Here is a 1128473-nt window from a genome sequence, read left to right as displayed (position 1 = left end):
TATCCCGTCGGTGTTTGTGTCTCCGCGTGTTCACCGGTAAACGAGAAGGGGTGCAGGCCCCGGGGGTCGGAGGCCAGGGGTTGAAGCCATTACCGTCACAAAGCTACCACCAGATTGCCGTCGGGGCTCGGGCTGCCTCTCTTCGCGTATCTGTCGTTTTCGCTCTTTCTCTCTCTCTCTCTCTCTCTCCCCGCCTCTCTGTCTTCATCGCTTTCTCCATTCCTCTCGCGCGTCCTCTTCCTCGCTCACTTCGTTCGTATTCATGATTTAAATTCAATTGCCTTTTATCTGCTATTCCGGGCTCCGAGTCGCTGATGATGGAATCGCCGAGATCAGAGGCGGCAGCGTCCTTGTCTATCCTTCCTTCATTCCGCGTCTCCTTTCCTCGCTTCCGTCGCTCTTCTGCGTCGCGAAAGACTACTCTTGTATTTCGATAAAACGAATCTCGTCGACATCGTGCGCGATCTTCGCAAACTATGCGCTTTTGACGCTTTTATGTTTTAACTTGTAGTCACGTATTCACTTGTAACACATTTAACGTTAAGGATATTATTATTGTACTCATCATCTGTTGAGAGAGAATCGCAAGAAAAGTTCTTAGCTACGATACAATGTTTCAAAAAAAAAAAAAAAAAAAATTGTAGGATAAATTAAAACCTACGCGCACTGTGCGAAAGTAATACGAAATGTCGAATATTCTTATATGGATATTTCAAATAAAATATAAATTAATTCTTAAATCATTTACTGACATTAATTATGAAATTAATTCAAAGTTTGGACAAGAAGCGTATTCTGTTCTAGACATTTTAAGACTCTAAAATGGTTCACTGCATGTTTAAAGATTAAAATAATAATTATAAGCATTCAAATATCTTCGTATCAGAGATCGGTTTGGAAAATTCGGTGTCAATTATATCGGTCTTGCGCTACGCGTGAACTTGGCGCGAGACACTACTGTGTCTCTTGATTACTTACATAATGTAAATAAGTAATTTACACCGGCAAATTATTGAACTGTTCAATTGGAATAAATTATACTAACAATAAATAAAAATGTTTTCGAAAAAAAATGCGGAGACGTTACGGTCGGTTCGTGTCCTTTGTGTAGCGACTTTGTATTATACTGCATTTTACACGTAATAATCAGAACAGTAGGTGGAGGAATATAAAAAATTGCCCTTCTTAGATAAATACCGTGTCAAAAGTGTGGAAGCCGCTTATCGATGGTTGACCGTCGCTTTCGTTACGAATTTGAAACGGTTTTTATTTTTCACTCTGCCATCACTCTTCAATTGTTTGCAGGAATTCGTAGAACGAACGAACGGAAGCGGTCAAGTAACTTCCAGTTTTTTTTTCGGTAGAAAAGATAGATCACGCCTCAGGCGTGAACTATTTTGGGATAAGAACGTGAATTGTTGATGAATCTCTTTGGTACGCTTGTTCTTTTTCAAAGCAACTGTTCTTGGGAATATATACTTTTTAGTCGCGCTTTCTTCTTTTGTAAAAGTAAAAAATATACCTGTCTAGTAAGACTTCGAAGTTTTACATTTACGTAATTGAACAATAAATTCTGACAGAGCGACATACAACTGCGTTCTTTAATTCAGTAAAAAAATTTGGTTCAGTGTGCATCGAGTTCTATTATTAATGAAGAGCAATTTGTTCATTTTGCAAGATTTGTGTTATTTTATGGATATTTTCGCGTTTCATAGAATACGAGCAAAGCAATTTTTATGGCAGCGAACGGATTGAACATACGATTCGCATTTATTGAAATTATGACAATTGTTTGCGAATAAGTACAAGTTTTGCTGACAAGTTTGACTGCAATAGAAATAGGCACGCGATGAACAAAAGGCGAAATTCTGCCCACGCGCCTTAAAACAGATTTCAAAGGGGCTGTAAACTTGAAGGCTGTTTTTTGTCGCTTGATTTAACGCTTTACTGTACAGCAGTCCGACGCATTGTTCAACATTTTATTGCTGAAATATGAAGGACTATTTATACGACGCACAGTTGCACTACGAAAAGAAAGAAGCGGATGCTATGTTAAAGTTTTGAAGGATTTGTGATTATTGAATGACTTTACAATGCGACACTTTCTAGTTATGACATTACTTTGTAAAACAGCTTTCAACAGGTAACAAGTAACCCCTGGATTTTCAAGAAATAAGTGTGCCGATACATTTACACGGCGTGCCCAACGTTTTTATAACATGTTACAACCCGACGAAGGATATTGGACGATATTGTTTCTTTGATTTTGCAGCATAAAACCCTTTGTGACATAAATATCTAGAACTGTACATTTTATTGAGAGACGGAATGGAGAAAGTGGTCGATCGTATACAATTTTAGACAGTAGCGAGTTTTTGGAAATCTGGAAATAATAAATGATAATAAGTAATAATATATTAATATTTATAGCAATATCTTATATGGCACCCGGTTTGAGTTTTATTATAGCGGTAGTTCAAGTTTTATTACAGCAGTAGTTTGTTTTGTAGCGCAGTTATAGATCTGCTACTGCATGATTCTCGAATAGAAAGTTGGTTCGATAATCCATAAAAGAAATATGTTTGTAAATTATTTTATTTTCGCAATTACGATGTTAACATAAATGATTTAAAATTTTTTACAAAGCAATTTAAAATTCAGCCAATTCAAACTTCATCGATCTAATATTTTTTAGAATTCTGTCTACATTAGAACAGATATTTGTTTCGAATTTTTGGTCAATTTCCGAAAATAGATTACCTTCCCTGAACAATAAATCGTAACTCAGGTAGTAGAACCTGCAACAACCTTCAACAACTTTCTTTAAGGAAAATGTAAAGAAGCGTCTGTCAGAGATACTACCAAAAATTTCATTAAAATTCCAAAACCGTTCAATGCAGTCCGTCCATCTCCTTCGTCGCGACACTAATTTACGGGAAAACGTTCCGTTCTCGAACGGTCGTGTAACGCGTGTGCACGTAACGCCGAGTGACACTATGCAGACGCCATGTAGAATCGTGACCGCAACCACCCAGTACACATAAAATTTTTAATGTGTTCGAGAGGGCTGCTCCTCCTATTGCAAGTTATTGTCGACTTCGATATTCCAGCTGTCAGGGAGGTCCATACAGACGTGGTGACGTAAATTTATCTGTAGCCACATTCCACCAACGAAGTATAAATCCATAAACGAAGTATTTTTAAGATCGCATTGATTGTGAGGTTTAAAAAAGTGTGAGATCGTCAAAATGCTTCAGATTAGTCCGGAAAAATAACTGACATTCTCAAAATGCATAAAATGCGCATCTTTTCTAGGATAATAGAATGTCAATTTTTCTTCTATACAGTACGAAATCGTGGAACTAAAATTGGTAAAATTTTTATAACGAAACTGGAATGTCCGATATGTTACTTGTCGTTTGCGTATGCTTCGTAACTATTGCACGTAGAAGATTTATAGAAATCGTCAACGATCAGTATTATATTGTGTTTTATAGATTTATGTAATAATCACACAAAGGATTCAAAGATTTCAGAGGCATTGAACTTGTATATTCTGGGAGGATTAAATTATTGTGTCGCTTTTATTTCTACGCGATCGTATTTATTAATAAATTTGTAAATTTTAATATTGCAACTTTATGAATTATCGTGTTCTTAATTTCTGTTCTCGATTGTATTAATTAATAAATTCGTAAATTTTAATTTTTCGATTTTTTAAATTTGCAAAACTTTAATATTGAATAATAATCAAAATACGTTAAAAAATGAGCTAGTAGAGCCAGAGCCGGGTTTTAAGTGCTCAATTATTTATTACAAATTATAGTACAAACGTTTTGGTCATTGTATTTGGCCTTCCAGTGTACATGAAACTAATGATAAAAAATTCTTTGGTAACATAAAAGACATGTAAGAACGTAAAACGCAAGACAGGTATGTTTAGATTCTTTTCGTCGATAAGCATGAGAAGTAGCGAAGGAAGAAACAGTCTTCTAAAGTCGTTGCACAGTTCTTGTTGTACAAAAATGAAACTTTTTCTTCTTGATTTTGTCCAATGTAAATAAAATAAAACAAAATAAAAGCTAGCGCTAACACGATCCATAGTTCGTCAGTCCTGTCGGATTTAAAATCGGAGTTTGTTGTAAACCGGAATGAAAACGGAAGAAAAATATAGAGATATAGAAATATAAAGATAAAGAAACTTGATGCACATACCTCAACTCTTATCGTGAGCACAGATGTTTTCGGAGGTCGAGAATTTTAAGGAAATTCAAAAGTTAGTCACGATATAAAAATTATGAAAAGCTGTCTTGGTCAATATTAGATTTTAATATTAGAATTCAATATTAGATTGACGAAGCCGGAGCACAAGCAGTAATGCATTTACTTCCGTTACTTCGATTTCGAGACAGGCTTGAACTTTATCTTTAGTTCTCTTATCTTGACATCAATGTGGAGATCTGCTATTGAATCCTATAATCCAATTTTATATAAATACATGTGCTAGTGCTGTAGAATTGTTTGATTAACAAAGAATATCTCCTTGTAACGCAAACGCAACGTTTCATATTATTGAAATAAGGTATAATGTAATTATTTGAGATCTCTGCTCACTGGACTCAATCTTATTAATTCGATCGTTGAATGATGAAAAACAGACACTGTAGAGAGTGTCATCGTAGCCGCCGACTGCTGTATAAACCTTTTAACACTGTCACGCAATAGCCACGCTCTTTATCGGCGTGCCAGCTCAAAGTGTGATCTAAAGCTACTGTTAACGTTTTTTATACACTCTCTTAAGGTGATAGGATTTTTAAACACTATGGAATTTTCTATCGAAGAAAAGATTACGATTTAAAGAATGACACAACAAACTGAAACCATTTTTACAATAGCGAAAAGATATAAACGATCAACAGTCATTAAAAATTACGTCCATCAAGTTGGCAGAACAAGGTTGTCGAAATTAAAAAACAATTACATAAGAATTAGGTGCTTTTTAGGTGCTAATTAGGTGCCCTATTTAAAAATTAGGTGCTCTTCCCGTTTTCCGGAAATTTAAATTATGCAGTTGTACTGCCAGCTTAACGTAAGCTAGCAGCGCACCCAACTAATATCGCTGAAGGAAGAACCCAAAATAAACCAAAAGGGTTCAATAATTAGGTGCTTTTTAAGTGCTTTTGAATGACAAAGCTCACGGAGTCGTACCTCCACCCCTTCGTCCAAAAACAGCCCTCAACGATATTGGTACCAAGAGAAAAGTGCTATAAATAATTGCAATAAAAAATTAATTAATACACAAAAAATAGGTATTAATTAAGTGCTTTATAAATATACCACCAGCGAATAAAGTGCTCCACCCCTTAGTCAAAAATCCACTCTTAAGGTTGGTGATGCTAAGACAGAAGTACTTTAAATAATAGCATAAAAAATTTATAAAATACGCAATAACTACGCGAGAATTAAGTGCTTTTGAGATATACCACTCGCGAATTAAATATATCGATAACGATTATCGTGTTATATAGACAGCCCGAGTGAAATTTATTTAAACTGCGAGTGCACTCGTGTCACCTAAAATATTAAACAATAACAAAAAATTCTCTCCACATTTAATAATGTATGTCAAAAATGAGATAAAGGATATTTGAAGGCTTATCATTTCTTGTCATAAAATCCCAACCATTAAACCCTTAAAAATATTAGTAAACATAAGGTTGGAGCACTTAATTCGCGAGTGGTATATCTTAAAAGCACCTAATTCACGCGTAGTTATTGCGTATTTTATAAATTTTTTATGCCATTATTTAAAGTACTTCTCTCTTAGCATCACCAGCCTCAAGGGTGGATTTTTGACTAAGGAGTGGAGCATTTTATTCGCTGGTGGTATATTTATAAAGCACTTAATTAATACCTATTTTTTGTATATGAATTAATTTTTTATTCCAATTATTTATAGCACTTTTCTCTTGGTACCAATATCGTTGAGGGCTGTTTTTGGACGAAGGGGTGAAGGTACGACTCCGTGAGCTTTGTCATTCAAAAGCACTTAAAAAGCACCTAATTATTGAATCCTTTTGGTTTATTTTGGGTTCTTCCTTCAGCGTTATTAGTTGGGTGCGCTGCTAGCTTACGTTAAGCTGGCAGTACAACTGCATAATTTAAATTTCCGGAAAACAGGAAAAGCACCTAATTTTTAAATAAGGCACCTAATTAGCACCTAAAAAGCACCTAATTCTTATATTATTGTTTTTCAATTTCGACAACTTTGTTCTGCCAACTTGATAGACGTGTAAAAATTAAAACGTGTTCATTATCTTTACAATGAAAGATTAATTAGACGACCTATAATTCGAAATAAAATTCTTTTTACAATTTTATTGATGAATTCCGAAGGGAAATATTTCTTCACTAACACTTTTTCTTCTCCACAAATATTTTTAATATCATCATCAAAAATATTATTATTTCTACGTCACAATTACTTATTACGTCGCAATCGAAAATTAAAAGATAATGAAAATCATCTCGTTATTCCATTTTGCTTTTTACATATTATTATCTATATCCGGCCACGTAAAATGCATGACCGGCATGAGATATATAATATATAATATCGAGAGAAATTTGATGCAATTCAATGATGACAGAAATACGATTATACACAGGTTGTTAATCGCACGTCGATGGCTCTTTATGCGATATTACGTTCATCATGTTGTCACATAATTACGCGCGCAGATAATGCAACGGCTCAATGACAGGCGTGTCATTAAACGCGCTTCTGAATTTTGTTTTTTATTCTTTAAATCATCACGTTAATTAAGAAGCAATCGGGGAAGTGCAATAAAAAAGAGAGGAGAGGTAGTGCTAATGTGAACGTGCAAAGGATACAAAGTTGATCGAACTGATTATGCTACGTAATTTTTATTTGTAAAGAAAAGAATAATACGTAAATTGTATCTATTTATTTTAAATATTTTTCTAGAATTTAATCGTTAACGTAGTGTTAATAATTAAATGTAGTAATAAAATAAGAACGTTAAATGCCGCTGATGCACTCGTCGTATCGCTAACGATAATTGTGAAATTCATCAAAGACAAATTCGAGTACGCGACCGAGTTATATTATCGATTCCTCTATTCAGTGAACACGCCTTGAGGAAATAAAGGATCGTCGGTCGTCTTTTCTGAAGATTTGTAGAAGCAGGGCGCTTCTTAGAAGTGGACTTGCCGCAATCTCGCAAAGCGAGCACGTTTATATCAAAGCACTGAGGAAGCACACCATTACCACGTTATGCGCTTTGTAAAATGATAACATTCTTCGTGAGAAGCAATTGTAAACAAAAATGTTTCTGCGTCTCTTGTCCTTTTAAAGGGGCTGACAATAAGAATAGAAATACCGCATTGATATTATCTTTTCAATAATGTATCACGAGTAATATCATAAAATACCAACACATTTTTTTCAGAAATAATCATCAATTACTGCTTCTTACGACATATATACAATCTCTATGTTTCATATATTTATACGTTTAAATGTATATCTAAAATTTTATCGCTGGCAGAGTTGCAACCGTATGATGACTAATGCAAGATATATGTAATTTATTAATTGCAGAAACTTTTATTAGCTATAGAATAAAATAATAATCTAAGTAATCAGAGATTGTGAAACATTCAGTTATTCGATTTATATTGATTATATCACACTCGCACTCTCCAAAATCTATATGATATAATTTTGTAGATTTCGTAATATTACTTAAATTCAGAATGCGTTTCTGTACGTGCTATGCGATGTGTTATGTGCGTACATCCACGTATAATTTAGAACACCGGTGTATCGAACTTATCCCACCCATTGAAACGTGCAAGAACTTATATGACTCAATATCTCGCGGTACGCTATCGTACACTTCGCATTGCTCATGGATGATCCGAGACAGGGCTGTGATTAGGAGTTTTTGCAGCTTAAAGAGAAATATAAAAATTATTTACCTTTTCTCAACACGTTGTTCAATCGAGTAAAATTTTGATTGATGTGTTATCGAAATCTAACAAATTATTCGCACAATTTACACATTTACTGATACCATTTTAAATTAATATTTTGAAATTGTTTCATTATTATTCAGGAAAATATTACAAAGTTATGAAATTTTCTTTATTAAAATGATTTTTTATAAAGTTTATCTTAGATAACTTACAAAATTCGAGATACAAATCTATCTTCTATTTTATGCTTGATATAATACAAGAAACATTCGAAAAAAATCAATATACAAATGCAAAATATATATAAACAATATTTCGTTCGAAATTTATCGAAATAATCACCTTGAAAGTATCAATTAACAAACTATCAGTGTCCCGACGTTTAAAGAAAGATTTAATTCTATAGTTATGAAAAATATCATCAAAATTAAGTTTCAGATTTCTCTCGACATATTAAAAATATATTTTTATTATATGTAACTGAAATTTGTGCAATTCTAAAGTTTTGGCCGCTTTCACACACACACATGATCACGTTCCTGCTCCAAGGAAGTCGCGCGTTGTGTACACGCGGCGAATACACACCGCGCCGCAAGATACACACACGTGCAACGCCACGCGAGCATAAAACAGCTTCGCACCGATAGCGGTGCCTTTGATCTGATCTCACCTCTGACTACCTCCGCCGTAAAATTCCAAAGCGCGCTGACATGTACGTGCGTCGTGTCGCGGAAAGAAATGATCTACCTTTGACGAGCGAATCCCTCGTTCTCGATGCTAATTTCCCCGATCGCTAATCAGAGCGCTATTTAAAAAAATACAGATTCATGTATATTTTACATTCTGATGGACTCTCGCAAGAGATGAGACATTTTTTTTTTTTTTACATGAAACGTGATCAAACGTACTAAGTTGAAAAAGCGCCGATAAGAACAATCAGATGCGTCAATTCTTTTTTCTTTTTTTTTTTGTTGTATGTATTCAATCTTTCCTGCAATTTTATTCTATCGCATAGAGATTGCTTCTATGCGCGATAAAGATCCGTGTGTGCCTTCAATGGCATTAAAATAGAATTATTATCGACACGGTAGCACGAATCGGACGAACGCTGAATCAGCAAAGGCCAGATACTAGCCGATCCTGATAAAAAAAAGTGACACGATATCGTTGCTCGATTTAATGGGTGGGTGTGGCTGAACACAGGCTGCCGTTGACGAGACACTTTATCGCCTATCGAAAACAATATATGCATCTGTGCTGTCGGCGAAATTTCAAAAAGATAAGTTATTCTTGATTACTGCGCATATATCGGCCGTAAGCGTCACTTCACTACGTCGCATTGTTCATATTTGCGCATTACTGTGACGATTATGTAAGCTTTCTGTAGGAAAAGAATGTGCTGTATCGATTTCGTAGAAAATATTTTCTTGCACAGCTCTCTAAAATTAACAAAAATTTTATTGAACAAAGGAATACAGAAAATTCTTTATATTGTTGAGAGAAAGAAGGGCGATCTGGAAAAGTGTTTATAGAAAATTGTTCGTATTGAAAGGACTCTTCGGGGAAGAAATATTGAGCCTGCGTTGTAAAATGGGGGAGTTCTTTTAGACGATGCAAGAATTGCATGTGCGATTAAGAGGCAGCAGACTGCGCGTATCGAATGAAAGGGCAATGGAAATATTTAACGTAAACTGTCCGGTAGTTTAGAGGGAAGACTGAAGTTTCTGTTTAAGTTCTCATATACATCATCAACTTCGCATATCGTTCCACACGTGGAAGTTAAGTACGTGACATCTTACGACGACGTGGCCGCGTAGATATTATCTGGAACGAGGCATATGACACCCTGAGCTGAGAGACAGGCAGAAGCAATGTGCGTCTGTTCAGCCATTGAGACTAAGCAGATGATATCGCTTATAAACGATTTGAAACTCTAATAAAGGGAAAATATTGAGCGCCGTGTTCAAAGGAGGCGAGGCGAGGCTGCGAACGTTCCGTTGTTCTTTGCAAAATTTTTGTATTATTGACAACTAATTGCAAAATTTTAAATAAATGTTTGTTTCTTTTATACTCAAGATTGTTTAAACATTTGAAGTACTGCGCTACTCGATTATTAAATTTATAATCACGAATTAAATTGAAAGCTTGCTTATTTTGGCAATTATAAATCTATGCAACATTTCCAAACTGTGTTAAAAACGATTTTGTGCAATATCGGGCTGTAAAAATTGTTCCAGAAATTGATTTTTGTCAACTTGTCTGTTGTGTTAAAAAGCGCACCCATCAGATAAAACCAATTTTTACTCTGTAATTTGTAAACAATAGTTTATATATGTATACATATTTCTTTCTACAGTGTTTTTGGATTTTTATTTGCAGTACAGTAGCAATGACGAGCAGTTCTCGATATTCATCGAATCGATACAGTTTGATATCGAGCTTTTTTTCGAGTCAATTACTGTTGCTAGACAAATAAGATAAACGCAAATATTTAACTTTAAAATAAAGTTTCTCTCTTTTTTCTCTTTAACTTTTTTAATCTTTTTTTTAACTTTAAAACAATGAAACAGTTTCTCCTTGTTTCTACTCTAATTATGCAGTTTTGTTTCAATCTGCGTCAGAAGCATTTTTACATTTCAAGTTTATGTCTGTTTGCCTTTCTGCAATTTTGCCAATAATACAAAACTATAAAATTAAGCATGGACGCAATATTTCGATAATTGACAGCAGCTTGTTAAGCCTTTTTTTGATGGCCGTTCGAAAATCGAGAAAAATCCGGTATTGTGCAAAAGATAGTTCAGATAGATAAGGAATAAAAAAGAAACAAAAAGTAAGACTTTGCAAGACCGATTTTCCTTTAATAACAACTGTAACGTTAAAATAATGTTTTACTAATAAATGTATCCTTTTTACCTGCAATTCACATAATTAGTGATAAAAATTTGAAAAAAACTTAAGGAAACGTTACATTGATTCATCAGTTTTATTTTCAATTTTTGCTTGATTATGCGATGAAATAATGTAATGGAAATGTTTGGCAACTTAATATAAAAATTGGATAAATTGTGTTTCAAGTTTTTCACAGTTTGTGACAAAGACTATTAGGTTTGTAAATTATTTTATAAACAGACTATCACACCGTCTGGCGCAGATGCTAGTATTTTAAGTGTTCAATGCATTTTCAAGAGGACCTAAAGACTATCTGTGAATGACACAACGAAATTGATATCAAAATTTAAATAAATAAATATATATATATATACTGTATACAGTACTATATATACTGTATACAGTACTTAAGAACTGTCTTACAGTATTTTAAAAAGTTACAGTAATTTAAAAAGATTAGATAAAAAAGAACAAAAGAGAGAGAGAAGACGGACTCCACACGATTCTCATAGGACACTTATCTCTCTGAGAGAGATCTCTCAAGAGAGAGATTCCATTCTCTCTCTCGGAGAGAATGGAATTCTATATATATATATATATATATATATATATATATATATATATACTTATGCCTCGCTTTAGCGTTTGCACCGACTTTTATATTCGCAGAGTAGCGACCTCCTTTATTATTGTCATAATCATATACATCGAAATTTTACTAGATACATGATAATGTTTTATCCTGCATTGTTGACAATTTTCTTAAGTACTGTATACAGTACTTAAGAACTGTATAACTTAACTGTATACTTAAGAACTGTAAGACAGTTCTTAAGTACTGTATACAGTACTTAAGAACTGTCTTACAGTATTTTAAAAAGTTACAGTAATTTAAAAAGATTAGATAAAAAAGAACAAAAGAGACGGACTCCACACGATTCTCATAGGACACTTATCTCTCTGAGAGAGATCTCTCAAGAGAGAGATTCCATTCTCTCTCTCGGAGAGAATGGAATTCTATATATATATATATATATATAGATAGATAATCGTGTGGAGTCCGTCTCTTTTGTTCTTTTTTATCTAATCTTTTTAAATTACTGTAACTTTTTAAAATACTGTAAGACAGTTCTTAAGTACTGTATACAGTACTTAAGAACTGTCTTACAGTTCTTAAGTATACAGTTAAGTTATACAGTTCTTAAGTACTGTATACAGTACTTAAGAAAATTGTCAACAATGCAGGATAAAACATTATCATGTATCTAGTAAAATTTCGATGTATATGATTATGACAATAATAAAGGAGGTCGCTACTCTGCGAATATAAAAGTCGGTGCAAACGCTAAAGCGAGGCATAAGTACTCAAGAAGCTCCGAAAATAAAAAGGAAAAGAGAAAACAGTGTATAAGACGACTTGGCGATAAAATACTCTATTAGAAAAGGACTCAGAACATTGTTCGACTTATGGTGAGAACATCGGCATTGTGCGAAGTTCGCGAAATTAATCGATAATTCTTTTCGGCTATCGGCTCATTATTTTATTGTTATTATTTCCTGTTCTTTCACTAATGTTAATTTTGAACTTTTATTAAACATTAAATTTTATTCATCCTGATACCGGTGTGGCTTTATTTGAGACTCTTACAATACTTTTCAGAACGTAATCTTCTAACTACCTGTCAATTTATGAATTTTATGATCGATCGATTTATGTTTTTCTTCAAATACGAAGACGTGTTAATCCAGCATTTCAAATCAGACAAGATGCTGAGGCGCATACCGAAAGAATCTGCGTGAGTAAACAACAGAAAAATAATCTTCTAAGTCACTTTTCTGAAAAAGTAATCGCAGAAATTAAAAAAAATATATATATTGACTCTAAAACTCTTATTAATTTTTATTAGATTATTTTTATTTTTATTAAAAAAGATATTATATAAAAAGACAAGTTCAATATTTATTTAACATTCATGTAAGCATATTTACATAAGTTAAACGCTAAGCAGATTGTTCTCCGAAAAATAATTTTTAATTAATCCATTTTTTTCACTAAGAAAAACATTGCATTACAAGAATGCATATAAGCGTACATTCTGTCGTCCTAAAGGAATTTTAATTCGACACGTCAGCACATGTTTCAGCAAGTACATATTCTATTTGGTAGTTCCAGTACCTGTGCAGTTTTGCAAGGGGTGGCAGAGCACAAACGAGGGATAAGAGAGAAAGAGAGAGGGAGAGAGTGGAAACGAGAGGGAGATAGGTGGATGACGGCGACGTACAAAGACGCTTCAGGGGTGACGAGAGCGTGCGAAGGGGGTGCACGGGTGGCGAGGGGATCTGCCTGCCTGATGGAGCTTGAAACTGAATTAACCATCCCCGCCCGGGGCCCGTGATCTCGTCGCAACCTCATCTCGGCGACCATTATATTTGTCTTTGTATGCTAAACATTTTGTGGAATTATACGAGACAGGTTTCGAAGAGTCGTCTCTCCCTCTCTATCGCCCTCTCTCGCTCTTCCTTTTTCCGCCGGCCCTCCCTTCATCCCATCTCCGCAGCGTGATCGAGAAACGATAACGATTACGGGGCATTCCTCCCTCGCGCAAGATTACTTCCCAGGCAAAAAGCGATCAGCGGAATATCGTCGGTTTTACATGCGTTTTTTTATGCGCACAGGAAGAATTTGCGAATAACGAGCGGAACTGTACTCGAAAATTTTTGTATCCAAGGAATGTCTATCTCTGTTAAGAACATATGTTAGAGATCTGATAGATCGAGTTGTCCTATTTGTTCAAATGATTGAAAAAGGGGGCGATGGACGTTGGATATTATTCCGATAGTAAAAAACTCATCGATTAAAAGAGATGTTTTAGTTCACTTTTGAACTTTTTTCAACGTGTTTCATCAATAAAGATTATAATTAATTAAGAAATGGTGAATTATTACGATTTTTCACGCGCAAATTTTTATCTGTGTGAATCGTAAAAAAAAGAAATCTCCCATTAATTCCAAAAATCTCATTAATATATTTTAAATATTTTAAAATTTTTCATACATTAAAGATTGTTAACAGTTAAAAATTTATTGATAATTGACATTCTTCTAAAAAAATCGTATATACCAAATGGATCAAAGAATCTATACGTGGAAAGAGTGTCGATAGATCTGAAAAATACATTGTAAATAACACGTTTACGTCATTTCATGCGATCAACAAAAGCTTCCTTCTCAACTCACGAATGTCAATGTGTTTCTCTGCCGGTGTCACGCTGTCTGTGCTGTCATAAATTCGCGATAAGGTAATCTTTATCACATATTGTTATCAATAATGATGTATCATGTGTGATATCTTACTGCCCGCTAGCTCGATTTTCTCTATCTGCACTGAAACGATATATAAGCTAACCCCATCGCTAAGTATCTTTATTAGACGAATTTTTTCTGACTATATTCTTAAATTCATAAAATTGGAACTTTTTAGGCTTAATATTAAATATTTTATAATTATCTAATTTTAGATTTTGTTTTATACGAAGATTATTTTTTATATGTCAATACTATCTTACAATGAGAATCAAAGATTTAATACAAAATGTGGAATTCAAACTATTCAAAAAATAGTAAGATGGAAAAAGTCAAAAGTTGCCACTGATATTCCACTCTCTAAAGATCTTTTTTATCTTCAATATTGGAGTTAAAAACTTCTGCAAGATATGACGAGAGGGAACTAATGGAACTTTAGTAAACGTTTTGTTATCCAACTTCAAAAGTTTCTTTTCATTAAATAAAAAAAAATAACTTTTCGACAAAATTACATCCTTTTGTACATAAAAAATAGAATTATAACGAGAAATAAAGGTTAACATACTCTTTAAAGATTGATATCAATCTTAAAATAGTAGGAAATAAATAAAATTTTGAAAATAAGTTTATAATTATGTCATAAATATGTGTAAATTTTTTAGAAATTTTTGACCGTATACATTTTTGGAAAACGACTTTAATTTTGTATAGACTCTTATGTAGAAATAAGATTATCATATATGTTTGACACTTAAGTAAAATAAATAATAAAGTAAGAATTAAAAAAAAAAATGAAAAGAAAATTAAAATCGTAACAATTTTATACTAAAAAGTAAAATTTAAACCGTACCGTTTAGCTGGAAAAATGTGTAAAATGTTATGTTGCCAAGTGTCTACCAACATTTTTTACATTTATTAATTATTCAAAATATTATATTTATGAAATATTATATCATTAATTATATTATAACAAAAAATTATTAGCTAATTTAACAATTTAGTACAATATATTCAATAATATTTTTTATGACTTCTAATTTTTTTTCGAAGTTGACAACGAGAAAAGATTCCAATATCTTAATATTCCGATATCTTAATATAATATATCTTAATATATCCAAGCTTTTTAGATAGAAAATAAAAGAAATCATATAACTCTTCTGCAAAATTGCATTCTTTTGTACATAGAAAATAGAAATGTAATTCTATTATTAGAATTACGAAGATTAATAAAGATTAACTTAAATAAAGAGAAACAAAAAATAAAGATTAATTAATTACTTTAAATTAAAAAACGAATATACATTCTGCGGTCGTTTTTGCACATTAAGCGCACTGTACGATAATGACACATTTTTAAGATTATATTGAGATGAAAATTCTAATACTAAAATGTCGAGGCTGCAATAGCTTTTAAACAGAAAGCATTTAAAGTTGATCAATCAAGTTGCTCCAAATTCGCGCGCTCAGGCATCGCATAGAAATGAGGGTACCTTTAGATATCAATTTGTTTTTAAATATAAATATAACTTTACGTACAAAAATAAAAACGGATGCACTCCAAACCAATGCACCTTGTATAATTTATGTTTGTGATTCACGTGCAAACGATCTCAGTGGTTAAAGGTAGTATTGTCTTTTTCTGCCCTTCCCATAAATTAAACTGCGTGACTAATTGAAAACGCCTGGAAATACGTATTCATAAAGAACTCTTTTATTAACCCTTTTATTTTCGACGAAACTTTTTTATAGACGGTTTTATTTACGGTTTTATAACCATCTATAAACAAGTTCTTCTACGAACAGCATAACACAATTTTACAAGTAACATAGCATAAAAAAGGTTTGCTTTTCAAAGGACTTAGAAATTTTTTCTACATAAATTTTTCTTACTTTTCTAAAATTTCTTTAAAGCAATTGTCATAGAAATGAAAAAAAAATGTATTTCAGACATTTTTATCCTTATTATAGAATAAATTACAGATTGTCTAAATTCTGAATAGATAGTTTTGTTAGCTCCTAGAAATGCTGCTGACTCTTCCTGCTGCTGACTCTTGCAATTAGTGGGGAAGGGTTAAGTTAGCAGCAATTGTATGGAACCGGCTTGCGCTATTGCATACGTTCACGTTGCTTTCGATTTTGTGATTTAGATAAAGAAAAACATTCTTCGGTATTTTTTGCGCTCCTGATGCCCGATTCCACCAACGTAGATTAACTTTAATCTCGTTTCAACTTACTCTTCACCTTTTTCTAATTCTTAGAACTAGAAAAAGATGAAGAGAGTAAGTTGAACCAACGTAGTTAAAGAATTTCTTTAATCTCGGTTCAACTTACTCTTCATCTTTTTCTAGTTCTAAGAATTAGATTAACTTTAATCTCGGTTCAACTTACTCTTCATCTTTTTCTAGTTCTGAAAATTAGAAAAAGGTGAAGAGTAAGTTGAACCGAGATTAAAGTTAATCTAATTCTTAGAACTAGAAAAAGATGAAGAGTATAAGTTAAACCGAGATTAAAGAAATTCTTTAACTACGTTGGTGGAATCGGGCATTAGTCTGCTATTTAGTCAAAATAAGAGACATTTTAATAATCCTTCGGGAAGTAATTTAAAGTATGCTGTTTTTAAATGTTGTTTAAAAAAATACCCCACTGCCATTCGGAGTTGGATTATGCTGGCTAACTAGCAGACAGATGTTTGTTCCTAATTCTGAGTAGTAGCAGGTGGCTCAATGGCGAACTTTTAATTACGTGAATTCTTTTATTGCAATTAAATTTGAAATAATTTCTTGTTACTTAAATTTGCTGTTTTTCTTAAAGTTGTTGACTTCCTATTTCATTTTATATTTAAAACATATATCATAATTTTTCTCTAATTTTGCGAAATAATGTTTCTTTTCAAGCTTGTAATTCAATTCTCTTGCAATGCATTTTTTTTAAGCAAAATAAATTGTGTTAAAACTTTATTTTATTTCCTATTCGTTATCTATACTTATAGTCTACACATAATTAAGAATCATATCCAGAATTAGGAATCCCTTTCATTCGAAGTAAGAAATTGCCTTGAAGATATAATTTTATAACTCTTCAAAATAAAAAGTTATTGCAAATTGCACAAGGATGTAACAAAGTGACAATATAAGGAGTGTAAAATGTATTTTTTTTGAAAATTTTTAACAATTCTATTTAGTTAGAATTTAAATAAATACAAATGGTATCTGAAATTCGGGCATTTTACTCTACATTTTAAAGATTAACAGTGTGTAAAAGTATTTAAACATCATATTTAATAGGAATTTGCAGCTTTTTAAACGTTGCGTAGAAATTTCATAAACGTACTGTTTTGTTGTCGGTTTTCAAAGTAAGCGAATTCTCATTTTTTATTGCAATTTCTTTTTTTATAGATATAAAAAATGCAATCTTTTCCGAAAAAAATTTTAACATTTGTAATATTTCAAATATTCTTCGAGCTAAAACAAAGAAAGAATAATACAAATAAATTGTAAAAACGGAAAAAATCTATTTTTCTGTAGAAAAAGTTAAATAGAAAAAATTTTACCACAAACATCTACCATTTTATACGCGCAGCTATAAAAAAATTTGTTAATTACAATGGTTAGAGTTAAAGAATTTCTTAGAAATAATAATAGCATAATAAAATACATTTGATACGTAAGATACGTTTGATGATGACAATAAAATATAAAATGTATCGTAAAAATCAGTAGTTTATCAAACAAGTTCATTGGTTTGTTCTCATTATTACAGCTTAGCACAAAGATTCATCTTCCTTGACGTTGATGTAAATTCGTGGCGAATGTATCGGTAGCATCAATATTCTAAATATCATGCTGAGATACATCTCGTTAACTTATAATGAGATTACCGGACCACTCGTCGGAAGGGGTATTGGAAGAAGATGGATCGTGCTGTTAAAAGCATAACGAATGCTTGTCCCAATTAGTGGTGTTGCACGAAATAATGTAGTCACACATATGTATCAAAAATACTCCACTTGTTATCGCTGTTTTATAAAAAAAGCTGGAGTTTAAAGATTTTTATCTTGTTTTTTATTTATTTTAAATTTTAAATATTTATATATTATATATTTAATCAACCTTTACAACGCACAGTTTGGCCGCGAAATGCGACTTTATGATATTAGTAGCGCGATCGATGCTTCATACTATGAAACTCGTCATGTTTCATTTTTGTATAAAGTAAAGTTGATAATGTTGGATCGAGAAAAAAATACCTGCTTTATTTGAGAATATTTTGATGATGCATTATCAAGAAAGCATTCCTTCGACAAAAATAAGTGGACACTTTGAAGAACTTTTGTTTCTTACAACTTCGAGATAATAAATAAAGTTTAGGAGTTGAGAAATAAAGGAAAAAGCGGCCTGTTCTTAAAATTTACTTATTGTTAAAGAGAAGCCATTGTAATGACACGTAGTAGCCGAAAAGATTAATATAACATTTATTTAAATAAAAGTAAATTCTGTGTGCTGAGTGTGCTGAGTAATATAAAAAAAGATATACATTTAATCTTTCATATTTTTTTCATTACTTTAAACATTAGAAATACTATACAATTCTATTAGAGCGCATTAGAATACGACAGTAATTTCAGAAACATTCCAGTGGCGCCAGTGATGTTTATAGTATACTAATGGTTGCGATATGTAATCTTTGGCCACGGTAGGGCTGGTTTTGCGCCCGTCGATCCTGTGGTTGGCTCACATGAAAACTTGTGTGAGTTGATTACCCGATACACTATGTTGCAAACATGTTCGTTCGTTCACTGGAGTTTGTAGTAACAGAATTGCCTCGATTTTCAGGTGTATGTATGTATGTGTGTATGTGTGTGTTGGTCATATATATACGGCGCGCCGTTTCATCTGCACGTAGAATTTAGTGGAGGTAAAATTGTCATTTATTTATTGAATGCGTTTCCTTTATATATGTTGTGTGCATTCATTCCAATTTTAGTATTCAAAAATCGAGTTTAATATTTATATAGCAGTTAAAAAGTAATATACAAAATTAATATATTACAGAATAGAAGATAAATTTATTTATAATACGAAATAATGAATATGCAAATTGGGTGGATGAAGGTAAATAGGCATTTAGAGAAGAAAAAGGCAATTAATCTCCATCCAATTAGTTTCAACTTAAAATTTCACACTTATTTCTCAGTTATAAATATGCTATCTAAATTTTTACTAAAGATTTTAGCTATCTTTTATTAAAAATATATGCATTCAAAACTAAATTTTTTTTTTATATATATATTCTACTATATCTTTTATAAAAAAATAATTTACCGTCAACCAAAAATACAAGGTTTATTGCACTCGTGATAAACTTTTTCTTCAGAAATTTTATTGCTCGAAATCTTCTCGATGAGTCCCGTTAAAAATTGATTACCATGAGCGGTAAAAAAAGACAACATTTTGCTTTGACATATTCTGATTTAAAAGAGAGAATAAGACTTATTTAGTGGCAACGTGCTATTGTCAATGATGTTTTCTAAAAATCCAGTGGCAGTTTGGATCATCTGACTTCGAGTGTTATCTACGTATTTATCATCGTTTAACCTATTCAACTGACATGCGAATTACAAGTAAATTTTACTAATCACACGTTAACTGCACACATACGTCCAATGACATGCCAACAATATACGAATCGGCGCACATAATGACGATACATACAGCGGCATGCACACATGTAAGTTCAGGCGCGCGTTCGTCATTTAACGCAATATTGCTTCGACTTACATCGCAGCAGATACCTCCGAACCCCCCCGGCGTACTTGCGAGCGTGTGGCGACGGCGGCGAGACGACGGCGGCGAAACGACGGCGGGAGATCGTATTCTACGGGTGGGTAGCGTCGCGACGCCCCGGGGGGGTCATCCCGACCCGGAAGCTCCGCCCCTGTGGAAGTCGGGCCACCAACCGGCGTATCCAACGTACGAGACACGGTAGGAGGGGCCACCGTGTCGCATCGTTGGCGCCAGGTAAACGGCGACCCCGGATTCAGCCGTGCCTCTTAGCTTAGCGTTTAGTATCTCGTCGACGTTCCGAGGAGACTCTTCTTGATCTTTTTTTTTTCCACTCTCCTCGTTGATTCCGCTCGCCTTCTGTCGCTGCGCGCCGATTGGGGTCGGTAATTCGGGTGCCTCGCGAACAAGGTACCGATCGGTTACGATCAATTGTGAGGAAACGATTTTTCAGTGCTAATTTATCAATCGACTCTGCCACTCGAAAGTATCGAAAGAAAGCAGACGACAGATGGAGACGAAAACGGAGCCACTGACGCCGCCGCAAACGCCTCCGACTGTTGACAGATCGATGCATCATCAGCAGCAGCAGCAGCAGCAGCAACAGCAGCAACAGCAGCAACAGCAGCAACCGCAGCAGCAGCAGGAGCAGCAACAGGCGCAACAACAACCACAACAACAACATTCATTTCCATCTGCCAGAGGATGGAATAGAAACCAGTTTCCTATTGACAGATACTTCCAGCCACAGCAGCAACACGTTCAGGCGACGCAGCAGAATGTCAGCGGCTATCAGTTTCCATACTTAGAAAGCTGGTTGAGAAGCACAGGGGCGAATCTGCCAATTTATTATCACCACCGACCACGTCCTTCGTACTATCAGGCTCATCTGTTCCCGATAGGACAGCCTCCGGCGTCGTTCCTCTCGCGCAGATCACCAGGCCAGAGACCAAAGAAGCAGTTCATCTGTAAATTCTGCCATCGGCAATTCACGAAGAGTTACAATCTGCTGATTCACGAGAGGACGCACACCGATGAGCGGCCGTACTCGTGCGACATATGCGGGAAGGCCTTCCGCAGGCAGGATCATTTGAGGGATCATCGGTAATTTCTAGAATTTATACTCTGATCTCTGAAGATCACGTTGCAATAATAGAGCAGCACGATATTAATGCTTTTTCTTTGTTAAAATTTAAATATCTTGCGACAGAGAGCTATTTTTAATTGTAAAAATATTCATTGATGTAAATTTTAATCTATTTCTGTCAATTAGCAAGTATTATTGCTTTACCATAATTGATGAAGGAGTTTGTTATGAGTCTCTCGATTAAATAACAATTATTTAAGAGTAAAAAATAAAATTGCAAAGGCTCCGATGATTAAAATCAAAATTGAAATATAAAGGAGCGGAAGAGTCAATGCCAGTTGTTCGTGCGAAAACATGTATTGAAATGAAATAAACAAAGCCTGTCGTCAGGCCTTCTTCTTCGGTGTCAATAATAATATTTAAACGCACGCAACTTTCCAACATACAATATTAACAGATTGTTAGATGAACTGCACGAAAACGATAATAAACGGAGTTAAACATTTTGCAATAAAGAAATATGTATAATAAATCAAGCATTTCGCAATAATAGAGTCAAGTTAGGCGTGAAACAATAACAATTATTATTAATATTGATTATTATTTTAATCATTTATTGTATATTTCTGATCCGTTTCACTGATTTGACGGACACACCTAACTTGACTTTATTATTGCGAAATGCTTGATTTATTATACACTTTTCATTATTGCAAAATGCTTGACTCTGTTTATTACTGTTTTCGTGCAGGCAATCTATCAATCTGTTAATATTGTTTGTTGTAAATTGCGTGTGTGTATGTATTTTGAAAAAAATTGCTTGCGTTTAAATATTATTATTGACACCGGAGAAAACCTGTTGGCAAGCTGAAACGTTTGTTTATTTCATTTCAATACATGTTTTTGCATTGGCTCGAACATTGGCTCTTTCTACATTTCAGTTTTAATTATTTAAGAGACCTACAGCAATATGGTGAGCTGTGGTGAGTTATATTAATTGCTAATCGGATCGATTTGCAGAACTGCAAACTTTTCCAGCCGGCAGAAATTGTACTGCAATAAACAGTTGTTTTATATTGCAAATTTATTTCTTGATATAATCAAATCGGTTTGTATCAACTGACAAACATTATTATTTTGCAATAATTGGTGAGAGAATTTGCCGTAGCAATAGTGAGATCTCTCGAATCTCATTATGTAGTCACTTTCTACGTTTATCAATCAAATTGAGCCTCTGATTTTATCGCTATTTTACATATAGCTACAGGTTTCTTTTTGCTGCTTCTGGAATAAAAACTTGGGTTTGACTGTCGAATTGTGCATCTTAAAATTTTTAGAATTTACTATCCATTTCTCTAGAATTTACTATCCTAGAATTTACTATCCATTTCTCTCTCTTTTGATGGTGGATTATTTTTTGATCTATAGGAATAGATATGGAGAATTATTGGCGCGAACACTCACTCGTGTACTAACTTTCAAAGAACTTTATTATCACGGATGTGTCGACGCACAATTGACTATTTTTTTAGCGTAAAATAAGAAAAAAACTATCTAATTAATCGCTGTCAGAACATATGCCGTGTGCTTACATATGCTACATGTCCATCACTTTGACCAGACGCACGTCAAGCACTGGGCTGTGTGTATTCTGACAGCGATTAATTCTTTAGATTGTTCTTTTTATTTTACACGCTGAGGAAGGCCACCAATTATGCGTCGAAAACATCCGTGAAAATAAAGTTCTTTGAAAGAGTAAAGTTGCAGCACGATCCAGTCTCGCTAATAATTCTCTATATCCTTCTGCCTATCTCCATTGTTCTCGTTACGATATTTTATAATGCTGTTATATTTTATACAATGCTGATAAACAATATAACACAGCTTAATAAATTTCATAATAATAACGCTGTAAAAGTAACGCGCGTTAATAAATTTTTTAAACAACGTCAATACATTTTAAATTTAAATTTTAGTTTGTTTTGATTTTATTTTTTCAAATTTACGATTAATACTGAAATAAATTGTTGGAATTGAATTAGGATTTTTTTAAATAAAAATAAATTAAAATTGCAATTAGAATTATATAAAAATTATATTGCAATTAAAATTAGGTGACGTTCACGGAACGTCAGTATGCTAAAGTTATAAAATAAATACTTCGCATTACGAAAGAATTTTCATGAAAAATGTAAAAAAACAATTGTTTACGGCATATCACGCTAGTTTTTCTTCTTTTGTTGAAGGTATTTTAAGAATGTCTATTCTAAAAGCTGGAACCTTCAAGCGAGATGTTAAAAAAAAAAAGATTTTATTTCTATTCAAGTCCGTTTTTCCGAATACACTTAATTTTCGTTTTCATTAGATATATTGCTTTACACCTCTAGAATGCTGGTTATTGCTTTATTGCTTTTAAAATTGCCAAGTTGTAAAATAATGCAAACTTTATAGAACTTTCACTATCATTTGAGAAAAAGAAAATTTGAAATTATTTCACGGATTCATAATGCTTTCGGAACTTCTGATACTTTGAAATATTTTATGTACATTTATAAAATGTTGTATTCTTTTGTTATATGTATATGCACTGTAAAACAAAGCATGTGGCACATCAGTGAACGAAACGATTGATTTGCAAATTTTTATCTACATTGTTATCTCTATTTTGTTTTACGTAAAATTGATCCAAAACCTTGCATTATTATTAATGATAATTCGCTAATTGAAATTTTTGTGAAAATTGTAGACAAATTTTTTGCATTAACAGGGATATGTTGGCAATATAATGTTTCTTTAAGAGTTTTTGGATGAGTTTTGCTTATAAGAATTGCGCAAAGATATCGATACGTTTATCATTTATCGACACTTTATATCCAAGAAAACAGGAAATTTCAATTTGCTTTCAACATAAATAACTCATTGCGATCCATATACAATCATATATCGATTTGGATAGCAATGAGAGAGATGCCGAGATTATCAAAGTGAGAAAAATGAGATTATCAAGTATTATAAAAAAAGCAGTAAAAAAAAAAGAAATAATACTCATATAAAATTAATGTTTAAGAAGTCAAATATGTACAACAATCACCAAATATACACGTCAGAGATAAATATATAAAAATGCAAACATTACACTAATACACCAGACTTTTTAAACCCTGAAGCGCTACAACGGCGAAGATGGTCAGCTCGAGTTCAGAGCTGAAAAATCTTTTTCATTTTAGATACATACACAGCAAGGAAAAGCCGTTTAAGTGCAACGAGTGCGGCAAGGGGTTTTGTCAGAGCAGAACTCTGGCCGTTCACAAAATTCTGCACATGGAGGAGTCGCCGCATAAGTGCCCCGTATGCGGTCGGAGCTTCAATCAGAGGAGCAACCTAAAATCACACCTTCTGACGCACACGGACGTCCCGCAGGATCTTACGGTCGAAGCGACGGTGTCTTCGGACTCAAGGATGATTTCTACGGAAGTCAGACAAATGGACCGCGTGAACGGTCGTCTGCCGATCCAAAGGAGCAGCACGATGCCACCTAAACTCGGTTTCAGTATAGAGGACATCATGAGAAGACGTTAAGAGTCTTAGTTATCCTTTTAATTTTAATCTGCGTGCGCGATATAAAATTATCTACGTTACTTTCTACGTAACGCTTGCCACGCTACGCGACGATTTTTCATACGACTATATTCCCATGAGTTTTGAATATGATTATGTTAATATATTAGTTTGTTAACTGTACTAAACCTTTTGCGCGTTTAGTGCAAATTGCATCGATTTTTAATTTTTTTATCAAATAATTATATTATTTTATGTTACAATTTATTTGTTGACTGTAAAACGCAGTTATTTGTGTGAAGTTACAAATGCTGCGAGATTTCTAATAATTACATTTTGATTCTAATTATTGATTTTTTTCAGTATATATTTTTTTTTAATTTAGATTATAAAAACAAAATTTCGGTTTTGAAATGCATAGAGCGTTAATACTAAGTTAATCGATTTTCGACCCTTTTTGCCCATCTGTTGCAAAAAATCAGGATCAGTTAAATTTTAATTAATGGTTATTTAGTTTTGATAATAAAAATGTAATATGAAATTTCGTCGATGTTATACCGGTTTCGATTCCAAGTTTGCTTGTTCTTCGTTTTGTGTGTGCGCGCGCGTGTGTGTGCGTGTGCGTGTGCGTGTGTGTATATGTGTGTTGTGTGTTGAATTGGAAACATTATTGATTTTATTTACGATTTATCCAAATTTGTTTGATTTCTATGAGTCAATTTCTAAAAATGATTGTATTCTATGAGTATTCTATTCGGTGTTATAAAACGTAATTATAGTATGATACTACGGGAGGATAAAATAGATAAAATAACTTTGGACTTTAAACAAGATGCAAATTGCAACGAAATAGCTAATATAGACATTTCTAACGACAGGGAATTAGCGAAGGTGGTTTGAATGTCTTCCTATAATTCCATCTGTTGAAGAATTTTAAACAGAGACTTTGCAATCTGCTATCAAATATGATCAGATCAAATTAACTTGAAATAATTCGTTTGCTGTTATGAACTTGTATTACGTATGAACGCGGTATTACGAAAATTTTGTAAAATTATTTTCTTTGTCACACATCGGGCTCATTTTATTGTCTTGTGAAATAAACAATATGAAACAGTGTTTGCTTCGTGAAGAGGACTTTTATTAATGCTCACACGTAAACATATAAAAATTCTTTCCATCACGCAAGAGGCGCGCGCAGATTCTTATGTATGATACCCTTCTTCGTGTAAATATGTCCTGCGAATATTTATATTAATGTTCGAATAAGCCTTGTGAAAACTCAGCATTCACGGTGCTTGTAAGAGCGCATGTATTTGTATGTATGTTCCTAGTTGTATATATATTCTTATTGTTAATATGCTGTAACTTTTACGATTCACGGAAGTAGTACATATTCCCCCACATTAAATCGAACGTATCTCGCATTCCGACTTAATAGGTTCTTCTCTTATAATGCTCTTATTGATACGTACTCTGGATAAATATATGTTAGTAAACACATGTTACACTGTACAAACCCGGCGTGTCGCGTTGTAATCGTTGTCAGTCGAGGATACTCTCAATTTACCAACATAATTTGTTCCGCTCGGTAGAATATTATTTCATATTTGCCCACGTACGAGCTGCATGAATTCTTCATTAAGAATAATTAACTCGGGAACCAGCTCGTTTGAAATTTATACAATGTTTATAAATCGCGAAATACACATTCGGTATTTTAAATACTCGGCGTGTTAAACATACGATGCGTTGTGCATAGAATTAGATAGTGCAACGGAGTGGAAAAGTACAATCAGATTTAATTGTAGATTAATTATTTTATCACGTATAAGAAGTATCTCCTTCGTTTCGAAAGTTTCACGTATTTCGAAAGCGCACGGTATTCATCCTTTTAAAGCTGATTCACGTTTACGATTCAGTGATGAAGCGTCAAGATAATTGATCGTTCCTCGACGAGACAACGATCTATGTCGGGAAGGTGTGATGTTACTGTGCCTCTCGTATATATCGGCGGTGTTAATCGAGTTTCTCTGACCGTTAGAAGTCTCTTCGTTTCCCCTAAAATTAGGAATTTAAATCAGATAGGCAGGAAAACATTTCCCGACAGTTAACCGCGTCACCTTTACCTTTAGTGCCACCGGCGAGACCTGCGAATAGCTCCAAAGATTTTTTTTATCCTTTAGTCTAAGAAAAGATAAGGCTACTCGTAGACCACCCACATCTTATGTGTACCGTAGAATGTATATAGAACTCTCACACTTTTTCCCCGCACAGATTGTTCGATAAATTTAGAGTTGTCTCTCCATTAGAGAAAACTTGGTGGAAGGACTGAGGTCGTTTCTCATCAATTACAGATTAATGATTTAATCACGCGTATATATCAACATTTAGTGGTCTCGGTGAATTTAATTTTGGAAAACAAACGCGTTTTCTAATGTTATTCTAGTCAATTAACAATTAAGTAATTTTGCGTTACCTGAAAAAATCGATTAAACAATTCTAAGATTGAAACCTTTTGTCGTTGCAGATAGAAAATGATTGATTCTCAATTAAATTTTAGTTGAACAAGTTGAGCTTTGTTAAAAAATCTGTAATCGTGAGAAAACCTTATTTTCCTGAATATTTATTTTATACGTTCAATTTCGATTCATTTCTTTTCTAATATAGCGTGTGCGTCTCCTAGTTTCGGATTGTTTGTCGGGTTACCACTAATTTAAGATCATTGTATATGCATGTAGATAATCTGTAGATGTAAATTGTGTTTCCGCCGCGTAGCACTGTCGTTAGCCGCTTCTTCGATCCGATCCCTCAGTGAGCCAAGTATATAAAGGTGTACTACACGTTCGAGGCACAGGATTTTGTCGGAGTCAGTGCGGCTATTTGTTATTATATGCCCAATCGCAAATAGAAAGAGAGAGAGAGAGAGAGAGAAAGAGAGAGAGAGAGAGGAACCAAAAATAATATAACCCTAGTCGATCGTAATATGTATATTTAAATGTTGTTGTTATCAATTGAAATAAAATCAATGGAAATAAAAATTAACCCAAACGAAATGGCTTGTTAGCGAGGGTTTCGTATTTTCCGAAATCTCCACGTACAGCCGTGCAATCGTATCTGTGCCACTCTCGCTCGTTGTCTAAATTAAAAACGATCTGTGGATGACGGCTCGTGCGGAGAAAAGTAAATATCCGACGTATTCGGGTTCAATCTCGCGAGTGTAAACAAGAAGCAGTTTCTCTCGGCGATCCCTCCTCGGCGCAAGTCATTATGTGTATCCACGGGAACGAGGCTGACCATCATTCCCGCTTTCCCGACAATAGCCGGCAGTTAACGCGCTTGCCGGTCAGTTAGTACTGTTTAACTTTAATTAATTCCCGCACCTTCCACGGACAATAAAGCGTGATGAAACGCCAAACAAACAAGACGTTCTCTCCCTTCGCTCCTTTATCATCCGGCTAATTTCGAACCTTCCCGTCATGCTGTTTATTCATTTCCTGATCAGGCGCGATGATATACACTTCTTTCCTCAATTCCGCATTGAATTAACGGAAATATTGATGAATGCACAACGATTTGCACAAGCGATAACGATCATTATTATGTACTAGTTATATAATTTTTATCACTTAGCTATCGGAAGGTCTTATTTTGAGTCCAACAACAAATAGAACTATTTTTCTTAGAGTAAATATAATTTCTTTATATTTAATAAAATCGTGATAAGAGAAGGGAATCGAGAGCCGACGCTGCGTGTAATTGCTGCCAAAATCTTTTTTATTTAAAGAGTTGAGTGAGTAAACGTTTTATGCCCATTTCCACCAATGTAGATTAACTTTAATCTCGGTTCAACTTACTCGTCATCTTTTTTTACTTCTAAGAATTAGAAAAGGATAAAGAATAAGTTAAACCGAGATTAAAGTTAATCTACGTTGGTGGAACTGGGCATTAGTTGTCAATCCGACCATCTTCAGTACAATCTTAAAAAAGTCTAAGTGATAAAATTTGAGATCAAGGCCTTAACAATTCAGTGAACAACTTTTACAATAAACATACCTCAATTCGACGAATTGTGAGAGTCTCATAAAATAATACATTGGAAGTCGTTCATTAATGAAACCGTTCTCACATACAAGACTGTGACAAAATCAAAACTTATAATTTACCGTATAAATAAAACGAATACAACGATTAGCTTGTAGTTACCAAAAAAATGTGTGACGACATATGTGAACTTTGACTAGTAGCCTGTTTGGAAGATTGTGAGCTATTGTAAATAAGAAATGAATTTTGAAAGTAGGGACAGAATAGGAGAAGAAGAGGGAGTGGAGAAAAGGAGGGCGGAAATTGTAGAAAGAAAAAGAAAAAAGAAGAGAGGCGAAGGGAAAATGGGGGGGGGGGAGAATATCTATACAACTTAACATTCAAAATGAAAGAAGTAAATTAAGGATAGGAGTGTAAGTGTCGGGAAGAAGGTCAATGTCACTCTGCTTGTTTAAACCATTTCGCTGTCTTTTAATGTGTAGCATTTCTGACGTCAGCCTTTTTAGGTAAGATTTTTCCTTATCAATTATCTCAACGCAGTCCCAGGCCATATCGTGTTGTTTTCGATTCCACCAACGTAGATTAACAATCTCGGTTCAACTAACTCTTCATCTTTTTCAAATTCTTAGAAATTCTAGTCAATCTACGTTAATGGAACTGGGCATTATTGATATGCTTTTTATGCTCCTGTATCCTGGTACATAACTGTCTCTTTGTCTGTCCGATCTACGTGGCGTAACAATCTTTGTAAGGAATTTTGTATCATTGATTCGATAGAAGGCTAACGTCATCTGATATTTTACTGACAAAACTGTACTTTATATTTACTTCGAGATAGTAAATATAAAGAAAGTTTGAGTGAAGATAAGATATATTATATCAACAAGACATGCTAGAAGACATCTAGGAGTTTATCGAATAATACCAACAACATATATATTAATGCAGTTTGTCGTTTTATTTCAACTTCACTTAAATGAAATTATTAATTTAGTAGGTTTCTAAAAATTCTAGCAATCGCGCTACTCGTTTGTTTCCGTGTAATCTTGAAATAGGAAGGATTAATCGATCAATGTGAGGTGCGAAAAATAATTGCGCGGTCTCCTAATCGTCGATAAGATTGTTGCGGTTTGAAGGATACAAAGAGCGATGCAGGACTGCAGGTAGCTCAGAAACGAGGTCGTGAGAGAGTGAGAGAAAGAGCGGGGAGGAAGAGAGACGGAGCGACAAGTGGAAATGAATTTCGAGGAAGAAGGAAGACGAATGGAAGCTAAGAAAGAAGGACCGTCCGGCTGTGTACCCCTCACTGCGGTCCGGGGGGGGGGGGGACGATTTAATTACAATAATCACAATGTTGCGATTCCCGGTATTCTGCCCGAGAGCACAGCGACTTGTGTCCCACGAAAGAGGCTAATCGTTTTCCTAAATCGAGGACAGTGTTTCGCACAGCGTTCCGGTGTTATTTTATAGTATCGTGGATAATTTTTTCTTTTATTTCGTGGGGAGGAGATATCGCTTAGGAAAGATCTATCTTTTTTTTATTTTTTTTTTGCTGAGAAAAAGACATCGTAGACAAGTCTTTTATTCCATTTTTCTACCAGAAGTTAAAGTATCCTCAAGAACTCTTCTCTGTGAGATCTCGTGAGAATTCAATTGTGTGTCTTGAATAAATATATTATATTTCCAATAGATTTCTTGCTAATATTTTAGTGGTATTATTAAAGCTCACTTGAGACGACGATCTACAATTTGTGACAGAGCTTGAGATAAAATTCGATATATTGAAAAAATCTTCAAACGTTTTCTGTTGCATAAAATTATAGATAGATTTCTAATTGTAAGATTCTGTTCATGAATTGTCTAAAGCGGGCTAAAATAATCTTTTCTGCTAGCACGAAATATGTATTGAATGTGTTAAAACGAGCTTATCTAACCGTGTATATATATGAGTTTCTCATGTGAAATATCGATTACAGGTGAAGATAATGCATTTCGAGTAAAGTTCGAGAAAACATGAAAGCCGAAACGGACGCGACGCGTGAAAGCGGTGGAAAGAGTTTGAAGTAGCGAATTCGTAAGCAATGCCGCAATTGTGGGAGTTAGCGCGATGGAATGTCATGAAGCCCTCCGGGTCCACCCTTCGAGCCCTAAAATGTTAACCACAGATTACCCGGCGGATTAGATCGCTCAGTCGGGCGAGGCCTCGAGCTACGATTGCGGAGCAAAAGGAAGACAGGGAGAAGGAAGAGAAGCTGCCACGGTCCCCTCACAGTGCTCCGCGTGTACCCTCTTATTAGGGCGTGAGCCTTATCTAAGGGTCACAGGGCCCAGGCGACCTCGTGGGTCTCACAGGGACCACGAGGTTCGTCCAGAATTCCAGGAGTTGCTGCGACCGCTACGCACAACACGGACGTGAGCGGAGCGTGAGTCTTCTTCAGGCTTCTGAACACTAATTTCGGTCACCTTTAGATAATGATGATGAGGATGAACCGTGAAGTAATTACCAGCGAGAAAGAATGAGGAGCGAGCGTAGTTGGTTACAGATTGGCCGAAAATCGGATGCCAAACTGTGCGAAAGCGCAATCGTTATATCGAAATATACAATTGCACGCTCGCAGAAAACTAGAAACGCGATAACTAAATTTGGAAATAATAATTTAACGAGATTCAACAGCGATGCGCGTAGGAAGAGTCAAGTTGTAATTAAATAATTGTAATAATTTGTGTGTTAAATGTATAGATGAAAATGAGATGCTAAAGATGACAAGATTGATAGTGAATGTAGCGATAAAATGGAGTATACAGACAAATCACGGCAGATTGTGAATTAAATATTTATAGAAACCGAGTTATATTCGAAGCGAATAACATTTCTTTTACGGAAATTTTTACAGAGTTACGATTCTACTCTAGATTTTTGTCCAGTTAGTTTTATCAAAGTGGCTTTGGAGACAACAACTTGAGACGAACTCGCAAACAAAACAACAATCTTGTCGATCGATCGGTTTGTAAATCTCTTCTGTTACTGTTTTGATAAAATTGTTCCAGCTTCGCGGAAGTGTTCTCGCTTTCCGCGTAATTTCGTCACGTTAACGGTGCCCGGCTTTCCGTTTTGCGGCCATCGGCGGAGCGATTAAAAGCCGGGGACGATAAATTTTCAGAAAATTAAGAACTCCGCTGCCGGGGCCGAGTGAAACACTGGCGCGGTCAGGAAGGCGCGGAGGAGTGCGGTCGCCGCGGGCCCGGGGCCTGTGGTTAGGGCGGTACAGCGGCCGGTCTTTTTTCAGGCCCCGACGATTAGGTAAACTGTCTGCCCATGGCGCACGGTGTGTGCCCACATTGTCGAAACGCACACTCGCCGGCTATGCTATTAGTTAGTAGTATAGTTTAAACTCGAGACGTCGTATCGTACAGCGCGCCGGGTCGCGCCGCGCCGCCGAAAACGGAGAGATACGGGAAGCGTGGAAGCGGGACGGAGAGCGAGCGAGCGGGCCCCGAACTCCACCCTTTTAAACGTCGCTAATTCGCGACGGACTCCGTCGGCGTCGCAACCCCTCTCGAACTGCGCAAAAAACAACGACAGAAGTGGGAACGCGAAGCTCCGGCGCGCGGTACCAGCGGGCCCTGAAAATAAAGGGTTTCGACTCCCGGATTCCTTTCGCGGTAATCAACGTTTACCCCCCGCGTGCTTTACGCTCGCCAGCCGATCGTTCTCGTGTTTTCTTTTTTTTTTTTTTTTGGAGAAATACTTGTTTCTTCCTCCGGACTTGGTCTCACCGTCGAAATTGCCGCGATCAGTACCGATATATGGTCCATTATCGACGGCGCAGCAGCCCGACGTAGTTTCTCACGTTTCGTTTCCGAACGTCGCCCGTGTCACCCGCGCGAATGCAAACGCGCGCCCCACTTCCTAAAAGGACAGTCGTCGTCCGATTGGTGCGCTTGGTCCTTTGTAGTTCGCAGCCGCTCGACGAGTGAATCCACCAGCTGCTACCCTCTGACGGGCAGCTTCGCAGTGAGCGGCTGTTTTTAACTTTACATATCCGCTTGAATCCTGAAGATTCATCAAGTTTCGTACGAAAGCTGGAGAACACTCGGTGAAGGGTGGATTAAATTTGAAAAGATCGATTCTCGCACGCATCTGTACGAAAACAATACGATACTGGAACTTTAGGATTCCGTACTCGTACTTTATATTTAACACTTTTAATGACTATCCGGTTTCTTCGATTTTTTTGCATAAAAAGATCGCATATGATTTCATTTTGATATCAATTGAACGACCACATTTAGCCTCATGTGAGATGAAAATACATAGTTTACATCTTAATTTGTACCGTGCAAAATAAACTACATCTTCTAAAAGTTATTATCAATCTGGATCAAATCAAAGTTTTAATTTGTTCTCAAAAATGCCTTAATCTGCAAGTAAATGTTTGTTTCATAATTCGCTTATGAAACTCAGACAAAACGTTTCCGCTGTTTTACACGCACGTATTATATTCTAGTGGATTAAAAGTAAGAGAAATATAAAAGGAGTAACGTGAAGAAGTAAGAAATCATAATTCTAGTACAGAGAAATTTTTCAACTGAGCAGGATTTATATGTTTAAGGATAAATTACTTTTCAGAGCGGCGTTCCGAATAATAGAACCCGTTCCAAATATGGACGTGATATCGAGCTAGCAAAAGTTCGCGGGGTAGACGATAAACGCGTAAATCCCATTGCTGGGCGTCGTCGGGCAACCGTGGATTATCGGTTCATAATTCACGACCGCCCCGGACAGTGATTGTCAGTTTGCTCCGCCGTTACATCCGTTCGGCCGCACTTCGAGTCCGCGTAATGGATCATTACACGTCGAGCGATAATCAATTTTCGAAGTGCCAGCGCGCTGCACCGTGAACGACGTCGGAGTGTCAGGGCGGGCGGTGAGACGTATACGTAACTCAACTTTCCTGTCTGTAGTATGCTTCTGGTTACAATTGAATCGATTAGGCCGAAAGGTCACAAGTCAATAAAAGTGTATTTTTCGGAACGAGTAACATTTATCCTCGCTTATTCCGTTCATTGTTTTCTCAAGCCTTTTGCTAGAGAGTTGATATTTCTCTTTTAATCTGCAATACCTCTTCCAATTCATTGTTGAAAATAGCTGAAATAACTCAAGAGCTTCGGCTTGAAGTTTAAAATTTAGCGTGCAAAAATTTGTCATTCAGTTCGCTTTCTGTTGCAATGCGACAATACGGGATTTCTGTGATTTCTGCAATTTACATTCGTATCTCTGGAAACTTTGTAAACAATAAAAAAGAATAATCGCAATTTTATTCTTCTCTAAGATGATTTGATATTTCGATTTTCACACAGAGGACTGCGAAACAAGCGAGAGAGCCGAACGTGATTCGGTAGCAAAGATGGCAGAGGCACATCTCGAACATATGCATGTGGTGAGGATGGTTAGACGTTCGTAGGCGAGGAAGAAGGCGAAGAAACAGGAGGATGGACCTCGCGCGCCGCCGATGGGAGCAAGGGGGAGGAGATCGCGGAACGTAGAGGTGGACATAGGCGAAATAACAGACGAGGAAGAAGGGACGAAGGAGTAGCGGAAGATGAATACGGGTGGTGGGTGGATTGTGGAAGAGGGAAAAGGTGGAAAGAATGCATCGGGCACGCGGAGGCAGCGCCGGGGTGAATGGAGGACGAGGGGGCTCGGTAGGGGGGGGGGGGGGACAGGCGGGAAGGAGATCGCGAAGGAGGAGAGAATGTGGGTGGAATGGCGGAAAAAGAGAAGAAGGGTGTTCTCTCGCGCGGGCGGACACAGAGGAGGGACACGGGGGGGGGGGGGCAGAGGAAATATGGTAAGGGAGGGTTTGGTGGCGAGACGGGCGAGCGAGTGAACGCGCGCGCGGTAAGACATTGCACGGCGAAGGGGGTTAGTTAGGCGCGTGGGGCCACGTGCGTTCCCACGGTTTCGAGAGAGCCGCATATCGCGCCAGCCCTCTCCGCTGAGGTTTCGCTTCTCTCTCCGCAAGCGTGCACCGTCCCCTCTTCACCTTCCTTGCGCGCGAGCGCGATAGGAGAGAAGAACAGCTTTCGATGGCTGTGCAACGTTATGCGCGCTTAAGTGTATGCACGCGGCTACGTAGAGATACCGACGGCTCGCACGTATATAAATGTGTGTATGTTTAAAATATATATATATATATATATATATTTCGCGTCGGCTTCGCTCCGCCGCCGTCGCTGCCGCCGCCGCCGCCGCCGCCGCCGCCGCCGCCACCACGTCGTCCTTCCTCCTCGCTAGCGTTGGCGGCGCGCCGACCTTTGACCTCCCATTACCGGCTCGACCGACCGGCGACTTGACTCCCTCGCGCATGCAGGCTCGCGTACGGTACGTCGGTATCTCTATCGATGTAGACGTGTACGGTACGGGGTACCGCGCGCTTGAATATAATCCCGGATTGTGGGCCCACGTCGGCCGCGGTTAACCCTCCCATGTGTTTGACTACCATCCGCGAAAAAGCGGTTGAGTCGAGGAACTCGGGCTCGCGGAATTCCGCCTTGAAAAGCGATTTCCCAGGACAAAGGCGGGCGCGCGCGATAATTGAGATATCGAAAATATATTACGTGATAATTGTATTCATCTCTCGTTAAAATTATCCATCGAAAGGGACGTGTTTTCTGCACAACCGAATAAAAGTGCGGCAGCATCAACTTTAACCAATTATGCATTTAATCTAATAATAAGAGCTATAAGAGCTGTATTTGAACGACCGGTCGTAAATGTCTATGCTTGACACAAGATTGCTTGAAAGATTTCCCCCAACTAAATAAGATATTATAGGGTATAAGCATAATATAGAATCTCTCTTTAAAGTCACTTAGGTAATGACAATGGGATAGTATCTATGGTTTACTGCAGTGGACGACGGTATTCCACCGCCAACAGAGATTCGTTCGCGCTCGTCCGCCGTCATTAAGTTTGTTCTTCGCGAAGCAACCGGCGCGCATCTTCTCGTTCCTGGGGCAATTTGAAGTAGGCCGGCGAAACCATTAGGCGCATTTCTCGGAGGCGAAAGGGGCGTTAAACGGAGCGACCGGCGACGTCGTCGAAGGATCGTATCTTCGCGTTAACGACACGGCTTCCTCTTCTTCGTCGTTCATCGAAATGTGATGCGCGTTGATCTATCAGCGTTTCAATTAAGGAAGCTGTTTAATTCGTAAATAGTTTTGAACGTATTCTTGCACTTTCCAGTCGTAATAAACGTATTGCAATTATTTCCTTAAACCAAAGATAGAAAGCAATTGTTAATATTATAATTATCTTTTATCAGATAGTATCAAATTGCTTAATTTAAAACTGTTTGTCTCAATTTTTAACTATAATTCTTTACATTTTCTATAGTCAAAATAAAATTGTTTCACACAAGAGAAAAAAAATTATGAAAAATACAAAAGATGCATTTAGAAAAAAAAAAACAAAGCCATTGACCAGAACATCAAGCTTTTCCAATGCTGGGTTTTTTACAAAAACGTTACAAAGAATTGTTTAAATCCAATATTTTGTAAAAAAAAAAACAACAAAATACACGTCTATAAACGAAAAAAGTAAATAATTTTAAAGGAGAGTTTGCTCTCAAAAGCAGAAGTGATTATAAAATGCATCGATGACTTCTCGCAGCGCTCTTGCATTCGCTCTCAATCAGATCGTAATTTTGCGAGCGATATTTTTCTGCGCACGACACAGAAGTAATTCGAAGGTATTCGGAGAGTACCTGCGAATTGCCCGCTCGGAGTCCATCCCGGCGCGGGTATCCGCGCCGCCAAAGAAGACGCGGCGTGCCGCGCGCGCAGATATTCCCAAGAGCGAAAGCCCGCAACCGAGGTCACTCCTCCTCGTGGGAGGGCCCCCGGGCGCCGCGTAGCCTCCCCCGTCGGCTCACCCGGGAACGAAAAACAAGACTTTATGGGGCTGCATCGGACGATGCGCGCGAGGCGCGGTTGCGTCCAGGTCCGACTCAAGGCTAACGAAAATCACGATACCGCCATGCATGCCGCACTGTCAAAGGATGAAAAATTAATTCACGGCGTGTTACTTCAACAAAATTTCAAGGTTCGTTAATGTTAATCAATATTATTGATAGCAATAGGGATTTTTAAAAGAAGCGAATATAAAATAAGAAGAACATCTAACAAGCTTTGCTTACTTAAAGTAAACTTATTTATCCCGCTTAACTTTCCTCAATTGGCATAACTTTTGATTATAATTAATTTACACATATTTGTAATATTACACGTTAAGAGTCTGTAAAAAATATTTCGAAAGAGTACGTTTCGGTGGGATAATTAAGTGTAAAGCTCTCTGTTTGTTTTTTAACGAAAGTATTTTCCCACGAATGGATTGTTAGGATAAAAATCATTCTGAATTTTTATCATTGTAACGTTTTAAATTGTCCGATGCTGATGCTGTTTTGCGCGTGTTGGCGATAAGTTAAGGCTAGTCAAAGTACGACCGCGCTGGAAATACACCGGTGTAATTTATATTATTCCCAACTACGCCTCCGGTGTGTACTGCTGACCGTAATAATCGTACTTACTCGCGCGTTACACGGTGCTAACAAGAAACAGAGAGAACGGCGGATGGCAAAAAGCGGAAACGACCGAGAACGAGATGGGAGACGGGCGAGAAAAGCGAAAGGGAAGAAGAGAGAGAGAGAGAGGCACAAGCCAATTAGTTGCTTTACGACCAGCAACTAACATTTAACTTGCTCGCGTTTAACCGAGGAGGAAAAACGAGAAGAGGATTGTGCAGTTGAGAGTAACTCGACTGCCTGCAATCAACGAATTACGAATGGATTGTATAATATAAACGGTTATTTAGACTGCGCGATGCGCGCGACATAGATGATCTCGTTAGTTGTTTATAAGTTGTTCGTTGAAATCTGATTTTTATTCGATAAAAGAAGAAGACTCAATTTTCAACTGAAATATTACTTAGCGAGCACAATAAGATCCTGAAAATATTTTAAGTTGTGCAGTTTTCCAGAAGTATGCACATATTTTATTATTAAAATAATTTATGTAAATGCTTTGTATATGTGATAAAGCATATATATAAATTAGATTCGGAAGTGTAATATTTAAAAAGAAACGGTTTTATAACGTCTCTTTTAAGGGGGGAGCCTCGTGTAACCGGTTAAAAAAATTGAAAAATTTTTTTTTGCTCTAATCAATAGTAATCCATGTAGAAAATATATTCCCAAAATTACAGAACAAAATTCGAAGTTTTAAGGAGTCCACAGTCCATTTCTTGCGCGTAGATATACAAGCGCGCGGCGGGGCGCTTGGTCAACGGTAACATAAGATATAAGATTATAGAATTTGTAACTGTTTTTGGCGCGTTTTCGGAAGTACTTATTTGAGAGTGCAATTTGGAGAGTGCAAGCAAAGTGTGAAATTCAAAGAAGCAGGAAATCGGAGCCTCAGTTTTAAACTTGTTGTTACACTTTTCTTTTTTACTTTTCAATACCGAAAACTTTAAACGCGTTTTTCTCGAAACCAGTTTTTGGCAATTGGCGGGAAAGATTACTCAAAAACTATTCGATCAATCGAGTTGTTCCTGTGTATACATGTAGTTTAATAATATAAATTGTCGATGAACCTATAAAATTAGTAAAATAATTAATTTAAACAATTATTATTGCATAAATAAGGTGACATTTTGTGGATCAAAATCGCAATTTTTTTTTAAAGTGCTGCCATTTTTTCAATTTTCAACTTTTTACTTATTTTTTAGGTTCATCGACTAGATAATTTCATAGAAAAAAAAACTTTTTTTTGTTTTGTTTCAAACGAGTGCAAAAGACGCTACAACTCCTGCCAATTCACAACTCCAGTGACGAAGCTGCGTCAACATTTGTTTATAGTGACTCTATAATCAATTATTTTTAAACAAAAAAAATTTTTTTTTACTTTTTAATATATGTTATAAAACACCAAAAAGTTTTAAAAAGATCCGTTGCATTGTTTCTTCAAAAAAAATTCCTAAAAATCACCTTCGTTTTAGCGATTCATACAAGGCTTCCTCCTTAATCCCTTCGTTTGTGGAGAGGAACAGAATTTCCGAATAATTTTCAAACACAAAAGGCGGTAGATATCCTAAGCAATAGATATCCTAGAGAATAAAAGAATACAATAGAAATGACAAATGATATTGTGTCTGACATACTGACTTTTAATGTAATTTACAAAAGAAATAATAAAACAGTCCCTAGAGAGCAATAAAAGTGACCATACATAAATGACCAAAAATGAAAACGAGACTGAAATATGACATCAATTACAATGTCTAAAAAAGAATTCAGCAATTCACTGGTTTTAATAAAGAAAAAAATGTTGACTCTGAATATAACAGAAATCCGTTAAAAAATGAGAATTTTCTTCGACTCATCTTCTCGTAGTTTTATAAATAAATTTCTAAATGTAGTGATCTTGACTATTTATTGTCAAATGATGATTTTTCTATCTTAAAAATTGTGTATTGTTTCACGTCAAATCACATTATACGTATATATTCAATCGTATTGTTCACATATTAGTTAATAAGGAAATAAATGGTGTGTGTGCGCGCGCGATATAAATTAATTTACATACACGCGAAACAGCCTGCGAAAGCCTCCGCTGTTTTCATTACAACCGCGGTAATCCGTCGAATCGTAAATTACTAAAATCGTAAAATACGGCAACATCGATTTCTATGTATCGTATCTCACTCAGTTTCGACGTCGCGCGGGGCCGATGTGAAATATAGCGGTTGTGTGCACGTACGGACGATAGGTGTAAAAATTGTTTCGCCACGTAGAAGGACGCGCCGTCGAGAACGTAGGTGGCGAGTTGCAAGCAAATACCTCATTAACCGGACTGTACTCGCGAGAACGAGATAATTAACGCGTTAAACCGGCGCCACGTCAGATTATCAGGGTCTCTCCCAGCTTTAATTACGTATACCCACGCGTTGTCGCTACCCTATCGAACCACCAGTGCTACACATTATCAGGCCACCACTCAGTACGTTCGCTTAATCACACACACACACACACACATACACAAACACACACACGACAAATGTAAAAGTGCGGAAGACAATGTGTACGTGATAGCATAAAATATTCGTTAGATGTATCGGCTTGTGTAATTTCAAATTCCTCGCAAAGACTTTTTTCCGTCTATTTGAATCCTGCTGATTCAGCGACGACGCATAGATTTAGCAACGCTCGTATTTGCGGGAGGAAATTTATATGTGATTATACAAAGTAATTAGACGCATTGCGTAATAGGATTGTAAAATTAAAAATTTTCACTGTCCGTGTTTCAACTGTTCAAGTTTCTAGAGAAAGAAAGAAAGAGACATCGCAAAATTTAATATCCGTGCTATTTAAATACGTTGGGATTACGAATTATAAGAAATTTTTCTTTAAATTTTCGTTACGCTAAAATTCCGTACATCAAGCTGCTCATACGAAATTGCTTTACAAAATTGCCAATAATTGTTACAGCGTTATTAAGAGATTTAATGCAAAGAATGTCTACTTCAACAAATTTTGGTGGAAATATTGTAGATTGAAATGAGAGAGAAAAAGAGAGAGAGGACAGCGAGATACTGAAGATTCTTTACGATTGCTGACACCGCAGGTATTGAACTGAAATTCTTCAGGAATTCCGCAGGAAATTCCTCGCTGTTATTTTTCATTTTTCACAGATTTGTCTTTTATAAAGAAAGAGACCCAGACGTCTTCTCTAGAAACATGACAAACAGAGAAGTTTTATATCAAGACAAAGCATTTTCGGCAACACCGTCCAAGAATAAGTATTTCCATACTTCTCGACTTTCCTTTCTCGTAAATCCGTGAAAAGGTAAGATTTCTTTTTCATCATCGTTTCAATCTGCTCTCTTATTTTCGCTGACTAGCATTTTCGGTTCAATTAATTTTAATAAATATAAAAAAGTGCACACATACTCTGCAAGTAAAAATGTAATACACAACCACGTCACAAGTCTTCCAGCTGCTATCGTTGTTAATGATAGTCTGGCGTTTCCGCATGGGAGTATGCTATCTACTATAATATTATATATACAGAGTATCTCTGTGTGTGTGTGTGTGTGTGTGTGTGTGTGTGTGTGTGTGTGTGTGTGAGTGTGTGTGTGTGATAATAACCAACGCTCGTGAGCGGGTAAAGGAGAGTAAACCGAAAAAAGTCCTTTACGCAAATTTCACAATAATTATTGAGATATTAATTAAAAACGTTTGGCGCATCACGCGCGGCTAGATCGTAGACTATACGCTCCAGGCATGACAGCGGCAAATATCACACGGCAACAAAAAATCTGCTCACTTAGGATGAGGATACGGATAATACGCCAGCAGCGAGCAGGTGAAAGAGATAATTTATACGGATATACGAAAAGTATGAAAGAATGTCATTTCGGTAAGCTGTTTTCTTGGAAGATTATTACAAGACAAAAAACAATATTGTTGTAAGCAACAGGTAGTCAAGATTATCTTATGCTGTCGGACAATTTCTATGTATGTCCATTTCTATTATGGGTAGTTCTCTATTATTCCTTTGTCATCGCCATAGTAGGCGTTACTGCCACCGTAAAACCCCATAAATCAGAATAGAATTTTGGCACAAAAGGAACGATAAAAATGTCACAAAACCAAAAGAAGCAAAAGAAAAAAGGGAAAGAAATAACAGCACATCATCGTCCCTGACGAAATTGTTACATCTTCGTGAAATGATCTTCGTGAGATTTTTATATTTTCATTTCACCTTGAAGAAAGAATTATTGTTTTGCAATGTAAAAATATTTTTTATAACTACAAGGTCCTCAAAAATAATGTGCATATTTTTTTCGTAAGTTTTTGCTTGCGGTTTTTAGATTGCACCACGCACGAAAGTGTTGTACGCATGTATTTATTTATCAATGATTAACTCTCTCAGGATTATTTAATCTTAAAACTAACTTATTTTATATTAGCTTACAATCTACTTTATCTTTACAAACTATCCGATTTCATTCCAAGCCACCGCGCACGTTATCTCCACATTACTTGCATAATTATTGAACTGAACAAACAAATAAATGTCTTCACTCGGGCGTTATTATGAAATACAGCATTTATTCGTAGTTTTATACTTGACAATTGTTCATTCCCTCCTTCATCCTTCATATTTTACACTACGAGACGACGCGCGATTCCATCGGTATTGTAACGCTATTAACGGCGCCGGCCTCATGTATTTTAATAATTATTCGACACGTTATTTGTCAAGTGAAATGGAAATCGGCCGACGCCGGCCCGAATCGAAGAGGAAATCGCAAGGTGCCTCGTCCTCACGTAGGGTCCCACGCAGAGACGATGATTAAAATTGTAAATATCTGCGGTCGACCCCCGGTGTTACGACCTTTGCGCGCCATTGGCACCCTACCGCCTCACCCCATATATTAAAGGATATTAGATTATGGTAAGCGGTGCGCATTAACGAACGCGGATTCGCGCGCGCCTCTCTCTATATACCCACCTTACGCCTCCCTGTCTAGCGCCATTTTTCACGCACCCAGAGCACCTTCGTACGGATTCGATCGGCGATTTCTCTTCGGGAGTCGCGGCCCTTTGTGTCGGCAAACGAAGCCAACGAGCGTTCGCCGATATTCGCGATCAATAACGCGGGAGTTATGCATTATGTATTATTATTGCATTATAAGATTCCTATAATATTAATAATAGATTCAAATTATTGGATTCCTCACTTTTTCGCGTAACAAATTTTTACCAAGCTCTATTCTTTTATATAATAAATTCCGTATTTTATTATCTCAGCGCACATTGCAACGTGAAAAAATGCCTTCAAAGCACATATTCTCCTCTTTATTGTGCCATTCAATATCGATCGATATCGATCACTTCTCAAAAGAAATATTAAACGAAGAATAATCAACAACCGACGACGACGACGACGACGACGATGAAGCGACGGAGAAGAGAGACCGTGCTCAAGAGAAGCCGAATGAGAGACGGCGGGAGGGCGGGAGGGAGATCGGAAGAGGGGAAAAAAGGATTCTGAAAGCGCGCACACGATTATCCCCTCGTAGCCATCCACGAGGTGCAATAAAGCACTCCCTTCGTCCGGGCTCGATATTCCCTTTGCGTCGGCACAATCGTCGTACCGACGTCCTCTTCTTGCGGGGCCCGTTGCTCGCGGACAGCGTGGGTGTATCGACGGGGACAAGATGAACGTTAGAACACGAACTGGTCCTCCTTCGCCGGCGTTCCAGCGGTAATGCATGGGTTTCGTGTCGCGGCGGGCGGCACACTTTGTAACGACCGCGGCCTTTTGACTCGATTAATCATCGATATATGTACATACGTACGTGCGTGTACACATACGGGGTGTTCGAGAATACTCGCGATACTCGCCGGCGCGGTCAGCGCGGCCGGGACGAGGGGCGGCGGAGCCGCGCGGCCCGAAAGAAATCGATCGAAAGTACGGCGCGAGATGTCGTAGGTGCTTTCGTCACGAGATAAATGAGCCATTCGTTGGGCGGAATAATGTTGTGTCACGTGTGTAAAAATGAGCAAAAACAATATCCGCTTGTAGTGCAGCGATTCCAACGAGCGAAAAGTTTGCCAATTGAATTGATGTAATATAATAATGCGCGTTGCGTAAGAAGTATCGCGTAATGCCACGAAAGGGCAGTCGCGATGGTTTCAGGTTAAACTCTGCCGCTAATTTTCGTTCAATGATTAAAATATTATGAATATTAAAGAATACTTGAAAAATGAGTTATTTCTTGTGATTTTCTGTGTCTTGAAAATCTCTTGCGTTTCAGATGATACTTGAATTTACCGATGTTCGGCGGTATTTCTTTCACATTGACACGATGAAAGATGATTGGAGCGCGTCGCGAAGATATATCCCTCAATTTACATAACACTGAAGAATTCCTGTCTGAACCGCGACGGATTCTAGGAAATCGACCGGTAATACCTCGGAATTAATCCGTGGCGGGCGTTATACGCCGCCTCGGTCCGACGAAATCCGTCTTCGTCGATTTCCGTTGTCATCGTGTCTGGCGTCGTCGTGAGGCATCGCCGTGAGGCTGCGATTTCGTAGGCAAGAAGGGGCGTAAGAGGCCCCTCGGAAGGCCTCGGGGCCGGCTCATTACCAGCAATTGTGGCCGAATGGCACCCCGTGGCGTCGTACACGGCTGCACCAGCCCCCGCCGGCTCCGACGACGATCGACGGCCGACGGCCAGCCCCGTGTGTGCCCCTGTCCGCCACACGACAACGGAATTTAATTGCGCGATCAATCATTATTTTCGTGGTCCGTCGTTAGCCACCGATAGACTAGGCGTTGTTGCGCTATTTTCCGCGCTACGAGATCATTTTTGATCACTCTATCATGCGCATCAATAATCATAAGGTTATAGATAATAGGCTTAGTTACCGAATATTTGTGTTATGTAACTGTGAGAACACGGCGAGTTTTGGTCAGTGACGAAATTGGCAAAAATACTTTTCTAAAGAAATTTATTATGTAATTATTCGCAGTCGATGAGATTTTGGTTGTTTCCGCTGTTTTTCGTTGATAAATTCGATGCTGCTGTGCATTCTGTTTAATTTCTCGTTATTCCATTTCGTAGGACTTAAAAAAAAAAAAAAAAAAACCAAGTTCTCGCAATACAAAATATAAAAAATTATAGATATATTATCTAATTGAATTTTACTTGTAATAATCTAACGTATATAAATTTGGTATTTTGTCATTTCGTTTCCATAGCGAATGATTATATTTCTCTACGACATACACAATATTTGACTGTTGAAGTTGGAAAAATTGGATATCAACAGACTTAAGAATACATTCTTCTTACAGTTTACGTAACGGTGACTATCGATCAACTTGCTTCCTTAAATAGGAAAGAATACGGACGGAGAAGCGATTTGACATTGCCGCCGATTAATCGTGCCTTCTATGCGGCGCGCGGACGACCGTACAATTAGACGTAACCGCGCATTATCATGACAATGAAGTATCGAAAGAAAAAGAAACGCGTGTGTACCGCGGGGTTGATCGATCGAATCGTGTGGCGGCACCGTGGTCTTTGATGACTGCGAATAGATCGTCACCGCGGCGACGGGAACGAACCGCACGCCCGGTTCCGTGGCGTGGAAAGAAAGGAAGAAAGGAACTGAGACAGCGTGGAGACAAAACGACCCACTTGTGAGACTTTTATGATCATTCTCCACGCTCTCACCCGCGTCATTAGTCGGTAGGTGGGTAACGCGGTCCCACACGTGGTGCCGCGGACACACGTACGATGGTGTGGGCGAGGGGGGCGAAGGCGGGTGGGTACACTCGGGACACATGACGGGGAGGGAAGCTCCCTCCCACTCTCGCGTTTCCAAGAAACAATCTGTTATAGTGCTCCACATGAATGGCGAAACGTAAAAATATCACCCGGGGTTCCCACGTGGCGAGCTCAATGGATCGCGGGGGTGGGAGGCAAGGAAAGGCGGGGGGGGGGGGGGGAATGGGAAACGCTCGGCGAGAAAGAGGCGCTCGAGAGACGTCCCGTGAAAGAGAGACAAGAGAAAAAAAAAGGAGCGGCGGAATCTCGTCTCTCTCCCTCTCTCTCTCTCTCTCTCTCTTTCTCTCTTTCTCTCAGGAGAGCCCGAGCCCGGCGCGATGCGGTTTCGACGCGGGGCGAAAAAAGAACGGGGCAAGAGGACGGAGGGGGGGAAATAGAGGAGGAAGGATTCGTCGCGGAGCGCGGTTTTCAACGAAGCCAATTATTAGATGCGTCACGAGCCGCGGGCGGGACGGGGTACCGGGTGTCGTCGTCGTGTGTATCGACACATAAGAGTTTCGAGAGTTTCGTTTTCCACGCCACTTGCGAGAGAGGATGTCAGCGGACACGACGAACCACACTTTACGAACCTCGTGTTGGATCTTTGACTTTTTTTTGGTTTCCTCGTGTAAACCGAACGAATTGATTCCTATCTGCCGTCGCAAATGTGCGAATCACAATTACGACGACTGATAATTACTTAATTAGTACACTGAAATGCAAACTGCATCGGATGTGAAACTTTATGCTTTCGGAATTTGCGAAGCGTTGACACGATTAATCACTTTTAGAGGATATTTATACAAATTCGACTCCCCAAAATGGTGGATATTATATGCAGAAACGGAATTGATAAAAAATTATACTCTGCTAATTATTTCCTCTCGCGTCTCAGGTTAATCGATATTTTTTTAAATACGCGTAGGGGGTGCGGGAGCGGAACATTGAGAGCGCGTATTCCACCTGCTTTGCGGTGGAACCTGCGGTGTCCCACGCGAGGGAAGAAGTTACATCACGGTTGGATAAAAACCGCCAATGGACACACCGGCACCGTCGCGGCACCGTCGCGGAGCCCTCCAGATCGGCTCTACGCATCTTTGTGCACGCGAGGCGAAGCCGAGGGGAATATATCCCAAGGTGGAGAAGAAGACCGAGACGCTGCGGGGACGCTCGCTTCTCGCACAGCCCTGACAATGGACCATTCGTCCGCCATTGTGTCCGCGGCACATTAATTGTCTCTTTGAGGCCCGATGACCTCCGCGGATATGACTCTCCCCCTTCCTGCTCGACGCCGCTCCTTTTTCGCCCGCGCCGTTCTTCTCTCCTCGCCCGTGCCTCCCCCCCCCCCCCCGGTGCGTTAAGTCGAACATTACCGCGCGGGGGCGGAGGAGGTGGAACTCATCGAAGACAAAATTGTCCCGTGGAATCGGCGCCGTCAGACGATTGTCGTGCCGGTAACATATTATTTCGCAAATGATTACTGTAGGCGCTATCCGCCGTACGAACTTGCATGAATGTGTATTGTCCAAATTTTTCTGAACGCTCATTAAAAGGTTACTTTCATAAGTTACTTCGGCATGAATTTATCGCAAGGGAAAAGAAATAGGTTCAAATATGATATTCCGTATGTTAATGTGAAACGTTAAATATAACTATTAATTTACACTAATGATTCACAAAAAGACAATTATCATGTTTTCAACAATAATTACATTGTCATAATTTTATCACAATAATAAATGCGATGCTACCAAAATCTTTGTCAAGAGCTTAGAGATTTTCAGGAGTATACACAGATTTTTGTCAATAAAATTATAATTTTGTGTTCTTTTGAATTTTATTAATAACATTAGCGAGAGATTAGATAATAAATTTTTACTTCAAACGGCTTGATTTCGATACTTGTTGCAGCTAATTGTACTTCTTTGAGTTTTCACAAACTAGCACGTACTTTTAACATTAACTGTAAATTTCATTTACGTTATTGTTGTGATATAATGTAAGTTAAAGAAAAGCACTGAACAATTATATACATATTACAATTCTTCAAGAAGAAATTTTAGCAAGCTAGGGGATACAGTCAGTAAATGGTCAGACGGATTCGACTTATGACAATCAAGTCTTGTTCAATAATTCAAAAAATGCAAAGCCAAATGTATGCATTGATGTAATATGTCATGTATGAGATATATTATGTAAAAAATAAAAGACAAGAAAGAAAAATCTAACTGCACAGATTGCAAAGAAATTTTAAACTAGGAATAAAGTTTTACTATAATAAAAAATATTTATAATTTATATCATTTTCTCTTAAATACACACGCTAAATATAAAATTTTCAATTTTTAAAAATTTGTTTAAATCTGCAACAATACATTACTTTACTTTTTACTTTCTATTAAAAAATTATGAAAGAAAAGAAATGATTTAAAAAATTTAAGCAAACATCACTTATTCTCAAAAATATAATTCCAACGCTATAAAATTTGGCTCATGTTTCAGAGAATATGATATTTGGGTGGGCCGTGAAGTCTATCAGTTTGACGAAAAGATCAACTAAAGAGAGAAACTCGACTCGCAGCGTCGAGAGAGATTCACGTAGGCGCCCCGACGATGTTCGCTGAATTACGAGCGATATCGAGAAAGGATCCCACCGATATAATTAAGAAGACGATCGTCCTGCAGCAAGCCGTCGGCTCGTGTCTCTCGCGGTGGAATCCAAATTTTATGTCGGTATCATAAAAGCGCGTGACGGCAGAAGAATTAGGACGGCACTCAGATTCTCCGCCGCGGCCTTACAGCTTCGCTAGAAACATTATAAAGGCTAATCCACACTGAGACAGTTGATGCGATGCTGAAGTATTTCGCCGTCTTTTCGTGAAGTGCTAATCGTCCTTATTAATCACCGGTTGAGCATGATGCGATAATGAAGCATTTCAAGATAACGGTGTTAAAAAGTCTTGTGAATCCTCGTAAATATATGCCTAACGTGCGGTAATTATATGTTTATCGTCCATTCCGCAGCGTATAAAGGAAGGAATTTCCCACTTCATCGCTACACTAAAAATGCCACACTTATTTTACCATGTAAATGTAAATCCGCGCGGAGGATTTCTGACGGAGCATAAACTCCTAGATTTTATTCACATTTCGCGTCGCCGACGCGTCGATTATAAATAACTAATCGCCGCAAGCTGTCGATTAGCGGAGCGCGCTTGGAGAAACTTTGTGAAAATTGGGCTTAAGACGACCGTGCGAATAGACGGAGAAAGAGAGAGAGAGAGAGAAAGAGAGAGCATCCGCGGCTGAAAGGAGAGGAAGCAAATATGGATGAGTAATATGGGTTCCTCCCTGCTCGTACGAGGACGGCCGAGAAGGCAGACGAGGGTGTCGCGATTCCCCGCTGTGCGTTGATGGCCTCATCTAGCCTAGAGGTCCTCGAGAATTCACCGGTAATTACCTTTTCTTCGGATCGACGCCAACGAGGTTTCATGGTGCACCAACCGTCGGGCACCCGCAATCCTTTATTCGCTACCGAATGCTTTGTTGATACCACACGGGCAATCCGAGAAAATCGTGTCGCGTGCAAATTAACCATGCACCATCTAATGTGCCGTGAGAGTCAAACTCTGAACTCGTCATTCGGCCTGTTAGCATACATTTTTTGCGCCGCTGCGGCCTTAAATATAGAGCTGTTGACAATTTCATCAGGTTGCGCGAGCTCATCGGATCATCAAATTGCGAACAATATAACACTTGACTTTTTTTTTGGGAGTTTTAGCTTACATTTGTATTATTCGTATAATAATAACTAATCGAACTCTTTCGTTCTTTAAAAGGAAATTATATAATTAAATTACATATAAAAACTCGACGTGAATAAAATATTCAGGATTTTTTTACAAATTACGGATGATTTTGCAATCATTTATCTTTGTGATTAAGAAATCGCTTTTTTCGCCGGAATATCGACACATTTTGATACATGTTCGGAGGTATCAAAGGCAACAAAACAAAGGTAACCGCGCGATCATACGCTAAATAATTTCTGACCGAAAGCAGGGAAGGAGCATCGATCCGTTCGATCCGTTATGTTCGATTCTTCCATGGCTATTCACTATCCACATGACATGGATATAAGTTACGAGCCTTCGAATAATTACACGGTTCGGTCTCGACCCAAGACAGTCTCGGTCAGCGGAAGGCAAAAGACAATTTTACGCAGCGGGACACCATCGTTTCTGGCGATCCGGTGGCAACCGCCTTTTCTGGTAACTATTTGACCCACGAAATCGACAGCTGCGAGCCTGACTGGTCACCTTGGCGCAGGAAGATATCCATCAAAGGTCAAATTTGATTCATTAGTCTGTCTTATATGTCCATATGTTGTTTCGGAGAAGCGCGTGCTTCGCTTCGAATGATTTTCTTTTAATCCCTTCGAGATCGATGATGCTTTAAAGTGTCATTGAAACTTCGTCCGAGCTGAAGTCTTTGTCTGCAGTCTGATCATTGATGAGACGAGAAATAACAGATGAAAAAGCATATTATCGCTTTTTGTTGCCACAAAATAAAATACTATCGTTCAAAAATTGCACGCTAAGCTTTTACACGTAATCTATTTATATATTTTGCATATAATTTTCTTCTAGACGATATAATGAACAGCGCGTTAATCGAAATAAGTCGCAGTGCATCAAATGACGCGCAGAAAAACACAGATACGCACGCGCGAGGTACGAGTGTGTTTAGCTGCCGCGAGAATTGAGGTGTCGAATTACGAATCTTGCGCCAGATTTGCAGCGTTCTTTGTGCGTTCGTGTGTACCTCGCAACACTTTGGGCACAATGCGTTCTGTGAAGGTGGCGTTTTCTTCGGGACGCGAACTCGCCTTCATTAGCTTGTTCTACATAATCCAAGAGCCGGACGCCGTCGGCCGGCTTATGTAAATCAGTCGCCGCGTAATTGGCACTGAACGAAAAAGCTAATTACCAAAATCGTGCACCCGAGACCCCTAAGACCCAGGGCCCCATCAGCGCACAGCGGGGAATCGCGACACCCTCGCCCCCTCGTCCACCACCGCCCTCGCCCACCTCTTTTTATCTTCTGCGGATGCATCTCTTCCCGGACACGATCACGAGACCCTGGAAATTACTCATCCACCACCGATGTACAACTACCTGCTTCTTGATTATACGCTGCTAATCGGATGCGTCGGCTCGCGGCGAACGTGCCGAGGAAAGTATATCTCGATTTCTTCTTTACGCGCGCGATCTCTCATTTCGTGAAAGTCATTCCATTGAAACGAATCGAAATAATTGCCATTTATTTTAATTATATGGCATTTAAAAGGCTTATGATTATTAATTAAGCAACACATAGTTAGACAATATTCTCATCAGATATTTGATGACAATCGTATATATAGTTTGTGATACAATATCTTTTAGTTTTAATTTTCGGGCTAGTGATATTAACAGAAATAATCAGAAAATGACAAAAAGAAGCCTCAGTCAGTTGAGGCACGAGTTGTAAAACGATGATTGACAAGCGAGGCAACCGTCTGCTTGCAAGGTTTAAGCAAGTCACAAATTCAATGCTCATCGTATCTTGTACAGCACAAACACTGAGAATTTCATAATGGCTCTTTTTTTAATGCATTTGCAATCGACGTATGTCAATGCAAAGTTGTAACCTTTATTATAGGATTGTGCGCCTTTCGAGCCCGATGTCATATGAAATAGACAGATCGCATAGCAGACGAGAGCGCATAGCGGTCCTCTTTGAGTTTAGGACTTTTTCGAGCGCCAGGGGGTCCTAAATCCAATGCGGTTTGATGTATCCCGAGCTACCATATTTCAGCCACGCTGCTCAGATGCCCGAAATGTGTGGTTTTCCTCAAACAACAGCTCCCTCGCATTATCTCCGTCGCACGTTTTTACCCGTTCGTCAAGAGAGAGAAAAAAAGGGCTGTTATTAATCGCACCGCGATCCGTGAAAAGAGCCAGCGACGAGGATGATGAGAGGAGGTGGCCGCGGCTCCTATCTGCCTACCTGTGGAGCAGTGAAGACGCTCAGGTAGCCACGGGATCCTTTAACCTTTCCACCGCCTGTCCCGCGGGACATACGTCCCGTTGCTGTCGAGGTTCACCTTCTGTCTTTTCTGTTACCGAAGGAATTCTTTCACCGTGGCGATTCAAAGGGGGCGGGAACACCGCGCCGACTCCCGCTATTCATTTTGCTGCCTCTGAGAGAATGGGGGAATTAATAAGTGACATCTCATAGGGAAAAAGGTTTTACGCGCGCCGCGCCCGGGACGGAAGCGAGAGGGGCAAAGATCGGAGAAGCGAGATTCGGAGAGAGACAGGTAAAGGGGCGGAAGACGATGGCACGGTGGGCCTTAAAGTCCACGTCTTTCCTCACAGTTGTCTTTTACGTGACGCAGATTTCTTTGTTGTTGCCGATGCGTCCTTTTGTCAGCCAGGTGAGAAACGAAACACCTTGTCTTAGGTCACGTGTAACAATGGCATTCGACAAGCCCAGTATCTACTAATCCGGCTGCAACGCCCTGAGATTCAAGCGTTATTTTTGCTGCCTGCCATCGGTATTTCTGGTTGTAGTGATTATCGAGAATGACATACAATAATGTATTATACGAGAGTGTCGAAATCGGAAACCAGCCGTCTGCTGTATTCTTCTGTGAATTCCATTAAATTTTTTCACATTTTCCCAAATTATATTTTGTAGCTTTATTATTTTTTCAGCCACTCGGACTTCTGTTATTCGGAATAAATAGCTTTCTTTATCATCATTTTATAGGTTAGAAGATGCAGCAGAAGGACAATGCGTAAAAATGCATTTTTCATATCCGTGCAAGTATTTGTGTATCGGAATGCGTTAAACGTGCATGTGTGCAGATTCGTAACGAGTGATACGAAATCACAGTTGCCGCTGTCACCCTCTTTACGAAACTGCGTCCTGGGTGGCACGGCAATAATTACCACCGTGAGACATCAGCTCGTTCGCCGATTGGCCGATCGAAGCGATGGCAATGATGACGAAGGTATCTGCGTGTTCTGCGCCGTCGAAGCGCGAGGGAGACGAAGAGGGTGAGAGAGAAGCGGTGAGGGATGACAGAGAGGCAGGAGCGAGAGAGGCAGGAGCGAGAAGGAGCGAGCGTCGCGCACGCCGTAAGGAGCGAGAAAGAAACGTGTATATTGCGTCTTCATTATAAATCCTGAGAATCACGCAAATTGATAACGGCATCCGAAGGCTGCCGTAAGGGTCCTCGCGAGACGCTAAAGAGGGCTCACCTCCACCCCGACGCAGCAGGGTGTCGCCGGCTACGAAATAAGAAGCGGCCACCACCTCGTCTCCTCTCTTTTTCTCCCCTCTCGCCGGCCCTCCCCGCCGATTGCTCGTATATTCTCCCTCATCCCTTCAAAGGGTTTTCGAGGCTACAGGTTCGTTACTTTGATTAGCTGCCGGAGACTTACGATCGCTTTTACGCTGATACCACGACCGGTAATTTGTGGATTTTTTCAAGCAACCTTGGAGCAATATTCGAAGATGATATTCTTTGCAACTGATTGACTGGCAGTGGAAAGATGCGCGCGCACACTTCCCTGAGATTTGCTAATAAACTAATTACAGACAAATAGAAAGTAAATTAAAATACTAGAATTTTAATTATTCTTCCTTCTTTAAATTACTTTTCTTGCGAATCTGTGCGAATTCATGTAACGCCGTTGCTCAATACTTTGTCAAAAATGAGACAAGAGTGTGCTTTTTAAATTTCAGCGAGAAAATTATAAATCAGTATGTTACAATTAAGAGCGAAACGTGCATGCGAGATCGCACGCTTAATACGACGATCGTAACGTCCGTCGCTCCGAGACAATTACCGCGTGCGAACCAAATCAGAAGAGAAGCGAACCCACGTCCAGACATTCGCCGTCTGCCCTTCACCTACTTTTACGGATCTACCGACGCGTGCGAAGGTTCCGAAAAGTAATGAGTTCGTTATTCGGCGGGAGTCACGGTTATATTCCCTCTCGCTGGTTTCACGGACGGTTCCTCCCTTCGGTCCGTGGGTCCTTCTCTCGGACAGAGAGGGGCCTGGAAGCCGCGCGTCCCTCGCTAGCTGACCAGTGGAAGATTCATAAATTATTTCAGGAAAAAAGGAGGAAAAGTATTTCCAATTACAGTTTTTTGTGAAGGGTTGCCGCGGGCCACGCGCGGCAGGGGGTCCGCTTAATGGCGACCCGCGCTCACCGCTCCACCTCCTCTGCTTCCTCCTCTTCTTCGTCCGCTTCGTCTACTCCTTCATCCACCTCTTTCCACCTCCGCCTCTCTCGCTCTCCCGATTCTTCGGTATCCTTCGTCGACGCCGCCAACGCGGGTATTCTCCACTCGTATCTTTTTTTTTATGACGTATACACCCACCACACGTTCCACCATACACCGACTCACCTCTCGTCCCTCGCTTCGGGCTGACGGATACCGGTGACACGAAAAATATCGATCATCCTCGAGACGTTCGACCCGATGAGAGATCCATAAAGTTGCTCGTTATTCGCTGTGTAACGATAAACGAGGACGGTAGTTTTAAAATTGTTACGACATCAGTTATCGCGTTCGTCAGACGTTCGACATTATAATTTTTAGAAAAATATCTAACATTAAAATGTTTATCAAAATAATTAGTCGCTTAGTAGATAAAACTATTGAGAGCTACACTCGAGAAGAATGTAATTTTTATCGTAATTAGTATGCAGTTGAATCATAATGCCTTGTTTTAATGCGCTTTAAAAATTAATCGATCAAATACCTAGAATTTAAAGAATATATTGCTTACAATTTCACAAAAGATAAATAATTCTTCTAGATAATAAATGTTTTGGAATATTATCCTACTTATATTCCGTCCTTTATATTTCAAAGATTACAAAATATGAGCACGTTTAGTGAATAAATCTTTCTCGACATTCTTCAAAACAACAACCCCGTTAAATCCACTTATCATAATTCCCGAAAACGCACGCTACCACACTCGTCATCGCGAGACATCGCTAATCTCGGTTCCTCCCTTGTTCGAAGTTTGCGCGACATTTTGGGAGGGCCCGGTGGAGCCCCCCCATGCGACGAGGAGGCTAAACCCGGCGTATGCGGGTGTCCGGTACATATTTTTGGGAGAACACCACGCGGTCGCTGGTCATGTATCGCCATGGGCAACGATATTCATAACTAATAGATCGGCGGTCCGCGGGTGACAGAGCAATACGTCCTGCGTTTCGATGTTCCCGGCTTGGCGACCGAGCGAGCGGGTTCGCGGTCGCGCGAGCGCTCGTTCCTGGCTGGGATCCGTCGCTCGACGAGGTCCGCTTACACGGCACGGGCATTCCGGGAAGCTCGTTCGCCCCGAACGACCATAAACCAGACGCGGGCTCACTCTTCCTAACTTGACCGCCTTCCTTCCACGTTTCCTGGTTCCCCGACTCGATGAGGCTCGCGTGTTACGGTACCGCCTTGGCGGTCCCGAACATCCGCCGACATCTTTTGAACGCGACCGAAGTATTAGGCCGTCGTGATTACATAATTCACAATTTCTAATATTTCAAGTAAAATAATATGCAAAACTTTCTAAAATAATGGGTCGATCAGAAAGTTCCTTCGAATTTTTGCCATTCATCGAACAAATCCGAAGAAACTTTCTTATCAATATGCATATGAAAAATTAAAAATCATACGCGACTAAGAATGAGTCAAAATCTCAGTCAATTCTTTTAAACGCATTTGCTAAAATAAATTTCATAAAGTACAGTTGATTAGATTCCAAGTTTGCGTCGAAGAATCGATATTCTTGGATATTGGAAATCGTTCAGGAATCAGGATAAAATAAAATGGCAATCGCGAAATCGCAAGCGAATGCGAATGCGCGAATAAATGAGCGTGTCTATCGGGCAAGAGGAGCTTTACATAGGAATGCAGCGCGACACTCGCGATGAGTGTCCATGTGTTGCAACTGACCTCTGACCCCGCAGGAGGGCGCGGCCCTGGATGTTACCGGGCTGGACGTGCAGGTCTAAAATAAGGCGAAGGAGGAGAACGCAGAAACTCCTTCGACAATAGACCCCGGTCATACGATAATAATGATCAATTATCGATCTGTCATTCAACGGCTACGTCCGTGGAATGCACGACGAATCGAGTTTCCTTTTCGATTTCTTCTTCCCTTTGAGTTCGTTTTCAATCGTGACTCTTGTACACATATAAACCGCATGAATAAGTTGGATCGATAATATTTATGATATTTCGCCTCTTACGTTACAGCACAGAGCGTTGTTAACAATAGAATTTTTACGAAAACAATGTGAAATGTGCATGAAATAAGTAATAATATTTATCGTTGCGTTGTGACGGATAAATAATGCCTTTGCCGTTGCACAACGTTCCCGTGTTTATTACAGATTATCATCGATCAAGTATGTGACGAGGGACTGCGGATTTGGTGGGAACCGTATTTCGCGAGAGTGATAGCATTCGTTAATTTGATCCTGAGTGCGGACAACCCCCCGAGAACTTTCTCACAGCGGTAAACCAGCGTAGCAGTAACTGTCGAAAGCCTAAAATTAATAATAATAACGGTAAGTTGCGTAATAAAAAGACGCTGCCGACCGAGGCCTCCCGGAGGCCATGTAAGTCCATTTGAGGAAACGAGAACTCTAACAAGTTTGCTTCGACTTGTCAGCTTGAGATCGCACGAGCGGCGAAGGTGACAACTTTATTATAACAAATTATTTATACTTCTGACAGAGTCTTATCTCTTGATTTAAAATTGAATCGAGAGTTGTATCGCTTTGTACGTTATGTTTTCTTTCTTCAAGTTTTATAAAAAAAATTCAAGATACCTTTTACTCCAATCAACATTAATCAAGGCGCTGCGTTGAGAGGAAAATTCTAAATTAAAAAAAATTTGCATCTTATTTCTTAAATTATTATTTTAAAATGAAATATGTTTGTTACGACCGCTTTTTTAATAGTGCGACGCAACACACCGGATCAGGAGGCAAAATCGTGCGGTCATTTTCGGCCACCTCAACGGATCCCAGCTGAAATCGGCGACTGGCCGCGGGGCAAATGGAGGGAAGAATTATAACTATAAAAGCGGGATGAAGAGGCTACGGTGAATCGAAAGAAAGGAAGAGGGATGGCGAGACGCCCCCCGTCGCGACGCCGTCGCCTAATCATTCTTTAAACGTGCATAAACAAGTCCCCTCGCTAGCAGTCAGGGAATAGCGTATGACTAATGTCATTCCTGAACCGACTGTATCCCGCCCCCTTCGACTCCCTTTTCGATCTCTTGCCTCTCTTTCTGCTCCTTCTTGATGCGCGGCGTTGATCAGAAACTTGAAATCAAAAGTGAGGGAAGCGACGAGAGTGAGAAATCTCAGAAGGATGCGAGAGGAAAGATCTATCCTGTCCGGAAAGTGGGAAGTTGATAGGGAGAAGGAAGGAAGAGAGAGAGAGAGAGAGAGAGAGAGAGAGAGATAAAGAAAAAGAGAGGTGCAGTACAGACGCAGCAGCCTAAATCTAAAATGCAAATATACTCAACAAATCACTATCGGCGACAGGCATCCTTACTTTTAAAAAAGAGGAAGGAGAAGCCGGTGTACGGACCCCCCGTCAGGGGTTTCGGGGGTAACCCCGGCTCTCCTGAAGGCGAGTTTACACCGCATGCGGTCAACGCCTGTTGATGCATCTTTCGGCTGCTGCCTTGCGGGCACAACACCCGCGTCTTCCTTTTATCATCCGTAGAAAGTGCAATTATCGCTCGGAGATAGCACGCGGATAAGCTTCTCTGCAGAATTGCGAAATATCGCGATGCGACTGACGCTACATCGATACAGCACCGTTCCCTTCAGCGAAATCTTGCTGATCTTATCGATTACGCGTGTGCTATTAATTACATATTATTAATTACACTTGGAACGCTGGTGTTATATTGACAATGTGAGATCGCTTTAATGACAAAGTCGTTAAAATGATTTTGTTAAAGAGCAATATTGCAAATTAGAAATGTTACAAATTAAAGATTATTGCTTAATCGTCGATTATTGTGAAAAATAAACATCGGATTTTGTGTAAATCGCTAGCAAATCCGCGCAAATTTATGGAAATGTGATTACATTGTAAGTAAATATTACAAGAAAATGTTTTGAAAACATGTGAAAATCCATATATTATACGTGTAAACGCGCGTCGATGTAATGTCGTAAATCTACATTTAATACCACGAAACTCACGGTTCTTTTTTCGAACGCGATTTTCGTGATGGGGATTAATCGTGACACCCGTGTAATAGGATCGCGCGTCGTACGAAGGTGGTAAAGAGAGTAGTCCGAATTTGTAAACGGCGCTTTAAAATGTGCGTGTCGGTGGTGAGGTCCTGACTAATGGAATCACGCTTTGCCTCCTGGTGATACGTTCTCTCGTCGAAGGACCCTTTCTCCAGGCCGTTGTGTGTGTGTGTGTGTGGGTGTGTGTGTGTGTGTGTGTCTCTGTCTCTTTTTCATCGGGCGAGCCGGGAATAAACTTCTTCTAGCCACCTTCTCATCTTTGAGAAAAGGGTCCCTTCGTCGAGGTGGAGTTATATGTTATTTATGCGCGAGAAACGAGACGGACTCCGAGAGAGCACAAGGCGGCAGTGCTGAAAGTATCACATTTATTTCGTTGGCCAGCGCGAAGGCACGAGGTGGAATAATATAGCGGGCGCACGACAGGGAGCACACTTTGGAAAAAGAGCGGGCGTCACACCGCGGCTTTTGCCGAGCATGTAGTGAGTGAATCATTTTTCACTTTACTTTTAATTTTCGAAATAATACGAATGAATAGGCTCCGGCCGCATAGTTAAGCTCATACATTTTTTACGAATATACATATTAATCTTGAAAACCTTAAACAGCTGCGTCTAGTGTCATGATTGTAGCGAGAAGGGAAATAAGGTGTATATATCAACGTTGAGTGTTTCAATAAAATAATATATGTATACCCCGCCTGTGATGAAAATATGATGTCATTTATCCGGAAAGAATTATACTTTTCACCGTGCTGTATAATTTTCCAATCAATAATCAGCGTTTATTAACCGACAAGTAAACCAGAATCATTTCGAAACCGATTATATTGACCAATAAATTGCTTTAGCATATAACGTATACTAATAATTACTTGAGAATGCTTTTCCAGTGCATAATTATTCGTTTGAATATCGACTCTATCAAGAGAAAAAAAAAATAATCCTCGCACCATTCTTACTTAGGCTGCCGACGAACTGATCCGTGCGAAATAAATACCTAACAATCGCTCATAACCCTGTCAAGAAGTAAGGCTTCAATTAAATAAATGAGCAGTCATATATCACGAAATCAATCTGTTCAATCATCGCTTCCTCGATATCTTCTCATTAATTATATAACCCGATTTCCGGCGCGAGATTCGTGAGTTTCGCAGACTCACGTAACGTGGAAAAGAAGCGAATTCACATAGCATAGGTGACACATTTGTCTTATTGAGTGGCGCGAGTTTATTCTTTTCGCTCCGAGAAAGGCACGACGGGCTCATTAGTCAAAAGCGCAGCTAACGATCCGCGTTTGCAGACACGATAAATTCGTGGGCTCGTTTGGCCGACGAATCCGCTAATTTCGCGTCGTCGTGAGACGTGTGTATATCGGGAGAACGGGAATTTACATTCACAAATTGCAGAAAGTTCGCTGAGAGCCGGGCGACCCCGCGAACGCTCCCAGGATGCCGGCGATCGAATTATCCCGGGGATTGTTTAGCGTAATTGGACAAATCAATCTCGCGGTCCCGGACGGGGGGTCCACGGACGTCCGTGCTCTCTGTTCTCTCTTCATCGTCCCGATCTTCTCGTTCGTTTCACCTCTTTGTGTCCCGGCCGTCTCGCGATAGCGCGGCACCAACGAGCGTGTAATCGGTTAGAGGAAGAAAGAATCGAACCGGCCGCAGGAGAGAAAAGGGCAATGAGAAAAGAGAACGGTCACAGGGAGAAGGAAGGAAAGATGATGGGGCGAAGATTTAGGCGAGACTTCATAGACGACGGTGTGTAAAAGTGAAGACGTTGCTCCCCCCTTTGTTACCTGTCTTGAAGTCGTTGTTCTAAGACAGCACATTTATAAGAATAATATACAAGGTGTCCCGACAGTATCATACCAGTAAATAATTCAAACAAGTTTGCAGATAAAATATTCCAAAACTTATAATTTTTTAGTAAAAGCAAATATATAAATGCACATAAATCAGATCAATTTTTTTAAATGTTATAAAATATTTACAAACAATTTGTTTCGTCCATCGATCTGATTCACCCGCATTTGTCATGAAAATTACGTTTATCTTGTTTGCATTGCGTTTTATTTGATGTAGAAATTATTTCTTTCCGACTGACTTTATTCTTATTGCCTCAAAGCCAACTTTCTATTGCGACGGCATTTGCTGCTCGAGAAATGCGGTAAGATCATCGACAATAATGGAGGATGTCTCGATTATTTAAATCCTTCGAGTTTTTTAATAAATTTTTTATTTTACGAAACCTTGGAAAAAATTAATTTCTGCACCTAATGAATTAATTTGATCTCATCGGGCAAAAATTATTAACAGGTCGATGAGAAAATCTATAAAACAAATAAAAATTATCATTATATGATTATCATATATGTAAAAGCAGTCAAAGCAGGAGAGAAGAACCTAGATAGAAAGGGATAATTATTGAAATCACGCGGTCGTGGTAGGTCAAAGTAGCAGCGATGAGTGCTTTCCTTTATCACGTCGAGGGGGACCGGTTGTATCACGCCGCGAACGCGCATGTAGCCGAAGAGAAACAAACGGGGCGAGAACTCGCGCGAAGGGATGGGCGGCGGGAAACAAGGAGAGAAACAAGTGCCCGGGTTGTACGCGGCCACGGAGGTGAAGATGCGTGAAAGTGGTGGTGCTTAGTAGCGATCTAATTATCTACGCGGCGGGATGTCGCGGCCTCCCTCTGCGCTTCACCGCATTGAGGAAACAAGAGCAAATTGAAAGGAAGGTGGATGGTGCTCGCCGGCTGAAGAAAGCCCAATCGTTTCGTCGGCAGACGCCACTTTCGAAATGGCTCTCCTCGATTGCACCCACGTTGTACGAGTGAATTTGAGGAAAAACGAATGCGCGTCGGTGTCGCTGTTCGTGATTTTACGATTTCAAGTTTTATTACACGCGCCTAACGATTTCATAAGTCTCGCCTTTTAGAAAGTATTTTCCATAAATACGTACACGTCTTGCTCGCGCCATCATTAAGTGTGTTAAGCACGTTAGAATAGTTTCGAGGACAGTGATTCGGACGCTTTCTTTTCGATTCAACGCAGGTCGCCGATCGCGAGGAATTTCTCATGTCACGCTGCGTTACTTTATTTATCGACGCTGAACACCGCTTATAACCTTTTGCCTCCTGGAGTTAAAGAGCACAGTTGGGAAGATTTTCTGACATATAAAATCGATTGATCGATCCCAGATATTGTCTAATTGCTCGCAATAATACGCTCAACTGCGTAGATAACGACTTGACATGACAGTTTTCCAAAATAAGTATATGAATAACACTAAAATTTGGAACATCTTATTTTATAATAAAAAATGGAAATGTGCTTACTTTATTTCTTCCGACGAAAGTTTTTTTACTCTTTTAGGGCGTGTACGAAAAATTTTGGAAATCTAAAAGTAATCGACAAACGGCTCACGCTTCCTGTTATAACTCTTATACGATTACTAAATGGAAAGATGGTATGGTGAAAATTTCGAATATAGAATTCCAATGACGCAACAAAATACTCAATACGCTCGCCGTGTGAAGATTCTATGCGATATTGTCGCTCCGAAAGCACGTACAGTCATGCGAGAGCATTGACATTACTATACCGTGACTCTCGCATGCTAATATATTGTGACACGTTGAGACACGATAAGATACGAGCACAGATTAGCGTGACGTACTCTTCTATGCGCGTGTACGGACTTCACCATTCTAAGCCCGAGACTTTTAGACCAGTTTGGACGGAAACGGTGTGCTTATTCAGCGCGTCAGCGTGTCCAAATAAAGTTCCCGCGCACGTATCGCGGCCGCGTATTACGTTCTAGCCGGGCAATTAACTCGCTGCTTGATTAACTAAGCGGAGAGCCTGTCGGCTTTCGCGGCGGAGGACTTCACCGGGAGAGAAGGACTCGGGGAAGGAAGAGAAAAGTCGGACTCGCGCGAGGGCATCGGAGTTACGAAAGGGGAGTAAAAGACGAACGCGCGGGAGGAGGAAGCGCAGGGGGGTGGAGGGGGGGGGGGGAGGGAGCCCTCCACGACGTAGAGACGCCGAGGAGGAAAAAAGAGAAGGGGGAGGAGCGGTGAAGGAGAGAAGGAACCGTCCACGGTGACGGTCAGCGAGCGCGAGGTGACCCCTGACCCCATCGTGCGTCCTCGTCCGCGCCTGGTGCTGCCCGATCGGGATCTCTCCGTTCCACACCGGCGGGACTCAAACGACTTCGTGGGGCCCTCCGTGAGGGCCCAGCGTGGGCGAAGCCTTACGCGCGCGGGGGAGTAGAGAGGCGTTCGGCGAGAGCGGGAGGAGAGAATAAGACCAGGGAGAGGGGCCGTGCGGGGAGAGGGGTGACGAGTTGGCCCGCGGCGTCCCGGGGACCGTGAGAACACCACCTATAATATTATTTAGTCTGCCCGATGCCTCGGTTCGCCTCTCTTCTCTCTCTCTCTCTCTTGCTTTCTCTCTCTCTCGGCCGCGCTCCTCTCCCCCTCCCCTCTCGTCATCCCTTACCGCACCCTTTTCCACTCAGATCGTCTCTCTCTCTCTCGCCTTTCCTTGGGAGTTCTCCTCTCCTTCTATATCATACTCCTCCGTACTCTCCCACCCTTCTCTTTCTCGTTCTCATCCTTTCTCTCTCTCTCTCTCTCTCTCTCTCTCCCTTTCTCGCCGGTTACTCGCTCATTTTTTTTTCCCTTGCCTCATGTGCGCGCACGAGAGCGCGTGCATGGAATGTCTCTCTTTCTCCCTCGCTTTCGGTGCGCTCCGACACTGAAGAGGCAGCTAACTATAGGCGCTATACACGGCTTACTCGCGCGCATTAATTGCCGTCGTAAATTGTTGCGGCTTTGCCGAGTCTGAGCTGAGTCGGAACGAACCTGCGGCACACGAGGCGCGGTACCGCGGGAGAGATGCCTTTTTTTCAACGCGGCATTACTATTCACTCAGCTTTATTTCACTTCCACGGTGTCCATTGAGATATTAGAAACTCAAGTTGATCGTGCGCGTGGGTCCGTTCGGGTCATATCGGGTTGAAAATATTTCTAACGCGTGAAATGTGTCATCACATTTCTATTGTTTTTTAGTACTATTTATAAAAAATGTATTTGTAAAAATTAATCTATAAAGTACAATAATCGCACGATTGCACACTTTTATTGTAATTATAAAAAAATTATACTAAATGCTAAATGTATCTTTGCTACATTAAAATCAATCTTTCAAGAAGATAAATTATATTTGAAAATCTCATTGAAAAATCATCGTGCAATAAGCATCACAATTTCAAGGCTAAGACAAAAGATTCTCTTTATCCATTTTCCTTTCCGCTACATCCTACAAGGTACATAAATTAAAAAAAAAAGAAACATATTTATATATGCAACGTGTTAAAGTCAATTTAGAAATTATTTTCCTTCTACAAGAGTACCGTTGTGCCGTAATCGAAACAGTTTTCGGAATCAGTTAGCGTCTGACAATGAGAAAATATATGAACTGTTATTCGAATCCGTGTTGAATGCCAAACGGAATTATTATTATTAAATGATTTTCCATAAAACACACGAGTTATTCTTAAAGCCGGCTTAATCTGATTTGACGGTGTGCGTCCGCGGATGAAAATATTCGCCGTATATTTGCCATTTGAATGCAAAGCAAGGCGCATTCGGTGAAGCCTACACTCGCGGGTTAAACAGCTGTTGACCCGCGATCGCGATCGCGATTCATGTTTCCGGATTCCCCCGCACACGCACGCGTGTACGTCCGCCGTAGATGCTGGCTATCGTGGCACGCAACAGCACCTACGTCAGACCGTGAGGCCCCACGTACGCGCGGCGCGTACCCGTCGAAACGGCGGGCCGGCCGGTGATCGCGGACCAGCTGTGGTTCTCTCTCCTGAATCCGAAGGCCCGTTCCCCGCGGACAGGCCCATTTTGACTTGGATACCTACCACCAGGTGTCTCCACCAGCAGTACCCGACAACGACGGGCAGGAGCAGTCTTCGGGGCGCCTTTGCACCGCCAGCATCGCGCGCGCGTACCCTCTTTGCCGTTTTCGCGCACCGAATCGAGTGATCCTGTTCAAACGGAAAACGACCGTCTCGGGCGGCAACGGTAATCGGCGGGAACATGTGACCGAGCTCGGGAAAGGTCGTGCAAGAGTAAATCGCACGAGAGACACGGACATCGGAAGAGGACACCGGCACAACACCTGTCAGGATCAATCAGGACGATTCAGGAATTCTTGATCGCGTTGCCAATGATACCGGCAGAACTTGGGAGGTGCACGTTCCAGCGGCTAATCCGGGACGATTCGAACGACGGTGGAGGATGCAGCAACAACAGCAGCAGCAGCAGCAGCAGCAGCAGGAGCAGCAGCAGGAAGAGGAACAGGAACAACGAAGACTCGTAATGGTACCGTCATCCACTTCGTCCTCGTCGTCGCCCTCGTCGGATGCGATTGTGACGGACCTGCATGAGGCTGACGTCACGGGCCTCACGACTGGCTCCGAACTATCCAATTTGGCATTCCAAAGTGTCACTCTCCGACTTCAGAATGCTCTCCTCTCCGTTCTGCAGCGCGCGGCGCTCCTGCCGCCGGGACACGCCGCCGCGACAGCCTTGAATTTCCAGGCGCTGGAAACATACTTGACGCTTCAACGCCTTCACGCGACGAGCGCGACGCCCGGCGTCGCGCAGACGGCGACGAGCACCTCCACTATCATCGGCAGTCAACGGTGCTCGCCGTTGAATATCGACGCCACGCTAAACTTGGCGACCATCAAAAACGACCAGCTGACGGCCGATCAACTGTTTCGATCGGCTGCCTCGATCGGCGAGGACGACGAGGCGCGGCTTGATTTTGTAACCGACACGGAGGAGGATCTGGCGCTTCTCGAGGAAGAGGAGGTTCTGCTGCACGAGGCGTCCGCGACTGCAGCCTCTTCGTCCACAAACGAGCTGCTGTTGCGGCGAATATCTGAGGGGAATCGTGCGACTACGTCGACGACTGCGGTATCTCAATCATCGTCCTTGAACGCATCGACATCCCTCGCGTCGTCGACTTCCTCGGGATGCTCCTCGGCCTCGTCCTCGTCGTCCTCCTCCTCCTCGTCCGCGCAACATCCTTCGGTCGCGGTGAACTCGAGTGTATCAAGGACTTGCCGCACGTCCAGGCCCAAGAAACAATTTATTTGTAAGTTCTGCAACCGAGAGTTCACAAAGAGCTACAATCTGTTGATCCACGAGAGGACACACACCGACGAGCGGCCGTATTCGTGCGATATATGTGGCAAGGCCTTCCGACGGCAGGATCATCTTAGAGATCACAGGTAACGCAATAATTGCGCGCCAATTGCCTGAAACGTTAGTCTTTCAATTTTATTTATTTATTTTTTTTTATGAGAGTATATTTTTCGCGTGCAAAATATGCTTTGTAATACTGATAAGCATCGAGAATAATTTAATTATGAAATAATTAATACAGAACATTGATTAATCGATCGCGTAGATTAACGAGTTTTTATTTCGAATTTTAAAACAATTTAACATTAAATGATAATAATGTGAATAATAAAAGTTCGGGAATATAAATCGGTTTTTGTCTAAAATTGATGTGTTTTAAGTGATAGGATATTTCGAATTTCATTTACATATATATTATCAAATGGATGCGCACATCAGCGCGCATTTATCAGAAAAGATAATTTATGCTTTGAATTATATTAACAACAATATGAGTGAATAAATTTTCAGTTGCGTCATTGTGACACTTTTAATCACACCAATTGAAATAATTGTTTCGCGCAAATGTATTTATATCCTGTACGGATATGTTAGAAAAATATTGCAACAGCGTGTTATGTAATAAAATTGAGTTAAAAATATTAGGGCATAAAAAGTTTGATGGCGCCGTTATGTTTAAGGTTACTTGCCGAATATGTTTCTTTCGCGATAGAAGATTTAGAGACCGCGCATATCTCTTTATCGCGTCGCAATTAATTACAGGCATCATACGATTTACGAACACAGGCAAATCCGCGGAACGCCTCCTCACGTAATTAAAACGATGATCGAATGACGTATATATTATATTTAATGGTCAACATGTCATAATGTCCATTTGTACATCCATAATTTTACTGTCACGATAATTTTAATCTTTATCTAAGAATAACGTTAATTATATTGACAGTGTATTTGTCATATTTTTTGAGGTTATCTTATATATCTCCCTTTTCATCCCTTAAAGTTTATCAAATTTATTTATATACATGTTATATTTCTCCGTTAAATATATTAATTTCAAAAAGCAAGCGACACGGCTTAATAAGAATTTATAGTTAAACAGAAATTTAACCGTAAGATGCAAACCGAAAAAGTTTTCTCGATCGTTGCAGGTATATCCACAGCAAAGAGAAACCGTTCAAATGCGCCGAGTGTGGCAAAGGATTTTGCCAGAGCAGGACCCTGGCAGTACATAAAATTTTGCATATGGAGGAGTCGCCGCATAAATGTCCCGTCTGTGCCAGAAGTTTCAATCAGAGGAGCAATTTGAAGACTCACCTCCTCACGCACACGGACATTAAGCCTTATCATTGCGCCTCCTGCGGCAAAGTCTTTCGCAGGAACTGTGATCTGAGGAGACACTCATTGACTCACAATCTGGGGGTGCCGTCGTCGCCACCGCCGTCGGGAATACCCGTTTCCGGTTCAAATACTGTTGTTCTCCAAGAGACGTCTTAGTGCATCTAGACTTTTTTTTCTCTCGAGATCATCGAGATAAAATCCTGTCTGCATCGGCACGCTTCTCTCAACAACACGAATCGACATTTAATTATTATGACGTCATAGAGTTTATAATTTGATTTACTCGATTCTGATGACTGATTCGATTGCACCGCGCCGGTATGATTGAGATTTCGGTTTCTATCCGCGTACTCGAATCTTCGATTCTCATTGCCTACATTATATATCATCGTTAACGATTAGAGTGTAATCATTGTTATGTGCATTATGATAAGGTCGTATACGGATTCGTGCACGTTTATAGATCTGTAATTATTTCTATGTATGCAATATGCAATATGCAATATGCAATACTCTGGAGTGACGTACAGTCGAGGAATTTCTGCTCGTCTCCATTGTTAAATTCTGTACCTACTGTACGTATCCGTTGTGTTCTCTTTGATGTGTGTAAAATAAACATTTATTATTATTTTTTAATTCACAGTCTGCATCCTCATTTATTCTCTTCGCCTCTCGCGGAATTGAGCGATAAACAAATCAATTCGGAGCTAGTTTGTGTAACATTCGGCTCTTCAATAAAATATCATTTCTTTTTACGTACTTCGTTTTAACGAAAAGTACAAATATAATTGTAGTAAAATATTATCGCTCAATTTCGCTAAAATTGATGTCGCACAAGCGGCACGCGTCTAAATTTGGCACACACGATGCAGGTTCTGCTTGTGGTGGCTGCACGAAATTCTGCAGCCACCCGAACCTTTATAAGCATCAAGAGACGCGCTCGTGTCCCGCGCCAATTCCTAGATACTACGCCAGATGTTGTAGAATACATATTCACTTAAACAGGTTCGTCGAGGGAGTACATCAGAGCTCGACCGAATTCCATTCCCCCTGGTATTAAACCAGGATTTCGCCTCCTCCTTTTTCATCTGTTCCACATATCCGGACTAGGTATAAGCTGATGACGGACCAGAGGGAAGGAGAGACAAAAGGATACGGCGAGCGAAGATGAGGCTAAAGAGGGGGAGGCGGAGGGAGCGGGAGGACGAAACGCGTGTATTGTGTTACAAAGAACGGGGCCGCCAGGTGCGCAGGACATGACACCGCGATACGTCTAGAGTTACGTTTCTTTTCTCGGAGGTGCCGGGAAGAGCGAGGGAGGTTGGGCCTGAAACGACGCTATTTCGAATCTCGGCGAGGATGTACCCGAAGACGGGTCGCCTCGCGTCGATAAGGCGAATCCTGCGCGACCGGTCGACTGCCGCCGACTCGTCGTCGTCTCAAAAGGAGCATACGTTGTGCCACGTTGCTCGTGTATGCGCACGTAAACCCGGAGACTCCCGGGCGAGCTTTCATAAATTCTTACCGGCGGACGTTTTACCGGGAATTACGGCCCGTCGTTTTACCGCAAACCCGTGTTGGCAAAATCATGTTTACGGCGCCGGGATATACATATGGGAGACACGAGGACGAAGAGATGCCGCCGGGGACGAAGAGTTCTGTATGCTGAAAGCGACAGAAATGACTTTCCGATGGGGGCCTTTATGTCACGTTCGTTCGTAGTAGCGTCGTGTCCCGTATCAAGCCTAAGCTCAAATACCTCTGTATCGCGTCCGAAAAATATTTGACAGATTAACAGGGTCCTAAAAAAAAATTTCGACGGAAGTAACATGTTTGATATGCAAACATTTTAACAGATATCATCGCGCTGGTCGCAAGTTCGTTTCGAACTGTACTCTCGGACTAGTCAAAGGGTTAATAAAGATAAAGAAATAAAGAAGATAAAGGTAGAATCAATATTACGAATTTTAAAGTATTATAAAGGTTCTCGAATGATATTTCACTAGAAGCAGATGATAAGAATTGTGACGTGTCAGCTACATATCGTGGCGTGATATCGTGTTAAACAAATTATACATTTTTATATCTCCGAGCCTGCGTTCTATGAAAGCTAATGGAAGTTGCATTATCTCGAAAATTATTCGCCTGTCTTCAACCAATTATTATGCATCCATGCGCGATTAACGGCGAATTATTTGAAAAGTGTTTACATAATAATTTGTGCACAGATTATACATTATCATATTCTCTTTCATTGCTCAAGAAAATTCACGTCGCGGAGAGAAGATAGAATTTCGCTTGTGTAATTATAGAGTGGCCGCGTGGGCGAGCTTGTCATCACCTTATACAAACTGTTTTTAATTAAGCTGATTGCATCGCGAAGCCATCTGGATCGATCAATTATATATTACTTCAATAAATAGAGAAAAGGTGGAAGCGACGATAATCACACGAGAGACGGCGAGCGGCTTCGGACGCGGCGCGTTGATGATGATTCGGAACGGAGCAAAGCGTACCCTCGAGCACGGTGGAAGCGGAGGAACTGTAAGGAGGGGACCTAAGGGGACATAGAAGGACCACACGCACGCGCCGCCCACAGATACGCTATCACTTGGCTACAACCGACGTGATCTGCATGCGCGTGTCCCCTCTTCGTCACGGAGCGGAGAAAAAAAAAGAAAGAACCGAGGGAAAGGAAAGGAGTATTCTCTCCCCGTTCATCCCCACTTACGCTTCACCCTCGGCCTACCTTCTCTGATTTAAAGAGTCGACGAAGCGTCGATAACGCGATCGCGCCGCGCTATTTTCTTTTTTCCTCCACTCACGCACGCTGCCCTGTCGCTTTTCGTCCTGCGGATAAACCTGATCCTGGAGAGACCGGGGTTTTCAGTGTTGCGCTTATACCAGCGATTTATATATCGCGATTCATCTGCCGTTTTCTGTGCCAGCTTTGTGTGCCATTCGTTTGTATCTACACATTTCTGTTGAATGTATTATTTACAATTTCTCATGCAAATGTGACGGTTAATACAGAATTAAGTGGAAAAATGAATTTGACTAGTCGAATAACAATGAATTCATCGCCAATTCGCTATGAACGTCGATTATTATTAATCCTAATTGAATTAAATTCCTTAATGCTGTTACAACATTATATTTTCAATTAATTAAAAATAAAATTAAAGTCAACCGGTATGTAAAAGCCAGAGCTAGGTCAAGTTGCTCACAAATTATATTCATCGATAGGTAATCACTTACAAACGTTTCGGCACATAAGATTCGACCATCCTCAGAGTGTAACGATAAAAACAGAAGAACAGAAACAATAATACATATAATAATCTAAACACAAACGCAAAGTCGGCGACGGTTACATAGAGAGTTTGTCGATAAATCGTAACGTCCTCATTTTGAAATTCCATTGTCGAGTTTAACTCACTGGTTACTGTAGAAAACGAAACAAGGTATATTTTCAATGAGAAGCAAACAATTATATTTTGAATGAGAAATTTAGGTATTGACGCAATAGCAGAGAGTATTTTTCACGGCAACAATAAGCGATTATTTGCCGTGGAGTTGGCTCCGGTTTTTCCGAAAAACGATCCAGCAATAAAACGATTACATTATTACGGCCGCGTAGTACCAGTTATATCGATTTCATCCGCGATTATCATAAAAAGATCCTCGCCGATCCTCGCCAGCCGCGGACATTAATCCCGGGGCTTCGAGTTGCACAATGCGATATTCCCTCCCGCGCGAAATAAGCGATATTTTCAGGCATTCACCAGCCGAAACGAAACTCGCGCTACTCGTTGCGTAACTCAATCCCGGCGTATTTACTACTTATGCAAATTGAAATCGAGCGTCCCGCGTAAATCGTAAATTTATTCCCGCCCCTTCTCACGCTCTGGCGAGTGGTATCGTCATCAGCCCGCGCCGCGCGATCGTGTATCGGGAAAGGATCGGCCGTACGCCGCGCGAGATCCGCCGGGCACGAAAGCGGGCGAGCGTGCGAGAGCGAGCGCGCCGGCACGTGCGCCAGTATGCGTGCGCTTTTTTTGCGCGCAAGAGTACGTACGCACTGGGGGCATAACATCTCCATACGCGGGAGAACGAAGTTGTACTTACCGATATACGATCGGCGGATGGCCGCGCGAAAGGCGGCCACCCGCGAATACTGCAGGCGTATATCGCTTAACAGCCGCGCCACGGGCATTTATAACGCGTAGCGGTGAGTCGCGCTCTGATGCGGTGGTCGTGCAGCATCCGCGCTGCAACGCGTCACGTCTCGCCGGTTGCCATTCCTGACTTTCGACTTCATTATTGGAGCGACTGAATCAATCGAATCGGATCTTCGAGGCTTAGACTTGCATTTCCGAGGCGATGAGCGATTTCGAATAATATTGAACACATTACACATCACTATTGAAGAAAAATTCAATTTTTTACAAAGCAAAAAAAAAAGTGCGATCGAAACGCCTTCGATAAAATTACAGATAAGAAATCGCGGATGATTTTACAACATTACGGACTTCGGATTATAATTGCTGGCCGGGCGACAAAAACACCGGCATTAAGATCCGAATCTCAATTTCATTGTAAAACAAATCAACGCGCGGGCAAAAATAAACACGTAAATCGCAATACCGCCGTCGGCCGTGTGTGTGACACTTTGACTGGCCAAAAAGACGCGGCTCATTTGCGTGGCCGGGGTCCCGCGTCGTGCATGATTGGCGGAACGCTGATGCGCGATGAGTCGCGCGCGCGAGCACGCGTGTACGGATGCGCGCGTGCACGCGAGCGACGGTGCGTGTGCGTGCGCTACGAAATACGGACGGGCAGACAGGATGACGGACGGCGGGACGCCCAGGGCAACCAAGAGTGGTGACTCGTGCGACACAAGCTCACACTCGCCCACGCATCTCAGGCCAGGAGAGAACTCTACCTTTTCTCCCTCTCTCTCTCTCTCCCTCACCAGCTCCAATCTTCTTCCCTTTCCCTCCTCGTCCTTGTCCCTCGTTCTGCCGTGTTCTTGCACGCTGAGCCTATACGCGTGCCTCGATGGCCCGCACAGATTTTTCTCCGGATGTTTGTCGGTATTTTCAGTAACCCTTTATACTATATGCGTTCGACCGTTCGGGTATCGACGGGATATTTCAGAAATCACGAACTTGTCAACGGGGAACAAGCAAAAAGGAAGTAACGATCATATTTCCGGAGTATCCAGCAGTGCTATTATGAAGCTTTAAGCAGCCTTGTCTAACTTTGAAATAAAATATTGTTTTATTCTACGGAAACTGTTCTTTATTTATTTGGTGAAAGTTTTTATATAGGTACGTCTTTTGCACGGAAGCGTTTTCAAAATAAAACGGACAAAAGATGCAAAATACAGAGAATATATAGCGCATTTCTTACTAAACTTCAAACACATTTTACGTTAACATAATCTAAATATTTAGTAGTCTAAATTTTTTAATCAATTTAATTCAACTTTTGCTGTTGCATATATTTATACATATATAAAGCAGCGAGTAAATATTCTATCTGTTGATCAAATGATTGCAAAATGGTGGACTACTATTTATGAAAGTTGCCGCCTCTTCTCGAGTTTTCGTCCTCGATCTGGCTATTTCGTCTAATGCTTGGAACTTTATTCTTGCGGCTGGCCGCAAGGATGGCACGCGTAACCGTCGTGTCGAGGCATCGTCTAGATGTGTTCAGAAACTAACGTTCGAAGCATGGCGGATCATGGTTGCTCGTATATACGATCTCTCGCAATATGTTACAGCTTGCGGTCGCTCTCGACTTCTCTCGGCCTTTGTTTGTCGCGTTTTGCCAAGTTCCGCGCAGACCATGACGAAGCAGGACCGAATCACTGCGTTGCAAATTTAAAGGTGCTTTGAGGAATTACAGAGATCATAAAATGAAGATACTAAAAGATGCATAAAACTCACGTTCACCAGTGCATGATTGATGGATCGGATAAAGAGCTAAGAAGGATTAAAACGTAATCTTTTCTGGTTTGGTACCTTTTTGGATTAGCTCGTTAAGACTAGATTTTCGCACCTTTCCGAAAGATAACATATGAATTATCGCGTCAGCTCGTGATCAATTTATTTATCACACTATCAGCCTATCATTATATCTCTTGAAATATAAATTACTGAAAACCGAATAATTTTTAATCATTGAAGCTACTTCGTTGTGCGATGACATAAAAATATAAACTTAACAGCTTTTAATGCAAATCATCACAATTTCTCTGGAATATTTGAAGTAATATAATTGTGATTTTTGTATAATTGTGACAAGAAAGGAAAGATAAACTTTATAAATATTTAGACAAACTAGAATATGATAAATTATAATGTTCTCGATATTTTTGAAAGAATTCTAACTCACTTCAAACACGAAATTAAAATGATGAAGATTAAACTCGTTAAATTTTAGTAATTTCTCAGTTTATCATAAGTTTTCCAGCAACGCAACCCACGCTTACTTATATACGCATTCTTGTTAATCTGTAGATATTAATTTCCCGTGAGTTATTCTCTCGACTTCATCCGCACGCCATTAAGCTCGAACATGGCGTTTGACTCACCTTTGAGTGAAACATTGTTAAACATAGCTAGAGCGGCTAAGAGCATGTTCGTGGTGGTCGAAGTGGAAGATGGTTTCCTCGTCGGAGAGGCCTCGCGGCGCTTAAATCTCGAGAGTTTATGCGATCCTGCCGGTTCCCTCGATCGTTTTACGCGCGCGTCTACGTACCCGTACGACGATCTATCTACCTGTACCCGAGTACTACTCGGGACGTATCTTTCACCTCCCAAGAAACGAGGAGATAACGTAATTTTACGTGTGAATGCTTCGGGGCGTGTGGATGAGAGCAGGTACCTGAGCACCCAATAGCGCGTTCACAGATAACGCCGGCCAATAATTTACAAGGTCTGATTCATCTCGGGGCTCTATCTTGCGGCCGGGAGTATATGCCTTTATTAATTAAAGCGTGCACAACCCACGCTTTCCGAAAATCGTCACCGCTTAGTGATCTTTGTGGCGTTCAATGTCGACTTCCATCTTCGCGGCCATCCACTTGATAATTGAGTTCTTTGAATCAAATAATTGCATGAATCATATCTGCACAATTCAGAAACAATTAAATTTATGAACGTATTTAGTGCAAAATCCTATTACTTTATTTCGATATTTTTTAAATAATTTTATGAAACAGAGCAAAATGTGGAATTGCACGTCATAAAGTAATTATATTCGAAATTGATGATAATACCCCTTCATCTTTAACAATATTTTAAAATCTGACTTCACTTCTTGTTCGCTTCTTGAACGTGTGACAGCTCAAGCCGCGTCGCCGCGGACATTCCTATTTTATTTTTCATCGCGTTACCGGCGAACGGCACTAATATCCCATAAACAGTGAATGATGAAGATAGAGAAAAGAGCGAAAAGAGAATGAATGCAGACGCGTGAAGCGGGGAAAGAAGAAGTTATCCGCGGAGAAAGGAGACGGCGAGAGCGCGGCGCACGAGCCAACGTCGCATTTTACGTGGCGTTTATGTGTTTTTTTCTCTCCCTTTTTCGTACGCCGCGCATTCAGGGGAGGATTAGCGAAATTAATAAACGTAAACCTTTTAACCTAACGCCGGCGAGGCACCGATAAATTCTTATTTATATTATAATCGACCGGCGAGAGGCCAAGTGGCCCAAGAATAGAGACTGCGAGCCACCATTATGGATGTTTCATCGCATCGTCACTTCGTAAACCTGTTGAATAAATTCTGCGCTGGCGCCCCTCTTCCTAGCCCGTGGTAAGCGAGGCGAGTTTACTCGTTAGATGTCAGATCGACGACTTGGTCGAAGCTGCCCTCGACGTAGCTATTGCCGCCGAACGGCTCCGCGAGAAAAGTATACGTCCGGAATACGTTTCTAGAGTACATAAATACGCTTTAATATTACAGATCATTTCGAGGAATGTATTTAGCGCATGCCAGCCAGTGTATTCGTCGCGTACGCTCGACAGATCGTGCGAGCGGAAAGCAAGAGTGTCCGCGCTAGTTTGTAAAAATATTATTATTCGTTGAATTGTGAATTGAATTGAAAATTCAGAAATTTAGACTATAGCGAGTCCTTTCAAATATCATATCGCTTCTTTGAAATACCAGTGTCTAGAACGGCACTCGGATAGACTTAAAAACCTCGTGAAACTTGATTCTGTCCTTTCTTTATTTCTTACATCTGAGATTGTCCTTTTTACAGATTCCAAAATGTGTCAAATTCACTGAAAAAGTTTTTAGGAAGACAGATTTACCGAGAAATACTAACGTTAAGTATAAAGCGAGTACTACTATTAATTATCTTATTATTTCAGCCCTCGTTCTTAACTGAAAATAATACTTGCTGTTAAGCTCTGCATTTTTAATTTAAGCTAATTATTTGTTACTTATAAGTATATTCCGCATGTTATATCACAATTATTATAGCTTAACTGCCGATCCAAATTTGTCGCTCGTATTTTGAATTTCTACCAATCAGTCGATCAATCTCTACTATTCAGAAATAGCACATGTAGCATCGTGTATTACATAACATTTCATGTTGCAGTATAAACTATCTATACACATATTACGCGCCGCACACGTAGCCTGTATCGATGAGTGTACACGTCGTTAATACGATAAATGACAACGCATTCACGGAAACGTTAACCAACAATAGCAGCTGTACTTGGAAACTGCAAAAAAGGGTTTCGAAACAAACCGCCAAAAAGGAAAAAATGCTCGAAACTCGAGTGAAAGAATAGCAAAATACTGACGTCTACGTATACGTACAATGTACAGACCCGAGCCTGAAACCCTTTGAGTCCCTACGAACCGGCTGAATGACAGGGAAGAAATCGAAATATGCGATGACTGTGCAGTCATCTGAAATATCCGTGTCTTTTAATGGCGGTCTTTCGGACTATCCCAGGTGTATACCGGAATGAAAAAGATGCAAGCCTTCCTAGGAAAAGAATGTAATTAAAATTCTGTACGTGCTATTGGTCTTTTCGAAATGGAGCACGAATAATTTTAACATCCCTTATTTTTATTGTTATATTAAAAAGATCCTAATTTATGAAATTTTGTAAATGCAAGTTTGACTGAAAAAATGTGATAGTCTTTGCTGAATTTTTATTATTTATTTATGGAAAGATTTTTAATCAGAGAAATAATAATCAGGAAAAAAAAATATATATATAAAATAATTTTTGTAGAAAATAACTGTCACATCTCAATTGTTAAATATATAATAAAAATTCTACCATCGAAATAATATTGAATTTAATAGGATTTTGATCGAAAGGTTCAGCAGTTAGCGATACTATCGAAATTTTAAAAATTTGAGAAACAAATCTGATTCCAATTCTTACAATTTTGGAATCCATTTTTGAAGTTTGACAGCAAGACGTCGGGGGAGGTGATTCAGATGTCGGGAGAATTAAATGATCGTTGAACTCCTTAATTTTTGGCCGATCAGAAAACCGATTGTCTTGGCGAAAAGATGTCGACGTCGAAGCGCAGAGACGGCGCCGTAGGAAGATGAGGACAAGCGAAGGAAGGAACAGTGGAAGAATCCCGCAGGAATCCCGCGGAGTCGAGTGCCGTGCACATACGGGGGTGTGCCGCGTGCCAGACCCGAGGCCCTCTCCGCATAAGCTTCACAGGGGGCCCCTGGATGGGGGCCGCCTTCACCGTAAGATAAGGCCTCCTGGTGCGAGCCGACGACGCGCGACCGACATCCATGTCACATTATTACCATATAGGTACCAGTCGCGTCGTCACAACACCGCACGGCGAACGTACCACCACCGTTATACACGTCGGAGAGGAACGAGAAGAAATCGGTCGGCAACAGTGAGAAGAGGGGGAGGGGGCAGAGGGAGAGAGAGAGGGAGGGAGGGAGGGAGAGAGAGAGAGAGAGAGAGAAAGGACGGGGAGGAGAAGAAATCATCCTCTATTTTAGTTACGAACCGGTTCGATACGTTTCTTCCTCCGTTCGTCAGCAATGTCGCGTACACGCGGTGGACAGCCGTACGAGAGACGCGTAAACAGCTTCCTCTTACGATGGGCAGTCGCGACGAGCGCGTAGAACGAGCATACCATTTGTTTGCGGCTGTGTTTAATTTATGGAGACGTTTAGAACGCTCGAGTGCATAGAATGTGAGACGAGAGAAAATCGAAAAGTAAAAATTTATCAGAAAATTAAAATATTGTTCCTTGCGATTGTCGTAATAAAAATCACGTTAAAGTCGAATGATAGAATCAAAAGATAAATTTAATGCTTTATTAAAAAATCTCGTACGTTGCTTCCATTTTATTCGTTTTACCGCGCCTTTTATCGAATCTATTCGTTCAACTTAGTTCTCGTCTTTATTATTTCGGAATAAAAAAATATACGGAATTTTGTAGTTCGAATTTTATGAGCGGAGGATACATTGTCTCATATCTTGCCTAGAAATGTGTCTCCCGTAAATCAAATCTGTCTCAGCTTCCGTCCGATACAGGAATGCAGATTCGGCGGGTATCCTATATCAACATCCTTTATTTCTTTTTCTCTGAATCGGTAAAAATACCAATCGCTACCGTGGACATTAATTGCGTCCGTCCGAGGAAATTTATTCCCTTTTCTTTTTTTGCCCGGCCGGAGGAGTCGTTTCCGTTAAAGACGACTCTTAGACGAAAATCGCGGTGACTCGATCCGAGCGGGCCGCTCAGAAATCATAAAATTGGGTAAATCATTAGCCGGTCCAACTGCGGTGCCAACCGCGAACTGAATTCTACTCTCCCGTCGAAGAAGGTGTGGTACCGGCTCGTGCTCTATCTGCCCTCCCTCCCTCCCTCCCCCCTCGCCCACCCCGTTTTTCTCGTGCTCGCTCTGTCTTCTCGCTCGTCCCCGGGTGTTAGGTGCATATAAACACGGGCAGGTATCGAGCCGCAGGTAAAACCCATGGTGGTCGGTGGCCGAGTCTCGAGATAAACTTTACTGCATATAGGTAACACGTACAGGTAGGTAGGTACGCGATCCTCTCGGACCACAACGTTGTAAACGGCACGATGACCATCCGTTATCGCAATGATGATTCGCGACATCCGCACCTTAAGAAACCTCCACCGGTATTGCGAGTCCGCCGCGGCCCGCCGTTGTTCGGCGGATCCCTGAAAATCCACACCGGCGATAATGCAAATTTAGCGACCGAAGATATTAGATTCTGCTGAGAGCAGGAGATCCTTGCGATATTCAATGATTTTAAAGAGCATTTCGCAGAAGACTCTCTTGTACGATAAGTTTTATTTTATTTTTATTTTTTTTTTGCTTTTTATTAAACATACTATACATTCGGTGCGGAGTTTCAGGGATTGGCAAATAACGAATTTTGGAAAATTGAGCATTTCTAAATATTGAATATATATATTGTCGATTTTTGTGTACTCGAAAATAGATATTGCACAATGGCAAATATTTTTCTTGAACAGAAAAAATAACACAGCGATATATTCACCTGAAGCGCAGTTTAGTAAATCTTCTTTTAAATGTATCTTTCTTTATAGCAGCCTTAAACGATTTGCTATAGTAAGAAAGTGTTAATGCGAGCTAAAATGGAAGCTGTAAAAAAGCGACAAAAGAAAACAGCTCGAAAACGTGGGCAGAATAACAGCGACGAAAAATGCAAATGCTTGGTCGAAATTTAAAATCGCCCCTGACGTGGATTGTAATCGGCGTCGCTTTATTCCCGCATTTACATTACTTTTAATTCCCCGTAATCGGATACACGATCTCCTAAATGCGATAGAACGTTACGAGCGGCACTGCGGCGGAAGCGTCGCGCAGCGTACATTACGCGGAGACCTAGGAAAGATCAACGAGAGGTGAAGGAGAAAGAGACCAACGGGCACGGGCGGAGAAGGAGAACGAGACTGTGGAACGATGCAGGTGCTGGTTGATTCGTGTCGTAGGTACGGCATGCATCGGCCCCGGCGAAGACGAATCCATTAGCCGTGAACGCGGATTGAGCAATAAACCAACTGGGAGGTAAGTCGACTCTGGCCGTCTCGCCTCCTCCCGCGCGACCGAGGTCCTTCTTCTCTCCTTGCCCGCCGTGGTTTCGGTTCGCCTCTTATTCCTGTTGGGGCCCGCATTCCCATACAAGATGTCGCGCCGATAAAAGTCCCCGAAGGCTCGTGGTCTCCGGGCCCACCCCGAGTAATTCATTTAAACATTCCCGGAGGTGGTCGCACGACAAATTACTCTCACGAAACCTTCGCACGACAGCCAAAAGCTCCGTCGGGATCGTCGCAGGCCTATCTCCATTGAGAGATCTCCCCCCTTCCTTCTCTCTTTCTCGCTCCTTTGCCCGCGCACCCCACCCCACCACCCCCCTCTCGCCCCCTTATCCGCGCACCATCATTCCGTCTTCCTTCTTTCATCGGCGTTAGGTCCTCCCCTCCCGCCCTTCCGGACCGTGTCCTCTCCTACTCCCTAACTTGGTGACACTTCTCACCCTTCTTAAGAGGCTTCCTTTCTCCGGCACGAGCTGGCATCGAGCGAGACTCTACAGAGATGAGGAGGATGAGTAAAGCATCCGAGGCATCGGGGGCATCTTATCTCTATCGGTATCTACGTTGGCTGTTTCGATTGACGACAAAGTAATACCGTATTCCACACGTTCACACGGCAACCACGCGTGCCACGGTGGCATCCGTTTAGCGTCGATTTCGGAGTGATTTGGTGGTTTGCCGATGCAAAATTGCAACAGATCTTGCATTTAGATTTTTCAGAGGCTCAAATGCTAGACATAATAAAATAAAAGGTTTGTTTCTTCAAAATCATATTGAAGCAATCTCAATTTAAAGTGTAAAAAAGATAACCTTATGCCCACTAAAATCCTAAAAATCACTCATCTTCCGAGAAATCTTTTTACATTTAAAATAATAGTCAAATGCTGTACGAATATAGTGAAATATGTGCGGAAATTCACTAGTCAAGATTGTACTAATCGAAGTCTTACGACGGCTCCGAAAGCATTGGTCAATCATGCGACGCGGAGCGCGGTCTGCGATTCTTATCTCGAAGCGAAATCTCTCTCATTGACGCATCTCGTTCCGACCATCGTGCCTGTTGTCCTGGCAAGACGCCGGGGAACGGCTGCGCCTGTCACCTCGGAAATCGGGACCCGGTCGGGATAGTGGGTTGTTGTGTCTTTCGCCGGCTAGTGGAGCGTGCTGTCGACGAGAGGCCCGTGGGATACGGACAGCTTCCGGTAGCGTAGAGATTCGTCGGAGGAGATTGCGGGAGCATCGAGTGTCCTCCCCTGCGCTGGACCGGGCACCCCTCGTAAATAAAGTGTCGGGATGCGCGCCGAACGGACCGCAGGGTGGCTAATATATCTCACGACTCGGTTAATTGACCCGACGGGCCTCGCGTACGGCTCTACCCGTGTATCCAATTCGTCTTGACACCTCCGACTTCTTTCGGGATTCCGTGGCGTATGGTCTACAGGTAAAAAGAATGCGCGCTTTGTTCGTATCGCCCCGGCAATCGTCCGGCCATTTCCGATAATGAAGAGCTCGAAACGGCGCGCATGAATAATCTGCCGAGAGTGTGTCGCGAACTGTACCGTGCGCACGTTACATTTGGCACGCCTCAAACGCATCGCGTGTGAAATCATAATTTGTATCGCACTCAACTGTTATACAATGGAGTCGAGATTTTCTCCACAAAAATTTGATCAACTGCTATTTTCATCGATCACAATTGATGTTTCGGGTGCTCAATTTCGGCGGATCGAAAAAAACGTTATTATTTAAATTAAGTGTCCGCAGTACTAAAGCGCCGTTAGAAGAATGTCAATTTTTTCAGAAGCAATACTGTGTCATTACAATAAATACAACGTTTGAGATTATACAACGCGAGAAGTTTCATAACAGTACAATCTTATTTTTTTTCGTAGTTTATAAAAGATCGTCTTTCTCTCGTGCCGCCAACTATCCGTGTTCAAAAATAGCATTTCCCATGATATAATGTAAAAATACAACTGCATGAACCGTTCGTGGAATCAATTACCGTGCGGTCTGCTCAGTGCACGGATAGCTCCGCCATTAATCATGCCCGCGCCGTGGCACGATTGTTTTTACATCGAAGAAATTGCACGTTTGATCCGAGCTGCCAAAAAGTGGGTCATCGCGCGAGACGAGAACGTAAGCGGCGTGAAGCCGGCGCTGCAAAAGCGAGCCATCATTACGATTACTCGCGTGTACCTCACATATGGTCGATACGTTAATTACGGGGAGGATTCTACGGCTCCGGCTGACATCGCGCACGTCGCGGAACCGCCTTGGGCGATGCGCGTTCCATAGGTGTCGTCGACCATCAGTAATAGAACACGAGCGCGGCGGCTTTTTATGGTCACGCGTACATCACTGTCCGCGTGTATCGGATAAAATTAAGTGATAATTAATCGGGGTAATCGTAATGAAATTTAAATGAGATTCGGATACATCAGCCTGTCTCGCCGACAGGCCTAAGGCGAATAGTTAGCGCCCGAGACTTCCGATATTCTGATAAAAAAGAAAAATAAGAGGAATTCACACTATAATTTAAAATACGGTGCGCACATGCTTATTAATATTTAACATCTCTTTAAGAGACTTTCTTGATTCAAAAGTTTTGGTAGCCGCGTGCGGATAGCAGGCTTCAAAATCAATTTCGGATCGGGCGATTAAACGCCAGTGAACATTTTAATCCGCCGCATGCTGCATATTGTATAATTAATTCGGTTTCCTATGCTCTTCCCGTTCCCGTTACTTCGACGCGAAAGTCCGATTCACGCACGTTTCACGCGTACGCGAGACTGAGCATTAACTGTTATAAAAATCTCTGAGATTAAATTATACGACGCGGCCAAATATCGGGGTTGCCATTTTTTGCACGCTACCATTTCGTGAGGAGGCGGCGGAGAGGCATTTCGCGCCGCGCTCGTCATCTGTGGGATCTCTCGAAGCCAGAGGGGAGGGAGATCAGGGGTCATTTGAGCGAAGAAAATTCTGATTACGCAACGACGACAGCTCGTTCGGCTCGCGAACGTCGTCTCCGAGAGAGGAAGATAGATGAAAATCGTGCGAGACACGAGAAACTAGAAGGTGGACGCCGACGGGGGCGGCGGGGGTGGCGAGGGAGGAGTAGAGGGAAGAGGCGGGGGGGAGGGGTGAGGTGGGAAGGGGTCGCCCACGCACGCGTAGGATAATTGCACGCGTGATTCTCCCTTGGCCGTGCCGGCTCTCCTTTTCCTTCCTCTATCTTTCCGCCTTGCCTTCTGCTGCGCTTTCTGTCTCGCGCGCATGCGTACGTACGTACACGCGAGTTAGCATCTGCATGCGAGAGAAGCTCGGGCGTAAGGAGAGTCGGCCGCGCGCGGAACGGGGAGAGCGACGAGGAGGGAGGGAGGGAGGGAGTGGAAGCGCTTGAGGAGGAGGTCAGAGGTCAGCCGCACTCTCGACGAGGCAGACGCGACGCCCACCGAGCGACACCCACGCGAAAATCCTTCTCCGCGAAGCCCTCGTCTTCTTCACCTTCTTCCTTCTCCTCTTCCTTGTCCTCTTCTTTTCTTTTCCCCACGCTTTCCCCCCCGGCCGCTCGCACTTCTTTCGCTTCCTCCACTCTTCCCGCTCGAAGCGCGCCGACTTTGCGAACTTGCGTACCTGGACGCGTCTTTGAACCGGACTGTACGTTACATATACCGGCACCGAATTCTTGGCATATCAACAGGGATATTTCGGCATGTTTTGCTTTCGTGTCGAATAATCGTATGTTTTTTTTTTTTTTTCCTCGCAGAACGCTGTCCAGGTGAACCGAAATAGCGACAAAGATCGTAATCGTTTCAAATACGTGACAATAAAAAAAAAAAAAAAACATGATTAGCAAAATTGTATTCGACTACTAATTCTTTTCAGAGACAATTTATGGTCTCAATCAACAAAGCTTTGAGTGGTCTCGTTGTTTCGAAGATACGTAAAACATCAGAGCAGCGTTGAAGACATTACAGATTAATGTTTCTCGTAGTTTCAAAAATATAATGATGAAAGTTTTGAAACATAAGCATTTTACGCTACTATTATCTCGAAGATAATGCACGCATTACAACGGTGACGAATCTTTCTATAATTATTGAGCTATTATACCGGGAGTTATTAATGTTAGCTACAGTTATAGCGCATTAATAAGTAACAGGATAAGTCCGTGGGAGTCCGATGGACAGTCACTTATTCATGCCATAAATCGAGACGATACGCGCGAATGATGAACTGGGACGCGTTCGCATTACGAGATGCGCGACGCTCGCGTAACCGACGCGGCGCGCACAGATGACGAGCTAGAAACGGCGACATTAAATCAACAGGCAAAATTTATCGCTAATATTTTTCCGGCGCGCAGTTAACTGTCGCGCGGTCGTTAGCGGTGACAAAAGATTCGTAATTTATCGAGTCCCCGGTTTAACCGGCCGGGTAAAGTCTTCCGCGGACGCTAAACTTTCCGTTTACGACTCCGTCAATGGATCGTGAAGCTCTTCCTTTGTACGCAGCGTGAAACGCTACGGATGGCGAGCGCGCGGGTTCCCCCCGCCTCTCTCCTCCATCTTCCTGAATTCGATTATCTGCTTGTTCGCGACGGACCGGTCAATCGTGCCGCGGCGCGCAGCGTTTATAGCGCATTGAAGAAACGTTATTAACGAGCCTTCCACGATCAAGACATTTCTCTTCATGCCGCGAGGATGGTCCGCGTCGCTTCACTCGCGCGAAACGAGCTCCGCTGTTCTCGCCGATTACGCGCGAGAGGTTCGTGAAGACTCCGCAAAGTATCGTCTGGATAAAAATAGAATCTACTTTGTAAGAGATTGCGTGAGTACGATCTTTCTTGTGTCAATCTATTACGTGCGGATAATTTACAATATTAAAGTTTTATGCGCTTTTTAGTATCTTTGAATAAACATCGCAACTGTGAAAACCATGCATTCCGCTCCCTTTAGATCATTTTCATCGCAAAGATTATTCGAATATTATTTGTGATTTATAAACTTTATATAGCATAAATGTTTATTTAATTCGTTAACTCACGGTGGGTTTTGAAAACCGCCGGCATAGATTGACTCGTTTAATCCGAGACGGACTATTAACATGTTTTCGGGCTCGATTCGGGATGAAATCACGCGATTGCGATGCGAATGCGAGCATAGCTGTATTATATGCATGTGTATATATATATAATATTTAACGTCGTCGAAAAAAAAAATCCGAACGAACAAAGAAAACCACGATGGACTGGGAAGCATTATGAGGGATTACACCAGTAAGTCTGAACTAACTGGCAGCCTGACGTCATAATCTTAAGAAATATTCAGGCGACTATTCCGCCGTCCCGTTCTTGCTTCATTCTTTGGCCGTCTTCTCCTCTACCTTCCGCCCACGATTATAGATTGTGGATCGAAGTCGAAGCTGCGGGAGGAAGGAGAAAAGTGACGATGAGTAAGGAAGAGAGAGAGAGAGAGAGAGAGAGAGAAAGCGAAAAAAGACCGTGCGTGAAAGACCGAATGAGAACGAGGGAGGAAGGAACAGTTAGACGAAGAAGGAATTTATTATACTCCTGAGAATTTGAGGTAAAGACTGACGGGAAGAGATCTGGACACGATCTACGGTAAATGCTCCAGCAGATCCTCGAGGTGATCACCAAGATTTTCGAATCGATCAATTAAGCGGCGTGTGGGAACCGTCCGCTCCGGTCTCGTCCGTCCGTCCATCCGATCAGAACCAAAAAATCAGATGTTGATCTCTCCGCAAACCTGTAATCCTCCCGAAACGAAGAGGGGCCCCGGCTCCGAGACGGGATTCCCTTTCTTCCCCATCTGCACTCTTTCCTTTTAGAATCACGAAATATGACGGGAGGATAAAAGTTGTGCGGAAGTAAAGCGCAAGTAATTTTGGGATGTAACGAAATTTCGCGAATCTTTTCCGCGTTAATTCCATTGATTTCAATTAAATAAAAATAATATGTGCATATCAAAAAGGTCGCGAAATACAATTCGTGACAGAATTCGAAATAAAAATCTATTTATATTATAATTTTACACAAGAAAATATTGGAAGCATCGAGATATACATATGTGTGTACTTAAATTTTTCCAATATTTTCTACGCGATACGTAAAAGCTTGTGAATAAAATTCTTTCGCGATTTATAGATCGTCTAAAGCGGGCTTAAATAATGAGGTATAAATGAAGCTATTGCCCTCCGCAGAAAAGACGATATTTGATCCCAGTCCAGCGTTCATAGTGCAAACAACAGAGTTAAGTAAATGCAAATGCAGCAGGCTGAAGACTCGGCAGCGTGCCGCGGCAACGAACGGCGCGACGTCACTGTATTTTACCGAAATAAGCGGTGACGTTGGCGAGGGCGAACGACATTGTCGTCGCCGCTATTACCATTTCGCGCGCCTGTGCCTTCATTGTTCGCCGTTCCGCGAGCGGCGGCGAATCCAGGGAAGTAACGTATCGCCGCGCGTCGGCCGCCGTAGCGGCGGAGAAAGATGCGTCCTACCCTCTCGAGGGCGGCGAGAGATCGAGGCTTAATCTCGCGGGCGAGAGAGACCCTAAACGCACACGGAACGTGGATACGATGATCTTAAATTCTCGCGAGGGCCCTACTCGATTACCTGCCCACGCGATTTCTCGAAGCTAACCCGAGCGTCAGGACGAAACACGGGGTAGAAACATCGGAAGAATACGAGATAACATGGGCGCGGACGAGAAGGAGAGAAAAGAGAGGAGACCGCAGGAAGGCGCGGTAAGAAAGAGGGACGCGGGAGAAGGGAGGACTGGGGCGGGGGCGGGGGGAGTGTGTATCCGTGACAAGAGACTAGATCTACGCCGGCGAGACCACACGTGCGACGACGACGACGACGACGAAGACGACGAGGACGACGAGAATGACGACGGCGACGACGGCGACGAGAGCGGATACGAGAGTATGTTTTCTGGATACCCGGGACAATTTTTGGTCGTTCCGGAGGCTACGGATATCTCGCTGCAACGAGGCGTAAGGAATATCCAAAGGATCGCGACGCGCTGCCGCTTTCTTTTTTTTTTTTTTTTTATTTCCCTTCTCGATGATCCCGCGATCGCACGGGGAAGAAGAAGAGGAAGAGGATCGCGCTCTGAAACGAGGTGGATCAATGGACCGAAGGAGGGAGGAAGAGGAGGAGGAGGTAGAAAAGGGTGAGAGACGGAGGGAACCGAGAACGGTGGACCACCGGTGACGTCCTTGACGTTTTATCGTTATTCAGTTGATTGGGCTGAAAATTTGACGAACTGGTTCCGGCCGCCTCGCTGCCACCTCGCCCCCCTTCCGCTTGTCCCGTCTCCTTCCCTCGTCGCGGCTCAGGACACGTTCCGCGGCATGATACGCAATCAGACAGCTCACTTAATGCGACGAGATGATGCCGGCGATAATACAATACATGTATATATATATTTTTGGAAAGACACGAAACGGTGATACCCGACGGTAATCCTAGCGCGCGCACGCGAGGAGACACACGAGGATTAATATTCGTAACGCGATTTCGTTGGCATTTCAGCAATCGGCACGGCCGCGAATAACGATGAGGTAGCGTGACGCCGGTTTATGCCACGACCAGATCGCGACCTGTACAAAAGAGGCGTTTATGCGAAAACCAGATCTACTGATGGCATGAGTAGAGGGACAGCCGTTGACTCCGTCGCATCGGCGTGTTAACAAAGAGCACACGTTTCTGCATCGACAATGACGATGCTGGGGAGCAAAAATGCGTATATACAGGGTGTCTTCGGTACCTCGTATTTTCTGTTACACAAGGATTTTGAGATAAACTTGTTCTTTTGATAGAGACATCGGGATATCAACAAGTTTTTAATTGATAACGAGTTAAAATCTCGAAAAAGATTTATGAAAATTCTAGAAATAAAAATAAACAACAAGCAAGTAACAAATAGGTGATAATAATAAATTTATATTCTCTTCGATCATATTTAATTAAGTTTTAGGGAATTTTGAATTTAAAAATTAATGTTAGAAAAAGTAGCGCCAAATCAAAGATACTGATTGTGAGAAAAGATTAATTCCGCATCAAGAAATGTTATTTACACGGATAATCAAAATATGAAATGTTTTAAAATTTGGTAGACAAATAATTAACAAACAAACAATCGTTTAACAATTATCGAAAGAAATGCGTATTATTAGATCCCAATCTTGCACTCGAGGCTTACAACGTAAAATTTATTGTTGTCGCATATTGAAGTTGACATGTTACAACAATGCCCATTGAAAATCTAATCCGACATGACATTTTTCGCTTGAAATTAGCTGAGAATTCACCGGTGAAATATTTGTGCTTCTCCCTTGGGACACCCTGTAGAGGCGTGAGGGCGAAGAAAGAACGGGACGAGGAGGAGGATTGTCGCCGTTCGAGATCCACGCAAGAGCGCCATTCTGGACCCGGGTGGTCCCCCGTCAATCTGCTGCTCATACTGCTTTCGGCACAAATATCCTCCGAGGATGTACTGGATCCTACCTCCCTACGCTTTTTACCTTCTTTCGACGGCGCACAGTAACAGGCCGCCTTTTCTCGGCTCGTTACTTCACGAGAGTAACGTGAAAAGGGACAGACAAAAGTGCGCAGAAAGTGACGGGGATTAATGCGTACACGAAGATGTATAATAAGAGATAATGTAAGTCGTCTTTATCCGATCGTTCTTAAAAGTTAAAAATAACGTCGTACAAAGTTGCAGCGCGGCTGCCAGTGTACGTTTGCTCGTGAGAAAAAGCCGCGTGTTTGTGTCGGATCGCTGGAAGGGAAAATATAACTGATGGAAAAGCGGGGCGCGCGGAAAGCTACTTCTTCCGCCAGTGGCGGAATAAAGACGCGTGTAGAGGAAAATGCATAGACCGAAAATCAGTGGAGTGCAACGTCGCGAGGAATACATGCGCGGCGAGGTCGCTCGGCAAGGAAGGAAGGCCAAGATCTCGTAAACCAGAAGATTAGGATCTGAGACGACGGCCACCCACTCCGAATTCGCTCATTTTCGCTCCTTTTCTCCCGCTTCCCCTTATCCAGCTGCATCTCTCTTTTCCACGTTCTGGAGCTTTCTCGTGTCTGTCTGTCGGTCGCGTTAAACTTCGCGTGGCGACAATTAACCGTAAAACATTTATGCCCGATTCCACCAACGTGGATTAACTTTAATCTCGATAATTCTTAGAACTAGAAAAAGATGAAGAGTAAGTTGAACCGAGATCAAAGTTAAAGAAGCAACTTCAAGCTGTGACGAGAAGTTGCAAGTCACAAGAAGTTGTAAATTCTAGTTCTAAGAATTAGAAAAAGATGAAGAGTAAGTTGAATCAAGACTAAAGTTAATCTACATTGGTGGAAATGGGCATTAGAATGTTATTTATTTCCTTTCCCATTATTGTCACGTGAAAGTCACGAGAAGTTGCTTCTCGGAATCGTTATTGAATTTGTTCAAAAAACGTGTGATGCACAAAAGAACCCAATTTATTTCTGTAGAATTCTAAAAGCTCTTTTTGTTAGCGTAAAAGAAAGGACTAACGATATTTAAAATGTGAGCGTATTATTAACACAAAATAATAAGTGAAATTGCGAAATGAACGAAACTCGAATTCGTTAACACTTCAATCAATAAACCAAATAAATATTACAATTTAACTTTTCTCGAATATATCTTTCCGTTTTTATTGTAAAGTCTACAGTGCGCTATTTTGCGCTAAATTGCATGCAAATTTTGGCTAGTTCAAAATAGAAATTTCATTCTTCTTTAAATATTCTCAGCTTGTCTGGGCATAAAAATTCATGAATGCGCTGTTTCATTCATGACAGCCCGGCTCGGCTTTCGTTATGGGAAGCCGTGACAGATTTCCGCGATTATTGAAGAAGCGACTGCAGAAGTCCGAATACATATAAACGCTTTAAAAGCCTATTACAGCTATCTGTCTTAATCTACTGCGGCTTGACTGCAGGTAATACAATATTTTCCAAACGCGTTTCACATAGCAGAAAAGGCGATCTAGGTGCCAGTGGTCGGATCGGGCGCGAGATAAGATTTTCAGAAGATTGATCGATCACTTCACGGCGTCGTGTTTCTTAATATAGCGTGTCTCAACACAAATTGTCTTAATCGAATCGGGGACGTAATCTGTATCGGTCATGCAAAGGTGAATCCAAGCGCTGAGATAGAAGATGGCAAAGCACCATGCTAAATCGGGCACGTGTGGACGGTGGATGAAGAAAAGAACAGAAGAGCAACAGCGAGAACACAAAACAGTACGGGTCGATGGGACTGCTATTTGAAAGCGAAGGGTTGAAGGACCAAAAAATAAGACAAATGCTTTAAGAGTTAGCTATAAATGTTTATGACGTTTCCCATTACACAATGTATAATCACACAGTTCTACAAAAAATACAAAGTACCTTTTTTTATAGGTTTTTTGCTAATTACAATGCCGATTTTTAAAATGCTCACGTGCCAATTTTGAGAAATTCAAGATTAAGGTTGTAAAAAAGGGTTACTTTAACGTGTTTTAACATGTTATAACTATGGTATGCGACGTATTAGACAAATTTCTCTTGAGAGTTAAAAGTTCCAATAATAATAAATACTTTATTAAAAAAAAGAAATCCTTTTTTTTTACAACTTTAATCTTGAATTTCTCAAAATTGTGACGTGATGGAGAATTTTTAAAACCGGTATTGTATTCAGTATTTAAAAAACTATAAAAGGAGATATCTCGCAGTTTTGTGTTTTTTTGTTTTGTTGAACTGTGCTATTGCAAGTCGTTTCAATATAAAAATATTAATATTTTCTATATTTACCTTTTTATAATACAAAAGTTAATATTTTATAATGTTCCTTTAAACATGTTTGCATCAATGTTTCTCAGAAATTCGAAGGAAAAAATATTATCCTCTTAAATAATCTGTCTCCAAATAATATAATGCATTAAATAATAATATAAATGAACAGAATAATATTTAAATTCATGTATGAATTGACACAACTGTCACAAAAGTAGGTACATGGCATTAAACGAATCATTTTCAGACTCAATCATCTTGCTCGTTTACCTGTGTATCGATTACAGGAACAAAAGAGAAGCGCGCGAGGTTAATGCGAGAACACGGAGGTGCGAAGAAAGGCCTCGATAAAAGGGACAAAAGGAACAAGAAGTGAGACGAAGAGGCACAATGCTGTGTCGGTCAACTGCGACGCTCATATAAAAGAAACCGTGACGCCGGGGGAGAAAGAGACGGGAAAAGAGAAAGACCGTGGGGGGATCAAGGAAGATATAGAGGAGCGACGAAGGGGGCCCGGGTCGACAAGGAGGGGAGAGAGAGAGAGAAAGAGAGAGAGAAAGACGAATCTTTGGGGGTTTCGCAGTTGTAAATAATGCATTATAAATATAGGCACGCAAGACGCGCACGCTCACGCAACACAAGGGACGCGTGCTTCGCATAGCTGCGCGCATTGTAGGCTCAGCACGAGGCCATACGGGATCCTATAGCGGGCCTGCCTCATGGGCTGCCTCACGGGGCCCCATCGGCCAACGATGTACGGGACGGAGAGGGACCCGCTTAGACAACAATCACATTCATCGAGGAACTCACAATGCTAATCGTAAAGACGCCGCCTATTATGCCGGCATGTCCACGAGGGTTCACGAGGGTCCCCGAGGAGGCGGACTTATCTTCCTTTTTCTGCCAACGACCTGAGAGGGCTCTGAGTTTATTTCATCGAGTCCCTTTGAATCGCCGTCGAATCGAGACACTCGCGGCTTTGTCGCGCCCGTAACCTTTTCCGCCGTCAAACGCGCGGGGATGTGGCGCTGTGAAGTCGAAAATCGAGAGTGGCGGCCGACGTCGGGACGCCACACGGGATTCATAATGCAGGATAAAAACGCCACGGGGCTCCCAATATTCTCCATATCGACGGAAGTCTGCATTGACGTACGTTAGGCGCCCATGATACGATCTTAATTAACTTTGAAGCGTGCACAAAAGTTGGATGGTTTCTTTATAAACAATGTACTTTAACAAATAAATTATCACAGAACCAACATTTTTATGCTTTGATATATATAAGATACTATTATAAAATTTCAGTAACGAGATATAATTATAAAACCTAATAATATTGCAGAAATATCAAAATGAAATATTGTGAGAGAATTCTTCGATCTGCACGGCATTTATTTTGATTATGCAATTATACGCGTTATATTTCTATAACTATAATCTACTGCAAGGTGAAAAGTGTCAATTTATTGTACCTTTCTGCCAGATACATCTGCAGATTATTATATTTACATTAATATCCCCCGAATAACAACAAACGTTGACGCCGTCTCGCATAGAACTTTTGCTTTGTTATGGTAGTAGCAGAATCGTGGTATTTCTAACTAAAATAGGGTTACCGGTCGTTATTAACGGCCTTTTGTGGTAAAATTCTCTCACGTTCTTCTCAAAACTTGCGGTCAAAAAAGCGGCGCCCGACAGATACCCGGACCCCCTGTGGATTGAAGGCCCAGTAGCCATAGAGAGGTGTCTCCGCTTTGGACCACCGTTGATGATTTTTCTATGCGAGATTTATTCTGTACACGTGAATAGCCGCAGGAAGAATACCCGGATTATAAAAGGCAATAGAAAAGAAGTTTTGTCAGACGCTATCTCGATTTTGCAAGGTGCATTCGGGAGTGTTCCATGAATTCGCGTTAACAAAGAAACAGGTTACGAAATTGGCCTCTTATTGTACGCTGCGGTCCAAATCTACGTCTAAGATAAATTGACACTTCTCTCAATTTACGCATTTGTGACAATATCTTATATATTTTCAATTATAGGAAAGGTAGCAAGAAGATCTAAGAAAGGTCTAGAAAGATCTGGAAAATCCAAAAGTAAATTGAGTATGATAAATTGAGTATGATAAATTTCATAAGATATATTTGTCTGGATAACTAGATATTTGTATTGAGATTATTTATATTATTGTATTTATATTTGTATATGTATATGATGATTGTGATGTTGTATATGATTAGTATATGATCTGTCTGTGGCCGAATTGTATATGTTACACCATAGCCTGCAATAGCCCATGGTGTAAGTGACGAAATTGTTGCGTGACAAAAGTCACGCGTGTGCGTCTTTTTTTCTGATTTTACGTTCCTTTATCCACTTACGAGTTGATACTATCATCTGAGAAATCCTAGATAAAATATGTCTAAATAGGAAAAAAAATGTAATCGAAGATATTTGAATAATGTCAGATAAAGATATTTGTCAAATGTCTCTGCTATACATTTAGAAATGATTGATTGATTTTTTTTTAGCATTATACAAGAGTCTAAATAAATAATAAAAATAAAAAATACAAATAATATATTAGGTTATTGCTCTTCCTTAATTAAATTAAAAATCGTTTTAATATATAAAGCCAATAAAGCAAGAGCTGGATCGATTTGCTCAAAAATTCCTTTTTTTATTATAAATTTATACAGACGTTTCGGCCAAGGTACGTGGCCATCTTCAGTGTAATACAAAAATTATAAAATTTAGTACATAATTAGAGAAGCGTTGGTAATATTTTTTGACTAAGAAAACGCATCCTGTTAAAGTGAAAAAAGAACAACCAAATTAGGGATATTCTCACGGCTCAAACGAATTATTGAAAAAATTCTGTGTATAAATACCTCTGATAAAACGTGTAGTACAATATTTGTGGTTAGTAAAATTATATACGTGTGAAGCCACGGACCGTCTAACTTGCAAAATTAGAAAAACAAACCAAATTGAAAGAAATTATAAAAATTAGTTAAAACAAGTAAAAGACATGAAAACAAAAAATAAATTAATTTTGAATATCTATACCTTGAACGGTTCGTCAACGACTATGTAAAAGAAATTAAAACTGTGACATATGTCCACGGTTGTGAGTGGGACTCGACTGGTAAAGATGTAGGATGGAAAGGAAAGAGGAGATAGGTTATAGACGAAAACTACAGGGTGGGAAATTTTTTGAGTATTAGAAGATATGTATCCACGTACCTTGGTCGAAACGTCTGTATAAATTTATAATAAAAAAAGGAATTTTTGAGCAAATTGATCCAGCTCTTGCTCTATTGGCTTTATATATTAAAACGATTTTTAATAAAAATAATTTTTTTATATAACATGCGGTTTATGGTTGCATTGTTAAAATTTAACTTGATAATGTCGTAAGTTATAATTTCTATATCTTTATACGAATTGCGTTGCTTTGATTTATTGTTAACAATGATTTCTACGATATGCGAAATTTACTATACTTTTTAATATCTTAATTTCGACAATTTGAATTAATTTTTATAACTCAAGCTCATTGCCCCAATTGAAACTTTTCTAATGTCATTTGCGATATATTATTAATATAAAAATATAAAAATGAAAAGTGAATCACTTCTCGCGATGTAGCTGCACGTGTATAGTCGATCACTGATTATCACATAAGATAATAATAGGTATGTGATAAATAAGTACCTCTATAGACTTCCTAAATACATTTCGACGGTTATGTATCCCTTTCGAGTATCCGAATTTAAGAATGAATTCCAGTCTGTTGAGGGACGAAGAACTATTGTTACAACGAGTGCTTACTCGCTACCCACCTGTCTACCTGTCGTCGAAATAAAGCTCTGACCTCGTGCCGGCGTAAGAGCATTCAGAAAAAGGCCTTGCTTTTATCTCCTTTTTTCTGTTGCCAACGAGAGCGATCATCCAAGACACTTGCTCCCGCGGGAGAGTCAATCCGGACCGTCACCCATCACTGTGCGAGATGGAAAGGCGCTTCGCATTTTCATTTTCTTTCAGAATTTCTCTCGGAATTTCTTACAATCGCTTTTGTATCGGTCAAGGATTATATGAATGACTTCTGTCCAAGTTTTTTGGAGATTATGAGATATTTTTAAAAGAAGAAAATTTTTGGCCAAGTATCTCACACAACGATTCATTGTTGCTCTTTAGTTGTGATTATTTAAAAAAATTTACTTTAACGATCTTAATAGTAACTTTGCTGTTCTTCTTTTCGAGTATGCGATCACACGACACATATTTCCAAGAGTTATACATTGAAAAGTATTAGGTTCGGGCAGTTTATCTAAGAAACTTGTTTATTTGACTCTCATGCAGGCAGTGCGATCTCAAGGTAAGCGCTTTGCAGTTTGGAATGAGTATGGGAAAACAACATTACCGCAACCCGTCTGTAATGCCAATCGTTCTAAAAATACTCCAAGTCGAAGAGCGGAATCGTGTGGGTGAACTCGATCGTCGACGCGGGGTGAGTGCGAGACGTGCATAGACTGGTGGGAGAGGTCAGAGCTGTCACTCAAGCGACCCGATGTGTCTAGCTACCCTCCTATTAGCCCTCACCGCCCCTCGTTAATTGCTAAATTGAAGGCAATTTCGACAGACAGCGAATTGGAATTCGACGCGATATATCGCGCGAGTCGAGACCTTCGAATCGAGCGGGGATTACGTGCGATTTATAGACGCGTCATCCATACTGTCTATTTTTCATCATCGTTGAGAAATTCGTGCAACGTCTTTTCGGATTAATATATAAGAAAGAATGTAGAGTCAGTCACAACAGATCTCAGATCTGTGATGATTGAACTTTAGATAGCGTTAAACGATCCATCTGTATACATTGCTTTGAGCAAAATTGACATTTATATATAAATGTTACAAATTCAAAATTTGTTGCTTTCTTTTCAGAGTTAATTCAGTGGCATAAGCATTTATATATTTTGTTATCGAAAAATTAATAGCGAATTATAGTTTAATTTTTAGAAATATATAAACTAATTTATTGTTGTTATATAAAATTGTGCTTTAAGCTAAATTTATTTTAATATCTGAGATCTGTTCATAACTATAATCTACCATCACTACTTCAATCTTTTATTTGCCTAAAGTGATACAATTTTTTGCTAAAATTTGTTGATAGAGAAAGAAAGATACGACATAAACAAAATTAAGCTGCAAGAGACATATTAAATTAAAGAAGCGCACCATTGGTTTCGCGGTGTGATTTACGGCAGCCCTTAGCTTCCCAGAACGAGTCCATTCGTCTACTAAATTCGTAGAGTCGGATCGATTTAGTAAGGACGCGCGGGGGTAAGAGAAGGCAGTCCTCAAGCCGAAAATCTTCGGGTAGCTTCCGTGGTCGAAAATGTATCGTTCTCAAAAAACGACCTGAGGCTGAGTTCGTACCTGGCGCCCTGTGTTTACGACCCGACGGGAGCAACGTCTCTAAAAACCAGGTACGCCCAACCATTCCACCGGTCTGCAGCAGCCCCATTTTCACTGCACAGAACTCTTTTCGCTCGAAGGCTCAATGCCGACACGACGTCGTTTAAGATGTGAGAAGAATTCGTCGGAAAGTATATAAAAAGCGCGCATCAAATCGTAATCGCCGACGGTGCGTGACCTTCGAAGTGCGTGAAAGGGAGAAATTACTTTTATTAGTTATTTATTATTACCCAAATCGTTATTATCAATGCTTCCTCGACAAAAATAATAATTTCAATAATAATAATAATAATAATCCGGGGATAAATATTAATATTTGCATAAAGTATCATGAGCGAAATTGTTTTCAAGAATGCGTAGTTTACATAATTTTGCACATTGAGATCGATTAATTTTAAAGAACTAATCAACATAAATAAAAATGACAAAAATTAACAAATATGAGTAAAGGCTCTCTTTAAACTTTTACTAAATTTAATCAATTCTGTTATTGAAATGATTAATTTTGAGTCGTAAAGCAATGGGAGGACTCTTTCACTAAATGCATTTCTGTAAATGACATGAAGCGGAAATAAAGTAAGCGGAATTGGAGAAGAAGAATATCATATCGCGTATAAAGGATTCTGAGGGTAATCGTAGCCTTTCGTAAGTTGGAGGTAATTGGTCGTTCTGGGTTTTAATTGGCTACACCGATGATTCTGGGCCCGGTTGTTAAGGCTCACCTTGTGTTGCGTTGTAAACGGTCCGCTGGGAGTTGGATGAAATTTAGAGAAAAATTGTGGTGGCCGAAATAGAGCTCCGCGTCTATACGTGTACATATATATAACTCACATTCGAAATCGAGACCCCGCGTGTTTACGACCGGTAAACTGGGCGGGTTCAATCGATGGCCAATTATACACGCGTTAATAGAAGCCCGGCGAATTTTACAACTGAGTATCCGCAGTATCTCCGATGTGTTTTACATAAATTTATTCGATGACGAAGTCGATGGGCGTGACAAGAGAAGTCGAAGTGCGACGGGTAACACAAAGTTCAAGAATACGATGAGTTTTACGAACATTTTAAGGGATTTTAACGACGTAGCAAGCATAAATTGCAACTAAAAAGACGGTGCTTTGAGAGCAAAAAGAGTTTGAGTAATCAAATCGATATTTAAAATACAAGGATGTACTCTATTATGAGAAAATCAAATAGGCATCATAAAAAATTATACAATATCTGTAAAAAAAATGAAGATATCTAATCTATTTTCTTCACTACCGTGCAATCGCCTTTGTCATTCTTAATTTTCAACGTACAATAAAAAGATTATTGTAAAAAACCTATATAAATTATTATAATTATGCAATGTATCTTCTGTATCCCCACTTGTCTCTCTGACTGTCATGAAGCATGTGATCTTGTAATTGATATCAGAGATATTTTGGGTGATTAAATTCGAGCGAGTCGACCATCATTCTTCCTTTTATACGGCTATTCAGAGCTAACGCGTTTATAGTCAGTGAATTAAGAGAGGAGCGATTGACGACCAATTATATACACGTTCACTATGAGCCTGTGATTCCCAAAATTGAGCCTCGCGGCCTAGTTTCTCAGATGAGTGAGATTTTTCCCGGCCATAAGTTTCGTGAAAGAAAACGAGACGATGAAGAAGGCATTGGCGTCGGCAGATGAACGGAGACGCGCGCGAGATGAGGAAGCGGGAGGCTGGATTTAAGGGCCAGAGGGGAAAAGGTTAGACCGATGTGAAGTCTATTGGTCCCCGATGCGGTTTCGAAAGCCTAGTGCCTACCATATAATTGTTACGTTATTAAATACCGCTTAAGCTAAACCGCGCTCTTTCAAGGAAACTTCTGTCAAAGAAGGTCTCTTTAATTAAGGGGTATCTATGGCATCCTCCCCTCGTGCGTTCTCTAGGAAAACGAACTTTTAATAAGCAGTAGTATCACGAGGATGCCGATCTGCGAGAGAGAAATCGATGGAGATAATCGATACCTGTGATATGATATACTTTTCGAAACGCTTTATGTCTAAAATCTAAATAATCTGTACTTGTGACGTAACGGGCTTATTATTATATATTTGATGTATTTAATATAATAACAGAATTCTTTGAATGACAATAACAAAGAAAATTGAATATTAATGTGCTCGACAGACTTAAATTATTATTCAATTTGACACTGTAATATAAATTATCATAACGTTATTAATATTCTGCTAAAAATATATTTTACTAAATTTAATGTCATTGAAGCAAGAGTAACGCGAAATGTAGACAATGATATTTAGCAATGATTTTTCTACTTTGAAGAAAATTCAACTTGTCTTAATAAATATTTATAAAATTGTAAGAAAACAACACAGTTACGTTAATCTTGTACGGAAAAGTGCATTGGCGAAGGGCTCGATGATGATCCGTGAGGCGTCGACAGTCACGCATTGTTTTGACGTTGTTCCGAGTAATCGTCGAATATACATACAATATGCACCAGGTGTTCCGTCGGGAAGCGAACCACGAGGCGGTTCGCCTTACCATGCAAATGCGCCCGCAATAATTTATTTAAATGTAAGTCACAGTCACAGTTCTGTGGATACGCATATGTAATATTTTCTGTGCTGTATGTATATTCGACACGCTACCTCAACAGCTAATGGAAAATCACATTAAAAATCAGTTACACTCGCATTATCTCTCGCATTATTTTCGACATCAATTGCACGTATTCAATGTGTATATAATGGATATAACATAATTTACCACATTAAGGATTAAAGCAAATTCATATATTTATTTTAAGTTTACCTTGAAGAAAGTGTTTATTTTACAAACTTTTGTAATGAACGATATAATTCGCCATATTAAATTGATTAAATAATGTTAATCAAGTCTCACGCCATTTTCTTACAATTTTACAAGCATTTGGTGCGAGATGGATTAAACTTTCCTCAAAGCAGATTATTAAATCGTTTTAATACAAGAAAATATTATTTAAAATATAATTTATTAAAAGTTTCGCGTTTATAATAAGAAAGTAAAATTTCTAGAAAGTTGTAAGGCAATCAACAAGATTACCGTGACAGTAGAGATTCTATGAAAATTGAAATCTGTAGGAACCGCTAGGCTGTTTCTTAGAAAACACATAAATTAGTTGCAAAGAGCCATACGAGAGAGCACCTTAAACGATAAATTATGGATCACTGACGTTGCTGCGCGCTTCTGTATGTAATGTCCTCGTCTCTCAGCTATCTCAGTTTTGCTACGGTCTCGAAACAACTGTTTCCGCATTAGAAAAGTCGCATCTCGCATGCATCGCCGCGTGAAATTTATTGAAGTAGACAATTTGTATGTTTTTCCATACTTCTACACGCGCGAACTTTATTACTTAACTATAAAATAGGACCTACAATTTTTCGCTACGTCCGCGTTTCTATAATCATTCAGTGGGTTTAGAGCCGCTTCTCCGGAATCTCTTTATCGACGCGATGCAAATGCGAAGCGATAGTAAAATCCAACGGAACGTCGAACTCTGATTGCATCCGTTACGATGGTACACATTCGCGTTTGTAACTGGTTACGGCGTAACCAGATCTTTACGCGACAATGAAACAGAGCGTAATCATTCGCGGTTCCCCGTCGAGTTTTGCGCGGAGACGATAGTTTTATGAGTAGTCGACTTTGGCCGCACGGCGCCGTCCTCAAGGCCGCGAAAAGACCGGTAAGGCTCCCCCGTCGGGAAGTCGGTAAAAAGAGGCTTGATTTATTCGAAATTACGTTAGCCATCGGCCATTCGCGGGAGAGCCCGTGCCCCGCGTTACCTAATTGAGAAACGCGATGGCCGATGAATCATCGGTGTTGCCGCGAGTGCGCCGACGAGGAGAACCCGCGAATAGTTTTACGACCGTGAGAGTGGCGACAAAGAAGAGGACGATAACAAGGGAACGGAAGGCGAACTGGGAGAAGCCGAAGAAAGATGGAACGCGTAGGAAGAAAAACAGACGAAAACCGGGAATTGCGGCGAGTTAAACATTAAAAAGAAGAAACGAATGTGACGTCGAAATATTTTTCTACAATATAATTGATAGCGATCAGACATCTTTATTGTTTAATAAAAATATAATTTATAATAAAAAATAATAATAAAATGAGTATTACTTTCTTCAATTTTAATAATCAACTGGACTCATCGCTCTAACAAACTTTTCAATGTCGCATTTTTTATAATATCATAATTACGAATACTTACGTGTGTCTCTAGCTACGACAGGATTGTTAGAAGTCCGCACGCGCACAAGCACAAAAAAAAAAAAAAAAAAAAAAAAAAAACTTAAGTGCATTCGAGAAGAAAGAAACGGAGAATAAGAGACGTCAAGAAATGCGAGTCCCGGCGTTCTGTTCGGTTCCATGTCTTCTGTTCTTAACACGTTATCTGTGCATGAAGACGAAGATACGGAAGAACGGAAAGGGCAGGCGAGATAAGACGAGAGAATAGCATATCACGAGAAGCGCGGAGGGCCGCTTTGTCCTTCCTCTCTTTCTACTGTTTTCTCGAACTCGTCGTTCGCATCGCCCAACCGCGACATAACCCGCCGTCGACCACACGCGTCGACAAGTAGATAAACCGATTGATATACGGCCTACATCCTACCGCGCGCTGCCTCTATTCGCACGCTCACACGCGCGTCTGCTCGCGCCGATTTGGCGGCCGCTCATCATCGGTGTCGCGCGCGTCTCTTACACGACTGCCTCACGACAAGCGGACCCGCGCAATCATGTTAGATGCCGATTCGCATAAAACTTATTAAGCAGAGATAACTCGCCACTCATATGGAGGAAAAGGTTAAGAAGGATACATCAAGTTGTTGTCAAGATGAAGATGATGTTTGCGAAGGAGAAAAAAGCACTAGTTCATTAACGGATAATTACTTGTAACTAATTCAATATTTACCACAGTCATACTGTCGTATGTCTTCTCCTGATTTTCTATCTCTTTTCTCATTTTTCCTTCTGTGCTATCTTTCATTACTTAACGTTTATTTAATGATGTGAGAATGAGAATAAAAAAGTAAAGAAAAAGACATAACGTAATGAATTTTAATATTGACATATTACATCATACAAGAAGTCAGGTTTCTGTGATAACCGTGAATCAAATAATATTGTATGGTAAATTTTTTCATTTTTTATTCATTTTTCATTCTAATTACACAGTCAAAGATAAAGTAATAACGGACAACATAAAAGGAAAAACAAGAAAAAATAGAAAAAATTTTATTGCAATTGTAATTGTGCATGTATATGTGGATATACTTATCACAATTTTATGTACATATTTAAGTAAATAAAAAAACAATAATAGCTACATTAACATTGCGCATATATGTTTTCTATGTCGTAATCATTTAATAGAGGCTTTAACTTGAATGGCCGGTTAATTTTTGTCTAACATCAACGTCAGTTTTATTAGTAGCGAATGTAAGAATATAGCTATTTTAAATCAATTATATTATTTATTTAAATGAGAGGCAATGGATGATGTCAATATTTTATGTAATTATGCAAACATAAGAAATAAACTCACCGGTCGTTGTACCCTAGCCAAAGACGCCTTCATCTACAAATATTAATATAGATATTAATTAGATGTAATAAATTTTTATACATTTTATTTTTGTATTCAATATTACATATTATTTAATTATTTCCGTCTTAAATAATATATAATTGTATGCTATACATTGCATATAAATTATTACTTAAAAATTTTAATAAACATTCTCAATATTTTAAGAATATTTAATACATGCAAATTGTAATTATGTGTCTTATCACAATTATGTACATATTTAACATAATGAATAATTAATTGTATTTACCAGCTAGGATATTGCAGTCCGCCGTATCCGTCGCAGATTCCATCGTAGATTGTTTATCATCAGTTTCAAAGAATCAATGAATATCAGGAACCAGCACTTACACTTACACTCACTGATAAAAATTAAACTGCACACTTCACTTACACAAAAATCATGCCACGTCACGATGCAAATGCGAAATGCGAATGCGAAATAAAACGTATTTTATGCCGCGAGGCATCCGTGCAAATAATTGATTATGTTGGAAAAAGATAAATAGATCACAGTTTAGTGATTCGCTTTTGAAAAATGAAACTGAAAGATTTGAAAGTATGTATAAATCATAGGCAATTGTTATTCAGTGTGCACGGTACATGATAACAATCATGTTTTCTGAACATAACTATTTTACCCGACAATGTACGCATAACCAAACAAACATGAGCGGCACGATTTTGACAATCACGTAGATGTAGACACGAACACAGCAATGAGTTTGTTTTATGCAATTCACAATAATTTTAGTAAGTTGGAATTCACGGCATATTACGTTTAATGACAAGCATATGCGCTACGATTCTCTTAAGCGAATAATATAAGAATTACTTTCGCGTATTTATAACATCAAAATTTTCGCTCACTAGCATTATAACCTAACTCAGTTCGTATCACGCGATATTCAAGCGAACGACGTATCGCCGTTAATTACAAACATTCGTAAGTAATCGCCCGTCACTTCATTCGAGACACCCAACAAGAATTGGTACTTATTATACACTTTTAACGGATAAAATACACAATTAATCATTAAATTGATACTTTGCGTTTCAAAGTAATAAGCGTAAAACATTAACCGAAGGCAGGCGCAAATAGAGTTGAAGATTTATCGAAATCGCCACGCGTGCCATCCTGCGGCCGCTATCTTGCACTACAGGGTGGCATACACTCGCTGCATTACTTTGCATAATAAAGAGTAGGAACTGACGTTTTATCAGTATTGCCAACGATATATAATATTTTATTTCAATTTCATGTATACACGCATTGTCTTCGTTACAATCTCTTCTATGTCGTTTTAAAACGTTCTTTGAACGCGGAGTGCGAACATTTGTCATTAAATTACGTATTTTATCAATTAAAAGTGTATACAAGTGAAAATGTTGGTCAGGAGTGTCAAATAAAGTGACGGGCGAGTGCCGAAACATATTATTTTCTGCGAATAACGACTAATTGAACGAATAACCAATACATCACGCATGTCTTAAAGCATCTAAAAGACGTTAGAAAAATGGATGTCTTTCAGATGCTTTAAGCATGCATGTTGTTGGGTAATCGTGTGGTGATCGAGTTGCCGATTGTGAGAGGTTAGAATTTCAGCGAGTATAAATTTCGATGTCACAGATACATTACAGACGCATGATATATTTCATTAAATGCAATATGTTGAAAACTTGGTTCATCGGTATTGATTTAATAATTTCACAGACGTCAGTTAACATTGCATTGTGTGTGTGTGTGTGTGTGTATGTGGTCGTATCCGGTAATCTCGGCGTGATTGTCAAAATAATCGTCGTTTGTCTCGTTGGTTTTGATTGTGAATCGTATGTTTTGTTTTATAAATCGCAGTATGATAAATTTGCGACGTGATTCCGTGTGATTTTCGTATAAGTAAAGTGAAGTATGCGGGTTAGTTTTTATTCGGTAGTGGGTGTAAGTGTAAGTGCAGATTTTATTCATCGATTCTGTGATGGAGCTCATAAGGATCAATCTAAGAAGGAATCTGCAATGGAGGACCAATCTGCAATGGAAATGGACCAATCTAAGAAGCAAACTGCAATATCCTAGCTGGTGATTATGATATAATTTGTTTATTATTTAAAAAATATATATAATTGCAATTTATATTTATAAAATATTTATTAAAATGTTTGAAAATATTTATTAACATGTTTTAAAAAATTTAACTTATTAATATTATTAATATTCAAGTTTTTAATAATTATTTATACAATTTGTTGCATATAGCTTTTGCATGTTATATTGAATGCATTATATTTTAATCGAAATGGGAATAAATAATATGTAATAATCAATAGGCATATATAAAAATGTATGATAATTTAATAACTAAATAATTATAATTTATAACTAAAATATATATTAATTTCAGGTATAAAAGCATACTTTGCTAGGATACAACGACTGGTGAGTGAATTTATTCAATGTATGCGCTTAAATGCTGATATTTGTCGTCTTCTTATCTGTCAATATTAATTATATAATTGCTCGAGTTTGAGTTTGAAAAATCACAATCTTGATCCGCAATCTTTATCTGGTCGCCCTTGATGTATCGCTCATCATTATTATTACCATTCATACTCATTACTCTCGTTCATACGGATGTTCCCATTCTCGCCCGTCTACCTCGATAACGTCATCGCACTACCCATCTGTCCCCATTGCGGCGTACGCTCCGATAGCATCATTGTACTACTTGCAAGAATATTCTGTAATAGTTTGCGCACACAAGGCGATCGGCTCGTTATTCGCTCATCCGCCTACCAGCATCAATGACCATCTACCATCGCTTGAAGCGTACGCCGCGATGCGGCGACGGGCTCCGAGGCGACGATTTGTCCGAGAAATGGTAATCGGAATCCTGCTGGGCCCGGTAACGAGATTCGAGTGGTCCCCTCGACACACTGGGGCCTCCGGGCCCCGCCGCGGCAGAGAGGAGGCAAAGATCGATTTAAACGTTCGCAGGGAGGTCGGGATTCCTCGACCCTTGGCAGCCTCGCGAGTGTTCCCGAATCCGGCGAAAGATTGTGACAGCGACTCGTATATATCTTCACGGGCGCAACCGCCTGCGAACAACGTAGCGACAGTATAACCGGCTTGTTGATAGCGGCCGTCTGCGGCTCTGTCAACGACTACGAAGGTTTTCGTCGAATGCCGATGCCGCAGCTACCCACGAAGTGGTCGTTTTCCTCTGCGGTTATTTTTCTGCGTTTAAATTAAATTTTTTTAAAAAGCGCGAGAAACTTTTTATGAGAAATACTTATCGGCGTACACTTTACTATGTTGCGGAGCATAAATCTCTATCGCGTAATAAAGGCGAAACAACTTGAAGATCAAAATGTCATGTGGCTGAAATTATTGCGTCAAAATCGAATTTTTCGAGCATCGATAGTAAAGATAAAATATTCCTGAATTTTTCAATACATTGCATTAATTTTACACGATACAATTTTCGTATGCGCCATGCATATCGCATAAAATGTGCCTGGTAAAACAAGCGCTTTGTCTAAATACCAAATGTTTAAAGGAATTTAGAAACGTCTTTTTTTTTACATTACACATTCGACATGCCGACGAAGCGCAGCTTGTTATTAAATACGCGATAAAACAACGCACGAATGCGTAGTATCGTCGGAATTCCGCGTCACAGGAAGGATCAGCCCTACACTTTAAACATCTCTAGAACTTGCTTCATGCATTATGCCACGCCGAGAGTATACGCGACGCTTGTTTCGCAATCCGAAGTACAAACGTCCTCCGCGTTCGTGCCCGAGGTCATAACCATGTCGTTGCAAAAGTGTCGCTTCACGTGCTACATCCGGCATGCGGTTCCACGAGTGGTCGAACGCACGGTCGTAAAGAAAAAAAATATGGATGTGTCTCACATCCTGGATTCGAATGCACACCTCCCTCGGCTCCCGGTGCCACATAAATTTGGTGCAAGTCGGTGTGAAGACAGCTACGGCGAGCATACTAAACCGCGCGCCGTTCCACGTTCGCCGTGGATAACAAAGTAGATCTTCGCGACATTCTCCTATTCTCTCGTCCTCATCTTTTGTAATCTAGAAGCGTACATCATGGAATTGCATTTCCAGCCGGCCGAGCCGACCTGTTGTTGGAGTAGAATGAGATATTTGACAGTCGCGGCTCAGCTAATCGTGTCCGTTGAATTCAGCTCGAAATAGATTTAAGCGATAATTTCTTTTATGCGCACAATGTTTGCAATATTATAAAACGTTACGAGTACTTTCATGTTATTCAAAATGGTTACAATATCTTTAGACGCAGCGTCTCCTAGATCGTATTGTTTACGATCAAAAAATGATACCGCTTAAGAAGTTAGAATGATAAAATAACAAGTTCATTAAATCTCACCGGCGCCAACAGACATCTCATCGCTTTTAATATCGTCGTTTCCTTAGAAAAATTGAGACGATTATCGCGTCTTCGCGTAATAAAATTGTATACCTTAGGACGTTTCCAGCAAATTGGAAGATGCGGAAAACCCCGGCACCATTACGCGCGTCATTTGTTTCATCTATTTCGACAATAATTCTCGCCGCTTTCCTCTGCGGAAAGCGCGCGATGTTTATTGTCGCAACATGAGCACAGTTACTACGGTTTTTAAGCCTTTCATAAACCCCGAGTCCGCCGGGGCCTCTAAACAGCGAGGTTGAACGAGTGAATGAGCACGTAAGGGGGAACGAAAGGAGGGAGAGGGCGAGCTGAGGGTGGGGAAGAATATAAGGCAGTTATTTACGAGACAGCTCCGCGGCATAACGAGCGTCCGCGAGGCCAACGAACGACTAAGCGGCGCGACACCAATCTGTTCTGGACACATAGTGAAATTTCGCGAAACAAATACAAGCCCAGCGAGAGACTATCGCTGTCATCCCGATGGACCGGCAATGCCCGCACGGAAGAGCGCACCCTTCTAATGGCGGGGAACTGGATTATACGTCGAGCGCGATGATCGGGGCGGGAATAGTTCTTCTCAGTCGTTAGGGCGTAATTTAAGGTGCCGTTAAACGTTGAAAATTGGGGACTTGGAGAAAGTGGAAATCTTTTGAATTAGAAAGATTTTGAACACAGAGATTTGAAATAATTCGAAGGTAAAGATAAAGTACGGTAGAAATTAATTCATTATTGGTCACTGAGGTCCGATAATACATGCGCTACTTGCGAAACGCATAAAATATGAGCACGCATTCATGCGAAGTGCATTATGAAGAAGTGTCGAGAATATTTAAGCATCTCTCATCTCTTTATGATAACTCAATCAAGAGAGAATTTAAAAAAATGCAAATATATATATTTAAAAAATAAAAATATATATATATGTATATAAAATTTGTTGCATTAATCGGTAATTTACATTAACAGGCACAAAACTAGAGAACGACGTATATTAACATAAGTGATTCGTGAATTTTGGCAGGTCTATCGGCTGCCGGCGAAATTAAATTTACCTACGTAATGTTAATTCGCGATCGATCGTCAGCGGGCACGATATAACGGCAACGTAAGTAGAAATAAATGTCGCCGCGGCGCTCGAACGGTCGTTGGACGAGAAATTTATGTTCTCGTTGCTTAACGTCGTCGTGGCCCGCTCGCGCGTACCCGCGCTTATTAATACGAGGAGTAAGGTTCGAGAGACAGCACATGGGACCCCGGGACCGCGCGGACCGAAAGACTCGCCGGGCGTTACACCATTCTAGCTCTCGGATATTTATTATCGGGCGTCGATCGCATGAATCGCCAATCGATATGCCATTCGTAGAGAGACAAGAAACGGGACACCCCGCGGACGGTCTTGCGGGCTTGACACGACCTAACAAATGGCTGTTTTACGTCGGGCAGAAAATGAAGCGAGCATGACGAGTTGATTTTCGGTCGCCACGGGAGTGTGCGCGCTGAGGGGGAGGCACGAGAGCCCCGACGGGGTGTGGATAGCGCTCGCTCATGCTCGCGCGAGCGCAAACGCGGGGCACCCGTTGGAGGGAGCGACCATACGTAGAAACTGAGAAAGAGAAAGTGATACCGGACACCACGGAGAGGAACGGCGGAGAGAAAATATAGAAAGAGGAGCCCCCGACAGGACGACCAATGACGAGTGACGAGAGGAAGAAACGGCGGCGGGTGCAGGGGAGGGGGGGCGAGCGAGAGAGGAGACACTCCTACGGTCCTGCAGAACACGAGCCGAGAGGTGTTACTTGTCAGTCCTCGCCCCGAGGCAATGACAGCCGTGGCCGGTGAATTAGCATGGGATAATAGGACGCGGTTGGCCTGGTACCTCCGCGGGGGCCAATGAGCAGCTACAAAACCGTAGTTGGAGCCGGAACGGCTGGAAACGGGAACGATCATCCTGCAGCTCTCGACTGGAAACCCAAATACCTCTGAGTCATACGTGCGAGGGCTTCTTTTTTTTCGGAAAGATCTTTCTCGTACTTTTCGCTTCGAGATTTTTCTTCTCTCGATACGAAATTAAATCCATGCTGCACCATATATCTGTTAAAAAGTCAAAAATCAGTATAAGAAACGAATATTTGGGTTATTAAAGAAGTTAGGATAACAGACGCTTAAAAATTCGACTGGGAATTAATTAAAAGGATCTAGTTTTAAGTGACACATTTCGGTGGCATAATTTGATTGCGCGCGCAAGATTGAGTCTTTATATAATTACCCATAATATAGGTTGCAATTGTAATTAATTTACAAGCGCACTCGACAAGTTAATTATCATGCTACGTTGACATTATGCTAAACGGATAAGGGGAGGTGTAAGAGAGAGCGACACTGAAACGCATGATGAACTTCCACGCCCCTTCGTGACACCTTTCCGACCGACTGTCACCGATCTTACCTCTCGTTTAAGATGCGGATGATCCTTTGTCGACACTCCCACATTCCCCGATGACGAGGCTAGATCAGAGCTGCGGATAGCGCGTCCGTATAGATTGTCTCGCGGGCCGAATCTGTCCGCACTATCCGTTGCAGATTCACCGATGCCCTTTCTTACAGATCAGACGCATACTACTCGACCCTCCTAGCGATTCAATAGGAAGCATACACTTATTCTAAAAATTACTCTTATTGTTTTTTTAATTTTTATTAGAAAATTACCTTACAGCGATTTAATAGACGACAAATTGACTAAATACTCATGTATTTTAATGCTTTATTATTTAATATATAAATTCGCAATATACACTTTTTAAATTACTAATTTTGAATTTGGGGTGGGATGATTATATTTTAGAATTTATTCCTTGTCAAAGTCGAGAAATAGATAGCGGAATAATATTATTAACTGCATACTTTATCCAAGATTTAACAATATAAGTAGCACAGCAACTTTATGATCTTGAAAGTCGAATAATTGCTGTCGCAAGAAAGTAGCACATGACTTTGGCGTGCATACTTTTTGAACGCATGAATACCCGCGTGGGCGGTCGGAAAAGAGAAAGGACTAGGATGAGAAAGACTGACAAACTTGAACATCCCGTACAATATCATCAACAATAACTTTCTAAAGTTAAATAGATCGAGAAATTCTTCAAATCGCTGGAAATAGTAATTCGACATTAAATCTCTAATATCGAAATTAATTATCAATTAATAACGAATTAATAATCAATTAATATCGATTGTGATGATCCTTTCCCGCGCGTTTTATTTCCCTTTTTTTTTTATTTCGTATTTTAAAGTTCTGTTAGAACGATGATTGATCACCAGATCCCCCTCTCGATGTTGCGCGCACGGAGGCGATCAAAGCAGGTTTACTTCGTCGCCTAGAATTAATTACGCCAAGAGAGGCCATAATTTCTCCGCGCGCCGCAGTCCGTGCCGCGCGAGGACCGATCGGACCGTTCACCTCGCGGTGGGGGAGGAACGTTAAACGTCAACGTCGATACACCGTCGGCGTAAATAATCGTTATTGTTGAAGCCCGCGCAGCAGCAACAACGGCAGCAGTGCAATCTCTTTTTCTCCGCTGCACGCTCGTTTCGCGCGGCGCGGCGCGGCGCGGCGCCGCGCGCGAGTACCGGTCGCCGGTGAGTCACAACGGGACCTCACTCGCGTCGGCGGAGGTGGCTCTTGTCTCGTAATTTATAGATCGCGGCGAATCGCCGAAGGGGGACAACGGAAGACTCGTCGTCATGGCGGACACGCCGCTGCCGTCAGCGAGCTCTTCCTCGTGGGCAGGCATCGTGGAGGAGTATCGTATTCGTGCGCGAAATCGCTCGGGTCGGTCACTGCGCGCCACAAATGTCGCGTGAGAACATTGCCATTTTTACCTGCGTTACTTATAGTCCGATGCGGAAATCTGACTTGAATTTCAGATTGCGTGAATCCAGGCGAGATTCTTTTACAAAATAGAAGACAAAAGATTTACCATCCTGTTAAAAAAATATTGCTGCACTGACAGCTTTTTTATCGCCTATGTAAATAATATTTCTCTCATGATTGTGAGATGGAAAATCGCCTGTCAGCAATTAAAATAATGTTAGATTGCATGAAAAGTTACTCGCATATAATGCAATGTATACAATTTATTTGCTTCTGAATGAGTATGCGATAATAGTGAAACGCAATATTATATATTTGAAATCTTCCCAAAGTGCATCATTATAAAAACTAAATTTTTTAACATATCATTACACGTAGGAAATACAATATAACAGTAAATGCGATCAGTGCGCATTAATTGCAAATCATAGTGAACAACACAAAGATCGTTTGGAAAATTACACATATCGCTAAAACCGCTTTACGCTCTTACGAGGTGACCTCTTACGCGCTATCACTTTACCCACTACTTGTAGCATCGCCCAACTCCCTCCGGTCGCAAGCGATCCCGATCGACCTCTCGAGTCCGAATAGCGACTGTGTCTAGGCGCCACGAGTCGGAATATCATCTCCAGAAGTCGATGGGAACCGTGGTGGCTTCGTCTTCACATATTGTGCCAACAATTAGGTGAAAGGCGCTCCCACAGATCTTAGAAGCCGCGCAAGCGGAGAGTGCCATGCGGAATGAAAGAGGAAGGGAGATGGGAAAAGCGGATAGAGGGAAAGAGACAGCGTTCGATCGCGCACGGGGGGAGAGGAGGGCACGGGGGACTGGATCGTTTAATATACCTACTGAGCGACCAACCGACCTACCTACCTACCAACCTACCGCCTAGCAATGTAGACGCTTACCACGTCGCGAAACGTGCACGAGAGCGAGTCTGACAGAGACGGAGTCCTAGTCGAGCAAAACACACCTCGTGCTCGCCCAAGGGGGACTAATCTAGCTGGTAGTTTGACGTGGCGATGATGCGGTAGTAACCTTTAGATACTTCGTCTTCTGGTATGATCCTACCATTCGCAACGATATCCCCCGCGCTTTACGCCTCGCACACCCGTCTTTTTCTCTCCTTTCTGCCTTCCATGAGTCGGCTTTTTTCATTCAGGCGCAACTGCTTTCGTGTTTTACCCTGTGAAACCGCGATTTTATCACTATTGCGGTTTCTAGAGAGCTTGTTCTACGAAATATAACACGAACCGAGCGGCTAGAGGTCTTTCGGATCTTTGTTACCTTCGGTCAAAGAGTATTGGATTTTTCTTTCGACGGAAATGCATATAAAAATATCAATATCGAAAATTTTTCCGAAAGAGGACAGGTCAGGTTTGCTTTGTTTCCAAGCATTCGCGGAAGAAGGTCCATTTTCTTATCGTATTGTGTCTTCTTTGCGGTTCAGCGTTCGATCTTATTTAGACTCTCGATTTATTTCATCAGACGCTTCTTGTGTCTTTCAGCTTTTGTATTCGGTTTCTACACCTCGCGATTTTAATCTCACCTCACCGCGCTTTATCTACTTTAAGTTGATGATTTAGCGATAGTAACCTTCTTAACCTTTAGGCATTCACCTTTTGCTACCATCCACAATTGCACTCGCTTTCACACGTAACCATCTTCGATTATATTTTCACATATCGCCTTTTCTTTCATTCGATTCTATGTGTTTATTAATATTCTATAGTGTGTATGTAATTACACATATTCATATTCATCCGTGACCTCGTCTTACTACTTTCATCGATTAAATATGCGCCAAGCTTGTTTTATCGAACGTCATTCATTCTTGCGTGAAAAGAAGCTCAAATTTTAACTCATTATTCACCGGATGATTGAACGTAATAATGAAGTCCTTGACAACTGACATCAATAGGCATATGATATTGATATTGTCTCTTCCTATATAATTACGTGTATAATTCCTTTCATTCTTCTTTTTTCACTTTCCACTCCTGTGTGGCCCTGACTCTTGTGTGATAACGGTACTATCATTTTCGAATAATAAAATAGTATTTTTTTCTTTGAAGCTCGCAAAAATGCAAATTGAAATTTATAAAACTGTAAAGGTTTTTCTATTAGGTTATTCTGTTGGGTTTATAACATGTGTTTCGTAACAGCATTAATTAATGATTTCTTCCATTATGGAAATCAGTATTCCGAAGAAAAATTTGATCTCTTCCGCAGTGAAAGCGCACCGTGGCATTGGTGCTACTGTGGTAGCTGCCGTCGGGCATTTTTCGCCAACCTTTCACCCGAAAAAGGATCGCGGCCACGATTGCGGCGGCAGCGGTCGCGGCTGCACGACTGCTGAACGACGTCGGCCGCGAAGTTCACTTTCCGCCCGCGGAGGTGAGAGTTCCATGGGAAGCTTCTGCCCGCTAGCTTAACACTTCGCACACGCCCATAACTAAGTGTGTGGAAACGCGTTTGTACGCGAAGCGGCTTTATCAGTCACATGCCTGGTTGAGAGTCCGTAGGAGCAGTAATAAATGGCGATCGCAGACGCGGGTGCAACAAATAAATTCCTTGAAATGTTATTGGGAAAACTAAAGGTCACTGAAATTTAGTTGAATATTTAACATTGCGGGAGCAAATAGTGGAATAAAATGTTAATGTTTTATTTCTTAAATATTATAATATTAATTTTTATAGAATTTTAAGTAAAATTTCGTTCCACGTAAAAATAAAAATTGTAAGTTGTTTTTTTTTTTATAAATCATCATAGCTCCGATTTTTTCAATTATTCGACTTATCCAACGCTTAGACAAAAGTGTTTAATACGTTGAACAGTATCTTTCATTGCACGATCTCCGCAAACGAGTGTTAATTTTTACACAAACCCTACATTAAATTTCGTTGTAACAATTGAGGTTAAAACAATTAGACGAAAATTATGGAACATTGAGAAGACTCTGCGGAAAACCAATAGCACTGTCTGTACATCTCGGAAAGCACATCAGTGGGTCGTATTCAATCACCATGACATTCAGCTCACGACTTTTGCCCCAGGAGGTGAGAGCAGCTTCCAGCCACAACATAAAGTGAACAGGATGCATCGCGTGCAATCTTATTCGTCCATGGAATACAGCTTCGAACTCTTTAAGCTTATTGCACAATGTAAAAGTGCACGATTTTGCTGAACTGAAGAATTTGCTGAAACGTTGAAATACGATAGCATCATTTTTACCTTAGGATAGCAAAGTCAAAGCAACATATTGACGAAAGTCAAAAATTGAGGAGATAATTTTTTATTAAATTTTATTTTTAAAGAAAAGGAGAAAAAATATCTGCGGATATTAATATAAATGTTTAAGAGAAGAAATTTTTAAGATAAAACATATGACAAAAATATTTAAGGAAGTAGTTCCGACGCTGTGTAATTAGTTTTATTTTTTAATTAATTTTTTAAAATACTTTTTACATATTTCTTATTTTTTTGCACTCATTATATTATATTTCCATATAAATTGGATCAAGATATACTGTTAATCAGTTGACTTATTGTGACAAGAAGGATGATTTCGTATAGCTCGCTATTTCACGCCTGCGGGAGATCTGTCTTGATCAAAAGACTGCTACTCTTCTCCATCTTCTTCGCCTCGCTGCCCGTCGCTTAATTCGCTGTGATTTGCGTGACGACCATTTCCGAATGATCTTGAGGAATGAATTATCCTGATAATTTCTACGATTGAGTCATCTTATAGCTCGTTTCAAACAAGATGTAGATTAATTGTAAGTCAGTTGTAATTTATAAAATAATTGTCCCATATTACGATCTTCATTACGTTGTGAAAAACATGATACAATCTCTTAAAATAAGATGAAGAATATATTGCAAATTACAAGAAGATTGAATTTGCTGCAATTTTATTACTATAAAATTCGAAATTTGAAAGAAGCAGAGAAGCTATTTTTATCATTGTTGCTGCGATGAATAAAAAATTATGGGAAGAATGTAAAGATTTTTAAACATTGCAATTTTAACACGAAGGAAGAGATTGATAAAAAAAAAAAGCAAAATAGCGTTTTACAAGTTGGCGAATTTATTTATAGTTTGCTAGAGTGGAATTTTCCCACTAATACAATGATTTGCAGAAAGCACACATGGAATCATCACGCGCATGTTGTTTCATCTCTCTTGGAGAGACAAAGAGCATGAACCTTCTCACTGGGCTGCTCGTGTACCTCGGTTGTGTAAAGCTAGCGATACATGCATGGATATCGATACATCGTGGGATAATAATATAAAATAATATAATAATTTTAATAATAAAATAACATTATTATCACTCCTATCATACCGTGCAACGAAATGCAGCTCTACACTCGTGAGGCCTATCGGCGGCTACAATACAGGATGACTAAGCGCTAGTTCAATAACATTCGTAAAATAATAATTAATAATAATATAATAATTAATAATATTAAAGACGCAGCAATACGCAGTTAAGCTATGTACAAAGTACGACCACGGTTTCGTTCCACTAAAGGGAATTAAAACAAAGTTAGAAAGAAAGGTAAAATCCTATTTGCTCCCGAAGCCATCGTAGATCTTTTTGCATGAATGTGTTTTTCATAAATTGCGCGAGTCGCTAAATGGCAAACTCTCGATGTCCTCGAGACGCCGTAGCTAAAACTCACATTGTGCATCGTATTGAACATCACTTATGAATATTTTGCAGTTTTCTCTTGCGTTAAAGTGAAAAATATTTAGCGGTATATCATAAAGATATATTAAAACCAGTCACGCAAATTCCTTAACCCTCATTAACGTACAAATTCAAACGCTTTCGCTCCTTTTAATGTACAGTTTGGAAAACATGCCGCAAATATATTAAATTTAATACAAGAAAATACATTCTCTTTAATACAATGTATCACGATGGACTCGAGTGATGCTCGAGTCGATAAATGATCAGAATAAGGAAAGAGTAATAATTTAATATGTAATCGTAATATGTAATTGTGTTTTATTATGCAGTATCTCTAGATATGGTATCAAATATAATATAGAAATGATAAAAGAAGGCAGGAAAATATAAGAGACAAATTGCGAGGTGTAATTGACTTTTTTCAGAAAAATATTAAAACTTGCAATATATGTATCGATTGCTAAATACCGATTTATAACTCTTTTATTCGTTTCGTAGAAAACGGAAAATTTTGAGTAGCACAAGAAACAAAATTGACCTGTAAAATTCGAATCTTTTAATATTATGCTTTAAGAACTCGTCGCAAATATTCCTACCGTCTCTTGTATAAAGAATCGAAGATTTCTGCCGTTTACAATTGAGCTGAATGAATTCGAACGCGATGATTTTATTTGTGCTCGCCACACGCGCTTTTCCACTCGATTCTCGCATTTCGCGCCTTGCTCGAAAAGCAAGAGGGAATCGACATCACCACCTACACTGTATTACTTCACATTCTCCGACTTCGAGCCGTGTATTCCCGCTCGCGCAGCGTGCTACACCGTGTGCGATTTCCCTCGTTCGCGTTTTCGAGCATTTCACATCCGTCGCGTGCATCCGTGCGGGATATAAATAAGGGAGAGGAAAAAAAGCGATACGTAACATAGACAAAAAAAAAAAAGGGAAAAGAAAGAAAAGATACGAACGACGTTCGGAATAACGGTTGATATTTATTCCACTTCAGTGGACTGTGTCTCGGCCGGAATCGAAGAGACACTTCGTCGAGGGTTCACCCACTGGAAACCGATCTCAGCTGACTGGTATTTGCGTCAGCGATACCACCGCGGGCCCACCTTGTACCACGTGGCTCAAGGTTGTCCGGTCGTGTCTTCGCGACAATCTCGCCCGCTCGTGAGCTTCGATTTTGCGATCTCCTCGGCGATCTTCCATGCGACCCGCGGTACCACTCGCAAAATTATACGGATTTTCTGACGGGGAAGCCAAGTAGCTCCGCGGCTGATTGCCAGGTGGTAGGTCAGGAAGACGTCGCTCCGGGCCTGGGCGTGGTCCACGGTAGCACGCGAAGAAGCGAACAGCGCATCCTCTGACCAGCGTTCCTGCGGAGCTAGTAGGTTATTACATAGTCCAATTTAGGACGTTAGCCCGAGGAGCCTGCGAGGAACGACGCCGTTGATAGCTTCCGTGATGAAAACGCGGAAGAAAGTCGATCGCCTGTTTGGGTTCCTGCATGAACTCCCGGCTCGCTCTTTCATTAAATTTTCGATTTTTGACGAAGACATTATATATCCTCTTCTTAATTTTCATTCCTAATCTTCTCGAATCTTCATCTCCGATTGAAAAATTGACATCGCACGCGATGAAGAGACGCTTTCGTCGACAATTTTATTATAAAACGCTCGTAGAAATTCTTATCAAGAAGATTAGAACATATTTCTAATTAAAGTAAAACGCATAAAAAAAAATTTGTTTAAACGATCCAATTTTTATGTATATAAATACATGTTATTTTTCGCAAGTAGCCGCACCTATTTTTCTTTCGCAAATTCTTTTATAAAACGCCGTTGAGTGAATACAAAATTTATTAGATGCGAGTCCTCGAATCATACATGATGCCTGATGTCATCTATCTCATCGCATCTTAACGCTCAATATGCAAGAGCCGGGATCGTTTCGAACATCGCGAATCGCTTGCCATATAATTTGCAAGAATATTATTACCCTTTTGAATCAGCCGAATTACACAGGAAGTTTAATGCAATCGCGCCCGTCCGCCATGCCGTTATATTCCAGGTCGCTTCCATTGTTTCGATGCGCTTCGTGTCGGATCGTTGATTCCTCTGATGTGGCTGGCGTCTGGGTGTAGACTCGGAATACAGAAAGATGACAGAAGCGAAAAAAATCAAAAAAGCAGGAACGGGTGAACTAAATGCGAGGGTGGTAGGCGAGGTGGTGACAACAACAAAAAAAAAAGTCGAATGGAGTTTCACAGTTGACAAGACACTACATCTCGTGCGAATTCGACGTGTTGTCGGATCAGCGCGGAGGATTGCTCTGACGGAAGTGGGATATTGGGAAAGTGCTGGTTGGTAGTTAGAGCATTCGATAGAGAAAGAGAAACGCGTGTCTACGGGAGTTTAGGATAGTAGCTGGCCGCGGATGGCTTCTAATACCTAGAGTAGCCATTTGAATAGCCATTTGAGTAGCCGTTGGAGCCCTTGTAGGGAACAGAGTGTATGCTCCTGGAACAAAGATGGTCGAAATCGGAAGATGAGGAAAGTACACTTCCAGGGAAAACCCCCTTCCCCTCTCGCACTCTCTAAATTCTCTTCCTATCTATCAATCATTCTCGCCGCCTCGTTAGAGCGTGGGACCCGTGCGCGCCGTGTGTTAGTATAAGAAACAGCCGATGAAGATAGTCGTATAGTAAGGGTAGTAAAAGTCGCAGATACGGTGAAGTAGCGGAAAAAGCAGATAGAAGAAGAAGTATACGCATGCTGGGGTTTTTTTTCTTTTTTTTTTTTTTCTGTGGTGGCGGTACAGTGGTTGTTGATCGCGCTTTCGTCGCAACCGGGAAAAAGTGCGGGTGAAAATGAGAGTGTGTGGTTCTGTAGTTTGTTGTTACTGTAGCTGTACGTAGTAATGTAATTGTTCCTGTTGCTGTTATAATCTGTTGTAATTGTTGTTCATGTTGTTGTGTGCAAATTTGTGTGTATGTGTGCGTGTGTGTGTGTGTGTGTGTGTGTGTGTCAAGGTGCAGGAGGTTCAGAGCTCCCGCTCACCGCCACCCACATCTACAACAGAACAGAAAACAAGACCACCGCCGTTACATACAAGGTATCCATTAGTATCCACTAGTATTGAAGATTTATTTTATCGCTCGCTCGTTCAAACGCGCTCGCGCACACACGTTCCATGCGGGGGCAGCATTATTTCAGACTGATTTATGGGTCAGGCCGATCCTGCGGGGCCCGCGCGCGCTCGCTCGCGCACCACGACTTGCCGGGGCCGACACGCCGACTCGCGCCCGTAGGCGAGAGAAGGAGTGCAAAGTTCGCGGATCTCTCATCGCGGATCTCTTCTCTCTCCCGATTCTCGCCTCTATTCGTCGAGAGGCGGGTGAAGGTGACACGTTGCAACATTACAAGGCTATTGATGCGAAAGGTCAACGCGGTAGCGGCCTCCTTTGGCCGAACCGATGGTTTTGACCTTCCCGAGGCCAGCACCGTGACCGCTTAAGCGATAGATAACGCGTTTTAACTTTCCCGTGTTCACTTATCGAGCATATTTTAAGTTACGTGTGTAGAAAATGAAACAACACAAGTGATTATGTTTGCGTTAAAGTCCTTGCAGCACAAACGGTCTACAATTAGTAGAAAAATTTATTATTTAAGTAATAATGGTGAATTATAATTTATATCATGATAATGTACGTGATTAAAATTTCTCATATCGCTTTCAGAGTCACGCAATCTCTTTTTACTGCCGTGACATCATCATCATCATCATCATCGTCTATTGATGCATTTAAATTAGTTTTAAACACGTAAAACTGACTCATATAAACCTCTCTCAGCCGCATCTTTTTTTTCGAGATCAGCCGTATCTTGGAATTAATATATAATTTTCTTTACTCGACATTGCGATTTTGATAGCAAAAATTTGAAGTTTTTGTATATTTTAAAACGACAAACCTCTTACGCATGGAACGTTTTGCGCGAGTGTCGTTACACTGGAACATCACCGTGAGACATTTTCGTGACGTATTAACACTTAATTTTCTGTCATTCACACCGCGATATCTTTATTTCTCTACGTAAAATCACTCGATGGCTCGTAAGCGTCTCAGGATTTCGTTGCGTCGAGTAACGAGTGGTTTGTAACGAGTTCGCTAAATCATGTTTAGTCAGTCCACAAAATGAGGTATTGATTTCAACCGATTATCTTTTTTTTTTTTTTTTTGCCTTTCCCAAAGATTGACCGATTTCTTGTATTAATCTCGCAACTTAAAATCCAGTCCTACAAAACAAAACCAAATTTTTTCGCAACAAATGCAAAGATAATTTAAATAAATTGAAGATAGAATATTAAAACAAACAAAAACTAAAAAACCTTAAACCAAAAATAAAACCAAAAACAACACACTAAACGACAAACAAAAAAACTTGAGAACTCTTCACTACGCAGCATCAAAACGACTGCCAATGGATTGACAGAAGCACAATTTTCTTTCTTGCTATATAAAAAAAAATGAATAATAATTGCAATAGAAGAAGATTGCTGCAACAGCCGATGACGCAATCTAACGACGGTTAATTTCAGTCCAGCTTGACTTCTCGAGTACCGCTGACAGAGCTAATCATTTTCTATCGACCAGTCCCGTCGCGCGGCGAACAGCGGCGAGGATGTGCGAATAACGAACACGAAAACGTCTCCGGTGCTGCTTCGACTTTTCGTGCGTAGGTTCTTGCAAGTGAGAGTCACGCACTGCCGTCTGATTCACGATCGGTCGCCGCGATATTCCAACAGGGACATTGTCGGTATTCTACAACGTCAGGTGTGTCGCGAGTATCTTCTTCATACGTACGACGCCATACTCGCGAACGGGATTCCCCTTGTTGCAAGGAGACCCCCTAAAGAGCACTCGGAGATCGCGGCGATTGATCATGGATCAGATCGCGTATACGTGTTCCGTGCGAGCGTGCAAAAATAGAAGTCTTCGGAACGAAACAAGAAAAAAAAATCAAAAACAAAAAAAACAAAAAAAACAAAAAAAACCACACAAAACGAACAAACAAACAAAAACTGTCGATAAAACGAAGAAAGAAACGAAATAATGATGTACCTGTGCTGCTTGAGGTTTTCCTGCCGCTTGAAGGACTTTCCGCAGACCTCGCAGGTGAAGGTCACGTCGTCCTTATGGCTGCGCTCGTGGATCATGAGGTTGTAGGGCTTCGTGAAGCGCCGCTGGCAGTACTTGCAGACGAACTCTACCGTGCACTTGGCGCGCATCTTCTGCCGCCGGCCGAACTCCCTGCCGTGCCCCTCTGTCTCCATCGGCATTATCGCGAACATCCTTATAAATTCCCACCGCTCCTTCTCTTGGTCGAGTCTCTGTCTCTCCTTTCCCTCTACCCGCCTCTTTCGCTCTCTCGCTAACGCCCGGAGTCACTCCCACCACTTCTTCTGTCTCCGTCTGTCTCCTTTCTCAGTGCACTCCGTCACTCTCACTCTTTCTCTTTCTCTCTCTCTCTCTTACTTTGTGCACTCTCCGTCTCCCTTCGTCTCGTTCCCAGACTTTCGCGCGCTCTCTCTTTCCCTCTTTATCTGTCTCTCTTAGCTCTCTGTCGTTCGTCGACTCGCTCTTCTCCTCCCGCGCAAAGCCTAGTCTCGACGGACTCCCGAGAGTGAGATCACTGCTTGTATCACGTCGCGAGAGGATCCTCGTATCGCTGCCTGCAAAGAGCACACAGAATCGAATGATTTGATCCCTGCGATCTGACTCGCACGCTCGAGGGAATCACCCGAGTCGCGCGAGCGGCGTGTTCGCGAGGAACGGCGATATCCGACGATATTTACGCGAAACGCCAATCTACGAACGACGGGTTAGTAATGTTGAAGCAACTTCTGAAGTATTTTGCATTCCTTATGAACGCGTAGGAGGAGGAACGTGCGCATGCCAATGCGCTTTACGGAATGTTTCGCGGATCGAATTATTTGCGCGATATTTTATTGGCATTGCGCTTAGAGCGGTACTTTCGTAACTCTAAAACAAATTGGTTGCAATTTGATTCCAAATCTATTGCGAAGCATCTATTGATTCGAAATATGACTATTGATACGGAAAGGAATGATTATATTATCCCTGTTTTACGCATAAGAGAGTTTATTGAACGCTGTAGAATTTATTGATATTTTATAAATGAGATTGCAAGCACTCATTTTTTTACATGAATATTAAGCAAGCTTTGTTTCATAATTCTTTGCATCGCAACTGTATTTTCAATGTAATGTTATCATTTTCTGAAAGCTATAGGAATTATAGCTATCTAGGAATTGCAAGCAGAAATTTATGCATGAGAGATTCTTATTTCTATAAATAGAATTTTTAAAAAATACTTGAATTTTCGTGTTAGCATTAAGTAGACATTTTTATAGCATCAATTTGTTTCATAAAAAATCTATTAACATATTAATTTCTGTGATTATATTGAATATTTATTCTATACATAATTTTAGATTAAAAAACATCGTGTGAGTAAACACAAAGCTACGCGCTTCTGATAAAAAATTGACGACTAGTTTTCTATTAGTGCTTCTGCTCGTAGTTCAAACCGACGCGCGTCCGACCGAGCATATTTAACTTCGACTGTCCAGTTTTAAGTTTCATTCGTATGAGATATTGTACATGTATATCCGAGGCAAATGAGGGAATGGAACAGCCTATTTAGCGCTAAATGCGCGCCGCGAATACGATCCATAATCTTCACGCTCCCCATTTGACGCCACGCAAATAATAAGAATATTTCCCGAGTTTGCAGCGTTGCTTCAAAGAAGAAACATAAAAATAGCCAGTCGCTTTTACTGCTTTTATAGCGATTCACTTTTACGCGATATAGATGCTACTTTTAAATTCTGGAATTGAAGTAAAATGCCATTCATAAAACAATGAATATATTATAAAAGACTCTGTCCAGCTAATTTTAAACATCTATTATTTATCTACACATTACACTTACATTGAATATATTATTCCAATCATGTATAATTATTTTTCCAACATCATCGCAATAAAAATTCCTAAATGGTTCTCTAAGCAGTTTTTTTATATTTACTTTAACGTATTCATAATTTTTACACGGTTACCCTTGAGATGTCTCTTAAATTTCGGAAATAATTTGAAGTCTGACGTAAGTTCCTCATTAAGTCACATTTTCGCGTGTCAATAGTTAGAATTTATTTTACTGTTTGCCGTTTCCGACATCTTTCAAAAGAAGACCGACTCACGATGAAAAGAGAATAAAAGAAAGGCAAATGGCGATCGTATATCAAATTATAATTAAGAGAAGGAACCTTTTGTACAAATGCAAGTACTACTTTTCAAACTCCTTCGTACAATAGCCGTATTAATATAAATGGAGGGTCGGAATCGAACAACTGCTTTTAATGACCATGGTTGAAATTGGGACCGATGTATTAAAAAGTAGCCCGCGGGATCCAATCGCGCCATTGTACAGGAGCTTCGGCCGGTCGCTACCGGCTCGCATTAAGCGCACGGCGCACGCTCGAATAAAGTGGCGTGTCCGAATGAGTAATAAGCGTGCCTGGGCGTAGCCCGGTTGGTTAGCGTAGCTAACTGGCGGTGGAGCCTAATCGAAACTGCGCATTACGCGCGACTCCGCGTTCTATAAAATTCTATAAAAAGACAGGGTCCGCTCCTTCCCCGGAAAAACATCGCCGCCTCCGTCTGCCTCCGACGCTGATTCAGACCTTGACGTGAACATCCGCAAAAACGATACACTTTGTATATAGAAATAATACAGCCGTGGCGAAAACAGGACGGCTTACGTCGCGAAAAAACACGAAGAAGGACAGACAAACATTGGCGTGTCCAAACTGACGCCTATTCAAACTAGAAATCCGTTGTTCTTAAAGTTCGTAATCCGACACGCAAATAATATACTTTAAATTTTAACGAAACAACACGTACTGCTTTGGAAGCAAAGTAACTTGGGCACCTGGTCACATAAAGGTTCGGCCGTAAAAAGGGACAGGAAGAAAAATATTTGATATATTCAAATTTAGAGCAGTTACACAAATTAGATAATCCTCGTCCCTAAAATCCAAAAACTGTAAACAACAATGAGGACAGGCGACAACTTGCAAGAATTATCTTTCTTTTACGTTGATTTTACACATTATTATCTTACGTAGGCATATTTTGCTAAAATAGACTATAGAAATTGTGTTATTTCACGATTTCTATAGTCTATTTTAGCAAAATATGCCTACGTAGGAAATATTCAGTTTGAAGAGCACTTCTGAAGATGCTTCTAATGAGACCTGCTCCTTCTTATAAACTTCATCATTTTACTTTCTTATCGCGACATTAGCAGTCCTTGTCACAAGATATTGATATATGCTCGTATAAATGAGCCATACACCGGCTACCATACGTGGCAATCTTGTCGAAGAATTACGAGGTCGCAATACGCTTGTATTACTCGAGGCGGAAACATGTGGAAGGAACAGGTTCTCACTTTGCGTGAAGCGAAGTTAATGAGTTGTGCGTTAATGAGTTGGGTGCTGAGGAAAACGACATTAGCCGTGTAAACGTTCAGGTTTTATATTACACCTGATGCCGAAGAGAACGTGCAAATAATGTTTAAGGCGATGATAAACGATCGTGTTCTCTAATAACCGCTAAGTCTCTTGAGATCGATTGCGATCAAAATGACAGTTAAAAAAGTAACAGAAGTGAGTCACGAATAATTCCATTTTGATAAATGTACTTTCGGGTATTCATAATTGAAAAATTATGAAATTGCGGATGCGCGTGAAAGATTTGCGATATGAAACAGCGTCGAGCGCAAATAACAATGTTCATACGCGCGTATATCATAAGAAAGTGAACATTGTACAAGCTACTATATTTACTTACCGAGTTCGCGCGATCAAATGCTTTTATTTAATGTATGATAATGTATGATAATATATGATAATAAGATATATGTAGACCTTCGCATTTATGAATGCGCCATACTAGAAGGTTTGCCAATAAGCAAAGAAGCATTTCGTACGTACGGAGTTATGCAAAAGTGAATTTTGTTGTACCGCGCAAACGGAACTTTTCGCGCGAAATAATCAGGTGAAGCTTTCTTCCACAAGATGAACGAAATTGCGCGATTGGACAAACAATTAAAATAAATTTCATGCAATTTTTATAGCGTTTAAAGACAATGTCAGATTATTTGTGAATACTCACTCTTTAATAAATTCTGTAATAAATTCAACAATTTTTTATGTTTTAATAATTTAATTCAATTTTTTTATTTGAAAATGACAATAATATCAAAATTGAATTACATAATAATAAAATATCTTTTATATTTCAAAGATATAGAATTATTTATGTGAAGCATCGTACGACATCCAAATTACTGAAATAAGATGTTATATTGAGCATAGTTCAACGTAGAAAAGAAAAGACGCTCCAATTTTATGTAATTAACAAAAATTAGGGAAAAATTGAATTTTTAATAATTGACAAAGACTTTATTTAAGTTTATATACGCAAAAATAGATTTATTATTTCAAACAGCTATGTAGTCGTTAATAATTTATCATACTTAGGCATATTAAAGAGATTTTCAGAGACTTATGCGGTGCATCTTCATTACGTGCGCGTGTGCTATCCTAACAGATTAACGACTTTCGTGATACGCGGGTGTCTTTATAGATCTGTCACATTTAAGAACTCTGTGTAACAAGATGGAGAGATCGCGTACAAATGAACAGTAGCCGAGTACTTTTTATTCTTTCGCGCTTACAGCCGCAATATGAAGGGCGGAGTGCGTGGAACAAGACGGCGGCAGCCAATCGAAGAAGAACAGAGAGCCGGCCAACCAAGGAGCTCTCGATGTGCGTGCACTCGTTCTCGCGTGTATAGAGGAATAAAGGAAGGAGCGGTAGCCCTCGTTCGTTCGCTCGCTCGCTTGCCACAGCGCGAAGGCCGGTAGCCAACCAAAGAGTTGCTACTGTGCACCGCCCTACCGCCGACTACCGGTTTTCGGCCAGTAGCTACCGAACAGCCGGAGAAGTTCACCAAGGTGGGACCACACCCTCCCTCTCGCCGACCCGCGATACTAGCGGACGCGAGAAACGCGAACGATCACGCAAGGGCGTTTCTTACGAGAGATATTTTCTATCAGGCCGGGGGCTCACGCTTCGCATCCAAGAAAAATGGTTGCTCCGTGATGGATTCGCTCCGATGCGTACGGACGATTCTTGATGCGGACGATGCGCTAACATTGGGTCCACGGGGGTTGAAAAATGCACGTTGCAATAACGTTTTTATACTTTTCTTTATTATAAATTATTAAAGTGAAAGAGATTAAAATTGGTTGCAAGATTTCAAAGACTATGAAAAGTATAGCAGTTGATAATAAAGTAATTACTGTGCAAAACTAGAAATTTGTAATGCGATTCGAGTTAGTAATTAAAATTTTATTTATCATATAATTTTCTACTCGTTCATCTATACTTAACATGAAATTCATGTATTATACAAATTATAAAAATTATGTACTATACACAAAATTTGAAACAAACATTAATTATCTGGACATCGTCGCAGAAACTTAAACAATTTATACTTGAATTGCTAGATCATAGAAATAATTGCTTATAATTGTAAAATAAAAAATTATTTCATATACATGCCATAGAGAAATCGCGTTTGCCGTTTCACATATAATTTACTAAATAGATCGGAGTTTATTCGTAAAAAAATTAGAGAGACTGACATCAAATTATCGTGGATAATTCGCTAGACTTCTGACGACCAATCGAAATGCAGTGGCTACTGTGCATCGCTTAACACCAGTAGCATCAAGAGCTTGCTACTGGTTTTAGGGTAGCCGCTGAGAAGACTTGAGATGCGCAAATAAATGCGGCTATATCCGCCCATTTGATTCTTAATACGCAACGATAAGAAGAAGCAAAATCTTTCAGAAATTACTTTCATTCCATATAATGCATTTTAGACAAAAAAAGTATTGAATCATTTCGTGGAAAATATTTAATTTACAGCGTTGTAACTATTTGATTTCCCCTCGTTAATATCATTTGTTATTGTGTAAAATATATTATTACATTGAATTTATAGATGCATACACGATGAGTGTATGTTAAGTAACTACTTCTATCTCAGAAATTAAAATTATATAACTACATTATACATTATTAAAATTAAATTATTAAAATAATATCAGTTGACTTACCAATCTAATGGAGATGAGATACGAGTGAGAATTCGTCGTTGACCAACGTCCAGCGAGATATTCTTCCAAAAAAGGGAAATCTTGAAACTTTGACGGAAGATGCAAGTTTACTTCTGCGAACTTCTGACGAACGACGAACGAAACTCGCGAAACGCGTTTCAGCTCGGTTGAAAAACAAACGGCAACGCGCGTATAGTGTCACGCTGCGAGAATCTCCGTGTTACTCAGTGGGTCGGCTGCTCTCGTGAAAGTGTTGAGATGCTGCGCGTGTATTTTCCTGTGCTGACAGGTCTGGACCGTTTGGGTGCGCGGCGTCGACTGAAGCTTCGTTCGGTTCGGTCGCTCGGTTTGCTGGTAGCCCGAATAGTAGGCACACCAGAAGACGGTAGGACGCAGTGTAACCGCCAAAGGTCTCTTCGTCGTCGCCGTCGTCTCGCTTCTTCTGGTTGGAGGACCGGGAGACACCTCCCTACCGAACCGACTACCCACCAGTTGTCGTTCGTGTGAAGGCAGCCTCCCCCGATTCCACGGGGAACGTGCACGTCCAGGATGTTCCTTCCTCGACCTCGTTGCAATGGTAGAGGTAGAAAAGAGGCGGCCGGGGCGGCGAGGGAGGAGGAGGCGGGGGAGAAGGCGAACGTGGTGGTGGAGAGAAGGATGCGGAGGAGGAACAGGAGCAGAAGAAGGAAAATGAGGGAAGAGGGTGACGGCGGGTGTTGGCAGAGGAAGAGGTAAGGACGATGATGAAGAGGAGGCTCGACGAAGAAGGGAAGATGTGGTAGCGCGCCTTGTCCCGGGTCTACGCGCATCCTTGTCTGGCACGGTCGCCGAATAGCAGCGCGGTTATTCACAAATCCTTCGTCGACGCAGCTTCCTGAGCTCCCGCTCAGCGCCTCGTCCACCCTCCCCACCCTTCAGCTGTCCCGGTGTTGTTGCTCCCTCTCTTCCACGCTTTACGGGTCCCGATCCCTTCCACTGGACCGTGTCTGGACCCGCCCTCGTAACCGTGAGACGAGAGCATCCCTCTTCGCCCACGCCGCGATCCCTTCTGGTATAATCTCGTAGTGTCTCCCTCCACCCCTCTACTCTTTTAGAGCGTTTGAATACCGCTCTGGCATACTTGAGCCGCTTCCTTCCGCCTTCGCTCTTTCCCAAAACGATACCCCCCGCGGGGGCGGTAGCCGCCGATCGTAAAGGCGCTACGAAGGTAGCACTCCAAAAGCTAGAGCCACTGACTCTACCCGGCACGCATTCCATCCATCTAACTATCTGCCTACGTGTAGGAATAGCGGAACGTGTCACCGATTGTTTTCAGGATAGACTGATTGATATCTCAGCGGACAAACGATGCGAGCAATCATCGCGATGATCGTAGCACTTACGTGCGAAAACGAAGCACAACAGATCGATTCTCGAGGGAAAAAAAAAAAATTTACAGACGCATCGATTTCTTGATTTCTACCGCGTTAAGCAAAACACAGGGAAAAGAGCAAAGATAAGTAGAAAGTGGAAAGAAGGAGGAAGAGTGAAAGAGAAGGAGCGAAAAAGAAAACGAGACAGACAGGCAGACAGAAGGAGAGACGCTCGCCGCTGACGATGAGAAGCAGATAGTGTGGGAGAGAAGATGGAGGTGGAAGGAGCGTGCAAAAGCGAAGAGCGGGGGCTGACACGATGCCGCGGGGGTTCCCAGGGCACGTGGGAAATGCACAGTAGTCGATGTCAATCCCCCCACCACAGGCAGTTCGCTCGGACTCTGCAAGGGCCCCACCACGAAGTCGCCAGACCGGCGAGCCATCGCCAGGATTCCGGGCGCCGCCCATCGAGATCTTGCGGTATCGCTTCATTGGACAATCCTATCCAGACGGGATGATCGCCTCCCTCGCGAGTCACCCGAATGATCGAGTGGTGGAAAAATTCCTCGGGAACCGGCAAAGAGGAGATCGACGACGATGAAGAGAGGAAGAGGAGTGCGATGAAGAAGAAGAAGACGAGGGAGCGATTGGCAACAAAGGCGACGCCGACGAGCTTGGCATGCGGCGACTTCACCGTCGTGCCGCGGCCACCGATTCAGCTTGCGAAAATGCACCGCCAAAAATGGAGAAGGTATCGGAATTGACAATAGGATCGGGAATAATAGCAAATCGAGGGTAGTCTTCGCTGAAAATTTTTAAATGGCGGATTAAGAGGTGTCCGAGTATCTTTGACATGCAGAGAGACATGTTGAAATACATATTGATTGCTATAGAAATTGCTGATGTCAAACACGTAACTGCTTTAGTGAAAAATAATAATGCGGTATATTGAAACGTCAGTTTTGGTCAATGTTGCTAATTATATTGATTTCTCATTTTCTCGTATATTTCTGTTCGATGTCGGACAAATGTCGGATTGTTTAATCGGACTGTATTGTGCAACGAAAAAATAAGCAGTTCTTAAATTTTTTTCTTAAAAACAAAGCACTTTATATCTTATACTGCACGTTTCGTAATAATTCGGTTTAAATTAACGAGTGTCTCTTATTTTCATATTGTATGATACAAAAGCTACATACAATTACATTACTCTGTGCTTAACATAGTATAATTATAAAGCATAAACCTGAAATTATAAAAAATATAAAACAAGGAAGTTTACATATTCAATAGAAAATAATTGATTAATGCAGTAAAACTAGATCCTTTTTTTATGCATTACGCTTATATAATAATAATGTTGATTTTTGCTTAGTGATGATTAATAACAAATTAGAGAACCAAAAGAGAGAGTCTCGAGTCTTATATTTTTAATTACAAAATTCATCATTTCTTAAAAATTATTTTTATTCTAATAAGATAAGCCTAATCAGCGCTACATTGCTATTTTCATAAGTAAAATATTCAAAATTATTTGTGAGGACGATAAAGTTGTAGATGGAAAATGCGACAATACGCTATAACTGCATAATACATCAATGTCAAAAATGACATTGATTTCATTACTAAAATTATTACGGTCGCTAACTAATTACGACTCTCTGTCATAATTATCCGATTGGCTCCAAGTAGTTTATTTATTGAATCATTATGACGTAGAATTATAATGATTTTGTTTCACTATTCTATTCAGTAAAGCTACGTATTTAATTTCATAGTCAATTAAGGAAATGAGGGTGAAGTTTCTCATGATTTTTAAATCTTTATTTTTTGTGAAGACTCAAAAAGCTGATGATGTTCGTCTAACTTTTTCAACGTTGGGCTAATTATAAGATCTACTGTAAGCGTCTAATTAATGATTGGAAAGTTGGATTTAAAGAAGCCTCGGTGAAAACAGACTTTGCGATAATTGATCTTTATATTGAATAATATTGGGATATTATATTGATTAATTCGTTGGATAAACATTGAATTGTTTACTTATTTTATTTTCTTTTTTTTTCATAATGTTAATAAGTAGATTTCGTTCAAATTTAACACAGGCTCTTACAATACTAACACTTATGCTAAGAATGTAAAAACGATGATTCACACGATTAGACATTACAGTAGTTATTATGTACTCGGAAGCATTTCTGTTTGGAATAATTGTTTTTTTCCTAAACAACACGATAAGATATTTAGGGAAACGTAAGGTAAAACGAAATCGTTCCGTAAACTATTCCGATTAGATACATAATAACTGCCCAGATGTCTGGCCGTAATTGAAGACGTAATTGTCCTAAGCTTCCGCGTTATCTTGCGATCGGCCAAAAACGGTCGTGCATATTCGTTGACCGGATGGATCACAGAGGTACCGCCGTGTTGGCGCAAGAAACGGAAACTGACGGAAACAAAGCCTCGGCAAACAGACGGCATCCTACGGGAAAGGCTACGAGGGCAAATAAACGCTAACGTTCACGCTATTACTCTCGCCTCGGTTGTCGGTGGCGACAAATATTGTCACGGTGCAGATGAGAGGAAGAACACCATCTCGTTTCGAGGACTAGAGGTCCCGACCGATAGATTATAAGCCGGGGCCCAATATTGTAAACGACATCGTGCCGCGCGCGCAGTGTGGAAGATAACGAGGACCAATCAAGACGAGGTCTTGTCGAATTAGCAGGTATATATCCGAGCAACGGCGTGAGAAAGCGCCAGCGCGATCTCGAGATAACGTAATCTGAAGGGAAAAACGTGATTGAGAAGCTTGAGTGAAAAGCTGAAAACCTATCGGGCCTAAATATATAATGAAAAGGACAGTGTGATAATATGTTTTTTATCTATTTTTTTGGGGAATTTTAAAGAAGATAATCGCTACCATATCCTACTGTAAATGACAGTGGAAAAACAAAACAGAATTTTCTGAAAAATTCAGTAAACATCTACGAATTGTCAATATTCTGCAGTTTATCTTATCTATATCATCGTTTATCTTACCTACATCATCGTTTATTATCTCGCTGTACACCAATATAGTTCGATTATCTCTCTTTCGAGATATTGTGCAATCTCTTCTTAATATAATTGCAATATTATTGTGCCGTATTTTATATAAAACATATCCCAAATAAATATAAGACAGAAACAGAATGTATGAAATAGGAGGATATTAGAAAATCAGAAATAATTATTCTTTTGATAAATCAGAAATAAATAAGTCCGTAGAGTGTCTAAAGGGTATAAAACATCGGCAAGAATTTATCGTGGATTCTAAGTTGTCGACTATATATACGATGATAAGTGTCCCCAGCAATGGCGGTTAGATCAAAGCTTTACTCGCGTTCTTCGTCGGTGTGAAGTCGCGACTCGTAGATACGCGGACGTGCCTAATGGAAAGGTGTATGTGCACACACGACAATGTATCCCTTAATGGCCGTTTCACAACCAGTAAGCGTACGAATTTTGCGTTCTAGAATAGCATTAAGAGCACGAGCCGTGATGCTGTAACGGTTTTACAATCGTTTCAATAAAGATAAGCAAATGCGCTCCAATTTATTGGGACTTTATTGACGAGGCAAAAATAAATAAGCGAAAATGTACAAAAGTATTGCAGAATTTTTCTAAGATTTTATCAAGATATTTTTTTATTTTAAAGTAATACCAATGCGACGTTTAATCTAATGTACTTATAACGTTGTCGTACAGCTTAAATTGATCATTTTAACAACGATTATTAATTTAGAAATTCTTTGTCATAAGTTTGAAATTTTCTCAATACTTTTTCACTCGACAATTTTTATCTGCAAACATATCAAGTGTTCAATAATTTATTAAATAGCGGCGTCTTCAACGATTTCATATTCTGTGTGTATGAATAGCAATATACATCACTGGAGCTTACAGCTCTGGATTTGCCAAAGTTTTATCATACGTTATCTCTGCGTGCTTGTTTTCGCAAGAAAAGCCGTTAACGCTATAATTCGAAGAATTAACTTGGATATTTCCGCAGTTTATGCGAATTCTCGCCGATTTGCATTTTTAGTCAGAAAACTATTTGATCTTCTCATTTGTTTAACGAAGTTGATTAGGACTTTTTCATCTTCTTTATTTCACGTTACGCGAATGTGTTAAGCGTTAAAACAATTAATTATTTGCAATTATAAATGTTTATTTTTGATGGAGTTATTCTAGAAGCATCTTCTTAAATAATATAAAACTTTATTAATTTCACGCTTGCAGAACACTTGAAATATCAGCAACGTATAAAATTCTGTAAGTGATAAATGGGTGCCGCTGTGAGTGAGACTTTATCTTAAGGTTCAGAGAGGCACCACGAAGAGTTCGCTCGCATAATGGGCATAGGACGAACCCAAGAAGAATCGTGGACTAAAGCCGCACCTTCTACTGGCCACGTGTATAAGTATGCAACGTGCATGTACATTATAATACTACGCCCGCAAATGTACGGGCGACGTAAGATTATGGCGACCACCATAATGCCGGACGCAATTTTGACCTCTTCCACGGCATCGTACAATCTTATTACGGGCTGAATCTTTTCCCGCAGTCTCGCAAAATTGAAGAAAAAAAATTTATATTAATTAAATTCCAAATGTCATGTTTTTCGAAAATGCATTCTTAGCAAAAGTGCGACATTTGTAAGAAAGATTCGAAATAAGTGTAAAAAAAGAAATTCTTTTTATATTTATTTTTTCAAATTTTGAGGTAAAATATTATTTATTTGTTAAGGTAGCCGCTGAGATTCTTATTTTTTTGGCATTTACAACTTTATTACATCAAGTCACCAATCTTCGACGTGCGAAGCACCTAAGTATCCGTTGGCACATCCGCGCGTATGATGTATACATACATGTGTATGCGTTCGGTGCGTAAAGTAAAGCGTGACGTGTGTCGCTCGCGTAGGAATTTGCCTTCGCGGCTTTACCGGATTTACCGAGACACCTCGTGAAACACGCCTATGTTTGACTTAGCTTTTGAGTTACGCCGAAATTTTCACAGAAAGTCGCCGCCGTCAGAGAGACCGACTCTGACAACGAGGCCGGCAGAGGAAGTGGAAGACAGTCACAAAACGACGTGTTCGTATAGGACTTATCATCCGTGTAACGATGACGGGCCGCGCCCGACATGTACGGATGGAATAGATTGTTTGTCGATTTTTACTCACCTCCCCCGTCATAAAGCCGTCTGCGAGCGACAGAGCCCGCTCGTAAAATGTATGAGTCGTGCTGCCAGCGGCATACTACGCGTTTATGTGCAAACAAACTGTCTTGCAAGTAATTCACCCAATGATCGTCCTTTTTTTCCGGTTAAAACCGGAGAAAATGACCATAATTTCCGCTCAATTAATTCTCTATCGAGAAACCATTTTCCGTTTCAATTTAAAATATATTCTCTCAATATATACTTTGATAGAAAGATATCTGAAAAAATATAATGTTTATTTCTTATAAATTATATATAATCACAAACAACAAGAGGATGCTGTTTGTTAATGATACTTCCACATTCACCGCATAAAATACTCAATCTCTAATTCTTGTGCAAAAAAAGAAAAAAAAACACGATACTAAGTTTAAAGGCATCAGATTTATCTTATCTTTATTTATTCACTTACATGCTGTTTGAACCTTTGTGGATAGTTCCTGTCAAACAAAGCCTTTTTTCTTTCACCAAGGATTAAGATAATATAGTGGACATTGTCAACATGCTTTTAGTTGCTTAAAAGCTGCTTAAAATTTGCGTTTTTGAATCTAGACTTTGATTTTTATAAATATTTATATCTGCTAATTCACACTTTTTAAAACATTTTTATAAGTTAAACATTACTTTTGTAATGTTTTTCATTAACTTTTATTCATTCTATGCGCTTGTATGAACTGTCACGCTATCTCGATGAAAGTATTGAAAGACTATAGTATGAAAATACTAACAGCTGGTAAATAGAATTGTTCTATATTATGTAAATTAATAAATATTTTTCTTTATTAAAATATTATGAATAATTATCAATTTTGTTGAAAAAGTATATTATAATTTTACATAAATTATTGAATGAGTGGGCAGATAAGTTAGCTACGGTCGGTTACATATCTCTAAGAGTAATTTTTTTGGAGTACCGTCAAAAGAAAAAAGAATTCAATATTTTAATCGATATCTTACTTATTTAGTTATATAAAAAAAATGCAATTTTAATATTAATTTGTAACTAATTTGTATTAAAAATATTATTTACTGCATGAAATGAAAATTATTTTATACATTTTAATTTCATAATTTCTGTTCTAATGTTATTGTTGATTAAAATCAATTACAAATAACATTAATTAATAATTAGTAACTAGTTAAAATTGCACTTGGTTTTAGATAATATGTTTTAGTTCATCAAAACCGTTTTACTTAATTTATTAATGTAAGCTACATTTGCTGCAAGCAAATATAATGTATTTATTTGTATTTATTTATTTGTTTAGATAATAGATTGGTACGTACCAATCTATTTGCTGCAAGCAAAATACATATAATGTATTTATTTGTTTATTTGTATTTATTTATACCTAATTTGTGTGTTTATTTACATAAAAGTGTATTTATTATCTAATACGTATATTATATGTATTTTGTTTACAGCAAATAGATTGGTACGTACCAATCTATTATTTAAACAAATAAATAAATACAAATAAACAAATAAATACATTATATGTATTTTGCTTGCAGCAAATGCGGCTTACATTAATAAATTAAGTAAAACGATTCTGATGAACTGATAAACACCCTATATAAAGTTGCAGTAATCTTAATATAATTTTACTTTTGCAAAAAGATTTTTAATTGATGTTACAGACCTTTTACGGTTTTTTATATCATTTTTTATTTCATCTTTCTTAATATAATTTACAAAAAGTCGCTTAACTCTCATATAAATCTAAAAATATAGATACTTATACAAAGTATAATCTGATAACATAGAAAATAACAGGCGTTTGATCGCTTGCACATTTGCAATTTACGATGTAGACGGCTCTCGTTGTACGTAGTATATTGTACATTGCATATATCACTATACATTAAGTCTATATCGAAAAGAACATCTACGCCAAATATTTCTTTGTCTATCTTATTAAGTGCAAATTCCGACCAATATGATATTATCTACACCACAGTTTAAAAAGACTTAAGTAAGAATTAAAATATTTCGTTTTTTAAAATTCAATTAAAAAAAAACATCGCATAAATGTGTGCGCTTGTCGGCTCGTATTGGCAATTAATTGAATTTGCACTTAACTAGATCTTTCTTAAAACAATCCAACTTCAGTTTTACTTATTTATTATTTTTCTATCTCATTATGTTCCTCTTTTCTTCATTATTTCTTTCTTCATTGCTGCTTCATTGTTGTCTTTTTTTATTCTTATGCGCTATTTATCTCTATTGCGCTTTCTCACATACTGAAGAAATTTCATTCTTTCTCTCTCTCTCTCTCTCTCAGCAAGCACATATACATAAAAAATTACATTTCCGTGTTAAAATATAAATGTGTAAAAATTTCAATTTACAATATATTTTGTCTTAGTAGTCAGTTGATAATATGTTGGAATAATGATGATTTCTAATAATTCATATAATTAATTTTTACTTTACACTAATAAATCTTTAACATTTTGAAACAAATTATAATTTTTTATATATACTGTTCTGATTGAAAAAACACATTAAAAAATATATACTTATGTTGACTTATTTAAAATTTATATACTTATAAAGTTTATTTTATTCTAAAGTATCTGATCACATTCTGAACGGATTGATTTTAAATGCGTGATAAATGCATTACTGATATTACATACATAACTTTCAAAAGTAATTATAATCATAAATTGAATATCTTGATGAAATTAATAATCAAATGTTCGCGGTTTAACAAACATTTGTCCGTGAATTTTTGAAAAAATCATATAACATACCTAAGATAATAATTACATTATTATTATTATACTTATAAAACATTATGCATATTATCTCATGTACAGTTATTCGACTATCCGAATTGCAAATATGTGTATAAAATAATATACACATACATATCAGGTATTTATAAAATTCATGGGATTCCTATCACAACGTTTTGTTTCGAAAATCATTTAGAAGTAAATTAAATTAAATTAATAAAGAACAACTGAATTAAATTAATGTTTAACTTTATGATCGCAATTGTATGCATATTTGAAATGAATATGGAATTTAATTTAATCTAATTTATTTCTATTGTTTTCGCTTAAGACAAAGCGTTGTGTAAAACAGCTCATATCTTCAAACGTTCGTTAACTAAATTTTCAATATTATTCGTAAAATATGTGTGGAAAGTCAGTATACATTTTATAATTAAAAATTACAAAATGATGATACTCTCTGCTATTGGTAAATATTACTTCAAACATTAAACTCTTGTATTTTGTAGTCAATTCTATTCTGTCTTTTATTTGCAACGCATGTCAACCGAACGCAAAGCACAATCAGCCAAATTGTTCGAGTATTCAAACACATCGAAATTTAATTTAATCATAATAGATATTTAAAAAAAATGAAATGATAAATTATTTTATAATGTATTCGATTAACGGTCGCTCTCATATTCTTTGAGATCCACTGAAACGAAGGTATATCTTTGTGTCGGCGCGTAGACCAAAAGGATCGCCTCCTCGGTCGGACGGTGTACATTTGGAGTCTCACAAAAGGACCATTAACGCCTTTCTTTCTCTCTCTCTCTCTCGCACCGGGGTGGGGAAAAAAGGGGAGAAAAATATTGATGACATTCGCCTATGGCCGAGAATATTTTTAGAAGGGAAAAGCGGGAGCAGTAGCGGGAGCAGGTATTTTGCGCGCGGACCGAACAGGCACAAAGCCGTATTGCACCTGCCACGGTGGCACAGGATGTTACCTCGACCGCAAAATTTGCATTATCCCTTCTCTCTACATCGGCGGGACAAAAGAGTACTCAGCGGGAATTCCATAATTATCCCTTCTTACTAATCTTTTAAATCCCGATATACACATATTTATATATAAAATTAAATCTTTGTGGTTCTTTATTTAATAAATTTATTTAAATATATATATATTTATTTAAAAAAAGAAATAATCATGAGATTTAATTTCATTTAAAGTCCTATGTACTATATGTGCACTCGGGATTAATTTGATTTTTTCCCCCTATTAATTCATTTCGCAATCGAAATGCGTCACGGAAAGAACTATAGCTTCGCGCGAGCCCAGTCTCTTTTTCTTTTAGCGAATACTTTAGAACAAACAATGAAGGCACATTTTTGGTATGCGTTTGTTTAATCGTCTTATTCTTAAAAAAGACTATTGCTTTATCCAAGTCATGTAATAATATTTTGTCATTTTTTTAAATTCTCTGTATATCTGCTCATGTCTATATTATTATATTAGGTCTAAAAAATAATACGCAATCATATGACTGTACTGCGGAACGGGAGAATTAAGCTTTTCGCATCTAATAACTATTTTAGAATTATGCACGCGTAGATTCCTTGAAAGAATTTGCCAAGGTCTCGTAAAAGCTTCAAAAAAATTTTTAAGTTTTATCTACTTTCCGTATGCTTCAATTCCCGCATTGTCTATGTCAAAAGTGCATTGTCCTCGCGTTATCTCTGTGAAAAATATATAAGCCATGCAGATTTTCGACAAGTTAGTTACTTTCTCTTCTCTCAAAAATATCGTACAATCTTCAGAAAGACATTGTTCCTTGTGAAGAATTTTCTTCACATACTTCATCTCTCTATATCTGGAAACTCGATCTGGAAGTAGCAAAATCACCTGCAACACGTGCGAAATTTCTATCGGCCCATTATATCGGCGATGGTGAAGCCTTGGCGTGTCGGTGCAGGCCGAGGAGGTGGCGGTGGTGGCTGCGGTGTTGGTGCTCTGGGTGGCCTGGCCGCTTCTTTGTCACGTTCTCTGTTACGTTCTCTCTCTCTGCTCTGCTCCATCTCTCGTTCCCTCTCACGTTCACGCTCCTGAATCTCGAGAAGTACTCTAGAGGGACCTGGCGAGCCGATTCTTCGTCGGTAAGAAGTCAATATGAGCGGCGGTGGCGGCGGAAGAGCAGCTGGTGGATTCTGGGTGAGCGAGTGAGGCGCGGAACCGCTCGTCACCGTCGACGGTTTCACGGCGGGCAGGAGATCTCTTCTAATTTGAAGCTGAGGTCTTTGAGGAAGAGACGGCGCGGATCCCGATGTTGTGGGTGCGGGCGGCGGCGCCGACGGCCCTTGAGAAGGATATCCGGACGAACTCGAAGACGCCGAGGACATGGACGATGTTGCGGACTTCGATGCGGAGGTCGAGGGTCCTGGCTCGGGGCAGTCCTCTTCCGGGCTGTCGTCGTCGCGCAACGCTTCTTCCAACGCTTCCGGCGGCACGTCACCCACAGCGTGGGTGAGTGTGTGTCTCCTGAGATCGCAGTTTCTGCGAAACACCTTGCCGCATGACGTGCACTCGTAAGGCTTGTGATCCGTGTGTGTTAGAAGATGTGTCTTGAGATTGCTGCGCTGGTTGAAGCTTCTCGCACAAACCGGACACTTGTGCGGCGATTCTTCCATATGCAAGATTTTGTGAACCGCGAGAGTGCGGCTCTGGCAGAAGCCCTTGCCACATTCACCACATTTGAAAGGTTTCTCCTTACTGTGGATATACCTGAAAGCAAAACAAAGAAAATGACCGTTTTTTTTTTTCAAATTTAAAACTATAATACTGCAACATCGTTCAATAAATGGACGATAAGATTTAAATATAAATAAATTTCTTACGCTTGAAAAAAATTTTTTTAGTATTAAAAAGTTGACATTCTAATTAAAAATTTTGAAGTTTTATGCTCCATGGCGGATTTTTAATCCGCTATTTATACTTTTAACTTTATTGCTGAACAATTCAATATTGCGAGAAAAATTAATACAATTAACAAAGAATAAAATTTAAACAAATTAATTTTTCACATTTTTTATATTATTTTTTATTAATTTAATAAAAATAAGTCGTGTATTATACCTGTGATCCCTAAGATGATCCTGCCTCCTAAACGCCTTGCCACAAATGTCGCAGGAATACGGTCTTTCATCGGTATGAGTTCGCTCATGGATGAGAAGATTGTACGATTTTGTAAACTGTCGATTACAGAATTTACAAATAAACTGCTTCTTCGGCCTGGATGCTCTGCCAGGTGCACGAAGTAGCCTGCGATCCAAATGTTGGTGGGCTAATGGACCACCCGGTGGGTACAAAGCAGAACTACCTGGAAAGGGACCGGCAAACACCGAATAACCGGGAGGTGCTTCCAGGAGGGGAGGTGGCGGTATGAGAAGTGCTCTCGTCAATTCCTTTCTTTTGTCAGCCATCATGGCCATGATTTCGTAGTTTGAGGAACTTTTTCTAGCTACTGAGGATTCAGGACCAACTTCGTGTTCCGAGTTCGTCGATGATGACGAAGAGGGCGGTGGCCCGGTTAAGTGAGGATGCATCTCGCCCGGATAAGGCGTGAGATGTAATCTTGAAGGCACGACAGGCACGAAGGCTGATGACTCCCGGTGATGAGCATGACCCAGACCAGTCACCAAGCTGTGACGGTGATGGTGATAAGCCGCGAGAGTGCCAGACGGATCGAATCCTCTCGAGGTCGACGTCGCGCCAGAGCTGGAGGACGACGAGGCTGCGGAGGAACCTGACCTTGGAGACGGTCCAAGTCCCAGGTCCCGACCTCTACTCGTCTCCTCTGAAATCGTGGCCGAAGCCGACGTAACTACGATGTCGGTCGGCATACCAGTTGCAACTGAAAAATAAGAATAAATTACATTGATTAACATTACCACTAGATCTGATTAGATCTGATTTTTTTTGCAAAATTAAAGTTTCTTAAAACATATTTAATTATATATTTTAGCATTTTTAAAAATACCGAACAAATCAGCAAGCAATTTTAATCATAATTATATATAAATTCTTACGAAAAAGTTATATTTTAAAGAAATTTTGTTTAATAAATTTACTAAAATAAGAATACATAAGTTACCGGTAGATCTGATTTTGTTCTTTGCAAAACTAACGTTTCTTAAATCATATATTTAATTATATATTTTAGCATTTTTTGGGTTTTTAAAAATATCGAACAAAATCGATTTTAACATTACTTGTTGACACATTAATAAATATAAACATTAATTAATAAAAACATTGATAAATATAAACAACAATAATGAATATAAAAATCAATGCACAACAGTATAAATCTGATAAATATATTATTTGTTTATGACTTGAAAATGCATTAAGATCTGAAAATGTTCGGATTAACATTAATTTTTAACGTTATTAGTAAATTCTTTAGTTAAGTTCTTCTTAAATTTTAGTGCTTTATTTTGATATTTTATCGAAAAAAAAACTAGATTAAATTTTTGACACATGCGTTGCACCGTTATGAATTATTCAATACTTCTATACAATTTTTAATTTTATCAAATTGTTGCTGACTTATTTCCGTAAAATGTATACATGATTTCATTTTTCCAATATTTTATATGTACATTGCACATATATTTACTTATACTTATCTCTATTATCTCGTTTAAAATAATGTAAATGTTCAGTTCGCAGTCAAGTAAAAGCACATGGTCTTAATTCTATTTTTTCTTCTATTTCGATCATTTTCAATATCGCAAATTTCTTTCATATTCAAACTAATTTTATTTTAAACAAACAAAATTTTTATAACATTTTAAGTTTTCTGTACGTTTCTTCACGATACGCATGCGAGTTTTTAAATACACATTCATATTAAACTCAAATAAGAAGTGTGTTTGAGAGCAATATAATCCAGCATGGAAAATATTTTCTAACACCGAATCAACTATTGACAATAAGTTGATATACTTATATCTTATCTTATATCTATATCACATAAATCGTCTTATATGCATGCCATATATTATATTCATCGATATTTTAATTAACATAAAAATGTAAAAAGCAGCACGTAAAAGGTATCGCGTATGATTGATAATTCAACAAACGCGTTAAAGCCGAAATCCACGTTGTTAAACATTACATTTTTGTGCCATGTTTGATAAGAATTATCATAAAATGCCGCAATTGGCAGTTTGCATTAATATTCACCTAAAGTGGTAATACGCAAGCGTTAACATTTCTTAACTTTCTGTTTGGTAATTGGCATTTTGTATTGATATTTACCTAAGGTGGTAATACGCAAACGTTAACATTCCTTAACTCTCTGTTTAATTGCGAAATAAAGAATTCTATAATTGATCAGTAGTTGCGGATTTTAATCGACTTGAAGAGAACCACTGCATATCAGTTTACCGCAAACTTTCGCAATCGTATAGGAAATAGATATGGACAATGTTGAAGGAGGTTTTCTATTAATCACACCTCACGTATCCATTTTGCTAACAAAACCGCGCGTACATTGTTTTACAGGTGCGCTTCTCGAAGGCAGCAGACGAGCAGCAATTTAAATGATAATTCGATCGTAACGCGCTCATTTCAGCCTACCATTCGGCGTATCGGTGCTGCATGCGTTTTACGAACGCGAACTGGTTATCTCCGAGAGCCGAGCACACCTGCCAACATGGCTTCCGCGGACCCAGCGGTCACGGCTAGTCCCAGCAGCCATGTTGGAATCGCGAATGTCCGTAGGGACGCAATGAAGTGGACACACGATGGACCCGCTATTTTCGGCGCATAGAGAATCCCCAATTATATTTGCTGTCTTTGTCTTACCTGGACGATATTGACGGAGAAACCTTTTTCAGGTCTCCCTTTCAGTCTCCTCTTTTCAGCCACCAACGCATCTCCTCCGCCCGAAATTCCTTATTGGTCCAACGATCGGCCACGGAAGCATTCGTCGTATCTCCGGGGACATCCACTCCGAGATAACAATGACTGACTTATTCGCGTATCACTATCTTTTTTTCTCTCGTACACATGAACACACATACACGGGATCGTGGGAACTGACGTGTACTTTTCCGTCGCACTTCCGATCCCGCTCCGATCTCGTCCGGTGAACCGCGCGGTAAGGCGCTCCTCTCAAAGGAGCCGCGCGCGCGGTTAACGCACTCTTCTCTCCTCCACGATGGTTAAAAATTTTCCAGAAACTTCGCAGTTTCCCCTTTCGGGGAAGAAACGACCGAGCTGGGAACGGTACGCGCGCGCGACGCTGTTTCCTACGGGAGAACACGAAGGAGCGCGCGAGTTACTGCGTGTCGGACGCCGCCAGGTAGGCTTCCTCAGCTCACACCCACGCAAGCGAGGCTCATGGACGATTCGCACACACGCCACACACCTATACGGCAGGGCAACTCGCCTGGGAGTCTTTCCGTTTGGCTGCCGCTAGTAGCGCTGCTGCTGGATGCTGTGCGGCGACTGCCTCGCTCTAGCGCTGCCTTTGGTGCGACAGAGGCGAGTTCCGGCCGGCTCACGGCTGTCGGAGCGAGATCGACGGACGGTTCGAGAGAGCGAGCGGCGCGGGAGGGCGAAGGGTGCGCGCGGGGGTTCACCGGTATCCTATCCACCAGTACCTATGAGGCGATGCCGCGCAGGTTGAACGCAGGAGGTTTAGGTAGGGACGTGGTATGAGGAGCAGGTGCGTAAACTCAAACCTGAGCACCCATCCTCTCTCCTTCTCTCACTCTCGCTCTCTCCGTTCGGTCCCGCAGCTACCGAGTGGAATTTTCTCACCTTGCACATTCGGCGCTCAGCCTTGCCCGATGTAAACCATGCGCGCGCAATAATGTAGATTTGCATCGAAGATACGGTTTCTCGTTCAAGTTTCAGAGGCAGGGGAGACCGCGTTGCGTCCGCAAGCGCTTTGTACGCCAGTGCACATCCACGTCCAGGTGAACGTTTAGGCACTGCGTTCGTCGCTAATCCACTCCGAAAGCAACACTACACTGCTAATTCGATCCAACCCTCCAGATCAGGTAGCGCTTCCGCTCTCGTGAAGGTAGCGCGACTGCCGTCCGAGACGCATTTGTCGCAGTGCTTGTCCGTGGTTGTCAGGTAGACGGATGAAAAAACCGTGAGGCAGGTTGTAAACGCACCTGTAAGAAACCCGTGCCACGCCGGCACTGACGAAGGAGATCGGTCGAGCGGAAAGGGGAGTGCGGTCCGTGCACCCCGCCAGCGGCAGTCAGAGAGATCGAGTCTCGGTCTCACCGTCTCCCTTCCTCCCGCCCTCCCTCACGCCCTGTCCTTCTCGATCTCTCCCTCAGCCACGCTTTATCCTCCTTCGCCGTCCTGCTGCGGTCCCGCTTCCACCTTCGGCTTCTTCGTTCCCTTCGGTACCCCCGCAGCCTCCACACGTTTGCCTCGCTCCCCGCACGCTCCCACTGTCCTTCGGCGTTTCCTTTTTTTTTTTTTCCTTTCCGTCTCTTTCTACTGGCAGCAGCCGCCGACGCCCAGCCGGTTTTACACCGGCAAATCGATTCAACCTTACGTACGTCTCGCTGGAACGAGCGCGGTTCTAGTTCACGGATTCCGGAATTTGCTCCAGTTGGATAGAATAAGCGGCGCGATTGTTCGTCGCAGATGAGTCGTCGTTAGGCTGATACGCGAGACGCGAGTTTCTTGCTGCCGTTGAATGGTCTTTTTCCGCCGTTTAAACGGCGATTTTTATGTACGCTCAGTAATTGAGTTTAGATCCAGAGAGAGAGAGAGAGAAAGAGAAACATGGGGCTTCCCGTTTAGCTGACCATTGCTTTCTTCTTGTTTTTGTCAGACGAGGTAGTCGCTCCAGATGGTCGATACTGTGAAAGACTTTTGTGTACTAAATACAAGCGTTTTCACGCATCCCCGATACGCTTTCGGCATCATCTGTCTTTCGTGAATTCAGCAAAGATATTGCTATACATTGCGTTTAGATAATTTTATTTCCATTCAATTGTTTTATAAATGTTCTTACGATATCCAAAACGAATTTTCGATAAGGATGAAAATTTTAATATTAATTTCTCGACGAAAACACAATTTGCGAGCAAACTTCAGAGACGAATTTGATCCATCGATCCGTGGCGTGGATATCAGATCGAATTTCTCAGATAATGCTGCCGTCAGCTGGCTCTAACCAAGAAGTAATCGACTAAAAATGTTCTCTTGTAGTCTCCTTTTACTCTTTCAAATACGATGCCTCCTCACCTGTACGGGGAATACTCGTGATGATATAAAATGTAATATGATATCATAAGATGAAACATAAGAAAGATATAAAGTGAAAAATATCGCATTTCATTCATTAATAGATACCGATAAAGGAAAAATTTATTATAAAAATATATAACAATTCATAGATTTTAATGTTATTTTTCTTTTATATATATATATATCGTACATCATAATTTTTTCTTTCATATTCAACATCACTTTACAAACGTTAAAGATATTTTAATGATTAATCAGAGAAATAGAATTTTCATAGCATTCTGTATCGTGTTTTCGAATAAGTACAGAAACTATTGTTTCTTGAAATTTCTCCATACACTCAAAAAAATATTTCGCTGATGTAGATTTCTAGATATCGCAACAAGAATGTATCGCTATTTTTCGTATCTGTGAAAACATTGTTTGTCACATATAGAATTTATAGCAGTAATGTTCTAGCAATAGCTTCTGAAAAATTTAGGTACCATTGCTAAATGTTATTCATTGCATGATCTAACACGTGATTGATCTTATATACACACAGAAAAATATCATTCTATTGCTAAGAAAAGTAATTACTCGGCTTACTTTTCTTTTTTTAAGTAACAATTATCTTTAATAAAGAATATTTTCTTGATAATAGTCTTAAAATATACTCATCACAAATTTTTGATAAACTCATTATCATATACTCAAAAGAAGTAATTAGTTTTTGGTGAAGAATATTATAAAATTGTATCAAAGAAAAGTCAGATTTGGTTAATTTAATAAGCAAATAGAATTCTTTTTTTAATTTAATATTCTTGATTGAAGTATTAAACTTACTGAGATCAAAATATATTTTGAATAAATTTGATGCTTATGATAAACTTACGATAGATTTGCGGATATATGAACTTATAAAATACTTAAAACAAGTAATATTTACTTAAATACAGTATGTATTTTTCTGTGTGTAGATAGGCGCTTTAGAGAAACTTTCTTTTTAAAGTTCACAAACAATACAGATATATATTCTGTTTCTGTCATCTAAACTGATTAAGTAATTACATATGCGATATCACAACAGTTGCTAATCATTTATCTGTTTTAGTTAATTTTTTACACCTAGAAAATTTTAGCTATTATTGCAAGATCATTTTTTTGAGTGTACCGTATCGAAATCGTAAAAATATGTATTGGCAAATGCGAAGTTGCTGCAATTCTGAACACGTGTACCACCAACGTCGAAGATAAAAGGCCAGCAAACGAAAGTACTATTCATTAGCAATGGCTGTGAACATGTCTCCATAATTGCATATGGATTTTTCGCACACAATTGCACGAATATCACGCAATGTGTCGTGTAAAGCCGAGTGAACGATATCGTGTCTGTCAATGTTTTATTGGCAAATCTTGTTATTAAACACGTCCGCGTATAAAATCGTACATGTATTCTGATATTTCAAATGTTTCCTTGCATTACACAAAGTAGAATTCCATCTTGAGTTCTGTCGTGAATTATAGATCGTCTAAAATGAGTTTAAAAATGTATAACTAGGTAACGTTAAATCACGTTGTAGTATACGATAATGTCAGAAATTACGTCTACTTGACAGAAAGCACTCGAGACTGGCAAAGAGTTACGCTATCAAAGTGTGGCGTCGTAGCCTCCCGTAAAACGAGTATGCGACGGCGTATGGAAATTGATAGCATGCATTTCTGTGCTCGTCAGCTTTTCAAACATGCTGCTGCTGCTCCACGCGAGCCGTAACACAGTTGAAATACGCTAGAAAGCCGGCCTCGCTCGTCGGCCGGTCTCCAAACGATTATTTTGTGAATTCACATTTTGCGACTCGTTTTGCTCAGTTCGGGTACCTGAAAGGGGACAAAGAAACGAAGGAACGTTGACGAATCGGCCGGTAACGATCGCCTCGTAACGGTACGCGATGACGTACATCATCTCTTTTCCTAAAAGGTCGAGATGCCAAGTACAAGGCCACCTTGACTATCCTTGCGTGAGAAAAAATTACGCTTGAATGGACGATACTTTATATTTACATAGCATTAGCCTTTTGCGGCGGAATGCGACGTGTGAATGGCAGCGCGCGTTACAGTGCGTCATTGTTTTGAGCTCCGATTAAAAGTACGAATCTCCCGTAAGGCCGCATTGGCTGCATCGAGATTGCGAATTGGAGATTAGAATTCGATTAGTCAAGTAATATCAATCTTAGCCCACTCTACTGATAGATCGAATTCCAATCTCTCTCCAGCCTTCGCAACCTTCAATTTTCAACGCATAATCTGAGTTTTATTCAGTTTCTCTAGCAATCAATTATGCTGATTAATAGAATGTAACCATCCGGTTGAGATTTGTAATGTATCTTAGTACAAATCTTTACATTTTTATTCCAATTAAACGCATTGGATGCTAGATGTGATTAAAAGCTAAAAGATGGTATACGTAGAGGAAATTTACGATTCTACGCTTTCTGTTTATTTCCTCCAAATGTATAGTATGATGCATGACTCGAGGGAAATGCGGCGCAAGAAAATGCATTACGTCACATAAAAGTGCGATATACGCGGGAATACGCGTCTTCGACGTTCGTAACGCGAGCGCGATTGCAAACGAGCGCTCGTGAACGCGATATTCAGTGCGTGTCGCGAGAGCTCTTTCACCGCGATCCGTTAAACCCTGCTCGCAGGTATCGAATAGCCTAATGTAAAATTAAAAGAGCTCTTTATGCATGTGCCGCGCGCGTATGGAGCGTGGCAGGGTTAAAGCTCTCTTGTCTCATCCGCGCTCATGTGAGTACGCGCGGCGTGAGTACAACGCCGCAGCGTTGCTACAGCGTGCAACTGCCTCTCACGTTGTTTTGTTCACTGAACTAGTTCCCTCTCCTCTCGTCTCGCCGATTCATTCCATCACTACCAAGCTCGGCATCTTACCACCACCATCGCTATCACCACTACCACCGCGCGCGCACCGCCGTCGTGTGGCCATAAGAGCGCGTTGCCCACAACAACGTCATCGAGATCACCGTCGCGCTGGGAGACAGAACGAGAGATGCGGCGCCGAATGGAGGTGGCACCGAGAGAGACGGCGAGCGTTTAAGTGAGGATTCCACCGAATTCGTCGAATCACTATGGAATTTCTCGAGCGGGAAGAAGTGTGAGCTGGCTGCGCAAAGCATTCCTTGGGGATAGCTGTAGCTCTTTACATAATTCTTTTTTTTTTTCTCTATTTTTTTCCACCGCATTACATTTGCCGCGGAAGAAACTTGTGGAAATTCCACTTTGTAGACGCGCTACGGCGCTCGCCGACGGAGAAGAGAAAGCCGAGGATGAAGACAGAGACGGAGCGTCGTCGGAGCGCGCTGCGAGTGCAAGCGCAACGGATGCATGAAAAAGGGAGTGAGATGCGCAGCGACGTGGGGCGCGCAGACCTCGAAGTACGAAGAACACGGACCGGCCGCCGCATACCTACACGACGCGTAATGAGAACATACCAGCATCGTTCGGCCTGCTATCTGCTATCAAACGGATACCACCGGTCCAGCCGCGGACGATGCGCGCAACGCGCCCCAAGCAAGCGAGACCCAAATTTATCTGCGCGCATCGCCGCCGCGCGGCTGGCTGCGCGCTCTCTTAAAAATCTCTCTCTCGATATTTCATTGCGATCATCGTAATTGAGATCTCGGCTTTTCAGCTATTCGTTCAGCGCTCACCGTCGGTTCTGTGCATGTGCTCGATCGATCGAGCCCCCCCGATTGCCGCCACGTCGAGTCTTAATCATCATTCCCGACGATGATTCTCACTGCTTCGTACGATACGAAGCAGAATCAGGCATTGAGGCTGTCGCTGTTGCTACACTTTGATTAATAAACAACTTCGAGAGAGTATCACGCTTCTCAGAAACGTTGTGTATCATTTAATGAATATGTGTTCGAAATATTAACAAATACAGGAATTATTTTAGTGCGAAATGCTTGACTTGTTACACATATCTCATTGTTGCAAAATGTTTGACTCCGTTTATTACTGTTTTCGTGCAGTCTATCTGACAATCTATTAATATCGCATGCATGCTGTAAAATTGCATGCATTTAAATGTTAATTTACTCCCTACGACACATTATTATTGACACCGAAAAAGGCCTGATGACAGGCTGAAACGTTTGTTTATTTCATTTAAATGCATGTTTTTGCACGAACAATTGGCTCTTTTTGCTTCTTTATATTTCAATGTTGATATTTAATATTTATTCGATAAATAAAATTATAGGACAATAATTTTATCTCTTCAGGTGACGAAGATACATAAAATGAGTAAACAAATAATATTTGAATATGACGTTTGATCGATAATACAAGAAAAACACTCAACTCAAAGTCGGTGTTGAATAAAAATTGGGGTAAATGACATGTACATTCCATTCTAACGTTGTATTAAACTTTCTATTTTATTATCTGAAATTTTGAGCGGTTGACCTGGCTCCGTTCGATTTACACAAGCTTTCGATTTTAAACGATGTCGTTCCCTAATAAACTCTAGTCGACGCGCCGATCGTAAAACAATGTAGTTCGTAACGACGATATCGTCGGTATGCCTTGTTCTTCGCGCCTGCATCTTCTTCCTGTTTTTCTCTTCGCTGCCTCTTCATATTTGCTGCGGTCGCTCTCTCATCGAAGACGCTATTAAATTCAGCGCCACGCCGTCGCGACGATGCGCACTGTGTCTCGTTCGTTTAACTCTGTATATCTACCGTTCCCTTTTCGCATATACAGGATTGTCACATTGAGAATCCTGTATCGTCATTCCGCTGCCATTTTACGTTAACTCGTTTTTCAATATTTTTCTCCATCAATACACGAATAAAACACAATACACGCTAATAAAAATATGTCTAAAAGAGAAAATAAGTTTATATAATTTATGTACTATATATATATAGTTCGAAAGAAGTTTAAAAATGAAAAGTTTTCTCTTAAAAATGTTAAGAGTGTCTCTGAAATCATTGATACACATTTGAACGATTTATTTAGATCATTTGCATTTAACTTTTCCTTTCAAGAAAATATGAAATCAGTAGACATCACATTTCTGAATTTTTAATACGAATAAAGTAAACATTGAAAATTTTTTGGCCAATAATGAGCCTTCGATTAAAATATTCTTAAAGTTGCATTTAAAAATAAAGTTTTCTTATCATTTTTTTTTATTATAAAATTTATTAATTTACCAAGACAGCCGTCATGTGTATCTTGTTAATTTAATTTCCATTAATTGTTCGAAAAAATGTGTACCGATAATTCCGGGACACCCTATATACACCGGTAGGAGCGGGCAGGATCAGTCTGAACCTGATGTGCCAGTGTAGGGTTATCCTCTCCTTAAAATGTACGCCGGTCTCCTCACACTTCCCACCATATACGCGAAAATATGCGCGTGATTTTTGACAGAAATGCGCGATGTCCTTGGTTTTTTCTTCTATTGCACAGATAACGTATGCACGGGTTTATACAATCTAGACATGCCTGCACGCGCGCAGTTGCTTCGTTTTTCACGTTCTCACGGGCAGAATCCCGCGATTAATACAAATATTGGCATTGGTAAGAATAGCGATATATTGGTTAATGGCAATTCCACATGCACATGTACGCCGCATACGCGTAACTATCGCTACGCATGCACGTATACGCGTATTGCGACTCGCAAAGTGTATATTTTTCTCTTTCTACCGATTCGCTGTTACAATTAATTAATCGTCCGATGAACGAACTTCGTCTCGTTCTTAAAGATACTCTCCTCAGCTTTAGAGTTGTCTTCGTGTGCGTATAGAATTTCAGCGACAAACAGCTTCGAAGGACATCCATTTTCGCAGACATATCGAGACCGCCGCGGATAGATCGTGTCGTGATAATCAAGAAAATTCAGTTTCTTCAGTGTCCATCATTTTTACAAGCACATTTTGATCAGTATTCGTAAAGTATTACGTCGATGATGAGATATACAATGGACAGGATGGGATTAAATGGGAAAGATTAACGCGCCTCTAGCGATGAGTTCTAAAGTACAGTTCGAAAATTGAAATTCGTATAATCTTAGTGAATTTGGATTTCGATAGGGACTTTGTCATACTTATTCGCGACAAAGAAAATGCAACAACTGGCGGAAGGTACGTTTTTCTATTTTGATAGCGTGTTTCGAAAGTCAAGTTCACCAAGATTTCAATCTCTGCTCAAATAGTTTCGATGACGTTTAATGGACTTGCGAATTAAACTGCTGATAAACAATACCGATTACACAACGACGATACGCGCGATGAAATTGATCGCACAAAATGGGACACAAAATGCACGTTTTCAACGTTTTATTTGAACAATTTAACGTGACGTCACTGTTAATCAGCAGCTACAATGATGATCGTGACGATGAGATTGAATAATGTTGCGTCGAAATGAGAGTCTTGACAACATCCGCGAGTGCGTGTGCCGATCGTCGAGGTAACAACGGCGATTGTCACGGATGTTTTTCACAACGTCTTAGGAACCGGAAGCGGGTGCGGACGAGGATATTTCCTTGGACGATCTTCGCTACTGCGACTCGTTGGATTCGTCGTAGGGCGGATTGTTTCGCATCAACCTATCTTTATCCATCGGTCGATCGAATATTCGAGGGCGGCCAACCACCTGAAAATAAATACACGTGACGTGTGATAGAGTGAAATCGTGAAAGCGCAACCGACAATTACGCTTTATTCACCGTTTCTTATCCATTTCGGACTCGGTAGCGAAGATATAGCTTCTCTGCGTGGGATCCGGTGGCTGCAGCTCGAAAGCGTGCTTCCTGCCGCCGGAACTCGGAGCGCTGCTATGCACCCTAAAACCGTGCAGACACGCCACGCCGAACGCCTTCTCGGCGTTGGCGTCATCGTAGAAATATAGCGCTGCGTCCTTCAACACGCAATAACGCCGGGACCAACCGGTGGGCGAGGACGTTTTCCGTGCGTGTTCCTGCTGTTTGCTCAAATATCCGAAACAATCTGCCCTCTGAATAGCACACGCAGCCATTTCTCTCATCCTTAGCGAAGAATCCAGCCAAGTGTCAATCTGAGAAAAAATAGTAGGCGATTATTTAAAAAAAAAGAAAATTTGTTCAAAACTATCGAAACAAACTCGTAAAATGTTTGCAGAATAATATTATATAGTTATTTAAATAAAATAACTATATGAAAAATTTATATATAATATATGTAATATAATATAATTTATATATATATATATATATATATATATATATATATATATATACATTTAAAAAAATTTAAAATTAAAAAAATATATATTTTTAAATTTAAAATTACTATATATATGTATATTTTTTTTAATGATTGAAAAATTAGAACAGCGATTCAATTTAAATACCTGATCGTTCCTCTCGACAGCTTCACGTATAACCGTAGCCCATCGAGCCGCCGCATCTTCGGTATCGGCTGCCAGTCGTAGCGTCGGAGCACCGTGTTTCTTTATCGCGAAACTGTGCACTCTCAATTCAGGCGTATACTCCACGTCGTACTTGAGGAGCATTACTGCCCCTACCGGTTGCGAATCCTAAGACAAATATATTCTAAATATAAACTGTCTCGATTTTCATAGATCGAACGTATTGGCAATTTCCATTTGAAATTTTAATCTCACATTGAAATTTCTGATCATTATATTCTCTAAAACAAAAAGCAAATATGCTTTTAGTTTTCTACAAAACGTACTTTAAAAAAATTCTCATTTTTTTTATTATTAATTCTAAGAAGACTTTCTACGTAGAAACTCATAAATGTGCATCATGTGTTTATTCCACAAGTTTGCTTGTATTTTTTAAAATAGCAATTTTTGCTTACCGCGTCAGTCTTGTAGCAGTACAGGCAGTTATCACGACGAAGAGCGAACCATCTTCGAACCCATTTCTCCGCGCTCGACGACGTCGATTTCCTCCACAAGTATCCCGAGTAGAGAGGTGCCTCTTCGCTTTCTTTAACTCCTGCACGCGCAACCCGCGGCGCCAATACGTTGCAGGTCCTTGCGACTTCCAGTTCCAGGACGTCCGTGCCGGAGTGCGCCAATCTCACGACCTCCGAGTGCGTGGCGTCCATGACGCTTCTGCCGTTCACCGACATGATGATGTCGCCAACCTCGAGACCGGAACACTCCGCGGGCGTGTCTGGCTCGATCGCGGAAACCACGACGGGCTTGGAGCCATGAATGCGGAAACCGAACTCGCCGCCAGCTTCGCGTTTTACGATCACCCTCTTGTCACTCTCTGCGAACACAAAACATGCAACATGAGCTTAACGCCGCTTCTCCACACTAAGGCGGAGAAATATATAGATCAAAAAGTAATTTATATTTATATTCTTGAAATAACACCTACGAGTATATTATTTTATAAAAAAAATAAAGAGCTCCAAAGTAATTTTTTTATAAGTGAGCGTTAAGATTATCAGAATCTTGTTTAATCTTGAATATATTTTTTATTTGCAAAAAAATATATACGCAAATATTAAAATGCATATTTACGATAATTTGTGAGCAATTTTTTTCATTAATGGTAATTTATTGTCGCATTAAATACAAAGTTCAAAAAAAATTTAACTAATCTCAAGTTTGTCTAATTTTTTATATTTTTAATATTTCTATAATGCGTATTATTTCTTTGCATTTATATTTCTGCATTTGTGAAAGGAACATTACGTACTCTTTATCGTGTTATTTCATATGTCGAAGTAAATCACTTTAATTCCTCTTACTAGTATTTAATATGCGAATCCATCCCACTGGACGGATTATATTTAGACGAGAAGCATTTAATACGCGAGCAAAGAGAATCGTATGTGAGGTGGTAAATTGTTAAGCCTCTCGCTTTATAGTGACACCACGTGGTATCAGTATCGAGCGGCTACCTCGAGAATAATGCGACACGATTATGTCTATGCGAGACACAATCGGGCAAGTAAATCGGTCATTCTAGATCAGAGAAGATCGAAGCGGAAGAAAAACGGCATGCAAACGTTTCGCGCAAAAAGGTGCGAAACGCCGCATCAACGTGCGCTACAAACGTAGTCGAGCATATTTAGGGCCTCAGACCTTTCCCTTCCGTCATGCAGAGGCGACTCGTCGCCGTCGTCGTGCCGCTATCGAGCCGCTTTTATTTTTCACGCCGTTGCAGGCTTATCCATTTTAGTCCTCGCTTTGATCATGAACGTGAAAGACGCTGGAAAAAACGCAACTTGATTGCGCGCGCGAAGTTCATCCTATACGGCGTCGCAAGCACTACCGGATGCAGATATACATAGACAGTGCTACAGCGTAGTGTTATTCCGTATATATCCCAGGTTCACCGTACGTCCTGCCATCCGTAGATTCTTTGACCAATTTAAACTTAAAAAAAAAAAAAAAAAAAAAAAATGTCGATGTACCAATAAAGTCGCAAACATAAATGTCACGCTTTATCAATGAAATAGGTCTTCTCGTAGTCGCTATGTGAACTTATATCGATGTGTGCGTACTTGGACGATGGCAGATGTACTGATTAAGACAGCCTTGTCTTGGCGATTCTTGGCCGACCCTCGATCGAAGTGTATACTTTGAATCTTTGTGTCGGGAGAAGAACTGGTATCTTCGCTATGGATATTTATGTTGCCGTTAATTTGGCGCCGTAGCGCGCCAAACAGTGCTTCATGAATAGAAATCAAGCCATGAATACAAATTATCCCCCGTAGTCTTGATAATAACGCTCTCTAGTCAGCTGCGCGTTATAATTAAATCCGCAAGAGCGGAAAAAATTAATTTCTGCAATAATCATTTAACGCAGCGCGTACAGAGTGAAGCGGGAAAAAAACTTCGTCTCTGTTTATTCTATTCGCTACAACCAACTGATTTCTGCGCAAAACACCAAAGCAGGTCAATTTTGTTTCCGAAGGGGATGGATGCGTGATAGATCGGAAAATTTTCCACCCCATATTTTCCAATATCCATGCAAATATGAGAAATAAATTGTTTTATATGAACATTTTCCACAACAAACATTTCAACTTCAATAACATAATAATTATACGAACGCATCTCCATGTGCGATTTCGCATTCTGAAATTGTCCCGTCTAATTTATATATGCTCAATACAAACAATCAATTAACGAATGCAAATATCGCTTATGATCGAAACGATTCACCGCTATTTTCCCCCCGCTTTTTTCGCAACATCATTTTCAACCGGAGGTAAAGGTGTATCAGCCTCACGTCAGCGCGTTATACCTGTCGTCGTTACGCCATATCTCGCCAGAGCTTGACCCTCCCTACACCAGACCCTGAGCATGCACTTCAGCAGCTCCTCCAGAGCTTGCTTCAATGTCACGTCCTTGTCCATTTTCGCCGTGCACTCGGAACCCGCGGAATTACACACCATCGTCGGTCGTTAATAAAACGAACTCTCTCTCTCTCTCTCTCTTTCTCGAAGTGAAATCTATTACTCGCGCTTGTCCGCTTCTTTCGTGTCGAAGAAACGCTTTCTTATCACGTAGCGCTACCCTCGCATCCTTCGCCGACGAACGTGCCCGCGGTCGGAGATGAACTCGCGGACGTATACAGAAAACGGCGGATATTCGCGAAGACGGTGCCTCGAGCCGGCGGCCTCGTGGAATGCGGCTCGGCGCCCTGACCCACTGACTGCCGGCCAAAAGCTCCTTCTTCAAGTCACCACCTCGCCGGCCCCCTCGTCTCCGGCGCCCTCGTGCGCTCCCCGTGGCTTGCGAGCGGTGTGCCGCGCTTCTTCGTCGGCTTCGCGCCGGCACAAATCACTCCTTCCCTCCGACTCCGTCTTCCTTCTCTCCGCACCGAGCAAGCCGGACTTGAACATCTCGCACGACGGCGGTTCGCCGGGTGGATTATATTTAGACGACGGAGTATTACGCGGCGCTTATTTAAAGAATCGGGAAGAGCGCCCCTCTCCCCCCCGCACCCGCCTTTCTCTCTTTACTCGTGCTTTTTTTTGCTCCTTATCGTGACCTAAATTTTTTACCTCTCGCCCTCTTAATCTTCGTCCCTAATTTAGATATGCATGAGTCACCACTTTTAACGAGAGCGCAATTACATATCATTTTTATGAATTCGGCTTCATCGCGAAACTTATTTTTGCAAAAAATCCTTGCTTCAGGTCGCTTTATTCTGTATAAGTTCACCCTGTTTCGTGGAATTTACGTTAGAACATTAAACTAAATCCTATTCCTTTAACTGTGATTTAATCGTTTATTTATCTTTCCCGTCTCGCGTCATTCCTGACACTCTCTTTCCTCCTCTTCCGGTTTTATCTCTTTTCACGCCTCTCTATCTCTCTTTATCTCGTCCTTGTTTATTTTCCACCTAACTCTTCCTCTTGTCAGATCTATCGCAGGATGCCTTCGCGTGGGACGGTTTAAGAACATTCTTTGGTGATGCGCAAATCGACGTTGATGCGGCTCGTTTGGACCGCATGTCACGTGTCGAATAATCTCGCATGGAGATTAAATATTGCAATGCGATTTAAGAACGTCTAAACGGGAGTTCTTATAAAATAGCTACAGTCTTTAGACTACCATTAATTAACTAATGAATTTCATTTACGCTTTACATTTGAATAATTAATATCTGTAAAGTGGAAGTTTAATTTTTTTTAAAAGTATGATTATATCGAAGTAGAGAGTGGCTTTATCTTCTATAATCACTGCTTGAAAATCATTGGCACGAGAACTAAGCTCTTTCATTAATATTTTAATAGAGTTTTTTAACTTTAATATAAGAAGATTTTTTACTTCAATGTAAGAAAAAATTTCTCTTGTAGATGATCGCATGAAACTAGTAAAAAGACACGAAAAAGATGAAGAATTCGCTGGCGATTATTTTTATGTCAGTTTTCGAAATACCAAACTTTCTTTAAACCTGTTGAGATAAGAATAACACTGCTCGACTCACCGAAACATTTCGTTTGTATCCTCTTGTACATCTCGCCGCTGCTTTTTCGATGCACCATTCTGTGTGTGGCCGCTTGATATCTCTTCTTAAAATTCTTTTCGCTCTCCGTGGATTCTTGAGAGTCCCGTCGGTCTTTATGGCTATCCGTGATATCGTCATCACCTCTGCTGTCAGATCTTTTCCACACGTGACTCTCTTCGAGATCCCCGATATAAATCCATTCACTGCTCGTATAGGGTTCCACGTAAGTATCTTCGTCTTCTCTTCCTATCATTAAAGGCGAATGACAAATGTATTATTTGTCTCGAATATTAACAGTATTTTCTAATCCGTTTTTATTTTTTTAAAGATAAAAGTTTCGAATTTTTTATCATTTCAAAATAATTAAAATCATATATCAATATTTTATTTTTATTTTTTCCGATATATTTTTATATACTAATTTGATGCAATTGTATCACGTGACACGGCTGTGTCTCGCATCAATTATACGCACAGGCGAGGTCGATCGTGTATTTAAACGCGAGCCGACTATTTGACAGTTTTCAAAGTCTTATATTTTTGTAATGTACGGAGTGGAGCGATGGAGCTCTTAATAGATTTAATCGATCAAGACACGCGTTATTGCCGCAATCGAAATAATCCGCGTCGATTTCTCGACAATACTGGGGCAAAAGAAGGGTCTTGTCTAGATTAGCGACGGTTCACGGTGAAAGAATACTGCGCGACAAGTGGAACGCTGCAACTGGTGTGGTCAGACGCGTCGTTTTGTTGACACGCCAATGGTAAAATAGAGGAAAGGGCTTTGGTTAGATCAAGCGACGATTCACGCGAAAGGATATTGCGCGGAAGAGCGCGGGGCGCTGGTCTGAGGCGCGTCGTTTTGTTGACAACGTCAATAGTGGAGCAGAAGCAGCTCGAGAGAGATGCGATATATTTTCCTAGCATCGCCGATAAAGTGAAGTACATAGGGAGGTTTTATTAAGACAGAGCGTGATGATTCACACGAATGATTTTGCATACCTATTGTCGCAATTCGAGTGAACTGAAAGGAAGTTTTATTAAAGAGAAAATTTTAATACAGAGTTTTGCTTGTGTATAATAATGTTCCGGCGAGCGCGCGTGTATTTTTGGCGTCTTTTTTATTCATATTTACGCAAGCTAAATTCACCTGTGAGAATTTCCATACTGGCGTCAGTGCTTCGAGCTTGCAGCCTCCGCCTGCCGGTGTCGTCGATCGAACCTCTGCTTCCAGATCGAGGGGTGGCTCTCTCCTCCGATTTCGCTCGAATATCCGATCTACTGACGGCGCTACTGCGACGATGTCTCCGGTCCCCTCGGTCTTCCGATCTGTATCTCTTGTCGAACTTCTTGTACAGCCGATGTCCTGTAACGTGCTTGGAAGCTGTGCTTCTGTGTCCCTCCGGAGAGTCCGCGAAACCTGCCGGTGGTCGAACGATCTCTTCCGACACCTCGAGATAAAGCAACAGGAGGACACGTACGATAGAGAAAGAAGGCAGACAGATGAACAGATAAATAGATTGAAAGAAATTCTACTTTCGCATTCCTATTAATCTTGTGTTGTCTTCGTGACTTATGTGTTCATGATATCACAGGTTTTAGTAAAAATTTATAAATAATTATAGCTTTTATTTTGTTTATCTTCGATTATTTGATATCCAAATTTGAAAATGGATTGCAATTTGTGAAATTTAATTAAATTTTCTATATAACAGAATAGTTAATGCAGTTTTGTTTCTTTCAAAAATACTGAAGTCAAGTTGAAAAAATATAAATCTGTGCGTTATCTATAATTTTATAAATAATGTATAGATTCTATACACAACTTATCCGCGCAATTCGTGTTAATATATCCAAAGTAAAAAAGAGAAAAAGTGTGTAATTGATGCTGATAGAAAGCAAATTATAAGAATAATGAGTGTAATTTTTAAAATACAAAGGAGCAAAGACATCTATCTAGAGAATTACACTTCTACATTATTCTAAGTAGCAGAATCTCAGGAAAATAATAATAAACTAATTTTCCAAATTAGTTCAGAAAGTTTCAGAATCTTAAATGAGTGAGAGATGCAATTTGCAAGTTTTCTTTTACTCAGAATCAAATCTATAAGCTAAGACTACAATAAAGTTGCACAAAAGTAAAATACATTCTACGCTCAACCTCCTAATTTTCACTTAAAAATATCGCTAGGAAAGTTTCAATTCGACAATGAACGAGATCGTAAGTAAATACGACATAAATTTAGGAACTGTTCCATTAATTCTTTGCGCCAGAAATCTTCTCCTTGCCGTTTCCAAAGAGCAGGCAATTCAGAGTCGTTCTTAATACATTATTAATTCCGCATCACTTAAAAGCGTTAGTCAGCGAGACTTGGGAGATACAAAATTCAATTCCCGTTCAGAAGGTACGTTCGAGTGGAGAAACAGCAGAGAGATTATTCCAGGGGTAAAGCAGTGAAAGACAAATGAATAATGCATGATAAATAATATATCACCTCTCTCCCGCAATGGTGACAATGCGCGGCGTCCAGAGCGGCGACGGAGACGCAGGGCTGATCGGCGCTCTCGCTGTAGAAGACACTGTCGCTACCCGGACTGACGGATCTCAGCGATTCCGCCGAGAGCGCTTTCAGTCTCGCTTCCGGGCTCTGCGCCTCCAGAACCATCGCTCGCTGACCGTTATGCCCCGGACTCCGCTGATAACGGCCAGGACTCAGGCGGCTGGAGCAAACTATGTCATCCGCGACACGGGATCTTCGTCGCGGCAAGCTGCCCGTCAACGCTGCGTTCTTGTCCTGCAACGCGATTGCTTATGAATATCGCGAACGCGTCATTTGTTTACAAAGAAATGACGAAACATCGAAAGTATTTTTATTTTTTTTTTGCGAGATTTAGATTGATTTTTTTTTCGCATACTGTTTCGTGATTATATGAATAAAGGAGTGAATAGAAATATATGAACAGTAAAATATAAATAGATAAATAATTCAAAAAAATTTTTTTTTTATAATTAACGGATTTATTTCAAACTTACTTCATTGCTGCGTCTTCTGGTAGATATGTAACCACTGGTCTTTCTCCTCGGGCTTTCTCTAACTCGACGATGCCTTCCACTTTCCGCACCGTCCCGCGGATGATGATGATGGTGATGATGATACATGTGATAATGATGACTGCAGCTCGAGTCGTCGGACGTCGGTGCGTGGGGGCCGTCCTCGGCTTGCTCAACCCTCCATTCTTCCTTCTGAGGACTTCTGAGCACTTGTTGTTGTTGTTGCTGCTGCTGCTGCTGCTGCTGTTGCTGCTGCTGCTGCTGCTGCTGCTGCTGCTGCACCGATTGCTGCACCGTATCTCGCTTTCTATTATTTCGGTGAGGACTTCGGGCTGACGTCGGCTTGCTTCGCGATCTGTGACGGTGGCTGGGTGTCGGGCTGACCTCGACGTTTTCCGGATACGCCGACTCCGAAGCAGCGTGCTCCACTTCGATGTTGTTCGCAGCTCCAAGAAAGTCCAGGCTGAAGGTCTTCTTCTTCCGGCGACGTTCTTCCTCGCTCCACATACGAACGTCAGGTGGTGACTCGGCGTAACCACCGGATGACGATCGGTGACCCTCCTGAAATGAAAGAAATGCATTTCTTGCAATCAACGGAAATATTTCGTACAGTTTTCTAATAACCATAATCCGATTGGCTAGCTCTTTTGATTTTGTTTTGTCTTATTTTTTTGTTCCTTTTTTATTTTTAATATATTTTTGTACACTTACATCTCGATCTAATTCGGTCTCTGAGGTGTGCCCGCTGGGTGGGGCAACTTGTTCTAACTCAATATTCGGATCTGTCATCGCGTCTTTTAGATCATAGCTACCCGAACTACTGCTGCTGCTGGACCTCATTGGCGGTGGAGGTAGTTCTAATCCAAATGCGATTTCCGCTTCTTCTAAGATCGGCGGCGGACTACACGGTTCTTCAATAACGGCCTAATCACGAGTGCGAAACACAAATATTAAAATTAAAATTTCTCTTGCAAATGCAGCAAAATTCTTTGAATAAATTTTCATAGAAATTTAAAATATTAGATCAACAAGTTCTGCATAAAAAAATTCTGAATAAATTTTTAGTACTAAAGAAAATGAAACAAGTGCGAATAAATCGAGTCATCCGTCAGTTTTTAAGTGAACGTGCACTCACCTCGCTTCTTGCCAAGCTGTAGATCGAGCTGGCGCTTTCGAAGGAGCTGCCTTCCAAGGCAGTCGCGGTGGTCGAGGCGGGCGCCGATGCCGCCGACGCCGCGGCGCTGGACGTCTGCGGTGGTCTCGACCAGGAACTGGTCGTAGCGGACGTGCCTGTGGTGGTCCCAGTTTCCGTAGAAGTATTGGCAGTGACGTAATCCTCGGAAGTCTCGGAGAGGTCGGTGTTCGTACGGCCGCCCGAGTCAGTCCTAGCTAAGCTCAAGCCGAACTCGCTCGACGATTGCGATTGGGGTTGAGACAGCGGCGGGCCGGGACTCGCGCGGCGTAATCCGCTTCTCGGTCGACCGTTACTCGCAGAAATAGACGATTCGATACTGGGGGGAAAAAAACATAAACTCTGATAAGACACGGGAGAAAATGGCTTGAAGAGAGGAGTATTTTAACTCCAATACCGGGATTAACGTTATATATACATTGTGAGATTACTGAGAAAAAAGATATACGTTAGTGATAACATTGCTGAAAGGGAGGGACGTGAGCATTCTTCGTTGCTAAGAAGTCTTAAAGCACATGGTCACTTTGTGTATCACAAATTATTATAGTATTTCGTTACCTTACAAAATAAAAAAGCAAGAATACGTCGACGCGATTGTGGATAAACTATGTACATAAATCAGAGTAAATAAAAGAAATATTAATGAACGCATATATGTGTTCAACGAACGAATTCAGATGCATATACGCTTGTAATAAATGTCGATTAAAATGGTCATTGATGTCAAAGGAAGGAATATTTACAAGATTCTATTTACAATCTTAACTATGATATATTACATCTATTTGCATCTATAAATTTTAGAAAAATAATTTTGAGTGAACAACATTCTGCATATTTTTCTTTCTTTTTAATCTTTCCGCGATATGCAATCTTTTGTTAAAATTATATTGATCAGTTTGACATATAAATTTTTACCAGTTTGCATCATATTTTATAGATACAAAAGTGACGAGAATTATTATTCATTATTTTTTTATATCTGCAGAGATGTGTGTTCGCTCAGACATACACGAAAAGTAATAATGTTGCATTTGTCCAACTTGTTATTATTCAACGAAGGAATCTTGTTAGTTCGATAACAATATTAATCAATTAAATATGATTTCGACTAATACACTTATTGAATTTACACGATTCGTTAAACGAATGCCATAACATGTTTCTTTTCCCGTGTATCAATTTGCACACAATACATCTTTGAAGATGATTAGAGAGATGATCTATCAAAGATGCTGAGATCAAAGCTTGGGGGACTACTAGAATAAGATAGAATCAGATCTAGAATGCGTTGTAGCCTTACATATCGTATGCATAAAAATGTGCTGATGTAGGTACGTCATTGTAGTAAATTTGTTGAAACTGTACCGGTAACAGATCTTGTATTCTGTAAGCGCGTCTGTAAAAAGTGTCTTCTATAAATAATGCACAGAGCGGCAAATCTCTTTTTACTAGAGTTTTAAGCACATTGCCGCGTATTACGCTCGATAAGTTTTCGACCGTGAAACTCGCGAGACAAATCGTCGCAATCTACCTTGGCGTGAGGGGTTGCACCGGAGTGGCGGGTTCCAGACGTATCCTCGGACTCGGCGGGCAAGGCTCCACCTCGTCTTCCACGTCCAGGGCCTCGGTGTCCATCGAGGAGCGCTGCTGATGCTGCAGAAGCAGAAGGTGTCTTCTCCTTGAGGACGGCGTTAGTAAAGCTAACGAGTCGGCCTGGAGTACCGTCGCCTGTGACTCGTTCCATATTCCGTCACTGTGGTCCCTAGTCACGTCGTTCGTCAAAGAGTCACTCGAGGCGAACGGTGATGTTATTTGGCCGATGATGCCGGCAATGTTGCTCCCGGCGCTGAAAGCAGGCGGGCAGACCGCGGCGTGCAGTAAGGCGGCGCTCGGTAGCGAATCGTCCTTCGGGGTCTGCGGGATTCTGCGTGTCGCTGGAACATCGTCGATCGTATCGTGCGAAACTTTTTTCATTAACGCGTGCAATATAACTGGACGTCGAGTTATACAAACGCGCGTTGATTAATCTCACACTCTTGCTTGCTATTCATTGATACTTTTGCCTTTCAACTTAGCGATCGATATATTTTATTTTCAATTTTTTTGACGTATCTAAACATTTTATCGTTTTATTGATTAATATTTTATTAACTTTTTAAAGTAAACAGAATCGATGTGAATAGAACGGATAGTATTGTGTCGAGTGACATACTTGCTGTTGCTGTTGGCGATGTAGGTGAAGTTGGAAGCGATCTGGGAAGCATGAAGTCGTCTGACGGCACACCTTGTACACCATCCTCGAGCGACACGCTTCTCTTTCGGAAGAGCCCGCGGCGTATTAAATTTTCATGGAACTCCTAAGAACAATGTGCGATAAACGTAATAAAGTGGAAATTTAAAGGACTTATTTGTTTTGCACGACGAAAGATGTTTTTCTTCCGTCTTTATACCTCTTCATGGTGATCCTCGTGGGGCGACAAGCTTCGTAGCAAGGACAGATCCTCGGGTGTCGAGGAAAATTGGACGGGTGCTCTGACAGTTCTGCCCCAAGGATCCTGCTGGTTCCTTCTGCAAGTATGAGGATAACTCGGCTCGCTACTTTCTCCGATCAGCTCGCGTCTCTCAACGCGGATCTCGCCGTCGGAGAAGGTCTTCTGGAGAGGAAGAAACCTGCGCGTAGGCTCGGAAATCCGGCTGAGAAGCGCCCGCGCGTCCGGCGACACCGGTGCCGGTTTGAAGTTTATGAAAATCTCCTGATCGTCTAAATCAAAGGATCTACGATGGCGTTGTTGAGTCTGAAAAACGAAAGCAGAGTTGATTGAATACATTTATTTGTTCGAAATGGGATTCGTAGCAACTCTTAAATATTTTCGTGGCAATTGCTCTTAATTAACATCAGTGAATAATAAATTAAATGCAAAAATATGCAAGATAATCTTACATGTTTCATATACTTTGAACGCTTGGATTGTCGATAAAATATTGAAAAACTGGAACTTACAACACCGACAATCGCGATGTCTCCGTTTGGCAGGGTTTCTTCAATAACAACGGTGGTGGTGGTGGGAGGAAGTAGCGGTGGTGTTGTTGAAACGAGAAAAGGCGACCTTGGTGGTTCCTCGCTTTGAGTTCTGTGGAGCGGTTCGTGTTCGTGATGTGCTTCCTCCTTTGACGGCGCACCAGACTGACCGCCCAGCGGCGTCCCTAATTGTCCGGCTTCCGAATAACTTTTTGTCAATTTTCTACCGTTGAAAACACCGTTCGTTTGAGCGCCCTGCGAAACCATCTTGACACGATGGATGGTTCGCGGGCTGAGAGTCACCGGAAGCACACGACCGCGAAACATTGCCGGGATCTCGGTCTGCGTCGCCTGAGTCTTCATGGCACCGTGTTTTAGTGGTTTCTCTGGAACGAATAAATCGCTACGAATCAAGCAAATCAACGTAAATCGCAATCTATAAAATAATTCATCAACATTTGTCGTAGCGAGACTGTCGGAAAGTTTTTGAATTTCAGCTTTAAATAATTGATCAACAGTTGATCGATTAAGAGAGATACGGGTAAAGTTTCCATAAAAATATAATATTCTGGTAAAATCAATTTATAAAAATAAAAGATCTGTGTTTAAACTTCTTGTTTCATGAAAAATAAATTAAATCAAAATTTGTATTCGAAAATAAAGAATTAAAGAAGAGTTAAGAATAGATATTTGATATTTTTAACAATTTAGCAACCGAAATTTATTTTACTCGCGTAGAGTTTATTTTAAATATCTTCAAATGTTTATATTTTGCTCTTTCACTTTATCCATAACATATTTCCTAAATCATAGTTTCTCTCTGATTTACGGAATGGATGGGCGTGTTAGTTTAGCTTTATGCAGAGCTTCGTCAGCATCAAGCTAGCTGTGAGTAAATAGCTCCTAACTACTTTCCCCACTTAATCCGGTGCTACTTGGCTTAGAATCAAAACAGCGAGACAGTTTTAATCGTGCGCAGTTGTGTCACACAGTATGTGGCATACTTTAAATCAAATCCCGATAAATTAACACTTTATGTTTGTTTGCAAACCAAATGTTTATAATATCGTTTTCGCAGTTTGCGATATCGCAGTTTGCATATATCGTTTACATGTTATGCGGAAAATATTGCGATCAAATTACGCGGCGTTAAAACGCAAAACTTACCAACTACGAGAACACGTGGCTCAACGCCAGGATAAGGATGTCCTAGGGGCAAGGACGAAGGCAGTATAGTATTCTGCATTGTCGGCTGCGAGTCTATAAGACGCTCCGGATTATGTGGTCTCGGAGGGCTCCTGTTCCTCGGTACGTCGAACGACGTGAGCGTGTGCGACCTCGCAAAGCTCACGTGTTTCGTCTTTGGAACTTGTGTTATTATGGAAGCAGGAGGCGGTGGAACAACTGGTGGTAAGACCGGCCGTGGACCCTCCAACTTCATGGATTCTTCATCTTCCGGAACCCAAGTATATCTTGGCGATCAGAAAAATTTACGCGTTAAATCATATAATAACATCAATAAACAATATTTTATGTAACTATCGATTAATAAAATCTCGATTAACCGGTAAAATTAAAAGGATAATTTTATAAATGCACGGATAATTCATTTGTGATATAAAATGCAACAAATAATTTTTTTAAATATGTTAAACTATTGATAGAAATTTGAATCGTTAAAAGAAATATTAAGATATTAAGATATTTAATATTGCTATAATTAAAGCTGTGCCGTTATTTTAAAAAAAAGTGTTTATTAAATTTTAGAATAGCCTCTTCAAGGTTTCTTTTTTTTTTAGGACGAGTGCATTATATGTTAACAATGAAAACGAAGTTAATTAAATGGAAAATACGTTATCAGAAGATTGTCATGTACAAAGCTACTGTTGCAACTCGATTACACGTGTTACGGATAATCGAGTTGTATTATCGCAGGAAACAGAACGACAGCGTGTCATTCTATCGACGAACAGATGACCCTCTTATAAGAACGCATGCATATTAAATTCCAGAATACGATTCTGTTTCGTAATTCGCAAGATTAATTTTATTAAAGCGATCGTACGGAGAGGGGGGGGGGGGGGAAGGGGGGGAAGTGCATAAATGAAAAAATTAATGAACTTAAAATAAGATCGTGAGCGCAACGCTATATTTACGTAATCATACTACGATCTATTGGTTTTAAAGTTTCTTCTGCATATTCACACAGCGATTTTGCGCGCAACTATAATTTTTTAATCGACCGCTTTCCGTTGACCTTAAAAAGCTGATAAAGGGGCGGTGCAGCACTCATGCTAATCAAGAATAAACCCAACCCTAGGCACATGCTATACTCTGAGGACACCACGGAAGGCTTTATACGTAACAGTCGATGGAACATCGTGCGCTATATAAATATCGTTTTTATAAAGTCTCAGACCATAGAACGCTCGGATCAATGCAAGTAGAAGGATAAGTTTCCGAACATGACACTTCTTGATTACGCAAACAATATGATAAATCGTGCATTATTCTCGCGAAATTCATCATGAAATTGTAATCGATTCTTTTAATGGAAACTGCATTGCTCTTTAAATGACCGATGCACTTTTTAACGGATTATACGTTTTGAAGTTCTTCTTCTCACATCTATAAGCTGCACGCAGAAAATGAAAGGGATAATTATACGCAAACATTTCTTAAACTTCAATTTTGTTTCCCTTCTATTTGTATGCTCATTATTATTCCGCGACACGCCTTTCGATCAATTACGTCGCTAAAGTCTTTACCAATAAATCGATCAGTAGATACATTCTAAACGCGTCCTATCGGAGTAATTTGCCCCAAATATTCGAGGAACTCGGCTGCCAAATAGTCGGAGGTAATGCAGCCCTTTGCTGGCGTCGATTGCGCGCGTGCAAGTACATCGTGTCTGCCGGCAGTTGTTGCTTAATTCATTACAAAATTAATGTATTAACAAAACAGACAAGCCTCATTTCACACATCGCATGAACATATATTACGTCCATTACCGTAATTGTACGTTCGTGGAGAGGAAAAGTATTCTCACGCATCGCGGCAGAGAATCATATTTATAAATATCGCAATATTCAAAATTGGCAATGTGTTACGAAAAAGAAATTCAATTATTAAAATTAGTATTTTTCTAAATTTTGTGACCGCCATCAAGCACTCTGCGAACGACGATTGATTCTATATGTTTAAAAAATCGGCTGTCGAAATTTATTCGATTCCTTACTCACCTCTTTGGATCGGGCACAGTGCAAAACGATCTCGGGCGCCGTCTAAAGTAGGAACTCTCGATCCAGTCCGCCTCGTCCTCGAGGTCGTATCGCGACGGACCGCGGGAGTAGGTCGGATAAGGCTGACGGTACATGATTTGAAGGGGCCTTCGGGGATAGGGCGCGTCGCAGAGGTTCTCGTCGCTGGGAACGCTACGCACGCACGCCGACAAGATGGAGTTTCTGGTCGAGCTGCACGGCGACGGCCCCCTCGTGGATAGACAACCGAAGAAACCGCCGCCGGATTTCTCGACGGCGTCCAGCTGCCGGCTGGTGATGCAGTACTGCTCCTTGATGTCCTCGCGCGAGTACAACGGCGTCGCGCGACGATCCCACGAGTCCATGTTGACAACGGGACCGCCAAAGCCGCCCTGGAGATCTACCTGCGTGGAGACGTCCACCTGCCGCAAACAAGCGGGATCACGCACCCGGAAATGTAATCAGAGAGCAATTCCGAGTGAGAACCAGACATCGATTGACGAAATAATCCACGCGAATGTAACGGAAGCGAGCACCTCGGAGGCATTGCTACGCAAATCTGCTCAATTCAATGTACTTATTAATGAAGTTTTTACATTCGTGCTGCGAATAGTTTTGTGCAAAAAATTGAAAGCAGAACAATTATACTGCTTCTCGAAATAGAAGGCTATCCTCGATCGGAAAACATAATTGAAAGATAATACGTAGAAATAAAATAAACTGGCTGCAGATATGTACGGATTTGTCGTTTTCAGTTATTTGTTATTTATAAATTACATTATAAAGTTTTCATTTTCTCATTTTTTATTCGCAATTTTAAAGTAAATTAGATTTCACAAAATATTGTGTTTAATATTTTCAAGAGTTGCGGTGAAACGTAATATTGAGAAGCTACGGCATTAATTTAAAAGCATCTCTTATTACGAATAACGACATATATAATTTCACTTCTGTGAAAACGAGAAATCAAAACAAAAGTTCTTACGCGTACAAGTATTGTCTTCCACGGGACAGTTAAAAATTGTATCGCTCTTCGATCGAGAACGGTAAACTGCTTCATTCATTGAAGTTCCATAGCTATACATGCCTCATTGTGCCGAGTTACGTTATCGGAAATCGTAATAGTCCCTGCATTAAACTTCTGTAATTTCCCGGACTTTATTAGCGTTCTTGCATTATTCCTTACTAAACATGGAGTTCCGATATCGTCGGCCCGCGTCATGGCGATGCCATTGTAACCATCTAATGATTATCGTATTATCAGCTTCCGGTAATGAGATTCATCCGGGTTTTCCTTTATTAAGAAAAGATCAACGAGACGGACGAGGAGAACGTTTCAGTCCTTTCCAGACGACAGGCATTTCTCTAGCAGACTGACCTACATTCGATCGCAGGAAACGGATTTTGAAGCGCGAGCAATGTCCTCAAATTCCTTGTCCAAGGATGAGGATAATCGAAATATTATTACTTTACGTGATCGGAAAAAAAATCTTATCATCGATTTTAGTGTTGAAGTACTTTTTAATCAAAGTCTGAGGATAAAATAATTAATACGAGCGCTTGTTAAATACGTAATTAGATGTATATTTAGAAATACGTGAATAAGTATTGAAAAACAGTAAAAATTTATGACGAATAACGGAGAGCATCGACAAATTGTATGCAAAAGAAATTATTTTCTTGAAAAAAAATTTTTTTTTTAAATCAGACTTTGTTAATATACACAAAATTAAAAGATTATTCTAGTGAATCCACTTGTTTGTTGACTATATAACGACTTGACCTATTTAATATGGATCAGTTCAAGTTTCTGTCGGCGATTTATAAGACGTGATTATAGCGGCCGACATGGCTAATAAACTTTAATTGCCGAACATAACTATAACTTTTTAAACTCAAAAAGTTTACATCTCTCATCTACAATAGAAAATATATAAAGTGATATTTATATGAAGTTATTTCGTTTAATGTAATGTAACAGTGCAACAGTATTATTTCTCACCACATAAATTATGTTTATCAATTAGTGCATAAACGTAAAATATGTTATAATTACCGGTTGCTGTGTACGCTGCATGAATAAAGTTTTAACCATCCCATTTTTCACCACGCGATAATTCTATAAATCGAATGAAATGGAAAGAAAATACGAGAGATGCTGTGATCCTTCTCAAAATCAAAGCCTTCGCTAAGTGTCACAGTCGTCTATTTCTTTACATTTATCGGTCCATCTATTTCTCGTTATTTCTATTTCGCCCTCGAAGTGAATAAATATATGAAAAAGTGCCGCGAACAGAAAAGACTGATCGTGTTTTGGAAGCCAGCGACATATTCTATCAATTCTATGATTTAGTGGTTGGACATAAATCACAATCCTCTCAGGCGCATAAATACGTCTATCATTGACAATTGTGATCTGAACGGTACCTGAGGATGATAAACGGGTGTCGTTCTGCCGGCAGCATTGGCATCGCCTCGCATAGCGGGCGGCATGCTCGCGGATGCTGTGGGCAGGTTCCTCGGGTTCATAGCGATCTCGGGGCCGGGGTGGATCCTCCTGATGCCCGCCGGGCCTGCCCCGGCGGGTCCCATGGTCGGTGCCTTCACCATCCTGGGGCCGCACCCCGCGCGACCACACCGACTGGCTGCGAAAACGCCGCGAACACGCACACCAGCTGGCCTATCGATCTATCCCGCTTTTTCCCTCTCAAACGAGAGAAACGTCCTACTCTCGGCGCCCCGTGGGGTGAACCGAGAGGCCTCGCGAGCCAGCCAGCCTCCTCGGTAGACTATCTCGTCGGCGCGTCTCGCGCCCGCGGGACGTTCATGGTCTCGCGCGCGCGGGCTCCGCCGCCCCGATTAATGTCGTTACCGCGGCACTCGCGCTTCGACGGATCCGCGACGATCGGCAGATACCTGGCGATTGATACGCGCCGGAGGACCCGACAACGGCGAGCGCGACGGCGGCGATGACGACGAGCCACCGCGACAACGTTGGCAAACGCGAACACGACCGAGGCGACGCGTCTCGGTGGTCCTCGCGAGAACGCGAGGGATGACGAGCCCCTATGGGTTGAGGGAGGAAGAGAGAAGCGACCGGCGGGGGGGGGGAGGGGGGGGCGCGAGAACTGGTGCGAAGGAGAACGAACAGGGAGGGAAGTTGTGGATGCGGGAGAGAAAGGGAGGAAGCGGCGACGGGGATGTGCATAGAGGGGGATGAATGGAGGGAGTGGAAGCGTGGGAGAAATTGAGACGGGGGAAATCGTGGCGGATGTTCGACGGAAAATAGGGATGATGATGACGAGGTGCAACACGGTGGGGGTATTTGTAACCTTCGCGCTACTCCCAACGTGCGTATATTCGCTTTGTGAGTCGCGCGACAGATCCACTTCTCTATCCAGCGTATTAATACCGTGATATTTATCCGTGTCGCGTTTAACACGCCGATAGGGTGAACGCGTTATAAATAGGTCCCCGCCGATTATTTTCGAAGCGCGATGAACCCTGCCGGATCAATTGGCTACAATCGCAGTTGGTCTACTGACAAATTCTACAGACAAATCTTGATTTCTTCTAATCGGTAGATCATCGTCATCGCGAGGGAAAAGTATTCTCTTGCACCTGAAAGCCGAGGACGCTCTACTTGACAAGGAATTGCAATCTGATTATTCAATGTAATTCGTCATACGATTTGCAATTATAGATTGCATTTTTTTTTGTATGATTGTCCTACTTATTTTCTCCAATCGTACAAAACATTTGGCCGCACTTTAAAAACATTTTAGGAATAAATGATTAGCTGAAGAATAACCAGACTGTAATAATGATCGGTGCGCGATCAAAGGCAAATGAGGAAATGAATGAGAGAATTGTACCATTGCGGGCACGTGCACATATGGGACAATGGCATTTAGCTGAGAAGGAAGATAAAAAAGAGACATGTTAAACATACTGGCACGTCGCGCACGGTGAATGAGGGAGGCGGCGGGGAAAGACAGAGAAAGAGGATGGTGGCGGTAAGAGAAGAGGGAGCGTGATAAACGAGATGACACAGTTGCAATATTGAAAAGACAAAGCCGGACGCGTGTTGGCACGGCAGAATGAAACAAATATGACGTCATAGACGGGCGCCGTCCTTAAAGGTGCGACGCCCACGTTTCGCGGTGTACATGCGCGCGGAAATACCGACGCCTACAAGTACAAGCAAAGAGAGAGGGGGAAAGGGGGAGAGTAACGAGAGTGACCGGCTACGCTCGAGACCAGATGGAGCTTTTGCGCATCCTTCCGCCGTCACCCTCTTTGTTGCGGAACCGGAACTATCCTGTGAAGTTCAAGCGACACGTGATTAAATATTTAGTCTTAATCGGATGATTAACTTTTAATCCTATTATCTTCTTTGAAGTTGATAATTTTATTAAATATTTTTATTAAATTAAAATCACTAAATAAATCAATTTTAATTTTATTTTTATAACATATAATAACATTATTCATTTCATAAACAAATAATTTAATTAATAAATTCTAAAGTATATTTAGTAACACAATTAATTGATTTATTCGACTGATCGAATCTTATAAATTAAATATTTGTTAAATAAAATTATTTTTGATAATATTTTTATATATTATTTTTCTACGTATACGATACATCATACATGATATATATATATATACATTGATCCGTACATATATATTGTTTTTTAAACATACTGACACATATCCGTAGTTCTTCAGCTTCCGCAGAGAGGTCGCATGCATGACAAATGCATATCACTGTATAATATCGAGAGAGATTTCATATGTATCGACAGATTTTATTATATTTTATTATATGTTAAACATAAAAATATATTTATACAAGAAAAGTTATAATTTATATTATAGATAAATCATTTTTGTACTGACATTTGATCTGTTATTTCACTTCAATAAATGTGAAATTATAAAGATAATTTATTTTTAACAAGAAAATGTAAATAATATAATGTAAAAGTTTTCATTTATTATATTTTATAAATTTTGTTATATTACACATATTATATTAATGTATAATTATTATATAATGGCTGTATGTAACGAATTATTATATATAATATTGTTTTTATTGTAGATGAAATAACAATCTATATGGACACTATATTTTTTCATCATTGCAGCGCAGTTTCAACAGAAGAATAAACGGTTCAACTATTGCGTGACTGCGTTGAACAAACGAATTTGAATGTGTGTGGTATGCCACGCAAATAAACACGCGCGAATTTATAGAACAGGAAAGCACGTATGCGGCGCTGGTCTTTTTAACGAACCTTATGGTTTGGAGTCACTGTCGAATAGTCATCAAGCGAGTTCCGCTACTGCTGCATGTGTAATTGGAAGATATTTTATTTTTTGAAAATTGTCAGAGTTTTCTCCGAAATCTTTACAAATAAAATTAATTTATTTAACAATAGTCGCGTAATTGTTACTTGATTTTGAGCGAAAAGGAAGTAATATGTTTTGTTTGATTAGTGGTTGAAATTTTATAAGGTCTCTTTTTAGCGGATTTTCTTTTTGGAACACATTCTACGAGAAAATGGAAGACGGGAAGTGGAATGATCGAGTGATACTGAATGTCGGTGGTGTTCGACACGAAACGTATAAAACGACGCTGAAGAAAATTCCAGCTACCCGATTATCACGGTTAACAAAGGCATTAGTGAATTACGATCCGGTTTTGAATGAATACTTTTACGACAGGCATCCAGGCGTTTTCGCACAAGTGCTTAATTATTATCGCACAGGAAAGTTGCATTATCCCACGGATGTGTGCGGTCCACTTTTTGAAGAGGAACTGGAGTTTTGGGGTCTTGATTCGAACCAGGTTGGTTTAGTTTATACTAAATAAATGATGTATGTTATTTTCTCGTAAGTACACTAGGAAAAATAGTTTAGAGTTTGTAAAATTTTATAGTTGAGGCTTTTGTTTATAGCAGCCAAATGTTTTGTTTCGTGTTATGAAAGATTTGATTGTTTTTGCTAAAATAATTTTTACATTTTGTTGTTTTGACCAAATAATTTAGTTGTTAAAAAGACCGAGATTTTATTATTTAGTTCAAATAATCAAGTTAATAAAGTTAGTTTAATAAAGCAAAATTAGATTTCTTGTGAGAAATACAGGATACTCGAAAAACTTCTAGATATCTACTAGATGTCTAATATACGTCTTTTCGACTTATCATTTCTCACTGGATTAGATTGATATTACATATGATAAATTAGTTAAGTTAATAAAGCAAAATTAATAGAACATTTTTATCTAAATTAATAAAACTTGTTTTATTAATATTTTTTACTTGTTATCTTAAGAAATGATAGGAAAAAAATGTTGCTAACAAAGACATTTGTTTAGGAAAACTAAACTAGACTTGATTGAATATATTAACTCAAATATTTTTGTCACAAAAAATTGATTTCTTTAGCTAAATATTTTTCCTAATGTATTATATTTGAAAAAATTATATACACTAGTTAAAAATTTAAACACACTAAGTTTTATTTGGAGTAATGTAAGAACTATTAATTACACATAACAAAATGCAAAACATAAAAATTTATTTTAACAAAAATAATAACGTTCCTACATTCAGCTTATTAATTTAAAACTTTATTTTCTAAAAACTATATTTTGTGTTCTTCAAAATATTTTTTGCAAGCTACAATGACTGCTCGACAACCGCGAGGCATTCTTGTTAGCAATTTATCGATGTATTGGATTGAAATAGATTTCCATTCAAGTAAGAACATTCTCTAACAACTGCGCATTTTCGTCGAAAAGCTTTGACAAATAAAAGCTTTGATACGATAAATACTAGTTCTATATAATAAATACACGTTACCTTATTATGCTATTTTTATTTTAAAAAACTTGGCTGAACTTCGTATGCGACCCACGTCCGATTTTGATGAAATTTTACAGGCACGTAGTACTTACTGAATGTTTTGAATGCCATAAATGCGAATGTGCGGAAACGTCAAACTTTATAATCAACATTTGAACAATATTAATAGCTAAAAATTAATGAAATATAACCAGATCTAATGTGAACTAAATATTTTAAACTCCTACGCAAGGTTTGAATATAAGCGACATACCGAAGTCTTACCAAAAACTTTTATGTTTTGCATTTTGTTATGTGTGATGGGCAGTTCTTTGGATTGCTCCAAATAAAACTTAGTGCACTCAAACTTTTAATCGGTAGTGTATATTTATTGAAAAAATATAACAGTAAAATAAATTACAGAGTAACGACACTGCACAGCGGATTTATTGTGGATATAAGTCTCAATAATTAATATTTTATTAATCTCAAAAATTGAATTGGAGAAATGTATCGTTAATATTATATTTTTTTTTCACGCATAAATTTAAGAGGAAAATTCAACAAAATGGTAAGAAATTGTCTTCGTTTTTATACTCGATATATTTAATACTAAATCTAAAACTAAGAAAAATTTTCATCTAAAAATAAAAGTTGTTTTAGCAAAATATTCTTTTCTTATGGTATATTTTTAGACTTTAAACCTATAATCTTCTTACTAGTGCGAATTTGTCATATAAACTGTACGCGGCTTACTTGTAGAAGCAATATAATTTATCAACACAAATCGATGAGATTGCCTATAGAGTAGTTTAATAGTTCTTTAATTAAGTTGATTTTCTGTAGGTAGAGCCGTGCTGTTGGAGCACATATAGCATTCATCGAGACACGCAAGCCACCCTGGCGATTCTCGATAAGCTCGACATTGAGAGTGAGAAACTCAGCGGTGAAGAAATCGCGCGGCTTTTGGGGTTTGAGGAAGATTATCACAGAGGAACCTTGACGAGATGGCAAAAGCTACGATCTCGCATTTGGGTTCTTTTCGATGAGCCGTACTTATCGTCGACAGCCAAATGCATAGCTTGTGTATCGGTGTTCTTCATTTGTCTGTCAGTGCTCTGCTTTTGTGCGAAAAACCAAACACCGGTGGAACCATCGAACAATAAACGAGACTATGAAAATCATTCGGATAATAGTGAAACCGCTGGTCCGCATCGAGCATTTTTCTATCTGGAACACGCTTGCAACGCTTGGTTCACCGTGGAAATAGTACTGCGTAGTCTCGTACGATCTTATTGCATTTTCTTCCGAATTCGAGATAAAACGTTATTTATAATTTTATGCGCGCTTAAAATAAAAGAGGAAGATTTAAAAAGTCAGAAAACGCACGTATAAAATATATATCAGTGCATATGTATTTTACACGCGCGTATTTTGATGTGCTTTACGAGTTTTTAATTATATAAAATTATAAAAAGATTTTTATCTCGAATTCTATCGCGAATTGTTTATCGTCTGAAGCGGGCTTTAAATAATATTTAAATTTTGTGTAAAACAAGCAAATAATGTGCCTTCATTTTGATCTTAATATTTCGCTATGTAGAGATGGTATGCTAATTATGTCCAATTTGTGATCGATAAGCCAAAGTTATCCTCCTTCATGATGGAGGTAACATAACGAACACTACGATGCCATGTAACTTAATTGCAGGTAAGCCCCAGCCTAAGGCGTTTCGCCATGTCGCCGGTCAATGCGATCGATCTGGTGGCGACGATGAGCTTCTACACAGAATTCCTGGCGGAACCGAATCTTTATCTGGAACTCCTGTCAATAGCGCGCGTCCTACGACTATTCAAGTTGACGAGGCACTCGCCCGGGTTTAGAATCCTTATTCATACCTTTAAGGCATCCGCCAAAGAGCTGGCCTTACTAGTCTTCTTCCTCGTGCTAGGAATCGTGCTTTTCGCCAGTCTCATATTCTATGCTGAACGCTTGCAGGTACAGTAGCGCTATTAGTTTCATGAAGGATGGATGACTAAATATTTTAAGAGCACGAATCGGGATGAGAATTCAGTAAAGTTACAGAAACTTTACAATGGAATACGCTAGAAGCTTCAAGTATTAAGTAAGAAAATTGTGAAATTTTCCGGATTGCGAAGCTGCGAGACACTGCGAAAATTGGAATCTTCGAGTCTACTTTTTCCGTAAAAATGAGAATTAAATGTGCCAACTTAACATACATATGAATTTAGTAAATTATACATTCCGTTAGATTGGATATTTTATTCTCCAAGCTAAAGATTCCATTCTACTTTCGTCTTTTTATTCTCGGATTCCGATGCTTTGCAGGAAAATCCTCACAACGATTTTGACAGCATACCGCGAGGTCTGTGGTGGGCCTTAGTTACTATGACTACTGTAGGCTACGGTGATATGACACCGAAAACTTTTCCCGGCATGTTCATCGGCGGACTGTGCGCTCTCGCCGGTGTTCTTACTATCGCACTCCCGGTTCCGGTCATTGTCAGCAACTTTTCCATGTTCTACTCGCATACGCAGGTGCTCGCATAATTCTTTATGCCAATAATCTCGGTGTAGGCCAAGGGTTCATTGGATTTTGATGTTCAAATTTTTCAGGAGAATTAATATTTATTTTTACCCTTTTTTCAAATTGTTTGCAAAATAATTAAAAAATGTGAAAGTAAGATTCAAGTGATAAATAGTGATGACTATTTTTTTCTGACTACTTTCTTTACACGTCTCTATACGAGGGTCAATTTATAACTATTTGCGCGCAACATTACCATTTTATTGACGAATTTAGCCTAATACTTTACACGAAGATTAAGTATGTAGATATAAAAGAGCTAAATGTAAATTTTCAGGCGCGCAGTAAGCTACCAAAACAAAGAAGGAGGGTTCTACCTGTTACTCCAAGGCGAACAAGGTCGCTGTATCACAGTTATGTTGACAGCAAGGATCATCAATTTCTAGCGGATTCAACTTCTAAATCAATAGTGGGTTTAACAGCTCCATCAATAAAGAAAATATACACTTTCTACGTTACATACAATATTTTGCGACTAACAATTTGTAATGATCATTTTTTTCGATATTTATGTGATGTTAAGTTTTATTTATTATTTTATTTATTATTTATTTTAGCCAAGCATAGCAATAAATCTGCCAGAAGTACGTGCGAAGGCAATTACAAAATCGGAAAGCATGGACGCTTCAGCACTGAATAGAAATTTCTGTCAAAGTGAAAATAATATAATCAATCAGTTTGATCAGGAAATGTATCTTCGGCAGGACAAAATGCCGCTTGCGTCCAATTGTACAGCTGCTGATAATTTTACGATAATCTCGGAGAAGAAATATCAAAACATTGATGTATAAGTGACATTGTATACGATTATAATTTGTTATAGCAAAATAAATTGTTTATTTAAAATGTTGTAAAATAAAGAAATATTTATATGACGTTAAAGAATAATGATATAAAAATTATTTTTCATATTAAAATGATGTAAAACTCAATATTATTTAGTGCATCTGTAATTCAAGCATGATGTTTTATTGATGAAATAATTTATTTATTAAACAGCGCAACGTTTTCAATTTTATTTTATTCTGTTTTATTTAATCTCTTTCAGCAGAAAGAAAATCAGAAAATACGTTTATAAGTCTCTAAGACGAGAAGTCCCAAGGATTTCAAAGCGGATAAAAGAAGACGTCTCGAGATAGTCTTGCGGATGATCGGTATCATCTCCGGGTTATCGAACACTAATCCTCTTCACTCTGAAGTGCGGCTAATGGGCAAGTGTCAGGGTTGTTCTCACGCTATAAATTCGGTATATAGGGGGAAAGTTGCTCTCGGAGAGACGTCAGCGCGCAAGCGTAAGCCATCGACCGGTGGAGAAATTCGCTTGAGAGTAACGACGACCCCACTCGAGCAGCAACCCACTCTCTCTCCACGACCTCGGTACGTACTTTGCAACCCACATGCGAGACGTTGTGTCGAGTAAACGCGACACTTCGTGTACGCAGAAGCCTCCGTGTCCTTACTTTGTAAAAAGTACTCGTACCTCCGCTTTTTCTACTTCACCGATGCTCTTGTGGATGCTCTCGGCTGTTTTTATCAGGCTCGAATCAAATCATTGCTTGCCATCACGATATTCCGAAATAAACCGCTGAACCTTGGGCTGGCTAACAGCCGTCTATCTGGTTCCATCAATCAAATTGTCAGCCGGTTTACATAAATCACGAAGTTGCAAAGTTGCGTAAAACTAGAGAAACAGAAAGAGTATATTCTGGATGTATAATCGCTTTGATCGTACGGAGTCTTTCCTAAGATTAAATTGAAATAAATTTTGGTTTAATTTTAGTAAAGAAAATGGAAATTTGCATACTAATTTGATATAAATCTGAAAAGCTATTTATGATACAATTTCTTATTCTACTGGCCTTGTCACGTTTGTCTGTCTTCAAGGGTGCAAAAATATCTGAACGATCTTTATTATTGAGATCTCATTGGTTTACCGAACATTCATTAAAAAAAATTCCCTTTTAAAATGCAACGTGTAATCGAAGCATTTCTGGACAGATTTTCTTCGAAAAATTGCACACGTCATTTTCGTCGAATCGATTATCTGCTCGAGTATCTTTAATGAAATCACAATTCGAGACTTTAAAGGTAACATGATATATTTCTGTCAGCAATATATCAACTTTTCTTCTGTATATTTTTATATTATATATATATTATTCTTATTATTTATGACTAAGAATTATAATAATAAAAATATTCTGTCCTTAATATATTATCTCAATATTGTCTGATTTATAGGGGAATGGCGATAAAAAAACTTTATTAAGGAGACAAATGGAAAGATTTGATGTGACAAATACTTTTCATTATTATGGAACAAATTGTGCAGAAAGATAAAAAATGGACAGCATATATTCAGTAAAATCGGCGAGATAAATAAAATACGTGATCAATATGTGATCATTTTTACCATAAACTAGAAAGTATCTCGAAAATTGACCATCGCTCTTCTTAATCACTATCGCCTACTCTTACTATTGTAGACTTAGAGACCTCTCCTTTTACATTTATACGGCAGGGGCTACGATAGGGGACAAAAAAAAAGAAAGGGAATAAGGAGGAAAACTAAAGAAGAGAGAGACAAAAGCAGATGTTTTATGTGCTATAAAAACAGAGAACGACAGGGGTAATTCCAATTTTTCCCATGGGTTTTGATCGGCTCAGAGCGAAAAATCGCAATCTTATAGAATGTGTTGAATCGAAGAAAAAGTGTGGCAGTAAAAAGAGATCGCGTGACCTAAAAAAGAAAACACCCGTGTAATCAACTTACAAGGAACACTTTTCAAATACACGACGCCGATTTGTTTCTCTCTAAAATATATTATTAAGCACATCGCGCGCTGTCTAGTAGGTAATTACTGTCCAGTACGCTATTGCGTTAAGAGTTATCGCGCCTGTGCAGAGTTATCTCACTTCCGTCGACTATAATTAGATTTATTGCAGCTGTCGAGGCAGTCGAGAAAATAATCGAGAAATACATATTTTTTAACAAACTTTTCATGTGTCGTGTCTCATTTTATTAAAAGTTGCAATAAAAAGTGAATCATATGTTATTACACAACGCATATTCATTTATGAAAAAGTCTTTGCGTGCTGGACACTGATTATGCAGAGTATTTTTGTAATTGTAGTATTTATAATAATTAAAAAAAGAAGACATATAATCAGTATTTATAGAATTGTTTATCGATTTGGAAATTAAAGAGGACTAATTTCTTTTAATAGACACAATTTCTTTTGAAAAAATACTAAAAATAGAAATTTTATTATTTTTATTTAATTATAATGAATGCTTAGTAAAGCATTTTTTATTACAGTAGAGTCAGAGAGATGGTGTTGAAAGAAAATTTTAGAAACTTTGAAATGGTATTTTATTCCTAAATTTAGGACACGCATAACAATATGTGTCTCTTAAATTTTCATGACTCATAATATATTAACAAGGAGAAAGAAATCGGCGTCGGAAAGTCCATTGTAAATTTCATCGAATTTGGAATCGTAAAACGAGAATTCCAAATCACGTGATTTTAATCGTGAATGAGGCCTTGAAAAGAAAAGCGGATGGTTAATTTCAGACAGAGATCGATATACGTACAAATGACATAAAGAGAATGGGGATAATCATGAATTTCACACAGGTACAAACCTTATAACGTTCGTAATCCAATAATATCAATTTTTTTAAATTTTACATATGGGAAATCTATGTCTACATTGCACATGTATCTAATGAATATTTAACGCAACGTCCATTAATATCTAGATTTACAAATATTAATTATTAATATTTGATGTGGCGTAAAGGAGTATTTTACATAAATGCAAAATATAGATCAAATATATACAAAATTAGCCGACAGAGAGGTTTCAACTTTTCCGCAGCACTAATATAATTATCGTTTTTAAATATAAAATATAATGATGTGTAAAATAAAACGTATAAGAGAAAATATTTTAATACATTTTCCTTCTACGCAATCATCTCAGGATTAGCAAACGTTGAGAGTGCATTTTCGTTGGCGGTCTATATAGCTTTCTCGAGGAAGTTCACCTTGATAATCCTGGAAGGTAACTTTAAGTCATCACCTCGGTGCAACTCGAGGGCCACTTCGACGCGATCCGGTCGCGACGCTTCGAAAACACGCTTGGAGCGGATGCGCGTGCTCACCCCCCGCTTGCCGTCCACGCCGTCGCGGCGCCCATCCCCACTTCGATGACGCCACCGCCGCCGCCGCCGCCGCCGTCGCCGCCGCCGCCGCCGCCGCCGCCGCCGCTGCCGTCGTCGTCGTCCGTCGGAGAGACGTCGCTTGCATCCGAGATCAGTTCCGTACGCGCACGAGCCGCAACCGAGCCGTCCTCGAAGCCCTTCGTCTCATCCGCTGTCGGTCGGTCACGGAGACGACGCGAACCGGCGACGATGACGGGCCGTCTACGGTGGTGTCGGGTGGCGCCGCGATGAAGGCCTGACCGCCGCCGATGATCCATTCGCGAGCACGGCGACGGGGAAAACGCCCTCTGCGACCGCGGCGCGTTTCCTGCCTGACCTGACCTTTTGTCAGAGACGGAGAGAGAGAGAGAGAGAGAGAGAGAGAGGAGAAAGAGAGAGAGAGAGAGAGTGAGAGAGGGGGAGAGCGGAAGAGAGAGAGAGAGAAGAGACCAGCGCACTCGCTCGCGCGAACGTGGAACAGCGTAGCGCACAGGACGACGTAGTGCCTATTGTGCGAGCCCGCCCGTTAACCAGGTGCATCCTTCCCGCGGGGCGCCATCGTCATCGTCACACAGCGACGACATGGAGAATGCGGAGACCCGGAGTAGTGCCGTCGAGATGTCGCGGAAGATCTCCGAGACATGAAGAGAGCGCGACCGAGGGTGGGTATTCTCCAATTCCGAAGAAGCGATTTTGTGTGCGAAAGTCGAAGAGGGAGGGAGGGGGGGGGGAGGGATAAAACGCGTGTTCGAGTGGGAAACTCGTGTGTCGATCGCACGATAATTTGTCCCTCGAAAGGGACATATATATTGCGGGGGGGGTGAAAATGCAACGACGAGTGGTCGGAAGCGTGGAACGCGATATTCACTCGCAGTAGCTTGATCTCGGTAAATTATTCGCGAATTGTCAACAATTAACAATGCAAATCGCTCGGTCCGCTCCGTCGGAGAGAGCTTCGGACGGATGCGGGTTCGCAAGTCCTGCGCTTTGTTCAGCGCGATCGTCCATGTTACTGCACAGCCCGCCCGCGCTCGGCTTTGTTGACCGGATTCGATTCATCCGACCTACTCCAATATTCCAATGTTCGCTCCATCTGGCGCCCATTGATTTCCCGGATTGTCCATTTCGCCCCCTTTAAACGCTTCCAACCAGCCGGTCTCCCTCGATCACGTTCGCCAGCTCCCCGCGGCGTCATCCACGAGCGGAGACTCGCGCGAGCGCGTATTCCGCTCGTGCGTCAGTAGATCCGCGCGAAGCGAGGTTGAAACGCTCGCGGGTGGTAATGTCGACGAGCTTACGGGGCGCTTATCGGCCTTTGCACGCAGGGCTATCGATTCTCGCGCGACAAGGGGCTGGCCGACGCCGTCTGACGCCGCCGCCGCCACCGCTGTCGTTTCTGACGCTAATTTGCAGCCATGGCACAAACGCCTCGTTAGAGCCCCGCTTGCGTGAAGAACGAGGACGCGAGCCCGCGGGATCCCCTCACGGTCGATCATCCGAAGTGCCGCTGACTCGTGCACGTGCGAAAATACGTGCGGATGACGTCACGGGGAATGCGCACCGACCTCGAAGATTCGATCGGATTTCATCGGTGCTAGACGCTTTCCCGCCGCGACCGCTGCCGCCGCCGCCGCCGCCGCCGCCGCCGCCGCCGCTGCCGCTGCCGCCGCCGCCGCCGCCGGCGGCTGGCGATCAGGGTTGATTTAGAATCGCGTTCATGCGCGCTAATTCGAGGACTCAGGCACGTCGACCTCGCCACGATGCACCGCTTGATAGTGCACGTTGGATTACAATGTACGGCTCTCTCTTTCTCGCCGGCAGGTAACTCCGCTCGACATGACGCATCCCGAGCACGTGATTTGATCATCGAACAGCTCCGACGGGGACAAGCCGCATTGTTGGCTTTTCCGACTGTACAACTTTGCACAGTTGGCATACAAAGCGACACGGGATTGAAAAACCGATACGCCTGTCCCTTTGACTTACGCGCTACTTTTTTTTATACGGTTCCACTTTTACCCGCTGGACGATTACACAGATAAATGTCGGAATACTAATCATGAATTTTTTTTTTATTTCACTGTCGCGAGTAATTTAAACCGCAGAATTTAAATTTGCGTAAAAAGAAGTACACGCGCGAAAATAGAGAAATTTATTTAACATCATTCTAATGCATCCCTCTTCGACTACAAATATAAATTATTATGTGTTTTTTTTCATAATTAAAAATATGATTTGTGACTTTTCATTGTAGAATCCTAAAAATTTGTATGTAATTTTTAAAATTATTATTAATTGCGTCTTCTTCGTCAGTTTTATGCTAAAATAATCTAAAAATATTACCTTTGAAGCTCTTCCATGTTACATCACGTCACGTCGAGTGGATTTATCGATGCATTAGGCATGCGTGCATAATTGATATGGGTGCAAACGTATTGATGCTACACGGCCAAGGGAAGGTACTGAAAAATGCTCGGGAAGGATGCTTACGTATAAATAACTCGACAAAAAAATAATTGGTCCGGAAACCGAACGGTCGTATTCGCGATGTGAAAATGTGTGTGCATTATGCGGCAACCGTGAAAGAAGATGGGACAAGTGAGTTAATTGCGCGATACGAATTTAATAGATTGTTCTGATAAAGTTCCGTGAATTTAAATTTTTAATTCAATCTAATCTTTTTTAATTGTATCACATATATTTTAATCACAATTGTGTAATCCCTATGTTTCTCTACGCTAACTGCTTCGGTGTACACATTTCTGGCACCAATTATTTTTCTCACAGCGCCGCATGTTTTTTTTTCTGTTCGCTATATAATGAGCACGAGATGAAAGTTGGATGAATACAGTGCTCACAAAGACACGGGATTTAAAGAGCCGGAGCAATTCCGGCGCCAGTATTTGCGGAGGTATACTCTTAAGCCGCATGATGTCGATGTAACCGGCTTTTGATTAAATGTCAAACGTCACAATTATCGTGATGCTAAGTGGAGCAGTGGAGCAGCATTCGTATCCCGTTTTGCGCGGCCGCTACCGGTCTTTGGTACGCAACAAGCAGGATTTGAGGCAGCAATGACACCATTATGACACGCGTTCCGTCGGCCGCGCTATGTAATCCGATTGTGATTATAAGCGTGTCAAAGTAACCGATCGGCGATACATTACGATAAAATCATTTCGCATAGAACGCTTTCACGTAGATCGCGTAATCCTTTTAAGTACTAGTCGCAAACGGATGTGAATTTAATGCAACAGAATAAGATTATAAGCTACGCGCTTTACATATGTATATCGATTTTGCGCAATTGAACCGCATGAGCGAGAAGCTATTACATAAATTTCAACAAAACGCTAAACAATCCTGTTTCGGGGAAACAAAAGAGATTATTCGATTGGCGAAAAATCCGGCAGATTTTGGCATTTTATTTTCGCAAAATCGCAGTAGGCGTGCACTGTACGAAATGAAATTGAAATTAATGGACTTAAAGTTCATTTTCCTTCAATTAATAATCGATTTTCGGTTTAAAAGGACACGAATTAAATCAGCCTTGATTGAACTTTCGGAAGGTTAATCAAACAGAATCAATAAATTCAATCTGCGCGATGGAAACGATTTTTCGTCCAATTTTAGATCACGCTACGGAAGCGCTAATTGTTCGCAGATCACATGGGTTTCTTTGAGTCGGGGCCGGTAGCAGAGCCGTGATCAAAATGAACTTGATTAACATGGACGCGGAGAACCGCGTCGTTCTGAACGTGGGTGGAATCCGGCACGAGACGTACAAGGCGACCCTAAAGAAGATCCCGGCGACGAGGCTCTCGAGACTGACCGAGGCCCTCGCCAACTACGACCCGATCCTCAACGAGTACTTCTTTGACAGGCACCCGGGTGTCTTCGCCCAGGTACTCAACTACTATCGCACCGGGAAGCTGCACTATCCCACGGATGTCTGCGGCCCGCTTTTCGAGGAGGAGCTCGAATTCTGGGGGCTCGACTCCAATCAGGTCGAGCCTTGCTGTTGGATGACCTACACGCAGGTATATCGTGAATAATGTCTGACATGTGCACGCGCGCCTAATCACGCCTAAGCGCGGCTGCACAATGGGACGGATGTGCAAATTTATGTATTACGAGTAACGCGGGATGTGCAGTACGTTGTAGATGCAAAGATCAAAGTGCGCAGGATGTCGCGCGGGGTAATCAATAAACTTTTCCAGCACATTCAGATCAAGATAACGAATGGAAATAGTCTCGTGCATGCTGCAAAAGTTTATCGATGCTGTGTTATACCCGCGGAAAGTACTGTATATCTCTTCTATTATGGATCACGCTTTACCAATTTGCTATAATTTTAATATGCAATGTAAATGCCTTTCTTCTTAACTACTTTAATTATCAATTATTCTTTCTTTTTTTTTTTTATTAATTTTAATATTCTAATTGGTTGATTCGAAAGTGTGTGTATGATTTGAATTAACATTTACGCTGTATTACATCCACAGAAAGTATAGCTCTCTTTTATGGATCACGCTTATATAAGTTTGCTATAATTTTGATGTGGTATATAAATGTCTTTTTTTTTCTCGAGAACTTTCAATTGTCAATATCTTTTTAATTAATTTTAATATTCTGTTTGGTTGATTCAAAAGTGCGGTTCGATTTTTACATTTGTATGTTTTACTTAAATTGATTCCTGTTGAGATCACATTCATATATCTATCTTGTATATTTATAATATATAAAGATTATAGAAAAAGAGATGATAAGAATAATAGTAATAAATGGTTATTTAAGATAAATAAAAAATATGGAATAATCCTAAAAAGGATTTTTCATTTTTTTCAAACTTTGTTTGATTTTGAAAATAAAATATAAACGAGATATGAAATATGTGGTTTGATAGTACGCGGTTTTGACAATTAATCTTGATAAAAGTTTACATAACGCAATATAGGATAAACTTAAGAGTATAAACGTATGCAAGACGGACGGACCTGCCGATAGGCTGATCAGGACAGGTTTTTTTCACTCGCGAGGAGGCACGCAACGGCTCGCGTATGCTTTTCACGCGCGCTTTATCTGTCTCAAGGCAAAGCACAAAAAAAGCACACTCGAGAAAGAGTTTCGCAGGTACGAATAACAATCGTTGTTGCATCTCTCTCTCTCTTCCCAACCCCCTCGTCCCGACGCCCTTGCAGCACCGGGATACGCAGGAAACGCTGACGGTCCTCGACAGGTTGGACCTCGACACCGAGAAACCCACCGAAGAGGAACTCGCGAGAAAATTCGGCTTCGAGGATGCGTATTACGAAGGAACTCGAACTCGGTGGCAGAAGCTCAAGCCTCAGATGTGGTCACTTTTCGATGAACCCTACTCCTCTGTTACAGCTAAGGTAATGATTCAATCATTTCAGTGGAATAATACGAATCTCGAGAATGCTGCATCATTGTTGCACAAAAATCGTTAAAATTCGAAGCAAATATTTGATAGCTGTTTTACAAAACAATACAAAGATCTCTCTTAATTTTATGCAACACACACACACACATAATTTTCACTTTTCGCAAGTTTGAAACAACACACATTAATCACTTTTATTGAAATATTTCTTCGAGTATTTACAAATCACACTGTACGTTTGAATGTTTCAGATAATCAGCATAATTTCCGTTTTCTTCATCTGCGTTTCGATACTCTCGTTCTGCTTGAAAACCCATCCGGACATGCGAGTGCCGATGATCGTGAATCGTTCGGTAAAGACTGACAACGTGACGTCATGGGTGGTGGACAAAACCCGCACCAACGCCCACGACGTCTTCTTCTACATCGAATGCATCTGTAACGCCTGGTTCACCCTCGAGTTCCTGATACGCATCACCGCGAGCCCGAATCGGTGCGACTTCATCAAGAGCTCGGTGAATCTGATCGACATGGTGGCGACTCTGAGCTTCTACGTTGACCTGGCGCTGCAGCGGTTCGCGGCCCACTTGGAGAACGCCGATATCCTCGAGTTCTTGAGCATCATACGTATAATGAGGCTGTTCAAGCTCACGCGCCACTCCTCGGGCCTGAAGATCCTGATACAGACTTTCCGCGCATCGGCGAAGGAACTCACGCTGCTGGTGTTCTTCCTGGTACTCGGCATCGTCATCTTTGCTAGTCTCGTGTATTACGCGGAGCGTACTCAGTACAATCCGAAAAACGACTTCAAGAGCATACCACTGGGTCTGTGGTGGGCCCTGGTGACGATGACCACCGTCGGTTATGGGGACATGGTGCCGAAGACGTACATTGGGATGTTTGTCGGCGCACTCTGCGCGCTGGCCGGTGTGCTCACCATCGCCCTGCCCGTGCCCGTGATCGTTAGCAACTTTGCAATGTATTACAGTCACACGCAGGCGCGAGCCAAGCTACCGAAGAAGAGACGCCGAGTACTGCCGGTGGAGCAACCACGTGTGAGGGCACCCGGTGCGCCGCCTGGTACAGCCGGCGGGCCCGGAACCGGGCCCCCGGGCTGCGGCCAGCAAATGTCGCACTTGCAGTCGGGTGGGGGCGCGGTCACCACTGGGCCCCACGGCCTCGGCATGGGCCAAACGCCCGGCGTCGGGTGCACCGGTGGCGGCCAAGGACCGCAGAATCGGAGAATGAACGCCATTAAGACGAATCATCCGAAGGATCCATTCGCCACGAAATCAGGTAACTCGAACGCGTTCAGTTGCAAAGCTGTTCTCTGCGATTCGTGAGCTTTCTCGAGCCTTTCCCTTATTTATCTCTCCTTCTCGTCGACGTACTAAATCGGAGATGTATACGAGATGTGTGCGTGAAAGAAAGATTGAGATATTGTCGTAATTGGCATTGGAATCAATTTAACTCCGTGTGCCGTAATCTAATACGAAAACTTTAATTCCTCTCTAATCACCGACATTACGCTCCTTCATCAATTTAACAAATTTATAATTGCTCGAAATTTATTTGCGGAGAACAAACGCGCTTAATTGAATCCGGGATACGTTTGTTTAATTGTCAGTCACAGATTATCATATCCGTTCGTGCGGTATATTTCATTCGCTCGTATTTGTTTTATTATGTTTTCACGAAAGACCGCATCTCACGCGATTTGGACTTTTAGATAACTTATCTAAAAGCTGTTCAAGACGAAGAAAAGCTATGAAAAAAAAAAGGTTGATCTCTGATTTTACATCATTCTCCATTACGTTAATAGATAAGATTGCAAATAATGCAAACTAAAAAAATATCACAATTTATACAATCGTGATTAAGAATGACTTACGTTTCCGTTCTGTATCTAAATAATCTCTTTAAACAATCTATACTAACAAATTCAAATTTCGCGTGTTACCGCCGTCATGCATAAAATATAAAATAAAATCTTGTAGCAGAAAGCACGCACAGTCATGCATACATGTTTAACATATAATTATCGAATACATATAAGAATAGGTATAAAAAGAAACGCGAGATTCAGATATTACATCGCTGAATATTAATTCACCTTTCTGTATTACTTAGTTTTCATTTCACGTGAGAATTGCGCTTAAAAAAATTCAGAATGATAAATCTTAGACGTGCAACCGGATTACGAGAAACGTATCGCGAAGTAGGAATCTCAATATCTTCGAAAATGGCATCTGTCTATATAAATATCGCAAAAATTGACAACGTGCTCGAGAGTCTAAAAATGCATCTAAAGCTTTGACAAGAATAAATCAGACGTATTGAAATTTATATCAATCTTTATTACGTTAGTAGATGAGATGGTGAATAAAACGCGAGATGAACAAAGGACGGAAAAATGATTTGAAAATCAGCCGAGTTCTCGCGACTTCGTGAATCTCAAGCATCGATCAAACCGGCCAATCTCTAGTGTCTCTTTTTCTTTTCTTTCTCGTGTGGTGGGTTGCAGAGGAGGACCGGAGGAATTGTAACCTACGAACCAACGGGACCAAGAGAGCCGGAGGTTTGGATTAACCATTTAGCGCTGTCGTAGATGCGCTCAGACGTGGGTATCTCTCACTGGTCGGAATTATTTTGGAGCGAACGGCGCGGCGTGTACATCTTAATCAAAGATTGTCCTGTAAAGTCCGTAATTTTAATTAGGGTTGCTTTGGAAAGAGGAAAAAAAGAAGGAGAAAGAAAAACAAAACGCGTTAAACAATACCTCGCTGCATCGAAGCGGTCACGGCTTCTATTGCCCGATTTCAACGTTTGGGCAAAGTAAACACTGCCGGCGAGCGTGGCGGCTGAGATCCGACCGGAACACGGTAAAAGTCTTGTGCGGTGGCTGTCACCAGACACACACACACACACGGCCGCAACGGGTATATCTATTATTTATCTAGAATGTAGAATTAATAGAAACAGGAGGACAACTGCCGCGAGCTCTGCCCGACGAGAAGGGACTCGCGTCCATCCGGGACACGGCTCGGCAGACGTGCGTCCTCCATTTTCCGCTTAATTCTAGATTCCAAATAACATTGTATATATACCGTCAGGTTTAAAAAAAAAAAAAGAAGTGAATTGCGAGAATCTCTCGACGGTTATACCACGAGCCAACTATCGATCTAAATAGACAGATTGTGTAGAGAGTCAAGGAGAAACTTGTGTAGCAAGTAGAAAACTTTCCTCCTTCCTTCGCTTCATAATTTGTATTTTTTAATATTCGTATTCGTAAAAGAAAAAAAAAGAAAAAAAAAGAGAGGATAATGCATTTCATTGATAGCGAATAAACGAAATCGATGCGTCGACATTAATATATCGTCGAGGCAGTTTTCTCATTCGACAAGTTTTATCTAATCTTTTTCTTTCACGCTTTGACGTTTGATATATAAACGCCACGATACATGAATAATTTTCGCTAGACGAAACTTTATACTTTCGTGATTTATTATTCCTCATCTATATATGTGTTCTTTGTAAATATTTGCTACGAAAATAATCACGTAATCTCTTTTCGAGCATTTCTTAGCTGAACGATATAAGTAATTTCGACTAAATATTGTTACGAATACTATTTACGGATACATTTTCGTAGAGGTAGAAAGACGCGAGAATGTCTTTGACATTTTGTGTTTGTCTCCGTTTCCCTTGTTTGTTTGTTTTTTTTTTTCGAAATTACGCCTTTGATTTCGTCGTTCTGTGTATAGCGATTAATAGGCAAGTGTAAAACGAAAATATCCCACAAGAGTGCAGCCGAATGTCTTATACCGTCCACCAGACCACCGCGTTCGTGACTCACGTAAACATCGCATCACCCATGGCTTCTAAATTTAAGGTAGACGATGATCTAAGATACATTGTGGCAAAGAGGATATGCGCGCACAGTAGAAACGGGGACGTAAACTTTGTTACTATAGCTTTGTTACTTTACAGCTATATACGTTTGCCATTGTCGATATCATCGCTTGGTCTATACACATCACCCCGATTTAAAAAAAAATCGATTAATCATTGCGGAAAGAACCTCGTCCTATCTTCTAGCAATCGCCGTGTCTATATCGCGCGCCTACGTTATTTCTATTCGTCGGTGTTTTCGTGCGGGGCTCCGTGTAAACGGCAAATCGAATAAACGACAGTGGAAATTGCATCCCCGCGCTGCAGCTTGTTTTATAGCTGAGATAGACGCACCGTATCCTCGATACACCCTTCATCATAGATTTTCACATTCGTGTGAAACACGTATACACCGCGTACGACTGTTATTCTCACCGCAGATTTAGCATCCGAATGTGTTTTGCCTGATCCTGAAAATCCGCGTTCTCACCGCATATTCGGCGATAAATGCGGCTGTCTGATTCTCTCTTTGCGCCGATATTGCACACGCAAACTCTATGTCGGGCGAGTGATAAAAGCTCGGAATCACCCAGCCGCGTTTAATATCGACGCCGGCGCTAAATGCGTGGTGAAAATGTGGACGGACATCTGTATTTAAAATGAAATTTGTAAATGCGAGTCGGACGGGGCGACTTTTAACTGCTGGATGCGGTGAGGATGCGGGACTGTGTCACTTTGCGCACCGTGAATATCGCCGGGACCAATCCAATGAGCTCCTCTACCCTCCCCTGCTAACCGAGATATCATCCGTAATATCAGCGGTAAAGAACAGCCTTCCCTCGTTCGTTCTTAGCCCTCGCGCGCGGAGTAAGCTCGGAGTATAATACAGCTCGTCTAACAGTAGCTGTGAGCGTCTCTTTCTATGTCATATATATCTGTTGTGCCTGTGAAAGCGAGGGGGGAGTAGGAAGGGACGCAGAAAGGGACGACAAAAGCATATCATAGACACACATGTGCGATCGTGTGTACAGCTCTCGCGAACAGTCGGCGGACACTTTGCAGACAATCGTCGCTTCTTCGACAAAATTAATCGCACCCTACGTGCTTTCGTTCCGACTTCATTTTCGGACAATTATTCACTTATCGATCAAAATTTTAACATTACTTGTCAGAAATTTGACGACGGCTAGCTTTAAGTAGTTGTATTTGTACGGTCGGTCTTGCTTTGGTTCGATCGCTGATCAAAAATCGATGACATCCGACATTAGCATGAATGAGACTGCAAGAGACATCATTGAAACGTAAGACTCTAAATCGTTAGATTAATATCATGTCCCGCGCACGGCAAATTCGGCTAAAACGTCTTGCTTTAGTGTGACATTAAAAAATAACACCACCGTCTTTCTTCGTAACTATAATATTGGCATACGCTATAACACCAATATTTTATTACGCACAATCGTAAAGTTACTTTTATACATACTTGTCTATTTTATAACTAAGTTTTATACGGCGCTATGGTATCGAACATGTTTATACACCAAGTGCCTGATTCTTATTCACGATTATTGTTGCTTTCTATTTCGATCGAAAATTTTCCCTCACCATTCGTATTCTCGTCGATCTTGTCTCTTAATACGTATCTGCTTGAAACACAATGATAACGTTGGAGATAAGATTACTTTCAAATTCGGAAATTCGAATGACGTAATTTAGAAATTCAAATGGCAAATTTCTATATGCGTGTCATTTTACAATAAATGAAAATTACTGCCCGATGTGTATCCGCGTGTAATTTTTAAGTTTTCTAAGCTGTATCGAATCTTCTTATGCCAACAGCGTGGTGATTGGAAAAAAGATTGATACGTCGTTGACGATGAATGTCCCATCGCGCAAAATAACACGATTGCATTCGTACGGAAGCGTGTGTCGTTACAAAAAAAAAAAAAGAGTATATTTAGAGGAACGATAAAAATTATTCATATTATAAAAATTTTTACGTATGAATAATAAATCCAGTATGCAAATTCAGCTGACATAAATAAAGAGAGTGAATTAACATTTAAATAGTCCCGCGGAGGTCAAGTTGACACATATTATTAACTAAAATAAGAATTATTAAGCTCGAATGCCTGCGCGAGAAGAGAATTTGTTTGTTTTTTTTTTACGACAGATATGACTGATTAGATGAGACAACATTAAAAAAATGTTGAATAACGTTTATTTCCTTAATTTAATTTTAAATTTATTAGCTCGAAATATTTTAGGTTTGTTTAAAAATCGCCATTAGAAGAACGAACGGATAATAATCTCCGATTCGCGACAGCACAATCACGTGCAACATACCTGATCTTTTGATCTTTGAATCTATTAATTAAGCCATTTGATCGCTATGCAGGAGATACGCACACGAACATGTACATCGCGAACTCTCAATTTTTCCGCATAAAAAGAATCCTTTCGAATTGTTTCGGAGATATTCGCGCGTTACACTTGAAGTCGAATACGTGTCATCCCCCCCCCCCCTTTGGTCGTGCCTAATAAGATATACGAATAATTTCTCACGATGAAAGAGCGTTTTTACACTTTCGTTCTCATTTATCTGCAGTGCTATCGGCTTGAGTTTGCTCGCTGCTCACAATTGCCCCGATTCTTTGTGCCTTAAAGACTGGTTTTCACACTCGGAGCTGCGCTGACTGCATTACGTCTTTACCGCTTTGTCGGTGGAATCCGTGATATATGCTGCTTACACCAAGCTGAATGCAACTCTCTGAGAAAAATGTACAGGAAAATTAATGTTTATTCTCGGCACAACTCGCTAATGGTGCAGAATATCAATGAACGACTGCGCCGCATGAATTTCCTCCCATTAGCAACGTCAGATGTATTAGCGCTCCAAATTAATTTATCGTACTTTCCACAACTTCTCCTTTTAGTTTACAAATAATACATTCAAAGTATCTATATTCGCCGGGAGAAATAAAATAGGTCAAAAACCAAATTGGAAATAATGTCTAAAGTATTCAAATATTAAAATACAAAGTGCACCGGAAATATTAAAAAATATTCAGATTAGCGCAACTAGAGTGTAAAATAAAATTTATTTTATAGTATTTTATTTGCGTATCCCGCTCTGCAGCCGCTTTGTGGCGTGCATTCTCACATAAAAGCCACGGGCTCTGAGTATGTTCAAACCTGTGCGTCTAGAAAATCATTTGCGAGAGAAACGGAAGGCAACAGAAGAATCGAAATGTATTTTGCACTTAAATTCAACTGCGCGTAAATCGAAGCGGATGCAAATAGTTGCTTGCGTATTACTGAAGTGAAAATAACATGTTCGCGATATTCTTGTGACACGGCACATCAAGTGCGCTATCGTTATCGCAGCCCTGTAAGTGGAAACCAGCCATAATTCGACCCTGACTAGACTCTACCACGTGCCGGCAATACAAGCACATTCACGCATACACACACACACATGTATATCTCACGGAATGCTCGCATGCATGTTACAATATTCAACACTGTTGACTTGAAATAAGAAAGCAAGAAAGGCGGCGCGACGCTTGCATTAGATCGATGCTGGAGACTCCGCGAATGTTCCTCCTCTTTCCTCCTGCGCGACAATCTTTGCGAGAAAACCGACCGCATGAATTCGAGCGCGCATGCATCTGCACTTAAAAGAATTATCCTCCGTGCTGTATTGCAATGTCCAGCTGAATTCTCACGATCCTTTCGGCTCTCCTCCTCGTGGCGAAGCGTTTTAAACCGATAAGAGTTTGATCCGTAATGTTTCGTAAATTGCCCGATGCAGCGACAAATCTTTATTAAATTTCAAAGAAACGCAAAAGCATTGTTGTTCGACTCTCAGTCGCCGAAAGTGATTTTTATTTTATCGAACAAGCTCTGGGATGAAAGTTAGAGTAAAATAGAGTAATACGAACGTCACTTTTCTCCGACGAATGATAATCGCGCTTAGAGTCATCGGACGATCGAAATTGCAGACGTTTTCCCCTGTCTTGAGTGGCTCATAAATCTAAAAACACAAAAAACGACCAGAAATGGAGAGGGGAAGGGGGAAGGAGGGAGTACTGAAGAAAAAGAGAGGAAAAAAGGGAAAAAAAAAAAACAGAAAATGCATATCGGCGACGGGTACAATGAGTACGCACGCACAACAATTTTTAAGACGAGAAAGCGAAGTGTGTGTACAGACCCGTGTGTATGTGCGACTTACATGCACACACACATTTGTTGCTCTAGTGCTGCACCATTGGTAGCGACGTCTTGTGGTCACCCACTCTTTTCGTGACGGCCAGTAAGCATTAGCATAATTTACAATAATGTGTGTTTGCCGCACGCGGTTACCATCACGTTCGCTCCTTACGCTTTTACGTTGACCGGGTAGGATTGCCGGATATCCGGATCTCCGCAGAAATCGTCGTCCCGACGCAGACGTACTTTTTCGCGTCCCGGCTCTCGTATCGAGTGTCCCACTTTAAAGCCTTGACGTAAGCAGAGCTGTGATAACACGCTCTCGCACCGTGGACTAGTCGAAATACAGAAAGTGCTGATTACTCACTTGCCAGCCTGCATGCGCGGCAGAGCGTTGATTTTTACACCGGATTAATCGTTGCTTTTGTCAGTGGTATGTATTTCACTCGTCTGCTCGTGACTGAAGCGCCCCGGGCTTGCTTCACATCGCGCAACTTCACGAATGTCCGAATGTCCGTCGAATATATACAGTCTAAAAGATCTGGCAATCCTAATCGACTGGGGGCTCTCGTTGCCTTTTTCAAACGCGTTTTCCGTTGGTTCTGCTGTTGTCCACTTCCCGGATCAAGGGTGGAAGTCCAGGTTTTCTAATACCAGGTTTTCTAATACGTAGTGTCGGTTAATTATAACAATGGGATGCGCAGGTTGCGCGGATACAAGTAGAGTCGCATCCGAATTTTCACTAGACATTCGGATGACAATTGATTATAACTCGGAGTATCTGCAGAAGTTTTGGATGCACATTGAGAGAAATGTTCCGGCTGACTGAACAAACCGTCTGTTCGATGATTTAAACAGAATCTGGTTCGGTTAGCTTGTAATCAAATTGTTGAATCCACCAGAATCTTGTCGCGTTAACAGGAATTCTGGTAGATTCGACCAGAATCTTTAACGTTGCAAATCGGACAGACGATTTGTTGAGTCGGAACATTTTTCACAGCGCGCGAGAATATTCCGATGTCGAATATAATTGCTCAGATTATTCAACAACTTTCCCTACGAGAATATAAAAAACAAATCTTGCATTATATGAGAGATTTTGTTATGTGTGTGTGTGAATAAGTTTTTTAAACGCTCGAAGAAATTTACGAAAAATCACCGAAATATAGTGTGAAAAACTTTGAACATCCGAATTTTGCTCGCATCGGATGCATCGCAATTCGAACGGCCCTCGGAGTTCTCTGATGTCCCAAAGCTTCGGGCGGGTACTCGGGCATCTTGAATTTAATATTACCTCACCCGCATTGTCATTTGCTCTCGCGTTACCTGCGCACACCACGATCATCACGAATTGTACAGTGCTCCGTTGTATCACTCGACGATGTAAATACAACGACGAACGTCCGACAGTTTTCTCGGGAACACGTAGCTCAAATCGGATGCGATGGGGGTGCTTGATTGATTTGCCAGATCCATCACACGTTTGATTTACTCTCGCGAAAAATTATCGCGCGAAATAATACATCTTGAGCGTAGGATAGCGAAGTTAATTAAAGGAAATAATAATAATGAATTATTCTCGCTTCGTAAATTGTTACAAAAATATTGAAAATTATTTTTACATAGATTTACTTCAAGTATGGCCTCAGAACTCCGCAGATTCAACTCCCCATGGATATCCGAAAATTGTATCGGTAGAGTATTAGGACAGAAACGTGTGCCCCTCGCACCAAGTGACCATATACGGGAAAAACACGCGCAATCACGTACACAATTGCATACACGTTCGTCGCGACCACCGCTCTCTCTCTCTCTTTCTCTCTCTTACGCTATATTTAACGAACCCTCTTAACTTCGTAGATAGATGCGTATGATTTCGAGTCGTGCGACACCGACGTCGCCGATGACGGCTCACCGCTGTCGTCGAGTTGTCTCAATTGTATTGTCGCTAATCTCGTTATTATCATTTTCCCGTATTATTATTATCATTATTATTACGAGTTGTTATATACGACACATATAGATATGTATGCGGGTTAACTTATATAAGAAGGAGGACTCGACGCAAATCTGACTTCTTCGAGGCGAGACGACGAACGCGTGTTTCTTTTAGGAGAGCAATTCAAAGTAATGTTGTCATCGTTGACATTATTATATTAACGACATTATAATTTATTCTTGTAACGTCATTATCGTTATCGCTAACGATTGCCGTGATTGTCGTCGGCACTTTCCGCAGCGAGAATCACCATTGCGCGTTATATATATAGTATATTAGATATATAAGCGTTACACCGCTGATCTCACACCCGAGATATTTCGACGAAGAAATCAATAACCCGCGATTAAACAACACTGCGCATCGCGGCCGATGATCATGATGAGTAATCGAATCAGAATAAGAAAAAAAAAAAAAAAAGCGGGACACAAAGGCGAATTATATATCTATCACTGTATCGAGAGTTGTGCGCTGCGTTTACGATTTAAGCTAGTTCATTTGTAAATAAAAACTATTTGACTCTTTGACTTTTTGTGACATCATTTGCACGCAAGCCTCCCCGCCCAGTCAACGACTTCCGTCAATTTGCAGTTCAAGAGGGAGAAATCGCAGGTGTGAAAAAATGCGAGATATTCGAAACAGTGGCGCAATAAATATATTTCATCTCGCAGAAGCGCGCGAGACAATCTTACAGAAACAATGCTTTATACAGTCAAGGATGCCTTAAGAGTAAACGCCGTCGACGACATTTATAGGTCGATCTGTCGCTCCGCGCGTTGTGAAACCTCTTTCGCGGGGAGTAAAATAATTGCGCACTCAGGCTACGCAAGCTAACTGCTGGTACGTGAGGCACATGCCGGCATTGTCTTCCAGCGTGCCGTCCGTGTTACCGCCAGGACCAAACGCCACCCTTACGCGGAAGGGCGTAGTCCAGGCCTCCACTCGGCAGTTGCCCTCCGCGTCGAGTTCATCCTGGCTGCACAGCGAATTGCCGCAATGCTCCAAATTGCAGATGCCTGCCATGTTGTTGCCCGGCTGCAACAGACATTCGTTCTCATCGCAGTGATAATATATAATTACGACGTAATAACAAGGTAAAAATTGTCGACGATACGCTGGAATAAAAGTATGGAAACAAAAAGATTTCTTTTTTTGAACCAATTACACGTTTCAGTAAATACAAAATGATATTGCGAATCAATTCAGCTTGTTAACTGTTATCATTCATTTGCCTCGGCATTGTCACACAGTTGCTTGGAACTAAGATTTACAATTTGCTGAATATAAATTAAATTAATATCGTTATTTTAAATTATACAATAGGGATTGTCAACTAAACGTGTCGGGTTGATCGGAAAGTTTCTTCAAATTTTTCGATCAAGATAAAAGGCGAAAAAGGAACTTTCCGATCGACTTAATATTTATTTAACATTGTTTAGCGTATAGAATTATTAAAGTTGAACTTACTGTGATAAATTCTTCAAAATCGCAGGGAATAAGTATCCGGTCTCTGCATCGCCTGCCGAGAGAAGACACCACATTCGTGTTGGAAGTAAAAATCATTTCCTGTCCTTCGGGCGAGCCTGCTCCCGATCCTTCGACGGCGTCCGCGTCGGAATTATTCGCCGACGTAAGTCCCGAAGAAACGCTTGGACTGACAGCGGAAGCGTTCCCGATGTTCGTTGCAGGCGCTACGGCGCCGGTCGTGTTGGACACATTTTGAAACCTATTAGGTCCTATTCGGAAAGAGTCTCGCGTGCAGGGCTGATAAGCGATGCCGCACATGTCCCTTTCCTGACGCACGCATAATAGGTAATCGTGTTCCGCGAGGTATCTGCCGTTCGGCAGATAATTGAATGTCCTTAGCGTGCCGTTCGGCGAGCGAAAGTATTGGAGACACCCGACTGGCGCGCGTTGCTCGAAACCCAATTGCACCACGCGCATCTCCCACATTCGTGACTGCAGTCCGCTTGGCAGCCGGAAGTTTAAAGTGATCGGTTCGTTGCCTTCGCTCGCGTCCACGTACACTATCAAGATACAAAGCAACGCGTGCTATTTAAATTGCCGAGGAAATACTGTGCTCAAAGTGGTTCCGCGCAAAACAGAAATGAAATTTTAATGATTGATTCCACGCGAAGCTATAACACGTGAAGTGATTAATGGTGGAAGCGTGTAATATTTCTCACCGTGCTGTCCACTGTTCCATCCGCACAATTCGAAAGATGTCCTGCTGTTATTAATCACCATGACGTCTTCGTCGCACGTACCGGTTATTGCATTCGGTTGGCCCTAAAATGATATTTGTATTAGTTCTAATTAATAATTGTTCAATTTGATAATTTACGTCTTTTCCAATAGCGTAATTGTGTATGTGTAAAAAAAAGCAATCAATTTAAATATTATAAAATGCTTCTCAGTGCTCAGTACTTCTATAATATCGCTGCGCATCGTTAATTCGAAGAAGTTTTCTCACATTTGTGCTGAGTGTAATCTCTATTTCTTAATTACTTAACCACCTTCTTCTGTCCTTTTTTTCTTTTTCTTATTACAACAATATTCTGACTCCGTATTGTACGCTAAAGATATATTTGTGCAAAATTTACATGTATTAATTAAAAAAGTGTGTTTTACAAATACATCGACTGAGCGCTGATTTCTAAGTGATATAAGAAGTAAACACTGTCACAGTCTTTCGAGAAGGACATCAGCTTCATTTACACATCGTGTTAGTATCGACATTGTCTTGGCAACTTGTGGAATATTAGATGCGCTAAACAGCAGGCGGGAATCGACAGTTGCAATTTAGTTATTCTCTGCAGCTCTAACGTTGTAATAATAAGTCATCCCTGAAACTTACAATGTTGAAATGGACAAAGTCGATCCTCAACTGGCTGACCTCCGTATCGATCTTCCGTACAACCACAGAGCAGTTCATAGGCCGGTCGATGAGGTTGGGAAAACCAGGACTGGTCACGTAGGTCAGATTATTTTGTACCTCATTGTCGCAGCTTGCCGTGACTGAAAACCATATTAATTGCTGACACAGTTAACGAAATGCCCCGCGCCAACGTGGCGCTTCGCATTTCATACACTTCAAAATATTTAATTAGCCACGGAGCGGCGACGCGGCATCGCGTATAATTTCATGGGATCGCATTTATGCTTAGCGCGAGTAGACGAAATGCAAAAGCCAACGTTGATCTCGTCAAGTTCATTAAAATATAAAAATACACTCGCGACTCATGAATAAAGGAATTGAATTAATGCAATAAAATAAATTGATTCGCGTTTAAAACTGAAGTATTATAAAAATAACGCTGTTAACCTTCGAAAGTTTATATGAGAAATCAGACAGCTGAGTCTAGTAACCGACTGACTTTTCTAAGAAATATTCAGCGCATACTTCTATTGCTTCTTTGCATGAAATAATATATTCTTTCCGAGAACAATTAATTAAACTTGGTCTATAAAATTCAGATCCGTGAGTATGTTATAATTGCTATGAATTGCAATGAAGGAAAAAAAAAACTCTTCTCGGAGTTTCGGTCGAAATTTCTTGTTTGACGAAATTCATATCCGCGTAGATGTCTTGCGGATTAAATGCGGATAACACTTTCATGGAGCAACCACTATAGGCGTTGCCGTGCGATATTCTCGCAAGCAGCCTCCGGTTTCGATAACGAGTTCTCATTCAGGTATTCAGTGACCGTTTTAGAATCTCGGGACGCTATTCAGCAGCTCGCCGGCCAGAAGAAACGGTTTACTGCCTTTACATGTAGATCTTACTTCCTCCCACGGCGGGAAAACAACTTGATGGACAATATAAAAAATGTATGAGCGCTTCATGTCGCTGTTGCAGGGGGGAATGCAACAGCTTAACGTTGCCAACGGGATAATGTGCGACAACATGCATTCAACGGTTCAATGAAAAGAGTACAAAAAAAAAAAGAGAGACAGAGATAGCGTTTAATTCAAAGCTCGAAAACGCAATGCTTTTACTGCAAATGTATCCTATGTGCGTATGCATTATATAAGATTTTATTTAAAAATGCAGTGTAGAGTATATTAAAAAATTTTCAACTTAATAATAGATACTTTTTTTTTAAAAATGTTGCAATTATTTAAATATTTTAAGCGCACAATTTTTATAACAAAAACAAATTCTAAAAAGTAAAATTTAAATATAAATAATTTGTATCGTAGATGAAAATAATTTTTAGAGAGACGTTGAAAAAAAGAAATAAAAAAATCGGAATTTAAAAAGTGCACTTTTTTATCGTGGAAAGTTTTACTTTTATGTTAAAATCGTATCTATATTTTTTATCATAAAAAGATCAGGTTTATATATAATATACGTTTCGCACAAACACACTCGCTTCTGAATCCATGCGAAGTACACGTGTGCCATTTCTTTTTAACATTGCGCAAAAGATTTTACACTCAATTATATGGAACAAAGCGTTCGTGATACGTTAATGATAAAACTCGGAGATCCGAGATGCATCGGAAAGCATGCGGACGGTAGGAAGTGGTATTTGGAAAATCGGTCAAGAATCCGTACGTACGGTGTGGCCCTGTTTTCGACTGTGCATAGCATCGTGGCAGAAAAAGCGAGTGGATGCAGACCGGATAAAAAGGCAACGAGGAACAAGTAGACGAGAAACTTTATAAAAGAGAGATAGAAGATGAAAAACGGGCTCGGGTTAGCAAGAATTTTTCCGCACTATATAGAACCTAAATTTCATGAAGCGGCATAAAATAAAGCGGGAATACTCATCTTGATCAAAACTTAATTAAAATTGAAAAATATATGCCAAAAATAAAAATTTTAATAAATACTCTCTTTTTCAAAGAAAATTAATAATGTTAATTATATAACAAACCGAAAATCCAAAGCGATTAATTATATGAAATAAATTAGTTGAAATAAACAAAATTTATCTGCTTATAATGTATAAAATGTTTCGCTGTAATCACTGTAAATAATACATTACTTACAAATTTCCAGTTGACCTTTCCTTAACGAATATTTAATGCGGCAGCCAATTAAGAAGTTATTAAGCCTAATATCGAAAATTAAAGCAATGTAACGAACTAAATTTCCAGATTAGAAATGCACGATGATACTTATCTTTTAGCAAACTTTAAATAGATTTTATAAATTGGACTCAAATTCACAAGAAATTTATTATTAAAAAGAGTTGTGAAAGGAAAAAGCGTCTTTAAACTTGAGAATAAATTGATCAAAATTTCAGGACAATTAAAATATCAAGCGCCAACAGAAATGATAACGACAGACACCGCATATTAATGTGTGGGGCTTATATTTTTTTTTTTTGAAAATCACAAATAACGCTAAGAAGATAGCAAGCATGCATAATACATTCATAAGATGTGCAAGTTTAGAATGAAACGTTTGGAGCGTGTGATGAAAAAGAAGATAATTTCCTTCAGTTATGTGATAGGAATATTTGCAATGCAGAGTGTTCCACCGGAAAATACAGCTGCCGCACGCCATACTCGCGAATTTTAAAGGCGCGTAAAAATAAGACGCGAGAGATACGGATGGGTCAGTCGGGCTCCATGCAGCGCCGGTGTTCGTGACCGTGCCGAAAGGCAATTAAGTAACTGTATAACTTGGCCTCCAAGTTCTTCCTCATCGCGCGAGCTCACACAGTAAGCATGCCGTTTCTCCTTGTTTTCTTACTTCACCGAATGCTCCCTTTCACGCTATCGAGGAGAGCGCGCCGCTTAAGATCGAAGCTACAGCCGGTTATCTCAATACCGTTAAACTAAGCAGAAGAGCATCGATCGTTTCGGCATCGGACCGATGATGCGGACGTGAAAATCGCGCTTGTAAAGTCACACCTATTTTTAGACGCTAAAAATAAACGCATCCCCTAACTAAAAGTACACTTCTTACCTGTATTTTGAGACAATTTAACAACATATTTGCGCGAAGAAGATGCTTGTGTGAAAAATAATCAACGAATCATTTAAATAAGAAAGTTTATGTAAACAACGATCGATTAATTATTTAAATAAAAATTTGCAAACACATATTTATAGCCAAGAGTGATTACATGTAGAAAAGATCAAGTGTTGAAAAATAAAATAACATTTAAATAACACGTTTCCAAATATTTGGAAATGTATATAATACAAGTTAACTATTAAAAAGAGCTTCGGAAGCGCCGTTCTTTCGATCGGAATAATTCAACGCGCTCATAAATATTCCGAATAAGTTGTGTGATATTGCTTTATGATTAAAGAGCGCGCATTCACGAATTACAAGTGTACTCACATATGCAGCACACGCCGAATCCGAGTGCGCACGGTCCGTGGGATTCTCCTCGCTGAATACGACACTCATATGTGTTCATGCATATTCCCTGACGTCGTTTGTCCTGCGACAGGCACTCTTCCTCGACCGGAACGGGAAAGAAGTTTAGCACTGCGGATAAACGCGAATCAGTATGCAGAGAAATTTCCATGTGTTTGCGTCGATTGTCTAATCATATAATATTTTTCAGAAATTATTTTACCACTGTGATGAAAAAAAGTGTAAACAAATATAAAGTAAATCAAATTCCAGTAGACTCTTACAGACATATGATATAAAAATTCATAAAATTGTAAAAAAAAGTTTAGAGTCCATTTTTATTTTATTTAAATGGCAGCGCTTAAATATTTCTTAATATATATTACATTTCTCAAAAAATCGTAAAAAAACTATATTACATTATTCTAATAATTTTTGTAAAATTTTTGTAAAGTTTTTTAAATAATTAATTCCATTACAACAATAATCAATAAAGCATATTACACGCGCTTCCTTAAAAGCAAAAGAAATAACGGCACGTGTCTAAGCTGACAAGGAATAAAGAGGTAACTCGGCGCTAATGAGATTGAGAATCAGTAAATAACATTTGCATAATCACTCGCTAAACACCCATCTTACAATTTATTATCTGTTATATGTATTTAAATACGAAGTTTACACAGTTTGCAGAATTTTTTCACGCACCGTCAGGAGTGTTTGTGTTTTCATTTGTTTTGCTGAAGTTAGAAAATAAGACAGTAGCAAACTGAGAATGCCAGCAGGGTGACATGAAATTTTCTTCAATTTCCTTCAGTTTAAAGGGTAACATGATTGTTAACGTTACAACATTCTCAATGTCACGCTAGCAGCATCATGCACATTTTGAATTATTGAAAACATTACGAAGGGAGTCCCACTTTTCTTTCCAATTTCTGCCACTTCATCCGCAGCGGATTTAATAATTTAGATATTCACCCCTGGAAAATCGAGCCGCATCCTGTTCAAGGAGCTGTTCGTCAGGCACAGATCTATCCGCTGCATAATTCGGCCAGAGATTCAGTCCCAAGAGTGACCATTGATGTGTGATCTCCGGTAAGGAGAGCAACACGCTAACGCTATTCAGCGTGCACAAGATGCAGCTCCATCTCCCCACCGACAGAAAGGATGCTCTGGCTACCGTGACGATGCACAAGATAAATATCCCATGAAATCGTGAGAGCATAATCGCGCAAAGGTCACCGGTGCCCGCAAAATCGCATTCCCGGTGATTGTGTGATAAATTTATAAAGGCACATCCGCGCTAACCGAAGACAGTTGCCGACTGGCTGTCAACGGGACCACGCGAATGTGTTGGGCCCACGCATCAGGGCCCCTCCTGTTACTGACCACAATATCCCCGTACAAGTTCTGATACTTTTTTATATGTAGGTTAATATTTATCGAAGCGACAAGACATGTCATAACGGTTATAAATAAACATGTCTTGCTGCGTGATATTTCCACCTTTAAAAAAAATTCTATTGTGTAAAAAAAAAGAAAAACAAGAAAAAAAGAAAAAAAAAGTTAATAAATAGCATATCATAAACAGAGATATTGATAAAAATATGTACGAGAAAAATTGTTTTCTTTAAAAGATATTTTTATTTCTTTATTTTAATTGTTATTAATTTAATAATCAAAGTCAAGATTATTCATCTATAATTACTTAAATAGGCATTACAAAATGTATCGTATACAACAAGGATAATCTTCAATTAAATTTTTTATAAAAAAGTTTTTACAATTTTGATAAAAGTAAATTGTCATTTCTCTTGAGATTTTTCTAAACCCGTTGTGTATATATGTAATCAAATCTTTAATCTTCTTTAATCTGTTTTATCTATTGATGAATATAACAATTTTTTTTATCAACGGTAAGAGAAACTTTTCCTATATTATCATTATATGGTAAGTTTGTAAGAATCTGGTTTTGCTTGAAGCTTCCTATTTTTTTTCGAGAAAGAAGAGGGACCTTTGATCTATATACGCCAATACACGCTGACACCCGTTCAGTTATAAGTTTTGACTTCCGACCACTTCCGACTTTGAAGATCGGGAAAGAGTTCTCTTTCGAGAGAGTTTAAGAGACGATCAAGTTAAGTCGCGAGGATTCTTATTAAGCAAACGACGATCCGGTAATCACGGTAAGTGAACTATGCTCGCAAGTGCCGTGATATAACGGAGGCAACGAAAGCAACATCAAAGCGTTGAAAGCCGAAGATTTCGAAATGACAATTAATCGTGCGCTTTTCTGACTTTCAGGGAAATAATTCTTTTTTTTTTTTTTAATATGCGCGTCTCGTCGCGGATACGTTGCGTTATTTAGATAAGCGCGTTTTGCCTTTACAAAGATACGACTGGCATAAACGTCATTACATTATCTAACCTCCTTCGTTTTCTCCATATTTGATTGTATTTGGTCGGAGCACACTGTTAAAAATATAACACTTCGTACCGTCGTAAAACGCAGAGTGTTACAAGACGCAACCTTGCAAGCGATCGACAACACTCGCGGAATATCTTTCTTGTCAACTGTCAATCAACATTCGATAGTTAGACTAATTTGGCAAAGTTAAATGGTCTTAACTTTGCCCTACTTTTGTGTCTCAATCAGTTCAGTTTCATGTTCTGTGGTAATTGTGGTTCTTTGTAGTGGAACAATTTATGGAATTCTGAAATTTTCTTGCGATTGGTAAGTAGCTGGAGAATTGTTTATATACTCCAGCAAGATAGCAAATAGCAATATTGTTATTGATCATAGTTTGTAAAATAAATGCCTTATTCTTTTCCATATATGAAATATTATGATTTTTATTATTTGCATAGATATTTTAAAAGTTAATTGTATTTTATCTGTGTTTATTATAAGTGCAAGTATGATCATTTACTCATGAATTGTGTAGCTTATGTAGCAAATGTACTGTTGCATAGAAATGATAAAAAAATCTTATAAAAAAATTTGTGGAGCTTAATGCAAATCTTGAATTTTAAATAATGTATTCTGTTTTGTGCCACGTGTGTCTCACATATCGAATATTTCAAATTCATAGTTCTATTTATACTTTCTAAAGTTAAGTGTGATAAACATTCATCTTTGATAAGTAACTTTGATAAGTTACTTTGGTCATATAATATCACAAATGTTTATATTGGTCAAATTAAATTAGCACATACAACAATGACATGGTAAGTAAGTACGGCTAATTCAAATTTTCCATTAAATCGTAATAATTAATGTCAATTATTATACTAGATTATCAAGAATTACTACTACAGGGTTGGTTGATACAGTCAATAAAACTATACTCATAGATAAACTCAATTATCTGTGAATAAAATGTTCTTATCTCTATTTTGTCAGTATAACTTTTCTAATATATGCTTTTACAACAAACAAAAATTACTTTTGTAAAATTTAGATATCATTATTGTTGCAAGATATAGATAATAGCAATTTCTTGCCAACCTTGATGTATCGTTGTTATCATTTTCATGGGCTTATAAAATTTTGCAATGATATTTTCAGAAAATATTGTGGAGACTTCGTCCACTGTATAGCCGTACCATGCAGAATTTTGATGATCTTGACATAGAGGGTCGTAATCCTTCTCATCTATCAGAAGAGGATAAGGAAAAGGTAGGAAGAATATAATAATATAGAATATCTTATCATCAATTAAGTATACTATAATTTGCAAACAAACACAATTTCCAAAGCAAGACGCAACTAGACTTATTGTTCAAATATTCAAAATTATTGTTTAAATATCTGAAATAAACAAATTTAGCGTTTTATGTTCCATAAAAACAATACAGTTCATCGAGCATGTCATTATGGACATTTTTGAGCCTAGCTTTCGACAATGGAAGATTGTCTACCTTAGGAATCGTTTGTTTTATAGGAAGAATATGATCGCAAACGTATAATGCGGTGCAGCGTTACTGCTGAAGATGGTGCACTCAGACCTGTTTACTCCGAGACCGAAGATGGTGATATATGGTGTCATATCTGTAATGTTGCCTTGTTTGGGGCTCATAAATTGATAAGTCATAATCTATGTAATCGTCATAAAATAAAGCTGGACGAATGGCCATATCCGGTCATGTTGTGGTCTAAACGACCGGATCTGAAGACAATTACACCAGTGCAGTCTACCACTATTAGCGACACTCTGGCACCTGGCGAGCCAGTTCCACCTGGTATGGAAGATCAAATAACACGAGTCACAGCGATACAAATGAGCTTAGATCGACATCAAAGCTCCCCGCTCGTCGGCCTCGAGTATCTGCTGGAGTTGGTGGACAATGATTCCTGTGAACCGAGTTACACGTGTGTTTTGTGCGACAAACGTGGCGATCCACGCACCGTAATGGCCCACATTACCAGCTACAACCATCGAATCACATATCTCAATAGACACTTTCCAACCATATCGCGAGCAATTACGGACTTACCGCGTACCCCAAATTACAAACGCGGGGCCAATGAAATATTGGTGTTAGTGGCGAAGAAAATTGAAGAAAAGTTTGGAAGAATGAAACCGCAATTGGTAGACAAAACTCAGTTCGAAAAGAACAAGATGCAATATATCAAGAGAGTATATCAGGACGTTCATTTTAGGTAAATCGAAATAACTGTTGATTGATAATGTTATTACCGTTTGAAAATCGATTTTCTCAATTTTTAATTTACGCTCAACAGAGCTTCAGTTTTGTAATTTTTTTTCTATCTTTGTACACAATATTTTAAGATTTTTTAATGCCAATTTTTGTACTTATTAATTTCACATATCATAGAAATCAATGTGGTTGTTTCGTGTATACAGGGAAACGCCAGAGTGCACGTTTATGGAAGTTTACGATGTGCGATGGGTGACAAATTTTGATGAAAAAATGGCAGAAATGAATGGTAATATTAAAAAGAAAGGTGAGTACAAGCTGCATTTTATACACTATACAATATACAAAACACTTTGCTGACAAAATTATTACAATTGCATTTTTTACATCTCTGATTTCTATGAAGAACTTCAATCTGATGAGAAGATTGATGACAAATACAAAAAAGAAGACAAGAAAATGGAAAAGCTGCCTAAAAAATTAGATTCTAAAGGAGAAGTTACAAAAACGTAAGTAAATAAGACAGTAAAATCAGAGACACGATTGATGATAGAGGAAAATGACGAGCATAATTCTTGCAGATTTCGAGCAAATATTTTAACAATATTTCTATCTTTTATTAATATTTTTCATAGAAAAAAATCTTTCTTATTTTAGGGGCTTTAAAATGCGCATAATTAACAAGGATAAAATGAGTCTTCGTAAAACTACACCGAAGCCCGAGGAGAACGTGAAGAAGTCACCGAAACGTCCGTCGGACGACACTAAATCGCTCTCGTCGCTTTCGAGCATATCTAGCAGTCCGTCGCCGTCTCGTTCGCGATCTCGTTCGCCGAGTCGAAATAGAAGAAAGGGTTCCGCGGAGAGAAGCACAGGGAAGTATCGCAACGAGTCGCGGCATTCGCGCGAGCGTGCTCGCGGTCGGTCGCGATCGCGATCGCGATCGCACTCTTTGCAGCCGCTCAGGGAACGCGACAAGTGGGACAAATATCGCGAGCAAATTAGGCGCGCCGAGGAGACGCTAGATCGCGCATTGAAGTTTCACGAAAAGAATCCCGAGAAGCATCCGTCTTACCCAGACGAGTGGAAAAAGTTCTGGAACAAGCGGTACAAGGAACTGCAGGCCGAAGGTAACGATCCGAGCAAGCACGACTTCAAGCCGGAGTGGATTGAGTTTTGGAACAAGAGGATGCGCGAGATTCACAACGAGCAGCTGCAGCAACGAAAGGAGGAGATTAGAAAAAGGTTGGAATTGCCGGAGGACAAGCCTCCTGAGAAGTGGGTTCAGCCGAGGCGGGAGCGAGAACGGGAGCGGGAGCGGGAGCGAGACCGGGAGCGAGAGCGAGAGCGGGAACGGGAGCGGGAGCGAGAACGCTCTCCCGCGAAGCGCGGCAGACATCGTATAGAGAGCGACGACGAGGTGGAATACGTCGGTACGAAGATGATCAAGCCCGAGTACTACGACCGTCACGAGGTGAGGGATCGAGAGTACATGTATTCCGCGTACACGCGCGGCAGGGGAAGCGTGTACAGCCATAATTATCCGCCGGTGTCGCGCACGGCGTCGCGCACCAGACCGATATACTACGCGACGCCGTATCCGGTGAAGGACAAATCGCCCACGCCGCCCGTGACGGAGGAAGTGCTGACGGAGGATCTCGAAGTGGTCGGTTTGTTGCGACTGCTAACGGCACTCGAGGGACAGCTGGGTTCGCTGGGCCCTAAGATCGTGTCCCTTCTGTCGAAGGCTTTGGCGGCCGAGAAGGCGAAACCGAATTCCGCCGAGGAACTGCTGTTCGACGAGGAAGTGAGCGTTCTCTTCGAGACGGTTAAAGAGAAGCTCAAGGGCCAGCTGTTTGCCGGCATGGTGGAGAAAATGGCGATCACGGCCACTAAAACGGCGATACAGAACATTGCCAAGCTGCTGCACAAGACTTCCGAAAGCAAGAAGAAACTGGAAGAGGACAAGAAAAAGAAGGAGCGCGAACTGCTGGAATTATCTAAGCCGCCCGCTTACGTCAGTAGAGCTGCTTACTCGAGACCGATAGAGTCGGCCATGACACCGTCGGCCATGAAGTCCGAGCCGGTGAGCGTGCCGGGCGTCGGTACAGTTGACAAAGTCGCCATCGCTCAGCAGATCGCCGCTGCTCTCATCGCGCAGGGTAGAACGAATGTCTCGCAGGAGGAACTGGAAACTCTCATCAATGCCGTTGTCGGCATGGCCGAGGCGTCCAAGCACTCCGACAAGCCCGTCACCACCGCCGACTTCGTCAAAGGCCTGACGAACTGCGGCAATATCGCTTCTCAAGCGGCGGAACCCGTCAAAACGACGAGCACGCTGATGGTGCTCGATGCTGCGGAACGGCAGGTCCCGAAAATGGAAGGCTTATCGGACGCCGATTTGAAGTCAAAGCTGCAAAATTTTAAGGATCTGAACACGCAGGAGCAGCACAGTCTCATCGGTTATCTGAAGAAGCTCGAGGCGAGCGATCCGACGAAGGTGGAAAAGTTGAGGGACTACGTTAATCTCGGCATGACGGTCTCGACGTCGTCGGTGTCGGCTATCAGCAGCACGAGATCGTCGAGTCCGGAGATCGAGGCCTCCATTAGCAGAAGCAAGAAGAGCATCTCCCCATTTTCCATTCGTAAAATGAATCAGAATCCAGTTGACGACGGCAATAAGTGGAAACCGAAGGTGGACATGTTCGCGAACGACGAAGACGACGAGCAGCAGACGAAAAAGGGCGGCGACGATAAGTCAAAGACCATCGACTTATCCGACGACGACGACGACTACACGTACGAGGACATTTACAAAGCGGCGAACAAGAATGTGAATGATAACGAGAAGGCCAAGAGATCGCGCGCCTTCTCGAAATCGCCGAAATCGTGGTCTCGATCGCGGTCGCGATCGAGATCGCGGTCGCCGGTGAAGCAGAAGGAAGCCACGAAGACGAGCGATCCGAACGCGATACTGAACGAAACGAAGCGTCTGATCGCCAATATTATGTGCGACCTGCCGAACAAATACGTGCCCAAGTCGCACACGAGTCTGGCTGGCCAAGACAAAACCGAGCCGATAGCGAGTCCCGCCGAATCCATACCGTCAACCGAAATGTCCAACTTTTACAATCAGGGCTTTCACTCGAGTAATCAGCCGCGGCCGCAAGCGCAGCCGATGACTTATCCCAACGTGTCGAATCAGCAGTTCTCGAATTATCAGCAACCGCAGATGTTCCCCAATAATTCAGGATACATGGACAACGGTTATAATTATCAGGGTTACGGCAATCAGAGTCAATACGGTGGACCACCGCCGAACCAATATCCTCAACAATCCTACGGCTCTTACGCCGCGCCGCAAGCCACGCATCCGTCGGGCTACGTTCAGCAACCTCAGTCGCAGCAATACGGCAGCTACATGCAGCAGCAACGATTTTATTGAACGATCGTCCGCTGAGATGTTGCGATTTTGATCGAGTTCACATTCACATCGTGGCGTGTCAATCGATAACTTCATGAGTAAACCTAATGAAGTTTCACGCTTTTTTTTACGCGCAGCTATACGAGTGCCTGTGCAATTTTTGAATGTCGTTTTTATTCGCGCTTTACACATTTTCAGCGAAACGGATATAATATATTTCAAAATTTATCAACGATAGCACATTACTTTCGTTTCCATTTGCGAGAGCGTTTATAATGTGAATTATCAAACTGTACTTAGAGAGAATTATGTATTCGCGTGATCTTTTTCCATGTATATATATATATATATATATATAGAATATCTGCATATAATATCTATACAGGGTGTCCCTAAAATTTTGACAAAGCGCTCGTGTGCAGGTAGAGCGGACTAAACTGAGTCGAAACCTGTACCATTTTGCAATTTTCACAACAGTTAACGAGTTATTAATTACTCAAAATCGCCGAATAAGCGCGTATCCGTATAAATGCAAGCGTGTGGCAATAAAGAAACGGGAGACCATCGTATATCAGAGCGGGCTTTGCCGGGCTTGTAGTAAACAACTTCCCACGCGTCTAGCAACCATCGCTGGGCGGATATGCGCTTATTCGGCGATCTTTAGTAATTAATAACTCGTGAATTGTTGCGAAAATTGCAAAATGGTACAGGACTTTTCAATTTAGTTCGTTCTATCTGCACACGAGTGCTTTGTCAAAATTTTAGGGACACCCTGTGTGTATATATATATATATATTTTTTATTTATAATGAAAGATATTCTCTCTTGCTTTCATACATTTGAATGACGAAAACAATTGGTATGAAACTATTCGTACTACCATTTGTGAATGAAACAGAAATCTGATTTCGGTGTATGAAAAATTCTCGAGAGCGCCCCAACTGTGTTAAACTTTGTCAATCAAATACATAATGTAATAACTTTTCACATGTTCATCGAGCGTCACCTCGTTTATAAAACGTCATTCGTCTTTTTCGTATGAGCTTTTATGTATCTGCTGCGAGTATGCGCGGGTGTGTTCAGTGAAAGTCCTAAAACGTGTGCACCTTGACCGAATGTACCTTATTTTGGAGTAAGTTCTACGAGGCATAAAAGTGAATGAGCCATTATTACATACGACTTCGACCAGACGAAAGTAAGTAGAATAAAGTAAAAGAGTTGTACGTGTGTACGTTTAATTCATTGATTATAAAATATATTTCGTTGTTTGTAATATACTGAATAGAATAAATGATTTTCACTGCCGTTGTACGAAACACTGCGGCAATTTTTCTGAGGAAAAGAAATTGTGGTAATCGTGTGAACAGCGTTTTAAGTTGCTCTTGAAAAAAAAAAAGATTTCATTCATGTCTAGATATTATTTATCATTTACGATAATCGGATGTAATTCTTTATATAGCAGAAGAATAGTATTAAGTATATACTTTCCATTTAAAAGTAAAGCGAGCTTCTAAAAATGTTTTTATATTCTCATAGTAATAACGAGTATTGGTTGAAAATAAAGTTAATGAAATAATGTATCCTACATCGCTGGGCGTCTTATTATTCAGTAGTAGCCCTTACGATCGCCAGAAATCGGGAAAGAGACTTCGGTTGAAGATCTATTTTATATTGTATTATTACAACAGTTATACATGATCGACGTAGCTCATATCATATGTTTACGAATTGCATAATGACTAGAGAATTATAAAGACACATTTCCTCGTCCGTGTGTACTCGAAGTAACCGCATCATGAAAAATTAAATAAAGCACAAGGCGCCGTTCATACAATATGTACATTCCCCTTTTACAAGCGAAGAAAAGAAGCGCGCGCGATCGCGGGGGTTTGAAACGATTCTATTTCGGTACGAGGCCTCTCGTTTTGGGGTAAACCGGCGCCGGGATCTGCTGCATCTTGGTGACGCTCTTTGGTCTGACCCGCGCCGACTGCAAACGCGTCTTGGTCCTCAGTCTCGTGCTGGAAGCGTCGACGTCTATGTCGCCCTCGTCGCGCAGAGCCTCCTCGAGGACGGCCTGGATCGTCGGCGCGATCGCCGGCCCGTGATAATCCAGCGTCGTCCGCGCCGGCATGTCGAGGTCCAAGTTGAGGATATTTTCGCCCGCGTAACGGCACCCGCGTCCCATCGCGAGAGCGATCCGCGCGTACTCCGAGACCGGTCGGCGCGCGCCCGGCACCGAAGTCGGGCGCTTGATGACGTCGATGCTCGACGGCTCGGGATCCTTCACCACCCAGCAGTCCTCCTCCTCGTCCAGGTGAATTCTGGACAGGATCTTGGTCTTCTCCTCCTCGGGAATGAAATTCTCGATTATGAGATACTTGAGCTTCAGCTCCTTCATCAGCTCGTGCTGCTCCTGCTCCAAGTCCCGTCTGTCCCGGTTGTAGTCGCTCGTGACGTCCTCCAGCTCCTGCTTCAGGGCCTGCAGCTTGGTGAAGCACTTTCGCAGCTTTCTCGACTTCACGTCCACCTCCTGCTGCAACGTGGTGTAAGTCTCCCTCACGCCGACCATCGTCACTTCCTCGTCCTCCAGCTTCTGCTGCATCTCGACCTCGCGCCTCTTACGCTCCGCGATCTCGGCCGCCTTTTGCTCGAGCGCCCTTTGCTGCTCGTTCGTGTGATCGATTATGTTCTTACCGCCGCAGAGCATCTTGCTCTCCAAGTCCTTTATTCTCTGAACGAGATTCTCGGCTTCCTGCTTCTCGGCCTTCAGCTGCTCCGCTATCAGCTTCTTGTCGGCCTCGGTCGCCTTATTGTCCTCGCCCCGACTGTCGTCCGCATCGGACTCCGAGTCGTTCGCCTCGTTCGCCTCTCCCTTTTTTCTCTTCGACTTCTTCTTCTTTCGCGACACACCGCCCTTCTGCGCGAGTTTCTCCTTCAATCGACCTATCTCCTCCTGATACTGCCTCAACAAAGCGTCCTTCGGATCCTCGTTTATCCTAGGCTTGTTCTTGATGTTCTTGGCACGGCTGGCGTATCGCAGAGTCGTCAGGGTCTCGTCGTAGTTGTAGCTGGCCGGGCCGATATTCGCCACCATGATCGTCTTCGAGTTACCACCTAGAGAGTCCTGCAGCAGTCTCGTCAGCTTCGAATCTCGATATGGCACATGCGTCGTCTTGCCGTCCACCAACGCCGAGATGACGTTGCCCAAGGCCGACAGGCTGAGATTAATCTTGCTCGCCTCCTTCAATCGCTCTCCCGACGCGCCGGTTTTGCTCTGCCTCTCGCTGCCCGCGAGGTCGACCAGGTTCAAGCGTCCCACCCGGATGCCACCGGAATCGCCGCCGATGCTGCCCATCTCGATCGTGATGAGAAAGATCGCGTGCGACCGCGAGCTGTGCTCGTTCATGTTCGTCGCGCCGATCGTTCTGTTCTGATTGCCGACGTTCATCAGATGCTGTATCTCCGTCGCGCTCTTGCACACGGCGGTCGACAGATCCTTCACGTAAACGCCGAGCTCCGGCTTCTCCTTCAGCTCGAACCGCAGACTCTGATCCGGGTGCAGCAGATCGCGTATCTCCTCCTGATAAATCTCCAGGTAGCTGGCTCTCACGAGGTACTGCATGTTCTCCGACCGGCCGATGTGGTTGAAGATGTGCTCGAAGGAGCGCGGGATGATGCCGCGCCTCTCGTGATCCATCTTCGCGCCTTCCATCGTGTACGTCTTGCCGGTGCCGGTCTGCCCGTACGCGAAGATAGTGCCGTTAAAGCCGTCGAGTATCGAGGACACCAGCGGTCTCACCGTCTCCTCGTACAGCTCCTGCTGGCTGGAGTGCCAGTCGTACACCGCGTCGAAGGTGAACACCTTCACGGTCTCGCTGGACGGATCGTCGCGCGGATGCCGCACCTCCACCACGCCCCTAGACGGGATCACCTCGACCACGCGGCTGTAACCGCGGGTCGCCTCTCGCTCGTCCATCGGTCGGCATCGCACGACCACTTTCACGCATTGCGTCGCCACCTCGGTGCTCGCGCTCGATCTCATGCTTTTCTTCTTCCAGGTCTTCTGCTGATTGTCCAGCTTTTCCATGCCGGCGGTCAAGTGTGTACGGCCCTCGTCTGCAAAGCAAGGATTTACTGGTTGTGATTCGTCCTGAGGCTATACTTGTTTCAACGGACTCTCTCTTTCTCGTAGTCGAATTTAACACTTCAATGATTTCCGTGATACATTCCATTCTGTGTCAAGTGAAATTTTATGTATCTCATGAAATAGTCTTAAAAGCTTCATGTCTCGAAATGGCTTGTGTACAGATAATATTTTAAAAACAATCGTATTTTGCACTATTAAAAATTGTAAAAATTGTAAGTAAGAAATTTTAGGATAAATATTTTTGTAGAGTATTAAATCGTTTCTAGGAAAATTCGAATATATAATTTTAAATTAAAAGTTTATTCTTCCAAACAATATATGTTAACAGAAATCTTCTAATATTCTTATAAAAGTTAAAATAAAAAAGGATAACACATAGAACGTTTTATTCAATATATAACAAATTTCTCCTACTTTCCTTATAGAACAAATTTTCACTTTTGATTTCGAAGTCTTTTAAACCAATTGTTTACGAAAAATAATTTTTTCTAAAGTATTACATTACAGTTTTTTTTATCTTTTTCAATTATAATGTAAATGACAATTTTCCATGTAATAATAATGTTTTTAACGAATTTAATTGTTTATTCAAAAGCTGGAGAAAAATATAAAATAACAAATAACAAGTTAGATTTTTGCGAATACTAGTATTTATTCCAATTCATTGTAATTCATAATTTCTCGCGATGCTAGTTTTGTAAAATTTCGTCACGATTCACTTAATTCTCTAAATTAATATATTTAAGCATGAAAAATGCATTATAAAATTAAATAAAAATTTGTGTTCACAATATTCATATATTACACAACAAAATTTTAATTGCTACAACTTTTTAAATTAAATTTCACTTTCTTTTCTGGAAAGCGTGGTGCTTTCGTCAGCTGATAAAAAATGAATTACAGTCTTAAAATTATCTGCAGGTAAGATTATATTTTCCGATACATTTTACATACGTTTAACTGCATTGTATTTAGAATAGCATCGATCGAGATAACGGAACTTAATATCAAGCTTCACAGTCACTGCAGCGAAAAAACTAACATATTGATATATCCTTGTTAAAAATGTATTGAACAATTACGTATTTATTTTATCCTCTGTATGATTCACTGCTCAGCCTTGCAAATTATTTAGTCTGCAAAATTACATGTACAAAACTATAACTGAAATTCAGCAAATAATCACAAACACGCAAACTTGCAGAATATTCATTTAATTAAATATAATGTTAAATTTAAAGCTTATTAGGAATCATTTATTTTTCAGTTTTCTTTCGTTGTACATCTTTCACAATAAATTGATCACAAACTAAACAAGACTGCACCAATGCGAAGAATTACTGTCAATTTGGAAGAAAAACGAGTGAGATAATTATTCTTCGTTGTATTAAAACACAGTTAAATATCAAATTCAAAGTGTTCACCGCAAAGGTTAAGGATTAAATATACGTACGTGCGTCACGCAAGAGAAAAACTGACGAGTGGAACTCTCCGAAATTTACTTCTGTATTCGCTGATTAGGAAAAGTGCGTACGAGTCAAAGAATGTCATCCACGACAAGGAACGACGATTTATTACCGTTTCTACGAGTTGCCCTCCGCCGCAAGGTATCGGTATTGATCCATTGTTTAGCCCAAGAATTTGTTGTCAACGGGTTGCCGTCGTTCTTTTCTCATATTGATTCTCGCGCAGCGCGCGAGCAGCCAGCGCGTCAAAATTGTACTGAAAGAGCGTTTTAGCCGGTGCGCGAATACACGCGATTATTCACTACGGCACTCGTGCTACGCGAAAGTGATCGCATAACTGTTTTGACAGGGAAAAAAACGCGTGAACGTCAAGCGTGCGCGAGCAGTCCCTCACTACGGAACCCGCAACGCCGGGGACGCTGAATCGATATCTCGTTTCGTCATCGAACGTCAAAGACAAGTCGGGAAAGTCGCGTTTGATACGCTGAATGGATTCTTCTTTACCGACTAGTGTTGTGTGTTTTCACTTTAAAAAAAGTTTATATTTACTCAAATCTGTTCGGAAATTGTTCAGATTTTGCAGAAAACAATTTTTGTTTAGTAAACGCTCATTTGATTGTTGCAAAATTATATTTTGTAATATGAGAAACCAATATTTATTAAATACACTATGATCGGCGAATATGCATGTTCTAAATGCGTTCACTGATCCATTTTCGCTCAGCAAATACTTACGGTTCTGTTTTCTGAATGCAGCCAATCTTTCCTTTTGAGGAAATGACGTCAGACATGCAGTGACTTTCGTGGCATACAAGTGATCGAGTCATTTACGTTTTGTTGAGGCAATCTCTGTTGTAAAGTCTGTTGTAATTTATTTCGGTTACTTTATAACTGAGATCAATGACAAGAAATCGACATTTTTGGGTATAATATTTCTTCCATTCACTGGTAAGATACTGTTGCGAGTACCAATTCTACGATATGTAATAGGTTAATCATATAGAATTTAGCTACTCATTGCTCCACTTTCATATATTTCAGACTAATACAAAATACAGTTGAAGAAACATTTCTTATTGTACATTAATAACATAGTATTGTATATAATAATATAATATTTAATTAAATAACAAATTTTTAAGACAAAATTTTCTCTCAGAAATTGTATAAATTGCCTAAATAAAATTGTGTAAGTTGAGATTAAAATGATTAAATAAATGAAATAAAATTTAACGTTATATATTTGTTATTGTTTGATTTTCAGATAACATGAAATTGTGGTTTGTGATAGCACACATCGTATTAGTTGCCACTAACCTATGGGTTACAGCAAATTTTCATGAAGAAATACCGGAAGACAATGAATTTGCAGAATTTGAAGACTTTGAGGAGGAAAAGCCAATTGTACATGTTGAACATGTACCAGATTTGCCGGAGGAAGAAAATTTGAATCAGGATTTTGAGGAGGATGATGTCTTGGTTGTAGATGCGGACAGTGAATTTGATCATTTCCAAGATGAAGAGGAATTTGAAGGATTAGATGTTGCAGGAGGCAATGCTGGTTCAAAACCTGATGAACCTTCCACATTAACTATTACAAAAGTTCCGTTACATTTAAGAGACAGATGGGACAGCTTTTATTTAGAGATACTAATGGTCACTGGATTAATAGTATACTTTATAAATTATATAGTGGGACGTTCCAAAAATGCTCGTATAGCTGAGCAATGGTTAACGGATCACAGACAACTTTTGCTGGACAATTTTTCTCTTGTTGGTCATTCGAACAAATCGTGTGATAATGCAAATGACAGTGGTTTAATGAAAGAGAGCGAATCACAGTACAGCTTGTACTGTTCTGGACGTGTCGGTTGTGACTCAATGCTCATTGAATTGAAATTAATAAAGAGGCAAGACTTAGTCGCCGTATTAGCTCAGTTAGTGCGTCCACAAAACGATCAAGCTCACATACATGTGGAGCTCACAAAGGATGAAATAGATAATTTCGTTTTAGCAGTTGCTACAAAGCGAACAGCGATGCACTTGGTGCGCGATATGGCTGACGTCAATGTATATTGTCCAGAGAAACGACCTGGGGAAAAGTTTGGTCTTCCATCGGGTTTTTACGTAATGTCTGAGATTGCAGAAGCTGCATCAGCTATCTTGGACACCAGAGTTCTGCAAGCCTTCTCTAAGTTTGCATCTTATATAGATTATATTCATATTAGTGATCAATTCAGTGGACGCAAACAGCAAGAGTAAGTAAAAATAAATGACCAACTATACAATATGCTGTAATAATTTAAGTAGACAAAAATAATTAAATATACATGTTATTTTAATTATCTTTGATGTTAAATACATAATTTAACATTTAGTTTCATTCCAGAGACACTACTCAGTTAACAATGCCTGAAGTGAAAAGAGTATTATTAGTGGGCCTGAATATAAGTCTTAAAGGCCGCACATGTAACGCAGAGACGCAAGAAAAACTGAAACTCTTACTTCAACTTACTTTTTATCTAGTCGATAAACTGCGACGTTTTAAGTTGTCCAAAGAAGTTTGTATTTCTTTACTTTTAGTAGAAGTTATATTCTAAAAATATCATAATTAATAAATTTTATTGTACATAGGGTAAAAGTAAAGCGGATAAAAATCGACTCAGAGTGGAGGAAGCCTTCCTGAAGACGACGCACGCTGCAAGAGCCGAAGCTGCGGCGCAGAGGCGAGAGGAGCGTCGACGAGCCGAGAAAGAAAGAATTCTCCAAGAGGAAGATCCGGACAAACAACGGAAGTGGGAGGAGAAGGAACAACGGAGATTGGCGAAAAAACGTGGTCCTAAAATGAAGCAACTCAAAGTGAAAGCTTTATGATTTCGTTAAAGCGAAATCAGAGTTTTGATGAAGCGGGCGGGATTCTAGAGTACCGTGAGTTTACTATTTCTGAAGTATTCCAAAGAAAAATTCATGATTATATTGATAAATATACTTCGTCCAAATTATCTACGAAAAAAAATACGCTAACTTATACTTTCATCAATTCACTCAGCGTTTTCACACGAAGTATCGAACTTATTAAAGAAAGTACAAACGACTGTGAAAAAGAATATCCTGCAAATTGTAAGTTTGTTGTGTGACGCATACTTTATTTGCCTTACTGCCAGCTTATATACTTAAATATCATAGAGATGATATTACCTGTTGAAACAAAAATCAATAAAATTTAGCCTGTGCTATATATACGAAATGATACTACTTACACCTCTTTTCTTTACAGCGCTACATATGAACAAATTGATTGAATAATTCCTTTAAATTCTAAAATTAACAGTATGAAGTAGCATATTCAAAAGAGATTCAAAAAGCTTTTTTTCTCATTTCTTCCATAAATATGTTATCAAATTAATAATTATATTATCCGAAAAATGTAATTGTACAATTATTCAAATATTTAGTTCTTTTTATATTATATTTGTCATAAAATGGAATTGCGTTTATAAAAATCAAAGTCTTATTCTAGGGTGTACATTGAGAATACATTATTGTATAATGATAATAATTAAACATCTGTTTTCCGAACAGCATGCCAAAGATATATAATTGCTTACAAAAGTTCAATACAAATTTAAAATATCTCAAGTTTATTTACATATTTTATGGATGACAACTGATGAGTAGAATATAAAAATGCCTTAAGCAATGCGATAGTAAAGCTAACATTGCACATTTGTGACCTTATAGCGAATTCGGTTAGATATACTAATGTGCGTATCAAAGATATGGTATACAAATGTGTGTAAAAATATAATGCATACCATATAAGTACATAAAGTATAGTATATAAGTAGATTGAATCCGGTGTAATTTATTATTTCACGATATGTTTAATAGAATACATATCAGACATTTCAAATACTTTATGTTTTTAGGTAGATGAAAACGTGTCCCACCAGGCTTTAATCCGAACCGGGTACATTAATGCACCCAATCGAATTCGCTGTTAAGCAAACGCGAAATTAATCTAGTAAATTTCTGAACTATGCAGGAATCTTGCATTACTCTGAATCACCGTTTTGGAGAACAGAAAGTTGTTGTCCGACACGAAGTCCGCTATAACTATATTCAGCCCGCCGCGGCCAGGCCGCTTGTCATTTATCCACGTGAGAATCGGCTTTCGGCAAAGGGGTACCAAGTCTCTTTGCAGGGTGCCGCACAAGTGCTTTAAAACATAGGACGTGTCCGGCGTCAGGAGGCATTGCGACACGAACCCGATGTCCAACGGTCTACTCTGCAGCTCGATATTCAAGAAGTCGATCAGTTCGTGCACGTCGACGGTGTTGGGCCAAACGGTACGCCAGAGGCCAGACGGCCACAGATTCGAGAAATTGCGCGCGTAAACGTTCCTGTATATCACGAACACCTGGTGCCTGTTCGTGGCCAGCCAGTTCAGTGTTATTTGTTCGAATCTGGAAGAGACCGGGCACATCTTCCCGTGGAAGGTCCGATTTATCCTCTCCACGAGACGACGATGATCCTCGTCCGTGAAGGCGTAGAAGTGTTGGAAGTCCAGGATGATGACTTCATTCGCGTGCGAAGTCAGCCAATCGGCGACGTCCAGGAGTGGCCTGGTAATTTCCGAGCCGTACAAACCGTGAAGGAAGTATATGTCCTTGGTCCTCGGCTTTGTGGCGACGCGCAGATCTAAATATCGAATTCCGCCGTTCAGCTGTTGTTTAACATCATCGCGTTGTGTAATAGACCAATTTAGAATAATGGGCTTAGCCACGAATGAGCAGTAACGGCCGAGTCTTCGGATGAAGGCGGGCTCGTCCGGCCCCACGTCGTTGCGCGGTTCAATCGTGTAAGTCATAGTATCGTGGGAACCTGTCGGAAATTATACAAGAGTCATAATTGTTCGTGCTCGCGGTAGACACTTGCTGCATCCGTATGAGCCTTTGTTTCGGTTAAGAAAAATTACACGCTAAATTGAAATACATTATTAAGCAATTATTAAGATTCAGCTTTCACATTTATTTCTTTGTTAGTAAGAATAGATCTTTGTAAGAAAATATTTATAAATATAAAAAAAATCTGGTAAAATTATAATAAAAAACATGAAATTTGTAACTTGAGATGAAGTTTTTGAAATGTAAATAATTAACAACTTTAATCTATAAAGTCTTAAAGTAAACTTAAAAGAGGTTCAGCCTTTTCATAAATTTCTGAAAACAACAAATACAAGAACTTTGAGCAAAACTTGTAGGTAAATTTAAATTGAAAGACTTCAATCATTCTCATTATGACAATAATCGTAATATATGTTATCGTTCACAAGTAGATGTAAACTAAGCAGCATGAAAAATCACTTCCGGGACTAATTAATTGTATATATATCAAACGGATAGATTTAAACATACCGGGTATTGCCAAGTGAATAATGGGCGTATTCTTGAGTGGCGCCGGAAACCGAGTCATCCAGAACTCTAGATCATTGTTCAAAACCGCACCTGCCTCGTCCAATCTTCTAGTGATATTTTCTTCTTTCCTTCCGATTTCCATGATGTGCAAATTTTCAGAGAATCGCGTATCACATTTTATCAAACGCGTACAGTGATGATAAATCCAACCGCTCGTCGTGCGAGATTCTGGAAAAGCGATCGCGTCGGATCGCAGGCCGCGTATGACGTACAATCTCCTCAATGTCAGTGCTTTATAGATATTTATGTACTTTCCCACAATGATTTCAAGTCCGACCGTGTTATGCTAATACAGCTAACGTGTATCCATCGAGCGTAACCTCGTTCTGTAAATAATGGCTGTAATTGCCACGTCGATAAAGAACGCATTTTCCAACTCTTTCGAGAATTGCTAGCAAAATACAATTGCTAACGGCAAAATACAATTAATTAACCATGTGGATGAGTTGGCTGGGATCTGTCGAACGATTTTCAATAAAATTTTGATTTTTTTTTCGGTGGAACAAATAAACACAACACGTGTTCTTCGCTCTGCGCATACGCGTGCTGTACTCTTACGATCATATGTTCAATTTACGTGCATATTGCAAGCCGCGCGTGTAAATTTCCGTAAATTTTGCATTTTTAAAGCAATGTTGCGTGTGAATAACTAAATCGCACGATCGATTAAAAATGAGCTATTTGCATACTGAGAATATTTTGTGCCAGTTTACTTTTCTGGATGCAATAAAAATTCTGTGCTGCATTAAATTTAAAATTCAATATTAACCATCTGAAAAAAGAATAATGAACATTATTACTTATTAAATATTATTCTACGCTTTCACCATCATAATATTCTATTACAATTCACCTGCAAAGCTTCATCTGTGATTATATCGGAAATATCGTACTTTTCCAGTATATTTTGCAGCGAGTAAATAATTTTCTGCTTCTGATCGGCGCAACACGAAGTGCAAACGTCGCTCGTACAGACATGCTCTTGTAACTGAAAATAGCTATATTATATCTAGTGCTTTGCGCAGAAAAAAAACGATAAGATACCTCTAATGCTTCCCAAACGCATCGCTTAGCTTCGTTTAGAATGTTATTCAATTTGTTATATTTCTTGCATTTATTTCGCACTTCAATCAGAACATTTTCTTTGGCTTTCTTGGCTTCCTCCATGCGTTCTTCGAGCATCTTCGCCTTCTCCTCCGACGTCACACACCTCGCCTTGTATTCGTCTATCAGTTGTTCATAATTGTTGAGTCTTGCGTTCTCTCGTTGTGTTCGCCCGTACTCGAGGGCCAAATCTATGTGCCCCTGCGCGAGCTCGTGCATCGCATGCCTCTGCTTTATCATATTGTCCAGCGCGATCTTCGCTTCGGCCTCAAATAATTCGCACTGCAATCTGAGCATGCGATCGTTATCTTTGCATTCCGTACTCTTCATCTCCAAATCCTGACAGACTTTCAGCATCGAGTTCAGCTCGTGATTTAGCGCGATATTTCTCCTGATTGTATTGTGCGTTACGTCCGCAATGCGAATATTTGTCGCTTCCTTAAAATCCTGAGCAAGCTGTTTCAACCGTTCTTCCATTTCCTTTCTCATTCTGCAAATGATGAAATTAAAAATGTACAAAGAAATCGTGTACTTCCGAACTTTAAATGAAAGCAGTTTCCGAAGAATAAGATTAATTGAAAATTAATTGTCGTCGATTTAAAAGCATTATCTTTGAAACATGTAAATCTTAATCTACGTGACTTCCAGAATGTTCTGCGTAGTATGTAATTGTTCTTCAAACCTTCCTATGTTTGCGCAATGGCAGATGTTTTACTGACAAATTATTTACTTAGCCTTTGCAATAATAACTGATTTCTCTGTTTCGTAGAGTGTCGTTTTGTGCAATTCCTGTTGCTTCCCAATTTGTTCTTCCTGTACCTCGAATTTGTGCATTAAATCCAAACGAGCTAGTCGCCAGTCTTCTAACGCGTTCAACTTGCCAGCTGACGCAAAATAACAACGTTTCGTTTAATTGTTGTCTCTCTATGCATTTGTGTTACGATATATTCACCTGCGAGTTTTACTTCCGCGCTCAAATTACTTTCCATAGTACGATATTCGAGCTCCATTGCGTTTTCTTTCTTTTTGTATTCAGACTGTTCCTGTTTTCTCAATTCCTCTAAAGCCAGTAAGCGTTCGCTCAGCTCTCGAGCCTCTTCTATCTTCCCTTCCAAATTTCGTTTCAAGTGTGCCACGACATCAGATTGATCCTCTTTCAATTGCTCGAATTTCTTTGTTACAGTTTTCACCTCGCATTCAAGTTCCTCATTTCGACTGCGTAGCCTTCAAACAATATCACGAGAAACATGATTAAACGCACATAATTAAACTAAGGTGTGAAATGTCATTCTTGATCTCAACAAACAAACCGTGACAGTTGCAGATTGTTGTCTAGAATTTGCTGTTCATAGGACACCGTTTCTCGTTCATTCAAACACTTTTTCCGTACCTTCTTCTCTTTCTCACCACCACGTTTTTTCTTTTTAGGCATTTTTTTATGTTAGTACTCGCTAATACACGTTATTATATGGAGCATATGCTTACCATCCTTCTTTATTACGAGAGACTTTAAATTATTTATATGAAAAACATTGTTTAGACGAAATTTAAAGATTGGATCAGAGAAGCTTCTAAAATCGATCAAAACTGCTGCATTATTTCCATGAGACTAAACATCAATGCGATACCTCTGATTTGCTACATGTCCACGCGCATTCCTGTTGCCATAGTAAAGATAACAAGTCGAATATGTTCTATTGACGCGTATACAAGTACACGAGAATGAGGTGTATATAACGAATAAATGTCAACACAATAATTCACATAATCTCAATTAAAATAATACAATTCTTATACAGTATAACAAGAAATTATTACATAAAAGAAAGAAAGAGAATGTAACGAAGAAATATAACAAATGGTAAATAATAAACATTTATATACAGGCTATTCCAAACCGATACTCTATTTTCAGTATAATAATTAATTAACTTATGTCTTTAATGCATAGCTCAGCAAATGGGACAAGTTTGTTATCCTGCTTTTGTCCATTCGTGAAAAATATCGTAACTTTTATTCGTAATATTACAAGTTCTGGTATGTCCTGTATATAATGCAATAGAATCATTAAGAATACATTAAGAATAAGAATATATACTAAGAAATATTGTACTTAACATATACGCTATCACTAAGTCTTACACGCATGTAATATTTTCATCTCATCCAATTTTGATATACATACTGACCGATCTATCTATACAATTTATTACAATCGTTTACACAATCATTAATCCATATATCCATGCATATCAAGATCGTAATATTCTTTGGTAATAAAACAATCTTATTAGATAAATAATCAACAACCTTTTAATTCATATTTTATATTACAGCAATTTCTTTCTTTTTTTTTTTTTTTTAATGTCTTAATATGTATAATGTGTAATCTAAGGTAATTATAAACGTGTGTTGCCGAGAAAAGTTATAAATTTGATTTAATTGTACAAAAACAACACGAAATAATACCGCTGCAAAGATAGCTCTCAACATTATATTTCTATGAAAATAATATGATATGGAATCGTGAACTTTGATTGGATTTAATATCGTTTTTTTTTTTTCATCATTTCTCGTAGAAAGGGGAACCTAACATTGTTTACAACAATCTGTTCATTTATAGACAATATCCCTACTCACATGACATACATTGAGCGTAGTAATGGAACTTTATAAACTAGGAACTAAGCTCAGAGTTTGCACAGAGTAATTAAGCGTATGAGAAGATTGTAGGAGTACTTATTTATTGTAGGAAACAAAAATTGCTCATTTACGTCAAATGTTAGTGTTGTAGATCCTCTAAACAAATTTTGAATTAGTAATCTAGAATCGATATAAATTATTACGATACACTAAAATTATCAAATAAATATCGAAGTCAAAGTTCTTTAGCTTGCTCCATATCGGAAGGACGAATTACATTATAAAAATGATTTCCCAATATGAATCCCTTATAAAATTTGTTTCCAAGCTTAGCCTAGAAATATTTATGTATACTTATATGTATATATATGTATATATATATATATAAGATAATGAATGAAAGAGTAGAAAATTTAGTTAGCAACAATTCTCGGTGGGGGAGGTGGCTGCGGTCTGCGGAAGTAGATAATAAGACTAAGCATTCCTGTGAGAAATCCGATAAGATATAGATCCCAATTTTGTCCGAGCAGCTGATCCCATTTATCTAACTGATCGACCAAACTAAATTCTTGTAGATAATCAAGGCCGAAGAGGAAGGAAAGCTTGATCAAAGCTAGAGCTACAGGTATTCTTGCGTCGGGACTAGCATCCGCGGCTAAATCGTAGCATCGCTTCGCCAAATGGCGATCTTTCGCTAAACCTAGACCACGCTCGTGCATATATCCTAAATTGAACATAGCTTGAGCGTTGTGTTGTTGCTCGGATGCCGAACGATAGTGGCCCGCGGCCGCCTCGTAATCGACTTTCGTTCCTCTACCGTAATAATGTGCATCGCCAAGTTTCACCTGAAACAAAGACCCCATTTCGATGTAATATGCGTACAAAAGTCTTGTTCTTCGTCAGTAAAATATTTGTACCTGCGCTGCGGAGTATCCTTGTGCGGCAGCTCGCGCCCATAGCGCCAACGCTCTAACCAAGCCTTCTTCTTCCAGTAGAACGTCGGTCTCTCCTTTATCCAAAATAAATGCCGCGTTACTCTGCGCAACCTCGTAACCCATTTCGGAGAAAAGAGCATAGTTCAAGAACGCTTCGTTCACTCTGCCCTCTTTGTAATCGGTATGCGCTACCATCAATTGATCACTCCATTTCCCCCTTTCGGCAACGTTCTTCATTAATTCCACAGCTGTTGGACAACTTCTCATCATTCCAGTACCAGTGGCATGCATCTGGGCGAGATTATAGTAAGCCAGTACATGTCCAGATTGACTGGCCAAGTTGAAATATTTATTTGCCATTTTATAATCACGCCTGACGCCTGTACCGCCTAAAAAATAAAGCGGTGAACGATTGAAGTGAATTAGTGCAAGCAGAATAGTTACACGAATGTAAGTATTTATTATTCTAATACTTACTGAAATACATATTTCCTAATTGTAGCTGTCCGTCGACCCAACCTTGCTCCGCAGCTTGACTGAAGTATTGCAATGCTTTGGCAGTATTCCTTTCCACTCCCATTCCATATAAGTACATCAAACCCAATCCACTTTGGCCTACTGGATTCCCTAATTCGGCAGCTTTTTTGAAATATTTGTACGCTGTCTCGTTATCCTGCTTGACAATTTCACTTCCTTCCAAATAAATCTACAAATCCATATAAATTAGAAGAACAAATAAACATTGTATGATTAATATATACATGTTACACATTTGATTAATTTTCCATAGAATCAATATGATCAAAAATATCATTTTAGGAAGCAATATTGGCATGTATTTGAGCAGTATTGTTTCAATGAATCCGTACCTTTCCAAGAAAAGCCATTGCAACTGGATTACCAGCATCCGCGGCGTGTTGAAAATACTGTACAGCTCTTTCGTGGTCCAAAGGAACTCCTCTACCTCCTTGATAATGAAGCTGACCTAGGCCGACCTGCGCTTGAGTGTCGCCTTTTTTGGCTAATAATTGATAATATTCTATTAAATCTTGGTCAAAAACTCCGGAACTGTATCCCGGATTTTCATGCTCGTCCAATAGTCGAACTCGTTGAACTACGGGGCCACCGCTCAGTGACACTTCCTCCGCGACCTTTTTCGCCACTTTTCGATAAAAATCTAAAGCTTTCTCGCAAGAGGCCGGTGTCGTTACACCTGCCCAGTGACGATATCCCATAACCATTTGAGCTCGAGTGTCTCCACCAAGGGCAGCTACAGTATAATGAAGTAAAGCTTTTCCTTGAGATGCATTGACGCCACCAATACCAGTTGCGTATAAAAATCCCAATCCCTGTGTATTAAAACAATCTTTTATTCCAAACTTCCAAAAGTTTAGCGTTGTTTATCGTATCGCATGTATACCAAATGAGCGGACGGGAGTCCGGTATCTGCAAGCTCCTTGAATATCTCAAATATACTAGGTATATCGTCAGTAGACACTCGTAGAGAAGCAGGACCCAAGCGAGATCCGAGTAACCTCGCCCATGCCAATATAGATCTGGCTTCTCGATGACCCAACTTTGCTGCTTCGATGAGAATTTCATAACCCTCGGATTTGTTAGCACGCATTGCATTTAAGATACTTTGTGCATTCTTAAACAACTGCTCGGCTAAAAAAAAAATATTGTTATTTTGTAGCAATGAATGAACATTATCAAAAAGTAATGTGAAGAGCAAAGTATCACTCTTGATAACAGTGAACTATACTTAACTTCTGACTTACCTGTCTGTTGTTCTGGTGACAATGGCTCTTGAACTTCATCGTCCAATATGTCATACAGCTCTTCCCATGATTCTATATCCTCATCCTCCAATTGCCTTGCATTTATAGTCGAGGGATCTATGTCCTTTGTTTGAGCTATCATAGTCTTCATCCATACATTTCTCGTGCCTGGATTTTCCAAAAGATTTTCCTTGCCGGTAGCCTCTGTTTTTCTCTCCGCATCGTCTTTCTGATTTACTTGCTTGCTAATTTTATCATAAATCGGATCGGTTGCTGGTACTAACTTCAATATCGTATCACGCAGAGCACTCAGTTCGCGCAGCTGTTCGAAAGCGTTCTCCATATCCTCCACGGCAACCTCTTCTTCGGTTTCCTCATTAGAATTTGACTTTTGCGTAATATCACCGCGCTTTTTCGTATTTTCCAATGCCGCGGTGCACAGAGTAAACAACGACAGGAACAGCAGAAACACAACGACTTCGTTGGACTTCATTGCTCGACGAAAATTTAAACGAGGGGCTTCATTACAGACTCAACACCGGTGACCTTAACGTGCTCATCGCCCTCAGGCACGCGGTATACAAAGCACGCAATTCGCTCTTGACACGTACGTGGAGCATTCGTGAGCACTGTCTCGCCTCTTCGACCAATTACGTCATTAGGACACGTCAATACGCATCTTTTCGAAGCAAACGCTTGTATTAACAAAAGCGAGATACTTATAGGATTTTCTCATCGACGAATTTGATCCTTTATGTTCTCAGGAATCATACGTTACGTGAATCACGCGCGAAAACATTTCCCGAATCAGCTGTTCGTCCTAAAAGCATGTAATCGCCATAATAAACGCGTGCGCCGCTTGTGTCGAACACAAATGCATCGTATTTTGCTTGTTTACGTTGTATTACTTTAGCGACACAATCATTGAACACAGTACTGTAATTGATTTATAAATCACACGACGAAAAAAAACGTCATATTTTTGGTTAGAATAATAAAAACTTTGATGCTAGTTTCTTAAGTACGTAATAAAAATAGATATAGTAATAAAAATGTATTTGTGTTCATCAATATTATAGATTGTACTAAATAAATTGTAAAGATAATGTTATCTTTTACCTTTAGAACTAATTAATACTAAGTTATTTTTTGGATTAAAAAAATATATTTGTCCGCCAGAAAGGTTATAATACTTTCTTTTTATGCGTTTTGGAACGCAGAAAAATCGTATACCGCTTTCGTAATTTTGAATATCTTTTGAAATATACGCAATAAACGTGGGACAAGAGATTTTTTAAAAGATTGACTTAATTAAAAAGATTTTTTGCAAGCTTTTAAAGATATTTTGCCGAGACTAAACTTTAGAAATGTTGAAGATATCTTATAAAGTATATCAAAGCAAAGTTCACTACGTATAATAATACACATGATTACGGACGTCTTATCTAATCTGTACCGTCTAAAATGTGTCGTTTCAGTACACTTATTAGATGCATTTTGTATTATGTATTATATAATAAAAGAAAAAATGCAATAAAAAAGGAATATAATATTTTTATCGAACTAATATAATACTAAACCTTAACGAGCGTTGTTGATGCGAAAATTTATTATATTTTATATAAAAACTTATTCTTAAACTTAGTCTACATTGAGACATTAAATAACCGCGATAACTCGATAGGATCTATTATTATAATATATTAATTAGCGTTATATTAATTCGATGGTTTATTGTACAAGCCGTTATCTTGTATGTATTTATAATACTTTTATCTACGGAATATAATTCAGCGAAAAACAATTTCTAAATATTCTCTGCCTGCAGTGTTTTTTTTTAATGTAAATAAAAGAATCTAAATAATATTATTCTTTTTCTCTTTTCATCATCATTCATCTATCATTATAATTCTATGTCATTTAATGATTATTTTTAAATATTATTATGCCTATGAAATTTATAAAATATAAAACCGCATAACAGATGATAAACGTCACTCTCTTTTATAGACGTCAATATTTTACAAAGAAAGTTTTTGTTTAAGACAACTAAATAAATGTAAAAAGTAAATGTAAAAAGTTTTATATTTATACAATAGTAGCAAGAGTAAAGAATTACAGCTCATTTGTCATTTCTTTTTTTCTTTTAGTAGTTTTTATAAGTATTAAAGTTTTTACGTTAATATTTTACGAATAAATGTTTTTGTTTAAACAACTTTGTATATATATAAGTATAAAAACGGTTATAAATATAATAGTAGCAAGAGTAAAGAATTACAGCTTATTTGTCATTTCTTTTTTATCCTTTTAGCAATTTTTATAAATATTAAACTTTTTATGTAAATGCACATATTGCAATTTACTTGTAACATGATGCAGCATTGGTTCTCCGTCGCATAAAGGTCAACAGGAGTGAAACTAACGCCTCTGTCGGAATAGAAATAAAACACGGAATTATTATTCCAGTATTTCGGACATAATCACGAGAGAAACGCATTATAATTATGATATTCCTATGCAGAAGAAATATATTGACCTTTGTAAAAAATCCTATTTTGGAAATAAAGCTCAAAAAAAAATTTTTTTTGTAATAACGGTTACATTTATTATTTGTAAATTTTTGACGATAAATTACAAAATCGGGTTTTTTATGTAATTATACAAGCAATATATTATAAAAAGAATCATGAGAAAATATTGCTTCTTCATCTTAAAGTTTTGAAACTATAAAATCGTTAAATCTGCATTATTTGTACGGCTGTTTGATAAGGAGAGACATTCGCGCTGTCTTTGTCTCTCTGCTACGTGTGTAATGTATGTATGACGTGAAAAAATTTAGATGCATCAAAACATTGCATATACAATGCAAATAAAAGATAGGTTAGACAAGGACCAACACTCTCGCGATCCTTGTCTCTTCTATAATTACTCTCGAGATTCGAGCTAAAAAAGTTATTAGAGCTATTACGTCTCGAAATAGAAAGGTTAAGGCTAGCGAGCGCTCGCTTATCATATATTTTATATTTGCGTATGCATTTATGTACATATATGCACATAAATTATTGATAAAAAGTTATATGCATTTTAAAATAAATCACATAGATTTTATAACTATTTTCTGAACTATAAAGTTAAAATTGCATTATTGCGTGTGTATGTTCATGTTTATATATATTTCTTTTAGTTTTTTATCTATTTCTCCGAAAATTTCAGCAAAAATGTATTCCAAATCTTATGTTATGTTTTAAAGTTCTAGTTGTTCTTCATGTAAAAGAGTAAGTAAAAAAAGCTACAAGTAATAAGAAATGTATTTAGCTAGTAAAAAAAAAAAAACTACATTATAAATGCATCTAGCACTCATATCATGTCGATTCTATATTTCATTTATTACATACATTACTTTATATGCAACTTGATTTTATTTTTTTAGAAAATAGTTATTAAATTTATGCGATTAAAAACATATTTTTTATGATACTCTAAATCACACAAATGCTTCGTAAACGTAAGGAGTTTGACAATAAAATTTTATATAAATATAAATTTAATTTTGAAGAATTATATATAAAATTCTTGTCTTTTTATATAGTATGTGATGCGTTTATGCAACTGTATAAAAAGTACTCTTTCTCAGTTTTTTCTCAAAAACAAAGTCAAGTTGCATTTTTTTCTATGTATGTTTTTTTTATAAATATATATTTATTTTATTTCCTTATCTATTTCTTCTAAAATTTCAGCAAAAAATCCCTTTTAATCCGTGTTATGCTTCAGTTATTTTCCATGTGATGGGATAAGTAAAAAAACAATGAGTTGACAAGTATATCAGATATCTATATCTTATTGATAATAAATTCTATTATTCTGTACATTACTATTTAATTATTATTATTAATCAATATAAGTTGTTTTAATATGTACGTAATTTTTTATCAACAATTTATGTACATACATGCACATATATGCAAATGTGAAATGCATGATGAGCGCGGGCGCTCGTTAGCCTTACTACGTCACTATTTCCTGCCACAAGATGTCTAAACGCATTTTCAGTTTGTATTCGTATCTCGGTCAGCAGAATTGCAAGATAGATAAGGATCACAGAATCCTTGTCTGGAGTTTCCCAATTTTCCCGCATGAGGTCATCAAAATCAGTTCGAACTTGGACCGTTACTCCTGTTGACCTATAATAACCTATAATAGGAATGCTAGCCGTGGAGTAAGACGGGGGTCGTACTCACTGTGGAGAGGGTAGCAATGGTGGGAGAGACGACGCCGTTGGTTTGGCGGGGTTAGCAGCCCCGTTAAATACGGACCTGGAACAGTGCAGTGATGCAGTTGAGTGCAGTCCCGCATTCGCTTCGTGTTTGTGGCTTTGCGTGTTTGAACTGCGCTAGGCGACGCCGCCACTTCACTTCAAGCTTCGCTCGCAAGCTCTACGATTACGGTCCGAGCGATTTGATAAGTGATACGGACGGACCTTTACTCAGTTCTTGTAATTCAGATCGCGCGAAACAAGTGTTTTTGTCGCTCGGGCATTCATCACTCGATATCGTCGATAACGGCTGTAATTTCCCTTTCATCGGGATACACGGGGAAGGCGCGACAGTGGGAAAGGAAACACACGAGCAGCGTCAGTCGAGAGAAGTTTTCCCCCCTTATTTTCGCCGTGCGGCGATGACAATAGTTAGGAACCCGCGCTCTCTAGTCGGAATTCGACGATCGACGGTCGTATCGCCGATTTTTCCATTATCGTCGCGCGACGATTTTTGAACTCTGAACGGTGGAATGGTGGATCCGTCCGACGGGGTAAACATCCGCGTGCAGATAACCTGGCGATCCTCGTTTGTTTACGGCGCTCATCTGTGCCATTCGCTCCCTTCGGGATACCCGTGCGATTATTGCGTGATCGGCTGCTGTACACGCGGCCTTATAAGAAAGACCGACGCGTGGCGGAGAGCGGTGAGATTGCGTCTGCTTGAACGTGACGGTTGACCGAGAAAGCGAAACAGATCAGCACATTTGATTACCGGGTTGCAGTTCTCATCTCCCTTCGTCGCCGTCGCAAATGGTGGAGAGCAAGCATCAACGGCGTACGATGGAGGACACCGCTCAAGGGAATTCGAGCGCCGTCCTCGAGGAGATTTTCTACGTGACGTCGAAGAAGAACACGTATTACAAGGTGAAGCTGACGGAGAAGGGTCTGAGTTTGCAGAAGGAGCACAACGGTGCCACGAAGACCGAGACGATCGCCCTGTGCGACATAATCGGTTGCAGGTGCATGCGCTCGAAGCGCAGGAACGCTGGCAGTTGCGCCTGTCGACCGGGCGCGTCCAAGTCACAGCTGAAGTTAGTCGAGTCGGCCGAGATTTATCAGCACTACGATGAGCACGACACGTCCGCATATCTGTACATATACGCATACACGCTGAAAAAGATGAGGGTGAAGAGTGCGCTCAGACGCGAACGCACCACCATCACCCTGCGTTTCCGCAGCTTCGATAAATACGAGGATAATCTGCGTGAGGCGAGCAGGTGGCGGTTGGCCATCAAATGCCTCGTTGCCAATGTGCCGGTGCCGAAGAATCTGATGAGCCCCAGCCACGGCAATCTGGAGACATTGATCGGGGGTGAGTATCTCGATAATCGAGCATACGTCAGTTTTAAGGATTCAAACGTGTTATTCAGTCTATTGTTGGCATATTATTAATGTATTGATGCGCCAAATTAGTCAGATTAGTTTGTAAACAAAGAGGAATGGCCAGCAATCGTTGGCGATGTATTTTGCGATTTAACGTTTCGTATGCACGCGCATTTAACAGTTTAATGTCTCAATCAATATCTGTCGGCTGAAGCTGCTGCTCGGTCAGTTTTTCTTTGCAAAATTAATAGATTTATTCGGTGTAGAAAAACAACAATAACATCCGTTAAACGCGTGTGAAAGATGTAAACATTTTTTATCTACGCGAGACTTCTGAGTAATACTTGCGTTATGAGGTCGCGATGTTAGTAGTTATTAGACAGTGTGTAAATTAGATGTTATTTTATTAGCATACTTATTAAGTAATCTCCGCTAATTCGCTTGTGGTTTATCGATTATAGTTATTAAAACATTCTAATATTATGAAAGATTCTGTGAAACGGCTTAAGTATACTGCAAAGTGTATCATTCATTATATTAGCATCGCATCATTAGCAAGAACGAGTATATTATTGTGTTATTATGAATTAATAACATTTGAATATTACGAAATTGCGTTACAATCGAGAAAGAGAAATTTCGTACAAAAAGTAAAAATCTAAAATCTAAAATAAACTTTGTTTATACCAATTTCGATGACATTTTTAAAATCGACTCTTAAAATTAGAAAATATTCTCCACTATATCAACTTTGTACACTTTTCAGTTGTGTTACAAGATTAAGTTGTGTACATGAGACAGCACGATTATCAGAATATAAATAAGATACATGCTCTATCTAACAGAATTCTTAGAAAACAAGATCGTCCTCAACATTTCACTTCAACAATTTCATTCAGAAGCTTTACAGAAGCATTGGAATCTCGGTAATAAATTGACATCACGTATTCACCGTAATTACACATCATCACTAAGAATGGCACACGAATAATTGACACATTTCAATTTTGAGATACAACTTTATTTTACATCGCATACGATTACAATTTGTACAAAATGTATCCTTGAAAATTTATTTCACAGTATGACAAGTTCGATGGTTTCCATTGCGCCGAACAACCTCTTCAAGGCGTGTATTTGTGTGATAACTCTGCGGCACATGAATCGCACGACTAATCTGCTTATTGATACTCAATGATTTATGTAAGACCACGTTATTTCTCATCGCTAATGTTGTATTAAATTATTTAAATGCAGCGTTCGGTAATCGCGTGATGTTCAATCGCTATTCAGAGCGCCGCAAAGAAGATTTTTTTGGCCACCTTTGAGCCCCGATTTAAATCTCTTTCGACTTCTTTCTGGAGATATCTAAAAGAACAACTTTCCGCACTTGTAAACATTATTGAACGTGTCATATCGTGAAATAAATTTCCAAGGACACCTAAAATTGCGATCTTATTGCGATGTAAAAGCTGTAATTAAAAATTAAAATGTGTCAACTATTCGTGTGCCACCCTGTAGATGAGCAAGCAAGTGATGGATCTAAAGCGGCAGCTTAGATTGGAATTTCTGGATTTCCAATGACTGTTGCTCGTTTCGCAACCATTCACTCTGATATGATATACGCGTAATTACTAAGTGTATAATGATCACTCATACTCCGCCTGTGTATTATGCGAATTGCACGGTGATTGTACACGTTCATAGAGAAGCAAAATATATATTGTAGCCAATCTCCGTAAGTTTCCATAACTTCCTTTTCTCTTATATAATCTTGCAACGCAAGCAATTGTACATTATATCTCGTGATCTATGCGCAATCTGACGAATTTAAATTTTATCAATCAAGAAATGGGAAACACGTAACATCTGAGTGCATATTTCCATATTTCAAAATCGTATAGTTTACCCTAAACATACAATATTTTACAATTAACTTTTTAAGAAACTCTGTAGAAAGCAAACCATATAAATTGAATAAAAAGTTTGAAGTTTTTCGCAATATTACGATTTCTTTTATAAAGATATTGTGGATAAGAAATTTCGAAAACGAAATAATTTATGTCATATTTTTCGACGAGAAAACAGAGAAAACGCTGAATTGCGCGCAGATTGCACAGTTCTTTGTCGGAATCCATTTTATTACACTGCACTGTTGTATTTTATTTTTGTTATACGAAGAATTCGATGAAGAAAACATATTTATTAATATCGTTTATAATAATCTTGAATGATCGATTCTACATGATAATTCTTACAATCTTTGTTCGCGATTATATATTGTGATATCTTGGTGATTTCTATATTGATCGTGGCGCGTGGTTTGCTACTCGAACACACAATATGGTTTTTCATTAGGTAGTCAAAATAAGTTTTTCACTCTTAAAACATTGTGTTTAATACACAATAACGCGATAATACGTAATAATCGTGTCGTTAAAAAACGTTTCGATTACGAAACGCGACTTCCGCGTTTAATTTTCACGACCTCGCTGACGTACATTATTGTGGAGTTTCAACACTGCGGAGTTTCAAACAATGATATCGGAGTGATATCTTTCCGTGGAGTATAATTCAGTTTCTTTTTTTTGCAATTATACACAATCACTTAAAGTACTCTTAAAGATAAAAGTTCAATATGTCTTTTGTGCAATAATATTCATTGCGGCAATGGCGCTTGCTCTATAAGAGCAGTGACGAAGTCCGGTGCTTTTTCTATTAGCTTCGCAGCATCGAGTATATGGACGTTACAATTTAACGATCAATTTATCTTTCTAAAGAACATAATTTGTTTATCTAAAGAGTTTAATTTTGGCGATGTTTATCTCAAATGCATCGATTGCCACTCGATATTTTAAATCAGTGCGCAGCATTAAAATAAATCTGATCGAGTAATTCAAGATACGAATGAAAATTGCACAATAGGTGCAACATAGCGAGCTCAGATCTTGCGATTGCCGATTGACGTGATGTTCGCTGGAAAATTCCACGTGCTTAAAAAACATTAGTATTCCGGGAAAAAGAAAGGAAAATCCGTTTCGCTATTATTTGTCTCGGACATTTATCAAGCGCTTCGCCTTGTACTTAATTCTTTGCGTATATATTAGACCTTACGGCCGCGCAAACCACTTAACTCGATTGTACGCGTTGCTAGAGAAATCATTGTCTTAAGAAGAGGAATGCAATAATAATTTGTTTTATCTCATTTCGATAACCCGCGATATTGTAACTCGGTTATAAATTGGCGCTTCGAGTCCGTTCGCACTTGCCGTATCGCATTCGACCACGTGCTACATTATATTCCAGACTAAATAAACGTATTTGTTCACGTTTATGTGATCAGCATGCGTATCGGTGCCGAGCACTCTTAAGCTAGCGGGACCAGATAGTCGAATGCGAGTGGATTATTTATTTTGTAAAAAATAATACTTATTTTGTAATAATACTTATTTTGTAAAAAATAAAAAAGAAAGAAAAACAAAGCAAAGAAAATAATACAAGATGAGTAATAAATAATGCAATATAAATTCCATTCGATTCTACTGATTTAATTTTGTTAAAGATCGACGGAGTCTTGTTTTCTTGAGGCTAGTTGAAGTGAGGTTGTTTTAAAAAGATGATAGAAATATTTGTTTTGGATACAAAATAGTACAAATTCAGCACTAATTGTATCTGTTTTGTTTTATTATTTTTTAATTTTGTACGTCCTGCTAGCTTCATATTGAGTTAGCAGCGATTTTTTCTTAAATAGCACGGGATACAAAATTATTTTTGATGCTACAAAATAGTACAAAATAAATATTAAATAATCCACCGAATAGGCCGCATTCAATTTTGTTGATTTGGTTTTACCAGCTAAAGAGAGCTTCGGCGCCGCCGATATGATTCGCAATATCTTGACGGCACGGAGCGAATGGAGCATGCATTTCACTTGTTCGCAGACAAATTGCTAATTGTTCTCTCTGAACTATATTTATACAACACGGATATGCGGAAATAATATCTCATCGCGCCGGAACGGATGCAGTATAAATGCGGGAGCGAACGAATGGACCTTTATCTTCCACAATTATGCAACATCGTCATTGTGTATAGCTCTTTGAATATCAAACACTAAACTCCGTTTCGAGTTACTTGTTATTGAACACGAGAAGATCGGCAAAAATGGCACGTTGAATGAGAGAATGGCAGCGCAAATTGCGTTTGCAGTTGCGTAAGCATTATCTATGCTGACACAGATATAAATAGAATTAATAACAATAATTATTTCTTGACGCGTTTCATCGCTAGAAAATTATTGCTCGTTTGAGTAGTTTTTCTGGAAATCGGTTGGACGTTAACGATTTTTCACACCTTTGTGAGATTTGACGTATCAATTTAACCAAGAAGCGAAGCTCGCTTGCTTGGATGTTTGAAAGTGCCTCGTTAGACAAATGGTTGTAAAAAAACATTTGACCCTCATAGATATTAGCGTTGTATATGCTGTCGATAATGTTACAATGCCACGATACAATGATTTAAAACAGATATAAGTACACTGCTGTGCAGCAGCAAGATCTTTCGCCATTTTTTCATTTGTTCGTCACTTTTATGCGTTTTTTCATGTTTTTTTAATTATTATTATTAATTAGTTATTTAACCAATTAAGATTCATGAGTTGTATAAGGAGTTTTTGTTTAATCTATTTATGTATCGCTTAATTTTATTTTAAAAATCATAAATCATTAAATAATTACCTAACATAATTATATCACATCATTACATAAGCTAATTTAGAAAATAATTTTTTCAATATTTTTTAACACTAATAGAAATTTATTGGTATTTATTATTTTTATCAACATGATATAAGCTAATTTTTTCTGAATTTTGATAATATTACGTATATGTTGTTTGCTTTTTAACGATTTTTTTTAAACAACTTGAATCGAATTATCTTTACCTTTTCTAAAAACTTTCGTAAAACAATAATTTGCATAAATTTGCGTAAATTTGTATAATGAAAATAGATAAATAACTTTATAATTTCGAAATTTATTTAACCTTGTCTTATCGTATAATATTTAATTTAAGTTATTAAGGACATTACATTAAATTATCAAAGACAAAAGTAGTTCAAAATTTATAAGTGGCCGTATGTAAATAATGTAAATTTTTCCGGAAATTAAACTGTCGTGTACTGCGATAAACGAGCAATATGATACAACTCTTATCTCGTTAGATGAACTTTTAATCTACTCTCAAATTGCTTGATTTCATCTCGTTAGCTTTCATTGTTGCTTCTATTCCGCATTGCCTCGCGGTATTGTGCGTATTTTGTTGCAAATACTTTTAATCGCAGAATTCATATCAATTTGTCTTCGAAGAATGAAGGAAACCTCGTTCGTTCCGCTTTAATATGATAAATGTGAATCATCTTTATCTGGTTATTTTTAAAAATGCGTATACACATATCGAATTGGAAGTTTCCAATTTATTTAAATATAGTACAAATTATCAATGTGAATTAAATAGTAATCGATACAACGAATTAACGGTGAAAATATATATCATACGTTTATTTATACATATAATATTCTCAAGGATACGCGATACGTGCATTCAGCGTAACGCGCACTTTGCATTGCGTGTTTTGTAATGTTTCAATTTGCATTAAGAATGTATAGGCACTTTTCGATTTCTTCGTTACTATTGTTTAGAATCTATGATAAATCTTTATCTCATAAAAACTACTGTTTATTCAAGCTTAGAAAACTTGCCTCCGTAAAATCGATGCTCTAACGTCCGAAAACATCATTTTTCACATTGCCGATCAATATTGGCAAATTAATGTAGTTGACTTGTGAAATAGTATATTGAAATAACAAGGCGACTTTTTTGCGATCCTTGATACAGATAAATAAAAATGTACGAACTTAAACATAAAAATTAAAAAGGAAATTTTTCACTTATTATTTTACTTCAGATTTGTCATTTAGCAAAATATAATTTCTGATTTGGCAGTAAATTGTGTGTTGACACAAATAAAATAATAACTAAATAAAAGTTTCAGGCAAGATGCCTACAGTTTATGCGGCTCTAATTATGCAAAAAAATTGTTAAGTTTGCGCTGATTATGCGGAATAAATAAATAATGAATTATACGACATATTTGTAATTATATATAATAGTGATAACTAGAAATAAATATGAACATAAGTTATTATTTCTTAGAATTACAGCGCTCCATTTACGTGCATATATATATTTTTCTTGTTTTTATATTTTGTTTATAAAATATGCTAAAGGTTTATACTTACGTCTATATATCATTATCTACGTGGAAGTTAAACTTGTTGCTACATTATGCAATCATGAAAAAACTGTTATTTATGCCGGTTCAATCGAGTCGACAGAACAATCATGTTAGAAAAAATATTTTTTGCCGTATGACAAAAAAATTATACGATTATCAATCCGTTTTGACAGTTCTTTTCTTTTGTAACAAGCGCATCAATAAATTGAAATAAAATAATTATTAATTTTCTTATTCATCGACTTTTTATTTCTTTACAGTAATGGAGATAAAGAAATGACATAAAAGATGCTTATACTTTGTTTACTTATTGGTAAAAATATAATTTATCACTTGTTTATATTGTATATCTTTTTTGAATTGATAGGTAAATATTGTGATAATATATCGGATTCTGAAAGTTCAGGTGTAAAGGCCGATGTCTACGATGCTAGAAATCGGTCTGAGAAATGTATAACTAATCAACTTGCAACTTTTTATGGAAAAACGGCAATTTTATTGGCTACATGTTTCTCGGACCGAGATCTCGGACCGATTTCTAGCATCGTGGATATTGGCCTTAAGAAATATTCTCTAAAATGTAACTGTCTTTTCAAGTATTATATAATTTTGTTTTGTGGAAAAGTGTTTTAATTTTGCAACCTTTTCAATTGCAATAAATTCCTGGAAATATAGAAAAATTGAAAAATAAATTCCAATTTTGAGAAAAAAATTTTTGAAACAACTTATGCACCAGCGATTTGATGATAGTGCATTTTTTATCTTATATCGCGAAAAAAATTGTTATGTCATACTCGGCTATTGCGAACAAGGCAAGGAAGAGCGGAAATTGAAATGTAATTATTAAAATTAATGTACATAATATACAGTTGACATTCTCATTAACGTTTCAGCGTGTCCAGGCGAGAATCGGAAACTTCTGGTTCTGTTGAATCCGAAGTCGGGAGCTGGCAGGGGTAGAGAAGTTTTCCAGAAAAGGATTCATCCGATCCTTTCGGAAGCGGAGAGATCTTACGAGATCCACATCACCAAGCATCATAATTACGCCCGCGAATTTATCCGCACGAAGGACATCTATCAATGGAGCGGCTTGCTAATGGTCGGCGGCGACGGAATCGTTTTCGAAGTGGTGAACGGGCTTTTCCAAAGGCCCGATTGGGAGAAAGCTTTACGCGAATTACCACTCGGCATCATACCGTGCGGTTCCGGAAACGGCTTGGCGAAATCCATCGCTTACGCCAAGGAGTAAGTTTTCCCACATTTTGTTTACGCAGTATATCGCGCGAATTGCCGTAATTGCTTTTCTTCGTAAAATCGTACACAAATCAATAAAGAATTCCGGATGAGTGATCTCATGTGCAATCGAACATTGCGACGTTGTGACGTATATATTATATACGGGTCAACTGTATTTTCATTCAATTAACGAGGCGAGGTTCCATTTATATTTCTATTATCACGTTTGTTCCACATGAAACTCAAATGGAATATTGATAAACTTGCGGGGAAATTTATCCGTCATTCTCTAACAATCGTGTATTCCAAATCAATACATCGAATTTAATGTTTTCTGTTTCAGAGAACCGTACGACCGTAATCCTTTACTTATCAGCGCGTTAGCGGCGGTTAAATGCAAAAAATCGCCGATGGATCTCGTACGTGTAGAAACTAGGAATCAGATACTGTTTTCATTCCTGTCGGTAGGCTGGGGTCTACTCGCCGACATTGACATCGAAAGCGAGCGACTGCGCGCTATTGGAGGGCAAAGGTTTACCGTATGGAGTGTGGCGCGTCTAATAGGATTGCGAACGTATAAGGGCAAAGTCTCGTACATACCTTGCAGCAAAGTTCCTTCGTTGGAAAGCACGGGAGGCGGCAAGATTTATTGCGGAGAATATCCTACGGATAACATATTGTCGCATTCGAGAAGCTACGGCGATGAACTAGATAGGTAATGATGGATCTGTTTATCATAATGTATATATCAAGAGATACGGTAGTGTCTCGCGTATAGATTTACGCGAATAAGAAATATTTACGTGAATGAGAGATATAATGCGCGATTTCTCTGATAATTATTACATTACGAGTTGAATCGATTTTTACCGAATTACGATAAAGGCAATAAAGAATTTCATATATCCATTTACGTCAACATGACGCCTTATCGATGTACCATGTGTCAGATCTAGAAATATATACAAATGAATGTAGAAATTGCATCGTTGTTCTCTTCAAATTTGTGCATTGCGAAGTGTAGAAACTGAATCTATCTTCGAAAAAATAATTACTCCTGTTTGAGCCACTCTTATTCGGCTTCAATTTGAAAAATATTTTCGATAATTGGCTGCCACGCTTTGTTAGACATAATAAGGAAAATAATGTATTATCTGTGCCGTCTGGCGCTTACTATGTGATTGACACAAGCGGTACACGTGAAATGTTATGTATAGGTACTGCAATGAACCTGAACCAAGGAGCTTTTACAATTGCTTGGGTGAATCATCGAACGATTTGAACGGTTGCGACGACAATGACGTGATAACTGAAAATCTGGCGCTGGAGACCGAGACTGAAAGAAGACGCAGACTCGACAGTTTCTACTCCGCAACATCCGCGAAGTCAACTTATTTCAGCACGGGTTCGGCCTCGAGCTATCACAGTATCAATGACGACGATAGCGCAGAAATCAGTACGTTACTAATTGAAACTTGAATATGTCTGTTGACTTTGAAACATTCCTATTAATAAATCTATAATGTGTCTCTTTCATTCAGGTCCGGAGAACATTTGCAACAACCAACTTATGTATGGACCATCGTCTACGATTCCAGCACTTACTTCACAATTGTCAAACAACAGCTGGACAACAGTTCAAGGTAGGGTAATAGTTTGAATTATAGTAATCTTATACGTGAGCTTGCAAGTGCAATTGTATTACATTTCTTCTAAAAGGTCTATATTTTGGTTTAAATTGAAAATTCTCGATTTTTAAACTTTCCATTTTTTGGGGTTTTTTTTTAAATAATCAAAAATATACAATCGGATCAAAAATATTAATTTTAATATGTATAACGTGTAAATTTACAAGAATTCGAGTGCAGACGCGTTTCTTGTAATTGCCATATAATATGGTGCAAAGGTTGCTGCGTAATGCGTCACTTATTAACCCTTTAACTCCAGTTAAATTCGAACGTCATATATCATTCGATAAAATGCCGAATGCGATGAATCTTCATTGAGAAAGCATTTCAGCTGCAGCACAATGCTTCTGAATATTTTAGAATGCTTTATGTTTCAAATTTTAGGGGAATTCGTAATGGTACACGCAGCTTATCAGACACATTTGGGACAGGATTATTTCTTCGCGCCACACGCTGCATTAGCAGACGGAGTTATTTGGCTTTTAATAGCTAAAGCCGGCATAACCCGAGCCAATTTAGTGCAAGTAAGTCATAAAAATTGTAAAAAAAAAAGAAAAAAAAGAAAGAAAACTAATACTCACAGTATTTGCTTGTTAGTTTTTGTTAGGCCTGAGTAACGGGACACATCTTGCCTGCCCTGGCGTTGATATGATACCTGTGAAGGCATTCCGGATAGAGCCTATGGAAGGAACGAACGGGCATATAACTGTGGACGGCGAAGAAGTGGACTACGGACCGTTGCAAGCTGAGATATTCCATTCTCTAGCATCAGTAATGACACCCTGACACAAATGATGATGATCATGTGTATTTAGAAGTGATACCGGCAACAAAATCAAATAATTCCCATTGGATGATGAGAGCAGGATTCTTTCTAGAGCATAGTTCGTGAATTAGTTACCAGTGATAACACCAACTTGTTAATATGTATTAATACAAATGTATCTGTTAAGGTCGTTTGGGATTGTAAATTTTTGACAATCTATGTAGGCTGTTGAAGATTCAACGAATAGTCTTTCAATAGGCTCGTTAAGAATTCTTTCTTCCATCTTCATAATGAAGATGTCGATAAATATATATAAATAATTAATTTATTAATTTAGAATTGGACGAGTTCAATCTGTTGCGTCCTAATAAATAACATTTAGCTATTTTGTAAAATTTTTTATCAGTTTGTACAGTGTATCTTGTTACATATACGCGCACACGCGTGACATACTGAAATCGTTTGTGCTTCGTATTACGCGTAAGATACTATATTTTGTTAGTATTTAAAATTACTTATATTTTTTTATATACAAATCTTTTGCTGGTTGACGCGAATTAATTTGGACGCGTCAGGAATAAAATTTAAAAAATTTTATTGTTCTATGTTTGTATGCGTTTGTGTAAATTACATTTATGCGTAATAAAGTGATCTTGCATTGTTCGATAACGTTTGTGCAGCGTTAATCGAATAGTATTCTAATAAGCAACATGCAAGTATAATCGATTATTATGAAACTATATGTTTTTTTCTTTTTTTCGAACGATTATATTCAAACATTAGTTGAACGAGATATTTCAATTTGAAATTATTATATTTTGCACAATAATGAACAAAAATAAAATATTATATTTAACATATCGCAATATTTAATGTTAACTCTTTATTAAATTTTCTTAATTAAACTTGTTATGTTGTTTTCAATTATACATATTTGATAAATGCAATCAAAATTAGTTTTATTTAACAAAGTTTTTTTACTCCTGCATCATCCATTCCTAATTTTACGTATTTATGAATAATGAATAATTTTTAACGCAACATTATAAATCTTAATTGAAGCAATTGGGGTATGTGAGAAGTGTGAATTTTTCTTAGAGACTAACCAGTCTAAATTTCATAATTTGCTATTATTTGATACTTTCGTAATCAATATCGATAGCATTTAATAAAAATTATCGCTCGTTCATGATACATATTTGGTATTCGCTTCAATATTAATTTTTTTATTATGTACCACATGGTCCCACAATTCATTGCTATATATAATTCTAACTTAATAATCGTCATGATTAATGCAATTATCGAAAGTGAGAAATTTTACTAGTTAATAATTTCGAATATTTAGTTTTTGACACACTTTCATAGCGTACTGTCATGGGTTTTTTAAAAAAACTACTTCATTATGTTAGAATCATGTACAACCGGGAGCCGCTTTATCATCACTGATTTCCGAGTCTATCCTTCTCTAGCCATAAATAATTTGTAACGCTTGTTATATAATTGCAATCGACATATGAATATGCTATAAACTGAATTTTTTCCATCATTTTTAATCGCAAATAATCACTTTTATATTTTCTGCCATTATTTATTAATTTATTTAAAGTGCAAGTTTCGCGCGTGTTTTATTTACATCGTCATAAATAATGTAATCAATTCTCTGTCTTCGTACTTTGAAAAATGGAGCTTTTATTGCTGTTCATAATTCATATGTCTGAAATTTATTTAACTATACGAATACTCATAAGGTGGGATATCAATAGCTGTCGTTAAGTCTACGCGTGTCATTTATTATTCTCTCTTTACAGCAGCGGTTTCGTGATCATCGGTCATCGATCTCGATGATCTTTCATTCTTCTCACTTTTACTTTTTTTTTTTTTTGTACGTGGATCTCCGCGTGCGCATCACTCGAGTCGATGAAACAGATGAAGTATGAAAATGAAGAGTGAAGGAGTTTATGGATCAGTCTCTTTACACAAGCTGAGTAAAACAACAATGAACACGGAGAGCACGGTTCTCCAACAGGCAAGCACCGTCGTGCCAAGTGACAACGATCGAAAACTAAACATGAATTCCGTGGCTTGGCGCAACAACGACGGGCAGCGTGCTGTCAGTGACAGCTCGAGAAAAAAAAATCAGAATTGTAGTTCTTAAGGTAATCTTAAGTAAAATTATTTATATGCATATACGATATGTTCCAAAATCGTCGTCACTGCCGTCACTTGTGCACCTCTGTCGTCAATTTAGATTCGAACTTTTCGCAATGAGAATAACAACGGACAAGATAAATAATTTTCGTGTTTAAAAAGGGCCTTCGCTCTGAAGACTTAAAATTGTGAAGGCGATAGATTAAAATATATTTGTTGAGGAAAGTCGATTCTAAATTGCTCGGGGAAAAACCCGCTTGATAATCGAGTGGCGATAATTCTGGAATACATTCCGTATATATATATCTATATATATATATATATTATATATATATATATATATACTATAAACATAAAAATGCTTCAGCTGTTTCCCTTTCATTCCCTTCCAATTTCCTTGTTACGATACTAATTATTATAATTACAAAAGGAGAAACGAAACTACATCATGTTATGCAATGTGTGATACATTCATCGTGAAGAATGAAAGGATCACCTGAGAAGTGTTGCTTCTCGTTAACTGAAATTTCAACAAATATGCTATTTGGTTTCGCGTTGCACAACACGGTGCAGTCACTGTTAATGCTCGTCAAACGATTCGCTCTGGCAGTTCATTTTTTCGAAGAAGCCTACGAGAAGGCCATCACGGGGCGATTGATGGTTTATGTACAATGCGAAGTATGTCGGAAGCTTTCTTCGTGATATGATTCATCGATTAATGATGCAAAACGATGCCAATTTGCAAACAGCTTCCGTTCTAATGATAAACGATTGGAAGGAAATGGCAAAGGTATCGGCAACAGCAACGATCGCAATATTCATACAAGCGCAGGCGGTGTATATACAGAGTCCACTATTGAATTAACATTAAAAATGGAAATGTTATGCAGAAACATAAATTCAGAGATCTGCGGAGATAAGTGATTCTATCACACAATTTTGGCGAAACGATTTAACGTTTCTCTCTCTCTCTCTCACGCACACACACACACACACACACACTCTCTCTCTCTTTCTCTGTCGCGCGCGCGCCGAAATCTTGGGGATTTCGCGGGACAAACGAGCGTCTTCGCGTGTTCGAAGAAAAAACGAAGAAATCGATGTCGCGGGATAAGTAATCAAATACTGAAAATCCGGGGCAGACGCCTTTATCTTATTTGGTTTCCGGTGTCTCGCCTTTGCCATGAGTTTTTTTTTATTATTACCCAAACGATTTATCGCTCGCTTCGCTCTCTTTTCAAAGTTTATCGCGCATGCAAGTATACACGTACAAATGCACCACGTTCGCTACATGAAACACACACACACACTTCGCTACTTCGCCTATTTTTCCTGCACGTTACAGTCATTCCTCTCCGCACGAAGATTACAGAATCGATTTCGGCTCGGCGATCCACTTTCTCGCCCGTCAAGGCTGCTTTTCAAATCTACTAGCTGCAATCGCACAATCGAGTCTTATTACTAAAGTAAACTCTACGAAATTTGGACTGCGAGCGGTGGGTTCTTCATTCTCAAATAATAGACTTCCAACAACTTGGTTGGCACGAAAAAACGCACTGTCGATCGATCGTTCGTTGTGATCATACGCACAAAATGACGAACACCTCACAAAAGTGACGCTTACATTAGAAATATTGTCGAAAGTACATATTTAAGGATAAAATTTATTACGAACACGTTGCTGGTACGGAAACTTGTAACGTGACCATTCACCGCTTACGCCGGACAATCTTATCGCCGTCAGAAACGATCGGCACTCTTTTCTCTCTCTCTCTCTCTCTTTCGCCCAATCGTTCCGGATGAACAAAAGTGTCAATGTCACACTTTCGATCGCGGCAAATAAACGGCGTTTCAATGCGCAACAAATGACGGCGTTCTGTATTCGGGTAACCAGCACTCGAATTAATACATCATATAAAATATCGATGAAAATTAAAAACTAATCGACTGTTTCGCACATATAAAATCAACCCAGGCACCATTAACTCGTAAGTCTGTAAAGTAACATTTTTCTCCCCCCTTTTTTTTTTTCGTTTGCGTGAAATCTCACTCACTCGATTTGGTCAATTACGGCGCGGAATTAAATAAATCGCAATTTCTTAATTCACAATACGAAATAAATTCCAAATATATGTGGCCAACACTTGCCCTTACTTTACAAATGGTCTCGTTAAATAGCCCGACTGATCGCAGAATACTTTAATTCAACAACGTAGAATATTTCTAAATTTACGAATAACAGTTTGTTAATTTAATTGTGCATTGACTAAAGTGCTTCTCTCTCTCTCTCGCGCGCGCGCGCGCAAGCATTTCGAAAATTTTTATTTTAGATCGGGGGGGAGGGGGGCTCCGACCCTCGATTGCTAGAGGACTAAAAAGAGGACTTAATTATCACATAAATCTCGTGCGAATGAAATAACTCCTAAAACGCTCAATTACGGATTTTCCGCCGCAATTGACGCCGCGGCAGAGAAGCGCACCGTGTGTGCTTTGAGAAGTCGGGATTTCTACGTCTCATTGAAATCTCATGCGAAGAACACTGAACACGTCGCCGAGAACGATGACCCGCCCGGACGACGGACGATCCGCTCTGGAAGTAACACGCCGAGCTTCCCTCGAGCTCTTTTTATCGCACGCTCTGTAATCGCCATACAAACGGTATATAACGTACATAACTATGCGTTATTCTGGAAAGTTGTAGGATATTTATATATTAAAAAAGGGAGAAAGAGTGTGTGGGAGGAGGGGAGGGGGGAGGGGGAGGAAAGGGGGACGTGGGGGATAATATATACACACACACGAGATACTGGCAGTATTAACTTTTTCGCCTCCTCACGATGTCACTCGCCGCGCGCGTGTTCCGCCCCGATTAAGACGCCGCACGGACGCACACCGCTTGACCGTGCGTGTGAAATCAGCGCGATTAAACGCGCACGGTCGGATATAAATTTCATTGCGATAATTAAACTAAGACATCTTTCACGGCTCACTATCGCCGGCGATTAGAATTTGTGCTAATCGGCACGAGTTCGTCCCCCCTAATGGCTCGCAACGGTTTCTTTCTTTCTTTTTTTCTTTTTCTTTTTATCAACCACTAATGGAGATCCGAACGGCTGGATCCCGACGATATACGCAAATTGTCTTTCCAGACACGTGGAAATCATATGTAAATTGTCGTACAAAAACGCTGCGAAATTGTAAAGTTGACGATGCTTGGAACGTGGCCGATCGAATCATTGTGACGCACCGTTTCTAGGCGCGGCGCGCAACGTTCGCAAGGTGTTCTTCGCTTATTATATTTAAGCATACGATCAAAGGAAACAAACGGCAACGGATCATCGACGGAATTACAATTACATTGTTTTAATATCGCTAAAGCAAGGGAGATGGCGGAGAAGAGTCGAAGTCGAGTGCAATTCTATTTCAAATGTGGTTTCGTTTGACATTTCGGTTGCCGTACAATTAAGAGGGAACTTCCATTCACGCTGTAAAGTATTTTTGTGCCGTTAGGAATCTTTCGTATAAAAAACACTCCATCCCGATAAAATATCAATGTACGTTTCTATCTTTCCTCTTTCAAAATTTTCATAAGGTTTCACTTCTTCCGCGCCATCTCTTACATCGATCGCGGAAAAAACGCGAGTTGATACTATCATTCACTTTCATGAAACTTGTTTCGGAGATACGTGTGCATAAAACAGTTCGTTGAAATTTCGTCGCAAATTAGCAACGTGTCTCCGCGAAAATCCTGTGCTCGAGCCTTCCAACGGCATTCGCGTAATGGAATAACGATAAACATGAATCGAATTTCACTTAAGCGTTCTTATATCATAGCGCACGTTGTCCGTATAACTTAGAAGTTTGGCAGTGTCCATTTCTTGTCTTCGTCCAATATTACCCTACGTATCACTCTAGAGAAAGAGATGTCTATAGAGTGTGCTGTGGTATGAATCGAAAATGATGTTTCTAAAATCGATTACGATTACATGGAGTGGAAATTCTTTAAATAATGTTAATAAACAACGCAATACTTACAAACGATAATGAGAAATATTTGTATACAGAACACAATTTATATGCTTACATATGATTTGTCATAGCCGAAACACATGAAAGAATCATCAAATTTACTGTTGTATAAACGGTACAAAAATCGCTTGTCTAAAATTTAAAAGAAAAGTCCGTAAGTTCTTGACACTCGGTTGTTTATCTTAAGTTTCTATAACAAAAAGGCAATTTGTAAAAGACCTCTCATCTCATACCACAGTGGCCTCAGATTGCTTGAGCCTCTTTCAATAATCAAAGTACAAAAAGTGGTATTGCATTTTTTTCAACAGTTCAAATAAATAACGGAAATGAGCACTTTATTTTATAATGTAATGTTGATTCAAGCGTGAGTCGTTGTGTCGCTGTAAGACATTGGAAAACTCGCATGAAACTAAATAAAACGATATTTAAATAATTCGATAAAGATTAATTACTCCGAACACATGAATGCATCTCTAAAGTGATTAAAATTATGTATACATTCATAAGCTTATGAATAAAATTTCGGACAAAGTTTTCTCACTAATAAAAAATAAATAAGATACATATTCGTAGATCATGCCAGTTTTCCGTTAAAAGAATGCGTTTAGCTTCCCGTGAATGACGAATGAACATGTGTACGTGAAACGCGAAACGAAATTCAATCGCAAAAGCGAATTTTGTCAATTTCTTTATAGATAAATCGAATACTCTTCAAATTGAATGCTTGAGTTGACGTTTCTAATAAGCTCTTTTGATTTGAGACTCTAATAATAGTTACAAATGCAATGTCTATATTATATCGCTTATAGTTGCTTTAGATATTTTCTGATTAGTAAGTTATGACCATAGATTCTGTGCAGTCTGAGGTACAAAATGTTTCTTACGCAATAATCCCAGCAGGGTCCAGAGTTGTATAAAATAATCTGTATCAAAAATTATTGTAAGAGAATTTGTGACACTGTTACATTTTACTGACTACCGTCTTTTTTTTTCTCTCTAAACTGTGCTACATGATTGTTTAGATACAAATCTATATATATGTACAATTGCAATTACCTTCTAGCTATTTAATGCACAAAGATCGTTTCTTTTTTTTTTTTTTACAGTGCGTAAACTACACGAGAATGAGCTCACATGTGTGTGCTTGATAACACAGTTTTGTGTAATCCAAATTTACGATGTTACTTTTGCACAGATAACTTGGCCAATTACTTACACGTCCAGTGCACGATTCGTTCAATTTCAAATAGTATGAAACAGATTTGCCGTTTTTCCTTAGTCTTGTATAATAATGAGCAATGCTGAGTCTGCACCTTCATCGTCTCAAGTACACCGTTTTTAACTCTGTTAAACCCGAGATCCCACTGACTGGTGGTTTGCCATGACTTGTGGACTTGCCAGCCATGGGTGCTTACGTATATTCGATTCGCGAATTCGCAAGCAACGAGCTACAACAAGTCGCACAGCGCGTGACTTTGAAATGACTTGTTGTAGACTTGCCAAAACTCGGCAAAATTCAGCCGCGGAATCCCAGCTTACGAAAGTTTGCATTCTAATATTTTAGAACAGAGATGGGAATCAATTGCAACTTTCGACTCGATCGACGCCCACCAACACATATAATAACATATATCATTGTGTCATTTTAATACATTTAAAGTTATTAAAGGTATAAAAATAATGATAATAAATTGAGCTTATTTTTCTTTTAAATATTGATCTGTGATTTTTATTTAGGAAAAAAAAAATAAATGAAATGTAGTTGAAGACAATGAAGTTGCAGAAACCAAATACTATGTCTACGAGTGTATTGAAAAATAATCTTTGTCGCATAATCTGCTTTGTTTTACTCTTTGCTGCTAACCACTAACGTTCGCTAGTATGTTAGTTTAAGTGAGAGGAACAACTGTGTCTATTTCAATTCACTTTTTGTTGTTATGCTCAGTTGGTCTACCCCTGGCACTCAGGGAGATGGAATTGGACAATTATCATGTATGTAAAGCACACGGAATTTTCTTTCTTCCGCAACTTACATTGTTAACCCATCTGCGCGTCTCTCTACTATGCTACACTATATACAAATGATAAGCAATACATCTGATTGTTCTTGCAAATGTCTCTTAAACAAGCATCGCTACGCATTCGTTTTAAAATAAATGTCTGATACATAATCATTGGCAGCATGTGCATCGAGAAATAAGATGAAATACTTTTTTTGTAGATAAAAATAGATAAATATAATAAAAGATTGTCCTTCAATATAATTTAATATAATATTAAATATTAAATATTAAATTATGTTAAAGGACAATCTTTTATTATATTTATCTATTTTTATCTATAAAAAAAGTATTCCATCTTATTTGTCGATGCATATGCTGCATTTAATATTAATATTTAAGTTAATTATAATTATATAAAATATTATATAATTATATACAATATATAATTATATATAATTATAGACAATATTATATAATTAATTATAATTAACATATTTATAATTTAACATTATTGATTATATAAAATATTAAATTATAATTTATAATCATATATATGATCATCGTCCATGTAAGTTATTATCTAATTTGATCTAAAATAAACGGCAATGTAAAATCATTGATTTAATAACAAAGTCTATTGATCTATTGATCATAACGAAAGTATTCGCGTGATTCAGATTCAATGAAACTTAATGTACATTTACAAGAACATTCACATATTCTACGCCGATAAATACATACATTTTTATGAAATGTACGTAACAAGTGGCAGTGCATGTAACGCAAAACAATCGATCACAATCATTTTGCTATAAAACACCGAGAATCGATTACAAGGTGTCGGCGGCTGATCGCGCCACCTTACACCTACTGTCAACTTAAAATTTGTATACGACTGCGATATATTCATCGTAAGCTGATTATTTACCGTTAAGTATTGAGTCCCTCCCATTCGATGAGGTATTGTGTCTGACCGTTCGGCCCTATCCTCTTCGCTTTGATGACAAACTTTTCACCGGCAGCTATTCTATTAGCTGCGCCGAAGTAAATATTCACTGATGACTTCAGATCATCCAGGGATATGTCGGGCGCACTTTGCTTCACAGGCGAACACTTTGGAGATGAAGGCATGCTGCTCTTTCTTTGCGATTGCGGATCGGGAGGAGATACTTTATCATTATTCTGCCGCTGTCTCAACCTCCTACCATTTAAGGCATAATCCACACAATTTCCAATTTGACTACTTGCACTGCTCGAGGCACCATTAAACGAACTTCTTAAATTCCTGACGAATTCACTTTTAACTTCGTTATTGCGTGCCGGTAGAATGGCCGCCGTCTTGCTGGCGGTATGCTGAAATTGTTGCTGTATCTGCTGTTGCGGTGGACGTCCGCGTCCGCGATGTTGCCTCCTGCGCTTTACCTGTCCGTTTCTGTCCACGATAATATCCTTCTCCGATAGCTGCCTCTTGGCTGGACGCACCACCGGCGGTTGCGAAATCACAGGCGTTAGTGGCAGAGGCAAGGTAATAGGACACTGATTGTAAGGTAACGGCGTGCTCGAATTCGCTTGATTAAGACCGCAAGGCGTACCCACCAAATCGCTAAACGGATTGTTCTTCCCTTCAAAATCTTTCGGCGGTGGAATAAAAGAATCAAGAGTACCTCTGGAACTGGTCTCATCTCCGCTTGTGTCCGCGGGTGTCGAAAGTGGCATAGGATGCATCAGATCCACGGAGCTAGGCACAGACAGCTCCGACATGCCTGACGTTGCAGCTGGTGGCGTCGGTGGTCCAGAAACGGAAGTTGGTGGCGTGGGAGGCAAATCGGACGCTTCTGAACTTCGCGACTTGCTCTGTATTAAAAAGAGAAAATAATTATTAACAATGCATTCCACGCTGTGAGAAGCAACGCGATAGCCAATCAATTCTTTTTAGTTTTTTTCGGAAATGATAAATGACGGAAAATTGTCATATCTTATCATATATTAGGTTGATTCATAAACGAGTTTCGTTTTCTAAAAACACATTATATATTGTTATCTGCAGTGGAAATTATTTTCGAATTAACTCGATATCTTTATACATGAATCTAATCCTTACATATACATGTAATCTTATTTCTACCTTGGCAATGGCGTTTTTCAGCAGTTTTCTCGCTTTTCTGTATCTTGCTTCTCGAACTCCCTGCGATTTTCCCATAGCATTATCTCCACTCTTCTCCCTCTTCTTGTGTTTACGTAACATTCTTTCTCGTGAACTACCTAACACCATTAGACGACGTCTTCTCTGTAAACTCAACTTAGGAAATGGGAATGATTTCTTTACAAAACCGCCGCCGCTATATCTGCAAGAAATTTAATAAAAGATTCATTAAAATGTAGAATAACATCTGTCTATGAAATGTCGCGCATACATAATGAAATTAACACGTTGAATGCCGTGCCGATGATTGACACTGTAACTTTCAGCTGCGCTGCGCCGGTCATCTATGACCGATGCTACCAGACTCAAAAATACATAAAATTCTAAACAATAACATTTGTAATTCTGTAAATATAATATCAAAGTAGTGGTTTAAAATAACGAGTGCACATATAAATATGTAAATACTTTTATTTCTAATTTAATAAACTTAAATAGAATTACATATACTGATGTATGTAGGATCGAAGCATGGCATTTCACTCCGGCGTAGACGGAGAGTCGAGCGCATTAGGTCTGGCATTCAACGTGTTAAAATTAAAATTTTTATTATTGTTAAAAAAAAAATAATTTTTAGACCGCAAATAACTACCTTTCTCGTAAAGACTGTGTGGACTGACTGGGTGGACTTGGACTTGGACACGAGCTCTGTTCTGCTTCCGAATTTTGATAAAGTGTACCTCGCATGACCAGATCTGAAGGGTTCACAGGAATTTCTACATTCTCAGCTACTCTTTGCCTCAATGCGATCAATTGTTTTGTATTTTCCGGGAAACTCACAGGACTGAAATGATCAAGTTTTCTATATTGCACAAACATAAATACATGTATGCTGTAAACCTGTAATCGTGTATTTAATAATAATTATGATGTATTAACCCTGTTTGTGGAGGAAGATACTGCAGTCTTTTATTAGCACCCCAACATCTACGCAAGACTGAATCATCGATTTCACCCGATGCTGGAAGATTAACGACCGGACACGGCGGTGGCAGTCTGACACGGAGGCCCCATATTGTAGTGCGCTTCTTTATTTCCCTACCGCACTTGAACCTGTTTCTATTATTTGTCAACATTGCCAATATTGTTACTCTGCGTACTTGAGCACTAACGTCCCTAATCTGAAATTGTACGAGATTGTAGCACCAACATCATCAAATACTGTGATTAAAATATTATATCTCACTGTTTCACAGATTGCTGAAGACTTACCCGTGGTGGAAGCTGCAAGGTGTGCCAATTATCATTTGCATAAGGTATAATAACAGTGTCCAAGTCGTAATACTTTTTTGCATTATAAACAGTCAGATTGTACAACATCAGGTGCACCAGATCTACCCACTTCATTTCCAAACGTCGAACAAATTCCTTCCCATAATTGCACATTGAACAAACAAACACATAAAACCTATAAGAATCATGAATAATTAATTAATAATAGTACATACAGAAAATAATATATACATTCATATATAATTAAATTTCAATATAATTTTTATCCCTTTTATATTTGTACTTACCTATCACCACTGTATAAGGGGTGAGTTAAGCATCTGATGCACTTCTCGTGAAACCATTGCTTACAACGAGCACATTGCAACATTTGTGCATACCATTCGCCATTAAGTCCACAATAACAATAAATTTGTTCGGCATTCACTCTGTGATGTGCATCCCAGCTTAACATATCAGGCTGAAATGATAACAGATATTTGTTACTTTTGTTTTTAAATTCTATAATTTAGAATACATTGTTTTTTATAAAATGTCACACAATTATCGTCCAGATTAACAATAAATATTTTATCTTTATATCTTACATCATATGGCAACTTTTTCATGTCATCTGGTGGTGGTGGAGGTTGGTCCCTACCGCTGCAAACTTTTCTGATATTTGCTTTAACCATAGAAGTTTTTGGCTCACCAAATTGACGCAAACGCATCTTGCTATCTGTGCATCTTTTGCACATCCAGTGAGTATTTACACCTGGCTCTTGTTTTGGTATTTGAGGCTGCAAATGTATATTTTTTTTTTTATTAACTTTGCTTGTTACCAAGTAATTTTTTTTACAAAAGATTTCTGTTCACAAACAAATTTATTTCTGCAATCTCAAATAAATAGATTTATATATACCTCATGACACATTTGATGATAACCACGACCACACTTGTCGCATACAATAATGTCATCGTCAGTCTTAGGCTGAGATATTTTGCAAAGGACACACATAACATCCGAGTCTGGCATAGCTAACTTTGTCAACTCTTTAAACGAGGACCAGGAAGATGTGCCGTCCATAAAATTGACAAGACATCTTTCCCTTGCCAAGTCCACCTATGTAAATAATTTTCATATTGCTATACCATCAACTTTAAAAATCCAAATTTTCTAATAAAAAGTAGAAATTTATTTATACCTCGACAATTGTACCAAGGTAAAATTTGCCATCTTGATGTTGAAGAACATCATCTCCATGGGAAAAGCCAACACGCTGTTCCCTTGTGGTGCTATCGGGCGCTGCCAGATTTTCCTCAGGTTCTGACATTTTCTACCCTGTTTCTAGATCACAAATGGTGTAGTATAAATTTTGTGTTTTATTTATAGTAAAAAAAACTCTCTCTCTCTCTCTCTCTCTCTCTCTCTTAAAACTAATCAAACTTTTAAGCACTCAAAATTCACCCAAACTAAATATCAATATAAATATATCAACAAAGAAAGGAAGAAAGAGGTTATTTTAAATATAAGTCTTATATACAATTTTCTGTAAAATATATATCAATTTCTATTGTGTATTAAAAATTTTTTAAATATAGACATAAATGCAGTACGTGAAAAAAGTCATTGTTGAACGTATCTTGATTTTATAAAAATTAATATTTATGTTGCTGTTATTATACGCTAATCTATGTAATTAATTTTATATGCATATAATATTATTAAAATTGTACATAAATATTAAAATTATCGAAAATATTTTATCGAAATTATGATCTAAAAACTTATTTCGGAAAAAATTAATAGCAACATACAATTCAGTCCAGGACATCACCATCTGATCACCATCGACGCTCAAGAAACATTTGAACGAGTTTCTTCGTCTCGGAAAGTGCGAGATAAATCGAAAATCGTCATGCCGTTCGTCGCCACCTGCCACGGTGAAAAACGTTACGCGAGTCGACGCACGGAAACGCGGTCGCGGTCTAGGAAAACGATCGCGACCATATGATCGGCATCTCATTAAAAAACAGTCCGGCGCATTCACTCTCACCGTCGAAGGAGAGAGCGCCGTGATGCTGCCCGGAGTCGATCGCGTGATGCGATATTCACGAATGCATCGTCAAGATCCTCATTCGACGAATCGAGGAATGTCAACAAATTCATTCTCGCAAGACTCATGGATCCTTGCGCGACAAACGAGCCTAATAGCGTTAACCCAATCAATCGAGGACGGCGCAGACAGGGCGGAAAATAAGGACGAGAAGAGAAAGAAAGAGACGGAGAGAGAGACCGTCAACCCCGGGATGATCGGCTTCTGGTACCGGGGCGGTGCTCGCGGAACACGGTGGTGATGTTTCTGGACACAAGGACGAAGCTGCGCGTTCTGCTGGTCGCTGCGCGTCGTAAATAAACTTTCATCCGGCCCGGCGCGCCGCGGCATGGCCCGGGTTGTGGGCGCGCTCGTCGTACCTCAGCGTCTTGGCCGTGGAATCACGCGCTGCTACGTGCGGGCCTCATTCTCCAACTCTGGTCAGCCATTTACACAACTATGGGGGCCCCGCCACGGTCGGCTCGCTCTCGCTCTCGGCGCACTCGCGGCGACAACGGCGGCAAAAGCCTAGCTTCACGGGCTCCGAACGGCGACACGTCGACACGCGCGCTACCGCGCCGATCACGACGACACCCCGGGCACCCTCGTAGGCCGGGCCGCACGATCACCACACGTCCTCAGTTATCAGCATCACCGCGGTGAACTTGGCGCACGTTCATTGTGTCCTATGGAAATTCGAACGAATACGGTCCGCCATGTTCGGGGAAACACTTGCTAGGGCCACTACGGGGATCAAGCGCGCCATCGCGAGGCGACACTGCGCAGAGCGTAGGGATGTATCGAGAGAGCGAAGAGCCCTTTCGGCAACATCAATCCAATTTTTTTATTCATTTTTTTATGGAACAGCTGCATTAAATTTTTTTCTTTAAAAACAATTTTTTATATAATATTATGTTTGCGAGAAAACGACGAATCTCACACTGATTTACGCGGCACACGAAACTGATGATATTCTCACGCAAAGTTCAACAGACGGCTGAATTCTAATTTTATAAGTCACAAGTATCATAAGTTTCGCGGACAGAATCAAAAGAGCACGAAGTAAACAATCCAAATTTTATCTACGAGTGACAGATAATTTTCTAGGTTGTATGTTACAATAATCAATTGCATTAGAAATTATATTTGGTTTGGAACATGGCCCTTGAGTCAAAATAGCCGGAGGTGATTATCATTTGGGCCTCCTATTATGCTATAGACATAACATAAACAATCAATATTTCTATCGTTTAATCGTATAAACTAGCATAACAAATACGAGCGATCGAAATTATTATTTAAAAACTTATAATCTTTGCTAATTACATTACTTTTATAAAGTGCAAACATCTCAAACATTAGAGTAGTATTACATTTTCCATAACAATGCTTATGAATAAAAATTCTCAGTTGTATTTCAGATTACAAAATTACGCGATACAGTTTTTCTTTAAAGTATTTTGTTTTCTTTTTCGCATTATTTAATGACAACAGCTAATAACTTGATACAAATGTTGGATATTGATACTACATGGAAAGCACACATAATGTCGATATCGATATATTGACGACACAAGCGCCATCTTTCAGTCGCCGTGGCAGTCTTATTCCATTAGCAAGTCGGTTCGGAACGCAGAGCGCGAATATTCTACAAAAAATCTCATATTTTATTCATTAAAAGTGCATAATAAATGCGAATTTTTGTCAAGAGCATCGATTGAATGTGACAAGTGATTACAGGAATATATTATTTACCGCGAGTGGTCGCAATTAATAGCGTTTCGTTGATCGCTACATGTAGTTTGATTACGGTCTCGACGACAACAACTTTTAACAACTACAAATATACTATGTGCGTGTTTATATTTAACGATCTCCGCGTGATTGCTGAGACAGTCATTGTTTATTTCGTTCGCTCTAGGCATACGTCGTCGAATGTATAAAATAATAATTTTATGCATGGATGCATTGCGACACAAGATGCTTTTTATTTCGTGTTTATGTTTTATGTATCACGGCATGACAAATACGCGAAGTCATTATTGATGTGAAATGTGTGGTGTAAAGTGAAGTGTAGAGATCGATTTTCGTTCGAAGACAATACATGCAACTAACAAGTGTGGATTTTCAATATTCATCGATTCTTCGATGGAGGTGACGCGGAGTAAGCTAAAACGGAATTTGCAACGGATGAAGCAAATTATAGTTGGTGAGTACAATTATTTGATCATTATTTAAGTATGTCTAATTTTATGATATCACCAAATGAAGAGAAGCGCTTTAAATTTTAAACACATAGTAACACATCAAATATTTTAAATAATTAAAAATGGTTAAGTAAAACATAATTGTGCGGTTTTAATAGGTTAAAAATTGTATTTAAGCTTTAAAATTTTTAATTTGTTTTTTTACAACTGATTCATAGGATAAAAATAGATATACGATTTATTAAACTCGTAAACTTTGACATAGAAGTTCTTTTAATACAGATATTATACAATGCAATAAACTCGCGCACATTCACATTATAAATATACACAATAATTTGACAAATATTCAAAATTTAAAATGTGTTCTTAAACGCAGTAAATATGCTTGGTAACTTGTAATATATTTCACGGATCTAACAATAAGTGATGTTAGATATTATAGTTCCCGACTTATGAAACTTTGTCAACAAGGTTTTATTAATTGTAAGATCACATATTGCATATATCTATTATGCTGTAATAGCACAAAAATTGTAAATCAAATTTTTCTTAGAATTTCTCTTCTGTTGGAATAATTAACTTCTTATGCAATTTATACTTTTTTATTAATTTCTATCTGCAATTCTAAGTTAATTGATTCTGGTATCATATTTTAAATGCTATACACGTCTAATTTTGAAAAATTTATAAAAATGAAAACTGCATTTTGTTTATTTGTACATTATAAAGATAGCAATGTTTTATAATCTGAGTATCTGAATGCACACAACATGAGTGCACTTTGTTATTTCAAATAATTATCATATTTGCAAATTATCATTATTGATTTAAATTTATCAATCATGTATTAATCTTGCAAAAGAAAAATTTGAAGTGGAAGATGTTGACACATAATATATACATTTTAATTCTTAGAATGCCATAGATAACAGTGCGTATAATTCCGTGATTATCGGTCTATTAATATATATTTACACAAGATTACATTTAAAAAAAATTAAACATTTCTTTAGATATTGTGTACAGAATTTTTAAACGTGTATATTCGTGTGTATACATATTGAAATTTATTTTAACATGAAAAGTAAAAAATAAGAAAATTGCGATTGTTATTAATCATATTATTTCTTTGAATCAGTAATCGTGCTTTAATACTTTCATCGTTAACATTTATCAAAATTTTTTCTGAAAAATTGCTATACGTATTCTTCTTGATTACAATTATTTATAAATTATCTATTTATACTGTGAGTTATCTCCAATTTCAAATTGTAAAATTTTATATAAATGTTATTTAAATGTATTATCCAATCCAATCTTGTTTTTTGTCTTTATATCAGTTGCTTTTTCTTAAACTGGTAACAAAATTACATCTGAAGATATTAAATGTATTTAAATGAATTAAATCTTTTTCTCTTTGATATCGTCAATGTAATATCATTGAAAATTTTAACATATTGTAAATAATCCCACTAAATGATTCAACAGCACTAAAGAATCCAATTTTAAAACATCTTCTTTTTGACTGCTGTGAAACGTTCCATATAAGTGTCGTAACCGTCCAAATTCGCAAACTGCTTCATCTCAAAAAGATTCCCTCCGAGCGCCAATACTGAAACCTTAGACTCCTTGAGAATCTTGAGTGGCACCGAGTTCAGCAACAGGCAGTTTTCCTCCAAACGTAGCGTCTTCAATCGCGGGCAATCCGCCAACTTCTCGGAAATCGTGGTAATTTGATTCTGATTGAGATTTAGTTCGGTCACGTGGAGGCCGGCGACAGCATCCGGCACGTTTGTGAGTCGATTTTTAGACAGGTCCAGCATGTCCAAGTGCTTAAGGCCGCATAGCATCAACGGGAAGTTGGAAATCTGATTGTCGGACAAATTGACTTGTTTCAGATGACTTAGTTGCGACAGCGACGACGGGATCGAGCTGATTTGATTCGCGGTACAATTTAGACCCTCTAATTTCGTTAGCGTGCCCAGCGTGCCGGGCAAGGCGGTCAGCCGGTTGTGGCTGATGTTCAGCTGTTTCAGTAACGTGAAATCGCCGATCTCATTCGGTAACGCGGTAAACTTGTTCTCTGATAGATCCAGGGTACGCAGCAACGGTGCCAAGGCACGGAGGTTCTGTGGAAACTCGTCCAACTTACGCTGTGACAATTTCAGCGTGCCAGTCTTCTTCGCGGTTTCGTAGTGTTGCTTTAAGCCTGAGTTGCCCATTTCGCATCAGTGCCAATGTCTTCGTAGACGATAACGTGCGGGTCTTCCCCTATGGCAATTAGAGTGTTGCAAAAATATTAATTTATCGTATCGATCTATCATAAACAAATTTGGAGTGCCGCCTTTCGAAATGAACGCGTTCAACGGTGGTATTTGTTATTTGTCGCTTAGATAACTCATTCCAAATTTCCGTGAAAATTGCGCTCGAAATTGAATATAATTTAACTGAATTGAATACGATTGAATTCTTATTTGATTTTTTACATAATGATCAAAGATGTTTGTATATGTTTTTTACAGTAAAAAAACCACGACGTCCCGCATTCAAATAGTTCGAAATGTTCCGCAAGGAGCGCGAATTCTTGTGAGTAACTGTGAAACGGCGCGCGATAGAAAGAATTAGTTCACTACACAGACTGTACAATCAGGGCGCCAACTTTTGCGCGCCACTGTACCGGCGTGGTGCGTCTGGTGGTTCGCTTCGCCGACGAGCTCTTCGTAGTGCGGTAACGTTGTCGTCGTCGTTGTTATTGTTATCGGACGATATCCTATTGTGCACAGTGCAGAGTATAGTGACATACGCGCGTTTCTCGTCCTCGCGTTTCGTCTCGCACGTGAGACGCGTGCACGCACGCCACAACAATCACGTTCGTCGTCAACCCGTATTAATGTTTGTTGTCTACAAACGACCGGAGTGAAGTGTCACGCGATTGACAGCGCGTCCGCCATAAGTGCGACCTCGGTTCACGTCCTGGCCGTCCGATGGCGGGCCGCGCGCGCTCGCCTGCCCGAAAAATGGCCGACAAACGAAGATGTAGCGGTGCGCGTCGGGTTTACATCAGACTGAAAACGCCGCGGCAGCCTCCAGCGCGTAGTTCACGATGCGGCAGTGCGCGGAAATGGTGAGATAGTGGGATCCGCGGCACGCAACGACGTACCGGGTAACGATGGCCTCCACGCCAAAAACGGAGAAGCACACAGGTAAGATAACCACCCGCTTAGGATGATTGATACGAGCGAGAAGGAACGTGCGAGCGAGCGAGAGAGACAGAAGGAGAGGGCGCGTACGCGAGTGAGCGAGCGAGCATGCAATCGCGCGACGTTCCTACTCGCGGGCCTCGCGATTTTTCCTGAATAAGGGAGTCGAGGAATCGACTCGATCACGGCTGTATTATTCGGTGTCAGTCTTGTTTATTTGGCACCGCCGGTACCTCGAATCGGCCGATTTATCAAGCGTCAACATCGGTAGCGATAGCATGATAATGCTGCCGGATGTGAAATGTCAAAAACATATGTATAGACACCGCATGCCAAGCATGCCCACGTTTAATATTTTTCTCGCGAACTCTTTTAAATCTTCTAGAAAAGCGAGACGCTGCAGGATATCCCCACAGCAGCTTTTTAAGAAATCTGCAATATTGCACATTTATATAATGACATTTATACCTATTGACTCCATTATTTACGTATTACGTTATGCGTTTATGAAAATTTGCTTCTGCAGCATTTCTGCTTGCATCGAAAATAAGATACGTAAACAAAATTCGTTCACTGATCTTTGCTAAGTGATTTCATGTTCTTCTCCAATTAATCATAGCTCTAGTCATATTCGACTATATTGACAGTATGGATAAGTCCATTTGAAGTATAATTTGACATTATTTTTGACATACAATAGCAAACAAAAAGATATTTCATTAAAAAATGTTGAATATTTAATCAGAGTTTATCTGTTAAACAATCAGCGATTTTTTTTAAACATAACGTTTAGAAGCGTAACAAGCTTTAATAATGCAAATTAGCAGAATATTTTTCGTAAAATTGTTTTGTTTTTCTCCAATAGCATGACAAGTTGTTTTCACATGTTAACGAGCGCGCTTTTAAAACCTTTTATTTGCAATATAAGCGAAAATAATAAGCGGATTATTATGGAAAAAGTTGATCTTAAAAAATATTCAATTCAAAATCTGTTTTCAATAATACAATGCTCTCATTATTTACGAAACTTAAATAATTCAAATTCTTCTGTTTCTATACAATTATTTTTTCATATCTTTGTTTTTGGTGTTAATTGTTATATAATTTTTTATCGTGTAATTTTATATAATTTAGTTTTTTGTGACTCGAAACGTATTCATGTCAATTTTATTTGAAAATAGCTCAAGTTGGACATAAAATGACAGATAGATTGTACACCGAATTAAATGTCTCTGTTTGACTTTCGTTTCTGTTTGATTTTCACTTCTTTTTCTTTTCATTCACAAAAATTTGTCGGCTATTTTTTGTAGTATAAAATGAACCAAGGTAGAGAGTGTGTCAATACGCCGTGCATGCATCAAGGCAAACCCCGTGATTTGAACAGCTGGTCGTGTCATGAGTTTTCTGTCCTTTAGTTTGCACCCTCCGAACAAAGATCTGTTCTTGACGTGGACAAGGACGACTGTATTTTTGTATGGTAACTGCGATGCCTTTCTCTGTCTTTCTCCATTCGCAGACTCTTTCTTTGAGTGCGCAAACCCGCTTTCTTCGTAAATTTCTTGTTTTGTGCGTTTCTTCCTTTGCATGCAGCCTTTCGTTGACCCGATGCATTCTTGACAACGGTTTCCCGAACTTGTCTTACTTGTTCGTATAACAGAGGTTAGATTGAAAAGAAAGAAGACATGTGGACATCATGTGAGAGGATAGAATAGAATTATATTTCAAATAATATTAAAAATAAGTAATTTTTTATTAAGCCCAACTTTTTAAGAAAAATAAAAATATCTAGCTTAGATTTTTGACAATTAACATTTTATATTATAAATATTAGAGTTGTGTGTAACATTCTAAACGCTATCATATTGACATAAATAAAATTCAATTTATTAAACGTGTCACATTTTTGACAAACGTTTGTGCCATTGTAAAATTGCGTGTCGTACTTCAGATTTATTATCAATGTTGTCGGAACTTGACGTTCGCGAAATATTTCATTCTTATGTATTTTTAAAATGTTTCGATATATCATCTGTGCATAATACCGGAGGGGTATAAAAATATCGGAAGAACATCCATTTTTCATATCGCGTGCAAGTTCACGTGTCGCATGCCAAATCTCGATTTTTACCGGGATTCAGTGAACATCGGATCTGTGCATCGTCCGAACGATTTGACTTTGATAATGCACGATGTAACAGGTGTAGCTTATCAGAGAAGCTGATACGTTCGACCTCGAACCCGAAGGGACATGTGACGGACAGAGATACTTAAATAAAGGCAGTTTGATCAATTTGCCGGGTAACCAGCAACAACTAGCCGGCTCTATCCCACGTCATCCGCTTCGCGTAATTGCGTTTAATTCCAGTTGATTTCTTAGCACTTGAAATCGTAACGCGTTCGCTGCTTCGGGTATTGCCCTTTCAAAGTGTATTCGTTCGCTGCTGTGCCTAAGCCAATTGGTTTGCGTTTAATCGTTCCGGGCGAGTAATAAACAATTGGTAAACAATTGCCTGTGTGTTCGGGGTTCTCGAAACTTTTAACAGATTTTCAAACGTACCCGGAATCATTTTTTTCTTATTATTGAAAATCACTTTCGATAGAAGGGTTTCAATATCCTCGCCGTTTGTGACAATAGCGATTATCGAATATTTTTCACCCGAAATTCCTCCACTCGACGATATTGAAGTTAGTAATGTGAATTTTGCGACGAGACGCCGCGTATATTATATCGTGATTTCAATGCCGCGAGCAGGATCAATAATAAATCCACCGCATTTGGTCGTGATGGAATTCTTCCTTGAAAGCCGGACTCATTAAATTTCCAGCTAGGAGAGACTAGATAGTCGCATTGAAATAATTCTATGACAGCGAGTATATATACGTGTTGTGAGGGAAACGTACGACGATGCTGCTATGCCATTGAATGCGCTCGGTAATACATCGTCCCGAGACTCGAGTAATCTTTACACGAGAGAGAGAGAGGGGGGGGGGGGACGAAGTAATGAGAAAGCGGAAGATGGAAGCGCGAGATCGGGATCTCGTCGAATCCGTTTCATCTCGTAGAATCCTTCGTTTCTGTTTCGCTGCTATTGTATCCATTATGGCTTTTGTACACGGTTGCTTTACCCGCGTTTCTGTCTAATCCACAGACACCTCTCTTCGTTACTGCGACTGTAGAGAGATAAAGAAAGAGCTTCCTCCGCTAATATCGGTTGCTGAAAGCATACCCGTCGCGCGAATTCGCAAAACAAAAATGCGTTCCCGAAATTCGCGCGGCCCGTTTCGGGATAAAAGATTGTTTCAACTAGATAATGTGTGTATCGTTTCTATAACCGAGTACGACAAATCTTTCCGTAAATGATGAAAATATGCGACGCATGTTTTTGCAAAATAAAGATTTCAAAGTGCACTCTGAAAGTTAATTGTATACAAAGCGTCCCAGATACTAAAATGTCGACGCTTTAATAGTTTTTAAATGTTTAAAGTTGACCAATTAGATCTTCAAAATTTTGACATTCAGATTTTCGTCTGCAAATAACCTCAGAAATCTGCTATTAAATGGATGGTGTGTTCGATTTGAGACTCCCTGTATATTTTACATCATTTTTGAATCTATTATCTTAATAAAATTCAACATTGGATTTACTCACCGATAAAGCAGCAGCGGAATTGTTCACAAGTTTATCTGTAACATACAAAGTACATCCAAATTATAACTGTGTTAAAAATACTTATTGCGCACATTAAACTTTGTGTTTATCTTTATGCAAAAATCTGCATATTTATAAAAAATTGACATAAAAATGTTGAATTATTAAAGTAACGATTGTGCATATATATTATACTTTATAATCTCACAAATATTTCAGTCGTCAAGAAGGAAATATATAAAATCTAACGTACATGTAATGTTTTTAAATGTTACGATATGATTTGATATTAGTAAAGTTGCAATTAGCGTTGCACGCGACGGTATTTTCTCTTCTACGAACACGATTATTGCAATTATTGTGCTCTATAAATCGTTATTACATCGTAATAATAGAAAAGTACTTTAAGTTTAACTCATTTTTTGACCTATTTCCGGCAAAAAGCAATAAATTGCACTTAAAACTTACTATTATTAATATGCATGCAAAACGAAATTGCTCGTAATTGAAATATAATACTCGTTATTGCAATATGTCGCTCCGATAAAATAATTTTATTTTTAATTTATTTAAAAAACTATTTTTATTTTTGCGATCTAACAAAAAACATACCATATAAATTTTATTAATATTAATAGTTCGCAGGAAGCTATTTAGAATTTATGACAGAGAGAGAGAGAGAGAAAGGCAGCATTCGTAAAATAATGTCCATAAAATAGATGCTAATTAAATAATATCTATGTTAATCACTTTTTAGTCTATAAAAGATTTCCGCGATTTTAATAAGCGTTTTACGTGCGCTTTCCCCTTTTCCTGACAGATTTCATTGTGAGGTATTTCTTTAGAAAGCTTAAAGCGATTATTTTAAATGTGTTTATTTACATTTTACTATTACGAAGATATTGAATACATTAAAATATTTTCTATTAAGTTAAATAATGTGTACATGTTTAACTTTCTATTTACAGTAATATAACAATTTTCCACTATAAAATTTATCGAAATTTCCAATATCCAAAGCTAGAATGATGAAAACAACCCTTTTAAAAAATTAATCTTTTGCAAGGCGATCGCGCATTTTAATTTCTTTCTCAGAACGATTGCTCCAAAATATTTGCACCGCACACGTCATTTAGCATCCTTTATTGGATTCGATCTGTCCGCAAGCCGTTTAGAAACCGCAATCATGCGCAGCCTTCCGTTTCTCCGCCGGTCCTGCCAATATCTATGCAAATCCGCGGTCGAGTGTTACAAGCCTCGTGTCAACCGGTCGATGATGCAGAGCTCGTGCCAGAAACACGCATTCGTAAACGCTAACGGTGCAACGCGGTGTAACGTTAACTTACAATTCATGAATATGCAACCATTTACGCGTTTTGTCGCGGCTGACGCGCGCGTACAAAGTACGTACGCACATGTTAAAATCGGCCCACGCACGTGTTGCCATTCATTTCGCTCGAACTTTTGACATCGACTTGTCGTCTTGATTTTGTTTCACGTGTCTTGTCGCGGTTTTCGTACGGTCGCGTAAAAGGATGTACTTGTTATTGATTTGTAAAGACACGTTTAATTTTGTGGATCACGCATTCTTTGAAGTTTTAATATTTTATGTGATGCAAATGCCGAATGATATAGGCCGAAGTATTTTAATGATACGGATATACAAAATATATCTATTGCTAGTCAAAATCACACTTTGGTGTTTCCAATATGCCCAGTGCTGTATATTTCTGACAGATTGATTTTTATTGGCGCTTTCTTCACCGTTAAATGATTACTGTGACTATTAAATAGGAGAAAAAGTTTTATCGATTACGAATAACACGATGATAAAATGTCTAGAAAATGCGTACATACCCATACATTATTTTACTTTTATGCTCGTTTACCTGGAGCCGAATACCTCGAGATTTATTAACTCAGCGAGGAGTGCGTATTCAGTGCGTATTCAGTGTCGTTCTCCTCCGCAAGCTAATTCAACATGCAGTGATAATGACAATGCAAGTGCGAGCGAGGATAGGGTTGGTTCTTGCAAATTAACACAAACAACGTTTATGCAAACAACGACGGTAGTGTTAGTCTTGCGTGAGATTCGCAAGATCATCGGGTAATAAAAATAATTAGAAATAGTTCGATCTTTATGTCAGAAAGAAGAAGTAAATATGGAATTTTCAAGCGTACATCCGCACTTGCTTCATTTACAAATTTTAAATACAATACTGGCAATTAATATTTCAACGTGTACATTTAAACGATAAATTATTGTAAGCATATTTCTCCGATGTTAGACAAATTTTGCATTATACGCAAATTTGTATTATACGTTCCATTGCAGACATTTCTTCTCGATCGAAAAAATCATTTGATTCGCGAAAAATCGGCTTGAATAGAACGGTTTTATTTGCCGAGAATTTTTTTTTCAGTTTTTCCGCAAATGTTTACGGACTAGTCTCCGATACTGAAAAGTATTGGTTCAAGACACATCGCTGGCTTGCGGAGATCCGCAAATAAATTGCGCCTCTCTGCTCGCCATTCTCGCTCGCCGGCATCGTCTCGTACCTCGAAATAAAGAACGTAGCGTAAGAGCCGGGCCCACTCTGTACGGAGGTCTTTTGTCCCTCTCCTCCGTCAACCCTCTCACCACTGTCCCTCCCTCTCCCTCGTGTGTCTTTTCTCGAGAGTCCTTCTCCCTCTCTCACACACTCTTTCTCTCTCTCCGACCCGTTAAAATAGACAAGGCTTCTTTCCCGGCCAAAGTCAGAGATATTACCGGCCAATCTCGCCAACGGCCGGTCCGCGGCAACGACAGTTTACCTCCGATTCGCGGCGAAGTTGGTTCTGGCCCGCGGCGACGCGGACTTGTCCGCGACTGGATCCGATTCAGATTTACGATCGATTTTCACGGGGGCATAAACCGGCGTTTGAATTCCGTTGCGACGTTTCGAATTCTTCAGTAATGAACTTTTGCTCTTTTTTCCTGTTCTTAATATCGCGCGGATTTCAATCAATTCTTCAAAAACTTTGATTACTTCTGCGAAATGAAAATCTTATAATAATTGAACAGAATTTTTTATTATTATATCCATAGTGTCCTTTCATTTTGTCTTCTATTGGCAATACGTAACTTTATAAATATCGATGCAACACATTACGGTGTCGATCGTCAATGACCATCGCGGCATCGCATGCGATAAATATAACGTGAAGCTCCGCGAATAATCAATTATCGCTGCTATTCTGTTTATCGGCAATGTTAAAAATATGAATGGTGCGTGGACGCGCTTGCGGATGTGAGATAACACGTTTCTGAGCAATAACGTAGGAAGCGGTATAAAAATTGTTGCGAGGGAACGTGTCTTAGCTCGTCTGTTAACAGTGACGTGTAAAGGGCATTGAAATGTCAATTCGCCACTCAGTGTTGCGTATGGTAATTGAGTGCGGATTAAGTGGGTGTTTATCGCATGACACGATGTTGCCAGGCATTTAAAAGCCACGCTCATGACACGAGACGACGAACGTCTCAACATCTTTTCCGCGTACACAACTTCGTGCGATGCGTGACACGGCGAATGAATAGGAGCGATCCGCGACAGAGCGCGAGTTGATTAATTACTTGGTTAAATGAGAGGCGGTCGAATTACGGACGTAACGCGCGCAGTTTAATCGCCCCGGTATTGTTTACTGTATAATTAACGCGCGATCCAAGCGAAATTGGTACAACGTAACTAATCCGTCTTCTAATTACTTTGCGCAGAGTGATTCACAATTCCGTGCAACTTAACGGACAGGGTCGTTACATTATAAATGAAAGTGTCGCGTATCTGCGAAGTTAAAGTGTTCTTATTTCTGTCAATTAATTAAATAATATCATATTAGCAATACACGTACCAAGGAAAAAAGTAATGAAAATTATTGATTAATCTGGTATAAACACAATTATTAATTCATAATGAATTAATAATTATTTAATTATTATTTTAGTATGATGAATAAAATTGACAAAATATTTCGTTGGTTTTCAAATAATATTTATATAAAACGACTGTCAATTTGTTTTTCGGTCCACAAAGCCGCGGTTATTCAATACGTCAAATTGCAGGATGCGCGTCTCAGAAGATCGCAGATACACGATGTGGAGCAAACGGCTCGTAGACGCTGCGCATTAAACGATCACGGCGCGATTAGATGAGGGATCGTTGCGTGCGCGTTTAGTAAACGCGCGCAAGTCGTGCGTGCGAGCACAGACGATCAGAATGTATTGTGCTCTCGTGCAAATTTATTCGCGCGTGTGGCGTTAATTAATGCGCGAAGCGCGGCTGTTCTCGCCCGTCTATCGTGTACAAACTGCTACGCATCTCCGAGATAGGTGACAAGACAGATAAGATATAAAGGGTATACCGCAGTGTATTTTCATCGTGATAGATTTCTGGGAGTTGAAAGGATTATTTCAATTTCCGACGCTATAAATACGCGAAAGCGATTTCTATATTTACACTTGAGTATACATGCGATAAAATCAATTACACCGAACATAGAAACAATACGCGTTTCAAGAGATATTTATATTGTATTATCGTTGCATTAACTGTCCGAAAATGAAATAGGCAATTAAATAAACGAATTCACTTAATTGAATGACAATTACACTTTTTGTACATACAAAAATCTAATTTTTCCGAGCGCATCAAAAGTTCGAGTTATTTACGTTAATCAATTTGTATTTTTGATAGAATTGTTTCGACAAATTATTTTGATTCCGCTTAACGGGACATGACATTCGTACCTTTTTTATGTCGAAATACACTTATATCATAACGTTTACGACGTTATGTCCGTGTCGGCATGTTCCTCACGTTCGACGATAAATTTTTACGTCGTGCACTTGTCATTTATTCTCGGACGTAAAATCGTTCGTGGCAAATCGTTCATACCGTTTGAGAACGTTGTCTGGCGCGAATGATAATTTTCGGTTACCGTGCGACGAGCATAAGCGTAAAGATAGCGGTGTCTGAACTCCGAAAATAACGATGCGATGAGCGCGACAGGAAATATAGCGCAACTGGGTCGCAAGTTCATCAGCGTTAATTATTGCTAATCGAAACATCTCATGCGGCCATGATACTTCGCACGTTTACACCTTTTGCTGCTTTTGTAATGATAATGTTATTGATGGAAATTTATCAACAAACAAAAACGATATAGAGTTTCTCCATTTTTGTATTTTCCGCTGTACATATCTGTCAGCAGTTTCGGCCGTTCGTTATGTGTATCCGAAACGTAAACAATTTTATATAGAAAATATTTGTCATTTGTGTTGGATCAAATCCGTGCTCCATAAAAATACGATGTTTTTAATTAGAGAGGCAGAGTTCGATAACTATTTCAACGGAAAATAAAAATTACATTGCTGGTCGTTTTCCCAATTCGAGTTTTAATATGAGAAAAATGTGTACGACAAATCTGCCATGATCTTACAAACTTTTATTTGATAAATCTTACAATTGACAAGACATTTCACAAGCATCGCGTGTTGAATATAATTCTTTTTAATTAAACATTTAATGAAAATATTTTTGAAGCATTTATAAGCATATGTTTTTTTTTTCTCAGACTGTTATGATGACGTCAAACAATTAATTTTTGTGTGCACAGTTCAAGTGAATGAATTCGATAAAATTTCAGTGAGAAAATATTTGCGCATCGCATGTTTTCGAGAGGAAAGTTCGTGCTCATAATTTTTATCAGCATTTGTTACGCTCTAGAGCAATTTTTAATACCACCGAGCCTCGAGTCTAAAATTTGCGTCATAGCCTTTACTTACCGTCGTTGAACATAATGTTTGGAGAAAATTCGATAATTTTATGAGACAACAAGTAGTCCAGAAAAACTGTATCTAGCCCTTGTGCTTACCGTACCGTGGCACAAGCTACACGACCGACCTCCTGGTACCGTATCGGTATTATACACATTGTTCCGAAAGTAGTAAAAGCAATGTAGGACCTCAGTAGGCGGTCGAAAGGCGGAGAAGAGGTCGACTTTTCGCTCCAGTAATCGCGAATCGTTTGTTGCGCACAGGCTGATACCTCAAGACTTCGATACTCTTCTTTGCTCGATATTCTTGCCGTGAATATGTGTCAACCTCACCACGCTCGCAAGTATAGCTTCATGTATACGTAACAGGTCATCGACTATGAGCAGTTCTCATAAATATTAATTAAATTCAGTCTAAGGTTTATTTGATTCTCTGTCTCCTTCTGCAGAGACGGCGGAGTAACGGTTTCGCAGAGACATTGTTCAACCATGAATGCGCGCGCGATCCCAATACGCTAAACTTAGCAACTTCTTACACATTTTATATCTTTTTTATGTAAAGAATAAAGCTTAAATATAGTAGTGTCCCTTTTATAAAACTTGAATATATAAAGGGAAATGATGGAAGAACCTGAAATAGCACGGGTTATGTTATTACGTTTTTTAAGATAACCAAGAATTTATTATTATATTTTATTCATGATTTTTTTTATCGTCTCCTTTGATATAAATAAACGTTGAAAAATATTGATGAGACGATCTGCGCGTTTCGCATATAAAACATCTCGGGAGATTTCTGCAAAATGAGAAATAATAAATTATAAATTAGCAATTATCGAGTTGCATAAAGTTGTTACGTTTCATCACTGTCGAGGCTGAGTTTAGCGCGAACTTTGCGAGAGAAATTTTGAGCGCTATCACGCTACGAGAGACTTCGAGGAACGAAGCTATTGCTGGTACTTGTCGCGACAGCCATTTAACGGCGTCACGATAAGTTTACGTCTGACACATATTGCGGGAACGACACGGAAGCGCTAGACGCAGAAATCGTGACGGAACATCCGACGCGTTAAAATAGACACCCTAGAAACTGACGCCTTAGTAGCACTATCTATCGCGGCATAGTACTCGAGGTCGTGATGTATGTAACGTCACACGCGTGTATATTTAGGTCTTCTGTCATCGGTCTTAGTCGATTTATGAACTGCGAGATTTCCATTCGACGGGCTTCGCGCTCGCACGGAATTATCGAGGCTGCGATAACATCGGTAAAGGTGCTAAAATAGGCTCATTACGTGTCTCGATAATAATGCATTACGCGCTCGTATTTCTTTACGACTACGGCAAACGAGAAGCGTTAATTCTATCGTCAAATCATTATTTCTCTTTACTTGCATAATGCATTTTTTAATTAAATTCTCGCTATTTAGAAGTCGGTTATCGCGAGCGGTATTTTTATGGGGCAACACTGAGCACGCTACAGTGCATTCAGAGTCATTCAAGCTTGTCATCCTCGATATTGTCCATCGATAACCGCAGTCTTGTCGTCTGATACAGTCCAATATATCCGCAAAAAATCGGCTTTTTACTTCTCGTGAACTAAACGAGATCGTGCACAAGCTTTCTCGGTGGAAGGAATGTTCGCAAGATGGAAAGAAAAGACATTTGTAACGTTTATAATTTTAAAAGTCGCACGATCTTATTAATATGTAAAACAAAATAATTTTTCCAAATGCAGATAAATGTCACTTCCAATGTTGTTGAGTGTCATTTCCTTTCAATTATTACACGCTTGTTAATTTATATTCAGAATATTAGACAATTAGCTATGATTACACTGTGAATGGTGAAAGTGGGATTGAACAGTGAAAGTGCATCACGATAAAAGAAACATATTTAAAAATGCAATTTATTGTCCCGCGAGTTCGTATTGCAAACAATGGCACAAAGTTGAGAAGTTTAAGTAAGAATCAACCGCAACTCTCCGTAGTGGCATTATAAAATGCCGCAATACGACGACAGCTTCCTCGACTCGCCGATGTTTCGGCGGCGAACTCGCAGTTATACCGTGCAAAAACATTTCCTACCGAAGTCGAAATCTTTTCACATCACGGCCACACCCTTGCTGTTGGCCGTAACCAATCACGCCAGGACTCTTTCCGGTTCCTTATCGACCTGCAACTTGAAAGGTAATTCCATTAAAAAAAATTCAGGTTAAGGACTCGCGGCGATTTCACATTTCGTTTCAATGTTCGTAGCTGAGAGTGCAAAAACATGTCACTTTTTATCGCCATTATCTTTTTGTATTTTTCATGAAGTCTTTTATGAAGTTATGCTATTTGTTACACGGACGTCAAATCAAGGACAAAATTAGAAATAATTTATATTTAAACGTCCTCACTTGAATTATATATTTATTTCTTACATCTCAATAGAAATTGCTATTTTATTTAGCTGTATATATTTTTGGCGAGAATCAACAACGTGTACTGTTAAATTGAAATGCATAGTATTTCAAAGCGAGACTGGCATCACGTTTGGAATAGCGGCTCGTTTATTCTGGCAGACGTTCGCGCGCTGTTTCTTCACTATTGGCAATCCGCAGGGCTCAAATTTAAATAATTGCGTTCTCGTAAACGCGTTTACGATTAACGTCGACGTTGTATGCATTACCGCGTCAACCCTTGCGCGGGTAAAGCATCTCGGCGAATAATTACTTGTTCGTGCTGTCAATCATATTAAGCACCGCGTGCTCGTCGCACGTACACCACCGACCATTAGCGCCTCGCTGTTAGTAACGCGTACACACGTCTCTCCTTCTCTTGCGATATACACATAACGGATACACCACCTAGTGATTTCCCTCTGGGTTCAAAGCGCGAGCAAATTGCTACGTTCACTGTCTCACCATGCGTTACCGCCCGGCGCGGCCTCAGAAAACGCTTTCGATTTGCAAGTTAATGGACGACATGATTTTCACCCGCCGGGCTAAGTGCAAATTGCATGCGCGATAATATGGAGCCTCGGCGACAAGCTGAAAGGAAATCGACATTGTATAGAGACGTTAGCGTCTCTAACTAGCTTGGGGTCGCGCGCGTGATTATCGATTGTCTATAGACGCAACACGGCTAATAACTTGAGATCGTTGGGGCAAAATAATGCGTTTTTTTTCTCCATAAATTTGAAATATATTTTTCTGTCACTCTTTTTGTTATGCACTGACACATTGACACGTTTCATCTATTTTTTTCCAATTATATCGATTTGAAACCTGAGGCTATTCATGAATAGTCATGTTCGCGAATTGTTTTTAAAGAAGCGACATATGGAGGATATTCCCGCTTGAATGGATCGCAGAAATAGAATCTTGGCACCGGGCACGTGGATTTTCGTGTCTGCTGGTATCGAGAGACACGGCCGTGTCTTCGCGCCAAGTTCACGCACAAAAGACCGGCCGTGTATCTACACGCGAGCCTGCGAGTTGAGAAGAGCCGAGATTATCGGATCTCAATAGCGTCTGAGCTGATCGATTTGGCAACAAGCTCAATCGATCGTGCATACTTATATAAGAAAAGATGACTGATGCGAGTGGCAGCAAAAATAGATGAAGAATCCGTGGATAAAAACGATTGCTCAGTTGGAACATCAAATTCTACTGTCGCGCAAGAGAAGTTTGCTATGCACGTCGATATTGACTAGTCTGATGGAGTTAGTGTTTATCTCTCCGGTCTCTTCAAACTCGTTAAGATTTACTGATTAAATCTTACGAGTTCTATTCTTACTCGGGATTATCAAATTTGCGTATTTTGCCATTTTACTGAATTCGCTGAATTTCGTAGTGTACTCGGCAATCGTTTTTTTTTTTAGTGCAAAGTCTGGGATTATTGCACAGAATCATGTAATACGGCACGTCACAACTCGTCGTTTTGTAAATCCGATGTTTGCAAAATCGTTTGACTAGCGCGCCTTTAGATTTCCTCAAGCAACTGCTTTGACAGGAGTCTTCTTTCCATTCACTCTAGTTATCCTTTTTACAAGAATCATGAATGTGTATGGTGGTTCGAGAACGCACTCTGTGACATTTCTTCCGTATGCGTTCCTGAAAAAGAAAACAAAAATCTAAAAAATTTAATCAGAAGAAATACGGGAAGAAATCATTCAGCGCGGGTCCCGCGAAGAAATATTCATCCTTGTGAGGCGTTTTGCATTATAAGATTTGACGTACATCATGCAACGTGATTACGTTCGCATCTTTGTCGCGTAAAAATAATTTGCACTATGCTTTGACGGTCAATTCTCTTCCGAGTAAATCGTGATAACGCGAATAATCTAATGCATATGCATTATCGAGATTTTTGCGTGATCTCGAAGGCACTGTTTGGTTTCCCAGAATTTCTCTGTTATGTTACGCCTCGAACCATGTTACTTGGCCTCGATAGGAGCCATTTTGCCGATCTGCCATTGTACTTGCCTTCCGAACTCATTGTCGAAGGGTAATCAATAGGATTCAAATCGTGATCCTAAACTTTTGGACAAATAAATTATTAATTTCGACAATATACTGTACTTTGCATCGTTTATTTACAATATTTTTATATATCTTATAATTTATAAATAGTTAACGCACTGAACAATTAAAATAAATTAAATCTCTTAAAAACTTCTCAGTAGTTTTTATCTTTCAATTGTATAAATTAAGAAATATATTTGTCACGAACTTTGAGGTGACACCAGATGTTCAATTAGAGAATATCCAATTAAGTTTGAATAATTTCGTTTATTTTGTAGTTCGAAAAGAGTTTTAATAGATATAAAACTATAAGTTTTAACTGTAATTTTTCATACAAAATGCTCATTAGATTACTTTGATTTTTTACGAATTTAATTGATTGATTGAGATATTAAAAATACAAAAGAATCAGAGAAAGATATATCAAAGTAACACTTTGACTAAAGAATTTAGATAACATGTTCAAGTTTGCCAAACTTCTTGCCTCTTTACGAAGATTGGCCCCGATTGCAGTGCAGTCTGCCAAATAGTTTCACAAGTATTCACCCATTACACTTTTCGCGATGACAAACATTTTATTCATTCCTTTGTGACTAAGAATTCCAAAAACTCATTTATGTTTATCGACACAAGCTCCAATATTATACTCTGAATCACTTTAAAATAATTCATTACATTCAAAATAATATGTTATAATATTTTGGGAGGAAATTTAAATTCAATTTTGGCGTGAAAATTCCGTGTTTTATTTTTTCCGAATAAAGGTGAAAGGTGATTTTCGCACGTTTACAGAATCGGAACTTGAACTCGCGGTGTTCCAAGATGTAATTCAAGGTACACGACTCGTCGGTCGGATCGTACGAGACTTGCTAATTTCATCGGTCAGTGTCACTTGCAGACTCGCCGCCGCACCGTCATTCTCTACCGGCGCGCTCCCGGTCCTGACGTGTCGCCCCGCGGGCAATATCCGGCGGGGCCGGTTGTCACGGTACTTTAGGACAGTTTTTGATAGCAGAAATTTGCCGGATAAATTTACCACTCCGTGTACAAACGCGCAGCGTCATTATCATCGCGCGGCGATCGCGTAAGTCGGCGTTAATAAGCGCGACGTCGAACGACAGGCGTAATTACTGCTCGGCGAAATCAACTTTGTCAGTGTCGTTCTGGAAATTAAACCGGACGAACGAAATTTGCACGCGCGTCAATAACACCGCAAATCGGCAATTTCGGCAATCCGCGGCTCATGCGATACATTAACGTCACGACGTGTGTTAATTAATTTACGCGATTATTGTTTGTGCGAGTGCACTATTATTTTATCCGAATTCGATGATGTATTTGAAATCGCACGATCCACCAATGCACAAAGTTAAATCCCAGAATTAGCAGAATTAATATTGGACATTTTTCCAACAAGTGGTTTTGATTATTACGAATGGATTGTCTTTGGGTCAAATCATTTAATTTCGTACGATTAAAAATCGCGGAATTTTGTTTAGGAAGAAGAGCTCAAAGGATTCGTTAATTAAAGGAAATAGAGAAGATGAGTTATTGCGAGGGCTATTAGAGATCTTTTCTTTATATTTTATTTGCACTTAAATCTCTCTAAAGACGTTCGATTATGAATCGTTCGTGAAATAAATTGGCTCGCCCTTGTATATTTCTTTCTGGTGCATCGCTAATTCGTTATTAAGTCTTTATGCTCATTGCTAAAGCGAATCCATATTCATGAACAAAAAGAAGCTCCTGGAGTATGCACAAGGCTCTTCCGTAACATTCGGCAAAACCCTCCCTGTTGTAATAAATACGCCCTCGACGAAAGTCCCGGAGCGGTTTAATCCGTGTCCCAGAAGCTCCGCGTGGGATTGCCAGAAGCATCTCGGGGGATTTTCATGAATAATAATCTGCTGCCGAAACGCGACGTCCATATAAGCTAGTCCTCCTGTATTAGATGCGATAAGAATGATTATTCGTGCACGCGGAACACGCATGTCTCTTGCTCTTCAAATTAGAATATGTCTCAATTTTTAGTCACTTGTGTTACGTACATTGTAAACTCAGTTTTGTGCTGCGAGATAAATTTCAAGATTTCAAAAAACCAACTTTAAACTCTTTTACACGCGTTTGTTATTAATTATTCTTCCGACAATTTTTTGCGCGATTAAAGCATCGTATGTTGTGAAAAAGAAACACTGCATATAATTCTCGCGGAATCTCGCGACGTCTCCAAGTCTCATTTGTCTGCAAAGTGCAATAATTATATCCTGTAAGAAGCCGAGGCGGTTTCTTGTTGACTTTACTCGGTCGCGTTATGTGTTTAGATAAATCAGATCTCGCGGTTGCAGATCGGCGCTTAATGCGCCAATTGGAAATGTAGCACGGGCCTATTTTACGAGGGCGACCCGACACCCGGAGGGTGTAAACCGCCACTTAATCAAGACGTTACACGGGAGTTCCCTCCTCGCTAGAGTGCCCTCGGGCCCTCTTCCCCTCCGCCGGTCACTCTTTCCGGTTACATCGATTCTCCCGAAAGCCCGCGGAAACTATTCGCGAATAAAGTTTGCTACCTATGTATTTGCGCTCCATAAATCTCTCTTTTTATCGTGCGCCGCGAAAATATTTGCAATATAAATGTTTGCGCGTGAAAAATTGTTTCTTTCATGACGTATCTCGATAACAGATGTTAATTTTACCTTTTATCGCTTGGGATAAAAGGTTCTCGCGAGTGCGGAATAATTGCGAAATATTTAACGAGCTTTTTTTATCGCTTTGAAAGTGAATTGAAATAAAAACGTCGAAGTATCAATATTTTTCGGTTTGAAGCCAAAGATTTTTTTGCCTGTCAAACTTCGACAATTCGAACGGAAAACAAAATCTTATTCTTTGTGTACAAATTTTGCAGTGAATTTTACTTAAACTGAATTCTTATTCAACATTGAATTATCAAAATATCAGTAGCGAATTTTTTTTTAGAATTACAAACCATTGTAAAAATGGCATTAAATATTTATAAAAAAAGATTGCTTAACGTTGCTACGCTAACAAAATCTCGGGATGCGATATCACGCGATTAGAGGTCACAATATTTAGATATTCTCGATCGAATGAATGCTGGACTGTACGTGAACAGTTTCTGCTGATTTACGCAGGAACGAGAATTTCGTAGCTGGTACACAGTTTAATTGCTGATCCGATGAACGCGGAACAGCCGAGGGTGCACGACAACGAGATAAATGCGCGCAGAGGGAACTATTTGCCTCTGTGTTTGTATAAACTTCTGCAGCCGAGCTCCATACGCGGAATTTTCAACAACAGACGGGGGCGGAAGGGGGAGGGAGGGAGGGGGGGGGGGAAACCGAGACGGGGACCGTTATTAACAACAGCCACGCGCGTCGTGCGGCGGCGTAAGTCGTCTGCAGAAATATAGCGAGACGTGTTGTTATTCGCTGAGAAAAATCGGATTTAATAATGGCTCGGACGTCATTGATTCATTATAGGCTATATAAATCATACAACGTTTTCATATAACGTCTTTTACGACAGGTAGTTTTGCATTCAACTTAGATCTCGGACTGACAATACTTTATTGCGAAAATTGCACATAACGTTGTATATTTTCGCGTCACGGATGAAATATTGCTTGTACTTTAATCACCAACGAACACATGAATCATCCGAAATAAATAAAAGATTTGATGATTCTCTCGTGCGCGGCCTCTCTTTCACTGCCGTTAACTTTAATATTAGTTCAATTGATTCCTCTCCAAGAGTTCTACTTCTGGAAATAAACAGTTGGTTGAATTGAAGATTGAAGCTAGCCTAGTTGAAATCGGTTATCAGAGACAAAGCGAAGAGGTAGGAAGTAGAAAAGGAATAAAAGCGCGAAGATAGAAGCGCAAGAATCGTGTCTCTGAAGCGGAACGGCGGAGGCCGTCTGTTTTCACGGGCTCTTAACGAGTCCCTCTTTTCCGACGATATGATAAAGCTCCCCCCTGGCGGGGGAGGGTTTAACGCGACGCTGCAGCACATTTGGCAGGCTTGTCTCGAACCGCCACTCGTAAATTACCGAAGCGATAAGATCGACGTATCTCTTTAAGACCCGAGAAAAGGGTAGTGCGCCGCGTGCGCGTGAAAGTGACGAGAGATCCGCTTCTGCGCGTGAAAAGGGGAAGCTTAACGCTGCCGTGTCGCGCCGATAAATTTCCGACGAGAAGAGGGAGAGTCTTTCGCTGCACAAAGTGCATTCACGCGGGGGCCCCTTTGGGAATGCTCGGCTTAGAGCGTGCGTCGGGAATGCGAAAGGGGACGGGGCGTGGCTTTTCGGTTGAGACCTGTCGCTCTCTGCGGGGTCGAGAGGAGCGGGGGGGGGGGGGGAAGGACCACGGTATAGGGTTGCGATTTCGGGTTTCGTATGCTTCGTATAACAGCGGCTACCTCGGCGCGGCGCCGAGACGCTTTCGAGAGTTGAAGAAATGCGGAATTTCCCGTCGAGGAACGCGTGGCGGTGATAGCAGCGACGGAGGGCGCGATGGAAATAAATGGAAAGAGAGCCGGGGCTGCCGCCGCCGCCGCCCCTTCTCCATTCCCCGGCCGCCACTTTCTTCTCCCCTTTCTTCGTTCCGCCGTGTCTTCCGCCGTTCGTCTTTCTTTCCGCGCGCGCCGCCGTCTGCATTCTTTTTCCTCGCGTGTGCGCGCGCGCGCTCCTGCGCGTTCCTCCTCGCTCGCCAGTCGATCCTCATTCGTGCGAAAACTTCCGCTCGAGTGAACCTTGCGGGAACGGATGCAGAACGCGATGCAGACGCTGATAGAGCGAGAGATGTAGAGGTAGACAGAAGAACCCCCATGGCGAAACTTCGCTCTCGCGCCGCGAAATTTCCGTTTCGATTTTCAGAAACGCATGCTTCTTCGCGTTCTAACGTCAGACGCAACAGTTGCGAAACGATAGTCGACTTTCGGAACGAGGTGTTTTGTCGTTAGACCGGAAGAGTTATTTCCTAGAGAAACGAGCAGAGCGAGGGAAAATACGCGACATATAAAACCCAATCTTCATTAAAAAGACGAAGGCGGGGAACATGCTAAGTCTAGAATTTCAAAGAGCCGTTTTTTTCTTCAGTAAAATGTGCCATGCGACGGATATCATTAGTACAAATGCAAGAAATCTCATTAGCTCGCTGGAAAGCTCGCTGGACGCTAATGAGATTAATTAACGCGCCAGGCGATACGTCGCGTATATTGTGAGAGCGCGTATACGTTCGATGGAATCGTAACGACAAGATTTTAATAGCGATCGATTTATTAATAATCTTCCGTCTCCATTAAGAACATGTAGGTCGCGTTTAATTTTTCTGCATATATCCGTATCACGAGCAATTATTTCAGAAAAAGAAATGACGGCGGAAAAATTCAATCTGATGTTGATACTATTTTATGTGCGCCGCTGAAAGTTATGTTAGCTTCTTGAAATTTATAGATTTCACAAATTAAGCTTTGAAATGACACTTTAAGTAGCCGATTGGAAAATCGTTTTCCATCTTTAAAATTTTTATCGGTATAAAAGTTAAATCACGAGCACTCAGGACGCTTCAAAAGTAAATTCCGCAGAGAAACTGCAACCTGTATCAAAGATTCTACGATCTCCCGATGTCACCTGAAGAGTAGCCGGCAGAGTTTAGGAGGACTCATTAAAGTTAAATTAGCTGGGAAATATACTTTCGGCGAAATTTAGCGAGTGCTTTTACAACGGCGGTTCGTTTCAACAAACAGCTCTCCGCGTCGAACAGGGGGGGGACAGCTCGCGATTAATGCGTGACGCGCGTAATACATTCGGTTTTTATCATCTTCATCGGGCTCGAGCGGAATGAAAATTTTCCATGGCTCTGGTGTTTCCAGGCTCAGCCCGCCGATCGGGCTCGCCCGTTCGTTTATGCAAATAGAAATGTTAATTCGGATCAATCAGATCTGTTTTCTCGGCGCGCCGGTCGACGCGAGGCGACGCGTCGCATCTGGCATTTATAAACGTGACTGCAATTCAAAGTCGCTTCGTTACAAATTTCCTATAATCAAATGGATGTCACAGTTTATCGGGAAATCGATAACGGGGCATAGCTCACATTCGCACGTACATGGCGATATTTATCCGCCGCATGCAGGCTGTCTCCACCGCCGACCCGACGCGGAATATCGCCGCGCCCCAGGGCCGTATCGCGTGGGCGCACGCCGAGCTCATATTTATACGGTTATCGGTAATGACAGTGACCCTCAAACTGCCGGCCACCCGCGTCATTTGCATAATTTGCACAATTCGCCTGCCGCATTACGCGTCAGCTATCACGACCGGTCTAGCGCGCGGTACAATGAACCGTTCGCTAAATACCGCGTGTTTTTTCACCGTGGAATTTCTGCCGGAGAAATATGATGTTTAGATACGTTGTACGATGAGTATTTTGTGCTGTGATAAAAAAAGACTAAAGGCGATTCTTGAATTGGCTATTTGAAGAATTGAAAAGTTTGCGTAACTTTTCATATAACGTTGTTCAGATAAATTTGCCAAATTTGCAATTATGTCCGTCATTCGCAATTTGCAGACACGCATTGAATGCAATATGATGTTGAGCAATTGCAGATAATTTGTTAAATCCAATCAGAGAAATCGCGGCAATTAAAGCACAAAAAATATCATACATTAATGTACAAATATTACAAAATACGTTTCGGCCACAATTTCAGATCCTCTTCAATTTGTAATTTTTGTATATTGATTTATGATATTTTTTGCGCTTCAACAATTGCGCTTTTCGTCTTTACTGCCTTTTTTGTTATTGTTTATTAGTCCCAATTTTTGCTGTGGAAAATATTGACTTGAAATTCGCGGCATATTCCTCAATTGGAGGAAACCGCGATGTCAAGTTCCGTCACGTATAATTTTTTATACAATTTGTCTTTATAGGTTCACTTGCGTCATATTTGCAATTTGCAGGCGTACGCTGAATGCAATGCGGTGTTGTTAAGCAATCGCTGAAAATTTATTGAGCTTAGTTTATGTTGCGGAAAAGATTGACTGGAAATTTACATTGTACTCTGTAATGAGGGAAAACTGCGGGAATGCTAGGTTACATTATGCATTACGGCTTGTTATTTTCGAGATAAATGGGACAGGAAGATGGAAGGTAGATGCAGATGTGGTGCACGCGTGATTTCCGGGCGTGGCTGCGTGTCGGACTGATGAAGCGCCGTCCGTCCGCTTGGAAGAACTCGCTAATTATGGCAGTGTACACAACGTATGCATAGTACAACAGCCAGATGCAATTTCAGAGACTGTACGCGGCGGCGAGGATACCATTGCGAGGGATCGCACACGGAAATGACCGGCAACAAGAGAATGTGTCGTATCCCGCAATACCGGAGACGGCATGTATTCCCCGCAGAGCGACATCGGTTGGCTTTCTCTTTTTACGCATTATGTCTCGCATCCACCGGCGTTATAGTTGCACACCGCCCCTTCCCTTCTTCCCGGCTTATGATGTCCTCGCCGGCGCATGCGATTCTATTGTGCACCGGAGAATCGCGTGCGCGCTGATTTACTGATCGCGTTTGCATGAGACATTGACTATGTCGTCAAAGATATCATGAATGAGCGCTGAAAGTGTGCGGTTAAGAAATACACGTCGTCACGCGACATTGCGCGAGTTTTATTCAGAAAGGAAAATGCCGTTGAGATAGAGAGATGAAAGGCATGTCGGCTGAATATACTTAAGTGGCATTGTAAATGCAGCGCTAAAGTGCTTATTACTGGCATTAGCGAAAAATTAACATTTTGACTTGAATGTCTAAAACTAAAGAAAACGTGGTTTAAATCTAATTTTCAACTAGTGCGAGTAGACGAGTGTGCGTCTAATATATAAGATCGAATTAAATTATTTAAATAGAAATTGAGACGCTTAAGAGATATTTTTCATATTTTAAACAATTTGGAAGACTTGCCAGTGAAATTTTTCGCGAACATAAATGCGAAAATGGATTACGGAATATGTTTAAATGACGAATGAGTCTCGGGTTAAATTAAAATTTATGTCAAGCGACATTTGTAGTTGCATTACTTATAAGGTTGACTTTTGTCTCGTAAAAACTTTTTTATTTAGCCAGTGATTTTAGTGGAAAAATGTTTTATTTATTAATTTAAATCTATTTTTTTATTCAATTTTTTATCTCAAATCTCATTTTTTATAAGATATTAAGCACTTGTATTATAATTTTTAATTTGTAGCATTAAAAACACCATTAGATTTTTTATTGAACGTGTCTTTCGTAATTGATCACAATTTTATTTGTTGCAACTGGTAATTAATAAGAATAAAAGTATGCTGCGAAAGTGCAACAAATTTCTATCTTTCCAGCAATATTTTTTTAGAAGATATCGCCTCATACATGATTTATACATACCTCAGCGACTGCTGCATAACGTTGTATCTATGTAGATCTTCGTCTATCAGTAATGGCTTTCCAGTGGAATGAAATATTCCGTGAAATGTGAGCGGATGCATATCGACATAAATGGATTGGCGGATGAACTGAGAGTTCTAACACATCCGTACATTTATTTTGCGATCATTTTCATAGGGATGTAAAAGCTGGCATAGTTATTAATAATATATCAAATTGTGTCACATAAATCAACTTTCAATGTCCCGACGGCGATGTAATAAATTTCTCACTAATAGCGACCAATATTAAAAGTTCAACATCATCAAAGTTGACTTTATTCACGAATTTAAAGAGTAAAATTTTAAAATGAAATGTACAATAATATATGTTAAGGAAAAAAAAATAGAAAGAAATTAAATCAACGATTTATAAAGTGCAATATGTGAATTATAATTTTTATAATACTAGCACAAGTTTTGCTCAGAGTTGAAATATCTTTAACGATTTATCACTTCAAAATTAGCTGATTTTGAACACTTAGCTATTAATACTTTTTTTTCTAAGAAATATTTTTCTCGATCAGCGCGGAATTTATTATGAAACAAACACCAACAATATTAGCTTTCAACGCAGCTTGAAGTTTTTTAATCTTAGCTTAGATTTTTTTTCTTCGATTTTTTTTCGTCGATTGCCTATTCGCGTAATGTTCTGTCGAGTAATGCAGCTGGTTATTGTTTTCCGGAAATAAACTACGTTCGGGATACAATACATGTATTCAGTCCAATGCAATCCAATCTAGTTGATATCGTGCCTTGAACCTAGCATCCACCAGCGATATCGATTTCAGGAGTATCCTCAAGACACTCCGGACTTCCTCTAATTAACGATATTCGATCGCTAGTCGTTTAAAGATATAGCTAATACAAAGGCGGCGAGGCACTTGCATAGATTATTTTCCTTCTTTTTCCTTCGCGGCAATATTAATGCTCGCGCTATCTCTCTTTTCCCTTTATCTAATGTATACGCTTCGCCGTAATGTAGTCCCCACGTATATTCTCGCTGCATTAAAACGTCAGGTGATATATTATCCGAAAAATTTGAATATATACAGAGAGGATGACGAGGAAAAGATTTTAGTAAGAACATTTCCCGACACGTGAAGTGTATTAAAGCAATATAAACGTGGCATAAGTGTGCGATAACAGCTGCTCCATCCGCGCAAAATAATTTCGGTTGTATATTTTCCTCGGGAGATTGCGCGATGTGAAATTATACGCGTGTTACTCTTGACATTGGCTTTTTCTATTTTCACGGAATTTCACTCCCATCGGGTCAACGCACCGCGGATCGGTATGACTCGATTAAATCGCCGTGCAACTTACGAGAATTGTAAGATAGTTTGGCTTTTATAGCGGACGACTATAGATTTTTCGTGGAATGCGGTTGATGTTACTGCAAGTCGTTTCGGAGCAAGTGAAATCGATGGCTATGACTTCCCCGAGTTCGAAACTCTTCGATCGACGATAATGTCCATTTTTCCAACCCGACTCGATTAAGTCGCCATCGTGGAACCCCAGCATCTGTCACTTTAATTTCTTTTTTTTTTATTTCTTGCGATAGCATCTTCTAAGAAGATTCGGTAATTAATAGAAGAAAGTATTTCATTTACAGCACAATATTTAATTTAATTTTTATTTTAGTTTAAATAAAACGCGGCGCTGAAACGAAATGCGCGTGAATATCTCACTCTCGGATTAACTACATTTTATGTTTAATTTTCTATCTTATTTTTATTCATATATTTTAGTTTGGTCTATTTGAAATAATATAGTATATTTTTATTATATTTCCACATGTTATTTATCGTATTTATACATATTTTATGATTTTCAAAGAGATAAATTTTATTTTCCGCCCTTTTTTCACGCAGACACCGGAAAAAGCAAAGTGCTGTTCACACGATATTTACCTTTTCAATATTGAAATGGCAGATTTTAGTTTTTTTTTTTTTTTTTGCACATGACGCATTCGATTCAGTGGTCGGAATCGGGTATTTTATTCCATATAATTGATGTAACGCAACTGTTATCAACCATTTCTTTTCATCCTGCCTTAGCAGAATGCACATAAGCGAAAACACATAGACATTAATCACAAACTTCGCTAGCTCTCGCAAAGAAATACAGCGGCTACATTGCGTATACTCACAGCAAGCTCATTTATTATCGTTACTCAGAAATTGCGCCGGGAACCGCGCCGGAGTAGCGTAGAAAGATTTTGGCTCTTTTAGCTTTAGCGCGCCACGGCTCAGCTATTCCGTTAACACCGCAATATACTCCACTCGCGCGTTCAGCAACACCATCTTTTGCAACAAAGGTGGTTCGCGTGTTCGTTCAAACAGGAGCACGGTTCCTCCCACTTAAACGTACGCCCGCGAAGCCGTTTGACGCTCGCGGCTATCATTCCGAGCATGCAATTGGCACGAAGGAAAGAAGCGGAGCGTCTCATTTAGAAAGTCGCGCGTGGTAGATCAAAACGAACTTGCATTTTGGTCGAGCGTTCCTCGACCCTCCCAAATTCATCGCGTAATCATTTTCTGCGCGAGCGAGTCAATTGAATTGCGAACAGACGCCTAGAGATATCATATTCAAATTGTGCGTTTATTCGAAGTTTATTATTCAAATAAATTGGATGATTTATCATTACTTAAAAAATTTATGAACGAATGAATGATCGCGCTAATTCGGCGATATACTTTGTGCAGCGTAATATGCGAAAATATGTTGATATTATTAATATGGTAATTTATGATGCATTAAATTGATTAAAATGTAAATTGTCATGTCGAATTTATATAAATTATGCTGATCTGCATTGAAAATTGCAATAATCAAGATCTTTGCAGCGAATGTTTGTTTAATGTATGTCGCTCGTATTAATATCGTGTTTGCTTACTTCACACACGCGTCGATATTAACTTATTGGAGTTTTGCAGTATTTAAATTTCCATATCAGTGCGCATAACGCAATGTACCGCCGCATAAGCTCGCAGGAGCGGCGCGTAATTCATGACGATCGCTTTTCTTTTTTTTCTTTTTCTTTTTGATCATTTATGCGCGGAACGTCTTCCGGCGTGCTCGAGCGACTGCGGACTTTATCTCGTTTGAAGCCGACGAAAGTTTTGACGTGACGAGGCTTCGAAAACTATATCGATATACCTCCTCCTCGCCTCGTCTTATCGAGCTCGCAGGCAGACGCGAGAGTCGCCAAGGAAAATCTCTGTACTTAGGTGCAAGAAAGGAACGGTCGAGGAAGAGAAATGTAAGAACGATATCGCCTTACGTCGCGCCTTTTATCGGAAACGGATAATATCGCCTGTGATATACACCAATAGGAGCTCGCGCAGGATCACACAGTTTCTTATATATTTTCGTCTGTTTGCTATTTTTCTTTTTTTTTTCTCCTTCGACTTGCGCTCGATTTCGATGCTCATTGCGCCAATTTGCAGCGATATTTTTCTCCCCGAATAACACGTCGCTATATTTTCACTCTCGCGAGCGAAATTTTATTTTCAGAAAATTCGCGTTTCCTCCGCTCTTGTGATTCCGATCGTTCAGGTTTTATCTCCTCTCTCTTTGCTATCAGGGTGATCGGGGCGATCATTCATTCATTCGACAGCGAAGCGACGGCAGAGAAAACACATTTTACGACTCTCCGAGAGACGGATTTTATTTTTCGCCTTTTTTTTTTCACGTAGATACTGAAATAAAAAGCGCGGAGAGCCGTTCGCACGGTATTTACTTTTTTAATAGCGCACCGGCCGACAGCGTGTATATCTCTGATATGGAAAAGGTGGAAATTAAATCCGGGTTATTTCTGCGCGACAAACGCGGGAGTCGGTCGGGATACTCGCAAACAACGAAGATTAACGTCGGCAAGCAATCAATAATAATATTTCGCTGTTCCCCGGAATAATAAAACGCTTAACGCGCAACCGGCGCGCAGCAACTGTCCTCGTCGGTCTTATTGTTAAAACCAGCCAGGACGCATTGTTCGAACTTTTTCGATTAAAACTTTCACGATGTCGTTCTTTTTTTTCCCTCTCCTTGCGCTGTGCAATGCAGCCGAACGATCATTTACATTCTTCCTGTCTTCGAAGATAAATCGTACAGATTCGTCCAAAGCGTCAAGTTGTAGATTCTTGTAGTTATGTATGTATCATTAATGTTTGTGCAAAAGCATTCGAATAAGACGCAAAATACTTTTTATCATTGAACGGAACATAGACACACTTCAGACAACGGTAATTGTTGCGATTTTTAAATTTATTTTAGCGAAATTGTCAATTAATATTATAATTTTTTTTATATTTTTAGAGACATTAAAAAATACATGACATAGATATTTTTAAAACCTAAACAGATACCTGGAAGTTGTATAAATTTTATATAGAGTTGGATCAGATACGTAAAACGTGAAGATTTCAATTCATATTTAAATTACTCTCAGAAGCTGTACGTATTTCATACGTAAAATATCGCAATGACGTCCTTAAGTATCGGATAATATCATTGACGATTACTATCTAAAGAAGTCGGATTATCTGATAAAATTCGATTCAGCCGGATAAATGGAGAGATACTTTATTCCGAACTCTGCAGCGCGCGATTGGCTGGATGGAATAAATCCGCGATATTAAAGAAAATGAAGAAAATCGTACATTCCGCCCTCTTTCCCGTGCCATCACTTAATCCTCAATAAACTACCGCTTTCCGACAATTCGAGAGTTTAATATCAATTATGTGAATTATCGTGAACATGCTTTGACTCATTACTTGTCGGCTCTCGTCGATGCAAATTAAATACACTTCAAATATATGACATATGTTATTATTCTTTGCTAAACGTTAATTAAAATGTTTGGAGAGAAATTTCTGATTAATGTTACTGAAATAACGTAATATGAAGTGCTATTATTACAAGTAACATAATTAAAAATATGACATATATTACTTATATTTAATAACGAAAGTAATGCGAATTAGCCGCTGCTATCGCGCGCTCTTGCGCTCCGAAATGATTCTGTAAAAACAGTAATGCTTCTACTATGCATCAAGATGCATTTTTCGTAATTAAATGTTCACGAGGTCGCCTAATCGCCCAATGCAGGCGCGCGATAGCGGCGGGCAAAAAATGAAAATGATAATCGTGCGGTTGCTCGCGCCATTAGCTTTTTATTTACTGTTGCCGGTCCGCGATGCGAGTACGGACGTCCACCGCATGTGCACAGCGGGATGCTACGCCCCCTTCTCTCATCCCACGTCGTTTTACCGTTAATTGCAACCGCGGAGAAAGCGCGCCGGACTGCTCCCATAAAATACGTTTATCACCCCCTAAAGTCGTAGCACCGCCGCCTTTGTGGGACCCCATTAATACGCAAATTGCAGCCACGAATTTCTCGCGTCTCCCCCGGTCGACACGCGCTATCGGCCGGCCGCTTAATTAAGAGGCAATTTTCCTTTAATACGAGATATCTCGCCTATTCATCTGTGCGTGAATAAAGATTGAAGCAAAATAAAAGTGGTACGAAACAGTGGAGCAAGCGGCAGATTAAAATGGAGTTGAGCAAACATTGCAAACATATATTTTTTTTACAGAATACGAGATAAAGTAGAAGTTATAAAACATCGAGACTCGGTTTATATTTCATTTTGGGGAGGAAAAAATACAAAAATGGTGAATGTATGATGGTTAATGCACAGTATTGTGCATCTTTTATCGTACATTAAACTGAAAATATGAACGTAACGTTAACGTAACTTTGCGAGTCGCAAAACACAACGATATTTTACATTCCTATCTTTGTCAACATTATTCAGTTGCGCGAGGGGATGTATTTTTACACACAGCAGATATGCATTTATGCACTCAAACTTAATCATGCCTTTTCATTGAATTATAAATTTTATTATCCGACATTCAAAGTTTCTATCGCTGTTCTAAAGTAAGGAAAGAACGCGGAACGAACGGGGAGAGAGAATTGATCGTTTTATGGGCAACTGTGGTCCATCGTTCCACGAAAACAGAACAGTTGCCGGAATTCCGCGGCGCATCGTGAAGCTAAATCAGGAAGAATATAAGATCACGTTTTACGATCTTGGCGCGGCGCGACCGTCCCGAATTTTACGATTGCGCCGGATTACGCAGCGATGGAAGAAATAGCGTAAAAAATATTCGAAGAAGAGAAGGGATATGGAAGATGTGTTTTTTTATTTTATTGCATTGTACAATGCGGGGTGAGTCGCGTAGCGGCGGCGGCGGCGGCGGCGCCGTCGACCGCACAATTCGTCGGGATTTCGTCCAGCATCGCCGACTATTATCAGCCGTTCAATTGTTACTTTGTGGCTCGCGTATGGCTGGATACATACAGAACGAGTGCAATTTCACAAACGTTGCATTGATATAATAGAATTTTTAACGAAATTTCCGCCCGAAAGTAAAAGGAGAAAACATGATTGTACAATTTATCTTTAACTTTTTAGAAATTTAATTACGAGAATAAAATATGTGCACATGTACATTCCTCTTGTGTGGGAATTTAATATTATTTTTTTTTTACCGCGACGCAGTACTATTTTCTCGGTTTGTAATAATAAATACCTCTGCCAAATTTGTTTTTAAATACAGATGTACAAAACGATGTTTATTTATTTTGTATTTTTGCCTGATGTTGGTACATATGCGTATGCACGTTTCTTGAAAACCGGTTTTTCTGCCCACATACTGCGAGACCCTGCGGAAACGTTTCAAATGAGATTTCACGGTTAGATGTCCTTTAATGGTTCTGTCGGGAAAAGCCCGAGTTTTTTAATGAAATGTGGAGAAATTCCGAAGACACTTCCGTCTTTGTTGTGAGCACAAAAGTTATGATTTTTCATAATTTCCCTTATTTTTCGCAAAATAATTTATGCTATAATAGTTTATTATTTTTATAATAGACACCAATAGACGCGTCAAACTTTTTTCTTCAATATGCAAGCGTTCATATTAAAAATATTAAAAGATTTTAAGTGCAAAGTGATTTTTGAATGCACCGTTGAAATGTATTTGTAATTGGTAGACAAAATATTTTATTTGACAAAAATTGCTTCAAAGTGTTTTATGGATAATCATTTTCGACGTTTAAGCCGGATATATTTCGAATGACGGCTTGGAAAGAGCGTAAAAAGTCACGTTCGAGAATCGAATGTCACGAAAAGAGAGCAGGGTGTTGGTGACAAGGGCAAGGGTCATGTTCTCGATTTCTATCCAGCGAGACTGGAGAACCCGAGAAGTTTGTAAAACCGCCACTGTGCTCGCCGGCATTTCACATCCGAAATAAAAACCGGCAGTGCGACTTTCGGACGTAAACTTTTAAGGATGATATAGTGACATACACTCAAGATGTAGACACACGAACTTCCTATAAATTTTCAGCAACTTCGGTCGCTCCGTTTGTTAGTCTCCAGCGCGCAACAAAGCGCATCGATCAACATGCTAGTGCTCGTCGACGCGACTTTCTTAGAACGCGCATCTCCGATTACAAAAATAGCGATGCGTCTTATGTTAGCGAACGCGTGCGATACGCAGCGACAGGTAAATCAATGTGTCTCGATATGTGTACAAGAAAAGATCGGAAAAAGAAGAATTTGTAAAATTCTGAAAAAACCGTGTCAAAATTAAAAATTCAACTTTTTTATATTTTTATATCTTACATTTTTCTCACAAGACAGTGTGTCAAAAATTTGTATTGTCTTGAACATTTTCTCACAACACTCTGGAATGAAGAAGACCCATGTTATTTCACAACTTGGGAATAAATAAGATAAGGCGATAAAAGAGAAGCAAATATTCTAAATAAGTATTTGACCGATGAAATTCCCGAGCGATAACTTTATTCTAAAAATACTGATATCAAAATATCTAACTTCTCATACGTGCGTTCTAGTCTCTCTTTTAAATCCGATACTGAGAGAGGTGCGATATGTCGGCTGGTAATACGAAAAAAGGGAAAAGAGGAAGAGACAAGACGACTGATGCACCAAGTACGAGTGTGAGAAAGCTGCGGCAGAAGACGGCAATGTAGAAAGAGAAATAGCAGGTAGAGCGATAAAGGAGTGTGAGAGAAACGGCGATGCATACGGCGACGGTGGGCGTGACGAAGACGACGATACAGGCGTTCGCGCTCGACGCGCGGCCCGGCCAAGTTAGTTAGCAGTCGATGCGCACACGCCACGCGGTCCGGACGTTCGCCGGCTCCGCTCTTCCTCCGCCACGCTTCGTGTCCGCGCGTACAACGCCTCGTGTCGCTTTGTCAACGGCACGTTCGTCACTTACGGAGGGAAATTGCGGTTTCCGTTCGAAAGTGAGTTTCCTCGAAGCTCGCCGAGCGAGGCAGCAGGCGCGACGGTGAAATTTCCATCGGCGCGATGTGACCGGCTCGCTCGCCGCAGGCCAGTTGCGCGAAAACGACGAGATTGCGATGTACCGATTTGTATCATTATAATAAACATTTTACGAGGCTGATCAATTACGTGCGCCGAACCGACGCGCCGGTGTTCCGGTGTCTTTTTATACAACGTCACCGCGCGCCCTTCGATCGCGACTTTCTGACTCCAATCGGTTCGTTTGTAAGAATGCTAATCGTCGAAGCGTGCATTTCGTGAATTGGCACAGACGTGAAGGTGACTGTGACCTCATCGAAAGAGCATCGAGTGAGCTAAAGTCCGTAGACCGTCAATTATAAAGAGGTAAATAGCAATCAATTTTATTATGTAATATTTTTCAGCGCAGCACAGCGCGCTCTGAATATTTATTATTTTGAAAATTAAAATAGGCATCTCAAAGCTATAATGAATTTTTAATATTGTAATTATTAATAATAAAGAATTTATCTTACGCCTAGGCAAACTGCAACCAAATTATATAGATAGATATCACTACTACTTTCTTATCTCAATTTTAAATTGACAAAAAATATCACGGAATATTCGGTGGTAGTAACATTTGGAATATTTACGGCTCCAGTCACTCGGGGCCGAGCACTCCGAATAAGCCTCGCGTTGGATCGACGCTAACCGTGGATCAATCGCGCAGTACCGTCACGACGGGACAGGATGACGTTTATTAATAACTTCGTGACAGGCGTGACATGTGCGGAGACGCGCGGTGCTCTCGAAGTCACCAAGTTCGTCTCCGCTGTTTTTCTGACATAACGATAAATCACGGCCATTCCTCGAACCGGAGCACGTTCTTCGTTTAATGAAGCCTTTCCGTCGATGCGATGCGTCGATGTCTTCTCCGTAGGCGAAGTCTGTGAGTCATTTCTCGGGCGCGCGCAATTTTTCTGTCCGCGAATCATTGGGGATCGCGAGGACCGCAATATCCGAGACGACACACCCGTTTTTCGCGCTGCGGAGGAAAGTTCGATGTGTGCAATAAGGGGGAATCGCGATGCGCTATCGATCCTTTGTGTTTTCAGAAGTTTCGTCGCGGTGATGTCATTACGACTATTATTCCCAGCCAAGTACAGAAATAAGCTCGGGAACGAAGTGAAATTGGTCATTTAGGTATGAGTCAGTCTCGAGGGTATTCCGAACTTTATCGCGTGACGATCGCTTTCTATCATTCTGATTAATGAATTAATTTTTGCGATTATCGTTCGTAATATCGTCATCGATGAAAAGCAACATTTAACGATAAATATTTTATTTTTGCCACTTTTTTCACGCTAGCAGATCCCACATTATTTTTTATTACAAATAATTTCGTAGGGAACGAAAATAGCTTCTATAAAAAAATATACTGCTAACACTCGATCAAGATTTTGCAATATATTTTTTATAGAAGCCACTTCTGTTTTCTACGAAATTATTTGTAATAAAAAATAATTGTATCACAGTATAAAATATTCTTTTCACTGTTATCGTGATAATCACACAGAACTTTACTAAAAAATTTTTAATACACTGCTACGCAAATTTAGCACTTGATATTTAGGAGGAGGGAGATCTGGCTGTCAATCCGTCAGAAATTTAGCTGCTCGCATTAACTGCTCGTTGAGATCATTTTAAACATAATCCCCATATCATATGCATATTATACAATAAACTCGAGATCGCGCGCAGACGGAATTCAGAGATGAGATCATTGCGAGTGCACGAAAGTAGGCGTTCAATGAGCAGCGTGGCGAAGGTCACGTTTAAGTCATCGGGCGTGTTAACGCTTTTATTTTCGTACCGTTTGCCCCGGCGGGAGAGGAGAGTAATGCGAGTTTGAAGCCGGGGATAGCCTGTGTGTAGCCAGCTTTCGGTTGCCTTATCGGGACACGCGTTAGCGAGAAACTTCTTTCCTATCTGCGCGTTCGCATAATCCGCGCTAACGTACACCCCTCGTTTGTCAAAAGTGCGCGTTAAAACGCGACGGACGTGCTTGCGAAACTAATGCGGATTGTCGAAATTAACGTAAGAGCGATATAATAGGACTTGGATGGGTTGCGAAGTTGCCATACGTCAAAGACAGTAACGGAGGCAAGATGTCGAAGCCATTGTCACGGGCATCGTAACTTAAGACGTTGCTAATTAGCCAATTAGCTTGCGCCGAGTGAGATTTGCGTCACGTCTGTTTGCGGCGAGGAATGGATTTCCTTGTATACATTACGTCGTCGTAAACTTGCACGCGCAAACGAATTAAGCTGGGGCGCAAGTTTCATGTTGTTTTCTCGTTGTTTCAAGCGAATTATTCTATATCCTGCTCGTTAAAGCAATAATTATGCACATCGAGTTAATATTACATTTCAATTTTTATATTATTCCGAATGCAAAATTGCTCGCCGTCGAATACAACATTTTACAGCGTTGAACACGAGGGAATTTTGGTGTATGCGTTGCTTTTTATTATTTATTTTAGATCCAATTTGCACGATGAAAACGCAGAATTATGTTTAACTATTACTCTCGCACACTACTGATTGTGAGACGTGTTCGGTATTCCGTAAATAAATTTCGTATGATATTGAATGTGTAACTAAATTAAGTTAATTTTAATTAAACGGCGAGCTGAATAATTTCTCTCATATTTCCTTTCGTGCACGCAGCGGTACGTAGGTATTACGCGAATTTCGTTGTCAAGGTTACAAAATACGATATCAAGTGCACCTGACTCCGATGCCTTGCCGCCCGTAACTTCTGTGCGTCGGCTGCAATATAAATTGCATCCTCGATTAATTATTTATACACGCGCGTTCTTAGAATGCGAGGAGATGAAATTATTAGCTCACTGATGACAAATTTCCGTGATGTCATTGTTATAAGAATTTTTATCGGAACTCTACGACGATTTTAAATAACTGTGTGACGTGATTTCTGCAAATGTGAATATATTTTTTATTTCTATTAAAATAGTCCTCATTTTTGAATATTTAAATTAATAATTATCCAAATAACATTACGTCGGAAAAGTCACTCCAAAGTTCCCATAAGTTACAGATTTCCGGAAAAAATCGGTTACAAAAATATTACAAGTGTCCAAAAATTTAAAAGATATTAGCACAACACGATGATTCTGGTTGGTAAACAGTGTTGAAGTCATATATGAGCACGTCGTACCATGTAATATAAAAAGCTCAGCTTATCTCAAATATGCATACATCTAAGAAACTAATCTGCTTGCAGTTTTTGTCGGGGGCTTACACATACGAAATAAAAAAAAAACGTCCGGAGATAAATCTCATTGATGAAACTACCGCAGACTTTGAATTAACCGGAACGTGCCGCGTATCGTGCAGCACGGCGATTAATTAAGCAAGATGATCAGATATGCAAATCCGCCACCATCTCGCCGAACGATCTCGATCGAATAATAATGTTCGAACTTGATGCGTTGATGGAATATATTCCGCAAATACGTCGCAGCTTCGATCGCGTCTTATCAGGCGCTGTCGGCACCATCATTATTTCGTCGTTTAATTATTGTTTTACCGCGAGCCGCGAGCTTATCCAAAAACGCCTTCATAATGCTCGCAGTTACGCCGGGTAACGATGCAGTTAATTAATGCCTTCATCAGATATGCAAATTAAAAAGTTCCGCTTTAAGTGACGAAATTAATTCACGGGTTTTTGAATCTCTACGGGAGCTTTGATACGCATAGAGCACGCAAACACCACGTTTTATCCCGGCTACGTTGTTCAATTATACCGTGCGGAAAAAGCGGTATATGCTAAATTAACATTCAATTTTTACAGTTCTGCTCTTTGAAATACATTTCAAATTACTGAAAAAACATTGTTTTATTTAAAAAAGAGAACTTTGATATTTTTTTCACAAATTATATGGATATTTGTATACAGCAGTGTGTACATTTGATATATATTTAACAGAGTTTTTGTCCGGTTTCGTGTAATTGCGTTCCAAGTTCTTAATTCCGCAACAACAATCATGCGGAACGATCTGTATACGGCGCAAAAGATTGCTTCCGGGTGACATTAATCATTGGGGATTTTACATTCTTACAGCGAAACGTAATATATTTTTAGAAGCGTGAGGACTTCTGTGAAGTTGGCCCCACATTTCTTAAATCTGAAAAAAATGATTAGAGTTCTGAACGTCCCTGGAAGAGTTCTAGAGTTCTCAGTCCATTTTAGAAAGAATTCTGCCATTTAAAGTAATGAAAACATCATTTGAAAAATCTAACTTTATGGGAGTCTAACTTCATGACGACTCCCATTATGTAAAAAATTTTAATTTTTTTATAGTTTCGAGTAGATTTCAAATAGTTCTATAGTTCTAGATAAGTTTCAAAAATAGTTCTGCTCAAAATGCTACAAAAATTAAATTTGAAATTCTCGACTTAGGAGACGAAAAATAGCGAGAACTCGTTCAATTTTGGTTTTAGCGTTTCGAGTCTTAAGGATAATCGTTAGAACTCGTGAGAGGCTATACAGAACTCTCAGCAGAACTGCTGATTACCGAGAAAAATTTTTACCTCTGTGGGACTTTGAAATTTTTCGGGTCCGTAACTTCAACCATCGGAAACTTTTAATGGGGAGCATCGTGAAGTTAGCCCCCTCTCCCCGATTTTTCAAATGGTATTTTCGTTACTTTAAATGGCGGAATTTTTTCTAAAATGGACGGAAAACTCTAATTCAGAACTCTTCGGGCAGCATCCAGAACTCTAATCATTTTTTTCAAATTTAAAAAATGGGGGGTTTCACAGAGGTGGATTTTCCGCTGTTATCGCGCTTCCTTTCGGAAGTCGGTTAACCGAGATTGGCTCTCATATAATTTCTGTGTATGAGTGGGTCCACTCATATACTCTCTTGTGCCCAGACCACATGCTTCGCACACATGTCACGTTATTATGTCAATCGTTAACACGTGCATAAATCCACGAACGGCGAAGGAGCTTTGGTATGCCGGCAGCGCACAACGTCGCCGGATAAAGATAGGCACTGGTCGCTAACGTAAATCGTCGTCAGCTGGAAAGTATTTTTCGACGAGATTTGCTCTTTTAAATAGGAAAACATTTCTCTTCCGTAAAATTACATTCGCGTAATAAAAAAATGTTTTCACAAAATTTTTGACAAAATCTTTTATCGATACGCGCGATTACACTTACAAATGAAAATAAATATAAATAATGCATTTTTTTTTATATAATTGCAATGGCTATTTTTATAAATGTTTATTAAATATTCATATACAGAGTGTTCCACGGGAAGTTGCTGAAACTAAACGATTGGTTCTCTTCTTCATGACTTCAGAAAGAGTCTTACGGTTAATTGTCGTTCTAAAGGTGCGCAGTTTTATTCTGGCTGTGGTAGAAGCAAATCTGTGCGTGTCAAAATGAGTAATCTGACAACGAAAGAAAAGGTCTATTTTATCGAGTTCTTCTTTTCTAGATAGCAGTACTTATTCGGGGCTTCGTACTAAATACGGAACACATAAAGTTATGAGCGAAAACACACTGAAAAAGTTAGAATTTATTATTTATTTGAATTTGTACAAATTCAAATGATGAGCACTCGAAAATATTTATCATTAGCTTACTTGATTATTAGCATATTTTTCATCAATAAAATAAACTGATATACAAACATTTTACTAAATTTTATTCATACTCATTAAAAACTGCAGACTTTCCTCTTTTCAACGCAATTTTTGTTTTTTCACTAACTAAATACATTCGAAAATTACAGCTGATTAGTTTCTGCAACTTCCCATGGGAAACTCTGTATAATACTCTTTTTTTAATAATATTTGCAGTATGATATTCAATATTTGCAGTATGATGTCTGATGAATATTTGCATTACATGTTTACACATAATTACATTATTTCTGTGTTAATTATTGTTAAATTAATCAAATATACCACGTGACATTTGCAGCATTATGCTCTTTACGAGATACAAGCGATTAGCTTGCCACATCCGGTTTGCATGCTGAAATATGAGTTGCGATAGCGTTAGCATTTTCTCTTACTTTGATGATAAGATTTTCTACATGCCACGGAACTTTCTCGAGCATAATTACGTGCAAGTATTTTATTACTTTCACGTACAACGTGATTTAAAACGATTTAGTGATATAAGTCCGCTGTAGAGACAAAGCTTACGTGCTTACGTGCACATTCTAACCCTCTGACGCACATAAAAGATATACATGCAAAGTTGCTATTGTCATCCATTCGCGTACATTCGCGTACGTGCATGTGATAATAAAAATTTTAATCAACTAGTCTCTTTGTTTGATAAAAATAGTTTTTTTTATGTTGAAATTCTACACAGAGTAATTTAAGTAAGCATTTAAAAATATTTATCGCACTGACATTGTGATATGAATGAAGATTCGAAATTGATTTGTAGAAACTTAGAATTCTGACTTATTACGAATATCGATGCGGATAGTTTTGTTATGTGGAGCGCAAAATTTTTACAAGTTTTCTCGGAAAAGATCGTTTTTATAATTAAGACTTGAGATATCGCTCTTGTATCCTGTGTCACCTGACTGCACAGACGGCTCGTTATTAGATATTTCTCTCAAATGGCGGTGTTCTCGTTTTTCGCCCGGAGGAGCTATCTCTTGCCTCTTTCAATATTACAGAAGTTGAGCTTGCCTTTTAATGAATCCACTGTTTCCGACGTCGAGTACATGGACGAGACGTAGTCAACGTCTATGGTTGTCTTTGACCGAGGAAAAAATACTGTGAATATTTCACTGTTTTAACAAAGCTTCATAGTTACTTTGTATAAAATAATAGCCAGAATAGTATTGTCATTGTTATATTTTTTTCTACATTATGCGTTCTAGAATCTAATTTTTCAAACACAAAAAATAATTTTCTGAAAAATGCTGAATAATTTTGTAAAAATACGACAATGTGGTGAAAATAAGAGAACATATTTATGTACTTGAAAAATGTTTTTACGCGCGTGCTTTTTGATAATGATACGATGATATAATTGTTACATTAATTTATTACATTCATGTAAAAACAACAGCCAACAAAATATAACAGGCTCAACTTATTTTCGTTGTTTGCACTCGATACGACAGTGGAAATCCAATACCGTGGAGCGTATCTGTCGGTGATATTTGCAGAGAGGAGAAATCCAAGTCGCGTATCTCATGTCTTTATTTGGCCGCCCACCGTTTGAGGGTATTCTCTTCCGACGAGGATCCACAAATATTGTAAGGGTGCCGAGCTGGGCCCTTAATGGATCCACTGTTTGCATCCCGGCAAAGAGTATCGGCGGATACTCCCGCCTTGCAATCGCGTCGCGCTTCGAAAATCAATCTCCCCGTCGCATCCGCGGAGCATCTCCGCGCCCGCATTTTTGCGATCCGTCTGCAGAATCGTTTCATCGCGCGACCGATTGCCCCGGACCAGACGGCGCCGTGTCTGATGTTTGTGAGAACTGTCAGCGATCTGCGGTGACTTTGCGAGTCTGCAGAATGAGATGTCTTACTCCGGACACAGATTTAAAGAGAATTTAAACGTTGCTAACTTAGCGAAGTGACGCCCGAGTCTTGTTTTTGAAAAAAAAATTTTGGCATGGATTTTATCGTGCACACAGCAGAGGCGCGGTTGCCGGAACGTAAAAACTACTAACTTATTGTGAATTGATATGCAAAAATTGCAAAGAAATAAGATATGTTTTTTAAATTAATTTATAATAATCTTTTCCGCTCCGACAACAAGTCATATTTCTAATTCTCTTGTATCGTTTAGAAATATGCAAATTATTATGAATGAAAAATTTAATTATTTCCACAAGTTCTGCGTGCAGACTTTTCAACAAAAATATAAAATGAATATAAAGAAGCGGGAAATTTAACTTCAACGTAATTTGTTGTTTCTATTAATCGCTCATACAAGCGCTTTATAACGCTTTGTACGATTTTTGACCGATCGGATCTTTCGCAGCATCCCAAGCATCATCGTTTAAATTGCATTTCAATACGAGGTGAAATGAAACCCGATGCACGATTGCATCATTACGACCATTACTCCCCTAGTGTAATTCGCTAATTTGCAAATAAATTGCGAGCTTTAACGGGCACCGATCTCACAATTTTCCCTATACGCATAACAGCGTAATAAATATGCGAGCTGGCTTTAAATGAATATAAAAGACTAACGAATTCGAAAGTGTATTAATATCGCCGAGGTAGGATCAACGTATGCGCGATGCGTGCATCTCGTTAAAATCGGCTTTGTTTCCGAATTACGACAATGTCCGTTGCCTCGTTACTAATCAACGTAATTACCTGAAATATTCCCGCGGGACGTTTCGCATAAATTTCATCACGAAATGTTCGTCCGATGCGTCTCTCCCCCCCTCCCCTTCCTCCCCCCCCAGCGCTCTCGCTCTTTCGAAGTGCCTTTCTATAACGCATTATTGTGAGATGTCATAATTTGATTTTGCGCGTCGAAACAAACCCGACGCGAATATTTGCTCTCGCGTGAGTCTTCGTCCCGCAAATTGATCTTATTTGTGCGCCGCATCGAAAACTCTTAGTTTTCCATTAGACGGTGCTCGCAATTAATTTCGTGACAATGACTCTTGTGCTGTGTAAGTCGCAGCAACGCCGCATCGCGCCGGAAGTTACCGCGCATCGCAAAGCGGCTTTCATTATTTTTCTTTAATTACTTTTCCATTACTCCGCGACGTTGTTTCTCCGCGACGTCGAAAGTATGTCCGCTCTATCCGGGCGACCGCTGTCGCACTTAACATCTTAAGCCGGACAGGATGAATAATTGAGCGAACGATACACTGCGTACTTCCACGCGATATCACTCGCCGAAAACCAAGAAAACTAAGAAACTTTCCAGTCTAGAAAGTGGAATTGCTTGTTGATCGATTTCTCACCTGTGTATCGCTGCATATTGCTTTCTACAAACTTATATCGCTCAAACAGATTAATTGAACATCCTCCTTCATTTATTCTATTTCGCTAATTTGATTCATTATTTAATGCACGATGCTCATCGATAATTACGATATTTAATAGATATGTATTATATATCATAATTAAATTAACATTCGTACGAAATAGTCATCACAATCGCATTGCATAAACAGATATTATATTACTTGATAATAATTAATATCGCGTTCTGAAATATCATAAGATATTTATTTTATCGCGCATGTGACATTGAACGGGACTTTTATGAGGCGGCTTTTGATAAGATGCGGATTTGTCTCGCAACGTAGACGAGGTTTTACATTGATTTGAATAGCAGCGTTTATTAAACTTCTCTTTGTGCGCATGTCTTCTTTGTATGCAAATGCCAATACTGCAATTAGCTTAATATAACTGAATTATAAAATGATTAATTTATAGGTGCAAGATGTATTACGATAAATAAACAACGCGTTTAAAATAAGTTATTTATTACAATATTTTACAAAAATAAAATAAATAGAAATACGGCGCGAGGAAATTCTATTTAATACCGACATATTTAATCATTATTATAATAAATAATTTATAACGCTCTTTATTTATCATAACATACTTGCGTGTGTGAACTAATTGTTCCATAATGTTCCCGGAAATATTAAGCAAATTGCAATATTGGCATTCTCACACGTATATGTTTATCGATACAAAGTTTCATAAATGTATCAATTGCTTTTTTATCTATTAAGAATGTTTATCTGGAACTGTAATTGTTTTTTTTATATTAATAGAATGTTGTGCTAACTTCACAGATACTGTTTATCTTCAAATTGCGCAATCAAGTCCGAGTCTTCCGCGTGTACGACTGTTGCAAACATTAAACACCGGTCATAATTTTCACTTAAGAGCCACATTTTTCATCGGCGTTTCCGGTAAATCTTGATAGCTTTTTCAAGTTCAAGAGGGTACGATGGCTATTAAGAGGACTGTGCGACCGAACACCGATTCTCCCCCTTAATTCAGGAAATGACATTAGTGCACTCCTGCTACCGACCGGTGCCCACTAATATCGTCGCCGGACCATGAAATTCCCAGCGGCTCGCAGTATTCCGTGAACGTTAAAGCCCCGTAATTGCATCGTTGCAAGCGAAATGCACGAAATGGTCGCGCCGTTTGAGAAAGCTCAGCGATCACGCATTTCCACGTTATCTTCACGCGCGGTTAGCTCGCCGAATATTAATTAACCCTGCAAGCGTCGCGAAATTCTTAGTCTGCGATTTTTTGCGCACGAAAATAATGACTTTTCCAAATTTAACGTGAGAAACGTTTCTCTCTTTATTGAACTTTAATGTAAAAACGTGATTCTGATGCAATATAATTTGCTGGATCTTTATAAAAATAATATATATATTTTTTGTTTTTATTATAAATTAATTTTTTAGATTTTAACGATAGATATGTTCATTATTTTGAGTAATTTTTAATATAAAGTAAGAAATTTAATAAAAGTTGTAAAAGAAAAATGCAAGCGACGGATAGCATTTCCTTCCTTTACACAATTGTGACGCCGATGTTTTCCGGCATTTGGTTCCAAACTGACAATTATTTCCAGACTGAAAGCCTCCGTTCAAGCTTTTCACGGAGTTTCTTTGTATTTTGGCTACCAGTTTCGGCCTCGCTTACTAAATTTAGTTCGTTGTCCGAAGCCACCATCTTGGTATAATCCTCTTTCGGCGTTTAAGCTATTTCGAAAGCCCTTTAAACTCGGATATGCTCCTCCGTATTTCTCATCATTGCTTTTTACGTCTCAAGGATCGGACATTAAGCCTAGCTCACACGCAAATAGTTTGCAAACAGTTTGCATAATAATCCCAAATACGTAACGAGAGATTAGTTAACGTCTCGATATTCCGCGATATTGATCTGCACAATGCATGCATTTTTATATTACCTAACTAATTGAAATTGAAATTTTATGTATTGTGAAATTGTAAAAGTTATTTTATTCTTGCAAAAAATTTAATTTTATTTCAGATTTTTGTATATATTTTTTGAAATTTAGCTTCGATTAATAAACAATGGGGAAGCAATTAGAAAGTTTTAAACAATTTTTAAACAAACCTTATTGAATATATTTACTATTTATATTTATAATAAATCTGACAGATTGGATTATCTGTATATTATTTAAAATATCTGTCGAGTACGTTCCGATGTATTTGAATCTCTGTGCGTTTTGCACAATTTTCTTCTAAAATTACATTTTTTTGTGTGCGCGTGAACAATGATATCAGATATTCCTTTGACGCGCAGAGTACAGTGGCCATATATATTGTTCGGCAAAATTAATCGGCTACTGTGAGTGTTATTTTACACCGAAGTGTGTAAATATCAGCGACACGCCGAAAGGAAGGTTTTGTCCCGTCTGATTTGCCCACCGCATTTTTCGAGAGCGAAAGCACAGTTCGCAGTCCGTATATCGTAGGGCGGTGCAACAACCTCCTCTCGGTTATTTCGGGGTGGATCGTGTCATGGAACGCACTCGTACGCCCATGCGAACTCGGCTGCTGCTGCGGCTGCGGGACACGCGTGTGTCCCGGAAAATTAATTTGCCCGGGGCGCATGGATACGCGTACGTATATGCGAACTGTCCGTTCTAATCGGCCGGATGCGGAATTTGACTTTGTGCATGGGACATACGCGCGGAAGTCCGTTTAGCGCTCGCAAATAGTCGGACACATCGAATGGCAGAGTGCTTATTAGATTGCGCGCGCGTACACGGAATAAATTAACAACTTGACATAAAAAAGGAGTCCAAGTTTTTTTTTTCGTGTACAAAGAGAAGTGGAAATGGAAAATCGATATGGAAAATTGAAAGCCGGGCTTTCTGAATTGGAAAAAAATGTTTTTATTGCTGAAAAATAGACAATCTTAAAATAGCGCAGTGATAAAAATAAATGTAATTTATATAGTTATTTGCAGGCAAATATACGGGATGAATCAACGGCATAAAAACAGATTCGCAAATCAAGAGAAGTGAAACTCGGAAGTTGGAAATCGATATAAAAAATTGAAAGCCGGATATGCGAAAATGTTTCTATCATTAAAAATAGATAATCTTGAAGTAGCACAATGACAAAAGAAACAGTGCAGTTATTGATACAATTATAAAGAAATTCAATGCAAAACAAAAATAATAAGATCGATGCTTATGCAACGTCGGTATTAAATTGACTTTTCAAATATGCTGTAAAATTACATTAGCAGTATTATCCGCGTACATATTTTTGCCACATTCCGAATACAACACCGCAGTGTTACTGCTGTAACGGCGCCACGGAGTTCGCCAACAATTACCGGGCCATTTCAGTTGGATTAGGATGAACACTGATTTATTCGGTTCGGTCGGGCATCCGGAAAATACGTGGATAGGTGTTATGTGCTACTCGCTGTAAAATCGCATTAAGTGCACGCTCGATAACCGCAAACTGCGGTGACAACGACCTGTCGCGTTACACGTGACGTATACACAAACGTCAGTGTCAAATAAACTCTTTTTTCTAAATTGTAGCTACACGCCACAAATCACACGGCTGCTTTATTATCTCGAAAATCAACGAATCATTATTTGTAGGTTTGCAATATTTCTTAACACCACGATATTCCTAATTTCAATAGCACAATTGTATTTTAAATCTCTTGCAGGCACCGTTCGCTCATTCAAAACGCTTCGATTTTGCTTGCAACCGGCTTGTACGCAAACCGAAAAAACGAATGTTACATCCTCATCCCTACGTCGGTACTCATTTCGCTCGGAGCGATTATTCATTTAACATCGCGCATTTTTCGGGGATTACATCACGGGCTTCGGCATGCTCGAGCCGCATTGTCTGCAAGCCGTGCCGCTCCCCATTCATACAAGATCATCTCCATCCCGAGAATTTTTTGCGGGCGTGTAAATCCACCCACGATTACACTCCCTCCGTCAATAATCTGGAATCCATTAGCTCAGAGCCGCTACCGCCGCCGCCGCCGCCGCCGCCACCGCCGCCACCGTTAACGAACTCGCGGATAATCAATTTTCGGGAGGCAATTATTAGCTTTACTCGAGCGTGTAGGGCTCCACGCGCGGCTGTGTCGTCCACGAAATCCTTTAATGCCAGCACTCCCGGACGGTTAATATCAATTTTCTTGACCGGCGCGCAATATCAATTTTCTTTCACCGCGGAATGGAATTTTCGTCTTCCATTACGTCAGCAATCATTCATTGGATTCGACATTTTCTTAATCGCTCGCCTGGAAAAATTACTTTCGCGGATTTTTATTATTTCACCGTCAAGTTTTCCTCGCTTTTGACGGATTACTATCCATTTTTCTCGCTCCTCTTAATCTCGCGCGCAAACTATATGCTGTTGGAACTGACAACGTTTTCGTAGATTACAATTCTGAAGTTATTTCAACCGTATTCCATTGGCGTCAGAAAATATTTTGCCTCGTTGCTGCGCATCGAAATTAAAGAATGTTATACTTTATCTTTCTCAATTGTATTTACTTACTTAATCGCTGGGGATGTCCGTATTTAAACAGCTGCGCGCCTTAAATTAATAATGACTCATATTTAACTAGTATTTTTTTTTTCACAAACTACATTAGTCTTCTTTTTGGTTGAAATTTTATTAAAACTTTCATTCCTCGCTCAAATTACGTGGTTAAAAAATTGTTTATAGGAATTTTTATAGGAACGCGCGCTACGCTCCGTCAGTTTTCTGCGCTTGATTAGTCTTGTCACTCTACATTCAGATTATTACGATTACATACAAGTCTAGTAATAATAAGTTACTACTGCACGCCATCCGACCTCGCTATTAAACAGCATCTGCATTTCGGATGCGGGACGTTGTCGGACGTTTTCTGTTCTGTATGAACTTTTTTCATTATTCAGGTTAGCGGAAACCCATGCTCGTAACAGCAGATCAAACATTTCGGGAGCTCTCCATAGAGCTCTCGCGCGCCGGCGAAGGTCGAACATCGAGACGAGTAAAATTAAAAAAAAAAATTCTCGTCCGGTTTGATTGCGCGCCGCTCATCCGCGTCGTTCCCACGAACGAATCATTAAAAGCTTTAACGAACCGTTTGCGCGTAATCAACGCGGATCTGGCTGAAAGCTCCGTCATCCTGCTTGCTCACCGCGCGCGCTCCACATGTTTTACAAAGTAGAAGCACGTTCGCATGTGAATTCAAAAAGGATGCTTACCGTGAAATCTCTCATTCCCGAAAAACTTATAAAATCGAGTGTTAATCCGATAATGCGAAATTTTTCACTGTACGAGCGGCACTCTAAAATAAATCATACAACATATTGGCGAAGTAATTCCAAATGTTAGCAATGTTTAACAGATTAACAGCAAACTTTATCAATTTTGCTTTTTTTTATATACTGTTATGAATTTCATAGAACATATTTATAATCTAATTATTCTAGTTTTGATTCATAAATTAATTTGCAATGTATTTTATTTGATTAAATTTACACTCAGTCTGCCAATATTGCTAATATTTAGTCTACTGAAAACTATATGATGCTTTGCTGCAAATAATTTCAATAAATTATTCGGCATGCAATATTAATCTTAAAATCTTTATTCTATAATTATGTGAAAAATAATCTAATGCAAATATACGTTATGGAACTGGCATTTTGATGTTTAATTCGAATTGGGTTTTGCGTTTCACCGAATTTAAGTTTGAATTTAATTTCGATGGAATTTGAATTAAATGTATTTTTTACATAACACTTTGAGTTCCTTAAATAGATTTACTAGAGTACACTCGCTGTGTTTTCTTTTCCATTTCACTCCATTAATGCATGGCTCTACAATTTAATAATTTAATTTAAATGCATCCCACACGGTTGCCGCTGAAAATGGATTTTGTCATAATTGATCAAAATTTCAACAGCCATTTTATTAATTCATAAATCGAAAATGGAATCATCCGATTATTTTACGAATCTGTTTTACGAAATCCGCTTGACAGCGCACGAAAAAATTGTTCTCTAGACTCTGCGCGAGTGTGTCTGTGTTGTGTCACAACAAAAAGCTGCGCGGCGATAAATCCATGGGCCTTGAGTCGCGCGGAAATCGCGATTTCGCGTGTCCTACGGTCGGCTAATTCGCCGTGGATGAGGAACGGGGAGGAAACGAGAGCCGCTATGTAAATACGCGAGATTTCCATAAAACAATTATACCGAGTTTCCGTTGTTTACCAGTCGCGGTAATGTCGTTCGTATAAATCCCATTTGGCGGGATGCACCGCCGGCCAATACCACCGCCAGGAACAACTGTGTAAACGCTCGAAATGCGAATCTCGGCGCTATTAAGCATTTGCGCGAACATCATTAACTCTCGTAATTGCTAATTAATTCGAATCCTGATCCGTGTCTTTCACAGCTTCGCCGTGTATCGGATTACGCCAGCTATCCGCGTGTTCGTTTTCAGTCTTGCGAGTAATATTCTGAAAAGATTTTTTGCCCAAGAAAGAAAATCCTAACGCGGCTCTCGGTGTAGCGAAATATTTATAAAATATTTAGATATATAGTTGAAATAAATTTTTTTCTTAAGCGTCACGTATTTCGCGTAACTTCAGCAAGAAACGTTAAACAAGCGCAAATATATGTTCTATGATAATTTATAGCTCAAACGCGTAATCCTGGAATAGCCAGCTTCAATTTCGATGCGGGAGGACATGTAAATTAATCTGGAGAGATTAGTTGGAATCATTTCGATTTACCGCCGCGATATATTAAGGGGATTAAGCGAAGTGCACGTAATATGTAATGAGGTTTTCCGTCGTAATTTATCCGGAGTGATACATTAATCATAATTTATCAAGAACGACGCATCTAATCTCGAACGATAATTCGATTGCATCTTCCTGCCCGCGCGCGCGCGCGCGCTTCCCTCGGGACATGCAATCCGCCACGATTTTACGAGAAGCACAATCGAGAATTAAACATTTATTACTCGTAAAAAATGAACTCGGCACGCCAGGGGAGATTATCAAGAGTGACGGGAGGTTGGCGGGGGGGGGGGGGAAGGGAGCGCATTCTTGGGCGACGGACGGTGTAATTAACAAGGCCGCGCTATCGAGAGCCAGGTTTTCATTAACGGGCCACATCGCGCACGTGGCACCAATATCGCCGCGGACGATATTACGTTCGTCTACCACCGGCCGTTATCACGGCGATGCAGCGCGCTCGGAGAACAGCGCCGTCGGCCGCGATAACTTTCCGCGTATGTCCCTTTAATCGTGCCGGCGTCGACCATTCATCATCGGGGAAAGCTCCTCGCCGCGGACACAATCGCGCGGGCGGGCGCGCGCGCACATAATGCGAGGAGAGCGCGAGAGCCGGCGCAACCCCTTTCCGAGCGCGCTCGTGTATTGTGCGTGTAGTACGTGCGGAATTCCCCGGCGCCCGATATTCCCGCTCCGTGCATCGCTATAAAGTCCGCGCGGCGGCCGCGCGCTGCCCGGCCGACCGCGCGGGATCTGGTGTCGAGACAGAATGCACCTGTTCGCAATTCTAATCGCGCCCGATCGCATTTCGGGGGGCTTTCTGCATTTTCCATAGCCGCGCATGCATGCGCGGGCGTTTCGCTTAAGCGCGTTTCGGTGGATTTACACCCCGCAGTACCGCGTAGCGAGAGTGCTGTGATCGATAAAGGGTGGGCTCGGAGAGAGTCGAAAGACACGGTGTCGAGCACTCGCGTGTTACACGACGTTAACAGCTATTTGGTTCCGTTTCGTGATCGGGGAGGAAAAGTATTACGGGGCGTATCGATTAGCTATTAGCGACACTCGAGGTGATTATGAATTATTTAACAGTTGAAAAGTATGTAAAGGCTTTTGCAAAATATTATTTGTCCATTTTTAGCTCTATTGCAGCGTTGTATTGCAGATCCGCTAGAAATATCGTGAAATAATTCGCACACTTGATTGTTAAACGTTAGAAAAACAACAAATGTATTATATTGTAAAAACATTTAATATTTTTTTCGCAGAATCGAAAATTTTTTTATTTTATTATTGATTTGTTAGAATAACATGTTGAATCTATTAGATATAGAGTGCAAAGAATTAAGCAATTATTTTGTTATACGCACGTTAACGTTGTTAATGACACATAAATAATATGTATTAACAGGAAAATGTTTATGTCAGCGGAAGGTATTCATAAATATGATTATTTCGTCATAAAGTTTCGCAGAGCACATTTTCCCACACTCTAAACATTCCGTATTCAAACTTGATCACGTCCCGCGGAGCGCCGTGTTTGCCACCGCATGAGAACACGTTATTTCACGAGTCAATAGCGCTTCGCTCGCAAATACATCATCAAATAAAACAATGTTTACTCTCGCGATAATTGATTCGTAATGTATCATACAGATCAGTTAATATTAGATTATTCTACACAAGTTCACATATATAATTCTTTATACATTTCCTCTCGTAAATTACGGTCATAGTTCTTTATCAGTCTTGCTTACAAATTTTTATATTATTTGTTTATTAATATTAATCAATTATTTATAAATACATTAATACATATATTATCATTTATTTATATTATCCTCACAATTGTTGTAATTATTAAAAGCAATTATCTACAAATATCAACTTTATACCTCAATTCATACTAAATTGCAATCCTTGTTACTTTTAATAATTCGGTTTCAAATTATTAAGAGTTACAACAATTACAACGAATCAAATGTTTTAACGCTCGCCGCAATGTTGATGAATGTCGCGAACTCGACCGTGCCGTGATACACCGCTTGACAAATGATACGAAAGGACCGCGGGAAATGATTCCATTTGTCTCCTACCGAGCGGTGCATGACGGTTTTGCATAATCGGACGTGTATAGGCACTTCGCGGGATCGCAGGATCCGCAAAATAATTCCGCGCGTCGCGGTTTGTAAATAACCGCGCCGCGTCTATTGTATCGCGTTCCCATATGTGCGCGCATTCCCACGGATAACACCGTGTGGGAGTCGAACGTGGTCCGTGAATGCAGTCAATCACGGCAATTTGCATCTCTCCTGTCTGCCGCGTGTTTCCTCCCCCCGCCCCCCTTCCCTTTCGTTTCGCCTCGTCTCGTCTCCTCTCTTGTTTCTCTCTCTCTCTCTGTGTGTTCTCATCTCCATTATCTCTATCGGCTTGTCGAACCTTGTGCCTTTGGCGCAAATCACGTCTGATTGAGATTTCAGGCCGAATTCGTGAATAGAACTTGATTTACCTGCGTACGCATCGACTGATCTCGCGCAGACTGCGCTGTGATGCCGGGCGAACGAGTGCCCGTTAAACCAACGCCGCGCCGCGTGTGAAAATCTCTGATAATCGACAAGTGAAACAATCCGCTTGCAATTTTCAAATCGTTTCGTTAAAGTAAAACGGAGTTTTGTCGTGTTTCATGTTAGAATTTCTCAATATTTTCAACTGTAATCTTTTATAAATTTGGCACACATATACAAAATATTTGGTTAGTTTGTGATATTTTTATTTATACCGAAAATGTATTAAGTATCGAGTTGCTATAATCAGGCAATATTTTTTTCTCAGTTAGTTAATTCTTGCCTTTCGGCTTTGAATGCCTCCCTTTGCAATCACTATATACAGTATTCAACCTTAAACCTCAAAACATTAAACGTTACACATTTAATATAACAAGACAGTCCTTTCTTTCAACAATCTGCTAAAATTCTTCTTCTATCATCGCTACTCGGAGTGTCTCTCTTCACTACTCTTTTTCTCTCTCTTTCCTTGCCTGCTCTATCTTTTTTATTATATTCTCAATCTTTTTCTGTCTTCTTTTATTAAATCTTTGATTTGTATATCGCTTTTGGTCGCTGTACATTCTCTCAAAATATGTATAAAGTTCTTTCTTCCTTTTCCACATACTCTGCATGTCTTTTTTTTCTCTGCCTTCCAATGTTGGCTTCCTTTCATTCCATTTCCGCATCTATATCTCGCTGTAAGGCTTTTCTGTTCTTCTTTTTTCTCTTTCCTTGCAGATATACTGCGTAATTCTTCTGTTGTTATGTCCGTATACATATTATTAAATCTCGATTTTTCCATTTTCCTCTCTTTATCTAATATTTTTTTCTTAATTCTTTACGAATTGAATTAATTTCGATGAATTAATCAAAGTAAATATTAGATATTTTATCCTTATTTTGATGTTATCACATTAAGATAAATCTAAAAAAATTTTATGAAGATTAGAAAAATAGTTTGCATTGTTTCAACTATGTGAAGATTTATTTACGCAAGATTATCGTATTCATCTTTTTATCATAGAATTGTAAAGAATTAAAGATTTTCTTGTTTTTTCTTAATATTCAAAGTCCAACATTTGAACGCAATCGCATTTTGTTTTATACAATAAACACAATAATCAATTATTTTTTATAAAGATGAACAAAGAGCATTAATGTTTTTTTTTTTTTTTTAAACAACGGTTAGTCAAATTCTGATAGTCGCAGTAGAAATCGAGTGCATTTGCATTGAGTCTTGCATTGTCTTGCAAGCTTTCATGCATACTCTCGCGTCTCTCGCGATATTTAAACAATACGCTACGATTTCTCTTCTTTGCACGTTGATGCGAAATATATGTGCATATTATTTAATAGCATAGTCTCCATAATGGTCCGCTATTAGTGATATGTATTTTTATTGTTTTGCGGTCGTTGAAATCTCTTTCTCGGCACCCTACACAACTTGAGTTGTGTACCCTCAATTTTCCCGCAAGCACTTTGTTCACAAAAGCAACGCTACTCATGAAACACTAAAGTTTCGTGGGAGAGCGGGGGATTTATGCGCCGTAATAAATTCACGAAGTTCATTCTGACGATGTTTATCGCTTCCATTACTTTTGCGCGAAAGCCGAAATGGCCCCGCGGACGGGGGGATATGTATCACGATGCATCGAACACGATGATAGCGCAGAAAAATATCGCTGCGATAAATTATTCAGCAAACCGAGCGATCGATACACAATACCGATATGTCATGTGATATGCGAAGAATATTTGAAGATCGCCAAGGCTTGACTGGTGGAATTTAATTTGCATGCTTAATTTTTATGTATTGTACGTGTGAATATTATTAATGTTGCATTAAGATCAACAATTATTTTTATTGCATTCGGCACTTACATGCGGTATCTTAAAATTATTTCTATTTACATTTTTGTTTTGAATAGTATAAATCAAGAAATTTATACAATTATACAAAAATAAATATTTGTTATCAAAGTTTAAACAGTTTATTTTCTTTTACTATTTAATCATATTTATTGTAGCGGTTTGACAACTCTTTAATTCCTTGAAAAAAAAAAATCATTGAAACATTTTCGGTTTACACATGGCAGCTTTAAGCATCCTTAGAAAGAAAGCAGCTTATCGTATTTTCGATATAAATCATCTTCTCTCAGTTTTAAAAGTTGAATGTACGAATCATGCATTTGATAGCAGATCTGCATTGTATATTGTTTTAATTTTTATTACAAATATTTTTTTAATAACAACTTTGCAAAAATCTTTTATTCTTATATAAAGACAATTTTACAGAAATACAATTTTCTTTATTTAAATTTTTTTCCACTTTATAAGCAATTTGATGCAAAGCATTATTTAATTGTTGCTGCCAATAATAAATTATTACTTATTTCATGATAAAACTAAATTCACTAATATTACCAAACTAAAAAAAATTAATAGCTGTTGTATTATGATCCTCGTACGTGACACAAAGGACCATTATCGATTGTCGATTCACGATGCAGCGAATGGCGGGCGAAAAAAGGCAAGATCGGTGTTCTATGGTTTCTCCGGGAAGTCCGGGAGGGGTGGAAAAACGTTTCCTGGGTACTTAGATCTCGCTATAACACCGCAGACACATTACACGTCCGGTGCACCGGTGCTACGTTGCCGCCGCAGCCGTTTTCGTTTTAATTCAAGTGCACGGCTGGCATTAGCACTCCGTGGAAAAAGGTAAAACGCTGCGTCTGGCGGTGTGCAACGGTTGCTCGTCGCGTACACGTGTGCACCGGAGCTGACAGTATAACTGCGCCCTGCAGTGAAGTTCGATGTTCGTTGACCCCCATATATATATCCAGAAAAATATTGCCTGCATATCGTAAAATTGTGCGCACCGTAGAATCGTGTGGGTGAAACCTTTTTTCGGCTATTTCGCCCGTGGCGACTCATCTGCCGGTTTTGTTTTATCGAGACACTGTAAGCGCGTAACGACGCGACCATTATGCACGTACAGTCATCCGATGTTTTTCTGTTGCACATTTCTCCACTCGGAGTTTTTATTTTAAAAATCGAGAATTGGACCAAAAAATTGAACAGCGATGAAAATAGAACGAGTTAGAAGAGAGTTGACTCTGTTCTTATGAGTTTTTAGTAGAATAATTAAGAAAATAATATTGTATTATTATAATGAATACATTTTTTTCTATATCTTTGAGATATTAAATTTTATTTAAAAAGATTTTTAAATTTGCTAAAATTTGTTATAGCAAATGAAAATCACTGCGCTAAAAGGTTTGAAAAGCTTTCACTGAATTGCGAAGTTATACTGGCTTTTCAAGATTTTAAATTTGCCATTGTTAACGTTATACATTTAATCCGAAAAAAGTACGTGTGTAAATGTTTTTAAAAAGAGTAAATAAACAGACAAAATATAGGCACTTGTTTGATTGTCAACTTTTTATTTCTGCACTTTTATTTTTTGATACGCGTTGAATCATGGAAATATGAAAAGTTATTATTACATAACAAAATATTGTTTAAAAAAATATTTCTAAGTGGTATGTAGTATTTTTAATTACACAATTAAACTTAGATCAAATAATGAATAAACCTTAAGTACCTAATTTAGAGTGATGAAATACAAATATAATGTCAATATATGAGACTAAAAGTTAAAATTATGAAACGCGATTCGTACTATGAGAGGATTATTCAAACAGTCACTACAAAATTAAAAAATTGAATTTAATATATAAAATACATAAATGTTGTAAAAAATGTTACTCACAATCAGATCATAAAATGCGCAACGTGCAATCACATTTTGCGTGATAAAATATTCAAATCAAGCTCATATGTTTGAAATATTGCACAGCCGCGTTAAATTTTACATTCTGGAGCGCGGAATTAAGATAAAAAGGAATGAAATATCTAAAATGGCGGTATAATTTTGAATTTTCTAACATCAAGATGGAATGCTTCTTGTTGCAGAAGTCGAGGAGCGCTCCGGCGGGAAGGCGCGCGGCGGTAAACTAGCGCGTCGTGCGCGCTCCTTCAAGGAGGACTTTCTGGAAAAGCTCTCCCACATGCGGTCTCCTGGTAGCGGCAGCGGTGGCGGCGGAGGCAGCGGGGCGGCCACGAGGGCCGCCTCGCCCTCGTCACCGCGTACGCCGCGAGACAAGAGCGCACCGGGCTGCAACGACTCCGGCACCGCTGTGGATAAGAATCCCTTACGCGATCTGCACATTCACGTACGGCAGGTGCAGCTGGCACTGCTCCACTTCCGGGATGTCGTGTCCAAGAAGAAACTCGAGATGCTGCCCGGCAACGGCACGATCGTCCTCGATACCGTTACCACGATACACAACGCGTTGAAATCCTATTTGCTCTATGATAACAGGTGAGTGTTGATTGTGCCTTTTGAAATGGAATCTTATCAGCGATTGATTTCGCTGCACTTTATTCGTTCAAGATGTTTTACATTATTGATTTTATCTCCTGAAAGAAGAATCTTGTTCGGCACTTGACTTAATTGTATTTTACTTGCCTTTAATTAAAGTCCCTTTGTATCGTTGATCTTATTTTCTGAAAATAGAGCCCTGTCGGTAATTGATTCAGCAGCATTTTATTTGCCCTCGGTTTACATTTTTTTCACAATAGAAATCTGTTTTACGATAAATGACGACGTCACGTATGAAAGAGAGTAATGTAATTCTCGTTTGGATCTGATTTAAAGTAAAATATCGATTTACATTTCTGTGTCTCTAATTTTATATTCTGGTATTGTTGCAGCTCCACGTTGGGATCCGCCACGAATCAAGTATACCAAGCACTAGCGCAGTTGCTGAAACTCTGCGACGATGTATTATTGCACGGTGATCAGTCCTCCGCTTTGGACACCGAAAACGTGACGCACGTTATTGGGTTGGTGGAGGAAGCGGTGAAAAATTTAGTAGCCCTGGCGCACGAGAAGATCGCTAATAAGCAGAAACCAGCGTCTGCGGCAAATAGTAACAGGTAATTTTAAGAGAAATGTAATTTTGGAATATAATAAATTGAAAACCATCATGCTTCAGCATAACAAACAAAAAGAAAATTATTCTTCTGCCATCACGTAACAATATTGAACAAAAAAAATATTAAAAATGAAGAGAAAAATTATAAGCATGAATGCATTAGTATAAAAATTTAAAAACCTGGAAATGGAATAATATCCAATTTTAATACTATATATAATTTGGCTTTATATTTTATATCGAGAAATAATATATGGTTGGTACGCGGAATTAATATTAATTAGCATGAAATATTTTGATAAAAATGATAAAAAAAACCATATTGATGTCGAAACGAAAATTGAAACGGAGTAGATTGTGAGTAAAGCTAGAACGAGTGCTGTAACATGGCACGTCGCTGAATGTTGAACGTGACATAGCAATAGAGAGTTAGATAATCATACGATTATCTTAGATGGAGAATTCTCTATCGTTATTTCTCGCTTAGCATTCAGAAGCGTTCAGCGCGAATAGCGCCAAATAACGCGCGTGTTACAGCATTCTGAACTTTAATTATGAATAATCTTTTTTAGCATTTTGTGGAGATAATTTCAATTTTGAAGTTTGTGTAAATTTGAATTTGATCAATTATCAATACAGAGTTTGCAGTATCGTTTTCAAAACGAATTATAACATAAGAATGATGTGTTACAGAACTTCTGGTTATGGATCGGAACTAACGCAAAGAAACTCTCTGCCGGACATACCGTTGACGCCAAGAGAACGGCAGATCTTGGAGCAAACAGCGGCGAGCAGTAGTCTGGTTCGCAGCTCGCATAGTTCGGAGTCGATTTTACGGGATTCTAGTCCACCCCCGAAACCCCCGCTACCCGACAGGTAACACTCGTTTCGAGTATAAGCAAGCGGATGATAAATCACGCGTCGGTTGAACATAGAAATAGCCCGATCCCTTGTAGAACAAATGTGTGTTTGTCGGAGGAAAACAGCTCGTCTGGCACACCTCCTCCGTTACCGCCGAAGAGAAGAACGAGGACCCAGCAGCTCCTCGACGAGTCGGAGGGTCTTCTGGCATCTAGTCTTGATAGAGTATCCCTTCGAAGTCGATCCCCGGAGGACTCGTCGTCGCTTCTGAGCGCGTCCGCCGGTAGTTTGGATTCGGCTCTGAATCATTCCCGAGATGAGGACGAGATTCGAGCTATAATGGGACCAAATGACGAGTCTTTGAATGACAGTATGGACCTAAGTCTCATGGCTACTATTCAAGGTATTTTGGGCGCTTTACACTTGAAATTTTTCTTTCGCATCGCTGCGTCATTCAAATTTAATTTTTAATATCTCGTACACGACGAGATATCGTGTTGTAACAAAAAATAATAGTGAAATGCATGCGACACTAATCTTACAATTAGTAACGTTTCGCTGTACTTTAGTTTCTGAATCATGTGTGTCTGGTAAGGCGATTGCTGTGAATACATTCCCATATGTGTAAGACGAGCGGTCAGCGCTTACTCAGTATGTCAGTTTGGTATTCCACTTGTCTCAGTCAACAACTGAACGTTTGTCGGAACTGTTTCTATTGCTGGTTACGCGACGCGCTGTTTTAGTATCGAGAAGAATTTGCGATTATTATAGATATGGGATATTGTCAAGCTTAATATACACCGTGGTTAATAATAAGGATGTGAAGTACAAAAAGTATGTGAAACTAAATATAAATTAGCTCCGAAGCTAAGTATAAGTTAGCTATGAATACATTTCAGGAGTTTTGTATAATATCGGGTATTTATATATATATTATATATATATATATTATATATATATTATGCTTATCATAAACTTATATTAGATAATCAATGCATGCTATTTTTATGAAAGAAAAATTGCCGTTATTAATATTTTTTGATAAATATATTATTATATATATTTACAACATTAGACGTGAGTTTATTTGTGTATTTATTTTTCTATATTTTATGTTATAATCTTCGATTATGCGTTTATTGCAAAATAATATATATTCTGTATCATTGTAGGCATGCAAGTTAATGGTACTTCAAACTGTAATTGCTGGGATGGGTCTGAAACTAGTATACCAAGTACTATGTTGCTAGGCCAACAAACGCCTCAAGAAATGCTTAGTCCATTCACTGGTGTGTAATTTTTTTTTATTATACAAATAAGTAGCATGATGACGAAACAAATTAATAAATTGGCGAGATTGATAAAATTTGAAAAACGTATATATTTCTCTTACACACGTAAAACGATAATGAAAGAAGCAATTTACAAATTAAAATTATACAAATTAAAAGTGTTTTAATTTATTTATTTTTTTTTTTTAAATAAAGTATTCCAAAACTGCAAACGCATGCAAAAGGGAAGGAAAAATGCCAGAGATAAAATTACGCAAGAATTCCTGAAATAGTTAGTGGAACAAGTTGCGTGGGTGGAATCGACCTTCCGACCGCATGAATAAACAGTATCTTATACATCTTCGCTCAAGTCGAACGGCGAGATCGAACAGTCACTCTTTTCTCTTTCACTTCATATCACAGTGCTATTATAAAGCATACTTTATGTAAAATGTCACATAGATCTAGTTTCAATTGGGAACATGTCAAAATGTTTTTTCGTAAGGAACAAGCTTTCTTGTCACTTTTATATATTTTCTTTTGGTGTCTCCGATTGCTCTAATTAAACTTGCTTTTCATTTATTTTGTTCCAGGCATAGAAGGGAAGATGGAGCGATTGTCTACTCAAACACAGGAATCAGGCTTTGTTTCGATGCACTCGCAGCGAAGTTCATCCCAAAGTTACACCGCGTCCAGCATGACGTCCAAGAGATCGTCGCAGCAGAGCAGCATTAGTTATAATTCTCAATCGTTTAGTGCGCAACAACAGTCGTTCTCTCAGACCAAATCATCCTCGGATAGTAACGGCTCTATTTTTACACAGAAGACCATGACTAGTTCCAAAAGTACTGTTAGCACGACTAATGTATCTGGAAACGGAGACCCAGCTTTATTGGAGAAACTGGTAAATGTGGGTGTTGTTACGTTTTTTTTTATGTTTCACACATTTTTATCTCATTTTTTGTACTCTAATTTTCTCTTCACAACGTAACTTTAATAATGTACACAGGAAATGGAATCGGTAGCTACGTCCGATTCTAACGGAGTGCCTCCGGCGTTGCCGGAGAAGCGATCCAAAAGAAGGAAAGAACGTCAGCCATCGCAGTACGATAATGTACCAGAAAATGAGCATTTATCCACGTGCAGTTTGCACACCAGCAACGGAGACAGTCCGGATGCCAGCAAGCCGCCTCCTCTGCCTCTGAAAAAACGTCACAGTGAGTAATCTCTTTAACACTTATCGATATTGGCAATAATAAAAAAAGCGCGCAGAATAAGAGTGTTGGTGTTGGTGCTTCATTTCTCGATTGTCAATTTTAAAATTACACGACTTTGACGAAAAAATGCTACGTTGACAAATTTTTCAAGAAACTAATGTAATAATCTCTAAAATAATATTATGTTCTTTATATTCTTTTTATGTTCTCTAAAATCAAACAGTAAAAGGATCTTTCTTAACAAGATCTGGTGCCTTAAATGTCTCTTTACTGTTTGACTTTTTTCTCAGATTTGATCGCGATGTAGTTAAATAAAATTATAGTAGACATTCCAAATTACTTTTTGGTAGTGGGTTAAAACTGATGCAATTGTTTTGTATCCCCCAGTGTTCCAATCAGTGGCATATTCTGGTAAGTGGGATCCTCTGCCCACACAATATTCAACTACCCCCAGCAAACACTTTCACGCTAAGTTAATGTGTCCTATGTTTCATATATTTACATCAAATTTTAATTCCAGGCTTCTTGCGGCATGTTTACTGTTATTCTATTTTTTTTATCTAGGACATTCTTAGAACACGATTTTGTGTTTGATATTGAGCTTGAACTTTTATTAATAATTGCAGTTTTGTGGCTTATTTTTTCATTCTTGCGGAAATTTTAGCTATGACACTCAATGATTATGCTAATCGAGAAAAATATACTAAATATACATAATTAATACTGTTTATTTTTTATTATAATCTATTTTCATGATTGATCCATATTTGTCTTTTGAAAATTACTGATAATTTTCATAATTTTGAAAAATATTTATTACGAATTTTTATGATTATATCAAACACATACTGATTTACTTTTGTGTATTTGAGATAAAAAATTCCATGGGTTTTATACAATTTATTAACACAAATGTAAAAAAAATCATTCTTGCAAGTTGATGTGGGCGCTATAATCTTTCTTTAATTAATTTGACCTTTTCCATTAATAGTCGGTTAATTCATCTCCGTCAGCCGTTGAACTGAATTAAAGCTTAGTTTCCATTTCTATTTCAAGACAAACGGACTAAAACCGACTAAAAGTGAAACATGAAATCTTAACTTTCACGGTATTTTTTTAACGAAACCTGCAATCACTACAGCACTTCGCTTTCGCGATACAAAAGCTCAATTGTTGAAGTATATCATACGACACGCAGCAATACGAAAGATGCTGTTCAAAAGATTCCACTCTTACTCCAGTGAGTTTGACTTTTTCAGTTTTATACACACGTGGCTTATCGAAATAACAATCACACGACAATATTTGCTTGCGCATCAGTGTTTTTACACGATTCATACACCATGTGCCTTAATATCTTATTGCAGCATACGTCATGCTTGTATTCATCGACTGTATTATACGCCATTCAGTTTTTATTTAGAATAATTTATAATAACAAGAATTACTCTCTCTCTCTCACTCTCTCTCTCACTCTCTCTCTCTCTTTCTCGGAACTCTTACGAAAATCCACATTAATCCGTACACTTGAATGCATTTCAGTCATGGCGTACATGGAGATGTTTGGAAACTGCTCCCACAGTAATAACGATTTCATCTCCGGTCTCGGTACTCGGCATTCTGTAGCAGCCTACAACTCGATGCAAGCAGAATGGCAGCAACATGAGATGTCTCTTACCACAACACAATCATGTTCCTTTATGGCGCACACCGTGACTGAATTACGTGACAGCTCAAGGTACGTATTTCTATGATACACAATTCATGCATTCTTCCTACCTTTTTTTTTTACAGATAGTTTCGATAACATCTTCTTGACAATTGTTTTCTTTTCCAGCCTTTCTATGACTCCAGCACCGACTTTAGTATCGGTAGATGCAACAAATAATTCTAGTCTGCCGCCGGCGTTACCACCAAAGAGATCTCGTTCCATCAAATCAAACTCTACACCTCCGCCGATATCGCCGAAACCTACGATCAGTATGCAAAGTATTAATAACTCGGATCCCCTCGTGACATCAACGCCCCTGAAGCCAGACGAGCCAGCTCACGTGCAAGAGAAGAAAGACGTTACACCTTCCACTCCAGTGAAATCGGTAAATCTCGATGTAATAAATTGGCTGCTGTATTGGAGATCATTAACATTCACGGCGGTATAATTTTTTTTATTTCAGAATAATAATATTATCTTGGACGCAGCATTGCCGTCGTCCAGGCCGGCTAGTAATGCGCTTTCTTCCATATCAGTTGACGAAAACACTCTTGAACTGAGGGACGTCGATCAAGACGACAGTATTTTAGACGAATTAGACATTAGCAAATACTTGGTATTGAAGAAAGCGGAAGAGGAAGGGCCGGATATACGCGGTGGACATCCCGATGCATTACTAATCCATGCGACGAAAGCGAACAAACACGGTATGGTACTTTTTCTTTTATTATTTATCGATCAAGTATTCACAACTAATGAACGAATTCAGTTTTCAAAAATGTATAATAATTTTTCAATCATATTATTTATTATATCGTATGTTTTACATGCTGCGTAGATGAGAAAGAATCAGGTAATTGATGTATTAATCATGAAAATGATAAATGAATCATGAAAACTGTGTGTGATATAATAAGACGTTAGATGAACTAAATTTCAGAAGAAATGTATACTTTTTTTCAGACTTTCTATATCAAGAGGCGTTCTTAACGACGTACAGAACCTTTATACAGCCGTTAGAACTAATTCGAAAGCTACACAGACGCCATCAACGTTTTTCGTGTTCTCCAGATGTCGTCAAGCAAAGAGCCGCGCGCGAAGCGTTTTCCTTATTAGTTAGAGTCGTCAGTGATTTAACGTAAACAAAAATTTTTATTCACACTTATTATTCTTATAGCTTTAGAATAAAATCTGATGCAATTAATTATTTCTACAGAATATCCGATCTCGACGACGTTCTTCTGCAAACTCTAATGGAATTTGTGCAGCAATTGGTGTGCAGCGGGGATCTCACGATGGCCAAAGCGTTGCGAGTTAAGATTTTAGAGAAGCACAGTCTCAAGCAGCTGCAAGCGGCACAGCCGATTCTCTCGTCTTTAAGTGTAACAACGAAGCAGGCATCTCTGTTGGACTTCAAAAGCGAACAGATCGCGGAACAAATGACACTGCTCGATGCCGATTTGTTCATGAAAATAGAAATTCCAGAAGTGCTGATCTGGGCGCAGGAGCAGAACGAGGAGAGAAGTCCGAATCTTACGAGATTCACTGAGCATTTCAACAAAATGTCGTACTGGGCACGATCTAGGATACTAGAACATCGATTAGAAAATGAGGCGAAAGACAGGGAGAAATACGTTGTAAAGTTCATCAAAATAATGAAACACCTTAGGAAGATTAACAATTTCAATAGCTATCTCGCATTGTTGTCTGCACTGGACAGTGCACCCATTAGGAGACTCGAGTGGCAGAAGCATATTACGGAAGGTCTCAAGGAGTATTGCGCCCTCATCGACAGCTCTAGCAGTTTCCGAGCCTATAGACAAGCTCTAGCAGATACACAACCACCATGTATTCCTTATATGTGAGTGTTTGTTATTAAAAAAATGCGAATATCCTCGTATATTTCTCTAACAATGCGCACGCGTATTCTTCCAGCGGACTTGTTTTACAAGATCTTACGTTTGTGCATATTGGAAATAGCGATTTATTACCAGATGGCACTATAAACTTCTCAAAGAGATGGCAACAATATAACATTGTTGAAAATATGAAAAGATTTAAGAAAGGGTGATTATCTCCGTTTTTACTAATTCGATAATAAATTTTGATACTCCCGCTTTGCATTTTTGCATAATTGTTGTTTAATATTTTGCAGCACGTACTCTTTCAAGAAACACGAACGCATCATAACATTTTTCAACAACTTTAGTGATTTCCTCTGTGAGGAGGCGATGTGGCAGATTTCCGAAAGTATCAAGCCACGTGGCGGCAAGAAGACGCAGTCGCAAAACTAGAATATACCTAACCCTTTCACTGCCTGCGTCTCGAAATCGAAAGGCTGAAACACACACACACACACACACACACACACATACACACACACAGTGAATTAGGAGATTTATATTTAGGTATATACTTTTTTGCGGAGAAATTCTACAACGCTCTAAGAGCGGTGAAAGGGTTAGCGAGTCTATCCCTTTTCGACAACCTCTGTGAGGTTGTGTCTTACTGTATTATTAAACTTTACGGAAATTTTAGTATTGGAAACGTATGAATTCAGTATTTAGTAGGCTCAGTATAACATACTGCACTATTTAACTTAAAGTAATTATACGTTTGTAAAAATTCGCATCAATTCGAGATCGAAACGCCAAAAGCTCGGATTCATTGAAGAACGCTAGGTAAAAACCAATATCTATCCCAGTGCATTTTTAATAGTCTTTCCGTTTTGTTACAAGCCGATATGAAGTATTTGCTATGAAGATATGCAACTTATACTTAACTTACAAACTGTAACAATGTTTATCCTAATATTAATGAGAGAAACCCCGATCTTCAACTGTTCTAGATACATTTAAGAAACGACTTATTTATTTGTCTTTGCTAGCGAATTGTATAAAGTAGTACGTGTTTTTCTTTTTAATTTATTTAAATGTATGTAAACGTCCATTTCTAGCTTTATGTAGGTAAGCGAATTTTCGAGCGTCAACAGAACACTGTTGATTACACAAGGATGAACACCAATTACGTTGATTAATGTAGGGCCATTGTAGTCTCGTGTTTAGCGCTCTGGCGCGCATATCTCGGGACACATGGTACGACTGAGCGCAACTGTTACATATACTATTGTATATGATGATAGGAAAAAAAAAAAACATTTTTGTTGGCAACTTGTTATTAGATATCAAAGCTTTCAACTTTAACTCACATCACTACCTAACGATTATGGGGTAAGATAAATATGTAATTAAAATTTTTATCCAAATTTAATTTAACTCCATAATTTATCAGTTTTCGAAGCGATTTTTTCAACTAAAAACTTGAAATATTCTCCTAAACTTGAACACTAATTTTCATAATACATTCCACGGGACAAGCAATTGGATTAATTTTGCCACGATTGAAAGTGGATATATCTTGTATTTTTTTTTCTAACACTCAATGACACCACTTTTAGATATAATCCACAATGGAAGATGTTGCCATATAATAATAAATATAGCAGTTTGCGTGCCTCTTCTTCAAGAATGAATCAAGTGAATGAATCCGCCTGTCAATCTCTTTTTTAGTTTATTATTTGGGTAATAATGCTTCACCCGTGTAATAATAACCGGTAAATATATATATATATATGAATGATTCATCGATTCTCAAACTTCATCTTGGATACGTGTAACATCAAGATTTGTAATATTTAGTGATATAACAGCAACAGAAAAGGCCTAAGCATTTAGTTGACAACTGACATCGTTCTAGTACAAAACACGGGTAATAGCAATCCAGAGAAATTAATTGCCAGGATAGATACGCAAAATTTTAAAAAGTAGTTGAAAAGCTGCCATATACGTATAAAAGTTAGTGTCAATAGTTTGAATTCTACCGAGCGAACTCCCACAAACTTAGATAGAAAGATCTGCATAAATCCCTTCATCCTCGACATTCATGACACTCGCTTGTGACATTGTGCGGAAAAGAAATTCTTAAAAATTAATGTGATATAATTGGCTAATGAATACGCAATATGAATGAAATTGTACATAACGTTGCGTTTGTTTATGCCACTTATTTATGATACGAAATCATTGTAGAATCTTGCGGGAAAACAGCTAGCTTACGCACATTATATGTGACAAGTATGCAGCAACAATAGCGCACATATTGCTACTTTGTCGTCAGTATTCAGTTCATTACCGGTGCATGAGTGAATGCGTGTGCGTGTTTTATGTTTTCGCCCACTCTAGCTAATGTCGAAATGATTTTTCTCAATATAGCATTAAGCAGAGATCTATTAACGCTGTAAATAATTTACTTGTATACATAATTTCATGAATTTATATCGCGTGTATCTACCATTGTATCGATAATTGTAAATGTACAGTATATTGCATCAGGCTAGTAATTTTTTTTAAGTTTATTGAATCATTGTGATGCCATCTTAGGTTCGCATACAGCGCATGCATAATTTTTTTTATACTATATTTTAATTTAATTTTTGCATTAAATGAGAAGCGATCGTATAATCGACTTGTGTCTTATCTACTTTTTTTTTTTTTTTCAATTTCTATCATATTGTTTCTCGAGGCAGCTGTTATACATATTTTTGCATATAGGCTTCTAATGACATCTTTATCTTCCAATGTTGATAAACAACCGTTTATATTTTGTACAATATTTTTTAGAAATTCTGTTAATAGTTGAAAGACCTTCCCGAGAGACAATTGTACGGATCGGCACTGTATCATAATTTCTATAATTGCATGAAGATTCTGTTAGACTATTGGCAGAATTTCCTTTTTACATATTACGAACGAATATATAAGTAAATAATCTTAAGTACTATATTACCAAAATACGAGTGAGATGATCCATTGAATGTGCAACGAAGAAGTTAGACTCGATCTACTAATTAGATAGGCAATTAAGCTGCTTTGCAAGTAGGAAATTGAGTTGCTAAGAAGACGAAACACAATTACCGCAACTGCTTTCTTCTTACGCTCGATACTTGACTAATAAACTAGAGAGTAACATAGTTAGGCGGTAACGTAGCTGTATTTTCTTTTTTCTATTATTTGCTGAATGTCTTAGCTTCAAAATGACAGTCTGAATGAAATGGACTCTAAAGCAATTGCTGTTAACGTTAAAAAAAAAAAAAAATTACAATTAAACACGTGATATATATATTACATATATATCGTGTAATTTTACCGCATACTCGGATTTTAAGGCGAGGTTTATTTGCACGTTCGGAGGTCGATCGTACAATATTTATTACACTGTATATATGCATATGTTGGTAATCTAGTCTAACAACGGAACGAACTATGTTGTCAATATTTAAAATGTATACCTCGGCACACACACATCTAAGCGTTTTAAGGTCTAAAGGCAAAACTAGTTTCTACATCAGAGACGGACTTGTATCAAAATTATTTGTCCCACACATGGGCTTCCTCGCTCGGTCATACATGCATCTCGGCCGAAAAACTCAATAAAATTGAATCAAATAACTCTCGCCGAAAATGGATTAACGTTCTTCTGCGTGTACTGTTAAAATAGGAAGTGGCAATTCAAGTCCGCGCAAATCGACGCAAAGGTGCACTGCGGGAAAGGATGTGAGACCGATCGTCTCGCAAGGAACCTTCCCGCTGCTGTATCGCTGCGTCAGTTTGGGCCGTCTTTTATTAGTAGCAAATACCGATAAGTACCAAAACAAGTAATAATCGCTATCGATGTGTTACCAATTCTTTGTCAAAAGATATATGTATGTAACTTTGCACTCACATAGATCTCACGGTAAGTATTAGAAAGTATCACACATAAAAAAAACTGCGTATCGACGCTTCATTGATTTATGTTCCATCAGAATATTTATTACTACAGCAACAAAGATGACATATCTACGGAACACTACTTGTAGGGCAGTAAATTAGAAAAAAAAAAAATAGAAAAAAAGATAGAAAGTGAATAAGAAATGTATTAAAGTACCGTATTTAAAGTAATTTTAATGATCCAGAAATTGATTTAGTTTTACTTGCGCTGCGTAATCACACAGATGAGTCGACTATTTCAGACGAATAATAATCAAAAAATATTGTAATATAAATTTTACATTGCATATAGTGCAGAAAAAAAAATACAAAATCCGTACATTTTAAATAATAGAAGATTGTTGACTACGTTGGAGACTAATTAAAAATATAGAATTAGTTGCAATTTTTGAAGTGAATAATTTTTTGAAATATGCATACAACTCACCATGAAAGGTACAGATCTGAATTTACTGTGTAATATTCTGATGTCCATGATAAACATCTAGTCAATAATAAACAGTTCAGTCTGGCGTAAAAGCAAAAAGAAGAAAGTATTACAGAATAATAACTGATAACCAATATTTGGAAACGCTCATATTTTGAATAAGCAATATCTGCATTTAATAAGAAATTCCTTCGGGCTCATATCATTTTTAAGTACAGCTACTTTGTGCAATTGCCACGCGACGATAAAGGTATAAACTTTGGAATTTATTAATGTGTACCACGTATTTGCGACATGTAAGATGTGAAATCCAAGTTATAGCAGATTCTCTCAATTATTTTCTGATTGACAGCATTGCATCTTTATACTCGTGATATACGTATTCAATTATATCTGTCGAAATGTATTTTACTGTTAGACGTCAAAAAGAAGGCGGGTGCAGGCAAAATGGAATACTACTTAGTATTTGCGGAATATATGTGTCTCATTCTACAAGACTATCAAACATTATGAGATGTGTAATCACTGAAAATAACGGAAGCGGACAATTGATTAAGCATATCATTTGTAAGTACGTGATATTACTAAGTGTTGTATTCGACGTCCTTAACTACGCTATAACGATAATTGTGACGGATTTTAATCGACACATGAAATATATCATGCTCACGCGTTTCATTGTACAATTTATTCCGTAGCCCATCGTCATATTTTTCTAATCTGTATTTTCATTATGGTCGTGTATACTACAACGTACGTCATGATACAATGGATACAATTTGTATGAAGATCTTTCGATGTCAATGCAATTAATGTTCAACCAACACTAATGAGTATTATCGACATCATTTTTCTCTTTCTCTTTTTATGTTCTGAATACATATTGAAGATTTGTATGCATACAAATTTTGGATCAAATGTTATTGCTTTTTTTGTAATGAATGTACGAAGAAGTGAAATAAAAATGTGTTAGTCGATGGTATGTAGTTTTTTACAACTGTAAACCATGAACTCTTTTACCGCACTCATTATTTTCAATAGGATCCAGATAGAGAATCAGTGAAATAATTAAGTACTTCATGAAGCTATTTGTGTATGCAAGATGCCTAATAAATATTTTTAAAGAAAAATAATTAGTAGTAAAGTGAAATAGATTGTTCTACAAGGCAGAAAAAGAAAGGAGAAACATTGGAAGGAAAATTAATTAAAATTATAATAAATAATAAAAATTGTAATGTTGCCGAAATGTTATAATAAAGAGACATATGTTGTTATAAATATTATGTATTTACATATTGCAGACACTGTTTTGTATCTTGCATACAAGTTTATTGTATCTATCAGAGGCTATTCATTATATACACAATTTATTTAGTTGGTTCAAATGAATAATGTGCTTCACCTTTATGTGGATATTGCTTTTCCATCTGAAATAGATATTAATAAAATATTACACAATTTGATTAAACATAGTATTGATTAGAAACAATTAATGTTCAAAATAGATTGATCAAATGCATAGATAAAAGTGTTTACCACAGGTATAAATGAAGGATAAGGATCCGTTATGTAGGTAATTAGTCCAAGAGTACATACAAATGCCACAAATATTGCTGATGCTAAGGCTAGATCAATTCTATACTTATAGCCAAAACTAAAACGATCTTCACCCATCATTTCAAAATCGGGATGTAGCTGAAAAAAGAAACATAATATAATGAAATACAGATAACAGATTAAAATATATCCAAATATCTCTGACTACAATTGTTTTTATATCTTGTTTTTGATTCATTGATCTTTTAATTCATCTTCTTTGTTTTCTGATTTCAATTTGCTTAAAATAATTTAGAAATATCTTATATGTATGCAAATTTACCATTTCGTGATAGTTTTTTCTATATACTGGCATATCATATGGATAGTATGGGTCTTTAGCAGCTGGTCCTATCTTTGATATATCTGGATAATCACCAACACATGCTTCCTTATCCGAAAAAGGTTTATATTCTTTTGGATGCATATTAAACTTTTTCGCAATTTTATCGTGATCTTTTTCTGAATACTTATCTGGCTGCCAGAGGTAATTCCATGGTAACGCTAATGACAGATCATACAAAACGTTTGGTTAATTTCTTTCTCAGTATACAATTATTAGAAAATACATCAACTACTTCGCTACTTTTCCACATACTTTTACATGCAAGTACATTACATTTAGTATATAAAATTTTATCTGTATTTTTTGTGGAATAACTAAATTACTTACATAATAACAGTATCTTAACCTTATCAATGTTTAGCAAAACTTAACACAATACAATCTCAATTTAACATAAAACATGTGATTATTTCAATTACACTTACGTTTGTCAGAATAGCATCTTATTGAATTGTATAAAAATACTTTATTCTTAAATAATAATTGATTCGATAATCCACCAATTTTTTTGGCCAAAGCCATTTTCTTGTTTTCACTTGCTTTATACACTGGGTTTGTTCCACACACACACATTGAGCTTATTGAACTATATACAACTGAACAGCTTTGAAGGAGTGGGGATGATTTCCCTAGGCAAAAAAGAGAGCTGTATTGACGTAAGATATCTGTCTTTGTCGCAACGTTTTTGATTGGCTAGCGATGATCATTTGTAAAACCCAGACTAAAAACATTATTGTAAACATTCTAGTAGCGTTTTCGAATAAACGGGGTTTGAACGATCTAGGGTTGATCAATCACTATTTTACTATAAATGCAAGTCTTTCATTGGTGGAGAGGTTGCAATGACGTCATTAACCAACCCTGGGTCGTTCAAATCCTGTATAATCGAAAACGCTATAGATCTGTTCTTTATAGCTAAACTGGCTGCATTAGTTCCTTCCAATGTGGAGGGAAAAAGATAAACTCTGAACTAGTGCAGCCACATAATTAGTTCAGCTATAAAGAACAGACCTACAGAATCGATTTCCAGGCTTCTCTCTGCTGTCGCCAATCCGCAGCGTGGATCCGCTAGTTGTTTTGATGGACTAAAGTCCCTAGAAATAAGGATTTGGTATTTTATTTTGTTATTTTTCTTAATTTTCAGTATTTCTAGGGACTCTAGGACAAAGGATTTAATACTGCCATCTGGCTTAGTGACCGGAAACGATCAAAGTACTTTTTTTCTTTACAGTTTGTACTTGAAGTCGCCATATTTCATCATTGGATAACGAAGCTGCGAGTCAAGTAGCAAAATGGCCGGTAGTGTGTATTTCTTGGTGTTGTTCGATGCCGTCTCTTTTTGATGTTCTGTATCTCTGATAAGAAGTGTGCGCGTGTGATGGCATATAGAAACGAATCCTGTGTGTTTTTCGCCGTAACGGAATTTTGAAACGGTACGTAAAACGCAAAGTATCGAGCACCAATACCGGACGCAGCCTAGAAAATACCGCAATGGCTTCATCAGTTACTAGCTCCGATGCAGGTTGAGCTTTGTTTCCGTGAGAAAACGTTGGATCTCTATTTATTACTACATGGCTTTTATATATTTGTAATCGATCATCGAGTGTTCCTTAAGCTTTTTGGAGAGGAAAATCGAGAGAAAGGTATCTCGTAACGTGAAATGATAAGTTGTCGATACATATGTCCATACATATATTGAGAATGATAGATTTTCACATGGAAAAAAAAGTTATTGTAAAATAGGTTTTTATTAGAAATATTTTTTAAACTTTATATAGATTTACATCTACACATTATACAGGTGCGTATAGAATCATAGAGAGACTCTTACATTTATATTTATGATTATTTTTAGGAGGTGATTCTTAAATAAACTGGAACCTTTTGAGCATAATAATATGGCGAGTCCTTCGCCACAGTCTTCACCTATGCCACCTCCGCAAGCTCCTAGTCCCATGGGTCCTCCGCAACAGGCACCATCTCCTTCTAATGCGCAAGGCAGTCCAATGGGGCCTCCGCAACATCATCCTCATAGCCCGACGCAAGGTTATCAAGGTGGCCCACCAATGTCACAAGGAGCTCCACCTATGTCTCAATCACCACAACAACCTCCGCCTCAACAACAGAATTATCCGCCTCATCCACAGCAGATGCCACCTAATATGGGTCCACAGGTATGATAAATTTATTGATTGTTATAATGAATTTGTGCTTTTGGCATGTATTACTTATAATAATTATGTCTGTGTCATTGACATAAGTTACGAGATATATGAAAAAGGGGAAGAGATTTTTGTAGAATATGATATTCTACAATGATAGGATTTAAACTTTAAAGAGTAATTTGATATTAATAAATAATTCTTATATATAATAATCACTCATTAATATGTAAACATTCATTAATTCTAGCTGTCAAAATGTACTATAATAACATCAGTAATTAACAAAAAGTATTATAATTATATTTGCAAGACATCTCAGTTCTAGCATACAATTTTTATAAATATAATACAACTTTGTTTAGCCACTCTTAATAATACTGTGTTTTTAAGTCTGCATAATAGTGTAATATGACATACAACATATATTGCATAACGTGATATAGAATATACATTGTATATGTCAGTTAAACATTTATTTTAATCAAGTCAAGTTCTTATTAAGTACATTGGAATCAGCTTTTTTGAAGAGATCTACAAGTTGCTGTGAAATTTGCTGATTACACGCAGCTATAACTTTTGGCGTCATTATGTCAAGTTCTCCTCCTGTAAATATAGATTTTTAAATACTTAGTAAGGGTTTTTTTTGGATAAAAAGAAGACGATAAGATGAAATCTAGCATAGTATGTAAATAATAATTACCAGCAGTATCAATTATAATTCCACCTGCTTCTTCAATTATTAATTTTCCGGCTGCAACGTCCCAAGCATCTATGCCTTCAATATGATATGCTTCCACAGCTCCCATTGCTACGTAGCACAACGTGAGTGCTGCTGTTCCTAGTGATCGTATCCTAAAGAACAATTCGCCATTAACATATAATTAAATCGATACATCTCTAATTAAAACAATATTTTTTTAGGCCAGATTGCACCAACATCATTTTGGATTTAAGCGACACTTAAATATGTGTCTATCTTTCTTTCTAAAGACAGACACATGTTTACGTCTCGCTTAAAGCCGAAATAACGCCAGTGCAATCGGGCCTTAATTTAATATAAATGGACGCTATATTTTTAAATGCATTACCCATGAGTGTTTTGTATCAAAGCATGCATTCTGCTGTACACGCTGGCCAAATGCTGCGGATCTTTCGCGAGCCATGGCTCCATAGCCACTAATGATTGAGATACATCTGGAGAGGAAAGATGTATTACTTGTATGATTTTTAAATTCGAAATGTTACGCACATTAAAGTGGAGTAATTATTCGGATGGATGGCAAATTGACTGTAGCTCATACGAGATTTGAAAGAGATTGTTTTATGAAGGACGCGACATCAATTGATATACATATAGTGTATTCTGTGATTTCTAATGAATGACCTTCCATCGGACCGTAAAATGGCATTTTTTACACTTATTTTCAACAAGGACGTAGTAATGTATGAAAATTGTTTCAGACATTTCTGTTATTCATCGTTGTTACATCAATCACGCTGTTGTGTGCATATTACTGATCTAAAAAAAAAAAGGAAGTATAATTTACCTTTTACGTCTGACGTTTTTATAGGCTTGCCATTAAGAAAGGCGCCACAGTGCCTTCTCGCGGAGAAAAATTGCCTCATGAGAGGATTGTATATTATGCCGATTTCCACTTTTTTGTCCACGAGCAACGCCACGGAGATGCACGTGTGTGGAAAACGGTGCACAAAATTCGTGGTGCCGTCTATCGGGTCTATTATCCACGTAGGATCATTGGTCAGCTGTGGCAGACGATCTTCTTTCGCCACCGTTTCTTCGCCGATAAATCTAGAAGATCGAAATACAGATCGTTATAACTGTCGTATCCCTGTTATCGATTGCTCGCCACTCACAATAACTTACTTGTGGGATGGAAATTGCGCGGACAATTGTTTTATTAATTTGTCCTCTATCTTGCGGTCATATTCTGTGACCAGATCCCAATCGATCCCCTTAATTTTGGTGCTCTTTTTCGTATTAATGCCATCTTCTATTACCTGCGATAAATGAAATTTTGTTAGTATATTTTGCATACATTTATATGGTGCTCAGAGAGAGAGAGAGAGAGAGAAAGAGAGAGAGCGCATTGCTTTTTTTATGAGACCAGCTATTAACTGTTTGTAACTGTTTATTGTTAACAAAATTTATTACTAAATTTTCTATTTATTAAGCGTGAAGAAAGATGCATTAAAAATTCAAAATTTTGCAATTTGCATATTTATAATGTACGATAAATTCATACACATTAAATATCAATTACTCATCAATATGTGAATTAATAACTCGTTAATTTAACTAGTAGCTGACGAAATTTACGACAATGATGTGTAACAAGAAATATAAGGTATCTCGTTAATAGACTTGATAATTAAATTTTATATAATAATATTATTATATAATATTATTTAATTATAAAATTAAATATTTGACATTTGCAAATATCACATGGCATACGTGATGCAACTTGTTATAAAATTAGAAAAAAAGTAGTATAGTTTATTTGAAATGCTACTGCAGAGTTCTTAGCAGCGCACGTTTAAAACTATTTATTTGAGAAGTTGCGGGGTTTCTGAAATATCCACCGAATCAATTCTAGTATCTCACACTCGTGATTATCACTCGACAGATATCTCTGAGTGTCTTCTCACTATCGCGCACTTTCCCAATACTTTCGCAATGCTTGCGAATTGTTTCGCGTAAAAAACGCACCTTTCCTGCATATAGGACCAATTCCTCAGCGACTCTGTAGCACTCGTCCAATTCTTTCATGTCGATCATCTTCGAGCGTATTCGGCTGTCCAGGATGCGAAGCGATCGCGGTCTGTAAAAAACTCTGACAATTTCGCCAGCACTTGTCAATTCGGTATCGCAACACCGGGCGGACGATCGCACCGCGAAACTTCGACTGTCAACGTGCCAGCTCGAATGCACGAATGAGTGCCGAACGCGGGAACGCCGAAACTTTATCTGGCCGATGATCGCGAAAGTTTTATCCCGTCATTGATATGACGTCAGAGCGTCAAGCTGGAAGGTACACTGATGTCGTAAGTTGATTGCGCACGCGACGCGCGAGTCCGAGGATTCTACATATCTGCCATTCTGATTTCCCCGAACATTCCGTTAACACCGGTTTTTTTATCCTTTAATTTCTATAATTAGGCGACACATCCTGGAAACGTGATATTTCAATTTTCGTCCGGAGATTTTGTGGTCGTTGGACGCAGCGGGGAAAACGGATCAAAAAATAGATCTTGGGTGCGTTCGGGCAGCTCGCTACCGCGCTATCAACGCTAACGCTACTAGCTCCGTTCACGGAGCCAAGATAGCGCTAATGAATGCGAGCTCCGTGAACAGCAATAGCATAGCGTGGTAGCGTGCGTCTGCTAATAAAAATGGAACAAGATCGTAAAAAAGCAATATTAACAGCAGTAGCACTTATAATACAAGAATTAATAGATTCATCGTCTAACAGTGATGATGGTAAAGATTTAAAAATAATAGAATAGAGTATGAATGTAAGAAAACATGTACCATGTATCAACATTAAAAATTAAAATATCGGCATTTCTCACATTTTCCGTTGAATTATTAGATGAATGTTTGTAATAAAATTAGGTGTTATTATTTTCAACACGTTAAATGCTGGACAAAAGATCCAGTCCAATTATAAATCTTTTGTCCAATATTAAACTAGTTGGAAATAATAACACCTAATTTTGTTACAAACATTCATCTGATAATTCAACGGAAAATGTGAGAAATGCCGATATTTTAATTTTTAATGCTGAGACATGGTACATGTTTTCTTACATTTATACTCTATTCTATAATTTTTCATTCTTCACCATCATCACTCTCAGACGATGAATCTATTAATTCTTGCATTATAAGTGCTACTGCTGTTAATATTGCTTTTTTACGATTTTGCTCCATTTTTATTAGCAGAAGCGCGCTACCACGCTATGCTATTGCTGTTCACGGAGCTCGCAAACGCTAACGCTACCAACACACTACCTCGGAAGGAATAACGTTGATAGCGCGCAGTTATGACATATCACACTACCATTAATGACGTCATAATTGCGTTTGATAGCACTACCAGCTAGCTCCGTGAACAGTCGATAGCGCTAAATAGCGCTAATAGCGTCTCCCCGAACGCACCCCTTGCCGTACATGTCTTTAATTGCGAGCATAATTATAAAATATTCCACACTTGCATTATGTAATTTCCTTTCTTTTTCTCGATTAATTGTTAATAGCTTTGAGGAGAGACAATAAGTCGACTGTTGTCAACAAGACAATGTGTCAACTGTTTAAAAAAAATTTTTGATCGAGGAAATTTATTATTTGCTGAGTTCAGATGGATTTATTAATTATAAAAGATTTCACACTTGTATTGTTTAATTTCCTTTCTTTTTCTCGATTAACTGTTAATAGCTTTGAAAAGAGACAATAAGTCGACTGTTGGCAACAAGACAATGTGTCAACTGTTTATAAAAAAAATTTTTGATCGAGGAAATTTATTATTTGCTGAGTTCAGATGGATTTATTGCTATTTACACGCAGTATTTACATTATACGTGCAATCTCACGTTATCGGAACGATGTTTAAGATGAGAACTCGACTTGGCGTGTTATCGAACAAACATCTGGCTGTCAACATATTTCTATTTAAATACGAAACTGGTGACATTCTCCGAAGAGGAGAATGAAACTTACGGACGACTTATACTGCGGTAAACTTTTCTTTTGGGTTATCGATATTCGATCGATGAAGTTGATATAAAATATATTTTTGCTCGTGTTATTATTTTTATTTTTGAAAATACAACGTTCTTCTTTCGATCTACAAAACAGCAATTTTAAATATGGTATAATTTAATATTTAAAAATCACTTGACACTATTATTTTGTTCTCATCTCCACCCGTTCATCGGCTTCACGAATAATTCTAACGACATCGTGGGCGATCTTATCATTGCACGCGGCTATCGCTCGTGGTTTCATGATGTCGATCGGTTCGCCTGAAACAAGACGAAAACAAAAGGAGCATTATTAGTCGGTGACGGTGACAAAAAAAACAATAATTAAACAGTCGCTCGAACAAGTCTAACGTGAATAAAAATAAATATACAGGGTGATTCAAAATAACCTGATGTCCTTGCAATGCCATATTCTTGAGCGAATTCTGAGACAATTTTTCCTTTTACAAAATTTTGTCCAAAGCTTAGTTTTCGAGTTATAATTGAAAATAGTTTGCTACTTACGAGTTCGATACAACGGACAGGCAGGGACGGTGCAATGCGTCATGAGACGATAGCAAACATTTGACAGTCTCATTATACGTTGCGCGCCCCTGCCTGCCCGTTGTACCGAACTCGTAAGTTGCTACCTATTTTCAATTATAACTCGAAAACTAAGATTTGGACAAAATTTTGTAAAAGGAAAAATCGTCTCAGAATTCGCTCAAGAATATGGCATTGCAAGGACATCAGGTTATTTTGAATCGCCCTGTATATGAAACACTCGTATCTGCAATTTCATACATTTGGAAATCTTTTCTCGAACGACAAATATAATTTCTGACATGATTATCCGCGGGACAGTTTAAACGTCAAGTGTGATTGAGAAAAGATATAACAACCTGTTACGCGGTCCACGACAACGCCTCCGGCTTCCGAAATGATCAGCGATGCCGCGGCGATGTCCCACGTGGAAATACCGGGGCCTTCGATGTGATAAGCCTCCACGATCCCCAGCGCGATGTAACACAATGTTAGCGCCGCCACGCCGAGAGTGCGAATGCTTCAAGGTGAAGTAAACAGTGCGAGAAAATCGGAACAATTTCGAAGTGGCTGACGTTGCGCATCGAAACTTACCCTTGAGCCGCTTTGATGATGGCTTGGATTCTTTCCACCATCTTTTCTCGCAGATCGTCTATTTTTATGAAACCAGATTCCATGCAGACCAAAGCTTTGGACAAGTCTGCGAAATCAGCATTAATTCTATATACATATATATATATATATATATATATAACGTCTTAAAACAGCTAATATTCACGTGTGGCTGGTTTTTGTCCTTGCGACACATTTTCTAGTTGTAGTTTCGATTTTTTACTATTTACATAATGTATTGCGACACGTCAGATAAAGAGACAATAATCTCGTATCTATAAATATATTCTATTTTTATTTTCTCCTGTCGAAGGACTTTACTTTCACTCATCATCGGCGCAATATAATTGCATGAAAATTATCTCCCGTTTCACGATTCTCAGACTGATTGGGAATCTTTTGTTACCGCGAAGGAATGCATTATGTGTAATTTACATTCTTAACTCATCTGCGTTCGCACGTCTTATCGCATCATCAAATCGCGGAGACAAATTACCTTGAACTTTGGACACCTGGATCGGCTTCCCGTTCAAAAACGCGCCTCGTCCTTTCCTAGCCGTGAACAGCTGCTCGAGAATAGGATTGTACACGATGCCGAGGACCATCTCCTTTTTCACGGCCAAGCCGATAACCACACATGTGTGCGGAAATCCATGGATGAAGTTTGTGGTGCCGTCGATAGGATCTATGATCCACGTCGGAGCGTCGGTTAGCTCCGGCAGCTCTTTACCAGTCGACTCCTCCGCGATAAATCTGATGCACACAACGTCCTGATTATCGATTCTTCCACTTTACGGTATTGCGAGACAGGAAAAAAGATTCAGAAAGTATTACTTGTGATCCGGAAACGCGCGTCTAAGTTTGCCAATGATAACATCTTCTATCTTCCGATCGTATTCAGTGACGAGATCCCAGTCGCCCAATTTCTCATCGATATGTTTGAGGCCATCGATGGAGTTCCGAATAATCTTGAAGAATAATTCGTATTTAACAAGCGATGCGTCAGGTTGTTATATCAAAAATATAGAGCATCGCGTAAAATGGAAAGTAATGTAAATACAGCGTATTGCGATACAAAAGGATTATCATATCTTCGAGGAAAATGCGCTATAAATGTTTCAAACGCACATAATTTTCAAGTCTTAGAGATTATAAATTGTTTAATTCATGATATGCATTCTGTTTTTTCTGCTTCGAGTATGGAAAGATGTTCGCGGCAGGATAATCATTTATCGTCGCGTCTCAGGAAATTGAATAGACTTTTCTTATATCGCGAACGAATGCTCACGTTATCTTCCTTTATTTTGTTTCCGAATTGTTTATTAAATTATATTTGATATTTATCAATTTTGATTTATATAAATGTAAATCGACCTTCATCAGTCACAAAACTCCATTAAAAATTCACTAAGACCAAATATCGGAATGACGAGCGGTGACTATATCATTATTTTTGAAACCTTCAAAACGGACACTTTGTAACACGTGAGATCTTTCGGCACTTATCTTTATCGTTAATTAGACATAAAACAAGGACACAATAGCGCTGATAGCGCGCTCCCCGAACGCAGCCTTAATACGCGTTTTAAGAAATTATCTGAAATATTATATCTTAATAAAGCCGATTTATTAAATCTCGCATCTGGCATTAATCACAATCGCATTCACGTCATCTTCAAATAAGCGTATATCAAGCTGTATTTTTTTAATGTCGCAGTGATGAACGATCTTGACGTTTACGCATTTTGGATTTGGTCGAGTGACGACGGGACTTTCTTTCGAATAGAGACAATGCTTACCTGGGCAGCCTCGCGCGCCAATTTAACAGCAGTTTCGTAGTACACGTCCTCGGCGTATCGCGCCATTTTTGCACTACCTGTGAACACACGGGCACTACGCGTCTACTTCGACCTCGTCGGGAAAAGGCGCGCGCGAGTACTGTTTCGTCCGCATCAGCACCTCGTGTTTTTCACTCGAGCGTGCCGCAGGTACGATTCGAGGACGATAATCGATCGATCGACGCGTTCTATCGCGCGGCTTCCGTCCGTAGTTTTTGTTTCTCGCGTCTATTTCTGAAATTTCGCGTATAGAAATCTTTTAATTGCCGCTGCTCGCGATAGCGGCGGCTTGATATACGGCTTGATAAAATGAACACTAAGTGACAACCTATTTGCGCACATCCTTGATCATATCGCGGCGCAGATGTACTAATTAATTTTCTGTATCGGCTCTCTCGCGACGACGAACCAGCGAAATAAAATATCACCGACATTGTCGTGAGATGCGTCCGCAATTGTCTTGTCCGCATTGTAAGACGGCAATAATGAGGCTCTAAAATAGACCTTGATATTTTATATTCTGAGGTGTACTTAATTGTACGCACCTGCCACTCACTATAATGCAAGATTTATGTCGGCGATGCGATTGTTTTACAAAGAGGACGGAATAGGCGTTGCGATTTCGTTGGCTTATTTCTCACGGCGTTTAATATCTAAGCGATTAGGCAATTATAAGTTCTTAGTAGAAATCTTTATACGATGATGTCCAGGAGCCGTGTGGGTGTGATTCAGCGTGCCTCGGGCGTATAAGAATATATGAAAATCGTAATAAGATATGCAGATTTTGCGCATTAATGTTATATGAAAATTACAGGTCTCTCAGACTTTGCGTCTATGACGCAATTTATATAATCGTATATAAATTTTAGTGTAAAAAGTAAAAGTTGTACACTGAATATAATCTTATTTTAGTAGTAAATAAATTTCTCGGTTTTAAGAATCGTGATAATAATACACTTTTTGTTTAATTTCATGAAATTTTATTAAATTTTATAATTTTTGTATGAAAAGTACACTCAAATTTACGTTTTCAAAGGTATGTTTGCTATATTTATCGATTGACATATTCGTTTCGTTACGTTGCTTTATTTGCCTAATAACGCTTCACTGTTATTTAAAGCCACCACTTTTATAGTATATATTTTTAGAAAATCTATATAAAATATTGCGTGAGTGAAAAATCGAGTCGATTCGTAATTATATGATTTTCTTGCGTGATTCATTAACATACAACGTCGGTAATTGGTATTTTCGCATTAGTATTTTCTATATCGACATAACCAGGACTTATCATGTTACAATCTCGATTACTATCTTTTAGTTATCAATTCTTATTCTATTATGTTCGAATGCTTATTGAACTATATCTATTCTTCCGCCTGCAACATATTGCGTAAATATTTAATATTCTTTAATAATTATCTCAATGTATTCCGGCTTAATCTACGTTTCCATCTATCCTGGTAAAAAACATTTTTGCAATAATGTTACATTCCGGGTAATAATATACTACAATAACATCTATCCATTTTTTATTTATCAGCAACCGGATATCATTGCACGATTTATTCAAATAAGTCTTTCAAGAAGCGTTTATTATAATTACATCTTTTTATTGATCATTTAAAAAAAATAATATTTACCGTATACGATAATATTTATAACCTTTATCGAACCTTAACGACAGTTAAAAAGAACATTTGAGGATTAAGATGCCTTTAAAAGATCGTACGTTGAAAATGTCACATGCATCGAATCCAGATGCGTCGTAACGAAGATCTGGCACAGCAATTTATAACACGCGATGAGCAGTCATGAATATTTATTGTATACAATAATAAAACAATCAGCGAAGATCTTTTCAGAACCTCGATAATTAATCTTATCTTATCTTCTAACGTCTCTTGAAAGACAAATAACATGCAAGAATTACTTAATTGCTTCTAATTATAGTAATTATAATATTGTGATGTCATAATCGGATAGATTAATAAACACATCAAGTTGACCAATTGATTAATTCAAAAATAATTATAAAAAATGGCTGATTTACTATAATAATTAGTAAAAAATCTAAATGTGAAAAGTTTTGTGAGAAAGAATGGTTAAACATCTCGAGACTTGCAGTGGTGATTATTGTGATCATTATTTATAATAAATCCGCGTACGCATAGATGTGTGGGTTGTAAATATTTTGTTTCGCTAATAAGTATGTGGTCTTGTATAACGTACACATGTAATCATCCCATTACTGCCATCGGCGATTCACGTCCCAAGAACAATTTTGTTTATATATTCGTTGCAACATTGCGTGTTGGAAAACTAAACTTATCTTTCCTTAATCTAATATTGTGCTTTATATCGCTGCGTAATTTGCGAACAAATATTTATAACCGTATTTGAGCATCATGTAAATCACGAAAGTTTAAGCAGTTTTGAAGTTTCAATATTTACACAATAATTAGATCTACATAGCACAGTGTGATGGAAAATTTGTTTTTCAAGTAAAAATTTCAAATCATTAGAAGATATTTTTAGAAGTTGCTGCAAAATGTATAATACTTGTATTGGATTGATTCATAAATAAGTACCGTTAATTTTAATATTAAAATTTCTTACAACGGCACTTATGAATCAATTCAATATTATCTGTGTATTAATAGCTTTATATTCACGTTTTATTATTTTGACCCCACACACACACACACACACACACACACACACACACACACACACACGCACGCACACGCGCACACACACACACACACACACACAAATTTAGATTTAATTGAAATGTAACAATAGAAGTATAATCGCTAGGATTTATAGCGTGTCCGCCGTTTAACGACCCTGGGATAATTTTATTGTATTTATGGAGGAACAACTGGAAAGACCATTAATACACTTTGCGACATTGCGCACTAGTCAACGTAATCGGATTGATTTCGCACGACACCTGCAAATGCGTCAATGGGGAACTTTGAGACGTAAACTTTGACGTAAACTTCGTCAGATCAGTGTTTATAAAGCAATTTCCTGGTGTGTTACGTGATAGGCCAGACACGTTCTTCCAGCCGGGACACGCCTCCTACTTTACATTCCTGCTTTTGAATCATTTAATGCAAATAACTTTTCGTTTTGCGTCACGTCCTCTTAAGCCTTCTTCTTTGTGTCTTCAAGTCGGTGTCGACGATTAATTTCGACATTTCTCGCGCGAGAGTCTCGTTTGCCGCCGCGACAGTATTCGGCTTCATAATATTATAAACGCCACCTGAAAATGATTATAACAATTAATTTCTAATCGGATCACATTAATCCTCGAATCTACTTTCTTTGAAAATTTTATAAATTCTCTGTAAATTCTCTGTAAAGAATCACAATTCTAATTCTGAATTAAATCTAAAGTTTCATCTCTGTTTTCTTATTTATCGCAATAAAAGTACTTTAATGCGTAGGATGGCTTTTACAGTTTTAAACCTTTTCATTGATGTTATTTGTTTTTTTAGATGATAAACTGGATTTAAATATTTTAGGAAAACGCTAAAACTGATAGATTTCTCGCAGTTTTTATTCTTGAAAAAAGTTAGCGCAATTATTGTGGAATATTTGTATATTAAATCTTACCTTTCGTGTCTATGACGGTTCCACCCGCTTCGCGTACAATTAGTGTCCCTGCCGCGACGTCCCAGACTTTGAGACCGTCCATGTGAAAACAATCTACCGCACCTCGTGCTACGTACGCCATATCCAGCGCGGCTGATCCTACGCTCCTGGTTCTAAATTAAAAAAAAAAAAACGCGTGAGAATCTGTTCAAAACAATTGTAAAATGTACGTTTATTTTGTATTTACGCTTGCGTGGCGCCGAGCAAGGCCTCCAATCTACCCATATAGATATCCTTGTGTTTTGAACCAGTCATCTCGAACGCTTGCACTGCATTTTTCAGTTCTGCAAAGGTTCGAAGCAATGAGAGCGATACAGAAATTCCAGATGTTTTCTTTCGCAAAATTATTGTGGTGCTTCTCATCTAGCGAGAAGCACGGCCTAGCGAATGATGAGCAATCGTCGATATGATTAATGTACAGCATAATCGAGAGACCTATAATTTCTTTAATCATCAGCGAGCACGTTGTAGAACTAGTTTCAACAAAGGGAGAAAAAAAGTGCGATAAAAATATACCACGCGAGCGGTGAACGTTGTTTAAACTGTGAAAAAAATGTTTCACGAGTAAAAAAATGCATGTGACGCGGTGTTGCGCTTTCCGCTAATTGATGCGGGAATCGCCATTGGTATTTTTAGAAACCGCAAACGCCGACGGCATCCGCGCGTGTTGGCAAACGCGTGCGTCACCTGTGACTTTGGAGGTGCAAATCGGTTTCCCGTTCAGGAACGCGCCCTCGCCTTTTATCGCGGTGTACAATTCCGAATTCATGGGATTGTAGACGATGCCCAGGACGGGCTCCTTGCGGACCGTCAGGCCCACGGATATGCAAGCGTGGGGGAACGTGTGCACGAAATTGAGCGTCCCGTCGATCGGATCGATGAGCCATGTCGGCGCGTCAGTCAACTCTGGCACTTTTCCCGTGGCGCCTGCCGCTTCCTCCGCGACGATTCTGAAACGACAATTATCTTGGCACGAAATCTTGAAAGCGCAACACTGATTTTTAATACGTCAATTGTTGTGCTAGATTGAACCTGATTTTAATGAACGATTTGTACGTTTGTATAATTATGGCAACTCACATGTGATCGGGAAATTCCTCGGATAGACCATCGATGAACATTTTCTCAATCCTCTGATCGAAATCGGTCACGAAATCCCACTCCGCTTCTTTCCTTTCTACGATTTTCTCGGCCTCGAAGCCGCATTTGAGTAGCTGTGTATGAATATAAATATAATATAAATTAAACACCGAGAATATAAAAATATTATATTATAAATATTATATTATATTAAAATATAAATATAAATTAAACACCGAGAAAACAATATTATTTTGATTCCAGAAGATTAAGACTGGTATGTTATCTCTCTTCAAATTCACGTGATAAGAAAGCGAGATTTTAGCTCGTGATATTTTACAATGTCACCTTTCAAAGATTCGCGCGGAACTACAAATATTTTGCTCGAAAACACGAGGCTGCTATTAACGTTACGAATGTCTAGTGTTAACGACACGACACGACAGTTTACTACGCACACATATCGCGTAGAAATTATCACTTAAGCGTATCAGAGTTTTTTTTTTGTTTTCGAAACTTCTCACAGCACAAGTTTATCGTTCGCTTTTATCTTCGTCAGAAATTATGCAATAACGGGTTTTGCTCGCGAGACACACGAGTGATTTTATTGCATCGTGACTCACCTTTCCAGCTTGCAGTGTTAGCTCTTTCGCGAATTCGAAGCATTTTGTAATGTCCAGGTCGCTCGACATGACAGCCGATGTTGAAGGTCTCGTCGGTACGAATGATTGATTCGCCGTGCAAACCGCGTGATTACCTCCTCTTATCTCTGAAACCAGTAACACGTTATTGCGCAGGTAGCGCGGGTGAAAGAACCTCAACATTTGGGAGAACGTTTATCCGTCGTGTAACGTTTTTTGACGTTTTTACAGGTTTTTCGGAAACTTTTGAAGTTTGTTGGGTTACGAGAAGAAATGTGATCTTCGACGTGTTCTTAGTTTTTCTTTTTTTATTGACACTACATTCAATCGTATATTACATTTTGTTTGATTTTACAACGCGCTGCAATACCGATTAATACTACGCTTTCAAGTAATATTATTTCTCTTATCGCTACTTTATTCAAGTATTATTTATCGCGCTAACATTATTACGTTAAACATGTTTTTGTACATTTTAATTGTTACATCGTGCGCCGCAACGTGTTATATAAATTTTGAAGCCGGAAATATACCATTATTTGTAGGATATGAGAAATTTGTAGGAAATATAAATAATCTCACCAGCGCGCCTCCGGCAATTGTACGCGAGCGTTATTTCTTAATGCACTTTCGACATGATATCGCTGGACTACCGGTTCAACCAGGTCCGCTGCTGCTCTCAAACTGCAAGGTGTGCTCCTATGAGCCCGGCCTTGCGTGCGCTTTTACAATTAGCGTTATTAATCCCATGCATGACCTTTGCTTGTTCGGCACACTGATTTGTTATTCATTGCACTTATCGCGATTTTCAGTGCGTCATGACACGACCGAGAACATTACACTTCGATCACAAACATGCATGCAATTATTTTAATTATTTTAATTAACATTAGAAATCCTGCAAATAGTTGGCAAATCTTGACACCTCGCAGGAAACGCTTAATTCGCGGTCTGCAGCAGTAGCCTTCTTTGCTGGGTTTTCACATCCGCGCGTTTGATCAATTTCACGAGGTCCTTCGCCAGTTTGCGATTACCGACGGCCAGCAGTTTCGGTGACATAACGTCGAACTCTCCGCCTGATCGAAACAAAGAGCGATGCGAATGACTTGTGAATTAACTTAGTCTTTGCGATTGATCGCATATTATACCGTTTGTGTCGATCACCACGCCGCCGGCTTCCCGAATGATAAGAACACCCGCGGCCACGTCCCAAGGCATCAGGTTGTCGGAGTGATAGCCTTCCGCAGCTCCCATGGCCACGTGACACAGAGTCAACGCCGCTGAACCCATAGTCCTTATTCCGTGCGCCACCGTGACGAAAGCTTCCAGCCTTCCCAGGATGATGTCGCGAATATTTTCCATCGTCGCGTACGAAGCCTCCAAGCATAGCAAAGAATTTTGGAGTCCTGCGAAAAATAGGATTGTTCAAAATTTTGCACAGATTATTGCAAAACTATTGGAAACGTGCATCGTGTTATTTTATATATATATAATGTGACGTGTAAAAATGTACGTGTTTATTGCTTGATCGATGATAACGACGTTATTATCTTAATTGTGAGAAACTGCGAAACAAAGGAGGAAAGAGCGGAAATGATTAAGAACGAAAAAAAGAATTGCTCACCTTCCACGTTCGAGCTCTTAATCGGTTTTTCATTGAGAAATGCTCCGTGACCTCTTCTGGCTGTGAATAACTGCTCCAAAATGGGATTGTAAACTATTCCAATCTCGAGTTCTTTGTCCACAGCTAGCGCAATCGATATGCAAGTGTGTGGAAAAGAATGCACGAAGTTTGTTGTGCCATCGATCGGATCGATGATCCACGTTGGCGCGTCCGTGAGTTCTGGTAGAAAATTCGAACACGACACTGTTTCTTCGCCGATAAATCTGAAAAATTTTATCAAAACTGTCAATATAAACATGAATGATTTAAATTGAAGAATGCAATTAAAGTGTAATAACTTCTTACACAACGAATCCACTTTTTTTTTTTAAATAATGATGACTCACTTGTGTGTTGGAAATCTCTTTGCCAGGTTGTCAATTAAAATCGCCTCGATTTTTCTATCGTACTGCGTCACCAAATCCCAATCACCAGCCTTTGTTTCGATTTTCTTTGATCCTTGAAAAGCATCGCGGATCACCTGAAAGTAATGTTGCACACGATTATTTTCTTAACATTATTTCTGCAAGAACAAGGTAAATGTGGCATTGATTTTTCCTCTCAGAATAACTTTTTATCAATATAATTTATCTGGCACCGAAAAATTCGGAAATAAAAACTGATAACGTTATCGTGATTTCTAATACATTGTTTAATTAGCGAAAAGTTGAAGTGAATGTTTCCAGGTTTCATGATTGATATAATTTATATATATATAATTGCACTAAACACAATTAAACCCTGAAATAGAATTTTAATTAATCATTACACGCTGCTTTTTTAGAAAAACCAAATTCTTACAGTATTGTTATTCTGATTTTTACAAATAACTAAATATTATGACAATCTGTACTTAAATCTTACCTTTCCGGACAGTATAGTGAGATTCAGGACGAAGTCGTAGCAATAATCGAGTTCCTTTTGGGTGATCATTTTCGCAATTTTCTGTCAACTTGAACTCAAAGTATCCTTTACAAATAGCGTTTCGCGAAAGCTTGCTCCAGTTAAAGTACCGACCTGTATCGCGAAAGCGTCGTTCTTATGCCGCGGTTGTCATCCCCACTATGAGCTTGCGTCCACTCAGCTTAATAGGAATATTCAATTCTCTCGGGTTCTTTTCCATGCCCTTCGCAATATATCATTGGTAGAGAGTTAGTCTTCATTGTCATATTAAATATATCCACGGAAAAGTTCAGACTGACGTCGTCATGCGTCAACTTACGCTCCAATAGGCACGATTTAACTTAGTGATTTCTGCAGCCCCGCCAGCCTCAATCGCGAAAAGTAGTGACGCTCTACAATATTCATTTACTTCGCTGCATCGATTATTCTTTTTCTAAATTCACGCTACACTGGATTCGAATGCTAATTTGCCGTATCGCAAAAATCAGAGGAATAGATAGACAATATTTTTTATAGCTATTACATCACACCACTCGAACATAATGCAGCGAAGAAGGTCGCAGCAGAGCATATATGCTTTGATTAAATTTTGTTGTGATGATTCAAAAATTGATGACGAGAAAATTCTCTTTGTTGGAAATGTTTTATAAGATTAGAATTAGAGAAGCATTAAGACATTTTTCATAAATTGAGAACTTTGAGAGTAATTAAATAATTTTATATTAGATGTAAATGTATTTTTGTCAAATATTGCACAATCAAAATTGGACACATTTTTATTGTCGATACAAAGAATAATGGTAAAAAAATATTAAACGCAAGAAAATTGTAACAAAATTTCTGAGAAAAAAGCCTTATCTCTTGAAAACAGAAACAATCGAAAGTTCACAGAAAATTTCTGGATATTTTTATCAAAATCCTCCTCTGAGCTTGTTGCACAAATTGCAGCAGATAAAGTATTAGTATCAAGCATTCTGTCTGTCAATCGTCTGCATTATCCCATGATATCCCTGGCTTGGCACCGGTAGCATGCCTTAAAAACGTGACACCGCCTGGTCAGCGGCGTGAATGAAACGTGGGAGCTTGATTGCGCGCGAGTAAATATGCCCGCAATAAAAAAAGGCATGCCTTTCTTGCACGTGATACATCAACTTTTGCATCAGAATTCTTTTACGATCACATGCATTTTGCGCCAGATTTTCCGTGTTGCGTATATTCGGTGTATTTTTTTTTTAGCGCGGCAAAATTGCCTCATAAGAGTCGTTATTATCTGTGACTGTTATCACAGTATCACAGGATATGACAGCTCTTCGTGGTTTTAAGCCGGGATATTCCCAGCAAAATTGCACGATTTCATCGTTGTATTTTTAGAACGTGATATTCCCACGAATTACTTGTTTGAAGATCCGATCTAATTTATAGCGCTTGTATTACATCAAATGTAAACCCACATCAAATTTCGACGACGTTTATGTAAAAAATAAACATGCTTCTTTGATACAATATTCTGTGACGTGAATGCGCTAATCTCGGTAAATTCAAAATAAGGAAGATAAATTACTATCAATGGCTGCAAGATTACATAAGAGATTCCACGTGTTTTGGCGAAATAAAAAAGGCCGCAGTAATGCTTGTTTAATTCATAATTTATCAAGCGTGATGAGTCAAGCTTGTTGCTGGCGTCAAAAGTATAATCTGTTCTTAATAACCGAAATAAAAACAGATATTTCAACCTGTATTAAGTCATAATAGCATATATCGAGCACGATGCGCGCAATATTGACTTATCATACTTTGTAATTGTTCATTAACTTTTTTTATCAGTAAGGTTTACTTTATGAAAATACTTTTAAAAATAATAATTTAATTTCAAACGCCAAGCTAAAAAATTGTAGGTTAATTGTTAAAAATTTACATTCAATTTTTAGAAATATTTTTTTACGCATTTAAGCATTGCAATATTGAATTCTTTTTCCAGAATCAAGGACCAGGTGGTCCAGTCGGACAAGTACCTACTTCCCAGCAGACTCCTGGGGGACCAATGGGTCCCGGTCAAATGGGTCCGAATGGACCACAAACTTCAACGCACATGATGCAAACTGGCCCCGCTCAAATGGGTTCCAACGGACCTGGACAGATGGGTCCGGGAGGACCCGGACAAATGGGTCCAACCCATATGGTGCAGGGTGGAGGTCCTCCTGGCGGACCTCACATGGGACAAGGTGGGCCGGGACAAATGGGCCCGGGTAGCGGACCAGGTCCTCAGATGGGCGGCGGTGGTCCCCAAAGCTCGCAGATGGTGCCCGGAGGACCTGGACATATGGGTGGACCTCCGAGTCATATGAATGCGAGCGGGCCGCCGGGGCCGGGCCATATAAGTTCCGGTGGTCCGCCCGGACCTGGACACATGGGTGGCGCGGGACCGACGGGTCACATGACAGCCAGCGGACCCCCAGGAGCTGGACACATGAACGCGAGCGGTCCCCCTGGACCGGGACACATGAATACCAGCGGTCCGCCTGGACCGGGTGGTCATATGAATCCCGGTCAGCCTATTCCAAGTCACATGAATGCGAGTGGTCCACCGGGATCCACACATATGAATGCGAGCGGTCCGGGAAGTCACATGGGTCCCGGTGGGCCGGGCCAAATGCCTGCGAGCGGCCCTGCAGGACACAATATGGGCCCTGGAGGTCCGAATCAAATGGGCCCTGGCGGTCCGAATCAGATGATGCCGAACAATCAAGGACAGATGGGACCCAGCGGGCCGATGGGCCCCGTCGGACCGACAGGACAAATGGGACCGAACGGACCCGGACAGATGGGTCATAACGGGCCGTCGCAAATGGGCCCGAACGGACCCACACAGATGGGTATGGGCGGTCCACCCGGACAAATGGGCATGAATACACCGGGCGGGCAAATGGGCCCCGGCGGGCCGACCAATCAAATGGGACCGGGAGGGCAAGGCAACCAAATGGGACCAGGCGGGCCGGTGAGTCAAATGGGACCAGGTGCACCAGGCAGTCAAATGGGACCTGGAGGCGGTCCGGGTGGTCAATTAGGGCCGAATGGCCTTGGCCAAATGGGCCCGGGAAGTGGCCCCGGAAATGTATCGATGACGACAAGCAGCGGACCTGCTGTTTCTATGGGTCCTGGAAGTGGACCCAATGGACCTACCGGAGTAGGCGGAGGGATCGGACCAGGCGGACAAATGTCCTCGAACAGCGGAGGGCAAATGGGTTCAGGGGGTCCTGGAAGCGGTTCTGCGGGACAGATGGGTCCGGGAAACGGCCCGGGAGGGCAAATGAATGTGGGCAGCGGACCTGGCGGCCAGATGGCGCCTGGAGGCGGACCCGGGGGACAAATGGGACCGGGAAGCGGACAGATGGGGCACGGCGGTAGCGGACCCGGCGGTCAGATGGGCCCGGGAAGCGGGCCCGGCGGACAGATGGGGCCAGGTGGCAGTCCAGGCGGTCAAATGGGACCGGGAGGACAAATGCCGTCTGGTGGTCCCGGACAGATGATGCAGGGGGGCCCGGGTGCTCAGATGGGTCCGAATATTCCCAACAATCAGCTGGGACCCGGTGGACCGAATACGCAAATGGGGCCGTGCGGTCCGAATCAGATCACCCATGTAAACGCAAGCGGGCAAATGGGACCTAATGGGCCGACCGGTCAGCCTCCCACCACTCAGATAGGCCCCATTAACCAAAATCAGGGCCAAGTGCTCGGCAGCACGGCGCCCATGGGCGCAGGTGCTCCGGTAAATCAGATGAGTCAAACTGGAAGTGGACAAATTGGACCTGCCGGACCTACCGGTCCCGCAGGACCTCCCGGACCCGGACAAGAGAATCTCAACGCGCTCCAGAAAGCAATCGACTCTATGGAAGAGAAAGGATTGCAGGAAGATCCGCGATACTCTCAGCTGTTAGCTTTAAGAGCTCGTCAGGGCAGCGGCATGGGCGAGAAGCAAGCCTTTAATTCGCAGCAATTGCAACAATTGCGGTATGTAAATCCTGAAGGATTGTATGTTTTCGGTATACTTTAGAAAAATAACAAATCTGGAGAAACTCAAAATTACGAATGTGGAAGTATCTTTTGCATACTGTTCTTAACTTCTTTAATTTATGCTTACAGAGCTCAGATAATGGTGTATAGATTACTGGCAAGAAATCAACCGGTGCCTCAACAAGTCGCATTAGCTGCACAAGGTATAAACTTTCCAAGATATTTATATGCTCTGGGTGACTACTCTATCTTTTGTATCGCTTGCTGCCACATAAAATGATTTTGCTTACCTTTAGTAGGACTTTTCTACATATAATTTCTTTATTTTACATTTATTGGCTTTTATTTTTACATATTGCATCTGTAATAGTATAAATATCGATAACTTTTGTGTATCGTACATTTCCTTTTATCTTTAAAACATTAGGAATTTAGAATTTATGTACGAAGTATCGTATATAAATTTTAAGCGCTCTTATTTTTTGAATGCCTATTACATTATTGAATATTTGTTCTATTAATTTCAATTTATGCTTCTCAATAACTTTTACGCATTAAATTGCGCAATTATGTTAATGCTTATTGGCAGTAACGCTTGCGGTGTATCTTATTTAAATTGTATAATGAATGAAATGAAATGGAAGTGGTATTTACAAAAGTAGGGTAGAATGATCCTGATTTAAGACGGATGTGAATAGGTGGCGCGCCTCCTCCTCCTGGGATGGGTCAACGCCCCATAGATCCGTCACAAGGCCCTACTCCGACAGCTGGGCCGCAAATACCAGGTCCGAATGTTATTGGTCCCGCAGGTGCACCTAGGCCGGGTTGTCAGACACCGCAACAGCAACAGCAGCAACCTCAGCCTGGTGCTAAGACTAACAGAGTGACAAGTGTGGCAAAACCTGCCGGATTGGATCCATTGCTAATATTACAAGAACGTGAAAACAGGTAAAGAAAGTGGTATTCACAAAAACATAATGCAATACAAAAAAACTATATATATATATATATATATATATATTGAGTACAGTAGAATATAAAGAATTTAGAATGCTTGTTTACAGGGTTGCAGCTCGCATATCGCTTAGGATGGAGCAGCTTAGCAATCTACCAACAAACATGCCGGAAGATCTTCGTATTCAAGCCCAGATTGAGTTGCGCATGCTTAGAGTACTGAACTTCCAGAGACAATTGAGATCTGAGGTATTTGTTTATAATTAATGTATTGATTTATTACTTTAATTAAGAAAATTGTTATTTTTTTCTTCTAAATTTCTTGATTCTTCGCAGATTATAGCATGCACCCGGAAGGATACTACCTTAGAGACCGCAGTGAATGTGAAAGCTTATAAACGTACAAAACGACAAGGATTGCGCGAAGCCAGAGCTACCGAGAAACTAGAAAAGCAACAGAAATTGGAAGCAGAACGTAAACGGAGACAGAAACATCAAGTGAGTTGTTCGATATATTTAATATTATGAAATTAATCATCGATGATGATATAAATAATATTGTGTCATTGTGAACGAACGAATAACGATATGATTGTTACGTTTACAGGAGTTTCTCAGTTCCGTATTACAGCATGGCAAAGACTTCAAGGAATTTCATCGCAATAACGTTGCAAAGTTGGCTAGACTTAACAAAGCTGTGCTTAATTATCACGCGAATGCCGAGCGAGAGCAGAAGAAGGAACAAGAGCGCATTGAGAAAGAGCGTATGCGCCGTCTTATGGCGGAAGACGAAGAAGGATACAGAAAACTGATCGATCAAAAGAAAGACAAACGTTTGGCATTCTTGCTATCTCAAACCGATGAGTATATCAGCAATCTCACGGAAATGGTAAAGCAGCATAAAATAGAGCAAAAGAGGAAGCAAGTCGAAGAGCAAAAGCGTAAGAAGGTAATGTAAACCTTTATACGTCTTGAAGAATAATTATTTTTTTCATATGGGATTAATCAATATCAATTATAAAAATTCATGATTGTAGAAGAAGAAGAAGCTGCAAGATGGCGAGAATGGCGAAGACGGCGGGGCCAACGACGACGCTCGTGTTGGTGTAATAGAAACAGCCACGGGTCGCACATTAACCGGCGACGAGGCGCCACTGATGAGCCAGTTGTCAGCATTCTTAGAGGCTCATCCCGGATGGGAGCCCATTGAATCAGACAGTGAAGACGACGACGACGACGATGACGATGATAATGACAACGAGGATAAAGCTGAGCGTAAGTTTTTAAAATTTCTTTCTCAAATTTGTTTTCACATATAGTTGTATAATTTGGAAATATCATTTAGATAAGCAAAAACTTGATTGTGAAGAGGATAAAACGAAGAAAACGATACACAAGGCGAAAGTTGAAGATGACGAGTATAAAACGGAAGAACAGACTTATTATAGCATTGCTCATACCGTTCATGAAGTCGTTACTGAGCAAGCCAGTATTATGGTGAATGGAAAACTGAAAGAATACCAGATTAAGGTATTTTATTTGTTTATATGATCTTAATATCGTAATGCATTTTATATTTTCTACGAGTAAGCGATTTAACTAATGCTTTCATTAGGGTTTGGAGTGGCTAGTGTCATTATTCAACAACAATTTGAATGGCATTCTGGCAGACGAAATGGGTTTGGGTAAAACAATTCAAACTATTGCTCTGGTAACGTATCTTATGGAAAAAAAGAAAGTCAACGGTCCATTCCTTATTATTGTTCCATTATCGTAAGTTTCAGCTTTACTTATCGAGAGGCAAAGCGCCAATATTTGTGAGAGTTTATTTCCATGCTACATTTTTAATATACGTTTCCAGGACATTGTCGAATTGGGTCCTTGAATTCGAGAAATGGGCGCCGAGCGTTGTTGTGGTGTCGTACAAAGGTTCGCCGGCTGGCAGACGAGCGATACAATCACAGATGCGAGCGACGAAATTCAATGTTCTGCTGACGACCTACGAATACGTCATAAAAGACAAGGGCGTGCTAGCGAAATTGCAATGGAAATACATGATCATTGACGAAGGTCACAGAATGAAGAATCATCATTGTAAACTCACGCAAGTGCTGAATACACACTATCTGGCTCCTCATCGACTATTATTAACCGGTACGCCGTTGCAAAACAAATTGCCAGAACTGTGGGCTCTGCTGAACTTCTTGCTGCCTTCGATCTTCAAATCCTGCAGCACCTTCGAGCAATGGTTCAACGCTCCTTTCGCGACCACTGGCGAAAAAGCAAGTATTTTTGCATAGCGTAAAGCACAATTTTAGGCTTCGCGATGTACTTTTATCTAACGTTGCGATGTCGCGCAGGTGGAACTCAACGAGGAAGAAACTATTTTGATTATTCGCCGTTTGCACAAAGTCTTGCGGCCCTTCTTGCTGCGGCGTCTGAAGAAAGAAGTGGAATCACAATTACCCGACAAAGTGGAATACATTATCAAATGCGATATGTCCGGCCTGCAGAAGGTTCTTTATAAGTATGTAATCACGTTATCTGCCTTTGAAATGATAAAACTCTTCTGTAACATTATAAAATTAACTTGGGCTTAACGTGAAAATTGTCCTTCAGGCATATGCAGAGTAAAGGCGTGCTACTAACTGATGGATCAGAAAAGGGAAAGCAAGGCAAGGGTGGCGCCAAAGCTCTTATGAATACGATCGTACAGTTGAGAAAGTTATGCAATCATCCGTTCATGTTCCAAGCTATAGAAGAAAAATACTGCGAACACGTAGGCACACAAGGGTCTGGTGTTATCACTGGGTATTTATCTCGATCTTTTCTTTCGAACGATTTACATGTGACGAATTATTTATTTGACTTTCATTTGTTATCAGTCCCGATCTATTTCGCGCGTCTGGCAAGTTCGAGCTTCTCGATCGCATTCTTCCCAAATTGAAGGCTACTAATCACAGAGTGTTACTATTTTGTCAAATGACCCAGTTAATGACAATTATGGAAGATTACCTGAGTTGGCGAGGATTTATGTACTTGCGATTGGACGGTACAACGAAAGCGGAGGACAGAGGAGATCTGTTAAAGAAATTCAACGATCCCGGCTCGGAATATTTCCTCTTCTTGCTGTCCACGCGTGCTGGCGGTCTTGGTTTGAATCTCCAAGCCGCCGATACAGTTATCATCTTTGACTCCGATTGGAATCCTCATCAAGTACGTAATATATAGAATGTAATATGCAATTAATGTTAAACTTGAAAATAATACGTTTGTGTATGCGTTTACAGGATCTGCAAGCTCAAGACAGAGCGCACAGAATTGGACAGAAGAACGAAGTGCGTGTACTTCGATTAATGACCGTTAATTCGGTTGAAGAGCGAATATTAGCAGCAGCTAGATATAAGTTAAATATGGACGAAAAAGTTATTCAGGCTGGTATGTTCGATCAGAAGTCTACTGGATCTGAGCGACAGCAGTTCCTTCAGAGTATCTTGCATCAAGACGATGCCGATGACGAAGAAGAAAACGAAGTGCCCGATGATGAGACTGTGAATCAAATGATCGCCAGAACGGAAGGCGAATTCGAAACATTCCAGAAATTGGATTTAGAGCGGCGGAGAGAGGAGGCTAAATTGGGTCCAAATCGCAAATCGCGATTACTAGAGGAAGCTGAATTGCCTGACTGGTTGGTCAAAGATGACGACGAGGTGGAAAGATGGACTTACGAGGAAGATGAAGATAGATTCCTTGGAAGAGGTTCAAGACAACGCAAGGAAGTTGATTACACGGACAGCTTAACCGAGAAAGAGTGGTTGAAGGCGATTGACGATGATGGCGCCGAGTACGAAGAAGAGGAGGAAGACGATAAGAAGAAGAAAAAGACGCGAAAGCGGAAGAAGAAGGGCGAGGAGGACGATGAGCCTATGCCGAAGAAACGAAGGGGTGCCGGAGCTTTGGTCGATCCTAAACTCAAACGGGCTATGAAAAAATTAATCATGTTAGTTGTTAATTACACCGATAATAGCGATGGACGATTATTAAGTGAACCTTTCATGAAATTACCTTCTCGAAGAGAATTGCCAGATTATTATGAAATTATTAAGAAACCTTTGACTATTAATAAGCTGCTGCAGAAAATCGAGGAAGGCAAAGTAAGTATTTGATTATTACATATTCTTTTACAAATTTATCGGACATTCAACTCAACGATTTTGCTTCTGCTGATTTTAGTATGCCGATTTAGATGAGCTTGAGAAGGATTTTATGCAGCTTTGCAAGAATGCTCAAATTTATAACGAAGAAGCATCTCTTATTCACGAAGACTCGATAGTGTTACAATCCGTTTTTACAAATGCACGTCAGCGCCTTGAAGAGGAAGGTAACAATTCCGACGGAGACGATAAAGGTATGTAAATATATCTTTATCATTTATATCATTGCGCAGTAATTCAACAAAAGCTAAAATTTAAACAAGTATAATTGTGAGGTTAACAATTATGTTAATTTTTTCTTCTTTACAATTTTTGTTTTTATTACGCAGATGGCGAAGACGGTTCAGATGCGGATTCTAGTGTAAGAATGAAAATTAAACTGAAAGGGAGAAAAGGCGAAGGAAGGGGTGGCCGTCGAAAGAGGGTTACCAAAAAATATATATCCGATGATGATGATGATGTTGATGACAATTAAAAAAAATATATATGACATTGCTAGAGAGAGAGAGAGTATAATTATATTATTAGAATATATTTTGTAAAAAAAGAAAGAATCACTTGTACAATTTTTATATCTTTCTAACTCGGAAATCTTTGTAACTCGGCAATTGAGCGAACTATAATCAATATAATAATTTATTTTGGAAGCATGGATGTTGAAATATATGCACAGGCATAAATTATAAAATAAGATGTTATTAAATTTAGGTATATTGATGTATTATAATAAAATTCAATGTTTATTTTTCAGAATCAAAAATTCTCTAATTTATTATCGAATTGAAATAAAGTAATGAGTTTATTATTATTATTATAAACTGCAAAAAGTAAAAAAAATTATTGTGAATTATGCAATTATAATTACACTGATATTTGCGACAAATATCACGAGACAGTCACAACTCATCACAACTCTGATTAGCAACAGCTAATCAATAATCTTTAAATATCAAAAAGTGATCTTTTCTCTAATATAATATATATTCTAATAATATATTTAAACTTCACACAACAGAATTTCAACTTCCTGATTTTTTACGCTATAGATTAAGATAAGTCATTATGAAAAATGTAATAAATTTATTATAATTTCTTCACATTTTTTAGTAGTAACAGAGAAAATAATTGTGCAAATGTGTAATGATAATTGAAAATTATTTATAAATTAATTACAGTGTACTGTATCAGTTGCGTTGAATATAAGTAGTTAATACATGTATAATAAACTTATGAAAAAAACAGACAAAATCTTGCAAGTCATTTCAAGATGTTTGTTATAATTTTTCTATGTGAAATTATCTTTTCGAAATAAAGATTGCATTCTTTATATAAGTTTATTATTAGATGCTTAACTCGGTTAATTTAACAACAAATACGATTCATTCATTCACAACATTTTACAATAATACAAATAAGGATTATTTAATTTTTTTTTAAATTGAATTTTTTGGATAAAATAAGTTATACTTTTTATAATAATTTTACTAATCGAGATGTTGCAATGGTTCAGAGCTATCTAAACTTGTGACGTCATACAACCAAATAATAAGCAATCGAACAAAAGAGAAGACGAATGAAGCAGAAAGAGATTCAAAACGATTACTTGCTAACGATCAAGCATTGAACAGCATTGAATTAAATATTGTCGAATCATTTTTATATCATCAGAATAGTATGATTACTCACATAATAATTGATAATAAATGTTACAGTTTAATTATTAATTAAGAACTTTAAAAAATGTCAATGGTACATGATGTTCCCAAGCGATCACGCATTTGTTTTTGAAAAACACTTAACGTTTTCGTCAACTGTCATATCACGTTTAAAGCACCTGTTCTCGTCCGATCACGGAAGTTAAACAACGTTGAGCATGGTCAGTACTTAGATGGGTGACCGCTTGGGAACACCATGTACGGTTGACATTTTTTTTTTAAAGATGATGTGTAAACAATAACCGAGAGTCATTTATTTTTCAGTCAGCGATTTCGTCTAATGAGTTACGAAGAACGATTCTGCTCGTAAATCTTTGAACGCTTATAACTTTTTAATAAAGCATTTTCGTATACAGGTTCATGTAAACTTTCTTCACCCTCTGGACTCCATTAACACACTATAAATTTGGTCTAAACTTTTACGGGCACTGTATATATTTCTGTTTATGGTTTCAAAATATTTTTGTTGTAGAGAACAAAATAAAAGCGTATTTTTTCAAAATCCTCAGCGCTTTTTTCCTCTAGTTTTTCACGTGAAAATCTCTGCAACTAAAAACTTACAAACAGAACTTTTCTGAAAGCCCACTTGCATCTTCGAAATTTGTGAAAAAGCTTTATTTTCGCACAACTCAACAGAAGTGTCGATTATTCAATACTTTCGATAAAGGAACGTCGATGCCGATTTCATCATAAAATATAATGCTTGAAATATTTAGCATAAGTTCTTTGAACGCTCTCTCTGTATTATGTGCATTTAACATCACCTTTCGCTCCGCTTAATATACAGCGTGCAATTTAATTAAACGTCAGTCGCGCGTACGAGACGACGCCGGTGTGCCTGTCGCCTTTTTCTCTACAGAAGAAGCAACTTATTTTTTCCATCCGCTGGTGGTGATGCCATATTGCGCCATATCGGGGTGAGCTTGTACACGGGAAGAGAAGCGAGGTATTTAAAAAGTGGTGGTGCGGGCGGACGTGCTTGTTGGCCTTTGACCCGACGTGTCTAGCCGGCTAGAACCGTTGCTTGTCGCAAGCGTCGCGGATCCCCTTGCGCGCCTGTTGGTGGCAATTTCAGCCCTGTTTTGAATTTAGATGGAATTTAGGCAAGCTGTTACGGCTCGCCCGGCCGCTTTTCCCCTTACACGTCTCTTCGCGCGCACGCCGCGCGATCTGCATATGCGAAATATGTATATATACATACATTTCGACGCGCACATGTACCTGTGTATTGTACGTTATGTGTGCCGGCGAGACACGCTTCGAAAGCCTTTAAAAAAGTCGCTACCTTTGAAGGGCGAAAATATATATGGATGTTTCTCTCTTCTCACGATCAGTTAATTACACGACCCGCACAATCCCTCTGATTACCTTGACCTATTAAGAATTGGGAGCGTATTTCACAAGTGGTAGCGGCGACGACAAAGCCATGAGATACTGTAATGAATCCAATCACGATTGCAATAATAAAATATAATGCTACTTTATATAAAATATAAAGCAGTCAAATTAAACTTGTTTCAATTCGTTTTAATTTTTCTACGCAAAGATATCGATCTGTCGCTTGATCTGGGCCCACGTGATTTCGGTCAAGGCCGAACGCTCAATAGAGAAAATATCAGGAATAAGAATAAATGTTAAATATTAGAAACAAGAAATTGATATTCAAAACAAGAAAATGAAATGGATTAATGTATTATGAATTAGGAAATAAGAATTAGAAATAATTAATCCATTCCCTTGTTTGAAGTAAAACAATTCCAAATTGCTCTTCCTAATATTTAATATTTATTCTTATTCCTAATATTTTCTCTGTTGTGCGTTGGGCCTTATTGACGTCCCTCTGGTGCCAGTGATATGGTGATCGCATATGCTATTGACCCCGCAAACATACTGTAGTTATTTACATGATTGTAGCACCGTAACAGTTACGTAATAGGAATGCGTCCCACATACGCATACACACACGCCTGTATTTATTCATGTATACACGCGCCGGATGTTCGAAACGCTATAACTCAGCGAAAAATTGATATAGCGACATGAAACAAAAAAAGGTCTGTATTTCGCGTTCCGCAGACTCTTGTATTCAATGCATTCGTCATGACATAGATGTATGCATATTTATTTGCGATATAAAACGGTGGATTGTGAAATTGAGATACGTAATACTTATTTATTTGTGAGTAATATTTACGTTTAACTCGCATTAATAGATTGAATTCTAGTAAAAGATATAATAAATCTAACGAGAGTTGCTGGCAGCATAGCATTATGTTGTCGTAGCAAAAAAGTTAATGAGTTAAACGCGTGTCACGAAACACAACGATCCGCTCTGGATTTCTTGTTTGCAATTAAATTTATGCATTTTCCAAACTTTGCGAGCTGTGCGAGATTCTGGATGCCATCATTACAGAAATTAAAAAGCAAGAAAGTTATCAATAATTTGTTTCTAAACAAGTGGAACAGTTACTACGACACGTGTGACAAGTAAAATAAAAAAGAAAATAATAATAATTCTTATCTTAATCACGCGAGCGTTTCATACAAATGTGTACAATAAATTTATACGCTTTATACAATGAATTTATACGTTTCATACAATGGATTTAATACGTTTCATGTATTGCTCTGTATAGTATTTGTTGTTCTGCTTGAATGAGCTTTTTCTCGAAGAAAAGTCCCATACGAGAGGATGTGGGGAACAGCAGCAGCGGAAGGGAATAAATTGCTACCGCATCTGATCGTATATAAAGCTTACCTCCTTGAATGGTTATTCCTCGTGATTCGGTCCGATATCTCGTGGCATGCCATACGGGAAATGAGAAGAAGAAAGAAGCGAGAGCGAAACTCGTGTATTATCGTTCGTTTTCCCTTCTTGTTCTCGCGTGGCGATCAATTGCGGATCAAATAACAGAAATTCGTATATAATAGATACTAGAGATGTGTATGTGTGTGTGTATACGCGAGGATACTAAAGGAACTTACGAAGTTGAGTGAAAAAATCGCGAAAATATTGTTATAAAAAAATATACGTTGATTTAAAAAATTGTATTGTTTTTCTATATAATTATACCATGTCTTTTTAAGTAGCCAATACCTTTAATTCCTCGAAAAATCATCTCTTGATTGGAAAATTACTCAGTTATGCGCAACAGTTTTAAGCTCATCGTTATTAAAAAATCATCTTCCCACTCGTACGGTTTTTTTCAAATCGTTTAATAATTCGAACGCATGGTAATCTGCCAGATTTGAATTGCATGGGACACATAGTAAGGCTCTTTTAATGACGACGAGTTTAAAATTACGGCACCTGACTAGGTAATTTTTCATTCAAAAGATTTTTCTTTTTCGCGGCATTAAAATTGTTGAACTGTTGGAAAAAAACATGTTTAAACGCATGATGATTATGTAGAAAAATGAGCTTGAATCTTTGTACAAAATATTTATTTTTACAGCAATTTTTTCAAAACTTTAACTCACCCTTGCATTTATTAATTAATTGTTGGAAGAAATTTCTATGATGCGACAATAACACTAATCGAGCAGAATTAAAAAAATAAAAGCAAACTCTTAAAAAATTAGAGAACAGAGAAAGAAATTTTCGTTGACTGTTCGCCGAAAGGCTCGAGATCGTGTATTATGCGTAAACGGCGATATTAATATTCGAATTATATTTTGTCATTTCTCTTCATCATTTATCTCATTACATTCTATTCTCTTCTGCTTTTCTGAAAAATGTAAGTGTTGCTTAGTTGATATATTACTGTCATCACAGTACCGCTTATGCCATCTTCCCCTTCTACAGGGTGAGTTAAGTGATGTACGCGTCGCGGTATCTGAAGCTTTCAGGTGGAAACTCAAATACAGCGCTATACAAGATCAATAGTTGTATACGGCAACGCATGTATGTTCGCGAACGATTCGAAGGATACACCGTGCTCCCAGGAACGATGAGCAGTATCAATTTCTCGTTACGATGACTGAGAGCACGGAGCTCTTCTCAAATAAAGTCTAAGATAAGAAGGCATCTGCCTCTTTTCGTAATAACATTGAAACAGTTGCTTTAAAAACGCAGAAAAAAAACTTGGCAACATAAGAATTAAATGTGCTCGAAAACTTTGTCATTTAAATGAGATGTCGCTGTCGAAAAATGTAACAAACATTTTCTGAACGATTTATTAAAACGTTACGGAAGAATTAAATTCTAAATTTTCAGGAAATTAACATTTCCAATGAGAGCGCAATGATTATTCCAGTTAAATAATTGCAGATTTTCTCTAAATACTGTTCGTGTGTAGACAAACGTCGCACGAATATTTTATACTTTGTTAATATAACGGCGATTATACGGAATGTCAAACTTTGTTCTCGTAAGTCCTTCATTAAAGAACTGCAATTTCACACACACACACACACACACACACATACATCGCTTTATTACGTTCTGCTGGTAACAATCCAACATCCGTTACATCAACGTTACATCGATATCGAGGACAGATATAAATTGCCGCAGCAGATTTGCATTCTATTGATTTATGAAGCTTCACTTCGTGCAATCCAGTTTTATTGAATAACTAATATGTTAGACTAAATTTTGCCTGACTGCTGTTTCCGTCGCACGACATTACACAGGGTTGCGATTGTTTTTTCAGATATTAATCTCTTGCAAGCTCCATCAAGTTATATAAAATGTGAGAGAAAATATAAGAAAAACATAATTTAATATTTATCTTATCTCTTTATCTTAATATCTTAGTTATCTTATTAATTAAGCTACCTTATTAAATAATAATTGAATTCATTAGACATATCTCTCTGCTTTAGCTAGTAGGAATTTTCATTGCGTCGCGAGATTGAAACAACATCTGTTTAAATCTAATTGCACGCGTTGGAGCGACGCGTCGCGCACAAATGCTCTATTTAAAGCAAATGATGTTCCAGGAAACTGACGGCGGTCACGATAGCCTTTAGCTGGAAATTTATTATTATCGCGAAAAATCGCGGCTGGGCTACTGCGTTCGGCTTTTTGATAGCGCTGGGCACTTAGCGGCGCCGCTCTAGATTGATATCAAGTAATTATCGCTCACGTGATGAAGCACCGTTTCTCGGAATCGCGCACCCTCCTCGCCCCTCGGCGAGGAAATAATACAGCGCGGGCGTAAAGAGGATACGGGATCTCCCCGTTTCCGACGTTACAAATCGTTCTGCCGCCAACTTTCCGATGATTTATGCAACCCGGCGATGACTGATGATCCTCTTTATCAGATAAATGTACTACTGTTCTGCGACGATCAAGTTTTCACATGTTTACTGCAACTTTCATATTTTATTACCCGCGCACATTTATTTTTGGAGCTTAAGTTGCGACGCAAGCTTTTCCCTCATACAATGCAATCTTCGACGTAACGAGTAATAATATTATACTTTTTCAAGATTGTTTAAAAGATATACATGCTTATAAAAAAAAAAAACGCTCACTTCTCTCGACTTTGGTATTTTACATTATCGTAATAAGAAGCTATTTTCCGCAGTGAGAGGCCGAAGTGTTCTATGGCGCAGCAACTGTAAAGTGTTTACCATCTCCGCCTCGTTTACATGCGTAATGCAACTCGCACGCGCGCAATATTGCATAATTATCATGCGGAAAGTTTTGGCTCGCGTTCCAACTGCGGATATACGCGGCAAGAGGATTACCGCCGTAACACTTTATCCATTAATGAAGTGGTCCATTTATCTATGCTATCTCTGCGGTTCATATATTCCCGCGATATCGCCGATACGTCCTCAATATTCCCGGAGCCGTGTGTTTTATTCTCCACTCGCGATCATAACTCAATGCATGTCGAATCCTAATTTAACGGTATTAAATCTTTTCGCTACACGTTTTCAATGCCCGTGCAAAGGTAGTTTTATATTTATTATGCTTTAGGTATTTGGTTCTCTCTGCCTTTTTATTGTTTTTCTTTTCGGATCATTAAGAATTCATAGCCTTGTTCGAATGTTTATAAAGGATGCAGCGACATCGCTGTTGCACGCTCTTTAGTAATCAAAGTGCCATTATGATTTTAGATCAACGACACATAAGCGTGAATTTAACATGTCTTGTCGCGGCCATAGTGTGATTTATTATATACCTTTATTTATTAATTAACAATATACTTACCTATAAGCAGAGATGTATCGAACGTTATAATGCATCGCCAAGAACCATTTTTATATTTTAGGTCACATAAAAACGAGATTTTAGATAAATTTTGTAAATATTCATTTTTCAATGATCTTTGTGACCAAATGACACTGAATTAACAATTGATACTAATTTATAAATATAATCAGACTCGATACAGGAATAAAGTAATAATTTATAAATAATTTTGTTTAAACAGCAGCAACTCTTAAAAGTGGAGTATTTTCAAGACTTGGTTGAAAATTGACGACGTATCGTCTCGCAAATATTTTCGCTTCTTCGCCCGCGCTTTGAAATCTGCCATTTGATTGAATCTAACAAGATCGTCACGGGTGATTTTGATCTGTCGGGCGCTGATTAAATTTCAATTTTGGCTATCCTACGAGCGCTTTACATACGACGTATCATAAGCGACGTGCGCCAATTTCCAATCTGCCGAAACGATTGCGCGAGTGGGAAAAAAATAGCCACGGGTCACACCGCGATCATTGAGAGTCCTCGAACTCGAGCGAAGGAAATAACTGATTGAGGGCGAAAATAGTTTGCGAACGCAATTAAATCGCGCTGTTTCACTCTCGCGGTTCGTCCCCATCTCCGGGGGCTTTTGCGGCCGAAATTTAAATCAATCCCGCCCCTCCCTCTCCTCCTCCCTCACACACACACTCTCTCTCTCTCTCTCCTTCTTTCCAATCCTCTCTCTTTCTCCCGAAGAGATCTCCGATGCACACGTAGTGCAATCCATTCGCTATCGCGCGGTTAACTTTCAACAATGTTGCCATTGTACATATTGTTCTGCACCCGCGACTCACCGACGACGAGAGGCAGAGTGCGACACACAAAGCGCACCGGCGCGTCCTGTGTAGCGGATAAAGCGAGCGTGCCTTCGGGGATGTTATCTCTATTATGTTACTCGAGTACACGCGCGATACGCGATTGTGTGCACTCGAGAACAGCCGCGGCACTTTGCTTTATAATCGCGTGCGACATGCATAGCGACATTTGACATTCGCTTTTCGACGCGATTTGCACCGGTCGCGGGATACGTAATCGCTCCGGGATGTCACTCCGAGCCATCATTATATGACACTGATGACGCCAACCCTTTCAACGCGGTAAAATTCATGTGTACGTTCAGCGAAACTCAGATACCGGTTTCGCTAACGATAAGCTCTAATATCGTGACGCCAGAGACTGAACGAAACAAGAATGATTTCAATTAGATTTTAATCGGTTCTTCTTCCAAAATTACACTCCGAACGAAGAGGAAGTTTTTGTATATATAATTATTTATGAATTCATCTGGTTGCAAGAAATGCATAATTACGAGCAACTGATCGACGCGCGATGTCTTTTACGACACCGATTTCATTGTGTAAATACGCTGCTCGCAACTTCTTAATTAGTTAATTATGTTTCTACTTCTCCGACCATGTTATATCTGCCTCATTTATTCTCCTCGCGGGTTCAACTGATATTTCTCGTGAAAGGAATCGCTCGATCTTACGATCGAATATCCACCGCAAGTGATTGGATCAGATTCCTTCGAAACTTACTTGGTTACTCGGGCTTAGAGATCGGGAGTCGAGCGGGAATGAAGGAAGAAGGTGAGGAAATTACGTGTCAGCTCGCCGTCAAAGATTCTGCTCACGCGAACGAAGTGTAAGATCCTTGGCGCCATATGTACACGGCTTTCGGATTCATCTACGTCGTCATTAGCCGCGAACACGACACCGTCCTCGCACGTCACCCTCGTTCGTGAAGCATCGCTGAAACATTAATGAGTCGTTAACGCATTAATTAATATTAATGTAAACGACGGAATCGGAAATGACGAGAAAGTTTATTATTCATATGAAATATACGAGAAAGTTTATCATTTGTTTTTAATTTTCCACGAGCCTGGCAATTTTTAAAACGCGCATTTAATATTTATAATCACATTCGATGTGTAATATTATATTTATATGCTAGGGACAATATATATTTAATTGATAAAATACACACTATTTAAATGTCTATTTTTAAAGAAGAATTTTGACGATAAAAGCACAAATTGCACTACAAAAGATTGGAAAATTATTAAATTTAAAAAAAAATTCATTTTGTTTTTCGAAAAACTCAGTATTGCACTTTGGCATCTACAACTCTATCTTCTATTCTTCAATCTCTCTTATTTAATGTACCATTAAATAAAAATAGGATTAGATTTAAACGACGAATGTTTCGGCGTTGCGATAGAAAATTGAACTCCATTCCGATACAGTTGCAACTGGTCGATGCGCAGGAAATTCGTCGGAATTTTAACTAATTTCTCCATTATGTCGCTTTACGGAGCGCAGGGTCACACTCACACGCACACATACACACGTCGCGCATGAATTTCGCACTGGGCACGAACAATGTAATTGGAGCATGCACTTCCGGACATACACCCGGTAGAATACAACTGGCCAATCGTTCCGCCATGTATATACATACGTGCCGTTGCGTAGGCTGCTCTCTCTCTCTCTCTCTCTCTCTCCGAGACAATACGGAGCTCTCGCGCGCGTCGATATGCACATATTTACTTATTTGTACACTCTCTTTGCCCATCTCGCGAATACACGCGGCCACGCGCGAATGTATGTACATAAGTATATCCGCGACAATTATTTTGTTATTTTCACTGTAACGCTGTAAGAGCGTTCATGCAAATATGCAATATATTTTTCTTTTTCTCAGGACCACTTTTGTCTAATCGTTTTGTCTAATTTTAACAGAAGCATAGACACTGCTCCATAATAATTTCTATATCGACAGTTTTTATTGAGATTTGTATTTTATATTTTCTTGCGAATTTTATCTGTGGAAACAATAAACATGTTTAAGTAAGCAAAAAATATGCAGCATTAATAACTATTTAATAATAAAAAGAAGATTGAATGTGAAATATAGATTGGATGTAAACTTTTTGTATTTGAAATTTATATCCTTGTATTTTATGTCCTGCAATAAAAATGCAATAAGATAATATTTACAATAAAGTGAAAAATACTTTAATATTTTGATAGTTTCTTTGTCGCAACAAAACTTTACATTTTTGTTTCCGAAAGTAGTTGGCGTCGATAGAGAAAAAAGGCATCCTTAAATCAACAAGCAAATATACATTACAGGTCGCGCACAGATTCGCACGGACGGTGTTCTCTCACGTATGCTGCACAAATATTGCCCCCATCCATTTTATTCACAACAAGACAGAATCAGCGGGGACGCAAAAAATCGGTATAGCCGATTCGTAGCGTACGAGATCGCAAATTTTCTCTAAAAATCCCTAAAAAACGTTACGCGTGATGCAAAAATTTCCGTGTGCCGTATCGACATAGGCTTTCATCGATTTACGCGAGTGCATCAAAGCCATCTGCATATTTAATTCCCGTCGACATAGGCACTTTGTGGACACGTGACTATGTCGAGCATAGATGGACGAGTGTTTCTGTCAATTTGCGCCCGCTCGTTCCGTTTCACACCAGCACGCTTTGCTGCGCTCCCGCCCGCTTCTCGCGGTGCGTCATCGCGTTACCAGCCAGCTGGTTATAGAATCAGCGGGTGTGCAGATAGATACGTGTGTAATCACCTCGCTGCTCGTATCAGCCAGCCGCATGAGATAATTCGGCGGCCCATATAATCTTCGTTTAGGGATCGATGTGCCATATCGGTTCGCCATGCTCCAGTATGTTTTCCAGATAGAAGCGCCGGAAGAAACACGTCGATCCTGCCACCTTACGCGATGTAGGTCACAGAATATGACGAAAGATCAAATATATCGCGCAGATTACATATATTCTTGTTCTTCAAAAGATTTTTTAGGGGTCGGCAATTTTATTTTTCAATTTTGTGTTATAAATCTTCTAATCTTCTATTCGTATAGATATCTAAATGGCAATTTTACACATATAATTGCAATGTAAATACAAAATTATATATTAGAAGATTTTTTAAATAAAAATTGTATACATAAACGATGGATCGCAAACATGCCAATCTTCAAACATTTGGAAACTTTTACGCGGTGGTTAAACTGTTAATTTAATAAATTAAGATAATATAATAAAATACGACTATAAGTCTCTTGTGTAACATATCTACCTTTTCGTACCACGTTCATATTATTTTTCCAACGAATGCATCTTTTTACGTTCTTTCTTTGTCTTTTTAAACACCGGATTAGCAAAAGCCGTTCAAAAACTAATTGTCGCGTTTCCCCGAATGAGAGAAAAAGAAGCCCGCGCGAAATCGAACGGACTGGCTCGCTCCAACCCCAGGATTGGTCGACGGAGATCCGTAGCCGTTGTGAGGACGAAAAAATCGACATCGGGCTGCACACATGGCAGCTTAATTACTGCCCGTGCTAGAGTGCGAAATTGTCAATTACTAGAAAGACACGTGGACGAGGACCGCCAGCCGAGTCACAAATTAACGTGAGCGTGCACCGTGCGTTCGTATTCTGACATATCAATCACGAGTTTTTTCTCAAAACTTATCGATCGATGGAAAATTAATATAAATCCTGGTTTTTTTATAAACAAAATAACTTTTAACACACGTTGCTTTACTTGTTTTAGAACGAGTACCATTATGCTAAATTATTATAGTAATTTATAATATAAAAGAGAATTGTGAAATTGTTTCCACAAATAACAGAAATATTATTAGAGCTTAAAAACTTTAAACTTCATATCACTGTCTGTCGTCGCAGGGAAGAAAATGAGTTTTCATTACTTTCGCATTAAATGGCGCGAGTCTTTTATACTCACATTATCACGTGATAACTCCTCGTGCTTCTCATAAGAAAATACCTCGGATACTTGGATTTTTACAGCGAAATATTGCTCTGCGTGTCGTCTTTACTGATGTCTCGGAGAATCCTTTCCAACCGCAAACGATCAAAAGAGAACGCATCGATAGCTCGATCGCAAAACACTTTTGAAAATATAATATCGCACTCTCATAAAATATAAAATCGATACCGGCATAGATCGATATTTCTCTTCATAGTTGACGATAAAACAAAAATGATTAAATCTCATCAAGATTTTAAGCGACAGAAATCAACAATATTGAATTTTTTAACGATAAGTGTTTTAAGAGAGATAACTAATTTTCGCTGTGACTAAATTCTGTGAGGCTGATAACGTTCGAGAAATGGAAAGATTTAGAGAGACTGTTTGAGAATGTTGATTAAAATTTGAAGAAGAGAGTGCAGCTTAAATCGGCTAATTGCTACAGTGAAACGATACACAGAAAAGAAAAGGCAAAGGTGGAAAGGCAATGGCATTTGCTCGCGTGAATATATTGACGTGACATCGACTGTCAGCAGTAGATCGTTTACTTGTTTCGATTCTGAGCCGTTAAAGCCGATATGTCCAAATATAAGATTTACGACATTACTGATCACTGAAAGAAAATTACATTCGCATAAAATTAAATCATAAATTGATACGAATTGAAAGTGAGATGAATTGGAGTTTCTTGTCGAAACAATAAGATTTCTTTAACAAATATTATTAATTTTTGTTTGCAAGTAGAAGCTAAAAGTAAACGTGTTCGAATAAATCGTTCAAAGAAGAATGTTTACGCAAATTTTTAAATTGCGCAAAATTAATAAATTATGATTGCTATTTTCTATAAAGATAAAAAAATGCGATAAAACAAAGCGGCGTTTAATAAGTCAACGTTTAATAAAAAAATCACTAAAAGAGAATAAAATTATACGCTGCTTTAATGCAACGTAATAGCAAGCGCAATTTCGGTGTAAAGTTTTGATATATTTGCCATGGCAGTCTTCGCGTTGTAAGTTTCTTCTGTTATTATGATACAGACCTGTGGATTAATAACATTGTTTAATAGGATACCGCTGATTCTATATCAGAACGTAACACAATATTGCGCGGCGTACGCCAATCGATACGAGATTAATAGATTCGCGTTTCTCAAATGGTTATACGTGATCACGATACTATCTTGGTCGTAAAGGATTCCGGTGCCTGTATTATTAAATAGAGAATAACAGATAACGTTCAGACTGCGATTCGCGAAATATGAGAGTTTTGCGTCGCGAAGTGTAAATGAATATTATCGTAATAATACTATGGCAAACAAACCCTCGAGGCTATTAACGTTGTCAAATATACACACGGAATCGCTCCGAGCCATCTTGAAATTAATAGAACGATGTTATGTATATTCTAAAGACGATATTACTTTACTTGTCTACGATTACTTTGCTCATTAATATGCAAATTAATGCAGTAGCACTCCTACGCGCGATAACATTTTATATTACATTCATTATAATTAACCATTTATGTAAGTCTCTTTTCAGTCTCTTTTGCGAAAACGATTGTGTAAGTCGAGTAAATTATTCAAATGGACATTTCAAATAAAACTGCATTAATTAGCATTTTCTAATTATAATTATCAGGCGTTTGATTGCATGCGCGCGATAAATGTAAAGTATAGCGCTTGCGATAAATCAATCCAGAAGTCGTGCCTTAAACGTGGGAATATTTCGCGATCGATTTCGTCATTTGCAAAGCTCTCATGCAAATCTCTCTTAAAATATTTTTCACGCCAAACCGCTGACTGGTTTGGTAATGTTACTTAAAATTCTCGCAAAACTCCCATTTCCCGTATGACATATTTGGATCGTAAAACGATAAAAAATTTGGGACACCGGTGGAAATCGTGTTTTGGGACGATTTTGCAAAAAAAAAAAAAAAAGAGTTATACACAGCCATTAGGGAAAAAAATCAAATACAAGAGCGACACGGAATTAAATGTGGAAATTCGTCATATGCGTTTTCGCCCCGACAGCCTCGCTAGCGCCATTCGGCGGATTTTTTTTTTCCATTTTCCCTCCGCAAGTACTTATTCGATATCTACGAAACTTTTCGTCCCTCCAGCGAGTGAAAAAGTGCACTCACCGCCGTTCCATCGCTCATAACCGCACGCCATTTTGCGCCGGTGAGAAAATCCCGTGGAAAACTTCGCCGAGTCCTTCATCTAGTTAGGAGTCGCAACCACCGTGCTCGCACTCATCCTTTTGATTAAATTTATCGAAGGGCCATCCAACTTTTCAATCGATTGTTCCGCCGAGCTTAATTAGCTCCAGGTGGCCGAGTGTCAAAGTGAGAAACGGGAATGAAATCAAGTAGTCTAAAATGTACTGCTGCGAACGCTATTCTCCTGCAGTGCGGCAGATCGCGAATAAATCTCCGAAGAAAGACGACATGAAGTACTTGGAAAGTCGTAATATTATTTAAGATGATATGTACAATATTTGATATTACGTTGATTGAAAATTTCTTTTGGATATTCCCGATCTTTTTTATTATCCTTTTGCTATTACGATAGGTCTATTAAATTTTATTATTTCAAAGACTCTTTATCGACGTTGCAAAAAAATTGTTATTAGAAATGACATAAATTGTGTTGTCTAATTATTCTCGCCGACATAGAACATACACGGACACATGCGACAACGATGACTTTACGTGCCTAGTATTATATGAAGAACGAAATCCATCTATCGTGTTGATGGACAAACTTTATATTAGAAAAGTTTTTATGTTTTCTACCGGTCGCAAACGGTTATACAAGTCGCAATTTTCTTCCTCCAACTGCGAAATGTCGCAATCTATAATCATGTTAATTGCATGTAACATATAGGACATAAAAGTTATTAAATATATCTCAGCGTGTAAAAAAATTATACTTGTTCAAATATGTTGACATTAACAATTGATTTCCAAGTCGTTAAATATGAAGCTAATTTGATTTTTTATCGAGCTATAAAACAGACTTCATCTTGTTCGATTTTTTCATTAAGTTCGATGCGTCTGAACTGTCGTAATTTCTTTCAGCGAAGATTATTTAATACACAACCCCGCCAAACTTTATTTTTTCTTCCTGATTAAAAACAAAATATTGTCGAGACGAGGGATTTAAGTTTGCGAAATCATATTGGAAGTTAATCGCGACAGAGTCCTCCTTCCGGCTCGCAATCCCGTGAAGAGCGCGATCCTTCCGCTTCCGCGAAGTAGCAGAAAACTAATTCGCGTGGTCATGGAGTTCGACGTTATTACGTGGTATTAAATTTGCTGCGAATGAGAGACGCACGGGCATAATTTTCATCCCCGGGGAATCTGCAGTCGCTAACTTCTAACGAGTTAGTCGAAGTTTTATTCTTTTATTTCGCGATAATTAAAGTTCACGGAAACTTACGATACCATCTGCAACCTCTGTCAAGCCGAGCGAAGAAATCCAGCCGCGACTTATGCGAACGACAGGCGTGGCCGTTTTCCTCGTTACTGCAAGTTCGATGCATTTCGTGCTCGAGCTAGCCGACGAAAGACGAGGCCGCGTGAAGTTCGCACTTTATACATTACTGAAAATCGCCAGCCGATTGTGCGCAATGACATTTATGTGTGACAGAGGGATGATATCTCCAATACGTTTCGATTGCGAGAATGGACTGAAAAGTAACGCCTCTGCTTTAATAAAACTGAAATTTTTGAATAAAATGTGTGAAACGTACAAGAATGGAGTGCTTGCTCTTCAAAAATGATATACTCTTTTTTTGCACTCTTATTTTTGCTCTACAACATGACTGTGTAAAATAAAATAATTTTTCAAATCTGTTATTGCGTATAAAAGTTTGCATACTACATCTCAAAATAGAGAACAATAGAGAGGATCGGTTGAAGTAGCGTACTATTGAATTTTTTACTACGGAAAATATTTATACAATAGAATTTTGTCGAAAAAAAATCAGAGAAAAATGTGAGAAAAATGTTATCATAAACAGAGTTTCAAATTTTGCAAGAATATTTTTTTTTATAAACAAGTTTATCTACAAAGAAAAAAAATAGTTATATAAAAAACTAATATATCGTTTAATTGAATAACTGCTTTCTAGTCGTTTTATTGGAAAAAATGGAGAATATTTTCCACTTAAATTCCACAAAAAAACACTTGATTTAAACCGTTAAGATTAAAAATGATTTAAATATTTTCCAACGTTTGCCACTCGAGTATTTTATTTTTCAATCGACGGTACAGACGTGAATAGTTGTCGGGCATTGCAATTGATTGCGGAGCAATCAAAATCAATGAAACGGCTTCTTCTGAATAAGTAAGAAAACGATCGGACCGAACTCGTTCCGTAGCGGACGAGAGATGTGGAAAGCCGATGGTCTTCTTTTCAATTACCTTTTACCTGGGAAGAAGTTCTTCGATCCACGTGACCAGAATAACTCGATATGTCTACATTCTAACTAGCAGTATAACGGTGAGATGCAGTGATTGTTATATTAATACTATGTGGAAACAATAGTGCTTCTCTATTTGTCTGAAATTAATTTTCTATTTTGCTTCTTTTCACAAATGTCATTTTACAAGAATCGGCGATTCAAAATTATAATATTTTTATGTAATTTTATTTTTTCGATTCTCACAGTTGCGCTTTGTATAAAAAAATATTTTATTTTTTCTATAATTCTCGCAACGAGTCGTTTCGAATAAATCGCGGTGCGACTGCGTTATAAATAAATTATACTATCAATATAAGAGAAATGTAACAAACTGTTGGATAGTATTTTAATAATTCTGAGAAGTCCAAATGAGGTCGATAAGGAACGATATGGCGAAGACCGCACGGAAACAAGGTCTTCCTTTCAATTATCGTAGTTAAAATGAGTCCTTTTCCGGCACGTGACTCGAATATAGTGCCCCGGCTTCAGTCTGTATTCCTGACGAAGGAGTGACCAGGAGAACGTCCACTCTTGCCTGTTCTTTCGAGTGATCGACGAGGGTTGTGGAAATCCATTTCGTCCTTTCCCAGGACGAAGGTACACCGGCTGATAAATCAAACGCTCCACGCGGAAAACACGAGGCAGGCTGCCCGGAAGGATCTCATTAGCAGGTCCTGCCTTCGAAGCATTTGAACCCCGAGGGTAAAATATTATCCGAGACCTTCCGCTCTGCAATAAACAAACCTGCTAATCTAAATTAAACTTAGAAAATTTTATTCAACTTATCGTGATGATTGAAGATTGGCGATAGCATTAATTTCATTCTGTTCGTCATTTTCGGCTGCTTCGCAGCTATCGGTTTTAGATACGTAGCTAATGTTCTTTTAATATTTAAATATTAAAAAATTATTTCAATATTAAAAACAGAGACTCACAGGATGATATTTCGGCCCAAGAAAATATTTAATAACTATTCCGGTTCCAGTTTCGGGTTTTTAGTTGATAAAACAGAACCGGAATCCTTTAAATAACGGTTTTTTCGGTTCCGATTACGATTTTTCTAAAATATTTTTTTGTACATAATAATTTTCAAACACAAAATAAAGCGAGATTTCCAAAACATCTGATTATTCTGTCCGGATTTCAAAATTCATATAAAATGCAAATAAGAAGCATACAGTCAGACAACGAAGTTATTGCGTGATTGCTGCTATTTACTTCTAATGAATTGTCATCTCGTATACGAACATACCATAATAAAATCTACATATTTCTATACTGTATCGAAAATTTCTTAAGCGCTAAAATTACCGCCATTACCATTTATTTAATTACCTTGCTGTAAAACGCGCCGCACAATTTCTTTCTTGCTCTTTCGTACATTTCGCGAGACAGCGCCTTCTCAGAATTACCGGCATTCGAATCTTTTACGATAACGTAAGCTCACCCGTTTTTAATCAGTACCTAAAATTGGAATGCTAATTCGAATATTGCCGGGGGCGAATAAGAAAGCGACGAATCCGCGACGCGCATTTCGAGACGCCGCGGCAATTTCCGACAATAATGAATCGCGCGAAGATATGAGGGAGCAATTAGGAAAGCCAGACGAGAAGTAACGCCGCCGTACAGAATCGAGTGAAGAAACCAGCGACTAAAACACTCCATGGAAAATTACAGTAACTCGGAAAATTGCATTCCTTCGCGCGCGCGCGCGAGCCGCGGCCGCTATGCGGTGACACTTGATTATCTCCCGTTTAAACGAGGGGTGCGAAGAACTCGCGCTTCCGGTGTCATTAAGTAAATTCGCGCGGTCACTTGGGACGCAGATTAAAGACGTGTGTTATAATAACTCTGCGATTCAGAATGCAGTCGCGGTAATGACGCAGGCAGGGAATGCTACGTTACAGTGCACATGACAACCGAAAGCTGGCGGCGCGAGGAAACAAACTCGCTATTAAAAGCACTGAAGTGCTCTTTCTCACTCTGGCGTAATGTAATTATTTAACAGCATAATTACACGTATACTTACGCGCGGCTGGCCACCGCTGGGAATAGAATCTTATTACGATCACACACGAGTGTAAGTTATAGTTGAAGTTTGTTTTTCTTTTTTTTTCTGTGAACTATATTCTTCCCGTTGCAATTAGCGATAATACAAAAAGAATTAATATTGTATGTAATAATGACGTGAAATTAAATTGCCCGCTCAGAGTAATTTTGTTTTTTGTTTACGTTGGGACGTCAAAATGAGAATAAAGTGAAGTCTTTATTGGATCTACGCTGTTATTACGCGAATTCATTATTTGATTACTTACTCAGCGCGTCGAAATTTGTTTCTTCCATTTTTTTGCGCCGTCATTCCCTGCTCGAGTGTTTCGCTTTCCTCTTATTTTCGCCCCTCAATTTGCTTAAGTGCACGATCACATGACCGATCTTTCCCCGACGCCCTTTGCTGTAAAATTTTGCTCATTACCTAAGTAGCGGATAAGCGGTCAGGCGCGCACAACTAACGATTGTCTAGCCATGTGTGCGGTCGATTGTGCGCAAATTACACATGCACGTTTGGCCAGCCACACCGATGCGTTCTATCTGGGGATTTCGTAATGTATTCGTACGTTCGTAACGGCAAAATTCACGCGGAACACTTAGTTAGACAAGAAGTGACGTTCACGAGGATGATAGTTTTCCTCAGATTTGGCTAAGGCAACTTTGCGCGGAGTCTGTCTTCTGTTAAATTTACGAACTGAGATTCGATTCGCGCTATTTCTATATCGATTATGACAAACCGATCGGCATCGATAAAAAAATATTTATTATATAATTTACATTCAGATATTTTTATACTACTAATTTTTATTGACATTAATTGGCATCGATAGTTGACATTGATTATTGGAGAAAAAAATAAATAAAAATTTTATATTTTTTAGTAACTTTTAATACGTGAAACAGTTACAAAAATATAAAGAAAAAATTGCTGCCAATTGTGGCCTTCAATCAAATTGTTACTAAAGCGAAATCAATTTTATGTCCATGAAAAACCCACGAGTTATCGTACTGTAACTCTGACTTTTGGAATATTTGATTTAATGGAGGAATGGCTTCGAATATCACCATCTGGTAAGCAGAAAAGAAAATAAAAGAAGATAATCTATTGAATTTCACAAATATATACGATAGAAGTAAAATGAGAAGGTGAACTTCGATAACCTTTGGTCAATCAGCTTAGTACTTTCATGAATCGCGGGATATACGGCGTAGTTCAATTCATAAGAGAAAGGATGAGATTGGTGCTTAGTTCCGAATCAAAATTTTATTATACGTACCTTATCATTTGCTCGACAGCGTTAGAAATAATCGCCTTAGCTCTCTCGTCGTTGAAAGTAAATCGATTTGCTCAACGGTAAAACTGCGCTTGACGGAAACAAAAGAAATCGATAACCATTTAGCTCATAATTATCTTCAAATTTGACGATTCCGATATTTCTCTCGCTCCTTTTATTTCTTAGTGTCACTTTGATAAGGAAAATCGGGGTATCGGTTTCCATTCCGCCGTTCGTCATAATAGACTTCGTTATTTCTACGCGCATAGTTGCGAAAAAATTCAACAGCATGAGACGAAATGGATATCCGCGGTGTCGACCGGAAGAGACGAGGGGAGGGAAGGATAAATTGCGCGGAATTGAAGTATAATACTTTTGCCATCACGAGTGCTTCGTGCATTTTGATTAAGCTCCAAACTAATGTACATATAAGCTGCGGAAAGTTTTCCAGAAATACCTGCTTTTTAATCAGCGCAGTTACTCTTTATAACAAGATCGCGAGAGATACGCCGCGTAATGAAGCACCCTTACAATTACGCTTCTTACAAAGTGGGCTCTCCGCCGCATCAATGCAACTTACAGTTTCTTAACAACTTACGGGGAGGAGCTTGCATATTAAACTATTTTGAGCGTGACTTGTCCGTCCTGCGGTTTCGCGGCCATTTCTTTTACATTATTTTTATATTACAAGTGGATCGCGGCGCATTAATCGCGGAAACGATACATTTTCCCTCTCGAGGAAAGTTTCAAACAGTTTCAAACATTTTTATTAAAAGATGAAGCGTTTATGTCTGCAGATAAAACGGATCCGATTGCAGTATCGTGCGTCAGCACATCAACTGTCATTACCGAGCGAGCTGCACGCGATAGAATAATAATTGCTCACGTTAGAATCAACTAAGTCCGTTAAAATTATTGTCTCGGCACACCTCCATTAAGCGGTGCAATATTAATTTCATTTGTTCGTGAAATAGCACGTCGAGATGCGCGCTCAGCGTCAGCAAGACGTGGAATACGAATGTTATCGTACCCTTTTCAACCGCGCCGCTATGATCGTTAAAGCAGAACTGCGTATAGCAGTCGCAATCATGGTTTATGCGAGAGAACGGAAACGAGGATAATTGTTGCAAGAGTCGTATCACATTCATTGAATCGTATGATACACGCTGGAATATTTAAGAAAGAAATAACGCTGAAAAATGTCAGGCTTTGAGACACGTTATTTCTGCAAAGAATAAGAAACTTTTTTTTAATTAAACAATACAAATATTGTAGGTTTTTTAAAATTATATTATGCATAATATACAGTGCAGATATTTTATACAAGTTTTATCCGTTTTTAACAAAGATTTGCAGCGTATACTACTTCGTAATAGCATGTTTGACAATGTGGCTAACATATATATATGTGTCGTAAATAAGAAAAGATGAAGTTACAAAGAATCGATATTGATAAAATATTACCTATTATTTTAGAATAGTGTGTGTGCTTAAATATATATAAAGTATATATCATTCATACCCATCTTTTCGTCGCGATAAAGTTCTGAATTTCTCTACAACCATCTATAATTACAATAGAGAGTGTAACGGAAATATTGTAAAAATATAACAATTTCAAGTATTCTTGCTTTAATCAGACACAGTGTACGAATGATCGTCACACACATCGCTAAACACTTATTTGCTCGTATAAAAAAGTGAAATTTACACGTTTCTTCGATGTAACACCCAAGAATTATTCTTACATTTGAGCAAATATCTTAATAGGGTCGCAGAATATTCTTTATGCCAAATTTTTCGTGTACACCTACAATGTTCGTGCATTCTTAATGTTTTACTCACTAAAAATCTAGAAATCTATAAGTGTAGATATAAGATGATATATTGTTATAATTGCTCAAATGAAATCATCTTTGTACTGCAATGCAAATTTGTTCAAACTCATTATATCCAGCTATATTAACATATTTTCGGTTTTATTCAAGATTTCGGTAGTAATTAATAGAAGTATAACTCATTGTATAAATAATTATACTTTTTCGATAGATTGATAAATTCGCGAGACAGTATATTATATCATTTTCAATCTTATGTACTTTGTATACAAAAAATACGTTTTGAAAATCCCTTATTTTTGTCTCACACAATTTACGACTGCTTAATTTACAATAGGTAACTTTGCAACATGCTCTCGCGGCAACACACTTTCCGCATGTTAAAATTACACGAATCTTATAATTATATTCATATGCTTCACATTCGGCATCGTTTTCATATATTCGCGTTTTTTCGCTCGACTCATCAATGATCTGTAACGTAATTAACAAATTGGATTAGAATGCTGCAATATTCACTCAAACATTGATCAATTTATACATATCATATATATAACAAGTGTAACAAATATTTGTACTTCATTCTAATCATGGAAAAAAAATATAATTAAAAAGAACATTTAACTTTTCTCGTCATTTGCTTGCCACATTTGAATTAAGCGTTCGTTTAGGCACGCAACTTCCTATTTTTTATGTACAAATACGTAATTTATGCATGTATTTCCTAAACCATGTGAGATGTGTGCAACAATTTATGAATGTAAGTCATAGAATTAAACTCGATCTGTGCTATCTTAGACTCATATGTAAATTCTCGACAATATTTCGTCATTAAACAGGATTAGTAAGTTTTGGCATACGTTCACGTATGAATATACATGACTACTTAGTAAGCCCCTCCGCTCAATTTATGGGAAATAAGGCATTAAGATAATGCACCGTAAGTGGCATAAATCATTGAAATAAATATGTGGCGTTCCTGGCGTCGGTAATTTTCGACGCGCCGCTAATTCGACAATTTTTCCTTTCAGTCAATCCGCGTTCTAACGGAGCGCGAATTTCTCCGAAGTTTGAAGACCTCGCAAAAACAACCGAAATGTTTTACGCAAACGTGTGCGGCGAATGACGTACGATGGCGGCTCGTTTCGCCTGGCAGGAAATGGCGCTCCAGTTAATTGCATTGCGTGAATCGCGCGATGCAAGTCCCCCGTTACCTTTTTCGCCCCCTTTAACTTGATTCGAAAAACACGCCGGCCGGCGAGTTGATGGTCGAAAAACACGGCGCGAGCTGTTCTCCAATCTCCATTAGACGGATGCGTGCGCGCGCGCGCGGGCGTACTCGATGCGTTTTAACCGATTGATGCCGATAAATAATGAACCCGGGACCGCGGGCAATTCCGTTATGTAAATCCGCCGGGCTACGAAATAATTGAAACGCCAATGTAACTAGCGCTCGCCGCACTTGGCCCGCTGGCGTACCGCAAGTGAGGTATTGTAATCGGTGCGCGCCGATGCAACCGGTCGCGTGCTGCATCACGCGCGCGAGCACGCGGATAAATCCACCAGGGTCTAAATTAGAAATTTACAAAGGCAATGGCGCGGATAATCAGCGCCCCGTGTATGATAAACGATACGCCGCGCGTTGCTTTTAATTAGCGGCGTTTCCCGGCCGCATTACCGAAGGCGTCGCGTTCGTGCGTCTGCATCGCCGCAACTTAGCGCAAAAAAAGAAAAGGGGAGGATATACCGAAGAAGAGAGAGGAAAAAAAGCTTTTGTCCGGCGATATAAATAACGCTGCTTTTTACGCCGACTAATTAATGAACGGTTTTATCGTCCGCGTGCGCGATGCAGCAGCGGCAGCGGCGATGCGCGAACAAATGCGGGCGCGATAATAAAGGCCGGCATTATGAAAATCATGAAAAATTCACAACGCACGCACGCGGAAAATGTCTAGTGTCCGGCGCGTACATCGCACACCGCATTTTATGCGCTGATGCTGTCAAATTCACATTGGCAAATTCGTAACGCGCCGTTCTCTTCTCGTATCAATGGGACATATTTTAAATGAGGAGTAAAAAAACGGAAATAATTTCGGTTAGCTCTATTATGGAACACGTGTACATGATATTCATTTTTATATTTACCTTTGCAGTAATAATATAATAACTAACGAAAAGTATTTTCTTTTTCTTTATATTTGTAACATAAAAAGTTGTGAAGTTACTAAAGTTACTTTAATCTCAACTTTAAAATACTTTGTATCTTTAAATTTTAATTGCGTTTGTATAAATTATCGCATGCGTAATTTTTATATAAAAATGCTATTAAAAATGTCTGAATTGTGCGTTTTGACTTAATTCGTAAGTAATACAAAAGTGAATTTCGTGTGAAATTGGTCATTGTAGTTCTTGATCATAATAGCTTTCAACGGTTATGTTAAGCGCGATACAATGGAAATTTACTACAAAGCGTAACGTACAGCTACAAAGGCTTTCATTAACTTATCATATAAAACATGCGATGAATTCTACGAGAAGGCTTTGTTAGAGACGCTATTATTCATTCATAATGCGTGTAAATGTAAATTATGCAATGTAATAATTGACTAAAACATTGTATTTTTTTTTAATTACGCAGCTTGACTTTTATTTTACGAATGTCATGTGAATTTTTTATTTTATGTAATTAAATTTTTGTTCTACTTTTGTGAAACAATTGTCCATATGTTTTGAATAAATTTCACGATTTGGATGTTTGTAAACAGAGCCCGTAAAGTACATTTATGTATGTTTTTTGTTCCTACAATTACATTAATTGCGTATAATGAGAGAATTAATTGAAACATTTAATGAGATACAATAAGAAGAATTAATTAATTTTACATATAAATATTATGATGTACTATAATATTACATTTCAAGAGAAACAAAAAGTTGGCGTAACTTAAAATATCTACTTACGAAAAACCGAAGTCAAGTATAATCTTCTCCGAAAAACAACGTCGCATTTTCATGAAACTTTCAAAAAATTTTATTATTAATTGGCGCCTTCTAAAATTAATTAATGTTTTCGTTTTTTGCTCAGAACGCTACAATGTCTCGTCAATTATGCCAGTGTTGATCCTGAAAATGCTTGATTATTATTATAAAACTGGAATAAGTATTTTAATCACCTATTTGCGGCAATCGATCTTTTAGTAAAACGCCCGTAGTCACGCCGAGTTCAGTCTCACGTTCCGCCCCTCGTGATGCAAGGTGCGCATATGTACGCCAGGACGATGCCGCCGCCGAGGACGAGCGCGATCATAGCCAAGGTCGTCCATACAGTGGAGGTCGAGGTGACGCGGGTCGGCACCAGCCTCTTCATCGTCGGCAACTCGGCGACCTCCTCGGTCGTCAGGCCCCATCTTCTCGCCTTGGCGATCAAAGACCTCAGGCGCCGCGACGCCTTCTCGCAGGACCTCTTCGACGTCCGCCTGGATAAGCCGTCTAAACAGTTCTCCAAGTGTCCCATAATATCACGACGTGTCTCATTCTTAAGTTAATCCAAGCGCCCGACGAGTTCCGGATCGTCGATCGAAACTGCCGAGAAGTTTCGGAGGCCACAGCGGAACGTATAAACCGTCGCGCAGGTTCTACCTTCCGCTCGACGCTACTTGCCCGATCTTGATCTGCGACATATTTTCCTCAGGTCGACAGAAGTGCTTTCCGAAGCTGCAACAGCCCTCTCGATTTACGCCGTTCTCCATTCGCGAGGAAAACAAATATTTTCCGGCAAATTAGCATCGTCGCATTCGCGCGCCAACGATTGGCGATATGATCAGTTTCTCTGATCATTATGAAAATTCCTCTGACGCCTTTGATGCCAGAATTACTTCGCGCGATGCACTCGTCTTTCACATATTTGACATTTTCGAACGGGAGCGTGTCGATGGGCGTGTAAGTGGATGAAAAACAGACTTTTATAATTATATATTTAGCTCTCTGCGTAATTGTTTATATTCTTCAACCACTTTATTTTTCAGCTTTTAATAACGAACAGCGCGCTCCGTCTGACCATCTAAAATTACATCAAAATAGATTTATTATTATCTGAAAGTTTTAATCAATAATCCATAAATGTGTAAAATTACAGCTTGCAAGTAAGACATTAATTTCTATGTAAAATATAAAGCAACTAAATTAATTTGCGCCATCTGCTTCTCGCAACACTAGAAATTAATTTTACGGCGACACTATAAATTTATATAACTTATTATTCGTGTTGAATTGTCAAGTTTTTTTGTAAAACGTCCCATCTTCTCGCGTTTTATTTTTGGCTTGTATTGCGCAATTGAGTAACACGGCCATTAATTTGCACGTCGATCGGAGCAATCGGCAAGTCGATGAAACCGGGATCGCTTTTAATTCTCTTTCGCACGGCCGGACTCGAGGAAATTGTAATTGCCAGGCTCCATGAATAATGCAGCACGAATCGAAGGAAAGAGAACCGAGTTCGCCTTTCAAGAGGGGAGAGGCGAAAGGGGCTGCGCCGCCGGTAAAAAGTTTCCGATCTGCGGACGAGGCCGTGCGCCGCAGAATGAATTAAGTTCTGCCTTTTAAAGTCGGTCGCTGCCGCAGAGGAATTACATTGTCGTCGTCGTCCTTATACGCGGAATTGCCGCGCATTATGTTCCGCCGCGAACTTCTCGCACGCGTTTCCTCGGCGCAGCCTCCTCGTCAGCGAGCAACTTTAAATTACATTTATGCCCATTTCACGTAGGACATATCCATCGTCGCGGTAATCGAAAATTTTACGAGCAACAACGAAACGAGTTCGCGCATCTCTCCTTCGAATATGTTAGACGGCCGGACGTATCGTCGTGTTAAAAGTTTTTCCCGCGTACGTTTCAGAGATAACTTCGCTTCGCTCGACGTTGACTCCGACTACTCGAAACTTAGCGCGTACTCGCGTTACCTGAAAACTGCAGCGGTAAGAATGTTTTACGACTAATTATGGTAATTATTTATTGTTTATATATTTTTAGGAACGATGGAAAAAGCAGATATTACAATTTCATTAGTTTTTCATCACCAAATCTTTTATTTATTAATCCATTGTTTTATGGGCAGCTAACGCGTAGGATAAGGCGTTTTCTTTATATCAAACTTGTAAAATCTATAAAAATTGTAAATTGTGATTGTTTCATCGTTCTTTTTAAAAAAATTTATATTATAATTTTAATTGCGAATTTCGTCAAACTTTTTCCCGATGGAATAAATCCCCTGCAATTTCAAATGGTCGTTATAGCATTTGTACCGGGTACAGTTTTTAATTTTCCCAACTTTAATTTTCCCCGCATTTTCTCCGTAATATTTCTGAAAAGTAGTTCCGCGCTTTTCCCTGAAAAACGCGTCGATTGTCTCACTAGTAGCAAGCATATAGGATGAAAGCCAAGAAGAATGCATTAAAAGGAAAGCAAAAATGATTTCGCCAGCTCTCTCTACGACGAGACGCTATTCGGACCATTACGTCTCGGAAAATAAGCTAAGTACAATCTGTGCTAATAAGTGCGCGACGTTTCCGACTTGGGTTTCGCGGTGACCAACTCTGAACTATATTTACGCGTTTATTTGTTTGAAATTCAATTTACGACCCGAGTATACGCACACACATACATACATATGTATGTATAATGTCATTACATACTCGCTTTACTCGATATTCAAACTATTAATAAACTTCTGGCTCTCTTCCACTGATTCTTTATATTAAATCTAATTATTTACAAGTAAATTATCGATTTTTCGATTATCGCTTCACACAGCAGAATTATTCTTTGTTGAAATGCAAAGTGCTATCTCAAATTTGGTCTCGAAAATTAAGCTCGATAATATCATAATGTATTCACAAATTATACAATGAGCTTACACAGTGAGAATTTATTAATAGGATCTTGAATTTCTATCGAAAATAAAGCGTAGCAGACATATATATTTTAGACTATAAATTTTCACAATTTATTTTCAATTAAATTACATTATTTTTTTTCAGTTTTGTTAAAAGCTTTGCGCCGCAAAATAGACGATTTGTTCAATCAATTCGTAATTGTCATATTTTTCGTGTATTATTTTTATTTCTAACAATTTTAATATGCGTATCATATTTTTTCGGTACTTAGATGTACATTTATATAATTTTAAAAATGCACGTAAATAATATTCTAGATATCAAATTCTTTGGCAACTTAACGGTTTTAAATCGACAAATATTCGATTCAGATATTCTTGCACGATAGTTTCTAGAGGAACATTATCCATTCTTTCGATAATTACTTTCAAACTTACACGAGACTTCTCTCACGTGTTCTGGCAGGATATGCTACAATTCCTCGAGTGTCCGTTCAACTTAATTCTTAATTGTGCCAGCTAGTCTCGTCACGGTTACATTATGCAGAGTGTTTAATAAGACTCTTGAGAAGAATATAGAATGCTGTAAAGTAAAATTACTCCGAGAATCTATTTGATAGCGACTCGAATTAATTATCCTATTATCGGCTATTTCACAAAAAAATATTGAAGTTGTACAAAAAGTAACAGTTAGCTGATAAAAATTCCACATAAAATATAAAGATAGCACTTTGCATTTAACAAAAAATAATTTGACTATATAAAGCGATAATCCAAAACTGCACATACAATGTGCGCTTTAATATATGTATATTTTTAATTCTTTTTGAGTCAATAAAGATCAATTCGATGTTAAAATAAAAATGCTACAATTTATTACACAAAAGCCACTGTAAAAGAAGTATCTCAAAATCACAAGTAATTAAAATGTTTTTCAAAATTATTGTAGAAAATTTCTTATATTACATTCTATTTTATGGTTTAATTTTGCAAATATACCACGCTAAAAATATGTCAATATTGTAACACAATGAGAGAGACGCATTTTTGAATAGCAATTATACAACATCTGGTTCCATATTTTTAGTGGATCACTTATAAAAAAAACCTCTCTTTAGGTAAAATTAATATAAACTTGTACTGTAAAGCGTACCTCTCTCCGATGTGCATAACAACTCGTTGCCACAGCAATTGTCATTAACAATTAAGCTACAGATACAGTCAGATTCACATCGATCAGCACATACAGCATTCAATATTTGCAGCTTTTTCATTATTCACCGATATTACAAAACAAATTTACTTGAAGCGCGTATCGAGCGAACGTTCATTATCGAATGGACATTTAATTTACAACATGAATAAACCAAACAAAATATATTTTCGAAAAGGGAAGATCTTTTTTAATGCGACAAAAGTTTTATTCATTCGCCGCGACTACGAAATTGTAGTCACCTTTGAATTAGCAAAATTTCTTTGCGACCACAATTCGATTCTTTTTTTCCACGAAAAATATGAATAAATGACTATCCTCCGATTTGCACAGAAATATCAGGAGACATGCACCGGCAGTTCGGTAACCACGTGACACAAGTTTTCACGTGCGAGCGCTGTATGCTGCGTCCTCGACGGACGTCGCGGCGCTTACTGCCACGGTGTCGAATGCCCGCGATCCTTTATGCGGCAGAACCACCCCCGATCACCCCCGAACACCCATCCGCCACGTCCGCGTCGGTCCTCCTCTCCCAGCGGCGACGCAGTGCGAGGCTATCGAGACTGTATGTTCGTCGGATCTTAACGCGGTTATGTTTGCAGAACACGATATCCCGTGTTGGCAAAGCCGAAATTAAGGCCGATATTAACCCTTTGACTATCCTCGCTACCCCTTGCGGCCATCGACTTATGAACTCGGGATATCCTTGGCGTATTAAAATTTTCGTTTCATTTATAACACTCGTCAGCTTTTATTTCGTCTTTTTTTATATGGTTTTATATATAGCATCCAGGTTTATTTTTACAGAAATGACATATTATCGATAATCACAGAGATTTCTCACAGAGATTACACCTAATTATAGAAAAAAAACCGGATTGCGTTGCGTATAAATTTGCGTTTAGAATTAATGATGCGTTTAGATTAAATTGTACACTGAAGATGGCCAAATCCTTAGAGCCGAAACGCATGTACAGTAATAAAGAATTAAAATAATAGAGCACGTTAACACAGCTCTAGCTTATTTTAACTAATAATTTATTGTGTAATAAAAGAGAGCTATCATAATTTATATATTTGTTTTAGAAAGAAAGAGAAGAGAGTGCTTAAAGAAAAAAAAGACAAACATATTTTGTGCAGAATGTGAGATTTATGATGTATTATGTTTTTTATATGTTATAACTTATAATACACTTCACGAATGATTTCTATCAAATTTGAGATAGCACTGTAGAGTTCAAACAAGAGAATCGAACGTATCGTTTGCTCCATCCGTTCGGACAGTTCGATAAAAAGTGAGTGTCAAGTTCGAACTTTTCGAGTGGTTCAACTTGAGCCGAGATCGATCGTAATGTCAATTCGTTACGTCTGGAGATTCGAACAATTCAATCAGTAAAGAAAATTAGAGGAAACGTCTTACGCATTGTAAACAAAAAACGTTATTTTAGCCTAACTTTACGCATTAGTTCTTCAACAATATTTAAAAATGTCAAAAAAAAAGTTGGATTTGGGAACATTTTACAAGAACAAATATACAAAACGAAATACAGTAAAATGTATAAAGAAATTTATAAAACATACTCGTCAACAACTACATTAAACAGACATCTCGTAACGGTAAATCCGAACTGTCCGAATTTATCTTCGAAAAAATCGATCTGTTTGACATTCAATATTCAGATTCGGACTGTCCGAATTCATCGATCACATGAAACTTCGGAGTCCCAGTTTCTACATGAAGATATAAACTATATTATACTGGAAATATTTATCGCAGTAACTTTTCAAAAAGCAGAAAAGAGGATATCAAATCTTGTATTTATTCATGTTTATTCTCCCATTATTTTTCGCCATTCTTGAGACACGTCCTTATTATGACAAAACGTGATATAATGAAATGTAAACGAAAAACCAATTGCGCCATGCATTATTATCTTGTACAGATCGGAATAATTGCGTGTACATATTTGTACTCCATTGGACTGTTCACTCGTTCTGCGATGCGATTTTAATGAGATTCTATCAGTTTGCGTCGACCTGTCTCATTCGCGATGTCGTTAACGGCAGCGGGCATAATTGCGCGGAATTACAAATCATCATCATTTTGTTTCTCTAACCAATTCCGTTGCTCTCGCGAGTGCAAGCTCGCGTTCCTTGATAGCAAGACCCGGTGTTAATCAAATAAAATGATATCATTATGCGATTGTTGCGAGAACGCATCGCTTGTCATTAATTAGACGCGCGCGTCTAATTATTTGTCCGCGGTACTCTTAATGAATCCGCTGTATAATAATGTGTGCGCTAATTTTGTTACACTTCCTTTACGAATTTATCAACTCGATATTGCTCATGCAGAAGATAACGAAATAGTTCAGTGACAGAAATACGAGAAACAGTTGTTTCATTTCTAATTATTTTTTAATATAAGCTTTCATGTATTTTTTAAAAACTGTCTGAGTAACAATCTAGAGATTTATATGTTGTGTGCAATTAAAATTTCCGTACGAATGAGTTATTATGTATTACATAATGTGCAAAGACAAATGGAAGAGCGCAGAATGAAAGAAACACGAGAGATTCAAAGGTACGCTTCTCGTGTTCCCGAGGACATTTAAGACTTTTACCGCTTTTCCAAGCGCAAATAAGCTTCAAACGAAACTGCCGGCCTGAGATCTACGTATTCCCGCATAGTCGTTTAATGAGAGAGAATGGAATTACCTGACGCTACTTGTTGCTATAAACCAAAGTCAAAGTACCTATTCTGTCACGCAAGAGAGAACAAAGACCTTCTATCCGTTCGTAACATTGTCATAATCACTTAGAGAAGTAATGCGCGCAACTCGCCGTCAAGAAATCATTAACGCAGTACAATCAAACAGCAACAAAAACAAATATATTTTGTCAGTGGACAATAGTGTAAGAAATTTTGAAAATAAATGGAACTATAAATGCTAAATTAAACTAAATGCTAATCAATCACATTTGGATGTGTATAGCATTTCTTCCAAAAAAAATCCAATTTACTTTGTCTGTGAATGTATAATAGTTAAAAAAAAGACATTTTATATAAATCCCTTTTGATTTATTCACTTATTTCACTTTTAGGAGTGTTTAATAAATTGCACTGCTTTCAGATTTAAGCGTAGCAATAAATATTATTAAAAATGCTACTAAGAAAATATTAGTAATAATATATACATTTTATTTGTACATTTTCATTCTAATTTATTACTCAATATCTATTTCAATTCAATAACACACCCTCTCATTAGAATAACCTTTACAATTTAATCATTTGCAAAACATATAATATTTATACGAGTTCCATTAGCGCTTGCATTTACGCGACTGCGATTTAATTGCGCATAAAGGCATGTCACAGACATACATATATAGTTTTTTATGATACACATTGGCCGAAATTATTTTTCTACTATACGTATATTCGTGATACAAATAACTACTACCGCTCTATGCACATTATTATTACAAATGTGGCAAAATTGTATTGTATAAAATATTTATTAATTTTTCTTTCGACTTTCTCGTAAGGCTTTTTCCTCGAAATATCTTTAAACTGCCTAAACATGTTTTCTTTTTTTTTTATTTTTCATGAATAAGCAACTTCTTACAAGAAGTCTTCGAAGCATTGAATTTATATGATAAAAAACTCTAAAAATTTCAAATATTCTGCCCTTTGCGAGGCGCGTTTCTCAGGTATTACAATCACATCGAGCGAAATGATTGCAGTCGCGAACTTATTGCGGGCAATTCTCATCGAAATCTTGATTACACGGTGTCTTTAGGAAACTCTTTCCCCGACGGGAGAATTTCAGAACAGTGGGTGCTCACTTCATCACGCTATTTAGACTCAGAAAGTATCTTTCCTATCGAACGACCACCGTAGTTGCAAAGTACAAGCGCGCGCCCAGTCAGGATCTCACGATAGGTCCTCACGCCAGAACTCACGTCGGTCACGTTTACAGCTTGCGTAAATCTCGTTTTTACGGTCGCCGTAAACTCACCCCGATCCATGGGATACACAGGTAGCCCGGGCTCTTCTTTAAAGCCGCGAATCTCGGACGACACAGTGTCGACACTTGTAAGGTCAGTCGATCTGGGATCGTTCGGCGACCATATAATTTCGTGGAACACTTCGGGTTTTAGCAGCGGTAGAGCGCGAATAGCCGTCACGGAGTAAATTCCGTGATTTACACGAATAAAGGCAGGAATAAAGGTGAACACGCGCGCGGAATGGATGACTCTATTTGAGAAAGAATAGCTAGACTTACCAGAATATTTCATTTTATTTAAGTATCAGCCTTCCGTTGCATAAATTGGTTTTTATTGGCTGCTTTTATCGAAAAATGTAAAAGCGATGAAGATGAAATCAAGATAAAAATAAAATCAAGATAACAGATTAAATGAATTTATATTGCCACTCACGTTTATTCCTTCTTTTTTTTATAGATTGTAATTTGATTTATGATGGAAAAATAAGATAAATTTAGCTCTAGATGATAGCTCAATCCTGTAAAATCTGAGGCAATTCTATAAACATTGATTCTGTGCGATTTATGTGATATCGTAGATTGGCGCCACAATAAAAGAAAATGAGGAAAATGTAGTTTAATTTTGAAAAATACATTAGCATAAAAAAATATCATTTTTATTGTCTTATAACATCGCAGAAAGTAAAGTCACATTATTTGTTATTTACTTATTATTGATTTTTCATTTGACGATGTCACGTATAAGTGAATCCTGCAGCGCGTTTGAAAAATTATGGACAATGCAAATAGTAATTACCATATTTTTCCATAATAAGCACTTTGTAAATTACTGAATTACGAGCACTTCAAAATGTGTATTATGATATAATTATCTGAAAAAAACTCGTTAAGTACATTTATGTTATTATATTTTAATTACGTTAAATAACTGGTATAATTAAAAATAGAACAAATATTAAATTTCGCGATAATATCGTAGCGAATAACAATATAATTCAATTTTTATAACATTTTTAAAAATAATAGATTGTCATATAAAATTCAGTATTTTTAATGACGTGTTATATATAATTTATCACAAATTACCAACCGCGTTTATTATATATATTTATTAAAACAAGTGGAAAATGTATATATACACCATTTATGGCGCCTACAACTTTCGCAATTAAAAGATTAAATACCGTTACTTTTTTAAAAGTTATCTCGTTAGCATCACTATCCAAGTGAGTAGAAGTATTGCAAAAAGTTGGCGGGCAGTGAAGTTCGCTACAGATATCCTTTATTATTTCAATTTACTAAGCTTATACAGGATGCCTAAAAATTCAGGAAATAAAATATTAAAAAGATTTTTTTAAATGTTTTGGTAACCATATAAGGGATGCAGCTCCAATGACTTTGATCTTAACATATATTGTCTCACAGCCTTGAGAACCACCGGAAACTAGCGCTTGTTGTTTAATAAAAAGTTATTAACTAAAAAAATTTACAAAATAGAACGTAATTTTTGGATACCATGCATACATATTACGTATATAAATTATACTCTTCACAGATTTTTTAAATTTAAATCTGGTAAATTAAATAGCTAGACGGGGGGAGGGGCTGGTTGCCAGAAACGAGATGTGCGACATAATTGCACACAATCGCAAACTGTAATCCACGATTACCAAAATTGTTCTGATTTTATATGCCCTATTTATTATCTCTTCGTAATCACACTTTTAATCATAATCTAACTGTAAGTTTAAAGGAAAAAATTCCTTATAAATTTGCACAACATTTTCACAGGAAATAAAAGTCTATTAGTTTACTTACTTACTTTAATTGCGCAGTAGATTTCTTATCACACGTGTTTACACGCGCAGTTAGATGTCGATAAGCTCTGACACTTAAAGTCGCGAATACGCTTCGTCTCTTTCGCGCTGCGTACTTGTTGACACATAGTTCTCCTTTTACACAAGCATACCCGTATGCATGGTTCCAACAACACTTTCTCCCGAAGTTCGACCCTTCGCGCCGAAAGTTTCATTTAATCAAGGGCGGCGCCGGCAATTTCATCTCAACGTCACCGAACGACACGACCTCCTACAGCCTACAGCGTGTTACAGCCTTGGATAGGTATTTACTTTGGGAAGAGAAAGGAAAGCGCGTGATGCGATCAATGCTTCTCGACAGCAGACTCGCGCGTTACGAATTGGAATGTGCAAATTTTCCCATGAAAATAACCCGGAAGTGAAACAAACTCTCCGTTCAATTTCAATTACGATGACAGCCCTGCATAGTTTGCATAATTCAGCATATCTTCCGAACATTTCTTAAATTTAATAATTCTGCTCTCAGATTAAAACAGATTTCGCAACATTAAACAAAAAAGTTGAAGGGGGAAAATTTCCTGAAAGATCTATCCTATAATTTTGTCAAACTTATAGTCCACCTCAAAAATTATCAATAATATTTTGAGTTTCTCTGCATTATTTTTTATAATTATACATATAATTAATAAAGCACAAAGTCTTCTTAAAATTTGCAGTGCTAAAACTTATATTTAAAATTTTCAACTTTATCTACAGTATATTTTTCAATTAAAAAGGAATACATTAATAAAATTTATAACGTTTTTGAACATTTTACACATTTTGCCGTAAATATTAATTAATAAATCCTTATTAATAAATAATGTTTTTATTCACACACATCTCAAGCATTAGAATTACGTCATAAATGGTTGTTAAGTAACATGAGAAACCTTATACAGGATGACCATTGAAGAGTTGTCTAAAATAAACTGTTATGCCTTTGCAACAAATATGCAAAATGAAATAAATTTATTTTTTCAAAGGAAACCCGTTAATTTTATTCCATAATATGAAAAAAGTATACAATAATTAAGTAATTGAAATAAACAAGATAAAAAATGCAATTTGTTTGAGCGCTCAATAAATATAATATAATAAATATTTTCAAAATGTAGTCGATTGAAAAACAATGATAAGCTGAAGTAGAGTATTTAAAAATGCATTCAGTATTTTTCCGTCTCGTTGAAAAGTATATTTAACAATTTTCAAACTTTCGAGTTTCTGTGCCAATCTCAATAGACAACACTTTGAAAATATTTATCATTGAACGCCCAGATTTGTAGCATTCTTTTTCTAATGTTTATTTTAATTACTTAATTATTATGTACCTTTTTTATACTGTATGGGATAAAATTGACAAGTTTCCTCTACAAAATGACGTTCATATTGTTCTGCCTATTTGTGATAAAGTTACAGCTTTAGACACCTTTCCAATGGTCGCCCTGTATAAGAGTAGGCGTCAACGCGAAAAATGGATAAAACTAAAGGTAGAAGAAAAGGGAAAAGCATGAAGTGTAATTACGTACGGCACAGTGAGTCCAATCAGACGGTTTAGCAAACAGAAGGAAATTTCGACGAAAGGGCCGTGAGAGTGTGAATCGGAACAAATTTCTGATTCACAGAAATGAAGAGCGGCTTCTGAGGTATTTAATAATGACACCGCGCGTAATTTTCTTTTACGCATTGTGCGCATTCACGTAATGATGACAAATGCCGCAATTCAATGAAACCTGAGTGAAATTTAAAATGTTATTTAGCATAATATTTAGTGCACAATGTATATTCACGTTATAAATAATATACCTCCAGTTGTGTCAAATCTTCTTACAAGTTTGCTTGCACTCTTTCTATCCTCAATGCAAACATGTGCAGAATTCACTTTAAAATGCCTTGCGGATAGGAAAACACGTTGACGGACGGATAAAGCGCAAAACGAGGGAATCAATGCGACCGGAAAACATAGAAAAAACGAATCGCCAAACATGTTGCTGCGAATGCGTTACTTAATTAAAACTCTGTCAGCCCTTCTCCTAGCAAAATCTGCCGAAAAGAGAGACGAAAATGCCGGCGAAAATAAGAAAGATCGAGTGAAGCGCGAGACAACGTAAGCAGGTTGAACGGATAGAAACGAGGTGGAAATGAGAAAGCGAAAACATAGACGGACGAAGAAGAGACTGAAGGAAGACTTGGTTGATAATGGAAGGAGAAAACCGACGGTCTGAAAGGAAAACGACCTGCACGTAGAAGAACGGAGATGGACGGAACAGCACAATCCGAAAGTTATAAAAGAACTTCTTTCTGCTACTTAGAAGAAGGACGTCGGCGAAGGTCCTGCGAAGGAAACCGGGCGGGCGGGCGGGGGTGGCGAAACGAGGAAACGGCGGTTCTCGCGAAAAAGAGAGCAAACACACTTGACGGGCGCCCCCCCGTTGGGCTCGGCCACTTGGACCGGCCAAGAGCGTGTAAGGATTCTCGACTGGCGGCGGAAGGAAGAGAAAGAGAGGACGAAGGACGTGGGCGGGGAGGAGGAAACGGAACTGACGCGCCCAAGAAAAACTGGACGGTTGCTGGAAGCGGAAGGCGGGAGTAGCGAATCTCTCTCGTGCGGATAGAGAAGGGGAGGGAGGGGGGGGGAGAAGGGGAGGATATCAGGTCACGGGGGTGCTCCGGGACTGGTTTCTATATCAAGGGGGGTTCGCAATTGAACGGCGGGCGCGTGGCGACGAACTCGAATGGAAAAATAAAATAAAGTTTCCCAATTTCGAAAAAAACTTCTATTGACGCTCGTGGGTGAGCGAAGTGATAACGATTCGCGATAATCGAATACGGCACGGACAGGCGCGACCGTGTCGCGCTGTGTACATTAACGTGTCGCATTAGCCGAATGATAGTACGATAGTATCGATTGGATCGTTGCGACACGTCGTGATGGACACGAATAGCTGATAACGCGCGTTATTGATTATGAGTTGCGCCTATTGCGTTTATTTCAGTTTAAAATTCGACATTTTTCTTGGAAAATTACTCTGCAAACGGCAGAGAAAACCACTTGACAAACAGCATTCTCAAGATATTGTAAAAATTATTGAGAACGAATAAATTAAAAATTATTACAACAAATTGAAAACTTTAAGAATTGCGCGAATTCCGCCGGCTGTTTCATAACAAACCGGTTCAAAAATTCACGAAGACGCGGTAATTAATTATCGTGGCAGTAATATAATGTAATCTAACATAATAAATAATAACAACTCCCAAGATCCGAGATAGCTGAGTCATTATTTATTTGATGTGGCTACGCACATGGACAAAGCACAAATAAAAAGATAGTTGTAAATTTTTAATATTGGAGCTAGAAGAATAATCTTCTCTTCTCCACGTTAAAGTACGAAATACAATAAATAATGTACACTTATTATACAGAGTGATTCAGGAAGAAAGAGCAATATTTTTGGAGGTGATAGTATCAGTCAGAAGCAACAAAAAAGTTTGTTCATCACTTATCTTCCAAAGTATTACTCTTTTTTCCAAATCACTTCGCACACAAGTAATTTGAGTCGATATTTTGTTAAAAAGGCGCGGAGTTATTTCTATTTTTAGCTGAATATAATAAAAAAAATATATATATATTGTTCTTTGACCTGTAAATAAACGTCGTTTTTGCTCGCTAAAAACACGTGCGAATAAAATAAAAAAAGTGTGAAAAATTGTTACGGACAGGTAAAATTAAACAGCGTCGACATTTTCCCCATGTCCCAATTAAGTCGGGCGACTGTTCCTATTTATTTTCCATCAATTACCGAGCGCGTGCCAATTATGCAAACAGACGTGTAATCTCGTTTGCTCGCAGTTAGTAACGAAAGTGAACGGAGCAATTCTTCCATATACATTTTGTGTAGAATTGATCGAATGAAAATATGAGTATCACGGTAAACACAATGGCGACGATGTTAAAATCAGATGTAATCTATTATGCCAATAGATATTTATATGTTCATTAATAATATAAGCAAACATGATGGACAAAAGGAGGAGAAATGTAAAAGACGGAACTCAAAGTCAAACTCGCGATTAAAGAATTGTAACGTTTTTATGCTACCGTTTTTTTCTTTCGTAATATATGTTCTTATAATTAGACACGTAAAAACTAAAACGTAAACGTATATTTCATTGCTTCTGAAGGCACCGGTAAAATATGGACTCTGTAACATCGCTGATAAGTGAAATACTAACGCATTTCAGAATGAAGATTTAGCGAGCAAACAACCAGCGGCTGAAATGTGGTCCCAATTTAGGAATTGATTATAATTGCGCAAACATTACGCGCGAGAATGTTGTGTCCGTGCGCACTTTCGAACTGCACGGCGGGCGAGTGTTTGCGTTCTCTGCAAACGCGCCCCTCGAACTTCCGCGCGAGCCAAGACATAAGTGCAACTCGATTTGCATATTTAACTCGACGAGCATGCAGAAACTACCGCGCTTCCGAGAGAGAGCCTGATCTATAAACCAGCTTCGCGCTGGCTAACGCTGCGGCCGCATTCGATTTACTTGCAATCGCGCCGCGGATTAATTAGTTCGCCCTGCTATAAGCGCATATACAAGATGGGGCGGGCATCACACTCGCCTGACGTCTTGCGGAACGGCCGTGTTTACACGCTCGCGGAAGGGATGATGGGGCCGACCGCTCTCACCCTCGAATTGAACTTCTCCACTGGCGGTGATTTCGAGATTGATCGTTTGGTTAGTGGCAATGGAATTGCTTGCAGTATAGGCTGAACATGCCGCGGCACGATGAGTCTTGTACGCCCCGTTGCAAAATTAAGTTTGCTTGTTCGGAAACTGGTGCATTGAAGACGGTAATATATTATCGTGTCCTGGAATATTTATATACGTTTATTAATAATAGCAAATTTATAATTATAGCAGAAAAATATGTAAAAATAAAATTTTAAAAGTGAAAGTAAAATAGCATTTTTATACTGAATAAATATTTAACGAAAAGGCGCACTTTTGCAATAATTTATAATTTGTGAAAAAATTCTGTTAATAAATAGAATACAAAAAACTGTGTACACACAATGTGCGCTTTCTTCTAAAAATAAAATTCTGCATAAAATTATAAATAAATTTTTATCTCAAATTTTGTCGCGAATTTTAGATTGTCTGAAACGGGCTTAACATAACAATAGAAGGAGACATTTTTGTGCGGTGCAACTTCGCTCATTGTGCGTTCCAGGCGACATAAAAATAAATGAATGACTTAAGTGCAAGTAGAAACATCTTTTTACAATCTCGCGCGCGACAACTTCCGCAAAACTCCGCGGCAACTTTCTAAGGACGCAAGAAACTGCGTCATTATTACGACTTTTGCGATGAGACGCGAATGTCCCCGAAACAGCAGGTAGCAGGTAGTTTGTGAAAGCGCTGAAATCATGGCAAACGTTATTTATTTTGCGGGCGAGGATTTGGGGTTGTAACGGACAAGCATGTAAAACTCGAGATTTAGAAAATAATTGGCTGAGCCAACAAGCATATGGATGAAGCGGGGCGAACTCCGCTGTATTATCGATAAAAGGAAAGTTCGCGTGCTTCTACACAGCGCGGGCGATAAGGGCAAAGTTTAAGGATCCTTCAGCTTAAGTTAAGAACATACGAAGAGAGTACCAATCAGAAACTTTGCAAGTGCTAGCAATTATGTGTACTGAATCAATAGTGCATTAGAACATTTTACATCATGGAAATTGCAGAAATCCGAACCCGGTTAACCGCGTTTAGTTCAATTTTTCATGTTGCCAGATCAAGTTTTTCTTTTTTTACAAACAGTATTCGATGGAACAATACATTTTGCGTATTTTGCGAAATTAGAAATTGGATATTTTAAGAGTGTTTCGTAATTTTTGAATCGCCTTCTAAATTGATAATATTACTAAACGCAAACTTTATGCATTTGTTCATATTTTATGCTTATTCCGTGACATTAAAAAGTATCGCGTTTTTTGGAACAAAATCAATCAAAGATTAGAATTAATTCTATCAAAGAATTAATAAATATAAAAAACAAAATTAATTGAGTCAATCAAATTATTTTGCGAGATTAAATATCTGTAGAAAAAATTTTTTAAAAACTTAAGAAAGGAGTGCGCAAAAAATCTTTTGCGACAAACTTCCCTCTGCGCGGATAACAAGAAGCGCCAATTATTTTAAGCTGGAGTGAAAAGTGCATCGTGGGAAAGGCTTTTCGGGGCTCTCTGTGGCACCTTTGCCGAAATTTAGTTCTCGTCAGACTTAACTCGCGCCCAATACTCTCGGCGCTAGGCAGAGAAGTTAAGTAAGGAGATGCAGTGGCGAGGCGCGCGGAGTAAATAGAGTAAGTGGCACGGCGGGAAGTTGTACGTCTAGGACAAAACGCGACCGTCATAAATTTCTTCGGCAACGTAGGCCCATCCCCCATCGTGCCACTTCGCTAATGAAACGGAGCGGCTAATAAGGCTAACGAGGGGGAGGGTTTCCTTGGCAAGGTTCACTCACTACCTCCAGGTTGCGGTCTTCGCGAGAAAACATATACAAGTCGTGCGGCACGCGGCGAGATCCCGTCGCACTTTAACGGCGCGAGAGCGCCTCTAATTCTGTCCTTTTATTAAAATATATCATTCGGACGCGACGAAGTTTCTCGCACGGCGATACAATGAATCTCACTAATGGATAATCTCACTAACGGACTCTCTTAAAGCCCGTGCGCTCTGCTTGGATCACATTCGAGTCGAGTTGGCGGTCGAGATTAATTTTTGGATATCGAAGAATCACATTTCCCGCGCGATTCTCGAAAGTCACGCCTCCCCCCGGAATTCGCGAAACCGTTTTATAACTCGTGTCTGAAGCGCGGGTTAAACGCGAACGATCGATCTCCGGGGCGTTGCATACGCCCGCGTGTCGCCGCGGATAACACGACGCGCACTGCCATTTCCCGGGAAAATGATAAATTTCGCGGTCTGGCGTGCGGCAGACGTGTGCGCGGCTAAAAATGCTTTCCATCAGCGACTCCTAAGTAGTTTTCCCGTGCGGGCGCGAAAAGGGATGCATCCTTGTGAGATAAATTTTCGCACACGCGAAGACGAGGCGGAAAGGCGAAGGGGAAGGGCGGGAAGGAAAGGCGGATCGACGCCGAACGGATTAGAGAAGTGCCACGGCCAGGTGGGATCATTTGTCAAGTCGCGCGAGTTTCTCCGCCGCTTTCGATCGACACGTGCGTGGATAGAACGCCCTGAAGATCGTTCGAATTCCGTGTCACGAGCGATTTAGCCGCGGCGTGTTTGAGCGATTGAACGATCGTCAAGTAACGCGGAAGAGCGCCGGGAATTGGCAGAAAAATGATCGAGGAATTTAATATGTTTCGCGTCTTCGTGACAATGGCACGTGCAATGATGTTCAATGACTGCAAAATTGGATCGACGGCGATAAGTCCATGTATTTTGAAAATTCATACACTACAAAGATCGCTGAACATTTTCACATTCAGAGTATATTTCTCGCCAGGAAAATGTCTTGTCTAACAATAAAATATCACACGCGAACATTTCGCACGCAGAAAAGAGCAGTTCTCTCGATCGATTGCATTCATCGTTGCGGCGCAATCTTGAACAATTGATCAGAGAATAGTCAAATAAAGGTCCAGATTAAGCACGCAAAATATCACATCTGAGCGATAATCGCACACGCGCACGTCAGTTTACGGCCCGAAATGCCGGTCTTGCATTATGCACGCCGTCTTTTCGCGACTTCGCCTCGACGCGTCGCAGGGAAGAGCTCTCGGCGGCCACGTGTAAATAATCTTAAACTGTCACGCGCACGTGCCGCGTGCACAATCTGTATCTCGCGCCGCCATATACACGTCGCGAATATGCCCGCCGATATACACTTGCTATCAATAAAGGCAAATCGATGCGTTTGAAATTCCTAGCAATCACACAAAGACCGTCCGATCAAACCGAATAACCGTAGTACACAGCAAAAAGCTCTGTCAAACTGCAAAATAATACTCAGACCAAAAAAGCATTATATTTGATTTGTCTCTCTCTCTAGTATATCTGGCATATTTATATATTTATAATTAAGAACTTCAATAATTTCTAAGTAAAAGAATACGCAAAAAGAAATAGAATTCTTTTCGGAGATAGCGCAAAATATAAGAAATACATATATTTTTATATCAAACATTTTCTCATGAATTAAATCTATTTTCGAAAAAGAAGATTGACTTCCTAAAGAGTTAATTAACACTGCTAATGAATAAATTTATAAAAGTCAATGAATACCAAATGTAACCGAAATCGGTATAAATAATAACGTTTAATCTAAAGGCGCACTTTTTTACGTCGAGTTCTATCAAGCTGTTAAAGTTTTATATAATTTCTGACAAAGTTTAATCTTGAGTAAATCTATTGAATCACGATATGGCCGAATCGGCGATAATAATGGCGCGGCAACGGATGAATACGAATGACAATGAAGGAGAGAGAAGGGAGAACAATAAAATGCGGAAAAGAGTGGAAGTTTTCGATGATCGTTCTCTATCGGAGCAGCTATGCAAAAGTTGAATCTCGAACAGTGCATAAGAAACAATAAATCCTTTCTACTATGCGAAAATAATATTTAATGAGCTCTTGAAAGTGAAGAAAGGCCTGAAAAACGTGGCTTGAAAATGTGATTGAGAAGAGAGATGAAAATCTTTGCAATACAATCCAATAAATTAATCCAGCAAGAGTTTTAATGAAGTTTGCATTAATCACGTCTCATTGATGACAAATATTTTCCGTTTATACACTTTCTCAATTTAGCTGCTTAATTAATTGTCATGACAATTAATTGTCGTATTGACTGATCGCGTGTAATTCATAGTTATAATTAACACAATTGATTGCGCTTGCCAATATCAGCTGAATCGAGTTAAACTTTGTTACAACTTCTATTAAAATGATTACAACCGATGTACCATAACCAATATAATGGCATTGATATTAATATTAAGAGTAAAATAGTCAAATGTGTAACATCATATTTGTATAACAGAAAATAATCAAGCGACATAAAAGGTTCAATAATACGTAGCAAAATAAACTACAATTAAAAGTGATACAAAAATTCTAAGATAGATAAAAATAAGTTTACTGTTTATAAACAATTAGCATTTTAATTATATATTGTTTTTATTAAATATTATTAAGCTGGATTCTATACCGAGCATGTTACATAATACATAGTAGAAAATTTTCTGACCAAACGTCATATTATCAAAATATCATATTCGCGTACAATACAAATCTCTCGTAATTTATTATGCATTTGTTAATGGATTTATATGAGTTTATAACATCAAAAATTAAACTTTATAAAATTATATTGATTTCAACTTCCGCTTTGCAGCAGATCTATTTCGGCCGCAAAACAGCTCGGGAAAGTCAATTAACTGTAGAAAGGCAGAGAAATATTTCAGAGAAATGAACTTCCGCGAATCCGTAGTCGGATTTTACGAACGGAAGACGGCGCAACTAATTAATACATCCACAATTATGCGAGCCAAATTAATTGGTTAAAATAATTAGCTTCGATCGAAGACGCGGTGGTAATCTCAGGCTGTGCCTTGAATGAGCGGCAAATCAGATTTATTTAGTAATGAAATTGTTTTTAATAAGCGATTGACGGCGGATATAGACAGCTGATCTCAATTAAATTCTATTTCAGATTATCAATTACTTCGCCCTCAGAGGCGTTTATTGTTTTCATGACTTGGCGATAATATTTCAATTATCAATTCCTGAAGGAAAATCATTCAATTTATAACAAGTTGGATTTGTAAACAAAATATATGTGTCGCACGATTGCTCGATAAAAACTTTCTAAAGTCAAATATGCAATTTAAAAAAAATACAGATTAATATTTATCGACTAGTTTTATGATAAATTTTTGCAGAAAAAATTCAACAAGATGAAAAGATTTATAAGTATGTGAATAATTCAGTGCAAACTCGAAGGATATTTGGTACCCAGTTTAATATTACAATGTGCGCAATATTTATAATCAAACAAATCAGATTTAAAAGGTAAACAGCAGTGCCGTGAATACAAATACATGAAATTTTCCTCACGAATGTAGATTTATGTGTTAAAGTCGCATCCGGCGTCAAAGGATTTAGTTGGTTTTCCTCGATATTCCGTTTCATGATGACATTAATGACGATTCACCCTATTCGCAGCTGTACGCGAAGTGAACAAGATTTCCCCCGCGCTCGCGGACCACGCATACATCATCGATAGACCGTTTCCAATAAACTGTAACAGCCGTTCTTGCCATGTCATTAATCATCTCGTGAGCGACGGTAGCACCAAAGAGGTACGTCACGAACACGGTTAGCAAGTCAGAAATATGCTCACGCTAACTATTCAAGTTTCTTCCCGAAAATGAAGCACTTCGCGCGCAGTGCTCGCAAACTGAATTCGCCCGCATTTCGGCTGACCACGCGCCCTCAGGATCAACATCGCGCTAATAGAGAGGGTTAATCAATTGTTATCGATCAGTGTTGTCTCGCCGCCACTAAGTCGGTATAAGATTATACGTCACGATTGTAACCGATAATAGCCGATCGATAAACGGGCAAGATTTAGCTTGGCTATTAGCCGCTAAACATGCTGAGGTTTACAGACAATCCTTGTCCCAACTGTGCTATGATTTGGAGCGTGAGATTGATGGATTGACGGACTGCTTCGTGTAATTAATACATTTTCTTACTATAAAATCAAGGAAACTTTAAAATTGGCTTTAAATTCTTCTCAATAATTAATTTTTCAGCTATATTAAAACACACGAGTAAAATAAAATCATTCAGCAAGAGTCAATTGCTAGTTTCTTCAGAACTGTAAAATTTTCTGCGGCTTTCTAAAAAGCTACACGTGCGCATTTCACTTATATTGTCGTTTAAAAGTACTTCATAATAACATTGATCTCCGTGTTTGTCCTGCGTGCTCAAGACTTTGCGCTTTCGAAAACGGAACGAAACGGCGCTACATAATAAATCACGGCCGAGCTGAACGAAAATATCGGCGAAGTGTAACCGAAAAGAGCTAAAGAGGGCGGCGAAGGTGATCTCGTTAGCCGAAAGAGAGAGAGAGAGAGAGAGAGAGGAACATCTATCTAGTCCATTAATTTCCTGCCGACTTGTCCAATGCGAATGCGACTTGATCAAGCGGAGGACGCGCCGGACTATCATTCACCGAGACTAACGGGTGCTGTCCTTTCAATACCTTGCTGCGGCACCACCCACTTTTCCTCGAGACGATACTAATTGTCAGCGCAATATTTGCGAGGCGATCTCGGCGCGATACAATTCACGCAACCGTTTCGAAGGCCGCATCGTTGAGGAAACAACGAAACTAAATTTGTCCCTCAAATTCGAAACGCGCTCGTGCGGCATCGCGCATCGCCATGCAACAGTCCTTTTTTTTTCATCTTCACTTACGGGGACCCTCGTCGCTACGGGCAATCAGAGCCCGCAAACAGCTCGGACTGGAAACTCGATTAGCGAGCTGTTTAATTTCCACCGGTTATTCATTAGCTAGTTAGCAACTCGTTATTACGGCGCGTTGAATTATTACACGTATACGGTCGTGTAGGTATGTGCGCACACGTCGCGGTTTGCGGGTCTCACGATGCACCGCTGGTCCGCAAACAGGCGAAATCTGGTGCGCAAACTGCTGATTTTCGCATAGTAGTGTGTTAATCGTATTTTTATATACGTGTACATTCTTGCAAATACTGAATAAAAAAACTAAAAAATAGCGATGAACGTAGATATGATAAAAGTCTTCCTCGCTCGATAAAACGTTCTGTCAATTAAAAGGCGAAAAATATCTCCGAAAAAGCTAGTGCGCGTCTTCGGAGCAAAATAGCATATTGTAAAATAATTAACTGTATGTTCTAAAAAAATATTGTGAATCTTTTTTTAAAACGCAAGAAAAGTAATTTTTGACCAACATTCATATTATTTGTATAAAAAGAAGATGAAATAAGAGATACATTGATAAAGTAGACAAATAAACATAAGTAGAAGAAATATATAAATAGATTGTAAAACAGATGTAAAAAAAGAAACAAGAGGTCGAGTGTATATTTGCTTTGTACGGAGTTCTTTGACAAAAAATCAATATCATTTTCATTGTCTCGAGACTATGAAACGTAAAATAGCTTAAAATAAACTTGTAAATCCGTATTTAAACGTGGAAGACGTGGAATTAGATTTAATAATATAGACAAGATGACGCATATATATACCTGTCGATTTGATTCAGTAAGCATCAACAATAATTCAATGAAATGTCGTTATCTGTCACCGTCGCGATAATCATTTCAGAAGCGATCCTGTCACGCGTTTCGATGTTTAATTCAATGGAAATAAGCATTCCGTTGGAGCGTTTCACATTCTTCCGTGGTCTTATTATGATCGCGGCATAACTTGCATTGCATCGCGCGCGGACGATAATTTCAAGATAATAATGCTGCTGAACGGAGTCGCGCCGCACGAATCCCGTGAAGCGTCGCGTTAAAGAATGCGACCATGAACGAGTTCAAAAAAAGAAGCTGAAGAAAGGACTTTATAAAATACAAATAAAATATTTTACGATAACAAAATATTACGATAACGGTATCCATATCGAGACATTTTCCACTCAAAATTAATGTCTAAAAATCGTGAAGCAGAAACACGCGCTAAGCTTGTGAATATTTCAAGCGTCTTTTGAATTTTTCTACCGTGCAGGAATGTCTATTTACATTTCTTTCTGCGTTATATTGCTTTCGAGCGGACGCGAGATCGATTTAATTAGACGAAAATAGAGGTGTGAGGGAGACACTGACAATGAGACAGCGCCGTGGCGTAGCTGGCAAGCCGGCGTGAAAACTCAGGCGCTCGGTGAAATCCGCGGAGAGATCCGTCTCTTCGCGATGGTGACGGATGCGACACCGCCGGGCCAATTCCCTCACGGCAATTTCGCGCGGCACCTCGGGAGAATACGTCGATTCCGACGACGGTGATAACTGAGACTCGTTTCGCGGCGTACACCGCCCGATAGACAATCGACGATGAGTTTGCGAAACTACAATCGAGGAGAGAGAGAAGGCGCGCGCGGGCGGGCGCAGTTAATTCTCTCTCTCGTCTCTGTGTGTGAATATTTAATACTTCGCACATTGTTGCGCGCGTTAGTTAAACGAGGAGCGCGTAAGCGGATAGGGTTTTAATGGTCGTTCCCGTTTGTATCATGGGAAATTTGTTTAATAAGCTTAGAACCGTGTTCGCCGATGATGTCTGCGGAATTAAATGGTTGGCGATACATGTTTCGCGGCGAAGAACACTGTTGCACTTTCGAATTGCGACGACGTGAATATTTTTATCGTCACTCGTCGCTCTCCGTGCAAAATCGTGTTCGTATTTCAAAGCATTATTTTAACGTGTTACTTGCGTGATATAAAGGCAAAATAAAATGATGCTAAAAAATGTCCCGAGTAAGTAGACGATAGAAAATGAAAATATTTTGGCCGTTTTTGACACTTAAATATTTTTATCTCTAAGAATAATATAAGTAAGATTTCTTTGTTATCGATTATTGTCATTAAAATTCATATAATTCATTCGACTTGACTCATTTCCCAGCTTTAGCCTGTAAATTAGCTGATACGCTTACGCGTGCTAGCTTTTGAAATTTACGCTTCACTGTATTTTATAGAAACAAGAAAAAGAAATAAAGAAGAAACATCTAGTTAACGATTGAAAAATTCCATTTCACGTGCGTAAGTAGCAATTTCTTCTAGTGACGACAATTCAATTAGCGGATAGGAGATCTCTATCTATCTGTGTTGCTTCTATTTCTCCCGAGGAAAGTAAAGCTCGTAAAATAAAGAAAAGGCGGATAGAAGGGCTACGAACGTGTGGAGTTATCTACGAAAAGGAATCCCATAAAAGGGAACAATAATGCGGACGTGCCTGGCCGCAGATCACGGTCTTCAATTATATAGAATCTTTTCAGACTCTTTATCAAGAATTGATGAATAAACATAATAAACAGTAACATTATAAAAAAAAGTCTCTTGATATCGAATTATCCAATTGTGAACTAAAAAAGAAAAAAAAGCACACATATCTTTCATAATACACGGAAAAAAAAGATATTCTTATTTTAAAAATATCTTTATTTTTAACATGAAAATCTTGAAATGAGATTATATTGCTTTAAACGAAGAAAACTGGCTTGAATGAAGTCATTTTATATAGTTCAACCAAGAAAAAAATATTCTTATTATTTAAGAATAATTTTCTTGAATGGAAAAGAAAAAATGTTGGATAGAAAATAACATATTTTTCAAATAAAAGATTATAATTTTCTTAGAGTAAAATTAAATATTGTATTCTTCAAGTGATCATTATAAAATGGAAATAAGACTATAGTATTGTTAAAATTTAAGATTATTAAATTCTTGTCGGAAGATTATAAATTGTTGCGTATATACGAAACAATGAACGCGTTAATTTGAGTATATAAGCTTTGATTTAACACTACTTTTTTTTCCGTGTATACTTCTTCTAATTCGACAAGTCTGAAGTCAGCTGCAAAATAATTATATAATTTATAAGTTTAAAAAGCAGTTGTTGAATATTGCAATAGATTACAGTAGATTATTATTTGATCGATAATAACTTGCCATGTGTTTACGACAGCGATTCAGGCTACGGATACACCATCGATTAAATCTTTTGCTGAAAGGAAAAATAGTTTTCACGTTTGACTACCGACATGTTCTACTAATTGTTCTTGGCAGTAGAAACTTCGTGAAACTATAATAACCGGATCTGCGGCAGTAATCGCTACATATATTACGTCAGACACAGTAATTACGGGTTCAAACTACAATTAAATCGTGCAACTCAAAATATGAACGTTCTGTCTAACTACATAATCTTGTCGTAATTTTTCCCACACGATTCAGCTTAACGAGACGTGAAGAATCAATATGTATCGGAATAATGATAATATTATATTATTAATAATAATAATATTTGTATCGGAAGTATAATAATAATATTATTATTCCAAATAATAATTGGTATCGGAAGAATAATAATATTACACAAATTAATTTATTAATTTATTAATATTATTAAACAAATATTATTTAACTGCGAACAAGTGGCGCAGTTCCCATTTCTTTCCGCCCTCGAGATCGCGAGACACATCCTACATATTTGAAGGCGAGCGAATACGCGATTAATCCGATAATTCGTTCGTTCAGAACTTCTGTTAGGACGAGCAATGTCTTTCTCCGAAGTAAGGGCGCGCGTGGCATCTACGTCGTCGCTCACCACCTCAAAAGTAATCGAAGGTCTTCTCCGCCGTGTTCCGCGAACCATGGGAAGAAGCCGTGTAAATCAGATTAGACGCCATTTTGAGACTAATGAGCCGGGAAACGAGGGCTTGAGGGGAAGAAAGAGAAAAGGAGAGAGAAAATGAATCCTCTCTCCTGCGCACGCAAGGGACCTCTCTGCCATCCTTCGTCTTCTTCCTTCACCGCCGCTTCGCTTCGATTTCCTTCACCGCCTCCGAAATTTCCAAAACATTTCTCCCTTATTTCCCTTTACTCTTTTTTCTTGTTCTCTTATCTCACCCTGCCACTCTTGTCTACTCTCTCATCCGCTGTATCCTGAATCGGCCTTCTGTTCTGGATGCATCCTTTCAGTACTTGCAAACAATAACGCATTCTTGTTGCCGCGGCACGATAATTAACCATTCGTTAGATTCTGCAGAAACAATAATAATAGGGTGGGCACCATCTGTTTACTACCTTCTTGCAATACCTTCGTCCGTACAATGGTACGTCACTTCAGCATGATTAGCACGCTTTGAAACGAAAACAATTGAGATGCGCTGCTAAAGATGTTATTTTACAACATTTAACAATGTGATAAATTTGTGACTAATAATCAAGCAACTACAATGCAATCTATCAATTTGAAAATGTTACAATTTTAATTAAAATTCTAAATATTTGTATTGTTGGGTGTGTGAAGTTAGTATGATAATTCCAAACAATCTCGTTTTATTTTTCAAAAAATATGGATAATTTTTTTTTAATCTTAGCAATTCTGAATAGTATTTTAAAAATTATAAAGATTATTATTAGATCAAACTGATTTGATAAATAATTAAAGAATTATTTGACTTTAAATAGTAGATGTTTTTAATTTTACCAATTTTTATTGTAATTAATTCAATTTCTTTTGTCTATTAAAATATAATCTTTGTAACTTCTATAAAACTAAGCAAAACTGCTGCTGAAATTACTGGAACTCGTAATAAAAATAATTTTCGTCACTTTGAAAACGCAGCAAGATTGTTCAAAGTCAAATATCTTTTTAGTTATTGATCGTATCGCTAACAAACTTATTAATTTCGGCAACGATTGTTATACTTTTACTATAGTTTACGCAAAGTAAATATTCATTTATCCAGGATTAAATCACAGAACGAACGCTTTCTTTTAACCAATAAAAATTTGTAGTTTACGCCGCTTATTTGCATGTAAATGAAATGAGAAATGTAACGAGGAGGAATAATAGTCGTGCTTAATCGCTGAAATTCCTAGCATCCGCTGGGACGCTCAGCCGTCATGCGGGAGATACGTGAGCACGTGAAACGCAAAAAATGTCAGTTTTTTTATCCTGAAAAAATAGTATCTCCCGCCCGCAGCTTTGTCCGCAGGTGGCCACTAATCAGAATAGCGTTAAGCTGCTTAGCCGAGTGTGCGAAGCTTAGCGAGTGATAATAAAAACAAGCATGTATAAATTACGCGAGCAGAGCATCTATTTGAAATTTAATCTCGACTTATAAATAAGGTGCCCAAAAGAGTAAATAAAGTGTCCAAAAGAGAACGACTTCACGAACGACTTCGTGCTTCTGAAATAAGTGACAGTCGTTCTCGACGTTAGTTCAAATCTGGTTTTAGTCGAGAAAATACACATTGGCTGTTACACATAGCTGAAAAGCAATTAAGCATATAAATACTAAAAATTGTCAAAAATATAAAGATATTACTAAGCATATTTGATCGGTAACAAAATGCTATTGCTTTTATTTCTCGCATAATGGAAATGCAATATACATATTAGAAACTCAAAAGCTAAGGAGCTAATACGTCAAAAAGTGACTAGTTGGATTATTAAAATAGAATTATCATCAATGTGCTTACAGTAACAGATACTTGCTTAAATATTGAATAAATAAAGAAATCTATAACAACGGTAAGGAGTAAATTTAAAGATAGAATAAATTAGCTAAAAAATGCTAATAGCACCAACATGATATGATCGTAACGGTTAAAGAATGTTTTTTTCATAACATGATAACGAGTGACTGTAGAATGTTCTTACTTCTAATAGGTATCGATTATATAACAATTTTTCAAAAGATTTGTAAAAGTATTAACCATTTCCCTGTCAGATTATTTCGTTAAAAAGAGTTCAAAAAATGTCAGACTTTCTTCTTATCGATTTGCCCAAGTATACTCGAACAAATTCATATCGGTGATGACATACTGTCAGAATATACTCGGCTAAATCAGGAAAGTGGTTAATTAATTGTTACGTTTATCACAGTTTATGTAGTACAAATTAAAAAAAAAAAAATTTTTTTAAATAATAAAAAATGTTTATATATTTAAAAATGTTTTTAAAAATATAAAGCTGTATTTATTGTGTTTTAGAAATTTTTTGTATGTTTTTAAAGAGAAATATTCCACTTGTGGTAACTCGTCTCTATAATTACAATTAAATTTACAGTATTTTGTAACAATTAACAATTTGTAACAATAGTACAATTAAAATCATCTCGAGTTGCGAGTACCAGAAGTATATAAGAATCGCTATTTTACTATTTCAAGAAAACATCAAGCAATAAGAACAATTTTGGCAGCTAACATAATAAATACATTATGTGATATAAACAGTCTTTATAAGGTCACGCAAGAAGAAAGACTTTACTTGTCAATAAAGGATAATTTTTATCACGAGAAAAAATAATAAAAATTGTTTCTAGACATTTGCTCATTTACTGCGGTGCAGCAAATTGATCCCATATTCAACAATTTAGGCTAATTTAAGTACAATAAACACGTGGAAAAAAATTTTTTTGTTAATAAACATATTGTTAATAAACATATTGTTTATTTTTTAGGTAGAGTTAAATTAAGAGGTTTTGCTTTGAAGATTTTTATTAGACCTTTTTACGGCAGCATATCAATTGAAAGGAAAAAATAAATAAATACGGTTTCTTAAGTATTCTTTTTCAACTAAACAAAATAAAGTTAAACAAAAAAACGATAACAACTCAATACACACAAGCTAACAGTAACATAACGTCAATGTTATAATTTCCCATTCAACAATGTAACTGCAATATAAACCTTGTACGTAACAATTATATTGTTGAGTGAAAAATTGTAACATTAATGTTATGTTACTGTTATTTTGTGTTTGCTGAGAACATTTAAAAGAATTAATTTTCGATATTCCGACGACTTTTTGTGGACAGTTTTGCGATGATTTCTTCGCGAATAGTAAGCGATCTATAAAAATTTATATGAATAACATATAATATTATTACAATATAAAATATTAAAATTTATATTTACTTACTTAGAACGACAATTAAGGCATCAAAATAAATTTAAAGAAAAAGCAATTTTCAAAACAATGTAATTCCGCGAAAAATTATTGCATTTTAATTAAAAAAAAAAACATTTTAAAAGTTAAAACTTTTTTTTAATTAAAATGCAATAATTTTTCGCGGAATTACATTGTTTAGAACAATTGCTTTTTCTTTAAATTTGTCTTGATGCTTTAATTGTTGTTCTAAGTAAGTATACATATATAAATTTTAATATTTTATATAGTAATAATATTATATGTTATTCGTATAAATTTTTATAGATTTTTTAATTAAAAATTGTCTGAGTGAGTCTTGAAAAAGATAGAATTTCTCGGAGAATGCTTTTAATTCGGGCTTTACAATATAGATATTCGTCGTTATCCAGTTCAAAAACGTTGCGACGAAAACAGATACTCCACGGCAATATAGCTCTCTCTTTTGTCTAGGGAAACTATTCCACTCCTTCAAGGCTCTCTCCACACAGTACATTGAACTATGGCTTAGGCCGGCGTCACATAGAACCCGTAATCCGTAATCCGCACCGGAAGTCCGCAAAAGTTACTAGGGATTGCGTCCGTAACGTTACGTGTGTTTTATCTCCTTGTGTCCCATGGAGCCGTAATTCCATGAAATTTCCGTAAAAGTTACTAAAAGTTACTAGTTATTACTAGTAATGCTTTTTTTAATTTTATTTATTTAACTAAATTTGACGATTTAATTAAAATTTTTGTTAAAATTATAATATATTCTGTAGTTTTCTTATGAATAAAATACAAATAAACAATTATAATCTGTTAAATAAAAAATAGTAATACCGTTACGTGTGTATTTACGGCTCCATGGGACACAAGGAGAAAAAACACACGTAACGTTACGGACGCAATCCCTAGTAACTTTTGCGGACTTCCGGTGCGGATTACGGATTACGGGTTCTATGTGACGCCGGCCTTTAGTTTACACCGATTGTTTAGTACACGTATCAAATACTAAATCAGCTTCTTTGATTGGTGTAGATTTTACACTAAACGATTTATACCTATCGAAGAAGCAGATTTAGTATTTGATACGCGTACTAAACAATCGGTGTAAACTAATAGCGTTTTCGAATAAACGGGGTTTGAACGATCTAGGGTTGATCAATCACTATTTTACTATAAATGCAAGTCTTTCATTGGTGGAGAGGTTGCAATGACGTCATTAACCAATCTTGGGTCGTTCAAATCCTGTATAATCGAAAACGCTATAGGCCGGAGCACAGACTTTTACATAAAGCATAACGCATAAGCATAAGGAAATTGATTGGTCTATATATAAGCATAAGCAAATGCATAAGGAAACGGACCAATCAATTTCCTTATGCTTATGCGTTATGCTTTATGCAAAAGTCTGTGCTCCCGCCTTATAAGTCTATATACCATACTAGAACGAGCACTTAGTCGAGAGTAGACGAGATAGAAAGAGAAATCCGGTACCGAGTCACTGCCTTGTCTGATCGTTTTGTCGAATGGAGGGGGTAGCCTGTGCGCCTTCTAGTATGGTATATATTTCAATGCACTTGACACATGAGTGAACCCAAATTGACTTTATATTGTGATTATTTAAAAAAAATCGGTAGTTGCAAAATTTGTGATCGATCAAAATCGAAATCCAAAAATGCATCTATAACTTTTCACATGTAAGTAAATAAAATAAACAATGCTTCGGAAACGCTGCTTTCAGATGCCTTTTTCATGCTTATGTAGAATGTTATGTTTTAAATAAACGTTTAAAAATGATAATACAGTATTCTATACATAGATTTAATAGTTAAGGCCGGAGCACAGACTTTTACATAAAGCATAACGCATAAGCATAAGGAAATTGATTGGTCTATATATAAGCATAAGCAAATGCATAAGGAAATGGACCAATCAATTTCCTTATGCTTATGCGTTATGCTTTATGCAAAAGTCTGTGCTCCGGCCATTACATTTAAATCAATGTTTTTCTGATTTATTTAATAAACTTTATCCTGCTCTGATTAGATTAGATAAGTTTACATTGCTTGTTAGTTTTATTATTTATTAACTCTTTGTAATCGTAAGACGGACTATACCCGAGAGAACGCCTATGACCATTTCAAAATTTTCCGCCCAGAATTTTGCTTCCGGTACATAGGCTTAGTTTACACCAATTGTTTAGTACGCGTACCAAATACTAAATCTGCTTCTCCGATAGGTATAAATCGTTTAGTGTAAAATCTACACCAATCAAAGGAGCTGATTTAGTACTTGGTACGCGTATTAAACAATCGGTGTAAACTAAGGTTGTATCCCCATGGAGAAAGAAATAACGGAACGGAACAGTAACGGAACAGTGATTGAAAAGAGATATATTTATCATATCTCTTTTCCTCTACTGTTCCGTTACTGTTCCGATCCGTTATTTCTTTCTCCATGGGGATACAGCCTAAGCCATAGGCCATCCTTAGAACATATATACTGGAAGGGGCATAGCCTATCTAAGGGCTGGTTCGTTTTAGCTGCACTGGGGCAGCTCTGGGTCTGCACTAAACAAGATAATACAGGACAAACTATTTATCTGTCCTGTATTATCCTGTGTAGAGCAGACCCAGAGCAGCCCCAGTGTAGCTAAAACGAACAAGCCCTAAATATACATAACAAAAGTGTCCCCTACATCTATCTATCCTTGTCTGTACGAAATCGGTCAATGCGCTTGCGCGAATGAATAACCGCTTAAGTTGAAAATAGAAAGATTTAAAATAGGTGGAAGGCATTTAAAAATTTGATTATAACAATTTATTCTTTAAGTTATATTATAATATAATTGCAATATATTATAAATTATATATAATAATATGTAGTAATATGTAATAATAGTCTTGCAAAATAAAATAAAAATAATGATGCACATAACCAAAAACAAATACTGTAATGAACAATAATTATATACAGGATGTACAGAATGAACTAAAATAAGATAACAAATTTTGAAAAGCGAGACCAAACATGAAAAAAAATTTGACATTAACATATGTCCGTCAAACCCACTGTTACTGATATAAAATATATATTATTAATGAAAAATAAAAAAGTAATATTTATTATTATGTAATATTCTCGCTCCTCTAAAGTTTGTTATCTTATTTTAATTATATCTTGTATATATAGTAACTAGTACAATAAAAATTATTATAAAAAATAATAAAAAAAATATTTAAAAACTTCATTGATGTTTAAATAGTATTAGTTTTGTATACTTTTTTATGATTATTTCTTTAGACTTGATTATATTGGAAGGCTTGTCATAGATAAGCTTGTCTAGTTTGTCATCACACACATTAACATAATCGACGCATGCGTATTGCAATAAAATGTACAGACAAGGATAGATAGATGTTGAGGACAACGGCAAGTCAGCTATGCCCAAGATCTATAGAGAGAAGGTTACCTCAGGCAAACCGGTTGTTGGCGAGGGACGATGAAGTAAGGGGGGAGCTAGAAACAGCTTGTTGGCGAGGGACGATGAAGTAAGGGGGGAGCTAGAAACAGCTTGTAGGCGAGGGGCGACGAAGGAAGGGGAGAGCATGATGATCTCATCGGTTGCGTTCCGTAAAGAGCATATGCGCGCATGTATCTACAGTATACGTAACGTATATAAGAAATTTATTTGCGTTAAATTAATTAATAATTTTTTTATATTAACAGATTTTAATACAACATATATATGTATTTTTATTATTATAGATACTTATAAAAATTTTATTATTATACTTATATACTTATTATATTTATTATACTTAATTTTTATTATAGATACTTATAAAATTTTATAATCACAATGTTGCCGCATATTTTTAATGATCCCTAATATATACCCCATCATATTTGTTTTAAAGAATTATTTTAAGATTTCAACAGAAACATTTCAATAATATTTTATTAGCAAATATTTGAAAATTGTTAACACTTTGTAAATTTTATCATATAAATATATTTACATTTGCAATATTAAAACATATATTACAATTTCATTATTTAAGTTTGTATCATAATAAATTTGTGTATGATGCTTTTTATATTATCCTAGAATTGTACTTACATTTATGAATTTCAGTTACAATTTCTTGACAATTTTTGAGGTTTTCACAATTAAATATAAAAAATAAATTTCTTTTGTAAATAATGCATATAAACAGTAAATATTATTTTAAAAATAATTTTTAAATATGTACATACTATTTTTTCTTTTATTTTACTACTTTACAAATGATGTTTTTTGTGTATATCCCCAAATTATATTTTATTTTCATTGATATTACAGTCTAAATACGAGTACAAAGCAATTTGTATCACAAATGCATCTGTTGCAGCGATATTTAACATTATAAACGTTAAATATCTAGCGCTATAATTTGCAATATATGTAATTTATAGCGCCTTTCTAATTTACTTTTCAATTTTTATTACGCAATTTCCAGTGCTATCAATATTTTACAAAATAAAAGTATTTTTTCGATAAAAACTCAAAGCATTTCTATATTAAAAAAGCGAGAGAGAAAACACTAAAGCGTGCGAGAGAGACAGCTACTGTTAGCCTATCTGTGTATCCTATCTGTGTGCACACGGATACGTGACGTAGCGCTTCTGTAAGGTTCTGTGAGGCAGCCGAGCACAGCCGAGCCGGGACCGCTGTGGGAAAGATCGCATCACTGGCCTGAGGTAACCTTCTCTCTATAGATCTTGGGATGATCCTACTTGTGACTCATTTGAGTGCATATTTTGACAGATCGACCGAATCGATTTAATTGGATAAAAAAATTATTTGATATGGTTGATACGATTGGAAGTCAACTTTAATATAATTTTAACCCGTCAAACTATGCACTCAAATAAGCCACAAGTAGGATCATCCTCCGGTTTAGTCCGGGCAAAAGGAAACGCAGTTATGTATACAGTTCACTGGCGTTAAGAGAAATCACGTGACCAAAAACTGCTGTAGCAGTTGGTCATTATCGGTCACGTGTTGTTTACCGCTGAAATTGAACGTCAACGTAAAAAGGCACCTTGAGTGATACGTTTTGCACATTTGTAAATAATACGAAATTAGTTGTACAACGTTTAATAACGGACATACTTGCCATTATTGTGAATTTCAGGCTCTTTCGTACTTCGCTGAACTATCTGATATATATGCAATGACTACAATAGCGCACTTGCACACTGAAGTGATTAATATCATTTTATGCGATGAGAGCATCAGCTTTAAGGATATTATGAGTTTAGCTTTCTCATGCAAAAAATTTTACAACTTATTAACCACTGACAATGCACTTTGGCGGAAGAAATTTTATCAGAGGTATTTTTTCACATTGGTTTTTATGCAAACAAGCTTAATTTATCTTATTCGGGATGCAAGTTTAGTGATAAGCAAATATCTTATTTCATTTGTCTTGAATAAATTTTCTATTTTAGTCAAAATTTGAAATGTATAGTAACGTTTGTTTTAAAATTTTCATTTCGGTTACAATAACTTTATCTGGCTTGTATAATTTTGGAAAATTATATAAAGAAACTGTAAAATATGTAAAATTATATAACTTTGAAAAATGACATGTATTTTTTGTTTCAATTTTAGATGGTCTCATCTAAGAGAAGAATATGACGAACAACTGCGCTTAGAAAATAAAGGTTTTCTTGAACAAGTAAAAGCAGGTGTAAAATGTAAGAAAGAATTATGGCTATAGGCGAATGGCCTAACGGATTGTGTTCGACTTGGTGAGAAGTGAGATAGAGTCAATTGTGTAGAAATGTGTTTATTTCTTTGTCAGAGAGAAGTATGTATGTACAGGTGTGTGTGTAACTTGAGTGCGCCAGCGGCGCATTCGCGGCAGAGTGTAAGGCCGCGAGTTTCGAATGAAAGGTGACGGGCGCGGTAAGATATTACCGGCCGCGTCTGCGTGGTTGGAATCGGGTCCTTAACAGGACGATTCATGCGAGGGTGCGTGTTGCATCCCGGCGGTGAGGTTTGCGTTGCGGTGGAGTCTGTCTCCGTTGTGCCATGCGCTGCGACCATCCGGCTCTCGATGTGAGTCGCAAGTGAGTCTGCGAGCCGAGGCGGGAGAGGCCTTCGCATTCGGATGTCCCCGGAACGTGAGTGTCACGTGGGGGCCGAGTCAACCGGGCACAGAACTCTAAGGGAATTATTTTCCGCTGTAGAGTCTGTGGTGGCGACGGCGATGCTGGTGCGTCAGCTGACCGTAGCTGTACATCCTACGTGAGGTGTGCGGTCAGAGCTGAGACTGAGTCTTTCGCTTCCGTGCCTTCCCAGGCACTGTGAAAAGTCGAGAAGACTTGCTGGTTGCGCTCTTCGAAGCAGAGCTGTGACTCCGTTCAAGGGCCCTTAGTGAGAGCTCGCCTTGAAGCGAGTGAGTGAGGAAAGATCTGCGGAGCAGCTCTTTTATATCTCGTCGATCGAAGCTTGATCGCGAGAAGGCTCTTCACCGCCTGCGCAACCTGGCGGTGGGTCCGCAAGCTTGTAACTGGTAGAAGGCCTGCGGCGCGTAGCGGCGCCGCGGTGTATTATACCGCGTCAGTGCAGCGGTGTGGCGGTGAGCCGCCACAATGGCATTACTTGTTGCTGATGTCTAACTATTACGAACGCTTTTACAACGATAATTTTGATGTTGACTTTACGACTTTTCATTCACTGTTTGATCCAGATAAAGGCGCATCTTTTATGAATTATTATTTCTTTGTAAATGAGCTGAGAAGCTTGCTTACAGATCCTCCAATGTAAGATTTAACATATTGTTAAAACAGCAGATTATAACGCATTTATTGCATATTTAATTCAGAAAATATTAGATTTTAAATATTGTATACAAATTGTTTTAGGGAATCCGATTTCATACTAAGATATTGCGCAGAGAAGCTTTTTTCATACCTGCAGCATTATCGTTTAAGGAAGAAGGTGCACAAATTTCTAAATTATCCTGAGAAACAACAGATTTTAGAAAAAGCAGCCTTCATTTTAGCACAATGGTATCAACCCCAAAAATGTATGTCTTACTTGTATGTGAGTACGTCACTGCAGAAGATTGCAGAGCAGGTATTGGAGTGCCTTCAAAAAGAAAATCCTGCGCATCCCATATGCTCAATATCAGAAGAGCAGCTTCTCCTCTGGGCAAACAATAATATCGATGACAATCATTGGAATAGCATAGAAGGAAGACAGATTATAGAGAGTCTTTGCAAAGTTTTATATAATTTAGATTTTCGTGGAACTATTGTTTGTAATTGGGATGAAGGATACATTCTCGAACAATCTTGTATAGATTACGTAAGTTATAAATTATAATATATTATGAATATTTAACGTTGTCACCACAGTTCTTTGCTTGTTATATTTCAATATTAATAATTTTTATTGTAATTTGTGACAGGTTTTACAAGCTAAAATTGGTACTACGGTAATTCTGGCAACAATATATCACAGTGTGGCGAGAAGACTTGGAATACGCTGCGATATAATATTCCATAAATCTAATATGAACTACTTGTTATGCTGGAGAGCGGAATAGTATAAGTATAGTTTTAATACAAGTCTAAATTTTCATTCTTATCATATTTATATATATGTCTTTTTTTATCATAGTCATACCACGAATCTCAAAGAAAAAGAATGTTTTTGTATTGACTTCAGGCGTAACGAAGAAACCGTGAGTACAAATTACTGCCCTATAATTAATAGTGCAAAATATGGTATTAATGAGTATACGAAGGAAAGTCCTGTAAAGGTTAGCAGTTATTTATATTTTATAGTAATAGTTAATTAACATAATAGATAACAAAAAGTCAGTTGTAGATGCTAGCTAATATGTGTTATGTCAGTATGGGGCATGTTTCATTAATATGATAATATTAATAATAGAAGAAAAAGGAATAAAATAAATTTGCAATCTTAGCTTTGCTTATATCATAATCTTTATTTCAAGGTGATGACATATATGAATAATGATTTGTATTTCGAAACTGAACCCAAAGTATTTATACGACAGTCAAATCAGGAATTACAGACTCTAATAAACCAGATACACTTGTAATTGAAGAACTAGGTCTCATATATGTACAGCATCAGACGGATTTATCCAATCTCATAGTTATGTTGCAGAAGATTCAGATACTCTGATGGAAATATTTTTCTGAAAATTTAACGAAATTTTGCTGAAATGTATTTGAAAATTTCTCTCAATTGACCTTATTCATTAATTTCATAAATATTTCAGCAATTTTTCATTAAAAAGTAACAGTTTTCAGTTTAATTCAGTAAATTTCATGATAATTATTTCAAAACTTTTTTATTACTTTTCAGCAGTATATTTTAACTTTCCTTATATTTCATAGTATTACCTTAAATTTTCATACAGAAAATTATGATTTATTTTGAAATATTATATATTCAGTAATTTTTCAAAAACTTTTATTTTACTTTTCATTGATTTCATAGTACTTTCAGCAAAATATTTCCATCAGGGTATATATAAATAAATGTGTGCATAACATATACACAAAGAATTATGTATAACAGAACATAAATATAAACAATTGTTTTAATTCTCATAAAATTTTCTTATTTTTTGTAACATTGTTTTCTTACACTATGCGGCAAGAAATTAATGTCAGAACGAAAATTTGTATAATGTTCATATAAATTTTTTAAAAATCCAAACATTTCTATTGCATAAACATGTTTCTATATAAATATACCTTTAAGTAAAAGATATTTTCAAATAAATTTCGTGCTTCAAAATTTCTGCAGGATAATTGTACTAACTCTGAGGAGAAAAGATGCGCTGAACAGTTGTTGAATAAATAAAAGTCATATATATGCAGTTACGGTATGTAATTAACGCAAGTTATATATGAAATATCTAATTCACGTAGTAACCAAATTATTTAAAGTATTTTATTGTCTTATAAACAAATTATATAATTAGAAATGATGAAATAACTGAATTTATTATTTAATATATTTTTGTGAAATCAATGCATGTAAAATATATAGATAGAGCTAGTAAACGGTGTAAACCTTTAACTATAAAAATATGGACCGCTAGAGTTAACATCACGCTATAGCACTCACAAACCAAAAAGAACAATTGAAATTACCGCTTATAAGCGTAAGCGCTCACAGCGCATAAGCATCCAAAGGAAACGCAGCCAATGTATAGAGTTCATTGGCTTGGTGAGAAAACACGTGACCAAAACTACTGTAGCAGTTGGTCATTATCGATCACGTGTTGTTTACCGCTGAAATTGAACGTCAACATAAAAAGGCACCTTGAGTGATACGTTTTGCACATTTGTAAATAATACGAAATTAGTTGTACAACGTTTAATAACGGACATACTTGCCATTATTGTAAATTTCAGGCTCTTTCGTTCTTCGCTGAACTATCTGATATATATGCAATGACTACAATAGCGCACTTGCACACTGAAGTGATTAATATCATTTTATGCGATGAGAGCGTCAGCTTTAAGGATATTATGAGTTTAGCTTTCTCATGCAAAAAATTTTACAACTTATTAACCACTGACAATGCACTTTGGCGGAAGAAATTTTATCAGAGGTATTTTTTCACATTGGTTTTTATGCAAACAAGCTTAATTTATCTTATTCGGGATGCAAGTTTAGTGACAAGCAAATATCTCTTATTTCATTTGTTTCGAATAAATTTTCTATTTTAGTCAAAATTTGAAATGTATAGTAACGTTTGTTTTAAATTTTTTATTTCGGTTACAATAACTTTATCTGGTTTGTATAATTTTGGAAAATTATATAAAGAAACTGTAAAATGTGTAAAATTATATAACTTTGAAAAATGACATGTATTTTTTGTTTTAATTTTAGATGGCCTCATCTAAGAGAAGAATATGACGAACAACTGCGCCTAGAAAATAAAGGTTTTCTTGAACAAGTAAAAGCAGGTGTAAAATGTAAGAAAGAATTATGGCATTACTTGTCGCTGATGTCTGGCGAAGACTTTTACAACGATAATTTTGATGCTGACTTTACGATTTTTCATTCACTGTTTGATCCAGATAAAGGCGCATCTTTTATGAATTATTATTTCTTTGTAAATGAGCTGAGAAGCTTGCTTACAGATCCTCCAATGTAAGATTTAACAAATTGTTAAAACAGCAGATTATAACGCATTTATTGCATATTTAATTCAGAAAATATTAGATTTTAAATATTGTATACAAATTGTTTTAGGGAATCCGATTTCATACTAAGATATTGCGCAGAGAAGCTTTTTTCATACCTGCAGCATTATCGTTTAAGGAAGAAGGTGCACGAATTTCTAAATTATCCTGAGAAACAACAGATTTTAGAAAAAGCGGCCTTCATTTTAGCACAATGGTATCAACCCCAGAAATGTATGTCTTACTTGTATGTGAGTACGTCACTGCAGAAGATTGCAGAGCAGGTATTGGAGCGCCTTAAAAATAAATATCCGGCGCATCCAATATTCTCGATATCAGAAGAGCAGCTTCTCCTTTGGGCAGACAATAATATCGATGACAATCATTGGAATAGCATAGAAGGAAGACAGATTATAGAGAGTCTTTGTATAGTTTTATATAATTTAGGTTTTCGTGGAACTACATTTTGCAAATATTGGAATAGGAGATACATTCTTGAATACTCTTGTATAGATTGCGTAAGTTATAAATTATAATACATTATGAATACTTAACGTTGTCAGCACAATTCTTTGCTTGTTATGTCTCAATATTAATATTTTTTATTGTAATTTGTGACAGGTTTTACAAGATAAAATTGGTACTACGGTAGTTATGGCAACAATATATCACAGTGTGGCGAGAAGACTTGGAATACGCTGCGATATAATATTCCATAAACTTGATATGGACTACTTGTTATGTTGGAGAGCGAAATAGTATAAGTATAATTTTAATGCAAGCCTAAATTTTCATTGCCATATTTATATATTTATATAAGTCTTTTTTATAATAGTCATACCACGAATCTCAAAGAAAAAGAATGTTTTTGTATTGACTTCAGGCGTAATGAACAAACAGTGAGTACAAATTACTGCCCTATAATTAATAGTGCAAAATATGGTATTAATGAGTATACGAAGGAAAGTCCTGTAAAGGTTAGCAGTTATTTATATTTTATAGTAATAGTTAATTAACATAATAGATAACAGAAAATCAGTTGTAGATGCTAGCTAATATGTGTTATGTCAGTATGGAGCATGTTTCATTAATATGATAATATTAATAATAGAAGAAAAAAAAATAAAATAAATTTGCAATCTTAGCTTTCCTTATGTCATAATCTTTATTTCAAGGTGATGTCATATATGAATAGTGATTTGTATTTCGAAACTGGAAACAACGAAATTCGACAGTCATATCTGGAATTACGGTCTCTAATAAACCAGATACACTTTTAATTGAAGAACTAGGTCTCATATATGTACAGTATCAGACGGATTTATCCAATTTCATAGTTATGTTGTAGAAGATTCAGATACCCTGATGGAAATATTTTTCTGAAAATTTAACGAAATTTTGCTGAAATGTATTTGAAAATTTCTCTCAATTGACTCCATTCATTAATTTCATAAATATTTCAGCAATTTTTCATTAAAAAGTAACAGTTTTCAGTTTAATTCAGTAAATTTTATGATAATTATTTCAAAACTCTTTTATTACTTTTCAGCAGTATATTTTAACTTTCCTTATACTTCATAGTATTACATTAAATTTTCATACAGAGAATTATGATTTATTTTGAAATATTATATATTCAGTAATTTTTCAAAAACTTTTATTTTACTTTTTATTGATTTCATAGTACTTTCAGCAAAATATTAACATCAGGGTATATATAAATAAATGTGTGCATAACATATACACAAAGAATTATGTATAACAGAACATAAATATAAACAATTGTTTTAATTCTCATAAAATTTTCTTATTTTTTGTAACATTGTTTTCTTACACTGTGCAGCAAGAAATTAATGTCAGAATGAAAATTTGTATAATGTTCATATAAATTTTTTAAAAATCCAAACATTTCTATTGCATAAACATGTTTTTTTATAAATATACCTCTAAGCAAAAGATATTTTCAAATAAATTTTGTGCTTCAAAATTTCTGCAGGATAATTGTACTAACTCTGAGGAGAAAAGATGCGCTGAACAGTTGTTAAATAAATAAAAGTCATATATATGCAGTTACGGTATGTAATTACCGCAAGTTATATATGAAATATTTAATTCACGTAGTACCCAAATTATTTAAAGTATTTTATTGTCTTATAAACAAATTATATAATTAAAAATGATGAAATAACTGAATTTATTATTTAATATATTTTTGTGAAATCAATGCATGTAAAATATATATATATAGATAGAGCTAGTAAACGGTGTAAACCTTTAACTATGAAAATATGGACCGCTAGAGTTAACTTCACGCTTTAGCACTCACAAACTAAAAAGAACAATTGAAATTACCGCTTATAAGCGTAAGCGCTCACAGCGCATAAACATCCAAAGGAAACGCAGTTTATAGCTGCGTTCGGCATTGCAAATCAAAGACATCCGTTTGCTCTTTTACCTAGAAAATCTATACGTATACATGACGAATACTATAGATTTTCAAGGTGAAAGAGGAAACGGATGCCTCCGATTTGCAATGCCGAACGCAGCGTATGTATAAAGTTCATTATCCTGGTGAGAAAACACGTGACCAGAACTACTGTAGCAGTTGGTCATTATCGGTCACGTGTTGTTTACCGCTGAAATTGAACGTCAACGTAAAAAGGCACCTTGAGTGATATGTTTTGCACATTTGTAAATAATACGAAATTAGTTGTACAACGTTTAATAACGGACATACATGCCATTATTGTGAATTTCAGGCTCTTTCGTACTTCGCTGAACTATCTGATATATATGCAATGACTACGATAGCGCACTTGCACATTGAAGTGATTAATATCATTTTATGCGATGAGAGCATCAGCTTTAAGGATATTATGAGTTTAGCTTTCTCATGCAAGAAATTTTACAACTTATTAACCACTGACAATGCATTTTGGCGGAAGAAATTTTATCAGAGGTATTTTTTCACATTGGTTTTTATGCAAACAAGCTTAATTTATCTTATTCGGGATGCAAGTTTAGTGATAAGCAAATATCTTATTTCATTTGTCTTGAATAAATTTTCTATTTTAGTCAAAATTTGAAATGTATAGTAACGTTTGTTTTAAAATTTTCATTTCGGTTACAATAACTTTATCTGGCTTGTATAATTTTGGAAAATTATATAAAGAAACTGTAAAATATGTAAAATTATATAACTTTGAAAAATGACATGTATTTTTTGTTTCAATTTTAGATGGCCTTATCTAAGAGAAGAATATGACGAACATCTGCGCCTAGAAAATAAAAGTTTTCTTGAACAAGTAAAAGCGGGTGTAAAATGTAAGAAAGAATTATGGCATTACTTGTCGCTGATGTGTATTCACCAACGCTTTGGCAAATTGGCTGATTTTGATGTTGATTTTACGCATTTTCATTCACTGTTTGATCCAGATAAAAGCGCATCTTTTATGAATTATTATTTCTTTGTAAATGAGCTGACAAACTTTCTTACAGATCCTCCAATGTAAGATTTAACAAATTGTTAAAACAACAGATTATGACGCATTTATTGCATATTTAATTCAGAAAATACTAGATTTTAAATATTGTATACAAATTGTTTTAGGAAATCCGATTTCAGACTAACATTATGCATAAAGAAGCTTTTTTTATACCTGCAGCGTTATCGTTTAAAGAAGAAAATGCACGAATTTCTAAATTATCCTGAGAAACAACAGATTTTAGAAAAAGCAGCCTTCATTTTAGCACAATGGTATCAACCCCAAAAATGTATGTCTTACTTGTATGTGAGTACGTCACTGCAGAAGATTGCAGAGCAGGTATTGGAGTGCCTTCGAAAAGAAAATCCGGCGCATTCAATATTCTCGATATCAGAAGAGCAGCTTTTCCTTTGGGCAGACAATAATATCGATGACAATCATTGGAATAGCATAGAAGGAAGACAGATTATAGAGAGTCTTTGTAAAGTTTTATATAATTTAGATTTTCGTAAAGCTATTTACAAATTTGGGTGTAGGAGATACATTCTTCAATACTCTTATATAGATTGCGTAAGTTATAAATTATAATACATTATGAATACTTAACGTTGTCAGCACAGTTCTTTGCTTGTTATGTCTCAATATTAATATTTTTTATTGTAATTTGTGACAGGTTTTACAAGATAAAATTGGTACTACGATAATTCTGGCAACAATATATCACAGTGTGGCGAGAAGACTTGGAATACGCTGCGATATAATATTCCATAAACCTAATATGGACTATTTGTTATGCTGGAGAGCGAAATAGTATAAGTATAGTTTTAATGCAAGTCTAAATTTTCATTCTTATCATATTTATATATATTTATATATATATATGTCTTTTTTATCATAGTCATACCACGAATCTCAAAGAAAAAGAATGTTTTTGTATTGACTTCAGGCGTGATGAAGAAACCGTGAGTACAAATTACTGCCCTACAATTAATAGTGCAAAATATGGTATTAATGAGTATACGAAGGAAAGTCCTGTAAAGGTTAGCAGTTATTCATATTTTATAGTAATAGTTAATTAACATAATAGATAACAGAAAATCAGTTGTAGATGCTAGCTAATATGTGTTATGTCAGTATGGAGCATGTTTCATTAATATGATAATATTAATAATAGAAGAAAAAGGAATAAAATAAATTTGCAATCTTAGCTTTGCTTATATCATAATCTTTACTTCAAGGTGATGACATATATGAATATTGATTTGTATTTAAAAAGTGAACCCAAAGTATTTATACGACAGTCATATCAGGAATTACGGTCTCTAATAAACCAGATACACTTGTAATTGAAGAACTAGGTCTCATATATGTACAGCATCAGACGGATTTATCCAATCTCATGGTTATGTTGCAGAAGATTCAGATACCCTGATGGAAATATTTTTCTGAAAATTTAACGAAATTTTGCTGAAATGTATTTGAAAATTTCTCTCAATTGACTCCATTCATTAATTTCATAAATATTTCAGCAATTTTTCATTAAAAAGTAACAGTTTTCAGTTTATTTCAGTAAATTTTATGATAATTATTTCAAAACTCTTTTTTATTACTTTTCAGCAGTATATTTTAACTTTCCTTATATTTCATAGTATTACATTAAATTTTCATACAAAAAATTATGATTTATTTTGAAATATTATATATTCAGTAATTTTTCAAAAACTTATTTCACTTTTCATTGATTTCATAGTACTTTCAGCAAAATATTTCCATCAGAGTATATATAAATAAATTTGTGCATAATATATACATAAAGAATTATGTATAACAGAACATAAATATAAACAAAATATTTCCATCAGGGTATATATAAATAAATGTGTGCATAACATATACACAAAGAATTATGTATAACAGAACATAAATATAAATAAAATATTTCCATCAGGGTATATATAAATAAATGTGTGCATAACATATACACAAAGAATTATGTATAACAGAACATAAATATAAACAATTGTTTTAATTCTCATAAAACTTTCTTTTTTTTTGCAACATTGTTTTCTTACACTATACGGCAAGAAATTAATGTCAGAATGAAAATTTGTATAATGTTCATATAAATTTTTTAAAAATCCAAACATTTCTATTGCATAAACATATGTTTCTGTATAAGTACACCTTTAAACAAAAGATATTTTCAAATAAATTTCGTGCTTCTGCAGGACAATTGTACTAACTCTGAGGAGACAAGATGTGTGGAACAGTTGTTGAATAAATTTAAAAGTTATATATATACAGTTACGGTATGTAATTACCGCAAATGCTCTCTCCAGGTCCTCCATGCACAGGCCATAAACTAAGGAATGCGTAGGCCGGTATTCATAGTCCGTTCTTATATTCAAAATCGTCTTAAGTACAAACTTATATTCGCTCTCTTTGTCAGACACAATCTATGTGTGACGAAGAGAGCGAATATAAGTCCGTGCTTAAGACGATTTTGAATATAAGAACGGACTATGGGCGGTATTCATAGTCCGTTCTTATATTTAAAATCGTCTTAAGCACGGACTTATATTCGCTCTCTTCGTCACACATAGATTGTGTCTGACGAAGAGAGCGAATATAAGTTCGTTCTTAAGACGATCTTGAATATAAGAACGGACTATGAATACCGCCCTATGAATACCGCCCGTAGTTTATATTTACTACGTCTATGGTTATAACTATTTCATTGCTACTACCTTTATCATATAAAATACCTAGATTGAATTTATTCGATAGTGCTGCCAATATAAAACCGTGACACACAGCGGCAAACATCTTTTCAATTGCACATGGAAACATTGGATTTTGTTTACGATTGATAATTTGACAGTCGTCGCGAAATTTGGCAATATCTTTTGAGATATGGGAGACAAGTCGCCTAAAGAGCAATCTATAGAAAACACAGGTATTTTTTGTGTAATCTATCGTTGAGAAATTAAGTGCAGTGATTTATTATCTTAATTTTTATTGCAGATGTCAACCAAGATGAGTTGATACTTCAACAACAGAGACGTATTGAGAAAGAGGTTAATATGTATTTTTATACTAAATTTAAAGTGTATTTTCAAAAAATTCATTAGGTTAATCAGTCTTCCTTAATTGATACAATCAAAGATAAAATTTATCATATATTCGAATTAGCTTTCATCATCTTCTTGAAGTATGATATTTATTTTCTATAAATTTTAATGAATTAAAGAATATGTAAATACTATAACCACTTATCATTATTTTCTTTTTAATAAAGCATAAATTTCATGAAAGAAAAATCTCATATAGATCATGAAACGGTCATTCGATATGTGATATAATGGTTTCTTATATTCCAGATTTCTGAATCTATAGCTTTAGTCGGTGAAAAAGAACCATTGAAGAGCTTAGAACAAGAATATGCAGAAGATGATGTGTATCTGTCAAAAGCAAAAGCTTTGGCTCAACAATATTCCTATATTAGAAGAACTAGGCCTGATGGCAATTGTTTCTTCAGGGCATTTAGTTATGCTTATTTGGAAAAATTAATTGAGAATAAAGAAGAATATAATAAGTTTCGAGATTTAGCTTTAAAGAGCAAGGATAGTCTTGTAGCTTTAGGTTTTCCCCAATTTACAGTCGAAGACTTTCACGACACGGTAAGGCTTCACAAATTTTTCACAAATTTTCAATTTTACATGTGTTAGCATATTGACTTAACATTTATTGCAAAAGATGTGACTTGATTCTAACAAATTTTTATTACAGTTCATGGAAGTCATCGACAAAGTAGGAGGGGACACACAATCCAGTCATATGGAATTACACAAGTTATTCAATGAACAAGGATATTCTGATTATGTTGTTGTATATCTTAGATTAATTACATCAGGACAGTTGCAACGTGATGCCGATTTCTATCAACATTTTATTGAAGGAGAACGTACCATAACAGAATTCTGCCATCAGGTTTGTCTCTTCATGTTGATATCTATATATCTGTATCATTATTTACATGATTAATTTTTCATTATAACGTTGATATTCATTCGGATATATTTTTTTTTATAGGAAGTTGAACCAATGTATAAAGAATCTGACCATATTCACATTATAGCAATGAGTAGTGCTCTAGGAACTGGTGTTAGAGTTCGTTATATGGATAGAGGTGCTGGAACTGAAGTAACTGCCCATGACTTTCCTGAAGGTGCACCACCAGCTGTACACTTGTTATATCGTCCTGGTCACTATGACATTCTTTATCCTTGATGAATTTGATATTATGCAAGTTTTTCTAATACGATACGATATAAATACGATATGATTGATTTCTGGTGACCAAATTTCTTCAAATTCTATTTTCAAAAACATTTTAGTTATAGCATATTGCAATTTAGTATCTTACTTTCAATCTAAATAAGAAATTCTATGTATACAGATTTTAAAAGTTCCCAAGTGCATGAATTCAATGATATCTTGTTTATAAGCATCAATTTAGACTTTAAAACTAACGATCTGGAATAAATGGAAAAAAAATCGATATCATGTTATTCAAGTCTTGCATTTTTTCCCCTATTTTCTCTTTCTCTAAATGAATAATATTGTTAGATGTTACATAATGATATAAAGACAGTCATCTAAAAGAAAAATAGCACATTTCAGTAATTTTAAAGAAAATATATATACACACAAGTAATCTTTGTACAATACAAAAATATGTATTGTTATATCAAAACTGTAGTAAACAAAACTTTATTATATGATGAATACCACAAAATAATATAAAAGTTGAGAGATTCCATTTTAAAGAAAAAAAAGACTTGTTTCAAAAATTTATAATTTTAAAAATTCATGACGTACAAAGATTCTTGCAGTTTTCAGACTGTGTTGCGTCAAAACCATGTTCTCGAAGTACTTTATATTATACAAGGGTTATTTGTATTTCAATTATATATTCATAATATAATGTAATTATGTAATTATATATAAAAAATATAATATCCGTAATAGAATAAATTATATCTTCTTGATATGTGTTATTTATTAAACAAGAAGTAATATATATCTTTGTATAAATATATCACAGAAAGAGTAAAATTAAAGACATTTTATAGCTTTTATAGACTTGATATAGTATGGAAAAAGACAGGTCTAGTAGCTACATATACTATTTTTAAATTATAAATTGCATCTCTGAAAGATTGCATTGTGCTCATTCTGAAAACTTTTTAAACTTAAAATTGTTAACAACTATACATATAAGTCTGCAATATAACATTCATACCACATTGTTTATAAATACATATCCTGCAGATATTAAATAAAACTCTTATATATAACATGAAATAAATATGCATCAATACGTTATCGTTGCATTGATCGTACTTGCTCGGTGACTTCCTCCAACATTGCAGAATTTTTGTCGATTGCATCCATTTGATATTCTAAATGAGTGGTAATAAGAGCAATTTTCTTTAAATTAGATTCCATCATTTCCAATCCATTCTCCTGTTGTGCAAAATTTCTCGATGCATGCATTAAGATCTAAGAAATTATAAGTTATATAGTAATAGAAATATTAATTCAATAGTGTATAGTGTAAACTCCCATACAAAGGCTAAGCTAAAGCATAAAATATTACTTCGCTGCTTTTTGAACCTCTTTGTATTTGTCTGGCGAGAGAAGCAATGTTATTAACATTAACTTGCACTCTATCCGCTAATCTCATCTTTGATTCAATGAAGAGGCTACGTGCGCTTGTGCTAGATGCTGATGCCATGTTGTACTGTTTTTCATTAATCGTGGGATAAGTTTTACTCTTAATGTTATCCAGGCCTATAGATAGATTATACGTATTCTTGATTAATTACAGAAGAAACACTATTTTATTATCTGAAAACATACAGATGTCATATGATTGAAAGCAATGTCTTTTATAATTTGTGTATTACTATGAAACATTAAAACGTCACCTTAGATATGTTTTATGTATACACTTACATTTGACATTTCGTTGACAGATTACATATGACATATGTGAACGCTAAGAAAATCAATTCACACACATAACTAAAAAGAAGCGCGCATAACATACATATAAGTATGTATGTGAAAATTGATAACTGGAGTAGGTAGATATCAAAATTGAAATCTTTTCAGCACAAACGGTTTCAAAAAATTAGCAAAGAAATAAAAACTAGTTTGTTAAAAATTTTCGTCTCCTATGTAAGTCACAATAAAATTAAATATCAATATGAAAACGAAAGTCTAGTCGTCTATCTCGAATGCGCTATCCTAAACGATATATTCCTCACACATTCAGAAAATGTAACAGTTGAGTGATCAGCTGAGTGTTAGAAAACGAATCTGATTGGACAATCTGGAAACATACACCAATCACATCATAGCACATTTGTATTTTCAGAGTATCTATTTGAAGTGTTCGATGCTTAACTGCTTGTGAAATTTTAACCTATAAATCATTGTTAAAACGGAATTATTCACATAAATAAAATAATGGTGGTGTAAAATATAAATCAAAACCTATATTGAAGAAAATCATATCATAAAATGTGTATATAATTTGTAACGAGTGATTGTGGAAACCCGTACAGGTTAAGTTTTAAGAAAATATATTTTTCTAACATTGCACAAAATAAATACACAATTCTACTAAATATTTTTTTATGTTTATAGAAATTTATAAAATAATTTGGATATACATTATAAGGATTATAATTCAATTATGAGATGTAAGACTAAAAGTTTTATCAATAATACAAAGAAAAAATCAGAAAATGAAGACAACAGAGATAAAACGAAAACATCTCATAATAAAAATAATGATGAGAAGAAAGCATTAAAGAATATAAACATCCAAAAAGATGAGTTTGAGAATAAAAATATGAAAAATAAGATGGAAATATCAGAGAGCGAGGATAATGATGAGGAGGAATCATTAGAGAATATAAACACTCATAAGAATGAGTTTAAGAATAAAAAGATGAAAAGTAAGATAAAAACATTAGAAAATGAGAGTAGCGATGAAAAGAAAGCATCAAAGAATATAGACACCCAGAAAAATGAAAACATTAAAGATACAATGGAAACATCAAAAAATGAGGATAATGATAAGAAGAAAACATCAAAGAATGAGGACAGTGATAAAAAGAAAGCATCAAAGAATGAGGATAGTGGTAAGAAGAAAGCATCAAAGAATATAAACACCCAAGAAAATGAAGGCATTAAAGATACAGTGGAAACATCAAAGACTGAGGATAGTGATAAGAAGAAAGCATTAAAGAATATAAATACCCAGAAAAATAGAAACATTAAAGATATGATAGAAACATTAAAGAAAGAGGATAGTAATAAGAAGAAAGCATCAAAGAATGAGGATAGTGATAAGAAGAAAACATCAAAGAATATAAACATCCAGCAAAATGAAAACATTAAAGATACAAAGGAAACATCAAAAAATGAGGATAGTGATAAGAAGAAAGCATCAAAGAATATAAACACCCAGAAAAATGAAAACATTAAAGATACGGTGGAAACGAAGACTGGGGATAGCGATAAGAAGAAAATATTAAAGAATATAAACACCCAGAAAAATGACAACATTAAAGAAAGAAAGGAAACATCAAAGAATGAGGATAGTGATAAGAAGAAAACATCAAAGAATATAAGTCCCCAGAAAAATGACAACATTAAAGATACAAAGGAAACATCAAAGAATGAGGATAGTGATAAGAAGAAAGCATCAAAGAATATAAACACCCAGCAAAATGAAAACATTGAAGATACGATGGAAACATCAAAGACTGAGGATAGTGATAAGAAGAAAACATTAAAGAATATAAACACCCAGAAAAATGACAACATTAAAGAAAGAAAGGAAACATCAAAGAATGAGGATAATGATGAGAAAACATTAAAGAATTTAAGTCCCCAGAAAAATGACAACATTAAAGATACAAAGGAAACATCAAAGAACGAGAATAGTGATAAAAAGAAAGCATCAAAGAATATAAACACCCAGAAAAATGAAAACATTAAAGATACGGTGGAAAGATCAAAGACTAAGGATAATAATGAGAAAGAAGCATTAGAAGACACTGATAAAGATGAGTTTGAGAATGAAAATATGAAAACTAAAATGGAAATATCAGATAGTGAGGATAATGATGAGGAGGAATTATTAGAGAATATAAACACTCATAACAATGAGATTGAGAATACAACTATAAAAAGTAGGATGGAAATATCAGAGTGTGAGGATAATGATGAAGAAGAATCCTCAGAGAATACAAACTGCGATGAAAATGAGTTTGAGAATGAAGACATCAAAATTAAGATGGAAATATCAGAGAATGAGGATGATGATGAGGAGGAATCATTGGAGAATATAAACACTCACAAAAATAAGTTCGACAATGATAGCATTGAAGTATTATATACAGGAATGTTACAAGAAGAAAATATCGACGTAAAAAAGGATATAAATAAAGATACTTGTGAATCTAAGGATGAAAGAGACGAATATTGTAGTGATGCAACATATTTAGCACGACAAATGGAATCGGCGGAGAAATTAACTGGTTTAGACTCAGTCGTAGGTATTCTGAAAGAATACTAGACATTTAATGTAATAAAAGCTTTGTGTAAATGGAATATATATATATAATATTTTATTACAGAAATTATATAAGTTATGCGTACAATTGAGACATACAGTGCCACCACAACACAAGATTGAAACACGCGCAGGATCTCATACGCCAACGGCAGAAGAAATAAAAAAGTTTGAAAATATAGTACCAATTCGGAAAGGCTCATATTCCGCTGTTGAGGACGATATTATTGTCGCCAATTGGAAAGCATTTTGTAAGGTTAGTTGCTTAATGTTTATAATTTCTTGAACATAGTCCAGAAATCTTTTATTACATATATATTAAATGTAAAAGCTATTTATAATGTTAATTCTGATATAGATACATGATTGGGATATAAAAAAATTGAAACCATTCTTACAATTAAGGATTGGCAAATTGACATACATGCGTAATACTACAGAAAGACGAAAATTTGTACAATTCTTAGCTGATGGTCTACCAAATAGGACTTTGTATAGTGTTTACCATAGATTTAGAAATTTATATGAAAATAATGTACAAAGAAGGTAACATATAACAAAATTATGCATGTTTATGCATGTCACTTCATCATTTTCTAGTTATTTCTATATAACTGCTATGGCAATCAATTAGTATCAATAGCTTTTTATAATAGCAATGGGAATTATAATCTATATTAAAATTATTAGGTATACATCTGAAGAGGACGAAATGATTATAGATCATCTAGAAAATAACCCATCTCTTGAAGAAAAATGTAAATATGTTGACTTGGCTAAAGTTCTGAAAAGAACGAGACATTCTATTTGGCGGCGTTACAGAATATTAAAGAAAAAAAATAAGAAACGGAAGAATGCATGATGAATTACTTAACTTAAGTAAACGTAAGATTATTTTATGTATTATTTTAAATAACGTAAGATTATTTTATATCAGTTAAGAAAAAACATCTATTTTGATATAGTGTGAAAATAAATCATATTTTATGCTTATTTTGTCCCACCCGAAATTTTATCCCTCCCGAAATTATTTTATTCTATCTAGCGTATAAAATACTTTTATCTTGATGTTTTTCGCGACTGATCCGGCGTTTTACGCAAAACACAAAGCGTAAAGCTCGATTCAGTTTTCGCTATTTGTGTCCAAAATTCGTGTTGATAGTCGACCATTAATATGATCGATCAATATCAACATTGTTTCGAAATTCGTGCTCAACCATTATCGATGGGACCATAAATTTCGAATTTCCGTGCTCGACCATGGAATTAATTAAGCCATAGGACCACGAATGCACAGGCACGCTAAGAAAGATTAAGATAAAATTGATACATAGATATAAGATAAGATAGATATGAAAAAAATATATTTATGTGAAATCTCTATTCATTTGAACAATAAAATTAGAGCTAAGGATTTTATTAATTAAAAAATAAATATGTAATCAATTATCTATATCAGTGATGAGCAACCCGCGACCCCCTATATTAAAAGTATTATTAATAAAAAGTAAATCAAATTTAAAAAAAAGTTTCATTGTCGAAAATAACGAATTCTATTATATAAATTAAATTTTTTAAATTAATATATTTAAGTATTTAATATTGCGTTCGTTGCGGTATGGAATATTAGGTTTTCAATTTTGGCACACTGTAGAACAAAGGTTGCTCATCATTGATCTATACAATTAAATAATATATGTATATCATATTAAAATTTGCATTCTCATGATGTTCATATATTTATTATTAAAATTTTGTGTATGTATAATCTTTTTAGCGTGCGATAATGTTTTATTATATAATTTTCACATGTGTATCATAGTGTGCACATATATATTGATCACCTGAACTAATTTCTAGCCCATTCCATTTTGATAAATAAATCTATGAAATGTATTTTTTGGACTTTTTGTACTTTTTTTTACTCCTACATTAATTGAAAAAGAACAAGCTTTTTGAATCAACATGTACTGTTTTTGAATTCTGTTTCAAATTTAATTTGAATTTATTAAAATAATAAATAGTTTATTTTTCTAGAAATTAATGTATATATAATTTCAAATATTTTAAAAATGCGCGAGAATATATAAAACTTTTATAAAATCAATATTATATAATTTACAATGTGTTAATTTTTAGATATACATGTGTTTCATAGATCCATTATCTTCATAAAGACAAATTAGACTTACCATACGATGTGTAGCAATGGAACTGTTGATCTGCGAAGCTGATCTGTAAAATACAAAAATATATCCAGATTATTAAAATATTGAAAACAATTAATATTCGCGCGTGCGAGAAAAAATGGTTGCACACATTGAACTTTTATTTGCTTTTGAAATCAATATCTAACGGAAAAGATTTAACTATATAAAATAATAATAAATAAATATTTTAAAAAATATAATAATCATAAATATTAAATATTTTACATATTTTATTGACTATATTTTACTAAAATTTTCAAATATTTTATGTGTACTGCTTTATATATGATATTTTATAGTTAATAAATAAATGATTAATTACATCTTCATTGCTCCACCGGCGCCCGATGTCCTTCCTGGACCTGCTCCTCCTCCCAGTCCTCTTCGAGTCTTCATCTTCCTTGGCAGTCCTCTTCAAGCACTCACACTCACACGCTTTCGCGACGAAAATCGCGCGCGATATTTTGAACAACACTCTTGGTGCGTATTTTGTGATCTTATGATAAAAGTAATACTCGAATATATTTAGTATCACATAAAATACGACGCATTTGAAACAGAAAACGAAGGAGGAAGGATCGGAAACTACGGAATAATAATTTGGTATCTTATAATGTAAACACACTAAAAGAGTTAAAGTATAACACACGTAAATGTTAAAATAAAAAAAGCATAGAATAAAATATTATTAAATGCGATAGCTAAATAACAATGCAAGCTCTCGAGTGAGAGATATTGATAGGAAGCAATGTTAATATTTACCGCGGTTGTAATTACGATGGAGAATTATGTTAGGAAAATAGCAAGGATAGTGGTGGGCAAGATAACGGCTCCGATATGAAACGATCTACCGTTTAAGTGTCGTCGTGCGAATGATAACAGGACAATCGGATGTAGCTACAAGGTCTCGCCGATTCCGAGTCGGAAGAATGCGTAAATTCACACGAATCGGCGGAACATCGCCAGCAAAGCTTCGCTGCATGAAATTGTACTTTAACCAATATAACGCGCGCAAGAGAAAGTGTGCGAGAGAGAGAGAGAGAGAGAGAGAGAAGATATAGAGCGCGCGAAATATTCCATGTATAAAATATTTATGAAATATTTTACGTATTATAAGACATTTACATTCAAAATTTTAATTTTGATAAATAGATTACTATTGTCTTTTGTCTTTTATCTTTTATTTTTTATCATAACCCATCTTTATAATCTCTACCTGTAGATTCGTTAGCTTTGTTGAATTTTAACTCATACATTTATTTATTTGTGTTATAATACGACATAATAAAATGCTATGAAAGTTTTAAAACGCAAAATTCTAATAAAGCAAAATTAATTTTTAGACAACGTTAAGAACGCTATATTATAAATAGATGGATATTAAATCATTTGTTGTAAAAATAAAACGCAGTAAATATATTATGGTTTTTAAAAAATTCATTTAATTGCGATATATATTATAAGATGGAGAGATCTATATTATGACAAAAGTTATGCATTGAATAATACTTATCCGCAATACAAAAAATATAATAAGATGTTAATACTAACTAAAATTTTAAAATACAAACTTTACTTACTTTTTCATTTAGAGAATAAGATTTACATGCTTTTATAGTTTTAGCTTTACATGCGTTAAATGAGTGATAATCAGTCTCGCCTATATCTATTGTAATAACTGATATTACTTATATGTATGTATATTTGTACATTTGTCAATTATTTTCAATTTATAAAATTCATTGTTGTTTTCCGTTCTGATCGTCTCGCTTGATTAAAAATTTAAATTAGTATTTTTTTTTTAAATACAATTTATTGAAGAACATGTTATTAATTAATTAAATGGGATGTGTCTACTCAATAAGAATATTAATTGAAAATCATATTCTAATTACTACTTGCAAATAGAATATCTTCCTTTAAAAGAATATTATATGTCTGTGCTAATTATATTATATCTACTATATAATATTAAGACTTTTTTTATTAACGAAGGTAAAAAAGGTATGATAAAAATTTTTGTACACAGTAACACATGCATCATGGTAATTGTTATCATTTTGTATTACGTATGATCCAAGTTACTGTAAGTATTAATGTGAATATTCTTTTCGTTCTTCATTCTCTATACTTCACAATGATTGTTCTTTCGTTTAATTATGATGTACTTTGGCGATTAAATCTGCCGATTAACTTTGCTAAATAAATAAAACTTATCAATTTCTTTTATCCAGTTATCATTATGTGATCACAGCCCAGAAATTGTATACCTGATATTACACATGTAGCGCATATATCCCAACATGTCAGCTATTAAAATTGTTAAGCGATATTTTTAAAATTAAGCAATTAACAAAGTATGTCACATTTTGTGTTAGAATCTTTCATGAATTTATATGCCACACGACGAGTTGCTGAATTTAATAAAAACGTGCGTTTTTAAGGAATTTTTAAATACAGCAGAAATCGATTAGTTTAAAAAAAAATGAAGTAACGGAAACAACTGTAATGTAATATGTGGTACATCAAGATCTGGATTATATGAATACATACAAAAATATATATATATATATATATATACATACATGTTGATATATGCCCGTTATTCACGCCTGACATCAAATAATAAAAAAATAGTTCACGATTTAATTAGTAATCCATTCTATTTTGCTGGAAAAAACTTCCTTCTTTGTATCAAACTGATTCTCGAAACTGTGTAATTCCACATCATGGATTCTCGTTTACATGTTTCCGAAATCAAAACACTTACGTCAATAATCCTCGACTGCAGATTTTCAAAAAACGCTTTTCAAACAGGATCGCACGTATATTTACAAATGATGTATATTTCGCAACATGCACACTTGTTATTTGCGTACACGTGCCGCTTCGGTATACAGGATTTCTAATTGCATATCAGCGGTTCGCAATATTCATTGTAGAGTCGCTTGCAAGTGAGGCTGAAATCAATGACGTTACTTAATCTCGCTTAAAACATTTGACCTATCACAGTGACTGGTCGCACTCCCGCCCCGTTGTTCACATTATTCATGTTAACGTGAATATGAGTGACTGGTATGTGATGATGATTGTGATCCTCAACGATCATCTCGCTCATCTCGCCGTACTGAGCGCGGCAACGTTTCTGGTGCGCAAAGAGGCTGCCGCTATGACTGTATGCGGCGCCGCACGTTTTACACACGTACGGCTTCTCGCCGGAATGAGTATACGTGTGCTCCTTTAGCGTGCTGAGTCTCTTGAAGGCCTTGCCGCACGTTTTGCACAAGTAATTCGCCTCGCCGGTGTGCCGCGTCAAGTGCCTGCGAAAGGCCGAGCTCACGGCGAAGGCGGCGCTGCAGACATGGCAGACGAACGGTTTGTCGCCCGTGTGAATGCGCATATGATTCGCCAGGCTCGTCGTAGTTGTGAAGCCGCTGTTGCACGTGGTGCACACGTGCGGCTTGACGCCGGTGTGAGTGCGCATGTGGTACGTGAGAGACGAATTGCTCGGATACACTTTGCTGCAGATATGACAGAGATACTCGCGCGGTACTTTCTCCTTCGGTTTGTGCGTCTTCTGATGCAAAACGAGACGAGCCTGGCTGGCGCAAACCTTCCTGCAGATCTCGCAGGTCACGGGCTCAGCCTTGGGCTTGTGCATCGACACGTGCCGCCGCAGGCCCTTCTTGGTGGCCATGGCCTTGTCGCAGTGTTGACACTTGTATTCTCCTTCCTCGTCGCTCTCCTCTTTCTTGATGCTCTCATTCTCCGGCGCGGGATCCGCCGTGTTGTTGCTCGGCATATTGTCGTCGTCCGAATCGTATAGCTTGTTGTCGTCCGCCAAATTGTCCAACAGTCCGTGTCCGTGCTTCTCCGCGTGTTTCTTTAACGTGTCCGGCCTAAAGAACCATTTCTTGCACACGGTGCAAGAATACTTTTTATCACCGTGCACGAGAGCGTGCCTCTTCAAATTCTTCAAGGACGAACAAATCTCGCTGCAGATCTCGCATTTGTACAACTCTGGCGCGTTCTCGAACTCGTCCATTTCGTTTGCGGGTCCGGTCTCGTCCTCGGTGTCGTTCTCAATCTTGAGCTCCTTCTTCGGTTCTTTGCTGTCCTTTCGCTCGTTTGTATTGATCTGCTTAATCATATCGTTCACTTTGTCCGTGTGAGACTTCAAATGCCTCACGAGGCTCTGCGGCTTGGAGAAGGACGCGCGACAGAGTTCGCACGCGTGCGGCTTCGACTTGTGTATCTTCTGATGCTTCTCCATATTCTCCTGTTTGTAAAACATCTTTAAGCAGATGTTGCATTTATACTTCTTCTCGTGTACCAACGAATGCTTCTTCAGACCCTTCTGTGTGGCGTATTTCTTCGAGCAGACTTTGCATTTGAACTTTGACTCCACCGAATCTTGGCTGTCGCTGCTCGGCTCATAATAATTATCACCAATTTCGTCGTCGCTGTACATCTTGGTTAATTTTGCTTTTCTCGTAGACGTACGTTTCTGCGGGATGCTCTCCTCTTCTATATTATCATTGGATAAAGTTTCGCTGATAAATTGTTCCTCCTGTTCTACACTATTCTTTTCTATGTACTGCTCGACTTCCTTGGTCTCATTATCTTTGTTCTGTAAACTCATAATGTTGGTTGCATCTTCTGTATCTTCCTGTACTATTGTTATTTGATGGACCTCGGTCTCTGGTATGCAAGGATCTTTCACTTCCTCTTCTTTATTCCCTTCAAATCCAATAGAACATATAAACAGCTTGTCTTCCGGCAAATGAATTTCATTGGCATTTACCAGATGAGCAGCATCATCTTTGCAAAATGTATCAGTGGCCTGAATATACTCCTGTGGGTTTGCGACCACCTGCATGTCTTCCTTTGTAAAATTGGATAGTGCAATTCTCGATTGTAGATCTGTTTGTGTGTAAGAATCCTAAAAAAATAATATGACGTATGCATATATTGTGCATTTTAACACAAAAATATAGCTACATAAAATAATATTTACCATGCTATTATATTTCACAGGCTTATTATAGTACATGCGCAACCTTGCATCAGAGTGTTGACACTGCTCCCTAAACTCATGCGCAACACCGGCTTTATAAATACAAGCGTCGCATATTAAGGAAGGTAATCCATCCTGTTCGTGTATCTCGATGGAACCACAGACTTGTATTTTTTGAGAAAGACCAGACATATCATTGACTTCTTGATTATTGGAGAAGATTGGGGATAAATTGGTACCTTCGGTCAGACAGATCCTGCACACTCTATCCATATTAAGCGGCAAGGCAAAGTAATCTGAAGTCATTGTTCCACCAAGAATAAGACATTCACCTGGCATAAGTTACCTGCAGGACAAAAAAATGTGATATGAAATAAAAGTGCTCCCTTAAATAAAAGGTATAAGTACAACGATCGTACATTTACTGACAAAATAGAAATTTCTTTATAAAATAAGTTTGAACGAATACTGCAAGATATTGCAATATGTTACATGGTTAATATTATATAGTGCATCTCGATGATACTTTATTATAGTGTAACGAGATCTTGGCAACAATAAAACAATCTAATATATTTCATGACGTAAACGAGCTGTCGGATCAAATTTTGCTGCGAATGCAGTCGTACACGGGACGCCGCGTACCGACACAATGCTGCGAGATGTTCCTTTTCATTGTGCAAATTTTTGGCACACAGAGATAAGAGATTAATATACAAAACCGAGCGGTTCTCAACTTCGAATACCTTGTGCGTTGAAACATGCCACGATAGATGCCGATGTCCAGGCAAATGACGCGGCGAACTAGACACTCGGCAATCTCGTGTTTCTCGCTCTCGAGCCCTTCTCAGAGCGCTGCGTTCCCGTGACAGCTTCGTGTCGTACGAAAACGCGACGCGCGCTGTTTCATAATCGATCCGTTGTTTCCCGACAATTTGGCGAGTCCGCCGAATATTTAGCGCCCGACTGGCCCTTTGTCTCGGTTCCTTCAACGATCGACCGCGAAAGTTGAGAGCAATCTGAGACGAGCGCTTCGTTCCGCGAACAAAGTGTGGGTGGGTCAATACAAAGAAGAGTCGATCGCGAAATGTGTATGTATGTATCCGAATGTCGAGGGTCAGTTGCATTGGATCCTATTAATTGATCAACAATTATAGCTGTCTCTTTTCATACGCTAGCTCTGAATACAATCGTAGATGGAAATGCAAAAAGAATTTGTCAAGATTGCAATATGCGGCATGAATTTAACGCATAGATGTGATGTGCGCGAATTCTGTCGAATGCAGAGAACTGGGCATAAAATGTCTAATATAAAGATTTATTCAAACAAAGCATATACGTAAAACAATCAGCCATTCGTGCAAGTAATATGAAGAATTAATAATATAATACAGCTTTTACATTAAACATTTGATTGGTCAGTTATGGACCATTAGTTATTCATTTTCATCCAAATAAACTTTTAGGATATTTAGACAAATTTGCATAATCTCAAAATACACATGAAGGAATAAAGAAATCATTTCCATAATGTAAATTTATATCATAAAATTATAATCAATTTTTTATGTATATACGTTATGTCGTTATGCAAGTTTTTTGGAACCTTAAGCTTGATTCATCTCATCTGCAGTGGTACGAATTATCTCCTTCAGAAATGTAGAGAAAATAGAGAAAGTAAATCTTTGGCATTTTACAATTAATTTCAAGATATTTATTCAAAATTTAACTTAATGAGATTTAAACGCACAATATTTACATATCGCATCAAAAATAGATTTGTGAAAATTGAATTAATTGAAGCAATCCAAAGTACAAAGTTGGAACGTGTCAAATAAAACTGTATATTCAATGACTGAATACGTCAGATAGGTGTTTGCCTGCTCTCTTGACATTTCTTAGGCATGATTTCCGAATAGCTCTCTTATTCGCCAATTTGTCAAAAAATGTGAATTTAAGACGGGAGATTGATGCATTTATATATTTTCGGTTAACTGTAATGGTATTAGGACCATATGTTAGCCGATTAAATCAGAACGTCTGGCCGATGTGCGAGGAAGCCCCTTAAGTGATTTCGGCGAGAACGGTATTAAATTTTTTAAATGCGATCATGGCACTCCGTAAAGTAAAGGGAAACTTCGAACGGATGTTCGACAAGAATCTGACAGATTTAGTGCGTGGAATCAGAAATAATAAGGAAAATGAGGTGATTTTTTATTGGCTCTGTTTTACAATTTTTCTGAAATCTTATCAAAATCTAACCTAACTTTTCTCATCTATTTTATTTATTCTGCGATTAATAATCGGCTTAAAGAGATTTTTTTTATTTTTAGGCGAAATATATTGCACAATGCATTGAAGAGATCAAGCAAGAATTACGGCAAGATAATGTGGCAGTCAAAGCAAACGCTGTGGCCAAGTTAACATATGTAAGTTTTGTACAAATGTAGAGGTCAATATGGTGTAATTTATACAATTGCTTTAATATGATTAAGCTTAATTATACTTAATTTATTCCCAAGTATGTTGATGATTAATATACCACTCATATATTTTCAGCTCCAGATGTTGGGGTATGATATCAGTTGGGCAGGCTTTAATATAATAGAAGTAATGTCATCAGCAAAGTTTACTTATAAACGAATTGGCTACCTTTCTGCAAGCCAGAGCTTTCATGCAGATACAGAGGTAAAATTTATTTCACATAAAATTTCGGTGGAACTTTTATAAAAATTTTTCAAGCACATATATTTATTCTTTATTTTTATTACAACATTACACGCTGAATTGCTGATCATATTTATATATTTACCATGTCAAATAAGTTAAAAGTACAATAGGTAATTATTTGTGTACATATATATGCAGCATTTAAATTAATAAAATTAAAAAGAAATTATTTTATTTGTTATAGTTACTGATGCTAACAACAAATATGATTCGAAAAGACTTAAACAGTCAAAACCAGTATGATGCTGGTTTAGCCTTGAGCGGTTTATCTTGCTTTATAAGCTCAGATTTAGCTCGTGATCTGGTTCATGACATTATGACTTTATTGACCTCTACAAAGCCGTACTTGCGTAAAAAGGCAGTTTTGATGATGTATAAAGTATTTCTGAGATTTCCTGAAGCCCTGAGACCTGCATTCCCTAGATTGAAGGAAAAACTTGAAGATCCTGACAGTGGCGTTCAAAGTGCAGCAGTAAATGTAGTATGCGAATTAGCCAGAAAAAATCCAAAAAATTACTTGAGCTTGGCGCCTGTTTTCTTCAAGCTAATGACGACTTCTACAAACAACTGGATGCTTATCAAAATTATCAAGTTGGTGAGTGTGTATTATTATCAGTTTCTCTACAGTTTCAAGAAGTTTACAGCATTTTCTCATGCATTCTTGACAAATCATGAAATGATCATATTCATAACTATTTTTTCAATAAGTGTGTAATAATAATTTTAAATGTAACATTTTACACGCACGACTTTTCTTCATTATAAGCCATACTGGTTTTGTTTCTCATACTCAGTTCTCAACTATAACTCTGATTGAGCCAAAACTGGGTCGGCGACTTACTCAACCATTAATTGACCTGATTTCAAGGTTTCACATTACTTGATATTTTTTTTATACGCAGTAAAATTATATTTATTGCAGCTGATGCATATTGGTAGCATCGATATACATATTAGCGAGCATTTTGTAGAATCATTCATATTATATTTTGCACATAGTATGCATTTTGATTATTTCATTTATTCATAGTAATATTTGTTATAGTATAAATTCAAAGTAATAATCAAGCTACTTCTCTATTAAAATCAATTTATCGAGTATTTCTTAGGATGCAACATTGACATTATATTTTCAGTTTGGAGCATTGACACCTCTAGAACCTAGGCTTGGCAAAAAGTTAATAGAACCCCTTACGAATTTGATACACAGGTATCTAATTTTATTCTAAAGTATTAATATTGCGTTTGCCATGTTAGCAGCGCTTATATAATACAGCTTTACATCTTAGAGATTTATATTTTTATCTCAGTCTTTTTATTTTTTGTAATATGCATAGTATCTTACGACATATTTATTATTTTTGTATTTTTGAGTCGATCTTTGATATAATTCACAGTGTAACATCTATTTCTAGTACATCCGCAATGTCTTTACTGTACGAATGTATCAATACAGTCATAGCCGTATTGATTTCTATATCATCTGGTATGCCGAATCACTCTGATTCGATACAGCTGTGTGTTCAAAAACTGAGAATATTAATAGAAGACTCCGACCAAAACTTAAAGTATTTGGGCTTATTGGCTATGTCGAAAATATTGAAGACTCATCCAAAGAGTGTGCAAGCTCACAAGGATCTCATCATGCAATGCCTCGACGACAAAGACGAAAGTATAAGACTGCGTGCCTTGGACTTGTTGTACGGAATGGTTTCCAAGAAGAATCTAATGGAGATAGTTAAGAAATTAATGGTGCACATGGACAAAGCCGAAGGCACTACGTATCGCGATGAATTACTATCAAAAATTATTCAAATTTGCTCACAGAATAATTATCAGTTCATCACCTATTTCGAGTGGTAAATATCAGAGAGTTTTGCAAGTGAATCCACAATTCTAGGACGAGTTACAGAAAAGTGTTCGTACTCTTCACAGGTACATATCTGTATTGGTGGAACTTACACGAATGGAAGGCACCAAGCACGGACCATTAGTAGCAACTCAATTACTTGACGTAGCAATTCGTGTACAGGCTATACGAAAATATGCAGTTCAACAATGTGCCTTACTGCTTGAGAATTCATATCTCTTAACCGGCCAGCCAAGAGCGACTATGTCCGAAGTTTTGTATGCAGCAGCATGGATTTGTGGAGAATTCTCCAGGTAATAATTTTGTAGAAATGACACAACCCTTTGCGGACATGAAATGTTTCCGATAATAGCATATTTTTGTCGTTTTGGACGTAAAAAATTCTTAATGTGCATTGCGAGCCCATTTCGTCCGCAAAGGGTTAATCAGTATACTTAATAATCTATTAAATTTGACAATCTGTTAAATTAATAGTGACTTGGAAGACCCTTTAGCAACATTGCAATCTCTGTTGCGATCACAAGCTTCTAGTTTGCCAGGACATATACAAGCAGTTTACGTTCACAATATATTAAAGCTGGCTGCAACGACATTCGCTAAAGCCGAAAAGGAAGAAGACACTGAAACCATGGACAAGGTATAAAATTTATTTATTGTGTGTTATTAATAAAATATTAAAAAACTTTTTAATACTTATGTATTAATTTATTGAATATATTTACGTTAAATTAATGAAATACTTGGTTCTAATATTAGCCCTTATTTTGCAGATTTATAACTTGAAGGACAAAATAACTGCTTTCGTCTGTAGTGGCGATTTGGAAGTTCAGGAGAGATCAAGCTCCGCATTGGCATTGCTTGAATGTATAAAAGAGAATCCTGGTCTAGCACAAGAGTTAGTGGAGACTTTTGAAGGTGAACTGAATCCAGTTGCGCCAAAGGCTCAAAGAAAAGTAGGAATTTTTCTTTTTTTTTATATAAATTACGAAAAAGAATTAATATGTGAATTAATGTAATTTCATGATGTTTTTCAGGTTCCAATACCCGAAGACTTAGATTTGGACTCTTGGATCAACGATCCACCTTCAGAGAGCTCTGATTCAGAGGATTTGGATATGAATGATATTTTTATCAAGGCGGAGAAGTCGAACGATTCGTACTCCAAACGGGACTTAAGCGAGCCGTCGTTGGAAGAGCTCGAGAGGAGACGCGAAGCGAGAAAACTAGAGCAGGAGAATAATCCTCATTACCTAAAAGGCTCTTTTAAGACTTCTACATCATATCACAATTCATCGAATGCATATGAAGACTTCGATAACATTCCCGTCGCGGAATTAGATATCCCAATCTCTTTAAAGATTTCTAACGTACATAGATGTCAAGATATAGATAGCGCCCATAAAAGGCATAAAAAGCATGAGAAGAAAAAGAAATCGAAGAAAAGTAAAAGTAATTGTCCTAATATGTATTATACGTACATGTTTTATAACGCGTGAAATTATATTAAATATTTTACTGTTGAGAGTTTGAGATTTTTTTCATTGAATGTTTTTCAGATAAAAAGTCTGCATCGGAAGAGGATGAACAGGACGACAGTTTGCCATTGCAAATAGTAAACACTGGCGTAGGAGAACTGCCTCCGGGAGCAGAAATAAGCGATAGTGACGATTACGATTTAGTAGATGCGAACGATCCACACAGAGCTTTGAATATCGATTTAGATTTGCCTTTACGAGAAGACGAGAGATTGCCTGTCTTGGAACATAGAGTAATCGAAAACAATATAACGAAGAAGATGGAAGGAAAAGGAAGCAAAAAGGAAAAAGTAAAATATTTTTTTTTTATACTAATAAGCGTTTTAATAATTTGAATTTGTTCGATTTATTTGTATATTCTTAAAATAATTGTGAATAATTTATTCATTATACTTTGATAGGGACATAGAAAATCTAAAAGAAAAGTCAAAGTTATCGCGGAGAACAAAGTAAACAATCAAACAGAATCATCCGACTTGTGGTTGGAAACTAATTCGTCCCTCGAGAAAGTGCAGTCTCCTGCTCTTGGAGGATACACAGAAATGTCCAGTGAGTCGCAGAAAGACAGCAAACGCAAGAAGTCGAAGAGCCAAGACAAACACAAGAAGTCGAACGAAGAGAACGCCAAACATAGAAAATCGAAGAAGTCGAAGAGCAAGAAGGAAAACAAGTCGCTGGATTACGAGGAAACGGCAGGAATATCCACTCCATCGAAGGAAATATTGCCGGATCTAAAGGACGACATTGCGAACTCCGAATACAACGCAAATTCTATACAGCAGAATGTTTCCTACGAAGAATTAGCCAAGAATAAAGTAATTTCCATGATGTACGAATTGAGACAAATCCCTCACGACCCGAGTAAAGTTATCGTATCGATTCAAATTACGAATATAGGTCAGCCGCTTGTGAAGGAATTAGTCTTTGATGTTTCAGATACAACGTCACTCAAATTAGTTAGAAATGTGAGTTGATGCGTTTGAATATCTTAATATATACGCTTCAATCCACAGCTAAAAATGTAACATATCGTGTTCTCTCTTTCTAGCCTGGAGACGAATTTGGGATAAAACTGCCGCTCCAACTGCCTCTGCAATCTAGTAAAGAAACTGAATTTACAATTCTAGTCTCGGACGTAACGTTTGCTCAGAGACTTAGAGGTACATTGACATACATGTTTGAAGGTAAAGAGGGCACGCAGCAAGAGAAGCTCGATTTCACCGTGCACTTGTCATGCAGCAAGTTCATGGTTGGACATTTGTCCCATAAGGATATACTCACGGAACTTCTCAAAAGCGGTCAATTAGTATCTAAGATTAGAAAAGAAATAATGCCTTCTCAGGACTTCGATGCGGTTCTGCGTGTTATTTGCCGCAAATGCAATCTCACGCTTGTGGAACAGATTGACGACACTGCATCTTTATACGGACACTCTTTGAAGGGACATCATGTGTGCCTTTTGTTAAAATATAACGTAAGTTAGATCATATTGCTTTTCTCTAGCAGTAAATTATTTAATGGCTATGATTAAAAAATGTAAATATTTATATATATATAACATACGTTAAGAATAAATCTAAAATTAAGTTTACGTTTGACTTTAAAGACCGAATTTCTTTGTAAGATCAGCAATATCATGCTTCGATGGCTTTTTATGTTACAGAGAGCGACGGGAAATCTAGTGATTGAAGGTAAAGGTGACAATAATTCATTACTGTCGGGAATCGGAGAAGAGATATCGAGGATCCTAACATAATACCGATTTAAACTCGATTGTCTATATTTTGCGATTATCGATTCCTATCCCACGTCACAGTCATATTAAACATACACTTGGCAGTGAGAGAAATACTTCGACTGTGTCTATTAACACGAAGTATAGACATATAGCCGGCTATAGCGTATCTGCGAACCCATTAAATATTTTCAGAAGGAATCTTACCTAAACTTTACGTATAATCTAGGTAAAAGAGAAAGGAATTTGTTAAATATTTAAGAGAAGATATACATATGTATACACACATTATATACACATGCATAAATATATGTATACACATGTCTATATGCGCGCGAAACAGCGGAAGGAAAGAGAGAGAAAGAGAGAGAGAGAAAGAGGGAAGGGGAGCTTATTGCCAAGAATTGAAGACACTGGAATAAAAGTAGATTAATGTTTCTATATAGAATTTAAGTCTGGCATGGCACTGACGCGTGCTAAATATAGGGGGACTTGAATCATCCTTGAAGATAATTAATCCACTTTACAGCTATAATTATCGAATGATATATTGATATATCTTTGAAAAAAAACTTCTGTAAATTACTACACTTTCTTATCTGTACAATGTTGCATTTACTACATGTGGCATGTAATAATTGGAGATATAGCTTACGAATAAAAGTCTAATTGCTAAGGCGCAATTCTTTGTACAGGAAATAAACAGTTGCGAAACAGAAACGATCGACCCTACTTTTACGTTCAATGCCTTCAATTTTTGTGTCCAATTGGGATGACACTTCGAGTGCTATTGTTGAGATCTTTATTATTTTGTAAAATACATGAAATATTATATATCTAGTGCGCGATATTACGCCCTTTGTAAATCACGAGTTAAGGAGCATGGAGCATACAGATGGAGAGCGTGTTTTGCATGCAACGCTTCCACCATCGATAATTGATAAGACGAGAAGTTATGTGAATTCAAAATTGAACAGATTGTAAGTCACTTGTATACAGGCATAGGAATCACGTACAGTTGCGGAAAAATGTGCTTTTAATTCTTTTGCAAAGGACTTAAATTGCATCAAGTTTTATATTCTTTTTTTCCTTTTTTTTTTTATATATTTTATATATTCCCATATCTTGTTTTGAGATTCAATATAAAGAGATTATGTTTGCATTTTCTAGATTTTTTCATATTAACTATCCAACCGATTAATCAATTAACGAAATTGGTTATTAAACGTGTGCCAAAAAATTATTAGAAGTTTCGATTACTCAAATAATGCTTTCTTTCTAGAGCAATTTTTGTGCAACGCAACATTGATTTTTGAATATTCTGTTATTTTCTGAATTACACGCTAATAATTTTGTTTTATAGCTGGAAATTCAAGAAAAAAACAAACAAACTATATATATCGTCATAATACCAAATATTTTTGATTTTGTAAACTTCATATATATTTTATGATGTATTGCTATTTTAGAAAAAAATCTAATATTTTTTTCAATATATGATTTATATGCAAAAATGAGCGGTTTGACCATGACATGTTTTATTATAAATTATATTCTAAAAAATACGATTGAGGCCAGCATTTCTTTATTAATTACGCATTTATCCTTTAAATCTTTTCATGCAAATGTGTATGGAATAACGTCCTGTTATAAATGGTTTGTGAAAGTTCATTATTCAAAAACGTATTAATCTACGAGCTCAATTAAAAATCTCATTTCAATGAAACATATATTTGCTATGCCACTCCTTGCACGCACGTATAACAAATAAAGAATCGCTTTAAGATTTTTATAAAATGCTCGTTTTTTGTTTTGTGGCCGAATCGGCACAAGTATTTGTCTTAATGCACTCGTAGATCAAATAAAGATAAATGGCTCGAGATACGCGACGTTCCGGTGAGTGATGTGCGATTCTTAATTTATGCGATAATCATTCATGCACATATACTTTCGTGCAACACTCGACTGGAAGGTAAACCGCGAGGACTAAGGACGACCGTGATTCAACCAGATTCGTCGACCTCACACTACTCCCACACGAAATTCATGGTCGCGCAGTCGTTCTCTCTCTACGAAGAGTTATCATCTTTGTCGAATAAATCCCGTTTTATCGATGCAGATCTTCATGTAATGCCAAAAATATCGTTTCTACCACTTTTGCATCAAAAAGTGATTTATTTAATTTCAATGTCTGCGCAAACATTTCTTAGAACACTCGTCAATGTTGATTGATTCATCCGTTTTCAGAAATAAAGGCGATTGTAGCTCCCATGTTTTACTTGGAAAAACATGTAAGAATGCAGTTTTTAAAAATCAATGAACTCTTTTCCCGCACTCGTATCATTTTATCAGAAATGTTATTTTGTTGATTTAATTCGTACTACAAAGTATTCGTCATACGCTCCGGAATGTTTGTTATTCCATATTTGCAACGCAAAGTAAATGTTGACTTATCATTGCTCTTTGATTAAAGATTATCTTTTCAATTAATCTTTCTTCGATTTATCTTATGAGCTGAAAAGTACGAGTAATATTTTCAGAAAAAAATATACTTTATTTTCTTTTCACATATATAGATACACTGCGTATAGAAACGTGGAGAAGGAAAAAGTTAAATGCCCATTATTGCAGTCAAGTCACGTTTTAGTCGGCAGTCAGACGACCATACGTGTTTTTCAAGATTTTATATCATGAGTCTGAATATCAATCAGTCAAAGTGACGTATTATGATTTATCGCGGAATTTGGTTCAAAATTTTTTATTTTTTGATTGCTTCTATTTGGAAAAATAATCCAGAATTTTGTTCTGGAAAATTAAGATTAAACTTCTTGTACTTTCTATTAGTAAACTAGAAGCAGTTATTAAATTAATGTGAACAAAAGATTAATTTCGTAAAAGAAAACTGTAATTAATTTTTGTTAATATCATTAAAGAGTGTCAACGGAAAGATAAAAATTACGATTGTATCAATATTTATTGGGAACGGAAACCATCAATGTCATCGTGATTTATCGCTATGTGAACGAAATAATATTTGTTGTAAAATATTTTTTACAAAATTGCAGCATGCTAAACGTGTTGATGATGTATTAATTAATACATACATTTATTTGTATATTTACGGATTATTGATTTATTTTTGTAAAATATCTCATTTTAATAGTAAATAAATTAAAAGTATACGGTAAAAAAAGATATCTTGCGAAGAATTTTTTGAAAGTAGTACAGATAAATACTTAAGTGTGTTATGTCAATGCGAGACTGATCTTATAATGTTACGCAAGTCAAATAATATTTAAATATCTGCTGGACATTTGAAAAGAAAGGAGTGAAATATATTGATTTATGAAGCGTGTATGTATATTTGCAATGTTTACGAGATAAATAGAAGAGAGTTTTGATTGAAGTAAAAATTTCATCTTAATTAATGATCATCTGAAAAAGTCGAGAGACATGATATCTGTCAAATTTAATGGAAGTTTAAATCCGACGCAATCCGTTTACTTGAGGAAAAAGTGTTTATTACCAACATCTTGAAACAATCTAGATATCTTTATCATTGCAATAGAAATATCCTTTAAGCCTTCGGGATTTCGCAAATGTCTTTACTAAGCTCTTGTTTAATGATGAAATAAGCCCAAGGATTAATAATCACAATACCAATGTTTCTTGTATGTCGCCTTTGTATTTTTACATTGAAAAATCATCCCAAAGAAAAAATCAATTTAAAAAAAATTTTGAATATATAACAAGTACAAATGATGGCGCTAAAATACAGAAAGCGCACTTAGCCGCTTTTTGTCTGCTTAATAAATTATCAATAATTATATAATAATTAACAAATTATCATTATTGTATCATATAGGATCGTAAAAATCGCAACTACTGCGCTACAATCAAATTTATCGAGCACGCACAAACGCAGAAAAGTATTATGAATACTTATATTTACTTACTCGCATAAGTGTGCTGCACGTACTTGTCCCGTATAAGGATTTACCTTCGTTTACGTCACATACATACGAATAAATTCCCGGTGTAGAGTCACTCAGCCCCTTGAATCGGCAACTTGTACGCTCGTTTTCGGCTGTGCGCCGATAATATCGACGCGGGATCCAAAATGTCAACGACGAAACAGGACGTGTTGCACCCTCGAGACGCGCCACTTGAACTAGCATCGTCGTGTCAATCGGCCGGTTGTGCACGAATACAAATTTGTTTGGCCTCTCTCGCCGGTGCTCCGCCGAAATGATACACGTACGAAACGGTACCGTGAGCGCGAGTCGCACATGCCATGATGCTATATAAATAATACTTCGCGCTAAGTCAGATCAGTCGACTTGCGGCGGTCGTACCTGTCGCGACATATAATGTAACGGATCTTTGGAGATTAAAGCATCTCACATATTCGATTGCATCTTTGCTTCCTTTCAGTCTTTCTTCTGCCCGTTTGTGGTTGTCTGACCAACCCCTTGCTTTATTCCTCTCTTCTTTCGCTTCTTATCCTCAACTCGATACATCGCCTTTGATTTCTGTTACGCTATCGCACACGAGGATTGAAGTCAGCGACTCGACCGGTATCTAGTGGTTCATCCTACAAAGATGTCACACGACAATTTGGGATTTACATCGAGTACGGTGAGTACACAAATATATGTGCGAAGTGTTGGTGACGGGTTTTCAGGCGTAAGAAAGCGTGAATATTTTAGCGGCGATTGGAAAGAAAAAGAAATATCGAGCTCTCTATTGATATCTCCGTAGCGATTTTGATACACGACAGTTTTCGCCGAATCACACCTGCGAATACACTCTAATGTTTTCCAGTGCTCAAATTTGCGACATAAATCGTCTTTGTTTTTATTTAATTTTTGCTGGCGGTTTATTTGCCAAAATCATTTCGTGAAAGAATATCCTTCGCGAGTATAAAGTTGTAAACATACTTTCCTTCTTTCTCGGTTGAGAAAGCGTAGAATGAAGTGTTGACATGAAAAGGAATACAAATGCGGAAAATTGCGAATTTTAGAAAAAGTTATGAAGAAAGTTTTATTTACAAAAATGCAGAAAAAGACAGTTTCTCACGTTGAATAATGATGACAGATAAATTTCTCCAAAACGTGGCATTTAACGCCACGTTTGTATATTCAGTTTTTCCGAATCTTATATCCAGAAATTACTCACAAAGAAAATGTGCACAATAAAAAAGTTTTATGACTTAAAATGATAAAATATTTCCAACAATAAAATATGCGCACATGAGTCTTATATAAAAGAAAACAAACTTATATAAGACAACCAATATTTCTCGCGAATAATTTTTTTTTAGTGAAAAACTAGCATTTCTCATTGTGTGTGTTATTTCGCGTTTGTGAAGTTGATAATAATACACATTTTTTTTCCGCATATCTTTTAAAGTACAGTTTTATCTAAGCATGCATAATTCACATATGATAACATAATGTACAGATATAAGAGACCTCAAAGTGCATACTAAAATTGTACTAAAAATGTATTTTAACGCAATTTTTTGCGTCATTTCAAGGGTAAGTCAAAGTCAAAGACATTTAAGTAAAATGATAGTCGAAATGATTTACATTGCAATGTATTATCATATAATTCACTTTAAAAAACTTGATCGAAAAAGTTCCTCTGCTTTTAACTTTCTCTCGTATTTGACAAATTTATACTATTACAAGCTATTTAATATTAAACGATTAAAATATTATTAAGTTAAAATCAATAATTTAGATTTGAATCTTTGATTTCGATAATTTTTATAATTGCTAATAAATTTTCGCTTTCGCTATATCTCAAGATTAAATTTTAAGTCATTAAGATAAGACACTTAGAAATGTGGATCATGAAGATAACATTTAAAATATATAACCTGTTTCTTGTGTTCAGGTAGCAAAAAACAATCGCCTTTAAATACGCCCGTATTTGCATACTGTCAGTAACTCTTTTTATAGCGACAAATGATTACGTGACAGGATAATAATAAACTGAAGTAACTGTTGCACACATGATATTTTCGACGGCTTTGCTGTTGCGCGATGGTCCGATCATGAGCCGATCATGAGAATGGAAAGTTTACACTTTTAGATATTGCGCCGACGAAAATCTCGAAGGACAATCGTTTATTCGCTCGCTCGACGGTCATTGACGTCCGAAACGACGCCGTTGACGTCGTTCGCTGGCGTGCTTCCGTTTTTTGCTCGTTTATGCCGACAATAATTGGCGAATTACAACTGTTGCACAATAAGGAAATACCAATGAGCGAAGGAGCCGAACTGGTTGACGTCTACTGATTGACGTTTAGCGCTCGCTTTTGCGAAATGTCCTTCTCCCGCGACTTTTTCCAGGCGCCCGTGGCGCGCCGATCATGAGCCTTTTTTTCTCTCCCGTTTTTTTTCCCTACATTATCGAAGGCAACCAGGTACAATGGTTGTCCTTTAAAACACGTACGATTATTCGAAAGTGTGTAAAATTGTTGTGCAAACTGTACCAAAGGTTTTGCACCTTTCCCTTGCAATCCAATCCCACCTTAGACGAATTCGCCATAGAATTTGAAATAAAATTTTACTCATAACTTTATGTTATTATATTTATACTTTTATATGCAATAGAGAGAAAATATTTGAAAAATTAGAATACACACATGTGCAAAACTATAAATCAGTGATATATTACGATTTTTCAAATCTTTTCTATAACATAAAATTATAAATAAATTTCTACATAGAGTTATAGACTTTTTAGAATTGGCTCTTTGTCAAATACATAATTTTTTATACTAAATAGTAAAAAAAAAAGATTTTATTATAATTGATTAAAATATATTTCTATTTAATAACATTTTATATTTTATAGTTTAATTTGATTTATATGTCGAACTGGACTTGAACTAAGCATGACTCGACTTTCGGTCTGCAAGGATTAATTTTCTTTATTCCGAGAATGAAAAGATTATATCTCTCATATCTGCATTGAATATTAGATATCATAATAGTGCTATATTTTCTGCTATCTCTTGATACCGCACCTATAATGATGCATTATAATACCTCTCTTATGCTATGCATTTATTAAATTCTTTTGCGATATATACATATATTCTAAACATTATTGCACATTAATTTGTTTTTTTTATCTTGGCTGTCCTTGGCCGATATGTTGCGTATTAATAAGTTCTTCTGGTAACAATATTATTCGACAATAACAATTACTTATTTTGCTGTTACAATTTATCGGCTTAATAGAGCGAATCTGGAAGTCGCATCTTCCTGATAACAATTTTGCAGGATTGTTTCCGCTGCAGCGCTACTGAAAACATTGATAAGAATGATTTGAATATACATGTTTACCGTAAACAAGGCATATATTGCATTACTTCAAATGCACGATTCTTATACGTCAATTTGCATTGTAACGCCGTTGCAATTGCGAGTGTGTAACGCTGAAAAAAAAAACAACAAAAAGATCGTCTTGATGAACGGCCGATTAATTTGCCGAGACTTAACTTGAATTTCTGCCTGGGATACCGGTTTTATCTCGATCCGGACGACTTGTGTAATGAATATACGGCTAATCAATGTGCAGCGAGCCGCACGTAACGAGTTTATCCGCGATAATTACGCGATTACTTACGCATCGTAGAAATTCAAGATCGATCGCATACCGGTAGCGCAGCGCGCGCGTTTGCATAATGCACCTTCGACTCCTCTACTTTCTCGTTCGAGCCGTCGCACAGCTCGCATTATGCCCGTGGAAAAGCATTCACCGCCGTCGAGTATAATGTCAAGAACGATTCGCACATGCTCTCTGCTGTTCAAAATATTTGTACAAAGTCATTGACGGTCGAGGCACGTCTCGTCGCGGAACTTCCTAAAACGGCTCTTTGATTTTTTCTCTCTCTCCTTTTTTTTTTTTTTTTTTTTTAATGACTTGATACTTAGAAAATGTTTGCGTAACTATCGTGGCATCTGTCCGTTCCACTGATTTCCGTCTGTTTTTTCCATATTTTTTCCGCCGGCATGTACTAGGTGCGCAATTAAGTTTCCGGGTTTTTTTTTATCAATGCAAAATGGAAAATTTCAAGAGAAATACAAAAAACGGTTTATTCAAAGTATCGTCCCTCGCTAGCTACACATTTTTGCCATCTCTCTGGCAATACATGAATACCGCGACGATAAAACGACGCGTCTTTGCATCGAAACCATTTATCCAATCAGTTTTGCACTTCTTCGAAATTGGCCAAGTGTAGCCCAGCTAAGCCATGTGCCATCGACCGGAACAAGTGATAATTGGAAGGGGCCAGGTCTGGTGAATACAGCGGGTGCGGTAGCAGATCCCATTTCAGCGTTTTCATGGTGTCCTGGACGATGGAAGTGCGATGGCACGGAACGTTGTCGTGCTGCAATATCACTCGTTCGTGTCTCGTGTCCCATTCTGGCCGTTTTTCGAGCAATGCATGGTTCAAATTTATCAGTTGTTGTTGTCTTGTGTTTGCGTATCATTTTCATCCAATAACGCTTGCAGATCGGCGTCCTCAAATGTTTTTGGTCTTCCGGAGCGCTCCTTGTCCTCAGTGTCGAAATCGCCATTTCTAAAGCGTTTAAACCAATCTTCACAAGTAGTTTTCGATTGTGCATGTTCGCCGTAGGCTTTCTCAAGCAAACGGCGTGCTTCAGCTGCATTTTCTTTCAAGTTGAAGCAGAAAAGCAAAGCTTCCCGCAAATGCTGTTTATTTGGCACAAAACTCGACATCTTTATTGTTAGAAAAAATATTTTTGCGTTGCAATATGTGTTGGTATTATGACTGGTTATTGTTGACAGATGTCCAAGTTAATAAAAAAACACAACTTTAGACATGTATATCGACTACATGTATCGTTAGCGCCATTCATGTGTGAAACCCGGAAACTTAGTTGCGCACCTAGTATATTCGCGCAAAGGACGAATCGCGCGTGCTCTGAATTGTCGAGGTTTGGAAATCTTGCGCTAAAATCGCTCTTATTGTTTGCAGTCGCGCAGTGATAATTGCAATAATCCAAGGTGCAACAATATTGTTTCGTAAGCCGAAGGTGCGATTATGTTCAAACAGAAATAAATCTGTTGTTTTCTAACAGACTTGATTAGATTTGAATTGATAGCTATTATAAAATAATTTCTTAAAATAGCGAGACTCAATTAAAATGCAATTCTTATTACGTGAACGTACGTCGAGTTCGAGTAATTAATTTGATGTAGAAAAAATTGACGTTTTACGTGATAATATAAATATTGTATATATAAGTAATATGCGATAACTCAAGATATTTAAAAAATCTTACAAATGTATGTATGAAAGTGATAAGTTAAATTATGTATCTGAAATATCTAAAATCATAATAATTGAGGTACTGTCAGGAAAATAAGTACTTAAAAACTTTAGTTTTCTTATCCGCATGATGATAGATTATGCCAAGAATTCGATAAATTCGATAAATACAAGTTTTATTGATTAGAAAAAACAAATATTAAAAGATTAGAAGCATTTGAGTTCACAAAGTAATTTTCCTTTCAAGAGCTAATGATTAATTGCAAAATAGACAGATAAAATATATTATTATTTGACAATTCTTTATGCGATAATACGAATTTTTAATATGCAAAATATAAAACTTATATTTTATTTGTTTTTTATTGCTAGAAAATGGTGAACAATTAATATGATTTATTTCGAACATTTGCATGTGTGCAGTAAAATTAGAAGATAATTCTAAAATTAATTAAATTATTTGATATGTAAAAATAAAATATTAAATTAAGATGTGAATTTTATCTGAGAGATTTGCAGAATTTTTAATCGGTCAACATTTTGTCTGTTAAAAAAATATTAACAAATATGATGAAAACTCTCTATGTTTCGAATCTTTTAATCTTTTTCTTTCATTGTTTTATCTATGTTGAGAAATTATTAAACATTTATCAGATTCATAGAATTGTTGTCTTTCAAGTATATTTTATGTTATCGCGACATATTATCATGCAATCTTTTGTATCAATGTAAGCCTCATTATCGAAGATTTATTATCATTAAGTAACACTATTTATGCCACATTTCCATCAGTTTAATCCCTCAATAGAAAGCTTTTAATTTATAGCAATCAAACTTATTCATCAACTTAGTTTATTGATAATATAAATCTGATAACGTGCAGATCAAATTTGATTGATATACGCAGACATATATTTAAGTGTGATTGCGGCAACTTCATAACGTAATACAAAAAAAATGCTTTGTCCGGTATTGCGAAACTTAGTTTAGTTTAGCACATTTTAAGCAATTAGCATATGCAGTAGAGCGTGCGCTTATTATAGGTTTCTTCAGAAAACCTGTAATATTCCATTGATTTTTTTTTTCTGCGCTTAATCTCATCACTTGTTTGACGTCGGAAACTTATTAACGGTATAATCTGTTTCTGTAAACTAAAACGCGACAGTTATTCTTAGACAATGAAAGTTAACAATTATATTAAAATAATTATCATCAGCTTGCTGCGTCAGGCTGATAATTGTCGACGCAAAGTGTTAATAAAATTATGCATTTGAGTACAAGCAGAATAATAAATTTAAATACTAATCGTAATATTTGAGTATTAATTTTGTTATTTTTAGGATATATAAAAATTCTATTAATTTTAACATTCACATGATTGATGCATTTTGTTGATTTTTTGCATATTATTTTGTTACATATAGATATATAATTATAAATACTGATTTTTTGAATTTATAACGCATTCTAAAAATAAAGTAATTATATTTTATGTTTAATAAAAATTAGTTAATAATTTACAAATTTATCATATTAACAATGATAATAATAAGCTTTTATTTGAGATATGTAATAATATAAAATGTTCAACAGCACAAATTCAATAAGGTAGATTTATCGTCCGAGATGCCTAAAAAAATTCCATTTTAGTTTCGTAATTGGACTATTTGCTAGTACAACACAGGTGTTTTGGTGACAGTGGAAATAATAATAAGCGCAAATACGCAAGTCGGTTTATGCCAGATTTCTTCGCATAATGCGAACGATATGAAATCCTGTTCTTATGGTATCGCAAATAAACAGATCTAACTGAAGTGTTGATAAAGAAATTTGCATACCGTTACGGAAAAATAGGCCGAAGCGTGAACACTCATCTGTCTATTCGCTGATGTTTATGATTTACACAACTAAACTCATTTATAATTCATTATTAATTGAGTGTGAGACATATATATGTTTGCGTATTGAGTTTGCATTGATGTGACAACTGTGCGATAAATATGTGGTATGCAGCGAGAAAAGAATATGCAATGTTTATAACCACATTAAAATGATTTACTGATGCCGCTAATTGGCATGTGTCATAAATGCTTTAATCTTTTTACGGGAAACGATAAAACAAAGAGGCAGACTTCGACAAATTGATAATTCCATGTTTATCGAGGGGCTTAATATCTCTTTCAGAAGCCATTAATAAAGTAAATGTGTTGTAAGATAATTATACTTTCTAACTGAATGCATCATTAACATAATATTAATGTCATTAATTTTAAACAATATTATTTTTATCAGAATGGAAGAATCTTGCTATTTGTGGGAAATTGTTCAATTGTTTATGAAAAAAGGGAGGGATGCATTTGAAATTTAAAACGTATATTAATATACACTGTTATATTCACACAATTATGTGAAAGAAATAAATAGACATAAGAATACTACTGTACAAAATTTCGAGGATTAAAGAGACGAGATTCTATCTCAAAAGAAGATATAAGTATTATCAGATAGAATGTCAGAGTGCCGACGTGATTGAATATAGTGGAAAATTTTCCTTGATATTGCGACATATATCGATACTAGATGTTTCAATAATTCTGTTTGAATAATATCGATACTATATAAAGGAATTTTCCACTATGATCACCGCCATTATAAATGCATGCATTTATAATGAATCTCATTTTGTAGGCGTAATCTTTTCGCTTTGAAGGACGTATTAAACAGTCGTATCCGTACATTATGCAATTTACACGTTTGCACAGTACACGGCGTATGAAAATTTCTCATATTCATCACGTTTACGACTTAACTGCACGTAAAGAAGCTGTATCAGTCTCGAGGAATTATGTAAATGCCGGCCGGCAATTTATGATTTAAGATTGCGAGAAGATTGGTCTTCCCAATTGCACTTCTTTACTTATTCCAAAATTATCTTGAAATCTTCAATGCTAAATGAATTTTTGATAATTTTGCGGTTCACGAGTCTCACTTACGGAAATCACGAAAACGATAAAATAAATACTTCCAAAGCGTAAAAATAGCCAGTCGCCGAAGAAGATTCTATTCATCTCAATAGAAATAGATAAATATTATACTAATGTTACCGATTGATCAAATCGATCGAATTATATCGAGAAAGCCAGACGGAAAAAGCCGGACGCGAAACTTCCCTATTAAATAAGTGTGATGTATGTATAACCATTTATATATCGCAGCAGCTGCAGACGCGGAATATTACAGCATAATTCGAAAAGATATGCCACTCATACATTTATTTCCAAGCAATTAATGATTGACTGATGTTGCAATTGATGTTTATTACTCATCAAAGGAATCTCTCAAATTTTATACTTATTTTTACAGTTTGCAAATTCGCGAATTATTTTAAGTTCCATGCGCATGTACGTTGATCATAATAATTTTTTAGAAAATATATAAAAGTGCGATCTGTTTTTTGAATTAATCTGTACATGTGTGAATACGTAAACTCACCAAACCATGTCTTCCAATCGTAAATATTATCTAGAATTGTCATATCTATAGTTATACGTAGCGCATTACATATCGGCTAGTAAAATCAAGATCAATAATCGTCAGCAAGCAGTAAAGTCCACTTTTATGAATAGTGAAGTTCGAACGTGATGCGAGATACGATTTTGACATGCGATAAAAAGCAGTGTTTAAAGATGAAAGATATCTGTTTAAAGAACGAGATTAATGTCATTTTTTTAAATTCAAGATTGTATTTGTAGCGTTCATAAAAAAATTTATGGAGTACCCAACCTGCTGTTTCATATTTTACACCGGCGAAAATTGTATAACTGTGAAAAACTGCAATTTTGATTTATAAAAACATTCATGATTTGCGGAACAGGTATATCTGCTACAAATTATTTACATCCGCGAAATATCAGGCCAATCCAGAAGTTTGTGTTCGCATTTTTTGGAATATTAAAAATTACAAACTCCACAAAATATACTTTTAGTTAATCGATTATACATTTTTACCGTTATTGCTATATATATTAATCTTGTTAAATGTTCTTTTCAGGATGTTCTGCAGGGTCTGAAAAAGTCTTCCTCATCCAAAGAACATAAAAATGGGTGAGTATCTAATACAATTTAATTTTTTTATAAATATCACAAAAATGTATAAAAAAGGTTTCTTTTTACCTATTTATTTATGATATTAATGTTTATTTATTTGTTTATTCACTATCACAAATTAGTCATACGCTTCTCAAAGTATTACATTGTCCGATAAAATTTGACTTTTTTTTGTCTTTGGCTTGTGGAGTGTCATTTCTCGAAGATTTTTGGTCGCTGAATTTTAATACGCGCGCAGAAAAATTCTATTACGTCACATTTCCGAGGAAAATGTGGTAACATGGGTCAAAAATGTTGATTTTGATCATATTTAGAACGGCATTGCGTTTAAAAGAATTTAATTTTTTCAATTTTGTCTACACTATCTTAAAGTGCTATTTTTTACCTTCAAAATAAATTTTTTTTTGTTTTTGTACAATTTTTTACGACCAAGTTACGTAAATTTGAAGTTAGGCATAACATGTATAGCTAGTAAGTCATATCTTTTGTTAGTTCGCGCACACTTTTATTTTTGTGGTTACGTGATTTGTGTTTCTTGGACTTGATATTCCGAGGTTAACATGACAGTCGCTAAAAGATCATTTAGCCACAATATGTGTTTCCGGAGTGCACCACGTGGAGACGATCTTTATTACACTCCTTTTTTTATATTCTTTTTTAATTTTTTCTTTTGTTCTTTTGTTCTTTTTTATTTTTGTTTTATTTTTGTCTACGTTTATTTAATTTGTAGCAATCTTCCCCGACCTCAGGTAAGCGCCAGACAGTGGTAATTTCAAACTCACATAACTTGATCTTAAAAAATCGTACAGAAACAAAAAAAAATTCATCTTGAAGGTAAAGAATAGCATTTTAAGATAATGTAGACAAAATTGAAAAAATAAAATTTCCTTAACCGCAATACCATTCTAATACGGCCAAAATCGTCATTTTTGGCCTATATTATCCCATTTTTTTCGGAAATGTGGCGTGATAGGCAAATTCTGAGGACAGCATCGTTTTCAGAATCAAAAAATACTCTGGAAATGATACTTTGCAAGCCAAAGACAAAATCAGTGTCGGACAGTGTTAGTTATTGATAGATATGTGATGTACTTAAAACAAAAGATGCATTTTTATAGTTATAAATCAAGTGAGAAACATGACGGCGTTTACGTGCTGGAACTCGAGGAAAAAAAGAAAAGTACAGATGAAAAAGATGAGAATTACGATCCGTACAGTTACAGAGTGGTGGAGCATCCGACTACGTAAGTCTTACCGAATACGATTCGTGCCAATTTGTTTTATGCAGTTGAGAAACAATATGCGAATATAAGGAAAATTTATCACGTCTATATCACGTCTATTTATCACATAAATATAATTTAATTATACAATTAATTAATTATATCAATTAATCAATTAATTATACAATAATTTTATTTTTATTAATTTTTAAAATTTTAATAGTTCCGTTTAATTTTAATAGTTTAATTATAATAAACAATTTATCAATATTTATAATATTTAACAATTTAACAATATTTATATATTTATTTAATATAAACAATTTAAGAAGAATTATAATTCTTCTTAAATTTAACAAAATGTGTTTTTAATATATTATAATTTAATATATCAGTTACCTAAATTTGAGTTGATAAGTTAAATCAAACCAATATAGCGATAAACTCACCGATTAAGATAAATTGTTTATTATAATTAAACTATTAAAATTAAACGGAACTATTAAAATTTTAAAAATTAATAAAAATAAAATTATTGATTTGGCTCTTTAATATTTTATTCAATACAGTGAAAATAAATTAAGCTCCTAAAGCCGGAGCTAGTTGATATTGCTCATTCATTAAATTATATTATTAACAATCCAGTTGTACAAACGTTTCGATCATTTTTCGTGATCATCTTCAGTGTGACTCATTCTTCAAATAATCTGCCAATGTAACTGCCTTGATATCGTCTTATGTTGCTTACAATCAAGTTTTATGTTGCTTACAAGGCAGTTACATTGGCACATTATTTGAAGAATGAGTCACACTGAAGATGATCACGAAAAATGATCGAAACGTTTGTACAACTGGATTGTTGATAATATAATTTAATAAATGAGCAATATCAACTCCGGCTCTAGTAGCTTAATTTATTTTTACTATATTAAAATTAAACTAAAAGATTAATTATCATTTCTTTTTAATAGAAAAGTAAATTGTTACGTGCTTTTAAAAGTTATTCAAAATCAACGTCAATCATATAAATGGATTGTAATGTAATTTTTAAAGTTTTGCAATATATCATGCGCGCGTATATAATAATTAAAAAAGAATGACATTTTTATAATGACAGCATTTTCCATGTTTTTTTATTATCTAAATAAAATCCAGTATTAGCAGTATGTGTTGAAAATTGAGACTTAAAAACAGCTAATTAATAAGACGGTATTCAAAGAAAATTATTATTTGCATCACTTGGCATTTAACTAAACAGGAATTATCCAATCGAGATTCATGAAGGAGCATGTTTTATTAAAGAGTTAATCATAATGAAAAACGATATAACTTGTCATACAAGATGATTAAGAATGCTACGTAACGCGCCATGCGACACTTTCTTTGCATGCGAAATAACAGTTGATTATTCACCGCACGTCTTGCGCTAAGCGGCTTATTAGCGTAATTTCCTACATTCAATAATGAAATCGGAAGTCTCGGTGAATCATTTTCCTGGTGAAAAACGCGAAATGCTTGACGCGTACGATTCTCTGTCGTAATAAACTTACCAATTATCATATTTATTGCGGGTAGCAGCAGTAAATATCTGATTTCTTTCCAACGTGAATTTCCAGCGATGCGGAAACATTGCTCCATTTGCTGAAGGGCAGTTTGGGCACTGGAATTCTTGCGATGCCAAAGGCCTTCTACAATGCCGGATACATCGTTGGTTTGGTAGCCACAATTATCATAGGGCTTCTCTGTACATATTGCATGCGAATTCTTGTTCGTTCAGAATACGAATTATGTAAACGGAACAGAGTGCCCTCCATGACGTATCCGGTGACTGCGCAAAGTGCTTTACTCGAAGGACCAGTATTTCTGAGACGGTTCTCCAAAAGTTCCATGTAAGTAAATTAAATCTCCAGTATATACATTTAATATATAATTTTAGAAACTCTATTTTAGTATAAAATAGTTCTTATTTATTTTTAATTAAAAAGAGTTTGTTTAATTTGATAGTTGAATAAACGATAATATGATTATAATAGCATTTATTGTACTATTGAGTTTTATTATAATACTTTAATTTAAGCAATGAGAACACGATTAGAAATCTTAATGGCAACTCTTACACCTCCTTCATGAAAAACATTTGTTTTTTTTGTTCGTAGACACATAATAAACATCTTCCTGTTGGTATATCAGATGGGCACTTGCTGCGTCTACTTGGTATTCATTTCCAGAAATCTGCAACTGGTGAGTATCCTCACTATTTTCAGTTCGTATTGCATTACGCTTTCCAAATGTCATAAAATTCAACTTTAAAATAGATTTTTATCTTCGGCATGTAAATGTTCGTGAACGTGCACTTCATTTGTAATGCGCATTTGATATGAACGAAGACCTGGTTGAGACAAGTTTATTACGTTTAACAAAAAATGAAATACAACTTGTCTATTTATTATTCATAAGTTCCGGTGTCAATAACAATTCGAAAAAAAAAAGATTTGATTTAAATAAATTAACATCTCAAGACCAAACAAACATTAAATTAAAATAAAATTTGTTTTTTGTTTTATAGGTTTTATTATTGAGTAATTTTATTAAAACAATATCGATTTAGATTTGATAATATATAATCGTGTCCCGCAAATGCATTCCGCGTATGTATATTATTAATCTCTTTTATACTCGTTTGCATCACGTTGATTAATAATTTATGCGAATTCTTTCTCGCATAACGATTATTTTAATGCGCTAATCAATCCGATATCGCGATATTCACCAGGATTAAAGCACGTAGGTAGAAAAAGGAATAATCTAGGCCAGGGAAATATACGCCGCAGGAATACGCAAGTAGACAGTCGTTGTAATTAATGCACGTACGGTTTGAGTCAAGGTGATTGTACTAACATAGACGGTCGGTCATCGACGTTTTCGCTGATGTTGTATCGAGGATGTTGCTCGTTTCCGCGCAAATTTCCATAATTTTACCAAATGCAGTTTACTCTGAAAATTTTTTAAACAAAGATTTTCCGCTATTTTTCATATAATCCATATATGTCAGTTGGAACAAATTTTGCAAAACTCATTTTTTAATAAAAATAATGTTTTTGTTTACATGGAATCTTGATAATAAATAATTGTGTCATGTTTATGAAGATTACAAATTCACGTATTTATGTCAATTATGTTTGTCCCATTCTTATTTTACGTCAGACTGCGCGCAAAGTCGCGCGCATGTGAAATGATTTATTATGGAATTTTACTATCTCGTCGATCGTACGAGAAATTATTGCAACAACGCGAAGCAAATAGAATCTTATCACGATTACAGGATTACATTACATCAAGTAAGAACTGTCTGCCGCGTCGGACAAGCATTAACTTAAGTATCGTTCACATAAGAATCATATAACAGCGCAAAATTTGTTTTCAACTCATTGCAATTCTGTTTCGATTATTGACATGCACTTTTTTAATGCATGAAAGTGCCATTGCAACATTTTTGGAAAATTTTAGCAATTTAGCCATTCAAAATATATTATATTTAAGGAGTAACTTTTGGACACTCTTTATTTAACGAGCCAAGTGTCTTATTTGTGGATGAAGAATAGTAATTTGGGAGATCGATTAATTAAATTATTGAACAAACATTTTGCTGTGTAAAATAAGCGTTACATAGGAAAATAAATGTTTGCATCTATGCTGCAAAAATGCAATACAAGACATTTACATAATACAATTTATAATATAGTAATTTGCGCTAAATCTCATGTGGACGATACTTTAACCGGATTGGGAGGTGTTGCGTAGTACGCAATGTAATAGATAGTTAACTGTCGTTACGACATATGTTATTATGGCAAGTAAGTAGAGTGTGTGTAGATGCAACGCGTGCATTCACGTAAACCTGAATGCCGCCTGCGTTCGCAAGCATGAGGGTCGGATGCGAAGTGAACGGAATCGCACACAAAACAGATACATTAATCGTTCAAAGTTTCAGATAAATGTCAAGATACTATTGAATTTTCTTTTCGAATATCAGGATAGACATACATCAGACACGCAAACTTAACCAACTTTGCCGCAAAAATAGTAAACTTGAGAAATATAAAAGAACAAACAGGTTTACAAATTGTATAATTTCACGCGTGTCGCAATGTTTTGTCGTTTACAACAAACATAATATAAGTAAAATGAGTATAGATAAAATATTGTGCAAAAATGAGGCATAGACCAAAGAACATATTCGATATATAATATTATTCTTTTACGAAAAGGATGCAAATAACGTTCTCACAAGCAATGTGAACTGAGCGTCGCAGTGTTTCGAGAAATTTTGAAAGGGCGATTTCACGCTTTTATTGTTAGAATCTAAAGTTCCTTCAAAGACTGGTCTATCTTTATGTATGTAACCCATAAATCTGTGACATCTGAAACTAAGGAAGTAATTCTAGAAGTCGTTTAACTCGGCTCATGATACGCTGCCGTTGCCGCATGCTCGCACGTAGACGCGGCTTGTAAACGCGGCTGATGAATTATTCCTATCCGGAAGCTTCTGGTGACGGGTTATTCACTCTAGCATCGATACAAGGCAGTTAAACGCGCGTTGTGCAATAATTCCAGTGACGGAATTATCAGTGAACGATCTAAGCGGTCATTTAAAATGTCCGCTGAAAGAGATATCTTAATTTGAACATCGAAAACATGAGTAAATTATTTTATTCCGCAGATATCGTTATCTTTAAAGAGGATTTCTAAGATTCCGATATCCACTCAATATTGTTTTGTTTAACGTTTCTGGAAAATTTTGTTGTAATTGTAATATCAAAAAGCAATGATTGCTATCGTTATCGAATCACTTATGGTATCGTCTTATTTACCATCATTTTTTGATAAGCAATAAGTGGATACAACAGTCATTCACGCGATAAAAAATAATATGTGTATTTGTGAATAATAATGTTTTGATAGCTTCGATTAGTTTAAATTATCATCTCAAAAGGGCAGGAAACATTTTTTAATTTTTATTATTTACTTTTTATAAATAATTTTATGTTTTTTTAAATTATTTATAATTTATTATATTTAATCGAATTAATTTACTTTATCGATTTAACTTATTTTATTATAAAATTATGAATATAAAAGAATAGTTCATATTTTCGATATTAAATGTACATATTACGATATTTTTATATTAAATGTACATAGTACATAATTAACTACACGCAGATGTAGCTGATAATTGTGCTGATTATCGCAAAACATTACGTACCGTAATTGCTACAAGAGGAATAACGAAAAATAGTGGTATCTCTTTATCACATTGTAACGATCAAATTAAGATTAAAAGATGTTTCTTCAATAAATATGTTCAAGGTGATTTGCATCATTCAGATCACTAGAATAATTTTTGTAGGCTCTGTATTTTTTATTGAGTACACTTTTTTACACTAAAAAAGACTAATTATAAATACTTTTTTTATTTATATTTATTTTATCGATTTAATGACTTTAATGAATTCATCAGCATGTAAAGCTGATGTATAAATATTGTTTTATATAATACGCAATTCGTGGAAATACAGGCAAATATTAATTTTCAAGTGTGTGTTTAATTGATTGCATGTCGTCCATGCATCATTATGTGTATCTTACGTAAGATGAAGGCTAGATTCGATAGCGACAAATGAAACGCGTTAAACGATTGTAACGCGCCCATTTCCGCTTGTCCTTGAAATCGAAACATCGTAATGACAGTACGTAAAAGCGAAGTCGTCATATATAACGCTTGTTAATCAAATGCGATAAATTAGCTAAATATTTGCGAAATTACATTCATTAATCGCTAGAATCCCTGGAATTTAGATTTAATCACTTTATGATGTATTTGCAGGAAATTTGTTATTCATTTTTGTTAATCATTTTATTTTCTTGCACTATGAATTAACGATCTGTATGTTAATTAGCACTCTGAGATACAATGACGCACGTATTGTAAAATTTTTTTACTCATGTTCACGTTTATTTGGAATTATTCGAAAATTGACTTTCGTTGAGAATTAATTGAGACAATTTTTTATTTTGTGAATTCTGTAGTATCAAAAATTATATTTTGGTACTTTATCGACGGAAAATGATAGTAAAAAATTGACAATGTTTTATGAGCGATACGTAATATGTAATATAATCTACAAGTTTCTATTGTGTTTTTACACTTATTAATATATTTATTAAAATATTTCTTTTATAATATTCTATAAAATAATTCTTTTTGTAACTTATTTTCTATAGAAATTTGCATATTTAACAACAATGGGATGATAAAATCAATTATAGCATGTAAAAAATTAACTTAATACTGATTATTTTGATTTTTTCTAACATTTAAATTTATTTTTAACGATGATTTATTAACTTTGATTTTTTCTCTTAGAGAGAAAGAGAGATTCAATATTCAATTTTCAACGAAATTCCGAATGAATGAGAAGATGAGCGAAGATACTGTCATCCGTGCGTCGTTATGTTTTCAGACGCTACGTGATTGAAAAACGTAAGTGTCATAAACGGAGGTGACCTTTCGTCTAATGACGGCGAAAAGTTCTCATTCGAGGACATGCATTGCGAAGGTGATGTTCAGGTTCCATGACAGGAAAATGGTATGTATAGACGTTTCCGAGAAGTCCAGCGCGCGATTTAATTACGAATTCAATGTCACGTAAATGTAATACTCGACAAGCCAGTGCCGATTGTGCTGTTCTCGACATATGATTGTCAATGTGATTAGTCGCATTAACGGAATCGAGCAGCTTTGTTATCCTACCGAGAACTCGTTAGAATATTTTGAAGATTACGTCTTATTTTTAAACACGATTTGCGCCGTGAAGCTATTTAACGTGTCACGAACTGCATTTAGCATATGGCATTATGCGTTTAGTGTCCATCGACTTTTTATTAGAACTTTTCACGAATCAAAGAATAAGCTTACCCGCGTCCGCACACAAGTGCAAAGAGTCGCGCGTCATTTTGCATGCCGGATTTGCATGTTCAAAGTGATATTGTTAGAAGCGATGTCGCACGACATTGCGACGAATTTTACGATCTACTTTATTCATTATGTCTGCGCACATCATTTGCATCACTGTAAATATATACAATATCGTTTTGCTTCATTTTCTTGGCTATTGCTTCGCAAAGTATCAGGTAGCGCATTTGCCAACAGCACTGCCCTTGTTCGGCTAATAATAATCATCTGCATATGCACCTCCGAGCGATATTATTACCGTTATCGTTAGTGTATAGTGATGCGAAGTGCAAGTCGACTATACCATACATGTCATGCATCACACTTTATCATCGATGTGCAAAGAAAACTTTATCATTAAAAATTCATCTATGTGCTCGGAAGTTTCAAGTAATCAGGCAATTCAAACAGTTTGGGTCAAATATTTCGAACTAACCAGAAGTCTAAAAATTCGAAAATTTGAATTTCGGAATTTGTGTAAAATTGGACAAAAATAAAAATGTTCCATTTTCCATTCGCAATGCATACTACTTTTGCTCTAGTTTTCTTGGTGAACTCGAAGCTTACTTTTTTTGCTTTGAAACATACAATATATTCAAATCTTTTGTCTGATCTAATCTAAAGCGATTTCCATTATTCTGTCATTTCAAATTTCTTTCTATACGCGTGTGAAATGTGATTTTATTTTTTGTATTTATACACACATTAATAAATAATTACATGTTATGTTTTTCTTCTTCTAGGGATTGAGCTCTTTTGTTAAATTGGAATTGGAGATATACATGGTAATTCTGCTGTTACCTTTGATCTTTGTTAATTACATCAAGAATCTTAAATACTTGGCACCGTGCTCAACAATCGCAAACGCTATTATGTTCGCCGGGTTTGCGATCATTCTTTACTATATCTTTCGAGAGCCGTTGACGTTCAACGACCGCGTGACTGTTGGGGAAGTTAAAAATTTCCCGCTCTTCTTTGGCACCGTCTTATTCGCCCTTGAATCCATCGGCGTAGTAAGTAATCAACCAAAACACAATAAACATTTTAGATAGAAAAGTCTCAATTTAATTAAAATAATTAAATTTATGAGTATAAACTTATATATAACATTAATTGCTATCTTTAATTATGAAAGAAATTATAGTTTGTAATATTTTGAAGCAATAAATCCAAATAAAATACAAAGAGTACAGTTAAAGATAGCATGAATTAATGTTATATTTAAATTTATGAGTATAAACTTATATATAACATTAATTCATGCTATCTTTAATTATGAAAGAAATTATAGTTATTTGTAATATTTTAAAGCAATAAATTCAAATAAAATACAAAGAGTACAATTAAAGATAGCATGAATTAATGTTGTATTTAAATTTATGAGTATAAACTTATATATAACATTAATTCATGCTATCTTTAATTATGAAAGAAATTATAGTTGTTTGTAATATTTTGAAGCAATAAATCCAAATAAAATACAAAGAGTACAATTAAGGAAAATCGAAAATTTGAATTCCATAATAATTTACTATTTACTTACAGGTAATGCCGTTGGAAAACGAGATGAAAACACCCCGATCCTTTATGAAACCATGCGGCGTTCTCAATATTGCAATGGGAGTTATAGTCGTGCTGTACGCCGTCCTGGGATTTTTCGGATACATACGTTACGGCAGCAAAATCGCTGGTAGCATCACGCTGAATCTGCCGACCCACGAAGACCTGGGAATTGCGGTACAAATTCTTCTGGCTATTGCCATCTTTTTTACGCATCCCATTCAGTGCTACGTCGCCATCGATATATTGTGGAACGGCTACATCAGTACGCTTCTTGAGAAGTATCGTTACAAGCTGCTCTGGGAATATGTAGTTAGAACTGCCATCATTCTGATTACTTGTGAGTACATTTCAAGTAACTTTGTCAATAATTAAAAGACGTAGGCATGTAATATTACAAATTCCAAACTGTGCATTAAATTTGACATTTTGTTAATAAAATAAAGAATTTTTAATTCTGAAAAATGAAGAAAGCGTTGAATTTGATTTTAATGCGCTTGTATATTTGCAATCAAAATAGCTACTTAATTGTCGATTTTCGCAATCCATTTCAGTCGGTTTGGCAATTACAATTCCGGAATTGGATCTCTTCATATCGCTGTTTGGCGCGTTATGTCTGTCGGCCTTGGGACTTGCTTTCCCGGCGATCATCCAACTGTGCGCCTTCTGGAAAGTGATGGGGCCCACCGAGAAGAAGATCATGATAGCGAAGAACACGTGCCTAATACTGATCGGGGCGTTAGGCCTGATCGTTGGCACCTACACGAGCCTTCGCGATATCATCGCGAAATTCTCCTGAGGAGTCGGCTCGAAGGATTGTGCTGTGGAAATGTGCTGATGGAGTGAGCAGGACTCGTTCTCCATGCGAGGAACGACGACAATGTGATACGTAGTTAAAGTTGATCATTGCTAAAAGTGAGTGTATCTAAAAGTAGAAGCGCATTTAGAGGCTTTAGCCGAGGGACCGAAATAACGTTAACTTCGTAACGGCTCGCCCGTCACACTGCGGCTTCGATTCGTCGCGGACGAAATGAAGTTCCTAAGTGCCACGTTGGTTTTACGCGTAATTCACGAGACTTTTGTGCGGAAGATGAACTGTGCGACGCCGCCTGGCGCGCGCGTACGCGTCAGTCATGTACAGTACAAAATGTGTAAAAAAAAAAAAAAGGTTTTATTGTATTATAAATAAAAATAATTTTATTTTCTTACTGCTACCCCCTCGATTTCGGATTCCTCCCCCCCGAAATTATCGTCGACTTCTTGAATTACGACTTGAATTACGCAGTACAGAGCGATTGCTTCATTTGATTCTTGACCGTTATTCTTATTAATATTTTATAACGTGAAAGGAGAATAGATGATAGAATAGCGTTCGTGTGTACACGCTATACCATGCGACGAGCTGCAAGAATCGATATTTCAATGATATAAGCAGGTTGCTGCCTAAAAATGAGAACATTCATCAATGCCATCCTGTTTTCCTTATTCGTTTGTTCGCGTTTTATACAGATTTCCAGACGATCAATATTGATTCTCAACAAATCGATATCGTATCATTGTATACAAAACCACAGAGGGCGGAGCGTTTTCTTTTTCTAGAAATAGTAAAATATTTGCAATATAAATTTTATGTGCGTAGATTGTGCTTCACGTATGGAACACTTTGAAGAACTCTTTTCTTTAAGTTTGTGAATTATTTTTATAATTGTTTAGAATAGCATGATCTTGATAAAATAATAGAATAGCCTATCTTATATTCGCGTCTGACATGAAAAAGATGTCATAAGATTATAAATGGAAAAAAATTGATGAAATTTTTGTATGAAAAACACAACACAAAACATTTTGTTAATTATTAAATAAACATTTATTTATTAAATAATTAAATATCTGTTAATTATAAAAAATAGGATTTGTAGAATTACTTGCTCTACTTGCTAGAGAAGCTCGTTACGTTTTCAAAGTCCGACGTTCATTCGGACATTCGAGAGGAATAAAGTTTATTTCACGACATTTTGTTCTATAAAATATTTTTCACATATTTTTTTAATTTTAGCAATTAGACTTATCGCGCAGCATTTATTGTTAATGTACAAACTTTGATCGACCATCCGAATCAGCCAAAAACTCGCCACGCGCAAGTCTGGTGAACAATTTGCTCTGTCTACCACCAGACGTCGCTGGGAGTTATTATCGTATGGATCGCAAGGAGGGTAGTTACCCTCCGCGTGACGTAAAGGAAATCCGTCCCTAATTTTCATAGACAGTAAATGGCATCGTGGCTGCCGCAGCTACACGTAACATTTTTTCGTTACACACACACACATACACACACATGCAGCTTTTGCTAGCCAGCCAAATGAGCAACATGTACTGATTCAGGAGTGTACGCACACACGAAACACACGTACATACACGTACACACATACAACCGTCTCGCATTTTTCATCCCGCCGCAGTTGTAGTTTAATACATATGCTATAACCTGTGATAAAGTGACTCTCTTGTGTAGACGACGAACGAGTAAGTTCAAACGTAAGTTGCAAACAGAGTTGCAGTTTTGGTGCACTATCGTTCATATAACGTGTTCAGCACGTGTTTAAATTAGCGATTGACCACAGCTCATAGTAGTAATAATAATTTTTTCCGATCGAAGTAATTTGGATCACTGCAAATTGCGTTGTTTTTCGGAGCATGTTTAAGTACGTAATGCTAATGTGCAATTTTATTTTATATATTTTCAGGTAGAATAATTTCTCATTTTAAAGAATAAAATAATTTGTAACAGTATTTAATGTAAAATACAATCATTTTTGTTTATATATTGAATTGGATTTTATTATACGCGGAACGCGCGTGATCCAGATCGCTTCGATCGAAAATGCGAGGAGCAGCATTGGTGGCGGTGCGACAGAATTGCACGGTGCCTTGAAAGACAGCTGCCAATAAAGATTAAAGTATACGTAAAAAATATCGAATTTCTATAATTGTTAATTAAGTCGAAAACTGGATAATTAAATTTGTCATGAATAACCATTTAACACTTTCAATTACGTAGGCTAAATGAAAACGATTTAAATGTAGATCATTATACTGAAAGTTCATTGAAATTCTTTAATAGAAACTTGTACAAAATATTTGAAATGCTATACGCGTAATTAAAAATTAATAATTGGATTATATAATATGAAAACTAAATAATCGATGTATTATCTGTTTGTGATATGCATATGCGACGGGATAAAGAACTCTACAAATTATCTATAGTCTATTTTCTCACAAAGAATTATATCTGTATAAATATTGTTAAAATGTAAAACATTTTAGCGCAATTTATATAAGATTTGATTATCTTTTTTTCAACTTTATAGAATAAATTATCTTTTACCTAAATCTGTTAGCGTCGACAATCATTCATCCTCCAATTAATCGCTCAATTCTTTCTTGCTGCTCGATGCATTTATAATTACTTCCAAAATAATTACTTCCGAAGATATTACGCACACTATTTGAGCCTCTAAAGATATTTTATTAATGCTTTAAAAATTAGTTTTGTTTAATAAAATAGCTTGCAACTATTTTTTTTTAACAAAAAGTTTTACAGAGTTATAGCGGTGTTATTGACGCTTATCGTATTTATACCAAGTGCCTGTTGCAGCGTTGGTGTAAAAAGGTAGATCTCCCTGTTCGGTCATTCAGTGATGCGTCATGAAACGTAGATTTACCCGAGCGGTCGGCGATGTTTTAAGTATACAGATATAAACTAGTCACTTATTGATTTATGTGAAGCTTTAACTAAAGTCACTTAAAATATTGGTTTCATCCCGGCGAGCAAAACAACAAGATCAAGAAAGTAGGAAATAAGGAGCACATTTGCGTAAAGCGCTAAACGACTTTTGCGGTATTACAGTTGTAATTCATTCGGCTCACAATCGGTACTAAAAAAGCATGTTTTCTAATTCTTGAAGTGTCGAAATACTAATTGCGCGAATTTCTTCAATGTTATTAAAAATGAACCAAAATGATAGAATTATTTTCTCTAACATTCTTACCACGAGCTTTACCAGATGGATTCGAAAAAATTAATAGAGCATCAGCATTCCTCTGTCAATCACTATTATTGCGTGTAGTGTACGTGCACTTCTCGCATGAATCTTGGCGCATCATTAATACATATATACTATGCCATACACACATAATTATTTCCTTTATATTTTTATTACAGTACATTATTTTTTCATATTAGCTATTTTGTATTAACATCGTAGTATTAATAGATATAGATATCGATATTTTATATTTTGTTCTTATTAATAAGTAAATTAATTTTTTATAGTAAAAGTTTTCATGTTAAATTAGAAACGATTGTTAATCTAAGTATAATAATAATTAAAAGCAAAGCACTGCAAATTGTCGAGGCATTAATAATATTTCCGAGTAACAAATTAAATAGCGCATCGATCGACATCGAGGACGTTTCTCGTCCTTTTTTAAATCCTCTTGTGCGGATGTAGAAGTTCGCTGCGTGGGCTTTGACTAGCGTTCTCCGAGCCTAAATCTCCGCTTGCGTGCATTTACGAGAAGCCGTTTTAACTGGCCATATCACGTGACAAGCTATGCTGAATGCGTATACCACAGTGGAAATTGAAGTGGTGCGGGGCAGTCGCTAGACATCCTCGGTCGCCGACGCATTAACGCCAACTGGGTAGTTGCCTCTTCAGGATCGGGTTACATCCGCCGGGGGTTGCGGAAGTCGTCGCGTTTACGGATGCATTTAATCCGGTAAGTCGATTGCGTGTCTTCAAATCGCGCTCTCATGTTTGAAAAAAGCGAAAATCCGAACGCTGAATGAATCGCGAGATATTAATCACTTCGGGAAGTAATAGATTTGTTCGTTTGATCGCGAAATTTCATTATTTCCTTTCATTCTTCTTATTTCCTCGTTAAGATGTTTCTTTAGAAATAGAATTACGCTTGCTCCATTTTTAATCATCGCGTATTCATTGATCATGACTCTATTTTGAACATCAACGATTCCTATCATCATTGATAATGATAGGCTATTGTTGCAACATTAGTCCCATTAACCATTCAAAGTGTATCAACAGCTGACGTTTAGATTTTTCAACAGTATTCAATTGCTCGCAAAAAACCATCATAGCTAGTTAATACTATTTTTCATAAATGTAGTAAATTATTAAATTTTGTTTTTGGCAACTTAAATTTAAAAAATTTATTATAATACAAAATGTGGATTATTCTTAATACGTGATTTCAATACATAAATCTACATCTACATGTAAATTCGATGTAATGCATTAATGCACGTTTTTACATTAATTTGTATAAAATACTTGTATAGGAACATAAAATTGTATTATAAAAAGTAGCTTATGCTTAACGAACATTGATTAACATCAAATGCTCGACATTTATTAACATCTATCAGTAATCTATAATTTTTCTTAAGCAAAATCAATCTTTTTGCCAAAGAAAGGATAATTTTATTCGTAGAGTAACAAAAGCTTGTGTATAAAAATTAAAATACAATATTTTATTTATGAAATTTATTTTTATAGACATTTCTGTGACAATAGATGATCGCTGTGTGAATTAACCGATTTACATTTTAATTAAATTCTACATATTACTAAGAACAGTAAGAATAAATGCCGCTTTTCGAATTGCATGATTGCACCTTTTATCGTGCTGGTGCAAATTTATTCTAGAGCTTTAATGAAATAAACCCTTACTTTACGTTATAAGCAGTGAAGTGACCGCTATTAAGATCGATGAGGAAACCGTTACGCAATAGTTGAACCGTTTATTCGATTCAATTGATATCGCGTTGCATTAGCGATCCGTGAAGTCTGCAAATGACAGTGAGAGATTTTCTAATTGTGCAAAAAGACTTTATCATTGTTTATAAAGCATATAGCATTTGCGTCATACACTGTGCGTTTTTATTTTAGTGAAAATAACGCATTTTGTTCTAAAATCAAATATAAGTGATATTAACGAAGAATGCAATTTAATCTTATCTTTTATTTTAATTCCTACAAATGCGCATTGTGCTGAAACGTCATCTGTGACAAAACAATTTAATTTTTTTAATTATTAACAAATATTTCAACTTGATAAAAAAATATATTTGTTTTATGATAAACTCAATTAGTAGTATAATCAGTTAAACAATATATTTTAATCGATTAATTCACTTGCGTTATTCAGGTAAAAAATTGTAGTGATTAATGTAATTATTTGATCAGACAGCATTTGCTGGTTTTTCTAATCCGATTTGCATCGGATAAATTTAACAGTGTGCGTCAGCGCAGAACTCAACAGATTGAACGATTAAACGGATGGAAGAGTACTGTGACTGCAGACTCTCGATACAGTTACATAGTAACCATATCGTAACACGCATTAATTCAAGTTAAACCGTTATCAACATTATCGATCAACGTCATTGAATATGAAACATAAATTTAACATATTATATCTGATAATTTAATACATTTTTCTTCGATGTGTTCTTTTTGTAGAATGGCAAAAACACACGAAAAAAAAAAAAGAATTTTGCTATCGTAATGAAATCATCGTTGCCAATTGCATATTAGATGTGACAAAACTTTGCTATCATAATTAACTTTTTAAATTACTCAGCAAAATCATGTATATCAATAAAATCTGTTTTGCTGGTAGAATAAATGAATTTTGCTCAGTATACTTGTTCGTAAAGACATATTAATTTGCTGCAACAAAATAACTTATATTTAACAAATACATTTTGCTAATGCAGCAAAATGCTGCCAATACAAGTTTTGATGGCAAAATAATAATTAATTTGTCATAATAGCGAGAGAGAGATATAATTTACAAGATTTAGCAAAATTATTTGCAGCAAATAAAATTAATACCTCTAACCAATCTTCTTGCATATAATATATAATATGTAATACATATGTTTTGTTACGACAGTTAAAATTTGTTGTGTCCGCAAATTCTTTTCTTTTTGTAGAGAATTTTTTTTTTGTAAGAACGTATGTGACTTTATTATTCATTTATTAAACTTTATTAAAATTTAATATTTATAACATGCAATACCTACGTATTGATCACTTGCCATACGATTTGCAATATGTTATTTCTAAACCATATATTTTTGTCACTGCCCTTGAAACTCACAATTTAACTTGATTTGAGTTTAACACTTGATTAATATGCGATTGATTTTACAATCCATTTATTACGAAACGTTAATGTAAAAGTATTTTTTTAAGAACGCAACTTAAAAATTTATAAAAATAGAATGATTAAAATGACATACTCGAAATATGCGAAAACATATTTCATTTCTCAGCAAGCATTCATTTATATCCACGTCTGTCTTTCGCATGCTTCTGAAATAGCACGATACCTGTCAAAGCAGTCCCCGTTGCCAAAGAGAACTCTTTCGGTCATCTAAAATTAGTGAACCCACCAGGTATTTTCCAGCAATATTGTTCCAAGCATGAGACTGCATGATACGCTAGGTCCCCCTAACTCACACCGAGGAAGTAAGAATTAGGAGGATTGATAATGCTTGAACCCTAACTCACGTATTCAATGTACGTTTAGCAAGCGTACACTCGACACGTGAGTTAATCAGACGCTATTCTATGTCTTTTTCCTTTGTAATTTTGTTGATTGTAATTTATTATTGCTGTTACCTTTTTTGTGAAAGATTAAGTGCATTTATTAATTATCACAATGTATTTTTTTAAACACATTTTAACGAAATAATTAATTCCAATCGTGCCAAAGTAAATTTTTGTGGTTTCTATTGTAGGCATAAAGAATTGCAAACGAAGAAAATTACAATCTATGCCAGCGATTGCTGAAAGTTGATTAGGACTGCAATAGGTAAGCCAGTTTTATCATTTCACAGAAATCATAAAAAAAGTTTGATATTTACAAAGTTGAAATCTTAGCAGATTAGGAATCATAATGAGACAAAAGACAAAATTGTGCAAAACACAAGTGTCAAATAATAAATGTAAAGTGTATAAAAATTTTAATCATTATCAGTTATTATAAATCAGTTGCGCATTGTGTTACCGATAAAATACGCATTTTGATGAATTAGTTTGATTTGCATTTAGTTCAAATGACACTTCCGTGTTGTCGTTACAAAACTTAATAGCGCAATTTATCTTAACGCGAACAGAATACGCGGTCTTGAAGCAATCTGTTCTAATTAGATAATGATTTCCTTTTCTCCGGATATTTCTCTCTCTGGCCGTGACCTTAGAACAAATATATTTCTCCGCCAAGGAATCGGAAAATGTCTGTTATTACATCACTGATCCATTTGCATGGCAGAAATATAGCAAATTATGATTATTGCAATTGTTAATAATTATAAATTAAACAAATTACATATTACAATTGTTTTAAAGTAGTCTTTTTAAATAATTTAAGATAAAATTATCTATTTTTAAATGTCGTGAAACTGCAAAGCGCACCATTGCACACCGCTAAAAGTGGATTAACGTTTTACAAGAATAGACTTTGTCCTCGCGCGTATTTGAGATCAATCCTTCAGTTCAACAACGCAAAACTGTTAAACGCGTAAATAACGAAGTGCGAGGATACCGAGTGCAACCTTCAGTAAGTTAACCTCAAGTTGCATTTGACCTCAATGCAATAATTAAGAGCAATCAGTTCGCAAAGAACGTGCTAAAGTCGCGTACGCGTACGACAGATTCGCGATGGTGAATTGACATTTTTACTTTATTGCATTGCTCTACATCCGCCAATTGATTAAAGGTTTAATGTACCAAACCGCCCCGTCGATGTGGGTCGATCTTTGCGTGACGCGCGTTTTAATCCACGATAGTAATAAATAATATTATAGCTAAGTCGATGTTATTAGCGATCTTTGCATTGACTTACAATATTATTATTTTTTAATTAACTTTAATGAAATAAGAATAACGTACTTTGAGTGAAATAAAATTAACGTACTGTGAGATCAGCGAGATATTCGAATACAATTCAATTGCTCCGTTTATATCCAAAAAATAAATTAACAAAATTTAATATGTAATTCCTTAAACTTATTTCGTCCGTAAGGTAGTAAGCTACACATAGGCAGTAAAATTCAATTTTAAATAGCGTTTGTAAGTTGACAAACACAGTAGAAGGTGAAAGTTAAAGTACCTATTGAATCACTGGTAAACACAACCACAACTTTTCATATAACGACAATATTTACGAAACACGCGCACGATTTTCGCTTGGTATTCACTTCCTTATGTATAATTCTTACTTTACAATTTAAATTTATTGTCCACTAGTGTAGTAATTACAAAATTAATATTTTTACATTATTTGTATTTCATTTTTATATTATATGTGGTTTAAAGTTTTAATATTTTTACATTTTACATAACGTAAGTATATGTTCAATTGAGTAAAAAAAATGTAAAATGTTTCAGTGACACGAGAGTTGAAAAAATTACGCGATTATGGAGAATTCAAAGGAAGAATCGATAAGTTTGCAGCACCTGGATTCCCAAAATACTGATAAGTACGGATCAATTGAATATCCATAAACTTAAAATTATTCTTATATACAACAGATATATTCAAAAACGATCAAAGATTGGAGGATTAATTTAGAAATAATTCCAATATTTTAATCACTCTTATTACATTTATGTCATTTGAACATTTATTCGTAGGAAGAACAATGAAATCACTACAAACGCGCCAGACGATGTAAATGATAGTGTAAATGTAACCGAAACTGTTACAGACGCGGAGGATTACGATCCTCATAAGCACCGAAACGTACCAAATCCAACTTCGTAAGTACAAATTATAATTAAATAGAAAATAATGCTATACTTTCATAAAATAATATATGCAATAGAAACCAATATAAAAAATATTCATAGAATTTTTCCACCACTGACATTTTTCTACGAAAATATATCTTTTGTTTCAGAAATTTTGCAACCTTGGTTCATTTACTGAAAGGAAGTTTGGGCACGGGGATTTTAGCGATGCCAAATGCATTTTGCAATAGCGGGCTCGTTATCGGCGTCATAGCTACGATTATAATAGGAGCATTGTGCACTTACTGCTTGCACGTACTCGTAAGGGCGCAGTACAAATTGTGTAAACGGTTAAAAGTTCCTATATTGAGCTATCCACACAGTATGAAATATGCTCTTGAACAAGGTCCTCGATGTGTGAGCTGGTTTTCACCATACGCATCGTAAGTACCTTCTGTTTTATTTATTTAATTATAGTAATATTTAACAATTTAGAATAATTCTACAGTGGATAAAGAAGTACAAATAGATATTATATCAGTTCTAGCAATCAAACATATACTAAAAATATTAATAGAACGTTGTTCTGCCAAAAAAAATATCGATTGCAACGCGAGAAAAACATAATTATTTGATCTAATTAGACTTTAATAATTTTAAAAAATATCTATAATATCTAAATAATATCTATTATTTCTAGCTTACTCATAGACGGATTTATGATAGTATATCAAATGGGAATTTGCTGCGTTTATATTATGTTTGTAGCATCAAATATAAAGCAGGTAAATCCATGATTGTACAATAAAAAGTGAGCATTCAAATATTCTTTAGTTTACGCTGTTGAGAGAATACTTTGCTAATCGACACAGATAATTTTCACACAAGTGTTAACAGAAATTATATCGAATAAACAGTGCATTCATTGTGATTTTTTAACGAACACAGGTGGCAGACCAGTACTGGATCCCATTGGATGTTTCGACTCATATGCTCATTTTATTACTTCCGTTAATTTTGATAAACTACATAAGAAATCTGAAGTTACTAACGCCGTTTTCCACGTTAGCAAATCTTATTACATTTGTCGGGCTCGCCATGACTCTGAAGTACATGTTTGACGATGTACCGTCGATCAGCGAAAGAGAGATGTTCGGCACATTCAGAAATTTTGCTCTCTATTTTGGAACGACGTTATTCGCATTAGAAGCCGTCGGTGTGGTAAGTTTGGAAAATATTAATTTTTTTCTTGGACACTTGCGAGAAATGAAGACTTTTGGACGTGAAATAATGTGCAAAGGCTCCAAATAAATGTTTATAATTGTAAAGATATTTCTAAAACTTAATTTCTTAAATTTATTTATTTCTCAATTTATCAATTGTCATTATCATATTTAAGGCAAAGTATTTAGAAAGAAATATTAAGCGCAAAGAGGGCAAAGTTAAAAATGCCATTTCTTTCGGGACACTGTTTGCCAAAAGGAAACAAGAGAAATTTATTCAACAAAGATAATATTGTTTTCACGCAGATCATAGCTCTGGAGAACAATATGCAGACGCCTCAATATTTCGGAGGCTATTACGGTGTACTGAACATAGGAATGACTGTGATCGTTATTTTATACATAGCCATGGGATTTTTTGGCTACTTAAAATACGGATCCGAAGCTGAAGGAAGTGTCACTTTCAATCTGCCTCAGGACGAGCCGTAAGTGAAACAAGCCAATCGCACTTCAATTACGAACACGATCAACCAAGCAGAAAAACCGTTAGCGTTTCTCTTAATTGCTTTTTATTAAATCATTTCTCATGTATGATTTCAGTATGGCTCAAAGTATTAAGATAATGTTCGCCGTTGCAATATTCATAACGTATGCCCTGCAAGCCTACGTGCCCGTCGAAATCATATGGAACACTTACCTCAACAAGCGAGTGAAAAATCGCAAAATTTTGTGGGAATACGTTTGTCGGACCTGCGTTACCCTAATCACCTGTAAGTATCGTTCAATTTGTAAGAATCGATCGATTATTATTTTGTAAATCAACGTAGAAAAGATTGAGAATAAAATATTTACGCAATAAACAATGAAAGGAAATTATAGCTAAAGGAAACGAACAAACATTTGCGCCTTGATAAACGATTAAAGTTAAACAGACAAAAATCGTCAAATCATCCTTATAAATATTTCTCTCATTTCAGTTGTTTTGGCGATATCTGTACCGAGGCTTGGCTTATTTATCTCCCTTTTCGGAGCGCTCTGCCTGTCCGTCCTCGGCATCGCCTTCCCAGCGATTATTGAGATATGCGCGCTGTGGCCGGAGAACGATTTCGGTCCCTACAAATACATGCTAATCAAGAACATCCTCCTCATCGTGTTCGGACTGTTGGGTCTGGTGGTGGGGACCTACGTTAGTATCGTGGACATAGTGAAATCCTTCCAGTGAATCAGATGAACACGCGGATTTTTCGTAACGGAGAGAGACATAAATGTGAAGCGCAGCTTGCAACTTAGACGATGGATGACCGTAGTTGTCAAGCGTACGGAAAGTAATCTCCGTGCTTTCCAACTCGTCACCGCCATGAGTTTACTTAGATTTTATGTAGATAATTTTTGAAGAATAGACGCGTTAGTTAGTCGAAGAGCACTGGAAATCTCGCGACAACAGCTTCCGATCGCGTAATTAGGAGGCACGATCTGTGATGAAATCTTTTCTAAGCATCGATGACGTACCGGAGAACGCCGGAGAATCGAGTCGTTGATTTTTAACAACCGCTTTTGAGAGGTGCATATTTGTATATATTTAAGTGGGCCATCAATATATATAAGTAGAGATGTGTACATACATCGCTCTTTTATGTATGTTAGAGCAATGTATGCATACATCTCTCTATACATATATGTAAAAGAACTGTTCGCTATAAATGCGAACGGTCCCTTTTTTAATATACATAAATATCACGCTTACAGCGGGCTTTACATGCGTTAGTATACGGATGTTGAATAGACATTCGCGAGAAATTTCTGTAGACAATTATTCAAGCCACGGTCGCTTGAGCTTATCTCGATTGTACGAGTACTTAGGAACAACACGGTCGACATTCATTTTTTTTTGTAAAAAGGATGTCGCAATAATTAATATTCTGGCTGTATCGATTCTACATGCATTGGAAATATTTAAACTGAAGTATTTTATTATATATTATTATATATTATATATTCGCATTTTATAAGTCAGTGAGATTATTTTATTGTTACAAAAAAGAAACGTCAATAATTTACAACAAGAGCGACTTGTTGTTGAAAGAAACAGACACCGTTTTAACAAAATATGACTCAAACAATGTTTCAAATTGAAACATTAAAACATTTAAAGTGAAAGTATACGCGTAAAAAGTAAGTTAATATTATATATTCATACGTTCCATTTTCTACGTCGAGACTGTAATAATAGCTGTTTACAGATGCACGCTGCAGGATAAATATACCTTTAAGAAATAAGCGTAAAAGTACATGTAAAAGCGGATCTATATACATCACATTGATTCGATCAAAATTGATTTTTATATGTATTATAAATTTTTCAAATTTGTACCTATATTTACGAATTTTTTAAGACGACATAATCAAGAAATTAAAATAATTGAAAGTCGTACTTATAATATAAAATCACAAATGCTTTGTTAAAACGTTATTAGGATCCGCTAATCTCTTTTGTTATGTTTCACTTTCATTATTCTATTCCGCAAATAATTTTGTATTATTTTACACGGGATCAAATACTTTGTTCGCAAATATTTGTATAGATATTTGCAATTTATTCCTGTTTGACATAATATTCATGTAATAAATATTCTTCTGATCTGTTTGTATAATTTTATTTTTGTTATTTTTTTTGCTCGCATGTAAAAACGCAAATTTTTCGATACAATACAAAATATTTTAATGTCAATCAACATAATCTTACAATTAAAGAAAAAATTATCACTATATTGTAAACACACAAGTGTTAAGCATTTTTTAAACCAAGAAAGTAATATCGCAACTTGAAAGTATACTCCAAAAAATCACAAGGCATCATTGTTGACTATTAAAAATGACTTCTATCTAATAATATATTGCATTGTTGACAATGAATAATTATTTCTATCTAAGCAAATTTTAAAGTAGTTTTAAGCCAGAGAAATATATAAAATCTTGTTAGAAACGTTTAACAAATACTATATTGATATTTTTATCGGAAATATGTTAGACGAAATGAGAATGGTTGATTGTTGACTCTTGTGCACCGCCGCGAACAATGCATTATTGTAGACAGACCTATTGCCTCGCTCCGATACTAGTTATCTCGCAATCAGAATGAAATCACAATGCAAAATAGAATGAATGAAAAATATTGCGAACGCCTATATTCATTATAGAAGCAAAACGAGTAGATGCAAAGATAACTATTGTGCTAATAGTTGCGATGCAAATTGTAGATTAGTGACGATCTCACAGAAAAAGAACAAATGTAACGTACATCAAACATTTAAATATATCATTTTATACACGAAAAGCAGAAGATATTTTTTATGTGTGATTTTAATCCCTGAATTATTAGCAACTTCATCTAACATGTAATCAAAATGTTGAAATTTTACATGATGACAAAATCCAATCTTCAAACTATTTAACTTACAATATTTATTATTGATTTTTATTTTATTTAATCGTATATCATTTTCATTTTTTATTTAAGTTTGCGAATTTACTTGTCAGACCTCATACATGTGTGTGTTTTCTTAAATATTCTCATAATATATTTAATATATAAAATATACAGCTATCTTTACAACACATTTTCGCGAATCATCAAAAAAATATAAAGAACAAATTAATTAGATCTTGTGCACAAATTTAGATTAATTAAAATAAGTAATAAAATCATTATTAATAAATAATTAATATTAACTAGATAAATTTACAATAAATAAACGACGAAAACAAATAAATTGATGATCATCTTTATTAGTGTACGTTATTTTCATTGATATATCATTATTATTAATTTCATTATTATTATTGCTACATGTTAATCGTTACATACAATGATGCCGATAAACTTACCTAGTTAGCTTGACGAGCTTAGACTATTTTGTAGAAAATAATGTAATTAATACATATATAGATATTAATTGTTAAAAAGAATTGTATTCATCACAAGCATTTATTTTGATTATTTCTCGCGTCACATCAATGATACATCGTATCGATGATTTTTCTTCTTAACCCATTTTTAGCCAAACCCAGAAAAAAAAGAATTTATTGCGATAATTCGTTATAGTCGTTCAAACTATTAAGGACAAGAAACAATCGTCAAAAAGATTTGGCTCTCTCTCTTCCCTGCGAACAAAAAATTACGCAACGTTAATCGGATCCGTTGTTCTTTTGCTACAGAATGAGAAACAGGACAAGGAAAGTTTTATAATAACATTCTTTGTAGCGTGCTTATGAATATGTATTTATTACACACAAAGGAATACAGATTTTATATTGACAAAAAAAATAGCAAATGTTTTTGGAAAACTGTTGACACTTTGACGTTGCGTCGACGATGCAAATTCGGACATTTGAAAATATCCTGAATCATATAAGGATAAAACACAAAAAATATTGCGCTTCTGCAACGTTGGCCAGAAATGGGTTAACAACAAATCACGTAAAACGAAAAAGTACCTGCTCTCGACAAATTGGCCGCAATTATTATCTCGTGGCAAGAAAGCGGAAAAGAAAATGCGATGTCGACTTCTCTATTAAAACAAGCCGATTGATAGAAAAGGTAAGAGGAGGTACAAAAAGTGGGGCAGTCGACGAGAAGAGCGAAATAATCGACGAACGCCAGAGAGAAGAGGGGAAACTTGGATTACGCGTGTTCACTACTGAAATAACTACTCTGCATCATGAACAGTTTGTTGATGGGGTCGTGTATAGTCGCGTGCAGGCTCTGCGACAGTGACGGGGTGTCGTGCGATGATGAGCCGTGGTGGGAATGCGAAGCACCTTGATGACTGCCGTCCGCGCCACCGCCGTCGTTCTCGCCGATATCGAAGCCGCCATCCGTGCCGTCCAGGGACAAGTCGCTGCTACAAAAGCTCTCCCCCGAATGTCCCGGGTACGCGTCTAGAAGAAACGAGATAACGTTTCGTGTAAAGTTAAATGTAATTTCTTTTCGCACGTTTTTTAAAATAAAGTCTCAATAAGTTAAAAAAATAAACTCTTAATAAGAGTTTTAAACTTGACTGAGTAACACATATTTGAAACATGGAATATAAGAGTTTTATCATGTTTTACACTAATTTATTGGTCTACTGGAAAAAAATTTTTGACTCTTCCACAACTCGGACTCATTGCTGTGAATTTATTATATTACTTCATTCAAATGAAATTTTTATATTATAACGTTTGAACTACTGCTCCATTTCTCCTTTGTACGAATATGAATTTCAACATTTTCTCACGCCACGGTTTAGCGACACATCTTGGCGTTGCGCTTTTTTTATGTTTATATAGTTTTAATGATGCGTAAGACACTTTTATATCAAGAATTTAACACTGATGAAGGCTTTATCTAGGCAGAAACGTTTGTGATTACAATCTTAAATTTCAAAATATATGTACGGACAATCAACATTGGCTCATTTGCTCTTTATTTCTTTGTGTGATATTTATCGTAAGAACCTTGATATTATAATTTTGTTTAAAAATAAACACTTATATTTTTTAATACGTTAATGAGTTTGTTGAGAAAAATTTTCTGAATAAACAAACTTGGAAAACATTATGTCAGTCAACTTGTGTGGTACTTCAGAACTGATACTAAATACAAAGAAATGAAGGAGAAATTACTAAATAATTTTTATTTGCAAATGCACAGTTTAATATGAAACAAATCAGTATAAATTGGAATGTATATTCACGGTGATTAACATTAAAATTATCTTAAAAAAAAAAAAATAAAAAAACGCCAAGTATACGCGCTCTTATCGAAACATTATTATACACACGCAAAACAGTGTTGATTTAATGTATTCCTACAAAAGATGTGATATAAGAAATTAGCGCCAACTAAAAATGACAAATTGACAGAAGGAAGAAATCCCACCAGATTAAGATTAGTTCAAAATTGGATTAATTTTGAAAATGTTTCATTACTTTATATCTTTTGATAATAAAGAAATCTTTTTTGCATTCTGCATCTGCGCTATAGTTTTTATAATCTTTCTTTTTTTAAGATTTTTTATTGTTATACGTATACTTGGCGTGAAACACGACCGTGTGTCTTTTGATATTTACATAATTTTTATTTATAAGTATTTGTATTGATATTATATAAAAATTAAATTTGAATAAATATTACTATTGCTTTAAATATCATTACAAATTGATTTAAATTTATTTTTAAAAATAATCACTTAAATATGTAAAAAAGAATTTTTTAAATATATTAATAATACTTGTTCAAGCTCTCTTAATGTGGGTTTGGATAAACAAACTTGAAAAATGTTTTTTAGTTAACTTTTTACTGGAGAAAAAAGTAGGATAAGTGCGTATATGTCTCGTAGTGGGATATTAAACGGCAGAGTGTGATCGTAGTTGAAAAAAACGCTAAAAATTCCAGTTTTGAGATACTTGAAAAAAAAAAATCATTCTCTTGCGCGCTATAGTAGCTAAAAAAATATTGGGTTTGAAACTGCGTAGGCGCGTGACGATGAGAATGTTCCGAAAAAGGTATATATCAAAGCTTTTACCTTTGATATGAAAAAAAGTGTCTAAAATAAACAGATTTTATTTCTCGGAAACTTTTTATAAAAATGTTTTTATAATTTTTGTATGAACTGCAGTTATTATAACATTTTAATATCCAACATTAAAAATTTTATTTAAACCTTAAATCCTTCGATGTAGAAATAAATTTGAAAATACGAAATAATCGACGAAATTTATGTTAAGCGAAATTTAAATTACAAAGAAAATCGTTATTTTGTGTAAATTGCATTTTTCCCGCTATATTTTATATTTCGAGCAGAGTGATCAATCGGTCATATTTCTATTAGATTTTTTGTCTGAGAAATCTATCAATGATGAAATGCCCGGGAAAAATTTGCTATTAGAAAAATCGAATAAAAATTGGTCAGAAATTCGCGTATTCTAGACACTTGGTATAAAACTGTCGGGACACAAACGCGATACGCACATATCGTCTGTGACGTGGTGCGCAAATGAGTTTCTACGGTGAGTAAAGACTTACCGTCGGGCGAGTACGGGTTATTGGGGTTGAGCGGTTGGGTGGCTGAGGGGAAGTTAGAAGATTCCCCATCGCGCATGTTCAGGGCGTTCAAGTAATGACCTGCGAACGAGATTAGACAATTGACATTGAACTCACTCGTTTACCAAAGCCCCATTAACCAGTCTTCGCAAAAGTCTTTTGACTCGCGCGAGTTGTTCTTTTTCCTTGCAATTTTACGCTAACTTCATATGACTTTTATGAATAATAAATAATTCACGAAATGAAGCGAATCGTTAAGATTAGAATTAATTGCGATCAATGGTTAAAAATAATAGAATGCTTGAAATTTTTGTTTTAGGATCCAAAAGGAATCTGAGGAATCGGGAAGGATTAGTGATACGTGTTAAAACATATAGCGACGAGTTCTCTTGGTAGAATGATATTGTGGAAAGGCTCTTACTGTGATCGCTGTGCGGACTTTCCGCCCTTCGCTCTTCCTTCGGCTCTTTGTCGGATCCGGGCTCAGTTTTGGCTTTTCTCTGAAGCTTCTTCATCTTTGCACGCTGATTTTGGAACCATACTTGAACAACGCGCACGCTGAGGCCAGTATCCTTGGCCAGGGCTTCTCGCACCTTCCTACAGGGCTTCGGAGACACCTCGAAGGACGCCTTGAATTGACGCCGCTGTGCCGACGTGAGAATCGTCCGCGGTCGTTTTGGACCCCGACGGCCGTCCCTTGGTCGATTCTCGTCCAGTAAGTCATCCTCTAATAATATTTTGTATATTTATAAATATTTTACATATACAATCTCAATCTTCTCTTATTAATTTTTTATTCATTACACTTCTCTAATTTTTAATATCAATAGTCTAGTAAGAAATAATTAAATGAGTAAAAGATATAAACAAGAATATCTTATACACTTCTCCTTTCACCGTCCGCAATATGTTTCATAAAAATATGATCGGAGGGTTAAAATTGTTAATTCATTGCATGTAAAATATTTGATACAAAACATATGAAATAATAAGGACAATAAATGGCAATTTTATATTATTATTTGTTGTAAATAAATTATGCATATATTTGCTATAATTCTGTATTTCGAATTATTAGTATATATTGCCATTGGATGGATTGATCGTCAGACTCAAGAGGCCAGTGGTCGAAGTCAAGTAGTAGATACGGATGGTTTCGATCAGACAGTGATCCGACAAAGCACAGGCCACGCCTACCGTGCAACATACGTACCGCGGCGCGGCAACATGTCGGCCGCGAATAAACGCACCGACCATACGTGCGGATTCCATTTCCCGCTCGGAATATTTCAAGAACTCCGGGAATTCCATTGTTAAAAATTGTTTCGCGCGGCGGGGGCGCGGGGCAGCGCGATTGTTGATCAAATCATTGAACGCGATCGTCATTAAATCGTCAACGGTTGTTAATAAAAGTATGATGAACAATTAAAACCGACATGATAGAATTTCCTTTGCGATTCTGTATAATGTAAAAAATTATTTTTGGTAATTTATTTTGCTTCTCGTGGAAATTTCTGCATTTATTAAAAACATTCCATTAGAATTTTTCTCGGTGTTTCGCTGATTAAATGTGTGTTTTTATTTCCGATATACTCCTTGTATTCATATTTCACACGCTCAATGTGCGAGGGAAGAAGGGACATATATAATAAATAGTTCACAAACTGCTCTTCCATCATTCTCTATCGTCACCAATAACAAATAAAATATCTGGAAACGCGTGCCATAAATTTTTATCGAAATATATCGGTGGATGAACGCCTAAATAAATTCCGTCTTCTTTCCGCTGTTAAGACATTTTTTGACTTTGCAAAAGATTGGCGAATTCAACGATATGCTATTTCATAATGCCGCGAATGTCACGCGATCGCTTTCGATCATTTATGCTTGATTTAAGTGTAATTACCTTGAAAAGGAACAGCCCTGTTTCGAAATTCCTGTAGATTTTTACTTTGGATGTCTTTAGATTGTAGTACAACCTGCGAACAATGCAACAAGGTATGTACAATGCGTTTCTTTTCAACGGTATCATTTTATTGTCATTCGATTGCATTTTCAAGCATTCCGCGGCAATGATCCAAGGGGGTTTCGTGAAATTACTTCGTGGCTAAAAAACTCGTATCACTCGCCAATCTCAATTCTCAAATCATTAGAATTTGACGTAGAAAACGTAGATGATCGATACTTGTCAACATGGAACAAGACGATATAAGCGATAGCTGAGCAGTTTGTTAATGCGGAAAATATATGAAACAATTGTTAGATTCTTAGTTTCTTTTGGTTTCTCTCTATGCGCGCAAAGTATATCGAGATATTCATTTAATTGAGCTCTTTCGCAGGGTCATTCAATTTCCACATAAAAAGAAATAATAAAAACAGAACTTGCAGTTAACATAAAAGTGTGTACCTATATCATAAAATCATCTCATGCAAAATAATCATCATACATACTTTTTCATTTATGCTATTTAGGATACATATATTTTATACTAAAACAGTTTCTTTTAACGAAAAAAGCAATTATTATGGCGCATCGACAAGCAAGAATAATGATTATTCTTTATTTTTGTTTATCATGTTATTTATATAAAAATACGATACAATATCAAATTAATTTATGCAAGAAAAATTATAAGAATTCTTTAACAACAAAATAGTCGCTTCTCAAATAAATTTTGCCATTATTCAACATTTAAAATATCGCGAAAGAATTTGATCTTTTCTAATTGTTTCGTTGTATGTGCAAAATATTATTAATTTCATGAATTATATATTACATAATTTTCTGATTTTTAATAATCTTGTTCTCCTCAAGTATTTCGTCCTTTTTTTATTGAGAAGTGTTTTAGAAGGATTTGTTTGAATTCTTGTTGTCTAATACATTTCTAGTGTTAACTTTTAGTAACTCTATAATTGAGATAAGAAATGATCAAGTTTTGCTGCAGTTTTAAGTGGTTTTAATTTTATTATGTTTTAAACAACTTACAAACTAATCAATAAATCCGAATAACATTTATTATGAATATTTGTTAGAATTTTGTGAATATACATAAAAAATTTGACTTGATTGACAATATTTCTTTCTTGTCAAGTTTGTCAATAAGTTCTGTACATTATTTTCCATACAAAGCAACAAAAACATAAAGCTTAAGTAACTTTCAAACTGATCAGAAAATGTTTTTGGGTTTTGCACAGATATTGAAAATAAAGAATAAAAACTATAAAATATTTGTTCACAGTTTTGTGAATGTAACACATACAATTTAAAAAAAAAAGACAATCTACGCGCGCGCACACATACGCACACATCCATCGACACACAGTACACTCACCTTGCGGACTATTTAAAAATAATTCGTGCTCGAAATCCCGTCTGCAGATCGGTTGGCCCTGTCTGAGGATGTAGTGTGCACCTCTCGGCAACGGCTGGCCGCACATGCAACACGCGAAGCACTCCACGTGAAAGACCAAGCCGGACACCGGCCGCATCACCAGGTCCGAGCAGCTGATTTTCACCATGCATCGCGCGCACTTCACCCCGAAGATTTTTTCGTAATCGGAACGGCAGTAGAGCTTGAAGTCGCGTATGAAGCACGAGTGCGACAGCATTGTGCCGCAGGCCGTGCACGAGAGGCAATCTTCGTGATAATTCCTCTCGGCGACTCTCATCACGTACTTGTCGGCGATGGTGCGGCCACAGTTGGCGCAGATCGTCTCCAGAAGACCAGACTCCGTCTTCACGGAAACGGACGGTTCTGCGGAATAAACGGCGACCGACATTATCTTACTATTCAAAACTATGATAATACTTGTCGGAAATAAAGGGCTTGCGTTTGCTTCGGACGCTTATGCGTTCTGAGTGTTTATAAGCACTATTTTCATGTGTTCCTTTGTTCACGTCGCGTGCCCCAACATGCTCCAATATATTTCAATCTATAGTATACGTTAACGTATACTATAGATTGGAGTATATTGGAGTGATTGGAGTATATTGGGGCAAGTTGGGGCATGCGAATTTTTAGCTCTTCTACAAAAATGCGAAGAAAATGGATAAAAAGGAATTATTTCCTGCGTTGTGTTTTCCTAGCTTTCCCGCGGCTAGGATGGAAACTCATCGAGCCTTGGCAAGCTACGTCACATCATCCCGAATCACAAGCCGTGGAATAGAGTAGCTTGCCATTGCTCGTGGCTTGCGATTGATGGCTTGAGGCATTCCGTTGAGTATCGGAAAATAAGTTTCAAATCAAAGAACTTTTCGAGCCACGAGTCATCAATCGCGCGTCGTCTGACTTGTCGATGCTTGTCGAAAAATATATGTATTGTGATATCCATTTTGAACTAAACTCTATGAACGGCGTTTATAGTCCATTCTTATATTTAAGATTGTCTTAAGTATGTTCTTAAGATGCTGTGAACCAATCAGACACGTGTTCGTTTCAAAATAAAACCGTTCATTAGCGTTCAATGAGCGTCTCACGTTAATACTGTCTCCCTTCAGGCTCAACAAGAAGTATTTATTTGATATTTTTCTGGATTTTATATTTCTAAATTCTTTTATAAAACATTCAAGAGAGTAAGTAAATATAAAGGGCTTGTTCGTTTTAGCTACACTGGGGCTGCTCTGGGTCTGCTCTACACAGGATAATACAGGACAGATAAATAGTTTGTCCTGTATTATCTTGTTTAGAGCAAACCCAGAGCTGCCCCAGTGCAACTAAAACGAACAGGCCCAAAATTTGTTGATGATAACTTTTTTCTGTTTCAAATTAATATTCATGTTTTTGATTCTAATTTATTAAACAAATACAATTAATAGCTCATTTTTCAAGAAATATTACTAGCTTTACCTACTGCAATATATTATTTTATCCATATCAAGATATGATAGTCTATAAATCATATGCCGACATCAATCTCGACCTTTAGCAACCATATCGCATATAATAATTGCAATGTTGATAACAATTCTCGTTTTATTCCTATCTCTTTTGAAACAATATGAATTTTTTAGGTTAATTTTGATCATATTTCATTTTTTCTATCTATTTCTATCATTTAAAATTTTTTTAAGAATTGTTACTCCTGCTAATTTGTGTGAATTTATTTAAAAATTATCATAGAAAGCTATTAAAAAATTTTGGAGATTTTTTAAAAACTATAACTTAGCATAAAAATATACCTATTAATTTTCTAAATAAATATTCTCTTGCAAAATTATGGAAAATATTTCTTACCTGCATTATTGTTATCAGATGTATTTGGAAAGGGGATAGATGGAACCGTCGGCAAGGATTGGCCCGGTTCACCTTGACGATTAAAAGAACCAGGCGGCGGAGGATAAAATTCACCCACCAACATGATGTCTTCTCGCTGGAGCCTTAAGCACGAAAAGTCTTCCAGCTACAAGAAACCCGCTTGAAACTCTCGTTAAAAATCTTTACTAGGTAACACCAAACACTCGAGAATCACACACCAATATTGTCCAGATGAAAATCCTTAGACTAATCAAATAATACAGATGAATTAGTTCTTTTCAAAGAATCTTCTCAAAAAATTTTTCTTCTAAAGGAAAAATTTCCTTATTTCTTTTTTTTCTTTTAGGCATCTAATCATGCTAGGCATCCAGTTTACTGTCAAGTTGCGACGGAATAATTTTCAAGTTTTGTGATGATAAATATCTACACTCCATATCCATTCTTATTCTTCCAAACATCGATCAATCATTTTTTTGCATTGTTCAGTTTTTAATTCAGTCACTTACCAGCGAGTATTGTACTTTCGATTAAAGTTGCACGATATCAAAAGACGCAGCCGTGCGCTAAGTACATGTAACAACGCAGTAATTTTGTAAGAGAGTACACTTTGGTAAATCAATCCAGGACAAAAGCCAAAGAAGTTCACGTCACTCACACGCCGACACTAATCGATTTTGTTTGATTAGGCATTAAACATTCGTCGCTCCGGTCAACAAGCGGTAGCGGGAGCTTCACGTTCGACCTTTCACTTTATCCCTCACCGGTTCTTCGATACGGACAGCGCCGTACATCGTCCGAGTCTCATGACGAGCTGCGAAGGCTGCCGCGTGCGGGTGTAACGTGATGATCTTCGTGGACGACCTTGGCGCGCGAGGTGTCACAGCTGCACCGCATTCTGGAGATGAAGACCGTGCCCGTTCTCGACGCTTCTGCACCCCTTCCTCGCCCTTTTCATCCACTCGTCTGGTATCGGCACCGAACGCACTACGTATGTGACAGTCGCGTACGTGTCATCTGCGCGAGCTCCGTCGCTTTTTTGACAAGACCCACCGACTTCACCGACAGCGAAAATCATGCCCCCTCTCTCTCCGACGGCGTATAACCCCCCCGACCCCTGGAGCGCAGCTTTCCCTACCCGCCCGCGCCTCGACGCCGTCATCGGAGTTAGACGAGGCATCGACGCGAGAGTGAAGAGGGCGGGTTCATCCCTTGCTTGCAGAGCCGGCGGTGGAAGCGCGATTGGCGTCGCTAGGAACCGCCCTGGCCTGAGCGAGCTGGAGGGGTGAAATGACGCCGTGGGTGCTCAACCGGCGGCGACGTACGAGCAGGGGATCAATATCCGGCCGACCATCGTAGGATTCAGTGACGTATCTCGGCAAACTCGACGGACATCGATCTTGGGCGCCGCCGGGATCGTCTTTACTTTGACGAGCGATCATGCAAAACGAACTCAATCCACTTAGATCTATTTGAGGAATGCGATACAAAGATATGTGTTAACCCCTTGCGGTTCTGTGTCGAGGTAGACTCAACACATAGTGCTTTAATCCTATAGTATATATAATTCCTCAAATAGTTGAAGCAACGCATGATTGCGATTAGCGAACTATGTTTTTCTAATTTTCCTATAATTTTCTACATAATGAAAATTAATTGCTACGTTTATCTTAGGCTAATAGCTTTAAAATAAGACAAAATACTTAATATTGATTTATTGATTTCATTATTTTTCGAACTGCAAAGAATTAAATGAAGAATCGAACTAATATCGTAGTATGCACTATCGAATGCGAGTCGCGGATTTTTTTTAATTATAAAAAGCAATTACAGAAGCAATTATTTAGCCTCAAAATTAGTAACATAATTATCTGATAACTTATTTTTCTTAAAAAATTTATTTAATCTCTTGAAATTAAACACATAAAGCAAATCACTTGTCTTTACGTACGATCACAATTACCAAACTGTTTTAATATCAAGAAAGTCTAAAAAGTTTATTTTATATGATTGTTCAGTCATTTTGAAAGTCACATTACAAAGAAACAAACAAAATAATTTTAGATAAATTAATTTTTTGATTATTTAAACATTACAACAAGTTGTTACAAGTTGTTTATAAGACTGATTTTTTTATTTTACATTTATTAGAAAAATAAAATAATTTTTCTATAATAATTATTAGATTTAATGTGAAATAAAAATTTATCAAAATAAGGTATAGAGAGGTAATATTAAAATGAGAAAGTATTAAAATGCTGTACTGTGTGACAAAAAATTATTAGTAAATTTAAATAGTATTTTGACCAAGGATCATCTCTTTCTTTCTATCTGCTTTTTCCATCGTCGACGTGCACCACTTTTGTTCTCGTGGATTCGGCTAATAACCGATGCCACTTTCGAATGAGAGTGCCTCCGGACATATTTTTTCGCCGAAAGTCGATGCGCACCGAATATTTGGCCGTTTGTCAGTCCGCGTAAATATGCGACAATGCCGTCCTTTGTACGGGCCGTCTATCGGCGATGTTTGCCAAATAAAAGCCTATATAGATCTCTTTGTCTCTGTTCCTACACTGCGCGCGTTACGAATCCCCCAATGATACGCCTAGTTGGGAACGAAACTATGGCATGCCCCTCCGATGCGCGATACAAAGGGGCATCAAGTTGGCGGTAATGGTGATGCAAAGTATTTGGGGGAAACACGTGCAGGCCGAGGGGGCTCTTCCACCCCCCTCACGAGATGCCCAGTTAGTATTCAGACTCTCTTAATCGCACGCGACAGCGACCATACGTCGCGCACGATCGATAGATCTTCTACTTGTGGATTCCAGAAATCTGAAGAAGCCATAAAATACTGTTACAAATTTAGTTTTTATTAATTAAGCAAAAAATCTAAATCTTTTCGCAGATTATTTGGGTATGAAACAATTAAGGAATTCTCTTATATTTTAAAATTTGAAATATTATAATCGAGAAAGAAAACGATATTAAAAGATATAATTTTAAATAATTGTTAAATTATTTATCAATCAAAATTGTAAAATTATACAATGTAATTGTTTTAATATTTTTCTTAGTTTAATTTGCAACATTTGTGACATTTTCAATATATTTTCAAAAAATTAGCTTAATATATTAATTTAATTTGTTATTATATATTATTACTAATTTATTATTAAATATATCATTATTATTAATTAATATTAGCCTAATTTAGCTTAATTTATAGCAGCTTTGTTGATGGCAATTGATTTAAGGGTTAAAGCCGCACTGTTCCAGATGCAACCCGAATTCTCGATCGAGAATTCAGTCATCGAAGTCAGCCTTATCTCGGGACAATGGAAAATTAGGGATGCTCAATGACCCTTACCATTTCACGGCACGTAAAAGCATAGTGAGGCGCACAAAAGTCGTCAGAGCATCAGATGAAATATGGTTTCTTGCAGGTGCATGTAACCCGGCCCATGCTATCCCCTTTCGGCATATTGTTTGGGATGTGACACTAACGCCAACCGTGTAATTATGCTGATACGGTTCGGGCATTATGTTCTACGGGGGCGAAATCTCCACCCTCGCGGATCACCTAAACACCCTTTGGTCACGCATGAAGAGGGTGCTCTTGCATCCTAAATATGCGATACCGAGGCACTTTGTTTCGCGAAAATGCAGCGTGCACTGACGTCGGAATTCCTTTCGCGAAACGTACAGATTTCGATTGTCAACTTTCAACTGTCATGCAAAATGCGCGTAACTAACACTTGGCAATGCAATAGCGAATTCGATAAGGTGCATTAGTGCGCACTGGACAAATTGAACTGTGCAGTATATTTTGACGTATCCAATTGTCAAGACATAATATAACATAAAATGCTTTAAAATCTATTATACATATATATTCTACCGAAATAATTCTAGTAAAGTGATAAATTACACTAAACATCTTGCGGATTCAATCCGCTTGTATACTAAGCGTGTGTTTTTGCACCAATTTGTGCACGATACTTGAATGTGCACCGGTGCGCACTAGTGCGTCCAACCGAATTCTCTATAAGTTTGCGTTTCAAGCTCACAAGATCTTTGCCATTTTATATCCAGAATCCGGGTTTATGTTTGAAAAAGTATAATCTAGAATTACGATATTAATTAAAAATTATAAAAAATTTTTAGTAGCACGGTATTTGCATTATAAACTCTTATGTATTCTATACAATTTTTTTTTATACAACGATTACAGCAAAAATTATTTTATAATTTCAAGTTTTTTCGAGAAATCCGATTTTGCGCGGTACGATTCGCAATCTGAACGTCTCGCGAGTCGCAAAAAAGTTGCTATCGAACGGCATCGTCACGCTTTTCGGGACTCGGAGGAATCCAAACTCGACGACCCCTCGCCACCTCGCGATGACAGCCGCGGAATGAATTCTAATAACGTGTTCTCTTTAGCCTAGCGCGCACGAATCCATCTTTTACTAACGAGGGTGGAAGTTCACGATTGCGTCCCAGGAATGCGTGATGACTACTTTGTTAGGAATGCAGCGCGGCGGGGCGCCCATACGAGAGCGAAACGAGAGCGTATATGCAGTGGCGGAGAATACTCAAAGGCCTCAAGAGCGCGAGCCGAGCTTCCGAGGTCTCATATCCATGGCGCTGGCAGGAGCTCTAAATCGAGAAGAATTCAAAGAGCGTTAGATATTACTTTCAAAGATAATAGCTAATAAAACCCAATCGTTTTAAACTAATTGAGTATTTAATATTAAATAAAAATCAAATAGTAATCAATAATAATAGATAAAATTCTTAAAAATAATTCGTCAGGCTTAATGAAATGTTAGGAGGGAATAATAATAAATAATAATTACTGCAACTCCTTGAAATAAATGTCGAGTAAGCGTAACCATTCTGTCTCCGCAAGCCGAGCGTTTCACGCGCGTCAACGATAATCAGTCACTGGGTATATGGAAAACGTAGCTGAGACGCGGCTTCAGGACGCGAGACGTAGCTGAAAGCAGCTGCGCGCCTTCCTGGAATGCGTCCCTGTTACCCGGCACCGAGATACTGCAGAGAGAGAGACCAAGGAGGGTTCGTACGTTCCTTCCGATCCCGCTACTCTTTGGCATTCGGGCTTTGGCATCGCACGGTTCAATAAAGGAACACCCCCGCTCGCGCGCGAACAGCCCCGGCCCCGAGTTCAAACCGAATTCATCCGTATTACCCGAGTACTCGGGGTCCCACCTGGACAATAATGTAAAATAAAACAATGTAACGCATCGCTACGCACAGGATCATCGTAAAGTGCCGTGAATTCTTTCTAAATCATTATATTAAATATTGTTTTTCGATGTTGCACTTTTATTCAAATAAACAAATTAATGGGTAATACATAATCGGGTAATTTTTATATAAGTTATTCAATAATAATTGTTATCAATAATTTTAACAAAAAACAGATAACCAGATAATTTTGATTGAATTATCGAAAATAATATGCGATAATTTACTCCTCTCTTAAAATATTTTGTACACGATTTTGATTCTAACAACAGATTTTTTGGAGATAATAAAATTTTTTTATTAAAATTCAAAATTAAACATTTTCAAAGTTAATTCTGTGTGAAGTATGCTACGTATCATTCAAGAGAACCAAGTTATTATATTACGTTTTATATTGAAAATAATTTTATTGAAAATTTTTACTCATATATGACTTTTATGCAAAACATATTGTGTATACGTATTTATCTGATTTACACAAGTTTAATATGTCGTCTTTAAAAATTTTTAAATATTAACAAATTATAATTATAATTTTTCTTTAATACAAAAATGATAAAAGTAGGATGCTTGGAAGAATAAAAATCTATGATTGTTTTACATTTATACTATGCCATTGTCGTAATATTAGTAACTAGGATAATTGTCAGTGAATACTAAATTATTATTTATGTATGAATATTCATATTGCTATTACGGAAAACGTTTCTTTTCTACCACGTTTCAGTCATCATAAATTCAAATCGGTGTCGCGGAAAAATTTTTTACATTTCTCGCCTCTTAGCTGGTATCCTTGAAAAATGGATACAATTCTTGATCCTGCCTCGACAGGAGTTACATGCGAGCCTCAGAATGTCAGGTATATTGCCATTTATCATAATAACTATTCATATCGTCAGAAAAGTAAATATTCCGCGACACGAATTCCGCGACGAAGGGCGCACCTGACGACAAAGATTGCGTTTTACGCGTCTCGCCAGATATATAAAAGTTTAAAAATATTTCGTTACATTTGTTAATCAATTTTGTAAAAAAATCTATTTAAATTAATTTTGCAAACATTTTATAACAAAACTAATGTACTTTGAGTTTTTAATTTTATATTTAAATACATTTAAGTATTAAGAAAGTATTCTTTTTGATTAAAATTAATTTAAAGTTGTAAGATTAACTTTAATTGATTCAACTTTAATTGATAATCACATTAAAAATTTTAATTTTTATGAAATTAAGAGGAAAAAATGAGCAAATAATATACGAGAAGAATGTCGGAACGCTAGTGACTGGAACAAACTCGGATCTTCTACTTGCCGGCCGACTGTTTTTATCACCAAACTACTCAGACTTTATACCATCAATATTTATCTCATCAAAATATATAGTTTATGCGTGCTTTTACTATACGTAATTAAAGTAAAACAATTGAATAAAAACTTTTAATTTTTTTAATTAATAAGCTATAAATTTTTACTTCAATTTTGCAAATATTCTCTATTCATGAGCGATATTTGAAATAAAGAGAAAACAATTTTTTTAATCCTAGAAATTAAAATTAAAAAATTATTTCTAGAAACTATAGTCTCTGGCTACGTTTCTGGCGGAGTCGAGATACACCTATGCGAAGGATGGACGATGCGTGCGAATTTAGAATTTGGAAGTATTAAATGGGTTTTTTTTATGTCGAATCAACGAAGAAGTATCCGAGAATCGCTGTGATCGATTACAATGTCGCCACGCGGTATTTCCCCGATACTAGCCGAACGCGCAATATAGACGCTTGGCAAACAATTACCTCATCCCTCCCCTTTGTTTCCACCCCTCCCGCCGCGTAGTCCATCCCGCTCCTTCAACCCTCCCCCGTTTTGCGTTTCTGTCTCTCTGTGAAGAGATTTTGATTCGGGGGCGCGATTGGGGATTCACCCTCGCTCGACTTCCGCCGAAAAATATATCACTCGGGCGAGCCGGTGAGCTCGCGACGAAGGTGAGCGTTAGATCGCGATTAACAGCGAATTTCAGGACTTCAAAGAGCGATTTTCCACACGCTTGAGCATCGCGTTCACGCGCGACCACGCGGCGCACGGCCGCCACGTGCTGTCACGTGTGGGAGCGTCGTGTGACGTTACACGATCGGCGATCGGCCGCTACCGGTCATACGCCTCCCTGTTATTCGTCTCCTATTGTCCCCCCGTGCCCCCCCCCCCTTCTCTCTTTCTCTCTCTTTCTCACTCTCTTTTTCTCTGCGCCGATGAGACGTGAGAGAAGTAACTTGTCGACGGTGATGCGCGATGCGAGATACGTCGCAAATCGTTGTGCGAAAGATCGACGACGAGAGGGATAATCGCAAAATCCAGATTAACTCGTTTGTTCACAGCTGTAAAACGCCTCGTAACAGTACAGAAGTGATGTTATATAATAAATGCAGTGAGAAACGAATAGAGAATGTAATTATTATTCTCTCTAAATTTGATGAGAAGATTTAAAAAGAGAAAGATGTTGACGGGAAACTCTCTGAGAGTGAGCTATCTGCATAGCTAGATGTAGACGAGATAACTTCCTTTCTTATTTTCTAACAGCTCATGTTGTTAATGTTATTTTGAAAAAATGTAAGATTCAAGCCTTAATTATTAAAGCTCAAAGAATAATACATAAATTTACTTGCTTTAACAACGACAGTTTTATAGATTTTTTTTTTCCTTTGAATCCGGAATTGATTTATTTGTACACGAATTATTGGCTCGTAGCCAAGATATTGCCGAAGAATAACCGGCCTCTAATTTTACACATTTAATGAATAATACGAGTCGCTAAAGAGTTCATTCCGTCTAGGCTGGCGGAATATTTATTATTTCCCTGATCTCGACGACATTTCATTCCGCGCTGCGTAAATTCTCGTCCGCTGCGTTTATTTGCTTGGGAAAATATTCCCAGGTTTGTACGCGTGTTCCACCCCTGTTTTCTCGGCCGCGTCGTTGCTAATTTCGGAAACTTGGCCACTTTGCAAATACTCGTTCTCTCGTTTGCGACGCTGCGGCGAACCCGGAAAGACATCGCGGCCGTTTGCCAGTCAGTCCCAACGGGTACTATCAAGTGCGTCCTATTGACACGAGTCACGTGGCACCGACATCCATGGGAAATCCCAGTCGAAAGCCAGAATCGACAGATTGGTCCGGCGAAATCGTTTCACGATGTTCATCTGTCCGGCGCGTATCTCTCCATCTCATTGACGACAAAATAAAATGTGCACAGTTTGACTTTTGAGAAATGTACAAAAGTCGTGTTGTTAAGAACTAAATAAAGTTAACTGTATATAGAATTTCGAAATCTCTGATTTTAATTTTGACTTGAATTCACGATTGCACAGTTCTCGAGCAGCATATGTATAATGTGTAATATTAATAGCGTAGAAAAAGAGAGAGAAAAAAATTTGTAACAAAAATCAAAGTCTTACGGACTTCATAAAACTTTATTTTAAACTTTTGCTTTCGCAAAAGTTTTGCGCTTCTCTGCGGCATTATATATATATATATATATATATACACATAAGTATGTGCAGTTAAAATCACTGTCATGCAGCTTTCGCGTTTGACGCAATATGCGAACAACGCTTGATCAAAAAAGGATGATAAATAGCAATATCGATCTTCGCTGTTTTTCGAAGGCGACATCCAAATATGGGAAAGTAGCATATAAATATTATTCTTTGCCCAGATCACGCTAGACCACGCTCTCGATTCATATCCGGTCTGCATACGCGTTACGCAAACTACGAGATTGAACGTAGGCGATTTTTTATGGGTCGCTCCGTTCGTTAAAAAAAGGCGTAAATTTGCGACGCGTGCAAATTTGTTTTCGCGAAAAAAATATGTACTGTTTCATCGCTAAACGTTTTAAACAAAGTCGCTGTCGAAAAACATTTGTATTTCACGAGCGATTGCAAATGCGTAAAATATCGGCAGTTTACGTACGAAATATACATAGAACGTGTATCCCATATTCAAAAAAAAATATTTTGTATATTTTTTTCGATGAATTTATAGACTCGATTCTTTCGCAAAGAAACAATTATTGAGAGAACAAATATTTACTATATTATCTAATTATATAAATGATTTTACACTGAGAACGGTCTTGTGAATTAAGCTTTAAATCAGAACTTTACAAGTTAATTTTAATTAAATAAAAATTTTATTTATCAATCAAATACAAATCAAATTCTTCCACTGATAAGTGGAAACGTCTAATCTTTGAATGTGATATTCAAATGTACTTAAATGCCATCGTATAGTATACGTCGTCTTTCTACATCTACTTAAATATCACTGAATCTAAATATCACCGTCTCGCTGACGCTTTTCTTAAGAATTTCTTTAAGGCCCTCATAAATCCTCGTTTCTTATGTGCGAAAATCAAATATCCACGACTCCCTTAGGCGAGAAACTTTATTCATACGCCGGAGCCGTGAATAGGAGCGATGTTTGCCGTGCCAGATATTAACTGTATCTATCTAGTGTGCCCACTGGGCTCAGGATATTATGATCGTTCTTGGGGCATAATTAGTAATCTCTGGCACGTGACAGCCACGTGACTGCGGCTCATGCGACGTACACCTTGGCCCAGAGGGGTCCATATAAACGATCGCTGGGAGGCAGTGACAGAGGGGATTTCAGACGGTCAGACGCTCGCACGTGTATCGTAAAGCTTCTCGGTAAGTATCGCTGGTTTCATTGATTCATGCGTTCCAACATACTGTCCTGCGCATTTTTAATTTATCGTCTTTGCTTCCAGCGTGTTTTATACCATATTCTTTCGAATGAATTTTGAATGATTATTCTACTTCGAAGAATATTTGGAAAAATATCCTACTTATATCAATGCAAGTTTCAGATTTTTATATGATTAAATAATTTTAATAAATGCGTCACACGCAACTATTTTACTTTTTTATTCAACAAAAAAGAAGGACCTGTGAGAATTAATTGAGTGATTAAAAAATAATTAATTTTTACATGCATATGCATTATGATACTTCTGTACAAGCAATATTATTATAAACTATGTAATCTTGTAGTTGTATGAACAATGTGCATAATTATTATAGCTATGTTATTAAATGTGTTATTGAATGTTATTTAATAGTTAAAACATTTTTTTGGAATTTAAATAGCTGCTGTGAAAAAATAAGTTAGGAGATATGAATCAAATCGCTGGTGTTGATTTGATCTGGAAATATTTATTAACAGTATTTAAACATCAATAATGTATATTACATTTTGACTCTAACGAATGATCCTTTTGGATGAGTTTTTCTGCATATCCATATTTTACAAACTGTCTAAACTATAAATAAATTGCTCACAGAAGAGAAAATATTGTAGTGACCTTTATTTTCGGTCGATTAGTTTTCCCGAATGGATATTGATATTTTATTGCAGGCAAAGCTTATCGAGATAGAAACAAAAATGCATACTTAAAGAACAATAAATATCTAAAATTAAAAAATTTTAATTTTATTTAATTTAATTTTTTAAGTAATTATTTAATAAACAAAAACTAACTTTATTTCTTTTAAATGATATAGTCTTCTTTATAGTATGTAATAATATCTTTTTTATTAATTTAGATAGCCTATAAGTTAAAAAAAATTATTTGTCAGGGTGGTGTACAATATTTTTTTCTCGCCATAAATCAATCGTACCCCAAAAACCAGATCAACAGGCTCGATAAACACAATCCGCGATACATGCCCGGCTGCCTTCATAACAAATTCAACTCGATATTTATTTCATGCGGAACATGAAATGCCTTTGCCTGCGATCCGGACGGCGTGTGGGAGAATTTTATTACCGTAATGTGCGCGAGATTCATCTCGTACAAATGTTAAAGTATTTTGGACAAATTTTTCGATCGGAAATGTCAATTATTTATGACTGTTGTTATATTTATACATTACGTATGAGAAATTAAATTATTTGAATAAGTTAATGTGATTTCTTCGATCGATACTTTTACACATAGAAATTACTTAAAATTTACCTTAATCATTGCAATATGCGCGTTGTACATACAATTGCAGCACACGTTTATTCGTGTTGCAGAATGCTTTGAATACTGTGTAAGTTCACGACGCGTGAATATTCCCACCACACCGAAGTCATTTTCACTAAACCGGGGTGCAAGCCGCATTTATAACCGCTAGTAAATGGTCATTAATTATTTATGTGCGGTGAGGTATAACGACTTCAGCGCGTGTCGAAGCCTTTAGCGCTTCCACTGGCATTATAGTGAAGCCGCTAGGGCGTCACCTTCACACCTTCCATTCCGAACCCGAGAGAAATGTAGACAGCTTTATTATGGATGTATCAAACTAATATATACGATTTCTTATTCGTAAATTTATAGTTAATTAATCTAGTTAATAATAATTTAATTTAGTTATTTAAGATTCATCATTTAGTTAACAGGTCACTAAAAAGTGAACGTTATCCAAAAGAGTTGGAAAACAAGAGATAATAATTACTGTACGTTATCATTTTTTTTGCTTTATCTTTTAGTAATCTTTATATTATTTTTTGTCACAAAATTACTTTTCGGTATTTAATTATGCAAATATTACAACAAAACTAACAGAGAATAACTGGTTAGTATTTTTGCGTGTATAATTTTGTATGAAGATATAATGATACTCCGGAGTTTCTATTGACAAGCTATATCGTCGTGCTATCAGAGCACCCTGGTTTAATTAACATCGCCGCGCTCTCATATCTTACGTTCATAAGTGCTGAAAATGATAACGATGTGTGGACAGCCCTCTATTCTCAGGAGATGAAAAGTATTGCCGATTATGCGTTATCGTTTTCAAACATTGACATATGTTAGAGTTTCTTGGTTGCAAACTAATAAATGTGTTCTAAGACAATTATCTCTGTTTAATTTAAAATCACTTTTTTTCTTTGATATAAACACGTTCTTTATATTAATTCTGTCGATGTAAAGAATAAAGCTAAAGCAAAAGTAATTTTTAAGAGAAAAAAATCAATAAATTAATTTCTGTAAATTAATAAAAAAAACAAGTTATGTATTTTTAGCATTATATTAAAAAAAAAACAAGTAATTAATGCAAAAAGAAGATAAACATTCTAACAAATAGAAAAAAACTTGTAAAATTGGATTTCCTATTTAGAATATCTTTAGAGAAGCAACAATAAATAATCATTTACTGAAAATATATTTCTTTTTTATTTATCATTAAATTACAAACATATTTTCAAACAAAATTAAATTAAATTAACAATTTTCGATTTAATTAACAGCAACAGATTTTCTGAGGATATCAGGTCGGCGGTGACGCATTTTTTGTTTTATTAGACGTTTATTATTTTTTTGAAAACGGAAGTCTGGTAGCAACATGGCGGCTTTTATCTACGCTCCAAATCGCTGCGGATAAAGGGGCTCTAGCTTGGTACAAGGGATCAACATGAGCTTAACGGCAGGCGCCAATATACCTACCTACCCCCCACATACCAACCAAGCCGTCAAGCTGTGGTATTAAACGGAGCATGCGTGAGGTCCACGGTGGTTGGTCACGTGTACGCCTCCAGCTTTTTTTTTGTGTACGTAGATTCTTAGGAATTCTAAGGAAGCGTGCGATATTTATCCGCCACGTTCTGACAACAGTATTATTAAAAGGGCGAACTACTACGGTAAATTTTAATTAGTCTTCTGAGAGATGTGGCACAATTTTATCTCAAAAAGCTGAGCTTGCTGGAGGAATGATACTTTTACGCATGTAAGTTTCTAAACGTCTAAAAAAAGTAGAACCTGCGAAATTTGTCCATTATATTTGCATGGAAAGCTTTAATTGTTTATTTTCAAGATTATTATAAGACTTTCGTAAGACGCTGATCAGAAGTATGAAACATTTATTCATTAAATGTTTAATATTAAAATACGATAGCAAAACATAAATTTAGAATTATTGTTAATATTATTACACAAATTATATGTTTTACCTGTGCTTGCTGTTTATAATCATGTCAATCGAGAAAGTATTAAGATCTATTATTTGTCGGATTTATCTTCGTCATTTTATTCGCCGCAACGAAAGTACCGTCGAATATTATCTTTGATTCATTGATTTATTGCAATCACGATTCGGCGATGATCAATATCCGTTCGAAAATGCGTTTTCCTCAGTTTCGAGAAGTGACGTTTGCTTGGGAAACTGTTAACGCGTGGGATAAACTGCGAGAGTATCTTGGTTCTTTCGAGTGCGATGTCAGCCGATGTGTAAGAGGATCAACATCTGAGCTTTTATCCTTTCGAGTATCCTACAAACTTTAATTAAAAACCAGACAAGGAGAGCGTGTAAAATATACGTCTGCCATCTTCGTTCGTCACGGGATGTTTCATAACGCGAAAACAGACATGAAATAACGTACGTACGGTCTTTAATAATATTTTCGTTACAGTAATAAATCCCACGTATGCCAGTGAAATCAATAAGAAATGTCAATTTACAGACTCGAAGATTACGGATTAATTTTACTGGATAATAAAAGTAAAATGCTAGTTGGCGATAGTGTGACGTTTGCATAAAAATGTATTGCCCTTCAAAATACCAGGAGATTTCTAAAACGCAATAAACTATATTAAAAGTTAATTACAACAGTTTAAGCATCAGCAATATTGACAGTTAATTAGGAAAAATTAATAATACATATTTCCATCTCAGCAATTTTTATGAGTTGTAATAAATTAAATTATCACAGCGTTATCTCAACAAAAATTTGCCATTTTCCTCTTTAGTCTTATTTTTTTTTTTAAATATGAAAATTCTTCTGATTTACTCTACGCTGTACAGTTAATTTAACTGATCGTCTCATGAAAGACATCAGGCCGCTCGTTTTCGCGGAAATAAATTCAGTCGCAAAATGTCGAAAAAAGAATCACAAGAAAATCGTAGGAAAATTGCGAGAGAGACGCGCGAATATTTCTGCGAATCTCTTTCGGTCCTTGGGCTCTAGGCTGTGCTGTAGCATTGTATAAAGCGCAAGCCTCGTCCTGTAGTAGGAGTCTCCCTCTCCTCTGCTCCTCCTCACCGCACTATTGACGGGAGTTTTAATAAAAGTACCCCCACCACAGGAAAGCTAAACGTCGCAGTAGAAGGACCTGGTGAGCGCGCGGAGCCAAGAAGATATTGGGTAAAGCAAAGATCGTAAGGACACTTAGAGACATCGGGCCCGGTAAAATTTCGGCCGGGAAAAATTCAGTTCAACGTTGACGCAAAAATAATTGCAATCTTCATAGACGATAATTACGATAAATGGCGTTCGATCGGATGAATATTTCATTGAGCGCTTGAAGGAATTTCAAAAGAATCGCAGAAGCTCCGCAAAAACCACGATACGCCAATCGAAGACTCAGTTTATGAATTATAATTTTGTAATTAACTTATGCAACAATTTATGTCATGAATAAAATTATGATAAAAAAAATAAAATTCTAAAAAGATAAATATGTGAACTTGATATTTATGAGCGTAATATTCATAAAACACGGCATAATGAAGTTTTATTGTGTCAAATGAGAGAAATTTCAAATGAATAAGCGTTGCAAGGTAAAATGTATTAAGAAAATATCAACTCCAAATTTATCAAAGAATTTTTGAAATAAAATATTTTTTGTTTAATTTGAAACATTATGTATATCGATAAGTTTTAATAAAATTCTTTATCACGTTATGAAAGTAAAATTAAATTAAATTGTTCTGTATTTCTAAAACATATATGATTCATTTATTATACGATAAATCGACTTTTTTTTTTAGTACCGAAAATAGAATCGTATAATTTTATAATATATGTGGCGAAATATCGTACAACGATAAAAAATTATTTTATAAATAAATTTTGTAATTTATATTAAAACTAGGTACATAAATGCATTCAGTTAGGGCTGAATAGTAAACGCAAGATTAAAGAAGCCAAGAAACATGTGTGCCGTTATGTGAATTGCCACATACATTTGTAAAATATAAATTCTCTGCAGCTTGACTGCACTTTTCGATGATATAAAAAGTTTTCCCGCCAATTGATCGATCAATTGCCACTTACGGGCATAAATACACACATAACGAGTGAGCGTTTTCACGTGCGGACGTGCATACGACTGCTCAACGATTTGAAAACGCAAATAGGAGTAACAGTGGGATTAAAACAGTTTGTGGTCAAACACAGAGAGGCTTCCTGCGTGAATGGTAGTAATGGTGGATCACTCGTGCGAAGAGCGCACCATACGTATTGTATAGAATTCGTGAGAGTAGGATTTATTTCTATAGGCTCGACGATGCGTTATAACGGCCAATGTGTTCTCTCCTTTGCGAGGAAAGGGTGATGTCTAATGCTTATTCGTACTAGCCACATATCTCTGTAAATCACAATCAAATAACAGTAAGTTTGATTATAGATGCTTGGCAAATTTTTCTAGACGCACCTGTCGAGACGTAAAGCAGAAGTATTTGAAGAAGTGTCTTCGATGAAAAAGAATTATCTATCTTGTAATATTAGTGACAAAAAAATTTGTGGTATATAAAAAAACAATTATCTGTTTACCAATTTTCTATTGCATGTAAATAAATAGAAATTAAACAAAAGTGTAATATATTTTGCAATATACAAGTACTTATATTGAAAAAATGAAAAAATTGTCAGTAAGTTAATATTATTATTATCAAACAATATTCCACTTGCTAAAATAAAATATTACATAGTTTAAAATATACTACTTATAATAAAACTGAAAATTATAAAGAGTTTTTACGCGACTGTGATATTATAACGATCATCATCTCTGAACAATCACGTTTAAACGTATTTAATTAAAAAATGATCAAAGGATTCCATTAAAAAATGTAACATTAACATTAAAATTACGTATTATTTTTAAGTTATACTTTCCAACTGCATTTGATGCACTTGACTTGCATAGATGTTTGTTTCAATATTAATCTTGTCTCGGATAGAGATGTATGACGGAAACGCGAGCACGTGCATTCGGACGTACGATTTGACGAACCAGGCCGGTACAGCTAATCGATAGTAATGTCAATATTAAAACTGTGTAATAGCGCGTTAGTATTGCGAGGGTAATCGCCGCGACTTGTCAGCTGTGTCCACACGGCGCTTTACAGATTCCTAATGTTCCGTTCAAAGAGCTACGGGCAATTGATTTATTGACTTGCCGAGATATTACAGCATGACTTATCGCGCTTGCAATTTCATCGCGGAACATTAACGTATCTATGATGACGTTTTCCCAACATTGTTTATAGAATATTGAGAAACAAAAGCATTAAAGAGCCTGAATACAATAATAATCGATGCGTAGATAAAATCTAAGATAAATAAACATTTCCTCAATAGTTTATACTTTTAGAATAGTTGGAGCTTGTGAAAATAAACGTAAATGTAAATTAAAGCAAAATTAGAAATAACAAAGTGAAAAACTGTACAAATAAAAACCTAATGTCATACATTTGTTTCGTTAGAATTGTGATTACTAATATCATATATACTCATTTCTTTTGATATTAATTTATGATATAGTTTTAAAATATCGTATATTCCCAAAAATTCAAAACAACAAAAAATAAGAATACATTTAACTGCAATTATTGGATTCTCCTTTGCTTTATTGAAGAAAAAATAATAACAACTTTACTTACAACAAAAAATACGTTACATTTATTATAACGCAGTTTTCAAAAATACTAAATGAAATAAAAGATGCAAACTCCAGTCCACATTATTACTCAGCTGATTACTTTCGCGATTATCATAGATCGTAACATGTTATCACCGCTTAATAATACGAGACGCCTTCGATCCGAAAATACCTGTATCCTCTATCGATCGCATGCATATGCATGCACAAAGCGATCACTGTGACGGGCGGTTGAGCACCCTTATCAAATATCCTCAGCGCGCATGTCAGCTGATCGGGGGTGGAATATCAAAGGCACCGAGGGCGGAGCTGCGAGGACTCGCATGGCTTCGCCGTCGCGAAGCCTCTTTTACTGTTCTTCGCGAACAATAACCTTTAACCTTATCTTACTTAAACGCCAACTCTTGGCCCGAACTTCCGAATACAGATAAAGTTCATTCAATGTTAATGTTTCGCGTAAATTAAGTGTCCTTTATCAGGGATAACATTTATTCATGATCTCGTCGTCGCCTACAATTCGTTCTGCGCTTCTATCTTCGCTCTACTCCTTCATCTCAAGATTTGTTTCTTCCTTCGCCCAAGCAGGTATTTTTATCGTAATATTTTTTCATCGATCGATCGAAGACTTCACTCCTGCAACTGTGACAACGTGTGTTAGGTAACTATAATTATTTTTAATACTTTATTTCTATTAAATTAGAATAATACACAAATATTAATAATGGTAGTAACAGATGTCATTTTTATTGTATTAATATTACTTAAACTTACATAATTTATGAATAACTAATTTTAGAAAAAAATTTACTTTTATATTTTTCGTCAAATGGATTATTTATTATGTTATTATAAAAGCACATTATTCATTATTTCGATACAATAAAACGTTTCATTAAAAAATAAGTAGATGTTAGGAAATTAAATTAGAATAAGAAATCAACGATCAATGAAAAAGATGAAACTACCGTTAATATCGTAAGAATATCGTGCAAATATTTAAAAATTTACTAAAATTTTATTCAATAATAATCAGACACCGTGTAACGTTTTATTGCGAATAACAAGTAACTTTATCTAATATATATTATAATTTTAATAGCATTATTACTTATAAATCTGTTAGAATATTTTATACTAATAAAAATATTTTTATAATTAATTATATCACATATTTTGTATTTTTCTTGTTACGCTTTTGCTGGTTCCAAAAAGCCAAACGTGAAAAAAATTTATTAATAATATAATTGTATGATAACAGTATTGAGATAATTTGTATTTGTCTCTTATTATTACGTTTCTAAAGTCTGCTATAAAGTTTCTTTTCACGTCTGTTACGCAAAACGTCTTCACGAAGAGTAACAAATATTTTGTATTATTCTCTTGCAAATGAGGAATCCTTTGTCCATAATGTTTCTTCGTGGCGTCGTCGCAAGACATCTTTGAGCTTGATAATTGCTACGTTGTCAAACAAAGCCTGCTCTTTACTTATAATTTGCACTTATAAACAGGTATTTATAGCTTCAGTTAATTACTACCAATTATGTCAGAAATGATGTTAAATCTTTTTTTTTTCTTCATTTTTTTAAATGGTATTCTATTTTTTGTTAAAGATGGCATTTTTATGTATAACAAATCAACATGTTTGCCTTTGCCAGACGCTTTCGAAAATGCAAATGCTTGCTCCTTTTTCTACGGTGCATTGCATCACAATACGATATCACTAGTTTCCGCCCTGCATCTATACAAGAAGAGGAACAAAACGATGCACCGGGATGAGAAAGGGGGCAAAGCGCAGACCCTACACTAATATAATGCGATTATGCAGCAGGAAATAGGGGGAATTAAATATGACTTAAAAAGGCATTAAGTAATTCCCGCTCAATCTTCTTAACTATTGTTTGAAACTTTTCTGGATTTATATAAATATCACTCAAACAAACTTGAGTCAATTGTTGCACAACTTGTTAAAATTTAGCTTATATATCATCGAACACAGGTAAAATTTTAAAATCCCAGATGATCTTTTTGGACAACTTAAACATTTAGTTTTGTTTAGCAAAATTTGAGTTTACATCGATTTATCGATTTATATCGAAATATCACATTTCAAAGTCTATGATTAAATATCACTTCCATTTCTATTTATTACGTTCATCAATAGATAATTTTATTGAAAAGAAATAATCTAACCGAATGCAGTTTTATTTTACTTTCTCCGTTTATCAAATCTTGATTAATTTTCTTTTTTCCAATATTAATTAAGTGTCCATCTGCGAAGCGTTTTACCGCCGCGTCAGGGACTCGTGGAGAAGGCATCGGTGCGCAAAACGCGAATAACAAGCGTGTCCGTTGACTTTGCCGCGGATCGCGCATAATGCGCTTTCGCCGTAACAAGATCAACCTCCTACGAACGGACGATCCATGTATCGGGGGGGTTGCCGGCGATTAATCCGCGCGTAGCGCTCCGTGACTTTTCGTTTCTGCCAAGAGAGACGATCCCCAGCGAGCGGCCAGAGACGAGGGGTCCAGCTGTCGACGGGGCGCACCGGCTGCGCGTACAATATCGCCGTGGCTTTTGGGGGATCCAAGATGACGGCTCTTCCGTCGCGCGTTATGCGACGAGGGGTTACTACCGTTACGACGACGGCGGCGGCGGCGGTGGTGGCGTCAGCTTGCGCGCAGAAGAAACGGCTGACCCCATATCCCGCGGATTCCTGCCGGCGAACGGAGACCTGCGGAAAAAGTCGACCCTTCGCGGATTTATTACGAGCAACGATTTGCTCGAAGATTCGGCGGGCCACGTGTGGCGGAGAAAGAAGCCCCAGCAGCGATTTCTTTCATCGTCCGCGATCACTCTTGCTTCTCTCCAGACCTTGCAGACCTCCAACGTGCAAAAAAAAAAAAAAAAGAAAAAAAGAACCGAGTCAGGGAGGGCAACGATAATTCGATGCCGAGAATTTCGCACACTCGAAATAAAATAATAATGACAATTTCGTGTAACGCAATTTGATAACGATTCGTTTGTAGCGATCAGCGATGGCCGCTTTTTTCAAACGACATAAATCAAATAATTCGTTAAATGTTAATGTCGAGAGCGCGCAATAATACATCATAGGTCATCGTAAAGTACAACTGCAAGTAAAAAATAACTTTGCGTCGGATCGAGAGCGCAGAATCGTCCAGTGTGGGTGGAATTAATCGGCGTCATTGTGTGATCTCACATTATTTTATTTTAATTTACGAATTTCAGGCTAGATTTACATAAAATATGATTAATCGATGCAACGCTTGCGTATAATACATCTGTAATGCCGAGAAAAATATATTGCACGTATTCTACATTTTTCAACACTTTACATATACAAAGTGCGCGAACATGCTCGGTGCCGCTCGCGAGGAAATTTCTGGGGGAACGCAGATCGCGACGAGAATTCTCGCCTGTCCGCCTCGCAAATCGTGATTTATCGAAATGGCCGGAGCGAATCCAGTCCTAATCCATCACGACGACTTTTCTCCCCCGAGGAGAAAATCTTCAGTCACTTCTACCGCCATCCTGTTTCGTTCGCGACATATGTCGCGACTTTCGACGCTCTTCCGCGATAAATGCACGAGACACATATACAAAATACTCAGAGATTTTAGATTGGAGAGACAAACAGTGCGCAAGTTTCGCGCGAAAATTGGCCCAAAGTGAAAAAAGAAAATTAGTACAAGCGGAGAAATCTGATTAAAATGTTCCACGAGAATTCTTGTCGAAATCAAAACTGTGTTTCGGCGGTGACGGAAAGCCTCGTTGGCGGAAGTAAATTTTCTTCGCTTACAAATCACAAAGTAGAATAGAAAAAAAGCTTCAAATAAAAAATGTAGTGCGCAATACATTGAATATTTTGTTTTATTGTCAAACATCTTCTGACAACACTTTTTTAATGAAAGAAGTCCGATTTAAGGAACAATTGTATGATCTACAACGTTAATAATTTTAATATATACTAAAATCATTAAATTTTTTTAAAATAAGTATCAAAAGTAACAAAAGCTTTTAATTTGTTACGAACATACATTTTTTATTCAAATCTTTTTCTCGCTTTAACCATTTACGAATTAAAAAAACAGCGTGTGTCGCTGTTTCACAATACGACAGCCGTGGCACAATTTTGATTTCAGGAAACTTGACGTACGTTAAATAGAAGACATGGGATAACAAACACATAATACATAGCAAGGTCCTCGCTTGTACTATTCTTTTTTTTTAATCCTAAAATTCGCGTACTAAGATAATAAGAGACGCGCGTATTCCGCGTTTCGATTGATCGTGGAGCGTACGACGACAAATTTACGCGGACGCATTAACGGCGGGGCGCCGTTACAGGTGGCAATAGGGGAGAGCTGCGAATGGTAGGAAGTGATTTATAAGGGTACACCGAATTCGATCGTTGCACGTGCGCTAAAGCTCTCGTTTTAGCAGCCATCGCGCCCGTTTCCCGCCGGTTCTCTCTCTCTCTTTTTTTTTTTTTTTTCGCAATTCCGTCTCGCAATTCATGGCCTCTAAAATTAGTGTTTGCGTGTCGCTGTCGAGAAAAATTATTATCTCGATGCATTCGCATACGAAAGAGAGAAATAGAAAATACAGTATGAAAGGATCCTACTTTGATGAAATCATGCAACACAACGTGATTGGACGAAAGATGGAAAAACTCGGGAAATTAAATATGTTAAATCATGCGAGTAACACATGCAAAGCCAAAAATGCACACCATAGAAAGTTTGTTTCCAGATATATGAAGCTAACTTCAGAGATAAATTAAAACGCGCAAAAACTAGGCACAATAATTTTATATCTCATAAGCGAGATCGAACAGCACAAATGTTCATGTAAATTAGTTTTATTATTTTTACACATTGAATTCATCCCTGAAATTACATCTATATATTAGGAAACGCCTTGAATAAAAAAATCTATCAACTCAGATAAACTGATGGGCTTTAATTTGCACTACTGCGCACTAATGCAACCAATCGAATTCGTTAATAATTTTTACATCGTGACGAATATCGATGTCAAATTAAAACTTCGCTGCATGGAAGAATTTAAAATCTTTTTCGAATATAAAGAACCACTCGTTTCAACGTAATACAAATACGTATTACAATGTATCACATTACTCGAGATACGTAATTCTTCAAAACTTTAAATTTAAATCATAATAAATGCAAACAGAACATTCATTAATGTTTGCTTCGTTTTTCTATGCGGCTGCAAAAATCTTATAAATTTTATTTTTTACTCGCTGTTCGTTCATTGTTCATTTGCACAGTGTGTATATTTTACGTTTTTATGTAGATACGCTGAATGTTCAACTTTTATGTATAAACATTAAAGTGCACCAGTGCGCACTAATGTATTTAATTAAATTTGTTATATAATAATAAAAGTAAAAAAAGCTGATACAAAAATATTTAAAATATTATTTAAAGTAAATATTATTATATATATATATATATATATATATATTACTGTTATCGTATAAAAATAATAATAAAGAATTATATAATTTATATATTTTCGAGCTCTGTCCAATCTTGACACATCCCTTTCGCGATTAACTTTATAAAATTAAAAAAAAAAACTAACTTTTCTGACGTCTTATATCAAAATTAATTGTTTCCATAATTTCAAAGTAAACTCCTTATTCTTGATACACATAATTCAAAATTTCGTAAAATAAATATCTTTGCAATAAATATGTAAAAATTACATCAGTAAAAAGATAAGAAAAGAAAAAATCTGATGCACACAAAATTATAAAATTATAAATTATAAAATTGCGTGCCCCACTGTCATGCTGCGAAACTGCAAAATAATTTCGTCTACTTTAACAGTTATTAACATTATAAATGTGTTAAATATGTAAAAAAAAAAACAATATAACATGAAAAAATCATATTTATAAAATATGTGATATGAAATGAATATGCGAAAATATAAAGTCATGAAATTTTTTGTCAAATGCGATAAAAAAAAAAAAAATCATAAATCTGATGACTCTCGCACTAATCGGTAAAAGTAACGTGTACACGCTAACGATGGACCCGTGTTACTCCGTCATTGTCAGGTCATACCGTCACACATTTAAAGCGCGTGCTCACACATACCTAATCCAATAGGTAACAATTACCTTTGAAAAGAAGTACATAATAAATAGGGAAATTAAACGGAGCTAGTTTTTGGTAAGGGCTTAAGCTTGGAAATCAGCTCGCGTCGCTGCTCGTGGTATTCTTGAAAACAGGGCACAATGCACAAATTAATCTGACATTCGGGACAGTGATACTTGGTTTTCCTACGGAGTATTCTACCATGGTCGTCTATTGTGTTCCAACAATGATTGCAGCCTAAGGCAGGACCTTCACGCAATACAGGACAATGGCCTAATCGTTGATCCCCCGTGCTTTCGCGAAAGTCTCTGCTGCTCGTCTGTAAGCAAAAATTAAATTAAATTAAAATTTAATAATAATAAAGATAAAGAAGGAAAAAGATAATGAGTAAATATCAAAGTTTAATATTCTGATAAATTCCATAAATTATACTGCGCAAATTCTAGTATTTTAATTCGTAATCGATAGAATGCTACAAGCTGATAGCTAGAAATAAAAGTACCAATAACAATTGCAATTATCTCAGCTTCTGAACGGTAAATTCTTTTTATCGCAGGATCAATTTGTAAGAAATTCATTTTACGAGACAACTATCTTGACGGAAATTTCACGGGACTGTTCACTATAATAATAGTGAATAGATTACGATAATGCAACACGCGTTTGATATCCTACCTGCGGCGATGAGGAAGTCCGTCGCAGCTCTGTCTTCACTCTCAATCCACCGGAAGTGCCGCCGCCGCCGCTGGTTCCTGGCTCGGAAGTAATAGTTGTCGGAGTTGTCGGTGCTTCCTCGCTTCCCTCGTCCTCCGTTTTAAGGACGGGTGCCGGCTCGATTACTATCGAGGGACTTGTGGTTCTACCGGGCAATTCCGGATGCGAGTGCTGTCGGTGTATCCAGTAAGTTCCGGACGTGCTCGGCTGTTGACTAGACAGCAACGGATGCGAGTGTTGCTTCGTCAAGTAAGACGGCTGTGGCACCGTCAACAGATTCGGCGACGTCGTCACCGTCAGCAGATTCGGCTGATTCACCAGCATGGTGTGCGGTGGCGGCGAAATACGCGATTCCTCGAAGCTCCTCGACGTTTGCGGAAGATTCAGCGTCGGCGTCGCGAGATGGACGGAGGTCGAGACGATGTGCGGTGATGTGCTCGTCTCGCTGTCCGGCGACAAGTGACTCGGCTCCTTCTTCACTCGCGTCTGTCTGATGAGCAGCCGGGTCCTCTTCGTTGCTTGCGTCTGCTTGCAATGAAGAACTATAATAATAAATAAAGAAACTTTAGAAGAACTTTTTAGAACATTAGAAACTGCGGCGACGAAAATCGAGGCATCGTCAACGTTTGAGATTGGATGTTACAAGTGCAAAGTGATATTGGTTTTTATTATACAACAGATTGATATCTTGTGTCAAGAAAGAATTACTGAAACTTAACGTTGGAAACCTTGTTCGCACATATACATCGACTATTAATGCGTAAAAAAAAATTAACAATATCAAACAAATACAGTTGTTGCGGATAAATATTGTACAAGTTGCAAGAAAAACTATCATTACAATCGTACTTGAAGTCGCCATATTTCGATCACTATGATTACTTCTTCTTCAATTGTACACATCTTGTAATTATCTTCGCAGAGAAATAAAGGACTAATATTATAACGTTAGGTAATATCGACTATTCGCTCAAGTCATTAATAAAGAAAAGGTTTTGAAACGTTTAAAAGAAATAAACACAGCACTCCCTTTTCTGTTGCAAACTGTTAGAATAATTTTTATTCCTTCAGAATTATTTTTTAATCGTTTATATAAGGGATATATAAATGTTTATTAACAGTGCAATTAACGGCTATGGTACTATTAAAGACTAATTTCTAATTTTTAATCACTCAAATGTATATTTCTCATTCCTTGCAGAAAAGCCAGGTCATTTTCATTTCACTTGTGAGGAAGTCTTCTTAATTTATAAAAACAAATAAAGGTAGAGAAAATACAAAATATCTTTCGAGTTATCTCAAGCGTTCACATTCTTTTGTGTTCAATACATGCATTACTTTGCTGTTCTGATAGTTTAATTATTAAATGTACACAACAAATACTATAATAAATAAAAGTTGTTCCTATACATACGATAAGTCGAAAACACAAATCTTCGTAACACTTCAATGCGTGTTCTATTTTTAATTGCAAATCAAAATCAAGACTATATTTGTTTTTCTCTCACGTATTTATTATATTTCATTGAAAATTCTTGAATAATAAATCATTATAATTATAAACAATTAAACGTAACAGAAACACATAAAGAATAGCATTAGTGTATATTCATTATATAATTGCTTTTCTTTTCAAACTGAACATATTTTCTCATAAACTTAATTTTTCGTTTCAAAATAATAAAACTATTTGCACAAAGTTTGTACCAATTTGAAACATTTGATATATGGAATAATTGCATTTGTTTGCATAATTATTCACAAACATTCCCAAAATTCTCAAAATAATTTTCCAGTTGTTTACAGAAACAAATGGATAAATATTTGCAGATATTGGAGAAAAAGTGATAATAGCGAAATAATACTATTATAATATATAACAAACATATAACGTGAAGAACACAAAAAGTTAAACAAATCTCTCATGTATAGAGGAAAATGTATATCTCTAAAAATTCTATGTTAGTTCTCATATATTTATCAACATAGTAACAATTAATAATTGTAATACATGTATTGATAATTTATCTCCATGTGTGCATAATGTTTAATCTCGTACAACGTATCGACACACGTGTGCAAATACAGATGACGACATTTCTAATCATGTTTTTTTTTTTCACGTTTTATGTACAAAGGTATACGATAGACGAGAATCAGTCAATAATTGACGGCAAAATGCGTATCATTGCTACAGTGAACTTGAAAATAATACAAACTTCGTCGTTAATTATCGATTTATTCTCGTACGATCGACGTAGCGGCATAGTTTCATTATTACCAGCGCCGCAATGTTCTAATTATCAAAGCACTAAAATTGCATCAATCTACATACTGAAATTTTTACTAATATAATAATTATATAATATCAGAGGATACACAACGGAAAGCTAAGAACTTTCGATAATACGCCATAATTATCAAAAGTTGCTGACAAGTGAATGTGTGCAAATGTTTTATACTCATAGCTACAAATCCGCTCATTTATCACATTATAAACATTTTAGTCTCAATTATGCGTCAATAAAGAAATATTGCGAAAAGTATAAGAACAAAAACACTTAATCTTTTCGCTACGAAGCGCTTAAAGATGACAATGTGTACGGGACACAATAATCACTGTTCATGCACGTATACGGCGCTAATACTGCGTTCACCTTTCGACGGAAATTTCATTATAGTGGCTTATTGTAGTTATTAAAAACATTTTATGAGTATCACATGTTTATTTTAATATTTTCTTTACACTTGTAACATTATATGCAGTTTTATATAAATAATAAACTCAATAATCGATGATTGGGTGATAATTCCGAAACACGAGACTATACAACAGCATTTTCACTTTATCGAATAGAAAAATAATTGTTGAAAGTTGATATACAGTTTTTGGCCTTCGTACATGAATGTCGTCTTTGGAGAATAGATATATCCGGCCATCGTATCCACTTTTAAAAGATCCACTTTTAGAGGACGGATATATATGACCTTCGTAGCAAAAAGATTAAGAAATATATCTTATAAATAGAAATCTAGTTCAAATAACTTAATATCAAGCTACACAAGTATGGGGTATCAAAAGTCGCACATTTTGCAATATCTGAAAAAAATTAATAACCCAATTCTTTTTCAGCAAAACTTTTAAAGAGCTCATATAAAATAGTGTAACATACAAAAACTTATTCTTAATCAATAAATTTAATAAATAAATTTAATAAATAAATTTAAACATGAGATTTTAATTTATTATTAATTAAATTAATTTGATTATAAACATAAAAAAAAATTAAGATTTTAAAATAATAAAACAAAGGAGGATCAAGAGCCAATGTAGGGTTTTGGTTGCAATGTTAAAATCTTCTTTTATTCAAAGTGTTGAATGTGGTATACGTTTCGGTCGAACTTTCAACCATCTTCAGTACATTTAAGTTTTAATACACAACAAAATCCACCGTAGTTCTGGTTGACGACATCTACTTGATTGTTGCATTATGGGCGTCCTTTCAAACTTTTTCATTGGAACTGATCAAATTATTGTATAACTGCGCTATTGAAGCTATTTTTTAAGACTTGATTTTGTCATGTATTAAGACTTAAATGTACTGAAGATGGTTGAAAGTTCGACCGAAACGTATACCATTCAACACTTTGAGTAAAAGAAGATTTTAACATTGCAACCAAAACTCTGCATTGGCTCTTGATCCTCCTTTGTTTTATTATTTTAATTTTTCATGAGCCGAACCTTTTAATAAATTGTGATTAAGATTTTAAGTTTCAACAACATTTTCGGTGAGAAAAATAATTAGGAAAAAAATGCGAATCATCTGATAAACCCTATACAAATATAAAATATATACTCTAACTTTGAGATCCAATTACTTAAAAGGGGGGAGGGGGGAGTATGTAGAACTAGGCGGAAAGGTATTTAAAAATTAAAGATACCGCACGCGGCGTTTCTCACTTTGATGACTTCCAACGCCTCGTTACTGTTGACAGAGGAGTCGCGGTAGGGGCGGGTTGAGTTGTACACGAGGAGCGAGGAAGAGGAGGGGAAGTAATATTTCTCAAGCTCGTCTATACAAGTGACTCTCCGGATAGGATTCAGTTCACATGGCATTGTAGTTAACGCCGTGCAGATTGATCGGCATCGTGGTGCTCGGTAGCGCGTAGTCCGTATGCCTGCTGTCGATGTACCCGCTCAGCATCGTGTGGGGACTGTGACTGGTTAGCATGGTGTGCGTGCTGTGTGTATTGTGTGTGCTGTGCGGGGTCGTCGGCGGGCCCATCGGCGTCGGGCTTTGCGAGTTCATCGGCTGCGCCGGGGGCGCCGAGGGCGGCGGCGAGGAGTTCACCTCCTGCTTAACGCGGGACTTGAGGCTGGGCCGATTGTTCGGGTAGCCGCGCTTCTTGTACTCGAGCCAGAGTGTTCGGTTGTTCACGCCGAACATCCTGGCCGCCTTGCAAAACCCTATGCCGCCGTAGCGCACTGCGTCGAGCGCGCGTATAAAATTCTCGTCCGCTTGTGGATTAGTCGAGCGCTTCCTCTTAATCGCCGTCTGCGGGCTGGCGCACGGGCTCTGGCAGTTACTGGGGCACTGCGTCGATGGCGAGGGGCCGCCCGACGACACGTGCTGCAACGTCCCGTGGGAGGAGTTCGGATAGTTCGTCAGGGCGCAACTGGAACCAGTCGTGCTGGTACCAGAGTACTGATCGCTGATGGTCGAGGATGCTGTTATTTCGGGCGTCGTAAACGCCGACGACGCTTGGATCGACAGATTCGTTTGACACGAGGACAGAGCGAAACGTGGATGATATGTGTGCTCCATAATAGTCCATTGTAATCCTGTAGAACAGACCGATTGATTTTTGGTCAGAGCACAGGAATTATCAACCCGCTGATATTTTGCATTTACGGCAAAGATAAAAGTGATCAAATAAAAATATATATATATATATGATCGCAATATTGGAAAATATTATAAAAATAAACAGATAAAAATCAGAATACTTGATTTCGATCTATACTTATAAATGTGCATCGATGCGAAAGTCTTTTACGATCGCCCAAGTTGTAATAAATTACAAATATGAAATAATTAATGTTTCAAAAAATTTTATTTTACTCTTGCATTACGAATACGTGTGGTAATAACGTCAATTGAAGATATAATTTTTATTACATTATGTCACCAATAATGTAATTTTAACGATAAAAATAATAACGAATAATGTATCAGCGTATCTGTTCGTATAAAAAAAAAAACAAGGCTTATATAAATATAATTATAATCTAATCAAAAGAAAATAATTTATTCTATGATTTATTCTATGATAGAAAAACAATACTAAGCTAAGTAAGCGAAAGATGATAGATATTAAAAATAAAATCTTGTGAAGAAACGATGAGCGTATTAAATATGGAGTTGCGGCATGGCACAGATACATTTTGAAGCACATCGTTGTTTCGAAACTTATTTCAAATATATATGTACGGCATTTATGCTACATTTATAGGGCAGAGTATTATAAGGCACACATACACACTCCGTTAATATGTCAAAGGCCCGATATACTATCCTTCCGGAGATATATAACATATTGTGTGCTATGTATCTGTGTACCATGGTGACATTCTTTCATGAGTGAGAAACAATCTTTTCTTTGCACATTCGCATTATTAGAATTTCAATTCCTGAAATTTCGCTCTATTTTCATGTCAAACGTCTGTTGATTGTCCTTGTGCAATACATTTAAACGCATCTGTGCCAGCATATAATGTGTGTAATTTCGCTTATCGACATGCAATTTAAATACCCACCACAATCAGTATGCATAATTAAAATAACAATTATCGGAGATGTTTGCTTAAAGGGGAGCTGTCATGCATTTGCCCAAGTTGCCGAATCGTTCTATATCAATGCACAATATACAGTCTACTAAAAAATCATATTAAATATATAACGTAGCTAACTGTTCGCGCGTAACATATCTTAGGAAATTAAACACTATGTCTTCCAATTCTCATATCATTATGTCTATATGCTACATCGTCCTTTAGATTACTAATATCATATCAATCAATCTGTTATATAATCGATGATTCTATCGAATTGGCTTATCTTATAAAGACAGAAAAAATTAAATGCCTGTCTGATAATCAGATTCAAATATACATAATCTACATTTTCATATACAGCTTTCTCTCTCTTAATTTGAATTTAATAAAATTAAAATATGTAGTTCAAAATTTATATATTTTTGAAAGATGTAAGACTAGTAAAATACCTTTCTTTGTTAATTTTAATATATCGTATGTATCGTGTTTTATATTAATTTTTTGTATATATTCTTATCTGACTTATGAAATATCCAAACTAGTAATATTATATAGAAATCAGTACTTTGAATATAATATATATACATAAAAGATATCAAAAAACAATATATATTTTATTAAGCTATGTGTATGAAAAAAAATCATTTTTATAGCATATAATTAATAAAATAAATAGCACATTTTAAATAAGCAAATTATAATATTCTACACAAAAAATTCAAAAGATATTCTTTCAATATTTGAGGAAACATATTATTTAAATAATTATCTATATGTAAAATTCAATTCACATCCATGTACAAAATTATGAGACATGTAGATTAAAAACAAAAATAGTAAAAATAATTGCATTACTTCTTGAGATATATGATAATTCTTTTTTCTATGCACATAATATACAGCAAATAAAATTACATTATTGCAATAAGTAATGCCATTTGAGCGATTAGATATTTTTTGGAGATTTCTATCTAAAATAGCATAAAGCGATATCTTACCTTGATGAACAGGTGCTTGTGAAGAAACAGAACTTTGTGCAATATTTCCTGCCGACTGTTGACTTACGTCCTGAATAGAACCATCACTTTGGGCTGGTGTATTGGCAGAACTAGTTTCCATATTACTCATCTAGGTAGAAATATTATATGTTATTGGGATATTTTTTAGCTTTACAATATTTTTCGTTAACATGTGTATTAAATTTGTTTCAGAACTACAAAAACTTAAACAATTAAATTTATATATTTTTTATATTTATTCAAATTATGATTAAATGCAATAATATTATGTCACATCTTACTTACAATTGATATTTGATCTTCGTCAATACTGCCTTGAGATTCTGTGCTTGTATTTACTGGTCGCCTCAAATTTTCTCCACTTTCCTGTGATACGATTAGAGGTTCTGGTTTTACAATGTTGGTGGCCACTAACGTTATTTCATTAATTTCTTCTGGCTTGTCACCCGAGCCGGATGTGGAACCCGTAGAAGATTTCCTTAACCTTTTTCTGCGGAAAGAAGGAGATAACGGAGATGGACTGGGTGAACAAGATTCGCCACGATCTCCTCCGCCTGTTTCACTACTTCCACTTGGCCATTTAGTTAATGACGCTGTATGCATTTCTGCAAGTCCTTTTATCTTTAAACTCTCCGCTGTCTGTTAAATACACAATATATTAATGATCACAATTCACAAGTATATATTGAACAAATTGATTCTAGATAAATAAAAAGTAGTTCACCTTTATGATGGATGGCAATTGATCTTGAGATATGTTCACTTCCCCATAATACATAAAGTCTACCATAATCTTGAGATCAGAAAACTTGATGTCCTTAAGTATAACAATGGGATGCTGACAAGGATTCACTGTGAACAGCGATTGAAAGTATGTGCTGCATGCTGATAGTACAACTTTGTGAGCCTGAATTTGCCTGCCTTCGGCAGCAAGAGTAACGTCCACTAGAGTCTCATTATTTAGTAAGTTGGAGAAAACCGAGATAAAATTCGGTTGATGATTGTTCCATCGCAAACAAAACTGTTGCATAGACATTGTGAAAAGTAGACAAGAATCCTTTGTAAACTTTAACTGTAACATAAAAAAGACATAATTAACATTATGTCTTATGATACAGATTAATAAAACATATATTTACAAATCACAAACAACACAATGATGAAGCAACACCAAAACTGATACAAGTATGATATGATAATGTTTTTACAAGTTTTTCTTGAAAACATTTAAGTATTCAACACACATCTCATTATATAAAACATTAATTTTCTTAAATCAAATATTTAAAATTCTGTTTTTTATAGATTGAAAGTAATTTCATTGCTGAAGTAATATTTTCTTAAAATAATATAAATATGATGTACAAATAAGAAAAATTGTAGCTACAAAATTGCTCGCAAACATTTCATAAAAATAAGAGTCTCATGAATGGCCTATTCAGAAAGAATCAGTGAAAAAAATTGCGAAAGTAACACAGGTGTGAAATGTCACGCAAGGTGACATGTCGCATCGTCGAGGTACTCAAACTCCGGCGACGCTGTTGACGACGTCTAACAATCAAGACACACGACGTAACAATAAACAATGCACGCGATAATCGAGAAGAGATTTCTCTTCGTAGTTTCGCGCGCGTATAGCTTTCGGACGAGGGTGACAACAACGATGATGTTGATAACAATGATTACGATCGCGGTGACGATGATGATTATACTAAAAGGAAAAGAGAAAAAAAGGACGGGAGAAAATTGGTAGAGCGCTCACTTTTATCGCCAATTATTTCGCCGCGCGATTCGATGTCGCAGGATTGTCGCGCGTCGCTGACGAAGGACTCGCGGGTTATTGTTCAGAAAACAACACACCTCGCCGCTACACCACCATAGAACCCACGAAATTTTCCACAACAGACTGAGCGATGACGCTTGTGTAATTCGTGAGTGACGTCATGGGCGAGGGAGGATTTCACGGCGACGCCGCTACGGTAACGCGGAGGCTCCGCGCGCGCGACCAAATTTCACGCCACGCGAGTACTAGCGCTCGTGACAAATGTCACACACACGTCGCGCGGAAGGATTGCGTGCGATCGAAAAATACACGAGATCTTATCAACGTGCGTCCTCGCGAAATCTAACTTGATCAATATAGCGGCCGAGCGACGCCGCCACCTGACGAGCGATCCGTGCAAACACGACGCGCATGATTTTTCAAAGTTGATAAAACTGGCGTAAATCATTTTTTTAATCATATACCGATTTCTCTGTTTCGCAATAGATACCTTGGAATACGGATGTATATATATGAATATTGCAGAAACTTTATTCTATAATTAATTTAAAAAAAAGTTGATATTCATTTTAATGAAACTTCAATTTGTTGCTCGGAGAGATTAAAAATTAAAACGTAAAAAGTTATAAAAATGCTCATAGAAAAGTAGTATATATTTAATACAGTGTTGAAATACAACATTATTTCAATGTTATCTCAATTGTATCTTAAAGTTAATCCAATAGAAATAAATGATATGAATAATTAATATCTTCTTTCGATTTTGCAAAGTAAAATTTAAATATGTTATCGACACTGATTTTAATACATGAGAAACTCTGGATAATATATTATAAAAATGCATTTATTAGTATTCTAACCTGGAAAATCTGGATAAATATCGAATAAAACAATGCAGGGAAGAAAGTATGGAAGAAACTAGTGGCGCCAGCTTGCGAACGCGTTGACAAATAATCTCCAGTGTATCATATCCGATTGTCGGACAGTCGGTGCTCGCGCAACACCTACACCACTGTCGATACTTTTCTTCCGGAAACGTCACCGCAAACATCGAACAGGTGTCGTCGTCCCCATATCGAGACGCCCTAACCTCGGCGTTTGTCGCTCCGCTCCGCGCCGCGCCGCGCGCCTCATTCCGCGCGATGTCAGGCGTATCCTCTGTTTAGTGCGACGACGGACGACATGCACGCCCGCGGGCTTCCTTCAACTGCTGTACCGTGTCGTTAGTTCGAGCCGCCGAGGAAGCAGGTGCGTATCGACAAGACAAAAACGCCGGGCAAATCGAGCCGGAGCCGCCTTGACGAGAGAGCGCGATCACCACCGCGTCGTCGCTGCACGTCCACGTCCCACTCCGTTCTCGTGCGATCGCGACTCTTGGCGCGCGGATCCCGAACAGAACGGGCTGGCGAACCGAGTCGGCACCAGGTAGACCGGAGACGTGTAACGATCGCTCTCAGCCGGGCACGCATCGCGATCGTTTTTATCGCAAGATCGAAGACAACTTCATGGTCGCTTCGCGTACAATCTATAGTACTCGCCGTGCACGCTCGAAGAGAGTCTCGTCGCTCTCGGTTCTCGCAGCACTGCTTTCGTGATAATTTGTCTTGGAATTTTTCATCCATACGTGCTCGGTGTTATCGCCGAGCGGATTCGGCGCTTGATTAAAATTAACGCGTGATCGCGCTTGTATTGGTGCCGCCGCGAGATTCGCTGTAAGAGCGAATATCCTGGACCGGGAAAGTTCATTCCCGAAGAAGAAGCAATCCGGCAGAATCTCTACTCCCGCGCCTCCGCGCCTACCAGTGTCATCGAGGAGTCCGCATCAGCGCGGGAGCGATTCGTCAGCGTGACTTAACGAGCCGAGAAAAGCACATATCATGCGAAACGTGAGTGGGTCGATCTTTACGCATAATCTCTGTGATGAAAGTTTGTGGAAGGCGCACTTGCCACGTTTTAGCGTCAAACGTGTGGCGCGAATAGCGGCTCCCCTTCGTCTTACGTGTCGCTCTCTCTCGTTGCTCCATTCGCGCGAGTGTGTGCGCATGCATGCGTGAACCTGCACATGTGTGGATTTACAGAGACGCGAGATTCGTTAGCGCGATTTTCACTCTATCGGTGAGCCGACTCGGCGGTCACGTCCTCGGCGACGGCAAGGAATGTATAATCGCGACGGAGTGATGTCCCTTCAGTGACACCTTTCAAAGAGAGATGCGCGCGAGCGGACACGCACGAGGCCGCCAGAAACACGCGGCGCGTGGCTCGCGTTAACGGTGCCACGAAGTAGGTACGCGAGCGAGCGCAACCCGCCGCGTTGCGTTGCGTTGCGTTGCGATTACGCACCAGCGAGCATCGCACGTCCCTCGTTTCTCCTCGATGAGGAAATGCCGAAACTAATTCCCGATTCCAACGGTGAACAATTTCTCGATTTATACTCCAAGTTTTCTGCTTTCGCATATCCAACATATGTACATAAATTTCGCGCAGACTTGCTGCATTACAATCGCGCGTACACGCTGCGCGACAAATGTACTGACGATAGCAGGACGGAAAAAGTGTTAAAAGTCCATTCGGATTTCAAGGATTTAAAAAGAATTGAATTCTCAAGATCACATACGGATAGAAATTCTGCACACCGCGTTTTTCTCGCGCCAGTTTTACTAGTAGACGCTCTGTAAAAAGCATGATGAGAATAAGTAGAAAAAAAAATATTAAAGCTTTTGATTCCAAAGATTAAAAATTTCAATTTTAGAAATCTGATATGTATACACAAACTCCACGTATTTTCCTTGCCGCGTTGTTGGTAGCTGCTTTAAAAAAATACGTTAAAAGCTCGTTTATTTTATTCCATTTCATTCGTGCAATTTAAATAAATAGATTTTTAATTTTAAGTATGAGATAGAATGCTATTTTATTTGAACATATATTAATACTTATTAAAAAAATTGAATTTTTTTCCGTATGGAAAATTCTTTGATACAACAAGTATTCCGTCCAGAAAGATTAAAATAGAAAATCTAGAAATGAACGAAGAAGTGCTAGGAGTATTTTCACTTGTTAGAAACTCGCGATTTCGTAAGAGTTTATATCAATTAATTGATAATCCATTTATTTTAAAAATTTCTTTATAGCACTCATATTTATAATCTAATTTAATTTATAGTTTTTATTCATCGGCCATAAATCATTGCTTCGCGCCTTAAAAAACATCTGTGACATATGTGGGAGGACACATGTACTCTATTGTTGTTTACGCGTATATAAATGTCCAACGTCGCATTACTTCGTATTACCGCTTCACATTCACCGCTAAACGTCGTCGTCCGCTTCCCCGTTTCATTCATATAACACGTTTGATCTAAGCAGAAGCCTTCGAGCGCTACTTAGAGCCACTTCACTAACTTATGCTATTTAGAACTTCACTAACTCCGATCTCGATCCGAACTTGGACCGAACTTAATCCATTCGAGATCCTTTGTTTCTTTCTAAAAATAGAAGTTTCAAAAATAGAATTTCTTTCATCCGTGAAATGTCATTGATTATTCCAGTTTCACTGCTCCGTCGATACACCGTAAAATCGCGTTTTTTGCCTGTTCATGCAAAATGCAATTTATAATAAAATAAGACTCGAGCAATTTAAAAAAGATTCGCGAAACACGTCGCGCCAAAATCGATCTATCGGAACCGGGTCAGTTGCCGAGGTCTCTGTCCCACGCTGTACCATGAACTAAAAATCAAGTTGAGAAAAAAATAGACGACACACAACTTTACTGCTCACTCTTTTCTGCTCTGTAAGGAAACGGTCGAGATTTAAAAACAGTGTTTACTTGTTTTGCTCGAAAATTACTTGTGGTTTCCCGTGGAAGACCATAGAAATTACCGATCTCTTTGCAATCTTCATTGCAAACGGCGGTTATTTGATGGATTTACAAGGCGTTAAAGCTTTTTACGGTCTCGGTTTAAAAATAAATTGACTGCATTTTTGCCCGATAATCCATCAATAAAACTGACTGTTCGTTCGAAAATACTGCGAACAACGACTGCGAATTGTGCGACAATTTTTCTCGTATCAATAAATTTGAATAATGCTAATTGTAGACTGCAAGTACGCGATGACGTGAATACCGCGACAATTTTTCATATCTCCGTGCCTTTCGTGCCTCTCGTGCTTTCATTGTAATATGCAAATGAACGCTATTGTACTTATCCGCCGGCGCTATTAATTCCCTTTCGTTCTCATTTCCCAGTTGACGATTGAAGAGTTCATTACAACAGTGGTAGAGTTCGTGTTTTCTTATTCAAAACTCGCGAAACATAAAAAATTCTTTATCTTGATCGATTTTAAAATTAGCTGTCACGAATTCTCGGCAAGGCGGGTCAAAGGCGTCATGTCGTTCACCTTTCGCTTCGGACGAGATTTCGGGCATTTCGCTCGCTCGATCGCCTGTTCAAGTCGGCTGTTCCGCGTACGAACTGATGGGCGGAAATTCGATCGGCCGATCACAACATTCCGCCACGTATTTGTCCTCTCTTCTTTCATCCGTTTCGCACGGGACGAAGCGAGAGGAGTCACTCTGTCGTCATCGTCGTCATCGTCGGTGCAGCCGGAGTGCCGTTTGGAGGAATGCGGCGCACCTGTCCGTCCGTTATCCGTCTTCGAAGCTGGTACAGAGCTGTTCGGGAGCTCGCACCGGCCGGTCTCTTTCTCACGGAGAAACTCGCTTCAAGGCCGCCGCCGCCGCCGCCGCCGTTTTGTAACGCGCGCCAACAACGATCCGTCACGGACCGAGGCGGCCAGGATGATTGTACAAGGGGGTTGCGATAACGATGCCTCCTGGGGGCAACCGCTATCCTCACGTTCTCACGTCGGAGTTTGGAAAGCGTGGGGAGATATCCGAGATTATCGCACGCGCTTCCACAATTGTACTGGTCCATCTGTGCTAACGCACAGGACGAACCAGTCGTGAGCGAGTCGATGCGACACGTTCAGCGGATTGCTTCATCCTTTATTCCGGTCGCCTCGTCGTCCAAATTTATTGCACCCGAATAAGAATTATTTATCTGTGTGGCTATACAGAGTCCTGTCCAAATATTGATCGCTCATCAGCTTTATCTGGCTGAAATTATTCGCAGAAGTGGAGCAAAAATGTTTGTCCTTTGCAACGTTCTCGCGAGATGTAAATCGTTGCCTTTTAATTAATTTTAAGTGCACTTCGCGGCCCAACCCGGGCTTGATATTTAAATTGATTAATTAATGAACATCGCGACAGATGAAAAAAGTCCGATAAAATTTTTTCCGTCCCAGAAAATGCCGGTTTCTACGTTTTTCGTTCCCGGGACAATGGCGAAATTAGCGGGTTTTTACGACGCAGGCTTCCCGGCAGATGGTATTCTTGATGGATGACGCTACTGATCCTCGGTACGCGCCATTTACGTCACCGTTTCTCTCGCGGGAGAGAAACGATACTTAATTAACGGCGCGCTTCGGTAGTGATTCACGAAACGAGTGAAAGGTGCTCAGCTCCTAGAATAAGCGATTAGCATGCACGGGATATTAGATAGCGTCTCTCAACATGAACGAGACAATATTAACTGGCCCGCAAGGACGCTTGCTGTAAAAATCCATTTCTTCGTGACCTTTTGTGACATTTGCTGTCATGACCGCGTGACTTGCTGTGAAGATTAAATGCCAAGATAATGTAAAGGATTGAGGAGTAGTATTTACGATTACAAACGTAAGAACGGACTTAATACGCGTGTACGTTTGAAATACGCTTTATGAGAGATTGTGTCGGGTGTAGATTTTGTCGAAACTTGAAACTTGAGTTCACTAACTTTGCACAAAGGTGTACTTCGATCTCCTTCCATCACGCAAACAAATTCGTATGGCTTTTTTATATTAAATTTAATATAAAAAATAGCACGAATATTTTTGGTTTTCTGATAATTTTTTTACATTGTATACGCAGGGCGTTATCGATTTCGTGATTTATAAAAACTTGAAAGGATTAATTTCTTAAAAATCCTTTTTGATATCCTTATATATATAATTCTCTGATTTTTTGAATTTCAAGCTTTAGCTTCTTCGTTTAATTTTTATTCTTTTTATCTAATGCTCTTTTGAACTTAACGTTTAATGCTTGAAGAATTTTGGGAAATGGGTTTTATTTTTCTGTATGTTTGACGATTGCTTTATCCGAAAACGATGAACTAACAAAGCTATTCGATAGGAAGTTTCAAAAAGAAATTAGATTGTGCGTTTGAGTGCGCATGAAAATCGCTATCAAAGGTGTCAAGACCAGAACTTATCTCTACATTGATACCGTATTACAAGTATGAATCATTCCACGCTATATCGCAGAGATTTCAAAGCCGTCAGGAAATAACCGACGAAATTTATTCGGCGGCGTTCTATTTGTGGTACAATTTATCTCTCAGGAAATATCAGCTTTTTCCGATTTGTCTAAGCCGACAAGACATTTATATGTACAAAAGACTTTGCGTATTACAAATGAACGCGCGCATAATAGCCGTACAAATAACATTGACGTCATCCGACAGTTTAATTTGTCACGTAGTTCATTAGAAATTTCGCCGTAGTTTGTTCATCCAAACAGTCAACGGTAAATAAATGCGACACGCGTAACGAGAAGTGACATTTACAGAGCGCTGCGCGAAATATATATACTGGCAGCGCAGCGCGTCAAATGCACACGCATGTATCGCCGCTAATCCGTTCTCCATTACCCGGAAAACCTTATGCCGGTTTGTGACCTGTATAAAACGGCGCGTAATAACGGTATCCGTACGATACCGCGATCTTCATTGTATCGCCGGTATTGTCTGTCCGCTGCGGCATAATTTTAGACGCCGGTAGGAGCACATTGTTCTCTCGAATTGGTACATGCATATACTTAACCCAGTGCAAATACGTGTCGTATGCATCTTTTTACAGAATTATGTCGCCTGTTTCATTCGTGAAACTTGTGTTTTCTAACGCACGAGTGTTTTTTTCAAGACGCGGTTTAACGATGAATTAGATCGATTGTATCGTGCGCTACTTCAACGCAGAAAGAATCGCTGACGGAGTAATTTTAGAAATATCTGGAAAATTGTACTTTTATGTTATTAAATATTAAATAATTATATAATTCGATATTTTAAAGTAATGTCAGAATTTCAGAAAATTAAATAGTTTCATGTTACTTTGGCTGTTCAAGGGTTATTCGAAAATAATGTGCTATCTCGTACTTTCAAATAATTGCGAAAATATTTGAAAAATATACGATGTAAAACCGCACTAAAGTCCGAAAGACTATACTTTTAACGTCGAACGAGATCAATAGCGTTTCGATTTGCGTTTCGTAGCTCACAGAGACTTTATTGCGCATGTAGGTGTCATGCAAACACACTCTATCGCGTTTGTGATCGCTAGTTGGCTGTTTAAATTAATCTGTGACGTCACGCCTTTTAAATTCAGTTCGATTGCATTATACCATATCAAATATTCTATCGCTATTTTATCATATCACACCGCTAGTTAACCACGAAATCGATAATATATACTCATTTACCATAAAATACTTGGTATACAATTTTATGAGTCCAAAGAAAACTTAATATATAGATTAGCGATATAAAAATTTTATTTATAATATTATATCGATTATATTACAACGATTATATCGATTATAAAGTAAAGTTGCAAGCTCACTTCGCACAATCTACAATTCTCGATAGAATTCGAAGTAGAATTCTATTCATAATTTTCTGTTCTGTTCAGAATTTTATGCAAATTTAGAATATATAATATATGAATGTATGTATTTTGTATGCATGCATTCTGATTTTTTCATTATTTTCTACATAAAATAACAAATAGATTTCTATCTCAAATTCTTGCTGTTGTCACAACAAAATTTTATTTTTCGATTGTTTGAAAAATTTTATATATCTTATACGGTAATTTTTTAATTATTTGCAAAGTTTTAGAAACTATAATGTGGTAGTTTTCCACCAAGAGACACAAGCGACACAAAAGTATTATTTTCTCTGTTGCTCATTGAATATCGAACAAAGACAGAGTGATACTTGTGTCGATTTGTGTCAACTTGTGTCTTTTACTGGAAAACATACTGTTTCTATTATTTTATTCCTGTTGTTTTACAATTTCCATCTGTGCCATTATCATAATGTCACGGAGTGTTATATCAATTTTAAAAGAATTATCATCTATCATTAGACAGATCTTTGTTACAGATGTGACACAAAAAGTGACCCCATTTTAAGTAGCCGATAATGTCGCAATTTACATGTGCCTTATTAGCGATATGCAACAATACAACGGTTTATTTCTATATTCTTTCTACATTCTTATTTTGATATTTGGTTAAATAACTGGTGCAAAGCGGTTCGAAGGCATCCAAGAAACCGGTTCTTAATGGATCCTTCTTCGAATGGAATGTGCATAGAGATTATTACGTTCGTTATATAGAAAGCGAAAAAAAAATAAGGATGAAAAAAAAAACTCTTAAAAGAAAGTAATTTAATTGACATAAAAATATTTAGGCGACTACGCTTTGTACAATTTAGCAATGAACAGTCATTGTTTGTTTTGTTCCTCGAGTTTCACGATTAAATATTACGGGATGCTCTTTCAGTTATTTATCTCTCATGAACTACAAGTTAAATTGACGTAGATATGACATACAACTTGTGTGTATTATGTAATTATAAGTTTCATAATTTTAGGTTGCGGCGTGTATTACGTTAATATTGAGCTCAGCCCTTCCCATGTGATTAGTTTGGTTAATTTTCCTTGTTAAGAGCTCAGATTGATCCCTCGAGGCGTTGTAGCGTTTAAGACACCGCTATATATGTTATCCTTGACAGAGATAAAAGGCAGCTTCATGTCAGACTAAATTTTATGAATATTTTCGAATTTTAAACGTCTGACATTAAATTAATTTATACGTCCAGTTGAAATAATCTTCTAAGGAAAACCAGCTTGAAATAGACTCAACCGAAATTCGATAATAAATTTTGAATAATAAATTCTTTTTCTGCCCGAGTTTATCCTCGCAGTTTAGTATAATAAATATTATAACAAGAGTTGCTACACTTGACATATTAATTCTGCGTTCATATTTTATATACATAACAATGATGAAGAAGGTTATTGTAGCTTTATAAAGAAACATGAATTAAACATGCACACTTGATATACCTAATAAACGTGAAATCATTACAAAGCCGTTATCTGAATTGTAAATTTTAATCTTGTACTTTTATGTTTACATTAAAAACTAAATTTATCCCACGAATGATCAGAATGCAAATGGTTCAAAATGTAAGAAATATATTTTCATATTTAATCTGGAAGTTTTTCAAGGAAGTTGTTACACAATTTGAGCTATTGCAGAGTTTTAGGGCTTTTTGCGGCGGATAACAAGATAGGGGCTTAGCTTTCATAGCTGTCTATTGTACAGGAAGACTTTTTCTTAATGACATTACCTGGCGTCGCATTGCGTCAATGTGATATTGGCGGACTTTCAAGCACTTCGATTACGACAATTCTCCATCGAAGAATGCTGAATAGAACTCAAATTTGATTACGCGGTGAGGAACGTTGAAAAGCTTTTATTTTGTTAGAAATAATTACATACATGTTGAAAATATCTATTTGAAGCTTTCAGGATTTCGAAGTTCTAAAGCTACAAAAATTGGTAATAACTTTTTCTCATTTTATCTTATTTATTTTATTTAAGATTGAATTGTATAATTCTATTCAAAGAATTTTTTTAGATATTATCAAGAACTCTAAAAAAATTCATATTTCTGAACAACAGCGAAAAAATTCAATAAATCTACAGAAATAAAATATAAAAATTGCACGATATGATTTTGTAATCCATTAGAATTTGGAAAATTTTCAGCCAAATACTGAAACATTATTAGAACTTTTTTTATTTTTCTTTCCACCGTTTAATTGCTAGAATCTTTTTCGGATTTTATCAGAAATTCTAGAATACTTTGTGGAAAACCAGGATTTTATTGATTGCACAATCTCTTTCGGAGTTCCGAAAATAAAGTGCTAAATCTACACAAGAATATTCTCGCAACGAACAGAAGATTAAGCTCACTAATTACATTACCGAATTAATTATCGAACTAATTTCTGCCGTACGGATTGCCGAAGTAGTAAAATAATTAATAATCAAATAATTAAAAAAGGGAGCTTCCCTACAAATTGATTAAAGAAACAGTATAATGAAGTATCGCAGAACCGCTGACACTGTCTTTAATGACAGATTCGTCGATCGGGGTCAGAAGTTGAATTAAGATTAGATGAAAAAAATTTCAAACTTTTATTTTTAACTCGGTATCGACGCGAATTAACTGACGCGTATTGACAGGATATCGATTCATCTTCCGCTTCGAAAGATTACCTCTGCTGCAGAAATCTATCTCGTAGAACGCAGTTTCGCTAATACGATACTAAAATAATCGAAATAACACACGTTAACGTGCATTTCGCGTATTTCAATTACAAATGTGCAATCCATCACCTTATCGTAAAAGGCTCCGACGACGTCGGTCACAGAAAAACATTTTGTCTTAATGATATTTACGTGCCGCAGTATTGATTTATCAGTCATTTGCATGCAATTTTACTAATAGTACCAGCGTTATCGCCCGATTATTAGACTGATAGTTGAAAATTATTGTAACAGTCTGTCAGAATCGTAAACCACCAATTTCTTTATGCCATTTATTATCGCTAACTGCGAAGTGTTTCATAGAGAATTTACCGTACTTCTCTGGGAAGAAATGATGAAAAAGTGGAAACGCAGAAATAGAGATTAAACGAAAAGAATATACGTGATGCCTAGCATTACCACATTGCTTATTACAATGTTTATCGCTGTGTGATTCTCTGCAACGTAAAAAAAATTTAACGTCAAGTTTCGAATTTAGTCTAAACTTTCAATTTTTTTTTTTTTTTTTTCGCGTATTGCTCGAATAAATATATTATATTTCATTGTTTTGATGATTGCAATTCCAAAATAAAAAATTCCAAATTAAATACGACAATCAAAATTTTACGTTATTTTTTTTATACTCTGAAACTGCCGGCATATTGTATGCAAAACGCGCACGACCGCGCTGGGAATCTGCCTCCGACTACTTTTTTTTTTTTATAATAGAAAGTCCGTGCAGCGCAACCAGAAAATGTCGTTCTTTGGGTCGCGCATAGTCATCCGACATTATTACTGCCATTTCCCGCTTGTTATCGTGATGAAAGTGAATTATTTAGCAGTCGCTAATTAATTAGTACCATCGGGAGCGCTGTTGTCTCATCACGATATAATTTCCCAGGCAGAGCCGGCCTCACTGGCTGCGTGGGATAATTACCCGCGTATTTCCGTCGCGTCTTTAAAACATTTTGTTATTAATCATTTTTCTTCGTTACAATTTATAGCCGACATCGATTGCAGTCGGCGGTATCAGAAATAAAAGTCAAGCTTGCCGTGTCGGGGCTGTTGAAAAAATATAACGCCTCGTAGCGTCGACAATTGGCGCGTTTGTTTGAAATCGCGAAAATTATTACGACTATTCCTCGTTTAAGCTGACCTTTCATTAAGAGATATACAAATAGCATGTCGTCACTGGCGTCGATAGGACACGAGATAAACTTGTCCGGTAATGTGTATCTGTTTCCAATAATCCCGCCAATGCACTTTTCTGCATAAAGCTGCGAGTTACTGGCGCAGCTCGCAGCGCGATACGCTTGTACGACGGTAGAGACGGCAGATAGCGATTTACACGCGACGTGATGTGATAAAAGCATACCAATACGGATGCAGAAGCGAATTTATCGCGTTACGACTATTATCTGATTCGCGCGCGCGCGCGCGGGCAGGAATTATATTCGCGCACAAGCGCTCACGAGCGCGTATGCACAAGTCGCGTGTCATTATATTGCCGGTTCTATTGTAGAAAGGCTGACGTGAAACTTGCGCATCGGTGCAGAGAGGCACGGAATTCGGTTTAAAATGACACTCTCCCCGCGATCGATGTGTGCGTCGTATGAATTAGTCACGTGCTAAATGTCTAAGTGTCGCAAACTGCTCCGGTTACCCTTGGCCGCGTATGCATTTTTTTCGCTCGCGCAAGCTGCTCGCGTGTTCATTCTTACAATGATCGTACCTTACGCAACAATTGAGCGTTCAAAACCAATTCAAAAGCGATCAGAAACACTCACATCGAACAGCCCATAAGTACGAAGGAATATAAAGTCGTAAAAATTGATTTTGTGCTGATAAACGTTCTAAACATCGAAGCGTGAAGTGTGGTAAATAATGTGATAATGGCGCTGTAAAGTGTCAAATAATGCAAAACGAGTGCGAAGAGTATTTTTTTCTCAGCATTTTTGTCCCAAAAGATATATAATATTTAGTTCAGTGAATTAAATGTTATTTTTTTAACAAAGCAGTTCTTAAATTAACTTTATATCGATGAAGGTTCTACATTTTGAACGATCGTGAGGAATATTTTCTTTAGATTTTTATAATAACTAAGTGTCATTTAGAAAAGTGGCTGATTTACATGTTTTCGCTCTCGCAGTTCCTGTAGCCAGGCTACAGTTACCTTTCTACAAGTCACATTCATCACAATTCTGCCTGAGTTCGCACGACTATGTAAGCAAGCTGTGTCGTATAATTCCGTCTTAGTTAACACAATTCTATGTATACGGAGAAAGAGGGGTTTTCTATCTATCTCCGTGATTCGTAGAATCGTGATAAGCGTGCGTAAAGTTGAAGCGAACGATCGATCTGCCGAAAGAATTCTGGTTGCATCTCCCCGGGCAACCTTTTAACATCAGCCGGGAATTCACGGCGATAAGAACGTTCTTTCTCTCTCTCTCTCTCTCTCTCTCCTCCTCGCTCGCTCTTTCATACAGCCGCGTGGCGGGCATTGAGAATCCATAATAAACCCAGCTTCTTTCTGTTGCAGCGCTGAAAACCAGTCATGTAATTCTACGAAGGTCTGTCTCTTAAAAGCATTGAGAATTCGGTGAATATTTCCGTGAAATCTCGTTCTAAAATCTTATCGGGGCTCTGACGCATCGGAGACCGGACTGGGTGATGAGCTCGTGGTACAAGCGGAAGACTGCCGCCGTTGAAAGATGTTCCGCTCCAAGATTCGCATTCATACGTGTCAAGTGATACTGCTGACGTCGCTGGTATGGTTCCTCGTCGACGTCATGGTGCTCATGCTCTATTCGGATTGCATCGGAGGGTCCGGATGGGGCTGCTCAGATAACAAGCAGCAGCAAGTGCCGCAGCAGTCCGAGGAGCCGCCCCAGCTTCACTCGAAACTGCAGACCAAGGACGCGCAACCGCTGCGGCACGAGTACAGCAACAAGAGACAGTACCTGCAGTCCAAGCTGCACTTGTGGCGACCGGCGAAGGTCGTGAAAGAGAGTAAGGGCAGCCCCGGCGAGATGGGGGCGGCGGTGCACATCCCGCCGGAGAACGAGGTCAAGCAGCAGGAGCTGTTCAAGCTGAATCAATTCAACCTGATGGCCAGCGACATGATCTCCTTGAACCGATCCCTCAAGGACATCAGACTCGAGGGCTGCAAGAATAAGAAGTATTCCAAGTATCTTCCAGACACGAGTATCGTGATAGTTTTCCATAACGAGGCGTGGACCACTCTGCTGAGGACGGTCTGGTCCGTGATAAACAGGTCTCCCAGATCGTTGCTGAAGGAAATCATCCTCGTGGACGACGCGAGTGAGCGTGGTACGTTTCATCATGTTTCACGCTTGATGAATCGATTTTTTTTCTATTTGTATTATATATTCATTTCGTAAATCACCTGTGCATTGTGTTAATAACGTAATTTATAAACGGAAGAAATATATGTACATATAAACAATTTATCTTCACGTGTGGAAATTTTACGAGTGAAATTATTCTGCAGAGCATCTAAAGCAAGACTTGGAGGACTATATAACCACGTTACCTGTTCCCACGTACGTGTATCGCACCGAAAAGAGATCAGGACTGATAAGAGCGAGACTTCTAGGGGCGAAACACGTCAAAGGACAAGTAATTACATTTCTCGATGCGCATTGCGAGTGCACCGAGGGTTGGCTGGAGCCGCTGCTCTCAAGAATTGCGAACGACAGACACACCGTTGTCTGCCCGATCATAGACGTAATTAGCGACGACACCTTCGAATACATCCCAGCCAGCGACATGACATGGGGAGGTTTCAATTGGAAATTAAACTTCAGATGGTACTGCAACATTATAATATGATATTAAGTATCTTTTGTTGATTTTAAAATTTATGTTTTTAACCAAATTAGTTCGACATCTTACTTTTCTGAGAAAAAAGCGACGGGAATTTGAATTGCAAATGCATAAATCTATGCGCGTGAATTTTGCATGCCGTAAATAGTTAGATTGATGTGTCGTTAAGGTTGCGCGAAATACTTAATCGATCCAAACCGATATTCATAGCTTTGTTGAATTATTAGATTCATAAATTCAGCGATTTTCAAGCTGATACGTTCATAAATTCATAAATTCACATTCTAATTCAATTCTATTTGCATACGATGGCTTGAAATACGATCAATAATAGGTGTTCTCTCCTTCATACGTACAATACATTTGCAAAGTGTTGATTGTTTGCAAATTTGTGGTTCCCGTAACATATTTACTATGGTTTAATTATTAAATTCGACTTATCTTTAATTAATTTTGCGCGAAATAAAGCGTGTTAACAATATTCTAAATTATATAACGTTGCATGCATTTATGGTATGTAAACTATGTAAATAGATCTTTCAAACAGATTCTAATGCTCTATTAATTTCGCCCAATAAGGTATAGGGTTGCGCAAAGAGAAATGGACAGAAGAAACAGCGATAGAACGGCGCCGCTACGAACACCAACAATGGCCGGTGGATTGTTTTCCATTGATAAGGACTATTTTTATGAGTTGGGCGCATATGACGAAGGCATGGACATCTGGGGTGGCGAAAATCTTGAAATGAGCTTCCGGGTGAGTCTTCAGATGCGAAAGAAGTAAAACAAGATTTTCAATTTGACGCAATTAGTTCCGAAAATTTTAAATAGCGTCCATTATTGCTTATATGGAGCAAACTCATAATCCAATTTAAAATAAACAATATTATTTTTAAGTTTGAAAAAAATAAGATCAAAATATTTCTTGAAAAACTGCTGATTTTGTATGCTAATATATTAATTACATGTAAATTAATTCGTAGAATTTCTTGATTTTGCTCATTATAAGAAATAAATTATTTTTAACATTTATTTGCCCCTTCATCCTGTATAAATAATTATCGTGTAACACATGATTTGTCACATATTTAATGAAGAGTTTTAAAGGATTTTCAAAGGGCATCCCTGCATAAACACTTTCGTTGTCATTTGTGAAGTAATAAGTTCCTTGTAGGTGTGGCAATGTGGCGGAACATTAGAAATCAGCCCGTGCTCACATGTGGGACATGTGTTCCGAGATAAAAGTCCGTATACATTCCCTGGTGGTGTGAGCAAGATAGTCCTGCACAATGCGGCCAGGGTGGCCGAGGTCTGGATGGATGAGTGGAGAGATTTTTACTATGCCATGAATCCAGGTTAGATAATCAAGTGTATCGTTTAATCAATTTTTACAATGTTTCATTCAAATTGCGCTAAATGATGCCATCATTATGCACATCGACTAAACGTATCTCATATGTGGAGTAACGTCAGAACTCTTGAATATGCTTACGCAAATCTTCATCTTTCAAAATTTTAAACATATACATTTGATGGAATTCACGTAAAGATATGGAGAAATTTATTTGTATCGAAATAAGAGAGATTTATTTTATGACGAGTATTATTAACGTTCCGACATTTTCATATAGCTGGTGTTCATGTAGCGCTTATATCGAAATCAATAATGTTGTTTAATGAATCATAAATTGCAGTATCACACAAGCCAAATTACATTATACTTGACGGGTATCTGATACAAGCCGTTTATATTATATATCTCGTTGAATTATTGTGATTCATATACTTATAGCTATTGTGAGCTGCAGTTGTTTTTGAATGCATCATTTCCTCGTTAACAAGTTGTTTCTCCATTTGACTAATGATTAATAACACTCTTGCATTAATATATATATTTTTATCAAATAATTTTTAATACCATAAATTAGTTATAATTGTCTTCTATATGTGTCATGCACATTATATGTGTGTATTTACTAATATTTCGTACATAACACCAGTAGTTGCGTACATTAAGAGTTGCTAATATCTTGAAACCGAGATCTCTAACTATAGAAATCATCCCCAGTAGAATCTATATGTGATTGCTCAAGATACTTTTCATCCCGCTCACACGTTCGTCTCTTCGATCGACTAGTAAATCGACAGTTTGCGCAATGCGCGAATCAGGAATAGCAGCAGGCACTGAACCTGGACACTCCGAAGACAGTTTTGTCGCTCTCGATACAAATGCTGGTGTAGTCTTAACCACTCATCCATCCAGCCGACTAACCAATTGAAAAAAAAAAAAAAATTGCGCTTGCTTTTAATCGATTCCTTTTATCAAGCTACATTATAGGTGCCGCAGGAAGAGTTCTAAATCTCCACCACGGAGGCGCAGAATGTGACATTTGCTATGTGTTACTGTTCCTTTTTTTTTTTTTTTTTTTTTTAACTTGTCTTGTTACTTACTAGCTATCGTAACTGCTAACACACTAACAGAACTGAGTTGGTTAGATATGGATGTGTGGTGGGACATTGGAAATTGCGACGTGCTCGCACGTCGGTCATGTATTCCGTAAGTCAACTCCGTATACCTTCCCGGGCGGTACGAGCAAGATAGTCAACCACAACAATGCGCGGCTCGCAGAAGTTTGGTTGGACCAATGGAAGTACTTCTATTACAACATTAATCCAGGTAGCACTAACACACTGGCGTATCTTACAAAAAAACAAAAAAAAAAAAATCATAATAATCTATCGCTGAATCCCTCAATACTTATGCATCGATCGCTTTGCTATACAGCATGCTTCTGTGATTTTGGGAAGTCCGCATGTCTATCTGGATCAATTATTTCTGTTATTGGTTTTATCACGGCTTTGGGTACTCACTGTCTCTATCAGATACCCGTTAACACTCGTTTAAAGCAGCATTGCTGTTACATTCAACTGTAATGTTGTTACTTGATAGTCCGTTGGGTAATAGTAAGTACAACATACACGAATAGATAAGAGCAATTATGCAAATGAAATGTTTAGAGATATACTTGGAGTAAGAAATAAATAATAAGGTTCGTGGTATTCGAGTTACGAGCATATAATGTGAAGCGTACATGTATAGTTTACTTTTCTCATTCACGATGTAGTTGCTCAAACAATTTTGATGAAGCACAAAATACATTTCTGCATGCTACATTTGCAGATATGCAGGACAATTATTACATATGTAAATCAACGTTAGTTCATAAATATATAGAATTTGAAAGGTGTAAAGTAAAATTTACACCTTTCAGATTTCCAGAAAAAAAACGTTGCACAGTTATTTTTTAGGAGCAAGCATATGGCAATTAATGTATTATACAATACAGATGGCAAAAGTTTCTTTAGTTTAGCACAAAATTCTAGCAAATTCTTCTTTTCAATTTCAATTTACATGCAAGCACAATATATGAAAATATGTGTGAATAAATCTCTTTTGTAAATTATATTATTGGCGTTACGGAAAATCTATTGTTTTTTTTTTTTGTAGGAGCGCGAAACGTCGACGTCGGCGACGTGTCCGAGCGAATAAAGCTCAGAGACCGATTGAAGTGCAAAAGCTTCAGATGGTACTTGGAGAACATATATCCGGAATCGCCAATGCCACTAGATTATTACTACCTTGGCGATGTGAAGAATGTCGAAACGCAAACCTGTTTGGATACTATGGGCAGGAGGACCGGGGAAAACGTTGGAATTAGTTATTGTCATGGATTAGGTGGCAATCAGGTTTGTGTCTGTCTTTCGCAAATCATCTCACACATTTGGTGAAAATCGAGATATCGTTTCTACTTAGAATGCGTTAGAATGCTACATTATTTCTGACGTAAACCGCATGTTATCCAGGTATTTGCTTACACTAAGCGGCAACAGATAATGTCCGATGATATGTGCCTTGATGCAGCTAGTCCACAAGGTCCTGTGAAGATCGTACGATGTCATGGCATGGGTGGTAATCAAGCGTGGGTTTATAATGATGAGGTGAGAGAGCATATTGGAAGAACAAATAATTATCGCACGAAATTATTAAGTGAGAAGTATTTTTCATTAATGCGACTGATACACTTTCAGACCAAAATGATTAAGCACACAAACACGGGTTACTGTTTGTCAAAACCCCATTCGGGCGACGCGTCGCAACCCGTCTTGGCGCAGTGTGACGTCAACAATGTCGGCCAAAAATGGATCATGCGTAGCAAATTCAAGTGGCAAGCCAGCTAATACAAATCGCAAGATCTGTACACAATATTTGTTAATATATTTAATGAACGGTAACCGACTGTTCGCCAGCTACTTCCCAAGTGTGCGTTATATAAAAAAAAAAAGAGAGGATGGAGTATTGCAAGCAGTGGCAGAGAGGAATCAGTATCACGCCTAATCGTGTTTCAAACGTGCGTCAAAATGGAATTGACAGTGCGCGAGGAGACGAGATTCGTAGTTAACTGATTTGATTCTATAGGATTTATTTACTATAGCAGTATCGAGAATTTACTGCCATTCCCTTGTAGTACGGTTCTTATGGTACGCCTTGATCAATGCACAAGAGTGACAGGGATGCATTTCTCTGGCCGCGTGTGAACATAAGTGATACTAAATGACAGAGTGAACTTTTTTTCTTCTTTCCTGGTTAAGAACCTGTAGAGAAGAAATCATATCAGACCACTGTTATAAATAAAATAATTGTTAATACAAGAGAGAGAGAGAAAGAGAGAGACATATTTGATAATTTCGGATGAATGTAATGACGGATGACTGCCCATTAGATCGGTGCGTAATGATGAAATGTGAATATAATAGAAATTTGTCGCGAAATAACGGAATGAATGAAAAGAATGCTAGTGAAAAATCGATGTGACGCTCTACCAATAATAATATAGAAATTATTATTGTACCATTTAATAATTAGGGAAGAGCACTGGACCTTTTTATATTCATTCGTGTTTCCGATAGTTCCTCGTTGCATATCGTTTGTATAATTTAACTATTACGCATTGTTTCGTGCAAAGGATGTACTTATCAGAATTTATTATATCAGAATTTAGCAATATAGAACTACATTCATCAAGTTTTAGTTAGATGCATGCGATTATTAATTGTTGTTCGTTTATGGAGACATAACGCAATTTCTAGATATACAGAATGTCTTCCATATTTTAACAATAGCGGATGAATATTTTCTTAGCGTGATCAGTCATCGCGCGCGCATTTGCGAGTTATTTGTTAATCGTTTCTTTGACGAATGTTTAATCTGCAAATAGCCATATGATGAAAAATTACGCGGTGAATCGCTTTAAAGAGAATAACTTTTGAGTGCGACGCTCATAGCACTACCACTTTATAACTTAAGAAATAAATTTAATGAAAGTATATCATTAATTTAAAGGAAAAAAAAAAAGAAAAAAAATAATCATCATACAAAAGATTAACTGCATGAAATCATCTCTATTTCGAATCCTAGCATCTTCCGTCTTTGACATCATGAGTTACAATTGACCGCTTTTCTTATCTTTTCAATAGTTGCGAAAGATACATCTTTTGCTCGATGTCAGAGATACCGAAATCTTTTATTGGAAACGAACTTCTGAAAGTTTGTTCGTACTCTCGTGAAATGTTTTATGTTCTTCCCTTGTAAATGCTATTGACGAATATACTCATTATATTCTTATGTAATCTAAAAGAAAACGTTATTTGGTGATGGTGCAACGTTAATAGCTTAATACATTTGTCTTTTAAGACTGTGGTATTTATTTTTGTATAGAATACAAATTGAATTATATGTTGAAATAAGTGATGTATTAGTCTACTTCAGCGACGAGTGATAAAATGTTCGATCGCGATCGAAAAAAAATTATATTCTATTATAGTACCTTCTTGCAAATACGTCATTCCTTGCGAGCTAATTTCACACTTGATTTCACTTTACGACAAATATTACTATTAACGAATAAAATTGCTAATGATCTATTTCCATTTTAATCATTTGCTCAACGAACAATGATGTCTAGCTTCACAGTTCAATCTATTATGATGATGCGAAAGAAGAATAGTTTCGATTGTTGTAATAGCCTGAACTGCGTAAGCGCGATCTTTTGAAGACAATAAAATTATTTGTAACTTTATTAAGTTTATATAGTACATGTCTCTCTATAATACTAGCATAATGATTTAAAACATTTTTAAAGTAGATAAAATTTGCAAAAATAAATATACATACATTGACGATATTTGAATCCAATTTTAGTTGGTTTTTTTCAAAATGTAATTAAGATTGAGTAAAAGAAAGATGTTTTTAAAGTAATCTACTTATAGCTGTTCAAATTGTATCATATAAGAATATTCTATACAACCTTATAAAATAACCACGATCAATAAAATAACATCTTGTTAGAATAAACAATTAGTTTCATTACGTACAAAAATGTTGGTATTATTTCGACACTTATAAAGATTCTTGTTCAATAAACACAATAATAATAATTTCAGGATCTATCATTAAGCAATTTTTGTTACGATTAATTATTATGACCAATAAAAAATAATGAAAAATATGTTTTTACTACAAGTAGTACGAGTTTAATAAATATAATTTCCTTTATTACTCTAATGAAATTATATATTTATCATTGTAGTTGCATGAATCTATTAGAAATTGCTTTAAATTATTAATATTAAATATGCAGGTATTGGTATCATTGGTATCAGTTATGAAAAGTAATTAAAAAAATAAATTGGTATTAAATAAAATCACAGTAAATTGTTCAAAAGATATTTATTACATACATTTACTGTTCTTTAACTTCACGTAATCGCCGCACTGCTGATCTTACTGAAGCGGCAGCTGTGGTAGAATATACCCATGCACCACCAGCAACTGTCCTTTTGCAACGTTTGCATGACCAGATTCCTACAACACTGCGTTTCATCGCCTCCTGTCAAAAATGAAAGCAACACAAGTCAATATTAATTTTTCTTAGACTTCAACTATATATCGTTTTGCCAAATATTTGTACAAATTTTTACTCATGTTGAAATACAAAGCACACATTTATTACACTGACATCTCAATTTTAGAAAATGTCAAATAAAACATTGACTTTCTCTTTTCAGTCCTTATAATACTTATAAGATAATAGGATGAAAAAATTATTTACCTTGCCACAAAATGAGCAAGTGTACTTGCTGTGTTGTGTGATTTCCATCTTCTTAACCATTTTTCTAAGGGACGCGCCATAACGGGTTCCATATTTACCAGTAATTCCAACCTTCTTCGTGCGCTTGGCCTATTAAAAATTTCAAGCAATATTACAATATCTATCCTAAATAACTTTAATAATTTTATAGATCAGGGAATACACATAAAACTGCCTCCAAAACATAACCTCTTTCTAAGGTTAGATTCTCTATTTAGTCACGTGAAATTAACTTTTTGCTATCAAATAAATTTGACAAGAATTACTCGAAGACAATAATATTTGCTCGGTAATGGACAGCTTGTACATTTCAACGAGATTTCGCGTGTAAATTTCGATGAAATCTTACCATTATAAATAAGTAGAATACAATTTCGCGCAGAACCGGAAGCGAAAAGATAGAAGAAGCATACAAGGCAACTCAGAAACCCACTAGTAAAAGTGAAAAGAGAGAGCAGCGGCATCTGGGCCATTAAGCTATGGTATTCCAGTTATGTTGTATAGGATGCGTTCCGTTTCATGCATGATGCGCATTAAAGTGCTGAAAATCTATAGTGTACGTGACATGAACTATAGATTTTCCGATGTTCTATTGGTCACAAGTCTCTGTGCCGCGAGTGCTAGTGTATTTCATATCCAGTTAAGCCCATATCAGACTACACATTGAAGATTAAAGATTGAAATTTAACCAAACGAAACAAAAGAAACTAAAAGTTTTTTGTTCTGATTGGTCAAACTTCAATCTCAATCTTCAATGCGTAGTCTGATACAGGCTTAATAGACATTGGTATCAAATTACTTCAAGTGTTGTTAACCAAGCGACGCTCTTCGCATCCATTTTTTATTGTTCTTCCATTGTCGAATCCGAGTTACAAGTTCTCGTGGGTATCCTCGTGGTTCAAATCTTGCCTGTCTTGTTTTGCAGCTAGAGTGCAAGATTCTGGCGAGTCGGTTTCTTCCATGTGACGTGTGGTGAGTAAATTTTTTCCGACATTTTTTATTAATAATTTCAAATAGCTAAGATTAAGAATTAAAGTTTTAATAATCTGTAATAGATATATTTCTATATAACACCAAGTTTTCATATCGATATTTTTATTGCACTTCACGTTGATTCTACTTCTTCAAATAATTCTAATTTAAACATATATTACAAATTTCTATAAAAAAGGGCTAATGAGTCAATGCTAGATGTTCGTACAAATATATATTTAGCAAATAATTTTATTTTGTTATTTAAATAAAGTTTATTTGGTAAATATATATTTGCACGAACATCTAGCATTGACTCATTAATCCCTTTTTATAAAATTTGATTTTTATTATTAAGAATCTTATTAATTTTTAATGTATTACTATTTTTTCAGAATTTTTCCATTCTTTTATTGAATCTGCATTAATCTCTGAACATTCTCAAAGTACAAGTTTTAATTCAGCAAGTACATGTGATATTGGAGATGTGGGTGATGTGATAATTTCTGTGGCTGAATCTAACTCTAATTCAAACAAGTAGTTGGAGCTGTTAGAACGATACGTCACACAAAATTATGTGAGGCATTTTATATTAAGATTTAACATTACTATTTGATAGAGTCCTAACATTTCCAGATAGCACAACACATCTTGGGGATATCTTTAAGATATTTTCAGGATGTTTTGTGCTATGTGAGATTGTTCAAAATTGTTTAATATGGTTTTTTGATAAATAAAATTTTTTATTTTGTTGCAGAAGCCCTGTCAGAAAATGTATATTATTCAGCTCTAAATGAGAGGAAATTTCAAAATTGTGTGACTGCAGTAATAACAGGAAACTACGATATGAAAATATTCACCTTCAACAGTGGAATCTTAATACAGTACAAGACGATATTGGATAAATTCCTAATACTTCACTCAAGATAATTAGTAATATACAAGAACAATGTTATAAAAAAAGGACAATTTTTTTCATCAATTTGAAGAGGAATGTTATTATGGTTACCAGCACCCGATTGTCGCCTTGCAGTGTTCACTCAAGAAAGCAGACAGGCAGACTATGACGTTGAATAGCTGGACTGCTGAATGAAAGAATCAGATGTATGTATCACATGTATGTATTGGTATGAGAGTCAGTTTTGAGAAATAGAATTCCTTTACTAGTAGTTCTAACTTGAAAGGGCACAACAAAAAATAATCGTTTGTAGCATCTTTTTTTTTATTATAAAAATGTATGTGTTGTATTTTAATTAAATTTAGGTGCGACATTTGTTTTTTTTTCCACTGTTTGGTCGCTTCGATTAAACTGTTCTAAAGAGTTCTTAAAACAAGTTATAAATTTTATTTACAAGAGTTCTTAAAAGGTTTTAATTTTTAATTAAGGTTTTAATTTTTAATAAAGGTTTAATATTTTAAGGTTTATAAGGTTTATAAGATTTGTAAGAAATACATTTTGTAGATTATTAAACATATAATTATTTCTAATTTTTTTGAAAATATTGTTCTTTATAATTTTACCTGAGACAGAGAAGAACGGAGCAAATAAATTTAGCATGTGTAATTATTTTTATTAAGCAATTAGAAAGCAAATATATAATTTAAAAAAAAATCAGTTTTTCTATTTAATTGTCCTATAATTAATGCAGAATTGAGATCTATGTCTTATATTGCATTGATCCATTATGGAATTACAATTGATTTAACGATTCCACAACCTAAAAATATTAAACTCAATTAATGTAGAATTAGGCAATAATTGAGAACATTAATTTTCAAGTTAGAATTGATCTAAAATTGCTCTGTTTTGCGAACATACTTCTGTAATCAATCTTTGAACAATATTCTCAATTGTATTAATCAGTTCTGCAGGAATTCTAGATATTTTGCTATCTGGGTATATATTTCCTTTTTTTTTACTTTTTATTCTTTCTGTTCTGTAATTTTTTGTTTTTATTTTTTGTTCTACAGGGAAATGTGTGAACAATTAAAAAAAAAACAAAAGAGAAGCTTTTCAGAAGCTTGGCTTAATAATGATAGAGTGAAATCTTGGATACGCAAAGTATCAGATGATGATAGTGTTTTCCATTGTATTATATGTAATAAAGATATTTCGTGCAATACTAACGTTTTAAGGCATGCAAATTCTAAGGGCCATAAAAGAAATTCAAGTAACGATGGTTCAAATCTAAGAAAATTTCGAAAACCCCCATTTCAACAACAATGGTTAGATATTAGGCAATTTAAGCCATGGCTACGCGAAGTGCCAAATGATGTGAATTCATTTTTTTGCTTGTTTTGTAAAAAAACGATGGTTAACGGCTTATCGTACATATATAATCACGCACAATCCCAAACACACATTAAGATGTCTGAAGAAAATCAGATGTCTGAAGAAAATCAGATGTCTGAAGAAAATCAGATGTCTGAAGAAACCAAGAAAATAAATGAAAATAATATGATGGAAAACGATGAATCACTTTCGACATTTGAAGAGCGAAAAAGATCAGCAGAAATTCGTTTTGCCGCATTGATCGGTAATAAAAATATTCCATATCAATGTTCAGAAGATATTCTCAGTTTTTTTCAACAAGTAGCAGAAGATCGCGTGTTGAAAAGTATGAGTATGGATCAAACAAAATGTAAAAATATAATTATGAATGTGTTATATCCAATAGACATGAACCGTGTGATCAACAGCATTCAAAAGACAAAATTTTCAATTTTTATTGACGAAACGTTTGACTTTTTACGTGAAAAATACATAACGTTTTTTGTTCGGTATGTTGATCGTGAAACACTAGATATCCGCTCGCAATTTCTAAAATTCATTAATATTGATGAAAAAAATAAGTCTGAGGAAAAATTGTTTTATATATTTCAATGTGAAATGACGAAACTTAATACTCCATTTTTAAATATTGTTGCTTTATCATATAACAGTGTGCCTATTGAAACAGACAAATATTTACTATTTAAGAAAAAGCTGAAAGAAATTTGTAAAAATTTGTTAACATTTTCATGTCCATGCCATTCCACTGCGTTGGCTGTGAATACTGCATATGATAACATACCGAAGCATTGCACAAAATTTTTAAAAGAGATCGCAAATTATATTTACAATAGTTCCAAAAAGTCGATTATTTATAAAATATTTAATGAATGTTTTCAGGAAACAAATTACAAAAAATTGTCTGGTACATGGTGGCTTTCTAACTATTTATTCTTTAAAAAACTTTTGGCATCTTGGGATATTGTCAAGTTTTTATTTACTAAAATGGTCAAAAATGGAGATACAAAGTCTGAAGAACAGCAGGATTTATTAATTCTAGTGGAAAGTCTTGATTTAAAGGCATATTTATTATTTTTAAAACATATTTTAAAACGTTTTAATTCATTTAATGTATTTTTTCAAACTCTAGAAACAAAAATTCATTTATTGCAACCAAAGTCAATAGAGTTTTTAACTATAGTCTCTAAATATTTTTTGAAAGAAAAGTGTTTACAACATTTATGTAATAATATTCAATTTTCCCAAAAAGAGAATCAAAAAGCTTTAGATAAAGTAAATTTCGGATCAGAATGTGAAGAATACCTAGAAAAATTGATGATGGAAGGACACGTAGACATTGTTGAAAATGTTCGAGAGAATTGTTTAAAATTTTACGTAACTGCTGCCGAGGAAATTAGTAAAAGATTACCAATTAATGACAAATTTTTATCGAAATTAAAAGTTTTCGAAGCAGAGATAGCTTTATATGATCCTGACAGAAAAACATCATTCAGTGATGTTTCTTTTATCGCTCAAACCTTTGGTGGTTTTGACCTAATTGGTTTAAGGAAAGAATGGAATGCTTTATATCTAGATCTTAGAACCGCAGAAAAACGAAACCTTTCAGAATTAAATTTTGATGATATGTGGAAACAAATTTTACATCAATACTCCATTAATAATAGTAAATATCCCAATCTGAAGTCTCTTTTGAATGCTGTTAGATCACTTCCGAATTCAAACACCGATCCAGGAAAAAAATTTTCTTTTATATGAGATTCAAAAACGCCAAAACAAGAAATTTTTGTCCGTTTATGTAAATACGATTGATATTGAAAACTAAAGAAGAAACTGTTCTAAACATGTCCATTATGTAAAAAAACATATCAGATAATTTTCGGAAACAACTTTGTAACATGAAATGTTTTGGAGATGCGTGCAAAAACATTTTAGAAACATTGTATAAACAGTTAATGTCCGTATTCCGAACCTATATGAAACATTACAGAAATATCTTTTAGGTAATGATGTCATGAACATTTTTTATAGATAGTACTTAAACAGTATGTTATTCTATGTTCTATGCTTCTGTAATAATTTGTATGGCGATGTATTATATAGATAACATTAAGATACTTCATTTAATATTCTATTTATTTATTATATAAATATAAGTTTCTTACAGTATTAATTAATATATAATAAACTTATTATATGACATTTTTAATATATGATATATTATAATATTACAAATATATATATTTCTTATAACAAAATGATATTAAACAAGTATTTTTCTATATTAATATTAACTTTATTTAGATTTTAATTTTAATGGAAATATAATACTAAAGGAATACTTTTTTTAATTAACCAAATCTCAATAAAAATATAATATTCAATCTATCAGTATTCAATTTCGTATCTATAAACATATCTTTTATTATGGAATATTATTTATGTTATTAAATTAAACATTTTTTATAAGAAACATTTAAACATTTTTTTAACTTTTTTGCTAATGATAAAGAAGAAAAGAAAAATTATAGTTTAAATAAATATAATTTTTAGTCTTGAATTTAATTTTTACTAGTTTTATACTATATAAAAATTAATTATTTTGAAGTTCTATATAAATAAGATTGTAAAATAAATATAAAAATAAATTATAAATAAAAATAAGTATAATAAAAATAAATTACATTAAATCAAATCACAATTTAAAGTCTCAAAATTTGATTAAAAATATATATATGTTATTTACTGCATTATTTTTCGCATTTTCGTAGATGGGAGATTTGCTTGTCTCAACCAAGTTTTTAAAATTTCTTCAAATTCCGCTTCTATAATAGTAATTTTTTCCATAGAAGCTGAAATATATAAAACTATATACAGGATGGGGCATTTTAATCGCCCCAGGCGGATATCTCGAAAACTAAGAGAGATGCAGAAAAATATTTCATACAAAAGTTGCATGGTTCGGAGGGGGATATAAGATGGTACCATTGATTTAACCTTGGGCGGCGCCGTTAAGGTTAGATCAAGGTGACCTTAATTTTCTTAAACGGAAACCCTAATTTTTTATTGCATATTCTTATAGCTGGCGTCACAAGACGTTTTCGAAATACTGGTCACAAACCCTTTTTGGTTGATATCTTTCTGAATTATGGGTCTTCAAAATGTAAGTACCGCCGGCGTTAGCGTTACCCAAGATGTATCGCGTGGAGGTCACGGTCGGATTTAGAAGAGAATGTTACCTTAATACTTTTATGCACAAAATAATGAGACGAATCAATTGGTATAAAGAAAACACATAGGGCGGTATTCATAGTCCGTTCTTATATTTAAAATCGTCTTAAGCACGGACTTATATTCGCTCTCTTCGTCACACATAGATTGTGTCTGACGAAGAGAGCGAATATAAGTTCGTGCTTAAGACGATCTTGAATATAAGAACGGACTATGAATACCGCCCATAGTTGCTTTCAAGAAAAAATATGTAATTTGCAACATGCAACTGCATACTTTTTTTTTAAACCAATGTGTTTTCTTTATACCAATTCATTCGTCTCATTATTTTGTGCATAAAAGTATTAAGGTAACATTCTCAAAAACTGAATGTTTTACAAGATATTTTGTATTTTATGTCGAAATGCTGTAACTTTCAAGCCTCATAACTCGAAAAGTACTTAATGAAAAATAACTTAATTATAGTGTTTTGAAAAGCTTTTGACACCAGCTATTAGATTTTGGAATCAAAAATAGGGTGTTCCATTTGAAAAGACAAAGTTGATCTCCATATGACCTTGGCATGTACACCCTAGGTTAAACCAATGGGCTTGTTCGTTTTAGCTACACTGGGGCTGCTCTGGTTCTGCTCTACACAGGATAATACAGGACAGATAAATAGTTTGTCCTGTATTATCTTGTTTAGAGCAGACCCAGAGCTGCCCCAGTGCAGCTAAAACGAACAAGCCCATTGTCAACATCGGACGTCCCCCTCCAAACCCAACAACTTTTGTAAGGGTTATTTTCGGATTGGTGGCTCCCCTGGCGAGATATTCAGGTGCGTAATTTAAAATAGGACATTTTGTGTATACAGGGTGTCAATTAAGTCCCGGGACGGCTGAATATTTTCTCATGTAAGGTATTTTTGAAAAAGGTCAAGGTCATTTCTGAAGTAATTTTCAACGAGGAATTCAACGGTGACCTTCAATTTGACCTTGAGCTTGACTTTCAAGGTCATTTTAAGGTTAGGTTAGGTTTTTTAAATAGAAACTCCTATTTTTGATTCCAAAATCTAATAGCTGGTGTCAACAGCTTTTCAAAACACTATAATGAAGTTATTTTTTATTAAGTACTTTTCGAGTTATGAGGCTTGTAAATTACAGTATTTTGACATAAAATACAAAATATCTTGTAAAACATTCAATTTTTGGGAATCTTATCTTAATACTTTTATGCATAAAATAATAAGACGAATCAATTGGTATAAAGAAAACACATAGTTGCTTTCAAGAAAAAATACGTAGTTTGCAACATGCAACTGCATACTTTTTCTTGAAAACAACTATGTGTTTTCTTAATACCAATTGATTCGTCTTATTATTTTATGCATAAAAGTATTAAGGTAAGATTCCCAAAAATTGAATGTTTTACAAGATATTTTGTATTTTATGTCAAAATACTGTAATTTACAAGTCTCATAACTCGAAAAGTACTTAATGAAAAATAACTTCATTATAGTGTTTTGAAAAGCTCTTGACACCAGCTATTAGATTTTGGAATCAAAAATAGGGGTTTCTATTTAAAAAACCTAATCTAACCTTGAAATAACCTTGAAGGTCAAGCTCAAGGTCAAATTGAAGGTCACCGTTGAATTCCTCGTTGAAAATTACTTCAGAAATGACCTTGACCTTTTTCAAAAATACCTTACATGAGAAAATATTCAGCCGTCCCGAAACTTAATTGACACCCTGTATATATATAAAGCATATAACGTAATAAAAATATCTTACAATAAAGAATAAGACAAGCCAGAGGCGGTTTTCTCGTGGACTGGCAATACAAAATAAGACAAGCCAGAGGCGGTTTTCTCGTGGACTGGCATTAGAGAATTCTTATTCTTTTCTTCAAGCTAGAGGCGGTTTTCTCGTGGACTGGCAATACAGAATAAGACAAGCCAGAGGCGGTTTTCTCGTGGACTGGCATTAGAGAATTCTTATTCTTCTCTTCAAGCCAGAGGCGGTTTTCTCGTGGACTGGCAATATAGAATAAGACAAGCCAGAGGCGATCTAACGTCAGCTGACAGTTTAGAAAAAAGAGAGCTAAAGACGATTTATTCGTGAACTGGCAGATTTTAAGAAATATTGTCAGAGGCGATCTAACGTCAGCTGACCATTTAGAAAAAAAAGCTAAAGACGATTTATTCGTGAACTGGCAGATTTTAAGAAATATTGTCAGAGGCGATCTAACATCAGCTGACCGTTTAGAAAAAAGAGCTAAAGACGATTTATTCGTGAACTGGCAGATTTTAAGAAATATTGTCAGAGGCGATCTAACATCAGCTGACCGTTTAGAAAAAAGAGCTAAAGACGATTTATTCGTGAACTGGCAGATTTTAAGAAATATTGTCAGAGGCAATCTAACGTCAACTGGCAGATTTGAAGAAATACATATTTCTTTTAGTTAGCAATTTACTGCACGTGTGGTCTGTTTATATTTTATCGGATAATTTATAAGGTCATTTAATCTTTTTTCTGGCAATTGAAATTCTATTGTATGGCTGTATGATGTACATACGAGACAAAATAGACTTATACAAGGTGTCTAATAGATATAAGTTAGATATGATAAAATATTTTATTTTAAAAATGTATGTATAATACTATATATCTAATTGGAAAAATATGTTATATGCTTTCCCTATTTTCATTCTTATGTAATTAATACAAAATAAATAAATAAGTTAATTTATTATTGAATACATACATATACATATTGAATATAGTTATCTATATTTTATATTTTACTAGGTGCGCAACTAAGTTTCCGGGTTTTTTTTATCAATGCAAAATGGAAAATTTCAAGAGAAATACAAAAAACGGTTTATTCAAAATATCGTCCCTCGCTAGCTACACATTTTTGCCATCTCTCTGGCAATACATGAATACCGCGACGATAAAACGACGCGTCTTTGAATCGAAACCATTCATCCAACCAATTCTGCACTTCTTCGAAATTGGCCAAGTGTAGCCCAGCCAAGCCATGCGCCATCGACCGGAACAAGTGATAATCGGAAGGGGCCAGGTCTGGTGAATACAGCGGGTGCGGTAGCAGATCCCATTTCAGCGTTTTGATGGTGTCCTGGACGATGGAAGTGCGATGGCACGGAGCGTTGTCGTGCTGCAATATTACTCGTTCGTGTCTCGTGTCCCATTCTGGCCGTTTTTCGAGCAATGCATGGTTCAAATTTATCAGTTGTTGTTGTCTTGTGTTTGCGTATCATTTTCATCCAATAACGCTTGCAGATCGGCGTCCTCAAATGTTTTTGGTCTTCCGGAGCGCTCCTTGTCCTCAGTGTCGAAATCGCCACTTCTGAAGCGTTTAAACCAATCTTTACAGGTAGTTTTCGATGGTGCATGTTTGCCGTAGGCTTTCTTAAGCAAACGACCTGCTTCAGCTGCATTTTCTTTCAAGTTGAAGCAGAAAAGCAAAGCTTCCCGCAAATGCTGTTTAGTTGGCACAAAACTCGACATCTTTATTGTTAGAAAAAAAATTTTTGCGTTGCGATATGTGTTGGTATTATAACTGGTTATTGTTGACAGATGTCCAAGTTAATAAAAAAACACAACTTTAGACATGTATATCGACTACATGTATCGTTAGCGCCATTCATGTGTGAAACCCGGAAACTTAGTTGCGCACCTAGTATATAACTGAAATGATATATACTTTTATTATTTCAGTCATTATCATGTAAATACAAAATAAAGATAACTATTTATTCAATATATGTGTATGGTATATGCGTATATGTATATATTAATTAATTGATTAATTAGTTATTTTGTATTTACTACATAAGGATAAAAATAAGAAAAGTATATGACATTTTTCTTCAGTGATATATATATAGTATTATATGTATATTTTTTATTTATTATTTTGTCATATTTAGTTTGTGTTTATTTGACACCTTGTATACGCCTATGTCTTCTCGGACATTATATTGCAGTCTTGCGACGAAATTTCAGTCGAGGAAACAAGCGCAAGCATCGTTTGTTTACAAACTTCCGATGACACACGTACACAGTTTACACATCAGTGTGTGAGTTACCACTACAAACAAATGCGTACACACGGACCTACGCGGCATAGATCCGTAGGCTACGCCGATAATGTCATTTTATTTTTAATACCATCGAAATGATGGCGCTTTCGCGTCGGAGTTTGCCCGTCACTTCAGCATCCTCTTAAAAGACCGTAAAAACCATAGCTTCTTTCACGTATCCATTTTAGCGAGTCAGTGGCAAGTGTATCGTAAACCGATTATTGCTCTGCCAGGAACTGCTGAATTCATCGTGCAAGCAACAGTGTGTCTGCATAACTGGCTCCGAAAAAAAAATATCGGAAGAAATATGTATATCTTCCTATACATGATCGACGAAGAAAGCACAGATTTAAATAATTTCCGACCAGGCACTTGGCGGACAATACCCATACAGCACAAAATATCCTACATATCCTTAGGACATCTTGGGGAGATCTCGATGTTCTCAGAACATCCTTGGGACACCGAAATATCCTTGATGTCCTGAGGATATCCTGAGGATGTTTTGTGCTGTATAGGTAATAGAGGATGGATGCGCATTTCATGATATCACTAATTGTGGAACCAACACAAGTACTCGAAACTGCATGATAATTTGTGATAAATTTCGCGAATTCTTTTGTAATGAAGGATCAGTATCGTGGCAATTTAATAGGCATAAATAAATGATTTACGTATTTACATAATACCTTAATAACATTATTTATTAAAATATATTATTATATTGAAATATATTAAATTATATTGAGTTATATTAAAATATAACATTATTTATTAGAATATACATATATGAAAAAATCTATCTATTCTGGTCGTTCACTCTCGTCTCACGTAAAAGCTGCAATATTGCAATATTTCAGTTGATTGAAAATCAAAATCATAATGTCCTCAAATTATAGGTTAGATATACCTTAATTATAGATTAAACGTTCAAATGTTAATAGATAGATAGATAGATAATTTTATTTGTTCCCCTTAAGGTTACAATTTACATCTCTTTTCCTCTGCTTAATTCTACTTCTTATTCTAACTTATCCTATTCTCTTAATCTAACTTATCCTATTTTTCTGTCACATGAGTGCTATGTCCCTTCAAAACTCACACTCACCCGACATTTCCTCTATTCTCTTTACACACACACACCGTCCCTATGCTATGGGGACTTCCGTTTCCTCTTACTTTTTATTTCTCATGCTCTACCCCTCTCTATCACGCCCCCCCCTCTCTCTTCTCTCTCTCTCTCTCTCTCTCTCTCTCTCTCTCTCTCTCTCTCTCTCTCTCTCTCTCTCTCTCTCTCTCTCTCTCTCTCTCTCTCTCTCTCTCTCTCTCTCTCTCTCTCTCTCTCTCTCTCTCTCTCTCTCTCTCTCTCTCTCTCTCTCTCTCTCTCTCTCTCTCTCTCTCTCTCTCTCTCTCTCTCTCTCTCTCTCTCTCTCTCTCTCTCTCTCTCTCTCTCTCTCTCTCTCTCTCTCTCTCTCTCTCTCTCTCTCTCTCCCTCCCTCTCTCTCCCTCTCTCTCTCTCTCTCTCCCTTTCTCCCTCTCTCTCTCTCTCTCTTTCCCTTTCCTTCTTCCTCTCTCCCTCTCCCTCTCTCTCTCCCTTATTCTCTCCCTCATTCCCTCTCCTCCTCCCCCTCTATCCATCTTTCTTCCTCCCTTCTCTTCCTTTTACCTCTCTTCTCCTCCACCTCTCTCATCCACCATTCCCCCTCTCCTTCTCCTCCTAGCACCTCTCTTACTACCTCTTGCCAGATTCCCTCTCCCCGACTCCACTCCCTACATTTCTGCCACACATGTTCCCATGTCTCCTCCCCCCACCCACATATCCTGCACACTCTCTTCTCCTCTTCCAACCAATACTTCCTTTCACATACCTCATTTCCCAGTCTAAACCTTGCCACCCTCCTACACCTACTTTCCCCCCATCCCTTTTTTAAATATCCTGGTATTCCTTTTTCTCTAATCTCCTTATACCATCTGTTATACTTCGAATCTCTTATCCTTTGCTCTCTTTCCTTTTTCTGCCTCTCCTTATCTTTCCTGATCATCTCTCCAAACCACATTTCCTTTTCGTCTCTCCTTTTTTCAATCTCTTCCATCCCCATTCCTCTTTCCTCAAAAAACTTTCCTCTTTCCCTTTCCCATGTTGACTCCCCCCTTCCCCTCCTCGCCCTTTCCTTTATCTCTTCCCAGCACCTCTTCGCCAACTCACCACTCTTTCCCTCTTTTAGCCTTTTTTCATATCCCCATGCCCTTATCCCTGCCCTTCCTCTCAATTTCTCTCTCTTCAGTTCCTCTCTTATCATATATCCTGGTGTCTGCCTATCTACTCCCAATATCCATCTTAAATATCTTTCTTCCAGCCTTTCCATCCCTTCCCTTTCCTCCCATTCCCATATTTCCACCCCGTATGCCATCACCGTTCAAACTAACCTATCAAACAACCATAATCTCCTCCCCCAATCCTTTCCAAACCTTCTCTTTCCTATCCCCCATACTTGCCCCATTACTGCCGCTGTCCTTTTTACTCTGTCCCTTACCTGTGCTTCCTGTTTTCCATTGCTCTGCATTACATACCCTAAATACTTTATCTCTTTCACCTCTTCCATTTTTCTCCCCTTCCACCTCCAATCTTTTTTTTTCACCCTTCGCCCCCCTTTCCTAAATCTTACTATCTTTGTCTTGTCTGGATTTAGTTCCATCCTTTTTCTATCCAAATAACTCTCCAGTCTACTTATCATGCTTCTCATTTCATCCTCTCCTTCTGCTAATAAAACCATGTCATCCGCATATGCCAGCGTATATATCCTTTTCCTCCCTACCTTTACTCCCCCCCATTTAACCTTTCCCATCTCTTCCTCTATATCCGCTAGTAACAGATTAAATAGCAAAGGACTTAAGGGGCACCCCTGTCTCATCCCTCTTGCTGTCCAAAATTCTTCCCCCAAATCCTCTCCCACCCTCACTCTACTTATTGTCTCTCCTAACATCTCCTCTACCCTTTCTATCAATCCGTTCCTAATCCCCCTCTCTTTCATTGTTTCTAACAACACCCCCCTGTCCACCGAATCAAACGTCGCTCTTAAGTCCACAAATAATGCCACCATTTTTCCTCCTCTTTTCCCCACTTGCCTATTTATCAAATAATTTAGTACATATATGTTGTCAATCGTTCCCATCCCTTTTCTGAACCCCGTTTGATTCGGTGGTAAAATTCCTTTCCCCTCCACCTCCTCCCTTAATCTTTCCATAAGCACCATCATATACACCTTGTATAGCGTTGGCATCAATGTTATCCCTCTGTAATCTTCCACCACCTTTCCTGCGCCTCTTTTTATTATCGGCACCACTATTCCTTCCTTCCATCCTTCTGGCCATCCCTCCCCTTTCCATATCCTATTACAATATCCCCATATCTATTCCTCCATTTCCTCCCCGCCATATTTCCACGCCTCCCCTGTAATCCCATCTATCCCTGCCGCTTTTCCATCCTTTAAATTTCTTATTGCCTCCTTTATTTTCCCCTTGCTTATTCCTTCTTTTTCTTCCCTCTTTCTCCTCCCTTTTCCCTCATTCCCTTTTACCACCCTTACCTCTACTTTCCCCATTATCCTCATGAAGTACTCCTTCCACTCCTTTATCTCAATTTCTCCCTGTATTCCCCTTCTTTCCTTTCTTTCTCTATTCACTATTTCCCATACTTCCTTCTCTCTTCTAGCTCCCGCCGCTTTCTTTTCCCACCTGTCATTCTCTTCTTTCTTTTTTTGCCTGCATAATTCCTTATACTCCAATTTACTTTTCTTATATCTCTCCTCCTCCCCTGTTCCCTTTCTCCATCTCCTCATCTCTTCTCTCACCTCCCTCTTCTTTTCTTCACATTCTTTATCCCACCACCTTTATCCCCCTTTTCCTTCTTCTTTCTTATCATGTTCTTTCTCCGTTTCTTTTATTGCCAATTTCAATCTCCTTTCCAGTTCCTCCCATTCTTTTTCCATATCCTCTTTTTTTAATTCTATCTTTCCCAGTTTCTGCCTAAATATTCTTTTCCCTTCCTCATCCCATCTTCCCCTCCCAACTTTCCTTTCCTTTTTAGCTCCACCCTTTTTTCCTCCCTCTCCTCTTATTCTCACTTTCACCGGTTGATGATCTGAGTCTATTTCATCCCCTATTTCCATTTTCTCTATTCTCTCTCTCACTTCCTCATTTCCCATCACATAGTCTATAACCGTGTTGCCTTTCCCTTTTGTAAATGTATATTCCCCCTTCTCATCTCCTTCCATATTTCCATTAAACAGGCTCCATCCCCTTTCTTCTACAAATTCTATTAATATCTTTCCTTCCTTATTTACTTTCCCGTCGTTTGATTTCCTCTTTCCCCTTTCCCACTCCTTATCCTCCTCTTCTATTTCCACACGTCCCCCCTCCCTTCCTGTTCTTGCATTGAAATCCCCCCCTATAATCGTTTTTATACCTTCTCCTGCTTCCTCCACTCACCTCCCCAATCCCTGTAATCTTTTCTCCATATTTTTATTTACATACACCCCCACTACCCTCCATCTTTCCTCCCCTTGCTTCACTCTGCCCACTATTATCCCTTCTCTTTCTGTCCTATCTTCGTTCCTTTTTCTACCATCTCTCTTTTTATTCTCATTATCATTCCCCCCATTGCCGTTCCTTTCCTATTTTTTCTGCTTGCAAATTGCGCTTCCCACACATATCCCCCCGGTAACCTTCTTCTTATCTTCTCTCACCCTTTCTGGTCCATCCATGTCTCCAATAATACTATAATATCCCACCTCCTCAATCCTTTCCAAAAATCTTTATCCTTATTCCCTATACCTGCCACGTTCCAGAATACTATACTCCATCCTCCTCCTCTATCTTTTTCTCCTTTACCCTCTGCACTCTCCCCCTCCTTTACTTTATTCCCTCTATTCTCTCTCCTCTCCCTTCCCCCTGCTCCTCCCCTCTTATATTCTCCCTCCCATCCCTTAATATCTCTTCTTCCTCATCCCAACTCCACCACTGTTCATCTATTTTTATCCTCCCATATCCTACCCATACTCTTCTTCCCTTTCTTTCTTCCTTCCTTGCTATCTCCTCTATCTTCCATTTCATCTTCCTTTCTTTCCATGTTCTGTCCTCTGTTATTCTTTCTCTCCTACCTCTCAGACTTCTCTTCTTTTCCAGAACTTCTCTCTTTTGTCTTTCGTTTCCCAATTTAATTACTATCATCTCTCCTCTCTCTCCCATACCTTCTTCTACCTTTTTGATTTCCTTTATCTCCACTTTCGCTCCAATCTCCCTCAGAATCTCCTCCACTGCCTCCCTCCTCTTTTCCTCTTTATTCCCCTCTTTCACTTCTACTCCTTTTATTATTATATTTCTCCTTCTCTCCTCCCTTTCTTTCCTCTCCAACCTCCTTTCTATCTCTCTTATTTTCCTTTCTACTCCCCCCTTTTTTCCCTCTCTTTCTTTTTCTTCCCCTTTCCTTCCTCTCTTTTACTCCTTTGTATCTCTTCTACTTTTTTCTCCAATTTTTGTATGCTCCTAACCATCTCCTCCCTCTCTATCTGCCATCTCTTCTCCCGCTCCCCCCATTCAATTTTATTTCTCTTATTTCCTCTCTCATAATCCTTCCTTGTTCCTTTACCCCCTCTCATACCTCCTCTCTCATCTGTCTTATCTCTTCTTTCCATCCCTTCATCTCTCTTAATCTCTCTTATTTTTTTCATAATTTCCTCCATTTTCCCTCTCCAACTTCTTATTATCTCCCCCATGCCTCCTTCCTCTTCTGCTCTCCCCTTTATTGGTGATCTTGGTGTCTTTTTGCTTTTATTGAACATAGTCCCCTTTCCCTCTCCTTCTTTCTCATTCCCTTCCCCCCTTTTCCTTTTTAACATCTCCTCTATGTTCCTAAAACTTCCACCTCTCTCTCTTACTTTTCTTCCCTCCTTTAGTCCCATCTTCCAGTTCCCATCTATCCCGCTTCAGCGCTGCCGTCCCCTTTTCTCCTAGACCCTGTCTCCACCTCTGTCTCTCTATACACTCTATACTTCGTGCTCGTTCCTCCTTTCTATTTTCCTCGTCCTTTTTCCCTTTCACCCTTCTTTATCCCATACCCTCCACACTTCCATTCACTCTCTCACTCTCTCTCTCATTCACCCACTCTCTCTCACCTCACCCACCTTGCTCTCTTCCACTCTTTTTGCTCACAAAACTTTCACTCTCTCACCACGTGTCAACGTCTAACGCACCGGAAACGGAAGTCCGTTCAAATGTTAATACGCGGTTGTAAACACATGCAAATATAATAATAACTAATCAATTTATTAATATTTTTGATGTTACACTAACCTCACTCTCGCGATTGGCGAAACTTATATTGCTTCCTTTGAAATTTATCGCGATGTGTCGACTTGTCGCTGCTGTTGAACAGATGAACCAAATACAAATGCCACTACTGAGAAAGACGTAAATTTTTTCATTAATCTTATGTTTATATTTAATCACTCGTACGATGTGTACAAAAGTATTAGTCACGCCCATAAATATAATAATAATAAATAAATGAATAAATAAACAAATTAATATATAATTTCTTTTATTTTACTGTAATGTATCATAGAAACTTACGTCTTTCTCAGCAATGGCATCTGTATTTGGTTCATCTGTTTCATTTTTATTCATTGCAGGTGGATCAGGTATATCGAAAAGTGTTGGTATGGCGTTTGGTTTTAATTTTCGCCAATTATCTGCTCGACCAGTCTCACACTGTAATTCTTTAAAATGTTTCTGAAATAAAAAAACTGGTTATAAGATAAATGTTCTTATTGATTACAGTTATTCATATTTATGTAATTTCAAACGGTGACAAATCTAAACTACACTTAAAAAAAAGATCCATAATTCTAAACAAACAAAAAAAGCTACGTAAATTAGAAATTTAAGAGAATAAACTTGCTTCACAGAGGCACGATGATTTGTTTGGTGTCCAAGACTCTCTGCGGAAATTACGTATCATTTGCTGTCGACGAACATCATCCGCAGAAAACAAATATAATCGAACGCCTTTTTCTGTTCTATTGGTACAATTGACCGCAACGCAGCGAGGCATTTTGTATCTTTTTTTTGTTCACAGTCGGATAATCAAAATACACGTAAACACAGAGTTCGAGCAGCTTAGAAGCCATAACCTAATCATCATAGGGAGCTTTCCATCTAGGAGACACAGATCAATAGTGGGCTTGTTCGTTTTAGCTGCACTGGGGCAGCTCTGGGTCTGCTCTAAACAAGATAATACAGGACAAACTATTTATCTGTCCTGTATTATCCTGTGTAGAGCAGACCCAGAGCAGCCCCAGTGTAGCTAAAACGAACAAGCCCACTGTGTGACACGGTCAAACACCGTGCTTAGATACTTGATGGAATGCGTTTAGTTCTGAACTAGACTGCTAGAGTCTGCTTATATCTTCCCATGATATCTAGTAAGTTCTGAACTAGACTGCTAGAGTCTGCTTATGTCTTCCCATGATATCTAGGTAGTTTTCCACCAATGAGACACAAATAGACACAGTGTCAGGCACAAAACAGTTGTGTGAAGCCGCTTGTTGGAACATTGGGCTTGTTCGTTTTAGCTGCACTGGAGCAGCTCTGGGTCTGCTCTAAACAAGATAATACAGGACAAACTATTTATCTGTCCTGTATTATCCTGTGTAGAGCAGACCCAGAGCAGCCCCAGTGTAGCTAAAACGAACAAACCCATTATAATTCTTAGTACAGCCATAGTTGGCGTTCTATAGTAAATTTTTTCTTGAAATTTTACTCATATGTATATGTACATCTGTTTTAATTGCATAGTAAGTATAATTTACAAAAATAAATTTTGAACTTCGCAATTTTCATAAAATAATATAGTACATAAAATAATATAGTACATAAAATATAACCTCTATTACTTTTTTATTTTGTAAAAAACTAAATTAAATATTCTAATTTTTTAGATGAATAACGATAATAGATTAATTTACAACAATTTGCATGTTTTTGCCTTTATTACTTACATACATGGTGTTTCAACTTTTACAACTTGAAATTTCCCTAAGTTTGTCAAATAATTGGCAGCCATGAATTGAACACAAATCACCTCGACTCACCTTTTTAGCTGTGTATATTTGTGTCAAGCTGTGTCGTTGTAGGAAAACATTGTGTCAAACACTGTGTCATTTTGTGTCGCTTGTGTCTCTTGGTGGAAAACTACCCTAGTAAGTTCATTTAATTGAAAAATTGGCGTACCAAGAGCATATTGGCATATTTAAAGTACATATAAATTAAACATAATCATCATTTATTATTGTTTACAATCGCGATGAGTACAAATATATTTTGTAGATGGATAAAATGAAAATTTTGGTAGTTTTCCACCAAAGAGACACAAATAGACACAATGGGCGCATTCAGCGAAATAAACCGTTCAGTAGCAATCAAACGTGATTGGCTCTTACTTTTAGAGCCAACAAATTAACAGCGTCAGGCCGGCGTCACATAGAACCCGTAATCCGTAATCCGCACCGAAAGTCCGCAAAAGTTACTAGGGATTGCGTCCGTAACGTTACGTGTGTTTTATCTCCTTGTGTCCCATGGAGCCGTAATTCCATGAAATTTCCGTAAAAGTTACTAAAAGTTACTAGTTATTACCAGTAATGCTTTTGTAATTTTATTTATTTAACTAAATTTGACGATTTAATTAAAATTTTTGTTAAAATTATAATATATTCTGTAGTTTTCTTATGAATAAAATACAAATAAACAATTATAATTTGTTAAATAAAAAATAGTAATACCGTTACGTGTGTATTTACGGCTCCATGGGACACAAGGAGAAAAAACACACGTAACGTTACGGACGCAATCCCTAGTAACTTTTGCGGACTTCCGGTGCGGATTACGGATTACGGGTTCTATGTGACAGCACCCTCATTCAGCGGAAAATCTAGTAACTTTGTCCAACTGTTGAGTCCGCTGAATGCGGCCAGTGTCAGGCACAAACACAGATGTCTATACTAGTACTAGATCGCTAACTTCGTCAAAAGAGCTGAGGCCGGCAGGATTTCCGGTTTTGGCCATGACACCCTACAACAAAATGGCGACAATGCGTGGTATGTGTATATCTGTACGTGCGTATGCACATGTGATACTCGGCGTGGTGATACCATTGAGTAAAAAGAAACAGGAGGGAGCATATACTAGCCAGGACTAGGTAAATCCGCGGACGGATGTACGTCATGGCAGCCATCTTGAGCGACCACTTTTTGAAAGTGAGAGGGAATGCTCGAGCATAGCGGCAAGCGGCATACCGTACGCCGTACGCATTAATATGCAGTGTATAGTCTTTTATGCAACAGTGTATGGAAATAAACGATCAAAATGGTATACTGTAGAGCTTGTGGCATAACAGCAGCAGTTCGAAATCATGGAATAACGTTTCATCGGTTAGTATTATCAACAATAATAAGATTTGTATTTTGGAGATTATAATCATATGTATAGTATTGTGAAATTGTAGATTCACAATAATTACTAAATAATTTTTACTCACAAACAGGTTTCTGAAAAATCCGGATCAAAGAAATGCATGGATAAATTTTTGTAAGGACGAAGGATTTAATATAAATTTAGATTTTAAATTTTAACATTGCTCTTATGGAAATACTGCACGAGTGCAATCCCAATGAAAAACGCCATTAAAATTTGGTATTATTGTTGCATATTTTAGTTATTTTCTTTTAATTGTACATTATTTCCTAATTAAACATAACAAGTCATTCAATATTGGCGCCCTTGAGCGGCCATCTTGAGCGACCACTTTATATAGTCACTTCCGTCCGCACTTTTAAAACCAAACGCTCCCTCCTGTTTCTTTTTACTCAATAGGTGATACAGGCTGCGTTCCGTAAAATGCATATGCGCGCAAGTATCTATAATAAACGTAACGTATACTAAGGATACATGCGCACATATGCGCTTTACGGAACGCAGCCACAAATTGATAATATTGTAAAAATTCTTGAAAGATGCCGAGCAGTTGTTGAGCAGTTATTGAGCAGTTGTTGAACAGTTGTTGAGCGGCCATTTTGTTGTAGGGTGTCATGGTCGAAACCGGAAATCCTGCCAGCCTCAGTTTTTCCATACGTCAAAGCCTAAAGTTAGCAATCTAGTACTAGTAGAGCACTAAAGATGTAGGTATTCTACCGTCTGCTCTGGTCTCCGCTATTTCTGTTCCGTTCCCCCACTCTTTGCCCTCACGCCTCTGTCACTGAGCTGACAAGTTTATGATAATTAGGTTATGGTTTCTAAGCTGCTCGAACTCTGTGTTTACGTGTATTTTGATTATCCGAATGTGAACAAAAAGAGAGTCTTGGACACCAACCAAATCATCGTACCTCTGTGAAGTAAGTTTATTCTCTTAAATTTCTAATTTACGTACTTTTTCTGTTTGTTTAGAATCATGGATGGTTTTTTTAAGTGTAGTTTAGAGTTGTCATCGTTTGAAATGACATAAATATGAATAACTGTAATCAATAAGGACATTTATCTTATAAACAGTTTTTTTATTTCAGAAACATTTTGAAGAATTACAGTTTGAGACTGCAGATAATTGGCGAAAATTAAAACCAAACGCCATACCAACACTTTTCGATATACCTGATCTACCTGCAATTAATAAAAATGAAACAGATGAACCAAATACAAATGCCATTGCTGAGAAAGACGTAAATTTTTTCATTAATCTTATATTTATATTTAATCACTCGTACGATGTGTACAAGAGTTTAGTTACGCACATAAATATAATAATAATAAATAAATGAATAAATAAACAAACAAATTAATACATGTCATTTCTTTTATCTTACTGTAATGTATTATAGAAACTTACGTCTTTCTCAGCAGTGGCATTTGTATTTGGTTCATCTGTTTCATTTTTATTCATTGCAGGTGGATCGGGTATATCGAAAAGTGTTGGTATGGCGTTTGATTTTAATTTTCGCCAATTATCTGCTCGATCAATCTCAAACTGTGATTCTTCAAAATTGTATAGAACCGTATGGGCATAGGTCCAGATACAGCTGCGAAGCGAGCGCCTGAGCCGTCGCGCAAGCGTATTAAAATTTGAGAAAAATCCTCAAGAGGGGAACGATGGTCTCATTATAAAAAGCGAGAGATTATCGAAAACTGCAGTCATTTTTGTAAGACTTACAGTCAATCAGATCTCTATTAGCGTCAATTTGAGTCTTACAGATTCACATAGTTATTCAGACAGATAGTGGAATTCACGTAGTTGTAATAAGTGTTAAAGTAAAGTAAGATCAAAATCAATCACATCGTTCTACTTATTTACCACGACCAACATATTTCTCAAACTATTCGTCTGAAATCCAACATTTATGGTCCTTCGAGCCGGATCCGCGCGTACAAGAGTCGGTGAAACAATTTCTGGTTCGGTCCGGGCGGGTTCGAGAACTAAATCAGCATTTTAATCAATTCGAAACTGAGTCGTGCATGCAATCGGTCAGTACATTCAATTAGCTGTATCGGTTAACGGCAACGTTGTTTGTGTTTATCGTTACAAAGACAATTTAAAGATTCAAGTTCAACGGCTATAAGCAGACTATTAGCGTGAAAAAAGGTACAATAATTAGCAAGCAGAATGAGTGTCGAACAACTGAGAAGGCAAAGAGGAGCAATTAAAACAAAGCTAACAGCGACAAGAAATTTCGTGAATAGAGTAAGCGAAGATTTGAATACTACCACGAAGGAAGAAATTGAGTCACGTATTCAAGCCTTGGAAGAGGCATGCGTTAAATTTCAGGCCATCTCGCAACAATTACTGAATGTGGTATCCGACGAAGAATACGAACATCGAGATGCGTCGGAAGAGACAGAGTTCGACGATCGATACTTTGCGATAAGAGCATCGTTATTGCAATGCCTCGAAAAATTAAAACCACCATCCCCAGTAACAATTAATAATGACGAAGGTCAAATGGGCAATGTTACGCTGGCTCAAGTTTTGGAGCAGCAAGTGATGCTCATGCAACGTCTATCTGAGCGTTCAAACGACTGCAACGGCAACGATATGTTGCAGCGGATAATAGAGCAGCAGGGTCAGATGCTCGACCGGTTGAGCTCACAATCCGGAACGCCGCGAGAATCGCAAGTAAAGCTGCCGATTATCAAACTACCGACATTCAACGGAAACATCGAGGAATGGAAAAGGTATGCCGACACATTTAAAACACTAATCCACGACAGCGATTTGTCGAATGTGCAAAAGCATCAATATCTGGTAGGCTCATTAAGCGGTCCAGCTGCACGGGTGATCGAGTCGATCGAGATATCGGATCAGAATTACGCGATCGCGTGGGAATTGGTGAAAAAACGTTACGAAGACGAAAAGGCTATTCGCAAGCGACACGTTCAATGTCTGTTCGAGCTACCGCGAGTGCATCGAGAGTCAGCGGGAGCGATTCGGGAACTTGTGGATCACGTTCAAAGACATTTACGAGTCTTAAACTCGATGAAGAGTCCCACGGAATCTTGGGGAGAATTGATTATTTATTTTGTAACGATGCAGCCCGCTGCATCGTTACGGCTACGGACCGTCCATCGTCCGTAGCCCACCAAGGGCGCATCGCGCGCCGATAAATTTCCTATCAAAAACAACGGCGGTCAACCGCCGAAAATCCCCCACACCCGACCGTTCCGAAATTCCGTATTGTGGGGGACTCGCCGCCGAAACCGCCGATGCTTGCCGATTCGAAATCATTCGGCCGCCAGCCGGGTATAAAAGAGGCCCGGCTGAACGTCTTCTCACCAGACTCCGTTCGCTGATCGACAGCGAACAACCCTGCTACGAGCGTCCTCGTAGTCCCGACCGAGCATCCTCGGACTCTATACCTGTGCCAGCACACGAGTATCCTCGTGTACCGCCGAGCGTCCTCGGTATTCTTTGATTCCAGGATACGAATATATTCGTATACCCGCCAAGCGTACTTGGTTCCTCTAGGCCACCGAACTCTGTATTGCGGGCATTTCCGCATACCTAGCCAGGTCGCTATTCTAAATTCCGTCTTCGTACGAGCATCCTCGTACTCCCGCCGAACGTAATCGGCAGCCTAAAGGCCGGAGCACAGACTTTTGCATAAAGCATAACGCATAAGCATAAGGAAATTGATTGGTCCATTTCCTTATGCATTTGCTTATGCTTATATATAGACCAATCAATTTCCTTATGCTTATGCGTTATGCTTTATGTAAAAGCTTGTGCTCTCGGCTTAAGTCCGCACACCGCGTTTATTCGCCGGGATTTCATAACGGTAATCCGTCCGGTAAGCAACACCGCGTCGACCAATCCGCGCCGCCGAATAGTCCGCATCGATCTACGATCGAACAGACTCGCGATACTACGAACGCACTCACCGACGAGCGCTCCGTCTCGTACCAACCGTTGCGACACGATCGCCCGCGCTTGCGCTCTCGCCGACCGCACCAGGACGCCTCACGTCATACTAAATAATTATTCCACCGTCGCCTCAAATAATTATTTCATTATTACGATACTTTGCATTGATTTTCACGTATACTTCGCATTTATTTTACGCCGCCTTAAATAATTATTTCGCCGCCGCTCGAATAATTATTTCATTTTGCCGATATCTTGCATGTATTTTCACGTGCTTTCGCTTTTATTTTTGCGCCGCTTTAAAATAATTATTTCACCATTGCTTAAATAATTATTTCGCCTTTGCCGATATCTTGCATTTATTTTCACGTTGCTTTTACTTATATTTTGCGCCGCTTTAAAATAATTATTTCACCATTGCTTAAATAATTATTTCGCCTTTGCCGATATCTTGCATTTATTTTCACGTTGCTTTTACTTATATTTTGCGCCGCTTTAAAATAATTATTCCACCGTTGCTCAAATAATTATTTTACCAGTAACGAAACTCCGCATTTATCTTCACGCTACTCTGTATTCATTTCACGCCGCTTTAAAGAACTATTTCGCTATCACTTGTTAATTACTTCACCGATATTTGGCTAATTTATATACTATTTCAAATTCATCTTGCACACGCTTCGCATGTATGCACGAGCATTGTAGCAGATCATTCGAGGCAAATCGTATCAACATCTTTCTCAATAAACACTGTTTCATTATTTTTCTGATAAACGAGTATTTGGTTTATTTGACATACCCCCAACCGACCGAACCTGGATTCCGGCGAGCTAATCCGCGTCCGCCGAAGCTCACACGGTTTCAATTTGATCGAGAAAAATTTGGATAGCGTCACGAGGAGACGTTGGGAGGAACACGCCGAAAATCTAGAAAATTTATCGACAAACGCAATATTAGAATTTCTGCAACGCCGATGTCAAGTTTTGGAACGCGTATCTCTGAGTGAAAATTCGGGAGATAGCACGAATAAGATAAAATTCAATTACGAAAGACATGACGGTAAACAGAAACAGTCGTTTTCTTCGAAATCGCAAATAAAAACATTGTTATCGACTAACGTTCAAGGAGGACGATGTTACTTGTGCCAAGGCCAGCATCTTATTTATTGCTGCGACCAATTTTTGAATTCATCGGTTGAAGATAGAATTCAGACAATTATGTGCCTAAAGCTGTGCATCAATTGTCTTCGCAATGATCATTTCGTGGCGAATTGCAAGTCAGGCTCGTGTCGAGAATGCGGAGGACGACACAATACCTTGTGTCATCAATCAAGGGAAGCAGCCAACTCAATAAAAAATTTGAGGAAAGGGCCAATCAATGCTCCTGTGGGAACAGCAAGGAATGCGAATTCATCGACGGAGTCAATGCGAGAGGCAGCGGCATCTTCTGCCCAAGCATCGAGCGGACTGTCGGTGCATCATGCGCGAGGAGAAACGAGGCGGAAGCACGTCCTGATGTCAACAGCAATAGTAAACGCTAAGGGAAGTAATAATTACAATTGTCAATTAAGAGTTCTATTGGATAGCGCGAGCGAAAGTAATTTCATAACTTTGGCCGCATGTAAAAAACTTGGCTTAAAATTAAACAATGTTCACGAATCCATTAACGGTTTGGGCGATATGAATTGTACAATTAAACACGGTTGTCAAGTACAGTTAAAATCGCGAGTCTCAGAATACAAGCTAAATCTCGATTATTTAGTCGTTCCGAGAATAACGCGAGAATTACCATCGGTGTCTATTTTAGTTTCTAAATTGTCAATGCCGGAAAATATCAAGTTGGCCGATCCGTTATTCGGCAATCCGAGCAACATAGATGCGCTCATAGGCGGAGAATTCTTTTTTCAATTGTTAGAAACCGGAAAAATTGAGCTCGGCGACGAATTACCTGTATTGCAAAATAGCAAACTCGGTTGGATATTAGCAGGCTCAATACCAGATCATCTAGTTGCAAATCAATTAAGAAATCAATCATCATTAAATGTTCATACGTGTTTATTCTTGAAACAAAGCTCAATTAACGAAATAATGTTAAAATTTTGGGAATTAGAAGAATATCCGGTAGAAAAACGCGTTATGATGTCTATAGAAGAGCAAGCGTGTGAGGACTATTTCGTAAACACGATGAGTCGAGACTCGTCTGGTTGTTTCGTCGTGAGGTTGCCCTTCCGAGAAAACAGAGCGGAGCTCGGCGAATCGAAAGAAATAGCAATAAGACGATTGAAATATTTAGAACGCAAATTTCAAGTAAATCAAGAATTTTACGATTTTTATTCAAAATTTATGCAAGAATACATTCAACTAAATCATATGTCTAAAATAACCAAGAAAGCGAGCACTAGAACACCGATATATTTACCGCATCACGGTGTGTTACGCGAATCGAGCGTTACAACGAAACTACGCGTAGTATTCGATGGCTCTGCGAAAACCGCGTCTGGCATTTCATTAAACGACACATTAATGACCGGAGCAAATTTACAAGACAACATAATAAATATAATTTTGCGATTTAGATTACATGCGATTGCAATTGCTGCCGATTTGAAAAAAATGTATCGACAGGTTTTGATTGACGACCAAAAAGGCGTGTCGTATGGCCCATGGTGGAAAGAAACAAGGTGAGTTATTGCGCATAATGGCGGCAAAGAGTTGGGGGACTTGCTTGTCAACCAATCACAGGGGACCCATTTTATGCGCGCAAAATTCAAACGTTCACAGCTGATTAAAAAATCAAAACAGTATTGTAAATAAATAAATACTGCGACTATTACAATTTTTAATGCAACAGGTCGGCATACTGTCTACAAAGATAAAGTCACATAATATTACATATTACACCAAACTCTAAACAAATCTTCATATTATATATTTATTTATTACTTACACGACGGTCACATCGGTCTTTTCCAAATTTAAGAAAACTCTCTGCACGAACACTATATATTTTTTTAAGAGGAACACTGTATACACTTTATATACGTTAATAAAGCATGTCATCAGCCATCAGCCATACTGAATTTTCATGAAATGGGCCCCCTATGATTGGCTGTCCGCTCCCCACTACCTTTAGACTACTGCGCAACCACGAGAATAACTCACCTTGTTTCTTTCCACCATGGTATGGCCGGTATTCATAGTGTAGTTCAGTGTAGCTTTATGGTGCACACGGGGCACAAATGTGCGATCTATACACCAGCCAATCAGAGTCCACTAACAGTCACGTGACGAGTTGGCGAGTCTCTCTTTTTAGGGTCTCTAGTTCACAGTATCTCGTATCACTATAAGTATCTTATATTTTGTCTTGACAGATAGTAAAAGAAACTAGTAAAATCTAATAACTCGCAATAACTCGTACCGAAAAATGGGACGCAACGCATTTTTTCGTTTGAGCTTCTTATTCGAGTTTTGCATCCAAATTCATAGCGTTTTCGATTATACAGGATTTGAACGACCCAGGGTTGGTTAATGACGTCATTGCAACCTCTCCACCAATGAAAGACTTGCATTTATAGTAAAATAGTGATTGATCAACCCTGGGTCGTTCAAATCCTGTATAATCGAAAACGCTATCAGTGTGTACATGATCTGAGTTCTAGTAACTTTTCCTCTGTCCGAGATCTCGGACCGAGTTCTAGTATCGTGGACACAAGGCTTCACACAGAGATTCTGGGCTTGTTCGTTTAGCTGCACTGGGGCAGCTCTGGATCTGCTCTAAACAAGATAATACAGGACAAACTATTTATCTGTCCTGTATTATCCTGTGTAGAGCAGAACCAGAGCAGCCCCAGTGTAGCTAAACGAACAAGCCCTCTGTGTCTGTGACATGGTTACACTCGAGTAGTGCCACTAGACATAACGAGTGACAAGCGGAAAGAGGTTAGGCGGTTTTATTATTGTTGTACTATAAATTTTATAAAATACTTTAACTTTTATTACTCTGAGGCTCTGCATACAGTAGATAAAATATTAGAAATAGCAATAAACAATAATTTAATATTAAAAAGAGAAATTATTTTACATCTAACAAGAGAATAAAATATATTAATTAATTTCAATTCTTAATTCATGCATTAATTTTTTCTATTTTTTTTATTTTTAAAATAAATAATTCTAATTTCTTATTTTTAATATTTAATAATTATTCCTATTTCTATTTTCTATTTTGTTTATTGTGCGCAGGATCTGACTTTCATTTCTCACACATACGCAAATAGTGAGTTCTATGTGTGGTGATTACTAAACAAATATGGCGCCCCCCCCCCCCCCCCCTCTTGCAAACGTGCTCCCCGGTACAGCTTGTGCTCCGTCCCTCTATTCCTTAGTCCGTGTTATAACATTAATGTTATAACTTCGGCGTAAGGGCCACCGCACAAGGTGCTTATCGGTGCACCAGAGAAGCTTGTGCGGTGGCTCTAAATCGAGCCGTGTAAACGTAGTCCATGCAACTTGTTGCAGCAATTCACAAGCAATCTAGTAAATTACTAGAAATATTGTGTGCTGTATGGTGCATTTTTAGTAATTTACTAGATTGCTTGCGAGTTGCTGCAACAAATTGCATAGTTTGATGCGGGCGTTACTAATCACATTACACAGCCTTTAGATCTATTTCTCAGAGCCATATGGCCATATGGTGAGGATCTTGCCTTTCCGGAGCCATTATCAAGAAAGAAGAAGAAGCATTTAGATCAATTTAGATCATATATCACTTTATACTGCTGGTGTGTGTGTTTGTGCTGTTTTTTATATCTATAAAAAGATTTATATTTTATAATTCACTGACGAAATACGATGGTAGAGGAAATTATTAATCCTAGCAATAAACCGAAAGTAAGAATATTAAGATATATAAATTGTATAGATGGAATAATGTTCATTAACATAAGTTTTCACTTTGTTGCAGAACAAGACAGCTCGACCTCGTCCGGTGTATTTATGGAACGTGTTAGACGTGCAAAAGTGGTTGAGACGACACTGTAGTGACTATTATCAGCTGTATCATGAAAAGTTTTTACATGTGAGTATTTTTTTTATTATGAAATTTATGTTTATATTCTTTGAATACTTTTATCAACATTTGTTTTATTCTGTTTCCTGTAACTATAATACTTTGTGTACTAGAGAAATTTGTAAATATACATCACTTTCTTATTGAAGAAAATGTGTTACATAGTAAACAATGTTTCATGTCTTTTTAAGCATGACATTACAGGAAGAGTATTGTTAAGAATAAACGAAAACATCTTGTTGCGGCTTGGTGTCGATAATGAACAGCATAGATTGGACATATGGAGGGAAATTATGAAACTGCATCTCAAAACAGATATGCTAGAAATTAGAGACATAGAACGGCGTAATAATATGAACTTTGACTAAAATATACAAAATTTTTATATACATTTTATAGATATATTTTTATAATCTTATGTTAGTATTTAAAATATATAATGTATTATAGAATTTGAACTATGTATATACTGCGTATTTCAGACCACTCGTACATCCCATTTAAAAACGAGTGAAGTGGTTATTTTAAAAAATGTTTCAGACAAAAGTTATTGGTAATCAAGTAATGCATTACATGGGCATATGCGATTGACCTTGAATGACGTCGTGAAAGTCATGTCAAGGTCAACTTGAATTTTTTAAATGGGAATCCTTACTTTTTATTTCATATTCTTGTAGCTAACGTCAAGGCGTTTTCGAAACACTGGTTACAAACTCTTTTTAGTTGAGATCTTCCTGAGTTATGAGACTTTAAAATTTAAGTACCGCCGGCATTAGTATTACCCAAGATGTACCGCGTGGAGGTCGCACGGTCGGATTTAAAAAATTCAAGTCGACCTTGACATGACCTTCACGACGCCATTCAAGGTCAATCGCATATGCCCATGTAATGCATTACTTGATCACCAACAACTTCTGTTAAAACCATTTTTTTAAATAACCACTTCCCTCGTTTTTAAATGGGGTGTACGAGTGATCTAAAACACCCGGTATAATATGTTTAAAAATTTAATATAAAAAATATTTAATAATTGTTTTGTAATGCAGAGTTTAACATTTAATAACTTACAGTATAAAAAAATGGAATTTGATATTGTACGCATTTATTTTCTAATATAATTTATATATACTTACTACTTTTGTGTGCACAGAATGTATTGACCTCTTCTGAAATTAAGCAGACACAGAGATAATATATTTTAATGATTTATGAGTTTAAAGGTTTTTCAATAAGAAATCTGAAACATGTTTATGTGAGGAAGAATCAATACACTATATGTTTCAATTTTTGGAGAAAATAATTCTATTCTTAAAAAAATATGTAAATGTTTACGAATTATTGTAAGTTAGAAAATAGTATAAAACTGTATATTATAAACTAATATATAAATTATAATATTATGTTAAAAATGCTTCTATAGATTTTTTGCAACTGATACCTTATCATCACAAATATATATACATATGACTTTTAAATTTATTCAACAACTGTTCAGCGCATCTTGTCTCCTCAGAATTAGTACAATTATCCTGCAGAAATATCGAAGCACGAAATTTATTTGAAAATATCTTTTACTTAAAGGTATACTTATATAGAAACATGTTTATGCAACAGAAATGTTTGGATTTTTAAAATATTTATATGAACATTATACAAATTTTCATTCTGACATTAATTTCTTCCTGTATAGTGTAAGAAAACAATGTTATAAAAAATAAGAAAATTTTGAGAATCAAAAAAATTGTTTATATTTATTTTTTTTTTTATACATAATTCTTTGTGTATATGTTATGCACACATTTATTTATACATACCCTAATGGAAATATTTTGCTGAAAGTACTATGAAATCAATGAAAAGTAAAATGAAAGTTTTTGAAAAATTACTGAATATATTTCAAAATAAATCATAATTTTTTGTATGAAAATTTAATGTGTGTAATACTATGAAATATAAGGAAAGTTAAAATATACTGCTGAAAAGTAATAAAAGGAGTTTTGAGATAATTATCATGAAATTTACTGAATTAAACTAAAAACTGTTACTTTTTAATAAAAAATTGCTGAAATATTTATGAAATTAATTAATGGGGTTAATTGAGAGAAATTTTCAAATACATTTCAGCAAAATTTCGTTAAATTTTCAGAAAAATATTTTTATTAGGGTACCCGAATCTTCTGCAACATAACTATGAGATTGGATAAATCCGTCTGATGCTGTACATATATGAGACCTAGTTCTTCAATTACAAATGTACTGCTCTATTAGATTCTGTAATTCCCCATACGTTCGTGTTGCACTTTCTATGGCACCAATTTCTAAATACAAACCAGTATTCATATATGTCATCACCTTGAAATAAAGATTATGACATAAGCAAAGCTAAAATTGTAAATTTATTTTATTCCTTTTTCTTCTATTATTAATATTATCATTATTAATAAAATTATAAATAATATTAATAAAATCATATTAATAAAATATGCTCCATATTGTCATAACACATATTAGCTAGCATCTACAACTGATTTTCTGTTATCTATTATCTTCTTTAACTATTACTATAAAATATAAATAACTGCTAACCTCTACAGGACTTTTCTTCGTATATTCATCAATATCATATTTTGCAATATTAATTATAGGACAGTCATTTGTACCGACTGTTTGTTCATTACGCATGAATTCAATGTCAAAACATTCTTCTTCTTTGAGATTTGTGGTATGACTGTGATAAAAAAGATATACGTATAAATATAAGGATGAAAATTTAGGCTTGCATTAAAATTATACTTATACTATTTCGCTCTCCAGCATAAGAAGAACTCATCCTTAAATTTGTGGAATATTATATCGCAGCGTATTCCAAGTCTTCTCGCCACACTATGATATATTGTTGCCAGAATTACACTGGTACCAATTTTATGTTTAAAAACCTGTCACAAATTACAATAAAAAATATTAATATATTATAAGACATAACAAGCAAAGAACTGTGCTGACAACGTTAAGTATTCATAATGTATTATAATTTATAACTTACGCGATCTATGCAAGAGTATTTGAAAATGTTACTCTCACTCGAACAAATGTAACATACAGTTCCACGAAAACGTAATTTATCATATAAAATTTTACAAAGACTCTCTATAATCTGTCTTCCTTCTATGCTATTCCAATGATTATCATCGATATTATTGTTTTCCCAAAAAGAAAGCTGCTCTTCTGATATTGAGCATATTGGATGCGCAGGATATTCAATTCGAAGGCACTCCAATACCTGCTCTGTAATCTTATGCAGTGACGTACTCACATACAAGTAAGACATATATTTCTGGGGTTGATGCACGGGTTGATACCATTGTGCTACAATAAAGACTGCTTTTTCTAAAATCTGTTGTTTTTCAGGATAATTTAGAAATTCGTGCACCTTCTTCTTTAAACGATAATACTGCAGGTATGAAAGAAGATTTATTGCTTGAAGTCTTCGTGTGAAATCAAATTTTCTAAAACATTTTGTATACAATATTTAAAATCTAATATTTTCTTAATTAAATATGCAATAAATGCGTTATAATCTGCTGTTTTAACAATTTGTTAAATCTTACATTAGAGGACCTGTAAGTAAGCTTCTCAGCTCATTTACAAAGAAATAATAATTCATAAAATATGCGCCTTTATCTGGATTAAACAGTGAATGAAAATGCATAAAGTCAACATCAAAATTATCTTGGTAATAGCGTTTGTAATAGTTAGACATCAGCGACAAGTAATACCATAATTCTTTCATACATTGTACACCTGCTTTTACTAGTTCAAGAAAACCTTTATTTTCTAGGCACAGTTGTTCGTCATATTCTTCTCTTAGATGAGGCCATCTAAAATTAAAACAAAAAATACATGTCATTTTCCAAAGTTATATAATTTTACACATTTTACAGTTCCTTTATATAATTTTCCAAAATTATACAAGCCAGATAAAGTTATTGTAACCGAAATGAAAATTTTAAAACATACGTTACTATACATTTCAAATTTTGACTAAAATAAAAAATTATTCAAGGCAAATGAAATAAGATATTTGCTTATCACTAAACTTGCATCCCGAATAAGATAAATTAAGCTTGTTTGCATAAAAACCAATGTGAAAAAATACCTCTCATAAAATTTTTTCTGCCAAAGTTCATTGTTAGTGGTTAATAACTTGTAAAATTTGTTGCATGAGCGAGCTAAACTCATAATATCCTTAAAGCTGATGCTCTTATTGCACAAGATGATAATAATCACATTAATGGGTAAGTCCGTTATTATAGCCATTGCATAGACAGTTCAGCAAAGTACGAAAGAGCCTGAAATTCACAATAACGGCAAATATGTCCGGTATTAAACGTTGTACAACTAATTTCGTATTTACAAACGTGCAAAACATATCACTCAAGGTGCCTTTTTACGTTGACGTTCAATTTCAGTGGTAAACAACACGTGACCAAAAATGACCAACTGCTACAGTAGTTTTGGTCACGTGTTTTCTCACCAGGCCAATGAACTTTATACATAAGCTGCGTTTCCTTTGGATGCTTATGCGCTGTGAGCGCTTACACTTATAAGCGGTAATTTCAAATGTTCTTTTTGGTTTGTGGGTGCTAAAGCGTGAAGTTAACTCTAACGGTCCATATTTTTATAGTTAAAGGTTTACACTGTTTACCAGCTCTATCTATTTTACATGCATTAATTTCACAAAAATATATTAAATAATAAATTCAGTTATTTCATCATTTTTAATTATATAATTTGTTCATAAGACAATAAAATACTTTAAATAATTTGGTTACTACGTTAATTAGATATTTCATATATAACTTGCGGTAATTACATATCGTAACTGCATATATATGACTTTTATTTATTCAACAACTGTTCAGCGCATCTTGTCTCTTCAGAGTTAGTACAATTATCCTGCAGAAATATCGAAGCACAAAATTTATTTGAAAATATCTTTTACTTAAAGGTATACTTATATAGAAACATGTTTATGCAACAGAAATGTTTGGATTTTTAAAAAAATTATATGAACATAATACAAATTTTCATTCTGATATTAATTTCTTCCTGTATAGTGTAAGAAAACAATGTTATAAAAAATAAGAAAATTTTGAGAATTAAAAAAATTGTTTATATTTATTTTTTTATACATAATTCTTTGTGTATATGTTATGCACACATTTATTTATACATACCCTAATGGAAATATTTTGCTGAAAGTACTATGAAATCAATGAAAAGTAAAATGAAAGTTTTTGAAAAATTACTGAATATATTTCAAAATAAATCATAATTTTTTGTATGAAAATTTAATGTGTGTAATACTATGAAATATAAGGAAAGTTAAAATATATTGTTGAAAAGTAATAAAAGAGTTTTGAGATAATTATCATGAAATTTACTGAATTAAACTAAAAACTGTTACTTTTTAATGAAAAATTGCTGAAATATTTATGAAATTAATTAATGGGGTTAATTGAGAGAAATTTTCAAATACATTTCAGCAAAATTTCGTTAAATTTTCAGAAAAATATTTTTATTAGGGTACCCGAATCTTCTGCAACATAACTATGAGATTGGATAAATCCGTCTGATGCTGTACATATATGAGACCTAGTTCTTCAATTACAAGTGTACTGTTCTATTAGATTCTGTAATTCCCCATACGTTCGTGTTGCACTTTCTACGTCACCAATTTCTAAATACAAACCAGTATTCATATATGTCATCACCTTGAAATAAAGATTATGACATAAGCAAAGCTAAAATTGTAAATTTATTTTATTCCTTTTTCTTCTATTATTAATATTATCATTATTAATAAAATTATAAATAATATTAATAAAATCATATTAATAAAATATGCTCCATATTGTCATAACACATATTAGCTAGCATCTACAACTGATTTTCTGTTATCTATTATCTTCTTTAACTATTACTTAACTATAAAATATAAATAACTGCTAACCTCTACAGGACTTTTCTTCGTATATTCATCAATACCATATTTTGCAATATTAATTATAGGACAGTCATTTGTACCGACTGTTTGTTCATTACGCATGAATTCAATGTCAAAACATTCTTCTTCTTTGAGATTTGTGGTATGACTGTGATAAAAAAGATATACGTATAAATATGATAAGGATGAAAATTTAGGCTTGCATTAAAATTATACTTATACTATTTCGCTCTCCAGCATAAGAAGAACTCATCCTTAAATTTATGGAATATTATATCGCAGCGTATTCCAAGTCTTCTCGCCACACTATGATATATTGTTGCCAGAATTACACTGGTACCAATTTTATGTTTAAAAACCTGTCACAAATTACAATAAAAAATATTAATATATTATAAGACATAACAAGCAAAGAACTGTGCTGACAACGTTAAGTATTCATAATGTATTATAATTTATAACTTACGCGATCTATGCAAGAGTATTTGAGAATGTTACTCTCACTCGTGTAAAATACAGTTCCACGAAAACATAATTTATCATATAAAACTTTACAAAGACTCTCTATAATCTGTCTTCCTTCTATGCTATTCCAATGATTATCATCGATATTACTGTTTTCCCAAAAAGAAAGCTGCTCTTCTGATATTGAGCATATTGGATGCGCAGGATATTCATTTCGAAGGCACTCCAATACCTGCTCTGTAATCTTATGCAGTGACGTACTCACATACAAGTAAGACATATATTTCTGGGGTTGATGCACGGGTTGATACCATTGTGCTACAATAAAGACTGCTTTTTCTAAAATCTGTTGTTTTTCAGGATAATTTAGAAATTCGTGTACCTTCTTCCTTAAACGATAATAGTGCAGGTATGAAAGAAGATTTATTGCGTGAAATCTTCGTGTGAAATTAAATACTCTAAAACATTTTGTATACAATATTTAAAATCTAATATTTTCTTAATTAAATATGCAATAAATGTGTTATAATCTGCTGTTTTAACAATTTGTTAAATCTTACATTAGAGGACCTGTAATCGAGCTCATCAGCTCATTTACAAAGAAATAATAATTCATAAAATATGCGCCTTTATCTGGATCAAACAGTGAACAAAAATGCCTAAATTCAACATCAAAATCATAATCATTGTAATTTTCGTAATCATAATCTTCGTAATTTTCGTAATCATAATCTTCGAAATTTTCGTAATAATAATCTTTGTAATTTTGGTAATAATAATAATCGTGTCTAGATTTCACCGACAAGTAATACCATAATTCTTTCTTACATTTTACACCTGCTTTTACTTGTTCAAGAAAACTTTTATTTTCTAGGCACAGTTGTTCGTCATATTCTTCTCTTAGATGAGGCCATCTAAAATTAAAACAAAAAATGCATGTCATTTTCCAAAGTTATATAATTTTACACATTTTACAGTTCCTTTATATAATTTTTCAAAATTATACAAGCCAGATAAAGTTATCGTAACCGAAATGAAAATTTTAAAACATACGTTACTATACATTTCAAATTTTGACTAAAATAAAAAATTTATTCAAGGCAAATGAAATAAGATATTTGCTTATCACTAAACTTGCATCCCGAATAAGATAAATTAAGCTTGTTTGCATAAAAACCAATGTGAAAAAATACCTCTGATAAAATTTCTTCTGCCAAAGTTCATTGTCAGTGGTTAATAACTTGTAAAATTTGTTGCATGAGAGAGCTAAACTTATAATATCCTTAAAGCTGATGCTCTTATTGCACAAGATGATAATAATCACATTAATGGGTAAGTCCGTTATTATAGCCATTGCATAGACAGTTCAGCAAAGTACGAAAGAGCCTGAAATTCACAATAACAGCAAGTATGTCCGTTATTAAACGTTGTACAACTAATTTCGTATTTACAAACGTGCAAAACATATCACTCAAGGTGCCTTTTTACGTTGACGTTCAAATTTCAGCAGTAAACAACATGTGACCGATAATGACCAACTGCTACAGCAGTTTTTGGTCACGTGATTTCTCTTAACGCCAGTGAACTGTATACATAGCTGCGTTTCCTTTTGCCCGGACTAGACCGGAGGATGATCCTACTTGTGGCTTATTTAAGTGCATAGTTTGACAGGTTAAAATTATATTAAAGTTGACTTCCAATCGTATCAACCATATCAAATAATTTTTTTTATCCAATTAAATCGATTCGGTCCACGGACTAAAGCCGAGAGCACAAGCTTTTACATAAAGCATAACGCATAAGCATAAGGAAATTGATTGGTCTATATATAAGCATAAGCAAATGCATAAGGAAATGGACCAATCAATTTCCTTATGCTTATGCGTTATGCTTTATGCAAAAGTCTGTGCTCCGGCCATAACACTACACGCGATTACTGATTAATATATACTTTTAGATTTAAAAATATACACCAATCAGGGATTGCGCAGCATTATTTTTGCATAAATACGAAAATTTTTCGCATGAATTCAAGAATTGAAGCTTCGGGCCTCTTGCACACAGGACGAGGTAACGCTTGCCGCGCGACAAGAAGCGACACGGTAGCCAATCAATCTTTCACTCTTATGGAAAAGTTGTCAGTTGATTGGCTACCGTGTTGCTTTGCACGCGTTTCCTGTATGTAGGGGCCACAAAGCGTAAGCAAATCGACCAATCACAGTGAGCGAGTCATTCTATCGTCGATTTGCTTACATATTACACCTGTAACTAAACTTTTTTACGTGTAATGGCCTTATAGCAGTTGATGCTTTCGTCTCAAATCTGGCACTACGATTAAAGCTGCAAGTGTTTCACATATATAGGTTTTATAACAAATTCGACTTCATACGACAATCGTGAATAGTGTCACACGTGTTACGATAATTTGTCGACAAAATAAAATCGCAGCTAAAATAAATACGCAGTTCTCGGTTGTGTGTGTGATGTAGTCTCGTGTTCACTTCTAAGATCATTTTCACTTAACTAGTTCTCTTTGGTTTTGAGCATCTGCAAGAGGATCAAAGACGGCGATAAGCTGTATAAATAGATAAATAATATCTGATTTAAAATTGCAGGTATGTATTTGTATTTTTCAAATTTAAATAATCTTTAATATAATACAATAGTTTAATTTTTTGCAGTTTCACTTTTTGAATATAAATTAAGAGAAATAGTGAACATTCTATGTACTAATTCCACATTCGGTATTTTACGGAATTCTCGACATCTGCATGAACAAAAATTGACAGTTTTTTCTAAACTTTTGGACTGAAAATGTTCAAATCAACGAGGAAGACATCTGTATTATAAGTTTTTCTTTGATGCTTTTAATTTTCCTATAGCACACAAACTATGTGCATGATTAATAGACTTAGGGCACATCACTATACACATCATTATATAGAAAAGGACATAAATAATGAGAGGTAAGCTTATAGTATAGAGGATACCAACCAAACCATGTAATCTTCAGATGTAGAAAATATAATGCAGAAAGAGCGGAAGGTTTATCACACACACACAAATTCCAGAAATTTAAGGTTAAATATCTACAATTTACAGAACGTTTTGATAGAGGAAAACTTTGCAACATTTGAAGCCTTGTATAAGTTTTTTAAGAAGATTGGTCACTTAATTTAGAAAAGCTAGGAGAGAAGAAGGAGAAGATAGTTTAACAGGAAGTACACCTTAAAGAAGTATCGATGTGGAAAGAAAAGAATCGAGTATTAATCAATTATACAGAAGACTAATAATTTTGACGCATCAATTGATGAAAAGGAATACATCGAGTGACTCGATGAATGAAGACATCAATAATAGTGAAAAGAGGAGAGGATAAGGAGCAGAATTTGTTGTCAAAAAGCTCTCAATTGTTTTAAGCTGAAGGTACATATACATGATAAAACCTTCTTCAAACCCTGTGTGAGGATATCTTCTGTATATCAGTCTTTGTTATTTTAAATTTTTATATATTTTCTGTTCTACATAAAAATGTGTGATAATTTTAAAAAAAGACCTAAACGAAACTTTTCAGCAAATTGGCTCAAAGACGATAGATTTAAATCTTGGATAAGTAAAGTAGAGTTTAATGATAACCTTTTTTATTGTACCATATGCGACAGAAAGATGTCGTGCAGCTTATCGCACGTTTTAAGACATGCAAATTCTACATGTCATAAAAATAATATGAAAGAAAATACATCATTATTAAATAGTAACAATGTAAGTTCTATTAAAAAAATGCCGAGAAGAAGCAAATTTCAACAAAAATGGTTAGATATTAAGCAATTTAAGCCATGGCTATCTGACGTTCCACATAATGAAAATTTATCTCTTTGCTCGTTCTGTAATAAATGTATTGTAGGTGGTATATCGCAAATCTTTCGTCATGCAAAATCCAAAGCACACATAAAATTGTCTGAACAGAATAATATAGAAACAAACGAAACAAATGAAGTAAATGAAACAATCAAACTAAACCAAAGTAACAACAAATTAAGGAATGAATCGTCACATGTTACATTTGAAGAGCGAAAGAAATCAGCAGAAATTCGATTTGCCGCATTGATTGCTGATAAAAATATTCCATATCAAACTGCAGAAGATATTCTCAGCTTTTTCCAACAAATAGGAGACGATTATGATGCGTTAAAAAGTATGGATATGGATCGCACAAAATGTAAAAACATAATTATGAATGTGTTATATCCAATAGAGATGAACCGTGTGATCAACAGCATTCAAAAGACAAAATTTTCAATTTTTATTGATGAAACATTTGATTTTTTTGATAAAAAATACATAACGTTTTTTGTTCGGTACGTTGATCCTGAAACATTAGATATTCGCTCACAATTTGTAAAATTCATTAATATTGATGAAAAAAATAAGTCTGAGGAAAAATTGTTTCATACATTTCAATGTGAAATGTCGAAACTTAATATTCCATTTTTAAATATTGTTGCTTTATCATGCAGTAATCCATCTGATAAAGCAGACAAATATTTATTATTTAAAAGAAAGCTGAAAGAAACTTGTAAAAATTTGTTAACATTTTCATGTCCATGTCATTCCACTGCATTAGCTGTCGAAACTGCATATAATAACATACCAAAGCATTGCACAGAATTTTTAAAAGAGATCACAAATTATATTAACAATAGTTCCAAAAAGTCGATTATTTATAAAGTATTTAATGAATGTTTTCAGGAAACAAACTACAAAAATTTGTCTGGTACATGGTGGCTTTCTCACTATTCATTTGTTAAAAAACTTCTGGAGTCTTGGGATATTATCAAGTTTTTTTTTATTAAAATGGCTAGAAATGAAAATACAGAGTCTGAACAGCTGGATTTATTAATTCTAATGGAAAGTCTTGATATAAAAGCATATTTATTTTTTTTAAAACATATTTTAAATTGTTTCAATTCATTTAATGTATTTTTTCAAACTCTGGAGACAAAAATTCATTTATTGCAATCAAAATCAGTAGAGTTTTTAACTATATTTTCTAAATATTTTTTGAAAGAAAATTTTGCACAACATTTGTGTAATAATCAATTTTCTCAAAAAGAAAATCAAAAAGCTTTGGATAAAGTTAATCTAGGATCAGAATGCGAAGAATATTTAGAAAAATTAATAAAGGAAGGACACGTGAACCTTGTTGAAAATGTTCGAGAGAATTGTTTAAAATTTTACATAACTGCTGCCGAAGAAATGAGTAAAAGATTACCGATTAATGACAAATTTTTATCTAAATTAAAAGTTTTTGAAGCAGAGACAGCTTTAAATGATCCTGACAGAGGAACTTCTTACAATGATGTTGTTTTTATCGCTCAAACCTTTGGTGGTTTCGACCAAAATAGTTTAAGGAAAGAATGGAGTGCTTTATATCTAGATTTTAGAACCGCAGAAAAACAAAACCTTTCAGAATTAAATTTTGATGACATGTGGAAACAAATTTTACATCAATACTCTATTAATAATAGTAAATATCCCAATCTGAAGTCTCTTTTGAATGCTGTTAGATCACTTCCAAATTCAAATACCGATCCAAGAAAAAGATTTTCTTTTATATGATTTAAAAACTACAAAATAAAAGAAATTTGTTTGTCTATATGCAGGGCTGGGCAAAATACATAATTAAGTATTTGAAATAGAAAGTAAAAAGTCTTCTATCAACATATTAAGATTGACAGTATTTTGTATTTCAAATACTTTTTGCCCAGTCCTGTCTATATGAATACGATTAATATTGAAATTAAGAAACTGTTTTTAGTAAACACATAGAGCTAAGGTTCTAATGCACAATAAGGAAAATGTTAAGAATAAGAATACATTTTAAATATTAGAAATCAGAATTATAGGAATAGAAATAAAATATAACATAATGAAATATAAGATATAAATTATAAGATAGGAATATAAGATAGAAATTTTATGTCATACAGCCATAACAGCCAAAAATAAACGGTATGGATTTTAATATTGCTGACCGAATACAATTGTAGGAAATCTCCAATCCCAGAGCAACATTTTTATTATTATATTTAGTTTTTCAGTTAATGAGAATTTTACTTATATTAAAGAAGAAAAGAAGACATAAACATTGGAGAAATAGACGTTGGTGGTTTGTCCTATTAATTTATAAAGAGATAGTCTAAATGATTATCATCAGGTTATGCTCCTCTTTCTGGTACAATAAAATAGCGTATTATTTTGTGGGCGATGCAGCTTTTAGGGTGTGTGAAGTTAGCACCCCGACATTAAAATTTCATAGTTTTGATTAGAGTTCCAGCTTCTTTTTGAAAAGTTCTAGCGTTTCCTTTTATTTTTAAAAAGAGCTCCAGCGATACCCCCATAGTTGGGGTTGAAAAATGGATGCTAACTTCAAACCTGATTTCAAGATCGAATAGTTCTGAATGAATCGAATAGTTTATATGCTTCTTTTTGAAGCACTCTAGAATTCCTCATAAGTAAAAAACATTTTTAAAATCGGATTAAAAAATAGAAAAAACAAAAAAAAATTTTTAGACCGATTAGTTCTGATGATGAATTACAATATATTTATGCATGTTTAGGAGTTCTCTATAATTTTTTAAAATATTTGTCCAGGAAAAGTTGAAAAACAACTTTAAAAAAGTGCAATAACACGAAATTTTCGACGAAAAAAATTTTTAAGAGGTCTTGATGGTTCTGACTGGCATTCTAGAAAGTACTTTAAGAAATATAAAGATAATTCTAATGAAAAAAGAGATTCGATTAATAGTTAATAAAATATTGAACTTCGGAGGCTGACTATACAAAATTTTTCTAAGTATCGTCGAAAAGGATTTTCAAGAGTTTCGAACTTGACTGTACGTAGAAGGACAGCAATACACGACATGTGGTTCTCTCTCGGCTCGCGATTCAGTGCCCATTCAGTATAAGAACGCTTTAATGTCACTAGTGTACACTAGTGCGGAAAGTTTGGCAATGGGTTAGTTTACATCGATTGTTTAGTACGCGTACCAAATACTAAATCAGCTTCTTTGATTGGTGTAGATTTTACACTAAACGATTTATACCTATCGGAGAAGCAGATTTAGGCCGGTATTTATAGTTTGTTCTTATATTTAAGATTGTCTTAAATATTGTCTTAAAATGCTATGAACCAATCAAAAAGCCATATTAGTATCTTAAGACGACAATGACGACTTATGGCTGGTTTATGCTTCGGTCTTAATCTTAATCTTAGGGCGGTATTCATAGTCCGTTCTTATATTCAAGATCGTCTTAAGCACAAACTTATATTCGCTCTCTTTGTCAGACACAATCTATGTGTGACGAAGAGAGCGAATATAAGTCCGTGCTTAAGACAATCTTAAATATAAGAACGGACTATGAATACCGGCCTTAGTCTTATGGCCGGAGCACAGACTTTTGCATAAAGCATAACGCATAAGCATAAGGAAATTGATTGGTCTATATATAAGCATAAGCAAATGCATAAGGAAATGGACCAATCAATTTCCTTATGCTTATGCGTTATGCTTTATGCAAAAGTCTGTGCTCCGGCCATAAGACTAAAGGCCGGAGCACAGACTTTTACATAAAGCATAACGCATAAGCATAAGGAAATTGATTGGTCTATATATAAGCATAAGCAAATGCATAAGGAAATGGACCAATCAATTTCCTTATGCTTATGCGTTATGGCCGGAGCACAGACTTTTGCATAAAGCATAACGCATAAGCATAAGGAAATTGATTGGTCCATTTCCTTATGCATTTGCTTATGCTTATATATAGACCAATCAATTTCCTTATGCTTATGCGTTATGCTTTATGTAAAAGTCTGTGCTCCGGCCTTTATGCTTTATGCAAAAGTCTGTGCTCCGGCCATAAGATTAAGATTAAGACTAAGGCCGGTATTCATAGTCCGTTCTTATATTTAAGATTGTCTTAAGCACGGACTTATATTCGTTCTCTTCGTCACACATAGATTGTGTCTGACGAAGAGAGCGAATATAAGTTCGTGCTTAAGACGATCTTGAATATAAGAACGGACTATGAATACCGCCCTAAGATTAAGACTAGGGAAGTATAAACGCCCTTATGGCATTCTACGTTATCAACTCTTATGGCCGGAGCACAGACTTTTGCATAAAGCATAACGCATAAGCATAAGGAAATTGATTGGTCCATTTCCTTATGCATTTGCTTATGCTTATATATAGACCAATCAATTTCCTTATGCTTATGCATTACGCATTATGTAAAAGCTTGTGCTCTCGGCTTTAATATTAAGATTAAAACCAAAGCATAAACCGGCCATAAGAATACCGTCCTTAGTTTTGGTACGCGTACTAAACAATCGGTGTAAACCACGGACTAATAGCGTTTTCGAATAAACGGGGTTTGAACGATCTAGGGTTGATCAATCACTATTTTACTATAAATGCAAGTTTTTCATTGGTGGAGAGGTTGCAATGACGTCATTAACCAATCTTGGGTCGTTCAAATCCTGTATAATCGAAAACGCTATAAGGAATAGAGGGACCGAGTCTAAGGGCAGTATTCATAGTCCGTTCTTATATTCAAAATCGTCTTAAGCACGGACTTATATTCGCTCTCTTCGTCAGACACAATCTATGTATGACGAAGAGAGCGAATATAAGTTCGTGCTTAAGACGATCTTGAATATAAAAACGGACTATGAATACCGGCCTAAAGTCCTAGTTTAGGCGAGAGGGGATGGTAATTCAAGCGTGCGGGGGGGACTGCTTCTCGCCATATTGATGTAGCGATTCTCACACAGAGATTCTGTGTCTGTGACATGGTTACACTCGTGTGTGGTGCCACTAGACATAACGAGTGACAAGCGTAAAGAAATTAGGCGGTTTTATTATTGTTGTACTATAAATTTTATAAAATACTTTAACTTTTATTACTCTGAGGCTCTGCATACAGTAGACAAAATATTAGAAATAGCAATAATCATTTAATATTAAAAAGAGAAATTATTTTACATCTAACAAGAGAATAAAATATATTAATTAGTTTTAATTCTTATTTCTTAATTCATGCATTAATTTTTTCTATTCTTTTTATTTTTAAAATAAATAATTCCAATTTCTTATTTCTAATATTTAATAATTATTCCTATTTCTATTTCCTATTTTGTTTATTGTGCGCAGGATCTGACTTTCATTTCTCACACATACGCAAATAGTGAGTTCTATGTGTGGTGATTACTAAACGAATATGGCGGCCCCCTCCCCCGCCGTAAACCATTGAGTAAAAAGAAACAGGAGGGAGCGTTTGGTCGTAAAAGTGCGGACGGAAGTGACTATATAAAGTGGTCGCTCAAGATGGCCGCTCAAGGGCGCCAATATTGAATGACTTGTTATGTTTAATTAGGAAATAATGTACAATTAAAAGAAAATAACTATAATATGCAACAATAATACCAAATTTTAATGGCGTTTTTCATTGGGATTGCACTCGTGCAGTATTTCCATAAGAGCAATGTTAAAATCTAAAATCTAAATTTATATTAAATCCTTCGTCCTTACAAAAATTTATCCATGCATTTCTTTAATCCGGATTTTTCGGAAACTTGTTTGTGAGTGAAAATTATTTAGTAATTATTGTGAATCTACAATTTCACAATACTATACATATGATTATAATCTCCAAAATAAAAATCTCATTATTGTTGATAATACTAACCGATGAAACGTTATTCCATGATTTCGAACTGCTGCTGTTATGGCCCGCGCGCGGTTTATGCTTCGGTCTTAATCTTAATATTAAGAGTTGATAACGTAGAATGCCATAAGGGCGTTTATACTTCCCTAGTCTTAATCTTAATCTTAATCTTAATCTTGGAAAGATCCCATCTTTTAACTTTAGTCCCTAATGTCCTAAGGCCGGGCCAATGAGGTAAGTCTGACGTCCGACGCAGCACGAAACCGCGCGAAATAATGGTTTTCGATTCTTGTAAAATACGAAAATGAGTGATGCTGATTTAATTGAATGTGTCCAACAATTCGATGTTGTTTGGAATAAAAAAAATCCAAATTATAAAAATAAATTAGTGGTGAAGAATAGTTGGAACGCTATTGGAGAAGCGCTAAATTTAAGTGGTAAGTTAGTATGTAGAATCTAACCTCTTAAATTGAAAGAACAAAAACTGTGTAGAAGTGTTTTTATAGTTTTTCTATTACAATTTGTGGTTAGGTTAGGTTAGGTTTTGTTACATTTGCACATGCGTAGTCCGAATTTCCAGGGAAGCATAAACGAGTCCTTAAGATTAAGTTAAGACTAATAGCGTTTTCGATTATACAGGATTTGAACGACCCAGGGTTGATCAATCACTATTTTACTATAAATGCAAGTCTTTCATTGGTGGAGAGGTTGCAATGACGTCATTAACCAACCCTGGGTCGTTCAAATCCTGTATAATCGAAAACGCTATAATAGCGTTTTCGATTATACAGGATTTGAACGTCCCAGGGTTGATCAATCACTATTTTACTATAAATGCAAGTCTTTCATTGGTGGAGAGGTTGCAATGACGTCATTAACCAACCCTGGGTCGTTCAAATCCTGTATAATCGAAAACGCTATAAGATTAAGATCAAGACCAAAGCATAAACCAGCCATTATGCCACAAGCTCTACAGTATACCATTTTGATCGTTTATTTCCATACACTGTTACATAAAAGACTATACACTGCATATTAATGCGTACGGCGTACGGTATGCCGCTTGCCGCTATGCTCGAGCATTCCCTCTCACTTTTAAAAAGTGGTCGCTCAAGATGGCTGCTATGACGTACATCCGTCCGCGGATTTACCTAGTCCTGGCTAGTATATGCTCCCTCCTGTTTCTTTTTACTCAATGCCGTAAACGTGCTGCCCCGGTACAGCTTGTGCTCCGTCTCTCTATTCCTTAGTCCATGGTGTAAACTAAGCCAATAAAGAACAAACTTTATAGTTCCTAAATTCAGTGATATAACTTCGTATAGAGTTATGTTCACGTGTGAGCGAAACTCAGGTATGATTACACGTGTTTGACTGTAAAATCCATCGTGTGGTAATTGTTACTTTTTGAAAAAGTTGTAATTAATTAATTACAATGAAACAAGAAACACATCGACCAGGTACGCTCAAGCAGAGTAATAAACAACACAAAACTGGAAGGCACCGTAGTAAAAGTGTTATTAACAATTTTAAAGGTAAATTGTTCTCACCAATATAAATTACCAAATTTTATTGAAAATTGGTATTGTATTTATTTTATGTATTTTCATTTTTTTTTCTGTATCTCTATAGGTAAACAGAATGTTATCAAAATAACAAAACGTCTTAAAAAAGATCTACAGAAGGATGCTCGTAGAAATCAATTATTACAAATGAGAAAGAAGAAACGCGAGGAAGTATTAGCACAGAAAAGAAGTCTTTCTGGCTCTTCTTCCGCACCTTTCCTTATTTGTGTTATACCTTTGCAAGGTGATATAAATATAAAGAATATTATGTCTGTTATAACTAATGTGGATGAAACTGCTAACGTTGCTACTAGTTCTTGTGGAGTCACACATATTGGGTATGTTGCAAATATAACTTTGTGTAGTGAATATAAATTGAAAACTTTATAATAACTTATCTTTCAATATTACATATATAGCATACCAAGATTGAAACAGCGGTTTTCCATCATTGTACCACCAATAGGTAATGTTTTAGCAACATTAGATGCAGCCAAAGTTGCTACCACAATACTTTTTGTAATTTCTGTCACAAATGAGGAAAATAATGATACAGAAAGAGAAGTTATAGATGATTGGGGCAAGGAAATTCTTATGTCTTGTCTTGCTCAAGGTTTACCCTCTACTATAGTTGCAGTAAACAATATTCAAAAACTTCATGTTAAAGTAAGTAGCCTACTTAAATTTGAAAAGCAAATAATGTGTAAAACTAATTTTGTTCTATTATAATTTGTAAATTTCATAGAATTTGTGGTACTGTATATATTAAATTTTTATTTAATTATTATCTGTGTTTTAAACAATATAGAAACGTCAAGGATATAAGCAGTCTGTGCAACGTATAATTTCAAAGTGGCTTTCTGAAGAAAAAGTGTTTGAATTAGATACATCAACTGATTGTTTGAATGTGTTGCGACGTGCTGGATCACAGAAACAAAGAAATGTATTTTACAAGGACAAAAGGCCACACATTCTGGCTGAAGAATTCTCTTTTGATTGTGATGATGTATGTTGAATTAAATTTTATACTTTATATGAGTATTTTTTATGTATATAAAATATATAAATGTTTTATGTATGTAAAGTATATAAATTTAATAACTATGCAATTTTTGTTTAACCAGGACTCTGTTGACTTTGGAACTTTAACAGTCACTGGATATTTACAAGGTACAACACCATTATCTGTTAATAGTTTGGTTCATATACCAGGTTTGGGAGACTTTCAAATGTCACGCATTGAAGTGCCAGATGATCCATATCCAGTTGAACATACTGAGCGGAAGAAACGTCTATCTGATGACAAAATGGAGATAGAAATGAAAAACTGTACTACAGTCTTTCAAGTTGCAGATCCTGAAAAACAGGTTTCTAATTTCATTATTTTATAATATTGATAACGAATAACTGCAACTGCAAAATATTTTCGAGTAACAAGATAGTATTAAAATTTATATTTTAATCTTAAATATTTTTAATGTAAATTTTAGAGCAAACGCTCTAGAACTGCATATATTTAAAATATGCATGAAAATTTTTAGGAATCTCTCGAAAGTGAACATATCCCTGATCCAATGGATGCCGAACAAACATGGCCCACAGAGGAGGAATTGGCTGAAGCAGCGGCAGTCAATAAAAGTAAAAAAATTGTAAAGATTGTACCAAAAGGTACCTCCGAGTATCAAGCTGCATGGATACCGGACGAAGATGGAGGTATTGCATGTATTTTTTTTTTTAATTTCTTATTTTTCTTCTTTTAAATCAAGTAAGGAAAATAATTTAACTTTATTATGAAAAAAATCTGTCTCTTTTATTAGAAAGCATCGATGCATATTCAGAGAATGAATCCGAAGATATGTCCATGGAAGATGCAAGATCCGAAGCAGACAGTAGTAAAGATCTGGATGACGATGAAGAGTATGAAACTATCACAATATCGGAAGCACCGGTGGATGAGAATCGTTACGATCAAGATATCGATATGCTTGAAGAGAAACAAGCTATAAAAAAATTCAACGGTTAATATAAAATATACATATTGTATTTGTAGCATGTATATTGATTTCTCCATGCTTTTAACACGTTTTTAACAATTGTCCTGTTAACATGTAGAAGCGAAATTGGATGCGCAATTTCCGGATGAAGTGGACACACCTCAGGACGTATTGGCTAAAATAAGATTTCAGAAATATCGAGGCCTCGAATCATTTCGCACCAGTCCATGGGATCCAAAGGAAAATCTTCCCGCCGATTATTCTCGGATAATTGAGTTTGCAGATTACGATCGCAGACGAAAACGTATTTATAAAGAATGCGGAGATATTGATGGCGCTTTGGTATGTATATATTTAAATATTTCTTTTTTTCAACATAAATCTTCCATTAATTATACATTAATTACTTGCGATTTATGATTTCAGCCAGGATGGTACATAAAGCTTCATATCATTCGCGTTAGCAGAGAAACTTTCAAGGCGTTTGCTACGATAGAGAATCAACCGTTAATAGTAATTGGTTTACTACCGTACGAACACAAAATGTCTCTCCTGAATGTTGTGCTAAAGCATAACAATAATTATACTCAGCCGATAAAATCAAAAGAAAAATTGATATTTCAATGCGGTTTCAGACGATTTACAGCATGTCCGATATTCAGTCAACATACAAACAGTACCAAATATAAGGTGAGTTGATACAGTGTCTTTATTTCGCATTTGAAGCATGTTTTATGCAACAATCGAGAAATGTCACATATGCAAATTTATATTTTATCATGATAAATATATCTTTTTGTTTAGTACGAGAGATACTTTCACCCTGATAATACTATCGTGGCGAGTATGTACGCACCAGTTACTTTTACACCGTGTCCAACTCTTTGTTATACTGAAAACAAAAGTGGCAAGCTTGTATGTATTTTATTAATATACATGTATATATATCAGCGCATAAAACCAAGATTTTCATATTAAATTTCAATGATAAAATTATTTTAGGAATTGGTTGCGATCGGAAGTGTATTATCTGCTAATCCGAATAGAATTGTTTTGAAACGTGTCGTTTTAAGTGGACATCCCTATAAGGTGAACAAGAAAACTGTGGTTGTGCGATTCATGTTTTTCCATCGTGAGGATATTGAATGGTTCAAGCCTATCCAATTGCGGACAAAATATGGACGTAGAGGTCATATAAAAGAACCTCTTGGTAAATCATCAATTATTCTTGACTGTTGTAGTTTTATCTCTATTTTCTCCCACGATTTTTAGCATTTTTCATGTATTTTTGTATGTGTTTGATGTATTTATGATTTCTCGTAGGCACGCACGGACATATGAAATGTATTTTCAACGGTCAACTAAAATCGCAGGATACGATTTTTATGAATCTGTACAAACGAATATTCCCGAAATGGACTTACGAACCTTTGCTATTAACGCAACCGTTCTGTCAATCTGAAGTTATGAATGTAGAATAATTTCTATTTTTCTTATTTTCATTCAAGCATCTGTCTAAGTTAACTGGAATGAGCGCATTTTGGAAGATAGATTTATAAATACATGATACGAATCAAACTTCTTCGAATTTTTTTATTTAGGTCCGAATTGTCCATTATCAATTCTCAAACGTTCCTTTCAGTCTCATTCATATTTTCATAGTTCGACTGAAATCATTTTTATTATACATGTAAGTAACAAAAATGCAAATTACCAATAAATTATCTAATCAAAAATGTACAAATATTGCAGGTTCAAATTTTTAAATAGTGAAGAGATTTATATTTGGAATATGTAATATATTTTTCAATTTCTTCTAACACAATTCTATTATTTATTGTAAATAATATTTATATTTAACTTGATGGTTATTGCAGAAAATACTGTAACTTGATTATCAATTTTTACAATAATCATATTATATATTAAATATATATTATATATTAAATTATATAATAATTATGTTAATTGAATAAATCCACATAATCAAGATCCTATATAATTACACGCCCCAACGTCATTGATTTTTTTTATAAATTTCCAAAAATACACATTAGTTACATAACATTGTAATATATTACATAAAATGGAGAAATATCTTGCAAGTGCCAAAACAATTGACATGGCGCAAAATTATGAATTTTTAGAAGTATTTTTTTCCTAAACATTATGTACGTAATGTATGGAAAAATCGCTATTTCATCCCTGAGGCGGCGAGAAAGAGAGACAGAGGAAGAGGGAGAGAGAGTGAGAGAGAGAGAAAGCCGGTCCGATATGACGTAGCCAGGCCAGGCCGATAGCGGAGCCCGGACTTAGGCCGGTCCATCTCGCCCGTTAGATTAGTGCGTTAGCGTCAGCGTGTGAGCGGTTAATAGCACCGAGCACCGTCGCCACAAGCGACCGGTTGGTGGTCGTCTACCGTTGTATCGCGGATCCCCGTCTCATCGTCCCTGTGTCGCACGTACGTCCGGTGCGCCGCCTAATCGGAGCGCAGTACAGCGAGAGAGTGCGCATCGTCCAGTCCCAGGGAGCAGCCGGCTGGCACAACCAACGATGGTCGTGAAAATCTACATATCGGGTATCAGCGGCAACAAGGAAGTGAGTGCAGCCAGCTTACGACGATGATCGCTCGGGCAACGATATCCGCGATATCCGACGTCCACGACGCCTGTCTGACATCGCGCGCGCCAGGCGGTCGTCGTCGTCGTCGCCGTCGTCGCCGCCGCCGCCGCCGCCGCCGTCGCCGTCGCTGTATCAGGTTACAAATACGAACGGCACGCTCTCGCAACTCCGGAGCACTTAATTAATCGGGGATATTGTCATTCGAGATCGTCGGGCAATACGACGCGCGCGTACTGCGCGCTTTTCAATCGGTTCCGCTGGTCGATTCCTCGACGATGGGCGTACGGTTGTCACACCAATTTTGTTAACAGATAGCTACTACAGGTCTCGGACGGGTCTGTTTATTTAGATAAAGTCGGAGTAACAATTGTCGATTCTGTCATACGTATATTAGCTTTATTATGCTAGTAAAATGTTGCATTATGTGACAAAATAAATTTATTCTGTGCGATAATAGGTTTTTTATTCTTAATCCTTAATTATATCGTAATAAATACAATTGTTAAGAAATTGTTAATATTCTTAAATTATTATTGTGTGTTAAGAGATGATAGATAGCTGATAAAAATCAGCTGATTCTATTGCTTACAAGTTTTCCCCTGAAATAATATAAGTTAGGCCAATATCAATTGTTCATGCAAATTTATTTGTATGTGTTTTATATGCTTCTGTATGTTTACAAACGTTTTCAAAGTAAAAATCTGTAATATTAGCTGAAGAGAGTCACATCTGTGACCAAGGCACTTATATGTGGGAGAAAAGCTTATGTGTGTCAAATAGTTGCACTATAAATTAGAGAAACCTTTGAAAATGTTTCATCGCTTGCAAATGTGTTACAGGTAAAGAAAAGACAACAACGTGTCTTGATGATTCTAGATAGCAAAAATGTGGAATATGAGATTATCGATATCACAGAACCAGGCAAGGAGCTAGACAAAGAATTTATGCAAGCTAACAGTAATGCCAGGTCCAACAAGTATCCACTGCCACCACAAATATTTAACGAAGACGATTATTGCGGAGTAATTATTTCTTCCTGCTATTTACATGTTACTCTTATTATGTTTTAGATACAGTAATTTTGAAAATAAGTATGCTGTGCGTATGCAATAAGCGATGAAAAATCATACTGAGGTGAGTCAGAAATTATCCGCAATGTGAGAATTATGTTTCACTTGAAAAAATTGCGGATAATTCCTGACTTACCCTCGTATATTGATTAAAAGTTATTATATAAGTGGTTAAATTTTTCAGGATTATGAAGACTTTGATGTATCAAACGAAATAGATGAACTGGAAAAGTTTCTGAAAGTGACACCAGCAGTCAGTACTGCGGAAATCACTCTCGACTCAAAATCTCAGAGTAATGAAATTCAAGAGAATGGAAATACTTCAAGTCGAGAGGTAACACTATTCTTGTTTCTCTCTCTCTCTCTCTCTCTCTTTCTATATATATATATATATATATATATATATGTGTTTCTATATATATATATATATATATATGTGTTTCTATATATATATATATATATATATATATATATATATATATATATATATTGCTTCTTTGTGAGAAAGAATACAGAAGTGCCAAAATAGAAATAACAATTACTGTAGTCATATTTATTGTGTGACACGTGTCACACAAGCAAGTTATTTTGATACGTACTAATTATACATCTTTCGAAAGGAACTACCATACAATGGTATAAATTAATAACTATCCTTCATCATTTTATATTAACAATATTATTAATTGTATATAAAATTGCTTTAATGTGCCATAAAAATTTTTCTGCACTCATTAACCTGATGACTTTGCGATTAAATTTTATATTGTAACTTATAGTATATTATTACATTGTATTTTACTATTTATATTGTAACTATATAGTACTCTGTACATATATCTAACACTTTTAATCTATCTCTTTCAGCTTTCTGCGGAGAAGGAAGCGGATGCTGTCTCTGACAGGTAATTAACATAGTACAAACAGATTAATATGAGAAATACATTAAAAAATAAAACTTGTAGACTACTTTTTTATTAAAAGTGTTAAATTATCGATTTCTATGTTTATCTGCTTTAGTTTACCAGAAAGAACGACTCTAGAAAGCGAGAATAAAGCATTAGATGATTCTAAACCAACTGAAGTAGATAGCGCGGCAAAAACTGTTACTAGCGATGAAGGTGCTGAAGAGAGTGGCGATAAAAACGAGGAGAAGTCCGACGATCAAGAGAAAGAGGAATAGATACGAGATAAGCCCATGTAAAGCTGGGATATTCCACATGACATCCTTCCTTTTCCACCCACAAGCATATTTTGCAAAGCTACGTTTATTACATTACTAAGGCTGAATGAAGGTACTGCCAAGATAATATTCTGTATTGCGGAAAGTCTGTTGAATGAACAGTACAAGTGACGCATAGAACATACTTTTATAGAATATACTTTGTATTTTAGATCAAACGCGTCTCTTCACCAATGTTTCGCAACAGGTCTGATTAGGTGATATGAGACAATTCCTTCATATCGCTACCTTTGTACATGTCTTCACGTTTGTCCATTATTTTGCATTATTTTACACTGCACTGCACTTAATACATTATAGCAATCCCGATAGTGAAATTGAAGTCATATATTTTTCTTTTATGCGCACGCAACTCTGTTGCCGCGTGCAAAGCGTATAATTATGAATGTAGGATATAGCAACGCACGCATATACACAATATCATTTGAGACATACGGGAATAAATGCATAGATATAAAATTTGTATTATAATCAGATTTTTTTTTATGTTTAAATATAACTGATTGTTATACACATGAGAAAATTTTGATATTTATATTGTACTGTACTCTTTAATCAAACGTACACGCAGTATTAAGGATAGTTTTGTCTTATGGAACTTCTTATATTTGAATATTTTATTGCGTTAAGATAATCAAACAGTCTTTCCAAATGCGCTATAAAAAAGTTATCGATTTCTTCAAGTTATTATATATTGTATGTATTAGAATTTTAGAATTAAGGAAGAAACAAAAAAAAAAAAGAGATTCCTACAATTTTTATAAATCAATTATAAATATCTTATTTGCGGTATAAGAGCAACTAATCGTTCTCGGTTCTTGTTAACAAAATTATACGCATCAGTGGTGTATATGACTCACGGCATGACATAATTTCATTGATATATGTGTATATGATTCATGCTTATTCAACACAATCCAGCCCTCAGAATCTTTTGTTGATTTCGAAACTTGAAAAGAATTCTATTTACAAAAGAACAAAAATTTAAGACTTATGTTGTTTTGTCTATAAATTATATTGTAATATATAAAAGTTTATAAAAAAAATTCTCACAACTGCTGCTATTGGGACAAGCACAATAAATTTTTGCTAATATATGAGAGATCTTTCGTTCACACAAAACAAACGGAACACGCGATAAAAAAAGTTTACTCGTGTAATCTCTATTGTTTTTCAAAATAATTTATTCTAAAATAATACGGTAATGGCAGTTGGAACAATTGAGAGGCCTATAAATTATTCTTCCACTTACTTTAATCATAATACTTTCTTCCTCTATTATGCTGCGAAAAAGTAATATGTTGCGAGACGATTAATATTAAATCTTTCATCGCTTATCTTTCTCTCTATTGTTTAAACGATACTATTATAAAAAATTAAGCTTTACGCATTCGCTACAAATTGCTTTGTTATACAACAAATAAATAAAATAAAACATTATTTTTGCTATTATAATTCTATTCTTCAAAATATGTTAAATCTGTGATTGATATTGCGTGTATTGCATATAATATATTGCCGCAATCGAGGTAGGACAGCAACGGTAAAGCTTTATTCATATTAACAACATGTCTTTTTTTATCACAAAGGTGGGGAGGTTTAGTAACAATAAAGATCGGACATTAATATTAAAATAAATTTTAACATATTGTATTAGAGATACATAATCATCAGATATAACAATATTTACAAAGATAATATTCATTATATATTATTATATATGTATATGTATATATATGATCGCAGCGATCATTGTTACATAAATACAAGAATTTACTAATAAATACAATGATTAAAGTTTAAAACTCAATTTGTATATCCTTAAAAAAAAATCTCAGATATATATTTCTAATTATCACAAAATAATAAATATTACACAAGACTTATATATAAATGGTGTTAATAGATGTTTTGGGGAAATTGAGTAATTCTACTTCATTGCTCAAAAAGGTAAATACATCATACAGCATAGATATGATAATCAAATGAATAAAAACTGTTTCTTTCAAAAGTAGTACAAAAATATATATAAAATAATTGTAATTTTGCAAGTGTGTGTTATCATAATTATTTACTTATTTAAATAATGAACGAATAATAACAGTAAGTTTGTAAATGATTACAATCCCAGTAAACACAAATTTTGATATCGGATGCGATATATTTATTAAATATAGTATTTTGACAATTTAGATTATGGGAATCAAAAATTTATTTACGTAGTGGCAATGTTGGTACTTATATTTTTTGCTGTAATTTTGTTATAATTACTCGAATGATATTCAGTTTGATTTATAACTGAATTCAATAGGTATGTGGCTATTGTCAATTATTGAAATATGTACATAATTGTGATAACACACACATTACACAGATAATTACAATTTGTGTATATCTTTTCCTGGCATATAATATCTAAAAATATTTCTTTTACATTTTCCCAAACGTTACAGTTGTCAATGTAATGTGATCTACAAATTGTTATAACATATACTTTTATTTAGGTTGACTAAATTTGATCAATTCAATTGTGTGAGATTTAACGATATAAATACTATGTAATTCCTCAACTATCTTTCGCTTGTACATTTGGTATCTCCAATATGACACGAGCACAGCCTGAAAACAATAATTATCAATATGTTTTTTGTAATATACATTTGGAATAAGTATATGTAAAAGTATTTGTTTGTGTGAACAGAATTTTTTATAAAGAAAAATTATGATAATATTTGTGAAGAATCTTTACATTTTTAATTAATAAAAGTACTGTTTTTTTATCGTACATTGAAATTTCAAAGTGTACTAATTATATTAAGAAATTCTAATTATTTAGCAATATGCAGAACATTCAAACATATTGAAAAATCTTTTATAGATAAAGTTTTTAATGAATTTTGAACTAACTTTCTAAAAGAGATTTTCATTGCTTGTAATAAAGATGAAATAAATTTTTTAATTAAGTTTCGAAGTATTAGAAATAAATACATGAATTTAGCAAATTACAAAATATGTTAATGCACAATTATCAATCTAAGATAAAACTATATTCTATCATAATGGTAACAAAAATCTAACGGTACACGATTGTACTAAAAAATGTATAATTTCTCTAAACATAATAAAAAAATATAAAAAAATATAAAAATAAAACATAGCCCATTTTTGAAGTTGCGTTTATTTTATTTATATTAGTTTTTATATTAAGTGAATCACTGTGCACATATACTGTATTTATCAGTATTACACATTAATACAATTGTTTATTAAGCAAACTTGTTGCTAATACGAAAAACGTTAAACAATTACCAACGTAATTAAACTACGATTTAACTTATAATTTAAACAGTAGTAGCTATATAGACATTTCATTTTCAATAACAGGAATTTACATCACATAAATTGTTGGTCTTACTGTAATGTTACTGTAATTATTGAATGCAGCTTTTTCATAGGCACGTTATAAGGCAAATAGTTTAATAAGAATGTCTTAGGCAATGAAAATATTTCAAGAATTTATTTTATTTTATTACTTTTGACACATATTTTTCTTTTCTTTAAAACAAGCACTATTGAAATTTGGTAACGTTTAGTAACTCCAATGTATACATATAATAATTAGAAAATTTACTCATTAAAAACCAGGCAAATATATTGTTTTTATATTTCTATTTAAAACTTGCTACATGTAAAAGCTGCATAGTCCATTTAACGGGTGTGTAAGTAAACTTTTTGCTCATATAAAAAATTTGTAAAGTTCTACATAATGTTTCTCCAATTAATTATTGAGCATAAATTGTATTTTAATTTCATAGATTACGTGTGTATGTTATACATAAAATAGTTAGTCCTTGTTGTATATATATCATTCTTTTTTCTTAACTGACATTAATAAACAGTTAAAACTATCTCTCTTATCGCGTCAAATTATTTGTTTGGCATTAAGTGGCATTAAATAAATAAATTGCACATATTATGTGTTCTTTTCATTCATTCTCTTTATATGAAACAAAGCATGTTATAAGGCTTGTCCATGTAAAACTATAGTAAATAACATTTGTACCTATTTCGACTAAAATGTGCTAATTAAAATGTATAACAAATATCAGTGTATACAAATATTTCATTAAAAATTACGTATAAAATGCAATCATCAAGAATGAATAGAAATTATTAGATTTAGAAAAAAATATTGACATAAAAGTTTCGAATCCTAAGTTTTCTCTTTTTTTACATATATATAGTATCTCTCCCTAAGTTTCAAAAAAACAAGCATTAATTGCAACTAAATTATTGTAATATTATATATTCCAGAGTATTGTATAATACGTATGTTTTAATAAATCACATTTCATATTATGCTTGTGTAGATATTTATGTTTATGCTATGTGAACAAATTGAATTCTCACACATAAAATACATACATTAATATATGTTACACAATATTGTAACATACAACAAAGTATTCATTTTTTTGAAAAACACTTCAATCAACTTGTACAGTAACTTTTAATGCTATTTCAACCATGTACATAAAATGAATGCCCGAAAACTATACAGGTACTGTTAATATTATGCTCTGTTATGTAACTTAGGATTCATCATTACGTATTAATCTTATCTCTCATATATGAGATTTATAGAAAATTTATAGATAAAAATTCATGTATAGTACAATTGAAATTCAGATCTAAAAAAAAGAAGAATAATGCTATATGAAGAACTTAAAAATATTATATATAATATTTTTTAATTAATGTATGCTGTAATTAACTTACAGTCATCTTTTTTTTCTATTTATATATCTAGCTAGGAATATTATACACATATGATAATGTGGACTTAAAAAACCTGACATTATATATGCACCATACACAATACTTAATGTCAGTTAAGATGCTCATTTTTCACATAAATTTAATATAAATAAGTTTAATGGCATAAATTCAATGACTTAGAATTAATTTAAGAATAAATTACGAAATAATAAATAAGAAATGACAATTTTGAAAAGACGAAATGTCAAGCTCGTAAGTATTTGTCTATCAAATTATTTATTTCTTTTTACTAGGACGGTGATTTTATGTACCTGTATTTAAAAGATGTGTATATGTATGTATATATGCAATGCCAGAACTAATAGAGATTATTGTATATGACACTTAATCTATTTTAATGCACTATATTTTATGTAAATACTTGGTATAGCACACATAAAACTCACAATGTATCTACAGTGTCTACTGCAAATACACAAGAGCATTAGAAAAATTCAATGAAAATTGTAATCTACTCAAAGAGGTATCATTGTAAAAATATCAGTTATTGTATCGGTATTCAATTAATTTTAAGTTGCATTTAAACAAATATATCACTTACAGTCTTATCATATATAGAGAAAATCAAAAGAATGCTTACTGTTAGTAGATTTGGCGCTCGAAATAAATTTATAATTCAAAATTTATATTATGTATTACATTTATAATTTTGATGTATTACACAATCCATTCTATTACCATTTCATTTTTGTAATTTTTTGGCACCAAGTACTGTCTTCATAAATTCCATCGAAAGTTATAAAACTTTCAAAGCTAATATCTTTGCATGCTACAAAGATAATATAATCAAGATTTACTTATACTGAGCTAATCTAAAAATAATGGCAGTAAAATTCTTTTATTTAAAAGATAAATGTATAGTGACTGTTTTGACAATACTTGAATCATTATTAAACGTAATACAAAATATTTTTTAATTAATTTAATTATTTAGCATGTAAACATTCTTAATTGATTTTCTCTTGATTTCATTATGCATTATATTTGTCTCCTAACATATTATGCAGTAGTGAAATGTAATTAATCCGTACCAAAGTATTTTTGTCCAAAATGATTTGGCGCAACAGTATGGATCTCTGACGTTAAAATCTTCATCTGTAAAGAGAAATAAGAGTTTTATTTAAAAAATAAAATATATATTATCTACTAAATATGTTTAATTGTATATTAATATCATGCAAATGCAGTATATAAGAACCTTAGGAAAGGCAGTGACTAGAGATTTGGCTGCAATTGGTGTACAAAACAGATTTGATAAAATAATATTTTCTTCAAGCACATTGTGTTCTTTCAGCACAGCTATGGCTTTTATAACAGTATTTCCTGTACCTATGTGCACAGTAAATATAAAATATATTATAATTATTTCTACTCAGTGCCAAATACTTTATTATTAGAATACAAATGTTCTCAAAGACTTACTCATTATTGGATACATTAACAAGACTTTTCTCTCAGATATATCATCAGGAAATTTTGCATAAACTACTTTAGCTTCATGCGTGTCTGCATCACTTTCTACTAATATCTTACCAATTCTGATACTACGACAACAATCTCTGAGACCCTACAAAAATATTCCATAAAAATTAATAAACCTGTTCACCTAAAAAATTATTTACACGATCACGATATATTATGAGTATTAATTTAAATTAATACCTGTTCCATAGCCTCTCCACTTCTTACTATAGATACACCACAATTTCCTTTCTGATACTTTAAACCTTTGTATTTGGCACCAGTTGGAGTTGTTACTATACATTTTGTAAAAGGTAATTGATTCAAACTCTCTTCAATAACTAACCTGATCTACAACATTTTAAAGAAAATCATGATAACTTCCGTTTTTCATAAACAGAAAGTAAATATAAATCTAATTAGAACGTAACTAGCAATCAATATACTTTTTCCTGAACATCTATTAAATAATATAAAATAAAACATATCTTACCAAACGATCAGCATAAAACTTGAAATCACTCCTTGTGGTATTCCTATAAAATGAGGTATGCCTATTAAGATTACTGCTATTTTTAATAATCTATCAATCTACAGAATCTTTAATCTAATGCATGTAAAAAAGTTTAATAAGAAAAAATATCTACAATCCTTTTTGAGAAACATTAGAATTAAAACAAAGTTGAGATATATTTTACTTTTGGTTATGTTTTAAAGCGTAAATGATTGTTTCTTGAAATATAGCATCGCTATACTTACTTATCTCGCAAAATGGTTTGCAACTCTTTCACCTGGTTGTTGCATGGCAGAATCTTCAGATTTGTACCATACTCTTCTATCTCGTAGTTATCATTCAGCAGCTTCGTTGTGGTATCCGTGCTTCCCATGACGAATATGTTGTATCACGTATCACTGATAACACTGACAAAATAATTCCGAATAATCGAGTTGAATGATCAAGATTATTTTACCATTTGCAAATCACCCGAAATCATCTGCATATGATAGCAAATGAGCTAAATATGAAGGCTTATTCAGCTAGATTTATATAATCATATAAAAATGTAAATTAAAAAACCGACCAATCATATGTCTAATGTAAAATGCGCCTTAGTGTTACATTCTGCATCTTAAACACGTGATTGGTTGATTTTCTGTGAACATGCGTTATACAGTTTTGCAGATTTGTCCATATGCACCTTAACTGGAAGTCTCTAGATCTCGAATCGAAGTGCCGACTTCAGTCGTGACTGTACTCAGTGTTGCTAGACGAGACGCTTTTTTTCACGAACGCACTTGAGAATCGGCCTCAACGGTGTACTAATTGAGAAAAAAAGAGGGCACTTGTAGACCTTTCTATTAAAAAATTATTAGAAAATTTTGTTTATCGTTAAAAAGTGATAAAAAGTAATAAAATAATAATAAATTAAACGCATGTAAATATTATGTTTATTTTTATAATAATAAAATAATTAATAATATTAATAAAAAATAAGCTAAAAAAGGAAAGGATGTTTAAATAATTGTTAATAACATTTTAATAACAATAAAATATTTTATTTGGCAGAATTATTTTCCCGCTTTGCAAGAACTTCTTTAATAATATTGGTGCACTTTGATCGAGCCAGTGAAAGATCTTGCACGATTGAAGAATCTATACAAATGTCTTTTAACAAAGGAACTAAGTGATCTGCGGTATAAAGAGCAACGTTATGTTCAGAATAAAAAATGCTAATTTAATTTTGGCTCGTTTAACGTTTTCAATATGAGAATTTTTGGAATCTTGGCTTTGGCTTTGACTTATTTGAGAATTACTGTCACAATTTTTAATATGTTTAGCCCTTTGTGAATGTCGTATTAAATCTGATTTACAGCATCTAATGGTAATATTGCACAAGTTACAAATTGCCTTATTTTCCGTAGGATGAGGAGCCAGCCATCCTTTAAATAAATCGTCAGCTAACCAAGAATTTTGAAAATTTTTAATATGCGTCTTTTTAATGGCTCCTTTTGAACTATCCATATTTCGCGTAACAAAAAATACATAGAAATATATATATGATATAAATATTATCATTTTTTACATGTACTCACCTAACTTTCTCCTGTAGCCTATCAAACGTCTAACTTTTCGCGCCAGCACCCAACACTATAAGCGGTATACACCGCTGGATTCATAGCTGCAGCGTTGCGCATGCGCGAGAAAAAGCGTCTAGCAACACTGAAACACACCTCTGCCCTGCTGATATTTGAACGAACTCTTATATATCATGTACTCCTATTAACTATCTTTCAAAGTCCGGCTAAAATGGAGCGTTTCGGGCCGTTTCAACGGATAACCTTACTCTCTCTAGATGCTTATTTTCGCTTCTAGGCTACTTTCGACAGTGTTATGTTCCTCGTGAAATTCTTAAATAATTCATAGGTCTTTTTTAAGGTTTTTTTTATTATAAAATTAAAGAAAAAAAATCTTAAAAAAGACCTATGAATTATTTAAGAATTACACAAGGAACATAACACTGTCGAAAGTAGCCTAGAAGCGAAAATAAGCATCTAATCTCTCTAGATGCCTATTTTAAATAATAAAATATTAATACTTGGCGTTTTAAATTTTACAATAAAAAAAATATCTTAAAAAAGACCTATGAATTATTTAAGAATTACACGAGGAACATAACACTGTCGAAAGTAGCCTAGAAGCGAAAATAAGCATCTAATCTTTCTAGGTGCCTATTTTAAATAATAAAATATTAATACTTGGCATTTTGAATTTTTCAATAAAAAAAAAAATCTTACAAAAGACCTATGAATTATTTAAGAATTACACGAGGAACATAACACTGTCGAAAATAGCCTAGAAGCGAAAATAAGCATCTAGAGAGACTAGAATTATAAATTATCTAGAGAGAGTAAGATTATCTGTTGAAACGGCCCGAAACGCTCCATTTTAGCCGGACTTTGAAAGATAGTTAATAGTAGTACATGATGAAAATAAGCATCTAGTCTCTCTAGATGCTTATTTTCGCTTCTAGGCTACTTTCGACAGTGTTATGTTCCTCGTGTAATTCTTAAATAATTCATAGGTCTTTTTTAAGATTTTTTTTTTATTGTAAAATTCAAAATGCCAAGTATTAATATTTTATTATTTAAAATAGGCATCTAGAGAGATTAGATGCTTATTTTTGCTTCTAGGCTACTTTCGACAGTGTTATGTTCCTCGTGTAATTCTTAAATAATTCATAGGTCTTTTTTAAGATTTTTTTTCTTTAATTTTACAATAAAAAAAACCTTAAAAAAGACCTATGAATTATTTAAGAATTACACGAGAAACATAACACTGTCGAAAGTAGCCTAGAAGCGAAAATAAGCATCTAGAGAGACTAGAATTATGAATTATCTAGAAAGAGTAAGGTTATCTGTTGAAACGGCCCGAAACGCTCCATTTTAGCCGGACTTTGAAAGATAGTTAATAGGAGTACATGATGAAAATAAGCATCTAGTCTCTCTAGATGCTTATTTTCGCTTCTAGGCTACTTTCGACAGTGTTATGTTCCTCGTGTAATTCTTAAATAATTCATAGGTCTTTTTTAAGGTTTTTTTTTTATTGTAAAATTTAAAATGCCAAGTATTAATATTTTATTATTTAAAAAACCTTAAAAAGACCTATGAATTATTTAAGAATTTCACGAGGAACATAACACTGTCGAAAGTAGCCTAGAAGCGAAAATAAGCATCTAGAGAGAGTAAGGTTATCCGTTGAAACGGCCCGAAACGCTCCATTTTAGCCGGAATAATTCATAGGTCTTTTTAAGGTTTTTTAAATAATAAAATATTAATACTTGGCATTTTGAATTTTACAATAAAAAAAACCTTAAAAAAGACCTATGAATTATTTAAGAATTTTACGAGGAACATAACACTGTCGAAAGTAGCCTAGAAGCGAAAAAAGCATCTAGAGAGAGTAAGGTTATCCGTTAAAACGGCCCGAAACGCTCCATTTTAGCCGGACTTTGAAAGATAGTTAATAGGAGTACATGATGATATAAGAGTTCGTTCAAATATCAGCAGGGCAGAGGTGTGTTTCAGTGTTGCTAGACGGGACGCTTTTTCTCGCGCATGCGCAGCGCTGCAGCTATGAATCCAGCGGTGTATACGGCTTATAGTGTTGGGTGCTGGCGCGAAAAGTTAGACGTTTGACAGGCTACAGGAGAAAGTTAGGTGAGTACATGTAAAAAATGATAATATTTATATCATATATATATTTCTATGTATTTTTTGTTACGCGAAATATGGATAGTTCAAAAGGAGCCATTAAAAAGACGCATATTAAAAATTTTCAAAATTCTTGGTTAGCTGACGATTTATTTAAAGGATGGCTGGCTCCTCATCCTACGGAAAATAAGGCAATTTGTAACTTGTGCAATATTACCATTAGATGCTGTAAATCAGATTTAATACGACATTCACAAAGGGCTAAACATATTAAAAATTGTGACAGTAATTCTCAAATAAGTCAAAGCCAAAGCCAAGATTCCAAAAATTCTCATATTGAAAACGTTAAACGAGCCAAAATTAAATTAGCATTTTTTATTCTGAACATAACGTTGCTCTTTATACCGCAGATCACTTAGTTCCTTTGTTAAAAGACATTTGTATAGATTCTTCAATCGTGCAAGATCTTTCACTGGCTCGATCAAAGTGCACCAATATTATTAAAGAAGTTCTTGCAAAGCGGGAAAATAATTCTGCCAAATAAAATATTTTATTGTTATTAAAATGTTATTAACAATTATTTAAACATCCTTTCCTTTTTTAGCTTATTTTTTATTAATATTATTAATTATTTTATTATTATAAAAATAAACATAATATTTACATGCGTTTAATTTATTATTATTTTATTACTTTTTATCACTTTTTAACGATAAACAAAATTTTCTAATAATTTTTTAATAGAAGGGTCTACAAGTGCTCTTTTTTTTCCTCAATTAGTACACCGTTGAGGCCGATTCTCAAGTGCGTTCGTGAAAAAAAGCGTCCCGTCTAGCAACACTGACTGTACTATGGCGATCGCAGAATCGCATTCGAGAATGGCTTCGCATTTTTCGCGGTAATTATCGCAGAAAAAATGTTGCATACGGAAAATTATCGCGAGTGTTTGTCGCAAAGTAGTGTATGTTAATCGAAACACGCTAAGTACCATATATAGTTGCTGTGATTGTGATTTCGGTGTGACGATGCGTTTCGGCGTGTGTATCGCTCGGAATTCTCTGTGTCGCCGGTGCATCGAAAGTATATAATTCATATGCCGAATTTATATGCTTTGTAACATGTCAATGTTATATAACTAGTTGTGCTTGTTATATTTTTTATAATAATTACTATTTTGGTCATTTTTAACATTTATTACAATGTTCAGATATTTTTTTAATCATAGTGAAGTTTGCTCCAATCTTTTGGATTCTTCGAGAATCGCAATTTCTCATTTCGATAGATATCGAAGGTAGTACTAGCAGTAGCAGTACGACGTCGCGGCGATCGCACATTGTATTAACAGATTTGTATTTTCGCGCTGATTGAGAATCTCGCGTATGCCGATTAGTACGAAAGTTTGTCATAAAAGTAGTTAATGTACGCGCATTTGTCGTAATGTATTCAATGTGGAATCTTATTTCGGTATAAACAATCCGTTTCGGAATCACAGTGACGGTGTGTCTATAGTGTCGTGTGAAATTTGTGTTTTTTTTTTGTGTAGATTAGGTTATTTTGCAACGGTGCATCGAAAATGCGACAAGAATATTGTCAAGTACGTACATGCTTTGTTGTATAATTAGCTCTGTTAATTATATTTTTTGTAATAATTTGCTACCATCTAACATTTATAACATTATTTCGAATTTTTTTCCATGGTAATTATTACAAAGTTGGCTGGATCTTAATGCTTCATGAATTATAATTTTATTTTTTGATCAAAACGAAAGTAATTACAATACCCGTCGCGATATCGGATGGTTTTGTCGGTGATCGCGCAGCCATATTGGAATCGCTTCGCGTTTTTCATAATTATCATAATTATAAACAATCTCGCACGTAAAAGTTATCGTAAATTTATGTTGTAAAATATTGAACATTTATACATTAAATATTATGTAAGATTATTATTAATTTAGTTTGAGAGAATCTTAAATGTAAAAAATGATTGCAAATGTCTTTCATATTCATTTGTTGCAACGTGTATATTTAATTTTCGTTACTATAATTTCAGCATCAACAGTGCCTTCATTTGGAACCGTTCGAAGTTCTCTTTGTATACGATCTTTATATAAACCCGACTTTTTAAAAAATTAATTTTTAATACAGAAAATTACAGTATTTTGTTTGTAACTGTTTATAGTAACAATAATTTTATTTGTAGTTTAACCATTAAGAAAATACAACCATTTGAAAGAAATAATTTTCACTTGACTATAAGATAAAATAAATTTGCCTTATCAATAACCTTGACTCAGAATCGTTTGTAATTGTTTGTAGTGAGTTGCACCGTTTAAAAATTATAATTGTAAAAATAATCGTAATTTTTAAATGGTGCAACTACAAACGAGAACAAAATTAGTGCAAACAACTACAAACGATTCTAAATCAAAGTATTAGCAGATTTGTTTTAATTTATAGTCAAGTGACAATTATTTTTTCAAATAGCTGTATTTCTTTTTATTATTAAACCACAAATGAAATTATTGTTACTCTAAACAATTATAAACAAAATAATAACACTACCTTTCTGTATTAAAAAATAATTTCTTTTAAACAATCGGGTTTTAAGGTTCACAAAGGTTACTTTGCGTCTTCTTACCAAAAGAAATCAAAAGAATACAAAGGACACCAAGATGCAGCAGGTGTATAACGAGTCATCACCAGGTATGTACATATTTTTGTTTTGTAATTAATATGCCGATTATTGTAATTTGTTGTTTCGACCATTTTTAATATCAAATATGTCGAAAATAATTTATTTCGTTACTTTTTTCAATTGTTTCAATACTTCATAAATTGCTCTAACACTTTTTAATAGATTTTGAATTGCAATCAACCACGAAAAGCGAATTCAAATCGCGAACTTGTTACTGTTTAAGCATGAATCTTGCGAAAAATTATCAATGTTTATTGCAACGCATGAAATACCATACGCTTATTACGATTTCGATCGATTATTTGCTTCTGGAATGCCTGGCATCGATAAAAATTTTTTTTATAAATTTTACGTCACTATTTTCTTGCAATACAAAAATGCAATTGATATACTTATAATTATATTTATGTGCACATTTCATAATTAGCTGCATCGATATCATTTTTCACATTTTTATTACTCAAAAATATTTTTAATATCGTCGTTGAGAATTTGATATTAGCAAGCAATAAATAATCAGGTTAATAAGCAGTAAATCTTTACATTTCTATATCCAATATTAATCAGGATAAAGGAATAAAATGATTGGAATCCGGAGTAATTGAATGAAACAAATATATTTAGTTTTGTAAAAAGTTTTTTTATTTCGTACTGATAATTCGTGTTGTATGTATAAAACTACTTTCTAATTGTGTCTGTGTGAATAGCTATTTTTCTATTTCGGGAACGAAATATTCTCAGCAGTAACATATGTCAGGCGCTACTTGTCTTTTCTTTGCGGCTCAACTAGATCAGTAGTCTGCTATCTAAAAATTGTGTAAAATTGTTGGTGCCGAATACGTTTCACATAATCGCGCAATTGAGATCAACGTTTAGCATATGATAATTTATGTTTACATAGAAACGCACGGTCGTGATTACTTTTTACAATATCGGGATAAAAAATACGCAATTTTCGAAACTGCTGAACTAGTTGATGGATGGGTGGGTGAAACTTTGTCGATGTCTTTCGTTTTCCCTATAAAATTTCTCTCTCTTCGTGTATCTAATAATATATAATATATCAATAAGAAATACTATACGTGTTGAGTATCCATAATATTATCTCTAGGATACGATCTGTTTAATATTACACTGTTGTTTGGCCCTTATGTCCGGTGTTACTCTCTCGTCGTTATACTTACAACCTTCTCTCTTATAACTGTATATATATTTATATATTTATATAATTGTCATTGCAGTCTGTCGTATTTAAGCTCTTCATATATCGTATAATCCGATTCATTTTTTACACAGCTTCCCCCGAATATTGTCATGATTGGCAAAAAGATTTTTCTCAAATATTATCGTAATAATGAACGCGAACACCCTCACTCGCGATACACATGATCGGAGAAACGGAAGACTATAGCCACAAATTGAGTAGTGATTTTGTTTTTTTTTTAAAAAGAAAGTAGAACTGAATTGTGTTGATTAAGAGTGTCTCTACAGCTAACTTCTCTCGCACACGAAGAATTAAGCAAGGCTTTTTGTCGCGTATCACACAAGCATACACACACGACATCCTCACACACATACGCAGATACACACAAATAAGGACAATTATCACTGAGCTACAGCAGAAGTATCTCATTAAAGTATGTAGAAATAGCTTTAATCAAACATAAACATAGAATAGTCATTTTTTAACAGGCAAATATTTATCTTCTTGTAATTCTACTTTCATACTATTCCGCTTAAGTCGACTTTTATATGCTTTATTACAAATATGCTATCATTCTCGCGTATCTTCTCTCTCATTTGTTCACGCAATCTCTCTTTTTCCCGCTCCCCACATTTTTCACGTATTCTGCATTCTTTCGTCACAACAAAATATGATTCTTTCTCTTTATATTTACAGCATTACTTTCGTCGAGTTTTTATAAGTATAATCAAACATATAAATCAAGCATCTGCTTTGAAATCTTTTAATGTATCGATTCAATATTTATTTGATAATGAATCGTGCAAAATATTGGCCAATTTTCTTTTGTTGCATTATCGCTATTATTGTGCATAACAATATGTACAGATTATTATCAGCAATTGCAATGTTATAAATGTTAAAAGAAATCGTTCAGCAATGATATGTGTGCGCATATATATCGGGAGGATAATAAGTTACTTTCTATTAAAATTGATAGAAATATGGGAAGACGGTTCTTATAAATTATGTTTATATTAAGTATTGCGAATCAGTAATAATTTTAAATTTTTAAATGTCCCTCATTTCCTTCGTAGAATATCGTCAACAAACAAAAAAGAAAAACAATAAGCAAAAAAAAAAAAAAAAAAAAAAAAAAAAAAAAACAATATGCTATAAGACAGTCTCATTTGAAGTACCAACAGCAGAGATCAATTTGTCAGTTTTACACGCAAGCTTATAACTGCATCTTTTGAACAATATTCATAATGCATTTCCTTCAAAGAAATAGCCTTATTTTTTAATTTAAGAAACGTAAGAAATAATGAATTGTATTGATTTAAAAGGTATCATATTTTTGATATTATTCTATTATAAAAGAGATTTTTATATTCAAATAATAGTCATTGATTAATGACTTATATCATATTTGAAGAAATCATAAAATATTGCAATGATTGCATGATCGGCAAATACATTAAGATCAAGAATTTTATGATTTTATAATCATGATTAATAAAAGCTCTTTTATTAGTACTAGCATAAAATTTTACTAAATTCTTAATAAAACTTTGTTGTCAATTTTTAAAGACAATATTTAACAGTATTGAAACGCAAAACAATAACTCTCAAATCACTCCAAATTAAATTATAATATGTGCGAAACAATATATATATATATATATATATATATATATATATATATATATATATATATAAATATTTATCTACACGTATATAATATATAATTTGTTGTTTAAATTTTTATTTTTTGATAATACTTAATAGAAATTTTTTTTACAAATAAGCAGTGTTAGCCGATTCCTGCTTAAAAACCATATTTATAGAAAAGATAGCAGCTATACGTATTGCTGGTCTCAGAAATTTCTGCGATACTTATGCCAACTAAAACTTTTGGCAAGCTGTTAAAATATATAAAGAGAATAAAAGATGTATTTTGTGTGATCGATAAAAAAAAACCACGTATTCCATGGACGATATACTAACTAAGCATATTAACTAATTACTCCATGATTAACTGCTATAAGTAGATAATTGGTCGATTGATGTGTTAAGTTTTAAGTACACTTTCATAACCGGAATATATAAGGCATGGCTATGCTCTGTTCTTAAGTAAACGCAGAACGATACGCAATACTGGTTGTTCTATTATAATCGTTAATTAGAGGTCAACTCTATCTATAGATTCACGTCCGCTATTGTAAAGAACTCACGCTCGAATAGACTACATCCGCTTAATGAAATTTATCATTTTGATGCCATTTGATACCATCTCCGTATTTATACAACGCTCTTATCATTGTAAAAGTAAATGCTCTGCGTGTCTCCGTCAATTATATTTTCAGTCTCATTAGCACATCTACATATATACCAAATATTAATCCGGCATACTGTAGGCCGTTTCGAAATTCGTTTCTTTCAAAACAGGAATGCGAACGCACGCACGACCTGTATGGAAGCATCCCGGTGTAAAATAAAAGGTTCCTTTCATCTTTATCTGGTTAATGCGTCCTAATTATGAAGAATGCAGTCCCCTCACCAAGTACTAAGTCGCTATGGATTTTACAACTGCCATTTCCTCTTCTTCTAATCTTTCTTACTCTGCGATTATTTATTATATCCGATTCCCTAAGCTTATGGATTCTATAAGCGTGGAATCTGCAAAAGAGAGAGAGAGAGAAAGGTCTGATTACAATTTTGTACGATACATAATCAATACGAGTGATCGGTAGTGGATTAGCGGTTATTTAGAAAGCAACTCAACTTTCTTCCTCTAATTGCATATTAGTTTCATTTATTATTACACTTACGGCATAGTTCACTACGTTGATAATTCAGTGATCTCCTCTCAACAGTTCCATTAGAAGGTTAAACGAGCTGCCTTCTCCCTCGGCGCGTTTTGCACTCAGCAATTCTTTTCCCGCTTGACACGTTCTTTGAAGATCCGGAATTCTCAACAATAATTCGCCAAATTTGGCAGGCATTTCTGGGTATTTCGCGATTGTATATTGTTGCAGTGCTTGAAGAGCTTTTTCTTGAGAAGCTCTCACTTTTTCTGGCTCTTTTAGTTCGCTCGTGTCAGATGTCAACAGCACGATCACCTGTTTATTTCCAAAAAAAAAAAAACGAGAATTAATATTATTATCAGTGACACTAAGGTAGAAACTGGAAAATTAGTTTGATTATATTTTTATCTTTACTCAACATATTTTGCACACTTACTTCGATTACATTTATCTAAAAAATTCATTTTAATATAAAGAAACACTGCTAAATACACATGCGGAATTAGAATTTTTTAAAAGTTAATTACCTTCATTGCAACGTATTCGTATTGGTCTACTCTTAGTCTTCGCAGATTGTTGGTGAAAGCGAGCATCCTCTCGATGCAAGTCGCTAGGCCAAGCTGCCTCGCTTGATCCAAGGTAATCGACTTGCCGAGAGACACCCTTATCTCACCGGGAGTGCTCATGCTGCGAAAGCAGCAGGAGAAGAGCAGCAGCTCGCACCAGGAGTTGATCAGCAAACAAATTTGATCGTCGATCGAAATATTCTTGAACAACGGCAGACTTTTGCACCACTTGACAATCTTGTAGAGTCGATGATCCGCGATGTTGCACAAATTAGACAGGAAGTCGGGATGTTGCGTGGGATTGCCGTTAGAATTGCTGGCAATTTGAGAATTCCCGTTATTCGTGGTGTTGCCGTTCGTGGAACGCTGGTCGGACGGTCCTGTGGACGTCGTGCCGGCGGGACTCGCCGACTCTCCCCTTCTGTTGTTGGTATCAGCGTTGCTAGAATCGTTCGAGGAACACTCGACCGCGCCGCCGTTATTCCCGGCGCCAGCCGTGGTTCCGCCACCGCCAAGCGCCGGGCCGCTCACGGGTCCGCCGAACAGCATACTGTCGCTGATGTTACCGGCATTTCCGGCCGCCACGCCGCTGCCGCTAATCCGATCGTTGTCGTTGTAATGCCAGAGGTGCTCCACGTCCATGATGTCTTGCAGAAGCTGAGGCACCACCTGCATCTTGTGAGAGTGATTCGAGTGATATCTGACGGAGTAATGGTGCTCGCTGCCGGCCGGCGCCGGACTGCAGTTGCCCGCCGTCAGTTTCTCGCCCGTCATACCGCCGGCGGGACTGCCGACGATATTCGGCACCGTATAGGTGCACTGATAAGTGCTCCTACCGCCCCTCGTACGATCCTCTCGAATCGCCTCGAGCTTCATACCCATGTTCAGGCACTTTTCGAAGCGACAGGCCGGACACTTCTTCCTCGTGGCGACGGTGACCGGACAGCATGCGCCTCTAAGGCACACATAGTTCTTACGATTCTGGACGGTGCGCTTGAAAAATCCCTTGCACGACTCGCACGAGAAGATGCCGTAGTGGAAGCCGCTTATCTTGTCGCCGCAAATCGGACAGGGACTGTTTATCAGCTGCTGCCTGGTGGAGATGCCCGACGGCGCCGAAGGTATTCTGCAGTCCTCCTGATCCTCCACGACGGGATGGCCGTCCGGCGACAGTTCCGCGCCTGGCACGGAAGAGGACGAGTAATGGTGCGCCGCGACGGCGGACGAGGCCGGAAGGTGCAGCGGACTACCTTGCGCCACTTGATGCTGATGGTGCTGCGAGTGCGAATGCGGATGTCTCGGCTGCTGGACGGGTGAATGCGTAGGCGGGCTAAGCGAGCCGTAGCTGTAGCAGCTACTGGAAGCATCGGAGTTGTTCCTCGAAAGCGAATGCGACAGCGACAGGGATAGCGAGGAGGTCGAATTGTTGAAGCTGTGCCGAGAGAGGGATAACGACGAGGAGGGTATCGGACTGCCTGCTCCTAGGGCGGAGTGCCGTGCTGCGTGCGGGCTCTGTGTCGGTGAGCTGAAGACGCTATACGCGGAATGAATAGCGGAATCGGGTGACGGTACCTGCGAGAGTTTGAAAGTTTAAGTATATCTGAGTACACGCGAATATGTGGCTCAAAAATATCAGAATTGAGTTGATAAAAAAAAACATCAAAGAATTATAATTTTATTGCTTTTAATGTTCTACATATAATTCTCCCACGACGTTCAACATACTTGGTGCAAGCTGAAATTTTTAATTTTATATCTTCGTCAAATTTACTAATTATATTCTTAAATCACTTTTCTTTTAGATATCTGAATTTTGGAAACAAAAAATAAATTAGATATGGATCAGATTTTCTCTGACTATTTTTTGTTTCCTAAAATTAAATTGCTTGTAAAAAAAGAGAATGTTGAGGATGATCAAACCAGCATAGTTAATAAAAAAAAAAGATTTCTAAAACGCTTTTCAAGCACCGTCATCTTATCGAATATGTTGAATGTCGTACAGATTACATCAAACATTATTTACAATAAAATCTTGTTATAATATTTTTTATCGCTTCAAACTCTTGGAACTTATCAGCCACATTATGTATACAGGAAAACATGACAATATAATAATTCAATGATTAGCGTGATATGATTACATTAGCTCACCTGTGATCTAGTATGACTGTGTTTAGTTAGATGATGTCGCGGATTTAAAACAGGACTATGATTAGGCGTGGAATTGTTGTATCCGCCAAGAAGCTTGCCTACGAGAAGCGGTAGATCACTCTGTTGTGTCTGCTCGAGGTTTTCGATACCGCGTTGTTGCTGCTGCTGTTGTTGCAATTGTTGGTTGTGCGTCATAGATAATCCGGCGTCGTGAAAGGATCCTATTGTGAAGCCCGGGCTAGATCGAAAATCCGGCCCGGATTTAATCGGAAACTTCTGCTCCATGGGTCCAGGACTCGTACTGCATACCTGGACGCCTTCCATAGACGTTTCTTCGTTATGATCCTACAATTAAATCAATTAGTCATCGTTCCAAAGTCAAATTAATTGAAACATACATATATATAATCTATATATATATATAATCTAATATATAGGGTGGTCCGCGGAATTGGACCGAGTTCTAGCTGTTCTAGCTTGTTCTGTTGAAGATAGAAAAAAATGGTAGAGGCAAAAAAATGGTCTATTGATGCAACGGTGCAAGTGTAACGGTGCGCTAGAAAAGTGCAATTGCACTTTTTAAAATGAAATTATATATTTTTTTGCATAAAAAGATTCTTCTGAATAATCTGCGTACAAAAGTGCTCGAAAAATAAATATTTATATTTAATTTTTTTACTTCTACCATTTTTTCCCACCTTCTTTCTGTGCAAATTTTGCTGCTTCTAATGAATTCCAAGTTTTCACTGATACACAGAAGTAAATTGATACATATTTATTATGTCATTGAGTATATATTATCGGCAAGGCTCGATATCTTAATCGGTGATGTTAATATAATCCAACCTGGTTAGTAATTGTATTGGAAGACATTTCTTGGTCCGATAATTCCCCCTCCCACGACATAGGTCTCTCGGGTTGTTGCTGCGAATTATCATCGCAGCATCCAGCGCCGTCGCCGTTTGCGTCTCCGTCGCCGATCTTATCGCCATTCTGGTTACCCGACACGTCGCGTTTCTTTTTCGAGCGCAGATTGACACCTCTGAAGTCAATCTTGCTAATCTCGCCGTCACTATCCTCGGGGTCATCGATGTCGGCCGCGTTCGCGGCGAGGATGCCGCCGATTCCGATACCGATACTATGCGGCCCCGCGTTCGTGCAGATTCCGCTCGTTGGGACGGCATTCGTGTTTCCGCATCCCAGCACCGAGGTCGATACCACCGACACCGTTACGCCGTTCTGTCCTCCGAGATATTTACATATTCCTTTGCCTAAAATCGTAATCGCATTATATGCAGCCCAAGACATTGTGAACTTTAGCGTTTTGAGAAAAGAAGAGTAATTTTTTTTTATAATCTGATTTCAACAATACGAAAATACTTGTAAATAGATATTCCATAAAATTTCCTCCACACAAATGCACTTAATATTATCGATTTTAATACGCTAACGAAATTTACGTGGCAGACTGAAAATTGCTCTATTGATATTAATCAACGGTATTTATACGGCTATTAATATTATGTTAGAAAGGGATCATTTCACGCTGGAACGGTCGTGAACGTTTTGCTGCGTTAAAGAAAACTTACGGAAAATCGAGCTAATTACCATCGTGCATTTCTTGATTGGGCGGTACATTAATAGTGGTGACCGACACATTTTTCCCCGTCTCCGTGGAACGGCTCGGGCTCATTGTGCAAGACACGCCGATGCAGGACGAGGGGCAACAGGGCGTTGCGGGCGAATTAGTCGAGGTGGACGAGCTCGTCGAGGACGAGCTCGACGCGGCGCAGGAAACGGAGACGGACGCGGAACCTGCCGCTGAAGTGGAAGTCGACGAAGTCGACGACGAAGCGGCCGCCGACGATTTCCAAGTCTGCGTGGGCGACCACCAGCCTGAATCCGTGCCGGGCCCTGGCCCTGGGCCCTCGCTGGGCCCGTTTTGCTCAGACATTCTCAGCTGGCCACGCTGCTACGGACTCGTGATACGACTCGCGGTCTCTCGGTCTCCGCAAAAGCGTACAGCATCCTTACCGGGGACTCTCTTATTGTCGTCTCGGTGAATTATTGAGAACTATGGTTGCGCACGATCGGCCTCGATCTTACGCTCGCTTCGCTCTCGGTATCGCTAGAAGCAAAAAAAACAAATACAATTAATATTTTATCACGTAGCGCCTTTTCTATTAGTATTTTAGACGCGCGCTGGAAAATAAGTCACTCATACACGCACACGCACACACACACAAATTATTAATTAATCCGATGCAAAAAATTGTCAAGTAAAATTAACGAAGTATATTTTATTTTACTGTTACATTTATTTATCTATAAATTATCTGTGAAAGTAACAATATTTCATTAATTTTACTTGGTATTTGATGGACTTTTAAAGCAATCTATTTGTTTCAGTAAAATTTCTTTAAAATTTAATTGAAAAATTGAAATAGGAATTTAATTCGAGATCTAATTATAAATTATAATATGTAATTTCCATCGTAGTTGTGCAATAATCACAGTTTATTCAATAATACGGTTTCGGATATAGAACTCCTTTTAGCTCCTTTAGCTTCTTCGGTTGAGAAACTACTAAGTATTGGCGAGCCGCTCGCACGATCGTTTGCCGAAAATCTAGTCGCACGATTAGACGCGATCTTGCGAACGCTGACACACAGTCACGTTTCTCTCTCTCTCTCTTTCTCTCCTTCTCTTTCACAAGGTCACACCGATGGCCGTGCCGCAAGGCCGGCCCACTTCCGGTCCCGCGGAACCGTCGAACGACCTTCGCGCGGAAACGCACGCGTTCACTCACGCCCGCACATGGTGCGAACGCATGCGGGACAAACGCTGGCGTTACACACTTGAAAGAAGTGACCTGTCATTGAAAAACAAAGATCAACCTAATAGCACACGTCGCAATTTTGTATTCTCCTTCGATAATCGCTTGTGATCGGAATTTATGATCGTTCGAACAGAACACGCAACTGCTGAAACGACTTTGTTAAACTACTTTAACTCTTAAGGTACCTTTTCATGCTGACGCTCGACGCTCAATTTCAGCGTCAAAAGACATCATGTGATCAAAAATCGCTGCAATGATTCGTTATTTTTAGTCACGTGATGTCTTCTAACGCCGAAATTGAGCGTCGAGCGTCAGCATGAAAAGGTACCTTTAAGTTCTCTATCAATCCCTTTCCGAACTGCGCAAGATCGTTCATCTAGGTCACACGCTCTGAAGCGTAAAACACTCGGATAATTAAAATAATTCACGCGACTCACGTATACGCGATATACAAAGAACTTGCATGCTATTCACAAGAAACGTATATGAAAGAAACACTGCGAATCGTTGACACATCCACGGGAGAAGCAGTTTTGTTTTTTCGCAATTTATCTCAAATCAATTTTGTTCTTGTACAGAGTATTCTATTGGCTTTTGTCAACAGAAACTTGAATCGGAAATCGATTTTTCTTTCATGAATATTTGACTAGACACTTTTTCTTCTCGCTTTTCAATTCACAATCTTTATTGTTTCGATAAGGTCTTGAAAATTTCAGATCCACCAAGGATGTTTATTTACGAAAATTTAATTTCGAAACGATATCTCGCTGTTGAATTCAATTCAATTCTTTGGGTACAAAATACAAGCTTTGAAGAACAACAAAAATATTACAATTTCCATAAAAATAAGCGAAATATTATGAAAACTTTTCTTCACAATGATTCATATTAATTTCTCTTGAATCGCGGAGCGGCAAATTTCGTACAAAAAAATCTCCTTTCTTCCTCGTCGTAGAAGATACAGCACGCATATCGGAGAACGTCGCTATAAACTCCAACAATGAGCATTAAAACGAGCCACCGCGGAAATCTTGTTCACATATAGAAGTGCACGACTACCACGCACCAAGTAACGCGATAACCGTACTCTCGGTGCAATTTTGCCGGACTAGTTATCGCGAAGCCCGGCGGGACGCACCTCGGTGCGAGGAGTAAGCGCAGCGGCAGCGTTAGCCGCGAGCAGGACGAGGAGACGAGTGAGCGGCCGAGCGGTCGGGCATATCGGGGGACCCGGTGTACGGTCTCTCGCCGCGCGATACCGCAGAGTGTCGTCCTGGCACCCGCGCCACGCCGCTGCCCACCTTCGGGCGTAGCGGCAGGTAGTCCCTCGCGGGCGCGAGTGCAGGTCGCATACCGGCATAGCCGGTCTACGTTTTCGGAAACGAGCGTACAGCGCCGTGAGTGCGAGAGCACGCAAGAGCACACGCTCCGCTCTCTCCTTCCCCCTTTTTTTTTTCATTCTTTTTTTCCATTTCTTTTTTGTTTTCATAACGTGGAAGATAAGGCGAGACGGAGAGAAAGAAATGATCGTTCGCGGTGTACCGCGCGGCGAGCAGCGCGTCGTCGCGACGCGTCTCAGGGTTTCTCTTCCTAGAGTAGCAGCCAGGCTCCTCCACTCGAGAACGCGAGCGTACACGCGCGCGCGATAGTTACGGCGGCCGGCTTCGACGATGTCGGCGGTAAGTTCAAGGCCCTCCGCGACCGCCCTACCCGGCTCCTATGCACCTTCGGGGTCACGTGACGCGGCTCAAGGTCTTCTCTCCCCACTAAGTCGCGGTCGCGCCGCGTCGCTCCGCTCCGCCTCTCGACGAGTCGAACCGGACCGGGCCGGACCGGAGCAGAGCCGGGCCACGGGCCGCCGGCCTCACGCTATCGTTGCACCGGTGCAACGCTATTGCGCTCTTCTTCGACTGCCGCCGCCACCGCTGTCGCATGATCGCAACCGTCGTCGGTGGCGACCAGGCGGCGGCGGCGGCGGCGGCGGCGGCGGCTAACCGTGGGTGACGACAAACGATGACTACGACGATGGAATCTCGTGCCGCCTCCTCTTCCCCCCTCCTCCTTCTTCTTCTTCTCCGCCGCCGCCGCCGCCTCTTTCTCCTCCTGCTCTTTCTTATTCTTGTGCATCGAGATACAGACTCGGGTCAGTGACATCGCGTAAGGACGGTCGGAGGAAGCGTCGGCTCGCCGAGAGAGCCGAGAAAAACGCCGGCCCGGCTCGCCGCCGCTTCGACAGGTAGGCACGACCGCCGGCACCGCGGCCAAGCCGCAGCGCGGAGTGCCGCTTCGACGTCTTTTGTACGTTGGCGTCGTTTGTAGGCCTTGTTTGTTGTACCGTTGTTCGAGAGACAATGCGGGGAGACAAGTATACCATCGGCAATTATTACGACGCTTTTAGATGTAACATATAGCGGTAACGCGCAACATCGTAATCACTACCGTTAAGATAAACGCTTTTATTTATTCAAATCGGCGACGAACGGGAAGGAGGGGGGGGGGGGGGTTATACGCGATACATTCCCGCGGCACTTTTTTCACTCGACAAAAATACTCGCGACTGATAGAAATAAACATTTCACATAATTTAGATACGTTTTGTATCCTTTTTATATATTTCTAATTCGTGTTATTTATTAGGATCGCGATAAAAATATCCACAGGAAATAAAAATGAGTCACGGAAGAGGACGATAATGCAGTTAACGAAATCCGCTTTGGCTAACACCTACGTGCGTTCTTCATAAGCCGATTTTCCGCCCTGCACGTTTGCACGTTATCCCTTTTTTGCAGCGAATCAGCAACAAGCTCATTATAAAATGTGCAAGTTGTCCGTGAGATCTTCTCGTTTTACTCAGCCGTATGATATCCGTTTTGTCTGACATAGCAGGCTTGCGAACAAAGCACTGTCCTCCGAGTCACGATAACGCGATCGGGTTTTATCAAACACGAAACGATAGCCCGTTCTACCGAAGAATGCTACGCTGATAAAAATACAGTGTTTTTTTACAAACAAAATGTCTAATAATTCCAGATAACTTTCATTGCGCAATCTTTCAAACTAGCGTCAAATATCAATCGTGATTGTAGATTAGAGTTCTATGGGCTCAAATAAGGATCCAAATAAGGGCCACCGATATTTAGACCATCTTTTCAGAAATGTCTATTGAAACTTTTTGTAAAATGTTTACAAGTCTACAAATTTTTTGTAACTTTCATAACAAAGGTTCCTGGTTAACTTATTTGAGTTTTTATTAAATCTATTCTTGTCGCTTATTTCCTATCAGGGAGTGAAACATATATCAAGAAAAAGTTGTCTTATATTTGCACCATTTCTTCTATTAATTGCTGATTAATGATTCCGACTTCATAGTTTATCGACACAGAGGCAAGTAATAACTTTCTAATGAAAAGTTTGCTATTTAAAAGTATTGCAAAAGACGTTTTCTTTTCAATCTAAGTGATATAACAAAAAAATCGATAATAAGCTCGAAAAAATACATCATTGCTAGTCAAAGTTCACAAATTTGCATTTTTATACATAAATACATCGAAATCGCTCATCAACGTCTCACGCAACATGTCGAAGTTGTCTTTTCCCAATGACGCAGTATTCTTGCGGAGAGGCGCGTCTATAATAACGGGCATAGGTTATTTCCCATCGAAGCCTTTAGTCAATGACCGTTCGATCGGTGCCGTTTCTTGACATCGGCAAGCAGGGCGGGCGGACGGGCGGGCACGGCGCGACAGTGGTCGCGCGCGATGCACACGCGGCTTCCTCGTATCTTGACACGCGTTGCAGCAGGCAGCATGGCAGGTGACGCGGAAGAGGGATCGACGACCTACCGAGTATACGGCGGCTCTATTTTAAGCGGGTCGCGAACAGAGTCCCCGATCGGCAGCCCCACAGAATGACCGTGAAAGACGCGACGCGACGCGACGCGACGCTCCGCGCCGCCGCATTTGTCTCGCCCCTGTGTATAAGTGTATTACGTTAGACCTTCCCGTCCCCGATGAGGAAACGCGCCGGCCAAGTGTAACGTTCGCGTGCAACGAGTTGGTATGTCAGAATCGTGATTGCCCGCGCGCGTCTTAGTCCTCGGACTATCGAGCAATTTTTGCGGCTGGTCGTCGAACGGGGTTCATCTTACGCTCCGCTTGTTTCTTAGGGGACGTTTGATCTTAGATTGGTTGAAATTGAAGAATTATAACCCACACATTTTATCACAATGAAAAATATATCTAAATCTAGCTAAAGAAAATATAACAAATTTATAATATATTAAATAAGAAAAGATAAAAAACTTGAATCATCTTGCAATCTTAATCTTATGGTTAAAGATTCGTATATTTTATGGGATTAATGCTAAATTTAAAGTTAAAGAAATTCATACATCAAATGGCAAATATTAAGCTGAAGATTTAGTATTATGAAAGTGGGCGTCAATCATATTTGTCATCGTAAAATATGTATATATCGCATATTATCGTAACATTCTTAATACATGTTTTACTAATTACTTTCGAAATGTTTACGATAATGTAAACAAAAATTTGGAAAGCGACAAAAAGATAGGAAGAGGGAGAATATCGAATTCCACTGACTAATCATATTTTTGGAGATAAGCGATTACGAAAGGAACCAATTAGGAGCATAAAAATGTCAAACAACTTGAAAATATAAAAGTCATTAGTAGATTACGCAAGCGTTATTCCAAGTATTTTCTCGATAGCGTTTTTTTTTGTGTGTAATATCGATCAAACGGACTATTTCTATAAGACTCATTTCTTATTCAATAGCGAGGGATAGCCGATCGTGTGAATCCGGTGCGAGTGCGTTGCGCACGAAATAAAACGGTATTTCGAACTGGAGTGGTTTTCCTCGACCATAACATGCATAGCGTTCTCGCCATTCCATTTCTTAAAGCCTTAACGCGATAGTCGCCGACGTCTATTGCGACTGAGTACGATCATTCCGGAGGTAATCCGCGCCTTCTCCAGGTATTTTATAGCTCCGCAGAATAACTCGTAACAGAAAAATATTACTTAAAATAAAGAAAAATCTCTTCTCACTTTTTATATCCTTGATCTTTATATTATGATTTACAAATACTTTTAATATCTGTAAGTATCACACAAAATCTAGATTAATATAAAGATTTTTTCTATAAATTAGCTTCAAATTTAATTAAATTTTAAATTAAAATCGAAAGAGGACCACGCAATAATTTGGCAGATTGGTCATAATATATGATTTCCAAAACATTTCTTCGTATTATTTTTTTCATGGCATGGAACAAATTTAAATTTAAAGAGTTTATTCTAATAATAAAATATTTTTTACGTGGAGAAAATGTTGTATCAAAAATTATTATACCGAAACTTGAAATTTTACTATGTTATACTATAATATATCTTAAAATATCATTGTGGTCCACCGATAATAAAAAAAAAAAAAAAATAAAACGTGATTTGAGATTGCGTTAAAAGTTAATATAAAATTTTCTCCGTGTGTAAAAATGTACTCGAATATCTTTAGCTTCATAATATCAGCAGCGTAGAATCCTTAAAGGTCACATTTTAGCATTATCGTCGCAAGTTTTTTGACGAGAGTAACCCGGCCTGACCTGACCTTTTCGCGACTGCATTAAGAGCCCGGAGAATTACGCTTTACATCATCATTACATCGCTACTTAGCGCTGCCGCTCAGCCATTTACGTATTCGAATCGTAGCGGTTTCCTGCGAAAACTCCGCGTGTGTCCCCTGCGATCGCGCCGTCGACCGACGCGGGGACCCTCGCTCGCCGCGAAATCCTTCTCCTTCCATCGCCCGAAGCCGAGGATAGTAGGTGCGCGTTTTCCTTTCACCCGGGCCAGAACGTGTGTGCCTTGTCAAGCGAGGCCCGGTCGGGGTTCCGCGGGCGCATATCTTCGACATCTCGCGAACATACGTACGCGCGAGAGCGTGAGAGCGCGTACGCGAGAGGGACAGCCGGGAGAGCGCGGTCTGGGTGTCGATTAAAATTATTATTGCCGGCGGAGGGGCATTTTTGAGGCAACGTCAAAAACCGGTTCACACTCGCGCGGCTACCGCCTCGCGCTGCCTCCATTGCGGCGCGACAACGACCGACACACACCTCGGAACCGGTGGTAATCGATAGCCGAGCATCCGGGTGTTTGAGGAAAATCCGAATCTCCTTGAAGGGGACTTTGTTCACGTAAAGTGATTTGCAAGAAATGCAAACGTGATTTTAATTCAGGCACGATTTTCAGAGAGATTCCCGTGACAAAAATTCCTTGACAGCGTTGAAAATAAAATACGAACTGTCGAACGACATGCAAGACTGATACAATTTTACATAATTTACAATCTGTTCAAAAATACTGTGTCAAAATAGTTTTAATAATACATATTCAAAAGTATCCTTTGCCGGCAAATGCAAATTGATTCTTTCGTATTTCGAAAATAACTTTTTATTAGCAGCATAAAAATTAATTTTTATTCATGTAATAAATCTTCAAGCATATAAAAGTACGTAACTGGGTGAAACTGTTTAACGAAAGTAAAATTGTCAATGACTTGGATTAATGACGTGCTAGAATTCTTGCGTTTAATTCATATGTCCAAGAGTAGAAATTATCTGTATGCAGCTGTGATTAAGATACACAGTCAGATGAAATCGCTACGTCCGTTCGTATTAGGTTGTTGGCTATACTCCAGTCTCCGTTACCGAAAGAATGACATACCGAATGCGACAGTGAACAGAAGATCGTACGAATGTAGCAGCGTAGCACGAATGAAGTCATTGAAAAAACACGCAGTTAGCTCCTAACTTTATCAATATTTAACAGAACGAACTGTCATAAAAAAATATTTTACATACAGAATTTCATAAATTATCCAAAAAAAATGTAAATTATGAACTATTAAAAAACTATGAAATAAGAATATTTTACTTGTCATTAAGATTGAATAATCTGTTTTGATTTTTTTTTAAAGAATGCAGTATCAGTTGTGATAAATTGTCAAAGTTAAGAGACATTTTTCCAAAATACTTTCTCGCCTAGAAATAGTTGCAAATTATTAATTATTAACATCAAATATTAAGTAGTCCGTTTTAACACTTTTCTTTACAAAAAATGCAGCAGCAGTCGCGGTGCAATGAATACAGTTGAAGGATACGTTTGAAAAATACTTTTTCTCCCCCCTAAAAGTGGCCGGTAGTAGTTGCAACATTCTTGATTTGGCAATACCCGAAATTTCTCTCGATCCCTAACGTATGGCATAATTAATGTGACGCAACGCGTCCAGCGTGTATGTTTGGAGAATGCAGCGGCAACGCGGGACCCCGTAAGAAACTTCCACGTCGCTAGCTGGAAGCAGAGCAATTCCAAAACCGGTATCCATCGGTGTGCGATTCCTGCGGGGGGGACACGGACTCTCCCTTTTTCCCGCGTACGCAGAAACGCGCGAGGAAAAATTATACGGCCTCGCGTACGTCGCGTCGCGTCGCGTCGCGTCGCGCCGCGATATTCCATCGAACATATCCAGCTGTCTCGTTTCGCGCGCGTTTTGCAACCGACGACCTTTGCAGCGCAAGACGAGCGCAAGACGTCGATCGTATATATACAGTTGCTAAGGTGATTCCGGAGACGAGAGCCTTGGCTCAAAGCATTTTCCAGGCGAGGTATGACCACGCGTGGGAAGGCCTCGGGCTTTACGCGCGCGATACGGCGGATTGTCTCGCGTCATTCGTTTAATATTACCCTCCCCCCCTCTCCCCCTGCTTCCCTGACGTCGCGAGGGAATAAGGTCGCTCGCGTTACGTCGTGCTGAAGCGTAAATTCATTAAAACGCGAAACCGCGTTGTACGAGAAAAGACCCGAGAGCGGCAGATAAACGCGCGACGTTTTAGCGTTCAGCAGTTTGCAAATCTCATCTTACGCTTTCTTCGGAATTCAGTAATGAGATACGCCGAGATTTTACGGAGGCATTTCCTGCGCAATTTGCTCCTTTCATCTCAATTATGGGAATTTTATTTCGCCGCGCGGCGATAAATCTTAGTATGACATTTCGCTATTAGGGATTTCATAATTAGCATTGCGTGACTCGGCTCGCAACGCCGAGTGCATTGCTATTGCATGCAAATATAAATTAATTCATAAAATCAAATAGGAAACAAGATAGCCGGTGTCAATAGACTTCTGCATTTTACACTTCACTTATCCCAACTATTTCGTAATTTAACTTTCGCATAGGCAAAACGCCGCGTTCCTGCTCGTCGGAAACCGAGCAACCGTGATAGCGCGTGCGGCGGAGGCTAATCAGTCGATTACCCCGCGAAGGGGGGTATCTCTCGCGTCTCGAAGAAGTGACAAACGGAACGGATTGAAGGGAGGGATGATCGTTCTCGAGTGGAGACAAGCGATCGAGGTGCGGTTCGGTCGTTGCGTCGAGAAAGGTTCATCAATATTCATAAGTTGCGCTAGGCCTATCCGCGTTGTTTCAAGGATCCAGGGAGTTTCCAGCGCATACCTCGTTCCTCACCGCCCTTCACACATTCACACGGTGCTATTTTTTTCCTCCTAGCGCGCATAGACACAAATGCGCGCACACGGAATATGCGAATATCTAATATTTATGTGTGTGTGTCCGGCGCGCGCGCGCGCTGGCTGCACACTGATACCGCGTGTGCGAGAGTGTACGTGACGAGTGTATAAGTGCGTGCACGTATATGCACGTGCAATGTACACTGCAGTCGACACGATAAGATCGTGGCCGAAGGTGCTTGCGCAATCTGGAGTAACGATTACCCGGGGAGACACGCTCGCGAGCGGATAGACCCGTTGTCGCCGTCGCCGTCACCACCGTAAACTTTTGCCCACATGCCGCTGCAGGGGATACGTGCCAGAGTGAATACCGTGATGGACGTTCACAGCTCCACAATTAGACGGTCGCGAAGTTTACGAATTATCGAAGTTTCATTCTCGTGAACGTTCGAACTTTCGCACTAACGGAATTTATGCCATTCTCGTGCCAACTCGAAATGAATTTTTTCCTTATGTATTAATCAGAAAATGTCCCTCGATTTCTAACTTAATCCAATACATTATTTCATTCCGATTTTCACGTTGGAAAATAAAGTTTGAATGTATAATATTTAGATAAAAATAATTTTTCCATCACGAAATTGTATAATAATATCATATTTAAGCGGGAATTATAATATACGGAGACAATTCGATATTCTCTAAACATTTACACAGCATTAGGCGCATAGTGATTTCTCGGGAACTAATTTATTAAACTGGCAACGCACAGGTGATTTTTCATTGCACGAACGCGGGCGTGCAGCTATGCGAGAGTATTCCCGATTTCTTTTCACGTCAGCTGTAACGAGTGATGTTGTTCCTTATGTAAGCCTTTGGATTTGTAAACCGCTACGTAATCGCTATTTATTTTTACCGGGGGAAATGTAATATCGTAAAGTTGTATTGACATATTAATGATCACCAATGATTACCAATGATGAATCAATATTTAAAGACTTATGTCATTTCGATAAATTATGTACAAGGTGTTTCGTGCGCACGGAAGTCTCTTTGGAATTAACAATTACTTTCTTTAGCAGAAATATTTCACCGAGAGAGTTGTAGCACGTTGCGACTGTTAATTTTTAATGTCACGTCAATAGAAAAGTTCACATTAAATTTTTATTAGTAAATATGGAATTAATTAAAATATGAAACTCCGCAGCACGATTTTATTTTTAGGATTCTACTTATCACAACTTATCAATTCTGATACTAGATATCTACACAATTTTTGACAAGGAAAAACCAGTCTCGGAAATTCCTCAAGAAATATATATTTCTCGAGTTTTTGATGAAGATTCTAGAGAAATACTTTGCATATCACGAAATCGCCGTTCGTTGTGAAATATTTTACTTGCGTAGATAAGCGGATCGAATTGATCCTTCGCTTAAAACCGGAAAGAAAAGAACGCGTTATGCACAACGTGTTGACGGAGGAGGTAAATATAGTTTTACTTGGCACGCGAGTCTAACGACCACCAAACGCAGAGAAAGTTCTTCTAAGCGTTCCGTGACCTTTCGTATCATTCCGGCGGCACGGAAAAAACAGCGGTCAAACGAGGGTGCAACGCGCGGACTTTCGCCGTTTCACTCGCACCGGCGCGGCGCGGCGCGGTGTTCCGAAACGCCGAGCCGCGCAAATCCGACGTATCGTACCGTAATACGTGGACGCAAGATGCACGTTGCAACGCTTAATCTAATCAACCGTGCCGTTTCTTTTTCCGTCGAAGGACGTCAGCGCGATTCACTCTATCATACTTTGCAAACGCAGCGACGTACGCGACAACTTAACAAGGGCTTCACTCACACGCTGCGCATAAACGGGATTGAGAAATCGATAATCGATAAATTTCAATTAAGATCAACGGATTCAATGAGATCTATTGCACAAATAACGATTACTTTCAAAACGATTGCACGGGCAATTAGCTGCGCGATCGAAAAAATAAATATTTCAGTGACAATTTCGGGAAAGAAGCGATTAAAAAAAGTTTCCCAGTAACTGCACATTCGATTAATTCGAGTCGAACAAAATTCAGAAAATTCCGGGACACCCTGTATATCGGGAATACAGCATACGGCAAAGCGAAAGGCGAGTATGCTGCGCAGAGTAATCTACCGCTACGCGCAACGTAGGTGGAGCCGTCAAGGTAGAAGAGAGCTCGGTCTCGGGGTCCATCCGAGACAAGAGGACAGGCCGCGAGGGCCGGGTCGTCCGTCGCGTACCGCGAATAGTACCGCCGATACCATTGTCGCGATTGCTCTGGTACCGTGCGATCGTACACGTTTGTATACCGCTACAGGCTAACGCCCGTCCGTTCATTCGTTCCCGTTTCATTTTCTCCACGCCGTGAGCCGAGCGGACAAGCGAGCGAGTTCTCGCCTCCTGCTCTCCTCCCGCCGCCCCGCTCCCATCATCTCGCGCATTCCCTCCTCTCCCCTCCTGATCCTTCCTTCGCGGCTCCTTCAATCGCTCCGTCGAACTCCGACGAGATCCGAGCCCGCGACTCCTAACGCGCTCACGACTCCTCGCGCTCTCGGTCACTTACTCTTCTACCTTGAGAAACGCCCGCTCGACGATTCGGCGGCGATTTCGCGTTCGTGCGAGCGCGAGCGCGCGCGCGCGCGCGCTGCAAGAGAAAGGAGAGGTGGGCCCGAACAGAGACGCGTCGCGATGAGACGAGATCGGGATCGGGATCCGGGAAGAAAGAAGAAAGAGGGAGAGAGAAAAAGGGAGAAGAACGCGAGGGGGACTCGCGATTCGTAAGGAGCAGTGATGCCCCGTCCGAGACGTGGCGCGTCTCCTTTCATCTCTTTCATCTTCCTAATCCGTAAATCTTGCGGATTACGAACACACTCGCGTTATCTTTAATTAAACTAATAGGTATGCACGCTGTGTCAGTATGAATGGATCGAATTTTGCTGACGGACCTCTCGCGCGAATTCGGCGATGCTTTTTCCGCAAGCAAAAGCGACGGACGTATGTTGTGACTCCTTAAACATTCTGCGATCCCTTTTTTTTTTTTGTATATTTTATGCATAAAATTAATCAGATGCGCGATTTTTCAAACGCACATTCCAATTTTTCGAAGAAACTCACGTCTCGATGTTCAGAGTTTGAATTTCATTCACTCGGCGAAATAATGAGCGCAATCTCATCAAGGCTGCTAAATGTGCGATATGAAAAGACATTAAAATGTTTACTTACACGCAAGTTTAGATATACGCGCTGGCGCGCGCTGCTCACTATTCTTAGAATACCTCGTAGTATACTTCTGTGTATTGTTTCTATGCATCGCATGTATTTAAACAATGCGTAAATTATCATCGTACAATTCGCAAAATAATCGCGGATTAATTAATACACAAGTTAATTTATAAACCAATAATACATAGCGGTGAAATAAGCTTCTATTAAGCTGAAACTGAGATGAAAGATTGAGCTTACATAATTTCATAAAAAAAAGCACATGACAGATTAAATTGGATAATCTTTTCAAAGAAACTTGATGAAACATCAGTGTCGCGTATTGAGCATCACTGGTCCATAGAGTATCGTGTAGTGTGCCTGTAGTAGGGATATACGGTGGAGGAGCGTGTCGGAGGGGGGGGGGCCACGTGGAAGAGGGGAGGGAGGGGCTCAAGGCCGGTCGCGCTGTCATGCCAGAAAGCCTGCGCACCGAAATATCAACAAGCCTTTTCTATTCGGGTGCCCCGATCGCCTAATCGTTCCTGGTCGCGCATCTTTCTCGCCGAAGAATCATGCGTCAGCCAGAGAGAACTCCAGCGAAGAAAACTACTCGCAAAGTCGTGCGGTTTAACGCCCGGAGAGTCGAACAAGAAACGAAGGAGGGGAGGAGCGTGTAATATAGAGTGGAGCGGAGAGGAGCGAGGGAAGAGAGAAAAAGAGCGAGCGAGGGAACGGAGAGAGAGAGAGAGACAGCGCGTGCTGCACGCACGCGCGCGCATTTAAGTTTCGGACAGGTGGCATAGCCATGGCGGCTGACAGCTGACAGTCCGTGAAACGCGTATCGAGAGATTGCGAAACTGACTGTCGCGGAAAGGACGTAGGACGTGCGGAGAAAAAAATGAGAGATGTAAATATCACATATATATATGTGTGTGTGTGTGTGTGTGTGCAACAAACCCTCGGCATGCACGCTCGCGTGTAAGAGAAAGACGAAAGGCGAGAGAGAGGAATCTGATTAAAAGTCGGAGCAACCGGATGAAAATCGCTGCCAGGTGCGTCATCCGATCGCTCGAGCCGCGGGATCTCGAAACTTTGGATCGCGCCGCTCCGACGTCTACGCGAAAAAGAACGCAAAAGCGGGCGGGAGAAAGGGGGGAACAAAGTAAGCGAGAGAGCGGAGAGGAAGGCGAAGGGAAGAGAGCGAGAAGGACGCAGAGGGAAAGAGTGGCGGAGAGGGGTCGGCAGGAGGAGGGGGGGGGGGAGACAGGAGAGGGCGGCCGCACGGAAGAAGGGGAAGAAAGGAGTAACGTCGGGGACGCGAGGGGGGGAGAATCCGAGGGGTCATCGGGAAACATAACCTCCGCACGTCCGTGCTCTCGAGCCTGCACGGCGAATGGATTCCTAATGTACGTTACCGTCGCTTTCCGGGACGCGGGAAGCTCTCTTACCTCCGCTTGCCGAACGCGTTGCGATGCTCTCTCTCTCTCTCTCTCTGTTTTTCTTCTTTCTTCGCTCGAGATCCCCCGTTGAACGGCGAAACGTGTCGTATCGCACGAACCAGACTCGCGAAAGAAGCAATAAGGCACTTCTGACAGTCTTTTGCACGATGACGTTACGCGCGGCACCGTGGCGAGACACCTATCCTATCGCGCGAGCACAGCGAAGGGCGATCCGCGAGCGAGAACGTATCACGTCGCACTGGTCGCACTACACCGATCACACTCGCGTGTACGGGCGAGAAAGAGAAAAAGAGTACGAGGAAAGAGAGTGAGCGAGCGAGTGAGTGAGTGAGTGAGTGAGTGAGTGAGAGAGAGAGAAAGAAAAGGAGCGGAGAGTGAGAGAAGGAGCGAAAGGAGCGAGAAAAAGAGAGACGGCGGTAGAGCACCTTCGGCACTCCTGCTCCCGGTGGACGCGGCGTGTCGGCCGTGCACTCGACAAGGCAAGCAGGACGAGGGGGCGAACGAACCCGGGGGGGCGGGGGGGAGGGAGGGGGCGCGCGCGCACACGCACCTTCGCGTCACGTTGCCACACAGCGACGACGAGTTACAACGGAGCCACGAGCGGTCACGGGTAGCCACAGGCACGGGCCACCTTCGACTCTCCGTCTCCGGCTGGTGGCACCTCCGCGCACCACGAGTTCGCGCTCGGCTATCTCTCCTCCTCTCTCTCTCTCTCTCACTCTCTCCCGCCTTTTGTCTCGCTCTCGCGGCGAACCTTCCGTGTGTGGCCCTCGTACCTGCGTCTCTGTCTCATTCTCCCTCTCTTTCTCTTTCTCCTCGCTTCCTGCTCGCACCCCCGTAAGTGTGCGTGTCTCCCTCTTCGTCTCGCGGTGACCGTGCGCCGCGAAGCCAATGCCGATAGTACAGTACACCGTCGCTCGATGCCGACACCGCCGAGACGATCGTGTCCCGACGCCGCCGAGAGGTTCGACGCGGCGCGACGCGCCGACGTCGCTCCGCTGCGCCGTTCGCCTGCTGACACAGCGGCTGGCCGGTTTACGTGGTTGCACGGCTTGTGGAGCTCTTGCGCTGGAATGTCAGTCGGGAACTGACGTGTGTACATTCCGCGTAATAATCGCGTTTAAAAATGGAAGGTTTTCGCGATAACGCGATCTCGTGTTCGCGATAAACTCTAATGTCGTATCGATAATCGCACGTACGATAAATGATAACGCAACTTCCGAGATGAAGTATGTTTCGTAATTACTTGGCGCATGCGACATTAATGTTTACCGTACGCAAACAATCATCATTGCAAAATCTCAACTTTTTACACACTTTGTAAATTTTTTATATCTCTGCGTAAAAAGAGAAGATTATTACACTCTAGTCGCAGAGTATCAACATTAAAATTGCTGTATGCTATTTAAAAAGCAACTGCGAAACCTGATTTGTTACTTTCTTCTTTTTTATTTTTTGAAAAATGAGGAGAATTGTATCTAGTGCATCGTAAAATATTTTATTTCGAAGATAAAAAGTTGCATCCAAGAGTTTCTTCTTTATAAATTATTATAAGATCTTGATAAAAGAAATATAACAAATAAGTTCTTTCCAAGTAAACTTATCGAGTCTCAATGTAACGACAATCGCGCGATTGAAATTTATTTCAAGAAGCAATGATTCAGCGAACCGGATACAATCGATAATAGTAACGTATATTGTTAGACGGACTTATCAAATAGATATCTAGAAATTAAAAAATCATGAGAGATGGAAGAAGGCGCAAGAAATGTTGAAAAAATTCTTTCTCGTATTTGGTGGAAATGCAACGGTAACATATATTTTAATCGTTATTTTGTAATTATATACACATGACGCGTAGACATCGACACTCCACCATGTGTGTTGGAATGTTATATTCTTTATTAAATAAAAATAAGTGCGGATGCGCAGCGCGGCCTCGACGATCCCGATCCTCGAGGATCAATCGACACATGCGATCGCCTTCGACAACATTCTTCGCGTGCCTCCTTTACGTTCGAAGAAACGCATGATTCATCGAGCTAACGCGCATCTCAAAAATGCTCGCTTCGCATGTATTTTATAAGTGCGTAATAAGTTTTATCCATAGTGTCGAATCATGCGTCAGAAACATTTTCGGCACTGACTTATGGTCATTAGCCTGAATTCTACTATCTAAGCTTTTGAAACAATGAGGAACTATAATATACAATATCACTTAAAAAATCCAGAAGCGAAAAGTGTCTAAAGTATCGTCATTCTCTGACGCTATTAAGTCCTTAATTACGGATGACGCGAAATAAAATCAGTTTAGCTCGATAAAAAGATCGGTATCTTAGCTAGAGATCATTTTTTTACCAGCCTGAAAAGAAGTTAAGAAAATTAAAAGGAGGATTGTCGCAGGTCGCGGTTTTTTATAAAAATATTTTTCCATTCTTTTCTTTCAAAATTTGCGCTTGTTTCTTAAAATACACCCTTTTTGCATAAAAATTACGCGAGATTAAAAAAAATAGAAAATTTCACGCCACAAATAATTATTCAAATGAAATAAGGAAATGTTGAAAAAAAAGACATTGTCAATTGATTTTTCTCAAATAGCAAAGAGAGATAATTATGCCACAGCCTCCCATAATTAAGGCATTAATATGTGACCTCGTCAAAATCTACCCGAGTAATGACTTGCGCGGTCGCATTTACATTCAAGGTACACATGCAACGCGACGCACTAACAGCATAACAATGACAAAGATTTCCGTATGTTCTCTCGTACGGTGTACGAGAATCAGGTACGTGCGGTCGGTTTATTCCTCGCGATCGATCTTGCAACGATCGCGGTCGGTGTGATCGATTGGCGATCGCCAACAACTACGGCGCTTATTTCCTACATGGCGACGGCAAATTCGTGGTCGGTGTGGGCGTGGGACTGCTGCTGCAGGATCTGCTGAACGCGCGGTGAGGCTCGACGCTCAGGAACGTCCTGTCGGTGGTCGGTGGCGCGGAGACGATTTCCGGCTCCGCCGGACTCGGACACCGCCTTTGACTGCAATTGGACGCTGTGTTTCTCGACAGCGTTTGCAATGGTATCCGGTAGATCCTTATTGGCTTCCAATCCGTCTGGCTGTCTGTGAAAAGAAGATTTTCACGGTGATTTCAATGCGTTCGTTAAACATTCGACGTAGCGATGAAATCGATGGAGGATTTTCGGTCTCAAAGGCGGCCAGAATAGACGAAAGTCACGTACTTTGAAAAGATCGGGAAGAGGACGAAGATGTAGGCGGCGGGCTGCAAGGCATTTCCTCTTTATCGAGCGGTTTCGAGTCCAATCGGATACGCTCGCATTTTCCTGGAAGGAACTCCGGAGCCGTTGTTGCGAAAAAGATGTCCCTCTTCGAGGTGATCAAGCTGATATTGGGCATCGCGATTGTGTGAACCAGGTTGCCGTTTATTATCAGTCGAATCTCCATCGTGTCGGTAGTGAAGGCGATCACGTATGGAAAGGCACAAGCTATCGTAAACAAATGCATCTCTCAAGAAAAAGACCGTATTTGTTTATACAATTGAAATGCTCTTCAAGTAAGGAAAAATTAGTATATCGATAACAACTGGCTATGTTATTTGCAGTTATAAAAAATTACAAATCGTCGCACCTACGGCTGTCGGCATCGAATTCCAATTGAAGTCGAACTCGGTCGGCGCAGTGTTCTCTTCTGCCAGTTTTTGAAAGTGACACGTGTCTAAGAGGAAAAATGTTGTCAATATTGATAATTTGCGGATTAATTTGAAACAAAGCATTAAAAAAGGATTAATTAAAAATATTCATTCTTCCATTTCGCTGTATTTTTCTACAAACAGATAAATAACTACATATTTCTTGCATAAGAAATAAATATTTACGAATAAATATAAATAATAAGAATTATATATTGTGTATTGTCGAGTCTAAGAGACTCAAGAGATTAAATTCCGAGTTGAAATAGCACGCGACTTACTGTTGTAACAAAGTAACAGTTCCGGCTCCTCGTCTTCGCGAAGATCCAACGCCGCCACCAAGTGCGGCTTCGGCATCGCGTCCATGTGAACTATTCTCGAAGTTCCGGAAGCGGAGATCAACTCGAAGTGGTGACGAGCGCCGCAGCATAGTGTCCACTCGTTCCCCGGATCGATGCTCTCAATCATCGTCACTAACGTCGGTGTCTCGCTCGCGGTGAATTCCTTCACCATCAGGAAACCGTCGACGGTGTCGGTGTCGGCCGACGAACACCAGATGGTCCAGGCTGCGTTGTGCTTCCACTGAAGGACCGTCAGTCGGCGGCCGACGACTACGCACTGTTTCGCGCACCGCAATCGTGCGTTGCATATTTCACGTGAATATAATAATTATTCAAGAATAAAAGGAGACGGCGCGCGCGAATGATGAAAGGAGAAGGGAAGATAGAAGATGGAAAGATAGACGTTCCTTTAAACGTTGCGCGAAGGAAAATCTTGATAAATCGCGCTGGCAAGTTTTGACAGATTCTTGATTAACTACCTTTCGCTCTGATGCAATTTTACAAGCGCCGTTTTATATGGAATGCGCAATGGTTGCAGATAAATGAGATTGAAGTATGAATCCTTTATGTTAAAGACTCGCTCGCTACTCTTAGAGATAGATTTTACTCGTGCTCATTTCTTTTATCTTTACTCTACTTTAATGAAAGCGATCACTCGCGCGTGCAATCGTTGCATTTTTCCCCGAGAACCCGTGTTTCCGACCTCTGACTCATCCTCCAATCTTCTATTCACCTGTTATTGTGCCAAGAGGCGCGAAAGTGCGAGCTTGCGAGAGAGAGAGAGAGACGGTACGTTACCATGCGTAGATGCGAGCCTCCGGGCCTGGTGATGCTGTACAAGCTGCATCCCCGCGTACGCCGCAGCTTCCTCTCCTTTATATGCGCCCGGCTGCGAACAGCGGGCGCGCGGATGCGAACGCGAGCGCGCGAACGCCCGACCGGCTGGAATCTGGCGGTGGCGCGCGTGAAATTGTCGCACTCGTCAGCGTCGTCCTCGTCGTCGTCGTCGTTGCGATCGCCGTCGTCGTCCTCGGCGTCCTCGTCGTCGTCCTCATCCTCCTTCCCCCGATCGCCGTTCTCGCGGTCGTTGAATAACTCGGCGCATCGCGCGGACGCGTCGCTCTCGAATTCCCGAAGTCGGAATACGTACACGCTGCTCTCCTTGCCCTTGTCCCCGGCGCGAAACAATAGTATACCGTGCTGCTCGACTACGTCTAGCTGCTTGATTTGCACCGACTCGTCGAAAATCAATCTGTGCGAGAGACCATCTGGAAAACAGTATCAGGCAAATTGGGGCAAATGGAATTAAATTTGAAACTAAATATTTATTTGTTGATATGTAACATCATTTCCGTAAACAGCTTTTGGCGTTGAAACAGATTGAAAAATTTGTACAAAGAACTCGCAATTTAATTTCTAATTTGTCACATATATATTTACGAGAACATATCACAATAACACATGCAATAATTGCAATTTGTATTCCATAAAATGTTAAAATATTTACGAAAATATTAATTTATTAAAATGTTAATTCAAATATTCATTAACATTTTTAAATAATTATTTATGCAATATATTGCATATAGATGTGTTTTATAATCAAAATGGAAATAATTAAATAATATGTAATAATCTACATACATAACATGTATATAATTATTATAGTATATAATTAATGATAACCAAAATATATTAATTTTTTCAGATGCACCTGAGGATGTGCTTAGCTAGGATAAAATGAGTGAGTGAATTTATTCATTATATTTGCGCAATCGCACAAAGTACTGATATCATCCGTTGTCTTATCATTGATCAATACTTGCTATATAATTGCTAAAGATGCTTTGACAATCACTTTCTCGTTTGCAATTTGTATTTTTACAAATACAAATATTTTCACAATTTTACATTAGTCATGTATGCAATTTATGACTATTGAATCGTAAAATTATAAAATTAAAAAGAATTTAAATTACATAAAGAAGAAACTTTTTATGCAGATATAAATTATGAGAGCAAGGGAAAACATTTTAAAACTACAGTTCCATAGATATATACATAAATGCTCAAACATAGATAACAATGTGTACAAGAATATATTTTTCACCGAACCTTATTAACAAGTTTAATTATCATTTAATATTCTTGCAAAAGTGTGATTTGTCAAAGTTGAAATTACCTTCGATGAGAAATGTCCCGTTTTCCGAGGCGAGAATCAGTCTGTTCTCCAGCCACACATCACCGCAGACGACTTCGTGGGGGAAGTCGGGATAAATGCATCTCGGTTCCCAGGGTCTCGGTTTCAGAGGGCCGACGGTGGCGAGAGAGGTGGGTGCGAGACCACGCATGATAGCCTCTAACTTTAAAGCTTGTCCCACTCGCACCATCTCGACGGCGCGCGTCTCTTCTCGCCGTCGTCCGGGCGCCTCGACAACGTCCGAAAGTGCCCGCCGGTTTAGCATGCTCTGCAACAAAATCATCCCAAATCAATCATTAAGCTGTAATACGATTCGGCTTTTTCTCAAGTATTTCCAGAAAAATGTTAAATATCCCGGATTTTATATTAATATTAATTTTTCAATGCTTCTTAACGTATCAATATTATGAAATTGTTACATCTTATTGCGAGTAACGTAAGTGAAAGTTAGCGGGATGTGAAGAAAAAAATACAATGGCGGCTCTCGTAAAGTAACTTACGTTGCTCTTGCTCTCCTGTGAGTGCTCCTGGTACATATCTCGCAACAGGGCGTCGAGCGTTCTCTCCCTCTTTCTGGAAAATGTTGGAGTGTCGAAGGTAGCCTTCTCTCCATTGATCAATTTAACGAGAAGAAATTCTCGAAGGTTATACGGGTCCTCGAAAACCGGCGGGCAAGGAAGACTCGGTCCGAATAGAGGTACACTCTCGTCGCAATAAATAGCGACCCGCCATCCCTTACCGTCCGCCTCGGTCGTCACCACGGCAAACACGTCTGTTGTATAAGTAGCGAAGAGTAATTTGACATTCAACTAGCGATCCTTATTTTGTACGATATACAACTATATATATATGTTCGGTTCTCTTTCTATAAATCCACCCTCGTGGTTTTTAATCAATTCGCGATTAATAATTAGCGAAGGAATATTTTTAATGACCATTTCTGAAATTGTATTCGCGCTATAATTAGAAACTGCTATTGACAGCATGAATATACGTGACAAAGAGATAGGTCAAGCGACGTGACGTAACATATTGATTGATCGAATTTTACGAGCACGTAAACAAAATCTGTAGGCGTACAAAAAGCGAGAAAAATGTAAGGAAACTGAGGATCACTGCACTGTATGGTATTTCAGCGTCAGCTGTCACTTGGGTGCTCTTTGTGAAAACAAGGGTATATATTGTACATGATTTTATATGACCTTATCGTGATATTTTTCGACTCCGATATACTTGATTTCAGCGATAAAGTCAACACAAGTCGTGTTTCCTGAACTTACGCGTAAATTGGCTTCTTATGCAGTTCGGATTGAATGTGTCTACGGCTGATGGATCGTCCGTGTATATGATGTTAACAATATCGTTACCAATGTGTCTCTTTCTCTCCAGTTGCTGCGGATTGTCTTTCGAATACGGCAACACCGTGCTAACGTGATACATAACTTCGTGACCTGCATAAACCGTGTAGAAACTTTCCTTGCCCGTCATATCTCCTGAAAGACGACAAACCGCACGAGTAGAATTGCAGAAATGAAAGATGACTACTACGAATATAAAATTTTATATCGTAAAATCACACGAAAAATAGGAGAGAAAACTCGTTTAATCGGCACTTGTAGAAATATTTATCGACACTTTAATATTATCGAATTATCGCTATATTTACATTTACAAAAATCAGGAAAGTTATTTCCTTTCATTTTTTTTTGCGCATACTTTTGGTCAAAAATGCAGTTTGTCAGGAGACTCGGAAAGAAGTAGGGAATTTCGGAATTCTGTCAATGTGGCTATCAGAAGAGACGATTGCAGGTCTCTTCTGATTGCAGATGTCGAGTTTGCGCTGCCAATATCCATATTATCAACGTACCTTTCACGTCCAAGCCACCCCTGTATTTGTCCCAGCCTTTGAGCCGTATCCTCTCACCCAGGATCTCCAGGAACCTCTCAAAGCCCGGGCTACCACTTTCTGTGAGCAATGAGAAACGTTCCTTAGGGATCGATAGCGCTATCTATTATCACTTAATTTCCCATCCCACCCGATTGTCTTTTGTTCTCGCCGATGCTTGTGACGGCCTTACCGTTAGACAACATCTCGTCGTCGGTGGTCTGACCTTCTCTCGCGTAGATAACGCCAAACTTGAAGTTGACCGAGCCTTCTTGTTCCTCCAGCAGTAACAGATCCTGCGGGGATTCACACCGAATTAGTCCATTTCTTTATGACGTCAATTCCCCGAGCGTGAAATTCAAGTGAGACGCTTGTAAAAGTACCTTTTGCAGTTCCGGCGTGAAAACTTCTCGCGGCGCTTTGTCAAGTTTCTCCAAACCGAAAAAGTTGCTGAAAGGTCAACAGCAGATGACATACACAGTTATTCGCAGTCCCGTTCGCAGTTAATTACATACTTTTACACTCGCGCAAATAAGAAGATAATTACCTGAGAATTTGCCTGATAGTCATAGTCTTGTTTGCAGAGTACGGCAGCGATATTTTTTGCGCGCCCTACGTAAAACATTTTATCGGCTCATTACGATCGATTCTGCATTCATGTATTAATTAATCATTTTATTCTGGAAGATACACGAGTTCGATACGGCAAGTTTTTTCAAACGGCTGATTATAAAGTCTAATATTTTTGCATTTGAATATCGCGTATACCGAGCAGATTAGATTATTACAATATACGATTATTAATTTATTCTGGCAGAATTGTATCTTGGAACAAATTACAATAAACTATTTTTGCGAAAAATCGAGGCCGAGCTTTATGCGACAGGGCTTTTCGCAATTTTCGTACCGCCGCGTGAGTTAAGAACATAAATAATTTCCGGAAATTTGTCCCAGGATACCAGGGATCTGCCCTCAATGAATAATAAGCTGTCTACTCACGGTTCGCCTCCATAAAATAACTCGGTAGTGCGGCACGCATTGATCACCAACCTCGCTCGTGACGACCGAGAGAAAGAGAGGATTTCTCTCTTGATCGGAGGCGATATAATTCTGATGCACTGTGCACAGATAGAAGTAATCAGTATTCGCACGCTGCTCTGATTTGCTATTTTTAGCCGTCGTAATTAGATCGTCTGTCGTAAATTATTTTTGTAGTGAGCAAAGCTTGTGCATCTATATATTAGTTTTACTAAAAGAAATACTGAAAAAAAGTTAGAACCGAGTATGCACACATTGCTCTAATTTAGTATTTTTCACTACTACAATTAAATCGTCTATCGTGAGTAAGTTTTGTGGCAAAGTGACGCGCATCTATATGCTAACTACGAGAGAAATATAGAAAAAGGCGGTACTTTGCATAAATTTTCGTTAAACGCAACGGCGATTAACACGGCCGAGAAAGTAAAGAACATAAATCGATTTGCATTAAATAGAGGTCTAATAAAATTCTCCATTATATTTTCGTAATATTGCACAATTGCACAGAAAAAGGAATTTGAGAGATCGCAGTGATGGACAGGCGCATTCCAAATAATTCAATTCAACGACATTTGTTAACGATTGTTGCGTTACGTACTATATTGCAAATATTCTCGACGCTCAACTTACGTTTGCCCAGGAAGTACTTGAAGTACCAACGCGTTTGGTACTCCGGGTTTTCCAGTATCGGCGTACTCGGCGAGCCGAACATCTGTTGACGTAAAAATCGTTGGAATCGTTACAAACGACATTCGCGGCAAAAAAATGGGATAGGGCGAAAGACGAAATGGGATGGAAGAGCAAGCAATTACGCTCACCGCGAAATAGGACGGTTCTCGAGAGATGAAAGAAAGAAATCGAAAAAAACTTGATCGTTTGATCATTAGACAACTCTTTCTTACCTCCTCTTTTTCCCCCGGAGAATCTCCATTCTCCACTCGAAATCTTCTTCCATTGTCGGCTCCATCCTGCTCGATCTGTGGCAGCTGGAAGTGCATTTCGAGCGTCGTGATTAGTAAATACGCGAATGCGGTGCGAGTCAATATGCTCCAGTTTCGAGTTTGCGAGCTGTAATTTCGAGGCCTCGAAACGCACGCGATTGGAAACAACGATAGGGAATACCTAGCCGAATCCACAAATCTTTTTCAAAGTAATTTTTTCAACGCAAGAATTGGATATTTACTTTTACGAAATTGAGTTGAATCGAATTTTATTTGAACTATTCGCACAAACAAATCTGTGAGAAGCGTAAAAGCTTCCCATTGGAAATACAGTAAAAACGTAACGATTGCAAAGTCATGAGCCGTATGTTTTCAAATGAATAAATTATATTAAAGTATAAAGAAGAAGTTAAAAGTATTTTAATTTGAAATAGTTACGAGAGAGAGAGAGAGAAATTATTTTCCATCGGAAAGGAGAGAAAATACATTTTTACGGAGTAATTTATCATCAACGCGAAATAGCACGATTCGCTCAAATTCATTAACGACATTCAAACTTTAGACGCAAATTTGTTGCAAAATTAATAATATTTAAGGATTTCTTTCCTATTTCCTTTGTTATGAATATCGATCGAGTATATTGTATCATCGTACGTTGACATGAGTAAAGCACAAAGTCCGCGCAGCTTCAGCGAGTGTACGATAAGCAAATCAATAAAGATAAACAGCGAGATAAAGGGAAACAACATAATCGGCTTAACGCGAGGTGTCGCGGGGATTATCGCAAGGCACTCGCTCGCTTTATCACATCGATTAGCATAAGTATTATGCATATAGGTAAAAACCTTCCGGCGAGTGGAACGAGGCTCTTACCTAAGACGCGTCCGCTTTTTCATCGTTTCCTTACCATTTCCACGCTGCCGTAGCACCGCCTCGATAGGACTCCTCGCCTCGCTATCGCATCCGTGGTGGATCTGAAACACGATTTTTCACCGTTTAGATGTAGCGTAAGAGCTTGCACGGAGATATAATTCTATCTCGGAGATTTTTTACGAGGTGTCGAAAATGACCAATTTATATTCGCCGGAAATGTAATCCGCGTTTGATTTTCCACGCGTTTTTACGCTAATAATTCGAGCGATCTCGCGTTTTGCATAAACGTCTTATGACCTTTTTTTTCTGCATGTATATGCATTCTTATGGAATCGTTCGCGCTAGCATAGCCGGCACGCCTCGTCCGCCACGGTGAACGGCATTCTTAACCGAGAGCACGTACATTTTTTTATCGGCCTCACCGCGCCTTCGCTATGCTATTTGAAAGCAAAACAGTATTACAATGTCGGACTTGAAAATCACTCTGCGACCGATTCAAGTGATGCAACCTTGTCTTCAATTTTAACGACAAGTTCTTTTACATCGACGTCCATTTTCTTTAATTAAAATATCGGTGCGCAAATAACTATTGAGTCACAAAATTCGAAAGTAAAGGGCTTCTAGGATGACGAAACAAAATTTTTCCTCGTTTAGTGTAAAATCAAGATTTCTTTCTTAGAAATTTAATTTCCAACATATTTAATATCAAATGTTACAAAATTGCAATGAGCGATGCTTTGACTCGAAATCTTTTTGTAAGAAAAATCTTTTATTTCACTTGACGAATAACCTATCATTAAAATTAAGTGTGACCAGTTGTGGGATCGCTGCCTAACGCTGACTTTGGATATTTTCCTTTGCGCGAAAGGGATTTATTAAGTGATAAAATGCTATCGACAAGATAGCCGACTAAATGTACTCCGGTCAAATATGATCATCCCTCGGCGAGTGGATCGCGTCTCCCTCGTAACGTGAACGTAGCGTAACGCGACAGCACCCTCCGACCCCCTTCGCGTTTCTCATTTTTCACGACATGAATATCTGGGTTAACGAGAAGCTACGTCGAGGTCGAATTGGCCGGGTAACCGGGAGAGGCCGTTACGCGAAAGACACAAAAGAGAAATAGTTCGAGAATCGGGATTCGCATCGGCTGCGATTTTGCGCAGCGTTTCCTCGCTGTCGATTCATTCGGCAAGGCTGCATCGGGTTTTGTGCGAGAGGCAAATAGAGAAAATATCAAGTAAATATCACAAGTGAGTCAAGTAGCAAAGTATACTCGCACATATTTCTCAATAAAAAAATAGATGCACGAATGCACGAGGCGAATAAAAAGACAAGTGGCAGTTTAAAGCTCGTCCTTTTCGTGGAAAATAATTTGAATAAAAATAAGCAAATACGAGCAACTCGCTGCTTGACCCGCGAATTGGCTCCGTAACCCGCGTGACGGAGGCAACGTACACATAATGACTGGCGCGTCGGTGCAACTGTCGGAGCTGTGAGGACGGCAGAATCGCCGCCACGCACACCGATCTGGATCTGTTCCGGCGAATCATCTCCTGGTCGCTCGAGTCCGGTCGCAACAAGTCCTCCTCGCCGTCGCTGGCGACCGCGTTGGCGACCTCGCCGCTCTCGCGCCTCGCCTTGCGCGACTTATTCTTCTCCGCGGGGCCCGTCGAGGACGCGGCCGTCGCCTGGTGGGTCGGCGACGCCGACAACGCGGTTCCGGATGAGACGCCCCGCAATCGCGACATGAGTTTGATGTCCAGGCATAACATTCTCGCGAACTCCTCGGAACTGCACGCGTGCCGATGTCTCTGCGCGTTGCACGCGATCTGAACAGTATGGCGGCTGCGGCGCGCAACGTGGCTTTATTGTTGCATAAAACGCGCACCACTAGGCGCCGACCGCGGTGCCGCGCTCCTTTCTCGACAGCGTCGTCATTATTGTAATGTCGAACATTAGCGCCCGCATCGCCGCGTGATTTGCGTAAGTCCCTTCCCCGAATGCGTGCGTGCAAGTCGCCGCTCGACGTTCAGGCCAGAGGAAACTACAGGTGTCGTGGGATTATTCGAATCTCGGGATTCGCGATGTGGCTCATTGTTGTCTTAGGATCCCGTTATACGCGCCGCAGTTGACGCAGTTGATTCTACCCAGCGGCACAGTAGCCGGGGAATACCAATTATAGAGAACGCCTCTTGTGTGCGCCGTATGGTAATTTGAATTCTCTCTTGACCTGGGTCGATCGCCAAAGCTTGGTGTCAAGCGACATTGAACAGAGAATCACCGATATATATATATATATATAGTGGAGCGGACGCGAATACAACGCAAAAAGTAACGTGCTTCGTTCTCGCTCGTCCGCTTCCTTCAAACGTTACGCGATAACGCTGCTGAATGCATTTGCACTTATTGTCTTGGGTTAAGTGACATATGTGTCGCAATTCTTGCGGTTAATGTGATATTTATGCCGTTGGAAATAATTATGTTTCATAATTGTCAGCACGTGCATCGCATATCTCTCTAATAACAAGTCGAGTAAAGAATTCTATTGACCGCACTGACAAATGACAGAGAAATGTTTTTGCAAAATTTTGTCACTTTGTTATCAACGAAATGAGCTTCCATAGATATTTGTTCTTTATTTTTTTTTATTATTTAGAATAGAACAGTTTTGTTAATATTAGTTCACCACTTCCTGAATATACATCAAACGTAATGTTTATTATCTATGCTTATCATATTGAATTAAAAATTTTAGTATATTACGGCGCAAACTTCGATTTTATCAGCTTATTTCTTAAGTTCTTTTTTATTGGAAAACAATTCTTGAATATAACATTAGTGAAAAAAACCGATAAAATATACAAGGACGCATTTTTATTGCAAGAGATAGACGTCGATAGAAAATATCTTACGTATATTACTCGAACCGAGAATCAAATATGTACGCGAGGCTCGCATCAAGAATATTAATCCCCGAGACAATGATATTTTTATGACCTACTCTCCAGACTTGAAGATTCTCTATTCAAAACACAGCAGAAGACGTATATCACGTAACTTTTATTTGAAATTCAAATGGCAAAAGATAAATTGGATAACTCCAAATTTAATTATCATGCTAATTAAGAGTCGGATAACAGAATGGACGGAGAATGTCAGTAAGAACAGTATTTTCTCAAGCAGCTGCTGAATAACACAAAATGATATAACAAGATCAAATACTTGCATTAAAAGCAATGTAATGGAGCGAAATGCCTGCGCTAAGAATAGAGCTGATGAATGAATAACCGAATTGAGTTCACGGATGGACGATTCGATGCGGTCGTTCATCTCGTAGTTACTTTATCGAACGGTCGAAGACATCGATACCACCGGGAGGAGCTTTTACCTTGCCGAAGCAATACCCGAGATACTAGATGCCCTCGCGATAAGTGATGCGTCAAAAATATCGCCCTACGTATTCACAGGTCTTATGTCCTACCTTTGGCAAACTGCGTCATCGATCTCACTTTGTCAGTCTTTCGTTCTATCGTCAAAGCGGGCGGATAGCAAACGGCATTCGGCATTTGTATTCGGATGATTTGGAGCGTCAGTAGATACGGACGGAAAAATGGTTATTGATGTCGTTGATTTTTCGCGCTCCCGCGATCTCGATAACGCTTGCGAAATCCAGACCGAAGGACAACGGATATTGTCGGGTGGATTCGATAACCAAATGTGTGAAATATTGTGTACACACACACATATGTATATATATATATATATATATATTGAAGTTAGCTCATCGTAACTACATTCTGTGAATTCTACGAACAAGCGCTGTATCGTGGAATATTTGCCGTGGGAATTGTTACAGATGTCGATATACATCTATTCTTACATTGAATCTTGATTTTTTTTCTGCAAATCTGCACGTGTTATTGAGCAAAAAATTGAGAGTCTTAATTGTTCAATCAGATTGCACAATTTGATTATATTTATAGAAAGATTGTCTTGTGTTATATTAATTCTATATTTATTTTCTATTATATTTGTCTGAATTCTTGATTGTAGTAAGCAATACAGCAATTAACAATCAGATCTGCATCTAATGATCAAAATCATTAAGATTAAACATCAAGACTTGAATCTTTTATTTCATATAAATCGCAGAAAAAGAATAATATTAAACTTTTATGAACTCAATCTTTTTTCTCACATAATTGTGCGAACTTTTTGTCGTCAAGTTCCATGTGATACGAGAAAATGCGATCGTTGTGTTGTATTTTCGACTGATTATGAGATCAATTTATTTCTGCTTTACAATGTGGAAGAATCGAATGAAGACCGTCTCACGAATCTTCAAATAGGTCAGAGAAGTTTCTTCGGAAACAACCTCTCTATTTAAGGCTCAGTACTTTTCACTAACATCAACTTTCTATGAGCTTAACTTTTCTTCTTCATCCCCTAAACTTGAAGACTTTGCTTCTCAAAACATTTATCTTAATTGCAATTTAACTTTCCCCAAGACAATATATTGCATTCTCTAGTGTGCTAGACTCGCGTAACATAAAACCATAATTTCATGTCACCTAAAACACTTCTCAAACGAGTAATTTTTTATTCTTACTTTCTTCTAAAAAAAAAAAAGTCGTTTTAAATTCTTCTTAGCGAAGTTTCAAGATCAAATTAAATTTGCGGCATTATAACGTCAATTTTAGTGAAACGATTCGATTGAAACTAGATCGCGCGTCTTATCAATATTCTACTTTGCGAGCGCGATATCGCCTCGGTGCTTTTTTCCTTTTATTATCTCGCAATTTCCGTTGAGGTATTACCATTGATTGTGGCAAGCAGTACACCGCTTAAACTTTGCGTTCAGCTGTGAAAAGTGCAATTTTAATTGCGGAATTAAAATAGAATGTACTTGAAACGGAGACCAGGCGAGAATATTGTTGTCTATTAATTCTATTGTGCGCTGCTATCATGTAACAATTATGACATATATTCGTCCGAGAATTAAACCGCAATCAGTTTTCCGACGTTAATATATTCTTCGAGATATTCGAGCGTGCGACACTGGAAATTACAAGCGCGCGTTGGCCGGTTTCCGGGCGCGCAAAACACCGCTTGCTCGCGGAACTCGACGGCACTGACCGCACTCCCTCGCGTCTTGGGTCCGCAACCCCTACTGGCCGCTTCGCCGCCGCCGCGAACCCGTGGCGAACCCTTCACGACCCGGCGCGTATCCGACGACGCAGCGCAGCAGCCCCCGCGAGACGGAAGCAAGTTGCTCGCGGTGACATGGCGACTCGACGACTGGCGCCGCGCCGACGGGTTCGTCGGTCCCCGCGTTCTCTCCTGCGTCTCTTTCTCGCCTGTCTCTTTTCGTTTGTCCGTCTTCCATCTCCTCCGCCTCCGTCCCGTCCCTGCCTTCTCCTCCTCCGCCTCCTCCCCCTCCCCCTACCCCACCTCGCCACTCGTTCATTTATCTATTTGTTCTTCCATGTACGTACGCGCGTACGGGCACCCTGCCGTGTGACGTGTGTCACCGTTACTCGCGCGCGGCGCTTATCCGCGCGATACAGCGTATCGACGCGCGCGACGCTTCACCATGATTCGGCGACGACGGCGTCGGTACGGTGACCCGTATTCCCGCCGCCACCGGGGCGACGCGCCGCTCCTTCAATCTCCGTCGTCGTTGTCCCGACAAATATGTCCCCCCCCCCCCCCCAAATTCGACCCCTGTCGCGAGCCGAGCCGGGGATTAGGACGCGACTGTGCGTATCGGACCGGCGAATTAGCGCGACCCGTCGTTAATCAGACTCTTACCACCGACGGCGACGTCCTTGTAAAATGCAAATAGAGAATTAACCTGGATTTTTGCGTCCGATAACGCACAGTAAATTTATATAGAGCATTTACACGGGATCTTTCGTAATTGTTGCTACGGAAAAGTCTACGCAGTCTTTAATAAAAAGTCGATCTCGGTCGTGCGTCCGATTCTATAAAAATTCTATGGAAAGCATGAAATAATTGAAACGTATAACGTAAATTAAATTGCGATATTATTGAATTCAGCTAATCATTGATTAATGTTCGTTAACTTTAATATTTTATGTATATTATCTACAATTGATTTTGTCGATTAATCCAATAATTTTCTCCCCAACTCTGTGTGTGTATTGATGAAAATATTTTGGCGCCTTGCCACACAACCCAGTTTGCTTTCAAGTGAATGAAGAATAAGCTGCTTGAAACGAATATTATTTTCACAGAATTTTAATTTAAAGCATTTTATATTAAATATTTGAAAAATGTGTAATGTACATATTATTAAAAATCTCATTCGAAAAAGCAATCATTATAAATTCTAATCGTACTTTCAGTCGGGAATAAATATTTTATTATATGAAAAAAAAATTATATATATAGAGAGACACTAAAATTCTCGTAAACATTTTCTTGAAGAATTTAATTAAATCATGTTTTATTGATAACGATATCGGGTGTTATAAGATATAACACCCGATTTTCTCCATAAACGATACTTAGAAATAGATTTACATAATTAATGGTACTAATTGAGGCTTCTCCCTTAATAAGAACGTTCTCGAGTAACTAATTGCCAATTAAGTACAAATTGACATCACGTTACATCTCATTATAAAAATGTAGTTAAGGAAATAATACCGTAACGTATTTTACTCTATTGAATTTTTTACGTCGACGCAGCTATAAAATTTGTGCACATGGAAATTATAACATATATAATTCTTCTTTACGATTGTTATGTAATGTCAACACTTTTATCAGAAGCTTTTTCTACACAATATGGTAATTTTTACTATAATATATATATTTAAAATTTTTTATCAAATTTTTGTTATACAAATATTTTTACTTTCATTTTATATTCTTGAAGCTTCTTACTAGAGAAAAGCAAACTGGTTTGTGGCAAGGCGCCAAAACATTTTCGTCAATACTCACCCATAAAAGAGGAAATATATTGTTGAATTAATCGATTATATGTATATAAAATATTAAAGTTATTGAATATTAATCGTTGATTAATCGCATGAAAGCGGATTGATAGGCGTACCGACGCATCTGTTTTTTCTCATCGAGTTTAAAATCGAAGCTTTTGAGCTCACACGAAGTCTACACGATGTGCTTATCGACTCTCGATAAGCCGCCAGTCCGTCCGTCCAGCCAGCGGTTTCTTATCGACTATGAAAAGGCGGTCGATTTCGTCCCGCGCGACGCCGATAGCCAATCTATAGATCGGCTTTAGAAAATAAAGCTTTATTGATGTATTTGATAAAATTAACGTGTATTAGCGACAGATGCGTGCGTTGTATATTTTAGCATAGGCGAGAATTAAAAGCGGCGATATATAGATAAGCGATATTATAATTATTATCGCTGCGCATCGGCAGGCTGGCACTATAAAAAAAAAAACTGTCAGAGGACTCGACGATATAATCTATATCGTCAAACTACTAGTTATTGTAAACAGTGGAAATAACTACAGAGCGAGTATCGATTACATGAATGCGCCGCAATCTACACTTTATACAAAAGAAAGATTGCGCGATCGGGTTTGAAAATTGGCAATATATATTTTCAAGATCTATCGTAAACAATAAAAAAGTTAATAGGAACATGACTCTTTAGAGCGTTTGTTTGAACTTATAAATAGCCCTTTTGTACTTTAAAAGATAAAAAAGTCGATGAACAGCCAGAATTGCATTCGGCTGTACACATACACATATACGCCGGTAATCTATTTTCAGAGAGAGAATAAAACTTTAAACTCTTTGACTTTGTTTTTAAGCTCCGTGACAATCACATTAAAGCAAGAGCCTCTTCAGATCAAAGGTAAAGGGAGAGGAAATTTTGCTCATTACAAATCGGTCGTTCATTAAAGTAACGAGAGTCCAATTTCGGATGCATTCTGTTGCATGCATTTGTACGCAATTTTGACTTCGCGTCGGCTCGTTGAAATTTTTAAAAGCGAATGGGTTTACAATTTAAACACAGTTTTACTTTAATGAGAGGATATGTTTTGAGAATGTGCAACGCAAAAAGGACTTGGGTGTATTAAAATTTTCATGAAATTTTTCTGCCAAAGTTCTTCTACGCATTGTTCTGTAAATATAAAATTCTGTTTTGCTATTGTCTAATATAAACTGCAACAGTTATGTAATTATTGCACATAGCTAATGATAATAATATGTGCGCAAATAGTTAGTATTTACATTCATATCACGGAATTGTTAAGTATTTCAAAGAAAACTCCGTTGTTGAATATCGATATTGTTAAAATCCACAAAAAAAAGTATATCAAGTCAGCTTTATCTTAATAATGAAAAAAAATGATGCTTGTGAAAAAGGGAGGCGAACACACGTATACGTGTACGCTAGGTTTCATCGTGTCAATATTTGCGGAGCATTCATCCGAATAATAATTCGAAAAAACAGGGGATGTGTATTTCGTAAGATTTGCTCACGAGCTGCACTCGGAGCGCACATAAATATGTCCTTTTTAATAAAATATTAGTTTGAATGTTCTAAGAATATTTCTTAGTTATATAAAAAAAGTTTTTAAGGATACAAGAAATATTGCGAGCACTAGCACAACTCTTTTGTATTGATTGCACAGAAAAGCGACATGCGAGTGTTTCTGCAACATTTAGGGACTATGCAATATTTGCATGACTTTATTCGAGAAGGACGCTGCGTTGAAGGCAAATGGTTGTCTAATCTTTTATTAATAGAGAATGTCTTTTGCAAATATTCACATTATTTTGTCTATTCGCTGCATGTCATATCTAGATGTGACGCGTATATTTATACATTGACTCCCTGCAGCGCAATCGAGTGACCGACATTGAAACTTTTCTCCGAATTTATCGTGGCTATCATAAAAGATACACGTAACACTGTCAATAGACTTAGCTTATTTTCATGAAAATGTCGATACTGTCAATAGACTTAACGGATTTCCGCGAAAATACTGATACGGTTACAGATTTGCATGATTTGCACGAAAATCTTGAAGGGTGCTTATCATATATGCATGAATATTGCAACAAATTAATTAATATCATCATCTGGCGATTAAAATATATTAAAAGCTTGTAATTTCTCACAAACTTCTTATCTCAATCAATTCTTTTATATTTATCTACTTTTTGCGGATGCGACAAGCGTACGGCAAACCTAAATGCGTATCGTTGATTACATAAATTGAAAACCGTGTATAATTACGAAGATACGTGTGCGTGTGTGTGTGTGTGAAAAGAGGACATTGTCAAGCGCGCCAGTTCGTCACGATAACAGCATTGACCAATGCAGTTTCGCGGATAATGCGTGTAAAAATAGACGCGGAAAGCCTCGTACGACTTTGAAACTGTTATGCCTTTAAGCCGCAGTTGTTTTTTTAATGATCTTTGCTACTCTTATAGTCAGTGAGCAAAATGTTGGCAAAATGTTGGCGGATTGGCAAAAAATTTCATCAAATTTCCTATCATTTGGCTATCCGAATTTCTACTGCACTGTGAATATATACTGTGTTGAATTATTTATTTTCAAAACGGTATAAATCCTAATTTAAAGAAGTTAAATTGTATTATTTAAACAAGAGAAAGAAATACGCAGCTCTCTAGTACATTATCTTCAAACGGAATAATGTCTAGATGATGTAGTCAAATGCCCTTCAGATTGAAAAAGGCGAAGCGACTTTGCGGAAAGGACGAGAGTGTAACAAAGGCGTTCTCTATGTACCACGTCCATCTTAATCACGCTGACAAATGAAAGACGCGGGACTTTCTTTCTCACAAAGAAGAAGCCAGTGGTCCTTATGACATATCGTCGTAGTTTCACAGCTTTGTATGAACACGTATACTGCTGTGCAAACACATATACTGTATAGTATATTTTCGTACTGTGAGAAACTGAGAAAAAGCATACAATATAGATGGAAATGCACGTTCTGACGGAGAAGTAATACAGCCGCAACGGTTTCCTTTTTGAGCGCATGAGGATGATTAGCGCATGTACACGCATATATGTATACATTAATCCGAACTCGCGAGGAAACCGCGCGTACATGCAACGTGTATTATACACACGCATTCTCTTCTCTGTGCAGAGACGGGTCGGGTTTTCGACATTATCGCGCAAATGGTAATTTTACCTTCCTCTGGTGGCTGAGAGTGATAAAAAAAAGGGAATTATTCATCATCGAGAATTAACATTTAACTGAGAAAATTTTCATCGCGGGAATTAACTTTGCTATTTTTTCCTCAAAGTTTACTCGACGAAACAAAAGTAAGATTAAAAAGAAAATCCGAAGCAAATACATTTTAAACCAATAATCATATGAGTTTGTGATAAAATAATGTATGGAATAAGTAGCTTTCTTCATTCCCTTGTAAAATCTGTCATCGGGGAACTTTTTTATTAAATTTCACCAGCAATGAGCAGTCAATTCTCATGTATTTTGTAAAAACCACAGCTTCAATATATTTATTTATTATTTACTACAAGGTACATCATCGAGTTTTTTGTCTCTATTCTAATCCGCGAAATGCCTTATGCATATGTGGAATACACACCGTATACATGTACATGTATTCAGTGTATACGCTTACATGAAATCTATAAATAGCCCATAACGAGCACGATAAATTCTCCGTTGTACGAGTATTTCCTACCTTCAAACGTCTATCGGGAAAGGGTCAACGGCCCCGAGTCATTGAAGCTATCGAAGTACCCGAAGGGCGCATTAACTCGCGTCTAATGTACATCAAAGCATCCTCGTTCTTGCGCGGGTCAGGCGCGGCGTCGCGCGCGTCCTTACGTCCCTGCCTACAAAAGTCTCGTTATGCATCGGTAAAATCGATAGACCGTGGAATGCGGGCCACTACCGCGGTGACGTAATTCAGGCGATATAACCCGCGACACGCGGTGGAAAGTGATCGAAAAACGCCTGAGTTCTTCCGCGATGCCATAATGCTCCGGCTAACGCTCCGCCACCCGGTTGACCGTGTAATGCCGTTTTTCCTCGCGGATCTCTCCTCTCCGTGTTCTCTCTTCTCATCCACCTCGTCCGCCGTCGCCTCTCTCACCCTCCCTTACATGCTCCATATATGCCCCGCTTCACCCCGGCGTCCCTCGGCCCGTCATCGAGATGCCGTGGTCTCGACTTCCGCTCGATCGAGCGTGATCGAGACTGATCGGCTTGACACAAAAGAGCGGCAGCGGACACACTCGGCCCAGTCCAATAGCAAAAGGGTTAATTATAAAGAGCGAAGCACCAAAATCCGATATTGCGGTGTCACTCATCGCCGATACTGTTGCTGTTGTTGTAACTCTTGCCGGATTAATAATGGGATTGCAGTAAATCAGTCCACGTTCGTTAACAGAATAGTGTTATTCCGTGAAGGCTTCCGATACTTTGCAAGATTGTCATTGAAAGATGCAATCATTTTTATAATCTTATAATTTCTACTGCTTCTATAATTTCTCTTGCTCTCATTACTTCGTTGTTTCTATATTGTTATAATTTTAGTTATTAAATGAAAGCGGATTTATAAATCACACTCAACGATATTGGTTTTGTTTCTGTAGCTCCTACCGCGTTAATGTCAATAATAAAATTGTTATAAATCAGTTTATATTTTATTCGAATTAACGTTTCACGGAATACTGATATCTTGGCGAGTGCTTTCGGTTAGATCTTTCGCAAGATCGTTGTCGAAAAATGGAAACTATTTCTAATTTTATTTCATTTTTATACTTCTATAATTTAAATTATTTAAACCAAAACAAATCTTGGTTTCGAGATAAATAATAGTGTCCAAAGGGTAGATATATAGATATTTATACACGTGTCTGCATACGTATTTATTTATTTTCCACTCTTCAACCGCAAAAGACTTTTCTCTTTTGAACGAAGTTGGAAAAGCTTCTTTTAAACAGAAATGCAACATCTCGATGTCTCGAGGGACATTTACAAGGATGTCAGAGGTATCGATTGACAAACACGTAGATGTTGATATCGACAAAATTTTTATGAGCGAGTTCTCAATACGTCCGATATCCCTGCACGGATTATTATAAATTTAGCGCACGAGAGCACGAGGGAAGTTCTTTCCGTTGAAATGATAATATTATGACGCCGGGAGGAACGTGTTTCACGGCGATACGTGTGTGTGTGTGCTTTCGGTAATTCACGCGTCTTTGCAGGGAGGGTTAATCTCATTATCCCGGAGGGGAACCAAGTGTATCATAAAGAAGTGCCTCGCTTGAACGCTTTGTTGCTGGATAAAGCGAATAAATTTTGAACGATAGTAACGATAGATTCAAGTGCGATACGCTCGTATGCAACGTATTAATCGAATATGAGTTTGTCGGGGCGGCGAAGGAATATCGCGATTTCTCGCAACGGTACATAATTATAATAATATATATTCGGGCACGGTCGAGTAAACGCAAATTCTAAGAACGTAATAGTGAATTATAATTAGTCGCCGTTGAACATTCATCAGCGACTCTTAGCAACAAAACTTGCGAGCGTTATATCTTTTTGCGCTATTTTGCCGCTCGTTACGCGAAAATATAGGTTTTTCTATTATTCGCAAATCGGTGTTTGATTTTGGCTGTTTGCTTTCCGGGAATGTAATTTTCTCCTTTAGTTTCCTCCGTTAAATTGTTTTCTTTCTCATCGTCGGGGAAATGTGCGGGGAATTACGTGGCATATTAAGCGTAACAGTCGAAAGCTCCGCGCGCCGGTCGATTATATCACGGAAATGTTCCGACGTGGAATTAATTCAGACACGCTCCGATCGTTAAGAGGGAACTAATTAATGCACTGGTAGCTGGCGTATTAAAAATCGATGTCGGAAATACGAACGGCCGAGCGCTCACATTTGCGTCGCGCCCGATGATAGCGCGGCAGCCTTGCCGTCGTTAACTTTGCAAATTGATCAGGAATAATGGGGTGGATCCCGAGGGAAGAGAGAGAGTCGTATATCGTTTCGGTATATCTTTACGGCACACCCGTATCTGGCGCGTGCTCGGCCGCGTGCGGTCGAACGATACGCCAAGAATATCCGCGCGACGCCGTCGCGCCGTGCATATCCCGTATTCCCTCTAAGACGAAACTGCTTGAAATTATTTTCAACCGGCTGGCTCGTAAATCACGGTATTATAAGCGCGTGCTCGTAACCATTTGCTACGATTACACCGCAGATTTACGCGCGTCGTCGTCCGGGATTTCAAGAGCGTTCGCGCGCGCGCGCGCTCGCAGTCAACGTCGATTATCTCGCGTCAGTTAGTTTTATCACGCAATTGGGGTGGCGTTCGCGCGCGAGCGATCGGTTAATTTTCGTTTAATTGGAGACCGCCGTTAACGTCCCCCGCTTCCAGCGCTCATCAATCGGGATTATGAAACTAATGGAAATTTAAAGTCACCGCGCGCTCATGTCCGCCAATTAAAAGTTTCGCCGCGGCTTTCGCGTTTCGAGGACATTGTTTATCAGACGTCACCGTTATCGCGCGAATATCAAATGACGCCTTACTGGAGCTATTATCAACTAAGTACGAGCTGTACTCGCTAAAGTCGGACGTAGTCGTAAAAGGGTACGCCGTATTGCGTCATTTTTTAATAACATGGCGATTATGTAAAACTGCGCGTACATTATTGCTCGTTAGAAAACTCTCAGGCGAACTTTTCAAGCAAACTTTCAGACACGTACAGCGCGGACGCCTACGCTGTGTAAAAAAAATATATATATAAATTGCGGGAGCGTACAATACTTGTCGGGGCGATAGCGGTAGGGGCTTGCGATACTCTCGAACGTAACATACATCATTGGAGCACTCAGCAAACTCTCTCGTTCGCATCGTACCGATTTAAATCACGTTTAATTGCATGTAAGTAATTAAATGAAGCAGTCATGATGAAGGAATTTAAATAATTGATGAAAACGTCTGGTCGGGCAATTTAAGTGGGAGTTTCACTTGGAAACCATTACAGCACGATACATAATGGCATTTATATTGCCCTTTTACTCATAAACTTGGCCGTAAACTTAGAAAAGCGCAAGAGAAATCGTTGCCGTTAGTACAAAAGATTATGGGTTGCCGACAAAAATATGGCATACTAAAAATTGCAGTGAAATTTCAATATTCTCAGAGCAAATAATTATTTTATTTTCGATGTAACATTGATATTTGACATACAATTTGCTATTTCGGATTGGAAAACTCGCAATTTATCTTTCATCCGCAGCTAAATGATTTAGCTGAAAGCAAACCTGTTTTATCGCTCGCGAGGGATCGAAACCTTATTTTTCATCAATCAATATCAGTGAGCGACAGCGGTAGTTGCAATAAACCAATTGCGAGGACCGCGATTGTTCGGCTTTATATTCGATTGATTGGTTTGCTCGCGGCTACGTGCTGTCTTTAATGCCCTAATCTCGGAATCATTAAAGTCCCAAGTCGTGGCAGTATCTATTCCTAATACAAGGCAGCTCGAGATAGAGCATACAAAATTGATTTTGCCGGAGAAGCTATTATGCGATACACACGCTTTCACGTGAATTCGCGATGTAGCACGACGAACAAATCAGCTTTCGGAATTAAGATTAAAAGTTTCAAGTTCTTATTCTCCCTAAGTTTTTACGTCATAAGTTTTTCTTTGCCCGTAAATAATACATCTATTAGATAAATTTGTTAGATTAATTTGTGACAATTTATTGCTCTCCCGATATTACGAACTCGCTATTTGCTCTTGTGCTTGTACAATTTTTTTACATTATGTTTAACTTTTATTCATTTATTACGAACATTACTGTTTAGATACGATTATTATTTTCCATGATAATGTAAAAGCAATGCTAGCAATGCAAAAGCATTGGAGAGAATAATTAGCAGTATTATATTATACAATTAGAATAATAACATGTGTTTTTTCCAATATTACAAATTTATATCTGCTTTACGCTTTGAAATTTTTATATGATATTTATTATATATAATATTTTTATATAATATATTTGATTTCTATATTATAATTGTCATTAAAGAGAAAAGGAATATTATTAATATTTTACGTATAATTATTACAATTTTCTCAATTACATATGAGCTCAGAAGTCAAAGACTAACGCCACTTTTTACAATTTTACAGTATAAAAAAATTTCAAAGCGTAAAGCAGATATAAATTTGTAATATTGGAGAAAACACATGTTATTATTCTAATTGTATAATATAATACTGCTAATTATTACAATTTTCTCAATTACATATGAGCTCAAAAGTCAAAGACTAACGCCACTTTTTACAATTTTTTCAATTTAAGCACATGATTGATGCTTAACTTTTTATAAATAAAATAAATTACCTTGATAATTTTATTTATTATTTCAAGATGATCAAATTTTTTATTGTCAATAAATAACACATAACTTGCTGCAAAAGTCATTGTGATTAATTCTATTTGATTTTTTTATTTTTAATAGATTTGAAATTCTTAAAATGGCAAAGAATAATAATTTTGACAAATAATGAATCAGATAGTGATTCTTCGATAATAATTGTCAAAAATGCCAGTTCAAGGAAACGTTTTTGTATTTCTTCGCATTCGTCATCTGACTCAAACAATTCCTGATAAAAATAATTTGTCAAAATTTATTATATCTTGAAATTATTTCATATATATCTTACCATTTGTGTCAACTTTTAATCGTTTTTTATATATTTATTTTTATCGGGAATGAAAAAAATATTGCAACAAATAGAAATGTTGAAGAAAAACATTCAAATATTGAACGAAAACAAAGTTGAAATCCTGATAAATGAAGGACTCGAAATGTTCAAAATTGTAAAATATAATAATAATGATAATATTAATAACAAGAATAATAGAATCTAACGACAATAATAAGAATAGAACGGTTACATTGATTTTTTATTTAAAATTTTGTAACAAATAATATTTGTTTTTCTATAATAAATAATGTTAAGATAATTTTTAATAGCATTCAAATTAAAAAATAGTATTCAAATAGTATTCAAATGGTATTAAATTCAATGGTACTGATTTTTTTTGTAATTTCCAGATTTTCAGTCAAATCATAGTCAAGTTCATGCAAAATACATGAATTCTCGATATTTATATTTTTATGTATTTTCTACATTGTAACATAAAAGCTGCATGTTCAATAATACATTCTATAACATTTGTTTATGTATATATTTTAAACAAAATTTAAATAACAGTGTTTATAAGTTTATCAATTTTCTCTACTTTTTGTTTGATAGAATTAATCAGTTTGGCTTCTGAGCGGCTCATATATTTCTATTCCGTCACGATAATAACATTATTTTCGACAAAACAAGTGCAAAAGTAATTCAAATAATGCAAAATTATTAGAGATGGCAATTAGTGTTTTTTCTCGCAATATTAAATCAAAATACAAAATTGCAAACTTATATATCCTCTTTTTGTATTATATTTAAATTTCTACATTATATATATATAATCATCCTCTCCTTGAAGGGGATCTTAATATTATAATTATTAATATTTTCTCAATTACTGACATTATGTTATGTTACGATAACATCACAGTATTCGACAATGCATTAGAAATAATCAGCATATTTTTACAACATTTATAAACACGCTAATGATATAATAATGATTAAAACGTATTATATGATATAATCGTAAGGAAAAAAGTTATCTAGAAAGCTGAAAATTCTTTCACTCACCTGGCCGTCCATGGTAGCACCTTGTTGCCCTCCAAGCTGATGCTTCGCAGCTCGTACTTGGTTCGGTGTCGCAGCGGCGAAGCCGGCACCGCGTTCGCATGAGCGACGTTCTTCATGCTCTTCGTGGTGGGCCCGGAGAGCGCGTGCCTCCTCGTGGACGTGCCCTCCCTCGTCGACTGATTGAGCGTCCTTCGCAGAGAACTCATTTTTGATATCACTTTGTTTCTCGCGTATTATTCACGAGTCGGTCGCGCGATCACTCCCCATATCTTTCGATCGTCAACGTGATTTATACCGCCGACATCAGGCGTTCGCGAAAAACTTTCCGCCGAGCGGCTGTTTCTGAGTAGCGAGTAGCTCTCCTACAATACGGCTCTCTATACAGCCGACAGTAATCTTCTCCGCGCGAGGAAGTTTATCCGCGCTAGACCCAGTTTCCCGTCGCGACAGTCCTCGGCGCTACGGCGCTCGGCGTGGGCGGCCGCATCCCAGACTTCAAACTTCTCGTTCAAACAAAACGTTTGTAGGATACGCGGATCCGTCTCAATTACGCGCGGCCCGAGCTCTTCCCCGTTTTATCGCGCAACAATCTTTCTCCGCTTTCCCGGAGCGGAATAGTTACTCGCGAAACTTGTCGCAGCGAGATCAGTTCGTTAATCGAGTTTGCTGTCGTTCGCCGTGAGCGAAGATTCTGTTTGCCGCGGCCGCTTGTGCCCGCGTCGCGATCGCTTCGCGGTGTCGCGCTGACGGCGACGTCATCGTCACCGGCGGGTTCTTCCGGGTTCTCCCAAGTCTCCGCGCGTCGCAGCCTCCTTTCGTACTCTCGCGACTGATCGCAGGTGCACGATGGGTTTATCCCATACGGCCGTAAATGGCCGCGCCACCTTTCAACCCCACCATCCGCCGGCGACGTTCGCCACCATAACTCGCGCCGTCCGCTGTGCCCACCGTCCAGCCCCACCATCGCTCGTCGGCACCCCACGTAGCCGCCGTCATCCCTCGCCGTGGACACTCTCTTTTCCCTCGATCACCCTTTTTTTCTCCTCTCCTCGATATCGGCTATTCGCGCGCGAACGCGCGGCTATTAAACTATCGCTTGTGCCTCGCCGAACTAATCGGCAACGCGTCGCCGGCAATGAATGCCGCGAATGTAGTCGCCCGGCGTCGCGATTACTGCCACTGGAAATGAAATATCCCCTGCGCTGCACTACCTCTTCGAATACTAATGTTTCGCGATAAAAGCTCTATTGTTGAATTGATTGGGACGCCAAAACATCTGCGCTATGCTCTTCGAATGTTAATAGAATCCTGTTGGGTTTAAAAAGAAAGCGGTCATCGTGTCGCGCTTTTATATGTCTTGCAAATATAAATATTACACACACGACTGCTGGAATAATTGGAGTTGAGAGAATTTTTCATCCCAATGCTGATATATTTTTTTCGTCGATATAACGGACGTCAGAAATATCCGGTGAAAATTATATAAATTAGAATTTTACTTTTCTTCATCGATACGACGGACATCAATATCGCTTCGAATTAAAACGAATCGTGGAATGTAAGATTGGCAAGCGTTAATTGTCCTCAAAGTTGATCTCGATCATTTCGCCTGACGCTTGACTAGAGCTGCGACGCAAGAGTTGCGAATGCAACTTGGAAAATTATTCGCAAACCTTTCCGTGTTTCGAACACGCGCGTAGTATCTATACGTCGCGAAGCTACCCGTGCGTGAACGATTACCTACCCTTTAAACGAGTAATCGCGCACACCAGCCCTTACTGCGCGTCAGTTATGCACGAGCTCTCGCACGTAGGGATTCTTCCAGAGTTCAATACAAGTTTGCGTCAAGAAGCGTATTTTATTTTTCACTATTTATTCTACCGTAAAGATGCAGGGGGGACTGATATGTGCTACGCATATTAAAGCCGTACAGAAATACAGTGTGTCCTAGAGCCGCAATTTTCAATCTCGCAATCAGCGACACAATTCCACGTCGAATTTGGAATTGAATTTTCCTTCTTTGAGGAAATTTTCGAATTATTGCCGTTTGTTTATCGCGACATTAAATATTCTGGCAATTAAGCTCCAAATTTATTGTTTGCGTGAATTTCAATTAGCGTAACGCGAAAATAAATTGGTTATTTGTGATAGTTGTCGCACTGCTCGCTCGATTAATTGAGCTTTCCAATTTAAATATGCAAATTTATGAATGATAATTCGGTCACTATTAAAATTTTTATGCACAACAGAGAGAGCTTTGGCACTAGACGACATAGCTGTTCGCGTTAGGCCGCTATTGATCGTTAAACTTAGTTCCTGCACGCTTCATATGTGCGTTATAAAGATAATCGTTAAGCCGCAGCCTCATTGCGATCCATGTTTTTCCCGAGGCCTGCCGTGCCTCTCTCTCAGAGCAATCGTGTAAGAGATTATATTTAAAAATTTATCCCGTCGAATCTCTGAGCAGCTATCAACCCACTTAAACACTATTCATTATAAAATAGTTCCGTGCGTCCCCAGCGGAAATTTTGCTCATTAATCATAAGGGAATTTTGAATGCAATCATGCGTCGCTACGCGAAATTCCGTTCCGAGAGAGTTTCCGCGTGTAGAATACACACTGTCCAACTCGTAATTAATACGCTTACGCTTCAGGCGCCTATTTCACCCTTTTTAGTAGTTCGAACGTCACAGCAGTGTCGCGCGAGTAAAATATCTGGCAACAAGTACCTGTGAATGAGACGTAACTAGCTCGCAGCGCGACGACGCTCCATTGTCGGATCTTATCAGCGACAATTAATCCGGATATATGACAAAACGACGAGTGCGAATAGCGTTTCGCGTCGCCGAACGCGCCACACACTTTGCGAGTCCAAACGTACGAATAAGCCAAACGTTCTCCGGTATCAATTTCATTAACACGGACGATCCACCTGAAGTTTGCGGAAAGTATAATAACATTTCACGCGAGTCTCACGTGCGTCACGATGCAGTTCCCTTATCTTCGTGCGACACGTGTCCCCGTGTTACACCGCGCGATCCCCTTCCGCGGCTGACTTCTCTCACCGCGAATATATCGCGTTACGAATCGCGTCACCGTCGCGCTTTAACGCATCGCGTTTTAACGCATCGCGCAATCACAAATTCGCAAAAAAAAAACAACAAATTTTCCGCGCTCGCGAGAGAGAAAGAGAGAGAGAGAGCCGAGATATATCCGAAGAGACGCACCCCCGCGGATCGCGAGCAAGCTCGGGAACGACCGTGGAAGACTGCTCGATTCACGGCCAAGATAATTCCGCGAAGGGTACGCGGGCGCGCGGGAAAAACGCATGCGTCGATCCGCCCGGCATGGTCGAAGAAGGAAAGCACGTACGGTACGCGCCGGCACGTCGGACGGGCCGCGAGACTTGTTTTCGGAAAAACAAGCGCATATATCGGTTGGTGGGCGAGCGGGACAGCCGGCGACATGCCTCGACGCGTCTCTTTCTATTGAGGGGATCGATCAAGGAGGGATCTCGCGAAGCAATTATAAACGCTCCCCCGTCTCACCCCTTCCGTATCTCTCTCTGTCTTTCTCTCTCCGACGCGACCTCGCGATCATTCTCCGTGATCGCCTAAGGCTGCTGTCGATCTCAATGCGTTCGCCGAGCATCTCGCTTTGCGGAATTCTTTCGCCGGCCCGTAATTAATTTAGACGGCTCCCTGATTGTTCCGGGCGAGCCACCCGGACGAGCTCCCTCTCTCTCTCTCTCTCTCGCAGCAATCTGGTTATCATGAGAGATGCGCTGTGCACCTTTCGTCGGCACCTTTCCGAATGCTATTCTCCTTACCTTTCACTTCTTTCTCTTTATTCGCCTTTGACGCGAAATGATAAATTGTTCGACGATATCCAGGTTGCGGAAAGTGGATTTTAATGGATTAAGCTTTAGTCCTGCGATATATCGATAGGTATTCTGCTTTATGTTTTGTTGCACTCGTCGAAATTGAAGTTTATGGTCGTTTCGTTATTTTCCAGACAACTTAACTGCCGGGCGCATTCGCGTTTGATATGGCTTAAATAAAATTGAGCCCAACATCGGCGGGGAAACGTCCTGACAATTCCTCCAAGATTGAAACGATAATTCTCTTTCGCGCGCGATACATTCCGCACTGGATTGACGCTGAAATAAGTCAACTTCTCAATCAAGTTATCATTGAGTTTATTCGGCAATAAGAATGACAGTACAAGCCGTTTTAGTAACCGATTTTATTAATAGCCGTATTCTTCTAAACTCGCAGAAAGCTCGTATTACATTTTTTCACTTGTCTGCGAACGTGATTCCCGAACTTGCGCTATTTTCATAACTTCGACAACACGTCGAGTCGCGTAAATTAATCTCCCGTGGAGTAACATGAAGCGACGAGGGTTACATGATTTACAACGCACTCAGACCTGCGGTTCGTGGCTGCCAGCATTTATTAAGAGTTACAATTTAGGAGCTTAGTTCAAGCTTATATATATTCGCAAGTCACCAGACGATACGACAGACGTATCCATTCTTTCTACCAAAAACTTTCCTTCTTCCTCAATGTGAGCCCCCGTTATGTACATTTCACTAGCGCTCGTTTCACTCGCGCTTATGTACTTTAGCCGAATATTACGCATCCGACTCGGAAAGACAGTCGAATCTAAATGCAAAATTCGATATAAAAAATACATAAGTATGTCTATCCGTTACGTTAATTTCTAACAATATATAGCGCGCTATTTCGCTCGACAAAAGTTTTCGACGGTCGCGATATTCTTGTATTTCACGCTATTTCTTCCGCAAGTTACGCAGGCGTTTCATTAATTTCTTTTATCTCAAGTATTTCTTTTCCCTTTCACGCCGACATGGAATTTTGCCCGCGACAGCGGTTCTTTGTTAAAAGACACTCTGAAAAATCAATGTAGCCGATGCCGGGAGAAAAACTCCGACGTTGATAGCACTTGTTATGTAATTTCTCAATATGATTTATCATCCTATTATCTGCGCTTAATATTCTTTTCGTGCTCTGGGCGTTTTATCTTTTATTCGTTCGTCCACATGTGCGCTTAATTTGTTTTGACATTTAAAATATGCATAACTTTATTTGATTTACAGCTATATATATATATATATATATGTATAAAAAGCGCCCACGACTTTCTGCTTTCTACATATTACGTTTTAGAAAATTACACGCTCGCTGTAGTATCGTGTGATATCGGCTTCCAAGTCCTTGGGACGGATTTATTTCGCAAGCGAATTGCCTCGGACTTGAGCTATCGAACATAAATTCCACGAGCTCTTTATTTGCGTATCAATTCCATTTTGTACGAATTGTGTATAAATAAAGAATAGCGCGGTCGTGTTTTTCCACTGTAGTAGTATTTAAATATTATAATTAAACGTTGCAACACACGTATAAATTACAATTACAACATACATCAACCGTTTAACATTCAAATCAATTGCATGAAAATAATTTAATCGGTATATTTTAATAAATTTGAACAGATAGAAATATATGTAGCGAATTTTCATATATAAATATTATTATATTTCGACTCGCGATATTTCACATTTTATTGGGTTGAAAAAAAATGCGCGCAAACACAACGTAAAGTATTCCTTGAAAAAGAAACTCGATTACTTATGTCACTTTAACTCGCTCCGCTTGCAATTGACAATTTGATAACTTTAACTCGACGCAAACAACGTGAAGATAACATCATTGTTTAAAAGCGACGTTTCGAAGATGGAGATTGTTAAAGCAAACTCCGGAGCGATTGCGTATCGCGGGAACTATAACGCGCCGTGATATATGAATGGAATTCGTAAACTCCGAATTCTCGCGCGAGCGTGCTCGCGGATTCGGAAGACTTCACGAACTCTAATGACTGCGCGTGGACGTATAGCGCGGGCGAGAATATTATACGTACAGATTTAATACGTGTGAATATACATTGGCCATTAAAGTACTCATAATTACAAATAACACCTATCTACGCGCATACCGTGTCGGTCGATATGTATCTCGGCCGAGCCCTGGTATTCCAACAAAATACGTTAAGTCGCATAAGTGACTCGGGATAGAGTGGTGTGGCAAAGGGGAAGGGGAGGAGAGAGAGAGAAAGAGAGAGAGAGAGAGAGAGAGAGAGGGGTTAGGTTCGCAAATGTTCTTGAAGAGGGAATTCTAACTAGCGTTTGAAGCGTATAACCCAGCACCGTGTGTTTCGTTACCTACTTAAGTAGACTATTATCGCAGTTGTACCGCAAACGCGCGCGGAGGGGGAGGGGGGGGGGCGGTTTTAGTCGCGAGCTACCGGTGTGATCCCCTTGCGATCTCCGAGGGAGATCTTGCGATTTATCGAACGTTAGGAAGCCGAGAACAAGTCGCGTCGCGCGGGCGATACGTCGTTCTCTCTCTCGCGATTACACTATGTTATTTTATTATTTTCCCACCTCGAAACTTTTTTTTTTTTTCTTCTCGCGTTACTTTCCGTGGAGAACGAATGTCGAGACATTCGTTCCGATTAAACCATTAAAGCTTCGGAAATTTTTCGAGCAGAATCGCGTCGTTTAGATTCTCGCCGCGAAATATTTGTTGACGATGTTTCTCGCGATTTGATAGGAAACAAGTAAATCGCGAGAGTTGCCGATGAAGAAAAGTCGTCAAGATCGCTAATAAACTTTAATGGCTCAAGTTGTGCAGTTACGTATAATTTTCCGATGATGCGCCCGCCAGAATCTGCAGACCCACTCGTGCCGAGGTCGAGACTGGGCGAACCCGCGCGAATCACATTTCGCGTTACGAGTGACGTGTGAAGAGAGTGGCGGCCGAATTGCCCGAATTGCGGGATATTATAATGCCGAGCGATTCTGGATGCCGGAGAGACGGCGAAGCGATACCCGAAATTGGGACAATTCGGTTACTTGCGCGGTTGAGCATGAGCCCTCGAGCTGTCAGGCGCGAGGAAACGGAATCGGCAGTGGAACGGCCATGAGCCGCGGAGGGAAGTAGGACAGCGACACAATCGACGTAAGAAACGGAAGGAAGAAACGGCGGACTAGCCGTTGCAAATAAATGGATTTTACACCGACCGCTGCGGAACGTTATTTTGTCGCAGCTACTGTGTGCATTGCGCATCATTCTTGGCAAGATGTATTGATCATATAGGAAGTCTCGCTTGAGAGCAAAACAAATGCGACATGCACACGTAATGCGCGGGGCCACGTAGACATCCCAATCGAGAAAAAGCACCCGTGAGAAAAATACGAGCGATGTATAAATCATAATCCATCGCATCGCGGCTCGTGCAGTGGTTCGAAAGACGAGAGCGTGTGAAGTCGCGGAAAAGTTGCGAAGAAAATTCGACTGACCTTTCAATAAATCTTTTCCATCTGCGGCATCTTTAACTCTTCGAGCAATATTTTTATACTCAATCGGTATTGAAAAATTTATATTGGAATTTCTCTTTCAGTTCTCAATCTCGATTCATCGGAATTTTCATTTTTCAGCTCAATTATTTTTAGCTGTCAAAAATGTTACGTAAAAGATCTTTTTTATCGCCGTGACAAGTTGATCGAATTAAAATGAATTACGTTAGATTTTTAGATTATCGGTTCGATTAAAATGGCAGCAGAAAAATACTGCTGAAAGAATTAAAAAATAACGACATCAATCTTTTGTGAGGTACAAGTAATACAGTGTTGTCGTAAATGCATTTCTAATAATTTCACTGAGACTTTCAGCGAGATGAAGGAATCGTCGTCTCCGTGTGTTGAGGTAAAAGCCGAGAATCTGTGATCCGCTTTGGGATCCGCTTAGATCTGCATTTCCGGCTCGGAATTGTTGTCGTTAAACCAGTCCGAGGCTCTCTGACTCTCCGTCACGCGCATGCTAAGCTCCCTCTCGGTGTACCGGCTCGACCGCGTGATGGACGGACCTCGTCTGCGCTCGTCGAAGGAGGCGAGCACTTGCAATCTGTCGCCCCTCCTGATCGCCCTCGGCGTCGTCTCCACCGAGCTCACGTCCTCCGCGTGCTCGGTCGTCCACTGCGGCAGATCTAAGATGCCGGACGGCACGCCCCAGTGCTCGGTGAACTCCGAGCCCGATCTGGCCAGACTGGGCTGGCTGAGCGATCGCACGAGAGAATCCGCGCCCTCGAAGGAGCTCAGGCTCGTCAGATCGTCCCGGTCCATCCTGGCGAAATCGCGGACGGTGATCTCCGACATGGATCGCAGATCGGCCTCGCTGCCGGGCCCGGCGCCTCGCGAACGAACGGAACCGCCGCCCAGTCGGCGCGGACGGCTCTGCCCGCCGCCGCCGCCGCCGCTCATAGTCGTGGCGGATTGCGACGTTTGCAGATGATGGCTCTGGGTGCCGAGGGTGCGCGCCGAGCTGCCGCCGTCGCTCTCGTACTCGTACAGGGTGGGCAGGGAGGACCGTCTGGACCTGGTGTCCCACTCCGACGACTTGGAGCGCTTGTACCTCTGGCCGTGATTCTTGCCGTGGCCGGAGGACGAGGCGGCGTGCGTCGACGGCGGGCTCAGGATTCGGATGATGACGTCCCACTTGGCCGGCGGGAACAGGTTCACGTATCTCGCGTCCTTGCGTATCAGCTCGTAGTCCTCCTTCACCACCGCCTCGGTCAGCAGAGTGCGCAGCGTGCTCTCCGTCGTGATGATCTCGCGCCACTTGACGCGCTCCTCGCTCGTCAGCTCGGCGGCGTAGCGCGGCTCCAGGACGCGCGCCAGTCTGCTGTACCAGTCGGCGTCGGCGTCGTCGAGGGATCGGCGGGAGGCCGGCATCGGCGGTCTCGGCATTTCAGCGCGCGCCGTGTAAGTCGGCTCGATGTTCACGTCCGGCTCGTCGTCCGCGGCGGTCAGATTGCTCGCCGGCTCGTTCGTGATCGTCAGGTTGGAGGCCGAGCTGACGTCGGAGAAGTTCTCCCATTCGGGCGGCGGCGGCGGCAGGTCCTCCGTCGGATAGTTTCTGATGGTGACGTCCCACTTGAGATCCGGCGGCCGCGTGCGGTACTCGGTGACCTGGCGGCAATGGCGCTCCACGTCCTCGATCGTCTTCTTCTCGGTGACGGTGCGCAGGAACACGTCGTCCACCTCGTGCGTCGTGATCTCCGGGCGGCGCGGCGCGACCACCTGCGGCTCGACCAGCGGCTCGGTCATCTCCTCGCGCAGCAGACGGTGCTCGCGATGCTGCACGGCGGTGTGCGTCGTCGTGGCGGACGCGGTGGGCGCGATCGGCGGCGGCGGCGGCGGAGTCGGCGCCAGAATGCTCGCCACGCGATACTTGGCGTGCGAGGCGTCCGTCACTTCCGTCAGCGAGCGCGTCTCGGTGAGCTCGGTGTCGAGAGAGGCGAGGGATCTCGGCCGGCGGATTTCGCGATGCTGCAGCGGCTCGCCCGTCGGCGACGGCAGCTTCTCCTGGATCACGGTGGTCTCCCTCTCCGCCTGCTTGCGCAGGATTCTCGAGTAGACCGGCGGCGTCTGTTGCCGCGAGATGGTGGAGACGGAGGACGCGCCTCCCGGCGGTCCGTGCAGCTCGGGCACGTAGGAGAAGGTTGTCATTCGGTAAGGCGAGCTTCCCAGCGAGCGGCTGGTCTCCTCGCGCTCCAGAATCGTCGTCAGGTTTCTCTCGAGAGCGATGCTCGCCACGTCGGACTCGGACGGCAGCGGGCTGGGCGCCGGCGGCGGTGCCCTCTTCACTCGCATCTGCACGTCGAACTTGGGCTCGATCGGAACGGCCACCGGGTGACGCGGCACCATGATTCTCGAAGCGTTTGCGGCCGTCATCGAGGACGTTTCCACCTCGGCGGCGACCGTCTCGGAATAAAGAGAGCTCGACGTGCGCATTTCCATCTGGCGCTGATGTTGGACCTCGTGGTGCTCCACGAACGCCTTGTTGTCGTAGGATCCAGCGGAGGACACGGGCAGCGAGCGCTCTTCGTCCACCTGTAGAAAATTCAAAATCGAACCATGTGATCGGTCGCGCGACTATTCTTCATTTCGCGTTTTTTTTTTTTCGATCGGAAAAAATGTTTCGGCAACATTTCTTCAATTCTCCGCGCTATTAAAGTTAATTTTCAGCACCGCGTTACTTAAAACGATATTAATATTTATTAAGTTACATTACTGAGAAAATTTTATTAATTTGCAGACTAAATGAAAATTTAGGGAAAAAATACGGCAGCAGCTTTAACATAGCAGAAATCAGCGGTACGAGCAGCGATGCTCTCGTTTCATATTTTTTTCAACAAGCTCCGCGCAATCATCCGTCTTCTCAGACAATTATCGGGACTCACCTCGGAGTGGCTCTCGCTCGGATAATCGCTCGGCAGCGTGTCCGAATGATCGATCACCAGATTCGCCTCGCTGCCGGAAGTAGACGCGGCGGTCGCGTGAAGAAGAGCGTGTGCGCGCGGTATCTTCAGGCCCTCGAACATGGTGATATGGCTGAGGGACGAACCGGAGAGCTTCGTTATCTCGGAACCGGTGCCGCTCTCGAACGGATGCCGATGGACCACGCGGACGTTTCGGCGTTTCAGGCACATGTAGGAGCAGCCGAGGCCCAGCAGAAGCAGCGACAGGAACAGGATGGCGCAGATAATCAGCAGGATCTGCAGGCCCTTCAGCGGTGGCTCGGTCACCGGCGCGGGCGCCAACGTGGCCGATCTGCGAGAGAGAGAGAGAGAGCGGAAGTGAAATTAGGCCGGAAGATGTATAGCGCGGGGCGGGCTGAACGATGCAAATGCAGCGACGGCGGAGCGCGCTACAGTTAGCGGATGTGATATCTCGGAGTGCAACTCTCCGCGAGGGTAACTGGACTGAACGAGAAACAAAGGCGCGTTCTGAATACGGAACGTTATTTCTTATTCGCGATTCGTGCGGCACGATATTGCGCAGCGGGATGGCAAACATTAAATGCGAATATTAAATCGCGTTCCTCGCGGATGCTTGACAGTTTAAATATTTAATGGGGATGCGCACGTTTCTTTTTTTTTTTTTTTTTTGTTTTTCTTACACGGGTATTAAAGTTTGATTTTCTGACGACGATATCGATCGTGTAATAAATTTAAAAAATTCCGCACAAACGAGCGAACGATTTACATATGATACAATGATCGTTTAACAAATTAGAAGTTGCACTGTTTAGTGAGAAAATAATCCGACAAATTTCACCGTTAATTTTCGCAAAGAACTCTATTTGGCAATAATCCAAGTCTGATAAGTCTTTGCGGCGAAGACTTCAACAAAAGATTCTTACATTCTCTCTGGCGTCTTAGGAGGTGCCGGCGCCACGGGTGGAGGATATCTGCAGACTATAGTGATAACCTCATCTCCGTCCATTTCTAATCCAGGATGAAAGCGGACAACCACATTATTGGTGAATACACGCAGGGGTTCCTGCTTTGTGCCGCATCCTGAAATACAGATTATTTTCACGCGATAAGAAGTTAAATCCATTGTGTTGCGATGAGAATGCTTTCTAAACGTAGCAGTTAATAGTTATATAATTGCATACTTGCGACAAATAAATTCGTAAAAACAATTGCCAAAGAGACATCCTTTCGTAAAATTATTTAATCCCGTATCAGTCACAAATAATGCTTAGTAAAACAATAATTTATTCCCAAAAATGATAGGATTTTACATTTCTGTGAAATAAATGCTATTATCGTCGCGAGAATGCGAATGTGAAACTTGATAAAAAGACGCACCCTTGAGAGGTAGTTCCAGTTTAGCGGTGGTCGCGCCTCGTCCTTTGAATATGCAGGCGCTGTTGCGATCGAAATCGGCGTAGGCCACTCCGTAAAACGGCTCCTCGAACTTCAGCTCGACCTCCATGCTACCCATGCCGCAGTTTAGATAAGCTCTCGTTCGATTCAAAAATATCACCGGCGAGATGTCGTCCAGCTTGGTGACTTTGCCGTCGAGGACCGTGCTCGGCGGCAGTCCTGGCTGATACTCGATGCTGTTGCCTTGCGACGCATAGTTGCTCTGGGACAACGCAATCGGAATTGCTGCCCAGAGCAGGACAATCAATTTCGGCAGCATCTATAACGAAAAAAAAAAAGAAAACCTGTGAAAAGCTGTTGCGCTTATGCGTGAAAATATGTAGAATATTTGTGCAAATAGTAGTAATTGTTTTTTAATAGATTTTTGATGACTCAGATGAGTTGTCATAATTTCATAATAACTCTCGTAACCATGAATTTTATTATCGAAAAGTGTCACGATACTTATTTCGCATTTCATATTTATTTCAATTAGCCTAATTCGTATAATAATGCACTTTAATGACGAATGCGGTATTGCATGTGTAATATGTGCGCTACTATAATAATCGAAATCATTGTTTCTCCTCAGGTATCGTCTAAGATCCACAAGGAAGCAGCTCGACTGTCCACATTCCCACGAGCGACTTCTTTAATGTAAGTTTTCCTTTGTATATTTCAGCTACGTCATTGTTTTGTATACGCATCGCTCAATTCACATGCTGCGTGGCGCGATTTGCCCATCGTAATGCGTCATCACATTCTATACAAGGTGTACCAGAAGTCGCGCACTTTCTCTGAGTCGCACATATGAGAAACAAAAAAAAAAAAGACCAATTGTTTGCTATTATATATAAATCAATATTTCTTTGAATTATAGGCATTGGAACTTGAAATAATTTATCGGAGAAGCACTTTGCACTTAATTTATACACTTTACTTTTATGTAATTTTAATTGAAAGTCGTGAAGAATTGCGATGGCATCGAATTAAATTTTTATCGATTAAGATTAATTTAAAATTCATAGAGCTATAGCTAAATTAATGAAAAACTTTAATGCAAACTTTCATCAAAGAATTTATGGCTGAGAAAAAGGATTGTCAGTACACCCTGTATAAATAATACCTTGGGAGAGACGGCCCTTCTTGAGTCCTCTTACTCAACTGGAGCAGAGAACGCCGTTATCCGTCGTGATATTTCCTTTCGAGACATAAAACGGATAAACGTCGATTGTGACCTTCTACGTGCCGACGTGATCTCAATCGCATAAAAATTCCACTGTTCATGATAAAGCTAGACATTCCGCGAGCTACGAGCGAATTACTCGCCGAGCGCACTAACTATCATCATTTTCTTTCGTATAAAACGCGAGACGTCGTCGTTTATGAATTATGAAAATGAAGATGACATATCGCAAGTTTAATGATACACCGAACGATTATAACCGGGCGAGTCCGCGGCCTCGAGAGCCCACTTCAAGATACTGTTACGCTTACCGCCGGTAATTGCACTAAGCAAACGTACAAATTATAGGCATTACTAGCCGCGTGCAAAAATACGCGTTGCGTTACCGTGGCATTTCGTTCGTGCATGTTAATGCGAATCTACATGGCGCGCAGACACACAGCGCGGCGCGATGGCGCTCCGTTGTCGTAAACGCCAGACGATGATATTCCCGGTGATAATGCATTCGCGCGAAAACGCGTGAATCACTTGCCCCGCCGTCGTCGTCGTCGTTGCCGGGAGAATTCGCGATTCCGCCGCGCACCAGGCATTACCGTTCCCTGAAAACTGGACGCGTAGCAAATTGCACGCCGTTCGTTGCTCGTTGCTGTTTAGTAGCGCGTGAGAAATGCGCGAATAGTTCTCGTCGCATCGCTCTGCACAATAAGACACTGACAATTGTTAGCGATATTAAGTGAAGCGCTGGAAAATAAGTGTAACAATATTTATTTCTTCTCAAGACTTTGTTCAGTTGGAGAGTATTTTTCTATTGTCCGAAAGGAACATTAGAGGGGTGGTCGCACAGTTTTGACATCAAACGCAAAAATAAAAGGCTGCAAACGTGTACAAGTAGAAAACAACGCACAGAAGTGAAAGGCGTATTTAAAAGAACGTTATCGCGCGCTGTAAATATGCATACGACAGCTCGAATATTAGTTAGCGGCTATCAATCGTTAGAGGTAAAAATAGATTCGGATAGCAATTTATTTCAATACTCAGCCTTGCTCCAAAAAAAAAAAAAAAAACTACTGTAGACCTAACTTGCACACGATGAGTGCATAATTCAAGAGTAATCGACCAGAGTGACGGATTGGATGGGCCATTTATTAACGCCAAATATCGAGCGTCGGAGATAGAAATAGTTATATTAACTGCACGAGCTGCGCTATATTTACATCGCGTCGGGAGCGATTAGCTTCGAGACACATCTTGTGAGTGTTATAATAAATTACGCAAGAGGATAACAAAACGTAGCTTTATTATTAGATTTATTGCTCTTTTATTTTGATGGGTCGAGCAATCAATTGATCAGCGAACTTAGCAATTTGATATAAAAAAATATTACGCAATTAATAAAGAATTTTAATGTTAAAAAGACCTCTATAAAGGATATTTTTAACTTTAAAGTTAAAAATATCCTTTATAAATAGAATAATGTTGAATGCTTATTTTTTTACACAAGTATTATTTATATTATCAACATTTTCGACAAAAATTATTTTCCATTCAATTTCTTTGGAACAAAGTTAATTCTATATTTATCATAACTCATTATTATTAAGAGACAAAACGTGCAATACCTTTTATAAACGATGAATGATCAGAAATTATTCCACAAAGTCACAAATAGCAAAGGTTGGATAAAAAGGACAATTTGTTACATTTATCAAAGATTTTACAGCTTCCTTATCGGGAGTGAAGCTGCATTTTGCGAGCGCAAAAAGTAACGCGCGAGAAATCACGGAAAAGTCTCATGGCAATTGTAGCGTTTTCCGCTTCCTGCGTTTCCTTTCTCCGAAGGTGCTGCAGCGGATCGCGCGGTTATTTAATTATTTAATTGACGCGCCGTAGAAAAAGAACAGTTAATAGGAAACAAAGCACGATTTAATTGGCGATATTCCACAGTGATATCATCCAGCCGTATCAGCTTGCAGTCGCATTAACATAACGCATACGAGGAGTTAAATCGAAATAAAAAATTCTCTCAACGCGGCAGCGCAGGCGCTGAACGCTAAGTCATATTACAATCCCTTCGGTAATATTACACTTCCCAGCCTCCCGCGGCTGCTGAGAAACGAGCTGCTCGGTGCGGTATTCTAAGACGCCTATTACGCAAATAATTTTACGACTCTCTTTAATTATTCTCGTCCTCCGAGCGAGCGTCTGTCTGCGGCGTCATCTCGAAATTAAAAATAACAATCCCATTACTAAAGTTTCGATAATGTTATTAATTCTGCAGCGTGCGATGTAAGTAGAGGGTGAAACACAAAGTAGGAATGTGCAAATTCTCTATGCTTTCAAGGATAAACTGATTGTGAGACGCGCAGAACACTTGCTGTACACTGTTTTCCATAATGCTCTTCTCAAAACTCAAAACATATTAGTTTCTTGAACAACGGGGCTCTATAAATTTTCAAATGGGTGAAATATAGAATAATAAGAATTGAATGTGACACTTAGTGCATTAATTTTGCATGTCAGTGCGTACGATATTGATTATTAACGCATCAAGAATCGTACTCGGTTTTTACTAGTCTAGATATAAATTACTAGGAAACTTGTATCCTTATTTCGCGATTCAGTCTGATCGTTGATTATTAAAGAGTTATATACTCTTAAGAGTTATATACTCTTATAAACTCATAAGAGTTATATACTCTTATAAAAGTGAGAATTATTTGTATATTACAAGAGATAAATGTTTGAAAAGAGATATTTTTTCTCGCGTGACTGCCGATCGTTATATCTTTCTCGAATAAAAAATAATTAGCAAAAAAATAGACCGCGCGGACGAGTCTTGTCTTGAGCGCATCTCGGAATCTTCCTGCACGGATCGCTGAGGCTACCCTAACGGTACACAGTTCCCCCGATAGAACTTATTTTCGTAGAAAAGTTGAGTCATGCCCTTTCCGCAACGAGCGATTTGCTTGCGAGCGTTCGCGTTCGCGACGCGCGAGATTTTATTCCGACTCTATCGTGCCCAGCCATCAATCTCAACCTCTCCCTTCGCGTCATTGCGAGATGCTGAGATACCTTAGCCGTGGCCATTATCAGCGCAACGGCGGAGCCATTAAAAAAGATGCGATTGATATCCGGCCTTCCGCTGGCGCAATCTTCGGCTTCCTCGTGCAGTCGACTCGATCGTATCCGGCAAAAAGAGCCGGCAAAAAGTTTCCTTAGCAGCGTTATCCCTCAACGCCCTCACGATATGCGAGCTTGTCGATTTCGCAGAAGTGATTCCATTAGTTTGCTTACTGTGGCGCTACGCGCTAATGCGTTATGCAATTTCAAGCGGAACTCTTTTTCAAGGCGCAAACCACGTTGAATTTATTTCTCAGCGCGGAATTACCTTCGTATAATTCTTCCGGACACGTTCGCGGCTGAATTAACCTGATTTCTTTAACGCGTGGAAGATGAATATGTCCGGCTGGATTCATCGTGCCGCGCTCCACGCGTGCCTCGCATCGTTATGCCGCTCCGTGTCGTAGCCGGGGAAAACGCGCGAGAAATCGAGGGGAACGCGCGGCCGTTCTTCATCTTTTCCTCCTTTGAGTCCCTCTCTCGCGCGTCTAACGATGACTGCGGCAGGCAGGCCGCGCGATGCAGAATTGCAAACGAAGGAGAGTCCTCGGCACGCTTCGATGCACTCGCGCTGGACCGGCTGCACCGTTAGACTTACGCCGCGGTAATACGCGTTCTCGGGACGGTAACAAAATACCCGGTTATACTGACCGCTGCGCTGTCGTTGTTTATCCCGAAATGCGCGAATTCTTCGCGAAAGAGACGGCAAACATCATCTCGGAACTGGTGTCTCACGATTGTAATGATAGTTATTTATACTAATTGCTTAGCTCAATTCCTTACATTTATTTACATTGTATTATAATATTTAACGCACACGAAACGTCAGAAATGATGGAAGTGTGTATAAATGATCGTTAAAACTGTCTATTAACAGTGAAAACTTGCTGCGGAATAATTCGAGTTTGCATCAAATGAAAGGCATTCTTCGTTCCGCTTTTACCAGAGAGTTTTCCTTTCGACAGAATTTACACTTGAGATTATAAATATTGCTGTTAGAGGCGAAATTATTAAGAACAATAAAAACTATTGAAAGTGATTTTAATTGCTCCAGTTGTTGAAAAGCGTTCTATTTCGAAAATAAAACTTTGCGAGTTGCGGACGTAGCGAGTTACATTTGATGAAGATGTTGGATAATCGTGAATACGAGACCGGACGAAAGTGGACGAGTCGCCAAGTTATGTAATAAGTATTGGTTCGACATACCTTCGACGTTTCAGCCGCTTATTGATCGCAGATCCCGTCCCAGTCCTCGTCCCTCGTATCCTCAGGATTATCGCATGGCGCGCTGTCCTGAAATACCAAAGTAACACGACGTGGATTATTTAGTGAAAGTTATCCCGGCGGAGCGTGAAATATGCGGACGTCGTGATGGGACGCGTAAAAAGGCGCGATTGACGGCCGATAATACACGGTGGCTACAAATTCGCGACACGCTTCCACACCGCCGGCACAAGCGCGCGAATCTGTGGTCATCCTTGTACAACGACTGCGCAACGGGAAAGAAAACGCTGAGAGAGAATCTGACGCTTTGTTTCAATGCAAAGAGGCTCTCGGTCTGCTTTTTTGCAACCTCGCCGGTAATTTAGCTTACATCGTAAGCTGACGGACGATGCACTGACACGAACCACAAATCACAAGTTTTTATCAACGAGGGCCGGCCGGCCAGAGATTGTTGAACCGAATCGCGTTGCGTGTTTCAGCTTCCTTATTCCGAGTAATAGATTTTTTTCTTCTTCATTCAAACGTGTTATTAAGAAGTGCACAGTTAACACCTGGGCGTTATTGCGTTTCTGCGTTTCTAACGTGCGTTCTAGCGTTCCTCGCGGCCTCCGAGAGTTTCATTAGGCTGCACTCTGTAATTGCATTCGAGAGTGCACTCTGCGATACCTAAATTGTAAAAGGAAGATGATGAGGGGATAGATGAAGTGCGAGATTAGAAAGATACCGAAAGATTTATGGAGAGACTGCTCTCAGCCTTTATCAGATGAAATTTTACTCTTATTCGCTGTCTTCGGGGCGCGAAGAGTCGGCTGCTTTAAAAATCCCGCAGTCGACAAACAAAAAAACAAAAAAAAAATTAAGAAGTCTCGGAGTTACAATGTCAACCGAATTTAATACCGCTTTTTACGCTGCCTGGCATACTTCTCTCTCCGGCGAGGATGTACACTTGATGTAATCGATTCCATGACACAGTACGATGATGCGCGGCCAACCTTGGCCGCTTCCTGTCACACAAACGCACACATCGACAATACACATCCATGCGCACGTGCGTCTGTTGACATAGCTCCTCGATCAATTTTCTTGGAGTCGGAACGCATCGCTCGCTCGCAAACATTCTTTCGGGCGACGGCACGTGATTGTCATGCCGATGTATGTGGCTATGTGGTTTGAATATGTCGCTTACATGTGCACCGCCCGTGTAAGCTGCACGTATTTTGCGACGTAATGAGGATCATCAGCGAGAGAATTCACGAAGGCTTTCGATGATGGTCAGGTCGAAAGATGTCCCACGCGATAATGCCGCCAACGCGGCCCTGCGCCGCGTCGCCTTGGCGGAATTTATGAGCGAACGGTGTACGCAGGGTGCCTCAGCAACCGGCTTCTTCGAAATATTCAAAACTGAACAATGATATAAATAGCAACTGACAAAATTGCCGCAGCTAGAAGTTATATATTATTCTATTTTGCAGAATTCAGTTTTAAGAATTGCGAATAGACGACAAGATCCCGATAAAAGCTTCTAAAAATGATGAAATTTTGAATTTTATGAAAAGTTTATGAAAAATTCTAAATTGCTGAGAAAATGTGAAAGAAAGTGAGTCGCTTCTCGAACATGCCGTCGCTATCAGAAAGTTTGACTATCTTAAATTTAATTTGCTACGACGAGAAATGAGTTTTGCAGCATTAAATATTCTAGAAAAATAAAAGCGGGGATTTTGTATTTTTATTATTCAAACAAAACAGTTATCCTAACTTTGAGCGAGAAAGTTTGAACGAAGATAGACATTACTGAGGATAAAAATATGTAATAGTGGCTAACTTATGCTAACTTAATAAATATCCGGCATGAGTACATTATTTAAAGAGACTTTCTCTATAAATGCATATATGCAGACATGGAGAAACTTTCTCGCAGTAACCAGAACAAAGTGCTATTATTTCAAAATTTTATTTTCTAGAAGCACGAAATGATTTTCAAAATCTTTACGATAAGAATTTTTAATTATATACGCGACAGCGATAGAGAAAAGATCAGTAAAACCGATTAAAAAATGAATTGTGATGTGTGAAACTACTGAGACCGACAGCTCCGGTAATTCGCATCGAAATAAATCACGTCTGTAATATGTCTATTAATCATCGCTTTAATTCTGTTCTTAAAATAATTCCCGGAGTTATTTAAATAATTGGAGGTTTACGTGTCGCGGAGTTTATTTCTGCTAGGAAACGATGACAAAACTTTTCCCGAGTGCTTGTAAATAAATCGCCAGCGAGATTACTCATGGATGTCGTGCTGCGGCACAGAGTGACTTATATTTTTCGTGGAAACTATTACATAAAAGTATCACTAGCGGCAAGTTAGCGCGGAAGTGGAAAGGAGAGGTACGAACACATTGTATTACAAAAATGGAAGCATGTAAAATGAGAGAAGAGGATGACAGATTTATTATATTTCTGCTGGCCCGTGAGTGTCTTCTCGAAGGTGGCGGGCGAAAAGACTCATATATTACAGTAAACAAGATGGCAATTACGCGAAACATCGATTTCCGAAAAGTAAAATGATAACAAAGGAATCTGGAGACAGACGAATTTATTACTCGTCGTCTCGGTGTCTGTGCCGTAATTTCCTTCCCTTTTTTTAAATAGAAACATTATATTTTGGGAAGAAGCTAAAATAATATCATTGATAACAGCGCAGTAGAGAATACACGAAAATAAGAAAAATAAATGACACGCTACAACTTGTCAGTAACACTTGGTAAATGTCCGTTCTTGTTTTACAAGTAGTAGAAGTCGATAAATTTTGTATATAAATGCTTTGGCAAGCATTGTGTACTTAAATGTGGGAAAACATTGGAAAAATAAATAAATATAAGCGTTAAAAATTATCGCACAGAAAGTAATAAAATCAATACTGCTAATATCTGCAAAGCGATACTCATTTGAAATTGAAGGAATTTACAAAAAAAATATTTAAAAATATGCGTAATTCTTTAATAACTATAAATATGCAGACAGTTTTTCTTTTAATTTTTGAAAACTTAAATTGCAAAACGATAGATTTGCTTTTCATGTAGAAAATCTAAGAATATTGAGTTATTTTGCCAACATAAACTATTCCCAAGGCTTTCTTCTGATCGCGATGACTTTTTCAATCGATTGCGTGTGATGCTGGCGCTTCCTCCGTGATACATTCTTGGAAAGAAGGTATGACGTGAACGCCCACACGAGTCACGCCAAATGTCTCGATCCTTTTCTGCGATCGAGCCTTTAAAGTCGAACTAGTATCCGAAGGAGACAACAGCGATCTCGTTGCGCAAAGCCGCGCGCAAAGTCTCGACTTTCACTGGACGCCGCGCACGTGCGTGTGCCCTTGTACCGCGTACGTGTGCGGCGCGAGCGCACGCGATTGCGTTCGTCGTGCATCGCTGGACGCACGAAAAGTAGAAGATAAATGTAACCGGCGGATTAAAGGAATCGAAAGGAAAAACGAAGATTACCACAGCCGTATATATGTAAATGCACACGGCACATCCTTTTTGATTAGTCGCTTTGTGATACGAGCTTTTGATTTTTTTCGAATAATGGTTTGGCTAAAATATAACGAACTTAATAATTTGAAATAAAAAATTATTACTACAATGGCGAGAAGCAGGATTTTTTTGTCTGTGAAAGGATTAATATTCACTCGTATGTCGGATTTACAGTGACAAACGAATGATAAATGTCTGCTGTTTAATCTCTTATTTGAAATACACAAAGCTGAAAAACATTGCAACGTCAAATTAAGAAGGATTTTAACGTAAATATTATTATAAATGATAAATGTCTCCGTAGATTAATTATTGCTTCCTCTGTAAAATTAATAATTAATAATAATTAATTATTATTTATTAAATTAAAAATAAATCGTTTTTATCTGTGAAAAAAATGACAAAAAAATTTGGAAATTTAATTTGAGACAAAGAAAAATTTTAGCAGATACATTAATCAGACAAGACATTATATAGTTGATAAATAGAGTAGATTTGTTGTTCATGCGAAAAAGAAAAAGATGCAATAATTGAAAAGACACGAAAGCAAAAACAGAAATGTCATGGATTATTCTCAGTGAATTGCAGTTTTCTTTTTCCAGAATCATCGCAAAATACAGCTACGGTTTCTTCCGTTCGCGACATAAAAAAGTGACGCAAAGAGACGTCCGTTCCATTGCATAATAGTGCATTTACTTTTAATACATAGATATGTAACTATTAATAGATAATTATGTAGAAAGATATATCGTGGAAATATTTCTGTATATGGCAGTGTCCTCGAAGATTATAAAATAATACAGTCAGAAAATTGTCCTTTTATAACAATTGTCCTCGATAATTGATATTAAAATGGAAATATAATACATATTCTTATTTAAACCATTTATAAAAGTAAGAAGGTTGAAAGAAGTAAAAACTCTAGAATCACGATATTGCCATTATCGATATTTGCAATAATAAGCATGTTTATAACGGTTTATAAAATAGATATAAAAGCTCATTTATGATGTTTCTTGCGAAAGCAATAGAATCGACGGAATCGAAACATAATCGTTATCGTTTTTCACAATAATTGGTAACGGTTAATAAAACAGATAAAACAGATTATCATTTGTAAGATTTCCCTTGAGAGAATGAAAAACTGAAACCAGAACATTGCCGCTATCGATCTTTCTAACCGCGTGCCAACGGTGGCTGCATAACGATCGTGTAGATCGACGCGGGTCTTGTCTCGCGCCTTGTCACGCGTCAAAGAAACGGATATAAGTACAAACGGGATCAGGTAAGAAAAAAAATCGAAATATCAGAGTGCAGGGACAGTTGTGGACCGTGCTGTCTCACTGTAGCTGCGAATTATAGCAGTCGGACTATTGCGAAAGTATGTTCTAGTATGAAGTGAATGGTGCACAGCTACCTCAGGAACGTAGTATGGAAATAAAATAGAGCATTTTTACGATCCGCGATCACGAGCTGAAAGACAGCCTGCAGGTTTCGAATGAAAACCTCGAACAATTATTTTTGGCTATCATAAATCATTTGAAATGAAAGTATACGCTGCGCAAAGTTCAATGATTCTTACAATTTCGGTTTACTGAACGCGAAGGAATTTGCGGTAGAATACGTCTAAATACTTCAATATTTTTTCCTTTTAATAAAATGTAATTAATAAAGCAGCTTGAGAGCTAATTGAGAGTTGATACAAGCGATAAGTACTATGTAGGCGTGTAGTGTTTGATAAAAAAATCGACGCATTCCGATAAAATAATTCTGGATTCGTGAAATTTGGCATGTAGACACTTTATGGTTAGATATGGCAAGCGATTAAACTTTTATCGTCAATGAAAAGTTTCTCAAATATATTATATGAATATATTATAAGAATTATCCATTTTTTTCATCAAACAGCAAATCGCCGAAAAAAAATCTACAAATTTTGTAACCGGAAAAAGGTGACTTTGCGAGCGTATGGTTAATGGCAAGGCTGGCGCAAAATTCTGCGGTTTCCGGCGGATTGCGACAACAAAAAGGAAAGAGGACATTAACTGAAAATTGCAAAACACCATCGATAAGGTTCGCGTAATGAACGTCGATGGGAAAAATGTTTATTACCGCGACTGTAACATGCACGGTGGCCATTTTCCGTGCAGTTTCTTTAATCCGAGTTAATACTATGCTATTAAAATCTTTTACGGTGCTTGCACGCAGAAAGTCGTTATTACGTGCGAATCGCGACGGTCGCACGCGCCTCCGTGCTTAATAATTTCATAACAAATATTTTATCAATGTGCATCTGTATTATGCGTCATGGGAATCTGCCTAGCGAAGAATCTCCCGGCAGCTTTGTCGAGTCCATTATCCAGGACTACGTTTACCGCGATTCTCAGCTTGCAGTGAAAAACATTGAGATCGAAGAGAGAGAATCGATATTCCTCACGCATGTTTACTCCAGATTTATTTGAATAGGAATGCAGAGAGATAATCAAGTGATGACTTATATCCTGTTATCGGTTTGGCAAAAAAACGTATAGATGGTATGTGGAAAATTAAATATTGAGATAAAATTAGTGTAATTATCGATCATTCATCATACCATCAAGTAGATTACAATATAAACTGCACGACTATTTCCGAATGTTAAGAAAAGCAATAAGCGGTAACTCAAGTTTCCGCATCTGTCTGTATTATCGATAAAACTACCAGCCGCAAAAGGAGATAGCAAAAAGAAATCGCTGACACAAAGTTTTCTAACCATGATTATCGGCTTACGCAATAAATTCCGTAAAGAAATACATAAACATTGTTTCATCTCTGCCGCGATAGAATGAACAATTAAAACTATAAATAATGTGATGCGATGCTAATTTTGTCTTCGCATTCTTTTGAGAGAAAAAGCAACGTATTGTCAAACAAAGCGATAAGATCGTAATTTAATTTTTCGAAAATTAAAATATTTGTAAATTCAGTTCCTTTTTTTTTTTTTAATTCAACAGAATTGCAGCGATTACTTAGCTATTTCCCAGCGCAATTTTCCCGGTGAAGAACCTCCGCACCTATGCGAGGCGCGTAAGCGGCAGTGAATAAAGCGACCGTGCCCCGTACCACTGACGTCATCCTCGCCGGATCCAAGATGGCGATCGCGTGTTCAGCAGGCGAAATCGACAGCGGGCAGCGGCGGCGGCGGCAGCAGGACCGGTTTTCGAGGAGGCGGTACCACACCGCCGCCGCCGCGGCCGCGTCGGTGTACACGCCGCATCAGCCGCCGCGCGCAATTTCGTCGTTTTGCGAGCCGAAAAGCCGAAGCTGCGAAACCGCACGTCGGCTACCTCGCCTATGCCACCGCTACACTACGCTCGCACTCCGTATTCGCACCCGTAAGGCCCTTTAACTTATACAGGGTGTCCCGGCTGTTTTGCATTCTCTTCTCACGTAGACTTTGAATCGATATGTATCGATATGTACTTCTAGGATATTTTTGTAGCAAAGAATTAAAATATTGAAACCATTTTTTTTTAATTACAATCCAAATAGTGTACAGAAATCTGAGGACTTCTTCCCGACATCTCGAGGATGTTTGAGGAATTGAAGATGTTTCTCAGAATGTCCTCAAATTAATATTTAAGTTATAATTGTACTAAAGTAAAGTTTGATTAAAATTAGAGTTTAATTAAACAAAGAATAACATCACGCTTCCAAAGAATTAATTCGGAATGCTTAACTTATGAAAGTTCTTAAATCTTAAACTCGCAATACTTTAAAACTTTCAAAACAGACTCAATGTAAATTCCTCTAAAAATCTCTGTTAAAAAAGAATGCGGGCGACTGAGAATACCATGTGTCGGATCTCGTTCGGATTCGCCGTGGGGCGTGGATCGTACACGTCGATAGCAATTGTAAAATAGTGAGAAACAGTTGGCGGTTGCCGCGTTAAAACCCTCCTGCCGGAGAGACGAACACAGGACGATGGTACTTCGGGCCGTGTCGCGTGCAGCAGCGACAAAAACAATTTCCGCGTGTCGACCTGTGCGTTCGCGGGCGCGATTTTACACCGCTGCCACGCGCGCCCCGCGTAAATCGCGCGGTGAATCGACCGAAATAAATAGCGCGGATCGGAAACGGGGAAACCGGAATTTCGAGTAAAGCGAGAACGTGTTAAATGATCTCCGGGGGCGGATCGCGTGAACGTATCACTCCCGATTAGCGGCCACCGTTGCTGTTGTAAAATTTTCTCATGTGACTAATTCGAAAATCGATACGGCGCCGCGGGTGACGCGCGCGTTCTCTCCAATGCGTGCCCGTGCGTATCCTGTTCCGCGTAGAAGAGAGACCACGCGCTCGCGTCGCATACATCGCACTCCTCTCGCGAGGTAGCGATTGCCAGTGGCGTAGCTCGACGTATTTCAAAATTTATTATATAAATTCGGATACACTCTCTACGTTTATTTTAGGTGTCTAAATGAAGATTTAGGAACAATTTCGACTATGCAGCACGAGATAAAAACAGCAACAAATTGATGTAATTTTACATATTTTGTGCAATGCGAGAGCTTGGAAAAAAAAACGGATATCCACTATATGGAAAAATTGGAAAATCTGGAATTTTCATGATTTTTTTCTACCTGCAGAAATCGGGGAATTTTATCAAAATGTAAAAAATTATTGTAGAAAATATCTCTTCGAAGATTTTATTTTTATATTGTAAATCTGTGGATTTGCCTTTCAAATTTTTTGAGAAATGTTTCAAATTTAATATTCGAATCTTGAGTGGCTCGTTTAAGTTTTATTGTATGAGTATGAATTGGAAATAACAAAAACTCATACAAATGTATTTTAAATTTGCATAAAGTTTCTACCTGGAAACTTGATCAAAAGCATCTAGAATTCTCAAGAGAATTTCTTGTCAAAATTTGAGTGAATATTTTGAATGCTATCGTAATGATAATTATACAAAATAAGACTCCCCAAAAATATATTACTATCCAACGTGACGAAATAAGGATATTAATTTATAAAAATCATTACGATAATGTACGTGTTAAAAATGTACTTCGCGGCAGCTTTCAGATACTGCACTGAGACTCGATGATTCTCAAGTCTTTTCACTCAGCGCAATGCATCGCGTAAACTTTCGAACGTCAATCGAATCCTTTTGCTTTTCTATAGAATTGCTTGGATCGTGCGGTCTTTGAATGACACCGATGCTCGATTCATCCGTCAGCAAATATATCAAGCTTCGCACACGGCGCGAGGCATACGGCGCATAAGGCATGCACGTCTGAAAGTGCAATCGTTGATTATCGATCCGTCGATCAATTACTATACTGACGAAGCGCCGGCAATCAAACAGGTGGAAATGGAAGTCGGCGAATAATATGAAATCTTTAAAAAGATCCTCATCGCGATCGCATCGACTGAACGCTCCGCGATCTGCGCTCTCACCTTGCGACCTCCAGTCGATGCCTACTTGCAATTTTCAAGCAAACCACCGATATCGCATTACTAATTTAATTAATAAAGCTCCAACTGCTTTGACTGCGCCACTAATTAGCTGTTTTTACATATCTCATTGGTTTTATCTGTATTTCTGCGTTGGCGCGCGCAGTATAAATACCAATGACTTATTTTCTAGACTATTGATCTATTTAAATTACTGTTTTCCGACACGCTCAACGGATTGCGATACATTATTTCGTTAAATACGACTCTTCACAAAATCAAAGCTTCACGCGCGGCAGCCGCAAGCGTATTTGTTTCGTGTCAAACAGATCGGGATCAACATTGTCATCCATCTTAGAATTCAGACGATCAGAATGCTACAGAAGATCACTTGATATCAAAGGACGGAGATATTTGCATTGAATGCCCGGTATTCGTTATTATGTGCATGAATTCGATACCTCGCGCGATACTTTGATTTCTCGCTGCCTAGATCAAAACCTTGACCAGAGGAATTAATATCCTGCACGAGCCCGTTACAGCAGTATCTTGCGAAAGGTCGATACACTTGCCACAAGTGTTTGATACGCGCGAGTGTACAGAAGAAAGGAACACGAGATATCCATTACGGAATCAGATGTTTAATTTTAGACGTGTAATTCCATCGTGTTTTCGCTTCAAATTTTTCAATCAAAAGTAATATATTCTTGTATTTAGAAAAAAAAGTCAAAATCGACAACTTTTTTTTTTTTACTTTTTCTCATATTCTTTTCAATGCGATCAGCATCATTTTTAATATATATACAGGCTACCGAAATTTGCGCAATGGAGTCCGACTGCTGCTTGCTTTCGTTACTCGCGATCGCAACGTCGGCAGGCGCGAAGGTCAACGAGTTTTCTACACGAGCGGGGAACGCCTATAGCGTGCGCAGGGCACCAGCTCGCGAGCGCGCCTTACTCACGCTCTCGAAATTGCTACCGGGCTGACCCGCGACTCTTCCCCATCCGGAGTTAATGAGCGAATCTTTCGTGCTGACAGTCGACGACCTCGAGTCTGAATTCTCGTAGGCGAACCGCGAACCACGCACCGTATCGGAAACTCTCGCTCGACCTCGATTCGTCCGCGCTGCTGTCAGCGTTGAGATCACCGTCAGATTCGTCAGGCAAACGTAAAAGCGAGCGCACGAGCACTTTTTCGCAACGAAATCGGTTGCAAAAAATGTCGCGAGTTTGCGGATTTAATCAAATGAAAATCTAGTCACGAGACGCGAAGCGATCGAGTCTCCCTTTCTATCTCGCGTGCGCGAACTAATCTCCCGCTGTTTCTCTCTCTCTCTCTCTCTCTCTCTCTCTTCGCGGTACCAAATCGCATGCACAAAGCACACCGGTCACAACTGAAGGAAATTCGCGCGACTGGAGCATCGAGGATCGAGGATCTACGTATCCGAGGAGTTACAATACCTTCCGACGATTGTTTTTTTTTTTTTTTTTTTGCCGCGGACTTTCGCGACGGTTCGCGTAGACGACTGATCTCTGTATCGCAGTCAGTTCAGCGTGTATTCGGTAACGAAAGTTTATAACACGCAGGTTCTCCTACCTCGTGCGAATATCGCCGTGTTGCGTGCGTGCGTACGGGGCCTGTGCGGGGGCCCGCTTCCGAGGGGGGGAAGGACTCTTGAGCGGACGATGCGCTCCTGCCGGGATCTCCGCGCGCAGGCAGGTAAATATCGTCTAGGCGCGATCGCGCGGCTACAACTGAGTCCGCTCTCCTGAGAGAGCGTTTCACCTGCGACGACGGAGCCCCCCTCGGCGATCTCGGCGCGACGCGCGAACTAAAACCCACCGCTACGCCGCTGCCTTTTCTTCTCCCACTCGCGATCATCGCGCGTCGTCCGAGTCTTACGCGCCGCGTCCTTACCTGCGGACTGCGTTTCTACCACCCTATTTCGGCCGCCCACATCCCCTGCTTGCACCGCCGTCATCGGCTCTCGAAATCGCCGATCGTCAACATCCGGGAGATTTGCCCTCTTGATAAATCGTAGAGAGGAGGGTTTTCTTTTTTTCTCCTTTGCGGTCAGCGAGATATCTATGGGATGAGTTGCGGACAGGTGTGATAATAGGGCAGGCAACTGAGGTGGGCAACCTGAGATCAATCTTAATCCCCGCGGTGGATCTTTATAATTTCTCACTTCTCGCTATTTGAGGACGCTATCGTTGAATTGTAGCTCGAGCAATCATAATTAATTTTTTGCGCAAATTCTCTGAGGGATAGCACGCGCTACCTTGTGATTGATGGCTCACAATTTATATTATTTTTTTCTAAATAACGCGAAATATGTAAGAACCAAAACAAATATACTGTTAAATCGATGACTAATAATAAGTGATGCTGCTCTTGTAGCTCTTCCGAGAAATAGCTTCATTACACTCAAAAAAATGATCTTGCAATAATAGCTAAAATTTTCTAGGTGTAAAAAATTAACTAAAACAGACAAATGATTAGCAACTGTTGTGATATTGCATATGTAATTACTTAATCAGTTTAGATGACAGAAACAGAATATATATCTGTATTGTTTGTGAACTTTAAAAAGAAAGTTTCTCTAAAGCGCCTATCTATATAAGATCAATCACGTGTTAGATCATGCAATGAATAACATTTAGCAATGGTACCTAAATTTTTCAGAAGCTATTGCTAGAACATTACTGCTATAAATTCTATATGTGACAAACAATGTTTTCACAGATACGAAAAATAGCGATACATTCTTGTTGCGATATCTAGAAATCTAACTACATCAGCGAAATATTTTTTTGAGTGTACAAATATAGTATTTCATTTATTTATAAAAAAAACATTTAACATCGTCGTTCAACAAAACCGATCGACAATCGATCGACGACGAACAGGCCTTAAAGCGCCCTGAATTCGAAGGGAAAAATTTCTCAAAAAGGGGAGGGCAGATGCACAGCGTGATTAGGCGTTTCAGGTACTTTTGACACCAGCGGCTTTCCAACTGACGTCCGTTACTCCAGCGAAAGATGGATTCAATGTCCCCGAGCGACGTGCGGGACGCGTGAGCTCGTCTCCTAACTTCCAGCGTAAAGACTAAAGAACCGCTATTCGTTTTAGCTGACCGATTATTCGCGGAGGAGAGCAGTGCGTTCTCTTCCGCTTCTGTCTTGGCGGCACGCTGACGCCGTCGTCGTCGTCTCTGAGGAATCGCGAACGGTCTCACGCACAATTCGCATACTTTCGTTCCGGCACGTGTTTATCCAACAATAAGAGACATTTGGCTACAATTTTCCGCTCTGCGGGAAAGTCTTTTTCTTATTTCTAGAGCTGCCTTTGACGAGACTGGCGTGCTATAAGGATAACGAGCACATCCTCGCATATCTATGTTAGTCGCGTAATCATATCTTCCGTTACAGTGAATATATAGCTAATTACGTAAGAATTCGAAAGTAACAACTATTTGAGGACGCTATCGTACCGACTGCTTAGAGAAAGTACAAAAGTAAAAGAACGTTCAAAGAAAAAAAAAAAACTTTAAAACGATTCTTTCACTTTTCGACTTTTTCTCGCAATGTAAAGCAGCGATATGTGCAATATCGAATATTATTTACTTCTCGTAACGATCAGTTGAGGACGAGCGCTCTGAGAAATTTAGCGGAAATAAAGGGATCGTAGAATCTGAAAGGATTCAGCAATTCGCACAGCTATCCTCCGACTACAATCTTCTACATTTTATCCCGAGCATTGCGGTCAATTCGGCCGCGAGGACTCTTTTATCGTTTGATTGCGCCTTTCCTTTTGAACACTGCCTTTCTCGTTCAGCCGTTTGCCGTCGAGGCACGACAAACCGCAAAATCGGTCTATCGGGAAGGACGACGCCGCGTAGATTTCGCAGCGTCGGTGATAAGGGATCACGATGGATCCGCGGCGGAGAATAGAGAAAAGAAAGAAAACGAAGAAAAACGAAAGAGAGAGAGAGAGAGAGAGAGAGAGAGAGAGAGAGAGAGAGAGAGAGAGAGAGAAAGGGGGGAGAGCAAGGGCGTGGGTGCCCAAGGCCTTCTGCTCGCCATTTACGGCCCGGCGTAGCCGGACACGGAAGAGTCGCGGGGTAAGGGAAAGAACGGTGAGAACCCCGTGATACCGAGAAAGAGAGAGAGAGAGAGAGAGAGAGAGAGAGAGAGAGAGAGAAAAGACAACGGGGGGAGGCGATGGAAGAAAACGAGAAAGATCAAAGGAGGCAAGAGAGAAATGGATACCGCTGTCAGGCCATTTTGGTCGCGTTGTAAACTGGAAAGACCACTCGAAACTCCGTCCGCGGAGCACGTCCGCTATTGGCGGAGGATCGTTTCTGATCGTTTTGCACTTGGCTCGTTGACGAGCGCGAGAGTCGCCGGTCTGATCGCGCGTTTTGTCCAACAAGTTTCTCCGTCGCCTCCTGCAGACCCCGCGACGGATCGACACACGATACGGAGGATCATTTTGTTTCGCGCGATGATAATTCTGCTGGACGAAGCAGCGACAATCATACGTGTTAAGACGTGTTTGTAAAAAAAAAAAAAAAAAAAAACACGCGTCCTTGTAAATCTTTAATTTTTTTTTCTGTCTTTTTTCTATTAATTTATTTTTCCAAATGCCAGTCATTTATTTTCCAAATCGATTGCGGCATAAAGGACGCGGCACTTCCTACTCGATACTTTTGAATTATTCAATCAATTTATCCGTCACATCGTGCACGTGAACGCATGGCGCGGAGGATGATATAGTTCGACCCGCTGGCGATCCTGCGCGCAACCGAACTCGTAAATTCCGTCCAACGCGCGTTGCGGACTGATGTATCATCTAGGATGCGCACGATCATCCTTGCATAACGAAGCGACGATTATGCAGCGTGACTCGTCGCGATGCCCCTTTCAAAAAGGCGCTCGCGATAACGGGTGTCGCCGGTCAAAACGTCACGACGCACCGGCGACAGTGTCAAGTGACGGTGAGAAGAGCGAGTGACGCGTGGTCGTAAAATTGCTATTTTTTTGTTTTGTCCCACCGCAAATCGCCGCTACTTTCGAATCCCACGAGAAATCCCGTAAAGCGACTTTCACAAGCCGCTACTACAAGTGAAACACTATCCGCGACACCTAGCGCGTCCCCCCACGTGTTTTCCGAATGCATTCGTCACGGTGCAAGAGCGGTGCGCGAAGCGGCGCACGCAAGCTCGCACATCGGATCTCTCTTTGTACCGCTGCTTTTCCCGTAATGCCGATTACTTTACCGCATAACCAGTCGCTGATGTAAGTTGCATCATTGCTTAAAACCCGAATCGCGTAATGACCTTTCACTTTCACATATGACGTCCTTGGTCCAATTAAATGATATTCGGGGCGCCATGAATGTGCTGCTGCAAGAAATAAGATGTATCAATTTCTTCAAAATTTTATTTTCAATATTTTTAATGATTAATTGCACATATCGCGTTGTATATTATGCAAATTTAATTATAACTTTGATATTGCATTTTTATAATCAACTATTTGAGTAGATCTTCATGAAGATAACTAAGATTGTTGAAATGTTAAAATTTACAAAATTGTTTATAAATTTTGGCAATAAATAATTTCAGCTATTTTTAATTATGAGTGTGATCAACTTATCAATTTTTATTTCTTTTAGAATTAGTGTTGCATTTTAATAAATAGCAAAGAAAAAAATTTTTAATTTTTTTAGTAAAAAAGCAATATCTTTGAAAATTATTTTGAAAAGAAGGAGCACGGATACAAAATGTTAACAGTTATCGATACATTTCGAACATAAGAGCGATGTTAAATAGCGAAAGGAAAGCAAAGGAGCTCTAATATTCGATAGTGTGCTTATCCTCATGAACTTATTGCCTCGCGTTTTGCGAGATGTCCGGAATCTTTAGGAGAAGAGGGCAACGGACCGGTTGGTCCTCTCTGCCGTCGCATTGCCGAATATGGCAACACGCACTAACGCATCCCGACGCCGCGAGCACGACGCAACTCGATGCGCAACACGCGTTCGAATATTCAAAGTCGCACCGAAGTCGCTATCATGCGTATGTCCGCATTCGCGAATGTCGCTCCTGCAGATTCAAGCGCGGATGAAAATAAGTAATTCGGCAACGAACGAATTATTTATTTAGAGTCTTTAATAATAATTGGAGACAATCGCGAGACGGTCTTATGTTAGCGGAATTTATATTACAATCGTGGTGACATTACTTCTATTTTAGTGTAAGACAAATATATAATGAATGCTAATTGCTACTTAAGTACGTTGTGTTCCGAAAATTAATATTGGAAAAATTCAGAGAAATTATATCGCAGATTGAACGATCGTGTGTGAATGTGACGATGACAATTTATTATTTTAAATATTTGTAACGCTAAAACTACAACCTGAAATGAAAAAAGTGCAGTTAATGACGACTTCTCATTGTTACAACAAAAATATTTTACTTTTTTTAAGCACAATAGTGTAATTAAAAGTTTTGAAAGTTATAAAAAGCCTAAATAAAGGTTTAATCTGAACGTAAATTGGTAAAAGAAATGAAAAGCTCTTTCTCCTGTATATTAAATATAAATATACTTTCATTAATTAATAGAAATAATTAATTCTCTCACTTCTTTAAACTATCTTTAAATTGTAACGTGCTATTGAAATATTTATTTAGTTATCATCGATAAAAATCATAAACAGGGAACGAAAAATAACATGACAATTTATTTCGTAATCGTTAATGAGTATCACAAAATTAACAACTCTTAAAGTTTCACGATAACGTATCTTTATTTTTGACGCTATCTTCAATAGAACGAAGACGGATACAGCAAAATCGATCGTATCGATCGGTGGCAGTGTGTCCATATCAACAGATGAATTCGCGATCGATTGTTACGTAGAATGTAATGACTAGACTACATTCTTGCGTTAATCGCACGCAGGAGAGATCTCGCACGCGCGAATAGAAGAATTCTTCTCTAAAGACAAATCTAAATTATTCATCAAAAGAGATCGTCCAAATGGATCGATATCGCCCGAATATACGTTTTCGCAACGCCTAGCGCTTATACTTACGAAGCACGGCACGATTAAAATGTTAAAACAGTTCGAAACAATTATACGCAACATCCATTTAGCGATCTCGGATGCTCTACTGCCTAAAGCTAACTTACAAAGACCTGAGTATACCGACACACGGGATTACTTTATCTTTTTTCACATATCTCTGCATTGTGATAAGAAAAAGAGAAGATTCGTGCTTGAAGATCTAATTTTATAAATTTTTATTTTATTCTCTACGACAAATTCGACAGTTTCGCTCGCTAGTGCTTCTAAATTCATTAATACGATTCGATGTTACAGTACTGCAAGTTACACGAGAGCAAAATAACCCCATGTGACGATATTTTCGATATCTCTTTTCCTGTCTTTTGGCGACGCGGGAGCTGTACGAAGGCATAAAATGGTCGTTCGATGATATCCGTTCGACGACCCGCGCCGCCGTTTCCGAAGTGTCTTTTAATGAGTGTTCGTTATCTAAGGATAACGCATCACCCGTGTCCCGTGCAGCAAACGCCAGCGGAATAGTTTTGGTCCTTTCCTTTCGCGAACAGAACACACGCCGGTACGTCTTTTCCTTTCGCATTCTCCAAGAACTGAACCAGGGAATTGAAACCGGTATAATTTCGACAGGTTTAGTTCTTCGTGCTCACACCATTGGAATGCGCATAAATCTTAAAACATAGCCCTAAACGCACGTAACGGATGCGATAAAACTAAACGCTTCGCGGAGTCCAAAACACATAATTTCCACTGTCTCCGTTCCGATAAGGCAATTAACGCTTAAAACGATCGACCTGTTTAAGTACATTCTTCTCGGCACGTCCATCCATTTTCAGATATAGATTAGACAGAACTTATTATTACGGCGTGACATTATTATTGCGCCAATTAATTCGAGGAGACTGATTTCTGCTTAAATCAACCGTGCATCAACAATGTATTCGTCCTCCTGCTTGAAATTCTGCTCGCGGGACTGCGCAGTCGCCTGAAAGCGCGACGAAGCAGAGTGCAACGATATATCGTGGAAGAATCGCAAATTCAGCAACGTCCTTTAAGTACAAAGATAATTGTCGGGCGTCCGCAGAATCGGGATCTAACCTCGTCGAGATTACATCGGTTTCAATTTCCGAGACCAGCGCGTGCTGTCCTTTCTCGTCTCTCACCGCGAGTTGTCGTTATCTTCCGTGGACGACGGGTGGACACGTCACCGACGTCCGGCGCTATCGCTGTCGCATCGCTTCGAGCTCGATGCGCAGCAGCCGGTGGAGAGGATAGACGCGCCTCTTCGCGAGACCGGATCCGCGGATCCTTGAGGAAGATGGCCCGTCGACTCGTCTCCTCAGGCTCCTCCGGCTCGGGCGTTCGCACGCATCGCGTCGACGACCGTGCGATGCAGATGGGCGAGGGCAGGACCGCGGCAGCGGCAAGTCGACCGACGTGCCGACCCGCCGAGGCAACCTGCAACAATAATCGTCCGACTCACAGGCGCGCACAGGCGATTGCGTAGATTGCATCGGACACGCTCAATTGATCTACGGACGTCGCGCCGGGACACGCGTCCCTCCGGACTGCTTAGTTATGGCATCCGTGGTGATATTGTGAGCGCGCACGTGCCTGACGCGCATCGCTTTCTTGCAAAGTCCGCTGCGTCGATCGTTTGAAATGCCTGCCGTTATATTGTTAAGTAATGCTGATGAATTGCACGCCTGTCTTCGAGACGGAGCTGCTTCGAGTGGAATTTATATCTTGTCTTGGGTCGTGAGAGATATAGCGATGGTATTTGCAGAGAAAAGCGTCAACTGTTTTTTTTTTTTTTCAGAATTTTCTTGTGTCTCGAGTTACCTTTTACACTTCGCTGTGTCTCTTATTAGAAATAATACACTCGGCTCAAATCGAATTTTTGTCTGGAAAACATTTTTTTTAGAATACGCATTAAAATATACTAAAAATAGCAATTGCAAAAGTGTAGACTTGAAAAAATTTAAATTTAGACTACACGTTGATTGTAATTGAAAACTTATAATTTATTTAAATTAAACTTCTCTCGTGTATCAAAATTTCTCTCTGCTCAAAATATTACGCAACGCAGCAATACTTGCCGTGCGAAATTAATATTTTTATCGAACGTAGCGCGTACAATGCATGTCGTGCCACGACATTACAGTTTAGTATCCGAGCGATAGAAATCCGTTTATCATGTCGGCGATACGCGAAAGCTATGTAGCGCGCATATATCACGTAGGCGATCGGCAATATGTACGCCGACGATTCTTCAAGAATTCAATACGCTTCTGAATGCCAGTGTCATAAAGAGCAAGTTGTTCAAGGGGGGCACCCACGCGAGCGCGAAAGAGAACAAGGGGAAGACGCTCACCTCGATCAGGCTTCTTGAAGCTCGCCCTTCACTCCCGCCCTCGTGGCGAGTCTGTTCGCCAATTCGTGCATCACGTCTCTGTAGATCACGGTATCCAAATTCACGCCCAGCATGTAAAGGAGGAACCAATCGCCAACCTTGCTGCGACGAACTATGGTTTCCACGGCGTCCCTCCGCACCAGACGAAATCTCAGTCGCAACAGATACACCCTCGTGCGCGGCGAAAAAATTATTATGATCTGTGAAGAGTAAAATTATATTACACAATGCTCGAACATTTCACTCTCGTGAATAGTTGAAAAATTTAAAGTCTAGAGTTCGCTTCGTTAAATGTCCGGATTTCAATTTTCTTAAGCGTATTGTATTTTTCTTTCTACCACAAATATATTATGTATTTATAGAATATACTAGGAATTTCGAGTGTATATGTGTGTGTGTGTGTTTGTATGTTCTTTGAGAGATTACTAACCCTATATAAAATCGTAAAGAAAGTGAGCACGCCGAGGACGAGGAACCAGAACCAGAGGAAAACATAGATCTTCTCGTTCACGACATTTAGAGGCAATATGCAGACGGCGTCATGCCTCTCGACTTCTCCGCTGACGCCGAACTTGTAGAACGTGCACTTAGTCATCCGTGGAAACACGTAAATCATCGGGTCCACTCGGTCCTCCTGATCGGACTCCAAGAATTTGAGTACGTCGATGCCGAAGGTCAAAAAGGCGCCGTCGAAAAAGCGGTTCATCAGAAATATCTGACCTGCGACAATGTGCTCGTTGTTTTACAATTTTTCATTCTCTCTCTCTCTCTCTCTCCCTCTCTCTCTTACTCTAGAAGCAAATTTGGCAGTCGCTTATAACAACTATTCGTTTAGTGATCAACAACATAATCGACCGTAACGCTATTTTTGAATGTGAAAAATTAAATCAAATTAAATAGCTACAACAAACCTCACGAATTTCCATGATTTTCGAATACTTTTCATTTATTTAATCTTCTAAAAGCACAAAACTTTGCGTTCCATGAAATTACATATATTTCTATAACTGCCGTATATTTGATTAAGGAATGTGACTTCTACGCTTCATTAAACGTTATATACTTCTATATCCAACTCCCACACGAACAATCGTATTCCCATACTTCCTACGTTAATAATTGTGTTAGTATTGTGCGACTCGAGCACAATAGACTTCGCATTAAATTGACGAGCCATCACATAGCCAATCGGGGGTAGTCAGGCACGCAAGCGGTTGGCCAGTTGTATCGCTGCCAACTTTTACTGTGAATCGTTCATTCATTCACCGCTCATTACACCTTTTTCTCGCAATGCGTACTTACATGTGAAACGAGCGCGAACGGGCCAGCGCGAAGCTAGTTCGTTAAACTTCATTGTTTGATACATTTTCTATTAAACATATAAGACGCTTGCAACAATATTAAAATGGTACGTTCACAATGTAATGGAAAGCTGCGATCGACTGATTTGCAAAGATTGCCGCGAGAGCTTCTTAATTGTAGCAAAGACAGGTGTGCTTTTAACAAGGAAATGATGAAATACCTTAAAAAAACTTCTTCAACGCGTAACTGGCTTGGCCGCAAACGACAATATTGGTTGCCTGACGGGTTTGCGAATTCCGGAATTCGCACGAGTCACGACGGGACACTCGAACTTGTTGATCGAAAAAACTCAAACATTGACGAAGCACTCGGCAGAGAGAGAGAGAGAGAGAGAGAGAGAGAGCGAAGAGAGGAAGGGAAGTGCTACTCACCGATTACGTTCAGCAGCGCGAGGACCTCGCACAGGTAGTACTTGTAAGCCCACCAATTGTGGTAGCATAGGTTCTCCCAGAGGTAGTCGAGCAGCATTTTCTTCTTTTGCTTCTTCTCCACCTCGGAGCAGAGGCCGATGTCAAGATCCATCATGAGAGCATGAATCTTGCCACCCTCCCAGCCCTTCCACAGCCAGCGCGGCGTGTAGAAGAAGATCGCCTGCGAGCAAAGTGCCGAGTGAATAAATACCGACGAATCGGCCAGTGGCTCGTATATTACGGGGGGCGGGGGGGAGGGGGGATGTTCTGGGAGGCGGACCTACTTATACGTATAATACATAATCGAGACGTGAAACGAGTTATCATTATTTGTGCCCCGCGCCCACAACTGCTGATTAAAACAATGCGCCGGGGCGCTTGTGCGAGCGAGCGAGCTTTGCTTTATGAAATTTTTTAATGAAAAAATTCCTGGCCACACCTCTCCTTTCAGAAAGACGGAAAGCATTTCACACTCGGGTTTAATTATTTTGTATCGCTGCTGTTTATCGCGGTTATTTATATGATAATATAAAACCGCGTACGCGCCGTTATTTATGGCGCGTAATTGCACTGCAATGAATTAACGGCGAGTGACTAATTAAGTTACCGGTAATTCTATTTTGCTGGACGCACATCACACGCTTAAAAATTAAACATTAACATTTAACGTAGATTATGAAATGTATTAATTAATAAATTAAATTAAATGAACTTTTTACACAGCTGTCAAGAGATATTTTATAACTATCGCGAGATAAGTATATTAGAATCGGATTTTCTCGTCAAGTTTTATCGCTTTTGTTATGATAATGCCGAGCGCTACCGTAATCTTTCCCGTTTTAATATTATTGCAGAACACCGCGGCGCAAATATCATTAGTTACAGTGGCAGGAATAATCCGAGTTAATTGAATCAGGGCAATCTTATCTTAGAAACCGCGACGCGATGTCAATGCACTTATCGAGACCGCGATGCGGGAGTAAACCCTTTCTCACGGTATATAAAGCTTTCTGGCTTATCGCCAGGGGCCTCGGGTCGTGCGCTTGCCGTAGTACGCGATCGAATATAGATACGTACGCTCGTCGCGCGTCGCCCCTTACGTACGTTGGCGAACGTTCAGAAAATTCGAGCTAAATTGCAATTTACGGAAGGTGACACAGACGCGGACGATTGTTAATGAAAGTAGGTAGTACGTGCTCCGCGCGACGCTAAATATGTTAGAACTTTAATGGCTTTTCTCCGATGTACACTTTGTCAACAAGTCACGTTGTTTCGCAGAAATATCGAAACAGTGTATTATTTTGGCTCGAAGACAGATGTGTGCGTAAAATTTTATTATACACAGAACGGAGAGAGCAGTGCCCCGAGTTCAATAATAATTAATATTAGTTTATTAGCAGCTCTCTAGATTTTATACTCTAGCCGTCCAAAGTTTAATTGTTCTGAGACTATCCGACGAGATTGTTACGACAGAATTTTACTGCGGACTGTTTACGACAGGAGTCGGCGAACGGTCGATCTTTAAACACTTTGCAGTCCAACATCTTGAAAAGATGTTCCTTTCTTTGCTCATTTTTGGAGCGTTCCGGTACTTTGGTCGATCTTGAAAGATCTCTTTTTTTTTATAGTAGCTCATACGACTGTAAAGTTTGTCGACTCATGGTTTACGACAATCCTTTCGACATTTAACTTTCTTGTAAGTGTTGAAACAAAGTATTGAACCAAATACTAGAACGGTTATCGTTTGCAAACACAATATTTCTTGCCTGAAGGACTGCGAGAAAGAAATTTCAGATGAAATAAAATGGCGAATAAAAGCGCGATATAATCAGTTTAATAGCTTTAACAGCTTTGGCGCGCGTACATAGTTTACGTATCGGCGACAGGATTCATTAGAATGGGTGGTCTGACCTCGCTCTTGACGAGATTACGAAGAAAAACGTAAAACAAACGCGCATGTCAGGCCGATTGTACGACGGTTCGCAGCTTTTAGCATTATCGCAAGGCAACGGTTGCGCGGTGGAGAGAAAAGGAAAATGTGTGACCGAAAATAGATCTGTTTCTCTTCTCTTCTCTCTCTCCCTCGCAACCAGGATCGAGCGTAACCACATCTGCTACCCTGCTTGAAGGGCATTTACATTTTTCTTTCAGCTCCATATTCGAGCTCGGAGATTTACATAAATCCTTTAGGTATGTAAATAAATTCAAACACATCGACGAGATCATACTCGCTATTTACTCTTCGAGCAATACACATAGAAGTATAAATAAAATGATATCAAACAGTCCGTTTAATTTACATTTTACGGATCTTGGACAAGTTATACAATCCTCGTATCATAGAAAAACAAGCGGATCAAATTCGAGAACTTCCGAGAATGTATTCTATAAAAATGCATCCTTATTCTTCAATAAGAATCTTGCAGAAAAGATTCGTTAACGATTATCTTTCAAAGTCGTCCTTTACAATTTTTGAGGGCCTAACGATCTTATTATTCAGAAATGGACGTGTAATAAAGCAAGACTCTGGGCAAACTTATGAGATACGTAGCAATCCAGCGGCACTGCTTACACACGATTATATGCGTAACGTAAATAATATTCGTTCGAAAGGAAAAGAATCGCATTCACGTTTGGCCATGATTCCTGGCCGATGCATAGTAACTATGTGTCATGTTAGCACCGAGTAAATTTAGCTAAACAAGGCGAAGGAGCTCGCAGCCTTCGAGGAAAGGAGGGCGAAGCAGACAAAGAACCTGTGTGCAGCTACTTTTAACGCGTGCAAAAATAAACATAATATAAAACAGTAAATTTTGACGCTATTACGTGTTGACATCTCGACGTACACACATGTGCAATTCATGATTTCTTCTACATAGAAAATCTTTATGATTAAAAATATAACCAATTTTTTGAAAATATATTTCCAATTTTAAGAAACGCTAATCATATTAATAACAGTAATTCTGGAGATAATTGTATTGTCAATTTGTTAGCAACATGCGGAGTTACAGACTGTTTTGCGTCAAAACTGTGTCTAGAAAATATACGCAGTAATCAATTGCAAAATAAAAGACGGATGCGGTGATTAATCAAAGAACGAGAGAGTTGTAGGAATCTCGAACGCATAAATAGAATATAAGGACTTGAGAAAAAGAGCGATATTGTACGAGCGCGAAGACGAGTAATGCTTGAGGTATTGGAGGCGGAGGTACGATCGAAGATAGCATCGAAGGTACATATGCATTTTAAAGGAAGAACTATCTGTAACCTGTATTTATGAATTGACGTTACGAACAAGGATTATCAATCATGGATAAACGATAAATACACGCATTTGCCGCCAATCTTAAATATATTGCTCTTTGTATTAATTTCGGGCGTGCAATTTCCGAGCTATCTTAATTTAGACACCAACGTCCGACCATTTTAACATAATTTTTAACAATATAATACTTTGTATGAAAAATATAGTGTTCAAAGATGTAAATGTTAAGTAAGGAATAATTTTTTCATACATAAAAACGGACGAAAAAATGATATGCATCAAAATGATTGTATCTGTCGATATTCTAGAACAATCTATAAAAAAGAACATAATTGCGAAATACTCTCTAAATTTCTTAGAGTGAAATTTAACTTCAAACGAATGGATATTCACTCCAAGCGATAGTGAAAATACTGTCACTCGTAAAGAGTAAAAATTTACTTTTTACAAAAGTGATTGTTTCACTCTAACGTAGAGTAAAGTATCACTCTACGTTAGAATAATGTATTACTCGTTTCGGCATTAATAATTCACTCGATCAAAGAGTGAAATCTTCATTCTTTCGTCAAGCGAATTTTTCACTCAATTGTTACAAGTGAACAAATTCACTCTTAATAAGTCTTAATTCTAAGCAATGTATATAAATAAGAAATAGACAAAATAATATTTATTAACTATAATTGACAAAGTAATATATATTATAAACACATTATTAAGACGTTATTTTTATGTTATTTATTATTTCTTCATCATCATCAGATAATCTGTAAAAATAATTAATTTATTATTTCTCAGATAAAATATCTCCCTCATCTAAAAGCTTGCAAAAGTTTGTCATATTTTTTATAAGTTTTACCTAAAAATTAAAGTCAATAATTTTACAAACACGGAATTAAAAGAAAACCTGAAGTGACACAAAAAGTGTGATAAAAATAACAGATACTTTAATTAAACGACATATACACTTTTGTTACTATTAACAAATAAACTAAAATAAAAAATACGACCAACTTTTGAAAAAACTTCTCTTTGATCCGCGCCCTCAATTATATTCTGACTTTTTGTGTGGACGAGCTTCATATTTATTAAATAATTTTACTAATAATTTTAATTATAATAAATATGTAGCTCGTCCACACAAAAAGTCAGAATATAATTTATTATTAATGTTCATTAATATACACAATTATATTACTGCTATAACATTACCAAACTATAATTTTAATTTTATTGCAAATCTTACCTTTTAAAATATTGACGGCGTCTTCCGAAATTCCACTGCTTAATAAAAATTTATTTAAGGTTTCAGTACTGTTTAACGTCTCCTAACGAAAGAAAAAAATTTAATTTTTTTTTACGGGCTTAACTATAACCGAGATTTTGCAGCACATGGTACGCACTTGCCGATTTAATGAACTACAAATCATTATATAAGTTACTTCTCATTGTACTACTTGTTTATCGATATGCAAACCGAATTTATGACGAAGCTACGTAGCACGGCGAACCACATGCTGTGAGATCTCGATTTACTCTTTCTGTAACCTAACCTAACCTAGAAAAACAATTTAACCTAAACACCATTCTTTACATAATATATTAAATCAGTAAATAAACTACACATAAATTCTTATAAGTACTTACCTCTGGAAGAAACGTTGACATTTTTATATGTCTATCTACGTGTATTCTTTATAGATATTCTTATTTATATCCACGATGTCTTGCACCAAATACGTGTAACAATGAGACGAGAACAAGAGATAATGAGACGCAGATCATTCATTCTTCATGTGAATGAAATATTCACTCCACACTGCATAGAGTGAAAATATTCACTCTACAACAAAAAGAAAGAGAATTAACTCCGTATGAATGAAAAGTCACTCTAACTCGAGTGACACGACCAGTCACTCAATTTTTCGAGTACGTTTTCACTCCAAGAAATTTAGAGAGTAGGATATATATAATAAAAGATAATTTCTCACGAAGAACAACGAAAGGAAAGGAAAGGTAAATAGAGATCTTCGATTCTTACTTGCAGCAGCAAGAGGAAGATAACCCACTGGTAGTATTTGTGTTGCTTGACTAGCGGATGGGGCGCGTGGCCGTGCACCCCGTCGCCCTTGCTGTTCGACAAGCCGGGGTAAGGCACGGCTTGACCGAGGCTCAAGTTGAACGCGCGCACCATGCTGTACGTGGTATGAAGCCAGCAGAAAGTCTCTAGCACGGCCTTGTCTACCGAGCCAGTGCCTTCGCAGTGTATCGGCGAGCCGGAGATGCTTTTGCACGCGAGGGTGAGGCAACCGGCCAGCAGCACCGCCACCGTGGCGCGATAGTGCAGCCGAAATATCATCGAGTCCTCGGCGATCCGGTGCACCTTGAACAGCGATCGAATCGAGCCGAACAGATCGATCATTTTGAGCATCAACGGCATGTTAAACGGAAACCTGAGGGCTGATTTCGCTCGCTTGCGTCCCGCTGTCGTTTTTGCGACGCCTCCGCCCTTTATTCTTCTCGCTCTTCCGGTGCGAAGGAAAGCTTTTATCGAGTGCCTTGATTCTTTAGATAAACATCGGTATTAAATCGCTCTTCTGATATTTTCTTGCTCTAAATACAGAGAGAAGATTGCAGAATGTGTCAAGTGTATTTTTAGAATATATTTTTCTTCATAAATTTATCCGTACTTGATACACATAAATGCTACATTGCATTGATGCGATTTATTTGCGAATCAGTTCACCGAATTTCCGTTTCATTTTTGCTGCTTAAAAAGCTAGATCGCAATTATTATTTCAGCCAAAATGTCGGAATTAAATAACAAACAGATTGATGTAAGAATGCTGTTATGAAATTGGACCACCCGAATAATTCTCGTCGTACTCTTTCCAAGTTTTGTGACTGGACCAAAGACAAAGTGTGCATGCATTTTGTGGGTACATAAACGGTCGTAAAAATCACACGGTACTGTTTGCTCTTCTGGCTTCCTCTTGATTTGCTTTTCTCCCTTTGTTTATTCCTCTCACTTCGGTTTTCTTTTATCTTTTGTCACCTTTTCTATTGACTTGTTATGTTTTAACCTTTTTAAGAATCACCGTGTTAAGTTTAACATGACAATACATCCCTCTTCAAATTTTAACACTATTTCTCGTTTATTTGCAAAGTTTGGTTATTCTTTATTCTTTTTTCTTGTCGTTTGATGAACAAATTTGGTGTATTTTTTTCATAATATTATCGTCGTTACATTGTTAGAAATTCCACCCTTAAAAACGCGCAATAAATTACAAAGAAGGTTTTTTTATAAGCACAATATACACACCACAAAATCTAGACGCACTTAAACACTATTCGTTTATCATTTCATCTAATCGTCTTTTTTAATCAAGAATTATTGTTCATGCTTTTCACTTATCCGATTATTTACTGCGAATTTACCTGCCATTATATTTCACTTAACATATTAACGCATAATTCCATCTACTTTGTTTTAAATACACGAAGAATTACGATGAAATTGAGTTTAAAAGTTAATTAAAAGTCTGGATGAATTTAGACAGTTATGAAAGAAAAATTGAATACGATAACTGAAGTCGGGAAAGAAACACGCACGTGAGGCTCGGATGCAAGCTGTCAGAAGACTGACCGGACTTGAGAGGCATCCCTTGACCTCGATACTAAACACATAACTTATATTATCTTTCAAGCGTCTGTCTTCCGTCGGGTCAGCATGGCCAGTCAAAGTTTGATCGATGAGACATCAAAGTATATTATCCGCGATCTGATGTGATACCGTACAGCGCATAAAAATAATTGCAGCAGCCGCAGATGTTCGATGTATAAATAGCTCTCTGTCGACGCTTTATTTCATTTTGAAGTGTAAAAAGTAGACTGATAAAACTTAATGTCGTAGGAAAATTCTACGCTTTAAAGATCGTCTCTCTATGATAGAACTATGAATTGCACAATAACAGTACATCATTATTGATGACGTTTGTATATCGCGATTAAGAAAGAAGTAATTCTCGCTGTACGGATACATTATATTGGTGTTATAAATGCTTGAGTCACACTATAAATTTTATACATGAGTCATCAAGTTTAACGTGATAACATATTAAAGTAGAGATCTATTTTTATCCGAAGCCGCAAGAAATCCACGCGAAATAAGAAACGGCTGTAAGACATGTGCTCCCTAATATTCTCTTTTAATTCGTTCTCGTTACGTTACATGACGCGCCGGTTGTATTACTGTTCGGGCAACGGATCTTCGTAAGCTCACCGCTCTAATTGCATCGCGGACGGCTAGTGCAAGACGGTTCGACGATCGCCATCATCGAAAATATACTTAATCGACCGTGTTACGAGCGCGCGTGTGTTCCAGGCAACAAATTTAAACGCTCCATTATCATGTGCAAAAGCACATTTCGGCGGATCAGAATGGACACTTGTAAAGTCGTCACTCGACGGGAGGCAGAAAACAATAAGAAAAAAAAAATGGCAAAACAATATTTGTATTCTATTTTCAATTAATTCGAATTGAGAAGAAATGACAATAATCTGCCGATGAAGTGTTTACTATTTTCGTTATTTTTTTTTTAACCAACGTTCGTAATTTATTACTTATGAAACAGTTTCGAGATTTTTAATATTTTATAATTTATAACGCACAAACTTCTCTGGTTTTTTTCTTATTGCGTAAAAGCTGATTACCGCAGAACTAAAACGAGACGACTTACATTAGGCGAACAACGAAGAAGTGTGCGATGAAGGACAGGCAAAATATATACAGACAGCATAAAATTCATTGTCCGATAAACAGGGCAAACTAGCTCAACGATAATTATAGAAGTGCGCGCGGAGATATATCGAAGAAAGGGAAAAGCGAAAAAAAAAAAAGAGGCGGCGCGGCTACTCGCTGTAAACCGTACAGTTTACTTTTAAGACGCCGGGTGAAAAAAATACACAGTAACGCGAAGGGAGGCGAGGAAATAGAAAGAAGAACCTTCATAGGGGGATACACGTAGGCTGTCGTCGACCAAGTTTATTTTGAGACATCAATGCGAGTGGCGTGAAAGAAACGCGCTAGAACGCACAAGGAAAATACTATGGATCCGCTATTTCAGGTGCGCGCCACGCCATTAACTCGTTTCGCCGAACGTTACTTTCTGTAACGATGTTTCGTTTCTTTCGCGCGGGCTGAAATCATTCGCCACGACGGACAGGCGATCGCACGTGTGTGTTAAGCGCTCAGTTTCGCGTTCGGAGCGAGACACATTTAACTCTAACGGCTCGACGACATCACATGCGACGATAATTACAGCGAAGCGCACAGTTTTTCCGAGCAATTTGCAAGTCGCGAGGTGCGGATCAGTCACTATCGATCTTTTGAGCGATCGAGTGTCGCGCGCGATTTAGCTGAAACGACGCAGTCGCACGGACGTCTTTGATCGAACGCTTCAAGGCGACTGCACGGCGACCCTCAATGACAAAGTTTAGTTTTGTTATGCTTAAGGTTTCTTTATTGGCAATGGATTAGCTATAAGCCTCTGCGAGCTCTACATGCGAGTTTGCTCCAGTCACGAACGGGAGCGATTGATGGACGAGTAGGAAATGCTGATGAGTGCAGTGCTAAAAGCACCGGTGCGCGTTTTATGGCTCATATGCAAACCACACATTTGACGCCGAACATACTTGATGTTTCACTTTATCTGACCGGCGGTTAACGTTCAGAAAAGGAATGCATTATAAAAGCATTATAAAGGCGGGTTATTATATCCGCTGTCAGATAGGAATGTAAAAATTTGGGTAACATTTGAGTAATATAATTTTGTATTAAACATAATCTGCGTAGAGCGTAGCATTCTTGCAAAAAAATTATTTATATTCAATAAAAATAATAGCCATATAAGCCCAGAATTATATACTGGGCTTATACAGTTATTATTTTTATCGTTATAATTTTATTGTTATAATTTTATCATTAGAAAGCCCAAATTGAGATTTTTTTTAGTAATAATATTATTTATATTCTCAATTGCAAAAATAGTAAATATGTTATACTTTAATTACTCGCAATCGGCAGCTCACTATTATTATTTAGCTATCAAAAAACAGCAGAATTAAAATTTTATATTCTATTTAGATATTCAATTCCGTTATGCTTCGCTGTAATTTACATAAAATTTTTATTTCGTCGGATCATCAAGCGATTTAAATACCATAATCGACGCTAAATCTGCCGAATGCAAGCAACCGATATCGGAAACGCTAAATGAAGCAAAATACGGCCAATCGATTACCTGTAGAAACAGCATGAAACAGACCCACTGGTAGTATCTGTATTCCTTTTTTTCGCTGTCGGGATACGCTCTGGAATTATCGATGCCGAGGAAAGGCACTTCTGAGCCTTCCCTCTTTCGGTACGCCGCGGTGATGGTGTACGTACTGTGTATCCAGCAGTACGTATTCAGGACGTCCTCGGGCAGGTCTTTACTGTGTATGCAATCAATGGGATTGCCGACATACTGGCGTGTGGTGACAATCAGAGAAAATGCTATTAGTATAATGACAGTGAGGCTGTAATGCATACGGAAGACAGTGCTGTCGATATGGATGTGCGAGATCTTTATAAGGCTCTTCAGACTGCGGAATATGTCCAGCATCTTGGTATCGAACGATACCGGACGAAGGGATCGAACCGCGCCGGAAAGTAACGATTCCCCAGAATAATGCACCCGAGACGTTCCTCTGCGTCCCTCCCTCGTTCGCTCTTCTGTGTCTTCCACCGCGTCCGGTTGGAATTGTTCACACAATTACACAAAGCACCGAAATCTCCTGTTCACTAGCTCACTTTTAAAGCACGAATCCTCGGAACGATGAATTCTTCCGACAATCTCGTTAAAAAGCGCCAAATGCACCTTTTTAGTTTCTTCCTTTCCGGAAAAGAAACCTATCTCACTTGCTCCATTTTCTCGCAGTCATCTTTGGTTAGCGAGAAAATATGCGATACTTCACGCGCATTGCTTCGATAATTAGTCCGGCGTGTTTCGTAGACTGCTGGTGTCTCCAATAAAGCCTTTCGTCGATTAAAAACAATATACAAATTATACTTTCGCCGTACGACTCATGTATTGTGACATATTAGTGTGACTGATATTTTAAAAATCTTATTCTTACTGTTATAAATACTGTACTTCTCAAGTGACTATTGTTCATCTTTGGCTTGCAGTTTCTTTTAACAACAACTAGTCAGCTTTGCACTCCTCGCGATACAATCTTCTCACGGTACTTCCGCATTTCTCTCCTTCTCTTAGCGTCTTATCGACGAACAAGTGTCCTTCGAAGAAATTTATCGCAATCCCTCGATCGCCAAATTGTGTGCGATCGACGTTGACGGGGCTCTGCGAACAATCCGCTGTATCCTGCAGCAACAGTCTTCCCGTGCATTCTTTTTTTTCTTTTCACGTTCGTGTCGTTCCCAATCTTCGCTGTTCGAGCGCACAGACATTCGAGTGACAACGTCGGCCGCGGACGGGTTTGCCAATGCGATCTAATTCGTCGATCTTACGCATCTCCGCGATTTGTTTGAAGAATAGGCCAGCGAAATACGGGCTCCGAAAATATCTTATCGCGCGATCTCCTTTTGGTATTCTAAAAAAAGGAACTCTTTGAGAAGATCTCACTCTGCCTCTCTGCCTTTTGTATGTAAACTGCAGAACACCACAATCGCGCAAAATTACACATTTAAATATTTACGACGATCCTTCGCGGGTTACCGAAATTTCTGTGATATTCTCGGCGAGCGTCCCCGCGCGAAAGAGCGAAAAATCTTTATGACACGCCTCGCTTACGAAGTGTTGCATGTGTTTCGCCTCTCGTTTTACGTTACGTGCCGCAATAAAGTCATCATAAATTCCTCAATGTTCTTTTGTTTCCTTTTTTATTCGAGTTACTGTCAAAAAAAGGGAGCGCGGGAATGATTTGTCTTATCGCAAATCAGACGCTGTTATTATTTGATTCGGAAGTATCGTCTTTCATGAAGTGAAGAAAGAACGGACAGTGACGTGTCTCGGAAAATTTCGGAGAAAGCGCACGAAAATACTCGCTCGCGACTCCTCGGTGATGCTGCGTCTCGACCGGAAATCTAATTAGATCTGCCATTGCAAGGGGGAGCATTTGTATTCGTATGCAAAGCAGAGTCTCTTAGCGTTAAGAACTGATTCTCTGTTGTTAACTATTAAATTCTTCCTCTCTCGTAAAAATTATTATATAGAAAATACAATGCGGACATTATATACAGCCCCAAATATATCATACACTTGTTATTGTCAGAAGAAATTAACGGAACTTTTTAATTGATTCTTGAAAAAGATTGATTCACGTTCTTCTCGCAATAAGTGCTTCAATTAACTAGCGCGAGTTCTGATCTCGAGAGAAATCCAATTATGCGTTCGCCGTAACGCCGGATTAATTCCACCCGACAAATACAGACAAATTCGCGAACATAAATTTTCCGTACGCCCGAGCGGGTCCGCGAGTTTGTTTTCGGCCAATTTCAAGATCAAGTACGAGCCGGTCGCTTAATTTCAAGGTAAAATAATTGTCTTGCGCTACAAATCCGTACTCGCTCGTAAACTAGCGAAATTATCGCGCGCGCGCGCGCTCGCCAGGGCGGCGCTAAATTCGACGCGAAACCGCACTTTTTGCTCACAGAATTCGAGTGATTCTCTTGACAGAAAAACATCGTCATGTATCGCACTCAACGCCCGCGGTGATTCTTTGTCGATGTTACGAAAGTACAAGGGTTTTTCTTTGACTCGGTAAAGCCGTGTCGTTGGGCCTGTGCCAAGATAGGATGCGCCTGCTGTAACCATTTTAGAGTTGAAACGTTTTCGGGAAAATAAAACATTTTACACTTGTTTCCGCGCTTGCTCGCGTGGACGTTTTGCCGATGTTTTAACGGGGCAACCACGGAATGGAAATAAGAACCGCGCGCGCGCGCGCGCGCGCGCGTGTGTGTGTGTGTGTGTGTGTGTGTGTGTGTGTGTGTGTGTGTGTTGAACGTGCCAAAATTATCAAATGCTTCAAAACATAGAGAAACGCGGACACTAACGAAGCTTCTCCAAAGCCGTGAATGTAAATCCTGAATATTCGTCGACGATACTTTTTCGCATATCACTGGCGATGTTGTCTATCGTATATTCTTCACGGAAAATATCTAGCAACGAATTAGAATAAATTACGTATATCTATTAATATCTGTAAAATGTGTGTGACATTTAAAATATGTGAAGCCGTTACTCTCGCTCGTGATACATAAAACATGTTGCCATTAATCGACTTACAAGCCCTGTAATTTACATATAATCTTAATTCATATATAATCGCCTCCGTATTTTCAGTTATCGGTTTTCAATAGGGGAAATAAAAATTAGTATCAATTTGCGCACAACTCCCTGCCCTATCAATTAGCTACCAATTTCCTGGTAATCTCGCGCGGCGATGACTGAACGCAGATAAACGTTGAGTCGAATATCAACGTCGTCTCCAAAAGCGGATGTCCGCAGTCGCGTCCTTCTTATTTCAGCGCCGCGCGGAGATTGAGCGTCGAACGCGCGGCATAAATACAACGCGAACCGTCGGGAGAAGCCTTTTTCCAGATGCGAGTGAGCGATAGGGAGTATCGCGGATGATAAGTGAGACAAGTGGTACCGGCGGATACACAACGAGCACGGGAGGGGGGGGGGGATTGCGGAGTCTCGGCAAAATGCTCGAGGGGGCCTCCCCGCTTTATTTATAACCGACGCGAGGGGGTCTCACTCGTAATTTTTTCCCCCCGAGTCCCATTAATGCGCCACGAGCCCGGCGGGCTCGGAAAGCGAAACGATCGAAAAACTCCGCGGCAATTAACGCACCGCGGCCACTTCAAAGGCACATCCGCTCCGATACGCGCCTCCGTACATCTCGTCTCAAGGCGCTCGGGTCGGAAAATCAGCCGGAAAATCAGCTAGGCTAAGAAATTAGGAGGCCTGTAATGCCGTTTGACGCGCGCGCTATTCTATTTTAGCATTTACGCATGCGACTGCACTTTGCTACTACAAGCGAAAACCGTCCGGCGGCGAGACGAGTGCGCTCGGAAATACACCTGAGGGCGAAGCGAAGGAAGAGAAGTGCACTTCGAACTTTTACTTCATCCCGCTCTCATCCGCGCATCCATCACTTTTAGAGCAGACGCACACCAGCAGTCAGTGTCGATGAAATTTTGCAACCCGAAAATTGATTAATTCATAATTTATCTTTGATTGAATTGAGAGCTAAACATATTCTCTCAAGCGGTTGATTGGTCTTCGACATGTGAACGTACGTGCAAAGATTTTAATAGGAAACGGCGTGACATTTAAACTGTTGAGTAACGTGAAAACTATTATTAGAATTCGTACAGAATTGTTTATTATACGAAATCGTACCGTGACTTATACTAGTCGTTAACAATTCTGATCGACACGTGATACGCATAAAGGTTTGATTAAAAAATGGCACGATTTTAACATCATTATTATTAGACGGGAGTTTCTAAAAAATTCTTCCTTACACTAAATCGTATTATGATTTATTTAATTAGAGATCAATATTTAGAGTGGAATATGGCTGTTTCTTGTCATGTGAGCTCAATAATCGTACATTCTACGCGAGATCGTACCTTGACTTCAACATGACTGCATATGTATTTCTATCGAAATGTTTCCAAGAATATTTAATCGGATTGTAACCGGAACGCGAATCGGACGTGCATACGATCATCTCTATAATATAAATCGAGCCTTAATGCATCCTGTTCCTTCTTGCCTTTCCGAGCTCATTCATAATGTTTATCATCTGCGTTCTTTATAGCGGAATTAAGTATGGCAATGCCATTCCGGCTTTTTTCAATCATATACGTTTAAGATGCCGTTGAGCACATAGCACACGTGGAAAGCACTGATGGTAATCGCGCGAAATCTTTCAGATTGCCGGCGTTTATTCGCCAGATTTTATCCGTCGTGAAATTTCTAAGAAGCTTTCACAGGAAATCTAAAATATAATTTGCGAAGCATTTAACTCCAGTAATGTAATCTAGAAACAGTTTTAATAAATGCGCCACTCATCCGCACGTAGAATTATTACAAAATAATCTCGCACGGCAGAAAAGTAAAGTGGTGCGCAGTTATAAGAGATGCACAATTATTATTATATGATGTAATTTTATTTACAGAAATAGTATATACATTTTTATGCGGAGTGAAACAAAGTAATCTTTATTTAAGTTAGAGGTTAGTTGCAATGCTGATTAAAGTTGCGGAAAAAAAAATAGAAAATCTACGAAGAATAACTGATAAAAAATATTGCACGTCAAACTTTTAAGTAGAATGTAGAAAACAATTCAAGTGTTTTAGCGATTCGTTTCTTGCAGAGATTAGTCGCACGTGCGGCTGAAATTAGCCCGAGATATCTACTCTTCTGCACGTACAAAAATACAAATCTAATGTACGACTCTAAGGTACTCCGAGGTACTTGAAAATTCTCACTCTACTCGAGTTGTACAACTCGTGTTAGATTACATAATGTTGTAACGGTACTTCGGATATTTATTAATGAAGGAACGCGAAGAGCGACGGAAGTAATACATCACCGTTAATAGGCGATACTCAGACAATCACGTGGATGCAGAAAAAAACGTTCACGCTCGATCTCGTAACCGGGACTCGCGAATTAACTGGCGCTTGTAGTAAAACGCATTAGGCGCATGGCTTAAATGAAGTGTAATCGGCGTTATTCGATGAAGTCGGCTGGATCCGTTCATCGTGTATCTGCTTCGTGCGCGAATCAAGATATTTGTTATTACGAACGGATTCGTGACACATTTAGAGCACAAAGATCAATGGTGAGACTCATTATTAACGTAACAAAGCGGAAATGCAAGGCTCCGATCACTTGCCTTATATCCTATTTTATTTTAAGGTAAACAATTTGCTAAAAAGTATATATATTTCATGTAATATGAAGAAAAAAATAAGAGAAGGACAAATGAAAGCTTTATTAAGCAGAATTGACAAGTTTCACTCGCGCGATCGATGTTACACTCGCGGCCAATTACATGCCGATTTCTTACCGCTTATAAAAAGTAAATTACTTATTCGTGCAGATTAAAAACAAAAGTGCACTATTGTCCGAATGTAATTCAACGAATTAATCAATAACTCGACAAATGATAAATGGATATAAGAAGATGAAGGATTCGACTGAGAACGCTTAACGCGTCCACGCGCTACGAGGGTTCCCGGTAGACTCGTTATTCTCGTTCTACCGTTCGTATGCAGATACATTCTTATTCTTCCGAAATTTTCGTAGATGCGGTCTCGTATACCATCAGTGCAGTAACGTAAAAACAAATTATAAAGTCAAATAGCAGCGGCGTAGCAAGAGTGCGTAGCACCCGAGGACAATATTGTAAAATATTTGCACTCTAATTTCTTACACGAAATAATGTAATTTTTCCTTAAATAATAATTGTAATATATATTGTTTCTTCCAAATTAATTATACTTTAGTAAAAATTCTCAGCTAGAAGTGCAAAATGATTCAGATGACAGTATTAGACATAAAAATTATACATTTATCGGATTTGGCGATAAATTGGCGAAACCGTGGATATTTATTTAATTATCACGCAATTCATATTTTTATTTAATATATAAAATAAATTAAAAAATTCTTTCCACGGCGCTTTAATTATAGCATCCCCATTGTTTTTTCTCGTTACGTGCCTGTCAAACAGCGAAAACAGCGTAAGATTGAACGTAAACAGTGGCAATGGCATGTCTATCTGTCCACATTTGTCTCTTTCTGCGCGCACAGTTATTGTAAAGAAGCTAAGTTTACATCGTAAACTGCTGAACAATCATAGGAAAATAGAAAAAAAAGAGATACTTTTGCGCGCGCGAACTTTTTCAAAATACTCGGTGTCGCGACTTTTCAGGAAGATCGATGATCCGAACCGAAGGAGATAAGACCTTTCGACCGGCACTCTAAACATACGAATGCGAGCGAGATGAGATCGCGCTTGTCGAGTCACTCATCCAGTATGCTCGCCACGTTCGCGAGCAATGCATCATCTCGAACAAGGATCGTCCGAAAATATCCAAAGTCAGTAATGAGCGGCGGAAATCCATTTCGCCGAGCGTGATTTTCTCGCTGGAGAAAACGGTCTTCGCGTTAATCAAGTAGTTATCCGCTCGTTACGAATGCGCACGGTGATTGTTTTCGCGTATCCGCGGCGTATCGAAACGTAAGCTCGTTGCAATTACACCGCTTTCCATCCCCGGCAACGGAAAGCTTTCGCCATATTGCACTCCAAATACGGTGAATGATCAAGTCTCATGCGTGACGATTTTATCTCCCTTCCTAAGTCTAACGTTATCATTCATTATATATGCGACATTAATGCGACATTAGCGTTTATCGTATGCGAGAGGCGTTGCATTTCGCGCAATCTCACGCAATCTCGCGCAGAGTTCATCTCGATATCCTTCCGCTTCTAATAATCTCGTGCGAACAAATCTCTCCGCGTGATGCGCGCGAGAGAAAACCTACGTTTTTCCAATGATAATCGGAATCGGCAGGAGAGAAGGAGAGTAGGAAACGGAACTCGACCGCAGCTCTCATGCCTGTCACTCGCGTGTCACGATTGTCGATCAAAGAGAGGGGGAGGGAGACCGGTCTCACCCCGTGAACTTTGCAGCAGCCTTTAGCAACTTCCGTCGGAGGCGCATCGCGGCGCGTCGCGCCGACCGACGACAATTCGACTTCGGCCGTTGTCAATTTCCAGGTGAGATCAATCGCGGAGAATCGCGGCGCGATCGCTCCAGCATTCCACTGTCCGTCGCGCGCCACGGCCGCGAGCGTTGCCGGAAGCGACGAACGTGTGCGTCCGTGTGTATTTTTCGCGAGATCAGCCGTGGAGAATCGCGGCGCGATCACGTCGACGGCCGCTCGTTCGTCGGCGTGCAGCGGCAACGTCGGCGTCCTGTCGTCGTACACGCTTCCGATCTTGTCGCACGCGCACGCACATTTCCGACAATTACTTCCGCACACCGCGCTTCGGCCGTCGCGCTCGATTCCGCGCGGGCAGACTCGCTCGCACTGGCTCGCTCATCGCACGTAGACCGGGGCACCTCGGGTTAGGAGCCGGAGACGAGGAGTCGGCCCGCTCCAGGAATAGAAACGCCGAACCCGAACCGAGTGTGCGAGCGTACGCCGGGAGCGCGTTCATCTCGTCGCTGAGAGAGAGACGAGTGACTTGCTTGTTCCGCACCGCGCCACGCTGCGCCGTTCTTCCCTAATTTAGGACTCATTTCTATAACGTCGTTAACTTGAATAAAGATCATTTTCTTCTATCTATTCTATTTATGTTTTCTTTATATACAAATTAAGATAAACATCAAATTGATCGTAACAATATACATATTTCGCGCGTTTCGTAATGACGAGGAAGTTAAATTAATCGTTAGCGGTTCGATTGTATCGCAGTCGACGTGACTCATTTATCTGTATTTTTGTTCGTCGCGATTAAATCCCCCTTTCAAAAACCGCCCACCGGGCGGTAAATAAACAATAATATTGCGCAATAAGCAAGGATGCCAATGTCAGTGTATTGCAAATTTATGCCGATGCTAATGGACCTACTAAAAGCATTTAAATCTTTACTTTGTAAATGAAAAAAGGTACTTTCGTGTTCATTTGCATGTCTCGTTAGGCAACATCTATTTTCCTCTCACTTTACTATTAGACGCACATACCAAGATCATTTTCTCGTGGAACAGAATGTGGTCGCACGAGGATCACTGTTGATGGATGCTGAAGAGAGACGTCACTCGCGCAAAATTAATTGTAGCATTCAAAATGAAACATCAATATATTTATATAAAAAATTAATGCAGATTTGTAAAGTGTTATTGTAAGGTAATTTTGTATATATTTAAATAATCTTTTTTTTTTACGAATATAATCATTTCAGACGCATTAATTGCGCGAATTCGAAACACCTTCAGCATCCATTTATCCAAAAACAGTAAATTTTCTGCGACACATGGTGCTCCGACTGTTACATCGCATTTTGTCGGTTGATACTGTATTTTCAAATGATTTTTGTTAAACTGAACATGTCACGAGTAAAACTGTGATCTCGCGCCATTCAGTCTTTGGAATTGTTTTATTTGAATAAATAACATTGTCGATTAATTAATTATGATGCTTTCAATTGATTAATACAAATGATTGCTTGGAACAAAAAAGCAAAAAATTTTAATTCACTTTTTGTTACTTAAACCATTAATATTTATTTATTCATAACAATTTGGCATCATCGCATATTATAATATTTGCAGATATTTATTATCAATTATATAAGCAACACACAGTTGATTAATTAGTTAATTAAATACAGTTTAGTATATTATACTAAAATTTTTCAAATAAAGTGATTAAGGTATTGCGTTTTTAGCACACGAAAAATATCTTTATTTTTTAATATTTTAATATTTACTATGTGACAAACTCGCAAGCATTAATAAAAGAAAAAAAATATGTTTTATCAAATTGATGAAATTTGAACAAATTTGCTGTCATTCTACCAACATTACTAACATTTGGCTATCTGAATACAATTGCTATTTCGCTGACTTTTCACACATGATAAACTTGAATTAAATAAATCTTGATAAGATTTATTTCAGCGAAATTCGTCGCATGTGCAGTTGGCGATATTTTCAGATATTACATATTACAAATTTATTTTCCATTTTTGTAATGTTTAATTAATTCATACAATTATTCACTTTTATTATGTATAATAGTATAATAAAAATAGTAAAATGTCCTGAATACCTACTTCAAAAGGAACTATAATACATTTGCCATTCGTATCACGCCAATTTTTCAGTGTGAATGGGGATTAAAACAATTTGTCGCATCTTGTAGGTAAAAAGCATTAGAGGAATATGTGTTTTTTGTATGTTTAATGCCCATTTTCACCAATATAGATTAATTTTAATCTCGGTTCAACTTACTCTTTATCTTTTTCTAGTTCTAAGAATTAGAAATAGATGAAGAATAAGTTAAACCGAGATTAAAGTTAATCTACGTTGGTGGAACCGGACATAAAAATGCTAATGCCCGATTCCACCAACGTAGATTAACTTTAATCTCGGTTCAACTTACTCTTCATCTTTTTCTAGTTCTAAGAATTAGAAAAAGGTGAAGAGTAAGTTGTACCGAGATTAAAGTTAATCTACGTTGGTGGAATCGGGCATAAATGTATCAACATTACGTATTTTAACCAAACAGACAGCAAGCACCATCTAACAACAGTACGCGATATCACTTAGCCATCCTAGCAGACAATAAAGTTAGCAACAGCGCAGCAGTAATAAGTTGGCGCTGGAAATCAAAGTAATTATGTTGAAACATACATCAAAAATTGCTTTTTAATTGATCCTTCAATATTCGTAATTGCTCTATTTAATTAATTAATATTAATAATGCTATTACACGAAAACCAATTTAGCAAGAGAGAGAGCCAATTTTTACTTAACAAATAACCTTATTTACACTTATTTTCTTTAAAATCTGTTCTTCTAGAAAAATTGCTCCTTAATTGCTTCTTTTATTCCTATTGTTAAATTTTTAATTTGTTGGGTTTTTATTTATAAAAATAAATTAATTTTGATTATTCAATGTGTTTTTTATTATACTTAATTTGACGTATTGCATTTTACAGCTTGATGGTGCGATTATGATTATGACGTATCTTGCACTCACTTTCAAACGAAATATTACGGCAAAATAAAAAATAAATATAGAATGTTTGTGCGAGTGGTTGTGATGGGAATGCTAACAAATTCAATAACGAACGCTTGCGTCGAAAAGTTTGCTTTTTGCCGAAAAATGCACCTTCAGGTTTTTAAATGGAAATGTAAGACTGTATGAAATTCTGATCAGATATTCATACAAATTCTTTATTTTTATAACTGTAACAAAATCCGTTGAAATATATGTGTAAGAGAAACTCTGAACATTTTTTTTTCGTTGTTGTTTTACTTTTTTTATTATATATTATTTATTTTACCACATATTGAATATATAATACTATGTAGAATAATTTAATAACACCAGAACATGTAATTTTAATTAAGAATAATCAACGTTTCTTGGGATACCTATGTAATTTTTAAATATTTTATCCTTTCTATTCATTTTCTACGTAAATTAGACACAGTTAGCGTTCCAATTTAGACAAAATTAATTTAATTTAGACAAAATTAGATGTAAAAGCTTTGCGAAATTTAATTTTAATTGGTTGGAAGCAAACTATAAAGTTCAATCTTAAAGCAATATAAATAAAGTAAATGCTATTTTTTTCAGGATTTGCAAAACATTTTATTGAAAAGTAAAATAATATGAAATATTGCTGTGATATTATTGAAATGTTAAACAATATACATGTACTTTATAATGAGAGTTCTGATTATCGGGCTTTACGGTTCAAATTATCATTGCAGCAACTATTAATTGCGAGCGCCGTGAGATTTTCAATCCTTTCGAAGCCTTGCCGCACGATATACCACATGATGATATTTGCGATGTATCCGCCACGTTATTAGCAGACAATACGCAAACTCTCAATACGGTTGTAGAAAGGGGATTTCGCTATCGACAAAGGCTGTAGCTGTCCTTTAAAAAATGTAAACAAAAACGTTACATACCGCGTTTGTATACAAACACGGCATATAAACTTCACTGTTGAGCTTCCTATAAGCTTCACTAAAGTAAAGCCATTTAGCGAAATAACGGCGAGCCTATAGTGACATCGTACGCATCCAGTAATCAACAATTGTTAATTTTTATAAATAAAAATTCAACAAAAATTAAACACCTAATGGGAATAGAAGGAGCGATTAAAGGGCAATTTTTCTAGAAGAACAAATTTTAAAGAAAATAAGTGTAAATAGGGTTATTTGTTAAGTAAAAATTGGTGAATTGGTTTTCATGTAATAGCATTATTAATATTATTAATATTAATTAATTAAGTGGAGCAATTACGGATATCGAAGGATCAATAGAGCAATTTTCTGGTATATGTTTCAACATAATCACTCTTCCCAACTCCTTATTGGTCAGCAGCGCACATTATTTCCGACATATTCACCCAAATTTTGAATCTCGAAATATTCTGTAATTCTTGTAATCTGTTCGAAACTAAATAATACATTTATTTCAGCAGCTAAGCATTTGCAATTCATTATATTGGCACACAATTGATGCATGTTAAATTAATCGCGTAATTGTTTTGCACTGATTTATAATTTTATTAAATTTTATTTTGTGAATCGTTTAATTAATGCGCGCAGTGAAGTTAATGAAGCTTGAGAGAATTTCGTACGTTCTAGTTGCACTCCGGTTTCTCACGACCTGTAAGTCTAATCGCTAATGATTACATAGATCAGTATTACGGTCATCATCGTCGCAAAGAATCTGCAAGACCTCGTTATTTTCTACTGTAACATGTGTTCTACTGCAACTGTGATCACAATCATGTCGTGCAAGTAATAATTCTTACGTCAATCGTTCCACCACGTGTACACAACGTCGCTTCTCTATCATGCAATTAATTATAAATACGTGTGAATCATTATGCCAGAAGCGCCTGAATTACGGCAAATTAAATAATAAAACCAGACTTATTTAATCTCTGAAAGACAAGTAAAATATACGGCCGAATGTCTTCAGTCTTCATTTTTTTACAAGATATTTTCTTTTTACAGAAAGTAATTCGATATTCTTGATCGCGATATTATGGCTTAAAAAATTAACCCATTTAGTAATCATACTTAAATTAATTAATTTCATATGGAAAAGGCCACCATAGCACGGCCAGCGTAGGACACAGCGCCGACTATACCGGCGCCGCCTGTGCCCGATGACCATGTCGAGATCACATCTCTGTAAAACAATTAATAACAATAAGTAATAAACACAAATTTTCGATTAATCATTTAGTTGAGAAGTCGTTAAAACAAAACGCAAATACAAATAAATAAAATTAAAGTTTGAAATCAATATTAAGTGTAATTTTATCTCATATTTTTTGTAATTTTTAGTGTTTAATTATGTAATTACGCTGAATAGAGTTTAAATGCTGCTTATCTAACGATTATATCACGTAACTCTTTTCCGTTTCCATACTTTTGCAATCATCTAGGATGAAAAAAAATAAAACAATCCGCACATAATAGATGTTCCAATTATAATATGTATACTCTTTACAAGAAAATGATTAGCGATTAACCACCGCTAGTGGTTTCCTGTATGCGTTGTTTAATTTTAATTAGCTTGAAAAATGGGTAAGAATTTCGTCGGGGCAGGGGAAAGAAAGGAAAACCATGCTTCTCGCAATGTGTTCTTTATTATTATGCTGTCGCTATATTCTCCCTCTCATCGATCTACGCAGTGGATCGTGTATCACTCCGCGCCGCGGGTGCGTGCGGTGCTGTATAAGCCTTACAAATTATTAATCCTCATTGCTCAGTTTTATTGTTCGCTTCCGATACAATACTCCAATGACTTCCGTCTCCTTTTTTCCTAAGGACAGTTTTCACGAGTTCCGCTGATGGTTGCTTGAGATCGTATGCCCAGCCGATCTTCGCGAATAGGTCAATGTACATCGTGACTATATTCAATTTATAATCTCCTAATTCAGCCGCCTTGTAGTCCCATGGGAACACATGATGATAATTGTGCCAACCCTCGCCATATGCCATAAACGCCACGAGTCTATTCTCCGACGGGTTGATTTCTCTATCGTTCAAATAAAATACGAGACAAAATTACTTTGTTGCATGCAAAAGAATAGCGAGAATTCTATAAGTATTTGTAGCATTGCATTTTTTAAATACGTAAAAAAAAAAATTTTACAATCTTTAAAATCGATCACTGCATATTTGATGTGAAAATAATCGATTAGCAATCATAATCTATGAGTTATAGAAAAATTTATTCTGCATTAGTCAAACATAGCTGTATACTTACGTATTGTATGGCTTCGAACCGAACATGTGAGCTGCACTATTAACGCTCCACGCGAAATTCAAACTGAGTACGTAACGAAGAATCTGTGACATAACGGCCCTGGACCAGATCTCGTTCCATGCGTATACGGGTATTAAAATCGGTAGCAAGAAAGCGAAAACAATTTTTAATATCAAGAAATATCTACAAGAAAGAATAAATTAAACGCTACACATCAAGTCCCACAAAAGCTCTATTGAAAGACATGGCAATTATAAAAATTTGGAGGAGAATAAACAAGTGTTTATAAATTTTATTCTCACTCGTACTACCCGAGTCAAAATTTAAAACCTACTATAAACCTCATACATGGTTATTTGTGCCTCTAATAATGTTCCTTGACCTACAAGTTCTATCTTGAAAGTGTTATGTCTTCTTTTGGCCTTTCTTTAATCTTGTTGTCCTAGAAAACCCTTATTTTTATTGATGTTAAATATACAATTCCTACTTTCGTTCTTACAACTCCTACCTCTTTTGAATCTCCAAATCTTATCGAAATTTCTAGCAATAAAAATATTAATATTTAATCTATAATTGAGTTCAATTTCTATTATTTCAGATTAATATAATAAATGTTATAATATAAAATAAATAATAACAAATAAATAGTAAAAAATATTTTAAAAAATTAAGTGCCACTCAGTATTATATTTAGTAAAAATACAAATAAAATTAAGTTATTGCTCTTCCTTAATTAAATTAAAAATCGTTTTAATATATAAAGCCAATAGAGCAAGAGCTGGATCGATTTGCTCAAAAATTCTTTTTTTATTATAAATTTATACAGACGTTTCGGCCAAGGTACGTGGCCATCTTCAGTGTAATACAAAAATTATAAAGTTTAGTACATAATTAGAGAAGCGTTGGTAATATTTTGACTAAGGAAACGCATCCTCTAATAAAACGTGTATATTTGTGGTTAGTAAAATTATATACGTGTGAAGCCACGGACCGTCTAACTTGAACGGTTCGTCAACGACTATGTAAAAGAAATGTGACATGTGTCCACGGCTGTGAGTGGGACTCGAAACACGAAAACGATTATATTTAGTATTATAAATAACTAAAAATTTATTCGAATAAACAAAAAACAATTAAAATTCAAAATTTTATTTAATATTTTATTACATATTTGACCTATAATTCGAAATTATTTAATATTCTATTACCACATTTACTTGTATTTAATGCATATCTTAATTTCAATAAACGCAATACATTAATTATGTAATTTACTTAACTGCAGATAGATATGTAAGAGATAAGTGAATATTATTTATATAATATTTGCTTATAGTAGTCTATTTACAGTTAAGCAAATTATAATAATTAATATATTGTTTATTGAAATCAAGATCCATACATTAAATGCAAGTAGTGTATATGAGATAATAGATTATTAAGTAATTTTGAATATTTATTTTCTAGAAATAGGTACATATTTATAGAACCTGGAGCCTTTTTAGAGGTTCTCAGTAGGTACTCTTTTGAGCTTCCACATGGAAAAAACGGCAATAAGTAATAATTTTTAGTATCAAAGGAGGGCAATAGCCAATGTAATGTTATATCTATATATATGAATTAAAGCTTACATTGGTTCTCCAAATTCGACAAAACTTGTAGGTTTAATCTAGGCTAAAAATTTCGACTCGGATACTTTTCAAGTAAAAATGTATTTCAAAGAGAAGAATATTTAGCAACTCTTTGATGCGGACTTACTTGCAACCGAATATGAAAATGGGATCCGCCATTACATCACTCATATCAATCTGACTACCTTTTTGTATCACCTCTGGATGTTTTTTCATCATCAGCCAGCCGACATGAGAGAAAAAGAATCCTCGATTGCTATTGTGTGGATCTGCGTCTGTGTCTGTGTATTTATGGTGTACTCGATGATCTCGCACCCACTCAAATGGATTGTTCTAAAAGGGAATCATTGTGAAGCAAAACGCTTCTTTCTCGTGATGCAAAAAATAATTATTTAAACATTTATCTACCATGCCAGCTATGCAATAGAAAATAAGTAATATAACTCTGAGCTGCCATTTCGCTTTATAAGCTCGGTGAGTCCAAAAACGATGAATACCGCCATTTACACCGATTGCTTGTAATGTACCCACGACGTGGACTTGAAGTGAGAAAAATCAAGGTACATAAATACCATTATAAGATTATATGTCATTAATTATAATACAATATTATGTACATTTCATACGATATAAATCTATCCTATAGTACCGTTATATAAGTTACGCTACAAAGATAAATTACATTAGAATTAGAATAAATTATGTAAAACCAGATGTTTAAAAAGAAAACAAATTGCATAATCATTAAAATCTTTTGATTTAGTAAAATCAAGTTATTAACTTTGATATCTTAAAGTAATAAAATATTCTCATAATCAGTACAAAAAACAAACTATTTTTCAGCGTGATGTCTGTTATAAAATAAAAATTGTACAGTAGAAACAGAACCCTGATGGAAATATTTTGCTGAAAGTATTATGAAATCAATGAAAAGTAAAATGAAAGTTTTTGAAAAATTACTGAATATATATTTCAAAATAAATCATAATTTTCTGTATGAAAATTTAATGTAATACTATAAAATATAAGGAAAGTTAAAATATACTGCTGAAAAGTAATAAAAGAGTTTTAAAATAATTATCATTATGAAATTTACTGAATTAAACTGAAAATTGTTACTTTGTAATAAAAAATAGCTGAAATATTTATGAAATTAATTAATAGGGTCATACTGAGAGAAATTTTCAAATACATTTCAACAAAATTTCGTTAAATTTTCAGAAAAATATTTCCATCAGGGAAGTCTTCAATATCGTCAAGCTATTATCGCTAGCTCCCTATAATTTTGCATATATATGTATATGTATTTCATTGCTTAATTTCCAAACCAATAATTGCTAAAGATAATATCAATGTTTTAAAAAAATGTGCGATATAATTGTAACCATCATATTTAAAATATCCATGTATGTGTAAAAAGAGGTATAAAAATGATTAATCTATTAGTAAACTGGTTTTTTGCTTATTTAAAGTTTTTCTAGAAGAAAAATCAAAGTTAATCATCTTCCAAAAAATATACTTACACCAAATGGTTGTCTTCCAATTTTCAAGCCAATTAAAATTAAACAACGCATACAGGAAACCACCATGTAAGAGGAAAAGAAATGCGATATTCATCCACTTCAACTCTGTCTTAAAATTAAACCATTTTTTAACCTTTGTATAGATTTTATTTTCATTTTGTATGCCATTTTCATTTTCCGTCATTTTTGCAATTGTTAAAGGTTTCTTTCTTTGAAAATTATTTTCTGTGCAAATGCTGAAGATTTGGTTGCCATAGTGATAAAATACTTTAGGTCATACACGGAAATGTTAACGGTTGCTTTGAATTAATCGTAACTTCGAATCACGAAAATTGCGTTTTTTTATGTATTGCAAAAATTCTATACATTTTTATAAATTTTTATAGATGTCTAATCTTGATATTATTAATTACCGATATGTACATATTATGTATAGACGATGCAAAAATTTGAGAGATTACATATTCAAATAGATTACATATTAATATAGATTACATATTAATATAGATTACATATTCAAGTATAATTTAAGTATAATCTCAAATGTAGAGCAGTTACATCCAATAAATTCATACTGATTTTGATAAACAGCAACATCTTTGGTATCATTATAGATACTAATAGATATTTGAAATAAATAATAATAACACAATATAATAATATTTTCTATCAAATTTCGAATTGTACGAATTTGCCGCGATTTTTTTTCGCAAAATAAAGAATTATATAAGTTGTACATACCTGTCTTTCCTATAATGTCTATAATAATCGTTCGTTTAATCGTTCGATTTGTTAAAAAAGAAATAGAAGAGAACGAAAGGCTTAAGAGTCAGATTGTTAATATCAGCACTATAAATGTACATCAGAAGCAATGGGGAATTGAAGAAGAGAGGAAAAATAAGGAGTGGGAGGGTAATGTAGTAGGAAATGAGGGCGATAGGAGGAGAAGGCATTTAAGTTAGAGGGGCGGCAATAGGTTTATAATTAGGAGATAAGGCTCTGATAAAAAGTTAGTAACTTTAACTGTTCTACCACATGTTTTGACGCATAATAAAAATAATTTCTGAAATAAATCTTTTGTTATAAGAGAACTCTTCCAAAATTGTTTTTATGCTTGTTATTTTTGGTTTATCCACGAGATGTACAAAACGTAATAAATATGAATTATGTGACTTATTAAATTCATTGTCGTCATTGATGATGATCAAAGTTTTAGGCCAGAAGTATAATGTGCCAAAACAACACTTTTTTAAGGCAATTTTTGAAATCAATTTTCCTAATTATTATAATTTTATTTCTTGATATTGCCAATGTACATATATAATCATATTATATACACTCACCCGAAAAAAAAGCGGTACACTAAAAATGTGGGAAAAATTCATCAAATTTCAACTGACGATAACTTCGTAAATAATAAAGATACACTCACCCGAAAAAAAAGCGGTACACTGAAAATGTGGGAAAAATTCATCAAATTTCAACTGACGATAACTTCGTAAATAATAAAGATAGAAAGTTCTATAAAATATGGAAATGAAGCTAAAAATCTCTACTTTAAGAATCAATTTATTTCAATGTTGCAAAATAAATTTATTGAAAATGGCGGATGACAAAGCGCGAGCATGCAAAATTGAAAAATAATGGTTCGAGTTTGCGACGGTGCACGGTATAAACAAAAAATTGTAGCTTATTGGGATCAAAAGCGTACGAAAGTACAGAGTCTCCTCTTTAAAATGCTTTTTTATGCATCTTGATACGATGATTTTTCGCCGAGAGATTCGCATTTGAAGTAAGAATCTGCCTTTTTCTTCAAATGCGAATCTCTCGGCGAAAAATCATCGTATCGAGATGCATAAAAAAGCATTTTAAAGAGGAGACTCTGTACTTTCGTACGCTTTTGATCCCAATAAGCTACAATTTTTTGTTTATACCGTGCACCGTCGCAAACTCGGACCATTATTTTTCAATTTTGCATGCTCGCTTTGTCATCCGCCATTTTCAATAAATTTATTTTGCAACATTGAAATAAATTGATTCTTAAAGTAGAGATTTTTAGCTTCATTTCCATATTTTATAGAACTTTCTATCTTTATTATTTACGAAGTTATCGTCAGTTGAAATTTGATGAATTTTTCCCACATTTTCAGTGTACCGCTTTTTTTTCGGGTGAGTGTAGTTACAGTCTGTCTGTTATGCGTGACTGTCAGCTGCTTGAAGTTTTATTTATTCACAGACAGACTTGTGGAAAATGCGTCATCAAATCACATGCGATTACGTAGTACTGATCTTAATCGCGAATGCTGGAAACGTTAATGTTTCTGGTAAAACAAATGTTTTACAACTATCTGGCAGAATACGAAAGCAACCATATCTTACAGGCAGTTTCAACATTACTTTTTAATGACCGTATACACTTCTATTTTTAAATATTTATATAAACTACACATATTTTCGTCGATTTTTATTAAACTTAGTACGACAATTCTGCACAAATTAAAAGCTTTACTGTCTATAAATAATATAATATAATTTCTTAAATTAAAATTTAGCAAACAAAATATATGAATCAGTCAAATTTAAAATTATAATCTACATTTCTGCTTATTGCATTTAATAAAGTTTTAATAAATTAAAGTTATCTTTTATCCGGAAAACGAAACATTACATTTAGTGTCTAGTCTTCAATTTTTGCAATATAAAATGAAAAATAAAATTGAAATACATGAATGGATATTAAAATACCCATTCATGTATTTCAATATGATGCAATAAAAAAGTCCACGTGTGAAAACTCGCGTCAACATCATGAATCATCTTACATCATTTTGTTCCAGACTGAAAGATGACAATGCAAAAAAATTCTGAAGATTACGCAAACAGTCGTTACATTGCGAAACTATCTTACGAAAGATCTTACACTTCAATCAAATATGTGATCTATGCATCATGCATAAATCTATATGTTTAATGACTTTTAGGTGGAATTTCCCAACATCTACAGGTCAACATGCGAAGCCCAATTGATTGCGAGAATAAATCATATTTCGTATTTATTTGATACCCTTTCAAAATTATTCTACTGTATCGCGACACGAGTTATACTCGGCGATTCCGTTCAGTAAATTGATCATAAAACCATATATTTTTCCCATTTCGGTGTAAACAAAAATACGATCCAGCAAGTTCTCCGTTAAAAACCCACAAGCCTATTATTTTTTCAAGGACAATAAATATCGAAAATTTTTCACAATGCACAGAGCTCGACTGTTTTCGCTATTTTCGTCCGAAATTCGTGTTGATAGTTGACTATTAACCATGGTCGATCAATATCAACATTACTTCGTGTTCAACCATCATCGATAGGAATTTATCAAAATAATAAATAGTTTGTTCTTCTGGAAATTAATGCATACATAATTTCAAATATTTTGAAAAATGCGCGAGACTAAAACTTTTATAAAAACAATATCATACAGTCTAGAATTTCTAGAATATATGTCTTACATTATAGATTCATTATCTTAATAATAATAAAGACAAATTAGATTTATTCATTGATACAATGCGCGAAATTGTTGTTTTGTTGACCTGAAAAGAAAGCCGCTCTGTAAAATATAAAAGTAAGTACTTCCAGATTATTAAAAGTGTGTAAAATAATTAGTATTTGCGTGCGAGAAAGAATTATCGCACCATGAACTTTTTGTTCGTTTTTTAAGCTAATGTACAATGAAAAACTGATCGAAAAAAGTTGAACTTTACGAAATAATAAATATGTTAAAATCGAATCATAAATATTGTAAATATTTTATGGAATATTTTACTAAAATTTTCAAAGATTTTATATGCATTACATTACATGATATTTTATGTGCAACATTTTATAAATCACTGAAAAGAAACAAATAATTACTTACCTTAAAATTGCTCCGCCGGTGTTCGATTCTCTTCCTGAGCCTCCTCCTCCTCCTCCATTTCTCAATGATTTTAGGGCGCACACTTGCATTCATTCACTCGCAGAACAGTTAATTCCGATCATGCAATACTTTAAATGATATCCCTGACGATTTTCCGACATGCAGATGATAGTAAAACAATAGGATGCTGCAAGGACAAGGTTGTGTCGTTTGGAAGAATGCCGGGAGTAAAGTTTAATTTACAATATGCTTTTTGATTTTCGTTTTCTGCCCTTTTGCCTTTATGTAAAGGCATATTTTTCTTCGGAAATTCAGAAAGGAGAAATTGTAAATCACGGTGTTTCTTGACTCCACGCGACAAACATCATAAAAAGCAAAAATACGAAAGGCAGAGAGCAGAAGAAATAATACGCAAGAAGCAGTAGATCAGGCTTAAGAAACAACAAAATGCAGACCGTACATAGCGCAAGAGGGCGAAAGAGAGAGAGAGAAAGGGGATACAGAGTATGCAGGTTAAGGGATGAAAACCCCACCAAAACTGTCACAGGCATTGCTTTCGTCGCCAAGATTAGTCTGCGTGCTTTGTATCCCTTGATTCCATCTTTTTCTCTCTTGCGATATGTATCAGTCTGCATCTCATTGTTCCCCAAAATGCCACAGGATTTGTTTCTGTCGCCGTGATAGTTTATAAGATCTATATTCCCTTTTTCACTCGCTCTTGTGTTATTGATTCACATCTTGTTGTTCCCTATTTCTTCCAGAGATCGGCACAACCTTGTCCTCGCCGCATTCTATCGTCCCGTTATCACCCGTCGGAAAAGCGTTAGAAATATCATTTGAAGTATAGCACGATCGGAATAAACCGTTTCGAGTGCAAGTGAGTATCCTGAAATCGCTGAGAAGAGACTCGAGAGAAACATCGGGCACCAGCGAAACAGCAGGGTAAGTAATCATTTATTTGTTATCTGTGATTTGCAAAATGTTGCATCTAAAATATCATGTAACATGAGGCACATAAAATCTTTGAAAATGTTAGGAAAATATTTACAATATTCAATATTTATGATTATTCTCGATTTTAACATATTCATTATTATTTCGTATAGCTCAATTTTTTCGATAATTTCGTTATTAGACACAGCTTAAAAAACAAATAAAAAATTGAATGTGCGCAATTATCCTTTCTCACGCGTAAGTGCATACAATGCAAAATTGGACATTAACTTTTATCGTTTCGGTGAAGCTCATCGTCGCGTACGAACTTTTATCAGATGCAAGATAATCGCGAAAAAAGAGATTATAGATTTCTTCTTCTTCACTACACGTATTGTAGACATTAGAATTCTAGTGTCAATGCGACAATGTCGGCATGTAGTCACATTAAAATCTCCGCGTTACTTAAAGTAAGAAAAAACATGAGTTCAGATTTAGATCATTCAGAATTTATTCTTTACACACATCTTTACTCTTAGATATAATAAATCTTATACTACGAAGTTGCGAATAAACGAATCCACGATTCCAAGTGGAAGTCTTGTCCGACAACGACGTGTTGTCCGTGGAACACAAATGGGTAAGAAATCTTGCTCACAAATTACCGATACTTGAAAACGAATGAATCGGTATTAAAGTAACTTGTTTCTTCCAAAGATTTCGATTTTTAATCTCTCTCGAATGTTACTACTATTTTTTATCACATCTTAAGGGTAATATGTAAATACAGATGATGCATAAATGCGACCGATGGACGAGTGCCTACGCAATCGTTAAAACAACCTAAGAAAAAGAGAAACTTCTTTACGGCGCTTTTAATCGTGCCACGTGTGACCGTGTCGCGACCATTATTGGTCGCGCAGTGCCATGTAAACACGATTTTCCTGCGGTTAAAATGACGCAATCGGTTAGCAATGAAAGTATACAGACACGTACACGTGCGCACACTTGAACCGAGCCATAATGCGAGAGTAATTGGCTCTCCGTTAATTGTAGAAAAAATGTATTTTAAATTATACGCCGGATGGTATTAGAATTCTCGACCTTAATTTCAATAGATTCCCCAATAAATTTCGAATTGATTCTCACTGAAAAAGAATAACGGAAAATCTATTTATTATAACTTTTTAATGTATATAATTTTAAGTACCAACTGTAAATACTTTAGTCACATAAAAACTTCGTTTATCACGAGTTGTGGAAAAATGAAAAAAATTCTGTCATTAAAACTATAATTGGAGAATCCTAACAGAGAAACTAGTGTGCGACACCGAATCGCATATTTCTCTCAAATAGCGTCTTCTTCTATAATTGGCATGCAGATAGTAGCAACGATGCGTGTACCATTCATAAAATATCTGTCTCGTCGGATAAATAAACTTCACTAAAAATACTACACAGAGCCGTAACATGCGCGTCACGATAAGTTGCAACTTCATCGGTCATTTTATGCAAGCAAGCAACGGAAATCGTTTAATCTGATGTTAACAGTTAGATTACATGCTGCATTTTTTTCGAAGGTCGTCACGGTCGACGAACCGAATTATTAAATACGATTATGGGAACGAAGTAAAAATCAATAAAGACGCTTTGTTAATAAGCTTTGAGCAATCGATAAAATTTGTAAAAAAAAATATTTTTACACAATTAAAATAATTATTTGATAAAGTAATATGACAATAATTTTCGGACGTAAATGCTTTCGTGAAATGAAGTCATGCAGAAATCTATTGATAAAGAATGTTTTATCTCAAACTATAAAATTTATATTTTAACTTCCAAAAAAAAAGAAAAAAAATATAAAGACAGTGCCTATTCAGAAAGAAAAAAAAAGTTCTAATTCAATCACATAATATTTTCGAAGGCAAAATATTTTCTTTTTTATTTCTTTTTATTTGAATTTTAATAACAAAAAAAAACTTAAAGCAAAGAGAAAAACATCCCTATGTGTCTATTATATTATATACATGACGGGTGTCACGGTTGAGCTAGATTTCTATTTGTTGTTCACATGCATGTTAAACTTACAGTAGAATTATTTTTCGAAATAATCTCTTCTCGGGATGAACTCTGTTGCTCTTTTACACCTTAAACATCCTATTAATTTACTACAAATCTTATTGATATAATTGAGTATAATTTTATTGCATTAATTTTTCTCAAGCGGCCTACGCTATAATATACCGAATTAAAGAATCCTTCTTGAGAATGGACATATATGCAATATAAATAACAAATTTCAGTAAAACTGAAAAAGAAAGTGAAATACATGCCTATCTTTAAAATGGACCGCTTTGAAAGAGGAAAACATGCACAAAGTGATTCAGAACATTCTTCTAACTTTTGAATAAATTAATGATCTCAAAGAAGAACACCAATGATGACAACAACGTGATTGACTTTGACAGTGATATTTTTATATATTCATACAGTAGTTAAAAGTTAGAAGGTTGAACGGTAACTCTGAATCAGTATGCCGCAGAAATCGTTACGAAGTCCAGTTTAAATTTCAATTCCCTTCGCATATAACAATGTTGTGTAACGTTACGATACATCTACGCGGACCCTAGCGCAATGGCGCGGAAATACTTGCAGGAAACCCGCGATTGGGAGGAAAGCACGCCGCGAGACGCGAGTCAGTCCGTATTGGCATTTAAGCTAAGTAATTCTCGTACTATACATAGCTACGTCGAAGCTTCTTCGCGCTTACACGGGCCTCGAAATGGTGTTGCCCATCTTCTTCGTGAACTCCATTAAGAAATCTTTGTAAAGGAGCGAGTCCATGTTGGACGAGAGAATGTAAAGTATCCACCAGTCGCCGAGGTCGACCTTACTGCTGATACTCTGGCAGGTTTCGATCGGCAGCAGTCTCGTCGACAAATGCAGCAATCTCGGCCGTATCTTCGGCGCGAAGATGATCGTCGCTCTGTACACCACTACGATGATGAACATGAGGGCCAGTATGAAGAACCAGAACCAGATGAAGATGTACGTCTTCTCGTTGACGATGTTCAGCGGCAGTATGCAAAGGGAGTCGTGTTGCTGTATCGAGCCGGAGGCACCGTACTTGTGGAAGATGCACTTGGTGACGCGGGGGAACACGTAGACCATCGGGTCGATCCGCTCCTCCTGCGGCGTGTCCGAGAGCTGCAGCACTCGCAGACCATAGCTGAAGAATTCGCCGTCGAAGAATCGATTCATCAGATACAGCTGGCCGAATATGTTGATGAGGCACAGGATCTCGCAAGTGAAGTACCGATACACGTACGTGTTGTGACTCTGAAAGTACAATTCGTCGCTGAATTAAGGCGAATTAGACTCAATGAAGGCGAATTGGACTTAACGCGGTCGTCTCCCTCGCTCCCTCCCTCTCACGAGCATCCTCCAGCATTCCGCCTAAACGGCACCGCGACATCTCGCACTAATCTATTTATTTAATAAATGCAGCAAGCGCGTTGTAAAGTGCAAACTCAATTCGTTGCACCTACGAGAAACAAAAAAACATATTAAAAACACCGATTCAGATATTTCAAACATCGATTCGGATTAAAACCTGCTGTTTATCTTTACGTTTATACAAAATCTTGTGAAATTAATCCATATTTATTCTATCAAGAATTATCCACCGCCGTTTCTTATCGTTTAAATTCAATTATTTATAAACCTAGATCTAATCTCCGAACACGTTTTATTAAACATTTTAACGCTGGGAGATATGTAACAGCCAACGATAACAAATGACTTCGTTGAAATGTAAACCAGTGAGTAGCCATCCACGACCACCAAGAATAAGATATGTGTTAGATAAAAGATAGAGATCACAGTCATCGCGCGTCTTCAAAAAACTTTTTGCACATTATCATATTCTAAATACTTTATGTCTGACGAACACGAAACTCTAATTAATCAGATTTACGAACTGATATTTATTCTCACCCTGATGTGCATCAGCAAGTATTCCATAAGAGCGCCTTTCTTTTTCGCTATATTTTCCTTGGTGTCCATGCCGTGATTCATTCCCATAACCAACGTTTGCATCAGGCCGCCCTCCCAGAAACTCCACAGCCATTTCGGTACGTAGCACAAAGTCGCCTATTATAGTAAATAAGAGTATAATTCGTTATTTAAATTAATTAAAGTAAATAAATATTTTTTTGCGCACCGCTTGCTAAATCTAGATCTCGTTGGTCCTTTCTTAACATCAGTTGCATCGCACTTCTTTCGCAATTTCTACAAATTTCCTACATTTTTGCTGTCCAAATTTAGAAAAATAAAAACTCGCAAGTTATTGAAAAATAATTTCAAGGGTCGATCAACTTTCAATTCGTCCACTTTGGACAAAGTGAATCTTTACGAACGAGCACATCTGTGTGAACACACGACCTCCCACGCATAAGTCACCACGTGAGTCGCAGTCGGCCGCCAGATATGAAGGATAAGCACGAGTCAGTGGAAAGACAGACAGATGAGAGCACAAAGAAAAGACACTGAGAACTCTCTCTTGTCCTAGCCCGCGCGCGACTCGATACACACGTCGCATCGCACGTGTGCTGGATCGTTGATAAAACTGCCTACCTGGAAAAACAGCACGAAGCAGACCCACTGGTAGTACGTGTAGTATTTCCTCGCATGGACGTCTCCAAAGTCGTTCGACACTCCTGGATGAGCGACCTCCAAGCCGATCTGTGGACACACGATACGAGAGTGATTGTGAGACGATAATAATGACAATGCGATATGCACCCGCGTTGCACGACTACGTGCGCGCGAAAAAATTATTTGAATCCTTGAAATATTGATAATGAGAATGTCCGATCTATACGGTTTCATCAGGAGTTAATCTGCTTTTTGATTTTTGCTTTCTGCCTTTTTGCCTTTAAGGCATATTTTTCTTCGGAAATTCAGAAAGAAGAAATCACGGTGTTTCTCGACTCCATGCGACAAACACATAAAAGCAAAAATACGAAAGGCAGAGAGCAAGAAACAGTACGCAAGAAGCGCATTGTAGATCAGGCCTTAATATTTCTATTTCGTATTTTTTCACCGCTGTCGATATAAATTTGATTTATGTCTTATATGACTGCGTGAAAAAGTAAATGACGAGCTAATTACAGATAATCAGTTAATATGTATTTGTAAAAACGTCTGTTTATATTGCAGGAAGCAATCTTCAATTTCGTGCAAAGTAAAGAAATCTGCGCGTATGTAAAAAAATATGCGATTGACGTAATTGCATCAATTATGCATTTATTGCGTAGTTTACATACATTACATTATTGGCTAACTTCAAAGTACGATTCAAAGTGGAAGAAATTGCACAAATTATAGCATTTGTATTGATTAATACTTTTGCAGAGAAATTTTTTAATATTTTCAGTAATAAACGTATGACACAGTTAATTTGCTATATCTTGTTGTAAGACACATTTCTCTTTTAATTAATCATCTTCGCTTCATTAGCTGTAATCACATTTATTTCTGCTTAATAATTAACGTTGATAAATTTAGAATGTTCCGAAAAAATGCTACTTTCTCGATATTTTATTCAATCATATATTTTATTTCAATTATTTATTCAATTAATTAATTAATCACGAAATTTACTTAATTATTGATTTATTTAAAACAATAATAGATTACTGATAGTACTGTGACTATTAAACATATGTTATAAGCGACATTTTTTTACGAATTTCAAAAATGATATGGAAAGGATATACGAAACTACATATCGAGGTTATCGCATATGGAAATCAAACTGATTATATTACCAGCTGCTGACTTATTGGCTCAAAGCTATAAACGTGACAAATAATTCTCTATTAACGTTGAAACGGTATCACGTATCAAGAAAGTATCATATATATAGTGTGATGCAACGAGACAGGAGAAACTATGATACGTCTCTGGAATTTATTTAAAAATTTGTCGAAAAAGATTTTAATATAACTGAAGCTCGTTATTATTCATGCAACGTAAAGTAGCATTATAACCGACCGCTGTATCGAATTTTTGCATTTTAGACAGAAATTTTATCCACTTGCAGATGCCATTAATTTCACGAATACATATATCAGAGAATACACAACACCTTACGATTGCTTACATATATACAACTTTGATAGGCCGTCAGCTAATAATATTATCAGTATTTTAATCAACTTGTCGATATTATGGCAATAAAGATATATATTCATACTTCGTTTATTGAACAATCTGAAAATAAACTCTAATTAAGTAATACTACGAGATAAAACTTGGAACAATTGATGTGTACAGTATTTTACAAAATACTGTCATTAAATTCTTATTAAAAAAAGTAATACTTAAAAATGCATTTTTTAAATAGTTTTAAATTGACCGTGTAATTTTATGATAAATGAGTTTACTACGAGTTTTATCTCACGTACGAGATAGAATACATTGTTGCAACAAAGCTAACAAACACTTGCGCGGAACTTTTAATTAATATGCTACGTCTACATTTTTATCTGCGTTTCTTCTTAAAGCGACTTTAACTTCTCTAAGAATACTTGATCGATCGCTTTTCATCAAAAGTTATCAGAAATATTGAATTTTTTTAGTAAAAAATACAGAGTGCTTTAAATTACAAAATAAATTATGGAAGATTCAACATAAAGCGGCATTGCATAAATGCGAAAAATAGAAATTTCTTGACAAGCTGTGTTTTTAAAATTATTCTCATTCATAATGCATCGTCAATAATATCGCGAGTAACGGCTTGCTCCAGTGCTGCTCACCTTGACATTATAAAGGATTTTCCAATGCAAAAATTATTTTGCATTAAAATGCAGAATACGCTGCTCCTTCAGTTTCTCTAACGCAAATCAGCTTAATGTAAATCATGTAGCGATGTCAGTCGACCAGGGGAGTATGAATCGAGGGACGGCGGTTCTCCCGCTGGATCGCGAAGATCGCAGCGACAATTGAACACACAATCGAAAATCACGCACCTGTCGATTGAACGCATCCGGCATGGTGAACGTGGACGTTATCCAGCAGTAAGTGTTGATGGCGTGCGTGGGCAGGCCCTGGACGATGCAGGAGATCGGATTACCGACGTACTGGGTGGCCGTGATCAGCAGCGAGCACGTGAACAACAGCACCGTCGTGAAGTGGTTGTGCATCCGGAACACCATCGAGTCCGTGGTGATCTCCTGGCGTTTCAGGTATTTGCCTAGCCCGGCGAGCAGCTTGTACATGATCGCGCCGGGGATTATTACTTGTCAAGTCGCAAGAAGGACAAATGTCGACGACGAAAGGAAAAACGTCGACGAGGAGAGGACGAAGAACGTTTACGACACTCTTCTCTCAAACCACCCCGACGCCGAAGGTGACGAGGAGGTTTCCACCACCGCCTCCACCACCGCCACCACCACCGGACACCACGTGCGATCCTCCGGAGGAGGTCAGGTCTCCTCTCAGCGCGCGGATTCTAACGACGACTCACCGAAGACGTACCATCAACCGGCACTAACGAGCGTAGCTCATCCACCGCGCTCTCGCGCGAACGAAGGCAGCAAAACGAAACGAGAGAGAGACACGAGCGTGCACGGTTGTCCACGCGGCGTGCCTCTCTGCCCTCCCTCCTTTTTTTCCCTCCCCCCCTCCCCGTAGCCCGCCTCACCTTCACTCGCGGTGCCCTGCCGCTTCGCCTTCCTCCTCTGTTGCGCTCTTCCCCTCTGCCCCCCTTCTTTGTCTCCCTCTCGCTCGCTCCTTTCGTGCCCTTCTTTCGCTGCCTCTCTTTCTCACCGTAATTCTCTATCCCCGTCGGGGGGTCCTGCCTCCCCTCGACTCTCCGTTCAAGATCGGTCACCGAACCGCGCGCTGGACGAGTTCCCGACGAGTCCTCGACGTGTTCCAGTTCCTTCTGCGAGAGATCGGCCCGGCTCACGCGTTCGCATGAATCATTGAACGGGTAATAAAGCGTCGGTGCGAGAGGGAGCGCGAAGGGCACCGGGCTCGTGTCTCCGTTGCTTCCGTCTCCCCGAATCGTCTCTCTTATCCCCCCGTCGCTCTTCCGCTTCTTCTTGGTCCTCGCCGATGTCCTCCTCTTCTCTCCGCAATCTTGGATAATTCATTCAACAATTGTACTCTCGCATGATTTTTGTTTTTGTCAATCTCATTAGCTGAAGAATTTCTTATGTAATTATTCCACCAGGATCCGATCGCGGTATATATATTTTCTTCAGCGACTATCCGAGGAATTCCTGCGCTCCACCGGTATTTGGCCTTCACGCGTAAACAAACATATCGTCCTGATGCGCTTGTAGGTATCCTTTTAGCTCCTCTTTCTTTTTCTCTCAAATGTCCCGGCCGTCCGTTCGCGACCGCGGGGCACGCGTTAAGATAAACAGCTATAAAGCCGCCGGTTCCGTCTCGTAGATGTTCCCTTCTCGAAAACGCAATTCCTCCCAACCCGTTTTTCTTTTTTCCTCGAAGGACCGTACCGTGAGATCGAAGACACTCCGGTGTACGCAACGTGGTTGCACACCGCCGTCGCGTATCGAGGAAGCGATACTAACTACCAACTGTCAATCGTGCCGATCCCCCTCTTGTTTCTCTCTCTCTCTCTCTCTCTTTCTCATTTTTCCTCCGTCCCCCTACCCGACAAAGCCCCCCCTCCATTCCCGGTTTCTATGCACGCGCGATGCGAAACAAAATTGTACAGCGGTGAGGCTCGGTGTCCCGCTCTAGGTGTTCCCCCTCGCTTCTGTTCCTCTCTCGCGAAGGAATAAATTGCGTGTTATCCTTCTCTCTCTCCGTTCCCGCATTTTTTTTTCTCTCACAGGAAATACTGTGAGAAACTGCCGCGACGTCGAGCGCCGGTGTGTCGACAGCGTGAATGCGTGCATGTGCGGTTATACGAGCGTGTACGCGCCGCAGCGATATCTTGAGCGGCGGCTGACGAGAAGTCGCGGTTGTTTGTTGTGTCGTTAAGGGGGGAGAGCCGAGGGGCGAAGGAGACGGCAGGGGGGTACCGCGGGACCGCCAGAGCGGCGAACGCACACAGGGAATAGGGCGAGGGGGAATGGGTCCGAGCATGGGGAAGGGTATCGTCGGAGGGGTCCACAGCGCGCGCTCCCCGCTCGAGTGCTACAATGCGTGCCGTCGGTGCATTATAGTACGTGCTGCGCGCCGTCCGCTTCACGTTACTACCGTTACCACGATCATCCTTTCTACAACGACATTTGGTCCGGCGATAGGGGACCCCCTCGACATATGGGGTTGCCCTCTCCTCCCCCCTCCGGAAGGGAGATCGTGGAAGGAGAAAAATTTCGTGATCCCACTCACTTGACCGCAGTGCATTTTGGGATGCGCGCTGTACGTTCTTACGGTCATTTAGCTAAAATTCGAATAGTATGATGCAATTGGTTTGTTCTTTATAGCTGAACTGGTTGCACTAGTTCAGAGTTTATCTTTTTCCCTCCAAATTGGAAGGAGAAAGATAAACTCTGAACTAGTGCAACCAGTTCAGCTATAAAGAACAGACCTATTGCGATATTGCATCATATTATTCGAGGGTCCGCGGATATTAACTGCTGAGAAAAATATTTTCCCCATGAAAAATAATTAGTATATTTAGATAATTATTTCCGACGACATACGAGACGTGTCTCAAAAATCGAAGAAATTATTTTCTCGTTGAATATTTTTAATGCTTGCAATGAAAATATTTTCTTTATTGTTTTGTAAATAATTAAAGTATTGAAAATGTTCAGAGTAAAAATATTTTTATTGTAAGCATTAAGATTGCAGGCAGATATTTTTGGAAATACTTTGTCACATAGAAAAAATTCAAGATGTAATCATTATTTTATAATAATTTAATAAAAATTGTCTCTTACAACTCGTTGCGCAAGGTTTCATTAGATTTTCATCGTTTCTAATCTTTGCTGCAATTATTGTGGCACGTGCTGTTACATAATTCAACATTTTGTGGTAGCGAATTATTTCAACTGTTCGTGGCTTTCAATTGCCGACCTTTGGTATTCGTCAATACGTCAAGAATACATAAACAAGAATGGTCGTATAGATGCCGAAGAGTCAACAGCTACATAAAGAAACGTGTGGTATTAGCATAGAATTTTCGAGCTGCTGAATGTAGTAACGTATTTGGGAACATCAGAAAGCTCCTTTGCTTATGTAGTTCATCTTACCATCTAGAAAGTATTGTCTGTATTTGTCTGTCTTTTTATTCACTCGGTATTCTCGCAGGCCTACAGAGAGAAAACTGCTTTGACAGAAAATGTCAAATGGAAAACTTGCTTGTGCCCTTGTACAGTTCTCTGTATTCTTCGAATCTCCCAGAGAGAACCCAGCTTTCCACTTTATCCTTGTGTTTTTGCTTCTGCATCTGTTTCTCTACTCGAAACTCATTTACAAATCGACGGTTCTCATCCTCGTCTTTCCTTTTTCTTAATGTCGAAAATTACACGTGTGCGTATATATATATATACATTCTTTCGATATTTAAATAATAGATGACTTCAATAAATCTGAAGTTATATTGAAAGTAAAAACTCTACGATAAATGTTAAGTATCGTTGAAGCCCGGCTAACAATAAGCTTTGCACGACATAGCCTTCGTTCTTGGGGAAGATGTAATAAACTTTTAATTGACTCTATTATCTCAAGACCACCATGACTCGTTATGGAGTGTTACACATCAACAATGAGTAACGTGCGCGTTTGTATGAAAATTCAATGTGTGATTCGCGAGCTTCGTCGATGATTCATTCGCGTAAGCGCATAGGAAGTATGAGAATTATACACTATGATTCGACTTCATTCATGTGAACCCACAGATGCCAATGGATGTTCGTAACAATCCGCACATCTGCGAATGACTCTGTTACATCCGCCGTTACGTTTTTTTTCGCCGCCTCCGTTGTGACGCGATCAGCGGACCAAATGAGCGACGAGATGACGCAACAAAAGACGACTCGTGTGCATCTTATGCAACGCGAATATAACGCGAGCTTCCTATGAATTCTGAAATTTTTCGCACCGATTTGTTGAATGCAATTCCACAATGGTTAAATTTTGGAAGAAGTTAATGCCGAAATTTGAAACAACGAGCGCACATTTTCATCAATTTAACTTTTGTTACAATTCTTGTACTATTTATACTCTTATCAACTTATTAACTCTTACTTCCTACTTAATGAATTCAATCATTAGCTCAAGTGACTATATTCAAGCATTCATAAATTAATCTTATCTTACATATATCATAATTTTTAATTACATTATATCGATAAAATCCATTCATAATATCAATGCCAACGGAGGTCGTAAAAATCATCCTTGCATGGCACGTTCTGTGCCAATTTGCTCGCTAATTACATAGAATGCAGGAAAACTGATAGGCATATTACATTTACTGTGCCCTTAAAAGTCATTATCTTGATTAACATCCGCTTACGCTCGCTGTGAACCGTTGGCGTACAAAAAACCACTCCTTGCGATTCTCTCAGATAAGTTCAGAAGCTATTTGTTGTTGAAATACGCCGATACGCACAATAGGACACGTTTATTCTCGTGGCACCCTAAACGCCTTTTAAAAATTACAACTTAGCCGATTGATTCTCATCGTGACTGTCGCTTTGTCAGTCGTCCTCGTTAGCTGTTTGTATTGCCCATTACGCATTGTCCGCGTGTGTGCCTGCACATAAGCCATGTATCACCTATGCGCAATGTGTACTTTGATAATAAGTCATAGCACAACTAAGAGTTATGACGACAAATGTACTTTGTATTGTTCCATCATGATTTGCATAGTTTCATCATAATTGCCTCAATCCGGTGTCTTCCATTTTTTAACTCAATCTTGGCGCGAGAATATATACAGAGAGACTCTAGGTACTTTAAGTTTGTAATTTTACGTCATTTTAATGCTTAAAATGTTTAAAATAAAGTACTTTAGGATTTTAATCGAGGTATTTAAACGAGCGACCGGGATATCGTCAATTGAAGAAAGAGTTCTTTTTTAAGTGTGAATATTTAAAGATATCTTGGAATCTTCGACTCGAACGACTGCTCAAGAGTGTAATACATTTCATTTAAATTGATGAATTATGCATCTGAATACAAAATTGGTCTTACGCAATTTCACACGGTATTGTGAATCGGCATTATCAGGCCGTTAACTTACAAGAAAATCAACTTTTAAATACAAAACCAAGGCACATTTTCTAGAAAATTGTCAATTTTCTATATGTACGCGTAAACGATAATCGATATATGAATGAACAGACAAGAGATCGATCGCTCGATTGCCAGGATTTTGCAATAAAAATATTATAATTACGTCCGTTTTTTTCTGAGATTACTGAGTTCCTTAGTTTCGAACGAAACCTTTCACTTCTATTCCTTTTTTTTTTACTTGCTTTCGGTTACCCGACGAAGCATTTTGATCGCGCACACGTGGAGCCACGCATTCCGATCTCTCAAACTCTGTGAAAGGCCGTCAGACTAGTTTATTGGAGGATCGTGATATTGAGAGCCACTGTGATTCAATCGTGTCAATTATGATGAATGCACGCTGGCCGCGTTCCTTTCTCGCCATTACAACGTTTAAAAAAAATTGCCTGATGAAATATTATACTGTTAAGGGCAAAAGATCATTAACGAATCATTGTTGTCTACGTAATTTTTCCCAAAGTAAATTCGACAAACGATAATAATTGCTATAAATTTTTTTTCCGAAAGTTCGATAACGAAAATCTTAAAATGCTGTAGCGTTTAATATCTAAATTTGCGTTTTGTAATTCACTTTTAATTGTAAATGAAATGTAAAAGAAAATGTTAGGTCTTTAAATCTAGAAGAAACACATACATCGACGCGCCACATCTGGCGTCCTAGATAGATTAAGAGCAACCTGTTGCTTATATACGGCGTCGTTCGCAGTACTACACGTGTGTGCAGTATGTAATGAAAAAAAAAAGGTTAAATATGCATCGCCGTACAAAATTAGATTAATTGAGAAACGTCTTTGTGTTTAAAACATACTAGAGCTGTTTGGAACCTTGAAAGTTGACATTTGACGCGAATTTTCCAAACAAATATAAAATCGACAAAAAGTATCGCAATGGCTTGCTTATGAAAAGCGACTAAAATGTATCTTACAAAGAATCTATCTTACATATTTCCGAATACGTTCACGAGATAAATGAAAGCATTCGTCTAGACATACGACACATCGGAATGCGCAACGTATGCATCATTCTACACGTTTCACGGTGTTTGTATCGGCATCCGTCTAACAATAAGCCTTAGATTTTATCTTCTTTACATGAAGACGATTTGCGTTGTCTATGGCATATAAATATCGTTTATCATGTATCGCGCGGATGTATCAAAATTTTCTCACGAAGATTCGGTGGATGTGTATTGCCTGACGAAAAATGAATCGCATTTTGTATTGCGTCCACATCTTCGGCATATATTAACTGCAATTGCACACGGAGACATATTTCAATTGAAGATTTGTCATTAAGAAAGTTGCACCAACGTCACTTCATCATTTGAATAGATTCTCGCTCTTTATCTATTGTTGTTTTCAAAATTTCTTTAAAATTTCGATGAAAGGGATTCAGCCGTGACAAAGGATTCTCAAGGGGATTCCAAAGGCAGACTTCCACAAATCTATTCACGCATTACTTGGGCTCAATGCTACATTAATGCCGAAAAGATATATTTTGATGTAATAAATTTTTTATTTTTTACAAGAATTAAAATTCTAGATGTTTTTAGAAAATATTGTACAACGTCTGAAGCATTTTTACGAAATATTTGAAGAATATAAGTGTTTTGCAAAAAACTGGTTTAAAAACTGGTTTATATTATAACGTAGATATAAATACGACTAATTTGCAAACGACAACGCCACATGCCAAACATAATTGCTTCAGAATATTTATTGCAGCCGGATCTATGCGGTTGAGCGCACAGATGCTTTCCAGACTTTCTGACCTTTAGTTTTTTTTTTTTTTTTTTCTCTCCTGATATTTCTTCCCTTTTATCATTTTTTTTTTAACGCGTCCCAAGCTTGAATAACGTTTGAAATATTTGACGACTCATCGTGGAGACTAAAATTATAATATAAAACAGCGCTTCAAACAGTGCTTTAAAGACAAACAAACGCGACATCATAAAATTTGCATTATTATACACAAAATGTAGTCGGCAGTGAAAAAGCTGTTTATTCCACGGAAATAGCTACGGAATTGAAATCATATAATTAACTAGAAGAAAATTAAGTAGACTGACGCAAAATTATTAGTATACTCGATAAATATCATTTTATAAAATTGCATTTCGAAAAATGTACTTTACGTAAGATATAAAAAAGCTAAGATTAATCTTAAATTAAATTAAATCTTGCATCTTATTGTATTTCTACGTGAAAAATTATTTAGCTTCAAGACCCGATCACGACAAGATCAATCAGAAATCAATATTCGCCAATATTCATTATCTAATTAGTTGAATTCTAGATAAAACGTGACCTAAGTCTTTTTTTATAGTGTACTTGAAAATGAATTTAGAATAAATAAAATAATTTTAAGTGAGAATAAGAAAAGTGCCGATTCACAGCTGCGGGTATTGATTTTTCCTGTCTTTATTCTCATTTGTAGTCTCATTTCAATACTGTACGGGTTCTCTGTACGGGACACTCGCTCGCATTTGCCCAGACGCTCTGTTATAGAGGTACCCATTGTTTCTGAAACAGCCGCTATAAACCTCGATATCGCGCCGATCGATTGACTTCGCCGATTCAGCCCAGCCGGAGTTTGACGCGAGACAAAGAAAATAAACGGCGATTGCCAGTTTGATCGGCTGATTACGGTCCACAGATCAAGTGCGTCAACAACATGTGCACAAGGCTTCCTGGTAGACTTCTCTTTTTTTCTGTTCTCGTCGCTCTCGTCATTTCCCGGCCTAGAGAATATAATGGAGTTTCCGGCCGTGATGATTCTCCAGCCCGACGGCCGGATTCTCGGGTTTCTCGCTATGCGTCCGCACGAAGACAAAAGCTCTCTGTAACGAGAGCTAAGGACCCTGTTAAGCGCCCTGTGATAAAGATTTCGAGTGCTGTGACCCAAATCTGTTACAATTGTCATGAGAGCGCACTAGGGATATCTATTTCCATACTTATATGTCGATGTAATTATTTATTGTCTCTACAAATTTACATTTTTTGTTTATAATTTAATTGCGAACTATAATACAATATTTCGAAGATAAAAAAAAAGGATTCGATAGTTTCTTCGAGTATGAATTCAATTATAAAATATTCAAGATACAATTTCGAGAAAAATAAATATTTTGTTTTATATTATAAAATATACAAAGAGAACAGATGCAGATCTGAAAATGGATTTTGATTGTTCGACAAAATTTATTTTCAACTCTATGTCTCTCGCACAATTTTTAGATCTTTCAGCAAAAGTGTTCTTTCCGTGTATGAAAAAAAGAGAGATATCTTTTTACTGTACAATTTTACTGTGTAGGCATGTAATATAATATAAGAGCGAGGAAATTATATTTTCGTCGTGTTGTGAACGGTCGAGATAATAAACAACCAATCGAGCCATCGAGCAAGCAAAACATGACACGGCCCGTCAAATCGTCCGGGCGTCGATGATCGTTTTCAGGCGCTGACATAAGACCATTCTATAACGCGTCGCGAATGCTCTTACTAGAAATAATCAGAAATAGCACTTTTCAATTAGGCGCATTTGCGACTCATTGTAGAATGGCCCACAGAGCGGCTGACGAATGGAAGCACTCTCGAGTCGATTTTTAGACAAACTCTTCTGCGTTCCGCGAACCCGGATAGACTTAAGTATCTCGCAAAATTGAAGAGCGCCGCACGCCCTGCTCGTTAGTCTTTAAATGGAATATCAATCGCGTATATCTACATCGCGAATACGTTTTCTAACTACAATTTAAATACATCTTCCGACTATAAAGGTTTGTTCCTTTTTATTTATTTGTGTTGACCTCGAGAACTAACCATCCCTACAGCTGATACAATTATTCAACTGTAGGTGATTCGCGCAAAAAATATAATAAAAGATATTAAAAAGAAATAAATATGTGCTGTTTTATAAAGTCGTGCGCAGATAAAAAATTACAAGTGTAGTAATAACTGTGACAAACAATTCCAGCGAGAGCTGCAGAAGTACCATAAAACCTAAATGGATCGAACGTGATTAGTCGATAGTAGGTCAGGGCGCATAATTCCAATCAGAGACCCAACGACTTAACGATCCAAACTATTGTCGGGTCGTTTATCGGGTCGGTGCAACGTACGGATGTATTTACATGTGTATCGCGCGCATGTGCTCGACATACGATCGCACATGATGTACACGCGAGTTTTCAGTATGAGGTAGTTAAAAGATGATCGGATACGGTTACATAGTTTTGTCATGCATAGCGCGCATACGGCTACAAATGCGATCCCGTGATGCACGCGAGACGCATTATTCTACAATCGCAGTAAATCGCGCTAAAGTACGTTTATATGCGAAGAGGCAATCTTTCGCTTGGCAGTGTTATAATATGCGCGCAAAATGCACGCAATTGAAAATATATGCATACATGGAGACAATATACGATGCATGTAACTTCTTACCGCTTTTACTTAATGTAGTTTGTTTTTTCTGCAATATTACGCAGTTTTGTGCAATAGTTTTAAGCTCATTCACATTGACTTCATAAAAAAAAAAAAAACAATTTTTCTTTATATTTCTGTTGAGCTTAGCTAGCACTAACGTTGGTTATATTACAAAAACAAATGCATTTGTATAATTAAATGTGTGCAATTAATAAGCAATTAATAAGCAATTAAAATTAAGATTCTAAATTTAAAAAATACTTATTTTTAAATTAAGTAATTAATTAAAAAATAGGCATTTTTTTAAATTTAGAATTTTATTTGTAATAATAGAAAAAATTGCGAGTGAGTCAATTATAGCACAAACTTTGTGCGAAAATATGTCTTGTAAAAAGATTGTAATTAATTTGATCTTTTACGAACTTGTAAAATTAATACCTTTTATGAAAGATTACTTGACGGTCTTATACATCTCTATATTTTCATTCTCTGGAATTTCTAGAACTTCTTGCTTCTTCAGTAGTTCCTCCTCTACGTCTAGAGGCAAGATTTTGTACCGTGTTTGATGTCTGTTCTCCAGATCCTCCGCCAATCGTTGAAGAAGGTCCTTGAAAACGTAACTGTCCAAATTTCTGGCGATGTAGTACAAGAACAGCCAGTCGCCGAAATGATACTCATTAGTGACTTTGAGCACGTTCCACGGGTTGTACTTTCCAGGACAGGCCATGGAAAACACGAGCTTGTTGAATGACATACTTCTGCAAGCGAAAAACCGCAATGAAACCGTTCCGTGACAGCGTTGTCGATCATCATTTATATAACGAGGGCTTATCGCGGTCCATATTCACGTTAGCCACATGTTAATGTTCTGCTTCTTCTGTATCGTTTATATGTTATTTTTTGCACCTTTACTTCGTGAAGCTCGTTTTAATCAATTGCTTCACCGTCCGAGGACAGTTTGTCACCACTGTCATATTTATCATTCAATTATGTATATAATATGACATATATATAAGTCTGTATTGTATTATATTATCCGTCTGTTCCAAAGTCGAATTCTACGTAACATAATTAATGTATATATACGCGTAGGCAGCTATTAAAATATTACCATATGATAATGTGACGTATATATACCTTTATATAGGCAGCTATTAAAATTTATGGTGACATGTATATACATCATCAGGCGTGAACGCGTTAAAATGTGTATTCTTAAATTTTATTAAGACGTATAACGTCATAATTATGAAACAAATATGAATAAAAATTAAATTAAATTAAATATTAAATCAAAATTTAATATAAAAATAGATATCTTTCTGTATAAGATGTGTGCAAATATTTTACGATGAGAAAAAATCGTGCGGAAAAAAACTGCAAAATATTACTTTAAAGGAAAAAAAGCACGTAATGTGTGACAGTTGTAAATTCATCAACCGAGAATTCTCAGGAAAGAAGTCAATACAGCAAAGATTGTGGCTAACTACAATTAACGTGCCGACGATGAAAAAATATGTAGGGACTAAATTTAGCAACCTGGAGTGAAGGATCATGGTCAGCAGTCTCCAAATCAGTCCCAAACCGGTTATCACTGCCAATATGATGAACCAGAACCAAAGGACCGTATAGATCTTCTCGTTAACGATGTTCAGGGCCATCACACACAACGCATCGTGCTTTTGTATGGTACCCGAAGGGCCGTACTTATGAAAAATGCATTTAGTTACCTAAAAACAGCATCACATATTTATAAGTACAATTTTATTCCCAACGAATGCAAAAAAAGAGACTACTATATATAGCTAAAAGACGTAAATTTAAATTAAGTATAAAAAATCACGATTGATAAAACAAAGTAAATTATCAATGTATTACATGAAGATTTATAATAAAATTTAAATATTAATATAAATGAAGAATCGAGGAAGTTTTCCGAAAGGCGTTAAGTAAATTTCTTATCAATTCTTTTTGGTGATCAATAAACCGTTGAAAAAGATTTTGCATTTTAAAACTATTAACAACGTTTTTATATAAATACAAAGATTGATGACGATGTCAGATTATAATTGGAATATCCATGTAGCATTAAATAAGCATTATAGCTATCAACATCCCAATTCATCGAGCGATTATAGTTGACGCTATTTCAACGTCAATCGGAAACAGTCCAGGGGCATCCCTTTAACCAAATATATGTGAAACAGAAAGACGGCAATAAAAAACAGTACCTTCGGGAACACTATATCGAGCGGGTCTAGCTTATCCTTAGACGCTGGCTCAGTGACCGATTGGCCGAGACCCAAGAAGGCTCCTCCGAGGAACCAGTCGGTTACGAAAATTTGCACGATCACATTCGTAAAGTTCATAACTTCGCAGAGAGCCAAACCGTACGCCCACGGACGATTAAGGTGCAAACGATTTATAAAGCCGATGCGAATCTGTTGTATCTTATCGTCACGGTCCTTCTTCGAAGGCACCTTGACATCATCGTTCACCTTAATCTCCGTTTCGCTCAGCGCTATGGATGCCATATGTAATCCCGACACTAACATATGCACCCGACCACCTGAAATTCAACAATCGCAATGATCTTTTTTTCTAATACGATTCCGTCTCGTGATATTCAGATTTTTGGATTTTTGTTAAAAAAAAAACTTGTCTTGTTACCGGTTATTACTGCGTCTCCCGGTATTGCAAAATAACTTCGCAAATAGCATAATGTGATGTTTTAAATAACACGCTGTGTGCAAGTATTGCGTGATTAGATTATGACGTAAAGAAAGATTAATGACAATTAAATCGCTGCTTGAGATAAACGTGCGCAGTTGTAAACGTCGGCGATAGCTCGGCAGGTATACGAGATGCGTATATAGGAACGAACTTTAACCTTCCATTTTTCGCCATAGGTAGTGCGGTAAGTAAAAGAAAAGCGCTTGGAAGAACAGGACAAAAGGCACCCATTGATAATAAGCATGATGTATGACAGGGTCGTTTTTCGACGCTGGTCCTACGCCAGGATGTGGCAATTCGCCTTCCAGCACCGCTGTGGCATTTAGATGTTTCACCTGAAAAGTAAGTTGAAATAATGGAATAATGTCCAAGTGAAATATATCTTATTTTAAATAGCTGCAGCATTTCTCAACCATTAGTTCTCGTAAATTTTTCTATGGTGTGAAAGCATAACGGAAAAGTATAAATGTTTCTCAGAAAAATAAATTACTGCGATGAAAAATGCTTTCCTAGAAAGTTTTTTAGAAAATTTCTCAACTCATTTATTAGCGATAAACTAATAATAAAAGCATATTATATGATTGCGATTAAAGACAATATCTTTTCAATGACAATTAGAACATAAACTATCTATAAAATAAATTTATAATTCAACCAATTCGTTTTGATATATTATATTTAACGTATGATACGCAAATAGAAAAAAATTTAGTCTTTTTTGTTTGTAAAATAACAAAAACACATATAAATTTACTTTATACGTGGCAAGAAATCGCTGTCAAATATTATCTGCAATCGCAGCGAGATTACATAGTTCGTTTTCATGATTAATATTAAACTTTAGACTTACCACAGTATATGTGGACATGAAAAAGCAAAAGGTCTCGATAACACGAGGTGGTACAGAAGTGTCGGAGATACATCTTTCCAAAATAGCAATAATTCATTGTCTATTATATGTTGAAATATATCATATAATAATTATTTAATTACCGCAAATATACCTTATATGTTCTCCGATAAATTGTCTGGAAGTTACGAGAATCGATCCAACGAGAAGCAACAGAAATGTAGCCCGGTAGTGTAATCTAAAAACTAATCAGTCACGTATGCTTTTATCTCACAGTTAGTTTTTTAATATCAAATATATAATTCTCACAAAATAGGCACGTTTAGATAAAAAAGTGATAAGTCATTGAATGACAATTGCGACAATTAAATTTCGTGCACCACAAATTGCAATTTTTTTATATATTTATAGAAATCATAACAATATAAAAAAATCATAAAGATCGAGAAATTTGTTACCGAGGTTATCAATGGCTACAAAATCTTGGTTGATTTTGAATTTAACGTGATTTTTAAGAACCGAGAAGGCAGCGAATACGGTGGGGGCGTCCACCATGTTGACTGATTTTCCACAATTCTTCCGGTAGTAAAATTAATGTTTCTATTTATGTTCCGAACACTTGCAAAATCTCGCGTCTATGTCGCTACAAGCGTCACTTTTGTCTCTGCACGACATTGACGGACTTCGTGGTCGTCGAGAATATCGCAACTTCGATTACAGTTGGCGCATGAGCGACACTTGTATAATCCATATAAAGTACCGATCGAGAATACACTGAAAACTCTGAAGCAGTAAATCTCTTACAACTGTTATCAGAAAGATGATTACGCAGTACTATGGACGCTCCACAAAACTCAGTATTATCAAAAGTTATTATTATGAAGACGTTTGTTCAGATAAGAGCAGATAGCGAGGAATTAAATGACATGAGGACATAGTCACGAGTTATAACCACGAATGAGCAAATAATACATCTGTAACACTGTGATATGTTCGATTTTGACGACAATTCTCTTGTCGGAAATGTGACGAACATTGTTTAGATACTGATCTACGACTACGATTCAGTTTTATTATCGCAAAGAAGCCCTTGAATATTACGAACAGTTTTAATAAATTTTAGTAGAAAACATAATTTTAAAATTTTGATATTTTTATATTAAATATTGGCAATTTTTTAGAGTTGATTATAAAATATAATCTTTTTAAAGTGTTAAAGTGCAGATATGTAATATATACTTACAAAGTTTTTATTAACACACTTTATTTACACGCTTATTTACATATTTTACTTATTTGTACTTATTATAAAAACATTTGCGCTGGAGATTTTTGTCTATTATTACATATAAATAATTTTTCTTTAATTCTTGAATGTACTTTTCCGAAAGGTTCTTGAATCGCTAAAGAAAAAGATGAAACTTATTGTTAGAGCTGTCATATGTGAATATCAAAATTAAGAATGATAGCATGACAAGAAACAGTATATTGTTATCATAAACGCTTAATATTGTTTTATCATATCTTAAAGAATAATGTATATTCTTTTCTGATAGAGTTATCTAATCTATTTCAAGTAATAATAAAAAAAATGGTACGTACTTTTTATTTTCGTAAAATACTAATTAAAAGGGATATTTCTAAACGAGGAAAAGTAAATTACATTAATATTTGTAAAAGCGTATTAAGTATAATTCCATTTCTATCACGATATCTTTGATACATTCAACTTTGTAAGGTCGCAGTATGATAATTCTCCAAATTTGTAATCAATTTGCAAACATTGCTAACATTTGGCTGTCTGGAAATGTAAAGGAGGCTAGACAGATGTACCGTTCTACATATCTGCAAATTTATGTATCAATTGTACCGCGTAACGTAACACGCATTGCCTGGCGTTATAAAAGGTATTCATATGTGACATCCAGTAAATTAGGAAGTTGTGATATAATAATGCGCTCGTTACACGCAGTGTAACTCCATGCATGTAGCCACGCATGTGACAGACGGTATTTATCCCGAAGAAAATGTTCTCTGTGACGATTCGTCGCGCAGATCTGCATACTAAAACGAACAGACAGTAATCTGACGTTAACTGACTAGATCGGAATAATAAACCTGCGATGGTCGTGTTATATCGTACGCGTAACGTGACCGACTTGACGTACAGCATTTTCGGAAGCAGGATGCGAGCTTGTTCGCCTCCTTCGCAAAGGACTTGAGAGTAAAACGCACTCGATACACCGAACTGGCGTATATTATATTTACAAATTTTATTACACGTACAATTAATAATTATAAAATTTTAGGAAACAAGTGGTTACGTAAACACGTGACAGAAGAGCCCCCGCAATTGGAACCTCGTACAAATCCGTCACTGCGTAATAAATTAACATACTCGTACGCAGCAGTGGAACGTGATGCGAGTAAACAATAAAGATCTAAATCCAGCGAGACAAAGAGTAACGGTGGGACGGTGGAATAAATTAATCTTAAACGGTTTAAGTTCGCTTGACGACTTGTGCTCACGATTTGCTCACTCGGCTACTTGAAGTATGTATTAATTAAAGGGGCAAGTGGAGATGAAGGAGACGTACTTTAACTTTAATTTCTCTCGCAATGGCGCGTCGTAATGTTACACACGGATCGTTTGTCGGCGGATTAAATCGCGAGAGGTAATAAGTTATTCGCGAAGTCCAAGTTTTCCTATGAAAAGATTATCATTTCCCGCGGGTGTTATTGATGAACAGTTCACGTGAACACGTCACGCGCGATGACTATCAATTAAAATTGAATTTATAAGATCGCCTCTGCGAGCTTCTCGGTAAGCATTATTTAGCTCCACGGCGTGTAGCAAGCTCCAATTACAAATCCAGCTATTAACGAGCGAATCATAGGAACGACACGATATCCACCTACGATGTGATACGCGAGCGTACAAAGGTAACTCGAGTCCGCCGTGCCCGCTAGGTGCATTACATATTCATGCGCTTATGCAAGGTGTCAGTTGCTAATCGGAGGCTCATTTAGCCGCGCTCGGCAGCCAACTTCACTTTCTGCCGTTCCCAGAGTCACGTTTGAGAAACGTTGCTGCGGAATAAAGCTCGCTTATTGTTAATTCTTCCGAGAATTACGAATACTGACATACAAGTATTAGATGGACTGGTTGGATGAATGCGAGGTTCAGCATTTTCAACATTATTGTCATTAAGGCGCTATTCTTGTTGTTCCAGAGAAAAGATGCTGTATTTGAATATTTGATAAAAGAGTGAGTAGCTCATAGAAATGAGCCTGATTCGCCTTCATCATTCGCGATAATGAATTTCGATCATGGGATCAATTTTAATCGTTTGGCGAGGCAAGATTTATTCCGGACCGATCTTCGAGCGATAAATCGCCGGTGAACGCGCCGCTTCGATTTGACGACGCCCCTCTCGCCGGGACATTACGTTCGAGAAATTCGGACATCGGACCGCGCAGGAGACGGCGAGCTATGGAAGTCAGCACCAAATGTGACCGCTGTACCGGCAAAAGAGCACGAGGCAACCGGACGAGGAGGACGAGGAGGACGAGGGGGCAGAACTGGCAAACGTCGAAGGTGGGACTTTGACCGGCCATTGGCCCCGGCGAGCCGCCGGCAGAACGAACGAGTCCTCGAAAGAAAGGGTCTGTCCTCGCCCGTCCACGTCCACGTTCCACGTCTACGTTGTATGCGGCACGTAGTACACTGCAGGAGCACACCATCGCCGATCTCCTTCGTCGGTCTTTGCCTTGACCGGTGCTTTCTAGACACCGATTCGAAATTTATTCAGGGACGGATTTACACGGAAACCAACGGAATTTTGACCATTAAATAAATCAGTCGCATAAAATCACATTTTCCTGAAAAATTAATATGGAAACGCAATGATTTGTGAAAGTCGGTACTTCAGCCTTTCGCGACGATGAAGTCATATGAAAAGTGCTGTACGGCACAGCGAGAGAAAAATGCGACTTCAAGAATAAAGATATCACCTCGAATAACCCTGTCATTCTTATTGGCTGCTTGAATGGCTGGAATGTTGTCGCAGTGAGTTCCTTTTTTAATTCGAAATTTTGAGCGTTGGAATAAAAAGTAATGCACATATTATACATAGAAAGAACACTTTTGCTGAAAAATCTAAAAGTTATAGAGATACAAATCTGAAAATAAATTTTGTTGGATATTCAAAATTTATCGATATGAATTTTGCTGCGATATAAAAAAGATTGAGTGTTCTATTGATAAATTTTGATTGTCTAACATCTAAATTTATTTCCAGATCTGTATGTGGCACAATTTTTAAATCTTTCAGCAAAGGTATTCTTTGCGTGCACAAGTAGCCTACCGAAAAATTCTGCAGCATATATTAAAATGTTGCAATTTATCGTTGAATCATTAATATTTATAAAAGGTTCAGGTATCTTTGAAACATTTATGATCTGAATAAATACTTTGTGCGTTTCCAGTACTCAAATACTCATAAAAAAATTCAATGTGCTGAGTACTGATACCAGAGATGTTATCGGTACTAATAAAAATGTATTTAATTCTATTCCTAATTATATTGTTTTCTATATATATCTTTCTATAAATCAAAATATATAGCGTTATTGCTAATTGACATATTCGTGTGGATACGAAAAGGAAATTGCGTGGCGAATTTACTTAGCGTGACTCAACGATGAATCATAGCAACATCTTTACAAACGCAAATTTTCGGCAAGCCACTACATGTCGTGAATACAATTGTTCGCTATGTAAAACTGATAAATATTTTGTTGTCGTTTTCAAAGTTTATCTTAAACTTAACACGTAGCGAAGTGTGACGATCCATTCCTGTCAGCACTTACCTGTAAGTTCGTGAGCGATTCGCCGTTCCTGCAGAATTCCTGCAGGAATTCATTGGGCGGAGACGACGATGTATCTTGCGCTGATGAAAGCTTTTACTAAACCCAATTTTTCTCGATTGTATGAACATAGAATAATGTGGATGTTGAATAAATTCAAGGAAAAAAATTCGAAATTTACAAGTTCGACTAAACCGTTAACTGGCGTTTTAACGAGTATCGCATAAGTGACAATTAGAACGACTAATTAAATAAAAGCCCGCGCGAGTAATAATGCTAATGCGCGCTAATGCGTTTCGGATTGCGCACAGCGAAATACCTCACGGCGGAATTTGGGTTTGCCCTTCGGAATGTAACGACCAATTGTGCTCGTGCGGGAAAATTCAGTTCGCTTAATGTGGTTCAAGTGTAATAACGTACCTGACGCTGGCAGAAGGGAGCGATTTGCAATTGCTCGGACCTCGAACGTGTGTTCCGGACTCTCATATGTTAATCACGGAGAGCACACGCACGTGCAAAGGCCCCCTCGTTGCGGATACACACCTACGCGTTCGTGCCGCGACGCGTAATGGAATCCGCGGCTGTGTAGGTGGATTGGAATCGCGCAGGGTCGCCGTTTTGTGCAATTTACGATCCGGCTAAGGTCGCGGCATGTCGCTTCTAATATTAGGGCGAGTTAATCAGTTAGCTTCCAGCGCGGTCTCCGGCGATCTTTACGACTGCTTTATCATTTGCATCTTAATTATTGCGTGTTATTGCTGCTCCTGTTGATTGCTAGATCGTTCACTCAACGTCCCATTAATTCCGAATGTAAAAAACAAGACCTGATGCTCGTGAACGTTTGCTCTTAAGCATTCCAGTGTATTATAAAGAATGAACAAAAAATATATATGTATATGCATTAGCAATGGCGTATGATATTTATTTTCAAATTCATTATTTATAACTTAAAAACTTTTTTATAGCTGCATAATTCCTAAATAAGATCAAAAAACAAAATAATCCGAAATATCACAGAATGTATAATTTAAACTCAACGTTGCATCAGCAAGATATTTAAAAATATTTCTACTGATGTTTTCTCCTTAAAATTGCGATAAATGTGACATTTTAAAATATTCTTTCTTTAAATTCATCAAAGAACCTGTTCGTACACTTAAAAGATTGAGAAGCTGTTTTCATGTATAAAACAAAAAACAAATTCTTAATACCCAGTCATGCTATTTATTCCATTTATAATGAATTCCATAAACAAGTTTTCCTTCTACACCCACGTCCATACTTACCATTGACGATGATATAAAATCCACGCGACACGTTGTTATCAAAAAGGAAATGACTAAGAAAACAATCAACGACAAATTGTTACTTAATCGTTGAAATTTATTAGTTTAACTTCACAAGAAAACATTTTGTATTAAAATATATATATATATGTATATATAACATTCATTCGTTAGGAGGGCAGTGTTCTCTGGCCGCATACGAATCACGCGCGGTCGAAGATAATAATAAGTATAAAAGATATATATAAGAATATAATTTCCTATGCGACTGATACAGCGATATGTATTGTTCTTCGTTTCCTCAGCTGGTCTTTTTCTTCGCCTTACTAAAAATGTGGCAAGAACCGATATAATTCCATCAAGATCAGATCTCGACGCTATTCCAATGCGAAAAAAAGGAATTGTATGTATCTCGCGATGATGGAGACATGATAATTGGCGTAAAGTGAATATTTCTCATGTGCAGGCGTCGAAATCAGTACTCGTTAGAATTCTACCGAATCACGAATAACAAACACTCGTGACGTATTGTTTAACGCCGTTAAACAATGTATACATGGTGTTCGGCTACTTTTCTTAAGCCCTATCATCGCAGATAATATATTATCCCCTACTCTTATTCTTATAAATATCGCCGATACATCAATGACGAAAGAAAAAAAAAATTCCACAGTATAAAGAAGGTGATGTATCGTCTGTATCTGTAGCCATCGATTACTTGTGCGCATTTTACTAATTAGCATTGAAAAATATATAATATACTACTCATACATATACATGAAAAGAAAGGAAAAGATGAGAGAAAAAATCATTCCAAGCACGTATTTTCGTGCCTATTGCAACAGTGATAAGAAACAGAAAAGATATATTTATATATATATATATATATATATATTTATTTATATATATCTTTTCTGTCTCTTATCACTGTTGTAGAAGGCACGAGAACATGTGCTTGGATGATTTTTCCTCTATCCTTTCCTTTTTTTTCCAGGAAAACAGAAATCGGACAGAATAATACATGTATGTCGATAAAACAATGTCCTATCTGTCACGTTTCGAATATTTATGCACCCACCAACGCGGTGTCGTAAAAACACGAGCAAAAGGAAGCGAGAGTTCTTATCTCCGCTTGGCAGGATGCAGGCACTTCTGGTCAGTTATACGGCGTATAATTCTGGTTGTGATACATCTAACTATATCTTGAGTCGAGTATATGTGAGTTAAGAATATCTCTATTCAATCGTTTGACTGTAGTTTGAAATAAGTTTGACTGTGTTTATATTTACTTCGTTTTTTATTTCGATTTAATTTTTAACATCTTCCGTCAAAAGAATATGCAATCTTTTTTTTTATTTCTTCTAAAATTCAATCTCTATCAAATTTAGAAAATTTTTCAATCTCCGAAATTCGTATTTCACGAATAAATTTCGTAAGGTGGAAAAATTCGAAAACGATTGGAATGTCAATTAGCTATTGAGAGGAATGCACTTTATATCTAACGCTAACCAGGCACTTATTAGGTACATCGCGAGTGTCACAATCAATTTTCTAAGAAATAACATTGAAGCAACGAAGACAATGCTGATTGAGACAATTATTATCGCCGCAAAATGTGAACAAAGCAAGAGAAATATATAGTAATATTATGCGAATTCTAGCGTTCACCAATTGAAAATCAACGAAGCATCGAGGAAAGTAACGCGATATAACACCGAAAAGCGTTGTGTCCTCCGTAATAATTCTACTTCGCATGCACATCTAAATGTGATACAAAATCATGGCGACGAATGTTTCAATTACTTGGCAGTCTTACTTTGAGCATATAGATCTCTCGTAGAAATGTTTCTAAATGGCAAAGAAGCGAATAATAAAAATCGCATCGCGTGTTTCTTCTCCTTTAATAACTTCTTAGCGCTACAAGTGTCCATCCGTATTTTCTCCATATATTTACCGTACAAAGTGAACGTTTCACACGGTTTAAACCGGAACTGACGTTGCGTTACAATGCCATGATATACCATTAAAGTATAGTGATACGTCAACGTCAGATCGATGGCTTATAGAAATTTTCTACTATTTTTTTTCAATAATATAGTTCATAAACTGCACATTTATAAATTTATCTTTCTTTTTTGAAAAAATCTTTATTTAATGTCGTATACTATATACATAACAAATAATGAAGTATGATGATGTCATTTTTATACAACTATGTTAATACAGGATCAAGATAAAAAGATATCGTAAGAGCTTGAACGATATCAGTTTTTCAATAAATAGATCACGAGTTTTGATTATTATGATTCGATCCTGCTTTAAAGCATTAAATTCTTAAGTCGACTGCAAATAAAACTTGACTATCTTTAGTGTGAAATCAACGAAGACAAAAACTGATATAAATTTTTTTATCCGCAAATCCCGCGAGGCAAAGATCACTCTGATAACGGTACCATAAGCCATCGCATTTTGGTTTGTCTCGGATGGTACAAACGAGCCGCTGTACTCGGCTCGTTTAATAATATGATACTCCATGTGAACACGTCAGCAGGATATTAAACAGCGTCGACGACATGCGTGTAATCTACGTGTAGAATATACGAACGGCGAAAAGTAGCGCTTTTTTTTTATCTATTTTTACATATGAAATATCTAAACTACCACTTGAAACGTGATGTCGATGGAGGAATAAAACAAGAGTCGTATTTTGTTGTTCACGTGACATCGTTTACGAATGATTTAGATACAGATTTCGTAAAAAATCGTGATTAAACAACGCGACGGTATTACAATACTAAATTGTTGGCTTATGGTACAGTCTTACATACCATAAAGATAAACAAGTCGATATTAAGTGAGGAATATTCGTAGCTTGGTCCCTCGATTACGCATCACTTTTATATTGTAAATTTATATAAAAAGGAAATCTTAATTTTACGTTGTAAAACATTGATCGGCGTACAATTGTAATGTCATAATCTAGTTCTGCGCGTACAAAATCGTGCGTATGTCTCTTTTTTTTTGTGGAATGATGAAATACGAAGACGGACGCGCGCAAATATTTCTACACATACACACGCACACCCATACACGCGCGCGCGGCTCTCCCTTTCTCACTCCCTCCCCCCTCTCACTCCCACACATTCTCTCTGCGTGTACGCTCATATATCATGTACAAGTAAACTTTTTCTCTCTACACACATAGCGACCTACGATACATGCGTATTTTCTACGATACATTTATTAGATATAAGAGAAATCAAAGTAACCAGTAGCGTAAAGAAAAAAAGTTAGGGTTCGCGGGGGACGGTGCGTGCGATTTTCTTGTGCGAGAAAGCTCCGTGGCATAAACTCAGAAATACACGTGTTAAACATTTCCACGTAGGAATGTTTTACGATAAGTTCATCATCGGATACTTCCGATTGTTTTACCTCATTCTGCGTTGAACTTAAAAAACCGTTACTCAGTTCAATGGAACGAAAAAAGAAAAGAAAAAAAAAAAAAAAAGAATAAAACAGAGCACCGTCCCTCGCTTTATCACACGATCCAAGTCTATGAACGAAGGTCGGAAGGACCTCACGCTCTTTTAAGCTCTTTCACAGGTGCCACACTCTTTCCATTTTCGTCGAAAAACGAAGGCCTTTGTTGGATTTGGAAAAATAGGCCTGAGATAGGTCAGCATTTTCGATATATAATTGGTGTGAAACTCCATTGGGTTCTCCTTACATGTCCGGCGCATATTCTTACAAGGCAGGTCGTTCCACGATGTACAATAACGTACGTTTGCTGCGGTAGGCGAAACTCGTAAGGAATGCAAGCGAAGAACGAACGCTGTGAAGCGCTTCGCGGAAGACTGGATTTTTATTCTCCGCGTGCAGAACGTTCGTGATTGAGGGGGCTTTATCCGTTGTGCATTATATACACTTTGCTGCAAAGTGCATTGCGTGGATGAAAACTCGCGGGAGCAACAAACTCCGCTATATCTTCGCATTAAATGCACCTCTGTTTTGCATTAATTTGATAAACTACAAGTAGAGTCGTCTTAAGCTTAATTTCTTATTGCAATAATTATATTATAACGACAAATAATTGTGTGATTTGAACGGCGGAGGAATAGCTAAGCAGCGCGATTAATTAATTCATTGTTTATATGTCATGGCAAAAATTCGAACTGCCTCGTAAATATATACGTAAAGAAAAAAAGTGTTTTGGACAGAAAATTATTTATAAAAAAAGATAAATTAAAAGAAATGATAATTTCTATTCTTTGAAATTAACTTGAATGTTTTTTTCCACAGAAAAGCTTCATTTCGAAGATATTCTATATTACTGTGTGATATGTTAAGTGATGTTTAGTGCTTATCAAACTGAAAAAGATATGCATAATTTAAACGATGAAAATAAGAATATTTGTTGTAAGAATTTCAAATTCCACTTGTTACCATTAGTTTTGCAAATGCAGTAACATTCTAAAATTGAATAAATAAACAATAAATGAAATATCGATAATGATAGTAGATAGTAGATAGATTCTTGTTTGAAGGAAAAACTAAGAGTGCGCGGAGTAAAATAAAGGAAGCGGACAGATGTAGAAATATGTGGAATGGGCGATTGTAAAAATTGATGGGAAACTCTCCGCGTAGGTGAAAGGAACCGAAGACGAGGAGAGTTCAATGCGAAGACGAGGAGAGGCAAGAAGGCGGGGCGTCGAACAGCGCGCTTTGTCTTAACTGCAAATCTAATGCCGAATGCGAAGTGTGTACTCACGTGAAAGAGGAATTGGCGAAATAGTAAAAATCTTGACCTAGCTATTGCGGCCCAATTGCACCAACGTTAATGACCTTAGTTCAACGGATACTTTCGTTTCATTTCGGAATCAAAATTGAAAAAAAGCGAAGAGCTACTTGAATTCTACAACGGAACTAGCTATTAATCTATTTATAAACTATATTTAATTACAATTTAAACTACATTTAATTACCTACCCTTGTTAATTTAATTGAACAATTAAATTAATCCCAATTGACTAAATCTTGCCTCATTATTACACATTCTAGAAAAAAGCTATACGATTGCAAGTTATTACAAGTTTATTGCAAGTTCATGTAATTAACGCTGGTCAGGCTAATTCAAGATTAATAAATAAAAGTCCAATCTTTGATCTTTGAGATGCTAAAGATCCAAGTTTAAAACTAATTCTCAATTGGCCTTCTTCCTTTTCTATATTATGAATAAAATTATAGTATAGAAGGAAATAGCGAATCATTAATCGAGAGTTAGCTGGACCAAACCGTCGGTGCAATTTAGCCTAAGACGCTAATTCCTCCAATCCTCGTCTTCCTAATACTTAATCGCAATAGCTTTCGTTCTTTCTTTCTCGTCCCTAATTTGGAGACAGTCCTACCGTTTCGCTTCCGCTCTTTGCTGTATCGAGCGGAGTGTCGCTTGGGAAAAAGACGAGGAACCCATAGGAGGACTTCTTGAAAACTTCTTCAGGACTCCTTGAAGAAGGCCCTTCCCGATCGCTTGGCAATGCGTTACACATTCTCCTTGCCCTGAAGCTTGATCGCGAGGTCAGCGATGAGCTGCTTGTAAACTAACGGGTCGATGTTCTTGCCGAGCTGATAGAGGACGAACCAGTCACCGATCTGCAACTTGTCATTGATTATCTTGATTTGATCGTGCGGCGACAGACGCGAGCGAGCACGAAGCAGCACCAGTCGGATTTTCGGACTGCTAACCACTGCCAGGCGGTACAGCAGACTTAAGCCGCTCATGGCGGACAGGATGATAAACCAAAACCAGAGGAAGACGTAAATCTTCTCGTTGACGATGTTGAGCGGCAGCACGCAGAGACCGTCGAACTTCTGTACCGTGCCGGACGCACCATATTTGTGGAATGTACATTTCGTCACCTTCGGGAACACTTTGGACATAGGATCGGTGCGCTCCTCCGGTTCCAGTTCGGTAAATTTGATCACGTCGGAGCCGTAAGTAGTGAACTCGCCGTCTAGGAAGAAGTCTATGAAGAAGATCTGGCCGATCACGTTGGCGAAATTCATCAACTCGCACAGGAAGAAACGGTAGGCGTAAAAGTTCTGCGAGTGCAGATTCGAGACGAAGTAATCGACCAGCAGCTTACGCCGGTCGCTTTTGCAATCCTCGCTGACCACCGGGCAGTTGAGGTCCAGCACCAACATCTTAATTCTGCCGCCCTCCCACGTCTTCCACAGGTAACGCGGGACGTAAAACAGAATTGCTTGGAAAAAGAGGCAAAAACAGACCCACTGATAATATTTGTGGTACTTTATATTGTCCTCGCCCTCGATGTGCGAGGCGACGCCCGGCTGTACGAGGTCCTTGCCGACGATGCCGGTCCGATCCGGAATCGTAAAGGTCGAGTAAATCCAGCAGTAGGTGTCCATCACGTGCAGCGGTATCTCGTCGACAATGCAGTCGATCGGATCGCCAATATATTGCCGGGAGGTCACCAATAACGAGAAAATCACCAGAAAGATCACGGTGGCTTTGTAATGCAGCCGGAACACATTGTTATCGATGCACACGGAATCGAGCTTCAGCAGCCCCTTCACGGAACCAAACACGTCAAACATGATGGCGAAAGCTTACTTCCTTTTTTTGCTTTAATAAATTCTTTCGATTCCTCGCACGACGACACACGTATTTCTCACCGATATGGCCGATCACCGACCAGCGCAGCAGTCCGGTCACAAACCGAATTCGTTTCGTACAGTCTCTCGTTGCACCTTCCCACAACGCGACACCGTCGTGCACATTCGAGTCGAGCTCGGCAGCTTCCGCGCTTCCTCGTTCTCACTCGTGCAACCCCAGCTACGACGACAGATCGGCGTACGTTAATTCGCTCGGTCTCTCGCGCGCGCACACGTGCGCTCTGTTACATCCGTACTATACGACGGCGACGACGGGCGATCCGCTTCTCTCGCGCGCGCGCAACACAACAGCAGGTCACACTATCGTCACGTTCGCGTCACTACACGACGTTACAAGCATCACCGAGCGGCTCTGTCGTAATGGCTGCGCCGGAGACGCCGTACGCGACACAAGCACGCGAGGACACACGGCGTTCCACGAGCTGCTCCCTTTTCTTTGTTTCTCTCTTTCTCTCACACACTATTTCGTCCTCTCTAGTTCTCCCCCTCTTCGTCTTGCTCATACGCTGCACGATTCCCTCTTTCCTTCTCTCATCGCTTACAGGCCGGTCGGGAACCGAGAACTGCTCGTTGCTTCTGCGGCACGACAGGGAAGCTCGTCCCCACCTACAACACCGACTATTCTCCTGCTCACCCTCCTAGCGTCTTCCATCTTCGTCTCTCTCTTTCACATGGCTATCTTACCAACGCGCTCCCACTTTATACCATTGACGATCGGTGTGTTCGGTTGCTCTCGGTCTCGTCTCGCAACGCGTTCGGCGAACTTCGATGGAGCTCGGGTGCTGTCGTGCACTTTAGCGTGGAGCAACATGACTCTTCGCATGGTTGTTACCATGGCGACTGGCTACTGATGCTGCGGAAGCGTGAGACTCGAGGAATTTTTTTGTTGCATTAAATCGATTATGATTGATTTCACATCTATTTTTCTATATCTTTATTATAGATAAGATTGGAATTTAAAATAGAAAGAATGTTTAATCCGATATTAGTTTACGCCGTAATAAATATAATAGAACTTGATTGCATCAGTTGAGATATAAATTATAATTAATTGTGAATATAACGAAGTCTTTTTTTTTATTTATGCTACAAGAAAAAGACAATATATTAATCAATGAAGAAAGGATAAAAATCGATCCAAAACAAATATTAATTAATGAATCAATTGCAAATATTAAACGTAAAGGAAGAGACATCATATGGTTAAAAATTAAGTTATTTTCTTGAAAAGACTTAAATAATATTTTTATTTTACATATTTTATAATTTTCATAAAATATTATTTTAATTTTTTAGAAATATGAAAGTAATATTTTATTAACATATATGAAATAAAATATAAAAGACCATAAATCCATTTCCACGTGTCGCCAACGCGCTAACAACGCGCGTAACTAAGGTGCACGATATTTAGCCTCAGGAATATCCATATTATAAATGCAACAAGATAATAAATATGGAATAAATATAGATTTCCACATCACTTGTGAGGTACTATTGTACTATTGAAGAATGCGTCAATAATAGTACCTCACAGCTGATGTGGAAATTTATTGTCTCATATTTATTATCTTGTTGCATTTGTGATATGGACATTCCTGAGGCTGACTATCACGCATCTTATTGTTAGTTACAGGCGTTGTTAGCGCGTTTGGTGACTCGTTGCTAGCATGCGAACAGCAAGGAGGGAACAGTAGGCGTCAATCAGAAAATCGAGCCGAAAGTTGCAACTAATTCCCATCTCTGTTTTAAACAAAGCTGTAGAAAAAGAATGGTGTGAAAAATAAACAAAGACACGATCATTACAGATTTACCATAATTCTGTTATGCAAAAAAAATACGGCATCAGTTTTAACATTTTCTTCTGTGGGTCAGTGACACAAAGGATTGTTACGTTCGCCAGCTGACGTAATCCATGAATGAAAATGGACGAAAAACTGTGCTGCTACACTTTTTTACGTTCGCAACGTTGCGTGACAAAGCCTCAGTTCACGTGATGTAATGATAACATCTACATCCAAACGTAGTTTGTGCAATGTCACAAGATTCTCATGTCGTTTAACATTTACTCTGAAAGACGCACAACACAATTCTTATGATATGCGCTGGCAGCGTAGTTATCATGTGATAATATGTGATAGTATTATATCATAAATAAATAATATCACGGTATACGATAATTTATGCGATAAATAAATAATATCACCAATGAGGATATTATTAGTATGATTAGCAATGTTCACCGAACTCGAAATGCTGAGGCCCCAACTAATCTTTTTTTTGGTTACATTTTTCCTACACAGAAAAATTCCAAGAATTTTTGCTTTTGTGTTCATAATGAAAGAAAACCAGAATGGAAAGAAACCGAAAACTCTGGATATATATGCCGCTGAAGAAATTTTTCCGTTACACTAATAACGCATATAATCGATCAATTAAAGAAAACAATAATAATAACAATATAATTAACTTACTCTCGTGAAAATATTTATTTCGAAAACTTTGTAAAATTCATAGACAAAAACATATTTTTCCAATATTTTATATTATCAATATTTGAGATTTTATTATACAATATTCCAATACGAAGTTTAGGCTCATCGACAATTAAATAATTAAATATTTCAGTGTGATAGCAGTATTTTTAATAATGCAATCCACATTGTTGAAGAATAATTAATACATCAATTTATTATACAACTCATTATCATACAAACTATTGTGTTAATTTTATTTATTCTATGCACTGAATCGTAAATCATTCATATAATAGTGTATGATTAGACGCGTGATCTAAATATAGAACTACCGTAATGAAACCTGCGCTTCTCCGCTGATTAATTATTCCTGTTAAATCTATATATAACAGATTACCGCTTAAGCTATCGAAGACAAAGTAACAGAGAAAAATACCTCTGCTAAATATCCTGTTCATATATCGTCTACGAGCAACGTCAGCGGGGTAACTCTATCTTGCTGAGCAATCCTATCACATTTCTGATTCGTCGTCGAGAAATATCAGACGTTAAAGCAATAGCCAGCTGTTTGAGTCATCTCGTACAACAGCGCGTCGGGTCATCTCGTTATCTTCCGTTCAGGTAGGACTTTACCTGGCTTCGAGCACGGGCTCGGATGAATCAGTGCTCCGCAGAAAAGGATCTTTAATCCTGGTAGCACTAAAGCCCAATCTACAATGTGCTTTTCGATTTTTGTTTTCTGCCTTTTTGCCTTTGTGTAAAGGCATATATTTCTTCGGAAATTCGAAAAAGAGAAATTGTAAATCACGGTGTTTCTTGACTCCATGCGACATAAAAAGCAAAAATATACGAAAGGCAGAGAGCGAAAAACAATATGCAAAAAGCACATTGTAAATCAGGCCTAAGAGGCTACATGCAGAGATTCAAACCGGTTAAATATAGTTAGTTTGGTTTTCGAAGCTGTAGGTACGCCAAAATAATTCTTTTCTTTTTACTTCTGATACATAAAAAATATATTTTTCGAGCTTATTGTAGCATAAATTAAATATTTCATGAAAATGTTTTTTAATTATTTTAATTGTAACACATGTTGCTTATACATATTCTAAAATATTTTATTTTATTATTTGATCAATAGTATTTAATAATTGTCTACGATGTCTTTAAAAATAAAGTTTAAAATTTAATCAGAATATTGTTTAAATAATAACCCAGTAAACGCAAGCTAGCATAACGTCAATGTTATAATTTCCCACAACAACGTAACTGCAATATAATTATATTGTTGAGTGGGAAATTACATAACATTAATGTTATGTTACTGTTACTTTATGTTTGCTGGGAAGAAAGTTTTTAGCAATAATATATATATAATATTATATAATAAGATTATATAATAAAATTCATAATTTCTTTTACAGTCTAATATTTTTTTGTGAATATTTTGTAATTTTTGTTTGTGAGCAATCTTTAAGTCTCTCTTTATGTTACGTAAAATTGGCTCACTTATAGTTCACTACACTGATATCAGATAAGGTAATGATATCTATTAATTGCGAAAAATGTAGATAAGGCAAATTATATCTCATATCATGCAATTTGGAAAATTACTATTATTTGAATTGATATAAGCAATTTTTATCAAAGAGACAATAATTATATCATACTATTATCATTCTTAAATTCACAATCAGTATTACATTAAATATATCGTTGTGTGATATATGTGCTTCTACACGTGTTTGAGATTTTTATACAATATATTTTTTATTAAATATTAATTTAAATAATTTTTTGTTCTATTTTAGTTAATTAACAATTCTATTAATAATTCTAATTTGTTGTTGTTTCTATTGTTGATTGATTTTGTTTTATGTATGATTTGCATCATGTATGATTTGCATCATGTATGATTTGCATCATGTATGATTTGAAAACTCGCTTAGCAACTCGTTAAGTTACAATTGCTTAAAAACAGCTTATTAATCATTATTTTTCAAGCAATGTAATAATTTAATTTCTATAAATTATTCAAAGAAATATGCACAGCGCGCGCAGAGAAATTGATAGAATATATGATAAATAAATTAGAGGTGCTGAATTTTATTGCAAGTGGCAAAACAAAAATAATTATTTTACAATTCATAATAAAAAATGATAAATTTGATAATTTTGTACCATTTACAAAGACGCTGTATTCAAGGACGGTCCTGTGGCGCAACGGATAACGCGTCTGACTACGGATCAGAAGATTCCAGGTTCGAATCCTGGCAGGATCGCAGATTTACTTTTTTTCTCATTTTTTTTATTAAATTTTAATTTTAAGAATAAAATAAAGAAATTGCTTAACCAAAATTTACACACTGAAACTGTACATAGTAATTAGTTTACTTAATATTGATTTTATTTTTTAACAAAATTTTCTAATTAGAAACATAATTATGTTACTATTCTTTGTAGTATTTTGTAAAGTCATTATCCTTTTACGATTTACTCATTTACTCATCGGCTTTCCTAATTATTGTCTTTCTTTATAAATATAGATAGGGTTAAGAAAGTTTTTACTATGTACATCTGCTTTTGTCTTATATATATTGTCATGATCGCGTATATTTCTATCGCTATCGTAGACGCAATGCGCGTAAAAAGATTTCTATTCAACGTCGCGTTCAGCACTAATTGCTGCCAAGCATGGGTCAAATAAATTAACCCATCACCGTCGATTCCTCGCTGCACGCAAGGGTCGATAGTAAGGCGTGTGTAAGCCGAGAAGGACCATCAAGGCAAACTACAAGAATTCGGTGGCTATTTTAATGTGTGATACGCCTTTGTGTCTACGTTAGTGAAAGTTGCGCCTTTTAATTCAATCGATACCATTCTGTGATTCAGAAACTGATAAAAAAAATATATATGTCAGATGGAAAAGACAGATATTATAGGTACTAATATATTAATTATAAAAACTTTCAGATTTTACGTTTTAAGAGTTATATTTGTATTTATTAAAATAATTGTAATTATTTTGTCTTACTAGAATAATAAACATTTAACTGTTTCATTAGAAAAAGCTCAATAATTGCTCGCTAAAAAATTTTAGAATGAGAAAATATTCATATATACAACTCTCGTCAGCAATTATAAGTTACACAATACATATAGACTTGTTAATTTAGCCAATTTATAATAATTTATATAAATAAATTAATTTATGAAAATGCATTATGCATTTCAACTTTACATATAGAAAAGAATAGTAAAGTAATATAAAGTTTTTTACGCTGTGGAGCAGTAACGTTTTTCATTTGTTTTCATCGCAAAATAGTAAAAATTATGCTGGTGTTTAATTAAAATTAATTTCAGATTTTTAAGTAGCTGTGTTTTCTTTTACGCTTCTTTTCGCTCCTAATTTGACTTTCTGTTAAATTTCGAGAAAATTATAAAATCTTCCATATATATATATATGCACCTTTATATGTTAATTTAATCAACGTTTACGGTTACCATATAATATACCCCTTTTGCTTTTAAAATTCCAGGTCGATGATCTTGATATTTCAACATATCAGAACTATGAGTTATTCATTCTGAGGAAAAGGCCCTGCCCCGCGGCCGGGTGAAATTATCACGAGCTCTTGTTAATCACGTTATCTTACGTTACGCCTGCTATGCTAATGCAGTTATTTTATCAAATATTTTTGTTTTCAGAGACATATGTATTATATATATATTAAGTGTTAAATTTCTACTTAATAAACTTTTTTTTAATGAACAATATACAATTTTAACAATATCTTTAAAAATTCAAATTTGTAAGAAAAGATAATTTGAATATACATGAAATGTCCTTTTCGGCTTACGATTTGTTTTTAATCTATATCGCATTATCTTTATAAAATTTTTTTTTTAATGGATAAACTTCTGAAAAGCTATCACCTCCGATTTGACTGATTTAGAGCTTTTTATGAGCTTCATTTTTTGTTTGACAACTTTTTCCGTACAATGAATACTTTCTGAAATAATTAACAAAAACAGTTTTACCTTTGAGGGGGGCTGGCGGGCGGAGGGGGCATTTGCGTCAAAAATCCATTTGGGAATATTATTTACTAGATAAAATGAGTATTTAGGCTGAATATCAGCCAAATCGGAGGTGATAGCTTTTCGGAAGTCCACCCAATTCTTTATATATTTGAAAATATATTTTTGTAGCAATACGATATTTATCCAAGTAGCTTTTTAAACTTCTGAATATATTGTATATGGATGGCTTTCAGATCGTTCAATTTGATGTGGAATTTCGACAATGCATATCGTTCTGACGGTAGCAGGAGAAAAGTATTTCTAAAATCAGCTTAAGAATTTTAGACTGCGGTGGGTTTCTCTTACCTGCGATCTGCGAGGAGGCGTCGACGTGGCTCGATTCTCGATACATCAGCTGGTGCGGGTACCTGTAACTTCTCTCCGTTTCTCTTTGTTTCTCTTTCACGTCCTCTCCCTCTCCCTCTCTCTCTCCCTCCTAACCCTCCCTCCCTTTCTCACTCTCTTTCTCTCTTACGCGCGCGCGCGCGCACACACACACTCAGCCGGGGAGAACGAAGAGAAGGATTGAACAAAGAAAAAGATAAGAAAGAAAGAAAGAGAGAAGGCCGGTTTTTCTGGTTTTCCACCTCCGCAATCTCGTGGTCTCCCCTGTAGTCTTCTCTCGTTACCCTCGTACAATATGCCGCATACATGCTTCATGTAATGTAATAATCGTTCGACAAACGAATATATATGTTGTATATATACACACACATAAATATACATACATATACAAAATTATAAATTATGAAATTTATTCCATCAAGATTTATTGTAGACAGTCGATACATATATGTAAAATGATGTATCTTTTAAATATTTTATTCCTCGGATATTCATATTAAGAGTTCCTACGTCCCTCTGTTATGAAACTCTCGATATTTGATCTTAACATTTATTTATTTTATAACACGAAATGATAAAACATCCTGAAAGTTTTAAAAAGAATTCCAGTTGAGTAAAATAAATTGTTATCTTACAATTAGACAACGCTAACGAATTTATAGGTAAAGATTTTAAAAATACTATACGATACAAAACGGAACATTAATCTATTTATCAAAATTAAAATTTCAAAGTTAAGAAATATCTTGTAATGTGTGAAATACTTCACACACTATTGTCAATAGTTTCGAGGCCGAGAGACTCGCGGGGTTTTGTAAGATTGTTTCTATCTTATTATCTGCATATTTTATATATTTTTCTCTCTCTCTCTCATTCTTGCGCTATGTATTAACACGTACATTGTTGTTTTTGCTCTGCATCTTCCAAATTGCAATCGTGAAATTCCAACGATACCTTGTCGTCCTGTTATCATAGCCCTGTTATCAGTGGCGCACTCAGGATATTTTTTTCGGGGGGGGGGGAGGTTAAAATTCACACACGCAAAATGAAATAGTATGACCAAAAGTCAGGATAATTTTATATTGCACACTAAAAAATATAAAAATGTTACATTGTTTAATAAAAAATACAATTTATTTTTATAGTAGCATAATTATAAATTGATATCAAGTTTTCTTGGTTTTTTTCTTAAATAATTAGATTAACTGGATTGCTTAAATAATCAGAAAATTTGTCTATATATATATATGGCTGCTAGATGTTTCTCATTTAAATCTTTTCACAATATGAATATCTTAAAGTAGATATTATATACGTTCGAACAGCAGTACAAGCTGGAGAATCTATCATAATTATTTGTGTGCAAGGATATTGGCGTGAATTTTGAATTATTAAAATTGTGACTATAGTTAATAACAGACAAAAAATACAAATGTTTGGACGCATTTTATTTAACTACAGATTTTTTGCTTTTTGCTGTTAAGTTAAAAAAAAATAAGGTATATTAATTATATATATATATATATATATATATATATATATATATATAAATTTCGGGGAGGAAAGGAGGTTTTAACCCCCAAAATCCCCCTCATGGGTGCGCCACTGCCTGTTATCATTCGCACGGTGACATACGATCTGATTGTATCACGGCGCGTGTACTTAAACCGTGCGATAACATTCAAATTTTACTTTTGTTCCACTATAACAAAGTATCGGCGTCGATAGTGCCGTTTGAAATATTGCATTTTTTTTCGATTTTTATATTCGCATCGCAAATTTCAAGTGTCTTGAAGAACTGCAAGAAAGGTTCAGAGGAAAAAGAGGCCTAGGAAGAACACTGAGCGCTGGTGGAGTGCAGATAAGTAATCAGGTATTGATTAGTACACTTTAAATACTTTTTATTTAAAAACTATTGTAGTCCCCGCGATAGTTTTGATTTGATTGTATTATTAAGGTAATATTAATGGTTGCATTAAGATTTTCATCTCTAAATCACGTCAGAATGCAAAGTTCTTATCTTACTTATAACACTAATAATCATAAAGGTCAACAATAATATTACGATGTACGATGGTATAATGACATTACATGAAATAATTTGATGTATAACAGGATCTCGCTACAATCGCGGAAAAAAAATGACAAATCATGATATAACTAAGGTTTTTGTGCAATCAACGACAAACGGATAGATGTATTTAACATTGAATTACAAGGTGCATGATTGTTTGACGACCAACTGCAATTAGTGCAGTTCCGGTGCGATAGCGAGAATGTAATTGTACCAAATACAACTTGGCAGTACTAAACACGGTTGTACGGTCTTTTATAAAGTTGTTTACAATTATAAGCTGGCAGTTAATAATGGAACTGTTCAAAAAGTTCGATGGATAGTTAAAAGCACTGTGAATTTTTAACAATGGCCGATTATTCTTAAGAAACATGCATAATGCGAATGAATATGTATATATAATACAAAAATCGTTTTTTTCGTTTTACAAAAATTTTTAATTTATTAAGTTAGGTGAATTTTATACGTTTCACATTTAATGTAAAGATAGTTACAGTATTATTATCTGTTTTTTCACATTAATGACATTGAATGATTTACGTATCAGTGATAAAATATTTATTTATTATAATGTATACGATGCGATACATAAATAATATTACATTTTAATTTTATTCACATTTACTTACGTACAAAGTTAACAAGAATATGTATTATAGATATGTAAAACATGCATTCAATCATCATTGAAAATTTAAATGCTGAAAAACAACTTTATCCCAGTTGCGACTCGGTTGTGATTGGCTTCACTGAAAGCTAGAGACGCAGAGTTGTTAATTACAATATTGAAATCTCGAGAACGCAATCTGTAGTTCTCTATAGTAACTTAACAACTTCGCGTAATCTATGATTTATAAATCTTTCTTAATAACGATAAGATAAAACGAGTTTACTTCGCATAATAATTTTGCAGGGTATATTTTGAATGACACTTGAATGTTGATTTCGATTTATAATAACGTAAAATTATAGCGATCTCGTAATAAAGTCTACAAGCCTCAGTGTGATAACGCGCAGAAATTGATATATATATATTTTTTTTTCTAATTGACTCCGCCTTCCCGACGGCAGTTCCCCTTCATACGACACAGTAGATGTACTTGAAGCCACACACGAGGTGACACGCAAAACCATAGGCGGTGATATCCCTGAAGGAAATAGCAGTTGCTATCGAGCTTCGTAAATAACAAGACGTTCATTCTGTTTCTGAAGAATCCAAACCGATAATTGATCGAAGATGTCCGTACGTATTCTCGTTGAAAATTCATACACTTCTCACATTGCTTGAAGAACGCGTCAAAATGATATAATTTAATATTTGTCTGGTTAAAGGAGCATGAACGTTTGTATACGCCAAGCGAATGGAGCAAGCGATATGGACCTGAAGAAATATGTGCGAGATTCTTTAAGTTCTGTGAGGAAGGTAAAATAGAAATTTAATCAATCTAAAAATTTTTTAACAAGTTTTTAAACCGATGATTACTACTGTGTTGAAAGTTTTTACAAACTATAGATTGTGCAAAGTATTAAAGTTTTTCTAATTTCATTATTACTTGCCATAACAAAAATTTATCCAATACGATTTAATCGCTGAAAGCGGCCTGGCTTTATTTATTATTATTTCAGTTACAACAAAAGCTCGAGAAACTGTAAAATGTGAACTTAATGTACCGTACGGCCCTACTGAGCGTACAAAGTACGACATATACGGTACCGATTTACCTGAAGGTATGTAAAAATATAACATTGATTCAATTAATATAATGTGACGTTTTTTCACAAAAAGAGCAGAAGTAGGAAAAAAAAACCTGTAACATTTTTATTCAAAGACCAGTTTGTCTACAGAGAATATTTTACAAGTAAAGTGATAGGAATACATTTGCTTTTTCCAAGGTCAGAATAGATTTTTTGCAAATGATATTTACATACATATCTCTAGTGCACAATTGAAGTCTCGTGTATTTATTCTACGAGTACAAATAGCAAACATTTATATAACACAGGTTACTATGATAGCAATCTTATTTAATTCTTATTTAATTGTATTTAATTGAAACTTGAGATAATTGTAAACTAAATTCGAAAAATTAACGTTTCCATCCAATATCATAATCTGTTAATTTCTTTTCAACGATCAGCAAACTATTCAATATTTTTATCTTGTGTATAAGATTTCACATTCCGCAACAAAATAATGTTACAATCATATTTTAGTGATTACATTAAAATATTTATGTGCTTTAGATGCACCGATATTTGTATTTATCCATGGCGGATATTGGCAGGAATTTAGCAAAGATCTCGCTGGATTTTCGGTGCCGTTGTTTGTTGAAAATAAGATCAAAGTGATTACAGTTGGATATGATTTATGTCCAAATGGTAAGATAGTAAACAATCACTCTAATTGTCTTTCTTAATTTATTAATTATCCACTATGGGACTATATGAGACTATTGTAGCATCTATGATTGGTTAATTGTCCTGTAAATTCGTTAAAGCATAATTATATCTAAGCGAATTTTAATATAAGAAAATATAAAAATGTTCGAGTTTTATAAATTGCCTTTATTCATACAAATATTATATTTTTCTATTTTAGTCAAAATGGGAGATATAATAGCACAAATAAAATCAGCAGTTGAGCAAATATTAAAATATGCGGCTGATTCGAATTCAAAGTATGTTATTCAGCATTTTAATTATTTATACTAAAATTATACTCGACAAATCTTTTAAAAAATAAATTTTCAAAAATAAATATATGTATATAATAATAAAATTTATAATAAATTATTTTAAAACATATATATATAGACACGTATGCATCGCTGGACACAGTGCGGGAGCACACTTGACTGCAGCTTTATTGCATGATGATGATTGGATCGATTGCATGATACAGCAAGGATATTTTGCATTATTAAAGGGTCTCATACTGATAGGTGGACTTTATAATATAAAACCTTTAATTGGTACCAGTTTTGCAGTGCCGCTGAAACTCACCGAGTAAGTATTTCGATTGACCTCTGCAAAATTTCAATTTTTTGAATAAATTTTACTTTTTTTAATGTTATTGTTTCAGCGAAGAAATTAAGACATTGAGTTTTTCCACTCTTGATGAAGCAAAAGACCGTCAAATCCGCGGCTTAAAGGTTATTGTAACCGTAGGAGAATGCGATTCTCCAGTATTCATCAATGAATCGCGCGAGTACGCCCAGGTATAGTTAATTAAATATCATATATCGAAAATGCCAACAAAAACGTAACAAATTCTTTAAAAGATTGTATTATTGTTTCAGAAAATTATTCCCGTAGTAGATAACGTAGAGTATCTCTTACTTCGAGACAACATCGACCACTTTGATATAGTGGAAAAATTTCTGGATCCAAATTATCATCTTGCTAAGCTGATATTGCAGTGTCTTCAACCTGATGCAGATATTCGTTAGGCGAAAATATAAAGTTAAAGAAATATTATAAAGTACAATACTTCATTGTGTGCAGTTAAAAATATTTATTAGAAATAATACTTCAAATCTAAAACATTTAGTTTAATGACAAATTTGTATGCATAACTTATATCTGATAAACATAATTACCGTTATATATATAAGATCAGCTTTTATCTATTCTTATATAACAGTGATCCAGAAAGACTGTCCTTATTATGTATTCGAGTCATTTAGGCTTAGTCGCCTGTGGACTCTCACTTTGCTCAGAGACAGGGATAGTTACTTGCACAGTCTTTTTCTTCGGTAGTAGAATCGGCTTGCCGGGTGGAACAACTTTTATTATCGTCTCATTTCTTCTTAAGGGCACTTCTTGTCTTGTAATAACTGTGTTTGTGTTTTGTTGTTGATTTTGCTGTTGATTGACTTGAACCGAACTTGGTAATCGGATTATTTTAGGTCCATGAATGTTGCCAACAGATGATATAATTTGTCCTGTCCGCTTATTCACTTTCAAATAATTTTTCGTAATATTTTGGACGTTTGTAATATTGTGGACTGTGATTAGATTGTTCTTAGACGGGAAAATCAACGTTTTTTTTTTTACTACAGGAAATAGCTTGTCTCCAACTTTTATAGCGCACTTGGTAATGACAGGTGACTTCTTGGCCTTCGTTTCCTTGGTCAACGCTCTCGTCGTCGTTTCATCAGTCAAATCAATTACTTCTTCCATTTGGTTTATTATTTTTGGTACGTTTTCTTGGACAGCCTTATTCGCGTTGTGCTGATTGTCCTTCCAAGTCGTGGGAGGTTTAGCAAATGAACGAACTCGTAACAAAGGTTTCTTTTCTTCTTCCGATTGATTTCCACTCGGCACATTCTCGATTATTACATCCGTCGTATCTGTCACATCTGTCGTCTCTGTCATATCTGTCTCCGTTATTTCTACTTTATCTATTACATCGTTTTCACCACCTATCGTCTCTGGTCCATTACCTGTTATCATTTCCGCTGCATCCTTATTTATATTTGCTACATCCGTAGTAGTTGCATCTGCTATATCCCTTGTCACCACCTCCTCCATAGAACATGTTATTACTTTCGGTGCGTCCTGCATTACCGCTTCAGTTAGATTCTCTATAACAAGAAAAACATGTTTATGATGCCTTTCCATTTGTAGAAATTTGATTGCACAAACCTTCAGTCCTATTAATATTATTTTCACAGTTCGTCGTAGATGTTGGTAACAAATCCTTTTGTATTTTCGAATCCACAGTGTTATTATTAATAGATGGATTGTGTTCCGTGTTATTAAATGTCTCATTCTCAGATATCACGTCGCTCTTTTCTGCAGAAACTATTTTAACCTTTTCATCACATTGCTCTGGAGATTTGTCTGCTGAAGTTTTATTTAAAATATCTATGTCCTGATTTACTATATTTATATTATTTTTGTCCTTTTCTATAAATTTCTTCTTCTTGATTATTTTAGCTATATCCTCTATTGTTTTATCTATGTCCTCAGTGACATTATCCTCATCGCTCAAACTAATTACGGGAACATTATTTTGGCTCTTATCTTCATCATTTACAATACTTTCCTCTCCCTTTTCATCTTTTTTCTCCTTCTCCTTCTTCTTCTTCTCCTCCTTCACTTCCTCGTCCTCCTCCTCCTCCTCTACTTCTTCTTCCTCTTCCTCCTCGTCGTCGTCGTCGTCGTCGTCGTCGTCGTCGTCCTCCTCCTCCTCCTCCTCCTCCTCCACTTCCTCCTCTGAAGCAGTTTCATCATCATTATCTTGCTCCTTTATTTCCTTTTGCTGTTGTGCATATTTCTCAAATACGGCAGCCAATCTTTTTTCACCTTCCATTCGATTATCAGCTAATTTCCTTGCTAAGGCTTGATCTTTTACAGCTGGATCTTCTTTCGCATTATCAAGATATAAAGAAAAAGTATCCCAATAATCATTTTGTCTTGACCGTTGTAAGTGTTCTCCTAGTTCTTGAAAAGCTTTCTTTGCTGCAATAACATCCATATACATTAATATACATGCATACAATATATATAATACATATACATATATACAAAAATAAAAATCAGAATATCAAACCATAAAGATGAGATATATGAATATAACAATTAATCGCATAAAAAATATATTACATAAGTAAAAATGCTCATAAGAAGTAAAATTATATATTCACCCAATTGTTCTAATTTTCTCTTTTCTAGACCTAAATTTTTCGTATCATTGCTCCTAGTAACACAATTTAGAATGTCCCTGTAATCAGGAAATATTAAATCATTTGGAAGAGCTCCCACTTTTTTCATTTCATTTCGTTTTGTAATTTTATCATTAATAAAGAGTGTTATCGCATGATCTACAGCAGGAATCCGAGTCGGGTTCACATGTTTAGGACGCAAGTATGCACGTCCTGCATCAGTATTATCTCCTGTTAACTCGCAATGTTTATTATATAGTTCCACCATTCTTTGTTTATATTTTTCAACTTTTATATAACTACTATCATTCTCTTCGTTAAAATCAACTTCTACTTCTTCTAACTTTTTTATTGCTGCCTCACATTTTTTCATGGCATGTAATACTTGCTTAATTTTTCTTTTCGTTTTAGAGCTTACATTTATTGCGATATCATCTTCACAATCTGACTCTGTTATATTATTATTTGATTTTAAATTATTTGCAGCATAAGAAGTAGAAGGAACTGCATCATACTCGTCAGCTTTAGGTTTCTTTCTAATACTTCTCTTCATCTCGTTCATGACTTCTTCTATGAGCAGATACTTTCGTTTGTCATTCTTCGTAATAGCTTCACGCTTTTCATTTATAAATAAATCAAAACTTTTTGAACCAATATAAGCTGGTTCCAAGAGATCATAACGTCTTTTTAATTTATTAACTATTATTTCCATATCTTTCTTTTCATCACCTTGAGTGTTTTGAAGACACAAACTTAGAAATGAAGGAAAGCTATTATATGTAATATATGATGTCCTGTCTATCTCAAACAAATTTGTTTCAATTACTTTTTTATCTTTATTTGTTGTATAATCAGATTCAGCAACAGGATGTACCTTAGATATATCAGATTTCAAACAGAGCTTAGGTTCAGGTATAGCTGTTTTTATCATCTTTGACGTATCTTGATTTATGTCTAACTTTTTTTTCTTCTCTGTTTTATTATGAATTATCTCTTCTTTATTTATCTGTGATAATTTTCGTTTTCGATTATTTTCTTCTATTTTCTCATCATCGCTGGTTAAAACTTCTAACTTATTAGCAGTTTTGACAATTTCTGTAGAATTGATAACAGATTTATTTTTTATATTTTCCTGCAACAATAAATTTTTAAATCAAATATAATTCATATATTCTAAGATCATTTTATTACTATATAAACGGTTTTACTTTTTTCTTTCATTTATAAAAAGCAAGTACTATCATTCTTCTAAACTTACCTTGAAAAAACTAAAGTGGATATTCAAGTAAGTATATGCAGAATAACAACTTTCTTACAGATTTCATTGAAATTTTGCTTATATGTGAATTATAATATGTAAAATAAAAAAAAACAATAGTTAACACTTTGTAGACCATCTGAGTTACAACCGACTAAAGGCTGTGAACTAACCGACTAAAAGAATGTCATAGATTATAATAAGATTATAATATCATTAACATATATACATATATTTCCAATTTCAGTAAATTACAATCTGATGTATCGTCAATATAAGGTTTTTTCAAATTAAAAATAATTCTTTAAATGCAAAGAGGTAAATCTATCCATTTAGTAATATAAAATGGGTAGATCTATTTCCCTTCGATCTGTATGTAAAAATTATTTAATATTGTAAAAAGAGCGAGTAAGAAGAGTGATATTTTCTAGAAACTATGGAATATTGATATAATCTGTGATGACAAATAATAGTAACATCCTTGGATCTTATAAAAAGATAACATTTACATTATGTATTATATATCAATTACACATCTATGAATTAATTGTCAACTTTGCACAAATCATCACTTTCTGCTTTCTGTACCAAATCTGAGATCCAAATATGCTATAATTGAATATATTTATTCAATGTAACAGTTTCTAAGCTTAAAACAAAACTGAAGTTATGTACAAATATAAATTACTTTTAAAGATCCATTACGCTGTTTCTAACGTCAATGATTTTAATTATTATATTCATATAGTATTCATTATAAAATATTAAATAACATCAAAATTTATTGAGATCAGTAAAAAAGTTGTTCTTCTACATATCTGTAAATATATACTTTAATATTTTTTTTACTAAACCTTTTGTGAGTTTAATTCATCATCAGAAGAAAGACAGATGACTTCCATTTCCATTACTTCGTTTGACCAAGTCTGCAAGTTATTATCAATCAAATCCATGTGTGTAATCCTACTATCTGCCGAATTATTTCAAATGATTTCCTGTCAAACAATAACATATTGACAATAACATATATATTTTATCAGTCACAAAGAACATCGCTATTTAAACGAATATCCAATCGCAATCTGTGTAATGATATTGTGATCAATGTGATGTGGCATATCTTCATCACCAATAAAACATTCAACATTTTAATAAAAATCTCACATAGTTTGTGAAAAACTCGTTGCACTGAAAACCAAATTCACTTGCAAATAGATATTTCTAGCTTGGATATAGTGATTTCAAGAGACTCGCAAGCGTCAGACTTTCTTCTGAAACGAAAGGGAGTAACCAATTTTACTACTTGCCTCACTCGCTATTATTTTGTAGACCACTTCGTGGATAACTTATTGCGAAGATACGGATACAAATGTGTAAAACTTCGCACTCCGATGGGATGTAGGAACAAGATCGATGAAATTACTGGTATCTAAGATGAATTTGCAGCCCAGTCCTTTCGACGATAAACCAGTTGCTGAACTAAAAATATTATAAAAAATTTATAGTGCTTTATTCGAGTAACACGCAGATTGAAATGTTACTAATATGTAAACAATATTACTGGTCAACAATTAGGGAAATTTAATCTTATGGAATGGTACGTAAAACGTACGAGATATTACTATTATAGAAAGAGAAAATCACAAAGCAAAAGTGAATAAAGGGTTGTTCAGACGAACTTATATAGACAATGACATATCAAAATTGAAGAATCAACAATATGGTGTCGTTTATATCAGAAATATGATTGGTCAATTATTTGATGTATCGAATAATTACGCAAAACTATTTGAATAAACCTTAATTAAAACAAGAACTAGAGATATTTCAAAATGCACTTTATCTGAGACAACTACTAAACTCTATTGGCTCCTGTACACAGGACGCGGTAATGCTTGCGCGCAGTAAAAGGTAAAGCGGTAGCCAATCAAATGACAACTTTTCCATAAGAGCAAAAAATTGATTGGCTATCGCGCTCCATCTTGTTGCGCGGCAAGCGTTAGGCTGAATTTCCACTGAGCGCGTAACGCGCGGCATCCGTCGCGTTACGAATTAACCAATCAAAACATCCCATTTTCTTAGAACATATATACTGGAAGGGGCATAGCTGACTTGCCGTTGTCCTCAACATCTATCTATCCTTGTCTATACATTTTATTGCAATACGCATGCGTCGATTATGTTTATGTGTGTGATGACAAACTAGACAAGCTTATCTATGACAAGCCTTCCAATATAATCAAGTCTAAAGAAATAATCATAAAAAAGTATACAAAACTAATACTATTTAAACATCAATAAAATTTTTAAATATTTTTTTTATTATTTATTATAATAATTTTTATTGTACTGGTTACTATATATACAAGATATAATTAAAATAAGATAACAAACTTTAGAGGAGCGAGAATATTACATAATAATAAATATTACTTTTTTATTTTTTATTAATAATATATATTTTATATCAGTAACAGTGGGTTTGACGGACATATGTTGATGTCAAATTTTTTTTCATGTTTGGTCTCGCTCCTCAAAGTTTGTTATCTTATTTTAGTTTATCCTGTACATCCTGTATATAATTATTGTTCATTACAGTATTTGTTTTTGGTTATGTGCATCATTATTTTTATTTTATTTTGCAAGACTATTATTACATATTACTACATATTATTATATATAATTTATAATATATTGCAATTATATTATAATATAACTTAAAGAATAAATTGTTATAATCAAATTTTCAAATGCCTTCCACCTATTTTAAATCTTTCTACTTTCAATTTAAGCGGTTATTCATTCGCGCAAGCGCATTGACCGATTTCGTACAGACAAGGAAAGATAGATGTAGGGGACACTTTTGTTATGTGTATTTAGATAGGCTATGCCCCTTCCAGTATATATGTTCTAAGCCCATTTTAGTCGTGCGGCAAATGATGCAATAAAATGAGATGTTTTAATTGGTTAATTTGTGACGCGACGAATAACGCGACGCGTGACGCGCTCAATGGAAGTTCGGCCTTAGAACCTATCCAGACAAACTTGCATAGTCGCATAAACATATGCATAAAGAAATTAATTGGTCCATAAGCAAATGCATAAGAAAATGGACCAATCAATTTTTTTAAGCATATGTTTATGCGATTATGCAAGTTTGTCTGGATAGGCCCTTACCGCGTCTTGTCTGCAACAGCCATATTGGCAAATTTCCACTGAGCACGTCATGCGTTGCGTCATCCGTCGCGTCACGAATTAACCAATCAAAACATCCAATTTTAGTGCAACATTTGCCACGCGAATAAAATGGGATGTTTTGATTGGTTAATTCGTAACCACGGTGTAAGAATATAAGGTGATTTCACGACCATTGTATTCTATCAAAAAATCTGTGATCAAGATGTCATAGTTAAGGCATGTCACACAAGATGTCACGTTGGTGCAAAATCCCAAGTAAAAAAGAATAGAAAATATGGATAGATGTGGATAGAAAAGGATAGATGATGAATCTCTAAAGCACATCTATATATAATTATAGTCCTAAATAATACAAATTTTTTTAAATAAAACTTAACATTGTGTATAAAAATATATATTACTGACAAAATATTTTTTTATTTTTTTATAACAAATTATTCTTAGTTAAATTTGCAGAAAAAATAATTAATAATGTATTCCAGTCTTTATAGAAAATTAAGTTTCTTTAAGAAAATGAATATTTATAATTAAGTTCCGCAGGACAATAAAATTTTAATAAAATTTCTATATTTGTTATATTAGGTGTTGGAATTAATTCGTAGCGTTTTTTTAGAGAGAAACAACGATTTATTCTAAGTTTAAATATAAAAATACATTACTAAAAATATTTTCCATCGCTTGCCACAACTTTTTCCCATCTTTCGGGTAAGAGACGGATACCTCGTCGAAAAAACGCTTCGTCCTTAGAGGCGATCCATGAATCAATCCAAGTTTTGCATTCTTCATAAGAAGTAAATTTCTCCGCGGACAAACCATGGGCCATCGACCGGAACAAGTGATAATCCGAAGGAGCAATATCTGGAGAATACGGCGGGTGGGTTAGGACTTCCCATTTCAGTGTTTGCAGGTACGTTTGCACTGGCTTTGCGACGTGCGGTCTAACATTGTCGTGCAGCAAAATAATTTTGTCGTGCCTTTCGCTCCATTCCGGCCGTTTCTCCTTCAATGCCCGACTCAAGCGCATCAATTGCAGTCGGTAACGATCCCCAGTGATGGTTTCATTCGGATTCAGCAGTTCGTAGTAAACCACACCCCGTTGATCCCACCAAATGCAAAGAAGAAGCTTAGATCCATGAATATTACGTTTTGGTACTGATGATGATGGTTGTCCAGGCTTAACCCATGATTTTCTGCGCTTGGGGTTATCGTAATATATCCATTTTTCATTACCAGTAACAATCCGATGTAAAAAACTTTTTCTTTTGTACCGTTGAAGCAGTAACTCGCAAGTCAAAAAACGCCTTTCAACGTCCCTCGGCTTTAATTCGTATGGAACCCAATGTCCTTCCTTTTGGATCATCCTTAACGCTTTAAGTCGTTTTCCCACTGTTGAAAAGTCAACCCCCAACGATGTGGACAACTCTTCGAGCGTTTGAGTTGAGTTCTCCTCAAGTAATGTCTCCAATTCTTTGTCTTCAAACTTTTTTGGCTGTCCAGGTCGTTCCTTGTCTTCTAAGTCGAAATCACCGCTCTTGAATCGCGCAAACCACTTCCGACACGTTTGTTCAGCTAAAGCTTGCTCACCGTAAACTTCTTCTAAAATCCTATGGCTTTCCGCAGCAGTTTTATTCATATGAAAGTAATGTAATAAAACTCCCCGCAAAAACACTTTATTTGGTATAAATTTAGACATATTTAAATAATTATAACTTGATGTTATTAACAAGTGAAAGTAAGATGGGTCGTAAAAATAACACCTAACCTAACAGCTGATTTAAGATAAATTTGCTTCTGACGATAAAAACAGAAAACTGTAGTATCCCCGCCATCTCTCGTAAAACGCTACAAATTAATTCCAACACCTAATATATATATTTAAAGTCCCTCAACACATAGCCACCTAGCAGTTCAATGTGGAACAATGACAGGAAAATCACAAAAATTTGTTGCCGTGAAATCACCTAATATTCTTACACCGTGGATCGACCGAATCGATTTAATTGGATAAAAAAAATTATTTGATATGGTTGATACGATTGGAAGTCAACTTTAATATAATTTTAACCCGTCAAACTATGCACTCAAATAAGCCACAAGTAGGATCATCCTCCGGTCTAGTCCGGGCAAAAGGAAACGCAGCTATGGTTGCGTTCCGTTTCGCACATTATGCGCACGAATTACATAGAAAACGTTCCGTTTCACTCAATGCGCGCATGAACAGCGCTTAGAATTCCCTAGATCCCCACCACCTGCAGCGCATAATACACGCATCAGCTACCTCAAGTTTGAGTTGCAGCAGCTTATTGGCCGGAGCACAGACTTTTGCATAAAGCATAACGCATAAGCATAAGGAAATTGATTGGTCCATTTCCTTATGCATTTGCTTATGCTTATATATAGACCAATCAATTTCCTTATGCTTATGCGTTATGCTTTATGTAAAAGCTTGTGCTCTCGGCTTATGCGTTCCATGCGATTGCGTAATTGCATATGGCGATTGATAGCGATATTGTAAAAAGTGTCAAAATAGGAAGAGTCATAATGGAAGAGTCATTGATGATTCACTACTATTACTGTCACTCATTTTATCAATTAAAAACATTGTCACATTGATAGCGCAATTTATTGTGGAATCCATTTTGATTTTCCGCTTCTAATGCGTTCAATATCGTTCCGTTTCAAAGCATGTATCATGCGCATAATGAAACGAAACGCAGCCAATGCGCTAAGCATTATGCCCTATCTACACCGAAGGATAATCCTACTTGTGGCTCATCCGACCACTTTCGCTCGTCTACACTAAGAGTGCGTTCGAAAATAAGTTTGGTTGGTGTTGGGAAAAAAGATAAAGTTGGCAGTATTGAAAATTACCAGTGCTGCGTTTCGTTTCTTCCACTGGGATCATTGGAATTATACGTTATACCAGGGATCACTGAGGTTTGTTGAGGTTATTAAGGACATAAAAAAATTTGCTATTTGAGGTATTATGAAAGAGGTAAAGAAGAAGTAAAACATATTTTATAATAATATGCTTTATCTATATATATATAAATAAATATATATGCTATAGTTATTATATGTAATAATTAATGTAATCATAATTAAATACAGTAAAACAAATGTATTCTAACCTTTACTTCTTTTTCTCTTTTTTATAAATTATTGTTTCTTATATTTAAATGTAACATAATTGTGTAATATTTACAGATCACTTCTCTTGTTACTTATTATACGTCTCTTAAACATATATTTAAAAAATGAAGAAATCTGTGCAATTAGTTAAGAAACACAACACTCGTCAATTGAAGTTGCTTGATGAAATAACCAATATAGAATATATAATAGAAGTTAATGAAGAAGATTTCAATCGCGCTTATAAAGGTATTATTTCAATATTAAACAGTTAACTATCCAGATAAGAAAGCATGCAAAAATAATTATATATTGTTATTTTTATATATAGATATTACATTTGCTAATGCTTTGCTACAAAAAGCAAAACATACCCTTTTAATTAACGAACGTAATTCGAGCACAATTGATAATCCCAGTTCTTCGAAAAAAAATATGAAAAATATAAATACTATCATACAACTTGATGATTTATTGTCAAATATTGAGACTAATCAAAATGAAACAGACAACAATGCTTCAGATATTGATAATGAAACAAACATGTTGAATATAGGTATATTTAAATTATTGCACAATTACAGAAAACTGTTTAATATTGAAATAATACCTTTATAAGCGCGATTGAAATCTTCTTCATTAACTTCTATTATATATTCTATATTGGTTATTTCATCAAGCAACTTCAATTGACGAGTGTTGTGTTTCTTAACTAATTGCACAGATTTCTTCATTTTTTAAATATATGTTTAAGAGACGTATAATAAGTAACAAGAGAAGTGATCTGTAAATATTACACAATTATGTTACATTTAAATATAAGAAACAATAATTTATAAAAAAGAGAAAAAGAAGTAAAGGTTAGAATACATTTGTTTTACTGTATTTAATTATGATTACATTAATTATTACATATAATAACTATAGCATATATATTTATTTATATATATATAGATAAAGCATATTATTATAAAATATGTTTTACTTCTTCTTTACCTCTTTCATAATACCTCAAATAGCAAATTTTTTTATGTCCTTAATAACCTCAACAAACCTCAGTGATCCCTGGTATAACGTATAATTCCAATGATCCCAGTGGAAGAAACGAAACGCAGCACTGGTAATTTTCAATACTGCCAACTTTATCTTTTTTCCCAACACCAACCAAACTTATTTTCGAACGCACTCTAAGTACAATTTTAGTGTTGTTATATTGGTACCGTTGACTTTAAAACCGGTAATAATTTCAGTACCTAGCCTATAAAACAAACTTTCATCCGATCTAAGATAACCCGAATTGTTATTCTGTTCGACAGAAGATTATTTTTTATAGAAATATCTTTGCTTTTTATATGCAAATATTCTGATGAGTGATTTGCTTTTTTGAGTTGGTACGATTGGAAACCAACTTCAGTATGATTTTCGGTCGTCTACATTACTCGCTCGGATGAGCCACAAGTAGGATTATCCTTCGGTGTAGATAGGGCATTAGCGATGCGAACGATGCGTGCTATGCGCAAAACGGAACGCAACCTATGTATACAGTTCACTGGCGTTAAGAGCAGTGATGCGCTGTCGTGGGATTTTTTCCCGTACGGAACCTCCGTGCGCATGCGTAAGCTGACGTCACAGCTAGACGTCGGCTGCTACCACAGATGTATCTAGGTGTACTATAGGGGATATGATAGTTTTCCCGCGTTTTTGATGACACACGACATATTATAGTGCATTATAATCAATTACAATTGAAATCAGCTGATATTGGGCTTGTTCGTTTTAGCTGCACTGGGGCAGCTCTGGGTCTGCTCTAAACAAGATAATACAAGACAAACTATTTATCTGTCCTGTATTATCCTGTGTAGAGCAGACCCAGAGCAGCCTCAGTGTAGCTAAAACGAACAAGCCCATTGTGAAAGAAGAGGGTGAATTACTGAGGGTTCAAAGCGTTTGCTTAGTGCGCAGACGCAACTTTATTCCCACGACAGCGCATCACTGGTTAAGAGAACTCACGTGACCAAAAACTGCTGTAGCAGTTGGTCATTATCGGTCACGTGTTGTTTACCGCTGAAATTGAACGTCAACGTAAAAAGGCACCTTGAGTGATATGTTTTGCACATTTGTAAATAATACGAAATTAGTTGTACAACGTTTAATAACGGACATACTTGCCGTTATTGTGAATTTCAGGCTCTTTCGTACTTTGCTGAACTGTCTATGCAATGGCTATAATAACGGACTTACCCATTGATGTGATTATTATCATCTTGTGCAATAAGAGCATCAGCTTTAAGGATATTATAAGTTTAGCTCTCTCATGCAACAAATTTTACAATTTATTAACCACTAATAATGAACTTTGGCAGAAGAAATTTTATCAGAGGTATTTTTTCACATTGGTTTTTATGCAAACAAGCTTAATTTATCTTATTCGGGATGCAAGTTTAGTGATAAGCAAATATCTTATTTCATTTACCTTGAATAAATTTTTTATTTTAGTCAAAATTTGAAATGTATAGTAACGTATGTTTTAAAATTTTCATTTCGGTTACAATAACTTTATTTGGCTTGTATAATTTTGAAAAATTATATAAAGGAACTGTAAAATGTGTAAAATTATATAACTTTGGAAAATGACATGTATTTTTTGTTTTAATTTTAGATGGCCTCATCTAAGAGAAGAATATGACGAACAGCTGTGCCTAGAAAATAAAGGTTTTCTTGAACAAGTAAAAGCAGGTGTAAAATGTAAGAAAGAATTATGGCATTACTTGTCGGTGAAATCTAGTAGACACGATTATTATTACGATTATTACGAAAATTGGTATTACAAAAATTTCGAAGATTATTATTACGAAAATTACGGAGATTATGATTATGTTGAATTTAGGTATTATTGTTCACCGTTTGATCCAGATACAGGCGCATATTTTATGAATTATTATTTCATTGTAAATGAGCTGAGAAGCTTGCTTACAGATCCTCTAATGTAAGATTTAACAAATTGTTAAAACAGCAGATTATAACGCATTTATTGCATATTTAATTAAGAAAATATTAGATTTTAAATATTGTATACAAAATGTTTTAGAGAATCTGATTTCACACAAAGATATCACGCAAGAAATCTTCTTTCATACCTGCAGTATTATCGTTTAAAGAAGAAGGTGCACGAATTTCTAAATTATCCTGAGAAACAACAGATTTTAGAAAAAGCAGTCTTTATTGTAGCACAATGGTATCAACTCGTGTATCAACGCCAGAACCAGAAATATATGTCTTACTTGTATGTGAGTACGTCACTGCATAAGATTACAGAGCAGGTATTGGAGTGCCTTCGAAATGAATATCCTGCGCATCCAATATGCTCAATATCAGAAGAGCAGCTTTCTTTTTGGGAAAACAATAATATCGATGATAATCATTGGAATAGCATAGAAGGAAGACAGATTATAGAGAGTCTTTGTAAAGTTTTATATGATAAATTACGTTTTCGTGGAACTGAGAGTAACATTCTCAAATACTCTTGCAGATTAGATTACGTAAGTTATAAATTATAATACATTATGAATACTTAACGTTGTCAGCACAGTTCTTTGCATGTTATGTCTTAATATTAATATTTTTTATTGTAATTTGTGACAGGTTTTTAAACATAAAATTGGTACCACTGTAATTCTGGCAACAATATATCATAGTGTGGCGAGAAGACTTGGAATACGCTGCGATATAATATTCCACAAATTTAAGGAGGAGTTCTTCTTATGCTGGAGAGCGAAATAGTATAAGTATAATTTTAATGCAAGCCTAAATTTTCATCCTTATCATATTTATACGTATATCTTTTTTATCACAGTCATACCACAAATCTCAAAGAAGAAGAATGTTTTGACATTGAATTCATGCGTAATGAACAAACAGTCAGTACAAATGACTGTCCTATAATTAATATTGCAAAATATGGTATTGATGAATATACGAAGAAAAGTCCTGTAGAGGTTAGCAATTATTTATATTTTATAGTAATAGTTAATGAAGATAATAGATAACAGAAAATCAGTTGTAGATGCTAGCTAATATGTGTTATGACAATATGGAGCATATTTTATTAATATGATTTTATTAATATTATTTATAATTTTATTAATAATGATAATATTACTAATGGAAGAAAAAGGAATAAAATAAATTTACAATTTTAGCTTTGCTTATGTCATAATCTTTATTTCAAGGTGATGACATATATGAATACTAATTTGTATTTAGAAATTGGTGACGTAGAAAGTGCAACACAAATGTATGGGAAATTACAGAATCTAATAAACCAGTACACTTGTAATTGAAGAACTAGGTCTCATATATGTACAGCATCAGACGGATTTATCCAATCTCATAGTTATGTTGCAGAAGATTCGGGTACCTTAATAAAAATATTTTTCTGAAAATTTAACGAAATTTTGCTGAAATGTATTTGAAAATTTCTCTCAATTGACCCCATTAATTAATTTCATAAATATTTCAGCAATTTTTCATTAAAAAGTAACAGTTTTTAGTTTAATTCAGTAAATTTTATGATAATTATCTCAAAACTCTTTTATTACTTTTCAGCAGTATATTTTAACCCTTAATCCCGACTCATGGGTCGTTTTCGACCCAAGCGAAATTTCAAAGTGCTGTAAGGTACCTCCATTTCTTAATAACAAACTATATAAAAAAATAATTTTTATCGAAATATTATAATTGGGACTTCAAGTTGAAGGTTGAAAGAAGCTTCATGAATTTTTTCAGATTTTTTAAAGCGTTTTTACTGATCCAAATAACGCAAAGACGCAAAGCGACCCATGAGTCGGGATTAAAGGTGCCGAAAAAAACCGTCGGGATTAAGGGTTAACTTTCCTTATATTTCATAGTATTACATTAAATTTTCATACAAAAAATTATGATTTATTTTGAAATATATTCAGTAATTTTTCAAAAACTTTCATTTTACTTTTCATTGATTTCATAGTACTTTCAGCAAAATATTTCCATCAGGGTATGTATAATTAAATGTGTGCATAACATATAAACAAAGAATTATGTATAAAAAAATAAATATAAACAATTTTTTTAATTCTCATAAAATTTTCTTATTTTTTATAACATTGTTTTCTTACACTATACAGGAAGAAATTAATATCAGAATGAAAATTTGTATTATGTTCATATAATTTTTTTAAAAATCCAAACATTTCTGTTGCATAAACATGTTTCTATATAAGTATACCTTTAAGTAAAAGATTATTTCAAATAAATTTCGTGCTTCGATATTTCTGCAGGATAATTGTACTAACTCTGAAGAGACAAGATGCGCTGAACAGTTGTTGCATAAATAAAAGTCATATATATGCAGTTACGGTATGTAATTACCGCAAGTTATATATATGAAATATCTAATTCACGTAGTAACCAAATTATTTAAAGTATTTTATTGTCTTATAAACAAATTATATAATTAAAATGATGAAATAACTGAATTTATTATTTAATATATTTTTATGAAATTAATGCATGTAAAATAGATAGAGCTAGTAAACGGTGTAAACCTTTAACTATAAAAATATGGACCGCTAGAGTTAACTTCACGCTTTAGCACACAAACCAAAAAGAACAATTGAAATTACCGCTTATAAGCATAAGCGCTCACAGCGCATAAGCATCCAAAGGAAACGCAGCCTATGTATAGAGTTCATTGGCCTGGTGAGAAAACACGTGACCAAAACTACTGTAGCAGTTGGTCATTATCGGTCACGTGTTGTTTACCGCTGAAATTGAACGTCAACGTAAAAAGGCACCTTGAGTGATATGTTTTGCACGTTTGTAAATAATACGAAATTAGTTGTACAACGATTAATAACGGACATACTTGCCATTATTGTGAATTTCAGGCTCTTTCATACTTCGCTGAACTATCTACGCAATGACTACAATAGCGCACTTGCACACTGAAGAGATTAATATTATTTTATGCGATCAGAGCATCAGCTTTAAGGATATTATGAGTTTAGCTTTCTCATGCAACAAATTTTACAACTTATTAACCACTGACAATGCACTTTGACGGAAGAAATTTTATCAGAGGTATTTTTTCACATTGGTTTTTATATGTAAACAAGCTTAATTTATCTTATTCGGGATGCAAGTTTAGTGATAAGCAAATATTTTATTTCATTTGTCTTGAATAAATTTTCTATTTTAGTCAAAATTTGAAATGTATAGTAACGTTTGTTTTAAATTTTTCATTTCGGTTACAATAACTTTATCTGGTTTGTATAATTTTGGAAAATTATATAAAGAAACTGTAAAATGTGTAAAATTATATAACTTTGAAAAATGACATGTATTTTTTGTTTTAATTTTAGATGGCCTCATCTAAGAGAAGAATATGACGAACAACTGCGCCTAGAAAATAAAGGTTTTCTTGAACAAGTAAAAGCAGGTGTAAAATGTAAGAAAGAATTATGGCATTACTTGTCGCTGAAGTATTACAAACACTTTTGCAAAAATGATTTTGATGTTGCCTTTACGGATTTTCATTCACTGTTTGATCCAGATAAAGGCGCATATTTTATGAATTATTATTTCTTTGTAAATGAGTTGAGAAGCTTGCTTACAGATCCTCTATTAAAGTAAGATTTAACAAATTGTTAAAACAGCAGATTATAACGCATTTATTGCATATTTAATTCAGAAAATAGGAGATTTTAAATATTGTATACAAATTGTTTTAGGGAATCCGATTTCAGACTAAGATTAGGCATAGAGAAGCTTTTTTCATATCTGCAGCATTATCGTTTAAGGAAGAAGGTGTACGAATTTCTAAATTATCCTGAGAAACAACAGATTTTAGAAAAAGCAGCCTTTATTTTAGCACAATGGTATCAACCCCAGAAATATGTGTCTTACTTGTATGTGAGTACGTCACTGCAGAACATTGCAGAGCAGGTATTGGAGTGCCTTAAAAATAAATATCCGGCGCATCCAATATTCTCGATATCAGAAGAGCAGCTTCTCCTTTGGGCAGACAATAATATCGATGACAATCATTGGAATAGCATAGAAGGAAGACAGATTATAGAGAGTCTTTGTAAAGTTTTATATGATTTAGATTTTCGTGAAACTATTTACAAAGTTTGGCATAGGAGAAACATTCTTGAATACTCTTGTATAGATTGCGTAAGTTATAAATTATAATACATTATGAATACTTAACGTTGTCTGCACAGTTCTTTGCTTGTTATGTCTCAATATTAATATTTTTTATTGTAATTTGTGACAGGTTTTACAAGATAAAATTGGTACTACGATAATTCTGGCAACAATATATCACAGTGTGGCAAGAAGACTTGGAATACGCTGCGATATAATATTCCATAAACCTAATATGGACTATTTGTTATGCTGGAGAGCGAAATAGTATAAGTATAGTTTTAATGCAAGTCTAAATTTTCATTCTTATCATATTTATATACAGGGTGAGGCAAAAGTATGGAAACCCCCGAATAAGTTTTGAGGAAGGCATTTTACGAAAAAATGTTAAATACAAAAGTTTTAGGAAATTTCTCTGGCTTTTCAATGGTGACCTTGGATTTGACCTTGACCGTGACCTTGAAGGTCATTTGAAGGTCAGAGTAATTTTTTTAAATGGAAACCCCTATTTTTTATTCCAAAATCTAATAGCTGGTGTCAAGAGCTTTTCAAAACACTATAATAAAGTTATTTTTCATTAAGTACTTTTCGAGTTATGAGGCTTGTAAATTACAGTATTTTGACATAAAATACAAAATATCTTGTAAAACATTCAATTTTTGGGAATCTTACCTTAATACTTTTATGCATAAAATAATGAGACGATTCAATTGGTATAAAGAAAACACATAGTTGCTTTCAAAAAAAAATATGTAGTTTGCAACATGCAACTGCATACTTTTTTTTAAAACTAATGTGTTTTCTTTATACCAATTGATTCGTCTCATTATTTTATGCATAAAAGTATTAAGGTAAAATTCCCAAAAATTGAATGTTTTACAAGATATTTTGTATTTTATGTCAAAATACTATAATTTACAAGCCTCATAACTCGAAAAGTACTTAATAAAAAATAACTTCATTATAGTGTTTTGAAAAGCTCTTGACACCAGCTATTAGATTTTGGAATAAAAAATAGAGGTTTTCATTTAAAAAAATTACTCTGACCTTCAAATGACCTTCAAGGTCATGGTCAAGGTCAAATCCAAGGTCACCATTGAAAAGCCAGAGAAATTTCCTAAAACTTTTGTATTTAACATTTTTTCGTAAAATGCCTTCCTCAAAACTTATTCGGGGGTTTCCATACTTTTGCCTCACTCTGTATATTTATATATATATATATATATATGTCTTTTTTATCATAGTCATACCACGAATCTCAAAGAAAAAGAATGTTTTTGTATTGACTTCAGGCGTAATGAAGAAACAGTGAGTACAAATTACTGCCCTATAATTAATAGTGCAAAAGATGGTATTGATGAGTATACGAAGGAAAGTCCTGTAAAGGTTAGCAGTTATTTATTTTTTATAGTAATAGTTAATTAACATAATAGATAACAGAAAATCAGTTGTAGATGCTAGCTAATATGTGTTATGTCAGTATGGATCATGTTTCATTAATATGATAATATTAATAATAGAAGATAAAGGAATAAAATAAATTTGCAATCTTAGCTTTGCTTATATCATAATCTTTATTTCAAGGTGATGACATATATGAATAATGATTTGTATTTCAAAACTGGATCCAAAGAATTTCTCTCAATTGACCTTATTGACAGTCATATCAGGAATTACAGTCTCTAATAAACCAGATACACTTGTAATTGAAGAACTAGGTCTCATATATGTACAGCATCAGACGGATTTATCCAATCTCATAGTTATGTTGCAGAAGATTCGGGTACCCTAATAAAAATATTTTTCTGAAAATTTAACGAAATTTTGCTGAAATATATTTGAAAAGTTCTCTCAATTGACCCCATTAATTAATTTCATAAATATTTCAGCAATTTTTCATTAAAAAGTAACAGTTTTTAGTTTAATTCAGTAAATTTTATAATTATCTCAAAACTCTTTTATTACTTTTCAGCAGTATATTTTAACTTTCCTTATATTTCATAGTATTACATTAAATTTTCATACAAAAATTTATGATTTATTTTGAAATATATTTAGTAATTTTTCAAAAACTTTCATTTTACTTTTCATTGATTTCATAGTACTTTCAGCAAAATATTTCCATCAGGGTATGTATAAATAAATGTGTGCATAACATATACACAAAGAATTATGTATAAAAAAAATAAATATAAACAATTTTTTTGATTCTCATAAAATTTTCTTGTTTTTTATAACATTGTTTTCTTACGCTATACAGGAAGAAATTGATGTCAGAATGAAAATTTGTATTATGTTCATATAATTTTTTTAAAAATCCAAACATTTCTGTTGCATAAACATGTTTCTATATAAGCAGAGAGAAACCTGAGAGAGGCCATGGTGAAAAGAATACAAGGTGAGTCATTGCGCATAATGGGTAGGGGACATGAAATGTCAACCAATCATATTTGGCCCATTTTTACATAAGCATGCCGTCAGCCATATTGGATTGTCATGAAATGGCCCAAATACGATTGGCTGTCTACTGCGCATTCATAGGAATGACTCACCTTATATTCTTTCCACCATGAGAGAGGCCACGCTGCCGTTTTCCGTACGACGCTTTCTGTAGGCTGTACGCTAGTGACGCACGTCCATTTCCGGCTTAGCAACTAAATAGCCACGTTTATTTTCCATGCCGATAAAAAAGTCACGTCCATTTTCAGTGTCGATGAAAGAGCTGCATCCATTTTCGATGTCGGTAAAAGAATAACATCTACTTTCAATGCCGATAAAAAGTTGATTGTATTCGTGCTATAGCCACAATTTATTAAACAGAAATACATTCCGCATATAGATATGTGTGTTATATAATTTTACAATTCTGCAATAAAAGTTTGTTAAATATTACTTTCATATTAACATTATTTTAACATTATTTTATTATTAAACTTTATTTTAATTTATTAATTTGATTATATACAGTTGAAAAAAAATGCAAAAAAAAAGAAAAAAAAGTTGCAAAAAGCAGGTCTCGAATATGAAATCTTTAATATTCAAGCGATTCGCCTTACTCGATTAAAAAACGCTTGATTCTTTGTTGTACGCTGCTGTTAATCAAACAGTCTAACGCACGGCAAGGACGCGTGACGTAAATAGCTTCGCTTGTGGATATAACATGGACATGAACCATCTCAGAAAATAGACGTGACTTTTTGACCGATGCGGAAAATGGACGTGGCTATTTAGTTCCTAAGCCGGCCGAAAATGGACGTGCGTCACTAACGTACGACAAAAGAGAAAGCGTCGTACGGAAAATGGCAGCGTGGCCTCTCTCAGGTTTCTCTCTGGTCGAACCACGGACTAAGGAATAGAGGGACTGAGGGCGGTATTCATAGTCCGTCCTTATATTCAAAATCGTCTTAAGCACGGACTTATATTCGCTCTCTTCGTCACACATAGATTGTGTCTGACGAAGAGAGCGAATATAAGTTTGTACTTAAGACGATGTTGAATATAAGAACGGACTATGAATACCGGCCTATGAATACCGGCCTGAATCTAAAGTCCTAGTTTAGGCGAGAGGGGATGGTAACTCAAGCGTGCGAAGGAGACTGCTTTCCGCCATATTGATGTAGCGATTCTCACACAGAGATTCTGTGTCTGTGACATGGTTACACTCGTGTAGTGGTGCTACTAGACATAACGAGTGACAAGCGTAAAGAGATTAGGCGGTTTTATTATTGTTGTACTATAAATTTTATAAAATACTTTAACTTTTATTACTCTGAGGCTCTGCATACAGTAGACAAAATATTAGAAATAGCAATAATCATTTAATATTAAAAAGAGAAATTATTTTACATCTAACAAGAGAATAAAATATATTAATTAATTCCAATTCTTATTTCTTAATTCATGCATTAATTTTTTCTATTTTTTTTATTTTTAAAATAAATAATTCCAATTTCTTATTTCTAATATTTAATAATTATTCCTATTTCTATTTTCTATTTTGTTTATTGTGCGCAGGATCTGACTTTCATTTTTCACATATACGCAAATAGTGAGTTTTATGTGTGGTGATTACTAAACGAATATGGCGGCCCCCCCCTCTCCGCCGCAAACGTGCTCCTCCGGTATAGCTTGTGCTCCGTCCCTCTATTCCTAAAGCCTTATGTCCACGATACTAGAACTCGGTCCGAGATCTCGGACTGAGGGAAAGTTACTAGAACTCGGATCATGTACACACTGAATTTGGATGCAAAACTCGAATAAGAAGCTCAAACAAAAAAATGCGTTGCGTCCACAGACTTCTATATATTACTAGACTGCTAACTCCTTATGTATAAGGCGTCTTCATTTCTTATGTACGAAACGATACATAAAGTATTCCTTTCTGCGCATGCGCTTTGTGATGTATGTCCCTACATGCTACACATTCACATATAAACACACATACATAATACAATTAACTAATATCTCGTCCAAAAAACAGAAATCTATTAAAAAAATAATAATATTATTAAATAATATTATTAAGCTATATATATATAAGTTAATTTAAATGAATCAAGCTTTATAAAATGTGTAGTATGCAAAACATTTTATATAAAAATACTAATGTATAACACTAAAATTGTATATAAGAAATATTATTTTTAATGTTTAATGTTTTTGTATATAAAATATATTATTTTTAATATTTTTATTAAATGATATTATAAAATGATTGATATATGTATATAAAATATTTTAAGGATAAATAAAAAATACACACATTTTACATTTATATTTTATTTTTATATTATTTTAATTAATTACATATAAAAATATAAAATTATTACAAAATAAATCAAAATAAAATTCATATATTAAATAATTTTCTGATTTTTATATAATATATATTATAATTTATTATTTTTGTACCTAGCTGTATCGTATTGTATGTTGTATCAGCAGTATCATATTGTGCAGTAATATCTGTTTCACTTAAAGTTTGGACATCCAAATTCTCGCTATTACATTCATTTGAATCTAGATAAATCAAAATAAAATTCATATATTAAATAATTTTCTGATTTTTATATGTGCAATTGTTGATATACTTACTTGAATCTTTATCAGAACTTTGATCATATAAATTTTGAGTGGGTATAATATCTGCTTTTAATCTTCTCACTTTTGATGTATTTGCAAAATCACTATCAGTAAAATGAAATTGGCAAATACGGCTTGATGATGTTGGTATCCAATTTGTTCTATTAATTGCTATTATCCATTGTTCCAATAAATAAGGTATACTTATAGGAAATCTAAATTATTTAACAATTTATTAACATTGATACTAAATATATTTAGAATTTCTTTTAATGATCAAAAAACAGCAGTGTCACGACAATATAATTCTACCACATATTTTTATTAAATAATACTTACTTAAAGAAAGAGATTTTGTCATTTTTCTTTCTGTATGCTGCTGTGCTTTTGCAATTTAAAACAGCACATTTAAATGGCATTGTTGACTTCTTTTTATGACGTTTTTATCACGTATCGCGGATCACTTTTCTCATGTAAAAAGATTAGAATTATAGGTTAGAAGAACCGTATTATGGAGAATATATTGACTATATATATCTTTTTGCTTCTGCGCATGTGCACAATGAGACACTTTAACACATGCTTTTTGGGGCCATAGCACATAAGCGAAATTTGGGAAGTTAGCAGTCTAGTAATATATAGAAGTCTGTGGTTGCGTCCCATTTTTTGGAACGAGTTATTGCGAGTTATTAGATTTTACTAGTTTTTTTTGCTATCTGTCAAGACAAAATATAAGATACTTATAGTGATACGAGATACTGTGAACAATATAAATAATATTTTAGTAAGTAATTATAGAATTGAAAAAATAAGAGAAATATAATTCTTAAATAAAATAAATTAATAAGATTAATAATTAATAAGATTTACATAAGTAGTTATTATTAGTTTTAATGCAGATTAAATTAGACATTAGAAATATATTATAACCTATATATACATATTATTTTTCAAGAAAAGTATAATAATATATAAAATTGATTTTCAGAAAAAACTTCTTTTATAATAAAAAATGGATAATAAGGAAAATGTTAAAATTTTATTAATGTTATATCAACAACATTCTTGTTTATATGTTACAAAAAGTGTTGATTATCATAATCGTATGAAACGAGATCAAGCTTTACAGATAATCTGTAATCAGTACAAAGAATTAACAGGACAACCACTAACAACTGAAATTGCAAAAAAAAAATTAATAATTTAAGATCACAATATCTGGACCATCTAAATAAAATAAAACATTCGAAATCAAGCGGTGCATCACTTGATGATATCTATAAACCAACTTGGCAATATAACATAGATCAGAAAATCATCGTAAAGAATCGTAACTCGATTACAACGCTAACTATATTCAGCCAAGTATAAATATTATTGTTCGAAGACTCGGACCGAGATCTCGGATTGAGTTCTAGCATCGTGGACACAAGGCTTTAGTCCGTGGGTCGAACACAGAGTCTAGTTCATGGCTGCCAATTTTTGGGATGGTATTCTAGAGAATTTTTATTTTATCCATCTGCAAAATATATTTATACTCATCGCGATCGTAAACAATAATAAATGGTGGTTATGTTGATTTGTACGTACTTCAAATATGCCAATATGCTCCTGGTACGCCAATTTTTTAATTAAATAAACTTACTAGATATCATGGGAAGACATAAGCAGACTCTAGCGGTCTAGTTCAGAACTAAACGCGTTCCATCAAGTATCTAAGCACGGTGTTTGACCGTGTCACACAGGGCGGTATTCATCATTGAGTAAAAAGAAACAGGAGGGAGCGTTTGGTCTTAAAAGTGCGGACGGAAGTGACTATATAAAGTGGTCGCTCAAGATAGCCGCTCAAGGGCGCCAATATTGAATGACTTGTTATGTTTAATTAGGAAATAATGTACAATTAAAAGAAAATAACTATAATATGCAACAAAAATACCAAATTTTAATGGCGTTTTTCATTGGAATTGCACTCGTGCAGTATTTCCATAAGAGCAATGTTAAAATCTAAAATCTAAATTTATATTAAATCCTTTGTCCTTACAAAAATTTATTCATGCATTTCTTTGATCCGGATTTTTCGGAAACCTGTTTGTGAGTGAAAATTATTTAGTAATTATTGTGAATCTACATTTTCACAATACTATACATATGATTATAATCTCCAAAATAAAAATCTCATTATTGTTGATAATACTAACCGATGAAACGTTATTCCATGATTTCGAGCTGCTGCTGTTATGCCACAAGCTCTACAGTATACCATTTTGATCGTTTATTTCCATACACTGTTGCATAAAAGACTATACACAGCATATTAATGCGTATGGCGTACGGTATGCCGCTTGCCGCTATGCTCGAGCATTCCCTCTCACTTTCAAAAAGTGGTCGCTCAAGATGGCTGCCATGACGTACATCCGTCCGCGGATTTACCTAGTCCTGGCTAGTATATGCTCCCTTCTGTTTCTTTTTACTCAATGGGTATTCATAGTCCGTTCTTATATTCAAGATCGTCTTAAGCACAAACTTATATTCGCTCTCTTCGTCAGACACAATCTATGTGTGACGAAGAGAGCGAATATAAGTTTGTGCTTAAGACGATCTTGAATATAAGAACGGATTATGAATACCGCCCACAGTGTCGATCTGTGTCTCCTAGATGGAAAGCTCCCAAAGGTAACCTTGACAAAGGCAATGGGGTGAGCAAAAACACGAATCTTATTATCCCTAGTTCTAGCGATTCTGATTCTGATATGAATGTCGATAATCATTTAACCACTTTTTCTAAGAATTTATATCCGTCCATGGATAATGATAACGATCCTAAGAGAATTTCGGAAATCATTGGCATAAATACTATTATGTCCGACCCAAACAACGATTCACCCCCTATTGGCTCTTTGATCCCTTCGGGACAGAAAAGATCTGCTGATGATGAGGGCTTTGTTAATATCGATTCCAAAAAAGCAAACAATAATAAAGGCAATAACAATTCCATCTTAAATACTCAAATTAGCCGTCCAAACAAATCAATAAGTTCTCTTGACAAACTAATAAGCAATAGATATGCCCATAACAATCAGGGACCGTATTACGTATACATACAATCTTCCTCTTCTTTCCCCTTATCTATTCACCCTTTGTTTATAGGTCGATTCCTCAATAAATATGGTAAAAAAGAAACCATTGAGGTCAAAAAATTGGGATTCTCGAAAATTTCTGTCAAGTATCGCACAAAAGAAGCGGCCAATCTTTTGGTCTCCCAATATCCGCTTAAGGACCGCAACATGACTTGCTTTATTCTAAATTATAGAATATTTCGACAAGGTATTATTTGCAATATTCCTACTGATATAGAACCTGACGAAATTAAATTAGGAATTAAGTGTTCCACAGAGGTCATGACCCTGAGAAGACTCAACAGATAAATCACTGTAGAGGATGACACAGGCACTAAAACCTCTCAATTCGTCCCCTCTAAATCCATAGTAATCTCCTTTCTAAATCAAATACTTCCCAAATACATTAATATTTTTAGTGTTAGATATGAAGTAGTCCCCTTTATTCCAAAAACTACTATATGCTTCTCTTGTTTTAGATTTGGTCACTCAGCCGCTCAATGTAGAGGCAAACCTCGATGTCCTCACTGGACGCTCTGCCCATGAATTATCCCCTCCTTGTCCATACATCGCTTCACTCCCCCCCCCCCCCAATTGCGCTAACTGTAAAGGAGAATACTCCCCCTTAGATCCTCAATGCCCAGAATATAGTATTCAAAAAAACGTTCAGCTTCTTGCGGCTGAGAGAAATATTTCACTTAAGGAAGCCAGAGAATCTTTTCCGGGAAAAACTCATTCTCCAATATGAAGAATGATATCTTCAATCCCCCCCCCCTTATGGAAAGTTCTTTCCCAGAATCCAATATATTCTCTCAGGGACCCTCCCCTTCTCTCAGACCATCGCCCCCTACCAACTACACTTCCCCACCTAACCAGAGGAGCGTAATTTACGCCCAAATGGCTAGTAGATCTGGCATAAAATCTACCAATTACAAAAATTTTAATTCTAACCCGTCCTCTCCTATTTTTAACAAGGAAACCTTTACCCTTCAATCCCCTCTCGTCCGTCATTATGATGAACGCGGCTCTGGTCACGACTATATACTCGAGCCTAACGGTAGGTCCCTTCTTAGACCTCCGAATGGATGCGCTTATCCCTCAGAGAGTCCCGACTCTCCTCATTCTTCACCCACCTCATTTGGTTCTTATGAAAATCAAATGAAGTTTATCTTCCAACTTTTCACGCAGTTAATTGCTGCATTCAGTCAAATTAACCCATCGTTTTCAAATTTAGCAACCGATAGATCTTCCTCAATTTTTCCGCTACTTAATCAAAATTCTTCCTCAGCTAATATTTATTATTCTTACAATGTATAAACTTCTTCAACGCCCTAACATCAATATCTTACAATGGAACTCCAGAGGTCTTATTTCTAAGAAGGGAAAACTTTTAAAAATCATCAAAGATTATGATCGCGATCTCCGAATCTTGATTAATTTCAAGTACTCACTTCTCAATTCCAGGCTATACTATCTTCAGAAGAGATTCGTTACGCATAAAATCCAGTGGTCTGTGTACCATTGTCAGGAATGATATTCATTCAGCTATCAATGCTGACATTGGGCTTGTTCGTTTTAGCTGCACTGGGGCAGCTCTGGGTCTGCTCTAAACAAGATAATACAGGACAAACTATTTATCTGTCCTGTATTATCCTGTGTAGAGCAGACCCAGAGCAGCCCCAGTGTAGCTAAAACGAACAAGCCCATTAATTGCATAGAAGGTTTACTTGACACCCTAGGCGTAAAACTGTCCACCTCTCAAGGACAGTTACTAATTGTATCGATTTATAAACATCCAAAATTTCGCATAAGATATGAACATTGGGATAGGTTATTTTCTACCTTTGTAAATTTCAAAAATGTTGTTGTATTGGGTGACTTCAACTCGCATTATTCTTTCTGGGGATGTTCGATTATTGACTCGGCTAGCAGATCGTTGGAAGAAGCCGCTTCAGATCATGACTTGGTAATTCTAAACAATGGTTCACCAACTAGACTTACAGCCCCCTCTCAAAATAAGAGCGCTGTAGATCTTACTCTAATTAATCCTGAACTTGCACCTATCTGTTCTTGGCAGATATTGGATGATTCTATGAATAGTGATCACTTTCTTGTTGTGACCACATACTCACAACTGTCCAATATTCAAAAAGATTCTGCCACAAAATAGATAAAAAATCTACTGACTGGCTAACTTTTAAAAAATTCTTTATTCTTCAAGAAGAAGAAATTTCCTCAAGAATTCTAGATCCTCACATCAATCCTTTTGATCATATAGAATACCTCACTTTGCTCTTTATTTCAGCTATCGAATCTACAAACGGCCATCCTCTTCGTTTAAACTCTGATTCCCTTTTAGTCCATCACTCATCTAAGGGACCGCCTCCAGTCCCGTGGTGGAATCACGACTGTGATTCTGCAGCAATGGAAAGAAAATCGGCTCTGTCTAACTTCAGGAAAGTTTCTTCTTACTTGAACTACTGTCATCTTAAAAGACAAGAGGCCCTGACTAAGAGGGTATTTCATAAAGCCAAGAGAGAATCATGGAGGAAGTTTTGTAGTGAGATTGAGTTTAAAACTGCCCCTGGAAAAATTTGGAGAACCATCAAATGCTTTAAAAACAGAAATTTAGCCGGTGCTCACAATAACTTCAATACAAATCATAAAACAGAAGAATTTAATAGTACTATTCATACTCTTTGTCCAAACTCTTGTCCCCTTTTCATCTCATTTGAGAATTCCGAACTCTCTCCGAATGAATCTTTACTCTCTCGATCTATATCCGTCGACGAGATATCCGACGTCATTGCCAGACTTGGTGTTTGATCGTCTCCGGGATTAGATGGCATTAGCTATCGAATGATTCAAAATCTCCCTATATTTATGCATAAACTTATCTGTCACCTATTTAACAGTATTCTGACCACAGGAACCTATCCCAATAAATGGAGGAAAACTTTAGTTTACTTAATTCCCAAATCCACTCCGGATAAATTTCGACCCATTTCGCTAACACCTTGTCTGCTTAAAATCTTAGAAAAAATAATCTCTTCTAGACTTCAATGGTTTTGCGAACATAATAATATTATCTCTAGATCTCAATTTGGTTTTAGGAAAGGTAAATTATGCTATGATAACCTGGCTCTACTTTCTACAGAAATTTGCCTTGGACTTGCATATAGACAATATACTCCTTGTCTTTTCTTGGACATTAAAGGGGCTTTTGATAACCTCATTCCTGACATTCTACTTCATACTTTGAGAAACATCGGGATCCCAGAGAGACTATGCAGATTCATTTTTCACCTTACCTCCTTTTGCATCCTCCATTTTATTATTAATGGCGAATTATCACAGCCTTATCATACCTATAAAAATGTGCCACAAGGGTCTGTATTAAGTCCTGTTTTGTTCAACATATACATTAACGCCTTAAGCAAACAAATAACCAACAATTGTCGATTACTTCAATTTGCCGATGACACAATTATCTACATAAGAGGAGAAAAGATTGAAGAAATTCTTCTTAATTTATCCATTTCTGCCACAAAAATCACCACATATCTCAAAGACATTGGTCTGGAGATTTCTCCCTCCAAGTCGTCACTCGTCATCTTTACTAGAAAAAGAATAGACCCTTTCTCTTGTTCTATTGAGGTCAATGGTAATCTCATTAATTCAGTCGATCACGCTAAATTTCTTGGCATTTTTTTTTACTATAGACTCACGGGTTATCTTCACGTCAACTATTTCCTCTCTAAAGGCAGGAAACTTCTAAACATAATTAAAATGTTAAGAGGGGTATGGTGGGGCTCTCATCCGTCTGCCCTATTAACCATCTATAAAATAGTTATCAGAGCCTCCATCGAGTACGGATGCTTTATTTTTTCTGGACTCTCTCATAACCTTGGCCAAAAACTTGAACGCATACAATTCCAAGCCTTAAGACTAGCGCTTGGATATAGAAGCACCACACCAACTAATGTTTTACTGGCAGAACGTGTAAATTACCTTTACATATTAAATTTTCTTATCTCACTCATAGATATCTCCTAAGAGTTTTCTCGTTGGAAAAACACCCTCTCATCTCCAAACTCGAAAAGCTAACTAACGCCACCACTATTAATACTAGACATAATATTTCTAACACTTTTCTGTTACTCAAAGCTTTCTCCTCTACACGTGTTTTCAAGAACCTTATCAAATCCAAAATCAGAGTTCCTAGCTACTCGATACCTTTTGAAGCCTTTCTATGGACTCCTAACACCACAGGATCACAATTAGATCTAATTTTGACACATCCTCTGATCCCAACCAAACGTTCAGAATGCTCTATGGTGGACTAATCAAAGGAAAAAGCATCTTTTATACTGATGGATCAAAGAAAGAATCTGGATTGTATGTAGGCTTAGCTGTCTATGCTCCCTCATTAGATCATTCTCTTTTCTACAGAATCACCTCCAAAGCATCTATTTTCACTGCTGAAAGCATAGCGATACCCTGGTGAAAAATATTCTCAGAATTTTTCATAAAAATTTTCAGATTTTTTACAAAAATTTTATAACTTTTTCAGAAAATTTTAAGATTTTTTATATGAATTGACACACTTTTCAGAAAAGTTCAGAAAAGAAATAAAAATATATGAATAAATTCATTATTTCTCATATTTTCCAGATCTGTGTACAGGGTGTCCCAAAGTTTGCGGCCCAACCGTCGTGTACAGATAGAGCGGGTCAAACTGAATAAGTAAGTTCTTTACCACTTTGCAAAATTTTCAATAATTAATTAGAAAATAATTAATAAAGATCCGCCAATCCGCGCAAGTATTCCCCGAGCGCCGAGGTGGGAGGGATGCTCTCTTGGCTAGCTATGCACACTACACACGAGCGGCGCGTGACATAGAGATTCACGCCGCTCTGCCGCGCTTTGTATTATGCTATGCTGGGTGGGTCCTACTCGTAGCGCGCTCGGCGCTCGAGGAATACTTGCGCGGATTGGCGGATCTTTATTAATTATTTTCTAATTAATTATTGAAAATTTTGCAAAGTGGTAAAGAACTTACTTATTCAGTTTGACCCGCTCTATCTGTACACGACGGTTGGGCCGCGAACTTTGGGACACCCTGTATATTAAAGCCCGTGTCCACGATGCAAGAAATTGGTTCGAGTTCTTGGCCCAAAATGGTTGGATTGCTTCAAGAAATGTGTAACCAATCAACTTGCTGTTTTTCCATACAAACTTCAATTTAATTGGCTATACATTTCTCGGACCAAGAACTTGGACCAATTTCTTGCATCGTGGACACAGGCCTTTAGAAATATCAAATATTTTTACAAGTTGAAAAATATACGATTTATCAGTTTTTATTTTTCTACCTTATCTTTGAATGCATTTTATTTAGCAATGTAAAAACGTGTCATTCTATATTTATTTTCTAGTAGATATCGAACATAGAATGTCACGTTAACATACATGTTAATACATGTTTTATTCTGTGTTTGACATCCAATGAAAAAGATAGAATAGAAATATATACTTGCGTTAATTTGTACCGTTAAATAAAATGTACTCAAAGGCAGGGCAAAATATGGAAGCTGATAAATCGTAAATTTTTTTTAGAAATATATATAAATATAAATATATATATATATATATATAAATGGAAAATATTCTGAGATTTCTTATAATTTTCTAAAAAATGTTTTTAAAATATGAATAAATAAGAAATTTTTTCTCAAAATTTTTCATAAAATAAAATTATGAAAAATTCTTAAAATTTTCTAGGAAATTATGAGATGTTTTTTCACCAGGGTAGACTTAGCTATTGACCTCATCATCTCCAATAAACTATGTAACTCTATTATCTTTACAGATTCTCAAAGCATAGTTCGATCCCTCGCCAACTGCTCTCCGTTGAATTGCAAAAATGAACTGATTGTTTATTTAAAAGAAAAACTCTACTCAGCTCATCAACTAGGTCTTATAGCGTTTTCGAATAAACGGGGTTTGAACGATCTAGGGTTGATCAATCACTATTTTACTATAAATGCAAGTCTTTCATTGGTGGAGAGGTTGCAATGACGTCATTAACCAATCTTGGGTCGTTCAAATCCTGTATAATCGAAAACGCTATTAGTATCGAAATCATTTGGATCCCAGCTCATACAGGAATTCTCGGAAACAAAATAGCCGATCGTCTAGCCAATCTGGCTACCAAACACGGAACTAAGGCACTATCAGGCACTATAAACGTGAGTATTCTACCGTCTGCTCTGGTCTCCGCCATTTCTGTTCCGTTCCCCCACTCCTTGCCCTCTCACCTCTATCGTTGAGCTGACAAGTTTATGATGATTAGGTTATGGTTTCTAAGCTGCTCGAACTCTGTATTTGCGTGTATCCGACTGTGAAAAAAAAAAGATAAATGCCTTGCTGCGTTGCGGTCAATTGTACCAATAGAACAAAAAAAGGTGTTCGAGTATTTGCATTTCCTGTGGATGATATTCGTCGACAGCAATGGATACGTAATCTCCGCAGAGAGTCTTGGACACCAACCAAATATTCGCGCCTCTGTGAAGTAAGTTTATTTTCTTAAATTTCCAATTTACGTAGCTTTTTCTGTTTGTTTAGGATCATGGATCGTTTTTTTAAGTGTAGTTTAGATTTGTCACTGTTTGAAATTACATAAATATGAATAACTGTAATCAATAAAAACATTTATCTTATAAGCAATTTTTTTTATTTCAGAAACATTTTGAAGAATCACAGTTTGAGATTGATTAAGCAGATAATTGGCGAAAATTAAAATCAAACGCCATACCAACACTTTTCGATATATCTGATCCACCTGCAATGAATAAAAATGAAACAGATGAACCAAATACAAATGCCACTGCTGAGAAAGACGTAAGTTTCTATGATACATTACAGTAAGATAAAAGAAATGACATGTATTAATTTGTTTGTTTATTTATTCATTTATTTATTATTATTATATTTATGGGCGTGACTAATACTCTTGTACACATCGTACGAGTGATTAAATATAAACATAAGATTAATGAAAAAATTTACGTCTTTCTCAGCAATGGCATTTGTATTTGGTTCATCTGTTTCATTTTTATTAATTGCAGGTGGATCAGGTATATCGAAAAGTGTTGGTATGGCGTTTGGTTTTAATTTTCGCCAATTATCTGCAGTCTCAAACTGTAATTCTTCAAAATGTTTCTGAAATAAAAAAACTGCTTATAAGATAAATGTCCTTATTGATTACAGTTATTCATATTTATGTCATTTCAAACGATGACAAATCTAAACTACACTTAAAAAAACGATCCATGATTCTAAACAAACAGAAAAAGTACGTAAATTAGAAATTTAAGAGAATAAACTTACTTCACAGAGGCACGATGATTTGGTTGGTGTCCAAGACTCTCTTTTTGTTCACATTCGGATAATCAAAATACACGTAAACACAGAGTTCGAGCAGCTTAGAAACCATAACCTAATTATCATAAACTTGTCAGCTCAGTGACAGAGGCGTGAGGGCAAGGAGTGGGGGAACGGAACAGAAATGGCGGAGACCAGAGCAGACGGTAGAATACCTACATCTTTAGTGCTCTAACGGAACTAATCTAAATATACATATTCCTCATTCTGATTTTTATCGTCATTTCCAAGAAAAAGTTTATCATCGATTCTTCTCCTTTCTTGAATGATGGAAAAATACAAAGGGCATTCAATACTTTAAATTCTATTACAATAAAACTAGAAAACCTTGGTTTCACCCTTTTCAATCTCTTGATCGAAAGATCATTACTTCCGTAAATCGTATCAGAAGTCATTATAACTTAAATGCCTCGTTAGCTAGGTTCAACATTGTCAATTCTCCAAAATGTAATTGTGGTTATCACTCAGAAAACATTGATCATGTACTATGGAATTGTCCACTTTACAATAATGCAAGAACCGTATTACAAAACAACTCCAAAAACTTAATCTAAATCCACCTTACATAACCACTTCGCTCTTGAAAAACCTCTCTGCCAAAGTCTTGGATGCCTTTGAATTCTTCCTCAGAAAGTCTAATCTCTCCCTTTAAATTTCTCGCTCCATTCTATTGCCCCCTCTCCGAACCAGATGGCCGCAAGAGGGGAGACCCTTCGGAGCCATAACGCATCTTACTCTTAAGGCCATCACACACAAAATGACATAACTGCATATGCATAGCATAAGACCGTCTCGACCAATGAACATCTAGCATAAAGACGCCATATTGATTTACATAGCATGCTCATTGGTCGAGACGGTCTTATGCTATGCTCGATTTCAAATTTCACCTAAAAAGATACATTTTGAGTAAACACTCATCTAATCTTTTTTGCTCAACTTCGAACACAACGGAAATAGAACCAAATGTATCTTGCCTTGTATCCCCGCTTAACAATGACAGTTCGTCCAACATTTCAAGCAATATGCTGTCGCCATACGTTCAAGAGGAAGAAGCAACAAATTATGCGGAAGAAGTATTTGCAAATTACGGCGATACTGATGGCGACAAAGATCATCCCGTTAGCGATTTGTCGTCATTCGTAATTTCTTCGGAGGAAGAGCAACATTTGAAATCACTCGACGAATTAGATGTCATAGATACAATCGAAGATGAAGGTTTAAAGTACGTGGCTGGCTACGTAGCGTATCGATTTAAAAATAAGTATCCAAACTTAGGAACCGAAACCTCTCTCTTGCCAGCTGTCGACGACGTGGACTGGCTGCAATTTGTTTCGCGAGGGAATTGCCTCTATCCATGCAAAGAACTTCTGCAAACTGCGCGTATTATGAATGCAGAATTTACACGGTACCATGGATCCAATCTGTGTAAAGATGCATTTATTTTTAAGACATTGGCAACAAAAGTTCAGACATTAATCCATCCAATAGAAATACCCGAAGAGGTGATACTGTGTTTAGTGCGTACGCGAACATTTATTCGAATACGAGAAATAAATCGAGCAATAGTTATAAAAAATCGAATGAGAAATTAAAAAAAAAAATTGTCAAAATTTGTTAATAAAAAAATTGATTAGTATTTGCACACAATTTTACACCTTCATGTTTTTTATTTGTAATCACCATCATCCTCTCCAAATTTTTCAAAATTTTCCTAAATTATACGAAAGTTTTTATACTTAAGAGGATTAAATTAACATAATAAACATATTAATGTAACGTTTGAAACTTAAGGTAAAGCCAAAGTGATTGTTTCAAATTCTATGTTTGTGATTTTTATTTATAAGTAAATAATAACAAATATTGTTGTTTACATTGAAAAGTAATTTTGTTTATAAGTAAATAATAACAAATATTGCTGTTTACATTGAAAAGTAATAAAAGACGAAATTTTAATCAAAATATATATTTTAAAATTGTTCCGTATTTTAAAGAGTTTACATATAAATGTTTAAATGGGGAAAAAGAAAACTTTGTTTAAACATTACATACAATCATATGTAGAAAGTTTTATTTTTTTCCCATTTGTTATACATTTACATATAAACTCTTTAAAATACTGATCGACTCGAAAATATATATATATGTTGATGAAAATTTCGTCCATTATTACCGTTCAATATAAATACCAATTATTTTTATTTTTTATTTATAAATAAAAATTACAAAAATTAACAAATATCTCAAGATATAAACTTCTTCATAATTTTAATATTAAATTGCGCAAAATTTATTAATATTATTAAACTAATGTTGTTAAAAGATTCAAATTTGCCGCTTAATGATGACGTAGTCAAAATGCAATTCTCATTGGCTGGCTGCCATTAGGATGCGCAAGAGCATACCCTTGTATTTATATCATGCTCTTACTCCTTCTGTTGGCCTTTGGCTTAGTACGGAAATAAAAAACTTGATAGAAGATATTGCTTAAATTGAGCGATATTGAAAAGATGACTCTACGGTTAGGTCGAAAACACGTCGAATTAGCTGCAAAATGGTGAGTTCTTCTGTTTTTGACTTATTTAGAATGTTATTTCTCTGAATTTTAATTAATGATGCGAGTGATCAAGTTTAATCACTTCAATAGTTTAATACATATAATACATAAAAATGACAATTGCTTAAGAAAGTTTAATTATTAACAATATACTTATTACCTGTTTTTTTCTTATGTGAAAGGTTGAGAGTATACTTAATTCATTCCAACAAACAGATCTGTATTGTACTCGATGCTCTGTAAGAATAATTTTCCTTTTATATTTTAGGTTGCCAAGCGCATTGACATATGGAACTGGTGCATCTCTAGCATTGTTATACTTTACTGATTGGAAAGTAGTGGTACAACATATTCCTTTCTATGGTTCCAAATTTGAGGCTAACCAATAGGGCAGAAAATTGATAATAGTTCTCTGATATGATTATGTAATAATTCTAGTGGAACAATATATATTTCCTTGTATCATACTATTTACATATTTTCTGTTTATTTAAAATAGTAATGAATTATATATAAATTTATAATAACTTAAGTTAAAGTTTCTCAAATTAAACTCAAGTTTAAATTTCATTTTGTTGTTGTTCTAAAGCTTTCCTCTTGCGTGTCTCGTAGACAATATTTGCATATCGTTCTGCTTCTGCATACTTGCGTTTTACATACCATGGAACTACATAAATCCTACAGCAAAAAATAAAAATTATGTAATATAGATCGTGTCTGATTTATTTGTGCAATATTATATAAGATGAAACAAAATATACTTACTTACAACCTGCTACACACAAAGTTGTACCAATTACTACAAGCCCTAATCGGCTTAATTTCTGCCAGAAAATATGTTTAGATTTTGCTGACAAACTATAAAATATTTAGAATATATTATCTTAAATAAAAAAAATTTACTATAGATATATGTATCTTGTATACTACGAGAAATCCTTGCCCAGTGTTAATTTTAAGAAAGGCAGAATTAATTTTTATAAATAAAAAATAAAAGAATTCATATATTTTAGTGTTTTTTTTTTATGTTTTTATAATGATTAATTAACCTCAATTTCTTCACTATACAATATTAATTAAAAATTTTTTAAATTATATATATATAAATATATCAATTATTGTCATTACAAAATTAAAAGTATCACACTGAAAGAATGTAATTAAACGTTATATTACACATTTGCAAAATATTGTTGAGTTCACAAATCGGGCGCATAGGTTATAGTATAAATTAATGAAATTATTTGGTTAGATACCTCATTTGACTTTTGTTCTTTTTCACGTTGCTCTTTCATATATTTTTGTAATAAACTATTCCATCCATAAAAGCCAGTGACTGTTCCTAAAATAAATACGACGACAATCTGATCCTTAGTTACTACTCGTGGTATTTTAATCTTCATATTCAACACAACACATGCATGCATACTAGCCACTGATGCACACTAGCCACTGATGTACACTATCCATATAGTAGAATGCATGATTATTTATTAACATTTTAGTATAAAAAATGTCGTGTTAAATTATTTTACTATAAATGTTAAACATGTACACAAGTTACAAATAATCAATAATATTTGCAAGTCATATAAATTTTAATTTTATTAAATAAAAAGCTCATGACTTATCTATCATCATTTATATAAAGGAATAAGTTGAAAAGTAAAAAAATGTTTAAGAAATCACGCTTTAAAAAAATTTTTTTAATTTTTGTAAAATTTTTTACTTTTTTTAGTAATTATTAATCATTATTATTTTAATTATAGAGAATATGCAAGAAAATACACAAATTTTTTTTTTTTTTTACAAACATATATATATATTTAATTCATGATACATGTATCATATAGAATGTATACCTATAGTTGTAAAATTAAATTTACATGAACTATAGTACGTTATCTTCTCTGTTTCTTTATCTAATTTTAATTTCTCAGAAAAATAAATTTTATAAAAAGAATCAGTCAAGATTTAAACTTTGCCGGAGTATTTGTAAAACTTATTGAACGTATCTAATTGCGCTTTAAAGACTTCCTGCAACGACGTCGGTAATGTACGAGATAAAAAGGCGATTCCGTGTTGATCACAGATGCCAATCAATTGGCAGAGAGAATTATGCAAAGCCATCTGTAATAGAAATATAAGTATTACTTAAAATAATCTAATAAGATAGTGATCACAAGCAAGGATATTACCTTAATGTAGAAAGGTATAGTGCCTTCCACAATTAGTTGTAAGAAATCAGCGATCACATATGGGCTTAGACGAATCATGTCTTTTTTTAATTTTATCAGCAGCCCTGTAAGTCTGTCGAGAAAATGTTAATTATTTTTTTTCTTAAATTATGTATATATAAATAAATTCGAAATATTCTTGTTAATATTGCAATTTAAAAAACCTCTTTTTAAACTAATTTTTAAACTTACTTTTCAATATCAAGTGCAAGACATCTAAATCGGTGTTCATCGAATTTATCCGCTACGCTTTTTGATGCGTGAACAATGATATTTATTACATTCCTATACAAAAGTAATAAATTAGGTAATCTGTCCGTTATTAAGTTTGTTCTGATTTTTATCAGTGTTCCGCATATAGCAAGAACGTCTTCACACCATGATATTTTTACTTTGTCAAGTGACTTTAAACCAATCAATATAATAAGATCAACTGTAATGTCGGGAATAAGTAAGTGCTTGGCACCGATTATGTCATGAGACAAATGCAACAGGCCTGACCAATAATTATCAGGAATGTACAATGATAATATAATTTGGAATAGATTATTGATCGCAACCAAACGCATTTTATTACGTTTGGCATTCATGTTCGTCTTTATTATACTATTCCAAATGACAAACGAATTTGTCCATACTGCCTCATCTGCTTGTAATAAACTATTGACCTATAAAGAATAAATTACAAATATATATTAAGTATTATTAATAACTGTTATATATATATTAATGGAAAATAAATATTACTGTTTCGTCATGCAGCAGTTTTAACAGCTCATAAAATTCTTTTAATCCTGTAGACATCAATAGGGGTTCGAGTAAATTTTTGCAAGAATGTTTTAACATTACGAACCATATGTTCTTGATGGTCATTTCTTGGATTTCGAATGCTTTACGATGTTGTAAAACAATAATAGTCAACTTCACACTTTCTTGCAACAATGTGCCATCTGTATTGCTTGAATTTTCTTTTGCCTGTAAAAGAAATTTATTTTTATCAAATATTGAATTATAATAAATTGAGGTACAATATATAAAAAAATTAAAATTTTTTACAATACTTACTGCAAATATATTTTTGAGAGTTAGTTCAGTTAATTTTTTCAAATTAATGCTAACTTTACCAGTTGGAATAGTTACTTTTAATACTGCTTGCAAACATTTTATATCTAAAGTATCGTTTATTTCTTCAGGTAATATTTTTAAAATAGCTTTGGCTAATTTTCTTTCTGCTTTTCTAAAAATAACTTTTTGTTCAGTATTTAATTTTGATCTCACGACTTCCATGCATTCTAGAACAATACACATAGATTCCTTGCAGTCAGCACAACTCTTTATGAGATTCTTTAAAGTGGCATATGTTGTCACATTGCGAAGAGAAACTTCGCAAGCTTTTGAAAATGTTTTATTCTGTGGTAATTGTTTTATAAATATTGTTGGTTCTATATATTGAAATATGTCGATGCCAGCTTTTTCTAATAAATCTGAAAAATTAGAATTATTTTTATTAAATGTTCTAAAATAAGTTTTTAAGTTTTACTTAAAAACTTTTAAGTAAAAACTTAAGATTATTATTAAGTTTGTACTTAAGATTAATAATATAAAGAATATAAAAAGTAAAAATAAAATTAATATTACCAGAAAATATCATATTGCATAACGTCGATATTTTATCATTTTCTTTACATTCTCTGCTAATGGAGTATACAATGAGAAAAACTAATGTTTTTACATTAGAGTTAAGATATATCATCGGTAAATGAAGCAATATTTCCAAATGTAATTCAATTTTACAGGAAGTTGCATTTGTTGTTTGTACCCATTGTTCTTGTGATATCTGCTCTTTTACAATTTGCAAAACTTCTAGCAATTTATCACAATGCTCGACCTCCAACAACAATTTCTAAAATTTTTTGACATAATTAGAATAAAAATGAGATTATTTTGATTTACAATTATCACATAAAATTTTTGAAATGTCTACATTATATACATTATTACTTACAGAATTAATCTGCTCTGTAATGGAGCTTGTAGATCCCATTGACAAGTATTGTCCAATTTGGGCAAGAATATGACTTAGGAGGTACATTACAAAGTACCTATTTTCTTGTACGTATTCATTATTTAATGTGTCAAGCCATTCATGAAAATTCTTTTCACTTGATGTCATATCAGTCAACAATAGATATGTTATTTTGGATATTTCCTTGTCACGTAACAACGAAAGTATATTTGTCTCATGTTTCAAGATTGTGCTCCAAAAATACTCAAGGCCATCTATTAAACTATCGAGTTTAACAGGTTCATTTGATATATTTAATCTTATACGATGTAAAATAAGTTTATTCTGAAATTGCGACATAAAAATATAGATACGCTTTGCAAAAATATTTAAAAAATTATTTTATCTTTAAAATTAAACACATTAACAAATAGTATTGTCAAAAAATAGTATTTCTGTAGATACCATGATATTTTTGCAATTATCTTCTCCAAAGTTGGTTATTCTTTGGATTAACTGCTGCCAAGAATCATCCAGAATTGGAAAAGATAATTTCCTCATAATGGCACCTTTTGGCATGTAATATTTCAACATATTCTGCATTTCACTCAGTGATAGCACTGCACTGAGCAGTAGTATAATAACACTTTTATTATGAGCTAAACACAATGCTTTGTTTATTAATAGTGATAAAGCATTTTGCAGTACATCCAAATTGTTGACAAATTTTTCATGGACAGACAATATTCTGGTATACTCAAAAATTTGCATCCCTTCAAAAAGTATAATAAGCAATTCTATTGTTACCTTCAATAATAATATATTTTTACCTGTAATTCATACATAAAATTATAAAAAAGATAAATTTATATTTATATTGGTTATATTTTAATAAATTAACAAACAATTAATAATATGAAAATAAGACTTACATGAAGTATTATCCTGTAACAATTCCAGACAATCTGTGTTTAAATAATATGTTAATGTTTTTAAAGTTGCTATCGTTTGCGAAGTGGAAAAATTGCTAATTGTTTTTATCAATTTTATTCTAAATTCCTTTGAAAGAAATGTGGACGTATTTGTCTTATATATTTTCTTTGTTGTAATTAGCTTCAATGATATTAACAATTGTGTCATAAACTTTTGTTCTCGTCTCAATTTTGTGCTGGCATGCAAAATTGCAATTAATAAGTTTGTATGATCAATAGTTTGCTCTTTCAAAAGTATCTTGTTTAAAATGTCTGAAATATTTCTCTCTATCAGAAGTGGATTGATATATGAAAGTTGTATAAGTATTCCATAATGCACACATGTTATGTCGTCATGTGTTAAAATGTCACTTATAAATTTCTGAAAATATTCAGATAGTGTGACATCTTCTATGATATTATCGAAATCAAGCATTACATCATTTAACAGATTGAGAGAAGTATTCAAAATTTCCCATTTATATTTTCCCGAAGAGTTAATTAGATTTCTGAAAAACACATCCAATACAGCAGCGTCTGATTTATAAGTGCCTATTACAGCACGAAAAATAAATTTATATGTTAAAATATTACTCTCAAGATTTAATGTTTCCACATTTTCAGATAACATATAAAATAGATCTGAGAAAATTGCTTGACTACTTTCTACAGTCTGTTTATTTTGCATAGATTTGCTTTTTCCTAGCAGCAACTGCTGAATGCATTTGTATGTTGCTATACCAAGCTTGTTTGTGTTATCTATGTGTCTATGGTCAATTAAATTGCATAAAGGAAACAAAATATTATTTATAAAAATTAATCTCAATTCATCTTTAGCAGTCATCATTTGTTTGTATATTTGCATTAGACTTTCAACAATACTTATTATTGCGTTATTTTCTGCAGATGATAATAGACATGATTCATGTGGTTTGCTGAATTCCTCTTGTGTTGTATGTTTGGAGTGTTTCAATATACTGTTTAAGAAAGCTTTTACGAAGATACCTAAATTCTTTGGTTTATTTGTAAAATATTGCCGCAAACTATTGTTAGTAAGAACTAAACTGCAGCACTCCAGAACTTCTTCATATTCATCTTTCATATCATTGTTTAATGTTTTTATGAGCACATCAATCAAATATTGTTTGACATTGATCTTAATGTCGATATGAGAAGATTTTAAACAATTATTTAGTGTTCTCCAAGTATGTTGATTTGTAACACATTGTTTACATAGCCATTCCAGAAGTAAATCCTCTTTCCGAGTAAGTGGTAGATTCACAGCAGAAAATGCAGTTTCTGCTAATTTTAATCGTTTCGGTAAAGGATTGTCTTCTGAATTCAAACGCTTTAATAATTCTGCAAATTGCATTATACAAATGTAATTTACTATCTATAAATTACACATTACATATTTACACATGTCCTAGGAAAGATGCCCAAAAGTTGTTATTATTTACTTACCTCTTGACAACGCCATTATAACAATTTTTTAGCAATATTTTGTCATATTATTTATTTTCAATATAAATATATAACATAGAGAATTAACTATTAGATATAGGAAGACATATATTCGAGGTTACAAAATTATGGTTATGTCTTGTATTCAACACGTGGAGCACACAATCACCAGGATAGTTTACACGAATCTTTCCAGCAACTCAATTAAGACCATAAGGGCCTATCCATTTCCTTATGCATTTACTTATAGACCAATCAATTTCCTTATGCATATGTTTGTGCGATTATGCAAGTTTGTTTGGATAGGCCCTTATGAATGATTGTTGAAACGATGGTGAAAGAGAAAGAATTAATTTCCTGTTCTTCTGTCATCGTGCAGGCTTATGCTAGGTTCATATTCTAGTGCGATAAATGCGATTCCTTACATGTAAGAAAAAAACCGAGTCAAAGTTGGTTAAAGTGATCAGTTGGTAGCATTATCGTGTGTTATTACTGTTGCATTAAGTATAACCTATACATCAAATTTCGTGTAGGTTTCATATTAAAATTGTTCACGTTTTATTTATTTATATAATTAAAGAATCGCAAATCATGGCTTCAGACGATTCGTGGAAGACACAAAACTTTCGACAGAGTGTTATCACGAAAATGTAAGTTGAATCATCTAAAAAGTAAAAGCATTATTTAATGTAATTAGCAGTATTAGTTTAATGAGTGATATAAGAGTTATGTAAATGTATATTTTATATATTACTAGGGCATATATATGCGCGCCTTTCTTTTCTTTCCTCTTTCTGTTTCTTTTTTTTCAACACTTTAAACTTATCAAAGCTATTGAATTAAAACTGTCGAAATACAAATTGGCAAACACATTCATTTCTATGACAATCAATTTTATATATTATATATTTGAGCACCTCAAAGATAGAATCTCTCTCTAAAGAGATTTTTTGCTTTTAAGTCACATTTTTTTTCAAAAATTGAGTTATAAGATTCTATACTCAAATTTCTACCTAAGGACAAATGATTTCAATAAAATAAAGATGTGACTGTATAAAGTTAAGTCGCAATGCATTCACCACGTAAAGAATATTAAGTCACATCAAAATCATATTCCGTAATCACAACAACTTTATTTTCTGAAACATCAAAGTTTGATATGGTTGCAATAAGTTGATACAAAAGTATTATTTTCTCTGTTGTTCAGTGGATAATCGAACAAAGACAGAGTGATACTTGTGTCGGTTGTGTCGATTTGTGTTTCTTGGTGAAAAACTACGTATGTCTGTGAACAGAATATAAAAAAATCTACAAAGATTATAAATATTTTACTGAAAGCATATTAAATGCGAAAAATCTCTTTAGATTCTTCTCCCAAAAAATGATGTTTATGTGACTTAATATTTACCTCTGAGGTGCTCATATATATATGTTTCATTTTTTTATTTGCACAAAGCAATATATCAGCTTCTTATGCATGTAAAGTTATAACAGTTTTGTTTATTTTTAACTGAGTTTTCCAGCAGTTTCATATGCAGTAAATTAAGGAAGTATAATTATAAATATCTTTACGACAGAGATGAAGCTGTACAGATGTCTGGGATGCCCACAACAAAGAACAGCGTTGAAATGGAGAATCATGTCTTTCAAAAAGCAAAATCTAAGGTTTGTAAATTTTATTAAAAATAAAACAAAATTTACAATAATATTACTTATATTTATTTATTTTTGCTATTGTAATTAATTTAGATATTTTCTGCATTTTTTTTTAGATGTACTGATCAATTAGAAATTTTTTAATAAGATCAATATAGCAGTGAATATTTTATACCTATTATCTATATTACCTATTACTCTTATTTAGTTTAGAGAGAGTATAATCACTCAATATATTGCCTTCGACAAACCTTCTAGCGTTACTAATATGTTTTTTTTTCTTGCAGGAAGAATATTTGGGATTTGTCGCCAGATTAATTCTTCACGTCAGAGAAATGAGTAATGTTCCTTAAAGTTTTACACCCAGTATTGCTAAATTCTTTTTTAATTTTTTCAATATATGGTAACTTCAGAAATTGTTTGACATTGAAGAGGTTAAAGACAGTTTTGCAATAATTCTTGGATATATCACTCTAATCTGTTTGTTTTTTTTTTTTTTTTTTTTTTTTTTTTTAGACTCAAAGAAAGGTGGAACTGGTAATACACCAGGTACTGCAGGCACTAACAATCAAGGCATGCCTGATCCAATTGGCGCTCTTCAGACATTGGCACGCCAGGGAACTGGAAATAATCAAATGATGGGTATGGGAGGTCCAGGTCCTAATCATCAGGGCATAATTCCTCAACCACCTGCAAACACTGCAACTAATCGTAAGTAATTAACACAAAGTTTACAATGTTGTTTAGATTATTTCTCTTGATTTGACAATTTTTCGATTTTTTAAACTGGTTACACCAGGCTTTCCCCTTGAGCTCCTATCAATCGACGATCTTATTGAAAGGATCTCCAGTGATATAGAATTAAACTGCAATATATATATATAAATTTCTATACCCATAGAATTATATTTAGAATACGAAACATTAAAAGAAAATTGAAATTAAAATCACCAATAATTAGGCAATGTTTGTAATTATCAATTAGATAACTAAAAACACTCAAATTTTGCTAAGATATTAGGATTATTTGGAAAGGTAAAAAAAATTAAACAAAAATAAATAAAATATTAATTCTTATCAAAAATTTCAAGGCAAAGTATTCAAATTTTATATTTATTAAATCATGTTTACTGGCAAAAGGCAATAGTTTTTTCTCAGCTTACACTTTCCACAAGGTTATCATAAAACCAATAGCCGAAATGTTTAAATGAAATGTATTAAAAGATTTTAATCTGATTGCATTAATTTAAGTGCGCATCTATCCTGCGTTCTGATTCTTTAAGGGCGGAGTCTGGTGTAAATCGCCCAAAAAAGGAGGTAATTTTTAGGAATTTTTTTTGAAGAAATTGCAACAAATTTTTTAAAAAACTTGGTGTTTTATTACATATTTTAAAAAGTAAAAGAAATGTTTTTTTGTTTAAATATAATTGATTTTGTAGCAACTATAAGCAAAACAATTACAAATTCTATGTATAATCCTGTATCTTATATTACCGTTGACCGTGCCGAGCGAAGGCGCGCGCCCCGCCGCGCGCTCGTATACCTGCGCGCAAGAAATGGGCTGTGGGCTCTTTAGAACTTCAAATTTCTGTAACTTTGGGAATATATTTTCTACATGGATCACTACTGGTTAAAGCGAAAACAATTTTTCGATTTTTTTAACCGGTTACACCAGGCTCTTCCTTTGAGCTCCTTCTATCAATCAACAATCTTATACTGAAAGGATGAGCTTGATATAACTGCGATAAGATATAGTTCTGTGTCCTTTGTAACAGTAAATATTATGATAACCTTGTGGAAAGTGTAAGCTGAGATGTGTTTTGAAATATCACTAGGCAGCTAAGTATAGTAGGTATTAAGTAGTTGAGCAACTATCAGTGAAGAAGCATTTGTGATCTTGTTCATTCTGTTGAAATTAATACATTTCATTGTACAACGTTCAGCAAATTAACATGGACCAATTAAATAATCCCTACTATACACAATATGTGCATGAGCCGGAAAATGAGCCGGGTGATTCGAATTATAGAGAAACACGTGGTCCATTATTGGAAAATAAAGTCGCACATTATAATGATTATCAGTATATCCAACAGAGAAATAAAGAGGAATTAATACATAAAAGTTGGATAGATCAGATCGAGCAAATACAGCAGGGTGATTTGGAAGAGAATGTTCAGGAAAAAATGGAAAAAGGTATGACACTGCGATTGGGTCCTAATCACGTAAAGTTTATATACAAATATAAAGGAAATAAAATACTCGGTATAGCGAGTTTTAGATTCAAGATAACGTTTTTATATCGCAGTTTGTCACGTAAATGGTTTATTAGTCCCGGTTACTCTTTTGTGCCGGACGTAATCGATCTCAAAAGCAAACTCAGGCATGGCGTGTACAATCCTCTCTCTGAAGAGATATTCGATTTAGTTCGTGATGTGAGACATTCGATAAATACTTTCATGACTCGTTTGACCACTGTTCACCTATTCATGAAAAATGTGCGAAAAAATTATAAGGATATGCAATTTGTTGCGAATGCAACTGTTACACAAATAAAACTGATATTTACGGAAAATGTGTGGCCAAGTGATCTGCGAAAATTGAACACCGAAGACAGGATAGTTGTAAAGCTAATGTTAAATAAAAGGATTCAAGTTTGGAATATCAATTACGATTGTTTTATGCAGACTGATCAGAAAACTCGAAAGCAAGAAAAATTTCTCAGCGAGTTAGAACATAAGTTGCAGGATTTCTATAATTTCCCTTTAGAAGAGGCATTTGAAAAATTTATGGCGAACGAAAATTATACTGATTGTGAGCAAGAAAGCTCAGAGCAGAATTGAAAGATTATTATTAGAGATTTTCTTATAAATTTAATTATTCCTTAAATTGATAATTACAAACTACGTTTCTATTTTTTTGTAGTATATAGTTTACTTATATTTTTTTAATATCATAATATAGCTTATTTTAATATAATTTTTTCTTAATATAGTTCTTAATATAGTTATAATAATATAGTTTTTTCTTTATAAATAGTGCAATTCTCATTTAAAAAATACATTTGTAAGTGATAAATAGTTCGAAGTTAGTCTGTACTTTTTGATTAGTTTTGCAAAGCTTAAATCAACGACCTGGACAACCAATGAATATGCCTGGTATGCAGAATAAAATGCCAGGTATGGGTATGATGCCGGCTCAAACTGGCGGTCCGATGAGCCACATGGGTCCGATTCAAACTATGCAGAACAATCCTATGTTGACTCAAATGAACCAAATGGGACAAGGAAATATTCCTCAACAAATGAATCAAATGGTACCTGGGCAAATGAGTCAACTAGCTACTGGACAGATGCAACAAAATATGCAGGTACATAGTCACACTTTGTTATATTTTAATAAATAACATTGTTTATACGAGCATTTATATGAAAACAAAATTTTTTGAAGAAACACGGACATCTTGTGTTCACTTTTGTTACAGTCTCAGATGCAGAATCAACTGTCAGGTCAAATGAATAACCAGATCACAGGCCCAATAGGCAATATACAGACCAGCATGCCGCAACAAATGAATCAAATTGGTCCTGGACAATTGGGTCCTGGTCAGATACAACAGCAGTTAAATCACATTCAAAGAAAAGTAATACAGTTATTTCTTTTGTTATTTTTATCGATTGATATTCGTTATATAAAGATTTGGTTATTTTTTGTTGCCAGTATTGTATTAGCATAATTGTTATTTTCATTTTCAGCCAGGTGAAATGATGAACGCAGGATTTCCAGGTCCACGAAACGTTACGCCTAATCAATTTTTAAGACAAAGTCCGTCGCCTTCGGCTCCGAGTCCAGCTGGATTAGGAGCACCATCCAGGTAATATTAATGCACTTAAATATAATCTTTAACAAACTTGGAATTTTTGTTAAGTATACATAACGAAACAAAAAATTATTTTCTAGCAATCAGATGGTAGCCTCGCCTGCTCTAGTGCCATCACCAAGCCCTCAACATGCAATAATGACGGGACCTGCTCGTTCCGTAAATTCCATAGGTAAGTTTAGGTAATTTAAAATTAATAAATGTGTGTATGAAAAAAGAAAGAAAAAAGGTATATGACGTTTTGAACTAGGTATGGCACCATCTCCAAGCAGTTCGTTAAACACTCCTGGAGGTATAGGTGCTACGCCGAGTCCTCAGCAAGAGGATCAGGCTTATAGAGACAAAGTGAGACAACTGAGTAAATACATAGAGCCGTTACGAAGAATGATCGCTAAGATGGGCAGTGAAGGAAGTAAGAAGATACAAATATTCAAAATAAAAGTGTATAATATTACAAGAATGGATATATGTAATTTTAAGAAACTAAATTTTCAAAAAATTAAAACAACTTGTTGCCTAGAAATAAAAAGATCTTGTGATCTTTTATGAAAATTGATGAACATATTTAAATTTATGAACATATTTAAAAAAATTGCAAATTTTCGTAGATAGAATTTCCGTTAAAGAAAATTATATATATTTTATATTTGTTTTTCTTAAACAATTTACATTATTATTTACAACTACTTTCTGTCACAGATGTTGATAAGCTGAGCAAGATGAAAAAGCTCTTGGAAATTTTATCGAATCCTAGTAAACGTATGCCATTGGACACGTTACTGAAATGCGAAGTTGTCTTGGAAAAATTGGATTTCAAAAGAGCGGATGGCAGTGTGGGACCACCGCCAACGACATTGAAAGAGCACCAAATCTTTAGTCCGCTATTGGAGGCTGTAAATACGCATCTTCAAAGCCCGGTAATCAATCATACATTGCAGCGTACTTTTGGAGCGTACCTGGATGCTTTATTTGGACCAGAAATAAAGTAAGTGCATTATGATTATGTATATAAGAAAAGATTTATCTTGTTCTTATAAATTTATTTAATATTATTTATTAACACATTTCATTCTGTGCATATAAATAGAAATTTGCCTCCATCATTGAAGAAGCAAAAGATAGAAGAACCACCCAGTGAAATACCAGATGTTTTACAAGGAGAAATAGCTAGACTGGACCAACGATTTAAGGTATTTAACAGCTATTAAATTTTTAAGCCTATTTTGGATAATTTATAATTTAATTTGAGTAGTATAATAAGTTTTATTGAAAATCTATATTTATCAGAAAAGCATCTAGATTTATATTTTCTGTATATTAGAATGTTTTCCGATTTTATGGACTCTACGTTTTTCTTAAAATTTTTCAGATATAAAGAAAAGTACTCGCTCCCCGCCCTGCACAATTCTTACCCACAAGAATTGTGCGGAGTTTTTTACATCCTCTGTACTAACGTTTTCTACAAATTACATGACATGTTAAATTATACATAAATTTTTGTTCTGAATTGTATAATTATTGCGATTTTTTATTTTAGGTCAGTCTGGATCCAGCGCAGCAAAGTGGATCCAAGTGCATACAATTAATATGTTGGCTCGACGACCGTCATCTTCCATGCGTTCCACCGATCTCAGTTACTGTTCCTGCGGACTATCCTTCAACTCCGCCTCGCTGCGTTATGGCGCCACACGAATACGAAGCAACAACATTTTTGTGTGCTGTACAGAAAGCTTTGAATGCTCGTATCGCAAAGTTACCACGTCGGTTTTCACTCTCCCAGTTGCTGGATACGTGGGAGATGAGCGTTCGACAAGCTAGTGCACCAAGGGAAACATCTGTCACTGCCAGTACGGTACTCATGGGTTTATAGTATATCTTTGTATCAATTTCTTTATGTCTGTATACTTCTTCAAATTTTATGAAGCTTAATTAAACTGGCAGAACATACATTTATATACATGTATATACATATGTGTAAATAGACATATATGTACGGTAATAGTATCTGAAGTCAATACTTTTACAAGATCTTCGGTGACTATTCTCAAGCAAGCAAGTTATAAAATGACAAATTCTACAAAAATTCACTTGAGAAGACATTTGAATTTTTTATACCCATCAATATATTATTATCATTGGAGATCTTGTATAATATATGTGTAAATAGTGACTGGGTGTTTTTATAAAATTACAAAATTATTTATGAATTTATTAAACACTCAGTCACTATTTACACATATATATCATAGTAAACATAATAAAATAATACTTTATCTGCAATGTATATTTTGCAATGGTAATTATAATAAAATTTTGTATATGTATATGTATATATACACAGGGTGTCTGATAACTCACGGACCAACGCTCGTGAGCGGATCTAGCCGCGCGCTTATTCGGCAATCTTTTTTAATTAATACTTTAATAATTATTGCGGGAATTGCAAAATGATAAAGAACTTTTCTGTTCTGTTTAATGTGCTCTATCGGACACCCTGTGTATATATTGTGTATATATATATATATATATTGTATAGCATTCAAATATTAAAATCCAAGTTTCAAAATAAAAACATAACGAATATTATTTTTGATCGTAATAAGGAAATAGAGGAAACTGTTAAGTAATACTTATTTTACAAAATAATCCTTTTTTATTTTTATAACTTTCTTAAAAAATATATGTATTATGATAAATATATGTGCAGTCTCTCTTTATATGATTTATTGAAAAACTTCAACTAATCTTTTTTTTCTTTTAGATTTTATAACGAACATGTATGTTAAATGTATGTTAAAACAAACATAAGAAGGAACATTTTTTTACCCCATTATATATTCCCTTTCAGTTCCATTCAATATTCACTAAAGGGTCTATTCTGTAACTTTTAATGATATCGTTATGTATCATTGCACAACTGTTATATGATACAAAAAACCTGCTCAGTTATACATAATGACATTGTTAAAAGTTACAAAATAGGTTCCTAAATTTATATTTTGTATAAAAAATTCATTATTAGGATCGTTACGATCATATTTAAAGTTTAGATATGCTTTGTGCTTGATACGCGAATCCGTTTGTTAAAAAATTGTCAATTTCGTTGGACTTAAATTTTAGTTCTGTTAAGATTTCTACAGTGTTTTCGCCAGGCTGCGGATTCTTCTGAGTTCCTACAGAAGTGCCGGGTGTGCGAGACAAACGAGGAGCAGGATTTGGAATTATATCATCGCCGACAGTTGTAAAAACTTGTCTCTGTTTATTATGACTGTGTGATGTGGCCTCTTTCAAGCTTAGGAGTGGTGTTACGCTTGCATCAGTGCCATCGAATATAGCGCACCATTCAGCTTGAGTCTTTTTCTTAAAAATTTCTGCAATTTTGTCACGATTCTCTTCAAAATTTTCATACTGCGGTACTTCATTATCCGAAAGACCAAGCTTCTTTATAAAGATTTCATAGAACTGTGGTTCGGTAGCTCCAACACACATGTAAAGCTTATCTTTGGTCTCGTATGTATCATAAAAATGTGAACCTGTATCTAAACTGTAGAAAAACAATTACAAAAAATTTTTCTAAATAAGATAAAATTCAAAAACATTAACATATTTAAGGAAGAACTTACACATTCTTGCCACGTGGATTTCCCCACAGACCATGGAATTTTTGGGATCTGAATAACCAAGATCCTAAGTACGCAGATCCTTCGACCATAGATGCATCTACTATTTGCCCAGCATTGCTCTTGGTTCGATCGTATAGTGCTAAAGTTATTCCGAGAGCACACATTAAACCACCGCCGCCAAAATCAGCGGCCAGATTAACAGGCGGTATGGGTTTTTCATTATGACGACCAAATAAAGACAGTAATCCTGTGTTAACAATTTGTAGCATTCTTACACTCATGATAACATAATTAGGTTCTATTGATAAAAAGATGCTTTATGATAGAAAAACCATCAAAGTATATAAATTAATTTTATATAAATATATAAGTACTGGTCAATAAATGACTATAATAAAACGTCAAAAAGAATTGTATTACCAGATAAACCTAAATAATTTATATCGTGTCCAGCCATATCTGCATAAGAACCATTTTGACCATATCCAGTTAATCTAGCATATATCAACTTTTTATTTGTGGTCATAAGTTCCTTTGGTCCAATCTTCAACTTTTCCATGACACCTATTAAATGTATATTTATGTAAATTAAAGGTTTTATTCTTTATTGTTATTAATTATATATTTAAATCTGAAATTACATGTCGCTAAACATTATTATACTTAACTTATTTGTTAACATACAGAGCTTCCTTAAAAGAACCTATTAAAATTAATTAATAATACACACATATATGTACCTCTCCTGTATGTGTCAATAACAACATCACTTTGGTCGCTTAATTTTTTGAAAATATTGATACCATCCTCAGATTTTAAATTTAATGCTATCGATCTCTTTCCATGGCCCAAACAATCTAATGTTTGAGCTGCAATCTGTAGTGATAAAATAGTAATATTAATTTCTATTTATTCATATTTCAATATAAGCTATATATAAACATTTAGTATAATTAAAGTTATAATTCTAATAGAATACACCTTGTCTACTCTGATAACAGATGCTCCGAAATCTGCCAAAATCATTCCACAGAAGGGCCCTGCAGAGAGACCAGCTAACTCCAAAACTTTGATTCCTTTTAAGGCCATACTGCTTTTGTTGATGTACCAATTAAATTTTAATTCAATATAATCATCAGTCAATCTAATTATGTGAATTCTCACTGCTTGGGAAACTCTTCTTTCAATAAAATATTTAATTAAATCTGTTCTTTATGGATTAATTGGGTAAACAACATTAGGTATCAACTGTGTACAATAAGACTACTTTTATACAAATGATATTAAAAGAAGATATGAATTAATCACAGTAATGAGAGTTTAATGAAATAAACCAATGCAATTTAAACTTGCTATTGATGCTATGTAAAACTAATAAATTTTATCAGAATAAGCACAGAGATTGTATAAATTTTTTATGTAATGCAATATAAAAAGTTATAGAAGTAATTGACCTGAAAATTATGCATTATTAGTCCAAATCAAATGTAATTATAAATTCATATTCATAGACATTTACTAATATACTGAATAAATATACAAGATATGTAGTAAACTCTCAGCAATTTAGATGAAAATATAAGAAAACATATATTCTGTATTCTGTATTCTGCATAATTATCAACATTAATAACATAAAAATCTAATTTCTAAGATCAAGAGATTTCTAAATATCAATATCCAAGTGTCAAGATACTGGTAAATATAATTATATGTATATATCTTTGTCATTTATATATAAATTTATATATAAATGACAAAGATCTATCAAATAAGAGAAAACATGATTCTTATTTCAAGATTTTAACAAGTGAATTATTTCATGAAAGATTCTATTCCTCCGATTTATTTAGTAAATTTATAGTCACATTTTGTGAAGGTCTTTTTTAGGACTCAGACAAAAGATTCGAGCTTTTTACACCTATATTCAAACTATTCGAACAGATTAAATCTAAAAGTCATAAAAAAAGCATCGAGTTCGGACTCTCGGAGTGCTCGAGAGCTCGATTTGGATAATTCAATCTGTTCGAACATATCTTCAGCTCGGAAGACCCGAACTCTCTTCGAACTATCCAACTGATAGATTACCTGAAATTTTCAAGCGCTTGTTGCTTTGGTACTGTTGTACTCCTTCCTGGTAAAATTTGCAGACTGATGATGATTGCATAGAAAAATCGACTAATATACACGATTCAAAATACGCCATGTTGTAAGTTTTTTTTTAGAAATGTGATTGGTTATCTTTCTTATAAATATTTATTATGCAGCAGTATGTATTGTACAAATTTCTCTAGATATATTTTTAGATCTAAAAAGTTTTAAAAATGAATTCTGTAAGCGCGACCCTGGTGAAAAATATTCTCAGAATTTTTCATAAAAATTTTCAGATTTTTTACAAAAATTTTATAACTTTTTCAGAAAATTTTAAGATTTTTTATATGAATTGGCACACTTTTCAGAAAAGTTCAGAACAGAAATAAAAATATATAAAAATATATGAATGAATTCATTATTTCTCATATTTTCCAGATCTGTATATATTAAAGCACGTGTCCACGATGCAAGAAATTGGTTCGAGTTCTTGGTCCAAAATGGTTGGATTGCTTCAAGAAATGTATAACCAATCAACTTGCTGTTTTTCCATAAAAACTTCAATTTAATTGACTATACATTTCTCGGACCAAGAACTTGGACCAATTTCTTGCATCGTAGACACAGGGCTTTAGAAATATCAAATATTTTTACAAGTTGAAAAATATACGATTTATCAGCTTTTATTTTTCTACCTTATCTTTGAATGCATTTCATTTAGCAATGTAAAAACATGTTATTCTATATTTATTTTCTAGTAGATATCGAACATAGAATGTCACGTTAACATACATGTTAATACATGTTTTATTCTGTGTTTGACATTGTAAGATATTTATCGACAGTCTGTATTTTTTAAATAAAGATGATAAAAATAATGTTCGGCAACGACTAACTTTTCAAATGATAAAACGGTTACGTCCTATGTCTGACCTTATTTATTTTATTTAACTGAGTTTTAACCGACAACGATGTTATCATGGATGGAAAAGCAGTTTGTAAAAAGAATGTTAAAACACTGATTCTAACAGAACACTTATATTGAAGATCAATTTAATCTAACTTAATCTCTAATTTAATCTAACAGAGATTTTACAATGTTCGACTCTCTAACGTCGGGTCGAGCCATTAAGTCGCAACGAGAAAAAAAATTATAAAGAGACTGTCGGAAGTATTAAGAAATAAAAGAACTTGTATTTTTTTCGGTCGAGTCAAACATTGTAAAATCTCTGTTAGATTAAATTGATCTTCAATATAAGTGTTCTGTTAGAATCAGTGTTTTAACATTCTTTTTACAAACTGCTTTTCCATCCATGATAACATCGTTGTCGGTTAAAACTAAGTTAAATAAAATAAATAAGGTCATAGATAGGACGTAACCGTCCTATCATTTGAAAAGTTAGTCGTTGCCGAACATTATTTTTATCATCTTTATTTAAAATATACAGACTGTCGATAAATATCTTACAACATCCAATGAAAAAGATAGAATAGAAATATATACTTGCGTTAATTTGTACCGTTAAATGAAATGTACTCAAAGGCAGGGCAAAATATGGAAGCTGATAAATCGTAAATTTTTTTTAGAAATATTCCGTTAAATAGAAAAATGTACCTTATTACAACACATACTCGCATACATATACATTTAAAAATTCTATAAAAAATATATAATAATTACAAATATTGAATTTATTACATTTCATACATAATAAATATAAAAACCGCTTATGAAATATAAATTGTAATTATAACATATTATTAGCAAAAATAATTTTTATAATAATTATTATTATAACGCTTGCAGCTATACAGCTATCGAACATTATTACATCAGATTCCGTAATCTTAAAAATTCCGGCTAATAATTTTTTTTTTTTTTTTTTTAATAATTTTCTAAAAAATGTTTTTAAAATATGAATAAATAAGAAATTTTTTCTCAGAATTTTTCATAAAATAAAATTATAAAAAATTCTTAAAATTTTCTAGAAAATTATGAGATGTTTTTTCACCAGGGGAAACGCCAGATGGCTCTGCATTTGGCGCCCTTTTTGACACCAAAGGGCATCTGAGGGCGGTATTCATAGTCCGTTCTTATATTCAAGATCGTCTTAAGCACGAACTTATATTCGCTCTCTTCGTCAGACACAATCTATGTGTGACGAAGAGAGCGAATATAAGTCCGTGCTTAAGACGATTTTAAATATAAGAACGGACTATGGGCGGTATTCATAGTCCGTTCTTATATTCAAGATCGTCTTAAGCACGAACTTATATTCGCTCTCTTCGTCAGACACAATGTATGTGTGACGAAGAGAGCGAATATAAGTCCGTGCTTAAGACGATTTTAAATATAAGGAAGGACTATGAATACCGCCCTATGAATACCGCCCTGAGACTTGACACTTAGCAATCTTGGGTGACATCATGTTTCATATGATGTTTGATTGATTTGTTATTTATATTATTTGCATAAGCTTAAGGGTTTTCCTTGCTATAATTTGAGCTTGTTTGTCATTTTATACTACACAGTGCTTCTTTTTAGTGTTGTTAATGAATTGTATATAGTACATTATCAATGGTACCGATTAGTTTGATAAATAAATCGGTGATATTTCTATCTGCGATTTTATCTAGTAACAGGCAACTATATCAAATTTGCGTCTATCATTGTTCAACGCACAACAGTTCTGACAATGGCTAATCATGGTACGATATATACTTAAGAATATATTTTTATTTCACATATATGATTCTGTTTAGGTTATGTTTCATTTGATTTTCCAATTGTTTAAGAAGAAGACAAAAGTGAAGGTTCTGCGGAGATGGAGGTCGAAAACGAGGAGGAAAAGACTGAGGAGCTCGACAAAATATTAATTATAGATCCCGATAGTGAGGTTTGTAAGGTTTATTTTTAACTGTTCTTGGAGTTCAATAGATTTTCTTAATTTAGAAATAATATAGGTTTTTTAGTTATTCTAAATATTTTAGTAATAAGATTAATACATTACATTTATATGTTTTAGGAACTAGACTTTAACCATTCGAGGTTAACTAAGCTGGAAAATCTTGAGCCATTGACACAAATAAAGAGACTATGCTTTACTTGGAATTTAATTAAGAAAATAGAGAATCTGGATACACTTACAACTTTGGTGGAATTAGAATTGAGGGATAATCAAATTACAATTGTAGAAAATCTGGATGCGCTTGTCAATCTAGAGTACATTGACTTCAATTTTATATATTACAATTATATATAGCATATATTTATATTTCTAATAATGTTGCTTATAAATTTTAGATTCTTGGATTTGTTATTTAATCGCATTAAGAAGATAGAAGGACTAGACAATTTACTGAATTTACAAAAGCTATTTTTGTCATCAAATAAGATTTCACAAATTGAGAATGTCTCACATTTGGTCAGATACAACAGCAGTTAAATCACATCCAAAGAAAAGTAATACAGTTATTTCTTTTGTTATTTTTATCGATTGATATTCGTTATATAAAGATTTGGTTATTTTTTGTTGCCAGTATTGTATTAGCATAATTGTTATTTTCATTTTCAGCCAGGTGAAATGATGAACGCAGGATTTCCAGGTCCACGAATTGTTACGCCTAATTAATTTTTAAGACAAAGTCCATCGCCTTTGGCTTCGAGTCCAGCTGGATTAGGAGCACCCCATCCAGGTAATATTAATGCACTTAAATATAATCTTTAACAAACTTGGAATTTTTGTTAAGTATACATAACGAAACAAACAATTATTTTCCCGCAATCAGATGGTAGCCTCGCTTGCTCTAGTGCCATCACCAAGCTCTCAACATGCAATAATGACGGGACCTGCTCGTTCCGTAAATTCCATAGGTAAGTTTAGGTAATTTAAAATTAACAAATGTATGAAAAAAAGTAAGAAAAAAGGTATATTAAATGACGTTTTGAACTAGGTATGGCACTATTTTCAAGCAGTTCGTTAAACACTCCTGGAGGTATAGGTGCTACGCCGAGTCCTCAGCAAAAGGATCAGGCTTATAGAGACAACGTGAGACAACTGAGTAAATACATAGAGCCGTTACGAAGAATGATCGCTAAGATGGGCAGTGAAGGAAGTAAGAAGATACAAATATTCAAAATAAAAGTGTATAATATTACAAGAATGGATATATGTAATTTTAAGAAACTAAATTTTCAAAAAATTAAAACAATTTGTTGTCTAGAAATAAAAAGATCTTGTGATCTTTTATGAAAATTGGAACATATTTTAAAAGATTGCAAATTTTCATAGATAGAATTTCCGTTAAAGAAAATTATATATATTTTATTTGTTTTTCTTAAACAATTTACATTATTATTTACAACTACTTTCTGTCACAGATGTTGATAAGCTGAGCAAGATGAAAAAGCTGTTGGAAGTTTTATCGAATCCTAGTAAACGTATGCCATTGGACACGTTACTGAAATGCGAAGTTGTCTTGGAAAAATTGGATTTCAAAAGAGCAGATGGCAGTGTGGGACTACCGCCAACGACATTGAAAGAGCACCAAATTTTTAGTCCGCTATTGGAGGCTGTAAATACGCATCTTTAAAGCCCGGTAATCAATCATACATTGCAGCGTACTTTTGGAGCGTACCTGGATGCTTTATTTGGACCAGAAATAAAGTAAGTGCGTTATGATTGTGTATATAAGAAAAAATTTATCTTGTTATAAATTTATTTAGTGATAACACATTCCATTCTGTGCATAAAAATAGAACTTTGCCTCCATCATTGAAAAAGCAAAAGATAGAAGAACCACCCAGTGAAATACGAGATGTTTTACAAGGAGAAATAGCTAGACTGGACCAACGATTTAAGGTATTTAACAGCTTTTAAATTTTTAAGCCTATTTTGGATAATTTATAATTTAATTTGAGTAGTATATGTTTTATTGAAAATCTATATTTATCAGAAAAGCATCTAGATTTATATTTTCTGTATATTAGAATATTTTCCGATTTTATGGACTCTACGTTTTTCTTAAAATTTTTCAGATATAAAGAAAAGTACTCGCTCCCCACCCTGCACAATTCTTACCCACAAGAATTGTGCGGAGTTTTTTACATACTCTGTACTAACGTTTTCTACAAATTACACGACATGTTAAATTATACATAAATTTTTGTTCTGAATTGTATAATTATTGCGATTTTTTATTTTAGGTCAGTCTGGATCCAGCGCAGCAAAGTGGATCCAAGTGCATACAATTAATATGTTGGCTCGACGACCGTCATCTTCCATGCGTTCCACCGATCTCAGTTACTGTTCCTGCGGACTATCCTTCAACTCCGCCTCACTGCGTTATGGCGCCACACAAATACGAAGCAACAACATTTTTGTGTGCTGTACAGAAAGCTCTGAATGCTCGTATCGCAAAGTTACCACGTCGGTTTTCACTCTCCCAGTTGCTGGATACGTGGGAGATGAGCGTTCGACAAGCTAGCGCACCAAGGGAAACATCTGTTACTGCCAGTACGGTACTCATGGGTTTATAGTATATCTTTGTATCAATTTCTTTATGTCTGTACTTCTTCAAATTTTATGAAGCTTAATTAAACTGCAGAACATACATTTATATACATGTATATACATATGTGTAAATAGACATGTACGGTAATAATATCTGAAGTCAATACTTTTACAAGATCTTCGGTGACTATTCTCAAGCAAGCAAGTTATAAAATGACGAATTCTACAAAAATTCACTTGAGAAGACATTTGAATTTTTTATACCCATCAATATATTATTATCATTGAAGATCTTGTATAATATATGTGTAAACAGTGACTGGGTGTTTTTATAAAATTACAAAATTATTTATGATTATTATACATATTTATAATTATTAAACACTCAGTCACTATTTACACATATATATCATAGTAAATATAATAAAATAATACTTTATCTGCAATGTATATTTTGCAATGGTAATTATAATAAAATTTTGTATATGTATATGTATATATACACAGGGTGTCTGGTAACTCACGGACCAACGCTCGTGAGCGGATCTAGCCGCGCGCTTATTCGGCAATCTTTTTTAATTAATACTTTAATAATTATTGCGGGAATTGCAAAATGATAAAGAACTTTTCTGTTCTGTTTAATGTGCTCTATCGGACACCCTGTGTATATATTGTGTATATATATATATATATATATTGTATAGCATTCAAATATTAAAATCCAAGCTTCAAAATAAAAACATTATAACGAATATTATTTTTGATCGTAATAAGGAAATAGAGGAAACTGTTAAGTAATACTTATTTTACAAAATAATCCTTTTTTATTTTTATAACTTTCTTAAAAAATATAATATGTATTATGATAAATATATGTGCAGTCTCTCTTTATATGATTTATTGAAAAACTTCAACTAATCTTTTTTTTCTTTTAGATTTTATAACGAACATGTATGTTAAATGTATGTTAAAACAAACATAAGAAGGAACATTTTTTTACCCCATTATATATTCTATTCCCTTTCAGTTCCATTCAATATTCACTAAAGGGTCTATTCTGTAACTTTTAATGATATCGTTATGTATCATTGCACAACTGTTATATGATACAAAAAACCTGCTCAGTTATACATAATGACATTGTTAAAAGTTACAAAATAGGTCCCTAAATTTATATTCTGTATAAAAAATTCATTATTAGGATCGTTACGATCATATTTAAAGTTTAGATATGCTTTGTGCTTGATACGCGAATCCGTTTGTTAAAAAATTGTCAATTTCGTTGGACTTAAATTTTAGTTCTGTTAAGATTTCTACAGTGTTTTCGCCAGGCTGCGGATTCTTCTGAGTTCCTACAGAAGTGCCGGGTGTGCGAGACAAACGAGGAGCAGGATTTGGAATTATATCATCACCGACAGTTGTAAAAACTTGTCTCTGTTTATTATGACTGTGTGATGTGGCCTCTTTCAAGCTTAGGAGTGGTGTTACGCATGCATCAGTGCCATCGAATATAGCGCACCATTCAGCTTGAGTCTTTTTCTTAAAAATTTCTGCAATTTTGTCACGATTCTCTTCAAAATTTTCATACTGCGGTACTTCATTATCCGAAAGACCAAGCTTCTTTATAAAGATTTCATAGAACTGTGGTTCGATAGCTCCAACACACATGTAAAGTTTATCTTTGGTCTCGTATGTATCATAAAAATGTGAACCTGTATCTAAACTGTAGAAAAAGTTATTACAAAAAATTTTTTTAAATAAGATAAAATTCAAAAACATTAACATATTTAAGGAAGAACTTACACATTCTTGCCACGTGGATTTCCCCACAGACCATGGAATTTTTGGGATCTGAATAACCAAGATCCTAAGTACGCAGATCCTTCGACCATAGATGCATCTACTATTTGCCCAGCATTGCTCTTGGTTCGATCGTATAGTGCTAAAGTTATTCCGAGAGCACACATTAAACCACCGCCGCCAAAATCAGCGGCCAGATTAACAGGCGGTGTAGGTTTTTCATTATGACGACCAAATAAAGACAGTAATCCTGTGTTAACAATTTGTAGTATTCTTACATTGATGATAACATAATTAGGTTCTATTGATAAAGAGATGCTTTATGATAGAGAAACCATCAAAGTATATAAATTAATTTTATATAAATATATAAGTACTGGTCAATAAATGACTATAATAGAACGTCAAAAAGAATTGTATTACCAGATAATCCTAAATAATTTATATCGTGTCCAGCCATATCTGCATAAGAACCATTTTGACCATATCCAGTTAATCTAGCATATATCAACTTTTTATTTGTGGCCATAAGTTCCTTTGGTCCAATCTTCAACTTTTCCATGACACCTATTAAATGTATATTTGTGTAAATTAAAGGTTTTATTCTTTATTGTTATTAATTATATATTTAAATCTGAAATTACATGTTGCTAAACATTATTATAACTTACTTGTTAACATACAGAGCTTCCTTAAAAGAACCTATTAAAATTAATTAATAATACACACATATATGTACCTCTCCTGTATGTGTCAATAACAACATCACTTTGGTCGCTTAATTTTTTGAAAATATTGATACCACCTTCAGATTTTAAATTTAATGCTATCGATCTCTTTCCATAGCCCAAATGATCTAATGTTTGAGCTCCAATCTGTAGTGATAAAATAGTAATATTAATTTCTATTTATTCATATTTCAATATAAGCTATATATAAACTTTTAGTATAATTAAAGTTATAATTCTAATAGAATTTGTTTCTAATTTTGTTTAGTCACCCTGTCTACTCTGATAACAGATGCTCCGAAATCTGCCAAAATCATTCCACAGAAGGGCCCTGGAGCGAGACCAGCTAACTCCAAAACTTTGATTCCTTTTAAGGCCATACTGCTTTTGTTGATATACCAATTAAATTTTAATTCAATATAATCATCAGTCAACTTAATTATGTAAATTCTCACTTGAGAAACTCTTCTTTCAATAAAATATTTAATTAAATCTGTTCTTTTAATTGGGTTTAATTGGGGATTAATTGGGTAAACAACATTAGGTATCAACTATACACAATAAGACTACTTTTATACAAATAATATTAAAAGAAGATATGAATTAATCACAATAATGAGTGTTTAATAAAATAAACCAATGCAACTTAAACTTGCTATTGATGCTATGTGAAACTAATAAATTTTATCAGAATAAGCATAGAGATTGTATAAATTTATTGTGTAATGCAATATAAAAACTTGTAGAAGTAACTGACCTGAAAATTATGCATTACTAGTCCAAATCAAATGTAATTATAAATTCATATTCATGGACATTTACTAATATACTGAATAAATATACAAGATATGTAGTAAACTCTCAGCAATTTAGATGAAAATAGGAGAAAACATATAATCTGTATTTTGCATAATTATCAACATTAATAACATAAAAATCTAATTTCTAAGATCAAGAGATCTCTAAATATCAATATCCAAGTGTCAAGATACTAGTAAATATATAGTTATATGTATATATCTTTGTCATTTATATATAAATTTATATATAAATGACAAAGATCTATCAAATAAGAGAAAACATGATTCTTATTTCAAGATTTTAACAAGTGAATTATTTCATGAAAGATTCTATTCCTCCGATTTATTTAGTAAATTTATAGTCACATTTTGTGAAGGTCTTTTTTAGGACTCAGACAAAAGATTCGAGCTTTTTACACCTGTATTCAAATTATTCGAACAGATTGAATCTAAAAAAGTCATAAAAAAAGCATCGAGTTTGTACTCTCGGAATGCTCGAGAGCTCATTTGCTCTCGATTTGGATAATTCAATCTGTTCGAACATACCTTCAGCTCGGAAGGCCCGAACTCTCTTCGAACTATCCAACTGATAGATTACCTGAAATTTTCAAGCGCTTGTTGCTTTGGTACTGTTGTACTCCTTCCTGGTAAAATTTACAGACTGATGAATCATCAGTGATGATGATTGCACAGAAAAATTAACTAATATATACGATTCAAAGTACGCCATGTTGTAAGTTTTTTTTTAGAAATGTGATTGGTCAATTTTCTTATAAATATTCATTATGCAGCAGTATGTATTGCACAAATTTCTCTAGATATATTCTTAGACCTAAAAGTTTTAAAAATGAATTCTGTAAGCGCGAAACGCCAGATGGCTCCGCATTTGGCGCCCTTTTTGACACCAAAGGGCATCTGAGACTTGACACTTAGCAATCTTGGGTGACATCATGTTTCATATGGTGTTTGATTGATTTGTTATTTATATTATTAGCGTAAGCTTATGGGTTTTTCCTTGCTATAATTTGAGCTTGTTTGTCATTTTATACTACACAGTGCTTCTTTTTAGTGTTGTTAATGAATTGTATATAGTACATTATCAAAGGTACCGATTAGTTTGATAAATAAATCGGTGATATTTCTATCTGCGATTTTATCTAGTAACAGGCAACTATATCAAATTTGCGTCTATCATTGTTCAACGCACAACAGTTCTGACAATGGCTAATCATGGTAAGATATATACTTAAGAATATATTTTTATTTCACATATATGATTCTGTTTAGGTTATGTTTCATTTGATTTTCCAATTGTTTAAGAAGAAGACAAAAGTGAAGGTTCTGCGGAGATGGAGGTCGAAAACGAGGAGGAAAAGACTGAGGAGCTCGACAAAATATTAATTATAGATCCCGATAGTGAGGTTTGTAAGATTTATTTTTAACTGTTCTTGGAGTTCAATAGATTTTCTTAATTTAGAAATAATATAGGTTTTTTAGTGTTATTCTAAATGTTTTAGTAATAAGATTAATACATTACATTTATATGTTTTAGGAACTAGACTTTAACCATTCGAGATTAACTAAGCTGGAAAATCTTGAGCCATTGACACAAATAAAGAGACTATGCTTTACTTGGAATTTAATTAAGAAAATAGAGAATCTGGATACACTCACAACTTTGGTGGAATTAGAATTGAGGGATAATCAAATTACAATTGTAGAAAATCTGGATGCGCTTGTCAATCTAGAGTACATTGACTTCAATTTTATATATTACAATTATATATAGCATATATTTATATTTCTAATAATGTTGCTTATAAATTTTAGATTCTTGGATTTGTCATTTAATCGCATTAAGAAGATAGAAGGACTAGACAATTTACTGAATTTACAAAAGCTATTTTTGTCATCAAATAAGATTTCACAAATTGAGAATGTCTCACATTTGGTGAATCTTACAACATTGGAATTAGGTGATAACAAAATACGTGAAATTGAAAATTTGGAAGGTCTTAAAAAACTGACTAGTTTGTATCTCGGTAAAAACAAAATTATCAAGATCCGAAATTTGGAAGGTCTTGAACATCTTACGCTGTTAAGTCTACAAAGTAATCGGATTACAAAGATTGAGAATATTGAAGAACTAAAGAAATTGGATCAACTGTACATATCTGAAAATGGCATAACATGTATAGAAGGCATAGAAAATTGTCCAGGATTAACTACATTAGACCTAGCTAATAATAAAATTAAAAAGATTCAAAATATCGATCATCTTGAAAATCTTGAAGAGTTTTGGGTAAGAATTTAACTATAAATATTTTTATATTCTAAAAATGTGTAATTGTATATTATAATTTTCATTGTATTAAACATTTGTATTTAACATTTATAGATGAACAATAATGAAATTGAGGACTGGAGTACATTGGAGAATTTAACAGCCAACAAAAAATTGCAAACCATATATCTGGAGTATAATCCTATTGCAAAAGATCCAAATTACAGAAGGAAAATCATGTTATTATTGCCTTGGCTTGAGCAACTGGATGCGACTCTTTGCAAGAGAAAAACGGGTCAACAGTGGAAAGAATAACAACAAGTAAAACATTAAGAAAGTGTTACTAAAGAATTACATAAATCGTTCATAAGCATCCGTATGATGGAACTCAACTTATCTTTTTTGTAGATCTAAAATATCCATCTTTATAGAAGCTTTATCTTTAATGATATTTATGCAGTTAAGATGCTTGATGTTTACCCAAACTAATTAATGTTGAAATTTGATAATTTATTCTTTGAATGTTTTTTTATGTTGAAAAGAAAGTGTGAAAAATCGATCTTTGTCGTTATGACAAATTATGAAACAATTTTATTTCGAACAAACCCTAATATATGAGAATACTTTGCTTCCTATTTCGATTGTGCAATTGTACTATTGTACTCTGCACTTTTGTTAATATCTGTCTCTATCTACATGTATTTATTAATTGTAAGAAGTATGTAGACCTTTATAAGTAGTATTCCAGTTATCTGAAAACATGTCGAGAGGACCTTATAATCGTTTTTAATGATGGATTCTATAAAAATACATATTCATATTTTACAGCATAAGAGAGAGCAGCTTTTTGTAAGACTTTGTTGGTTCATCTTGATAATGATCATTGTTACAATGTAATAATTATATGAAATATACTAAGCTTGCAGAAATAAATAATTATTAAATGTCTCAACTGTATGGTATAAATCATTAAATTTTAAACTGCAATTTGCATTAAGAATGATGGAGTGACAATGGTGGATTAATTATTTCTTGCTCGATCAATTATTTCGTCATTGGCATAGCTGATATCAGAGAGGAAATTTTATCAGAATTATTTGCGTGTTGGATCTCTTCATTTTAGCGGCACTAGTCTGTTTATTTTGTACATAGAGCTTGTATATTCAGACGCTGTGATATCATTTCGAGCTCCGAGCACCATACACACCCACCGAGAATCCCGTACATGTGCGCAAAAGCGTTCTGCGCAGCACATGACACGTGTGCGTATGGTGCTCGGAGCTCGAAATGAAATCACTGCCTAAATGCCTTGTAGCTCAAATCTCGTAACCAACTGAATGACAAAAAGGGATACAGTCTTTCTAATTCTTTTTTTCTATCTCTTGCAAGCGCGGACAATTGGTACAATTAAGGCACTAGATATGTAGGTATTCTCATCCGCCATTTTGGTTCTTATTAGATGGAGAATTATAGCGTATACAGGGTGACACTTAAAGACTGCCCACTAAGGCCGGCGTCACATAGAACCCGTAATCCGTAATCCGCACCGGAAGTCCGCAAAAGTTACTAGGGATTGCGTCCGTAACGTTACGTGTGTTTTTTCTCCTTGTGTCCCATGGAGCCGTAAATACACACGTAACGGTATTACTATTTTTTATTTAACAAATTATAATTGTTTATTTGTATTTTATTCATAAGAAAACTACAGAATATATTATAATTTTAACAAAAATTTTAATTAAATCGTCAAATTTAGTTAAATAAATAAAATTAAAAAAAGCATTACTAGTAATAACTAGTAACTTTTAGTAACTTTTACGGAAATTTCATGGAATTACGGCTCCATGGGACACAAGGAGAAAAAACATACGTAACGTTACGGACGCAATCCCTAGTAACTTTTGCGGACTTCCGGTGCGGATTACGGATTACGGGTTCTATGTGACGCCAGCCTAAGTACATAGCGTTATTCCTTGCCAAAAAATGAGTCGAAAAAAGTCCTGAATCATTTTTAATAATTGACGTGTTACACATGTACGCTATACTATACTATATACGCTATAATTCTCCATCTAGTAGGAACCAAAATGGCGGATGAGAATACCTACATATCTAGTGCCTTAGTACAATTACATCGGTAGCATTCAACGGACTCAATGGGCGCGTTCAGCAGAACAAATCGCTTGGTAGCAATTGAACGTGATTGGCTCTTACTTTTAGAACCAACAAATCAACGTTAAGTGATGACTAGACGACAATTTAGCAGTTGTTCTGCTGAACGCGGCCATTAGTTGGGCAAAGTTACTAGATTTTCTACTGAATGACGCTGTTGATTTGTTAGCTTTAAAAGTAACCAATTACGTTCAATTGCTACTGAGCGGTTTGTTACACTCACTGAACTCTAAACAAACCGAAAAGCGCCGTGCTGCTCAAGATGCGGTCAGACAAAGAGAGCATTCAGATTATTTTGTCTCTTTCTGTGTAGGCTCTCTTCACTGAATTCTGTACATGTGTATACTCATGTATATTCTATCATATTATATATAAAAAATGGAGGCTTCCGATAAGCTTGCGAAGAAAAGAGACAAAACAATCTCATTGCCTCTCTTTGTCTGACCGTTCGCTTAAGACCAATGTCCACGATAGTAGAAATCGGTCCGAGATCTCGATTCAAGAAATGTATAACCAATCACCTTGCAGTTTTTATGGAAAAACGGCATTTTTATTTTGGCTACATGTTTCTCGGATCGAAATCTCGGATCGATTTCTAGCATCGTAGACATTGGTCTTTTACGCCATGCTTATATGGAAAGACGCTTTTTGGTTTTGTATTGAGTTCAGTGGATCGCATGCAACCTAGTAAATTACTAAAAATGCTGTATGCTATATGGTGCATTTCTAGTACTAGTTCTTTTATTAGTTCGCATACAATTTAGCATGAAAAATCACGCCGTGTGTCGTAAATTTAATGCGATTGCATTTACTCTGTCGCGCGGTCGTGATTGCAGTCACCATTGCTCACGCAAACGTCGAGACCATAGTGTTTATTAGGGAGTACGCAGCCCTTTGAACCACAAGCCGGCCGGGAGGGCACCACGCATGAATACGACGTGACGTCATCGCGCCAGCGCTCGGCATTCGGCCATTTTGTGTGAATGAGCGCTCTCCGCTCTCACGGGGTTCTGTGTTGCAAGACTCTCGACCAGTGGCGAGAAAACCGAATGATTTAGTTTCGCGTTAGAGGTACTCGTTTGTGGACGGATTACATGCGATTATAAGAGTGCACAGGATTATTACGTGTGAATTTCCGTGCAAGCTCGGAACAGGTACGATGGAGGAAAAGGCGTCGCTCAAGGAACTCGACCAGTGGGTAGAACAATTAAATGACTGCAAACAACTGACAGAAAGCCAAGTGAAAACCCTCTGCGATAAGGTATCCTATTGTCTCGTCAAATCGATTTCGCACGATTCGGCCGACTCCGCGGCTGCGGAATTTCGCGATGATCGCGTCACAGCTCACGTTAATTTGCGCACGATTATCGCGTGCTGTTCGAATAGCGACACCGTGTGTATCGTTTCGACGTCTGCTGTCTTACACTACTGTTAAACGGAGCCTGTCGATCTGTCATGCATATTTCATTAGAATACTCGTGTTAATGAGAATTGTCACTAAGTTTCTCGTTGCCCTTGGATTTCCCGCAATCATTAATTTTACTTGTGCTGATGACGTTTGATCTTACGTTTGGAAGCTACGCTTTTTTTTAAAGCAACGAAGTTTACGGTTGTTAGTTGACGAAGGGAGAGATTTCATTTCTTGAGTCGTTTTAAACCTGTTAACATAATTCTGCAACAGGTGCATACTTTGCCACTGTTATTGCAACCAATTTGTACAGTTGTATCTTGTTTTTAGATGTATATCATTTTACAATTTGTGTATGAGCTAAATCGTTTTAAGATAACAGCAGGATGTATATATTAATATCAGTCACAGCATCTGTCACTCGTTCTTATCTCACTTTGATATGAGTATGCCATTTAATGATAAAGAATTGTTTGTTCATTGTGAGTCATTTAATTTCTTGCAAACTCTTCTGGGATATTCCGTCATCATGTTTTCTAAACTATCATGAGGAAAATTTCCTTACCAGATAAAGTATTAATTAAGATTTGGATATTCAGGAAATTGTAAATTTGTATTTATTTTATCGACATTATAAAAAGTTGTATAATACGAATAGCTTCTCGTGAAAAGAATTATTTGGAGAATAATTTATCTGATTATTTTAGAACGTATTTCAGTTTCTAAATCTTAACGGTAAACACATTGAGCTAAATGAAATAAGTATTTTTGAATGAACTATATTTAGACCTATGAAGATGGTATTATAGCTGCAATGTGTTTTACAATAATGCATTACTGCGTCGCGTCTGTGTATTATGCCAATTGGCCAAGGCATCTGGTTTTCTAAATGTGTTACTAATTGTATCTGTAATTGGCAGCTAAACGTCCATTTGTTGGGAGAAATTTGTTTTCTTGTTTTAAGAAATATTTGCTGATCTTACAACAAGATCATAATTACAATTTAAAATAGAAATATAATAAATTTGATATTTTTCTCATCACATTAATATGTTTACATGTTATTTTACACATTTGTAAAAATTATTATAAAACATTGTAATAGAAAGTGCGAATGTTTTATTATTTTGTGCTTATAAGTTAATTTGCTCAATTTTTTATTTGTAATCTTTCTAGCACTGTTAGGAAGAATATCTTATAATATTTAAAATTTTCAGGCAAAAGAAATCTTAGCTAAGGAATCGAATGTACAAGAAGTAAAATGTCCTGTAACTGTATGTGGAGATGTGCACGGTCAATTCCACGACTTAATGGAATTGTTCAGAATAGGTGGCAAATCACCAGATACAAATTATCTTTTTATGGGTGATTATGTTGATCGTGGCTATTATTCGGTTGAAACTGTCACTCTGCTCGTAGCTCTTAAGGTATAGTGCAACATATTTATACGAATTATAATAAATCTCACTCTCTCTGTGTTTAATATTTATTTTTTTATTCCTTACACACACATTAAATTTAATTTTTCTTTCCTTTTATTTTACAAATTTATAGGTGAGGTACCGAGAAAGAATAACCATTTTACGAGGTAATCACGAGTCGAGGCAAATTACACAAGTGTATGGATTTTACGATGAGTGTTTACGTAAATACGGGAATGCCAATGTATGGAAATTCTTTACGGACCTATTCGATTATTTACCACTAACCGCGCTGGTCGATGGCCAAATATTTTGTTTGCATGGTGGTCTGTCGCCGTCGATCGATACTTTAGATCACATACGTGCTCTAGATCGTCTTCAGGAAGTGCCACATGAAGTTAGTATTTATTTATATAATTTCTATATAATAAATTCTGTTGCAGTTTCATTACTAAAATCGTCTGTTATTTGAAACAGGGTCCTATGTGCGATTTATTGTGGTCAGATCCTGATGATAGAGGAGGATGGGGTATTTCACCTCGTGGAGCGGGGTATACTTTTGGTCAAGATATTTCAGAAACGTTTAACCACTCCAATGGATTAACACTTGTGTCACGAGCACATCAGTTGGTTATGGAAGGTTACAATTGGTACGAGCATTGATAACCACTAATAAAATGTTTGGCTATGTTTTTTTCCTTTTTTTTTTTACATGCAATTTGACTATTTTACTTATAATGTTCCATTGCTTCAGGTGTCACGATCGTAATGTTGTGACTATATTCTCTGCACCTAATTACTGCTACCGTTGCGGAAATCAAGCTGCAATTATGGAACTGGATGATGCTTTAAAATATTCATTGTGAGTATGAGTTTGATACATGTATATCTAATTACGTGAGTTTTTTTTTTTTTATTATATCACGTTTTCTATTATCGAACTGAAAAATGTAATATAAATGAAAGTATGATTGTTAATCTTCTCTTAATTCTTACAGCCTACAATTTGACCCAGCACCAAGACGTGGAGAACCACATGTTACCAGGCGAACGCCAGACTACTTCCTATAAAGGATTAGGCTTTCAGAGCGAGGTGTCAAGGTAGGGGAATGGAAACGCGATCCTGACTTTATAGTGACACCAGACAACATAACTTATAATAGAACATCGCTAAATAAGTGTAAGGCTCGAACAAGTCTTTGCATACCACATATAGGCCCAAGTATTATATCACGGCTCATTTTGTGGTGTCATTGAGAGATAGAATAGATTACACGCACGTTTTGTGCGTGCCTTACACGATACATGTAGACACATTACTTGTACACTAAAAAGGAAAAAAAGGAATACAATAATGTACACACGTATCGATTAAATTCACCTGTAGCATTGAGTTTTACAAACTTTTATTATATCTGCTTGTATTTTTATTATAAGGAAATTAAATATAACAATGCACACATTTGCGCGTAATAAATAGAACGAAAAATATCGGTAAAATGGTATTGTTTTTGTAATCTTGAATGAGAATATTAAAACTCGTCGAGAGAAATTTGTATAATGAAATAACATTTTATGTATTCTAAATTATTGCGCATTTCTAAACAAAATTAATTGTCATGCAAGGTTCCAAAAGAAATATACCACAATGGTCATAATTTATATTTAAGAGAGTGTCACATTATTATTGGTGTGAATGGAGTATGAAACGCGTTCCACTTGAAGGAAATATATAAGGTGAATTGATGCACCAGTGAATTGGCATGTATAAACTGTGCTATATAAGGATTCGATAAAGATTATTTTCAAGTAAAGAATTATCAAAGAGTTTAATGTGATATATTGTATAATGGATTTCTCAGAATCGTAATGAGCAATAGTTTCGTTAGAATTAGTCATTTTTAATTTTACGCAATATTCATAATTTCTAAATAAAATAAACGTTTTTATCTAAATGATATAGAAATCTTTAAAGTGCAAGTGTAACGTTGCTGTTTTATATTATTATATAACATTATTTTCGCGAAATAATACACACATTTGCATAATAAATAGATAATCTACATCGGTCTTTAATCGTTTTATTTTACTTTTTTATTAGCTATTGCTTTCTTATATCATAAGTTTGCTTTATAAACTGTGTTAAAGATCTAAGTTATATATTGCACTAGTTAATGATTGACAATTCTCAAGAAACGTGAAGAACACTATTGCATCAATTCTATCTGCCTTCTAAAGTGAGACTTTATACCAAGATACCAAGTGAATTTATGCATTCAGATAGTTGAATTAAAAGGAAAAAAAAATTGATTGCTTGTAAACCTATCGACGATCTTTTTACTAATTAATAGATATAAAATAATGCTTCTGGTAAATAAACATGTGTAATGCAAGTTAAAGCAATCCCTAGTGTGTTGTGTCAAATTTCATATTCGTTGAAAGCAGGAGCATTGTGTACAATAAGCGGCTAAAAAAAAATATACGAATGTATTTATAAGAGTAAGCATTGCAATTTGAATATAACGCATAAACGAAGCAATTACAGTAGTGACGACGACGGTTGAAGCGAAATGTGTTAGATACACATTATAGCAATTTATGAAGACTGTAAATGCATACACAGCACAGGATGCAGCGTGGAGATAACGCGATCCTCCTTCTGCACAACTGCAGACTGAGCATTTTTTCGTTCTTTTTTTTCTCTTTTTTTCTTCTTTTCTTTTCTTCGTTTTCTATCATACAATAACGCGTATATACATTCTCTCTTGATTACAATATTAAGAATAAATTTTCCTATAGAACAAAAATGCACTTGTAGTATTATAATACGACAAAGTTTGATTAAAGGTATGGCGAAGGAATATAGGTACCAGCAACCATATAGTTAATTATATATCTGTTCTATTTATTGCCCTTTCACTGCATACCGATTTTCGCATACAATGGATAAAATTAATACGTTTTATTGAATGCGTTATTCCGTCAAAAACTTATATAGTACATAGATATTATTCATTTTGATTTCATAGTGGCGTGGGAAGTACGGGAAAGATATTATATACTTAAAAACTCATTTATAACATTGAGTATTTTTCGTTAATCTGAATTTTGAAAATACATTTACGTAAACTATATATATAATAATAACCTTAGCTATTTGAAAAATTAGAGTTTTATTTTAGATTTAACTCTATAAAAATTGATATGTCGTTAATTCAAACATTATAATATGAGACAAATTTTGTATATTCAAATAAGCTAAAAATTTTTTGTGATAACTTTTATAATTTTTTAACTTATCTGAAATAATATATAAATCGAATATACACAATGGTAAATATAGAATTGGACTATTGTAAGCATACAATATCTTTTTAATCTTTACGTGACACAAGCTTTTATTTGGATATTTTAACTTAGCTTGCAAAATCTGGCGTGAAATAAGCCCAGATTTGTGAAAAGGAACAGAAAAATGCCATGAACGTATAATTATGTCATCTTATTATAAGGAATTAGAGAAATAAAGAGATATTATCACACACACATATATAGATAGTTTTGTTTGTGCTCTACATATATTTCTCAACAAAATGCATGTTTGTTTCAGAATAATATATGCAATAATTTTCTTTAGAGTAAATAAGAAATTTATATGAAAGAAACTTAAAGCATCAATTCTTCACTTATTATTGAATATATTATACATTTATTTAAACTCTTATTAGCTTTGTTTAGTTAATAATAAACTACTCAAAGTAAAATGTTTAAAGTATTTATTTGTATTAAGAGATTTTATCCTTTCCATTTCATAATAGATTCAATATTTTTATAAAAATAATATAATACATTGTTTTAACATTATAACTCACTTATTCTTAAGTAAACAAGTTATATGAACTAATACATTTGTGTACATTAGTTCATTTGTTCATCATTCTGCATTTTTTAATCACAACCAGAACCATATAAATTATATTTTAATTTTTTATAAGAGTATATATAAATAAAATGTATCAAAAATAGCCATTTATATTTTACCTAAAATTAGAGTCTTATTCCTGTGTCTAAATCGAGCATTTGCTTCATCACTTCGTATGTTGCAAAACCAACTGCTACAAAAGGTACTGCTCGTAAGAAATTTACACTCATTCCACGATATAAACCTTTTACAATACCGTCTTCGATATATATCATCTTAATAGTATACCACATTCCCAACCTGAGAGAAAACAATTTTATGTGGATTAATATTTAAATAAATATTAATAATTTCTGAACTTATAAATTGAGAAGAATAATAAAAAATACAGCGTATTAAAAAAGCAATGCGAAATATATAAAATGTTTGCATACATTATTGCTGTATTACTTACGCGTACTTATGTGTAGTTGGATTCATCATGGCCAACTGCATACGTCTCTTCGTAACATCTAATGGATAAGAGAAAGTGTGCGCTACAGCACCGGCAGCACCTCCACATAGAAGTTTCGCTGGTACATTCAATATAAGACCACCTATAATAATGAGATATATGATATTACTATCATTATTTGATTTGATCCAACTTTAATAATGCAGATTTTTTTATATATATATATGTATTGTATTAATTGTAATTAAAAAAAAATTTTTGATAGATTTAATAGAGTTAAAATAACAGATTTTATTTATTAATCTATCAAAAATGAAAGCAACATAAAAAAAATTTATGCAAAGAGTGTAAGTTAAAATTACTGCAATAATTAATAATAATAATCAGTACAGAAAAGATGAGAAGTGAGAAATATATTATATAAATTAGAATAATTTTGAATTGCAGCTTTCTATTATATATATCACAGCTTTGTGCAATTCAAGAAATGAAAGATCTTATTTACCTGTATTTGTCTTATGCTCAGAACAAAAATAATGTGGCGCAGATTTCATACATAGATATTTTAACTTATCAAATGTATAGAAGGAAAATCCTGCGTATGGTATCATTCCCAACATATTTGACCAGAATCCTCTGTATAATGCTCGAAGACCACCTTCCTGAAACAATATATATATATATATATAGTAATAATAATATATAATGCTTTTTAATAACAAACCTAACAATATATTAACATAATTTACCTCTTTAAACATCGTAACAGCAGCATGTCTAATCCCAGAATAAAGTGTATTACTGGTAACTTGAAAAGCTAGTCGCGCTCTGATTGTGTCAAGTGGATATGTAATTCCTGCTGCTGTAACACCTCCAGCAGCTCCAGCTAAGAATCCATCTAAATGTGAACCTTGCCCAAACAGTCCTCCTAAATGCTAATAGAAAATGCACAAATATTAATATAAGCTATAATATAGCCAGAATAAAACAAATATCAATTTATAATAATTATTATATAATAATAAATTAAATCTTTTTATCACCTTTTTATATTGTTCAAATGCTGTAAATTGTGTTGCTGCATAAGGGATGGTTCTAATCATTTGAACAAAGTTGCCTTTATATAAAGCAAGGAAATTTTCACGTCTGACAACTTCTCTTAATCCTGAGAAGACACCTGCATAAAATGATACATATTTATCAAACTACATAAACTCAATAAAATATTTTGCATTGTTACTATCTATTTATTTCATTGAAATGATGACAATTTTTACCCAAATGTTTATAATGTGTATGTTGTGCTTGCAACAAAATTTTCACTCTATCCAATGGTGCCACGACTGTTTTTGAGCATATACCAGCAACACCTATAATTTATGTATTGATATTTACTGTATAATTACTAATTTATACATTTCATAAATGTCAAAAAGAGGGTGTCTCAAATAATCTACCGTATTAACTGTTAACGGCAGGTCTCGGATGATATCTGGGAACAAAAATTGTAATATCAAAATATCAATGCTGTAATATTTTTTAAAATAAGCCTTTCAAGATGGCCCATCAAATTATTGAAGATCAAATACTTAAGCAACCTTATTATGAATTCTGTTTGACAATTTGAAACATGTGTATGCATATGTGCATACATTGTGTGTGTGTATATATACACATACGTACACATATAGTATGTATATGTGTAAAAATTATATATATATATATATACATATACATATACATATATATATATACATATATGTATATATATATATATACACACTCATAATATATACATAAAGATTATTTTTCTAAATGGAAAAAAAATATGGTACACATTGTTATTTTTACTTTCATGAATTTTTTTGTAAAAGCAAAATAAATTCAATAACTTGCAGTAATTTTATATAAATCCAAGATCACAGATGATGTAACTTCACAGTATTATTTTTTTAAAACTATTCTTTGAGATTTCACATTCTAAATACAAAATTTCGTTTGACATCACTTCTCTTTAATTCTTTCAATTTACAAAACACGTTTCCAAATCCTTATTAAAATTTATAAATTAAAAAGTATTTTCAAATTATTTTTAAAAATTATTAAAATCAAAATTATGATATCTGAAGAATTCCAAACGACTCACCGCCAGCTAGAAGATTTTTTATGATGATTTCGAAATTCGCGGCTTTCTTTTTGGACTGGGCCATAATTAGATAATGTTAGAAGCAAATCGTAGATTCGAACCATCCAAGGAAAACACGAGAAATTTGTTACAAAATCCTGTTCTGTGATTCCAGATGGAGGGACTTTTTCCAACGCTTGGCGATCCCCACCCAACCGTAGTGGTTCATGTCTGTTTTAATGAACTTTGTTTGAGGATATCAGTCCCGTTTGCCTTGTATAATTTTGGTCAGTTTAAGAAAAAGCGGGAATGGTCGTTGACCTTGTCTGATCTTTTCATTCACACGAAGAAAATTTAACGAAAAATTTATCTTAAAATGTACGATTTTGTGTTCCGAAACTCATCAAATTAGTTTAGATTGGTGATTTTCCAGCAAGAAATACAGGGCTGCGTTCCAAAACTTCACTCTGGGAGCTTTCCATCTAAAGGCCATCACACACAAAATGACATAACTGCATATGCATAGCATAAGACCGTCTCGACCAATGAGCATGCTATGTAAATCAATATGGTGCCTTTATGCTAGATGTTCATTGGTCGAGATGGTCTTATGCTATGCATATGCAGTTAAGTCATTTTGTGTGTGATGGCCTTTACTGTTGCATTAAGTATAACCTATACGTCAAATTTCGTGTAGGTTTCATGTTAAAATTGTTCACGTTTTATTTATTTATATAATTAAAGAATCGCAAATCATGGCTTCAGACGATTCGTGGAAGACACAAAACTTTCGACAGAATGTTATCACGAAAATGTAAGTTGAATCATCTAAAAAGTAAAAGCATTATTTAATGTAATTAGCAGTAAATAGCAGTAAATAGCAGTATTAGTTTAATGAGTGATATAAGAGTTATGTAAATGTATATTTTATATATTACTAGGGCATATATATGCGCGCCTTTCTTTTTTTTCCTTTTTCTGTTTCTTTTTTTTCAACACTTTAAACTTATCAAAGCTATTGAATTAAAACTGTCGAAATACAAATTGGCAAACACATTCATTTCTATGACAATCAATTTTATATATTATATATTTGAGCACCTCAAAGATAGAATCTAAAGAGATTTTTTGCTTTTAAGTCACATTTTTTTTCAAAAATTGAGTTATAAGATTCTATACTCAAATTTCTACCTAAGGACAAATGATTTCAATAAAATAAAGATGTGACTGTATAAAGTTAAGTCGCAATGCATTCACCACGTAAAGAATATTAAGTCACATCAAAATCATATTCCGTAATCACAACAACTTTATTTTCTGAAACATCAAAGTTTGATATGGTTGCAATAAGTTGATACAAAAGTATTATTTTCTCTGTTGCTCAGTGGATAATCGAACAAAGACAGAGTGATACTTGTGTCGGTTGTGTCGATTTGTGTTTCTTGGTGAAAAACTACGTATATCTGTGAACAGAATATAAAAAAATCTACAAAGATTATAAATATTTTACTGAAAGCATATTAAATGCGAAAAATCTCTTTAGATTCTTCTCCTAAAAAATGATGTTTATGTGACTTAACATTTACCTTTGAGGTGCTCATATATATGTTTTATTTTTTTATTTGTACAAAGCAATATATCAGCTTTTTATGCATGTAAAGTTATAACAGGTTTGTTTATTTTTAACTGAGTTTTCCAACAGTTTCATATGCAGTAAATTAAGGAAGTATAATTATAAATATCTTTACGACAGAGATGAAGCTATACAGATGCCTGGGATGCCCACAACAATGAAGAGCGTTGAAATGGAGAATTATATCTTTCAAAACGCAAAATCTAAGGTTTGTAAATTTTATTAAAAATGAAATGAAATTTACAATAATATTACTTATATTTATTTATTTTTGCTATTGTAATTAATTTAGATATTTTTTGCATTTTTTTGGATGTACTGATCAATTAGAAATTTTTTAATAAGATCAATATAGCAGTGAATATTTTAAACCTATTATCTATATTACCTATTACTCTTATTTAGTTTAGAGAGAGTATAATCACTCAATATATTGCCTTCGACAAATCTTCTAGCGTTACTAATTTTTTTTTTTTTTTCTTGCAGGAAGAATATTTCGGATTTATCGCCAGATTAATTCTTCACGTCAGAGAAATAAGTAATGTTCCTTAAAGTTTTACACCCAGTATTGCTCAATTCTTTTTTAATTTTTTCAATATATGGTAACTTCAGAAATTGTTTGACATTGAAGACAGTTAAAGACAGTTTTGCAATAATTCTTGGATATATCACTTTAATCTGTTTTTTTTTTTAGATTCAAAGAAAGGTAGAACTGGTAATACACCAGGTACTGCAGGCACTAACAATGGCATGCCTGATCCAATTGGCGCTCCTCAGACATTGGCACGTCAGGGAACTGGAAATGATCAAATGATGGGTATGGGAGGTCCAGGTCCTAATCATCAGGGCATAATTTCTCAACCACCTGCAAACACTGCAACTAATCGTAAGTAATTAACACAAAGTTTACAATGTTGTTTAGATTATTTCTCTTGATTTGACAATTTTTCGATTTTTTAAACTGGTTACAACAGCCTCCTCCCTTGAGCTCCTATCAATCAACGATCTTACTGAAAGGATGAGCCATCTCCAGTGATATAGAATTAAACTGCAATATATATATAAATTTCTATACCCATAGAATTATATTTAGAATACGAAACATTAAAAGAAAATTGAAATTAAAATCACCAATAATTAGGCAATGTTTGTAATTATCAATTAGTTAACTAAAAACACTCAAATTTTGCTAAGATATTGGGATTATTTGGAAAGGTAAAAAAAATTAAACAAAAATAACTTTTTGAAAAAAATGTGACTTAAAAGCGAACAATTTCTTTAGAGAGAGATTCTATCTCTGAAGTGCTCAAATATATAATATATAAAATTGATTGTCATAGAAATTAATGTGTTTGCCAATTTGTATTTCGACAGTTTTAATTCAATAGCTTTGATAAGTTTAAAGTGTTGAAAAAAAAGAAACAGAAAGAGGAAAGAAAAGAAAGGCGCGCGTGTAACGCGCGCATATATATGCCCTATATAATAATATATAAAATATACATTTACATAACTCTTATAATATTCATTAAACTAATATTGCTAATTGCATTAAATAATGCTTTTGTTAAGATCATAATATATTCTGTAGTTTTTTTATAAATAAAATATAAATAAACAATTATAATCTGTTAAATAAAAAATAGTACTACCGTTACGTCTGTTTTACGGCTCCATGGGACACAAAAGGAGATAAAAACACACGTAACGTTACGGACGAAATACCTAGTAACTTTTGCGGACTTCTGGTGCGGATTACGGCCAAATACCCGTCGCGTCACGAATTAACCAATCAAGACATCCCATTTTATTGCATCATTTGCCGCGCGAATAAAATGGGATGTTTTGATTGGTTAATTCGTGACGCGACGGATGACGTCGACGCGTGACGCGCTCAGTGGGAATTCGGTCTACGGATTACGGGCTGTATGTGACGGCACCCTGACGGATCAAATTTCTCACCAGAATTCTAGTGAATTTTTGATCCTGCTGTTTCTTCCGATCGGAACGCATATTTCTGTCTGTTTAGAACATCCGGAACTGTCCGGAACGATCGATCGTTTGCATTTCCACAATCAAATTGTCACTTGCACCTTGTAAACGCCTCATTTCTTGTGTAAATATTGGCCGTATTATTAAATATTACCCAGTATTTTCGCTGCATTCTGATATTTTCTTGCTTTTGCAATAAAATATTATAACTTAAATACAACTTTCGCACTCTCTCAAATACCGATACAGCATACCAAGTTGGTAAATTTTTCGCTGTTTGCAGTATTTTTAATATGACTAATAAAACTGTTTTTTCATCCATCTCTATGAATTTAGGATATTTTTAGTCGCATTGAGGTTAAAACTGTCTGTTACAAAATATAGTTTACGTTTTTTCACCCGTGTTCGTTCCGTTCCGTAAAAAATTTCTCTACCAGTCTCATGTAGCAAAAACGGAACGGAAATATAGTTACAAAATATATTTCACTCTAATAATTCAGTATTTTTAAGTACTCATAGCAATGTAATTTGCAAGAAAATTGCAGAAATTATGTATATAATTGCTTCAAACACATTTAAATAACGAAATATTAACGCAATTAGGTACATTTACTTGCGATCGAGGCGACATTCCGTTCCGTTTTTGCTACATGGGACTGGTAGAGAAATTTTTTACGGAACGGAACGTGAACGGAACACTCAATTCTAGTGAGAAATCCGATCCGTGCATAATGGGACTGCACCCTTATAGTATACATAATGTAACAAAACAAAAAGAGCTAAAAGTTTTTTGTTCTGATTGGTCAAATTTAATCTTTAATGTGTAATCTGATCAGGCATAAAGGCTTAGAACATATATACTGGAAGGGGCATAGTCTATCTAATAGCGTTTTCGATTATACAGGATTTGAACGACCCAAGATTGGTTAATGACGTCATTGCAACCTCTCCACCAATGAAAGACTTGCATTTATAGTAAAATAGTGATTGATCAACCCTAGATCGTTCAAACCCCGTTTATTCGAAAACGCTATAAATATACATAACAAAAGTGTCCCCTACATCTATCTATCCTTGTCTGTACGAAATCGGTCAATGCGCTTGCGCGAATGAATAACCGTTTAAGTTGAAAGTAGAAAGATTTAAAATAGGTGGAAGGCATTTGAAAATTTGATTATAACAATTTATTCTTTAAGTTATATTATAATATAATTGCAATATATTATAAATTATATATAATAATATGTAGTAATATGTAATAATAGTCTTGCAAAATAAAATAAAAATAATGATGCACAACCAAAAACAAATACTGTAATGAACAATAATTATATACAGGATGTACAGGATGAACTAAAATAAGATAACAAACTTTGAGGAGCGAGAACAAACATAAAAAAAAAATTTGACATCAACATATGTCCGTCAAACCCACTGTTACTGATATAAAATATATATTATTAATGAAAAATAAAAAAGTAATATTTATTATTATGTAATATTCTCGCTCCTCTAAAGTTTGTTATCTTATTTTAATTATATCTTGTATATATAGTAACTAGTACAATAAAAATTATTATAATAAATAATAAAAAAATATTTAAAAACTTTATTGATGTTTAAATAGTATTAGTTTTGTATACTTTTTTATGATTATTTCTTTAGACTTGATTATATTGGAAGGCTTGTCATAGATAAGCTTGTCTAGTTTGTCATCACACACATCAACATAATCGACGCATGCGTATTGCAATAAAATGTACAGACAAGGATAGATAGATGTTGAGGACAACGGCAAGTCAACTATGCCCCTTCCAGTATATATGTTCTAAGCATAAAAGCCAATGTCCACGATGCTAGAAATCGATCCGAGAAATGTAACCAATCAACTTGTATTTTTTATGAAAAAACGGCAATTTTATTGGCCATATGTTTCTCGGACCGATTTCTAGCATCGTGGACATTGGCCTTTAAGAGTATATAATGGAAATATCTATGAATATTTATTATAATTAAAATATTTACTCTTATAAAATATGAATATTACATTGTCTACGAAAGCATTAATTTTATGCATTTGAAAATGGATTTATGAAGACGCTCTGTGATTCGTTGATACCTGCACGAAGAATTTTTGCTCCATGTGACAGTAGCTAGTTCCTACTTGCAAAACGATAACTGCGAGTCAGCTGAGATTGGTCAACTCTGTTTGTGACGTCATTCCGCCGATCCGCAGTTCCAAAGCTCATGAAACTGCAACCTCATTCCTAATATTTTCTCTATTGTGCGTAGAATCTAATAGCGTTTTCGATTATACAGGATTTGAACGACCCAGGGTTGATCAATCACTATTTTACTATAAATGCAAGTCTTTCATTGGTGGAGAGGTTGCAATGACGTCATTAACCAACCCTGGGTCGTTCAAATCCTGTATAATCGAAAACGCTATAAAGGTACGTTCCACTTGGCGATCGCAACGCTTGTGGAATCATTTTATCTTTGTTTTTCATCGAAAGTTAAAGAAAGATAGATAATGTTCACGAGCGTTGCGATCACCAAGTGGAACTCAGCCTAAATAATGCATCAACGAGCAGCGTTTACTGAGCATTAATAAACGATTTTATTTCAAAACGAATATGTGTTAAGACCAATGTCCACGATGCTAGAAATTGGTTCGAGATCTCGGTCCAAGAAATGTATAACCAATCAACTTGCATTTTTTATGGAAAAACGAAAATTTTATTGGCTATATATTTCTCGGACCGATTTCTAGCATTGTGGTCATTGGCCTTTATAAAGGAAATGGTTTAGTTCTTGAAAATGGTTCAGTTCTAAAAGTAAAGGTCTGATAATAATGTAATATAAAATTAAATGTTGATTTTATCATTCTGAAAAAAATCATATTTTTAGAAAAATAATTCTACAATACTTGAAATAAATGAAAGTTTTTTATAGATATACTTGAATTTATCAAGCTATGTAACCCAGACAGCATGATGACCTCATATAATATTCCTAAAGAGTTCCAAAAATTTTTCTGAGTTGATAAATTTAGATCAGAAGGTGGTTAGAACGTGCTCATAATGTACTCGGATGCGTCGACTTCTGAGCTCATTTTGATTTCATCATAAAGAGCTTTTTATGCATATAACCTAGTAAACGAGAAATTATTGAAAGTTCAGAAATAGGATTAAAAATTACTGAGAAGAATTTATTTACGATGATGCTGAATTTTATTTAATTCTTCTCAATAATTTTCAATCCTATTTCTAAACTTTCAATAATTTCTCGTTTACTGGGAACAAATATACCTCAAAAAATTACATGTGAAAAATTGCGTCAGAGATCGTTGTACCAGGAACAATTTCACACACTGCGTGTTTTTTATGCACTGTGAGATTGCAAACTGCGAGACTTAGGGTGCGTTCGGGGAGACGCTATTAGCGCTATTTAGCGCTATCGACTGTTCACGGAGCTAGCTGGTAGTGCTACCAAACGCAATTATGACGTCATTAATGGTAGTGTGATACGTCATAACTGCGCGCTATCAACGCTATTCCTTCCGAGGTAGTGTGTTGATAGCGTTAGCGTTTGCGAGCTCCGTGAACAGCAATAGCATAGCGTGGTAGCGCGCTTCTGCTAATAAAAATGGAACAAGATCGTAAATAAACAATATTAACAGCAGTAGCATTTATAATGCAAGAATTAATAGATTCATCTTCTGAGAGTGATGATGGTGAAGAATGAAAAATTATAGAATAGAGTATAAATGTAAGAAAACATGTACCATGTCTCAGCATTAAAAATTAAAATATCGGCATTTCTCACATTTTCCGTTGAATTATCAGATGAATGTTTGTAACAAAATTAGGTGTTATTATTTCCAACTAGTTTAATATTGGACAAAAGATTTATAATTGGACTGGATCTTTTGTCCAGCATTTAACGTGTTGAAAATAATAACACCTAATTTTATTACAAACATTCATCTAAATTCAACGGAAAATGTGAGAAATGCCGATATTTTAATTTTTAATGTTAATACATGATACATGTTTTCTTACATTCATACTCTATTCTATTATTTTTAAATCTTTACCATCATCACTGTTAGACGATGAATCTATTAATTCTTGTATTATAAGTGCTACTGCTGTTAATATTGCTTTTTTACGATCTTGTTCCATTTTTATTAGCAGACGCACGCTACCACGCTATGCTATTGCTGTTCACGGAGCTCGCATTCATTAGCGCTATCTTGGCTCCGTGAACGGAGCTAGTAGCGTTAGCGTTGATAGCGCGGTAGCGAGCTGCCCGAACGCACCCTTGGAAAGTACTTTGTGGGTAAATATAAATAACAAAGAGAATAATCGACGAATAATATATGGATGACCAACAAGAATCCAACCGAGTCAGGTTGGGTGATGCGTGTTTTTTGTTTTCACGCATCATATTCTATGATGTCAAAATGAGCTGATTATGATGAACTATTTTGTATTAGAAATATAAGTTCATAGTTAGCTCTTTTTGATTTACTGTTAAAGAACTCAGAAAAGAGCACTTTTAGACAATTTTTTGTAATCATTTTAGCAGATCATAAAGAATTAAAAAAAGAGAATACTTTTTGAACTCTTTCTAAAGATCCTGCTGTCTGGGAATTTAAAAATATAAAAACATAATACATACTTAAAATGTGATCTAAATGTTTCATCATTGTAAGCTGATATAACATTTGTAATGTAAATTTGCAATCGCGGTATTAGTGTTGTTATAGAGCGTGTTTGGTCAGTAACTTTTATATTTTTCTACATTTTTATAATAAGCATTTTGGTCTTCAGTATCATCAAATATTTCAAATAACATTGGTATTGCAAATACTATAATTAATTTTTCATTATCTGATATTTTGATACTGCTTTCATTCTATTACTAAGATTAAAAGGAATGGTTATTATAAGCGTCGCTTTACTTCTCTCAAACCAAAAAGAACAATTGAAATTAGCGCTTATAAGCGTAAGCGCTCACAGCGCATAAGTATCCAAAGGAAACGTAGCCCATGTATAGAGTTTATTGGCCTGGCGAGAAATCGTGTGACCAAAACTACAGTAGCAATTGGTCATTTACGGTCACGTGTTGTTTACCGCTGAAATTGAACGTCAACGTAAAAAGGCACCTTGAGTGATATGTTTTGCACATTTGTAAATAATACGAAATTAGTTGTACAACGATTAATAACGGACAAACTTGCCGTTATTGTGAATTTCAGGCTCTTTCGTACTTCGCTGAACTGTCTATGCAATGGCTATAATAACGGACTTACCCATTGATGTGATTATTATTATTTTATGCGATGAGAGCATCAGCTTTAAGGATATTATGAATTTAGCTTTCTCATTCAACAAATTCTACGTCTTATTAACTGACAATGCACTTTGGCGGAAGAAATTTTATCAGAGGTATTTTTTCACATTGGTTTTTGTGCAAACAAGCTTTATTTATCTTATTCGGGATGCAAGTTTAGTGATAAGCAAATATCTTATTTTATTTGCCTTGAACTAATTTTCTATTTTAGTCAAAATTTGAAATGTATAGTAACATTTGTTTTAAAATTTTCATTTCGGTTACAATAATTTTAGCTGGCTTGTATAATTTTGGAAAATTATATAAAGAAACTGTAAAATGTGTAAAATTATATAAAGGACAATGACATGTATTTTTTGTTTTAATTTTAGATGGCCTCATCTAAGAGAAGAATATGACGAACAACTGTGCCTAGAAAATAAAGGTTTTCGTGAACATACACAAGCAGGTGTAAAATCTAAGATAGAATTATGGCGTTACTTGTCGCAGATGTCTGAGAAACACTATTACAAAGATGATTTATTTGATGTTGACTTTAGGGATTTCAATTCACTGTTTGATCCAGATAAAGGCGCATATTTCATGAATTATTATTTCTTTGTAAATGAGCTGATAAGGTTGCTTACAGAATCTCCAATGTAAGATTTAACAAATTGTTAATACAGCAGATTATAACGCATTTATTACATATTTAATTCAGAAAATATTAGATTTTAAATATTGTATATAAAATGTTTTAGGGAATCCGATTTGACACAAAGATATTACGCAGAGAAGCTTCTTTCATACCTGCAGCATTATCGTTTAAGGAAGAAGGTGCACGAATTTCTAAATTATCCTGAAAAACAACAGATTTTAGAAAAGGCAGCCTTCATTTTAGCACAATGGTATCAACCCCAGAAATATGTGTCTTACTTGTATGTGAGTACGTCACTGGATAAGATTGCACAGCAGGTATTGGAGTGCCTTAAAAATAAATATTCGGCGCATCCAATATGCTCAATATCAGGAGAGCAGCTTTCCTTTTGGGAAAACAATAATATCGATGATAATCATTGGAATAGCATAGAAGGAAGACAGATTATAGAGAGTCTTTGTGAAGTTTTATATGATAAATTAAAATTTCAAGGAAGTTCGTTTTTCGATAATTTCTTTCCGAGATTTATAGAATGCTCTAGTATAGATTGCGTAAGTTATAAGTTATAATACATTGTGAATACTTAATGGTGTCAGAACAATTCTTTGCTTGTTACATCTCAATATTAATATATTTTATTGTAATTTGTGATAGATTTTAAAAGGTAAAGTTGGTAATGCAGTAATTCTGGCAACAATATATCATAGTGTGGCGAGAAGACTTGGTATACGCTGCGATATAATATTCCATAAACGTATTATTAACTACTTCTTATGCTGGAGAGCGAAATAGTATAAGTATAATTTTATTGCTAGCCTAAATTTTCATTCTTATATTTATATGTATACTTTTTTCTCACAGTCATACCACAAATACCAAAGAAAAAGAATGTTTTTGTATTGACTTCATGCGTAATGGACAAATGCCTAGTAGAAATGGCTGTCCTATAATAAATAGTGCAAATTATAATATTGATGAGTATACGAAGGAAAGTCCTGTAGAGGTTAGCAGTTATTTATATTTTATAGCAATAGTTAATGAACTTAATAGATAACAGAAAATCAATTGGAGATGCTAGCTAGATGTGTTATGCCAGTATGGAGCATGTTTTATTAATATGATAATATTAATAACAGAAAAAAAACAGTAAAATAAATTTGCAATCTTAGCTTTGCTTATGTCATAATCTTTACTTCAAGGTGATGTCACATATGAATGCTAATTTGGTTTCAATAATTAGAAACAAAGAAATTATAAAACGGTCGTATCTGGAATTACAGTGTCTAATAAAACCAGATACACGTGCAATTGAAGAACTAGGTGACATATATATACAGCATCAGACGGATTTATCCAGTCTCATAGTTATATTGGAGAAGATTCAGGTATGTAAATAAATGTGTGTATAACATATACACACAAAAAGTTATATATAAAAGGAAATAAATGTAGATAAACAATTTTTTTAATTCATAAAAATTTCTTATTTTTTGTAACATTTGTTTTCTTACACTATGCAGCAAGAAATTAATGTCAGAATGAATATTTGTATAATGTTCATGTAAATTTAAAAAAAATCCAAACATTTCTATTCCATAAACATGTTTATATATAAGTGTACCTTTAAGCAAAAGATATTTTCAAATAATTTTTGTGCTTTTTTATTTCTGCTGGATAATTATAAGGTTACTGACCTTGAGGAGGCAAGATATGCTGCACATTTGTTGAATAAATTTAGGAGCCTTATAAATCCAATTATGGTATGTAATTACTACAAGTTATATATGAAATATTTAATTTACGTAGTAACAAAATTGTTTAAAGTATTTTATTATCTTACAAACAAATTATATAATTCAAAATGGTGAAATAACAGAATTTATTATTTGATATATTTTTGTGAAATAAATGCATGTAAAACAAATAGTGCCAGCCTTTTTAACTCAATAAATTATGATATCTTAAAAGCAAATTTTCCATGTAATCATGGAAAAGAATGTATGCTAATTTCTGACATTAAGTTCCATTTTGCAGCCATTTTGCAACCAAACACCAAAGCAAAGGAGAACAAATATAACATTTGCAGTTGGAATGATCGTAACATTTGATATTTATCTTCCAGTGCGTAAAGATTTTCGGAAGAGTAGGGGTGTGATAATTGGATGGGACGAGAGACGTAAGCAATTTACTATACTAGGACATACATGCGCACCTTTTTTCTGTTCTTTTGTATCTGTTTAATTGTGTTTGTTTAAACACTTGTATCACTTTAAACTTATCAGACAGCTGTTAAAATAAAGCTGTCAAAATACAAACTGTCAAACGCAATCTTCTCTATAACAACTGATCGATAACCGTCACGATGATATCGAAAAAACGCCTTAAAAGTAAATAATATGCCCTTTTTAAGGTAGAGAATACGATGATTTAGTGGAAATCTGTCATTTGTTTTCTTTCCGTGAAATTAATTTAAGACCATATTACATAGTCCTCTGTGAAAATGATGAAAAGTGTTACATCCCCGAAGGTATGAACAGATTATTAGATATATCTTTATAAATTATATTTTTATGTCTTATATATTACTTTTACGAAGCATATTTCTTTGATTTTAGTGTGCTTAACAATGTGCAAAGAATCAGTATGGATTAATCACAAAGATATTGGTCGATATTTTTGTAAATTTGAAAAGTCTTGTTATGTACCAAACAAGATGCTAAAAAAACATTATCCATATGATCAACCAGCTCCGGTCTTTTGTATAACTCATTGACGTTAGGAATGGCAAAAAGGATTTCATTTATTTTATGATCCATATTTGTTAATTAGATATGATTCTTATTATATATATATATAATATATATATAATTATATATATATTATTATCATATTATATATATATATACATATATATATATATATAATAGATAATAGATTATTAGAAAATTACATATGATTCTTATATATATATATATATAAATCAAAAATACAATTCGTATATTTGTAATAGAGAGTGAGTGATATATATTGGAACATTTGTTTAAAATGTATATATACATATACTTATATAAAATATCTAGGAAAATTGCACACACATATAGCGTTTTCGATTATACAGGATTTGAACGACCCAAGATTGGTTAATGACGTCATTGCATCCTCTCCACCAATGAAAGACTTGCATTTATAGTAAAATAGTGATTGATCAACCCTAGATCGTTCAAACCCCGTTTATTCGAAAACGCTAATATACACACGTGCACAAAATTTTTTTATGACAAAGAAACTTATGTATCTTTAATAAATTGTACATTTTATGTATTGAACTAGTCCACTTTCAATTATGTAAAATGCCACATATTTTCAAATTGTAGCTATTTATATGCAATTCATAAAGTAATATGGATAAACTTCCGAAAAGCTATCACCTCCGATTTGGTTGATTTTTAGCCTAAATACTTATTTTATCTAGTAAATAATATTCCCAAATGAATTTTTGGCGCAAATGTCCCCCAGCCCCCCCTCAAAGGTAAAACCATTTTTGTTAATTATTTCTGAAAGTGTTTTTTGTACGGAAAAGTTGCCAAACACAAAATGAAGCTCATAAAAAGCTCTACAAATAAGGTCCTATATATATTTTACCTAACTTCAATATTTTAGTCATTATCAGAAATCTGGAGGCTGTGTGTGCCGCCCCCATACGAAGGACTCCGCCATCAAAAAACTGTACACATAGGGTCTGGATTGAATCTCGCTTTACGTAGAAATTCGTAAATCCATGTGGAACCTCGCTTTGCGTTGCAAAGTGTATGCGTGGTTGCAGTGGGTACCGCTCCTCCTATGGAGACTTTTACAAGTTTTTTGATAATAACGACTAAAATATTGGAGTTAGATAAAATATGTATAAGACCTTATTTGTAGAGCTTTTTATGAGCTTCATTTTTTGTTGGACAACTTTTTTTGTACAATGAATACTTTCTGAAATAATTAACAAAAACGGTTTTTCCTATGAGGGGTCTAGGAGGCGGAGGGAGCATTTACGCCAAAAATCTATTTGGAAATATTATTTACTAGATAAAATAAGTATTTAGGCTGAATGTCAGCCAAATCGGAGGTGATAGCTTTTCGGAAGTCCACCCAGTAATATATGCAGTTTATCATATAAAACATTGAACGTAAGGTAAAAGGATAATTTTTAAATATTAAGTATTAATCAGTAAAAATATAGTTCTAAATTTGTTTATTCAATAATCATAATACATGTAGTTGGTTCTTCTTCCGTTTCTATTTGTCCACCTCCGGAGGGGTGAACCGCTACCATTCAGCCATATTGGTCAGTTCGCGATTTCGATGGATACTATACTATTTCGGTGGTGAAAGGAAAAGAGGGTATGCGAGGGAATTTTAAATGAATAAAAGGTCTATAAGATAATGGATGCTAATGTTTTTATATGATGGTGCAATCTTTTGTCTTAAAAAATAACAATCTAATTTAGTTCACTGATCACTGTGTGTAATGTGTAAATCAGTGTTCCGATTAGGGACCGGTTTGTTTGCGCATGTGCGGCCATACGGTGTCAATGAAGTGTCTCGTACATATAAAAAGAGACCGTTACCCAGCTTCATTTAAAGTAATAAAAATTTTTTTAATGTATTAAAAAATAAAATATATATACATATATATATATGTACAAAAATACATTATATATATATAATTTAATTATTTTATAAATTTTAATTATAATAAATAAAAAAGCCTTACCTTATTTCTATTTTCCTAACCTCATCCTGTCAAAAGTCCCGCGTAAAGTCCTGCACACGACGTGTGTCGGCACTGCATTTCCATCGCCGCGCAAGCGCAAAGCCACATATACGCTAAGCAACCGGTCCCTAATCGGAACACTGGTGTAAATGCGCTAGTGTATATGTGTATGTATGACCGCAGTGTGTGAGCTCAGATCCATGGGTTTGCTCAAGATCTATAGAGAGAAGGTTACCTCAGTAAAACCGGTTGAGGGCGAGGGACGATGAAGTAAGGGGGGAGCTAGAAACAGCTTGATGGCGAGGAGCGATGAAGGAAGGGGGAAGCTAGAAACAGCGATGGTGAGGGGCGGCGATGAGGGAAGGGGAGAGCATGATGATCTCATCGACAAACAATAGCTGTCTGAGATAGCTTCTGTTTGCCGATGAGATCATCATTGCCCCTCTTGCCGCTCGTCCCTCTCTGCATTTGACCCTCTTGCCGCTCGCCTCTCTCTGCAATTGCCCCTCTTGCCGCTCGTCCCTCTTTGCGCATGTGGTAACCTTCTCTCTATAGATCTTGGGGTTTGCTAAGCCCAAATAACTGTGCGGTTCAGCCATCCTTGCGGATACGTAGATATTTAAATACGATATATATATGTAATCCATAAAATTATAAAATTATTTACGTAGTTATACATTATGGATTCAAAGGTAACAACCATGAAGAAGAGAGACCAGGAGGCCGAACTAGGCTTTCAGAAATGCGACCAAAATCAGGTTTCTGAAGTAATGCTGGTGGTACTCGATAGGCGGCGTTCGAATCGCAAAACTCTTAGGCCGGTATTCATAGTCCGTTCTTATATTCAAGATCGTCTTAGGCTGGCGTCACATAGAACCCGTAATCCGTAATCCGCACCGGAAGTCCGCAAAAGTTACTAGGGATTGCGTCCGTAACGTTACGTATGTTTTTTCTCCTTGTGTCCCATGGAGCCGTAAATACACACGTAACGGTATTACTATTTTTTATTTAACAAATTATAATTGTTTATTTGTATTTTATTCATAAGAAAACTACAGAATATATTATAATTTTAACAAAAATTTTAATTAAATCGTCAAATTTAGTTAAATAAATAAAATTAAAAAAAGCATTACTAGTAATAACTAGTAACTTTTAGTAACTTTTACGGAAATTTCATGGAATTACGGCTCCATGGGACACAAGGAGATAAAACACACGTAACGTTACGGACGCAATCCCTAGTAACTTTTGCGGACTTTCGGTGCGGATTACGGATTACGGGTTCTATGTGACGCCGGCCTTAAACACGAACTTATATTCGCTCTCTTCGTCAGACACAATCTATGTGTGACGAAGAGAGCGAATATAAGTCTGTGCTTAAGACGATTTTGAATATAAAAACGGACTATGAATACCGCCCTTACATATGCATATACGCTTGCGTATACATACACAAGAACAAAAGATGTAAAGAATAGAGAGGTAAAACTGTGAGGACGGTGTCGTGGAATGCAAGCGACATCTCGATTAGCATTTTGAACTAATTCAGATGACCACTTTTGAGCTCATAATCTGACGCCATCGCCTATTAAGTTCGGCCTCCTGGTCTCTAATCTTCATGGCAACAACCAATGATTTTTCGTGCAGTAAACAGAGCGCTCAGTAAACGATCAGTAATTATTATTTGTGTTTGAAGTATTTTATTAGATCTTTCACACGGATTAAAGCCTTGTGTTCACGATGCTAGAACTCAATCCGAGATCTCGGTCCGAGTCCTCGAACAATAATATTTACACTTGGCTGAATATAGTTAGCGTTGTAATCGAGTTACGATTCTTTACGATGATTTTCTGATCTATGTTATATTGTCAAGTTGGTTTATAGATATCATCAAGTGATGCACCGCTTGATTTCGAATGTTTTATTTTATTTAGATGGTCCAGATATTGCGATCTTAAATTATTAATTTTTTTTTTGCAATTTCAGTTGTTAGTGGTTGTCCTGTTAATTCTTTGTACTAATTACAGATTATCTGTAAAGCTTGATCTCGTTTCATACGATTATAATAATCAACACTTTTTGTAACATATAAACAAGAATGTTGTTGATATAACATTAATAAAATTTTAACATTTTCTTTATTATCCATTTTTTATTATAAAAAAAGTTTTTTCTGAAAATCAATTTTATATATTATTATACTTTTCTTGAAAAATAATATGTATATATAGGTTATAATATATTTTTAATGTCTAATTTAATCTGCATTAAAACTAATAATAACTACTTATGTAAATCTTATTAATTATTAATCTTATTAATTTATTTTATTTAAGAATTATATTTCTCTTATTTTTTCAATTCTATAATTACTTACTAAAATATTATTTATATTGTTCACAGTATCTCGTATCACTATAAGAATCTTATATTTTGTCTTGACAGATAGTAAAAGAAACTAGTAAAATCTAATAACTCTCGCAATAACTTGTACCGAAAAATGGGACACAACGCATTTTTTCGTTTGAGCTTCTTATTCGAGTTTTGTATCCAAATTCAGTGTGTACATGATCCGAGTTCTAGTAACTTTCCCTCAGTCCAAGATCTCGGACCGAGTTCTAGTAGAGCACTAAAGATGTAGGTATTCTACCGTCTGCTCTGGTCTCCGCCATTTCTGTTCCGTTCCCCCACTCCTTGCCATCACGCCTCTGTCACTGAGCTGACAAGTTTATGATAATTAGGTTATGGTTTCTAAGCTGCTCGAACTCTGTGTTTACGTGTATTTTGATTATCCGAATGTGAACAAAAAGAGAGTCTTGGACACCAACCAAATCATCGTGCCTCTGTGAAGTAAGTTTATTCTCTTAAATTTCTAATTTACGTACTTTTTCTGTTTGTTTAGAATCATGGATCGTTTTTTTAAGTGTAGTTTAGATTTGTCATCGTTTGAAATGACATAAATATGAATAACTGTAATCTCAATAAGGACATTTATCTTATAAGCAGTTTTTTTATTTCAGAAACATTTTGAAGAATTACAGTTTGAGACTGCAGATAATTGGCGAAAATTAAAACCAAACGCCATACCAACACTTTTCGATATACCTGATCCACCTGCAATTAATAAAAATGAAACAGTTGAACCAAATACAAATGCCATTGCTGAGAAAGACGTAAATTTTTTCATTAATCTTATGTTTATATTTAATCACTCGTACGATGTGTACAAGAGTATTAGTCACGCCCATAAATATAATAATAATAAATAAATGAATAAATAAACAAACAAATTAATACATGTCATTTCTTTTATCTTACTGTAATGTATCATAGAAACTTACGTCTTTCTCAGCAGTGGCATTTGTATTTGGTTCATCTGTTTCATTTTTATTCATTGCAGGTGGATCAGGTATATCGAAAAGTGTTGGTATGGCGTTTGATTTTAATTTTCGCCAATTATCTGCTCGATCAATCTCAAACTGTGATTCTTCAAAATGTTTCTGAAATAAAAAAATTGCTTATAAGATAAATGTCTTTATCGATTACAGTTATTCATATTTATGTAATTTCAAACGGTGACAAATCTAAACTACACTTAAAAAAACGATCCATGATCCAAAACAAACAGAAAAAGCTACGTAAATTAAACATTTAAGAGAATAAACTTACTTCACAGAGGCGCGAATATTTGGTTGGTGTCCAAGACTCTCTGCGGAGATTACGTATCCATTGCTGTCGACGAATATCATCCACAGGAAATGCAAATACTCGAACACCTTTTTCTGTTCTATTGGTACAATTGACTGCAACGCAGCAAGGCATTTATCTTTTTTTTTGTTCACAGTCGGATACACGCAAATACAGAGTTCGAGCCACGGACTAAGGAATAGAGGGACTGAGTCTAAAGTCCTAGTTTAGGCGAAAGGGGACGGTAACTCAAGCGTGCGAGAGGGACTGCTTTCCGCCATATTGATGTAGCGATTCTCACACAGAGATTCTGTGTCTGTGACATGGTTACACTCGTGTAGTGGTGCCACTAGACATAACGAGTGACAAGCATAAAGAGATTAGGCGATTTTATTATTGTTGTATTATAAATTTTATAAAATACTTTAACTTTTATTACTCTAAGGCTCTGCATACAGTAGACAAAATATTAGAAATAGCAATAAACATTTAATATTAAAAAGAAAAATTATTTTACATGTAACAAGAGAATAAAATATATTAATTAGTTCCAATTCTTATTTCTTAATTTATGCATTAATTTTTTTTATTTTATTTATTTTTAAAATAAATAATTCCAATTTCTTATTTCTAATATTTAATAATTATTTCTATTTCTATTTCCTATTTTGTTTATTGTGCGCAGGATCTGACTTTCATTTCTCACATATACGCAAATAGTGAGTTCTATGTGTGGTGATTACTAAACGAATATGGCGGCCCCCCCCCCCCCGCCGCAAACGTGCTCCACCGGAACAGCTTGTGCACCGTCCCTCTATTCCTTAGTCCGTGGTTCGAGCAGCTTAGAAACCATAATCTAATCATCATATAGCGTTTTCGAATAAACGGGGTTTGAACGATCTAGGGTTGATCAATCACTATTTTACTATAAATGCAAGTCTTTCATTGGTGGAGAGGTTGCAATGACGTCATTAACCAATCTTGGGTCGTTCAAATCCTGTATAATCGAAAACGCTAATAAACTTGTCAGCTCAGCGATAGTGGTGAGAGGGCAAGGAGTGGGGGAACGGAACAGAAATGGCGGAGATCAGAGCAAACGGTAGAATACTCACGTTTATAGTGCCTTAGTTTAAGAGGTTATATAGTAAAAATCGAAGGTATGTATATTAATTATTTTGTCTGTTATTTCCCCTAACATATTCAGATGAACAAAACCGAAGAAATAATTTAACTTACATTTATGAATTTCAGTTACAATTTCTTGACAATTTTTGAGATTTTCACAATTAAATATAAAAAATAAATTTTTTTATAGTATTTCTTTTGTAAATAATGCATATAAACAGTAAATATTATTTTAAAAATAATTTTTAAATATGTACTATTTTTTCTTTTATTTTACTACTTTACAAATGATGTTTTTTGTGTATATCCCCAAATTATATTTTATTTTTATTGATATTACAGTCTAAATACGAGTACAAAGCAATTTGTATCACAAATGCATTTGTTTCAGCGATATTTAATATTATAAACGTTAAATATCTAGCGCTATAATTTGCAATATATGTAATTTATAGCGCTTTTCTAATTTACTTTTCAATTTTTATTACGCAATTTCCAGTGCTATCAATATTTTACAAAATAAAAATATTTTTTCGATAAAAACTCAAAGCATTTCTATATTAAAGGAGTGAGAGAGAAAACACTAAAACGTGCGAGAGAGACAGCTACTGTTTGACGATGAGATCATCATTGCTTCCCTCTTGCCGCTCGTCCCGCTCAGCATGTGCCCCTCTTGCCGCTCGTCCCTCTTTGCGCGTGAGGTAACCTTCTCTCTATAGATCTTGGATCTCATCTGCAAACAGTAGCTGTTTGAGATAAGGTCTGTTCTTTATAGCTGAACTGGCTACACTAGTTCAGAGTTTATCTTTTTCTCTCCATATTGGAAGGAGAAAGATAAACTCTAAACTAGTGCAGCCAGTTCAGCTATAAAGAACAAACCTATAGCTTTTGTTCGCAGATGACATCATCATTGCCCCTCTTGCCGCTCGTCTCTCTTTGCGTATGAGGTAACCTTTTTTAGGGTGCCGTCACATACAGCCCGTAATCCGTAATCCGCACCGGAAGTCCGCAAAAGTTACTAGGTATTTCGTCCGTAACGTTACGTGTGTTTTTATCTCCTTGTGTCCCATGGAGCCGTAATTCCATGAAATTTCTGTAAAAGTTACTACAAGTTACTAGTTATTGCTAGTAATGCTTTTTTAAATTTTATTTATTTAACTAAATTTAACGATTTAATTAAAACTTTTGTTAAAATTATAATATATTCTGTAGTTTTCTTATGAATAAAATACAAATAAATAATTATAATTTGTTAAATAAAAAATAGTACTACCGTTACAGGCGGGAGCACAGACTTTTGCATAAAGCATAACGCATAAGCATAAGGAAATTGATTGGTCCGTTTCCTTATGCATTTGCTTATGCTTATATATAGACCAATCAATTTCCTTATGCTTATGCGTTATGCTTTATGTAAAAGTCTGTGCTCCGGCCTTACGACTGTATTTACGGCTCCATGGAACACAAGGAGATAAAAACACACGTAACGTTACGGACGAAATACCTAGTAACTTCTGCGGACTTCCGGTGCGGATTACGGATTACGGGCTGTATGGGCGGTATTCATAGTCCGTTCTTATATTCAAGATCGTCTTAAGCACGAACTTATATTCGCTCTCTTCGTCAGACACAATCTATGTGTGACGAAGAGAGCGAATATAAGTCCGTGCTTAATAGCGTTTTCGATTATACAGGATTTGAACGACCCAGGGTTGGTTAATGACGTCATTGCAACCTCTCCACCAATGAAAGACTTGCATTTATAGTAAAATAGTGATTGATCAACCCTGGGTCGTTCAAATCCTGTATAATCGAAAACGCTATAAGACAATCTTAAATATAAGAACGGACTATGAATACCGGCCTATGTGACGGCACTCTCTCTCTAGGTGTTTACGATAATTCAAGTTCGAGTTAGTTTCACTAGGACCGACAATGAGATATACATAACCATCTAGAACCTTTATGATTCATGACAACTCGACGCTGTCTTGTATTGCTTGAGTTAAATTCATTGAATTTGTTGAGTTTATTGAGCAAATTTTATTGTAATAGAAAAATGTCATTTATTATTATTATTAATTATATTATTATTATAAAATTATATTATATTTATATTATTATTATATTATATTATTATATTATATTATATGTTATTATATTATATTATATTAATTATATTATTATTAATTTATTAAAGAGGTATACCAACAAACATACCAACATTATTTGTTTCTTTCATAGACTAATTTGCAGTTGACATTTTTTTATTACAATAAAATTTGCTCTATAAACTCAACAAATTCAATTAATTTAATAGCGTTTTCGATTATACAGGATTTGAACGACCCAGGGTTGGTTAATGACGTCATTGCAACCTCTCCACCAATGAAAGACTTGCATTTATAGTAAAATAGTGATTGATCAACCCTGGGTCGTTCAAATCCTGTATAATCGAAAACGCTATAACTCAAGCAATACAAGACAGCGTCGAGTTGTCATAAATCATAAAGATTCTAGATGGTTATGTCTATCTCATTTTTTGGTCCTAGTGAAACTAACTCGAACTTGAATTATCGTAAACACCCTCTATAGATCTTGGCTTTAGTAGTCCATATTTTCATAGTCAAGAGTTTAATCCATCTATCCATCTATCCGTTTAATTTATTCTGATCTTTTGCACATTGTAAACTCACTAAAATAAAAAAAATATAATGCTTCGCAATATATAAATGACATGAAAATATAACTTAAAAGATATATCTAATAATCTGTTCATACCTTCGGGAATGTAATACTGTGAATTTTCCATAATGTAATATTCCAATCACATAGCGTTTTTGATTATACGGATTTTGATCAACCCAAAGTTGATCAAACACTATTTTATTATAAATTTATGACTCCTAGGGCTAATAAAAGGGTTCTAATTCTTAGAACTAGAAAAAGATGTAAAATAAGTTGAACCGAGATTAAAGTTAATTTACGTTGAAACGGCCCTTATTGGTGGAGACGATGCAATGACGTCATTGGCCGCAGTTAGCAGAACAAATCGCTTAGTAACAATCGAACGTGATTGGCTCTTACTTTTAGAACCAATGAATTAACGTCGAAATTCAGCGGAAAATTTAGTAACGTTGTCCGACTGTTGAGTCTGCTGAAGCGGCTGATACGACCGTTAATGAACCTTGGGTCTATCAAAATCCGTATAATCGAACATGTCACAAGTTCTGGTTAATTTAATCGTCGATATAGAGATGACAACATGACAAATAAAACACTGAGCATTTTATAATAGAAAAAAATTAGTGAGACGAATATATCAACCGAAATATTGTTGGTAATATTAAAAGTTGATCGTCGATTTCTTTAACCGGAACTTGGTCGAAGTGGCCCTAAGCGGTGGGCGTACAAGTTTAGAAAGAGAACGCAATAAAAAATAATTCCAAATTGCTCTTCTTATAATATTTAATATATACTCTCATTTTTAATATTTTCTCTATTGTGCGTAGAATCTAAATATTATATCAACAAGCGGCGTTCACTGAGCATTAATAAACAATTTCATTTTAAAACAAACATATGTTATAAAAGAAATTGTTTAGTTCTTGGAAATGGTTCAGTTCTAAAAGTAAAAGTCTGATAATAATGTAATATAAGATGAAATGTTGATTTTATCATTCTGAAAGAAATACATCATATTTTTAGAAAAATAATTCTATAATACTTGAAATAAAGAAAAAATTTTTTATAGATATACTTGAATTTATCAAGCTATATGATTTAAAAATATAAAAACATAATACATACTTAAAATGTGATCTAAATGTTTCATCATTGTAAGCTGATATAACATTATCAATGTAAATTTGCAACCGCGGATTAGTGTTGTTATAGAGCGTGTTTGGTCGGTAACTTTTTATATTTTTTCTACATTTTTATAATAAGCATTTTGATCTTCAGTATCATCAATTATTTCAAATAACATTGGTGTTGCAAATACTATAATTAATTTTTCATTATCTGATATTTTGATACTGCTTTCATTCGCTTAGTAAGATCAAAAGAAACGATTATTGTAAGCGTCGCTTTAGCACTCACAAACCAAAAAGAACGATTGAAATTAGCGCTTATAAGCGTAAGCGCTCACAGCGCATAAACATCCAAAGGAAACGCAGCCTATGTATAGAATTCATTCGCCTGGTGAGAAAACACGTGACCAAAATTACTGTAGCAGTTGGTCATTTACGGTCACGTGTTATTTACCGCTGAAATTGAACGTCAACGTAAAAAGGCACCTTGAGTGATATGTTTTGCACATTTGTAAATAACACGAAATTAGTTGTACAACGATTAATAACGGACATACTTGCCGTTATTGTGAATTTCAGGCTCTTTCGTACTTCGCTGAACTATCTATGCAATGACTACAATAGCGCACTTGCACACTGAAGAGATTAATTACATTTTATGCGATGAGAGCATCAGCTTTAAGGATATTATGAGTTTAGCTCTCTCATTCAACCAATTCTATGTCCTATTAACCAAAGACAATGCACTTTGGCGAAAGAAATTTTATCAGAGGTATTTTTTCACTTTATTTTTCATTTTATTTTGGTTTTTGTGCAAACAAGCTTAATTTATCTTATTCGGGATGCAAGTTTAGTGATAAGCAAATATCTTATTTCATTTGCCTTGAATAAATTTTCTATTTTAGTCAAATTTTGAAATGTATAGTAACGTTTGTTGAAAAATTTTCATTTCTGTTACAATAATCTTATCTGGCCTGTAATTTTGGAAAATATAAAGAAACTGTAAAATGTGTAAAATTATATAATTTTGAAAAATGACATGTTTTGTTTTAATTTTAGATGGCCTCATCTAAGAGAAGAATATGACGAACAACTGTGCCTAGAAAATAAAGATTTTCTTGAACATATAAAAGCAGGTGTAAAATCTAAGAAAGAATTATGGCGTTACTTGTCGCAGATGTCTGAGAAACACTATTACAAAGATGATTTATTTGATGTTGACTTTAGGGATTTCAATTCACTGTTTGATTCAGATAAAGGCGCATATTTCATGAATTATTATTTCTTTGTAAATGAGCTGATAAGGTTGCTTACAGAATCTCCAATGTAAGATTTAACAAATTGTTAATACAGCAGATTATAACGCATTTATTACATATTTAATTCAGAAAATATTAGATTTTAAATATTGTATATAAAATGTTTTAGGGAATCCGATTTGACACAAAGATATTACGCAGAGAAGCTTCTCTCATACCTGCAGCATTATCGTTTAAGGAAGAAGGTGCACGAATTTCTAAATTATCCTGAGAAACAACAGATTTTAGAAAAGGCAGCCTTCATTTTAGCACAATGGTATCAACCCCAGAAATATGTGTCTTACTTGTATGTGAGTACGTCACTGGATAAGATTGCACAGCAGGTATTGGAGTGCCTTAAAAATAATTATTCGGCGCATCCAATATGCTCAATATCAAGAGAGCAGCTTTCCTTTTGGAAAAACAATAATATCGATGACAATCATTGGAATAGCATAGAAGGAAGTCAGATTATAGAGAGTCTTTGTAAAGTTTTATATAATAAACTAGATTTTCATGGAAGTACGGAGCTCGATTATTTGCACGAGAGAGGCCTAGAACAGTCTAATATAGATTGCGTAAGTTATTAATTATAAATACTTATAAATTATAATACATTATGAATACTTGATGTTTTCAGCACAGTTCTTTTCTTGTTATGTGTCAATATTAATATTTTTTAATGTAATTTGTGACAGGTTTTACAAGATAAAATTGGTACTACGGTAATTCTAGCAACAATATATCACAGTGTGGCGAGAAGACTTGGTATACGCTGCGATATAATATTCCGTGGAAGTACTACCTACTTATGCTGGAGACCGAAATAGTATTAGTATAATTTTAATGCTAGCCTAAATTTTCTTCCTTATCATATTTATATGTATTTATATGTATATCTTTTTTTATCACAGTCATACCACAAATCTCAGAGAAAAAGAATGTTTTTGTATTGACTTCATGCGTAATGGACAAATGCCGTGTACAAATTACTGTCCTATAATTAATAGTGCAAAATATGGTATTCTTGAGTATACAAAGAAAAGTGCTGTGGAGGTTAGCAGTTATTTATATTTTATAGTAATAGTTAATGAACTTAATAGATAGCAGAAAATTAGTTGGAGATGTTAGCTAATATGTATTATGTCAGTATGGAGCATGTTTCATTAATATGATAATATTATTAATAGAAAAAGAGTAGTAAAATAAATTTGCAATCTTAGCTTTGCTTATGTCATAATCTTTATTTCAAGGTGATGTCACATATGAATGCTAATTTGTATTTAGCAACTGAAAACAAAAAAATTATACAACGGTCGTATCTGGAATTATGGTGTCTAATAAAACCAGATACGTTTGCAATTGTTGCACTATGTGATATATATGTTCAGTATCAGACGGATTTATCCAATCTCATAGTTGGGTTGGAGGAGATTCAGGTATGTAAATATTCTGTGTATAACATATACACATAAATAGTTATATATAAAACGAAATGTTCGTATAAATTAAAAAAAATCTAAACATTTCTATTGCATAAACATGTTTCTATATAAGTGTAACTTTAAGCAAACGATATTTTTAAATAAATTTAGTGCTTCTATATTTCTGCAGAATAATTGTAAGGTTACTGACCCTTCGGAGGCAAGATACGCTGAACACTTGTTGAATAAATTTAGGAACCATATAAATCCAGTTATGGTATGTAATTACCACAAGTTCTATCGGAATGTCTAATTTACGTAGTAATAAAATTATTTTAAGTATTATATTGTCTTATAAACAAATCATATAATTTAAAATAATGAAGTAACTGAATTTATTATTTAATATATTTTTGTAAAATTAATGCATATAAAACAAATAGTGTTAGTCTTTTTAACTCAATAAATTATGATATCTTAAACGCAAATTTTCCATGTAATTATGGAAAAGAATGTATGATAATTTCTGACATTAAGTTCTATTTTGCAGCCACTTTGCAACCAAACACCAAAGCAAAGGACAATAATCATAACATTTGCAGTTGGAATGATCGTAACATTTTATACTTCTTTTCGAGAGCGCAAATTTTTTTTGAAGAATAGGGGTGTGATAATTGGATGGGACGAGAGACGTAAGCAATTTACTATACTAGGCATACATGCGCACCTTTTATTCTGTTCTTTTGTATCCCTTTAATTGTATCTGTTTAAACACTTGTATCACCTTAAACTTATCAGACAGCTGTTCAAATAAAGCTGTCAAAATACAAACTGTCAAACGCAATTATCTCTATAATAACTGATCGATAACCGTCGCGATGACAACGAACAGAGACCTCAAAAGTAAATAATATGCCCTTTTTAAGGTAGAGAATACGATGATTTAATGGAAATCTGTCATTTGTTTTCTTTCCGTGAAATTAATTTAAGACCATATTACATAGTCCTCTGTGAAAATGGTGAAAAGTGTTACATCCCCGAAGGTATGAACAAATTATTAGATATATCTTTATAAATTATATTTTTATGTCTTATATATTGCGAAGCATATTTCTTTGATTTTAGTGTGCTTAACAAAGTGCGAAGAATCAGTATGGATTAATCACAAAGATATTGGTCGATATTTTTGTAAATTTGAAAAGTCTTATTATGTACCAAACAAGATGCTAAAAAAACATTATCCACATGATTAACCAACTCCAGGATCCCCTGGTATAACTCATTGACGTTAGGAATGGCAAAAAGGATTTCATTTATTTTATGATTCATATTTGTTCATTACATATGATTCTTATATATATATATATATATATATATATATATATATATATATATATATATATATAAAAAAAATATATATATATATAATATATATATAAATCAAAAACACAATTTGAATTTTGTAATAGAGAGTGAATGATATGTATTGGAACATTTAAAAAAAATGTATATATACATATATATAAAATATGTTAGGAAAATTGCACACACATATACACATGCGCACAAAATCTTTTTATGACAAAGACACTTGTATTTTTAATAAATTGTACATTTTATGCATTGAACTAGTCCACTTTCAGTTATGTAAAATGCCACATATTTTCAAATTGCAGCTATTTATATGCAATTTGTAAAGTAATATATGCAGTTTATCGTTATAAAACAATAAACGTAAAGTAAAAGTATAATTTTCAAATTTTAAGTATTAATAAACATATAGTTCTAAATTTGTTTATTCAATACTCATAATACACGTAGATATTTAAATACGATGTATAGTCCATAAAAATTGTAAAATTATTTGTGTAGTTATTCACCATGGATTCAAAGGTAATAACCAATCACATTCAATTACTACTTAGCCGCTTAAGGCCTATCCAGACAAACTTGCATAATTGCATAAATATATGCATAAGAAAATTGATTGGTCCATTTCCTTATGCATTTGCTTATGGACCAATCAATTTTCTTATGCATATGTTTATGCGTTTATGCAAGTTTGTCTGGATAGGCCCTTAGTGAGCGGTTGTACTGGATGCATCCATTAGGTTTGTTCTTTATAGCTGAACTGGTTGCACTAGTTCAGAGTTTATCTTTTTCCCTCCACATTGGAAGGAGAAAGATAAACTCTGAACTAGTGCAACCAGTTCAGCTATAAAGAACAGACCTATTGTAGAATAGCTCTAAAGCTACACTTTACGTGGCGATATACATAACCTATATGATGTAGGCACATGGTTTATTGTACATTTATACATACGACGTTGCGAAGAGTGAGTGTTGTGTATATTTGAAATTGGCAAAGGGAATTATTTATTACTGAAAGTGAAGTTTTGATGAAAGTGATCGTGATTTATATTTTCTATATGTAAAGAATCTGTGTTTAAAGAAGTTTTCAAATATGTCAAACGAACCTAAATTAACAAATACGTCGCCGGACTTTGGCAAACCACCTGAGAATCAGAACGATGTAAATATGTATTTTATTAGTATAAAAGCTAAAATGAGAGAGAGATATAAGATTGAAATTACTTTTAAATTTTCTGAATAAATTTTTTGAAATACAATTTTATATAAATATCTTGGTATAAAAAATTAATAAGATTTATTATGTAAGAATTAAAAATTTTTTAATATAAAAGCACAATTTATATGCATAATATATATGGGATAAACTTCCGAAAAGCTATCACCTTCGATTTAACTGATTTTCAGCCTAAATACTTATTTTATCTAGTAAATAATGTTCCCAAATGGATTTTTGGCGCAAATGCCCCCTCCGCTCCCCAGTCCCCCTTAAAGGTAAAACTGTTTTTGTTAATTATTTCAGAAAGTATTCATTGTACGGAAAAAGTTATCAAACAAAAAATGAAATTCATAAAAAGCTCTACAAATAAGATTCTATACATATTTTACCTAATTCCAATATTTTAGTCGTTATTATCAAAAAACTTGTAAAAGCCCTCATAGAAGGGGTGGCATCCACTGCATCCACGCATATACTTTACAATGCGAAACGAGATTTCACATGGGTTTACGACTTTCTACGCAAAGCGTGATTCAATCCAGACACCATGTGTATAATTTTTTGATGGAGGAGCCCTTCTGCAGGGGGGTGGACACACGCCAAAAATCCATTTGGAAATAGTATTTACTAGATAAAATAAGTATTTAGGCTGAATATCAACCAAATCGGAGGTGATAGCTTTTCGGAAGTCCACCCATACTTTTATATTCTAAATTTATTTATAAAATTATGGTTAAGTTATATACATTAAGAAACAAAAAAACATTTATGTTTTAAAATTGGAAGAACTGTAAAAGCCAGTGGCTTTTTATCCATATGTATACATTATAATAATAGATTATCGCCGTAAGACTTAAAATGTGAAAAAATTAATTATTTTATTTGTTCTAGTTGTTGCAATCTTTAGGTGTACCCCACGTTGATTCTTTCAATTACATGCTAGAAGATGGCATTTTTCAAGGCATAAAAGACAGTACACCAGTGTATTTAACTCTCCCTAATGATGATAAGATAGTCCTTTGGTTGGATGATGTGCATATTTATAAACCTACTGTACCTTCTGGTACAATTGGTGTAAAAAATTGTAAAATATATCCGACAGAATGTCGACAAAGAGGTACCACTTATAAAGGCAAAATAACAGTGAGAATTGGGTGGTCTGTTAATGGTAAAGAACAAGAACCTCTTGAGAAGGATTTGGGAGAAGTTCCAATTATGATCAAGGTGAAATTGTACATAAATAATGAATAAAGTGGAATATGAACAATGAAACACAACTAACCTATCTGTTATATGATAGTAGATAATTTCATTTATATCGTTATTTGTAGTCTAATCGATGTCATTTGAATAAAATGAGTCCTGAGGAATTGGTTACTCATGGTGAACATGAACAAGAATGGGGTGGATATTTTGTAATCAAAGGATTGGAACGATTGGTTCGCATGTTAGTAATGACAAGACGGAACTATCCCATCGCTATCAAGAGATCAACCTGGAAAACTCGTGGCACACAATTTAGCGATTTGGGTATTTCTTTGAGAAGTGTTCGGGATGACAATACTGCTACTGTAGGTATTCAAATAGAATTTTTTTTTACAGACTATTTCTATTATCATATTTTATGACAATATTCTATTGTCATATTTTATATATGAATTTTCTTACAGAATAATACGCTGCATTATGTGACCGATGGTTCAGCAAAATTGGCATTTACTTACAAAAAAGCTACATATTACGTACCATTGGTAATGATGTTAAAATGTTTGATAGACGTGACTGATTTATATATTTATAAAGCATTAATTGCCGGTTATGAAGATGATCTCTATTACAATAATTGTATTATGAATATGTTACGTGCCCTGCACGAAGAAGATCTGCATTGGCACGAACAATGTAAAGCACACATAGGAAAAATCTTTAGAATAAAATTCACTGAATTACCTCAGGATGCATCTGATATAGATGTTTGTGATTATATTATTAAGTGAGTTTGAATCACATTAATTTATCTAGTTTGCGAACGTGTAATTTGCTACAATTCTTTTGTATTTTTCATATAGGCATTGCGTTGCCATTCATCTTGATGATCCTGCTGACAAATTTTATTTTCTTGTATTCATGACGAAAAAACTGTTTGCTTTCATCGATAATAAATGCGTCGTTGAGGGTGCAGATGCTGTGATGATGCAAGAATGTTTGCTAGGTGGACATTTGTATCTGCAAGTTCTCAAAGAGAAATTGTGCTCTTGGTTGGCAGGACTTAAATTTTATATCCTCAAACGTGCCAAAAGTGCCGGTAATAGATACACTTTAAACATGCGTAAGTATTTCGTCTATAACTTTGTAAGAATAAAGTTATCTTAATATATAGACTAATGTTTTTTCATTATACATCTATTTAGAAGAAATGTTGAATGTCACCAAAAACCGGAGCAACATTGACTCGCAAATGGAATATTTTTTATCTACCGGAAGCATAAAATCATCAACAGGTTTAGGTCTTATGCAAAGTTCTGGACTTACGATTATCGTGGAAAATATCAATAGGATGCGTTATATGAGTCATTTTCGTGCAATACATAGAGGCGCGTTCTTCCAAGAAATGAGGACCACTGAAGCCAGACAATTGTTGCCTGATGCGTGGGGTAATTAAAATCTTTTATTGTTGTATTTTTGTATCAGAAAACACGTTATACAGTTTAAAAAATGAGCAATCATTGTCGTTATTATATGTTTGCAGGATTTATTTGTCCTATACATACTCCAGATGGTGCCCCATGCGGGTTGCTTAATCATCTGACAATGAATTGTATTGTTACAAAACATCCAAATCCAAAATTGAAAGCTGCGATACCAATAGCACTGGTGGACCTCGGGATGGTTCCGTTATCTATCGCGGATAATTGGAAGGGTTCGTACACTGTAATGTTAGATGGGAAATTGATCGGCCTAATTGAGGACAAGATTATTAATAAAGTAGTGTACAAACTAAGGCTGCTTAAAATAAAAGGTCACGAAGTGAGTTTAGCGCGATACCTTTTCGAGTGGATTTAATTTATATAATTGTTATGTATTTTTTTATGTGTATATATTTGTGATACATTTTATCTTTAGGTGCCATCAACATTAGAAATTGTACTGGTGCCAAAGAAGAAAGTTTCAGCTCAATATCCAGGATTATTCTTATTTACTAATGCAGCTAGAATGATGAGACCAGTAATCAATTTAGCTACGCAAAAGATTGAACTTATCGGAACATTTGAACAAATTTATTTGGATATTTGTGTGGTTCCTCAAGAAGCCTACGACGGAGTAAGTATATATACATATATTTTTTCATTTTTATTAATTTTTGGTTTTTAAATTCATTATCAAATAATAACTTTAATTTAATTCTTTTTTGTTAGATCACTACTCATCAAGAAATAAGTCAGACAACTATTTTTAGCAACTTGGCTAATCTCATTCCATTGCCGGATTGTAATCAGAGTCCAAGAAACATGTATCAATGTCAGGTAATCTTTTGCTAAATGAGACAGTTAATATTGTTTGCTGCCCGCGTCCGTTCATTCCGCGAATACAGAGACGCCACAAAGACGATAATTTACAGAGTTTTAAGTCTCGAGGGCATGCGAACTGTGAACATTTTGCTAATATAACGATTGAAGTGCATCGATATTTTCTCAATAATTTTGCAGATGGGGAAACAAACAATGGGCACACCATGTCACAATTGGCAACAACAATCACAAACGAAATTGTACAGGCTACAGACGCCTGCTGCGCCACTCTTTAGACCAGTACATTACGATAAAATTAACATGGACGACTTTCCCATGGGTACCAATGCAATAATCGCTGTTATCTCGTACACGGTGAGTAGTATTATTTTGCTTGCGATGATTAAAGATGCTGCATTTACTCGATTCTACGTCATTGATCATCGAATGCGCAGGGATATGATATGGAAGATGCGATGGTTATCAATAAATCGTCGTTCGAACGCGGCTTCGGTCATGGATCGATCTACAAGTCCGAGTTTGTTGACTTGAATGACAAAAAGAGTTATTTCGCTCGAAATCCAGACAAACCTGAGCTCGTGAAAACGTTAGACGCCGACGGTTTGCCTATACTGGGTAACATGATTAAGGAAGGTGATGTGTATTATTGGTAAGTTCCTGTAGTTTTTATATCGTCGCAATTTGGAAACTTATTGACAATCTTCGACAGTTATTACGATGCTGACAATGGCCACTATGTTAGTGGGACATATAAAAGCTCGGAGACCGCTTACATCGACAGTGTGAAGTTGTGCGGCACATTAAACAGCCATGATCTCCGAAGGGCGTGTATTACATTCCGTATTCCCGTTAGTACAATTATACATATGTCGATAAGTTGCTTTTAAAGAAATCACATTTTCTTTATATACAAAAAATTTCCAGAGAAATCCCACCGTTGGTGATAAATTCGCATCAAGAGCAGGACAAAAGGGGATTCTGTCGCGGTTGTATCCCACCGAGGATTTACCGTTCACAGAAACCGGCATGGTTCCTGACATTATATTCAATCCTCATGGTTTCCCAAGTCGTATGACAATAGGTGAGTTGGCGAGTACATTTTGCCGAAACAATATAGTAACAATGATCTTGATTTATAAAAAAAAATTAGTTTTCTCACAAGAAATTCTTTAGAAATTACGCGATTGCCACGAGCAAAGCGATAATTGTAATTTTCCATTCTTACAGCTATGATGATTGAAGTGATGGCTGGGAAATCGGCAGCTGTACACGGATTGGTTCACGACGCCACGCCGTTTCGGTTCGACGAGGACAACACAGCTGTAGATTATTTCGGGAAATTATTAGAGCTCGGTGGCTATAATTATTTCGGTTCCGAAAGAATGTATTCGGGTATATACGGATGCGAGATGACCGCCAGTATTTTCTTTGGCATTGTCCATTATCAGAGATTGCGGCACATGGTCTCGGATAAGTGGCAGGTAGTTGGCTTACGTGAATATTTGGGCATTATTTTGATTTAAGCTCTCAAATTTGTCTCCCTATGTATAATTTGATAAGAATTCCGTTTGCTGTAATTTATAACGAAAACAGGATAAACGTATATCTCATTTTCAGGTAAGAAGTACTGGACCGATCGACATGCTGACAAGACAACCTATCAAAGGTCGTCGACGCGGCGGTGGTGTTCGATTTGGAGAGATGGAACGAGATGCCTTGATCTCTCATGGTTGCTCGTACCTTCTTCAAGACCGCCTTTTCCACTGCTCTGATAAAGTAACGGTAAGCGACAAGATTCTTTACAGTTCGCTGTACTTTTAGTTGTATCGCCAGTACGCACTGGTTAAACACTACCTGTTCGTGATATATATTTGTTTACAGACTTTAGCATGCGTGACATGTGGGTCACTGCTCAGCCCAGAATTAATTGTGAAAGGTAAAAGCGACAACGACGACGCAAAGTGTCGTTTATGTGGTAAAGAAGACTCCATAAGCGAGGTCGAAATACCGTATATCTTTAAGTTCCTTGTAACACAACTAGCTTCCTGTAACATTAACGTTAAATTGAAATTTAGAAAAATTTAAATAATCGCAACATTATATCATGTATGTCTGTACATATATATTTTTTCAACAGAATAAAATTTTATTTTTACTTTCTAACATTCCATAATGTATTCTATACGTAAAGCTAAAATATTAGAGACGATGGAATTTTTTACATCAAGGTTTTTACATTTATATAAACCTCATTTACGATGCAAAACATCCATATCTACGTAAGTCTAATATTAAATATATACATAACCCGAACAATAGTTATGTTAAAAAATTAGATTGCACAAGAGTAGAATCGATTCTGTTATATCTTCTCTTTTTTTTTACAATGGGATGGAAGGGAATGTAAATATTTCGAATTATCATATCATACACGAACTATAATACTCTTATACTTTCCGCAGAGCAGAAAATTTATATTTTATACAAGTTGTGCGAGTGTTTAAGCTTTTGCTGGCACTTGTGTTCCAGGCTTACTGGAAGGTGCTCCGGATGCACCCGTTTGTTCCTTCTCTAACTGTTTCCCAAGATACTCCCTAAAAGATGGAGTAAAAAAATTAAATACTTACAAAATTAACACATAGACATCAAATAATAATTATATGAAAATGTCGCAACTTACCAATTATGTACCATGAGTTTTTGTACAGCAAGAAGGGCCTCATATCTGACATTAGGATCCTCGTGCCCGAGAAGCTGCATTACACGCTGCTTTCCACCAAGTTGTTCAATTATGCTGAAATATGCGGACCGTTATTACAAAATATTACAGTTGTTATATAATTTCAACAAATGCAGAGTAGCGTAAAACAAATGTGCTTATCTAAACATAAATCAACGTACTGCTTGCCACGCGGATAGTGGCGCACATATTCGCCTATATCGAAACTGGCAACACTGAGGACGAGTGGATCTTTGCTGGTCTCCAGTAGATGCACCAGAATCCGCAAGAGTTCGTAATTTTTTTCGTTAAGACGACTGGCGTTCTCGCGCCAGAATTTGCCCGACTTGTGAACGGGAGACCATTCCAGACGACCGGATTTAACCTCCGTCGAATATTCGTCGAATGAACTTAGATCCTGCACGGACGCTTGCAATTGATCGTTAAGAAACTCGATATCATCGGAGATGTCTTCGTCGTCGAACTTTCGTTGGCATAATATCGAAAGTTGCTTCAACACCTTGCACTGCACCATAGCGATGCAATGTTCTTTAGCGACCTGTCCATCTTCCACTTTTTCAATTAAATTCTAAAATTAACGTAAAAAATATGAATGACGAGGTAATCTTATATTACATTTATTTTTCTTCTGACATTCCGACTTACTCTGAATACCGCGAGTATGATACGTGTTACTTTTTCTTTGACTGAGTCGCTGAGTATATCAGCAAGAATGGGTATAACATTGAACCTGCAATATAATTACAAAGTTAGATAAATATAATTATATTAGACATTATGATTAATTTTAATAAAATGTATGTCAAACGGGGGAATAAGTTACTCACTTGTTCATCTTTTCCGCCAACAGAGGATTGAAAGTAAGTACCCACAGGCAGAAAATAAGCTGATACTGCACTTGGAAGTTCACCCTTCCAGACAGAACACTAAGAAGAGTTGAAATTCCGTCGACGGATACGAATGCAAAGCGATATTCATCTATACGAAGCATCATTTGTAGACATCGTGCCACGGATTGAATGTACTCATTGTTCTAAATAGAATAAATAATGTATATTTTTATATGTTCCTTGCATTAAGTTAAGAAAAACTAAAAAAATTGTCTCAATGATGAATTTGTCTTTAATTTAGAGGAGAAGCGTTTAATTGATGTGTTACTACATGCAAAAGTACATGCAAAATGTTTCAGTACCTTAAAAATGAAAGATCTAGCATCTATTAAGAAAAGTGAATTTTATAAGTTTGCAGTCAAGGTTTTAAGGAATTTGCATTCGCAAATGTGACATTCACATAAAACAGGATCTTATGAAACCTAAACCATGCATATTTACGATTAAATTTTACCAGCCAATTGTCCTAAACATTAGGTGATACTTTTTTTTAGTGTGTGTGCGCGAGATATCACCAACACACACATCCTGATGATTTATTAACAATTTGTTTGTTGGCAGAGTATGATTTAAAAAAGTACTTCATAATTTATTTATAATAATGAGCTATAATACTATTATTAGTCGTTACAAAACCAACCGGGTTGAGTAATTCATGCAGTTCATTGGCCTCCTTGGCCTGATCCACAGCAGTATCTTGTTCTAGTCCCGCATGCAAGTCTGTGTGATCCTGCAGGGCATCAAACTAAAACCCCATCACACTTTTTTTATCTATACAAGATCTATTGTAATTTGAAGAGATTTCTCAGAAATTCTCAAGCTTCAGTCACTCACAGGAATTTGACACCATTTGATATGTTTTATTTTGTTAGTTATGTATATACTTAATTCATATGACTTCTACAGATTAATAATTATAGATTTAACACCATAGAACTTTTATAATATTAAAATTATAACAATTAGGGTTACCCATTGGATTAGTATTTTACAAGTGTTATTTGTAAAACAACAGTATTGTAAGTAATATAAATAAGCTAAATTATATATAAAATTGTTATTGCACTAATGTTAGTGTAATAAATAAAGCATTGAAATTTTTAGTAAGTTATAATTTTTCCATTAAAATGCCAACTGAATATACAGCGATTCATATATTTATTTACATGCTTTCAGATATTAAAAATATTTTTTTATCTTTCTTTTCTCTTAATTTTGTGCATATAACTATTACTTACTCTATGGTTAATATTTATTAACTCTTTAACTTGGAGAAAAGATAACAGAAACATTTTTAATATCCAGAAATACATGAATAGATAGAAGAATCACTATGAATTTAATATGCATGATTATTTTTATAGAAACCATGACCAAACATGATAGATTACTAAAGCAGGATTACTAAAGACATTGCATGCAGTATACTTTAAGAAAAACTTTGTACTGTGCAAAAAGCAAAACAATAGTAATTGTACAAGTAACTATATAGTAAACACAATGCAACTAACTAAAAACAAACTAATCTTAGCATTTAAACATAGATTACTTGTCTGCAAGATAAATATATTTTTTCATATTATTTTTAAAAAGATTATTCAGAAAAAATGTTAAAAAATAAATGTAAAAATAACTGATTAATTATTACTACTAGCACAGACTGTAACAAAAATCAAATTATATAATTGATACAATATATAGATCTCATTAAATTGATAACTATTTCAAACCTTTCTGCAACTTGCAATCCATTATTGCAATAATTTGTCAAAGCAAACTCACGCTAAGTTTCAGTTGATCCTTGAGCCATGTCAAATAAAATTGTAGATCAGTTTTTTCCATGAGATCATGACTCCAGCAAGCTAACTTGGCTATAATGCGCGATGTCATATTCATTATAAAACCATCTTGCCGATTCAACAAATTGAGGAATGGTCCCCAAACTGATTCTCGTTTTCGAGTAGAATGCTCACGGAAGATTTCCACGCGACTGCGATCCTCCTATCAACAATATTACGTTACTTTTATACTGGCATAAAGAATAAACTCTATCAAAAATATTGATAAAAAAATTTCATTTATTTCATTAAATAAACAAAAAAAAAAAAACATGAAATTATACCTGTAACATGTCATCAATCATCGTGAGGATATACTGAATTGTCTGATCCTTTGAAACATGACCAAGCAAATTAAGGAACGTTTTAGCTGCCTGATGTGGATTCTCTGATAGCTTACTTTCCCTTGCTTTAGCATCACTTGTGTCAAAAGCTGCTATAAAATCATAGTCTTCTTTCGATATCATTTGTGATCTAAAAACATCAAAAATTATCTTATGTACTTTCTAAGAATACATAATCTTCTATAAAGCTTTGCATCTTTAAACGATATACGCATCTCACTGGGCTATTTAAAATAATTTAAAAGCACTTACTGCAAATATGATTGCCAATTAATTCGTTGGTTTCTAATATCAGCAGCTTGTTGTTGGAGCACGCTTGTAGCTGCCAGCATATCTAAAAGATCACTTGAATCAATGTCTAAATATTAAACATAAACTGATAGACAATAAAATAATGTCTATTCAAACCAGCATTTGCAATAATGCCATACATAATTGTTAAACAAAACAATAAAAACAGATTTCATTACTGGGAGGGGCACAATATCAAATAGACATTATCTCTTAAGCGATGAGCATAATTACCAATTTTTTCATCTGGCAGCGTTGGTATCATCTGTTTGATATTCGCACGGTCCACCATGATTATTGTCAAAATCTCACGCTAGCTTATATGGAAATAATTTCACTCGAAAAATTTGACTTCCAATCCTTCTCGCAACCCTTGTCTCTTCAGCTGTTCGATCACAAGACCAATCAACTACCAACCTAATAAAATTGGAATTGTCTCAACTTGAAGAAATTGAATGTTGCTAGATGTGCTGAACAGAGACGTATATGCGGAACAGAGTCTGGCGAGCAAATTATTTCGCGTTACATGTTATTTATGAAAAAGTAATAAATTAATGTCATTTTTTATTATGCTTTAGATACTAAATTATAAGATAATTACATATTGAAACATATTATTAATTTTTTTAAAGATAAGATAATTTAAATAATTTTTTGAAATCATCAACAGAAGGACAAATGTTATTCTTTTTTCATACGACTCTGCATTTTACTAGGATTACGTTAATGCGCATGCCTGAAAAGCACGAGTTCTCTATCTAATGGCTAATTTTGAGGAAGCAGTGCAAAAATTGAGTAAGTTGATAATGGTGGGAGATTTAATTTCGTACATAGTAATAAAAAGTAACCATAATCTATTATAAATATTAAAGCAATTAACGATTCTCTTAAAATCAAATTATAAACACTGAAATTGTACTTATAATTTGAATTTGAGAAAATTAAGCTGTAATAGTGTTAACTTTTATGAAATTTGAAGAAAGTTTTATGTTTTTGTTTATAAAAGTTAGCTTTGTGTATAATAGATTTTTTATGCTGTTATATAACCTAAAATTATATTTATTTTTAATAATAAATTGTCATAAATTTATATGTAGAATACATAAGAATTACATAAATAAAAAAGATAATGAATACACTAGTCTAAAAAAAAATTTTTTTTAATTATTTTGAATCAGACAAGGTGTTTCTTAGAAATTTTTGGATGCTGAAAACGAATGCGATGCCGCAAACTAAATTTCACCAGCACATCAGGTTTTCAAAATAATTGAGGTTTAATATGTAAAAAATGGGTTTCTTTGCGATATTACATTTTTTTGTAAGAAAGGTTAATGTTATCTTGAAATTCTGATCAGAAATCATGAATGTATCTCGTTCATCCCCTATAAAATTTATTTTTTTAATTTCGATATCTTACTTTTTAACCATATTATGAAGGATTAAAGCTAGGAGCTATTTCTAATATGGGGACGCGCGCGCACGCGCTCCTGAGGCTCCTTGTTTTAATCCTTCATAATATAGCTACAAAGTAAGGTATAGAAATAAAAAAAATACATTTTATAGAAGATGAACAATACAGTCATGATTTCTGATCAGAATTTCAAGATAACGTTAACCTTTTTTACAAAAAATATCAAATATCGCAAAAAAAAACTCATTTTTATATATTAAACCTCAATTATTTTGGAAACCTGACGTACTGGCGAAATTTAGTTTGCAGCATCGTTTTCAGCATCCAAAAATCTATAAGAAACACCTTGTTTCCAAATAATTTTTTACTGTAAACTAGTGTCATTTTCATTTTGATATATTGAACTAGAAAGAAACTGGAATACTGCATTTATAAAAAATGCTTTATATACTTTAAATCTACAATTATTTTTTAAATTTCCATTCCCTCTCCTTTTTCCTATTTTTATCTTGTGATATTTTTTTCAAATTTGAAATTATATGGAAGACAGTGTAATACAGTAAGACAATGAGATAGAAATAAGATAAATATTTTTTACCATTTTAGTTTATAACAATTAAAGAACTCATAAAATTATAAAATAATAACAAATATAAGCTATAAAATTGTATTATTATTTTAATGAATATAATTATTTTTTCATATGACAGAATTTATATTTTAGAAAAAAAATGTTCCAGAATTCGACGTAACGGCGTCGTAAATAAAGGTATTATGAATGGATTTATATTGATTCGTTATAAGTTTGATAGTTTCCTGTGCTGCAAGACCACCTAGAAACGCTGAAACGGAGTGCAATTCTGCACCACCAAATCGGCAAAATTCATGCACATAATCATCCTTGGCTAGTGGTCCGCATCCCCATTCACTTAATAATTTTGTAAGGCATGTCTGTAATATAACTCAATTGTAAAGACTGCTGGCTTATTATATAAATAAAAAAAAAGATAAAAAATACCTTAAGCTTTACGATGTCAGGTTCCACTTGATCATCAAATTCACCTGGATATGAATTGTACTCTGCTTGAAATTTGTCCACTCCTCGAAGCATAACGTAATAAATCATCATACTCTCTGGATTCTCTAAGTTTTGAACTAGAAAAGATATAGAGTCATTAGTATATACTTTGAGATCAACAACTATTATATAATTATATATTAAAAATAATTTATAATAAAATTATCAACTTATAATAAATTATAACTTTGTATATTTCTGAGAAAAAGAATTATTACCTATGATATTTGTATCAAAAACTTTAGGATCGTATTCATCTGCAATACAAGTTCCGTTCTCTACATGAATATCAGCGGCATGTCTGCAGAACAATTTGACATCCTTCTCCAAAATTGAATCAGATGGTCTTCCCAGTTGACGTAGTAACTGCAAAGTACGCCGCCATACAGCTTCCACATCTGCTGATGCTTGTTTATGATATCTAAAACAAATTAAATGTTAGTTTATGATTATAGATTAATGGATGGCATAAAAAACGTATTTTGATGTCTGTACGATTATTATTTTAGGAAATATCATACATTTGTTGAAGTGTAACATATTTTTCAGTGTCCGCAGTCATGTCGGGTAAAGCACCCTTAAGTGGTAATAATCCTTTTCCTTCATTATCAACGAAATCACGTACTGCTTTTGCGATAATCCAGAAAGAGCTACTCTAAAATATATTGATCAATTTAAACGCACATTTTTCCAAATTATATGTGAGATATAGAGTTGTTTCATCAATACCTTTGCGGTTAAATTAATGCAACGATCATCGTTTAAAATATTCATAACGCTATCAGGAATATCGCTCACTCTTATACATTTATTCACAGCCTTCATAGCTTCTTCAAAATTTTCTTCACTATTGGACGAATCTTGTTCATCGCGTCTCATGCCATTTTTTATCATCTTTTTAAGTTGCAGTTTATCTTTATAAACTTTTGGTAAGGTACCGTGCTCTAAAATCCACTTTTCTAAGAATTTGTACAAGATAACTAGATATGGTACATGACAATGATCCTTGAAACTCATTTCATCCAGATTGATAGAATCTAAGTACTTCTTTAAACTATCAAATGGTCTATCTAGACGCAGGTCTAGTGTTTCATTGTCTGGATGTGTTTCTATAACTGTATGCTCCTTCACTTGAACCCGCATATATGCAATAAAGCCTATACTCTTACACACTATTAGAGGAATATTCAGTTCCCAGAGTCTTTTTGACAGAAGAACCAATGTTCTGAAAACATTTTCAAGAGAACACTTATTACTATATTTATATCAATCCTGGAAATATGTAATATATGTATAACGCTTTTTTTACACAATATATTATTTAAATATTAGATCTCTTACTTTTCGGTCAATGCAGTTGCTACAACTACAGTAAAGTTATTAAAAAAATCTGGACTGTTAGATAAAATTTGTTCAGGTTCTTCATCAATATAATCACCCGTTACATCTGGATTCAACTCCAAAAGCATTTGAGTGGCTATTTGTGCTCTAGATTTTCCAATACTATCTGCTTCTAGAAAAAAGCTGATTCAAATTTATTTAATATATAGCATTAAACTATGTTTTGATCTCATATGGTGTAAAATAATGTTATATACATACTTAGCTCCAATATCTTCATCGGTAATCTTTTTGCCATCAACTATAGTGAATGCTCCAATACCTGGGAGTACTAGCGATTTCAATATCTCTGTGCCAAGTCCGGTAGCATTTATGACACAAACATGAGCAACTTCTAAGGTTGCTTGACCATGATCACCCCATAATCTACAATGATAAACATTATGAATTACAGTGACAAAGAAAGAAAATATAACTAGAATGGCAACATTATTTATTTGAATAGAAAATAGGAAGATACATACAGATATATCAGATACAACTAAAACTATCGTGTCACTTGAAAAAAAGTAAGGATATCTTAAGAACATGTAAGTGAAGTGACAACATTATTCGTTTAAGCGGAAAACAAGATGATATATAAGATATATAAAAATTATTAATCATAATTATAACCTTCAAATATTATAACTATCGATTAACTTACCTCAATTGTCTATCATATTTCCGATTCTTTTCAGATTGTTCGGGTGATTTCGACTCAGGAGATGCCATTGCAAAGATGAATTTAAAATAATGATGTAAATAATGGCAGGAAGTACTTCGAAATGCACATCACACGAACACAACAACGGTATCCACGATTTTGACCACTACTCACAACAGTGTAGCCAAATTTGGCCCGGTTTTTCGCACATGCGCGACGCGACAAACGCAGTGAGGTGTTTCAGTCTAGTAAAAAAGTATACCATATGGTACCCGTTTATTTAAAAAAATTATTATTTTCTGAAAAATTAATAAAAAATAAAATATATTTACATATATTTATATTTACATATACATATACATATACATATTTACATATACACATATAAGTGTTACCTAATATTCTTATAATATATTCCTATAATATATTCCTATAATATAATGGCTGCGTTCCGTAAAGAGCATATGCGCGCATGTATCTATAGTATACGTAACGTATACTGTAGATACATGCGCGCATATGCTCTTTACGGAACGCAGCCAATATTTAATATATATTCTTGTTCCTAATATTTTCTCTATAGCGCGCAAGATCTAAATATTACATCAACAAGCGGTGTTCACTGAGCATTAATAAACGGTTTTATTTCAAAACAAACATGTGTTATAAGGAAATGATTTAGTTCTTAAAAGTAAAGGTCTGATAATAATGTAAAATAAAAATAAATGTTGATTTTATTATTCTGAAAGAAATACTTTCAAAGAAAGAAAATCATATTTTTAGAAAAATAATTCTACAATACTTGAAATAAATAAGTTTTTTTATAGATATACATGAATTTATCAAGCAATATGATTTAAAAATATAAAAACATAATACATACTTAAAATGTGATCTAAATGTTTCATCATTGTAAGCTGATATAACATTTTTAATGTAAATTTGCAATCGCGGATTAGTGTTGTTATAGAGCGTATTTGGTCAGTAACTTTTTATATTTTTCTACATTTTTATAATAACCATTTTGATCTTCAGTATCATCAAATATTTCAAATAACATTGGTGTTGCAAATACTATAATTAATTTTTCCTTATCTAATATTTTGATACTGCTTTTATTCGCTTAGTAAGATCAAAAGAAACGGTTATTGTAAACGTCGCTTTAGCACTCACAAACCAAAAAGAACGATTGAAATTAGCGCTTATAAGCGTAAGCGCTCACAGCACATGAGCATCCAAAGGAAACGCAGCCTATGTATAGAGTTCATTGGCCTGGACAGAAAACACGTGACCAAAACTACTGTAGCAGTTGGTCATTTACGGTCACGTGTTGTTTACCGCTGAAATTGAACGTTAACGTAAAAAGGCATCTTGAGTGACATGTTTGCACATTTGTAAATAATACGAAATTAGTTGTACAACAATTAATAACGGACATACTTGCCGTTATTGTGAATTTCAGGCTCTTTCGTACTTCGCTGAACTGTCTATGCAATGGCTATAATAACGGACTTACCCATTGATGTGATTATTATCATCTTGTGCAATAAGAGCATCAGCTTTAAGGATATTATGAGTTTAGCTCTTTCATGTAACCAATTTTACAACTTATTAACCACTGACAATGCACTTTGGCGGAAGAAATTTTATCAGAGGTATTTTTTCACATTGGTTTTTATGCACACAAGCTTAATTTATCTTATTCGGGATGCAAGTTTAGTGATAAGCAAATATCTTATTTCATTTGCCTTGAATAAATTTTCTATTTTAGTCAAAATTTGAAATGTATAGTAACGTTTGTTTTAAAATTTTTATTTCTGTTACAATAACCTAATCTGGTCTGTGTAATTTTGGAAAATATAAAGAAACTGTAAAATGTGTAAAATTATATAACTTTGAAAAATGACATGTATTTTTTGTTTTAATTTTAGATGGCCTTATCTAAGAGAAGAATATGACGAACAACTGTGCCTAGAAAATAAAGGTTTTCTTGAACATATAAAAGCAGGTGTAAAATCTAAGAAAGAATTATGGCATTATATGTCGCTGATGCCAGAGAAACACTATGACGATGATTTTGGTGTTGACTTAAGGGATTTTTATTCACTGTTTGATCCAGTTGAAGGCGCATATTTTATGAATTATTATTTCTTTGTAAATGAGCTGATAAGGTTGCTTACAGAATCTCCAATGTAAGATTTAACAAATTGTTAATACAGCAGATTATAACGCATTTATTGCATATTTAATTTAGAAAATATTAGATTTTAAATATTGTATACAAAATGTTTTAGGGAATCCGATTTGACACAAAGATGTTGCGCAGAGATGCTTCTTTTATTCCTGCAGCGTTGTCATTTAATAGACAAAATGGACGAATTTCTAAATTATCCTCAGAAACAACAGATTTTAGAAAAAGCAGCCGTCATTTTAGCACAATGGTATCAACCTTTAAAATATGTGTCTTGTATGTGAGTACGTCACTGCATAAGATTGCAGAGCAGGTATTGGAGTGCCTTCGAAATGATTATCCTGCGCATCCAATATGCTCAATATCAGAAGAGCAGCTTTCCTTTTGGGAAAACAATAATATCGATGACAATCATTGGAATAGCATAGAAGGAAGACAGATTATAGAGTGTCTTTGTAAAGTTTTATATAATTTAGGTTTTTGTGGAACTACATTTTGCAAATATTGGGGTACGAAATACATTCTCGAATACTCTTGTATAGATTGCGTAAGTTATAAATTATAATACATTATGAATACTTAACGTTGTTAGCGCAGTTCTTTGCTTGTTATGTCACAATATTAATATTTTTTATTGTAATTTGTGACAGGTTTTACAAGATAAAATTGGTACTACGGTAATTCTGGCAACAATATATCACAGTGTGGCGAGAAGACTTGGAATACGCTGCGATATAATATTCCATAAACGTACTATTGACTACTTCTTATGTTGGAGAGCGAAATAGTATAAGTATAATTTTAATGCAAGCCTAAATTTTCATTCTTATCATATTTATATATATATATATATATATATATATATATATATATGTTTTTTTTTTATCATAGTCATACCACGAATCTCAAAGAAAAAGAATGTTTTTGTATTGACTTCAGGCGTAATGAACAAACAGTGAGTACAAATTACTGCCCTATAATTAATAGTGCAGTATATGGTATTGATGAGTATACGAAAAAAAGTCCTGTAAAGGTTAGCAGTTATTTATATTTTATAGTAATAGTTAATTAACATAATAGATAACAGAAAATCAGTTGTAGATGCTAGCTAATATGTGTTATGTCAGTATGGAGCATGTTTTATTAATATGATAATATTAATAATAGAAGAAAAAAGAATAAAATAAATTTGCAATCTTAGCTTTGCTTATGTCATAATCTTTATTTCAAGGTGATGACATATATGAATACTGATTTGTATTTAGAAACTGAAAACAGAAGAATTATGACACCATCGTATCAGACATTACGGTTTCTAATAAACGAGATAGACTTGTAATTGAACAACTAGGTCTCATATATGTACAGCATCAGACGGATTTATTCAATCTTATAGTTATGTTGCAGAAGTTTCAGGTACCTTGATGGAAATATTTTTCTGAAAATTTAACGAAATTTTGCTGAAATGTATTTGAAAATTTCTCTCAATTGACCCCATTAATTAATTTCATAAATATTTCAGCAATTTTTCATTAAAAAGTAACAGTTTTTAGTTTAATTCGGTAAATTTCATGATAATTATCTCAAAACTCTTTTATTACTTTTCAACAGTATATTTTAACTTTCCTTATATTTCATAGTATTACATTAAATTTTCATACAGAAAATTATGATTCATTTTGAAATATATTCAGTAATTTTTCAAAAACTTTCATTTTACTTTTCATTGATTTCATAGTACTTTCAGCAAAATATTTCCATCAGGGTATGTATAAATAAATGTGTGCATAACATATACACAAAGAATTATGTATAAAAAAAATTAATATAAACAATTTTTTTGATTCTCATAAAATTTTCTTATTTTTTATAACATTGTTTTCTTACACTATACAGGAAGAAATTAATGTCAGAATGAAAATTTGTATTATGTTCATATAATTTTTTTAAAAATCCAAACATTTTTGTTGCATAAACATGTTTCTATATAAGTATACCTTTAAGTAAAAGATATTTTCAAATAAATTTCATGCTTCGATATTTCTGCAGGATAATTGTACTAACTCTGAGGAGACAAGATGCGCTGAACAGTTGTTGAATAAATTTAAAAGTCATATATATGCAGTTACGGTTTGTAATTACCGCAAATTATATATGAAATATCTAATTTACGTAGTAACCAAATTATTTAAAGTATTTTATTGTCTTATAAACAAATTATATAATTAAAAATGATGAAATAAATGAATTTATTATTTAATATATTTTTATGAAATTAACGCATGTAAAATAGATGGGGCTAGTAAACGGTGTAAACTAGAGACCCTTTAATAAGAGACTGGTCAACTTGACAGTTGCAACCATGTTTCAGCAAAATTCTGCGAGAGAGACAGGAATATATACACTAGAGATATATACTCTAGTGTATATACTCTATGGGCGGTATTCATAGTCCGTTCTTATATTCAAAATTGTCTTAAGCACGGACTTATATTCGCTCTCTTCGTCACACATAGATTGTGTCTGACAAAGAGAGCGAATATAAGTTCGTGCTTAAGACGATCTTGAATATAAGAACGGACTATGAATACCGGCCTATATACTCTAGTGTATATATTCCTGTCTCTCTCGCAGAATTTTGCTGAAACATGGTTGCAACTGTCAAGTTGACCAGTCTCTTATTAAAGGGTCTCTAGTTTACACCGTTTACTAGCCCCATCTATTTTACATGCGTTAATTTCATAAAAATATATTAAATAGTAAATTCATTTATTTCATCATTTTTAATTATATAATTTGTTTATAAGACAATAAAATACTTTACTAGAGACTCTCTAGTGTATATATTCCTGTCTCTCTCGCAGAATTTTGCTGAAACATGGTTGCAACTGTCAAGTTGGCCAGTCTCTTATTAGAGGGTCTCTAGTGTAAACCACGGACTAAGGAATAGAGGGACGGTGCACAAGCTGTACCGGGGAAGCACGTTTGCGGCGGGGGGGGGGGGGGGGCCATATTCGTTTAGTAATCACCACACATAGAACTCACTATTTGCGTATATGTGAGAAATAAAAGTCAGATCCTGCGCACAATAAACAAAATAGGAAATAGAAATAGAAATAATTATTAAATATTAGAAATAAAAAATTGGAATTATTTATTTTAAAAATAAAAAGAATAGAAAAAATTAATGCATAAATTAAGAAATAAGAATTGGAACTAATTAATATATTTTATTCTCTTGTTAGATGTAAAATAATTTCTCTTTTTAATATTAAATGTTTATTGCTATTTCTAATATTTTGTCTACTGTATGCAGAGCCTCAGAGTAATAAAAGTTAAAGTATTTTATAAAATTTATAGTACAACAATAATAAAACCGCCTAATCTCTTTACGCTTGTCACTCGTTATGTCTAGTTAGGAACCACTACACGAGTGTAACTAAGGCACTATAAACGTGAGTATTCTACCGTCTGCTCTGGTCTCCGCCATTTCAGTTTCGTTCCCCCACTTTTTGCCCTCTTGCCTCTATCGCTGAGCTGACAAGTTTATGATTAGGTTATGGTTTCTAAGCTGCTCGAACTCTGTATTTGCGTGTATCCGACTGTGAACAAAAAAAAAAGATAAATGCCTTGCTGCGTTGCGGTCAATTGTACCAATAGAACAGAAAAAGGTGTTCGAGTATTTGCATTTCCTGTGGATGATATTCGTCGACAGCAATGGATACGTAATCTCCGCAGAGAGTCTTGGACACCAACCAAATATTCGCGCTTCTGTGAAGTAAGTTTATTCTCTTAAATTTCCAATTTACGTAACTTTTTCTGTTTGTTTAGGATCATGGATCGTTTTTTTAAGTGTAGTTTAGATTTGTCACCGTTTGAAATTACATAAATATGAATAACTGTAATCAATAAAGACATTTATCTTATAAGCAATTTTTTTATTTCAGAAACATTTTGAAGAATCACAGTTTGAGATTGATCGAGCAGATAATTGGCGAAAATTAAAATCAAACGCCATACCAACACTTTTCGATATACCTGATCCACCTGCAATGAATAAAAATGAAACAGATGAACCAAATACAAATGCCACTGCTGAGAAAGACATAAGTTTCTATGATACATTACAGTAAGATAAAAGAAATGACATGTATTAATTTGTTTGTTTATTTATTCATTTATTTATTATTATTATATTTATGGGCGTGACTAATACTCTTGTACACATCGTACGAGTGATTAAATATAAACATAAGATTAATGAAAAAATTTATGTCTTTCTCAGCAATGGCATTTGTATTTGGTTCAACTGTTTCATTTTTATTAATTGCAGGTGGATCAGGTATATCGAAAAGTATTGGTATGGCGTTTGGTTTTAATTTTCGCCAATTATCTGCAGTCTCAAACTAATTCTTCAAAATGTTTCTGAAATAAAAAAACTGCTTATAAGATAAATGTCCTTATTGATTACAGTTATTCATGTTTATGTCATTTCAAACGATGACAAATCTAAACTACACTTAAAAAAACGATCCATGATTCTAAACAAACAGAAAAAGTACGTAAATTAGAAATTTAAGAGAATAAACTTACTTCACAGAGGCACGATGATTTGATTGGTGTCCAAGACTCTCTTTTTGTTCACATTCGGATAATCAAAATACACGTAAACACAGAGTTCGAGCAGCTTAGAAACCATAACCTAATTATCATAAACTTGTCAGCTCAGTGACAGAGGCGTGATGGCAAGGAGTGGGGGAACGGAACAGAAATGGCGGAGACCAGAGCAGACGGTAGAATACCTACATCTTTAGTGCTCTACATCAATATGGCGGAAAACAGTCCTCCTCCGCACGCTTAAATTACCATCCCCTCTCGCCTAAACTAGGACTTTAGACTCGGTCCCTCTATTCCTTAGTCCGTGGTATAAACTACGTTTTATTTTCCCTATCTTACATTGAGAACCGGCGGGATTTAATTAGAAAGAGAGCACAAAAACAGATTTGCTATCTCTTTTTAACTCGACTGGGAAGGGATTAAGATCTATAGAGAGAAGGTTACCTCATGCGTAAAGAGGGACGAGCGGCAAGAGGGGCAAATGCAGAGAGGGTCGAGCGGCAAAAGGGGCAAATGCAGAGAGGGGCGAGCGGCAAAAGGGGCAATGATGATCTCATCGGCGAACAGAAGCTATCTCAGACAGCTACTGTTTGTCGATGAGATCATCATGCTCTCCCCTTCCTTCATCGCCCCTCGCCCTCAAGCTGTTTCTAGCTCCCCCCTTCCTTCATCGCTCCTCGCCATCAAGCTGCTTCTAGCTCCCCCCCTTACTTCATCGTCCCTCGCCTTCAACCGGTTTTACTGAGGTAACCTTCTCTCTATAGATCTTGGGAAGGGATAGCATAGTGGGAAAAAAAGAGATGTAGTAGGTCTTATTCCTTATTTTTTTTTATTATTATTTCTATGTATTTTTACATATAAGAGAGAAAAAATTCTGTTCGAAGCTTTCTTTCTCTTTTTAAATTCAGTGCACTGTAAGGCCATTACAAATGTTTCAAATTTAAATGTATGGTTTAAGAGTACGGTTATTAATAAAAAATTTACAGCTCATGAATTACACAAAAATGATTACTTGAATACTTTAGTCAAAATGTTGTGGACGATAATTGCTTTTTAACGAGATATTGATCTAAACAGACATATTTGTCCTAATAAATGTAAGATCTAAGTATTATTAACAAACTATTTTCAGCGTATAAATTAAACAAAAACGATTGTTTGAAAATTTTAATCAATGTTTGAAAAAATATCTTTGTTGGAAAAAAAATTAAATTTAACTAATAAAAGTTTAATATATTTTATCATTTTATTAAAACTAAATAAAATAAAACTAAAAAAAAAATTTTTTTTAAATTAATAAATTAGCTGAAGTATCTGTAATTAATAATTATTTATAGTAGAGCTTTCGTTTTTTACACCTTCGATTATCTAGTTTCTTATTGCACGCATTATTTTTATCTGCTTTTTTCCATTATTCAACAACAACGTGTTAATGTTCAAAATTTAGATATAATTTTTATTATCTATTTACTTAATTATATTCAATTTTTTGTAAACATTTTTGAAGTAATTTGACGCTAGCGTGAAAAAAAAGAAGTTGGATTTCAGCGCGTCACGCAATGCTAGTAGTTTAAATAGTTGATAGTTATTGTGCAGATTGGTTATATTTTAGATTTAATAATGGCGTTTACAGATATAAATAAATATTAATTATTTCAGTAATTAATTTAATATCTATTCTCTCTCTCTCTCTCTTTGAAATTATGAAACGAATTCAAAGATTTAAAAATCCAGACAGCAGGATCTCCAGAAAGGGTTCAAAAAGAATTCTCTTTTTTGAATTCTTATAATCTGCCAAAATGACTACAAAAATTGTCTAAAAGTGCTTTTTCTGAGTTCTTTAACAGTAAATAAAAAAGAGCTCACTATAAACTTATATTTCTAACACAAAATAGTTCTTCATAATCAGTTCATTTTTAAATCATATAATATGATGCGCGAAAACAAAAAATACACATCACCCAACCTGATCCGGCCATTGTTCTTGCTGGTCATCTATATATGTTCGTCGATTATTCTTTTTATTATTTATATTTACCCACAAAGTACTTTCCAAGTCTCGCATTTCGCAGTGCACAAAAAGACACGCAGTGTGAAATTGTTTCTGGTATAACGATCTCTGACGCAATTTTCCACAGGTAATTTTTTGAGGTACGTTATATTTATTATATACATAAAGAGCTTTTTATGATGAAATCAAAATGAACTCAGAAGTCGACGCATCCAAGTACATTATGAGCACATTCTAACCACCTTCTGATCTGAATTTATCAACTCAGAAAAATTTTTGGAACTCTTTAGAAGTATTATATGAGGTCATCGTGCTGTCTGGAAGGTTTCATGATGGAGATTTTAGTCTGGCCGATGACAAACGCTTTGGTAAGCCTATTGAGATTAATAAAATATATCCATTTATCTATTTTATCCAAATATCCATTTTAATTGAAAATAATTCACGTTATAGAACACGATAGATTGCTGAGATATTGAAAGTCTGAAAACCATTTACACCAACTTGGAATAGTTTTCAAATACGATATTTGGGTTTCGCATAATTTGAGCGAAAGAAATTTAGTCGATCAAATTTCGGTTTGTGATTCACTATTGAAATGCTATAATAACGAACCATTTTTAAATCGAATTGTTAGGTGATGAGAAATGGATTGTTTATAATAATGTGAAACGAAAAAAACATAAGGGTAAACGAGGATCAGATCCATTAATCACTCCCAAGGCTGGTTTACATCCCAAGAAGGTCATGCTATTCATATGGTGGGATTGAAAGGGAATACTTTATTATGAGCTTCTGCCATCTGATTAAATAAGCATTCTGAAAAATATGGTTTCCAATTGAACCAACTAAAGGCAAATATCGAGAAAAAACATCCAGAACTAACCAACAGAAATGGAATAATCTTCCAAGCAACGCGAAACCACACGTATCTTTGCAAACTTGACAAAAATTGAGAGAACTAAATTGGGAGGTTTAATTTCATCCACCATATTCACCTGATTTTGCATCCTTGGATTGCTATTTGTTTCGATCTTTGCACCTATCAATTTTTTACCCAAAAAGATGCGAAGTTCTAGAAGGATGGAATTATGAAGTTGCCCGAGAGATGGCAAAAGATTGTGAATTAAAATAGTATAACTATTGTTTTTTACTGAAAATTCCGACATTACTTGTTGGCCAACCCAATATATTGTATATTGAATAAAGCACGAAAATATTTACAAGTAAAGAATATTTACAAGTAAAGAATATTTGAATATCTGAATATATTTACTTGTAAATGATTTGTCATTGCACTTTAATAATAAATGAACGAAACGAAAGAATAACAAATAACAATAATAATGAAGCAGCATAAAAGACGGAGGAACTGGAAATACAAAAATTCAAAAGGTCTACTATCAAGTTCTGCAAAAAGTTCTGTCGTTTTTTTAAAGCATCTTGTTTATTTCGCTGTAATTCCTACATGATGAAGGTGATTCTTGGCGGTTTCTTGTTTTCGATATATTGAGTCTAGACGCCAGTTCTGAACAGGTCTGGTGTGGATTGGACTTGACTAATTCTTGAAGTTTATCGTTATCTAGGACTCTTGGTTTTCCCGATCTAAAGTCGTTTAAAAGAGATTCATCTCCCGAACGAAATTTGTCGAACCAAAATTGTGCTTTCCGATCGGAAATGACATTTTCTCCAAACATATGTCGTATTTTATGGGCCGCTTCTGTAGCTTTGAGTTCAAATTTAAACTCATAAAACAATACTGAGCGAATTCTCGTTTTACGGTCTACTATTTTAATGTTGCGTTAACGAAATAGCAACTGAATTAATTTTGTCTTGTTTTGTAACCGAAACAAATATATTTTGGAATGGCATTAAGAGCCGTCACAGGATGTTAGTGCTAAACTTTTAATTTTTCTTAAAGAAATTAGTGAATTAGTCTACATGAGACAATTAGATTGTACACCAATCTCAGATCGAGATACCTAAAGTGTACGAAATTTTAAGTACATTGTTCTCATATATCGAGAAACTTAATATAGGAATTATTGGAAAGAAAGGAAGAGAGAAAAAATATCAGGGCGCGAGTGGCTAAGTTGGGAATTGAACCCGGGTCTTCCGCTTGCCGGGCGAATGTTCTGACCACTAAACTACTCAGACCCCATGCTTCTAACATTTATCTCTCCTGGATTAGGAAATCAACAATTCTGTAGAGCATAAACGCGTCATAATGCCCGCGTGATTTTCTATACGTACATTAAGTTTCTCGATATATGAGAACAATGTACTTAAAATTTCGTACACTTTAGGTATCTCGATCTGAGATCGTTGTACAATCTAACTGTCTCATGTAGACTAATTCACTAATTTCTTTAAGAAAAATTAAAAGTTTAGCACTAACATCCTGCGACGGCTCTTAATGCCATTCCATTATATTTCTCGTTTGTTAACATATGGAGCCTTTCCATTATATGTGTTTTAAATATATTTTTAATGTAAAAGATCACGATTCCATCAAAACAAATATGTAGAAATTACAGCGAGGTAAAGACGTTTTGAAAAAAACGACAGAACTTTTTGCGAGGCCTGGTATAATTGTTTGTACCAAAATCGTATGAGAGATCATTTTTTCATTAATAATTATATAAACTTTGATAAAATAATTAGGGAATTATATAACATCCAAGAGTACTGGATGTCTTTTGTAGAGTATGACGTTATAAGTGCTTTATCTTTTTTTTAATTACTTGGTACTTTGAAGTGTTCTAATGGCAACTTTAAATAATCGATAATAGACTGTGGCCTGAGAAAATGTAAAGAACAAAATTGAAATAATCAAAGATATTCTTTTCTTCCTGGAACACAAGTACTCTTTCACCTTTTTTTTTCCTCTTCTCTTTTTCGAGATAACAATTATGTAATTTTTTCTATAAAAATATTCTTGTAAAATATGCTATTACTTCCTTTTTTTAACTCATTTATGTCTTTCTTCTTTCCTTTTTGTTTTAATTTCTCTTTCTACCTCTTTTGTCTATATTAATTTGATTTGGTTTTATGGTTAATTTGATTTGCTAGCAATATACCATAATTGTTAGCATCGTTTTTTGAAAAGTCGGGAAATGTCGAAGATGCACGAGATAAACCGACTTATACTCGATATTTATGCACCACGTGCCTATGAAGAGGTCGCTGTCTAACTATATCAGGCAACGGTGGCTCGCATTTGACAGTTGTTTTGGATCAATCGCGGTGGATAGTGTGCGCCTGAGCGAATAACATGTTCAAGACGTGAGTATCATCGACGCGTGGCGATAATAATTTTCTTTGTTCCAATTTATACCAAGTTTGCACAAATGTATTCAATAGAGTATGAAAGAATAGCTTAAATAAAATAGTGCATACGGTTATTATTAACACGATCGTTATTGACGTTTATTGAATTAAAACACGACGTAATGTAAAACATGGTGTATAGTGTAAAAATACTAGTACAAATTGTATAGATCGAATATAAAACGAGAATTAAATTCGAAAGTAACGCAAGTGCCGAATTGCAGTGAATGCAGTGAATTGCTTATTTTTATTTAATAGAACGCATGCCTCACAAATTCACAGATATATAAATAATGCAATAAAATAGCATCCTTAAAGATTTAAAAAGGATTTGTTCGGAAATATGGAAAACTTTTTGTTCATGAAAATTGAAAAATATTAACTTATATGTTATCAAATATTTCAAATTTTATTTAAATAATTTTATATAAAATGCAGATTTTAAGTGTGAAAGTGCGCATCTACGAAAACAATGCGTTGATAGATTATTATTTTCAATTGTTATTCATTATAATGGAAAATAGCTATCTTAGTCATCGCAGACATTAAAAAAAAAAAAAAACAAAAAAAAAACGTGTGTAGTATTTGTAGCGTTATAGAATCGAAAGCATCTTACATATCAGAATGTTCAAAATCTCATCCATTTATTTTAATAATAAAATATATGGATTATACACGAAAGAAACGAGTAAAAAATTTTTGTCTTATAACAAATTCAATATTTGTGCATAGTATTTTTATCACTATCATAACCAATATGTAATCTTATCGATGTTTGAGTTTATTAACTTGGGTTATCTCTGTAATAAAGTGTAACTACGTATTTCAATTATGTATAGAATTTCGATCGGACTATGTTCCTTGCATTTCGATCGGACTTGCTGATTCATGTATGTGCATTTGCATATGCACGCATACTCAACTTGACGTATAAATTGTACTTTATACTCCATACGTGTTTTATACTTTGTACTTACATCGATTACTGTTGTTCATACCATAATTGAGCTTTGGAAAGACTAGTAACCTTGTTTTTCAAAATGTTAAGAACTCTATTTACTGCATTTTTGCGATGAGTAAAGTAAATAATAAGTGATTGAATCGGTTGAATTATCCGCGTTATTATGGATACGATGAAAAAGATGCGAAAAAAATATTGTAATGCACTAGACAAAATTAGGATGTCTCGGCATATTATCTTGACAAATCAAGTCAAGTTGAAACTTACTGAATGAAATCGTTTAACCTTTAACGAATGAATTGACTCGCTTGCTTGTCAGCTGGAGGAGCAAAGGACTCTCTCGAGTAACAGTCGAGAAGAATTCTGACCCCCAGTTAGATAGTCACGATCGGATGATTCGCGGAACATGCGAGATAATTTTTTTATTCGTTTCATATAAACACCAAGCATTGAAATCACAACTGCTACTTTGTACGCAGTGTCTATAAATACAGTATTACAAAGAGTAATAAATCTATTTCAAAACAATTTGTTATTTATGCTTAACATGTCATAAAAATTATCCAATGTAAGAACATAAAGATATTTTATTAAGTTGTGTAAAATATATGTTTGCAATGCTATAAACCGATTTATTGTTCTGCGAATAAATGTAAGATGTAAACATTTTGTGATAATCACACCACTTAATTTTTATGCGATAACATCAATGAATCGTTTTTGTTCCAGCACAGACATTATTGTATTTTAACCGTACGAGATCAAATTGCATTACAAATTGGTTTTTAGCATATGTATATGTAAATATCTTTTAATTGCATATTTACTCTTATTACAAAGATACTAGCATTTTTCTTATATTTCGAAACTATTTAATTTAAATAGATTAATCGAAAATTCAAAAATATATGTGAAGAGAGGACTTGTAAGTCCTCTCTTCACATATATTTTTGAATTACAAATTAATTTGAATAATTTGAATACAAATTAAACTATCTTCTACTCTTAATTTTTTTGGATACATTTGCAAATAGTAAAATATTGAAATTTTAAAGATTTTTTCTGAAATAATTCAGTAATTTTCAATATATATATTTTTTTTAATTTTTGATTGTATAAAAGTACGTTAATCAAGAAATACAGACTTTTTTCATAGCGAAGTTGTGAAGATTGATAAAAAAGAGTAAATATGCAATCGAAAGATATTTACATATACATATTCATACAGCACACATATCCAAAAGACATCTAAAAGACATCCCAAAGATATCTTTAAGAGATACGATATCTTCGGGATGTCTCCCAAACGTTTCCCGGATATGCATGCTGTGTGGGTATGCTAAGAGCCAATTCATAATGTGATCTGACACAATACTGTGCGTGCCAGAACAAAAACGATTCATCGGCATTATCGCACAAGAATTAAGTAATGTGATTATCACAAAATGTTTATATTTTACATTTATTCGCAGAACAATGAACTGGTTCATAGCATTGCGAACATACATGTATATTTCGTAGAAACGTAGAAATTGTGATACACAAACATAATATTTTATTTATTTGCATAAATATACTATTTATGTGACATTCAACTTTATTTAAATGATATTTGTGTGATATATTTAAACCCATTTTTATCTCTCAACGATAGAAGATACAAAGTACGAAGTACAGTTTATATTTGAATCTGTACAGTCAGTAAAACATGTAATCTATATATAAAGATTAAATCTGTCCATTGATATCACCTTTCATTAATGCTTGAAAATAAATGGAAAATCTGATACAAATCGAACTTTAAACTCATGTGAAAGAAAATTATGATTTCATTGACACAATTAATTGATTCAATTAAAACTATAAAAGGTATTAAAATAGTAGGGGTACCATGAGGGGTTAAATGGACTAAAAAGTCATTTAAATAGTTTATAAACCTATAAATAACTATAATCATAGAGTTAATGATATTGATATGCAAAATCTTATATGTCTAGAAGCTGTAAAAATATAGGGGAATAAACCTATAAAATTATTAATTAAGATAAATATAAATAATCTTATAAAAATAATAATATTAGAAATAAATAATAATAAATAAATTGAGGTAATATTATGATTTCATTGACACACGATCAGTGTCCGTCAATTATAATCATCGGTTATAGAATATGCATGAGTTTTATAATTTTCTATATTTCCATAAATTTATCATAAATTTGTTATTTTAACGACATGTGCGTAGTAATTAGTTATCAGAAATTATTTATTTTGTAAAGACTTTTTGCACAAAATTGAAACTTTTGGAATTCGACAATTTATATGTAACGATGAAATATTACGCATATATACCTATAAAGAAATTTACATAACAATCAGCTCTGATTGTCTATCACGTACGTAATCACATACGTAATCATACGTGATCATATGTGATCAGATACGAAATAGTTATTTGTGGATTATTTGTGTTGTCATGAATAAATTGAAAATAAATTACGTAGAAAAATAGCAACCTTGTAATATTAATTTGTTGACGAGTTTCTGAAAAGATATCAAATTATTTTACGTCATCATCTTATCTTCTAAAACTGCTAAGCATATTTTAACTCTAAAACTGCTAAGCATATTTTAATCAGCCATAGAGAGCCTGTCTTTTAATAGACTTTTAATTGACCATAAAAATGAATTTATAGCATAAGTGCGCAACGATGCACGTGAGTTCTTATGTATATATAGAACTGCAAAAAACGAACATGATTCGTTTGAAGCCAACTTTTTAAAAATAAAACATATTTTCTATAATTATAAATAAAGAATAGGTTAATAAATTTTAGTGTAAATTTTCTAATGTCTATCATGCTCTTTAAATAGACTCAGTGCTTTTTATTTGTTGATAATTAAATCTTACTCTTTTCTTACGTGGAAGAAACAATTATTGCGATAAATTTTTTATTTTAGTTGAAAATAAAAATATAACGAATAGTTACATCGGATTTTAATAACAATTGAAATGTGAGGTTTGAAAAATATGGATTTTGAACAGTTTAGAAATAAATTCTAACTTAATCATAATTTAATTTATTATTTAATTTTGATCTTCAAATATAGTATATTTAATGGATAATTGATATAATTGATAATTTTGTATGGTTTCAGAGTATTATGTGGTATGTGCACGACGAGCGGCATCGTCTTGATATTTCTCTTCGTGATGCTTTGCGCCTTGAGCGAGAGCATGCGATATCGAGCAAAGTTTATTTTCTTTATAATAGGAAGCGCACTATCGGCAGGATTATGGATACCTTTTATGCTATTTCGAATTGGCAGCTGGAAAAACGCTCTGTAAGCTTCCATGTGATCTACAAATAAAATAAAATTTTACACGTGGAGTCTTGCGCATAACGAGATGAAATCTTTCAGAGTACCGGCCAGGTGCGTCGTAAAAATAGCAAAGATCATTGGGATCAATTTCCATTTTCGTGGAAAAGAGAACATTGTCCAAGATTCGGGCTGTGTTGTACTCATTAATCATCAGAGCTCATTGGATCTTTGTGGTAATTAAATTTGTCATATTAAATTCAAAAACTGATCAAATAATGTAAGATCAAGTAGACTTGCATTATGTTATATGTATAATAAAATTGGCCACATAGTTTTAGGTAAATTGTGGTTAGCGATGGATAACTGTAGCGTTGTTTCTAAAAAGGAGATTTTATACTTGGGACCATTTGGCCTCGCGTGCTGGCTTTGGGGAACAGTGTTCATTGACAGAAGAAAGGCCGAAGAATCCTGTCGGATTATCAATGCTACATCGGAATCAATCCGTCTGTCTAAGGTGATTTTGCGTACACAGAAAATATATCCTTGTGTTGTTGATGATACAGCGACTTATAATAACACATGTAAAATATATTAATATGTATTTTGAATTAACATTTTTGTATTATTATTTAAAGTATATTTCCGATTAAATTTTCTAGCGGAGATTGCTTTTATTTCCTGAAGGACATCGACATTCGGGTAATTCGTTGCTTCCATTTAAAAAAGGTGCTTTCCATGTTGCGATTGAGACACAAATGCCGATTCAACCTGTTGTCGTATCAAAATACTACTTCTTGGACGGAAAGCTAAAGAGATTTCAATCAGGTAAAGACATGGAGTAAACATAAAAATATTAAATTATAATGTAATATATATGTTACTGGGCGGATTCTAAGCCCGAAGGATCGGCAATCCTAAAATTGCCTAGACAAAGTTAAAATTATCAAGAGTGTTTTAGGTAATATCCGAAATGAAACTTTATTTCGGACTTTGCCTGAAAACAATTTAGGCAGCCTTAAGATTGCCTAAAGCGGTCCGAATCCCAGACAATCTTAAAAACATCTGAAAGACATTCAAAAGACGTCATTATTTTCTGATGTCTGTTGGATGTCTTTCAGATGTCAGGCAATATTGATATTCTAGTTCGTACATGGCCTAGGCAATCTTAAGTTTACCCAACTGAGCTAGGCAATGTTAATTTCGGTTTTCCGGGATTTAGAAAACATGAAATAGATGTGACAATGAACAAACACGAGAGAGTGAAATAGAGTGTTAAAAATTTAAGAACAAGAATTTGTAAAACAAAAACATGTAGGTGATAGAAGGAGAATTTATCAAACAAAAACTTAAAGACCAAGTTGAAAACAGATGAACAATTTACGCTACTTATTTACGCAAGGGTTAGAGTTATGATCGAGAATTACATTTTAAGTTTTGCCTTTTTACAAGCATTTGTGGTGCATTTTTTTAGACAGTTACACTCAGAAAATCCCTGGCCTCCGAAAGCGGAATTTCGATTGCTTATTGATCTTAACGAATATTCTTTTTCAGGAATTTCTTTCTTTTTTAAAAAATTTTTACGGCATTCTTGAATTTGATTTCTCACAAATAGAGAAGAAATAATCCTCTTTTTTTGTTCCAATTTTGTAGAAACCATTATTGTTCGATTCGAGAACCATCTCTGATATTTTTAACGTTTCCTTTTGATCAGTCAACACTTGGTATTGGCACAATCACAAATTTTCTAACACTGATCTTTGGGAATTTCTTAACAGAAACTGCTGTAATTTTTTCTGCTTGTTTTTCTAAGGCCAAATATGCTGTTAGCTTATTTTTTTTCTTGCGATTTCTTTTGGATAAAAGGCATAAAACTGAGCTCCCATATCCTTCTTCACTATTGAGCTGATGTTTTGACTGCAAATAATATGAACGTTACGCCTACAAGCAAAGCATTTTTATGGGTTCCAGTCGATTTCTTTTTGCAGACGCAACAAATCGGAATATACATCCGTTTTGCTCTGATATGCCAGACATAAATGCAATTCTTTTCTTGATTAACGTCTTCTCCATTTTCTTTCGGTTCTTCTTGTAAACTGTCTTTGCTTTTATTAGACTCAATAGCCTTTTCTAGATCTTTCGTTTTCAAAACCTTTCTAATAGAATCCGGAAGAGCTTAAATATCAACGTGTACTTTACTACTCATGATAAAAAGAAAGATATTTTCAGCACAACAAAAATAGGTTTATCCGTCCGTCATTTTTAAGTTAATAAATTAATTCTTACCAAACATAGCCTCAAGTGGCATTTGACGAATCTCTGAATGGTAAGTGCTGTTCTTTTGAAGTTGGTAAAATCGAAAATCTTCATTCCAGTGCAAAAATCCAAGCAGAAATCACATTTTCTGCGTCTTGGTTTGACCGTTCCACGCTACCCTGATTTTGAGAACGTTTGAGCTTACCATGAATTATGGACTGTGATAACTGTGATCACACTTTAGCTCTTCTATAACAATTCTTCTATATACGATTAGCAAATTCATGGCCATTTTCATATTGAAGAACAGAAGGCGGTTCAATATGCATCAAAATTTATGCTACCTCTTCTGTATAGTCTTTGACATACTTCGCAAAATGCCAAATAGCAATTTATATAGCCTCTTGTTGCATTAGCATACTTTTTTCTCAATTCAGATATCATTCTGTCTTTACACATGGACATTGATATTGACTATGAATGGTGTCGAAAAATTCTTCTTTAGTTTTGTATATTTCACGTCTATTGATTCTTCAGAGACAGGCTGAATTAGTTTCTTGCAATCTCCAACGCAAATATCATACCTTTTAAGCCGTCGATACTGTAAATTTGTTTTTATAAGTGGTTTCTTAGCCTCCTTTACTTCCTTTATAATTTTCTGAATTATTAATGGATTTTATAAAAAACTGGTTAGGATCTCTTTTGATATTTTCCAAATTTGTCATAAACTTTGTTTTCATGGATGCAATTTTGTCGTTTTCAATCGTTTTATCTTCATAATGGAGGTCATAGGAGGTATTTTTTTAAAGAATATCGTCACTTATTTTGACCGATAAAAAACACTTGTTCATCTTTGCATTGCCTAGTTCAATCGGGTAAACTTAGGATTATTACTTAGGTAACCTTGGCTTAGATTAGGTTAAAATTATCTAGGCTATGTATGAACTAGAATATCAACATTCAGACATTGCCTAAGGCATTGCGCTTTAGGCAATCTTTACTCTTTGCGATCGTAATACTTTTTAGCATGGGTATCTCGTCGGAATTAATTTCGCTCACACACCGGGACGTAGGCTGAATCAATTATTGCTGTAAAAAGCCTATAAAATTAATTTTACTTACATGAATATTGTATTCTAATAAAAGACAATACTTTTTATCAAATTTTATTATAATATTACGTTTTATATTTTTCTTGAGTATGATATTTTTCAAAACAGTCCCCGATATGAAGTCCTAGTTTTCGGGTACAAGTATCGCAATAATAACCTGATTCAGATATTATCACAAAAACATATAATAATAAGATAACAATAATGGAACAATAATGTTAAAACTTTTCTTACGAAAATCTTTCTGTTGCCCGTTGTGCGTTCAAAAAACTAACTCACGCTACGGATGAAGAGTCCAAGGTTTGTTTAATATTTATTTGTTATATATACAATGCACAAACATGTGTGTGTGCAGTACGATAAGATTAGCCACATTGTGCTGCGTTATCTAAACAAGCCACGCACGCTTGTGCCGGGATTATCCCGAATTTCGATTGCAAAGAGTTAAGGTTGCCTAAATGGTTTTCAGGTAAAGTTCAAAATAAAGTTTCATTTTGAACATTGTCTAAAACGCTCTTAACACTTTCACGATCGGCCCCGTATTTCTACGTTTACATTTTGGTGTAAGTCAGGAGCCGGTCACGTATTTTTACGTTTATACTTCGGTATAAGTCAGGAGCCGGTCGCGTGATTTTACGCTTATTGTTTTTTTATATCATTGTATTAGATCGTGTAATATGAAATGTCGAATCTTAGCGGCTCCAAGCATTGAGCAGAGTCGAATATATAACGGTCGCGAAAGTGTTAACAGTCTTAACTTCGTTCAGGCAGTCTTAGGATTGTCGATCCTTCGGGCTTGACGGTAATATAACATATATATATAATAGTATACAAGAATTAGAATAACCACAACAATGCTTGTGAGCGAATGGAGCACAGTAAGCCGAACTGCAAAGTTCTTTACCGTTTTGCAATATTTGTAATAATTATAGAAAAATTAATTTAAAAAAATTGGCGAATAAGCGTGCGTTTTGCGCGGTTTGATTGTAAGATGTAGAATTAATAGCAGCGAGTGTCGCACGGCAACGAAAAGTAAAAAAAAAAAATCTTCTGCTCGCTGTTCACGTGTTAATTTTGTTTTCGCCGACCGACCAAACTTCGTTGTCGTGCGATGCTCGCCGCTATTACACCTAGAGTCTAGAACGTACCTCCTATGATCTAGTCACGCGAAATGCACACTCATTCGCCAATTCTTCTTAATTAATTGCTACTGTGTTCCATCCGCTCACGTCGTGGTTATTCTGAGACACTCTGTATATGTATACTTAAATAAGTAAACAAAACAAATATTTCGAGTAGCCAAATATTAGCAGACAACAGTAAATTTGATCAATTTAATTTCATATTTCAGGAACTAGTTATATTACAGTTCTACCAGCTATTCCTACCGCTGGTATGACCAAGGACGATCTTCCAAAGCTTATGCAGCAGGCATACGAAGTTATGAATAAAAGTTTTATAAAATCCACGGCGGAATGTATTGACGAGCAAATGCGAAGCTTGAAATGTGAGTAAGATAACGCGCATAATGAAACAATTAGCATTCGAGTCATAGGCTGCGTTCGGGGAGCGCGCTATCAGCGCACAATTCTATCTTTATCGCTCATTAGAGGTAAAACACGGATAAAACGACGCAGTAGCGCTGATAACGCGCTCCCTGAACGCCGTAATCGGAATCCTAATCAATCAGCGAATTTGCGGTTGGTCGATTCTCAAAATGGTACCTGCAGAAATTGTACATATGAATGAGAGCTTTATTCTGTTATCACTTTCCATGAACGTATAGCTCCTACATGTTCCTTCATATATAGTGATATGAAAGTATGTACGTATAGAAAGCTTAATTCAGAGGTTCACTTAGATATTTATATTTCTCAGTAAATTGATTAACGATCGTTATTTTTTCGATATATGTAATTAATATTATATCTGTAAATGTTCTTCCATTACTTATTGTAAGAGTTTAAGATCAGGAGGATTTTGCAAAGCTCAAACTGATGATCTTTCATCGATGCGATTTGTACTTTTTTACACGCAGAAAAATTTTTATAACCGAGTCTCACTTCTGAGTTCTGTGTCATCGTGCAAAACATAAACGTACGTTTTATAATGGATATGGAAAAATCGTAGTACGAGATGTAAAATCATACTGCATGTAAAACATTCCATGTTTTCTATTCCAGTTATCATATTACAAGTTGTGTAATAATAACTTCATCCTCAAATAGTCGTCTATCTAAAATCAATTGTTATTTAATGTACACGATTAATTTGCAAATTACATTCTTGTACAGCTTATGCATATTATTGTGCGAATTATCAAATTATAATCAAATTTGATACTCAAAACTAATGATATAAAAACAACAAATTCTTTCACAAATCGAATAAAATATGCACTATATGTATCTGTGCAATCTTTTCGAAATTATTATTAAAGTAGATTCTCTTAAGTATATTAATAATATATTTGAGGACATGCAGAAATTTATTTTTATTTGGATGATATGAATAAATTGATATGTTGGTAGAAAGAAATTTATTAATGTAGAAATGTATTGCGTATTCTTTGAAACCGCCAAAGTGTTAGTACGAAAGAAATATCGAAGAATATTCGAATGTAAATGTTTCGCTATAAACATGTGATTTATACATCCACATATCCATGTATTTAAAAATGTTATAATTATAATAAATTATATTTAAAAAAATGTATGGTACTTCTGACAGTAATATTATCATTCCTATCATTCCAATAATTGATCTTTAATTCATTTAGATAAATTCCAAAAGTCGAATAAAATCGAATAAAATTAACATTAATTCACCTCAACTTAATTTTATTAATCTCTTCTTTCGTCTATGTTTTTTGTTGTTTTAAATCGTCGTTTCTTCTTGTTCTATTTACGACATATGTTCTGGCTGTTCTTCGCTTAAAGAATTCGTCGATATTTTCCAAGCTGCAATGATTGGAAATATTAACTTGGAGATCTACAGAAAGCGAAGAAGCTGAAGGTTCGTCTACTCCATTTTTGACGGAGGAAAAATTCGCAAAACGTCTATCATTTTTATCTCGCACTGCATCAGCATTGATGAAGGTCAGAAAATTATTTTTCTTTCCGAAACTTAGGCACTCGAGTGTCAAGTCACTGATTTTATTATCTATTTTCTTTTCCGGAGTGTTGCATCTGTATTTGTTGCATGGCAATTTGTACAGTGCATAAGGACATTGGTCCTTGCATGAGCATTTTTTATATTTCTTCGTTTTATTTTTCAAGAATGTTTGTTTCACACAACCTTTTAATAATTCGCCTGTGCATCGATCTGTATAAATTACAGATCGTTTATCGCTCATCATTGGAACTAACGGACTAGTTTGCACATTTCTCGTGATATTTCGATTTAGAAGATGATTACAATTTAACGTCTTTCTGTCATTCTTTTGCAATGAGTATGTAACGATCTCTGTTTGTGCAAAAGCCTCAAAAGAAACATTCTCCTGATTTACGTTCAAGGATACTTTTTTTAGCAAATCAATCTCCATCCTTAGTTTATCCACAACATCCGAAAGAGCTTCCACTTGCTCGAGTATTTGATTAAGTTTACGGCAATCATTATGGCAGATCCCTCCTGACATCATTCAAACTTTTTTTGAATTATATATGTTCTAAAAATAGAGCAAAATGTCAATAAAATAAAATTATACTAGGCTATCTGTCATCCATTTTAGCTTATTTTTCTTACACATCATTGAATTTGCAGCTTATATAGAGATAACGCGAATAAGAAGATCGACTGCGGTATACAATACGATACAATTTACAATAAAAAATGTATTATATAAAATAATGAGATGCCATACATACGTATATAATGCATTTCATGATGAATTATGACGAAAGAGCGTATCTTTCATCTTAAAAAAACAAATTATTTCTTATTAAATAATTATTTATTTGATTCATCGTATGTCCTAGGTACATTCGTCATCAGTCAAGCTTGCATGTCATAGCAGACTGGCTATAATAATGTTTGGTAATACAAAACTCTCTTCCTTAGCACATTTACGCGTAATAATATATTCGTAAAATATGTACAATTTATTGCTGAATTTATAATGCCAATTTGGCATATATAGTTAGTTTTCATGTGATGTCTTTTTGCCGATAATAATTCTCGCGCAATTATCAATATGACGATGCAAAAGTAACTATAAAAAAATATGTAAAAATGATTACGCATGCATCAATAAGAAATAACGATTACTCGAAAAATAAATATGAATTTTCTTCTTTTGTCTTTTATGTATCATCGATGGCTTTCGTTTATACTTCGTTGTTCATCGCGAATGATTTTTAAAGATCGCATCGTTATTATATTCAACGATTGGTATAAAACGACAAGATGTACTTCTTGAGGATAATAATGCATTAATCACAATAATTTATATTTCTGTGTAATCTTGTACAATTGCAAAATCTTGACGTTCTGTGGAATGCTGATACCGTGTTCGATCGAAAACTTCTCGTTTTTCTCCTACGAGATATGACTTAGTTCTTGTGTTCTAATTAGCTCTTCTACACAATCGAGGTAATTGAGTTGCCCATACTCGAAAAACTAGCTCATTTCTACAATACTTCCGCCGCGGAATTTACGATAAGAAGGATACGATGTAGCTTGAATATTAGAGGAAAGAAGAATATTTAAAATAATCGATAAGGTTTTCACACTATCTCAGCAGTTTTACAGTTGTTTATTAAGTTATACGGCAATACTGCGACTCCGAGTTTCCCGAAAACTCTTATTATTACTCTTTGCTAACTAAATCATTCATAATACTGATAATCAATATCAAATACACATCGAGACGTTTTTAGCCGATTTAGCTCAATTAAACGGCTGCCCTAAATTCAAACACTGATCTCATTTATTGGAATTTCTTTTTACATCTTGTCCCAAATAAACGGTTGCCTCAATTAACCGGTGACCCTATTTATTAACCGGAATCGACTGTAATTAACTCTTTTGATCACGGCACAAACGTATTTGAATCGTCCTTCTTGTCGTAAGATCTATTGCCTATTTCAAACAAAATTACTTGTTTTATGAAGACACCTGACGCATATCGAGCGTGGGGTGTTAATACTTAGCACTACATGTAACTTAACGCGGATTTAGCCGTGTATAAATAAAAGTAGAAGAGACCAAGTGTGTGTCAGAGAAAGAAGTGATTTAAAAAAAGTGACTGATGGGGGATCTCTCTGACTGTCGTTGGGAAACAGGCGAGTCGTATTTTTACGCTTAATATTCATTTCTTGGTCCCTCTTTCTCTTTCAGTATTTATATAGCACAGCCTTGCTCCCCTTCTCTCCATACGAACGATTCTTGTTCGATTCTGGTTCTTCCTCATCCTGCCGGCAAAACGTGAGTAACTCGATGTTTGAGGCCGCTGAGATCAGAGGATTACATAGGACGAAATATTTGTTATAGGAGAATTTCTTGTTTCCATTGCGGAAATGTAGATTTCTCCCGCCAGTTTCCACCCTACAGAGTTTCCGGTTCTCCAGAGTGGCCCGTCATCGGTCATCCGGACAAGACCTTTCCTCATGCTGTTAAGGGTGCGTCCTGTGTTGAACGGGGGTGTGTTGTCTCGCCATCACTGTGTCGAACTCTAGCTCAGTTTAGTCGGCCGGAGTATGGTCTGTCGGGAATTCGGGGGGGAATATTGGGTACAGGACGCCTACAACATAGATAGATATTGAGTGTTGGAGATGTGTCCACAAAATTCAAAGCGGAAACATATTGACAGAGAGGGGGGGCAATCATTGTACGGAAGAGAGATGCAAAATCAACACATAGATATAAGGAAGCTTGAGAAATTTAATGTTCGATTTTAATGTTTTAAATTCTTTCACAGCACGTTGTAAATATAATAAAACTTACGTATCTTAATTGGTAAACAATGAGGATAAGCCAAGGTCGAGTGATAGTACCAATAACAATTTGATAACAACATATTTGATGAAATAAGAAAAAAGGAAGATGAATCCTCATTGTTCATCAATTTGATTTATTCAACGAGCCCAGAGATTGTGATTTTTGTATTACATATTTTAATTAATTATTAAAAAAGATATAATAAACTACGAAGTATATATGTAATATCAGATAATAAAGAAATAATATAATTCTGATAATGTAATGTAGATTAAATAATTATATGGTTAGAAAATAAAATTGGACATCTAATTATTTAATAACAGAATATTAAAGTGATTACACGTTCTTCATTTAATCGGACATTAAAATTCTATTGAAATAACATCAAGCATCAAACAAAACTGATCACATATTTAGGCTGAAAAAAAAATATTACACGTATTACAAAGCATGAAACGGAGAAATCTTGTCTATACTTGATGAAATATTACTAATAAAAAGGAATAATGATGATATTTTTGGAATTAATAGAAAATAGAAGATTTGCTGCACAACATGCTCAAGTTTTGACAGTAAAATACATGCAGAAATAAGTATAAGTAAAAGATATTCAATCGCATTGCTGTCATCTTATACCATAAATTAATTCAAGCAAAGAGAAATAATATATCGTATATCGTTTATCAATAGCAGTGCTGAATTTGAAAGTAGAAACAATATTAAAATGTAATTAATTTGAAATCAATATATTCTTAACCCATTAATGGCCAACGATCAATTTATATTATAAAATAATGCCCTCTTAAACTTTTCAATATTTAATTTCTAACAATAATTATGATTTAAATAATATTTTTTGTATTAGAATTATATGGCCTTTAATGAATTAAAGCCAACTTTAACAGGATTTTGTGTGTACGCAAACATATTCGTTATAATTTTGATAGTGCTACTTTAAAAACATAATCCGGAACGCATAAAAGAAAACGTACTACGGGGTCACAAATATCAGGTTCAAGATCTACTGAAAAGAATACACAGAACGCGAATACGCATCCCCGTGCTCGGGGAGAACACATTCACGAATTCTGGCGTTTCGATCAATTCAATATGCAAATATCAAATCGATGCTTTCAATCGGGAAAGATAGATTTACTTCGCGATAACGATTCATTGATAGACTCATCGGAAATGCGTCTTCGACTGTTCGTAAGAATAATGTTCTTTTCATGTAATCTTATTTTTCACGTACGTACTCATGTATATGTACATACATATGTATGCATGTTCTGTACGCATATGTACGCATATATACATGTATAGATATATTCTATAACATTTTACTTCCTATATACACATTTATATTGCAATAAGACAGTGCATTTTCCTCTTAATCGATGCGCACACGGCGCCAATATTACAACATGTCTTTTGAGATGTACCGCTGAAAAACTTAGCCAAGTAACCCCTCCAATATCATTTTAATAACGTTAACAATATTTTTTTAGGAGAAATTTATCTTTGTTCGGAATTATAATTATGGTTTCTTGGTCGAATTTAGCGATTCGAATAAAAATTGCTATAAAAATTAATGTATGATATAAAAATTAACAAGAGCATATATAGCGTTTTATGTTAATCGATGAGAACTATGCTGTCCGCAACATTTGGAATTAGAAGTACATAGTGATTTTGCTGTATGGGTTTCCGTCGCTCATCATCGCGGCCGCGAAGTTTTGCTCATCAAGGGCTCTCTATTTCATAATCGGGGGTTACTTTGCCCACGTACAATCAAAGGATTTGGCACAAGAAGTACAGAAGAGATGCGGAAAAGATATGCGTGTTTTTTTTTTTTAATGCAATTTCGAATTATCATTTATATACCGACGACGTGGAAACATTTCAAGATTCTCCATTCGTAGCACACAGCGGACCCGTTAAAATCACTTTATTGTCTCTCTTGTAAGTATTTTGCAACACGGAAGTATTACTTTCTTGTGTCAAACTCTTTAAAATATCAAAACTACGCCGACAGTAAACCCATGATTCACTCTTCGACTGAATATTAACCACTTCGATAATCGGCTGCTGTGCTTTTTCAAATATTTTTTATAACATTATACATATACGCGCAGCGATTTGGAGATTCTCAGCTCACGGTGCACAATAGAATTACATACTTAGTCAGTGTTAACGTTACGAGATAAGCATACTAGAATAACATATAAGGCTGGCTTAAATGGAAGCATGTATATAATGCGTCGAGTAAAGTGTACATCGCGATCACTATGTATATTACATTGCTGCATAATACTCTCTTTCATTTTATAAACAATATAGAGGTTGATATATTCATCAATCCGGCACATTTTCTCTACAATTAATATCAGGCCTTAACATCTCCACGATATCATTCATGTAAATTATTATAATAAAATGTAAAGCACGGGAGAAACGAGCGCCTTCAAAAAGGCAAAAAAATGTTAAATTATCCGATTAAACAATTTATAGACAAATTTCCGAGATAAAATTATTATATAATTCTTCGTTGTAAGACTTGAAGTCGATATTCCACCAAGCTATCTCAAAATGCATTTGATACATTAATTTTTATAATATTACATTGCGCGTTTAATACACGAGAATCGCTACAGATGCAATTACGGGCGTAAAACAAGCGATTCTTCTTATCGATTCTATAAATTTCACAAAATTTTAGAAGCATCTTTATATATTTATTCCAGATTAATATGTTATAGAGATTTCCCGTCAGCTCCCAGAGATTTGACAATCCAGCCTATTTCTCTTTCTTCTTTTAAAAATAAATAGTACACTAAGGAAGAGCACACTATCAGAAGGTGGAATATTCATACGGAATTAAATCGAGATGGCTCTAAGTATCCCGATAACAATATTCGGTGCAGCGTATGCACACATCATATGATATGCCAAATCGGAAAACTATACCTTGTAAAAAGGTTTCTATCTGTTCTTATCTCATCGTTATCTTTTAACGACTCACACTAGCGCAAAAATGACTATTCCATAAATAAACGAAAAAAAAAAACTCTCAGTAATCTACCAAGGAAGATAATGCTAACAAATCTACGAATATATTTCTAATAATATAATGTAGAGAGCGTGAATTTCTTTTAATATAATGTTCAGAACGACATTACGGTTACCTCTTGTTATCTCGATGCGTTTTGACATTGCTTCAAAGGATTAATATATACGCACCACATGTCTGTATATGTACAAGGTATCTGTACAATATCGTTACAATAATGTACCATTTGTGATTGCACGTGGAATTTCCTTCGATACTCTTTATAATTCTTTGCAATACATGACATTGATTAGTATTTTATTAGTTGCCTAAATCATGAGCTAATATATCTTTGTTCATGACGCAAAAGCAAGTTAGTCCGACGTGCTTCGAAGGAGCGTTAAGATTCACAAGTTTCATTTCACTTAAAACAACAAGATGGTTGAGCTTTTGCAAAAGCCTAAAAATGAGTATTAAGTTAATGAGTAAATTAAAGAAATATTATGAGTTAAAATAAGTTAAAAATGGATATATATATGACTGCAAAATATGTTATTAGGCCTTCTTGATATTCGCATGTGTAACTCGAATAGAGAATACAAATCCTAATTACAATAGCGTATTAATTGCAGCGGCATGTGGAATTTACGGTCTTGTTTAGTTCATTATTGGACTTATGGCGTTATAATAACAGTTAGAATACGAAGTGCGCAATGACACAGAAAAAACGAGTCTTCCGCCGACGCTTCCTGCGGCGTTCTTCTAAATTCATTTATCTATCCAAGGAGACATTCAACATTCTACTGTAACAAAAAATATTTTCTCTCTCTTTAATTGCACTTCGATTATCGCCTTTGAATTTTGCCTGGATCACTGCGCAAACATACTCCAAACGCAAATAAATCGCTCCATGTATAGTACGATCCATCTTTACAACAGAAATTTTTAACGTAACGCTTTTTCTCTCATAAATTTTAAGCAACAGATTCATATGAAATTGTGTCACTGCTGTAATTATATGATCACACAACTCATTTAACGTAATTTTCTTCCAAATGTAAAAGTTTCGTATAAAAATGTGTACTATACAAATCTTGAAGCACGTCGTTGCTCTGCGAGTATATACGAAAGTAGCTAATTACAAAAAGAATTCATCTTATATACATATATAGCTAGATCGCAAGCATGATCAGGGGGGCCTCGAGAGAAATAACTATATAAGTAATACAAAATACAACGTCACACTCCTGAATGTGCCTGTCGAATGTGATGTACACTCATTACATTACTCGTGATACTTATGATTATTATTACTCTCGATAAATATAATTACTGTTAGCTTTAACTATTCAGAAAGAAAGGGAGGAAGGAGAGAAAGAAGGGAGAGAAAAAGAGAGGAGGAGGGAGGGACAGGAGAAAGAGAGAGAAATTTTGTGACTCCGGATTTTCATGCAAAATCCTTGAGGCATTCTACGCTATATCACATCCTATGTCTGAGCACATTTTTTCTTGTTTATATCTCGTAAAGATTATGTAATATTTCTTTATTTTCTTATAGTACATATACAGGGTGTATCAGAAAAAATTGTACAAACTTCGGGAGTTTCCCACACCTGACAAAGAAAAAAGTACATATGAACTTGTGTCCGGAAATGCCTTTGTACGTAAGATTTTTATTACAGTCCATGATGTGTCCATACGTGTATTCAAGCAGATGGAGGACATTTTGAGCATTTATTGTGATTTGTAACCAATTAAACAATCGAACTCGAGAATTATTACATTGATAATGTGTAAATGTTACATATTGTAATCATTTGAAGTAAACTATGATAATCTATTTCTGTTGAATGTAATTTTTTTATTGTAACTCAAAAACCAGGCATTTCCGGACGTATGTTTATAACCTTTTTTCTTGTTATAAGCGTGGGGAACTCACTCTCGAAGTTTGTACAAGTATTTCTAAAACACTCTATATATATAAATATATATATATATATATATATATATATATATATATATATATATATATATATACACATATATATATTTCATGTAATACAATGCTTTTGCCATTAAAGAATTTTTTTTTAAACAAACTGGATATACATTCGTGAATTTTAGCTATCTTTCCAACAGCATGACATTTTCTCATCTATCTTATCACCGCTGATGACGCTGTTCGACATTTTCTTCAATATTGCAATTATTGAATGCAGTTGACATGATCATACCACAATATTAATATTAAACTCGCTCCTCAACAATGGAATGTTCTCTATAATCAACGCGAAGCTACTGTCGATCACATTATCAGGTTCTGGTAGACTTTCCAGGATAGATTCACTGGATGCAAGTACAATTGTTTTAGAAGGAGATTCATAATATTTTTACCTTACATTCACTAACAAGACTACGTGCAAATTTTCACACTTACACATAGTGTGAAAATAACAACGAAATTAGATTAACTGTGCTATCTCTACGTTAGAATCCAGCTTTTTTTTTTACACACGCATATATATATATATTTTAATTTGCAATATTTCCTGACCATCGTACTTTGATTCCAGTTATAGTCGTTAAACGTTCTTTATTGCTCCGTTAGAGTGACTTTTGTTGGAAAATACCATAATCAAATATAAGAACATTCAAGGTAATATGCAGTATTGCAAGATATAGTATTTTTATACATATGTGTGTATATATATATATATTTGTCACCTATAATAGATATATATATATACTCTTATGGAATTATTATTATCTATATAAATATGCAACGTAAACAAATATGTTATATGCACATACATGTGCGCAGATTTAATTCCAAAGGCATGACTGTTAATTAAGTTGATAGACACACCATGCAAGAGAGAAAGTAAAACAGGGGTAGGAGATGAGACTGAATTAGTAATTATTCTGCGGAACTTCGGTTATAAAGATCTATTCAAAGTGGAGAGACGTCGGAATTAGTTCATTCTCAACCCTGAACAGTCTACCATCTACTGCACAACTTAAACGATTACCCATTATACATTATATCGTCAAGGGAAAAATACAATTCACAATTGATGAGTATCTATTTACTTGATCTTGAACGCATCCATTAGCTCGTTCACGGCGGCCTGTGCTGCAGCCTGTGTCGCAGCTTGCGTCACCCTCTGTTGTAGACCACCCCCTCGACTAAACACATTATGGATACCCAGCTTTGAACTACATATCTCATTCTTGTCTCTAATTTGATTTGGGGACATACATCATATAGCGTAGCTAAACTTAATTTATGATGCGTGTCTCTTGTGTGGGGAAAGCGTGCATAATGCCTTTTTAAAAAATGCGTATCCGCGAGATAAAGTAACGTGACTGTGTAGCTTTGTAACAATAGTTATAAAAATGTTTCTCGTAATAACAACGCGATATATTTAGATCTGACAACTTTTCGGCTGTCAAGACTACACTCGGCTTATTTCCCATTTATAAGTACCATTATATATGCCATCCATTTGTAACAATTATATATGCCACTATTTTCTTTGCTTTTAATAAATTGTAATGCAGGCACCGACATATTTGTCCATAAATAGTAATTGACAAGTTTCAAATTGGTGTTAGACTTTATAAAAAACATTTACATGATAAGGGACGTATGAAATGGTAATGCTGTTATGCAATTAAAAAGCTTTGAACTTGCACATTAAAATGGGATATACCGCAATTTTTAATATTACAGGAAATATATAAATAGTAAATACGATTAGTAAACAACATTAATAGATTTTCCAAAGACGCAACCGATGTTTTTCACATGTTCAGTTGCACTTTGTCGAAATGTCATGCTGTTAGTAAGTAAATAAATAGTTATCTATCTGCCGTAAGAACACAAAGTCCTTTATTTGACAATATTTTCAACGATATATACATATATGATATACAGCTTCATCAAAGTAATTTACAATAAAACATGCTCGACTATGTATATTATATATATCTCCATTTTCTACGAACAAGAAAATTGTACCTTCGGAAATATTTAATAATGCACAGATTTCACGTACTATTGATGCTAAAATACAACTACAATTAGGGGTGTGTTAATTTTCGCGAGAAAAGATATTATACATAGAGTACATGTATGTATGTATATGTAATTACATTAAAATTATTATACTGTTCACGCAATATAAGTATTAATTAACAGAAAAAATACTATAAAACGTAACAACACAATTGTTCTACCCTTTCTTGAATCTTCATCAATTACTGAATCACTTAAAAAAATATGTCGTTGTCATATTACGCAGGTGAAATATGCTAGACGAGTTGTTTGATATCTGGAAGCTCGATTAGTTTCCGAAAAACACAAAAGAAAATGTGCAATACTAACACGATCGGAATAATTTCTCGTATAACTCTTCACATCTCTATTTAATTAACATCGACCTTGTAATATCTGTAGTATATGCAGACAGATAGTACGGGAACATTAGGAAACAGTGTGTTTTGTGTAAAATATACACTGACTATAAATGCAACGGATACAGTATTGATTAGTAGCGAATAGGCGAGTTAGTGCGGAGACTTATTGTCGGCGCCTGCAATAGAAAGTGAAGTTAGCACCCAAGCCCCAATCACACAAGCTACTGGTTTAATATAGACCGGCAAGACTCTCAAGAAAGCTGAAAATTCTTTTACGTTCTCACGACTGTATAATGAAAATACAGTTTTCATGTTATTGCTCGCGTTATTATATACTTGGAACACACAATCAGCAAAGGATATATTATTCTGTGAATTAAAACTTTAAGTGCGCACAGAATTGCATCAGTTGGCATCAGAATTGCGATCGATGAAGTAATGAACCGCGATATACAATTTTAAATCTTCCTTCTATGACATTACCAGATGGTATATTTAGTTTTAGCTTAAATTAGAAGTTTTCTATTAAATATTGTACTTACGATGGTATCATAGGTGGAGGTAGGCCAGGGTTACTTCGCGATGGTGGTGGTCCGCCCGGACCAGGTCTATTAGGAATGGCTGGTGCTGGCCGGCCGCCTGCAGGTACTGGTGGTGGCGCTCGTGAGCTAGAAAGAGGTGGTGGCTGTGTCACTCCGCGTCTTGGACCACCAGGAGATGGTGGCGATAATCTAGAATAGCATAGCATGTCTTATGATCGATATTTTTATTATTTTAGTGCTTCAATCCGGCCTTTAAGAAGTTGGAAAAAAGTTACAAACAATATGTGCTACTATAAAGATTGCTATATACAAAATTTTTGTCCAAGTGTGTGTAATATAATTTTTTAATGACTATAATTGACATGAGGTATATGAAATAAAACATGGTCTCTTTCAATTTATATATTAATAAATAAATAAAATTTTAACAATATTGTATAATCTAACTTAATACTTTTATATAACAAAATATCGTTAATGCTTGAAGAAAACTCCACTCTTGGGAAAACCATGCATAATATAAACATATTTCTTACAGCAAAATTCAGGATTCAGTTCAGGGTTTTTTGTTGTTGAGGATATTTGTTTAAGAAAAAATAAAGATAAATACATTATATGTAAAGGATCTTACCCAAGACTGTTTCAACGGTGTTCAAATGTATGGCAAAGCAGACGGTACAAAATGTAAGGATGAAAAATTAGTAAAATGCGCGACACACTGTGCTAGGAATAACATAAAAGTTACCTCGGATTTTCGCCGGATGCCAGCCAGTCGTTTTTCACGGGTGGTGGTACCGGAGTTGTAACTGTGGCCATAGAAACATCTCCGATGATGCGCAACGCTTCTTTGCATGCATGATACATGCGTAGCATCTCTTCCCGTTTTTGCGCTTCCTCGGGAGATTCTTCCATCATAGAAGCCTGCAATTTGAGTATAAGTTGTAAACTTTTGACATTTTTTTCGACAACAAAAATATAAATAGATAGGACCAAATAAATGTAACATTGTTACGTGTACACTTATTTGGAATATAAATTTTTTTTATATTAAAAAGTTATAAACGTGTTTCTTTCAAACCAAGTGCGGAATAAAGGAGAAGGATGAAAAGGATAAGGACTTACAATTACAGGGTCATTGAATATCTTCAGTGTATTTATTTCATCTTTGATTGACTAGGAAATGATGGAGAGAATTAATTTATAAAAATTTTTAGAAAAGAAAATCGTTTTGCAGTGAACTATCGTATATTTGTAATATTGATTATTTTAATATGTTTTACCTGATCGCCACTTGCATAAAGATGCGCCAATAGTTCCCCGTTAATGAAATCTTTAGCATTGTTAATAATAAGATGCATAATTGTCTTTGGAACCAGATCACGGGTAGTTTTTGTAACGATCTTCATATAAGAATCCACCAGGTTTCTAATAGTTTCCACTTGACGCTCCAATTGAGGATCCATCGATGATTGACCTTCCGATCCACCCTGCAGGAATAAAAACAACTTTGCTTAGATATTCTCAGTGCATCTTGTTTATGTTTTCAATTGGGATACTTTCAAATGTTCATTGACTAAAGCATATATAAGCCAACACTCGCAGTACTGCAAGATATTGGAGTATCGAAATATAGAATAACATGGTGTTTCATCGGTTATTTTTTCTTTTTTTTCAATGATGTGCTTAGTTGAAAAAGTGTCCAATGCTCATGTAAGTGTCGTGTGCCTTGTAATTTTTTTTTAAACACAATTGTACCAACCTCATATCCTTCCTGCTTAGTTGATTCAAATAAAAGATAAAAAGAACACCATTACTATTATGCACACAGTACAAAAAGTTATTAGTTTTATTTTGGAAATAGTTAGATATAAAAATCCACACAATTTGTATAGACGTTTCGAATATGATTAACGATACGCAGAAAATAATTAAAATTTTATTCATATAACACCTTTTTTAAACTAATATAATGTAAATAAATAATATCAGTATATTAAATTTCATAAAAATTTATGTTAATTTTGCACATGTATTTAAATTTTATTTTTAATTTTACATCGCATTTTTGAAAAGTAAAGTCTATTTTTCTAAAGCAATTATATTGTTATCATTTTGTTAGTTGTTTCTAACAATATAATTCACATCACACAATTAATGAATTAAGAATAAAATTTTCATCTATATTGCCTTTATTAACTCACCCTCTGCTTATCCTAAAATAAATTAAAATCGATTCTAATAAATATAATAAATTATCGTTGCAATGCAAAATAGTACATGTCGTTTTTCATATATAATAAAACTCTGATTCGTGAAACTAATTCAAATATATCTTTTCTGTTACATTAACCAACATAAAACATAAATTGTATTTTTTAACGGGAACATACACATTATTGTCGAATCGTGTCCCGATTAACAATAAACTTACCTCTCCTTCACCGTTCGCTTGTTCCGTTGATTTTTCGGGATACACACCAGCCCGCAGGAATGAAGCTTTCCAAGAATCAACATCGTCTTGTGTTTCACAACTCAACTCCAGCTGTTTGTAATCCTTATACACGTTTCTGCCCTCTGGATTGAATAACGCAAATAGATGACGTCGTGACATGAAACCTTGTTCCAGATCACGCAGTTTCAGTCCGTCCAAAGGCAACATGTACTTCTTCTCTCGTTCCTTTGCACATAGAAATACAGTAAATTAGAACTCTCCGATATCAATTATTTTCCTGTAGCATATAACTTTACAATTTTTGACACTTAATATTAAAAAAGGAATTGAATTAAATAATTATAAAACATATTTACTTCTTCATCCTTGAACCAGGAGATACTCTCCGATGTCAAAACAAACCAATAATCTTTCGAGCCGCCCTTCATAATACCGAGATTATGTATGCACATGTAGCCTTTGCGAATTACTTGATTGCCTAATGTGTGCCGTCCAGATTTAACGGAGTTTTCAGAGGACTGCTGTGCACTGCAACATAGATAATAGTATATAATGAAATGCCAAATAATAAATAAGTTTCATATACCCAACTGCGAGGATTGTTGTCGTCAAATCTTACATTAGTTAGTTATAATAAAAGAAAACAGCAAGATGAATATCCTACCTAGCATCCATGTTTTAAATACATACACTATGTTTTAAAACAGAAAATAAATTAAATGTTTGCTTATTGTAAAACAGCTTACGTTACAAAACTTTCAATTATACGAATGCTGCTAAATTCAATGTGAGATATCTTTATTTTACAATAAAGATGATAATGAAGATGGACAGTACTTTGTGCCTTTACGTACAAAAATCAGTGTATATTCGTATAACTATTTCAAAAAAATCCATTGAAGAAAATCTTTACTTTCAAATATAGGATATATCAGAATTATTGTGTATTGCCATATTGCTTCATGCATCTTATGCTTCATGTAGTTTTAAAAGCGTATATTTGTTGCACGCTACATAAACAACATTAGCATATCACAAACATATATATATATATATATATAAATATATATATAATATAGCTGCCACTTAAACACATTGCAATTTTTTTCCGATATTGTGCATAAGGAAATTGCATAAGCGCATATTACATTCATTACAAAATAGATTTTAAAGTGATGAAATTAAAGCTTGATGCTGTTGTATGAAATACAGTTTAAAAGTCTCATGAATGATACAAATGTTCTTAATAATTATTTTCATGTATAAGAGTTTATTTTTAATTTTTTTGAAGCAATTTTTCTTTTTTTAACGAGAGAGGTACTTATCTTGAATCAAAGTAAAGCAAAGTTATGTGGAAAAGAAAAAAATAGTTTGATAATAACAGACTAATATAAAAAGATTAAAGATATAAAACAGACAAAAAACAACGTGCTGCAACTTTTCTGTGACAAATTGAATTCAATATAAAATGTAAATTATCGTATAAAAATTATTTTCTTGAATCTGATTCAGCTCGATCAAAGAATGTGAATCTAAAATTTCAAAGAAATCCTCGCAATTTTTTATTATATGTAGCAAATTATATGTTTCCTATTTTAAATGTTAATTGATTATATAAAAAAAAAAAAAAAAAAAAAAAAAAAAAAAAAAAAAATTACAATAAATTTATAAAAAAGAATATGAATAAAAAGTATCGATTATTTTGCTAATATTAAAAAATTTTCAAAATATAGGTAAACACAATATCGAACTAAAGACTACTAAATTCTGGTTCATAGTATGTTAGTATTTCAACTTAAAAGATAGGAGCAAAAAGATATTAAAAGAAGAAATAGAAGCATAAGAAAGAAAGAGCGTGAAAATGGAGAGGGATAAAAAATGTAATGTAAATCTTTGTTGAAATGTACTTTAATATTCTTACCTTGCATTATGGCTACTGGCTGCAGCGCTGCCGATATAATTAAATCATTTCTTTAATTGTGAAATTTGAAGAAGTTGATAATGAGAAAAAAAAGAAATATATGTCAGGACCAAGGCCATGTTATATTGATTGGGATAAGGCACACACAAATCTTATAGATTTAAAAACTTATAAGTCGTAACTTTTTTTTTTATATCATTTAATTGCATTTTGTTTGTATCGAGGTTGTAATAAAGAAAACAAGCTACTTCTACATAGAATCTGCATGCCTTGTCCCTAAATTATAAATAAAATTCATCAAATTTACAATACTTAATTTTCAATAATATTATTATCGAGATTCCTCTCCTCAATTATATTTATACTTATGCAACTAATATAAGCTATATCATACTTAACATAATTATTCACAATTTTTTTCTAAAGGCAGTATTTTAAAATAAAAATTAGAAAAATCAGAAAATTAAATATATGAAAATACTGCTGCAGCCACAACATGAAAAATTAATTTGAGCTACAAAGAATGTAACATGTGCAAATGCAATTTCATATCCTCAATAATCTTTGAAACTTTATATGTATTATCAGTATACATTTAATAGTTTTTAAGAATGAGCTGTTTTATTCAAATTTTAAATTGTTTAAATTCTATTCTGTGCTTAGAGATACCCTTGAAAATTTTATAAAAAATAGAGTATGCAGTTGAGTTTTTAATCGTTAATTAAACAAAAGAGATAAAAATCTGAGTCGTGTTAATTACAAATAAGTAACAAAAGTAAATAAAAATAAATCTATTACAAAGATAAATGTATGAAAGAGATTAGCTTAGCATACTTATGTATGACTTTAGCATAGTGTCATACGAGTGTACATTGAGTAGATGATAGTAACACTACAAAAGTTATTGGTTGTCAAATTCTAGAGTGATCTTTGACCTTGAAGGAAAGACGAGCTAAAATGGCATAGTCGAAGATTGCTAAGTGAGCTGATTTGAGCAAGACATGCACTGACTGTGAAAGTATATGCGCTGATAACTGGAGTGAAAAATAATGGCAAGCAAACAAATAATTTGACATATCAATCACGTGTAGTACGTCTTTTGTTATATCTTTCGAGTACATTTTAAATTCTCTTGATCTTGTTATTTAAATTCTTACCGACAAATCTTTATAATTATGTATGTTCTAATAAATATTAAGCATGCTCTAAGCATAATTTGTACTCAAATACTAAAACTACTTTAATATATGTTAAAATTATATACAAATTTTAATAGCATAAAATTCAAACTTTTAAAATTGTACATTAATTTAATAAATTTTTAATAGCATAACCTTAAAAATAGTTTTTTTTTTTAAATATATAGAATTATACGTTTCAAATTTTATTTATAAGAAAAATGCATATATATTCTAAAAAAATTTTCTAGAATAAGAGAGATATCTTATTATACATTAAAATGAGAGATCTATAAATGTATTATGCAGAATATGTTAAAAAATTTTTTAGAATTTGTAGAATTTTATAATGCAATACACGTGAATTCATATATTGCTAATATTTTTTAACTAAAGTAATCTTGTAAAACATACAAGTTTGCCTAAATACTATAACAACATTATGTAATATCTTTGCTATTTAGTGGCTATATCAAATTTAACATAAAAGGAAAAAAATATAGCAGCAAGCACAAATGTAACAAAAATGACACATAGGAACTAGATATATTAACTTAAAGAAACTGAAAGTTTCTATTGTTTACTTCTGTAAATAATAATTAAATCTAAGATAACACATAAAAAATAGTGAAATGTTTAAGGATTACTTACTTTGCAAAACCGATGAAATCTTCATGATTCGTATTCATGTATGCAAGCTCGCAATCAACCAATAAAATTAGCTGCTCTTTACACATCTGTTCTCGCTGCCTAACGTATGTAGTTATGATACGTTCTGTCTCTTCTCTTAGTCTTGGATAACGTGACATCTGCAATTTCCATAAAAATCGATATGTATAAGAATTGTATACTTTATGTTATTTCTTTTATTATCTGACTATTCTCTTTTGACTTACCCTATCTGTACAAATGCGTACAACATTACTAAGTTCTTGCACGACTAGGTCCACACATTTGAGACTTGGTTCTTTAAGTCTATTTATTTGTTTTTTGACTATTGCCTCAAAAGCCATGTCTGGAGTGAATAATCCTACCCTGATACCTGTCGAGTTAAAATTACGTTAGTAACTTTGCGATCTTTATTGTAAAAATTCTATTCCGTAATTCACATTTTTGTTGAATAACGCGTTCAAGTTACAAGAAAACTTACCATGTATATTTCTGATGGCAAAAGCAATTTCTCTTCTTAGTTCTTTCTCATCGAATTCCATTTTAACAATCTCGAATGGAAAACGCTCGTGGAAAAGTCTGTTGATTTTCGCGCCACCACTGAGTTCGTTAGTATTGATTTGTGCAGAGCCTGAGCCTTCTATAGTTCTTTCGAAATCTGACTGAAGCTGTTGTATCATCCTTAAAAATGATTTTCTATTAATTTGTGTAACATAATCTGTTATAAAATAGTATTAGTTATATGGGTTGAGAGTCTCGATGTAATCTACCATTCACAAAACACATTTGTGACGTCTGTTATTACATTACAACCTGCAAATTTATAAAAATGTAACGTACATATCCATAAAGATACAAAATAGTTCCTCATGTATTAAAACAAAAAAATTTGTTAGTTTTCTTTAGTAATTAATATAATTCGTAATTTTGTTAATGTTCTTGTAGCAGAATAGTTTTATGCCATCAAATTATCTTCGAATTCTGAAAAAAGCATTTGCAAAGCATTTGCAATTTTTATTTAGCTAAAACTTCATGCAAATGGCACACTATTCTTGTTAAAGGAAACTAAAAGAGGAAATAAGGATACCTACATATACATTTGAATTGATCTGAAAAACAAAAAGCGAATGATCTAAGACTTCAAGACCCTCCACCCACAAAGTAAAAATATAAGGAATAAGAAAATAAACAGCTATGATCTCCTTTGCATGAATGTTATTTTAGTGAAAATATGAAATGTAGAAAACATTTAAATCAGAAAAATTTTGATATTGCATATATATATATATATACACGTGAGATATATTCTGCTATAAGATATGCATTTATGATCTTCACAATACACATTTTATGAATGGAAGATGAGAGCATTGATATATTGTAAAGAGGTAAAGGCATATTGTAAAATTCTAAATTTACTTACTGTAACATAGCCTTTGTTTTGATTGCAGGATCATCAGGTCTAAAATGTTTGTACTGCTCGACATCCTTCTCTAAAGCTAGCTGCTGCTTCTGTAATCTGTCTCTTAGAGCTGGCAAGGTATCCCTGATATGGTTTGTTAACTGTTGATTGAGAACTCTTTGTAAATATGGTGTGCCCAATCTGTCCGCTAAGTGACGATAAGACGGATGGCTGGAAAGTAAAATAAAAGATAATTAGCTTATAATTTTGGTAAGTATATTACGAAAAATATACCTAAGAAAGAATTTTCGTTCAGCGGCTAGAGCATTTTTAATATCCTTCCGTCCTTCTATATCCTTTTGACTCCTATTGACAACGCCGATGTAACCTCTTCTTAATGGCAATAATTTATTTTCCAAGATATCTCTTGCGTCGGTGCCATCGTCCATGAGATCCAATTTAGTAATAACACCAATTGTACGTACACCTTATGGTATTATGCATTAATGTTAAGTTCAAAAGAATATTAACATCAGTATCGTCATTGATTAGATACCTTGTGGATCCACCTCCTTAGCAAGTTTAAGAGCATCACTATTGGCCAGATCAGTGTTGGCTGGTGTGACTGCCAATATAAGACAATTCTCGCGTTTGATAAACTGAAAGATCATGGCCTTAATTTGAGCTTCTATGTCTGCTGGTTGATCTCCGATCGGTACTTTTGTAAGTCCGGGTAAATCAATTAATGTCAAATTCAGAACTGTATAAAAATAAAACCGTATTATTACATGACAATTATTATTCATTTTAAAGTAAACAATTTTGTAACTTGCAAGTTGTACTTACCATTGGGCGAATATACTCTCAGATTAATTGGTATATTAGAGATGCCCTTGTTACCTCCAGTCACTCTGTCTGTTTCTGCTTCGATTTCTTTTCGCACCTCCTCAAAATCTATGAACTTCTTACCCTTGCAATGCAAAAATTCTGCAAATTCTATAACATAAAAAAAAGAAAACATTTTAATATTTAGAAGCAATTATTTTTATTGCGTAAAAAAGTTAAACAAAAATATATCGAGAATAATATATATTCCATATATTTTATATTTATTTATTTCGTCTGGAGTCTAATTTAAAGTTTATCATTAAAGGTTTATCATTTTTTAAGCAGAGGAAGTATGACACAGGAAGTGTGATAATTTAATGACAAAGTTCAAGCGAGACAAATAAATTCTTATTAATTTTATTTTGTATAAAAAATGCAAAATGTCAGTTATTTTTTGTTATGGATTTATGTAAAATATAATAAATAAATGTCACATAGTAAAAAAATTTTCAACAAAAGTCAAGCACAGAAAATGTGATATAAACGAAACAAACACATTAGATACTACCTCGTTTAAAAGAAAAATACTTGCTACATATATGCATACCCAAGTACAGGTCAATAAGTCAACAAGATGATTGTGAATTCATGAAAACTGTACGACTCCTTTTTATGCATATATGTTCTTAAAAGTATAATAAAAATTCAAGGAATATTGCTACACATATAAGATAATTTAATAATATGTTAATTATAAACACCAAAATATAAAAGACAAATAACATGTATAATCAGTCCTATTTATCATGACTCACCAGTTGTGCTGTTAATCAATTGTAAGATGAGAGGTCTCCTTGTCACGATGCCCGAACCTCTGGGTAAGAAGTCCCTGAAAAAAAGCACTTATTGTTATAATTAATTCTAATTAATCAATTAATTAATCTTAATCAGATAAGTAAGAATGTTGTTTTTTTTTTAATATAAAATATACAGCTACTCATGTAAGAAAAAGCTGTGATAAATTATTTTCAAAATAATTGTAACTAAATATTTAAAAATTTAAAGTGTTATATAAGTCTAATGCTATCGAATAGTGAAATTATTTATTTGCTGATAATATTTTTATTCTCTTTGATAAAAGTATGCATGTTAATATTCTATTTATCTATCTACAAGATTCTATTTATAATATTGTATACTGCTCTTTCAATAAAGTTTTCGTTTTATCTGCTTTACGATAATTTGAATTAATAAATTCATATCAGCTTTTTAGAAAGTTAAAACATATGATTTGGTATATAATGCGACCATAATGTGACAAATATATTTTGTGCAAGATATAAATTATCAATGTCATCAATTATCAATGAATCAGCTGTGTCATAAGAGAGCTTCTTAAGAAACATTATAAAATCGAATTATTTAAAAATTTTTTATATCAAATAGATTTATTCGACAAGCATTTTCTTTAAATACTAGATATCAAACAGACATAAAATAAAATATAACAAAATTGAATAATTTAATTAAAACAATATTTCTTAAATTATGCAATTCTTATTTTGTTTTGACATTTTTATTAGTTAACATATGTTATGTTAAAAATTAACATTCCGTATAATTGTAGATTCCTTGTTTAATCGCGATGTCAAAACGGAACATGAATGACGAGAGGCGTTCGCTACGAGAACGTAGAACCCGTTCGGTTTTGCGCATGAACGGGTGCTTCTGAGTGCTCCGATGACGATGCCGCGGAGAAGACATTTGACAGGTTGCTCCGTGGATGTTCCGATATCGCGAATTTTTCGTGTTACTTCACGCTTCGCGTAGAAAATATCATACACGAGGCGGTAACTGTCAAACGAATCTCGGCGGCGGCGGCGACGACGACGACGACGACGACGACGACGTCACGGCAAAGTTGAAAAGCCACGCCTAGGACGTTACAACGTATCGACACGAAAACGTCAGCAGAAATCGAAATAAAATTTTATTTATTTAGCCTATACATCACACATTCTGCTTTCATAACGAAACATTGTATATTCGAAGTTTAGAAAAAAAAGAAAAAACTACAAGTATTAAAAAGTATAAAAAATTGAAACAAAAATTTGAAAGGGAGTCGATAATAACGATCAACGAAAGAATCCACCTTTATCTACCAGGTAACGTTCAACAGAGACAGACACGAGATAAGTCTTCGGTATTGCCTGTGTGACGGAGATTCCTGTTACTATTTACGGTTTTTATCTCTGTTGCGACACCATATGCAATACTATTTTCCGAGAAGTCTGTTACGGCTACGAAGAAGATGCCGAGAAGCTGGGTACATCGTAACATTAGTCTACAATACTTACTTGCCGACAAAATTCTCAAGCACGGAGCTTTTGCCCGCGCTCTGGCCGCCCACCACTGCGATTTGCGGCAGATCGAGCTGCATGTGTACGCCGAGTTGCGTGAAGGCATCTTGGAGCTTGTTCACGATAGGAATCAACTGTTCCATACCCGTGTTGCCCGCCATCCTGCCACCGAATTCGCGTGAGCCGCGTTACACTGCTCGCTTGTATACGCACGATAGGTCTCCTCCACAAAACCACACGCACTCTCGCCTTTTCCGTTCACAGCTGTGTGTTGAATCCGCTGTAAATCGCGGGTCACTTCGAGCTGCTGCTCTCTGTCACCGCCCGAAAAGGGTGGCTGACGGAGACGAGTAACTATCGCCACAAAGTCTAAGCGTGCACTGAGCAAGATGGCCGATTTCCCCGAGGGCTAACCGCTCGCGTGCGCTGCCCGCCTGTCTGGCTGACGGCCCTGGCTTTTCTGCGGCTCACTTCACCGCATCTTCCTCGTGACGATGGCGACGACACGGATCGTGCGGTCTCGCATCGGTCTCGCTCTCGTCACAAGCGTCACGTACACAGCTGCCTGTGAACGATGAAGCACTACGCGTTGTCAGCGCGATACGTTAGAAAACGATTCAAAGCTCGCCCCGCAGGAACGAGCAGAGCAGCACCGTACCACGTACAGGCGCCGCGCATAAATGAGAGAATCGGAAGAACGGTTACGCGACAACGACGGATTCTCGACGCCTGCCGAGAGAGCTTATAGAACGATTCAATCGATAATCGAAGCGTGCGCACAAGTCGCACTATTGCCGCCGTACGTCGCCGTCGTGACCCACTTTCGCGACCGCGAGATAAAATCCATATCGTCCGCGAACGTGTCCGTCGACGCTCTTGGACGCTTTGACCTTTTTACTGCGCGCGTCTCACGTTCGTTCGTTTAGTACGTATGTATGTTCGCGCACGCGGCATGCGACGAAAATTCAACGATGTTCACTTCTGATATCACGAACGATCACGAATGACAGTCGATACTGTTCGATCTAAGCTGCAATATCGGTTGATTTCTTATTACTTGCGAATGGGCGCGAGTTGTACTTCTCTTGTATTATAACTGCGTTGCTGTACAACTTCTTTCCATATTCCTCTTTCTATAATTTTTTTTCTATGATAAATATATACTCATTCCGTGTTTAAACAGAAAGTCTTGATATAATACAGCTAGGAAAAATAGAACAAGCGGGGCGAGCGAAGAATTGCGAACGCTGAGAGATTTTCAAAACACGCGGTAAAATCCCGCCATTACTACGTACGAAAGTGAAAACCAGATCGTTTGCTTTTGCCGCTTTTCTTTTTTCTTATAAAACGGAAAGAGAGAAAGTGGGAATTGTCCTCGAAACAGTAGCATTGATTTCATAGTTGCTACAAGTTTGTTCATTTCACTGTACTCTCTTGTACTTTCTAAACATCCGTTCTTTCTACTTACATTTTATATAATGATTTTTCATCTTATTTCCTTGAAACATATATTTTCTTATATATACATGTATGTATGTATAATTTCAATAGCGTAGCGAGACAAAGCGTACTAAAATAAAATTAAAACGAACAGATTTTTTTATTGTATTAGAACTGGAACTCCTGAGAAAAAGTAATTATTCCCTAAAAAATGTAATTAAAAAATTTGATGACATTGGACAATCAATACTTGAAAAGTTAATATTTTGATTGTGTTCAATATTGAACGCAGTAGAAGCGGCACTGCGATTATATATATATATGTCAACACATATATAATGTATACGTGTGTGATACGAAGGTACGGACTTATCTGACACCGTAGTCCTTAAATTCGGTCGATCGATTGGCGAACTTAAAAGTGGTTCCGTTCAATAGAACTCGACATTGGCTATCGTTATTGATCATTGACCTGTAAAGGCATCTGGTGTGACGTGCACGCTGTGTACATATTTATATATATCGGTTTTATTTCTGATTTAAGCAATTAAGTATCTTAACACACACACACACACACACACACACGCGCGCGCACCCACACACACGCCCACACACACACACACGTGCGCGCAGTACAATTGTATATAGTTCACCCAGTTTCCATTTATTAGAAAAGACTCATCTCGAATGACATTTATTTATATCATTAAGTGCAATTTTTAAAATAATTTAATTATGGTAATTGCCAAAATTCTATTACATGTACTTATATTTAATGCCACGTATTTAATAATATATAATTTATAAACGATGTATACATTTTCCCTTTTCTGTTTTTTTTTTTACAACGCAAACGTGTGACCTTAAAGCGCACGCAGTAAAAGTTTATTATTTACTTGTTTATAAATAACACTTGTGCGTCTTCAATTATCGAATGTTTTATATATAGATGTCTGTCGATTTAATTAATATTTTCTTTTTCTGTTATTCTTTTATTCCTCAATTATATTATCTGAACTTTCTTTATTTAGCAAACATTAGCAATATAAATATCAAGTGGAAATAAAATTTCGAGTTTTGTGTTGGATCGAAGTGAATGAAATTAATTGCATCAAGAGACACGGTAGTGTCTCGCGCCAAGTTATCTTTACGAGACGTTCAAAATGGATCCAGAATCTTGTATTGATCCAGAATGTGGAATAAATATATACTTTAGCATTAAAAATTGAAAGTGAATATAAGGAAGGTATAAAAGAGAAACAATAAAGATGATTTTCTTATATATTCTACATAATCTTTCTTATATTTTAAATATAGAAAAAAGAAAAAATTGTGCAAGTACAGAAATATTGCTAAACCAAACAGACCTTAAGGTGCATTTTCACATCAAGTTTCAATGCGTATTCGCTCGATTTTTTAACTGTCGAGCGCTACCGCCTCTTCACGCGGATTCAGCAGCATCGGGCGCGTTCTGTGACATAGCTGTATGGGGGCGCGATCAGTATTTTCCTACGGTGCGAATCCAAAATGTCAGACATCGATAAATGGATAGAAATTGCAAAAGAATGCAAATACTTGCCCGAGAATGATCTCAAGGTAAATAAAACATGCGGGCTGCGTGTGCTGATCGATCCGTTTTACGCGTAGCAATAACCGCGCAATCAAAACCGATTAGGTTACTCGCCCGTATCTCTTCTGTGTTCGTCCTCCTCGACATAATTATGTTAATTTCTATCGTTGTCGACAGAAATTGTGTGACATGGTATGTGATCTGTTACTGGAAGAGTCCAATATTCAACCTGTGTCCACTCCGGTGACAGTGTGCGGCGATATCCATGGTCAAGTGAGTATCCCGGATGTGCGTCTTAACCTCAACTTTAGAACATTATTCTTATCATTAATTACAAGGTCGTTGTCAATTTTTAGATTAAAATCTTCGAGATATATCCAGTATTATCGTTCACTGTTATCATTCGTTGCTTTATACAATCTTACTTTGTATAATAACTCTGTATATTTATATTGTATAGTCATAGTGTGAGTATATATCTTAGATCATTTTTTCACACTGTTGCAGTTTTACGATTTAGAAGAACTATTTCGCAACGGCGGTCCTGTGCCGGATACGAATTACATATTCTTGGGAGATTTTGTTGATCGGGGTTACTATAGTTTAGAAACATTCACTCGTCTACTCACACTCAAAGCTAAGTGGTCCGACAGGATAACGCTACTTCGCGGAAATCACGAATCTAGACAAATCACACATGTTTATGGATTTTATGGTAAGCACACGGGAGTATTTTCTGTGATAGCTTACTATATTGTTTGCACACATACCAAATTTAGACTCTATTGGTCTTTTTTATTTTCTGTTGTAGATGAATGCCAAAACAAGTATGGTAATGCTAATGCATGGAAGTACTGTTGTAGGGTATTTGACTTGCTCACAGTTGCTGCCGTGAGTATTTATGTTATATAAAAGATTTTTTGAAAACTAAAATTTTGCATTGTTATATTCAAATGAAATATTCTGTTTCAGTTAATTGATGAACAGGTTCTTTGTGTACATGGTGGATTATCCCCAGCTATTAGAACACTAGATCAAATTAGAACGATTGAAAGGAATCAAGAGATTCCTCACAAAGGTATAATAGTGAAATATATCAATAATATATTCTACTGTGTTAAATATTGCATAGTCGAGTGAATTATTTTTACATAATAATATTGAATATTTTGGCTTAATTACAAAATTACAGGTGCTTTCTGTGATTTGGTCTGGTCTGATCCAGAGGATGTAGAAACATGGACAGTGAGTCCACGTGGTGCAGGCTGGTTGTTTGGCAGTAAAGTGACTTACATGTTTATGGAAGTAAATGATCTTAAACTCATCTGTAGGGCGCACCAACTAGTTCAGGAAGGTATATATTTGGTTACAAATATTGTAACATTTTAATTTCCATCACAAGTTTTTTTTAGATATCTCTAGTGTTTAACGTATCCAACAAAAATATGAGAATGCATGATTTTTTTTATCTTGTAGGTTATAGGTACATGTTTAATGACAAACTCGTCACAGTGTGGTCAGCTCCAAATTATTGTTATCGATGCGGTAACATAGCTAGTATCATGCAGTTTACAACAGTGGATCAGAGGACACCCGTGCTGTTCCAGGCAGTGCCTGATTCCGAGAGAGTAATCCCACCTCTTACACCCACTCCGTACTTTTTGTGATCTAACTTAGTGGCTCATCTGTACGGATGTAGGAGAGAAGTGTCTGTGTCTAGACTCTACGGAATCACATGACTCGATTAACTGGACCCAGGCTGGTACCATGACGGAACCATAAATTCGCATGAATATATCACCAACCGATTATACATATTGCTCTAGAATTTTAATTCTCTTCAAAAAAAGGAAAAAAAAAGAAAATTGTTTGATGCGTTCTATGTGATCGAAATGCGATACTTAGAGGACTGAATTGTCATGTGATTACTCTTGTTCAGGGAATGTTCTTTAGATTTTTTAAGAACTTTATCAGGTTTTACATGTTGTAAAGCTAACTTTTATATATATACATAGTATCTGCCATTGCATCAGCCTGATTTTTTGTAGTTCGAGGAAAGAAAAAAAAAACGATATTTTGAATCAGAGCAAATGTAAACATTCTGTGGTCTAGACGCTTTTGCTGTCTACTGTGTACATTCTGTAGAGCATTCATATCTCAGAGCAGCATCCTGGACTTTCAATATTTAAAGGGCTAAGAGCTTTTAAATAATTTATGAATGCAAATATCACAAATAGTCCAGTGCTGTGTGTGAAACGATTAAATAAAAAAGGAAAAAAAAAAAAATAGAAATATCATATTCAAACATTCCGGCAAACTACACTCTCTGAGTACAGTGAATGCTTCTCTGATATTACAATCGTTGTGCATAGAATTCAGGTTTATTAAAGCGTGAGCATATATAGTACTGTTAAGGTCTTCCTGAACGTGTAAATGATCTGTTTCTGGTTTAGGTACTGTGTGTGCTGCGTGCAGTTCTTCTTTCTTTTAGACGCGCAATCAGTGTTCTTAGCAGCAATCATAAATTCGGCACTTTTTTGCCGAAGTACAAATAGCGTGTAGCGGTAGCCAAAGTTTTTCTGCCTAGATAAGGAAATCCGATAGTGGGATCGTTATGCTACCTATAGAGTTTCTCTTATTTTTATGCACATGACATTTTTTACGCTTAATTTTAAGAAGTTTGGAACACAATTTATTGTCTCTAAAGCATCTTGATACACATCGATATTATTTCTTAAAAAAACGGTCATTGTTTGTTCGCCGCATCCCCCACCCCCACCCCCCTTTCTCTCTCTTTCTCTATATATATATATATAAATATATGTACAAAGCAATATTTTCAAATACTGTATTCTCCGAATCTTTGTACAGTTTCCAATATTGTATGCCAAATTGCTGTCGTAAATAATCGTAATTAGCTAATTGTCATAAGTTCATTAATGTAGGGAGCAACTTTAAAAGGAAAAAAAACCGAGACCCTTAGCAATGTGCCTCTAAATTAATAAGCGTTTGTGTAATATAATGATACGATATCGATATGACATAATTAACGGAATGCACCGGCCATTGCGTATCATAAGCCTGAATTCTGACCATCGATTTCTGCTAGCTCACGATAATTCCTAATCGATCACAGACCCGACAAATACGGCATTGGCATTGTGGCACTGGTTGTCAAGTTGAGACTACTCTATTTTGAATTTTGTGATATAGATCGAAGGAGGCGTGTGCAATGATCATGTCGATGTTTATAACGATTCTCCCTGTCACATCATTCGAAGAGGTTTTGTGAAGACCCGTTATTTCAAGAAATGTAATAAACTTTTGAACAGTGCCTTCAGAACTAACACGACGGTCTACTAGAAGTATAAATGCTTTCTTACTGACAGATAATATCATAGACGAACTAACATAAGAGGACGAAGAATCATACAAATACCAGAGCTTAAACGAGGACGCGTACGTGGAAATTTTTACCCGCTCTTTTTTATTCTATCTCGCCAAAACTTTTCGCCGTTGACTCGAAAACAAATCTTTCCTATCTCACCAAACTTTTCTACGATATACTTACGTTTTACGATTTTGCTACCTTTTAGATCCGTTCTTACATTTTACATCACGCGAGATATCTATTTGTACATTTTTTTATTATAATATACGTACAATTATACGCAATATTTTACACGAATAATATATTATATTTAGATAGAGAGCGCACCCCGAGAGAACGAATCGAGACACGGAGTTTGCGTTACAAACTCGACTCGCTACATTTGCAGCCTCCGAGTTCGCGAAACGGAGTCGCAACGACGGGAACGCCCTACGCGTGCGGTACGGGTATCATAGAAATCCTAAAAAAAAAGTATTAGCCTCTGTATCTACTATCGGGGTGTTCGCGGCGTATTGCCTTCCGAAATGCCTCTGTCTGTGATCGCTTTAATTTTATCGAAGTGTCCAAGCGCTTGCGGCGACTCGATGTCAATAATCGGTAAGCTCGCGAGAGAGAGAACAAATAAAGACAATTTGCAAGATAAATAAAATAACGAAGACTAATTTAGCTTAATGTGCTCCGTGCGGGAGCTTGAACACTGCGCATAATCCTTAAAGATCTCACAGGTAGACATCATTTTAAAACGATCATCATGTACCTTGAAAGTATAGACTTTGTTATGTTAATGTAATGAAGAACGTCTGTAATAAAAAGTCGCGCGAAAGTCGCACATGATTGCATTATCAATGATACTCCCGGTATGTGTGTTTAGTCTCTCGCGATAGCGAGAACAAGTACAAATCATTGCAAAGAGGATAGGCATGTGTAGGAGGGAGTTGGTACGATACGTGAATAAATGACGCGTAAATTTTTTTTTTTATTAATCTTTAATCAGTTTATTTACTCGTAATAATATTATTTTCATCATATATATATATAATAATTCTATTTACTTCTTACTATTTATATATATATATATATATATTTATATATAATAATATAGTGTATTTATGTTCATTATGTATAATATATTATCTACATTTATAATCCCTATGAAAGGCATCTCCAAACAGACTTCAGATTTACTTTTTTTTTTTCTTCTTTAAATATCTTATTTATTCATAAAAATACAAGAGGGTTCACACGCCACGCGTGCAATTCTGTCTGTTTTGTTCGGAACCGAAAGCCTTTGACCGAGTCGAATTATATCACGTATTGTGCTTGCTTGCTCTAATGAAATTACAAATACTTTTTGCACACACGCGTCTACTCATCCGTTAATAATTTCATTAACTTTATAAAATGTATCACGACTTATTATGTAATTCGCATTACATTCTGAAATATAAGAAATCACAATTTCGTAATGGAATTCTAATAGTAACAAATGCAATAAATGAGTTCACTCTTGTTGAACGTAATTTCTTTTTATATTATAGGAATTTGATTGATATCACAATCAGCCGATATTAATAAGTACGTCGAATGAAATGATTTTATCAGTGAAATCGAAATCTGCAATCTTCATCAACCGTTAGATATACTCGTGCGCGCGCGTATCGCGCGTATCTATAATGAAATCTATATACAAAATATCGCAAAGTATTTGCTCCGAAATGCGTAGGACATTCTGTTAACAGAAAGTAGAACATTGCACCAACAATTTTTATCATTTGACTGATAAATGATTTTTATCACTACGCTTTTCGCCGCGGATGAAAACTCATGAAATCGAAAAGTACATTTTATATATCTCTCAGTACACACTATATCGAGGAAATTTACCGCAAAATGGATATCAACAAGACACTTTCGACATCACAAAGGACGACATTCGGTTCCTGACAAAGCGACGGTTCACGCGGTGGCGCCGAAATCTCAGTTACAAAAGGAATATAATCGAAGGTAAACGAGATAATAAAAACGTGCTTCCTCCTAAACGTAGGTAGGTAGGTAGAAACTGGTAACTTTTGACTCACTCATTGAAAAAGTATCTCTCTCCCACTTCTCCTAGTCAATCCGGCGCTTCGTGCTTCTCTTCCTGACCGTCGTTTCTGGGTTAAACGTTTGCATTTCTTTTTGTGCCCTTTTCAATGTAATCGACAGTAAGAGACGCGCGCCGATTCCGATCGAAAGGAAGCGAAGGAACGTGAACGCAATATGCATAGTTCTCGTACGAAAGTGAGGCGTGAAAAATTAAAAAAGAAATTATGCTAATAGACGTAACTGTTGAGTAAAATCAAGTTTTACGCTAATTATAAAAACTTCAGCACCGGCAAATTAATTAAATGCAACAAGGCACTAGGGTTGTGTAGCACCAAGACTGATGCGATCTGTGCTTAAATAGCGACAGATCTGATTAAGCAATTCCATGGATGTTTTCACAGTGTTTATTACAGTTATGGTTGTAGCAAATTGATCAATGTTAAAGGAATAATTTTATCACGAATACAATCTTCGCGAAATCAAAATAGAGATTCGCTTCATTTAGAAGTGAAACAATTTTTTTTTTTCATTAAAATTCGAATCAAATAATTTTTTAAGTTTTATTTTAATTTTAGCTACAAATACTCGAAATAGATCGTAGAAAAAATATATTTGGGAAGTTACGTTTCTTTTTTTTCTTTTTTTTTTAACATTGAGCAATTCAAATGATCTCATGGAAGAGATATTGCAATAACGTGCGTGTTAAATTCGTATCCTACATGCCGGTGAAAATGCGAGACAATGGAACACACAGAATGTGAAAAAAAAAAACTATTGCGGACACGTTCGTTCACTTATTCGTAATTTGGCGAAATACGACGACGACGTCGCTTGCAATCTTCGCGAGAGAGCACAGATATTCAATACGGAATTATACAAAGACAGGACTAGTACTTTCAACAGAGTTATTATTAAACGTTTCGTACATACAATAGGTCTGTTCTTTATAGTTGAACTGGCTGTACTAGTTCAGAGTTTATCTTTTTCCCTCCACATTGGAAGGAGAAAGATAAACTCTGAACTAGTGCAGCCAGTTCAGCTATAAAAAACAGACCTAATATGTACACAAAGTTGAACCCACAAACGAGAGGCGCGTACTGGTTTTTGCCGTTTTTTTTTTGTTTTTTTTCTTTTTTATTAGATTTCTTTTTCTCTATCTTTCTTTCTTTCTTTTGCTCGATAGACTCTCACTCGCACTTAAATATTAAAAGGTTGGGCATAATAATACTCTTTGTAATATAATGCCCTAAGTCTTGCTGATCCAACGCTTTAGCTCTCCCGTAAGCAGTTGCTGTACTCCCAGACATCGGTGCACTTTTCTTTTCTTTTACAAAATATATGTACAAAATGTCCCGGCACGATTATTACTCCTTTTGTCCTTCGACCTTTTAACTATATTTTTAAAGGAGTATTGCTCACTAAAGGAATGCTTTACACAACATTCTGTTTTATTATATTTACACTTTTCTTGCATTTAAAACTATTTGATTTTCAGAATTAAGTACTTTCGAGACTAAATTTTCAAAATTAACTACTAACTAGATATTAAATTAAACTTTAACTTCTAATCATAGCTATTAAAATTGCCTGAAGAGAAACTCATTTCATCTCGTTTATCCTGAAAGTTTAATTTGCCAAATTCCCTTCACATTCTTAATCATCGAAATTATTGAATAATGAGATTAATTTACAGAATAATTACAAAAATCAGAAGAATAGACGAAAGGAGTAGAGACAGTCCTGAAAAATACTGCAATATAAATATTATAAACATCTATATAAAAATGCATATATATATGTATATATAGATATTTATAATTTACATAGAATAATCGAACTTGAAGCTGTGTCTCACAACTCTTTTCTCTCGCGATTGACGATAACACTCTGCCACTCATATGTATATCAATAAATAAGACGTGACACAAAAAATTTCTTCGGCCCTGCGCATAATAGAGAAAATATTAGCAATAGAAGTAAATGTTGAAAATGGAATATTTAATGTAAAATAGAAATTAAATATTTAAAACAATTGCTTAATATTTGATAAATTTCGTTTACAGAAAAATTGATGCTTCGTGTATGAAATCGGCTTACTTTATAAATTTATATAAAAATAGTTATATGTTAAAAATATTTATTCCTATTTCTAATTTTTTTTCTATTGTGCGTAGAATCTTAGAGAAAAGTAATGGAAAAGGAGATAAAAGTAAGAAGGAATATTCTAAGGACAACGACAAACAGAAAAGTGCAGCTAAAAAAAACAGATCTATTCTTCTACCGTTAGAATATTTACTACTAGTATGAGATCTATACGGGTTTTCAACCAAAAGAACATGCAGTACTAGAATTGCGTTCAATTTAAGCGTATCCGATTTCATTAAAGTTAACTAAAAAGCAATCAAATCAATCTAAATTGCAGAATCGGCTTTTCATTTTGTCCGCCAATGATCACAAATTTTCAATCAATCTTCCTAATTCTTTTTGTTTCTTTCTCTTTTTTTTTAACAACGTTCACCACGCATGAGCAATCTTGTCTAATTGAACATAAAAGCGAACGTACGATGATGTCCGGGAAATACAGGAACCGTTACCCCTAATGTTTCTTAACGTCAAATAATATACAACGTTTACTGTATGAAGTATCCCATCGTTTAGTTAAGTCTTATAGTATGGACAAGTATCCCTAGGCTAGTAGGCCTAAGGTCCGTGTTATAGTTCATGTTGATTTTTGGAACGTGCGGCCCGCGGCCACGGGTCCGATTGAAGACTCGCCGGTGAAAGAAAAAAAATACGTACAATAGGAAACTTGAAATTAATTTCAATTGTTAAAATTAATATCTGTGGAAATGATTATGAATCGAGACTCGCGAAGTTGGCTTATCGAAATGAATGTAATGTCATAATGTTATTTTTATAATTTGTACATACAGTAGTTACCATCAACTATACATTTATATATCGACTTGATATTACTAATAAAGCTTCATATATTAATGTTAATAACAATTCTGAAGAGAATTCTAATATAGATTTGTAGGGATAATCATAAGCTTATGCCACACTGTAGTGTATACTTGTATACTCTGATCAATAAGTCAACTTTCTACAGTTTCTGATTCATAATTATAAGAAAAAGGTTCAAATTTAATGTTAATTGTTACCGTATCAACTTAAACCAACTTCACCGCCGATAAATTATAAGCATATTTCAATCGTTTGCTTCGTCTCTTGTAAAATTCTATCTTCGAAAAAAGTCAAAAAATGAGCAATTAAACTACAATTAAAATTAAGTAACGGGAGAAATCGATCTTCGGGAGTATTCTAGGGTTTGTATGAGATTTGAAAAAAACAAAAAAAAAAAAAAAAAACGGAAAATGCAATTAACACGTTCTTAGAAGACGAAACATGTCGAATCTTCCAGGTCGTTCTCGTGACCACGAGCTTATTAGGTAATTAGCGCATATTAACGATATCTTCTATGGAGAGGCAAGATGAAACAATCACGTTGACAGAACGTGTGCGGAATAATTGTTATAATGCGTATACAGGGAGCGATATCTTCCAAGACACGAACGATGCGTCAATGCGGCATCAGTCACCGGGTTTTCTTTTCTTATCTGTAATTTTACGATGCTCCCACAAATAATTGAGGCAATTCCGAAGCGATCGATATCCCAATTTCGCGAGGCAGTTGATTACAATCGGTTTGCGCGGATACATACATGTACACATGCATATAGATAATATATAGATAATAGTATATATCTCATTTGATAAAAAAGAAGAGATTTTTATACAAGGATCTTTATAGTTCCTTAAATAGTGGCTTTTAACAAAATTTCGTGAAACTTCCTCGCAAAAATGAGATACGAGCACTCATGTTTTATTTTCATATATACATGTTTCGCTTTTTTTTTATTGTAATCTTATGAAAATATCGCTTCAAGAATAATATGAGTTTTTCACTCTTCGTAACTTTACTTGCGATTATCAGACAAACAATGCGCGTTCTACGAATAATTCGATTATTTTTCTTTTTTTAACTTTTATAGTAATTTAATAAAAAGAAAAATACAAAAAGAAAATACCACATTGTTTTTAAATAGTCCCGACATTGATTCTGTTTATTACGTTTATGTTAACCACTATTTATGCACAAGATATCTATAAATGACAAAAGAAGAAATTACTAAATAGAGAATCAACTAGAATTTAATCGCCGAATCATTTAAAAACTTTTATATTTCTAATCATAGCAGTTAAAACAACATCGAGTTTATAGCAATATTAATGTTCAAAATTAACTGATATTTGTTCATTAATGGATTGCTTTAAATCTTAGTTAAACTTTAATTGCTTTGTGGAAAATATTCTACGTTACAAGTGAGACTGCAAATTTGCGCAATCTTCAAAAATCACAAATGGAAGATCGAAGACCGTGCGAAGAACGCGCATCGCAAGTGAGAAAACCTTAACGATTGACCGGTGATTGATGCGTATGATTTTGCACAATAAAAGTCGCGTCGAAATTAACGAACCGATATTACAAGAGAGTAAAGTCTTTAGTGTTGCGCGCTTGGACCATGCTTCGGAGTGTTAAATGACGACGACGATGACGGCGGCGGCGGCGACGACGACGACGAAGACGATGATAATGAAGACTTGATGACCGTCGTAGAACATATACGTACGAAAAATACGTACTTAATAAATACTCGCATCCAGATGTGAGGTACGGATAAGACACCGAGTATACCGAAGTTTTTACGTACAGTTCTGTTTTCTCGTGGCTCCTCTTCTCGCGGTCAGGTTACATTCGCTATCCGGACATCGATCAATAAATCTTTCTATATTTTACTCTTCGATTTCACGCGGCTTCCGTTCTACAATTTCACGCCGAAAACAATCGCGAGTCCGGCGTGACATTTTGCACTTTTCATCGCTCCATTTCATGGATAGATTTACGTGATCGATATTCTGAAGACTTACAACAGACTCCTGTCGACGATGTGTACGTGCAGTAGTATCGGGGAGAAGAGGGTTAATAATTGCGGTAGTATCACACCCTTTACTCACGTCATAATATTTCGCGCATGATGGCGAACGACAATTGCGAGGAGAAGATCACGTCGATACGTCGTGGCGAGGTTTGTGGCAGGCATTTAGAAGATATATGTGTGTTCAGTGTATGTATGATACACGCGCACGCGCGCGTGTGTGTGTGTACGTGGACGCGTGTTAATATATTTGATCGTAGCTCGTGAGATGATTCCATGTCGAGCTGAGATGACAATAACGCGTCGTCGATCATCGGTCGGCCGATCGATCCGGACTATTCATCCTTCAGTCAGTCGTATCGTGAGATGTCTGCTGTTGTTTATTTTTTTTCTCCTTAATTTCGGGAGCAGTAGTAGTAGAAAGTGGTGGTAATAGTAACAGTAGTGGTAATAGTAGTAGTAGTAGTAATAGGTGGCCTACGGTGAGCGGTACGTAACGAGAGTCTTATTTTATCGATCAGATTATGCAATGTGAACACACAATGACGTAGTTGCGCGGTACGTTTGCGTACAGAAATATATTATTATAGTCTTTTAGTTTCGATAAAAAAGTTCAGTTCCCTCCTCGATTGATTACCCATCTCGAGGTGGCGCGCTTTCTTTCTCTCCCTCCCTTTCTCTCCCTCTCTCGCTCACGCTCTCTCGCTCTCTAACTTTTATATTCTTTCTTTAATATTTTATATAAATCGTTTCTCTTTCTCACTTATCCATTCCTACCTCTTTCGCTGTCCCGACGTGGTTACTTTCTATCGTCCACGGTTCTTTTCGTTTCTTTTCGTTTCGATTCCTTTCTCACCTTCTGTTCCTCCTTCGTTTGTACAACGCAACGAACACACACATTTATATTATTTATATTATTTATATGTATATATATATACATATACTATGTATATATATGTGTATATATATATACTTTTATATATTTATTATACATACACAAACAAAGCCTTTCTCCATTCGGCTCCATTCCCCTTTCTTTCTTATCGGGCTCTTTTTTCTTCATTTGTCCGTTCGCTTGTCGTTTGTTGTCTGTTTGTTCGGTTCTTTTACTTTTCTGTGTGTATATATTTATAATATATGCATAGTATGTGTATAGGTATTCAGCTTCGTTTATCGTCACTTTGTTTATTTACTATCTTTGAATTGCTGAATTTAATAGGAAAGGAACGTAGAACATTTTACTCTCGAGTAGTAAAGCCGCCGCCGATTGTACCTGTAATATAATAAACAAATGCATTCCATTTAAAAAAGATCATTTTACGATGTTTTACGATACTTTTTACATCGAGAAATATAATTCAAATCAAAATTATTATTGCTCAAAGTAATGAAGAATAGTTGTTTCCTAGAGTCAATCAAACGTGTTTAGAAACTTGAATTAAATTCGATAAAAGAAAAAATTACATCCAACTAAATGAAAAAAATTCTATTAGTAGTTTGCCCTAAAAATTCGTCACGTTTCATATATTTCTTTTAAACACTTACTTCGGGCAATCTGACGAGAAGATCATGAAATCGGCTCGGTTGCTGAGGCGCGCTGTGCTCGACGAAACTTCGCAGACAGCTCATATATCGTTCTTGTATCTGTTCTAATTCCAGTGTACCTCCTCGTGCTAACGAAGACAAACGAGATGAAATTAAACGTGTGAAGAGTGTGATATCCAATACATTTTTAGAAAATTCAAAGCATCAAATTGTTGTATAATTACGAGAGAATTTCTCTATTTTAATTGTTTTCAAGTTTTTAATTTTCTTTATAAATTATTTTTTATACATTAAACGATAATAATCCATTAAAAAAAGAAAATGTGAATTTTATACGACGAAAAAATTTACATTGATTCTACGAGCGGAAAAATGCGTATACACGGGCACTTTGAGAAAGTATTTTGGACTTACTTTTCACGTCTCCAATTGTAGCGTTGGGAAAAAGATATATTCATATTATTAAATATCGTTCGTAACATATAATCAAGGGAATTAAAGACAACGCGATAATAACAGACGCGGACCGGCTAACTCAGTGAAAGTACATACCTTGTGAGAGCATAGTGATTACTTTTAGGCAGACGTACTCTTCCATCCGTAGCCTCACCCGCCTGAACATTAATGTGACATACGTGATTTTTTCCACCATGAGCCCTACGTCTTGCCGCAATTGGTCCATGGTTATCGGCCGACCCATCATGCTGGTTAGGCACGTTTGCAACGTATACATGTTGTTCGTTACCTAATCGCAAAGAAATTGCGAATTAGTACGGATTTGGGTTTGTTCAAAAAATATCACTAATTGGATTACATTTAATGTTAAAAAAAAAAAAAGTTAAACATTTTCGATAAAAGTTTATATTAAAATTGTATATAATTTAATTACTTCTTGCATAAAATCTGCACTCGTCCCATCGGTACCGACATTTAGCCTATGCTGACCGTGCATCGCTTGGTAAGCAGAGGTGGTCAGCACAAGAAGTTCATGCCACTTGTGAGTGAGCAGCCTCGTGTGAACTTCGACCGGCAGCTCAAGGTAAAACGGTAACCTTTTGGTCCACTGCACCAACTTGTACACTATGCTGTCTCCTATCTGACACAGCTTTTCACTTAAGTCTGAATTATGGTCCAGCAGCTCATCCAAGTTCTGTAACGCAAGCAGTATTTATGCCTTCGAGCGTGACAGTTTGTTCGAGATTAAAGTTAACTATTATGTTATATTGTGTGTATTTTTATCTCTTTAATTAAAGGATGTTTAAACAAAAACCATCAATTAAGAAAATTAATTATTTAACTAATTAAATGGGTTGATTATGCTTGTATTCTATCCGAAAAATGTTTCGTTATGAAAGAATTTATTTTGGTATTTGTATATTGCCAGAAATATTAATATACATATTGTCCAAAATTATAGAAAGTTACGTATACTTTATTATAAAAGGAAAAGTAAAGTTTACATACCCTCAATGTGGCGATATCTTGGAACTCATCGCAGTCTATGAGGGTTTGAATCATAGTCAGCGTTGCATCCAGAGGAAAAACTCGATCCCTCGAACTACTCACTGCATTGTCTAGCCTTTGCCGTAAATGCACCACCTGAAATACATATCATTTGACCCATTAATATATAAAATCCACATAAGATGTATTTTTTATGAATTATATAAAAGATACATCACAACTCGTAAATCGTTCTATATCTTAACACATAAACACATCAATATATCATTGCTTTAAATCAATTTTTTGTCAAGTATCCTACACTGAGGTTTTCGATTGCATCTACGTGACCTTGAAAATTTTTCGCAATGTGGAAAAGTGGACTTTAGTAATGATTACAACCGAGCCGGTATTCCTCTTGTACGCGCAATCCGAGTTCGGCACGTGTTAGCTTCCTACATAAGGCCCAGCCTTTCACTGACCTTTCGGACCTCGAAAGATTTCCTCGGGGTCGGGTGCGGAGTGCACAGGAACGTGGTAGGGAGAAAGAAAGAGAGAGCCCGCCATCGCGGTTTCTGGCTGACTTCAGGGAAAGCTGGCTGCTTCGTCAGATAGCTTTAAGGTCCTTTTAAATGCACAAGCGATCATCGTGGAGAACCGTGGGACGCGTTCGCAGTTGAAGGCGCTCGGCACGAGGAAGGGGCACGAGTAATGCGGGGGAGACGAGGGAGGAGATATACAGGAGGTGTTGGGGGAGAGGAAGCGCGAGAGGAAGAGGGAGGCTGAGGTCACTGTCCCCCGTGCAGACTTTCACGAGTTACGAAACCGCCAGAGAACTGCCCGTCCTTGGCACCGGCTGCCGCTGATTTTCTATTATCCCTGCCTGCGTCGTCGGCCTGTTGTCGTTCACCGCGATATTTCCACGCAACGACGATGACAGATGACGTTTGACGTGTGACGATAATTCGTTCGTTATGATAAAGACATATCGGATACGCTATTAGTATCTAGTATCGCACGCTATATAGATATCCCGTAATAACGGAAGCTCATTCATGTAATTGAACTAGCAACGCGCAATACATAAATTACATTTCTACCTATCTTTGACGATTGGCATCGTTGCAATGGTAAAATGCTCGTAAGAAATATTTAGAGATGTTCAAACTTCACACAATTACTGTAAAATACTCAAAGAGAGTGATTCTGCGTAAAACAGTAAATTCATATGAAATTTCTTCCGATAATAAATGTCAACTTTCATGATGCTTCGCGTGTTGAATTAATTGATTGATCGTAAATAATTTATTTTCACGTCACTTTCGCAACCGAAAACGCCGAATATCTCTCTTCCCGAAGAAAGTGATCCCGTCTTTGTGACTTTTTATCTTTCACAGAGTTCCTACTGCGGAGATGAGTGTGTTTGTCTCGTTATGCATCTCACGTACGATGACTCGAAACACGACTCGAAAGTGACCTCCTTAGTGGAGCACTGTCGACAATATTTATCCGGTTTTGGCAGCATCGGTTTCACTTTTGGCAATGGCCTCTACCAGGCCATTTAAGCGATTTCGCGGCATTCCCTCCTTTGCTCATCTGATCCAGAACGTAATTGCGTATATTACTCTCGCCGATTGTCCACTTGAAAAAGTTAGGATGCTGTTACTGCAATTTTTTTACATAAATAATATTGTGAGAAAAAGCTCTAATTCCGTTTTAAGCAAATTATTTTCGAAATTACTATATATATGTATATCTTGCCGAATACTTTTCGTCCGAGAAGGTTGATCGTATCATTTGTTTGAAATTAAGGTAGTTTCAACGGTACAATCATTGCACAATAATATAGAAAGTAAATAGAGTTACATGTATACCATTATAGAAAATGTGAGAGAAAATAGCAAACAAAACAGTTTTTGTTTGACTGTATCTTCTACATGCAAATGCTGTTGTCTTTCTGCTCTCCACGCATGATATTAAATTATGTCATTTTTGTCACGAAAATTATTCAATAACGTGGTTCGTGAAATTTAAATATGGTTCTTATAACATATTTATCTAATTATATTGAATTTTTTGTAAATACTTCGAAAGTAGTTTTCCTAATTAAACAAAGTTATCTGATTTTTATTTGATTAGCCTATGAAAACCATTGAATAAATGGCATGTTAAATAAAAGATATTTCTATAACTGTGTAGTAAAAAATTCTAAAAAAATTTCAGATAATGCCTCTCTGATATTGTATACATTTACTTCTTAAAGTTTCAAATAAATCTCGAATAATTGAGAAATCATTAACTACCTTAAGTAGTATAGACATTATTTTGCAAAGATTCATGATTTTCAAAGATCTCGCACTATGCAAAGAGTGCAGGACACAAAAAAGCGTGAGACATGATGACGACGATAGATTGATTCTCGCGAATAGGTTACTCGCTCGTTCTATCTATCGGCTTTCGCAATGTGCGAAACCTTGAGACTTGCGCAAGTCGAGTTGTAAGAAAGTGAAATTGCAACGGGGAGTTCATTCATTCCAGGATCGGCGCGAGAAAAACCGACACGCCGAATTCGCTATTTGCCTCATTTCATTATTGTTCAACGATCACGTTAAAATATCCTTTATGCAATATATATATTCTTATTTTGTATGTATCTTATCATTTGAACTATGTCGAAACTGTAATGACAAGGTGAAAGTGCATCACTGATAAGTAATTATTGAATTTAAAAAAAATAAATATACAACACATACACATTACATTAACTGTTAATTATTACTAAATATTTTTTAAATATTAATTTCAAATTATATGCGTTACAGCTGAATAATTGTTTAATTTTGCTCAAATTATTTTTTTCTCGATAACAAATATATATATTTTTTATCTTGACCAGCTATTACTTGAATTTATCGGTATTTCTGTGACGTTAGTTGTATATTTTCTAATTATTCTAAGATAAAACTAGTGTAAGACTATTGAGTTCTTAACACTTTATTAGGAAATATATGTATAATCATTGCTTTTTGAAAAAGTGCATAGAATATGAAGTGCGACATGCTCTGCAGATTAATTCAAGATTTCTGTATGCGATCGTAATAGATTTATCGTCGTCATAGACTTATAAATATCGATTATGTAATTCTGACTTCATCAAAATAGTTTGAATTCTATTTTTTTCCAAGATTTATCAACATCGAATATGGATCGATAGTATCGATCGAATGCATATACGCTTCTACTACAAGAATTTAGTTTATCAATAACATAATATCTTCAAAATTCCACAAATCGTTATCATAAATAGATAAGTAAATAGATAAAAGAAATCTTATTTTATTTTTAACCAAATCAGAACAAGAAATTAATTTAATATAGTTATAAAGATATTTAATATTAAGAAACTATGAAAGAAAAATAATATTGAATTTTGGTTAACAAGCGATATGTCAGTCAATCGAAAAATTATTTAAAAAAAGAAATGTGAGAGATTCAAGACATTATTTGAGAGCACTGGAATGAAAAATCATCGTCGCGGGAAAGATTTCGAGCAATCTTGCATCGCATCACCGCCGACGTGTGCAGCTGTTTCGAAAGTGAAAGCGCGAAGATGCCTGCGGGACGTTCTCATCTCAGAGCACTGGATTCTCTTGCTGACGATGGAGGAGTCAACTTTTGTTGACCCACGCTCGATTTCTAACCAGGGCTATGTCATATAAATCACGTAAATTGCTGGCGGCAGCAAACAAGTAAAGATTCTTCGGTTGAAGCCGCGCGAGGACATTGATCTATATGTGATGTCTCGTCGATCGCACGAACAAGAAAAGGTAAACACAGAATTCTCGCACTTCTCGCACGCGGATTGATGACGGCGGACTTTCAGGTCGCATAATCGTGCGATTCGATCGGACCGACTTTTAGAAAGTTTCCGCGGATATCTCACGCAGATCGCTGGTAGGTAATGCACATCTCGCGGCCGAGATTAATCTGTATTGCGCCGACGACGACGACGATATTCGCCTTGCATAACGCTTGAATAATTAGGGGAAATGAGTAAAAGCCGTTATGCATTCTGTTGCAATGAAACTAGTTCTTTGACAGGCGATTCTGTTTCGTGAGGCACGCGGAAGTAAGCGAGAAGAATCGTGCGAACCGCTTTGGCGAACTTCTCACGCTCAAGATAAATTTGCACATGTTCAATTTCGGTGAGCGATAAATTGTTCAAAGTGAGCGCGTTGAAATTCTTATTTAGCAATGCATTTATTTATGCAATTCCGCGCATAACTGTAATTTTAATTTTAACAAGTTTTTTGAGTAATTTAATAAAACTTTTTCTTTAAAATTAGAATTTTGTATATTAAATTAACGAAATCAAGTAAATTTCATTATTTTCCAGATAATGAATTTTAGAATTTTCAAAGATACGTAATGTTCAATAAAAGAATTGTTCCAAGATTTTGACAAGAAAAAGACCGATTGCACTTTTGTCATATGACTTTGTGTTTTCTTCTTTATTCGAACTAATCGAAATTGACCATGCATTAAAAATGTAGTTCCACTTCAAAAGACTTTAAAAATTTATGTACTTTGGAGTAGTAAAGATGGAAGATACTCACTTCGGAGGGATTGGTGAGCGCCGTCTTTAGGATCGTCCCATTGACGAGGTGGCCCGAGTGAGCTGGATGGCTCGGATGGCTAGGGGTAGGCGGCGAGTTGAGAGGATCGCCTGATGAAATTTTCTGATGGTGAAGAAAGCTACCCGCCAACTGAGCGTGTTGCTGCTGTTGTTGGCTATGGTGGGCGGCGGCGGCTGCGGCCATATGTTTATCTAACATCGTCGTACCCATGGTACCCTTGGTACCCACCAAAGATCCTGAGCCATTTACACCACCGACGTTACCGCTGCCACCCATGCCGCCGCCGACCCCAGCTTTGTTGCTCTTTTTGTGTTTCTTGTACTTTACCTGTAATGAAAATTAACAGGTTTTTTTCACTCATTAATTAAAACTAATATTTCAGTTATTAATCAGTTAGATGTTTTTAGATGTCACTTCTTCGACTTGCAAAGATCAATTCAATAAAACAAATTGACTCAATAACTTTAGCAAACAATTACAAAAATATACAAATACAGCATAAATGTCGTTTACAAGATGTGTAACAAGCGTACATTTTTAAACGTTTTGTCACAAATGATTCATTATTGTTGAAACTAGATACCTTGTAAAGATTGTACACTGCACCAGAATTTCTTCCTCCAGGCATCCGGTCTTCCCGAACTGCCTGCAAGACCATACCCTGTTCGATACATTTCTTAAATCGGCAGTACTGACACCTATTCCTCTGTGCTTTTGTGATTTCGCAACCACCTTCTGCCACGCACGTATACACTCTCCTATTTTGTACAGTCCTCTTGAAAAAGCCTTTGCACCTGTAGGCAAATCAATCTCATAATTTGTGTGATCAATCAATTCATCAATCTATAATCTGAGGAATTCTGCTCAATAAAAAAATAAAAATCCAAAATCTATAAATTTTTTCCCTTTGATAAATATTCCATCTATCTATGAAGACAGTTATGACAATTTGTATTATATAAAATAACATTTATAGTATTTAATATATTTCCTGTAAAGAAATTACATAATGCTGAGTAAAACAGTTTCCTTTTTAATTAAAAAAGTTAAATTTATGAAATTGTGTCCTTTTACACAGAGCACTTTGTTTTGATGCTATAAGTGTGTAGTAACATTGTGATATTGCTTAATCAGGGTTATCATTCGTGCATAGGTCATATCTTTTAACGCTGACTAATTCAAATAGTAGTAGAATATATATAGTAGTATCAATAATTGAGGAATGTTGTTGCACAATTTAATACGTTTTTTAACCGTCATTTTTGTTACATACATTACTTAGCTTTCAGATATAACCTTTATTTCGTCGGACTAAACTTAACCACACAATCGTTTACAATTAGACTTACATCTTGGAAATTACAGTTAACATCCTATAGTTAAACTTGTTATATGCAGTCTTAATTTTTTGCTCGTATCATTCGTGTATCGATAACAAGTACAAATGTGAAAATAAAAATCAGATTGTAAAGTGAGTGTTCTAAATTTATAGTCAAGGGATGCGTTCAAAAACTACGCTACGTATAAACAATAGATAAGATTGTCACCTAGGCTGCGTTCCGAAATTCACTGCCAGTACTGAAAATCTATAATATACGTAACGTAAACTGCAGCTTTTCAGTACTGGCAGTGTATTTCGGAACACAGCCCTAGAGTGTAGTTTTTGAACGCATCCTAAGTATTTTATTGGTTTATTCGAAGTGTTATCTATTGGAAGGGGACGCTTGTTTTGTTAAGATGCCTTTGAAATTTTCCACCATTTTGAAAGAAGTGAACGCGATCATGTTTTGTGACGTGTAACAGTTCGTGTTGCACCGTCGACGGTAATATGTGGATGAAGTTTAATCGTATCGTGCTTGCGCGTTCTTTAGTCGCTTCGGGTGAAAAGGTTGTGTATGAATCGGGAGTGTCGTATCAGAAGTGCTAAATCTAGTGTTTTGGCCTTAATTCAACCTACACGAGTGCCATTAACGTCAATCGTTATTCGTAATCGATGTTTGTCGAATTGTAGTTATGCTCGGTAAATCCTTGGTAGGACGCAGTATCTAATACGCATGTCTTGCGTATTTCGCGACATTTGCTCCGAGTATCGCGAGTGTTATTCAATGTTTTGAGTTTCGAGAAGCACCGAGCAGCATCGAGCGACTGCCAGGACGGATCATCGAAATGAGCAATATTCGACGCTCGCGTATCGTCCATGATGGTTGACCGTTAGTTCACGTCGTTCGAGCATGATCCCGCGCGGCGTGCTAACTTATGAAATGTACGGGTGATTTGTGTAGTGTGTCAACTGATCTATTCAATCGCGATTGAATGCATGATCGCCCCTCAACGGATCGCTGTCTTTCGAAAGAGTGTATTTCGAATTTTCGATAATATGACGGGAATGTTGAATGATATACAGACAGTTATTTTAATAAGTTCAAAATCGATATTGATCGATATAGATGGCGATTTATCGGAATGTTAACGTACATTTTACATTATTTTGCATAAGAATGAGTGAGTGTCAAAGGTGCAAAATTTAGTGTCGTTTGTACGGTTGTTTCGTGTCGCGTCGCGTTATTTGCAAATAATAAGTTAGTGTGAGTGCATCAAGAAGCATCCAGAAACTTCAAATAACATCAAAGATATCTGAAAAAGGTAAATGTTTGTTTCTAATGTTTGGATTGCATTGAATTCACAAATTTTTTAATTACGCGCACAGATGTGGAACGGAATCGTCCAATATAAGATAACATAAAAAAAAAAAAACTAATAGAATCGTCCATGCAAAATGTAAAATAAGAGTATTTTTTTCCTTTTCGATTTAAAATTATTCATAGCTAATATGAATAACAAAATTTGTTTTAATTGCCTGAAATAGTTAATAAAAATAGTTAATAATCTAGATTTGATAGAAACAATATTAAAGATTATTTTAAGAATCTATACATGAAAGATAATGAGAATTTATTATCATTCCTATGAAATTTATGATGATCTTTTGAAATGTACATATTCTATTTAAAAAAAATACAGATAACAAAGTCGATATAATCATATTTCGAATATCAGATGTGTAAATATTGTCTTATATTTCTTTTATCGTTTTTCTTAGAGAAAGAAATAATTATTTGTTTTTCAAATTCTATTGTATTTTTGAACGATAGAATAATATTAAAATTTTAACAATATTTTGAATGGAATTAAAATAGATTTATATTAACACGCGGTAAATCTTAATTTATTAATTAAACTCTCTTGATCAAGAAAATAGGAAGAAAAAAATACGCAAGTACACATTTAAGCATTTAAGTATAAAACTAAAAACAGAAGAGATAAATATTCTTTCTATATTAACAAGAATGTTAATCTAATTAGAATAATAGCATACAAATTCGATAAGTCGATCACAACTTTCAAATCTAAAAAAATAAAAAAATAGTCGGTTAAGAGAAATCCGACTGATAATTAAAAGATATAAAAAACGAAAATTATTTACTTTGTAAAATTTTCTCCAAGTTTTCGAATTTATTCCTACAGTTTTTCGATTTCTTTAACTAGGATAGATATTATGGGAAAAATTGTTTATTTTACGAAGTGCATCTCCGTGTAGCAAAGATAGCAAGGTTGAATCAAGAATTCATCCGCGCAAAGTTACGAGTATCGTGGGTGCGAGAGAAGAACTTGTCGCGGACTTTTCTCGTCTAATCCGCTTGCTCGTTCGAGACAACAAAGTTGGACAAGGACGAGCAAGGAAGTAACGATACCCCGTGGTAATTTCACGGACTAATCAAAAGTGTTACTCGAGAAGTCTTTGGAGTATATCTAGGTGCAACAAGTTATCTCTCTCGTTTCGCGTTGATATCACTACGAGGGCGAGAACTGTAGGATTACCGTTTAATATTTTTCAGTTAAAAGCATGGTGGTTTTACGTAACTAATATATTATATTTTAATGGAACTTTTTTTCTAACAATCGATAGATTTTTAGATGCTCATTATTGATCAAATCTTAAGCAAATATATGCGTTCAAAAATTTTGAATTGAGCACAAAACAAACATCACATGAATGTAGAATAAATTTACGAAATTATGAAAAATTCCTAAAAGAGTTATAATTTCTTATTTATTATCAGTGACATATAAACATTAAGCACTTTGAACATTTTTCGAATTCTGCAAAATTTATGATCTACATTTAATTAATTGAAAATTAATCAAAACTGGAAAATCAAATCTGACATTAATGTGTTTATATAACATTTTATTTTATGCTCCAAATTTAATTTTGAAATATTGATGCAATTAAGAAATCTGTACAAATCGAATAATAAATGAAAAATAGAAATCATAAAACGTATCATAAAACATTATTTAATGTGTTTAAAACATTTATGTATAAAATGTTTAATCGATAAAAAAAGAATACTTTTCCAATTTATATCATCTTCTCAAATAGTTTAAAAAGAATAATATGAAATGGATAAAAAGTTTGAAAAGCTAAATAGTATATCGAGAAAAGAAATAATTATTTCCCATATAAAACTTTTTGTATATCAACGAATTGATAGTTCTGAGATAAGTTTACTGAAAACTCGATATTTCTTGTTTACAAGATACAGGATGCATTTGCGTGAATGTGGCAAAGGTTAAAGGCCATAGCAAGTTACACGCGCTCGCAATTTATCAACTGCATTTGATTGTGATTATACTTCATAGGTAGTTTTGATACAATTAACTTTAATTAAGCAAATCAGTCGACTCGTGCAATACGCTATACAAAAGACCTGCTTGGATATATGTACATATATATTTATAATATCGAATTCCAATTAATCGATTTCATTAGTACGACTCGGTTATGTTGCACGAATCCATCGCTACTGCGGGGGTGAAATTACTGGGAATAAAGTGTTTGTCGTAAATACTATTACTTCTCGAATTTGCGTGGGTTTCCATTAATTTACGAATCTAATCACAGATGTTCCACACGTGTGTGAATAATCGCGAAATATTATACTGCGTCAATAATTACAAAATGTTTTGTGCAAATTCCTATTTTGCAAATTATAAAAAATTATAAAAAGAGTAAAGTTAAGAAAGAAAGTAATGCAGTTTAAAAAATTTATCAGACATTATTAGCAAAATTACCAAATTTGATTAATTTTCTCTCTCTAATAAAATCTTTTTATATTTATAAATTTTATTTATTCAACTTTTAATTAATCACAATAAATTCTAAAAAGGTTTATTAGATAAAGTAGACTTTATAAATATATAGTATTCTTTTTCTATCAATAAACTTGATGAAATAAAATTACCCAGTAATTACTTATTTAACAACATTCGAGAATAAATTCTAGATATAAAATTACTTCACGTTAGACGAAAAAATAAGATTCTAAAATTAATAAAAACGTAATACAAACTTTTCAACTAATTAATACCTATGTCATGGGACACAGTAGAATCTCTCAGTTATCGTAATATCTTTGTATCGTGTATTACAAAAGGATAATATAATAATTTCGTAAGAATGATGAACGATATTTACCCTTCGCACGTGATGATGCCGTAATGCAAACCGGTTGCCTTATCTTCGCAAATCATGCATATCATAGGCGTTTCATCTTCCTCGTGTTCCTGGGGCGGCAAGGGGGGTGCCGGTGGTGCAACCGATATGGATTGCGAAGCCGCCTCGGTCTTGACGATTGTGCCACCGTTGCTCACCCACGGCTGTCCGGCGGAACCGGAAGCCGTAAGATTCAGCGCTTGCATCTGTTGCGCGGCTGGCAATTGCGTCGTATCGCCGGCCCATAGCCTCTCCATGTTGAGCGGTGGCCCGGCGGTGGACGAGTACGACACCGCGCACGAAGAGGAGGGTGGTTTACCTCGGGATTCCTGACCGAGGTTCAGCAGCAGCTGGGCGGCCGACTCCTCGGATGAGGAACACGAGGCGGCCGCCGACGCCGTGGTCGTCCACGACGCCGCCGGCGGCGGTACCGGGTCCAACGGCGGCGCCGACCATATCATTGTACGGACGCCACCGATCTCGCCCATCAGCACCGTGGGCGGGGGCCGTGGTGGTGCCGGCGCTGCTCTCTGCGCCGGTGGCTTCATATCGCCTGAAATGAATTATCGACAAATCGATCGTTATAATCAAGTTTTACATGTATATCTCTACAATGCGGAGATGGCGTTTAGATTCGCAATATTGTTATTCAACCAAATTTCTGTTCGTTTTTTATATAGAATATTTATCCAGACTAGAACTTACACAATTAGAATTTCCCTAATACGTTTATTATAAAATAATGAATAATTCTTTTTATTAAGGTTAAAACGAGTGATTTTAACATTCAAATATCTATATATCTTTCTCTTATTGATATTATATCGTAACAATTTTTGATGGTTTAGTTCTCAGTTGGAATATAATTAGTCAAAGACAAAATTTTATTGCATGATTTTAAAAGCTACATTGCACTGATTCTGATTTATTGTAATTTGTAATCCTATGATAATATCTCATTATGACGTTATACAGTAAGTGATAATTGAGAATAATCAAAATTTTTAGAAAAACAAAAAATCTTTTATTATCTAAGTAAATATTTTTGATATAAAAATGTTGATCGATACATTCCTATAAATTAAGACAGCTCTATTTTGCTAAAATGGATCTTGTTCAATTAATAATAGAATGTGGAAAATGTGTTTAATAAAAATGTCGCCGAATAATTTTTTTGATCAAGAGAAGAGAGCGATTTAGTTAAAAAACAGAGTACTTCAGAGTTAAATGTTTTAACTTAAAACATAAATGTTGAATCTCAAAATAAGTAAGAAAATTCTCCCAGAGATTTGTTCGTAGACGCTTTATTTGACAATAAGAGATATTGGCATTTAAACATTTTGAAGATAAGATTTTATGAAATTATTATTGATTATAATAAATAAATTAATAGTGTTTTTTTTTCAAGTATTTTATTACTAAAAAATATGAAAATTCTAACCAATTATAAATTCGAACAAAATTAGAACGCTTGGCATGTGCCTTTTTCTTGAATGGTAATCTTTTAATCACGGTAGTCGCACGGAATATTCACTGGTTGTATTATAGTATTCTCATTACAAAAACAACACACAAACACGATATCGACATATTCATTAGGCTGTTAGGGTAAATGCTAGGCATGTTTAGGCAGTTCACACAAGCATTGAATACACTGAGAAATATTCTCATGTTTCTCATATTTCTCAGTGATATGTCAATATAGTGTTTGTACACGGTTTTTGTAATATTGATTACGAAAACAAGTTCTTTGATGGCGCGAAAGACAGATGCCAAGGCTGTCTCCGCATTCAAGGCCAACACTTTGAACAAAATTTTTAATTTTGCGCAAATTTATAATTATGTTATAATTTTCATATTTTTCCTATTTCCTAATAAAAGAGTCTTAATTTATTATAATCCGATAATAATTTCATAAAATCCTATCTTCAAAGTGTTTCAATGTCAACATCTTTTAAATAAAGCGTTTGGATAGTTAGTTTAGAACGTATAATATGTATAATCCTGCGTGATATACGATTACAATACTTACATGAAGTCGCCGTGGTAGTTGCGCCGGTAGTAACGCAGCTGACACTGGAGTTGGTACTGCTAGAGCTGCTTGTACCACTGCCAGAGCTGGTGGAGATAGTGGTAACGTTCTGTCCGCCGTAGCTGACGGCGCTGCTGATGACGCCGTTGAGTAGCCTCTGCGTGGCGAATCCTTGCACGCCGGTGGTGTTCGGCGACCAAAACTGAGGATGGTGGGTCAGCATGTGCGGCGGTACCGAGGGTGCGCGATGTCTCGGCGGCGTCGGTGGGGATTGCTGCTGTTGCGCGGGCCCGTGCGGCCCGACAGCTCCAATCGTGCCGGGACTGACGCTCTGGCTCGGGTTGACGAACTGCGACGACGGACTGCTCCGGTGACTAGGTTGGCTGGTGGCTTCCGAACGACCGCCGCCGCCGTCGCCGCCACCGCCGCCACCACCGCCTCCGTCGAAGACAGAATTGTCGGACTCCTGCTTGGTCTGGACGGACGACAGATCGCACTTATCCGGGCTATCGCTCCTCGAGGTAACCTCCTGGCTGATCGGAGTTGACGAGACTGCTTGGACCGGCGAATAGGGCGACGATTTGATGATCGGCGCGGGTGTGGCAGAGCGTTGTGGCTGTTGTGTTTGTTGATGATGCTGCTGTTGCTGCTGCTGCTGTTGCTGCTGCTGCTGCTGCTGCTGCTGCTGCTGCTGCTGTTCGTCGGTGACCCTGAAGTTCATCATCGAACCGGCATCTGGGAAGACCGAGTCGGGTGACGCGCGATCTGAGCACGCCGTTTCCCGACCCTCCTGGCCGCTTCCTCTTCCGCTACCGCCGTCACCGCCGTTGCCGCCTCCACTGCTGCCAGCAACACGGAGAGGGTCACCTCCTCGCGGTGTCCCTGGACTCGGGCTGCCCAGCAGGTACTCGCTCGTCACTCTGATCATGGGGCAGCCCGGCGAGCTCGGCATGTTGGCCTCCGGCGACAGGGTCGAGGTGTCGGCCATGCTCTCCCCTGGAGCAGGAAAGTTTATGGGTGAAGGTGCGTCCGCCGGCTGGTTCCCCTGCGGCGAGCCTGCTGATCCGAGGGATACCGGGGAGTCTGAGAAATAAGGCGTTGGTCTCACGTTTATACTCCAAAGACTGCAGAGAGTCTGCAACGCGGCGGGACATTTTTCTCTTTCTCTTTTCACTCTCGGATACGGTTTAAAGATGGTAAAAAGAAAAAAAAAAAAACGTGCGACCGTTTACTCGCACGCGCGCGTTGCATTCGATAATAATAAAGTTAGACGCGCAGCGGGATGGAAGCGGGTTAAGGGGGAATCGGCGTCGGGGAATTGGAGCAAATTAATGACGTACACGACGCCGATCACACACGCAGACTAATTGGCGGCTCGAGGCGCGACTTGGAGGATGAAGGTGAGATAATGAGCTGTGATGGAGCGTAACGTGTTGGACTCCCTTGCGAAGCGACCTAGATCTCTAGACATTCGGTATTCTAGATGCATTGAGCATCACTTCGTTTTACATTTCAATGAATAATGGGTGATAGTCGTTCGTGGTTAATCCAGAAGTTCATCCAGCATGAATCCAGAAAGATACACATAATAGAATGTAAGAATTAACTTGCATCGTGATTTGTTTTATGTCCAAAATGGACGACACAAACTTTTTCCTTTTACAAGTCCTAATGTTAATTTCGACATTTTTTTTCGTTTGTTCCAGGAATCTGCTGTTCGCGAATTTTAGGATTAACCCTTTGACACCGGAAACCTGTATTCTGCGAGAATTTAAAGGTAAGTACGACGAGCTTATTTTTCTTCTCTGTATCATATTACACGTTTCTGCACTCTTGGAATAAAGTTGTGTATTCAAAAATTTGAAGTGAGAGATACGGAGGAAACACAGAAACATTGCAAATACAGAAAGACAACTAAAAGAAATAAATTTAGCGCAATACATCAGTCTCGCGACAAAATATATTGTCTATTGCAATTAAAGAGTTAAACGAGGAAAAAATTAAATAATCGAACCGTCGTTTTATTTAGGAAGTAATTTAATGAAGAACTGCGACAGAGCTGCCGTCGTTGAAATTGTGGACGGTATCGATGGCAAATTTAGAACGCATTAAGTTTGATTATGCCGGTCTCGATAAGCAATCGCTCGTTACGTAATCTCAGGACGTATCAATAATACAGCATTGTGCATATGCGCGAACTACAATAGATCCAATAAAAATAGCGCTTCCCATAATAGATTCTGATGCACACGCGAGACGTGATAAATCCGATGTGCTCTCCTCGCGATTGCCGCGCCCATAATTGTCTGTTCTCCGTGGAGGATATTTTAAGTTATTTCCGCACGATAAACACGTTGTTTCGGTTACTTTAGTGTAACACATTTTATTGCGATGTATAACTGCATATTTGTTGGAAGGAGCGGACCGCACGATCGATCTCGGTTGGGAAATAATCGTTCTCTCGAATATTTAGATCTCGAGTTCTCTAAATGGGAGATACAAAAGGACTGTATTTACCAATTAAAATGTATACATTATTAATATATTTAAAGTAGCTTCGAAAGAGAGAGAGAGAGAGAGAGAGAGAAGGCAATTGCAGAGCTAATTGTTGTTACGCTGCTAAATAATTTGTTTTGACGGAAATGTTTCGGTTTATTTTCAGTACGATAGATTATAAAATATAGAAATGTATAATAGAAAATAGTCTTTTCCTTTTATTATATATTTTCATTTTTTTGTAATTTATTGTAGATTGATTTAAAAATAAACCAAAGGTTATCGTTAGAAAAATTATTTTTGGCCTGCAATTACTTTCTTTGCGAACTATTTTAATACACAGGTTTATTTAATGGTCAATGTTTGATTTTTTAATAAATATCTAACAAATTTAAATTTTAAATTTTTTAAATGCTGTTAACATGATTTTTTGTCAATATGTCTAAAAAAAATAGTGTCTAAAAAGATTGATAGTGTTTGTCTCTCAGTGCGCAGTCGATCTCTCGCTTTTGCAAGTTTTCCAAACTCCCCAAAGTTCGATAAGTTTCCGGAGACATTTCGTAGTTTCGCTCGAACAATCGCGCCGCGACTTCAATAAATTTAAACGCTTTCTTATTGTTGTTCTGCACATTTATTTACGACTTAATTATCTCACTCGTAGCCTTTTCGCAAGAGTTCGAAATATCGTTATCGGGTTGGGCAACGATATATGGTTAACGTAACGAATAAATTCACGAATTTTTAATATATGAAATCGCAACAAGTACATTGATTAATTACTGTTTTATGCAAGGAATAGTACACGACACGATAAAATGGTTACACAATCGAAATAAATCTATAAATTTTTCAATTTAAATACATTTTTTTGCCACGATGATGGAGCACAAATACCAAATTTATCCAACGAGAATCAATAATAAAACTAAAAATAATTAACAATATCCGAGTGACAATAAATATTCTTACAAATAATAATTACGATCGAAAGTTATGCATATTAGTAAGAGAAATAATTCCAAAGTGGATTTCTCTTACTTTTAAAGCGACTTTAACCCGAAAGAAGTAATGTTTTCTTTTATCGTGGAAAACATTATGCCCCCCCGTAATAGGAAAATTGCGATAAGTTGTAACTAACTACGTTAGAAGAGAGCGTCGAACGAGAGCCATTAAAGTGCCCGTTTGCTTTCAATGCGTTTTTAACGCTGCATTGTACCCCGCGGTGTGGAAAGGTACACCAAGATAGCACGTGTAACGTAAAGTAATCTTGAAGGTATCATATAAAATTACTCGACAAACAAATAAAAATATTCTGCTAAAAAATAGTCTACTGCAAGTAAAAATAAATTTAACTATTCTACAATACATTAGTCTCATGATTATTGTAAAATCGATTAAAATAATTATGAATTCAAATTTTTTTCTAAAAAAGATATAAAATTTTTTTTATTTTGTATTCTATTTTGAATAAGTTTATGATTTGTTTCAATCATACACGAATACGTATAAATCGGGAAAAAATTATACACTACGGAACGATGTAAGAATATAATGCTTGATTGCTTGAAGTGTTTTCTTGCTTGCCGCGAAAAGGATGTGGGGAGTGTGGTTGCTCGTGTAGGTCAAGGAAGGAATGCAGTTGACAAGGCCAATCTGTGATTGCGGGTACTTAGGTGGCAGTTTCCAAGCTATTAATAGGTCGATCACCGTGGACGTTGATCGAGCGGATTATTTATTCACTTTTAATGCTTCGATATCGCAAAATAAGATGGATTATCTCGCGTAGCCGGCAAGTAGAAAAAAATCGAATCGCATCTCTATCTTAATCTCGTCGAAACAGTCTAATGATTGTCGCTTTTCTAGCAATTATATTTTGCTTCGTCACATACTCATCCATCAGACTGACAATCTGATGTCAATGCTCCGTAATGATGCGTAAATGATGTGCATATAGCACGCCAATAGAATGATTGAAGATTATCTATTACAAAATATGATATTGATGCTTTGTATTGATAGCTGAATTTTTAAAGATATAGAAAAAAAGATATAACAAATTTAAAAATACTGTACATATACATATATTATAAATATATGAAATATATAAAAATATACATATATTACAAAGTTATATAAAGCATGCTATCACGTTCACATGCCTTCTTTTCACTTATTTTTTTCAATTCTTGAATTTCTCAATTTGGAATCAATTCTTCGACGAGAAAGTCATATCAATTCTACTTTATAAGCGATACAAAATAAAATATAACTGGTACATTCTAATTTTCCGAAAATGAGAACAATGTACTTAATTTTCGTACACTCTATGTATCTCGAATCTGATTGTGAGATCGGTGTACACTTTAATATGTCTCAATGTAGACGAGTAAAAGTTTCTATATGAAATATAAGATTTTCTCATCAACAACCAGCAATGACTCGCTAAAGCCATTTAATATATTATATTCAAATAAAGTAGTTCTCGAAACAAATAAGAAACAAAAAATTTTTAGGTTAATTTAAATTGAATTTTAGCATGTAATTTTATTGCAACAAATCTTTTATCTTTTCTGACTATAATTTCTCTGAAAAGAAATTTAAATTAATTATTATAAAAGTATTTGGACAATTAATATGAAAAGATCTTCAATAGAATTTTTGTCCAATTAATTAAAATTTATAAAATAAAATTTTTGAAAATAACGAACTACAATAAGCTGTAGAATTTCTTGCAATTATTTTCACTAAGTACAATTGGAGACCAAATTTATCATTTTATAGATGAAACAGATAAAGTACGATGAGATGTTCGATATATTACCAAGCATACAATATAGTTCACAAACATGAAACTTGGATAATAAATGCTATGTTTACCGAAGAGCGACGCGTGCAAGTTCTTCACGTCCAAGCACTTGTAATAATCGAAGGTGGAATAGGGATCGATCATATGCTGCGTTCTAAAGTAGTGCCGGAAGTGGAAGTAATTCGGATAAGACGCCATTGAAAAATTATTATAGGGATGATACGTAGACAAGTAGGGCAGAAAACTGTTTCTCTGCATCCTGTATAAAGCTGTTAAATCCACAATCATTGGTGAATTTCCGTCTTGTCGGTTCCAATGAAGGTTAGTGGCGACGGAGACATTACTTCCCAGAGGAAACATTTTTATTTATAATTATGGAGATATGCACACGTATAATATATTATCAACAATTAAATTTGATACTGCTTATTTGTCATGTGTGAATTGTGGCAATAATTTTTCAACATATTGTCTCCTGCTTTTCTTACATGGATTGTCTTCGGTATTATAGAAATTGTTGCATATATGTCCTTTATCTCGTATATATTCGTATAAATCATAAAAAAAGCATTTGCTTTATTCTTGTGTTGTTACATAAATAAGAATATATCGTAGGATTACTTTGAGCTCATTTAATTTTTTTCTATTATTTTTCAATCGATATTGTGTATTGGCACGTGAAAATAGAATCTGGCTTTTGGGTGATGATATGCTCGTTTCTTTTAACTAATATAATATATATATATATTCGAAAATATGTTACTCTTGAAGCGTATAAACGATTGTGCTCTCGGTAAATTGACGTCAAGATTATCGAAAAATCTTGATTGATGTTGCAAAATTAGACTACAACTGTAATTATTCTGATGTGCACTTTTCTTATATTCTCTATAATTTTAGCAACATCATTTTGCATAGGAAGTATGAACTCGTTGCTCTTAGTGTGTGTGTAGATAGGCCGTCCGACTAAAGTAAAAACGTCACTACTTCTCGCCCGCGATGCACAAAAATCGCTCGGGACCGTTGTGGATCAAGTGGTATAACGTTGCTTTGATCGGCCATCGTTTCCCATTTCTGTGATGTACGCGGATATCGTCTTTCTGCGGGTCGACGTAGTATCCTTTACAGAGTGTATTTACTATCGCGGTGATAAATTGCATCAATTTCGCTCGTCGCGAAAAGATGTTAACTTTAAAAACATTCTCACGTTGATTCACGTTATTTTTTTATCAGAGCGATTGTATCGTATGTCTCTATTGCGAGTGATTTGGTATAACAATCATAATTGCGTGAAAAAATAAATTGCTCCAATCTGCCACAACAGAGAGTCTTGAAAGATATCGATAGAGTATATCGATCGGGACATAAAAATCCGTGCTTTCACGAGTGATCATCTCGCATCCGCTCGCGTCGCTCGCGAGCAGTGGCAACGGCGTCACCAGGGTAATTGCGTCGTACATTCGTTGAACTGTGTGACGTTCACGTGCGGCGGCGGCGGCGGCCAAGGAAGATCAATGATTCCGCGAGACCGTGGGTCACGGCATCAGCCGCACGAGCGTACATTCTCGTCGAAAGACCGGCACGCGTGTTGTCCGCGCGCGGCATCCTCTCGATCGTCGGGATTCTCGCTGATCCACTTTTCTTTCCCTTTTTTCCCTACGTTCCACGCTGTTCCCTCCTGATTCGACCGCACTCCCGATCGTCAAAGCGGACTCGACTCGTGGCCAAAGGCAGTCTTTGACCTTTAGACCAGCCGTAGGTCGAGGGTCATTGGTATCAGTCGTGTTTGCAAGCGCGTCGAAAAATCGATGCAGCCCGATGTGCAGTGGCCGCGGCGGCACATTGTAACGTAACGCGCGCGCGATCGTCGTACGACGCGTTGGCACGACGTCAACGTCGCCGCCGACGATGCTCGTTGATCGTCCGATTCAGCGCGATCTACCGCGCGTGATCGTCAACGCGCTTCTATTATCCGTCACCTCCCGTCGCAGTCGGCCTTTCGCGTGCGCGTGTGCCGTTCGCGTGCGGAAAGCGTCTACGCGTATTTTTCGTGGGCACCGTGTTTATGCAACGAGCGCGCGTCGTCGACCGCGTGGTTACGCGAGTTCAGGCGAAACAGAACTAGCCCCGGTGCACGTCCGGGACGACCGCGTGGGTTGATATTCAACCCTGCACCGCCAGCAGCAACCATCCCGACCCCCTCCCTCCCACCGCCCACTTGGTCCCACTCTCCTGTCTCTGTCCCTCTTGGGCTTGGTTCCCCCCGAGCTAGCGACTCCGTCACCACGCGCCACCCACGTCTCAACCTCTGCCCCCGCATCAGCAACCCTCTCGTTTCCTTTTCCCGTTGGGTATTCGAAAGCCGTCATCTATAAAGACACAATAAGAAGACCGACGCGCGACATTGCCTCGCTGTGTTACGAAGTAACAAATGTCGTTCTTCTTCCCGAACTCAAAGAAGGGTGGGGAGGAGAAAAAAACAAAGAGGAAGAGAGGGAGAGGGAGAAAGAGAGAGAGAGAGAGAGAGAGAGAGAGAAAGCGAAAGAGAAAAGCGCGCGAGATAAGCGCGCGCAGCACGAGAACCGGGAGACTGAATGAAAAGCGTGAATGGTGACCGATGGATGTGTAACGAAGGGTCGTGAAGATTTGGTCATTGAGAATGTATTACCCGTTCGATCCTGCGAGGAAAATTATATGTCGGTGGACAACGCGACGCAAATATGCTATTTCTTTTATATTCAACAGTAATAGACAAGAGGTATATATGCTCCGAAGTCTATACATCTTAGAAAAGGAAAAAAAAGGAAGGAGACATTTCAGAATTCGTTAGGTAATGGTAGTAGCGTAAAGAGCTCAATGGTGTTTACGGCGCGTTACCGTTTTAGAGATGTTATATTTCATTCCGATTATCTATAGGCGATATAGGTGTTCTATATGTGTGTAACACGTGCGCAAGTCAGACTCGGCACAATAAAGTGCCAATTCCGAATATGACGCACACGCGTAATATTAATACGTAGAATTCGCGCGGTAATGAAAATATCAAATATAGGAAATTAAGTAAAAATTTCTGACGAAGAAACGTGTGGTATGAGAATAAATGATACAAAATATTTCACCTCATTATTATGATTAAATCATCGCAAAATGCATAAAGGTGATTAAAATTTGAATTAGATTAATTGTCGAGATAGAAAATTATTCGGAATGTTTCGGAAATTATACACAGTTCTTTCAGCAATCGTTGTGTATTAAAAACGAAATTAACTCCAATTTGATATGTTTGAATATTACAACGATCTAGATGTATTTATATGAAAAGTAAAATCGTAGAAATGTAATAGAATAATCGATATCGGAAGTATCATTAAGAATTGACCGTCTTTTTGAATGGAGAGCGCGATATATACGTGCGTTGCGTGTGTGTTTGCGCATTTATCTCAACAATAGTACAACTGTATTTTTTCACGCTTCTCTCGTAAATGGAAAAGATTAATTGCGCCGTCTATAAATGGAACAATCTCTCGTTCGTCGTAATCGTAGAATGTAAAAATCGCCGTTGTGCGTGTGTTAAATCCAACTCCTCTGTTACCGAGTGGTAAACAATCGTTACGCTTAAGCACCGGTCAGTTTTACAACTCGCTTCCGAGTAATCTCGATATGAAAAGATCGCCAGTGCATCATAATTTGCCCGACAATGATATATGATCCTTCCCTGTAGCGCGCGATTACATCAGCCGTTGGAATCAGATTTAGATTTTATGTGCTATCTTGTCTCTCGACGATCTTTACGTCTTTATTGCATCTCTTTGTGCTGGATCTTTTTTTCTATTCTATTCGCGAGCGATTGCTATAAATCGAAACACTCGATGTTAAAGGAACGAAAATGTACGCAGCAGGATTCGTAGTAGGGCAGGGAACTATACGCATTATCTCGTTGAGATAAATAATCATAATGATGTTACGATGTTGTAACGTATGCTTGAAAGAAATCGCTACGAGATAGCCGTGCAGAGAAACTCATTACGCACTTCCCGCTCTGTAAGTGTTAATTCTACTCGCGTTGGACTCTGATCCGATGCGGTAATATATATCTCTGAAGCGTTCTTACCGTCGCTACTACATCGGGAGTCGACCTTTCTCCTTTTCAACTTGAGGTCTTGAAACAAGCTCATGTTGTCTATCTCACACGGGCTGCTCGGAAGGGTCATAATTCCTGAAAGCAGAAAATGACACGAGTTATTATCGGTTATCAATCTTTCAATTAACGTAAATAATAATTTGTGTGATTTACCGAAATCAGTATTGTATTTAAATAAATTTATATTTTATATGTTGGACGCAAATGAATTTTATTCCTTTCAAAATTAGTTTCGGGGTTAATCTGCGTTTATGCAGATAAATGATTTTATCTTTCGTATAATTGAATACATTTATGCAAGATATAAACGTACTAAAAATTGATAAAATTACAGAATTATTCGTTTTTAATGTTTTTTACAGATAAATGTCGAACACAGTTCAATTATAAACTGCAATCTATCGATAAGAAAATTATAGTTTTCCTTTATCTTATCGTTTATCTTAACGCTTTATCTTAAATATAAACGAGATCTCATTTTTTTTTCAAATAGTTTTTATGCTCGATATGAATGATAACAAGAATGATAAATGTAATGGTAACAAATACTCGATATCTGTCGAATTTCATCGACACTTCTTACTGCAGATATTCAAGTGCATTGACAAAATATTTATATTTCATGAGGAATTTTTATTTTACCTTTATTTTCACGGATTTCTCAATGCATCTTTCTTCTCGAGTGTAATCGAAAGTCACATGACGTGCAGTATGAGCGAATAGTTATTATCAGTTATTGCGAGGAGAATGGTTCGCGACGTGAAAGTACGATTGCGCGGACGGACATACGCAGCGATTACGGCGAACGCGTAGTTCGCCATTAACCCCGCTTTAGCCGGCAATAATGTACAATTGGATCGGTTGCATTGCGATGCATGTATCGTTTACCGCGATACGTTTTTGTTTTATGAGTTTTCTCGCAGAACCCGATGTCACGTCATACATTGCACCGTAATGGAATAATTAGAGGCGGACCCCGGTGGTCTCTCGGTTCTTCGTTTGTCGACGCGACAGCCTTTCAGAGATCGGCTTACGACGAGTTTTACGAGCGCACTCACTCGCTTCGGTCTAGCGCTAGACGAATACGCTAGGTTCTCGAGACGGTCGCGGGTGCAACGGGGGTCATTTTAATAATGCGTCGCCAGCGATAATAACAAATCGCGCGTCTTATCGCGAGGCCGGGCGGCGAACAATTGCACCAGTCGGTCGGTCGGTCGGTCGGTTGGTCATATGCTTGAAAAGACATCGGACGTCTTACGTTAGTTTTATGACCCGGCTTTAGCGTTCCGACCTGACCGACGTGGGTCGTTTTAATAAGAACGATGATGCGCGCGTCAATCGTGCGAATTGTTATATTTAGCGGTTTAGATCTAATTCTGGCACCAAAGAAAATTCGAAAAGAATCACTTTTCCAACTTAAAGAATTGGTTTATATGACGTATTTGCTTAAAAAGAGAAGACATTGTTAAAATTTGTAAGAAACATCTCGAAAGTCGTTAGGAAAATGTACCATGATTACATTCTAATCTACAAATAATGAATTACTGAGCGAAAAAAATCAGGTCGTCCCTTAAAAAAGTTAAATTGCGTGTTGACCGGATTAAACTTCGCTGGGAAATCTTTTTTAAAAAACGACTTTGTTGTATTATAGTGCTACCATTTCGATGTATTTAGAGATGAAGTCGTGTATGAAGTGGTCATCAGGCGCCGTGGAAGTATTTTTCATCTGAGAGGGCAAAATTTATAAAGGAGATATATAATACATTTATAATATGTATATGTATGTAACAGTTACAAGTTACAGTTTGAATACATTGTAACTCCATTCAAACACCATATAATAGGTCACTCAGTGGGTAGTAAAATGTGCGAAAAATATGCACAGATTTTTTGTTCCAATTAACTTAATGCGCTTAATTTTCTTCGTTATATAAGTAGTGCACTTCAATTGAACGAGTAAATAGTCAAAAAAAAAGAAAAGAAAAGAAAAATAACGCATTTTTCCACCTTTGATGTAAATATTTGATACTCAATATTTTCGGTCCTGAAATACCTGAAGAAAACAGAAAAATTTCAGGGGGGGGGGCTACGTCCCTCTGAATTATCTCTGGGTGGGCGGTCGCCCCCTCTATCTCTCCGGTTCCGCGGTGCCTGCTGATCATTTTAGAGCAACCACTCTCGAACATCGATGTTTCATTTATTATTTCGCCCTTTCAGAGAAAATCGTCGGAAATCTCTGTGTAATATTGAGTTTGAAGACGGTAAACTTTCAGGATTTGATCTTCACACATTTCATTAGGGAAGGATATCATAAAAAAGTTGAAAAGATGTTTTACTTTTGAAGTAATTATCACGTATGAGTCAGAAAAGTAAGTTACAAACTATCAATGTTTGTTCTATATACGAACTTGCGCTACATAAACTTTTACTTCACATTCTCTGCCCAATTTAATGTAGCTATTAAATAAATTACACACTTACTTTTATTTACATGAAATACGAAGGCCATAAAGTGAAACAAACAATAAATATGAAATTATTTTGTGCTGGAAAATGAAACTAGATCACTGTGCATTTCTATCTTCGTTCTGAGAAACATACGCATGCTACCGGTGTTCACACCGCTCCAATAATATTTGTGTTTTGCAATGCAATATTTGTTCTTATCTGCATTTTGTGTATTTTTTTATAATTTCTCTCTTCCTCATTTTGCTTCATGAATATATTATTCATTTCGTCACACAGTATAAATAGAGGCATTCAATTGGTTTTGAATAATATTGTGCCGTTTCTCGATAAAAACAATTTTATGATCACAAGATGTAAACATTACTTAGCGCAAGTTGTCTCCGATTCAATATTCAAAGTTACAGATTCAAACATTTCTGGAATTTACTCGGACGAAAGTTAGACACAATGTATCTGCTAACGAAGACGTAGCAGTGGAAGCAACTCAAGCTTAGAAGTAAAAGTAGCGGACATTTCGCGTTAATTAGTCGACATTAACATAGTATTATCTGAGAAATGTTGAGCAGTGATTTACTCTTAATCACACGTAGATCACGAAGTGCGCAATTAAACTTATAGTTGCGCTTTAGATTTATGGTAATATATATATATAATTGCTTATAGCAATAACATATTAATAGATTGATATCCTGCTAAATTTTTTACTGTTCTGTAATACGAAAATTTTGTGTACAAATGTTTACAATTATAAATCTTGCAAACTTTTGAAATAATGTTCCGCAGAAAGCTTCTGACAAGGTTTATGGCGATATCGTAGGATATTTATATTGTGGAATGGTTATTTGTTACGATGAAGATGCTGAGAAGAGAAGTTCATCAAAGCAGACACACTCTACGTGAGGCTTTCTATTTGTTTTCAGCACGTAAACTTCGTTCAACTAATCTGAGCGACATTAATATTCCGTAACATTGTCTGTCTCCATTTCGAAAGTTGTTTATTCTAGCGTGCCGTAGAACTTCTCGTAGCTACTCCTACGCGCGTTTCATCGTAGTCTAGCTGCTTGGAAGAAGTACTATACTTATAAGCAGCTTTATGTTTAATTAATATCGCCCAGTAAATCATCTATTAGTTTATTGTTGTTGTTACACGAGAGAGTTATTATATATTTAAAATTCTTTTCTACGTGTACAAATTTACACAAATAATTTATCTAAAAAAAAAAAAAACGACTACGCGTTATAAAATTGAAAAATATTAAGAGCCGCAGTGCTGAAGAGTAATTATATTTTCGGAATAAAAAAAAACGGATCAAATGGAGTCGATGGCAGTATCAGGCTCAATAAAAAAGATTTTATATCAAAGTGATAAATATCAATATCCATATCAAGTCATGTAAGTGATGTGAACGGTTCTTAATCAGCCACACCACACGTGGGCGAGTGTATGTGTCGGTGCTGGCTCGTAACGCTAGATGGCACACGCGTAAAGTGGAGAGAGGCGGCGGAGCGCATCCATGCTGTTGTGAGGCACGCATGTGTATATGTCGCGCTCGCGCATTCTGCGACACACACGCTCATTCGGCCGAGTATACGTGGTACTAGCGCGGGGTCCTTGCTCCCTACCGTATGTGGGTCAGCAGTCTCACACACGCCGCTATTCTTGCGTAACCAATGCATGCATACGGTCGCCGCGGGCGCGCGCGCGCGCGCGCACGTCGCGAAGGAGCTGTCGCCGTGCCGCGACTGTACATGCACATACCGAGACGGAAAGTGCAGCCAATGCACTAACCTACGACGATCTCCTCTTGAGAAAGGCCGCCCGGCGTGGTACTCGACGTTGTATACATATATGTACGCGAGTGTAAGAGCGCGGCCGTCGCGCTCAAACCATGCAAGCTCATTCGTGTCGAGCAAGCTTCTTCGAGTTTTGCGCTATGGTATACTTTACGGTGTTTGCGCGAAATTTTACGTACGATTACTTTGTTTTCCAGTGTCTGGGCATTTCTAATAGCGACTCTAATTAACCTTATATTTCTTTGTAAATAGCATTTTTGAAATATCTTCCAAAATGAATCGATACTGTAGTAATATTACACGGGAATTTCGCACAATTTATTCGAATATTAGATTTTTCATTTGTTATTTTTCTTGGTTATATTTTTTCCTAAATTACTGTTGAGTATCATTCTTAGATTATTTAAATCTAACTGCAACATTAGTCAAAAATACATTTCGGACGTACAGTTCATTATATTCACAATCACGTATATTCGGATATGATGATTGTATATTATTTTTGAAATATTCACGATATGATGTAATCATATATGGGACGCAAACGTGACGGAAGCTTACGTTTATGTCATGTCTTACAAAAAGCCTATATTTATTAACACCTTTCACACCGTTCTTAGTTCATTCTGTTTTATATTTCTCGATCAAAAGGTTACAGCTTTCTCCTTCGCATAAACGTTAATAATATCCTATACCGATAATATGGCTAATTTACCGAAATTGTACCATTAAAAAGTTACATAATTATATTAATAGCAAAAAACAATACTTGATGTAAAATTTTAGAAAACTCTATATCAAACCCAAGTGCCAATAATCAAGTTTGCAGGTTCTTGCAATTTGTTAAAATATTCGAGGTATGTGTAGAGAAATTCTCTTAGATTTATATAAACTAATCGTTATATAAACTTATATAACATAATACAGAACACATCTGTTATTAAAATATCATTAAGATATTTGTTAAATGTAAATAATATTTTATTGCAGCTTCGATATGTAAACTAATCGTCGTTATAAGTCACTGTCGCGTAACAATTCGAAAAGACACATTATTGTGTGGCTAACAATTGTCTTATCGATACAAAAATTGTATTTTTTAAATGAAGATGAATATTTAATTAGAAAATTTTATGACGGTAAGAAACCTGTACAAAAATGATTTTGACGTAAACTGCTTTTGTGGGAGAAAATATTTGATCTTCTATACAGTGTAGATTTTATTGCTGTGAAGAATGAAATCGGTGAAAGTGATTCTCCCACGCCATGACGTCCTAGGTTTACAATTCTCCCACTCCCCATCTCCTTGTCTGCTATCCCCCGTCTCCTTGTCTCTATATCTTCTAGACGATAGTTTCGCCATTTTTTCTTTCTTTTGTTTCACCCTTTTTCGACGGTTCTTGAAAAATACAATTTCGTCACTTGTCTTTGCACGATATGTGCAACGAATTTTCGATTGCACATACAGACGCAATAAAAATTTTTCGGCATTCATGCGGAGTTGAAAATTTCAGGTCAACTAAGGAAGAAGAAAGTTTTTGGGGTTCGAAAAGAATGTAGAAATCTAGAAATGCTACTTTGGAGGTCTCTTTTGCTTTATAATATATAGGAATCGTAAAATTTAAATAGTTTTGAAAAAATAACGTATGGAAAAATTTGTTAAACTTAAGAGATGAAAAATGATAAAAATTTTATTTTTACATTTTACTAATAATTAATAGTACTATAATAACACTATAAAAAATTTTTTTATGCCATAGATTTTAAAAAAGGATATTTGTTTATGTTTTTTTAATCATTCATATACGTGTCACAAAAATCAAAACAAAATATTTTTTAATTCCGGTTATTGTAAAAGTTATTGATTGATTGTTAAAGTATTGATAATTTTTTTATATTTTATTTTACTCCCTTTTTATTACGTTTTATTATATATTTTTTTATTTGTGTTATATTTATTATTGTTTTTTTTGTTTTTTATATATATTATATCTTATTTAATATTTTTTATTGTGTACGACATACCTAGCGATATTGTCATAGAGGGCGAAATGTAGTCTAGTTAAATGAATGTAGCCTTATCTGTTCTCGTGCAGTACCGTTATGTGGAAAGATAAATTAGTACTTATCTAAGCAGACCCACATGGATATACGACAGTGTCTCGTCTTTTAGCATACCTTAAAATTGCTTATCGGCGGAAGGAGGTCATCATATACGGTGTTTCATTTCTTAGCGAAGAGTTAGCGCTGACGGCGATTCGTGTGATGAATACGACCCGATATGCGCGTCAACATTGACGTATATGTTAACAGATTAAAATGCTACCTGGGATAAAACAATGTACCATAGATCCAACGACATTGTTTTGAGTTACATTTTTTAAATTGATTACCCGTCGCAACTGTTAAACGAAAGAAACTAAGTGATTTTATCGATAAAATTTGTACTTGCATAATTTGTAATTTGTAGCGATTTATACGATTACTGAAAAAAATTCAGTATAATGAAATGAGAAAAGCTTGTTAGTATGATAGGTAGAACATTACTTTTTTAAACATTGTTATTCTCAATATTTGCCTTAATTTTTTAAAACTTTAATAGTCAATTGAACGAAAAAAGGAATTTTGCTATCGCAGCGAAATCGTTACCATTGCTTAGATGTGATAGCGACAAAACTTTGCTACCATACTACAATTTTTCAAATTATTCGATATATCAGCAAAATCTATTTTGTTGGTAGAATAGATGAGTTCTGCTGAGTACATTTGTTCGTAAGGACAAATGTATTTTGCTAATGCAGCGAAATTGTTGCTGTCAATGCAAATTTTGATGGCAAAGTAAAAATCAATTCCTTATAATAGCGATACAAATTTGTAGATTTAGCAAAATTATTTGCAGCGAATAAATGTTAGCATCCGTAATAAATCTCTGTTATCTGTATAATAACTAACATGTTTTGCTATAACAGCGTAAGATTTGCTGTGCCAGCAAATTTTTTTTTCCGTGAATAATATAGATAGATTTATTTCGCTAAATTTCTTGCAAAAATTGGATTTTGTAGAATTCAAGAACTACAAAATACTTTATTTTACTATTTTATAGATTCGTCTAACATGCTATTGATATATCGACGACTCAATTCGCTACTTAAAGGGTCAAATTCCTGATCATTCTTGTTGTCACAATGTAGAGCCAGCTGCTCTCAGTCTGTTAGAATCCAATCTCAATCTCGTTCATCCGACTTTCTTTTCTCAACGATAGATAAACGAGCGAGCGAGTCTCTGCTTCCGTGAACGTCTGTCGTAAGATAAAAGCAGCACCGAATGACCGACTCAGAAATATAATGAAAATTTAAGTGAATGATTAACAATCCTAAGTAATCATTGAGATTAAATACTTTATTAGAAATAACTTGAATAACTATACAAAAATAGTTAATAATTTCACAAAAATAAGAAAATAGAAACGTTTATTCGCCCGACTGTTGTTTATTTTGTATTGCATTATTTCAACCGGTTCTCATTACTGATCCGATCAAGATGCTATTGTTGTAAGAAAATTTTTCACGCGATGACGAATGCGGCAATGGCATTTGTTCGCGTTAACTTCCGCCACGGAAGCAGGAATCCTCGCGAGAACCGTCGAACGGTTTCTCTTTTACATTTGCGCGACAATGGAGCGTCATCTGCAAAACAATAGAGTACAGATATTTTTTTATCTCCATTTGTTTTGAGAGAAAGAGTTCAAAGGGAGCACTAGTGAACGGTAAAGAGTATCAGTGACACCCGGTATGTACGTGTCAGATGCTCAAGTAAGCAGTGAGAACGGCCAGTGAGAGTTGGCGGCTCGTGGTACATTGAACCTCTGTATAGTGAAAGTTTCTATTATAACACTGGCCTTACCTTACTTTTCCTACGACAAGCTCTACCGTGTTGTGTCATAAAAGTGAATGCGCGCGAGCACCGTGACAAAAGATTAAGATTCTTCCGCTCGTTCCTGCAAAATGCACAATTTAGCGGAACATCGCCGGAAACGGTTTCCTTTTCTTTTTTTTCGGTAACAAAAGTCGTGCTGTTCGTAATGGATGTATTAGGATATATTGCCAATCTCGATTGTCTTTTCGCTTTACATGTAAACTAGAATTTGCTATATTTTCGTAATTTAATGTTTGACTTGTAAGAATTCTACAATATCATTTGTATAATATTATTTATCAACATTGAAAGTTAACGTTGAAGAGCTTGACTCTCTATGATTTTGAAGGTAGACTGAATTCTATAAAGATCAATGTCGATCACGTCAAATCGGCTAGAGCGCGATACGGTTCGCTGATCGGATATTGCGGAAGTCGCAGATGCAGCGCATGATTACTTGCCCCCTTTCATTCGCTTTGTCACTTTCTGATTTTCTTCAAGTCAATGTTGCGCTAGTCGCTTCGAAATACAGTAATAAAGAACAGTGCAGCGATGATCTATTGCGAAGTTTCGGTGCTTCCGATTCGAAAACGCACATCGAGAAGAGTTTGAAAATATAAACTTTTAAATCCAATATGATGTACATATTTTTTTCCGTATAAAAAAATTGAATCGTGAAACATATTATTTTTAATTGCAAGCAATTTAGAATATCATTTTACGAAGAATGTTTATTATAGGGCAAGCTGCTTCGTTTATGTTTTCGCAGCATAATTCAATCTATGTTAATCTATCGAAAATGTTATACGTTTCATGTTTTGAGGTGTTTGTTTAAAATTACTTTTATATCATATTTTTTTGACTCAATGCATACAGTATACTTGGACAATAAAAACAACTTCAACCAAATTTATTTTAACGAATTTGTTTTTATCAAATTTAATACGACACTACAACGTATGAAACAAAATAAATTTTTTATCCAGTATGATGTTTTCGAAAGAAAAACACAAGGTAGGAATGTGGCTCATACGAGACGCATTCGTGTCAAGACGTGATTTATTTCCCGACGACGTGGCCGAGCGTATTCGCGGTGTGCGAACAAAGCGTAATTCCGTCGGATTGACGCGACGCGCGGATTGCAACACACTGCGAGGCGCATCTGTCAACGACGGCAGTTACGACAATGTAGGAAGCAAACACGACGGCGGCGAATAGCATCGTTGGCGTTCGTGAAAAATCGCTGCTTTCTGCCGCGCGCGAAAGTGCACGCGAAGTTTGCGAAGTCGCGAGCGTTACGACATTTACGATTATGTAGAGTGTTGTAGACCCCGAGAGGGTCGGATTGCTTCATGCGATGAAGGATTGTCGGTAATCGGAGACGATCGATATGATAACGAATATAACACCTCCTTCACATACAGACACCCTCCACCTCCCCCAAACAGAATTACCAGATATCTGTCTCACAATGAATTCTATGGCCAACTTTTCTAAAACGAAAACATTATTTGTAAACTTAGTGTAATTAATGATGGAAAGTTTTCGTTAGCAAGGACTTTTAGTAGAATAAAGCTTTCATTAATAAGCTTGAAAAAAAAAAATGTAGATAACAATAATATTTTTGGCTCATTTTTAGAACGGTTTACTTTAATGATTATAATTTGAATTTTATAAAAATGTATAGTTTTATTTGAAAAGATTTTTGTGGATTCAAACAATAAAATTTTTTCATTAAAATTTTTTCTTTCTCGCGAACGTGTTAAGCAAGAAACCGCGCACATAAATTTCGCTAATTTTTCCGCCTCTCGGTTGCGCTCCGATGCAATCTGGAGCAAGAGTCCGCGCGACGTTCCCACCAATCTCGGCGGAATCGCTTGCGCAACATATTGGCAATAGCGATCGCGTGTAATCTATCGGAGAAAACGCGACGGAGATGGGTACGCATTGAGGCGAAGCGGATTGATTTCCCTTGTTTCCTCCGATTCCGAATGTGTCGCGCGCACTCCGCGGATCTCGCGCTGGTCGAATAAAATCGTATCGACTATCACGGCCGAACGGATGCGAGGATTAATATTTATTGGATATCCTTCCGATATATACGTTACGCGAAAATCAGTCGTACCGAGATATCGTATTCCGTCCTCCGTTGGGGAATAACCTCGCTCGGATATTTTAGCGACGCCCGCGCGCGCGCGCGCGCGCGCGAGGACATTCGATTTAACGCGGAGTTTCGTCTCGCGCGCACGAGACGAGACAAATGAGATTTCGTGCCGCGACGGACGCGATTAGTTCGCGCCGATATTTTGTCAACGGGATGTCAGCCTTTAGTATCACAGAGCGCGGGGGGGGGGGGGGGAGGTATCGGATTCGCTTCTCATATCTTCTAAAATATCGTTGAACGGAAGTGAACGCGGAAGCAGCGGCATAGAGCGCTTTTTCGCGCATTCCGCATCGACACGTCGCTATCACGAGTGGCGGACTCGGCGCAATTGTGACTTGCAATTAGCGAAGCGTGCAATTGTGAAATCGTGTCGCGGTGTTATTGACCCGATGGGGACGCCGACGAACTGACACCTCGTTGCACCTCGAAAATCAATTTCTGCCCAGCAGAACTTGTCTCGTTACCGGTCGCTGGCTTCTACTTAAACAGTTTCGCGCGCGGAACGAACAAGTTGTGATCGCTGACGCAAATGGCACCGTGACCCTTTGCATGTAACGACACTCACCCTTTATACGAAATGCGAGTATACTATATACGATTCAAGTACAAGTTAAGCAATTATTTCCTTGTGAATTACAAATTTACATTGAACTTTTGGAGTGCACAATGTACATTATAAAATTGCATTTTATCAAAATATGTTTTGAGAAACTTTAAAAGTTGAAGTTAATTGTATTTATACGTTATTAAATTGAAGAGATTCTGGATGAATTTTAATTGGCATACAAATTCAATGCCAAATAAATAACGCGTTATTTTTATATTTAAAATTATTTTTTTAAATCTACATCCATTAAAAAGAATTAATTCTATATTTTTTACCTATTTTTTATAAGGAATCACTTTTCATTATTTTTTAATTACAATACAATTTATCGCACATCCTTTAATTTTATATTATAATATGCAATAAATATGTATAAATATAAAAAGAATAATATATATAATAAACCAAAATCATGTCTTAACGAATATGAGGATTCCAAATTTACCTCGATTTGTTACAACGGGTTCAAAATTCAAATTTTATTGTAGAGAAAATTTTGTTTTATTTATGTATTTTGTAACTATACATAGTAGAAACGATATAAACGAATAGAACCTACGCGACAGTTATATATTTCAGCTTTCAATTATTATTGTTTTTTGTTATTGTTCTTGCTTCGCAAAACCCAAGCGAAATTTCACACAATTGTATTCTAGTCGCTCTAACAATAAGTCGACGCCACGATTGCAAAAGCGAAATGATCGTACCTGGGAGAATACTCATTTTCTCGCACATGGAGGAGTGCCGACCTTGGAGGACACTCATTTTCGCGAACATGATATTGTCGCACAGCGGCGATTCAGAGCAAAGTCAAATGAACTACAGAAACTTGTAGGCAGACGACGCTTCGTGCCAATTCTCCAACCTCGGTCACGCACCGAGCTAGGTACCATGTGATGTATCGAAATCATTGTTCAAGGATTCACAGAAACTCGCACAGATTTCAAAAGTCGATGTTTCGCACATTTTTAGCACTGAATTAACTGAGAATTAATAATACAAAATTAAAATCGAAAAGTGACACGCGCACAGTACTATTGAATTGAACGAAGACTCACTTTTAAAACAACCGACGAGATTCCGGACATGACGAATTACTTCCGTAGCCACAACGCGAAGATTGGAGTTCGCAAGCCCGTAAGAGCGACTCGGGATGCAGTACGATGTGAACGCGTGGTCCGAACTTTTTGGAATACATTCGGTCGTAAGAGAGGGCCATGCCGTTCGCCAAAAGACATGAATCTTGCGATGGACGGAGCGGTAGTGGTGGCATCGCTGACCTCGATACTTACTAAGACTCTCCAATCCCAACGCACAATGCCGAAAAACTGACATGTGTATGCGTGCACAGCAGGGAACTTTCACTCTTTTAAGCTCTTAGTGAACCTCTCACAGCGATACCTGAGTATTTTTCGGTAAAGATAAATTAGGAGAAAATCTTTCACCCATTTTTACTAGGGCAATCACCGGCGATAATAAACATTTATTGTAGGTAATTGGGTCAGTGTACAATTGGTTTACAAGTTTGAATTATACGTGACAACGACGACACGATAACGAGATAAGCGGGAATAAAAGTGTGAACTCCATACGCGCGACTTTCTCCTCTTTCGGGACACTCGATGAATCATTTGATGTGTGTTGACGTTCTTTAGATATTTGAGAGGGCGCGATATAGGTCGACGGACAGTCTTTAGAAGATTGAAGATTGGAAATGATAAGATTACGTTTGAAAATCTAGGTCCCATTATCGGATATCGCGTTGTGTTATTAGTTGGAATATATTTAATGGTTGTAGTTATATTTGATCTTGTTACACAATAAAATTTCTTACAATTGATATCTATAGTGTAGAGTATATGACACTTCTGTAAAAGATATTATTAGTATAAGTAAAAACAGATGCCGAAGGGCAAACGAATCATGTGTTTCATTTTTAGTCAAATAACGAGTTGAAAAAAAAAAATATGCGAATGCAGTAAATTTAATTTTTCACGATAGTGATCATTGTTTTTATGTCAGCTGATAAATGAGGATAACATAATTCAACAACAAATTTGTATGATATTGAGAAAACTTGAAAAGAACGAAGGTCAAGGATGACTGGAGGAGATAAAATCTCCGTGAAGATAAAATTATGCCGAAAAACCGGTAATTTTACGATGATGACTCTACGCGAAATCATCGATCGATATAGGTTCTCTATTGATTCTTACGTCCTTGTGTCCCTTTTCATTTTGTCGCGATTTTTTGATGAAATGTGCGTTTTGTAGAGGGTTTAAATATATTCGGAGATTGGAATATATTTAATTAGGTTTTAAATAAAACCTATAACCATAAAATTTTAATATTTACACATTTTTTATTCGCAATCTCATTATAATTAATTCCAATTATTCGGATAATAGAATACAGATTTATTATCACCCAAATTATATTTGAACATCTATACTCTAGATCTTATAAAAATAATTACATGATCCTCCAAATTCGGAGCAAAAAAAAAACTAAATTCCAAATATGGAAACAACACGCTCGCGACGAGTACTTTCGAATCAATTTTTTCTTTTTGCGATTTCACTCTCGATGGCGCGACTCTTACGCGATAATCGACCGTGCGGCGTGTGTCCTCGTCCTCGCGGAAGATGGGTCCATCGTGACTCAAGGCGGAGTGAAAGAGAGACCCATGCAGTCGGATCGCCGGGTGTTTCACTTTTAACCGATAAGAAAGTAACGAAAGTCGCCGATGAAAGTTTTGGGTTCACCTTCGGTGAGCGCAGCAAGCAGGAGACGGCAATAGCGACCTAGATGGACGGACGGACGGACGGACACTTCTTTGAAAGTAAAAGTAAAAGAGCAGGACCTTGCACTATCTCGTCATCGCCGACACCGAGAAATCGCTTTTTATCTCTCGATTTTTATTAGGCCTTGCATATTAAAATTATAATCTGGGTCATTTACAAAATTGCAAAACTAGTAATTTGACGATGATAATTACCATTCATGAAGCAGCATTCATGAAACTTTTAAAATCTATTTTTATTAATTTATAATGATATAAAAATTTCAATTGTCGAGAGAAAAATTGTCGTCTTCTATATCTAACTTTCTATCAAAAGATACTTTTTTTTGTATTTCTCAAATATTTCTTTTTTAATTTTTTTATAATATTTATTTTTGAAGTTGTTTGTATACAATATGCTATTATTTTAAGCTAATATTATTATATAACTAATATATATATATAGCTTATATCATATTATTTACTACTGCATTTTAAGATATCGCTGTATTATGTACTATAATTTATGACTTTATTTAATTATTCGGACATTTATTTTAGATTATATACAGGGTGCACTATAATCTTTCCACGATTATTTTCCGAACTATTCGTTATTTGAAAAAATATTTCAAGTAAAACTTACTCTATTTCGAGGGGGATACATGTTTTTTTAGGTAGAGATTGAGATTTCAAGGTAACTTTGGTATTTTCAAATGGAAAGGTTAACATTGTCGAAAAAACGAGAAAGATGTTTACATTTGTAAAGTCTTGACAAAAGCAGTGCCAGGTTTTTTTTATTACGTTAATAAAACACTGAAAAGACCTGAAAAAGGTTTGTGACCCACCGTTAAAAAACTTTTAAAATCTCAAGGACGCTTCCATCTACATAGAAAATTTGTTTTCTTGTTAACAAATATGCCGGTTAAAATTTTTGTGTTAAATATTTAACACATTCATGTGTTAATTTAACATATTGTTGTTGTGTTAATTGAGCGTTAAATTATTAAAACAATTGAAAAAAAGTGTAAAAATAACACAATGTGCATGTATTTTTAATTTTATGCACAACAGATATGTTACGTATTATTGATGACAGGATTTTTCTGTTAAAATATACAGAAAAAAATGTTGATTTTATTCTATAATAAAACTACAGACCGTCATTTGCTATTACTTCTCGTGTTGCCATGTGTCTCCACGTGTCTCCACGTGTCTCCACGTGTCTCCACGTGTCTCGTCGTGTCTCGACGTGTCTGAAGTACCAAAATTATTGTAGTATTTTAACCGAAATTCTACGTTATTTAGCAGTCTACTACGCGGTGGTCTTCATAACTTTCTGTAACCATAACCCAACTTTACTTACCTACTTTTTTTACCTAACCTTACTTTACCTACCTACCTACATACCTATCTACCTACCCTATTTATCTACCTACCTATCCTATCCTACCCTAGCTATCTACGGTCATTATGCTCTTTGTTCGTGAATTTGCCGCATAAAATCAAAGAGTGAAATTGGTTCTTTTCTTAATTTCTCGTATGGTAACGTAGCAAGTTTGAAATCTCTATATACTAATTCTGTAAAAAAGAGAATAGGCCTATTGTAGGCTTATAGTAGTTGTACTACTATTATAATAAAAAATGTTAAAAATTGTATTAGCACTTAAAATTACAAATAATATGTTGAAAGAATTACAAAGTACTATAAAACAGCATCACGAACTTTTAATCAAAGAATTTTCTGCTTTTTTAACCAAAAGATCATATAATTATTCATTATGTAACAATTATTAGGAAAATGGGTCCTCTAAGGACTTTTTGAACAATGAGATATGAAAGTAAATATGGTTACTTGAAAGATTTAGGTAATAAGTTAAAAAATTTTAAAGATATTGCGTATACACATTGTCTGTGCGTCACCAAAAATGCGTGATGTCTCTTTGGAAAAATAAAAATTTATTTTTTTATAGTAAACCAATACTAAAAAATTTCAAATAGTGTAGAAAAAACGTGTGTCCATCATAAGACATGTCTCCCTCGAAACAGAATAAGTTTTACTTAAAACATTTTTTCGAATAACGAATAGTTCGGGAAATAATCGCGTGGAAAGATTATAATGGGCCACCCTGTATATAATAAATATTCTCTCTTCGTTTCGGCTACTCTTTCTCGCGTTGTATGAACCATGCAGATACCGGTTTTTGGCGAAACGATACCATCTTACAGGAAGATCGAACTCGGTGAAAACCATGTCCTTCGAGGAACAGGGTTACATTACGTCACACTCGTGCGAATCTTTATTGCCTTGCAATTCGTCTGAATATTCCGGCTCCAGTATATAAGATGGGCCAGTGAAATTCTCGGAGGGCATCTTTACACGTGCGAATCAGGTTTGCAACGAGGTAACAATTATATTTTGTTATTTCGATAAAATTCAAACCTCTCAGAGATTAAAATATATTCAATTTTTAATAAACAAGCAAGTGAGAAATTGTAGCATTTATTAGATAAAAATAATTTCTTGCAAAATTTTAAATTGACTTATACATACGTTTTATTTTCATGTCGTATTCAATTGTGTTTTTCGGCTATTACGGATATTGATAAAAATTGCATTAAGAAATCTATTAAGATTAATTTTATTGATTTGATTTTGGATAATATTTATATAAATATAATTCTAGAATAGTTTCTATATAATATACAATTAATTTTTGAGATAGCACCACAAAGCTATCTAAATATCATTTTCATGGATATTAATGAATTACAACTTGTTATACAAATTTCAAAATCTACTAATTATTCGAGAGGACGTTATTTTTCAAGGATTATCAAAACCTGTTTCTAACATGAAGCTTTAGCATGCAGAATTTCTTAATTATTTTTCAGCGACTTATTGGTGCAATGTTTCAAAAAGATTCTAAAAGATTGCCTTAGTGATATAAGATTGATAAGTCATACCTTATTTCGATTCAATTGACCTCGGATCAATGTAAACCAGATTTTATTCTTGGCACTTCCGGTTTAAAGCATTTTTCCTAGAATACTTCCTGATGTATATGACGCCGATTTAATTTTTTGATCTGTCCTTACATTGTTTCTCAAGTATAACAAGATTAATTTTTTTACCGCGTTAATTGAAAAATTTCATTCTCTAGTTATCCGCCATATGTTTTATTGGTTTAAATTCAGTTTTGCTAAATTTAATTCTTTTGAAATAAAACATAGGATTGATATAAAAAATTGCAATCTTACATCAATTTTTATTTCTATTTCAATTAATTGAAGCTATAATAACTTTGAGCATTATAACTCCGAGCATTAAAATATGAAATTGAGACTCAAAGAAGAAATCGTTTGCAAAATTTCAAAATCAGGTAAAACTATTGTTAATGGCGAGAAATTGATTTTCCGTCTATAGGCGGAAACTCGCAGACAGGATTTTCCGAGAATTTTCCTAAGCGTCCTAGAAGAATGGAGCATGCAGTAGACTCGTGAAGCGGTCGGTGTATTCGTATGGTGGTGTTGTGGGCAGTGCTGCAGTCGTTTGTATCAGCATACGCTGTGAGCAGTCGGCCATGGCATACTTACTAATGTCAATCACACCGGCAAGCATGCACCGCCGGCATTATGTGTTTGTACGTACATGTGCGCGCCCGCGTATACAGAGTATGTTCCGTGATAGACTTTATCTGCGGATTCTTCCAACAGTTTGGAATAGATTTTTCTTTAGTAAATACTTTAATAAAGAGAGATAAAGAAAACAGATGTAAAACCATATCTTCATTTTTAAGATTAAATATTGCATTGATAATTAAACTTTGAATTAAAAATTTGTTGAAGCAAAATTTATAAAAAATCGAGAAAAAAATGTTTTTTTAATTTATTTATCCTCTTGAAATCTAAATTAAAAAATCTCTTATAATTAAAAAAAATAGATATTTCGTTATTCTTTTTAAAGACAAATCGGTTGCAAATATCGATGGAAAAATCCTGTGTATGCTTGCATCTCGTAGTAAATGGTTAGAAAAATGCAGTCAGGCTCGATTGTCTTGATTTTCACATATCTTGTTAAGACCATAGTCCTGATGAGTCCATATGAGTAATGTTCTAAAAGCTTTCAACTGTTGCTCATTGTTAATTAATAAATTATAAACAAAATAAGTTTTATGAGTTACACGTAATTTTTGAACACCAATCATCAACTTATTCATCAATAAGAAATATAGAATTAGTTCCTCACATTGTTCCAGCTTAGGAATTTCCAAGAAAAGTCGTTATGCTATTGTCATGTAACTAATATTTTCCTCTTGCTTGTGTTATAGAAGTATTGTCAAACACATAGTTTTTGTTGCGAATTCGTAGCCTCAACATTGTTACGCGAATTTCTTCATTTGACATACAGTACAGTAATGAAGATTTTATTAATTATTTGTGTAAAATGCAAGTGATACGACGAAAATTGTGTGTCCTAGATGTCAAAAAATAATACGTATATGTAATTGTTCATTTCAGAACATTTTCACAATGTATTTACTTTTATTTACGAGTAGTAAATTAAATGCGTGGGCCGAGGAGGGACTTAAATAAACAAATCTGTTTTATTAAATGTACATGATGTCCGAAAATTACGTATAGTTCGTGAAACTTATTTTGTTTATAACTTTTTAATAAATAATGAGCAACGGCTACAATCTGTGTCTGTCATTCAGGACTAACAACATATACGAAAATCGAGCCTGACTGCGTTTAGAAAAACGCAGTCAAACATTTATCCATCCTGTATAGCATGTGCGCGCGAGCCATTAAATCTCCGCAGTCTTTTGGCCTTTAACCCTCACAATTTTCTATCGACTATCGATATCTCAAGCGGTAGTTGTGTCAGTGTAGCTCTGAACTTGAGTACCTTTACAGCGGTACTCACGACTCGTGCGCGAAGCATTGAAAGGTGTTTCTTGAGATCAGTATCGACTATAATCGATAAATAAACGATGCCGTTGGCTGCAAGATCCCTGAAAAGTCGCCGGTCATTATTTTCTCCACGTTCTCCGAGAATGTTCTCGATCGCAATCCACGATAAAGCAAGTCGTATAGATACTGTCGGTGAGCATTATTCATTAAGAAATGTTATAATTGATATGGTAACTATATAAAAACGGCTTAGAAACTTAGAATTTTGTTTTGAGAAAAATATTTTTCCAGATTTAAATTCAAATTACCAGCGTAAAGCTTCCACATATGATAACATTTCGCAGTCCATCTTGCATTTATCAAGCAGACAAAAATGTTGTGTTATACGATTAAGAAGATATACTATTTCCGTCTAACAATGTTTTGATTTATATAATATTACAGTAAAATTTGTTACATCTATAAAATGCAACATGCATACATTGCCTATGCAACAAAATTTATTATACATGTATAAAATATGGTATGCGTGCATATAGTTCAGTATTTAGGAAATAACCGCATTGTTTAGAGATGCTTAATGCGTGCCCAAATGTGCGATTTTCGCTAATAATTCTGAGCGCATGGTATTCAGGCACATTATAGTTTGGATATGAATATCATTATGGACAACTTGCGTAACGCGAATAAGCGCTCGCGTTGTTGCGCGGATGCAAAATCAACAATTTCCAGGAGAACGCGGTCACTATATCGGTTCTTCGGTCACGTTTGACATTCGGTGGCACGATTGCCAGAAGCTGGCAAAAAATAGTGTGTCAACAAAGCGGTCAGCCTCGAAAAACAGTCGTCGGTAAGCGCGTACGGAGGCTGCAATCTTCGTTTTCGCGGACGAAGTCCGAGCCAATAATGTTTTCTGCATTGTTTCTTCAATGGCGCGCTATTTTTGCGTCACCTTGTTCGGAAAAGCATGATGCTGGTCATATCGTGATATCGATTCCACGGAAAAATTTGTTTAGTCTCTGGACACGTTCACCAAAATTTGATGCAAATAATATTATCAATATCATATTCTTCTATGAAAATTATCAATATCATTTCTTCTATGAAAATGTAAATATAAGCATTATAATAATTTAATAAAAAATTTATTTTCTAACAATATTTATGTATTTTTATGAAATATTTTGTTCTTAATATTTTACTTTTAAATCTAAATTCAATCTTGGCCCGCTTCGCGTTAGCTCTATCAAAGAATCGATAAATATCGGATCCTTGTATTCCCAATTAGTAATGCTATTTAACGAAAATAAACTCGCGTGCATTTCTCTTAAGGGAAAATTACGAATTTATGTCGTGATTTATGGCCACACTGCAACACACGAAGCATAAATGAGAAAACAACAGGTCTAAGCACATGTGTGTAATAATTACTGCAACAAGTTGATTATTATCGCTATACACATTCGGCGGTCCATTCGACGTTATACGAGCCCTTTATTTCCCAAGTGGTGCAAGTAAAAAATTTGTAATTTTGAACTAACACCAGAAATATGTTCAGAAAGGTTGTTTGCATCTAGTAAAAAAGTTTTGTAAGTCTAACTTCATAAATAAGCCGCTGGGAGCATTACAAAGTTGGAGGTGTTAATGATAACAGATTGGCAGTAGTTGGGGCAGTAGTGTAAGTCCCATGCTGGAAGAAGAAGTGCCATAATATGACTTTGAAGAAATTTTTATTTATTTTCGTTTTTTCTTTTAAAATTTTTATTTATCCAAATTTGTTTGAAACGAGTAAACATTATTGTTTTAAAAGTAACACGAGATTCAAGAGTTGTATAAAGAAGAAACATAGCAGAAAAACAATTTAAAAAAAAATTATAAATTAGATTTTTTTTTAAACATGAGAATTTAGTTGTTTTTTGATACAATGAAAGTGAGAGAAAGTTATTCCCATTTATCTTGATTTTTCAAGCCCAAACGCAAAACGTTCATTTCCCAACAATTGAGAAGTTTGACTTGCACCACTTGGAAAATAGGGGGCTTATATATACACTCATTGTCAGAGCAAGCGAGTGACGACTGTCATGGCGGTCACGCAGAAAAGATATGAACACGTGCACAACCAGAACTATGTTTTACTCAATTTAATTTTGATAAGTTGAATTTTCAACATGATATGTCTCGCATTTGCATTTCATGTGTCACGTCGTAGCAAATCCGTGATTTTCGCCTAAATGAAATTAGATGTTTTTGGATTGATTTTTATTCATACCGTAATTAAGAACTTTCGGAAATCCATCGATTCTGCGACAGAAGAAGCTCTCTGAAGCAGAATCTGTAACGGATGAAGCAAGTTACAACATTCTAGTTGATAAATGCAATTATTTCTTCATTATCTAAATATAATTATGATTATATTGCTTCTTTTTTAGATATGCATCAATATTAAAATTCATTGCGTAGTATCTTTTATACATCTTTTATCTTTCGCTCTTTTTCTCGCTGTCACGTGGTTGAGCGTGGTATAGTTAGAGAACAGCGCAACAGGAGAAGTGAAAAAAAGTGAAAAATTAGAGGAAAAAAGACGGAAGTTTGACTGTGATAGAAATCAGAGAGAGAGCAGGGTTGTATTCGAAAAAAATTAGCGCAACAAGTCTTGCGTGCGTCAGCGATATTAAGCACGTTCAATCCCTTGTGCTCATCGCGGCGCGTGATTTGCACGCACAATTTACGGCACATGTAATCTAAATGAACGCATTTATTGTGCAAATACCGCAAATGTAGATTGCAGCGTTGTAAATTGTTCCGTTTAAGCCTGACGTGTGGAAAGTTCTTTTTTTTATTTGTCATTTCTCTTATTTCAAAAGAAAATATTCTCTGAGTTTTAGAAAACAGAAATCATAAATATTTATAAATATAAGATCGGGGCATGTATAAACTTTTTCTGTGTTTCTTAGACATTTTTGTATGTAAATAGGACTGTTAGAAATCCTTCTCCCCCCTTTCTCAGCTCTTCAGGCCGTGATCTTCATAGTCTTTCTCGATTGAGGATGATTGTTTCTAATATCGCTTGTGAGATGATGATGTCTCGCAAGAGCTCTTTGAGGTTGTAAGGCCACGCGGCGTCCATGAGAATCGACCTCAAAGGAGTGTCGACATTGCGCGTTACGTTGATCGTTCACCATACATTATCCGCGATAAACGATCGTTCACCATACATTATCCGCGATAAACGATCGCGCTCATGATAGGAGCTGTATAACAGTTCGATCGACTATGATAGCGCTCAATTAAATTCATGTTTTTTTCATAATGCTGTCAGTAATATAATAACTTTATGTAATATATGCAAAAATGTAGATTATTGGAATTTCTTAACATCTTAACAAGTATTTCTGGTATCTTATTTGAATCTTGTAAGATTACGTAAAATAATATCAATAAATATAATTGGACAGATGATATTTATTAAATTTTATTTGAAATCTACTTAAAATTTATGATTTTAAATTTATTAACAAATTTAAGTAACAAGAAATGCAAAGACATCTGGTTAGACATCTGTCCAACGTTTACTTAAATAGCAATTAATCAAATTGATTAAGACAAAATCAAAGATTTACAACATTAAATTTAATTAAAAAAAGTTCGATGCTTATAAAATCAAAGCTCGGGTCCAATTAAGAGATTAACGCGAACCAGCATCCTTTCGTGTCATGAATCACGCATGCTAATGATAATTAACGATAATTAATGATAATTTGCGAATTCTTGCAATAATTTCTTTTCTTCTTTTTTGGAATCTTGCTCAATAAAGGGACCGATGATTTTGAAGAAGGTTAATGTTGACCGTATTGGGTAACGATTTCACTTCAGATGCTATCTGAAGCGACAAATTCTCACAATCCGATAGCGGGCGGTTGCTCTTGAAATACTCTCAAGAACTGTTTCGTAGTTGGTTATGGTGGCGCATTCGCGGATAATGCGATTATCGTGTGATGCATTTCTCCTGAGTCAGTAAATCTTTCCGATTCGCTGACGGCGCGAGTAGTGAATCGACAGTGTTATGCGTCGGAGAGTGCGTTTCCCCTTCTCGTCCTTTTTCTTCTCTCTCACGACGAATGTGTGTATTCGCATTCGGATACCGGTATTCATCGCTGCACGTGTCAGGGTCAAATGATGTCATTGGGATGTAAGGATTTCGTGACGTCATTTGTCATAATTTACGATTCTGCTGATCGTTCTTGTCCGTTCAGGTAGGAGATGTCACGTCGTAAAGATGTCGTAAAGATATTGATTGAAAGAGTCGATCCATTTTTATGTTTAATTGGTATTGAAATACGGAAGATGTAAACAAAACTTTGGCGATAATAAAATAAAATAAATAAAATTCTTTCCTAAAAGAACGTCATTCAACATCAGATTCAATCGATTTACATCTTCGTGAATAGTCGTGTAATAAATTGTACTATTTAACTCTTGAAAAGGTTATTGCAAAAGTAATATTTTAATTACAGTTGTTTTAAGAACATTTGATATTATCTTTTAATTAGATGTAGAGTAGATAATTGAAAGACAATAGATAAGTGAAACTGATATTTTTCACGTTATTTTAAGAATAATAATTTCGATAACTTTATCCTTAATGTAGTTAACACATCTTGAATGTGTGTCGGAAAAAATTGACTAAAGTTAATTGTCAGAAAATGTTAGAAGTAATTAGAACTCGTTAGAAGCAGTAAGAATTTATTTGACATGCTTGCTTCGTAGTAAAGCTGTCGTATGCGTCAATTTTCTGCGTACAGTCATCTGTGCCATTTCCTTGATATCGCAGTGTACTTTCAACGTATCAGTGCATACTCGATGTATCAATGGCAAACACTGTAAGTTATATCGTGATATTTTTTCAAGGAAAGACGGCGCCGATAGCGTCACGTTCATTTGTATTTTGTTCCGAAACGAAAGCCTTTGGAATTAAATAACACCTATTAGCGCCACTTTTGACAAATAAAGTTATTTGCATTTCGTATATTTTTCTTCATTAATTCACTATGCTATTAGATTTGACTTCTATTGTGCTCGATTCGTGATTCTGTGAATAAAAAAACGCTACTTTAATTATAAAAATTCTCCAAAGATTAATATTGAAATCCATACGTTAGTCAATCGTTGATAAACAAATTCCAACATCTACAAAATTTATATGTAAAATAAAGGGAAAAATAAGTGCTAATTAAGTTTTCTTTTTTTTGTAAAAAAAAAAACTATGTGTTCCTATGCGTTTGCTGCATGTCGCGATTATTGGCAAGTGTATATTTAGTTTCAGATTGGCATAGGTCGAGGCGCACGAGAAAGAAAAGAGTTGACTAGGCCGTTATCTGTTTTCAATGCACGTGGCCTCCATAGGTCGGGATCTAGCCGGTTATAATCGGCGACATAGCGTTTATTACTGAGACTAGATATGCGATTGTGACGGCAGCGGCGACACAGCGTTTCAAGAGGCTTCCCTGAGATTCGAATCCGCGCTCCGAAAACGGCCAGCCGTGTCATTGCCTGCGCGGGTGTGACGAGCTTTTCCGGCTCAGAATAGTTTATAAACACAGTGGACTGTTTATTTTATCCGCGGTTAGTTGCCGTATATACACTTTGTCGCGGACAAACGTTGCTTCATTCTCATTCTTTCCCGCTGTTGCAAGCAGTTTACGTCGCGCTTTTGTTACGCGGTTACGTTTCTCTGCTTCTTTGTAAAACGTAACTGTGCGAACGAAATCATGCTGCTTGTATAATCGAAATAATTTTACAATGGTATATATATATTAGTACTGTATGTACCAAAATATAATGTAATTATAATTTAGTTTTTTTTCTGCAAAATCTGCATTTTTTTACAAGTCACTGCTTCCTTTAAAATATACCGAGTTTCAAAGACACATTCTGAAAGCTAAAAGAAAAACAGTTTTAACGTATTATTATTTTTAGGAATTTCCTCTGTACTAGATTATGATTTGCGAAGCACATTTAGCTAGCTGGGTTGAAATTTTATCACTCGGTTCATTAAGTAGGTCAAAGGTCAGACGGTTTGTAACTAAAATTTCAAATTTTCGAGGCAACAATGAATCCCTTGTTGGAAAACTTTTGAAATGAAAAGAAGAAAAAAGGAAAAATTGTATATGAAATTTCTTCATGTATGAATTCAAAATATGCGAGACCTGAATACGAGATCGATAACAAACCGTTTAATAATGAAATTTACATCGCTTGTAGTTGAATACGTCGTTCTAAGAGAATCTTTTTATAATAAAGAACAAGTTAATTGATGTTTTTTTAGTAGACATTTGAATACACCGAAAAATTTGTCAATTACATTGCATTCGGTTTTACGTTTTGAATTCTACTGTTTCTATAATATGTCGATTCGATAAAAACGATTATCGTATTATTTGTCGGATTACTTGTGCAGATCGTCAATAGCAGAATTGATTGTAGCCGCTGCGTTTCACTGATCGCCAATTAAGTGAACACGATAGATTTTCTAAGCGATACGAACCGCTATCGTGACGGCGCCGATGACGATCCTCGTCGAGGTCCTCGACGAGGATTGGCCGTGGTTAATAATTGCCCTCGTGTGCAATATCGTGTGTGCTACGTGTGTGTAGTGTCCACGTTACGGAGAGTAGTTAGTGATGGTGGTGGTGCGCGTATACGTATGTACGTAAAGCGTTATGCACTCGTACCGTAGTAGCGTTTGCTCCCGACCTATCTCAACCTCCGTCACCGGGAGAGGGCAAACGCCCAGCATGGACGAGAGGAGGTTAGACTAGGTTGGAAACGTCACTAACGGCCTGCGTTCATCCGCCAGAATAACTCCTGGTCGCTTTTGCGCGATTCTTACGTCGCGGCCGTTATTTCTAAGCGATTCGGCCGTCAATTTATTTTTCGGTGGCGTTTAGCGCTCAATTTTGAGAATTCGAATCAGGAGTGAGTTGTAATTTCTAGTTCCCATAAGATTCATGTTATTCATTTCCATACGTAATTGTATTGTTGTATAAATATTTTCGTATCACGTCTGATTCCCAATTTATAATTAAAGTGCATCTAAGTCAACAATAAAAATAATGAATAGGTAATAAGAACGCGTCAAAGTGATTTACTTTTTATTTGTCGTAAGAATATGAAGGGCTTTATTAAAAATTATTTAATCTCGATTAAAGAAATCAACATGATGGACGTTTATTATTCATTACGAAACGTAATGGATTACTAATTGAGTTTGTATAAAGTAATCAGTATGCAGTGCATTATATTTTTTTTCGAGCATTTTTATAAAGCATCGAACCAGCTCGACATAGAACTTGTGCATCATCAATGAAGTTTGACGATGCTATACATTTCAGTGTGTCTTGCAGTGGAGTTAGACATACCGCGACAGTGAGAGATTGTGTTATTTGTGTACCTTAATTAGGCATATAGACTCCTAACTCGACAACCAGCTGTAAACGCTCCGAGCTCGGTGCCAAACACAATTCGGTTTGATCCCGTGTCTCATCGACATTATCATAAATATAATCTCCACTGTAAATAAACACAGTTCAATGAACATCAGATGCAACTTGCTCTTTTGCTATTGATCTTAAAATGTACTTCTTTATCAGTTTAGGAAAAAGATAGTAAGATATTACATTATTAATGCAAAAAAACAACTGCAGATGACCCAAATATATCTAAAATTATTTTAAATTATTTGACTAACTGCAGACAAATTGAAAAATTCAAGATGTTTTTTGTAAAAATATTCAAGTTTTTTTCAATCAGAAGGTTGATTGTTCGAAATCATTATTCGTGATATTTTTATCTCTTCATGATAATAACATTTTTACTAGATTCGGATGAAATTTTGATTAGCTTTCTTATTTTAGATTTTTTCGCATTTTGCAATTTGTTGTAATTTCACGCGATGCATCTCTCATATTGAGACCGCTCATACGGTCTTTTGCCGACAAATTTGCTCGCATCTGAGTTGGCGCGTCTCCACGATGTGATTCATATATGATACGCACGTATCATGGTCACCGAGAAATTACAAGCCGCGAGTAAAGTCAGTCTGGATTAGAACCGCCATGGACTACCGCGCGCGTTCATCCGCCAGAATAACTTTGAGTTTGCATAATACACGGTTCTCATGCTTCGTTGCGCCGTTCTTATCACGCCACTCGCAACACGTGCAATTTAACGCGACGGTATTAAAACGGATAGTTCCAGCATCCTGATTAACGTCATACAAATGTATCATGTTGCAACCATATATTTACCATAATCGTCAAATCTCTCAATATATACATTATTCAGAAACCGCCACGCTTGAAAATGCAACTTACTTTATGCTTTTTGATATACAATATTCTTATCATCACGAAAAGATGTCATTGTCGAACAGAAAGTTTGAAAAATAAATTTATTTATACGAAGATCAATTTCGAATTCAAGTTATCGCTATTATTATACGATTTTATTAGTATATTTCGCAATAAAAATAAAAAAAGCGTATTAAAGTGAATCTTTGGCTTCCATTATTAGTTTTATTTAGAATTGTCGACATGTGACAAGCATTTTTGCTTTTCTGTCAACTAATGTTATTTATGATGACCAATGATATATATATATATAATTAGATAATTAGATATTCCTCGTACTGGTTATTGTGTAACAATCTATGATCAGTAGCGAGTTATGCTTACAAAAACGGATTGACAAAAAATACTTTTGTATCAGCAAGTTATCATCTTGAACGTAATGACAAAACAGGACGACAAAAAGCATGCAAATGACTCTGTAAGAAGTTATTACTGATGAATGCTTTGAAAACTATTCGCTTCAAGGCTAATTGCGCGTTTGATTTCATTTTGTTCACGTTTAACAAAACGTGAAGTGCAACGTTGCAGATTTTATGAATATATCGAAATGTGCATTTTTCAGTGTAACAAAGTATTACAGTGTGTCCTACAGCACGTCTTATCAAGGATACGTATTTCAACCGGCTCTAACTTTCTTATGCTCACTATTCAACATTTTACTATCTACTTTATCTTGTATTATATATATATATGATTTTTGCACTGAGTTAAGCAGTGTATATTTCACTGTTCTATATTTGAAAACAAAATATAATTTAGTAAAAGTTTTTCTATTAGAAGTTTCTTTTAGAGGCGTAACTGCGACGACGTAGTAAAATTTAGAACAAACGGTCATATAATATACATCATCTACATATTTTTTCGAGCTTCTTAGTGACCTCGCGAAGGTTAATAGAATTCGTGGAAAAAAACCATCTCTTTTTCTCTATCTTCTTTTGAATTTTTTTTTCGATCTATCTATCTCATATATTCCATCTTGCATCAGCATCCGTACAATTACCTATGAGCGGCGTTTTTCTTTTCACAAAGCGCAGTATATTTAGACGCATTTGGACCTCGTCCTTCGCCTCGGTTTGTCAAACTAATTTACACAAGTTTCGGCCTGCCGGAAGAAGCTACGATCGGAGACGACCTAGACCTTTCGACGCTGAGCATACCACCGGCGATTTACATGCCATTAACGCGCATTTTTCTCGCGCTCTCCCATCTCATCAATGACACGCTACTTGTTTACACAATTATGTCGATGTGTATCTCACACTATTGAAGCAACGTATGACGAATAGTGAACAGGGTTCCTAATCAAGATTCCTGGAAGGACAACGATGTCAACAAGTGACATAACTCATTAGTACAAATTTATTTGAAATTTATTTGAGTGCAAAACTTGTTATTGGAATTAATTTTTTCGGATATCTCGCGTCCATCACTTCGTATCAATCTTAGATATATTATCTTAATTCAAATTATGTCAATTTCATGCCGCAACATATTTACGATTAGACTCCTTATGGCTTTTACTCCGGAATATAATGTTGATTTTATCGCGCGGCATTCGACGTAAAGCAAAATAATATTTAATGATGCACCTATTTTATTATAAATCATAAAACAAAATAACACGATGGTCATTGGCGTGATGATGATTACAATATCATTAACATGTAAATGTAACACACAAGCTCCGATTAACGTATTACAAAACATAATTATGGTGTGGGAACGAAGATATTTGATAAATAGTTCATTATCTCGTTTAACTTGTTTTCGGCCAAGTTTCAAATAAAGAAATTTATATCATTTTATAAACATTATTGGAGATTATATTTTATCGTATATGTATATCGTATCATTTTGGTGACTCCTATAGCACTCGGTGTTATATTTATACCGATACTTATACTGATTTATTAATACTCACGTTTATCTATTCTCAAACAAATACCCTTAGCAACTACATATTTCGGGACAAAGAGGGTCCGCTCTTATCTTATGTCTTATAACTTACATCTTTTTCCGCTTAAGACATCCGAGGTGTAAAAAATCGTAGTTGCGAGCGCGTTCTTTCTTCTTTCTCGAGATTTCGTTCCGACGAGAGGGTTCGTCGGAATGATCACGTGATCACGGCGGTCCACCGCCTCGTGGTCACCGTTTCTGGCACCACGCGCGCACACCACATGCACAGATTTGTACCGGTTCCGATCAGACGCTCTAATCGGAAACGCGTCTCCGCCGCCTGGTCCGTTTTCTCAAGCACTTGTACGCGCACTTGTTCCTCATTTGTCCGATACTTCCGGCACCATGCGCAACCCTCACCGCCGCGCCGTTGTCGTCGGTTTTACGGATTATTAGAAACGCGACTACTCTTTCTCAATCACTGGACAAGTCTGTTACCTTGTTAACTTATAAACAACTATCACCAAGTGTTACGTTTAAAGCGTACGTGAAGCAATATAGATATTAGATAATTGCGTTGGACGTGTGTAGGCTCTGTTGTGAGATCTATAAATAATCTATAAATCTTTTTTTCAGTTGTACTTTGGACGATCTCGTCTAGACGGAGTAGAACAGTAGAACTAAATAAAGGCAGTAGAACGAGCACTGACGGGCACGTGTTTCGTTAAATAGATTATCTCTTGTTTCAAATATTAGTAATAGCTCTCTGATTTCGATTCTTTTGTGTTACGAGCCAATAACGGTTCCGTTGTCCATCCGTTCAATCGCACTTTTCTTCGTTTCACCGCGCGGCGCTTCTAACTTCTTGCAAGAGTCATCACTGATCGTGGTTCCGTGGAAAGCCTCGACGATCGTTCGCCGTATCGATTATCCGTCGATGAAATTCCGCGACGGCTATCCAGTTTTACTCTCGATGACTCTTCTAACTTTTTTCTATACCCGTTATTTTTTGCCGCTTTCGATCTCGATCATCTCACAATTAGCAATTGTACAAGTTCACGATAGCGTGACTGAGATAGCGTTGCCATAACTTGCAAATATCTCATGCGAGTGTATTTCCGATCGAAATGCGTGAAATGCAAAACCGATTCGCCGGCCACGCACTTGTGTGATCACCCCGTTAAATCGATATCGAGTCCGTTTACGCAGAGAACGCTTAATTCATTGCATCAGTGTTATCTCTGGCCATCGCGTATAACACGTTTACGCGGAAATCACTGACACTGCGCGATCACTCGGATGATTCCACGATCATCATCACTCCCTCGATGACACCTGCCGATCTTTGATTCCTCAATCACGAATCTCTTGTAACTTGTCGTAAGGTTTCGAGTGTTATTTACGAATCGCACACATTGGATGTAACAAGATTATAGATTTTTCCGATGGTGTCGTAAGAGCAATAAAATTTTCAATACCGACGAATCATCGAAGATCAATAATCTTATCTATTCGATCTTTTTTTTTTTTTTCCCACGAACGTTCTTGCAGCTGAGCTCACTGTATTTGTCCACTGTACTTCTCTCGCTCACGTGCGTGCTGTGCGTGGACCAAAATGGCAGTCGCAAGTGATTAGATAACACAGTCACTATTTCTATCGTTCCATTTTGTTCACTACTCGTTTAACAGGAAGTCGCGTCGTTACTCCGATACGGTTACTGAACTCCGGATATTTGTTTCGTTCGCAGTTTTCAAAATTGTTTTTTCAAACATCAGAGAAGTAATCAAAATAGTCGCTCATCGTAAGTTAGTTTCGCAACAGTAGCGATCGCAAATTTTGATTGCGAAATAGTAGTCTATCTCTCTCTCTCTCTCTTGTAAATGTGAATCGGCCGTGCTTTGATTTAGGTAAGTTCTGTTTGTTCTTTCTTCCGGAAGTGGCAGTGTCTCGTTAAATTCGGCAGCGGCAGTGCTCGGTGTCGCGTGCGAGAGCGCTCGGTTTCGTCGCTTTGAGGTCTCTTCCGGTCTCTTCTTTCGTTGTATTCGCGCGCTGTTTCGGGGACGCGTGGCCTGGCGCGCATGCCCAACCCGGAAAGGACCCGTGTGACTTTGGCCGTGGTCGTCGAGCTTGTCCGTGAGCGAGAAGGAATCACGGCAAGGCGAGAGCTTTCGATTGGCGTGTTCGGGTCGGTTCGTGTTTAATTGGCAGTGTTTCGTTACGAGATCAGAGTGACGGTGGGTCGTTCCACGTCTGAATGTAACCATCCGTCGCTGGTTCAAGTAGTAATGCGGAGGAATATTAGTCTGCGCAACGCGGCGATTAACTTACGATGGTCTAAATGCACAATAGCGTAGAGTTCTCAACGATATAAAGCTCACGCGGATGATGGCGAAAGGTAAAGAGAAAGAAAGAAAGAGAGAATGAGATATGCATATACGATAGACGAGGGACGAGGTGAAAGAAATACAGACAGAACCGCGCGGCGCTGAATATTCTCGCTCGATGGCACTTCCGGTTCGAGAGTTCGCGTACTTTCTCTCCTCAGCGCGGCGCGAGCGAACCGACGCGAGCGTTTTCCTGCCGCGTTCGATCGATCGGATCTCTATCGGCAATCTCAGAGTGAACTTCCGAATCTGGTTGCGACGTAAACAAGCGCGATCATTGGATGATTCTGCTGGTCGATGGAGAACAATCGATCTTCACACATCTTCGTGCATGGAGCGGTGAGCTGCGCGTCGCGCGAAACCCTCTCCGAATTTAATGATCGGCCTCGTTAAAACGCCGCGGTACGACGATCGCGTGTCGAGGGCAATGTCCGCAGCCGATAATTCTAGAATTGTCCGAGTGTGCTTCGATTTCTCGCGCTACCACCACACCGCCTCCGGCAGCTTCACGTTCCTCCTGCTTCTCTATCTCTCCTCCTTCTTCTCCTCGTGCACCACCTCCTACTTCGCCGACCTTCCGAATTGGCGCGCGGCAACTCCGTGACCTCCGTGGAAAAAGTGGAGCGAGGGATTCGACCGGGTCGGTGTGCGGACGTCACACTCGGGCGGCGCGCCGAAACCGGGCGGCAGGTTGTCGTAGGTCACACACACACACACACACACACACATACACACACGCGCGCGCGTACGCACACAGGCACAGTCGCGCGGTTAGGTCGTCTGCTGCATCTCGCGGGACATCTCGCTTCCGGTTCCTCTCGCGTACCCTTTTTCTCTCAACGCACGCACACGTGGGGATCTACACGGCAAGATCGAGCGCGCGCAGCACGCGGCGTGAGGGAGGGAGTCGCGGATTGAAATTTGGCGCGGTCGATGCCGATCGACGTCTCGCCACGCTGCCTCCTGCACCACCACCCGAACAGAGGGGTTCACACCACTGGGATCCGTCTCGCGGGGACGCCGAGACGCGCGTTCCTCCCTCGGTGCGATTCGACGATCGGGCGCGTCTTCTTCGTCCTCGTCGTCGTCGTCGGACCGCGTGCGTGCGTCGCCGCGGGAACGCGTCGTCTGTACGCGTCGTGTGCCTGTGTACGCGCGTGTACGCGCGCGAGCATGAAACGTGTGTCACCGCCGTCGTGCCGAGAGGAGGTGTAAACCGCCGAGTGTGTGTCGAGCTGAGTTGGCTTCGACAAAGTAGGGCGACGACTGGGACAGCGGCCACGGGCACCGGCGCTGCCTCGCTCGCGCTCACCGACCAAGAGCGAGAACTCGCGGCGCGCCGCGCGGTGGAGGAGCCGTGGAAGTGGAAGAGAGAACCCTCCTCGTAAAACGGCAGCAACCGCACGCTGCGCTCTACGTTCTCCAGTAGGGGAACTTGTGATGCCGCGCCGCGCCACCGTTGCAACAAGCCACGCCACCATCCGACTCTATGCCTGGCCACCTCGCGATTCTCTAGCATGCTAGCCATGTATATACGTGAAAAAGTGCGTTGCGACGCAACAGACATAAACCAGGAATAATCACGGCATAAAACTGAAATAGTGTGACGGGGTCCTTTCGTAAGAAATCCATTCCACGATTCAACGATAATACATGCGACTGCGATATAACTGAATGATATTGAAATACATGTAATAGAGAGCCCGATGTATTATCCCTTATTATACGTTAATCACATATTTTATGCAATATTTAGTCTCAAGCACTGGGAGGAATTGTCATATCAATTATTTTTAATATTAGTGTAATTAATGATGAATCGCACTTATTTATAATATGCGCTTTCGCATTCTTCACGAAGATTCACCTAGCAAAAATTTAGATTTTCAAGTCTAGATTTTTCGAAGAAATTGATCGAAATCTGCAGTTTGATTATTATTTCATGAAATATGGCGTTTCTGCGTCGCGACCTTCCTCCTTCGCGGACGATGCTCTATTTTCGCGGCTACCTGGCCAGCGCTCGCTTGGCTATCGAGCCACTCGATAAGGCTGCAATTAACTGAAAAATTCCCGTGATCTTCCAACATTTTCTCTCACACGGAATGATCGCAAAGACGATGTCTCTTTAAGTAGATTTTAAAAATTGATAGTTTTTTTGTTTATTTAATAATCGTGTTATCCACTCTTAAAAAAGGTCTTTAAAAAATTATATATATTTCTTTGTAATTAAAAGAATAAATAGCGCATGTGTGTAACGCGCGCTTATGTGTTTCTAGTAGCTATAAATATAATATATATTTTTTGTTTCATGTCACTTTTATACATGGTAGGAGCGGGTGGGGTTAGAAATCAGACTCTGACGTCATCTAAATCTGAAAGTTTTTCTGTGATTCTAAATAGATGTAAAATAATAATGTATTCGTGTTCACGAATAATTTAAAAAATGACTATGGCTGGCAATGTTACTGCAATACACAAGATATCATTTTGTTTATTGCATCTCGAATTGCGCCAATAATTTATGTGATACTTCATTCGATATTTCGACGGCAATAGTAATTTGACATTCCGCGTATGAATATGCATCGTGTTCGTATTTCATTTATCGTCAATAATCGAAACTTCTAGCGTTGCACCTTTGTTCTTTTATCTTTGTTTCTAGAACGTGTACAATTGATATTTACATTCTAATTACAGAATCCATTATTTTGATACATGTAACTTTTTTTTAATTTGTCGATATTGCAAGATGCACGATCATATTAGTTTCACATTACATCGTACATTTGATTTAAACCCGAAAAAAATTGGTTATTCATGTCGTTACAAATTTGCATATCATTATTGTATTTTTGCAATTTTTGAAGTAAAAAATATTACGGTAAAATGTTAATTGTTATAGATCAAAATTAATCCTTTAATTTATTTCATTTTATTTTACGACGATTAAAATTCATACTATTTTTTTCTTTTTTTTTATTCAAGTATGTATATGCTGCTAATTATTTAAGTATTAACGGGTGATATGAAAGCTACAGGCTTGGGGTGTACAAGCGCTCTTTCGCATCCCCTACGCGCTTGAAACTTTGATCCTTGCCAATTCATCTTTTGTTCTCCCTTTTCGGTCGGGTACAATGGATTCGTCCGAAAAGGAAAAACCAACCGTTCCGTTCGAAGTCAAAAGAGAAAGCCATACGCGCGCGAGTGAGACATTCGCGACAACTCTTTTGGTTCTGCATATGTTCTTATTATTCTTCTACACGGTCTAGGCCATGATGTGTTCGATAACCAAAAACTTTCACCTGAATGTTTTCCCTCATGGCCGCGCGTGATTCTCGTCTGTTTTCTATTTTTTATGACACGTGTTTTGACACACAACCTCTCTTGATCTTGATCTTTCGATCAATTCGTTGCGTAAGAATATTGCTGAAATTATATTCATGAGTGGAATATTCCACCGAGATTTCATCTCTGAATTTATTGTACGCGCGTTTCGTCATGCAGCACGCAGTGCAGTGATTTGTATTCTGCTGTCTTTACGGAACGAAGCTACGTTCTAGAATAGTACAGAGAGAGAGAGAGAGTGAGAGAGAGAGAAAAAGAAAGAGAGAGAGAGAGGGGCCATCGCAGAATAGCGCGAGATGGTATATGCAATTGCGTAGAGCAGAGTGGCAGTAGCGTAGTAGTTCAATTTGTAAGTATCTCTTTAAGAACCAAAGCAATGTACGATTAATTTTTAGAATAAATATACTTAAAAATATAAAAAGTGTAAATAAATATAGAAATACATAAGAAGTACATATAGAAGTATTGTATAAGATTTTAGAAATTTTAGAAATAAATTTTTTAACAAATTTCAAATTTATTCAAATCAAAGGAATTATAATGATATTTAAAATTTCACTCTATCAACATACGACCGTGATGAATTAATAATGCGGAATGATTAATTAATTTATGTTTCAGCATAACTCCGCAAAAAACAATATTACGAAATATTATGAAATTTAAAACGCGAAATCTCTCGTTAACTCGATATTTAAATAATGTAATCTAAGAAACCCGTGAATATCCAATTATAAAAATTAATGATGGCGCACAAAATTAACCAAGCCTTTTTCTTATAATTACATTCGGTTAATTCTTGCAATGTTTACAGTTGGTATTATTCTTACAAAGCGAAATATAGATATTCGGACAAGACACTAATATTGAAGATATTAATTTGCACGTTTATAGGTTTAGGTACAACTTTCTTAGATACAGCTTTATTATTAGAAATAATTATAAATGAGTACCAATATCACTTTTATTATTATTACTTGGCGTTTGGCACTTCCACGGTAATGCGACGTGAAAGAAAAATGCGAAGTTAAATTCACTCGACTGTTTAAGTGTTAACATTTAACGGAGAAGTGGCGATTTATCGTAAGAGACGCAGCGAGCAAGAAGTCTGCCTCGAAGGTTAGTTGACGATAAATCAGTCCGCGTTAATAACCAAAGAAAAGTGATTACCGAACGGATTTTTAACTTTACGAACTCGTCTATATCTGTAATGTGCCATCGTAAAGAGTAGAAAAATAGTTTGTGTGTCACGCGAAGATTCGTCATTGGTCAAGACAAGATTTACGATCGAACATTCTTTTTTCTCGAGGACTCGCGCGAATGAGCATAACTTATATTCTTCTCCGGGATGAAATTGAGTCCTTATCCTTGCATCTTCCGCGGGGAGCGGTCCTACCGGTAGGAAGAAAGGTCCTATGAAAGAAAGAGCCAACAAAGGCCGACTATTAGAGTAACTCCTTCGAGCATCATAAAGACCCAAGGATCCTCCACAACGTCGCCCTGACCTCAAAAAATACCTCGCCGCTTTTTTTTCCTCTCTCGCATTCTATCGTAGCTGCAATTATGTTCGCTTGTAGATAAGTCCGCCGAGGCGATTGTTACGGACGGTGGAACGTAAGCGTGAATTTATTTTTCACATTTCAGAAATTCTTTTTACAGCACACTGCTTCGTTTTTTTAAATAATTTTTACACAGACATATCGCTATCGTTAATCCATTTTTTATAATATAAATAAATTTTGTTTCAAGGCGTTAATTTTCAACATTATATCAAGTCAAGGTATTTAATTTTACATATTTTGACGATTACTTTGTTATTCGATCGAAAATTATTTTGCTATATATGTTTGCGGAAACATGCTTGTCGGGCAGAAACTCAAAGACGAGCATTGATTCTCGCACTCGCGATTCTAATCATAATCACGACGAAATATCGTGGTTGAACGGGCGAGGAATTTCTGTTTGCGATCCTGCCAAGTCGATGACCTTTCAGCGCTTAATCGTTCGTAACCAAGCTCAGGTTATTCGGGCGATCTCTTGGTCGTTTCAGCGCATATTCGGGTCGACTATTGTTCGTCGCGCCGAGGAACAGTATTTCCGGTGTTGAGTACTTTCGTTATTGTAGAGTAATGCTATCTCCTGTCAACGTCATTTTGTTCCGAGAATCCCGCGAGATCGCTGTTCTTCTCTCTGCGTCACAGGAAGTGTGTCAGTCGCTCTGGTTCCGCTATTAGCGGTAGCGCTTGTATTAGGCGGGAGAAAGCGCGAGTTTATATGCTCTTAAAATTCTTAACGAATCCTTTTCGCCCTCGTTAAACAGCCACGATGGCGCATAATCACGGACGTTGTCTCATGGCAGAGAATTATACTCGGAATTATTAACCCTTTCATTCCCAAATTATTTAATAGCTAATCTGTTTAAAATATAAGGAAATTATAATTTTTGAACATTAATAGCATTTACAAGATAACTCTTATTATCGAATTGTTACGGCAAAAAATGAAAAAAAGATAATATTCTAATATTTTATTGCGAAATTTGAAATAAATACATATCAAAATACGTGCTAGAGTCATGTGTCTAAAGAGTCAAGACTAAAAAGAACTAGTAGATATTCACAGATATCGAAATATAGATCGCAGTAATATTTTATTTCATAATTTGAAATATACGTAACCGTATAGCTACAGTGGGAGCGGAAGGATTAACAAAAATGATAAATTTACAAAAATATGCGAAATATTAGTAACATACTTTATTTTAAATTAAATTAAATTCTAATTCAATAAATCAATTAAAATTAAATTTAAATTCAAATTTTATTTTAAACGCGAATTAAAATAATATATTTTTGGACAATCTTCAATTTGACAATTTTGTGTATATATTTGGAATGATATCAGCGCGTAATTATATTACCGTAATATCGACGATAGCGGAAATGAAAGAAGATTCGTTCGATCAGACCGTGCGACGGGCTGTCTCGTGGGAAGGCAGAGCTCCGGTAACGCGGACATTTCACTCTCGACGAGCCGCTTGGATAACGGGCCTCCGCTCGTGGCGGCGGAGGTAGGCACTACGGTGAGAAAGAAGGGAAAGTAGTTCTGTGAGTCAGTGGGGCTTGCGGTACCCCGCACACGGACGTTCAACGGTGTTGTTAAAGCGGTGGACTCGGGACCCGTCGCGACCAGCCGACTAATCCCTCGTGCAACAGTAATCCAGACGATCCACTTCTCGCCCAAACGTGTTTCAGCAATGGAAGAACTCATTTTTCACTTTAAATCCATATTTAGAAAAAAAACGAAGATTATACGAAATATTGAAAATTATACTTTAAACAATATGAAACTTATTATAGACTATATTTTAGAAACTAAAATTGGAATTTAACGCGCGCGCGTATAATCTCTGTTCGAAAATAAGTTCTTTAATTACTTATATAACTTTTTAAATAAAAATTCCATTATATTTAAGTCGATGGAAATCGATAAGATTGATTTGGTTTTTAATATTTATTTGAACGTTTGTGTCGTTGACAATATTTTAAAATCTAGTCTAAAAGTAGGACGTTTCAATTTTATTTTGTTATAATATTATAGACTAAAGTTTATACACATGCACACATTTAAAAAAAAAACCTATTATTATATTTCATATAATTTCTGATGCAATTTTGACCCATTGTTTCTAAGTTTTATCGCTACCTATAAAATATATAATTTAAAATATGCTTTGAGTTGAACATTAATCATTTGTGTTCGATTAAGATTCGATAGCTGCATATCCGTTCATATACAGATTACGCGCATATGCAATTAGATAATTAGATATCGAGATGTTTAATGCGATTGGAATGTGCGAGAAAATACATATCACGCACCGTTGCGTATGTGTATATATACGAAAACTAGTTTTCTAACAAAGTAAATGAAGAGTGATTCGTGCATAAAATGACCGACGTCGTTGAAGTACAATAATTGAATTTGCTGAAATATAAGAGTATACTCTTGTCTTCTATATATATATATAATGCCTCAGCGCGATACAGCGTGCTAGCTGCATAATTAAATCAGATGTATCAGACGTCGATGAAAATTTAATATCCCGGACGAGTAATAAAATATTCGTAATAACGAATCACCTCTCTCAATTCGCCTGATTACGGATTCAAACAGATTATAAGACCGATTATCGGAAATATCGACAGTGGCATGTCATTTCGCGTATTAATCGATGATGAAGTGATTGAATGAAAATATTGGTGTGTGTAAAGTTGACATATTACTTTATATAGAAGAAGTTTATATAATATTGTAACTTGAATTTAAATTGTGAATTAAATTTTGCAATAACACATTTATTGGTAATCGCAAAATTGTTGCTTTAGAACCGAGGAAAAATATAGATATCGATAACGCCAAAACTCTGACATGTAATTCTCATTTTCAAGTACATTTTTCAAGTACAGGAAGTGTAAAGAAACGCAGCTAAGAATAACGAAATTTAATATCTACTCATCTCCAATACTCTATAGTTTACAGCTAAATTCAGGTGATACCACATCGTCCCACATATCAGGAAAATCGGGATTTATCACTGCTAGTCTCCAGTTAACGATCATAGCATGCATTTTGAGTCTTCGTCTATTTAAATTATCTCACATTTCACACATATAAGATTGACACGACGGTGATTACGAGATATAATTGCAGTTCCAACATAAATCCTTCACGCAATTGTCCTCCTGTTTTTTTCTGCGATCTTTTATTACTGAAATTTAATAAACGATTTGCAAGATAATTTTCCTCGATCGATTTTGGTTCTTTATCTCGCTTACTGTGAACTCTTGTTACTCGCTTACTCGCTTACTCGCTTACTCTTGTCGTATCGAAATTTGTTTGTTATGTAAACATCGTCGAACAACACATAAACCGAAATGAATTTAACGAGAATCTATAATGCTTAATCGCTATGAACGCGCAAAAATGTACTCAATTGAGATCACAATGTGTTAATGTGTTAATAATAGTGAAATTTAATTCAAACAATAAAAACAAAATATGCTGACATTTTTTTCAAATACAATATATTAGGACAATTTCGGTTATTTTCACCGATTATCATTTAATTTCCCGCGGAACTGATCGCTGTAATGGCGCGCATGCGTGCGCGTGAAGGTGCGCGATAATTGCGTATTTTCTTTGTCTATTTTGGTAGATTTAGACCGCAATGCATGTTATTCGTGAGTATACATGTTGAAAATTATATAGTATTCGAAAATGAGCCAGAATCGTGGACGCGATTGCGCCAAATTTTCTTGGATGAAAAACATCTCGAGCCGCGACGACCAAGGTTAGACGAAAATACAGGAGGCGCCACACAGGTGCGGCGGTCGTTGTCTTAATTCATCCCACTCGACATATTGGAATTTGAGTCGTTTGAGCCAATTTGTGCTATTGTCAGTATACTACGCCTTATTTTTGCTATTTCGACGAGTTTATAGCGAACTAGTGAATGCGTACACTATCCAGGAGTGACCGTATTATGGAAACGATCGCACTAAAAATCTCTGCGGACACCTCGTTTATACACACAGAAAATCGTCGCATCGGGAAATTGCGTTTAGGAGTGAAGATCGCGAGAACGAGGCGCGATTACGCTGAAATGTGAAATTCTTCAAATATCTCGTAAACATCGTTACGTCGCTTATGCGCGCGCGCGTGTGTGTATGCATGATATAAAGAACTTGGATATGGACCGAAGATCGAGAATAGGTACGTGTTACGGTCGCCGGCTGCCGAGGTTAAACAGCGGTGAATCCGGATTTTCCTGATACGTTGGACGCTGTGGAATACATCCAGTTGCTACGAACGGTGAGTGCTAGATGTTAAGTTTTGTTTTTTTAGAGTAAGTGTCTAAATGAGAAGTTAACCGAGAAAAACTCAACAGTTTATGAAATAATACGTCAGCTTCACACACGCCCAGGACAAGTAATATGTAACGAATAACACTCGTTATATTACGGACGACGTTTATTAGAATGCGTTACGTGATGCTGGAAATATAAAAAATAATTACTGTCACTGAATGAGAGAGCGTGCGAGGGAAACGATACTGTGCATTGCGTATACGCCGGGTGGAGAAATCGGTGCTTCCACCAATTAGCGATCTTTTCCAAGATTGATTTCTAGATTCCGCCTTTCACAGAGAGCAACAATTATTTTAAGATTATCGGACACCATCACGTAATCGTCATCAGAAATTATCGGTACGGAGTTAAAACCTGTTTGCGTATATCTCGTAATAGTTAAAGTTGTATATTCGTTATTGCGAAATATATAACATGCTGGAGGTACTATATATGCGTACTTGCGCATATGTAGCTTGGCAGTTGAATGAGAAATTATTTTAAGTTTATTGAAATATTAGAAATTTTTTAATTAAATTGTGTTTGATAGAAAAATGTGATGAGTGTTTTACTTCATTTTTGTAAAACATTTAAGAATCACTCGATGCAATATTTAATTACTTTACTAAATTATTTAAAAAGTAATAATATTTTTATACAGAGAGAGAAAAAAGAATTTTCCAGTAAATCAGAAAATGGCGTGACTAATGTCCTTGCTTGGAAATTAACATACATTTATATACATTAATTTTATATAGTCAATGTTGATAAATATAATAGCAAAACAAAAAATGTCCCTCATCTGGCTGTCTGCTATAAAGCATTCTGGGTCAAGAATCAAGTTCTTTGATAGTAATCGTTTTTATCCTTTCGTCATGCTGCGAGTTTTTTAATCCGATTTCTAAATTCAGTAGTAGAAGTTAAGGCATGTGCAGCTTTGTATTATGTGAGCTATTAAAAAACCTAATGCAATCAGAAAATAGGATCAAAATTTGGAAATAAATTAAAAAGTAAATTTTTATTTATTATGCGAAGAAAGAAATATATACGTAATTCAAAGATAAAAGATACTAATTTTTTTACACAATCCTGGAATTTTTAAAAAATTGAAATATTCCTGATATAATTATATACAATCATTATATTTTATCATGTGAAATATTTTTTGTGCTAATAAAGCGTTCAATCGATTTGTTCGTTTGTTGCATGAATGTAGACGGACAAGTCGATCAAGGATCATCTTAAGATTGTAACGGTTCGTGTCGCTATTTGCCATGAAAACCTAATGTCGGGAAAACCATAAAGATGTGTTTATGCAATGTGAGCACTAAAGAACGTTATTCATAACGTAGTCAATTTATTATTTGCTTATTTGTATTGGAATAGTATGAAAAAAGAACATTATTTAATTATTAGTTGAAAAATATTATTTTCCTGAATGATAATTTGAAGAGTCATTAGATTTTTTAATTATGCAAAATAAAATAAAATAATTAATAAATATTGATATATAAATAATTCGAATAACAGCTGAATAATTACTGAAACATGAATTATATAGCTATATTACGCGGATAAATTTTTCTTCGAGTAAGAATTATTCGCTAATCACAAATAAATTTATTACAGCAGTAATTTTATAAGTATATAAAAGTCTTTTTATTTATTTTCTATTGTTCAAATAAAGTGGCTATTCTTGTTATAAATCCACTTTAATGGATTTCTTAAAATATGTGCGCGTGTAAAGTAGTGTACGTGCTAAGGTAAAGTTTTACTGTCAGTAAGCGTGGGCTGTTCATCGTTGCCATTGTACTTTAGAGAAACCGCCTGCTTAGGCTAACTCGGACGTGCTTAGACGTAGATACAGGAATACATTGAGCTAAAACCGGCGAGAAACAAAGAATGAGAGAACAAGTGCGAGAAGGAAACGAATAGGCAAATCATGTTTCTCGAAGTCCTAAGAGAACAAATGAACTGCAATGACTTGTCTTGGATACGAGATTATGTTTTCCGAGGAATCTATGTCTGTTGCTCAAGCTCTTGAAAAATGCGATTTGTCATCCAAGTTAGTTGAGTTATTATTGAGTTACTCGAAAAATAATGAGTAGAATAATGATTTTCCACTTTCTAAAAATAAACTATAAAATTATTTCTTACAATAAATTTTTCACGCACCAACGTCTGCGTTCTTTTGATTCTCATTGCCTTTTTTGCTCTTTAAATAATTCTAAAATTACGTTTATTATAAACGGAATTTGAGTATTTTTGGAAATATAAGAAAAGATTTTATAGGTACAAATTATATATTTGAAGAATTTTTATGCAGACTTTACATTCATCTTCTTTTAGATATTATTTAATAAAATTAAAATTTTGTAAAAAATAATTTATAATTTGGGAATATCACCATTTTTTTACGCAGTTACTTAGTGAAATTTATTTAATGAAGAGGTTCAACTATTTTCAGTTATGGTAAATTATACATTAAATTATATGAAAATCGTGCGCAGCTCATTGAGGTCATATCGTTGGCACAAATAATGTTACAGCCGCCAAATAGACCGCGATGTCAACGTTGATTTCCACAATTTAATTGCGGAAATAAAGTTTACCTTCACTAATTTTGTATCATCACTGTAAACCACAAATAAGGCGATTAAAGTATGCGTGTTGATTGTAAATATTAGTAACGCGAAAAATGTTTAAATATTCTGACATGTATGTACGCAATAATAAAAACACGCAATAAATGCGAAGTGTTTTAATTGTGCTCAAATTAAATCAATAGTGATTTCGTATGTTTTTATCGACAATAGTGTCGTATCTGTATTTTTTGTCTACAATAATGGAGAACAAATATGGGATTTTGTTAATAAGCGAAAAAAAAATAATTTAAACAGATATTTTATATGTAATGCTCTATTTTTCATATTTAATATTAATTTTTCTGAATTTAAATTTCAAATTATCGTGCCTAAATTAAGCAATCCTAAAACGAAAGAAAAGACAAAATCTTGTACAGCCAGATAGAATATTTTTATAACCAATATTCAGTAAATTTTACGCTATGCGACGCGGCAGGGTTGAATGACCTCTTTAAACGTGCGTTTAACACGGTTGAACGACCCCGGCTGTGGCGGCGGCCACGACTTGCGGCTTGATTTTTTTAAACAATGGGGAAAGTCTTGCGAAAGCAACCTGTGGCGGTAAAGCGAATAATCGCGACGGAAGCGAATTGCGCGCGCGTAAAACGGAGGACACGCCGAAGAAGGAGAATCCTTTCGTTTTTGCAGCGTGTGGGTTTATCACTCGCGGTCACCCTGCGACTTATACACACATGCGTGCACACATGCATTATTGCACGAGTATTAAGGCCTTTCACTGCGTCGCGCTCGCCACGAAATTGTGTTTTAATAGGTCGTGCCTTACCGCATTACGAAATCGAGTCCTCAACGCCTTTGGCCGGAATTTGGCCGAGGGAAGGTCAAGGGCTGACTGGCCGTCCAGCCGCCTGGCAAACAGCTTTCGTCAGCAAACTTTCAATCGTGCATGTAAATACCGTTAGCCGTTCAGTCTCCTAATCTTTAAGCAAAAACACTGCGGAAGTCGATTATTTGTTTCAATATCTTTTTCTTTTTTATTTAGATTGATATCCAGAAATAGATCAGATTGTCATTGGAAGTAAAAGAATCTTCAGTGACACGATTAATACAGACAATAACGTATTTACTTTTTTTATAGTACTATGTTTTTGCATTCGTCAATAATATTCAGCTCGCACAGTTGTCTATATAGAGGTTTAAAAATAAAAATAGGTTATACTGATTTTATCAGGAATGGTTTTATGCAAAAAATCTTAGGATCAATGAAATGTAAAGAAAAATAGAAAATAGAGAATATTTAAAAAGTTTTCGATAACATTTTGCAGGTTATTTTTTAAATCGATTCCATAGTCGATATACATATATTAACATATATCAAATAAAAATTGCGATGCTCAGTTTGAAACCGCTGTCGTAACAAGAAAAGAAATATATTTAGTAATGTTAAACTTATAATTTATAATACCTCCGCTATAAAATGCATTATATTCACTTTGCTCTATTCATTATTCATGTTAAATACGGAAGAAGAAAAAAAAATAAGTGAAAGTCCCCGACTGAACGCGGTTGTCAATTCATTTCAGCGCGACGTGGTTTCGCTTCTTTTTTTTTCTATTAGAACACACAACTCGCGTCTTACGTTAGTCCGGCCGAGACCCCTTCATTCACACTTATTGTCTCCGGTTCCTTGAATGAGAGTAAGCCGTGCATCCATGAGAAACGATTATTTCCACATTCGTTCATTCGCATGATATCCGTCGTATGTGCAATGCACGCTGCGACCAACATGGGCGCGCGTTCCCGCGTAAGTACGAGTCGAGCGAGCGTGTCGATTCCTACGTGCGAACTACGCTCCTAGGATCGATTGCGTAAATGTAGGAAGCGCCGATGCATTCACCTTTTACGCGATGCAGCCTTGCCTTAGCAGTGACTCTCAGTTGACTTGCCTGACTTTCGCAGACACACGCACAAACGTTTGTACGAACAGGATGTCTCGGAGAACCGGCGGATGTTGTTTAATTAGTTTTTTTACTTAATGATGATTTTTCTTTGGCAAAAGATCAAATAACATCTACCTGATTTGTAATATTTTCTAAGTTAATTTCAGCATTTTGCTATAATAACGTAAATCTTGTGAACGTTGAATGAAAAATATGATTTTGATAAGTATTTTATCTCTTGAAATTTGGTTCTCCGCAAGCCGATTGTTCTCAATTCAAAAGTTTAATAATTTTCTTGGTGGAAGAAATTAGGCGAGAAACATTCAATGGATGTGGGACATTTTGTTAAAATTTGTGTTTCCATTTCTATAAAGTTTCTATTACAGTTCCATGTTAAAAATTTTCTGGGTGAAATAATTGAAGAAATATAAAAGCCAAGAGAAGGGATTTTGAACTGCACATATATTGATTTTTTTAAACGAAGGAGAATAGAGAGCGCATCGAGTGAAGTCTTACAGGATGTTTAGACGAAAGATGCAAGAAACGTCGTCGCTGAGAACTTGCGGAGCGCGAGGCCGGTAACTTTCTCTTTGTGTCTTCGTGGCCGGCCGATATATCGTGTATCGTGGATATCTCGTAGATAATAGGCATGTTGCCCACCATTTGTGAGTCAACCGTCGTCAATGCGCTAATGACGAGCATTAGTGTCATCTCATCTCAGTAAATTAGACGCGCAGTTGCAATTACTAGGTATAACAAAAAGATTAGAAGTTTGTTTCTAGCTATACAAATAATAATAGCTGTATAAAATAATTACTAATCCTGTGTAAATATTTAATAATTTAAATCTACTATTATTTGAACTGTAATTCTGTTCTGTTAACATGCTTAAAACCGAGCAATTTTCGCTATTTTTGTAGAATTTAATCCGAATTTCTGTCGTTTATAATATTACTATTGTATTTACGAGTGCTTGATCTTTATAAAGTCATTTATAAAGCAGTCTTTCATTTTAAATTGTAATTTTTAGCACTAAAGTCCGCAATAATATGCGTGATGAGTAACAGTTTAAATGGAAATATTGAACACTCGAGGAAAGTTTAATTAAATTGTTTTACTCGATATTATTATCAAGTTACAATATAACGTTGGTAAATATCGCGAGTTATTTATATTACCATTTTTATCTTGATTATCATGCAGTAATAACTCTTAAGAAATGACTGCGGAAGCCGCTTTGTTACTTATTTCACATTTGCAAGCTTTAAATTCGCTGTCCCCTTTGTTCCACGCCATTGTCCTCGTCTCCCCACTCACCATTTCCACCCTCCCGTTTCCTCTCTCGCACGACAGGGGTGGGAGAACTCACCCCTCGCTGGAGGGGTGGTTTAGTGACGTCATTGAAGGAGGGGCGGAAGGGGCGGCGGGGCGAGGGACGTAGCGGCGTGTGAAGAGTGGTGGAAGATCGCGGGTAGGGGCTGCCGGGTAATGCCGGGTAATGGCAATGGGGTGAATGACCGACCTAGACTCGAAGTCAGGGGTGTGCAATGTATGAAGCCACCCGTAATAGCAACCCTCCTTCAAAGCGATCTACAAGGGTAGGCTTTACACCCTCTCTTCCTTCGCTTCGTCCCGTACTCTTCTTGGCGTACATATCCTTGCGTATATGTGTGCACGTGTGTGCTCTTCGTGTGTATGGAAAACACCGGGCGCGTAACTCGCGAGGGTTGTGACCGCACCGCGGGCAAGTGTGCCAAAAACACATTTTTTTTCGTAACGTTGAACACACGTCGAAGGCGTTGACGTTAAAGAGCGAGCGAACGGAGACATGAATTTCGTCCATCGTACAAACCTATGTTGTTGAGATTGATCGGAATTGTAATTCTATGATTTGATACGCTACGCAGCAAGCTACTACTGTCTTGTAGAAAATTTAGCTTCTTTGTGAATATAATCTTATCGTTAAATAATAAAAATATCGTTTTCTGAGCAGTCTTCAATAATTTTGCGTCGGATGTAGTCGAAAAAAATTAGATACATTATATAAAATGTTATATTATTATTTTTTCTTTTTCATATTGTCTAATGTCTTTTGTCGGAATGTCTAATATTTCCACTTTATTGCTATTTCAATATGTAACTATTCTTTCTAACAGGGTTGGTTAATTCCATATTTTTGATTAGCGTTAATGCGTCTCATTTGGTGTTGTCGAAGTTGGACGACACGCGCGTGGAAGTATATCTCTCGGTCAAAAGATCATCGATGTTGATTCGCGCTTCTGACTGCGCCGATGACTTCGTGTCCTAGAAAGATAAAGGCCGTTCCCTGGCCGGTAATGCCGCCGGTGGGTTTAAACTCGGGGTGAGTCTGTCGAATGCACGGCACGGAGTAACGCGATCGATAGATGACCAAAAATAGGATCCACTCTAACGGAGTTCTTCATGCCGGCAGTTCTCGCTCAGAAGAACGTTCTTTTGAATTCTCGCTGCATTGAAAAATTTAATTTCATCCTGCTGTTATAAACTTTAATGATTTGAGTAATTTTGAACTATTTAATTTGTAATTGCAATGACGAATGAATAGAAAACACATTTAGAATGCACAAATTGAGAGATTGACGAGAATCGAAAAGATGCGATAACGTAGATACCAAACTATTAATATTATAATTATTTTATTGCAAAACTGTAGCATTGTGTGAATAATATAGAATAATAAACCGCAAAATCTTTAAATATAAAAGACGCGAAGTTTTGTTGTCTAAACATATGCGGTTTTTATAAATTTCTATAAAATTCTCACAAGTGTTAAAGAAAATTGTATAGATCGTTAAGAATTAAAATATTTCAAGCCCATATAATTTTAGAAAGTGCAAATATAGTCGTTGTCAAAAAATGTATCTTTTAGTTATTTAAGGAAATAAATAATTATGAAAAAATATAGAGATTAATTTCGTATCAAATCGAAATCAAAGCTTTCGGAAATTCTGTCTGTTGCAAATCCTACAATCACAATGATAATTTTCGTTCCGTGATACGAAAAAATCTTAAAGGAATAGATAAGGTAATAGTAGTTCCATAAGGCATCTCATAAAGATACCGAATCCCTCTCGAATCTCGAAAAATTTCAAAAATCTGTGATTTTTCGCATATAAAAGTTGCAAGGGCATCTTACAGAGCGAAATATTCAAGAGATTTTTGCGGAAAAAAGTTCTCTCGCGCCGCGCCGCTGGTAAACCATCGACGAATTTATTCCCGTTGGAGAGAATCCCCGCCGGTTTAGGTTGTTGCATGCACGAGGGTTAGGTTGGTCGTCTCCGTAGCGTTGCTGCCACACCACGTGGTTCGTATTGATCCTCTTCGGCGAGCACGACAGGAGAGAGACGGGGAGGGGAGAGAAAGGGGAGCTAGGGGTTGCTCAATGTGTTCTCTCTATCGAAACCTCCCTCTGTCGCCCTCTCTCTCTTGTTCCTCTCGCGCCTCTTCTTGTTCCCCTCTCCTCTTTCTGACGCCCTCTCTTTCTCGACTATTCTATATCCCTCTCTCTCATCGCAGAGGGTAGCAGCCTAGTGCCCCTGCCTTCGGTCGTTCACCCTTCGTACACACTCGATTCCGATTCTCACTATCTTCTTCCATTGCGCTCGTTCCGCGGGAACGCTCTTTGTTTCCGGATCTACGGATTTTTTTTCCCTGCTCTCCTTCGGCTACAAATTCACCGATCTCTACGATTGTACTTGACCCTTAGGACTGTACAGTTGAAACCCACCCATAGTTCAAGAATAATGATTCGAGGGAAAGCGGTCTCATGATTGAAAGTATTTTGTAATTTCCGTGGCATGTTTAGATAGCATGCAGTTTTGCCAGCAAAAATTGTATAATTAAGATGTGCCTGAAAAATGTATGCTTCTTTTCCATTTATTATTATTATTATATAACTGAGAGAGCAGTTTTAGATTTATACAGACATTGACAATCGTGAAACAATGAATAAAGAAAATGAAAAGATTTCTGAATAGAGTAAATTATAAATTTTAGAAATATAAATAAAAGACAAGAGCTGATTTTTCACAGCGAATTGTGAGCGGGATTTAAAGAACTTCCGAGAGCTGCATTAGTTTTAAATTGAGAAGCAAGAAAATTATCATGTTCATTAGATTTTTACTAAGGAGAAAGTCGATTCTAACGAGGAACATGATTTCTCAAACACTTTTATATATAAATATTGCTGAATAACTCTATCGTTTCTTAGTTACAATTATCATGCCGCGAGCTCGGCCGGAACGACTGGTATTGCACTCGCGAGGAAACTTGGTTCACTTACGTTCGCTTCGATAGTATTGGCATGCTAAGGTCGTAAATTTGAAGTTGCGTAAATCGAAACGCAGCTATCATAGATCACAGTAGGCTTACCTGAAACATAAAGAGAGAAAAGAAATATTAAAAAGGGGATATCTCGGAAAAGGAGGACTGTTTCTTCGAGAGCCGCGCGCACTTGCGAAATTAGAAAGTAACTTTTTCATTCGTACCTCCTTCATACGGCCTCGCCCTCCGCGAAAGGTTAAGGTCATCAAGCAACCAAGAAGTAGAGACAGATACGCACGTGTATATATAAGTGTACACATGTTTTCGTTCGATGCGCGTGCATATCGTCATAAAATATCGTAATCCGTAAGCGATTTTAATGTAAACAATCTTGTCGTCGACCTTATTTTAACGACATGTGTAGGTAACACGTGTGTTTTTTATTGAGATCCTATTTTTCGTCAAAATTTGACTATGAAAACAGTCTGAGTCGGAGAAGATTATACAAAAAAGTATCTTTGATCTACCGTTAAAAAAATACATGTTTTATAAAATGTTTTTAATTTAAATATTTATTTCAAGTTCGGGAGCAACAAAGTATCTTTAAAATGAAAGATATCAAATTAAATCAAGTGACAATTTACAGGGATTACATTAACAGGATATTTGATTAATGATTAATAATTTCAATATTTGTCTGCCAGAAATGGATTAAAAAATTTTAAATATATTTTAGGCGCAGCAAACAGTAGTAAAATTAGCGTTGAACAAATGCCTACTAAAATTCAAAGATGCATTTTGCCTTTTATAATATCAAGGAGCGAAACTATAACGATCAGTTGCATTTACGTCGCTCTTACTTTGGCCACACTGTTTTCCCTTATCAGACGACGTGAGTGCTACCTTAAGTGCATTCGATTTCACGTCGTATCGGTGAAATCGAATCGTTCCCTATTCGCTGGTCGCTACTTAAGGGGAGAGTCACCCCTGGGAGCGCCGGAGGTTAAAACGTTTCGTAGCACTCTCCTCCATGGCGACGTGTCACAAATCCATGGAAAAAATGCGAGAAATCAATAAAACAATAGACGAGAATCCCATAAGTGTAAGAAAACGCCTACAAAGCGTTAACGCGCATGTCTAAAAAGCATAAATCAATTTTTATCACATTAAGAAACAAAACATTTCTGTTTCTGTTTCTTAAAGTTTTATTTTCACCATATTTTATTTAAAAAGACGAAAAATTAATTATTCTAAAATAATTGTTAAAATGAATTATTAATTCAAAATCTATAAGAAGCAACATTATAAATCTGCATTAGAAGAAAAGTAGATGGTTAGCATGTGATATCATTTTCCTTCAAATTCGGCACAATGCTATAAATTTTTCCACCACGGTAATTCAGTGATTAATTGCACCAACAATTAATTAGACACTGGCGGCACCAGATGTGAAAGACGCGACCCTAAAAAGCATTCTGATTCATAGAGTTTGTCGAATAGAAGGGCTTCGTCCCTTTTCCTGATAAACCAATCAAGGTCATTGACTTTCGAAGGGGATAAGCTTTTGTGATATTTGCTCGAGTGTTACGTGACGGAGATAAAAGGAAAGCGATACGAAAGATTGATTGTGATTTACGATTTTTAAGTCTGATTTATACGTCTGATTAGGATCGATTTTATATTCAAAAGCTGTCTATTATATATTAATTTTTATGAATAAGATGGCAAATCAGATGAGAGAAAATATTAAACACTTTCAATAAATTCATTATTTAATTGTTGCAACATTAACAAGATTAATCGTAATCACAAATTTTTAAATTTAATTTTGTATAGAGCTTCGCGAAAAAAATTAATTTTATTGCTAGTTGAAATATTCCTTTTATGATATAAATTGAATTTGTGCGTTTATTTATGTTTATCACGTATACAAATATCTTTATTACTATTATTAGACTCTCACGTGTGACGATAGATCTTATCCTATATGTCATGTAAACGTTTTAATTAATTCGAGACTGAATTCTTCTCTCTCATTTTTTTAATTACGAGTCAACTCATGGATCGCGTCTTTAATCATCTTGCGTGAGAATATTAAAATCCTTCGCTGCGATCCCGCTGGATATTAAGAGAGGTTTTGCAATTAGGCCACGCCTAGCCTACTTTCTGCGCGGAGGTCGTTCACCCTGGACGAGAGGGTGTATTCTCGCCATCTGGCGTGCTTGCTTGTCTTCCGCCGGCTAGGTCTGCACCTGCGCGCTGCACGAAACGCCCCACGTGGCCGCACACCACGTGGTGGTTGCGAAAGAGAAGCGGCGCCGTCAGGCACTTCGATGTAGTCGACGAGGGTGGTGGTCGCCACCGGAAAAAGGCAGTCTTCGCCGAGGGGATGAGTATCGATCAAGGGCAAGGGCGAGGGCATGCGTATACGACGCGTAGAATTCCGGAAAGATAAATCGAAGCCCATCGGAGCTACCTCCTCGACCCCCTCCCCCCCCCCCCCTCTTCTGTTTGTCACCTCTTCTTTAGCACAAGCCTGCTTTCTCTTGTCATTTGTCGATACAATTAATCGCTCAGCCCACCCGTTTTGGGATTGTTGAGCGAAAATAAAGAGGTTACAAATACAAGATAACTTTTAATTAATTTGGATAAATTTGTTGTCGAAACGGCGCGATATCACAAATATTAGTAAAGTTGTTACTATTTTAAGAACATAATTTTGACATTTAAAATGTATTCCTAGTCGAAGTAAATTAATTTCGATGAGTGCAAGTGTTTTATTAAAATTATCTTGGTTCATGTTTCGTCTGAGAATTTGCATAGGTATATTTTATAAACGTTTATATTCGCACATAACTATTAATAACAGATTGGGACAACTCATGAAAAAAAGAATGGAAGAAGCTCACGTGAATATTATTATTTTTATTTATATTATGATTGTTATTTTGCATGCAGAATTAGTTTTTATCTATATTCGACTAATTGAGATCTTTTTTTAGCGAAAATTTTCTTTCCCCAAATTGTTATTTTGGATCGTTTGGAAATTTCATTGCGGTATTTTCGTAATTTCGATTTAAAATTACATTACAGATTATTTAAATTTAATTGAGAAATATTAATGTATTTGTGTCATTTCGAAATGTCATCTATTTTCTCTTTTGAAACTCATTGGTCATTCTTTATTTTTGTACTTTAAACTTTAAATTTACTTTGGAAATTGTAGGTGCCTTGATATTTTCATGGAGAAATTTCTGATTCTAAATCGACCAAAGGAATTTCTCTGAACAATTTTTTGAATCAAGAACATTCGGAGATTTTAAGGTACCCGGCTTTTACCGGGAAAAGCGAAGCGAAAGTGGTTGACATTTACAGAAAATCATGTCTCACAGAGGATTGCACGCGCGAACACGGAAATTGATGTCCCCTTTCTACCTCATTTCCGGCACGGGGCGTCCGCGCGCGCGAGAGGCTTACGCGCACGTTTAAATTGGCTCGGCACCGTTTTGGACAGCCCTGACTATTCGTATCGAGCGGCAATGCCAAGGGCAAGGGCGCCCTTCCCCCACCCTTCCGACGACCCTGTGCCGACACCCCCTTCGCCTCTTGCTCGTTCTCTTCCTCTTCCGTTGGATACGCACTCATACACGCGAACAAACGAGGCGTATACGACTTGTGAGATGCGCACGCACGAATCCGTTACGCGTATACGTAAGCATTACGTAGTGAAATATATTTGGGAAGATTGTAATTCTTGAAAATTTTTCGAGAATTTTTGAATAAATTTGTTACTTCCTAGAAAAAGTAGAGAATTTTTAATTATCCGGCAATTTTTTAAAAAATTTGCAAACTTTCAGAATCCGAAAATACCAAAAAAGATTAGAATCTTCTATTTCTCATTCGTAAAATATTGATTTTTCGTTATTGGAATGAGTAAAAGAAATTTAGAAGCATCAATTTTGTAATAGTGAGAGAATTTCAGATTGATATAGTCGCTTTTATGAATTCTTTCGCAATAGAACAAGTTACAATGTGGTTTTGCTTGTTTTACACATCTTGGGATTTCTAGAAAGAGATATTAAATGTATATAAAACTAACAATTAATAAATTCTATACTTTAACTGCATGCATGATTGTTTCACACAAACGATTTTCGCGCACGGAATATAATGTGGCGACTCGGCTTTTGGATAGTGCTTCTAACTTACGGGAATTTCCGGAGTGGGAGGTGCGAGAAAATGAGTGAAAAAAGCGGCGAGAGAGAGTGGACGCTGGAACGGCAACGGCGGCGGTAGGGATGCGGTAGAGAGAAGGTGAATTTAATAGAGTACAACGACGAGGAAAGGAGTTTGTATCGGCGATGAGGAGAGAGAGAGAGAGAGAGAGAGAGAGAGAGAGAGAGAGAGAGGCGAGAAGAGCGCCTCGCCGCGGCGGAGAAAGCCGCGTTCGGCCTCGCGGGGTTAACGCACTCTCAACGTTATACCGCGACTAACGATGATGTTTCTCTGCCGTTACGTAAACGCAGCAACGCCGAGGCACCGTGCTCTGCATTCTGCCAGGATTGGAAACTCCGCTTTTGTAACGGGTTAGCGTTGCATTCGAGTGATCGAGGATTCATCTGTCTAGTTGTAGGAACGAGATTACGCATGCATATCAGAACATCCTCTAATTACGTATTATTCAGTATTAGTGAAAAGAACATTTAACATAAAGATGGAGAAAGCCCAAATTAGACAGATTCTTCTCAAGTTTCTCACGGCGAAAAGAATTGGAACGGTCTACTAGTAATGCGAGGGGAAAAAATCGGGCTTTATAGCAAACGGTTTTCTTTGATGGGCGATGAGTGAGAGACGCACAAATGGTCTTAGGTGATCACGAATGCGTGTCTGGTGCTCTAGCAACGGCGGGACCGGAAGCTGCCGCTCCTTCAAAGCCATCCGCTATTCGCGGATAGCAATACCTGATGGTAACCGCGGCCGGTTATTAATAGAGCCACTGGGTGGTTTTGGCTAGGAAACTGCCAACCGATATACGTTACTCTGTGCATTACGATCTCGGCCTGTTGCTTGAAGTAAGATGAGTAGCAGGCGAGGAGAGTACATATAAATTATGGCATGGTCGGCGTGGTGGGATGCTATTTGAGGCTACGTATATTTGCAATACTGATTAATGGCATTGTTGAACCGCTCTGCATTCAGATTGATGTCGGTGTTTGTTTGATCTAGCAGCTTTCTTAGTAAAAAATCAATTCTTTGTTATCTCTTTACTTCCAATTTTTATTATCTTTTTTAATTCGCCGAACGCGGTACGTGATTTCTATTTTTATTTGAATTAGCTGCTTCTCTCTAGGACGCGTCATTCTCTTTACGACGAATGTAAAAACAGGAAGCGAATTTGAGAACCGCTGGGCAAAGAGAAAGTTGCGACCGACATATTTCGCATTCGCGCAACCATACAATATGTACGTGTGTGGTTCATGTGGAACCTAGAAGACACACGACACGCAAAGGAGGTGAGCGCGGCGAAAAAAGAAGCGAGGTAGCGGTGCTAATGGCTTCATTCGCTTTGACGAACGAACCGACCGGCCCTGCTGGCAATAAGGTGTTACGAATTGCTGCAGTAGTTACGGCTCGCTATTCGCGGCAATGGATGTGAATTTCTTTGCGAAAGAAAAGTTTCGATCGACCTCTTCGTCTAATTTTCGAAGGAAAAGAATTGCACTGCGAGGAGCTATTTGTTGATAATTTAATCCCGCGAAATATAGCATGAATTTAAAAGAGTGATAAGATTTTTTTATGCATTTTGCGGTCTTTAGATTTAATTAGCAAAAATTAATCTAAAATATTTAATTCACCGGAATGTCTCGAAATTGTCGAATGTCCTTTAGCTGAATTTGAAATCGATTTGGATGATTTTTTTATACTTCGATATTTTTGTTTAGGTAAAATTGATTCTCCAAATCGACTTGTATTTAATTTGTAAAAAAGAAACATTTGACGATTTTAGTGATTCCATATATAAAAGGAAATTTGTTGACCGAGCAAAATGATGCACTGCGATGTGTAGCGGTACTTCGCGCTCGCGCCGTCACTTTCGCTGCGCTTCGCTCGCTCTCGCTTCGTCATTTTCATTCAATAATTTCATAAATGGCTTTTTAGGAGATATATATCGAAAAAGATGATTTGAAATCAATCATGTAAATAATTTTGTTTTTATGAGCCGCGCGCCTGTTCACAATGTGTTTTTGAATTCCAATAAAATTTCAATAAAAAATCTTTCTACTTTCTTCGATTGAACAAAGACTAACTTGATCGTTTTCGATTTTCTTTATTTGAAATAAACTTTGTAAAAACTATAATGCTGAAGAGTATTTGCTAATTTTGAGAAAAAAAGATATAATATTTTCACAATGAAGAATTTATTATAATTATATATGAATTTATGCAATTTCTATGTGTGCACTAATATTGTATCATCTGATTAGAACTTGGAATAGCGATTCATAAATTCATTGCTAATGCACTTACATTAGGTCGAATAAATTCGACAAGATTGTGCCGAATAAAAACTTTTCCAGACGAATTGTCATATTAAACAAAACAATATACTCTTCGTTTACCGTCACTTTCGCTGCGCTTCAGAGAATTCGCCATTCCCGTTCAACGATCAAACGTGCGTGCTACGAACGTGATATGCATACGGGGTCATCATTGAAAGAATAATCTGCATTACATGTATATGGAACGTAGAAAATTATGTTGGCACGATAGTGCGATAAAAAAATAGTAAAAGCAGTGAGTTTTTTTTTCCAAAAGATGATAACAATTTTATCTATTACACATTTGCTACACTTATAATCATTCATATAAAAGAATTTTTCGAGTAAAAATTTGAATAATCCCTGCGTAATATTATACAAAGGTTAAAAAATGAATTCTTTTACCATATTTTCTGGTGACTTATACAATTACACTCTTTACAATCGCACATTAAATTTTGCGTACACATTTAAGATAATAATAATTTAAGATAATAATATTTATACAAATCTAGGACATTTGTCGACCGTTGTCGACTAAAACTGGTGGGCTCGTACGAATTGTTAGTCGCTTTCGTATGCGGCGAGTCACGGCAATGCGTTGCACAGGCACAAATGCAAGTGCAAGGTAGTGCAACGGCTTGGGGAACCGGTAGAGGTGAGCGAAAGTTTCTTACGTCAGTCATGCAGGCGCATAACGCGCGCATAATGAGCCGTCGATGTACCATGATCGCGCCGCCGGCTATCTCGCACAATCTCGACTGCAGCTTTTCATGTAAGAGCCGTTTGGTCGCCGTTTTACTTTCGTTCGTTCGCACTTTACACTATGAGCTTACATCGGCATTCGAGCGACCGCGAGGAAAATCAGCGGGCAACGAGGAAGTAGTCCTGCGATCTACCGCTGAAACTATAAATTGCTTTCGCTATCTCGATGCCGCCGCGGCCGCGGCCGCGTTTGCTCTTACCGGCGAGTTTTACGGGCGGCGTAATGAAGCGAGAGATTGCTTGTCGAGGAAGTGCCACTGGAGAGACTTAGATTATGAGTAAGTCGATCGAAGAATGCGCCGTCTCATACGAAACGTGCCAAGGATAAAGATCTAGAAACTGTACACGTTATATTCATTTGCGAACGTCATAGAAAAAAAAACCTCTGTTTGATTATTGCAAATAATGCAGTAGCATTATTAAAATGCACCTGAGAAAATGGGGAACGCTATTTAGAAATTCTGTATATTTCTTTCGTATGTTACTTTGCATTTCAAGAAGGGATGATATAAAATACATATGTAATGTATAATGGGCCAATTGTATAAGATTTTATGGAATAGATATACGTATAATCTAGATATTTGCTAAGCATATGTAAATTACAAGCGAATTAAAGTAAAAAATTAAAATAATTAATTGAAATTAAAGCTGGTTAAATTAAATTAAGGAAATTCTAATTGCATATTATTTTTTTCGATTAAAGAATCGGTTTATTTTAACGATTCATAATTATCTCAACGCTGAGATCGTAGAGCAGCGTTGCGATGCGTTTATTGTGAGCGGTGCTTAAAATGACCCATCACGAAGCAACGACCCGGAAGCGATAACTGTGCGCGAGGTCGAACCCACGGTCGATAAAGAGGTCGGGTATACACAGCAGCAGTTTTCCAGGATGGTATATCCGTTGTCGGTGTGGACTCCATTCGCGCGTGTGTGTCTGCATGTATATTCTTGTCGCGTAATCGAAGCAATCTTAGACAACGGCGATGCGTTTCCGACGTATCGCGATGGTACGATAAGCTGCACGAAATCTGATGGTTTATTATTACGATACAATGAAGGGCGACACAATGTTTGAGAGCGGTGCGTTAATTTGAGATTTGCTAATGGTCGATGTTGGAAACTCGCTCTCGATCAAATTGTCAGCGATTTTCCTTCGGTAAAATAACTAAAAACTTGTGTTGATTTGCTTTGCACACGAATAAACAGAGAGATTTTTCGCAATCGTGCATTCAGTCGCGACTTCGTCGTGAATATCGCAGATATTCGCAGACATGTCGCAATGATTTGGAAATTGTAGCTGAATTGAATGGGCGCGCGATAATTAATTTTGCTCACAACTTAATGACATCGGAATACAATTTTTTCACGAGATCATCAATTTTTGTGCAATTTCAATATTTTCTATATTGGTTTTAAATTACAAACAACTTTACGGAGACTGAATGTGAAAGAAAGATTGAATAAAAATTGTCTTCCTCAGAATACATCTCTATTATTAAAGTATTTAAATTACTCTGTATTCAATTTTTATTTTACATTACATTATACACGATCCGTCTATTACAAAATAAAACTTCAAATATCCGATGCTAAATTTAGAATGAGAACTGCTTGCGCTCGCGCACAATGTGGACGCAGCTTAACGCGGCATGAACGCGTCGTGTTGCAATGGCCCAGAAGCGGTAGCTAGGCGAAGGGTCAAAAACACCGAGCGGCACAGTTTCTAGGCCATGCGCTGCTATCTATAAACCCCTGTACGAGCTTCACCCCACCTCTCTCTTTCTCTCTCTCTTGCCCTCCTCCTTCCACCTCTCGTCTCCCTGTTCCAACCCTCCCACACTCGTTGAACTCTACCTACCAACATTCATAGGACACAGCACTTATAACACCGTACCTCTCTACGCCTCTAGTCGCACTCTCTTTCTAATTCTCTTTCTTTATCCTCGTCGCACTCTTCCGGCAGTCGGCACTCTCTCACTTTCTCTCGGTCGCTCCTACTATTGCGATATCTTTGGTTTTGGCATAGAGAGTGCACGGAGACTCAAATCAAGTCGATTTTGACATTTCCGTGAAACGTCATTCCGGCCGGATTTTGACCCTAATTAACGAGAAAAAGGTATTTATGGTTTCAAGATTTGATATTTGTGTCCGTTTGCGATTTCAACTTCCGGGCTTTCTTAATCTCTAAGCTGTCTGCTGAGATTTTCCTTTAAGTAGGGTAAACCACAAAATTTGATTTCTATTGAAAATTTGAAATTATTCTTGATAATTTTTAAAGTATGCTATTATATCTAATACTTTTTTTTTTTAATTAAAACTTCTTTGAATTAATTTATTATTCATATCAGTTTTCTCAGTCTTTATCGATTTTCATGTCATGCCTTTGCGAGCACTCTATGAACTGTTCATCTGATGGACGATAGGGATATTGATGCGGCGTTACGCGAGCATGAAAAAGAACAGGGCAAGATCTGGTCCGCGTAATGGCCGGAAATGGTCTGCGATACTGGTCCGAATCCGAGCAATTTGGCGCTTAAACTTGACAATGGGAATCGTGTCGGATGCTCTTGAACGGGGAAAATAATGCGATACGCGTGCACACACCATTACCTGGACCTTCTTACGCACTTACGCAACCGATCACCGCTAGTATATCTGCGTGCCCACATTCGCACGAAAGTATCGTGCAGGCCAGCGACCGATCGCTCTCTCTTCCGCGATGGTTCTCATCATCGTGCCGTGTCGTGTCGCAATCGGAAAATCGATGCTTTTCTAAAACGGCGAGGATTTCTTGTCATATTTTGTGCACAAAATTTTTAAAACATGACTGACACTTGCAAATATCAGTATTATTATGAAAATAATAATTATTATAAAATATACTATATATACCGTGAGATTCATCTGAAGAAAATTTTTTTAATTTGCAATTAATTTTTTATCTTGCACAATTATATTATAAAATAGCACAAGAGTGATATTATGTATTTTACTTGTAAACGTTGTACATATAATACAAGAAAATTAATTAATGTGTTTAATTAAATTAATAATATGCATTATTTCGTGGGCAATTGCAGATATACGTCGTTACGAATGGTGTATTATTGATGCGTGTAATATCAGCGATGTATCTAATTTAGAACGATTAGTGGCTTTTTGCAAAAACATCTGCACAATTGCGGTCTTGCGGCGTGCTTTGTCATCGGTTAATGCTGTTCATTAACTTATTAATAACTGACAATTATGATCTAGTCATTAGAGATTAATGATACACCGATGATTATAAAACTACAAATAATTATTTAAAGCTGCTGGTTCTTACATAATTTGCGGAAAAGAGAAAACTCTTAATTTAAAAATGATAAAAACATTAAAAAAACCAATTTTTAAGCAAATTATGCCGCACATGATGCTCAGAACTCTGTAAATTTTAATTATATTTAAATGCGCTTTTTTCATCTCCGTGCATCCGCGCTGTCATTCGCAACAGCTACCTTCACTCGGTTTAATACTCCGGACTAACGACTTTCACTTATGTTAGTAGCAGACTCACTTCCTGAACATGCAAGTCAACCAGATTCCATTGCGCGATTGGGTCGTAATAAAAAATAAAAATTCCTATCATTTCACAAATATCGGTTTACCATTAATTTCGTCATTAATCTTTGCATACTGTGCAGTGGGATATTTTTAGTTATGCATTTAACTTTGAAATAGTATGCAACAATAATTCCTAGTTTAATTATATTGCATGATACAATCTTGCTGATTATTATTTAGATACTTAAATTATATAGCTATCAAATAGTTTAATCGATATAATGCGAGCAATAAAAAAAGCAAATAAAAATGACCTAACATTAATAGCAGAGAAACCGCGTTTTTTTTAAAGTAAATTTATCAAATGATCGTAAGTATAAAATTAAATAATTTATTCACTTGTCAATTTTAGTTTTGCAAAATTTTCAAAAATCTTTCGATGTATTAACATTAAAGATTCTTGAAATCTTTATTCTCGCACGAATTTTTATCTTTCGGTATTTTGAGATATTGATACAAACGATAAGTAAATAAGTTGAATTTTAAATATATATGTGATGTGTGTGAAAATAAATGACATTATTTCACGAATGATGGTGCAGTCATTGACGACAATAATGACTTTATCTTATTTTGGCGATATCGCTCGTTCTTATGTAACATTTCATGGCCGATGATTCAAGCGGAATAGAGTAGGCGTAGCCGTGGGATAGGCATGAAGTTTACGGTCTATCTTCCCCGTGGCTGAATGAAATCGAGAGTCGAGCTTATCGGAAATTATTATTTTTGTCGCGCCGCGGCCGTTCCTTCCGATTCGCTTATTCATAGCGCGCGAGTGCGCCCGTCCGAGTGGGACACGTGAAACAGCGCCCACGGGCTGAAACGACTAGGTCATTTCACTTCCCGTTGCATAAAGCAATTAAACGGTTATTTAACACGGCGAATTATAATAGCGCAGCTAAAGGGCTAAATGAACAACGGGAGAAATAGTACTTTGTAATTTTAACGGACTAGTTGAACTAGACGTGAAAGGAAACGCGTGTTATTCCGCAATCCTGTTATCCCTGATTATTGTAATTAATTGAATTTATAGTAATTAGTGAAATTATTATGCCATTTTCCTAATATTGTTTTACGTAACATATGTACGCCTGATGTAGGTATTGCGTAACGAGAACGGTTGAACGATCGACTGAAGGAAATGTGGATTCGCTATATTTTCTTTACAAAGCATTGCATTTACCCTACTTTATTTGTACAAAAGAATAATTGGATTTTTATATCGCGATGATCAACTGAGATAATCTCTGGTCTTATTTTTTAATCAATTGAAAAGAATTTGATTGAATTTTTTCGGATATATAATGGAGGGAAGAATCAAGAATATGTGCATATAATGCACGTATTAAGAAACATATTTAGAAAAGTGATCAGAAATGCGTGCGAAAAGTAAGAAATGTTTTATTAATATTAATAATGTTCATAGTCTCCGAAATATCATGTTCCAAAATACTTTACAGCATCTGTAAAATCTAATTACAATTTAGATTTCAGATTTGATTTCATCGACTTGGTTTCGTCATTCGTGGCGTTAGCGCAGTCGGTCGCGCTGCTCGCTCAAGAATATCGAATTGAGTCGCGCGGTGTGAAAAGCTATCTTCAAAAAAAGCATCATTAAAAAATTATCAAATTCATACGAGTCTGCGCGAAACTGTCTGGATCACGCAAAAAGTTTCACTAGCACACATAGATATCAGAAAATGTTCTCATGTCATTGTTGTGAATGTGATTAACACAACTGATCACACATTTCTTTCCTTAACATTACATACTTTTAGAAAAAAATCAAGTTTTGATTATTTCTGCCGGAACAACAAATTGGAAAATATTTTCTACAATCTTTACAAATATATGAAAGCTATAAACTTTAAAAGTAAATGAATTTATAATTTATTAAAATATTGAAATCTCGAGAAAAAGTCAAGGTGGAGAGAGCTCGATAATGGTTGAGCTTCACTGTCCGGTACAAATAAATTCCTCTCTACGTCATTACAGCAGATCGACCGATCTGGCAGAGTTACATAGCCGAGAGGATGCGAGAGAGAGAGAGAGAGAGAGAGAGAGAGCGATAAAGGGAAGATGTAGGGGGGAAGGGAGGGGAACGGACAGATTCGCTAGGTAAAAGGTGGGGCGTTCGTGATGGAAGAACACGAAAACGAGGCAGAAGGTCTCGATCCGCGAGGTTACACCTCTCGCATAGGTCATTTCCTCGTGGATAACCCAATTACAGTGATTATTTAACGCTCTAGTCATAGTCCACTCTCCCTCCTCCTTTTCCACCTCCTCCTGACACACCACCTTCCCACCTACTTTCACGGTGCCAGCTCGGAAGGCTAGGTGGTGGTTTCGCAAAGGGAAGGGCGGAAAAGACACGGTGAAACAGGTACCACGGTCTATCGTGGGTGTCGGTAAAAGTGCCTATTTCTGTATCTAGGTATCTGAGGCCACGTTCAACCACGCGATCTTAGAAATTTCGCAATTATCGCCGAATATAAACCTTGAGAAAAGTCCGCGTCAGAATTTTTCACACGTCAAATATAATAGGACGATAAATATATCACATTGATCGGGAATTTAATTCCACCTTTTAATCAATTTAGTGGTCATAGAAAAAAAATTTCTTTTAAATTACTGTACTATTTTTAATCGATCTAATATTTCTACACGAAGATTAATTATTATATTAAAAAAAAAAGAAGTTACCATTTTTCCCTGCAATAACTCGCGACAAAATGAACGAAATCGGTGATTATCGAACGCTTCGCAAGAGAAACAAGCCACGATTACGGCGGAGAATAAGAATATCTGGAAGGTAGTAGAAGACGGGGCGGGAGGAAGGAGGGAAGGGTCGGCAATCGGCCGATGAGATTACGTCGTTTCGCGCATATATACCTTAGCTTACCTACACACACACACACACACACACGCTCTCAGCGGGCTCGGTAACGCGAGTGCGCATTGGCCCGTTCCCTGCGCCTGTCCAGGGTTACCCGCGGTCGTTGTGTCCGAAAACTTTGGCAATAAACTTACGCGGGGGTCTCGAGAGCGAACGCGAGTGCGCGGCGACCTGGCCGCGCCGGCGGCAGTGGTAGTGCGTCGCCGCCAGGATAGTTTCACTAGTTGCATAACTCTAATGGGCTGGTCGCTGCTGGGTCGCTTGCTACTACTGTCACCCACCGTCGCGACGGTTATCGGCGTAAGGATCCAGCGGAGCTGCGATCGCTCAGCGAAAAGTGTCCGATCGAAACATTTCTCACCGATTAATAAAATTTCAGAATTATGCTCTTGCAACTTTCGAATTGATCGAAAAGTTGCGGATAACTCGCGGACAAGTAGAAGATCGGCTTCGATCCGCAAATCTGTCACGCAACTCATTCGAAGTCTGAAAACTTGTTTTGCAAAAAATTTCTCATCTTCGAATTATTGACATTTTAACACTTTAGCTAAGAAGAGATCAGATTAGTCAAAGAATGATCAATTATCTTGTAGTTACGCTCGAATATTTTGGATAGATACTCTCTCTCTGTATGGCCACAAATAGCTAATCTAATTCATTAAATATTTTGCTCACAGTGTGCTCAATTTCAATGGAGTTTCTGTAACCGCTCAGCATTAAGAGATTGCAGTCTGTTTTGCAACGCAAAATATAAAAAAACGACTACTCGCGTGCATCACCGTGTTAACTCGAATTTAATGCACTGTGATTAATCTTCTACCTGCCGAAGCTGCCGTTCCGCCTTACTCCAAGCGGGGCGATTTACAGGTTTCGACGGTACCACTGATTGCAGTTTCGGACCGAAGCGAGGCGGGTGATCGACCGAAGCTTCGGCGCGCATCTACGATCGACAGGTAGCCGATAGTTTCACCAGTTACGTAATCGATAGCGTGCCAGCTGCCGTCAAACGAAGCTATCGTTTTGCAATGCAACAACAAACTGGCTAGTATGATGGGAATTCGAGCCATCGAGCGAGACAATCGTTTGTCGAGAAAAGCCGCACTTCGAAACTGTCTCTTAATTTATATAATTACGATCGTTTGGCAGATTTAAATTGCACAAAATACTAACGGTTAAATCTATATTTTATCTCAGCACGCTGTGATGAAATACTATTTATACAACAATGTTTGCACTAGCGGAATGCGTCATCCGAGAAAAAAATCCCGTTTTGTAATGTTTATTTATTTAGTTTCCTTATAGAATTTTTAATACTGCACGTGTAAATCACAAATGATGACAATCGCGTAGATTCCTAACATTCATTACCAGCCATTAAGAGACGTTCTTATCTCACTTGCGTCGAGAACGCTCCACATCCACCGCGTACTCGTACTCTCGTACACACAGCCAGTCCAGGCTTGTATTGGCTGACTGATAGGATTGCGCAAACGTCATCGAAAAGTTCATGATACAAAGTCACGTTACGAAAATGGCGCGCACAGCTCGCGCTGTACGCGAGCGAGAGTGCACGGGGGAATGCATCAGTGAATGTTAATGCCAATTCGAACACGCCGGTAATAATAATACAACGAGCGCGGCCGCGCTCTCGACGCGTCGCCACGGTCTTTTCCTGGCGTGACACCCACTCTCATTTGCATCTGTCGTACGCCGATGACCGCGAGACTCACTAATTAATTAGTCGTAATTGCGGCGACCCTCAATCGACGACTGGCTCTTGACTTATGACTTAAAACTATTGTCGCTTTCATGGCAAATTACTGTTCTAACTTGGAATTTAAAATTTCAAACGGACATTCGTCGGTGATTAAGAGAATTCATTTGCGCTCAATGATAGTCGAATTTTATTTTAAATACAAAAAAAAAATAAATTTTGAATACTTGTTTCTATTATTTTAGATTATAGAATTTTATATATTGGGAGATTTTTATATATTGCTAACTGTATTAGTAAATTGCTTCAAAATATTAATTGTGCAATCGATACTATTGGAATGTAATTGTAGTTTTTATTTTTTTTACAAAGTTATCAAATTCGATAAGTTCAGTTTTTCGATCGGATTATTTCAACGACACTTCATCTATCGGATGTAGCTTATTTCTGAAAATTGTTGCCAACCACCACAAATTGTTGTTTTTTTTATTTTGCACACGGTTGCGGTTGCAAAATGTAAATCTATACCTTTAATAACGAATGTAGGGTTTGAAAAACTTTTGTTTAGCGCACTCCAGCATAGTTGTTTTAATAAATAGCTTATTGCATTGCTTACCATATTGCGTAAACTTAGTTGACGTATGAAGTTTATTGTTATTGCGATATACAACACGGCATTTTCCTCAACAACATGTGACTTTATCAGTTTACATAATTGAATATCGTCCATGTGGCCATAAAATAAGATATTTTTTTCAATATCTGTTAATGTTTGAATATAAACAGTTTAATAAAATCATGAGGTTAATGCAATTGAAATATGCGCAATATTTGCGGTGAAATGCGCGAATGCAGTAAACTTATATTAGTCAATTTCTGTAATTATATCTACATTTTACGTAACGTGTCGTACGAACATATCGTAGATATTTTTCCGTGAAATAACTTATATTAGCTGATTCATGAATTTTGTTATCGCATTTGCCATAAACATACTACTATTTTTTTTATTGATGACACGTGGCTTTAGTATATAATTTGACACTCGTCCGTTTTCCATTAGTTTGTGGAAAATTGTGCGAAGCGACGTTCATTATTTAACTCAGTAGCACAGTAAGTTTTATATTCACATTATTTCTTAAAGTATATTTTTAATGATATATTTAAATGCAAACTTGTCAATGTCGAATCATGAGCTTTCCAAAGTTCTTGCAAAAATTTTTCCAATTTTATTCTTTCTTATTTTAATCTACTATCTTATTTGAACATTAATTTGCTTTTGTTCAACATTGTCTTTTTCTCGCACGAAAAAAAATTATCCTGCTATATAAATGTTCATATAAAATAGTTATTTTGTTGTATTATTTCGTGAAATATTTATATAGTTTTTATAAATTTTATCAGATTTTGTTAGAAATATTTCAGGGTGTCCGGTAATTGCTGAATCCTCTCTCGGGTGTAGGTAGAGCGAGTTAAACCGAGTAGAAAAGTCCTCTACCATTTTGCGATTTTCGCAATAATTAATGAGGAATTGATTAAAAAATATCGGCCAATTCGCGTGAGTTTAAGAGCGCGGCGAGAAGAGACCCGTGGCGGTACAGCGCACTAGTTATTTGGTAACTAGACGCGCGACGAAACGTTGGAAGGAGCGCTCAACAAATGACAACGGCAACATAGGAGCGGTGCGTAAAGCTAGATCCTTGCGTCCTAGCGACCACGTAACAATGGGCTGTCTCTTCTCGCCGCGCAAATTGGCCGACCTTTAATTAATTTCTCATTAATTATTGCTCATGAAAATCGCAAAACGATAGAGGACTTTTCTACTCGGTTTAACCCGCTTCCGAGAGGTGATTCAGCAATTGCCGGACACCCTGTAGATATGGTAACTTTTTAGTGTTAATACTTTTCAGATGAAACTCACAAACTGTTGGCTATTATTGACTGCGATTCTGTTATTTATAGGAATCGCAAGTGCCAACATTTATGATGGACATGAGATTTATAACACTGATTACCTTTCTGAGGATATGCCGGTAAAAAATGTGTATAAAAAATCGATTAATTGTCCTACAAGATTCAAATATGTAGTTGGACGTTGTTGACCAGATCAGAATCTTGCTAAAGAAATCATACAAATTTCAGTTAGCACATATGGAGAAAAAGTGAAAGCACGCACTTAATATTTAGCACATATAAAACGTTTACAACTCCGACATGTTTATAAGTTCAGAGCATCTTACAGAACATTAAAATTAAATATTTTGTGAATAAAACAAATTTGTTTAATATGGTTGTGATTGGAATGTATAATAATATAATAAAAACATTATTTCTTTGTATCCTGAAAATGACAAAATATAATATTGTTTTCTACCGAAGTGTGAATATACATTAAAAACCTCACATATTATATGTACAATATATCTTACTTATTAAAAAATGAACTTAGTTTTGTATTATTTTATATTATAATTTTTGTTTGCATTTCGATGCAAATAATTGCAGGAACACAGTGAAATTGCGTTACACTAACATTGCGAAAATATACATTCTTTTTTAAATAGAAGAAAATTGCGATATCATGTTCGATAGTTATGCATAGTGTGTTTCATTGTACTTGCATCGTTCATGGCGGATGCCTTTTACCGTGCCGTTATTGTATATCTATAAAAATTCATCTCGGACAAGGTCAGGAGCTAGGTATCGATAGTGCACGTTTCTTGATTCATCGCGACCGAATTTCCAATATCGCGGGAGATTATCTATTTCGAACAATATAGAAGTTCTCGAAAACCATGAATATAAAAAAATATTACAATATTACAAAAATATTACTTTTAAAAATTTTTTAATCTAACCGTTTTTTATTAATAACGTCTAGAGTTAAAAAATTAATGACGTATTAAAATCTTCTTTATAAAAAAAAAAAAACAAGTAGTAATTAGTTTGTATAACTATGAAATATTTATATTTCATGTTGCTTCTTAATTAAGCGTGATGGTTATTTATAATAATTTATGATTATGCATATCGATGCAGAAATGTTTTAACGTAATTTCTCGTAAATACGGTCAATGTTTCACAATTTAATGATTTTTTTACTGGAAAACTGTATTGAATGTGTGATTGCTTCTATTATTATACCGGATACTAGAAGCATCTTTATATTACAATATATTAATATGATATTTCTCATGTTAAGATTATTCTGTTAGATGATTTATATTCTATTAACATGATATGCATAAATGCATATGACGCATATATGAACCTACTTATCGGTGTTGCCACACTTTGTCTGGCTTGCATCATCGAGAGATATCGCAATCAAATATGTGTATACGTATTTCTTATATTTTATTTATATATCGCCGAGGAATGGAGTAAACATGAGACGTACATTTTGTATGATGTCTTGATCTCGTTTTACCTCATACATTTCATGTAATACGTAGACAACTATGTCCTAGAATCGACTTTTAAGATAAAGTGACAGTAAACCGATTTATGTTTTGCGTATGCAAGTTTCGCGTAACTCATATCCGACAGTCATTGACGATTGAAAACAAGTGAATGGATTTATAGAAGATCTACAGCTTGTATTGTACAAGTGTTTATGTTTGGAGTTACGGTAAAAATAGTGTAGAAAAGAATAGGATTTATCGAATCCTGATGCACAATTAGGATACTGAACGAAATACTCCACAGTTGATGAGTCAATTTTCGTTTATCGATTCTTTGCAATCGTTTTTTCAAGCGAATGATATTAGATTTCATTTAATAGAATATTATTCACGTCACAAGTTGCACAAACATTTGACATTATCTGAATCGAGAGGTAATCCTCGAATTACATATCCGTGAAAGTAAAATCCGCTTCAAATTAAAGAAAGAATGTTTAATTTCTAAAAACTCTTCAACTTGTTATTACTTGCAACCTATTAATTATTGATTTGGTTATGGAAAAAATCCGGTTCCAAATTAATTTATGAATAAAAATAATAATTTTGTAGAGATGGGACAGCCTTTCCACGATACAACGTAAAACAACAAATTACAATGTCTATAAATATATAAATAATGTATAAAATATATAATATAGAAAAAGTAATCTATAAAGTTAATTATGTAAACAAGTTTTTATACGAATGTCTTTGATCTCTCTACGATACGCGAACAATCAACGATACGCGTCCGCAGCAATTCTTTCTCGTTCACGCTGCCGCGTGCATGCACTTTTTTGCAGCAAGCGTGCACCGTGCGCTCGCGCACGACGTTCCGCTTGCCAGCGTTAAGAGAGCGAACGATTCACCTCCCGTGGCCTAAATAAACAACCGAGAATACATCGACCCGAACGCGAGCCTAGCTACCGCTTCGGTCGGAACTCGTCGTCGACTTTGCGCGGCTTACACGACGACGCATGGACAGTTTCAATGCTGTCGCATCGTTGCGCTCGATGCAGCAATGCAGTAACACCGACATAGTTGACGGTCGACGGTGGAATCTAACGCGATAACAGCCATATAGATTATGTTCCCGGTAGAAATTGAATTCGATGTAATTTTGATGAGTTTCGATGCTGCGAAACTCGAAAATACGAAAATAATAGTATGATGAATTATTAGATACTTGGATAAAAAAAGTCGGGCATCTATCACTTTTGTTATTTGTTTCTCTTATTGTATTGATATTGCTACGATCGAGCTACGCTTTTGAAATATTACGCAAGCACTCACGTTCTCAATCGTACGCAAGTAGTTAAAAATTATCCCGGCCCTCGATATCATTGACGCACTAAAACATGAAACGAGAAATAACGTTTCTCCTTACAATACGCAGTTAAGTTGCGTAAGCTAGCTCTCGCTGTTCAGACTAGAAAGCGCCGCTGGCATTAAACTTTGCTATCGCGCTCGTGCGTTTATTTTTCCGCCTACTTTTGCGAGGTATCGGCGAATTTTTGCCTGGCCTACTTTGCTTTATCGTACTACTGTAAAGCTGTAGGAGGACTGCGGTCGGGTAATTCGTGTCCCTCTCCCTTCCACCATCGCCGCCGCCGCCGTCGCCGCCGCTGCCTCGTTGTCGTCTACGCCTTGTCATTGAAAGTGTTCAAGATCTAGTGCAGAACGCAACTGCATATTATGCTGCTTGCACACGCCACGCAAGACGTTCATCGCGAGTCGAGATTATTATCGAGTGCCACGCTCGACGGCTCGATTGCCCTTTGCGCCTTCAGTCAAGACTCGTGATCGGAAATCTGGATTTCCAACTTGAATATATCGTGAGCATTTGGATATTGTTGAGCAAGATGCAAGCTTTTCGGAAACATGATTATCATTCTATTTAGATAATTCTAATTTATAAAATAACTTTTTCGTATATTCACCCAAATGCATGTATTCATATATCTAAATTGAATTACAAAAGTTGGGGAAAAAATATATTTTCGATACTTCTGTGGCTAAAGAATGTACAAATAGAATTGCACTGCTGCAATTCTCGTGTGAAATTCTCGTAGAATATTTAGCCTAAATGTCGTAATGGGTAATCCTCCGGTCCGAATTATGTTCGTCGCGATGTAGAGCAGATGGGTGATAAAATCTCATGCTTCGTGCTAGAAACTCTACGGTTGTGTAATGATGTCTTTACATGCACGATTTTTTCCAAGTTACGAGGAATCAGAAAATCGTGACGTGACATAAAATGGAACGGAGAAAAGGATAAAACTGCTTTTCGCCAAAGTTGACGATCAGCAGTATTGAAAAAATATTAGCTAGGATTAATCAAAATAGCACTCAAAAAAATATTTCGCTGATGTAGTTAGATTTCTAGATATCGCAACAAGAATGTATCGCTATTTTTCGTATCTGTGAAAACATTGTTTGTCACATATAGAATTTATAGCAGTAATGTTCTAGCAATAGCTTCTGAAAAATTTAAGTACCATTGCTAAATGTTATTCATTGCATGATCTAACACGTGATTGATCTTATATAGATAGGCGCTTTAGAGAAACTTTCTTTTTAAAGTTCACAAACAATACAGATATATATTCTGTTTCTGTCATCTAAACTGATTAAGTAATTACATATGCAATATCACAACAGTTGCTAATCATTTATCTATTTTAGTTAATTTTTTACACCTAGAAAATTTTAGCTATTATTGCAAGATCATTTTTTTGAGTGAGAGATATTGCTCTCGATATGCACCAACTTGGAAACATTTGCTCAAGCGTATGCGATCCCCCGCGAAAGCGCCAATCCCTTCTGGCTGTGTTGTATCGAACACCTCTTTATTCAAATCGTATTATTTAAATTTACGCCGCTTGCTTTGCGCGATCCCTTTCATCCCTCGATCGCGCTCTCACTGTACAAACGCCACCGTTCGCCGCTAGGAATTTCCGACTCGGAGCGTAACTTACTGCCGCGAAATTACATAATGCTTGGAACGCAAAGAAAAGCACAACTTGACTGTGACCTACAGCGGCGGTGGCGAGTGGCAAGTACACGAGAATCCTTGCCTGCCTTCTTTAAGTCGTCGAGAAATGGCGCCGACCTCAGTGCCAGGGGTATACATGCATATACATCGAGGCTATCCCCGGCAACGACTTCTGCAACGAGATTCCAATTCGCTATAGGTAAACTTTTTTTTTTTTTTCCTATCGCGTAGCGTGCGATTCAAGGATTCCAAACACCGCTTGACCCAGATCTTCATTAAACTTCGACCGACCGGCCGCGTAAACAGGTCGGTTTTAGCGCGATTCTCGTTAACTCCGCGTAAAATGAGAACGAAAATGTCGTAAATGTGACGACTTGGGAAATTTGCGTAACCATTCCGTGACTCATCACTCGATTTAGTTCGCGGATAATCCATGTATAAATCATCATCGAATCTTTGTTCGGTATCGTGTTTGGTTTGGCTGCAAGTTTAGTCTGAAATTTCTGCAGAAATAATATTACATAAATTTATATACACAATAGTAACTGCGCAGTAGTTAATTATAACATGTACTGTGTAACAGTAACTGTTATTCAAAACACCGAGAACATCGATTTTTCATTATTCTATTCGCACATACGAGTTCTAGGCTCAAAAAACGCCTTCTCATACCGGATGTTTCGCAAATGAAATTCCAGCATACCAAAGATCTTATTCTTCGAGCAACTCACACGAGAACTCTGTGCGCATAGCGTGAGTTCCTCGTCCGTCACACGTTGTAAATCAGCGGTAACAAGGTTGTCATTTTTCTACTTCTTGCAAGTCCACCTTGCACCCGTGCAATGACTCCTTGCCTTGTGCGCAATTGTGAATCATCGCATAATATCCTCCGTCCTTATTCGGTGGGAGGAAAGCGAAATGTCTTGCGACCGATAATTAAAGACTCTTCAGACTTTAGATTTTCATTACGCGCGTCGCGATAGGCGTCTTTCGTGTTATCAGAGTGTGTTAAAAATATCTTTTTGTATCGCAACATATTCACTCAAAAAAATGATCTTGCAATAATAGCTAAAATTTTCTAGGTGTAAAAAATTAACTAAAACAGATAAATGATTAGTAACTGTTGTGATATTGCATATGTAATTACTTAATCAGTTTAGATGACAGAAACAGAATATATATCTGTATTGTTTGTGAACTTTAAAAAGAAAGTTTCTCTAAAGCGCCTATCTATATAAGATCAATCACGTGTTAGATCATGCAATGAATAACATTTAGCAATGGTACCTAAATTTTTCAGAAGCTATTGCTAGAACATTACTGCTATAAATTCTATATGTGACAAACAATGTTTTCACAGATACGAAAAATAACGATACATTCTTGTTGCGATATCTAGAAATCTAACTACATCAGCGAAATATTTTTTTGAGTGTTTACTTTTGTACAACATAATATATTAAAAACGTGTGCAGCGCTACAATAGGACTTGACGAGTGCTTCTTCACATATAAATGAAAGAATGTTGATATGTGCAATACGTTAATGCCATAGGTATGTAAAATTCTTCATTTCAGATGACGATATTATTTTGCAAACTGCAGTCTCATCACACGGTGAATAAAACTAGTCAATAAATAGACGACGCAATACGGTGTAGCAGTCACTCATGTATATTTAACACTCGATCCTTGAACAATATAGCAAATACTTGAGTGTCAATACGTTTACGTTTACATTAATGATCACGATACCGCGCAATTGATACCGTTTTTAACGCGTTACGCAACGACGACTACGAAGCCGCACGTGGATCGGGGAAAAAAATCTCTGACATCGTGAAGTTGATCGTGAAGAAGGACTCCACCCTCTATCACATGGCCACCGACAATCCCCGTCATCCGCATCGCCGCCTTCCACCATCGCGGTCCACCAAGAGACGAGAGAGCCCTCCGTCAATCGGATCGCAAGTAGAGCGTGCACATCGTGCAACGAGAGAGGACCCTTTTGCTTGTAACTCGCGCTGGCCAAGGATCCGTTCGTGTGAACTCGCTGCTGGAGGCACCGAGCTTTGCACTTGTTACTTACACACGCCCATGCTCGATAGACGTGTTAGCTTTTTATAGACGTAAGATTTTAATAATGGGAACTTGTGTGTGTGGGACATAATCAGCGATTGGAAGATTTTCTCGTTTTATTCGTAACTTTGCGATTGATTCTTGTACAAATCGAATCCAATAACGATGGTTATTGTTATAATATTTCTGTTTGAACAAATGGTATTGGTATACTTAGTATATTCGACGTTTTTTTTGATAGCCGCTTTAGCTATTGCTTCCAATATAATATTTGTAATATATATATAATATAAATAATACAAATATAATGATATAAATATAAATAATATAAATAATATAAATTATCAAGCTAAAAATATCTCAACCGGAAATACGTAGTCGAAAATATTTACTCTTTTAATGTCATTTGCAATATTTTCAGCATAAAATTAATAAATTTTGCTAGGAGATTAATGCAAATTCTTTCGACTCACTGTTGCTTGAAAAGGGAGAAGATCTTACATTTAAATATAAACTATCTAACAACTAATATTTAATATTCCATATTTGCGGATGTGATAATGAGTATAGAGATTCTAAAGTATGCGCGTACAGTCTATCGAGAAACTAATAGCAAAGAGAAAATATTTATCCAAACTGAAAAGGCTTTATTTCCGTGATTTTCAGATATCCTCGCAGCTGACAGCTCCGACCACGAGGTCCGACAACCCTTCGTCCCACCCAAGGGAGAATCCAACTGCCGTGGAGCTCGAGCGATCCATTCCATCCCTGGCAAGTCTCTCTATTGTATCCCTATCGTCGGCAGTTTAAAGAGAGCGTGTGCATTCGCATACGCGTACGTGGCGCGCTCGCAGCGTCCGTCTCTTTTCTTCCCTCCTCGTGTATATATACATACATACGTGCGGTGCACGCACGTAGCGTGGTCGGGCGGCGCAAGGAGGGGCCGGACCGCCGCCGGAGGTGGAAGGGAGGCGGGAGAAGGAGGAGGAGGGTTAGGTGGTGTAGTATCGGTCATTACCTCCGCCGCGAGTAACTGGGTCAGTCGTCACACAGCGCCTCTCTTGGTTCGCTCACACCGGCTGCACGTTTTGCAGCCTTCTCCCTCTCTCTCCGTTATCCATTCCTCCCTCCCTTCCCCCCTCGCGCCTCCGCCGCACGCAGCACCTCTCGCACACCCGCGCGCGCGTTCCCTCCCGCGCCCCCGGCTTCCTGGCACCCCCCGATGGCCCTCGCCGGTCGGAACCTTTCGCGCGATTCTCGAAGCGGCCCGAGGGAGGTCAGACCTTGGATCCTAAGCATGGCTGTGCGGAAAATATCCGCCTTTCCTCGTCGCATCCGCGCGCAACTCGTGTCTCCGTTACTCTCCCGCCGAGTGGTGCATTTTTGCGATTGCTTGCTTTGTAGGGGGGGGGGGGGAGGAAGAGTTCTCTCGCAAACACGAAGAGCTTTCAAATCTAGGGGACAATTTCACGCGGTGGCGTGGAATAAATTATGAGTCGACGTGTCGACTATTGTAAAGCGGGATCTGCAAGAGATACTACGTTTAAGAGAACTTCGATACTTTGCATCAAGATCGCGTGCTATGTTGGTTTACTTTATTAATATAAAGAGTAATATATGGATAATATTATTTCATACCAGTTTCACGATTTGATTTGTTAACGAGAATTTATTGAGTCTTGAGCGGCGGCACAAATATCTCGAGGACGTTATAAAGACATGTAAGATAATGGTCGAAATATTTCATTAATATATATATATATTCTGTATTCTTGTGTTGTTCGTGCTTATAATTTAGAAAATAAGCTGGTTGCGCACATACACATGTTATATAAGCACACCATTGATCACATATTACATCAGCAATGAGGTGTGCATAAGGATTTTTTTTCAAAATAAATTATTTGCAATTTTGTCAGATTTTGTAAAATTACGACCGCCAAACGCTAGTACTAGCGTTTTAATGAAAAAGTGCGCAGGTGTTGCACTGCTAAATTCACTGTTGTGCAATAGAACGAGAATGAAGTCGCTCTAAGCTTTATCAGTTTATTTTATCATAAGCCTTCCATCATATTTTGCGCATCTTTTTATCCCGAGTCTGACACATGAGAATTATTTTTGTTCGATTCCAGCCGCAGTGACGAAGGGTTGGCTGATCGTCCCTTTGTGAGAAACTTTTTCAGATGAAAATTCATATATGTTTTTATGAAGTCTAGTTTCGATCTTGATGCAAAATTGTATTTGTATTATGCATGGAATTTTATTTTGTATAGATATAATGTTTCATATTTTTCATTACGTTGTCAAGATGTAGTATTTATTACAGCTTTTTATTGTTCAGTATTTAGTAAATATATTTTTAGTAGATATTTACGTTTCTATTAAAGAGCGTTATCTAAATACAATTTGTATTGTTCTCTTTATGCAGAGAGATCGATGTCGATTATTATTGTTCGTCAAGCTTGGGGTTTGCAAATACTTCGGGCGCGTTTTTGTTCAACTAGAACTGGCAACGCAATTTGGAGCATTATTGAGATCTTTTAACAGTGATTTTGAGGCAAGACGGTTGTGCGAAAGTTTTAAAAGCATCGGCGCTCGACGTTTTGCCAAAAACGCACGTTTCGCGCGTCTTAGAAACGTCTCGTTGGAAAATGTTTCTCATGCTTCGATTGCACGATGCATGTGTAGTCGTTTAAAATAGAATCAATTTAAACTGTACGGATTTTACGGTTTGCGATTCGTAGAAAACATGAGACCAATATAAAGATCGAAATATTATAAATTTCGAAATCTGTTGTATCAAAATTTTTATTATTCAAGCGCATTATTGTCGCTATATTATTTAACACATTGCGAACCGGACGTGAATCGACATGTTTTGTTTTCGAAGCGTTGAGAATCGGGAACGTCGATTTGCATTTTTCACGTAGTCTTGCGCGTTATCGGACTAAAATATACATAACGCGCACAGGAGGATAAATTTTTTAAATTAATGCTATTTAAGATTGCTCTGAAAATGCGTGGGAATGGGATTTTTATGCGATCAACATCATACGGTGCCCGCGGTGCGTTCAATTTCGTCTGTACAGCATGCACAAATGTACTCCGAACAAGAAACGACGGTAGTTACATTTTTACGCTTCTATTATTGAGTACATTTTATGCCGCTATTATTTCCTGTGTCGTAAACACGCGTAGTTTCTGAAGAAATAACAGCGTCAGCTTGCATAAGCCACAGGTGACGTGTCTGACGCTTCAACGCACTCCCTCATATGATCACTATTTACTGTTTATTGAGTCAGTAAGTTACAGAGTAACAAAATTATTCGTATTAATATTATATTATCACAATTTACATTCAGTTATCTACAAACTTGAATTATTATAAATTGTTTAAAAAATGAGTTATATTATGGCTACAGCTTTAATTTACTATTATTTCTAAAGTGTCACTCAAGTATTATTTGTGAATCTTTTTTTCAACAAAAACGACTAGCGCGCGGTTGCAACGCGAATGGTTTTGCAACGCAAAGGATGCGTTCAAGGCTCGCCGGTCGATGACCAAAGTTTAAGTGCACCACGCATGCACGCACGTGAAATCGACGGGGTCCACGTGACAAACGTTCATGGAGGCACCGAGAAGTAAGCGCTCGGCGCATTCTGTTATGCAACCAAGCCGGTCGAAGGACAGCTCGATGCACAGTTTGCGATAGCAATTACGCTCCACAAGCGGAAGAGCGGATCGCAGGGGGGGGCACGGGATATGCATCACCGCCGAGTGCGGAGAGAGCGGAGGGCGAATGCAAGCGGAATGGGAGGGACACCGTGGACTAATTCGCGGTGGCATTAGCATTTGCCGTACGAATAGTTACCGGCAACGGTAATAATGGTAACGACGTGGCGCCTGCGATCGGCAGACCTGCGAAGATAATCAGATACGGCGGAGAAATTGTGGGGACTCTGACGAATCACTTGACGCGAGAATTCATCGGAAATCGGCCTTGTAAGCTACATCGTGTTGGGAATTAATACACCTCAAATTACGAGATTTGTTCTAACCTCGTTTTTTATCTTCCGCACTATTATTATATTTCATACTTCTGTTGCTTTTTTGTTATAAAAACATCTCTGTGTACGTTTGCTTTTTGGAAAATGTAAGAAATAAAGTTTGTAAAGTTTTCATACGCGTAAAGATATACCGACGAGCTTATCACGATGCAATCGAGAGGAAGTTCGAACGCGAGTCACATATGCAGTCTTTGAAATGGCATGAATTTTCTATACGATGCTCGTGCCAAATAAGTTCGTGGCGCGAGATAAAACGAATATGTCGACATGGTCGTACGGTTATCTTCGATCGAGAGTGACCTCAAAACCTTCAGGGATGCATTACGGAGTGGGTTACTAGAATCTGAGCGGCCGTTCACATTCTTCAATGAAACGGCGACACCGATCTTCCCTGCGCTATTACTTCGTAAAATTGCGTTACAATGATCAAAATAAAGCTTACACATCGGTTTTGAAAAACGTCGCTCGATATAATTAAAGCAAAATCCTTGTGCGTTAAGAAGTTGTTGAAGATCTCAGCGTAGGAGGGAACTTCGTGGAAACTAATTAAACACGTACATCTACAATCCGCATGTACAACGTAAATGGCTTATAATTTGGCAAACGCAGCTGGTAATCGACTTTGCGATCTCGTCACGCCAGCAACAAAGTCTTGAAACTCTTAATAGGATCGGGCACGAAGCTTTTAAAGCTTCCATACGTCGTCGACGAGCAAACTTCCACGATAGACGATTGTCGCGTCGCGATATTCTCAAAGCGAAAGTTTGCGCGGTTCAAAATATTCGCGAAATTCCGTCGCATATTATGCTCGTTTGCGGTAAGAACTTACTAAGTGCGCGACAAATATATATATCTTCGATTCAAAAACTGCATATAACACAGTTCAACACAGTTCAACAAAAAAAAAAAACTCAAGAATATAAATGGAACTAAGAACTGCGAATAATTCACTGAATTTGCCATTTTGAATTCGTCATTTTGACATCACATTCGTAGTTAGCAATCTCGAAAATCATTATTAAAAATTGAAAACAGTGAACTATTCGCAGTTCTTAGTTCCATTTATATTTGCGGTGTAACACGCAATATTTAATTGTTCAAATCTTGTTAATCGTAATGTACACAAAAAATTCCTTTTGAGAGTCAAAAGTTCTAGTAATATACTTTATTTTAAAAACTTTTCTAACACATCGCATACCATGGATATAATATGGTCAAGTACGTCAAAGTAACCCTTTTTTTACAACTTTAACCTTGAATTTTTTAAAATATGACGCAAAAATCGGCATTGTATTCTGCATTAAAAAAAAACCTATAAAAGGAGATTTCTTCTTCTTGAGTTCGAAAAACAGTTATTTTTTTGTAGAACTGTGTAATCAATTTTGCAATACTCGATCGCAATCGCAATCGGAATATGGCACAGATAATGTATGACGTTTATTCATGTCGATTGTGTTTAATATTTTATATACTGTCGCAAAAGCAGCGGGCTAAAAGTAGTAGCTTGTTGCGGCTTATAACGGCCAATGTAACATTTACTTATTCAGTTGTTTGACTTCAGTTGTCGACGTAAAAATAATCATAATCAAGTTAATAACAGAATAAATACAGGAGCGGTTTATATAAATTTTTGAATAATTAGCCACTCGCGCCCTGATATTTTTTCTCTATTCCCTTCTTTCTAATAATTCCTATCAATACATACTGATTCTCCATATGTGAGAACAATGTACTAAAATTTTCGTACACTTTAAGTATCTCGAACCAGAGATCGGTGTACAAATTTAACTGTCTCACGTAGACTAACAAATTAATTTCTTTAAGAAAAATTATAATTTCGCACTAACATCCCGCGACGGCTCTCTATGCCTTTCTATTATATTAATTGATTGTTATCATTTGAGCCATTCCTTTATATGTGTTAAATTGTTTTTGAATAAAGTTTTTTATTTATGGAACATTCTCTTGTCAAGTTTAACAAATCTGAAAAGAAAATCGTTCCGATAAAAAATATAATTGAAGAGTAAAAAGTTTAAAATTTTTCAAGATCTTGTTTAAAAAATAAATTAATTGCAGCCGAATTAGCTTTATATAATGAACGCGGCCTTTAATCAACGAGTTATTCGCAGGGTTAAGTTTGATTCATGCATCATTGAAACGCCGGACGCGTGAACGCCGGAAGTGTGTCGGTGCTGAAAGTTTACGTTCGGCGCGGCCATAAATATCCGCGCGCGAACCGCTTCATATTGCGGATTGGTTAACATGAGATATAATGTAGTGTTAAATATAACATTTCAATTGAAAACTTGCGGCGTGTAAGCGCTACCAAATAAATAAATCCCTAGAGAAAAATAATTTATAAAATACGATTTTCACGCGCACCGATTAAAAACGCGAAAAATAAACCCTCGAGAGTGAAATCGTGTATACTGGAATCGAGTGTGATGGAAATTTGATAATATAATATTCTTGCATAGATTTCGCACGGATAATACTATTGCATTACATTTTAATTTTTAGTTTAATCGCATAATGTTTAATTAGTCGGATTTTAAATGCAGCATGTGATTAAAGCAAAATAAATTACTTGAAAATATCAGCACTGAAAGTTTACGTTGAAGGTGTAACATAAATATTTAGAAAAATTTTAAATTAGAACGACATTTGTAAACATAAGTTGTACTTTTATATTACGTATCGTAAACACGCGTGAGAGCCATTTTGTTTGATATATATGGGATACGATGATAGAAGCACATCATCAACGAAAATACGAAACAACAATAAAATATTCACGAAGAGATTCTACATAACAACGATATATAAACAGCGAAATGGATCCTGTTTTCGAATTAAATCGGCTTATAAACGCGAGCAAATTTGACCAGCGCGTAAAATAGCGCGAGTATTATCGATAAAAATTGATATTTGATACATAAATATCCACTGGCGGTTTTAAATGGTACGTGAAAATATGTGCTGCGAGACACGTGTCGTGCAAAAGCGAGCGGCAGCGGACCTCGCCGAAGTGGGACGCGCGACGTCGGAAACGTCATCAAGATGAAGCTTCGCGCGCCCGGAGCTTATAACATAAATATCCGCGGAGGGCCCTAAATCGCGCGTCGCAGCGCGTGTGATGTACGGCCGCGTCGAAATTACGAGCGAGTGCCGGCCGTACGGCGCGCGATTAACGGATCCGAGAACGTCGCTTAGTATCGGCATCACCAAGGGCATTCTGGGGCAAAGGTTGAGGAACGCCGGGTTTCATGACAACGCGAAAGCCGCAACCCTCCGCGAAAAGCCACCTCTTCTCCTCCCACCTCTTTCGCCCTGTTCCCCGCGCGCCCTTAGCGTCCCTCCCCTTCCCTCTCGCGCGTATTCTCCCTCCACCTCCTCCTCTTCGCTTTTTTCTCCCTTATTCTCTCTTTCCCGTTGCCGGTTTCCCTTACCCGTTTCTCCGTCCAACTTATCCGACCACCTCCTTTCATCCTCTATCTCCTCCTTCTCCATCCCCACTTTGGCTTATGTACGTACGTCAGGCGCGGTGCGCTCTCTTCGCGTGCTTTCGTTCGACCTACCCCAATGTCCCTCCTCTCTTCCTCTTTCCTCCTCACCCCCGCCGTTCGGCAACCGTTTCTCTCTTTCTCTTCTTCGCGTTATTCCGATACTCGCCTTGACGTTCGCCTAACGCCGACATTCATCTAAACACTCTTCATGCCCGTCTTCTCTCTGTCTCTGTCTCTCTCTCTCTCTCTCTCTTTCTCTCTCTCTTTCTCTCTCTCTCTTTCTCTCTCTCTCTCTCTCTCTCTTTCTCTATTTATGTTGCAATGCTGTTCTTTTCTCTCTACCGGCCGATTGTTAGCGAAACGTTTGGGACAATGCGCGTGTATGCGCGATCGATATTGTTGCGTCGCTAAGCTATTTCAATTGGCGATTTTTATTGTCGAGGTAATCGATAAAAGTTAATCGCCTTAACTTTGTGTACAGAATTCACCTTTAATGAAAATATCGACAATATTACATTATTAATTTATGCAGCGTTCTTTAATACTACGATGATTGAAATTTAAAATGTACATCTCATAAACACGTATTTATTATTCATTTAAATAAATTAAATCGCGATTAACTTCACGAAAGAATTGATCGGTGAAGATCAGATCGGGGGCTCTAGGACAACGTATACGCGCACGGTGCAATGTTAACGACATGTTTCCGGTCACGGGTGATCGACGTAACGGTTAATGCGTTAATCGAGGTAAACGCAATAAGCCGGGCACGCGTAAAAATAGATCGACCCACCCTAAGCAACCATCATCGTTACCTCTATCGTATTTTCTTCCGTTCTGCTCCTCCGTCGCTGGTCTCACGCGAAGCTTTCTCCCTTTTGCTCCCGCCTGCCTTCGCTCCGCGGAGTATTTCTCCGCGAATACTTTGTACCTGCCAGCTCAGCCGTATTACGTGATATCCGGTTCGAACTTACCCCCCGTCGACCACTCGACTTCCACTCGAATGAGAATTTTCTCGAGAGGAGGAACTGGGTCGTAGAACCGGAACAAACCGGACATAAGCGGAAGTACGAGTGCCCTTTTGAACAACGCGCGACAGATGGAAAGGTCACGCATCAATAATTTATGAGCCGCTTTCTCGAATATCTCTCCGGGAGCGGGACATCGCCAATTAAAACGGGGGCATCGGCGCGTCAGCGGCGGAAAGCGAAGGAGATCGCGTACTTTGCATTTAGATAATTCCGCCGCGCTCTCCATTTGTTTATTTACGTGTTTTCTTTAACGCGGACGGAACTTGCCGCAGTTACTTGTAATACCGACGGCGAACTTGTAAATACCGAGCGAGCTTGCTGTACGCCACGCTGTGCTTTTAGCGCAGTCTAAATCCTGGCTTTGCGAATAATACGTGACTAATGCAACTTTCGCGAAAGTTGTCGCATTCGTAAAGTATCTAATGCAGTACACCGGCGATGTAACTCGAACAAAATTTCGTTCTAATTAATCAAGATGGCTTTCCATTAAAATCGCGCGTACACAGCGCTACGTGATATCTTTCGAATTACAAGAATGATAAAAGATTCATGAGGCATCGCTTGCCGTTTCTCGTTTTTGCTGGTCTAACGTAATTGTTGTACACGAAAAAATATAACGAAAAAATTGAATAAACGCGATAAGCGTAGAATGTTTTATGACCTACTTCGGTTATTGTGTATATTGCACGCTACTTCATCTTTGTTCCCCTACTTTTCCTCGCCTTTTCATTTCTCCATCCTTTCGACCTTTTTTTATCCTCTTTTTCTTCCACACTCCGTTCGAGTACTCGAGTGCTTTTAAGAACCTTTGTATATCGGTTCTATGCGAATTGTGTTACACGTAAACGAGCTTCTTCCGTTAGATCAATGATCTTAAAAATCGAAAAAGAAATGCGAGGTATCAATGAGTGTCTACGTTTACAATTCGCTATTGATATTCATCACGTCTTGCACCATAACTCATTTAAATAAAAAAAAATCCCTTTTCAGAAGATGAGTTTTAGAATTTTTTATTTCAAAGATTAAAAGTGAAATCATATTTAGGACAGAAGACATACTTTCGAAATAAACATCTAAAATATACCGGAAACAGAACATAAATATGATTGTGAAACAATGCACAGAAAAACTTTATATTTTTTCAAATATTATCAGTGGAAGTGGAACATTTATTTAAAATCTGCCTCACATTGTTGTTGAGAATTATAAATAGATATAATTCTCATGTCACTACTGACAGATACGTTCTAGTAAAGATATTGAACAAAACACTATATTTAAAAAAATGGGAGAGTTATCTACGTGAATGAATGCATTTCTGCCGAAAAAAAGTACCTCGGCGTCGTGCGAAAATCGATCGTTCCAGTTGCTTAATTCCGTGCGAGATTCCGTCTCTCAAGATTCATACGATACAGCCGGGTGTGGAAGGAGCGGCATTGCGGTAACGAGCAGCAATTCAAACGGCACGATTATAATCCTACGAGCGGAGCGGAGCTGGCTAGAGAAGCCGGTCTGATAAAGCGTCTATTTTCGTGAGCGTAAAAGCCGCCTCTGCCGGCCTCTCTACAGCGACGTGGTGGCGCAGCGCGGCGCTCTGCGTGAGGAGAGTCGCGCCACAATGCATGCTGACCCATATTCGGGTCGTTGCTATTTCAGATCCATCCTTTCCATAGAGGAAGGTCGTCGGACTGTGCGCGCGGCGAGCGCGGTTACGTAACCGCGCCTTGTTTTTAACGGCCGCATTGAAACGCGCTGTTCTCTGTCTCTCTCTCGAATTTTCGCTCACTTACGATCGAAGAATAGTACACGTGTACAGGTAGCTTCGAAATCATCTGTTATCAAATCAGTTTTTTGGCAGATTTGTGATGATTTTTTTTCAATTCAAATATCGAGTAAAAAAAGCATTTATTTTCATATCTAATTGTGTAAACGTTAAATTAAAATTCTATTAAGATAAAGTTTACTTAAAACTGATTTAGAAATATTGTTTCATCTATTTTTTCTCCCGAAGAGAGTGTTTAATTTGCTTCAAGTTCTTTATTTTCTATCAAGATATCGATATTTTTATCAAAGGAAAATCGATTCGACCAGAAATCTGCTTTAAAACAGATATAGGTGATTTAGAAACGTCGTGTATAGTTGAAAAGGCATTCTTCCTGTGTGGCGAAATTTTGAAAGTATCATTCTGAGGCTACGATTTCTCCGAACGGCATATACGCGATTTTTGATTCAGGATAAGAGAAGTGAATGACAGATTAAGAAGTATTGCTAAATAATTAAATCGCGAAAGAAGTGACGGAGAATAATGGATTTTTAAATCGGTTGCGAAATATCAGTTATAAAAATGCACAGAGGAATTAGCGGTCGGTTATTGTTATAAAGAATGAAACCGTCGCTACTTTTACTTCTTTTTTTCATTAATCTATAGTCGATTTTACGATAATTGAATTTAACGCTAGCTTCCTACAGCTATATTCCATATATTAATTAATGATAATAATATATATTGAGAAAGTTTCGTATATTCTGTATTCGGAAGATTTATTGAATAATAAATGTGTCGTACTGAATTAAACGCGAGAGAATATCGACTTTATTATATGCCGCTACTCTTATTGTTGTGCATGCGATTTTTAAAATGAACTAAATCGTGTTCTGATATTTCTTATCTGACGCTGCAGAAACCCCATCGCGACACGAATAATAGCGCGTGGACACGAATCGGCGTTAATCATTTATACGAGTATCTCTCCTCGTAAAACACAATGTTTCCATAATTGCGTTATTTATAACATTTCCGCAGAAATATATTCCGTAACAAGACAAAACAATTGACATTTAAAATTGTGATTGTCCCAAGAAGACTGATAATGAGTTCGCATCACAAACTTGCTGTCTGACCATCGCTACATTTTACTACTGTCATTTCCGCTCTGAAGTCTTTATGACTGTATGTTCGTGTAATAATTAGTTAAATTTACAGTTTCAAAGTCGTTAATTGAACGTAACGGTAGTCAGTAGCTTAAATACGAAGATAATTTGTTGAATGTTTATGCAAAAATGTGTAAATTAAATAATGTTTTCGCAAAAATATTGTTGTGTGAATTTTTTGATTGTCACATCAAAGTTTCTACTGTTTATGTACTTGTTGTAGTATTTGCTAGGGCACAATTTATTTAACAGCGCACGTACAGGTCCAAGTAATATCGATCGGCATCCGATCTCGCGCTTTCGTCAACAATTTCACGCTCCATCGCACAAGCGAGCCGTGCATTATGCAGCGATGTGCAGAAGCGATAAGGCGCGCAGTTAGGCCGATTTTACCTTGAACATAGGCAAAGACCATAATCTTGGAAAACTCGTTTGACACGTATATATTGAACTGTTCGATTCATTTGCGTGTAATGCGCGCGCGCTATATGATGTGTCAGATCTCGAAAAAACGTCAATCGTTAAATCACGGCGCGTTTTATCTCTCCGCGATCGTGATTTTTATAAATCATGTTAAACGTTCTCGGCTTATCGCTGTGACAACGCAAATTTCCACTTACGGACATCGCAGACTTCACTTGCCGTTCGATTTATTATCTCTTAATACCAATGGTTGCGCGAAAAATTGACTGCGTAATTAATCACACTCCAAAGAGATTTTTATACTTTTATAATTTTTTCTTTTGCATAATGACGGTTAATCGATTGAAATAGATTTTTTCAAATATTGCATTGATCAGCGAGAAATGTTATATTATTTATAGACTTATATATTTGCAAATATCTATGCATATTGTCCTCTTTTTATTTATTCGAATAATTATATCTTGCTGGTTCAGAGCCAAGAATTCGACAAAATAAAAAAAGTAATTCGACAAAATAAAAAAAAATACTATTATTAGAGGCAAATATAATATAAAATATACATTAATAGTTCTTGAAACTATATGAAATATATGATTTTTTCAATTATTTAAAAGTATTGGAAGAATTTGGGGACAATTCAATTGATCGACATGTGACTGTGTAAACATTACGATCATATAATATTTTGCACAAAAGTAACGGGATATCTGAAGACACGGGGAACAGCGGGGAGCGACTCTCGGTCTTCGCGGCTCGTGCATTCGGTGCAACGCCGGCGTATAGAACGATCATTAATCGCTCGACCCTCGCTTTGGCTCCAGTGTCGCCGCATCCGCTGCACTTTCTCTCCCGCCGCGGGCAGGCGTCCGCGACCGCCGTTGCATCGGCGGGCGGCCGTGTGCAGTCGCCGTCGATCGGCGGGCGATGCAGGGTGTAGGTTACGCGCTATAAAACGTCGGCGAGGGGGATTCCCCACCTGGAGAATGCACCTCTCTTGCATGCACCTCTCTTGCATGCACCCGTCCGCCTGTCCGCTCGGTCCCACCACGTGGATAGTCCGTTGTTCCCCTCGCCCCGCCTCCCCACTGCATCATCGACACGGTGGTTGCACCTCTGCTCTCCTCCTCCCCTCCTCCCCCCCACCCCTTCCTCCTCTTTTCTGCCTCACATTCGATAACGGCCACTAGCATTTTCCGCTTCTCTCTCTTTCCCTTTCTCTCTCACACTCGGTGTCCCTCTCGGCCTCGTTCTCGTCTCTCCTCTCCTCTCCTCTCCCTTTTCGCAACCGTTGTCCCCTTCCCCACGGTCTTTGCCACGATCACCACCTCCAATGTTGCCCTCCCCACTATACGCCCTCGCGAGAACGAACATGAATCGTTGGATCAGGGGGTTGCCGGTTGCGCGTGCGCGCCAATAGTAAACACTCCCCGGCTGCGCACTGCGACTTCGCTTGTGGCAGGTCCGGGGCTCTTGTGTAACAGCGGTGGCAGCGAGACACACCACGGGCTCACGATGCACGGAGAGGAGCAGCCTCGATGCGCGGCCTCTCGGTGTGCACCTACCTACGTATGGGGATATATAGGGAACGGCGAGATAGGGGTGGCTGTCGAGTTGGGTGAGTTGGTTGGCTCGATACCGGCCTGGGTTCAATGCACACCGCGAGGCGAGCCCTCCTCCGTCGCCACCTCGCGCGCGCTCTACCTCCCTCAATCCCTTCGGCCGTATCGTCGACTTCGCGTTCTCCTTTGTATCCGTCTTCCTCTCTTTCTCTCTACCTCCGCTTTCTACACCTTCGGTCATCACTTCTCGCCCCTCTCGCATCTTCTTCTTCTTCTTCTCTCTCATCGAATGTGTATTCTTCTGTTTGTTTTCGCCTTCTCCCTTCGTCGAGATTCGTCAATCGACCAACTACGCGGGACAGAGGAATGTCAGGCACAGGGGATGAAAGGGAATGTGGGAGAATTGGTGTTTTGGCGAGAGAGAAAAGCGGATAGCTTACGGATGGTCACGATGCGGAAGAGATCTGGATAGGATGCGCGGGGGAAGTACGCTTGTCAGTTAGGGATGGGAGGTCGTCCCGTATCTCTTTTGTTTTTTCGTGGCGAGAATCGACAGCAATCGCTGGCTTCGGATAACTAGAATCTCATACTCTCTTCTTCTTTTTTTTATTTTCCCGTCGCCCCGTCGATCCGATTTACGGAAGTTTCGGAATCTCTCTGCGATCCGTTAGAAGTTGATGCACTCCACCGCCACTTGCGAGTGTCCGCACATAATTAAGAAATCGATTAACGTCTACTCTTTGAGCGCTGCACCTTCCGATGCTTCGTAAACAATGCGATTCTGATGTATTTGCGCGAAAAAGTCGGTTACTGACACGGTGAACGCAGCCATAAGAGAAATACTCGACTCAACTTTCTTGCAAAAACATTCGTCCTATCGTAAATTTATGGCGAAAGTTTCAAGATTAATGAATCTTGCGAATATTATTCGTTTCAACGCAGAAGAAACTAATCAAGATCAATAATGGCGGAATAAAACGTTAAAGATGTATTTTTTTCAGCAATTGATATTCTCTGCGTGGCGAACCATGAGGATCAACATGGATTATTATTAGGGGGAAGGGTTTCAATTTCCGACTAAGGCCCGTGGAATTCCGTAAAGCAAGATTCCACCAAGTAATCGCCGGCTGTGGCTATATAAAATTATTTATGAAAGAGCGTAAGAAACTTGAACTAGCAGTTTCTTTCTCATACTCTTGGGAAGAATGCACCCAAGGGCAACGTTCAGAAAACTTAACGCGCTCTCTCTTGATATCTACCGAGGTCTCTCGCTGAAATTATTTCTCGTATAAATTTACGTGGCAATGAAAAAAATAGTTATAATTAATCATGAAATTGACGCAATTTGACATCATAATTTGACAAAAATTATCGCATCCTCTTTGGACAATCGATGTTATTTCATGACGCAGCAAAAAAAAAAGGAAGAAATTGTCATACATATCTAAGATCTAGGACATCCGTTCTGCTACACCTTCACGTCGCAAGATGACACTCGTTGCTTTCATTTCTCGATATTGATTTATGATATGATATCATATATATTTGTGACAGAAGATGGATAGAAAAGCTGAAATGATTTTCGAACTTTAGATTAATCAGGTTTCACTTATATTTTGCAAAATATTGACATTCTTGTTTCAAGTTGCTGATTAATAGCAGAAACAGAAAGAAATTAGACGGTTATGATGTTATTTCCTTCTGTCTAATAAAGCTGTTAGTGGCACAAATCGTAGTCATTCATTTTAATGATGTATTTTAGACGCACAATTCTTAATTATCGGTTAGCTAACGCTTTGTTATGTATTTTTAATCTACTAGCTTATTCCTCTCGCAATTGAAAGGATGATATAATAACGTTGCATAGTGGCTGATGAAAGAAATAAATTGGGACAAAAATATTCGTAAAATAACTATATACGAAAATAGATCTCATGCTGAATTATTGCGGCGGAATAAAAAAATAAATAACAAACTTTATCCTTTCTATTTTTTCGTTAATTATTTTTTCAATAAAGATTATTTATTGATAAAAAGATGGACAAGTCGTAAAGGAAATGTGGGTCACAAATTGCTAAAAAATTATTAATCGAATCTATTGCGTTGTGGCTATAAAAGTTGTATTAATTTTTATTCTAATCGATCGATCGTTTCCGGTGTATTTTATTGCACTAACGCACGTATCTAATATCTTCTAATTCGTTTCAAACTGTTGTGGTTAAAATATAAATATGATACATTGGCACGCGACAGTGCGCACGCGATTCATGACATTTCCATTTTGTAGACTTGCTATAATCGTCGCTTAGGTGAATTCTCCAGCGTCATTCTGGAAAGTTACGTTTGCATAATTGCCTCTACAGTTTCTCTATGCCTTTGTTTAAAGCCATATAACTTGCGCAACGACCACAACGTTAAGATGTGAAGTATATTTCTCATAGAAATTTCTGTAGAAATTCTTCACGAGCTTACAGGCCGAAGACGAAAAGCTCACACAAGACATATTTATATTTAGTTTAATTTGGTGAAATTTCTCAGGAAATGTAAAAATAAGTAAATGGATAGACATGATATAAATAATACGTAATAAACCAATGTTTTCACGTTTTGGCGAAAAATTATTTTAATACTAATCCAAGCTTTTTTATGATATCTCACGACATCCACGAAGATATCATTGAAAAGATTACCAAGATTTTTTACAATTTGCATTTTGTGTTGTACGATTAAACATCTGTCAAATCTGAAACGTTCTCTAGGGGTTCCCTCAGTGGTGTAGGAACGCGCGCTGCGATATGCGATACGCGGCCTGCTCGCCGCCAGTTATCCGTTTTCTCCCCGTATTAAATCGCGGCATAATCCGACGACGCGGAGCATAATCGCTCGCCTTCGTCCGTTCCGGGCGCGCGTTATCGCCTCCTGCCGGTAAGTAATCCAGCGACTCTACCCGCTGCCTTATCGACGACGAAGCGGTTGAACCTGGTCCGTCGTCACCTCCGCCGTGTGTGCGACTATTGCACATGAGATATCTCGGGTTAAAGACCTGCGAACACCTTTCAGCACGCCGAGGCCTAAAGTCACATGCCTAGCGAATGTCGCGAAACAGTATCACGTAGATGAGAAAAATGATCGGACAGCTGTATTTACACTCGAACACATTTCGAATGTGTATTGCCTAAAATATTTCTCCTTTTTTAAAAAGACACGTTCGAGTGAAAGATATTCCGAATTTTGGAACCGTACAGCGCGTCGGATCACTCGCACTTTGCAATGTAAAGATTTCGAAATGTTAGCGCGGGCGAAGCTTTGGGGCAGCCAGGTGTATTTGCATCTTCTCTTTCTCCAATCTTTCCTTCTTCGCGGAAGCCGAGAAAAATGATATATAGAATAAAACGAAATACCACTGCATTATTCTGACCGAGAGAATCATAAGCGAGAGGAAGTGAGAAAGACAGTGCAGGTCGGCGCAAGATACGGCGGGAAGGGCAAAGGGAATCTAGAAAGGCGCCCAAATTGACGTGTCCCGGGAGAATACTTCCGCCGACATCAATCGAGCCTCTCCTCTCCCGCAGTCGGCGACTTCAGCCACTTCGATCCCGTGGGAAAGAGAGGTCGGGGGGAGAATACAAAGGCGAGGTTGAGAACGGGGGGGATAACTCGCCGCCACTGTTTTGAAGGCTACCGTATTTGCGATATCTTTTCTCTACGCCAGCGCGAAGTGCGAGGTCTCGAATTTTTGGTTTCACCTCGCGGCAAAGCAGCGACGAGTCCAATGTGAGGGCGCAATTTAAATTTTACGATAAATTTCCGGAAGATTGCAATTGAATTTTATTTCCGAGAATCGCGCTTAATCGTTGAATTTAACGAAGCTAAGAAAACAAACTGAGAATTACATTATAATGGGGAGATGCAAAACACGCGCGTAATGAAGACGGCTTCGAAATTTACTCGAACTTTAAATAATTATCGTACAATGTATATGGTAAATTTGAACGGTGCATCTGCCGTGCCAAATGAATGGTAGCATTTAATGAAGCGTCCGGAGCACTAATCTACCGCACAGCAGAATGCAGCGTCCATTAATTTGAATTGGAGAACAATGAGAATCGTTTGTCACACGTGTTTGATATTATTAACTCCCGCGGGTTGCACAATTTCAGACATACCAAAATGACGATATAAGTAATAAGCTCGTTACGTGCTTTACCTCATTAGATTAGACAACTTCCTTATTCCTTCTTCTTTCTCGCCTCTTTTTTCCCCCTTATCAGTTTCACGACACCGTTTGGCATGGTAATTTAGCAAAATCTCACACGCAGTCCATCATTCTAGTTCGAATCCGCTAAGCTGAAGCTGCGCGCAAACTTTCTCGCGACTGTTTGGTAGCAACGCCAGTCCGATATCATGCACGGAGCCAATTAATCATTTTGAATTAATTCGCCTAATCTCGTTAGCCGCACTGACAGAGAATTTAAGCGGCCATCGAAACTTGGGTGCACATGGCGGGCGGGCAGGGGGGGGGGAGGTGTACGCGGGTGGGCACCCGGCACCTGCTCCCAGGTCACGAACTAGAACTTCGACAAGCCCTAGCCGCGACCCTGGCGACAGCTTCGACGCCGCCCTCTTCTCCGCCACCCTCGGCTCGTCGTTTAATTTCTCAGGACGCGCCCGATCTCTCCCCTCTCAGCGGCGCTGTGCTTCTTTCAGGAAATTTCGCGGCTACGTTAATTAACCAAACGTGCTACGTTGGCGCCCAGTCGGGACTACGACGAATCGATCGCGATTAAAAGTCCCGCACCGATGTAAACAAACTGCACTCGCCGGGGGAGCGAGCAGAGCCGGTGCAGGCTGCACGGGGGAGCGAGCGAGAAGCGGACAGGGTGGGAGAAGGAGCGAGCGGAACAGGTATAGGGAAAGAGGGAGAGAGTAGTCGGACGTTGCGATGCGTTACCTCGCGCGGAGGTCATTGACCGAGGGTGCAGCGAGAATGGAGGGATAACAAGACGGGTGGGGTTGCGAGGGGAAGGACGAAAGGGGGGAGGGAGAGGTGGTTGAAGGTTGGTAGGGGCGCGAGGAAAGAACGGGAGCGGCGGCGGGAGGGAGGAGATTGGGAAGAGAAAGAGAAAGAGGAGATGGGGGGGGGGAGTGCAAGCGTGGAGGGGTTTTGCGTGCAGTTGCATCGACCGACGACGGCTCAGCTGTGCATCCACAACCCCTTGCATCCCGCCGCCGTCGGCACCCGCTGCTCCCGGCAGCGAATCCTTGCTCCACCGGCAGTACATCGCTCTCTTCTCACCCCCTTCGTCCTCTTTCCCGCCGTTTCTCTTCCCTCCTCGCTCTCACCCCTTTCCGTGTCTCGCGCCCCTCACGGCCCGGACCTCGCGCAACCACCGAATCGACGGCGTCACGGGGGGATGCTGCGCGCCGCGCCTGTGAACGTGACCCTCAAAACTGACTGTGCATGTACACACTCATCTCCGCCGTGCTAAGCGAGGGCGCGCTCTCTTTCTCTCTCTCTCTCTCTCTCTCTCTCTCTCTCTCTCTCTCTCTCTCGCGCGCGCGCGCGCGCAAGGCGTATTGTATACGCTGAGCGCGGTGGACGCTAATTAATTAGTATCCTGAACGCGCGCGGGTCTCCCCGGAGGATCTTGGCGCTAGGTGTTAACCATTTTGGGATTTATATCGTTGCAGGGCAGAGTAGGACACATTGAGCAAAAATATTTTTTTCGAATTTTCACACTTTTTGAAAATTTTAATTCTTTTGCTACTATGTTGCTTGTTACTTGTGTGTGTAATTGTGTAGTCACAAATGATAATTTCATGTCAAGTACTATTTCGATTGTTGCAAGTTGCCCGAATCTTTGTCCGGGCGTTTTTAATTATTACTTATGAAATTGATAATTGATAATATATGCTTATGCTATAAATTATTTTTAGTGTTTAATTTGCAAATATAGAATTTGAATGTATTGCTTCTCGGAATGCGATACCTACAATACTTGCTGCTACGAAAATCTATTTTCTAGAATACTCCGAAATGTCAAGTGGTACTTGCACTTTATGCAAGAATATTAAGTTGCTTGCCCGAAATATTTAAAAATATCAAAACTCTTAATTTTTCTCCCGCTAATGATGTAATGTCGTGATGAGTCCCAGACTCCGCGTTAGTAATCCACGTTTCCCTCGCTACGCTGAAGATATAACTACTCTTACCACGTAAATTAAGGGATGTCTGATTGCGCTCCGTGTCTGATTGTGTTCCATTCTGCCCTACCGCCGCGTGATGCCGCGCGTCGTTGATCTTCTTGAACCTGAGTTTGATAAAAGTTAGGCAATAAACTGATAATTATACTGAGAGGTAAGAGAAAGAGAATGCAATTATTAATATCTAGTAGTATGATTTATATAGTTAATGTTTGTATGCATTATTTTGTCAATATAAGAAACATTACGGGAAGAAAATTCTCGAATATGACGAAAGGTTGAAAACGTTTATTTTGTTTTCAGTATAATTTTTATTTACATTTATAAAATATTTATAAAATTTTAGAATAAAAAATCTTGACATTAAGTTGTAAAAACGACAAATATAATTTGGACTCAACTTAACAATTAAAAAAATTTTTTTTTTATATATATTCAAATTACGAGTTAATTAGTACACTCTATATCTCTTTTACATCACACCCCTTTAACGTAAATATATCTGCATTCTGTATACGTATGTGTAGAACACAGTCGTAGAGAGATCCTCTTCGAAGCAAGAATTCAACTAACAGCAACTTGTTCGTTTGCCGCAAGTGCAGCTGTATAAATATAGTTAAATTTATCTCGAATTTCTGTGAACGATCGTTATATAAGATGAAAAATATGTGACGTTCTTTATAGATACATGATAAACGATAGGTAATAGATTAGATAGATTAAAATTAATATTGACTTTCTAAATTAACACTCTGCTTTATGTCGCTTTAAATTAAAATAAACTGGTAAATTTGAGTATTGATTCTCTCCGAAACGACCATAAGCAATTTTGCAGATAGAAATTAATACGCTGCACGAACAAATCGTGAACGTTTGCAACAATTATGTCGTCATGTAAATTGGCATGAAAAGTATTACATGATTACAGATGTGCGATATTTAATTCAAGATGACATGGCCACTGTTCCACTTTCAAAGAATCAATGCAGCACAATGCAAGAATCGCCGTTGCTACCTTTTTCTATTAAGAACTTTCTTTTCATTTAAAGCCAAACTCGGTTTAATGAAAAATCCTGCCGTTCACTATTCTTTCTTTTAGAAAATAATCTCTCAGATTCCGGAATGCCGAGTCCGAAGTTACTTTATCCGCTTTTAAACCAATCGGACATTCTGTCCAATTATTTTCATAGACTCTAAGAATTTTTGGGTCGGGGTTAGGCCAGCTAGCTGGCGAGTAATCCAGTCTCGATAACCATGATCGACGTCGCCTACGAGCTGGTGGAGTGCACCCGCGGAGCGTTGGCGGCGGCGGCGGCGTCGGTACTCAGAATGCCGTTGCACCCGGTTTACGATCGGCGGACCGGTAGTCTGCTGCATTATACGATATACGACCGTGGCTATATCCACGTGTCTGGCTGAGCGAAGTAGGGGCGGCGGGGAAGGCACGGACGCGCGGTGGCAGTGGAGACGAATGTATCGGCAAGACTTGGAAACTCTGGGGATGCCCGGCAATGATTTCCGAGCGAATTAACTGTTCATCTCGGATGAGATCGGCAACCATCTCGCTGTAGGCGTATATCTTTCCATATAATTGTATATCCAGCGATTTGTGTGATTCTTACGGTGGATGTATTTATATATCTCAGGCGACGTTGCAAAGCTGCGAATATCGTTGAAGAGTTGCGACGAAGCAGGTATAAAAGGGGATCGTCTAAGCACTCATAATGGAAATTTGTGAACCGTTTTAAAACGAATAAAAGCTCATTCTGTGAAAGAAAGTAGAATCGATCTTGATAGTGCTTGGTGTAAATTTAACGTTTTTGACATTTAAAAAAAATAGTTAAATTATTGAAAAATATTGTATAGTGCGTTAAAGATTAGTGTCCATAAAATAAACGTAGCCACAGGGGTTCTATAAATTGACGCGTGGGTTTTATCTGTCGATACAGACGGTAAAAATTCGTTTATCTTATGTTAGAATGATATTAGATCCATATTAAAGGATTTTTACGATAACAAGATGCGTAACATCTCGAAGACGATGATTTCCTAGCTGCGGAGATACGCAGTATCCATGACGACGTGCGCGACACGCTGATGTATACTCGTGGCGAACGATGGGGTAGGTCAACGCACGGTTTGTCGCTTGGCAACCTAACAACCTACCCTGCAACTAACTGCATCCAAGGACTAACCCCTCCCCCTTTTTTTAATCAGCGCCTTTGTCCTGTTGTTCGATTGTCTGCGTTCGAGGAGTGCTCGCGAGAATGCAAGCAGAACAGGGGGGGGGGGTTTGATGGGTTAGAAAGCTCTAGCCCTTTCGCCGTTCGTAAAAATCGCGTCTTAGATTCGCACGATGTGTGTGTCGGAAGTACACTTGTCTACAAAATGTATTTATTTCTCGAATCAAGATTAAAGGAATTATTCAAGGAACTATCATCACGATTAAGCTATCAATTATAATTTTTTTTTTTTTTTTTATGAAAAAATATAACTTTCGCAACAATGGGCATTATTTTTTGTTTTTTAACAAGATCTGTGATTAATGTTTTCAATGGCGTGCGCAGTTCAATCAATGGACGATTTCCCACGATCGCGATATTCTTAAATCTGGTTGGGAAAGTGTCTCGGTAGGTGGTCGCGTAGGCCGCGAGCAGAAATTAGGTTAAACTGTGAGCAATTATGACAGGATATGATTTAGCTTGGCTTTCTTAACCGTCAATTTCTGCGCTCTGCACGCCAACGGCTATCCACACGCCACTGTGTGCCGGTGCCGACCGGTCAGGGCCGGTCTTTGACACGTATGTCCCGGCTATGCGTATGCGCGCCTTGCGCTTTTCAAAAATCCAAAAATCAATGGGACTTTTCGAGATTTTGCAAAACAGATCGCTTTAACGTATATGAAATAAATCACAAATTTTATTATACAATAAAAAGAAATATTGTTCTGAAAGAATTTATGATTTTGAAATAATAAATGGAATTTGTCATCACTTTTGTGACAATAAAATATTTCGCAGTTCTAATAATTACATAACAATATTATTTAGTATAAAAATATAATTTTATTTTATGTTTTAGAGATGTATATATCCAGAATATTCGTTGAAGATGCTCAAGAACGACTGGAACAAGAAAGACGTAAGTAACAGTTATTGAATTTCTCCACCAAAATTGAATTAGTCATCAATTTTGGCTGAGAGATGTATTATTTTTATAATAAATTATGTGCTAGAGTCGCAAAAGTGCATATATTTATCTCACTAAAGTATCACGTTAACGATACATTATATCTTGTGTTACATAAACACATATTTTTGTATGAATTTGAGTAATTTGATCAGCCTTTGCATTGGCAATGTGACAGGTAGGTAAAAGTGTTATTGTTTTACTACCAGGAAGTGCTCGAATATGAAATCATTATATCCGCGTCTTGTATTCGTCGAGGATATGATAAATTTCTAACCGCGCACGTACTAATATGTGTACATCTGTTTCCACGTGTTTACCCGCGCGCGTATTATGTACACACAACACGCTATCGCACGGCATCGATGTCAACGGAGAAACCAGCTGCCCTGGTCGCCCTCGTCGTCGTTTCTTCTTGCGTGAAACTTATGACTGTATTGGCGACAACAGTCTATTATTAACCAGACCGCGATAAAACCGCAGCTTCGTCGAAATTTCCTGTTTTAACGGACTAACGAGCCGAAGGCGTATTGCGATACGACTTCGTATTTTCGCACTCAACTACGACGTTGTCGTAGAGAAAATTTATCCCCTTTGCTTCGTCGTTCACATGTTTAGAAATGTTTAGAAATGTCACAATGTTTAGAAATTTATTCTGTTTTTATAGTGAATCTAAAAATATATATTTGTGCCGAATAAATTATTTTATCAACACGTAATTTACGTACAAGATTTGGATTCGACGTTCTCGTTTTTGTATTTTAATTTATTTATTCATATGAGCTTTGGAATTTCTAATTTTATTATATACAAGATTATTTTTGCAAAAGTTTGTTTATGACAAGATTCGGGCAAAATTCGCAGATGTTTCTCTCCATTGTGAAAGATATATATTAATGATAAACTATCTATTTAAAGTCAATTTTTTAATAAAAATTTATAAAAAATGTTGCGGTTGACGTTTAATAGAGGAAATATTCAGAATATCCGCGAGAAAGATTTCAAGGTTGTGACGGATGATTCAGATATAAGATTAGAAACAATTCCATTCATATATGCGCGCATATGTGATATTTAGCTTAATTATAGAAAGTAAACGTCAGTGCCCTACGTCGTGTTATATTCACTCACGTCATCGTCGCGAAACTACGGGGCAGAATGAAAGTCACCTGTTCACAATTACAACGCAGTTACATATTTGCGTTTGTCGGAACTCCATAAGAAATCGCAACTACGCATTTCCATTCGTCCTGACTATATTTCACACTTAATGGCATCGATGGAATTTCGATTTAGACTGTATTACGTCATGTTATTTTGCAGCCGTGTTTAATTAGCTCCGTCGCTCGTCTCTTTTCAAGTTATGCTTTCATGTATGAAGTCATAACTTTTTAATATTCAACATTAAAGTAGTTGCCTCGTGACAGTATGATCTAAAAATTAATTTCCTACAAATTGAAATCCAAGTTTTTACTGTATCTTTATTGAAGTAATATCTACATGATCCTGCAAGGAAAAAAATTTACCGTTTAGCTTTATTTTTTTAACCTTAATATGATGTATGCAACACGTGTTTTACTAATTATAATTGCAATTATCTCAGCTTTTTGAGTAAACTTTTTTTCTCGCAGGACCACTTAGATATTACTTCAATAAAAATATAGTGAAAATTTGGATCAATTTGTAAGAAATTATTAATTTTTAGACCATACTGTCACGAGACAACTATCTTAAACAGCTTATTGTTTAATCCGCGAGTTAAAATTCCAAGTAATTAAAGTCCACTTAAATTTAAGTAACGACGCGAATATGATTGTGTTATTGAATTGCAAATTTTATAAAGGGCTAAAAATTGTTCGCTAAAAATTCTTAAATATTTAATCGCTTATTCTAAAGACTACTTTTCAAGATAATTATCAGAATCTACAATACAACAATCTTGTTTTGGTGTACTTTTTGTATTTTTTTTTTCAATTTTTCCCACAAACGTAGTGATCGATTTATCCGGCGAAAGAAATCATCTCGGGCGATACTCGAAATTTAGTTGTCAGGACCTTACGGCGGCGGGACGAGCTCGCAATCACAAGTCGAGATACGGGCCAGGAGAAAGAATTACGTAACTCCCCCGCATGGAAGGAGTCCCGCGATCAGCATCACGAGATCGTGCCGGAAGCAGCCAAGGGGACTGGTTCCTTCCTCTCGAGAGCCAATCCCGCTATCTTACACTCGCTTTGTAACCGATCGATCTCGTCCCGCTCTCTCTCTCTCTCTCTCTCTCTCTGTCTCACCCGTTCTCGCCCCCTCGTCTCGTCGTCGGCCGCTGCCGTCTTAGATCCTCTTTTTTTTTTTTCCCTTTTCCTTGCTCTTTGGCCTCTCTCACGGGGCAAGTCAGCCTGTCCACCGTTTCTTCCCCGGCTGCTGATTGCGCATGCATCCCGCGCGAACTCGTCAGATTAAATTCGAAACGGCCTGTAAAGCGTCAGCGTCGTATGTTTTGTGTAGTTTGGAATACGTGTAGCGGAGAGTGCTGCGCGCCCCGGGGTCAACGACCTGTCTACGCTGCGAACACACACCAATGCACGCACACTCGTACGGACAGCCAATACAGCTATGCACCTCCGACAGATGGAGCTGAATCCTCCTCTCTCTCTCTCTCCCTCTCTCCCTCCCTCCCTCTTTTTCTCTCTCACTCTCCTTTCCTCTCCTCCAGCCTCTCTTGCTCTCTTTCCTCCCTCTCACCTCCCTACTCGTCTATTCCACACGCTGGTAAGCCTATCCTAGACTATACGTATAGAGCGAGCGCACGCAGATCTTGTGACAGACAAGAGAGAGCCAGGCAATATTCCCGACGAATTCTCTAGACGAGATGCAAGTGCGACGCACCGTGTCGGGATGCTGCACGTTGCAACATGTGTCTGTGAGATGCATGTAAAGATGACGGATGTTTTGTCGCGCCTCCTCGATTCTGCACGGTGTGCATGCACAGTTTCTGCGTGCGTGCGTGCGTGCGTGCGTGGACCGACCCGACGGATGTTCCAGATGCAACAATAGGGCACCGCACGCGCGCGAGCGCCGCGGTTCTTTCAGGACTCGGCGCGAACGAGCGGAGATGGAAAATCAAACGGCGATTTTAGCGGGAGAGAGTTAAACGAGACGGGCGACGGCTCTTATTTTCGTTTGTCAGCGAGTGTCGAGGAAAATGGAGGCGCGAACTCGTGGGAGGTTCTTTGCCCCCCGTAGAAGGCCGCTCTCTCTCTCCTTCTCTCGTGTTCCCCTCGCCGCGCGTTGTTCTCGCGAGAGAGGCTTAAAGCGGCCGAGCGCTTGTGCATCAAGAGCAATCTGCACAACCGAGCGATCGTTTGGCGTTTATTCGTATTGTGCGGATTTAACGAGGAGGAAGGCGCGCGAGGATAAAGCCGGCGCGAGGAGAGGGCGGTAATTTAATTCTATAGCCGGAGGGAAGAAAATATTCCGCACGTCTTGCTGATTTGAGGCAGAACCGCATTACGAATTAAATAATGGGAAGAGGTCGTAATATCACTAGATAAAAATATTTGTATTAAGCTAAAGTGTTTGCAATTGTCAGATAAATTTAACACAGCTGTATTACGCGATAAAATTAACAACGTTAATTGACCGACGATAGATTGCTGATCTTATCGATGGAAAATACCAGTTTCAGATTTGCATAAGGAAACGAAGAAGTTTTTCAAATCAGTCTGTTTTATTAATTAAATATTATATTTCTCACTTAATCGTTATATAATGATAACAAGTGTTGAATTTTCCTACACATCGATCGCTTTTGTGCTGCAAAAGTCGATCTTGCGCTTGCATTCATTCATAATTTCGCGTACAACATACCACCTGTCGCACACAAAACTGTCTTGTACTTTTCTCCGCTGAAAGCAAAGTACTATTTTTATCCATTCTGCGTTTTCTCCTCGCCGCATCGGCGGATGAAACGCACGTGCGTACACTTTGAGTCATTGTATACGCATTATCAAGATCAATAAAGCGTCGTCAGAGGCATTGCACTCGGAGCATAGTATCTGAAAACATTTGCTTTACATAACATCCTCGTGTTACTTTGAAAATAATCAAACATTCTTCGCAAATTATATCGCGATACAACTGACACATTTCGCTCAAAATCACGCAATTTAGTTGTTTTTTTATCACGACGTAATTTGCGTTAATATAATTCCCCTCCCCGGCGACTAATTTATCACTAATTTTGACATTGCTTCTGCATATTTATGTCAAATTATTCCTTGCGCAATTTATACGAAGTAATGTAAAATAAAATAAAGAATTCAAGAAATAGATTCTCCGGTGTTTTTATCGGTACATACGTATCTTAAAAAAACAAGAGATAACAGAATATGAAATAAATTTCTTGGATTTATATTTTTGTACTATATTGTGAAGTATTTTTTATTGATTATGAATACAGATAACGCAAGAGTCAAAGTGTTCACTTGTTAAAGGCATTCACTAGTTTTCTGAACGTTGTACAATTGAACATTTTTCATTAAAGTCAGAATAAAACATCGACCTTATTTATTTATAATTTAAAACACGTATAGTCGACGATGCAGCGTATTAGTTTATCGGGATGCCGTCGAGAATTATCCGCCCATCTCACAGTCATTCGATTACTCGGTTTCCTATCCTCTTTCTCCGTTCTCGCGACTTTTCTTTTTTTTTTTAATTTTCGTCCAAGATGCGTCGCTGCGATGTCGCAATCTCCACATACGAAGCTTCCACGTAGCGAAAGGTGCCAGTTGGTCTGCGATGCGACGAGATTTCGGCATCCCCCGTGACCGACGTCGCGTGATGACGGGACGTCGCGCTAACGTCTTCGGAGACCGAAGATTCACGAGGCGCAGCGGGGACGCACGAGACGTTCCTCTCACTTCCGGAAAGGGCCAGGGCGCACGTGCGCGCGATACAACGCGGGAGAAGGCAGAGAGAAAGGGGCAAGAGTCCCGTGATAGGACAGAGAGGAACCTGGCGCGATGGACCCATGCGCAGGACGAGGATCGCCACCGGTGTGGTTGAAGCGGCGCAGGACGGCGTTAGAGAACGGCGAGAGAGAGTGGGGACCAGGGAGGGGAGGCCCTGAAAATCGACTGGACGTCGCCGCGTGCACATTCGTCGCGTTTTCACGGTCAGGCTTTATCGATCGGCGGCCGCGTGGAGGGTGGGAGGGCGAAGGAGCGGAAGGAAAGGAGTTTCAGAGTGCATCGGGAGGTCGTTGAACCCGGCCAGCCTTTTGGCAGCCGCGGCGCCCATAATGCAGCGATTGTGTCGCGCTTTTCCCCTCCCTCGTCCCTCCTCGTCGCGCCCCTTGCGGTCCCCGCGACCGCTCCGGCCGGCGCTGCCGGTCTCGCGGCGCAATTTCGACGGGTCTCTCTGGACAGCGGCCGGTTGAATTTTTTATTTCGCGATACGTGCGACCGATACGTGCGGCTTAACGAGTGTTTCTCTCTTTCCTTCTCCCATTCTTACTCTCTGGCGAATTGTCGCCGTCGTCGTTGTCGTCGTCGTCGTCGTCGCCGTTGCACCTCGCGCGTGACTCTGTTGGCGTAGGTCGCCGATTCGAGTGTCATTTGCAGCGAGGTAACAAGGTCCTCGTGCGGAATCGAAATAAGAATAGAGCTTCGCGTAACAACTGTCGATTGCCGATTCATGCGACTGCTATAATTCATACACTGCATTTTATTATGTAGAATTAAGTTTCCGATAATGATGTTTATATTCTAAATATGCAGTCCTTGTGCAGCCAGTGTGGATAATTAAAGTTTGTTTACTGTTTATAAAAATTTGTAAACATTTCAAACATTATTCAGATATATATATATATATATATATGACGAGTTACGATCTGAAAAATTCAAACTACATTGATACTTTAATTGCGACTTGAATAATGTTTGTTTTTTTTATGCATGATGACTTTTATTTTTGTCGAATTCGCAAACCTCGTTTATGCACAACGTCTATTAAGTAAACAAATAAAATTCTTTATCATAAATCCAAGATAAATTTCAAAGTTTTTAAAAGAATTTTTTTCATGAACCGGTTTTGCATCGTATCGCTTAAAGATCGTGCTTCTCGGACACAGTCTTGCATCTCGACGGATTCAGTAGCCGTGTCTGATGCCGACTTTGTTGTACAGCGGAACATTGGTAGTGGATTTCTTGCAATTACCGTACATCGCACATCATCCGGCGTGGTGCACGGTATAAATGATTCGGCCTGCAATTTTCGCTTCCTGGTCCGGGCGAATCGATTACACCGGTCTGCGCGCATCTCCTCGTCGTCGTCGTCAGCGGAGATATATGAGACGGGTGCGCGATAAGAGACTTCTTTTAGCTGTTTTTTCCTCGCAGCTCCCGCACTCGATATGTGAAATATTTAAATTTTGGAGGAAAAAGTTTGGAGAATAAAGTACGAAACAGAGCATGTATTTGCCGAAAGTCAAATAAATTATGCAGCGAGGGACAGCCGTTGGCGCACGCGGCCTTCATGCGGGCGACAGAGAAAGAGACATCATCAATGAAACACGAGTGTCGCAATCTTTTCCCTTCGGCGAAAGGAGTGACACACCGGCGCCTATTATAATCCTACCTCTTCGGCGCGTTCACGCACCTCGTGCGGTTTTTCCACGCATCCCCAAACGCGAGGTGGGCGAGCGGAGGACGCGCGTAGGGCGGAGGGAGAGCCGACCGGAGAGTGAAAGATGGAGGACGGGAGGCGGAAAGAAAGAGATGGAGTAAGGGCGCGAGAGGGAGGGAGACGCATGTGCGAGCAACAACGATGTATTTCGGTGCAGCGCTCCATACACCGCGTGGAGGTCAATGCCCGTCCTTACTCCGGCCCAAGGAAGGAGCGGGAGGGCGGGAGAATTGGCGAGAGCAGAGAGAAGGGGGGCGCTCCACGGTCGAGAGGGAGGGACGGCAGGGCGGAGGGCACACAGGCGCGGAGTGGAAAAAAATGAACAAACATCCAGCGAGAGATGGAGAGGGAGAGCGACCGAGGAGCGACCTGGTGTGCGCTCCTCTCTTCTTTCTCTCCTCTCTTCCTTCTATCTCTTTCTCTCTCCCTGGTCGTCGCTCTTTCTCAACTATCCCTCGGCTTCGCTTTACGATGCATCGTCGACTGCAACGGCGGGCTTCTTACTCCCTGAGCGATTTCCTTAACGTCAAAACTCGAGGCTCGACCACGAGACGTCTTCCTTTCCCTTCCTCTTCCTGTCTTTTCTCTCTCTCTCTCTCTCTCTCTCTCTCTCTCTCTCTCTCTCTCGAGAAAGAGCGCGAGACTTATTTCGAGAACGCTCGCGTCTATAATAAGGGCTCTTTGAGATCGATGCGCTAATTCCGCATGTGTGCTTCCGCGTACAGACATTCGCGCGCACGCACCGAGAGAGTCTCGCGTTTGTCATACATTTATTTTTATTCCTCATTATGTAAACTTTTGACACGCTGCCAGCCATGATGTACCGGTGTGATTCACTCAAGTCACCGGGATATCATCTCGAGAGAGAGAGAGAGAGATCGGTGAATCGTCGTGCGATTGTGCCACGCCGTTATGCATTCGCAACAACACACATCACGTTTTTTTTTAATTTTTTACACCAAATCGCCGAGTCATATTTCAATTTCACTAGCTTCTATTGCTCATTTTACAGCCACTTAATAGACCACGTAAGATAATACCACGCGGTAATAACGGCGCTACAAGATGACATAACATTATAGATACAAATTTCGTCCATGAAATTTTTTTTAAACTTTCAGACGCATTTCTGCGATTCTATAAATTAATAAAAATAAAAAAAAAAAGATAATTTCATAAGCATATAATTATTCAGGCTTGACGGTGGAAATATAGATGTCGATTGAGTGACCGTTCACTCTCGCATTACGCATCGAAAATCTCGGAACGATTTTCCGCGGCGCGGACTTTTCGACATTATTCGCCGACGGTGTTTTAAGAAGGACACCGGCACACGGACGAGCGCCTCGATCCTCGGACCAAAGGATCCGGCGAACACGTAGCAGACTGGTTGCTCATGTAACATTGATCAGACATTACGAGCGACGGGGGTCGGTCGGCGGTGGAATGGGGAGAATGTACGATTACTAACACGCTAAAGGTGGGCACTACGCACGTGTACATATCATTTTATACCTTTGCAAGTGCACGTGTGCGTGTTTGTAAAAGTGTAGCGCCGCAAAGCGCCTCCGGCATTTTTCTACCCTCCGGATGTCAGTTGCGCTTATCTATTTTTCAGTTTCACGGATGGCTTTTTAATCCCTTCCGAGCATGCAGAAAAATTAAGCGATATTAAATATTCCGATTTTATTATAAATTTGTCTCGTTTCTTTTTATGCGAGCTTATTATTTCGGAACGTTCATTTCCTCGTATTTACTTTTACATTTATTTTATTAAATATTGCCGAAAAAATTTAATTTTTCCCAATTTACTGTGGAAGACGTTGACTGCAAATTCGTTGGAATCACATTTGAGTTCTCGGAGACCTCGTATTATTTCTCGTAGCGGCACGTAAAAAGCCGTGTAAGAATGGGTGAAGGTAAAAGTGCTACACTCTTATGGCGTGTAAATTCATGTAACGATCTACAAAAGACATTCATGCCAACAGAGAGGAATGACGGTATATTTTATCCTCTTTCGTGCCCGCGTTACGGCGTACCTCGTTATTCTCATCTGCCTGGTGTTTACACAACAAATGTGCGAATATGGAAAAAGCCGACGGGGTAGCTGTAACGGAGAGGAAAATATCGCGCGCACGGGCGCAATATCGAAATATCAAATGGATTAGAAAGAAATAGGAAGTGCCAGGCGTGTTGTACGCACAAACGAACCTGGCAAAATGTATTCAAGCAATTGTACCGACGACATCTTTCTCGAGAAAGGACAGACCTATCGCCTTCGTTCTCATTTATCGTCGCCGTTAACCCACTGACATGGTCTTGTTTATTTTTCCTTCGCTCTTTTGATGCGTTGTAATTTTCTGCGATGCAACATCCCTGCCCTACAGCGGTTACGATCGTATCAAGAGCGATGTTTGATTCTTCAAGAACACAGACAAGTGCGTACTTTCTTGTTTACATATTACTTCCTCTTGTTAAAAACTTTTATACCGCGCGATATCACGCGGTATATGTTGGAAATGAAAAATTTGTGCAATTTTTTTACATTAATTCCGGTCTCATCTTCTTGTTAAAGAATTTCTATCTCTGCGGAACAAATTACAACTTTTCTGAGAAAACACGAGCACGCTGCGAAACAAATTACACTGTTGCACATCGGTAGGACACATAAACAGAACACGTAATAATTGTCGGCGCGAGCATAAACAAATTTCATCTCTATTATTATCTCTATTACAATTTCCATTCTCGTGTATAACATGTTTACGCGACCCGGTTCTCTCTGCGTTCTTAGATAACCACGTTTTGAAAATCCATTATCGATATTGCCGTGTATCATAACACAACTGGGCACTCGGCTGCATTCGTACTACCTGTGAGATTAAAACATTGTTCATACAGAGGATTTTCCGCGCGAATCCTCACAGCAGAAGGATATAAAAATGACAAATAAATAAGCACGACTGCGGAAAAAGTCTTAACAAATTTTTAGCTTTTCTTTATTGTACGCATTCTGGTTATTTTTATCTTGCGGTATATTCTTTAGCGTTTAAATTTGGAAGCTGAGTGCGGCTGTTGGAAAGAACGGCACTCCGACACACTGAACAAAATGCGAATGCATTTCAAATTCTCAAGTTTTTCGCACACCGGACCCTCATGAAAAATTTAACGACCCTCTCTATTCTCACCGCCTTCGTACAAATTTGAGGGAGTCCGCGGAGAAGTACGAGACCGATTTCCTCGTGCGGCGTGCCGAGAATCTGTCTTCGTGCTCGCTGTTGAACCGCGCGCAACGTGAAACTATTTTCGAACTAGTTCCCCGTGGGAGCAAGGATTAGGAAGTCTTAGACGAGGATGAATTATGAAGCCGGGCTCTTGGAACGAGGAAACGCGCGCCAGTGAAATCTGCGCTCGCTCGTAACGTTCTTCCTCGTTACGAACGGATTTTCGCGCAGCACGATCCGTCCTGATGCACCGGCGTTTGATCATTGCCGAGTTTCTTCTTTACGATGAATTTTGTGCTATATTAATTTATAGTATCACCTTGCAGACAAATAGAATTATGGCTTAAAGACATTTCAGATTCAAGTTTTTTTTCCCAAAGATGTTTGGAAATTCTTTCTAAAGTTCTAACGTGCTAAAACGGAGTTTAAATGAGACATTTTCTAAAGCGAGGGTTAAATACAGGTCACTCTTTTTGATGAATAAAAATTTACAAATATTAAAAAAATTGATTCTTACGGTTTCAAGAGAAGAGATACAAACAATAAATATTCATACATGTCGTGTAAAATTAATCAATCGAAATGATGGAAAGTAAGCAGCAGTAGTTTTAAATATTTTTATTCAGCGCATTTCGTAGCTTTTGTTTGGATAACGGTCGACTCGATTACAAAGAGTAATTAAAATCTGTACAGGTCGATTTTGTGGTACGCTACAGAGTACCAACAATAGTAATTAAATTTTAACGTGAAAAATGTATTTTTACTCTATGCATAATTCGTAATATTGTTATATTTCCAGTGAACATATGCAAGTATATTTTAATGTGATGAGTGTAAAAATATATTGTAATTATTTTTTTCTTCATTCTTTCTCCATTTGTGTATTAAAAAAAGAAGGGAATACAGTACGCAATATAAATATTTAACGAAATTTTAATGTATTCATCATGCATAATTCATGAGAAGCATTTACATGCTAATTGCTATTAAACAAACATTTTATTTTAGAAATACGGCCAATAAACAGTGCCGTACTGTAACAGTAATCGAGCCTGCCAACATTACCTCAGTCCACCTCTGTGAGAAACCCCGGCGAAATCGTTCCGGGTAAAGGCCGTAATTCCAAATTACAGATCGTATATATATATATCTCTCTCTCTCTTTCGAAAGGAGAAGAAACGAATCCAAGGGAGCATTAGCCAACGAAGAGGGCCCAACAGCGCGAAAACAACTCTTCCTACTCCTGCAATTATTCGCCAGGCGGCCTATTACGGTGAGAGGAACGGCCGTAATGAATACGTTCGTCGTGATCGCGCGGCGGTATCTAAGGAAGAGTATCCCCGGCCCGCCGTAATATCGCGGGCATTTAGAAGCTATCATTATGTTGGTCGGGGAGTCGTGCCGTGTCTCGGTAGTCGCACCAGGAAGCGACGGCAACCCCGCTAAACTGCCCCGGCAGCGGTGTGCAGTGGCGCGGTGCGCGGTGCAACTGCAATCATCTCACCGCTTAGGCACTTTCACTAGTGACCTACTGTTACACGACGTCCAGGCTCGTCGGTGACGAGCGGGCCCGCCTCCTCCGCGTGTACGTGCTAATACGCATTATAGCGAAACACGGGATTCTATTCATGATTCCATGGCACACGTGACTGCCCGTGTGTGTGCGTGTGTACATGTATGCGGATGAGCAAGAAATGGAAGAGCAAAGTGGATAAAAACCTTACTGCGTTTGCTAAGAGAAATATTTTTTTTAAACATCAAGTAAGAGAAATGCAAACAGCGATTGAAAGATAGATAGATATTTTACGCCAATCGTCGCGAAACCATAGATATCATTTTCGCGTGTCTGTAGCATGCGCCGTAAAAAGATGTTCATTTACCGAAATTGTAATCAATAGATATAAATTAGGTTTTTTTATCATGAAATGGAAGAAGATAACTGTGCATAAATATTGAAAAGACGATCGATTGATCATTTGATTTTAGTGGCGCGCGCCAATAGGAGAAGATCTTTTCAGTTCTATTAATAAACTCTTATTTTTTTTATTTTTTCTAACTTTAGAGTTGCTATATTTGACGTAGAAACTGCTACATGCGTTCAATAAGGAAGATTTCTAGTTGAAAAGAAAGGAGAGAGGAAAATAGTTAGAGAATCGACCGAGCAAGAGAAGGATGCCGAAGAAGTGGAAAAGGTAAAGAAATGAGCCGGCACGAGCTCCGCGCTTCTTTTCGACCGGCTCGACTTCCGCGTCACGAGAGTCATGATCCTCGTCGCGGCTGCTGGATCACGAATCGCGAACCGTCGCGGAACATCGATCCTCAACACAGCGATGTTCTGGCGAAGCGAAGGAAGAAACACCAGCGGGTAGATCGAATAAATATAAAAGTGAGAAAGAGGTAGAGAGAAAGAGAATTCACGAAACTCGCAAACAAAAGAAGAAGTTGCGAGAAGCGAGACACGTAAAAAGAAGATAAAGTAGCATTCCTATTGCAAAAATATAAAATTAGATTTATATTTAGTATCATTTAGGTGTTAGTTTACTGCTCCATTTTTTATTTCAGCGTTCCTTCACGTAAAGCTATCATCCACAATTTCAGTTGTAAATTTTTGCTAAATGGTTAAAACGATAAAATTGGGTACAGAACGCTAAACCAACACCTGAATGGTATTAAATTTTGATATAAGTCTTGTTTCAATTTTTCTGTGATGGAAATGCTAGTTTCACAAACATGCGAAAAGAGGTTTATTTTGCGCACATCGAGTTTGTCAAATTTTGCGATAGCTTTAACGAGAAAACAAGTTACAATAAAGTGTAGAGATTCCGATGATTTCTAAAAATTAGAATCTTACTCCTAATTGCATAATGCAAATATCTATTTGTTGACTTAATATGAAATGACATTTAAAGACCATAAACTGAAAATAAAAATTTCTTTATCAATTTTTTATTAATTATTGTGAACGTTTTTATTTAAAATTTTGTTATACTTACGCGGATCTATAATTTTCAACAAAAATAAAAAAATCTCTTTATCTACTGCAACAATATGTTAGGATAAGCTGTATATCGAGCTAATGGTGTCAACTACTGTCGCTTAAGCCGGGACCTTGTTGCTAATAATATCAGGATTATGTCAAAGCTGTATACAAGACAGTTTGCTGGGTGCGTGATTGCAGTATTATTCACTGTGCGCAAGAGAAACAGCTCCTGCGCAGATTTTTTGCAAGGTGACATCAGATTAGCTTCGTTACAGACATTTCAGCTATATAACTGATAACTGCAGTAGATTAGAGCCAGCTCTTAGCCGGAACTAACTTCTTCATTTATGGTTTTACTTTATATCGATCAATCACGCGTTCGGCAGTTGCAATAAGTTCGATATCTTAGAGAGTCTCAACGAAGAAAACCATTAGCGACACACAATCTGCACTTCAAATCATTGAAATGCTTTTTATATCTTCACTATAAACTTTAATTATTTTCCATAGAAATTTAATTTAAATCCATCCTTTTAACTAAAAAAAAAAAAAAAAAAAAATGCAGCAGTTTTCACAAAAATATTATATGCTCGGAATGTAAATCACAATATTAATGCGGATTCTTTACTTTTTACGAAGTCATAACTTATTTACTTAGAAACTTTCGCGAGAGAGGATTGATTTTACCGATCGATATCGGAAGGAGTTTCGTGAAGTTTTGTGTGCACATCGCGTCTATCTGATCTCGTAAATCAAATTTATTGATATAAGCTAATTAATGATAGATAAAATGCAGGAAATAATTTGTCTTATCTAAACGGCTCTATCTTTGTAATTTTATTTCAAGGTACACATTTTGCTTCCGTTAAAAGTTCAAAATTCCCAACTAAGATTATTGTGCTAGGCATCGGTTTCACTTTACGTATCTAATCGTAGCCTTCGCTACTTAAGTAATAATTTAGTTGTCACGCACTGTGTGCCTGCACTGACAACGTCTTAGCTGTAACTGATAAGTACATTCGAGTTGTTCCGCTTGCCTTGCTTCATTATACCTGCGACTGTTTAATTAACATCAATGAAGATACTATACTTTCTCTTTTTGTCAACTCGGCAATGTACTGCATCTCGAATCTATGTCTATAATAGAAAAATATGTATATTTATTGTCACGCGACAGAGCTTACACTACTTGTTACTCTTAGTTTTGCTATTTCTTATGATTTGTGGTACGAATTAATTATAATTTTGAATGCAAAAAAGTTATGCGAAACGTATCGTAAATGTCATCAAATTTGCCTTTAAAGATGCATATAGTTTTCGTAAAATTTCACGAAGCGTGGAAAGCATATATTAATGCATTCCTGCTTACGATCGTGAGAAGCCAAGTGTAAAACTGTAGACGTTTGTTCAATCAGGGTCGATCCAAGTTTAACTTGGTATACTTTGACTACAAATAGCATAAGTGAATGAATAGGTTTTAACTTTTTGAACAGCCTTTAGATACTTTTTTAAATTTTATATTTCTATGATAGAAAAAGTGATAAAATTCATCCTGACTTTTCTATAAAATTAATATATTTAAATATTATATATAATTGACATACATATATTATATTAATAATTAATCATTCTTGTCTCATAATACTCTTTAGCATCATTATTTAAAAAAACTTATTTTTAAAACAGTTATATAACAATATGTGATAAAATATTTAATTATGATATTTTACGGTAAGAAAAGTCAAAGTATATGAATAATTTTAAGTCAATAATTGATATTACAAAATTTGCAATATTATAAATTCTTCAATTAACAATCCAATTAGAATATTTATATTTCTTTTACAAAAATAAGATAAAAAATTTTTATTCAGATCCGATATAATTACTCTGTTTGTTCTTTTTCGCAATTTTATTTTTGACGTAATCTCCAGTCCGGCCCTGAGCTCAACCTCCTATCGTCGTGTACCTGACCATGCGAGCGCAGGTCTCGGCTCCGGCGAGACCATGATCGCACGCAACGTGCATAAATTACATTCAACGAGCGTGCACACACAGCGAATGAGGTAACGGCGTATTCCGCGGTCCTCGTTCCGGCGCAGCGGTGAAAGTTGCCCGAGGTCAACTTACGAGCATACAACGCGGCCTCTCTAAGCGCGCACGCATGTGTCCTGTGTGCGTACCCCTTTCCTTTCGCCGCGTAAATTTACGCTTCTGGCCCTTAAGCCAAAGCCCCTTTTGCTCGGAAAACTATGCCTGTTATTCACGCTTAAGCATTTGCATAATTTGAAAAACGCTATTGCGTTTCCATGATTTCAACAGAAAAGCGCGACCGCGCAATACACAGTGCGTTGAAATAATAATGCATATGTGTTGTTAATTTTTTACTACAATATGTTGAGTAATACGTAGTTAAATAGGATCAAGATATTTGAATGTGTCAAAATAGTTATAACAATGATAAGCGAGTACAAATAGTGTTGTGATTTGTAATAATATTTGTGTAAGATCTTTATCGATCTTTATCGATCGTATACCACAAATATAGATTTTTCCATTCCCCGTTTTCTCTATTTAACTCCAGCTATTTTTATCTCTCCCCATCGACATTTATAACTGGACTTTTTAAAAGTAAACTGCACTGCGCTGTATTATATTGTATTAATTGCGTCAGCGACCGCAAGCTTTGTAATGTACTTACTCGTTAGTTTTAGCTTTGTTCCCCGCCTGCCCGTCTGTTTGTCCTTTGTATTTTACTGTAGTTTTATCTTTCTCATTTTATTCTTCATTTTAATTTAACGTTACTTTGATTGTTTAAAAAGTATCTCGTCTACATTCCATCTTTCAAGTATGTTAGTTTAATTTAAATCAATGTTCTTCTTCGCTGTATTTAGAACTTCTTGCAAAATTTGTGTGGTTTTGGGCCATAATTAGGGATATAAAGTAAATACATTTTTCTTTCGCTTATAGTATTTTTCGGGTCAGTTCCTTCTATCCTTTTTCGGATGCATTACGCACACACCTCGCAAACAAGCACAGAGCAACAATCCTATTTAGACATCTCCCGGTACACAAATTATGCAATCAAAGAGAAAAGGGAAAAACGACTAAAAGAGAAGAAACACGTCACTTGTCACGTAATGTTTGAAACGCGGATGCACAACAGCTGAGCTCATGTTTTGGCAATTGAATATCATTCCCGAGTGATTTCAAGTGTGAACATTTGTACAAATTTGATTAGAAACTTTCATGACATTGCGCGAGCACAGTAAAAAATAAACTATTTATAATTTATATAATGATAGCAATGTGCTAAAATTTAAATAATTGGATAACTCGAAGCGGAAAGTAAAAAAAATTGATTAGCAAATTTGCTGCGATAATGCACTCTGATATCGAGCAAAAACTCAAAGCGCCTCGTTATCGCAGCCGTTGGCGAGATTGGTCTTCTTTTGTCCTTATCGAGTCAGCTGGCCGCAACGACATAGCCCATTGTCAATTCTCGTACTTGTTATCCGACAGGAAGGAAAGCGTGGTCGAGATTAAATTCCTCTCCTTTCGCAAGGTTTAGGTTAACGCACCACGAGTCGTCCGCGACATTGTCTGTCTGCACACTGTGTGAATAGTGCTGAATGCAACTAAGCTCATTTAAATAAAACGCAATCCTTCTACGAAATCCTAAGCATTATTATTTCAATTGTAATTTACGGCAAATCTTTTTATCGATGTCTCTTTATCCGATAGTGAAAGAAATCTTAAAATGTCTAGGCTCGTCCGAAATATCCCACGCTGAAATATCGCACGACTAAATATCCTGAGCGTTTTCTCGCAAAAGCGACGTCTCAATTATCCGACTTGAAACGAAAGCGTCATCGTATCGGCCTGCGCCTGGACGTCTTTTAAGAGGAAAGTCTGGGGGTTCCTTGTCTCTTTTGGATAACCGCGCATTTGAGAGAGAATCGTCCATGACACCCGACAGAACGAACGATGGCAAACGCGCGTTCGGTTCCTTTTTTAACCGCGGCTGCTTTTTCTCGCCGGATTCGTTCGGCTTTTAATAACTCCCACGCGCAAAGGCGGCCACATCCGTGGACGCCACGGTTGGTACGTGACGCTGTGTGTAACCACCGCTGCACCAGTCAATGACCCTGGGGCTTTAATGCCGAACGACCGCGACCGGTTACTATACTTTGCGCCGCGAAAGAGTCTCTCTTCCTCTTACGCGACTCCACGCGAAAATCCTACTGCATTACCGCAGTCGCTGCGGTGCATTCAAAATGCATTTCTTCCGAAGATCTAATTATTCTATCAATTCATATCTCTCTTAAGATTGGGAAGAATATAAGAAATCTCAACAGAACAATTAATCTATTAGCAACAGATATCGTGTGAAATAAGTAAATGCACATTTACTGTCTTATAAACGATTGAAATAGTAACAACTAGATTAAAAACAAGTTTAACTTATAAAGAAAGGCATTCAAATGTCCCCCTCCGATTTTCACGGGCTTTATATTGTGCAGTAGCTAAAAATAAGAGAGACATGCATTTTTTTATATGTGCTTTCTCGCACGTTTAGGGGCTGAAACAACCCCTGCAAGCTGACACAATATATTTGATTTTGAGAGGAAATCGTGAAAACTATAAAAGATATAAAAAAATGTTTTAGATAAAAGTTGTATGGTATTTCATACTCTTTACAATCAGTTTATATATTTTTTTAAATATTATATTTTTTCATACACTTCTCTCCTCTTTCCATTTATTTTTGCAAATTTAAAAATTTTGGTAACAAAAATTGAAGGATTTTTTATACTGAATTCAGCTACATATAATGATCTTATTTTTTTAAATCGCATTTTTTACACACTAGAACAATACAGGCGCGCGTTACGCCGCGCGCACTTCTTATAATAATTTAATAATTATAAAATCTAAATATTTTAATTAAATTTTTTTTAATTTTAAATAATCGTCAAAATAGCCTTCGCTGTCAAACTGTCAGAATAATCGAGATAATCAATCAGCGTCACGGAAAAGCGTCAACAATACACTTCGAGATTTTCGAGATGTTTCATACATTCCGGTGTCGATCTTTCATGATCTTCTACCGTATTTCCTTTTTTCTAGAGTGGATAAGCTCTGAATACCATACGCCACGTCTACATCGTGCTTGTGTACTCGAGCTTCTTCATCATTCTGTAATAACAAAGGTAATTATTTTCAAATACGCATAATAATTAAAAGCAATATTCGAAATTAATAATAACTTATTACACGACTTCATTCAAATATCTTTAATACACTACGATACAATATTTTTTATGACAATCTTGCCATAAAAATATTTAATATTTAACTTTACGATTATATTTGATATCGTAGTAAGTTGCAATATTATATCGTAATGTGTTATTGTAAAGTAAGTGACAATTAAAAATTGCGACATATTAAGAAATACATGAAATTAAAATCAAGTAATAAATAACAATCCAAAACTAATTGTCAACAATAATATGAATAATTCATGTCGCAGGAGAAGAAAACAATGAAGCACCGCACATATAAACACGGTATTCAAAGTTTATTTCTAAAAAGTGCGATTTCAAAAAATAAGATCATTATATGTGGTTGAATTCAGCGTAAAAAATCTTTCAATTCTTGTTACTAAAATTTTGAAATTTGCAAAAATAAGGGGGAAGAGGGGGAGGTATATAAGAAATATAATATTAAAAAAAATATATAAATGCACAATTGTAAGGAGCATTAAATACCATACAACTTTTGTCTAAAACATTTTTTTCTATCTTTTATAGTTTTCACAATGTTCTCTCAAAATCAAATATACCGTGTCAGCCTGTAGGGATTGTTTCAAACGTGTGAGAAAGCACATATAAAAAAATACGTGTCCCTTATTTTTAGCTACTTCACAACATATTAAAGCCCATCAAAAGGAGGGGAGACACTTGAGTGCCTTTCCTTGTTAGTCTAATAGAAACAAGATACGTCTGAAGTATATTGTAATAAATATTTCATCAATACAACTATATCACAAATTATATATTTAATCTTTCTTTATCTAGAAATTGCTCAACTATATTGAATCATCCTTTCCATCAATAATAAATTAGAAGAGAGAAAACGAAAATAAATTGAATGATACGATTATATCTCCAGAATTACACTTGCCTATAGCGTGGTACTAAAATATATACAAGTTTTAATTAGCACAAAATTTTTCAAAGAATGGAAAATATTTTGTGAATAAAATAAAATTATATTTATAAATATATATCTAAAAGAGGGAGAGAGAGAGAGGAAACTTTTATTTGATTATATTTTAACGATTACTCGCACAGATCATAATACGATTGAAACGTTGAAAGAGGCGAAACTTAGAAAACATTGATCGTTTCCAGAATTCGAGAAGCGTGCTGCTGAAGTGAACTCTTGCCCCAAAAGTCTTCACATTGTATTCCGGCACGCCGGAATCCATTCCGCGGAAGAACTCACGCGAACGTCCCCTTAGAAATTTCCGCTTTCCTCCATCGTGGGCCGTCTTTACGGTTCTTTTCGCGGTGCGTCTCCTACCCGTAAATTCTCTTACGTTCCATTCACTCGGCGCGTCCGCTTACGGTTATCTCTCCCTGTCTCTTTTCCCCTTGTTCCCAGCCTAGTTTCTTTTCCCGCTGCCTCTTTCTTCCCATCTAGAGACGGTCCACCCACACACGCCAGAGCACATCGCGCGCTCGTCGAAGCGTTCGTTCGCCGTTCGAGACACACGCGTAAATATACACGCGCCGGCCGTGGTTGCATTTCGATGTATTTTTACGCCCGAGTCATCGCTCCCACGGTGTATTTTTATCCGACGCGAGTGATATGTAACGGGCCTCCCTCCGATCGAGCGGATGAGGGAGGAAAGGGAGACCGCCATCGGCGGCACGAAGAAAAAAAAAGAGATTGGTCGATTCGAGAATCGTTACTTCGCCGAGATGCAGTCTCGATGCAACTCGACGTCTGCGAAGCGAAACGTATTTGCAGCATTCTCCTCGATCCATCCTCTCTCGGTTTTTAATGCAGCGGAAAGAGCAAGAAGGAAGTGCTCGGTGCTCGGCAAAAGATGTGCATTACGATAACTTACATAAAATGGTTGTTAAACGATTGCAAATAACGATTAATGTGATATAAAAGAGAGATTTTATTCTCTCTTCTATCTTACTTTGAAATAATTATACGGCAGTTTGGTCAATTAAGATATTATTTATTTCGCAATTATATTATTTGCATCTTAATTCCCCGGTGATAAAGTTCATTATCCTTGCGACTCTATTAAATCAACGCTCAATTGTGTATAGTTAGATAAAGGGATTACGGCGAATTATATAAGCGGAGAGAACGCGCGTTTCCCTTCTCGTTCACCTTGCAGGAAATCCTTCGCGTGTACGACGTACTTCCTTCGAGGATACGTAACAATCCTTTCCGTCGTACACGTCCGTGACGATTACATACATAGCTTGGTTACGGAAAACGCCGCGCGCATGATTCGCGAGTTGTCGAACTTTCCTTTTATACGAGCCTCAAATATTGCGCGCCAACCAGTTGCTGATTATATAAACTGTGTGTGAGCATTTCCTTTTCTTTCAAGAATTACGATGTTATATTTACGACCAGGTCGAGAAGAATGAGCAAAAGTTCAACATTCAAGAATTAATATTTAATATTCATATCGTGTATTCTATTATTATTTTATCAATTTCAATTGTTCGAATTATATTCTGCTTTTTACAGTGGACAAAATTTGTTGGACGTGATCGTAGAAATGAATTTTTCAGCTATCAAAGTCTGTTAAAATAATTGATAAAATTGCAAAACGAAGAGACGAGCTCTTGAATGATTGATTCAACAAAATGTTGTGCGCAATGTTATATCAAAGAAGCCTGACGTTTATCACGTTTATTTGCGTCCGAGATAACTTTTTTTCAGAGAAAGTATCTCGGTGTCGATGACCTGAGACGTTACATAAGACCGTGAAATTGTTGCAATTACAATTAGCAGTATACATTTAATGCACGGAGATAATGTGTTAAATTGTTGGAACATCGCGATGACAACGTGGAAGTACAGTTATGTAAACGTAATTATCAATGGAGAATGAATATAAAGGAAATGCGTGTTATACCATTACATTCAGACTTTTATGACTGCTATCAGTAACAAAATCGAAATTTTATTATAATTTTAGCAGCGTCGAATATTTCTCCTTTCATGTTCAATAGGAGGATTTACATTTGATTAATCGTATAAAAGCGAAGATAAATTAGTCATATATCCATATTTAAAATAAATTAATTTGGCAATCAAGTCGCGAGAATAGGCTGTAAAATATTAATTCAATTTAATACGATTAGAATTATTGAATTGTCACAGAAGGGTGCTTTTTTTTTTTTATAGACACAGGCGTATTTTTTCTCCGATCGTTAAATATTAAATTAGAAGCTAAAAAATGCATATGCAAAATGTATACATTTCCCCAAGTAAAAAGTTTCATATCGAATCGGATATATCTGCCGAACAGGTTGAAAGGCACCGAACTGGCGCGCACGCGGCACTTTCAGACGTATCACGGTTAGATGCGTTCAACGAAGTTAACGGCGGAAACCGAATGCGAAAATTCGAAAGCGTCCACGCGAAGCTTGATTAAAATTCGATACACGCTGACGCATTAAATTCGGCGGTTTACGCGAACGCGCGCGGCGATGTCCCGACGTGCGCGCCTGAAGATTTGTCGTAACTGCTTTTTTCGCGCGCAGTCGCCGTCGTTGAGGCTAAATTAGTTTCGCGAGGCTGTTGCGGGTATAAAAAAGAATGCGCGAAAAAAAGAGCGAGGATGAACGAACGGGAACGAAGGAGGGAGCGAAAAAAAAAGTTTTGCGCGCATCGTAGGCTGAGCCTGGGACAAAGCTCGGTACCTGCGATTCATTTCTCGGAAGACATTTGACTATTAACCGGTTCAGGACGGGCGTACTATATGTATATAGTAACTCGAGTATCTCGAGAATGGATTAATATTCTTTAATGAATAAAGTATCATTTTAATCAGGATTTTAGGCTCTACATTTTGATATATGTCATTTTCGACTTTTTAGGGTCGTGTTCGCTTGTATAGTCATTTAATAGAATTCGAAAAATTTTTCTTAATTTATTGTTATTGTTGAGAAAAGATAAAAATTTTATTGAGAATAGTATTGGAGAATAATAGAGAATTTTTTTGAGAATAGTAAAGAAAAGAAAAAAAAACATTTCTTTGATTGAGAAATATGATTCAAAGCGTAAATCTGTAATTGGACCTCGATTATCTAATCCTTCACGTTTGACACTTACGTCTAGACACTTTCCTTATATTGAAAAAGATAAAAATCATTCAACAGGGCAAAAAAATGTATTGTTTGTACAGGAGCGAAAACAATAGCGGACAAAAGATCTAGATTTGAATGTAAAGAATGTAACATCGAGCTCTGTGCATTGCTTTGAGGATTATCACATAAAAACAAACTTTTAGTGCATTGTTATTTACTAAAATCATCATTTCGAATAAAAATTTTTTTTAAAAACCTTGAAAGGGTTAAACGAGCATAAAACACGAAACAACTGGAAGTCGTATATGTTCGATGAGAACTTTATGTCCACTGTGAAATTCTTTTTCTGCACTTGCGCACTGATTCTTACATTTTTTCACGATACTCATTGTTTTAAATGCATCGTTGAAGTTTTGGAAGTTTCGCGACAATCTTCGACTTTTCCTCCTTTTCAATATAAGATTAAGTTTCTTCTTTACATGATGTTATGTACAAATTTATGAATAATTTTATACGATTCCGTTGACAATCTTTTTTATTATTCGCATCTTTCTGTATATGTTTTCATCAAAATTTTTTAAATGAGATTAATCTTATCAATCCTGAGATTGCCACATTTTGATCAATAGCGAAGTTAACGTCGAAGATACATCACATTGGGATATAAATTCAGCGCGGTCAATGCAGCGCGACCTTCGATATTTTCTACGATCAACTGACCAACCCGCGGCAGTTCCTCACCTCGCTTTTCGATTCGCAATCGATGATAGATTCGCGGTCCCGTTGCAGCGGACGGAGAACGAGAGTGAGCAGGAAGGAGAAAGGGATAGATGGTGGTGAGACGTTGGGTGCATCGTCTTCAACAAAGTATTATAATAGCACAAGTTATCTATCCTTGACGATGACTCAACAATATGGTAGATATCAAAATAGTTCCCAACAGTACAAATAGTAAGATAAGGGAAGAAAAGATAAATATTGTGATTTGTGACAAAAAAGGTAAATAGGGAGTGATTAAGCTAAAAATATATATTCGTTACACATCACGTTTGTACATAAATACGCAGTTGTACCCCATGCATTGTGTTATCACAATGCGTGAACAAATTTTTCTTTGAAGACAAATTGGTTATTTATCTTAATCACCTCCTATTTACCTTTTCTTGTCCATAAGTCTTGTAATGTATTGTTACCACAATGCGTGAATAATATTTCTAAAACATGAAAAATTAAATAGATTCCGTCCTGCGGAGCGAAGTCGACTTCACCGAGTCGACTTTGTTCAAGTTTTCAGTTAATGAGCAATAAGTATTCCATGATCGAGAGCTGTATAGATACCTCATCGACGGTATAAGCACTTCTATGTCAATTGATTACACAAGGTGTCTCGAACTATTTTTTCTATCAAAATGCAACAGGACTTGGGAGTCAGAATTAGTTGTTGGTGTTGTTAATTTTGTAGTTAAAAATGTTTAATATTTATAATTTTTGATCTATGATCAGGTCGTTGTCTGCGTGACAAAGACATGTGTTTAAAGGTTGCAGGAAAAAATATCAAAATACATATCACCATAAATTAATGGCGTTTTTGATTGGATGTACTGGTGCGCACTAAGTATTAGGAAGAGTCAAATAGAAATCTTAAAATTGCGATGAAAATTCGAAACATCGTACCATTGTCTTGTAAGTTGGCAATTTTGTCAATGACTGAAAAAGTGTTCTACAAGTGATAGCAAACAAGTAACATTACTTCACAGCAGCAGTGTAAAGATGGCCGCCCCACTTGAGATATGCACCAAAGAGGAGCAGCAGTCTGCCATCCGTGTTTTGAGCGTGAAACCTATTAAAATTCATCATCGAATAAAGTTGCAGTATGATGATGTACGTTTGTCGCTCCAGCAAGTGTACAAATGGATTAGAAAACGGCGTGAGTTCTGTGACAGACTGTCCTCGACGGTGCATTAGTGGCTGCATGAAAGAATTTTTTTCTAGAGGAATCCATGCACTCTGCGCACTAAGCGCGGAGAACTTGTACGTAGTATAAAACTACACAGAAAAATGGTATAGGTGTGTACCTGTATATATATATATATATATACATATTATTAATGTATTATGTATCCCCTTTATAAATTTTGCGTCCTCAGATGAAAAATACTTCCGCGGCGCCTGTCTTCTTATGAATAGTGTTATAATATACATATATTTCTTTGTAATTAAATAAACAAATAGCGCGCGTGTAGCTTGCCTATGTTTAATATATAAAATCGCACATATTAACATATATTGAAATTGAATTGTTTCTGCACAATAAAAATTGTGTACATAACAGACAATTGGTTGTAAAACTAAAAACACAATCCAACAAAAAAAAAAAAAAAAAAAAAACACTTACCTAAACGAAGCATCCAACATATTAGATGAACCAAGGAAAAACCCCGAATAAAAAACAGCAAGGCACAAGAAAATTATCCGAATTCAGCGTTCAGCGTTTATTGTCAACGTTTGTAAGTGTTGGCGGAAAAAAAAGACTAAAACGAGTCCAACTGGTAAGGGTAATATATATAGTCTAATCTCCAGGGCCGCGTTTATAAAATTTGTGCCCAGGGGCTTATGATCTTCGAGCGCCTCGATCTAGCCTCCCTCCCCCAATGAGTAAACAGTAAATAATTAACATTTTAAATGTTAATATAATTCTACCGAAACACACTTAAGAACAAGAAGATAATTAAAAATGGAACATTTTTTTATGAATATATAGAAGCTGCGGCGCCCCTGACGCTTCGGCGCCCAGGGGCTTAAGCCCTAAAAACCTATAGGTAAACGCGCTACTGTTCTCTCCCTCTCGTGTTTATTATATGAGAAAAGGAGAAAGCGTTAAAAGATAAGAGAATTTGCTTGAAACAATGGTTAGTAACAAGGTAATAAGAGACATTTCTAATGAAAGTTCAACAGTTTAAACATTGAAGTCTTTTAATCTTTTTTTTTAATCAACAAGATAGAAATATCAAATATTATCATGCTATCAGATATTTTAAAATAACATCACATTCTTATCAGCAATGATGAAATCGAATCCACCTAACGTTAAGGGCGGCACAACCGGGCTGGCCGGCGCGCGCGGTAAGGAGATGTCGAGAATCAACTGAAAAGCTGAAATAATTCCGAGCACTGACTTAAAGGATTGTTTCTACCAATGTGCATCGTAGCCAATTTTTATTCTGACGACAGATTTTCTTTTATCGATCTTTTTTAAATAAAATGTATAACATTCTCGAATTATAAATCATTATAGTTTTTGATAAATGAAGTTCTCTCTTGTAATTAAGCAATCAAACTATGTTTCTTACTTATATTTGCTTTTGTGGCAATCTCTATATTTTTAGAATTTAAATTTTAAACACATTAATTAAATCATTACAAACATGAAAAACGATATACATATAGTTTTTTAATCACCCTGTATATTAGTTAAATTATGTACATATGTATAAAATTTAACAAAACAATCTGATATCTTTGAAGATCGTATTCTTGAGTAATTTCTAAGATGTTGCATCACTTCTGCCTACCCGTTGTACCAGACTCGTATGTGTGGGTAGTAAACTACTTTTTCTTTTTTTTTTATTACAACTCAAAAACTAAGCTTCGAACAAAATTTTGTAAAAGAAAAAATCGTCTTAGAAATCGCTCAAGAATGTGACATTTCAAGGACATCATGTTTTGAATCACCCTGTATATAAAAAATTTTCCCAAGATATTATTTTATTTCTAGTGTTTTACAATGTATACAGGGTGTTCGGTAATTGCTGAATCATCTCTCAGGTAGAACGAGTTAAATCGAGTAGAAAAGTCCTGTACCATTTTGCGATTTTCGCAATAATTAATGAGGAATTAATTAAACAGTATCGGCCAATTTGCGCGAGCTTAAGAGCGCGGCGAGAAGAGACACGTGGCGGTACAGTGCATTGGTTATCTAGTTACTAGGCGACGAAGCGTTGGTAGGAGCACTCTACAAATGATAACGACAACATACGAACGGTGCGTAAACGCTGGATCCTTGCGTCCTAGCGGATATCATCTTTTCAGCATCAATTTAAAGTCAATGTTTGAGCAGGTATGATTAATGAATATTTAATTGGACCTCACATCCTACCTGACCGCATCAATGCACACCAATTTTTACAGTTTTTGAATAACAATCTATTTGATCTATTGCAAGATGCCTTCAAATCTTCGCTATGACAATTGGCTGCAGTTGGATGGGTGCCCAGCTCGTATTGTTAGGAATTTGCTAAATCAGCATTGTCCGGAAAAATGGATTGGCCGTTGGGGACCTGTGGAGTGGCCAGCTAGGTCTCCAGATTTAATCACGTAACAGTGGGCTGTTTCTTCTCGCCATGCGCTTAGACTCGCGCAAATTGACCGATCTTCTTTAATTAATTTCTCATTAATTATTGCGAAAATCGCAAAGCGGTAGAGGACTTTTCTACTCGGTTTAATTCGCTCTACCTACACCCGAGAGGTGATTACCGGACACCCTGTATATCACTTAGTTATTAAAGTTATTGTAACCAAAAAATACTTTATAAAAAATCGCAGATATTTTTACTTGTGCGAACATGCGAGCCGGTTTATCACGGGTTTTGCGTGCAGAAACAAAAAAGTCTGTCAAAGAAGCAGAAATACGGCGATCTACCTGCTTGCACTATCGCACTTGTAACCTAGTTAATTTTAATAGCTCGTAAAACCTTGCTCGAGCATTGTTTCGTTTGCGATGCGGCAAGGCGATAAGCATTTTCATAAAACGCGCGCATAACGCGGAACCGTCGCAGACTTGGCCAAGCCTGTCAATTGCAAAGGCGATATCGGTACATGTATTACTGAAATCGGTAATCGAATTTTCTCTTAATTTTTCGATATCTACATTTATCTAATACGTCATGATCGATAAGGACAATACAAAGAAGCATTAATTATAGTATAAAGATAAACGTACAGCAAATTGATAGGCTTTCTTATAAATTTTCTCACGCAAATCAATTAAGAGTCCTTAAAAGTATGCAATTTGTAGATGCTTGTGTAATTCACGCATCTTTCCGAAGAGAACTTTCTCTTTGTCCATAAGCCCGACGTATATTGCACACGTGCGAATAAGTGGAATCCCGCGATCGTATCGACAAGAATTGTGCGAACCTTTGTCGAGTGCCCACGATACGCGCGAAGTGAAGGGCAAATCGTTTCTGTGAGAAAATGCAAAATAAACATCGCCATTAAAATGCGTGTACATGTCCCGCGCGAGTCAAAATTTTACGATATCTTTCCTCGGTATCGCGCTCTTTGTATTGCCACCTATTATTAGAATTGTTCTTTGAACGTTTATTGCAAATCTCTTTTATTGAATATCGATCCCTTTTTTATACAAGCTTCTTTAATGGAATCTTTAATTACAAATTTTTATGTGGACACATAATAGCGATTTCCAGCTATGTATTATGGTTTTCTATGAAAAATTTATGCGTTACAATAAAATATAGGTTTATTAATTGATGATATTAATTGATATATTTTTATACATGTTTTACATAAAATAATGCATTACAAAAATTCTTAATAATTATTTCCTGTCTATTAAGTGCGTCTGATTATTTTCACGCAATAACTTTGCGAATAATAAATCTCGATGCACTTTATCATAAGCAATAGCAAATTAACGTAGTCATTATTCACCCTCGGCTTCACCGACAAAATCGAAGATCGCTCGTCAAATCGTATACACATTATATCACGGAAATGTTAGGTAAGCACGATGCCAAGATACGAAAAAATCCAGTTCATTCTGAGTACGCAAGTCACTACTCTCTCAAATGACGCGAGATATATTGCTCGGGAATTATTCTTCGAAATATCAGTGAAGTGAATAGTCGCCGATGATGATAAAATTGTTCGAATAAATAGACGTGAGAAATCCCTTTAATGAACGGCGATTAATAAAGGCGACGCGGAAGAGAGAAAAATCTTCTCCGATGTACACTTCGCCAACTCTAGTGATTTACAATGCGCTTTCGGATCTTACGAAGATACGCTGCCGTGATAGGCCGAATTGGCGTTTAGAAAGTAAGAATAGCTCGAGGATGCTGACTTATTGGTCACGAACAAGCGCATAATGGTGTAGGAGGATGTTTTCACTTTTATTGAAGCCTGTGTGCACTTTTATTGAAGCGTGTGTTTCTAACATGAGAACATTATCGAAGGTCGTTGATCTTTTCTATTTACTCTTTTGTATTTCAAATCACTTTTGTACTTTTAAGTTATATCAATATTTAAATAAAGATAAGTTTCAACTTATATCTAAGGAATTTAAAGAAAGGTAATTAAAGGAATTCAGGGAAAACAAAATTGGTGTTACTTTCTCACCGATCTTCGTACGTGGTGTTAATATTTACGAAATTGATAAAATTTATCTTTCCTAAATAATGTATGCGTAATACAATTCTATGATAATTTTAATTACAAATTATTTCACTTCTGATGTATAAAATCCAATATTCAAAATTATTTTATATTTACAATGAAATAAAATTGCAACAAAAATATTATCTTACTTAGTCAAGAAAGATAACTCGATCTACAATTAATCTGCAAAGGTTTATTGAGAGCTATTTATATTTACATCTCGGCTGAATCATTTATCGCGATGCAAGACGTTGCAATCCGACCGCGCGTGAGTGCGCGTCGAACGCTAGTGAGAGCGATTGCCCTCGGCAAGCCGGGACTCGCTTAAAAGAGGTGAAAGTCCGGCAGATGCCATAACCGCAGATACCACTACTACCATTACCATCTCAGAACCATCGAGTCCATCCAGCGTAGCGGGCCTGACACGGGATGACCTGGGGTCCGGTCCCGCGCGACGGCGTATCGGCCCGACGAGTGGCGTAACCTAGATAAGCCGAGACCCGCTAACTCGTACTCACGATACCGCTAGTTCTAGCGGTTATTCCCAGCCGATAGTCGGCATGGTGAGTGCGTCTAGACCGCCATGGTGTGCGCTTCCGGGATTTCCCTTTCCGTTTCATGACTCACGAAGGAAAGCATGAGACGCGAGAAGAAGCAGCCGTATTTAATTCGATCCTTTTTTTTTTAAAGAAGGTCAATGGAAGCTGGAAAAATGCACCTATGTGAACTTGGCACCCGACTTTTAATAAATAAAGTTTTCAATACGTAAAATGATAGTACTTCGTTTGTAGTTGTTTGTAGTAAAAATATTTTCGTTTGCAGTTCAACCCATTAGCAAAAAAAGAAATGTTTAAAAAATGACTGTCACCCGACTTTAAGATTTTTCAAATCCGCTTTTTCCACGTGATTCTTTATTTATTAAAAGTCGGGTGCCAAGTTCACATAGGTGAAAAATGCCTTAGGATTGTTTCAACGATATCGTTTAAACAATTGCACGATATTTAATTAATATTTTCATTATTTATATTATAGAAATGTATATATATAATTTAATACGAAACTATTTCTTCAAATTATAGTAGCAGAGAATTTATCTCAAATCATTTAATTGTAAAATTGACGAATAATCAGGCGAGAAATTGCCTTTTCGATTAATATGAAAAATCACGATGCAAGATGATTTAATACTAAATGTAATTTTTTTTTATTATATTACATCCGTTTATTTTTCCCGCTAGTTTTTCTCTGTGTGAGTCCACAAAAGTGAAAAAACAGAAGCATTGACACACCATTGAAACTGGGAAATTGAATAGTGTTTTTTTCGAGTAGATCTAACAAAAGTTTATATATTTTGTGTGGAAAAAGGATTGTCACAGTTGAAGCTACAAGATAAATAAAGTGATGAAATTATATAACACTCTTGACACAATACAATAATGATGAAGATAGTAACTTTTGCCGATATATGTTTCTCAAATAATAATTACAAGTTTACGTTTTATTATATTTAATTAATTTTAATTAAAAAATTAATTTTTTTGCCATTTTTTTCAGATAAAAGATATTAAAGCATCAGAATAATTATTAAATATTAAATAACATATGCGATTAATTTAATTACTACAATCATATCGCGCTTCACATTTATAACATTGTTTGTAATATATTTACTGCATTATTCGACTACGAAATTGGTTGTTTAATTTTGATATTGATGTTTTAATCTTATCATTATCTATATTCTGAAATACCTTTGGCCAAATTAATGCAAATCGATTGAACATGGGCACGAACTTGGTCCCCGAACTTGCGGCGACAATAAGCCTAGAAATAAACAAGACCAATGTCTGGCGTGTCTTTGGTGCGAACTCGCATTATCTCAGAGCGATTTACGAACTCTCGCCGGCACAGTTGTGCAATTACAATTTCTTAATCGTTCAGATGATCTCATATGGAAAGACAAAATCTTCAATAATTAGCAAATTATAATTTTCGTAAATTAAGCAAGACATGCACAAAATCTCTGTGGATTTTATTTTAATAGCACCTTTAATCTGACATTTTAATAGCAACAAGAAAATTATTGCTTCCTCCTGGCGCTTATGATATGCTGTTGCAAAAATCGAAGCGCATGTTTTTCTCTTTGTTTCTCTTTGTTTCTATTAAGATCGACCGTTTTTTCTTTTTAAGCTTTCAGGACCTCCCGCGTGTAAAAACACTTTCCGGCATTCTACCTCGCAATGTTCACTCGTCAGTCTCTTTCTCTCTCTCTCTCTCTCTCTCCCTTGTGTCTTCGCATTCCCATCGGATTGCCCGCAGGAATGTATGATAAAACCGTCGTTCCTATCCATTTTCGAGGGTGCCTTTACACGACCTCACTCTTGTAATACGCCGCTTAAGACTTTCTGACGCACTCCAAGTGCGCGCGCAATAGCTCTCGGGTGGTTTGAAAATAAAGGCGAGATTAGCGATTTACGATGCAACGCGACGTGTGCTAGAGAAACGAGAATTGTCGAAGCAGGAAATTGGATTCTCTATGAATACCGCGGTTAAATAATTGAAGTAGCTAGTTGAGATCATTATTCTATAAACCTATGATTTGATGAATTTCTAATGGAATCACTGACGAGATGCGTAACATTTTTATAAATTAATCAAGCATATTTGAATTTTCAATAAATACACAATAAAAACAGCGCAAATGTGTACATTCTATGAGAATCTATCATTCTCGATTTCAATGACATCCGATTGTATCGTCGGTCGATAGTCGGCCGCGTTTCGAGTCTTATTTAATTCTGATTCTACTTAACGATCAACATCGCCGCGACGCGCATCGGACAGATGCTGTAATTGCAACCGGCGTAATAATTACTCCGAATGCGTTCGACGTAAAACGGCTTTCTCACGATTGGTAGTCGTCGATAACGAGAGCCCCAAATCGTCTATTATGATTCCGGTGCCGCGGTCGCGATAACGGTAGACAATAAAGCCAACATGTACCTCGGGACGTCTCTTCGTATCGCGAATCAACGTTAATCGGAAGACACGTTCGTGCGTCCCGTGACGAATCGCTCAAGTGCTTCTCTTTACGGGAATTGATAGAGCGAGGAGTTTAACCACGGGAGAAATGCAGTCGGACGAATTTAGAGTAGGGCGCCACAGCAGCTCTAAGTATCCCTCTGGGAAACTGATTCTAATTACACGATACGTGATTTCATTTGGCAGCATAAGGTTTCTAAATTAAACCCAATAGAAGATTAAGATTTTATCGTAATTTCAAATTTGCACATTTAATGAGCGCAAATCGATGATTATCATGAAATTTGTGCTTATTATTGTTATTATTTATATAATGTTATATAATATTTATAAAATTTATATATTTGTACAATTTATATAATTATATAACATAATAATTTATAGAATTTATAAAATATTCACTTTTATTAATGTTAGTGGTTATTTAATCATTTAATCTAGAAACTTAGTGATTTTTAACATTATTGACATCATTGTTAGTTTATATCCTTTGTTTCTTTTATTTTATTTTACAGTAAACTTTAAATGCTACACTTTTTAAAAAAGAATTTTTGAGCAAATCGATCCAGTTCTTGCTCTGTTGGCTTTATATTAAAACGATTTTTAATTTAATTAAGGAAGAGCAATAACTTAATATTATTTGTATTTTTAAATGCTACACTTTTTATATAAAAGATAGATCTCTAAATATGCAATAGCTTTTAACGTAAAAGCTCTTCCGCAGGACTCACCGGATTTAGTATTAGTGCACTCATTGTCGTTGCGCCACTCTTACAACGGAATCTTCATTGTTTTGAACTCAACATAATGTCGCAATCTTCATCTATATTTTAGCTGATGCAGCTTATTGTGAAAGCAGTGGACCCTCGAATATTTCTTGCCATGTAAGCGGAAGGAATTTTCTACAATATCGTGAAACGTGATTTTAGCTCTGTAGAATAAATTTCGCTTTTTGAAGTGTGATATTACACATATTAAACTTTCGCTGCGCTAAAGACATAAGCGCCGCACAGATTTCGCTATTTATATTTCCTTCACGCCCACGCGTACACCCACACGGCGATCATTGAAAGCTCTATCAATAACTAGCATATAAAAACATAATCTTTTTCATGCTATTTTGTTTCATTTTGTTTTTTTTTTTTTTGAATGCAGAGATTATGAAATAAACTAAAAACATAATAATACTGTAATAATAATTGTGTGTTTAACTTTGATGCGAACTGCATACGAATAACCGATATGAATAAAAGATCCGCGAGCCGTGCCAGATCTACGTTTTCCGCTTGTAACATTTGTATCCACAAAGTGGCTGTTAATTGGCACGCGCTGTGACCTTACTGCCTCTTGCCACCACCTACGAAGCCGATAAGATACGTGCGCGACAAGTACATTCGATTGCTACATTCCCGGCAAATAATTCAAACACCATCCACAGCAACGTTGCGACATTCCCGCATGCGTTACAGAATGGTATTTTAGCTCGTCACACGAGTCATTTCCCCTCGCTGGCGTCCAGCGCGAATGGTTTCGCAGCAGTCGGCGCTTGCTCCGTACACTTTTCTTCGATAGATATAGATTCAAAATAATAGCACAAAGAGTTTATAATATTAAATAATGAACAAATTCCAACGGAAAAAAAAACAATTTTGTGCACACGCGATTAGCGGAATAAGAAAGGTGAAGAAACGTTATCAGATAAGCGAATAGCTCAGATTTCCCGCACGCATTTATCTTGGTTTTCCGAGGCAGTTATTATGTGTCAAATCGGAATCATAAGAGATCAGGGAAAGCAGTTGACGAGCATATCAGAAAAAATCAGAAAAATTGAAAGATATTTTGAAGTTATTTTTCTCGACATGAAATGGTAGTGATTCTTCGTTCTGCACGATGGATTCGTGCATTAAGATTAGTGATAATGGCTTCAATAATGATATACGACAATATAATGATTCATTGAGGTTTGACACGAAAAATATTGCAAACACCGATAAAAATATTATGTACATAAAGATTTAATATAAAGCAAAGAGAATGATGCGATGAATAGTTTTACGAATAACTTGATCAATTCGTTACCTAAGCATGAAAAGTTTTCAATGATGCTATCATTACAGAAAATTGTAAAATTTCTCTTGGTTTATATAAACGGAGGAATTTGAAGAATAACTAAAAAAAATTACATTATAAAATCATTAAATATATATTCTAAGCGTAAACAATATGTAATAGAGACTGACACGCACTACAAGTTGAAAATTGTATTCTAAAAAATAATAGTGCGGAAATATATGTAGTCATTAGTATAAATATATTCATTAATATACATTTTTATATAAATTTTTTACCAGAGGCCTATCTTTCTGTCTTAAACTTATTTCCTTTCCTTTTCTATGATTAATAACTTCTTCTCCTCTCTGTATTCGATTCTTCCATTTTCTTTTCTTTTTGAATTGGCGGAGACTTCTAAATAAAATTTATCACGTATGTATTAGCCTTACTTTGTTTATTCGATTTCATTTTTAAGCATTACTGTTGCAACTTCAACTTTTTATTTTATTTCAGTGCAAGATTCGACTTTGTACATAAAATTTATCATTCACTGTTTACTGCGTGATAATTTAATTTATTTGTCACCGTCTTCGTACAACCAATTTATTGTCTAAATTATGATATTGTAATCTAAAAGATTGCGTGCGTTTTATTTGTTATTATTATTGACACTGAGGAAGACCTGATGACAGGCTGAAAGGTTTGTTTGTAATTTTAATACATGTCCTTTTTGCATGAACAATCGACATTGACTCTTTTCGCTCCTTCACGTTTCAATTTGATTTTTAATCATTTGAGCCTTTATAATTTATAATAAATATTTATGTTGTAATCACATAATCAGTATAATTATGTATACTATTAAAAGATAAAACATAATTGATTATAAAAAAACTGTCAACTAATGATGAACAATCGATGCACAGAGATGACAAATTTATCTGTTATTTGATAAAAAAATAGCGGTACTTATACGAAAACGGAGAGATATCGAGACTCCAAGCGTATCATAATTGAAAAAAAATTCTACAACACGTTATGTCGTAATTATAGTACGAATAATACAATCGCAATACATAGTTGACTTGAGCGATCTTGAGAAAATTGGAAAAGCAACTCCGGCTTTACACGCGAGGTAAAGCCGGTACATTGCGGTGGATGTATACATGCTCCGAGCGTGGCGCGCAGAACAACCATCGGCGGCGCGCGGTGTCGGTGCCGGCAGCATTGCCGAGGTTCTCCATCTCTCCTCCTATCTCTCTCGAGTGCGGGGGTGACGACGAGGTTGAGGGGAAGCACGGGCGAGTAGGTAGGGACCAGCCGGAGGGATGGCAGCGGCGCTGCCGCTACGCCGTGGTGGGGTTTGTGAGCGTTCGCGGTAGGGGCGCGCGGGGGACAGAGAGGAACGCCGGGCGTTCGGTGGCAGCAACGGCGTGGTTGGTGTCATTGCCTCGACGCTCGGGGCGGCCAGTGACTCCATCACTGACCTAGTGCCGAACGCGAACGAGCGCCGTCGGCGGCATCCGAACACGAGGTCATCGACCTCGGCCGGCCTCCAGCGCGACACACACTGACACATCGAACGGAGTAGCAGCGCTCCACTGTCGTATACATCGCGCGGTGTCGTTCTTCGTCTCTATGCTCCTTCTCTTTCTCTTTCATTCTCTCTTTTTTCCATTTCTCTCTCTTTTCTTCCGCGCATCCATTTCTCGTTTTGTCTTCCTCTTTCTCTTTCTCCTTCTCTCTCTCTCTCTCTCTCTCTCTCTCTCTCTCTCTCTCTCTCTCTCGCTTCGTTATACCTCTTTTCACTCTGCTTCTGCTGTCTCTCGTACGTAACATTTCCATGTTTCTCGGGCGCGTCCTCTCGGCAATATGCGTGTCCTCTTTCTTGACCGAAAGCAACCTTGATTGACCTTTTAGCTCTGAAAATCACGGAAATCCGCGAAGCTTCTGCGATGGCGAGGAAATGTCGATCGTGAAAGAGAGAGAGAAAGAGAAAAACAAAGGAAAGCAAGGAGAGCTCGACCGGGGAGAGGGAAAGGAGCACACCTCTCACTCTCCGTGCGCACTTTTCCTATTCGTTCGCTGAAAGCCCTCGCGTGAGGTCGGAAGAACGATCGCTTTCTTCTGCACGAAAGTGGGATCGTTACCGTGCCGGTTGCTCGATTCTTCTTCGTCTTCGCCGAGAGCGACCCTTTTCCTTGCCTTTGACCTGTCTAAGCGAATGCGCGATGGCGAACTCATTTTTCATCGTTCCCGCATGCCTTACATTTGATTCTGGGTTAAGTAGCGAACAGGTACACCCGCGTGCTTTAATCGACGTTTACGTCCTTGGTGAATACGTTAATTGCGGGAGAATTGCTTTTTTTCCGTATGCGCGCGCGGGTGTGTAATCATGGCGGTTTAATCGACCGAGTCTTTAATTAACGCGTCAATCAGAAAGCCGACAATCCGAGAAAGAGATTCTTCTATTCTCGTCGGCGGTGTTGTTGCTCCGAATGCAACTCAACAAGTTCTTTCATCTTACTATGTGATTTTTATGGTTGTATAAATAATACAGCTGTGTGAAGTTAGTTTCTTCTGATAAAGCATTTAATGTCAGAGTAGATTTTAAATATTTGGAATTTTCGCAGAAGCATATCTCACATTTGTATTAAAAAAAAAAATATAAATGGATTATTCATATCATGTTTATTAATTTTGGAAAAAAATGGTGATATGCAAGAAAGTCACCAAATGTCTCTTTATTTGTATAAATTAGACTTAGATGTGTATTTTTATATGTGATGAAAAATGATATCTAAATAGAGACTGATAAAAAATCGATATTGTGACTGCTAGTAGGAGAAAATACCGATGAGTACTTATCGATTAAATTATTGATAAGTTTATCTGCGTGCCGCGCCAGACACGCGCTATTTTTTAAGTATCAGAAAGTGGGTTAATCAAATCGTCGACGAGATTCCCTCACCGATTCGGAATATTGTCAAATGTCAGACGGCTGCTTGCACCTGAACGAGCAGTTATAATTTTGCTCTAAAACGAGCGCGAAAAATATTACGCCACAGAATATTCTATTTAAAAATCTGACAGATTGCGAATGTGTCATAATTATAAGATAAATAAATCTTAAAAATAATTATATATAAATATAAATCCAATGTGGAGCTTATGCGTAAAGATATAATTAATGTTTCTGATATAATTAATGAGTCCTATCAATTTTTAATATAATTAATGTTCAAAATGTTACGCATCGTATTTCATGTTACCTCGACAGTTGTGACTTGATCACACTGATTATAATTAAGTAACTACTCTTGCATGCTTACGGACATATCCTTCGTTTAATTGTTCACATTATTTTTATTTTATAAAATGTTATACGTCATATTTGCAACAGTTTCCAATACAGTCTACAATTTCCGTCAATCACTTAAATTCACTTGAATAATTCGACATTTCTGATAAATTTTTTTTGGCCACGCTTCGTACATCAATAATGGCGAAGACGTGTAACCTCGATGCATAGATAATGCTTTTAAGATTTATGCAAAATTATCCTTTGCCGTAAATTTAGTTTCATGCCAACAAACCAGTTGGCAATCTATAAGGCGTCCTATATTTTTTATACTAGGTCAAAAGGATGTTGACAATATTGTGAGACATAATTTTGAAAAAGCAATGCATCTATGTTTATTTATATATTATCAATAATGTAGAAACAACTTGGTTTTTCGATACAGAAGCGACTGGAAAATTACGGCAAGATGCATGGAATACGTCTGCGGCGTGCATTTTTTTTGCATGGTCGATGTTCCGAGACCGGAAACGAGATAAATGAGCATCGTTGCACATCAGAAATGCAATAAAGCGTTCTTCAGAAACATTTTGAAATTATACGAAATTTGATTTATTGAAACGATATTGTGTGTTTTCAGTCGTAAAAATAACTTATCCATCTCAATCGTTAATTTCCACATATTTAATTATCGAATTGTTTTTCATATCTAATCATATTTTCAACGACTGCTTTATCGCATTATGGTCGTAGTTTCAAGATAATTCCGTGACATAACTACAACCGATAGCTTAATTTTTTTCGAAGTGTACGCTTCTCGCAGCATGTTTGTCGCGGATCTTGCATCGGAGCAAGCAAGGTATTGGTCGTTCTCATTTTCGGATGCGATTATCAGAGATTCGCGAAGCAAAATGCAACTAAACAATTAAATATTATCCAAATTGACAATTAACCGCCGAAAAAAATCTAAACTACGCGTTAATTAAATTCTGCTCGCGGAATATCAAAGAGAATAATTGCGCGATGAGAGCCGCGGCTGCATGCAGCAGGATCAGCTCAGCCCTAACCTACCCCATTCGTTAGCCTGACCTGTGCACGATTCCCCGCGCGCGGATCGATTCGCTTCGAGCATAGATTAACCTATATTCACGTCGGCATTCGTGCAGAATCGCATACATCGAGACGATCATCGCTACATAATTAACCTGCGGCCCCCCCTTTCCACCCCCCTTTCCCGCTTGACCGATCCCTGCCGTATCCTTTCTTCTTTACTCCCTCTTTCTCACCCTTTCTCCTCCTGATTATCGCATCTCACCTGCACACCCCTCCTCGCCGCGCTTGACTACAGTTCATTGCTCGACTGTATTACATACGGGGCGCATTATAAATAATCTCATAGCCTTTCGTGAAAAACTTGCGATATCTGTACCTGCATGGTGGAATATATGTGTATAATTTACGATATCATGAATATTCTTGGAGTTTCTGAACAAGATGAGCTTTGCACACTCTTTCATATTGTTTTTTAATTTCTGCTAAATCCGACTATATTCTCTTGCACGTTTTTTTTTTCTTCTTCTTCCAAGTATCCTTAATTGCTCATGTTACAATAAATTCTGCGAACTAGAAAAACACTAATTTAATTTATGGTTGTAATTAAACTTTGCTAAATTTGGTTTTAATGAAAAAAAATCCATGTTTCTGAAATTAGAATATTACAATTACACGAATCACGTTATCATTGTAGTCGGTGAAACTTAAAGATTCTATCCTATTTTCCTAGCTCATTGAAGTAATTCGTGATCTATTATTACGAGCGGCAAGAGCGAGATCGGGTCCGGCGATACGGAGACGAGAGCGCGTCAAACGCCGGGAAAACGATTTCCGCGTTGCGACGCCCTTCGGTGGGTCCCGAACAATCCCACGGTGACGAGGCGGCAAATTCTCGTTTTCACGGCGGGGGAAACGCTTCCGTGCCGTCCGCCTGAAAACAAGCAGTCGCGAGAGACATGAGGACGGCGAACGTCGGGAAAGAAGTGAAACTTGATCCGAGCGACGACAAGGGCCGCCGCCTAGTCATCGAGAGTCCGTTTCTATCCGCTTTCTTCCCTTTCTCTGCCACCGCGCCGGGCCGATCGTGCATCTCCTCCTCTTTCTCGCGTTTCATGCCTCTCGCGAGCTGATCGTGCGTTCGTGGAACGAGATTACACTTCGATGTATAATACGAATGTTGCGAAACGAGGACTGTTTCTCGGTACGTAAATCGTCCATGAGAATCTTTACGAGGATTGACGATCGTCTGAACTGTGCGCCGACAAGAGTGCACGATCCCATCGATTGTGATCTAGGATCGTTATATAGGAGGTTATAGTATCGTTAGCCGGATCTCGCCTCGATAATTACGATGGTTTATGGATGTCGAACGAGTGGTCGGAGTGTGTGACCAACCGCGAATCGCGAGTACGAATCAAAACTCATGTGCGTGCTCTACGCGCAATTTGCAATCTGTCGCGAATCCACGGGAACTAATTTATATGTAAATTAGCGTAGTCGTATTAGCGTTGCGATATAACGTAGTTCCGATGATGGAACATCAGCGGGAGATAGACTTGAGAGATGTATCTATCGTTACGAATTGCGTTACGAACTGCAGCCGTAATTAAAAACAATTGACTCAAGTAGAACTAGCTGGCATGGCTCGCATCGCGAAACAACTGTTCTCGTCTACGAACGATCGGTAATTATTTATATAAGTCTGTGAAGACGAGAGCGGAAAAAATATTACACCAAGTTATATCTACGCGAATATGTGAATATGAAACAGACATTTTCATTCACATATTTTTGTATACAGAATGAATTACATAACTGGAGATCACGTCGATTATTTTTGTTTGAAAAATTAGAAACAATAAAATATACGATTAATACAAAATATACTATAATTATTTCAAGTCTTTTTATGCGATTTTTTCAATGTTATTCAAAACAAATGAAAAAAAGATTAGATGTAGTCATTGAATTTTTAAATAGTCAAAAACGGTCGAGTTATGTTGTTTATTCGGTATACGTTTATAGCAAAAATTAATTTATCGCAAGAAAAAGACGAAGACTTCAGAAAGACGACACATCTCATGTGATTGCAAATCACGACGCTGCAAAAGTCATTCATCCGCCGTGAACGAACGAGTCAAGATGGAAAACATATCGCTCGTTTGCTGCAACAGTGACACAATTCCAAAATCACAATTTTTCAGAAAATAAATTTTAATGTTTTAAATCGTTATTAAAATGTGCTGATGCAACAGTGACACTAGTTTTGGAAGGCGCGTCTTAGAAGCTCAGTTATGTCGTTCTAGCGGTAAACAGTGCAAGCGAGAATCGTTCTTTCCATAGCAATAAAAAAAAAAAAACCTTTGAAATTGAAAAACGGCAAATTTTATGTCATTGTGGCGGCAAATGAGCGATACGGCGTATGAATAATGCATAATCAATCAACTTACATTTTTGGTTCGTCGATGATCGGCCATCAACGTGAGCGCCAGCTGGTAGCTCTTCCTCTTGTCTCCCCTCTAAATCTCCCGATCGCGGAAGTCCCGCCCGGTCGAGGCTTATCGGTGGCTTCAGCTGCTGCCGCCGGTCGTACCGGACCCTTTCACGCGTATCATCGTTATCGATCCAATCCGCACGATTCACCAACGTATAATCACAATACAAAACGATCGATCACTCTCGCGAGAAAATCGTAACGGGATTCACTTTCACTCGCGCTTTTCTCTCCCCTTTCGCGCGCGGCTTCACTTCGGGATCGCGGGAGGAAGAAGAAAGAGAGGGAAACTAGGATCGCCGCGGTCATGCAGGCGAGGAGGAATACAGGGGGGAAAGAGGAGAGAGGATTCGCGTGAGTGGCGTGGCGCGGACGAACTCAAGAGAAGAAGACGCGGCGGATGGCAAAGGCGCGGGCGGTGGGAGGAGGGGGGAGGGGGAGGGGGAGGGAAACCGGGGGGAGAGGAAGGCGAGAAAAAGGCGCCAGGACACGGCGCCGGAGATTGTGTCACAGTTTCACTTTTAAATTCCACGAGGCGCTTGTGCCCCGGCGATGAGAAGGCTGGCACCGCTCTCCGCTTCGCACCGCTGCGCCGACTAGGTCGCTCGTATACGCGGGTTACCGTTACCGTGACGTAGCGAACGTTAACGTCACCGGTGTGTAGCGTCCCGCGCCGCTCCGCTGCGCTTTGTCGACGGCAACGGGACTCTGCCGGCACAAACGCTCGGCTTTAGACTTCTTTCAGGTTTCCTATGGAATCCGATATCGATCCTCGTTCTCGCAACTCGACGGTGTGTGGAATCCTGGCAGTGTGTGTTGGATCGGTGAGCGTCGAGAGAGACCGTGGCGAACTGAATTCGCGAATTAGGCGGCGATTTTTCCGCGGCCCGCGAGCGGAACGGTCTCGGCCAAGGTCTCGGCGATCGCTCCGGGTCGGATTTCTTGCTGGGTGCGAAGCAGTTTTGCGGTCGCGCCGAAAACCAGGCTCTTTCACGGAACACGGGAAATTCTGCGCTGCGAATCGACGGCGGACATGATTCGCCGGGCGCTTTCACACAGAACTAACTGCCCTTCCTGCCTTTGTGTCTCATATTCCTCGGCAGTGCGGTTAAACACTCACTCACGAGCACGCGAGTCCGAATAGTTTTCAGCAAGGGCGCTCTCGCAGTTGCCCGTTGCGACGACGGTACGAGAACTCGTCGCGAGAACTCAGCGGTGCCCGTCCGCAATTTCGAGTAAATCCGAAATCCCGCCCGTCGCGTTTGTCACTGTTCATCTCGCGGTCCTTGATAGTGGCATACAATATCGACACTGTCACAGACACGCGCGAGTCGACAACTTGGACAACGTTCCCCGCAAACTCGGCAGCTATTTCTCCTCGCTGAATCCGCTAAACGTAAGGGAAACAATTCGTGGCACGTGATCCTTGTTACCGGGAGTGATCGCGAGCCACGCGAAACCGTTTCAATCCGAATCGCTGGCGTCTCTTAGGCTGCGCGAGCAAGCGACTTGGCTCACACGCGCCTCCGCAAGACGTTACCGAGGAAACTGTGAGGATATGTGAGATCCCAACGAAGAAGATCGAACACGGTTGTCTTAGCCAATTAATTAACTATCTAAGGCGTGAAACTTGATCGAGAGCGATTTCCATGCGCGCCGGAATACGAATTTTTCCATTTTAAACACAATTACTGTCGATAAGTGACGTCACGTCAATAAGATCTAATGCAAATGTGATGGTTCAAGATATAGCGATAATTAATAATTATTCATTTTCAGTCATTTAATTTTATACGAAGAAATAAATACGGATTTAATTGATCGAATATGCAATCAACGTAAAGTTAATTGGACTAACGGATAGAAAATATGGATTCGAAATGTAAATTGTAGCTAGAAAAACAGTTATTGTAGTTGATAATTTTATTCAGTTCGCTTCCGCGAATAACGATTCGATGATTTGTGATCTGCAGATATTGTCGGATAATGAGATCGGTTGGATTAAAGTCTCCGATCCTCAAAGTGAAAAGGCAGACTCAACTGATTAAACTCGCGAGACACTTGATGCAGCTAATTAATCCTATTTGCAATTCCGAAGTAGAATTTCGTCGCAAAGTGTTGAGCGCGTAGAAAGGTGCACGCTCATCGGACAAGCGTTGCATCAATATATTCGCCAATATTTGAATATACGTTATTTACGGATTGTTCGTCGAGACAGTTTTCATCGGCTATTCAAGCAAACATTAATAGACATACTGAAAAAATAATGATTGAGCAAAATGCACGGCGGCTAGATTGTATCGTGCTGCGACAATTTCGACAAATAACACGTATGAGAAAAGACACATCTCCACGTCTCTTCGGAGCGTATGAAGCTTCCATGAGACGAATCCCGGCTAATCCAATATCGGAGATCGCGGTCGTGCCGCATCGTCGGATGGTTGCATGCAAAATCGCGATCCAGCGCGGCAGACGGACAGTCTCGCCTATTTTCAACGGCGCGAAAATAGTCCGCGCCTAGCGCGGCGCATAGCCGTGCGCTATGCTGTACGCGCGACACCTGGATGTATATTTACGTTCTGCGCGATTGCCGCCATGAACGCGGGACTCATGGCGAAACATTGGCAACGCGATTAACGTCATGCATGACCGAAAAAAATTCAAGAAGTCACGAACGATCGGAAAGTATCGCAATACGTTGGGAGAAATGCGCAGCTTTCAAAATCTCTCTCCGCAAAAATGAAATAATACATGTATTTAACAACATTTACCGATGCATTATGCGAATTACCAGTAAATGTTGCATGGATAAAAAAATGAGGTAACGAAAGATAATTTTCCTCTGCCTTTACAAGAATAAGTATTGCGTAGTCGGTTGGAAAGGACGGACGAAGCGGCAAGCGTCTGGAAATGTTCGAATTCTACGTAATCTTGGGTGACCGGCAGACTCGGACTGTGTCGTCTATTTTCATTGACACGTTGTTACACGAAGCGACGAAGAAACGTAAGCGTAACGCGGCACGCGTGTCCGCGACGTGCGCTTTATTTATAACCGTGGCGGCGTCCGCGTGCGATGCCGTGGCCTCTGCGCCGTGATGCGCGTGTCGAATATTACGCACGCGTGCTATGTGTCCTCTCTCGCGTGCATATCGTGGCGGCTCATTGAAAAAGTGTCTCACGATCGCGAGGCCGTTAAACCGCAAACACTGGCAAAATAATAATTATTTATTTTATCGGGACTGATTAAATTTGACGACTCTATTAAAATCTAAGAACGAAGCAGCGACACTGTTTTGTTATATTTTAATGCAGAAAAAATTGTTTGGTGAACCCCAATTTGGACGTGTTATTTGTTAATCCGTTTTAATTGAGATATATAAGTAACACGTGCGAAACTTTGTACGATACTGTGCGATTTGTTTACGTTATAACGTACGTTAATTTTATTTCTCATTTGATACAACAAAATTCATGAGATCATTAAAAGAAACCACGCAGACCTAACGTTTTATCGATCGGAATTACGCGGAGCGAGTAGACGCAACAAACGATATGTGTGAAATCAGGAAGCGTAGCACTGTAATTAGCTAATAATATAATCTAGTTTCTCATTTTTTCTAGGAATATACGCATTTTACGTAATTCTAGGTAGTCTGTCTCTTATCCGCACAGCGTACGATATTTTTTCAGATGTAGCAATTTTCTTTTAAAGTTATCGAAAATTTTGCAGAAAATTTTAGAAACGAATAAAAAAATTAAGCAAGTAGATAGGTTTTTTACGAAGTTCTCGGCGTTAGCAATGCAATATATTTCTTCGTCGAAAGCACATCACGTGATCAATGCGGAAGAGTCACTCACTTGACTGACTTGACACGACTGACCGAACTGACAGAACCCTATCGCGACTGCCATTAATAACTGCATTAATAACATACCTAGCGTCATTAATTTTCTAACGATGAGTTACGAAAAGGACTCTCCAGTATCCAACTTATGAATGACGTCACCCATCGACACGAGCGAGCGCGATCATACAAGGTTCACTGAATGAAATACTCTCGGTCACTAGTAAGTATGTTCAATGATTTATCACACAATTTTCTTTAATCACAATTTTTTGCTCTCACTGCGCGCATAGAAATCCATCAAACAAGCGAGTCAAATATTTCGATTTTCACAAACGCGCGATACGAACATGTCGATCAAACATGTTGATCGATTTGAAGACAGAATTATCGATCTTCAATTTCGAATCTCCGGCGATCCTCGCTCGACAGTTTCGTCCGCTCTGAAATCCGAAATCGCGGAGCAAAATGAAAATCCTTACAACGCGTACACGCGTTTCGAGCCGGTATGCGTAAACACACACGTTCGGAATGCAAGAGGACGAAGCGAAGGGGTGACGAAAACGATAGGGAATTGAGCGTCGCGACACGCGCGTCGATCACGTCACCGGTGCATCTCGCGATGCATTTGACACACAAGATAAAACTTTGTATACTTAAATTTCGCTTATTTAAGTATCACACTGCGTGCTGGTGACGGGCTGCGTCATGGCGACGACGATGACGACGATGACGAGTCGACGACGACGACGACGACGACGACGACGACGACGAAGGCGAAGGCGATGACAGCGACGTACAAGTCGATGACGTTCGTCGATCAACGATCGGCGAGTTTAAGCGCCGTCAACGTGACTGATCGAGAATACGACAAGAGATAGAAAAAAAAAAAAAAAAAATCGCAAAGAAATCAGCGCGGCGAATGGAAAAGGTGCGACACAGAACGAGTGTGACTATCAAGTGTACCGACGTGCATACGCGGAAGAGCGAGCGGGATGGAGACGGAGAAAGTTGCAACCGTGAGTACAGATAGCGGAAACGAGGCGAACGAGTTTAGAAACGTGTGTTTTGCCCGCGACTGGTGAGAGCGAGTGATGCGCGCGGAACGCGAACGAAAGAGAGAGTGACCGCGAGCGTGAAGCGTGCCGAGGAAGAAACGTAAAGACCGGAGAGCAATCGCGCGGTGGTGAGAGAAACGTGGTGAACGGGCGTGAGAGAGAGAGAGAGAGAGAGAGAGAGAGAGAGAGAGAGAGACTAGAGATAGAGATAGAGAGAGAGAAAGAAAGAGAGGGACACTTGGCGGTGCGCGGGTTAAGGACTCGTGAGAAAAGGCGCGAAGGTCGCGAAAGAGTCGCGCGCTCGGCGGAATGCGATGAAGTAAAGAAGAATGCACGAGAATCGTAGGCAGGAAGAGGAGAGCGCACGGTGGCGCGAAATCGCGAGGGTGAAGTGTGTGTGCGAGCCGGGGCATCCAGCAATCGCGGGGACCGGACGATAACGACGAGAGGGGCCCGTTGCGCGCGTGGACGATCGCTCGCGCTCGCGCGAATATATCGCGTCGTGTCTATATTTATACGTATATATCTGTGTGTGTGTGTGTGTGTGTGTGCGGCGAGAGATGCGTGCACGATGAATATATCTTGGGAGTCTCTCTCGCTCGAGAGACCACGCCGGTGAGTCGCGCGCGCGATTGGCGAGTCTTCTCTCCTCGTCTTCTCCTTCGCCTTTCGTCTCTCCCCCTTGTACGATCTCTAATTCGCCCACGTCGAATCGCGAAACCAATTCGATCCACCACAGATGTGCCCACTGTCTCCCCTTTTCATTTTTCGAGAATGCTCCGAGACACCGGGGGCTGACTCGAACACGAGGGCCCCTCGGCCGAGGGGGCGGGGGGGGAGGGGTGGCGGCGGCAATGTAAGGAAGTTGTCGATATACAAACGAGAGGGAAAACTTGGTCACACACTGACGCACGTGTCTGCGGCGCACTCGCGTACTATTTTGCGCCGCTCTCTTTCACCGCGGAATCGGCAACAGGACCGGCCACCGTGCGAAGCCGGCCGACGCGATTCGTAACAACAAACGCCGTACACTACTGTTGGTCGGTCGGTCGGTCGGTTGAGTTCGGTCGTCGCACTCTCGCGGCTCTCCTCCTCGGCTTCTCTTCCTCCTCCGCCTCTCCTCGTCACTGAATAATCCCTCCTGTCGGACCACGGGAAACTAGCGCGCGCGCTACGTTCAAGAGCGCGCGGCGCCCGGTGGAGCTCACGTGGAACGTGAGCGACGACGACGATGACGAGGACGACGATGACGCCGACGTCGTCGAGGGCGACGACTGCGGGACACTGACGACGCGCGATACGATGCCCGTCGTCGTCGGCGCTGAGTTGCGATCGCCGCTCTCTGCCTCTCCCGTTGGCTGGCACGGTCGACGAGTCGACGTAGGAAGACGAGAGGAGCTCCGTTCGACGCGCCGATAAGCGAAACCCTTCGCACACCCGAGATTTTAGCGCGCGGAACACAACTCTCCGCGTACCGGCCTGCGTTGTGCGATGCTCTTCTCCTCCTCGGTGACGAGCATTTCGGACCGGACGGGGGCAGGCAGGTAGGAGAGGAGAAAGTCTCTCTAATCGTCGCCACTAATAATCTGTGGCACGTTGCCGGCACGATGACGATGCGTCGATGATGATATCGGCGACACTTTGCGGCGCGTCAGGATTTGTACGACGACGATGACGACGACGACGACGACGACGACGACGACGACGACGAAGAAGACAAGACACGAGACTGCCGGAGAACGTGACTCGGGAGAAAGTGAGAGAGTGACGGAGAGAGCAAGAGAGAGACGAAGAGAGGGACGACGTGAAACGATGCGACGTACGTACGAACGAGAAGAAGTGAAGTAACCGGCAGAACCAAGTGTACGCGAAACACGCGCTCCGCGGTCCGCGCGATCTCTCGGTGTAACGCACGTCGTAGGGAAACACGCTACGCGCTCTTTCTCTCTCCTTTCGCTTCTTTCTCTCTCCTTTTCTATCTTCCTTCCTCTTCCTCCCCTTTCCCCTTTCTCTCTCTCCTCTCTCTCTCTCTCTCTCTCTCTCTCTCTCCTCTCTCTCTCTCTCTGTGTCACTCTCCCTCCCTCCCACTGTTTTTCTCTCTCACTCTCTCTTCCTCCGTTTCTCGCGCTGCGCGCCCCAGCGAATTCGCCGGCGTGCGAGGAGAGGCGAAAAAGGCAGCGTAGGGACAGTTCGAAAGAGAGACGGACGGACGGATAAACGTACGCACATGTGTACCTATCTATACACGTGTGTATATATACATATATATAAATAATTATTTGACTTGACGTGTAATTATATATATATATAATTGTATAGACAGATAAGTGTCGTATGAGGAGCGCGAGAGAGCGGCGGCCGTCGTCACGCGCGCAAAGAGTACACACGAGATTACGGACAACGCGGAACAGACGAGGAGAGGCCGGGCGGTAGCGCGCGCGCGGCGCGAGCGACGTAGCACTCTAGCAGCCGGCAGCCTGCCGCTCAGGTCAATGACCTCTTCTCGCCGTCGTCGAGCTCACCTCCACCTCGCCGCCGTTCCCCTCTCGCCCTCGCTCCCACCAATGTCGCGCTCCTACCACCGGCCGCTCGCGCTCTCCCCACCCGGCGAGGACGCGCACCCAGCGGCGTCGTGACGCTCTCAGCCGTCGGCGCTTCGCGTCGAGTCGTCGCGTCGACGTCGCGCGCGAACGTTGTTGCGATGAGGGGGTAAATTTGCACTGGCTGGAGAAGGGGAAGAGCACCGTGGTGGGGTGCGCGCACCCCGTACGGCCCCTACACACCCTGCACACTCTTCGGAGGGGTGTGTGCGCGCGCGCGAGAGAGGGAGAGAGAGAGTGAGAGAGGGATGAAAGAAGGGGTGCTGGAAGGCCACCGCTGTCGTCGCCGTCGCTTCTGCTTCCCCGCCACGCTTCGCTCTCTCTCTCTCTCGCTCGCACCTCTCGATCGCGACCAGGCAACCAGGGGTGGGGAAAACACTCTGGAGGCGCGCACGCCGCCGGGTTCACTGGAACAGTGTACCCTCCGAGCGGTGCAACGCTCTCTCCTCTCTTCCTGATTCCGCTTCGTAGCGAGGCTTCCCCAGCGCGCGGCGGGAAGAAGGGGCGGAGGGGAGCGAGGCAAGCGGAGGGTCAGTGATGACCAATTCCGACGAGAACGGGGGTACGATCCAGGGTCAAATTCGATGCCCTCTCTTCTTCCCCCGATGACCAGGGGTAGCCCTCGATCGAAGCCCGGTCTTACGTCGGAATTTGATCTTGGAACGAGGACGCGCGGCGGCCGGTGATCTTGGAATCACAAGCGGGCTCACCAACAGATGCACTTCTTCTCATCGATTCCGCATTCGAGTTTTTATTTTATTAGTATGGTCGAGATTTCTTGATTGTTCGCACGCTTGGAGGCAAAAAATGACAACTGTTTAGAAATTTTATCAACTCGATATTATTAAGAGGATGGAGAATATTTTTTCGCATCTGCGAGCAAAATTTTTTACTTTCTAAATTGTTCAATGTCAAATTTTAAAATCGGAATTAAATTTAACGTAAGGTTGCATCAAACTGAAAATAATTAACAGAACTTTCAATGTCTTTTCTAAATTTTCTCGACTTTCAAAATATTTGCATGTTATCTACTTTATTGGGAATGTGCAAAGCACACCTGAGACACACTTTTTCTTATTTTAACGGATACTTTTATAGCGAACAGAACAAAAAATAGGATGATGAATAGGCTATTCAGTTAGTATGTCATGTTTGTCGCGGCGTTCTTCCAAAATATTCTTGCGTCATGGTAAATTTTTTATTCTCCTGTGTTTTTGATAGATTAACGCGATAATATCGTTATCGTTTCAAACGGACTCGTTGAATTGTTCAGTCTTTTAGCACATACATAGCAAATACGGAGCTATTATTATCTAAACGAGCAGCGTATTTTTATCGCGTCTGTCTGTACTTGCGATTCAGATATTAGATTTTGAAGATTAAATACTTATTGTTAGTTACATTTCAAATACATAAAGTAAAACGTAAAAATCCTTAAACTTGATGACAATTTTTATATTTTTTATTTAGAAAATTATTGACTCGCTATTGATGAAAAGATCTGTCATTAAAGTGATTGAACGTTTTAAAGAAGAATTTGACAGTGTACTTGATGCTTCGTGATATTTATTCAAATCATAACAAACGAGCGAATACGTGGCGGAAGGAATTGGGGAAAGTAATTAATCACTGTTCAAGCTTTGACGAGGGTTACTTAAGTATTTCCTTTCAGGAGAGCTTTCTCTCTTGATCGAGTCGCTCAAGGTCGATATCAGTCGAACGCCTTCGTTTTTCTCTGCATCGATCCACATTTAACGACTTATCGATCGCTCATTATATAACCGCGGCAAATCAACTCGCGATTTTACGACCTATGTTTTTATACACGTGTTGCGCGGATGATTTTTTTCGAGTAATTGAATATCATTTTGCGTAATGTTTTGCGCGAGTGATTTTCTTTCCTTCACTGGAACATGATTTGTGTTCATATTGTATGCTAATTTAGGGAGCTGATAATAAAAAATTGAATAGTCTTATTGTTATATTCATTTTGTTTATATAAAATACTGATACGTATTTCTTTCTTCAATTCTAACGTCGAAATAGATAAAGATCATTTTTATTCGAGCGCGAGGTAAGCGTTTTCAGTGGCAAATTCAGAAGCGAAAAAAAAGAGATCGAGCAACTTTTCACCATTAATTACAATTTGTTACAACGCACACAAATACACAATTTATTTTTTGTCAATTATCACAAGAATAAATATTTACACAAATCTAATTTTTAGTTTCAAAAGATTTGATAAACTAAACATCCTGTTGAGAAATCGAATAATTCTCTCGGTGCTGTACAGTTTTTGTACTTTTTATTATTAATTTACAGCTTATTCAATTGAATTCTACTGACTTCAAGAAAGTTCCGTCAATATTCTAAAGGAACAATTATTCGTGGGGAAAAAATGTGATATAATTGTTTATTGTTTTTTTGATAAATTATTTTGATTCGTGAGATGCAATGCACGTTGTGTTTGATTTTAGAATAGATTCTTTTACACGCTATCTCAGACAATTTTTATCGCTGTTTTTATCATTTTTACAGTGCTAAAAGATTAGAAAAACGTATGCGTGAATTAAGACTTATTTTTGTTCTGTGTGAACAATATCTCTGACTGAAATATTTCCCGTAGACGATCTAACTCTTTATTTCAGCATATGTAAATATTTTCCGATGAATGTAGCACAGTCTACATGTATAAAGTTCAATCGCGAGAAACGTGGAAATCCGATATCGCATTTCCACTCAGGAGTTCCAAATATTAACCCTTTGCACTTGTACTTCAACCCTCTGTCAATACAATGCGGGCTGAATATTGGTACATTTCACATGTAAATGTCGAATATTGCCGAATGCGTATGCGTGAAATTATTTTATCAAATTGATGTTCGTCGTTGTTACGCAATTATAATATTCTCTTTTTCGTATTGTGTTGCACAATGTACATTTTTACGTGACGGAGTATCGGAAATAAATGTTAAAACGTAAAATTGATAAGCAATATTGCGTACAAGTCACTTGAGTGATAAAATTGATAAATAAGTTTTTAATAACCTGTATTTTCATTTAAATTTGACGTTATAAATAATATTAAATTTATATTATGCGTAATAATCAGTATTACTCACGAATTATTACGCGAAATAATATCATTTACATCATTAATATAGTAATCTTTATTGCAAATGTAGCTTATTTTTCTTATATTTTTTGTACACGATATAGCATTTATTGTTATTAACAATGCATCTCTTACATTTGAAAGAAAAGGATTGAAAATATACTTCTAGAGATTCGAATAAACTAATTTTAAACACAATGTTTACTTTCAAACTCTATATAAATCGTCTCCGTTCACGTTTATTCATCCATATTTTTTACGTTACGTTAATTTAAATATTCTATAAAATCAGAGGTGGAGCTTGCGTATAGAATCGGAGTTCCGCGGGCAATAGACGCTACTTATCGCACGATTGTTCCCGCGTAAGCTTTGGACTGATATAATCTGTGTGCCGCGCTCCGCTCCCCATTTAGGGGACTCCACACCACGTGTGTGACTGAAGTTTAAGGTCAGTATATTCGGCCTCTCTCCCGGTTGAGTGCTCTTATCGACGGCCATTCCTTAACGATTACATGGATCGTATCGCGTAGCCATACTCGTGTCTATTCACGTATCGAGAAGGATGCAAAATGCGAGAATGGGATCGAGAGCGTGACGGGAAAGGAAGAGAGAGAGAGAGAGAGAGAGAGGGCGATCCACTGTCCTTACTCATTTTCAAGAGAGGGAGAGCGACGTTCGCGCAATCAGAAACGCGTATGTGAATGCTCGAGTACTCGCACCAGTCCTTCATAGGACAT

The 1128473-nt window shown here is 36.9% G+C and overlaps 78 protein-coding genes, 11 long non-coding RNA genes, 3 other non-coding genes and 1 pseudogene across 207 annotated transcripts; 46 read left to right on the top strand and 47 right to left on the bottom strand.

Moving 5' to 3' along the window:
- Positions 1–20262: 20262 nt before the first annotated feature.
- odd (odd skipped) lies at positions 20263–25740 on the top strand. The gene is made up of 2 exons (XM_067356405.1): positions 20263–21080; positions 24291–25740. Exons 1-2 carry the CDS (start codon positions 20488–20490, stop codon positions 24640–24642), a joined length of 945 nt encoding a protein of 314 aa, XP_067212506.1. The 5' UTR covers positions 20263–20487; the 3' UTR covers positions 24643–25740.
- A 37561-nt stretch (positions 25741–63301) lies between these two features.
- Positions 63302–66648, top strand: LOC105675823 (protein sister of odd and bowel). The gene is made up of 2 exons (XM_012373253.2): positions 63302–64754; positions 65823–66648. Exons 1-2 carry the CDS (start codon positions 63754–63756, stop codon positions 66166–66168), a joined length of 1347 nt encoding a protein of 448 aa, XP_012228676.2. The 5' UTR covers positions 63302–63753; the 3' UTR covers positions 66169–66648.
- Positions 66649–112466: 45818 nt separating this feature from the next.
- Positions 112467–124844, bottom strand: drm (drumstick). 3 transcript variants are annotated; one of them, XM_012373348.2, is made up of 3 exons: positions 124378–124830; positions 118221–118831; positions 112467–115617 (listed from the first exon to the last, which is right to left on the bottom strand). In XM_012373348.2, exons 2-3 carry the CDS (start codon positions 118448–118450, stop codon positions 115542–115544), a joined length of 306 nt encoding a protein of 101 aa, XP_012228771.1. In that variant the 5' UTR covers positions 118451–118831; positions 124378–124830; the 3' UTR covers positions 112467–115541. The 3 variants fall into 3 exon arrangements, with proteins under 3 accessions (XP_012228771.1, XP_012228772.1, XP_067212190.1); XM_012373349.2 differs by lacking the exon at positions 112467–115617 and adding an exon at positions 115813–116169 and having other exon boundaries at positions 124378–124844; XM_067356089.1 differs by lacking the exon at positions 112467–115617 and having other exon boundaries at positions 116852–118831; positions 124378–124808.
- Positions 124845–132638: 7794 nt separating this feature from the next.
- On the bottom strand, positions 132639–140960 carry LOC105675872 (sister of odd and bowl). Its single transcript, XM_012373347.2, has 3 exons — positions 139597–140960; positions 136855–137632; positions 132639–136503 (listed from the first exon to the last, which is right to left on the bottom strand). Exons 2-3 carry the CDS (start codon positions 137619–137621, stop codon positions 135648–135650), a joined length of 1623 nt encoding a protein of 540 aa, XP_012228770.1. The 5' UTR covers positions 137622–137632; positions 139597–140960; the 3' UTR covers positions 132639–135647.
- Positions 140961–144485: 3525 nt separating this feature from the next.
- Positions 144486–145982, top strand: LOC137000155 (uncharacterized). Its single transcript, XR_010890487.1, has 2 exons — positions 144486–145168; positions 145300–145982. It is a non-coding gene; the product is annotated as an uncharacterized lncRNA (long non-coding RNA).
- Positions 145983–146440: 458 nt separating this feature from the next.
- On the bottom strand, positions 146441–153380 carry LOC136996945 (uncharacterized). 2 transcript variants are annotated; one of them, XM_067356087.1, is made up of 5 exons: positions 152309–153380; positions 149898–150316; positions 149425–149610; positions 148763–149109; positions 146441–148689 (listed from the first exon to the last, which is right to left on the bottom strand). In XM_067356087.1, exons 1-5 carry the CDS (start codon positions 152457–152459, stop codon positions 148638–148640), a joined length of 1155 nt encoding a protein of 384 aa, XP_067212188.1. In that variant the 5' UTR covers positions 152460–153380; the 3' UTR covers positions 146441–148637. The 2 variants fall into 2 exon arrangements, with proteins under 2 accessions (XP_067212188.1, XP_067212189.1); XM_067356088.1 differs by lacking the exon at positions 152309–153380 and adding an exon at positions 151141–151803.
- A 1655-nt stretch (positions 153381–155035) lies between these two features.
- On the bottom strand, positions 155036–167552 carry LOC105675869 (uncharacterized). The gene is made up of 13 exons (XM_012373343.2): positions 166975–167552; positions 164530–164969; positions 162455–162759; positions 161270–161673; positions 160719–161063; positions 160481–160625; positions 159800–160202; positions 159569–159664; positions 158209–158584; positions 157785–157997; positions 157056–157634; positions 156517–156816; positions 155036–155472 (listed from the first exon to the last, which is right to left on the bottom strand). Exons 1-13 carry the CDS (start codon positions 167155–167157, stop codon positions 155143–155145), a joined length of 4119 nt encoding a protein of 1372 aa, XP_012228766.2. The 5' UTR covers positions 167158–167552; the 3' UTR covers positions 155036–155142.
- A 2167-nt stretch (positions 167553–169719) lies between these two features.
- Positions 169720–174953, top strand: LOC105675878 (potassium voltage-gated channel protein Shaw-like). Of its 2 annotated transcripts, none has more exons than XM_067355359.1 (7): positions 169720–169915; positions 170089–170410; positions 172254–172691; positions 173119–173406; positions 173758–173967; positions 174294–174501; positions 174574–174801. In XM_067355359.1, exons 1-7 carry the CDS (start codon positions 169860–169862, stop codon positions 174654–174656), a joined length of 1605 nt encoding a protein of 534 aa, XP_067211460.1. In that variant the 5' UTR covers positions 169720–169859; the 3' UTR covers positions 174657–174801. The 2 variants fall into 2 exon arrangements, with proteins under 2 accessions (XP_067211460.1, XP_012228779.2); XM_012373356.2 differs by having other exon boundaries at positions 169728–169915; positions 174294–174425; positions 174574–174953.
- Positions 174954–178232: 3279 nt separating this feature from the next.
- Positions 178233–179928, top strand: LOC137000200 (protein enabled homolog). Its single transcript, XM_067356155.1, has 2 exons — positions 178233–178404; positions 179552–179928. Exons 1-2 carry the CDS (start codon positions 178233–178235, stop codon positions 179926–179928), a joined length of 549 nt encoding a protein of 182 aa, XP_067212256.1.
- Shaw (Shaker cognate w) lies at positions 178308–194259 on the top strand. 4 transcript variants are annotated; one of them, XM_012373324.2, is made up of 6 exons: positions 178312–178888; positions 180578–180824; positions 181891–182266; positions 183428–183622; positions 183882–184926; positions 186155–194259. In XM_012373324.2, exons 3-6 carry the CDS (start codon positions 181940–181942, stop codon positions 186217–186219), a joined length of 1632 nt encoding a protein of 543 aa, XP_012228747.1. In that variant the 5' UTR covers positions 178312–178888; positions 180578–180824; positions 181891–181939; the 3' UTR covers positions 186220–194259. The 4 variants fall into 4 exon arrangements, with proteins under 4 accessions (XP_012228748.1, XP_012228747.1, XP_012228746.1 ...); XM_012373325.2 differs by lacking the exon at positions 180578–180824 and having other exon boundaries at positions 178308–178888; positions 185998–194259; XM_012373323.2 differs by lacking the exon at positions 180578–180824 and having other exon boundaries at positions 178313–178888.
- LOC105675831 (uncharacterized) lies at positions 193837–201686 on the bottom strand. Its single transcript, XM_012373259.2, has 6 exons — positions 201030–201686; positions 200037–200186; positions 196590–196750; positions 195919–196021; positions 195200–195759; positions 193837–194767 (listed from the first exon to the last, which is right to left on the bottom strand). Exons 1-6 carry the CDS (start codon positions 201274–201276, stop codon positions 194549–194551), a joined length of 1440 nt encoding a protein of 479 aa, XP_012228682.2. The 5' UTR covers positions 201277–201686; the 3' UTR covers positions 193837–194548.
- A 382-nt stretch (positions 201687–202068) lies between these two features.
- LOC105675858 (uncharacterized protein CG7065-like) lies at positions 202069–209722 on the top strand. 2 transcript variants are annotated; one of them, XM_067355358.1, is made up of 7 exons: positions 202069–202237; positions 202747–202785; positions 203620–203730; positions 203996–204714; positions 204920–205020; positions 205120–205222; positions 205371–209722. In XM_067355358.1, exons 3-7 carry the CDS (start codon positions 203659–203661, stop codon positions 208156–208158), a joined length of 3783 nt encoding a protein of 1260 aa, XP_067211459.1. In that variant the 5' UTR covers positions 202069–202237; positions 202747–202785; positions 203620–203658; the 3' UTR covers positions 208159–209722. The 2 variants fall into 2 exon arrangements, with proteins under 2 accessions (XP_067211459.1, XP_012228750.1); XM_012373327.2 differs by lacking the exon at positions 202747–202785.
- Positions 209723–209785: 63 nt separating this feature from the next.
- Klp68D (kinesin-like protein 68D) lies at positions 209786–214148 on the bottom strand. Of its 2 annotated transcripts, none has more exons than XM_012373329.2 (2): positions 213741–214148; positions 209786–212256 (listed from the first exon to the last, which is right to left on the bottom strand). In XM_012373329.2, the coding sequence occupies exon 2, from the start codon at positions 212225–212227 to the stop codon at positions 210038–210040; it is 2190 nt and encodes a 729-aa protein (XP_012228752.1). In that variant the 5' UTR covers positions 212228–212256; positions 213741–214148; the 3' UTR covers positions 209786–210037. The 2 variants fall into 2 exon arrangements, with proteins under 2 accessions (XP_012228752.1, XP_012228751.1); XM_012373328.2 differs by having other exon boundaries at positions 213866–214147.
- Positions 214149–214414: 266 nt separating this feature from the next.
- LOC105675853 (PAT complex subunit CCDC47) lies at positions 214415–216991 on the top strand. 2 transcript variants are annotated; one of them, XM_067355361.1, is made up of 5 exons: positions 214415–214701; positions 214795–214942; positions 215018–216011; positions 216143–216314; positions 216388–216991. In XM_067355361.1, exons 3-5 carry the CDS (start codon positions 215023–215025, stop codon positions 216625–216627), a joined length of 1401 nt encoding a protein of 466 aa, XP_067211462.1. In that variant the 5' UTR covers positions 214415–214701; positions 214795–214942; positions 215018–215022; the 3' UTR covers positions 216628–216991. The 2 variants fall into 2 exon arrangements, with proteins under 2 accessions (XP_067211462.1, XP_012228734.1); XM_012373311.2 differs by lacking the exon at positions 214795–214942.
- Positions 216992–217377: 386 nt separating this feature from the next.
- Positions 217378–219855, bottom strand: LOC105675854 (PI-PLC X domain-containing protein 3). The gene is made up of 2 exons (XM_067355364.1): positions 219171–219855; positions 217378–218637 (listed from the first exon to the last, which is right to left on the bottom strand). The coding sequence occupies exons 1-2, from the start codon at positions 219310–219312 to the stop codon at positions 217775–217777; spliced, it is 1005 nt and encodes a 334-aa protein (XP_067211465.1). The 5' UTR covers positions 219313–219855; the 3' UTR covers positions 217378–217774.
- LOC136996900 (cilia- and flagella-associated protein 157-like) lies at positions 219339–221959 on the bottom strand. Of its 2 annotated transcripts, XM_067355363.1 has the most exons (7): positions 221820–221959; positions 221645–221754; positions 221287–221558; positions 221065–221218; positions 220275–220824; positions 220084–220218; positions 219339–220002 (listed from the first exon to the last, which is right to left on the bottom strand). In XM_067355363.1, the coding sequence occupies exons 1-7, from the start codon at positions 221820–221822 to the stop codon at positions 219982–219984; spliced, it is 1245 nt and encodes a 414-aa protein (XP_067211464.1). In that variant the 5' UTR covers positions 221823–221959; the 3' UTR covers positions 219339–219981. The 2 variants fall into 2 exon arrangements, with proteins under 2 accessions (XP_067211464.1, XP_067211463.1); XM_067355362.1 differs by having other exon boundaries at positions 221645–221952.
- Positions 221960–222093: 134 nt separating this feature from the next.
- On the bottom strand, positions 222094–226576 carry Hrd3 (HMG-coA reductase degradation 3). The gene is made up of 6 exons (XM_012373310.2): positions 225694–226576; positions 225333–225580; positions 224782–225261; positions 224390–224618; positions 223895–224301; positions 222094–223822 (listed from the first exon to the last, which is right to left on the bottom strand). The coding sequence occupies exons 1-6, from the start codon at positions 226184–226186 to the stop codon at positions 223391–223393; spliced, it is 2289 nt and encodes a 762-aa protein (XP_012228733.1). The 5' UTR covers positions 226187–226576; the 3' UTR covers positions 222094–223390.
- Positions 226577–229927: 3351 nt separating this feature from the next.
- LOC105675851 (Sphingosine kinase 2) lies at positions 229928–241979 on the top strand. Its single transcript, XM_012373308.2, has 7 exons — positions 229928–231320; positions 238520–238871; positions 239206–239577; positions 240080–240318; positions 240404–240505; positions 240935–241074; positions 241148–241979. The coding sequence occupies exons 1-7, from the start codon at positions 230759–230761 to the stop codon at positions 241334–241336; spliced, it is 1956 nt and encodes a 651-aa protein (XP_012228731.2). The 5' UTR covers positions 229928–230758; the 3' UTR covers positions 241337–241979.
- Positions 241980–242988: 1009 nt separating this feature from the next.
- On the bottom strand, positions 242989–255768 carry Pcl (polycomb protein Pcl). Of its 5 annotated transcripts, XM_012373292.2 has the most exons (11): positions 254733–255768; positions 254120–254262; positions 253837–254037; positions 253523–253714; positions 253223–253395; positions 252915–253110; positions 252582–252823; positions 252295–252504; positions 251625–251844; positions 251164–251353; positions 242989–250971 (listed from the first exon to the last, which is right to left on the bottom strand). In XM_012373292.2, exons 2-11 carry the CDS (start codon positions 254246–254248, stop codon positions 250430–250432), a joined length of 2295 nt encoding a protein of 764 aa, XP_012228715.1. In that variant the 5' UTR covers positions 254249–254262; positions 254733–255768; the 3' UTR covers positions 242989–250429. The 5 variants fall into 5 exon arrangements, with proteins under 5 accessions (XP_012228715.1, XP_012228711.1, XP_012228713.1 ...); XM_012373288.2 differs by having other exon boundaries at positions 242989–251353; XM_012373290.2 differs by having other exon boundaries at positions 242989–251353; positions 255243–255768.
- Positions 255769–256615: 847 nt separating this feature from the next.
- On the top strand, positions 256616–326894 carry LOC105675839 (C3G guanyl-nucleotide exchange factor). 9 transcript variants are annotated; one of them, XM_012373277.2, is made up of 18 exons: positions 266860–267023; positions 271692–272070; positions 313573–313981; positions 314374–314598; positions 315291–315473; positions 315554–315861; positions 316631–316747; positions 317323–317639; positions 317739–317946; positions 318334–318357; positions 319489–319684; positions 319784–320042; positions 320121–320364; positions 320496–320510; positions 320621–320795; positions 320874–321518; positions 321593–321724; positions 321813–326894. In XM_012373277.2, exons 2-18 carry the CDS (start codon positions 271884–271886, stop codon positions 321949–321951), a joined length of 3783 nt encoding a protein of 1260 aa, XP_012228700.1. In that variant the 5' UTR covers positions 266860–267023; positions 271692–271883; the 3' UTR covers positions 321952–326894. The 9 variants fall into 9 exon arrangements, with proteins under 9 accessions (XP_012228707.1, XP_012228708.1, XP_012228700.1 ...); XM_012373284.2 differs by lacking the exons at positions 266860–267023; positions 271692–272070 and adding an exon at positions 256616–257219; XM_012373285.2 differs by lacking the exons at positions 266860–267023; positions 271692–272070 and adding an exon at positions 260278–260423.
- On the bottom strand, positions 257359–260399 carry LOC105675843 (leucine-rich repeat-containing protein 57). Of its 2 annotated transcripts, none has more exons than XM_012373295.2 (2): positions 260381–260399; positions 257359–259491 (listed from the first exon to the last, which is right to left on the bottom strand). In XM_012373295.2, exon 2 carries the CDS (start codon positions 259440–259442, stop codon positions 258726–258728), a length of 717 nt encoding a protein of 238 aa, XP_012228718.1. In that variant the 5' UTR covers positions 259443–259491; positions 260381–260399; the 3' UTR covers positions 257359–258725. The 2 variants fall into 2 exon arrangements, with proteins under 2 accessions (XP_012228718.1, XP_012228716.1); XM_012373293.2 differs by lacking the exon at positions 260381–260399 and adding an exon at positions 259898–260038.
- Positions 326895–327180: 286 nt separating the features above from the next.
- ND-ASHI (NADH:ubiquinone oxidoreductase subunit ASHI) lies at positions 327181–328444 on the bottom strand. The gene is made up of 4 exons (XM_012373297.2): positions 328280–328444; positions 327792–328012; positions 327449–327607; positions 327181–327339 (listed from the first exon to the last, which is right to left on the bottom strand). The coding sequence occupies exons 1-4, from the start codon at positions 328425–328427 to the stop codon at positions 327280–327282; spliced, it is 588 nt and encodes a 195-aa protein (XP_012228720.1). The 5' UTR covers positions 328428–328444; the 3' UTR covers positions 327181–327279.
- A 1853-nt stretch (positions 328445–330297) lies between these two features.
- On the bottom strand, positions 330298–333063 carry LOC105675874 (inositol monophosphatase 1-like). Its single transcript, XM_012373350.2, has 6 exons — positions 332751–333063; positions 331905–332038; positions 331567–331829; positions 331108–331213; positions 330720–330871; positions 330298–330622 (listed from the first exon to the last, which is right to left on the bottom strand). The coding sequence occupies exons 1-6, from the start codon at positions 332817–332819 to the stop codon at positions 330501–330503; spliced, it is 846 nt and encodes a 281-aa protein (XP_012228773.1). The 5' UTR covers positions 332820–333063; the 3' UTR covers positions 330298–330500.
- A 1766-nt stretch (positions 333064–334829) lies between these two features.
- LOC105675875 (uncharacterized) lies at positions 334830–338028 on the bottom strand. The gene is made up of 6 exons (XM_067355366.1): positions 337738–338028; positions 336773–336906; positions 336435–336691; positions 335921–336026; positions 335686–335846; positions 334830–335065 (listed from the first exon to the last, which is right to left on the bottom strand). Exons 1-6 carry the CDS (start codon positions 337801–337803, stop codon positions 334947–334949), a joined length of 843 nt encoding a protein of 280 aa, XP_067211467.1. The 5' UTR covers positions 337804–338028; the 3' UTR covers positions 334830–334946.
- An 814-nt stretch (positions 338029–338842) lies between these two features.
- On the bottom strand, positions 338843–343343 carry LOC105680165 (uncharacterized). 2 transcript variants are annotated; one of them, XM_012380635.2, is made up of 6 exons: positions 343143–343343; positions 342520–342653; positions 342127–342389; positions 341627–341723; positions 341401–341552; positions 338843–341047 (listed from the first exon to the last, which is right to left on the bottom strand). In XM_012380635.2, exons 1-6 carry the CDS (start codon positions 343341–343343, stop codon positions 340920–340922), a joined length of 975 nt encoding a protein of 324 aa, XP_012236058.2. In that variant the 3' UTR covers positions 338843–340919. The 2 variants fall into 2 exon arrangements, with proteins under 2 accessions (XP_012236058.2, XP_067211466.1); XM_067355365.1 differs by having other exon boundaries at positions 342178–342389.
- Positions 343344–343450: 107 nt separating this feature from the next.
- LOC136996863 (inositol monophosphatase 1-like) lies at positions 343451–345896 on the bottom strand. Its single transcript, XM_012380634.2, has 5 exons — positions 345688–345896; positions 345171–345304; positions 344785–345047; positions 344309–344566; positions 343451–344236 (listed from the first exon to the last, which is right to left on the bottom strand). The coding sequence occupies exons 1-5, from the start codon at positions 345754–345756 to the stop codon at positions 344100–344102; spliced, it is 861 nt and encodes a 286-aa protein (XP_012236057.1). The 5' UTR covers positions 345757–345896; the 3' UTR covers positions 343451–344099.
- A 10815-nt stretch (positions 345897–356711) lies between these two features.
- LOC137000286 (5S ribosomal RNA) lies at positions 356712–356830 on the top strand. The gene has a single exon (XR_010890578.1). It is a non-coding gene; the product is annotated as a 5S ribosomal RNA (ribosomal RNA).
- Positions 356831–376692: 19862 nt separating this feature from the next.
- LOC105680156 (uncharacterized) lies at positions 376693–384833 on the bottom strand. Its single transcript, XR_010890428.1, has 3 exons — positions 384304–384833; positions 380435–381321; positions 376693–377735 (listed from the first exon to the last, which is right to left on the bottom strand). It is a non-coding gene; the product is annotated as an uncharacterized lncRNA (long non-coding RNA).
- Positions 384834–413816: 28983 nt separating this feature from the next.
- Positions 413817–418129, top strand: LOC105680153 (uncharacterized). Of its 5 annotated transcripts, XM_067354643.1 has the most exons (7): positions 413817–414334; positions 414614–415770; positions 415873–416317; positions 416421–416557; positions 416633–416696; positions 417797–417875; positions 418043–418129. In XM_067354643.1, the coding sequence occupies exons 2-6, from the start codon at positions 415619–415621 to the stop codon at positions 417851–417853; spliced, it is 855 nt and encodes a 284-aa protein (XP_067210744.1). In that variant the 5' UTR covers positions 413817–414334; positions 414614–415618; the 3' UTR covers positions 417854–417875; positions 418043–418129. The 5 variants fall into 5 exon arrangements, with proteins under 5 accessions (XP_067210744.1, XP_067210743.1, XP_067210742.1 ...); XM_067354642.1 differs by lacking the exon at positions 418043–418129 and having other exon boundaries at positions 417797–417996; XM_067354641.1 differs by lacking the exons at positions 417797–417875; positions 418043–418129 and adding an exon at positions 416973–417602 and having other exon boundaries at positions 413821–414334.
- Positions 418130–418312: 183 nt separating this feature from the next.
- LOC105680152 (F-box only protein 21-like) lies at positions 418313–421041 on the top strand. Of its 4 annotated transcripts, none has more exons than XM_067354639.1 (6): positions 418313–418610; positions 418892–419155; positions 419258–419705; positions 419809–419945; positions 420023–420086; positions 420363–421041. In XM_067354639.1, exons 1-6 carry the CDS (start codon positions 418450–418452, stop codon positions 420465–420467), a joined length of 1179 nt encoding a protein of 392 aa, XP_067210740.1. In that variant the 5' UTR covers positions 418313–418449; the 3' UTR covers positions 420468–421041. The 4 variants fall into 4 exon arrangements, with proteins under 4 accessions (XP_067210740.1, XP_012236036.1, XP_067210739.1 ...); XM_012380613.2 differs by having other exon boundaries at positions 420023–420164; XM_067354638.1 differs by having other exon boundaries at positions 420008–420086.
- An 807-nt stretch (positions 421042–421848) lies between these two features.
- On the top strand, positions 421849–424712 carry LOC105680151 (F-box only protein 21-like). Of its 2 annotated transcripts, none has more exons than XM_012380610.2 (7): positions 421849–421878; positions 421947–422146; positions 422426–422695; positions 422798–423242; positions 423346–423482; positions 423571–423712; positions 423911–424712. In XM_012380610.2, the coding sequence occupies exons 1-7, from the start codon at positions 421864–421866 to the stop codon at positions 424016–424018; spliced, it is 1317 nt and encodes a 438-aa protein (XP_012236033.1). In that variant the 5' UTR covers positions 421849–421863; the 3' UTR covers positions 424019–424712. The 2 variants fall into 2 exon arrangements, with proteins under 2 accessions (XP_012236033.1, XP_067210736.1); XM_067354635.1 differs by having other exon boundaries at positions 423775–423915.
- A 754-nt stretch (positions 424713–425466) lies between these two features.
- On the top strand, positions 425467–427243 carry LOC105680154 (ubiquitin thioesterase otubain-like). Its single transcript, XM_012380615.2, has 5 exons — positions 425467–425628; positions 425697–425749; positions 426053–426352; positions 426462–426662; positions 426765–427243. Exons 1-5 carry the CDS (start codon positions 425586–425588, stop codon positions 426960–426962), a joined length of 795 nt encoding a protein of 264 aa, XP_012236038.1. The 5' UTR covers positions 425467–425585; the 3' UTR covers positions 426963–427243.
- Positions 427244–428057: 814 nt separating this feature from the next.
- BORCS7 (BLOC-1 related complex subunit 7) lies at positions 428058–428472 on the bottom strand. Its single transcript, XM_012380616.2, has 2 exons — positions 428335–428472; positions 428058–428237 (listed from the first exon to the last, which is right to left on the bottom strand). Exons 1-2 carry the CDS (start codon positions 428470–428472, stop codon positions 428058–428060), a joined length of 318 nt encoding a protein of 105 aa, XP_012236039.1.
- A 547-nt stretch (positions 428473–429019) lies between these two features.
- On the top strand, positions 429020–432321 carry LOC105680150 (glutamic acid-rich protein). Its single transcript, XM_012380609.2, has 5 exons — positions 429020–429307; positions 429390–431307; positions 431393–431584; positions 431687–431874; positions 432019–432321. Exons 2-5 carry the CDS (start codon positions 429439–429441, stop codon positions 432188–432190), a joined length of 2421 nt encoding a protein of 806 aa, XP_012236032.2. The 5' UTR covers positions 429020–429307; positions 429390–429438; the 3' UTR covers positions 432191–432321.
- Positions 431685–434558, bottom strand: LOC137000136 (uncharacterized). Its single transcript, XR_010890429.1, has 2 exons — positions 433861–434558; positions 431685–433563 (listed from the first exon to the last, which is right to left on the bottom strand). It is a non-coding gene; the product is annotated as an uncharacterized lncRNA (long non-coding RNA).
- Positions 434559–434957: 399 nt separating this feature from the next.
- On the bottom strand, positions 434958–439805 carry LOC105680148 (zinc finger protein 502-like). Of its 2 annotated transcripts, none has more exons than XM_012380606.2 (3): positions 439302–439805; positions 438556–438901; positions 434958–438480 (listed from the first exon to the last, which is right to left on the bottom strand). In XM_012380606.2, exons 2-3 carry the CDS (start codon positions 438892–438894, stop codon positions 436528–436530), a joined length of 2292 nt encoding a protein of 763 aa, XP_012236029.1. In that variant the 5' UTR covers positions 438895–438901; positions 439302–439805; the 3' UTR covers positions 434958–436527. The 2 variants fall into 2 exon arrangements, with proteins under 2 accessions (XP_012236029.1, XP_012236030.1); XM_012380607.2 differs by lacking the exon at positions 439302–439805 and adding an exon at positions 438975–439265.
- A 580-nt stretch (positions 439806–440385) lies between these two features.
- On the top strand, positions 440386–449540 carry g (adaptor-related protein complex 3, delta 1 subunit-like garnet). Of its 2 annotated transcripts, none has more exons than XM_012380631.2 (14): positions 440386–440761; positions 440889–440984; positions 441115–441243; positions 441470–441880; positions 442422–442495; positions 442701–443144; positions 443221–443448; positions 443630–443792; positions 443926–444108; positions 444190–444604; positions 444712–444980; positions 445092–445655; positions 445739–446164; positions 446354–449540. In XM_012380631.2, the coding sequence occupies exons 1-14, from the start codon at positions 440666–440668 to the stop codon at positions 446444–446446; spliced, it is 3591 nt and encodes a 1196-aa protein (XP_012236054.1). In that variant the 5' UTR covers positions 440386–440665; the 3' UTR covers positions 446447–449540. The 2 variants fall into 2 exon arrangements, with proteins under 2 accessions (XP_012236054.1, XP_012236053.1); XM_012380630.2 differs by having other exon boundaries at positions 442683–443144.
- A 743-nt stretch (positions 449541–450283) lies between these two features.
- Positions 450284–470860, top strand: LOC105680157 (proton-coupled amino acid transporter-like protein CG1139). The gene is made up of 8 exons (XM_012380617.2): positions 450284–451063; positions 459793–459845; positions 460967–461092; positions 462688–462960; positions 463228–463312; positions 468830–469099; positions 469632–469986; positions 470201–470860. Exons 1-8 carry the CDS (start codon positions 451028–451030, stop codon positions 470443–470445), a joined length of 1443 nt encoding a protein of 480 aa, XP_012236040.1. The 5' UTR covers positions 450284–451027; the 3' UTR covers positions 470446–470860.
- A 3280-nt stretch (positions 470861–474140) lies between these two features.
- Positions 474141–484027, top strand: LOC105680158 (proton-coupled amino acid transporter-like protein CG1139). Of its 3 annotated transcripts, none has more exons than XM_012380620.2 (10): positions 474143–474428; positions 477478–477551; positions 479129–479220; positions 479375–479500; positions 479641–479913; positions 480171–480255; positions 480419–480691; positions 481000–481178; positions 481294–481463; positions 481671–484027. In XM_012380620.2, the coding sequence occupies exons 3-10, from the start codon at positions 479159–479161 to the stop codon at positions 481913–481915; spliced, it is 1413 nt and encodes a 470-aa protein (XP_012236043.1). In that variant the 5' UTR covers positions 474143–474428; positions 477478–477551; positions 479129–479158; the 3' UTR covers positions 481916–484027. The 3 variants fall into 3 exon arrangements, with proteins under 3 accessions (XP_012236044.1, XP_012236043.1, XP_012236041.1); XM_012380618.2 differs by lacking the exon at positions 474143–474428 and adding an exon at positions 477200–477284; XM_012380621.2 differs by lacking the exon at positions 477478–477551 and having other exon boundaries at positions 474141–474428.
- Positions 484028–484339: 312 nt separating this feature from the next.
- On the bottom strand, positions 484340–494867 carry LOC105680145 (LIM/homeobox protein lim-6-like). Of its 3 annotated transcripts, XM_012380603.2 has the most exons (6): positions 493539–494867; positions 493012–493177; positions 491110–491532; positions 488199–488504; positions 487760–487858; positions 484340–485631 (listed from the first exon to the last, which is right to left on the bottom strand). In XM_012380603.2, exons 2-6 carry the CDS (start codon positions 493133–493135, stop codon positions 485375–485377), a joined length of 1209 nt encoding a protein of 402 aa, XP_012236026.1. In that variant the 5' UTR covers positions 493136–493177; positions 493539–494867; the 3' UTR covers positions 484340–485374. The 3 variants fall into 3 exon arrangements, with proteins under 3 accessions (XP_012236026.1, XP_012236025.1, XP_012236027.1); XM_012380602.2 differs by having other exon boundaries at positions 493012–494866; XM_012380604.2 differs by lacking the exon at positions 487760–487858 and having other exon boundaries at positions 493012–494867.
- Positions 494868–502398: 7531 nt separating this feature from the next.
- Positions 502399–509415, top strand: LOC137000146 (uncharacterized). The gene is made up of 3 exons (XR_010890460.1): positions 502399–503005; positions 503086–505910; positions 507442–509415. It is a non-coding gene; the product is annotated as an uncharacterized lncRNA (long non-coding RNA).
- A 3813-nt stretch (positions 509416–513228) lies between these two features.
- LOC105680162 (protein tramtrack, alpha isoform) lies at positions 513229–525918 on the bottom strand. Of its 3 annotated transcripts, none has more exons than XM_067356027.1 (6): positions 525604–525918; positions 524468–524815; positions 524029–524382; positions 523723–523852; positions 516850–517430; positions 513229–516493 (listed from the first exon to the last, which is right to left on the bottom strand). In XM_067356027.1, exons 2-6 carry the CDS (start codon positions 524777–524779, stop codon positions 516230–516232), a joined length of 1641 nt encoding a protein of 546 aa, XP_067212128.1. In that variant the 5' UTR covers positions 524780–524815; positions 525604–525918; the 3' UTR covers positions 513229–516229. The 3 variants fall into 3 exon arrangements, with proteins under 3 accessions (XP_067212128.1, XP_067212127.1, XP_067212129.1); XM_067356026.1 differs by having other exon boundaries at positions 525506–525917; XM_067356028.1 differs by lacking the exons at positions 513229–516493; positions 516850–517430 and adding an exon at positions 517919–521731 and having other exon boundaries at positions 525506–525915.
- Positions 525919–526569: 651 nt separating this feature from the next.
- On the top strand, positions 526570–546413 carry Pgant5 (polypeptide N-acetylgalactosaminyltransferase 5). Of its 7 annotated transcripts, XM_012380624.2 has the most exons (9): positions 537895–538067; positions 538151–538224; positions 538541–539331; positions 539513–539831; positions 540427–540604; positions 541022–541202; positions 543356–543594; positions 543712–543846; positions 543937–546413. In XM_012380624.2, the coding sequence occupies exons 3-9, from the start codon at positions 538713–538715 to the stop codon at positions 544084–544086; spliced, it is 1821 nt and encodes a 606-aa protein (XP_012236047.2). In that variant the 5' UTR covers positions 537895–538067; positions 538151–538224; positions 538541–538712; the 3' UTR covers positions 544087–546413. The 7 variants fall into 7 exon arrangements, with proteins under 7 accessions (XP_067212126.1, XP_012236050.2, XP_012236045.2 ...); XM_012380627.2 differs by lacking the exons at positions 537895–538067; positions 538151–538224; positions 541022–541202 and adding exons at positions 526599–526774; positions 542344–542524; XM_012380622.2 differs by lacking the exons at positions 537895–538067; positions 538151–538224 and adding an exon at positions 526602–526774.
- Positions 546414–546619: 206 nt separating this feature from the next.
- Positions 546620–547560, bottom strand: RpL37A (ribosomal protein L37A). The gene is made up of 3 exons (XM_012380605.2): positions 547405–547560; positions 547017–547145; positions 546620–546794 (listed from the first exon to the last, which is right to left on the bottom strand). The coding sequence occupies exons 1-3, from the start codon at positions 547405–547407 to the stop codon at positions 546648–546650; spliced, it is 279 nt and encodes a 92-aa protein (XP_012236028.1). The 5' UTR covers positions 547408–547560; the 3' UTR covers positions 546620–546647.
- Positions 547561–547709: 149 nt separating this feature from the next.
- LOC105680164 (uncharacterized) lies at positions 547710–550203 on the top strand. 2 transcript variants are annotated; one of them, XR_010890457.1, is made up of 4 exons: positions 547710–548027; positions 548423–548604; positions 548785–549131; positions 549999–550203. It is a non-coding gene; the product is annotated as an uncharacterized lncRNA (long non-coding RNA). The 2 variants fall into 2 exon arrangements; XR_010890455.1 differs by having other exon boundaries at positions 547719–548027; positions 548785–550078.
- Positions 550204–552513: 2310 nt separating this feature from the next.
- On the bottom strand, positions 552514–564953 carry LOC137000145 (uncharacterized). 2 transcript variants are annotated; one of them, XR_010890458.1, is made up of 3 exons: positions 564591–564952; positions 563984–564421; positions 552514–553169 (listed from the first exon to the last, which is right to left on the bottom strand). It is a non-coding gene; the product is annotated as an uncharacterized lncRNA (long non-coding RNA). The 2 variants fall into 2 exon arrangements; XR_010890459.1 differs by lacking the exon at positions 552514–553169 and adding an exon at positions 556383–558470 and having other exon boundaries at positions 564591–564953.
- Positions 564954–569336: 4383 nt separating this feature from the next.
- LOC137000199 (uncharacterized) lies at positions 569337–570305 on the top strand. The gene has a single exon (XM_067356154.1). It carries the CDS (start codon positions 569337–569339, stop codon positions 570303–570305), a length of 969 nt encoding a protein of 322 aa, XP_067212255.1.
- A 5275-nt stretch (positions 570306–575580) lies between these two features.
- Positions 575581–577567, top strand: ave (Protein aveugle). The gene is made up of 3 exons (XM_012380650.2): positions 575581–575980; positions 576054–576167; positions 576350–577567. The coding sequence occupies exons 1-3, from the start codon at positions 575942–575944 to the stop codon at positions 576524–576526; spliced, it is 330 nt and encodes a 109-aa protein (XP_012236073.1). The 5' UTR covers positions 575581–575941; the 3' UTR covers positions 576527–577567.
- Positions 577568–577881: 314 nt separating this feature from the next.
- LOC105667291 (F-box only protein 21-like) lies at positions 577882–580605 on the bottom strand. 3 transcript variants are annotated; one of them, XM_012359006.2, is made up of 6 exons: positions 580315–580605; positions 579767–580036; positions 579202–579664; positions 578958–579094; positions 578745–578886; positions 577882–578540 (listed from the first exon to the last, which is right to left on the bottom strand). In XM_012359006.2, exons 1-6 carry the CDS (start codon positions 580473–580475, stop codon positions 578400–578402), a joined length of 1314 nt encoding a protein of 437 aa, XP_012214429.2. In that variant the 5' UTR covers positions 580476–580605; the 3' UTR covers positions 577882–578399. The 3 variants fall into 3 exon arrangements, with proteins under 3 accessions (XP_012214429.2, XP_067212181.1, XP_067212180.1); XM_067356080.1 differs by having other exon boundaries at positions 577882–578476; XM_067356079.1 differs by having other exon boundaries at positions 577882–578510; positions 580315–580602.
- Positions 580606–580978: 373 nt separating this feature from the next.
- On the bottom strand, positions 580979–584262 carry LOC136996887 (F-box only protein 21-like). 4 transcript variants are annotated; one of them, XM_067356077.1, is made up of 7 exons: positions 584111–584262; positions 583824–584016; positions 583191–583544; positions 582632–583088; positions 582388–582524; positions 582172–582313; positions 580979–581962 (listed from the first exon to the last, which is right to left on the bottom strand). In XM_067356077.1, the coding sequence occupies exons 2-7, from the start codon at positions 583982–583984 to the stop codon at positions 581822–581824; spliced, it is 1392 nt and encodes a 463-aa protein (XP_067212178.1). In that variant the 5' UTR covers positions 583985–584016; positions 584111–584262; the 3' UTR covers positions 580979–581821. The 4 variants fall into 4 exon arrangements, with proteins under 4 accessions (XP_067212178.1, XP_067212176.1, XP_067212177.1 ...); XM_067356075.1 differs by having other exon boundaries at positions 584082–584252; XM_067356076.1 differs by lacking the exon at positions 584111–584262 and adding an exon at positions 584086–584102.
- Positions 584263–584863: 601 nt separating this feature from the next.
- Positions 584864–588655, top strand: LOC105667289 (uncharacterized). The gene is made up of 3 exons (XR_010890484.1): positions 584864–585245; positions 585312–585596; positions 585733–588655. It is a non-coding gene; the product is annotated as an uncharacterized protein (transcript).
- Positions 588656–593609: 4954 nt separating this feature from the next.
- Tsr1 (Tsr1 ribosome assembly factor) lies at positions 593610–598518 on the top strand. The gene is made up of 12 exons (XM_012359012.2): positions 593610–593894; positions 593992–594262; positions 594344–594590; positions 594733–594930; positions 595049–595291; positions 595466–595637; positions 595742–595942; positions 596037–596260; positions 596345–596608; positions 596723–596833; positions 596921–597128; positions 597242–598518. Exons 1-12 carry the CDS (start codon positions 593795–593797, stop codon positions 597397–597399), a joined length of 2397 nt encoding a protein of 798 aa, XP_012214435.2. The 5' UTR covers positions 593610–593794; the 3' UTR covers positions 597400–598518.
- On the top strand, positions 598384–604761 carry LOC105667293 (SH3 domain-binding glutamic acid-rich protein homolog). Of its 3 annotated transcripts, XR_001099901.2 has the most exons (6): positions 598384–598516; positions 599380–599562; positions 599795–599944; positions 600478–600515; positions 600631–600905; positions 601006–604761. XR_001099901.2 is itself a non-coding variant. In XM_012359009.2 (5 exons), the coding sequence occupies exons 1-5, from the start codon at positions 598472–598474 to the stop codon at positions 600791–600793; spliced, it is 579 nt and encodes a 192-aa protein (XP_012214432.1). In that variant the 5' UTR covers positions 598384–598471; the 3' UTR covers positions 600794–604761. The 3 variants fall into 3 exon arrangements, 2 of the variants coding, with proteins under 2 accessions (XP_012214432.1, XP_012214434.1); XM_012359009.2 differs by having other exon boundaries at positions 600631–604761; XM_012359011.2 differs by lacking the exon at positions 598384–598516 and adding an exon at positions 598582–598875 and having other exon boundaries at positions 600631–604761.
- On the bottom strand, positions 603332–608190 carry kri (krishah). Its single transcript, XM_012359002.2, has 7 exons — positions 607913–608190; positions 607647–607689; positions 607355–607504; positions 607115–607259; positions 606891–607021; positions 606724–606787; positions 603332–603472 (listed from the first exon to the last, which is right to left on the bottom strand). The coding sequence occupies exons 1-7, from the start codon at positions 608038–608040 to the stop codon at positions 603420–603422; spliced, it is 714 nt and encodes a 237-aa protein (XP_012214425.1). The 5' UTR covers positions 608041–608190; the 3' UTR covers positions 603332–603419.
- Positions 608191–614682: 6492 nt separating this feature from the next.
- On the bottom strand, positions 614683–637612 carry Hr39 (Nuclear hormone receptor FTZ-F1 beta). Of its 3 annotated transcripts, none has more exons than XM_067355210.1 (7): positions 636839–637612; positions 622379–622898; positions 621617–622041; positions 620771–621115; positions 618581–620191; positions 618078–618368; positions 614683–617925 (listed from the first exon to the last, which is right to left on the bottom strand). In XM_067355210.1, exons 2-6 carry the CDS (start codon positions 622722–622724, stop codon positions 618102–618104), a joined length of 2994 nt encoding a protein of 997 aa, XP_067211311.1. In that variant the 5' UTR covers positions 622725–622898; positions 636839–637612; the 3' UTR covers positions 614683–617925; positions 618078–618101. The 3 variants fall into 3 exon arrangements, with proteins under 3 accessions (XP_067211311.1, XP_067211312.1, XP_067211313.1); XM_067355211.1 differs by lacking the exon at positions 636839–637612 and adding an exon at positions 624536–625764; XM_067355212.1 differs by lacking the exon at positions 636839–637612 and adding an exon at positions 623938–624501.
- On the top strand, positions 635816–773058 carry LOC105667286 (uncharacterized). 4 transcript variants are annotated; one of them, XR_010890277.1, is made up of 6 exons: positions 635816–636297; positions 642608–642643; positions 677002–677066; positions 733411–733591; positions 753204–753369; positions 772739–773058. It is a non-coding gene; the product is annotated as an uncharacterized lncRNA (long non-coding RNA). The 4 variants fall into 4 exon arrangements; XR_010890275.1 differs by lacking the exon at positions 772739–773058 and adding an exon at positions 757111–759654; XR_010890276.1 differs by lacking the exon at positions 753204–753369.
- Positions 638643–667887, bottom strand: LOC105680183 (GTPase-activating Rap/Ran-GAP domain-like protein 3). Of its 6 annotated transcripts, none has more exons than XM_067355208.1 (18): positions 667340–667887; positions 664611–665918; positions 647871–647937; positions 646925–647008; positions 646653–646734; positions 645984–646102; positions 645532–645596; positions 645368–645434; positions 645178–645280; positions 644967–645065; positions 644380–644592; positions 643600–643871; positions 643082–643367; positions 641698–642167; positions 640840–641176; positions 640498–640584; positions 640092–640355; positions 638643–639972 (listed from the first exon to the last, which is right to left on the bottom strand). In XM_067355208.1, exons 2-18 carry the CDS (start codon positions 664814–664816, stop codon positions 639725–639727), a joined length of 3069 nt encoding a protein of 1022 aa, XP_067211309.1. In that variant the 5' UTR covers positions 664817–665918; positions 667340–667887; the 3' UTR covers positions 638643–639724. The 6 variants fall into 6 exon arrangements, with proteins under 6 accessions (XP_067211309.1, XP_067211310.1, XP_012236080.1 ...); XM_067355209.1 differs by having other exon boundaries at positions 664611–665789; XM_012380657.2 differs by having other exon boundaries at positions 664611–664799; positions 667340–667886.
- Positions 668792–692833, bottom strand: pot (papillote). Its single transcript, XM_012380659.2, has 6 exons — positions 692509–692833; positions 681922–682008; positions 676353–676689; positions 675899–676055; positions 674937–675306; positions 668792–674586 (listed from the first exon to the last, which is right to left on the bottom strand). Exons 3-6 carry the CDS (start codon positions 676687–676689, stop codon positions 672439–672441), a joined length of 3012 nt encoding a protein of 1003 aa, XP_012236082.1. The 5' UTR covers positions 681922–682008; positions 692509–692833; the 3' UTR covers positions 668792–672438.
- shakB (shaking B) lies at positions 697710–719656 on the bottom strand. Of its 4 annotated transcripts, XM_012380666.2 has the most exons (7): positions 719087–719656; positions 712634–713107; positions 711757–712532; positions 702151–702370; positions 700848–701137; positions 700379–700617; positions 697710–699462 (listed from the first exon to the last, which is right to left on the bottom strand). In XM_012380666.2, the coding sequence occupies exons 3-6, from the start codon at positions 712117–712119 to the stop codon at positions 700384–700386; spliced, it is 1107 nt and encodes a 368-aa protein (XP_012236089.1). In that variant the 5' UTR covers positions 712120–712532; positions 712634–713107; positions 719087–719656; the 3' UTR covers positions 697710–699462; positions 700379–700383. The 4 variants fall into 4 exon arrangements, with proteins under 4 accessions (XP_012236089.1, XP_012236088.1, XP_012236085.1 ...); XM_012380665.2 differs by having other exon boundaries at positions 711757–713107; positions 719219–719656; XM_012380662.2 differs by lacking the exons at positions 711757–712532; positions 712634–713107; positions 719087–719656 and adding an exon at positions 707496–709915.
- LOC105668190 (acyl-CoA Delta-9 desaturase-like) lies at positions 724937–728953 on the bottom strand. Its single transcript, XM_067355238.1, has 5 exons — positions 728733–728953; positions 727618–727748; positions 727337–727542; positions 725579–725761; positions 724937–725347 (listed from the first exon to the last, which is right to left on the bottom strand). Exons 1-5 carry the CDS (start codon positions 728914–728916, stop codon positions 725068–725070), a joined length of 984 nt encoding a protein of 327 aa, XP_067211339.1. The 5' UTR covers positions 728917–728953; the 3' UTR covers positions 724937–725067.
- ogre (optic ganglion reduced) lies at positions 734070–741265 on the bottom strand. The gene is made up of 4 exons (XM_012358994.2): positions 740617–741265; positions 738218–738325; positions 737579–737734; positions 734070–736921 (listed from the first exon to the last, which is right to left on the bottom strand). The coding sequence occupies exons 1-4, from the start codon at positions 740863–740865 to the stop codon at positions 736349–736351; spliced, it is 1086 nt and encodes a 361-aa protein (XP_012214417.1). The 5' UTR covers positions 740866–741265; the 3' UTR covers positions 734070–736348.
- LOC105680186 (innexin inx7) lies at positions 747416–754666 on the bottom strand. Its single transcript, XM_012380661.2, has 7 exons — positions 754336–754666; positions 754032–754122; positions 753878–753950; positions 753185–753362; positions 752526–752863; positions 751834–752024; positions 747416–751052 (listed from the first exon to the last, which is right to left on the bottom strand). The coding sequence occupies exons 1-7, from the start codon at positions 754430–754432 to the stop codon at positions 750746–750748; spliced, it is 1275 nt and encodes a 424-aa protein (XP_012236084.1). The 5' UTR covers positions 754433–754666; the 3' UTR covers positions 747416–750745.
- On the bottom strand, positions 760109–767398 carry Inx2 (innexin 2). Its single transcript, XM_012358995.2, has one exon. It carries the CDS (start codon positions 766645–766647, stop codon positions 765571–765573), a length of 1077 nt encoding a protein of 358 aa, XP_012214418.1. The 5' UTR covers positions 766648–767398; the 3' UTR covers positions 760109–765570.
- On the top strand, positions 771409–771481 carry TRNAR-ACG (transfer RNA arginine (anticodon ACG)). The gene has a single exon. It is a non-coding gene; the product is annotated as a tRNA-Arg (tRNA).
- Positions 773059–775373: 2315 nt separating the features above from the next.
- Positions 775374–779311, top strand: KFase (kynurenine formamidase). Its single transcript, XM_012359000.2, has 9 exons — positions 775374–775497; positions 776770–776941; positions 777031–777121; positions 777325–777426; positions 777943–778077; positions 778298–778376; positions 778513–778704; positions 778781–778916; positions 778998–779311. The coding sequence occupies exons 2-9, from the start codon at positions 776936–776938 to the stop codon at positions 779145–779147; spliced, it is 891 nt and encodes a 296-aa protein (XP_012214423.2). The 5' UTR covers positions 775374–775497; positions 776770–776935; the 3' UTR covers positions 779148–779311.
- LOC105667287 (glutamic acid-rich protein-like) lies at positions 777493–784118 on the bottom strand. 3 transcript variants are annotated; one of them, XR_010890272.1, is made up of 6 exons: positions 783933–784118; positions 783480–783620; positions 781350–782499; positions 780346–781164; positions 779298–780284; positions 777493–778179 (listed from the first exon to the last, which is right to left on the bottom strand). XR_010890272.1 is itself a non-coding variant. In XM_067355213.1 (5 exons), the coding sequence occupies exons 2-5, from the start codon at positions 783576–783578 to the stop codon at positions 779377–779379; spliced, it is 2976 nt and encodes a 991-aa protein (XP_067211314.1). In that variant the 5' UTR covers positions 783579–783620; positions 783933–784118; the 3' UTR covers positions 779193–779376. The 3 variants fall into 3 exon arrangements, 2 of the variants coding, with proteins under 2 accessions (XP_067211314.1, XP_067211315.1); XM_067355213.1 differs by lacking the exon at positions 777493–778179 and having other exon boundaries at positions 779193–780284; XM_067355214.1 differs by lacking the exons at positions 777493–778179; positions 783933–784118 and adding an exon at positions 783790–783926 and having other exon boundaries at positions 779193–780284.
- A 6950-nt stretch (positions 784119–791068) lies between these two features.
- Positions 791069–801396, top strand: LOC105680181 (F-box only protein 21-like). Of its 5 annotated transcripts, XM_067355224.1 has the most exons (12): positions 791069–791335; positions 791615–791941; positions 792044–792494; positions 792598–792734; positions 792809–792950; positions 793155–795072; positions 795354–795439; positions 795545–795620; positions 795723–796167; positions 796271–796407; positions 797385–797526; positions 797725–801396. In XM_067355224.1, the coding sequence occupies exons 1-6, from the start codon at positions 791175–791177 to the stop codon at positions 793293–793295; spliced, it is 1359 nt and encodes a 452-aa protein (XP_067211325.1). In that variant the 5' UTR covers positions 791069–791174; the 3' UTR covers positions 793296–795072; positions 795354–795439; positions 795545–795620; positions 795723–796167; positions 796271–796407; positions 797385–797526; positions 797725–801396. The 5 variants fall into 5 exon arrangements, with proteins under 5 accessions (XP_067211325.1, XP_067211326.1, XP_067211323.1 ...); XM_067355225.1 differs by having other exon boundaries at positions 795354–795620; positions 797433–797526; XM_067355222.1 differs by having other exon boundaries at positions 795354–795620.
- On the bottom strand, positions 800904–801703 carry LOC136999958 (uncharacterized). The gene is made up of 3 exons (XR_010890274.1): positions 801562–801703; positions 801235–801437; positions 800904–801159 (listed from the first exon to the last, which is right to left on the bottom strand). It is a non-coding gene; the product is annotated as an uncharacterized lncRNA (long non-coding RNA).
- Positions 801704–811292: 9589 nt separating this feature from the next.
- On the bottom strand, positions 811293–813645 carry LOC136999959 (uncharacterized). The gene is made up of 2 exons (XR_010890279.1): positions 811731–813645; positions 811293–811562 (listed from the first exon to the last, which is right to left on the bottom strand). It is a non-coding gene; the product is annotated as an uncharacterized lncRNA (long non-coding RNA).
- Positions 813646–814176: 531 nt separating this feature from the next.
- On the top strand, positions 814177–815050 carry LOC105668118 (cytochrome b-c1 complex subunit 10). Its single transcript, XM_012360300.2, has 2 exons — positions 814177–814341; positions 814610–815050. The coding sequence occupies exons 1-2, from the start codon at positions 814295–814297 to the stop codon at positions 814728–814730; spliced, it is 168 nt and encodes a 55-aa protein (XP_012215723.1). The 5' UTR covers positions 814177–814294; the 3' UTR covers positions 814731–815050.
- Positions 814774–821273, bottom strand: LOC105668148 (uncharacterized). Its single transcript, XM_012360378.2, has 12 exons — positions 821019–821273; positions 819516–820913; positions 819049–819413; positions 818584–818928; positions 818217–818481; positions 817644–818062; positions 817326–817553; positions 816771–817246; positions 816540–816651; positions 815598–816471; positions 815107–815199; positions 814774–815019 (listed from the first exon to the last, which is right to left on the bottom strand). Exons 1-10 carry the CDS (start codon positions 821032–821034, stop codon positions 816316–816318), a joined length of 3780 nt encoding a protein of 1259 aa, XP_012215801.1. The 5' UTR covers positions 821035–821273; the 3' UTR covers positions 814774–815019; positions 815107–815199; positions 815598–816315.
- Positions 821274–821488: 215 nt separating this feature from the next.
- On the top strand, positions 821489–829252 carry LOC105668135 (mediator of RNA polymerase II transcription subunit 15). 2 transcript variants are annotated; one of them, XM_012360348.2, is made up of 12 exons: positions 821489–821668; positions 822596–822683; positions 822962–823013; positions 823191–823385; positions 825785–826044; positions 826159–826317; positions 826430–826548; positions 826635–826726; positions 826805–826966; positions 827254–827539; positions 827642–827744; positions 828092–829252. In XM_012360348.2, the coding sequence occupies exons 1-12, from the start codon at positions 821610–821612 to the stop codon at positions 828422–828424; spliced, it is 1908 nt and encodes a 635-aa protein (XP_012215771.1). In that variant the 5' UTR covers positions 821489–821609; the 3' UTR covers positions 828425–829252. The 2 variants fall into 2 exon arrangements, with proteins under 2 accessions (XP_012215771.1, XP_012215772.1); XM_012360349.2 differs by lacking the exons at positions 821489–821668; positions 822596–822683; positions 822962–823013; positions 823191–823385 and adding an exon at positions 823708–824870.
- An 8-nt stretch (positions 829253–829260) lies between these two features.
- On the bottom strand, positions 829261–832381 carry LOC105668115 (alpha-methylacyl-CoA racemase-like). Of its 2 annotated transcripts, none has more exons than XM_067355235.1 (6): positions 832266–832381; positions 831159–831267; positions 830918–831053; positions 830598–830741; positions 830178–830424; positions 829261–830098 (listed from the first exon to the last, which is right to left on the bottom strand). In XM_067355235.1, the coding sequence occupies exons 2-6, from the start codon at positions 831264–831266 to the stop codon at positions 829594–829596; spliced, it is 1140 nt and encodes a 379-aa protein (XP_067211336.1). In that variant the 5' UTR covers position 831267; positions 832266–832381; the 3' UTR covers positions 829261–829593. The 2 variants fall into 2 exon arrangements, with proteins under 2 accessions (XP_067211336.1, XP_067211337.1); XM_067355236.1 differs by having other exon boundaries at positions 831159–831270; positions 832266–832344.
- Positions 832382–834964: 2583 nt separating this feature from the next.
- Positions 834965–838533, top strand: LOC105668139 (mediator of RNA polymerase II transcription subunit 15-like; annotated as a pseudogene).
- A 49-nt stretch (positions 838534–838582) lies between these two features.
- Positions 838583–841861, bottom strand: LOC105668141 (alpha-methylacyl-CoA racemase). Of its 6 annotated transcripts, none has more exons than XM_067355230.1 (6): positions 841708–841861; positions 840582–840693; positions 840321–840456; positions 840005–840148; positions 839585–839831; positions 838583–839504 (listed from the first exon to the last, which is right to left on the bottom strand). In XM_067355230.1, the coding sequence occupies exons 2-6, from the start codon at positions 840687–840689 to the stop codon at positions 839000–839002; spliced, it is 1140 nt and encodes a 379-aa protein (XP_067211331.1). In that variant the 5' UTR covers positions 840690–840693; positions 841708–841861; the 3' UTR covers positions 838583–838999. The 6 variants fall into 6 exon arrangements, with proteins under 6 accessions (XP_067211331.1, XP_067211330.1, XP_067211335.1 ...); XM_067355229.1 differs by having other exon boundaries at positions 840582–840690; positions 841708–841860; XM_067355234.1 differs by having other exon boundaries at positions 841656–841843.
- Positions 841862–841951: 90 nt separating this feature from the next.
- sds22 (protein phosphatase 1 regulatory subunit sds22) lies at positions 841952–844345 on the top strand. Of its 2 annotated transcripts, XM_012360353.2 has the most exons (6): positions 841952–842104; positions 842179–842342; positions 842430–842530; positions 842662–842858; positions 842940–843411; positions 843508–844345. In XM_012360353.2, the coding sequence occupies exons 2-6, from the start codon at positions 842330–842332 to the stop codon at positions 843706–843708; spliced, it is 984 nt and encodes a 327-aa protein (XP_012215776.1). In that variant the 5' UTR covers positions 841952–842104; positions 842179–842329; the 3' UTR covers positions 843709–844345. The 2 variants fall into 2 exon arrangements, with proteins under 2 accessions (XP_012215776.1, XP_012215777.1); XM_012360354.2 differs by having other exon boundaries at positions 841980–842342; positions 842433–842530.
- A 1976-nt stretch (positions 844346–846321) lies between these two features.
- Positions 846322–851941, top strand: mts (protein phosphatase 2 catalytic subunit mts). The gene is made up of 6 exons (XM_012360358.2): positions 846322–846826; positions 848191–848400; positions 848528–848791; positions 848872–849044; positions 849149–849256; positions 849393–851941. Exons 1-6 carry the CDS (start codon positions 846725–846727, stop codon positions 849463–849465), a joined length of 930 nt encoding a protein of 309 aa, XP_012215781.1. The 5' UTR covers positions 846322–846724; the 3' UTR covers positions 849466–851941.
- A 209-nt stretch (positions 851942–852150) lies between these two features.
- On the bottom strand, positions 852151–855312 carry LOC105668140 (solute carrier family 25 member 16-like). Its single transcript, XM_012360356.2, has 7 exons — positions 854914–855312; positions 854045–854137; positions 853811–853944; positions 853517–853702; positions 853273–853429; positions 852768–852909; positions 852151–852613 (listed from the first exon to the last, which is right to left on the bottom strand). Exons 1-7 carry the CDS (start codon positions 854975–854977, stop codon positions 852439–852441), a joined length of 951 nt encoding a protein of 316 aa, XP_012215779.1. The 5' UTR covers positions 854978–855312; the 3' UTR covers positions 852151–852438.
- Positions 855313–855647: 335 nt separating this feature from the next.
- Positions 855648–857561, top strand: LOC137000198 (mediator of RNA polymerase II transcription subunit 15-like). The gene is made up of 5 exons (XM_067356153.1): positions 855648–855706; positions 856646–856733; positions 857012–857063; positions 857220–857411; positions 857500–857561. The coding sequence occupies exons 1-5, from the start codon at positions 855648–855650 to the stop codon at positions 857559–857561; spliced, it is 453 nt and encodes a 150-aa protein (XP_067212254.1).
- On the top strand, positions 855653–873399 carry LOC105668136 (F-box only protein 21-like). 7 transcript variants are annotated; one of them, XM_012360350.2, is made up of 14 exons: positions 855653–855706; positions 856646–856733; positions 857220–857411; positions 863781–863970; positions 864247–864513; positions 864616–865063; positions 865167–865303; positions 865374–865515; positions 865712–865897; positions 866198–866272; positions 866547–866688; positions 866923–867039; positions 867128–872127; positions 873122–873399. In XM_012360350.2, exons 4-13 carry the CDS (start codon positions 863813–863815, stop codon positions 867283–867285), a joined length of 1830 nt encoding a protein of 609 aa, XP_012215773.2. In that variant the 5' UTR covers positions 855653–855706; positions 856646–856733; positions 857220–857411; positions 863781–863812; the 3' UTR covers positions 867286–872127; positions 873122–873399. The 7 variants fall into 7 exon arrangements, with proteins under 7 accessions (XP_012215773.2, XP_012215774.2, XP_067211317.1 ...); XM_012360351.2 differs by lacking the exon at positions 873122–873399 and having other exon boundaries at positions 866927–867039; positions 867128–867268; XM_067355216.1 differs by lacking the exons at positions 866923–867039; positions 867128–872127.
- LOC105668123 (peroxynitrite isomerase THAP4-like) lies at positions 872268–873099 on the bottom strand. The gene is made up of 3 exons (XM_067355239.1): positions 872947–873099; positions 872619–872777; positions 872268–872391 (listed from the first exon to the last, which is right to left on the bottom strand). Exons 1-3 carry the CDS (start codon positions 873097–873099, stop codon positions 872269–872271), a joined length of 435 nt encoding a protein of 144 aa, XP_067211340.1. The 3' UTR covers position 872268.
- A 488-nt stretch (positions 873400–873887) lies between the features above and the next one.
- LOC105668117 (F-box only protein 21-like) lies at positions 873888–882251 on the top strand. Of its 2 annotated transcripts, XM_067355221.1 has the most exons (11): positions 873888–874121; positions 878481–878673; positions 878961–879227; positions 879330–879777; positions 879898–880028; positions 880114–880255; positions 880453–880638; positions 880814–880900; positions 881174–881315; positions 881550–881666; positions 881749–882251. In XM_067355221.1, exons 2-11 carry the CDS (start codon positions 878513–878515, stop codon positions 881874–881876), a joined length of 1809 nt encoding a protein of 602 aa, XP_067211322.1. In that variant the 5' UTR covers positions 873888–874121; positions 878481–878512; the 3' UTR covers positions 881877–882251. The 2 variants fall into 2 exon arrangements, 1 of the variants encoding a protein (XP_067211322.1); XR_010890273.1 differs by lacking the exon at positions 873888–874121 and having other exon boundaries at positions 878352–878673; positions 881554–881666.
- A 636-nt stretch (positions 882252–882887) lies between these two features.
- On the top strand, positions 882888–888908 carry Polr1B (RNA polymerase I subunit Rpl135). 2 transcript variants are annotated; one of them, XM_012360374.2, is made up of 16 exons: positions 882888–883156; positions 884105–884437; positions 884545–884784; positions 884884–885206; positions 885283–885542; positions 885625–885867; positions 885963–886240; positions 886337–886534; positions 886630–886737; positions 886921–887097; positions 887178–887392; positions 887453–887591; positions 887668–887824; positions 887971–888224; positions 888361–888525; positions 888625–888908. In XM_012360374.2, the coding sequence occupies exons 1-16, from the start codon at positions 883088–883090 to the stop codon at positions 888826–888828; spliced, it is 3363 nt and encodes a 1120-aa protein (XP_012215797.1). In that variant the 5' UTR covers positions 882888–883087; the 3' UTR covers positions 888829–888908. The 2 variants fall into 2 exon arrangements, with proteins under 2 accessions (XP_012215797.1, XP_067211558.1); XM_067355457.1 differs by lacking the exon at positions 882888–883156 and adding an exon at positions 883734–883884.
- On the bottom strand, positions 888851–893267 carry VhaSFD (V-type proton ATPase subunit VhaSFD). Of its 2 annotated transcripts, XM_012360375.2 has the most exons (10): positions 893081–893267; positions 892808–892889; positions 892496–892685; positions 892156–892374; positions 891014–891118; positions 890311–890516; positions 890129–890213; positions 889645–890051; positions 889424–889537; positions 888851–889337 (listed from the first exon to the last, which is right to left on the bottom strand). In XM_012360375.2, the coding sequence occupies exons 1-10, from the start codon at positions 893136–893138 to the stop codon at positions 889244–889246; spliced, it is 1560 nt and encodes a 519-aa protein (XP_012215798.1). In that variant the 5' UTR covers positions 893139–893267; the 3' UTR covers positions 888851–889243. The 2 variants fall into 2 exon arrangements, with proteins under 2 accessions (XP_012215798.1, XP_012215799.1); XM_012360376.2 differs by lacking the exon at positions 891014–891118 and having other exon boundaries at positions 893081–893266.
- Positions 893268–894910: 1643 nt separating this feature from the next.
- APP-BP1 (Nedd8-activating enzyme E1 regulatory subunit APP-BP1) lies at positions 894911–897575 on the bottom strand. The gene is made up of 8 exons (XM_012360299.2): positions 897383–897575; positions 896938–897102; positions 896677–896859; positions 896065–896560; positions 895857–895990; positions 895554–895756; positions 895276–895412; positions 894911–895208 (listed from the first exon to the last, which is right to left on the bottom strand). Exons 1-8 carry the CDS (start codon positions 897448–897450, stop codon positions 894978–894980), a joined length of 1617 nt encoding a protein of 538 aa, XP_012215722.1. The 5' UTR covers positions 897451–897575; the 3' UTR covers positions 894911–894977.
- Positions 897576–898717: 1142 nt separating this feature from the next.
- On the top strand, positions 898718–901570 carry LOC137000009 (F-box only protein 21-like). 2 transcript variants are annotated; one of them, XM_067355499.1, is made up of 6 exons: positions 898718–899037; positions 899314–899574; positions 899677–900120; positions 900224–900366; positions 900465–900606; positions 900805–901570. In XM_067355499.1, exons 1-3 carry the CDS (start codon positions 898877–898879, stop codon positions 899855–899857), a joined length of 603 nt encoding a protein of 200 aa, XP_067211600.1. In that variant the 5' UTR covers positions 898718–898876; the 3' UTR covers positions 899858–900120; positions 900224–900366; positions 900465–900606; positions 900805–901570. The 2 variants fall into 2 exon arrangements, with proteins under 2 accessions (XP_067211600.1, XP_067211599.1); XM_067355498.1 differs by having other exon boundaries at positions 900224–900360; positions 900805–901449.
- A 1628-nt stretch (positions 901571–903198) lies between these two features.
- LOC137000010 (peroxynitrite isomerase THAP4-like) lies at positions 903199–904105 on the top strand. Its single transcript, XM_067355503.1, has 3 exons — positions 903199–903351; positions 903521–903702; positions 903907–904105. The coding sequence occupies exons 1-3, from the start codon at positions 903199–903201 to the stop codon at positions 903950–903952; spliced, it is 381 nt and encodes a 126-aa protein (XP_067211604.1). The 3' UTR covers positions 903953–904105.
- Positions 904106–908943: 4838 nt separating this feature from the next.
- On the top strand, positions 908944–938986 carry LOC105668144 (1-acyl-sn-glycerol-3-phosphate acyltransferase alpha-like). 4 transcript variants are annotated; one of them, XM_012360373.2, is made up of 7 exons: positions 908944–909486; positions 913652–913837; positions 913916–914049; positions 914149–914330; positions 914476–914641; positions 918533–918688; positions 936427–936640. In XM_012360373.2, coding segments are annotated over exons 1-7 (837 nt in total). In that variant the 5' UTR covers positions 908944–909475; the 3' UTR covers positions 936429–936640. The 4 variants fall into 4 exon arrangements, with proteins under 4 accessions (XP_012215796.1, XP_067211592.1, XP_012215795.1 ...); XM_067355491.1 differs by lacking the exon at positions 936427–936640 and adding an exon at positions 920121–920139; XM_012360372.2 differs by lacking the exon at positions 936427–936640 and adding an exon at positions 938803–938986 and having other exon boundaries at positions 908958–909486.
- On the bottom strand, positions 913723–942699 carry shi (dynamin-1 shibire). Of its 15 annotated transcripts, none has more exons than XM_067355463.1 (18): positions 941939–942699; positions 940397–940470; positions 939600–939749; positions 939310–939513; positions 939048–939240; positions 938775–938984; positions 937833–938032; positions 937579–937724; positions 937334–937491; positions 935505–935531; positions 933940–934111; positions 933563–933808; positions 933333–933344; positions 932412–932618; positions 931877–932052; positions 931132–931320; positions 929261–929356; positions 921112–922921 (listed from the first exon to the last, which is right to left on the bottom strand). In XM_067355463.1, exons 1-18 carry the CDS (start codon positions 942100–942102, stop codon positions 922858–922860), a joined length of 2688 nt encoding a protein of 895 aa, XP_067211564.1. In that variant the 5' UTR covers positions 942103–942699; the 3' UTR covers positions 921112–922857. The 15 variants fall into 15 exon arrangements, 13 of the variants coding, with proteins under 13 accessions (XP_067211569.1, XP_067211564.1, XP_012215791.1 ...); XM_012360368.2 differs by lacking the exon at positions 933333–933344 and adding an exon at positions 932891–932905 and having other exon boundaries at positions 931132–931257; XM_012360362.2 differs by lacking the exon at positions 933333–933344 and adding an exon at positions 932891–932905 and having other exon boundaries at positions 941939–942698.
- Positions 942700–944722: 2023 nt separating this feature from the next.
- Positions 944723–949171, top strand: PpV (Protein phosphatase V). The gene is made up of 7 exons (XM_012360377.2): positions 944723–944977; positions 945129–945224; positions 945459–945666; positions 945763–945842; positions 945924–946029; positions 946144–946305; positions 946428–949171. The coding sequence occupies exons 1-7, from the start codon at positions 944909–944911 to the stop codon at positions 946616–946618; spliced, it is 912 nt and encodes a 303-aa protein (XP_012215800.1). The 5' UTR covers positions 944723–944908; the 3' UTR covers positions 946619–949171.
- Positions 949172–949401: 230 nt separating this feature from the next.
- Positions 949402–1117538, bottom strand: Hr4 (Hormone receptor 4). 6 transcript variants are annotated; one of them, XR_010890312.1, is made up of 11 exons: positions 976015–977690; positions 970642–971724; positions 968592–969162; positions 963636–963846; positions 963032–963379; positions 958437–958571; positions 957862–958122; positions 957525–957717; positions 956973–957100; positions 956424–956700; positions 949402–956295 (listed from the first exon to the last, which is right to left on the bottom strand). XR_010890312.1 is itself a non-coding variant. In XM_067355459.1 (11 exons), exons 2-11 carry the CDS (start codon positions 980152–980154, stop codon positions 956620–956622), a joined length of 3111 nt encoding a protein of 1036 aa, XP_067211560.1. In that variant the 5' UTR covers positions 980155–980159; positions 1117075–1117538; the 3' UTR covers positions 949402–956619. The 6 variants fall into 6 exon arrangements, 4 of the variants coding, with proteins under 4 accessions (XP_067211560.1, XP_012215762.2, XP_067211559.1 ...); XM_067355459.1 differs by lacking the exon at positions 976015–977690 and adding exons at positions 980055–980159; positions 1117075–1117538 and having other exon boundaries at positions 949402–956700; XM_012360339.2 differs by lacking the exon at positions 976015–977690 and adding exons at positions 980055–980159; positions 1009149–1012753 and having other exon boundaries at positions 949402–956700.
- LOC105668134 (uncharacterized) lies at positions 1043915–1047421 on the top strand. The gene is made up of 2 exons (XR_001100039.2): positions 1043915–1046156; positions 1046954–1047421. It is a non-coding gene; the product is annotated as an uncharacterized lncRNA (long non-coding RNA).
- Positions 1096862–1100958, top strand: LOC137000089 (uncharacterized). The gene is made up of 2 exons (XR_010890385.1): positions 1096862–1100160; positions 1100259–1100958. It is a non-coding gene; the product is annotated as an uncharacterized lncRNA (long non-coding RNA).
- Positions 1117539–1128473: the final 10935 nt, after the last annotated feature.

The sequence above is a fragment of the Linepithema humile genome, chromosome 5, assembly GCF_040581485.1.
Source record: "Linepithema humile isolate Giens D197 chromosome 5, Lhum_UNIL_v1.0, whole genome shotgun sequence".
Taxonomy (NCBI): Eukaryota; Metazoa; Arthropoda; class Insecta; order Hymenoptera; family Formicidae; genus Linepithema; species Linepithema humile.
The sequence above is the reverse complement of the archived record's forward strand: the minus strand, read 5'-3'. Positions and strand labels throughout refer to the sequence as shown.

Excerpts from the sequence above, each read along its gene's own strand:
- LOC136996900 (XM_067355362.1), bottom strand. The coding sequence starts at position 221,766 with ATGCCTAAAAAGAAAAAACGTGGTGGTGAGAAAGAGAAGAAGGTACGG. Across the intron at positions 221,219-221,286 it reads CGCGGAAGTAAAACTCGCAG|CTGGCAAGTTGAACGCGTTA; the intron begins GTGAATATATCG and ends ATTTTGCGTCAG. Across the intron at positions 220,003-220,083 it reads TCACAGATGAAGCTTTGCAG|ATGGTTAATATTGAATTTTA; the intron begins GTGAATTGTAAT and ends TTCTTTTTTCAG.
- LOC105675854 (XM_067355364.1), bottom strand. The coding sequence starts at position 219,312 with ATGGAAATCGGAAGGAAAGAAGAAAATATCACTAGAAGATTGGACGAG. Across the intron at positions 218,638-219,170 it reads TATTCACTTGGCAATACCCG|GTTCCCACGATACTATGACT; the intron begins GTATGTTTAAAT and ends AATTTCCGACAG.
- LOC136996863 (XM_012380634.2), bottom strand. The coding sequence starts at position 345,756 with ATGATCACCCAAAAGGAACTCGATTATTGCTACGACTTCGTCCTGAAT. Across the intron at positions 345,305-345,687 it reads TCACTATACTGTCCGGAAAG|GTGATCCGCGATGCTTTTCA; the intron begins GTAAGATTTAAG and ends CATTACTTTCAG. Across the intron at positions 344,237-344,308 it reads CGTGGTGATCGACACAAACG|GCGGAGAGTTCGACGTTATG; the intron begins GTATAATATGCG and ends TGTTTCGATCAG.
- LOC105680165 (XM_012380635.2), bottom strand. The coding sequence starts at position 343,343 with ATGTTGAGGTTCTTTCACCCGCGCTACCTGCGCAATAACGTGTTACTG. Across the intron at positions 342,654-343,142 it reads TAACACTGCAAGCTGGAAAG|CTACTCAAATGCGGCTTCGA; the intron begins GTGAGTCACGAT and ends ATTCATACACAG. Across the intron at positions 341,553-341,626 it reads TTGCTCGGCGCCACGCAAGC|AACCAGGAGCGTAGGATCAG; the intron begins GTAAATACAAAA and ends TTTTTAATTTAG.
- LOC105668144 (XM_012360371.2), top strand. Across the intron at positions 913,838-913,915 it reads GGCAGCTGGAAAAACGCTCT|AGTACCGGCCAGGTGCGTCG; the intron begins GTAAGCTTCCAT and ends GAAATCTTTCAG. Across the intron at positions 914,642-918,532 it reads GCTAAAGAGATTTCAATCAG|GAACTAGTTATATTACAGTT; the intron begins GTAAAGACATGG and ends TTCATATTTCAG.
- g (XM_012380630.2), top strand. The coding sequence starts at position 440,666 with ATGGCACTCCGTAAAGTAAAGGGAAACTTCGAACGGATGTTCGACAAG. Across the intron at positions 441,244-441,469 it reads GCTTTCATGCAGATACAGAG|TTACTGATGCTAACAACAAA; the intron begins GTAAAATTTATT and ends TATTTGTTATAG. Across the intron at positions 445,656-445,738 it reads CACTCAAATTAGTTAGAAAT|CCTGGAGACGAATTTGGGAT; the intron begins GTGAGTTGATGC and ends CTCTCTTTCTAG.
- pot (XM_012380659.2), bottom strand. The coding sequence starts at position 676,689 with ATGCTGCCGAAATTGATTGTCCTGCTCTGGGCAGCAATTCCGATTGCG. Across the intron at positions 675,307-675,898 it reads CCTAAGACGCCAGAGAGAAT|ATCGGCCACGTTGGCGCCCG; the intron begins GTAAGAATCTTT and ends TCTCTCTCGCAG. Across the intron at positions 674,587-674,936 it reads CGAGCGAGAGCCACTCCGAG|GTGGACGAAGAGCGCTCGCT; the intron begins GTGAGTCCCGAT and ends AATTTTCTACAG.
- Pgant5 (XM_012380627.2), top strand. The coding sequence starts at position 538,713 with ATGTTCCGCTCCAAGATTCGCATTCATACGTGTCAAGTGATACTGCTG. Across the intron at positions 539,832-540,426 it reads TGGAAATTAAACTTCAGATG|GTATAGGGTTGCGCAAAGAG; the intron begins GTACTGCAACAT and ends TCGCCCAATAAG. Across the intron at positions 543,847-543,936 it reads CGTGGGTTTATAATGATGAG|ACCAAAATGATTAAGCACAC; the intron begins GTGAGAGAGCAT and ends ATACACTTTCAG.
- LOC105675878 (XM_012373356.2), top strand. The coding sequence starts at position 169,860 with ATGGTTTGGAGTCACTGTCGAATAGTCATCAAGCGAGTTCCGCTACTG. Across the intron at positions 169,916-170,088 it reads GTTCCGCTACTGCTGCATGT|CGGATTTTCTTTTTGGAACA; the intron begins GTAATTGGAAGA and ends GTCTCTTTTTAG. Across the intron at positions 172,692-173,118 it reads AAATAGTACTGCGTAGTCTC|GTAAGCCCCAGCCTAAGGCG; the intron begins GTACGATCTTAT and ends ACTTAATTGCAG.
- LOC105675869 (XM_012373343.2), bottom strand. The coding sequence starts at position 167,157 with ATGGTGAAGGCACCGACCATGGGACCCGCCGGGGCAGGCCCGGCGGGC. Across the intron at positions 160,203-160,480 it reads ATCGCCAACAGCAACAGCAA|CGACACGCAGAATCCCGCAG; the intron begins GTATGTCACTCG and ends ACGATGTTCCAG. Across the intron at positions 157,998-158,208 it reads ACAGCTTGGCAAGAAGCGAG|GCCGTTATTGAAGAACCGTG; the intron begins GTGAGTGCACGT and ends ACTCGTGATTAG.
- LOC137000198 (XM_067356153.1), top strand. The coding sequence starts at position 855,648 with ATGGCTTCAGACGATTCGTGGAAGACACAAAACTTTCGACAGAATGTT. Across the intron at positions 855,707-856,645 it reads CAGAATGTTATCACGAAAAT|AGATGAAGCTATACAGATGC; the intron begins GTAAGTTGAATC and ends TCTTTACGACAG. Across the intron at positions 857,064-857,219 it reads TCTTCACGTCAGAGAAATAA|ATTCAAAGAAAGGTAGAACT; the intron begins GTAATGTTCCTT and ends TTTTTTTTTTAG.
- LOC105675839 (XM_012373277.2), top strand. The coding sequence starts at position 271,884 with ATGCCGCAATACGACGACAGCTTCCTCGACTCGCCGATGTTTCGGCGG. Across the intron at positions 320,796-320,873 it reads AGAGTCGTCAGTGATTTAAC|AATATCCGATCTCGACGACG; the intron begins GTAAACAAAAAT and ends TTATTTCTACAG. Across the intron at positions 321,725-321,812 it reads ATGAAAAGATTTAAGAAAGG|CACGTACTCTTTCAAGAAAC; the intron begins GTGATTATCTCC and ends AATATTTTGCAG.
- LOC105680151 (XM_012380610.2), top strand. Across the intron at positions 423,243-423,345 it reads AATACTCTTATATAGATTGC|GTTTTACAAGATAAAATTGG; the intron begins GTAAGTTATAAA and ends AATTTGTGACAG. Across the intron at positions 423,483-423,570 it reads TTATGCTGGAGAGCGAAATA|TCATACCACGAATCTCAAAG; the intron begins GTATAAGTATAG and ends TTTTTATCATAG.
- shakB (XM_067355227.1), bottom strand. The coding sequence starts at position 707,894 with ATGCCGTTGATGCTCAAAATGATCGATCTGTTCGGCTCGATTCGATCG. Across the intron at positions 701,138-702,150 it reads CGCGCTGCTGAACGTAATCG|GTCAGATATTTCTGATGAAC; the intron begins GTGAGTAGCACT and ends ACATTGTCGCAG. Across the intron at positions 700,618-700,847 it reads TCTTTACGATTTTATATAGG|ATCATAATAATTTTTTCGCC; the intron begins GTTAGTAATCTC and ends TACTCTTCACAG.
- APP-BP1 (XM_012360299.2), bottom strand. The coding sequence starts at position 897,450 with ATGGCATCTCCTGAGTCGAAATCACCCGAACAATCTGAAAAGAATCGG. Across the intron at positions 896,561-896,676 it reads GCAACTGCATTGACCGAAAA|AACATTGGTTCTTCTGTCAA; the intron begins GTAAGAGATCTA and ends AAATGTTTTCAG. Across the intron at positions 895,757-895,856 it reads TATGTTACACTTCAACAAAT|ATATCATAAACAAGCATCAG; the intron begins GTATGATATTTC and ends AATTTGTTTTAG.
- RpL37A (XM_012380605.2), bottom strand. Across the intron at positions 546,795-547,016 it reads CTTGCTCATTTTGTGGCAAG|GAGGCGATGAAACGCAGTGT; the intron begins GTAAATAATTTT and ends CATTTTTGACAG.
- LOC105680148 (XM_012380606.2), bottom strand. The coding sequence starts at position 438,894 with ATGCCAGGTGAATGTCTTATTCTTGGTGGAACAATGACTTCAGATTAC. Across the intron at positions 438,481-438,555 it reads CTGTGAAATATAATAGCATG|GATTCTTACACACAAACAGA; the intron begins GTAAATATTATT and ends TTATTTTTTTAG.
- LOC105668117 (XM_067355221.1), top strand. The coding sequence starts at position 878,513 with ATGACTACAATAGCGCACTTGCACACTGAAGAGATTAATTACATTTTA. Across the intron at positions 879,228-879,329 it reads TTGCTTACAGAATCTCCAAT|GGAATCCGATTTGACACAAA; the intron begins GTAAGATTTAAC and ends AAAATGTTTTAG. Across the intron at positions 880,639-880,813 it reads TTGGGTTGGAGGAGATTCAG|AATAATTGTAAGGTTACTGA; the intron begins GTATGTAAATAT and ends ATATTTCTGCAG.
- mts (XM_012360358.2), top strand. The coding sequence starts at position 846,725 with ATGGAGGAAAAGGCGTCGCTCAAGGAACTCGACCAGTGGGTAGAACAA. Across the intron at positions 846,827-848,190 it reads TGAAAACCCTCTGCGATAAG|GCAAAAGAAATCTTAGCTAA; the intron begins GTATCCTATTGT and ends TAAAATTTTCAG. Across the intron at positions 848,792-848,871 it reads TTCAGGAAGTGCCACATGAA|GGTCCTATGTGCGATTTATT; the intron begins GTTAGTATTTAT and ends TATTTGAAACAG.
- ogre (XM_012358994.2), bottom strand. The coding sequence starts at position 740,865 with ATGTACAAGCTGCTCGCCGGGCTAGGCAAATACCTGAAACGCCAGGAG. Across the intron at positions 738,326-740,616 it reads CGGATGCGTTCAATCGACAG|ATCGGCTTGGAGGTCGCTCA; the intron begins GTGCGTGATTTT and ends GTGTGTCCACAG. Across the intron at positions 737,735-738,217 it reads GCTTCGTGCTGTTTTTCCAG|GCGACTTTGTGCTACGTACC; the intron begins GTAGGCAGTTTT and ends TTACTATAATAG.
- LOC105668118 (XM_012360300.2), top strand. The coding sequence starts at position 814,295 with ATGACTCTACGGTTAGGTCGAAAACACGTCGAATTAGCTGCAAAATG. Across the intron at positions 814,342-814,609 it reads GTCGAATTAGCTGCAAAATG|GTTGCCAAGCGCATTGACAT; the intron begins GTGAGTTCTTCT and ends TTTATATTTTAG.
- PpV (XM_012360377.2), top strand. The coding sequence starts at position 944,909 with ATGTCAGACATCGATAAATGGATAGAAATTGCAAAAGAATGCAAATAC. Across the intron at positions 944,978-945,128 it reads TGCCCGAGAATGATCTCAAG|AAATTGTGTGACATGGTATG; the intron begins GTAAATAAAACA and ends CGTTGTCGACAG. Across the intron at positions 945,843-945,923 it reads ACTTGCTCACAGTTGCTGCC|TTAATTGATGAACAGGTTCT; the intron begins GTGAGTATTTAT and ends ATTCTGTTTCAG.
- LOC105668123 (XM_067355239.1), bottom strand. The coding sequence starts at position 873,099 with ATGCCTTGCTGCGTTGCAGTCAATTGTACCAATAGAACAGAAAAAGGT. Across the intron at positions 872,778-872,946 it reads AATATTCGCGCCTCTGTGAA|AAACATTTTGAAGAATCACA; the intron begins GTAAGTTTATTC and ends TTTTTATTTCAG. Across the intron at positions 872,392-872,618 it reads ATGCCACTGCTGAGAAAGAC|GTGGATCAGGTATATCGAAA; the intron begins GTAAGTTTCTAT and ends TATTAATTGCAG.
- LOC105675875 (XM_067355366.1), bottom strand. The coding sequence starts at position 337,803 with ATGGCGCGATACGCCGAGGACGTGTACTACGAAACTGCTGTTAAATTG. Across the intron at positions 336,907-337,737 it reads TGGCGCGCGAGGCTGCCCAG|ATTATTCGGAACTCCATCGA; the intron begins GTAAGCATTGTC and ends TTATTCTTCAAG. Across the intron at positions 335,066-335,685 it reads TGTCGTGGACCGCGTAACAG|GCGAACCGATCGACATCATG; the intron begins GTTGTTATATCT and ends GTCTTGTTTCAG.
- Klp68D (XM_012373329.2), bottom strand. The coding sequence starts at position 212,227 with ATGGAAAAGCTGGACAATCAGCAGAAGACCTGGAAGAAGAAAAGCATG.
- BORCS7 (XM_012380616.2), bottom strand. The coding sequence starts at position 428,472 with ATGGCATCAGCATCTAGCACAAGCGCACGTAGCCTCTTCATTGAATCA. Across the intron at positions 428,238-428,334 it reads GAGGTTCAAAAAGCAGCGAA|ATCTTAATGCATGCATCGAG; the intron begins GTAATATTTTAT and ends ATAATTTCTTAG.
- LOC137000199 (XM_067356154.1), top strand. The coding sequence starts at position 569,337 with ATGAGTGTCGAACAACTGAGAAGGCAAAGAGGAGCAATTAAAACAAAG.
- kri (XM_012359002.2), bottom strand. The coding sequence starts at position 608,040 with ATGGGAAGCACGGATACCACAACGAAGCTGCTGAATGATAACTACGAG. Across the intron at positions 607,690-607,912 it reads CAAACCATTTTGCGAGATAA|GAATACCACAAGGAGTGATT; the intron begins GTAAGTATAGCG and ends CTCATTTTATAG. Across the intron at positions 606,788-606,890 it reads TAGTCACTGCCTTTCCTAAG|ATGAAGATTTTAACGTCAGA; the intron begins GTTCTTATATAC and ends TTCTCTTTACAG.
- Polr1B (XM_012360374.2), top strand. The coding sequence starts at position 883,088 with ATGTCAAACGAACCTAAATTAACAAATACGTCGCCGGACTTTGGCAAA. Across the intron at positions 885,543-885,624 it reads TAGATACACTTTAAACATGC|AAGAAATGTTGAATGTCACC; the intron begins GTAAGTATTTCG and ends ACATCTATTTAG. Across the intron at positions 886,241-886,336 it reads TTAAAATAAAAGGTCACGAA|GTGCCATCAACATTAGAAAT; the intron begins GTGAGTTTAGCG and ends TTTTATCTTTAG.
- LOC105675858 (XM_012373327.2), top strand. The coding sequence starts at position 203,659 with ATGCAGAATTTTGATGATCTTGACATAGAGGGTCGTAATCCTTCTCAT. Across the intron at positions 203,731-203,995 it reads CAGAAGAGGATAAGGAAAAG|GAAGAATATGATCGCAAACG; the intron begins GTAGGAAGAATA and ends TTTGTTTTATAG. Across the intron at positions 204,715-204,919 it reads TATCAGGACGTTCATTTTAG|GGAAACGCCAGAGTGCACGT; the intron begins GTAAATCGAAAT and ends TCGTGTATACAG.
- Pcl (XM_012373288.2), bottom strand. The coding sequence starts at position 254,248 with ATGTCAGAACCTGAGGAAAATCTGGCAGCGCCCGATAGCACCACAAGG. Across the intron at positions 254,038-254,119 it reads ACCTTGGTACAATTGTCGAG|GTGGACTTGGCAAGGGAAAG; the intron begins GTATAAATAAAT and ends TTATTTACATAG. Across the intron at positions 253,715-253,836 it reads ATCATCAAATGTGTCATGAG|CCTCAAATACCAAAACAAGA; the intron begins GTATATATAAAT and ends ATACATTTGCAG.
- LOC105675831 (XM_012373259.2), bottom strand. The coding sequence starts at position 201,276 with ATGCTCTCACGATTTCATGGGATATTTATCTTGTGCATCGTCACGGTA. Across the intron at positions 200,187-201,029 it reads TGCGGCTCGATTTTCCAGGG|TGCTAAACTTCTTTCCCGTT; the intron begins GTGAATATCTAA and ends GTTTATCCGCAG. Across the intron at positions 194,768-195,199 it reads ATTTTGAAGAATTTATCACA|CCGGGCAACAACATGGCAGG; the intron begins GTAAGTTCAACT and ends TGTCTGTTGCAG.
- VhaSFD (XM_012360375.2), bottom strand. The coding sequence starts at position 893,138 with ATGGTGGACCGTGCGAATATCAAACAGATGATACCAACGCTGCCAGAT. Across the intron at positions 892,890-893,080 it reads GCTGCCAGATGAAAAAATTG|ATATGCTGGCAGCTACAAGC; the intron begins GTAATTATGCTC and ends GTGATCTTTTAG. Across the intron at positions 889,538-889,644 it reads CACTATCCGCGTGGCAAGCA|CATAATTGAACAACTTGGTG; the intron begins GTACGTTGATTT and ends CGCATATTTCAG.
- LOC105667287 (XM_067355213.1), bottom strand. The coding sequence starts at position 783,578 with ATGGATTTGATTGATAATAACTTGCAGACTTGGTCAAACGAAGTAATG. Across the intron at positions 781,165-781,349 it reads GAGAAAATTAGAACAATTGG|CAAAGAAAGCTTTTCAAGAA; the intron begins GTGAATATATAA and ends ATGTTATTGCAG. Across the intron at positions 780,285-780,345 it reads TAATATTAATAGGACTGAAG|AGAATCTAACTGAAGCGGTA; the intron begins GTTTGTGCAATC and ends TTCTTGTTATAG.
- LOC105668115 (XM_067355235.1), bottom strand. The coding sequence starts at position 831,266 with ATGGCCTTAAAAGGAATCAAAGTTTTGGAGTTAGCTGGTCTCTCTGCA. Across the intron at positions 830,425-830,597 it reads AAATTATTTAGGTTTATCTG|GATTACTGTCTTTATTTGGT; the intron begins GTAATACAATTC and ends TTGTTAACACAG. Across the intron at positions 830,099-830,177 it reads AATCCACGTGGCAAGAATGT|TTTAGATACAGGTTCACATT; the intron begins GTAAGTTCTTCC and ends GTTTTTCTACAG.
- LOC105675843 (XM_012373295.2), bottom strand. The coding sequence starts at position 259,442 with ATGGGCAACTCAGGCTTAAAGCAACACTACGAAACCGCGAAGAAGACT.
- LOC105668135 (XM_012360348.2), top strand. The coding sequence starts at position 821,610 with ATGGCTTCAGACGATTCGTGGAAGACACAAAACTTTCGACAGAGTGTT. Across the intron at positions 826,045-826,158 it reads AGATGCAACAAAATATGCAG|TCTCAGATGCAGAATCAACT; the intron begins GTACATAGTCAC and ends CTTTTGTTACAG. Across the intron at positions 827,745-828,091 it reads GACTGGACCAACGATTTAAG|GTCAGTCTGGATCCAGCGCA; the intron begins GTATTTAACAGC and ends TTTTTATTTTAG.
- LOC105680152 (XM_067354636.1), top strand. The coding sequence starts at position 418,450 with ATGACTACAATAGCGCACTTGCACACTGAAGTGATTAATATCATTTTA. Across the intron at positions 419,156-419,257 it reads TTGCTTACAGATCCTCCAAT|GGAATCCGATTTCATACTAA; the intron begins GTAAGATTTAAC and ends AAATTGTTTTAG. Across the intron at positions 420,165-420,362 it reads CGAAGGAAAGTCCTGTAAAG|GTGATGTCATATATGAATAG; the intron begins GTTAGCAGTTAT and ends CTTTATTTCAAG.
- sds22 (XM_012360353.2), top strand. Across the intron at positions 842,531-842,661 it reads TTATAGATCCCGATAGTGAG|GAACTAGACTTTAACCATTC; the intron begins GTTTGTAAGATT and ends TATATGTTTTAG. Across the intron at positions 842,859-842,939 it reads GATGCGCTTGTCAATCTAGA|ATTCTTGGATTTGTCATTTA; the intron begins GTACATTGACTT and ends TATAAATTTTAG.
- LOC105680162 (XM_067356027.1), bottom strand. The coding sequence starts at position 524,779 with ATGTCTATGCAACAGTTTTGTTTGCGATGGAACAATCATCAACCGAAT. Across the intron at positions 524,383-524,467 it reads AATTGCCATCCATCATAAAG|ACAGCGGAGAGTTTAAAGAT; the intron begins GTGAACTACTTT and ends TGTATTTAACAG. Across the intron at positions 516,494-516,849 it reads GGACTTCCTCATCGCCGCAG|ACGAGCAGCAGAGACTTTCG; the intron begins GTAGGATATCAA and ends TTTTGCTTACAG.
- LOC105675872 (XM_012373347.2), bottom strand. The coding sequence starts at position 137,621 with ATGCCGACCGACATCGTAGTTACGTCGGCTTCGGCCACGATTTCAGAG. Across the intron at positions 136,504-136,854 it reads GATCATCTTAGGGATCACAG|GTATATCCACAGTAAGGAGA; the intron begins GTATAATACACG and ends TTTTGCTTTCAG.
- LOC105667293 (XM_012359009.2), top strand. The coding sequence starts at position 598,472 with ATGGTCGTGAAAATCTACATATCGGGTATCAGCGGCAACAAGGAA. Across the intron at positions 599,563-599,794 it reads ACGAAGACGATTATTGCGGA|GATTATGAAGACTTTGATGT; the intron begins GTAATTATTTCT and ends TAAATTTTTCAG. Across the intron at positions 600,516-600,630 it reads GCGGATGCTGTCTCTGACAG|TTTACCAGAAAGAACGACTC; the intron begins GTAATTAACATA and ends TATCTGCTTTAG.
- LOC105680154 (XM_012380615.2), top strand. The coding sequence starts at position 425,586 with ATGGGAGACAAGTCGCCTAAAGAGCAATCTATAGAAAACACAG. Across the intron at positions 425,750-426,052 it reads AGAGACGTATTGAGAAAGAG|ATTTCTGAATCTATAGCTTT; the intron begins GTTAATATGTAT and ends CTTATATTCCAG. Across the intron at positions 426,353-426,461 it reads TCGAAGACTTTCACGACACG|TTCATGGAAGTCATCGACAA; the intron begins GTAAGGCTTCAC and ends TTTTTATTACAG.
- LOC105680183 (XM_012380654.2), bottom strand. The coding sequence starts at position 649,611 with ATGTTATGCCTGGACATCAAACTCATGTCGCGATTGCGGGGCGTCTCA. Across the intron at positions 646,735-646,924 it reads CTCCGGGGGAAAAAGAGGAG|ATGTTCGGCTCGCCGAGTAC; the intron begins GTAAGAAAGAGT and ends TTACGTCAACAG. Across the intron at positions 645,597-645,983 it reads TTATTTTATGGAGGCGAACC|GGCGCGCAAAAAATATCGCT; the intron begins GTGAGTAGACAG and ends TGTTTTACGTAG.
- LOC105680158 (XM_012380621.2), top strand. The coding sequence starts at position 479,159 with ATGGAGAATTCAAAGGAAGAATCGATAAGTTTGCAGCACCTGGATTCC. Across the intron at positions 479,501-479,640 it reads AACGTACCAAATCCAACTTC|AAATTTTGCAACCTTGGTTC; the intron begins GTAAGTACAAAT and ends CTTTTGTTTCAG. Across the intron at positions 479,914-480,170 it reads TGGTTTTCACCATACGCATC|CTTACTCATAGACGGATTTA; the intron begins GTAAGTACCTTC and ends TATTATTTCTAG.
- LOC137000200 (XM_067356155.1), top strand. The coding sequence starts at position 178,233 with ATGACGCCACCGCCGCCGCCGCCGCCGCCGTCGCCGCCGCCGCCGCCG. Across the intron at positions 178,405-179,551 it reads CTTCGTCTCATCCGCTGTCG|GGCTATCGATTCTCGCGCGA; the intron begins GTCGGTCACGGA and ends CTTTGCACGCAG.
- LOC137000010 (XM_067355503.1), top strand. The coding sequence starts at position 903,199 with ATGCCTTGCTGCGTTGCGGTCAATTGTACCAATAGAACAGAAAAAGGT. Across the intron at positions 903,352-903,520 it reads AATATTCGCGCTTCTGTGAA|AAACATTTTGAAGAATCACA; the intron begins GTAAGTTTATTC and ends TTTTTATTTCAG. Across the intron at positions 903,703-903,906 it reads AGTTTCTATGATACATTACA|GTGGATCAGGTATATCGAAA; the intron begins GTAAGATAAAAG and ends TATTAATTGCAG.
- ND-ASHI (XM_012373297.2), bottom strand. The coding sequence starts at position 328,427 with ATGTGTGTGTGTGGAACAAACCCAGTGTATAAAGCAAGTGAAAACAAG. Across the intron at positions 328,013-328,279 it reads AAGATGCTATTCTGACAAAC|CGTTACCATGGAATTACCTC; the intron begins GTAAGTGTAATT and ends ATCTGTCATTAG. Across the intron at positions 327,608-327,791 it reads GAAAAAACTATCACGAAATG|CTACATCCCGATTTTGAAAT; the intron begins GTAAATTTGCAT and ends TTCTTTTTTCAG.
- LOC105680186 (XM_012380661.2), bottom strand. The coding sequence starts at position 754,432 with ATGGTGGACGCCCCCACCGTATTCGCTGCCTTCTCGGTTCTTAAAAAT. Across the intron at positions 753,951-754,031 it reads TTTATCGGAGAACATATAAG|ATGTATCTCCGACACTTCTG; the intron begins GTATATTTGCGG and ends TATTTTGGAAAG. Across the intron at positions 751,053-751,833 it reads ACCATGATCCTTCACTCCAG|AAGTATGTCATTCAACAAGC; the intron begins GTTGCTAAATTT and ends TTTCGCTTGCAG.
- LOC136996887 (XM_067356077.1), bottom strand. The coding sequence starts at position 583,984 with ATGGCTATAATAACGGACTTACCCATTAATGTGATTATTATCATCTTG. Across the intron at positions 583,089-583,190 it reads TCGATTACAGGTCCTCTAAT|AGTATTTAATTTCACACGAA; the intron begins GTAAGATTTAAC and ends AAAATGTTTTAG. Across the intron at positions 582,314-582,387 it reads TTATGCTGGAGAGCGAAATA|TCATACCACAAATCTCAAAG; the intron begins GTATAAGTATAA and ends TTTTTATCACAG.
- Tsr1 (XM_012359012.2), top strand. The coding sequence starts at position 593,795 with ATGAAACAAGAAACACATCGACCAGGTACGCTCAAGCAGAGTAATAAA. Across the intron at positions 594,263-594,343 it reads TGTGGAGTCACACATATTGG|CATACCAAGATTGAAACAGC; the intron begins GTATGTTGCAAA and ends TTACATATATAG. Across the intron at positions 594,931-595,048 it reads TCTCTTTTGATTGTGATGAT|GACTCTGTTGACTTTGGAAC; the intron begins GTATGTTGAATT and ends TTGTTTAACCAG.
- LOC105675851 (XM_012373308.2), top strand. The coding sequence starts at position 230,759 with ATGGTGGAGAGCAAGCATCAACGGCGTACGATGGAGGACACCGCTCAA. Across the intron at positions 231,321-238,519 it reads TCTGGAGACATTGATCGGGG|CGTGTCCAGGCGAGAATCGG; the intron begins GTGAGTATCTCG and ends TTAACGTTTCAG. Across the intron at positions 238,872-239,205 it reads TCCATCGCTTACGCCAAGGA|AGAACCGTACGACCGTAATC; the intron begins GTAAGTTTTCCC and ends TTTCTGTTTCAG.
- LOC137000009 (XM_067355499.1), top strand. The coding sequence starts at position 898,877 with ATGGCTATAATAACGGACTTACCCATTGATGTGATTATTATCATCTTG. Across the intron at positions 899,038-899,313 it reads CGGAAGAAATTTTATCAGAG|ATGGCCTTATCTAAGAGAAG; the intron begins GTATTTTTTCAC and ends TTTTAATTTTAG. Across the intron at positions 899,575-899,676 it reads TTGCTTACAGAATCTCCAAT|GGAATCCGATTTGACACAAA; the intron begins GTAAGATTTAAC and ends AAAATGTTTTAG.
- LOC105668190 (XM_067355238.1), bottom strand. The coding sequence starts at position 728,916 with ATGACGGAAAATGAAAATGGCATACAAAATGAAAATAAAATCTATACA. Across the intron at positions 725,762-727,336 it reads ATTTTCATATTCGGTTGCAA|ATATTTCTTGATATTAAAAA; the intron begins GTAAGTCCGCAT and ends TCTTTCTTGTAG. Across the intron at positions 725,348-725,578 it reads GGTTCGAAGCCATACAATAC|AGAAATCAACCCGTCGGAGA; the intron begins GTAAGTATACAG and ends TTTGAACGATAG.
- LOC105668140 (XM_012360356.2), bottom strand. The coding sequence starts at position 854,977 with ATGGCCCAGTCCAAAAAGAAAGCCGCGAATTTCGAAATCATCATAAAA. Across the intron at positions 853,945-854,044 it reads TACACATTATAAACATTTGG|GTGTCTTCTCAGGATTAAGA; the intron begins GTAAAAATTGTC and ends CATTTTATGCAG. Across the intron at positions 853,430-853,516 it reads CTGTTACGATGTTTAAAGAG|GAAGGTGGTCTTCGAGCATT; the intron begins GTAAATTATGTT and ends ATATTGTTTCAG.
- LOC105680153 (XM_012380614.2), top strand. The coding sequence starts at position 415,619 with ATGTCTAACTATTACGAACGCTTTTACAACGATAATTTTGATGTTGAC. Across the intron at positions 415,771-415,872 it reads TTGCTTACAGATCCTCCAAT|GGAATCCGATTTCATACTAA; the intron begins GTAAGATTTAAC and ends AAATTGTTTTAG. Across the intron at positions 416,318-416,420 it reads AACAATCTTGTATAGATTAC|GTTTTACAAGCTAAAATTGG; the intron begins GTAAGTTATAAA and ends AATTTGTGACAG.
- LOC105675823 (XM_012373253.2), top strand. The coding sequence starts at position 63,754 with ATGCAGCAACAACAGCAGCAGCAGCAGCAGCAGCAGCAGGAGCAGCAG. Across the intron at positions 64,755-65,822 it reads GATCATCTTAGAGATCACAG|GTATATCCACAGCAAAGAGA; the intron begins GTAACGCAATAA and ends CGATCGTTGCAG.
- odd (XM_067356405.1), top strand. The coding sequence starts at position 20,488 with ATGGAGACGAAAACGGAGCCACTGACGCCGCCGCAAACGCCTCCGACT. Across the intron at positions 21,081-24,290 it reads GATCATTTGAGGGATCATCG|ATACATACACAGCAAGGAAA; the intron begins GTAATTTCTAGA and ends TTTTCATTTTAG.
- LOC105667291 (XM_012359006.2), bottom strand. The coding sequence starts at position 580,475 with ATGGCTATAATAACGGACTTACCCATTAATGTGATTATTATCATCTTG. Across the intron at positions 578,887-578,957 it reads TTATGCTGGAGAGCGAAATA|TCATACCACAAATCTCAAAG; the intron begins GTATAAGTATAA and ends TTTTTATCACAG. Across the intron at positions 578,541-578,744 it reads CGAAGAAAAGTCCTGTAGAG|CTTTGCTTATGTCATAATCT; the intron begins GTTAGCAGTTAT and ends TTACAATTTTAG.
- KFase (XM_012359000.2), top strand. Across the intron at positions 777,122-777,324 it reads CTTTAAGTTCTGTGAGGAAG|TTACAACAAAAGCTCGAGAA; the intron begins GTAAAATAGAAA and ends TTATTATTTCAG. Across the intron at positions 778,377-778,512 it reads GCGGCTGATTCGAATTCAAA|ACACGTATGCATCGCTGGAC; the intron begins GTATGTTATTCA and ends ATATATATATAG.
- shi (XM_012360362.2), bottom strand. The coding sequence starts at position 942,102 with ATGGCGGGCAACACGGGTATGGAACAGTTGATTCCTATCGTGAACAAG. Across the intron at positions 937,492-937,578 it reads TACGCATTTGTACAGATAGG|ATGTCACGTTATCCAAGACT; the intron begins GTAAGTCAAAAG and ends TGGAAATTGCAG. Across the intron at positions 935,532-937,333 it reads GATTTCATCGGTTTTGCAAA|CGCTGCAGCCAGTAGCCATA; the intron begins GTAAGTAATCCT and ends TTATATCGGCAG.
- Hr39 (XM_067355210.1), bottom strand. The coding sequence starts at position 622,724 with ATGTCTGAGCAAAACGGGCCCAGCGAGGGCCCAGGGCCAGGGCCCGGC. Across the intron at positions 621,116-621,616 it reads CCAATACAATTACTAACCAG|GATCATAACGAAGAAACGTC; the intron begins GTTGGATTATAT and ends ATTTAATTGTAG. Across the intron at positions 618,369-618,580 it reads ACGAATACGTTGCAATGAAG|GTGATCGTGCTGTTGACATC; the intron begins GTAATTAACTTT and ends GGAAATAAACAG.
- LOC136996945 (XM_067356087.1), bottom strand. The coding sequence starts at position 152,459 with ATGGTGTGTAATTCCGCGGGTTCCGAGTGCACGGCGAAAATGGACAAG. Across the intron at positions 150,317-152,308 it reads ATATGGCGTAACGACGACAG|AGAGTGACAAGAGGGTGATC; the intron begins GTATAACGCGCT and ends TTGTGTTCGCAG. Across the intron at positions 149,110-149,424 it reads CTGTCGAGAGGAACGATCAG|ATTGACACTTGGCTGGATTC; the intron begins GTATTTAAATTG and ends ATTTTTTCTCAG.
- ave (XM_012380650.2), top strand. The coding sequence starts at position 575,942 with ATGGTAGAGGAAATTATTAATCCTAGCAATAAACCGAAA. Across the intron at positions 575,981-576,053 it reads ATCCTAGCAATAAACCGAAA|AACAAGACAGCTCGACCTCG; the intron begins GTAAGAATATTA and ends ACTTTGTTGCAG. Across the intron at positions 576,168-576,349 it reads ATCATGAAAAGTTTTTACAT|CATGACATTACAGGAAGAGT; the intron begins GTGAGTATTTTT and ends TGTCTTTTTAAG.
- LOC105680145 (XM_012380603.2), bottom strand. The coding sequence starts at position 493,135 with ATGTTGGTGGGTGAATTTTATCCTCCGCCGCCTGGTTCTTTTAATCGT. Across the intron at positions 488,505-491,109 it reads ATTTTTAAATAGTCCGCAAG|AGGATGACTTACTGGACGAG; the intron begins GTGAGTGTACTG and ends AAATATTATTAG. Across the intron at positions 487,859-488,198 it reads AAGTCCGCACAGCGATCACA|GTCATTACTTGAACGCCCTG; the intron begins GTAAGAGCCTTT and ends TCTCGTTCGCAG.
- Hr4 (XM_012360335.2), bottom strand. The coding sequence starts at position 976,303 with ATGTTTCCTCTGGGAAGTAATGTCTCCGTCGCCACTAACCTTCATTGG. Across the intron at positions 958,572-963,031 it reads CGCTCACCAATCCCTCCGAA|GTGGTGCATTTACGGCAAAG; the intron begins GTGAGTATCTTC and ends TATGTATTTCAG. Across the intron at positions 958,123-958,436 it reads AAGATATCGCCACATTGAGG|AACTTGGATGAGCTGCTGGA; the intron begins GTATGTAAACTT and ends CTTGCGTTACAG.
- LOC105668141 (XM_067355230.1), bottom strand. The coding sequence starts at position 840,689 with ATGGCCTTAAAAGGAATCAAAGTTTTGGAGTTAGCTGGTCTCGCTCCA. Across the intron at positions 840,149-840,320 it reads TATTGACACATACAGGAGAG|GTGTCATGGAAAAGTTGAAG; the intron begins GTACATATATGT and ends TACATTTAATAG. Across the intron at positions 839,832-840,004 it reads AAATTATTTAGGATTATCTG|GATTACTGTCTTTATTTGGT; the intron begins GTAATACAATTC and ends TTGTTAACACAG.
- Shaw (XM_012373324.2), top strand. The coding sequence starts at position 181,940 with ATGAACTTGATTAACATGGACGCGGAGAACCGCGTCGTTCTGAACGTG. Across the intron at positions 183,623-183,881 it reads ACTCCTCTGTTACAGCTAAG|ATAATCAGCATAATTTCCGT; the intron begins GTAATGATTCAA and ends TGAATGTTTCAG. Across the intron at positions 184,927-186,154 it reads TCCATTCGCCACGAAATCAG|AGGAGGACCGGAGGAATTGT; the intron begins GTAACTCGAACG and ends GGTGGGTTGCAG.
- LOC105680181 (XM_067355224.1), top strand. The coding sequence starts at position 791,175 with ATGGCTATAATAACGGACTTACCCATTGATGTGATTATTATCATCTTG. Across the intron at positions 791,336-791,614 it reads CAGAAGAAATTTTATCAGAG|ATGGCCTCATCTAAGAGAAG; the intron begins GTATTTTTTCAC and ends TTTTAATTTTAG. Across the intron at positions 792,735-792,808 it reads TTATGCTGGAGAGCGAAATA|TCATACCACAAATCTCAAAG; the intron begins GTATAAGTATAA and ends TTTTTATCACAG.
- LOC105680157 (XM_012380617.2), top strand. The coding sequence starts at position 451,028 with ATGTCACACGACAATTTGGGATTTACATCGAGTACG. Across the intron at positions 462,961-463,227 it reads CGGTTCTCCAAAAGTTCCAT|ACACATAATAAACATCTTCC; the intron begins GTAAGTAAATTA and ends TTTTGTTCGTAG. Across the intron at positions 469,987-470,200 it reads TGCCATCATTCTGATTACTT|TCGGTTTGGCAATTACAATT; the intron begins GTGAGTACATTT and ends AATCCATTTCAG.
- LOC105675874 (XM_012373350.2), bottom strand. The coding sequence starts at position 332,819 with ATGATCGACATGAAAGAATTGGACGAGTGCTACAGAGTCGCTGAGGAA. Across the intron at positions 331,214-331,566 it reads AAAAACGTCAGACGTAAAAG|ATGTATCTCAATCATTAGTG; the intron begins GTAAATTATACT and ends TTTCCTCTCCAG. Across the intron at positions 330,623-330,719 it reads AATTATAATTGATACTGCTG|GAGGAGAACTTGACATAATG; the intron begins GTAATTATTATT and ends CTATATTTACAG.
- LOC105668136 (XM_012360350.2), top strand. The coding sequence starts at position 863,813 with ATGGCTATAATAACGGACTTACCCATTGATGTGATTATTATTATTTTA. Across the intron at positions 863,971-864,246 it reads CGGAAGAAATTTTATCAGAG|ATGGCCTCATCTAAGAGAAG; the intron begins GTATTTTTTCAC and ends TTTTAATTTTAG. Across the intron at positions 867,040-867,127 it reads AAAGTGTTACATCCCCGAAG|TGTGCTTAACAATGTGCAAA; the intron begins GTATGAACAGAT and ends CTTTGATTTTAG.
- LOC105680150 (XM_012380609.2), top strand. The coding sequence starts at position 429,439 with ATGAGATGTAAGACTAAAAGTTTTATCAATAATACAAAGAAAAAATCA. Across the intron at positions 431,585-431,686 it reads ATTGGAAAGCATTTTGTAAG|ATACATGATTGGGATATAAA; the intron begins GTTAGTTGCTTA and ends ATTCTGATATAG. Across the intron at positions 431,875-432,018 it reads GAAAATAATGTACAAAGAAG|GTATACATCTGAAGAGGACG; the intron begins GTAACATATAAC and ends TAAAATTATTAG.
- LOC105668148 (XM_012360378.2), bottom strand. Across the intron at positions 819,414-819,515 it reads GTTACAGGATAATACTTCAT|GTAAAAATATATTATTATTG; the intron begins GTAAGTCTTATT and ends TATGAATTACAG. Across the intron at positions 817,247-817,325 it reads AACTGCTGCATGACGAAACA|GTCAATAGTTTATTACAAGC; the intron begins GTAATATTTATT and ends TATTCTTTATAG.
- Hrd3 (XM_012373310.2), bottom strand. The coding sequence starts at position 226,186 with ATGAAGTCCAACGAAGTCGTTGTGTTTCTGCTGTTCCTGTCGTTGTTT. Across the intron at positions 224,619-224,781 it reads CAATGGCTTTTCTTGGAAAG|ATTTATTTGGAAGGAAGTGA; the intron begins GTACGGATTCAT and ends ATGGATTTGTAG. Across the intron at positions 223,823-223,894 it reads AAGGATACTCCGCAGCGCAG|GTGAAACTTGGCGATGCACA; the intron begins GTACAAATATTT and ends TCTTTGTTTCAG.
- drm (XM_067356089.1), bottom strand. The coding sequence starts at position 118,450 with ATGTTCGCGATAATGCCGATGGAGACAGAGGGGCACGGCAGGGAGTTC.
- Inx2 (XM_012358995.2), bottom strand. The coding sequence starts at position 766,647 with ATGTTTGACGTGTTTGGTTCCGTGAAGGGGCTGCTGAAGCTCGATTCC.
- LOC105675853 (XM_012373311.2), top strand. The coding sequence starts at position 215,023 with ATGAAATTGTGGTTTGTGATAGCACACATCGTATTAGTTGCCACTAAC. Across the intron at positions 216,012-216,142 it reads AGTGGACGCAAACAGCAAGA|AGACACTACTCAGTTAACAA; the intron begins GTAAGTAAAAAT and ends GTTTCATTCCAG. Across the intron at positions 216,315-216,387 it reads GTTTTAAGTTGTCCAAAGAA|GGTAAAAGTAAAGCGGATAA; the intron begins GTTTGTATTTCT and ends TATTGTACATAG.